Source organism: Lepeophtheirus salmonis, chromosome 4 (genome assembly GCF_016086655.4).
Source record: "Lepeophtheirus salmonis chromosome 4, UVic_Lsal_1.4, whole genome shotgun sequence".
Classification (NCBI taxonomy): Eukaryota; Metazoa; Arthropoda; class Copepoda; order Siphonostomatoida; family Caligidae; genus Lepeophtheirus; species Lepeophtheirus salmonis.
Window position 1 is genome coordinate 5651033 of NC_052134.2, and position 1153433 is coordinate 6804465.

Here is a 1153433-nt window from a genome sequence, read left to right on the forward strand (position 1 = left end):
ATTCCCCGCAGTTTTTAGGAATCGACAAATAGACACAATTTGATTTATTAATATAAATAATAATTCCTTAACAAATCCTGAGGGTGACTCTCTGTTTCTCATAAGCACACCTGCACGTAGTCACTCCATACGTGGGAAAATATTTCTTCCAGAATAAAATAATAATAACAAAAGCTTCAGAAAATTAAACATGATTTGATGTGCGAGGGAGTTCTTTAGCTCGATGGTAAACATTATTTAAAGTTAGATTAATTTTCCATATAGAAAGTGCTTCCTTTTCTTTTTTTTAATATGAGTTGACTATAACTCCAGCAAGATCTAATTCTTTTTAAATACCATTTTATACAACTCTATAGAAACACTCTTTTTTATTATTAAGACACGCACGCTCAATTGTATTGTTATTTCTTACATCATGAATCTACGCTCAAAAATGACTTACTTTTATTTAGATGCATACATACTGACTTTCTTTAATTAATATAGATTATTTTGCTCGTATACTAACTTAACAATGTTTTATGCAAAGTTTTTACTAATTTGGAACAACCCTGTACAAATAATGTAGCCATACGTAAAGTAAATATGTGCATATATATATTTATTTACTACTATTACACGCCTTAAGGCGTCATGGACGGGATAGCCAACTTTCCCCTAAAGCCACAGAAACCCTTAATTAAATGCGGCAATGCGTGTAACATATACCCCTAAGACTGGGATAGGTGTTTAACTCGTACATTGAAAGAATTATTTTTCTTATCCTTTAGATCAATAAACAAAGGAAATTTAATTAATTATTTCCCCAGTGAATGCAGGTGTTGAGGCTTCATCAAAATTATTTAAGTTATATGGAGTGTATCACATGTGACAGATATGACCTCCATTAAATTAAGGCCTAATGCATCTCTAGCTATAGCTAGCTGGCTATGTCCTTTCCATCACGTTTAAATGAATGAATTACTTTTTTTCCTTTCTATTTTGTGCAACCGCCTCTGAGAATAAGGATGTCGTCTCAACCTTTTTCTCTTTACCTTAATTCATAACGGTGTTGATTACTGTTATTTTATTTCGAAACTCATTGATTAAGTCGTGTCAATCCTCTTGACAGGTTTTTCCTGGTCGATTTTATCTTTTTGTAGCTCTAGACCCATAAATTCATCAACCTGATTAGTGAGGTTTCTTGATTTTTCTTCGCCTGTGGGGTCATCCATCCCCTTTTATATGTAGGTATTTAGCCAAAGCATCAAAAATTGTACCAAAGAGAAATAAATATAAAATTTAAAAAAACGGGAGCCGACACCAAATAAAATCAATACGCAACGTTTTCACATTTTATTTTGCCATAATAGTAAAAATTTAATCCAAAAAAAAGAAAAAAAAGAAAAGAAAACCCTTCCTGATTTTCTTATGTGTGTCTATTCAGAGTGCAATGAGCGAAGATAAATGAAGAGTAGTTGCATAAAAATCTTTACTAAACCATATGTTAACAATATGTTTAGTAGAAATCCGATGAGATGAATAAAAACCTTGTCTAAAAGGTTTTAAATAACACTATACACTACTTGTCAGCACTAATTGAATCTTTTATAACTTTGGGATTCCAAATACTCACTCTTCCAATTATAAAAGTAACTTTAACTCCACTTTTCAGATTTAATTATGCATCATGAAAGACTCGCACGTCTTCACTTCACAAAAATACATTTAAAAAAACAAAAAATATGTAGCCATACGTAAAGTAAATCTGTGCATATATATATGTACTCTAGTTACGGTGCCAATATTTTCATATCACTTTTGGTACTAATATAACTATTGGTATTTTGCTACTTTCTACTACCTTTTATTTGTGGACTGAAGCCTCATTTTGAGTTCAAATAAATCCCATAGTAGCTGTTGAGAACAGGAAAACGATTATGGGGAAAAATATTTTTATATTAAATGCTATCAAGTTTAACCTTTACCCAGACTGGTGAAAATACATTTCTATCAACCCAGTTAATCCCAACATCCTGTTTTGATCTTCATATACATCTAACTTTTGTGGTACATCCGCTGAATTACTGGTGATGTACCTGATAATTCTCAAATGGTCCACAAAGGGAATTCTATACCTAATTTTATCAACCTATTATTTATTATTTTCTCATAAAAATTTTAAACAGATCAATATTGCTCCTGAATAGACCTTTTAGAGTCAAATGGTGGTTTTTCACCTATAAATAATATTCTTTTAAGATTGTATGTCTGCATATAAAATATCAGACCATCTTTGAAATTATCATAACATTTTACAAATAATAAATAAGTTTTCAGGTAGGTTTACTGATTGTTTTTCCTACTCCAAAGACATCTATAAAAAGGCTAAAACTACTCCATAATATAAATTGAAAATTATCAAAAAATCAGATTTGATAAAGAAGAAAACCTAATTACAGATTCGGAAGGAACGCGTTATATTTTACTATTAGAATTGAAAAGTAAATTTAATAGATGTTTTTAAAATTAAAATTTTGTTAACTTGTACAATCAATACAAATAAAAAAGCTCTTAAGTCAACAAAACATCTTCAAATATTTTAGCGTAAATACATAAACTGTAGAAGTTATTGTAACATCAAAAAGTGTCTGAGCGATATTGAGATAAAATGTATAGTTTCTTTGTTTTTTTTTTGCAGTAAAATACTCAACTCAGTCTTATAGAATATCAAAAGCTTATGGTTCTGGATGGGACTATGTGTAAAATTAAGTTCCAAATGAATATTGACATTTTCAATTAGACTGCTCGATTCTATAATCTTTATCCCGATACATGAAAAACAGGAAGCCAATAGACTGTTATGTACAATTTGCAATGCCTGCACAAGGTACAACTTGTATTCTAGATGCAATTTCTTAATCTTAAAATTGATTATTTAATTACAACATGGGCCATTCTAATTAACAACTATTAATTGAAACTATCATTTCATTTTAATCTATTAAAATTACATGGTTATTATGTATTTGTGAGTAGTATAACTCTGGGTATTTGAACTTAACAATATGCCATAGAATACGTATATATTAGTAATTTGTAGTACAATAAATAAAAATTATATGATCATTTATGGAATATCCAATTATTGTAGTATCTTCCTGAAAAGTACAGTGACTCCTTCGTTTCAAATGATTTATCTCCTTTTATGGTAGCAACTTGTTCAATTTGCTTTAACTCGTACACAACTAATATAATAAAGATCTATAATTTTTCTTTCGATTCTGTTGTCTTTGTTCAACCGTAACCAATTGAAAATTGATTTATTGATAGTGAAAATGAATTTCTAAATAATTTAATAAACAGTATTTCAATGGATATTTTAAATTTATGGTGTTTTTAATTTTTTTAATAAAACGCAGCTTTTCTGTAAATTGATTTTATACGTATTACTTTAGTAAATAAAGACCTAAACCTTGTTCCCTGGGGTGCTTAGACACTTCTGTATAAAATAAACATTTTACTTATATAAAACTTTATCTTGTCCTTAGTAGTTATTACATATATTAATACTATACGCATCAGTGAACAAATTGAATACTTTTACCATTATACAGAGATGTGCGGGTAAATTTGAAGTAGTTTAAGTACAATTTCTTTTGTTCAAATAAGGAGCAAGGGAAAAGGTCAGCCGTTGTCGAAAGGATTTGCAAAGACACACTCTTCCCGTGATCCCACAAACACCATCTTTTTTAGTGACGAGAAGAAGTGGACCCTAAAAATGGTATACAACTGCCAAAACGACCTCTTCTTAACTGATAAGAAGGAGAAAGTCCCCCTGTCAACCATGTTTCCGGGCTTGATCATGACGTTGGGGGTAATCAGGACCAACTGGGCGGTGATGCCGCTAATCTTCTTCAACCAAAAAGAGCTGGTCGGCGCTGAGAAGGACTGCGAAGTCCTGAAGGCAAAAGTCATCATGTGGATGGGAGTCATCCCCGTATTGTATTCCTGTGAATTCATAGTTTAATATAAGTAAATAATTGAAATTTGTCAACCAAATTTCTAAAGTAATAAATCATTATCAAATAAAACATATAGTTTCCGGAATAAGGCATATCCCACTAATCTTTCATCTTCTTCTTTTTAAATGCAATGTTGGGTTGGATGAATAATATGAACATATAAAAAATAATATTATCAGCCCCAATCAATTAATCAAGAATTTGGTTGTAGCTCAGAAAATATTGAAGTTAACTAACAAAAATTAGATATAGAGAGTATCTGATAAATTAAGAATTTACATTGAAAGTGATGCAAAAATATTATATCACAAGAACATAATAGTCTATTAGATGGATAAACACGCCCAAGGAAGTAAGGGAGGGTAAAACAAAACAAAAAAAACCAGCTTTATATGCCTCAAATAAGTTCCTTTTGCTTTTAAACAGATGACTAACCCATGTCTTATTCATCACCAAACAAAAGCTTTTCCAGCAAATTTTTAAAAATTGATTTTTTTTTTTCCGTACGAAATTGATGAATCACTATGAATAATAAAACAATTTTTATACTACATGGTACACAATTTGAAGTTAGTACATTAATTTTCTATTTCAATTTCTGTTTTGTTCCCTCACTCAATGCATTGATTCATACCTATTAAGGGTTACAAAAATGCTATAAAAACAATTAAATTTTTTCAAAAATGTCACTGTACACTTTAAAAAAACTAATAACAGATTCGTGATCTGAGTGTCAAGTGCTTGAATTAGGTAATACATTTGGCTCACTTTGGAACATTGAATTTACTCCAGAGTCCATTGCCAAGGCAAGCTGAAATTTGATACACAGAAGGCCAACGGCAAAGGTCGGGACGTTGTCTTAGATTTGGGTCTATAGACTTACCACTCGAATTCCAATCAAAATTAAATACTAAATACTATAGCTTAGACTTGTAACTCGACTTGAACTCGGAAGCTAATTTATACTTATTTGAAGAAAAGACCCAACACTTGGGAACCTATTTTATAATAATAAACTTGGAGTGATATCAAAAAGAAATCTAAGAAATCGAACTGAAATCGATTAAATTATTGAAAGACTTGTAATTTTAATTAAAGATTTGAGACTTGACTTGGACTTTTCCCCACCTATGTGAAATAGTGTTTCTGTCTTTAATTGCAAGCTTAAGTCGTATTGCTAAGGGCTTGATGGATAAATGCTGTATTTGCTGAACATCAATACATTTTGACTTAGATAAAAGGTCATATCATTATTTTTTGATATATGTGAATGTATTAGGAAATGCGGCAAAAAATTAATTTATTATTTTTCCTCATAATAAGAAATCGTTTATTTTTGTATGGAATGTTCCATTGTTTGGAACTACATTGATTGAAACGCTATTTCCTTTCATTCTCTGAGACTATCATCTTTTGTGCTAAGCAGTATATGAGTAAATGTATTTTTAAATAATGGATATATAGACCCACACCCCATATAAAAGTGTTTTTTAAGAGGCTGATAAATACATTTGCTGTCGTGATACCAATATTTCCGGTACCAAAATTGATATCGATATTTTTGATACTTTTCGACTAAACATTTTAAACAAAATGGTGGTTATGGTAATTTAAATGCATTTCACAAACAGGGGCTTGCGCAGGGCTCATAAATTTAAGTAATTTTATGTAAGATAACATTTTTTTCTTGCTTTTTTCAAAAGGGACAATTTTGATAGAAGTAAAAATTTTGCTCATTTTTTTTTTACTGGAGGTACAAATACCTGCTCCAATATCAGTTAAGTACATCATTGATTTAAGTGCATCAGTATCCTAGTACTCCTCTAGTGCTAGTATACCAAATAACACAAATATACACAAACCAATGATGATTTCTATTAAGAAAAATGTAATTTGACCAACCATTTCTGAGATTGAGCTCTCAATAATGGGGGTATTGACTTAGCTGAAGTCAAACTATCCTTAGGGCAACAATGTTTGACTTAGCACCCGGGGAAAAGGCCAAAAAAAACTCCCAGAAATGGTGTCTCAACAACTTGGAAAACTTTTGACCACCCTCCAGCCCATTCTGTAACCACTTGACTACGGCATCTGGGCCGCTGTTGAGAAGAAGACTTATGCGACTCATTAGTCAAGTGCTGAATACTTGATGGGTTTTGGTGAGAAGGAACGAACAAATATGTATGTGGACGTCGTCATAAACTCGTGTAAGGGGTTCAGGACCCGGATTGAGGCCATGATTGTCGCCGATGGTGGCCGCTTTGAAAAATGATAAAACATATGCTTATAAATATATGTTGGAAATTTTAAAAGTCATCTCTGTATACTTTTTGTGAAACTTTTAGGGGCTGTTAATTGTAAAAAATTTCACTATTTGTTTCCCCATACTGTACACAGTACACAGGGTCCATCATACAAGAAACTCCTTCCCTTGTGGAAAGGACTTTTGGCAAAAATAAACTAAAAATTAAAAATAATTTTCTGCAAAAAACATTGAGCAATAATGATTTTAAATGAGTGAAGCTCTTCCAAAAATTTGTATTGATAAGCAAAAAGAATTGCAAATACATATCCACCTCTCACACAAATAAGTACTGTTGAATTGGACTTGAAGTTCAAACCATAATATAAAAAAAAGTTGAACACCTGTAGCTATAAAAAGTAAAGGAAATATTTTCTATATTAAGCCTTCATCAGAGATCCACAGATGAATTGCTAGGGATATGGCAATTCACGTAATCGAACATGTAAACTTGTCAAGATAAATAAAGTAAATGATCAATAAGTTTTTGATTATAGTAAAAAATTAAATAAGTTTCTAAAGATTCTATGAGCCTCGGGAACGTAAAGGCTCATTTACTAATGAAATAATAGTTATTTTTTACTTATATATATTAATGTATCCATCTAAAAAACGATAAACTGAGAAAAAATGCATGTAGTACGATTAGTTCACGTATTCATCATTTTAACTCTTTGTATATCAAAATATAATAATTAAGTTAAAAGGTATGTGTAATAATTATTTAACAGTCTTTTTTTTTTTAAATAAATATATTAGAACTGTCTGAATAAATTCATGATTATTCTAAATTTATAACCATTTTTATAATAATTCATAATGAAAGAAAAAAAAAAAAAAATAACCTATCAAGCTAAAGAGATAAAAAATATATTTCAGGAGTTCTTAATGTTAAATCAGTTTAAAAAAATTACAAATACTGTAGTTTTCTCTTTCTAGTATCGATTAATTTTGTCATTCTTAGAACCGATCTTGCTCCGTCTTCCATGACAACGTCATTTAAGCTGTTGAGCTTTCATCAATAGCTGCAAAACTATAGCATCACATTTAACAAGGAAATTGATACATTCAAAGGTTTTGATTTAATTTTGCGTCTATCTAGTCATATAAATCTCTAATATTAGATATTAGCTATAATTCAATGTTTTTTTCTGTCCTAGCAATGCCCAAAGGACCGGCTAATCTGTTTTGAGACAATTAAATAAGAGAAAATATTAAACTCATAAGAAAAAAGAAGACTGAAAGTTAATAGAAGACCAAAAGTTTGATTAAAAACAATGCCCTAAGATTGATCCAACATTACAAGTCCCAAGTGTAATCCATCCCCTGATATTCCGCTCTTCCTTGTTGGGTATTTTCGTAACTTATCTCCCATGCTTTAGAAATTGTGATCCTTATTTTATTTTGTGGAGATCGTTTTAGGAGCTGGAACGGTGCTATCTGAGATTTGATTATCTTATTAATTATTTTATTTATTCAATTAATTTTTTTATCATTTATTCCTTTAGTATTTTGTGAGATTATATAGGTTTTGTTGTGAGGAGATAATGATTTTTTTGGTCTCTACTTCATTTTACGCTACGTTACTTAATATGTATGTATTTATTGTATGATTGAAGAATTAATTGAAATGATTTAAAAGCCGTAAACCATAGAAGTGGTTTCAAAAGAGATTTTCACACTATATGATGAAAAAGAAAATACAATGCATGCAATTGGGTTTTTTCTCCTATTTAAACTTTTTTAATAATACCTTTCTCCGACACAATAAAAAGAAAAATTAAACTTTTTCTCCTTGCATCTTTCTTTTTTGTCTATTTTTATTAAGGAATCTTATTACTACCTGCAAAGCAGTCGTCCAAAGGTGGGTACGGCATCTATTGTGTTTTTGTATCAATTGTTGTTTCATACAATAGTACAGTTGTAATAGCGATTTGCAGACAACATTGATTTTCTGTTACAAGTTGAAAAAACTGCAGCAGAATCGCATCTAATGCTTGTTGAAGCTTACAATGAGTATGCTCTTGGTAAATCACAGTACTTAAAGTGGTTTAAAAAATTAAAAAAGGATAATTTTGAGTTGTGAAACTAAGAACGTGGAAAACCACCTAAAATGTTTGAAAACTACTATGAGCTGCTACAGCCTAGCGAAACTATTAACACTGAATACTATTATTAACAAATGATCAATTTGAATAAAGTTTTGTGTAAAAATTACCGGAATGTCAAAAAAAATAACTCAAAGTTATTTTGTTTCATGATAATTCATTATCACACAAGGAAAAACTGGTCAAAAAAATGATTGGGAAGTTTGGTTGGAAAATATTTTTACATACAGCTTACTCGCCAGACTTGGCTCCGTCTGATGATTACATGTTTGCATCGATGGAACACGCAGAGGATCAGCAACGCTTTAACTCTTACGAAGATGTGTGAAAATGGCTAGATTTAGCTCAAACGAGCATTTTTTTTGGGCGTAGTACCACAAATTAAAAAAAAGCCGGAAAAATGTTTAGGTAGGGACGAGAAATACTTTGAATTTCTGGTAATAAATCTGTATTTATTATTAAAAAATTCTATTTTCATAATTACAAACCTGATATACTATATACCTGTATATATTAACTCTTGTTAGTTGCTTAAAGAAACTATTCTAGAGAGCAAATCTTCGCCCAATATTTTATCAAATAATATATAGTATACATATACGATAGATGTGTTTACCCACCTGAACTATAGATGTCAGCTAATTTTGTATCCATGCAAAATGAAACAAATAGTAATTTTTTTTTTCAATAATACATATGATAAATTAGGAGATTTTTTTTACAAATAATAAGTAATGATGACTTGCATTATTTATAATCATTTTCTTTAGTTTGTATAATAATTTTAGGTAAGATAAGAAATCTTAAAGTTCAATAAAATAATTAATCTCCTTTTTACAGTAAATCCTTGATATGTGATTATGAGATAAAATATAATTTATTTGCGTTATATTATTTTTATTTTACAAAAGTATAAATAATTTACTACTTTGCTTAGGTTCCTGATATCCGATTTTCAGTTATATAATCTTAAATATCTATAATTGTTTTGGACATCAAAAAATTATTTGATAAGATATTATATAAAGACATTACATCGGTACGTCGTTAATACTAAATATATAGCATATTTCATTGTGAGCGGTCAATTCTTTTGCTTCTTTTCTCATAATCAGTGTTGTGAACTTTGATTGGTTGAATTGTTATTAGCTTCTTTTGAACTGTGAACCATTTTCAATAATCATTGAGCAATAGCTCCATAGTTGGGAAAAATTGGCTAGCTACCAACTGATTTTGGGGTTTTTTTCTGTGATCTTTCGTTCTTCTCAAATGGAATTATTATTCACAACTAAACCAAAACAAATTATAAATGTTGTGTCATAAAATAAAGGTAATGGATCATATATCACGCCCTTATCTGTATTGTGTCTCACAGCCTCTCTACTATAAGGAAAAAGGCCCAAAATTTTCCTAGTTCTTCTCAAATATGGAATTATTATTCACAACTAAACCAAAACAAATTATAAATGCACAAGTCAGTGTTCAGAACACTGATTTCAGGACAAAAACATCGACACCAAACAACAACAACCTCCATTTTAATTTTTTTATGTTATTTACGTAACACCATATATATATCCTAGGATAAACACAGAAGAAATATACTTAATATTTTCTCAAAAATTACAAAAAATTATTTCAGAAGCTTCTGGCATTTTGAAATACTATTTTTTCCCTAATTACAAAAAAAAACCATCTTGGTTTTAAACAAAATTATCACAGAGAAAGTGAATTCAGTCAAAGAATGAGACAATTTTCATCGCTGGCATTTCTACCGCCAAATAATGTGATCGATATATTTGAAGAATTCACCGAAGATGAAATAATCCCTATTTAATTGATTGCATATTTCGAATTGACATATGTTGGACAATTGAGAGGAAGAAGAAAAAACATGTGAAGAGATACACACTGATACCCGATTAAATTATGAAATGTATTTGATCGAACAAAAAATGGTGAGCGTAGGACAAACAATGGGGTGGAGGGATTCAATAATGCAATTAATAAGTGTGTTACATCTTCGCATCCTAATCTTTGGCATCTAAATGAAGCATTTAAAAAAGAAGAATTTTTGACTAGGTCGAAGCTTATTCAACACGATAGAGCTGATATTCTTCAACAAAATAAAAAAATATAAATTAATTAATAAGCGTATTCTCAATATAGCATAGAAACATTATTTTTATTTGACATCTCGTCGCGTTCTTATGAATCCATGGGTCTATCCTTTTAATGTTCTTCTAAAACTACCGAATGCGCCACGTGTTATCCGATTCTATCATGGATATAATCTTACAATAATCATGGGAGACTTCTATATCATTACACGCGTATCCTACGTATATTTTCTATTCAAAACCGGTAAGACGGTTCTTAAATAATAACAATGAATATATATACACAATATACCAATGTATGTACTTTTACCCCCCCCATCCAGAGTCAACCCAGACTTAATCTCCTCGTCCCACATCAAGAATATGAATGCATACGAACAACATTTGACTCATCTTGACAACTTTAATACCAACCTCATGAAGATGCTAGTTTCCTGTAATATACCATTTTTCACCGTGGATAACCCTATTTTCACTAAGTTTATTAAGAAATATGCTTATAGAACTGTCCCTAATATAAGGACTCTACACAGATTAATGGAGGTTGTCAGCAAGGATGTAATCTCCAAAATTAAAGGGAAAAATGGAGATAAGGATATTTTCATAGCTTTTGATGAGACTAAAGACAAGTAGGAACGATCAATGACAACTATATTGATGGCTTCCTTGGATGGCTGTTTCTTGGGTCGTCCTTATCTAATCAACATGATAGACAGAAAAGTTGCTAATGCCGTTAATGTTGCAAATTTTGTCGTTCAGAGTATTCAACTAACTCTTCCTTTGGACTTTGATGAAAATAAGTTAAAAGTTTTCATTCCAAATAGAGCGTCCTACTTTAAAAAGCGAGCAAAAACCTCAGAAGAAGCTACCCCCAAATGAAACATATTATCTGTGTAGCTCATGGACTCCATAACGTGGGTGAACTTGCAACGTCAAGAATTCCCAAAGACAAACGAGCTTATTTCAGAAACGAAAAAAAATATTTTTGAATGCCGGGCTAAGAAAATGGAACTTCACTGCTTTTTACCAAATTCCCTTACCTCCAGCACCTATCGTCATCGTTTGTCTAAAATCAGTTTCACCGTGTAAAGACCTGGGTAAGTTATTATTGATATATTTAAATATTCAAAAATTAATTAAACTAATACTTCGTCAAATTTAGGATTAGAATATAGCTAAATGTTCATGATCTCCGAGATAAGGTGTTCAAAAACTACAGTAATATGTTCAAGAACAACAGCATCAATGGTGTCAAAGGAGATCTTAGCTTCAAATGGTGGGCAAATAGTTTGTCTAACATCAGTTTCTTCTGGTTAAGAATGGGGTATGTTCCATGGATTCCAACTTGTTGAAGTACAATTTGTTGAAGATAAGTATAAATTGTTTTAAATAATGAATATATTAATTTACTTGGAGTTTGAAGTATGATAGGAAAAAGACGGATTTTATTTCTATTCATAATTAGTATATTTTTTTCTGGATAAAATATCTCATTATTTTTGTATATTTATAATTTACATTTGTCCTTAATAGTTTGTTGAATCCATTTATAATATTTATTGTTAATAACTTCAATTTCGTTTCATTTGTCCCTAATAATTTGTTGAATCCATTTGTAATATTTAGTGTCGTTTTTTATTATTAATTTGTTTCACTTTCTGTGAATAGCTACTATTAAAATTTTTAATTAATATTTTTCGTTATAATTAGTCGTTTTTTATTTTACCCATACTTCTTTAACTTAATATCACAAATATACGTTATAATACTTTAATTTATAAATTGACTAGTAATTCATTAAAAAAAAGAAATATTTATTGGTACACTTCATATGTATAAAATAGACAATCAGTACGGGCACGTGTAAAAATAACTTTAACATTTGGTGCTCTCGCAATAGTTTGCCGGATTAGGTATCCTACGGAAATCCATCCTGAGGGTCTTTTAGGGATGGTGCATTATTTAGCCAATCCCCGATATCAGAATTCTCTAAAAAAAACTGGAGAGGCTGGAGACGGATTGTTAAATTTACTATTAATCTCTGGCTACGGGTTAAGTGATAATAATAAGTTTTTGGCTACTCATTGTGTGACATATCATATTAGCGACTTTTGTTAATAAACCTATAATATAGAAATTTTGAATTTTTTTCATGATTTTCACGAAGTAAATCATGTATTCCTGAATTTGAAAATTTCAACTACTTTTTATATTCAATCTTCTTGTGTAATATGAAATATAGAAGATTTTCATTTTTATACCAGCATCACGTGATATTCTATCCTCCAAACCCGTAACTTTTAATCAATAGTACCATATAAAACACATGTACCACTTTTTAAACACACTCACTCGATGTCTAGCCCTACATATTATATACCATGTATTGTGAGATTCTGTTGCTTAAAGAAAAAAAAAAGCACCGGCTCTAAAGATTTTCATGTTGCCCTCTCTGTAAGTAACGTACGTATATTTTTTCTTAAAGAATATTTCCTTTTGGGAGTGATTATATTTTGCCACAAAACAGAGCCACTCTCTGTAGCTTTGTTTATACACAAATATAGGTAAACATCCCATTATCTAACACTTTTAAACATTTTTGCACCGTTTAACACAGGAAAATTTTGTATCAACGGTGTTTGAAGAAGCAACTCGAACTTGTGGATACATTTAATGAGGGGTAAATGTATATTGTTGAGAAGTATAATATGGAATACATAGAAATTTAAGTGTTCTTTCTATGTATACTAGCTAATTTTCTTTAAATCATCAAACTACAAGAAGCAAATGTAAACTCAAAATTAATACATTTATTATCTGTGTAAGAGCTCAACAAAAAGACAAAACAGTAGATATGACAAAATAAATGACTTAGCACATGAGCAGAAAAATCCCAGGCTTCGTCCATAGATGGCGCTTTTTAAAAAATTCACATCAAATTTTAGTAAATACCAACCTTCAAAAGATGGCTTCTTTTGTTGTTTCCAAAATATTGGATCAAAAACTATTTCATGTTTTAGTTTAAGCTGGATGGGGAAAAATACCATCTAAGTTAAGCAATTGCTTGAAAAGTTTTATAGGGACTCGTTCCATTAAGTGAATAAAAAAAAACCTATTTTGAAAAAAAAAGAGTGTTTTACTTGTTAAGCACATGACTTTTCAACTTAAATGAAATTATAGTTCAAGTAATTTGTACAAAATATAACTTAACCAACATATTAATTTCAGTCTAGTTGGTATGTTTGGACAAAAAAAATAATGGCTCAATTTTGGAGGGATTTTCACCACCTATGTATTAGTATTAAGATTTATTACAATATTGCTTGTTTTTTTTTTTCTTATCAAGTAGATATGTTTATCAATAAAGCCTATCAAAACGATAAGGTACCCGAAAGTATTTTTGGTTGAGTGTTGACTTATTTATAGGTCTCTAAGACAATACTAACATTATTCAAATTAATAAAAAAGTTTTAGCGCATCCCTTTTGTCGAAAACGTAATCGGACACTAACTTGTCTCTACGGGTTTAAAGGAGATTTTATCCATAAAAGTCTAATTCTAATTATTGATTTTGTATGTTTATTACATCTTTGAGACTTTTATTTTCTATGGTAGGTACACGAGTAAAAAAATTGTAGATGATAATAATGCATACAGTTTAATAATAATTTGGCATAAACAACAAAAATATTTTACCATATTCTTTAATTAATTATTGAAAAACATCACAAACCATACTTAAAACAAGAGTCATATTTTCTTGATATCCTTTTGCACAATACATACTGTATGGAGAGCCAAGTTGGAGGGAATTATCCCTATAGCTTACACTCACTGATTCTCATAAACCAAAAAAGTTAGGTCAATTATTATTTTTGCAAGGGATGAATTGTAGACATGTTGTCCCACTCCCACTCATCTGTAGCTTTGAGATCCGCAACATTTCTGTGAGTTATTACACATTCCTTCCTTTCAACTTCATCCAACATAGTATAGTAGAGAGGGAAAAGGTTAGTGGGATTCTGGAAATGGGAACTGTGGACATCATCTATGTTTTTCTTACACTATTTTGTTTCTGTGTGATAGAGCCCAATCTTGTTGCCAAAGAACATTTTGGTTTGGTCTGAAGTGATTTTTTATATTTTTTTTGACCCATTTTTCAGTCTAGACCGTGGTCTCAGACCACAGACCGATTTTTTCTTCTCACTTTATGGACTGATTTGTTTCAGTCTTACCCTCTAGACCGAAGAAGATAACTAAACCATGCTAAGCCTCATAAGAGAGTAGAGTAGACTCTCTCCTTAGTGGAAACTGGGAATCTATCCACCAAAATATAACAATGAATATATTAAAGGGTTTAAACTATAAAAGGATCTATTCACTTTCAGATTTAGATAATAGGCTCTTGATGTGAAATATAAAATAAAGATATGTTAATTACTAAAATATGAAATTATAACCGTACAACTAAAATATATGACAATTTAAAATTTAGATTTTCTTTTAATTTAATTTATCTTCTCAATTGATTAATTGTTCTCAAGAGACGCTCTAATTTAGAATTCTGTATTCCACGGTATTAAAATTCTCTGAGCTATTTCTGTTTAGAGTCTGTATGATGTCACTATACTTGAAAATACATTTACATTTATCTGCAAAATCCGTCTAGACCGATTTTTTTGGGACCAAACTAGATCGAATTTTTCCTTTTTGGACCGATTTAGACCATATTTTCTTGTAGAACCAGTCTAAACTGAGGTTTTCGGTTGGATATAACTAATTCAGTCCAACAAAAAATATTATGGTCTCTGACCGATCTACGATTTCCAGACCAAAACCCAATACTAGCTGATACCATAAAAAAGATTCGTTAAAACAAAAACTAAAGCGATACTATTAATTCGCTATGTTTCCATTTGCTTCCCCACACTGTACATATCCTCCGGGTGTTTTTGTTGGGCTTAAATGTTGGTTTGATCCACTAAAACTGGGTTGTACAATATGGATGTACCACTAATCTACGTGAGCAAACTTTTGCTCCTCCTGAGTCACAATTAAGTCAGATGTTTTATGGATTACTTAAACTCATTTATTAAGAACAGAATGACTCATATAATTATGAATTTGATCTTTTATTGCTCTCAATGAAGAATTTCAAGCGGTCACTGCTCCGGGGAGTCCATAAGTTCTTGGGCCAAAGCTCCATGTTCTCTTCTATGCAAGATTACACAACATTGGCTGTGTGGGTTGTCGCCCCATTCTGCTGGAAGACGTAGGCCGCCTAGTTCGACTTCTTGGTGATCTTGAGGACCTACGGGATTACCTTGGTCTTCAAGATCTCCAAGTAGTCGGGCAGAGCGTCATTATACCTTGAAAAATTAATCTATAGTATTGATACATTCATTTCGCACGAGCCAGTATGTATGTCAGGGTGATCACTCAGTCCCAACTACTTTCGATCTATTTTCATAGTTTTGATGTTTAATATACTGAGGCTAAATCCCCGAAAAAAGTGCCCAATAGTTAGAGCTGCAGTTACAGACTTCTGGCCACATGATGCTCTTAAAAATCCCAGCGTTGTTGAGTGTGCCGTCAGGAATAATGTTTCAATCACAGCATTGATAGAAATAACGTCGGCATTTGTCAAAGCAAGCAACGCTGACGTAACAAAGATTAATTTAAGTAATTTTTTTAAAAACTACTCAACTTCCTTGATTCCAACGAATACCAAACAGAAAGAGATAAACGGATCTGGCTGAAGTTTGTCGGTTGTCCTTCCAAGGAAATCCTACTAACTAAACATAATCTTGATACGCAACAGTAGTCCTATCTCTTGAACTTTGCAGTCACTTTTCAAATGACCCTCGTAAGTTGATGTATGGAATATAATGAAAATAATCTAATATGTTGAATCCAAATGTGCCAATATTAAGATATTTTCCAATATTAACTAGATAAACCTAATTCATTTGATATAATATTTACAATGTATTTATTATTTTTTTCGCAAGATATTAACTGTTCATTTATGTTTAAATACTTATTAAGAGCAAGAGGATACGCATTGTAAAAGGTTGAGAGACAGATATACATTAATCAAATATGTTCAGGGTATTTCTTGTCGGGCGTTTCGTTAGACTCTTCATTCAGGGAGTAAGGCATCGAGATAAAATACATAGTGATGATTTGAAGAAGATGTTCACACCGTCAAGAAAGAAGAAATAGTTGACCCAAACATTCAAATTGTAATAAACATTAGCAAGAATTACTCCGATATCGATATCCAACTCTACTCCCAGTCCAACAAAAACTTACAATTATAATTTTGCAACAAATCTTCAGGCTTACGCTCGGTCTTTTAAGAGAACACAGGAATGTTCAATCAGGGTTTGAATATAATGGACTTTATTTAGGAAATAATGTTTAGTAATGTTTAATATGAAACTGAAATTTATGTTAAGGTTGAAATGGAGCTGAATATAAATCTATTACATAGTAAGGTAGGAGAAATGAAGTCTTTAAACAAAAAACTTGATGAAAAGTGATCAGCTCAGATCAATTATTCATCTGAGAAAATCTTAATAAAGTTCCAAGGCCTGAGGAGTTAGATCTGGATATTGAAACTGAAGACTTTGACGAGTGCAGATGTAAATGCGAAGATTTTATTTTATCCATGAAGGCTTGTCTTAAAGCAATGAAACAACAAGTAACTGTTTTTTCTGAAAACTCTTAGTAATTGTTGACAGAGTTTGTTTTGAAAATAAAGATCAACATCCAGAAGAATTCTATGATGGTATATTAACCTAATTAAAAGAATTATAGGAAAGGCAGCATTATGCAAGAGTTTTATTAATAAATGAGTTGTTTCCAGGATTGTAGATGGATTGAGACATGAAGATGCTAGGCTGAATATGACAAGACAAGAAAATGACATGTTTTGATGATATCTTTCAGTACTTTAGAGGAATATAATTTGGGCTATTCAACAAAGAGTCAAGTTATTGGGTTCAAACATGAAAAAATATATAAACATATTCTGATAAGTCATAATGTATATAAGGAACAAAATTCATGGAAAAATATAATAATTACATGCATAATTGCAATTATTTAAGATAATAATATATGCAATGAAGATGGAGCCCAATATTGTATCTGCATCACACAAATTTCATAATTCCTTTACACATTGGACCTTTTCTACTTTTTAAATAAAAAGTAGACCTTATAAGATTCTAATAAGAAAAATAAGGATATTTTAAATGCTATGCCATTCTATTAGTTACTTTCGGCTTATTCATCAAAATGTGGTGCTGTATAAACAGCACGTTTTCCCTAATAAATAAAAAATATTAACAAAAGTTTTTTTTTTCTTGAAACATTGGAAAATCTTTGAATCTTTTTTTTCTTAGTATCAACGACTGCACTAAAATATAAATATATATAATTTAACCACTTTCTTTTTTTCATTGTTGATTTTTTTTTTCAATGCATATTAATTTGATTGGTAAACTTATTTTAATTAAAATTCTTTTAATCAAAATTAGAAGTTTTAAAGAGGATAAAGACGAACAAAGAGCAAGGAGGGAAACATAATAACAATAAGCAAAAAGGGATAAGAAGTGTATAATTAAAAACTAATAATAATCTTAAATGATATTATATATATTTATAATATTTTCGAATAGTTGGACTCAAATTTGTTTGACAATTTTTATAAATAATGAAGTATCATGTTTTTATTAACAACTTTCAATGTGCATCAAACCCCGGTTAGTCTGAATTTGAATTGTTGTTTTATAAAAACATATTTTTATATTTCAAAGTCCTAATTCAAACTGTATATATATATATATACATATGTACGAGGGTGGGTAAATAAGTCCGTTAGTCTCTTAATTTGCCCGCCTCATAATTTGAATGGCAAAACTGCTCTTGTCAAAAAGTATTTCTCAATTGACTTTATTAAAAAATTTGAATCAGCTTTGTCATTATATTTGTGTTTGTCATCCATTAATAGTAGACCATTGGGTAAATTGGTGTGAAAATGGGAATGACGGACTGAAAAAAATTGCTCGGCAGAAAGAGATTTAACTTGAATGACGAAATCATAATCATCTCCCAAACAAATGACAATTTTGAGGACCTCTTCAAATCTTATTATTCAGAAGGCATACAAAAATTGTTGTAACGTTGGACGGAGCTGATAAAGCATATATAAGCTTATGCTGAGAAAAAAGGATTTATTGTCAAAAAAAAAAAAAAAAAAATCTGTATTTCACTTACCATCGTATAAGTGCTAATTATTTGTCGGTTCTTGATTTATCCATTACTCAAGGGCTTTTATCGTGTCCCAAACGTTAATTGATTGGATTAAAATTGTCTCTTTATATGATATAAGTAGAGTTGTATCTGTTCTTAACTCAAGGTTAACTCAAGGTTAGTTTCTTCTCTGTTCACTCTTTGAAAATGAATTTCATTTTTTCAAGTATCAAACGTACATTATATGATGTATCTGCATGTATATTCAGTGATGTATAAAATATGCCCTGCCAGTATTTAAAAATAAAAGTTACTAAAAATAAACGTGGTGATCCTGACTATTTTAAGAATGGTTGGGGGAAGAGCTATCATGACGCTTTGTTAGAAGGAAATAAACGCAAATTCCACTCCGTATATAGCAAGGCCATGTAAGCTGGAATTATTCCGGCTTATGATCCTCAATTTTACTCTGAGTCTAAGAAAGACTTACCCTTTTAACTCCCGAGCAAACCCTCATTGTTACTCACCGTCATTCAAGAGCACACCACTAGTGATTACTTTATACGTATATGTTTCTCACACAATAATTAAATAATAACGATAACAGCTTTGGAGAATAAAAAAATCCTGTTCAGCTTGGAAATAAAGAAAGTCACTCCTACCTTCTAGGATATATTTTATATACCTTTATGTCTATTCTAATATATGTATGTTATTTCATAATGTATAAATATAAAAAAATGAACTATGGAATAATTAGGGGATAATTAAGTCAAATAACTCCCGGAATATCAATATTTCACTGGATTTTCCCGTATCTGTAAAACTCTGGACAAAGGAGATTTCGGGAGATATGCCCTATTGTATCAATTACTAGCAAAGAGTTACCCAGCGTTGCTTGGGTCAAGGAGGGAGTGGGAATCACATTGAACAATATAATATCAAATGTATTATTATGATTTTTTTCAAAAAGTGCCAAATAACATACCAACATATATCCGTGAAAAAATTTGTCTGGATAAGAAGTCAATCTTTTATTTTTGTCAAAAAAATCATCTAATTGAAATTCGCAGAGAAAATGAAAAAAACTGTTTTTAAATAATTTTGTAAAATACTCCTATTGCAACATTTGTTCATAATGTTTGTCCTGGACATGTTGGAAATTTCCCACAATAAACTGAATATCGAATTTAGTATAGGGAGGAAGACTTCAGAGATATTGGATCTGGTCCAGAGAAATTTACGGAAGAAGTGACATATTATCGTCGATAAAGTGTATTTTATGAGTAGGAGACAGATGGAGGGGAACCCCTTTTATAGTTACTACAATGTATTAAGGTCTTTATTTCGAAGTGTAGAGCTCGAGAAGGAGATCCCCCACCAATATCTAGTATCTTAAATTGTGCACAGATTGAGTAATTTGGAGCTACGAGAGAGACTACTATGCATAGACCCTTTACTAGCATCGAAGGAGGTAGTCCCTAAATGTATCGCGTGTGAGTCATCAAAAAACGACAACGCTGTATTTGAAAACAGGCAACATCAGTAGGACACGTTATGGGTATCAAACCCGTATATACCAGAAGAATAATGAAAGTTGCGAGATAAAGTGCTTCTGGTGTGGATATAAACAGGATCACAGGAAAGACAGGTAGAAATGTCCAGCTTACAATCAAGAGTGCAGAGGATATTTTTCTATGTGCAACAAATCAACAAAGAAAATGAATGCGATCGAGTTGAAAGCATCCGGAACGTGGGAGGTTCCAACTGTTCATACTATATTGAAGGCTGGAGATAAGAAAATAACTTGATGTATATGTACTTACAGATTCTGGAGCTGATTGTACAGTTGCCAATCCATAGTTATTAAGGAGTTTGGACCGTTCAAAGACGTAAAAAAATATAATTGTACCGAGGAAAGTGTTCCCTTCTCACCAGATGTAGATGGGATAGCACTTTTATGGTTCAAATCAAAAGAGTTGAGGATCTTACTCCTGTGGTATTCAAGTATAAGAAGAGTTGAAGAATGTAAACCAGAATGTAAAATTCCATAATACCCAACCTTACAAAAAATTAATCGATTTGTGAAAAAAAGATAAATGAATATAGGGATGTGTTATCTACAGAAGGAAAACTGAAATGCATGAAGGGTGATCCGATTAAAATTTATTTAAAAGAAGGATATTAAGAATTTACTAGGACAATTCCATTTGTGAAAATTGTTGTTTGATGAAAAAAGTGTACACACTTAATTTAATAATCCAATATTCTAGTGAAAATCCATTTTGTTGCACCTGAAATTAAAAAAACAACGAAACTGCAATATTTACTGATTTTTTTTTTGTTTTTGGCCATAACTTTTTGATTTGGAATAAATTGTTAAAACAACGTAATTCGTATAACTAACACCCTATATTGTCCCTCTGAGCTAAAAAAAAAACCCATTTATTTTCTTTTGGATATAAAATAAGCCACCTTATATGACATCCCCCTTAAATGCCTTTGCCTGATCTGGTTCAAAAGAAACACCCAGGCAAATTTTCAGCCTCTTAGGCCTAACGGTGTTGGTACCCATAAAGGACACACACACAAAATGTCTTATATATACAGATTATTAAGGATGAATCTTTTTATGACGTCAGACATTACTCTATGCCATTACCTGTGATGACATCATTGAATATTGTTTATTCTAATGGAGAGCTTTTTTATCCATCCACGCGTTCTGAATATTTTGGACTGTGGAGTGTTCCATAGTTGTAAATCTCCCTATTACTATTGAACGAAGAATAGTCTCACAGTTGGAAAGTTTTGGCCAACAACTAGCAACGGATTTTGGGCCTTTGTTTTTCTTTTTTCGTAGAAAAGTTTGAAATAATCGTATGAACAGTGAACACTCAAGATAACAGCATATTCACTATTCATACTTACTCATTGACATACATTCACTTATTTACATATTTTAATGAGATCTATCTAATTATTTCATATTCGAATGATCGTAAAGGGGGTTGAAGGTTTTTTTTCTCCAGTTACATAGTTCAGGATGTTTAACGAAAACAATAATAATTTAAATGCTAATATGAGTACATTAAAAGTTGTTGAAGGGCTATACATACATTAGGGATTCTTATTTCCCGGGAAAAACGGGATCCTATTACTCAATAATTAATAATTTTTATAGTACTTTTAAAAGAAATAAACTCAAACACACAAAATGAACATGCCGCCTCCTAGCTCCCCTGATCTTAACCTTTTAGAATATTCCATCTGGGCACGGGTTCAGAGAGTTGCAACAAGCATCAAAGGTCGGTGAGATCTTTGGAGTTCACCTTCAAGGCTACAGGGATTGACTCTTCAGAAGAGTAAATCTATAATTTTTATACAAAGTGTATCCTTCACGAAAAAGATTTAGCCCTTCATTTAAATTTAAGAATATCATATTAAATGAAAAAATATAGATTTCAGTTATAATTTACTTGAATTATTTTTATTTTTGTTCCCACTGTCTTCACGAACTAATTCTTCATAAATTTGAAAAAAAAAATCTTCATTGTAAATTAGCTTATATTTATACAATATAAGTACGGGATTTTACGGTCAAACGAGATCCTAAAAGGGAAATCCTAGAATATGTACACACTGTAATTATACTTAAATATAGAATAAGAGGAGGGTATACAAAAGAACAAAAAAAAAAATAAGGTGGGGGGGGGGGAATCAATTGTTATCATCTTTGTACAAAGTTGTCCCTAGAATTTGAAATGAGAGTTTATCCTTATTTTATATAATATTATATCATTGCTATGTATATGTATACATATTTCTACATATTCAAGATAAATACTACTACCTATTCATACAATAAGAAGGGGACATAAATGTATGGATGTACATTAGAGTGGTTCAATACGTATATAATAATAAAATCCTTGTTTTTATTTTAATTTTTTGAAAGTGAAGAAGATTTATAAATATTAGTTGTGCCGTTCATTGATTTCATAATTAAGGCAAGACTGAACAATTGGAAGAGAGAAAAGATGGTCATTTTCTACAGGAACCAAACTCTTAGACATTGAATATAATGAATGAAATTCAGCATAAGTTGAGAAGAGTTCATATAGACTCATAATCGACTGATTTTATATTCCATAAAATTTGGGATAATTACCAATTGAATATTTAATATTAATAACGTTTGCAAGGTACATTTTTGAAATCAAATTACTTGGCAGGCTCAGACTTTAGGTCAAACTAAAGGTGCTAAACCACCAATTTTCAGTTCAGTTTTGTTCAATTTTCCAGAATTGGCACTCGGTAGAGTGCAAAACCTCTCCCTAAAAACGAACTGAGTTTTGTATACGAATTTGTTCTCAAGTTATAGTCGATTATGCATTTCTTTACGTTTTGTGCTATAATGAACTTGACCTCTCAAAATTTAATGGCCTCTTACTGTGACTATATATAATCTTTATACAAAAATCTTTGAAAAAAAATTGTTTAGTAACTTTTGCCCTAATACTGGTTACTACAGACAAACAAACAAACAAAATCTACAGTCAAATTTGTTGCGGAGGTAACAATAAAAAGTGCGCACTATCCACTTTAGCATCATACGGATTCCTTTTTTCCTAATTAATAACAACATTATGGGAAAATATATGAACATATTTAAACAATTGTTTCTTTCGAATTTATAAAAAAATGCTGTTTTTCTTACACATAAAAAAAGGTGTAATTTAGTCCCTTAAAGATGATATGTAGGTTATAGAAATATGAACCCCTGTTTTGATGAAAAAGAAATAAAAAATCAACAAAGTATTCCATAGCATTTTAAAGATATGTTGGAGAAGTTTAACTTAGCTGTCATGGCATTTAATTAGATTAACTTTGAGTAGCTATGATACGAAGGAAATATACACATATTCTGTGTCCGTATCTTGCAAGGACAAATGGGGGGAGGGGAATTATCCTGATATCGATGCTTAATTTTATTTCCGCCGTAGATGTTCCCTCCTCAATGGAAGAATTATAACTACAGCTTCAGAAAATAAAATGAGACTGTTCAGGTTGCAACTACAAAAAGTCTCAAGTTGGTCTAAGGTATTATTATTTTTTACAACTATTGCGAAACATTGATTCTACGACTCAAGTTTTAAATGTCTTCATTTTTTTAATAAAATGAACTTTTTTTGGATTATGATATCCCCAACCCAACATTTTTGTACAAAAACGAATTAAGAACCACTCTACAATTGTTTAAAATAGATAAAAATATGTTCAAATGTATATTAGATTACATCTAGATATAGAAAAATGTATCAAGTTCAATCTTAGAAAAGAGTAAATGCATAAAACAATATATTATATAAATAATAAAACCTTTAAACATGTTAGGTACATTGTGCATGTATTTCAAACTTACGTCCTAATACTCTTTAATTATCAGGCTTACAAACAAAAATATTTTTATATAGGGTAAACAAGAATTACCGTATTTGTCAATTTCAAATTACTTGATCTTTGTCATTTTACGTCTGCAGGTTCGTCCAGGTAAATTGGGACTACATTTTACTGCATCCTGATCAATAAAAAATGGTCAAGCCGGAAAAAATACGTAACTTAACAAATTTGGTACCAAAAAAAGTGCAGTTCTATGCAGATTAACATATCCAAAATCTGCTTTGACCGTTTTTGGGGGGAAAAAAATAATTGCAGTTAGAGTAAAGTTCTCTCAAATTTTATCAAAACTCACTTTTTCCATTGTCCTCCACACTCCAATATTCCGGTTAAAATCTGAACCAGAAATGCTATGATCATGAAATTTTGAACACAAGTACCTTGTGTTATGTAGTTTACAAAAAAACCACCAAAAAAATCAAAAATGTGAAATAGTTTTGCTGACGTCATCAAAATTTCGAAAATGTTTTTTATTTCGCAATATTTTGGTATATTTTCCAATTTCATTCCAGAGCAGATCTACAAAAAAGATTTTCAGTGCTGTTTTCAGAATCTGAAATATAAAACATGGGAAAATCCCTTCTTTGGCCATTATTAGTACAAAGATCCAAGTTTGAAGCTCATATCATTAGTGTTACTATTTATCAGCAGTCTTGCGCCTTGACAAGGTGTGTTCAGACAAACTATTCATACAGGAATCCAAAACGACCCAAGCAAAACAACGTGGAGGAATAAGGCAAGGATGGAACTATAAGAAATATGTATTTGAAAAACAATTTGAAGTACGAATTGAAAAAAGTGAAGGTCATCTATCAAAATATTATCGATGATAACACCCCATCTTATGAATTCAAAAATTGCTAAGTACTGAAGAAGATAAGCAGTGTCATAGAACAGATGATGAATAGATTTGGTTCTGTTTCCCGTACAGCAAAGCTTTGGGTGCCATACATCCGTTGTATTGCCACGGTTAAATTATTCATTGCTGCAGAAATAACTGGCAACTGGCAAAATCATCTAGCTGCGACTCTAGAAATGTTGAAATTATATGCTGCAACAGACCACATCAAGTACAATAAGAGTGCCAGGCCTAATTAACAAATGATGAGCGACCTTCCATCAACATTTTCCGATTTGCATGAACAGATACTTGTACTGACGAGGGGAGAAGAGGATATACGAATCTCTATAATTCGATAATGCAAAAATCAAGCAAAGCAAAAAAGCGGATATCATATTGTCCGACAAAGTGATTGTTTTTTGGAACGGAATTTGGACCGACCTGTCTATTGAGCTGAAGTTACGAGGTAGCCTAACTTATGGTCAAGGGATGACAGAAAATGTTGTGTTGAACTGGGTACACACGATGCATGTTCACACCGATATTGTAATGTTGTTGATGTTTCATTGGAAAAGTTGTATGCATCTCTATATGCTTTCAGATGCACCAAACAAAAAAGAGGACAAAGAAACGGGGAGAATTGAAGATTCGGTAATTTCAACTGGGAATGTCTTCACAAGTCATATTTGATTCATTTATGCCTGGTCGGGTTGTGATACTACGTGTGCATTATTTGAACAGGGTAAACTTCATTTTTATTAATATATCTAGGAATTTATAATATACTTCGTTCAACTTAATGGTTTCACATTGTTGACTATGATACGTCTTGTCGTATTATTTTTAATTTGATATATGTTTGTCTTGTAATAGCATTGCTTTGGAGCTTTGTAAATCCAAAAACACACACACATAAAGTGTTTCTGGTAAAAACTTTGTACAGTTTTTAACCGGGCTATTGGAAGGTAGAGGACAATTGAAAAAATGAGTTATGATAAAGTTTGACAGAAATACCCACCTTTACTCTAACTGCAATATTTTTTTTTTCTTCCCAAAATTGATCAAAGAGTATTTTGGATGTTAATTTACATATAATTTTGCTTCTTTTGGTACCAAATTTGTTAAGTTACGATTTTTTTTCGGGTTGAACCCTAATATGATTATACAAAAAGATAATCCAGTAGAGGTTTAAAATTTATTTGATAAGTTCTAATAATACAAAAAAAATAAAAAATAATTGAATGTGTCTGCCATTTTCACCATTCATTCGTTCGATTCGAGGCCTAAATTATTTGGGACCCTAAAAAAAATATTCTTCATGGAGGGAGATTTTGTTCCAGTACTTGATGATGGAGGCCTTCAAGGAGTCCATGCTGTTGTGTGAATTAGCAAAGACCTCCTCTCTAACTCCCCCAAAAAAGAAGTTATCCATGGGATTCATATCAGGAGAGTTAGAAGGCCAGGCCTAGAGTTCCGAAATGGCACCTTCCTTCTTTCAACAAGTTTTGCGTCTTGCAGGTCTTGTGAGAGGGCCCAAGTCTTTTTGAAAGAGGAACTTGACGCTATTGATCTCAACTTTGATCCAAGGTATCACTTGTTCAGACAAGAGTTCACTGTACCTGTCGTCACCCACCTTTTGGCTCAAAGAAAATGGAAGGCAATAACGCCGATGCTCCTAATTACCCTAATTTTCCTGCCCTGGAAACATTGTTTTGAAGATGTCTTGTACTCTCTGTGGTCAACCATCGGCCGTTCTGGATGTTGACAGTCGACAGTCCATTATTTTTTCATCCGAACGAAAGAAGATTCGGTTAACTAGAGACTTCAAACTGTTGTGTAGTTTTCTTTTGTGAGCAGCCCGAGTGGCTTTCATTTTGTTAATAGGTATATGTTTTTGTAAAAACAATATTATTACTTTATCCTCGGATCAGTTTTATGGCTCTGGAGACTGTTGCTCGGCTTACTTGGCGCTTTTTGGCAAGTACGTTAATATGAGTACTAGGGGATTACTTTAAGGAACGATTAATGGCAAGGTAGAATATGACACTGCGTTTTTTTTTATTACTCTAGGGCCTCTATATTTCTCCTTTCAGCGGTTGTATACGTCGGAGACTGTGCTCTTTGGATATCAGAGCATCTTTTGTTTCCCACTCAAGCAAATTCAAGGATGGGTTTTTCTAGCTCGCATACATCGTAAATAATTGTTTTGAATTAAAAGTTGCGCAACTAACTTAAAGCTGAGGCTCAACATTTTTCTTTAAAATTGAAATAACCAAGTTAAATTCTTTCCTTCTTGTTCAAGATATACTTAAAGGTATTCCAGAATTATCTGAGCGACCCTGTAATAGTTGTTTGGGATCTAGAAAGTATTTTTTTTCTATCTTTATTGATCCAGAAAAACTTGCAGATATAAATAAACATTTTAGTTTAAAATTACTTTCTGCGAAAAAAAGGACAAAAAAGTACTAAAATGCACTCAAATACTCGTTTTTACAACCATGACTAAAAAATAAACCAATAACAAGTTTATAAAAATTGAAGAAGCAACCATAAAATTTAAAATAAAAACAACTAAAATAACAAAAAAACAAGTAAACGACTATTTTGATCTAAAAAATTAGGAACTTTTTAAAATTGCGAATAATCTTATATAAAACCATCAATTACCTTATTTAATTAGATCTCCCACAAACTTCTTCGTTGAGATTTTATCATCCTGACTTTTAATGATAAGGATCAGCTGCAGCAATGATAATACCTCTTAATTTTTTCTCCGCGATAAGAGCTTTGCAATTTAAAATAGCATTTTCTGTTGATTTGGTCTTTTCTGGGACACTAACTTTTTTACTCAATGTAAGCAGTATAAAAGAAAAACTGCGTTTTCTGTAACTCCCTTCAAGTTGAGTAGAATAAACTCTCTCAGTATTTAAAGAACCTGACAATTGCTAAAAACATAAACCACGGAGATAAATAGTTTGCCACATTCTTTATTGAAATAAATACATCCCGAGGATATTTGAAATTGTAGTTTAATAAACTGGATGGAGTGAAACTCCACCAAGAACAAGATACACAAAAGGGAGTGAGAGGAACCGTTAGAGCTCTAAATTGTGAGAATTCTTGGGATGAAGAAAATTATCATTGTAACTCTGATAATTTGGAGAATACTTTGGAGGATAGGAGCTTAGCTGTCATGGCGTTTCATTGGATCAGCTGCTAGCAGCCATAAGAGGAAGGAAATAAACAGAAATCTTACTCCACATTTAGTAAGAAATTACACCTTTTGAGTATATATTTAAACACACATTTTTATCTTATGTATAGTGATAACAATCAGTTGTATTTAATAAAAAATCGAAAATTAACATGGTAACCCTGATTATTTAGAAGAATCTTCTGGACGAGAGCAGCATAGCTGTCATTACGTTTCATTAAATCCGCTGAAAATAGCTGTGACGAACGAAAAGGAAATAAACAAGGACTTTGGCAAGAATTAAGCCAATGCCTATCGTCAGTTCTACTCTGATTCCAACAAGGATTTACACTAAAAACTCCCCAAGAAATACGCAGCGTTAGTCTGCGAGATTTATGAGCACACACACCCGTGTTTAGACTTTATAATGGAATGTTTTCTCCTCAAAAATGCAAAAAAATAATAATGATAAGAGCTTTAGAATTTAAAACATAAAAAAACAAAACAATGTTCAGGTAGCCAACAACAAAAAACTCCAAACATAAAATGCTTAGGATTTTCAGCTCTAGAGATCATATAGTTATTTTTACATAGTAATTTGTATACAATGTGTTACATATTAACTGACTATTTAATATAGTATATAGTTCTGTAGATGAGGAGTATAATCATCATTATTGGATTGTTCTAAATAAAAGAATAATGATAACTTATATTTTCATAGAACGAAAATTTTGGGAATTTTTTTTAATATATAAATAGTTATTTGTATTATTAATGTCCAGAAATAGATATATTTAATAATTTTATTGATCAAATTCACTTTTTCAGCAGATGTGTTTAATCCTTACACAAATCCTTACTTTAAGAATCGTCCCACAGTTTGAGACAAACAAATTGCTTTATCGGATAGGTTAACACAAGTTATATGCTCTCCCAACAGACAACTGGTCAATATTTATGCAAACTAAGTTCTATTTTTAACATGTGACATAGTTGTATTATCGTATTATGATTAAATTATGCTTTGTTTTAGCAAATAAATATCGGTAGCCATTATTTAAACCGAATTTGAGAGATATAAATTTTGAATAAAATTTGCCAAATGGTTATAAATATTCAAACCAATTTACAAAATTATTAGTTTTATTTCAGACTCAAAGTATGAAAGTACGATAAAATTGAAAACGTTAAGATAAAAAAAATTAAAAAAGAACAAACATTAAATAATAGAATCAGTTAATTACACATTAATAATTGACATAACAACATTTTTATGCATTAAAATCATTGATGAAAATCATCTGTATTATAGGGATACTAAAAAAAGAAACCAAGTATCAACATAAAACCCCAGACAGCTTGAGGAATGTATTGTAGAAGATCAATATTTATCAGCTTTGATAAGGGAGGACAGAGAGAAGAAAATATATAAGGACATTGACAAGAACTACTCCGGTATCGATCTCCAATTCTACTCTAAGTCCAACAAGGACATACAATTATAAATCATCTGCAAAAAATCCTCATGGTTACGCTCTGTCCTTTATGATTACACACGAATGTTTAATCAGGTTTTGAACATAAGAAATTATATTTAGGAAAGTATGTACACTACTTAGGAATTAAATAGCAATGCCAACTGCTAAGGAAAATTCTTTATTCTTCAGATGAACAATTCTAACGGGCCTGCTGAAAAATTAACAGGATTTACATCACTAATTATAACTCCCTCTGAAGCACAGTTTACATCAAACTTTTCATTTAACTATAAGACAGGTAAAAAAAATTAATAACCTGTCCTACAGCAAAGGTTATGTAAAAAATTAATATAAAACCCTGTTATACCCTCACCTACCATCTTTTACATCCCTCTGAGTAGTGGCGGAGTGGTACGAACCTTACATTGGCCAAGCTACGTTTGTCATCTACATAAACGGCCATATATTTTTTTGGTGCTCGGAGTATCAGTATAACAACTTTTGGAGTAGAAATTCTTTTTTGGTGAGCACTGATCTCCACCCAGTATACATTTCATAATCTTATTTATCGATCTTTTAACAGACCTGCAACTTTTGTTTACAGTTTATAGAAGGACAAAGTCAATAGGGCTTTCATTACTAATATCAAATTCCTGTAATCATCTACTGTTCATTTTAGTCTTTTCTACAAGAGCTTATTAAATATGATTTTTTTATAGAATTATCCTCAAAATATTTCAAACAGATGATTTATTGGCAGTAATTGCTTCACTCAATCTTTTGTTATAAACATCTTATTGGATTTACTGATCCATCTTTTAGAAGTTACATTTTCAGATATTTTCATTTGCACTCCTAAACTTTCACTCAGCCCTAACTATGTTAAAAGTAGGAATAACACCCAAACCAGCCATAACCATTCTCGCATACGCTAATACATCCTTGTTTTAAGCTCCTTAAATACAAGAGTAATCGTTGCAGACACGTAGTGAGTGAAGGATTCCAAAAGACAGACATTCAAAGGAATCCTCGAAGCAAATCATCCAAAAATCTAATCCTAGTGACTAGGGGGAGACTAAGATGCATTTCAATGCCATGTGTTCTTTTCCACAATTGTACACTTCTCCATTGGTGAACACCAATTCCAAATTCGGGATCTTACTCTCAAGAGGGATTTAGTTTGTTACTTTTCGAGATAAAATGCGTCTTTTCTCTTTCTTTCCACTCATTTTTTGCTCTTCTTCTCTTCCTAGTTATGTCATACAAATATAGATCTATTTAAAAATGAGTTTTATCCTTGAGATATTGTTGTGGTTTTTCCACAAATTGACAACGATATAGAGCTTTTTGAGAAAGTCCTTTTATAAAAATCAAAGTTAAGACTTTCACCTATCAAATCGAATATTTTTAAACTTTCTTAATATATTTTTCTTGATGCTACGTGCCTCTGAATACAAAGCATCCATTTTCAACTTTAAACAAAGATAACCCGAGTTGAAAACATGGAAATACATTTTAGAAATGATTTTAAGATTAGTCTTTGAATATTTTTATATTTATCCCTATTTGTATTACTATGTACTTAAATAAGTACAGCCATATTTGGAATTAGGGTATAAAATTCTACTATGTATATTCATTAATTGTAATTCTTGTTACAAAAAACTGTTATTTTTTGGCTAGTGTAATTTACTTATTCAGAAATAATCTATGTTCTAAAATTTACATTATTTAATATGACAAGTACTTTCTCAAACTATTTTTTTATAATATGAAATCATCAGTATAAAATATAATGCAAAGTAATATTCAATTTATGTGGCAACTAGTTGAAACAATGGGCATGTACACTTCTATATTGTAAAACTTCCATTTTTATGTTGGAGTGAATAAACATTGCTATAAAACTTAGAAAATAAGTAGTGGAGGATTACTATTCAGACCACGCTTTAACAAATAAGCATAATTATATTAACAAAAAACTTCTTAAGTACTCTGTAACTAAGAGTAGTCCTTTAGACATTTCTTTATGTTGTATTATTTAATTAAAGTTGTCCATTAATACAAAAATAATATATACCAAGTAACGCCGACTATGAAATATTTTAAAAGTATATCTTGGTAATACTTTTTAAATCAAAGTCGTAAAATTAAATATATTTTTTTAAATCAAGTTGGTAAAATTGATTAGAAACCTATAATAAATTAAAAATTAATATATTCTTTTGATATATTTTTCATAAAATAAATTTGTCAATAACTTTGATATATATATATTTGTGTATAGTTATATTTTATTATTATAATTATAAATAATTCTACATTTCATCTTGACAGACTGTCGATTATTTCAAGTAGATTACATTGAGACATAGAGTACATAAATAATTCTACAGTTGATACTTATTTATTCAGGTAAAAGCTGAATGACTATAGTCATTTATGCTTCAAAATTTAATTTGTCTAAATGTGTTCTTTAATATTTAATATAATATTAAGACACTCACGTCACATTATAAAGTCTTTGGTTTTTGTGTACACGCGTTCAACTACATATATTTCACTTAAAGTGATTTATAACTAGGAGAGTTTATAGGCATCGATGAATATACAAATTTTGCATAAATAATATAGAAGATAATTTCCCGACAATTCCTCCGAGTTACTCTCACTTTTTCATGAGTACACTTACACGTAATTACTTAATAATGTTCTCTCCTCAAGAATAAAAGAGTAATAAAGTTGAGAAAAAAAGAATTATCTACAAAAACCTTATCTAGAGTTATATTCATTTTTTTGATTATTTTGAGGTACCGTGTCAGGAACTCGTACTTGTTTAAAATAGTCAAAAATGAATATTTTTGTGACATTGTTGTAGATGAACTTTTGAGTAAACCAAAACAATATCAGCTGCTCATATATAAATACTCAACACTCTAAAGCAGCTAACTCTGAACTGAAAATAAAAACGTCTCACATAACCTTAATAAAAGTACAGTATCTTAGTCACAGTGCAACAAAAAGTCTAAATCTAAGTGGATATATAGTCCATAGTAAATCTAGATCAAAACCAAAGCCTACAGTCGAACTGCTAGTCATTTCCATAGCTGGTTTGTTCCAGAATTTTTCTGACAGAGATGTGTTCATAGTATTCCTAAAGATAAAATAGTCTTTAACGAATTTTTCTACACTCTATCTTGATCAATTGCTATCAGTTGAGAACAAGATACTTCTAAGGATAGCAATACGTGGACTCGATAGATATATTTAGAAATACATCAATAATTTTACATTTTCAATAACAGACAAAAAAATTATGTTAACAAAACATGTAGACTAGGTTTTTGCACAACTTTTTCGCTCAAAACGGCCACCTTCATTATCAGTCACAACTTTTACACGTCGCCTGAAGGCATGCAGGAGTTGATCACGAACTCTTCTGACAAGTTGTACCATTCAAACACTGTAGAGGAATTCAGGGAGTCCATATTTAGGTGTGGGGCTCTGTTGGTTTCCCCACACAAAGTTTCCCATATGTAAAGGTCCAGTGGGTTAAATTATGGTAATGAAGATGGCCATATCTCTTTAGACCACAGTCGAGCTATGTTCTCTTCGCAGAACCTTTGGCAATTAGCGGACGAGTAAGAGGGGGATCTGCCCTGAGTTCACGCATAGTTACCCACCGGGGAATTGGTGCTCAGCTTTGGAAAGATGGCGTAACTATGAACCTTATAGTAGACGTCCTGGCCGATTTTTTATCCAGCCTTGACAAAGAACAGATACATTTTCTTTCCATAAGAAGCCACAACACCGAGGACCATTATTATTATTTTTTTTGGTGTGGTAAGCCCCTTGTACCTCTCCTTTTGTTTCGGCAAGCCAACGGTCATTACGGTGGTTGTGGAATCGATCAACTGTGAATGTCTTTTTGTCCAAGACAATTTTCACAATTGACATATTTGCTTTGATCCATATGAGGATTTTCTTGTACCTTTAGACAACTTTGGATCCCTCTTTAAATTATGCCATCCATTTCTAAGAGATTTTTTCACCATTTATTTTATCTTTGCCAACTTAAAAACCAGACTCCTAGAACATTTAACAATGTCCATAATCTTCATCCCATCCACCCCAGAATCTATGAGATCCGAGGTGCGCTGCCTTTTTGCTTGTTACTCGGTTACTATGATGAAATGACTTAATTTTTCGTATTTTTTAATATAAAAAGAACAGCAGAAACAGAATATATAAAAAAAAATCTCTAAACATATTTATATTAATGAAAAAATAAGCATTAATTAACAGTCCACATTTTGCTGCCCTACCCTGTACAAAAACCTGAGCTAGTGACCATGGGTTGTAATGCTCACACCCGTATTTACTGAAGTAGATACATTGACACAAAAGGATAAATTCGTCAAAGCGTCATTGATGAACATAATATTGAATTGATAAATGAGGGAAATGAACCTATCCTCGTCACTCAGAGAGCCAGATCTACCATCGATATTACAATTATGAAGGAACATTCCTTCGAAAAGTACGAGATTATAGGATAGCTTTTGGATCTCCGACCATCAATGTCAGATCATCGATACATAGCATTTAACTTTGGAAAATACAAGCCAATTACTGAAAAATGGAGAAACATAAAGAATACTTACTGGGACACATATACCTAGATGCCAGACAAAATACCCAATACTTAAACTTAAAGACTTGTGAGAATCGTACAATGGAAAACTGAAGAAATTATTCACACACTCCACTCTCAACATGCATACACAAAGGCTCAATCAACTGAGACGGCTCAGTCTCAAACGACAGATATAATGGAAAATTCTATGTACCAACAGCAATGAACACATGCAATCAGTTTTGACTGTACTGGTGTGTTTGAGTATATACAATTCCACTCCACTACAATGGGCATGTACTGGTGGAAAGGTTACAGATTTGATGACAGCGTATGATACCGATGCAAAAATAGCAATTTTTGATATGGCTAGAAGTAACCCAAGTGATTTCTGGCCATGGAATTTTATAGAAAATTTGAATAATGGAATGTATACTACGACTAAATATAAAGGAATGATAAAGTTATTTGATCCACCGAAAGTGGTGGTTTTTACAAATAATGATGTACCACGTGACAAATTTAGTTTAGATCGTTATGATGTGTATTTCATATAATTATTTTAAATTCATAAGGATATTTTTTAATAAAAATCACAAAGCTTAATATAGTGTTATAATTCATTGTGGGGTATTGTTAAATCGTTTCCAATATAAGTTTTTCCAAAATAAGGTTTTACTGAAGTATCGTTTAATGATAAATTTACACAGCGTCGTTTAAAAATCTAAAAAATTAAATTAATTAAAAATTCCACTACCAGCTAACATCAGATCCTACTATAATAACCTTCTCAGACCTCAAACAGTGACATATGAGCTAAAAGATGAAAAAATCTCCGTCAATCTAACGTGTGACAGTCCTCAATGGGAGAATCTTTTACCATTTGTCTGAAATATAATTATGATAATTTCTTTGACGAAGTTTTGAAGGGGTGTAGTTAAAGCTGAACCCAATAAAAAGGATAATCTTCTATTAATACGTAGAAAACACCCTCATACCCTAATCACAGCAATGCAAGAAGCCATTAACACAGTTCTATAATGGTAAAAAATGAATAGTTTCACCTTAACGAAGCCAAGTCAAGCAGTATAGTCTTCACTTGTGAGTATAAAAGCTCAGATCTAAATACTATCTTCGATTAGAAACGAGTGGAAAATCAATTGAATATGCCCAGCAGGGTGGAGTTTTAGTTATGATTTTCGATCAAGGACTCGCTTGAACAGACAATCTGAAAGAAAAAGCTGCCAGATTTACATATATATAGTACTTGTCCAAAGCAATCATAAGATAAATGTGGGGGTCAACTGCAGATACAGCTCTCTTGTTGAATGATGCCGTTATCAGATCCATCATCACATATAGGTGTCTTATATGGCGGCATTCCAATACCTAAAAAAAAGTTGAAGTAAAAATACTTAATACTATCCAAAGAAAGGTAGTCCTCGGAATGACATATATGTATTCTTCCATCAACCCCGACAGCAGGAATGGAGGCTGAGTTGAGCATAACTCCCCTGGATATATGCGTCAAAGAAAAGCAACAAAATAAAAATAGATAACAAAATTTTTTCTAAAAGACATCTGAGATGGCATTGATTGTCTTTCACGGGGTCGCAGTCACCGTTTTTCCAGTGAAAAAATACCTAGTCTGCCTAAAATTAACAAATATAGTGATGACATTACAATTAGTTTTGTTTTGATCGATAACAGCCCTGTTGACGACCCAGACACTATTATCCATACTGATACCCAAAGAGGAAGACGGTAATACTGGTGCCGGATGAGCTATCACTCGAGGGGATACATCAATCTACCACTCATCGATGTCATTAAACATTGAGGCATCGGTGCCCCAAGCAGAGGTTTCTGCAATCACAAAATCAATGGAGGATTTCATCAAGGAAGAAAAACTATCAAAAAATATGATAATTCGTTCATATTCTCAATAAACAATCGCGACTATCCTTAACCCACTTACTACCAGCGAGGAAGTAAGGTAGTGCACAGAAATCTTGAACGAAGGGAAAAGGCAGAAAAATATATATTTTGACTGGTGAATGGTCCTATGAAGTTTGGTGTAATAATTAAAAATGAGATCAAGGGATGAAACATACAAATATCATACTAAAAGAACCGAAATCGAAGGATATCAAACTTGGACGTGAAACCATGAGAATAATGGTTCAAGCTGATACTGGTCACGGGCCTGTTTTGCCCCACCTCAGCAAATGAAAGAATACAAGTGCAACGTGCTACCTGTGTTTCGAAGGGTTACAATGTGCAGACCACCTCATCAATAGATTGTTACGCACTCTCAAATGAGAGACACCAAACAATGTAAAAAGAAGAAGAAGAACTTCGTATTTTAAAATTTATGAAATCTACAATCATGAAAATAATTACTAACAGTAAGTTTAACATTAAATAGGTTTAAGGAACTGATGCAGTAGCATATAGGTATACCCCTTTGTGTGGTCGTGTTCATTGCCTTTTGCTTGTATTGTTTTATAATAGTGCATGCATAAGGTAAATAGCAATAAATTATTTAAATAAGGTACTTCCAAGTTTTATTTTTTTAAATATAAGTTGACATAAACGATTGCAAGATTTACTTCATTTCTACATAGCGATTTTATACAAGTAGGTACGCTATTTTTTTGTTTTTTTAAAAATATGAGGTGCATGCTCCATTGTTGAACCTTGTCTTTTGACCTTTGGAAATTTTTCCAGTAGATCAGCTAAAATTGTCATAGGAAGGAGGTTAAGGCATAACAGCCCCAGATAATTAATGAAGAAACGGCTACTTGATAGTCACGGCGCTATTGAAGCCTCTATTCGGAATAATACAAAATGTACGTTATTCCTTTACAAACTTCTGGTAGAAGCTATTTCGATAACGATTGACGTCAAGCTCTCTTTATAGAAATTCCAAACGCACCCCGAAGAAGAAAGAAAATGTGGTTTCTTTAAAGATACAGTTCCAAAGCTGATAATGTTGTATCAAAAATGATGGTAAGTTTTGGACTTCCTTCAAAATGTTTTCTTGGATAAAACGGCCTAAAATCTTTCCATTCCTATTTATTTGTAGCAGATTGTGCTATCCTTGCCGACATACATTCTGTCAAAAAAGAACCAGCAATTGCTAATTTAAGTTGCCTGCGGTCAAGGGATTCAAAAACATTTTTTTAATAGGTCTTTAGCACTGTCTTTCATTATCAAGCCAAGTTTGAGTGCGATATGGAGAGCAGTTTACTTGCCACAGCTGGATAAGTTAGTCTACTCACTAGTGCTTCACGATTTTTGCAATGAACAAAATTATTGAACAAAGAGCTTGTGTTAAATTTTGTGCTGACACGTTGGATATGTTAGAAAAAGCTTTTGTTGATTTAGTTTTATAAAAAAAACCCTTGCATATGAGAGAGGTACAAAGCATTCAATGAGGACCGTGAGATAGTCAAAGACATCCCACGTTCTGGCAATCATTGTCCTCAACCGCTGACCTGGACATCGATGGAGTGAAAGAAATTGCTTAGAAAATTCATCATACCAGCTTAAGGGAGTTGTCACATTGCCTTAGCATCTCTCACGAGTCAGTTCGTACCATTCTGACGGAAAATTTGGACAAGAGACGCGTCGCTGTACGGCTTGTTCATAAAATTGTCTTTGTCTTATTATGAGTGAATTCAATGCCAAACACGCAATAAATATCATCAATCAATTACCATATTCACCTGATTTAGCTCTGTTTGACTTTTTTTTTGTTCCCCAAACATAAATTGCAACTCTGTGGAAACCATTTTAAGTCTATTAAATCCATTAAACAAAAATTCGAGGAAAGAGCTAAAGACTATGACAAAAAGTGCCTATACAAAATGTTTCAAGGACTGGAAAAAACGTTGCATATGTTTTGTTGCATTCTATGGAAATTACTTTGAAGGCGACAAAATAAATTTCAATGATGAAATGTAAATTTGGGTTTTATTAAACAATTCCAGGTACTTTTTTACAGAATGTACATTGACTTTCATGATATGTCTGTTTATTTATGTTTCTTAGAAAGTGGAAATTGAGTCTTTTGATTGCATCTCAGAATTTCTTGAAATGTTATATATAAAAAATTAGTTTTAAATGAATATATTTACCATCTAAAAAAAATAATGTATTCAAAAAAACTACTTACTGACAAGCTTCTCAAAAACATGGAAGAACTGGATTGTTTTTGTTTGACATATTCTTCATCTTGTTTCATTTCAAAATCATCACCTTTTGAATCATAAAAATATATGGACACTACGTTCCTTTAATTTATTAGATGGAGTACTACTGATTAGGGATAAATAAACAATGTAATATTACAGTTCTTTATCTGACCTAGGAATCTTGTCTGAGTCCTATCCTTAAAGTATACTTTTTTCTCCAGGAATGACCTTGTTTTTTGTGCTTAAAAAAAATGAATTATGAAAACTCAAGAACTTATAAACTGGTACAATCATGAAGTTTCTCACAATATTTAATTGAATCCCAAATGGGTATCAAAAATTATACCCTCGTCGTTCTAGTGTTAACATAACATTTTTATACTCGTCCTTAATTATGTACTTTTTTAATAATTGTATCTTGACATGAATTACTAATAATAAATGAAAACACAAAAACAAAATAAAAATCATGAGTTTATTGGAAAATAGATTAAAAAACTTTGGAACTTACTCGATTGGGAAATTTACTTGAAAATTACTGCTTTTTATAAAAACTCATTTAATCCAATTTTACTGAAATTGTTTTTTTTTTTTTGACATTTTTATGAAGTATTTATACTGTCGATGATAAATTATATATTTGATAAGTAACTTGCTCTACAGGGTCTACGTTACCCATAATCTAAATATATATAAAATAAAATTTGTTTGTGTTTTTATAAGTGCCCACACTATTAAACTTGGAAGCTGAAATTTTGCATGGATGCCTCTTTTGAACTTGGTTAGGCGGAGACGAAGGTGGCTATTTTTGGGAGGGCATATAAGGGGGGCTTATTCTATACCCAAAACATCATTATTTTTTTTTTTTTTTAAGGTAAGGGGGACTCGATCGTGTTTTAAATCAAAAAATGACTGGCGTATTAAAAAATAACTATACAAATAAGGGCGTTCTCAAAATTTATTCAAAAAGATATGGGCAAAAAAAAAAATGTCGAAAATTGCAGCCGTTTTTTTTTTCATGTACAAAAAAATGAACTTTCAATAAAATATTGGATTTGTAAATGAACTAAAATTTAATTTGTTGAAATTGGTCTAGAAATTTGTTAGCATAAAAGTATTTACACATAAAAATTGATGTTTAACTGGAATATCTGTCATGTTCTGAATAATTTGAATTTTTTTCTCTTTTTTTTCATCATACGTCAATTTTTAACTTTCAGAAGAAATGCTACAAAATGATGTATTTTGCACATGTTATTTTTAGACTCTATAAGTTGAAGTTTAGTATTTTCAATTTTCGGAACATTTTATTAAATAATTTTTGCAATATTTGGAAAAATGAACCAGTTATGGAGATTATTTTTTTTGACAACATTATTCTCCATAACTTTTTTGTTTTTTGAATAAAGAAAAAAATATCAGTTAGTTTTGTTTTTCTCTTTACCATGCCAATCAATCTTATTTGCTACTTTTTGGAAACATTATAGGAGAAAAGGTTTTTCCTTTTTTCTTCGCAAATTTTGATTTGGTAATTTTTCGATAAAAATAAAAGATAGAGTTATCATTTACATAGTTTTTTATGCATGTATGTGATATGATAAGTAAAGCTTATAAAACATTTCTTTCTTTAAATTCATAATAATAGTACAATTAAGGTTACAAGAGCCAATAATAAGGTTTTTTTTTTGGGGTGGGGGATTGCTATGAAGAAACTTTGTGGTCTATCTTAACCGGATTGATAATGTAATATGATTAGTATGTGTAGTATAAAATATAGTCAATTTCCCATTCCATCGTTGATATCATAATAAAAGAATTAGAATTATCTTTGTCGACAACAGCAAAACATTCATATTATAATTATTAGTATATGTAGAATTTAGAAGTATTTTCTGAATAATTTTTCCAAAATTTTGACCATTGTCAATGTGATTCCCCGCTCCCTCCTTAGCCCAAGCAACAACGGGTAGGTCTTGGCTATTAATACATATATTATATTTGGTCTAAGACATAGGATTAAAAAAATCCTGATTGAGTTCGAGACGACCGTCATGAGCTAACAGAACAGCAGATAAAAACAGTTTAACTGTTGTATATTTAATATTTAAATCCTGATTTGAACTAGAAATAATAGAATCAATTCATATGAACGCTGTGGTATACATTGGTGCACATGTACCACTGTTTACTGCTACAGTAGTATTTCCCTTCTTAAATGGAATTCGAAGCAATATTAGTATTCCTACTGAAAATAATCAATGATAACGTTGTTAGTGACTAAGGATTTTTAAGTAAAATTTGAAAGACAAATTTACTTCCAAAATGTACTGTACAAACTAAAAATAAATATGATAAATAAAATTGGGACTCCAAAAATCAAACTAAAGATGTTTTACCACATCTATCATGCGTGCAGAAACAAATTTATTTCTAAAACCTTTGCATGTTATAACCTTATGACCTTAACAAAATAAATAGGTTCTGTGATTCAAAATGTTTTTTTGTTTTGGCATATAAAAACTAAAGTTATATACAATTCATGTGTATTGTATGAGTTTCTTGTTACTCAAGTGTACGTATATGTATTTATATTTTCAAAATTGAATTATTCTTCTGATGAATAATAAAATATAAAAAAAAACACATCTCAAAAAAAAAAAAAAAAGTGAATGTATAATTTCAACTTATACGACTATCTAGAGTGTACATTCATTGACGTCATAAACAGAAGCCACACTCAGAAAATATAGTTTTAATTAATCAAATTGATAATTTTTCAAAAAACTTATCAAATAGTTCAAAAAAAGATGTAACCAGTATTTAAAGAATATTTAATAAAAACGAAAACTTGTTATTTGGTACTGAATACTGAAATAAATTTTTATACTTTTGCAATTAATTTTTGTTTTGTATGGATTCCAATTAATCAAAGTAGTTTATTTGTAAAAAAATTTTTGATCCTTGCAAATGTAATGGTTAAATTATTTTTTTATTGAATAATAATTTACTTCAACACTTCTAAAATGAAATACTTTTCAACATAACGAACAAAATTTTTAAAATTCCCAACTTTATATCGTTTCTTTAAAAAACAATACTACATAATGATAACTTAATTAGTTGTTGATAATACATGAAAACTAGCTAAAATCTAAGAGCCTAAGTAGAGCCAAGGACTTTGCGGCAAGTCGATGATTTAGTCACTCAACAGACAAAACAAGGGTTCCCTTTCACTCAAACTTCCCAAAACGATGAAATTAATTTCCAACCGACTTATTTTGGTCTGTAGGAATTATAGACTTAACAGAACGGGCGGAGTAGAGGACATGTAGGACTTTTGAAATGGTTAGTTCGATTTTTTATAAGTTTCTATAGGAAGGAGATGACATCACCTACTAATCACCCTGGGAGATCGATCTTTGAAACAAAGCCTCTTATAGACCTACAGACAACATAAAACTATTTGATGTTTGCAAATGTAATAGTTAATTTATTTACTTACATACGTAAATAGAAATATATTATTACAAATTTTTAATTCATATATAACTAATGTCTGATATTTAATAAAACTAGATATTAGATATATGAATTTTTAGGTTCTAGGTCACCTTATTGAAAATCTTATTGCCGAAAGGGCACATTGCCGAAAAAAGTAATGCATATATTTGATGATGGTTTATTTTGCAGTACTAATTAATTATGTATTATATTACTCCAATGACAAAATCATCTTCAAAATTAATGAACCAGAGACACCTCGGGATAAAGGTGTCTCGAAAGACTTTACCAAGTATATGAGTACAACATCATATTCAATTCAAACGATTGATTCACTCGCGTTGTCCATTGCTCTGACACTAACAATGTTTATTGCATATCAATCCACCTGTTCAAACTATATATAAGTTTGAAAAAAATTGTTGGCAATAACGGTTCATTCCTTTGATTAACTATAGGACAAATCAATACATCAACCTAATCTTTATAGGATAATTAGCAATCATTAGAACCATGAGAACATTAACTACTTTCTATATGTATAACGACTTAATTTAAAAAAAAAAATTATCTTGCAATGAGATAAAACGCCCATAAATAATAGTATAACTCAGTATGTAACTATGTGATGACAATTGACCGCGGGGTTCTAAGAGAAAATTGGTAATTTAACAGAGATAAATTTAATTAGGATAAAAAGGTAATAATATTATTATGAGTATCAAAACATTAAATGGATTTATTTTAATCAATGAAATGGAGTTGTACCCATAAATTGATTAAAATAAAATAGTCGATATAGCATTATAACATATATGTGCCTGACTTTTGGGCCTAACATATTATTTACATACATATGAATGTACATACAAAGTAAGGTTATAATAAAAATCCATATCCTTAATGATTATTAATTATTGATAAATCTTATTTTTTTTCCACAATTTAATGTCCTATTTTTTTGTTTTTACTTCTTATATTTATAATTCTTGAAAATTACTTCGTATATATATATGTAATATCGTTTGAATCATCAAAAATACCTATTCAAAAATCTCTAAGGTTCCAAATTTAATTCTATATAGTATTAGTAATGCGGGTAACAAATATGTTGAAGTGTGATTAAAAAATATTCAAAAAATTTAAAATCTCTAAATTTGCATCTGTATTTTTAAGTATTCCATTTTTTACTGTTCTGAAATTTGTTTTTATTAATTATTAGAATCAATTTTGAGGTGTATGTAGCATGCTCTTAAGTCAACTCTTGGTGGTGGTATTACCTATTACAACTAGAACCTTTTTATAATGAAAATAAAATCGAAACTTTTTGAGCTAAATTCATTATCAAACTTCTCAAATCAGGAAGAACTCCTAAGTTGGGTTTAATTAATTCAATTAAACCAAGACTTCAAGGCTCCATATGCATTGGATTTCAATTTTTAAAGAGGCAAAAATCAAACCAGGTTGATTTTAACGATATAACTAATAAATTTATATTTAAATATTTCCTTTTTAATAGAGTATATGCATATATTATCACTAAATATTATAATTGTCAATATTTAACCTACAATATATTTTATTCAAAAGGATTGAAATCAAGTCCAAATTTGGGGCTGCTACAACGAGCTTCAGAGTGGAGGGGGAATGTTCATTATACACAACGTAAGCATTAGCCCCTATTTTTACCTTTCATCCCCTCAGGCCTTGTAATACCAGCCTGAATTTGCTTTTGTACTGTACCCAAAATAATTTTCTTTAAAAAATAAATAAATAACTCATTCTTATAATGATAAAAGAAACTGCTGTCACAAGTATGTCACACATAAATGAAAAAAAGAACTGAGCGTATAAAAAGAACCTAATTATAAATTTTAAAAATATCATTTTCAAATATACTCAAAAATAACCCTTAATACAGTCTAAATGTTTGCAATTCTGAGTTATTATGATATCAAGTCTGATACGAGTCCCATCCCATGAAAAAAGGATTTTAGTCGTGACTCGAATACTGTAACTATAGTATAAGAGTTTTTTCTTCTTTTAATAACGAGTCACTTGGTACATTTAAAAATACATTTTACATTTTTTCCTGTTGTATTCAATTTTTCCCTCTTTTGTTTTCGAGTGTCCTATAATGAATAAATAAAATATGTAATTTGTATTATATAAAAAAAAAATGGACTCTCCATGTCGTAAATATGCAAATCATAAATTCTTAAAGAAGATGCATATTTTGTCTATATTATGTTAATACGAGTAGTTGTTCCTTTTTACTACTCCCTATTTTTGTATTGTTTGTTATAAATTTTGTTTCTTCAAATGGGTTCTTTAAAGTTATATTTTTATAAAATTTACTACACAAGTTACACACATAAGTTAGAATTGTAATAAAAAAACTGAAGAATGACAATTTGGAAGAAAAGATATACTGTTATGGCATTTTATTATATCAAAAAAAGAAAAGAAAAAAAATTTCGCAATTTTAGAGTTTTTTATTTGTCTCTATAAAATCAATCATTTACAAATTTTCACAAAAAATTGATATAATTTTCCAAAAATAAGCACAGATTCAATGATTACAGAGTTAATTGTTTGGAAAATAAATGCATATACTAATATAATACTTTTCATATAATTTGCATAGCTATTGGCACAACTTGCCAAAATTAAATACTGCAATAATTTTTAAGATATTCATATCATTAAATTATTGTACATATATATTTTTTGCTCTGCTTTTTAACAAGAACATTTCTCTCAATTATATTCTATAATAAAAGTAATGATCAATATATTAAAAAACATTCAAGGTTCTTCATAATATTATAATGATATATAATATTTTTATTTTTTTACAAATTAAGGGGATATTTTACTATAGTATTAGCATCTAATAGACAAACATTAATAATGACTTTTATCAATTATTTATTTTGGTATTATGTTGGTAACTCAACATATAATTTAGTTTTTATGTTTCATTTTTGCATTAATTTTTTAACATTTTGGTTATGAGTTTGCCATTAGTTTTTTTCCCGTATCAAATCTGTTTTGTAAGTGATTGAAATTTTATATTTTGAGTTTTTGTATATATTCATTGAAATGAATCCATTATTCAGGGGAAAAATACGAAATACAACGTAGAAAAATGTTTTTTGAGAATTTTTTAGATCCCTTAGGAGAAAAAGTGTAAATGTAAAATGATAAAAGTTCCTTTTGAAAAGTTGATTTTGAACAACACATCCATTAATTACTGGTTTGGTGAAATTTATGTTCAAAATTATGAGACATGAAATATCATGAAATCAAAATAGAAATTTCATACACGAAATGTTTTAAAATAATAACAGTACTCGAAAAATTTAACTAGGCAGAACAAATAAAAATTTATCCAAATATGAATATCGAAGAAACTGCCTCGAAAGAAAACTGCGGATAGGTTTTTTTAAGACGAATAAACCTTTTTTCATACTTTTTTTTGTTACATATAAAATAAATCAAATTTTGAATTTTCGATAAAAATATTTCTCCATTGTTTAGTAATGGTTGAAATCTATATCAATTGTTGAGTTATCTTTTCCAATTTTAAATTGTTTGTTTTAGTAAAGGAATCCGTTCAAAAACCAAATGTTGGACAATGTCAAATAAAACTATATATTATTTACATTAATAGCCTCCTTTTAGTTTAATAACATTGCTTTGAGTTATTCAAAAACCTTCCTAGACATACGTACGTACTTCAAAGTTCCTAGGTAGCTTCTAAGTCATTAGAAAGGACTTATTATTTTAAAAACCCATATTCGTTTGTTAAAATATATAAGTTTTGGGGAAAATTAAAATAATTACTTTTATAAATTCTTTGACATGTAGAAAATTTTAAATTATTAGGCATTTAAACAAAAGACGAATTGAGACACAAGTTTATTCAGCTCAGTTTTTTTTTTCATTCTACGCTTTATTTTAAGCATTTAAAATATGATTGTGAAGCTTATATCCTTATGAATTTGTGAATGAATATAAAGAAGAGATTGTTTTTGTTAAACATTGATAAACTTTAATTTGAACTGGATCCTTATTTATTTTCAATCAATCCCAGTTCTAAAGGGCAAAAAAGTTATACGTTTGGAAGTTTAATAATGTAAGTTAAGCCTTTTAAAGACAAAAGTAAATGAAGCAAATGCCTTTTCAAAAACTAAAATGTCTGTAAGAAAAAAACTTCGTTGATTTCAGACGATTTCATGAGCTTCATTAGGTATAAGTAACTTTGTTTGTTCAAAGTTAATTAAAAATTAGCCTCTTTTGTGAAAATATTTCGCCATAGGCAATTTTCCCAGTACCAATAATAAATAATAAAAACACTCTTTTGGGTAGTTTAAATACAATAAACATTTTTCTAACTAAAATCGATGCAACCGATATTGATTTTGGATGTCGATATTAAAAATTTAAGTAGAGAAAAAAACAGATTAAACGATTGATTATTTTTAAGAATTAACCATTGAAACCCCAGTAAAAAGTATAAAGCATTCAGTGCTACTATATTGTCTTTCTAAAGCCATAGTAATAAACTTTTGGGGGCAAGGTTTTTTCGATGTTCTCAAAATATTCTCCATATTTTGCTTGAAATTTAAATTCCATGTAATTTGGAATATAATATAATAGGCGTGTTGGAATTTTACGCAAGTACTTAGTTTTCTATCAATAAACGATCAAATAGTTAACTAATAAACAAAGCATAAAAAGTTACAAAATTTAAAAAGGTGTCACATGCCTATATTACATTGATGTCAGAATCAATAGGTTAATAAAGCATGATAAAGGAAGTATTTAAAACTCTGTTTTTGATATATGTTTATTATTCGATTAAAACTAAATTTTATCGTCAATGCTTTGTAGTATGCTCCTGAAACAGTAAATCTGATTATATGAAGTTATTTATTTATCTCCAGAATGGCTTATTTATTATATATTTGTATATTTAGCTATGTTTAATGCAGGTTCAGAAAGTTTAAGTAACTGTTTTGATTAAAAGTCGTTTAATTTCCTGCGTTATTTTTTTGAACGTGAGGATTGAGGCGTACAACGGAAGTTACAAAATTATAATATTGTAGCTATCATTTTACAAAATACACCAAGTCTCATCAAGAACCTGATTACTCTAACTTGATTTTTAAAATTATCATAAGGTTTAGAAGATTTACTTGTTCAAGTATCAAAACAGTATCTGTATTATAGGTATAAAACAACAATTTTTTGAAATAGAATTCACAGATTGTGGCGTCTGCAAGATTTTTGTTATGTTTTTCTGGGAGGAGACTAGTTATATAATTTTGTAATTATATTAAAAAAATTTCATTCTTTAGTAGTCTTTGTGCCATCATTCTTGTACAGTACCCTTAGGGACTGTGGTCAGATACCTTATATGTGGTCTGTCAGTACACAACAACCAATGAGGATCTTTCTCCAAAATGTGTTCGGATAAAACATTCTTATTAATAAATTAAATTTTGATCAATTCTTGAAAGGCACCTCAAATTCCACTTAAAAGTCTACAAAATGACCCATTATAAATAAAGAAAAGAAATATCATTGATTCTCTCTATTTGAACACATCTTTTAATACTTATATTTAAATTTTTTGGAAAAATATTTCGTATTAAAAATAATACTAATTTCTCAGTGTCGATATTTTTCTTACAGAATTATTTTGTGCTGATACACTACGTGTGTTCTAATAGTATGAAATCTATAATGTCAAATATGCTTTTGTATCATGTATAATAGCCTTCTTTCTGTAGGAAATTCAATAGAAGATTGACTGAAGCAAATGGAGCTAATTCCTTTCATACGTAAGTGCTTCTTATCTCTTCATAAATGAATATACATATATATGATCGCCTATAGGATGCAACAATAGATACAATGTTTCAATAAAAACATCTTCATGTTTCGATTACTTCTTTAAATAAATTACATTCTCATCCTTTATCCATTTATATTATATATGCATACAAAGTCCATTTTTTGTTTTGTTGTATGAATAAACTAATCCATAGCTTACTGGACTTTTAGCTGAGTTGCTATTGGATTAAATGTACAAAAACATTTAATGTAGTATGGTGGATGTTCAATTTATATTCTGAAAATTAAGGTTTCGGAGTTAGGGCCTTTTATTTGTTGGACTTGGAGTAAGGAGACGGATAATTTGTACCAAGTCCGACTACGAAAACTATTATAATTTATGTAACTAAAATTTATTTATAATGACATTGGGTGTTTGTAAAGTTAGTTTCTAAATATTTATACTTTATAAGTATTACTATTTAAGTACTATTAATTTATTAAATTTGAAAGTTGAATCTAATTTATGAGTTTATTTCACAAATTTCAAATGTGTTCTATACATGCTTTGTAACTTTTACACTCATAATTTATCAACTCCTACAAAGTCTAAATCATTATGCTGTGTAGAGCGTAGCCACAAGCCATGCAAGTTCCTTACTTAATCTTGTATATAGTCAATGTAATCAATGTAAAGTGTAATATTCTAGTTAGAAGTTGTTTACATTGTTGTAATTCCGTTACGAGTGCATTAATTATGTTTCTTAAGCTTATGAGTAAACAAACAATGGATATAAGTCCTTTCAATCCATTTCATTTCTTGTTCATCATGCAAATTATTTTATATTTCAAATATTTTCTGTATGAATTGCACAATTAATTTCAACATATGACTCATAACTATAAATGGATTTATAAATTAAATCTATATTTAAAGTCAGTACACTCACATGACTCATTGCTAGTTATATAGGCTATCAAATATATTATTGTAAAATTGTGTGTTGAAGTCTTTAGAGTCTTTTGTGTACAAAAATATCAATATCATATCCTAGGGTCGGAGTCAAATTACTGTTACTCAAATGTTTACTATCCAGAATGAAGCTTAAAAACTTACTATTTCCTTATAAATTTAATTATCTTTTCAATTTGTACAATGAAATGGTTATGAAAAATTGATTTCAACAGTCTGAATGTCTTTTTTTTTATTTATCAAAATTAAATATTAGATTTCTACAACAACATAAAGGGAGTAGCAATAATATCATTAATTTTTGAGGTACAAAAAAGAATGTATCTTCAGAAATGCTCTTTCCTTTTTGAGAGTATCAGATCTTAGATCATGGTGGAAAGGATATGAAATCAAATTGACTGAGACTGTTGGAAGGCGAAGAGGTCTGAATGTAGATGGAAAGCAAATTTGTCGAGGCTTTACGCACCCCATTATGTCTCCAGCTGAAAAATACTTTGCTTACAGAGTCTGTACAGGTACACTTGAAGTGTCTTCTATTATGAAACCTGAGGAGCGGTGTTTTTTCTGTAAGGTGGACGAAGAGACCACATCTCACATTTTATATGACTGCAAAGCTCTCCGGGCAGCAGCTTTTAATGTCGTTGCAAAGGAGGTGGAATGATTTATTGGAGGAAACATTCTGATCTTTTTTTCGCCACGTATTTATGAAGTTTTATTGACTGTTCTATAGGTTATTAATGATTTTATTTTCTTAGTTGTGAAAGTTGCACCGAAATAAATGGTAATAAAACAAAAGTTTTTGAAAAATGTCGAAAGCAACTCTTGAGTACACGTTTTGCTGCCCAAGACTGTATATATTAAAAAAAAAAAATGACATTAATACTATTATATTTATTTACATATAATCAGATTCATTAACATTGTTTGCCAACGACATATGTGTGGCAATAATATAGAAGCAATCTGGGATACTTATTTTCAATATTGCAAGAGTATGATAAACGTATCCGTTGATATAAATAAGTAATATAATTAATATTAATTCAAAAAAGTGATACATTTTATTGCAGCTGCGGATTTGACGGTTAAGTGAACCTTACATAAATCAGTTATTTGGTAAAACTGATCTTAAAAGATACTGAGATGTCATGACGTGAAAATAATATTTAAAGAAGAGTGTCTGATAGAGTGTTTGCTATTTTTTAAAGTTGACCAAATTCAAAATTATCATGGATCATGTGTTTAGGTATTGGTAATGACCTCTTATTTTTGGCTGTGCCATCCGGTCAAAGTTCCGGCGTTCCGGAAGTATTTCGAAAAAGGCATAAGAAAATAAAAACTTATTTCTTAATTTTTTTGGACTTGTTAGTAATTTTTTTGACTTTATAATATAGTCGGTTTTGTAGGTTAAAACTCATGAAGTAACAATTGAAGGCATACAAATATAAATAAATAATTATGGATTTTTTATTTATTCAGCTATTTATATAATTAATTTTTTTCAAATACCGTACTATCAAATAGACTGAACTTGTAAATAATATTATTATTATTGTATATATTATATATATATATATAAAAATTAAAATAAATATCAATCCTATTAATAACTTGTTAGACAGTTTTTCAGTGGTTTAATATTGTATTTGACTCTTTAAAAAATCAACTTAGGTTTTTCAATGAAGTAAAAAACTTATAATGCGTATTTCTCTATTTCATCAAAAAATTCCACCTTGCTTTTATGTTATCGCCACATATATATATATATTCCTACAAGTAACTGAAATACATATTTTGCTCAGCGTAGCTACTTGATTTTACATTGAGTGTTTTGACATCTATGACAAAATAAACTCTTTGAAAATAATAATAAAAATATTGTTGGTGAAAGCGTAGGTAATGCTTAACTTTATTTTACATTGTCAAAAATGACACCATGACCATAGACCATCAACAGGTAATTTGCAAATTTTGATAAGGTTAAAAAAATGTTTTAAAAAACATATAGTTATCATATGTTATTAGAGTCATCTTTCGATTAAAAATATACAAATATAGCCTTCAAAAATGCGATGGTGTCAAATACGACTCCATGGCCATCCAAGTTTTAAATCTTGTTTTTAGAAGAATTGATTTGAATTAATATATTAAAAATGTGTGAATATTATTGATTAAACATGAAATGATCATTTGAAGGACAGAAACCTACAATAAGATCTTAATGTTCCACTTATGTTGAATATAAGAAATATAAAGTTCATTATAATTATCTTGCTAACTGAGTCGAATATAATGCCTTGAATATGTCTGTTTTTCATTTTGATTCTCTTCAAATTTATGTATATTATTAAATATTCAAAGGATAAATCATTTTTTTAACTATTTTTATATTACCTTAACAGTTTATAATACCAATCAAAAATAGTTCCGCAACTAATAATAGGATGGATTTTGAAACTCCTATTCCACTGAAAACAGTCGCAACAATAAAGTAGTCTTTTCAAAATAAAGCTGAAGAATTAATGACATTTTACAACATAGAATAACAGAGAACTCACAAATAAGAAATTTACATTTTTAAAAATAATACTAACTTATATATGAACGATTGATTTTTTTACACTAAAAAAAGGGGAAATCGCTCAAACATTTCTTTAAATCCAAATTTGGACTTTTTTTTAAGTCACGAAATAAGCTGGAGCGACTCTTATGTTATTACTGAAATAAGTGGAATTGTAAATTCTTAATTGTTTTTAGCACCCGAGTATTTTTGATGTTGTCAACTTCAATAGAGTATTTACAATCTAAAGACATTATCATTTTTTAAAATTCTTGACGAGAGAATATCTATGTATAAAGAGTAAACACGAGTGTGCGTGCTCATGAAAAAGGAGCCGTAACTCAGAAGATTTGTTGAAGTTTTATAAGTGTAAAGGTGGGTTTTACTGAAGTGCTTACTCAGAATTTAGTACGCATTTATTATACTTTTTTATTATTATGTCCTTAGTCCTGCAATACCTACTATTTTTTTGAGGACCTTTTGACAAAAATTATCCTTTTCCATAAATTTAAGTATTTTCTTTTGATTGATTCTTTTAAATCCAAGTATTTATTAAGAGTTCTTCTCCTTGAAGAAAAAAAACAAAAAACGAGTAAATAAATTAGGTAAAAGAGAAGATGCAGATGAAATTGGAACAGTTTCATGGGTTTAATGAACGAACCAGTGTAATTTACTCACAAGTTCGAACCATATAGTTATGAGCCAATTACCACCGTTACATCATAGAAAAAAATAGATAACTGATAGCTACACTCGATTGAAATTTAATTATGATACTTCGCAGGAACTTACTGGAATTTATCATCGCTCCTCGTTACATCCATCCTGGGAGCACTTTATACATGGAAAGTTCACGGGTTTTCTGGAAAATCCTCTTTAGATTTCTAAATGGCTAAAATAATGAGTAACTTTCGTTTGCCAGGAAAAATCCTTCTATTCTTCTCCTTGCCTCAGTTTTCCTATTTTTTTAGAAAGTGTCCCAAGAAGAGCTTCGATTGGCTCTCCTCATCTTCACTTAGATATTAATGTAAAAGAAGTTCAAACCTCGGGATAGGTATCTTTAGTGACTTAGGAATGAAAAAAGTGAAGAGTTCTTATCGTTTTGGATGATTTTTTAAGAGAATAAGAATATTGTTCATTCATGAATTAATCCTTGACACGTATTAACGACTGATTAACATAGGTAGAGTTCAAAAGAATATTAACTGGCAATGATACATTTTTGGATTTTGTGTTAATTATTATTCAACAAAGTATTACAATATTACCTACGAACAATTATAATATGATGTGAATTCCTGAATAATGGCCAATTTTAAAACATTCATAAATAATTTATATTTTTTTATTATTTTACCAGACTATTCTAATATTATTACTTATAACCAGCTCAATAACTATTTAATACTTTGCTATTGATGATTTCTCAACTATCAAAACAATTGAAATAGTTTATAAGAAAATTACAATAAAAATAACTTACATAATTTCGGGGTTATTGACGATTGCAGAAAAAGCCTTTTTTTACACATGTCTATATTTAGAACTGTAAATTTATTTTTATTGAATGAAAAATAGACAACTCCAAACCTATTTGTGATATATTTAGATACTATACATAGTTGTATTCCTTATTGAATATGCCTCCCTCACAAGCAATAATAGCCTCGACACGTCGGTAAACAGATTGACAGGTCTTGACTGCATAAGTTTGGTTTATTTTTGACTGTTTGGTTCTTTCAACAGCATTCCTACCCTTAATGGTCTTCTTGATGTAGTAACCAGTGTGGTTGGGGATGCCAACGTTATTTAAAACCTTGTTGGCACTGACATCGGCTTGGATGAGATCGCCCACGCGCTGCCTTTGTTATTTTTGTTGCAGCTGTCGTTTGGTTACGTAATGGTGTCCGTAAAAAATAAAATAACGGAGATAAAGTCTTAATTTTTTGCTACTGCAAGTTTTTGACCCCAACTCTGTAAAGGAAAGAAACTAAACATTGACATGTTAACCCTGACAATTTTAAAAATGTTTCGGAGGAGAGCAGCTTAACTGTGAAGACGTTTCATTTGATCAGCTATAAGTAGCTGTGAGAGGAATGAAATATTACCAAATCGTATCTAGCAATGATATAAATAAGAACTATTCAAATCCTTAGTGTTACTCTCTTTTATATATTTGATCACACATTGGTAGATACACATTATACTGCGATTTTCTCTCTTGAAGAATGAAAAAATAATGATAACAGCTTTGGAAAATTATAAAAACTCTTTGTACACCAACAAAAAAATGGTATCCTTAAAATCTTGGTGATTGACAACTTTAAAATAAAGCTTGTTAATCAACAAGTTTTTTTGGAGCGATGAATGTGTGCCTGAAAGGGCTTTTTTTTTACATTCATTTATGAGATTTTTAAAACAAAAGGGTCTTTAATTATATGTAGTATGTATATATTAATGTTATAAAGAAAAGGATAAAAATGTTGAAGAAAATATATATGAAGGGTAAAAGACATGAAAAAGGAAAGAAAATGAATTCACAAACACCATCAGAAACGCTGAATAAGATGAATATTAATCTTAGAAAAAATATAAAACTGCCAACGTAATCACATTAAATATATATGTATTTCAAAATAAAGAAATCCAGTCCTCGTCTTGTTAATGAAATATATATGTATGATATAGATATGATATATCTTGTAACTCTCGTTTTATCTCTCCTTCTCTCAGGTAATTTAATTTTTATTATAAAAATAAATTTAAAGGGATGTGTTAATATTAGACTATGAATATGAAAAACCAAAAGAAATCATATTAAAGTCTCATTTTCAAGTTCTGAATTCAATTCATACATGTTATTGTAACCATCTTTGGCTTAAATAACTTTCTCTTTAATCTATTATGGCTTAATAATTACAATAGCATTTTTAACATAGTAGCCATAAACGATAACAATGAATATAAATATGTACAACCTTTATTCTATTACTGGGTGGTCCATTCAAATCTGAACACATACTAATTCAATAACTAATGAAGGTTGAGTATTTTAAATTAATTCATATTCTGATATATTAAGCCATAAACATTTATTCACAAAAAAAAAAAAAAAAAAAAATGAACTCTCTAGCTGAGATAGAAGTCGAGAAAATGACACATGAACATCATCAATAAATTTTTATATCTGTTGGGTGTCTCCAGGACCACTTTCTACACCGTTTGCAAGTCCAGAACGATATAGGACGAATGACTATATCAAAGAGGCCAAACTAGACACGGAGGAATTAAAGACAGCAGCAAAGGTCAATCCCCTCAAGTCAATGAAGGTTCATGCAAGAAATCTTACGGTTTAACAGCAAATTGTCGAGAAGTTATCAAAAAAGTGTGTGAAAAGAGCCTTGTGAGGGCGGAGAGGCCATTTTTGACACCATCAATGAAAGAAGCCCATCTCCTACGTTGCAAAGCCCTTTTGTATAAATCTTTTGATTTCTTTTTTGACACTTTTGGCCCCCTACAGCCCTAATGCTAACCCCCTCGACTACACTTTTTGGATGCATGTTGAGATGAAGGCCTGTGGTATCCGACATTCAAACACCAAGACCCTCGAAGCACATGACAGACAACACTGGGACGCCATGATAGAGAACTACATCTGCAGCGGCTGACAATCCTTCCACGGCCACCTGGAGGCCATCATTGTTGCTAAGAACGGCTACTTCAATAATTCAGAGAGCTCAGACACACATCTATCTATAGTATTAATTTTGTTGAAATTATATTGTTAATCAATAAATTATATCTCATCGAAGATTAAAAATCAAAGTGTTCAGATTTTAATGGACCTCTCCGTAATAGCAGATGCCCCCTGATGTTTTGTCACTTGTGTTTACCTAGGCAGGGAGCACAATATACATGTATAGTGTAATTCTTTTCAGAAAATACATATGTTGATATAACAATCATCTTTAGTATATCTACGTATAATCTTTTATATGATCAAACACCATGTAGATATACTAAAGAGTATTGTTTATGTCAACCTATGTATTTTCTAAAAAGAAGTGCACTCTCCATGTATATAGTGCTGGTTGACTTAGCTAATATTTTATATACGTATCATAAAAACAACGGAACAATTTCAATATTTATCACATTCACCCCCCCCGCCCCCCACCCCGTTTTAGTGAATATTTTAAAAAATTAGAGATATTCGATTTATAAATGATATTCTTAACACCTGAGTAAATTTTGACTCACATTCCTTACAAAGGGGTTATTTTTCTATTTTGTCATTTTCTTCTTGAGATTCTCCGATATCTTCTATCTATATTTCCTCAATTTGTGCATGCAATTTTTTCCTTCAACAAGAATATTTAATAACGGACATATTCGATCGGAATCCGGCAGTATAGATTGTTTTTCTATTAAACATTACAGCAGAGTTATTTTCAATAGATTATGTTTATTTTTTTCTACATTAATAATCAGACTATACTTTTTAACTTCTTGTTTAAATTTGATAAAGTTCTTGATATGTTCTTTTTCACAAATCCCACATATAATGGGTCTACCACCCTGCTACCATTTTGATTGCCTATAATTTTGATCAAAGAAAATATAAGAAAATTTGTTTTTCATAAAAAGTTAATTTTATTCTTACATTTTTTTTTCATTATGATTGGAAAATTATATCGGCTAAATGGTGACTACGATTCGCTATGCATCTTCCAGCTCTTTTTAAGGCATTTTTCATGACATCCTGCAACATATCAGGTTGATCTTCTTCAATTTTACGACGAATATTGTCTTTAATATGTTGAACCGTTTGGGGTTACTCACATAAACTTTTGATTTTAAAAAACCCAATATTATAAAGTCTAGTGCTCTTTAATCCAGAGATCTGGCTGGCCATGCTAAATCACCATTTCGTGAAATTAGCCGATTAGGATATTTTTGACGAAATTTCCGCTGAGTGGCAATAATGGAACGATTATTTTCAATAATGTTGTATTTCTGCTCGTTCTTGTAGCGTATACTTATCCATTGTAAAATTTGGACGTCTACACAAAACAATGGTTAAAACAAAACTGAGCTAAACGTCACATAAACAAGATGGCGCACAATCAAAATGGTAGCAGGCATTTTGCCCCACCCATTACTAATATCATCTATGCATACATATATACATTCCAATTTTGATAAAAACCGTAACCTTTTGGATTTTTTTTTTCAATAGCTAAATGATGATACACACTTTTCAGAATGAACACAGAATGTATGGTTATCTTGTGTAACAGATCATCAATCCTTGGGATTGGATAGCCATCCAATAAAGTATATTTATCAACAGTTTGAGAATAATCTATCACAAGTCGTTTTTATGACGACAGTTTGTAGTAACAAGAACTTGAACCCTCCATGGGGATTTACTTTTTTCAATAATTTCTTCTTTTAACATTCTTTCAATTTCTAACACAATACATTTGTTTGTGACTCTCGTGTTTACCTAGGTAATATATTATAGACGAAGAGTTTAAATATTATACATCGAAACAATTTCAATATTTTTCACAAATGTTCTGAAATTGGGAAGGGGGGATGGCTAGTTGACTTGCTATAATTTTTTTTGCAAGTTTCTATGAGTTCTGCTACGAAATAACCAGCTAAGTATTATTTTAATATTAATAACGGTTATGTGACAGAGGTGAATGTATTCTGTGTTGGTCTGTGAAATATTTCAGATTTTACAGCCTTGGAGTATTTTTGTCATTTGATTAATTTTCTTTATATATTTTAATATATTTGAGCGAATATAAATTCGTAATCTCTTTATTTTTAATTAAATATATATATATATATATTTGCAATTATTATAAGAGTTAATTAATTAAATATTTAGATAGATTTTAGTGTTCGAAGTCAAAAAGTAGCTGGGACAGGGTAAGTTAGTTTCAAAATTGCCAAATCAGTATTTATAATACAGCTAATGGCATTAAATATGTTATTAAATTGGTGGCAAACATTTCATAATTTTTTGAACTTTGAAAAAAAAAAACCTTAGATTTCAATATCCCGTCTACAATATGAAAGATAACAAACTAGGCCTCCCTAGTACTCCAAACAATTCAGATGTGCTTGATAAATGTAAGGGTGCAGTGGGTACGGTAGTTACCCATCCCATCTCCCTTGATCAACTGACAGGATTAGGTTATGTAGACGAAAATAGGATTTTGATAATATGTTATGTCATTTAAAATAATTTTAAAAATATAAATCAATAGTTTATAATCTTTTTTCCTTTCTAATTATGTATTCAGCCGCGTATTTGCTACCCAGTGCATAATATAATATTTTTTGTCGTAAAAAAAAGTATATTTTAGTTAATCTTGCCTACCACCTGGAGTAACTCCACGTACCCCCATTTAAAAGTTACTATTATAGAGAACTAAACTTGGTTTTACACGTTTTTGTAGCCCCAATATCGAATGAACAGGGGAAAAGTTTATTCTGGTCTAACTTGTTCATTCCTTATTATGTTATTCTTAAGTATGTTTTATAAAGTGTAAAAGTCTGTTTACCTTTGTAAGTATACCCAAATTAAGACAAAGTCATATAAAGATATATTCAAAGTGTGATAGGAAATTACAAATCAATAAGTTTTATAGAATTGAGTACAGATAAAAAATATTTATGCCTTGTATGATATTACTTTTAAAATCCAGGGAATATAAATCCCGCTTACTTCTGCTAATAGGATCAGTATTTTTCTGAAAGAAATCCTTTTGATTATTTTACTTGTCGGAACATCTTGTCATATTTTTTTATACCCCTATTTGGCTCATCATGAAGAAAAACTCAAATGTAAAAGATTGGGCAAGACAGATATTTCAATCTATAAAATTGTTATACAATTTTTCAGAGCTAAAATTTTGCAACTGCATTTATCAACTTTTTACAGCTAGGCATTTATCAACTTTTTACAGCTAGGCATTTATCAATTTCCGAAAAAGCGATTTTGCAATAGCCCTCTGTTGCAGCTTTCCCCGGTGTAAAAAAAATAATAATAATACTCGAAAACTTACATACGTACATTAGATACAAGATATGGATGAGTTTTTATAGATACAATTAATCAATCTTAAATAGAAGTAAAAATGGAAGAAGTAGCAATAAATCATAGTTCTAACGCAATTAGGCATGAAATACGGATGATGCGACCTACCTAGTTTCTCTAAATATTTAATTAAGATTTAACTTTTTGTACAAAATCGTTGTGAAAATTATGTAGATTTAATATATTTTTCCATTCATTCAATGCACGAGGAAAATAATACCTCAATTTTTCTGACAAAATAAATAAATCCATAAATCTGCTTACTTTCCGGGAAACTTTTTTGTATTAACTCAATACTAATTTAATTAATGTATTATTAATTATTATCAACCATTCTTTTTGTTTTCAAGGGTTTCTGGAAGAAACTTATATACATATATATATATATATATGTCACAAAAAATACAATTAAGGAAAAAATATAGCTAATTATATCTTTGTTGGGAATAGGATGGGATTTATGTAGATAAATATATTTCAGGTTAATTCTCCTCTCGCTGTGCAAAAGATCCATCTCTAGTCATTCTTTGATGCGGGTGTTTAAATGAGTGAACATAATTTACATGAATGTTTTGTTGTTTCAGATTGTTTGAGATTCAATTATCGCAACCTTTCAATAGTAAAGAAATATCTTTGGTACGTCAAGCGTAAGGATGCAAAGTGAAGCAAAAAATATATTGACAGATGAAGAGAAGAAGTATCTCGACTTTTTCGAGTTATTCAGTTAATTAACACTTCAAAGGATGACAAAAAGTAAATGGAAGTTCTCATTGTGTGGAAGAAGGTGTAAATTTGGGTTTTATAGAATATTTAGGGGGAGGGAAGGGGATGAGTTCGCTCAGAGTCCTTTCTTTGACTGAGGAATGAGGCCAGAGAAGATCTTTTCTATTAAAAAAAAATAAAAATTGAGATCCTTCCACTTTTCCTCCGTCAATATATTCTTCGTCTCGCTTCGCGTCCTTATGCTTGACGTACCAAAGTTATTTAAAGGTTGCGATAACTGAATATCAACTATCCTTGGTCGTTGTCTCCAATTTCGAAATAGAAATAGAAAGTTTAACGTGTGGGAAAACTTATATTAGATATCCCCTTTTTTTAAAAAAAATTGGTGAGGATGGCAGTTTTGCTAAATTGATTAGAAAATAAAATAAAATTTCCATTATGCAGGTAAATATAACATATTATATTTAATTTGATAAAATTCTGAATTACTGAGGTGAACACCTTTGGGTGATTTGTTGTGGATTCACCACTGTATTCAATATCTTGGATATGTCCACTATTTAGAAAAAAATAATTCAAATTAAACAGGTTTATGTTCTAAACACCAATATCAACATTCTTTTTTCTGATAAAAAAATATAATACAATTTATTTTCTCTTTAATAGTTTCGTCAGATGACTACATTTTAAACAGCTGACTCCACATATTTATGAATTCAAAAGAGTATTTTGCATAGAAAACAGTTAGAGTACTCAAATTAAAGGAACATAGATGTAAAAAAAGTTTTATCATGTCTGTTGTCTCTGTTAGTATTACATATCATAACAACAGCAAAATTATATTTATTGAATTACAAAGGGGAAAATTTAGGAGGGGGAAATTTGTACAAATTAATTAAAGACAATAAGCAAATTTATCTATGAGTGCAAAATCATTCATCTCAGGGTATGTTCGAATTCGGATTTATAATTCTACGAGGAACGACGGTAGGAGAATTCATCTTAGGAAAACTACCAGACCTCATAAAGGAGAAGAGTGGACTTCCTCCTTGGAAAGAGATACCAGGATCGAAACAATAATGTGATCCATTCACGGTCAGTGATAATTTTAATATATCAAAATGGGATCACTTAAAAAATACAAAATGGAACAAAGATTATTGGAGATGCCTATTTTTGAAATAGATCTTTTTTTAAATTATAGATTGAATATTTTTCTAAAATATACGGATAATAATAAGACGTTTAAATAACATCCATCTAGCTTATAATTTACAACTGCACAAAGAGGTTAGGAAACGAATAAGGCAAAATAATCTTAGCATATTGAGGGATATTTAAAGTATGATATTACACTGAATAGGCGGGCTAATTGAATCAGTAGATAAAAAGTTTGTTTAGTGATCGTAGAGCAAATAATGAATAAATAGTACTTTTTTGAAGAATCTGAAATTAAAAAAATATATCACGAATTTATTGTCATTTTTTAAAATTTTAGAACAAGAAAGAAAGTCCAAAAACACTTACCATAGCTAAACCCTGACTAAACAGAACTGCTGAGCATAAAAACCTGTAGTTATACTTAAAATAGAAGTTAAATTACGGTAAAATATTTTATCATTTTACATCATTCAACATCAAAAAAGAAGTGGGAATATAATCTCTAATGTTTTTAGTATATTTTACATTTTACTAATTAACAAAAAATATCGATATTATCAACTGTCATTTTATTTTCAATCTGTCTATTTTGTTGCTGGTAAATATGAAACAATAGTCAGCAAAAATGATTAAAATATAGAAACAAAGATATTTACCATTATTGTCTTTTTTCAAAAGATTTATTTCTCGCTTTAAAAAGAATATATTAGTAAAATATATTTCTCAACAAAATTAGATTTTTGCTTGGGTTTTAAACATTCAGCATTGATACAAACATAAAAATTGATTATTTTAAATGTCTGCTTTAATTTTATTATTTTTCGTCACTTATGACAGTTTAAATATTATTTAAAATACATTAAAGAAAAACGATATCGAACTGATTAAATTGACATTAATTTTTTTCAAAGGCTTTGACCAATTATCAGCTACGATGTTGCTGAATAGATTAAATGCTCGGAAGAAATTATAATTTTGAACTTAATGTGCCTAAGTGTTTTACTTTGTGGCTCCTAGAGGAGAAACATACTTAATTTATTTGTACTTCAAAGACAATTACTAGGTCATGAAGAGTAATTGTAATACCATAATATTTAGTTATACTAAATCAGACCAACTACAGACACGTTGAAACTTTTTTAAAATGACCTACAACCTATTATTATCAATGAATGTATCAGTAATGATTCACTATGCAACAATACTTAACACTCCAATTCATTATTGCTATTTAAGCGGTAGAACATTTTTAGGGTATAATTATGATTCAGTGCCGTATTTCGACATGAAAGAGCCTTATAAATGGAAATCAAAGTAAATGACATGCTGTTGCTTTGTATAATTAATAGTGGTGTGTCTGTTCTTATTTAGGACAGAAGCCTGCAGCCCCTTCCAGTTCTGTCTCGGTCCAGTCAAGTTCAGCTTTGCTTATGAGGCCTAAAAAAGTTATAAATTTCGGTTCTTGATGACGTCACAGGTTGCAGGATATTTGGTCAAAAGTTTTTAAATTTAAAAAATAGTGTATATGGAGAAATTTTTTTCTCTGTTTGTATGTGATGTAAAAAGTTTGAGAATAACTATTCTTTTCCTAATAAAAAGAAAATATTTTCAGATTAACAAAAAAATAAAAACTTATTCAATATCAACTAATTAAGTCCAGAAAATTAATTATAATCAGTAGTAAGCAAATGACAGGTGCCAATTTTTTTTTTAGGAAGATTGATTAATTTAAGTTTAATTATGCTTAATAACATTATTATAAAAAAAGATAATTTGATGTACCGATTGCAATTTCATTTTACGAATAGCTTCATATTCTACCGAATATTAGGATTTAAAAAAAAATCAAAGTAAGTTTTTTAAATTTAGAATATTGTTCAGTCTATGAAAAGTACTTTAAAATAAAATTTGAATTGTCGTACATACGTATAAAAAAATTTATACTAAAATTTAAATAGTTAATAGTTAACATAAAGGGCTTTTCATTAACAGCGCTCACATTTTTTTAAAAAATAAAACAAAAACGGTTTGAGATATCGACTATTCCTTTATTTGCCGTTAAAATAAATTCAAGTGAATTGATTAATAAAATTTGATGTTGTTTGAATGATCACCACGTGCACGTTTTATGAAGTCCAATCGTTGAACCCAATTTTCGACTACTTTTCCTCATAAATTGGCTGAAACTGCAGCAATTTCGCGTTGAATATTTGTTCTGAGCTCTTCTAACGTCGAAGGATTATTGGTGTAGACCAGGGCTTTCACGTGCCCCCAAAGAAAATAGTCTAGAGGCGTTAAATCGCACGAGCGAATTGACTGGTCCATTTCTGGAGATAAGACGCTTGCCAAAATTACTATTCAATAAATCGATTGTAACATTTGCTGTGTGTGAAGTGGCACCGTTTTGTTGAAACCACATATCGTCCAAGTCAATATCTTCCAAATCAGGCCAAAAAATCTGTTATCATGACGCAGTTACGATTTCCATTCACAGTAACGTGGTGATTGTCATCGTCGACGAAAAAGTACGGCCCAATGACACCACCAGCATGCAATCCACACCAAACAGTAATTTTTTGGGGATGTAATGGCGCCTCATGAATCACGTGTGGGGTTTCCGGGCCAATAGCGTATATTTTGCTTGTTAACAAAGCCATTGAGCCAAAAATGTGCCTCATTGCTGAAGATGATTTTACGTTGAAAATCAGGATAATTTTCGAATGATCCTTCAGCCCATTTTACGAATTCCCGACGTTTGAAGTGGTCAAGCGGCTTCAGTTCTTGTGTCAACTTGATCTTATACGGGTGTAGGCCAAGATCTTTTCGCAAAATTCGTGCAACTTCGTGCATTTCTTTGTCTCATTGCAACAGAAACATTATGTAGCGTGTATGTGGACTCAAATTTTTTCATCAAACGTTGAATTGTTGATTTTGCAGGCCGATTACATTGACCATAAATTGGCGTTAACGCCTTAAAGTTTGGATCAAAGACTCACCACTTTTGTAATAAATTTTAATAATTTGCAAGCATTGCTCGAGTGTGTACTGCTTCATGATAAAACTACAATTATTTCTGAGAACAGCTCTCAAAGAAACAATAACAAATACGACGTCGTTTTTGAAACCTATCAACGTAAAATGTGAGCGTCCCCATTGAAAAAACCTTTACCTATTAAAATTGTATAAATTTCAACAATCTTAATCTTATCCATTTATAAGTGTTTGAAATAACAATTTAGTTTGGAATATTGGTTTTTTGAAAGACATTAATTCAATAATAAGCTCAAGTTCATTGATTTATTAATTATCGAATTATGTCTGGAGACTATAGAATCAATTTTGGCACTATCGTAAAATATCTGGCTGAATTGACTGTGAATGTAATTTAAAAGTGATAACTATATTTTCAATAGAAAAATATAACAACGGCATACCGGTGTAAAAGAAGTAATGAGACCTGCCTCTAAGTAGTCGTTAAAATACTCATAATTACTCAGGATGATGTTGTAAATAGCAAAAATTTATTTTATGATATAATTTACTATAACAATGCACAATAATTATGAATCTGGCCACCATGCTATTCAATGAAAGCCTCCAAACACCTCCGGAACGCCTTGCACACCATTAAGTAGTCGGTTGGAGTAAACGGGTATCTAACGGTCAACAGTAAAATCTTTTCATCGGAGAAAAAAATTATCCAGTTGCTGTTGTGCTTCAGATCATTCAAGAGTTGTTGAAATTGGTGAAAACGGAGTTATTTTTGACGTTGGGACAGCAGTGGCGTTTCAATTCTTCTCAGCGAACTTCTTCCAGCCCTTCGGATGGCGTTGTCCACAGTAGACTGATGCGCCTTCTTCTTGGCATAGTTTATTAAGGCATTTCATAAAATAAGCTGATTAGGTTGTTTTGAATACAAATTACAATAATATTCTAGGAAAAAAAATTAATCTCTTCATGAATTATTAAGTAACAATATATACTAATATTAAAAAAATAATTGAGCAGTAACGGGTTTAAAATAAGTTTAGAGATGCTTCAAATTCAGTTTTATTAATTAATTAAAAGATTTAAACAATTTAATTTTTTCTCCGGAGTATTAATGTGATATATATTCACGTAACCTAACTAGCTTATTGCATCAAATTTCTTAATAAATTTTTAAAACTCAATTGAAAAAAAACAAAAACAATCAAAATCGACCTTTTTTAGAGGCAATTTGTTTTAAAAATTAAAATGTAAGCTCTATTCTAAAAATTCAGGGAGAATATAAAGGACTTCAAATTCATATTGCTTGATTTTTTTGGTTGTTATATACATTTTTTATTAATTTTAATCAAGATAAGGTAATAAATGCATGATATTAAAAATGCTAAATGTTTGTATCAATTTGTTATTTTTTTTGATTTTCATGTATATAGTTCTTTCATGTCAACTGAATTGTAGCTATACTTTAGAAACATGATTATTTTTAAAGGCTCAAAATGCCAAGCCTGTGGAGGTTGAAGGCTTTAATGGTCATTTTCGTTCAGTACGGCTTAAATAACAATAATATTGGTGGGTTTCTGCCTTTGGGCCTTCCAAGACCTTCATTTTGTTGCAATGTGTAATTTATTAACTTATTTATGACGCATTCAGTTTGTTGTAAAGGTTAATTACAAAAAAATTAATTTCCAAAAACTCAATATTTTATATATGAGTTTTCAAATCCTCAAGGATTTGAGCTATTTGACCAGTACGAAAATCTCATGTGTACAATTAGAAACAATATGTAATCAACAGAACATTAAACAGATGGAAAATTAAAATGTCATTAATCAAATGATAATTAAACCTTTTATTTAATCTTGGAGTCAGTAACTGGAGAAAAAAATTCATTTTTGTATAACCATTTACTAAAACAGTCACTTTATAAATAAATATAGTAATTTCTTCTTCTTCACTTATTGGTCAGAGGGAGTTGTACTGATTATGTATGAGTAAACCTTATAGTATAACAATTGACAATGTCACCTAGTCTATGTCTTTAAAATCAAATATTTGGTTCCATACTACATTTTAATTTATTGCTACACATAATAAGTACGGGCAAATGTAAAATAACTTCTACTTGTGGTGCCCTCACAAAAGTTTACCGCTTAGGTCTCCTACTGAAGACCCTTTGGAACGTGTTCTAGGGAGTGTGCATTGTTCAACCAGTGTTAGACATCAGAATGCATTTTGAAACTAGAGAGTCTGGAGACGGAATGCCCTTGAAAAGGTCGAAAATTGTCCCAAAGCTGTGCCCGCTCAATTATAAATTTAGGACATTCATAAATCAGATGAAGGGGTGCCTCATCTCTTAAACCCCACTCACGACATAGTGAGCTAACATCATGGTGCATAAGGTGATAGTGTCGGTGTAGGAGACCATGGTCAGTGGTTAATTAAACCAAGGAGTTCAGTTTTCTTTTCGAAAAATGCAAGAGATGCTTCCACCTCCCAAGTATAACTCTTGGTAGCATTGCACGGCTTTTGACAGCAATAGCCAAGGTTCCACCAATGTGTCTCTCATTTGTCTATGTAATAGGCAGATACCTTCTCCCTAAAAGATTACCGAGGGATACCAACAATTGGGGAGGAGGTCGATCCAGAGCTCCAGCTTAAGCTAGCATATCAGCTAACTCAGTTCCAGTGATATTACTATGACTCTTACCCAGTAAAGGGAGAGAAGGACCTCACTAGCAAATAACCTCAAAATAATTGTCGTATCTTGGACAAGGGAACTCTTTGTATCTATGGATTGCAAGGCTTCAATTGCTTGTTCAAAGTCTGACCCGATGCAGAATCCATTGGAATCCCATTTCTCACGATTGTCTTTAATCCAAGCAAGTACATTAAGATATGAGGCATAGATTCCTAAAGTAAATAATTGATTTTTTTTTCATGATTCGACCGTGAAGAGACGTTATACAGCTATATTCGACTTCCTAAAGAAATCCTTATCTGTATTTTACCATCCGGCTGATCAATGATAGTATCTTTGCTGGTAGATTCACAGCTTTAAATTTATAAATGCACGTATCGAAAAATCGCTTGACAAAAAATCAAAATTAGGTAATCTTTTTCTAGTACAAGAAGACACGGTTTTAAGATAGAGTCATATTGGTAAGAATTGAAAATTTCTCTAAGGACAATACTCTGGGTGTTTTTGCTTAAAAACCGAAAAAGTTGGAGCTATAACAGGGTTGTTATATCCAGATGTGTTTGGAAAACTGTTAGGTGCTTTAAAAGTGGTTTATACCTCCAATGAGATCCAACTTTCGTATGTGTGGTCGTTGAGTGAGGGAGCTAACTTGTACAAAGAAATAGAGTGTTGGCTTCAATCTATACTGAGTTACTTACATTAATTACTTGCATGATTTATGAGTAGTGTTGGATCAGTATAAAAAACTAAAAATACTTCACCCCTATCTGTCCGGTTCTAATAAAATTTAACAGTAGTAGGTCATTTGAGTCGCTGAATAATTCAGAACCTTTTTCAAACTAACAAGATACCTTTAGAATATGAGTGACTAGAACCTATTATCTTACGTTCTAACTGTCATTTATTATTTTGATAGTTTTCATAGATTCTTCAAGCCTGGCTATGAGTGAAGTAAATAAAAATATAGCTAGGACCATCGGACTGAAATACCGATGTATTAGTCCTTAAGACTGTTGAATGGTAAAAAAGATCAGACTGATACAAAGAGACTGAAAGAGACGGGGAAAAAGACTGATAGGGTGATCAGTCGTACGACTGATTCAACACTAGTTATAAAAGATGGTTTGTTTACAAACAAATAAGCAGCTGAACGTAGTAAGGCACTCTCACTAATAAAACAAGCCCACAAAACGTACAAAACACTTTGGATAAAACTTTTGTAAAAAAACTACTTGTTGATGTTGGAAACTTAGGTTAAAATCAAAATAAACCATAGGTCACGTGTAAAGATTTATTATATAACAGGGATAGAAGGATCTTACAAACGTGTTGACTCTTTGGAAATAAAAGATAATTCAGTACAGACAGCATATTTCCTTCTATAAAAGTGACGAAGAATCGAACTTTGGCACATTAAGTCTTTGTTTACTGTGCTATCTTGCTCCATATTCATAATCAATATTCTAGCAATCTTGCATTTATAAGAAAGTGTGAATTCTCAATTTTATCAAAAAAATATTCAAAAATTTGTAACCTCCAATTATTAAAGTTAAAGGCAATGAGTAAAGCAAATATATTACAATATAAGTTTTTGCTTATAAAATGTGTTGCACTGCAAATTGTTATTCTCTTTTTTTAAATGCTTGTTTCAGTATTGAGAGCTGAGTTTCTTGAGTTTTATTTTAATATAAATCTATATTAACAAAGCAAAATTTGTCGGTTTGATTGCCTGGAAAGAACACAGCTTTATCAATAATTCTGTGTAGCTATTGCTCATAGGGTTAGATTAAATAGATATAAAATATGTATACATGGAGCACTGTAAATAGTATTTCCTAATGTATATGGTCATGATATTGTTATGAAAATTGGTAGTATTTTGGGCATATTCAAAAAAAGAAACAGAAAATAATTTTGGTAACCCTGACAATTTAAAGAATCCTTTGGAGGAGAGCAGCTTAGCTATCATGACGGTTCATTAGATCAGCTACAAGCAGCTGTGCCAAAGGAGGAGAAGGAATTTAATAAGAATATCGACAAGAATTACTCCAAGATTTCTACAAGGATTTACAATTACAACTCTACTAGGAAAAAAAAATACACTTTTGAGTTTGGTCAACTAAAAAAAACCAAAAAAAAAAACAACAACGGACGAACTAAAAATTGCTCAATGTTATTTTCATTGTTCATATGTGTATACTGTAGCATCGAGTGTGTGCGACATATTAGAATAAATTGAGTATATATATATAGATTTTTTTATAATAATATATTAATCAATGAATGAATTATCATTGCCGTAAAGGTCAACTCTTATTTTATTCAACTTTTTACCGTACAGATTTGTATATAATATGACTAAATGAGACTTTTTTAACAGCGAGCGTGAGTAGCTAAAGGTCATGTTAAATGAGAAAAAAAGGGAAGTAAATGGGTGATAAAAAAATAATGAAGTTTGTGTTAGCAATGAGAATTAAAAAAATTAAGAAAAAGGGATAGATATGTTTGGTTGTAAATTTTAAGCATTCTTTAGCGTGCGAGTTTTGTTTTTGTTGGCAACTGATCAATGTTTTTTTTTTCATTTTTTCAAGCTGTTATCATTATTATTTTATTATTAAGGAGAGAAGATCGTCGATAGACAATCACTTCAAATCAATGTCGGGTACTCTAGCTCGTTAATGAATAAATATTAGGTACAATATAATTATTCAGACAGTATATTTTTTTATGTAAATTATTTCTCATTACTAATTATTTTAGTTTATCAAAATATTTTATAGAACTATTTAGTAATGAGTTAGTTGAACTCAATCATTTTTGTCATGACGCTTTATTGGTTGGCTGGGGAAATTGGTTAATAAACATATGTATTTGTGGTTGATGTACTTTAATCATGTTTAAATGGAGAGTAACCTCATGCTTAAAAGACCTATTTACTTAAAATACCAGTACATACATAGTTGAGATCTTCTGGAAAAAAAAGCAAAGCTTAATTCGTGAAATAAATACAATTTTATTCAACGATTGTGCCTGAGAAGGGGTTGTAAACGACTCTATACATTAATGTTAATGTTACTATTTATGTCAAACATCAATAAAGATGTACTAATACCCTTAATTCTAGGAAGAACAAAGAAACAAATAATGTCATCTCGATAAAGGAATATTTGAAATGAATCATGCAGGGTGTCAACTGATATTAGTCTTGAATTATATTCGTACCCTTAAAAATATGGGAATTTTTACATCTCTAGTTTTTATTGAGTTATAAGTCAGATAGAGAGTTAACTTCATCTTCGGATGAGAAAGTTAAATCACAGCTCTATGCCCCCAATGCTTATTTCACCAAGTTGACCCTCTTCTAAAAGTTGCAAAATGTTTTTTTGATAAATATTTGGTGTAAGTCTAGTTAAAAAATGTATGTCGTAATGAAGAACATTTTGGTGGAATTGGGCTTTGAGTCTCGGAAGAAGATGATGTAGTTATTTCACTGAATAAATGATAAAACAGTGTTAGATATGAATGAGTATAATTTTGACCCTGTCTATGAATAAATGCTAATAAGCTTACTATCTCAACATTTGACTTCATTTTGAAAAAAAAATCAAAATGTAATTGATTTAAAATATCAAGTACAATAAATGTAACAGAGTTTGAAGCTCATGGAAATAAAAATTACATACATTTTTTATTGATTTTTAATCCGCCCATCATCATATTATTCTGTTTTAATTCTTTGATAATTTAAAAAAAATTTATTTCGATATATACTTTAGTAATTTAGTATGGATTAAAATTACCTAATTATATACATTATGCAAATTAAAATATTGGATAAATATAACTACTGTTTCCCATAAAATTAGTAGCAAGCTTTTTTGAAATATGCTTACAAATCTATATCATCTCATATAAACTATCTTCATATTACCATTATATGCATTTGATTTCTTTGATATTCTTTTTATTACCAAGATATTACAAGACAATAAAATAAATACTTGCTATGAGTTTTTTTTTTTTTTTTTGCAATTTTTTGTTCCTTTAATGCAATTTTTTTATGTAATCCGAGCTTCGCCATAGTTAAAGCATTCTACCTTTTTCCAAAACTTTGCATTGTAATGATGATTTCGATAATTTTTTTATTGATTAAAATCAGATAGCTCATTTTTTGCATTGTGTAGAGGAATAAATATCAACATTTTTTTAAGTAAACATATTTTACAATATATGTTTGAGCATTTTTTTTGTATGAATCATATAGGTCATTTTTAGAACAGAAAAGCTATCCGTAGGACAAGTCCATTATATATTATGATAAATTCAATTATTGTGAAATAGAAAACTTGATTGTGGGGATATACATTGAGCGGTTACTTTTTGAGTTTCTCTTTCCTGACCGCTTAATACAGGTTTAACAATATATTAGTAGTATAAAATGCCAAAAATATTCCTATTTTTTCCACAAAAACATATTCGTTTTATACAACTTGAAGCTGGAACATTTGCAAGTAACTCAATTTAAATATTAATGTTTTCTTCGAAGTTCATGTAAGTAAGTGTATAAGAGCTTTAATCAAATGAATTTTAGTGAATAATTATCTATATACATAAACCACACTTATGTTTGATCATTTTAAAAAAAGTAAAAAATAATATAATTGCTCTCAAACTTTGAATATGAAAAAAAAAATGGTTATTAAAAATTGCGAATGAATAATCTAAAAAGTAATATTATTTAATAAAAAATTTTTCTCCCTCGAAAGTTTTCTACCACATCTGTCATACGTATACACGTGATTTGCTTTGAAACAGGACAATATAAAAATTTATTACTAAGAACACTACATTTTATAATCCTTAAACTTTAATGACTCTTCTTCTGAAAAGGAGAGGTTATGTAATTATATATTTGCATTGTTTTCAGTGGTGATAATGGTATGATAAATTGAATTTTGAAAGGAAGAAAATCACTGACATTCCATTTCATCATCCACAAACAAAAAAGACTTAAAGTCAACAAACCTCTTTATTTTGAAAGGGTGAGTAATTGTTGAGCTTTGAAAATTATAATATGCAAAGTTATTACCAATAAACTACGTGTACACGCATGATAAATATGGTGACCCACTTTGACAACAAGTAAAAAAGTCTTGATATACATATTGGTTTACTTTACCTACGTAAACAAATATTTATACGATAATAGGTTGTGCCAATCAAATATGTATTTACTTTTATGGGTTCAACAACGCACAAAGAAGAATAAAAAAAGGCAGTGTAGTTTTTTCAATTATTTTTGGTTTGATTTTGCAAATTAAATGCAATATAGCAGGCATATACATTTTACCTACTATGTACAGCTGTTGCCTGTATAAAGTAATAGTACAATATAAACACCATAAGGTTAGCCTTCCATTTGCAAAAATCATAATGTAATTATAAATTTGCGTGTTCTGTCTCCATGTTTTACTCAGAGGAGGTCCTTATAAAAAGCCATAAATCATGGCTTTGTTTCCCCTATCTTTTACTCAATTAGTATATGAAAATAAAAGGAAGTATAATTAGTGGTGTGACTTATTTATTCAGTCCAACCCAGTCTAGCAAGTGGTCCATAAGACTGCCGGCCCTTCGGACTGTCAGTACTAGAACTGATTAAAAAAATAAAGTTAAGTGACGTCATAAAGGACTCGATAAATTTTAGAACTGATATTTAGGATTGAACTGGACTGAACCGAGACTAAATTGAACAGGACTACATTTGTGGGTACTAAATAAAGTAGGGCAAAACACTAAGTACAATTCAAACCTAGTCCATATATGTACGCACATATATAAATATTAGTGTTGGGTTTTAGTCTGAAAGTCTTAGACCATTCTGAGACCATTATGCCTCTTGTAAAGCCGAATCTTAGGCGTATAAACAGTTCATCTAGTGGCCTAGTCCGGAGTGGATTCTTTGTAAAAAAAAAAAAAAATAGAAGAGCATCTATACAAATTATAATTGGCTTCATTACAGTGTTATTTCCACCTAACTTTAACATCTTCAATTAAATTATAAATTAAAATATTTTTTTAAAATGATTTAAACATGAATATTAGGGTGACGATTTTTTTTAACCAATCAATTTATTCTTGTGATCAATAATAACAACAAAAAAAAAGTAAAAGTATCTATGTACAGAGAAAAATATAAATTTTCCAAGAACAATAAAACGACACACAAATGGAAACAAAATAAGTAAAAACCCTAGTTCATTAAAAATTATAAATAATTTCTTGCAATGTTTAAAATACAGGTACCCATTTCCATTTTCTTTGCTTTGATTGCATACACACAGTACTGTAATTTTACGATTACTGCATACAGGTTTACCTCACTTTTTGATATTAGAACAAAAAAAAGTCGTCTCGCTTTATTGGCCTTCCAAAAACCACTTCTAGTTCTTTTACCAATGTGTCATATATTGCCCATAGTATTTTACATTCATCTAGAATATGAGATGTTGTTTCTTACTCTTCCCTACAAAAGTAGCAAAGTTTGTCGTTGCTTAAAAAAGCTGACACTTCCAGGGTTCCAGTATTCACACAGTAAGACACACATTTCTCAGAAGGAGACAACAATGGGCTCTGAAAACTTTTTCTCAGGCTTGTCTTTCGGTAAACACATTTTTAATCAGTGGTAGTGATAATTCACAACACATTTTTCTTATTGATACACCTTTTAGCTTAGCTAGCTGCTGTCTGAAACAAAGGTCCTTAGTAAAATCATAATTATACCCCTATTGTATCTTCTGCATTTTAGAAACTTTTTAAGCGTCATCATAGCTACAAGATTATCCCTGTAATTAATAAGATCATCCAAGAAAAGAACCGGGATTTTCTGGAAAGAAGCAGCAATTTCTATCAAGCACTTATAATGGAGCTTACCCATCTATGACTAGTTCAACAGTATAAAAAGTATCCTTTACTGTCTTAAGGAGGGAGCACCCATAAATTACTCATTATCAAACCTACCACATAGTTGGAATATTAGAGAATAAAACAAAAGATAATGTTGAGTTCTTCAAGTCCTCGATTCTTAAACATTTCAGAATCCATTCAGCTAATAGAGATTTCCAAAAGCATCTTAAATTTTAGAAGAAGATAATGGGAGTAGGCAATTGATTAGTGGTCTCTTGAATGACAATTATCGTGATACAAAATCAGAAGTTATGGAAATATCGATAGAACAATTTAGAAAAGGGTGCTAACCGGGGATAAAGTTCATTCATCATAAACACAGTTCAAAATATGAGACAAGTGAATTTGACACTGATGAAGTAATTAAGTACTACCAAGAATTATACAGATACCAAGACTTTGTGTTAAATTTACATCTATAACAGTGAAAATACACACTCGGTACCACGGATAATGAGACAAAAATCACGCCCATAAAAACCATTGTATTTGTCTTAATTTCAAATTATAATATGTTAAAGTGACATAAATATGTTTTCAATACTTTTACAAATTTACATGATTATTTACAACTACCTAGCCTAACTGGATTTTTTTTCATTCGGTAAAATGAAACTCATGTCAAGGAGACTGGACTACTGTGTCACAAAATGGGATTAAATCCACTACCAATATTTAAGTAACTACTCTCAACCTCTTGTGTACAATCCAAATGTTTGGGCTGTTTTGGGGTGCCGCCGGGCACGAAAGGGATAAAAACCCAACGCTACTACTTACGTATCGAAGGTCCCCGAATTTTGAGGATGTTTTGGATTTCATCTCGTTTTAGGAACCGGCAGTACCCGAAAGCATCCCTCACTTCCTGGTTATAAATTGAGTTGTTTGGAGTGACCTTTGAAGGTAATTTATCTGACAGTGGTAGGTTCCTCTCTTTTTGGGAACCGGCGATACATCAAAGTATCCTAACTTTCGGACTATAAATGGGGGAGTGAGGGACCATTACTTTTGTTTATGTAGGGGAGAGGAATGTCTCGGACGGGAAATATCTGCGTAGTAAATATTGCAACTATTGGAATAAGAATATTTTTTGCACCTTCTAACAACTCTTTGAGGTGAACAATATTCACCTCAAAATACGTGTTCAGAATTTATCATTTTACATTTCCTATTTTATATGTATTATAAAATAATAGAATAAACAAGAATATTTATTAACGTTATAACAATTTAATTTCGTGGAATAAATTGGGGGTGTTGAGAAGGACCCTTAAAAGTAATTTAATAAACAGCGGTTGGCTTCATCTTATTTTGGGACCCGGTGGTACCCAAAATAGTCCCCGATTTCGAAGTATAAATGGTGAGGGTTGCTTACTATTAGTTTATGTAGGGGGGTGGGGGAGGTAAATATCTAAATATCTCGGGTGGGAAATGTCTTTTTTCATATTTTGAAATGTAATATTTTCCTCTCGACGTTTTGTTCATTCGACATTTTTTAACAATGAAAATTAACTATTTATACTATATGAGTAACAAATCAAATCTTGTTAAAACTCCAAATTCCTTTTTTTTTTATTACTTAAAAGTATGGGTTTATTTTTTCCCATGTTTCATGTACGTATTTTTAGAATTTTAACTTATGTGTGCAAATGAATGTAGTATTAAAAAAAATGATCCAAATTTTAATAAAATATGACAATACATAAAAACGTCATTTACTCTTTCGGCACCAAAAGGTCTTTGATTATATTTACATTCAACTTTTTGATATTTTTGGGGACACCGGTGTCCCTATTGTCCTAAAGGAAAAAAAGACGAATAAATATGTAATTTCACTAAAAAGTATTTTTAATTCTTATAATTATATCCTGCAACATCATTATTTTCTATATTGAAAATCAAAATAAATAACTAACTATTCTTTTTGAACATTATCACCAAAACTATGCCTTGATTTGATGAAGAGGAATATATTTAAATAATATATTTGTAGTAATGCTTGCCTTGTTTGTAAACTTCGCATTTGTAAGCTATTTTATTTGCCTATAAGTGATTTTGCTAAAATAATTTTAAAATCCAAGAATTTCATTCTTTTTGTATTATTTTTTTTTTTTTGTAAACAATGTACGAATTAACAACACAATTATCCCAGATATAAAAATATATTGTTTGCAAGACATTTTTCCTAAGAATTTAGTCATTGTTCGTCAATCGACTGCTCTGGGGTACCGGACATGGCAAATTGAAGTACTTAATGTACATGGTATATAATTACACTTGTTTTGTTAGTTTTGTCCGATTTCTTATTAATTTTTATTTACACATATACATCAGTCAAAAATCATATAAGTTTTGTAATCCATAACCTACAATGTCCAAATAATTATTATAAAAATAATTCTGAAGTCAATTTAAGAATTTGAAATATTATAAGTTTAATTACCATAATGAAGGAGGAAAAGAAAAAAAGAAACTAATTTGATCAAGAAGTGAGGTTTTTCAGCGAGTTCTGACAAGCAAACGTTAATTAACACTCTATATTACTATATTGATATTGTTTATATTATTAGCCAAACATAAGAAGTCTTTGTATAAGCATTAATTATTAGTTCTTAGTATTTCCCTTCGGTGTAGAGGTAGCCGAAAATTAATATCGCATTGCTTCAGAGACGTAATTACAAAGCCAAGAAGAAAGTTCCTGGTTCTTGTGCTTCATAGCGTATATGATACCTTGCACTTTGGAGATTATCCACTCAATTGTCAAACCTATCCTTATATGGTGAAGACGTTAAAATGAGCCAATCCCAGGGACTCAATCTTACGTAAAAGTTTCTCCAGACTTCTTCCTCCACCATCCGAAGGATCAGGGTAATTTTTACACATTTGTACATATAATAAATGGAAAGTGGTCTCCAATTCTTTTTGCCAAAAATAACCAATTCTCTCCTTAGGATCTTTCCAGGACTTATTTCTAAAAATACAAGACGTCCCTAGTCTGTACCTCAGTTATTTTTATTCTGAATCGTTTTAACCACAAGATATTCAGCGCCTTTTATATACCTTCTATGATCTTAGAAGCAAGACCCCAGTGAGTTTTTGGGGCGTTAATCCTCGACCTTGAAATGTATGCACTTACATGCCACCATACTAAATCTCATAGATGTAGCTTATTAAAGTAATCACTGAAATGATTAAAAATCAACAATCTATATACATTACATGATTTTTTTTTCATTGATTTTCTTGTTAAATTAAAGTACTTAACTATTGATAATTCCAACAGCGTTAGTATTCTTTCGAAATTTTTTGTGATTATATATGTATAATAAATTAAACCAGCGCATATAATAGGTTTATACATATTTCTATCTCTAAAGAAATTAAATTTTGAATAATGTCAGTGCTAATACAAAAATATAAAAACATCCTTTATTGAAAGTTCAAGTCATATGTTCATATTTTTATTCATATTTTTCTTTGTTTATGAAACAATAGGTTGCGAGTGCATAAAAATCTTGCCGTGATATTTAAAGTATACAGAATCCTTAATTGAAAGTGTATATCATTATATAAATTAATTAAGATATGAACTTTATTATTGAGACTTGGTTCGACATTGATTTTTTTCGATCTATTCTTGACCGATTTAGACTATTACTTTGGTCAAAAATTGATCTCACTACGTGAACCAATGTTCAAACTGTTCTGATCACATGTACTGATCTTTCATTTGTCTTAGATCAAAAATTTGAAAGGGAATGTAGAAGTCAAAAAAAGACACGCTAAATTGAACGTCATATTATAATTATTTGAAACTTTTTATAAGTTTAGTTTAACAAAGTTTGAAATGTCTTTAGATAAGTTAGCATTCTTTAAAAAAAAAAACAATAAACATTTCTCTATATGGGACTTATGCAACTGTTGGTTCTAAGTATTGGCGTTGGTTTGTCCTCAAATTAGGCTGGTAGTTGATTAAAAGGTTGACAGACGTAAGGTCGAACGACAAAGATGTAAAATTGATACAATATCGAATTGACAAAACGTCGACTAACAGAACTCTGACCGGAAAATATTACATTCAAAATATGAAAAACAGTTTCTACGACATTTCCCTCCCGGTATATTCCCCCCCCCCCTACATAAACTAAAAGTAAGCAACCTTCACAAATCCCCCATTTCTACTTCAAAATTTAGGACTAGTTTGGGTACGACTTGGCCCCAATATGAGATGAAGCCCACCACTGTTAATTAAATTAATTTTAAGGGGCCTTCTCAAAACTCCAATTTATTCAACTAAAGTTAATTCATTTTGAATTTGTCGTATAAAATTTTTTGTTGAAGCTTGCTTAAGGATGATTTTTTAACAGTTTTTCTTTTGTAGGATGATGAACTTGCAAACGCATTAGAAAAGCATGACACCATCCCTCAACTGAATTATTCGTTCTTATAAAATCAAATTACATTCGTTCGAATAAATTCTACAGATACATTTCAAATCCAGGGTTTCGCCTTTGAATGATGCCGATCCATGTAAATTCAAAATATTGCAAGAAATCACAAAGCAATACATCATTTTCCCCATCAGGTGTGCTCATGTAGCTTGTAAATGTGTTGTACTCTTCGCCAGGAGTAAGAATAGCTAGGTATTGCAATTGCTGAGAATCACCTGACTTTCTTCATTCATATAACATTCTTGGAGACCAAGGCTTTGAATTTTTTTGCCATAAACATTAACCAAAATGGGGGAAACCCTGAAAATTTTAGTTCCAGGGAAAATTCTTTGAATTTGGTTAATCACAGCTCTTTCAAAATGGACCGTAATTGAAAGAAAAATTAGGTGTTTATTTTTTAAGAAATTCAATATGACAGAGTAAGTTTCTTCCTTTCTATTCTTGGTTAGACAATATACTAAGGGAAGAGTTTTATTACTTTCAGCAAGAGCGTGAATTGTCTAACGAAGAATGGAAAGGAAGAAACATACTCTGTCATATTGAATTTATTAAAAAAATAAACATTCCAAGTTATTTTATAGTAATCTTCTCCAGAAAACATGGATATACGAACTCTTCCAACAGTTCTTTTCAAGGATTCTTGTTTAGAAAGTTTTGCAGATACATCAAAAGTTAATTTTCTCGTGAATTGATTGAATATATTTGAAGGAACAGATGATGAAATTGAAGATAGTGTTCTTATATCTTTTTAAATTTTTTAACGTCATTTTTCATGTGATCTGGAGGATGAGAGTGACTTTGTGTTATTTTGATAACTTCGTTGATAGTTCCTTTACACGTTTGTCACTAATCACATTTCTAATAAAATATGTCGTTCTTTTATTTCTCAAGTAGAAATGAATATCCTTCGTCTAGATGTTTTTGATGCCTTTTTTAGTTTTGATAATTTCCATAATTCTCTAAAAAGAATTTCACTTAGAAATCAGATAATTGCACTTAAAAAGTGAAGTTTTTTAAAATCTTACGCAATAAATAAAAGTGTAAATTAACAAACAAAGGAAATTGTAATTACTTATACTATTAAACCTTTAGACGCGGTATACAAGGGATCGCCACCGTTTTAGGTACATCAAAGGATACGAATAGAAATATAAACTGTGTTCGGGAGAAATTAATTCATAAATAATGAAACAAAGACCAATGGTTAAAAAGTACACTAAACTTATAAATAAGTACTCAGCTCACAAAGAAACAATGAAAACTTTAGCGTATATCTTGAGAATGCGTGGAGGGGTTCGTTTTGATGTATTTGTAGGAGTGCTTAATGCTTTATTGCGGTGTTTTTAATCTGCCAGGTTACCCCACTGTAGTTCACGCCAACCTGTTGGCCAAGGGCTAGTTTGTATATTTTTAGAGGGATCCATTACACTTTTTGAGATTGCAGGGGTGGTTTTTAATATATTTACCTAGGCCATCATTGCACAAAACTCGCATTCTGATATAAATATTGGAATGTTAGAAGGACCAAAAATGGATGGCTCCATATATTTTTTGATATTCTTTTTCATGTGTTGTAACATTTACTCCGCAGACAATTACCGCCGTGGCATTCCCCCTAACATAAACTACATTAATGGTATCCAGCCTCCCCCTCCCCCCTATTTATAACCCAAATGATGGAATTTTTGTATGTATTGCTGTGTCCCAAAAAGGGATGCAATCCAAAAATGTAAAATAAGTTACCTCCAAAGGCCACTACCAACAACGCAATTTATGTCCTGGAAGTTGGGATGCTTGCGGGTACCATCGGCTCCCAAAACAAGATAAAACCGAAACAGCCACAAATTTTGGGGCCCTGAGTGTTTTAAATGGGGGTAAATGTAAGTAGTGGTGGTGGGTTTAATCCCTTTTTGGTTTGTAAATGAGGGGTTCTGAAGGACTCTTAGAGGTTGCTTAAACAGTGGCGGTGAGTTTCATCCCATTTTGGGACACAGCAGTACCAAAAAAGAGCCCTAACATTCGGGTTGTATAGGGAATTGGGGGCCCTAAATGTTAGTTTATATAGGAGTGGTAGTGATACAGAATGTTTCAGGCAGGAAATGTCTGAATGGGATATATCGCAACACCATTTTGAGGAGCCTGTTATTTAATATTCTATGGTAAACATTGTGTCTGGTAGAAGTTTTGTCTATTTGACGTTTAGTCTATTCGACGTTTTTGTCAGACGACGTTTTGTCCACGCACCATCTCTTATTAGAGTTGGGACTGTTATGTTGAAGTTTAATTATATCTGGTTAAATTATAAACATATCCCTACAACCAGTAAGAGAATAATTTTAATGTAGCAGTTGGGAAGAAAGTACCTAACGTGCTTCCCTAACTAGAATGTAACTTTGGTCATTTTCCTTCTCTTTCTTTTAAAGAAAGGTTAAAAGATGCAAAGAAGATAGGGGTTTGCAATTAATCCTCAAAAAAAAGAAGAAGTTATAAGTCACTTCTTACAACTATGGAATTATTATTCTATAGTTGTTGTTAATAGTTAATAACCCGAAACGAACTAATTTGAATGCAATTACTTCACGTTCAAAACACAAATAAGTGGCAAATAAGCAAAACAATCGACAGCTGACAAAAATCAACAAATTAAATTTTTATGTTAATTAGATAACACCGTGTACGACTCGATTTTTGTAATACAGAAATATATTTTTAATTTTTTCAGCTCTTTGATTAGTTTACCGTTTCTGATTAAAAATAGCTGATTTTAAGTATTAATGAATTCGAAATAGTATAAAATTAATACATTCTTGCTAGCCCGAGGCTGGAACTATATAAAGGGGGACTTACATCTTATTTTCATACTATACCTTACTAGGTATAGAAGAAAATAAAAAAAGTGTAAATAGCATTTTGTAGTTATATCGTAGTATTGAAGCAATATTTTAAGTCATTTTATGAACATTTTTCAATACATTTATTTTAATTAAGAGAACATATATCATTATGTTAATATTACGTTTATATTTTAAATAAATAAAGAATTGAATTTATGCTAGAAACTTAAGAATATTAATGAAAATTAAATAATAAGCATGGATGGGAAAATATAAACATCAAATAATTCTATTAAAGAATATTCTCATGACAATCTATTGTTTTATATCATCCATCATTAAGTTTTTTATATTAAAGATTGCAAATGCGCAACCTTTTTGATTTTTGAGAAATCAATAACTCAGGGTGTTGAATTTTCTGCCGAAGATCGAAATCTCATTAGATCTTTTTAAGATGTTGTTAATAAGGGTGGCCCTAAAAGGTCTTCAGATTTATTATATTCAATTACGTTACATTTTGTTAGTTTTACAAAATGATATTCTCAGTGCCCAAAACTCGACAAATTTTTATTGACGTCAACAAATCCAAGACGATGCTCTTCAATGCTATTTGTCAATTTATTAGAAACAAGGGATCTCTATCTTCCTATTGGGTTGAGGTGTAAAAAACAACATTTTGCTAAATATATTGTTCAAGTTGGATTGAAATATTTTAATATATCTAGCAAAAAATTCATAAATGAGGCTAATAGTAGCATACACTTGGGTAAAAAAGATTGAATTTTGCATAGTGCAAATTCCAGAAAAATTACCAAGTTATCTTTGAAATCTTTCACTTTGTTTCATTTAATAAAGGATTTATTAAAAAAAGTGTTTTATTTAGATCTTTAAAATTTTTTACATTTTTATAATATGTATATATATAAATGTAGCTATAAATCAAAGAAAATCTGGATTAAATATTAATAGTTATACTTTAATTTTTAACGTCTGTATCTATGTCATTAATGAGTAATTTTAAAGTATCTAATAATTAAATATAATAACTGTATGGGAAACATTGATTAATAATCTTCCCTGGCGTGGAGATCCTAAATCTTAATGAGGGTAATATTCCAATAAAGTGATAATCAATTAAGTTTTTTTAGAAAATGATTAAGAATAACTAAGTTTCGAAATTGCAATTATATTAAGTTTTTCCAATATAAGTTTACAGAAGTTAAGAGGTCACTTATAATTTGTTATCGAATAATCAATTAGCACCTCACAATACACAAAATCTATTTATGCAGATAGCAGCAAAATATAATATGCATTGCAGACAAAAGTATCGAGAAAAAAGGCTGCATATTCATTAAAGATTGACTTCTACTTTTATCCCAGGGATTTCTGTTTTATGTACGTCTAGGAAACTGAAGGACTCTTAACAACGAAATATTTTTCTCAGAATAAGAGACGAAAAAAATGGACTTGGGAAGGAACAGGCTTCAAGAGTTTTAACGAAGGAGCTGTGGATGAGAAATGATGACTCTTTGTTTCTCACAGGGTAATTCATTTGGGAATTATTTCTTTTTGTGGAACTCTCCATTTTCAAATAACTATTTATATGTAACATCAGAATAGAATATGGATTCCGAAACAAAATATCGAGAAAAGAGAAGCATATTATTTTTACGAGTCCAGAATTATCTTGAACTTGTTTTCCAATCACAAAAAAACTGAGTAGTAATAAAGAAATCAAGTGTGAGATTATATAATTATCCGTAAAGATCGTATATCACTAAGTCCAACTTATAAATTGAATTGATATAAATCGCATTGCAATGAGTGATTTCTTCATTATGTACGATACATCAAGGACACTTAACGACTTTTATTAATGAAAAAGTTTTCTTAAATTAGGAAACGAAGCAGGTAGATAACTTTCAATAATTTCACAGAAGGAGCTGTGGATAGAGGATGATAACTCTCTCTGTTCCTCAGGGGGTCTTTCAGTCGATTATTCTGTCGTTTTATGGAACTCCTTCGTTCTAAAATGTAGAAGTATACGATGATTCGGTGGACTATCAGGAGGAATTTATAAATATGGACAATGATTAACAAGATCAGAGACCTTGACCTGAAGAGGTGCATACACAATCAGCAATTAAAAGAGACAAGATTCACCAAAGGAAGCAGTTGTTCAAGGAATCTCGTTTTAAGAGTCAACATCCCTGGTACAGACCATACCATTGAAGAGAGTATTAGAAGGCGTATGAATGGGATATTCGTAGGAATGGGAAGTACGGATGGATTCAGATCCATATATCTGATTGCTGTGTAGGAGAGATCTATCCAAATGACCACAGTTCCAACTCCTCACTTCTCTCACCTCCCTACTTCTGGTGACTGCTGAGAAATGGATTTCAAAGTCGTACCTACTAGGGTCTATAGGTTTTGTCAGTCAAAGAGAAGTTGTAAGTCCCTCTTTATATAGTCCTTTCCCGCCCGAAGATACCTTCTCCCACCAAAAATTTACTTATTTTTATTCTTTGTTTTTGAAACCGGAGGTAGTGATTGGTGATTGCATACAAATAATTCCGTTATATTTCAAGAATAGATTAATTAAAAGGCGATGCTACTGAATTATTTCACGCCCATTGTTTCGGGGGTAACTTTATGATATACATAGTATAGACCTAACCTTAATAGGAATACAAGGCTATATCATAACACATGTACGACTGATGTTTGACTTCACTATGCCTGTAATATTGACGTCATAGTAGATGAGTAGTTGCGTGTTTTGTCAAAATCTGTTTTTCCTGCTCAGCAGTGGGTACGATACATTAAATTTAAAATTCTAGCAATAGTGACGTCATAAACTATGATTGGTTGCGTGTTTTATCAAAATATGTCTGTCTTGCCCGGCAGTAGGTAAGATACATCAGATTAAAAATTCTAGGAAACCCCATTACATGATGGTCTAACTTTGTATTTTAATAAACTTTGTGTAAAGCAGAATATTCGTAAAGACCGTATATTACAAAGTCCAACTTATAAACTAAATTGATATTGATATGAATCTGAAATATAAAATATAACATTTGCTAATTGTTGAGCAGATTCATTATTTACATTTTTTGAATTTTTTTAGTTCAGAGTATGAATACATAAAATATAATATACCATTTTCATTCTGCATAAATATTTTTACTTCAACTACATATATAAATGATAATAATATGTATTATTGGAAAGGAGGAGTAACATAACTTTTTTCTCATCAAAAGACCATAAACAATAAGATGTCATCAAATATTGGGAAAGGCACATAATTTTAAAATTATTACCTATTATATTTCCTATTATTTATGTATACTTACATATATTTTTATGACCTAACTAACTATTCCTTGTTTTTCCTATTCAATAGAGATGATTCTCATTTATGCCTCTCCAATATAGCCTTACAAACACACCATTTGTCTTCATAATTTATCAAAAGCACAGCTTATGAGCTAGGCGTGTTTTACTAATTTGACTCACTAAATATAAGTGGACTTATTCCTATGATAGGTCATTAAATTTTCTATGAATTGATGCTTATAAATATATGTTGTATATTAATAAACTCGGAGTTAATTATTATTTATCAATTTAAAAAAATTTAACGAGAAAACTATTTAATTATTAATAGGTTTAGTTAGCTTCAAATAAAATGTTCCGTACCTACTTTTGCTTAGCCCATTATTGTAAATAAGAGTAGATTGTACTTTGAAGTGAACTTATTCAATATTAAACATAATATTGAAAAATACAATTAGACAAACGTAATTTTTATGGAAGGTGAAGAACACTATAAATATTACTGGATAATTAAATCATCATTATAATCGTCACTATTCAATTTTTTAGCCCTTGTTTAATCTTTATTTTAATAGAAGTTATCATTATATATTTACCAATATTATCATTTACTTTAGAAACTAATTGTTTTGTCACGCACTTGAAAATTTGGCCAATAAATAGAATAATCAAAATGATGCTCTGCATCACATTCAACGTCAAGAACTTCCAAGAAATAAAAGTTATTAGTTTTAATTATTATAATTAGTGAAAATATTAGTATAGAAAGTATATAATTATGATAAGTGTAAATCGTAGTAAATTAATTAATTATCAAATATTTTATGAGGCTGAACAATTAAGATACAATTACAAATAAACTTAAATCATTGAAACACATAAACAAATACTTATTTGTATTACACTATTATTTACAATTGATAAATAGGAAAATAATTTTAAGTTTTAATGTCATATTAGTAGGCTTTACAATTGTCGAGGAACATAAGCTATAATTTAGTGTCTTTGAATACTTAAATAATCGTTTTTATATATGTACAGTTTTGTCACATTGTAAGCATTCAGTATAATCCGTAATTTATTTACTGAATAATGAATATGACTACATTTAATTTATAGTCCCGGATCGTCTCCAATTTTTTTTTCAATGACAGAAGAGACTCACAAGTAATAATGGAATCAGAATCGATGAGAGAATGCATAGAATTACACAAATAATATAGCCTTAAAAATGGATTCGTTATCATAGATATCAGTTGTTTGTTTATTATGTATACTGAAGATGATTTTTTAAGTAATACAACCAATAATTATCGTAGTTGCACCAATGGATGATCAAGTAACAGATTTGGACGTTAAAAGATATCTGCGCCATGACTGATACTTCTGTTAAATGAGATGGCATCCACCGAGTCAGGCCCAAAAACCTTTTCTAAAGAGATGAGATCCCTAAACATCATGTATATCCCAATGTCACAAACACATATGGACACAATGAAACTATGATTGGACTCACATCCATATATCCGGATGTTCAGCGAAAAAGATCAATCCAGACTATTCTTGTTGTCTTAAAAGTAATTAATTTCATGACTAAAGTTTATCACATGAACTTTTTTGAGAAAAAAGTGTTAAAAGTAAGCTTATGATTTACATTTACTTGGAATTCCTGTTTCATAGTGAATAATTGCAAGACCCTGTCCATACCACGAAGGGGGTTCAACAGGTTACCCGAACCTCTCGGTAAGGGGAAACACGCTGATCTCTTCTGTGCATTGCTCGTACAACCTACAACATATAAGTACATCCCAAACATGTTATTTATCAATCTCGTGAGGCTAGACAACGTCATTCCCTGTATGAAAGAAGGAAAGTCAACACACACACAGACACACACAAAAAAAAAGAAGGAAGTTGGCTCTATTTCGCAGGATAGAGTGTTGTTCGTTAATGGAATCAACCAAACAAATCACTCCACCAACGAAGAACGATCCTTAAATGGTTTTGGGGTGATAACTTTTTAATTATTATCAGTAAAGGAAAATATTATAGTTATATATGAATACATTATTCCATTATTTTTAATTATTTTTTTTTCATTGATGTTCATTTCCTTTGAATCAAAACAGTGAATACAAACGAGAAGATTTTCAATATTTTATCCACGTTTTTTAAAATTAACTTTTTAAAGCATTATGCATTTTGAGATCAAAATTACTCGAACGGAACTGACGAAACTAAAATTGTGCATGGTTGGCTCTTACAGTATAAGGACCATATATACAATTCATATTTACGACAATTACCTTCCATTTGGCATGCATTTTACCTATATCGAAGAAAAGCTGTAAATTATGACGTATTTATCTTTGCGGGTGACTATCTTAGGCGTGTGCTCAAACAATACTCAGCCAAACAATCAATAAAATGCATATTGATTGTCTTTGTAATTTTTTTTATCTATTTAACACCATCTATTGTAAACCAAATTCCACATTACTAAAGCCCTCCATTGGAAAATAATGGATTTTATTTTGCTACACTTTATATTATTTTTTAATTTTTAATTTTTTTAAAATTCTTCGTAAAAAATATATTTTAACATAATATTTGTTCTTATTATTATAAAATTTGATTGATTAGGCACTCAAAATGACCGACATAAACAATGATGATGTCAATTGAAAACACTCTACGCTTATATGTAGAAATAGTATTGTAAAAATGGATTTTTACATAAATAATTTTTTTGGTAATTTTCGAATACTACATTATAGTTATAAATACAATAGAAATTAATTAATTAAAATCAAAAAGAGAGCTTTTTTCCCATTTTTAAAAATATTATGTTCATACATTAATATATACGCAAAATATAATTATATGAATATGATTTATATCGTTGTTTTTTTCCATGGTTCTCTTATCTTTCTCAAAAATATTAATTCAGTATTTATAGAAATAATTTATTTAAGGAGTTTACTTTTCATTTGATTTTTTTAGAGATAGGAAATAGGGTAGAACAGGGATATTTCAATATTTTAACATTACTGACTGTTCAATCAATTGATATCAAAAGAAATTTAATCAATTTCAGAAAATGAACTAATTATTTCTGCAAAGTTACTATATACTATGTACATATATTGTTTTCGTGGAAGTAAAAAAGACAATGTAAAAAAGAGGTTAAATAAAAAAAAAATATATTTTAATAATTTATAAATCAATGAAAGTTACAATATACAATTCAATTCGTTACTACAAATAAATGTTATTACGAGTCGGATAGAAAGAAATAAACAAGGAAATTGCAAAGAATTACACCCATGTTCCTCCACAATTCTGAGTCCAACAAGGACTTAAAATTATAACTCTGCAACATATCTTCAAGGTTGATCTCCATCTTTTATGAACACATATAAACTTTCAATCAGATCTTGAATATAATTGAATCTAGTAAAAAAGGAATTTCACTCCTAAAAATTAAATGATAATTATATCAGCTAAGGGAAAGAAAATTAATTATCCAGATTACCAATTCCCAACAAATCGGACGGCTAAAAAAATACACACAATGTATATAACTAGCTATTTCGCTATAATATGCTCACAAAAAAATAAAAGAAAAAAAAGAACATGCCAATAATCCTATAACGTCATAAGTTTTAGAATCTTCAATTTCAGCACATGAATTTTTTTTTTTGACACAAACACTTCATAGGTACAATTGGAAATGATCAATGGATCATTAAAGAGAAAAAAATGAATTAATTACATATGACCTTCCAGTGTTGCAAACGTTTTGCCTCATAAAATTTTTTTACTAAAAAGTTAAAAATCTCTATTAAAAAAGCTAAAAATCTTTGATTTTTACCAATTTATAAAAACTCCTTATTTTTGATTTTAGAACTGACCAAGGAGTAAAATTTCAAAAAAGCAAAAGCTAGTGAGTGGTATAGGATTTAACTAAAATTATTTCCATTTGAAAAACTAACCACTTCTTGGATTTTAAATCCAATAAGCTACGTTTATCTGTACAGCACATTTTAAAGTCTATCCACCTCTTTATAGGTGGGTTAAAAAAGATAAATTGTAGTCCTTATATGATATTTCATGAAGGTGGAATGAAGACATTAAATACCTTTCAAAGAAAAGCACTCCAAGGAAATGACTCACATCTTTCAATCCACATCCACTGCAGGAATAGAGGCTGTTGTGTGCGTCAAGCAACGGAGTCAACATGTAGAGCAAGGTTTTTCTGGGATAAGATTAGTAATCTTCTGAGGTGTCGTGGCTTTGTTTCTCCTGTGATAGAGTACTTGCTCAAGGTAAATTGAATTAACCAAGTGATTTTATCAAATGCAATCTTATTTGAATCGGCAACTGTGAGATTGAGAACCCTGTCACAATAATTATTCACTGACGTATCCAAAGATAAACAAGACAATACAGGTGCCGGATGGGTTATCACTCGATTTGATATGCACATTCATCAATCATCAACTTCATTGAGCAACAAGGCACCAATCTTTCAAGCAGAAGTACTTGCTATCGTACAATCAGTAGAAGCTCTTCACAAGCAAGATAAACCGCCAAGAAAGGTTATAATGAGATCAAATTCTCAAACAACAATTGCTGTTATTCTTAATCCCAGTACTATAGTGATTAATTCAAAAACTGCGAATAAATATTGAACAAAAGAAAAAGGGAGAAAACTATATCTTCAATGGTGCAGAGGTGATAATGATATGAAAAGAAATGAGTTCCCCGATTACTTATCAAAAATAGGCACAAAGAATCAAAATCGAAAGTTTGATGGAGTGCCTCAAAGGTTCATTAAGTGGATGATAGTGATGGCGACAAATCAATAGATATTGATGGTACCACTGATGCCAATTGTAGAGTGACTTAAGCTCTCCATGAAGATGACAAGAGAACAAGCAATATCCAACCCAAGTACGGAAAAAGTTGATCAGGATCAAAGACGGAAGTTAAAACCCCAACAAGGAAGAGTCCGAAAAAGCAATCCCAAGTAGACAAATTTTTTGATAGGGCTACAGAAGAATGCATCAAGCTACAAAAAACACCCAAAAAATAGTGATGATTAGCTGCTCGTATATTCAAACACAACACTAAAGCAGCAAACTCGGAGCTCAAATTGCGAATATCACAAATATCCCTAATAACTGAGCCATATCTCAGTAATGACACAAAGAAAAGTCTTGCTCTTAGAGGATTTACAATCCACGACTCACCTGGGTCAAATCCAAGGGCTTGTATACAATTTACCAACTATTTGCAAGCATGGTCAGTTCCAGAAATTTCAGACAAAGACTTCTACACGACATTTATGGAAATAGTTGGGCTAGTAACGTAAATATCTCTGTTGCTTACCTTGAACAACTTATTGAGAATTAAGCATTGTTACGTCTCATTAAGCAATGTCAACAAGAACAAAAGCCACTTCTCTTGGCTACGGACTCAAATGCACAATCAACTATGGGGTAGAAGAGAAACAAACATAAGTGGAGAGTTTCTGGAAAAAATCATGGATGAAAACAATGTGCCCATTACAAACGAGGGGAACGAGCCTACTTTCATCACACAACGAGCCAGTTCGACCATTGGCATCACAATTTGGAATCAACATGTCTTCAACAAGTTCAAGATAGCAGGGTGGCATGTAGATCCTAGACCATCAATGTCTGACTATAGATATATAGTATTTGGATTTGGAAAATACGTGCCAATTGCAAAGTAATGAAGAAATTTTAGAAAAGCTAACTGGGACATCTTCAGGTCTCACACAGAATCAGCATCATTACCGGCTATAGGTCCTAACCCAAACGTTATTGATGAGTGCACTGAATCGCTTAACATGTCTTTCAAAATGGCATTAGATATTGGGTGTCCAAAAAGAAAAGCTATCAGAGTAAAATCAATTCCCTAGTGGAACAAACATCTTGGTCAACGAAGGTAAAAACTCAGGAAACTCGAACCAAAGTATCATCGTAGTTCTCACAGAGGTGAATACCTTATGGCAAAGAATGCATATCGTTCAGCACTTAGAAAAGAGCAGAAAGAATCATGGAGAAATTTCTACAGCAAAGCGGAAGGTCCAAAAGATATAGCTTAACTTATAAGATTTCAAAAAACGACGTATAACTCTATTGGTCTACTAAAAACTGATCATCTGAATCACTTGCCGAATCACTAAAAATACTCATGGAAACTCATTTCCCAAAATGTAGACTCAGTACGTCTTCTGGAACATCTATGCAAGTAAATGATTTTATCATACAAAATTTTAATGTAAATTAGGTTTTAGAATCTCCTTTAGTAGCACAAATACCCGTTGTGTGGTTGTGTTAGTTGCCGTATATTTGTAAAATTTTATTTTATGGATATATGACAAGCAGTAATTAATATCTAACTTACTAGCAATGCAAGAATAAACAGGACCGAGAATAAAATGAAAGGGACGCATTAATTATAAAAAAAAATATTATCCTGTCCTCATCCGAAAATGATTTAAATATCATTTCCCTCTATGGAATATTTTAGGGAGGCGAACTTTTTTTCTAGAATAAAGGGTAAATGTCTATTTTGTCAAAAAAAAGAAAAAAAAAGATGAAACTTCCGATAATTTTTAATGTCACTGCAAGACTCTGAAACCAATTTATAATACCGTTGGCGAATTATTGAGGGATATATTTGTATATCCAATGAATTATATTCTGTAATAAGTGAAGAAATAATGATCACTGCTCTAGTTAAAACTAAAATATATTTTATTGGCAAAAAAAATCGTACAAAAAGGTTAAAAAGGGTTGCTTTAGGTAATATCAAGATCGTTCTTTTTTTAAAAATATGATTTCTGTTAAAATTTTATTGATTTTTTGATGTCCCATACATTTTTACTTTGGCATATAGATTGAACACATAATTTCACTTTTTTGTCAGGTTTGGTTTTGCTTTTCAATAATCTGTTGATAGTTCTTAGTTGTATCTGTTTTTAACGTTATTTTTTCTAACTATCCATTTATTAAAGTATGCTGGATACCTTATATGAAAATTATAAAAAAAATATGAAAATTAGTAAAGTTTTTTTTTCTTTCATTCATCGGAAAGAAATCATAAATTTTTTGTTTTTTTCACTTTTTTTAAAATTCACAGCTTTGTGGCGAAACTAGGAATAAAATATTTGAATATACATGGTTATTTATATCTGTGATAACAAAAGTTATTACCAGTAGCCTGAAAATAAGGAATTTAAGAAAAAAGCTTATTTATAATTTTTGTTGAGGATTTAAAAATTTACAAAAAATATATTTACTAATTCAATGTAATCACTTTCATTGTCAATTAAGGTTTGGAGTCTACTCAGAAATAACTGACACAATTTACACACTAAGCATTCTGAAGTTCACCTCATTTTCTGTCAATGAGACATTTAAAAGATTTAACATTTGGAAGTCTGGCTTTTCCTACCTTCGACTCTAGATGGCACTAAACAAAATAATCGAGGAGTTAATATCTAGGCTTGAAGGACGCCAAAACTGTTTGGGGCAAAGTTCCATTTTTGATTGCAACCACTCTGGAGTTTTCTTTCTAGTTTATTATAAGCTTCTTACTCTTATCCTTCAGGGATTTATTCTAGGAAATGACAAAAGACAACAAAACTTTTGATATTTAGCGTCATTGGGTCAACCAGACTCCATTTTATAGAAAAACGAACATAATTTTGAATCCTTGGCTAAAAAAAGCGCCACACCACTATCGAAACTGCAAATTTTGATTTGAAGCCTGCCTTTACATTTGATGGAACCCCACGATCTGGACTAACTATGATTAAGTGATTTTGAAAGTTGAGTTTGGCATCCAGTTCTAATTTTTTTAATAATCTGGGAAGATAATTTCCGGGCGTAACGTGCAATTTTTCACATTCAGTGATTATATTGCCTCAGTTATGAACACCCAGGGTTGAAACCTTAGGAATTACATATTCATAGACTATTCGGAGTATAGAGCTGTGCAATTAACATATTCAGATACCATTTTATCTAACAATCTTCATGGGTTCCAATAAATCTTGGGTTGGATAACTATAATTACTTAAGGGATTCTTTAAGTATGTGGATTTGATCTTCCTTGTCGATCTTGATTACTACAAGTCTCCTCATATCTTTCTTTTTTTTTGGCTTTGTGAATGTATGAGTATAGAAATGCATAGCTAGTATAAATCTTTTATAAATAATAAAATGATTTTCATAAAAGAAAGAATATACTTTTTTATTAATGAATATAAACATATCTAAAATTTGTCACTTTTTATCACTTATTAGTACGTAATTTATGGCATCATACTTACTCTAATAATTAGGAAGGAGAAATGCATTGATAACAATAGGTACTAAATTTTTTTGTACACTACAAAATATTATGTACGTCCATTGTTATTTAACAGGAAGGATATTATATTTTCGATATGCTATTGTATAGTAATGCACCTTTGATTATGGGCATAATCTATTATAGATAAATAATCTAAAATGCATGTAAATAAAAATATTGTGAGATTTTTTCTAAAACAGAAATACCGGTGTAGATTATTATCTAGGTCATTCTTTTCTAAGCCCCTTCAACTTAATATTGATAAGGTATGTGTTAAAACTTTTTTTTAAATTACATTTATATTGTAGAATTATATATTTTTTAATTATTTGATTGAACTTCATTTTTAATACTCGTGGAAGTGAAAAGGAGACCCAACGAACTGTAATTTCAACACTTCTTACCGCAGTTTGGTTCAAGATGGCTATCCCCAACTCCCTATGCAAGCTGCACCTCTACCTAGTTCAATAACAAAATAGCAAACCATCAAGAACGGTCTATAATGGAATCTTAATAAGTTGTAGACTGTTTTTATTAGGATTTTGGTCTCCATAAGTTTATTGCGGCCAAAGAACATAAAAAATCGGTAATACAAGCTTGAACTTGTTAAATGAAAAAAAAAAAAAAAATGGCGTACAAGATATAACATAAAAACAGTTCCTCAAAGTCAATTGTCATTTTCTTCTGAGACGTGAAAACTTTGACCGTTGACCAGTGCATAAATTGTGAAATGTCATTTTTGTGAGTTCTTAGGATCAGCCAGAGAAAATTTCATACCTCAGCAAAACACCCAGATTCCGAAATGAATACTGATACCTTACATAATCCTTGATTTTTTTCCCGTGCTTGAAAATGTGAGACTTAGTACCCTGAGTTTTTGGTCAAAAAGTTAGCCAGTAAAGGTTGTACTAAAATGACCACCAAGCATTTATATATTTTATTGAGCCATCCTCAATTTTCTTGTTTGTACACAAAAATAGTCATATTTGGTTTCAAATTAAGCTCTTGTTACAAATATGTAAAAATATATAAAATACTTTTTTTTAAATGTAATATTTTAAGAATTCTGAAAAAGAACATACTACAATTTATATAGTTGGGTGTAGTTTGAAAAGTTCTGTTGAAGCTCAAAAAAATAAAATAACAAAAAGAATATCTACGCATACAATTTGATGCACTAAATATATAACTATTTCGCTCTTTAATTTTACTTTTATTTACTGTGTAGAATTTTACAATAAACCATAAAATATGTGATATGACTTTAGTATATTTTTAATTGTTGCAATAGAAAATACAACAGGTAGATCTGCAGGTTCAATCTTTGGTTAAGAAAATATTGTTATGATGGAAGATCGCACATTGACAAAAGTCCGACTTCCAGCCTCCCCTCAGGATCTTAGATGTATTTTGTGGAACATAGAGCAAAAGATTGGTCAAGGAAAAATAAATTCAGCAATGCAATTGGAAATCTGCTTGCACCATCCTTATTCAGCTAAAAGATTTCGCAAATATTCCGGTAATCAAGGATCAACAGTGCTGCAAACCAATACTCCACCTTCTTAATGTCAATCTAAATTTAAGTCAAACACCAATGTCTTACAATGTCACGTAACTCAAAAAGTACAAAAAATTGACATTAGAGGATGACCGGCTTGACAGGACATTCAAGATATGGACACAAGATAAGGTTAATTAAGGACCTTAAGAAAGAAAAAGTTATTGAAGAATAAAAAAAAAATATAACTATATCAAACATCTAGTTCTCTTCATGCTCAAGGTTTTGCAAGCTCTCCTGATATTGATTCTCCAGAATGGGTCTCTCATCAAGTGAAAAGGTTGCTGAACACATTCTTGAATTTCCAAATAAATGGTAGGAGTCTATATTAAATATGTTCTTTGACACTACAACATCAATTATTGACATATTACAGCTGCTTCTATCATTATGTAGTCCAAAATCCAATGTGCTCTATAATGGCCTGTTTGTCGTAATAATTTTGTTAGATAATTTTGAGTAATGTATTTACAGCTTTAAAAATTGAATAATCAAAGTCTCCTGAAGTTTCTGTCTTCAAATGATTTTAAAAGAACTGGGAACTTATATATAATACAGTGGAAAATAGTATCTCCAAAATCGACAATAATGAAGATCCAAATAATTTCATATTGCCCCTATTATGTCCATAATACAAGATTAACTATATAACCCTAGAGCAATGCATAATGCAGATGAATGTCCGAAATTATTTTCTCCACTGAAGTTTACCGTCTCAAATTTTAAATTTATTTATTACCTCAAGAAGCTGTTACAACACAGCATTAAAAGAACAACTGTAGGACATCGTTGTTTTTGTTGATTATGCCCACTGTAATTAGTTGCTTCCTTCACAGTCTGTGTCAACTTCTCCATGGTCTGATTTGTGTTTTTACAAAATCCTTATTATTTATAACCATGTCAAGTCAACTTTTCAAAAGTAGTTTTGAACGCATTGATAGGCACCTGTGGTATTTAATGTCAAAAATAGTAGTAATGGCTCTGTTCAGTGACATATTTCCTAAAGAAGAGCGTCAAATAATTTCCAAATACTTTTCTAACCATAAACTTAGACAAATTGCCATGTACAGCAAGACACCGCTACGGCTCAACATATGGAAGCCATCGTTTTAAAATACTTAAGGGAGGACAACTTTAGCATACCTCGTCAATGATGATTCTTGGCTTACATTAAATGAGAATGGTTAACAAAATTCATTAACCTTTGGGCGTTTTATGCACCCTAATCTAGGCCTCTAAGAAAATTATAAAAATATATAAAAGCCCTCTGTTAATAAAATCCTAGTCCTCCATGTTGACTGAGTACGTCTCATGTAAGATGAGTGTCCCTTAAGTCAAGATTTTTTAGGCTGTTTCATAAGATAATACAACTTAAAATCAATTGATGACATATTTTGCTCTCCGAAGTGAACAGAAGGCAGCAATTAGGACCGGTTTTGTGGGGCAAAGATAAATGTGCGGCACCTTTTTTTTAGATGTATCTAAGTTTTTTTTTATTTAATGATTTATGTTCATATTTGATTTTGTTTTTTAGAAAATAATATTTATTTCTATTTATAAAACAACCTTTTTAAAAAAAGTTATATCCTTTTTCTATTTTATGGTCTTTTTTAAGTGTTTTCCTTATTTAATTAATTAAACAATATTCCTTCTATCAATCCTTCTATCTATATCTAATATCCCGAGTACTCAGCGAAAACCAACACTTTTTGGCGATGTTGGTAAAACTTACTAAGCAAAGGTATCATAATTTGAAGTGAGAATTAGGGAAAACCCATTGGTTATGTAATAAAATATGTTTTAAACCAATGATCTCTACACGGCATGCACTAGTATCATAGTAAACACTTACTAAATTAGATGTACAAGCATGAAAACTAAAAGAAGAAACCACAAATCATTTTTACATATTTTAACCCAGTGATTTAGTATTTCTACATAATGTGAGAATCATTACTCAAATGTAATGTAAGATTGAAAAAAAATATCATTTTTTTTTTAAAGGAGAAAAAGGAAATTTCAATTTTAAGTCATAAATTATTTAAAAGAATTATTTTACTTCCCTTGGAATGTAATAAGAAAAAAAATTAAATATTCAGCACACATTCACAAAAAAAGTCGTCTAATATTTATAACAAATGTACGTTTTGAGAAAAAGATAAAGTTAATAGGGTTTTATATATTTTTTTAAGCCACAATGTTTGATTTCATTCAACCATCTGTAGGTAAAAAGAGTGAGATTTTATTTGATATAAATATTAAAATATATATAGAGAGAGTTTTATAAAATGTGACATACCGGTTTGCGAACTTTTTTTTTTTTTTTTTTGGATATTAAAACCAGTCTACCGTGTCAAAGGTGGTCAACGAGGTTTGAGGAGTGGCCATTGTTGACTCAAAAATTCCACATGGAATATTTCTAAGTTCGGTGTACACCAGAGCTCAGACCTCTACTACAACATCTTCTGGCAAGTGGAGTTCAAAGCTTGCATGGTACGCCAAAGCAACATTGCCAACCTCATGACTTCTGTGAACTAGGAAAGAAGAAAATGAGCAGCATCATAGTGGCAACGTTTACATATAATACTCTTGTTTATAATATGAATATATATATAAATAAATTTCTCATGAATTTCTACCTTGTTCGAGTTCTTTTGACTTAATTCAGATTAAAATCAAGTGAAGAATGCAAGGCTGTACAAAACTTATACATTACCTGATATTGGTATCGCGGAGTTTTGACGTATTTAAAATGGTACAATACCAAATTGCTACATGATCCATTACTTTTAATTTCCCTACAATATTAAAAAATTGGCCACTGAGAGTTCAACACTTCCAACCCTTACTAACAAAATTGTCCTTTATAAAAATAGAATGTAATATTTTTTATTTTTTTAAAAAGTTGTCAAATTTCTGAGCAAGCCCGATTCCAATCAAAAAAGTTCCTATAAGTGCCCTGAACGTAATTATCGAAAAGTTCTAAAATACCAATTTTTATGTTAGTACCAGAATATTGGTATCGAAGCAATCTTTTTTTTTTTTTTTTTTCAAATAAATTATGACTTCATGGAAAAAGCTTTAATGTAACAATTTTTCCCATTATATAACTGTCTTTTCTTAAAGATATTTGCTATCCCAACATTTAGCAGCAAAAAAAAAGATACATATTTCGGTAAAATATGTTAATCATGGAAATAGATTACTATTAATCTATATTGTATATTAATGTGATTGACGTCATCAAGAACATAACTTCATAAATATTAGGACTGATATTTATTACTGAACTGGACTGGGACTAATTATGATTTGGAGGGAATTGCAGTCCTCAGGAATGACCCAACATGTGTTGAAACTCCAACACTATTGAATCTGAAATGCCATTAACATATTAATAGTATACATCACAAAATAATATTACGTAAATAAAATTAAAAATAATAAAAAAATCTACATATTTATATTTTATTTATTTCCCATCCTCCCCCCTTTTTTTTCGAAACCCCAGAAAGAGCAACTTTTGTTCATTAGATATTAGAGTGACTTATTGAGAAACAAGGAAGAGAAGGATATTCCATATGGTAACCCTTTTTCTTTTGTGAAGACCATGAATATATTCAGCATATTTGTTATCCTTGAAGATCCCTCAAGTTTTTTTTAAGTGCTCTATCCAGTGAGACCTCAAAGATTTTGCCCTTGACAATACTTCAATGAAAATACATATTATTGAATATATATTTAATTTAAATTTATTCATAAATGCGGAAAATAAAGTTTAATTCATTTGAGTGCAAATGCATTTAATACTTAAAATCATTATATTCTTTTTATATTCAACCATTTCTTTATACATAATAAATGCTAATTTAAATATGTAATTGATTAATAGCACGTTGATAATTATTGCTTGATATTTCACTCTAGATTAAGTTTTTTCGTATCAATAAAACTTGAATAAATTAGAGAAAAAATTAATTAATGATATATCATAAACTTCCATCGCGTAGTTTTAAATGCAGAACTTTTTTGTTATTATTTGAATTAATTTACTTTTATGTTTAGTATGGGTCTGAATAATACTCGTATCTCGAACATCGGTGGAAAAATAACCGTATATTACCAGCAAAAAAAGAGTATTTGGAATCTTTTTTATTGGTTAGTACCTTGTATGTAGATTTGGTAAATGAAATGCCCGATTCCGACTCCAGTTTTTTGAATGTCCCCTACTCCGAATCCAATGCAAAGAAAAAAAAAAAATTATATAGCTTATGTAAGTACTATTGAGTCATTTGAGCCCAGAGAATATACATTTAATTTATAGTTAAAGCTAGTTATTAGGTACATGTTGTAAAAAATTGTGCGAGGCAGCAAGAAAATATTTGGGAATTGTGATTGTATAAACTATGGAGCATATTTGAATTTTTCGAAGTAAACTTATAAATGTGTTAACTTTCAAGTTTCATAAACTAATAGTAGTTAGTACTTATAATTTATAACCATTAAGGGAAAAACTTTATAAACACTCAATGTGAGCCTTATGTTATTATATATTATAATTTATTTACATAAATAATAATATATTTTTTGTAGTCAGTGTTGGTACAAATTTTCCGACTCCTTACTCCGACTATACTAGAAAAGGCTCCGACTCAGACCCCAAAGGCTTGGGTAGTACAGCTATTTACCTAGATTTTGTCATATATATTCCAATATCCAGTGATGCTCATCAGAAGCATTTTGGGCATGTTAAAAAAAAAAGAATTGAATTTCAATATGGTAAACCTGACAATTTTTTTTTCTTTCTTTTTGAAAAGTGTAGCTTATCTGCCATGAATTTTCATTAGATGCGCTTGCAAGAAGGTGTGACGAGAGGGGAGGGGGGCAAAGTAAATAAAGAAGGACTAAGGAAAGAGTTACTCTGATATAAATCCTCATTTTCTTTTAGAAGCTCACTCAAATGTTCCACCCAGTTATATATATGTAACTTAGACCTATTCAAAAATATATTTTTTTAAATTTTAATATATTTCCCCATGCTTTAAGATGTGAGAAGCTTGTAAATCATTTTCTTGGGATCCAAGTATGTTCTATACCCTGCCTCATTGGCCTTAAAGTTTTTCCAAATTCCTTTTTTTGATAATTTTGCGTAGTTTTTGGAGAAAAAGTATAGAATAAACACACCTTTGAACACCAAAAAAGACATAAAACTAAAATATAATTATATTTAAAGAATACTTTTTTATATATTTTATTATTTGAGTATCAAAATTATCTTGTGAAATGAAAGCAAGGAAAAACATCTAGGTGCGCGGACTGCAGTAAATAAATTGTGTACTCCCATCTTTCAATGTTATTTTATCTTATATTTAGTCTTTTTTTTTGCGGAAAAGATATTAATATTTTCAAAATACTATACACTTACCTCATTTTTTAATTTCATAATAAGTTTTGGTTTACAAATTTGAAAATCAGATTGAAATACATTATTATCTTAGACTTCTATGACTAAAAACGTAAAATTGTGTTTGTGTCTCTAACAAGACATAAGCCTACGCACATTTAGTTAAAAAGAACAAATTCTCCCAAGTGTGTTGTCCATTGAACTACGTCGTTTCATTAGCTCATTTTCGTTTTTCTACTTAGTTAGTTACGATAATACGCTATTCTAAACCTCTAAAGGTTTTTCTAAATCACAGTAATATAGTTACAAACTTCAATTACTTTTGTCCACTCGTTTCCGAAAAAATCCCATAAACCCATTCCTATTACATGTATTTATTGTACCTTAAATTGTTGAGTATATTATCTCAATTTATTTTCTAATCCTTGTAGTTTTCATTTATGGGTTAAATTTTAATGTTTAGTACATAAAATATATATTATTATACTTCTATGATTCATTCCTAAAAATATTATCAACTTAAGTGGACTGCGGAATGATTTAGATAATTGAGGATTATCTTCATGGACTTTGTACTGTAAAAGTCCTATCTTTTATCATAAATTGTATATATATACACTCCTACGTACATATACGCAATTTGGACGAACATTATTTATGTATAATATGTGTGCTTCATTAAGTTAAAACTACTTGAATATAACATTTTTTATAAAATACTTGGTTCTGACATCCACTTTCTAACAAAAGTATTGCAAACGGTATTTTAATCCCTATTTATTTTGCTTCAAATATAATCATGAATATTTTCCTGACGTTTTTTTAACACTCAATTATAAAAAATCATATTTTAACCGTTAAATAGAACATCTTCCACAATATCCCAGCCTTTAAAAAGTATTTAGCTATTTATATGACAAAGATTTAAGAGATTTCGGAAAGTTCCCAATAAGTTTTTTTCTTTTTATATGAGCTGAAGCTGGATTTTTAGCTAACGAATAAGTGGTATAACATTGCTTTATACTAACTATTTATAATTAAAGCAAATAGTTCTGAGATTGTCATATTGGTAAGAGCCGGGCATAGTAACTCTGAGATTGTCATATTGGTAAGAGCCGGGCATTGCAACTCTGACATTGTTGTGATGGTGACGGATAACCTTCATACAATATACAAGTGAGAGAGCTTGTGGAAGATGGAGAGAGCCTCATGAATCGGCTTAAAATAGATAAACCAACAAAAAACATGAAAAACAAAAATTTATCGTTCAAATACTTTTGGCTTCCCCAGATACCTTATCTGAATCCTTAGGACTTTTCAATATACTTGTATATTGGGTTTATGTTTGTAGATTCTACTCGAGCATCACAGACCTCAAAGCCTCTGAAGAGTTTTTCAAACTATCGAAAAACGGGGCTTATAATTTTAATATATATATATAAATGTTAGATGCCGAGATAAGAGGTGAAAATATTGGTGGGGACAGAGCGACGAACCTTTTTTTGACATATGATGGAACTGTCATTCTCAGGGGTTGTAAAGGGTGATTCAAAAAGCGGTTTTTTCCAGTAGGGATTTTTGACAGGCGCGCGCAAGTTCTGTCAAATTCATACGCCATTTTTACTCAGTATTGTTTTACAATTCTTCATGGAAAGATATACGCCACAACAACGTATATAAATTGTTCAATTGTACTATGAAAATCAGCGTTTTGTGAAAGAAGTTTTTCGCAAATTACGCGCAACTTATGCTCCATATAATCGACCTTCAGAATCCACAATTCGCAGAATAATCGGAAAATTTGAAGAGGCAGCAACTTGCTGGGATGTCCCGTCGTCTGGTAGGCCACGTACAGCGTAGAAAATATTGCGGCCGTAGCCGAGAGTATAGCCAACACGTTACCGTCAACGGCGAACGTTATCACGCCATGGTAACATACTTTTTGGTACCCCAAATTAAAGCACATGGTCTCCACAATATTTGGTTCCAACAAGACGGTGTCACTTGCCACACAGCGCGCGTAACAATGGACTTATTGGGACATCATTTTGGTGAGCAATTAATTTCACGTTTTGGCCCGTTGAATTGGCCACCAAGTTCGTGTGATATCACACCTTTGGACTTTTTTCTTTTGGGGCTACGTAAAAGCAGCGACGATTGAAGCATTAGAAGGAAATATTGAGCGAGTTATTCGTGAGATTCCGGTCACAATGCTCGAACGCGTCATCAAAAATTGGCGCAAATGAATGGACCATTTAAAGGCCAGTTGCAGCCAAACATATGAAGGGGATTATTTTCTAGAAATAATTGTAAAGGATTGTTGTTTCGGTTCATAATAAAGTTTTGACCATGATATAATATTTTATGTGTTTTATTTCTACAATCCAAAAACTGCTCGTTTTGAATCACCCTTATCATTTTTTCCCAAACGTCTAAACTCGCAGAAGTGTCAAGGACCCAGCAGCTAATTTGCAAGGAATGTATATAAAAAAAAACAATATCGCATTATTTTGGGGACTGTAGCTCCCTGAAGTATATACTATAAGAAATTAGACTGGGTGTGGAGTCTAAATTAGGTAGGAAGCCACGAACTCTTAATTTGCAGTGTTCATAATCTAGAACAAAATATCATAATGTTTATCCTTCGAGGTTTTTTGGTCGTACCGCTCTAAACGAATTTGTCTGGACAAAGTTTGCAGAGAAGAGATACTTAGAGGAAGAGAATAAAATAAACTATTTTTACCAGTGTGAAGGCCAAGTTTCTTATTTACCAAGTGTCCGATTAAAAAAAACTGGATCATCTCATCTCCTTTTTTTTGTTCTCTTCTCTTCTGATAATGAAATTATTTAGACACCATGTTGTATCAAAATTAAGCTTTAGTTTTTTAATAGTTCACGTTTTATTAAAATAATCATGTAATAATTGTAGTAGTTATTTGGTTCTATTTTATCTTTTTAAATTGATCTAGAAAGATTATGAAGAAGTTCGTCTTCTAAAATTTATGAAATATTCAAAATAAAGATAATTGCTCAAATAAATTTAAATGCCAAACTAGTAATGAGGATTTGCTGTAGTAGTGTAGCACAAATAATCCAATTTGCAGTTCTTTACCTTAGTTTTGTTTTTATATATAAATTATTTTCAAATGTATGTTGAAGGTAAATAATAACAATAAATTTTAACTCACATTGATCCCCATCTTTTTTTGGGAGTAAGTTTTTTTATCTGAAAACCACTAACACTCCCATAGTTTTTATGGTGTGGTTTAGTCTTTAAAGATAATCTCCGCTAAATAAATTTTTACTAAATGAATAATATATAAGTCGTTATCTTTTTCGATACAGTATAAAAAATGGATAGATGAGTGTCGTTATAATTTTACAAATGCAGATATATATATTATATTTTTATGTTACGTTGATGAAAACTAGCTTAGCAGTACTGCGTTTAGACTGATTTGATCGTCTTCCATTTATTTATAAGCATTTCCTCAAAATTTGCACTATAATTTTGCAATTTACTTAATATTATTCTTGGTGTTATGAAGGTTTACTCCTGGGTAAAATAGCACATTTGACTATGTTTTATTATTCAGTTAAATTTTTGTTGTTGAATTTTTGTCCATTTATTAAGATATTTAAATTAACATCCAATATAACAGGACCTTGAAAACAGGTGTTCTAATGTGAGACAGTCTTGCAGTTCCTGTATCCTTCAAAAGATAATAGATGTAATTTTCTCCAATGATTAACATAGTGAATGATTTTTTAATATGTTGACATGCACTTATTAACTCGTATGTTGTGTAAAAGTTGAAATTTGTCCTTGTCATAACGTTACATTTAATTATGACCCATGAAACATTTGTTCCCATATAACAAGATATATTTTAATAGAAAGCTCAATTATTTTCACTAAACTGGATCATGCTAAAGTTTGGAGCCATTTTTTTAAAACTTAATAACTTATTTCTTGCTGAATAAATGGGGTTCTCCCTTCTACAGAGAGCCCGGAGTTTGATCTTTTTGTTTACGTAAATTCAAAACATTAGAGCTTATTATCATATTACAAGAACAACTAAGGCGAAATATTGCAACCTTGTTTAACAACAGAATGTACCCAAAAGAAGTTATTTTCTTTAAATAAAGAAGTCACATTTCATATGACCGTACGTGGAGGCAATTTTAGAGGACCAAACTTTGTGAATAGTTGCAACCATATTGATACAACCCATTGAAAAGTATTATTTACATAATTCTGAAATGATAAATTTGAGGTTAATGGAATAGAAGACTTTTTGAAAATCGATGAGGGCGGCAGTATTCTCTTTGCTGTTGCTTCTTGTTAGGTTCTTTACGTCTTGTATTGAGTAAGGAATATCTATTGCTCTTTTATTCTTCATAAACTTCTTTTGTGAGTCTGACATTATGAGTAGAAGAACTCCTAGTATTCTTTTGTTCTTATTACTGCCTAAAAAAGTTTAAATAAATTATTCAGGACAATGATGGGTTGTTATTTTATATATCAAATCTATGATTGTTCTTTATAGGGATTAAGGACATGATTCCTTAACTCATGAATTTGGGCGCAACATCCAAAGTCCAAATTTCACCAAGAGATGTAAGAATAAAATATCTTTATTTATTTCGTAACTTTTTTTGGATCGTCAGTTACTTCCCCGTAACGGTCTCATTTTTACAATTTTTCTGAATTTTTGAATTATTGATTCCATGGCTGCAGTAGAAAGAATATGTTTTAAATTTCTTCTTTTGCCCCTAACTTCATTCTTGTTACTCGTCCAAAATTTTGACTCCAAACAACTTTTTCTATCTCTTCATTAACATAAACTTTGTTCTCCTGACTGTTTTTAAACTTCAGGAATTATTCTAACCGTTTTTTTCTCTGAAACGCTTTGGGGTTTCCCTTTTCTGCTAGAACCATTCTAGTGTCTCAACCATTTCAAGTTTCTGCGTAAGAAAATATGAAACTATGCATTCATGAATCACGTTTCATTTCTTTGCAAAAGAGAAAAGTAGAATATCCCTTGGGATTTAAAGGATGTCCTGGGAAAAGAAAAATATCATATGATGGATGAATGGTCAGATATGAATGAAAGAAGTGTCTTAAAGTCAACTAGATATTTCAAAATTTTGGTAGATCTTGAAACGTAGTTAAATCTGAAGGTAATGATTTCCCCGTTTTTAAATTTATTTACATAAGTCATATCTGGTTTATGTTTGATAAGAAATGAGGGAATCCCTACCCGGCTTTTGTGTAATATTCAGGTTTCCTTGAGTTATGTTATTTCCATCCCAGCTGTCCAAGATAATGTATGTGAAGAAATTACTTATATCCTTCTTACAATTATAGATTGCGTATACTTTTACAATTTAGTCAGATGTAGATAAGTCTAATGTGACAAAATTGTGTTCTTTGTCATACTGAATTAGTTTGAGACATTTTTTCTTCAGCAAGAGCGAAACTTCTCTGGCTAGGGGAGAAAATTTGGAAGTAATATAAATTTGATGAGGGAAAGATATAGGCAACTTTATTGAAGAGTGTCCACGATATCTACAACATCAGGAAAAACAATCATACTCAAATAATCGAAAACCTTAGAAGCTTTAGCGCTGGAAGATATACAGTTAACATTGAATGATAATAAAATAATCTTCATATTTTGTTTTGAAGTAGAATACCAAAAATGAGAAATACTTGTTCGAGGAACTAGAAATACATTTTATATTAATTTCTTTTTTCAATTTGACCTTGTCCAGTATGACTTGGGATCATTATTTTTCGAGACAGCCATAAAATAGTCCAAAACAGATTTATGGTTTCCATTTTATTTACTGGATTAAACTAATGCTTCTGAACGAGGCTAGCTCCCGTTGTTGGTTACTGCAGTTTCTAGGTAACTTCTTTGACCACTGAAATGCTATTTAGGTTTCATTATGTACATATACATTCTATAATTAGCATTTTTCTTAGTTTAAGGATTTAAAACTAACAAGTAGATATGAATAAACTATCTTTTAAAAGTTATACATGCTTTAGATAGCCTTGAGCATTCAAATGTTTGTTAGGAACTTGAGCCATTTTAATTTTCAACTATTAATATATGTTTTCATTTTATCTATCAAAATTTATTTATTTTTACAAGAGATCGAACTGTGGACTATATAACCAATTAGTAACAAAGTCAAAAATAATATTTTAGTTCATCAAACATCTAATTGAGTTTCATTTTGCCTTAACCTCAGCACTAGTTATATTTTCTAAATAATTTATGTCATTTTTTGAATATATCATCTGCAAATAATACAAACTACAACTTGTACTGTTCCTCATAAAAATATTATACTAAAGTATGCTTTTTAAACTCCATAAGAACTAAGGTATTGCTACATTTTGCTGTTTCACTAATTCAGAAAACAATTTTTACATAATATGAGAAAGCGAAAATAATTAATAGAGGTAAAGTTCTTTGGAAATTTTAATCATTTGATTTCATTTGAATTACGCATTGGCTCTCGAATGGTTACTATATAAAGTTACACTACAATATTGAGTCAAGACTGTGCTTCTTCTGTAAAGAAAACATCAACACTTTATAAAATTTGTTTTACTTTTGCTCAAGGTTATTCCTGTTGTAAAAATGGTAGATTTTTGATTGACTAATAGTACGGCCAGGAACCAAGGGGTTTGGATTGGCTAGTAGTAAGTTTTTCTACATAAAATAATCTAAGAATCGTATTTATTTTTACCAAAATCCAAGTATGATATTACAAATGAGCTTTCACCTATTATACCGAGGCTGGAACAGTATGTACTCCAGTGAATGGATACTCAAGAAATCGCCTCTACCAGTTCAATATTGAAGGTGGATGAAGAGATCAATGACCTCTCTTTTTTTTGGTTTTCCTTATTTTAATTATAGGTTATATTTCATTTTAACTTAAGTATTTTAAATTAGAATTGTACCAATGAGCCTCGAATTCGTTTTCTTAGCGCCAGATCTAAACATAAGCTTTATTAATGTGTCAATGTTTTAAAATTAGGTATTACTTGTTACTTGGAGTATTTCAGGTAGAGTTTTTTTTCTTATTATGTCGAAATTTTGTATGTTGAGTCTTCAAGAGATTCTTTGCTTTTGGACAATAACCCTCCAAATGTATTTATAGGTGTTAAGGTAATTATATCCGATGATATTGATACGGTAAAATATCTCAATTGTTTTAGAAATGGTTTGTTGAACTCCTATGCTGAGCTTTTTACTCATCATCGAGATGACTTTGACCAAGATGAAGACTACAATTTCTATTAAAATCATTTCATGTATGTAAAAACAGTCCTCGTTCAAATATCACTTCTAAAGTAAAATTCCACCATATAAAAGTTGAAAATGGAAAACATCAATAAAAAAAGTGATGTCCTGAAATAGATTTGATGAACTTTTATGGTATACACATTCTACCATCAACGACTTTCCTAATCCGAATGATCTCTTTTGGAACGTTTCAATAATTTTTAGAATAATAAACGAAACTGCAAAAAGAAATATGTTAAAATTTCTAAATATATTTTTGTAGATGAATTGATTGTCAAGTACTTTGGGCCCCAAAGTATGAAACAATTTGTCAAAGCAAAGCCAATACAATTTGAGTTTAACTACATCTTACGGGGAGATTCTTCAGATTCATTGATTTCAAATTTTATGTTTTTTCTTGAAATGGAAACAACAATATTGTATTGTTTATCTAAGGAACAAAAAAACACACACAAAAACAAACAAACATATATACAAACATTGCGATATAGCAAATTTGTATTTAATATTTGTAATATATAAACCTTGGATTTATTTCTAAGTAATGACAACTAATCATTTGATATAAAAAGAAAATATGATATATAAATTAATCAAATCATTGGCGCATTGATCTCAATTTTCAAGTCCTTCTATTGGCCAAAAAGGCTCAAAGCTAGAAACTCATAGTTTAGTGAATAAAATTAATGCAAAAACAAGTATGATTTTGAGCATTACGACTAACATTTGACCATGCATGTAATCAATTCAATTAATTACTAAAACAAATAAATTTTTGGAGACATTATATTTAAATATTTTGTACTAAATGCAATATAGACGCCAAATACTTTTGACGGATGAAAGTAAATCCTTTTGTTGGAGCAAATTTTTTCACAAAAAAATATTGATATGTTTTGAAAGATGGATTTTTTTTGCATTTTGACTCTTACATTTATTACTGAAATTAATTTATTTATCCCAGTACGTTGGACTTTTGGTGCACTGTTTTTTTTATTTTTTATTTTGCAACAAAAGGATGTTCCAAAGGAAAAATAACTGCCTATAATTTGGTTGGTTGTATATAAATAATTTGTCTTACTTTTTTTTCGACTATACAGGTTGCTCCTTTTTTTCCAATTATTCTTTTTCATTAGGGATTTAAAAAGTAATATTATTTTTTAAGGGGATAAATATCATTTTGCCTGATTAAAAGACAAACTTAGCTATCCCTGAACATGGACTGAAGCAAAAATCCTACTTCTATTCTTCTTGAGAGCTAAGTGTATTTTACAGTCAATATTCCTAAGATATTCACAGATTCTTGGGAAGTGGAGAAATGATATAAAAATGTGTTTTGGGATGAAGAGACCATTTTCAAATTTTAGAAAATAAAATGATATCGCATAGGGTTTGGGTGATATTTTCTAAATATAAACATATTTCGATAAGATATGTACCAATCTAAATTGAATTATGTTATTGGTGATTTAAAGAAGAATAGAGGGCAAGGAATTTCATGATGCACCTTCAATTCATCGTTATAACACCTTTCAAAGTGTCCTTGTTCCCCGCCTCTCATCATTAAAACAGTATCAAACTCAACACTTACTGGTCACAGAGGGAACTGAATGCAATTATTTGTCGACTTATTGTCAATCAACAATATAAATACATTTGTTGATTATATTTCATGCTGCTATAATAAAATAACAAAAAACCGAAAAATGAAAAGGTAATTCTAAGCATATCAAATGAGTGTTTTTGAGAAAAGCAACATTGCATTCATAATGTTTAATCTGAAAAAAATCAAAAAAAAACCTGAATAAACACGAATCTTACTCTGTATTCAGTAAAGACAAAAACAGTAATTACTCAGATGTCGATCCTCAAAGGACTTGCACATATTTATCCCTAAACTCGTGATCTAGATGCAGTTGCCCAATTGTTATATATGCAACAAGGTAAATAAGATACAATTTAAACATTTAACAAATTTGGTTAATGTTTATGTCAACTACAATTGCAATTTCTTGCTGCAAAGCCTTTGTCTTAAGGTCAGTAATTTTGATAACATGCATGTTTTGATGTCATTTCTGACTTGATCAAAAAATAATTCTTATGGTACGAGTTCTTCAGTTAGGTACCAAAAATGTTCCAGGAATACCTTGATTGCTGCATCTAAAGAAGTTTTATAGATCTTCATATAACTGATCAATATATTGACTGGTCATTCAAAATTGCTGCTGAAGGAAGTGAAGCTGTAAACCACCAAGACGGGTAACCAAAAATAAAAAAGCTTATTTAGTTGCTGTTGGTATCCAGTCACAAATACAGGCCCATTAGGTAAATCTTGAACTATATTTTAACTGAGCAGATCAATCATTATAGCATAAAGAAACATCGACAACTACCTCACAATTTATATTAACTTACATTTTATCTTTAGAGTTTCATTTTTCATGGCCCACTTCAGAAATCGCGTTATAAAAATATTTTTAGAACTCTAATTATAAATATGTATCGAAACTAGTTCATTCTGATTCAATAAGATCATACAAACCTTTTATGGTACACTAAAGTTTGACTAATCAATTATAAAATACATTTGATGATGTACTTTATTGACACACATGACTAATAAAAAAAGAAAGAGAGAGAAAGAGATAAATGGCTAGCTAAAAAGTCTTCATTTCGATACATAAAAAAATACAGTGCACATATATACATATGTTTATAATCCATACAAGAGAGCATAAAAGTCAATTTATAGCCTTTTTCAAACTCATAAATATTACCAATTTTATTTTAACTATTTTCGTACATATGCCACAAATAACCTTCCCCCTTCTCTCCTCGCTCATCCCTTTCCTATCTTGAAAGAAAATGTGAGTATCGGTGATTTATGAAGGAATTTGTAATGTTGAAAACAAAAAAAAGATATGTATACAAATATAAAAATTAATACGATTTAGAATAATGGGTAATTCTCAAGCCTAAAATCTAAAGCATTTTGTAGCAAGGCTTTATTATCATGATGCTATTGTTACAACAGTGAAGTACATATATACCTGGGAACTCCATATAAATGTTGTGGAAGTCAATTAAGTCGAATTTGGATATCTTGGCCATTGCCTGGGTAAGTTGATACAAAAATTGTAATTTTTTGTTAAAATATCATTAACTATTACATTAATAGAAAGATAATAGTTGCTGTTGTTATGAATTGTTTTCGGTACCAAAGTTGATATTTGTATTAAAGTTGCAAGAGTATCTTATAAGCACTCTTGAAAAAATAATTATTAATTTTCGGCCAAAAAAAAAAACCTTCCCCAAAAATTACTTAATTGGTAATTTAATCAAATTTTGATGCAATTATTTTTTTTTTCCACATATTTCTCAATTATTTATATTGTCGAGTATACATGATTCAATTAATCAACATGTAATTTATATTACTATAGAGTCCACCCCACCTAACCGTCTATAGTAATTATGACCCCTCACTTTTTTTGTTGGCTGGTTTCATTTTTTCCACAAAAATACTAACAAGAAAATAGAAAAGTTGGCCTAAAGATGAATGTGCTCATTTTCATAAATTAACACCTCCCCCCCCTTACTCGAATGGAGAATTTTGGTAATTTTTAAGCTAATAAAATGCCATGGATGTAATGGGAAATATATATATTCAGTCATCTAACAGAAAAAAATGATAATTTTGTACCAACGACCTTTTAGTGCTGTTTAAGTACTAAAACCTACTATTTTTTGAAAACGATCAATCTAACCCGATAGATCCCTTATTGAAAAAGTCCTTTATTTTTTAAATTCATCAGCCAGTAACTAGCATGGAATTTTTATTAAGAATATATTAATGCTCGACCAAAAACTAAAAAATCTTTGATTATGTTCTATTTCAAAAACAAAACAAAACAGAATATCTTTGTTTTAAGAAATAGAAAATGCTTTTAATTTCATAAAATTATAAAATTCTGCCTCTTCTTTAACTTAGTGGCTGTTACAGGTTTAAGGTCAATTTGTGTGAATATTTTTTAATTCAGAATTCAGCGGTCATTTCATTGGTGACCCAATACTTTTAGGGGGTATTTAGGTATAATAGGGTAGGGTTAGAGAGAAAAAAAATCTCAGGGGTGGGTAACGACTTTAATGTGGTTCTTAAATCAGAACATGGAGGTAAAAAGGGCTAAGTGACGCTTATTAACCACATTACAGTATTTGAAATATATGTTATTAGAAATATGAAATATTTCTTAAAACCTCGTATTTACAAGAATGTACGCACATACAGTGTGCGAGGTAAAATCGTAGACTCTAGTTAAAATTAGTCTGTCTACTTTAGCGTTAATATTTTAAAAACTATGCGGGGTGATTAAAGGTAAGTACCATCCTGGTTAATAAAGAATAAAAAACAAACTCTGAAAAATCAACAGCTGTGAGGATGGCAGAGAAAAGGATAACGGTTTCTGATCTTTTCTGCACCCATATGAGCGTTGATGAGATCACGAAGGTTGTAGGATGCTCCTAGAGTATCTTATAAAAGATTAAATACACGGTGGATTTAAGTCAGAGCCTTGCGGTCTCCTCTGACAGACGTAGATGCTGGAAACTCGGGATCATTGAGGACGTGGACACGTAAATCAACATAAGTCTAGCCACGTTGATGAGGTCGTATGCCATGAATCTGGATTTTCGTGATTGCACTGTTAGGATATATGTGAAGAATTCATATGTACAACAATATTGGCAACTTCTTTCAATCGTAACCTGGCTAACCGGATTTAGAGGGCCCATATATTATTTCTTTGGTTAAAGCATAAACGTTGGTTTAATCTTCTTCCTCCCCAGACTGTTTCTCACTCTACTATACCATTAGGGGTGTATTGGAGATGATAGCTTGTACTATCCCTCACTTAAATTTGCATAACCTCATTTCTTCTGTCAAGCAAGAGTGGGTGGTCATGTTTGAGGTATTCATGATGAAGATTGGCGGTGCCTTTATGCTTAGGTTGGAGTATGTGGAAGCAGACAAAGAAAATCATATAGAAAAATAGAAAGATATAGCAATCAAACAATCTGTGATAAAGCCTCAATCTTGTACTCCTTTTCATTCTTGCAAAAGTTTACCCCATTTAATTGTTACCAAAAAATGTTTGGTGTTACATCGCGTACTATACATATTTTAATTTCAAATACCATCATAACTATTGAACGCTCATTACCCTTGATAATAGATATTGATTATCTCTAATTGTCAAAGTACCGTGTCAGACATGATAAAATATTCATTCTTTGGAAGCTAAGAGACAAATAAACTGTGAAAATATTCTTTATATTTATATGGATGTAGTCTTTTTATAAATTCAACTGGGAGTTACAAGAATATCAATTTTTTACAAAAAACAAAAAAACAACAACAGTATTTTGGGACTCCTTGAATGTCATAATAAATCATTTAGCTACTTACAATATTTTGATAAAGATAAATTAGCATGCATACTTGAAGTGTATATATACAATAATATATGTGTAGGTATATTATTATAAAATTATTAAATACGTTGAATAAATGATAATATTTTTGGGTATATCAGTATAGTTGTAAATTATAAACATTATTTAGAGTTCAATATTTGTTGATACAGGTAACTTTAGCATTGTTTTGTTTTATTATTTTACAAATCTGTGATCACTATTCCAAAAATTATAAAAGGAGTGAATAATATATATATAAAGTGTATCTGATCATAAAAAACGGAAAGTAATACAGATGATTTATTCGGGAGTCATAAATGTAAGTCCGTTTTAGACTCTGAGTAAGGTTTAGGATCAATAACAGATTAATTATACCATGCTATAGCATTTTGGCGCACAGACTGAACTCCACATTTTTTATTACTATTAAAGGATCATTGAAACTGTCAATTTCAATAAGTTTGGCCTTTAAAGCCTTTACGAAAAATCAATTTTTAAGGTATAGCTCGATTCAGTGCCATATTTCGACATGAAATAACTATATAGATGAAAATGAATGTAAATAATGGTTCTAAGAGAATTTGCCTCACATTCGTTCGCCTCGTTCTCTTTTACCTCTAGGGCACTCTCGTCAAGCTTCTTTGCCGTCACACATACTTGCCTCCAAAATGGTTGCCAAGTGCTTTATATTCTTGCTGAAGTTATAAATGCACCTGCCATTTCGAGTTTTTATAAAATTGTTTTTAAAACAGATAGTTTTTGAGTTTTTTTGGTCAATTTAGTTTTAATTCTGTTGAATATAGATTACAATAATATGCCGGGGGGAAAACTAAACTATTTATGAGTTTTTCTGTAATAATATATACAAATATAAAAAAATAATTTAAATATAAGGGGCTTAAAACAAGTTTATAGATGATTCATATTCAAAATAATTGATAGATAAACGATTTAATTTTTTTCTTCAGAAAACTAATATGCATTAATGCAATCTAAATAGCTTATTTAATTTAATTTCTTAATAAACATTAAAAACTAAATTAACTACAAATTAATCAAAATCAAACTTTTTTAAAGGCATTTAAAAAAAATAGAAATCTAAGGTCTATTTTAGAACTTTGGCCAGGTTTTTTATTTCACAGTGTGATTTTTTTATTACAGGATACGAGAAAATTTAAAAATTCGTTTACTAAATCACAAATACATTGAATATAAGCATTTATTTTTATATTTTCAAAAGAAATAATGAATTTTAAACTAATCTTATATTTATTCAATTCTTTTTTATATCATAATTACTGATTCTACGTTTTTTTTTTTTTTTTTTCAATATGTATTTTGTGGGTTCCACTTATTTATACTTTTTTACCTGATTTATCCTTGAACAAGATCACTTAAATACCAAGTGATCAAATTTTTAATGGAACTATGGACTGTTTAATTGTAAAATACAAAACAAGGGGCTGCAAGTTGAAAGCCAACCTGCACAGTACATATCACTAGAATAGACTTTTAGCAGAAAGATTCTTGAATATGTACTTAACGTTTGATTTAGTGAGTTATATAATGATAATGTAATAAAATATAATATATACTTTGAAAAAAGGAAATACGGGATTTTTTTCTTCCTCACCCTTTCATAGTTGCTTCTAGCTAATACTATTAAACGTCAAGACAACTAAGCAGCTCTCATTACCAATATTCTTCTAATTATAAGGATTAACATGTAAGTTTTGCTTTCTTTATTTATATAGTTTGGAAGATCATATTTTTTACAACTCCATTTATGAAATTTAAAAGCTTCCCACAGAAGGGCATTACCATCCTCAAAGTACCAATAAATTTGAACTTCATTAATTTTGGCACTGATTTAGTACTCATGAATATAAAATAGTTGATCTACATGGTTTTTGCAAACAAATGCGCACTACTGCTCTTCTCGGTTAAAATAAACTGATGCTTATTTGTCATATCTTGACTGCATGATGGTGAATTCCTAACTATATCAATATATGTTGCTTTGAAAATAATTTTGTCATCCTTTTTATATGGAGTATGCATATGTATGAGGGGTTCTGTAAATTCTAAGCCCGATATTCATAAGTTTATAAGAAACTTTTAAGTAAGGTCAGTGCAAGGAAGGGGACGGGGCCTTTTAAATTGAAATACTTGCAAAGTTTTCAAAAAGGCTTCACTTTTTTTGAATAAATCCTTAAAAATATAGTAAAATATCATTTTATTTAACAGAAAATATTTTTTCTAACAATCTAACTAGTATTTAAAGTTTACAAACAATTAAAATTCAAACTAATCTAAGATACGAAATGGTTGTATTGGAGAGTATACAAACATAACTGCAGGTACATTAGTAGGCTGAATGATGAAAATCTGGCCTGATACTTTTTTATTGGTAATAAAACAAAGGAATTTTCTTTTCCTTACGAGCTGTCATTATTATTTAATCCTGAGTAGTGAACATCCTTTCCAAAATACATTCAATTATATTCAAAACCTGATTTCACATTTGTGTGCTCATAAAAGACGAAGCGTAACACTGAAGATTTGTTGCAGAGTTATAATTGTAAGTCCTTGTTGGTCTCGGGGTAGAATCAGGGATCGAAATCGGATTTATTCTAGCAAATATCCTATATTATTTCCTTTTCTCCTTCCTCTTTTGTCCCAATTGATTATAGGTGAACTAATTAAACGTCACTTTTTATCTCCTACAAAATATTTTTCGAATTTTCAGGGTTACTTTATTTATTTTCGGTCTACCATACCCGTTCGACACTTGATTTTCATTTTTGCTTCATATAAACGGAAGAAAAAAGGAAGAACAACCCCAGTGCAAAGTAATTTGGTCTAAGTGAAGATAATTTTTACTAACAAAACATAATGTACATTATACATATAATCAATAACTACAAATACTATATAATGTTAAAAAACAAATAAATCACCACATTATCGTTGCATTAAAGTAAAAGTCTAGCTTTATTTACGTTCATTTAAACTCGTCAAGAGACAGCTCCACTTATTGTTGGTGAAGGGCAGACATTGCTGAAACACACCGCAAAGATAAGAGAGATTGAGCATGCATATTACCTACTACACCAAACGGAGTTCTTCGTTGATTTCTTCAAATCCGTACAAAAGCTTATCTGGATCAGGGTCTTTTCCTCTTTTCTTTCAACACTCTTTCCAACGTTCTCTATGATGCCCTGCAGAGTCCCACAGTCCCGAAATATGTGAGAAGATTGTCTTTACCTGATTGCAATCCACACACTGCACCCTAGCGTCATAAAACTGTATCCCAATAAAGATGACCCCCAACGATAACTGATATTTCAGATTCCGTTGGATTTAATCTTTGTTTTCGGTCTTCACTGTTCCTTCCCTCTCGGTCTCCATACTTCACTATGTGTTCTATGTTCTCTTATTTCTTGAATTGAGCGATCTATATTTCAATTGACTCTTTTTATATTTTCAGTACTTGTACCTCAAATAAGATTGGATGTCCCGACACGATGATTGACTCTGCTATTATGAATGTTTTTAGGGTACCAATTATTGTGTATATATTTGTAATTAATTGAGACTCACATATGTTTATTCTCAGGTCTGACTTCTTTCGAAAGTTTTGAAATATTTTATGAAGCTTTGAAGTATTCTCCGTGACGATTTTTCCGCCAAAATGACTGTACAATCGTTTGCAAAAAAATAAATCTTTGTAACTCTTCTCCTCCAACAACCATTCCCTTAAGGATGGCGTCCATGTTTTTTTGGAACTTTGCAATGGAAAGGAGAAAAAGTAGTGGACTTAATGGATCCCCTTGCCTCACACCTCTTTCCAATCTTATTTTTGGACTACCTTATATGTATATATGTAAATAACTCAGCACAATCTAATAAATTACACTGCATAGCAAAAAATATCTCAGATTTTTTTAACAGTTCTTCCATGTGGAAGAAATGCTCTATCGAGTCAAAAGCCTTCTCGACATAATTTCTAAAAAATAAATCGTTGGATAAACATTAAAAAAAAAGTTATATAAGAAATGCATGTCATTAAACGAGAGAGTTGTTTGATTGTGATAATTTAAACGAATATCGGGAGAATAATTTCTCTTACTTTGACTTCCTTTAATCAATTAAACAATGTAATTCTTATACATAAATAATCCACGAAGGTAGCTGATAAACAGATATAAGGACTGAAAAATATTTGGATAACTACATTTATGAAACTCTTAATATATGTATATACACAGATCAGTATTAATAAATTATAATTATATTAACAACAGTAGAGTTTGGTGTTATTTTGTTTAAAAAAACAAAAAACATTTCAAACCATAGCCAGAAAAAAATTATGTTGGTCGTAAAAAACAAGATTTTTGTCAAAAATAAAAAAACAAACCTAAAAGTTTTTTTTTTTGTATCATGGTATAATATTGACTTCAAACTTGATATTGGTACATTACTTATTAATATTTACTTGCTAATAAAATTCCTTATAAATCTATATTACTTCATATACATGATATATATAAATTCATTCATTCTTGGAATATTTCCTCAAAATATCTACCTATCATCGATGTATGAGTAAGATATGTCAACTTAATGAAAAAAATATTGTGCACCATTCATTATGTACATTTAGTTATCTCCATTCATTTCTTAATTTATTAATATATTAAAAGTATATATCTGTACAAAAAGCAAAAAGGCTTTATATTTTTTTCAAAAAATCTAATTTACTATTTTACTCTTTGCTTCGATTTTTAATATCCTTGTCCCTAGTTGGATGGATTTAACCTCAATAAATGCTATGTTCTTATCTCCTTTAGTAGAGTTGAACTCTTTTTAAATGATAAAAACGATGTTAAGAAGTTAAAAAAGGAAGATGGGTTGTTGCGTTTACTCTTTCTGTTAAATATTTAAAAAAGCCAAATATGCATAATAAAATAAAAGTATATATAATGTTAATATTTTCCTTGTAATAATACTCTTACTAACTGAATAATTAAGGAAGGTTGATTGGTTGAAATCAATTCATATTTAAATATATTTAGCATAAATTATAACAAAAAATACAAAATAACACACCTGAACACTCTAACTTTCGTAGAAGTCAAGTAATTATTACTTTAACATGATTGTCAAATTTCAAGTTACACACCCAAGCAGTTGGGCGTCTCCAGAATCACTGTTTACGCCGTAAGCAAGTCTGAAACAATGGAAAGGATGTAGGACTCTGTTAAATAGACCAAACTGGACCGGGAAAAGTGAAAGAAGACAGCCTGGGTGAATCCCCTCCAGTCCATCAGGATCCATTTAAGACATCTCAGGTTTTTATACCAGAATTTACAGACAGCTATAAAAAAGTGAGTCAATGAGCCTTGCTAGTGTGGCGAGGCACTTTTGACACCAGCAACGAAACCCCATTTCCTCCAATGGAAGACTTTTTTGATTTTTTTACACTTTTGGCCTTCCTATAGCGCTGATACCAACCATTCCACGACACCTTTTGGGTGCATTTCTATGTGGAGTCTAGAGTATCCGTCATCCAAACCCAAAGGACCTCAAAGCCACCATCAGCCAGCACTTGGACGTCATGACAAAGGCCTACATCTACAGGAGGTGACAGGACTTCCACCCCCACCTCCATTTCATCATTGCTACTTGGAACGGCTACGTAATGATTAAGAGAGCTCAGGTACACATCTATTTATAGTGTACATTTTGTTAAAATTATTTTGTTAATCAAAGAATTATATCTTGTTGATGTTTATAACTCAAACTGTTTAGATTTTAATTGATCAATCGGTACATTGTGTTAGCAAAAATTGTATAACATACTTCAAACCGTTAAGAAGTGAAATAGATCAGTCTATCACACCCTGAGGAGAAATTATTATCTTGGACTAAATTTCCTTAGGTTCGATTAACTGTAGCTCCTAGAGAAGGAAATATATAATGTATAGGTTACATGAGAAAAAATATCCAGTCGATTTAATCGTATTTTAATCTTCTTCTTTTTTTTTTTGTTAGATGTTTGGGAATTTGGTGGCATCATAAATAAGCTATGTTTTGATGCAGTTTTTACTTTGAATGAGCCACTAAATGAGTGAACAAGAGGTAAAAAAGTTTCCTGTATCCCAATTGTTTTACTCACATACAAGCCGAAAATACATCGTTGTTAATGTTGAGGTTAATATACGGTCTGTAGTATGCAATATGCCGAGAACGTCAGTAAAGTAAAGTCCGCCATCTTCATAGTCTTGGTCAACTACCTTGAGAACAAAATTTTCAAATCCATTATCAGCTTCATTTACCGTATTAAGGGTGCTATTGCTTCTAATGCAAGCCATATACAGGTTCCAAGGGGAAGTTTTGTTAAATGCTTATTAAAGTACTAATGATATAACTAATTTCATAATTTGCATATAGTTATACACATAGGTCGATACAAGTTCCAAAAACATAACTTTTATTCGAAATTGTCACCTTTAACCTGGACCATAGGCCAAAGTCTCTCTCGAGGGGGCTTGCAGGCTGCAAACAACATTTCCATGGGGATGGAGTTCCAGGCAGCCACCAGTTTAGCCTTGAGGTTGCCCAATTTCTTTTGGTGGTCAAACAGGCTCTGTTCTCTAGAATGTACCCCATGCAGTAATCCATGACGTTTAAGTTGGGGCCAAACGGGGACCAGGCTGTCTTGTCCCAAAAACCACTCAAATTGGCCTCACACCACCACTACGTCTCTCTGAGTGTGTGGAAGAGGCCACCATCCTGTTGGAAGGTCTATGGCTCAATCTGGAAGTGAAGTTGGCACAGGGAACAAGATATTCCTCCAGATGGTGCTGATGTACTCCTTGGTGTTGATCTTCAACTGACTGGCACAAACAATAAAAGGGATTTCCCTGTCTCAGTCATAGATGCCCAAATCATTAAAGACTATGGCTTCTGTACTCTGTTGACTCCATGGTCACTCAGCTCACCTTTTCTGGCCAGAATTCTATCATTTTGGGGTTGAAAGCCTGTTCCACAGTGAAAATCTTCTCATCACTGAACAGTATGTTGGGAGCCGTGCCTGTCCTCGGCTTATGAAGAATGACATTTCTTCTTTTAAGTCTTTTAGCTTTGACCTTGCTTGACAGATGTTGTTACCTCTTCAATTTGTAGACATACTTCCCAAGGTTATATCAGATAAGGTATCTTATTGTTGTTGCACCCATGTTGAAATCGCTCACCGTCTTAGTAATGTTCCTGTTTGGATTTCTTGTAATGAGGACTACAAGAAATCCAAACAGGAACCTTACTAATCTACACCCTTAACTACCTTGACGAATCTGGGCGTCCTTTTTGATCTTGGTCTGCTGGATCATGGTTTTCCTTGATAGATTGAGTCTTCTCGTACCTTTCAATGGTTCTGTTGATGAGTATGGAGTTAACCCTCTAGGCTCCTCAGGTTCTTCAAGATGGCTGGTAGAAATTCACCCTTCAGGTGCTCCTTAATTATAGCCTCCCTTTTGTCTTCCATTGTGGGTAGGCAAACTTTTTTTTTTTAAACTGTTTGTTCTGAACTTTTTTCGACGCAACTACAGTTTAAACTTAATATATTGCAATCTTATATATAATAATATGCAGTAAAGGTTAATTTAACAAGACTTTCCGTGGACACTGTAAAAAAAAGATGCAACCTCTGGGATTTGCAAATAATTTTTGAAAATTTATATCCTTTTCAGTGTCCAAAAATTTTACTTCTTCGGACCCCAAATATTTGATTCTGCATTCTGTATATGAATTTTAAAAATTATACTTAGTTATATTTTCTTAACTTGGAGATCAATTTTAACTAACAATGTATTTCTAAAAAGTAAAAAAAAGATTAAAATGTTTTATTCTATAATTTTTATTATATTAGATCGATTAGGCACTTTGACCATATATAATAACTTCTGACCTCTTGGATAAAATTTTCTTTATTTTAGGTAAAATTGTATTTATTTTTTGCTTAAACTAACAACTAAACAAACTAAAAATATGGAAATGATCATTTACAAAAATGTATGCTAAATTTCATCCAATTTTTGAGATAGCCAGGAGAAAAATTTCTTATTTTAAAGGATTTGTTTCATCACATTTTAATAATAAAATGTTTAAATGAAATTTATAGGTAATTCAATGAAGTCAATTATTTAATATCTTATAAGATAGTTTATAAAAAAAAGTTTAAACTGTAAGTATGTTTCGAGAGTTTAATATCTTAGGCAATAAATTTAAGTTATATATTGTTTTTAATGCATGAAGCCATTATATTAATTTTGTTTCTTTTTTTTGTCACTATAAATCATTAAATAAAGTAATATATATTTATCTTCATGAATTACTAATAAAAAATGAATAATTTCTTGATGTCACTTATTGTTATCCTTATTGTATGACTTAACATTTCCACAAAAATAAAAATAAATAAGCCCCAAAATCAATTAATGGTTATCCAATTTTTCTCAACTATGGAAGCATTATTTAAAAAAATGACCGTACTCGAACTTAAACATCACTTGCTTGCTCAATTGTTATTCAATTATGTTAACAAACATATATTTAATCTAATAAAGTAGTAACTCGTAATTTCAAGGCCAATTTTAGAAATGTGACAGAGTATAGCAAAACGTAAAAGTCACAAAAAGTTTAAAAATACCAATTCTATATATTATCCTTATGTTGCTAAAAATTTGGCTAATATCAAACAATTATACATGACATTTCTCTCTTTACAATGTAGGTAAGTGCAACGACAAGAACCATATTGTTTATTTAACCCTGTGTCCAAAGCTTAAACTTCCAAAATAATATTGTCTTATAGTGTGACTAAGTAGAATTTGGTCCCTTAATGCCAAATATGCTCTTAATTTTCTTATATTTCCCTTACGATGTAAAAAAAAAATGTTTTTGGAATTCTGTATTTTTTTGTTAGCACTTGGTGTTAAAGATACGGATAACTGATATGAATATATTTCAAACCCTAGTTTATTTAAAAAAAAAATACAATACTATTTTTTAAAATGTATTTAATATCTTAAGAAGTTTAGTTATCCATGCTTGAAGTAGAGAAGAAGGATTTCTTTTCACGAGACTCGTAGTTGTAACAAAAATAAATAACAAAAATATAAAAGTGTTTCAATTGGAAGGTAAAAGTTTGAGCATAGTGCTCTATAAGTAGCCTAATAATTCTGCTATTTTACAAAAAATTTAAATAAAAAGATTTTACACAAAAAAATAATTCTAACGTATTAATAGAAAATCTCTAAGAATATATACTTTTACATTCTTTGGGTGATGTTTATGTAGTTATATGCTTTCTCCTCAGACATATTTCGGGTTTCTTTCAAACTCTATCATTTTGATAGCCTATTTATGCCTATAAGCAGATATATTGGTGGATTTACAGCTGAAATATTTCCCATTACATAGATGTTTCAAATCACCAAGACCAACACAAAGTATCAAGTTGGTATGGAGTTATCAAATAAAAAATATATATATGTATAACTACAAATATAGTTCTATGCTATGAATGAGATAGAAAAAAGTTTTTATTTTTTCTGATTGAAATTTATGTTATAACAATAAGTTAATACATTTTCTATATCCCTGTATCTTAATCAAAAACAAATTATTACTTTTCTCTCCTTACAAGAGAAAAGGGGAAAAGTAAGATTTATTCATCTAGAGTCCAACTCTTTCTTACTTATTTATGATTTTACTAAAGATAAAAAAAAAGTTTGTAATAATATAATTTATAAAAGAACATATTTTCAAATTTTCTTTTTTCATCTTTACCAAATTAACATTTGTTTATCTAATTAAATAAAAGTATCAATATTGGCGGATATGATTAACTTGGCTAACTGATTTTTAATACTTAAGGATGTAGTTACTTCAAACTTTAAATATATTACACTGCTTATATACCTAATCATATATATGGAATAGTCTGTTTTTATCCACGTATTACATTTGAAATAATGTAATTAACAATGGCATTATCAGTGGATGTCATCCCAAAATGAAAATTATGAACATGTTGCGTACGTAATCCAAAAACCAGAGTCATTTTTGTAAATGTGTTTTCGGCAAAGATAATGTTTGAAATATGTATTTACTAGAAGGTTCGATAGTTTTTAGTTTGCACCCAGCGGTACAAAATATTTTAATCTTTATACTGGCTATATTATACATACAGTGTGCTACTTTTATTGAACAATCAACGCAATTTATGATAAAAATGATTATCTTCTAAATTAATCATACAATTAAAAAAAAATGTCAATTAAAAGTAGAATAAAAAAAGTTATTATCATTCAATACAATCTCCTTTGGCATCAGAAACTGGAGTATGTCTTGATGACAGACTCCTTTTGATGTCATCTCGGATTTTGTGTTGAAGGAGAATCTGTTGGTGTGTCGTCCAACTGCACCCACACATGAATAAGTCCATGGGGCTGAAGTCCGGTTAGCTTGGAGACCAAACATTGAAAGAAAGTAAAAAAATTATGACAATCAAGTCAACGTTTTCTTTACTGTTTAGCATAAAACAAAGAATGACCTTTTGATACAAATTTATAAATCCAGAGCTTAAAATGATATTCCAGGACCTTGATGTACTCAATGGAAATTACCTTGACAGCACTAGGGGAAAAATATGGCGTCTTCGCGTGACCTTCCGAGCTTATACCTACAAACACCATAATGGTTTAAAATTTTTACTTCCAGTTCCTTCCTGACTCTCCAATCAAAGGGTTTGTCCATGTTAAGAAATGTTCAGGATTGTTTCGTCGGAACAGAAAAAACGATAATTCGCTGTCTTTCCACAGTTCTGGAATAAATACTCTGTAGATTGATGCCATTTTTTAACTTACGCCAAATACTACTGTCTATCCATAAAAACAATAAACAACGTCCTAACTGCGCATGAAGAGATGTCGTAGGCCCTCAAACAGTTCGTTGTTAAAGAACAGCTGCACCCTGTTCATAGATCATTCCATAATACGAGGATATGAATCAGACTAAAATTTCCTAAGTGATGTATTTGATCGCAGACCAGACTCGAAATGAAGTTAGATCTATAACTCTATCCAACTTTTATTTCTGAGGCCTTCGAGATGAAAAAATTGGTTATTATTTTTAAAATATTTGACTTGCAATTTATTGTAAATCCATGCAATTATAGGCAAATGTCATTAAAAACTTATGCTGTCTGTATGTTTGATTTTGTGATGAAAAAAAATATTACATAAAAAAACTGTTGAGTGGAAAATTCATGGAATTAGAAATAATCGTGTGATTTATATAAAACTATAACGTCATTTTGCTAATAAAATATTAATTAAAATACTAATTTTTTCATCTTTAAGGCCACAGAACTTAGAGTTGGATCTACTCTCAACAATACTATAGTAAATGTTTTTTTGTGAAAATTTCTGATAGAATGGCCCAAAATATAAAGTATTTAAAAGCAATGTAGGGGGGCTCATTTCGTTTTCATAGGAGAGGAATGAATTTATCAGTAATACTCAAGTAATGGGTGTATCATTCTCGTAATCTTTAAGTTTTCATAAACCATAAAAATGTAATTTTACGTATGAACGTATATATTTTTCCAATCACAACAATAACAACTCTTGTAAATTCAATTAATCAAATTTTTTGCCTAAAACTATTAATATTTTATAATATATCTTTGTAGTTTTATGTATGTGCTTCAATCTTTGTTCATTAATTATTCAGGTTTTTTTTTCCGAGGTATTATTTGATTTCCATGAATAAATAATACGAATTATTCATAATTAAAGTCATGGATAATTGTTTTTATTTTCAAAGTGGTATTTTCAGTCCTTTTTCATGTTTGATATCCTTGATATTTAAAATATCAGCATGACAAAATAATAAAGCTTGCATGAACTATATTGGCGCAATTAACATATCCATATGTATCATAAACGCAGAGAAAAGGGAGATGGATTGTCTATAAAATGTCAAATTACTCTGTGCTTATAAAATAAATATTGAAAAATACTGGCATCACTGAAATTCGAATAAATACTTCATCAAATAAAGTTAATGATTTTATTTTAATCTATCTTTTTAAGGAATTATTTAACTTAGCTTATATATATATTTATAAAATACATCAGAAAGATAAGTAGAGGGCTGGCCCTCCGACAAACTTTGCCTATGACTTCAGGTGGTTTTGTGGGTGTAACACATTCAGAAAATACATTCAATTATGGCTGTATCAATCATTAATAGAGGACTATAAACAGATACCTTCCCTACTATCAGTCCCTAAAAATGCCATCAATTTTATAGGGCCATCTAGAAAGCATTATTTCTAATAATAATTTATAAAGTATAGGATGTTAACCCTTTCTATAATGAATTACAAATAGGTGAAATATAAAATTTTCTCATACTTTTTTTTGTAATGTTTTGAATATAAGAAACATATCCTAAGAAAAAAAAAATTATATAATTTACAAAATGTCAAAAATTAACAAAATTTTAGATTGTATGTAAAACACTAATTCCATCTAAATTTAAATTCTAATTCCATTTATTACTAATTAAGAATACTACCAAGAATTTCATTTTGTAAAACAAAACTTTTATTATAATTCTAGTAATAAATAATTTAATTACAATTTGTAGACAGAATTATAGAAAGGTTATTGACACAGGAAAAAAAAGACAATTCTCATTCCCCATCCACCTTTCTTGCAAATTAGAAAAGATTGAATAGTATTCCCTGAAATCTCAATAACTAATACTAAAATTTGGTATTAACTCAGAAACCAAAGAACTATCATCCGCCAAGAAAATGGATACAGGAAGCTTTATGATTAATTAAGAAGTTATATACAACGTATAGCAAAAATATGATACGTACAAGATATTATAAGGATATTTTAGTAACGGAAGATTTAAAATACAGTCTAGATATGTACCTTTTTGAATAATGACTTGTCTTGTACAGAAAAAAAATGTAAAGTTCAACTTACACATTACATTTTGACAATTGAGAAAACATCATTATTGGATCTTGTTAAACTTAAACTAATTAAAAGGACACATATATAAAACGGATAATAAAGTATACTGTAATTTGATATAAACTTGGATATTGAAAGATAACTGAAATGTGCACATTGAACAAACATATAGTCTAGTAAGGTATGTAAAAAATATGAAAAAACTAATATATACAATCATGAGTAATGTATCACAAATTAATTTTCAAAATGGCTGTAATATTATTTATTCATCTTGCCTTGTGTATACAAAATGAATTTTATTCAAAATTTATCTAGAAAATTACTGCGCTTAGTATTAAAGAGTTTATGATGGGCATTATACATTTATATGTTGAACTAGACCTAGAGCGGGACAGAATCGATTTTTAAGGTATTTTATTTATATATGTATGCAATATATAGTATCAAAAAGAGCGATGTAGCCCCGTTGACAAAGCAATTCGGGAAAAAATATTCTCTTGAACTCAATGTGAGTAGGTTCGATAATCGGTCGCTTCTAGAGAAGAAAATATACATTCTACAATGATAAAAAAATATAGCTTAGAACTTATTACTAATTTGAAGGTGTTAAATTCAAAACTGGAATTATATTTTCTCTACAAAACTTTACTTTTAAAGAGTCAGAGACATTACTGACTTTGTTAAGAGTATGTTTTTAATGATACTTCAAAATACCATATGGAGACCCAAAGAAGCATTTTTCTACTAGAAATGTATGCAAAACCAGTATCCAGCCTTATACATCCAGATTTTTAAGGAAACAAAAATGCTAAATCTATGTTTTGAGCCCTATGACTTGGAGATAATAAAGCAAAAATGACTTTTATTTCTATAATGTCCATTTATAAGGTTTTAATAAGATAAGCAAGAAATATTAACAATATTCAATTTTTTTTAATCTACAAGACCAGTTATCCATAGTGCACAAATATTTAAACTAACATTTCCTGATCTTCCAAAAAATGATGACACATATCTCTCATTTCCTGCTCCTTGTAATTAAAAATACACTAAAAATATTACATAGCCATTCGGTAAAGTTTGTGACGAACAAGTACTGTTTACTCAGCATACATTTAATGACTTAGTTAGACATCTTTATCCATCAAAAGAGTCTGCATAATTGTTGTCTTTAAGACTAAAAAAATGAAATGCTGAAACCCGACACAAGTCTATCAATTTAACGTAACTGGAAAGTATAACTGTATTAGCACTTCCATTCAGATGGCCAGTTTGTCTTTTGTACTGATGTAGAAGAACAACTTTTTCTTTTCGCACTGCCATCATATTATTTCAAAGATGGTAGGCTTTTTATTAAAAGCTCTGAAAAAAGTTTAAAAATGTACTCTATTATTAAATGGAAATAATTAAGGTCTCTGTACACCCAATAGTTCATTTTGTAAAACTTAATGAATAATATAATATGATCAAAATTGTTTATGAGAGTTTTTATGTTAATAGGTGGTTACCTTTCTTTAATAAAAAAAAACATTCATCTTTGGACAAAGTATGTAGTTTTTTCATATCCAATATCCGTAGTTGCACACAGTAATAAGCATAACTGAGAAATAAAGATTGAGCATACAGTGTTATAGATCTATTAACTAAAATGTTTCGAAACTAAATATAATTAAGTAAATTATTTGTCTAATTATAATAAGTAGTTAATATTTATAAGGCAGGAAATTTAAAATTTAAATATTTTTTATTTTCAATATATTTGATTAGTATTGATTGATTAAACAAAGTATTTTTTTTTTCAATATTATTAATTTTTTTTTGTACAACTATGTATCAACATAATTACAACATCTATTCAATACAAACTTCAATTATATTAACCGGACGCGTTTACAAACAGGGAGACCGGGGGGTTCTAGTACTTCTGAATTTATATGAAATATGCTGTATTTTGGTTACAATAAAAAAAAAAATTCCGACCCAAGACCAATATAAATATAACAGACATCTTTTCGTCTCAAAACCAAGTTGAATTTTGAAAAAAATTTCCTGGGTTAAGTGGTCCCATATGTTATTCATTGTTTTACATTCAAATAAAAAATAGTCGGACGTCTTGATATTGTTTCCACAGAAGAAGCAAATCCTTTCTTCGATAGACCTTGGCTGAGTACTACCAAAAGGCAGAACGTTCTTAATTATTCGATATTTTTCAATACAAGGAAAAATCAAACCCTTCAAGTAATCTATTAGATTTCATCCTAATTGTAGTAGTTCCATCATTCTCCCAATCGACCGTAAGAAGTGTTTCTTATTGTTTTCTGCCATCAGTAATTCTCGAATTGTTTGTTATTCGTTCCTCTCACATAGTTAAAAACTATCTCTCGGGCTAAATGTCCTCTTATTAAAATATATTTTATTCCTTCTTTTCCATTTATCACTAAATGGAAAAAAACTGTTTTTATTAATAACTTCTCCCATAAAGTCTAGTCTCACTCTAATTGATGAATTTGTCATTAAGTCTAGTCTTGGATTCCCATCCACAAGTTCTTGCCATTTCATAGTTGATAAAACTTTTTTTGGAATTCTCAGAATTAATTCTATCGTTTTCTGACCAAAACATAACCATACCCTTTATGATTTGGACAACTTAAATTGACCATTGCCTTTCATTATCACTAGGTATTGGCCAGTCTTCTCTTCCAGTTTCATCTTCAGTAACTCTGACCATACAGAGTCCTTTTTAAAAATTGGTCTAATCCAAGAGAATATCATCCCAAGTTCCCAAATTTCTACATACAATCCATTCTTCTCCACAAAATTAGCTTTTGTGGTCCATTAGGAAACATAAAATGTTGGCATATTGTTTCCACTTTCATTGCTAATAGTTTAGAAAACCCTGTAATCCTCAACAGATGAATCATATATTTTCGGTAGTATTAATGTGCTCCATATAAAAATTCTCAAGGGAACATTTCTAATGGTAAAGGTACTGTCCTTTGACATTGTGTTGACCAAATTGTTTACAATGTTTTATCAAATTTTTTATGCTCATCCCTTCTTTCTAGTTCAAAAAACGATCCCAGTATTTTAATTACTTCTACAATTACTAACTTTTGAAAGTTTAGTCTATTCGAGCAGTTTGTCATAAGTTTTGACTTCTAAAAGTTGACTTCTAATCCAGAAATGTATTTGAACGTTACAAGCATATTGTCAGTACAGTTAAGTGATTTAATAATTTGTTTTGCGTCTCCTGAGTATAAAGTTGTCATGTCGTCTTCAAACGCTTCTACTTTCTTTTTTAAGTTTCCTACTTTAATCCCTTTGATGACAGAACAATATTCAATTCCCCTTATTAGAGGGTTCAATGCAATTATGATAAGACAAGGTGAAATTGAGTGGCCATGCCGACACCCTTTACTGACTATGAATCTAATATTACTCTTTGCATAGAATGTGTGGAGGTTACTTAGACAAATGTCTACCATCTCCAAAACTATTGTTCCTGAGACATACTCTTATTCATGGATGTAGTATTTAATCAGAAGCTTTTTTGAAATCTATGGTCATCACCACTAAATCTAGGCCACCTTTCTCTGCAATTTGTATTAAATCTTTTATTCTTCGTGAAATATTCTTCACATATCGAACCTTTATAAATCCTTTTTTGGTAGGGTGTATGAATGATGTCAAAACTTTTTGAATAATTTTAGCTAGAATTTCACTATATATTTAATAGGTAGTGCTAAGCATAGCGAGGGGCCTTTGATTTTCGATCTACCTAAGATCCTTTCCTTGCTTAGGTATTAAGATTAATCGTCCGTCAGTAACATTGTGTTGGCATTTCCCTACTTGTTATGCCTCTCTATAATCTATTTCTGATAGAGGAGCCAACAAATTACAACATTTCTTAAAGTATTCCATTGAAAACCATCTGGTCCCGGGGATTTATTCCTCTTGTTGTATGACATTATATAGTTTTTTTAAGAAATGATAACCCGATTTATATTTCGATTGAGGTTTCTCTTGCATTTCTTCTCCTCTACCATAGATTGACTTGTTTATATTTTGCAAATGATCTATCACAGTAGAATAAATTTTCTTGGGATTTGCTATAAGTTTTCCATTTACATCAAACACGGAACTTACTTGCTTACTGGCCATTTGATTACTTTCCATTTTCTTAAGTTGCTCAAAAAAATTACGTTTTCTTTTGATAAAGACTTATTACCACTCATTATTAGACATCCTTGGCCTTTAAACATTTTCACCCTGAATTTTACTTCCTCAATTGTACCACCATCTCTATGGTCACTATTTTCTATTAATGACCCTTCATTTGTGAGCCTTACCCCTAGTTTTATGAATATGCTCGTCTTGAGGAATCGAAAATTAATTTCAATTAATTAGTATTTTTAGCAATGTATTATAATCTTCCAGTAAGGGAACCTGCGTGGCAGACAAAAAAACAAAAAAAGTCAACCCTTGAGCTCTGAACTAAGTTATTTTTCCTTCTAATGTCGAAAGTATATTTTGGCTTTTCTTGAAATTTTTTGTTTGCATCTTTTAAACCTCTAGTACCCAGAAAATCTTTCACGATTTTTGTTGCGTTAGGATTATTTTCATTAATGTAATTATTTGTATCCCTTCTTTGGTCCATTACCATATTAAAATCTTCCATTACATTCATATCCCCACAATTCCTGTCATCCTCCACGTTTAGCTGAGAAAAAATAGAATTACAGAATCCTGGGTTGTCCTTATTAGGTCCATAGATGGATGATATCCTTACACGAAATTTACCCCAGTTCACGGTAACAACAAGATTGTTGCCTTCAACATCTTTAAATATTAATTTCTGCTTTAGCGATTTTTTTATCATAAGAAGGATTCCGCTTGAAGGGTAGTTACCTTTTTTATAGCCCACTGGTGCATGGAAAATGTAATAACTCTTATTAAAGTTCCTATTTTAGGTTACACTTGCCTATTTTCATGTCACATAAGGATAATATAACGGTATTCAACTCTAATAAACTATCCACAAATTTGCGTTTGAGGATATAATATTAAGGGTTATAAAGCTAATTTATAGTGATAAAAAAAAAACACCCAAACTATCAAATTTACACTTACTACTTTTAAAAATACAACGAAAGCTGGAAATTCAAGAAGTAGGGGCCATAAATAAAATTAAGTGGTGTAAGAACATATCAATTAATAAACAAAAATGAGTCCATATTGGTATATATCGAAAAATAAACCGCAATATTTCTAATTTGAATGAATAAAAGTATGAATACAAACCAGCCATGATGTATTTTTAGGTGATTTATTTGTTCCTGGGTCAGAGATTTGGTCCTTTTATCTTCTTTATCTATTAAGTTTCTTTTTGAATATTTATTTTTTTTTTAAAGGTACTTTATTTCCTTCTAATATTTGTTAAATATAAATATATAAATTTCGGAGACATAGTCTCCTAGTGTAATTGTAATAAGCCAATAATTCAGGAAAAAAGAAATACATGTAGTTTAAAACAAGACTCTAGTATCGATAGATTTTTTCAGGGTTAAAAAAAAATTAGAATAATATTAACAATTTAAATATTTTATATCAAATGTACGAAAAAATTAATCGATAAAATTAAAATTCATAAATTTTTACTAGTTTATTTATAATCAGCCGAGTGCTATAGTTGGTGTGCTACACAGGTCCCAAGAGTGGTATCCCGTAGTTTATAATTGATCTTCACTATGAACACATCTTTCTCTAGTGTAGTTCGGAAAATTTTATTAAATATTAAAACATTAAACAGCCCATGACATGTGTCTCTATCTTCATGTCTTCGCCAGCTCCTGGAGAAATCAAGAAAAGCCGGTCCTTCTCCCTCGCTGTTACTCCATAGCCTTCCTGAACTCTTTCATCGAGCATACCTCTTAGCCCCTATAACTTACGGTAACCCATTAAGAGGTGAGAGGACGCTTCTACTTTGTCTTTAAAGAAACTACATTTTCTTTTGTCTTTCAGGGTGTGTTTGGAATTCGTATAGAGAGAGCCTGTCGCTAATTGGTATCCAAAGAGCTTTTGATGCGAGTTTGTGAAAAGGTTATTTAAAATAAGTTTTATATTATTCATAGTAGAGTCATCAAGAGCGCCGTGACTATGAAGTATCAGTTTTTTGTTCAATTTTCTGGGGTTGTTATGCCTTAAACTCCTTGGGCTCACAACAGCTTTTCTTATCTTAGCAGCTCTGCAGCTTCAAGAGGTGGGAGTTGGTTTTCTGTTTTGTCTCAGTTGTCTGAAAGAAGTAAGTCCGTCAGACTTGAGTAGTTCATCTTGATTTAATAATCTGTTTATGTAATGTAGGGGCTCGTGTGGACCAAGTAACGAGATAACTATCGGGATAATTGAGTTCCAAGAGTAGGTTTTTGGTTTAGGTTTACTGATTTGGTAAGTTTGCATAACACCCGCAGACCTATGTGAAGTCGTTGTTATATAAAGTAGCCCAACTGCTTGTAGAAATATTTCTTAATTCTAATTGCCCAGAAGTCATAGGCAAGAATTAACATATTGAACCAAGAGAGATTCAATGATTTCCAATTTGTTTTTGGATTTAGGCAACCTATTCCACAGTCTCTTATGGAAGCCTCTAACTACCCTTGCAATATATACGGTCTCTTTTTATTCCATAAGAATTCCTCTCGAATCCTGTACATTCTTTTCCAGATATCCTCTCTGAAAGGAGTGTACCTAATAAGGTTACTTACTTTTGGGATCATTATGGAGTTCCAGATCTTAATTTTATCAAGAAGATTCAGGTGAAGTTATGAATATAAGTTTTCTAGTTTTGACAAAATTAATGACTCATTTATTTTTATTGCTCCCTAAGGTTGGGATATTAATAGTTTGATCCATAAAAAATGTGCATCCATTATATATTTATAAATAATATAACTGTGATCATAAGATACTTATATTTTATTAATTTGTATTAAAATAATTTAATGACACAATTTTCACACAATATTAAATGGTTGCATTATCTTTATGTCAAATAATAAAAATTCAATTTTTAATTATTAATCTCTTTTTGTTATTACAACTCGTACAAAATGGCAACTTGTATACAACATCTATATATATATATAAAACACATTTTTTGTTATGTTATTATCATAAATTGACTTTAGAAGGTTAAAAAAAGAAATAATTAATGTCATATTTGGTCTCATTTACAAACTATTATTTTGTCTAATAAATAAAATATTATTCATATAGACATTTATATTAGTCGTTAACTTTTTTTGTATCTGGCAATCTTTACTTCGAAAATAAATAATTAATGTTAATTAATTCTATTTCAACTATATGTAGAATGATTATAATTGTTGTGAGAATATAGGACATATCTCATAATTTGAAAAACTTTCAAATGGATTTATATGTCCCAAGCCTAAACTCTTTCAATGTGCGTGAGGGGGGATCTTTTATAAAGTTTGACATTTTTCTACAACGTTTCTGTCATAAAGTCTTCTTTTCTATTTGCAGGGAGTCTTGCCTTAGTAGATACTATAATTCCAAGAAGTGATGTCGACTGGGGGAATTCAATATTTTGAGAGTGTATATTCAGGTGGCCCTCACAATTGGTCAGTATTTATATTTTTCAAATGTTAATAGATATTCCTGATATTTTTCCCAGCCCTTGCTTTGTTTCAATAAAATCTTGATTGTTGGTAGCACTTTTCTCTAGTTTCTTTGTAGAAAGGTTCAGGTAATCTGCGTATAAAAGGTATTTCATCGACGTGCTATCTATTTTTATTCCGTTATTGCTAGGGTCACAATGGATTTTCTCATAAATTTCGTTTATGCCATTATAAATAGATTGGAAGAACGAAGATCTCCTTGTCTTTCTTCTCGAACAAAATTACACATTTTGTGGTGCTTGTATGTCAATTTTTGAAAAAGAGACCCTCACTATGGCAAATACTCATTTTTCAAGCCCAATTATATATCTATGGAAGACAATATCAAATTCTTTCTCTCAGTCAAATGTAAGTGTCGCAAAACTTTTATTTTCTAGATAGTCAAAGACGTGAGGAATATCTTTTAGGTACCTGGACTAAATGAAACATTTTTGGGCCGGAGAGATGAATAGCGGAATGAATTTGACTAAGCTACGATCTAAAACACCTGTACGGATATTTTAAGAGGCATTTATATATATATGACGTAATTTTTATTGCCTCTGCCGAACAATTTTCTTTAGTAATACTTCCCACTAATTGATTTATATATTCATACCCTGAGTGAAGAACAGGGGATAGATGGTTATTAACAGAAAATATTTATGAAATTCAAAGGGCAGACCTGAGGGCACTACGGATGTGTTATTACTGTAATTCAAGATAAAGTTAGTACTCTCAATTATTGTACCAGGCGGTCCATTGAAATATGAGCACTTTCAAACTCAATAATTAATGCAGGTTGAGTAATTTTGATATATTAAAGTGTAAACCTTTTAAAAATAAATAATAAAACACCCCTGTTTTTTTAGGCTTACGTACAAGTAGAGAAAGTAACTCTTGAACGTGATTGACAAATTTCCATTTGCACACTCTAAGCAGTTGGGCATCTCCAGGACCACTGCCAGCGCTGTCCGCAAGTCCGAAACGTTGGAGAAGAAGAAGGGCTCTCCAAAAAGGTCAAACTGGAAAGGGAGAAGTGAATGAAAACAGCCCGGTCGATTCCCTAAAGTCAAGGAGGGGATATGCAAGAGATCTCAGATCTTTGCAGTAAACTGTCCAGAGAGCTATACAAATGTTGGAGAAAAGAGCCTGATGAGGGTGGAGAGGGCACTTTTGAAACCAGCAACGACATAAACCTAAATATTTAAAAAAATACTTCCCACTAATATTGAGTTCCTTCAGGTTGTTTTTACACATTATCACTAAACCCTTTCTTTCATATGATAGCAAAATTTTTAACTTAGAGTTATTAACCTTCAGTTATGTTTTTGAATGCTTCGATTTGCTCTGGAATATTTTTCATTTCTTTTACCTCGTCTCTTCGTTTCTGGGAAATCCTTACTTTCGAAAATCTTTCATTGTTTTTTAAGGTGTCCAACGATGTTATTTTCCCTATTTCAAGCTTTGATCTTATTTTTGGCTTAATTCTAAAATCTCATGACAGCTTTCTTTGGATTCCAATAGGAAAACATTAAGTTTCCAGAATGACTTTTTCGACCTTGATGAATGTCAAAATTGGGCAATGGTTTGAAATATTGGGAAGCAAAACCTTGAACTCTTCTAGGAGGCTTGTTGCAACCTTAGGTATGACAACATAGTTTAGTCTATAATGTATTACGTTACCAAATGTTGATCTTTCATCATCATTCATTTTTGGTGAGACGTTGTTCACCACTTGCTTAAGATTGCTAAAATTAAAGTCGTTGACTAATTTTTCAAGATTTTTAACATTCTTAATATTGTAGAATCCTTTATAAGAAATCAAATCAACTTATTTATATTGAATTTCGGAACTTTTCCTGTTTCTAAAATATTCATTATTTCTAACAATTGACTTGATTATATTCAACTTTGAAACATTTTCACGCAAAATTTTTTATTTTTTATAAATATTTTGTTAAAATATTTCTAGTTAAATTGAAGAAATCAAGTAAAATCGAACTTTTTTTGGGAATATCTTTTTCAGTTGTAATATAAAATTCATTCTATAGTCTTGCAGAATAACAAAGCAATTTATAAGAATATATATTTGCAAAACATGTAAAGCTTCCAAATAAAGCTTCCTTTAAATTTATTCGATTTTTTATATGATTAGACCCATTTTGTAGGAACTTAAGATATACTTATCTCTATAAATATATAACTATTTGATTTGGAAATATGACTCTTATATTGAAATTATACTTAAAAACTAAAAAAGAGACTTTGAAGGCCAAACTTTCTTCAATTGAAAATAATAAAGATTATTTTGTATTGTATGTCTTAAATAACAATAATATACATGATTTTTAGCTGGCTGGCGTCCCAAAACCCAGTATTTTGTTGCATAATGTAATTTATCAATTTATAATTCCATATTTTTGACAATGAATTTTTGCTGAAGTTAGTAAAATTTTCAGTGCTTCATGAGGATGAATCCGAATAGTTTATTGATATAAACTGACTTTTTTTTTTGACAAATACCAAAGTACTCCAGATTCAATTTTGAGAAAAAGCATTTTGGCTGCTTTTGTTTTGATGTCCATATATAAAATGAAGACACTGTATCAATTTTATCTTTAATTCTGAAAGAAAACAACAACAAAATAAATAAAGAATTCAATCTAATCAGGCTTAACATTACAGGATTATATGAAAAAGTATTGTGGATAAAATGTACTGGGTGTAGAAAAAATAATGAGACCATCTAAAAATAAAGTTTTGAATATATGTTGTTTATTAAATCATAAAGTTCTGACTATTTTAGAATAGCATGGATTCTATCCTTTTATTGATGTACATGTTGTTAAGAAATTTTTTGTATTAATCGCGAGGGAGGTCAGAAGAATCATGATAAACAATTTAATTTGCGCCGGGAAGACAACCTCGGACATCATGAAAACCTTAAACGTCAGCAAGGCAGTAGTTTGTCGGGTCAGAAGTCGTTTGGCTGATGGGGACAACCTTAAGGGGAACCCCAAGCTTGGAAGGCTCCCCAAAGTGAAGCCTGAAGACATCATGGAGCCCTTTGCGGTCAACCCATCGATGAAGATGTCACAGTATGCCAAGAATAAGAATGTACATCGGTCTACTGTGGGCAAGACCATCTGAAAGGCTGGAAGAAGGTCGCTTAAAATAACTGAGAATCCACGCCTATCCCAACGTCAAAAAGAACTTGTTAACAACTCTTGAATGATCTGAAGCACAACAGCAACTGGTCTTTTTTTTCTCTGATGAAAATTCATTTACCGTTGATCCCGTCTACAACAAGAAAAATAATCGGGTGATATACTTCGACATTGTTAACCCTAGCATTAGGACAGTCACCAAGCCTAAACATCTGGCGTCTGTGATGATGTTGGGGGCTGTTGCATCAACTGGAGACAAAATGCCTCAAATTTTGTTTCTTGTTTTATAACAGTTACCTGCAGACAATTACTCAATGTTGTTGAAGGAAAGTCTGGTTCCATAGACCACCAAGACCATGAAGAAGTCCAACAAGGCCACTTACGTATTTCAGTAGGATGTGTCTCCAGCCTTTACTGCTAATATTGTACAAGAGTCGATGGACAGCAACCTGAACATCTGGTCCAAGAACTTTTGGTCCCTTCAGAGCCCAGATATGAACTTAATTTGGTTAAATTTAAAAACTCCATTTGGTGGCAAATTGATAAAAATTCTTGCAACGTATGCCATCCGAATATTTATGCCCTGAAGACTTCCGTTAACCAGCAGTGGAGGATCATGAAAAATGACTACGTTACCAATGTGTGCTAGGGGCTCCAGAGGCGGATAAAGGCTGTCATTGAAGCTGATGGGGGGCCGGATTCTTAATTAATATGAATTGGTATAGTACAAAATATTATACAATAAAATTTTCCATGTAAAATATCATCTTGATCAACTATGTGTATTTTAATGATTACTTAGAGACAGCACTCACTACTTTTTCTACACCTGGTAGTTTAAAATAAATGAGAAGTATTTTCAGAAGTTTCGGAGTGTATAATATTTTTGTTCACTAACAAAGGGTTAAAATTTTACTCAAAAATGTTGTCGAATAAATTAAATTTGGCGTTTCAACTCGAGGGAAAAGGGAAAGTTCATATGATAAAATATGTAAAATGGAAAACTGGGTTAATTGTGAATTTATTATCTCTACGGTAAGGAATCCTATCTATGCATTCTAACTTTCTTGTATACCTACAGGGTGGCTTAAATTAACGTTTAAAAGGGGATTTTTTAAAATGTTATCACTACCACTGAATTACTTCAGACATCAGCCTTTTAAATTATGTCTCTTAATTAGAGTTAAGAAACTGATGAAAAAAAAAGAAAAACAACACAAAGTGCACTTGATTATTCTCAATAACCATAATTTGGTGCCTGATCTCCTAATGAATTGTATTCAAAACACTTTGTAAGTATATTGCTAAATTGATCAATCAATCTTGACGCTGCAACGTTATTGTACAATAGACTTATTGCTCCCTCACCCCCCCGTTCCCCACCCACCCCTTATTGGTAAAATAATGAGGTTTCACCGATTACGGATAAACAGACATTTAAACTATCTGACTTACAAAATATCTTAAAATCCATAAACACTTTAAATATATATTTTCTACTTCATTGAGTCACTCACGCACATTATATTAAAAAATCCTCTTCCATGCTTGCAGTCCACCAAAATATGTTGTTCCAATTGCTTTTTACATGTGAGTCACATTACACAGATAACTGTAATGAAATTTTTGTCATACATGTGAGGACTACAGTTGAAGGAAACATGACCTAAAATACGGGCGATATTTTTTATAGTTGGCAATCTAATTTATGTTTTTTTCCTAAACTGTTATCATTATTTTATAATACTAGAGGAAAAAATATCTACATTATAATATAATCACTAGTACGTTTACTTATCAATGTCAGAAGGTAGGACCGTGCTATATGAATTTCTCGTTGGACTCAAAGTAATTTTTGTCTATGTCCATGCTTGATACGGAAGATTATTTTTATTTTTTATTTATTATAGCTGCTCAGAGCTGATATAATATAACGTAATGACAGCTAAGCTGTTCCTTACCCAAATATTTTTCAAATTGCCAGGCTTAACATGTCAATATCCAGTTTTTCTATTTTTTTACATACGGACAATTCATTTTTTATATACAACATACATTTGGAAGAGTACGACAATAAATATGTCATTTGCTTAGGCAGCTTTAGAATGTTTGTATATAAATAATAAAAGTTTGATTCTCACAATTAAAAAAAAAAAAATGCGCAAAAGAAACAGTGAAATGCACTTACTCTTTATTAATATTACGCCAAATTTAATTAATGCAAGTTTTTTTTACTTTTATTCTCTTAAGTAATTAATTTATTATGTAGATTAATGTTGATGTGAAATATATTCCCTCAACGGACTTTTGTTCAGGTAATCATTGCAATTTTTTTATAATTATTTAAATGTGTTAGATCAAAATATACGTTTTTAAATATCATTAAAATAGTTTAATTGTATAACTAAGCTACAATAATCCACATTAAAAATACAACAGTACCTGCGCATGTTCACTTCCATGCAACTGGCTTTGGTATTTCATTAATTCTGGTTTTCCGAGAATGGACTCCAAACATTAATTTAAACATTTTAATTTACTGATAAAACCAGTCAAAATCATTTGAAGCAGGGACCAGTAATAAATGCCTCATGTTATGTGTCAGACACATATGGGACCAAGTCACAACTAAATTTCAAGTTGTAATATTATAGTCAAAAGTCATATGTTCTTGAAGATGTTTATGGAGTCAAGCGGTTTTATCGAAGTCTTATTTTAACAGGTTGAATTTTTTTTAGGTTATTTCTAGATATCTCATGTCAAGTTAAACACGAGTGTTAAAATATCAAGTCCATGTGATCTCACAATCAATAAAATTTGACTCCAATTCCAATTTCATGTGTGCAATACGACTTTTTAAAAGATTGAATTTGGCTACTTGATGGATTATATACCATAATAAAAAACGGCTTCCATTTATCCATCCACACTTTATTTTTAGAAAGAGTGATGAGAGAAATTAATTATCATCAAGTCTTATCTTATGATTAATAAATATCTTGCATTGTATTTATAATGGCCCAATGATTATATCTGCTATTGAACTATATTTGATATTTAAACTGAGAATCATGTATATTTTCTTAAGAAGGATAACAGAGGAATTTGTATTTCTGAGGAGAGCAAAATGTGAAATGCCAAGATATGAAAATTTCAAAGGATCATTAATAAAATAGTCAAGTATAAAACTGCACATTATTTGTATACAAAATATTGCCTTTAAAAAATGGATACTAAATATTTAACTTCAGCAGAAAAAAAAAGTTTGCGATAGTTTTCATCATTTTACAATCCATAAAATGAAATTTTTTATTGAAATTCATTTTAGTACCAATTTTGTTTTCCTGTAAGAATTTGGAGGTAAATTTTTTTATTCCTAAATTTCTAATATTATGTCAATTGCCAACTATATAGTTGGATTAAGGATACTGATTAACATTGGACGACTACATTGTGATCTTGTAAAAGAAGATTCTTTCATGAATCTACAAAATCACTAAGCAGGGGGCTAAGGTCTAGTTGAGTATTCCAGCAGCTCATACTGCAAAGTATGCTCAAGAAGGGACGGCAAAAAAGTAAATGATCGAAAAAAACTTTGGCCTCCATTGAACACGGGCCTTCATTCAAAAAACTACTTTTTACATTCACAAATATTTAACCATCTTTGCAAAATTATTTAACATCATTTGAGCTATTTTATTCTTTTAAGGAAATATACATCGTTTGTGTGAGTCGATCCTTGTTTTTTCGTCACGAACTTGCCAGTATGCTATAATTGTTTTGAAGACCTGAAGTCATGAGCCAATAATGAATAGAGAAACTTGACTCAATAAAACTAAGTTTGAGTAAATGATTGATCTTTATGAAGTGTTTGAAATACTTAAAAGACCGATATATAAAGTTATAAGTCTATCAGATACATAACCCACTATGTATTTAAAGCTTCAAATTGCCTTAACAAGGTATAATATTTGCAAAGAATTGCTCATAAATTTTTATACATCTTTTAAATTATAATTTTACATTTATCATCTTCCAACATCATCTTGCAGGCATTAGTTTCTTTTTTTCTCTTCACCACAATATGATAGCTGCTAGCCGGTATCATCTTTATTATAATAGTCCTCATTACTTTAAATATATGATCAATTTATTAATATAGATAGTAACGTCATTCTGCTTTTTAAAACACGATATAATGAATAATCTCCATACCTTCTCTTTTATGTTAATATTAATTTTTCTTAATTTATTTTAGAAAGTATGTAAATTAAAAGGTTTCCTAATCTTAGTCAATATTAAATGTTAAGTAAAGGTCAGTATTTTTCATATATTTGTGTCACTTGAAGCAAATGTAGATAAATATTAATTTTTAGATGTTGATATTGACAATGTTCTTTATGGTTAAAGAGTTTGGCATTCTGACAATGAAGACCACCTTAAATCAATTTTGAATTATTTATATTCATTTTATTTTTTTAAATTTATTTTCAAATTAAATAGTTGGTATTTATGACAAAACTGAATAAGCTACCCCCCTAATAGGGCGACAATAATATCAATGTTTTTTCCATAAGTAAATACCTTAGATTAAAAAAATGACTTCTAAATAAACATTGGAGAAAGCTTGAGATGTGTTAACCCTCCATTAATGAACGGGAATATTATACACCCCGAGATTTATAAAAGACTTCATAATCCTTTGAATCTACATTTTGTCACCAATACATTCCAGAATGCTCCTTACAAATTCAATCATATTATATGTCATAAATATCTTGATAATGTTTGTTCAGGATTTATTCGTATAATACGAAATTTTCAATTGAGGTTTAGTGAATTTAAATTAACTATTTTGCTTAAAGTCGTTCTTTTAATATCCATTTTAACTCATGTATTTTCCTATAAACTATAATATTGTAGTTATGAATAAAATAAAGAATATTTCATTGAATTTTTATCACAAAAGACAAATTTAACAAAAAATCCTCCTCTTCCATATATTTTGTAGGCATGTTACACGCATAGAGGGCGCCACAATAAGATTGCCTTACCTATTTTTACAGGTTTTTTCTTTAAAAAAATTAACATAAACACTAATATTATCACTAATTACTCCGAACTAATTGTTTTTTTTTTCAGCTAACAATTCTTTATTAAAAAAGGTATTTATGGTAAACTTCCAGAAGTTTCCGCTAAAATACAAATATGATTATGTAAACTGTAGGATTTTGCCTATCAAGTAGCAAAATTTAAAAAGAAAAGTCGATCAACTGACATAAACCTTATTGGACTTGCAAAATTTAGTTTTCTAAATAACAAATTTCGTTTGCTAATAGGCATAAATAACTAAATTAACTATGTCTTTCTATAATTTCTTTTGTCTCCAACAACTCTGTGTTTACAAAAATCGAGTTTAAACACTTTTAATACATTTAAATTCGACTTTTTATAATTTGTCTTTTAAAAAAATTTATTTTTGATAAACTTCCAGGAAATATATGATATGATTAGCTAAACTTTAGGACTTTGTTTAAGCGATAGCAAAATTTTAAACAAATCAATCAACTACCATAAACATTATTGAATTTCCAAAATTGTGTTAACAATTACTGATAAAAAAACTATCAAATATTGAAAAGATGTCATGACGTCATCCATAAAAATTTTTCAATCGAAAGTGTGATGTTGTACTATAAGGAAGTGTGTTTTATATTTTAATTATAATTTAAAATTTTTATTACCCACTGTATTTTAGATATTTATGTTAAATACAATTATATATTTATTTGTTTATAATTTGAGATATAAAATGTTGATTTAGTTACAGGTTCCGTTGTAATATAATTAGTAAAATAAACGAATCGTATGTGATTAGCTATAAAATGTGGCATCAAGCTATATCAACATAAAATTCAAAAGAATAAGTGACGTCATTTTTGAGAAGGTATGAGTAGAAAATTCAATTTTCGGCTTAGAAAAAGTGCAATAACACACTGTTTATCCAACAAATAGAAGTAATTTTGGTATCAACGAAATTCAAACTTAATATACATAGGGGGAACTTATTTAAAGTCATTGATTAAGTTATTTTTGATTTTTGTAACCAACATATATTATGTTTATATTTGTATATGTTCATTGCCAAAATAAAAATAAACAATGTGGGATAAAATAATATGAATAAGCTTTGGAATAAAATGTATATAAAAAAACAAAAAACTTTTTATTCCATATATTTATTGAGAAAGGGTGCTGTCATTCATGGTCAATAGTTTATTATATCTTACCCAATGAAATGAAACAAAAATAATGATTTTAAATTTTTGAGCAAAAATAATTAAAGTTTTAACTAAAATGACCAAGGTTCATATTTGACAACTCAATTTATTTAATATGCAATTTTTAATCAATACTTAAAATTTGTTATTTTTAGCATACATAATTTTTTATAAACATAAGAAATAAACGTATGTATGTATAATTAAATTTAAATAGGCATATGTCTTTTTGAAATGACTTTGTCCACAAATAGGTTTGAACTTGATGTATAAACATTTACACTTTTTTTTTTACAAACTGACTTTGGATGAGATATATTCATCAATAATTTAAAAATAATGACTGACGATATTCAAAATTATTTGAATAATGAAACTCTACCAATCAAAAATCTACTACGAAAACGTTTCCAGGCTTTTTATTGAATCAAGAAAATACAACTAAAAAAAATCTTGTGACATGTGTTAATACTATACCAAGCCATATTTTTATTCAATACATCCTTCTTTATAAGCACCAACAACCTCGACACGCCGGAGTCTCTTGAAGATGAAGGACGCTTCCTTGTCATGATGGCACGTTGAAGCAAATCCAAATCTTTATAAGATATGCGGCCGACATTCGTCTTCAAGACATCCCAAACTACAAAGTCTGAAAGGTAGAGCTCAAGCTCGAAGTGGGCCACTTGGACACAAATAGAAATTTAAGATAATGAGATTCACAATAAAAATTAAATCATCGTTCTTATCCATAATAGAATCCTTAATTAAGTTTGCAGTCCAGATTGAGATGCCAACGGTCTCTCAACCCTTCCTTGATTTGACATAGTTGTAGAGAAGATAGCACTAGCCTTGTCTTTTTGTTATTTCTCCGACATTCTTACACTTAGAGACACGGGATAAAAACAAAACTTGTATAGTTTGGTTTCAGTTATTGCTTGGCTGCGTCAAGCAACATGAAAATGAAAAATGATTGATTGACATTTGACTATTTGGGAAAAAACGTATTTTCTATCAAAATAAATTGCCTTTCAGACATTTTCATACTATTCAAATTGATGCATTTTTTTCATCATCAGATATCTTTATGATATGGCTCTATAAAAATAAATTTTCTCCATTGAAAGAATACAATAATTTTCAAAATATGAGGCATGAGTGTTGTTTACTTATATTAGTTTGTTTACAAAATGATAGAGAGTGGATTCCTTATGTGTCAAAATAATACACCTCACTGAATGATAATATTATTAAATACCGGGCCGTGCAAAATTATTTACCGATGATGTAAATATACTTTTAAAGAGGTTTTGTGGCAACCAATCTGATTGTTTCGTATTGTTACTGTTAAAATAAACAAAATACTTCCTGTGAGAGCGTAACAACTTCCATACGTGAGACCATGTCCAATCAGGAAACAAAGAGGATCGAAATTGCAGCCCTCCTCCGAGCGGGTGTGCCTCATAACTGCATTGAGGAACAGGTTGGGGCCACGTTGAAGACAATTTACAACGTTTCCAAACGCTTGGAGGCTGGGGTTGATCTCAAGCATTCCCCTGGGGCTGGCAGGAAGCCCACTGTCTCAACAAGGCAAGTAAAGGCAGTGTTCAAGAGGACTCCCAACAGGTCCATTGCCGACATGGCCAGAAATATGGGAACGTCGACATCAACTGTTTCAAGGGCATTGAAAAGGGCTGGAGGAAAGTCCCTGAGGTGTACTGAACGCCCTCTACTAACTGAACGTCAGCGAGAAGTCAGACTTGAGCGTGCCAAGAAAATCTTGAATGATATCAAGAGCTCATCTGGACGCATCATCATTTTTTCAGATGAGAAAACTTTTACGATCGATCATGTTTTCAACAGGCATAATGACCGTGTTGTGAGCTTTGGAAATGTGCAAGATAAGCACCGCTATGTGGCAACAACAAAGCACCCTGCTTCAGTGATGATGTTGGGTCTCGTGGCCTCCAATGGGAAGGCCATGAAGCCAATGTCCTTCCGTGGATCAAATCCATAGTCGGCAACTATCCTTGGGGTTTTCAACAAGATGGAGCACCCGCCCACGCTTCCAAGAAAGCTTAGGAGTGGCTCAAGGACAACATGAACTTTTGGCCCAAGGACTACTGGCCCCCTCAGAGCCAAGATCTGAACCCACTAGACTTCTCTATCTAGGCGCACGTGGAGACCAAGGCCTGCAAAAAACGACACAAGAACATAGATGCCTTAAAGGCTGCTGTCAACAAGACCTGGGCCTCCATGGGCGTCGATTACATCCAGCAAGTCTGTGGCAGCTTCAGACGTCGCCTGACCAGTGTCATTGAGTCAAATGGTGGTTACATTGATTAAGTTTGATCACAAACTATTTTATTATTCTAAAAATGTATGAATAAATTGTTTTTCAAGTCATTCAAATGTCATTATTGTCCGCGATATGTTCTGAACAAAAATCGGTAAATAATTCTGCACGGCCCGGTATATTAACATAATAGATGTAGTAAAAAGATTCATTATTTCACAAATATATAAATGGCTTTATTAATGTACACATGGTGTTCTATAACTGCAATCAGTCTAAAATAGATAACAATAAAAAGATAAAAAAATTGAAACGGTTTTGTGATTGTTTGACTAAGGTTGCTTGAGCGGCGTCAAAAACTGACTTTTCTATAACTTTTTTTAATAAATTTTTATACTTAGACTACATTACTAAATTTTTTTTAAATCATACAACCGCAAATCTTATATGAAAGTCGAAATATCAACTGGCAAAAGAGTCCTCTTACTTCTGAATTTATATACCATGCTTGCTAATCCCATTCCTTCTGTGGTTCACACAAAGCCAAAAAGTTGATTTGCCAGTTCCTTGCTTGGCTCAAAAGCTGTATAAAACAAATTCCGGCATCTTTATAGCTATTCATACATGGAAGGGGTCTATTAGTAAGAGGACAATGGTCAGGGTCATCAAACACAACCTTAACTTGAAGTCCTACATTAGGGGGAAAATTCACCTTCTTAACACGAAGATGAATTACATCAGGATACTAAGAGGAAGGAAACTCTGGTAAATTTGTAAATCAAATCCAAGCATCATAAAACTATTCTAATGTGTCCCAAACTTCCCCTTAGACGCTGCCTACAACCCAAAAAATGATTGCTAGCTCCTACAGGACAAAAGTAATGTTCCCGTCCAAAATAATGGTGTTTGTGTTGATCCCCAGGCACGGAAATGTCGTATTGCCTCGCATTTTTGACAAAAGTTTCAAGTTAACCTCCCCAGTGTATTTGTATCATCTTAAAAATGTTGTGATACCATGGCTGGAATCTGCATATCCTCCAGATACAAGATTCATGTGAATTTAACATTCAGCACCTTGTCATGTTGCCAAAACTGACATGCATTACTTCAACAACAAGCTCCACGTCGTTATTAAAGCTGATGAGTGGCTTTCCAACAGTCCTTCCCTTACCCCTAGTTGTAGTCAGAACTGAAATGAAGTAAAACGAACATTCTCCTAGCTCCTTGAGATCCCTAAAGCTCATTGAGAAGAGGAACATGTCCCACTTCTACATGAAAATTTTTAATAAAGACCTGCTAAGCCTTTATATCCAGTTTACAGCTGTTGATCAATGATGAGGGGGATCATATTGAATTATATAACTATTAATTTCATTTGATTTTTTTTTTGTCTTAAAATGGCATTTATTAATATTTGAACTTACTTGAAAATATTGTCCTGATACTTTGGCCACCTCTGTGTGCTTCTCATCTTAATACAGTTAGAAATCACTAAATCAATGAAATACAAACTTACACTATATTTGTATTCAGCTGTCAATTTATCTTCTTTTTTTCACTACATCATTCTAAATAGCTTTTGTTAAGCTGTGAGTATTTTCAACAATTCTTGAATAACAACTCTATGTTTGGGAAAAATGGGCTTTATACTAAATATCAAATTATTTTGGGTTAATTGGTTGGATATAATAAGTCTCGCAAATGAAATAAAGGTTATAAACTTATAGTATAATTATTCTCCCACAAGCTTGAAAGCCAAGTTTATAATTGACTCATATATGTCAGTGAAATATAGGGCTGTATTTTCTCATTTCTCAAGTTTTTTCGAATATTTTTTAGTTGATGCACCAGATATGACAAACACGCATAGAGAGTCTTCATTTTTTATTAATAAAAATAAGAGTAAGTATAAAAATAAAGATAAAGATAAAGGCATTTTCCCTCCCATTTCATTAGAAAAATATACTTCTTTTAGAAAATCTTAACTTTTATTTAATTTACACATTGAAAGTAGAAAAGATTTGCTTTTGTTTTAAAATTTCTCGATAATATTTGAAAGTATTAAAATAATACACGTGCGAAAAAATATAAATTATTGTATATATATGTGATATATAATTAATTATTTGCAAAATTACAGGAGAGTCGCAAGGAGGCATGTCTACTAGAAAATGGCGTATAAATCTATTAAACTTGCATATTTTTACTTGAGTATTGCCAATAGAGTTCTAAAGAATATCTTGATGGCAAATATTATTGTTGTAGTTGATAATATGAAATAAATACTTTATTGGTTACATGTGATGGAAACCCTAAATCTATATGAGAATAGTAATAATTATTTGGGACCAAATTCAGTCTTTCAAGTCTATTCGGCCAGGATAGATCTCATAGAAAAAATCTTTCTAAATCGATTTCATTTATAATTTCATATATATCATTTTTTTTTAAATAAATTTTCCATGTGTGCTTTTAAACTGTTAATATTGTTACAATTATGTCATATGATATTTGAAATATAATGTTATTTTTTTTTTCAAAATTATTCATATCCTTGTTAATCTTTGTGCTTAAACTAATGTCATTTTATGATTTACTTTAAATATCAAAAGTTTATCAATTTATGTTATAGAGTTCATTGAATATATAAGAGAATAAAACCCTAATAAACAAAAAAACACAAATATGAAATACATGCCCATACGCACACTGGATCTTTATTTATTATATGTACATACTCACACAAACAAAACAGAGAAAACCTGACAACATAAAAAAACAACACTATTACACATAAAAAATATTATATCATAACTAAATAGTAGAAGTTAATAAAATAAAGATTGCATGTTGTTTATTTAATTCAAACTCGCTAAGAGTTTCCTATTTTAGTAAAAAGATAAATATTCTTATATTGTGCAATGCAGATCAATGCTTTGAGTCGAATATTTACTTTAGAGGGCACACAAGTGTTTTCCTGGTTCCCTCAAAACCGTAAAGGAGTTCGTGTGAGGAGGGCCTCCTTCCAATCTTCTTCCCTATGCTGTTCCTGACGGCTTTCCTAATTTAATTCAACAGCTCGTAGTTTCAAATACGTGTGGAATTGTTTTTGTTTTGTTGATTCTGCACAAATAGGACGTGAGTCATTCAAGTGTTTCCTGATAAAGGAAACCCTTAACAATATTCTACATTTTAGATACATCTGGTTTGGCCTTCGAAAATATCCAACGGACTTTATGTAGTGAAGAATTCTGCCTTGCTTCTTTTTTTTTGCTTCCACAAACTTATCCTTCAAATCCTCTTTTGCAAGGTTATTGTGGTTTTTCAAAACTCAAACATAAAAAAGTCATAATACGACCGCATTTAATGGTATATATCATTACCAAATATTTTATATCAAATGAGGATTTGAAGGAAAAGCGTCTAGGGACTAAAAAGGAACCCATTTTTTTATTGCATAAACAATATCAATAAACATAAATTTATGTTGGAGAATGAGCAAAAAATTTGTATGTTTTAAATGTGTACAATGCTTTGCATTGATAATAAGTTTTCCGTCAGTTCAAATCTTACTTCACTTTATTTTTAGGTACCCAATACCTAGTTGCTTTAATTTAGAAATATGACTTTATTTCACTAATTACAAAGTAAAGTCATTGTGTTAATACGAGGGGAATAAATCAATTACTTATTCTAAGAAAGATTTTTTTATACATAAATGAGTTTTTATAAAGATCTATTTGTAAAATATTATTTACTTTTATTTTATCAATAGTTACTCATGATGATTATGAAAAAAAAAAGATAATAAATAAAACTATAGGTTTTTTATTGTGAATTCTTTTACTTTTTTTTGTAAAGAATAAAATAAGGAAGACATAATTTGATTTCGTCTATTTAATAAACTACTGGTGTGGAATATTAAGTTATAGAAAATCTGCTTCTGCAACTGCGTACAATTCTTTTTTTTTCTTTTTCTATTCTCATTTTCTATTATTTTTGTACAAATATAAACCCATTATTCGACAATATATGAAAAAACCTAAATATAGTCATATAAATCTGTGAATATTTGCTTTATTGGAAATTACTAGTATCTTCCTATCAATCTGTGATAAAAGGTTAAAATCTTTTTGAAACCAATGTAAATAGAGTTGTAGTAAATATGATCTGCCGGTAAGCTTTAAAAAATAGCCCAAAAATCAACATAGCAATCTGAAAATTTGATATATGTCTTAGAGAAGAATGTATTAGTTAGTTGTGAGGCGCCATGTCATTTAGGAGATGAACAAAAAACTCACTCCGTATCTAACTAGGAATAATATATGATATAGACTGGAGTTACTCCAACGAAGATCCTTAAATTTATTCTAACTCGAACGAGAACTGACGCTTATGAATTCTTTGTCATTCAAATGAACACACATAATATACTTAGAAGGAAATCGTTCCTTCCTTAAAAATGAAAGATTCATGATAATAGCTTTGAAGAAGTAAAAAAATCAATTTTCTGATTGTCAAATATAAAAAGTATCTAACTTAATTTAAGTCATATTTTCTACAACTCTAAGCATAAATGACCATTCCCAAAAAAAAATTGGGCTATTTCTTTAGAATTTTTAGTAGTTCTGCAGTTTATTCAAATTTGGACTTTATACATATAGACTAAAATACTGAAGGAGCTTTGAAGAATCCCATTTTGCTTTCCTTCTGATCTAGTTTAAGCGTTTTTGACCACCTTTTTACGTGATTGCAACTCGCTAGACTTTGCCTTATAGAGTATGATGAATGAAAAATGCTAATAGTATTCTGACAATAAGGAAAGATACACTTTTGGCAGCTTAGGATGATCAACAAAAAGTATGCCTAACGGTCTCTAAGAAGCACTTGAACTTATTAGAGACCATACCAAAGTAACGGATATTGAGTAAATTTTTAAAATTTTCTAATACGCTTTTTATAGGTTTTATTCCACAGTATGTATGAGCCAATCTTGATGGAAGAAGAATTTGTAACAATACTGTGTATCAGTAAATTAGTGTAATACCTTCTACTTTTTTTTTATCAATCATCAACAAGCCGTATCGAATAATAACTATATGTTAGTTGTGCAGTTATCATCTTATAGATATTAGTGGATATTTCTAAAATGTAGATAATTATCCACGGATACAAAAATTACATACATCATTGATCAGTTGGCTTCAGCGTTTTAGAGCTGTAGAGATTATGGGATTAAATAAAATGTATTTCATTTATTTTATCCAAGTTGCTTTATGCATCTTCATAAAGTGTTCTGGGTTCTATGAGTCATCACTATTTAGCAGTGATGTAAATCCTTTGCTTTTTAATTGGAAATCAACATCGGAGTAATTCTAGAAAATGATATTGTTTATATCCTTCTTTCCTTCCTCTCTTGTCACAGCTGATTGTAGGTGATGTAAGGGAACGTCATGCACCTTATTATTTCTCTCCTCCAAAACATTCCTCAAAAGGTTGATTTTCCGTTTCTATTTTTTATCATACCCATTGTACACATGATTTTCATCACTATTCATATAATTAGTGATGAAAATCCTGTGTATGATTGGCATGTTAAAAAACTGAAAATAAACATGGTAACCCTGATAATTTGAGGAATGTTTTGGAGGAGATCAGTTACAATCAGTGTGACAATGGAAGAAGGAGAGAAAGAAAAATAAACAAGGACATTGCCAAAATTACTTTGATGTCGATCCTCAATTCTACTCTGAGTCCAGTACGGACCTTTAGTTATAATTCTGCAACAAATCAAAAAGGTATTTTATGAGCACACGATAATGTTATATCAGGTTTTGAATATAATTGAATATATTTCAGAAAGAATGTTCACTACTCAATAAATAAATAATAATGACAACTGCGAAGGAAAAGAAAATTTATTCTTCAGAATACCTATAAATAACACAAACCAGTTAAAAAAAATTCTCAGGATTTATACCACAGCTTATATATTAGTTCATGATTCTGTACTTCTGAAGGTTTTTGTATTTGAATATATGTATAGAAGTACCTGGTCATCCGTTACTCGTTTTTGTACTCGATTCGAAAATAATACCCGAAACCCATCCCTAACCCATAGATATTTGTGCATTAAATATATAATTTATTGACTCCTCTGTTTATAAACATTAGTACTACTTATATAAGAGAAAACATAAATTATTCAGTCAGTATGTAAAAGTAATTACAAATTAGTTATAATTACTTAGAATAGATTTCTGATCTAAATTAATGAAAATATCATAAGACATGACCTATAAAATGTACAGTCATACATTAAATTAAGTTTATGTTTCTCATTCCACATAAACTTATTCAAGACTCTTGATTTATTGTTTGGTATTTACGATTATATGTACTTAATTTGTCGATTGGATGTGGAGATCTAGTCTCTCATTACTTTATGTATATGAAATGTATTTTCTTGGGGCAACCAGCAAACTTGCAATAACTTTTCATGCCATCAATCTTAATAAACAAAGTATTTATGTATAAAGGAAGAAACATTTCTTTACTTATCAAATTAACTTAAGGTTTTTGGTTGGTCTGAAGATAATGTTGATCATGTTTGTACTGGTTTTAAAAGTTTAAAATTTGTCAATTATTAGTAGTAATAATGTATATAATTCAGGCATTTTCAACGAGTAGTTATTGTTTTATATTATAATAACTTAATTTATTTTATCCAAAGCTATAACCCAAGTGGTCTTAACGAAATCCACGTGATATATATTTTTCCAACTCGGGTGACTACGTGACAACTTTTTTATCCTAGAGAAGCGTTGAGGATGCTCTCAATATTACTCAGTAACCAAATAAGCAGCCTCCGAGAATTCAGCTGTTGAATTGAACGAACAAGGTAGATTCTGCAAAGAGAAGAAAAAGTTAAATACACTTCTTTCTCGGGAAAACGAATAAAGTAACGTCATATGAGGTTTCTTCACAATTAGCTTTTTTATCCAACCTCAACTTCGACAGAAAAATTTAATGAAAAAATACTGTATTTTTTTGTTCCAAACTGTTTATTACTATTTAAAGAATAAATATTCATTATTGATCAATTTATCGTAATAGGTATGAGTGATACAGTATAAAATGACATGAATTATAAACAAAACTTCTTGACGGATTTTATTCAATATGTATATAAATTATAAAAACTATTTTATTTTATTCCAAATACTTAAAGTCAACGTCCTTAAATAATACAAAAGTCAACAAAGGATAATTAATTAAAACAGATAAAAAAAAAATACTACATCTTTGTTTATCCAAAAAAAATTGTCATGCTTGCCCTTAAAAAAGTTTTAATGTATCTAAATCAACCTGAGGAAGGTTTGCTATATTTTATAACTTTGACCCTATCAACTTTGCTACTAAAAAAAGAAATACAAATATCCCGAAAATTATTATAATATCGTCAACCTGCCAATCTCACCACGATAGTTGATCGACATAGAAACCTAATTTATCCCACTTCAACGTGTTCTTCCCCTTGTGAAGGATTCAATAAATGAGGAAATTCATTGAAAGACATCCACCAACTAGATAATAAAACTATTTTAGACTTATTTCATTTGATATAATATTTCCAATATATTTCTTATTCATTTTGTAAAATATTACATGTACATTTATGTTTCAATACTTATTAAGTATTGTAAAAGGTAGAAAGACCGATATACACTAATAAAACTTATTCATGGTATCTGTTTGTCAGACTCTTCAAAGTATATGGACATAAATATTATTGATTTTGGTTATTTTCATTTAATTTAATTTTAAAATGAGTACATTTCTAAACTCAGGAAAAAGCAAAAGGCGAGATGGATATAGGACCATAATAATTAGGAATAAGAAGCTTATTCAAAAACTCTTGGCTGAGAAGGGAAGCTTTCATAGAATTGGAGTTGCATAAGAGACAGCAAAAAAAAAATCTATGGATACAAAATCAATCATAAGTGAAGAAATATCGTATTTGAATGAGGAAAATAGCAAAAAATATGAAACTAAAATTGATACTAAGGTTGAGAGGGAGCTGAACCTTAGTATCAATGAATTTGGTAGTTAGATATGAGAAATAAAGTTTTCAAACAAAAAAATGATGAAAATGTATCTACTAATATCAATACGCCATAAAAGTTATTATAGATTTATTAACATCGATAACTGGAGCAGAAAATAATCATATCATGTGTATTGTTAAATTAGATATAAAGTTTGGATTTTTGGATGTTGGTAAATTATAGATGTTAGTCTAAGGATCCGAGTCGGTAATAAATATGTAAATTCGAAGGAATGTATGTGATTCATGATAATATGATATTAAAAGATACTTTTTTGAAGAGTCGAAAAACGGGAGTAATTATATTATGGAAAAGGAAGTTACAACTGTTTTTAGTAATAATATAAAATAAAAGCAAAAGAAAGCAGACAAGGATCACTCATCGAACCACCCAGGAGTCCCCCCCAAAAAAAAAAAAAAAAAAAAAGAACAACAACGTAGTAATATATACAACTTTTATAATTCACAAATATTATTATCATAATTTTTTTTCCACACCAATATGACTGTTCAATGATTATTGGAGAATAATACAACATATAAAATCAATAATGTACCAACATAAAATGATTAAATTCCGTTAAAACAAATAAAAACAACACTAAGTATAATAAAATATTTGAAAATACAATTCATATACTCGAGGTTTTATGGATTTCTAGAAATATTCCGAAAAATTAATAATTAAAAATAATCTTATTTATAAACAATATCAAACTTGTAACTAATAAACAAACGCCGTATGTATCTCATAACTTTTCCATCCTAAGAATTTCTCTAAAATTAAATTCTCCCACCGCTACTTGGGCAACTTTTCTTAAGATATGGCATCTTTGGGATACCTTATTCTCCACCATTTTCTGAAACTTCACCACTGCTTTGGACACTATCCTCAGAGCCACATTTTGGCAGTCGGGCAAAAAGTAGTTCGTGTTGCGTTGGTGTTCTCCGAATATTTTCGAGAATACCCTCCGCCAGGACTGCCACAGCCTTTTCTATTCTTTTGCACTCCCTGAAGTCGTGCTCTAATGTCTGCGTCTCATTACAGTGTCAACAGCGGCTCCGCTCATCGTGAAATACTCTCCGCGTGAAGAAGAGACCGGATGCTATTCTGTAGTTCGTATACCTTTGTTTCGCTGTTAGTATAGGGTCCCATATTGTCTTAACATAATCTTTTGTCTTTTCAAATATATTATTAGATTTAGCAAATTTTACTCTTCGACCAAATATTCTTTTGAACCTTGGAACTTGATCTTGAGCATATATGTCAGATTCGTTTTTTTGTCATTTTGTTATATTATTAGTTTTGGGGAGGAATTTTTGAATATAGATGAAATTGGAGAATATTTAGCTGGTGTAAGTCTTTCTATAGACACGACGTCTTGTTTAACAGATAAATTTTCTATCTTAAAAGTATAACTAATTCTGGTTAAAACTTTTGCTGGACCGATGGCTTCCAATGGACCTTTTACACGATCCACACTTATTAAGCTGATACAATATATTTTGGAAGATATGATTATTTTGATGAATGATTTGTACCACATGAAATAATTCCATAATCCAAATGATTAAAATACACTTTTAAATTTGTTATATATTTATGGTCCACAATATTAGGTTCACTTTTTTTTGTAACAAAGTGCAACTTTCCAGTTTCCAGTCCATGACGACGAGAAGAAGGATTTGAGATTTTGCAAATAAATTTCATGTCATCTAAAAAATTTATCTTTTTAAATTGACGTTGAAATTCACCTTTATACTTTATAAATTATTCTTCCTCCAATAAGACCATAGTTTGAGTATTTGAAATTCTAGGTAAATCAATAGATACAGGAACTTGTTCCACACTTGCAATTCAACGTGATAAATAATCAACGACTATATTCTGTTTACCTCTTATATATTGAATGTCCTAGACAAATTCGGTAATTAATGATCAATTACGTTGTTGGCAATCTTTCTTGGCTAATTTATGGCTTTTAATTGTTGATTCAAGAGGAATATGGTCAGTAAAATTTTCCCCATTTTGACCTCAATCAAATACATGAAATGTAAAACATATAAATAGCCACCTATTAACTCGCAATCGAATGGTGAATATTTAGCTTGAGATTGACTTATCTTCTTAAAGAAAAATCCAATGAGAGATTGCTTATCATTTAAATTTGATGAACAACTGCTCCCCATGATTTGAAGCGCCTGTAATTATATCTAACATAAACTGCGCTTTAGGTTTAGAAAAATGTAAACAATAAATATGATCCGAGGTGTTTTTCATATTTTTAAACAATGTTATTTCTTTCTGAGTTCAAACTAAATCTTTTATAATATCTGATAGATTGATGAATTCCTTTAAAGATAAAACCAGATTAGCAAAATTGGGATAAGATGCCCACAAAATCCAATTATTCCAAAGAATGACCTTAATTCTGGAGGGGATACTGGTTTTAGAAATGCGTTGATAACCGATAGATGGTATAATTCCATGTGGTGTTACTGAGACTCCAAGAAAATCAATATTTTCTTTTAAAAATTTATATTTATCTTCTGAAAAACCCATTTTAAATTGATTTAAAGTTTTGAAAACAGTTCCTACATATTTTAAATGCTGTTCTTTAGTTGTACTAAATATCAAAAATCATCTAAATAAGTGAATGTATATGCAAATTCGCATAAATTTTTGTTCATAAATCTTTGAAATAAATTGTAGTAACCCAAGATTCGATCTGGACATAATAATTTGGACTCAGAGTTTTGATTGTATACACAAAATAGTTTGGAGTTTGATCCAAGAGTTATAAAAGTATAATGCTGCATTCGTACAAAAGCCGATACTGGAGAATGTCTTCCTCTAACACTCAAACGCAAGTGATAAATCTATCTTTTTCTCAAAGTTATAATCCAGAAGAAGATTTTTACGAGATATCGTTTGGAACTGTCTAGGAAACGAATTTAATTTCGTTTAAAAATGGATTACGTCGTCGCATTCGTAATGGTGGTTTAGAGACAGAGCTCGTTGCTAAAGGAGAAAAGGAGATACATATTGAGGATTTGGAGTTTGATAAAAAAGAGACTCGTACAGTTCCCTCTTCTTTAGGTGAGAGCTCAGTGTTCTTGCCAAGATCCCAGCCAACTGATATACGAAATGGACGGAAAGAGTCGATCTGCTGAGCGACGTGCCATGAATTATACGAAAAAACCCATGAAAAGTTGCCACTATTACACAAACAATTTTTTTAAGTTGAGTTATTTATTTTTCACTTTTTTTAATGAAGGATTTCAAAGTTTAAGAGATAGAACCATTTGAAGGAGACATTGTGGTACAAGAGGAAGAAAAAAAAAACTAGAAGGATGCTATAATCAGATCATCATTTTTTAATAGACTTAGTATTTCATTCTATTGATATTGATAAATCCAAATTTAGACTTATTGTTAGCTAAGTCATCTATCTATATATTTTTTAATCTTATTCGAGTAGTATTTGATCAATTAATATGTAGTACAATTAAGACCATATTGATTCCCCAGGTTTAATTCTGAATAATGTTGATCTGGAGGGAGTGAATAAATGATCTCATTGACTATCTCTGTATGGGAAAAGAAAAAAGAAGAAACATTATATATAAGGAGAAAATTTTATTGCACAATTCGACCACCAACTCCTTGAAGGCATTGTTAAGCCTTGTTAACAATTCTTATTGTTAACAATACAACTCTCGGTATGCTCGAAAATCATAAAATTCTAAGACAAAAAGAGAAAACTACCCGATTTATATTCAAGAAATTGTGGAAAAAGGGTCTACTCACTTTGCACCTGAATCATTAACAAAATCCCTTACTCCTGGTGAGAGACTTATAAGGCAACATTTAATATAACAAGAGGAAATGATAATAGTGGGTACGACAGTCATGAAAAATTTAATTCAAGACAGAGTTTTTGATAAGCCGAGTAAGATAAAACAGCAAGTATAAACAGCAAGTTTGTCTGCCACTATAAAAGTCTTGAACAAAATGAACTAATACCGAATATATCACAAAAAACTAATTCTAAAGTAAGTGGAAAGCTGAACCATATTGTGAATAAAGTTGTTGATATAGTCATTAAGCAATAAGAAAACAAAAAAGGAAAGGAAAATTTTGAAAATGACTTTCGTAATGGGGAAAAAGTTGGCTGTTGTAATGAAACAAATATCCTTAAAAACTTAAGTCGTTTAAATTCAATGTTGAATGGGTACTATACCATGTAGATATGCGACACATCGTTTTCCTTTATTGTATTCACTAACCTTTCATTCAAAAGAAAGAAAAAAAAGCCCATAATCAACTGTTGATTCGCTAATTTTTCGAAACTAGGGAACTAATAATAATATTAATTATATTTATTTCTACCAACAAGTAGACCATACCTCTCAAAACTTTATTTATCTGAGCATTTAATGCCTAAGCCATGAAATAAACTTGTGTGAAAGTATTAGAGGTGTAGGAATTGGAAATAATGAGAATAAGGTCGAAGTTTGTGCAGACGACATGACAACCATGTACTCCACAACAGTGGAGAAAATTAAACAATCTATTATAAGTACACAACAAATTCTTGAACAATTTTCTATGGTCTCAGAATTGTCAGTTTTCTTTCAAAAGACAAAAATTGTGTCTAGCTGTGGAGTAAGGCTTAGTAGTAAGAACTTTAAAATAGCTTCAGCTCTTAAAATATTGGATAGTTTGGTGCCATTGGACGAGAGTGACACAATTAAAAACCAATGGGAAATTGAACACAGAATAATAAGTGGAAGATCTAGATATGCAACTCTATTTAGAAGAAATATCCCCACTAGAATCTATGGAACATACTTATTTTACCAAAAGTTATCCATCTTTTGAAGGCCACTCACTTCTCAATTTTTTTATAGAAGAATCAAACAAGTTTGTAGTTGTTTTTTGTATCTCTGTACCATCCCGGATAATTACATGGAAGTGAACAACATCTCCCAAAAAGCAAAATGGATTGGGATTGTTCGTCTTCAAAGACTTTTGGAAGGTCATGACATATTTTTGGTTCAAGAAATTAATGGATAAGGACTCGGTGTGGGATAGGATTTTTCATGAAAAACTTGTTTCCCATAAAACAAATTCAAAGGAGTATTTGAATTTTAAAGGGACACAAGTCCCTTTTGGAAGACAAACTAAAAGGTAAACTGGGAGATGAAATGAAGACCCTAATAGAATGACAAGAACCTAATGTAAGGCCTACGTGCCTAGATAAAACAGCAATTAAGAACAAAATGAATGTTTTGGGGAAGTGTTTAGTGACACAACAAATTTTGATTTTAGTGTAAGACTGGAAAGAGAGAAAGTTTATTATAAGAAAATATAGAAAAAAGAGAGTATGGGTCTTGAAACAGTTACTTTCATTTTTTAAAGAGGATTATAAAATAAAGGTTTCAAGCGGATGTAGATGCAAAAATCTAGTAAGTCAAAGACATGTAGATCACGGCTTCACATTTATTTAGAAGTCTGGAGAGTGGTTTGATGGATTTATCTCTATGCTGGTTCAAGTATAGGGTAATTACCAGCATTCTTTTCTAGCTAGTATCTACGGCAAGCCTCATGAGGAAAGGATTTTTTTTTTTGTGGAAGGAAACTAGGGACCAGCGAGATTTCAGCAAGATTGAAATATTTTAAGATATTCTAAGATTTCAGCGAGACCGGCAAAATAAAGAACCATTTGATCTTAGTGATATATGGGAAACATAAAATATTTTTTAGATCAAATACCTTTTGTTATATTTATACAGACCCAGAAAGGAAATTAATTAATTTTAACATTACCAATTTGCTAAATTACATTTTATATCATAAATATATTTCTTTAAATCTACTTTCAAAGAAGAAAATCCCAAATTTTGTTATTATTAAAGCCCTTATATATTTAAAATAATAGTTATACAATAGTTTAAGTTAATAAGTTTAGATTTAAGGTTATACAAAAAGGTTAAAGTTCACAAAAATTTCGATTTTTTCTAAATTTTTATTTAACCGTTTGTACAAGGGTATACCATATTCAGGGTGACATGAAAATTTCAATCTTCAGTTGTAATTTAATAAAAAAGTTATGTTTATGAAGGTTCAATCCTCAAAAGGTGTTATTTTACCTATATAGCCCTTTGAAAATGAATTTATTTACGACATTCTCTATTTGTAAAGTATTCAGAAGTTTCAATTTAAACTTATTCTCCTGAATTTCAAATGATTTATTAAAATTTCTTTTCTCATGGGAATATAATTAATATTTTTCCTTTTGAAGAAAAAACAATTGTAGCCAAACTAAGTACTTGGGATACTCCAACGCTCAGAAACCCTATACTGACCTCTAAATCGAATTAAATAAGTAGCAGTCCTAAATTTTATTGCAAGTAGTTAAATAAAAACAAATTACTGCCCAAATCCAAAGTGCACATAGTTTATAAGCGAAAATGTTTATGAAGTAAGAAAAGAAATAAAAATAAATTTTGTAGAAATATATTTCAATATTGTTAAATGCTCTCAAACTTCCTTGCAAATACCAAAACGAGTATTTTTAATATTCATAAAGTATATTTTTGGATTGATGTAGCTATATATATTTATATTGATTTCCCAGGTGACATCCAAATTAATTATGAATGATGATTTACAAGGTATTTATGGTGTCAAAAACTCCATTTTATAGAACAATATAATTTATTATAACTTATTTTACCGTATTATTAATTTTAAACGAACTCATATTTATCAATTGAAGTAAAACGCTCAATGATAATAATTTCATATAATATAACAATTCCGGGATGATTCAAAATGATTTATTGGTTCCAGTTGATTTATATTCAACTTTCAATGTCCAGTACAAAAATAATTATATCAAACAAAATTTGTCATTTCATTATAGTTTCAACTTCGTATGACAATCACTATCAAGTACCTTTGAAATAATATTTAATGATACTCAACTTTCTTCGTCTAGAAATCATTTAAATCATTTCTGAGCTAATTTTGGTTACTTATAATTAATTTTCTGATCATAACAAAATTTTAAAATCCAAAGATGGTAGGATGGGCAGGAAAAATATAAAATATATCAAGGATTTATTGTTTTCAAATCAAAATAATGTTCCTTCATTTTAAGTACTCATTTATTGTATCAAAGATTTGTGGATGTTGCTAATCTTAGGAAACATTATATTAAATGGACATCTAATAATACATGTCACAATTCAATGAATTGAGAGAAAATGGACTCCCTCCAATAACATTGCAAGCCAAACTTTTAAGGTCAAGCTTATTTTTTGAGTCAAATGAACAAATATAATGTTTCACCCTACACTACAATACACCCAAACTAAATTATGTTCTAATTTATTTGCATTAATCCAATGATTTATAGCACAAATTGGGACTAAAATATTGAAGTTATTATATTATTTGAAAAGAAATGAGAGGTAATACACCTCATAGCCCCGCTGGGGGTGCAACCTGTAGTCTAAATAACATATCGATTAATATAATGTATAACATTTACGAGTATCACCGATGGTTGAAAATCAAAAAATATTTGCTCTAGAGTTCTTCGAATCTGCCCTCGCATTCGAAAAGTGGTACTAAAACTTAATTTGATTTTAAAGGTCCCTCTTAACATTTAGGAGATAGTTTTATGACCTTTTTTTAAATCAGTGCTGAACTATTTTAGGATCTTGTTTTGATGTTATCAATTCTTATTGTTATATGTGTCATTTTAATATATAAAATTTAAACCAGTGTTAGCAGTATATGTAACACAGGTTTCCTTATTAAATTTGAGTTTATGTGGCTTCAGGAGGATGTGGTTATCACATCGATGTACACTTCAGAAGTAAAACAATAATTAAAAACACTGTCACTGTTTTTTATAACCTATTTTATGAAATAATCCGTTGAATATGTCAATATATGCTGTTTGCAATAATTTAGTACAGTTTTACCACTGATTTATTAGTATATTTTATACTTGGATCCAACAATCGACATGACACTGATGTCCCATACATTCATTGATTCGTCATGGGAATATTTTCATGATATTTTATTAAATTATTAGAAAGAGTAAATGTGGATCTTTAAAATTTATTAAAACTTTTATCATAGATCTTAATGTTCTAGCTATTTAAGTCTCCAAACTTTCCCATTTTTGGGAATTCGATAAAATAATATCCTACCTATCATATGCTTTTCATATGTGGCTAATTTGATTTTTTTATTGCTAATTTAATATTGTCTAGTCTAAGCAGTAACTGTTAAAAATGTTCCTATACTTTAATGAAAAATGCTAAAGTTACGGTAGTATAAATTTCTTGGGACACTAATGTCCCTCTGGGTCTGGGTAATATTTTTTTATTTTTCAGATTTAAAAATTTGTTCAAGATTAGACACGTATCTTTATTTTTATTTTATTAGAGTATTTATATTAAAATATTCTTTATTGGTGGACAGATTTACAATTAAAACATGTAGGTAAAATATATTTTATGTAACTTTATTATTGAATGTAGAGTTGTTCATAAATTAGGTAATGGAAAGAAGACACAGAACAAAATATTTTAACCTCTTTTAGCTGAAATATTTTTCACCAAATTTATAACCTTTTAGAAGAAGTCGACAGTGCTGATAAAGAAGAAATTGACAATTTATTTAATGACTCTCATAATTAATCAATAGCTGATGAAGTGTTATCATAGAAACGAATATATAAGATGCTTTATTTACTCTTGAATCCAATATTATCTCCGTTATATACATAAGATACTTAGAATTTGTCACTTTGATGATAATCTCAAAGATAATCAGAGTGACTAAACTTGTAAAGTAAAACAACTGATAGTCTATCTAAACGAATGGTTCTCAAAATTTTTGCCCAACAATTGTAAAGCTCAACGACAGAGGCATGATAAGTCGATCTCATGGATCAAAGAGCTGATTCATACCACCTAGATTGCAAGTAATCAACATGTTTTTATTGGAAAATCTTCTTTGATTTTCTTGATATAGTATATGCAAATAACAATATCATCTATAACATAAAATATCCAAATAAATATCGGTTATTGACTACAAAGTTGTAATTGACACGTGTCTGATTAAATATTATGAAAGGCGTCAAAGGGCAACCCAATCGTCTCGACCAATAAATAAAAAAAATGTAACTCTTATAATAGCAATCATATTGGATATTTACCAGAGTTTGAACAAAAAAGAAAAGGATGACCCTACTCTACAGGCAAAAATATAGAAAATCAAACATTGGCCAATAGTATGGCTTTATATCTTACTTTATGCTTCTGCAGAAATAGGAGTTGCTTCGTTATGTTTCACGATTTAAATCAATAATTATATCAATCAATTTCCATGTAGAACTATTGCTTGTTCGAATTATAAATATAAAAGAAATCAAAAAAATTAATAAATTAATAAAAGAAGAAGAAGGTGAATCGGTCTACGCCCATACTGCTAACATTGTACAAGTGTGGATAGATAGCAACATGAACTTATGGTCTAAGAACCTTTGGCCCCCTCAGAGCCCAGATCTGAGTCTACTGGATTACTCCATTTGGTGACAAATTGAGAAGGAGGCCTGCAAAGTCCGCAACACAAGTATTGATACCCTAAATACTTCCGTTAACCAACAGTGGAGGATCATGAAAAATGACTACGCTGGCAATTTGTGCTAGGGGTTCCGGAGGCGGTCAGAGGCTTTCAATGAAGCTGATGGTGGCCACATTCATAACCAATTTGCATTATTATAGTAAAAAATATCTAAAATAAATTTTTCTATGTAGAACATCATCTTGATCAATTATGAGCATTTTTATGACTATTTAGAGGCAAGTCTTAGTACTTTTTCTACACCCTGTAAGTAGTCTGTATAAACAAATGTATGTAAAAAACTTTTCGGGGGAGGATTAGCTTAATTGTAAATTACAAAAAAATGAGCGTCTTTGTAGATTGTCTTGGCAAATGAAACTTTTTTCTCGCTTATCTGTATTTGTTGTACAATGAAATGTATCTTTTAATTGCCTGAGAAGAATATTTATTTCGTTAATACCTATGTGGTAACTTATATTTTATTATATATGAATATTATTATTGTTATTTACATAATTAAGAAGAGACATGATTAATGTATTGACATATCACTTTATTTTCAAGTATCAAACCTATTGCAGCCTACACATTTCTTCTTCTTCAAAGTCAACTTTATTCCTTCAATTTCTCTATCTGATACATCTTTTTATTGATTCACACATGGGAATAAATTAAAGCTTTTATGTTGTTACTACTATGCTTCCATTTTTTCCTCTGGGTATTTATTTATCACAGAGACTAAAGTATTTTTGAGATATCTTGTGTGTACTATTTTTTCTCCACCTTAGATTTATAGGATTTTCACTGTAAATTTAAATACACATCCGTAATCACTGTTTTTTTTCAGGTTAAAAGTAATAGGATTGTATGGCATGACATAGCGACCGGCGCAGTAAAGTTTGAAAATTGCATCCTTTGGGTATACTCCATGCCTTCAAATAATGACTTATTTTTTGAAAATTAAGATATAGATCTTTACAACCAATCCCCCTCGAAAAAAGTTAGCAAAATAATTTTTCTGTAAATTTGTAGATTTATAGTTTGTGATACACTTCATGCATCTAATTTTATGGGATGTTATTTAAATAGTTTATAAGTAAGTAGCTAATTCTGGAATTTATTTTGAGGTTTCAAATAAGGTTATAAATATTTATCTTCCCCAACGATAAAGATGAAAAAGGAAAATGGAAAGTGTTATGATAACAACGATCCAATAATGATGATGACTAATTATTATCTTATTTACACAACTGTATTATATTATCCCATTGACTAATAATCAATACATTAAATATACAACATCATGGTATATCCCATATTAATAATAATGATTCTCCTGTCCAATGCCTAGTGCTGGAGAGAGGAACGTTCTAACCTGTTTAGCAAACTACTAAAACCCCAACATTTCCCTTCTTAGTTGTAATTCCTTTGAACTTCAACAATCTTCGTAATGCCTTGCATTTAGGAATGCCGATCATATTTTTAGATTTACTGACTCCATATTTAACACTAAAAAACCTCCGATTTCTCCACAATATTTTCCCGGACTCTAATCGGAGGCGGTAGCTTCTCTTGACTCCCTTTTCTAAGACTTCACCTTCATCTGACCATCTCCAAAGTTTATAATTTTGTACTATTACATAAGTTCCCACATCTAATTCAGGTAAGTCTCTTGTATTTAAATAATAATAATTTAATTCCTTTTCCCTACGTCTCTCCTCATCCACCGATTAAGTCCGGACCGTTGTATCATAACTTATCCAATGTTGTGCTATACTAGATTGAACTTGATGACCAGCTAACATTCAATTAGGTAATTTTCCATCAATCTCAAGTTATCAAAAAAAAAAAAAAAAAAACTCTTCTGACCCCAATTTTTTTTTTTACTTTTTATAATATGCCTTCATTGCTTTGACTTTAATTTCAGACCGTTACTTTGAGGTTAGTGAGGAGATGATTGTCCCCCTATTATGCTCCATCTCTTCAAAACTAGTTAAATTCTTTAAAATTAAACTGTGGACCTTAATCCGTCCTCAACTTTGTAGGAATTCCAGTCTCTGAAAATATTTTCCTGAACACTACATTTACATCTTTGGAATGAGGAATTCTCTTAAATTCTTCTATGTATAGGTAATCCGATAGTCTATCATCATAAAGGATATAATGTTTACTGTTACTCTCAAATAGGTAAGCAGATGCTATTTCAAACGGTCTTATTAGAGGCAAATCCCACAAAAGCGATTCCCTCAGAAATGATGGTACTCTTTCTAAGCATTTCACTACATGACTGTACAATTTCTTGAATTTCCATATTCATTCTCAGCTAGTAAAGCGTTTGTCCAGCTCTTTTTTTTTTTTGTTCTTTCTATCCTTGATGTGAAGGGTGAAGATTTCCAAAATCTCTTTTCGTTTACCCTTTGGAGTTATCCAACGATTTTTATATAAAATAAAATTTTTCATGTCAGGTTTCACTCCATCTCCAATTTCATTATTTTCTATTGCATTTACTTGGTTGATATACTCTTGATCTCTTAAAGACTCCTGACGAATTTCTTCTACTAATAGATCAACTATTATCTCTTCTTCATCTGCTTGACTTATGTATTCTAATAATTGCAATCCGTATTACTTCGTCTCTATTGTTGATTTCATTTACTTCTGGAGATGACACATTGCTATCTCATTGTATTTCTGTTGTGTCTTGACGAGGGAGAGACACAAATTTATTTATAGGTGGAGAGATCCAGGATTACCGAGAGACATGAGGAGAAGAAATCACGTGGAGGAATAATATAACACTTATTAAAGGAACATCTGTATTCTTTATAATACAAAAACCTACTCTAATTAATATACAAAATACATGACTATTTATACTACGTAAAAGACAGTACTCTAATATATAATAAAAGAAAATACAAGACGATAAGAAGAACACGGGGGAAGGAAATACGAATTACATTATAATTTATTTTCCTCCAATCTGTTCTCAATTGAAACATAGACAAACTAAGTTTACTGGATCAATCTTGCATTTTCAACCATATCTATTGTGTAACTATTTAAACTAAGGATAACAGGTTTGTGATAAGTTAAAACCGTAAATGTAGGTAATCCTGCCAAAAATATATGGCACTTCTTTCAATTTACCCATGAATAAGATATGTAATACCCACAAAATTTTACTTTTGTTGGAGCAAGTATAAATTTATTAGGATTTAAATTAATTTTTTTCTTTTGTATTTTTCCAAAATACTTCTGACTTGACAAACATGATCTTCCAAATCCCTTAACATTGTTAAAACTGCATACTTATCAAAAACTTCATCTGCATGTAAGCAATATGCATCTCCAATCGCAACAAACCCCATTGGTGCTCTATTAAAAATACATTTTCCCCAAAGAGTCATTAAACAAGTCAAAAGTCTTAATTTTCATCTTATTCCCTTTGCCAATAGGCTGGTTATGCATCCTTTGTCGTAAAAAATCTGCCTTAGTACGTAGACTCAAAATAACATCTCTAGGATGAATTTGTCGATAAACTTGATCATTCAGTTTTTTTAAACAACAAAGAGTCTAACATTCCCATTTGATTTTGGAACTACTACTAAAGGGTGACACCATTCATTTCACCTAGTTTACTAATCATTCCCATTTTCTCCATGTGATCAATTCCTTTCTTTACTTAAGCTCTATAGGCAAATGGTGTGGGTTCGCAAAATGAACTGCATTATATATATAACCATCTTTTAACAATATTTTCGTTGGTTCTAACTTATGTCCATAAAAAAAAAAATATATATATCCAATTCCCTCATCAATGACTTTTTAATTTGCTCCACATCTACATTTATTTCATTATTTAATTCGAATCTGATTGGGAAAATTACCCATAATTAAACGAAGCTCTCTTCTTCTTTCGCACTAACTTGACATGTTCCAATGGCAAATTAAGTTGCGTTTTAAGGTAATTTTCAATAAGATCTATGATTACTTTAAGAAAAAAAAAACTATCGATCTATTTCAATGGACATTACATGCTATATTTGCATCAGCATTTGTATTAAATATTCGACTTCTTTACTTTCGTTAATAGTATAACTATTAGAGTCCATTAACGTTATTTGTTACTTAAATATACACCTTAATTTTGAGGTGTCTAAACACCCAAGTACATAATTACTTGTACTGGAATTCAAATTGATTGTAATGTAGGGATAAGATTATTTTGCAACAAACAAATTAAATCATCGGGATGGTTCTATAAAATTCGTCTCCATCTTTTTTTTTTTCACAATATTTAATTAACTTTTTTAAAAAATGGGTGTTTTTCTCAACATTTTAAGAGAACCAACTTTTTTCTACATTAGTAATGATTTTCAAAGACTAAAGATAGTTAAAAATACTTTGTTAATAAGCATAATTTTTGTTATAATTACAATTTACTATAAACTTGTAAATACTTTTGATTGACCGACTTGAGTTTTTGGGGGCTAATATCTGTTTTTGAGTTAAAAACCAACAAAAAATGACGCATAATTAATTAATCCCAAGTATCCAAGTGACTCCTGCAAATAATTTATTCTCCAGTCCACCGAATACTTTAAAAGAAACAAAGTCAAGATGTCCTCTACATTATAAGACCCTAAAACTATTTATGACATCCTACCAGGGGTTAATTGTCTGAATAGCTTGAAATCCTTTTTTTTACCCTACAGATTGAATCAAACTTTTTTATTAGGGATGCCGCTCCTACTTGAGTCATTTGTTTCTTGATGAAAACTGAAGAGGTGACAAGTATGCAATTCAATTTTTTGTATTGAAGCCCAAACACTGATCATAGGTAAAAAGATAAACTATGACTTTTGGACAACGTTGCAAATCGAATTCTAATATTCCATAAGTGATAGACATATATCTGTTAATGTAGTAATCAAAAAATTATTTAATGTTTTTAAAAATACAAAAAGAGTAAACTTTTATAATTTAAGATAAGTGGTTTAAAATTTAATTGTTAATTCCGGTATACCCCCCTCCCATCGTAACTTTAACAGGATGAGAAGGTATGGCTAGTGTTAAACATAAAACATGTCCGTCTGGTATGCAAAAATAAAAGAAGTCGAAAATCGGTAATCGGTGCGATTTGAAGAATTTTATGGAGGAAATCATCTAATCAATCATGAAATTTTAATTATTACATCAGTTGCAAGCAGCCGTAAAAGGGGAGGAAATAAGCACCACCCCACTCTGTACATTGCAAGGAAATTTAGACCAGAATTACTCCGATTTTGATCCTCATCTTTACTCAAAGTCTGACCAAAAATTACACTTATAACTCCCAAGCATTGTTATTCTCCGTTTTTCATGAGCACACCCACTAGTAATTATTTTACAATGATTTTCCCTCCTAAAAATAAAGATGGAAAATAAACATGTCCGTTTACATAACAAACTATCAAAAGCCATACCTGTTTTATTGTTGATATTTTATACACCTATGTTTAGTACTAAATTCAATATTTCAAATGGAAAATAAAACTTTTAAACGTGGAGTGAGACATTTTCTTCCTCAATGAATATTTTTTTCGTGACTGGTAATTTTGCTTGGAACATTTTTGCAACGGGTAATTTTGCTCCCTATATTTTGCCGTATTTATAAATTAGTGGTTCGAACTTTATTGTTGTATCTTGAAGAAGAAACAAGGAAAAAGATAAAATAAATTTAAAAACAAATTGTAAATAAGAAATAGCCAATAACTTCTAATACTATTTGGAAGAGCAGAATCACTAATCTCCCAATTTGTTATAGTGAAATTGTCATTGCTGATAAGAAATTGATCTTGGTCAACTCATATGAGCTTTGTACAATAATAAAGGTATAATAAGTATTAGTCGTAGTTGTAATTTTATATCAAAATGAGGTGGTATTTTGAGCAACAACTCTTCCATTTTGTGATAATATTTCAAAATGATGAAGCAACTAAATGTATACAACTCAAAATCAAAGAACAACAGGTCTGACTATAAAATACATTAATCAATGGTTGTTGATAAATGATTAGTCAATCATAATGCCATTATTTTTCTTTTTTTCTTCTATCTATATCATTAATCTCATCGAGTTTGAACCGATAAATTAAAAATATAAAAAGGCGCCGAATATGCCATGCAGCAAAATTTTCTTGTTGCAAAATTACCAGCAACAAAATTAATGTCGGGAAATTTTTTTGCGGCATATCTACATGAAAGCATTTTTTAAGCCAAATTCTGGCAAAAGTTTAAATTTATTCCCTTTTGTTTATTTTCTAGAAGAGCTTAAAATTAGTTTAGACAATACACCAAAATAGTATAAGATATTTAAGAGAACATTGGCTGTTTTTTTTTTCATAGCTTTTTTTTTAAGGAAAAGCAGGTTACTTTAGAAGTTGGGGTTGTCTTGAAACTTTATCCAACTAGGATGATTTGTCTTAGAACCGTTAATGCCCCCTTCAAGATAAAATTTATTTTATTTTATTTTTTGATACAAAATAAGATATGTTCAAATAGAGATATCTATCTGCAAATGTTGACAGATTAACTATCAATTATTCTGAAACTGTTTTTGAATGTGCTATTAAACAGGATTCATATATATGAATCGGTTAATTTTGTGACACATACAACTTTTCGTGCATTTCTTAATTGAAGTGTTTTTTTTTTTAAATTAATTAGATTGCTTAACTTTAGTTAGTAAATTGGGATATTACGACATATGCAAATACACTCCGAAACTTATATAAAAATCTTTTTTATTCTATTAAATTTACGTTGCATTGCCAATACTTTTTAGTATGATCCTGAAAAATTAGATTAAATTCGAATTTATCTTGTTTTTTTAGCCATTTTTAATCAAAGTTTAGTCCATTCAAATTCCTTAGCTTTTCCTTCTGATTTATTTGATTTTTGGTTCATTGTGAGAACTTCAAGAGCTACAATAATTTATTTTAATTATTCCTTGCTGAGGACTAATTTAGAATCTTCAACAATTTTTCATCAAAGTGATAATTTAATTAAGTGTTGCACTTAGAAGTACTTCTTTTGATTTTCCTTTTGATTTATGGGATTCTTCTTTTTTTTTCAATGCGAGAACTGAGGGTACAAAGTTAGCTAGAAAAATGTATTATTTTATAAGATACACGCAACCTCATTTAAAACTGATGGGATCTAATTTGATTCCCTGAAACTCACATAAAGTAATTAATATTTCATAGAAACTTTTATTACAAACTTTTATTTTTTATTATAAGAATAACAAACTATAACTTGCTGCAACCTCCTATCTAATGTTATTTAGATTATTTTAAATAAGAATTTATCTTTTATTGATGTTTTAAATATATACAAATATTTTTAGCACATTAAATAATATTAAGGAGTGAAAAATGAATAGTATAAAAATGAAACCAGATTGAAATGATGTAATCATTTCAATCTTTTAACTGTTTATCATGTGATCAAATGATTTCTTTTTTTTTTGGGTCTTTTTTTTACTAATTTCATTAACCGTGTTATAAAATAGTTATTCCCTAATTTAGGCTAAATTTTTAATTGAGTTACGAGATTATATTAATAATAAAAAACCCAATAGTAAATGTATTCAAAATAATATTTTATTTATGATTAATTAGACTCATTTATCATTAAAGATAAATGTTTTATTTCAAAAAATAAAACATATGAATATAAATTGTTACACATAAGAGAATGAGTTCATTTGAATATTTATTACTGCTGAATTTGATCATTATTTTTTGAAGCTTACGTTTTTCATTATCTTTTTTGCATTAAATAAACAATTTAGAATTTAAAAAAAAAAATCGAGAATTATCCTTATTTTTTTCCAATATAATAAAAAACATAATATGGCGGGCTCAATTTAAGCATGGCATTAACGCATAAACAAAAAAAATCTATACTTTATTTCATAGTCAATTGTCGGTTTTTGTGTTTATTTTCCTTTATTCAGTGTTTTGAAAGTTGATTAATTGATTTAAAATTAACTCTTGTTAAGTTGTGAACAATTCCAAACACTTGATGAATAAAAATTCCATAGTTGAGAGGAAGAATTGACTAAATGTTAAGTGATTTTGGACATAGATGTTATTTATTTTAGGAAAAAGGTTCCAATATATAATAAATTTAACAACGCAAAAAATACGACAAAAAAAATTGTGAAACAAAAAAGCAATCATATAATTAAGTAAATTTATACTTGTGTGTTTTATGATTACTAATAATCAATTAATTTTTTTAAACATATAAAATAAATCAAAGTAAAGATATAAATATTTTTATCTTTAGTATTGGTTCGCAAGGCATGATTAATTACCCTTCAGTAACCTAAAGAATATTTAAATGTTTATTTGCTAACAACATTATCAGTATAAATAGGACACATAAAGGTTCATAGTCTATGTTGTTAATTTTCTAATTATTAGCAAATAATTTGAATAATATAATTTACTTATGATGTAACTAATAGATTTTTCTATTCTGATGTATAAATTTAATTTAGATAATTCCAAAGAAAAATTATTAAAATACTTCCAACAATAAGTGTCTAATTATTCAAAATATGGTACAATGAAATATCCTATTAAGAGTAAATATCTTTTAAATATTATTTGGAATTTATTTATAATATTGCTTAAACTAAAGAATAAACCATAAATAACAATATAAAAAGAAAAAAATTGATTTTGATTGTTATTTACAGTTTAACTTAAATGTTTCTTATAGAATATACAAATGTGACATTAGATCACAGAATATTCTGAAATTAAATATAGATAAGAAGATTATTTAAATAATTGTAATAATATTTTAAAGGCAAGGAACTTTATCCCAATTTAAATATATTTGATTTGCCAATGTATTTTATTTCTTTATATTACAAATTAAGCCATCTAATGGTCATATTTTTATTTAATTTCTGAACTTTTCTCAAAACCTTTTTCTTTACATATTTATGAAATACTCTGCAAGAAAATTCAACGTTTAACTACAAAAATTCCATTTGTTTTAAATTTATATAGCTTTTTCTGGTTTTACTTTAAAAAATATTGTGTTTTATTGGCTTTTATTTCTTAAGATAGTTTTTCTTCAGATAAAATATTTACAAAAATGTGTATGTATTACATATGCAATATTGATAAAAAAATATGGTAATATCTTCAATAAAAAAACTTATTGAAGATCTGAGGTATTTCAACGTTATATATTTTAATACCCAGTTACAAACAATTTACAAGGCATATTATGCTTTAAAAAGCTATTAAAATTGATCAACTCCAAAACTAAAACTAACATTGACTGAGGCAATATAAGTATAATGAAAATATTTAGTCCGTTTTTGATTATTTTTCATGAGAAAAATTAATTTGGACTTAGACATTATCGCTTCTTGACATTTCTTCTGATACCAATTAACGCCGATTTACTGGGTTCTACAGTATGCTTTTTTTACAATATGGCCAAATTCTAAACTATTGCACTAAAAAATCGGTGAATTTTAAATGTACCACTCAGACTTTTGACTGCTGAAAAATGTAGTAATATAGACATTAAGTTTAAATAGATTATTATTATATTATAAAAATATTTTAGTTTTTACAAAAAAAAAAACATAAAAAAACATCTTTGAACATTCAACATGATGAAATAATTCCAAATTATTCACGGCCCTGATCTTCCTATAATTTGTTGTGCTTCTCTTTGGATAAATGTCCAATTACAAAGCTAGACAGAGTTTTTACCAAATTCGAGCCAGACTTTAATAATGCCTTTATATTTCTTAGTTTCTTATATTTTCGGTAATGAAGGTTTTTTAAGAAAAAGAGCCACTCATTAATTGATTAATGAAAGGAAGTTTTTTGAAATTTTCGATCTTGAACATTGTAAGTACATATATTTACAGCACAAACATTGTTGTTATAAAATGTACATAAGTATATATATGCATATTTCTCTACAGTGTTATACTAAGTTTTATTTACAAACTGAAATTGTCATTAATTTGAAATGAGGCAAACTCTTTTTATCAATTGGAATCCTGGAATAACTAAATCCAATTAAAATATCAGAAATATTTGAATTTTTTGTATTTTTCTATCTTTTAAAAGCCTTATATTCTCAATTATTATTGTTTTCACTTTTAAATCATAACTTATAGTACCCGGGTATATGATTGTTTAGTAGGATAATATAATGAAAACCCCTTTTGTAAGAATACACTCTAATATTATGTTAATGGTCGTAGGAAATAACAAGACTTATACAAATCTATATAAAAAAATAAGTGAAATGAGTTCTAGAGCTGTTCAATCCCACATAAACAGCAGAACCCTTTCCTGTAACAATTTTTCTGAGAAGGAAGTGAAAAACAAAATATGCTCATTTTGTTGCAAAAAAATAGATAATCAATTGCATGCTTTATTCAATTGGGTCAAAATGGAAGAAGTTAGTAGGTTAGGGTCGAGGGTCTTAGATAAATTGGAATTTGAAAAAAAATAATTATGGACTTTCCTTTACAACCCACATGAGATGTGAAGAAAAGAGCCGAGTGGGACAAACTTGCTCTGCATTATGAGAAAGCTGATATTTTTAAGTAAGAAGAATTAGCAGCTGAAGGATAAAGAGCTACTGAAATTACATTCAACTTCATACCTTATGGCAAATTGGTTCTTTTTCTGAGAGAGTCCATCATATATGGACCCAGCAAAGGAATTATTATCAATTTTATTTCTTATGAGAGAAGAAAAATTCATTTTTTTAAATGTATTAGAGTGTTTTTGAATAAATTAAACGTGAATTAGGAATAAAGATATACCATATATTTAAATAGTAACAAAGTTTTTTTTAGTAACAGCTGGCCCTGCTTTTAGGAATGCTGCAACTCAATCATACCTACAAGAAAAATGAACATCAAGCTACATTTTTGGAGGCTCTGGGCTTTGTATAATAGTGTATGCCCAAACCAAACCAGGGACCAAAAATAAACACATGAAACACTACATTAAAAGAGTCATGAGTTATGAAAAATTAAATAAATAAATCTATTCCAGGGTAGCTCTGAAATTTTGAACTCAAGATAAAACCCTGTCTAAATGGAATCCCGAATTAGAGACGCTTGTGTATTTATATTGAAATACTATTCAACTTAGCAACTGATAATTTGAATCAACAAACGTATATGTATATATTAACTTGTTATATTACATATATGTTTTTTAATCCCAAATTAAACTATAAATATGAAATCAATTTATTAAAGCTTTTCCTTTTATTTGAAATGAGTTATTGAAATTCGATAAGTAATTTTCAGACTTGTAATTCATAGTTTACATTTATAGAAACTTTCTTTCTATTTTGTGTTGCTTTTTACTTGCAATCTATGTTCAATATGTTTGTGTATTTACATATATTGACTTGACTTTGATTGTCCCATAGTATCGACATTTTTGACCATAGTATACCTATATACCATGTATATACATTAATTTTTTATGTATAATGGTAGACCTGGCACAACAAATAGAGGAGAGGGGGGGGGGGTTGATTGTTACTCATTCCCTAAAAGATACATTTGAGATTTGCTCACACAATGTTAACAATTAATTTATTACCAAAAACTTGATGTGAGCATGAGCACATATTTTGAAACTTCCGCATGTGGAAGATTTTAGATACTTTAGATTTTAGAATATAAATAAATTGACCATTTCGAGTGGTGTTCATAATTTATTTCGTTTTTTAAAAAACATTATATCTGCTAGGGATTTTCTAAATATATGGTGCATCTCTTTTAGGGATCTTCAATAATGAGGTGTCTTTAAAAATTTATTTCAAAAAGAAAATGTTGGAAAATGAAAAAAATGTGGAAATCATTCCTTTGATTACCTTTACTATAAATCATTTTCTGAGGGTTACAAATATTGAAAAAAAAATTATATTGGGTGTAAAATTAATTATGACAGACATTAGATGAATGAAACATTTTTGTACTAATATCTTTTACTTTTGTTATTTGACATATATTAAATAGACCAAATAATTCATTTGTTAATAGTTCTACATTTCATTGACCTTACTTACGCCCTACAAACGGTCTCAAAGTGACAGATAGATCTTGATAATATATTTTGGTTCAAATTGGTCAATTCTTAAGTTATTTGTTTCTTGAAGACATACAAATTTAATTCACGATTGGCACAGATCCTGGTCTCACTATGCTGTAATCAAACGAGTTGAGTTTAGACAGAGAGGGAGGCCAAAAGTGATCCATGCAAAAAAAGGGGTAATTTTAGCAATAGATATACCCTTAGTTCAGAGTGGAGAATTTTTAAAGAAAGAAAAAACATCTATTGGTATTATAATTGGCTTCATTACGGGGCATATTTCCTCAATGACAGATCTAAAGAACATGACAATAGCTGATTTGGTGTGGAGTTACAACAGAGACGACTCAAATTCATACATCAACTGAGTGTGATGTCTTGGAGAGTAGGTATAATGAGAAAAATATGGAAACTCGGCTGAATAAAAAAGAAAAGTTAGTCTTGACTGGCTATTTTAATGAGCTTTTTTAAATCACTTTTTGGCTAGATAAATTATACATTATTTATTTTATAAGGTTGCTCCCTGATGATTGGGGATTGAGGTATAGGGATTGGCTAGGCCTTAATATGACCTTAATATGCTTCGTTTTGAATAACTTCATTGTTGTTATGATGAATGTTTTGGGTCAATGTCGTACTGGAAGGCCCATTAAATGACCAATTTTTGCACCCTACCCTGAGGCAAGTAGGTTGTCGCACAAGATTTTCTTCGATTCGATTAAGTTGTCCTTTCCCCTTCGGTAGAGTAAAAATCCCAAAACATAAAATTTTATTTGAATAATATGCTTGACAGTGGAGGTTGTGTTCTGGGGTTAAAACTTAGAACTTTTCTTCCTCCTAATACTTTTTTTTTGTGTTTATAATGTATCTTACTCTTTAAATAAACATACCATTAAATTTATGGACTATTATAAAATTTTTCATTAGGCAAGCTTACAAAATCTGGCATTATATCGTATACTTATTTTTTTATTCATTGTCTCCATTTGTATACTCATAGAAGTGGAATATTATAAAATATAGACGCATAACAAAAATGTTGAATAATTTAGACTTGCTTATGATAAAAAGCGAAATTTTAAATTTAATCTATTATCAAAGTAAGAAATAGAAATCCCCATAAACCCTTTCTGTCTTCTAATAATAATCAATGGTCGACTTATTCCATTCCAAATCAAAAATATTTTAAAATACCTTTATGTCTTCCAAGGTGGTTACACTTTTATTGTGAAATAATGAACTAGTTGTTTATATTAATAGAAAAAATAGGCGTAGTAAAAAGAAATACACTATTTCTCGAATATATAATTAATTAATTATTAATTAATGTGTATCTTGTGTTATATAAGTGCAATTGGTCTACAGTAGATTGAGTTTAAAAGATAAGATTCTGTGGTATATTTTTTTTTTAGACAATTATCTTTGACGTGCATTCAAACAATATTTAGTCAAGTAATTACAAACTGTAAATCAAAAATATTTTTTTCATTAATATATACAACTAATTCATTATTTTGCAATGAAAGAGCAATCGTTTTTGAAAACATAAAGTTATTTTAAAATATTTTTTATCAATATTTAGATTTTGAATGGAATAAGTCCACCATTGATTATTATCTGTGTAACGATAAAATTATTTTATAGTTTCGCTAAAATTATGTAGATAAATCCATTCGGAAGTTAACTTTTCAAAAATGTAAGAAATTAGCCAAATTTCACCTTTTTGACTTTAACTATGCTATAAAATGAGTAAATGCATTTAAAATTTAAGAAATCAAATGTTTGCACACCAATGTTTTTTTCTAGAAAGTTTGTGATTGTTGGACTAAGTATTGATTGAATACACTTCAAAAATGGAATCCAGTAAAGAGACATTACGCCATATTTTACAGTCCTTTTTGGTAAATGCACAAATGTAACCCAGGTGGGTAAAAATATGATTAGTATTTATGGTCCTGATACTATAATATTTAAACTCTTGTAATATTGGTTTCGACAATTCCGCTCAAGTAATTATGATGTTAAGGATTAACCGCGCTCGGAAAGGTCAATCATCGAAAATGTGGATGAAAATCGTCATATAAGCACTGATTCAATTGGCAAGGAAATCAAAATTAATAATAGTAAAATTAACAATAATGGATTTCTGTTTACTATACCCACTAATATATGTACTGTGCTGCTCTTTGTTTTATAGGATATTTTGTTTATTTCCGGTGTCATATGTCTGTGTTTTGTTTTTAAACATTAAAAATTTAGATTATACCTACAAAATGCCTTTAAGCAGAAAAATATATGTTTATGACTCTTTTTACTTTTTGTTATTGAGTTTTAGATTAAGAATTATATTAATATATCAGATGAAGTACAAAATAAGCTTATTTAACTAAATTGGAATAGGAAATAAATATAGTTTAGAAAGCTGAAGTTCAAGTGCTATTTATATACACAACAATGTTTCCTAAGAATGATGACGAGTCTTATTTTTCCATTCGATGCTTGCATCCACAGGGGAAGGGCATTAGGGTGATGCAGTAGCCCTAACATTATCAGACTCATTGGAATCTAATTTTGTTGATGCGGCTACGTAAACAGAACATAAATACAAAATTATAGCGAATTTATTTAACATTTACCTTAATGTTTACCTCTACACGTGAGAAGAATTTTTTTTTGTTCTTCTTTATTTTAACAGGATGTAATTAAATGAACTATTTCTAGAAACAATGAAAGATTATTGTGTTTTTTTTTTTTTTTCGTTTCTTTTTTGGACTCTAGTTTCCTTGAATGTAGAGAGTAAAACATTAGTAAAGAAATAAGAAATAAAATTTCAGTTAAGAAAAGAATAATTTTTTTCTTTTTTTGTTTTTTTTTCCCCACTAAGTAACGTCTTCATATGATTTAAATTTAAATTTAAAATCAAATCACTAACTACTTAATACATATAAATAGATCATTCGTCAATTTTTAAATTCCAACTACTTGTTTCTTTCTTTTTGTTTCTTTGAAGGATGTTCTGTAAGTTTTCCTTTTCTGTAGCTTTGCCCAAAAAGTCTTGCAGTATCTTCAACCTTTTTTCTGCTTCATCTTTAACCACAAACAAGTTAACGACTCTCTCTTTGCTTATGTAAAAGTTAAGATCTGATTCCTATTTTTCAACTGGTTTCTACTTTAGTTTAGCCTCATGATCTCAAAAAAGACCACGAATCATCCATGATTTTCCAGAGTCTTAAAGTTATAAAGACAGTACTTTTGAAACAATCTTTGTTTTGATGTCGTTTCCAACTTGATTACAAAACAATGCTAATAGTAATAGTTCTTCAGTTAGGTAAATGTGCCGTAAATACCTTGATTGCTGCATCTTTACAAGTTTTGTAGATCTTTTTATGACTGATCAAGCTATAAAACTAGTATGATATCATTTAAAGGTGCTGCTGAAGAAAATGAAGCTGTAAATCACCAAATCATGTAACCAAAAATAATAAAACGTACAAAGCGATTTATTTTATGTTGTTGTTTAGTAAAAAACACAGTCCCCTTAGGCAATTCTTGAACTATTTTCTTACTGAGCAAGTTGGTCTTTATAGCATAAAGAAACTTAGATATCCAACTCTCTCTGTGTAAGGTACCAAGTCTGATGAACTGTCTGAAACCTTTATCCTTACTCTTTCTTAAGTACAGAATCATGAAAATTACCAATTCCTTATTACCCTCTCTGACAAGCTGAAGGATATCCTCTCTTTCTCTTCTAGTCCATGAGATGGATAATTAAAGTGCCTGATATAACGAAATTTGAGTTGTTCAAACACAGTTTTGAATACAAAATAATAATAGAAAACTTGCATTTTGAACAAATCAAGTTTAATTTCAATTTAGTAACCAAATATATTTAAGAGTACATTAAAGTATAAAAAAATAATTGCTTAAACAATTTCTAATTCTTTTGACAATGCTTGCTAAAAACAAAATACCTACATATCAAATATTGTAATTCCTGGTCCCTTTGATACCTCAATCCTTAAAGCATCCCGGACAAGCTTTAGTATCACTTCACCTACATGATGCCCACATAGAAACCAATCTAATGTAGCCTGTAGTGACACACATGCAGCTGTTTTGTGTCTTAAAATCAATATTTTTCAGAGTAACTGAAAGATTTATTACAAATAATTTACACAATTTGACGGATTTATTTATAACTGTGTCTGCATATGTGTATGTTAGACTATATATAGAATGTTTAAATTGTAAATTTATATTTATATTATTTTAAAAGGATAATTAATAGGAAAAAAAGCTTATTTATTAACGGTCTATGCACGATAAATTATTAATCAAGGAAACTAGAGTCACAAAAAAAATTATAAAAATAATAATCTTTTCAAAATAAAGCAAAATATTTTTTTTGTTTTTTGCTTTAAACGTATTTAAAAATTACAAATGGGCAAGGAAAACATTAAATAAATTTTCTAAAATTTTGTAATTGTGTTCTTCTTACCTAGCCGCAGTACCAAAATTAAGTATCACTGATTTTAAAAAGGATTTTTAATTTTAAGGGCAACTGTATCACCCTTACTTATATTCCGTTTTTTTACTTTAACGTTATTCTTTTAAAATTTTACAACTATGACTGAAACAAGAACCCTCCTTCCATTCTGAAAAGATTTGAGTATGCGGATAAGCTAGAGCATAGGTGTATACAGAAGAAACATATTAAAATAAATTAGAAATGCAAGAATCACAACTTTAAATCTTTATTTTACTTAATTAATAAAAAACAAATAATTCAATCATTTTGTTGGTTTTGCATATTCAAAAAAAGTGAAACACGACTCTAGATTTTTTAAAGATCAATAAATATGACTTTGCTGTATTGGAGTATGTATATAAGAATATAAAAATATGAATATTTCAATGATAAAATAATATGCAAACAGTTTCTTTACAAATTAAAATTTCTTATACACAAAAATCTGTCCATATTATGTTTATGAGTAATGAAAATCCTGTGTATTTTGGGCAAAAAAAAAAAAAAATTAACATAGTAAGCCTGAAAATTTGAAATATGTTTTGGAGGAGAGTAGATTAGCTGTCATGACGTTTTATCATATTAAAATTGTGTTGGAAGGAAGGGAAGAAGGAAATAAACAAGGATATGGGCAAGAATAACTCCGATATTGATCCTCAATTCACTCTCAGACAACCAAATACATAACTACAATACTAACACTGCAACAAATCCTCAAGGTTACGTTCCGTCTTTTACAAGCACGAAAAAGAATAATATATCAGGTTTGGAATATAATTTAATAAAGTAGGAAAGGAAGTTCACTACTCATGAATTAAATAATAATAACAACAGCTAGGAAAATAAAATTTATTTTTCAAATTACCAATTTAAAAAAATGGTCCTGCTAAAAAGTACGCACAATTTACATCACTAGTGGTCATATAAAAACAACTTTTCACTTGCCTCGACGTTCTTAATTTTTGAAGGATTTTTTTTTCTCACTTATTAACTAAATTAAAAAAATTACAAATATTTCTCAGCGTTAATGGGAAAAATCTAAACAACACTTTTTTTCTCTAAAACTGGAATTAACTTATTATATACTTAACTAAGTATATAATGTTTTGTTGTTTAATACACTTAAACACAAGAAAAGACTAAAAACATTTGTAAAAAGCTCTTTTCTTGAACATAAACAAAATCTACAGTCTCAAACAAATTACATTATAACTGAAAAAAACAGATCATTGTAAAAAAAATAAATATATTAGTTTGTTCAATTTATCTTTGAAATATTGGATAATTACTAATTCTGAGGGGTATAAGTAATTTTTTGTGTATGAATATTTTTGTAATAATGTAGTTATTTTTATTTTTTTCTTGTAATTGATATTATTTGAGTTAAACCTCCTTTTGTCATCGATATATATAATTTTAAAAACAAACTATAGAGAAGAAATATGAGAGATTGTAACGTCCATTGGTACATGTATTTTAATTTTCTTTCACAATTTGCAAATACTTATCTGCTTAATCTAGTTTGAGATAATTTTATTTAGAAAAACAGTTTTTTTACTCCATTAATGAGTTTATCTTAGAATAACATTAATATCCAAAATAACTTTTTCTGCTCCTATGCAAAAATTTCAAAAATAACCATAAAAATAACTCTTCAACCTCAAAGATTTACATTTCAAAAGATAGTTTTTAACCCATATTTTTGTTTTTCATTTCCCTCATGTAGAGTCAATTGTAATTATGTAATTCATCCTTAAAGATTAACTCCTAAATTTAATAGTTGGTATCAATTGAATAAAATATTTACATAAAACTTTAATTATAAAAACCAAACAAAAAAGACTGACTTTAACGACTTAATGTGTCTGTAATTAAATAATAAACAAAGTAATGTAATTAACTACATAATATGTATAATATACTTATTTGGCTACTTAACCTTCCATTAGTAAACTGGGATATTATATACCCGGAGATTTATAAAAATGCATCTTATTCGTTTTGTCGTCAATACATTAAATTTGATCATATAACATTCTTTATTTATCTTGATAATACTTTTTATAGGATTTGTTAAGTTATCAACTTACGACGTTTCTATTGATAGACGATTCTATTGATACTATTATAAGTATATTCAATATAAAGTTTATATACATACAGATTGAATCTCTATTTGATGACCTCACAGGACTTATTTCTATATTTAACAAATTTAATAGACATTGAGTTAACTTAATTAATTTTTTGCTTAAAAATCGTTCCTTTATTTATCTTTTTAATTACTTTGAGTAATCTATTTTTTTTTTTTTTTCAATATGAGGACTTGAGACGAACAACGGTATTAACAAATTTTAAATATTGTATCTAATATTTTATATTATACACACTGCCTCATCAAAAACTTATGGTTTGTTATTTGAATTCTAAAGTTTCAATAAAAGACAAATAGTTTATAGAAATTCTTATGAAAAATTAAAATTATTAATTCATGTTGTCTAGATTATTTTAATAATAGGATATGTTTTTTCACAATTTTTTACATTTCAACCAGTATTTTTAGCATTTTAATAGATATTTACAAGTGAGCAGCTCTATGTATAGGTGGGCACCTAGATGGACCATTGTCTAGAACTTTTCCCGAACTATGATAACCATGTAGCTATCATAAATTCATCTTAAACTCTCTCTATTATGTTTAGAGCTTCAAATTTTAGATTTTTACTTCTTGTATAATTTAGTCCCCTGTCCATCGACTCGATCGTGGTTTGACCAAAGGAGTGTTTAGGATTTACACCATATAATTCTTCTTCTTTGAACTCAATGAAAATTATAGCATTAACGACATCCACAAAATTAAGATAGTCCTGTCTAAATGAACTATCAATCCGTTAATACGTATACAAAACTGTCCTATTTAAAATCAAAATGCTATTTAAAAGGAGGGTTGGGTGTTTGCAATTGTTACCTGATTGAGGAAAGGCGTTTCCTGTCTTAATATATGTTTTATCATTGACATCTAAAGCTATTTGGACTCTATGCAGCTAAACAAAAATCTCCAAGATCTGGATTGTTTTAAAAATCGATTTGCATTGTTTTCAGTAGTGAAATATACTATACTTAATATTTATAGCTTCAGAATTCTGATTGTCACTATTAAGTTTAAGGTGATTGGATATGAGGAGAGGAGCTATACCCCCGTATTTTGTCATGGTTATGACGGCACCCACAAGACTCCTAGGATCCTATTCCATATTTTTCTGGTTTTAATATTCCTCTTAATCTAGAACTTGAATCCAAATGGTAGAGGACAGAAAAACCATTTCAATTTAAATTCAAAATATAGACAATTACTAAGAATTCAAGACTCTGCAGCTTCCATTTAAAAGAAATTGGATTATATTACACATTCAGGAGATCAACGACAGGGCAGTGGTCGTCAACTTTATGGGCAATCGGAACTAAGGTCATGAGCAGAAGCTCAAAAAAATGTTCTAACTTTGGGTAAAAGGCTTAGTTACTTTAATATGAATGCATAAAACTAATTCAAGAATTGACATAATATGTACTAAATTTAATTTTTTAACTTTTCAGAAAACTGAAAAAGGATGTTGTGCCGTGAGTGTGGTCAAACCTTCATTTATACCTCTCTTATCCTCCACCTTTTCCTAGACCATCCCCTCGTGACCTTCGACTTGAGCTCGAATACGAGCGTCAGGAAGCCTTGCAGGTCAAAATGTTTGGAGAAGAGGCACTAACCATTAACGAGCTGTATGATCAGTTGTTACTTAAAACATTACTGTCCGGGATTTATACTCATTAAATTCCCCAAATTGGCCATTGTATATATTAGTCTTGCCCTGTCCTTATTGATATTGAAGAGAAAAAAAATTGCAAATTTTAACTTATTGATATAAGAGACATTAGATGAAATCATTTTTTTAATTTTCATAATCATCTTTTTTGATCCCACAATATAGTCTTCCTACCCAAGATTAAACTTCAAATAAGCTTAGACAATATGAATTATATCAATAATCTTAACTTTATTTGAGCTCACAATTTCCACAAACTTTGACAATGGAAGCTTCTTATGATTTTGATAAGGATAAAAAAAAGTAAGCACTTGCTCTAAAAACAACATTAATTGGATGTCTGCAACACTGTTGGGTTGATTGGAGGAGTGAAATGGGTCTATTAGTTTATTTAAATTTACAGTTATTTACTGCGTCTGGCTTCAGAAGATGCCCAATTCAAATATCCCCATTTGCAAGATTAAGGAGTGTGTTTCGGGTACAAAGATTGACATAACTATATCTTTTTTAGTTTTCTTCTGTTTAATAGGCCATGCCAGATAGAATAGGAGGATTCATTATCCGATAAATCGTCTTCAAAATCATTATTTAAAAGGTAATGAGTCCACACTTGAATTCTTGTATATTTGTAATCCTTTCAACAGAAATTTTTAATCCACAGCCTTCAAAGATTTGGAAGTGGTGGTTCTACTCCTACTACCTATGGCATTGTATTAATCACAATAGGGAGAACGTCTTAATAAAGGAAGTCCATGTCGAATCTCTAGTAATGTTCACGTCCTTGAATATTTTCATCGAGTCCTCAGATATCATTAAAGCTATTTTCAAATCCATCACTATAATTGGGGTCCATACTGTTAACACTTTTCATGAGTCTGCAATATACTAGCAGCTATGGAGTGCCAGTCAAGTCTAGAATCTTTGATCATAAGATCGTCTTCAAAATATAGACTCAAGTCCAACTCGATTCCAAGTTCTCACCTCTGGAAATAATTAAACATCGTGTCTTAAATTATACATTTATTATTATAATAACAATTAATAAATCCGAAATGTATAATTAAAAACCTACCTTCTCTTTGGAGGGATATTAAAAAAAGGACAAATCAAAAGAAAAAAATAATTTTTTCTTTCCCCATAGCAATTTCAGAATATGAGGTGTGCTTTATCGCTCTTTATTAGATCTCCAACTCTTCTCATACCTTTATTGAGAGTTTACAATTTTAGGACACAAATTATCTAGCACTTGATCCATTTCTTCAAATTTGAACATTTAGTATACATCATGACAGTGGAGCTATTGTTTTCCAAAACTTTATTCAATTGTTACATTTACAATTATGACGTTAATTTTCACTTTTATTTAAGCCTATCGGTGGATATCATTATTTTCCACTCTTTTAATAAAATAGAAACGAAGAATGTTTATTCATATATATGGTCAGATAATTTTTTAGATAAGATAAGAAAGAAGTGCACAGGACTGGTGACATTGACACTTTTTCAAAGAAAAGAAATAAACAGAAGAGCATATTTAATAGAGAGTCTCAAGAAATACACTAGGAAAAATGGAAAAATTCTACATTTAATACAAAGCCAGATCAAACAAAACGACACTCAAATAAACACAGAAACCCAACAACTTCACATATTTAATTTGTCAATCTACATAAATATTCAAAAAGTTCATAAAATTAATTTATTGATAGAAATTGAAAATAATTCGTTAAATCATAAATTGTTTAATTTTTTAGTTTTGAAAAAAATATTCCATCTTACTTTTGTGTGGTCGGGCATATATATTGTATTTGTTAATCAAGATTTATGTTAATTTTATATAAAGGTAATATTTTTGTCGTAATAATACTTCTTATAAAGATTTTAGTGCAATTATTGATGTAGCTAAAAAAATGTTAATAGATAAATACTTAACAAATTTGATTATGACTAAATCAGTCTTACTCAAAACTATAAAAATAATTTTCTACTTATATATGCCTAATTTTGAAAAATAAAATATTGAATTACATATTTACTATCAGAAGGATTTTATGTATTTGAAATATAAACAAGTTACGTTAAATTTCAATTTTTAATTTGTTTTATTAAACACATCTCTATAGTGAATCCTTTTTTTCTATTTCTATCATGCCGAGTATATTTTTTATATGAATTAATAAGGACATTGAATAACTGTATAAGGTTCATTCATAATTTAGATATATGATTCATTATATTTTAATTTAAAGAATATTTAAAGTTAGGGAAGGACAGGATTGGTTGTCTAACTTTATAAATCTTTATCTTTAAAAAAATGGTTTTTCTACTTTAAATGTTATTTAGCAATTCTCCAAAGATTTGTCGGCAAATTGCTAAATTTAAACGTTCATAGGTATTCATTAAGGTAACAGTTATGTCATTTTTTGCAAAGAAGGAACATATGGAGGTTAAAATCTGGTTTTTGTTTGATAAAAATATGTTTGACAAAGTTAAAACCATTTCACTTATTTTTTATAAATTATGATTTGGTCAATCCAGTGAATAATTTATAAACCTAAAATTAATAAAATACATTAATATGTCATATGGGAATCTATTCATCAACCTCAAATACAAAACCTTCAGATTGAAATAAATCGATCTGATGTAAATCTAAAAATTAATTGATCCAATTAATGTATCAATATTTAAGTTATTAGGTTTTTTTATGGAAATTACTGAGTAACTTTAGTTTTATTCCAACTTAAACTTATTATAGAAAAAACAATATATTAACTATATAACCCTTTCTATATTGTAACAACCCTACTAATTACAAATAATTATTATAATCTGCTAATATTGTCGATTTAATACTTGAGTCGTAAAATAGTTTCACAGAATTAAGCATAAAAATTAATCTGTAAACGTAATAAATTATACACCTATGAATATTAATATAAATCTATTAATTACTGGATTATACTAAGGAAGCTAAATTTTCTCTAATTGAATAAAAATTATTTTTCCTTCATTGCAGATATTACGGGTGTAATTAGAGAATAATTATTATAATACGTAAAGCAAACTTCTGACAATCAACTAAAACTAACAATTGTAATGTAGTAAATGTTTGAGCCGGACTGAAAGTAATACTTCGTAAAATTATTATAAAAAGTAATTTCTATGTACATTTTAAAATAATATTTATATTGTTATACGTCCAATATAATTATTATTTTATGACCATCTAAACTGTAACCACCTTTCCGAAAACCTAAATAATCAGGTATATATTTAATCACTTTTTGTGTACCGTAAGTGCCATAAGTCTATGTCTAATTTTTATTCAGATAATAACGTTTAAATTCCGCAAAAATTACATAAAACGGTAGAAATAAGAAAAAAAAAGTTTTCTTTTGGGTGTTTATTGAAGAAATAAAATCAGCTGTAGGTCTGTTAGGTGTTCCAAAATACAGAAATTGAAAAAGGTTCGTCCAAAAATATTTCCTCGCATTAAAGCCGGTGACAATCCCTCTGTGATTGCACGTAACTTAAGGATCAGTAGGACCACTGTATACAATGCCGCAAAGAAACACTATAATGAAACCGAATCCTCTGTTGATAGTCACAGGTTCACACAGACAGCAAAGATAAACGCAAAACTTTGTAACAACATCTGCCAAATGGTCAAGGACCTCATGATTCACGAAACGTCTGTATGGTAAATCGTTAAGGAAGATTCAGGCCTCAAGTTTAGAGGTGTCACAAAAGTTCAGATTTGACGGCTTTACACAGACAAAAGAAGCTGGAACGATCAAAGATCCTCCTTAAGAAATTGAAGAACACCAATAGAAAAGTCCTCATTTTTTCGGATAAATTTTTTTTTCTCATTCAGCAACTCATGTAGCTTTCAGTGCATCTCCAAGACGTCAAAAGACACCCCTTCCTAGGTAAGTTCATCGGGGGGTCGAAACACCCAGCCAATGCCATGATAAACGATGTCATTGCATCCGACGGTACAGTGCTTCCCCCAGTGAGGATAAAAGAGACCTTGAAGGCCAATGAATATACAATTATCATGGCCAAGAAGGTGCTTCTTGCCTTCTATGCAACCTAAGACATTGAAAATTGAATGGGAATAAAGGACAGAGCTCCGTGCAACACAACCGAGGTCACACAAAATTATTTGAAAACAAATTAGGGGGTAATGGATTCTGGTAGAAGGAGATGTAGCTGCCAAACTCCTCCTACCTAAACCCACTTTACTAATACGGGTGGTACGCCGTAGAGAGAAAGTCCAACCCCCACTACCACAGCAGTGTAGAGGCCACCATTCCGGCAGACATCCACAGGAAAATTTGTCGTATGTTTCGAACCCGACTGGAGCTCTGTATGGTGGCAGAGGGTGATACTTTTGAAAAATCGTAGAAATTAAAATATACTTTTTCTCTTTTTTAATAATTTTTTTTGTATCATTGATATTAAGCCTATATTTATCTTGCTTTCTAATAAAGTAGAAAGGGTACAAGGACTTATGCCCCATACATTATATTCAAAGCTCACTTTTCATTAATCATTGTAATTTATAAAATATAGTATAACATTTTATCTATCAAACAGGAAAAAAAAAATTCATTCCCAATATTCACTCTCAATATAGATGACACAAAAAAAACAAATCAGGTTCATTCAATTATTTAAAAAGTTGAAAAATAATTAGAAAATAGATATTTCAAAAAATATAGGCATATTTATTTGCGACTGTAGCTTTTTTTCTCTTCATTGCCGTACAATAAAATAGTGCTTGGTGTGCTTCAGAAATATTGATCAATTAAAAATTTACTCAATGATAAAAAAGAACAACATCTCCAAAACTTTAACATATTTCATGGAATTAATATAATCCTTCGTTACTTATTTTCGAGTCTTGTTAAAAATACTTTCCTGGCGGTGTTTATCAATAAAAATGATATTTCTGCAGTATAAAAATTATAATTTACCTCCAGTAATTAATATAAAACATGATAATATCAGTGAAGTATCTTGGTGTATATGGAGATTTTTATTGATTATGAAGAGGGTGAAATTTGCACTATAGAGTCCAAGTCAAGTCTCGAGTCTTTGTGATATCGTCTTCAAAATATGGACTCAACTTCATTTCGAGTCGCAAGTCTCGACTCTCAATTCCCTCCTCTGGCAATAATTCGACAATGTATGTAAATTATACATCTATTATTATCATAACAATTAATAAATCCTAAATGGTTAATTGAAAACTCCTCTTCTCTTTGGAGGAAAATTCAAAAAAGGAAAGGATTCGAAAAACATAATAGTTTTTTTTTCCTTCAGATGTTTTAGAGTGTGAGGTTTGCTTCATCCACGTTTATTAGATACTAGATCAACTAATCTCAGTGAGTTGTTTTTTTGTGTACATTTATTCTTCTATACAAAAAAAATTAGGCTTATAAATAATTTTATGTACATATGTAAATCATAAGAATTGTGAAATTTACAAAAAAAAAAAAAAAAAATATATATATTTGTCTGAAATTTACAATATAATACAAATAATTACCTAAAAATAGTTACTTTTAACTAATGCATTGACATATTTTTATTTAAAATTGTGTACAAAGGTTTGAAAACCTTACGACTGTAAATGTAAATCAATTGTATTATATAAAGACATATTCCTATGCTTATAATATATACTCGCAAATTAAGGGGAAAAAAACCAATTTTATTATGCATTAAATTAATCATTAATGCCTGATCAACAAAATATATAGACATTTTTATTCGATGTATGCAAAAAAACAAAATAATATCAATATTAATGGGGTTGGTTGTTTTTTCTATTAAATCAAGCACTATGCGAATCTGGGATCATTTATAAAAAATTAAATGTTTTCTTTATGAAGTAAATTGGTTACGCTCTTTTTAATTAATCAATTAATATAAATGCAAATATTGACCTGTAAGAGTCAGATAAGATGTTAGTAATACCTAATAGAAAGCTAGACAAACTACTGCAAACCTGATTTTTTTGACTAATTTTGTAACCATAATTTGGCTGTAAGATCTTTATTACCAACTCTGGGACTGTTTATGCACGTATAATATTTTTCTTGATGAAGTAAAATGGTTACTCCGTGAAAAAAATAAGACAGTGTTTGAGGCTCTTAGAGATCATATTGAAAATTAATATGATACTAAATAAAAACAAAAAGTTTGTTCAAATTCATTTTTTCAGGATATGGATGAGTTCAAAGTTTTTTGGAATTGTAGTGTACGATCCTGGACACAAGACATTTCAGTCTTTGCAGTGGACCAAAAGCCATGGGAAGTAACAGAATATATACCTATCAAAAGAGTTGAAATACATAGAAATATAAAAAGTGCACCTGTTTTAATATGTAATATATGTAGATATTAATGCAAACGAAAGAAAATATAAATCTCTATTTTTTTTGGGACTTTGTATTATTCTTAATAATGTCCATATTTCGTTATTAATATTATTATTGTTATCTCTCCCATTTCCTTTCTTCTTCATCACTATTGCATATTGTACATATATTTAGTTCCTTTTGCCTTCTTTGTTGATTGTATGATACACAAAGAAGAAAAAAACTAAGAAAGAAAGTAAGTCTATTTTGCCTATGTATTTTTATTGTTAATACATATTGTTCACATAATTAAAAAAAAAAAAAAAAAATGGGACGTGCTAATATTTCTCTCCCTGCATCCCGAGATTTATTGGGATGTAATGCTGACGAAATGTTTCTGGGAAATCTTGCATTTGTTTTTCTTTAAACTTGGTTGGGGTACCAAACATAGTTATTATGTGTCGATAAACAGACAAATTTACATATATACTTTGCTTAAAGGATATAGAAATGTTTTCCTGTTGAGTTTTGGTCTGAATAACCTAAACTAGTACGACAAATTTATTATTTTTAGTGGACTGAATATGATGGTACCTTAATTGGTTTCCTAAAAAAGTTTGACCAAGATCGGTCCAAATATAAAATTCAGTCGAGAACGGTTCAAGGTAACAATTCGGTCTAGTTTGGTAGCAAAGTTGGTATTATATAAAATTACGTCTAAACCAATATTACACAGAAAGTAGTTTTTGGTCATCATGTTTATTCAAATTGTGAACACGGTACAATGATGTCATACGAAGTTTAAACAGATATATCTCAGAAAAACTTTTATTCCATTTTCCCTCCAAGAATAAGAAACTCATAATTCAAGCATATCTTGAGATGGATGATCAAGTTATAAGTATTTTTCTTTGACTCCCTGTATTTTCCTTTGATTCTAAAACTTGGAGGATACAGAATTCTAATGAATCCGGAATCAATGACTTAAGCATGATCATATACATTACTAATTTTCAAATTGAAATCTTATCTAAGTTATAAATGGTAAATATATTCCAATTGAATAGTTATAATTTTTATGCGATTATATAGATGAATAATGAAATTTTCTGAATGTTATATTTATTCACTATTTGTTTTAGAACATATCTTTTATTAATAACGTAATGTAGCATTTTTGTTGAAACATATTATGAAACATCATTGATTTTTAATTTAGAAAAAATGAAATTTGTTTTTCCGTAATATGTGAGACCAAAAAAATGGTCTTGAAAAAATCACTTATGACCGAACCAGGAAAAATATTTTACTGTAGGACCCAGTCTTAATATTAGTATCTACTCCTATTTTTTTTGTTTACATTGACTACCTTTGTCTGTCATACAGTACAGGGACACCATGACAGAGGACTACATCCGCAGTGGGCTTCATGCCTTGTACTGTCGCCAGGAAGCCATCTTTGCCGCTAAAGGTGTCTACAATAATGATTAAGAGAGCTCATACACACATCTATTTAATCATTTTGTTAAATTGAAGTTTTAAATTCTAAATGTTTAGATTTTAATGGACTACTCGGTATTTCATAATTATACAAGCACCAGGTACACTAAATTTTGCTTGTTTATCACTTGCTAAAAAAAGGAAGAACTTGCAGGCACTAAAAAATCATTGTACGTACTAATAGTGCTTATGATAAAAAGATAATTGATGAAATGTAAGTTGGACTTACATTAAACCTTATATATTCTTGAATAAATTTAAAACTTAATACTTAAATTCATTGTATTTATTATTTACAGATATGAGTCCATAATTTCCCGAGAAATGTCACGGAATACTTCCACGGGAAATGAGAAAGGCTAGAACATATATAGTCACGATGCATAAGAGGCTATATAACACTTTTCATAAATATTTGGACATACATTGATACTTTTTAAATCAAAGAAACTTCTATAAATGGAACGCACACTTTTTTTCCGTATTCATTTCTTTTTGAAAAACTAAGGACTTTTTTCTGTATATAATAGTTATGAAATGAAATACTGTTTTATATTAAAAGAAACTTGTAATTAATATTTTTACCTTATTGCGCCTACTTCGTTAATGTGTGGTCAAAATTAATATTGCTAGATTTTTGAAATATGAATCCTTGCCTATTTCGAAGATCACGATTTATTGTTTTATTAGAAAATAAAAATATCGAAGAGTTTGAAATTTTAAATCAAATTTTTGAGGGTTTTTTTTTTTAGAAACTGAAGAATTTATATTTTTAAAACTTTTTATATTTTTGTGGTTGATAGATTTATTTTATGTCGTCATAATTATAAATAATAAATTAACTCCATGTAATTCCGTTGGACATTCACTTCAAAATTGTTTAAATTAGTTCCCCTCTTTGGTTTTATAACTATTCCATAAATAGTTAAATACTGTCAGTCCTTACAAAGGAAAAATAACCAATTTATGATATTTTTCTTTTATGGTTCACAAATTTTATAAACAATTTATAATTAAAATTCGTGTAATGTGTGCTTTGACCATTGAATACCAATAAATACATATACTGTACGTGTACACAAAACATAAATATACCTATGCTTGGTACTGTGTATTTAATGTATTACGAGTGAATTTTTTCACCAATGAATACAAGCAACTTTCCTTATTTAACATGTGAAAACTGTACAAGACAAACAGAGAGAAAAATTACAAAAAGTAATTTTATTACGTAGTTTCTTCCTAATTTATTCGTAAGTTTATAAAGACTCCAAAAAGTAGATGTACATACTATTTTAACGTTTTTATCAATAATATCTGAGGTATATATATTTTTGGCTTGCCGATATGTTGCAATTTTCAGAGTAAGGAGGAAAAATAAAATAAGACGTTGTATATCTTTTTTTTTTAATTTACATTCACGACAATATTGACATCTCTTATAATAGTATTCGAATCCCTACATTGATACTAAAAGTTTTTAATATGGAATTTTTGTTTCTGTTGATAACCTGAAGAGTTTCCTATATTTTTATCTCCGCCAATGAAATTGAGCGCAGAATATGTTTTTGCCTCTGTTTGTTTGTTTGATAGTCACCAGGAGTACGGTAAAAGTTACGGGTTGACTTTGATCAAACTTATTACAAAGGTTTTATATAATCACAGGTCATTCATTACATTTTGAGAGGGCAAAGTAACACAAAATGTAAAAAAAAAGTGTATAATCGGCCTGAACTTCAGAAATAATTGAGATACATAATTCAATTTGATTTTAGTTGAGAGTTTTAGGCTCTACCGATGCTTAATTTGGTCTAAAGCTGGTGTTAATATTATTTCATTATTTGGAAGATAACATCTAAGTATAAAGTGTAACCCCAATTGGGTATCATACTGCATAACGGAAAGTAATGCTAATGATTTAATGGGAGTTAAAAGTGTAAGTCCCTATCGGACTCAAAGTAGTATACAAGATCAAAAATATCTGCAAATGTCCTAACTTGATTTGTAGTAGGATATGCTTTTTCTTCTTTAAGTTATGGATGATTGCATCGAATCTGATAAAACAAATTTGTCAGGACTTTCACGTTAATTTTTGGTTTACATACCTACACAACGCTGTAGTTTATCATTGATATATTACATACTTTATACGAACCATAATTAAGAAAACGGTTGTATCATTTCTTGAAGAGCTCAGTATATATACATTTATGGCTTTCTCCTATTAACATATCCAATTATATGTTTATCTAAACAACAAAAGAGTCCCACACGTTTCCTGCGGTTATTTGTAGTTTGTAATAAATTCTTCTAATTTTATTCTCGAAGAATTTTAGTAAACCTTTTAGAGGATATTTATATTTTTTTAATCAATATTCTTCTTTAAGGTGAAACAAATTTTAGAAAGTAACACTTATTTTTTTGAAATAGTTATTCCAAAATAAATATAGTAACCCTGATGCTGGTGGGACAACATATCGGCTGTTGATTTATTAGAGAGAAGAGGAGTCATTAATCTGCTGCTAGAGAAGAATGGTGACGTAATCGACGACCCATACATCATGGGTTAGTGATTGGATCGTTCCTATGGGGAAGCTACATCTTTAAAAAAAAAAAAAAACCCATGATTTCCTTTTTTTCATCCCTGTCAAAGTCATCATGATAGTTTTATGATCAAAGAGGCCCTGAAGTATACAAAATTCATATTACTTTGTTATTGTTATCACTCGAATTCCAGTTTAGGCATTCTAAAAATTACCTTCTTTTATAGTGAGTTATTTTTCCTTTTAAAACGAGATTTCGCGTCTGCTGCAATGAAAATAATAAATTGAAACGAAATATCTCATGTAATTTCTGTAAAGAAGTTAACTGAACCAAAACTCTTTTTCTATTATTCTTTTTTTTCTCTCCTTTCAAGAAGAAGGATACAGCTTTTGACGTATTTTCTTATTCTTTTTTTTTTGTGGCACAAAGTATTTAATGCAGATGTCAATGAGGGACTCGAATACTTTTTATATAGATTAGATTATGTTTTCTTAACTGTCAAGATGCATCAAGCATAGTGATTGGTTTTATCATATTGCCCCCTCGTTTAATTTAATTATTATTAAAAAGTAAGTTCATATATAAATATACATAAGCGTTTGTAGGTTGTCTACAAACTGGTGACATAATTTACTAGTACTCGGAAGTATTAATGATAATAGTTTTGTTAAATATATATACACAACATGTCTCAGCCATTCTACAGAACCTACAAAATTATGTTTAAGAACATTCATAGGTTATTGTGGGTCTTTAACAATGTTTTAGAGACTGCAATTAAACTGTTATTTTTGAATGCTGGTCACGGTTCGTACTTTATATACTGCATCGCAATGAAAAAATTGTTATCTCACAGATCTGGTATAATTTGATTTTTAGGATGTGAAATAAAAAGTTTCCTCGTCATATTACAAAGCATACCACAATGCCGGCCTGAATAATTATACGGGTTCTTTATGGAAAATAGATCGACAAGAGGGATACTGACATTTATATCGAGGAAGGGTGAAGAAATGTAGAGTTTTCTTCCAATTCAAAAATTAATCCCTTTTAACTAATTTTTGTGTTAATATTACTCGTAAATAACCACAAGAGCTTGTGCTAATGAATGATATACATCAAAACTAAAGATTCTATATAAACAAAGTCTTATTGTGACCCTTGGAAATGGTGTACGATTCTAATTTCAACATGCCGTCTGAACTTTTTTTATTAATGTTTATGTTACAAATAAAAAAAATGGCTTCCTTTCTTTCAGGCAATCACAAACAATTGAAAAAATATGATAATTTTTTTTTTAAAGTTCCTTAAATTGGTCAAATATAGTTGCACTGATTAAGAATTAGTAACATTGCAGCTTTACAAATACTCCATCAGACCTAGGAAATGTCTTTGAAGTCCATATACACTTAATTTTTTAACGGGACCTCTACAATATAGACGGCAAAAAATGAATCATTTAAGGCTCAATAGAATCTGTTATCAAGAATGTCTGACGGCTCTTTCATGGGTTGTAATAACCATAGAAAAATTAAGCACAATGTGAGGTTGCTGTGAGATAATATTTAATGATAAATCCCATATGTTTGATCTGTTAGCCATGATGTCACGTTGTTCATACAAGCCCATTCATCAGGAGAATTGAGACTATTTTGTCATTTCAAAAGTTAAAAATGAATCAAGAAATAACTTTTGCTCATTCATTGGTTGAATAGAGTCCAGTTAAAGGATCAAAGCTTTTAAGTTGCACTATCGAAGGAAAAACAAATGTATTGGGCATCGATTATGAAAATGAAAAATAATCTGATTCAAATTGGGTTACATTTAGAACAATAACATATAGAATATCTTTTCGGGGAGGACTGAATCTCAATACAACTATTACTTTTCATAACACATTTATCAATCCTTTATTTCTATGTACCTAAGGTATCAGCTCTCCCTTCAGTAACAGATATAGAATTGAACCAGTAAAGAAAATGGATTTGTGTCTCTTTCACAAGATCCCTGCTTTTAAAATATTCTGATAACATCTTGATGAAAATTTGTACTCTTGAGAACAGTTTAGCCAAAATATAAATATAAGTTTTAATTTGTAAATCCAAAAAATCATATTATAAATGAAAAAGAGTTTGTGTAATAATATAATATGTATTCCTAAATAATTTTCAGCTTTCACCTATCAAACAGTTTTTAAGAATTTACTCTAAGACATGGGCAGATAAAATGAATCCAAAATGTTTTTTTCAAGAAAATACAAAAACCTAGGAATTTAAATATGAAAGCAGCAAATGCTAATAAATTTAAGTTCCATGACCTAAACCCCACAACAAACTGTGTGATGAATCATGGAAAATATCAATTTCTTCGAACAAAATCGGCAAGGTGAAATTTAAAACAATCCCTTGGCACTGATTAGAGTCTGAACTTTCGGAGTCTTGTACTAACACAATAGATATTTCTTTGTGGGTAGTTGTCGAAGCAAGAAAAGTTACTGCTCAATTTTATTTTTGAAAGAATGGTGGGGAGAGGGGGGGGGGTTGAGTTGAAATGTGGAGAGTTCATTCAAAGGTAATACTTATGAGCAATAGTTATTTTCTTATTACTTAGATATGGTACTTTTTCTTAAAAATAACAATAATATTTCCTAGGATTATGATAATATATGAAATGCACACTTTAAAATTGTTTATCTCAGTAATATTTTTTGAGAAGTTTTTTGTCCATATAATATTAAATGCGTGAGATTTTACACACCTAAGAAACATTTTTATGTTTCAATTTGAAAGGTAAGTAATGAAGGGTTAAGAAATGAGTCTTTTGGTCCCTTTGTTGTTGAGGCACCACAAATAATCTTTAATTATAGTTAAACATTATTTATTATATAACAAAATAATGAGAAAACATTATTTAGAAAAAGTTCCATAGTATCAAATATTTGTAATAATGAATTTATATCCATGCACTCGACAGTTTTTTTTTGTTTTTTTTGCATTATCCAAAATTAATGTTCTTTAGTTTATACTCAAGAAAAAAAAATTATACCAAAAATATTTTGTACTCATATGTTTGACAAAAATATTGTGCTTGAACCATTTGCTTTTAACCTAAAAATTATTTATAAATAATAGTTTTTATTTTACATAGACAATGAAAAAAAGAATGCAATAATAAAAATAGATACTGGGCCCTACATATGAGTAGCTGACACAAAAGAACCCATTATAACCCCAAAATAAAAATAAAATGTTTCTTAAATTACATCGCTTTGCAAATTACTATTTTTACTTTTGTAAGATTATGATACTTGTGTACCAAAGTGTTATAGAGATGGGAAAGAGTGTAATATGATTATGCATAGGTGTGTAATAAGAATGTACAAAATATTTACTTTTACAAATTATCGGCATTTTGTACTTAGTGAAGTACTTGTATTCACTTTGCACATCTGTAGTCTCACTATTTAGCCAGAGAGTTTACATTACGTATAATAATGCCTCGGTCTAATGGATCCATATTTAGTCTACAACATCTTTTTATGTCATCATCGGAAAATTTAAATTTTATTATGAGGTGTTCTCCTCAGAAAATAATAATAGTTGTAAAACTGGGTGTTCAAATGAAATTTTCAAAAAGGAAAAAGTTGTCATTGAGGCAACATTTTACGGCTGATTTACTTGAAAATTGGCTTGAGTTGTACAATTGAATAGTGGAAAAGAAGTAATTTGATATATCTACCTCCAGAATCAATAACAACCTAAACCTGGACCCAGAATGAGGAGTAGGCGTTGACGAGGTAGTTCGTTGTCTCCTTGATGGAGTTAATCAGAGTGTCTTCTTATGACAGGATATGTTAGATTTGTTGTAGATTCAACGTAGCCAAAGACAAAATAATCAATCTAATTAAGATTCAGACTGCTAGGGAGGGGCTTACGTCCTCCTAAATGAAGAAATAGCTGTACCCACTTGGCCACTTAAACGACCTATCTGAAACATGATAAGGTGCTGAGTTTTGTTTCAAGATCCAACGCCGATCTTAAGTGATTTGCTGGATCTAAAGAGACGTCTTGATTTGAAATTTCCATGCCGTTTTGGAAAAAATCATCGTCACGGTACAACGCCGTCCCTCTTCTGTAAATTCAATTTCTTTATATCATGAGTAGCAGTTGCCATGATGCCAAAAACTTCACTAAAGTTTGTTAATACAACAATATTTCTCTTTCCAAAAAATATGGCCAACACACGTAATATCCAATTTGATCTTAAAATTTATATTAGAATATATTTTTTTTTCCTGTTAGTAGCTAATTACTTATTGGATAATCAAAATTGTATTTAGAGGTACAAACAAATTTATTATCGCTATAGATGATCTCAAAGTCTGACTGAAACGAAGAAAAATCGAGAAAATATAAAGTCACAACACTCCGGTCCTTTTAGTCTCCAAACCTATCTGGAACCTGGATTGGTATAATTCAAACATAGGTAATTCATGATGGATATTAGTCTTGAAAAACCTGTTCACCAGCTCTAGGGAGAAGAAGTTAGGTTCATTTTATAAGGAGTACATAGAGATTCACAGAGAAGATTGGCTTGTAGCCATACTCCCTACCATACTGGTCCAGCTAAAAACAGAGTCTGTTATAAATAAAAAAAACTTGTTCTAAATATATTTCAAATATTTATATTAAAACATTCTTATATTATCTTCATTATGAGATAGGGGGGTTAATGCATTGTTTATTATTCTTTTTACCTGTTTTGTTTTTAATGAGCAGTCCAATTACTTATCATATCTTCTACTGTGACTAACTTCCAAATTCTTTCTTTTTTTTTTGTAGATATTTGTTGGTCAGATCAGTTTAATTTAAAAAAACTCATAATAGATTAACATTTGAAATTCTTACCTCAATACACAATATTCTTATTGTTCCAACATTTTTCTTATGTCTTTCTGATTGTCTTGAATCCCAATTTTTTTGACTTGTCATTTATTTTGCAGGTGTTGTTAGCCATTTTTATACGCTGTGTAATCCGTACTTTGAGAAAAAAGTGCTCTAATATCCACTTGAGCTAAGTCTTGTTAGATTCAACTGATCCAGCATTGTGTTGCCGTATACTGTATGTGTCATAATGTTTAATGAGTAATAAAAATAATTCAAATCAAAACTCTTGTAAAAAGATTTAACTAATTAATCCAATACTTTAAAAAAAAATTTCTTTCTTTCTTTAATGTCTACAATTATTTATTAGACACTCTTCCATTGTCAGTAATACAAGCGTCTCATTCTGGACAAAACTCATTTGATAAAAATCCAATTGACTTCAGTTTTATCATCAAATAGGCTTAAATCGTGTTGCTTGTATGTACAGGAGCACCATCTCCCATCAAAACAAACTTACCTACGCCATAGGTAACCTCGAGGAGTTGAATCACTTTTTGCATAAGGAGATTTTTATTTTTGAACACATTGAATGGGTATTCAATAAATATAGGAGGGAAACCTTTTCCCTTAAAGCTAACACAAACTAACAGCAGGCTAGACTCTAGCAGGGTGGTTGGTCTCCATAGTTGGGTTTAGAGCAAGTAATGTAATATATTACTCCAGTTCTCTCACAGTCAACCAAATGACGAATATGTACAACCGTTTTTGATTTAGTTACACAGATTCCTTTATTAATATCAAAAATGGGCCGCAATTGCATTTACACATTGCACATATAACCAGAGCAGTTTCCATACTATAAATGATTGTATCTTCAGGATGAATAAGGGGTCGGGGTAGAGTGATTTTAGGTGGATTATCTGATCACTGTGAGATAGACTCAAATGCAAGATTTCTTATCTGTTTATTAATATTGGTTCGAAGTTGCATTCACTCGTCCTTTATATTTGCAAATTTTAATTGAAACTGCTTGAGTTCTTTTTTTCTTTGCCACTTACGAGAAGAACTTGATAATCAGTCTCTTCATACTTTGATAAATGGAATTACCATTGGTCTAAATGATCTTCAGACGGGAAGGCTCAGATCCTGGTTAAGTTTCGTTCAAACGCTGAGAACAAACATGTAACTTTGTATGGCTACCTTGAATAGTACAAATAATTTTCCTCCACATATTATAGAAGTATAAGGAGGGGGAGGGGTATGATACATCTTTAACAAAAAAAGTTACTCGATGAATAAAAACCTAGATGATAGCCACAAACTAATGCGATGCACCTTTGATCATGCGGGGAATGTAGATTGCCTACGACGTGACTGTGTTAGTTTATTGTCGAAAGATTCTTTATAAATAAATTCAGGATTGCTACAACAAACGCAAGTCTATATATTTTAATATATCTATTCCACAACTGAAGTATCTCATATTTATATCAGACTAGATATCAAAGGAACACAACTTATATTCACATAAGCATATAATGGATCACAGACAGTGGATTCGTAAAGTTCACACAGTCTTTCAGAAGAAACCCAAAAATGTCAGCATTTTGAGCATTATTTTTTCTTCCAGGAAGGCATAAAGATATTATATGTTGATCGAATGGGAAGTATTAATGTATATTCTGTTGGGCTTCTAATAACTGCTACTGTAGTGTGGGGAGTGAAGTTCTCATCCCAATTCGAATTTTGTTGACCAATCTGTAACGACATTGGCTGTATTTGCTGCAAGACAAAGTATTGTATACATATATATTTATAAACTATTATAAATATATTTAAAATAGTTAGTATATCGGTCTGGAACTAATGCTTCATAAATCTTCAATACTGCCCTTTCTTGTTAATTATTACATTTTTCTCGGAAGCAATGATATAAAAGGCAGTTAATATAAAGGAGAATTCTTTAAATCAACAGTAATACACGTCTAACTGCCGCCTTCTCCTCGGTCTATACAAAAGTCGAATCCTTAATGATGTTAACTCTTTTCCTAGAGTAATATTGCTAAAACCACAGTGAAGTTGGTAATGGGAGTCAACGAATTAATTACATTTAGCAACAAAATTTCACGTTTTTTTGCCTCATATTGAAATGGTATTTTGCTAATAAATTTTGCCTCGTCTAATATGAAAATAACCCTAACAATGCAAAATTAAAATTTCTGTGAACTTTTTAGAATATTTTTTTACATAATTTACATAGTTTTTGCAATGTAAATGCTTAACCCATTCTCTTATGAATTAAAAACAGGAGAATTGAAATAAAAAAGTTGTCTTTCTTTTTTGTAATATTTTGAGTATCAGAAATATACCCCAAGAAGAAAAAAAAGACTTTATATTTTGGAAAAAAATAAAGAAACATTATGAAGTAAAATTCCATATTGCTTAAAAACGAAAATATTGTATTTTAGCATTCTAAAATAGTCATTATTATACTTAACTGATGTGAAATTTTATTACATATAACATATTTTTATTATTATTCTAGTAATGAATAGTTTATTTAAAATTTCCTGGACAAAAATATATAAAGATTATTAAAAATTAATAGATTGAAACAATCGCAAACAAATAAACTCCAATATTTCCCATGCCGAAAAGCACTAATATTAATCCTTAAACATATATTACGACAATAATTCTCGCTGATCATTCTTTTTTAATAATAGATACTATTTTCTGAAGTTTTGCTCTTGGGAAACGTTATGAGAGAAAGGGTTACAAGACCTTAATAAAAGAAAAAATAAAATATAGTTTTTCGACAACATATATGTTATAATTTTTTTTTAAATTTTGTTTATATTTTTAATTGGAAAATATACTTTTTAAGTACGAATGATGGACCTCAGATGGATCTTTTCCTAGTAGTCAAATAAATTTATCATATTTGATTGCAATGATAAAAATTATAGTGGTTGTAGTGAAGACATACAATTTCATAATTTAAAAAAATCTACACTGTGTAACATCGTGGTTTTTTCGGGGGGCACTCATGATATGTATTTATATTGCTTGAAAAGCAATGTGAAATGAATTTACAAGAAGTAATAACGAAAAAAATGTTGTCATGAGCTTATGATGTGTAGCATAAGAAGGAAAAATCATCTTGGGGATCATGAATTCCTACGAAGTTGATACCAAAATAGGGATAAATGTTCCTTGTATACAGATTTTTTACTTCATGTTTCTTCTGTGCAAATTAATTTTTTATTACTCGAATAGAGTTATTTAGGTGAACGTTGATTATCAGGGTATTTTTATTATATTCGGATTTCACTGTTGTTATTAGTAAAAAAAAACTATCTTGTTTTATATTATTTCAAATATAAAGTATTTTGTTATAAAGGTTATGTTAATGTTGTTTGAGGTAAAAGCAATTCAGAACAAAATAATTCCTTCCAAGGACAAAAATTTGTCACTCCCGCCTTTTTTTGGTCGTTTCAAAAGTCGCATCTCTAGTGATACTCATTTTTTCATTGGAGTCATATAGCAGAACCCGAAATATTAGTGATATTTAAAATATTGCCATTACAAAGGAGGGACAAGTAGTATTGGCAAATTTAAAAAAAAAAGCTGATATCCACATGACCATAAATTTAGCTCTTTGATACATAATCATCAATATTAATCCATCACATGACATATTTGCAACTGTTTTTGTTCTTTTTCCACTATAGGCCTATAACATTTTCCAATTTATTAGGCTTATACATTGCTTTTGTTATCATATCATTACATACTTAAAATTATACATTGATATATGCTTTTGTTAAAATTGATTGAATATATTATGCATTGCTCGGATTTTCTTATAAATTACAATATTTACAGTATACCGAGTGGTCCATTAAAATCAGAACATTTTGAATTTTAAACTTCAACAATATATAAATTTATGGTTTTAATTTTGATAAAATATAAAATTTAGATGTGTGTCTCAGCTCTCTTAATCACTAATGTAAGTACCCGTAGTGGCAATGATGGCTTACAAGCGGCAGCGGAAGGTTTGTCCCTCCGCTACAGATATAGTCCTCCGTCATGGCCTCTCAAAGCTGACTGACAGTGGCTTTGAGGGCCTCGGTGTTTGGATGAGGAACACTGTAGGACTTCTTGTCGACCTTTTTTCTTAAAGGTGTAGTCGAGGGATTGGCATCAAGGCTGTAGGTGGGCTAAAAGTGTCAAAAAATATTTCAAAAGAGTCTTCTCATAGAATAGTTGGGTTCCTTTCATTGCTGTTGTAAAATGTGGCCTCTCCATCGATTTTTTTGAAAGCTCTCTAGTGGTATTGTGTGAAACCTAGAGATCCCTTGCATGAGGCCTCAAGGACTTGAGAGTATTGGTGCTCAATCCTCCTTTAATTTTTGGCCTTTTTGATAGAGCCCTTCTTCCTCTCCAAAGTTTTGAATTTGCTGACAGCTTAGACGGAGGGCTTGGAAGCCCCCAACTACTCGGAGTTTGCAATTTGAAATTTGTTGATCATGTTCAAGGGTACGTGTGTTAGGAAAAGAGCTTAGATTAGTTTTTTCTAACTAATTGCTCATGCTTTAATTTATTTATATTTAATATATATGAATTAATACCCAGTATTCAACCTTAATTAATTATTTTATTCGTAACTGTTCAGATTTCAATGGACAACCCGGTATAAATAATAGAACCTAGCAACAAACTTATAATTTAATTTTGAATTAAAATTTTATTATAATAGTAGAGGACTTTCATTGCATCAAGGATCTTTGATTAATTTATAAACTTAAGACAAGAGTAGAGATGATTGCATAACAGAACAGTGGTAGCACTTCCATTTTCTTAAACATCATAAAATGGTACATACAGCCACCAATTCCAATCATAATATATAAGATAATGGAAATAATTAGGAAATAATAATAATTTAGGTCAATTTTTCTTTCAGGATGTTTCATAAAATTCTGCTTTCGCGCGATAAAAGTAGGTAAGTACCAAAAAGTACTTTGTTCGTTTATCGATTCATCAGCAGCTGTTAATTGGCCAATCACACAAGTCAATAAAAGACTTTAAAATTCCATATTTATTTACAGTAGTATTAGACGCACTAAGTGAGAGTACAATTTTTTTTTTTCAATATCATATATAATTTTAGTAAATTTTTGATTTGAATTTTTGGAGTATTTGTACCGATTCCGTAGGTTGGAGTCATCTTTTGAGGAAGAAAAAAATAACATTAATCCAAATGAAATTTAATACATTTTATGTAAAGTTAAATAATGATTGCAAATATGTGCTGATTTTTAATGAACGATCGTTTTGTTTTGAGAAAATGTAAATTAAATGTTAAAAAATCGCCATGCTTGTGTTTAAAGGATTTGTTTTTAAAAGGAATAACATTCAATTATCAAACATTTTTACTTCAAAAGAATTTATTTGAAGTAAGCATACATCAGGTTTAAAAAAATAAAAATACTATTTGGTACTAAAAGGTCTAATTCAGTAGTATGTTTATTTGTTTTCAATTTTGCTAAAGAAAACATAAATAAATGGTTAATAAAATAAAATTTAAAAGCTCCGTTGTTTACCTGATTCATTTATTTCCGTTTTATACAGTATAGTTCTTTAGCATTGAATTTGTCCAAAATATAAAATATGGTAAACATTAATATAAATTTACTATTTCATATCGATGGAAAGGGAATTAAAGGAGGATAACTGAATTTTATCCCAATTATACCTCTGTCACATGTGACAGATGAAAGATGGCACATGCTGTATTTATACTACATAGTTTGCTTCTACTTTTAAAAACAAAAAAGTCAAAGATGAAAACTAACCTCTTTCCCCAATTACCCACTTCATATAAGGTGCTTTTGTACACTGACCGGACATCACGTCGAAAGAAATAAAGGAATATATTGTAGTGTAAAAAATAAAAGGAAAATCGAGGCAAGGCCATGAATTTCCCATGAAATTTTATCAAAAAAAATTGACTTTTTTGCGCCACTATTCAAAGCAGTATATCAAAAAGCTATCTTCAAGTACGTATTGGTAAACATAAAAACTTGAGGGATTTGACACTATTTCCAAAAAAAGGAAAACACTCAAGATTATTAGACCACTAACAATATTAAATTAATACTATAAGATAAACAGTTTAGTTCTTGGTATAAGGTTTAGGAAAGACATACCATTTATCAAACACAGTTCACATAAGGTTAAATCGAAGGAAGGCACAATAAGGACACAATTCTTCGAAAAATGAATTTGTTGGTCAAAGAAGGAAATTAAAATATTGCACTGATGACTAAAACTTCCAAAAAATAATCAAAAGCATTTCTCACAATTTTATTTTGAAGTGCTTAAATATAATGATTTTGGACTGCACCTCAATAGAATTATTGCAATGCGCCTCTGAAACCTTTCTTCTGGATATGACATGAGAAAAAAAACAACAACACTGAAATTAGGAGAGGCTGCGAGGAAGCCGGTCTGATTGCTACAAGTCTATATACACTGGCAATCGATGCATCCATAATTAAAGTAAATTTGTTGCAAAAATAAAGAGCCTATCTATTTGCAAAATTTGATCACAAGGTATAAGGTTATGCAATTGACATGACTACCTTGTATTCTGGGTCAAATACTGAAATACAAAAGTTTGTGGAAGAAACAGTCAAAATTATTACAACTGGAATTTTTTTGGTTTAAAAATAAATGTCGAGAAAAATAACAAATCATGAATTTAGTAAACTCCTTACATAAAATAAGGTTGTTGTGTTTTTGTTAAAATATTTTTAAAATATCAGCAAGTATTCCATTGAACATAGTATTAAAAACATAGAAGAAAAAAAAAGAAAGCATCTTGATAGAATGAGATTAATGTCATATTTGTTAAAAATGGTCTGAAATTCAATAAAGTTTTCCAAAAATCGTATTATCTTTCTTAAATCTAAATGTGTGTTTTTTTTAAATCTATGTCAAATTGCAAGACATAGATTGTGAGGCTGAGTAAAACAGAATGTATTCAAAACATGGATTCGAGACCAAGTGGAGTTGTAAGTACTAGAGTTCAAGCCATTACCGTTGACGTAACGTAGAGACAAAATACGCCCGTTACATAATCAAAAATTATCATGAAACTGTCAACTAAAAATGAGTACGTATTGTTTATAAATAAAATACACTTATATGAAAGTAAGATCCGCTAAAGTTTTCGGAAATAATTAGTTTTTTTAAATTACAACACAGATTTCTATATACTAAATGTTGGATTATTTTAAATACAATTTATCTTAGTTAATGGTATTAAAATACTTTTTATAAGCAATCATTAATTAATATTTTCCCTATTTGACAGTTTTTTTTTTTGGCAAGAATTGAACCTTAAATATTATTAGACAATTGATTTTTTTATTAAAAGAAAAACCCTATCATTTGTTATATTAATACTGTGATGCTTTAACCTAAAAACAATATTGAAAAAAAAAAAAAAAAAAAAAAGGATGGAAATCACTGCTTCATTGAAAATTAAGGCAAGTGAATTTGTGCACGAAAATCTGTGGTTTTTTCGGTATGCCAAGAATCACCACTTTCCCTCTATTGGTCGAACTTCGCACCAAACAATGTATGTCTGTCCTATAAAGGCCGAACCTAATGACTTACATTCTTCTAAAGAGTGCGATATGACCACGGAGTATGTAGTATCAATTAAAGATGTGTTGAAATATATATATACCAGGAAAGCCCCGAAATGGACGGCATAGAGAGAACACCAGTTGATGACCAGAAATGGATATTCTATCAACAATCTGTAACCTGAAAACAAAACAAAAATCCATCTGCGGCCTTAAATGACACGCTTCGTGGTTCATATTGACAATCTGCTCAGGGCGACTAAGAGCAACAGAGAGGAGCTGCAAAAAAAAGGGTTACCATTGTAATAGCAAATTTCATATTTGCACAACATGCTACAAAAGTAGTTTATTTGGCGAATGTTTATATGTTTAGGATATATTACGTAAAAATATTTATGTAGCAGTTGTTACGTTCAAAAGGATGATTTTTTGAATTTGATGTTGAAAAATATACTTAAATAAGTTTTATGTTCCCGTCTAAATTAGAGAAACTATGATATTTAAATGAAATATACATTCATGTAGTTCAAATATTATTGAAAAAGATCAACAATTATAATGTTAACTTTTATTAGATCTTTACCTGTTATTGTTGTCATCCTGATATACTCACATTTTATCTCGTTCATTCAAATTACTCACCCTTTTGGCTTATATTTTAGTATTAAAAAATATCTTAATATAAGAGTATTGAAAGAGCCCTTGAAGCCCAGGAAAGCGTTTCTCTTGCGTAATCCGTGAGTGGGGTGTATTATAGATATCAAAAGGGGTCCTCGATGCTTAGAGAATTGTTGGCGGTGGGTGATGCTCCACCTTTTAGATCGTTGGTTCATTTTCACAAACAGTGGATCGGGGCGTATCATATGATATTAAAAAGGGTCCTTTATACTCAGGATAGGGATAACAAAAAGTTTTGATAACCCTTGTGGATAAGCGGTGCTCTTGCGTAACCCATGGGCCGGGTGTATTAATATATATTTAAAGTGGTCCTTGAAACTCTGGATAGTAGTAGCGATAGGTTTTAAGCTCGTTTTGGGACAGCTCTCCACCTGTAAAACCTGTTGGCTGACGTATATTTTGAAAAATAAAATGGAGTCTTTCGTTGCAATTTCTTATCATTCAATAGTTTGATTGTGTAAGTACAATAAAACTTCCAAAGAAAATAAACTAGAATATAAAATTGCTTGCAATGAAACTGTATCATAGTCAAATCCTTAATGATCAAATTGCTTAGAAATGAATTATTTACTAATCAAATTAACCAGAATCAGTTCACCTGACAATGTAAAGGAAGTTAAAATTACCATTAACCACTCAAATGGAAATTCTTAGATTGCAAATTGCCTGTTTTGACGTATAGATTGCCTGGGCATTTTACACATTGCCTGCTCTAACAAGCATTTTGCCCGTAATATATACAATTCCCTATAAAATATATCAATTCCTCAATTTTTGATTGTGACAATAAATTTTGACTACTTAATATACCATTTACAGTGACCCTAAGACGTTAATTAATATTATTAGATGATATGAATTGACTATAATTTTGTATAGATTTCAAATGCAATTTATATTCAATTTTTGGAAAGTAATTATTGATGTATGTATTTTGTATTACCGGGTCACAGAGACAAGTTTTATGTTGTTGTGCTACCTGCATTTAAAATATATTTATGATCTATATGCTACAGAATAGTTTATACATACATATGTATATATTAATATAAGCCTACTTTTAACTTTCTACGTTGCCCGTCTTTATGGTACATATTCTATAGAATAGTAAATATCAATATTCGTTATATAATGCTTATAAAAGCAGGTATGCTTTCATAAATATAAATTAATGAAATAACATTTTGTCATGCAAAGCCATGTTTTGACTTCATACGTACGTATATAAATAAGTATATATATAGCTAATATCACTTGGTTTGTCCCTTTATAGACAAATATTAGTTTTGTATTTGGTTTGTCAATTATTGACTTGTATGATTATTGTTTTGCAAATATCTATTCTATCTCTAGATTAATTCTGATCAAAAGTTTGTTTGTAATATGTTCTACAAACTTAAGGTTTATCTTATGAAAATAGGGTTCGGACCTATTTATATAAGAGCTCTAGATGACAGAAAGTACAGTATACTATTAAATAAACAAAAAGGATACTTTGACTTAGAACCAAGTTTTATTATGAAATCTATCATAAAATTGTCACAGTATATGCATTTTGAAAAATTTATTGTATCTTGGAACCTTCCTTCCAAAAATAATATACAAAAAAAAGAAGAAAATCAGTTGATAGGGAAATAAATTAATTACAAATTATAACTATCAAATCATTATTTAAAAAAAAAGGTACGAATTTGTATATATCTTCATTCTATATCATTTAAATTCAACTAAACACATGTAGAACTCTTATAAAGAAAAATTGATATTGGCAAACAAATAGAGTGTACATTTTGTGAGCAAGATAACGCTGCTTATTATGTTAATTTTTGAAAATTGTTTGTCTACTTTTGTGTCTTTTTAAATTTTTTGGTACATAGTCCCAAAATTATATAAATTCAGTCGACTGTCTATGAATTTGTTCACAGAGAAATATTTTTTGAATCTTTTTAGAACAAATCAGTTAATATAAAAGTAAAAAAAATTGTACTTAGTCTGGGTCTCGAACCAGGTCTCGCTACTAGAAAATATGTACACATATACATACTTTCTTGTATGTTTTTTATTTGTTTGAAAGATCCGAACAATCACATTTATACACGATATTTTAAATAGTAAATAATGTGTACTGATTTATTTGTACGCTAAGATAATTTTATATTTAATTTTATCATTCATTAATTACTTAATCTAATAATCCCTATTTATATTTATTTCCGAATAAGATTTTCTGTTTCTGTTTTTGATATTTTATTGTATCTATTACAAATATACATTAGGTAAATAAGAAATTAAGAAACAAAAACTAAATAAAAAAATCTAATGCATTTCCATTAAACTAAGAATAAAAACAAAATTGCAAGCGAAAATTGAAATCCATTAGAATCTATTATAATAAATTAAAAATTTAGTAGAAAAAGAAAACGAAATAATTGAATTTTTTTTGTGTCATTTAATATACAAAGCAGAAAAGCAACTATCTACATCACTGTCTTCTGATTAACATATTTTACTGTAGTCAGAAAATAATTCTAAAGGCATGCGTGTATTAGTATAAAAATAATTTGTTGAAATTTTTTTTGGTTTTACCTGGAATTATTATTAATTTTATTTAATGCTTATATAAAAATTTTTTACCTTTCAAATAAATAATTAAATAAGTAATTACTATCTTCTTTATTTTATCCAACTAATTCTTATTAGAATCGATGAAAAGTATAACTGTACATGTAGCAATGTATCTCAGAATGAGGCTATAAATTATCCCACGCTAGATAATTGCTTCATATCATCTTACTGTCAAACGACATTATTAGTGGTCATACATGATGATTGAAAAAAGATAGCCCTTCTCTTAATTTATAGTAAGATTCATTGAATGACCGTCCAACCAGCTTTAAGGCTTCAATTACCAAAATGGTAAATGATCTTGGTAAAAGGTCTATCGGAACGAGATGACCAAATATAGATTTGTAACTAGATATTGTTCTCTGATATATTAATTAAAAGCAAAGAAATCACAATGTTAATATTTTGGCAAACTAACTTCTACATAATGGAGACAAAAGCCGGTGCTATCCCTTACAGTGGTTAAATGCCCCTGAAGGACATCATTAGTAGGGCGTGGAACAAGTTTTGTTAAATAATTTTATCATGAATACTTGCTGTTCATTCAAACCTTGTTTGGAGGCCATCATCAAGACTCAACGCTTTGAAAGATAAGATCAGGAATTAATTTGTAAATATTTTTTTGAATAATCTTTTTTTTTTAGACAAATAAGAATTTTTCATAAATCTTTAATGTGTGCATTTAGAATTCCATACACTGTACATATATAAACTTCATCACTTTTGACATAATATACATGTATATAATATATATCATTGATTTAATTTGGGTACGTAGAATAACAAGGACAGCAACCGATACAAACAAGTATATACTCTATCGTAGTTAATAATTACTTTATTTGATCATTTTATTAACTAATATTTTTGATCAATTGACCTCAAACAATTGGAACGTGATAGTCTATTTCATTAATTACATATTCAAATATCATTATAAACTTCTTATCTATATTTTTGTTAATCATAATTGATGATACATCACTAATTCAGATAATATAAATATAACACTTCTTTTTTTTTATCTTAAGGCTAAGCAGTCCTTAAAACGTCGTAATATCAAATTTTAGAGTACTTTGATACCTTTATAAAACTTATTTTACACAAAAGAGTGTTTGCATTATAATTTTAGGCCCTTTGCCTATGTTTGAGATGATCATCTTGAGAATTGAGAATACTTTGTCTGAATGGGTTTGGACAGGAATTTCAGGTAAGACAGAGCAAGATAGAGGATTCTATCATCAAATGAAATATTATTTAGTCTATTGTCTAATATAGACAATATATATTACTGATGTTTCTGGCCCCAAGACATGTATATGAGACAACCTTTATACGCACCCTAATTTTTTTATTGTAAACTCTAGGATATTATATAAATTGTCTGATAACTAGATTTAGAGGCAAAACAAATGCATTATTTTTTAAGTAAAAGATTTCAAGAATATATTCAAGTAAAAAACACAACGAGCTAAGTCAGCCAATCCAGAGATTATACTATATTTATTAATTTATTGAAATTTTAGTTATCTTATCAACATTTAATGCTTTTTAAGGGATCTGTGGCATTTTGAACCACAATTTATTAATGATACGTATTTAGAACTCAAAGGTATAGTTTTACTGAAAAGTATTTTTGTTGAACTTTGACGACAGCAAATAACATATACTTATAAATTAAAGATTTAACATAATTTACCATAAATTGTCATGTTTTATAAATTTAATTTATAATATGACGTTTGTCACTAAATTAAATCAAATTATCGTTATTTATCCAAGACTAAAAATAAAGACTGAAGAATACATATAAAGATAAATTAGATCAAGAAGTACGTTATTTATCTAGAGCAAGAGAAAATAATTTTTTTTTCAATTTCCATATTTGGGCATAAAAAATCAAAGCGTAAGTAGTTATAAAAGAAAAAAGTTAATATAAATTTAGGTAGTAACAGCTGCCAATTGCAACGTGTTTTCATCCGTTGAGTTCAAAGGAAGATTCTTATGGGGAGCTAGCGAAAATGCCAAGTATGTAGGTGCTCTGTTCCAGGATGTCGATCTGGTTACGCCTTAAAAAAGAGAGTTCAAATTCCTGGATGAAACTAAGGATAAAATAACGTTCCATTAATATCCGCAAGATCCAGATATACTCCAAGAGTGGAAAAGGATCCTTCCAAGAGATTAGAAAAATTTGTCCCAATCAAAATTTGCTCTTTACATTTTCGAAATCAAAATTTCTTGACAGAATCTTTAGATTCTTATAAATTCCGAATGAAGATGTGAAGAGGGTCAAAATTGACGACTAGATTATTAAAAGATAATGCTAATTCTTGTTGGTTCTAAAACTTGCTTTCTTATTTGTCAAGACATTCACCAGATCTAAGGAGTGGTAGATCTATTACTCATGCACGTTTCCCAGAAGATGGTCTATCAGTAAAGTATATCATATAAAAAGCAAGAAATTGAATATAAAATCCATTGGAATATAGGTTAGTTTGATTTTTTTAAGTCTTTTAAGATGCATTCAAAAGTGTGGGCAGAATTTATTCACAGGGATGAAATTTCCGAAGCAAAATTCAATTATTTGTTTGAATAACTAAGCCTTGAGATGAAATAGGGTCAAGGCCTTGGATATTCGTTTGAATTGTTAGCCAACTGTTTAATATAGAAAAGAAAAAACCCTACTTTATACAAGTAACTTCAAATGCAAGGAATTCTTACAATTCCACATATTTTCTGAAACAATCACGGTCAGTACTGACACTAATGATGTCATCATTAAATACATGAACTGTGGAAGTGAAAATTTGAATCCAATACGGAAGAAGGTGTATCTATTAACTGAAACAACTCACAGAGCAATGCAAGTTGACTATAGTAACAGTAAATTATTGAATGAAGCTTTTTTGTTCTCAAAAACTATCTTGACATTTATAAATAATAGTTCCTGTGGGAAGTATGAGGACACTGTGAGCTTTAATCCTATTACCAAACTCGACTCCAAAATATTAAAACAATATCTTGATCTTGTGCTACAAGCTGAACATAAAGCTGGATTCCAAGTAATTGGCCAACTTGTCGACACCAACAGTACAAACTGAAAACTTGTATTCGAAGAATTAGTTTCTGATTCTCCATTGAGCTATACATTTAATTATCAGGAGAATGATTTAGGAAAAAATTACCGATTTTTGATTAAACCCATAATTTTAAGAGCTTATATATTAATTTAGTACATAGAAGAACTTTGGAATGTCCTAAATTATGTGGAATTCAAATTAGATCTCCAAAGTTTAAATATCTTGAGTCTCTATTCAATATAAAAGTCAGAATGTCAATGAAAGATGGTCACAAATGGGTTAATAAAGTCAAAGTCTCCGTCCAAGTGGAATCGAAAAAGCTAATATTAAGTTAGTTGATTCTCTGTTTCATCACAGAACTTTTGATGCCCTGGATATATACTCTAAAATTAATTCCCATTTTCTGAAAGCAATGCCTTTTCTAAAGCTGATTGGTAATTATTGGTAACATTTTGAATTTTTCCATCACCCCTCACTGGCTGAAGGAAAGGGATATCCTTCAAAATCCCAAAAATGTATGGACGATGAACAAATCAAGTTATTGAAAGATTTTGAATATTGGATTTAGCGGTGGGAGTTGAATGAAAACCCCAAGAATTTTCAGGGAAAATTTCATTGCTGTAAAACACTTAACTTTTGCTCATATGAAGTCAACTTACTAACTCTTTCAAACCTACGTTTTTCACTTTTTCATTTTAGATGACTTCATTGAAGTAAGATTTAGAAGATATAGACCGTTGTCTGGTGCAAATTACTTTTGGTCTGTAAAGAGCTGGTTCCAAGGTGAACAAGTATTATTGTAAAGCCAATTATAAAATTCTCTGAAATGAAAATAAGTGATAAAAATGGGATCCAACCTATAAAAAGGAAATTTTGGTGAATATTCTGTAAATGTTAGATGCTGATAGTTTAATGGAATGCGACTGTGATGAACTTTATTTAAATGTATTATTTTTTATGAGTGGGTATGTAGCTCGAAACCTCAAGAAATCAGTTGCATGCTACTGTTGGCAATCAAAATTTTGTTCACTTACAAAATTTTCCAATATTATTTTTGAGGAAGGATTAATGGATTATGAGTCCCAAATAGTCAAAGATTCTGTCATGAATATGATAAATTGTGGAGGCCTTGTATATCCTTAAGATTTTATTCATTTAATTTGTATAGTTTCCTGAAATCTATATGAAGCAATTACACCAAATACAGACGCCAGAGTAATATTTTTAAATTATGCTAATCAAAAAGATACATTTTTATCTATGATAGAAATTATTTATCATGAAAACTGTGAGTTTCTTGATCATATTTAATTTATGTGTAATATTTGCAACAATAATTTAGAGTTGTATATTTCAAAAATTTCTGGCACTATGTTTTAATTTATTTATGAAAAACTTAAAAAATGAATATTATAGCATAATTCATAAAACTATAAAAAGAAAACCATATACCTTATACAAGAATAGTTCGACACAAAGAATTACGAAATTCAGTTAAAATAATAATTATTATTATAGAATTATTTGAATAATTTGGAGAAAATTATTCAAAAATGTGTAATATGACCTTCTTTTCTTTTTTGAGTTATTTTATGTAAATAGTATAACTTTACTACATATGATTTTGGCCCAAACATCCTCAGGTGGAAAAATAACGCTTGTTCCAACTGAATAACGTAAACCTTAACTATAATAAATATTGTTCAACTGATACTTCTTTTGTTCAGATTTTAATTTATTTGATTTTATGTGGAATGACCCATGCCAAATATATTAGAAGAATGAAGTAATTAATATCTTGTTAGGAATATGATTCCAATCAATCAATGTTAGAGAATATAATGCTGTGGGATTTGTACTTAAAACTGTTTTACTTTGTATTTATACATTTCTAGGGATGCGTGTATAATAAACAATTTCTTAATCAGATGTAGAGTTGGTTCCTGGCACGTGACTTTCCTTCCTCCTCTGTGTGTGATTGATTGGTTCTATACTGTTTAGAGTACATATTGTTTACACATAATCTTAGTCTTAATTCCACTTTTGTATAAAGGGGGTTTCTTATTTTTTCAAATGCAATATTTCCTTTCATCTGTGTTTACTCACTTAAACCTCAAAAGTCTTATTACGTCTATTGTGTTTAAGATAAATAAATAATATAATAACTGACAAAAGTCCTCATTTAAGTGTTAATCCCGAATTTGTTAATTATATTGTTGCATTTCTTGACTATTTTACAACAGGATTTACACCTCTTTTTTTTTTAAAACTAAGAACAAAGTACAGTAATTGAACAACGTAGCTCGTTTGACAACGTGCTCGTGAGAAATTATTATTTTGACCTCCATGTGCATAGGATTGCATCTCAGTCATTCATGAACAAGAAATATACTGAATGTATATATTGACTCAAAAAACAATTCCTGAGTCTGACATATCATTCCAAAAGTTTAATATCTTTTCAATATGTTTGGTCATTTACAAAAATTAATTATAATTTTAAATTTTGTTTTAAGGCATTATATTAATGATAAATTAATTCTTTAAAAAATGAATGCTTTAGTCAAAAGCTTCGAAAATTTTTTGAAAAAGTTTTCATTTGAGAGATGAATAATATCTATTTTTTATCTTTCCATTTATAAAAAGGGCTTATCTGAAGTATAATTGTATATTGAGTTTCTGAAAAAGAATTCCACTGTGAATTTGATGAAGCATTACTTGCCATCTAAGCATTTAAGACAGGTTGGCATAGTAACTAGTATCTTTAATATAAAATCAAGGTATCCCAAAAATATTTGGTAAAATTTCAATCATTTATCCCTTTAATATCACCTAAACACTAAACACCTACACAAAATTTGAATTGTTATTTTGTTTGAAACCGATAAAAAAGTTAAACGTTTTTGGGTGTGCTCTTCAAATTTTTTATTATTGATAAAAAAATGAAAAGAAAAAGTCAATATAGCGTAAGACTCTTAAAAAAACTATTTAAAGTTGGTTTATTTCTTAAAACTGAACATTTTTAATGAAATAGTTTTTTCAGAAGATTAAACAATTTTCCAAAAGTTTTTTTTTTTTTTCAAAATATTACCTAAAGAGATTTTTTCTTACTATTTTTTTTTCAATTATAGAAAATTGCTTAGCACCCCAACATAAGTTTTAACCTTTTATTTGTCAAAAAAACAAAACTAACAATGCAAAATTTCCTATATTATCAACATATATTGTGGACATGTGTACCAGCATAAAAATAAATGGATAATCGAATGAGAATTGAATTCAAAATGAGTAAATAACATTTTTTTATTATCAAAGTATATATTATGGTGTACTGTAATTGCAGAATTTGGGATCGCTAAATATTTATTATTTTGTATTAAATTTCTTTATACAAGAAAATAACCGTCAAACATCCAAAAATATGGTCTTTCATGGAAGCTTTTTGGTTTGGAAATATGTAAAATGATGAAAAATATGACATTTTGATGTTGTTACTTAAAAATGATCGATTTGTATCTAGTTACAGGATTTTTATAGATGAAACATATATTTTGCAAAAATAATTTACTCTCCTTCTCTAACTTGCCTCATGGTATGAGTATTTTTTACCTTAAACTTGTGCTTCAAATTTAACTTTGAATTTATAATCAAATTCAAAGTCGTGAACGTTACCACAAATAATTTTTCCGAGTTTCTCTATTTATAACAAATAAAAAAATAAAAAATAATAAAGCTTATATATATGATTAACATAATCTAGCGCATCTGAAAACCTGTTAGCTTCATTTTTGGGACCATTGATCTCAGTTATTATGTGACTTACCAATAGTTCCTTAATATCAGGTATTTACTATTCAAAATAGTCTATGGATCAAATGTTTCTTTATTAGGTGCATGATAACAACATGAGTCATTATATTTACAGCAACTGAGTCTCTTCCAAAATGAAAATAATTTTCCAAAACTTATGAAGATATTTTCCCTGTTTTGCATGTGATTTTTAAAGAAATGCCTTTATAGCTTGATCTCTCAATGATTGAAACTTTAATTATGGAATAAATTAGACGAAAAAAATAAAACATTTTAGAACATAAAAATATGTTTAAATGAAAACAAATCAAACCTAGAAATTAAAGAATAATTAATAAAAAGTAATACCTTTATAAGTTTATTACAATGCTTTTGTATTCTAAAATCATAAATTGCTAAAATAAGGTTTCATATTTGCCATCAATAATTAACAAAAGTATATTTGATAATAACGTATTATACACTTTGTAACAAAAATGAGATTTCAGTAGTAAAAATGGTAAAAAAAAGTCGAAATAAATGCTGGTTATACGTGGTTCCAAAATTTAATATTATTTATTGGCAGCATGTTTGGAACTCAAATAAACATACTATGAGGCAATGCTGTGAAAGGTATTAAAATATTGATTCAAAATACATCTTTCATCTAATATACTTGAAACAATATCAACATATCATTTTTTTGGACATAATACAGATTTAAAAAAAAATATGTCCATGAAAGACCATTTCTTTAGACATTTAATCTTAATTTTCTTGTTTTAAGGAACAGATTGAAAATATCTGGCGATCCCAACTTTTATCATAACGGGACAGTCTAATATACAGGGTAGGAAAGCAAAACGTGGACTCCCAAGATGGATTTATAAATTGATCAATAATTTTATATTTTATATAGTAAGAATTATAATATGTTAAGAATTCATCTAGACAAGGTTTATGTAAAAAATTTTATCAACCAATATGGCCACTTCATTATCAATCACAGCCTTTATACGTTGCCTGAAGGGCATGCAGGAAATGATGAAAAACTAATTTGACAAGTTGTCCCATGCAGCCATTATGGAAGACTTCAGTGAGTCCACATTTGGATGTGGGAACCTGTTGGTTCACCTCTCCAAAGTGCCCCTTATAGAAAGGTCCAGTGGGTTCAAATCTTGTAAAAAAGGGGCCATATCTTTTTGGACAATAATCGACCCATATTATCCTCACTGATCTTTTGGAACTTGGCGGGACGTGTGACAGAGGTTGCCGTCCGGAGTCCAGATGTAGTTAACTTTCGGTTAGTTGGTCTTCAGCCATGGCAAGATGGTAAACCTAAGCACCTTATAGTATGCTTCCTTGCCGATTTTCTGCCCAGCCTTGAAAAAAGCGGAGGTATCTTCTTGCTATCAGTTCCCACAACGCCGATACCCATTGATTCGACCATTTTAGTATTGTAAACCCCTTAGATCTTTTATTTTGTGTCTACAAGCTAGATATCGTTCTGGTGGTTGTGGAATTGATCATTTCTGAAAATCTTATTGTCCACGAAAATTTTCACAAATTACCCATATGTCTTGGTACTTGTGAGGATTTTCTTCCAACTCTTGAGCTTACCGGCTTTCATGCTATTTTTCAGAAGGTGGCTAGGAGTCTTTGTGAAAAAAATAATCCCAAATGTGCTTTATTGCCCTCCAGATTATCCTAGGAGCCACAGAGATGTCGTTGGCGATGTGATTCATCGACTTAGAGAGATTTTCATTTGTATTCTTGTCCATACTTAACATGTATCCCTGATTTAGTTATTCCCTCCCCTCCCAGACATCCTGGAGACGTTTTTTCCATTTTTTTTCATCTAGGCCTACTTTAAAACCAGTCTCCTAGAATATTTAATAGTGTTTGTAATCTTCAAAACATCAGCTCTAGCATCTAAGAGATCTGAGATGCACTGTCTTTTAGCTTGTTTCTTGCTCGTTATGATGAAACAAATAAATGATTAGTATAGTTTGTTTACTTAAAAAGAACGACAGAGACAGAATATCAAAAAATAATCACAATAAAATTTGATAGTAATGAGACAATAAACATTAATTAACAGTCCACGTTCTTTTGCTGCCTTACCCTAACTATGCTTCTCATGGTTTCTTTTTGTTGATATATTAATTCATATTAATATTAACTAGTATATATTAATGCTGTGCTGGTCCTTACTTAGTACTGAAGGATCAATAGGTCTTGTTCTAAGATCAAAATGGACCAAATATATAAGTATCGACAAAACACTAAACAATAGAATTATTGATTTTGTTCGCAATTTTTCTTTGCATGGTAATTATAATCCATCATAAAAAACAATGCAAATTATGTTCTAAACTTATATTCATTTGTTGTCAAAATATTTGTTCACCTTTCTGGGAAAATTTACACCAAAAAATTTATTCCAACTGTGGTACTCAATTAATATTGTATATTTTGAGTTCAAACTATTCACATTTGATCTCACAATTTAAGTGGAATAAAAAAAACCATATCAAACCGAGTTGATATTGTGGTAAATATGTCTAAAAAGGATAACATCAATTTAACTAGATAAAATTAGCATTAAATATATAAATTAATTCCATATTTGTGTGTTCATACACTGAAGCTTTTGTTGATGAAGGTAAAATAAGAAAGAAAAAACTGTATGTGAATTCTTAAAAGCAATGAAAAGAAACTATGCAAAAGCTTTCCTATAGAAGAAGGAAAAATATATTTTTAAATAACTTAATTGGAACAAATACATGCACACGTACTTAGCAACTTGAGAAATCCAACTATATAAAGGGATAATAATAATTTGTTGCTTGATTGTTTCTCAGTCCAACATTGATAATTATTTTCAAATATTGACTAATGTATGTATATTATGTACGCATATACATACATTTTGAATCGTAATTTTCCATTGCACCATTCGATAGACTTTGTAAATAATAATTTAACATGCAAAAATCTACTCGTATATTAATCCAGAAATTATAAATTTCATAATAGGTTTTGTTGATTAATTTTTTCTTAGTACGAAGTAGACAATATCAGTGGGGTAAGAACAATCATTAAAAAATGTTTTATAGAAAGTGGCGCTATTGTTATGAACCATAGTAATAGCAAATAAGTAAACAAAATACAAATAAACAACAAACGCTCCCCACTATTTGTGGCTATGTTAAGACACTACCAAAAGTTAAAAAATGTTTTTGAATATTCTTATCGAATCCAGTTGTATTTTGAATTCATTTGAAATCCATAACTATCATATAGGATCCATTGTGTTAAGATTTTTCTTGAGTTAAGTAGTTATTTTCTTTTGTGCCCAAGTCGAGTGACGAGTCTTCAAAATATGTCACAAGTCCAAGTTGAGTTGCAAGTCTACAGTCAAAGTCCCACCTCTTGAAAGAAACATTATAGTGTAATAAATTACGATAAATATATATCCCCCTCATCAATATTTATCGAATAATGGTTATTTATTGTGCTTATATTTTGTGAATAAGAAAAGTTTTGGAATAAAAGAATATCACTCTCTTATTTCTCCTCACACAGCCAAACTGAACACTTGACCTATTAAAAAATATACTTGTTTGAATTTTGATATGTTTCCGTATTTTATCTTATGCTTTAAGATATGATAAGCTTGAAAATTATTTTTTTAGGGATTTAAGTATCTCTATACACTACCTCATCAGCCTTAAAGTTTTTCCAAAATGCCTTTTTAGATGATTTTGCGTGGTTTTGTTAATAAAAGTATGAATAAAACCCACAATTGAATGCCAGAAAGGACATCAATTTTTACATATTTTCTTATCTAAGTATCAAGATTGCCCTGTACAATGAAGGTAAAGAGAAACATTTAGATACCCGGACCGCAGTACTAAAATTGTACTAAAATTTAGTACGTAAATAAATACAATTTGGTTCCCCATTCTTAATAAATTTTTAATTTTTCTCCCCTCTCTTCCCCTAGTGTAAGTTTTAAACTCTGTCATTGTTTATACTTTATTGGTGCAACTCAATTTAGAATACAAATATCCTATTGAAAAACCTTATTCATCTTTTATGGGTATATACAGATAGTCTATACAACGAATGCACCCAGAAAATATTTTCTGAGGTAAAAGCAAAAAATTATAAATCTCTGCGTCTAAAAGAAACTTTTTTAATATATCTTAGCTACGATATTGCAAAGGATTTGAGTTTGATTAAAATTGAGCTATGAGCAAGATACCTGAGCTTTTTGTCGCTTTTTATAGACTATCAAATCAATGGAATCTTCATTTTCGACCCTTGAGATATGATTATCTCTCTAGTAATTCATAGTTATGACTATGAAATATCTTAGAATTGTATCTATGCTTAAAAATTAGAAAGAAAAAAAAATATCTCGCACATAAAGTCATTGCATCCTGGATAAAATATCTTTACTTATTTTCTGGTTTTTAGTACTACTTTCAAATATACTTCTAGTATTTTTACAAAATTTTAAATGTTATAAAAAGTTTGATTATCTTTGACATATTGTTAATTGAACATTAATGATTAGATGCATCATATTTAAATTGCAATTTCATGAATTGCATATCATTTTTTTACGAAATGTGTATCATCCAATTTTTTTTATCTTAGTCTATGTGTAGAATTCTGTCATCTTAGTATAAACTTATGCTAGAGCGATAAATATGTACAATGGTCAATAGACAATATCTGTGTGTTGAGTAAAAGTAGTATAAATTATGACCTGCTGATAAGCTAAAAAAGAAACCAAAAAGTGACATGATAAAATACTAATTTCTCAAGATGTTATCGTATGATTTTACTCTTTGAAGAGTAAAATGATAGCATATATATATTTAAAGTAATCACTAGTACTTGTACTCTTAAAAATCGAAAATAACACAAAGGATTTGTTCAATTTCTGCCTATTTCCTTGCTAGATACGGATGGAATTTTATGTTTATTTTCTTTCCCTTACAGCTGCATGTAGTTAAACTAATAAAACATCATAATATCTAAGCTGCTCTTTTTCTAAACATTATTCAAAATGTCTGGAGGACCATGTCATTTTTAGGTGTGTCTTTTTTTAGCAAACAACGAATGTTAAAATTTTATACAATTCTATGTAGAGCAATTATTTTTTGAGTAATGGTTTTAAACCAATATATTATTGAAACGACAAATGATTAATTATAATAAATTTTTTAGATTGATTGTAATTTCTTCAATATATGGATACATTCGAATATATTGACATATCATATAAACAAGTGCATTTTGTTTCATGCAGTGTCTACTTTACGTTTCACGCGTACAAAATTGCCTCTTCATAAATGTGTATAGAATTGTTAAATAGTCAAAAATTATTAACTTTTAGTTTTACGTATGCCTACATCTCAGGTTGTTTTAAATGTTTCTAATCTGAGCATTAGTATAGTAGCCTTTGTCAAGACGATATGTAAAGCAATATAATAATATTCCACAGATATCTTTGCAGATATCCCAACCATTTGAAATCTGGACTTTTTATTATTATTTTAATTACTTTATATTTAGAAGTTCTCTCTTCAAGAACAAATGAATAATCATAACATCTCTGGAAATTAAAAAATACTGTTCAGATTGCAAATAAAAAGTAACATGGCTTGAGTTTTAGGAAATATTTTCTACAACTCTGCAAATGTATTTATTCACAAAACCAGTCAACTGATGACCACATTTGAGAAGCAAGGACTTAAATTCTTTTATGTTTATCAAACCTTTAGAAAGAAATAGACTTTCACAAGTCTATATTAATAGTGAAAGTCTAATATTTTTGTTTGGCTCTAAAATTGTGAATAATATTCGTTATATACAGAAATAATCCAATATAAGTAGGTGCCATAATTGGGAGCTCAAATCATTATATATTTTTAAGTAAATAATAGTTAGAACTCCTTTTATAGTAAGAATTCATGTTATTAAGGAAACAGTTTTCTTTATATAAATTATTCTAAATTTTAATATATTTTTGATCACAATTTATTTTTATATAAATATAAATGTTACTCTTTATCATTTCAACAAACATAAAACTTGAGAAGAGATTGAAAATATAAGTAAAAACTTTGCTGTCATTGGAATTATGTGATAAATTAACTTGGAATGACAATCAATTATCCTTTGGTTTCAGACTTGCTTTTGAAAAGCTTTTAATTTAACATTTATATTTTGCAAGAAATTTACCCCAACTTGGATTCCAGTATTTTTCAAATGCATAATATGCTCAAAGTCCAACTTAACTATTCACGGTAACAATTAAGCACTACTACATGTCTGATTTTTCCTTTTTTTCATACAACAACCAGGCATTCACTAATAAAATAGTCTTTTTTTTCAAATTGGTTGCAAACAAAACTAATTATCATATATTTTTGCGGTAAATACTTTATATTTAGAACTTGAATCTGAATTTGGATTTGACTTGCACAACAGAAAGGTGCGTACGGACTTTATTAGGACTCAGATCATGCTGGCTCAAATTATTACTTGAAATGGGAAAAGATGGACTCTAATATAGCTCTCAATTATGTAGCCCGTCATAATTATACAGGGAGCGGGGATCAAATTGTCGCCAAAATATTTTTCTACAAAAAACAACACAAAAAATAATTTTTTTATCTTTTTTATTGAAAATCAAAACTATGACGAGCATATAGGTATAAAGTAGCCATTCATTCGATATAATCACCGTTGGCATCAATAACGGCCTCAATACAGCCTCTGAACCGGCCGCAGGCTCTTCTGACCATCTCACTGTCCATGTTGCCGAATACCTTCTTGATGTAGTCCATCAGGCTGGCCTTGGTGCTATGGGGATGTCTGTTGGTATGTCTCTCGACCTAGTCCTAGACAAAATAGTCCAAAGGAAAAAGGTCGGTAGAGGTAGGAGGCCACAAATCCTTGGTTACGACGTCATAACAGTTCTCGGTTAACCACTGCATGGAGATTTTGGACACATGGCAGGGTGCTGAGTCCTGTTGCCACACCCAGGGCCTGTCTCCGACCACCCTTTGGATACAGGGCAGAACCACCTTCTCCATAACATCCAGCTAGACCTCTGTATGGACTTTTAGACCCGTTTCAAACATGTGTGGAGGCATAACATAACCTTCACTGCTGACACCCCGAACACCATGACATTGCAGGGAACTTGGTCTTCATTACTTTCCTCACATGGCTAATGCAGGTGGCTATCCACCTGTTGTTCTGCTTGTTGACCTTCTGATCTTGACAGAAATTCTTTTCATTAGAGAAAAACCACAGCATCGCGGGCTGCTTTGGGTGGACTCTAATATAGCTCTCAATTATGTAGCCCGTCATAATTATATGTATCTTTTATTTGTGTGATATTTTTAACTCATGGTTTGAAAGGTGCCAGGCTTCACAAAGAAAAGCAAATTGTTCAAAATTGGGAGTTTGAAACAATTATTTTTCATTTATGTAGTGTACATCCCAAAACACATTTCAATTCCTTGATTAGCTTGAATGCTATTTTTTCCCGTCATGAATAGTTTTTTCATCCATTGTTTTGGAAATAACAAAAATTAACCCTTAGCACAATAACTCACAAACTGACGGACATATTGTTATGAAATTTTGAAAGCTGCCTTTGAAGGTTGTTACACACCAAAAATAAAATTAATTAATCGTAGTGTCATTTATGTATGGAACCTGGGACTTTTTACTGTATAAAAGATAACTGCGCTGCATTTTGTAAAAATTTGCTTCTCTATGCTAGCAAATACTGAAAAACATATCTTGTTAGAAAATAAATTATATGGAAGGGGGAAATAAGGACAGAAATAATCCTTCCATCCCTAATCTACCAAATTTGTCTGACCTTCCGAAACCATCTGATAAGTTATGTTTTCCCCATAATTTTTTATAGATATTCAATACAACATTAATCTCTATTTATAAAAAAAAAAATGTACTCCAGGGTGTATACTAAAAAAATTTAGTATTGCATCCTTCAATCTAGAAGGATATTCGATTGAGGGAATTTTGGCATTTCATAATGTGACCATGATATATATATTTTTTGAGTAATCCTTGAGTTGATACAATTTGAATGAATTAGGTAAAACAAAATTCTCTTCAAAAAATCCTCTTAATTGTCGTGAAATAATATTTAAATTGATTCAACTTAGGAGGCATCTGGCGACTAAAATATGATTTATGTACGTATGTTTGAACACGTGATCGGATGCATTGTTTATAGTACTCCCTGATTCAACCTAATTTTAAAAAAATGAATGAGACTTTAGATGAGGTTTAGCAATGAGCTAAACTACTCAATTATATAGTTTTTTATTAGTATTGAGTGAGGAGCGACGTGTGAGTAGTCTTATGAAAAATGGAGGGTAACAACAAGGATTTGTTTGGGTTATCTTCTATAATATACAAACAAAATGTGTATGTTTCTTCTTCACCTAATAACTCTGGGCAATGTAGAGTACTATCGCTAGTACATAACATGGAAATTTCAGATAATATAACCAGTCACATTCTACACTTTTAATCATTGCATGCATATAATAGGATAAAGATTTGATGTATGTACTTATTCATCATTTTTGGAAGGGAAGAATAAGAATCAAAGAAGTTCCTCAATCAAGAAATTTCATCCCTGTATGACAAAGAAGAATCCTAAATATATTGTGTTATATAAAAAAAAAGAATAAAAATAGGGATGAATAAAAAGAAAATGATTTAAGAGAGTTAAACTCAAAAATATATAATCATATATGCATCTGTTTAAATTTGAGAGCTTCCTTTCCTATCCTTCATGAAAGAAAGAGGAAGGTAACATTTGTACTTTCAATATTTATTTATTCAGAAACATAATTCCAAAAGTAATATCTAATGTACATAGCTTCCTTAAATAAAGTACATATTTAACTTTATGTATTTACTACTAAACAAACTGAAATATAACCATGGTAACATTTTCAAAAGACCATTATGTCTGCTTACTTAATTTACTGTTTTCTCTCATAAAAAATATTGTTTATTTTGTGCTTTAACATTTTTACATCATCATACAACCCAGAAAGAAAATATAAATAATAAAATAGAGTTACTTATAATATTTTTTCTTATTGGTTTTGATGTGATCAATATCTACTCAGTATACTTAGCTGCGTACACTGATACAACAATGAATTTAAATTTCAAAATCAATATATTTATATATATTATACTTATTAGTGTTTTGTACCTACTACGTATTATTTTAAATTGAATGGAAATATTTTTTTCTTTTTAAAGTCATAATAATAGGTGTTAATCATAGCCGTCTTCCCTAGAAGATATATGTGATGTTATCAATGTCTGCAGTAAAAATACATTTGAAACAAATTTATATCCTTTATATCAAAGAAATAGATCAAGTATATAACGTTATGTTAGTCGAAAGACGTAAGCTTGTGGTAAGAAGTCTAATTTAATCTGAACCATCTCTGAATAGCTTAACAGATCAGAAAAATGTTTAATACACATATTCCTGGTCTGTCATACTTTATATTGATATATTATTAGTAAATAAAATTAGTTTCATTTACTCTTAAGAAAATAATTATTTAACTGTTTTATTTTATGACATTTGAACTATATAAATTTATATGACATATTATCTTGAAACTCGGGATTAGAGACTAATATTTGTATTTCAAGTTGAAGAATGTTTGCAAACAACTATAAAAACAAGTAAATACACACAAATTCCACTCTTTTAACCAAAAAGAACATCAGCATCGATGTCGATTCTCAATTCTACTCTAATTCCAAGAAAACCATCATTGCTACTCTTTGTCATTTATAAGTATATGCACTAGTAATAACTTTATTCTTATATGTATGCTCTACCCTCAAGAAATATAGAAAAATGAGAATAGTTTTGCAGAAAAAATAAAACGTTATTCAGTCTTACCAACTTGGAAATATCATGTACGCGTTTTAGATCATATGTTTGCAACTTTATTCCTATAATACATTTTGAACTATACGTTATAAAGATGTTTAATATTTCCTTAAGGATTATGTTTCTAATATAGCTTGAACATGAAAAATCAGATCACTTTTATTTAGATACAGGTATTTTTATGTTGCTCTAAATGTAATTGGATTTAAAAAAAGAAGAAGAGCTAATGACCATAAAGGTAAAGAGCTTTAAGAGTTGTTTTATATATTTATCCAAATAAGTTATCATAACTTAGGCGTAGAAAAAACCTCTAACTATGGGTAAATTTTACCTTGTTAATTGAGTGTGAAAGCTTTTATTTGCATTCGGTTTATTTGTATTCTTCTTCCTTTTCGAAGATTAAAAAGTAGCTTCCTGCAAATTTAAGTATTTCACTTACAATTTAACGAGGACATAATTTTTTCCTCGTCTTTTTTCCCATAAATACATACACTGGAAGTCCTTTTTTTATTTGCCATGTAGGTAGTATGTACCTTTCTTTTGTGACATGGAAACTTGAATGACAATGATTGACACTTATTTGCTACAACTTTTTTATACAACATTTATATTTATTTATTTTCTACTAAGAAAAAAGGAACCGGTATGGACAAAACTCTTATCTATTCTATCTATAACGTATTTATAGTCATTTAAGAAATATTTATGTAGATTTCTGAACAGCAAATATTAAACATTTCTTTACTTCCCTGGGGTGTGTATCTAGCCCACATAATAAAATATTCTTTTAATATTTCCAGCTTTCTTAATTCCAAACAACGCGTCTCTCTGTCTCTCACCAAGATTTCTGTCAATGCAAAGGCAATAAAGCTCATTTTTTTATATGATTAATTATACTCTGAAACCTCCATAATTTCCTAAGGATGTTCAATCACCCCCAGAGAGTAAAATATTCATTTGTATATCATATTTTTGCTCCAGTTTCTTTTTAAATTATTTATTGATCATCTAACTTCCTTTATCTAATTTGCTGGGAGAAGTACTAAAGGTTTTAGTAATTGCTTGTCATCTGTTTTAATTTTATATTGAATAGAATATGTCTTCCTATCTATAGGGCATGTCTTGCTGAATAAAAATTTATGTAAGATGGATCTGTTTAGGCAGTGATTCCTAACCTCGTTGTCGACATTTTTAAGTTGGAGTAGTGTTTAGGTTAAATGAAATTAGTTTACCTACTTAACTAACACAAAACCTCCAAAACATTATTTATTACCTATGTTGGACTAAGGTCATATAATCATCTTAAAATCAGGATGACTCTTCTTTCTTTTTTTTTTTAAATCATAATTTTAATAAAATTTTCTCTATAAAAACCGTTTTTCGCTTTAAATAAAAAAGTTATTAAATTCCAAAGAAAACTTTATTTTTCTTTTTGAATTTTTAATAGAAAGTTGCCGGGAATTGCAATTGTCCATCCAATCCCTTATTCAGACCGACATCTAAGGAGGGGCACTCTAAATTCTAAGTAGGGTCAAGTAATTATTTATCTGATTTACTAGCATGAGACGTCACTTTTGTATAAAAGCCCGAAATTGACTATAAATATTTTTTTAAAGAGACAATAAATGATATATTTGTTATTATTTTTCACAAGTCTGGAACATATACAAAAACATTTATTAACCACAGTAATAACACAATTTTGGAGTATTTTTAGACTTTGCATAGATTTAAACAACTTTTGATTCAGAAAAAAGTGAGTCGTCCACACAAAGCTTTATTTGGTCTTTATAAAATTTTATATTTATGTCAAAAGATTTCAAATATTTTATAGGCAATCATCCAAATATGATAAAATGCAATTTAAAAGTTAGAAAACCATCGAATTTAAATGTTCAAATACTTTTAGAATTATATAAAAAATTTCAAAGATTTTTGAATAGTAAAATATTATTATATTTTGTAACGAATGATGTGGTCATAATTTGTAGTTTTAGTACAATAAAATTTAATTCTTCTTTAAATGTGTAAAAATACATTTTTATCTCAATTGAGGGAGATACATGTTATGGCACTACATATCACTCTATGTGAACATTAATTTATATAGAATCAACAGATATTATAACCCGTGTTGATTGGTTTGAAATATCTAAATGACTCATAATATTAATTTGTCCATTAACATTATTCATTAATAAACAAAACTCATTAATTCGATATATAGTTAAGATAAATAACCCAAGCTATAATGCATTTTGTATATAGGTATACCAGTATATATGTATATATACCTGTCATAATGGGTTAGTTTGCCCATAATTCCTACATTTTCTTATATCTATATATGTATTTTATTAATATAATCTATGATATAAAGCCAAATTATAGGTATTTGCCTATTAATACGTGATGTTTTCTATGTGCAGCATCATTGTCTATGTAACTTGATATTTTCATTTTATCTTTCCATTTCTCTAAATAAATACATTTGCCACTATTTAATAGAATTGTAATCCTTTAATCAAATTACTGAATTGTGACAACCAATCCGTCATGAAAGGCTTCAAATGAAATCAATATACACATACATATTTATATACACAGATGTAAGTGTTGTCTAGATTTTAGTGAGAGTAAAAACCACTCAACAAAGAATGTTATACAAGTTGACCTTATTTTGTGGTACACATTTTATTAATTTCAATTTTTTTAAAGTGAAATTTAAATGCAAGGTTTTGTGAGAACATTTATAAAATAAAACAATTAAAATGAGTGCTAAGTATAACTTTTATTCAAAAAGTTTAATGCCAGGAGATTTTTTTTTCCTCTGCTTTAATATTTACCTCAATACAAGGCCTAAATCCTTTGCAGACCTTAACTAAGCTGCATACTCGAGCTTTATCTATTCTTTCTTGATGGAACCATCTAAAGATTTCCTACTTTTGTGAGGAGTAGCACACACCCTTTCCTCATGACACACAAGGACAGAGAAGTCCAAGGGTTTCGCTTCTGGGGTGGAGCACAGTAACATGTTGAGATCCCCAAAAATCCGGAAAGTAGTCTTTCAGGTAGGCATGGGTCTTAGTGGTACAATGACACGGAGCTCCGTTTTGAAAGAAATAAAAGTTGTCCCCGAAACTTTTCTCTGACCTAAGATATCACTTTCTTATTCTTCTTTTTTTTTTCTCATCAACTTTAAAAAAAAAATTTTGATTTGAAATTCTTAAATCTTACATACAGATTAAAAACTCTACTTTCAGATATTTGACACATCTAGGATGAGTTGTTTTTTGCGTTCCAGGACTAGAAGGACTTTGGAAGATGGGGCAGAGGCTACAAAAGTAATTATTCTGCCTCTATTATTTTGTATATGTTTCTAGTCTTCTGACACTGTCCTTGTTTGATGTGAAATAAGATATGAAAAATTTATTATATTTTATTGTGTTAGGGTTAATTGTCAGTATACATACATATTTGTAAATCGAAGGACATAATAAAATATTTTTTGAAAAAAATCCATATCTTTTTATTTTCAAATAGAGTAAAATCTTGGTAATGGATGTTAATTTATCCCAAAAGGGTGTACTTAAGTTATACATCTATTTTTCCCTTAAGTAATATCTAGAGAATATGAATTACTACCATGAGGTCTATATATTTAAGTTCATATATATTAATTTTATTACACATTTTAATATCCATTTACGCCAATAATTTATTTAAAGAGGGAGATGTTAACACCACGACGATCTATTAATTAATGAATAAAAAAAAGGAAGAGTGCACTCAAAAACAGTTGATCCTTCTCTAATTCTGAAGGTAGTTTTTTCCTTACAAACTGCTCAACTCTAATAATAATTGAACAGTCATTAATTCCTTCTAAACCATCAAAATTTTACAAAAAAGTTTCCTCTATTGTATCTCCTAACCTGTCCTTTAAAAAAGGCCCCAAATCAGTTGGTAATTACCCAATTCCTACAAAATATGAATTGTCGAGAATAATTCATTTTGCTAACAGCTAAAGGCTAATGATTATAGAGCCCATCAACGCTCATAACACTTATAGTGGGAAAATAAGTAGAAAAAACGCCAGCTGACAACAAAATACAGTGTACATTTTGATTTATATCTAGTAAATAAGGGTTTTGAGCATGTCAGCCATACAAGGATTTAAAACACGCTTGAACCACAACAATGGTAACTGTACAATCCCTCAAGGGGCTTATTCTCACCAAGATCTTAACTTATAATCTACCTACTGTTAAAACTCTAACAAGGATAGGCATCGAGGAAGAATAATAAATTTTGATTTGTTTACAAAAGTCCTTTGGTACTTTTGTAGAGATACGGACGGATGTTTTGTTGAAGCTCAGAGCCAATGTTTTATCTACACCATTTTGCATGAAACTCTAAATACTTCAAGTTGTAAAAGGATTGCGTTTGTAGTTCTTGGGTTAACTGCAGACACATTGCTTAGGGTCAGGGAATTCGAAGGGAAAAGTAAAGAGACACTAAATTTTGATGAAAGGTCTTTGTTATAGTTATCATGAAACATGAGTCCGTTATTAAGAACCAACAAGTATTAGTTTCAAATATTACTCAAGAATTATTTATTAATTAAGGTACATCTTTTAATCAATTCCTTGTAATAAACATCATTGTCTGTACCTAAGAAACGCATGTATGTATGTAGTGATGGGCTTTTTTTTCCAACAGCCAGGATTGAAATAGGATTTCAAAAGCATTGCTTATAATTTATTAATATATACCATTGTATATTTTAATTTAATTGAAAATCATTTGCTATATACAGGCATACGCAAATGTTTTGGCACTCCATATATTTTACTATTTTTCTTATGATATTTTAATATTTCAATATTCCAAGTTATATATTGGACCGAAATAATTACAGTTAATTATAAATGCTTATTAAAAAATACTAAATTATGTTTTTTAGATAGCTTTTTGACAAGATTTATTAGTTTATTTAAATATTAGTATGTGTATACGTATAGGCATCATCAAAAGTTTCGGCAATTGTCATGGTTGGTTCCAGATATTTGTTGTATTTTATAATTATTTTATAATTCTTTACAAACAAGAAGAAATCGAAAACTTCTTAAATTTGAGTACTTTAAATACGCATTTGAGAATCTTTTTAGATGTGAGAAACAGCTTCAATATTGTTTTTTATGGAAATGACCAAAGAACATTGTTTTCAAGTCAGAGAGAAGATGCCCCAATTGTTTATGAAAGGCAGTGGATACAAATCGATTTCTTATATATTGGATATTCCTAAATCAACTGTTTACAATACAATCAATAAATTATGGAGAAGCTTATAATTGTAAAAGTTTTGGTCGGCCTTTAAAAATATTTCCTCACTTGCAAAGAGAAATGGTCAAGGAAGTCCAAATTAACCCCAGAACAAATACCAAGGTGACTTTAGATGTTTAAGAGAAGAATGATCAAAGTTTGCCAAAGAACACTTACAGGAGAATATCACATTCTGGTCACCAGAATTGTGTTCAAATGAAACAAAAATTGAGCTTTTTGGTCACAGCTCTACCCAGTCTGTGTAGAGGAAATCTGGAGAGGTCTTCTCTTCTAGTAAGACAATACCTACAGTAAAGCATGGTAGTGGATCAATAATTGTTTTGGGCTGATTTTCTTCCAAAGGCACAAGAAAACTTGTCAGAGTGAATGAAAAAATTAAAAAAAGAGGACTATGACAATGTTTTAGACGAAAATTTGAAATCCTCCACAAAAATTTGAGGTCTTTGTCATAATATATTATTTCAACAAGACAATGCCCTAGAAATTCCAGCAAATTTGCATTCTGTGGCTTCAATGGAGTAAGATTAATGTTTTGGCCTGGCCTTCGTTTAATAAAGACCTCAACTCTAATGAATGGGCGAGTTAAAATAAGGGATCATGCCCAAAAACCAAAAGATATCCGAGAACTCAAGTAATTTAGAATTTAAGAATGGCAAAATATTCCTTCGACAACTTGTTTGAACTTAATTGTAAATTAGAATAAAAGATTATCCTCTAAAATAAATTGTAATAACCTTATATTGTTTTTTAATGTAGACAAATTTTAGATCATAAATTATCAATAAACATTTTTCATTATTATCATTTTATCCTATCGTCTTTATTTTTGGTAATAATAATAGCTTATCTAAGTAAAAAAAAGAGGGGTACTAATATTTGTGCACATTACTTAATTTTGCAAAGGGGGAAAAACTATTTGTGGTATCTTAAAATCCCATTATTCCGAAAAAAGAGTTCATTGTTGCAAAAAAAAATCTTCTCAATCAGATAAAAGTGTTTTATCACTTTTTTTGAATATCTTTCTTTCTAACTAATAATTAGCTATTTTTTGCTACGAGTTTTAACATTACATAATAAATTTCAATAGGGTCCCTTTTTTGAAAAGCTGCCGTTGAAGATTACAATGTATTGAGGTGTAAATATTTCATATAGGTTAATATTAATTTAAACTCAATTGTGTTCATAGTTAGTTTTGTTTTGTTTGTTGATTAAATTTTACAGGGAAAAAAAACATTAATATATTTACAAAGCAAATAATTATTTATATTTAAAATTTTCAACTTCATCTTATATTACAAAAAAGTTTTTTTATTGTTTTTTTTGTGAATAGTTGAAGTTAAATCTAAAACTATACTTAGATGAAACTGCACTTTTTTCATATCTAAAACAAAATACTTTTTTCACAAAATATTCATTTAACAAAAATAATAGGATGTAAAATCCTTGATTTCATAAACCCTTAGGGTATTCAATTTCTTTTAATATGTTATATTAATTAAAGTAAACATAAAATCAGAAACAAATTTGATTTTTTCACATTTTTATAAATATATTATAGTCAATTTATTTCAATTGTTAAATAATTGTAAAATTTCATAAATAAGTATTTAAATGAGACATGTTGATCAATTATGAAATATTCAAATATTTGTCAAAGGCTGGTGCAATGGTATACACATTTCAATGCTCAACGCAAGAATAAATTGAGCCATAATATATCAAGCTATGTAAATTAGTTTATTGATCGACTTGAATAAAATATGTAAACAAAGAATGAAACTGATGGAATGTTTGGGAGTTATAAGTAGTTTTTTGTCAATCTTTATTTAGGACTGAAGATTGCATTCCCGTTCGGCTCAGTACTACATATCAGTCCTATAACTTATACATTTGGGTCTTTGATGACGTCAATCATAATTATTTTATATCGTTTTAATCATTTCTATAACTGACAGTCCGAAGGATTGACTGTCTTAAAGACCAGTCTAAATGACTGATAGAATCGGTTGTAAGACTGGACTGGACTAAACCAAATAAAAAAAGAACTGACACAAAATTAAGTGTAAATCCTTTCCAAACACAGATTATAATTAAAGATCGACATCGAACTCGTGAAAATGTCATTGTTTGATGTGATATAAGACTTGTGTATATTGCACAAACAAAAATATCTGGTCAAGTCCACTTTTTCCATGTTGCCCTTTAATTTAGAATATTACTTATATCCTTCATTTGCAAAAAATTTGCAAGCTGTATGCAAGTAGGAAGAAAAGTTATTTTGCTATGACCTACCATGTATACTAGGGTGTATACTAGGTACTCATGGAGCCACGAGGGTTTTTGGTTCTTGTACTTCACTGTGTATATTATATATTGTATTTTGGAGCTGAACCATTCAATCTTCCACCTATGCTTATATCGTGAGAATGTTTAAATGATCCAATCCGGGCGACTCAATCTCACATGAACGTTTCTCCAGACTTCCTAAGGATGGGAGTGATTTTAAACTTTGGTAGAATAAATGAAAAGAGGACTCCAATTCTTTTTGGCAAAAATAACAATTTTCGGGAGTTATTTTAAAACTACTGGACGTCCCTGGTTTGTACCTCAGCCATTTTTGAATCTGTATCAGTCTATAGATTCTTCAAAATGACGTTTGAATCTGCATGTACCATGCCATCACTAATAACCAGCCGTCATATCCTTTGCCTTGTGATTGATGAAGGGTTCTTCTCTTCACGACCAATTTTAACAGTCGTAGCTTGCCTTGTGATTTTGTTAGGAACGACTTCTAATGCAATTAATGCAGGGATCGGATAACCGAGATAATTTCTTTTGAAATCTCATCAAGAGAATATCTGCCGTATTCTATGGGATAGAAAGAAGTTATTCAACAACGTCTGATATATATTGGCCCGCAGAAGTAATCCCTGCTCTACCAAGGACTTCTCCAGCAAACCCTCACAAAAGTAGGATTTTGATTCTTAAAGATATATATTTTTATATGAATTTTAGATATGTTCTTAAAAAATATTATGTGATCTTGATAACTAAATGACTACTCAAATGTAAAAGTTTTCGAATTCGTCAAGACAAAAGATATTTGTAGGCAGATTTAAGTTTTTCTAAATTATTTTAGATCTCTAGAGTTTATCGGATTAAATATTATAAAAACTGTCATTTTATATAAATTCATTTTCAATTCAACCTTTATTATAAATTTCATAATTTATTTGCTGATCCCAGAAATTCTCTGAAAAAATCAATTATCTAATTACTTTCCATATATTTTAGTAACCATATATATAAAAAAGAGTCTTTATTTGATTTATGGGACTTATGCTGGCTCCCATATGGTATTTCAAAAATGTATGTAAATATAATCTATCATATACATATTGCATAATTTAATATGTTATTAATGATCCTCAACCACCTCTCCAATGCATGTTGAAGGTCAATAAAGCATCTAAGATGTGATAAAATGTTTGAGAATTATTTAAAAGAAGGGAAAGCCATATTTGTTAAACAACTTATACCATTTTAAACAATCGATAATTTTTAAAATCCTTGGAATATATGTATAAAGAATATTTCTACTTCATATTGTTCATTTAAGGTCAATAAAATATTTAGCTTTTATTTTAAGAACTATAATAAAATTTATTTGTGGTGCATAATTAAACATTTTTAACAATATTTAAAATATCTGTGTCTGTCATGGAGGGAGGGGTAGCTCAAAAATTTGATAATAAATTTTATTATTTTTTTCTCAGCAAGGAATTTGGGCGGTTTATTATACTCAACGTAAACAGATAAAATTAACAGTTGCATGATTTACTTCTCAAACAAACAATTTAACGTATATGGTTATTAAAATGGAGATATTTTGAACAAATAAGATTTTAAGTCCCAAAAACAAAACTTAAAATTAGTTTATTTTGTTAAAATATTTGATTTATAGTCTATAAATCCATAAATTTTAGTTTTTTGTCAATCAATTTATATATTTATAAATTGTTGACAAAAATTGTAATGTAATAATTAAAGTTCTTGTTAAGTCCGACTATAATAAATATCGGCCTCAATATGGTAAATTTCTCATGCTTCTATTTTGTGAATAAGCAAAATTCTGGAATAATATAATATCATCTTCTCATTTCTCCTCAAACAGCCAAACTGTACATTAGACCTATTGAAAAAAATAATTTTTTGAATTTTGATATGTTTCCGAATTTTATCATATGCTTTAAGATGTGAGAAGCATGAAAATCATTTTTTAGGGATTTAAGTATCTCTTATACCATGCCTCATCGGCCTTAAAGTTGTTTAAAATGCCTTTTTATATGATTTTTTTTTGAAAAATTATACACTTACCTCAATTTCTTATTAGAGAATAATTTTTTAAATTCAAATTTTGACGTCTATAAATAAAAACATAAGATAAATAAAAATTATTATTCAAAAATGGTTATATTTTAGATCTTTAGACCTTTTAGTCTGTTTTGTATTCAATGGCGTGTTTTATATATACTTTTAGTCCAAAAACTACGCAAAATCATCTAAAAAGGCATTTTAAACAACTTTCAGGACAATGAGGCAGGGTATAGGATATACTTAGATCCCTCAAAAAATAATTTTCGAGCTTCCCACATCTTAAAGCATGGGAAAAATGCGGTAACATATCAAAATTCAAAAAAGTATATATTTTGAATAGGTCTACTGTACAAGTCGGAAATACCTACTTGTACCGTTCTTTTCCCCCCAGTTATTTGTGTTTTGAGAATTTCTAATGTGTAATGGGAAGTCAGAGGACCTTGATTGCTTATTAAAACCACCTGAATACTTTATTAATTCTCCATCTCTTCCTTATTTGACAATTTTTTTTACTTTGTTTTATAACTAACTAAAAAATAAGAAGCCTGTAAAGACCACTAACATTTTCACCCGGACTGCCTACAGCATCAAGTAGCTTATTACAGTGCAATACAGCCAAAAAAAAAAAAAAAACTTATGTGACAATAATATGGAATACTTTTGACCTTAACTCGAACCCTTAGACTTTGCAGATTGAGGTGTCCTGGAGAATAATTTTTGCTACACCTCTCATTCAAAATTGAATTCTTCCGGAGCTACCATCATGATAGTGTGGTATGCCATGGACACGGTCTTCATTGTCACGAGCTGCCAATCTGTTCACCGGCTTGTCGGGGCTGTTATTGCCTGTAAAGAAGGACATAATGAATAAAATATATATATAAACACACTATTTAAATATATTTACAATTGGTTTTGAGTTGTCTTCTTTTCATTACATAAAATCAAATTTTTTGTAATTTAGTTTTGTTTCTTTAGGCATGGTAGGTGTATTCCAAACAATACCAGTCCACTCCCATTTTTGAAAAAAATTATACGTGTTTGCTTCTATGTTGACGATACAGAATTACATGAAGATTGTACTTTTAAATAAAATTAAAATAATTTAACAAATAAAATTTGAGTTGTTTGAGTGTTCTTTTGTAATAAATACCTACGTTGCTAGTAAGTGAATAACTATATATTATATAACAGCAAAGAAAAAGGGCAAAAAAGCAAACAAAACAAAATGGATTAATATCAAATGGACCTTCCATTAGACTTAAAAGAAAATAAGAATTATACACATTTATCAGAGCATATATAATATATGTATATATTTAAGACTTACTTTGAGCTAAGTTAGTTCGAATGGAGAAGGGGAGAATAAAAATGCTTCAAAGATCCCATTACACCTTTTTTTTCTTTTTTTTTTTTAAAAGGAAAGTAATACTAACATTAACGACAATGGTCGTAGTCCATGGGATAAGACATGTAGATAAGCGAGGAGGAATACTTCCTTTGCATTGACAATGACGTCTTTTCAATTGTCTTCTGCATAGTCAATCAATATATTTAATAAATATATTCATTAATTTATTTATAAAAGCTTACAAAAAAGAAGACGAAAAAAATTTTTCACGCTTTTATTAAGCGAAATCAGAATGTTTTGGTCTTGGAAACTGTAAATTATATTAATTGCTCAGATTTCAGGAGCAGTGATAAAGTTCGATACTTCTCGAAGGAATTTTTCAAAAGCTATTATATACAGGATGAAACAAACTTACACGACTTAAAAAAAATATAGTTTCCACAACACAAATCATCCAATGTAGAAAAAGTCAAATTCTAAATAAAGCTGTCTAATTTTTTCATTATGTTGCAACATAATCACCTTTGGCGTCAATAATAGCATCCACTCGACCTTAGAAATGGAAGGAGGTCTTGATGACAGTCTCTCTTGTTAGATTACAGAATTATTCGCAGATCCTGGACATGAATTCATATTTCATGTTTCAGAAGGATCTGTCGGTATGTCGCTAAACCACACCCTAGACAAATACTTCCTTGGACTTAAGGTCTGATGAGTTTAGAGGCCAAACCATGGGGCCAACAAAGTAAAAAAAAACAATCTGACAACCAGGTCAGTGTTATCTTTGCAGTGTGGCTTGAAGCAGAGACACTCTTCCAGTTCCTTCCTGACTCTCCCAACAAAGGAACTGTCCCGGCTCAAAAAGTTAACAATCTTAACATTGCCGGAATAACATCAAGGACACTCTAGTTTTTTAACAATTGTTGAATAAATACTTTGTAAATCGATACCATTTCTTTTTACTGACACAATACACTTCTGGCTTGCCCTCAAAACATAAACAATTTCCATACCTTCGCATAAACTCTAAGTTCTTGTTAAACAACGTCTGCAAGCTGTATTGATAACGAATTTGGGTCCCTAACTAAAGTAGTACTAAAGTAATCTAAATTCAACAATTTGGATTTGAAGCTTTTTTTATTTTTATATAAGACTTAAGGCTTGAGACTCAAAAACATATTTTATACTAAATAATTATTATGGGTAGTTATTTTATCATTAGTTACCTTTTTAAATTTGATATTACTGATGGCTTGATTAGAATAAAGCTGTATTTAAGTATAATGAAACCACTATTTGGACTTGAAGTAAAAAAACAAGCAATAGACTTGAAAGGTTGTATCAATCTTTAATATGGAACCTAAAATAGGTTCTCTGATATCACTTTTTATAAGACTTCCCAAATTTTAAGGCACCCTCAGAAATTTAACAAAAGAATTAGTATTGTAAAACTTTAAATATTTTTCGTAAATATACTAGTTTGCAAATATTCTTAAGTTAAGCCTAATTAAAGTATTTATTATTCTGTTAAACTTTGGTTAAAGAAGAGGATAAAATTATATTTTATATTTTTTATTCATATAACCATTAAGGTCAAATATTTTAAACATATTTGAGTCATTTATTGGCTTTGTATTCAAATTTGTGGAATGATTCAAAGTACCAAAGAATTATATATATATATTTGAGAAGTTTTATTTAATTAAAGAAATTTATATTGGCCCTGATATGAACCTTCTACAAGATTCTCTCAATTTCTCAATTTTTTATTGTGATAATCAATTTTGACTACTTTAAATGCAATTTTGTGAAGCATTTTAAAACTTAGTATGACTTTATTAATAGATTAATTATATTCTTTTGAATATATGGCAATATATACAAATTTACTGTTTAATTAAAATAAACTTAAAAATGTCGTCCAATTTATTTCTTTAAAATATAGTCAAAAATTATGAAATGATATTTTGATGTAAACATGAATAGCATAAAATTTTAGAAATTAATGTATATTGTCCTTTGCTTGTTTTTCATAATAGAAGAAAACAAAAAGGAGAGATTAGATGGTTTAGTTTTTTAATCCTACGCTTGGTGAAAAAAAATACTGAAAAATAATGCGTAGTTATAAGCCGTAAAATCATTTTCAATTGTGTGCCAACGAAATCTTAGAGTCCTTATGTCTTTATGATTGAGTCAAAATACCAGCCTAAGTATAATATAATACATTACTTTAGTAATGAATGCAACTATTTTTAGGTAAACTCGAGTCGTTCATAGGATAGCCAATTTTCTTCTTTGAGCTCTATCCCCAAGTTTATCCCAAATTTTCCCTTGCAGCATTTGCTTAATCAATATCATTCTATCACACTCATCAAAGATATTAAATGAGGACTCAGTGTGATTTTTGCAGAAAGTGCAATATCTTTTTTTCTGTTTTTGGTGGAGACTGTTTAATAAACAAGATTACATCTTAGTCATCTCTCTTTGAAATCGGTAAATTGATTTATCATGACCAATTTCCATCCCACTTTATTGATCCCAATATCAATTATATTCAGCAATCGGATTTGTTTAGAAACAAGCAAAACTTCCATTTTCCTGAGGTCCTCTCGAACATAGTGAGAACTTCTAACAAAATGTAAAACGGAATTTGTTGACCCATTCTTCTTGTTTGGTTTTATATCTCTTATAGAAATCATACAGTTGGTTGAGACAAAATTAAAAGAATTAGACATAGGAATGAAATTACTGGCATTTTAGCGACACATCCTAAATGCGTATTTAGTTCATCTCTACTTTTTTTTAACCCATAAAAATTAACAGCCTTAAAATGATATAACAGTGGAAGAGTAGCCGACAGAATGGAACTCCAAAAAGTTGATAGTCCATTCAAGTAATTTTCATTCTTAGGTAAATATGAAATAAGCTCTGTTGGACCCTTAGTAATTATTTTCTAATATAGTAGCCCGTGTTTTTCTCAAAACATTTTCTGATTCTTTTAAATCAAAATTCCGTAAAAGCCCTTAATTTTCCGACCCAGTAATTTTTTTAAAATAATTTGGAGATAGGTATTAATGATCATTCGTAGAAGAATACAAATCGGATCCAACTCAACTATGAGAAAAATCAATTATTAATTTTAGAGAAGAAACTTGTGGATTAATTGCAAATTCACCACGGCGCAATACAATATCATAGTAATAGTTATCACATTAATATTACATTCAATGTAATAAAAGACTGGTTTTACAGTTTGTCTCAATAATATGTTTTATTGAAAAGCTCTACTGCTTAAGGTGCCATAAATAAAAGGTTTCTAAAGTAATGAATAACTTCATTGAATTTCTAATTTTATAAAACATTTATTGTACAAAAAAAGTTTAATAAAATATTTTTGAATATTTAATAAATTTACCATTTGTGCAAGCATTAATTAGCCTAGTTAACAAAGTTTGAATATTTCTAAACTATTTAGTGTTCCATATCTAAATCTTAATCTTCTATATACGTACATTTAGATGCTACGAATTTTCTTCAAATTAACTGGATTTGAGTTTTTCAAAATTATATTAGACAACAAATTTAACTTTAGTAAATATTCTATATAAACATTAGGATTTTTTATTCAAGTATAGTACTAAAACAAACCATTTCATGTAGAAATGGGTTTTAAATGTATAATTAAATACAAAAAAATCAACACACTGTCAAATATCATTTGAAAAATTAAAAAAGATTTACAAGTGAAATTCTATTAGACTGGTTGATTAAAAGTTAACCAGTATGATAGTAAAAAATAAAATGCATTTTTTTATTGATAAAAGAGTTAATTTTTTACTTTAAAAGTACTTAAAACAACTGTTGCAAAACACATTAATAACAAATCCATCAATTCATAATTTGATAAATATATGCATTTGTTGAAAATCATTTGGAATAAAATTAGAATCAAAGCTCTTTTATCACTACCACTAATTGAATTATTTTGTACTCCAGGTAACAATACTTTCAATACCTACTGGCAATGGCTCTCATTCGCTCTAAAGAACCTTGCGTGTTATCATTTTCAAGCACTAAAAATTTTCCATGTTAAAAGAAATATATTTTGTCATCACAAATGGGTATTAAAATATATTGTTTATAAATATATATATCTGAAAAACTACAAATTTACTTGATTTATTTAGTCATGAAACTATTTACCTACTCAAAATGTATACAGTAAATAGTATCGATTTTACTTCAAATAAAAAACCCTCCAAAAACCATGAAAGTTTGATTAATCAAATACATAAAATTAAATAAGGTCCACTCGTGTCATGACAAGTGTACTATTGTCATACCCTAAAATTTTGCAATAGATTATTCTAGTACATGTAAAAGAACATAATGGCTTTTATTTGCAGAAACAGAAAGCTCTAGGTATGTAAATACAAGCTACAAAATGAGAAACAAACATTAAATAAGTTACAATTTGTTTCCTTGTTTTAGAGTCTCCATTTTCGTAATTATTAATCTTTCATTTTATTAAATATATTTTTGTAGCAGCCTGTTCTGAGCTTCGATGATAAGGATTAATCATTATGAATTTTTTATTAATTTAATTACATGTCTCTGTTAGACTCAGAGTAGATTTGAGGATCGGCATTGCTGCAACTCTTGACAATGTCCTTGTTTACTTACTTTTTCCCTTCCTTCTTCGTCACAGCTGATTTAAACTGTTCTTATGAAACGTAATGATAACTTAGCTGCTCCTTACAAAAATTCTTCAAATTGTCAGAGCTACCAAGTGAATTTTTGATTGTTTTAAATGTTCCAATAAACTCATAACTATTTATAAGATAAAAAACTCTGTTAAGCTAGACTTTGCAGTCATAGCTATTACATAAGTGCACACATTATGATCAAAGCTGGGAAAGTTGTCAAAATAATCGTGAGTGTCAACCAAATGTATTTTTGGCAAGTTTGATAGGCACCATATCTACTAAAAAATATAACTAAATAAATTATTGTACTCCTTACTCACTAAATCGTTGGAATATTCAAGATAGGGAGAAATAATTTATTAGAACACTAATATCTTGCAGAATACTGACATATACTTTTTTTAAAACTTTTTTTTTAACTCACTAGGATTTGGACAATTTTCACATCCATTATTAAGATGATGGATTTACTCATGATTTTCGAGTACTAAACAAATAAAGACTGACTACATCTAAACATAGATATAGACCTTCCTTCCATAAGCAAATAAATAAAGTATGTACAAGCTGAGAACTTCAAAAATATAAAATTTTATAAGCTGTTTTCATTTCTATATACTTTTATTTTGTGTCGTTTTTATGGCAAACTTTTGAACCAAAAGTTGGCAATTTAACAATTTTCTACATTTTTTTTCATTATAAACCCTTCCATAATGAATAATGGCTTCAATATGGGGATGAACAGAAGCACAGCTGCCCTAGATGAAGTTCAAGGACAAGTTGGTATACTTTTCCGTGATCACGTCCTTTAGGGAATCGACATTTGGGTGAAAAGTTGTGTTTGTCTTGTCCTCCAAGACGCACCAAACAGCGAAGTCCAGGGAGTTTACGCTGGTTGAGGACAAAAAAAAACTGCCGGCGAGAAGGCAGCCAGGTTTTGAATTACTCCAAAATAACAAACCTGGTTGAAAAGGTCACTTGTACTAAGTGGTCACTATTTTAAATACATTGCCTGAACACTTAATACATGTATCATTAATGGGTATATACAGGAATGATTAAATTGATTCATTTAAAGACAAATTTCACACAAGTCATTGCTTCCAAATATAAAATAAAGATTAATATTTTTTCTTATAATTTTTATCTATTGATATTTTTATTCAAAAATATAAATTTTTTCTAACAGGTGTTGTAAGCAAATAGTTTTTAAGCTCAGCAATTTTTATCTTCTCATAATTGAGGATTGGATACAATAATGTTGAGATAGAATTGTAGGCCTTGATATCGTCGATCCCTCCTTTGTGACTCTCCGCACTGTCACAGGACGATGGTAAAAGCTTGACACCTCTCTCTCTTTCAACTTGTTGGCGTATTTCTCCACTGCTGTGAGCTCAGTTGTACAAACAAGGGTGTAGTCAGCGAAGTGACTAGCTAGTATAGCCCATGAGTTTTTAATATATTAATGGAAATTAATTGGACTCATATACGTCTCAGGCTTAAAATAAGGCACATTTTTTCCAAGAAAAAGAACTTGCATTTTGATAAAATATCATGTAAAGTAGACAGTAGAAGATACAAGGGCAATCCAACAAAACTTTTGCTGTAATAGACAGGTAATAAGGGATAATAATTAGTGTAATAATATGTCGATGAGTATTTATTTAATTTGTTCTAATAGAGCTTAACTTTGATTTTGGATATTATTTGTGTAATTTTTTACATTAAGTAAAAAATTACACAAATATAATAATTCAATTATTTTCTTTATTTTTCTTAGACTTGTTTCACACATATTTTATTTTACTACAGGCAACTTTTTTATTACTCTTTATGTGTAATTGATTATATGATATCAAGAAAAAAATGGATACTATTAATACATATAAATCCAGACTAATGACAGATAATCTGATTAACAATGTGATATAGCTAGGATACGTAATTTTATAATGTTAACAGAATATTTATGATTAATTGATAGGCTTACTGATAGTCATTTATGTACTATTGAATATTTGATGCAGTATTTTCATATTTGTATACATTATGGAAAACAAGTTTGTAAAAATGATGTAGTTTTAGACTTGAGACAAATTTTTGGTGCTGCATAACCCCTCAAAACTTGTGGTCTTATTATTATATCAGGATGATAAATGTTCTTCACTATCCAAAAAATAGATTTTTTTTATATTCTAGATCTTTCAAAAATTTGGATTTGAGTAAGATAGTCTACTATTTTTATTTGTATATATAAATTATTGCTTTTAATAGGATCCTATATTCTATAATAAATTTTTTATTGAAATCGAGCCAATTTGATTAAATATGACGGGAAATCGGATCATAACATAAATATTAAGGAAAAAAATATTTCAAAGATAATAAACTCATGAAAACATTATTTGCAACTGCATTCTACGTTCTATCAAAAGGTGTAAGTTAAGAATGTTTTACAGGATTGTTTTTTTATAATTTTGCAAGATGAAATTAATGAATTGACAATTCTCTAAAAAAACTTCTTAGATTCCTAATTGTTCTCATATTTTTTTTTTTCATATATGAAACTACAGACATAAGGCCCAGCTTCATCATTTTCTGTAATTTCCACTCATGACGTATGCAACTTTTTCTTCATCTTACATAATTTATTTTGTCAATTCCCTCAAATATCTGAATTTGTGTAATATTTAATACTTCAATGCTTCATTTGGCACAAATAAAATATATCAACAAATATTCAACAAAAATATGTTAATTTGAAGCTATTTTATGATTTACAAAAAATATTTTCTTGTAGTGAGTAGGTATTATTATTATATTGCATCAAAAGACAGGATAGAAATGCAATCAATGTCTTCGATACCACAAACGAGTAAGAGTGAGTTATTTGATTAGTTCACAACCCAAAATTTAAAATCTTTCGAATATAAACAAAATATTTGATGATTTTCTATTTTAGGTATTATAATGATTTAAACGCAAATATTTCAGTACTTTTTGAAATATTTTATGGTCCTGTTTTCTTGTGTAGCAAATGTGCAACAAAATCAATCACAGGAATTTTCGGTAAACTAGGAATTTGGTTGCACATGTGCAACAATTCTGTTATAGTTTCAAATATGAAACAAATGCTTTTAAGGCAGCTCAAATCTATAGCCTGTTGATAACCACGTACATTTATAATTAATTAATTTATAAAAATAAGGCCTTATCTTCACTTTGTAAGAAACTAAAATGACATTATCCCTTTGATGAAAATCATGAGAGATTATTTGCCAAGTCATTGAAGATTTTAGAGAAACTTGGTCTCGAATTCCATTTGAAGAGAGTCTTAGTATTCATGAGCAGATTTACCCAACAAATAATAAGTGTTTCTTCAAACAGTATTACCAGCAAAACCTTATAAACGTGACAACAAACCTTTTCTATTATGTGGTGCCTCAGGATATTCGTACCATTTTGAAGTGTATAGAATGATCGAAAACGATTATTCGTGAAGAAAATACGATGAATCTAATTTAGGAGTATCCTTAAATATTGTGGAGCGCTTGAGCTAAAAGATTCCAAGAAATGTTGGATATAAATTGTACTTTGACCTTTATTTTGCTTCATTAAATTTTATAGTGTGGCTTGTCAAGTAAGGTACATTTTCACTTGACACTTTTGGGGGTAATAGGTTCGTAAACTGTAAATTGCAAACTGTGTAAGATAGGAAATGAAATAGAAGAGGTTTTCAAAATGATGGTTACAAGGTTTAATGGTGTCGATGTATCTTGTGTACAGTAGTATGATAATAAAGATTTATTGTTGTTCACATGTCTGACTGGTGGTACTCCTGTTTCTGCAGTTTAAAGGTTTGATCACTCAAAGATGTAAGATGCCGAGATGGCACTAAGTGACTCATGTACATTGCACTAAATATGGCGTAGCACTTGCTTGAAAAAGATTACAATTGTTTTCTTACGCTTCAGACGAAATATTTAAAAATATTATATGAGCAATAAGTTATTTTCTTTTCATGTATGTAGAGTAAAATATATTTTATTTTGTTTATATTTTGATATTACGGTCTGGTCTAAATAAATCAATATAATTTTGTTTTATATTTATATAAATATATATTTTGTACCAAAAGTACCCATTCTTGCACATTTGTAACATAATTTATTTTTGTTGAATTATTAAATATTTTGTCCAAAAAATTTTTTTTACTTAACCCTTGGGTTGTCTTCATTTTCTGTACACACCTTTTGCCTTTTGGGTCAAAATGACCCGTCTATACTTTGCTATATTGGACTTTTTTTAATATTTTAACGACTACAATTCAGTTTGCCAGAAGAACCACGTTTTGATTCACAAAAAATATCATTGAATGACTGCTTTTACCCATCCCAAATCAACTTTATAGCTAAAATAATAATAAAAAAATATGGGAAAGCAATTTTTTTCTATACTTGTTTTCAATTTTCCTCTAAATAATTATAAATACTTACAAAACAATGACAAAATAATAGAAATAGTAAAATTAATTTATCTATTGAGCACATGATGAACAGTATGATAAGGAACAACCCTTGCATATGTATTTATTTCATTTAAAACATGTATTATTCGTCTTATTGTCCTTCTTTTTGGGCAAAAACTGGCATCTTTTTCTCTTGCTTCCTTTGAAAGTAGAAGTTGAGGCTTGATCATCAGGTCGATCTGGAAGTCCAGCACTCTGAAAAGCTTTCACAATCTGAGCTGAGGCCTCTGTTCCGGGGACGTTTTTCCTTTGTTCAATGAGTGGAACTACAAGTGCCTTTCCTAGCTGTTCCAGGAACACTCTTCTCGGATTGACATCTCTCCAAATTACAAAGGCGTTGTAAGAGGAAACGTCAATGATATTGTGAAAGATGGTCAGGGGCCAGCGGGCAGTCATCCTTCTGCAGCTGTATTCTCCAATTACCATGTCTAGATTGTCCACACCTCCTTTGTTTCGATTGTATTCTATAATTATGGTTGGCTTTCTATCGTCACGATCATTATTGCTCCCGTCTCTGTGCAGTGTGCTTAAAAGAAGTACATTTTTGTTTTTCTTAGGTAAATAAGAAACTAAAGTGGTAGTGGGTGTGAAGGCAAATTTTGATGAGAAGACTCCCCTCTCTTTTGATGCAAGCAGTGCGGGTGGGAGCTCAGGCTTGTTTTTACGAATCGTACTAACCATGGTAATTTTCCTCTTTAGGAACTCTTGTCCGAGTTGATAAGAGGTAAACAATTATCACGAGTCACATTGTGACCCCTCAGTCCCTCTGTCAGATCAAGTACAACACGCATCCCTTGGGTTTTCTCTGGGTGTCCATCAGCCAACTTTCCTGTATCTACCTGGATTTTCCAAGCATAACTTGATTTGGCATCGCAAGCCACCCTCCTCCAGTCGTCCTCTCCTTCCAGTTCGGAATCAGAGTTTTCCTCAAGAATGAGATCGAAAGCTTCTTCATAAATATCACGCACACTCATATTGTAAAAATATAAATGCATTGAATTCTAAAAAACCAACCACCTTTATACCCCCTTGAAATGCACAGACAAAGAACAAATATTGCATTGTCATTATGCTATTACGCATAAGAAATTCCGTATAATTAAATATTTGGGACAAGTTAGGAAAAGTAAAAAAAAAAACAGGCCGAAGAAACGTTATTTATTGGTTTTTATGGTTAGTTAAACTATGCAATGGGTCATTTTCGCCCGAAGACATCAGGAGGGTTAAGATTACCTCTTCTATAGGTTTTAAAAACAATAAAAAATTTCAGAGCTAAACAAAAAAAAAATATTTAAGGGTTAAGTATGCACAAAGCCTTTAGTAGATAAAAATTATACCTAAACAATTACTTAATGCAAATGTTGATCAAATGTTCAATTTGCCAATTGGTTTATAGCACCCTTAGAGAATGAACAGAAAAATGAAAAGCCTTCACACTTTCTGCTTATTTTTGAACGAATGAACGAAAAAAAAGAAACAATTTTTTTGTCGTGCCTTTTTTATTATTTCTAATTATTATTTTTTCAAAAGATTAAAACAGTTTTTTTGTTGATTATGAGCATAATTAGTATTATCTTTGAGGATGCATTAACTAAAATAAATATATATTGTAAAATTATGAATTAATTTTGTCTCTACCATTCTCAATTACTATGTGAATTAATTACTTTCTATAAAATGTCTCAGAACAAAACATTTTCAAATCACTAGACTATAGAATGGTCGCGTATGAAATAGGAATTTTTGGCTAGGTTAAAGTACGATTTTCTACATACCCATTCATTTCTTATTTTTATTGCTAATTTATTTAAGAAAAGAAGGTGAATGTAATTTAAAATACAGCACATTCATTCGGATATTTTTAAATGTGAAATGTAGCAATTTTACGAGGCCACGAAGCGATGAGTCTCAGATTATATATCGCCAGTGCATTGCTAATTGGACACAGTAGGATGTAATAAATAAAGTCTAAAAAATTTTAATTAATGTTATAGATTATTCTTGATTCCTTTCATTCCAATCTTGTTCAATTGTTTCTGAAGTCAAAACAATAGCATATATAAATATTTAATCTTATAAGGACTTCAGCTGTGTTCATGACCAACCATTTGCGAAAAAGGTCCTGAAAATAATTATTTACTTTAATTTTTATATTTATATTACTAATGATTCAAAAAATTATACTGAGTAATTTCTTGAGAGTATCGGAAAATCATCAAAATTATTATCATAATTTTTCCCAATTTCTATGTAATTTGATGACGTTGTGCCCCGTCAAAGGAAGATCGAGGCATCTCAAGAGATGTAGGAATTTGGATTTCAAATTCCACAAGGAACGACTGGAGGGACATTTATCTGAAGAAAAATACCAGACTTCTTGAGGGAGTAAAGTGACTACGTAATTTTAATATTTCAAATTGAGATCACTTAATAAATACAAAATAGAACAAAAATCCATGCAATTGAATATTTCTTTATCAGATCTTACTTAAATTATAAATTGAATATTTTTCTTTAATGAAGTTATTGTACTCCACATTACTATGTATTATAAATAAATTATAAAAGTATAAAGGAGAGTGTCGTTTCTCATTATTTTCAGTCTAAAAATGGAAACATATCGAGTTCAGAATAAAGACACAGAATCAATAAAAAACACTTTTTTTTAATTTTAAGAAACACCTCTAAACAAGTTTTATTTATCCGGTTTTTAATTTGGGGATTGTTTTAAGGTTAAAATGAGTCTGAATCATGATAAGCCCAAATTACTAAACTCCCAAATATTTCAGAATAAAGATGAATGACAAAAAAAAACTGACATCAATTTTGGATTCGGCGTTCAAATATGAACTCTTTTTTTTTTTTTGCTTGAATTCATTTGTAAAAAATGAGTGTTCATTTGTGTTATCAGTAGCCAAATCAATTCCCTGATCAAGATGAAAGGCTCAAAGCTGGTAATTTTGACTCAAAATATAATTTAGATCATAAACTTATCTCCTTGACGTCTTTTTATTTTCTCTTTCACTTCATATCGATCCCTGAAACGTTTTATGTCATTTTCGTAACCTTATAATTTTGCATTTCTTGGTTTTAGAAACTTGGGGACAAGGCCAATCCGCCACTCTCTCTCAATTCTGCTCCAGATTAACAATTGTTATCTGATTTCTATTTTGTAACGTTAAATGAACTGTGAAAATCTCTGTTTTTGAAACATATTTTGTTTTTATTTATGTAACGTAGCTTTTGAATTACGTCAAACTGTATATATGTATACGCTCCTAAGTAAATGCACCTATTTCAAATTAAATCAAATAATTGAATCTCTTTATTCCAAAGTTAAAATTAAAGTCTAGTACACTTGAGATTGAAGATATATTTAAAACTATGTATAAATACTTAGACTACATAAATAACGTTATCTACACTTATATGTATATTCTTTTACCATGAACCTACTTAATCTTGATTTAATTGTTTATTTGAAGTAGTCTATCAGGTGAAATCTTTTATTAAAAAAAAACCCGGATGAGTAGTATAAATTTATAAAATAAAACTATAAATTGCTTTTAATTAAGCTTTAAAGCATTGCTGTATAAAATATACATTAAGGTGGAGCTTATCTTTTCAATTTGAGAAATTTGAAGTTGCAAGGGTGGTAAATTTTTCATTTTAGGCGAAAAACATCGAATATATATTTTGTACGGTTTTGTAACATATTTAGAGGTAGCTCAACGTATCCAAAGTTTTGAACTTTTATAATTTTTTTCAAAAATATCCACTAAATCTTTTGTGTTACAACAAACTTTATAACACAAGAAATTCTGTTAAATAAATTATATATGTTATATAATTTTTTACTAAAGTTTGGTTCTCATTGGTCAAAAGAGCAAAGATTCCCATTACTTGCACTTTTTGCTATGTCTATCGGTCTGCACGTTAGCCCCCTTCAGTCACGTGAAATAACGAATATATAATAGTATCCATATTTACAATTTATGATCCCAAAATTACAATGAATGGTCACTAGAAGTAGAAAAAAAGGTTAAATTCTCCCAAATTTAACTTTTTAGAGACCTTTTACTCACCTTTTTCCAAAGAAAATCTTTTATTATCTAAATTCTAAACTATTCTAAAATATATTTCGAAAAACTTCGTAGCAGTCATAAGTTATAAGTTTTAGTTGAAAATTATCATTTTAAGGCAAGATTATTATGGGGTAAGCTTAAGAACTATCACAACGTAAAGAAAATATAATTTTTTTTTAAGATAAATTTTCAATTATTTTCGTAATTTATTATTCATCAAAATTTTGAATTGAGCCTAATAAAGTTCTAGTAATTTCATTGCAGATTTGTTTTTAAATTAAAATTTAAGAGTTTTTTTTACTTGAATGTTTCAATGATTTTCGACCACTTGGAGCAAAAAATGGAGCTGTGATTCATCAAATGTTCGTAAACCATAATATTCTTTAATGATATCTACTCCATGCTCTTCAGGATCATTATAAACTTTTAAATGCATGATAGTATCAAAAGCTTGTTGGTAGTCATCTCGATCAATCTATAAGTCAGGATCGTCTCAAGAAATTTCTTTTGGAAGAGGCGATATTCAAACAATTTCTTTGAATTTTTATAGTGAAATCTTCCAAGCTTTTGTATTTCCATTCATTTTAGAATAAAGAACGGCATTTTTTTTTTAGTTCAATAACCAAATTTTGTACGTATTTCATTATACTTCTTTTTGATTCTGAACTTTATAAACTATCAAATAGAGCTAATCCAACAAGTTCCTCGGACAATTAGAATTAGAATGAAGGAATATTTAAAAAGGAGTTTTATAAATTCAGGTCTTATTAAGTGAACTTAATTTTTGAGGAGCAGACATTCAGGCTCAGAGATACACTCTCACTATCAATACACAAATATTGCGCAATCCTCGCTCCTCTAGGTTTGTCCATTTGAATTGGGATTGAGACATCTAAATTTTTAGGGAGTATAAAACTTTTGATAGGCAGAGGTCATATTGTATAGCTACCAGATGACATAAATTTTAAACCTCGTAGATGCAAATTATAAAGGAACATAATTACCAGGTTATGGAATTATTTAACGTCGTATCAAGAAAGATGTGTTTCCATACATTTCGTCACATAATCGAGGGTCTCTTGTAGCACATTTCCTATAGTACTAGCTCCTCAGAAATATTATCCCAGTTTAAAATAAAATTAGATTTAATTACTTTAGTTATTGATTAAAATTTGGCTATTAAGACTTTTTGAATCAAGTATATGTATATGTATTTGCAATGAGTATTTCATAATACTCAAATAAGAATTAGTCAATGAGCTAATAAAGTCTTTTTATTCTTTTAAAAAGTTTTAAAAGGTCGGAAGAATTTCAAATTTATCCTAAATTAAGCTGGTATTTCTATTTCGAGTAATAAAATAAAAATTGCTAAGATTTTAGGACACATAAATTGTTAATATGAATATAATTTTTTAAGGAGCATCAAATGAACATACAAAAAAAAATACAAATTATGGTAGTCTTTGCTCTTTTTGACCAATTAGTACAAACGTTATTGAAAAAGCTATACCCTATTTTGATAGAAAGTTATTTTGATAAATTTCTTGAGTTATAAAGTTTGTTGTAACAGAAAGTGTTTAGATGGCATTTAGGTAAAAAAAACTCATTTTTGATAAAAATTGTATAATTTAAGAACTTTGAAACCGTAGAAGTACATCTAAATATTTTGAAACCCGTTCAAAATTTGTATACCATGTATTTAGGTAGTTTAAAGGAAAAATTTGCGACCCTAGTAGCTCCACATTTCTTATATTTAAAAAATAACTCCACCCTAATGTACATAAATAATATATTGTGTTCAAAGTTTATGTAGGGGAGACTAGAAACAGTTGAAAAGAACTCAATTATTAAACACGAGGAAATGTGTAGAACATCTTTGAAAGATAAAATATAATAATTATGTAATAGAAATGAAGAATAACTAGTTGAAGAATATAACACATGAGATAAAAGGCCCGTGCAAAGAAAACACTTTTTTCCTTTCAAAATTGGTTTTTTAAAATAATTTTTGGTTTTTTTTCTCTGCATGGAACGGAGTTACCATAAAACATTTTGACCCATTATTAAGCTTAAATGTTTTTTTCCCCCATCAAGTAGTTGTGTAAAATTAAAACACAATATTGATTTTGATCCATTCTTTTGGGAAAAAACCAATTGTAGCGTCAAATAACTCAAAACTAAAGGACATATTTCCACGAAATTTTGACAGCTGTATTTTGAAGGTTGGTAGACTCTGAAAATGAGATGAAATAAAAAAAGTCTTACCTAAATGTGATATCAGAATTTAAAGAACCGATATTCATGTTTTTGTTCATGACCATGAATTTCCTCTAACTGGGAAATGTTTGAGCATGTAGAAAAAAGAAAAGGTATTTCTAATTTGCTCTTCTCATAAGTGGTGCAACAAACTGCTGCATATATTGTTGGCTTGTCCTTGGCCGTAGTATATAATGTCAGAAAGGCCTTTGATAAAGGTAAATGTGTGAGAAGACAGTCAGGAAATGGTAAATACTATAAAAGTTCAATAATTTATTGTTCTGAATAAGGCCGATTTCGGCCCCTATTAATGCATTGGATTATGCTGAATGGGGTTTTTGGAGTCTAACGCCCATAAGGCCTCTCACACAAATTTAGTGTTTCTGTAGTCTCCCATGACCAAGGAGTGTGACAACATCCAGGGGCGTCCACGGAATATATTATTTTTTTAGGAGGGTGCATGGAATTTTTTGAAAAAAATTTCATTAAGTTTCCCCAATTTTTCTTCAAGAGGAATAATTTGAAATAAGGCAGTCAGTTTTTCTTTTTGGAGCAAAAAATAACACTTGACCTACTGATTATTTTGCTATCAGTTAATATAATTTTATCTAAATTCTTACCTTATTCATTGACGAGAAATTTTAATACTCAGTTTAATGGGAAGAGTTAAAACAAGTAATATTTTTATTTTTTTACTTGATTAGACTTCACAATTCTTAACACAATGCGCCTGCAGGAAACTTTATCAACATCCTTGACTGGATTTTGTGCAGAAGATGGTAAATATAATATAAATTATATTTTATTGCAGTGACATTTTTAATAAATACCTTAATTTGACCTACATTAAGGAATTAATGAAAAGAGATTTCTTAAAAAAATAACAATATATGAGTATGAGACATGACCTTTTTATGCACATTTTCATTTTTAAAACCATAAAAAGCTTTACCCTCAATTAATATTTATAAAAAACACAGGAGGAGAAACATTTTTTTTCTAATAATATATTGAAAAAGAGATAGGCAATTGGTATGGAGTCGAGTCAGAGATAGTTTATAAGTGATACAGAATTACATTATTTTTGTTTGATCTATATTAGTCTCATCAAGAAATTATTAATTTAAACATTCTAAAAATACAAAAATGCTTTTAAAAATTTTTAAAGTAGGAGGACTTTTTTAGCTAGTAGTATTTTAGATTTTGTGTTAAAAATTGTTGGTTTATATTAAATTTACAATTTAATGATTTTTAATTATTATAAATGTATTGTAAGAATATTTTTTATATTTTATAGTTAAGAAAATCTAAAGAAGAAAAAAGTTGTACTTTGGTACAAAATAAACAAAAACAACCATGTTTTTTGACTAGAGCAGGACCTTCCAGAGGTTTTAGTGAGGGAATTTTGACGATCAATAAAACAGGAGAGTGAATCAAAAATATAAATCTTTATATTTTATTATGGAATGAAAGTTTGTAATTCAATACTTTGAAAGGTTTAGTTTTAGGCTAACCTTTTTTTCAATTAAGCTAACAAACACTATTTTTTGTATAAACTCTTGCAGTTGTCCCCTGCTACAGAGACAGTTGCAACATTTGACGGGTCATATTCAAATGCTATTTGTACTATAAGTACTGATTCTTGATATATCCAAACAATAGCTAACATATCTTGATATATTATGTTCAATTTTTGTGTGTCTAAATTAAACCAGCTTCTAGTAATTAAGGCAAAAGTAGTCAGTCTAACAATTCTCTTCCGTCTCCCCTACCTGTCATATGGGAATTAACATCCACTCTCATGACCTTCACGATTATGTAAAGCAAAAGAGAATGGAGGAAATAATAAATACATATATTTGTACGTAAAAGCTTATGTTCTACATATAACTTTTAATTAAATTAAATTAAAAACTGTTATATTTTTAGTGAATTAAATGAATAGTAGAATAATATAATGTGGTTTTTTTTTTGATGAATTGAAGCTACATATAATTTTGTAATACTGTAGTAAAGTCATTTACTGACGTGACATCTTAAATAATATACCACTGGAAATGATGTAAAGTATCAAAAATATCAATAACAATTTATCAAACAATGGTTTTAACTATGAAAAACTAATCTATTATAGTTTGCATATTGTTCCAAATAATTTGAAGCATGAAAAAGTGATAATTGTAGTAAAACAATCCATTTTTTTTAAGAACTTTATTTTACATAAAATGTAGAAACAGTTTATGCTTTCATAGTAAAGAAAACTTTTATCATTATTCCCCGACATTATTGGACATTTCTCCTTTTCGTGATTTTTTTCTATACTATCTTTTTGTTAATTTGCCACTTCTTCAGGCAATTGTGTATGTTTTATAAGTTGAAGAATTCAATTTTTTGGCAATGTAAGAAATATAAGTTGTTAACAATTGAAAAAAAAAAAAAAAAAAAAAAATTGTGTCCATTATCACAAAAACAATATGGCGATTGGTTAATATTAAAAAAAGATCAGGATTAATATTTTATTCAAAAACAAAAATAGTCAGTTTCTATCATAAGATCATGATTAATCTTTTAGAAGGGTTGCAAATAAAACTTAAGTGAAAAAAATTCAATTTCAATTAACTAAAAGGCTATTTCAGAGCAAACATACATTTTAGAAATCTAAGTAAGGTTTCATACTACAGATAATAATTTTAAGTATTTTAGTGTATATCATAAGTTTGAACTCAAAGCTGATAATGGTTGTCTTTGAAATATTTGACCGTTTTAATATGGTTAAAGTTTTTTCTGATTTTTCTGTTAAAATAACTTTGTTCGTGACGACACTTTTTAAGCGGTTAACAGGTAGTAAGCGAAAACACTATGTCTTCAGGAATTTCATTCTCGCTTTCAGCCCTTCTCCAGGGCAGTTTTTTTGGGTCTGAATGAATAGTTGTGCACTCATAATTTGTCCTCCATGATTGGCATTGAAATTTCATGCTTAGTTTAACCTTAACTGTATAATTTTATGATCTTCTTTTCTTAATTCCCATGCTTAAACTGTTGAGGTAATATCATCAGCTGTTGGAAATGTGTAAAATAATTGAAGGACCAATCATAACAAAGGATTAATATTTACATTAATAGAAACAATACACAGTTATGCTTCAAGTTATATGAACCACTATGTATATTCTTATGCTATTTGGTTCATATTATCCTCTCCCAAATGACCGATTGGTGACGCTGCTCTCTATTTTTAATGGAGGAAATGGTTCATTCTCTTATTAATTAAAAGTCAAAGATTTTTGTTAAACTTGCAATAAGCATGTCAAAAATGAGCTATGTTGTCACAATTTTGGATATTTAACAATAGTTAAATTTGTTTATCATATAACAAATTTTGAAAAAACTAAAAACTCTGCAATTTTTTTGTCAAAACAACTATAAATGTTTGTCAAATTTGTCTATAAAAATATTTTTCAAAACTTTTTTTTTTACAAATAATTGATTTAAGTATGTGTTTGGTCATAGTGCTCCACAGATATTCTCTTTCAAACTATACAATAATATAATGAATAGATTAAAATGGACTAATCATCAAACATTTTTTTCAAAAATACTTTTGAAAATGAGGCTCTTTTGCCGATTTAGCTTATTTCATCACGTTATATGATACATTCTTATCAATAAAGTTACGGCTAACTTTAGGGGGGATTTGATTGAATTTAACTAATTTTTTAGATTGAACTGTAGAAAAATATTAAAGGGAAGGTCTGTAGACCCTATGAATCTAAACACTTACTTTTTATGGGAAGTTTTTTGTTTCTCATTTGGATAGTGTTGTAAATTTTGGATTGGTATTAATTGTTGCATGTCACTTTACTTAGATTTCTGATGCGTTGACATGAGTGTGATAACTGTAAATACTCACCCTATTACTTTCATTGGAATTTTGAGCAGAAAAAATACACGCCCTCCATTATGTTGAGTTAATGTGCTTTGTTTTACTCTAAGTATGAGTAGGACTTACTAGTGAAATCTTTCATATTCAAAAATCACTTTGGTTAATTTTTTTACAATTTATTCCTTGCAACGTATGTGATATATGCATCCAGAATAAATTATTACATCTGTAGGTTAAAATGATGTGCAAGTGGATTTTTAGCTTACAGGACTTGTTGGATTTTATCAAAGTTTTTTAAATAAATTTTTTACGTAATTTAAACTTACAGTGTTTTTATTATCTAACGGAATCCTGATAATTTTAATATTTATTTCCCGGAATTCCTCTCATATATGATTTTCCGGGAAACGATAAACCCTACTATAGTAATATGGTTAAAAATGTATACTTATTTTTTGGACAGTTTAATCTTTTACTTGCGTCTCTCATCTACAATGACCTTCTAAGTCTAATGAGGAAAAATATGTGAAAAAGAATATTAATGATAATACTGCCTTATAGATAAGTAGCACAGCATAGAAGAAGACAGTATAAATATTAACTATAGGAAGAAGAATAACCATCTGTGATATATGTTTAATTTCCATTAGAGAAACAATATTTTTTCATTGTATGTACTATGTATGCGCAAAGGACTGAGTATAACTATTTATAATGCTAGAGGGAGTGAACACTAAACAGCTATGAAAAATTTAAGACGAATAAGGAGAAATTATTGTTTTATTGTTTCATTATTCTCAAACAAGAACTTTATTACCTTTGTTTAGAATGAAGATATTTAATCACCGAATACGTAGTTTTAGTATATATACTTAGATGGTTCTTATATGTAAATCATAAGGATTTTTGCTGGGTAAAAAAAAAAAAAATCAAAATGGTAACCTTGACAATTAAAAAAAACGTTGAGTGATAGTTAATATTAATACGACTATGGGAGGAAGGAATTAAAAACAAGTCCCATTTTGTATTTAGTAGTAACATGAGCAAGAATAAGGGGGTTCTCTCGAAATTCTGGGGTTTCAGACCTTCCAGAAATTCCAAGAAAATATTATTTTTAACAAGAAGTCCTACATTTAATAATTTCATAACATAAACATAATTAAATTTGTTTTGGTTATATATTTCACAATTATACCATCCTCAGTTTTATCAATAACAAATTTTTTTTTTTGCTATACGTTGGATCAAGTCACGAATTTCCTAAAGGAGGACCCACAGGCATTTAAAAGAACTAACCCCACCACAATTAACTATAATAATACAAATAGAGAAAATAAGGATAAGGTTAAACTAACCAAAAATGTACTATTAACTTCTTCATAAAATAAAAAATAAATAATTATAATGCAGAGTATTAATTATTTTCTAATAGGATTATTTTTCAGGTTCCCACTCAAACAACATTTTCAGGAAAATGAGAATCTCCAACACTTTTCTCTGACAAACTTTGTATCTTCGGATACTTAAAATGTACGTATTTTCACTTCTCAAGTCATCATTAGTTTTTAGCACCTTTTGTTTAGGGATAAAGCGGTGCATAATTTATATTCAGTATGCCCCTGTTTGCTTATAACATCAATTGCATATCCTTTTTTTAGACTTCTCTAATAATCGATTTCCAAAATATGAACTGTAATATAAATTTTGTTTTTATGTGACTATCCTTTAAATATTTCTTTCATTTTAATTGGGATTGTATCGATTGCTTCTATTATTTAACTAAATACAGATATTCTATTTGGCTAGCACAAAAAACTTCATTTCAACCTTCCAATGCTGTGCCAATTAGAGTATTTTTTCTATTTAAAAACCATTTTACACTTATTATGCTATTGATATACATAAACGAACTCGATATTTATTTTCGTCTTTCTTCAATGTTCTGATGTTCTTCCTTTATTTTCTTACAGTTCCAACCCAATATAATTCATTTTATTAAAGTTTATTTACTTCTTTGGGGAAACTAATCAAAAATGTAAAAATATAGTGTGTAATACGAATTGATAATCTTCTTAGATAATTCCAACGCACCAAATTAAGTATTTTAATCTTAGTATTTTTTATTTTTTTCATATAGATATTCCGATTTGATGCAGAAAGTTTGAATTCTAGATTTATGGTCTTATTCATCATACATTGGTTACAATTAATTTACCCCAACAATAGACTTTTACGGTGAATTGGAGTTATCAGATAAAAAAGCTTCAATGAAGTGGTTGACAACTGACCCTATTTTCATTGCTTTGTCTACTTTATTTACTGCTAGTTTGTTGGAAAAGTAATCTATAACACTAAAATATAAATAAACATTCTTATTTTTACCTTACTGGAACCATGCCCCCTTAACATAAATTTAAAGTTACTTCCAAACTATTCAAAAGATATTGTAGAAATTTTTACAAAAGATTTTGATAGATAAAATGGAATGAAAAAATAAAAGAATATGATTAAAATTGAATAAATATCATTATTATTTGATATAATTTGATGTTAGTATTAAAATTAAAAAGCCAAGACCCCTCTAAATTAGTTACAAAAGAATAAAAATGTAGTAAAACATAAAAATTTAGGTATTCAAATAATTGCAGATTAAAAAATCATTTGTATTTAATTTTTGTCCGTTAATGTATATTTTATTATTTATATGGCCATCTTTTACTTATATATTGATATTAATAATTATCCCTACCTATTTGGTAGAGAAAAAATAAAAATAACATTAAAAAAAATACCTCTGTCACAAAACTTTTCCATTTTATTGTTGTTCAAAAGCTAGATTAGATGAGAAATGATCGTTTCATCCCCTTTACTCCGGCATCTTTATATAAAATGACTTCTTAGTTGGTTGACTTGCTGATGTTTTCAAAGGGTTTATATAAAATTAATTTTGATACAGAGTTGCAAAATAATAGCAGTTTATCCTCACTTTTTTATTATTTTCTGGTCGGGAAAATGGCTTTATTTTGCAAAACCCTGCCTTGAAAAAACTTGTTCCAAATGTCAAAATTATTTTTGTATATTATCTCAGATGACATCAGGAATATCAATCATTTCACAATGATGGTGGGACTAAAGGGTGATGGCCCTGACAAATACATTGCATACCAAGTGTCTAAAGTACTGAATAAGTGGAAGATATCCATTAACAAATGAACACAAACAAATTTTAACCTATTCCTATGACATGCAGTACGAAGAGCTGTATTGCCAATTAACTTAAGGAGGACTTCTTCAAATTTTGCCCTGAGTTATATCTTATTTTAAAAATTCACTGTGCCGGCTTGGAAGATAAAGAGAGAAATGAAAAGATTTTTAGCATTCACAGGTCTTTAAAAAATGTTAGAGATGTATTATGTAGAAATTTACAAACTCATATCAACACCATGTGTTTATTGTGCAACTATATTATAGGAAAAACGCCGGAAGGAAAGTTGTGTTCCTTGAAATGTTGAAAACTACAAATACCATTGCATATTTTTACAGACTGTGTGAAAACAGAGAATTTTACAAAACTTGGATCGAAGATTTTAGAGACCTGGAATTTGGCAAAAAAGTCATGGACTTTTATTTTTGGACACGTCCAAGGGGGCTGAAAGGCAATTTTTGGAAGGCATCTGTTGAGTCAGATTAAAAATGTATCATGATTTGCAAACTGGATGGGAAGATAAAGCCCATCCATTTACTAAAAGAGTCGATCTGATGTTTCATCTGTTATCCATAAAATTATTTTAATGAAGAACTGTACTTTTTAATGGACTCAACAATTCTAAAAATCTTATTAATTTGCCAGTAACATCTGGCACAGAAAGTGTCACGGTCAGATGATCATCCAAATGAGGAAGTGCAACGCCTCTTTGAATTTTTCCACTTTTTAATTATCTATGTTATATTTTTATTTTTGTGTTTCAGGAACATTTACTTCAGGATGAAAAAAAATAAAAACATTTATCAAAATCACATATATAGAGGTAAAATAGAAAACACAGGCTATGAGTATTTCAAAAAGATGTATTTTTTATTATATTTCAAATTCGAAAAAAAACATAAGCAAATCACGTTATCCGTAAATAATCTTGTTGTTTTTTTCAAATAAAAATTATCCTGATATAAAGAAATTTATTTCCACTTATTCCCATTTGTATTATTCATAATACATCTAGCGTCAATATATTCACAGGGAATCAAAATGAATGAAAACCCTGAAATTTTAATTTATTTTTTAACCAAACAGTTATAAAAAAAAACCAGGCTTATCAACATACTATATAAGTAAACGTTTCATGGAATAAAGCAAAGATAAACACTTGGGAGATCGATTTCGTAGTAGTAGCACATAGGGGGGGGGGATGAGGGGGAAAGTTTTGAAGGCTCTTATCGAAAAGGGCCTCGAGCCTGTGCCTGAATGCTGTGCACAATATGGCAACGTGGTTTTTGGACATGGCCGCCCACTCCCTCTAAGAGTAGGACTTAAACATGTCGACGCTGGGATGGGGGACTGCACAGGTACTACTTTTGACATAGGCCCAGATACCGTAGGTGAGAAGATTTATTTCGGGCTTGGAGGGAGGCCACCAATCGTGTTTCTAGAACTTGGAAAAATTATCTTTGAGACATTGCTAGGTGGTCCTGGTCTTCTACCCCAGGGTACAGTCCTGCTTGAACACATAGTTTCCTTCTTGGTGGTTGGACTTCAACAAGGGTAAGACTTGAGGATGTTCTCCGTATTGATTGACCCCAATATTCAGACCTATGGGGAACAAAAGCGGGGAATCGTCTTCCTGTCTTATGATACGATTTCAAGCAAGATAGTTGAGGCTTGGGGCTTATTTAGAAGGACGAGTGTAGCCTAATCGACCGTGTAGGTGAGGAAACGGTCGTTCTTAGAGTTTCTCGACTAGTCCACGGTCTTGTTATTCTTGCTTTGTTGCTATGCTATGCACGAATAAAATCGGCTATACTTTGCCTTTTGGTTTAGATCTTGACTTTGGATTGATCTACTTTAGTCAGTTCTAGCTCATTTGAACCCTAGTATTCCTTTAGTGTTCAAATGAGGGCTCCCTGACATTATCAAAGTTGACTTCACGATTTGAAGCTGTACTGTGAATATGGTACTACCTTATGACTGGAACGCCGAATAGAATGTGGAAAGGAATTAATGGCTGAATGCTTAACGTGGAACGAAATGAAGGGGATGCTGAACCGAATATCAAAATAGCGGAATGCTGAAAAGCTAGAAAAAACTAAATTGGTCTTTATTTTTGTCAATACTAAATCTCTACTTTTAGAAATAACATTATTAATACATTTGTATGCCACTGAATCGCATATGTTGATTCAAAATCAAATCAAAAAGAATTGATATCAAAGGCTAGGAAAAAGTAATTTCAATGTTTTATAAAAAGTGTCATAATCATCCACTTGAAGTCAAGTATGCCCCGTTCTGTTTAATAGATTGTTATTAAAGATAATCTAACTTCATTATGTTCTTCTAGAAGAACCCTTTGTCTTTATTTGCAAAAAACTTAAACAACCAATTTTCACTCTCTTGAGACCAAAACTTGTATCTCCAAGAGTGCGATCATAGTCAGGAACAGATATTAGCCACTTGGTGCAAGGGTTCAAACTGTCATTTCTATGGATAAGAACTTCCCATCCGTGCTTCAGAGCTTCGGGGTGTGTCATCCAAGATGCCTGGCGTTTTATTGTAAGTAGAGGGTTATAATTAAAGAGAACAAAGTTTCTTTTAATTTAATATTCTATTTTATTTTTAAAACTTTTTATACACCTAGATATTTTAAATATAATTCGTATATTTTCCAATTTACATTTTGTCGCCAGTATTTTTAGTAAGCTGCAGAAACTTTAAATCTGATTTTATGCAATACTTTCTTATCTAGATATTTCATTATTAATGACTTATTCGTATCTTTAGCAATTTTTCATAGAGGTTAGTTAATTAAATAACTATATGATCAAAATTCGTTCCTTTAATATGCTTTGATTCTTCTTTAAATTCCATTGTGAGGACTCAGGAGTATAAAAGTAGTTACAAAATTATAATATTCTAGCTATTATTTTATATGTATAATACACGCAACCTCATTAAAAACTTAAAAGGTACTAATATGATTCTAAAAATTCGAAAAAATGAATGAATTTTTATCAAAACTTTAATGTTGTTTTATTAAAAAATTGCAAATTATATGACTTAAAAACTCGAGATCATTTATAAAAATATTTTTCTGAATGTTTTGTAAAAGTATTTAAGGAATTTAATTGATATTTACTATACGCAAAATGGAATAAATATTTTTTTTAAATATACATAATTTTAATAACTTAATTTTTAAAATCTTTTAACGATTTATTGTGTAGAAGTATTTAAAAACATTTTCATTTAATGGTTGATTTATTACAATGTTTACTAACAGCGTTATAAAGAGGATCTTCACAAATGGAGCATTAAGTTTTTTTTTGTTTTTCTTTTTAATTTGAATAAAATATCCTGTACATACAATATTGCTATTAATTAAGATGTATTTGGTGGATTCCAGTCTAATTGTGAATAGGTATCTTCAAATAAAACAATTTCTTTTTGTTCATAAAACAATGGCTTTAAACCTATGTATGTATGTACTACATATGATGTAGAAACCAACTTCAAAGACTTTTTCTCCCAAGATGAATGAAACATACCTTGTTACATGATACTTTTTTTTATAAATACCTATGTATATAGATATGTTGTGAAAAGACATTTTACCCATTGTAAAAACGGAAGAAAAAAATGTACTCAATATTTTCTCACAAAGGAATATGAATTATTTATTTTTACTCCAGTATGTATGTATTTGGTAGAAGTTTTTTTCAAAACACATAAAGAATAAGAAGAGTTGTAGCTTGTAGCTGTAGTTGTACTAGAAACGGGGGGGAGGTTAAGGTATGTATATAAAAACATGAGTAAGTCTTGGGGCTGAAAGAAAGAAAGAAAGAATACTGCAATAAATTATGTTATATAAACTTCAACTTCAGGGCATTCAAATGTTTTAATTTCTTAAGTATCAAAGAATAGTTTATATTTACTTTTTGCTCATTGTATGTTTTCAAAGTTGATATAGGCCATTAAAATAATAACCCCTATTTCATTAATATTTAGGAAAGAAGTGAACTTTTACTGTATATTGGATGTCAAAATTGTACCAACATCTATTAGGTTCTGTCTTTTGTCTCGTCTTATTAGTCAAGTTGACTTATTTTCAACTTTAGTGTTTATTCACCACTCAAAAGATGGAGAATAAAAAATTCAGAAGATTTTACGCAAATATGTCCAGAATTTGATGACCTGTGATTATTATCATTTTTTTAAAACATCTATTGCTACAATTTTTATAAAACATACAATCAGTACGGGTAGAAATAAAAATAACTTTAACTTATGTTAACCTCGCAATAGTTTGCCCGTTAGGTTTCCTACTGTAGTCCATCCTGAACATGTTCTAGGAATGGTACATTAATCAGTCAGTCCCCTAAATTAGAATTCATAAAAAGGCTGAAGACGGAACGTCCTAGAAAGGTTCAAAAATTGTACAAAAGCTGTGTCCGCTCAATAATAAATGTAAGACATTAATAAAACAGATGAAGTGTGTTGGTCATCTATTAAATCACACCCACAACATAGTGGGCTAACTTCATGGAGCATTAACTGACAGTGTCGGCGTAGGAGACATTGCTCAGTGGCGAATAGGGCAAGAGAGTTCAGTTTTCTTTGCGAAAAGTCCAAGGGATGCTTCCATCTCCCTAGCCAAGTTTTGACCAAAGTGTTTGCCATTTATTAATGTTATTGGCAGATACCTTTTCCCTTAGAGATGAAAGAGGGATACGAACAATTTGGGTGGGAGGTCATAGCTCCAGCTCTGGGTAGCATATCAGCCACCTCATTTCCAGTAATATTACTTTCACTTCTTACCTAGCAGGGGGAGAGAAGGGCCTCGCTAGTAAACAACGTCAAAATAAATTTAGTATACTGAATAAGGGATCTCTTTGGCTTTATATATCACAGAACACCAATTGCTATGATAGAGATTATGATCAGAAGCAAAATCTACAAGGACCCCATTTCTCAGGAGTGTACTTAAGCCAAGAGAGACCCTCTTTTATAACATTATATCGGCTTGGAAAACAGTGTCTTGAAGAGTGAGAGTTATGGAGACTTCCCCTACTACTTGATCAACTTTAGCGATTATAAATCCTAAAACAGCCTCGGTCGCTTTTCGTGCATTTCGTGCATATATGAGTTTTGTTTTAAATTTCCATATCAAGAAAGTCACATTTCCATATTTTCGTTTCATATGTGTCGTCTTTTTTGAGGTTAGGAAATAGATTAGAGATAACTGTGTCCTTAGCAAAACTAGATGGGCCACTCTTCATTTAGAGATGACGTCATTTATTAATACTCGCATTGAAGGTGTTAACGATGTGCAGACGAATCCTTGTTGAAATACTCTGTGCCTCTAAGAAAAGGGTAATAATTTTAAAGAAAACCTCCAACATCCCTGGGGGTGATGAGTGTATAAGAATACAGCAATCCTAGTCTCTGAATTTTGTCAAGAAGTGTTTGTTGCCCTGACCTGACATTTGTGCCCCAATAAGAGCTACGAACGTTGAGAGTGCTTTCTGTGGGTCAATGTCCTAGGTGTGTCCAATAAGTCCGTTCATCACATGTAGGAGCTTCTTGGCTTTGGACGATTTTGCTATGAGGTGAGTGTTGAATATAAGTTAGGAGTACAATATAATCCAGAATATATTTTATCTATGGATAGTATTGTATTTGTTGGTCTCCCATAGAAAGGCATGACCACGTTGAAAGTGAATGTTTCATTTGGGTGTATGAACAATACTTTGAAAATCAAGTCTAACAAACTTGAAGAGGACATTATCTTCATAGAGGATAACTCTAATATTGGTATCTTCAAAATTGTCTAAGATATCATTTATAGATATCTTCCAATAATAGGGTACAGCACAACCCTCTGTGGACTACCGTTAGTTGCGTGCACTTTCTTCGTAGTTCTTCGAAGAGTGGTGCTTACAATTCTCCCTTTCAATTTATTGTCGTACTAAAAATAGGTACTGCTCAGTATTTATGAATTCTAAAGGGCAATCATAAATCTTTGTATGTTCATAAATACAACTAAAATAAATAACTTTACTTACAGTTGTAAGTTCTAAGCATTTTCTTACGTGCAATAATTTTTGTGTTTGGTAATTTGAGTAGTATATTATATGTACTTTTTAATGCAGTTGTTTTTATTCTTTCACTTTAAGGAAAACCATTATAATTTAAAGCTCATGAAAAGCAGGAAGTAACACTAAGGATTTGTTAAGGAGTTTATAAGTGAATGTTCTTGTTGAAATTTAAGTAGGATTGAGGACAAATGACAGAGTAATTCCGACTCATTTTCCTCCTAGATACAAAGTGGAATTTTTGTTTATTTTCTTTTTCTAATAGCTGCTTGCAGCTAATCCATCAAAATCTCATGACAACTAAGCTTTTCTTACCATATTAATTTTCAATTTCTTTCTTTTATATAGTGCAAGCACCTAAAATTAAAATATACTTTTTGGTGGTAGAATGGTGAAAGTTGGACTCATTTTTATTTCATATTAGATCATTTAAATTTCTACCCCAAACACATTAAATATACATACCTGAGTCTGCTTAATCAATTGTTGTTGTTAAGGAATCTAGAGGATTAACTTTATCTGAGGTAATGTTTGATTGTATTCCTATAATAATAATAATGCATGTTCAAACATTATATAGGAACCATATACTTTTTTATTTATTCCATAAACCATCTTTGATTTTTTGTGAGTTTAGTTTTAGATTTTTCAATTGCCCAATACTAATTGATATATATTTGTATTTAGGTCACATCATAATTATAGAAGTCTGCCATTTCGAAGGAGTAAAAAATACCCTTATTATAAAAAAATAATTTTGCTTACTGTAGAACAAGTGTATTTTATTTTCATTTACATCTAAACTATAATATTTATGGTGGGTTCTTTAAATTCAATGTAAATGTTCTATATCTTGTTGAGAAAACCTATGTAGTTAAACAACCAGTAAATAAATTTCCTTTCTTTTCATTCCTTGTAATTTTATTCAAGGTAATTTTCATTTCTTTTTTTTTAGTATACTACAATCTATAATTGAACCGGTATACAGAACAACTTCTACACCATATAAATAATAATGATCTTAAACTTTTCTTCAAATAGAAAAAAAATAAAGGCATAATCCGTAGTTATACAATTCATGATTATTTAATTTTTTATAGTAGAGAATGTTTCTCAGCTTGACAAGAGCTAATTAAATTTAACTTCAAATAACTTTAATTAAAAATATGAATACGGAGTAAGAATGTGTATACAAATAGATATCTGACAAAAGATACCGGGTAATTCTTTGGGATGACGCAGTTCTGAAGTAGCCTTATTTTATGTAATTCAAATGCTTCCTTTCTTCAATAGCTGAGAGTTGAATAAGTGGAGGTGGATTTAAAAAAATACTCTCTGAAAAAATATTTTCTTATTGATAAAGATGAAAAAAATTAGAATAGTACATAGTAGTATGAAAAAAAAGGATAACGTCTGACAATTACTATGATATGAATTGAAAATGATTTTTGACGGATTAAAGTCTTTTATTATTGAAAATAGGGGAAACTGTATTAAATTATAAATTGATTGTTACTCGCTAAGTCTAAGAAAGAAAAAAAAGTTCAAAGAAGGATGAAAATGAAATATTCCTTCAATAATATGAATTTATGATATTTTTTTAATTCAAAGTAGTTAAAAAACAAAAGGCTGTTTATTAACTTAAAAAATAGTATAAACTGTTTTTTATGTTTCTCTCACTTTCTAAAAAGTACTTCAATTTGTATTTAACTTGAATTTTCTTATAAATTTTTAAAATGTTCATTTCACAATTTTTCCCCCCTTTTTTTTTGCAGTTAAATACAATATTTTTTTTATACGCTTAAAAATGTCCAAATGAAATTAAATCGATATGAAATGAAAAATAATAACGACATCAACAATAATATTTATAAAATTTAAAAAAAAACACCCTGGAAGTCAACAATCTAAGATGTATATAACATATTTTAACATCTATATTACTAGGGGGGGTTTCATAAATATAAATTTATAAAGCATTGTACAAACTTTAGAAGTAAAATTATTTATATCGTTTTTGGTAGGGACCAATGTAATGAAAGGCAAAATGATTTGGTCTTAAAATTATTTTACATTTTGGGTATATAACTTTTATTATTTTATCTTTATATCTTTTCGTGGCATATCATTCTATTAAAAATGATATGTAGCTTCCCCTGAGGTTCTGCAAAAGAAGCAAAATCTATCCTTAGGGGCAATTCCATGTATTTTTGTAAAAGTATGTGTTCTTGTGACCACCCTGTATTAGAACCAATATGTTGAAAATTCGAATAAATTGTTTGACAGAGCCTAAAAATGTTATTTTTTGGAGCTGTCTCTCTGAATGAATGAATCCGTCTTTCTATTTATCTCTGTTACGTAATAGCTTTTATATTATCATTGATAAGATTGATTTGTTGGTCATTCCGTTTATAAAAGGAATCCCTTGGTCCAATTTATCTTTTTCAGATTGTCAAATTATTTTCTATTCAATTTCTTCAGCAAACAACATTTTTCGTTCGCTTTTAAAAACTTTTGCAATGAAACCAAGCTTTTTCTTGATGGGTATACCTGTTAAAAATTTCAGCATTACTTATTGAAGTTTCTGCCAATGTCATTAAGAGAAGTATATTTGAACAAATATCATTGCAAAAACTTTATTCCCAAATACACCAAGTGATTTCAAAATCTAGATTATTTTTTATAGTCCTATAACTCGACATATGCCAAGAGTAATGTGCTTCTTGATTTCTATACTGTTTCAGAAAAGTTTAAAACATTTGCAGCCTCCATTTATCAATCCTTGAATCATAAAAACAAAAGTTTCTGGAATATTTTGGTTGAGAGAACCCCTGTCCCCCGTATTGTCTAGGGCAGGTAGCTCCTTCCATGTAATCATTTTCTGGTCGACCCACAGCAAAAAATTCGTGCAAAACTCTTCTACCCAGTTTGTACATTTTTTTATTATAGGGTATAATTCTTATACGGGGTATTATTTTAGGAGAACAAGAGAGTTTCCAACATATATTTTTCCACGCAAGTTTCTTACAACAAGATATGTAATCCTAGCAGAAGATTTCCTTGTAGTTTTTTCGATTTTTCTCATTTTTTTTTTTTTTGTTAAACATCCCTCAGAGATAGATATTTTAACTCCAAGGATTTTTATTTTAAATACACTCTGTATTTTTAAGCTATGTAACATATTTCCTGTTTCATAGAATTATCTACTTAACAAAATTAATCCCAATCCAGATTTTTTTTCGAAACCCTTTAAAATGTGTAAAGTATAACTCCCAGTGTTCTGAACTACTTCTAGCTTCACACTATACAAAATAGTCAAATAATTTGCAAAAGATTTAACCTTGTGCTCAAAACTACGAAATTTGACGTCCTTTATCGAATCTCCTTTGTCAATTTTTCTTATTAGTTGGTCTATCGCTAATATTAATAAGCTGGGAGACAAAAGATGGCCCTTGAGACAAGCTCGTGTAATTATTGTCAATACCTTAATTAATTAAGCTTTCCAATATGAAATTATGGGAAGTTCTGTCTAAGGCTTTTTTTAAATCAATGGAGATCAATGCCACGTTATGCTATCGTTATTTTTCTGCTTCTATTAAATTTATAATTCTTCTATTGACATCATTAATACATTTCTTCAACAAACCCTTATGGATCATATTGAATGATATAAGGAAGGCCCTTCCTAATTTTTTTACTTAGCATACCACTGTATATTTTAAAGGAAGTGCTTAGAATTTTGAGTGGCCTAAAGTGTTGAACCTATATCGGATTTTCTCCATTTGTAGGAATTATTTTAAGAGTTCTCAGAATAATTAATGTTTTCATCAAAAAAAAATCTGGCGATATTTCTTCAACGGATCCAAAGTTTTAAAATTTAACAAATTTTTTCACAAAGAAGTGTTTTGATCTAAATTTAAACTAAACTTTTGGCGTTACAACAAACTTTAGAACACAAATAAGTTATTTAAAAAAAAGTACAAACAAACATATTTTTAATCTTTTTGCTAACGTTGGGTTCTAATTTGTCAAAATAAAAGAAAAGATTCCCTTTAAAAAGATTTTTGGCTGTATGTCTATCTGTCTCCTTGTAAAAGAAATATTATCATATTTGTGTTTCCAAAACAATCAGAAATTGTCAATTTATTATATGAATTAGTCAGGGAATGTAAAATTTTAAATAATTTGACCTTTTACTTGCCTTTCTTTCGATATAAAAACCTGTATAACCTTCATTCATCGTATATACAAAATCTTTGTAGTAGTCGTAAATAAAAACTATTATGGTATAGTTTTGTTTTAAGAATGATTCTTTTAAAGCAAGACTATTATTGGGTAAGCTTAAAAAAATCAAAACGTAAAGAAATTATTATTTTCTTCTTTTTTTTTAATGATAAAACTTTCTCATATTTTCCAAATTAATTATTCATCAAAATTTTGAATATAGCATAATAAAATTCAAGTAATATATATTGTACATATTTTTTAAATTAAAATTTCTAATAAGTTTTTTTACTTGAATAAAGGAGATATAAGTTTGGATGATTTTCGACCATTTGGAGGAGGAATTAGAGCTCTGATTCATCAGATGTTTGTGGACCATAATATTCTTTACTGAGACCTACTCCATGTTCAAAAGGTTCATTAAAAACTTTTTAATTAATGATAGTTTCAAAAGCTTGTTCAATCCATAAGTCTGGGTCGTCTTAAAGAACTTTATCTTGGAGATGCAGACTTAGAAGAATTTGTTTGATTTTCTATAACCAAATCTTCTAAGTTTTTCTAAATTAATTTATTTAAGAGGAAAGAGATTCATTACTCAAATTTTGTGTGGCCTATATAATCCATCTTTTTGATTCTAAACTTAATACAATGTCATATAGAGCTAATCTAAAAAGTTTCTCGCAAAAGTACCATAAGAGCTTGAATAGTTTTTTTTAATGTTAAGATTCAATATGTCTAAATTAATTGAGGAATATTTAAGGAGGAATAGGAATTTTATTAAATTTCGGTCATTATTAAGTGCACTTAATGCTTGAGGAGCAGACATTCAGGCTCGGAGATACACTCTCACTATCAATACACAAATATTGCACAATCCTCGCTCGTCTATGTTTATCAATTTGAATGTTGATCGAAGCATCCAAATTTTTTGGTTGTATAAAACTTTTGATATCCATCGGGACATGTGTAAAGAGACTAGGTGATATAAATTTCACAATTTTTAAATGTACATCACCAAGGAATATAATTACCAGGTTAAGGAATTCTTTATAGTCGTGCTGAGAAAGATTAATTTTTATACATTTCTTATAATAATCAAGGGTATCTTGTCGCACATCTTCTACAAGGCTAGCTGTTCCAGTTTTATTCTAATATCTATTAATGGATGACCATTTTACTTGAAGTTTTTTGAACATCAGGAGAAAACTTAAGTCAAAAACATGACTGGAATTAATGCTATGCTCATGATTAATTCCATAATTTGGTGTCTACATGCGAGACATAAAATATTTTTTCCTAGTTTAAAAAAAAAATAAGAACACAAGCTCTAGCAGTCCTACCCATATTTGAATCGGTTGTCTCAAAGCACACTTCCTTGCCTTCTATATAAAAAAATATTTGGTATCTATAAATCTAAAAGGGCTGACGAATGGGGAAGAAACATATGTTAAAGTTCTTCTTCTTTTTGAATTTCAAAGAAGAAGGGTGGAACTTCTGAGGCAACAAGGGCTTTGGACTTTGCAATTCTTAATTGTAAAGCCCGCATCGCCAGCCGACTAACTAGCTATCGGCCTATTAGGGAGGATGAGTTGAGAGGTATCATCTTGGCAGCTTCAGCCCGCTATGTCCCTCTCACAATGAAAATTCCTAAATCAGGATGTGAGTCATGGAATTTTGCAGAGGAAGAAATCCGATACCTTCCATCAACTTCACGGAATCATCAATGTATTTTAAAAAGGGTTAAAAAAATTCTTAGCAAATATTAATCATTAAATTTTTAATTTGCATGTTCACTGTTGATTTTTCAAAGATTGATATTTAGTTGAAATTCTACCCCTGGAGCATTAAGTATATACTATAATATTTATTTATATAATTATTTATGCAATTGCTGCGGTTTATTTATATATATGTATGTTCTATATAATATATAAACCAAATAAAGAATGTTGAAAAAAAAAAAAAAAAAAAAATTACGAGCCTCGCAACTCAATATTTCTCAAATTAAAAAAAAAATCTTTGGCCTTATGTGGACCCACAATATTTTTTAGAAATATTTTGGTTGATTATGGACTTTAAATACGAGAGTTATACGAACTATGTATGTGAGTTGAGATGCATAAAAATGTTTTTTATAGACACTTAAGCCTTTATTTGATTTATTAGACTTCTTTTAATTCCAATTTATTTTCTATAAATGTGATTAGGGAAAAATACAATACATAGCAACTCAAATGATTAATCAAAATAAGTTAGTAATGTGAATGGAAGATAATAATAAAAAAAAATAATAGTTTAAAAGAGTATCAATGTAATCTAAATTGATTTTAGAGAACAACGACTTGCTTTTGTATTGTAGGGTGACAGATGAAACTTGATTTCTATAATTATTTTGTATTACCTTATCTATTCTAATTTTTTTATCCCTAATTACCTTCCTGTTACTTTCTTTTATTTCCTACCGCAGGTACTAATCTCGCGTCTTAAGCAACCCCACATTAAAGTCCATTTTGTACCAATAATAGTTTATATAATATGATATACCATCAGCCTGAATTAAATACTTCTTTGCTTTATAATTTTGATTCTACATCGAAAATATTAGTAAGAGAAAATGATACTTAATTTTGTAAACTGTAGAGGATTGATTATATTTCAAATAATGAATTTTTATCAATTATTATTAACATGTAATAAACAAAATAAACAATCCTTTTTTTTATTTTAATTGTTGGCGTTTGTATATAATAAAAGCACAAATAAATATTCAACATTGCAAAAGAAAATGCACTACATTGAAATTGAAGATCACGGATTGATAAAAATATTAAAAAAGTAACCAAGGCTAAAAATATTACCCTATACAGTCTACAGGCATAAATTGCTTAACAACGCATATGTTTTCCTGATAGTTCACAACAGATATTCTTTCTATATTTATGAAAGAAAAAATTCATTATCCAGTACATGCCTTCTCTTTTTGATACTTACACACATTTATTTATCCTCAACGTAAGACTATTACTTCTTAACGAGTACAAACAACTACTTACTTTTTCCAATTATTTAAAATATACAATAAATTTATATGTTATTTATTGACAAAAAACAATGTTCTTAAAAGCAAAAACGTCCATCTCTGTGCACAAATACAAAATAATCAGAAAATTGTAAATTACAATCGTATTCTTTCTTGTTCTGGAATCAAAGTACTAGCAAATGCCTAACAACTAAAATCACCTATATTTAGCAATGACGGCGTGTCTTGTTCATAACTGCCCTGTTTTTATTTTATGTATCAATAAACAGTTGGTTTGAGAGGGAAAAAACTATTAAGTTATATTACAATAAATTATTCTAAGTAGTATTTTTTTTTCTCTTCTAACTAACAGATGCTACATACAAAAGTCACTTTTTTTAAGGTGGAATAAGACTTAGTATGATTATATTTTTTAAAATACATTTCTTTTATTGTCTGTTAGCTCATACGATTCGTTCTTTGTTGTTACAATCTTTAAAAAAAATGATAGATATTAACTGAATTGACAATCTCAAGAAGTAGCTTAGTAAAGCAACTAAGGAGTCTATTTTTTGTTTAAATTTTGTCGTGGTACTGACGAATTAATTCTACAAGAATTTATTTTGTCACTTTTTTTTACTATTCTTATCGTATCTCCCAAAATCAACATAAGCTTTTTTGAAAATTTCCTCAATAAAACACATCAATTTTCTTTTACAAAACAAAAATTTAAAAAAAACCAGTGAATTGTCCATCTTTATTCATTCGTAATATATATTGTATCTTGTAAACTTTCCTTAAAAATGTCTAAAATCAGATAATACATAGTCAATTATGCTCAATTATGAAAGTATTATTAATTAATAAATATTGACAATTGTTCACAGCATCATCAGAGATATTTTGTATATAAATAACTAATGAATTTGCGAAAAGTCTGACGTAGAGGAAGGGAGCATAAAAATTGAGAGATTATAATCAAATAGATAGTTCTTCTCAAAACTAAATAAAATTATGTTTGAATAGAAAATTATTTAAAAAAACTTGTATGACCCTTTTTACCTCTGGATGACTTTTAATTTTTTTGTATATCTAATTGAATTTTTTTTTTAAAGTTCAAATTTATGGCTTTGTAGACAATTAAATAATACTATTGTCTTGTTTTTTTTTTTTTTTTTTTTTTTGGGCAGGTACTGATAGAGTTCCAGGATTTATCTGATGGACCGTATTAGTTCAACAACAGAAATGGAGCCTCTTCTTATCATACATTCACCTATGGAGTTTTCTAACATCCTATTCAGTAATTTTTGGTATAATAAAGAGTGATCTTGTGGTGACTAAGTAGGGCATTAATTGCACTAGAACAGTAACCCACGAAAGCAAATTTAATCAATAAATCTATTTTCTTATTTGTTTATTTGATATAAGTTAACAAATATGTTATCAAACACAAATATTTCATGTACTTTTTCCCCCGACTAAAAATTCTTACTTGATTACCAAATGTCAAGCATGTGATAAGCTTTTAAATTTTCCTGATTATCTAATCATCTTTGTTATTAGCAAAAAAAAAATGATCATAATAAAATAGCACATATAACTAAACGTAATCCGTACGAATTAAGAATACAATGTAACATTAATACATCTAAGTATATATAAATCACCCTTCGTTTAACATTTTCCTACCTTTTTTGCTACCATGAGTCATCTAAGGATGTCTTTTGACAAATACCTTTATCTTCATTCAACATATTTTTCTAAGGGATTTGTGCTAGTGTTTATCTTGAACGTACAATGGATTGGAGTTTCTGGTTGAATTAATTAACTCCTTTCTAGATAAAAATATAGTTGGCTTACAACATCTATCATGAATGTACACTAAGATATTTACCAATTTTTTCTTTAAAAGAACCCATTCACAATACAAAAAAAACCTATGTATAGTTTAAGAATAATGATGTTATTTTTGAAAATAAAAAACAAAAAAAAACACTTCCTTCTACCTGTGAACTAAAAATTTGCATAAATCTGTAATTTTCAAATATATGAGTATATTTGTACAGTATTAATTATTGATCAATGTATAATAGAAATAAATAATTTTGACTAACAAAATTATTTTATTGAAGTTGATTTTTCATATGAACTTCAAATTTAATAATTATTTTATTTTTGAACTTCCATGTAGTTCCTTAATAAGATTTACAATATTTTCTGCATTTGGTTTGATCTGGTAGTGTTTTTCATAAATTTATGACATTTTCATTGGGGTTTCAGGCTCTTTACTTCTTTAATAAATAGAACCATGGTTTAAAAAACGAAGTTAATTTTTCTCCCAAAATTACAAATTGTTCATTTTACTACTGTAAGAATAATTAGATATTTTTTATAGTTTTGCCAAAAAATAACTAAGTAACTTATCAAATGTTGCACTCACTTCCATGAAAGAACAATACTGTTCATTTAGTCTAGATTAAATGTCTCACTAAAGTACTTAGTTTACTTTGCTATAATAAAAAGAATTTTAAAATCTACAGAATAAGAGGTAGTGTTTTTATATATTTAATTTTTTTAATCATTTACGACATCTTAAATTAATTGTTCTCCGAAATGAAGGGGTTTTATTTGTTAAATATTTAAAAAAGATAAAAAAGTAATCATCCGATGAAATGTATTTTATAATTTATTTCATAAAATTTTGCTTGTAATATTTTTATAAATTTAAACCATTTTGTATGTCAAATTAAAGAAGTTGAAAGATTTAAAGGGTGTCTTATATGTACGACTGAAAATGCATATGATTAATTACATTTTGGATGCACGAAAATTACCAACGTGGCATTTTTTCTCACCTCCCCCATTTTTTTTTTTTGTTCTCCATTTTGAAAAAGTTAATTGTTGAGATTTCAAGAATTTACTCATTCAAAGTCCATATTAATATATTGAGTGTACCCACATAATAGACGTTTGAAAAATCTATGGTTGCAATAATTGTTCTGCAATCCACTGAGATAGCATAAACTGTTTTAGAATAATTAAAAAGACTGTCACGACGAAACTACGTCGAACGTTCCGTTCAGATCTACATATATTAATACCACAAACTTTTGTCTGTTTGCTTAAAAAATTGTCTGTTGATGGCTCATTTTTAACGACTAGTTTGTGTAGCTATAACTTGCAGCATCACATGAAAAAGAAAAGAAAAGAGGATAATATATATACTATAAAAAATTATGAATGATACTTTAGATTAAGTTTAGCAGCGCGTCATATTGAAGCAGACCAAAATGAGGACTAATCTTTTGGGTTGTAAATCCTAATTATTTTTAACTTTCCATTCAACCTTAACTTTTATTTTATTTTCTCAAACTGTTATCAATATTTTTTCATAACTTAGGGAGAGGGCATCTACGTATTGAGCAACTATGTGTGAGTTGGCTTATGAAAAACGGAGATTACTAATAAAAATTTCTTTGGAGTTATCATTTATATTATTAGGTATAACAAATCTTTACTATAAAAACTATTTTTGTATTTTCACCAACGCCTAAAAAATTTGAGTAATTTTAGTTACTACAGCAAGTAGTTACGTACATTTTATAAAAAGGCCACAATTTTAAAACAAAGTAATATCTTAAAAAAATATCAACAGTTACGCTACAAGGCTATGTAAAAATCTATTATTTGAATAACAAATTAACCACCGATAATGAGATATGTTTACGAATATTTTTAAAATATGTTCCAAAAACCATTTAGAGTCCTGGAATAGTGCCAAACTTTTCGTAACGATATCCAGGACTCTAATTGGTTTTTGGAACATATTTTAAAATATTCATTATCAATCACAGCCCTTACGTGTCGCCTGAAGGTGATGCAAGAGTAGATGGCAAACTCACCTAACATGTCGTCCTATGCAACCACTATGGAGGACTTCCATGAGTCCATATTTGGGTGTGTAGTCCTGTTGGTTTCCCCCTCCTAATTTGCTCATATAGAATAATCTAGTGGGTCAAATCTGGTTAGGAAGGGGGCCAAAAACACGTAGTTACACGTAACTACCTTCCGGGTAGTTGGTCTTCAGCCATAACAAGAGGGTGTACCTAAGCACCTTATATTAGGACTCCTGACCGATTTTCTGCCAGCCTTGAAAAAGAAGAAGGCAACCTATATCCATCAGAGGCAACAACGGCATTTTTATCATGTAAGCCAGCGGTCGTTCCTGTGGTTCAGGAATTGATCTACTGTGAAAATCTGCCTATCCGAGAAAATTTTCACAATCGGCCCATTTCGATGATCCATTTGAGGATTTTCTTGAACCTCTCGAACGTCCTGGTTTTTCATATTAGAAGGTAGTGTGGGATCCTAGTGAAAGAAAATGATCCCTACTAGTGCTTTATAGCCCTCCTGATAGTCATAGGTACCACAAAGAAGTAATTAGCGAGGTGATCCATTAACTCAGTGGGAAATTTTTTATATTCTTCTCCAAACTTATCAAGAACTTCGTATCCCTCTTCAAATTATGCCTTCCATAATATATCCGTAATCTGTAATATCGTGACACTTTTTATATTAGGATATATTAAAGAATTGTTCAACAGTATTTGAAAATACTTTGTTACTTTTTGATACTCATTAAAAAGATAAAAGTTCAAAACGTCGACAAACAAGTACAAAGGGTCGAATAGACAAAACGCCCACCGTACAAAACGTCAACCGGAAAAATATTCCATTTCAAAATATGAAAAAAACAGTTTCTGAAGCATTTCCCACCTGAGATATTGACCCTACAATCCCTACATAAACTTATAGTAAGGGATCCTCACAAACCCCTATATACACCTCAAATGTTAGGACTGTTTTGGTGCGCCGCACTAAAACCCACTGATGGTTATTGAAGTACTTCTAAAGGCCCCTCTCAACACCCCCCTCCTTTTTTTTGACAAAAAAAATAGTTTTAATGTAAATACAGATTAAACATTTTAATTTATTATATTATTTTCTTATACTTATAAAATAGGAAATGTAAAAATTCTGACTAATGCAAAAGTATCCATATTTTTATTTTATTATAGACATTACATAATTTTTATTTCTCATTTTTATGCTTTTTGAATGGCTCTATATATTTTATATGATTCTGTTTCAGGTGTTGCAACATTTACTCTGCAGACATTTCCAGTCAAAAAGCATCCCCCCTACATAAACAACAGCCCGTGAGCCTTCCCCCATTTATACAGCTAAAGTTTGGATGTTTTCAAGTAGCGCCGGTTCCCAAATAGGGATGAAACACACCACTGGCATATAAGTACCCTTCAAAGGCAACTTCCAACACAACAATTTGTATCCAGGAAGTTGAAGCTACTTTCGGGTACCGCTAGTTCCCATAACGAGATGACACCCAAAACATCCTTCTTGGGCTGGATGTAAGTAGTGGTAGTGTGACCAAAACAACGAAACAGTCCAAGTATTTGTAGTGTAAATGAGGGGTTATGAGGTGCTCTTAGTGGTTGCTTAAATAGTGGCGTTTGGGGTTATCCAATTTTTGGACTAGGCTTTACTCTTAAACAGCACACTTTAATAAAAAAATAACGGTGGTGAGGAGCTCTAAGTAATTGCTTAAAGAGTCGTTGTGAATGTCATCTCATTTTGGGGTACAAACGCATCCCAAAATAGCCCAACATTTGGGTGTGATTTGGGGGGGGTAAGGTGCCCTAAGTATTTGCGGTTGGTTTCATCTCATTTTGGGATCTGACAACTCCCCAAAAGAGTTCCAACAATTGAGGTATAAATGGACGGGGGTTGTGAGGGGGCTTTTAGGGGTTGCTTTTAAACTTTTCTCATTGATGGGACGTTGGTGTCCCATATTTTAATTCATTAGTCATTGCCTTGCTTTTATGAAATTTAAGATATTTTTTGAGTTAAGAGAAAATAGGGTATCTTTAAAATTTAAAAAAAAAAACATTTCATCATAGTAGTTTATATACATCCTTACTAAGTCTTCAAACTATTTCATTTTTTTGAAATTCGTTAAAATAACATTGTAGCTATCATATACTTTCGTAAATGGATAATTTAAATTTTTTATTACTTGTTTAATATTTATCTAGTATAAGGAGTAATTATTCAAAATTTTGCTATGTTTTGATGAAAAATACAAACATTTTGGCAGGTTAAAGTTGTTGGGACACTGGTGTCCCTCGGGGTTTGAAAGGTATATATTTTTTCCTCTTTTTATTAGATTTTAAATTTGTACAGGACGAAGCGGACAGTGTTGATGAAGGAGACATTGATAATATTAAAGATAATAGAAATACAATATTACACCATAATGCCTGTACAACTGATGCTTGACTTCCACCACGTTTTTAATATTGATGTCCTAGTAGATGAGTGCTTGAGTGTTTAATAAATCTGTTTTTCTTCCCAGAAGTCGGTACTATATAAGAAATTGAAAATTGCAACAACGTGACGTCATATACTATGATTGGATGAGTGATTTTTCAAAGTCAGTCTATTTTGCCGAGCATCCTATAGAATACATCAGATTGAAAATTATAGAAAGCCCGATTACATGATGGTCTTACCTTGTATTTCTATTAACCTTGGAAAATGTATTATATTATTCTGATTCTTAAGTTTTAGCTGATGAATAGATTACTACAGAAACAAATGCATAGTATGCTTCATTGACTCTTGAAGCCAACATTCACGTTGTTATTATAATGCTTCAAAATTTTCAAATTGATGATAATCTCAAAGATGTAAAGAGTGATATAGCATACCGAGTAAAACCACTGAACGTCTATCTGAACAAAGATTCACAATTTGTTTGTCCTACAATTGTAAAGCTCCACAAACAACGAAAGTCATTTCATGGATCAAAGGAAAGTCGATTCTTATTTAATCTTCTAGATATAGGAAATACCAAAGAACTACTATTTTCAAGAGTCTGATTAAATATTATGAACGGCCTAAGAGGGCAACCCAATCGTCTAGACCAACGAATAGAAAAAATGTATCTGTTATAAGTAGACATTTTCCGGAGTTTTAACGAGAAGAAAACGATGTACTTACTGTGAAATATAGAAAATCGAACTTTGGTCATTTGTATGGCTTGTAATATTGCTTTATAATTAGTAAGAGATAGAAATTGCTTCGTTATGTTTAACCTGTAAAGCAGTTATTACTTTAATATTAATTAAATTTTCATGGTAAAGTTATTACCTGTTTAAATATGAATAAAAAGTATATCAAAATAATTAATAAATGCTAAAAATTAAACTCCATAGCATAGCTTCAATATTTTGTTTATACATAATAAAAAAATTACCCTTTACAACCAGAGTCACACTAGTTTCTGATCAAATTCTGGCAACCCTATTGAATTTATTAAAAAATTATTATTCTTATTAGTTCTAATATGATCAAAGAGATCAAGATTTTCCCATAACTATCCTTGATTTTATTTTCAATTCCTTCTTGGTACGATAGGTTTAAATAGTTTAAATACACGCCGGTACCTGAAAACAACACAACATTGAGTTTTATAAGGGGGTTGGGAGGGCACTTTACTGAGAGTTTTTATAGGAGTGGTGTTGGTAGCGTATATTTTTGGCAGGAAATGTCTAACTGGGATATACACGAGTGCATTTCTGAGCATTTTCAGCATCAAGAGCAAAAAGCTTAAAACTGATAAAATTCTCGAGTTTTTTGAAATGCTGATTCAGAAAATCGTATAAAAATTGTAAAATTCCAAATTCTTAGCATGTTTTAAGAAAATATTATTGAAGTTATTTGAATATTCGAGTAATTTTTCTGTTTCATATCAAAATTCAAACTCTAAACTTTCTTTAGGCAAAAAAATTGAAAGTCTTGACTTGTTCAAAAGTGCTTTTATTGTCGAATAACGACGGCAATGTTTTTATGGTGCATGCATTTAAACTATAATTACGTAGTATAAAAAAAAGTGTAAAAGTCCGTGTCGTTGTTTCTTTCTTGAAATTGAAATCCATATTCCAAATCTGCATGTAAAGTTGCCCACAGAAAACTTTTTTCGAATCGAAAAAAAATTTAAAAAAAGTTCCGTGCTCATCATGCTCTGTACCAAGTACGATAATTAATCCAAGTACGCGTCATATTTACCAGGATTAGCATTGTGAGACCAACTGCTGAGGTTAGAACATCATTACTGACATTTTTCGCAAAAAAAAAAAGAAGAAGAAAATCACATATTTACTATAGCTCAAAAGTTAAGTTTTTACACAAAGTGAATGGTGCAAAACAGCACTAACTCCACCAAATTTCAATTTATTAAATACAAATTCTGAATCAGCAGCAAAAAAACATAGAATCACAAGTTTTCGTAAAATAAACCATGTTCGAAATTCCCATGATAATCCCTAAATATATCACTACACTATTTAGAGGAGCTCTTTATTTTATATTCTACGGTCGATGTTCTGTCCGTCGACGTTTTTTCTGGTGGACATTTTGTCTTTTTAACGTTTTACATATTCGAGGTTCTGTCCATTTGATGTTTTGTCGGTCGACGTTTTGTTAATGCACCATCAAAAACATGTGTCTCTTTTGTAATGTTTGAATAAATAAGTGCTAGAAATTTATCTCTCAAAAAAAGAAAATATATAATCTAATATATTGTGAAGAATGAGATCATTTATTTAAAATTAGATGCAAAGTTATAGGTTATATGTATATCAATAGATATATTTCTTGTTGCAAATAAAATAAAGAAAGATAGAAAATGTTCAAATAAAGAAAAATAATCCGTTATTTGGCTTTATACTATAATAATTGAATTTAGCTGTCGAGCCAAAAAAAAAAAAAAAGAGAGAGAAAGAGTAAGTTCTCTTTTTTATGAAATTTCTACTGCAAACTACTGCTGCTAACAAGTAAGATAAAACCTTAATGATTACACGATGTACGTGACATTTTATGAGTGTCTATTGAGATGCATCAAATAATCTTCATGGTGCTAGGTAATTTATTTCCTAGTAGTTTTATTCCCAGTAAATTCATTCCCACTTTCAAGAGGGATACTTAGTGACGTCATACGGTTTATATTTCTATTTACTTGCCCTTGCGTTTCTTGGGGTACTTGGTCCTGGATCCTTAAAGTCCCCACCAACTCGTCCAAAAATGTATGCAGTTTTCAAACATATTTTAGGAGGCAATAAGCACCCCCCTCTTCCTCCTCATATTCTGGGAATAATATTAGTTGCACATAAAGTTACTCCCTTGGGGGATGGAACAAACAAATATGTTTGAATATATATCTGTCATAAATAATTTCAATCGAATTTATAATGTGTCATTATTCATAAGACGTTTGAACAAAATACGTGTAATTTTCCTAACTGGTAATTTACTACCAATGATTTTATACAGCTTTAAAATATAAGCAAACCTATCACAAATCCTATCTATGTATGTTGTACATTAGAGGGTATCACAGGAGCCCAAAATTGAGCTATAACACATTCTGATCCCTCAAAAGTTGTCAATCGTTAATAGAAATCCGTTTAAAAAAAAAAAAAAAAGTCCCGGAGAAAAAAATTTACCACCCCCCTTATTTGTCTGAAAAAGTTTCTGCATAAAGTAAAAAAAAAATTATAATATAAACTTTTTTTTTCTAATTAAAAAAAAAAAGCTTTTTGTGCTTAAAAAAATGATATTGTACAATGTGTAATTTTTTGATATAGTTAAATCCCTTACTTTAACAGCGAAATAAACGTTGCACGCCCCTGATTTAAAGCAAAAAAGACTAAAAAGATAAAAATTACTTATAAAAAGAAGAAAATTATGCCAATATCTTATCTTTTTATTCTTTATATGTTAGTATATAATAATGTGGATAACATAAATGCTAATTGTTTGTAAAATAAATTTACTTTGTACATTTGAAACAAAGAACTCAAAATTTAACATTCTTTATTATTACCTCTTTGTATCTTGAAAAATAGGCTTATTAACCTGTTTCCTTTATAAAAGAGCGGCAAATCGAACCATTGTTCAAGAATACTTAATTATATATGCAATCCAAGTGATTTTTCACAAAGTAGTATTCAAACTGAAATAACAATGGTTACAAGAAGTTTAATTCTGCATTTGCTTTTTGATCAGCCCCAGTGATCTAAATCCAGCAATTCTACCATCTATATAGAATGTCTATAAATCCCTTTTAATTGTAAAGTAAGACTTTAATCAAACTCGTCCTGGTGAATGGTTTAAAAGAGAGGATTATTTTACAACTGCTGATATAGTTTTGTCAATAGGGGAGCAATTCAGCATTCCTGCAATACACAAATAATTTGATGCTAGTAAAATTCAAAAAATGGACGAAAAAGTTTACATTTCTGAAAATAGGTTGAAAACTGATAATACTTTGGTCAAAAAGTTTGATAATGAATGTGAGGAAATGATTGAGAATGCTTCATGTCAATTCTACAATAATAAAATTCCAAGATATATATGCAAATGTCAAAGAAAGATCTACTTCAAGAGTGGTAGACATATACTGATAAAAAAATAGGGTGGGGATGTTAGGACTTTTTGATTGTGTTACCACCAGAAACAATTTGGATAATGCCAGGAGGAGAGAATGTCAAATTGAGCGTGAAAATAATTTTTTTTTTACTTCACATAGAATCCTTCCCGGACAAAAAGTGGGAGGAGGGGAATTTTTATCTCCAGGATTTTTTTCAGTGTAGTATAATGGATTTTTATTTACCATTCACAACTTTTGAAGGTCAAAATGCGTGATAGCTGAATTATGAGCACCCGTGATACCCCTATTGTAGATCTTCATCAATACTCATTTGATTGAATTTGGAAGTCAATAGAGTATTTATGACCGTCTAAGTATCCAAAATAATTCGTTGGGGATTAATTTGTTTTTCTTCAATTGGAAATTCAAGATTATATTCAATTAGTATCAGTTGAGGAATGATCTTTAATGAAACTTTTAAAATTCAATATTGTAACTTTAAAATCTCAATCCCTTTACAAAAAGATAAATCCAATTACAAAAAATTCATTTTCAAATGGCTAGATATGTAATAAAAACGGATAATGACAATTAAAACTTTTTAAACCTCTTTTTTTTTTCATCAATACAAAACAGACCGATCATAGAAAATATGAGATGACGTTAAAACTGTTATAAAAAATTTTGACTTTATTTTATTTTAATAATTTATATTTGCAATAACAAAAAATAATATCCATTTCTGTTCATTCTGTAGGATTTTTTTAAATTACCCTACAATTTAATTTATAATCACCAGACTTACTATGTAACATTTTAAATTGGCGGGTTATTAAAAAAGTCCCTATTTAACCATTTACTTAACTACTTAATAAATAATTAATTTAATTGATCAATTTAGTGACCCGCTAAAATCACATCAGTTATTGTTAGTTTTATTATTGATTTAGCTTTGTAGGTGGTAAGATTTGTGAATAGGGCAATAAAAATTAATGGAAATGGACTCTGGACTCTGGATTGAAATCTACAACAATCATCATCACTCATAGGATCATGCCTGGGCTCGTAATAGATCTTTAGAATATATCCTTCATCCCCTTCTTATCCAATCATAATTGTTCAAACTCTAATACGTAGGTTTCTAAGCATTAGGAGGAAATCATGGAATACTATTCCTACGGTCCGATGCAAAGAATCATTGACATTCAAATGCAGTCCCTTTCTTCATCAAATGGCCTTGAATAGGATTAACTAGAATTATAGAACTAGATCAAGATGGGACCTCTTCCATGAAATTCTGCAAGCATTTATAAATATGATATATAATATTAAATATATCAAAGTACTTCATTAACTTATGACAATTATAGATAGTGTTGTATTCGATTCGACCCTCTCCTTGTGCTTCGGGAGTAAATTATCTTGTAATCTTGTGTGTTTATTTATATTATATCTATTTTTATCGTGGAGTCATTAAGTATGGATGGAATACTCCAGGACAATGAGTAATATAAGCTTATATAAACCCAATACCTGGCTACTTTGATTCAAAAAGAATATCAAAGAAAGGTTAAATAACTAGATGCCTTGCATTCTCCGATTCCAAGATTGAAAGTTTATTAGTGGGACTCACGACTCTTCGTAATCCACCAATAACTCCAAAATAGTGAAACGAAATCCAATCGTCAGAGTACTACTGATCTTATTTGTACTACTGAGCTTTTTAAGTTAGGGGATTGATCCTGCCGAATCATCAAAAATTAGCCTCCCCTTTGATATTATTGTTGATGATAGATAAATTGTTGTAAATATAGGAGCAAACATTACTTGCAATACATAAGTAAATTAAAAAAAAAAAAATAGTTATAAAGTATAATATATATTTTGTCTCTATTTGATTTTTATTATTTTATAATTTATTAATATTTCATAAACTGTGAGAGAACCAAGGGTAATATTATAAATGTTATGCCAAATCTCTTAAATAGACGTGTCATCGTTAATAATTTTGATAACTAGCCTTTTAATTTCAATTTTTTTTAAAGAATATTTACTTTTCTTAATTTTACTTCAATACCAAAATATAAATAACTTTGACTGATTTTCTACGTTATTTAATTTTGAAAATTATTGATTCTACCAGATACATTCTCTTTCAAATTAATAAATTTTTTTAATATTTAAAATATCAACTTGAAAAGTTTGTTGCAACTCTGAAATTCCCTGGATTAAGTGAATGGCTCACTAATTTAGATCATCTCAACCAAATTAATAAATATATTTTGAACAAAAGCAAACAAATTTTTTATATTTGAGTAAATAAGTACCTACAAAAATTTTTTAATCTTAGTATTTTCAGAATTATATTTTATTATTGTGAATATTTCTTGCAATTCCTTGCAAAAAGGTTACTTTTTCGTTTGACGCACACCTTTCAATAATAGTTTTTATTCTTTGATTTAAATCTTTCTATTTTTTTTGTGGGAACCTTTTGACCTCAATACATTGAAGGCTTTTAATTAGCGCAATGTTATCTTCTTTTTTAAAGAAATCGATCACATGCAAGATGTGGGGATGGGATACCATAGAACTTTTTAAAGCACGATGAAAACCCTCCAAGTTATTATGAATTCTTGCCATGTCTTAATGAACTCGATGGTGAATGTTCCAAAGCGATATAGTAAGTATTGGAGTCAATCTTTGGACTCAATCCCCTTGTCCTCTTTAACATACTATATAATTTCCTTCAAAGTAATTAACAAGTTATTTAGGGAAATCATCGTTATCTATCAATTCTTCAAACCCTTCCATGTTATTGCTTATTGAAAGGAGTGCTAAAGCACTTAATCGTCGGGTATTGAAATTGAATATATCATCATAGTCATATCAATTCTTTAGTCCTAGTTTACAATCTTTTTCCATAAACGTTTTGGGATAAGTGGAATAGGCAGTATAATAAGTTTCCGTTGGGGAAACATTCATTGCTGGGATTTATTAGAGCCTTTTGGAAGTAAATCATGATATTTTCTGGTTCCATAATCAGCCATATTTATTTTATTTTCCAAACAGCCTATTTTAAGTCTCCTAATTGTTGGGGAGTAACGCAAATAGTCTCGGGATGCTGAGAGAATGTATTTGAACGTGGAGAGTATACACTTGATCAAAACAATCAGGAGGCATGTCATGATTCCCATCTCTTGCCAAAGACTTTACTTTTCTCAAATCTTACAATTCCTTTGTTTTAGAAAAGATGAGAATCCTATGAACATATACCACTGTCATATTGTAGGAATAAATCTCCAGATGATGTTAATTGATATTCTTAAGGAGTTTCAAATCCACATCTCCGTAATGGAACTTCAGGGGTCTCTTTATAATAAAAAAAAAAAAAAAAAAAAAAATAAAAAAGTGGGGGGGGGGGGAATTTTTAACACCAGGATTTTTTTAGTATAATGGATTTTTATTTACGATTCACAACTTTTGAGGGGTCAGAATGCTTAATAGCTGAATTATGAGCACCAGTGATACCCCTATTGTAGACTTTCATCAATACTCTTTTGGTTCAATTTGGAAGTCAATACAGTATTTATGATGGCCTAAGTATCCAAAATAATTCGTTGTGGAATAATTTGTTTTTGTTCAAATGGAAACTCAAGATTATATTCAATTAGTATCACTTGAGGAATGATCTTTAATGAAACTTTTAAAATTCAATATTGTAACTTTAAAATCTCAATCCCTTTACAAAAAGATAAATCCAATTACAAAAAAATCATTTTCAAATAGCTAGATAGGTAATACAAACAAATGATGACAGCTTAAACTTTTCAAACCTCTTTTTTTTTGTCATCAATACAAAACAGACTGATCATCGAAAATATTAGATGACATTAAGACTACTATAAAAAATCTTGACTCTATTTTATTTTAATAATTGATATTTGCAATAACAAAAAATATATCGATATTTTTTTAATTACCCTACAATTTAATTTATAATCACCAGACATGCTCAATAACATTTTAAATTGGCGGGTTATTAAAAAAAAGTCCCTATTTAACCATTCACTTAACTACTTAATAAATAATTATTCTAATTTAGTTACCAGCCAAAATCACATCAGTATTTTTAAGTTTCATGATTGATTTAGCTTAGTAGGTGGTAAGATTTGTGAAAAACGTAATAAAAAATTAATGGAAATTGAAATGACATCAATCTGAACAAGTACTTGTGGGAAAAATAAGTTTGTTGACCAATTTAACTATATTTATGAGAAACATCTGGAGAAAGAAGTGAGGGGCCTGAGCAAACTTGTTTATTGTTTACATACATTTGAATTGTGAAGAAAGGAAGGGAAAAGAAAAGGGGATGATGAAATTGATGATTGTCCATTTATGAGAAGGCGTAGGAGCGAGTAGTGATAGATAGTGTACAAGAAGAAGAGTAATGACAGAATTTTCTTCTATTTACTAAGGTATAAATAATATCCACAAATCAGCATTCTATCCCTACTTACTATGAAAGATTAATCATGACGTAATTCCTAATCCATAAACAGCATAACCAATTCATATCCGTGTCCAATCCATCCCTTGTTATCACTCACCTTCAGTACCGATGGCCCAGTGTCCCGCCTTCCCTCTACAATTTAAACAGGCCGTCTCCCCCTAGTGAAAAATAAAAATAAAGGCCTTAATGTCACAACAATAACACAATATTATAGGTCGGTGTTAGGAATAAAGTCTTCTTTGTTTTTAGAATGAATTGTTTATTTTCCCCTTTACCGCTTTTTCTCTAGAGCCCTTAACTAACTAGTGTAGAAACATTAACTGTATGAAGTTACTAACTATCTCTCTTCAAAGTGGGAATGAAATGGCCAGGAATAAGAAGACTGAGAATGAAATTACCGGTCACGAACCGACATACATGCTTATAAGTATTCTATAGCTTAAAGGAAATAAATCACATATTTAATATGTATTACGAGTTACCTATAACCAGAGCCGTTCATGAGAATTGTTTTAGAAATTGTAATTCTTTCAAACGTCTTAGTTGAGCTGCAAGAGAATAGCTCAATTCAAGTTTTCATAAAAATAGCTGTAAATAAATGCTAAATATTATTGAATGTTAAGTATGTATTCAGTAAGAAATATGCTTATTGTTCAGTTTAAAGCTAGTAATAAACCAAAAATATTTATTAACAAGGCTGACACAAAAATACGCTGTCGATATGTACAACAAAAAAGGTTAGTAATGACGTCATAATTAAAAATATTATATTATATAGTTAAGACGTTTTTTGGTTGTTTTTTTAACTTTCTGGAAGTATAAATTATGTATAACTCAGTGAGCGTAAAAATCACTGCTGGAGAATGTGTTCATTTATGACATTCTCCGGCCGTGATTTTTAAGCTCAATGCAATTTAAATACGGTAACTTAGAGGGACAACATATCTGCTAACATAAATTAATAGAACTTATAGTTTATCTTGGTCACTTTATTAACATATCCTCTGTTTTGAAATATTCATAAATGTACTTTTTTGTATGACACTTATAATGACATAATGCATAATGATTGTTAATTGTGACTTTTGCGTGTTTAGTCAACCAATATTCTTGTTGGAAGTATTAAAAAATTCAAACCCCAGTCAAATCTGAGCTTGAAGTTTAATTAAGCATAATTGTAACTTGATTCCAAGTCAGTGGATATGTGTTAGAATTAAGAGCGTTTCCCCTTGACAAAAACAAGGTATATGCATGAATATAACTTTTTATAAGATGGATTATTAAGCCCCCAATTACTCTTATGAAATGGCTGGGGTTATAATTAACCATAATCATATAATTTATAGTCTATATATATATAGAAATTGTAGTGTATTTTTGTCAAAAGAGACATTGATGTACATTTTACATACATAAATAATTGTCATAAAACGTATATGAAAAAGTTTTTCTTTTTTTAATTTATAAAGAACAAAAAAGGTATTTTTATGTATTGAGTAGATTATTTGTTATGCTAGGACTTTTTTTCCCTCAAGACAGATGATGCTATTTGTTCTACCACAGACAACATCGCTGTGTCATTTTCTGGCATTATGTCAAAAATGTCTCGCTAACATAAGTAAGAACATCTTATTATGTCCTAATAAATAAAATATATATAGCTTCATGATTGAACAAATATGAACAAAAATTCGGTAAAATTAAATAAGAAAATGATAATTTATAAATAAATAAAGAAAATTACGTCTTAATACGCGTGACATTTATTATTTTGGTTTTTTTTAATATGTAGATAATATTTTGGCATTAAATTAAAAAAAGACTCTAAATCGTTTTTAGGCAAAACACTCAATTAAAAAATATAGAGACAAATAAATCGGAGCTATAAATTTTTTTACAAGATGCTAAAAATATGTCAAATAAGGAAATTATCGAAATCAAATATTTTTTCATCAAAAATATGCCAAAATATAATGATGCTCTCCCTTCAACATGCAATTAGCTATATTTTTGTTCCATTATTTTCCAAATTTGTATGGTCTAAAGCATAGTAATTTTAAAAGTTTACATTTTATTAATGTTCAAAAATCCTTCAAAAATAGCTTGAAGTAATTTACAGAACAAACTTTGAAGACTAATTTAAAGCACTTGGCTGAACAGGGTAGAAAATTAAAAAAAAATATTTTTTTAAATTAAACATTCTAAGTTGTACAATGGTAAAAATTAAACATAAGTAATCAATATGTTAGAGATTCATTCAAGGTTAAATAAAAAAGTTCCAAAATCGAAAAGATACATATTTAAACATTAATACAAAGATCTATCCAACTTTTGAACAAATATAAAGCTTAAATATTTCTGAAATTGTCAAGCCGTCTTCTTAATTAAATCTTGAGATACGGACCTTTAAAACTGTCAAAGTTTTTAAAATTATATTTTCTTTTTCATTTTGTATAATCACAATACATGAAAAGTGTTTGTGGTACACCTAAATTACTACCATAAACAAACTTAACTTAGAGAGATAGTATGGAACCAAAACTTCTCTAAATACACACTAAAATATTTAGACTCTAAAAAGTTTGCATGAGCTGTTTATTTGCAAATATAAATGTTTTTTTTTGCCGTGAAAAAAGTTTAATAAGGTATAAAACCAATATTCCAATCAGGAAAAGAAAAATTTACAGGTGAATTGTCTTTTCACTTTCTTCCTAAATCATGCAGATGTTAGGGGAATCAAGGGCTATAAGTAGAGCTCCATGACAGTTTACAAGAAACATGTATAGAGTCATTTGAAAACTTTCAAGATAAAATATGTTTTGATATTATATTGTGATCCTAAGCTTGATGAAAATACATGTTTAATCTTTTCGTTAAATAATAATTTATATAAAATATTCTAAATTTTGTTGTAATAATTATTCAAAACATATTTTTACATATAAAAGAGCTCTATTACATAAAAGTAACAAAATAATCATATATAAAAACTTTTAGTAGATAAAAGTAAAAAAATACAATTCATATAAGCATTAATTCATTTTTATGTCTATCTCCTTGCTAAGCACAAAGTGGGATTTGTGTTTATTCGCTTTCTCAAATAACAACTTGTAGTTATTATGATGATACTTATGATAGCTTACCTCCTCTCCTCCAAATCATGATTCAAATTGCCAACAGTACCGCGTTAATTCTTGTTTTTGTTTCGTTATGTGTTTTAATTTGTTTTTTCTATTTATTTATTTTCATGAACAAAGAAGAGATAAAGATAATTGGTTGATAGAATCACTTACTTAAATTAGATCATTTATCAATGTCTCTCTAATCAGTTTATTGGACATAGTTATTTTCCATATATCATAAAGTTTATCTGTCAAATTGGAAAAGTGAATGAAAGTCAGATATATGTTAAAGGTTTCATACCTAGCTGAAGATAATTCTTAATTATATTTTTTATTTGCAAGAACCAAAAAAACCAAAAAAACACTCAATGTTTCATTGTGTATCACCTTATTCATAGATGCCCTTATTTATATTGTTGTAAATTCTAAGCACTACCAATGTGTAAAAAAGAAGAGGAATATAAATATGATAAAGTAACTCTGATAATTTGAAACATGTTTCAAAAGAGACAAGCTTATTTTTGATAATTTTATATTAGATTTGCAACAATCAACTTTGAAAGGAAGGAAATATGCACAACCCCTACTCCGTATCTAACAGATATATAGGCAGGAATTACTCATATGTAGATCTTCCATTCTTCTTTGAGCTTTGCGTACAACTTTTTATCAAATCCTTAGAGCCGACCTTCGTCTTTCGTGAACACACGTACTCGTGGTTACTTTATATCAGGGATTATTAACAGACAGCCTGCAGGCACTGTTCAATGTTTTAGTTCAATATACTAACTTTTAAGCTCGTTTGTTTGAGCTCTACATCGAATTGAGTTCGTTTTTAGACACAATAATAATTTTTGAGTTTGGTCAAGTTGGAGTTTTTTGATAATTTCTATACAAAATGTAATGTGGTTTCTCCTTTTTAATACAATATTAATTTTTTTATAAATGATATAGTAGCACTGTGACTTTTACTGTACTTTTAAGAGATGCATAGTATAAATTTGATTCTTCAATATTCGAATGTTACGATTTTGAATAAAAATTTGAGTTCAAGTAATTTCGAATTTTCTGACAAATATTGATCAGAAAATTGTCGGCCTCATAAATTAAATTTTTATAATTCAAGTAAGCTAGGTCGGATTGGAAGACAAATGACAAGTCAATCAAGCAGCTCAATCTGACAAATGAAAATGAATCAAACATTCCTTCCTTTACTTTTTTTTATATTTTTTTCAATAAAAATATTTTCAAAGATTTTTGTAGCTGTTTTAGTGCAAAAAAGTTCAAAAGAAGCCATTTATTTTAATAATATGTCTTAATTAGGAAGAGTCGATGATACTATTAGAGGTAAGTATTTTTGTAAAATGATACGAGTTGATTCTTTACATCACATCAACATAGTATCCCTCACAAGCTCACAAAAATCTTTGATATAAAAATATATATTTTTATAATTCAATTAGGTGTTATGCAAATCCACTCTGTATGAATGAAAATTGAAACAATCGGAGAGGAGTTTATTCTCCTCTTTTTTTATTTTTTTGTTCTGGACCATGTAAAAATGAAAAAATATAAACAGACGTTGTATTACAAGAATTAATACAAAAAAATGAACTTGAAAATATATGTGTGTATGTATTAGGGTGTCAATCTTTATGAAGTGAAGAAATTTGAGGTCTCCTCCACAATACCTTGAAAAACTAAAATCTTTATGCAAAATTAGTAAAGAGAGGTGGTAAAGTTCGTATAACAGTGGTTGTTTGTTCGTGTCGATAGAATAAAAGAAAAAAAATATCTTGGTTGGGTCAGGAAGATGCAGACACTGAAAGTGGCGTAGGCTAGGCTAGTAGCAGAAAGCGACTGATTGACAAATGGTTCTGAGAAAACCAAATGTACCCAAAAAGCCTCAAAAATTTGATAGTACATATAAACGAGTTCTGGGAAGTCCTGGAGAGGAGGAAACGAAAAGAGTTAGGGGAAGCAAATAATTAAATTAGTTAATTTATTTTTGATATATTGCACTTATAACATCCCAATAATATCAACGGGATGCTAGACACAAATTATATTGAAATAAAATTAACGTTAGGTATATTCTCTCGGAATGTAAGATTTCTTACAAACTTTGAAAGACGCCACTAAAATATTGGGTATTTTAGACACAAATTTGATATTATACATTGTATACAGGTTTAGATTATGAATGAATTTCAATATAGTTCGAGTACTCCAATAATGAAATTTCAAGTCCAAAATTGACTTTCTCTGGAATAACAAATAACTCAGTAAAAATTGCAAGTAGATTGGATTACAGACTTGACTCTCCAAGGTAAGCAGCGCTCCTTAAAAACTAACAGTATTTCACCCATCCCTTTCAGATTACTCACCCTTAATGGAAATGCTCTGTACCCCTACAAGAGTCATAAAACCATTTTAGATGTTAAATGATTCCCTTCTGGAGGACAAAAACACATAGGTACAGGCATAAAGAGTATCATTATATAATGTGTTAGCCATTAGGAAGAGACAGGTTCTTCAGTAGTCGAAGCTCTCGGAAAAATAGAGGCAATACTGCTCACTATTAATTAAATAAGTGTGTGACACTGCAGCAAAGGAAAGAAAAGCTCGAGATAGATGAGAGGTTCTGAATGATCTGGATGATAGCAATTTCAATATCCAGGACAAGATTAATTTCCTCCTCACCAAGTACGAATTTAAAGGACCTTTAATTAGGTTAAAAACAATCTTGTTGACGCGAATATAAAGGAAAAATCCAACTTTAAATATCTTGATAAGTCTTACCTAGAAGCAAAGAGAATATCCATGCTAAGATTGGTGTCTGGTCCAGTAACAGAAGATCCTCCTGAAATAGCGACAGAAGCTCAAAGATTTTATAGTGAGTTATATAAATACCAGGAATGCTCTGAGAAGATATGTTTATTTTGTTTAAGGTGAAAGGAGGAAAAAAATAACTTCATTCTTCTGTTCGATGAGAGAGAGAAGAAAAGTAAAAAAATTATTACGGGTTCATATGAACAAAACATTTGAACAAGGAAATAACGAAAGAAGAAATTGTATATTATATAAATAATTATTTAAAAACATTAAGTCTCCAGACTCCTCTGGACTCCGATTAGAAATCTGCAAATCGCAAGTAAAACTTCTCCGCCCTAGTCTGAAGGAGGTCTACGTTGAAATATTTGAAGAAGGTGTAAATTTTATTCTCATTCCATACAAGGTAAATATCTCTTCTGTATTGATAACTATAGACCCATTACACTACTTGATACAACCTATACAATTCTAACGGGTATATTGAACAGTCGTTAAAAGAAAGTTTTAGCATATTTAGTGTCCACCTTTCTAAAGGGGTTCATGAAAAAAAGACTTGCAGAGGACATACTAAGATCACTTCAAGATGATCATGATAGAAGTTATTAAAAAAACTAACAGAGAATTTGCAACGACACATGTTGATTTCGTGAAGGCTTTTGACTCAATAAGCCATAAATTTATTATAAAACAATTAGACAAGCCTTGTTTACATCCACATTATATTCCAAAAAAATCTTACTCAATACCCGATCTTCCTGGCAATTAGAAAAAAATAAAAATAATTAGAGTATGCTAGCAGGGTGACCCACAACCGTCTTCATTGTTCATTGTAGTCATTAATTTGCTACATGAAAAAGTTATCTCTAACCCATTAATCAAAGGTCTTAGAATATGAAGGAAGACATAGAAGATAATGCAATTCGCTGACGACGCCTCTGTATTTATTGCTGGACGAAGTAAAAACTACTTTACGAGAACGAGAAAGGGTGTCAAGGAGTTTCCTTCATATACATAGGTTAACTCTGCATCACTGTTGGGTATTATAGTTTCCTGCCATAGTGAGGAAGAACCATTACACTAAAACAAATAAAATGTTAAGCATAATTACCAAAGCAGTCGAGGAGTTAGTCCTATTTAGGATAAACAAACTTGATAAAATATATATATAGAACGGAAAAATTCTACTAAAAATTGTACATCTTTTGCAAAATTCCCCTTTCACAGAAACCACTTGCAAAATAATCACGGCAAATAGAGAGCAGCTGGGTTATGGGAAGGATGAAGGAAGTATATTTCCGAATTGAGATTGATTGCTTCAACCTCAAATTGGGGCTTAGGACTTGACTACCTGGGTTTCTGTATAGAGCCGTGAACATTAGCTGCCTCAAAAGAAAAAGTAAATTTTTTTGTTTAATATTAATTAAGTCAAAGTACAAAGAAACGACAGGAAGCACTTTCAAGGAAAACATATTTAAATGGCCTTTGGATCCTTTCAAGTGACGAACTAGCTAGTTGGTACTGGTAAAGTATGTCTCATGAGTGGTCAAATACCTTTTTACAAGTTAGCAAGATCCTAGGCCATGAAGAACTCCTGAACTATAACCCATACTGGATACAAGGAATGAATGCTTTTCCCTCCTCATTATTAGCACTGCTGGAGAACTCTGGCTTTGGAATGAACAAGCAGTTGTCCTTCCAAACTTAATAACGCACAGGAGGACTACTTCACATGTACACAAGGACAAAAACTCGTTGTTTTGGACCACCAACTCCTTTTCTCATAGCTCGGAAGACAATAAAAATAAAAGAATAAGAACGGAATTACTAGGTCGGGGAGAAACTTCCGCGGAAAAGCTAGTGTCCAAATGTTTGGGCAGACTAGGTCTCCCGAGGGTTGATTTCAATACAAAAATATTATTTCAAACTTTTTTTACTTAATCAAAGCAAAAATGGCTTCACTACAGAATCGCTACCTCATTAATTTGTACGAATAAGTCGATTAACGAGGATGCGAGTATGAATTTCCCATTCTGTAGCAAGAAAATAGAAACGTCAGCACATGTTTTCTAGGAGTGTAATAGGTTAAGTCCTTTGGTAAGGATGTGTCAAATAAAGTTGTAAAAAAACTACAAGTTGCGACGTTAGAAACTGATGGGGTAGTGGGCCCCGATTCTAATCATTCCGGTTTTTTTTTCGATGGAGGCAATCATCAGTAAATTCCAGGTTATACTATATTCTTGCAGATGTAACAAGAAACTCATACCAACAAATTTGGAAGGTGTAATGGATAAAGAACTCGACGTTTTGGCTAACTTTTCTGAAAATTGTAGTTAATTTAGACTTTTGCACACTTATATGGAAGAAAAAAAAGGGAAAAAAGCTGTGATTTTTATGGTCGTTTTTCTTATTATTGATTTTTTATTAACTCATATCAGTTATGTGTAGGAAGTGTGTTATATCCAGTTTGCATGTTTTTTTGTCAGAATTGTAAATAAAGGTATGCTTACTGGGGTTTAAAAAAACTACAGAACCTCTTCATTTTAATGAAAAGTTCAAAAAATAATTTTTCTAAGGGTGTACGAGTATCATGTATTAACGCTTGATTTGAACGTTTGTCTTAACCCACATTAATACAAAAATTATTTTCTGAAATTATTAAACTATGAAGTATTATAGTTGCAAAATAGTTGGTAAAAATGGCGTTAACCTTGCCGTTCTTCTTCCAACAATATTCTCCTAAAAATTGTTCTCTTTCAGTAGTTGCCCCAAAATTTTCGATCAGGTGATATAATATGCGTTCATATGTTTACCTTAAAAGTCTACAGATGGTCAGTAGTCTCGCTTGCTTCATTGCGAAACAGGCAGATACTCCTCTGATCGTTAAAGAATTTGACTCCAAGGTTCCTGAGAATAATTGATTAACGATAGCTAGGACAGATAAAACTTGGGTATAATCTGTTCTAGTCACACGCCAATCACTTAAAACTTAAGTTATCTTTCCTTTTAGAAATAGGTTATCATACAACTTTAACTGCTTAAATTACGTTTTTCATAACTTAGACATTATTTCAGCAATTGTATAAACCATAAAAGACCGACAAGGACCAATCCTAGGCTTTAAAAATATTATTAGAACCGAACTTATACGTCTGCAATCTTTTTAGTTTTATGAGACTGATCCAAAACTACTGTAAAAAAAAATTCCAATCAGTACACTGATTTTTACAACAAAATAAAAATAAAATTTGGTTGTAAAATCTACAAAAAGTTGTAAATTTTTTGTTCAACACATATGAATTAACACCCTAATGTAGTTAGATATTATATGATTTTTTTTTATTCAAATGTAGATGAGGCCTCTTTGTTGAGATACATTTATTTATGTAACTATTGAAATAGTTCCTCCTTCTTTTATCATTATTTATGTGAAATAAAATGAGGAAGAGATATTACGAAAAATTTAAAGGGATACGACAAAAAATTTAAAGATAAAAACTTTACATATAGATATCCGATTATTAGAAATGTACATAGTTATTCAGTAATACATAATCAATAGAATCTATTTTTATTAATTGGTTGTATTAACATTAATTTTATTGGACAAATAAATCATTTTCACCGAAGGTACAAACCAAGAATATACCCACTTGTGGAATCGTGTATTGTCATAAACATACTGCTCAGCTTTCAATTTAAGAAGGATATCCTTTTTTGTACCATGTACAAATTAAGGTAAGTTGTATTATTCGGTGGTCTAAGCACTTGCCGATTACCCCCTGCTTGAATATACAAATACTATACATACCACGAAATATGAAGGACCTATAAAATATTTTTTGTCAAGGTATTTATCAGCCATTCTTCTTTTTGGGTCAGATGGGAGAAAGAATTAACCCCCACAAATAAAAATCAATTTACTTTTATTGCAAAAAAAAAAAAAAAGAGAGCAGATCAGAATAGAAGATTTACAATAGATGCAATAGCAAAATACATTTCTTTTTCATCCAAAACAAACAGTTGTAGTACTTTGCATCGGACATAGTGTAATTCATACGCTCATACATCTTTGTAGATGTATGTAAGCTACATGGCTATTTAGAGGGTGATGAAATAGGACATTGGAAAGATTATTATTATAGAATTTAGATAAAATATGATTACAAAAATAGTTTACACATTATTTATGAAGAAATTGCAGTTGGAATATTTAATTAAAATGTTTGCCACTTTAACCCAAATTAAAAAAAGTAATTATTAAATAAATTATTTATAATATATTTATTTAGCCAATATGAAACTTTAAGGGATACATTTGTCACTTTGAGCAAAAAGATTTGCCAATTTATTAAATTGATTCTTACTCTGCCCTGACAGAGATCGTAGACAATAAAATAAAGTTGTTTTCTTCATTCAGGTTAGATATCTTTTGGATGATTTGTTTAAAGAAATAGGCTATAGCTCTTAAACTAATTATATTATTAGATAAGAAGAGTCTCAAATGACTAACAATATTGAATTTTACATTTCTACAAAATCAAGAACAAAAGGCTATCAGAAAGGTGTCTGTGGAAATAAATTAAAGAAAAACTTACCCGGTAAATTTACGTACTGAAAATTTTACATTACATGCTTCAAAAATTTACTAAGTAGAGAACATTAAAGCACAAAACTTATCCTATATTTAAGTAAAAGTATTATTTCATGTACTTTGTCTATTGTGATTCCAATAGTAGTTACTCCGAAATATCTGAGTTTATTTTTAAGATTTGTAACTTTAAAATATGTATTATAATACATATTTTCATGTAATTTAACACTAGGAGAAACGTTTGAATACCCCGAGAATTATTATTGAAAAATACAGGGAGTGGGGATCAAATTGTTGCCTACTTTAAACCTTGATAACTTGAAGACGACATTATCAAATAAAAAACCGATTACCAAATAGGAAAGCTATTCTCGTATGCTGACGATACATAGTTCAGTTAGCATCATGTCGTCATCATATGAGGAGATAAAGAGCTATAAGTCGAACAAGGAGCTTTGGAGGTCCGCCGTAGTCATGGCATTGGTTAATAATGGAGGTGAAATCTCCAATTAAACGATTACTTCAACCTTAGGAGTGAATTTACGGACTGTTCAGCGTATCTGTAAGAAGCTAGAGAACACCTGGGATGTTGATGCCACCATAAAGAGGGCACCCAAGGAGGAGGGCGCCGACAGGAAGGTCAGGGACACCGACTTTTTCGACAAGGTGAAGAAGATGGTTGAGAATGAACCTACCAGGTCCATGAAGGCCATGGCGAGGGATCTGGGCTGCCATGCGAGTTGCCTGGGTGTGGCAACAGGACTCAGCACCCTGCCATGTGTCCAAAATCTCAATGCAGTGGTTAACTGAGAACTGTTATGACGTCGTAACCAAGGATTTGTGGCCTCCTAACTCTCACAACCTTAATCCTTTGGAATATTTTGTCTGGGGCTATGTCGAGAGACATACCAACAGACATCCCCATAGCACCAAGGCCGTAATTGATGCTAACGGTGATTATATCGAATGAATGGCTACTCTATACCTATATGCTCGTCATAGGTTTGATTTTCAATCAAAAGAAAAAAAATGTATATTTTGTGTTGTTTTTTGTAGAAAAATATTTTGGCGACAATTTGATCCCCGCTCCCTATACAATAGTTGAATAATTAATCCCATGTGTATTAGTAAAAATGAGAACATTTTAAATTAGAATAAAACCCTACAAAAATATTAAATATTAAGTAAGTCCTACTCTATCAATTATTTAAAAATTTTAAAATATTAAAAGGGAAGAAATCATTTTTCTCCATTTTGCCAAAGCTGCCCCTCAAAGTTTTACAATTTTTTTATTGACTAAAAAAATAAACTGTAAATATTCAAAATCAAGTGCTTTTTTCATAATTAACTTAGTTAATTTTGGGATTGTATTTGCTCAATTAGTACATAGGACGTTGTATTTAGCATATTTTCATTTCAGAAATACGGAACAAATTGATTTTTGACTAAAAAGTAATATTATAATCAAAATCTCTGTCTATATTTAAGTTATTCAAAGATTTTTTTTTATGTTAGTTACGAAGTGGGTCAACGAAAACAATTAATATTTTTATTTTAAGTTCTTACACTACTAATTTGGTTTTCAAATTGTCAAGAATACAACGTTCATTTTCGTTTCTTTTTAAAAATTCGTCAGCTAATATTTTTTACAACTCATCATGTCATATTCCTTTCATAAAAGTAATTAAAACAGACAAGAGATTTTCACCATGAGTAAAGAATAATAAAAGTACATAGTAAAATCCATGTTAAATTTTAATTTAATGATTATTATTTTTGGTATAATCCTATTTTTTGATGTGAAATAAAATAGGAGTCTATTTATTCACCATCGTTAAAAGTATAATGTAATTACGCTATGTATATATTTATGCACATATTATGTATTTAAATAAACGTTATTTCCTCTTAGTTACTTGCATACATACTTACTTTACTCAAGCACATTTCTGCAATATTCATTACAGATGAATGTAAGTACATCATTTTTCTTATGACAACGCATTAAAATGTGTCGGATGGTTTTAATTTCGTTAGCTTAATTACTATTTCTTTTTGATTAGAAGATTGATACATCCATTTGCTCTATTTCTTTCCCTGAAAATTAAAAAACTACTTAGTAGTTATATTCTTTTACTGGCATGTGCTCTCAATTAGTTGTGACTGTCTCATATTCATTACTAATTTGATAAATCTATATAGATATAATGGGGGAAAGCTTGATATATTCCCAGTTTACAAATTTTCACAAAATTATTTTATATTTCTAATAATATTCATAATAAATGGCGGTGCGTGGGAATAGCCAACAAAAATGTGAATGAACATACAAAAACCTAACTACATGGTTTAGAAAAAACTTTATCACACTTTATTTTTCAACAACATCTCTATATTTCTTGATAGCCTTCTCTAAGAGCTCCACCAAATTGTTAAAAGCTGCCTCATAGTCTTCCATACTTATATTTTTTGCCTTCATCATCCCACTCTGTCGGAATATTATTGCCAGCAAATAAAGTACCTACAAGGGCACCCAATGCCTTGGGGAAAAAGAAGAAATTTGCTAGCGCCAGATAATACGTATAAGGGAAGGGGTTATCAATCAATCTGACTTATCTGTCATTGATGAACTACTTTGTGTTTCTAAGGAGTTACAGCTATAATTATTTATGTTCAGAAACCACTTCTGTTTGGTCAAGAAGTTTCTCATATAACAGGACGTCACCTTGAAATAAGAAAGTGAATTCACCTTAGTTTCTATTGGAACATAATACTCGTAGATAAGTCCGTTGTTATCAAACAAAGTGATGACTACCTACTTTTCCGGCTCTCCTGCATCTTGATTTTGATGAGAGCACTTGGGCCCCTCTGGACCCATTATTTGTTGTCTTATTTTGTCTCTGGAGTATAAAAAACAACATTGGGTTTGTCCATATTAACAATAGAGTCAAGAAGCGTTTCAGTTTTGTCGAAGTCGCCTTTTTGAAAGCCTTTCTAAAGTATGTTATCACCATTTTATTTGCTGGATGGCAAAACAATTGACATCCATCTTACAGCATATTTTAAAAAGCCAAGATCATACGTCAGAATCTTTTTTTACAGTCCCATAGGACAGGTTAACTGCCAATATGACTTCCTCCCTACTTACCCGCCTGTCATTGTCAAAAAGTTCATTCACAGTCTCGAATAATAATATTCTCAAAAATGCTATAAATTTGACTGAGGCTATGGACATGGCCTCTCTGACCAGCCCCTAATATTTGAAGCAGGTTTTGACATCATGGCTAGTACAGGCAATGTTAGCAACAAAGTTGAGAACTCTTGTCATCTTTAAAAGGAAAAAAATGATGAGGAGTATGGAATAAACGGTTTTTTACTCCTTCCATTCTAGAAAATTCATTAGTATTAGTATATTAATATTAACGAAACGAATTAGGACATCGTGCAAATCTGATCAATGACTATGGTTGGATTAAGTGGTTGTTACACTTCCACCTCTTGACAATTTTATTTTTGTCTAACTTGTCGAAAATCAGCGGTTATTTTTGTTGCTTGTTTGCTTAAAAAAGAAAGTAAATTTTAAATCCTTATTTTTTACCATCATAAATAAGTAATTATAATTATTTTTTAACAAATGGGGGACGTATAATAAAATTCATACAAATTTGTCAGATATTAGTCAAAAAGTACTTCTCTCCTTCCAAACAAAACCTAAAAATGGCCCTGTGTTAATTTTTATTGTATTTTAGGTTTGTTTTCTTCTAGTCCACTATAGTGTCTATATTTTCTGAATTTGTCTATTCTATAAATAAATAAAGTATAACATCATAATTACAATTCAAGTCCTTTTATTTGGATAATTCACATATAATAAGTTTAAATTTTATTTAAAATTATAAAACCATGTAAGACTGAACAATTTATAAATAATATATTTTATATAATAGAAACGTTTAAGTACAACATTTTACTAAGTAAACTAGGAAATAAAAGTAAGTATAATTAAACAGATTTATGCAAAAAATATACAAACAAACACAAAACAAAAATAAAATAATTTCAAAAAAAGTTTCAGCTTCGGTAAATATTCAATTCATAATTCCTTACCATGCATCCAACACAAAAATAATCATTTTTTGACCTCTTAATAAAATAAATTTTACATTCTAAAGCAATATTTGTGAATTTATAAACTTTTCAACATTACGTCTCATCTATTTTTGCATTATAATGTTGTTAAAATTATAATACCGAACATATATGAAAAATAATTCTGCCGAAATTCTTGAATTAAATATTTATTGTCTTTTTCATGAAAAATTGATACAATTTTAGCTAGAACATTTTACTAAAATAGAGAACAACACAGTTTAATATACTTATTTAAAAAAATCATTGAACTATTAACAGGGTTGTTTGTCATTACTTTGGAAGGATATTGCAACTACTGAATTAGTTATTTTTTAATAAAAGCTACCTGTTACATGGTTTTGGAGGTAGAAAATGTATTACTACTATAAAGACAATAATATAAAATTCTTAAATTATAGGGAAAATATTTTCAATTATATTTTAACATATATATATTTTGAATTTATTAAAAATACCATCAAAATTAAACACAAATTTATCATACAGTTCGAACAAAACGACCATCTTTTTGAAAATGAACATAAAAAAAACAATAGCTCGTCCGTAGGCATTACTTTTTTTATCTATATTATTTTTCTTTTGCGTGTACAATGGGCAAAATAATGGTTCATTTCACATCGAAGGTCAACTATAATCAATACTTATATTTTCATTTTACAAAATTCAATCCAAATGAATCAAATCCATCAATAATTCATAATTGCTTATACAATGTTTGAGAAGAAGGCAGGGAACACTAGACATACAGTAATGAAATTAAGTCAGGAATTTCTGTTAAGGAAAGCACAAAAAGCCTAGAAATAATAATAAACATACCTTTATTAAAAACTGAGGTTTTCAAATACCCCAGGAAAGTTAATTAAATAAAGAGTGTTTTATTCCATATGTGTTTTTTTTTTTTGTGGTAAAGTCAAAACTTTCCTGGGGATATCACTTAAAAGTTACTTTCACAAATAAGATTGTTAATAAAGAGCGCCTGAGTGTATCGATCGGCGATGTGAATTGAGCTCCTCAGGATTCCATTTTACTAAACAGGCAATCGCCGACGCTCATGAAAAGTTATAAATGAGAATAGCATAGAAATACTGAAACTAAGGAAATGTGAAAAATCAGTTGTATCAAGGGTGTTTCACAAATGCCTCTAACACGAACCGTGTTACTGTGACTGGTATTTTTTTCAACAAGTCATAGGACGGCTCAACCTCTGGGTAGCATGTCGACATCTTATTGTTGAGGTGATGCTCACACAGATATTCAAAGACTTGAAAATAAAAACGTCAAAATTACCAGAAGTATCTGCTTTCCAAAATATTTCTATACATTTTCAAAGTGTGAGCTGCACCAGGAAATAAAAAAGCTGACACTCTTTGATCTAAGTTCATTGATGAAACTAAGGCTAAGGTACCAGAATGGAGAAATGAAACACTTCAGTTTGTGAAAAGTATCTACACAACATCATCCTGTTGTATTTAAATGCCCTCAGCAACAAAGATTTTTGCTTCAAACGTCTTAGTTAAAGGACCTGAATTATAGTTAAATATCTGACAAAGTTTTAACTTTTGGGCAGGTTTCAACCACATCAAGGAATGATGTATTTAATTTACGGAGGGATTTCTTGAGTATTGATTGTACAGTGAAAGATACATATCAGGTAAGTATTCTGAGATGTTGGATGGAAATGTTTTGAATTCGTGTAGTTTCCTTGAGATCTTCGATGAAACGGTAGGATAGTCTAGTCTGCTCGTGATTATATTCTTATTCTTTGTATCACCCGTGAGTGTATGGGATGGTTGTACTGGGTTATGCCGTAAGGCGAGATCAACTAGTGTGAACTCCCTTATAATATCTTTTATGTTATCTCTATTCCTTACATTTCTAGTTTCTCTTTATCCTTTTGCATCTTTGTGTGGCTGTCCTCTTATATTAAGTCTCCCATTATAATAATATTGTCCTTCAGAGATGAATATTTTCCAACTATGTCAGAAAAATAGTTTGATATGTCTTTTTTTTATACCGTAGAATGAGAAAAGAATGACCTATTTTCCTAAAATATTGAGTTCAACAATTATATAGTTCTCACCATTGTCAGTTGACAGAGAGTCTTTTTTACAAAGAGAACGAGTCCCCGCGAGGGGTAACTATTCCACCTTGGAGCTTTTGCATTGTAAGAGATGTGTAATTTTAGAACAAAGTGGCCATTTTTTTAAATATCCTGCAGTCATATATCTACGAGAGAGACAGCGTCGGGGAATTGAAAAGATGGTGGATACTGGAAAAATTCCTTAGTCTTGACAGGAGTTGCTATGGAGTTCATATTAAACGTGGCGAGGGATGGCATTTTAAGGTTAGTGTATGATTATGAATGAAAGCTAAAAACATTTTTAATTTATTTTTTAAAACAGTATCGAGTTTCCTTGTTTCATTCATCTGTAATATCCGTTGTAGCTTCAGTAGTGCTTTTTTACTTTGACCTCTTCCCTTCCAACTTTTTCACTGGACTTAATGTTGTTTTTGGAGTCTTCTTGTTCAGAGGTGAATGGGTTAGCGTATGCTTCTGGAGCAACTCTTTCTTTTTTCCCCAAACAATTATCCAGTCATCTCTGAGGCGAATAGCGTTTGCAACCTTAAATGTGGAATCAGTTACTTCTTCTTGTGACTGTTCAATATGTTCCTCATCATTCTTACCAATTTCGTTTCTTTCCGACAGCATATCCTGTATATCTGAATGTACTAGTGCATCTTTAGCCCCTACATTAAGACCTTCCAGAATTGTTACGATTTCCTCAACATTTTCGACCGAGAAATCCGGTTCATATTCATCAGTGACAGGGTCTTACACGTCCACGTTCCTAGTCTTTTATCCTTACCGGTAGTCGTAATTTTGTTCTGAACTTTTCTTCAAACTCATCGAAAGGAGTTCATTTCTCCACCTTGCAATTACTTCTCTTATGTCAAAATTTAAAATTAATTTAAAACATTGCAATTGTTGTAATTTACTTTTATAGTCATTAATGCGGTTGATATTATCTCCTTGAATTCCAAAACTATTAAATAGCTTTTCATAATGAAGAATGTCTGTGGTAAACCCCTTTCGAAGAACTCCATTATCATCTTTCCATTCCATATAAATTTTACTCCAAAATGGATTATTATGATTCTTCTCTGGATTTTTCTTTTTTAAAAGACTAGCTTCATAGTTAACCAGTAGTTGAACTATTATCGTTATTGAGATTATGTCGTCCTTTTCTTCATCCGTAGAAGCTGATACTTTCTTCTTTCCCTTTTTATCTAACTTATCACCTTCAATTTTACACCCACAAGTTGAATTCTTCCAAATCTGCAAACCTTGCTGCCCCTCGATGGCAACAGGACTCAGCAACCTGCCATGTGTCCAAAATCTCCATGCAGTGGTTAACCGAGAACTGTTATGACGTCGTAACCAAGGATTTGAGGCCTCCTAACTCTCCCGACCTTAATCCTTTGGACTATTTTGTCTGGGGCTATATTGAGAGACATACCAACAGACATCTCCATAGCACCAAGGCCAGCCTGATGGACTCCATCAAGGAGGTATTCCGCAACATGGACAATGAGATGGTCAGAAGAGCCTGCGGCCGGTTCAGAGGCCGTATAAAGGCTGTTATTGATGCCAACGGTGATTATATCGAATGAATGGCTACTCTATACCTATATGCTCGTCATAGTTTTGATTTTCAATAAAAAAGTTAAAAAATGTATATTTTGTGTTGTTTTTTGTAGAAAAATATTTTGGTGACAATTTGATCCCCACTCCCTCCATTAGAATTTTAAATGTCGATTCATAAATTTTGTAACTTATCCTTTGCCTCTGCTATTGCTCTTATATTTTAAATGTGTATGATAAATTTATGTAGTACATACAATCAAAATAATGATGATAATATTGATATGCCTAAATTTATTATTTTGGTAAGAAACAATGTATTATGGGTTGCTTACATATTCTCTATCAATCCTTATTTGATTTTATCTATTTGAATGTAAATTTTGTCATTAAGCTTAACAAATTATACATAAAAATGATATTTTGATTTTTTTTTCAATTTCGTGCTATTTTTTTTTTTTTATTGTAAGTTTTATATTATCATAAAATTTTTTATGCTTTGCACAGTTTAATCATTTGAAATTTTTTCTTATGAATATTAAATATGCAAAAAATCCTAATATTCAACTGTATTATAAATGCTTTAAAATTTTAGTTGAATTCGGTTCCAGACCAGACCAGGTTCATACAATCTATAGTTTTTCAGGCGAAAAGAAAAGAAATACTGCGCTGATATTTCTAGATTTTGAGGAAGCTTTTGATTCGATTGAGCACAATTTCATCATTAAAAAACTTGCAAAGAGGATTTTCTCTACTGTGTTCAGGTCCGCTATAAACAAACTAATAAAATATGCTGATTTAATTATTTATATCCAAAACATACTTAAAATAAGATTGTAACATGGAGTAGGACAAAGAGATCCACTAAGTCCTCTTTTGTTTCATACGTCCATTGCACAGCTATAGAATAAAATGGATACGTGTCTTGAAGGGATGGAAATTGGAGGAAAAAATGTTAATAATATTTTAGTTGCACATGATTGCACTGTCCTCCTTAGTGGAAAAAACATCACTGAGAATGCTTCAAAGTTTCACAATATCCTTGACAATTTTCAAAAGAAGTCATGCCCAAAAATAAACATATCTATGTTTCAATTGATTACAAATATGTACACAATACCTCATAACTTAAAATCGTTCAAAGTAGCCGAGACAGCAATATTGGTGGGAAATCCAATCTCATTCAGAGATACAAGTACTGAAAACATTGAAAGAGTATTTGAAAATATAGATCGTTCAATTCAAAATATAAGAAAACATAGACTCACTATTTTATAGTGAATTAAATGTTGGAACATGGTATTCATTCCAAGAGTGAACAATATCCTATGATGCACGGTCTATAACAAAACACAGAGTCAAATATGGAGGCAGAAAGGGAGGGAACTTATTCGTTTACCAAAAACGGTCGGATCGAGAAGACTATTCAATCCAAAGTGTCTAGGCAACCTTGGTATGATCAATATTTGGACACAATGGAGCATCTTATTGCTATCATAGCCAAAGAGGGGTAATCTGCTTATATTTCTGTAGCTAAGAATAATGAACTTTGGGGAAAAATGAATTAAATGTTAACCATGGAAATATATTCAAAGCAGACTAAAAGAGACAAGGAAGATGTATTGGCTCTAGGTAGGAATGGTGGCCTTTCTCCACGAAAGTGAGCTTTTCAAAATAAAAATACCTGCAAATATTTAGACATCTTTCGGATTGAAAACTCGACTACTCAACCCCTGAATTCACATTCAAACCAATTACGAGGCAAGGGAGTCCATATAACATCCTCAATAGAAAAATGAGGATCAATTTGGCCAAAGGCGATTTCATAAACAAGTTTTCTAGGGCATCATTGAAGACAGAAAATATAGATCAATATGTCAAGACAATCTGGGATCCAGTCCTCAATCTAAAAGAACTGTATCATAAATATAGGATATCGTCGGAGGTCTTTTTTTAATGGGAGGCATATTAATGACGCTTGGGGGCTCTGTGTGGATTGCATTCAAGTAAAAATAACCTCTCACGTTTTCCGGGACTGCGTGCCTCTAAGTGGTATCATAGAGAACGTTGGGAAGGGGTTAAGAGAGAAAATAAAGATAAATCCTAATGTAGATGCACTTCCGTACTACTTTGAAGGAACTAACGAGGGACTCTGTTTGGCGTCAAGGGTGATATGCAGGCCCCTGACTCTTATATATGCAGCACATTTCAGTTTTATCCCCCTTCACAAAGAATAGCAAAATTGGCTCTCGACGAGTTTAGATTAACGGGAATATAGCCAAAGATTGAATTCTTTAATGCTATGGGTATGTGGTCATCAGGATAGTTAAACTTAATGTTTTTTTATGGTTCTTTTCTTTTTAAACATAGTGTATTTGTTTTTATTATTGGATTCGTGTATGATGCTAATTGTGTTGCGTTTAATTGAAATTATCTTCACGACGCGTAATTGCTTAGTGGAGCAGGCGTTCTTTCTCATTTTTAAATTTTTTTTGTTTGTCTTCCGTTCTTTACTTTTAAGGTATGGTGCTTGGGGGATAGGTCAGGGGTACAAAACTGGGAAACTTGATCGTACGTACATAAAAAGTCAAGGAAAATAGCTAAATAAGAAAAAAATAAAGATAAAAATAAAGAATCAAATAAAATAATATGTTTGATTTTAATGTTATGGTATATATATATAAAGGGTAAGTTACGCATCGTCGGACGTTTTGAATTGTAGGTCACTTAATGGTTATTTGTTTTGTCATCGAAAAATTATATAGTACTTCAACCAAGAATATCAAAAGAGATTGTTATGTAATTATAAAACACATTTTAAATAATCGTGTTAAATTTCGAAACATTTGATGATATAGTTTTTGAGAAACAAAAGTTAAAAGTTTGAGTTTATAATTATTTATAATCAAAATTAGACACTACTGTATTTTATGTTGTATGATAATAGGAAGATATTTCCTCTCCATTTGTTTATATTAGAACAAAATTTCCATGTTCGAGTTCAATAGGAGTTTTAACATTAGTAATTTATTTATTTGCGGAATTTTCGTCAATTTATTTGCGAAATAATAACTGTCTGATAATATGAACCAAATAATTGACAAACTCATATTATCGGACAGTGTTTAGAATTAAATAAAATAACAAATAACTCACTAAATATTCAAATAAATAGCTACATACTGAAGAGAAAATCATTCAAATAGCTGTTGATCAGAAAGAAGAAAAGAAGTACGGTATATTCAACTCCCTCACGCCTCAAATCAATCATATTAATAATTAATAAAAGGGATCACGTTTATATCGTGCCTCCAACTCCGTTTCGTAAAGCAAAATAACGGATCCACTTCTGCAAGATAATGTCATTTATCCCATGTATATCTCCAATAGATATTTGATTGACGATTAAATCTTCCTCCGAATTAGAACTGTCCAAGTATCGTATGGAGTCTCTCAGAGTTTGAGTCGCTTCACTCCAACTCATCACCTTGGGAAACTATCAACATTTTGTTTTCAAGGATAAATGGTGATTATAAATCCCTTAAGAAGTGCTCATACTAACTTTAAGTTTAACTGGATTAATGAAACTATTTCATTTGAAGCATTGTCAATGTGGGAGTTGAATCTTGAAGTAATTTGGATGAATATTTTTTATTGCAGGAAAAATATGGGAAGACGGCGGAAGAATCTTTAGCTAATATTATGTTACACCATTTCTCATGGTTTATTACTCAATCAAGGCGATTTATTCTTACAAATTAATAAATTAAGAACTCAAATTGATTCAAACATAAATTGTATATTATAAGGTTAAAATAATTGATTAAAAAAACTATCAATTAGAAAATATGGAAACAATCTTTAATTAATGAGAAACTGAATTTAGTAATAACGGGATGACAAATTGTAATTTAATAGTTCATTAATCCGTTAGGAGCTCAGCGCCGTTTTGTATGCTTGAAAACATTTTAGGATTTATCTAGGTGCGAGGTAGTCCATTGACTTCCTTGCTTATTAATAAGTCGAACCAAATCTAACATGAATCTTCAAGGTTAGTGAATGAAGCCTTTCTCAATAAAGAGGATACCTTGGATTTTATAGAACGGTAATGTATATATGTCTAAAATAAATAGTGGTGTTGAAATTAATAATTGATTTTAATACATGAAACCAAAGAATTTAAGAGGCTATTACACCCACATCATCTTTCGGAATACAAATGATAAATCTAGATTGTTGAATAAAATGAAGAATTTAGAGTTAGAGACAATTCCTCTTCATAATTGATCCAACATATCATCAGAATAATATCAATTTTGAAATGGAAGTGTCCCAATGAAATATAGGATTGTATTCGAAATGAGGATTTAACTTTCTGTAGTTGACAGTAAGAACAAACAAGACACGATAATTATAGCACATCTTTATTTCGTTGATTACTTCCCGAGGTTCTATTAGTTGAAATAAGCGACACAGACTCCGAAAGACTCCATTGATACTTGGCTAGAGTAAGAATCCGAGTAGAGATTTAACAGTGAATCATATATTAGAGATATCCATAGAATACACAGTGGCATCATATCGCCGAACTGGGTCCATTATATTCTTTCTCGAGACAGAGTTGGAAACACAGACATGATCCTTTATAAATTATATTAATTATTAACACGACAAAAGGAGGAGTGATGATTCTTCTTATTCTTTTCCTAATTTCTTCTTCAAATTTATGTACCGTGTGTCTCTTCCTCCCTCTATTTGTTCTCATAAAATAATGTGAGATCCCTCATCTCAAGGATTCCCTTACGTACAACAGTATTCGATTAGGCTATCTATTTCCTAGCTGAATAAACCACCCTCTTTTTGTACGCTTCAGCCCACATATAGAAAAAAAAAATTAATCAAAAGGAAAAGGAAAAACAAAGGAATGACTTATAAACAAATAAGTTAATCAAAGTTACTAAACTTCGATTAAAAATTTATAAATATTTGAATATATCTTAAATAAGGAAACATTAACAAAAATAAAGAGTTACATATAATTAGATTTAATATTTTAAAAGCTTACTAAAAAGTATTTGTGATGAAATGTGTGTTGAAATGAAAAAATATATTTTAAACAACCATGGGGTGTATAATATCCTAGTTCACTAAGATAAGGTTAAATCATTATCTAGCTAAAACAAAATCTTTTTGCACGATTCAAGAAACTAAGTAAAAATATAAAAACAAATCTTTACTTTTGAAAAAAAGGTAAAGCAAAGTATTCCAAAATTAAATTACTATATGCACTGCTAATTTAAATATCTGCATGGTCTTCACTATAAAAACAGATAAAAAAACGCGGTAAATAAGTGAACCATGAACAAATCTTTCATAAATAATTTTACGTATATATATATATGTATTATTTTAGGTCAATGAACAGACTCTAAAATTGCTTACTAGGGCGACAATTTTTTTTTGGAAAAGTACTTTGTTTACACTTCATTGAAATATTGAAAAGATGGAAAAAAAATGGTTAAAATATCGTTTGAAATCTATTTAAATAGTCTTATATGTTTTGAAACCACCTCCCAGCTTTCAAAATTCCGATGTAAAACTATTTTTATGTGTCTATATTTGATACACAAGGTATATTTAAGAATTGGAGGTTCCAAAATAATGTTGGAATCAAAGGAATAAGTGTACACAACGACGACTAATAAACTCGGATATTCTGTACGACCATTTTTTTGAAATTGCTTCAAGGCTGTTTAAAATATGTTTTCATCGTTAAAACTTTTTATCATATTTTTAAAGCAATTTTAGAGATAAAAGCAACTTTTAATGTTGTAACAATGTTTTGTATTTTCGCAATCGATTTTTAATTTTACAGCTTTTAATTCTACGATAGAAAAAAGACCTATTTCTAAAACCCGGAAAAACTCTTAAATATCTAAAATACTTGTATTTCAAGTCATCGAGAAAAAATTTACTATTATTTTAAAATACCCTTAATAACATGAGTATGGAGTTTTGACGAGATATAATGTGTTTTTCTTATAGTAGAAACATTAAACTGTTATTTTTGATAAAATTTCTATGAAAATTACATTGTTTTATGCGAATTTTGGTAATAACATTAGTAAAAATTGGGGTTGATAAGGTTGCATATCTCATATAAATCTCACTAATGAAGACCCTGGCCAGTCACTGAGGAAGTCGCTTTTCTTAAAAAAATAGTAAAGGACTACATTTGCAACTAAAATTAGTTTTTATTCTTTCCGTTAAACACCCAGAATAAATTTTATTTTCAGTTTCTAACAACGTAATAGGTCTCCAGTTCTTTATATTTTATTTGTATCAACCTCAGGAAAAAATATTATGAGTCCACATTTTTGCTCTCTTGTAAGACCTTCCCAAAAAATGATCTATCAAAAAGTAGAGCTAGATATTTAACTAGTTCTGAGAATTGTTCACAAAAATTCGGCAGTAAATCCAGAAAGACCTAATGATTTGTCAGATTTAAGTTTTTTGTCAATGTATTGCGGTGTATTCAGATGGTGTAAAACTACCTGATATACTTTTTTATCTTTGTTAGAAATTTTTTCTGGTTGGATAAAGTATTTTTTATTGGTTTTAATCTAGATGTAAATGTTCGTGATAAAATTTCCAAATGTATTCTTTTTAGTGGTTGCACTGTCTATATTTTCTATTTGTATCTTATTTGTAATATTATTAACATTCCTTTTCTCCATATGTCTTAGGAGATTTAGATTTTTAGAATTTGGATTCAAATTTTGTTCTATTATTTTGGATTTTTCAAGTATGTATTCGATTGGGCTATCTAGTTCGTCCCTGAATAAACCATCTTCTTTATTTTCAATAAGTTATCTTAACTTTTTCTCTATGTGTCTTCTCCTTGTGGCCTCTTTTCTCCCTGCGTTAACTAATATACTTTCAGCAAAGCTATATAAAACATTAATTGCCTCTTCGATTGTCCAACCTACGTTGATATCTTACTGAACCTCATCTATCTTATATTTTATAGATTTTTTTACATTCTCGACTTGAAGAAGTTTGGAATTCAGTTTCCACCGAGTAGGGTCTTCTGTGGATTCTATGCCCCACCATTACAGCTTATAGGAAGAATTGATCTGACAACCCATTTGAAGTCAATCTATTAAGCTTAAAAATATTGTACAATACTTCATCGGAAAGAAGAATGTGATCAATTCTGCTTCTTGATTTTCCGTTTGCATTTTGTTTGATAAGCGTGGGCTTGTAGAATACATTTATATCTGCCAGGCCATATACGTCGTTAGTGTCCTTCCATGCAACAAATTCCTTGGAATTTGAAAATCCAAAAGGAGATATGTATGTATTTTACTGATTTTCCGCCAGTATTAAAGTATCAAGCAATAATTACTTTTTCACTCATTCGGTGAGATCCAAATTGTACTAATTTAGTTCTGAAGAAAATTTTATTTGCAGAAGGTATATATACCGCTGATATTTTATAATGTGATTTCTGAAACTATATCTCAACTGAGCTATAGATCCAATTTTAATCCACGATCACTGACTTTGATGGAAAATTTAAACACACTACCTCGCGTAGGTCCATGACATTCAAGTATTTAAATAGTTTTATTTTATTTTTATTTCACAAAAGTAGGTATATATTTACTTGTACTATTCTTAGGCCGCTAGGATGTTTCCTTAACTCCATATTGAATTATTGTTTTTGGGTAGATTTTTGGGTAGATGTTCATCTGACCTATTAGAGCTATTTTTCTTTGCAAAGATATATAACCTTTATTAATTTCAATTTTTTGATAATTTAGTTGATGTTTATTTTGAAAACGAACCCTTAATAATTGTTTATTAAACTGAATGAGGAGACGAGCGACGATTTTTGTTTTTCTTGGACTCTGGTGGAAGTTTCATAATTTGTCCCATGAAATATTTTGTTTCTTTTTTTTTCTCAATTAGTCTTAATATCATCTTTGTCCGAGTTTAATTTGAATTGGTTTTTGGTTTCAAAAATTTTGGCGATCATAAACTGATTCCCATATAGAATATTTATCTGGTTTTATCTCTCCCTACTATGAAGGTTTGTTAACATTAAGGTTTCTTTCTTTATAGTTTTCTCCTTGAGTCATTATCTGATTTGGTTGACATATTTCTTTCGTATTTTCCAGAGATGCCTTCTCCCGATTTTATTTACTCACACGTGTGTCCTCATTATCTGATATTATGACCTCTATACTTCACTTATCATTACCTGTTTTCCAGACTCAAGTATTGGACCTTGCTCGGGATTAAAATATATTGAAAAACTATTCCCACATTAATCTACTCTATTGATCCTTCTTAATAGTCACCTTTGATATTCGGAAGGTGACACACACAATTCATGCATGTTATATAGAGATGACCGAACATATAACACTTTGAAAATTGTTTCGTTCTCCCACTGAAATGTATGGGTCTGATATGGTTCCCAATAGGAAGCAAACACGGGATATCCAATGACTTTCACTATTACGTGTGGTGTATTCGATGACACCCTTTATAGTGTTTCTTTGCTCCAATCTTTAATTATTCTGGGAGTTAAGGCTTCCACTTTCTTTTCGTGCTCTTCTTAAGGAGTAACTTCTGCAAAGAGTCCAATTGTGTGTTTTACGTTGTCAAACGGAATCACTCCCCCCACTTCCAGTACCCATATTTCAAAGGGTATGGGTAAATCTTTGGCTTTAATCAACTCTCTTGACTCGACCAGCGCGACATATGTTTCCCCTTGTTAGTCTTTTAATTCAATAAATTATGTAAGTTTAATTTTTGGAATTAGTTTTTTATACGCAAAATCTGGGATTGTTTTCAGAGATTCCAGCACTGACCGCTTTGTTTTTCCTTCTTTAAATTTTAACAATGTTTTCTTCATTCATTTTCGTTGGTCGAACTTGATATTTTTCTAGATCTTGGCTTCGTTCCATAGAACAAAAGCCTTATTTGGTTTTTTTCACTTTTTCAGTGAGCCCCTTCCTGAATCTTTTTGACTTTGATGGCAAAAAATACATCAGTGTCGTTTGACGTGCTTCTGGGGCCGAGTCAATTATTTTGTAGTGGTCTACTCCTATCTTAGGACCTCTCACCTTCCTTCAGGCAAGGTCGAGCTCCGAAATATCGATTTTTGTAAAACCACTAAGAAAGTTTGTTTTAAATAGCTGTTCGTTCCATGAATTTTAATGTTTTTATTATTATTTGTGAGGCATTTCTTTAGGGCCTAATTTAAAAATGAAAGATTGCACAAAATTTTGAGTAACAAATTATTTTTGATATGATCAAAAGCTTTTTTTTCAGTTAAATTTTTAATAGAGGTCTATGTGTCTTCATCCGTAATGACAATAAAGCCTCGACACGTACAAAATTCTAATAAATTTTGACACATTGATCTTTTTTACCATTTTAGCCATTCATATAATGGGGCTACCGTAAATTTTTGATTTAATTTTTCAAAACTTTTCAAGATTACTAGCTGACCATAGGAGTCCACATCCACATAATATTGTGCGTGCAGCCTGTACAAATTTCAATATTGTCTGAGATAATCAGTTGATAAGACACTAGATATATTGAACCAATTATAAAATGGGACTAAAGATCGATAATTTTTTTCAAATATTTAGTTTTTTTTACTATCATCCTATCACTGAATTAATCAAAATTAAAAGGGATTAAAATTTATGGTCAACCCTGTACAGTGTACGCACATAGTAGTATAAGTGTCCATTATTTGATTTTTATTCTAATTTTGTGGTATGAGTTTGAAAACCTAAGAATTCTAATTATAGTTATAACAATTATTTAGTTGAAGAAACTTTTATTTATTTCCTGATATGGCCATTCAAATATAATTCTCATTTTTATTTTTATTAATTTTGCTTAATTTAAGTCAAATTTGCAGAATCTCTAAAGTATCAATTTTTTTTATCAAAAGTAAAGATCACTCGCCGAAAAAAAAGAAATATAATCCACATTCTTATTTAGTTAAAAAATCATTCTAACTTGATTTGCTTATGTGTTGAAAAACCCCCTTTCATTTAAAAGAAAAACGTCGTTCAATTTATGTATTTTCATAAGTTCTTTCAAAAATATGTCTTAACTTATAGAAAAATTCGTTAAAATTATACACCTATTTTAATATAATAAAAGAATGTAATTTAATAAAATGCATTCAACTTATTTGTCATTGGTTTTTAACCCAGTTTTAGAAAAATTCAAGGGTTCCTTTGATTGTGAAGTATCAGACTAATATAATTCTGAACAGTATTCCGTAGAGAAAAATTAAAGTTCGAAAAAGCAATTGCTTTATTAATTGCTGATGCCAAAACAATCTATAACCCCAATGTTATTACCATTACACGGAGTTACCTCGCTAACACAAAAATACCCTATCATTTTGTTCTCAGCTGTCGATTCCCTAAATGAAGTAATAAGTTATTCTATACTTCTGCTCCATTTCCAAAACAAAAGAAAGGCAATTTCTTGTTGATATCTCTTCGTATGTATAATATAAATATTGACCATCTTGTTATTTCTATGTAAACATTTTGGTTATTTCTACATAGAAAGAGTAGAATAATAACTACTCTTTTAATAAAATATGACTAAGCAATATTATAATACAGACTATACCGATTTTAATATTACGAAATACAGATAAGAGTTTTCCAATAATGGGTGTTATTTTGATTTTCAAAGGAAAATGCATATGTTGAGATAAATGATCGAATGTTTATTTGAATGTAAAGAGAAAGGGATGCCATTAAAAATAGAAAAAAACATCAGCCAAATGGCCACCACACCTCCGCTTACAAGACCATATTCTTGTTATGTCCATCACCAAATCGTAAAGTGGTTGCTCTATGCCCTCAATAGCTTCACTAATTCCATCTTTGAGGTCTTGAAACGACGTTGGACTATTGGCGTAGGCCTTATCAGTCACGTGGCCCAAAGGAAGAAGTCGCAAGGTGTTAAATCACAAGATCTCGGTGGCCAATTGCGATCACCTCTTAGAGAGATGACACGGGTTGGAAACTTTTCACGCAAAAGAACGATGGTTTTGTTGCTTTGATGGCATGTAGTGCCATTTTGTTGAAAGTAACGTTTTCCAGATCAATCATCTTAAGATCCAATTTCAGCCATTAAAAATCATTAATCATCTCTCAATAGCATTCACCTTAACTATTGATCCAGTCTCAGTTTCGAAAAAGTAAGGTAAAATGTTCCCCTCGGACCATAAAACAAAACAAACTGCTACATGTTGAAGATTAAGAAGCTTTTCAACAGTAAATTTGGGTTTTTCGTTTGGCAGTCTGACAAGGTGCTTCACGTCGACCCAGTAATGCTTTACTTTAAGTACCGTCTCTGCCAGGTTATCAGCCTTTTTAAAGTAAATTTTAATAATTCCAATGCGTTGTTGAAGCATGTTTTGTTCCATTTTTACTAATGATTTTGTTTGTACCTGTCAAAAGTAAATAAATTAGAGCATCAAATGTGACATCTACTGAAATAGTGGGCTATTTAAAATAACACATTTGATTGGAAAACCCTTTCTGAAGTTCAGTTTAAACATTGTGAAGAAATAATATGAGGGTGATAGTATGGTAGTATTGAAGAGATGTAAAGGATTGGTATGATTGCCTTATTCAGCTAACAAACCAGATGATTTCGGGCATTTCTTCGTGTTCTTTTCAAAGGAAAAGTTGCGTGATAAAATAATGGTAATGAAGTGATTGAAATATAATTATTTGTAATTGTACCTTTATTGTATCCCACAACGTTTCCTTTGAAAAGAAGCTGAAAAACGCCCCGAAATCAGTTATTAGTAGCCAATTTCAAAAAAATAAAACTATTTTCCATTACCCTTGGAATTGTTCATAGCTTGATAAAAACTAATTCTAATACAACCAACTAATATTAAGAATACTAATTAGAGAAAATTAAAATCGACAGCTGATAACAAAATACACATTATATTTTTGTGTATTATATAAATATATTGTTTAAGCCATGTTGAATAACGACGTGATGCAAGTGTTATTAGAAATGTCACTCGAAGCACAAATCAGGGTAAATAAAAAAAACTACATTCGATGTACTATATAAATATCTTTTTTCAAGGGTTGCAAAGAATTCTATTAGCTTTTTAATATTTAAAAGATCCCTTGGTTCTTTTTTAAGATCTGTAAAAGTTCAATTACCTGAAGCCTATTCAAATTTTGTACAATAAAAATTTACCTTTACTGTACCCGAGTACTGTAAATCAGTTTTCAAGACATCTGCTATCTTTATTAAGCAGTAATGCATTTTTAGATCTAAAAAATCACTCGGATCGAAACTTTAGTCAAAGCTATAAACCAAGTGGAAAACCAAAATCAGGTTATCAATATTTGACTAGGAAGTGGTAACAGAGACCCTTTTTTGTTGTCCTAAAGTATTAAATATGACTAACTACACAACTTCCAAGATTTAATCCTCTAAACTGAATTTACAATGTCCGTAAACGTTCCAGTACCCAAAAACTGTTAAGGATTGTCTAATATTTTCGAAGTTTTCATATAAATAAACTGGGTACTTCGGATACGGTTCCAAAAACCGTACTCTCTCTCTATTTATGAGCCGAGCGTACGCAGTTCCTTACACACTGTAGTTTCAAAGTGGAAGGTTCCAGTTTTTCGTGGTCTACGTCATTTGGAGTCTACATCAAAGCTAAACAGACAACTATTGGTTATTTGAATATAATAAATAAGACATAATGCCACCTATGCAAGTTGATCTTCAGATTCAATTCCAACAGATATGATGCAGTTTGAACAATTACCCATTTCCCCATATAAATATATTTTTTAGTGGACCCAAAGCTCTTATATTATATTTACTTAATTGTAGATATAGGTTTTATACCTTCCGTGTTCAACATCTGTTTAATAATGCAAGAAAAGATACACACTCGAAATAAAACCCAGAGACTTCATAATACTTTGAAATTATTCCCCCTCGCAGCAACAACAACAAACTCTATTTACGAAAATTTAAAATTGTGAAATTTAGAAACAAATTATTTTGGTGGTTAGCTTAGATGATAATCCCTAAATAACTTTTCCTATATGAGGGACTTTTGTTTTTACTTTCTTCAAAACTTTTTTTAATATTTTTTTTTTAATTTAAAAATAAAAGTTATTACAATTAAGTTTTTTTCTTTATAAAAAATTATTTTTTCAAAGGGAAAAATAAAAAGAGTGATGATTTTTGTTGAATCCTTAATAGTATTTGTCTGTTACTACGTATATATGTAGAATCAAATTGTATTAAATTTTATACAATTATTCTATGACTCACTTTTTAGAATTGACATTTGCTTATATAAAGAAATTCTTACTGACTCTACGTGTTTATGAATTCAAACAGTTATTATGGCCTGTGGGTACTCTAGTCAAAGCAATAAACCATTTGGCAAAGGCAAGATAATGTGATCAATATTTAAAGTAGGGAGTGGTCTTTGCAATTCCTTTTTCTGTTTGGAGTGTTGAATATTCTCCATAACCAATTCAAAAGCCTACATGAATTATCATTTTTAATTGAATTAAAAAGGTAAATTTAGCTTATGAAAAAAAAGTTGCATTATTGAAAATGACAAATAATATAAACTAATATCTTGTGTATTAATATTTCCCCATGATAATAGGGGCATTTCACTAGTTTTTTTGTAAAAAGCTTTAATTCTCGTTTGTCAAAGTTAACATAGCTACCATAAGTTTATTCCAAGTGTTTCTTATTTGAAAATAATTGAGGATTTGTAGTGGAAAAAAATCTTGTCGCCACCGTAAATACATTGTCAATCTTTTAATGTATAATAGATTGCATACATGCCACGGGCAATAAGCTAATTGTTTTGTATAAAAATGTAATTAAAATTGCAAATTTGTAGTATCTACCATTAGCAAATTAAAAAAATGGACATCGTGGGAATCAAAGCAAATGTTTTTTTCTAAAACATTTGAAAGTAAATGTGTATTAATTATTTAAAAAACTTTATAATTTTTATTTAAAATTAGCTACTTAAAAATATCTTGCAGTAACACTGAAGGAAAGGATACAAATATTTTAAGGTTTTTTTCTTTGCCCTCACGATCACGGAAGGAGTACTTTTCATCAAAAGATATGTGTTAATACAGTTTATTTTGTCGTGATGTTCATACATCTTTTAAAACAAATTAAAAAAATAATATCTGCATTTAAGTTTTATTTCTAATTAATTTGACTCAATTTAAAAAAAAAAACATCCTAAAACTAATTTAAAATCATTTTTACGAGTTTAAAAGTTTTTTGTTACGCCTTGTATATATAAAAATTATTTCATCCAATGTACACATGTTAATTAATGTTTTAAATTTGCAATTATTTTTGAACAACAGTTATATAACAGCAAACCTTGTAACAGTGTTAAACTGTTACAAGAGCCCGGCAGAAGTATCTGAACCAACAACAAAAATCTAAAGTTTTGAGATTAAATTTATTGATTGTCAACCTAATCTCCATTCAGCTTTATTCACTTTAAAAAAAATAATTCCATAAATTCTGCCTTGTTGATGTGAAACTTTGTAAAACACTCCATTGAAACTTCGACATAGGACTGTTCTGGCTCGAGGGTGGCAAATTCTGAGCCCATATTGAAGACAGTTTTCTTATATCCAAAATGTCAGATAATTTACAATGTTTTGAACTTTTAAAATGCTTATCACATTTACTAATTTGTGTAACTTTTTGTCAAATTTTATCAAAATTGAGTTTGGAAAAACATTTTATTCTTCAACGAATTATTGGCAATTTATTTCCACAAATACTATTATTAACCCTTCGGATGTGCAAGAAATTGCACTTAAAGGAATCAAAACTAATCGTCACAATAAAGAAATCAAAAATGAATAGATCATATTTTAATTTCCAAATCGAAGTCAATAAAAGTACCAATAATCAAATAAAGGATTTTAATAATAATTAAAATACTTGGTTATCTAAATTTATCCCATAAATGTAAATTCAAATTCTATAACTCTATATGGCTATGAAATAATGGACTATATGTATTTGTGAATAATAAATATGAAGGGGATTTTCTTGATCTGTTTTCAAGATTGTTTTTGTTCCTGACGCATCACATATGTTAGCAGAGATAGATGAGTGTTTTGGAATAAATCACGTGGAGAAGGTTAGTATTACACGCACCAAATTTTTACCCAAATTACTTACATTGTTCAACTGAGAGCAATACCAAACAAAACATATTCAGGGTTAGTACTTTTGAAGCAATTTCCGTATTAAATTTTAAATGTGTTATCCGTCTCGTAAGACAAGTACGAGATTAAATTTAATGATAAGTTGTAAGGATGTAACGATAAGTAATTTGGCTGATAGTCTATTACTAAACAGTAACACTTATAATATTGCAAAAATTAATTTACAGCATTGTCTCAGACTTGTATAGTAAGGTTGGACGTTTTTGTGGGGGTTTGATAAATTATTTTGAAGTTTAAAATCAGGGAATAAAGAAAAGTAGTCTATTGGTTTCAAAATAATTTCTGAAAAAATATAAGCTAGATGCAGTTGGTTTCAAAGATTCTCAATACATATTTGTACACTTTTAAAATGTAAAATCTTTTTATATAATTGATTTATTCTGTGAGGATAACATTCACTCTATTGTATATGCAATATCACTTAGTTTATGTTTATGAATATTACCTATTTAATAAGTATTGATGATGGTTATGAGTTATTACATTGAAATTTTTTTTTTGTCTTTTGATGCATAGTGATAAAAATAATCCAATATTTAATATAATATACAAAACAAGGACGTTCCTAAAGATGGAAATTTATTTCATACCTTGAAGATCTCTCTTCAAGATTCAAAAAAGAATAATAACAGCATTGGAAAGTAAAATTAATAAGTTATTAACAGTTTTTTTTAGTGGTCCTTCAATTGGTCAGATAGTTGTGCTGTGATTAAGTATTTGTAAATATTACATTATATACATTTACTAAATCTAGCCAGGGAATTGTCTTTGAAAAGCAAAATATATAAAATAAATTTCCTTCTCTAGGCAGCAAACTTACGTGTATTCAGTTATATGAATGATTTCTCGGTAGTGTTTTGTTTATTGAGCTATGTCATTTCATATTGCCAATTTTCCACATGTTTAAATCATATTTGCTACTACTTTTGGGATCAATAATGTGCTTGCATCGCAAAAACGTATATTGCACAATACTTTATAAAAAAAAGTTATACACTTATTTGATATTTCAATGTAAGAATAGACTTCAAATTATACCTCCTAATTGTTAATTTTATGAGTCTGCCAAAGAAATACAAAAAAAAAAAATCTGTAATTCGTTTTGTTCTTCTTTTTTTATTTATATATTTAGGGATATTTTTTTTCTATTTCAATATTAGTTATGAAATGAACAAAGGATTTGAACTCTACAATAAACTATAATAATTAATATTTTAAATTTGTATTTATTTTTCGAACAACAGTTATAATCAAAGCCTTTCCAGGTCGACTTATAGTCAGTTATACTTCATGGTAAACATAAGAACTACTATAAAAAAGAGATGCGCCCTCAACTGTCTTTCGACAAAATACTCGAGTCCTGACGTTTTTATTTTTTAGCCCATAGACCGGCTGAAGTACTTATAATGTACACATAACTTCAGTGATGTCTGCGTATGTTTTTAGGTAAAATATTGTATATTTTTCTATCAGTTAATGTAAATTAAGAAAAAATTAAAAAAACTTACATTTAGAAGGGAAATTTGCAAACTTATTGCACTCAGTACAAAGAAGAGAATTTCAACAATTTTCTATGCATCCTTTATTCTTTATTGCATATAATTACATTTAACATCAAGCATGCGCTTTTGCCAGAGCAGGATCATGAAGTCTTTTTAATAGTAAATTATCCAATCTATAATATACCGGGACGTCCAGATAAATTGGGAACATCTTTAGAGCCTTAAAACGAAAGAGCTCTATGGGGTTGAAAGGTTGCTTAATCCAGCTTTGATATTCTATTGGTTCTGGTTTTGCACATTTAATTTACATTCCCTGGATAGATGGATGGAGTAGGCCAAAGAGGACACCTTCCTCTAAGACAGCATATCGTCCTACAAGGCCATAAAATTACGGAATATCTTATCTACAAAATATTATCACTTTTGGAGCTGGATTTTTGGTCTAAAAACAGCCCAGAACTGGATCCCTGTAATTGTTGTCCCTGAATGTGGGTCTAACCTGAGGCATGTGCTAATTATCATTCGTCTGAGGAGGCCCAAAGGAGTCCATTACCCATAAAATGCCAAAACTAGATTTGCACAAGGTTGCCCGGGCCTGTCAAGCTTCTGCAGCCCTGTAGCCGAGGTTATCGAGGAGGGCTGATTTCATTACAAAAATAATTGAATTTCATTTTATTTACCTTTCAAATAGTAAAAAAATAAATGAATCTTACCAATTTAGTTCGTTCGATATAAGCCTTTAAATATTATTACAACGTATTTGAAACAACCTGGACATCATAGTATATCTTAATCTTCTATAAGAAAATGAAATTTAATAATTCAAATCATGAAAAATATAACTATGAACCCATCAAAAATTTTACTTGCTCTATTTTTTTAATTTTGAGCTCAAATTTGATATTTTTCTCCATTTGTGGCTATAAGGCATAATCCAAAAACTTGAGATCGGAAGAGGTATATAAACATCCACAAATAATAATTACTGGGACACTTTGGAAAGCTAAACACTTTCTTACTATAAGTCCTTTAACTGTTTTTTATAGTTTTGAACATTTTCATCTTGTAAAAATTATAGTATGCAAGGATTCAAATATTTATCATTGAGGCAGCCTTGGCCTCCTCCCTCCCAATAATGGGGTTCAATTTTGGCTTTTTGTTAGAATAAGGGTGGATAACCATTTCTTCCTTGGCCTTTATCCTTATTTTTTACAGTATAGAGTGTAGATAGTCGCCCTAATTATTCTTACCCGCCTCATATCTTTAACAGAATAGTTCCCATGTGAATATCTTTTATTTTCTATATTTTGTTATGGAAAATAATACATGGTTATAAACCTCATCTTTAATTAAATTCCCAAAGTTAAAAAAAACAATTTTACGAATGTAAATTTATTTCTTTACACCCAGTTAGTTTTTTTACTAGTTATGAATTTATGGATGTTTACCATAATAAATTCATACATTATAAAATAATACAGATATGCAAACATTATAAAACTATACATTCATACAGCAAAGAAGACGAACACAAAAAGGGTTTTATGTGCTTCTTTAGCAGAAATTGATCTTTATCTTTACGCAAAAGTTTGACACTCTTTTGTTTGGGTTTCTTCAGCATGTGATGTGTATGTTTCATTCTTTGGTCTTACTTGTATCTGTTGCACCGAACGCATAAACAGTTTTAACTTTCAGTACCACTATTTGCAAGATACTCTACAAATTCGTTTCCTGCAATATATGAATGGCCTTTGCACCAATCTAATTATATATTTATGCAACAGTATCTGATGTTTAATATTTCTTTGCACTTTTTAACTGTATCACTTTTGTATACGGGATAGAATAGCAAAATTGCTGATTAAGAATTCAATCAAATTATTAGGTTTTTGTGATGGCTTGGCTTCGTTGGGAAGAGCTTATCACTGATTGTGTGATGGTGATGATTTCTGCTTGAAAAAAAAGATGCTTTGTTATTTAATGACTCTGATGATTGATGAATATATATGCAACACCCAGTGATAGCCCAACTGTTCCCTTCTCATGTTTGGATCCGTTTGTATTTTTAATTGTATCTGGGTGTTCAACTTGTCACCCAGTATTTTATTAATATTTAAAAAATTACAAAAAGAAAAAACAAGAAATAGCAAATATAATATTTTACACAATGAATTAATCGACTTTTTTTTTTAAATCAGTAATAAATTTAAACAAAAACAGTATATTATTTGTTTTTATTAGATATTTTGCAACATAGTCTTTGGCCTTGTTAAATCCTATAAACTTTTTCTATATTCCCCTATTAAGTCTTGGAATATCTTGACATGAAAATATGTGCATGCCTCTTAGCTAATTTCAATTAATTTTGCTTTCATTAACGGTATTTTTGTGATGTTCTTGAATTTTTATTAACGCAAGAGATTTTCAATCGGATTAACATCCGAATTTTGTGACTAGAACCTTATTTTGGTTGATATATTTTGAAGTTAATTTCTTATATCGGAGTACTGTTGTAACTTTCATTGACATCCGAGTCGAACTTACTTTGTCTTATAACTTAAGATGGAGCCCCAATATCTCAATATAAGCGGCTACTTTCATGATGTTCTTGTACTAAGGCTCCAATATTTCTGGATAAAAAACAGCTCCTATGCCTTCTACTTCTTTTCAAGGTGGAAACATTAGTCCTAAAATTGTGTTCCTCAATTTATCGTCTAAATATATAGCCTTTGTTATGACCACTAAAAAGTTCAACCTTTCCCTCATCCTATTACATCGATAGGGCCCAAAGTTATCATCTTTATAGAAATGCTGTCAAACTTCAATGGATTTTGATGATGTTTTTTACCACAGAATCCAGAATGATGCAATGACCATCTGTCAATTGCTTCTGAAAAATTGACATTTAATTTCTCCAAATCGTCAATAATATCATTTTTTTATCACTCTGGGATTAACAATGACCTTTTTAAATCCAATTTTGGTCCATTTTTGCCTTACCTAATGGATTTGTAATATTTCTAATTTGTTATATTGTAAACCATTGTTTGTGAATTGGGACAATATTAGTTGTCTTGCAATCTTTCCAATGATTGACCATTCTTTTAACGTCCTTTCATACTTCAAAAAAACTGTATGATCTTATAGAACAATGTCAGAAAGCTCTTATTAATTTGGAAAATTATGCATTTTTAGTTCGACAAAGAATCCATCAGAAAGTTTTAAGCTTGGGCATGAATATGTGGTGATTGAGTTATAGAACATTAAAATAGTTATCATAAAAGGCTATTTATCTAAATTTACTATACTCCAATATAAATGCAATTCAGATTTATGGTGCTGAATAGACAATGAAGTCAATTGGAAATATAATAAAAAGCTTTTACTGTTATCATTGCTATATTTTAATAGTGAAATATTTTACAAAATCAATAAATGGTGTTATTGCATCCAATCTCTAAATGAAATTAAACCTTTATTTTGTTTTTCTATGAGCTCCACTTTTAATACAATCCGAGTCAATAATTACGAATGCTATTAGCAAAACAGAGAACACTTTAGTTTATTTTTACAAAGTTTTAGTCTTGGCAGTCCTTTCTTGTCCGCTACGGACGTGGAGTATATTTTTTTCTATGTATATATTTGGCATTCATATGTATTCAAATCTTAACATACAAAAAAAAGACAAATGCACAAGCAAGAAATGAACAATCCATTATCCCACATGTCATAGTGAAGATCCATGATATAAGCCTGGCTCCACATCCACACAAGAACGTGCCTAGTAAAAAACCAGTAGGACTGGTGCAGGGTGTCCTTTATAAAGCATTTTCTCCTAAGTAATACCTTATTTTAGATACTGCATACATAGAGACAGTTTCGGATAATAAGTGTAAACGTCTCATAACCAAATAAACATTGACAACAAATATAATAAGTTATTAGAAGTTAAAATATTTTTTTAAAGGACAAACCATATTTTGAAATAAAAGTACATCTATAAAATTCATGTATTTATCTAAAAATGATCAAATAGGTACTGTGGTATTCTGGGCTGGTAATTTTTTTTTGATTAGATCTGTTGGCGTGTGGCTAATTTTAACGTCCGTTGAGTCCTGTATATAAGTAACAATTAAAACTAAATTTAATTAAAAATTAGTTACAATTTTAAATATGTTGAAAAACTTGTTTAGAACTGTATGATGTTTAAAACTCCTTCACTCACTTTTCCCTTCTTTGACCTTAGGTAGTGCAAAATATACTATGCCTTTGTGATGACAAGCTGAACTTTATGACTATTTGTCCGACAAAAAAATCAAATTTTAGAAGCTTAAACTTATCTTAAACTGAAAAAACGACTATATTTATAACAAAGAATTCTTATAAAAAATGGACAGTAGTTTCCATTATACTAAATAAAAGTGCATTCTCCAGATTTGTATTTATAAGATTTACAAACCTACTTCCAAAGGAATACATAGTTTACGATAAGTAAATACTTTGTTTGCTAAATTTAGGAGCTAACTTTTAATTGATCAGAAACATTGGTGAGATCATTTATCTGGAACAAAATTTAATCTCCTCTTTATAAATAACGTCTGAAAGTGCTATGTCTGCCAACTATTTCATAAAAAAACTATTATCTTTCGTTATGTAAGAATCAAATGGGATATCAAAAGTGACATTCAATTATTTAAAAGCAAGATATGAAAAATTGATTATTCTTATTATGTATGTTGTTTTTTCTAGTTGTTAATTCTTTTTCAAAACTGTTATCACCTTTATTTTATTCTTGAACAGACAACATCAAAGTATAAAGTATTTACTATTACTTATGAGACAACAGGGGACACTGAGGATTAATTCCAGACTTGTAAGATTAAGTCTTTGTTAGACTCCCAAAAGAATTGAAGATCGAAATTAAAGAATTCCTGCTTTTATCCTTGCTCTCTACAGGTGGGATTGGTGTTTATTTCCTTGCTGTTATAGTTACTCGTTGATAATCTTATGAAAAGTCATAAAATCTCTCTTCCAAAAAAAAAAATTAAATTTTTCAGGATGATCAAGTGTGTTGTCAATTTGTAAAACTTTATGTATTGAGAGATAAAATTTCGATTTTTTACAACTACGAAAATATCTAAATATAAAATTTATTGTACACACTGTTTTTATGGAAAAAGGGTAACTTTTTAATCCAGTTCATTAAAAATGACATTTACTAAGGAAGGTTTCATATATATGAATAAATATTTCAATTTACTGAATTTGTTATTTAATATAGAGGATTCCGTTATTTCAAAAGCTTATCTAACAGTATTATTTTTATTTTTATTCGGGGGGGGGGGAAGTGAAGGTTTATCCGTCAAAATTTAATGAAACATGGGGTACTAGACTCACCCTAACTTCAAGATATATAAAAATACGAAGATTTAAGTGCCTAACTCAATTCCGAGGAGTTTTGAAATAATTTGGAAAGGAAAATCACTCTTCTTTTATTAGATACGTGTCTATTTATGTATGTACCCAGATATAAACTTATAAAAGTAACTACCTACATTGGTACATATTACACATTCTTTTTAGAGGTAATTAGATTTACTTACTCAATGAAAGAAGTATATATTCCTAAAAGCATATTTTTCTTTCACTTGACTTCTACATATACTAAAAAAAAGTGTTGATACTTGGTTTAATCAATTGATATATATATTTTTTTATTGATGGATGGATATAAACACTTGTATATTCATGAATGTAGGTATGTATTCATTAATTAAGTATATGTCTACATAATCCCATCTTACAAAAAAATAAAAAACAATGCAATGAATTCATTTTTATATGTACCATGTAGTCTATAGGTTAGTATGAAAATTAAGTGCACTTTAATCTATATCTATTACACCACACGACTTTACCTCGCAAACACAAAAATTTACACAGTTTCCATTTCGTCAGCTGTCAATTTTTTTGCTTATTTTCAATTATTAGTAATCTTAACATTGATTAGTTAATTTGGAATTTGCTTATAGGAAGTTGAGAACACGATTAAATTCAATTGAATAGACCAAGTGAATAATACGTGTCTCTGACAAATAATCAAGACACATATGAATCAGGGATATTGTAGTATCACCAACGGGATGTAATATGGATGATAATGTAAATGATAGTTGTTATTGTATATATATATTTATTAGATTTAATCTATCATGTACTATTGTTATTTGATATTATGTTTGATGGTAAATGATGTTGTTCGCAGGTTTATTGCTGAGTTGTGTAACTAGATATGATACATGTATGATGAGTAATTATCAAGGCGAATCATCACATGCTGGGAGCATATGATGAGGTGAATTGGAAAGTTCTAGAACAACTAGCATTAGACACCAAACGTCTATAAGTATATGTTATGATGTACGTAGGAGAAGCAATCGCCAGATTATCTCCAAAGAACTAAGTAATAAATAAGTGCAGTCTGCAAACGTAATACGTGATTCTTATTATCAACCCTAAACTCCAAAACAACAACTTAAGGTAGGCCTAATAGTTATCCCATTGATCACAGCGGTGTTCTCATTTGACTCCCACTAAATTGTATCCTGAGAAGGAATGCTTATTAAATATTGATCTTATATTAATCCAAACTAAAAAATATAAGTAAACTTTGTAGTAGCCTTTTCCACGATTGCTAGAAAAGGACACTACAATATCATTGAATGAAAATTAATAGGATTAAAAGCACTTTTACAAGACGTAGTGAGAGAACACAAGAAGCTTGACATTACGTTCAAATTAAATTAGTAGTTCAGGGTAAGGGGTTGATCTTATCTAGTGGTACACGTTTAATTAAAGAGGTTTTGTGAAGACATTAATAATACAAAGTCATCTGAAAATAGTACTCAGCACATCTTTTATGTAATATGTGAGCTATCAGCTCACATAAGTTCCTCAATACGAGGCTTAAATCTCTTGCAGACCTTGACTATGTAGTCAAACTCGAGCGTTGTCTACATGGAAATACAATTCAGCAGAGTAACGCGAATATCCAAATACTTGAAGAAGAAAAGTTGAACAAAACAGTGGAATATCTACTCCTGGATCTAGAGGCGAATGATGATTCAGATGATGATGTTTGGGATAAAAGTACGTACAAAAATCTAAACTATTAAATGAAATTTATGGACATATTGCTGATATCCTGGAAAAGAAAAGGTAATTACATGAATTAGATTAAATGAAGCATTGAGAGTGCATTGAGGTGTTATTTCAAGTCCTCAATATATTATAACATTCCTTATTTTTTAATATTATATTTTAAAAGATTATATAGTACATATAAAATCTATACAAATATTATCTAGATATAAATCTGCATGATTTTGTTGTTTATAACTTGTGCTGAAAAGTCAAATTGATTCTAAATTAAAATAACATGAAACTTAGGACATTCTACGAAAAAAAGAAAGGAGCAAATCAAATTCAATTTACTCTCCTGAAATAATCCCCCCCCCCACTCCTAAAAAAAATCATAATGAATGCTAAAATAGTGAAAATAAATCATAATTTCTACAATTGCAAGTGATATCAAATAAAAACAAATGGTGCAGGAACGCAATCATCAGTGCATCTATCATTTTGTGTGTTGCATCTTCGCAACGAAAGGTACCAGAATTATCTGGGTATTATTAGTTATAGTTTTATTTTGTTAACATATGTAGAAGAACAAATTTAATAATAATTATTAAAGAAAAGTTTAATATAAATTACTAATATTATTTTGTGTGATAATCTCAAGAACATTTTTGATGTCAATGCACCTAGCATTTTTGTACAAATACATATATTTTGACTGTTACACAATTTGCAGTATCGCCACGGTGAAGGATCAGATTTTTTAATACAATGATCAATATATATGTCTACCGACATTATTTTGTAATAAATAAGTCGCCATTGTGACATCCTTCACTTCCAAATATCAAAAAATTATTCATACAAAGAGATCTCAAAAAGCTAACTATTGGAAAGTACCATTTTTTGCCACAAATGCGTGGTCTATATATTGATATATTTTCATCCATTCTATCCATTCCTTCTATTTTAAAGTCGTATTGATGATAATGTTCATTCTTTTCTTTTCGGATATTACTCAATCTTCCTGAGTGGTAATAAACCATATTTATTCGATATAATGGTAACAATATTATTTTCATTCAACCTGATAACAAATATATTGGAATTTGGGTCTTTAAAATGTTCTTCGTCCCCCCCCCAAGTGTCTTTTTGAATGCCTCGATAAATGCGAACTAAACCTGTTCAAATTTTAACTTTTTTTTTCAAATCTTTTAAATATTTCAGTTTTTCCCGTTCTCAAAGGTCTATAAAAATGATATTTACCAGTCATTTAAATTTTTGAACAGGGCTATGCCTCGTGCATGGGCCTTGAAAATGTACTGTTGGTGGCTCTAAAAAATAGGCTAAAAAATTTAATTGTTAGTCTTCTTTTGACTATAGCTTCCTAATGGCATATTGTATAGCAATGGTGGGGCTATCACATCAAAGCCAATAAACTGTGCTTCAATTTGTACAATCATGTAATTAATCTTTTATTTGTGCCTTTGGGTAAATTTTACCACAAGTATTTTAAAAAAAATCCATTTTTACCTGTTTGTTTATGTATTCTTTAAGTTATTATTCTACTGACGTTTTTACAAAATAGAATACAATGGAATGAAATAAGAAAAAAATATTTTTTCTATAAACAAAGCTAATAACTCTATACTATACTGAGAAACAAAACAATATAACATACTAGAAATCTTTTGATTTTTAATGGTTTAAATTGCCAGCTTTTATTAAACAGGCGTTGTTTATTCCTCATGTGAACTGAATAACGTGAATAGTACTAATTCCTGAGCCAGATACTAACTGTGATTTCTCATTTTCTTCCAAACAGAAGTTGCGAGTTCACTATTAATATTTTTGATAGTGAAGTATGTTCTTAATCAATAACAAATCGTGACAAGCAGCGGCAGATTTTGCTGTTATACTGTGCTATTTTTAAAATAAAGCAAGGGATTTATTTAAGCTCTCTAGTTTACTGATGATGTCCTTCTCGTACTTTAGTTTATTTGACAACATTAACATTTTCATAGCGTATATATTCATGGCCATCCAACGGGCTTGATGAATTGCACTGGGCTTAGTCCAATGAATACCTCAACTAAGTTTCTTACCGAGAATAATCAGGCACAGCTTAGCTACTTCTCTGAAATCTGCCCTTGGAGATGTCTTCTCTAGAAAATTGTGTATGGCAACAATTGATTTTTTTTTTATACATCGGGTCCAACATTGGGTAAAATTTTTGGATTTCCCTTATCTAACATGTACCAAACTTATTTTCACTTACTAAACATTGTATTTTCAAGAACCCGACTCTTGCCACTATTGTTAGCTGCTACTTTTTTTTTTTTCAGGTTCCATGTTTCCAATAGGTCTAACTAGACTTGTATTGCTGAAGTTCGTTAGAACCAGTTAAGGAAGGAAAACGTAGCATTATCCCTTCGTCGTATTGTGGAGCACATGGAGCTGGTACAGCAAATATATTAACAGGCTAATTCTTACCAACAACGTTTCTTAAATGTTTGCCATCCCAGTTTAAGTTACTTTTTTTTGGTGGATTTTCCTTATAGCTATTCAAGATTAGAGAAATTGTTTGTTTCAAGTTGTCGAATACCACGTAAATAAATATATTAGTTTCAATAAATCTAATTTAAAACATTAAAAATCTATGTATTTCTAGTAGGTTATATAGTATTTTTTTAGTATAGAGTTATAAGCATTGTTCAAAGAAAAAATGTATTGTTTATATTTCATTCTATTTTTGTATACATATACGTCAAGATAAAAATACCTTAAAAGACAGGGGGAAAAATGGAAAAAAATATAAGAAACATGCATTTTTAATATTTGCGGTAAAGTTTACCAATGGACACCAATAAAGAGTTAATTAAATATTTATACAAATTGAAGCACAGTTTATTGACTTTACTTTGATACTCATATCAATACTATAGAATAACGCATTGTGAAGCTATAGTTAAAAGAGAAAAAACAATCACCTTTTTTGCCTTTTTTAGAGCCACCAACGATAAATTTTCAAGACCCATTTAGTAGGCATAGCCTGGGTCCAATATCCAAATGACAGTTAACTTTAGTTTCTATACACATGTCTAGAAGATTAACAAGTCCAATATTGAAAGGTTTAAAAAACAGTTATAATTTGAACAGCTATACTACTACTCTACTGTTTCTTATTGTTCCAGTACCATGGTGACTTATAATTTGGATTTTTTTCCAAAAAAATTATCATAGTAAAACAATGATTAAAATTTAAAGAAATGTAAGATTGTATTTTTTGATTTTTTTCCAAAGCTTGAAGAAAAACTATTCCTCCTAAACCATATTCGTTGTTGCTTTTGTTGTATACTCCATGATTCCCTTGCTTTATTGATATATAAAAGGTGCAACCCTTGGGAGTAGCGCCAACCCGAACCTTGTATCCCCACCGGATGGGCTAATCTCTGATGAATTTCTGTGATGGTTGACGTCCAAAATAGGGAATCATTGCCTTGTCAATTGATATATTAGTTGGGCCTAACACTTCTCCAGATTTAGAGAAATTTGTGTTTAATTTACTTGAGCAATAACCTTAGACTAACAATATTTCCAAAAAAAGAAATTGTTTCTTTTTGTTTGAATTTATTGTAAAGATATGATAATCTCTTTGAATTGCATTGTTTCTAGTTGATTTAACTAAATTTTTGATGTTCTCTTCAGACATAAACAGTCCAAAAATTTTAGGAGGAGCTCTTTGAAAGCCAGCCATTGATGGCTTGTGATTAAATTCAATCAATGATGAGTTATTAGATATGTCTCCAGTTACCAAATTTCTGGAGTCACTTTTTGGCTAATGTGTTTTTTTTTTTGTGTATGTCATCTTCAATAACGATTTCTACTGAAGCAAATTTAGTACGCTGTGAAGAACGAAGGATTTCCAATCTCACGTTATCTTCTTCGCCAGAATCCTCATTGGCAATATTTCTATCATTAGGAGGCGTAATGAATACTTTTGGAGTTCCTATAGATTTATGATGTTGATCTGAATAATCACTATGATCTATTGACAAATATGACCATATATCTAGTTCATTTAGTACTTCGTTTAAAGATAATGGCCTGAAATATTTCTATTAAACATATTCAATACAATATTAATTAGAAGATATCAAGTAGTTTAATTCCGATCGTTGCGTTCATGCAACAAGTAATATTTTAGAAATTGAAATTACGATGGGGAAGACAGCGAAGTAGCAATATTTTGATAAATTAATTTTTCAAATGATAAGTTGCTACTACAGTGTGTCAAAAAGAAAAAAGTATAACTTTTTTATATTATAGTATAAAATTACCTATTTGTTAACAATGGCATTTTTTTGATAAACTACCCACGCTCTCTTGAAAAAAAATCATAATAATTTCAAAAAAAAATAATATAAAAAGAATACCTATGAGGACAATGTACTTTCATATTTAGCAGTAATAATTAAGTACAATGATAAGTTTTACAAGAAGAACATTTTTAAGTTGGTCATTTTTTATATTACGCTACTTCAACGAGCAGCTTAAATAGGGGAAAAGGATAAATTATGAAACAAAATACATGTTATATACAAAAACTAAAACAAATCCCATTTAACTTTCATCTCCTTTTTTCATATTCATCTTTGAATTAGATAAACTACCAGAATTGATAAAAATTATTCTTTAAAACTTAAATAATTAGTTCAAAAATCATTTGTTAAACTAATAAAGTAACATTTAAAAAAATTTGGACATATAAAGTATATAAAAAATTGATATTTGATAAAGCAGGTGAATCTAAAATATGGCACACACAAGATTTTACAACAATATTTAAGTCTTTGTAAGGGATTCGTAGAAGATTGAAGATTTTGTGTTATTTGCATTACAACTAACAAGAAGCAAAGTCTAGTTGAAGAAACAAACAAAGTACAGCTAATAGTAACTTGAAAATGTTCATAGCTCAATTGATCACATTATATAAGATGATTGAAGAAAGAAATGGAAAAACTATCTTGATATCCCCTGCCACTAGATGCATTGTTTTGAGGTTTATCAAACACAAGAATCATTGTAGAATTACCCCATATATATTTCACTTTGGTTTCAATGGACGCTATAAAAAATAACAAATGATATATTTTATTGTTTTGGTTTTAAATAAGTCATTATTTGATCTTAAAAAATATTTGATTGAGTGCAACAATTTAATTTTTTTTTTTCATAGTTTAATATTTTATGAACAGTGATATTAGTAACAATGATATTGAGGTCATAAAAAGGAAATTAATTTAAAACTATTTATGTTTTTTTTTTTGGCGAAATGTTTTATATTTAATTTTAATTAAATGGAACAAAAATTTTGATTAAAAAAGAAAAATATTCCTTTCAAAATATTGTAAAATCCGTGTATAACTATTACAGTACTTTAAACCTATCATTACCCTTTGACACCAAGAATTGTAAGTATTTTTTTACCCAAAATAATTAAGAATATCCAATTCTTTCATGTTCCTTAAAAACAAAATTTTCTTCTTGGAATTCAATTTAACCACTATGTCTACACTTTTTTACTTAAAGAAAAGATCTGAAGCTAATAAAACTCTACTCCTTCAAAAATGATTTGGATAATATAAAAAGTATATATTAAGAATTAAATGTTTATCTTTTTTATGCTGCACTCAAATAGCATCGTTTTGAAGAATTTCATACGTTCGCTAATGGTCAAAACACTGTTCCGAATCCAAAAAGAGATAAGAAGCGTCCGGTTCCTCCAACTCCGGCATATATTGCACTAAAAACTGTTTCTAGTAAATGAATAAGAGAAGCATTTTCCAACACCCTTGTTATGGAACAACCTTCCACTCTAGTTGAGAGAAGAATGAAGAGACTGGACCTAGAAATAGACATGAAAAGAGTAGGCCCATTAGTGATTTTGAAAAACCCTTTCAGTAATTCTCCCCAAAATGGCTTAGGTACAGGCTGGCAACATCCTCACTTTTTACTAATAAATCGAGAGCTAGTCCGGAGGATAGAAAATGTTCTTTCTGTAAGAAAGAGACGGATACTTTTTTACTTTTTCCAGATGGCTTTACCCATGTTGGGGATGGTCGAAAACATGTTATGGCACACCTACGGAGTGAGATTCACCCAGAAGGATTGTCTGATCGTCACGTCTGCATCATATGAGGAGTGTCTCAAAATAGAGAACATTATTTCGAAGCTCTATGAAGTACTCTACGCGGCAAAGTATACGAATGGAATTATTTGACTCTCAATCCGAAGCTGCGTATCCACCTTGATTAATTTCATGGACTCCTTCTCAAGTGAATGTTTTAATTACGCTGTTGACAAAAAGCGTTTATCCAATGGAGCGTTGTTGGTTTCTTTCCTTCTCTATCTCTGATAATATATCATTGGGAGATTTACTCTTTTGTGATCCTCTTTGATGGCAGAGCGAGAGAAGAAAAAAAAATCTCCTTTTATTCAGGTTATTGCGTATTTAAATATTTTAGATTCCGAAACTAATTTGTATTTCAATTTATATATAGTAATATTATAGACGTTATTATTTAATATATACAAGAAAAAAAAAATTAAACTACTTGAAACATATGTGGAATGTTTTTATTTTGAAATTTTAATATTTTTTATTTCTTTTAGAGATGTTTCATTCAAAAAGTAAGGTTACAATTTTAACTTAGGTTATAGAGTAATAGTTTTAGCTATGACTAAACTAACTAATAAGACATGGCTTTTAACATTTCTAACAAATAAATAATAAAATTCAGTAACTTAAAAAAAAAATTGGAAAAAATTTCGACAATAAACACACAATTAGATTTGAATTGATTGTTAAATTTTAAAAATTAAAAAACTTTCGATACAGCAGTTGAAAATATTTCAAATTATATTTGGAAAAAATAAATGAAATACTTATTTTAAAGTTATATTACTAAAAAAAATATATTGCCTATTTAATTACAAATAATTCATTCATTTTTTCTAAGTTTTAACTAATAACTATCCTTTAGTTTTTTCAACAAATTATAAAGATACATTTTTGGAGGTACAGCAAATTCCTATAACATCATCTGATATATGAATAACTTTAAAAAACTTCCAAATTTTAATTTGATATGATACTCGTATATAAATCACACATATCAAACGAATAGATCATTGTAACTTTTTCAAAGTGCTATATTTAGAGGAAACATTTTTATATATATAGGTCAAATTGTTAAAGAAATTTATATATTCATCAAGGATGTATTAAAATATTTATAAATAGTTAATAGTATGTTAGACGTTATCAAACTCTACCAGACACACTAATTTCTGACATATATTTAATTCAAATCATCTAATATACTTTTACAATAAATTGCTATAAGTAATAGTCTATTTTATCATTTAAGATTTTGTTCCTTTAGAACAGATATGAAATATTTCTGAATTGGGAGTTTGAAAAGTTTTTCTTTATACTTAGATTTATTTATTATTGTCAAGAATAGAACATAAATTCATTTATTTTTTATATAACATTATGGCAGTGAACATATATTTTTCTGTTGATAAGAATAAGAATTTAGATAAAAATTGGTGTCAAAGGACTTCAAAATTAAGTATAACACTCAAAAAACTTATTTTGTCAGACCTTTCGACGATTATAATTAATTATTATGATCGTCTCCCAATGTCAGTGTAATGACAACAATTCTAAATTATTGGTAATAAAAAGTATTAAACTCCTTACGGTAAGGATTCCCCAATCTTTTCATCACTCCATTGCCCCAAGGCGTTTATTTACTGTGTAGAAGGAGGGAGTAGATAGTTTTACCAAAATATTTGGGACTATAGAGTGGGGCCGCAAGGCTTGCAGTAGGCATGACTAAATTCAGAATAAAATTGGTTTTTTAGGACTAAATGGTATACAACTTCAAACCAATTTTTGCTATATTTTAATTCAATATTTAACTATATTTTTTACACTTTATGTTCTCTTTCATATGCAATAACAGAATGGAGTAACTGGCCAACAGATTGGCAGCTCTTTGTCGATGAAAACCGTGTCCATGGTGTATCACTCAGTCATTATGTCAGCTTCAAGAAAATCGAAATTTGAATGAGAAGTGTAGAAGACAATCTTCTACAAAACACACCAAACTGCAAAGTCCAAAGGTTTAAATCATGACTACACGGAGAGAAACTATAAGTGAGCCTAATGGTTTATGCAGAAGTTTTGATTTTTCTTGGCTTTAAACAACATTCAATCAATACGATTCCTATACTTAATGAGCTTTTTGATGTTGCAAGCAGTCCAGAAAGTGATGCCAACGGTTTTTGCAGTTTTTTTAGGACTGAAACCAGTGTAGAAGAAAAAGCACAAGCGTTGCTTTAATAATATTTTTATTTTGTTATTTTTAATAACATATAATCTTCATAACTTTACAGAGTGCTAGACGATACACCATGGAGCCAAAGTTAAAAAATCACAGCAATAAAGTCTATGCTTTAACTAATATTTATGAATATTTTAACCCAATTTATAAATTTAAATAACGGGCCCACATCTGACTGAAATGCATTTATGAACTTTTGGATTTTTTATGTTTATAAATTAAAACCTAAGTTGGGATTTTCAATTTTCATTGATTTTTGTAAAGATTGTATGTTTTTTTTTACACCCAGGACAAATTTTAAAGATTTATAATATAAAAAAAAAGCATAGCACTTTTTCATAGAAACATTAAAAAAAGCTTGGATATATGTAGCTGTATATATGTAAAAAATCATTGTATATACACAACATACATTTGCAAATCTCATACCATTTTTATGTATGAGTGCCATGACTTTTAAATAAATGAGTGGATTTATATTAATCTCATCTGCATGGATAGAAAAAGAGATAAAATATACGCACAGAAGCATATATATGCTCGAAAAAAAAATGAAAGGAATTAGAATATAAAAGGTAAAATATGATACAAAAATTACTAAAAATAAAGATTTAAAATCTTGTAATATATTAAAAATATTTTTAACAGCTACATATTCAGAAAAATAGGAAAAAACTTTACATTTATTTATGCACATATAATTGCAGATTTTTTTGGTCTTAAGATAGATGTATCTAATTTTATTAACCCTTTGTTAGTGAACATCTTTTTTCTAAAACGTTTTGTGAACTGTGTAATTACTACACATAACCCAAAAATAAAAAGTATTTAATTATGTGATAAATAAATGAAAGATACTATTAATTACATCATTTAAAGTTAGCATAATTTTAGTAAATATTCCAACCATTTTTCACTCTTAAATATCCATTAAAATTCTTATATTAATTCAAGTCATCAAGAAAAAATAAATTAATATTTTAAAATACCTTAATAACAGGCATTTGGTGTTTAACAAAATATTTAGTGTTATTTTTTTAGTAAAAACATTAAATTCTGATATTGTATAAGAATTTCATTATTTTTGGTGAATTTTGGAAATCAAATTAGTGACATTCAATTTTGATCAAGTTGCATGTCTTATATAAAAAAATTGGTAAAATATTATACTTTTCTATCAAAAGTTGTACTTCATAGTCTTCCCATCAAAAAAAGAAGAATCTATGGAATAGTAGCATTGGTTAGGGATGAACAATCACTAGTACATTATGTTAGTTTGAAGATTTGTAATGGTATTTCAATTTTTTATATCTTGACCATGGTTGTGAATTGGAGTAACTGGAATTCGTTCTGGAAGAACAAATAGTTAAATCACGTTTTTCAAGAACCTGTCTGTAAACATTGTAGAACACTTTGTATGAGTCCATCATAAGTTTATAGAGTCTGAGGGTGCTGTTACTGATTTTGATAAAAATAAAAATGTCCACCAGCATCGTAGTGACGCTCCAAGCAAGAACTTAGTCGACACCATTCTGGACTTCGACCTTTATTTGCATTTTCCTCCAATATTTATGTAAAAAATATTCAGTTATTTGAGAAAAAGGGAGAATTAAGTACGAGTATTGGAGAAGGAAGAGAAGAAGAAGAAAGGATCAATACATTGATGCCATGAATTATCAAGGGAAAAGTACTTGGATATTCAAAAATACATTAAATCAATCACCAAGGCAATTAATATTTTTTTACAATCTTGTAGAATTTATTTTACTTTATTTACGTTCATTCAAAGTGAAATACCAACTTTTTAAATTGACTATTCTGAAGATAGTGGACCCTTCAGTTCTCATTAAGTAGCTCAATGGTGCTAAGATATATACCTATACTGTATGCGTCATAAGTACTTGTACATTTTTTACTTTATTAGAAAGAACGATAAATTTAGTCTTAATATTAATGATCCATACAAAATTATTAAAAAGTAGATTAATTATATTTTAATTTCTATTATTTTTTAAAGATTCGACCCTCTGCCACAAAACAGAGCTCTAGGTAGGTTCGAAACTTATATGCAACTTTCTTGAGGGGGTCTGCCGGAAAGTTGGCCTATTCTTCCTCCACATTGGGATTCATGACCTCCACCCAACTGTGGTAATGGGTGTTGGCATTTCTCTCTACGATTCTCCTTAGTAGTCAATTTCCAATACTGTAGGGTTGCGTTGAGGGCGGGAAACACCATCTTGGCATTGATAATTGTATATTCATTGGCATTCAAGGTCTCTTATATCCACACCAGTGGAACTGCCATACCGTCTGACCCAATAGCACCAAACATCATGTCATTGGCTGGGGTTTCGAACCCCTGGTGAATCTTACCTCGGGATAGGCGTCTTTGGGGATCTTTGCGATGTACTGAAGGCTGCCGGAGCTGCTGACTGGGTCAACTGTGAAAATTTTTTCACCCAAAGAATGAAAACTTTCCAATGGGGTTTCTTTAATTTATTAAAGAGGATTTTCGATCGTTCCAGCCTGTTTTGTCTTTGTAAAACCGTCAAACACTAAACTCTTGTGAAAGCAATAGACGTGAGGCCCAAATCCTCCTTAATATTGCACTGGAAAGCCGTTTTATGAACCCTTAGGTCCTTGGCCATTTGTCAGATGTTGTCACAAAGGTTTGCATCTATTTTTGTATTCACACTTCTTTTGAGGCTCTCTGTGTACACCGATTTTGGTGTTTCCGACCTGTGACGATCGACAAAAAATTCAGTTTCGTTAAAGAGCTTCTTGGCATTATATACAGTGGTCCTGCTGATTCCGAATTAAAGTGCAATCACGGTCGGGATTGTCACTGGCTTTGATGTGTGCAACGGAGTTTTGACGAAGTTTTTCAATTTCTGTATTTTGGAACTCCTAAAAGACATCCGGCTGATTTTATTTGTTCAATCAACTCCAGAAAAGGACCCGGTTTTTTGTTATTTCTCTCTTTTTATGCTATTTTCTCGAAATTTAAACGTTATCATCTTTATAAAAAGTATACAAGGACTCATGACGTATACGGTATATCTGAAATAAAGCTTGCAAGCTTTGCAGCATTAGAAAAAAAGAAGACAATGCCTACCTGCGCCACCATGACCTGGATAATGGAGAAAACAAGCAAAGACCAGATCATAATTTAATGGAACAAGGACCTGCTTAATTTATAAACTTGAATTATATTTATATATTTTTTTTTACCAGAATACATAATATTAAACCAGATTTATTTGCAATTTTGGCCTTTTCTGCATTTTTATTTGCATATTTAAATCAATTTTTATGCATTATTTGAACATTACTAGACCTAATTGTATTATGTATTAATTGTACTGAATTGTTGAAATAGAGAAATTTAAAAAATTAATATTGTTTAAATATATACTCTAATTTAATTTAATTTATTTGTTGCAGATGAGACTCAATTGTTAAATTGAGTGTCTTATTCCTTGATGAACAGCGTTTATATCTCTACTTACTGAAGCAGCCTATCTCTGTTATTTTTTATTGTTGATTAAATATTTTTTCTTTATGTTTATAATCTTATACTCTTCATATAAGATAATGTGGTCGAAATATTAAAATAAGCTCATATATTGAATATATTTTTTAATTTATTTTAGATATTAATAAAAAACTACCTAATTGTAATAAATATTTGTTTGATGGAACCTTTGCTACAGCCTAAACATAAAAAATACTAATGTATGTAAAAAATGACGGAAAAAAAATCAATATTCTAAGTGCCATACGTAATTTAACGGGGTCAAACCTTACGTACGTAACATAAAAAAATAATTTATTTAATTGTCTTCAGAATAACTTGACAATGATTAAACTGGTCAAAGCATAAACAATTATATAAAAAAAGATAAAAATTTAAATGAAATAAGGAATGAAAATGAATTCCAATTATGTTTTATTTTTTTATAATTTTAAAGCTAAATAATAAAATTGGCATTCAAAGAGATCAAATCAAAAAAATATCAATAGAGAATATATAAGTATCTAATATTATTAAAGGAAAGCTATTTCTTCCCAAATAATTAATTGATTCATATTAATATTACCATCGTTAAACTAATAATTGTGTTCATTCCTATTACAATATGATCTTTTTTATCTGAAATAACACGAAACATAGGATTTATCATGATAATGATTACATTTTCCTTACGCATTTAGAATGAAAGAACATATGTAATTCCAGTGTCAAATGATTTTTTATAATAGCACCTTAGATTAATTGTGATGAAGCTATACAGTTTTAATTTTAACACTCATTCCAGCACACGGATGAAATTTGAATCTTTTACACTCAAGCTTCAGACAATATGATCCATTTAAAACTTTAGTGGCGAATTATTTTCATTCAGAGTAGGATTGCATAAAGTGCACCAAAGTAATGAAGCTACATATAAGTAAATGAGTCACTAAAATTTCAAGACTCAAGTTTTCATGTGATTGACTTATTCAGTTTATAAAAACTGTTTGGTATTTTTTTTTGATAAAAGGAGTTTTCAATTTATATGATATTATCATAAATGAAAGAGGTTGTTACGTAGACTGAGTGATGAAATGATTAGGAGTATCAGAGATAAACTTCCTTGTGTATTTAGGCGAATATATACAATGTAAGCATGTTATTATTGGGGGAAAAAGTAAGAGGATACGTAATACAGGGTTTTCCTGGACGTCCTTAGGCTAAATATATACTTTTAAAACTAAGTATACATATATTTTGTAAGTATATCTGTGTTTGAGATGGAATATGAATCGAATCGATCATAAGAGTTGTTCGTAAAAGAAGAGAAAAGGGGTTCAGGGAAGTTTGATCACGTTGCCGAAATCAATAAAAGAGGACTGTAGCTCAAAGTGATGATGAAGTAAAGTATATAGTATATTTTTTGAGAGTCTGTCACCAACATAATTCATAACTACTCAAGACAATTCATTTTATATTGATATTTATATATTCACCATTTGAATAAAGATCTAATTTGGAATTCCGTAAGTAAACAAAAGTCCCGCCTTCTCAATAGTGATAATTATTATACTATTTTTATAGTTCAAAAGGAAAAAAAAGGGAACGACATTGAAGCGAAATAGTTAGTAAAATTCCCTTACCCTTAATTAAAAATTGCAAAATATAAGAATGAAACTTAAACTAGGCATTATCTAGAGAAATAAATAATTGTATATAATCTGACTGAATGTTTTAAAGGTATACGTAAAAGCATTGGCGTTAAAATGCGGGTCCAAATAAATAAGTGCATTATTATAAGCCTAGGGGTATGTAAAATCCCAGGTCACTAACTCAGCGTTAATACAATTTGTTTTTATACTATTTTCATTTGTTTTATGTGAATTTTCTTAAACCGGACAAGAAAAAGACTTATAACCATATTCGGTCGCATTCTTTGATAAGTTTAGTTAGTTAAACTAAAAAGTTCGAGTCTTTAACTAAAAGCTTCGGCTCTTAGCTTTCATTTGGACAATTATTTATAGCATAAACAAAACAAGGGAAATTAACTCCTATTGAAGAAAAATGAGTTCATATTGACGTTTTAGTTAGTGCCTGCAACGTCATTTGACATATCATGAAGACTCTATAGATCAGTAAGCCCACTGTTTTTGGAGTCAGAAATCTGCTGATCATTAGTGAGAAAGCCTAAGAATGGTAGACCAACAAAATTGAAAGCCAATGAAGTAAGGAAAGCCTTTGATACGAACCCAGCTATGAATTTCGTCCGTAAACCAAGAAGACAAAGCTTTAAAAAGACTTGTGTAAAGTGACTCAAAACGATTGAAAGCCCCCTCCCTTTACAACAACAGCAAAAACTCCATGTGGATCGTTGTTAGTAACTTTTGAATGACTTAAAACGTAATGGAAATTATATCATATAATATAGTCGTATTGCAGTGTTTGTTTAGACTGTTGTAAAAATAATCAAGAAATTACAAAATATTGAGATTTGATTGTCAATATTACATAAACTATATTCAAGTACACATACCAAAAAAAATATTTATGACAACTGTATTTAACCCTTAAAATCCCATATACTTTACTTATAATACCACCTGGGTCCATTGGACCCATATTTAATCTTTGGCATAATTTATAATACAGTAATTGGTATATATATGTATAGATTAACCAATTGATATCTCAACGAACAAAAAAATTGCCTTTTAACATCCTATTCTCATTTTTTTCTGATAGTAGATACTCTTTATTGGAGAAGCAAAATTGCAATTAGCTTTAAGAACTGTAATGGACAAAAGTGTCACTTACATAGCTCTTATTCTTAGTATAAAAAACAATTTTGATTATTTTTTAGTAAAATTACCAACTAACTTCACAATAAGGAGGCTTTTTGGAAAATTAAAATCAAACAAAAATCAAAATCCATACTTTTGATACCCCCAAAGCATTGGAAAAGTACGAAAAAAAACAATATCAACAAAAAATATACTTTTGAAAGAGGTTTATTGTAACTTGCATAGGCAATTGTACATGTTCCAATAAAAAAATTACTTGTAATAAGTACAATAAAATAACAGAATATGTAATTAATTTTCAACATTCGATGGATATAGACCATAAGTGAGATTATACATTACAAGCACAATATGAAAACATATATATATTAATTGTAAATTTATAATATATGTGTTATTTTGATGGATCAAAAAAAAAAAAAAAAAAAAGCATCACAAATTATTTGGTAAATATAATTAAATATGAAAGGTTGAAATTACAATTTGTATAATTACATGGTACAAAGTAATAATATGTACACGACATCAATAGATTAGGGTAACATATAAATAACAAAAAAATCAATGCAATGAAAAAAAATATTTTTAACATTTTAATTTCTACTAAAAAAAAACTGTAAAGTAAGGTATTTAAAATAATATACTTATATTTTTCAGGAACCACAAAATATACTGTATGTGTCATAAGTCATTGTATACTTTTTACTTTATTAGAAAGAAAGAGAAAATTAGGCTTCATATTAAGGAAACGAAACAATTTATAAAAAAAGAGATGAAGGATATTTTACTTTTTATTATTTTTCAAAAATTAAATTACTGGTGGGTTTGAAACTAACGACAGACTTTCCTGAGTGTGTCTCCCGGAATGTCGGATCATTCCTCTTCCACCTTAGCATTCATGACTTCCACGCTGCTATGGTAGTGGGTGTTGGCCTTTCTCTCTACAACACCTGACATGTAATAGTAATTTGGGTTATCTTGGAGGTGTGGCACAGAGCTCCATCCTGTATCCATACCCAATTTCCAATGCCGTAGATTGCATTGAAAGCGGGAAACACCTTTTTGGCCAATATATTTTTAAATTGATTGGCCTTCAAGGTCCTTTTTATTCACGCCAATGGAAACGCCTTACCGTCTGAACCAATGACACCGATCATTATAGCATTGGCTGAGTGTTTCGAACCCTCGGTGAATTTTACCTTGGGAGGGGCGTCATTAGAGGTATTGACGATGTACTGAAGGCTGCACGAATTGTTGACTTGGTCAACTGTAAAAAAAAAAAAAATCCGAAAAAATGAGGACATTCCTATTGGGTTTCTTTAACTTATTAAAGATCATTTTCGATCGTTCCAGTCACTTTTGTTTGTGTAAAGCTGTCAATTCCTGAACTTACAGTCGTAGACTTGAGGCCTAAATCCTCTTTAACAATGAGCTGGACTGCTATTTGTTAACCCTGAGGGGCTTGTCCATTTGCCGGATGTTGTCATGAGGGTTTGTGTATATCTTTGCCTTCACACTCCTTACGAGGCTCTCTGTGTGGAACGATTTACGTCTTCCCGTCATATAACGAACGACAAAGGATTTGGCTTCTTGTAGAGCTTCTTGGCGTTGTATACAGTGGACCTACTGATCCAAAAGTTACATGTAATCAAAAAAATATTGTCACCAGCTTTGATGCAAGCAACGAGTTATTCTACTACTATATTTTGGATTTCCTCGTAATACCTACAACTGATTTTGTTGTTTCCATAAACACGTAAAAGGAAACTGTTTTTTTAATTCTTTTTTCTCCCTTTTTATTAAATGTGCAAAATTTAAACGTTATTATCTGTATAAAAAGTTTACAAGGACCTATGGCGCATACGGTAGTCTCTATAAAAACAAGTGATATGTGATGCTTATATAGATACAGACAGTGTTCCTTATGTTAAAGTTAGGTGGTAATATGCATTTGTCATGGTAAACTATCCTGCGATGAAAAGAACGTTATATACTTGAAGCGCACAGGTTTTTGAAATAGGAATACTTAAAATTTAATTATTTATATTTCTATATTTTGTTAGAATTAAATCTGGGTTATATTACTATCTGAAGTACATGAAAGAAGGATTTTATATCAAATTATATGTATCATTCGAAACATCCCTCGACATTAAGGAAATTAAAAGTGGGTTCTCCCCATTCAGTGTAACAATAATCAAATGTATTGACATCTTAGAAATTTTGAATGATACATATTTGCTAAATTTCAATTCAAATTAGTTAAATCTTATTATGGGAGGTGTTTATATTTTCTATTTATTTAAATCTTTGACTTTGTTACTTTACTTCAAACTGGCAAAATTATTCTGTAATGTAAAAAAAAAAACCAATCTTGTATAGAATAAAACCATATATTTACGATTTGAGATTACATTAAATGAGGAAATTAAGGAAGTCAACTGTTGGTAATAGTTTATTAGACTAAAATGTAGAAGTATTTTAATAACATGTTGGAAAATGTCAGTTACATATATAGAATCAAACTCTCATAATGAACTAACGTTCTATGACATATGTTTCCAGTCAAAACGGGTGCTTAGGTTAAAGATATCCTAATTCGAGTGATTCAACTTTATTTTATAAATATGAGTAATTCTAATCGGTAAAATTTTGGGCATATGATTAAAAAATAATCTGAAAATCAACATAACAACCATGTCAATTTAATGAGTATTTATATGGGGAGCAGCTTAAATTTTTCGACAATTCATTATATCAGCTACATGGAGCTGTGACAAAGAGCAGGAAATAAACAGAAACATGGCCATAAATTACTCCAATGTCGATTCTCAATTATATTTACTCTGAGTCCCACCAGGACTAACAATTATAAGACAGCAAGAAAGTCTTCTGTTTTACTCTTTGTCTAGTATGAGCTTAAGCAAATGTTTTCGTATCAGATTTCGTATACATCAATGGTACCTTGTATCTAGTAGAAAAGAAACTTCACTATTCATGAATTAAATAATGACGATATCAGTTTAAGAAAATTTAATTCACATATCAAAATACTAACTAAAAAAACCGATTGAGCTAAAAAAATACAAGCAATTGGCCTCGGTAATAATAACTAACTAATTTTAAATGATAGTTAAAACATTTTGCAAATTTTGATTTACCTTTTTTACATATGTACAACACATATATCTTTATGAAAGTAGGTAAGCAAAAAAATTGTGCATTACCAAGTTTATTAAGAATGATTAACGTTCCAAGAAGTAAAATACAAAGGTTTTTCATAATTTTTATCTAATCTGACAAGTATAAATACAAATATCAATTGTTTTAAAAAAAAATTACCCTGGTAAGAGATTCAGAACCTTCAAACTATAATAAAATCACTCACTTTTCCTTGATTTAAAAATAAAGAGATTTTGAATAAATTTAATCATTTGTATTAGAAATAAATTCAGATTATAACTTTTGAAATATCCCAAAATCGCTTATATATTCATGAATATAAAATAAATCAAAAAGGTACGTAAATATATCTACCCATACAAAGTCCTTTATTGTAAAATTAACCCTTTGTAACGTTTCAGGAGTGTTTTTTTATCCCAGCGATTAAAATATATCCATGAAATATCTGGTTATCTTTATGATTTAAAGGAATTTATCCACGTTTATGTAAGACTTATCAGTATTATCTTAACTTACTTTTATTCCAGTTGTGTTTAGATTACCCACATTGATTAATTCATTAGTTTACCTAATCTTATCGGAATTATCTCAACATTGAGCGTTTCATATGTGCCTCCATCAATAAATACAGGATTGACGTCGTATTGATTAATTAATAAATCATTTAATATATATATATATGACTATTTTAGTGGTGTTTCAATAAATTTCATCACCTGTTCCACTAAGATAAACCCCTACAAGATCAATTTCTTTCACCGTTATTAAATCATTTGTTGTACATCTATTTTTTTCTTCCTCCTTGTTTTCATTTTTCGTTTATGTGATGTTCTGAACGTATCCTTCTGTTAATTTAATCTTCAGTATCTTTTCATCTTCCATATTCCCGATAATTGCTAACTATTTGACGTCATGAATTACACCATGCATAGTTGTAGAAATTCTTCTCCCAATTGTTTGCTTCAAAATGTTCTTTACATTTCTGTTATATAATTATATTTTTAATAAAGTCGTTTTTGTCCAACATAACACAAAAAAGTTAATACATTATAATCTGGATCCTTTGATATTAAGTTTAACATACTATCCCTGAAAATCAATTAGTTACAGAATTTTGGCTTGATTTGCAACAATTTCCAAAATTTAAGCCCCCTCTCTTCACACATATTCCTTTTATTCATAAATGCTTTTTAAATTGTAAGCTATTATAATAGTAATTATTTTTTTATTGAGACTAATTTTGTTCATACCTTTTATTACCAAGTTTATTATAATAAAACTACCATCACATTTTAAATCAAAATGGGGATTTTTTTAAGGTTCAATAATCTACCACATAAATAAATTAGAAAATGTCATCTTGGTTAATAGCAAACTTTGGATTTGCTCTTGCGAATTCCTGCTCCATAAATTCAATAATAAAACAATATCATAATCATCTAACAAGCCTCAAACCTTCAAAATGTAAAGGTTCCCAATTGGTGAGTGCAAAGCAAATTGTTAATGGTTTCATTATTATATCTCTTAATCCAATCAATAAATTTACTTTTAATTTGCACTTCTACCGTTTGCTTGTTATAATATTAAAAGAGTTGATTTCTTTATTAATCCTTCGTATTGGTGGTCTATAAAGCTGTACTTTTCTTTGCTAACTAAGGACTTTAACATCTCCTATATTTCAAATAAGTTAAATGTAAAAAGTATGACAGTTGATCGAGTCAAAACGTTTAATATAAACGCTGAAGACCTTAACTAAAAGTCCTGATTGGTCAGGAAACTAAAAATCGAGACTGGACAGATGGAAATGTCTATTAGAACGAACTTGTAGGTTTCAATTCGGAAACATGTAGCAAGGGTAGGTGTGGTGCTTAAAGTTAGTGAAAAAGTGAGGAAAACAAGTAAATAAATAGGAATATTGGTTAGTCTCTCCGGACTCTCACAACTATCAAAAATAATGGCATGCCTTTAATTTGGTTCCGGAAGGTTTTTATTTTCATAGTAAGGATTATAAAATTAAAATTCCTACCTTGGATCAATAAGATTGTTCCAGAAGCAAATTAAGCACTGCACTATGACATACTTGTTGAGTTATCAATTGATGACATTTCTACTGTTGTCCATAACATGAAACAATTAATTCATCTTGCAGATATGGAGTAACGTATGCCGTGATGTCTGTTTCGGAGACACGTCCAATTTTGATACGAAGAGAAATTGTGCTTATATATCTCAAAGTTGAATTATTTGCTGCTATGATAGAGAGTCGTTTAGTTGAGTTTATTTCAATACTGTACTCTAGTTTGTGTGAATTAAATGACACAGTAGCTCCGTATAAGGCAGTGCTTTCATGGGAAAAATTTGGTCTGGCCTTGGATAAACTTCAGCCTCAAGGTATAGAGAGATGTGATAGATGTATTAAGTTTCCACTCAGATCGTCGAAGTTTTGATTGGCTTTGCTTTGCTCTGCACTGGAGATTTTGCATTATATAAGCATATTTCCTTTAAATCACCCTCGTTTTTGCATTTCTTACACTCTCATTTATAGTAGGATAATTAAAAGGTCGATGTGATATATTTGACTAGCCACATCTATAGCATTTCCGTTTAAGTTGTGGTAGATGTTTAAGCTTCTTGTCTATAGTCTAATTTTATTGTTCTCCTTTGGCTCACATTGACGGACAAAATCTTAGGGTAGACGTCTTTTATTTGTACTCGTGATCAAGCATAAGGTGTATATATAGTCTTCCTTCATAGTGCTGAGTTCTGCTTCTTGTCCCTTTATTCTAAGACGGAGATGCCAGTCTGAGAACTCTCCCTGCTTTTGAGGACATTGAAAAAAGCCATACCGTCGTGTTAGGAGGGAATTGTCTGATTTTTTTTTTTTTTTTGTGAGTATTTCATCAAAATATCCTATAATGCCCATTAATGGAGTATCTGGAGTTGTTGTGATTGATAATATACTTTGTAATTTAAAATGTAGTCAACTTTTGAAGTATACATGTTGCTCGGCTTTGCTTATTTGTCTCATCTCATTCGTGGAATAATCGAGGTAGTTAATTGTTTGACATAATCTGAATTCCGCTTGTATCGAGTCTTTTGTGAGTTTCTCTGGCTTCAAATCATGATTGGTTTTTGAAGTTTTGATTTCTTGGACGGGAAGGGTTTTTCGGTTTAATGAAATTTTTATGGTTTTATGGTCGATAGACTAAATTTCTCGACTGTTTCAGTGAACTCTTCAAGTATAATCTCCTCAGTCTTGGCCTCTTCTTTTTCTCATTCTAATTCAGAGTTGAATCTCGTCTTCATAGGTATCCTCGACTTTGGACATTAACTTTCTTCATCATATCTTTGGGTTTCCCATTAAATTCTTCTTTGCTGTAACTTGACTTAACTCGTGGATAAGGCACTTAATTGTTGACTGCGCTATGTTTAAGTTATCTACTTACGACGTTTCTAATGATATACTATTCTATGGATACTAATACAAATCTAATCTCTACAAAGATACATTCTAATATTATATGCATACAAGTTTAATCTTTCCATGTGATGACCTCCAAATACCCAATTAAACTTTTAACTTAGTAGGGTAGTGGCAAGATGATAATTCTTATTATTTTTTTGTGAAAGCCTGAGTCATATGATTATTCATATTTTTGTCAATTCCATCTAAAAACTTTTATACGACGTAAAAAGAGTAAAAACACCATGAAGAGGATAATTAACTAACAATGGTGGCCATGGGTAGTATGTAGATCATCTGTGCAAGCAGAACTTTCAACCCCTAAGGTCTTAACTGATGACAAAAGAGAAAATATTGTATGAAAAAGTACGAGGTCTAAGTTTTCATTTTTTTTTAAATCAATTCTACTTCAAATAATTGAAAAGTTATAGGAATTAATAAATTCAAATTGTAGTGCATATGTTTTCCCCCAACACACGGTATTTCAATCAAAACTGATTATTTTTCATTCTTAATTTTACCTCTCATTAAACAAAAGTAACCTTACGTTAGTGTACTTCCGCTTATATGTAACATAAACAGTATTTTTTAGTTCAAAAAATTAATATATTCTAATGATATTATTTTAAATAATTTCCAATTATTGTTTTTTCCATATTCTAATATATATTTTATCATTAGTGAAAACTTATATTTATATACATATAATAACAAAATAAAAATAGAAATTTATATTAATGCTACTCACTAACTTATGTTATGCCTTAATCATTGTTTTTCTTCAAGAAATACATTATTTATCCTTATCATTTTTTCACCTGTAATTTATCATATTCAACATTGATTGTAATTGGTATGGAATGGATTATAGGAGCTCAAATTGGTTCAAAAATAGCATTACACTTTTCATTACTCATATTTTTACCATATGCGTAAATATGCTTCAGTGTACACATAGATTAATTAGTAGCCTTTTTCTTTGAAAAGAGCATTTTGACAAATTTAAACAATTAAAAAAGAAAAAAAGACTTTGAAATGACAATTTGAAGGTAGATAAATTGGTCTAATTCTCTTTTTTAGAAAAATTAATATTGTTTTTTTTCAAAACTGTGTGAAATAATTTTTTTAAACATAAATGTTGCCAATTAGAAAAATTTCACAACATTATTTTAGGCGGGAGGCTTAGCACGAGCTTGAACTTAGTTTGGGTAGTTCAATTGACCAATGATGTACCAATTTTGTTAAGTATTGAATCTTGGAGACTCTCAGTGGTAAGAACTAAGCCTGTACACTAGTCATTTTTGAGTTTTTCTAGTCCAAACTTGAGAGTATGTGACTAGCTTCATAAAAATAAACAATTTTATAGTTAATATAAACATGAATTTCCTCAAATTAGTAGAACAGATTATTTTGAAATTTCATATTTATGTAATCACGTATCATTTCTTTCAAATATCCCTCAATTTTAATTTTATTTTTAGACATTTCTACATCATATTTTTGATGACATTCAAAGATTATACATTATATTAATTAAATCAGAAAAATAAGTTTGAATAATTGAGTTACATTCAAGGTCGTCACATGTAACGGCCGCATAACGAGCTCATTCATGTTTTTTTTCCTAAAATACAGCACTTTTTTAATTGGTGTGCTATTGTCGTATTTGTTATATTTCGACATATAACTCTGAAAAACTTATTCTCAAATTTTTTGAGAAGAAACTGTAAACAAAAAAATAGAAAAGTTAATCGAGAAAAATGAACGTCAAAAGCAAAAATATGGAGCAATTCTGGAGTTATCTGCGCTGAAAATCGCTATCGGGTAAAAAGTGTGACCAAGTGTAAAATTATACTCAACATGCTGGAAAAGCCATACTTTTTGCCTCCCCAAAGCCTGGACTGTTCCTCCCAGGACTTTGGTATTTTTTAATCTCTCAAGTAAAAGCTATTGGGAGTCTGATACACAAGAAAGGATCAACTCAAACGCCACCATCATTACTGCTTGAGCCAACCTATAAACGACCTTTGTCAAGAACTACTTTGCAAAGTTATGCACCAGGATCTAACTATTCATTAAGGCAAAAGGTGTATATAGGTACATTGAAGGTAAGTAAAGTGTACTTTGATTGTAGTTATAAGTTAATCTTTCCACATAAGATGATATTTTATGAAAACTAAATTTTTATGTAATATTCAAAAAGTGTTGCATTTTAGAAGGAGGAGCCTGTAGGTATAAAAGTATAAAGAATAACACTTTTTCACAAACAATTAACTAACATAAATAATTCGTTGGTAAACAATTTAACCATAGTCTCAGAAGATACTACCATTTCAAATTTGGTATACTACCTAGTTTTAGATAGCATGACATAAATAAAGGTATAATTATCTGGGGAATAAATTATATGATTTGAAACATAAATGACAAATGGATTTAGCAGGAAAATAAATTTTGATATTGTCAGGCGAAAAAATTGCGTGTTTTGGGCTATTTGATAAATAAAATTAATAAGGAGATGGATAATTTTAAATTGTATCTGACGACGTTAAGAATAAAAACAAGAATTTGATGATTAATTTAAAAAAATAACAAAGTTTATAAACTTCCAGGTATTTAAATTAATTAATTAACAGGTAGATATTTTTCAATATTTTTTTTTATTTGAAAGCCTCAACATTCCGGTTAATGATGAAACACTACTTTATTCATATGGCCGCCGTGGGTGGCCTTTAAGTAGCCTATTCTGTCGACACAATTTTTTAATATATCTTCAATTGTGTGAGCTTCAATAGCTGCAATGGCGACTACAATTTCGTGTTTCAAATCGTCAATCGTCTCTACATGGTTGGTGTAACATTTATCCTTGACGGTTCCCACAAAAAATAATCCAACAGAGTCAAATCACAGCTACGAGGTGGCCAGTTGACGTTACCGTTTCGGCTTATGATGCGATTGTCGAAGACAGTTTGCAAAAGATCCACTGTAACGTTGGCTGTGTGGCATGTAGTGCCCTCTTGTTGGAACCAAATGTCGTCAATGTCTTCCTTTTCTGTTTGGGGAAACAAAAAATCTTCCAACATGGCCCTATAGCGCTCATCATTGACCGTAACGGCAGCTCCTTGCTCGTTTTCTCGTTGTTTCGCTTTCGGCAACAGCAGCAATGTTTTCGATTGAGTGCACTGGACGAACACGGGAACACGTTGTTTTATCCATTAACGAACCAGTTTCGCGCACACGCTTCTCAAATTTATCCACAAACTGTCTGGAAGGCACTTTATTTCGGGCGACGTAATTTTCTTGCAGTTTCGTTTGAAGACTCTCCATTTTGGAAGTAAGTCTTCTGTATTTTCCAAATTTTTTCGAGCATAAACTTAACCATTTCGTAAACCGGAGACCTTTTACAAAGTATTAGACACAATGAAAATATTACTACAGCTGTCAAACGTAAAATAAATGGTAGTTCAAAATGTAACCGCTATCTCAAAAACTTGCAGTAATTTGTACCACTAATTTTGAAGTTTAAGGTTATGTATTTTATTTTATTAACTTAGAAAAAAACCCAAGTATGAAAATTAATTTAAACCCCTGTTTTAAGAAAAATAGTGAGCTTCTTAAGTTAATTAAACTTTTTTTGGTCCACTAAAGTATAACAGTATAGGATCAGTCTATCATTTTTAGGCCACAATCCAACATTAATATATGTTATAAGTTTCAGTGAATAAATCAAATGTTTTTATTCTTTAATATTATATAAAATTGAGCTCATAATCTAAATGAATAGTGAAATAGAGAATTTAAAATTTCGTAGACTATAAGGGATACATTATATAATAATATTACAGAAGACATTTTTAATATATAGTAACTAATAAGAGATCAACTATTTTCATATTCATCTATGGTGTACAGGGTTGATCTTATCTTGTGTTTTTTTATTTACAAGAGTAAAACTTAAGCCCAAGATTTTGTGAGAAGATTAATTTTACAAAATTATTTGAAAATAGTGCTCGACAATCAATTATTGATTTAATCAATTTGTAATCCTTCAGCTCTAATAATTCCCTCAATACATGGTCTAAATCTCTTCCAGACCTTTATGTAGTTAGATTTAAGCTAGTTCCACTTTTTCTGGATGGAAGCTTCTAGAGATTGGACACTCCTCTGAGGAGTAGTGCAATGATGAGATAATTACTTCATTCTTACAACTTATTTTTAAAATAATCTGTTCATATTCAAATGGATACCAAATTTTTGATTTATTTTTAAAAAGATAAAATTTTAAATAAAATTTGTAGCCAAAAAGTCCAAACGAAAGTACAATAATATATCAACTAGATTAAGATAAATAAACATTTGGACAAGCAAATTCATCATGCCGGCCAGATAATGTTTAAGTACTTATCAAATCCAGACTTAATTAAATGTTGTTCTATTAATTTTCAAGCCTTATTTTACTAGTACTCTGAATTCTTTTTTCTATAACATGCCCCAGAGGTTGTTTGAACGAAAAAATCTCAATTTATGCAACAAATTTTTGTAATATATAGCCACAAAGACTGGAATATAACATTTGAAACAAAGATTTATATGAAAGCAAAAATATCAACACTAAAAAAAGTCAAAAGTCAGACTATAAAAAAATATTCCAAGAATATACTTCTAATAAAAATAACATTTTTAAATAGCCGTGGCTCTGACAGGTAACACAAAAAAATATTTTTGGGAAATGAGAAAGATCATAAAGGGATTGCAGCTGTATTGAGATAATTATAGATTTACAGCGATCAAACCCCAATATTATGCTTGAATCTGAATTTTGTATAAACTACGGATATACAAAATGATACCAATATTCCATTTAATTTTAAACAAAAATTGAAAGTGAAAGTAAGGTATTTATTAATGGTCACTTAAATTATAAATATCGAAAAATGAAATGAGAAGTTCATAAGAGGTAGATCTAACAATTTAGAAACTAATACTATCTCGGGATATAGTCCCTTAATTATGGTCACAGTTCCTGATATGAAACGAGGGAATATCCCTTTGATGAAGTGGTTCAGTACTATCCAAAATTGTACAGTTTCAAGACTGTGTATTTGTTATTACGTGTAAAAAGTGTATATTAAATAATGCGAGCATTGGCGATTATATTCGTGTTAACTCTACAGAAGGCTAACTGTTGTGTGTTGGGGAAACTGAGAAGTACTTTTCAGAAGGAGAAAATGTATATGGAATAAGAAAATTAATAAAAAAGAAATAAATCTTATGGTTTATCAGGTTTTTGTTTTTTATTTATCAACTTTATCCTGATGAAATTGCACTGATCCTTATAGAACTATTTCAATAGATAACCAATTTTAAAAAATATAGAAATTTAAAATGGACTATACAAAAAAAATGTTTAACGTAACGTCATTGTTACGATATATACAGGTCAATAAGATCAAAGGTACATCTTAGACGTGTGAGATATGAAAGAGAGAAGACAGAATAGAAAAGTTTGGGAAGTGGGATTGTGCAGCAAATAAATTATAAGAATTTCGTTTTTATAATGAAATAAATAATTTTTAACTTGCATTCTTTGATAAGTTTAGTAAGTTTAAAATAAAAGTTCTTGTTCCTTAACCAACCTCAAGATATTTTACTGTCCTTGGAGATAGATACCAAAATACACGTTGAAAGGGAAGATACAATTGAATCTGGGTATGGCATATAGTTATAGGTATACTCATATTGGAAGTCGGTCATCTTTGAAATTGCAGAGTAAATACCCTTTTTTAGTTCTTATTCTGTTTAAAGTTTTCTGATAAGACGTATTTTTCTTTTTTTTAAACAAAAATTGGATCAATTTGTTATTCGAAAAATTTCATTTTTTTTTATAAAATTAGAGTGTACCATAACGACAAAAATATTGAATTTTCCAGACATTTTGAGAAGTTGAAGTGTTCAAGATAGAAAACGACAAATTAAAATTTAAGGAACAACGCAGCAATATCAAAAGGCTTAGTAGTTTTTTTTCAATTCTGAATATGTCAAATAGAAGTAGAATTCATGTTAAATTTGGTAGATTGTATGGACGTTAATATCACACATTGCATTTCCATTTTTAAAAGATGTTGGTTTTTTTATTTAGTTTTATTTAACATTACAATATAGAGTTTATCAATTAATTATTTAACTAAAAAAATTGCATTATAATAATAAAAAATAACATTTTTGCTTAAAATAAGACCTTCTAAGATAAATCATTTCTTTTGTCCTCTTCCTATGTCTCAATCTTAGAAAAAAAATTAAAACATGAATTATGTTCTTAAAATTGTTGAAAAAAGAGAATAATCCATAACATTCATGAAACATATTCATAAAATTATTCAGATAAATAATCTGAAAATTTAGTAAATAATGCATTAATAAAAATATCCATAAGCCTAATATTTTTGAAGGATTATGATCGTTTATTAAATAATAAAATTTGATTTTAAATTTTACAAATGATATTATGCATGAGAAGGTATGAATCTCACTATGGGTGAGGCAAAGTTCTATAAATGTCCATTGGCTATAGGTATTTTGAGTCTAAAAGTAACGTGATATGTATTAAAATACCTCTAAATTATTATATTATAATTAGCTCTGTCAAAATGAGTATTTTCTTCTTTTTTTTGTAATATATACCTTGGAATTTATGAGTTTTAAGTTAAGAACCTATGTTTTTTGGAGGTAAATTTATTCTCAAAGAAAAAGACTAACAAAAGAAAAAATATGTAGTAACCATATTTAGACATGAAAGATGGCAACCCTGATCAGAAGAGGGGACAGAAGGTGTGAGGTAGTGAATAAATAAAGATATACAATAACTAAGTGTGTCGACTTTAATTTCATATACTAAATCTCTTAAAGGCCTGAGTACGACATATACAATTAGGTGTTAGATTTGTATATTTACCTTCAAAATAACGTAAGTGCGAATTCTTCATGCGTTCTTGTTATTTCTTATATAGTATATTTTGCCATTATTATAAAATAATAGTATTTGATATATCCATTAGGCCTATGAGATAATTTGAGTATAATATTTACTTTTGATTTCTTTCATATATTTCTAAATTTCTCTGTAGTATTTTACTTTTTTTGTTCGGTGCAATCATTTTATAATTAATTAAAACGTTTGTAGCAATAGCAGAGATGATTTGTATGGAAATGTCATATTAATGACTTGTCGAAATAAGATGGCATGTTGAATTGCATTTTGAGTATGATTTTCTGACTGAAATCATCATTAAATACAGCTACTTCTGAAAATATTTAGCAATATGCTAGTTCTTCATAAATCTATTCTGATCTAGTCCAATTTTCGAATTTAAAAGATGAATTATTTGCTTTACTAAACACATCTAATTATTTTATTTTACAATAACATAGCATTCTTAAAATGAAGTAGATAATCAAATTTTGTGATCCACTATTATTACAAACAACAAATGAACAATTTTAAATGAAAATACAAATTATTTAAACTATGCACATGTATATCATTCGCTTGAATACATACTAATATATAAATATAATCTGGCAATCAATATTAATTGATTACTAACTCATAAGAAATAATAAATTCCTTTTCTCAATGAATAAGTAACACAAAATTCATTCTACACAAGTTTCTTTATGGATACATAATTTCATAATCACTTAAATTTTGTATTGTCATAGATAACTGGCCTTCTTCTCACGCAAAACAAGTAACTTGGTTTTACTTGTGACTGTCATCGTCTTGTAGTACATGATTCTATAGATAGAAATGACTTCGTTCTTAATATTGAAGTTGAAATAAATTTTAAATAGATTCTGTTGCAGTGGCAATTGATTGTTTACAATATTTGTCAATCATATAACCTAAAAATTCAACTGAATCGTTGAAAAATTCGAACTCCTGTAAAAACAATTAACTAAGATTCTACCCTTGATGATTCTTTACAAGATACGATGATATCGTCTAGATATGCTGCTACTCTCAAAATCTTAGATAACATTGTTTTTATACAGTGCTTTAACTGAGCAAGGCTGGAAAATCGGCCAAAACATATTAAATTGTACACAATAAGACCAAACCGTATATTAATCACACAAAGTAATTTGCATCATATTCAATACTAAATAGATCATAAACTGTCGTATTTATAATAAAGTAATATACAGTGTTTGTAGTCTAAAATAGTAAGTCGGGTTTCTTATTTGGCATAAATTAACTCTAAAAGTCTATTTTATAGTTATATATTATACATTTGTTATAAAAAAACAACGAGATTTGAGTTGTAAAAGTGAAGAAAAACATTTAAATATATGCATTAAATAAGTAGAACCAATTTATTTATTTCGTTACAACATCTTGAGGACAAAAATATTTATAATGAGAGGATAATTAATGAAATGTTGTATTTGTTTTGTTGGAGCCTGTACTTTTATTATATAATACTAAAATTAATAACAATCCTTCATCTCGATTCTACGTAATAATTTTAGAAGGAACATTATTAAAAAATTTAAAGTTTTCCTAAAATTAAAGATTTTTAAATTAAAATGCCTCTATGAATAACCTTGTTTCAAAAATAAAAGGTTTTTTTGTTGCAATATCCTGCAATACCAATTCCGAACCTTTCTTACTAAAGTACACTATTACATATATACAAAATCTTAGACAAGGATTTTCTAAGTATTTAAAGAGTATTCTTACGTGACGTCATCAATGTGTAACTGGGCCATCAAGGAAGAGGAACCTAAAAACTCCCTAAATTTCTAAGAATAATAACCATTGCTCACATACTTCAAGTAATTAGTTTTTGTTTCATTTTTAAAGCCATTAGAGGAAGTTTCCATAAGTTTTTTTTGTTTGAATTTTTTTCCATTTTGTTTAATTACTTATATAAAGGACTATGTCTTCTACAGGATGTCGCTGTTTATGTACCCTGAGAAAAAACTCTGTCAATTAGGGACAGATTTAGGGTCCTTTTTCTGTAATTACCACCTCTTCCACTTTTTATTTGTCCCCACTGGTGATGAGTAAAACTGCAAGAAACAAACAATTTATGTGTAATTATATCATATGTAAAAGTAAACAATTCTTTCTGAGTTTATAAGACATATAAGTACATGACAAAGATTCAGAATGTATTCCTTTTCTCCATCACTTGTAAATACTTATAAAAAAAAAGAAGGAACAACTCAATGTTACATGTTAATAGTATTATATATTCGATAAATATCCGTGTACAAACCAACAAAAAGTAGTGTGAAATTAAAAATTGAATATTTTTTATCAAAATGTTTTGGAATGAACAAAAGTAATATTACACTCAGCATAATAACTCAAAAAGTAAAGAACAGACTTTCATGAAATTTTGACAGCTGTGTTTTTAAGGCTTGTACTAAATGAAAGTGAGGTGAATCAAAAAAATAGTTTAATCAATGCTATGAAGCTTGGAACGTTTCAGTTTTTAAGGGTATTATTTTCCCTTAATGGAATAAATAAGACAAAATTATATTTAGGAAACAGTAAAAGTTAAAATTCTAAATTTTTTTTTAATATTACTTATTGAAAAACTACTATCGTTGTTAGGCTATACATCCTATAAACGAGTGTGAAAAGAGTTGCATTTGGTTCTGATGCAATTTTCCGGAAGTTCGGAACACACTTCTTGGATAGCATTGCGGAAATATACTAATTAATGAAAGGAATTAATCTTAACTTTTGACTGAATGTATCCTTGTATAAAATAATCAATAGGATTGAGATTTGAACTTGAAATAGGTCATAGAAATTTTTCCCGAAATTGATTTATTTTTTTCCTCCATTCCAGAGATTTTCGAAAACAACTTTCTTGTTATCTGAGAAATGTTTATTAAGGCAATTATGGATAATAAATTATAAAATTTTCGAGATATAGTTGCCCTGCTTTATACAAAGACCTTCCGATTGAAAGACTAAATTAAGATTTTCTCAAAACCTTGTAACTCCTGCATACTATCTAATTTTACTAATTTGGAGTAACATATAATTAAGTGATAATTTATGCAAAAACGAGTTGATCAGTTAATTTCAGTTTATAAGAACAAAAAGGGGAGACATAATACTTTTTACCATCTATTTTAGTTAGTTTTACGGTGGATATTATTAAGAAAGTAGCAAAGAGAACATCAATATCATAACCTAAATCTTTTTACATTGCATGCAATTACATCCATAAAAATCAAATATGATTTAATTATCTTTGAAAAATATAAAATTTCACTGACTCAGATTATATTTTATTGCTTCACTAGACTAGTAAAAATATGTCCAAAAAACATTAAGGTATAACATTATTTTAATATATCAGTTTACTAAAACAAAGAAAAAGTGCCTGAGTTATTGAATGACAACGTCAATTTTATTTACTTAAAAGGCGTGAACACAAAGAAGAAGCCAAAATGGCATAAGGACTTTAGGGCACTTACTGTATCACTCTCCTAAAGTATCACCACTAATAAAACTGTACCGTTTAAAAATAGAGAAAACTATAGATTTTGTGAATTAGTTGAAAAACAATCAATAAAGTTAAAAGTATGCACAAACAAAATTATAAATGACTGCATTATGATGATATAACACAGCATCTTTTTGGTAGACGATCCAACTTTTCACTGATTACTTTTGAAATATTCAGATAAATTGATAATAAAATATATGATTGATACTGTTTGCCTCTAAATTTGAATATACGACTTGATGCATTTAGATACATATAAAATATTGTGATATCATATTTTATCAATCACTTAATTTAAAATAGTATTTTATCTTCGATAATAATAAAAAAGTATTAGGAATATTTTGCATCCCTGATATGGATACACAATTTACTCTTATTTAAAAGAAAAAGGGTATAATTTCAACACTTTTTGTTTTTCCCTCAATCATTGGAAGTTGGTTTGACTCAGGACTGGCCAAGGTTAACAAAATAAAGGCCAGCTTATGTTTCAATCTATTAAGAGATTATACTATTCAGTTGTAAAAATACACTTGAGTAGAATCTGTCATATGTTTCAACTGTCACCATAGGATGAGTTGTTCGAACAATTAATACAAGTCTTGCTTGAGCTATAAATTTAGAAAATTAGTTTAAATAATAAATTTTGAAGAATATATAAATAGACATTTAAGGTGTTGAATAACTAAGTTTCACTGTAATGTAGTAGAACCCTATTCAGTGCACATCCAGTCTCTAATCTCTTCCAAAAATCCTTGCCGACAGCTTTGATGTAGGCTTAAGATATTATTACAAGTTACTCATTGACTGTGAGCTTCATGGTACCAAATTATACATATTTTTACTCCATTTTTGGTATAATTCAGTGGGTTTAGATCTTGTCTTCCACATCAATTTGATCATATCATTCACATAAGTAATGTGCACATTTAATTTATGAAAGAGACGTTCTAACATTTTAGCATCTTCGAAACATTGACGTCATTTGCATGGTTCAGCATATACATTGGTGGGTTGTCTTGATCCGCAATTTTGTAATGTATCTCTAATAGGTCGGATAGAGTTGTACAAATAGTGTATAAGGAAACATTATAGTCGTACAATTAGGAATTGTCTTTGACGTCCATAAATTGTAGATTAACTATATTTCCTTTTTTAGAAACGACTGAGTATTGAACTTTTACACATTGAGTTCCAGAGATCTCGACCATGTTGCCCATATAGCCATGTCGTTCCATTTTTTGACATAATTTTTAATAACAATAGGATCGTATTTAGGACTCTTGTTAGAGCCAGGATATATATCCATGAACTTCTTGAATCCCATATTTGTCTTGACATTGTTAACAGTCACCTTAACTGTTCAATTTTTTACACCCAAAAATGCTTATTATTTACAATTATAATGATATAAAATTCATGTTATAACATATTTAAAATTTCTTCTGGGCTGGAAAGTTGACAGTTAAAGCTAAGCAAATTATAAAAAAGCTCATTTTAATAACTATGTTTTCTTAGTTAAGCATGGGACTTTTAAAAACAAGTGGGTATCAAATCTACCCACATTGACAGCAGGAGAATCATATCTCCGAGTGCATTTTCTACTACGCTATGATACTCCATTGGATATTGTTTTATAATGTCCGAGAAAAGAAATAATTTTTATCAACTGTTTCCTGTCTACCCTACACTTATCTTGTATAATTATGATCATATAGAATATCTAACTTTATTCACAAAAAGTGACACATTGTATTGAAAAGGTACTCCATCCCATGCAATAGATTTATATATATTCTTAAAATACACGTATAAATAGACAATTACTTTAATTCATTATGTATTCATTGATTTATTGTTCTTTGAAAAAACCATTAAGGAACACTATCATTTCGTAATTCATTTCATTTTAGTAGGCTCATTTTAAAAGTAGATTGTTTAAAATCGAAATAAACATGGATATTAGAGTCGAGTTTTTAGTTAAATTCTCAAAATGTATGGTCTTTAAGGTATCAAAATTTGCATTATAATCAAAAATATAATTTTGAAATTCTCCACCATTTCATAAATTCTGCTATACTTTGATACTTATTAAGAGTAAATTGAGACACCGCCTACCATATAAAGTAGGTTAGGGAGCTATGAAGTACAACTTGAATAGTTATAAACACGACTTAGACATTGCTTAATATTGTTCAAAAGTATTTTATTGAACTAATTCAAGGGGTGTTATTATTATTTTTCAAATAACATAAGTTAAGTTGGTCCCTGGATAGTCTATCTCACAATGATGATCAGTCAAGTTAAACAATCATTTCCGACCCATCCAATAAACCAAGAAAATTATAAAAGTCTCAATAAACTAATAGATGGAATAATTCATCAACTTTTGAAACAAAGTGAAGCATCAGTGCCTCCCAAGGTTGATCTCCTTGGGAAAACACCATTACAAAAATTTATTAATTTACATTTGATTCTTGCTGACTCTAAAAAGTACACTACGCAGTAGAATATATCTTTTCATTCCAGTCTAGGAGAATTATAGGGATTACTGGGTGTCCTTCTAGTTTCTGGATATAGTTATCTACTAAGTTTAAGAATGAATTGTAGTTTCGAAAATATTATAAGGAATGAATAAATTTGTCAAGCTCTTCCAAGGGACAGATTTAAAAAAATACTTCATTATTTTAGCCTTTCAGACAACAATCAACAAAAAAAAATCCGACAAAATGTACAAAATAAAACTCTTACTTGATCATTTGAACAAAAAATAAACTTAAGTACCTATCGACAAAACCCTAAATCTCGATAATAGTATGATATAATATTTTAGCAAAACTGGAAGAAAACAATGCAGTAGGAATAAGCCCATCAGATTCGATTAGAAAGTCTGTTGCCTCAATTCTCCATCGGGTTATTAACTGTCCTTAAATATATTTCGGCGTAGGTCTACGGACGAATCTGAAAAAATCTTGATTTTTATTTCGATAATTTTTTGACTATTTTCCCTTTGGTAGTTCATCTAGCTGACCTAAACTTTGGTGCAACTAGAACTATCTGTGAGAATCGAATTCCTTTCACGTGCTTTCTGACAATTCCAAAGAATGAAAAAATAAGATAGAAGAACAATAAATGTAAAAGTTCACTCCAAGAACATTATTTCTGTAATACAATTGCTTGACAATGTCGTAGTTACATTAATCTTTAAACTTAATTTCGTCCAGCCACCAAAAAATATTCAAAGATGGTCCTTCAAAAAGAAAGCAAGAATGATTGTGGAACAATCTATTACTATTCATCAATATAATCAACTAATGTTTGTTAGAATGGACAAAAGCATCAATTATTGGTATAGGCATTAGAAGTAAAAAATGGTGGTGGCCTGTAATCAGTTGGTGTATAGATGCTACAGTCAACAATGCTTGGTTGCTGAATCGATCAAAAAATAATTGTTCCTTGATTGAATTACGTCAAAAAATAGCCCGAGGCATGTTATAGCAAATGCCTGAATGAGAAAAAGGTCAGATGAAGAATAAAAAAAAGAAAAAATAGCATATTTCATGCAACCAGTGTATTCTAATGTGGGAAGTTAAGTGTCATTGATTTAAAATTAAGAAAATGAAGTGTATAAATTATAATATCAAAGACATCAATAATAATAAAAACATCCATGATTGTTGAATCTTTTACTAATGAAAAGTACATCCAGTACAAAACTTTGACTTATTTTTCAAATGTACAACCTTAGAGTAATTTTTTTTATTTCATTAATTTTCTACAAAACTTGAGAATTAGCTTAAATTATTGAATTTCGTTGTTTATGGTCTTATTTGAAAAGTAAATGAATGAATTGGTTCAGTTATATGTTAGTGTTGAAAGTCAAATTGTAACTAAGAGATAAGTGGAATCATGATTGTAAGGGCTACAAAAAAGAACCAAAGCCTTACAGTAGAAAGCAAAAAGCCTTAAAAAATTATAATACTCGTAATCTGAAAAAAAAACAAAAAAAACATTTGTGATGTTCATTTAATTATGATAGGTTTCATATATTATTTTTTATCTTTAACCATAATTGTATCAACTTGTCCTATCAATTGGACAATTTGGCAAAATAAAAAGCCAACTTTAAAATGAAAATTTAAGCAAAAGTATTAATAAATATGATCTGAAATTGGTGCCAACATTTGAAAATTATTTTAAGCTTTCTAAAAAATTTCAATATTGCTTTGATAGACAAGCTGAGTAAAATGGCACAAATTAAAATAAAATTACAGAAAATAGCTCTTCTCTTCTTTTTTTTCCTTAATTAAGCAACTAAATAATAAAAAAAATCAGCAAATAATCAATCAGGACTTTTCCTAAAGTTCTATAGTAATCAAATGGATTGTTATAGGACTTTTCTAAATTCATTTTCTTCTTGTCAGTATGCGCAGAAAAAAAAGAAAAAAAAATTAACCTCTACGTCCTCCTTGAGGAAATAAAGAGGGGGGATATTCGTCAGGGAAAAAAAAGAATAGAAAAGAGTAAAAGTACTTTCCCTCAGTAGCGTTTACTAAGCGTCATTGTACACGTTCCTAAGGAACATTCCTTTTGGGAATAATATTTGAAGTATTCAAGGATTTTTTATTTATTAAATCTTTATAAGTGATTACGTGTTGTAAAAATTATCTCTTAATATCAAAGAAACAATCAAGGAGAAAAAAACAACAAATAAATAACAAGAAAATAAGTAATAAATTTATCACCTTCACCATGATTTAAAGGTAGGGCTATTGACACTTGAAACAATTATTTCATGAAGTTATAATAATTTATTGAAAAAATAAACACTTTAAAACGTGTTAAATAAACTCATTGAGATTTATTGACTATGATTATACAAAAAAATCATTTTTAATGTTATATAAGCTTTGAAACATTTCAATTTTGTGCTTCTAAGTTTTTAAATTTTTTACAAGTTTTATAGATTACCATAAGTACATACAAAATCGTTCGATCCTATTAAACAAATATAATACAATTTCATATTAATAAATATATTCATAATATGATTTCTGGTCAATTAAATGGTTGAATTTTATTTTTTTACTTTGTATGTCGATTTTTCATTCGAATATTTTTGAAAGTAAAAGTTTACTTTTAATTTTATGTAGAATCTAAAAAGTGGTTTTTACATCGTCACAAAATGATTTAAGACAGTGGTTTTGAAACTATAGGTTGTGTACCACTGCTTGAATGCTATTCCCTCCATTGATACGCAAAGGAAGGTCATAGGTTAAGTTTCGGCTATTTTATAATCAGTTTGGCCATAACGGTGGTATACGAAAATAATGATATTACACAGTGGAAAAAGTTTTTTTTTTAAGTTTCTTTGATTTGTCAAATGGAGTTGGACTAATTAAGTACATCTAACACTATAATTTTCAATTACTCCATGTCCTTTGCAATATTCTTTTAAGACCATATAAATAAAGTATATTTCCTTTTCCAGTAACGACTGGGAGCAGACCCATGCATTGAAATCAAAATAATATCTTTTTAGTGTGCGTTGCCCATAAAGATACATCGATACTGATACTTTATTTTTTGAGAATATTTGATTTAGATTAATAAAGGATAGATGGAATACAATTGGATATTAATATCCAAACTGTTTGTTAGCAATTCAATTTAGAGTGTCGACCCTAATCACAGTAATTAATGTTCAATAATCATCTAGCTACAAGATTTATAGAGATATTAGAATAAAACATCGCGTGATAAATTATTTGCTCAATTTTTATCCTCCTGGTCCATTTTGTAGGTCAGGGTATGCAAAAAGTGTAATCTAAATTTGAATGGAATGAAAGATTATCTCATTCGGGAATGGAACAAATTTTTCATAAAAGTTGTCAATATTTGCTGTGATTCCTTGCATAATAGACTAAAGGCTGTAATTTGGTACGCAATGCAACCATTTTGAATTATATATTTTGACCTATTGATATGATGCACAAAAATATTCATACAAAATTTTACAAACATATAAAGTGAGTACTGACATTTATTTTGCAGCGTTTAGCGTATACTCTGTTAAGGATAAAATACTCTAATAACAAAATAGAGTATATATGTGAGGGTCATCATTCTTGCCACCAATGATTTATATAGATTCTGAAAAATAAACATAGTATCGAGAAATAATTTATTATAAGTAGTGCTTTGAAGTAGTTATTTATAACTATTCATAGATTATCGCAGAAAGTAATTATATTCGAGAAAGTAGTTACAGAACAATCTTGGAAAAATAAATTTAACAAATTTATTTTTTTAATATTTTAGTATAAACAATTATATATATTTTTTACTTGTATTGAAAAGTAAAAACTGTACGATAGTATTTCCTCTTTTTAGAAAAAAAGCCTTTCAATCCCACACTAACAACAATGTAAATCCAACCCAACCGCTCCCCTCTTTACTGTTCTAAATCGAACACCCTCTACATCATAACCCCTTTCCCCTTCTTATTTTAATTTAATAATAAAATAATTCACTTAGTAGTAAAAAATATAAGGATTAAGATACTTTAACGCTCTGCGTACAGATGTGTCTCTATCTTCAGTAAATCAAAATTTATGTGAAAATCTAATTGAATATCTACATAATATATGTACATAAAAACAGTACATTTATGATTAACCTTGTTTTTTTTTGTTTTGTTTTTTCAAAACAAAATAATGGTTCATAATAGTATATTTTTATTTTGCTGTATTAAGAAGTATGATACTCCGTGTGATAAGGATTTAATTTTTATATAGTGTTTATTATTGCCAAACCTACAAGACTTTCTTATTTAATATACTGCCAAGGTGTACTCTTTAAATGATTCTGGTGCTTGTCATCGTTGACGAAAAATTAGTGGAAGTCCTGCTCAGATTCTAATAATTGTGAAACATCTTTCTCTCTCTCTCTTCCCTGACTTTGAGTATAAATCCTGTGTACCCCTCTTGACTGAAGTCAACACTCTTCTAGTTGTATCTTTCTTTGTATTATCTTTATCTTATCCTCTTATATTATGGGCAAGCGTAGGAGGGAAAGTAGTGTCGATAACAACACTGACAATAATCTTTATGATAATCTGTCTTCTATATGTCCTAATATGCGTGATTCTTTTATATCTCACATAAAACAGATGATATTGGATATTATAATGAAGAGCATTCTCTAGTTATCAGTGATATTGTTCAACTACGAGCTAGAATTGAAACACTCGCCTACAAATTTACTGTGTTAGAATCGTATATCTCATCTTTAACTTAGAGACAATATAAAATTGAAATGATGAAATATACTCTGCTGAAACCAAGGACTTCAAGATTTGGCCTATGAACAAAATGAACAAGAAAGAGAATAATATTGGGAAAGTCATCATATTTCGTCTTTTTAAAGATTCTGCGATTAAAAAACACTTAAATCCAGGCCAATGATATTCAATCTAGTTTCAGAATGAGAAATAATAAGTCTAATGCCAATAATCCTCTATTCATTGACGGTTTCTATGATAAAAATACTAGATATATGATGAAGCACAAGTTGGATGGGATATGTCTTTTCCCCATTCTCACGAAAACACAATGATAATTGAATAAAACCATAACAGAAGAGTTCCATAAAAAGTATAAGATCTCCTGGCCTTCTTCAACAAAGAAGATGTTGAAGAACTTTCCACATTGCCCGCCCTATAAAATTATGAATATTTTATGTATGAAATAGCAGTATTTTTTATAAATTATAACTTTTAAGATGTATAATTGATGACTTCAAGCGAGGAAGGGTATGTGTATCAGAAACAGGGTTTGATGATCATATCAACAGCGAAAATGTTGGACGTATCTCCTGTGCGGACCAATTAATTTCCGAGAAAAGAGGAGGTGGTGTGATGGTCTTTTGTTTTAAAGATCTCAACTGTTCTTCATTTAGAGAGATCTCTCAAGTCAACTTACAGATATGCAAGACCCAAATAAATATATATATCGCCCTCATAGTACGAAGCATAAAGAAGACCAATTTATAGAATATAGAATTATTTCTAGATCTTTTCCTTGATGAAAGAGTCAATGAAGCAACTCATTATCGGGACAATATGCGGGATCTGATTAATCATTAACCCTACTGTTTATTAAAAAATAACAACTCTTGCGGATTTTTCAATTTTACCGAGGGTGAATTTCTCTCAATAGATCAAATGCTTTGCACAATTGATTAGTTTGGTCATTTTACATCTTCCCATCACTTAAAAATGGTGAGACTGCCTGGACATTAATACACTGAGATGGTTAGTTGCTATATTTTTTGGCGAGTGCATAAGATTAAACACCAACAAAGGAATAAGGAAATTTATCGACGTATCTCTTTAAAACTACGCTCTTGGGACAACTTTAGCCAGTTTCCATTTTGAGATACTCTACTTAGCTACAAAATTATGCAAATAATGTTGTGCAACTTAGTTGACAAAGTAAAATTGAAATACTATCAAAGCTTTTTCCCTCTAATATGAAACCTCTTTACTCATATATCAGGAGGAACAATGAATTAGGTTCTAGTAACAATGGCATTGGTTTGATACAAAATAATGTGTATCTACTCATCTTGTATGATTTTAGCAGAGCTTTTTCCTTTAAGAAGTATTTTACATCCGGTGTATAAATATTTTATTAATACAATTTCTGGTTTCCCATCCCTCTCTAAATGTTTTTTTTTTTTTTTTTTTTTTTTTGCTGAAGAAGTACCTTATGTAAATATAAATATTTTATTGCTTTTTCTCCACCAGACCAGACAGAATTAACACCTTCTTTTTCAAAAGAGTTGTTAATAGTGATGACTTCCTTTTATCTATGCTCTTTAATCTTTCTTCATAAAATGGTTAGTTCCCAAATGATTGGAAATTGGCCAATGACAATCCCATCTTTATGAAGGCATCCTCGTAGTTACCCTCCGAGTAGTCTCTCTTGAGCCATGGCAAGATGATGTACTGAAGGACCTTATAGTAGGTCTCCTAGGCAATTTTCTGTCCAGCCTCGAAAAAGAACGCAGGCATGTTAATTCCATCAGAGGTCACAAGGCTGAAGACCATGGTTTGGGAGGTTATTTGGTCTGGTAACGCATTAGACCTCTTCTTACGGTTCCACGAGCCAGCGATCGTACTGACAGATATGTATGGGATCAAATGTGAAAATATTATTGTAAAAGAAATTTTTCACAATTGACCCAGTTACCTTGATCCATTGCAGGATTTTTTTGCTTCTCTTGAGCTTCCTAGCTTTCAAGCCTTGTGTCAGAATGTGGTGTAGGGTCCTTTTGAAAGGATCTAATCCCAAGTTGTGTTTTATAGCCCTCTTGATTGTCCTAAGAGACACAAAGAAGTCGTTGGCGAGACGATTCAACGACAAAGTGGGATTATCTTTTATATTCTCTTCCAAACTTAACAAGAACTTCGAATCATTCTTTAAATTTATCCCTCCACTTCAAGACACCTTGGGAAAGGTTTTTTAATTTTTTTCAACCCGACCAACATAAAAACCAGACTCCTAAGATACTTAAAAATATATGTAATCATCATAACATCAACACCAGCATCTAGGAGATCTAAGATGCCCTGCCTGATTCCTTTTTGCTCGCACATGAGGATAAAAAAAACTAAATTATTATTATTAAATATAGTTGCTTCTGTAAAAAGGACAGAAAAATCAGAATATCAAAAAATAGTCAAAAAACCTTTTCATAGTAATGATGAAATAAACATTTAAGTAAAAGTCCACGTATTTTTGTCCTACCCTGTATTTTTTACATTTTGGGATTATTTGTTTCGTAAATTGTTTCTTTGCATTATTACGTAATTTTTTTGTTTTAATATTAACATATTGGATGTAAAACTTTTACTAAAAATTATAATCTATAACTATAAAACAACGTTTATAGATTTTGATTATCACCCCTTTTCGAATAATAAAAAATATCGTTTTTCAATATAACAGTTTTTAAAATATATTATCAATTCAATCAAAATTATACCAATATGTGCATTGTTTTGTCAACTTCTCAAAATTTTTTATTTTTTTATGTAATATTTTCAAATTTAATAGAAACGCATTTAAAATTAACTCTTCAAATAGTTATTGCATGGAGTAAAAGCAAAAATATAAGGAATAATAATTGTACACAGCCAATGAACCTAATTTTGACATCTTTAAAGCTCTCGAGAAATGTATAAACTTATTTACGCCTGTCATGGTCATATAAACACGACAATGTTCTATACACATATAGCAATCTATAATTAAAATAATCCTCTATATTTGAATTTATCATATATATGTTGTTGAAAGAGTATCTATTAAAATTTTTTATAGTTAATGATAATAAATTGCGTAGTTATATATTTTTCCCTGATCAATATATTCTTTTAAATATAGATTATGACTATTTTTGATTTTGTCTTGCGTTATTAACAAACATTTAACAAACTAACTGAAATGTATTTGTAAAACTTGTTTATTTTATTACTAAAATGTATATTCCAATGGTTTATTGTTTTATATAAATAAATTAGAGAAAATAATAACTACATATAATCTGTAGTTTCATCTGCTTAACTTTCTTGGCAAAAGAACGTTTATTTCTTATAACCATTGTGTTTTAGTTTTAAATATATATCTTATAGAAAAATATTGAGACGACCTTAATAACCCAAAAATGTGGTTTTTGTTGTTCTTTGACATTTTTTACCAAAAATTTATTCGGCTTTGTGTTCAAGGTACATATATATGTAATTGTAGAGATCTCCTTATTACGCCTATAAATATAATTAAAAAAAGATTAGGGTCATTTTTTCAAAGTCAGTACATGAACTTTATTTTAATTTGCACTAGAAAAGGTTTGCCCGCGGTTGCCTGAGGCGTTTAGAAATTATAATTAATTATGTTCTGTTCTGCTTTATATAAAGACCATAAAATTGAAAAATTTTTGTCGGTACACGTTGATATGTATCATTGTATACTTTTTTTAAGGAGATTATATATAAGTTTTAGAGCTGAAAAATGTTGAAGTTGAGCGAACTGTCACATACAAACAAACATGTTGCACGAATAATTCTTAGAATTTTGCAATTTTTATTTTTTGTTTCACGTTTAATAGTCGTTTGTAAGCAAAAAAAATGTTTTTTGAAAAGGGTGCAATGGCTTTGAATGCCAAAAGATTGTTACAAGATCCATCTTTTAGGCATTAAAAAATTATAAGAATAATTGCAGCAAATTCCATTTTTTGGTTTTACTGTGATTACCGGACACACACACAGATGTTTGCATTTATTATATAGATAAATTATAACAAATATATGCTTTCTACACTATTTTTAATAATAGTATCAAGTTCTATGTTTTTAAAAATTTAAAATATCTTAAAATCTAGACTATATTTGAGTCATGTAATGTCCTTAATATATTACGAATTAATTTTGTAAATATGCATGTTCAACGAAAAAATATTCAAATTTAATAAATGTTAAATAAAATATGTAAAAGGATAAAATTAAATTATTTGAATACCCTTTGATACCTCTTTTATGCTAATAATTCATTATCATTCATGTAAAGTGTTGATTGCTTTTGGAACTTTTTTCAAATATACAGGGTGTGCATTCTGCAAGCTATCTGTACTGCCACAAAGGGGTGTTCTCTTTAGCTAGCACGGTCACTTAGGTACCTGATTTTTTTCTTAAATCACTTTTCAAACTTGTATTTGTTGGAAAAATGGAATCAAAGGACGAATTCCTTGACCCAAATAAATGGAAAAGGCATAGAGTCCTCCTTGTAATCCACGCCTGAGGCGACAGTATAACAATTCTTTGAACTTTGGGAGTCAATGAGATGCTCGTTTGCAAAGTTCGGAGGAAATTTGAGGCAATTATATGCGATTTTGAGGTAACAGTAATGTAGTTTGATATCTCTTTTTGTATTTCTCCTAGGCCTCAAGGTTAACACTGATGTATAACTGGACCTGCTAGATACAAAAATGAAGCTTTGGATTAACATAGTTACCAATGGGAGGCCTGAAATGTGGCAGCAGAACTCAGTACCCGGAAAAAACTCCAAAAAAAAAAAAACCCTCAAATTTCTCCATAACAATTTTGATTACTTCATTTTCTTGGAGTTTTGGCTTCCTTCGAACAAAACCCACTACACACTTATAAATCGGATAAAGAAGGAATTCTGGGATTTGCCAAGGGACAAATTGGCGAAGGAATTCTTGCACTTTTGGCCTTGTATAGGGCCTTTAATTCAGGCTGGAGGTGATTTTGATTAAATATAATAAATCAGAATCCATCTAGCTTTCAAAATATGGTTCTATTTTTTATATCTGTTAACTGGTGGGAAAGAAAATTGCGTTTGAAAAAAACTACATTCTGGCCATAAAAAGTTGTACACCCTCTATGTCGTAGCAAACAACTTAAATTTTTTTAGAACTATAGTGTTCTGTTTACAAAAAAATAAACACCTTTCATATCTTTTTAAATTTCTTCCCTGTCTTTATGTATCATGGATGTTTGAAGTGTGGAGTATTTTGAATCTATCTACAAATCAACTAAAAATTAAAAATTTTTTGCTGTGAATTTGTTGAGATTTATATTGTTTCTTGATGCAAATTATTATCTAGTAGAATACTTGTATGAGGAATTTCTGCATTGAATGAATATATTTTATATCAAAGGCATGAAAATATATACTCAAACTACTGCTATAACCGACAATATTTATAATATGCTCTGAACGAAATTTTGGAAGGATGATGTCAATTTAAAAATAAATCAAAAATTACGTACCGTTAATTAATTACATTGTCAAAATTCCTAGAAAAATTATTTTTCGACAATTCTATCGATAATTATTTGTACTTAAATCAATTTTCTTGATCTCCATTATATTATTATTTTTCAGCTATTTGCTTGCCTGTGGCTAGTTTAATTTTTGTGGTAAAGTGTTTTGCTATTATTAGTAAAAACTAATAAAGAAATACACTTCAAAAAGATGTGTATATAATATTAACTTAACGCGTTTTATATTTTTTCCCATATTGTAATTTGAAAATTGAATTTATTTGAAAAGTGATTATAATTATTTTGTAATTATTGAAGAGTGAACATTTAAATATTAATTAGTCCCATTAAATAATTCAAAAAAAAATTAGTTTACATACCACTATTTATCTCGAACACAGTATGATCAGAAAATTTTATAAAAGTTAATATGTTTAAGTACACATAAAACCTCTTTTTCTATAGCCTACAGTAATTTTCGATTTATAGTAATTTTATTTCTCAATTAATAGCATTTTCTTACAAAACCTCTCTTTACTTTTTTCTTATATATTTCCGATATTTTTTCCTTCCTACTTTATTTACGAACAAATAGCAATTTTTTAATATGTTTAAAAAAGCAAAAATTACATTAAAGAATTTATATACCTAAATAGTTTGACAAATTTGAAAAAAATGGATCAGAACTTTTTTTGACAAATATTTTATTGAATTTCGTCTTTAAAAAGGAATTTAAAAAAAAGTTATAGAAAACTTTTTATTTGTTTATTTTTTAATTTCAAAATAGATAGAAATACGTTTTTCTTATGTTAAGAAAAAGTAACACAAGTAAGTTGTTTTGTGGTGTAAGTACACTTATATAGATATAAAATATCAGTATAAATTATTAAATTTTTATGATCAACTGTAAAAATTTGTCATAAAATTTATATAGAAAATAAAATTATAAGTCGATTTATAAAGTTGGTACTTAAAACCAACTACCACATAATGTTTATTCAACCAATGACGTCAAATGTTAATTGTAATCTATTAAAAAAGTAGAGTATGTATCCTATTTCTACTCAATAAGAATGGTTAAAGGCTTATATTCAGTAATTTTTTAATGGAAATCATTGAAATTAATATTTTATAACCTATTCAATAAAATTAAAAGATTTTTTTTTAATTACCATTTATTTAGGTACAACTTTAACAAACTAACAAAACAAAAACAATAATAAATAAGTGGCGGTAAAAAAATTCTCCAAAGGCAACCAAATAAGAACTAAAAGCTTAATATTTTTTTATAACAAAGCGTAACAATCTAATATTGTCGTTTACAACGTTTACCAATAGAACAATTTTTGGTGTCATTAACTGATTTAAGTGAATAAAGGTAATATTGTACTTTCATTTTAACGGTATGATGGAGATCCTTTTTTAGGCACGTCAATTCATCCCTCAGAATTTTTCTTCCAAAGGATGATTCCACCTCCTTTGTAATGACGTTAGAAGAAGCTTGAAGAGCATTGCAGTCAATGAAATTAAAAGACTTAGTCATAAAAATTTCATCATATATTTTGATTTGTAAAATTATGAATTTGATTAATTAGTCATGGATACTCCAGAAATGGATGATCAAGCTTCCGAATATAAATGCAAACTTTTTAAGAACTTGACCCATTGAGTGCGTTTTACAATTAAATAAAATATATAAATCCAATCGTTGTTATTAAATATTTTTATTTTAAAACCGTTTGACATATAGTGAAAGCATTGAGGATCAATGTTTAATTTCTATCAAATGATAATCATGAAGTATCAGTATCACTTAATAATTAAGATGGTCCTTTAAAAAATAATAATTAAAACTAGTTTACAATGAAACGAGGCTTCTTAAGTGGGTTGAGAGTTTATAAAATGATTGAGGAATACCAAAAGAGTGACATAGCTCTTTCTCTTCCTCTTTGACTTCTTCAGAGGGGATTGATATACACAGAAATGACTCTTGAATTTAGAGTTAGTACGCTAGGAAGGTTCTCCTTAGTGAATGAGTAAGAAGTAAGAGCTGAAGTCAAATCTAAATTTTCAGAGTATTTTCTGAATTTATATTCCTCCCAAATTGATACAAGTCCTATTCCACCCAATTATGCGTCAAACAAAGAAAAAATGAAGTCTCAGAGATATGGGCAATCAAAACTTAACACCCCCCCCCTCTAAGAAAATTGCGTACTTCTCAGAAAATTTGCTTAATTTTACTGCTATAAGTAAATAATAGATATATTGTAATTAGAAGTACGGTTTCATGCCTTTCCAGGAAGAAATGTCTGAATACGGGCTAAGAAAGGAACAAAGAGTAAAACTTAATATATTCTACCCTTCCTTCAAGTAGCAACTCTGAAGTAAATCTCCATTGGTCATGTTGTGGATGAATGAAATATGTTGACTTATGAAGAAAGGATTTTTTGTGTAGAATATGTTTGTTGATCTTTATAAATTTGTAAAAATGTAAAGAGTCGAATACTTCTGTGATACTTGTCATTCCAGTAAGAGTTTTTATTCAAAGTTTAGCAAAACATTATGGCCAAGGGCTTTGCTAATTTTCATTATGTGTCCAAAAATTATTAAAAAAGTTTAATAATAAATTTTATATATGGATAATAAAAAAGGGCTCAGTGACGCCACTGATGATGACACACTCTTATCAACGCATTCAATGAATAATTATAGTAAATAAATATACATAAACAGCAATCAAACAAGTTCGTACAATGAACAGAAAAATAAAAATAGTTGCAATTTCAGTGCTCAGAAAATTGCTCAAGGTCACCAAGAAAGTTAAAAACCACTGCCACCACAACTCAAAATATTTAGGCCCCTTCTGAATTTCCATGGCCTCCAAAATTCAAAACTACATTAACAAAGAGTAGCTAACAAAGAAAATCAATCATTTATGTAATTTTTTTATAACTTTGGAATGGGACAGCCATGGTTAAACCAGAACGTCTGGCCAGCCTAATATAAACCATATAAAAAGTAACACACGTATAATGTACAGGGACCCATAATTTATTTGCAATATTTGGAAGGGGCCTATATACTTTGTGAAGTGTTGGTGGTAACTTTTAACCTGATGGGTTGCCTTACCTAGTCTTAATTAACCTATGGACTGAGCGTTTATTTTCGAGCATTTAAAAGTAACTTATATTTTTTATGAAGAAGCAACAGTAATTTGTAACTTGCTTGATGTTCATGGGCCTGGAGTTTATGTGAAGTATTTAAAGCCACCCTAAATACTTTTTTAATAGTCTATAGAAGTTTTAAACTACATGGTGTCCCTGTCGTAGTCTTAAATTAACCATGGGCTAGTAGTTTATTTTGAAGTATTTGTTGGGGCCTTGATATTTTTTTAATTTAGAGCAGTGGTTTTTAATCGCCCTACAATTTACAAAATAAGTTTTATGTCGAGTTGTTCTAATTTTGTTGTTAAATTAGGGGAACTTTTGATAATGGCAATTTTCCACACTATCAATTTTCTCTAGGGTAATTTCCCTAAATGACATTTTTTAATGATAATTTTCCTAAAACCAGTCTTTTCTAATGCTAGAAAATTTTTATCAAAAAGAAGATATATAATTGGTAGTGATGAGTATGAGATGTTAAGAACTGTAGTATGGCAACCTAAATTACTATAATTTGTAATTATGTATATTAATAAGTGACATGCATATGAAGGAAGTCAAAGTGACTTAATTGTTAAACTTAAATGTACATATTTATGGAAAAATATTAACCTTAATCGAATTCGACTTGACTCAATCATGGAGTTTTACATACCTGGAATAAAAACTGCATTTTTCCTTTCCACAAATGAATCAATGAATAGGTTGTGGAAAAAGTAATTTCGTATTTTTTGATATTTTTGTTTGTTTCAATGCTTTGTTAGACGTGTTGCAATCATCCAATTCAAGGCAAGCTTCAGTTTGATAACTTGCTAACAACGAGAATCCACCTTCATAATGCCCTTTTAGTAAAAGCCTTTGTCCCTAGCGAAAAAACAAACCCAAACAACAAATTTATATAGTCGCTTTTTCCTCTTTCAGATAGTGAAAATGCAAAATATGGCAAATTCCTTTCTTTGAGACCTCCATACTCGACCCACGATAATTTGTGAATGAACCAGCCAATTGCAATTTTCTCCGAAAAGAGTCCGTGCTATACACTCACATCTTTAAAATGCTATATCTTAGGATCCGATTTGACCACTAATGAACAAGATATAGTTAATTAAAAAAAGGCAGGAAATAATAAATCCCTTTTTCCCAAATTTAATATTATATCAGAATAAAATAGGTCCAAGATATAAGATATGGCCTGAAAAGTCCGGGCTTAACAAAGAAACATGTATTTCCCTCCCTCCCCATTTTTCCTTTCAAAATTTACTGTTTTTAAATTATTTTTATTTAACACTGCTTTAAAGGAACACCAAAATGTTGAAATATTAAAAAAACTTATAATCACACTTGGAAAACGAATAAATGTACATAAATACATATTCTTTACATTCTTACATCCAGGTTAATTAAAATAAATTACGCTATGCTATGGAAGAATACTTTTAAACCTGATAATTATATTTGTGATTTGCAAGTTACAAATATTTTTTTTCTCAGTAAATTTGTACTGTTATCGAATAATGTATGTATATATTATTCATATCAACAAGCCTTTACAAATATACTGATAATATGTTTAAAGAACTGTTTATTTTGACTGATTTATTATAAATGACCAAGCAAAATACTCACCTCATTTTCCTCCTTCAATAATATGAGTTGTGGTTAAATGTACATTTTGTAGACGAATCATGACATTGGTTCATTCATTTCCTAAACAATGTTTATTTTCCATAGGCTACCTTTGAAAGAAAAAAAAATATACATTTGGTAATTGGGGGGTATATTTGTGGATATAATTACTATGTAGACATTTCGGCTTCAATACGAAAAAAGTAAACGTTAAAAGTTCCTGATTTTAATGCAAAATATTTTAATTTTTCATTTAACAGAGGATAAAAATAAATTGTCTTTATTTGATTAGACCTACAAATTAATATAACTATAAGATATTGATATGGTTAGATTTGTAAGTTGTAAGCATTTTTTTTTATGTAAACAAACGACCAATAAAAACGTAACCTTGACAATTTGAAAAACTTGCCTTTTTATTAGTTCTTACCGTGTACAGATGGACACAAGAAAAAAAGTTGCTCAGGATTTTTAATCGCCAAGGCACATAAACTGTAGTATTTATTTTCCACTGCTGATTGGTTTGTGTAAAGTAAGAATGTAGCCATTCTATATTGGAACCACTTTTTTCATAGGAAATAAACATTTCTCCCAATAGACAATTTAAAGAATGATAAAAGAGTGTAGTTAAGTTGAGATGACTTGTCATTAAACTAACTGCGAATAACTATTTGCCCCACAAGCCCACTCCCTATCCAGGAAGGACATAAGTAGTCTCCGTTTTGAATCCTTTATTCTAGCGTGACACTTACAGATTTCAACAAATCATCAGTGTTACTCTCTGTTGTTCATAAGTGCATGTACTTTATGTATAGATTTGATCTCCTAAAGAATAATGTTAATAACTAAGAAACAATAAAATAAAAACCCTCTTAAGTTTATTAACAACAATAAATCTTGCACATCAAACAATGCTTAGGATTTACAACCCTAGGTTTATCATTGCCTTTCTTTTTTAATTCGTAACATAGTATATTTAAAATTATATCGTATATATTCTTACAAAAACGTTATTTTTCAAAACTCATACCGTATAAATTTTTCCATGAAAAAATATGAGGAACAAAGCTAGAAAGCAAGTGTTGAAAATAAAAACACGTGTTCAATATTTTCCAAAATAGTTGACTACTTGACAACTTTTGGATCAAGAAGAGGTGTTAAGAGGCCTATATATGAAGTATAATAAAAATAAATAAATCCTTATTTATTATTTTTCTATTAATGTTGATGTCCTTGGCAAATTCGACGATATCCATCATTTGATCCACATTTTCGACAATTGGCCTTCCAATATGTGATTCATTTTTGACATAAAAATTACCCCAACAGAATTGAAAAATATAAAATTACGCATGATTGGCTGTTACAGTGTCATGACCATAGACATTACACACATTTTTAGCCGCCTGACTTGAATTTTCGCCTTGTTCTAAGAAAAACTGTTAATCATTGCGTATCTTTACTTTGCTGATGTCTATCATTGACTCACACTCAAACAATACTGTGTCAAACAATCATGAAACTGTCTAAGAAATATTATCTATCTACTGCCATCGAGCATAAATATATGAGATATACATTATTTATAGTATTAATTTTGTGAAAATCTTTTTTTATTAATAAATTATATCTTGCTAAAGTTTAAAATTCAAAGTGATCATATATTTATGAACTACTCTGTATTGATCGTTTCCATTGCAGATTGATGATCTTCAATTTATAAATATTTGTATGAATGTTTTTTTATCAATTTGAAATAAGCAACCGAATAATTATCCTTGTATATATGTGATACATCACTAGAGTGGACTAATGATAATAAACAGGACAAGTTAAAAACTATTTTTAATTTCTCCCCCATGATGTATGAAAGTAGTAAATTTTGTTTTATTTATGGAATGATTTTAAAAAAACTATGGAAAATTATTAATTGGGCCCTATAAAAAAATATTATAAATAGACTATCAAAAATATGTAAAAAAAGGGTTCACCTTTTCATTTAAAAAAAAAGTAATAATAAATAAATAAAAACATTTATTTCTAAAAAATACACGTCAATCAATAATAGATATACCAAATTATTTACATAAAAATTCTAATATATTTCATATTAAAAAAAAAAGTCATATTATGTTAGAGCTGTAACAAATGAGATGTCAATCAAAACAAATTAAAACACCTCATAAGTAAAAATTCGACCTCCACCCCTGCTTATATACCTATGCGTGTTGTATTTGGTATAAAAATACTTTTATTTCTCTTCGCTTTATGGAAATGGAGTCTTTTTCAAATTAAAACCAGGTCTTTTGCACATATTTAGATTTTTCACTAATATATAATATGCAACCATGCATTTTCATAATGTAATTTTGAAAAACACTTACAAAAGTTAATCACAATTAATGCAATTTATTTTCTCTTAGCACAAAAGCATGTTAAGTACTTTGTGTTAATTTTGCATAAAAGTATGTACATGAGTCAATGGTAGATAGTATTCACAATAATTGTAATTTTTTTTCAGCATGAAAATTTGAAATTAAAGGATATTCATTTTAGTGTTTTGACAGTACCAATACTTTTGTAATAGTTCTAGCAGTAAAATTGATAACAATTTACGCTATTTTTCAAATAGCTTTTTGACAAAAAATCATGAAAACTACAAAATCGGGTAACTCTATTTTTTTATTTTGAGGTGGAAGGGAATGATGACTTTGTACAGTAAATGTTTTTTTTTTTAAATATAAATAATATTCAGTACTGTTTTTATTGATAAAATAAACTTTGGTTTGAAGGGCTCATAAGCTTGAAGTATCACGTCATCGGCAGTTCAATATATTTATATGCAAGTATCGGTTTAAATACCAATTTAGTATAGTACTGATTTAAATTTGTACTTATCAGGATTGATGATTCTTTGGATATAAATTTAATTTCAAATTAAGTTCAGCGATAAAATCGACAACTTTTTGGTTGGGCATCATCATTTGTTTAAAAAAATAACAAAATAAGATCCTCAACCATGAATAATAAAGGAGGTTGTATTATGCAATGATCAATTTCTGAGGTATAACGGCTTGAAAAGGTTGAATACCTACATACCTATCTGTAACTGCCAGCCTCATGTATATTTAATCCGCGAAACTAATAGGTATAATATTAGCTTCAATGAACAAATTGAATACTTTTTTCAAATATATATTATTTTATATGTGTGAATTCCATTTATAAAATATTAGTTGAAGAAAAAAATATTGACTTTGAAGACTTTACAAGATAAATAATATATAAATTAATGAGTGATTATTATATCAAAAACATTAAACAAAATATGTTCTTCACTGAATAATACATCTACCATTTTCCTTCCGTTCATCAATGTGGTATATAAATTTATAAAGAGCATAAAAAAATTATTTGAAACCTGGAAAATTTACTCCAAAATTAGCTTTATCACATGAGACTAATGAAATATCTTTCTGCAAAAAAGAGAAACAGGAAATATAGGATAAGTTAAAAGTTTACATTAATGTTGGAGCAAAAATATAGGAAACAGAAGTTATTAAATTTTCTGGGGTAGATAAATACCTGAGGGAAACACTGGAGGGTTAAGTTAAGTTCTGAATTAGTATAAATCCGCTTGGCAAACACCTTGTATATGATGCTATACATTAGCTTTTTGTTTAATTGAAGTATATGTAAAAAAGAAAACCATCTTTCGAGTCCTTCTGTAATTACTAATTACGTAAGAATAGCAATACACTATTTTATATTGCTAAAAAAATTATATTTTATTGACTAATTATGTTCAATGCAGTCAATGTCCTTGATACTTTGACTAAATCCTGAGCTTACTCAGAACTATAAAGTTGGAACTTTAAAAGAAAGCTAGTTCTAGTATTGACGCTCTTACAATATATATAATTTAATGGTCCCTATAACAAAATACATTTGCGTCCCATCAAGTCTAAAACAAGATAAACTGTTTCTTGAAATTAGGTCAGGAATAAAAATTTATTTTCTTCATCTCATTATATTTTATTTATTTTTTATAATTAATCATTTGGAACTTGTGAAAATTACACAGAAAGTCCTTATTTAGTCCCTCCCACATCAGTCTCTGTCCAGTCCAGTTCAGTCATTAATATCAGTCCTAAAGCACATAAAGTTTGATCTTTGAAGACGTCCTTCAACTTTAATTCATTTTCTTTCTATAAATCAGTTCCGGTACTCACAGTCCAAAGGACTGGTTCTTAAGGAATGGTCTTAAGGACGTGATGGACAGGTTCTAAGACTGAGCTGGACTATAGCAAATAAATAATGACTAGTCCAATCCTATTTAAAGGTTTCAAAATTCCTTATTGAAGATACAGATAAAACAAATTATAGATTTTTTGATTGAAAGATCATATCAAAGTCAAATAAAACAAATGTACTTTCCCACTATACAAAACATAATTTTGCATTTTATCTCATCCCATAATTTTTTATATGTAGCCCATAAATAACCAAAATGTGTTCATGAAATATTTGAATCCATCCATTTATTACATAAAACATAAATTGGGACTTTTTCCCTTGTCTTAATATCTATTCAAGATTGTTTTTGTATGGACATACCATATTTTTCGTAATTGTGTGTTCTCATTTATTTTCTTTCAAAAAAAAAAAATCTAAAAATTAAATTAATACACTAGATATGCTTGTCTATTGATCAAACTTGGCGGAGTCGACTAAATAGAATGTATTGAATTATAGACACGTACATTGTATATATGATATAAACTATTCTACAATAAATGAAACTAATTGAATTAAAATAGCTCAATTTTTTTAATATATTTGGTATTAAATGTACATATGGAGATATAGATGGTGGATATCGAATTAAGAAAGACACTGTCAGGGATTTTAAGAAGAAGAAAAAAACGACAAATGTAAACGTTGACACATATTGACATTATAAGTGATAAAGACAATTGGAAAGAAATAAAAGATATGATGATGCTTTTAGTTATAGATCTTGAGTTATAAAAAGAAAACAAAAAATGTTTAATAAAATAGTAAGAAAGGATTTACAGTAATACAAAAATACGGTCCTTCAGCACTTTCCTACCTAGAACTCCTGATATCAAGAATGATTCCATTTAATTGTTTTTGTTTTTTTATAATGAAAGTTGGTTAATTTGAATGAAAAATTATTTCATAAAAGGTTTTAATGAACAATTAAAATTTATTATCAATTTTTTTATTATAACAAGGTTAGTGAACTGGATACAAAAGAAAGCCAAACAATAAAACAAATTAAATTACTTTATAAGAAGATGAATGATTATAAAAATTAGAGCATTTATATTTTGTTTCATTTTTTTAAACTATTGCATCCATTTTCACACGTATATTACAATAAAAATGCTAATATAAGATTTTTTTTAATACTCTTAACAATATAAGTTTCATTCATTTCTTAATTGCACTGATTTTTAAATTATTTTTTTTCAAAACATGGGTGTGGATAGTCCAAAAATGTCCTTTTTAATCAATATACGTCAATGTTTAGAAGTTTTACACAGACTTTCTAGTTTTTAAAGTTAATATTTATAATGAAATAGAATTTTTTGATAAAAAATAGATAACATGATCCGAAATAATGTACTATTAAAAAGTTTCTTCTCAAATGATAACTTATTATTAAAAAAGGAAAAATAATGTTAATATTCTTGGCGGTATTTGAACACGAGGAATGCAATTTAGCCATTCTGAAACAGTGCACTAAAGGTATGAAGTGGACATCATTACATATATATTAATAAAAATATGCTCAATTTTCACTATGAATAACGTTTTTCAAAAAACAAAAACAAAATAAAACACACACACATTAGATCTTATGTTTTATATTGAAGGCCATTAAGTGGGCCATATTTGCAGTACAAAGATATTTCCATTATCACTTTTCACTAAACATAGATCAATAATTATACAACTTTATATTTCTTTAACGGTTATAAGAGAAACATTTTTAAACCGTTTCTCTCAAGTACTTCTAAAAAAAAATTTTAAGAACCTGTATAACCTACATACATAAATAAAATAAAGCCAAGGATACATATTTTTATTAGGGTTGTATAAATATATATATTAAAGAGTTATTTAAGTAATTTTCCTTCATACTAAATTCAAGTCTTATAAAAAACTTGTAAACCAACTCGAGTCAAAAATGGGTCAAATACAAACTCTCTATCTCTATCCTCCATAAAAAAGAAGTTAAAAAAGAATGAAGAAGAGAGCAAATGGTGCAATCTTTGGTAAGAAGCGGAAGACCTCTTTACAGTATGATAAGACAACTCCATTGAGAAACAATTTTGAGGAAATTATCACAAAGGAGTTTGGTCTAACTCTAATGAAGGTAAACTTCATGTTTGCTATATCACCTGGAGGTATCCACTCCTTAAAAGTGGACTCGACTCTCAACAAATCATTTTTATGATCTACACAGCAAGGTGCAAAGATCAACTCTTCTCCACATGTATGGTCGATCTCATCAGGAGAACTGTTGACTTTCTTCGGGGCCTGTACGAGGTTTATATGACATATTCATACTATAATAATAAACACATGTTGGGTGAGCTAAATTTAGAAAATTGTTTGGAGGGGAAGGATTTTATATTATATAAGGAATTTTCTGACTTTGTTGCATTTCCTTATGACTTATTTTTGTTTAAATTTTATTTCACTAAATTTTGTGAACATATTTTAATATGTTCATACTGTTATAATAGAATTATTGTTATTATTAATGTAATGGAAGGGTTTGAACTTGAAATGAAATAAGTTAAGGGAGGAAAACAAGTTCATAAAAACTAGGTTACTAGTTAAAATCGTAAAGGAAAAGTTAATGGATTATGTGTTTGCAACCAAATATCAGTGGTGTAACTGAAAATCTGGGGCAAGATCAATTAGTTTCCCTCTAATTAATTCAAAATTGTTAAGTGTGACTCTCCATGCCTATCAATACAGCTACTTTTGACCCTTCTTTAAACCACTGACTCTGACGTCACACAATTTTATTTATAAAAACATTTTGTATGTTGTCTCCTATATTACATCACACAACTTTTCATCCAAAAAGAAACAGAAAAAAGGCTCTAAATCATCTTTTTTAGCCAAATAATCAATCATACCAATTGATATTTATGTCCTAAGTACTCCCAGACTATTAGTGCTTTACAATTTTTTAAATATTTTAACAATATATATTTCGTAATATTGAATTCTCACATATATTTTATTCCATACTATATTATAATATTTTATTAAAAGCGTCTTTATACATTAGTATTTATATAAGATAGCCAAAATTTCTCCATCGAAATAGTAAATAGCCAATATATATATTATATAAACGACGAGGGATCAACAAGAAATGGTATTCCTGTTCTTTTGGAAACGGAACATATGTATTCATAACGTATTAATTCGTTTATTTATCAAAAATAATGAATTATAAAATATCCATGACGTCTCAAGCTAGAGGAAGGAATCGATAGATGACAACAAAAAGTAGGGTCTTTTTGTGTTAGCGTGGTAATGCCGCCTCAGATGGCAATAACTTAACAGACTATAAGAGCAAGAGGCCTCACATTTATCTATCAGGAATGTTATTCTTATCTCTAATTCTGATTTGTCTAAAATTCTGTATATTTACTTTTTCATCTCTTGCTGTGTTCATTGTTATATAACGTCTTTTGATTAAGATTAATCTAATATAATTAAATAGAAGATAACGTTTCGGACAGGGTTACGTATTTTTCTTTAGAATAAACCAGAAACATAAACTATTAATTAAAACGATAATTCAAAGTATCAGAATCATAATTATGCTTCAAAAAGTTATAAAAGTTTTTTTTAAACAAAAATACATAATTCTAATCATCTACAAAGGATATTATTTACTTTCAATATATTTTGATTAACATTACGTGAATTATGAACTTAGTTCATCTACGTAGTTTTTGTTTACTTTTTATGTCTACTATCTTGTCTTCTCTTTCTTTTTTAGTTTCTAACAATAACTTGTAATCAACTTGATTTACGACCACTTACTCCAAAGCTATACAACTAAGTGACAAAACGCACCTAATAGGTCGATAATATTACTTTATCCATTAAAAACTGTAATTTTGTATAGGAACATTTTGCTTTAATATGTATTTAATATAAAATATGTGATTTGTATTTTTAAAAGAGCAGTAAATTGTTGTTTTCTGTTGGATGCCCAAAATTTTCAATGCATACACCAACAAAATATCAATATGTATTTTATTTAACCAGAGGAAAAGTAGGTAATACAATTAGTATAATTAGAAAAACAAGAAATTATAAACACGGCAACGATTCGACTAGAATAATTGATAATAACTTCTTCTTTGGTAATTATCATTAAACATGATGAATAATTCATATTAGATAAGACTCATGGATTGACAAACAAGCATAATATGAGGAAAAAAATTATTATACCATCATTAATCCGACCGAGAAAAAAAAACATTTCATAAATTTCATTTTAACATATATATTTTTTTGATTTAGAAAATTCAAAGGAAACACCAATCTCAACCATATAAAAACAAAAACAACGAAGATGTATAAGCCTTATTTATTAATATTTTAAGGAGATATATCCTTTTGGAATATTGGTTGGAAGGCAAAGTATCCTGAAGCAAAATAGTTTAGGGCAAAATTAGAGGGCACAGAAAAAAAAATGCTCTACACAATGTTGCCTTCGAAAAACCACAGATAACGTTATTTTATCATTTTATGGCGTAACTTAAGCTCTTTTTTCTTCCTTTTATTAAATTTACCTTGTTGTAACTCAATTAAAAAGGATTATTTCATGGAGGTTGCGTAGTTAGTTATATATTCATTAATGCCACTCTTAGTGCCTCTAATCGGTAAAAAGTATCCTCTCAGCCAACCTAGTTTTGAGAAAAAGTTAATTTTGTGGTCATTGTTTGCCACTTCGTTGATTTCCGTTACTCCAGTCTAGAACATTGACGGTTCAAGACCAAGAGAAGGGGAAACAGTTGATCTTGTTTTTTATTTGTATAGTACTTTGGTCTTAGTCTTAAGGGCATTGTTTTTATTTAACAAAGCTTAGCCCCAAAAAAGCTCAATAAAATTTGAAGGGGGCTGAAGACCTCCCAAAGAGGGATTAGTGATGCCACTGGTCATGACAAACAGGAAATTATGTGACTAGAAAAATTGGTCTCAAAATATTCAAATAAATATTTATTTTATTTACAGAATCATAATTATATAGTCAGTAAAAAATTGTTACTTAAATATATATAATCCCTTTTCGATATGATAATATAATATGTAATTTCCAAGAATTTCATAAATTTTTCTATTTATAAAAGGATAATAATTTACTTTTGAGATTACTATTCTCATTTAATAACTTAATCTAATATTATTACTATGATTAAAAAATCAAATGTGATTAGTATATCAAGTATCATTTGATTTAAAGTTTAAATAACTTTATTGATTTTTTTTTCTTGAGGGTTAACAACGCATTTAAGAATTGAATTACACAACAATTCAATATTATAAGGGTAAAATAAACTTTTTGCTTATTTACAAATATATTTATGAGCATAGATATTTGTATTTGTGACCAAAATAAGTAATTTGTATTTGCATTTTAGTGAGTGCAACCAAATTATTTTCGACAATATCAAATTTGTAGCAACATTTTTTGTTTCTATGGTAGTATAGTGAAGCATAATTTTTTTACATATTTTTAATGAAACTTAACTAAACGAATAGTTATTGCGGGGTATTAAAATTATGATCATGTGTACTTTTAAAAAAATCTTGCAGATGAATCCTGTTTTAAAATATTGGCATAATCTACTTTTTTCAAGTTTCTTTTGTTTTACATTTATGCAGATATTTAATCCTTATTTTACACTATATTACAAATATACCGTTGTTTTCTTCTATATCAAGTTATATCCTTGGTCGTTATTAATTATTTTTTTCGTTTAAGAAAAAAATATAAAAGTTCAACTATTTCTGGAATATTCTTTGTTAATTCAAAATTATGTTCTATATATTTTACATTAAAGTGTTAGTTTTTCCCTTTTTCATATATAATATATATTGTCCAGTCTTCCACAATTTAAGCATCATCTTGATTTAGTGAAGAAGAGAATATAATTTTTTTAAAGAAACTTAAAAAATATGCATTCGTTTCGTATTCCTGCAAAAAACACTGGTTAATGAAAACATTTTGTATCATCATAGCTTACTAAATTAATGTACTATCCAATTAAAAAAGGTAATATTTAGGTAAATAACTCTTTTTTTAGAGTTTTGTAAGGGAGCGAACCTTAGCTTTGCGACGTTGTCATCCCTCTGAACTATATTTTTTGTCAGCTGTTGACATATCGGCTCTTGTGTTTAGAACCCAGTTGTAAGGGTTGATATAGTGATCTTTCACTAAATATTGTAAATCAGTAAGTATATCATTTCGATTCAATAAACAAACGTTTTTAAAGAATAGGACATAATTGCCCAACTATCATTTAATTTTAAGTATAGAGTCTTTCTCTTTTTGAAAAAAAGGTTGATCACTACAATTAAATTCACATTGTATAATATTTTTGAAGCTTTATAAAATACCATTCACGGTAAAATCCCACTAATATGATAATATAAATCAGAATTTATCAGTAACTGATATTTAGCCTTCTTATTTGTTTATGTTCAAGAAATACTTTTCCTAAATTCAACATATTTTTTACAAAGCATATAAGATATACATAGAGTTTTTGAGTAGCTGACATACCACTATTTAATTTCAATATATTCATCTTTCACTTTTTGAAGGGCAAATTGTGAGAAGCAGTTACAAAATAATTTTGAAAAATTTAAATGTTAATTTTGTAAATGTATTTCCCTATTTCAGCCATTTTTTTTTTTTGTTTAGAATCAATATTAATAATAAAATTAGTATCAATCCTTTCAATTGTAGATAAATGAAGTGTGTCAAGAATGAAATATTATTTTAATTAAAAAAGGAGATGAATATTTGGTATATGATAAAACAAAATGTTAATTTAAAATAACGATTGCCAAGTTTAACAACATGAGAGTGATTTTTTCATTCTTTTCCTATTTATAAGGAGCCATGATGTTATTATAATGTAAATTTCTATTAAAAATTATTCAAACAATACAAAAGGATCTTTTATACTTGTTGTGTATGTAGATTCGAGAATGATGAAGTAGATTACTTTTTCGATTTAAAAAAAAAGTTTTTTGAAGGACTTGAAGTATATTATATATATATATATACTATGTACTAAGTGTTTCCTGTACAAAGTATCTATAATTGAATAATTATAAAATAAGTTGCACCAAATAAGGGTTCTCTAGTATGTTTTATAATGTTTCTATTGTTATCTGTAATAGGAGTACACACATATTTACGTACGTTTTAAGTAGCAAATAAGTAACTTCCATTCAAATTCTAAAAAATACGGAAGTTATTTTTGGGTATTAAAATAATAACAATAACAAAACTAAAAAATAAAGTGTAAATAAAGATATGAATAAGGTCAAATTCCAAGTTAGCGCAAGGCATACGTCAGAGAGAGTGTTAAAAAGTTTGTAACGTTAAAAGACGACATATCTGTTGTTTCTGGCCTGCTGATGATGCTTTACTTTTCAAAATAGAGTAGAATAGCAATTTTTTGGTCTCACAAAATTTTGACATTTAGTTGTGTCCTGTTTCGAGCCTTACGAATATAACTGAATTGGAATCAAATACCGTCTCTTCAAAAAATCTATTTTATGACGTCATTATAAATCCACCTCCCCAATTTTTACAAAAAAAAACATATCCTATGCTTAAATCTAAATTAACTCTATGTTAGTGAACGGATATTTAATAGTATACAGCTTGAGGTGTATAAAAAGGCTTCTTATTCTTTTGAATTTACATTTGTTCGCCAATAATTTTGTATTTTATTGAAACATGAAATAACATTAAATAAAAATCTTTATTTGACAATTCCTTTTATAGAACTAATTTGTAATTTCTTTCCTTCCATTTTCCTTCTGATTTCTTAAATTATTCTTTCTTTCAACATACACAATGATGACTAAAAAAATGTAATATTGCAGACCATATTTTATTTAATACACTAAATCACATGAAAACTGATACGTACTAATTTGATTCACTAAATTGGGATAAAGTAATCAATATTTCATATAAGTTTTTAGCAGAAATAAAAATTAGTTTTATACTAAAAAAATAACAAACTATATGTTTCTAAAGCCCCAAACTCATAAAGGATGTTCCATGACAAAAGGTTAAAAATTATGGCAAAGTATCCTGGCATATGAAATATACTTACTAAAATAATTTAATTAGTAAACGGACATAGTACAATTTATAAATAAAACAGTGGGAATATAATATTTTTTAGGGAATACAAATTCACAAATAAACACTTATAAATCATTATTATTTTATCATTTAAATGTTTGTTTAGTTTGACAGATAGAAAAGTACTAATTTCGTATAAGTCAACATTTTTGTATTAAAACTACTGTAGCGGACTTTGAAATCTATATACTTAAAGTATATTTTCTTCTCTAAGATCTACCATGTATTAAACCCTTGCAGATTGAGGTAATTAAAAATAATTCATCCTGAGTGTGTTTTTCATGAATTTTTTTTTACTAAAACACGTTTTTATGCAGGTGTTTGTCATTTATCAAATATAGAATCCTTTTGGTGGATTATTTTGTAATATTTATCATTTTGTATGATTACTAATAAATATACAAATTTACTTTTCTCCCAGCCGCTGACGCCGGGTAATTCTTCTCCCTCAGTTTGTAATACTTAATGTCACGTAATTTCGATATTTTAAAGACTTTGTCTTAAATGTTAGAAAGGAAGGACGCCAAGATTGTCAAAATTAAAAAAAATATATATGATTCTACCTAGTTCAAAATCAGATACTCTCGTTTTTTTACACTTTAGTCATTACGGATAAAGAAAAGGCTAAAAAGCTCAAGCAAGCACTCCCTTCATGTGCTCAAGTTAAGGAATTGTTCAAATTGTCTTATTTGGTAATTACCATTTTGTTAGTTGAAATATACATAGATAATATGTAAAAACAAGTTTTTTGAGGAGCTCTGATCAATCTCAAAACTCAGCATGAAAGGAATACGTCTTATTTCATTTTTGACTGGTTGCTTCTTGTGCTCTCACTAATCATCTTTGTTTACAATTATGATTCAAAAGTTAAAAAGCAGTTTCATAAAAATTACTTCATATATTTATCGCAGAATAGTCACAATTTTTTTAATTGATATTGTCTTTCAGAAAGTGGGAGGGGAAGGAAGTTAACGTTCTTGTTCAGACTCCTATTCAAATCACTCATTTTTTAACTTAAAATTAATTGCAATGATTGTATCTGTACTTCTGAAGATTATATTTACGAATTATTCGTGATTATAGAGTGAGGACCAAAAACTTGCAGTAAAATTTAATTAAAATTATTTAACACTATGTTTAATTACAAAGTTTCATTATTCAATCAAACGACCTCTGAAATAAAAATAAACAAGTTTCGTACTACCCACATTCTTCTAGGTATAAACATGTCACAGTAACAGCATAAAATTTACTAATGTAGCATCCTTTTTCGACTTAATACAGCATCAAGTAGTCGATTAGACCGCCATAAAGCCAAGAAAAACCAAAACGTCAGGAGCAACAATCTGGCTAACTTTTGGTCGGCCTCCATGTCGCCCTCCTTGAGTACTCATCTTACTTAACTTTGCAGTTAAGGTTGTCTTACAGAAAAAATGCCTACGGCATATCTCATCCAAATTTTGATTTCCGCCGAGCTGCAATCATGACAGTGTAGTACGCCGTGGATACGTTCATCATCGTTAACAGCACCCAATATGTTCGCCGGCGTGTCCAGATAGTTATTGCTTGTTAAAGAGACATTATAAATTAAAAATATAGTTATAGTTAGTAGTAGTTAGCATATCATAAAGTGGTTTTGAGTTGGATCTATTAGATTTCGTACAAAAAATACGTGTTTTATAATTTAGCTATACTACTGCAACTTTTGGGTGCCCCACTCTGTACTAAAATACTCGGTTAAAAAAAAATAAAGATACCTAAGTCCCATCACTTATATATGTATGTATGTATGTACAAAAACCAATTATTATTACTTTGGTTTTTTTTCAATCCTTAAGCAGGTAAATTCATTTAATAAAGGGTCGGTTAAGTTTTATACGCTTTTTTTTTTTTTCATTATTTTGAATTTATGACAAAAATTCCCTTGGAAGATAATTTTTTTCTGATTGGCATTGTATATTATAATATGACATGTTTGAAACTCAGTTAATGACTCGGAAAATATGTATTTTTTAACTTTTTAAGTAAATACACTTTGTATAGTCACATACACACGTATATATTTGTCAATCAAAGTTTTTCCTAAATATTGTCCATCAATAGTTATTTACCAAGTGCATTGTACACTTTTTTACGGTTTTATCTCATCCATATAATTATATCAAATTTACTCTAAAAAGGAAAAATAAGTTAATCATTTCATCAATGCAAAATGGGGAAATGATGTCTTGACCTTCTGCAGCACCTGCAAAAAATCAATTATAATAAGTTATAAATATATATATATAATCGTTGAAGAATATAAATACAATCTTGAATAATTTTTGAGAAAAATCTTACAAAATTGTTGGGACTTTTCCCAAGTTTCATAAATGATTTGTTGGAACACACTCTATAAAAAAAGTTGTGAAATTAAATATGACATAAATTTTTAATCGTATTTTTCTAATTTTAACGTTCATGTGCTTTCTATTCAAATTTTTAATTTTTGTAATTCATACACTAATTTAAACAACAAAATGAAGACATTTTTGTCGAGATAATCTTAACAAAAATTTTGAAAATTAATCTTTAATACATTGATATATATTTGGAGCTTTAAGATAATTAATTGGCTGGTGAATCTTTTGTTATTTCTAATTTTCTAATAGAGTTGACTCTATTCAATTACTCAAGCAAATAAAACACAATATCTACCTTAATATATCGATAGATAAACGTAAGAGTTCCGGTTGTACAACAAAACAAAATAATATATTTCATTGTTCTTTTTCCTGTTCCTTTAGTACTTCATTTGAACATAATAAAACTTTTTTATTTACTTTAAAAGTTTAATTTTTATTAAATAATGTTTCAATTTAATGACACTTCTACCCAAAGTTTTTTTTTTAAATATAAACAATGTCAATTGTTTTTATTTTATTTCGAAGAAATAAAATATAGATATTTAATAACATAAAGTGAAATAAATGAGGAAAACTTAAATGGATAAAATTTACGAATCAGTGTCTGGCTAAAAAAAGAGACTACTGAGAGCTTCATAATTTGAACTAATTATGTTTCTATGTTAGAAAATAAAAAATTAGTTCAAGGGTATAACGAACATTCCATCAACATTTCAGAATCCAAGGTAATTTAATCTCCTCTAAAATCAAACAATTTTAAAATGTGTTATATTATAAATACAAGTGTATATCAATTCCACTAATGTAAAACCAAGATCTACTTAGGCATCCAGGATTGACTCATGGATTTAACAATAGAACTCTTAGCAGTGTTAGACGAAAATGAAGTTAATAGCTGGCCCTCTTTTTAGGAATTGAAACTCTGAAGAAAGAATTTATTTTCCTCTGCCGTTGTCGTTATTATTTATCTCCTCAGTAGTGAACTTATTTTCTTTCTACATTCAAGCATATTCACAACATAATTGAACATACGTGTATACTTATAAAAGATGTAGAGTAACATTGAAGATTTTCTACAAAGTTTGTTGGACTCTGAGTAGAATTGAGGATAAACATCGGAGTAGTTCTTGCAAATGTTGTTGTTTATTTCATTCTCCACCTCCTTTCTTGTCATGGCTGATTGTAGTTGATTGAACGAAACGTCATAACAGCTTAACTGCTCTTCTCTAAAACATTCTTTAAATTGTGAGAATTATAATTTCTTTATATTCTAATTTTTCACATCCAGGACAAATCATATACAATCCCTGGATATGAGTATCTATAAATTACATATAGAAAGCAAACACTGGAAAATATAGAGAAAAAAAACGAATTTTCTCTTTTTTACAAAGTGAAATTGATGTAACATAGGGGAATTGTATCTTTTTGAAAATTAAATTTTTAAAATGTACGTGAAAAAAGTTAGTTTAAAACTCTACCAGTTTTTGATATTCGGAAAACTGAAAAGTACGTAACAACCTAATCCATATGAGACTAGGCTATAGCTATAGTCTAAGCAGAGATTTAACAGTAGACATATCCTTAGAATAATGGCATAATATTGCAGAACTGGGTCTATTATATTCCTTACCTAGACGGAGTTGTAAATAAGGATTTGATCCTTTATAAATTATTTTAAAACGACTAAGGGGCAGGAAGGTTTCTTTTTTAATTTATCTCTCTTGTTTATAGACCTTGTGTCTCTTCCTCCCACTATTCGTTCTCATAAAATAATATGAGATCCTTCATCTCAAGGATTACCAAATAATTTGGGATTCTTCTTTGTACAATATTAGGTACGTTGTATATTGAAATTTATCAACCCAAGATAAAACTATTCAAAGCTGCATTTGTACTCAAATTTATGTTTTTCTTTTATATTTTTGTTATTCGATGGTGTCCAAAATTAAGACACATTATTTAAATAACGTCCAAAATTTGATTTCAAACATATACGAATATCTTAATTTTGTGCATTTCTTAATATAGCTCTTAAATCTTTAATAACCTTACAATTTCATATTTAATGAAATTATTCTAATACAAACTTCTTAGTAATTTTTATTTTTGAAAAATAAATTTGGGTCTACAAATTTTTAGTCGACGGTCTCGGACCGAGTTCCAACACTAACTGCTATGCATATATACCACTTTTTTTTTTTTTTTTTTGTAAAAGACAACAAAAGTCTTTGTATGATTTTTTTCTTTATCAGGGATTACATTATAATTTTTGGTTCATTCATTCATCAAAAAAAAAAAAAAAAACCCTAAATAATATAAGTATGACAGAATGAAAAAAAGTCATCAATTTTTTTTCACAAAGGAGTATATAAAATTTCACCTTATATTTTTTAATTTAATACATATGCATAATATTTGTATATTTGTTTGTGTTTTCTATATTAATTTAACATGCAAACACTTTTTCACCATTTTTTATATATTTTTTTTAATTTCATTGTTCAACAAAATCTCTTTATTGTAACTACAAGACTCTGAAAAATACACAAAAAAAAGTGAAAATAATCAATGTAATGCCGGACTTTTCAAAATCATATTAACATTGCATAAATTATATTAAAACTTTTTATATTATGATAAATAATTTTCTTAGCTATGCTTTAAAATTATACCTTTATTATTTTCATATATCTACCACAGATTCTGAAATATCCATTTAATATTTTAATATAATAGTCATGAATTTACTTAAATAAAGTTCTATAATTCTAAATTGTCAATTTTAATGTTACGGATGATAAATATTAAAGAGAAGTACTTGGGTTAGGCTTTGAAAAGAAGAAACATAGGATTGAGGGAAACCTGGAGTACTAAAAATACACATATTTTGCCTATTTAGTGATTAGAAGGGGTGTATCAAAACTAATTCCGAATCAATTCAATAGCTTTTATCTCAAGGTGTCGTAGATTGATTTTATAACATCCTACGGGAAATGAAAGTTAAAAATATAAGCTGTTGATTACCTTCACTTTGTTAGGTCACAACTACGGAACAAATAAATTGTATAAATGTTGCCGCTTTGCTCGTCACGAAAAAAGAAACTGTCAAGCAGACCAGGGTGCACCCCAAGACCGTGGAAAACATCAAAATACATAATTTCCACCACAAAATACCCGGCCTGAGTCATTAGTCTGAGATTCATTACATCAAATGGCCTCAAATGCTCTTGATTTGGTTCGTAACCGGGTACAGGCGCACGGCGACTGACTACATCATCCCAGTTGAGGTCCAAGTTGATTATTTGGATCAATGACAGCTTCCTTAACAATAGTTTAGCTCCCACACATACTGCATAGTGACCCAGTCCTTTTTCAGATGAATAAGGGGGTTTGGGACAAGACCATATGAACCTGTTGGATTTTATAATTCTAGGTGCATGTGGAGAGCAATGCCACCCAAAATTTAAGCTATGAAATTCTCTATCAATGAAATTTGGGACAATATGGACAAACAATTGATCAAGAAGTAATTCCTCTACCTTCAAGCCTTAGTTGGAAACTAATATTAAGGCTTATAAAGTTCATATTGAGCTTAAATAAACATAAAGTATATGTAAAAAAGTACCAAAATAAATATAGGTGTAACAACGTTAGACTCATGCAATATATTTTTTTGTTTATGACTGGGGACTCCGTACTCCGTAGTTTGTTTACAGATTATACTTAATGTTATTCATAAAATGTTACTACTGCCCCTATATCGTGTAAAATATGCAACAGTAAAAAAAACGAATTTGAGAGATAAATGAAAAAAAAAAAACTGACTGTTTTATTAAAAAAATATGTTGCTCGAAATTTGAAACGGATTTGATGTCTCGACGAATTGTTGTCAAAAATAATTTAAACTATTTTCAAAGTAGTCTTCCTACATTTCACTATCCAAATATAGCTTTTTATTGTATTTAGCAGTATTTTTATCTCTCTTTTTTCTACAAATGAAATGCGATTTTTTAAAATAAAACAATTTTGAAGTGAAACAGGAAATTAAATTGAAACTATTGAATAATAAGCGTCGTAACAAATTAAAATATATTTTTTATTTGATGTATTTATTTTATATCATCAGAATAATTATTGGACTTTTTAGTAGCTTAAATCCTTAGAATATTACTACATAATTGCCTTATTTATTTATCTTTTTTATTTCATAATTATTTTTTATGAAGAATAGCTTTTAGTTGTTCTACAAAAAGAAAAAAAAAGTTTTTGTGTATTTCATGATTAACGTATACATGATGAAATTAGTTTAATTAAAACTAATTTTAAACTTCTCTGCATCAGTTGTTTTTAACCAAGGCTTGTATGAGGTGGAATTTTAGTTTATTATAAAAACGGCATCTATGTAGAAAATCTTTTTTTTAAAGATCATAATTATATCTTTTCTTAAATTAACTGCTAAATCTGTAAGTTTTTCTTAAGTATAACTTATTTGCAATTTTAGGAAGGGATCATACATGAAAAATTCAAAACTTTATCTAAGTTGAATTAATAATAATTTTTGAACGTATCTACATCTAAAAAATGTGCAAATTTGAACAAGCTAAAATAGTGTAATCTATTGATTGGTCATTTTGATAATTAAATATTCACCTTTGAAACTTTAATTTGATCAGCCAAAAATATTTATCAGCTAAATATTTTTATATACACAATAAAAGAAAAGTGTGAAGATGCAACTTTTTATGAATATTTTTTTTATTCTTTCCTATCACCATGTATTTTTCCCCCTCATAAATTACCTTTAATTTAAATACAATCTAGATATTTTAGTATTTCTAAAGAAATCCTGAATTTTTAACCCTTGGTTACTTTCCCTTTGACATTTCTAATGGGAAATAAATATTCTTAAATAGATTAATACCAAAAATCATATTACGTACATTAAACACTTTTAAGATCAATGAATATATCAAAAATGATACCCAGTTTTTTTGTTTTTTTTTTCAATTCCTTTCCAAAGTTGTTCATTCATGTCTGAGCTTGCACGAGCCTGCTCCACATACACTATTATAGTGCAAAACGATAACCTGAAACGAACGTTCACTACCTATATCAACGAAAGTTTACTAATTTTAATTTTGTTTTTGTGGTTAATGAAATGAATTAAGAGAATCCAAGAACTTTGAACAATACAATTATGAAGTTCCTCACAATATTGCATTGAATCCAAAATGTGTATATAAAAAGATACCCTGGTCGTTCTAATATTAATACATTACATTTTCCTAATAAATTAGTGAGTATTATTTAAACAAGAATAATTATCCTTTATAGCTAATATTATTGGAAAAGCAAGCAAAATTAGATCAACATGTGGAAAGGTTTTGTAGTCATCATTATCTTTGTATTCAGTATTTGTCTTTTCTTGTTCATTTAAATAAAAAGATACAAATCTTATTTCTCATCAATTTGAAATTCAAATTAACAACTTATCAAAATACATTAAACGGATTGAAGTAGTTTAGTGGCTATGCCCTAAAGAGAAATTATTCTCTAGAACTAAATGAATGTGAATTTAATTCACCATGGCTCCTAGATAAGATAATATTAATAATTTATATTGGCTTTAAACACAATTATTGATCCAACTGTAATACTTACTATAATGCTTAAATATTCTTAATCGGTTGAACTTTATTTAACCAATTAAAGGGGAAAAAAAGAATAGGTCAGTACAATATTGAATATAAAAATCAAGTATACCCAAACAAATGAATTTTATATATTTGAGTTTGTTTCACTTCTTCTTAGCAATGATGTTGTGTCTTCTGAATCCTCGTTAACCAACATATCATACAGGTTTATAAAAATGTTTCTATTTCTTTTAATCTACTTTTTAGTATGCATATCATACAGGTTTATAAAAATGTTTCTATTTCTTTTAATCTACTTTTTAGTATGCTCTTGAAACATTAAATATATCTTGATAATGTCTTTTGTAGCATTTGTTCGTATATTTTAACTTGTTCCGCTTAAAAGTATTTTCTTTGGAGTACAGGAACTGTTCCGTATTTTGCCAAACTGAGGCGTACATCAGTAGCTACAAAAATATAATATTATAACTATTATTTTATATAATACTTATGGGTAACAATTTAATTCCACAAATTCGCTTTAAGTAATTGATATTTCATCAAAAAAATTATTAAAACTAGTTACTGTTTACTGTAAGATTAAGTTATACCTTGTTTCAGGCTGAAAAACAAATATAATGTTATTTACCTTATGGGAGAAATCTTCCGTGTCAGGCTCTTGGACTATATGCGTTGTTATTAATAGTTTAATTTTATTTAACCCTAAAAATATCAACTGGTCATTTTTTTTTTGTTAATATGTAAGTTTCTTTCTTCCTGAATGATGATTTTATCACAATCATACTACAATACCTTATATATACTAAACTTGAATGTTTATTTTTAACAAATATTAGAAGGAAATAAAGAAATAATCAAAGATAGGCAAAATGATTAATTCAACAAGGGAAAAAGTGGTATCCATCTCCCTTTTAAAAAAAAAATTCACACTTTTCTCAAACAGGATAAGTTTTTTTCACTTTCTTTTGATCCAAGACGTGCTTTTTCCCTTTGAAGAAATCAAAGAATGAATGCATAGCTCATTGTAAATTTGAATCTAATGCTTATCTTTTTCATCTTTTTTGAATAATTAAAAATAAGGATTTTATTATTTTGGAAAAAAAAACTACATATAACTTTTAATAGACAAAATATTTACTATAGTAACTTAGTTTGATTTTAGAATTGTAAAAATTGTTATATAGAACAAAAATAAGCTACAATTTGAAGAGAGAGAAAAAGTAAACGTTTTTTATTTTATTTTAAAACTTATTTTAATTATTGTTTCATTTTGGTGGAGAGTACACCTACGTTTACGCATGTGTGGTCATAAATGCTGGATAGAAACACTGGGAATATTATTGAGAGTTATCAGAATAAACCCTTGTTGGATTCGACTAGATGAAATGACTAAAAGGAGTTTTCAAGATTATTTAATTATTCCGTTCTTGATTAATCAGTTATTTAATTTTAGTCTAAAAGTCAATATAGATATTTTATCTAAGGATTTTAATCTTTTGAAAATTTAAAGCAGTGTATTTTTTAAATATTCCTGTAATGAGTCAGATAGAGATGCATAAGTTAATTATAAGTAAGCATTATGTCTTTACATTTACTCCAAATAACCGAGGAATCTTCTTTTAAGTCCATATACATAAAGTATTTCTAGGACCGGGGTGCAAAGTGAATAATCTCTCCCGGGCGCGCTATCTATTAAACTACGTCGTTCCACGTAAATTTCTGTCCCTTTCCTTGTTATTTCGGTGTAAAACCTCTGTTCATTGTATTTCTGTTATATCTACTTGCAGTTGATCTTATAAAACACCATGACAGCTAAGCTACTTTCCTTTAAATTATTATTTAAATTTTCATGATTACCATATGACTTTTCGTTTTTTTTAATAATTTTAATGCTTACGATTACAACGTTACCTTATAGATTTTGGAAAAAATATGACTGAAACGGGTGCACAATTTTTTATTGTTATAAATTGATAATATATTTTTTTACATATACCAATTTTTTATCATATAGATTGGGAGAGAACATTTATATATTAAGTATGGGTCCTCATCAATGAATTAAGGCAAAACTGTGGGAGTTTTTTTCTTTAGTTATGAGTATAAGAACCTTGTTGCACTTGGAGTATAATTTAATATCGAACCCTGAATAATTTTTGGTAATCATTTTTTTGTTAATTACGAAGTAAAATTTGAGTTCACTGACTTTCTCTTACATCTGCTTGAAGCAGATCATATAAAATGTATGAAAGTTAAGCTGTTCTACTCCTTATTATTATTATTACTATGAGGATTACCAAGTTAATTTTGGGTTTTTCTTTTTATATCGGGCAAGCCATAAATATTTCTTATAGTCCCGTAGTTAGGAAAAAATGATTTCTTTCTTTCGACATTTAGATGGTTGAATAAAATTTATCTAAAAAGCTTAAGAATTTTTTTTGTAGTTAAACTCTTTTTTCTACGCTCAACATTCGTCGTTGCTACAATTATCCATTTCCAATGAAAAATCCTTACATTGTATAAACTTTGAACTTAAAGTAAGTCCCACACTGGCCATGTTATCAATCCTGAAAAGCGCCCAATATTTTATAAGGCCCTCTACAAAGAATTATTTCAACAAATATTTATATATATTTTTTTTTAATGTTCCTTTGAATTGGTTAGATGGAGTTGCGCTACTTAAGTATAAGTAAATATTACAATAACTTCATCTAACCTAGAAATCAATCTAGAACATCAAGTTCACGATTTATCTTAAATACTTCATTTCACTAATTGAGCTCGTTGAGTGACTTTTAGTTTATTTCTAGTACAAAAACGGATGTTTAATTCTCAAGACAGAGATAAATGAGCACGTCTCTTGCTTCACATTTCTGACTGCTTCATTTTTTTTTAAATTGTGGTACAAGACGGCTTTGGCTACCAATTCAGACGAGACATCAAAAAATTGGAAACTAATGCACATAAAATATATAAATATTTTATTCATTTAAATAAAAGGATATATTAACCCAAATTACTTCTAATCTGAGAATAAACAATACCTTACGAAATAAAAGATTGACGTAAGGCATAAAATTAGTTGTATATACTTTGATTAAAAATCTATAATGACTTTAGACGGAAAATAAATAAATTGTTAATGAATAAGAGCATAATTAATTAAGTATTTTATATAAATTATTCTTCAATTTATAAGTTATTATAAAATATTATCAATTATATAGCCTTGATAATGAATAAATATATTTGTTAAGGCTTACCAAATGAGAAGGTTATAAAATAAACTCTATAATTGTAAAAAAAAAACCTTACAGTTGAATTTTTATTGTATTGAGTATTGCTTTACTCATAAAAAAGCCAAAGCCCCCGACATTACTCAGCAGAAAGTCATTTACATAAGGGAAAAGTCTACACATTAATTGCTAGGGTGAGTACCAAGTTGTCGTAGCTCAAATATTTACTTTACAGAATTAAGTATGGAAACTCCACTCTTTTGTAAGAATAATTGTACTTTATCATTTTTACCAATACAATGCAAAAAAAAAAAAATATTTCGATATTCTAAATTTCTCTGTTTTAAATAGTAAATTTAAAACGATGAATTAATAACAGAAATTTATCCCATAACTCTCAAACTACTTCACTACTTTAGTTTTTTAATGACTTTCAGTTACAAATTACGCAATGACATTCTCAAAATGCACTTCTGAAAGGGAAATTTTTTCCATTAGTGGGATGTTTTATCCATAGTGGTGTTTTATTCCTGCACAATAGCGATACCCATGTATTGATACTTCTAAAAATATAACATACTAAATTGATATTAGAAATAGTAGTTGCAACGCCAATAAATCAAATAAAATTATCATCCAGAACGTAATCTATCCCACCCCACATTCCCCATTTCTGAACTAGAAAATTGTCCTGTATAAAACAAAGCAAAATTAAAAATTGTCTATTTTATAGGACGCATCTGTAAATGCAAATGAATTGATATCATGACAACTCTAACTCTAATTGAACAGGATCTGTTTGTCTGTTTCATAGTTTGTTTAGGGACTTGTTATCCAAACTCGTAAACGAGTAGTTCTTACTTTTCATTGAAATATTACTTATGATTAATAACAAATGGGCAGGGAAAACATTCGTACCTGGACACGGAATATAAACCTGAGAAAAATAATATACTCGTGAACAGTTTGGATATGTTTATTTTTGGCTGTTGATGAAAACTTCGTATTTTAATGCTCAATATTTACATAAAATGTACTAGGGTGGTCTGAAAAGTTTCTAACTTTAACAAGAAGAGGGCATCATTGGTAAATAAAACTGGTCACATCTATCTACTATCTGTAAACAGTTACTCATCAAATTTCAGCCATTTTGGTCTTGCGGCTTTTATAGACGTTTAAGTGAGCTGATGTGAGTGTTTTTTTTTTTTTTTTTTTTTGTGAAAATGGGCAATATAGTGTATTGCTCCTATGGTTAATCCCATTATGCAACAACATGAAGGTCCTTGAGTGTCTTCACACTGACACCAACATTTAATATTTTTATTTAAGCTGTAAAACACGAATATGACCATTGAAACTTTTAACGAATATTGGTTTGGGCTTTAAAGACTTTTTAAAAAAACAAGTTTTTAGAGTATAACTACGATTCAGTGCCATATTTCTGTATGAAACAACGATATAGATGAAAATAACACTACATATAAATTGATACAAACATTACAGCATTTAAAAAATAAATTATTCACTACTTTATCTTGACTACGATTAATAAAAAATGTATTTAACTACCAAAAATAGAGTAAAATGAAGTAACTTACTCAGAAGCTAATATATTTTTTATTTTTTCTGCAAGTTCTTTATATACTAGATGAAGACATAGGATAAACTTTGTATTACTATTTTTTTTTTTTTTGAAAATGTCTAAATAATGTATATTTTTATTGAAGTTTGTTCAATTTAGTTTTTAATATTTATCAAGATATTTAAACACAATAAGGTTGTCACGTTCCTTGAATATATATTGCAATAATATTTTAAAGAATTTTTTTTGAATCGTTTGTTATGATTTTTACTAAAATAATCATTTAGATATAAAGGGTATTAAGCACGTTTATATGCTTTATATTCAAAATATTTAATTAATTGAACTAATACCTAAGCAATTCATTTTTCCCGTAATATTATTTGAGTCTATTCACACAACCTAACCAGCTTATTACAATGAAAATACAAAATAAACAATAACAAATAAATTGACCAAAAATCAATCAAAATCGACCTTTTTAAAGGCAGTTTTTTTTTTAAATTGAAACATATGATCTATTCCATAACTTCATTTTGGATATACAGCACAAAAAAAACAAATAATATTAAATTTTAAAATGTTTATTTCAATTCATTTTTACCTTTATTTTTATTTAAATAGTTCTTTCAAGTCGAAATAGGACACTGAATTGTATTTATATCCTTTAACTTTGAATTTTTTTAAAAGTATTTATAGTTCAAACCAATATATGTTGAAAGTTTTAATCATATCTGTGTTCTACGCCTTAAATAACAATAATAACTTTAGGTTTCAGCTTGCCTGCCAAAATTTTGTTGTGTAGTGTGATAGGTGGAATAAATTTGAGTTTAGTTGCCGATTAATTTCTATTGATGAAATTTGGTTGGATCATTATAAACCGATAAAATTATACACTCCTAACAGTTGACTGAATAGAATTTCACCAATGGAAGAGGCAATCACCTTGTGAACAATTATTCTGCAGATAAAACCCCAAGAACTTTTGAAAGGGTTACCGAGATGGGATAATTGTGTCGAGTTACAAGGAGACCATTTTGAAAAATAAAAATTTAGAAAAATACTCTATGTTTGAAAAAATTTCAGACCACCCTTGTGTATTAAAGAAAGAAAAAGGTAAAAATAAAAATCCTCACCATTTGTTTAAACAACCAAAGTGTTCAAAAATTTTAATCTGTATCAAATAAATAAAATATGTATCATTTATCTATTGTAATGTACTTTTGTTTTATTATTATAGGTAAGTTCCTAGGGGAGTAAAGTGGGCTTGACTCATATTTATGCATTTGTTATTAAAGCTTTGAGGTATTGTAAAACAAACATTTTCCCTATATCGATTTTGTAGCTATGAAAAAGCTTTTTAAAAAAATATTACTAATAAATAATAATTTAGATGATTTTTTGATGATGCTCAAAAACCATAATCCTAAGTTTTTGGGGTTTTGGGTAATTTTGAAAGACAGGCGTGACAGTCTGCCTTCTGCGCCTCAAAATTTGAAAGATTTGGAGAAAATTCTAAAGAGAGAGTGAAACAACATTCCTTTGGAGACTCTTCTTAATATATTTAACTATATGCCTGGTTGTCTAAACGCTATATTTCGTTGGAAAGGTTCTAAGATTGTAAGCTAAATAGAAAAGTATTTTTTTTTTCACTAAATCATATTTGTTTATTCAATGTATCATTTATTTTGAATTATAGTGTATGTGACACTACAGAATATCATTGAAGGTATATTTTAATAAAATGAAACTCTTTTAACAAATGACTACAATCATAATATGTAAATTTTTGAAAAACATAAATTCAAAATTTCACTTTTGCTAATAATTTTAAAAGCCCTAATTTGCAAGTATTTCCTTTGCAGTTGTTACTTTCAAATAAGAAAGAGAAAAAAATTATTAATTGTTATGAAAAAGATTTTTTTCAATTAAATAAAATGATTTACTTTTGTTTTTAATATTTTATTGTTAAAAATATGTTGTGACTATCTTAAAATAGATTTTTCATTGTGTATTTTATTTCCACTGAATTAAGTTTAATTTTCATAAATATTTAAAGTTGTTTTTTTCTTTAAGATATTACTTTCTTAGAATTTCATTCTTGAATTATTTGTAAATTATTTATGACTATATTTGTTTCTTTTCAAAAAACAAATTGTATATTAAGCTATAACTATTGTCAATATGCAAAAAATATCCAATGTGCGGGCCAATTTGTTAGAAAAAATTGTTTTGAGAAGATAAAATTGTACTTATTTATTCAAATCAACAAACCTTTAGGATAGATTTCAATATTTGCAAACAAACATTTTATTTTTATTAGATATAAAAACATTTTGCGATTGGTGCCTTTTAAAGCTTCAAACTGGATTGTTGTACTATAAATATATAATTGAAATATTTTCTTATACTTTCAAAATTTTATTTACTAAAAAATCATATTTTTCATATGCTGTTTTTTATTGTAATCCCTATTTATTTATTTTTCCTATTAATTATTCTCAACCAAAACAGGCAAACATAACTATTATCCATAAATAAGTCTATATAAATAATCAAATACATATAAACATATAGAAATTGAATTTTAATAAAAATAATTTTTACAAATTCATTCAGATTCATTATCTCTGAGAAGCTTCTAAACGTGTATAAAAATTTAAGCTATTAAAACAAATGTTTCATTCATTTTTCTTTCTTTTCGTTGTCGGCATGTTCGATGAAAGGCTTAAAGAAGGCTACAGAGTAAAATTGAAGGAGAAAAACTGGTTTTTTATGTATCCAGAAGCTGACGAAGACATGAAGATGGAGAGACTTATTAGGTGTTCTCTTTTTTATGTTTACACAACTGAATGCTGCAGAGTAGACTTAAAAAGTACAGTAATTGAACTGAAAATTCCAAATAGACATTTGTATAAAGGACTTTTAAATCAAACAAAATTTAACAAATATATTTAGTTTGCTATTACTTATCTAACACTCGATTAAAATGATCAAACAGGTATAAAATGAGATTGAAAAGGCGATAGAAACCTGTTCTTTTTATGCTAAGAGGCATAAAGGGTAGGGTAGCAAAACATGGACTCGAGAGATGGATTTAGAAAAACATCAATAATATTATATTTTTAATAATACGCAAAAAGATCATGTTAAAAAACACCTAGATAAGGTTTTTATTTAAAAAATTCACTGAACATGTTCACCTTCATTATCAATCATAGCTGTTACACGTCGCCTGAAGGCCATGCAGGCGTCGATAATAAAAATCTTTGGCAAGTTTTCCCTTGCAGCCGATATGGATGACTTCAGTGTGTCCAAAATTTGGGTGTGAGGTCTTCTTGGCTTTGCTTTTCAATGTAACCCATATAGAAAAAATTCCAGTGGGTTCTCATCTGGTGAGGAAGGAGGGAATATCACTTTGTACGAGAATTCAGCCATGTTATCTGTCCAGAACTTTTGGCAATAAATAGGCATGTGAGGGGAGTGCCGTCCTGCGACCACAAGGAAGAACAAAGGTATTTTCTTTATCGGATGTCACAACACCAAGGCCCATTTTTGGGGCAGTATATTTGATTTGGTAAGCCTATTGGATATCTTCTAGGTGTTCTCCATGACAGCAGTAGTTCCAGTGGTTGTTGAATTGATCAATTGTGAATATATTCTTGTTTGAGACATTTTTTACAATGTATTGACCCACTTATCTTGATCTATGTGAGAATTTTCTTGCGCCGCTCGATCCTCCTGGCTTTCATGCCCTCTGTCAGGAGGGGAAGAAGGGTCCTTGTGAAAGAAAATAATATCATTTTGTGTTTTATATCCCTCCTGATGGTCCTATAAGCCACAGAGAAGGTCTTGACGAGGCAAATCATTTACTGAGTGACATCTTGTTTTATATTCATCTCCAAACTTAACAAGAATTTTGTACCCCTTTTTCAAATATGTTATTCACTTCTTGATACATTTGAAAGGTCTCCTCCATTTTTTTTTTCATCCAGCCCAACTTTAAAATCAGTCTCCTAGAATCCTTAACAAATCTGCTATCTTCTTCATATCAATCTGATCGGACCTGAGATGTACGTTGTTTTTACTAATTGCCTACTCATAATTATGAAATGACTAAATGATCATTATAGTTTGTTTTATTTAAAAAGATGGCGGAAAAAGAATATCAAAAAATAATAACTAAACCTGTTCATAGTAATGAGAAAATAAACATTAAATAGCAGTCCTGGTTTTGGTTCCCTACCCTGTATATTAAGCAAGAAACTTTATATGGGATCATACACAAAAAAAGGTGGGTGCATAACATTAATGCAATATCTCACAAGTCAAATATTATCAGAAAAGTGAATAAAATAGTTCAAATAAATTAGTCAAGGACTAATAATGGCTCCATATTAGTATTTATAAATACATGTTTACATATATTAATGTGTATTAGTATTGTTATTCGATTACAGTTACAAATATTTTATATTCGCAGTATTAAACAACTGAAAATATCAATTTAGTTTGTTCTTAAATAAACATGATACAGAATATCATATATTCAACGTATTAATTTTTTGTTAAAAACTGATTGATATAAGACGGAAATTACGGCAATTTGTAACTTCCTTGATTTAATGTTTAAATATTAAATGAAAATAATATATTTATATATTATTTTACAGAGATTTGTTCAGAATAAGAGTCACATTAACTTTAAAATAAGAATATTATGTGTAGAAATTTCAATATCCTAGTCACACTGCAAATGAAGTGCATTTTTGACCTACGAATTCGCAATTTACAATTTTTAATCTAAAATTTACATATGAGATATAAAAGGATCAAATTAAAATAATCTTGTTATATTTAAATAATTAATATCAAAAGTTTAATTTACAAAGTGTTTTGATTATAACTAATTATTATTTGTTCATATCTGCTATACCACAACTCAATAATTTTTAAATTGTATTGTAGATACATTTTAATGACAATAAGAAAGCCCTAGGAAAAAATTAAAAATAGATATGTATCACATTCACTGCTCAAAATTCTGGCTCAATCTCACGTCCCACATAACTCTCATTAGATTCGAGGTAGTGAGTTTAAAATTTATTTCTATTTGCGGAATTTTAGCAAACATGTTTTTTATCGCAGTTGACGGGTTACTCCAAAAAGTATATTTTATAAAATTTTTTGTAAAAACTCCCTTTTTGACAAAAAAAATCAACAACTGGAGTTTTTTTTTTTCTTTTTTAATCTGATGTTTTATTTATAATTGGATATTTTAATATTCATTTTGATTTATAGTTTTATCTACTATTTTCAACATTTAAATTCTTTCAAAATACCAAACCCGATTTGGGAGGTTACTTGCACTAGGCAGTGGCTGTTTCAGTTTTCTTTTTCTAGACTTCTTAATCTAGGGGTGAATATTGCTCCATATTCTGGAAGAATTGGCTATCTAAGAGCTGACTTTGGCTTTTTTCTGTTTCTTTTCAGATACAAGTTAGAAAAGGTCAATAAAGGTAAGGACGTGATAGGGTTTTACTAACCAATATATTTCAAAAAATGAAAACATATATTTAAATAAATTTGAATTATTTTTTATACACCTTCTTAAAAATATTAAAAATTATATATAATATTTTTTTTTTTTCCTTGCATAAATACTTTTCCTAATGCAGAGAATAAAACAACTTATTTTTTGCAAATTTTGGGATTTAATCTGTCATGGTACAAGTTATTTTGATTTGAAAAAGAAAAAAAAAAGGAAAATTGTATGTTATTTTTACCATCCAAATTATAATTATATCAAATATAGTACCTTTATATTTTTAGTAAATTTATTTGTAAAAATTTTGTGCACCTAGTTATTAATAATTTAAGGTTGAGGCTCGAAGATGTACTCAATAATCTAGTATAATTTATAATAATGTTCCACCTTTTTCGTCAACAACTATTCCTTGAACTTTAGTTGAATTTGGCAATGTCAATTTTTCAAAAAAAAAAAAAAAAATACACTGTGTTATGCAGTAAGGGGTTTGCGCACAGAAAAAAAAGTATTATAAGGTATCAGTATGAAATACTTAACATTGGAATGTCCCGATACGGGACTGTCTAATATATATAAATTAGGGTGTACTGTAATGATGAAAGTTGGGAATTTAGTATCGCCAGATATTTTTATTTTGCATCTGAGCAAGAAATAACTATCAAACGTTTAAAAAAAGGGTTATTTATAAACGCGTTTTGATTTGAAAATCTGTAAAATGTCAAAAAAAAAAAAATCGTGTTGTTTCATGTAAATTATCGATTTGAATCTAGTTATAGGATTTTTATCTTACTAAGTATTATAGATAAAACAAATATTTTTTACCAATATTAAAACAATCTTTTTCTAACTTGTCTCATAGAAGGAATATTTTAGTTCCAAACATGCTGCCAACACATAAATATTCTCTTTTGGTACTGCGTATATCGCATAATGATTTTGAAGTTTCTTTTCATTTTTAATACTCAAATCAAAACAAGTATCTAAAATTTTATCATCAAATTTACTTTTGTTATTCACTTATATCAAATAAGCTCCCCTGGTTTTACAAATTTATAATTTTGGACTACCAAAACTGTAAATTAAACTTTTAAAATTACAATATTTTGTTTTATTCCTTAATTTCTAAGTTTGATTTGTTTATATTTCAGCATTTTTTATTTTTTTATTCTAAAGGTTTGATATTTTTCCTTCATTATGGTTATTTAATCTCTTTTTTTTCGATAAAACTAATCAATTGACTTTCAAGAACTATCTAATTATGGTCAGTGGCGTATTTTAAATCCCTGATATTAATAATTAGATTATCATTTCGAACAAGATATCCGTACACTGATATCTCCCAAATCACTGCCATCTATCCAATGCTTATTGATTTATAAAAATGATTATCTTATGAATATCAGCTGAAAGAACTTTTTAAAATAAAATTGGCTGATATCAGCAAGTTGTTTCGTACAACTATTCATCTCAAAGCATGGGTTGCCTCGGGATAAAACAACAAAAAAAATCCCCTTTCTAATCGAGCTCATTGTGAAATTGTAATTCCATATGTGGTTCTAAATTAGAGTAAATTTAAAAAATTAATTGGTCCATCGCATCAGTTATATCAAATACACTTAATTAGAAACAAGAAAAAAAAGATGCACTTTAAAAAAAGGTAAAAAATATCTCCATGATATTTGTGGAAAAAGGTGTGTGGCATACTTTAACCATGTTCCACTATCTTTACAATCAAGCTCTATGCTAGAAAATAGACAATTCAAGATATCAAAAATAGGATTTCCATGAGATGGAAGGGATTTGGGATATATTAGTGTACGCCAATACCATTTATCTAAACTCAACAGGGATGAAACGTCAATTACTAATATACAGGATTAGAACAACGCCACAGAGCCTTTATCACGGTAGTCATTCTTCAAGGTCAACTAATTAGTTTTGTCTCTTCGTTGCTTCGACTTCCTAAAATACAATCCCACAAACAAAGTTGTGAACGTGCAGTAAAAGAAGTAACCAACGTTTCAGCTCACATTAGTGGTCAAAAGATAAATCAGAGTATAAGGTTGTACTTTTACAAGTTCCAATGTCAATTTTCGTAGTCCAAAATTGTAAAATGGTAAAATAAAGTATTTTATTTTTCATAAAATGACAACAAACGTATATTTAGAAATAATATATTGGACACTTGATTTCAAAAATTGAAATTGGAGTAATAAAAATGCAGAGCAAAACATCAAAATATATTTGTGTTATACGCGGTACCAAAATATTTATGTTTTGGCAGCATGTTTGGAACTTAGATACTCATACTATGAGACAAGCTAGAGAAAGGTTGTCAATATATTGTTGCAAAATATATGTCTCATGTACAATAATTGGAAAAATAAAAATCCTGTAACTGGATTCAAATAAATAAGTTTTAAGAAACAATATCAACATTTCATTTTTTTGACATTTTACAGATTTTCAAATCCAAACGGGTCCATGAAAGATCATTTCCTTGGACGTTTTATGGTGTTTTTCTTGTTCAAAAAAATAAGATGTATAATAAAAAATATGCGGGATATCAAATTCCCAATGTGTTATTTCGGTGCCCATACAAGATATAACAGCCAAATCCTGCAGTTTTGATCGATCTACTTTAAATTAAAATAAAATAATCATTTTGTAAGATTTATTCAAAAAAAAAAAAAAAAAAAAAAAAAAAAAGAGCAGAAAATACAACCATATATACCATGTATATAACACTTGAATTATCCTCCAAAAGCCTCAAAAACAAATTATTTTCGGGTGCTGAACCGTGTGCAGGCCATGAAACCTAAAGCCCGATCTTAATTCTTGCATTTTAGGACAATGGAGTGGATCAAGGACTTTTTGAGGAGTGACGATCTCTGTTGACTTAAAGTAGTTCCATCAAAATACTCCTCTATTTTTGGTTACGGGGATTAAGGAGGCTAAAGCTCTTCATTTCTTTTAATCACTCCCATTTGATCCGGTGTCTCGATTAGAGATTACTTCAACTTTGAAACCCTTCTTATATCGATCTCTGTCATCTGTGAGATCTCAGCATTGCTAATATATCGATCGATGTGGACCAAAATCATAATAATAGCGCACCTCTGTTCTGCATCTGAAAATATGAAAGGCTTGAAATCTGATCTTGTTTACTCCATGGTGGTATTTGGGTATTAATTGAAATGTTTATATGTATATTTTATCAAACAAAATAATGCGTGGTGTAATTTGGTGATCATATATGCCAAAAAATATCGAAAATTGAAGCATTAGATTTTATTCTTACAACCTGTACAGTTTATTATTATATTTTTTTTAAAAAGAGTCAAGTTTTAATGCAATAAACATACATATTTAAGTGTCATAATTGTAGACTCATTTCTACCAATTATAAGGCTGCATTAAATTTGTGTATCTATGTCAGGGACATAATTTGATGGACACATAATATTTTGAATATGATATGAAACATTTCTTATTTAAAAAACAATTGGAGGACAAAATATAATTTTTCATGAAACAAAATTTTTTTACAAGGAAGTTTTATGGAAAAACTTGAATTCCAAAACTCTTAGTTGTGATAGGGTTATTGCACATCAATTTTCTGAAAGGTTTTAATAATAAAAAAACCTTCAAAATTTATTAAATTTATATATATATATATAAGCATTGAGTTGTAAACTCCAAATTCAATTAAATATTCATTCCAGATATATAGATCACATTATTTTTGCCACTTTAGAAAAAAACTATATTCTACAGCTTATTTCAATTATTATTTCTAACAAAAGATATAAATCTTTTTAAAATATGAAGAAAAAAGTTTTAAACTAAACATTTATTTCTATTAGCTCGTATTTTGGTATGTGATCTTTTAAAATTCATATAAAAATTTAGTAACAATTATCAATACAAAAACCTTATTATTATTAATTTTCTAGAATAAAAGTTTAGAAATCTCTTGCAATTATATCATTAAAATATTTTCAAAACATTAAAATGTCACTTAAATAAAGCATATCTATATTTTTACCCAAAAAAAAAAAAGTGTAGAAAAGGAAAAATATATATTTTATATTAATTATTTTCCCTCTTATCGGCATCATATCTTCACTATAAAACAAAGAATGCCCCTTGATTGTCACAAAAAGTACTTAATATAGTACCAACTACACGAATATTTTTGGTTTTTCATTATCGTACTTTTGAAAAAGTCTGGAGTTGTAATATCCAAATTAAGTAAGAGATTGTGGCAAAAATAAAAGTTTTTGTGGTCATTTTTTTTCATACTGAAAGTTTTAAACCACCTTCCAATATTTAAAAAGTCTTCTTAGATGTCTAGAAAACGCATTATATTTTATAAATGTAGGAAATAAAAGCTTTTTCTAACCCCATCGGTACACATATTATTTGCCCCTAAGTTTCAGATCGGTGACTACGTGCTTCGAGAGTAAAACTTTGTTTGACTTTAATTACGTTGTCAAATTTTAAAATTGAAAAAAAAAAATTCATCAATGTAATCTAATTTTTTAATTTTATGTCTAACAAATTACATTTTTTATTATGTATTAAGAAATACATACAAATTTGAAATTAATAAACTTAATGTTGTCAATTTTTTTATCGAAAACAAATTGGTCAATTTTATTTATCCTTGGATCAAATTGACACCTTTTCTTATTTAAAAAATGAAATGCTTTATACTTATACTTTTTATTTTGATAAAACTGTATTAACACAGAACTTATTTTTATATATTTATTATGCATAACTTATGAAGACAAAAAGAAATCATTTTTATCTACTGAATAAGTTTCTGTTACACACTTCAAAGTATTCTAAAATTTAGAACCCTTAAAACATGTCTTTCAATTTTTTGTATCAAAAAATAAAATTTCGGTCACAAAGCAACGCTCAAACTCCCCTTCCCCTCCCCCAAAAAAGTTCTTGGCACGACCCTGCTAATTTTATCACTATGTTAAATTGAATAGTAAAAAAAAGTAATATTCTAAAAAGTTTACGACCATCAAAGGTTTAAAATTATACTCTGATTTTTTTATAAATTAGCACAAAGAAATATATATATATAGAAATTATCATTCAATATTAATTTCTTTTTTACATGTTTGGCGAGTCCAACCCCATCGTCACTGGTCCTTTCCAAAAAACATGAGATCATATTGTCAAAATTAGAAAAATCTAATAACACTTTCTATAAACATTATGTCAATAATTGTCATATTATGTAAGTCTTTTCGAAAAGTTATGCCCTCAATAAAAAATAAACTATCACTGTGTTATCTTGTAACCACAAAAATATAAAGTTTATTTCGTTTTTAGCTGACGATGTTTCTGCATCTTTTATACTACTGAGTGTTTCGAAAGTTGTTCTGTTAAATTATAAAAGCTGTACATATAAGCTGTGAATAATTCTCAACAATACGGTGGTTGGAAGGGATTTGCTAATTACCAACTGAATTTGAGCCCTTTTTTTGGTTTCTTTTCGTATATAAGGTTGTGTTATTTAATATAGATAAAGGCGTCCTATAATTTATAGATAAGAAGAATGCCTCACCAAAAGTTGAAAAGTGTATTGTCATTTGGATTGTAAACACCAATAGATCAAAGAAAATTAAGAAAATCATTAAGTACTATGTAAGTTTTGTAATGCTCAAATCTTTTATATTTTAATAAAGAAAGGAGTATGATTGGTTAAGCATTACAACTTGTAGAGCTATAAAAAGTACGATTTCTGTAAATATTGACAAAAATGAAGCTTATCCGATATTTTTACTCTGAGTTTACATTAGGAAAAGTCTAAACTATGTACGTACATATATTTATCCTGAGAATAAGAAGTTTTTTTAAATAAAAATAGCTTTTAAAATGGATTCTTTACCTTCTATGCTGTTATTTTTTATGTACCCGTTATATACGTTTTTTTTAACTTAATCTGGTTACTTAAACAAATAACCATGAAAAAAATAAGTAAACAAAACGAGAAGAAGAAAAAGATAATTATGTTATTTATACAAGTTGTTCATGAATGCAAGAGGAGATTTTTTTCCCAAAAAAAAAAATAAATAATAATGATATATTATGGGGTGAGGGTTATCTTCCTCTCTTAGTTTAAATGGCTTATTATCATAAAAATAAGGGTAAGTTAATAAGAGATGCTTACAAATATTGTACGTGTATTAATAGAACCAAGGGGGATTTTTTTTCATGTTTACTCAAGGGAATTCATCTCATTTCTCATAATTTCCTTTTTCTGTTCTTCATCGTTTTTTTAAACCACTTTAGGATGTTTGAGATTGATATCCTACATTTTTTTATGGAAGTGGTTATTTAAAAGAATTAATTAGAAACGAGTTACTCGTGGCTAAAGAAACAAGTTCAATTAATACTTATCGTTGTATATAAATATAAAAGGGGATGTTAGATTCTATACATGTACTCTAAGGGAAAGCTGATGCCCCCCCCACCCCTTTGTTCGGACAAACTTAACTTCTTTTTGGTAATCTGTATAGAACTACTGAAAAATACCTGTACAATGATATAAAAATATTAATATGTATTATTTGTACAAAGACGATGAAATTTTGTAAAAATTGACAAAAACAAAACAACTTTATTTTATTTTCACTATAAATATATTTTTGATAAGATAAGACTTGAAATTTTTGAATAGATATGAACAAATCATATTCTTACTTTCAACACAAAGTTGAACGAAGATTATGTTTGTACCTCTGTCTATTTTTTATTCACCAGGATTACGGCAAAGTTGAAAATCGATTTTGATTTTTTTTTGTAACTTTTTCTGAAAAGCTCAATGAAAAAACGCGCTTGGAAGAAATTATTCTCTTTAATTCAATCTGCAAAGATTTATGTCTCGGTGGTTTCTAGAAAAAGGAATATATTTTATGTATATGGAATTCAAAGGCAATTCTTAGGTAAGATGGAGTAAATGTAATATTATCATGTTCACCTAAACTTAAAGAGAGTGCAACTCCCTCTGGCCTACTAAAGGATCATTGAAAAAAGTGTCATCGGCTTTGTGCTACAAGGGAAAATTAATATAACTACTTTGCAATTCTCACATTTGATCTAATGTCACATTTTGTTTTCTTTTTTCATTTAACGCACTGAGCTAAAGCACACGCCCGTTGCTAAATTCTTGTCATGCAAATACTTAATTACATGATAAACAGTTCGAACGATTATAATCATAATAAAATGAATATTTTAAAATAATCTTCCAAATATAAGTTTAGGGCTTCAACAGGATATAATTTATTATTCTTATAGTAAAAATATATGAAATATTCAACTGTATCCAAAAATTGTGAATCAAATTAGTAACCATCAGTTTTAATTAAATTTAGTGGATTATATAAAATAAAAGCTACACTATTAATTTTTTTTAGACATTATTATAGGTTTTCGTCTATACATTATAAAAAAAAGTATCCATGAAATCAAAAGAAGAAAAAAAGAACGACTTTTAAACAAAAAACTTAACCAAAATTACTAAATTTATACTGAATATACGAATATATTCTAAAACAAGCCATTATCAAGATACAGAAATATTGTACTTGAATCCAATTTATTGTTTCAGGAGCATACGGAAAAATATTGACAATAAAATGTCCATTCAAATAAATAAAAATCATTTTTAAATCTTGTGGGTGTAGAATATCCCTGTTCACTAACGGAGGATAAATGCAAACTCTAAAATGATTCGTTGACAAACAAACTCTGCTTTATAAATATAGATTTGACACTTTCAAAAATAGTTTCTCAGGGAGGAGGCCGGCAGGACCATAATATGTGTATCATATACAAACAAACATGTGATAAGGGGTCGGCAAAAATCCCAAAAACTTGCTTACATACTTTATACAGGGCCATTTTCAATAAAATTTCAAAAGTAGACGCTCTTTGTGACCATACACAGTATAATCATAAAAGGTAAAGCCTTTTCCGTCCGAAATTTAATAATGTTGAATACTAGCCTCACCCTAACATATTTATGTAAAATGATGAACACTTATAACTTAAATTTTTTAAACCTTTTTTTTATGAAAGGGGACCAAAAAAAGAAGTTTTTTTGTTTATTATACGACCCTTGAGATATGTTTAAATATTTTGTAAAGATGAGTACGCCATTTGTCTTATAAAATAATGTACATATAATAATCTGGAAATGAGTAACATTCTTGTATTTCCCCCCTCTGATTCAGTTCTTCACATACCCTTTCCTTCTGAACAAATCTACAGGAAAGGCAAGTAATTATTGTCACTTATGTAAACATTAATTTATATGCATATCAATCGAAATTTGTAAAACTAGGTGGTACCACTAAATTTTATAGCCATATTAGCAATTAAACGAAATTTAACATGTTTCAATCTGAATAAAGATGTCGATTCAAGAAAATCTTAGACCACGAAATATCGGCTTTGATGGTAGTACTATGACCAATTATTGGACAACCACTTTATGTCCGATGTAATCACAACAATAATCATGACTCATGCTGGATATTTAGTCAGATATAGACAAGCAACATCAATTGTGGATAATACCAGATCTATGTTTTTGCACCTGTTGCCAATTGTTAGGATATTTATCCATATCATTAAAAAAAGTTCATGATTGACTTTCATTATGTAGCCCTTTCCTTCCAAAGAGTTTTTGTTAACATTTGCATCGGACCCGTGCATACGACTAAAAAAGATGCTCCTTTAGCTGTAATAAAATTGCTCTCCTAGAAACTTATAGTGTCTTCCAATCCTTATCATACGCATCTTCGGATTCTCTTTGATATATGCTAGAAATCCTCTTCATGCATTATTTTAAGTTTACTTCCACGATATAAGCAATCTTCCAATTTGTACATTTTGAACCAAAAATTTCATAAGTATCAACGATTTTTACATATATGTATAAATTAAAGTTGATTAAAGCGACAATAAACATGCACCACTCTTTATTTTTTTATTATCCAAAATAACTGTGCGTAAAAGATAAACATATATAAAGAGGAATTAAAACTTTAAGTGCATAAATAAACAATATAGTTAAAATAATTATTTGACTCAAAAATCTTTCACATCATAACTATAGATTGTATTTACAAAATGTCAATTAAAAATCCCGAATTTTTACAACAAAATAACTTTATGAAAATTAAAACGTATTGTATCATTTTAAAATCCCTTTCAAAGTTATAATATGCTCTTATCCGAAAAGTGACAGCTATTATTATAATAAATCTACTACCAATTTCAAATTGATTCCCAAAACGTCAGAAATTTTCAACGAAGAGCTTCCTTTTCTAACAGAGTCAGCAATTATGTAAAACTGAACAAATTTCATCTTTCTAATAAGCATTAGTTCAAAAAGAAGAAAAAAAACTGATATTAATTTTGGTTTACGGCATGGGTAAAAAAAGCACATCATTATATAGACATTAAAAATATTAATAGTAAAATAATACATTTTTATATTAATAATAGATTAAAAAGCATAAGTGTTATTTTATATTTTGATAATGCATTTCCTTATTAATTCAATAAAGTTGACTTATTTTGAAGCAAACATACTTTTTCGGTCCTTTGAAATTTGGCTTAAAACGCTTGTAACAATGTTTACATTTGTAATAAAGCAGTTTATGCATTTGAAATACTATATCAAGGGTTTACAACATTCTTCTTATTTTATAACTTAATGATGTTCTAATTCATTTCCATTGCAAGTGCCATTCAGTACTTGCGGGGTTTCAAAAAATAAACCAAAAAAGTTGGTCCCGTTTGTTAGGTAACAGATTAGACAAGATTTACTAAAAGTTTACTTACTTTTGTGATTTTACAGTCATAATATCAGTACATAATACTATAGAGTACAAATTTTAAAGTGTGCTAAAAAAAATTCAATATATATGCAATTTTACAACTTTATTTATCAATTATGCCCTTAATTATAAATAAGCCAAATTGTTATATTTAGAAAAAACATTCCTGAAAGCATAATGTGGTAAAAACAACTGTTCAATTTTAAGTATAATTTATTCACTTGTAAGAATAGCTATATTATCATTTAAAATCCATGCCAATTACAGTAATTAAAAGAAACAAATATAATGCCAAAAAAATAATTTCATAATTAAAGCTAAGTTATAAACCATGTGGCAAAAGGAAGACCGCATGATCAATATTAGTTTAAATATGTTACTGAAACAATAATTTTTTGGTCCACTAGGGGGGTTGAGTATATTTGAATATTACTGCATCATGTATAACTAACTATACTACCTCCATCAATTTAAATAATTTAGCTAAGGGTATAAGGTTTATTCTCCCAAAGGAAGAAAAAGTTGCAAAACGTCTTGTGAGAAAATCTCGAAAAGCATTGAACTATGCTATCCAGAGTATCATAAAAAGCAACATCATGTATAGGAAACAAGGTCTAAGTATGGCAAAAATCGTATCAACCTACAAGGTGTGTTTCACCACTTTGTATAAAAGCTTTAAATAAAAGACATTTAAAATCAAAATAGCTAATATAAAAACAAAGACGACAGCTCTTTTTCCGTCTCTAATTCGCACAACGTGTAGGATTAAGACATATACATGGGGATGGTGATATTGACTTAATTGAGGTAAAAATAAAAAGGAAACCGTGGATAATAATATAAAAAATGGCAAATATGAGAGAAAACATATCTGCTCTATGAAAAAAACTTTAAACTTTAGTGTTTCTTATTCCCTGATACCTTAGAATTTTCAAAAGAGGAAGGAAAAAAAAATAGAGCATTCATATTTTATTCTTAACTTTACTTTCACAAAAATTTATTCAATATTCTTGAATATATATATAGGTTTCTAAATCCTACGCATTGTTTAGCGTGCAAGTAATTTTTTTGGTTTTTATTTTTCCGTAGCTGTTATCATTAATCTTTAATTCTTTAGGAGATAAATAACCATTGTAAATATATATAAAGTGTGTATGCCCATGAAAGACAGAAAGTAATACTGTAAATTTGTTCAAGAATAATAAGTGTAATTCTTTATTGGCTCAAAGTACAATAGAAGTAATTTGTGTTTATATCCTTGCTAAGCGTGATATTGCATTACTAAAAGTAATACTTCGAATTCAAATCCCTATCTGTCCCCGAATTATTTTCTTAATTCGACGTTTTTTCATATATTAACTGATAAACAAATACTCAATGACCACAAAATTCATTACATTTCAAAAATTATAATGAATATAAAGAGAAAACTGAATTTAGATAATGAGTGGAATACGTGTTTATTAATTTCTTATAGAAGATAATTTTTTGGAACTTTAGATTAGCTAATTTACTTTTATTTCAAATATTCTTCAAATTATCAAAGTTAAAATTTTAGGTTGAAGTATTTTTTTTCCTACCAGAAGTGTTTATCCTGACGTTGGTGATGATAACCTTTAAGAAATATCTTGGTAGTCAGTCGGGAGGAGACAGCTATTTACTTTTGTAGCATCCCTTGCAGCTTGTAGATCAGAACTTCGCGTGTAGGACATTCTTTGTTATTGGGAGATGTAGCTACGTGCCAGTCCGAACTAAGACAACTTTTCATTATATATACTTGTATACAATCCACAATTAATTAAATATTCATTACCTTAGGAGTATCTTATTTTTATCTTTAAGAAGCTTAGTAATCTCATAGAGAAGTGATCGTAATCTATAATTACATATACATAAAATAATACAAAACGAATAAATAATATTGAGCTAAAGTTCAACACATCAGTCTTTTAAGAAGTAAAGAAACTTTCAGATATGTTTTTATATAAAATATTCTTTAATAAAGAATTTTTAATTTAATTTTTATACATTTAACCTTCTTTTCGAGTTCCCCCTCCCCTCCTCCTTATAAGACACATTACATATCAGAACTTTTGCTAACTATAAATACAGTGATTATTTATAAATATATGGAATTATTAGATCCTTAAAAGAAATCCCGGGAATATTTGAGTAATTACACCAATACTTTCAATTAAGATCGTTATCAGTAGTGATGAAAATCCTAGTAAGGTGAGTGCAAATAGCACGCCCATGAGAATTTATTAAAGTATATATAAATATCGTTAGAGTGGTAAGTCAACTGTTGATGTTTGAATAATAATACGTCATGCTGCTGCTGACTTTTTTTAATAGCAACTTATATAATATCTACTTCCTATTCAAATATTAATGTGAATTATAAATTTGAAAGTATTTTGGAGATTTCAATGGATATTAACCTCAAAGCATTTTTGATCGTTAGATCTGCTTCCACCCACTTTTCTCCTACCTAGGAGCTAATATTATTGCCATTTGGAAAATATATAATACACTCGACTTCTGAACTTCTCTTCGACTTTACGTTCTGCTCAAGAAATTTTGCCTCTTTGTGCATCGCTAGTTGGATATCATCTCCTTTTATGAAAGGATTCCATTAAGATCTTTATCAATAACAGAAAGATTCTGTTAATTAGACAATTTTTCAATCAAATACAGATAAAAAAAAGACTGAGAAAGAACAATATTCCTCACAATGCAATATTTATAATCAACAAGGATGGTAAGAAACTAAATTAATCTTTCAAGGCATCTAAAATATCGTTTTGATTAAAACGAAGTTTTGTAATTCATGGTTTTTTTAGTAATTATACAACCGTTTTGTTGCTTCTTTTGTAAATCACTGAACCAAAATAGACTTACAATAACAAAAAAATGACAGTCACATTGCAAAAAAAAATAAAAATTAAAGACATTTTGAGCTTATGACAGCTTCTTTGTGCATAAATATATAAAATGAAACAACAGAGCATATTATGTGCCCTATGTATTTAGATGAGTGCTTCTCAACCTAAATTTTTAGGTCTGTACTCAACTTCTTCGCATCTATTTTTATTTGTCTTTGTTTTTCTTTTCTATTAAGTACCAAAAATTTAATAACATTCTCATTTATAAAATGGTAATTTTTACATTTTTTATTTCCTTATTTGTAAGCCTCCTTATCAATAGGCTGGATAGACACCCCAGAGTCTGACATAAATATCAATGTCAAATCTTGTGTTTTGGATTTTTATTTCCCTCTTCTTCTGACGTAAGAAAAATGAAGGAATAAAAAAAAGAAAAAAGAAATAGGTGGGAGAGTTGATAGGCGAGCGCTCGTCCCTTCCTTTTTAAAATGATAGTTTTTTTTTTTTTATGTTTACATAGCCTATGTACGATCAATTGGAATTTCTAAACAAAAGGGATATTTTTGTTAATGAAAATACTTAATTATCATATAGAGGTGTTTACTGTAAACTCATATTGCAGTGTGAGAATGAATAAAGAGAGGAAAATACACACGGTACATAAATTTGAAAAAGAAAAATAAGAATCCTCCTTCTTGGTTGAGAAAGGCTTCATTCACTAACTTAGAATATTCTTGTTCGATTTGTATATAGCTTAGATTTCTTTGAAATAAATGAGTCACACCTCGGTAGTTCATCATTTTTCAAGAATACAAAAGCTCCTCTAGAGTTAAGGAACCAACAACTTACAATTGACCACTCTGTTATTACTAAATCCAATTTCTCATTGTTTCAATGATTAAAAATTTCATTTATATAGTCTAATTTATAGTTTTATTAATCAAATCATTTTATATTAGAATATGCAATTTATAAATGAATCAATTTAAGTTCATAATTGATTAATTATTCCAAATATATCGGCTTGATTGAGTAATAAAACATTGGTTGAGGGAAGCATAATATTGTATAAAGAATTTTCTGCTGTCTTCTCATATTTTTCCCTCAATAAAATGTATTTATCCAAATTACTTCACGTTCAACTCCACACATTGGCATTGCTTCAAGTGAAATCGTCGCTTTAATCCAGTTAAACTTACTTTTATTGGTTTGAGTACCTGTTAGAGGATCCAAAACAAACTATTTAAGCTTGGACACAAAGGTTGATAATTTCCAAAGGTGATGAGTTGGAGTCATGCGACTCTAACTCTGAGAGGCTCCATACGATAGTTGGCTAGAGATGTATTGTATTGTATTGGAGGAATCCATGGAATAAATGAGATTATCTTGCCTAACTAGAACTGATACATTCTTGACCAAGACAAATTTTTATTTTTTAAAATTTAAGACACTGTCGATAATATGAATTTGTCAATTATTTGAATTATATTATCAGATTATTCATTATTTTGCAAAATATATTACAAATATGCAGCAAATAAATAAAATACTAATGTCCAAACTCTTTTGAACTCAAATACAATTTAATATAGCCAAATGGAGACAAAATATTTTTATATTATCACACACCAGAAAACTATACAAGTGTTGATTTTTAATTGCAAATTATTTGAACCTCGAACTATAAACTATTGTTTCTCAAAAAGTATTCCATCAATTGATTTGAAATATGACAGGATTATTTAGAAATGAGTGAAAATTACTGAACAATCTTTCCTGATATTCTAAGTTGAAGTACTAAAGAATTTTTGAGACTTAACCATTCAGTCCGACGATGCGTAACTTACACTAATTGCTATTAAAATTTTTTAGGTTATTATAATTAATTAGTTTTTGATTTGTTCATAAATTTTTGGAATAAATTATCAAAGTTTATAATAATGTTTGTTATATGTTCTTTTCCAATGATAAATATCAAAAAGGGAGATAAAAGAAGAGAAGAAACTGTTATATTCTCTATATGTTATATGATTACACTGTGCAACAAAATAAAGATTTTGTAGCGGCTGCAGGCTGAAAGCAAAATTTATTATTGTTATTTAAACCGTATAACTCGTAAATGACCATAAAAACTTCCAAACACGACAGGTTTGGCCCTTAAATCCTTTTTAAAAAATCATATTTTTAGAATATAACTATGACTCAGTGGCATATTTTGGGTTCCATACTAACTTTGTAATTTAGAAGATGGTGAATAGTAATCAATTATTTAGAATATGAGTAATCTATAAACTTGTTTTAATGCCCTTCAATCTAAATTATTATTTACAAGGGATATTTTACTCAATCAAGAAGCAAAACCAAAACCTGAATAACTTTAAATAAAAAGTATAATGAAAAATGTTAATAAAAAAACTTTTAGCAATCAATCTTGTCAAGAATGATTCAATATGGCCGTTCTCATTCTCTCTCACAGTCTCTGCACAGGTTGGAACTTGACACAGGTTGTCACAATATAATCGGCGGAGAAAAACACATTCTTCAGAATACCAACCCCAAAAAAACGGGCAAGCTAAACATTGAAACAAATTTTTACTACTATTTATATTTAAATCATATTATGGGGAAATAAAGCAATATATTGCTATAAAATCAATTTTAATATTTGGATTGCTAAAGAGTCACGTAAGAGTATGGCAAACACTGGCAATTTTGTTTAATCTTTCATGGGACAAACACCTCTTAGAATTACTTAAATTATAATGTCAATGGAATTAACGGATGGTTAATTGAAAATTGCATAACAAACACCCGCGTTCGTCGCCCATTGAAAAACAAAAAATGATACCTACTAATATAATTATCTATAAACTTATTCTGAATAAATGGATTGAAAAGCCTTAATTGCTTTATTTAAATTAAAAAATATATATAGACATGCCGGTACAGACATTTCAGTGCATTTATTTTGAATGAAGAGAAAGAAAAAAAGGAGAAGGCCCATGGGATGACAGAACATTTCTTTTTCCAAGATTTATTTATTTTTCAATTTATTTTCTTTGGCAATAATAATCAAAAAATTATAAATGTAAAATATATTATATATATTGTACGAACTTTGATTGATGTAGACACTAGGGTTTCTTGGCAAAGATTCCGTTGTTCCGGTATTTCTATGAGTTTTACACATACCGGAAAATCACGAAAATTAATCTCTTTAACTATTTCGAAATATAAGTTTAATTTAGTAATAAATTATTTCCTTCGAAGTAACAATGTTTTGTAGGATGAAAATTGGATAATACAACGATCTTATAAGTTCCTTTATCCCTGTTATGTATACCGTATACATATGTACAGTAATATATTCATATACTACAAGCATATCACACAGTGTACGTTTCATACATGGAACATCCAAATAAAGATTTGGAATCAATCTAAAAAACTCACATACTATTTATTTGTCAGTAAATAATTTTCTATTTATTCTATATCGGCAAAGAGTTTTCCGTATATATTATGATACCAACAAGTAGGTCTTTTTATATGACAGTAAAGAACACATTTTTGAGTTTCATATGTATATACGTTAAATATAACTGTGTGATCTAAGAAATAATAATGTAGCAACAAGCGTGTTTAGCTAAAGCTCAGCGCGTAACTTAACAATTTAGAAAGTAGTACATTACTATATAAGAAGTGGGGGGGGGGGTGCATTAAATTCTAAACATTTACTAATTTGTTAATTAAGTAAGTTTGAGTTATTTCAATAAATTCATATTTTCATTAATTAAAGCATAAAAAATTAGTTTCAAAACAATACAAACTTGATCTCCATAATTTACGTACAAATCAATATATTAGTTCTTGAACGTGACAGTCTACCAGCAGTTGTGTCTCCAAGACACCTGTCTATACCGTTAGCAAGTCCACAAATTTGTTAAGATAGTTTTAAAATACTAGGCGTAAATAGCCTTGTGAGGGTGGAGAGGCCACTTTTGACATCACATACTAAAGAAACCTCCGTTAGAAGTTACTTTCTCTTGAATTTAAAATGAGTCTGTTGAATTCTTTTGAGTTTTTTTTTTTTTTTTTTTTTTTGACATTTTTGTCCCCCCTCCGCCCCCTACAGATATGATGCCAAACACTTCTTTTTGACTACTTCTTTTGGAACATATCAAGGGAAAGGCCTGCAATGTCCATGACTTAAGCAGTGAGACCCTCAAATCCATTGTCAGGCCAGCATTGGGACGCCATATAGTGGACTACATGCTGAGCAGGTGCTAGGCCTTCCACCACCACCTGGAAACCATCATTGCTACTGAGGACGGCTACAATATTGATAAAGAGAGCTCAGTCACACAAATAATTAGAGTATTAATTTTGCAGAAATTATATTGTTAATTTATAAATTATATTCTGTTAATTTTTTAAAATTCAAATTCTTCAGATTTTAATGTTTCACTCAATATATATATATATTATAGCATCATATATATATATATAAAAGTATGTATCAGTATAAAGTTGTATAGGAACCGTATGTAAAAATAAATAAAACTTTGCAGGCGTTTAGGTCCACTCCTATTTTATACATCTCTAATCCATAAAATTTGAGTTAGTTTATCAGTTTTAACAACGAGAGTGTGTAGCTAAGGCTCAGGGCTTAGTCACATAGCGCACTATAGACTTGAGTACTCTCTGGTTCATCAGTCATATCGTAATAATTATAACTTTTTTTCTCATGTTGTGTCTAATATAATACGGGTACAACCACAAGAAAAGTTCATCGACGTCTAATAATTTTGAACATGCCGGGTACTTCTGCTAGTTTGAAAGATAATATGTATTTTAAAGCAAAAAGTGTCATTTTAGATGTTACATATTTTAATATGACCTGGATTCTAATGATTTACAAGTTGCATTCACATATATACTGGCTTAAAAGGTATTATTCCTTTTTAAATGTAAAAAAAGAAGTAATTTATTTTAAGTATATTTAGTATTTACGAACAGGATCCCCGCATTTCCCAAAAATTAAAAGTTTTTTCCTGGTATCCCATTAAAAAACACAATTTCCTTGTAAATGAGTCACCCTAGTAGATATATATGTATAATATACGCTTGTATCAAATATATGACATTTTAACTTTATTAAAATAGTCCCTTATGAAAAGATCTTCATATTTATTTCGTTTATTTTAACGTTGTCTGTCATAAGAGATCAACTGATATGTTAGAATAAAATATATTTAGTCTGTTTTTGTTTTGCTTTTTTGTCAAAAAAGCAAAATAAGTTGTTCTTTTATATTTTCAATACTACCTATTATAGTTTACCATTATTGAACTGCAATATAAAGAAAATTTTATAATTTTCAAACAGTTTCACAAAAATTTCGATTAATATTTTTTTAATCCTCTTCATAGTAATTTTATAATATTGTTACTTTAGTTCAAAATCACTTTGTAAGGCTCAACTATTATTTATCTTGACAAGCACTCATTATTTCTTTTTAAACAACTAAAGTAAATATATATTTTTTATTTTGTAATTGACTTTGTTGTATGGATGTTTACATACATATATCCAATATTGATACGTAAGATAATACCTTTACTGTTAATAAGCAAAAAAAAAATATATGTTTATAAACTAGTGATGTATCTAAGTTAATCATATATGGGAAATATTCGTATTGGCTCTTAAAAAATTTCTTCTTGCAATTCTGAATTGGACTCCTTAGGCTTCCACAAATATTTATTTAGCTCTTAACAACTAAAACCAGCTGAGGGACTACTGATGTATTAAATCTCTGTATCCACACAGTGACCTTTTTACATAAATCAGGGGGGTTTGCAAGGGGAAGTCTGGAAGGGTTGGAGTCCCACCCCTAATTACGGAATTTTTGATTCTTACTAGAAAATTCAATATATGATTTTTTTTTTCAAAAAATTTTATATATTAATTTTTTTTTTCTGAAGAGCTCTGAATTTATGTTTTTCCTTTAATTTTTTTTTTTTTTTTGAGAAAACCTATAGATTTTTAAATTTAATAATTTTTTTGTAAAACATATAGATTTTTGAAAATTTTCTACAATTTTTTTTTTTTTGAAAATTTTCCACTAAAAAAATATTTTTGTGAACCAATCTAGATTTTTTAAATTTTTTAATGTTTTTTTTAAAATTTAAATTTAAATCAAGCCCCCTCCCCCCCCAAAAAAAAAAAAATATATATAAATAAATAATCTTAAAGACGCTCATGCAAAAGCCTAAAGTATCCTGTACGTTTTCCTCTTTCTCACTCTAAGCCAAATGTATTTATTACATTTGTATACTCGAGTGCTAAAGAAACATTTAATATTGACCTCCATAACAACAACTAGTAAACCAACAAACAAGAGATTAAGTGATCTTGGTGTTTTTAGAATATAACCCAAAAGGTCCATACTTAGAATGTTCATTATTTTGTCAAGCAGTTGTAGTGGTTTATTGTATCTAACTATCAAAATCTTAGTATTATTTTTTAATAATTTTATTTATATTCATTGGTCTTGTATTCCTTTAAAAAATAATTTCTGATATGATCAATAAAATAATGATTATAAGATAGGAATATTATTTGTACTCATTTTTATTGTAAACACTGGTTAATACATACACTAATCCTTTCAAGGCTCTCTTAGTTAAATCTAATTTTGCACGTGTAGATTATTTGTAAAAGTAAAAGACTTATAAAGTTAACATTTGCATAACATCAGATATATTTAAATATTGGATACATATCAGATATGTACGTAAAATAGAACTTTGTTTTCCTCTCACCTTTTTGAAAAGACAAAAATAAACTAACTTTCAACGCATCCAAATTAATCCAAACGATTATCAATCTAAGATATATATTGAAACCTCTAATACTTTTCCCTCATATCCTAAAGTTAACAGTTTATTTCCTGTTTTTTTTTAACACTTCAACATATTTGACTTTTCTTCCCAATATATTCTACAACAAGAGGCCTTTGTTTTACAACAAACTTTGAGCATAGATCAACGAAGTGTTTTTCGATATTCGTGGAAAAGGCAGAGTGTACTTGTTGCGATCTGCGCCGTAGGAGACAATACTGAGGTATTGGAAGCCCTGGATTGAAGAAGTTGCAGATGGGTGGCCATTCGTCTGGCAACAGGACTCTGGTACATACCTCACCCCCCAGAAATGTACACTTTGTTGACATAATTATTTTCTTTTTACTTTGATAGACCCAATCTTTGATCTTCAAGCTCACTACACCTCAACTTTTTATGGGGCAGAATTGAGTGACACACCATCAAACCCTCCTGTAGCACAGAATCTGAGTTGATGTCCAAAACCTGAGAGTAGATCTAGAACCGACAAAGGAGATTGTAATACGTACCTTTTCTTTGCCGAAGTCGAGTTGGAGCCAATATTGAGCCATAGGCGATTATATTAAATAAATATATTTTTTTATAACTCTTTCATGGCTTATATTAAAATTGGATGATTAGTTAAGGATAAACTCCATCTAAAAAAAACTGTTGCTTGTTTAATAGAGGTAGAACCATGTATATCAATAAATATTTACAAGTTTTAACTTTATAACTTATATATTTTTGAGCACCAATGTTTTGTTTTTTTTTTGCATTTTCAAAAGGAGTAAATACAAATGTTATAGGTATATTCAATAGTATTTTAATTATTAGAGTTGAGTTTATTTTATAAATAAATAATATTTGAGATAGATTTCTTAACTTTATATAACTTATATATATAGGGTAAGTTATACATCTTCAGAAATCTCAAAGAGGTGTTTACGTTCCAATATTGGAACGTTTCCATCGTACCCAATATTATGTTTCAAATCTCCTACCGTTCATGTAATTTATAGACATAATGTGTTATAAATACAAGATCATTTACATTAAAAAATATTTTAAGAAGAAGTTTGTGTCAGAATATTTTCATTAAAACATCGAATTAAGAGGAACTATTAAGTATTTAAAAACTCATTCAAAAAATGCCCAAAATTCATAAATTTGGACTAGTTTCAAATTAGAATTCTAATTTTTGAACGTTATTCGAACCATGTTTCTTAATTTCAGACATCGTGAAATAGCAAATATTTAAGAAAAAATAATCATATAAGTGCAAATGCTGTTTAAATATTAATATCTTGGGTAGATAAAATTCAAAATACAACGTATCTACTATCCTACGTAGAGGAGTCCCTGATCATTTGGCAATCCTTTAGATAAAAGGTCTCACATTATTTTATGAGAACAAATAGAGGGAGTAACAGATACACTACAGATCAACTAGAAGCATAAATTAGAAAAAGAAGAATCCTCCCTCTCTCTATAGCCATATTTATATAATTTATAAAGGATCTAATCCGTGTTTCCAATCCGTCTCGGGAGGAAATATAACGGACCCAGTTCTGCAATATCATCTTTGATATTCCATGGATAACTCCAATATCCATTTCACTGTTAAACTTCAACTCCGATTCTAACTTTAGCCAAGTATTGTATGGAGACTCTCCGAGTCGCTTCACTTCAAATGGAACCTTGGGAAAATTATAAGCTTTTCAAAGATGTGCTATATTTCTTAGGTCTTATTTACTTCTATCGTCAACTCTAAAATGTTAAATCCTCATTTCCAATATAATCCTATATTTATTGAGACTCTTCCATGTCAAAATTTATATTATTTTGATAATATGTTCGATCAATTATCAACGGCTCTTCAAAATCCAATTTATCCTCTTTGTTGAGAAACGCTTAATTCAATAACTAGAAAGATTAATTTTGTTCGACTTATTAATAAGTAAGGAAGTCATTGGACTACCTCATAATAAGTGACTCATACCTTCAAAACTCAGAAAAAAATTAAGAATAGAAAATGATTAGCTCCTCTAGGAATAAGGAACCAACAATTTACAATTTACCAATCTCCTATTGATAAATTCAATTTCTCATTGAGTCAATGATTAAAGATTTCATTAATTTTGTCAAATTTATAGTTTTATTAATCAAATAATTTAATACTATAATGTACAACTAATAAGTGAATTAATTACTCATCTGAATTAATTAATTATTTCGAATATATCGCCTTGATTAGGTAATAAACTATTAAAAGATGTAAAACCTAATATTGCGTAAATATGTTTCTGTTTTTTCTCATATTTTTCCCTCAAGAAAAGATAGTGATTCAAATGACATCAAAATTCAACTCTACACATTGGCATTGCTTTGAGTGGAATAATTGCGTTAATCCAGTTAGAGTTAATGTTATTGATATGAGCATCTGTTAGGGGATCCAAAGTAATTATTTATGCTTGAACACGAAATGTTGATAATTTCCCAAGGTGATGAGTTGGAGTGAAGCAACTCGAACTCTATGAGTGAGAGACTCGATACCATAGATGGCTACAGCTATAAGTCGGGGAGATGGTTAAACCTCAATCAAATATGGTTGAAGGTATTTACGGATTAAATGACATTATCTTGTGTGAACAAAAATTAAAAAAAAATCCACGAAAGTAACAAATGTTCAAAGGTAAAAGTAGCTAGAAAAAACAGTAAAAAGCCATTTTCATTTATAACTTCCCCCTTCCCCATAAAATAATATGTGTGAAACATTGTTTTCCCCCATCAATAATTAACTTTATAAAAAGTTATACCATATGTACAAAAACAAAAATTACACAATTAGAATAACAATTGTTTCACAGGAATTTACTTTTTCTTCTTTTTTTCAACTCAAATATGAGCATCCAACATTAATATAACAAACCTAAAAATTAGACTTTAGATGTGCTGTGAATTTATATAGATGATAATGAGGCATTAATTTCCTCTTTCTCTCTTTAATTAATTACATGGTACACAATGGATAAAGTAAGAATAATGTGAATTTCTCAAGTACATATCTTCATCTTGGGAAAAGACTAAGAAGATAACTTTTTTCACTAATTTATGTTCCTCTTAAATTTTAAACTACCTTCGTATGTAAATATATAGTACTTATGAATTTTGGAATAAATTATTGTGACTTTTAGGAAGTAAATTCATCTTTATTACCGTTTCATGTTAGATTAATGTGTAATAACAAACCTTTTCTAAATTAGATTTACATTGTTCATACACATTTAAAAACTTTGCTAAATCGGTCAGAGTATGAACTTTGTGTTTTTCATTTCCTGGCATCCAAGGCAAAAAACAGTTATGGAATTTTATCCGTACGGTAGTGAAGTGAGATATTTCACAGTCCCATATTGATAAAAAGGATTCTTATTCTTTTGAATTTACAATTGATTGTCTATAATGTTTAAGATGCTCCTGAATCTTTAAATCCGATTACATACTTTTCTATTTTTGTCTCTATAATGTCTAATTTAGAATTAATTCGTAGATTTATGAATTTTTCATTTAGGTTTCGTTAGTTTATTTACTAATTTGCTCAAAAGTTGTTCATTTTGCTTCCTTCGATTCTTCTTTATTTCATTTATCTGCAATATAATTTTCTTTTTTAAGAATATCAAACTTTGTCCTTGTTGAAACTTGAACAAAATGTTTGCTAAGGTTAATTTTTAAAATAGTATTTATTTTTCTATATATGTTTTATATTCATAAACGTAGTTTTTAACTATTTAATTGATATTTACGAATGCAAAATGGATAAAAAATTATTTCAAAAAAATTAAACAACAGCTATTTATAATGTAATTATAGACAATTTTTACCCTGTTCACTTAACACTTAATAAAAAGAATGCTCATTAACGGAGATTTAAGAAGAAATAATTAATTATAATAAAGTACCCAAGATATTTAGATCAGATATATCAGTCATTCTTTTTCTAACCAAACCAGGCATATGTAAGGAAAATAAATTAAATGTATCTTCATCCTTGTGATTGCAAAATGTAGAGGGTTCAGGACCAAATTGTTGTAACTCAATAAATACATATATAAGTATTATTTTGAATATTTCATCCTTGAAGTATAACATTGAATTTTAATACAAAAAAACAAAACAAAAAAACAAGGAAATTCTAACTGTTAAAATGTATTTATCAGATCAATTTTACTGTAAAAACCATTATTAATCATGAAAGAATGTAGTTTCCAAACTTTATTCTATAAATTAAATATTTAAATTACGACAATTTGGCTCATCCCAGGATATGTAGTCACAAAATTATCCTTGCTTTTTAATATTTTTTTCTAAAACATACTCTTTCTGTTATACTTTATCTTTAGATATCTTATTTAGGAAATATTCTCTACCAATTTTCTTCAAGCTTATCATTATCACTAAAAGTGTACAAATTGGTTTTTTTAATTACGTTAACTGATCTGACCTACCACAATAAAGTAAATTATGATGAGGGGAGTTTTAGGTTGAGCTTAGGTTTGTATAACAGTAAAATACAAAAGTAGAAACTGAGAGATTAAATGTTAATTTTGCATCAATAGAATCCATGTAACTTTTTAATTTAATAAATTACTTAAGTCTGGAGACTCTCTAGACTACCTCTATAACCTTAATTTTTTTATTCTTGTGTCACTTCTTTGGTCTAATATTTTGGAGCATTGTCTTGCCGAAAGACTCATTACAACACTCGTTTTTATTGTCTTGCTCTAAACAGAAAAAGATTTTCCCCCAAGACTTCTCAGTACATGGCCCTCTTTATCGTCCATTTGTTGCAGTGAAGTTGTCCTTTCCTCTTATGAGAGAAAATCCACTAGAGCGTATTTTTTCTACTGTCATTCTGGAATGTTAGGGATTGTGTTCTTGAGGATCGACTGAGCCTTTTTTTCCTCCAAACACTTTAATTTTGTTTATATAATTTCACTCACAGTTAAAATAAACCTACTGTTAAAATTTACACTTTTTGTTCTTTTTCAGTAGTCAAATAAACAAAATCGGCCAGAACTCAAATACTCATTTCCTCTAATGCATATAAAGTAATCTTCATAGCACAGATATATTAGAATTGTAAATAATATTAATCTATTTCCAATAGGAATTTTCCGTAATATTTTTTTTTCCACGGTATATAAAATAATGTTTAAGTGATATTATGAAGAAAAGATCAATTGTAGCCATATTTATGGACCTGAAAGTAATTTTGTGGATTTGATAAAAATATTATGGGACGTAGACTTGATACTAAAGACTTAAAAATCGACTTGAACTTGAAATATTAATATTTTTTTCCTACCTCTAGTATAAGCTATTAATACCAACATTATTTTTCTGTGTATTCAAAATTACTGTACCCGAAACTTAGAAATACCAAATATTGCTTAACCAATATATCAAAAATATAATTTTTTTTAAATTTGTGTTTATTTTGAACTCAACAAAAAAGGAACTTCGAGAATAATTTAATCACAAACATACAGAAGAGGGAATTATAACAATGACCAATAATTTTATACTTCAAATTTTTTCCAAATTTCTGAGTGAAACTTTGGAATTAGTTCATTGAGAAACACTTAGCAATTTTATTTTGGAACCTTCAACTGAATGAACAATAACAACAAACACTTCTTGCTTATCAAATTTCTCCATTAGATTAAGGACAACTGAGATGAAAGACAAAAGATGTCAAGTGTCATAACTTCTGGACAAGTTATGATGAGATACCCCGCATTGTCCCCTGCTCCAAGGGTCTCATTGCCATGATTAAAAAGCTATACTACACTATAAGCAAAAAAAAAAAAAAAAAGAAGAACTTTATTGTCTAAATATTACGGTTAAAAACTGTTTCTCTAAACATGGAAATATACATTTAAAAAAAAGAATTCAGATATACATAAGTTGAGAGCAACATTTCCCTGAAAAAAATGTAACTCTCATCTCGATTTAAGTCTTAATAAATCCAAATATAATACAAATATATTTACAAAGTTATCAATAAAAAATCAATAATACTAATCTTTTAAGTAATAACTTACTTATTATTTAGATATATATTTAATTAGAGAAGATGGAGATAATTTCTTATAGAATTAAGTTTGAATCAAAGATTGCCAAGAAAATGTCAACTATCGTTAGTTCTCCATGATGAAAAATAACATTGTGTTCCTACATAAATATAATGTAAAAGAGTAAAGAGCTAAGTATAGTTTACATAGTGTTGTAAAAACTACTAGCCTTGATAGGCATGCATTAAATATATAGCTTGCCAAAAAAAAAAAAAATTACTTCAATGCAAAAGGTATTATGGTTCTTCATGTAAAAAATAATATATAAAATAATATTATATCATACAGAAAGGACTCTTTAAAATTTGTATAGACTACATAAATAGTGAAGAAAATATTGAATAAATATTCTAGCAAATTTTCTTGAAATATTGTTGTTATTCATTTTTGGCTTTTTTATAACAACCTAATTAACGTTTAAAGTTATAAAACTGTTAAAATCCATATTAATCTCAAATATAATTATATAATTGACTAACGTTAACCTTTTCTGACTTTTTATGGATGTAGGAAGGAGTTTCCATTTTTTTTCCCCTATACTTTTTTTTCTCCTTCTCCCACACAAAGCTGACAAACTACAGAACAGGGCCTATCATTATTCTGTGTACGCGTACGTACGTACTTATTGGTTGTATTGGAGATCATATGAGCACTAACTACAGGGAACGTAGGAAAAGTTGACGTCACAGCTAGCAATTGCTCGTTGTTTCTTACATATTCCAAAAATTAATAAACATTTTTTCTAACGTCATATTGAACTATTAAAACTTTAAAAAAAAAAATTTAATAAAAGATTATTTTCACATTTTATTCCTACCCGCTCTATTATACGATAAAATTTGATATTTATATCAACAAAATCTTTTTTTTTAATCAAATGATTGATTTATATGATAAACACCATTTATGTTCTCAATTTTTGCAAAAACTTTGGTTAACACTAAATTTAAAGTAGTCTTATTTTCAAACCTATAGTTCAATTTCAAAAAAACACAGTATTTTCTAAAAATTTAGAAAATCCCAAACGAAAGTTGTTTTTTTAACGCTCATTTGGGCTCATGACCATATTTTATGACCTTTGATATGTAGTTTTGAGTTGGTGGATCTGATTTTATCCTTGAGAAATTGGATTTATATTGTAGTTTTTGAATGTTATTTACAATATAAAGAGTGGTGAACCAAAGATTTCAGAAGTATTTAATAACAATTTCATAACTGTTGTCGTCTGATGTAATAAAATTTATATAAAAATGATCTTTTTTTTTCTGAAATATTTTGACAGCTTTATATCAAATTGACAAAGATAATAACTGTGTTTGAAAAGTATACATATATTTCAAATTAAAGTTAAAACGTTTGGCTATCAAATGAAATAGATATTATAAGAATACAATTGTACATAAACTCAGATAAATTGTATCCTACAGTTTTTTATAAGAACACTAATTTATTCGAGCCCAGGATCTGTGTGGGTATATTTATAGTATTTACGATGTACCTTTACACAAAACATATGAAATAAGTGACCTTTATCCGACCTTTTGACCACCAGTAACGTTTACTATATTAATAGTTATACTATTTGTAAACCTACTTTATTAATTTTTCTTGGACCCATGATACTCTGAGTAAAAAGCATTCATTTTATTATTCAAACAAAAATAACTCGTATTGTAAATAGGATAAATACCATATTTTTTAAAAATTTTGACAAATATTTTATTTTTTTCTTCAACACTAAATTTCTACAACAATTTATTATGCCAGGGCATACCAAAGTTGTTGTTGTTTTTTTGTTTAATTATTAACATGCTTCCGTTCACAATGACTGTGAAAGATTTTTCGTGTTGTGTTAGCATTCTCTTTAGAATAATACTTAAATAATTCAGTTATCGTTTACAGAAAAAATGTTAATGGCATGGAAACCCAGAAAGTGCTGCTTCATAAAAAATATATTAAGATTAGTTTTGTTTTTAGATTTCGTTATTAATATTTGAGTAAAAATAATAACTATATTTTTTTTGCACCAAAAACTAATTAAAGTAATAAAAAAAATGTCAGTATGCCAATATGACAGTTAAGTCAATAAGAAATGACTAATTAAGGATATAAATACTAATCAAAAAGAAAGTTACTATACAAATTTGCTATGAAGTATACTCGACTGATATAGAATGAAGTCTTAAGGGTAGGGAAGGGGGTGAATTGGTGATTAGGTATACTTTGTGTTTCTTCATATTTGTAATACAAAAATATTTATCATTTTGATATGTTGATTGTTGCACCTTGGAAATGATTACCTTGAGCGAGACTTTATATTTATTTCAATTCGGTGCAAGTTAGAGGCAGTCATAAAAAGGAATAAAATATTAACTGATTCATGCAGTTGAATGAGATGATATACTCAAATTTGCGCCATTACAATATGATGAACAAATTAAAAGGTGGAATTCATTTACGGTATAATTTTATATGATGTTGAAATTTTTGTAAGGAAAAGAAAAGGGCAAGGAGAAAGAGGGAGTGATCTATATTATACTAATCAGTTAAGAGCCTTCTTAATATCAGCTGCCCTGTTATATGATTTTGGGGACATAAAATAAATTAAAGACAAGAGCTTTTTTACTTTTTAAAATAGTATTTATTTCAGGGAAAGAAATGGCAATATTGTTCCATTCATATATATAAATGTATATTCAAACAATTTACACAAAAGATAGGTAATAATTGTGACATCAGAGGTATTGGAATGTCCCATACAAAAAGAAGACAACAACAGTTTTTCCTTTTTCTAATTTTCATACGTAGTGTTTTATTACAAATTTGTCAACTCTAGTAATTAAGTAGTTTATACCCCCTGTAGTACAGTTGTATATATATTGACCATGCACTTGCTTATTGTGATTGTATCATTTATTTCCTTCCACATTTGCATTCTGTGCACGAACATCAAAAATTATTTTGATAATAGTCTAATAAAATTGAAACACCTTATTTATATATTTTTATTCTAATAACATGAATAAAATAGATCAAGAAAAAACGAAATTTAATTCATTTAAAAATCGTTACTCGAGTTGTAAATCATATGACATGACAATATGTTAAAAAAAAGGAAATCTAAAAATAAAATGGGGGTAAATCATATAATTTGAATAATCTTTGAGTAAAAAGCAGCTTGGCTATCACGAGGTTTTATTATATTTTATTTAAAAAACAATTTTTTTAAGGTTTTTTTGTATTTATCTGGTTTGTTCATTAATTTTAGTTTTGATGTAAACGTTTTAGAAAATAGAAACATAAACTTCCAAATAAGGTCATCTATTTTATTCATTTTCTTAATTGACACATGTATAAGAAATATATTCAAGATAAAATAATTTTTTTTTTTTTAATTTTTCAATTTTTTTAATTTATGAATATTTGCTTTAATTATATTGGTATAGATCATTCACATCAAATTAGAACATTGAATCGTTATTATACCTTACAAGTTAGATTGATTTAAAATCTATAATATTTATCTATATTTTTTAATTATTGAGGAGACAACATCTAAGCATAAAGTAATCACTTGCGTATATTCTGATCAAAGACAGAGAGTTAATGTGAAAATTGCGGAGTTATAAGTAGTTATATAAAATTGGATGCATTTTGTAGCTTGCCAGGTTTTTTTTTTTGTTTTTTTCAATTTGAGGATTGAATTTTCTTTTTTCAAACTGTTGTCATTATTATTTAATTCCTGTGGAGTGAACTTTCTTTTCTGCTCCATACATCATATCATTGATATATACGAAATCGGATGGAACATTTGCATGTGATCATAATAGACGTAAAAGGACCCTAAGGATTTGTTTTGGACTAATAACTGTAAATTCTTTTTGGAATCAGAGGATTGCCAATGGAGTAATTCTTGCCTATGTTCTAGTTTATTTCCTCCCAGCCTAGTCACAGGTACCTATAGCTGGTCTGATGAAATGTCATGAGACCTAAATACGCTCGTTCAAGCCATTTTTTAAATTGTCAGGGTTACCATGTTGATTATTGGTATCTTTTTTAACATGCCCAAATTGTTCCTGATGAGCATCACTTTTAATAAGTGGTAGTCCTCATAGATCTAACAATGAAAATTGAAGATTGAGATGGAGTAATAATTCTTGTATATGTCCTTTAAAAAATATACAGAGTGATTTTTGTGTTTATTTCCCTCCTTTTATAGTTGTTGGTAGCTTAACTAATAAAACGTATAAGCTGTTATTCTCCCATATGATTATTTAATTCTTCGGGGTTACAAGATACATTCTCGGTTTTTTTATACTTTAACATACCGATTTAATACAATTCTAGAAATATACATACATATATACCAACAAATAGGTACAAATACCTTCACGCTCATTAATTCTATTCAAAACATTGAATTTAATTACAGATAACTATTCTGGTTTGGTTTTTATTCCACTAATATCTCATAAATTATTTAAATACATATATCGCATAGTACCTCATACATAATTAAATGCATTTACTGATTAATATTATGAGGAAATGTCTTCTTCTTCTGATGTATTGTTTTTGGGTAAAGCTATTCTATTTTGTTGTTAATTTATGTATTTGCATCTACATGTTACAAGATGGTCTCAAATGTTTTTCATTTGAGCAGGAATAGGGCAGTAGTTTTACCCTAAAGTTACGAAACTTGATGAATTACATCTTATTTTGAGTTCTCATTTGTTTGTAAAAGTTAGTTCCTTTGTGAAAAAGAGGAACAACTTAAAAAGAAGATAAAACACAATAAATAAATATTATGTTGCCAATTGTTTTTATACGTTATGCAATAGCTGAACTTTGCAGAACATGCATTTTAAACATAACTTATCATTTCGAAGATAATTGACCCAATTTTACAATAGTCTGCGAAACCTGGAGTCATTGCAACAAGTAGGTCAAAGTTTGATGAGACCTTTCCTTAAATGCCCTGGATCAAATGGTTGGCTGTTACTATATTTTTTTGGACAAATCTGCAATAAGGAAATAAATTATGCAAACAATGAAACGATTTGTATTCCTATACCTTTCCGTCCTCCCAATACTCATCCTCCCACCCAACTTCCTTGGACATACAGGCGACTTTGACGTTGCGTCATTTGTGTAAGAAGATCCTCGTACGGGATGGCGTGGTAGAACCCAGGAATTGTTTATGTATACAAGGGTTAAAGAATAAGTAATTAGTAGATCGTGCTGTTTTTGTAATAGCTAAATGAAAAGAATTTTTGATTGACCATAACTGTAATCATTTTTCTGTTTATTCTTGAAGGGAGAACAATAGGTATAAAATAATACATATCTATTTAGGGACAAAGAGTAACAATGAGGGTTCGCTTAAGATTTATCAGGGTAAGTATTTAATAGATTAGGAGTAAAATTTAGGATCGATATTGGGATAATTCCTGCCTATATAACTACTGTATACAGAGTTTTTTTTATATTATTTTGTTAATCTTATAGCTGCTCGTAAATAATATAATAAAACATCATGGCACAATGTTGCTATTCTCCCAAACATTATTTAAAAGATCAAGGTTTCATATGATTTGAATCTTTGCACTATATACCAAAGTATACATATTTATGTATTATTACTTGACTACTAGAAAAAAAATATATTTAATTTAATTTCCGTATGTGGTGTGATCTACGAACAAATTGAGTAACCCATTGGAATCTAATATTTCTATCCGAGGTAAAAAGGGTTAATTAGTTGAGTGTAGGTAACAAAAATGAAAAAAAAAACTTGATAGACATATTGATCAGAACGTTTGTCCTCTAGTACTTTTTTCACGTTTAAATCAGTAAATTATAATTAGACCACTCATTTAATTCATTTTGGAAAAAATAATCACCATTCTTTTGATTATAAATGTACTTACATTTAGCAATATATGTTTATATGTCTAAAAGACTCATACATTTGTTATTTCGTAGTAAGAAAAATTAATGAAAGCAAAGCAATTATTCGGTCCAATAAATGATGAAAAGATAATGGATTGAAAGAAGTGGGACAATACATTTATATGTATGTAAAAAGAAACTGATAGAGTCCATGAAAAAAAGATAATTACATTAAAATTAATGGATTGTTAGCCCTTCAGAAATGTTCATTATAAGCATACGTACAAATATGTAAAAATATTATTTTTAAAAATTTAATTTCAAATTGAGGGAAAATAATAGTTATTAGTCCAAGACATGACTTGCATTATCTTCTCTGAGTAAATATTTGTAATAACTCTTCTATACTTATTTTATTATTATTAGAAGTACGCAATGAGTACATTAATCATTACGAGCAAATGAGCTTTCACTTTTGCAATTATAGACTAAAACTATTATTATTGTTATAAACATACTTTGTTCGAGTTCACTTATATATATTATTGGAGTCTCAAAACAAACCTGAATATATTGGTTCTGAAGGTTTAAATTTATCATCAAGTACCAACATAAATCTTGTAAATGGGATTCAAAATATTTCCCAATGGAACAAATTTTATACAATAATGTTTCAAGACTATCTCTAAAATATCCAAGTAATTTTTTAGATAAAGTTTTGAGTGGTTTTTCTATGTCTGGGTCTTTTATCAGTCTCAATTGGCATGATCATGAAACCAACCATGGTATAGCCATTTCTGTAAAAAAAAATATGTTTCCTCCGTAAATAAAATTTTAAAAAAACAAAGCGAAGTAATCCTGACAATTTTAAAAATGATTAGGAGCTGTGCAACTTAACTGTTATGACGTTTTGTTCAATCACTGCCATAAGCCTTGAAAGGAAGGAAATACACACAAATATCACACCTTATTTAGCAAGGATGTATAGCATGGAATTACTATGATAACTATCCTCAATTCTACTACAAGTCAAATTAGAACTTACGCATATAATTCAAGGAAAACCCTTTCTCTCCGATTTGTTTTCTCTTCCAATTTCAGAAGAATTATATGATCCCGTATTAATCTATGTATTTAACAAGTTTAATGATCAATATATATATATAATTTGAAATCCTGTCAATTTCTTCATTTTAAAATATATTTTGAGCTACAAGGGGTCTCCAGAAGAGAATGAGTTAATCTCCATCGCTCATGACCAGAAGTTCTAATTATCATTTTACATTTAAATAATTTCTTCTCAAAAATTATATAATATTGATAACAGCTTGAAAAATAAAAAACCCGTGTACAGTTTACAACTACCAGTCTTTGTTAATTTATATTCCAAAACTTTTAACACTATCACTGAATTCTTTAAATATAAAGTAACCACTAGTGATGTGCTCATGAAAGACGTAGAGTAACAATAAAGATTTCTTTGAAAGTTCTAAATCTAAAAAAAATCATAACAACTAAGCTATTCTTTTTCTTCATCTCAAGGTTAAACATTATTTCAAAAATTCAAAACAGGGTTACCATCATGTCAATTTCATTTGTGTTTCTTCATTTTTTTTTAGTATCCTAATATTTTTTGATACACTAAGTGTATTACTCATTTAGAACCATGTGTTTAATTAGAGAACTCATAAATCAAAATGACTCTTTCATCTCTTAACAACAATGTAGTATTTTTTTTAATTTGATGTTATGAATGTTTGATATTAAAACCATGGAGAGCTTTAACCATGATATAAAAAGTACATAATATATCATTACGTTATATATATTTATATTATTATTTTTATAAATAATAGAATCAGCGAATAAATCTAAGATCTATTAAGATTAATGTTTACTATTATTTCTTTATCAAGACTACATAAGCAGGTTCTCTTTTTTCTTCATTTACTTATCCATTAATAGAGTGAGACTGATTATATAGATTTGTACATACGTATATTTATTATAATTTCTGCTGACGGATGGATATTGTACATGGTTACATATGTATCATTCACTATTTGTGCATTTATCTTCAGATTCTTCATCACAGTCATTTGTATAGTATTTTTATTCGTCGAATTAATTATTATACTATAATACTTTTAAAAATATGTTACAAAATTGACCTATAGAAAAAGAAAAGAAAATATTTTTACACATTAGCTTATTTTTAATGTAAACTATTACAATATCACGGGCGAAACATAGTGGACAGATATAAAACTTTTTAATTAGATAAAAATTCAACTCTTATTGCAATTAGTGTTTACTATTTTTTTTTTATTTGGGATGCATGATATTAAATTTTTACAAAAATAATACGTAAAAATCCATTAAAATGTAAACAGTATATCTTAAGCCTCCGTATCTTTCCCAGGGCTCTTTATAATACAATTGGTATAATGGTGCTTATTGTTATTGGAGATGAAAACTGTCTAAACAGTCTTTTTGGCAATGATACCAGAGCGGAGGAAATCGCAAGCTCATGTCCTTTTTGTTGTTACTCAAACTTTTGTACTCTTACAGACATGGGATAAATAAAAAAATGGTTATATTTGTTTCAGCTGTCGTGAAATCTATAATAAAAAATTACTGGAATGAAATTGTAATTAAATGCCACTCCAACTTTTAATTCCCTACTCAGTAAATATATATTTTTTAATTTTCGACAAATACGATTTGGATAATTTTTCTACCTGTTCCTGTCATATCATTTTTTCTAAAAATACTTTGGGTATTTACCAACGTATTTTTTATTATTTTAATATTCCCAGGAAGTACCTACATTAGGATTTAAGGGACATAAAAAATGGGTTATCTAATACTTTATTATTCATTTATTTAGAAAAACTCCATTTTTTAAACATCCACTCTAGATCAGTTTTTTGTTTAGCAGATACAAAAGTCATAATTTGCACATTATGCCACATTAAATGCATGTTATTGTTGATTTTTCAAATATATTATACATGTGTAAGACATCAAAGCAATTTTAATTCGTTTTTTAGTTTAATAACTTTAAAAACTCTCTTTAAATATTTCATAAAAATAATATTTTTATTGTCATTAAAAAGTCATAAGAAATTATGAGCATTTTTTTTTGTTTAATTGCAAAAAATAAGGTCTAATAAATCATAATTTGGAGCAATTTTTCTACTAAATTATATGAGATGCATTTTTTAAGTGTTGAATACAAAAATAAGAAAATATGATTCAATGATTTACATTCTGAAATATGTTTACTTACATTTGGTATTTAAAAACAGAGTATAATAATAAATATTGCTCTGAGTGGTTTTGACTCTACTTTATTATGATTTAAAATAATGAAAAAAAAGTTTTTTTACAAATTCATTGTAATGTTTTAGTGAACTGACTAAATAAAATACTTATTAAGTTGAATGAACAATAAGTTAAAATTTTGGAATAATAAAATTGTTACTACATTTGTATTATGTTTGAATAAATTATCAATTTAAGATTTTTTACTGGTCATATAAATCAGTTATAAATTGTATATCGAAAATATATTCAAAAATATATAAAAAATATCTTCCAAAAAAAAAAAAAGATGGTCAATATATTATTATTCTTTAATTAGTTTACATAGAAACATAAGTTTATTTTATCTAAAACTTCCAAAGACATATTAAATACAATTAATTACTTTTTTGGGTTCAAATATTGCAGGGTATGGACTGAAGAACTAGAAAATTTAAAAAGCCGTTGTCACTTTTATATATTTTTATTTTTTGTGCCACTTTTATGTCAAACTTTTGAAGCAAAGGTTGGTATTTCAACAACTTTCTAAACATTCTATTCACTATGTCCATCTCCACTCTGAATGATGGTTTCAATACGGGAAGGAACAGAAGCACAGCTGGCCTTGATGAAGTCTGAGGTCAAGTTGTTATGCTCCTCTGTGATCACAGCCTTCAGGGCATCGACATGTGGGCGAGTAGTCTTGTTCGTCCCTTTAAGAGACAAGAAGTAGCAAAGTCAAAGGGACTCACGTCGGTTGAAAACGAAAGTAAGAAGTCTTCCTAGGAGGGAGAAGACGCAAAGGAGTTCCTAGGAACGTACTCTTTAACCATGGCAAGACATGGTGCCTGAGTATCATGTAGTAGACGTCTGTGTCGACTTTATCGTTGGCCTTGTAGAAGTAGGGAGGCATCTTGCTGTCGTCGGACCCACTACGCCGAGGACCATGACCTGACCTGGATGTACGGTCCTAAAGGTTTTTCTGGACCTGAACTCTTGATTTAGCTAAGAAGATATCATTTTTCCTCTTTAGAACAGCTTCCACTGTTAAAATCTTCTTGTCTGAGATCGACTTGTCCACGGAGGCGATTGCACACACTTGGCCGTGTTGCTTGTTACTCCGACATTTTGGATCACTGAAAAACAAAACAAACATTGAAGTGTATCTTTGTGTCAGTTCTTTCGAATGGGACTAAGTAAAAAATTGTCATACTTTTAAAACTGAGGCTAGACGGCATCGAAAATAATTCTAATTTTGGAAGTCCTCGCCCAGGATAACCCAAAAAGAAAAATACAAAAATGTGAGCCTGAGATTATTAAAGGGTCAATCTTTTAATTTCAAATTATCCAAAGGTTTCAACTAATAATGTGACAAAGTTTGTTAGGATTTATGGGGCTTACATATGAGACTTAAAATCAATATCACTCTCTGTTTCAACATTAAAAAATAATAGAAACAGTGCTTTTTTTATACTCTCTCGCTTGTAATATGTTAATGATACGACAACAATATTACTGCTTATATCAAAAATATTTATATATTTCATATTTATATTCAGACAAAAACAAACTTTGATATATAAAAAAGATATGACTTGAAGTTAAATCGAATTATATGTAACCGAAAAATGACGTAGTACAACCAACAGTTTGAAAAAATTTGTGAGAGGAGAGTAGCTTAGCTGTCATTACGTTATATTGAATAACCTATCAGGTTATTCATTTATTATTCTATACTCATCTATTATTGAGAGAAAATAAAAAAATTGAAGATTTATTTTGGATAAGGACAAGTAACAATTCTCTTAGTTGAACTTATTTAACTCCTTCCTGGGAGCATTTTCAATTGTAACTCTTTATAATAGTTATTAATAGAGGAAATACATCATCTGACAATTAAATATTTTAATTTAAAAAAAAAGGAAACTATGAGGAAACTTGCTTATAGTTTCCCCAAGATTTCCTATTTAATCCTGATCTCTTGGTGTTGAATTTCCAAATCTACTCTACCAATCAGGTCAATCTCATCACTTTCATATTTGGAGCTACTTTTTGAATTATTTTTTCTTTCATATAGTGCATCTTGTGGGCACCAGTGTAATCCATTAATCCAGTAGCTTCTTCTCCTTTATTGATGTAATCTATATGTTCTATCACTTTGTTTTTTCATCTTCTTCGTATTTGGCATATATATTTGGCTCCCCCGTTGGGGTTTGAGCCATTAAGCCACTATAATACTCCAGGTGTCTCACAGTCAAGTGTAAGAAGAATATTTGATTGAGTAGCAATGACTTCTATAATTATATCCAGAAATGGGCAGGAATTACATTAGTCCTTTTTGCTCTTTTTTTGTGCCCCACATTTAACCTGGTAGGTACTTGAAAGTTCCGGAACTTTGCCCATACAAATCATAGGTTTGAGATTTCCTGGTTGTTAAATGCAACCATTGGTGGAAATGGGAAGATATGTTTCATCAGTGAGATCATCCATAAAATGTGTTCCAGTTATTCTGAATAATCTTTGCAAACACTTGGTAAATGTGGGTAAAATGTAATTGGAAATACAGCTCGATTAAATTCCAATTTGATTACAAAGTCTTCAAGAACTCTTCCCTAGTATCTTCTACTCATCAGTATCTCCTTCAGTCCTACCATCCTTTGCTTTCTTTGTTCAGAGTTGTTCCTAAGCATATCCCTCCCTTGCAGTCTGAGGGTCAGTTGTTAGTGACATGAGTGGGATATGAAAAAGGAAGTAAATACTGAACTCTGTAACATTATTGTCTTGTCAGTCATCAACTTGCCTGAAAAAATATATAAATAAAAATAAAAAAACATTTTTTTATTTTTATTAAAGTATAAAAATAAATATTGTCTATATGATAAAATATAATACAACTTATGAAATATAATAAAAGAATATGATAAAATCTAATGAAATAATATGGTAAAATGAAATAATATAATGTGGGGTGGAATTAAAGTAGATATGGATTATTTTTAAAAAAGTATCTTAGAACCGCAAAGCGAAGACGCTCTTCTCACCTCTTCGGGGAGGTTGTTCCATATCCGTATAGTTCGATTAAAAAAGCTATGTTGGAGGTCATTATTAATTGCCAATGGCTGAATTAAGTAAAAATCGGAAGACAACCTATTATTGTACACCTTACTACATACTTTGGGCTTGATATTACAATGAGGCAGTCCATTAATAACTTTAAACATCATAATCACATCCTGAAGTTTCCTCCTCTTTTCAAGTGACAACACCCGACTAGATAAAAACCAATTTTATAAGATAAATCCTTGCATACCATCTTAATAAAGCGTTTCTGTACATTTTCAAGAGCTCCGATTTCCTTTCTATATATTGGATTCCACAACTGAGAAGCGTAGTTTAAAATAGGGATAACATATGCTTCATTAATCTAACTTTGTATCTACTAAAGAGGTAAGTGTGGATTATTCTGATGTTGATTTTCAATTTACTCTCACTCCAACAAGGAGTTACGCTTATCATTTCCCATCCAATTGTTATCCATCCTTTATTATCTAGTGATTACTTTACATTTATATCTCAACTTATCAATAGCTGTAGGTTGTAACCAGTATTGGCTTGAGTAATTAGATGCATGCTAAAAAACCAATTTTGGTTTAATACTATTAACGATAACTCCTAAGTAATCCTCAGTGATTTTGAAAATAAAAAATAAAAAATTTGGCTTTGGAAAGATGTCGAACGTCATATTTATTACAATTCTAATAGTCCAGTCTATGTTATCAGCTTTCTTTTTTATGCTTAGAACCCTTGGTGTGGGCGAAGATTATAATATAGCACCTTCATAATACATATATACATAAAATGAATTATAACTTCAAATAACACACCAACATATATCCATCAAAAAATTATCTAGATGAGAAGTCTATTTTTTATATATGAAAAAAAATTTGCAAATCGAAATTTGCGAAGAAAATTCAATTAAACTGTTCTCCACTGATTTTGGAGATTAATGTTGTCAAAAAAAAAATTAATCAAAATGGCCCTCGATAAATGGTTCATTTATACTAATATTGCAAAAATTATGTAATCTAATGTTTCTGAATTTGATAATATTATTTTATAATGTTATCTTATGATTTTAGTTTGTAAGTCCAAAATGCATCATTTTGTGGCATTTCTTCGTACAAATTTAAAATTGAAGTTTGATGAAAAAATGAAAAAAAAAATCGAAAAATTATTCAAAACATGACAAATATTTCAATAAAACATCCATTTTTAAGTGTCAAATTTATATGGATACGAATTTTCATAAAAAATTTGTCAACCTTTTTTTTTCTACACATCAGAAAAAAATATAAAACTGTTTTTTAGTGGTTTAATTTTCACAATAATCCTGTCATCTAAAAAAGCTAAATAAAAAACATCATCTAATTGTGAGAAGTGTTGTCTTGAATTGACATACTTTGATTCTTCAGACTTTTTCAAATTTTCAATATTTTTCATGTAATTCAAATTTTATCCGAATCGTGTTAGAAATAAATTTATATAAAACAGTATTTAAAAGTGATTTGAGCTACGAGTGGGGAAATTAGCCTAATTTAACCTCCAGGAGCGAGCAAATGTTCGACATACCATAATTTAGTTAGGCGTCTCAATGTTCCCTCCAAAACTCACGCTTCCAGCCAGCTATGACAAGGTAATTGTGCGTCCCAAAATTCAAGATATAAGCATAGTTATGGAACTAATTAAAGTCGTAAGTAAAGATACAACGGTGAATATTTAATATAATGGTATGTAAATGTGGGATAATGTAACCAACATTCTCTTTGAATTTCAATGTAGAATATACTCAAAAATGTCAAAACAAACTATGAGTTCAAATTTCCATGCATCGTAAAGATGTAAGTGTTTGAAACAAAATTAAAAAACTAATTTATCATCAATACATTAAAAATGTTGTTTATATTCGTTGTCATTGGTAGGTTTTCAATTATAAATATGTATATCTTATACATTTTTAAAAAAATGAGTGTTTTGTTTGGTTTTATTTTTTTCGTGATTGGTAATTTGACTTTTTTGTTTCTCAAATTGGTATCACTACTTATTAAATATGAATGAGAAAACATCTAAGTAAATAAATAATTGTGAGGGCTCGTGAACAATGGAGAGTACCTTGAGGATTGTTTGGGGAGTTATAACTAAAAGTCATTGTTGGACTCAAAGTAGAATTGAAGATCGATATTGAAGTAGCTCCCTCATGTTATTATTTCTTATTCCACGCTTAAAGCTGATTTAATGAAACGTCACGGCAGTTAAGCAGCTCTCTTTTTAAAAAGCGAAATGCTTCATTACAAACCTCTTCTCATATACATATATGTCAAATCTTGTATGCTATTTTTCTGCTGAAAAAAATGATATAGACTTTATAACAAAGGATTATATATAAATAAATAACCTCGTTTATTAAACTAAATATGACCTCATAGTTATAATCATAAAATGTATAACGTCTGCCTTCAATTAATAATGATGGATTGACATGCAATATTCGTTGATATAAGAATACAATACTTTAACCTATTTAGTCTTTATTCATTCATGAATCCTTCTCCATAGTCTTTATATATACATTAAAAAGAATTGCATGGTATGAAATTACTTCCTAAATGAAATAAAAACTATCGAAATTAGGATCTACAAATATTTAATGCACTAATGTTTAAAAGTATTAAAGATTATATACTTAGAGTCATTGTACACTTGTACACTGTTTGCTTGAAGGGTTTGGAATAAGAATGAATTTCCAGGCTTTAAGACAGACAAGCCGTATAACTATTTACATTTTGAATCCATGTGGCATTATACAATACAAATTTAATAAAATCTGGAAAAGTTTGCCCTGGAATAAAATTCTTAATAAGTCGTATTTACACTAATATATATTTTAAATGGAGATGGGGTGACCTCACATCAGCGGCACGGAAATTTACTAGCAAATGAGAGGAGGGGGAGGGGAAATTATAAAATTGTGTCATTATTGTTGCACAATCTTACAAGCCGATTATATAACTATTACACTTAATTAAAATAGTCAGAACTAATGCCTTTATGGCCCCAATGGTTCTAACCACACTGTTCAACATATAATATGACCTTGTTAATGCAATTTAAGGTGTCAAAACTGTCCTTTTTCTTCCAAAATTATCCTCCATTTACACGCTGTTGTGATAATTTTTATAAACTCATTATCCAAATAACTCGATTCAAACTATATTTGTGAAATTGTCTTATTTGTAATCAATTAAAAAATATTAACTAATGGCACCAATTGTCCTCTTTTTTGGAAATGAAAATAGTATCGTAATCAATATTAGATTTTATAAAAAATCAACAATTTAACTTATGAAGCACTAACAGATGTTTTTTATCACAAATTCAGTTACTAATCAATATCCATTCCATCATAATAAACCATGTTAATTTTAATGAATAACTAGTTAAAAAAATTATTCCTCTAATTTACTGAAGTCTAGAGATTCTCATAGGAGCACGCGTGTGTTTCTCAGCATCTTTAGCTTCAAAAACAAGAAGCTTAAAATTGATAAAATTCATGATATATGTTTTTTGGGATGTTGATTCAGAAAATTGAATAAAATTATAAAATTTTAAATTCTTAGGATTTTGTAGGAGATGCTATTGAAGTTATTTATTTGAATTTTTGAGCATGAGCCCAAAGGCTATCCAGTATTCTTTTTCTTGTCTCATATCAAAATTTGAACTCTTAACTTTCTTTGTGCAAACAATTGAAAGTCTGGACGTGTCTAAAGGTTTCTTTTTAATGGAATAACGTAGGCAAGGTTTTTGGGGGTTCGTATTTAAACTATACAAACTTTGTAAAAAAAAATCTAACAAAAAAAATAATAAAAACGATAAAGAAGTACCTACATAGTAAATATTAATTTATCGTTCGTTGATGTTGAGAATAAGCTTATTTTGAAATAAAAAATGGCAAAAGATGAGATCCAAGACCTTGGCTCAATGTACGTGAATTAATTTAAGCGTGCACCGTATTTACCAGTATTAGCGCTGCGAGACCTTCTGCTGGGGTCAGAACATCATTACTGACCTTTTTTCATTAAAAAAAACTTTTGCATGTTTACTAACGCTCAAAAGTTGAGCTTTTCCCGGAAAGTGAATCAGCCAAAACAGCATCACCACCACCTAATTTCAATTTTTAAATACAAACTCTGATTCAACACCCGAAAAAACATAAAATAACAAGTTTTCATAGAAATGCAACCTTTTTTTGAAATTCCCATGATAACCTCTACTTATTTAATAAATTAGAACATAAATTTGATTTCAAATTATAAAACTAGGTTATGAGTTAGATTAGATATATCGATTAAGCAACATAGTGATGTGATTGGATAGGTTGATATTTAGTACATTAATAATAAATATGTCTGTCAAGCCTTGAGGAACATAATTTTGTGTTACTTAAATTTACATATTTTCCAGTTTATATTATAATAGAAGTATTATAACTATAATTATGACCTTAAAAATAAATAATAAAATTGAATGATTTATTGAAGAGAATGAAAAATGGGAACATAAGGTTCCTAAGAAGGAAAAGCAGGCAAAACGTAAGGATTGTTTAAATAAGATGTCAAGTCAATTTATATGATTTTTTTAAAGTGTGTTAATGACTATTAATATAATCATTAGGTTATATTATAACTATTAACTATTTGTGTGGGTATACTTATACATAAAACTGCAAGTATATGTCTCTAATAAGCAATTTGCTGACTTATATCAAGCAAGTATATACTATCTGAGAGGATTTCTACTTTACTAATAGTTATAAAGTGTGCTCCAAATAATTATAAAAAACTTTAGATGCAATGCGAACTAGGTGAGTTAGAACCATAATTTTTTTATTATTTTAAAATTATATATACTGACATATATTACATCATAATGAGATCTTCATCTCTTGATAATCTCTACCAAATTGGGCTGGAAGCTTTGGTAGGCACCGGCAATCTCGTGGGGATCCAACTTTGTAACCCAAAGAAGAAATTACACCTTCCAACAAGACATTGCACCGGTCCACCAGACCAAAAAAGTGCAATATGTATTGGCGACAAAATTTCTCACTTTTGGAGCTCGTATTTTTGACTTGCGAACAGTCCAGATCTGAATCCATGATTTTCCCTCTCCGAAGAGGGTTGAGCATGAGGTCTGTGCAGAGTATCATTCGTCTGCACAACCCTTGAATAAGTCCATTATCCCTACAATAGCAAAGCTGGTCTGTCTGAGGCCTGCCAATGCTTCTTGCACCGCGTGCCCAAAGTTATCAAGAGATGTGGATCACAATATAAATAATTGAATATCATAATATTTAACTTTCAAATAATAAATTAAGTTTCTACCCCCATCTTGTTCGTTCGTTGTTAGCCTAAAAAGATTTTTCCAAATTTATCTGGACGACACTGTACACCGACTTTCTTCGCTATTTTTCATAAAAGTATACACCAAATGGCGTTTTCGAGGACTTGACTGTAGTGACATCTAGTGATAAAAATGTAACAACCCCTTTCGTCTCCCCTTTATAAAAGAATCAGTTGATGATAAATATAGCATTTATTTAGTTTGTTATAGCTTTGCATTTTGCTGTCATTGAATAGCAATGTATCTGTGATTGTTGACAAGTTTACAGTAGTTGAGATAGTTATATTTACACTGGTATGATGTAAAAGTTAACTAAGTAAAGTTTGATAAGGTTTGATAAGTGTGCAACTATCCGAAAAATTAATGGTATGATAAGAACTACGGTTCGACAATATCAAACTAATTGTTGTACTATCTATCTTTCCATGTCTTGTAAAAAATTATTTGAAAGAGGGAACTGGAATAAGAGATGTTTTGTTTCGAATAAAGCATGTCTTTTTGTATAATTAGTTTCATTCATGAATGAATAAATCCTTTAAAGTCTACAAAATGTAATATTTATACTATTATTTTAGATTATGAATTCACAGCTATGCAATATATGGTAAAGGGTATTTCATTTGTTCTTTGATGTTTATAGTATACTCATATGTAACAACAATTAAAAGGCAAAACTAGTTTTAAAATATCCATTTTTTTGTAGGGATGGCATAACAATATAAAACCGTACTCGGGTTTGAATTTGAAGTGAAGGAACAGAAATGTAACAAGGTGGAAAACTCCATCAATATTTTGAATTAATACTAAATAATATATTCCATGTCCTTATTTTTTTTAAATTTCAAGATCCATTAATAAATAAGTCATTTGCAGCAAACATGCTAAAATATGAATCTGCATTGAATGTTTATATTAAATAATTAATGATTGTGAAAGTCGTATATATATTATTCCTGTATGTAGAAAGCATAAATTTTTATATTTTTTGGGAAAAAGTATCCTATAAAATAATTATTTGTTTCTTCAATAAAATAAAAATAAATATATATATTTTTTTGCCTTGGGATAATAGTTTTTGTAAAAAAAAAAAAACCATATAAAATAATTGACAGTTTCGAATGTTAAATAAATATGTCTGTGTTTTCTTTTTCTCTTGCTTTGAGAAAAAGTTTTCACACCCGTTATTTTTTGGTTCTCTCCACCTATCCAAAACAACAACATTCTTTTCAGTCTATAATAAATCACGGAAGAACTTACTTAAATTTTCTTCTCACGAAAAAACAACTTTTATTTAAATATTTTTTCAAGGTGAATACCTAAAAGGACAAGATTTTCTTTGTTCGTGCCCCTAAAAATATGCATATATATATTTGGAATTTTTTTATTTAAAAAAAACATAACAAAAAACAAGAACAATAATAGAAAGAATAATCAAAACGCACTAAATAAACACATTCAATAAAACAAATAAAATGCTATTTTTGTATGTTGTGTATAAGCTTTACAATTCAATTAAGTATAGTCCATAAACAAACTTTGTTTTCTTGTAAAGCTTTAATTATTGTTTCAAAGCAAAAATATATTATTTGGATACTCAATTATGCATAATTCATTAATCTATCTTTTGACATAATTAGAAAATTGAAGTTGAATAATTATTCTGGCAAGATGGATCATTTATTTATTTAAGAAAATCATTTAGTTTTGAGTGTTTCTTAGATATTTTTTAACTAGGGATAATTTTGAGACAAATGTAGCTTAAAATTTCTTTGTTTTCCTATATATGTTTTTTATTATATCCTGACTATATTTTAAATTAAATAAAAAATATCCAAAGTATTATAAAAAAATTATTAATCTGTTAAATTTCCATAACTATTATTATTACTAACACACGAAAACTACCACAACTTTGGACTTTTAAAATTGTCCCTTATTAGACCGGATGTCTTCTTCTTGAAAATTAAATTATGATACAAAATTAAAATACTACAATTATTATAGCCGTTGAACTGCTTATTATCTAATTAAATACGTTTTATTTTTTATAACTTCCATATTTGAGCTTGCTATTGAAAACACAGGTTAGTAAACTGATGAAAAAAAGAAACCCTAAAAAAACACGTCTTGAATTCTATGATAAATAGTTCAACGACTATAATAATCATAGTATTAAAATTTTATACCATTTTTATACTATTCCATCCATTTGGAACTCGTATATTTTAATTAAATTGTTTAAATGAATATAAACATTGATACAAAAAAAATTCATATTATATAATAACCTTAACAACATGAATTTGGGTTTTAACAAAAAATAATTTTTTCTCCTTATAATGATAAAAATAATATTTTGCTTTATATTATGAATATTTCTATGAATTATTAGTTAATTGATATTCGAGTTTTTATATTCCATAACAATCTAATTGCACTTTTAACAAGAAAATAAATATAAATATTAATAGAGTATAAAAACTCATAGATGTGTTTGCACTTCCTCGTTGGAGTGAATTTCTTCTTTTGAGCTTTTAATACAAAATGATACTGTTAATTTTAAAAGTTTTGCAAATTGTTGTGTGTACTATGAAGGAAAGTTTTTTGTTAAAACATTTGATTGACGGCAAGTAAAACACAAGACGACTCCTTAATAGATATATGGGATCTATTCGTCCATCTATTGGACATACAAAATAAATCTATTTATTTGCCTCCAAAAATTTCTTAAGATAGCCTCTTTCAATGGGTCCGAAAAGAAAAGTCCATAACTTTTCTTACAAATCGATTTCGATGAGGTTGTGTTTTTATATAAAATAATTGCTAGTATAATAAATTTCTTCACTCTAAAAAAAAATGAATCCAAGAAGTCAAAAGAAAAAACAAAAGACTGACTTTTATGAAAAAACGTTAATTACAGCCACCCAACTTTTATTTAATTTGATTATTTATCTTCTCCAGATATAAACAAGATATATAAAAATTGCATTTATTCAGATAGAATGCTTTAGGAGCATACTGAAAAACAATGTCAACAAAATTCAAAAGAATCAGACGAATTTTTATAATCTAGTGATGTAAAATATCTCAGTTCAGTAACAAAGTGTTAACAAAGGACAAAAATGAAAGGGAAAACATTTTTGCCCTTCCAAAATAAACAAAAAAAGTTAAAATCAATTACTATTGATTGGCTTAAAGAATGGGGAAATCAATATGAAGTCAACAAATCCAAATTTTCACATTATTTAAATAATATTAGAAGTTCCACATAGTTAAGTAAATATAATTTAAAACTCTGCCGGAAGTCTCATACTTTCGAGTTTTCCAACATTTACTATTTTTTAATATTGCCTTATTTAGATTTAAATATATTTTGACATAATATAAATTGCAATTTTGTTATAGAGTTGAGTATAAATGAATATTTATTAAATATTTTCCTGTTAACAGTCATTTTTTCTTCTAAAGATCTTAGGTTTCTTATGAAGAAAAAAAACTCCCATGGAAGAAAATTGCCTGTATTTTGTTCAAACATCAGGATGAATAGTAACACATTATAAATTAACTTCAAGTGTAAGTAATATTATCGCAATATAGAAGGAGGAGGGGGGGGGCGATAAATAGGTTCGGGCCTCTTAAAATATGATTGAATAGTCTCCACTCTTGGATGGGCCAGTCTCCCAGGGGTACTATGGGATTGTTAAAAACCACTGCCCATGCATTCAAGGTACCTTTTTAACACCACAAAGTAGTTCAAAGCCCTTTGGCTGGCTGGGATCTCGGGGATAGTGTACGATAGTTAGAACCACCGCCAAAGCATCACATACATCCAAGGATGTTGGGTTGGGCATATAAATTTTGGTAGTGTAAAAAATCAAGTGTCATGGGCCAAATCAACAAAGTGCGTGTCTCACATTTGCCATTTTTTTAAAATATCCTATAAGTTATGTTAATTCAATGTATACTGCTGTCAAATTACTTCAGCATTAAGATAGTGTTGATATCTTTTTTTAACTCTCCTTTATGGCATCGTAATATAATGATAATGCAATTTTTTTAAGATTATAAGCATGAGGTCCTTTCGTTGAGCGAGGTCGGTATTATATATATTATACAATTCATACGATGGCTCGGGCATTATCTCAGCATCTGTCCTCTTATCTCCTCTGTGAGTTTCATGTAACCCCCACAAAATCCGAGAACTTTTTTCAAGTTCTTGTTAATCATTTTATATACAGAATTGTTTTAACATACACATAAATAATATCTTCAATGTACTTTTTAGTACAATCTGAGGACTGAATTTTTTCTTTGGGTATTTAACAATATTTTAAGATGCACTAAACTATTTATCCCTTACCTTTCTCACCAATCCTCCCCATCCATTTCTTGGAAGATTTGATTAAAAATTGCAGTCTAAGTGTATTGCAATAATATTACTCACACATGGAGGTACTCCCTTGGAATGGAGCAAAAGACTATGTTACGATATTTGTCATAAAAAATATTAAGCGAATTTCTAATGTTAAATTATTCCTCATGAAATTGAAAAGTTGAAAGAAAAAAAGCGACAGAAGCATCATTAAATATAACAGCTTACGTGACAATATATAGTAATATATTTGCATACCTTACATCAAGGGGCGTATATCTTGGTTTGAGTCAAGAAATGATTATGGTTTTCTATAAATGATAATTATCATATTTTGAATAATAATAGTTTCAATGTAGCAAGGGGACAGCAAGGGATCACATGAAGTTACTGGTTGATCAGTAGCAACAATAGCAGTGCTAATTGTGAACCCCTCGATGCCTTGTTTTTAAATCGACGAGAATTAGTATATGATGATTTTAATAATATTTCCATTTAAAAAAATATTGTTTAATTTCGGCCGTATCAAACAATATGAATGATATCATTAACGAAGAATACAAATTCAATAACGAATAATTGAATTTGTTTCAATGTAATTGCAACAATTCAAATCAAATACATAAAAAATGCAAACTAGGTTTTTAGTCTAAAGGAACACTTCAATGTAATTCTTGTTGGATATAGCATATAATATTTTTAGGGGTAGCATTAATACTCAAACATAAACTTGTAGTTTCAACTAACCCACATCTTCAGAGATCTGGAAGATTAGGAGACACTCCATTATAAAATTAAAGACTGTCATTGGAGAACCAAACATCTCAGCTATCCTCCTAAGATCGCAAGGCTATTAGAAAGTATTCTCATGTACTGGACAAATAGTTGAACCTACATATCAGTCTCATACTAAGGATTTTCTTTTTTATCATTAATTCAGGATTTTGGCCGTGGTTAAATAAAGCCTTTGTAGTAGTAAACAACAATTGCATATCAAAGGCAGTTGTTAATTATTAATTCAAAGGAGTTAAACTAAATCCTTGGCTTGTAGATCTCTCATATTTGCAATATTTCATCTAAAGAAAAACTTAAGTTGATCATACTCATAACTTATGATTACCAAACGCTATCATAAATCTAAGAAGCTCACAAAGGCATTGAACTTGTCCATTGAATTCTCGTAATAATTAATATGATCTAACGGCTCACGTTGTCATAGAGAATGATCAACCAGTTATTTACAATTTCCTACTGCTGAAGTAAAAACAAATTATTAATAGAACGATAAAGTTCGAAACAACCACATTAAACAAAAGTCGATATATAAAGTTTCGCTATAAAAAGCACGCCAAAAAAATCATCGCTGAAAAAAGAACCGTGCACTAAAAAATTTTAATAAAAAAATTCCCTGTAATGTGTGACAGCCTGTGTTTATATTTAAACAACAAAGAATCGTCTATTAAAACATTAATCTAATGTATTAAAATGTCACTTAAACTAATGAGCTATTGCTATTCTTCACATTAGATAAAAGGTACAAATCATTAGTTTGCTCGTTTTGATTTTCATAAAAATGTATGTCTTGTGGGCTGTCATCGGACTTTGAGCCTTTATCACATTCGATTCTATTTGTTAGACAAATACATTATATTGTATAGAAATCTACTTATGAATACAATTAGCAATAACCCAAAAAAAATATAACTAACATTTTTGTTTCAAATATTTTCTTTTGAATAATAATTACCATTATAAAACTAAAAATTTAAATTTGAAAAAATTTGAGGAAATTTTGAGCAATAATTTTGAAAACTGTATTTAAACAGTACGTATCAATTTTTTATCAATACCCATTATCAATTTCCATAAAAAAGGGTTTTACACCCCCAAAACGACCTGCTCTATTATACAGTAAATTATTTTCGTACTAACATAGCCTGTTCAGAGACGTTGATGATTTATTTATATAGATTCTGAGTAAATTATTTAGCCTTAAGGCTTCACTCTGAGTTTTCAAGAAATGTATTGTATAGAGTCTCACATGTTTAATACGAATCGTATTCAAGTCGTTTCATAAAATAGCATAATTAATATAAAATATTCTTTAATCAAGCTGTTGCTATAATTTCTTCGTTACTTTCAAAGCTATAATTCAAGTGAAGAAATGATGATCACTTGATCAATTTTGCCCAAGTTTAGTTAGCTCCATGAATACTTTAAGTGTATTAGGAGTGATAATTGTGCCATAAAATATTATATAATTCGAGATGGGAATTTCCTAAAGCACAAGGAGAAAGCATCCGCATGACTTTAATAGGCTTGTTTATATCAGATGTATGTTATGAAATTTTGGAGGGAGAAAATGACATACTGCTATTGAAAAAAGATCCTACAACATTTGAAATAGTATTATTACATAAAAAAAATTCTCAAATTATATTTAAAGATATAAATTATACTTTTTTTTTAATTAATTCAAAAGTAGCATTGAATTTGTCATTCAGAGACAGAGAAATGATAATATTGGAACAATTTAGTTAAGAATAAACAAATAATAACGATAGCACCATTATTCTGTGAATTTATCTACGTTTTTTCCATCCCAATATCCCTATCTATAACTACCTATGCAATCTCTATGAATTTACCAAAATTACTAGTTCAATTTTGCAAATATTGAATAAATTGTATATTTTAAAAGTAAAAATGGTTGGAGTGACCTTATTTCTGATACCTTAAAAGCGACATCTTGCTTGAAGAAGAAAACAAAAGTATTATTATTATAGACGCTTTTATATTTTATAAACCACTGATTATAATGTTTTATTTTAGAAGAAATGACACTCATCCGCTCACGCTGATAATTGAGTATACTCAATGATAGATAAAAATATTCCACAGGTATTTTTAAATATAAGAAACTGGAAAGGAACGTCGAAATACTTACAATTTGAAAAATGTTTCGAAGAAAAGAAGCTTAGTTGTCAGGACGTTTTATTTGATCCTCTGTTTGCAGCCGTGAGAGGAAGTTAAAAACCCTCAAATCCCACTTTTTATATGGCGAGGATGTATATGCTTGAAATGATTGGATGTTGATCCACAATCCTATTCATTGTTTAACAATGGCTTACAGTTATAACTCCTCAAACAAATTTCTTATCTTCATATTTTATGTGCATGATCACTATTTATTGTTTATACTAATGACAACAACATTAGAACATAAACAATTCTGCATAGGTTGCACCCATTAAAAGTCACACTTGCTTTTTAAGTCATATGTTATGCAACATGCAAAAGGGTTTCTAACTTTCTGATTTTGCAATCATAAAAGGAGTATAAAATACTCAAAGAATACGAATTTTATTATAGACTAAAAAATCACATTATCTATGCAATTTTGTGATCGTATTTTTATAAATATATTATGCACTATGAAATAAATAGGCTAAATTTTGTATGCAGCCGTGACAAGAAGAAAATAAATACAATCCCAACTACTTATATAGAAAGTATATATAGGCTGGAATTAGTCCCATATCGATCTTTAATTCTACTCCGAGTTCAACATGGATTTACACTTTTATCTTCTCCACAATCCCTCATTTCTACTCTCTGGCTTTCATGAGCTTATGCAGTAAGTATAACTTTGTATTATGATGTTCCCCTTTTTAAGCATTAAATAATAAAGATAGCAGCATTAGAAAATTGCTAACTAGAAAAAGCCCATACCACTTTCTTGTATACATATTTTTACACCTTCGAGTATATTATAATTTTGAAATATTACAAATATTCAGAGTCACTTACTCAAAAGCTAAGATATCACATTAGTAAACATTCAAATTGAATTTTTCCATAAAAATAATGTGTTAATGATTAGAAAAAAACAAGATATTTAATTAAAACTAATACACAAGCATACTGCATATTTTATTAATGTTTTTTTTATTGTGCAAAAACTTTAAAAAAAAAAATGTTATACCATTAATAAATATGTATAAGTAGTCGTCTGACTGATTTATTTATGTTTGTACATATACAAAAATATATTGAGAATGCTATATGTGAGTGGATTAAAGTATATTCTATATAGATTTCAATATTTATTTGCATGAATGAGAAACAAATTTAATACAATCGGATTTACGGATAAAGAAATGCTTAAAAAATGTGGGTCCATTTTTGCAAAATATTTTTTATCAAAACACATTCATATTTGTGTACACAATTAGTTTTAAATATGTATAACGGATTATTATCCATAGAATACGAGATTACATATAAATCTTTTGTAACAAAAAAAATTGTTTCTGTCAAATTGTCTTTTTGCTGTTTATTGTTTTGTCAATATTAAGCCGCTTAAGAAATGCAGAAATTGAATGTCTTAATATATTTTTAAATTGATTGGTATATGCAAGTAAACATTCTAATATTAAAAGGAAAAGTCAAAGACATGTGTTGATATACAAAAATTCAAGGGATTCAAATTATTTCTTGGTTCGAATTTGGCCATGGAGTGTATATAAACCACATATTTGTAATGGTACATCCAAAACTCCACTTCTGACAATAGATTAATTTTTCGTTAATAACTGTTTTAACAAAAGTAATTTACATTTTAATATATTATTAGTAAAAACTCTATGATAATTTATTTACGTCCCATTACTGCACTTTTAATTTTATAAACATTGGATCTACACTTATTGACACTCAAAGATTTTCTATTGAAAATTGGACATAAAATATCGATTTTCTCAAAAAAGGTCACATTATGTTTTTTTTAAACTCTCTGAATAGATAAGTATGGGTATAAATGATTATTAAATTTTATGAAGAGCTTATGGAACAGTTTGAACCATAAAGTACATATTTTTACATGTTGATGACTACAATCATAATAACAAAATAGCGTTTGCATGTCTGAAACAAATTCGAATGAATCAATAATTTTTTTTTTTTTAAACCACAAAAATCTGAAATGTATGTTTTATATATTTTATGTTTAAAATTATACTTTATTTGTCCAATTATTACTTAATCAATCTTATTACTATTTCCTTACGCTTTAACTATTGTTTTCTAGAAAAAACATATAATTCTCTCTTATGAAACACATTTATTAGTTATCTGCAACTAAATTATTTATTAGAATATCCAAGATCTTTGAGTGATATTTATTCCAATATGGTGAAAAGCATTTATGTCGTTTTGAAGAAGAGCCCCGATGGAATAATTTTAGGAATTGCAATTACATTCAGATGTTCTGATAGAATTTAAGAAGTCACCTATATTGATTTTTTTTTTAAACATAATCACTTAATCGTTCCCAATAATAATTGATATATAATAGCAGAATATAGTATGTATTGAGAGCAAAGTATTTTCCAATGACAAAAGGGACTCACAAAAGGGTACAGGAAAATTAACTCTAACAAAAATTTGCTTGCCAATTTTGAAATATTTTTCGTAGAGGGTAATACGTGTATTGAAAAAATCAAGTCTATCAAGTTTGAAGTATTGCACATGACGTCAAAAAGGTCATCCAAAAGTTGTTGTTTTTTTTCTAAAAATGAATCCAAATTTATAAAAAAAAGAAATAACCTTACTCCATTTTGTTGAAAAATATCAATTTTAACACCATTCCTCCCCAAAAAAGAATAGTCGCTGATGGTGGCCTTCATTTTTTATTTTTTTAAAGCAGGTGGAGGGGATAGAGGGCTTATAAGAACTATCAAAAAAGTAAGATTGTTATGAATAAAAGTAAGTTTGTTTATTAGATGTATTTATATTTTTTTAAATAGGGGGAGAAGGGCTCAAGCCTCCTCCTTCTTGCCAATAAAAAAGGGGCTACTAATATAAAATACTTCGATTAGTCTGGGTAATTGATTTCATTGGGCCTGTTATATCACCAATTTTTTTACTGAAAGTGTCTTAACCGTATAACTGCCAGTAAATTAAAATGTGGTCAGAATTTTTGGATTTCTTATTATTAGAGGCCTTGTCCATTTTATCAATCATCATTCTATCAATCTATTTTAATCAATATAAATTATAGATATTGGATAATTTGTGTATCGTTATTTTGGAATTTTAGCTAAAGAATTGAGAATTTTTTTTTATTCAAAGTAACTGACCTGCTGTTTTTTATGTTATATACATAAAAAATCAAAATTAGTCCTTAAGTTATATTTGTAGTTTTTTATTTAACACTTGTATTTTTCAATGAGCCAATTTGTTTGATACACTGAAAAGTCATAGGTAAGAAATTTTTATTTTTTTTCCTTTACTAAACACTGATTATATATGCCATTTTTTTACGACGTTTATGAGCCAAAAAACTTACCAGACTTTTCAAATTAAGAACTACAAATATTATGTGATAAAATGTTACATATAGCGTCAATGGGTTAATTTGAAAAACTGTGCTATAGAAAACCCCACATTGATTTAAATAAAGCAGATTTTTGTGGTTTTTGATATCCGATCGCCAGCAAAGTAAAGTAGCATACCTTGAAGTTATAAAAATTCATCTATTTGTTATTTGTTCAATATTAATTTTTATTAATTTATCCTTTCAAATATCCTATCATTGGATATTTGTCAATGATATATTGATACCTTTACTTACGTTTTCTTAAGTGCTACAAATTAGTAAATATATTTATGTTTTCATAAAAAAAAGCACAAATACTTTAAAATGAGTAATTATGAGTATTAAAGTTTTTCTTTGTACTTTTAACAGGAAATCATCCAAAATATTTTACTTACTTCGTTTGAAGATGTTTTAAGAACAAAAAATACCTTTATGAATTGAAATATGTACATGTAATAAATAAATGAAGATTTAAAGAGTATTTGACATTGAAAATTTATCTAAATGCGTAATTTAGGAAATCTACAATTGCTACTGATTTGTATAAAGATTAAAAGTGAATTCAATCGAATAATACAATAAGATGAAATTAATTGAATTAATAAATTTGTCCTCTCCATTTCCAATCATAAATTGTATTCTTTAAAATAAATTCTTACGCGAATTTCTAGAATTTCTTTTCTTATAAAAGTAAACGAAATCATAAAATGGGACGGAGACAAAACAATGACTCATTATATTCTTCATTGTACTCGCATTTGTAATTAAATACATTGAAAATTACTCAAATACCTCAAAAAATTAACTATGCCTTTATATTTTTACTTAAAATTTCAATCAAGTACTTCTATTTGATCTGTTCATTAAAACTTTACTTAATTCCATCCCTGATAAAAAGTGTGATTTTGCATAAAAAATAATTCCAATACTAATAAAATTGAGATATGTTTTTTATAGCAATTGAAAATGGGTTTTGTTCTCAAAATTTGTAAGCTTCTTTGATAACAATAAAGTATTCAATATTGTAACACATAATATCAACTCTATAATAGGAGAAATAAAAATTGTAAATGACTATTCAAAAAGTTTAAATTATATATTTTTATTATGAATTTTTATTAATACACGAATATTTTATATCAATTTTCTAGGAAATAGTTAGTTAATGCATTATGTGAATTAGTTAAAATGTTTAAAGAAACTCAAAAGATTGATATTGACTTTTCTATAGGTATATTTGTCAAAATTTGTAAAGAATAAGCATTTTGTACATGTTTCCAAAATAAAGTACCTAAAGGAAACTTCATTTAATGTCATTAAATATGAAAAAATTAATTGTGTAATAGTATACACACATCTATAAAATAAAGTTACAAAACACACCTGATAGCTCGACAAGATTTATTAAGTAACGATCAACATTTTTCCGCAAGATGTCTCTTCTGGGACATCTTGCCACTTCCCCCGTGACATATGCAGGGTATTCTTTATTTCTGAGATTTCCCTGCGTTAATTTAATAGGACATGAAAGTTTTCACCTATAAGTAATTTATTTAACTACCCCATGATAGTGGCGTCATCTTGTGTTTAATATCGTATATTATAAATTTGTATACTTATTTTTTAACTGCGACAATTTAGTACATCTGTGCCATCTTTCGAGGTATTGATGTTCTTCATTGATTGTTTATGCCCTATTAAAATGATGTTTTTATGGAGAGGCGTGGGTAGTTAAAAAGTCGTTCATGGTAATCTGAAAATAATAATTTATGAAAAAATTATTCTCTTATCAAATAAAATAATAATAAAATGGTCAAACCTTCACCCCTTTTAAAAAAAATAATTGATAATACCTTAAAGATGACATATTTCAAGAATTATGACGTCATGAGAAAATGTCATACATATATGGCGGGGATTTTAAACCCAGAAAATTTTAGTATAATGTACAATTTATTTCCCAATTTTGATTCAGCGATTCACAAATATTTTGCTTTTAGATGAAGTGCTCATAGTAAAGTCAGTCAATCATCTCCACCTTTTACCAAACCCTATAACCTAACCTTAAGCCTAAAACAGGCTTTGATGATGAACTCCTTGTCTTTGTCGGTCAATAATTCGATAATGGAAGCCCATAAGGAGTCAACATTGTAATTTGCATGTTCATTGGACTTTCTTTCTCAAAGACTCATTTGACACAGTAGTCTTATGGATTGAGATCCGTGAGCTAGAAGGTTTTTCGACCCATCAGACTTCTTTAAATCCTTAACAAAATTAGAAAAAGATTATTTGGGGAGCATTGTAAAATCAGTAATCTGTTTCGACGTTCGCTCTGCGCTGTGGCACACAATAATGCCCTCATGATCTTTGTATCCATTGAACATCTAGAGGATTTTTTATCATTTCTTGGACAGTTTTTTCAGCTAAATCTGATGAACACACTTTCAAAAACATAATTGTCATGGTTAGTAAGATACTGTGGTATATACTTGTTTTGGATTTAAAATCCCAAATATGTAAACAACATGCTTCATTTAAGATGTTTACGATCCAAAAACCACCAATCTTTGAACCACCACATTTAAATATTATTTGATTCTATATATGTAAGATACTCTAAATAGGCTTCTAACTTTTCAGAAAATTATACACTAATATTTGTGAGCTTTAGAAAATCCGAAAAAATATTAAGTAAAATAATCAAAAATAATGTATTGTTTCATTTCCATTTCATGTCATTGAATTGAGTTATTGAATATATGTCATTTATCAGAATTATTTTTTGCAAAAATATTTTATACCTATTATTTGTGAAATGATATGTTATATAGTTTTTAAAAAAATGACACATTAACTGATTAAAATAGAAATCTTTCCACAAATAGGAAAAAATTTTATATTAAGATTCAATTAATATAAATAAATAGGTTGGTTTTTTATAGAAAGACTGTAGTTAAAAAAAACCAAAAATATTCTTATATACGGTTTATTGACGCTTGCATCTGTAGCAAAAGAGAAAAGATGATTAAAAATAGATAAATTGCCATACATAATAAAATTACTTACCAAAGCAATACAAAATTAAGGAGTTACTATTTAAATAAAAGTTCAAAATCCCTTGTATATTGAATATATTCACCCTGTTTTGTTTCAATATTACATTAATATATGAGCAAAAATAAAGTTATTATTTATATTTTACATATGCAAGTAAAATAGGACTACTTAAAAGTAGTCTAGAAATATTTTTGCAACTCTCCATCACTGGTGTTTTTGGTATAACATGATTATTTTAAAACTTTGTATCTCTTGGTTTTATAGTTTCGTTATTATTGTTCACTGTTAATTCAGGATTTATCATTAAAAATTGTAGTAAATATAACCCTAAACGCGAGCGATATTTATTTTTTTTCAATTAGGAATCTAAATAATGTTGTTTTTTTTTTCAAATGAAGGTATCATTATTATTTAATTTCTGAAGAAAAAAAAATATAAAGTAAGGTGTTTGTTAGAGTATTTGTTCATAAAGGACGGAGAGAGTAACACTGATAATTTGTTTGGGAGTTAAAACTGAAAGTCTTTGTTGTACATTGACTACATTAATCATCTACAATCGGAGTAATTCATCTGACTTCATATTTTTGCTAGATAACAAGTATTTTCTGTGTATGTTTTTATATTTTGTCTCCTCATAGCTTCATATACCTAATCTAAAAAATTGTCATGACAGGTAAACTGCTTTTTTCTCAATATTTTTCAAATTGTAGTGTTTTTGTATCCTTACCAGCATATTTTAAATAGATCCATTTATATTCATGATTCTATAGCTTGTTTTTTTAGGCTTTAGGAACTATGGAGTATCCATTTTTGGTTTTTTTTCTTCAAAACTTTGTAAAAAAAATATTTCTGGATGTTAAAACAAAAAAAAAGAAGTATGGAAAGTGGAAAAAAGTATGCACACAAAAGTTGTTATTAAGTTATTAATATTATTTTTTAATTCACAAATTAAACATTGGTTAATCAAATTTGGGTTCTTTATTGAATATATGTTAATTTAAATAATATATTCATTTAATAATAAAGTTACATTCAATGATGAATTAAATATATAATGTTAATATTTGCTCTATTTACAATTGGTAAAGTTATTTTTAAATTCAAATATTTGAGATACAAAGTTATTCTTACTAATGTACATTTCAGATATTGTATTATGTTTTTAATATTTTTGTAAGAATAATTTTTGTCTTCCAATGATACCCCAAATACCAAAGAAAAGTAAACATATATGGATAAGAACGTGAGATATATATATTTTTTTTAAATAACTATTATTATTTCTTAATACATAATTCGGATGAATCCTTTGGAAGTGCACTGAATGACACTTAAATTTCGCTTGTCATAATCATAGAAATATCGCATAGTATATTTTATCTGAAAGGCAATATTAGAACCCAAATAATTTTAATAAATCAAATGAAGACTCTAGATTATTGCTAACATTCCAATGTATTTCAATTCTTTGATTTGATTAGAGAGCCCACAATTGAGCGAAATATGTCTATGAAATATATTTATATATGATGTAGTATAAAAAACTCAGAATTTCTCATTTTCTTGATTTGTGTCCAAGATTTCTTTTGAATGGATACCATACAAGGTATTATTACATTTGTATAAAAATATGACTTAAGCCACGTGTGATTCGTTGTAATGATTAATACGAAGAGTATTTTTTAGTTTCTAAAGCTGTTTCGTTATCATTAACATTCTTGGGGAAATATTATCTAAGTTTAATGTGAATGTGCTCATGAAAGAAATGTAATATGTTAAGGTAATATAAATGTTGGGCCTTGTAGAACTAAGAAAAGATATTTGGGATAGGCATTGAAGTATTTCTCCACAAGTTGGATATTCATTTCTCTCATAGCTACTTGAATCTAATCCAATAAAATATCATAACAAATAAGTTACTCTTGATCCAAATATTTTTTTTCCATTGTCAAGATTATCATATCATTTTTTATTTAATTTTTCTTAATTTAACTTACATCTCTAATTATTTCTTTCGAAATATGGAATTATGTGGGTCATGAGAAGATATTTATCTTAGCAATTTCAAAGGGTAGAACAACCTCAACAAAAAAGAACATGTTTGGCAATGAAGGGGACTTGACATATTAAATAAGGGTATTTGAATTAAAGAAGAAGTGAAAGAAATAACGTTAATAACTACATAATGTTTAAAATACTACTTATTTTAATTTTAAACACAGTTTAACCTGTCAAAGTTTTGAAACAACCAACAGTCTTGTAAATACTTTTGATCCTGTGTTGCTTTCCTGCCAGTTGAAATAAAGGGACTAAATAAATTCATATCTTGTCTAAATTTGCCAATGGCATTTATTCAGAATATGATACTTAATAAATATATATCTCAATGTAATATTTCTTACGTTATCTCTCCATCTTTTCTGTATAGAATGAAATTGAAGTCATATCTGAAATTAATTAGGTAGTTTACTAATTACGTCACTTTAGCACTGAACTATTGGAGTATTTTATATTCAACAAGTTTTGTTTTATCAATATTTGGTATACATATAGTATATAATACGTAAACTCTCGATTGTATAATTATTTTGCCTCTTATAATAGTTCTGGACGTTATGTTCATTGGTTGAATTTGAATTAGCTCTTGTTAATCTCTAAACAACTTCGATAAATTATTGTTCAAACCAAGGTTAGTAGAAATACAAGGTTTTACCATAACGCGTGTAGGACTGATGTTTGACTTCCTCCACACTTTTTTATATTGATGCCATAGTGTATAAATGGTTGCATGTCTTTTCAAAGTCTGTTTTTCTTGCCAGAAGTCGGTACGATACATTAAATTGAAAATTGTAGTAATAGTGACGTCATAGACTATGAGTGGTTGCATGTTTTGTCAAAAGCTACCTATCTTGCCAGCAATCGGTACGATACATCAAATTGTAAATTATAGCAATCCCGATTACATGATGGTCCACCCTTATATTTTTATTAATCTTGGGTCATACTACTAATAAAAAACGCATCTTCGTAATGGCTACAATATTCATGGTCTATCCAAAAATAATAATTTGAATTTAACAAAACCAACTTAAAAAACTACAGGTATGAGGATATATATATATATATATATATAGATGATAGCTGACAAAAATAAAGAAATGATTGTGTGGGGATATTTTGCTGTAATCCTTGTGACCAACTGTCCAAACACACAAATAGAAATAAAAACATAACCTCCCTTCAATTTTGTTGCCATTTAATAGATGATTTTGGTGCGATGTACTTTTGTCTTAAACAATTTTGCCTCAGGAAATTTTGCCTTTAATTCCTTTTGCCTCAAGGATATTTCGCCTTAATATATAATTAAATGAGGTTTATACCTCGTTATTATTTATTTTTTGTTCAAATGGGTGTTTCCTTTCAATTTATAAATCAAAATATTTAATGTGTATTACTAAAAAAGCATAAAATGGTTGTTGTATGTCGGAATAATTATGACATTTTACCCCAAAACTACAATCCATACTATCAAAATCTCACTATGCAATGATTTCGAACCAGAAACAAAACATGTAATATTATCAAAATACTAAGAAAAATATACAAAGCTGACGACTACTTTTTGAATGGAAGAAATGCTGGTCTCTTCTCTGTCATTAACTAATTAATTATCATTAGACATTATGGATTATTCATATAGGGAAAGAAGGATTCGTGGATAGACAAACCTGAATAATATGAAGCAAGCTCAGGGATATCCACTTCTTTATGATCTTGGATGTATCAAATGAAGAAGCAGCGTTTGGCTGTGGTAAGGTAAACCACTGGAAGGAGTCCACTGTCCAGAGTCAAAATAGTTTACGGGAAAAGTACCGGTCATGGATGATTTTGAATCACTTTATTTACAAACGTGTGTATAGATATTTGGAATGAGGAAATAGAAAAATAAGATTTTTTTAAATGTTTCATTTATATTCAAAAGTATTTCAATAAACAAAACTATATGTATATTATTTTCTTTTTCATCTTTTTGACTGAATTTATTGGGCCAAAAGTATAAATACTTTTTTTCCAAGTCATTAAGATTAAATTAAGACGCTAGATACATATATATTTAGATTCATATGTATATATAGCATATAATATTTAGCCCTCAAGAGAGTGTTAAAAGGATTAGAAAAAAAAAGTTTTAATTTGAATTAACGATTTTCTTTTAGTTTGCTGTAAGGAAATTAGAAATAAAATGATTATATGTATGAGCATTGAGTGTGTAAAAACTATAACATTCATGAAAATTATGTAACAATTCAGTTGAACATAAGCTCAGCTAAAGATTATTATACATAGTTGTAAAAAATATGATCTGTCAATTTGTTGAAAAAAGGAATCGAAAAATTTCCGGGTAAACCGGACAATTTGAAGAATGTTTGGAAGAAGAGCAACTAAGTTATCATATTGTTTTATAATAGTAGCTCGGAGCATCTATGAGAGGCGTGAAATAAATATAACTCCTACCCCGTAACTAGAAACGACAGAGGACTACTTGGATGTAATTAATGATGATCTAGGATCATCAATTATCCTTTAAGTCAAACAAGGTCTCAAACTTACAAATTCACAACAAATCCTCAGTATTTTATTAAAATTGTGATTACTTTCTACGTATACATTCTCTCATACAGAAAAAAAAAACAATGATATAAGCATTGGAGAATAAATTGCTAACAAGTTACTTTTCAGTTTATTCAGCATACTGTCAATTATATTTACCACAAGAATAAAGATCTATTTTCCATGTTCAGTAACAACAAAAAAAGTATATTTATATATAACACGAACACAGGAAGCGATAAATATAAAGGTGGGAGGTAATTTTTCAGCTCTGCTTTATTTGATTCTAGCATTACTTGAGGTGTGAAAGAAAAAAAAAATACAATTAGCTGATTTGGGTGTTGTTATTTTTTCACACCTACATTTAAATTTTTGGAATCAGACAAAGAATGAGCGCTCAGCAACCAAAAAAGCAACAAGTGTCTGATGATGTAAATAGATCTTCACTGTGAATAAGGCACCGCCGAAATGACAGATTGATTGCAAGGCCTTCAAAACAAGTTATGGTTACCTTCGAAAAAAAGTATCTAGCTGCTTAATTTCCTTGTTCAGTCATCATAGTGTCGTATGATAAGAACATGTACCTATATTTCATCATGCAAAAAATAAAATACTTTGAGGTCGACTGGCTTGTCAATGTTGAAGGATAATAATCTTGAAGGAAATTATGACCAACTATGGATGAAGCTCAATCTTATATACATATAGCTTAAGTCTCAAAAGTTTTCCTTGAAAATGTTCTCTCTTTCTAGACAATTCCTTCCGGTGCAACTCTCAGCTGATCTCAATTATCTGGATTATATTGTGTGAAGTGTTTAGGGAGCCAAAGTTGATAAAACATATAGGCACTATGTTGACATGTTAAAAAACGGTATTTTGGAACACTGGAATAGGATGTCAAACTATGTATAATTGAAAAACGTTTCCAAATTTTTGTTCATCTGCCATGAAGGTTGTTTTTTCCCCAGGGTGGTAAGATTGGATAATATTATTCATTACATAAGTTAACATTATTAGAAAAGATAATTTTTTAATAAAACGTACTTTCATTTATTTATTTCCCACTGTTTTAAAATTATTTAACTTTCGAAAAATTTCATTCCTATACTTTGCATATCGTTATTTAATTGCTTGGCTTATTACTTAAAACTAAAGCAAAACAAACAACCGATAATACTAATACACACATATATATATATACAATCAGTTATCACCCAAGTCTAAAAGGAAATGAGAAATTCTATCATGTGAAGCCCATCATTACGTATATTAATATTTCTCTGAATGGAGACTCATAACAATTTGGAAAATATACATAATGAAGAAATGAGAAAGAGGAAGACCCAAGAGAACAACACAGTCTCTTCAAACAACATTGTGAATAATAACGAAGAAACTCAAGACTTAATTTCAGACAATATATATCTAAAGATAAAAATGAGAAAGGCTATGTAGTATTATTTTCGTTACTTTTGCTATACCTAATTATTTTATTTAGATTTGCAATGGTTATCGTTCCAACAGAACGACTCACTCCAAATAAGAAAAAATATAATTATTGTATGACATGGTTGTGTTGTTTATTTTTTATTCAACAGATTATAAACCTGTATGAAATAAACTTAATATTTGCATTGCTTAGATTCATTCAATATTCAAATTGTATATATTTATATTGATTTTGATTTTTGTTAAACAATTCCATCTCTGGAGTTGTAAAAAATATGATCTGCTGGTATGCTAGAAAAATAAACTAGAAAATGACATTTTAACTATGATCATTTGTAGAATATTTGATACGAGAGCCTTTAGGTTAGCCAAATGTTTCATTATATTATCTGCAAGCAGCCATGTGAACAAGGAAGTAAGGAATCTGTATCCAGCAAGAACCAACTCATGTATTACTCTGATGTTGATCTGCAATTCTACTTAGAGTCCAACAAGAACTTCATCTAATAACTCCCCAATAATTCTAAGTTACTCTACGTCTTTTATGTGCACACATACGAGCCATAACATTATACTTTAATTCATAAAGAAAAAGCTCTGAAATTTAAAAAAACACTGTAGAGGTTGTGACTAAAAAAGTATTTGAATCGTTGTAGGGCATATTTTATACGACTCTACATATACTATTTCTAATACAACCGTTTAGTCTTGGTTTTTTATTATATGGTATTTTCATTACAAGACTGTTTTACCAATAAAATCCTTTATTTAAATAAATAAGAATAAAAAGTAAACTTGATGTACGACATAATTGGACGTATTTTAGTTTAGAGACTCATTCATTGTTTAAAATGAGTCCTCAACTCTATAGAGTATAGAATTGTATAAAATATGATCTAATCTGAATGCCTAAAAGATTTTTCATTCATTTTTATATACCGTTTTTATACCATTTGTTACATATATATTGTGATGAAAATTGTTAGCATTCTGGACAAGTTAAAATAAAGAAAGAAACCAAAATCGACATGGTAGCCCTGAACATTTTGGAGGACAGAAACATAGCAGTCATGATGTTTCATTAAATCAGCTGCAAGCAAATGTAACGAGGGGGAGAAGGAAATAAACAAAGACATGGCAAGAGTTACTCCGATATAGATCCGCAATTCTACTTAGTGTCCAACAACGACTTACATTTAAAACTTTCCAAAAAATCTTGAAGGTCCGTCTTTTATGAGTACAAACAAATGTTCAATCAAATTTTGTATATATGTAGTAGTAAAGGAAATTTACTTTTCATGAATTAAATAAAATTGATAACTGCTTTGCAAAAAAAATACACTTTTCATTATAACAACTCCAAAAATAACCAGGTAAGCTAAAAACAATTGGCATCACTGCATTTATACTCCAGTTTATTTTCTTATTTAATATGACACGCACACTCCATTGTATTGTAGTTTCTTAGATAACATAAAAATGCAGTTCTAGGCTACACTCAAAAATATTTTTACTGATCAGATACAGATAACATACCGAATTATTTTTTATTTGTATATACCTATGTACCCTAAATTCAATTAAATTTAGTTATAAATTATTGACCTATAATCACAACATCATAAGCTTACTTTATCGGTAGGTAAGTTGGCTCAAAAATTGCCAACATATGAGTTAGTATAACAACAAAATTAGAATCTTCTATTTTATGAAATTGGTGTCAAATATTTTATATTATTTTGAAACATTTGGGGAAAAAAATAACTCCAATATTCATATTTCTTCAACATACAAGCTGATTATTATGCCAAAAAGAGAAAAGTGATTCAACTAGCCCCACTCTCTCCTATGACTGTAATGCCTATTTACTTCAACCACTTTATCAATTAATTCGACTTACATCGATTTTAGCATTTATTGTAACAAAACTTCATAATCAAATATGGATATGTAACATAAATAAGTATTTTATGTTGTATGGACTTATATCATTAATAAAAGACAATGAATATTATCTTCTCCTTCTCCATCCTTAGATTAATTATAATCTTTAGGAAAAAAGTCACCACAGATGTTAACAAATTATGGTAGAACTTAATTTTTTCTTAGTGAACGCCTCTTTTGCGACTTTCCATTCCTTTTCCTTCAATATATTGACACAAACTATTTATCTTCTTATGTGTGATACATATGTTGAAGAAAGAAAGAAAAACAGAGCCTAAAGAGAAAAGAAAATCATTTATCACCTAGGTACGAACAAATTTCCATTCTTTATCTCCTCACATACTTCTTCTAGAAACAATCTCAAATGAATTCCAACCATGAATGTGATCAGTATAGCTTCACGACTCCCTTTCGCCTCTCGCCGAAACTACGAAGTATTACAAGGATCTGACATTGAGGATGAATCGTACATAGAGTCTTTACCTCGTCGCACTCCCATTCCCCGTCCAGAATCTAACAAGCGAATAATCATCAATACACCTATAACTGAAGATGACGATTTTAATACCTATTATTTCGAAGATGATCCTCATTTTTGTGCTTCCACCTGGTTTCGAATAGTTCTTCTCACCATCATTTTGGTCATATTTGGCCTTATTTACTTTGTTACACGTTCAAAGTCAGGGAGTCACCCAATATGATCTCAAAGTAAATATCAATTTCAAAAAAGGATTGTGATAAAAATATGAAATTACTTCCGTTGCTTTTAGATTTCAATATCAATTTTTTTAAATACAAATTTCAAACAATGACAGTAGACATCTAATTGCTATTATAACCAATCATGTACATTTTAATGAAGCTGTTGAGTATCGCACACCTGTAGTTATACGTAAAAAATTCACATAAGTCTGAGCCTACAATATTGAACAAATATGTATATTCATTGTATTTTATAAAATATTTTGTGAATTTTTCAATTATTTTATTTGTAAAATATTCTTCCTTTGTATTTAAATTAAATAAAATTTTACCTTTCATCTAAAAATACTTTTTTACGTATTGTTTATGCGTATATTTATAAAGTTCGTAAACATAACTTTTTTATAAATAATTAGCTCAAATATTATTTTGTTTTTGGAAAAACACGATAATTATATTTTTTTAAACTTTAAATATTTTGTCAACAGTTTTACAAGATTGGGTTAAAAAAGATCTATTAATAAATACACATTATATTTAGTTTTGAATATACATTAATCTATAAAATAATTAACTAATATTTTTTAAGAAATATAATTATGTTTTTATTCATTTAGTAAATTATAAATATTCTGTTTCATTTAATTGTAGTTATTTTTTAAAAGTTACTTTTTTTATTTTTCATCAAAAATACGTCAGAAGGTTCAAGATTTGATCATACTTAAATAATATTCAAAAACCCTCTTTAACGAGGATAAACTTTTCCAAAAAATCCAATTATTATTGCAATTTTTAAAGACGGAGATGTTCTTATGATAAATTTCAAAAGATTTATAACTAAAAAATCATAATTTTCCACAAATTTCGAGGATGGGGCTCCATCTATTGTTTCAAAAACTTTTCTTCTATAGTGGGTTCCTGGGAATCCTGAAGGATTTTTCCCAAGCTCAACTTTATCAAGATTATCAAAAAGTACGAATAGTATGACAATAATACTTTATTTTAATTTGTATAACCAATTAAATCACAAAATAGCCGACCTAGGTCCCCAAATTGTCCTAAATCCCAGGCCTGAATGCCTTGTAGGTGTTCTTCATGTTTTCCTCTGGCATATCAGTCCACTCTTTCTCCAGATAATTCTTTAGGGTTTTTACATTCGCATGTGATAGGGTGTAGGCCTTCCTCTTGATGGCACACAAATCCTATAGTTAAAAGTTTGGTAGTATTGTGAGGACAAAGGCAATATTGACCAGGGAAATAAATATGTGAAGCATTTTTAATTCTACTTATGAGCTTTTTTGCCCTTTTTAATGAGGGCTTCATCTCAAGGTTATTGTTTTTATTCTTTGTTGTCTTTATTTTCAATCTTGGTAATGATACCCTTGCAGGAGGGTACACTTTTAAAGATCTCCTCATAATTCATTCCCATTTTCATGAGACAATTTGTTTTATATCACTTTTTTTGTTTTGCTTGCTCTACTTGTTGATATTAGGAGAGGGGGGAGGGGCTGCTTAACATTTAATAAATCATTGAGTCATTTGCAATGGTAAAATCAAGATTCTCTGGGACACACTGTAATCTAATAGTAAGAAACAAAATATTTTTAGGATCAGTGTCCTGGTTCTAGATCAAAATGAACAGTTTTTATAAATAGTGTAGAGGAAAGAAAATAAGATGTTTTATATACACTCAAAATTAGCTTATGAAAAGAAAAACTTACTTACCAACTTATTGTAACAAAAAAAATGAAGAATTTTTATTTAAGTCATACGAGTATCTTATTAAACTACAATATCCAACTCAATTCGAGTTTGAAATTAAAATATTAAGAATTAAGGCTCAAAAACGTCCAATATTTTATATATTACATATTTTGTAAGAAATACTATTTTTAATTGTTATTGTTCAAGGGTGATTTTCTCATATCTTTTATGCATGTGAAATTTTAATATTGATTTGTAGTAAAAGAGACTAAAAGTTACTTTAAATTCAATTTCATGATCAAAAATAATTGTTATTCAATTAGTTAAAACTAAATGTGAATATCTTTCTTTGATAATAGGCAAAGACATCTTCTACTCCAGAACATGAGTGCTAAAAATTACATGCCGCTTACAAAATGAATATTCTCATTGAAATGTTTCATTAATTAAAGCATATATTTGGGAAAAAATAGGGTTGTACTTTCTATGCAATTTAGGTATGTAAACAAAATTTTTTGTATGGCATGTAAGAGAGCTATGACTGTCATGACATTTCAAAAGAATGCGTCTAAACAGATATGAGATAAAAGGTATAAACAAAAATTTCGCTCTTTATCTTGAAAGCAAATTGGCAGAAATTACTTCGGTGTAGATCTTGAATTCTACTCACCGTCTAACAACGACTTACACTGATAACTCCACAATAAGTCGTCCTTTTTATGTCATTAATGAGCAAATGCATTTGTGGTTACTTTATACTTAGATGTTCTCTCCTTGAGATCCAAGTATAAATATAACGGTCATTAACAACGATGAGCACTGTTCAAAGTGCCAGCCAAAAATAAAATTGCACGCGAAAGAATACTTAGGATTTAAAACTGTAGTAACAATAAGTAATGAATTACACTATTCAACAAAATTTCACTTTTTTGTACCAAAAGAAAAAAATATACTCAATTTAGTAGCATCTACTCCTTTGATTCCAAATATGGCCTTACTTTTTCTCTATCGGCTTTTTAAAAAAAATTATACAGTATTGTGTTATTTTCTACTATTTTTTAGATTCAATGCTTTTTTATCACTTTTTATTGAAGATAGGAATACATTATTTTAATATATTTTAAAGCCTAATGTTGAAAGATGCCCAAAAAATTTCGAATCTATATATCATATTTATAAGTTGTTGTTTTTTTAAAGTTGAAAATGAGTGTTGTTTTTTTTTTCAGAGCCTTAAGGATTCAAAAGGAATAAATCCAAAAAGTGTACAAATTCAAATAGGCTTTATATCGTTGTCAATTTGATTTAAAACCATCACAATATTTCGAGAATAAAACGCCTTTTTGGAATTAATCTTATAAGAAATCTCCAGTTATTTGCTTGGTATTGAAGAAAAGGAAATAGAGAAATAGGAAAACAGACAGACCGAAAAAGAGAATGAGAAAAAATGGAGGGGTTAGATCATTAAATTCTTATTGAGATTTTAATCCAGTATATTAATAATAGGAAAAAAAAACAAATAACCGATAGTGATATTTTTAATCGCAAGACCAAACTACAAAGAACTTACATTTTGCTGTTGAACAATGTAATAGACGAATTATAATTAGATGAATTGTATAAAGAAAGTAATGAGGCTACAATCCTAAAATGAAAAATTATTTTTTCTGTGACGACCGGTTCTTAGTAGTAATTCTACCATAAAAACTATACAAAAACTGCCCTTATAAGAGTTACATAAAAAATTTGAGTATGCCTTTTTTATGTTTAAAAACCGAATAGACTGTACAACAAAGAATGGATAAATGTTTTAATAATTTTATAATATAAACAAAAAAAAAAAAAAAAAAAAATCACATTTATTATAAGGATTGAATGTGAAAAAAAAACTTTTTAGAGGTTAATAATTGTGGCATTGAGTTCTGCAAATAAATTATTTATTATAAATGAACAAATCAAACGACATTGTCCAATCATTTATATAAAAGATATAAAAACTACACTTTTTCAGCCCATAGAACATTAAGCAAATGATTTATGGATATTGAATAGATTTGTAGGAAAAATCGTGTCAAATATATTTATAAAAAAGGTGAGTCGATACTTGTTTATGTTTTTCAATTTAGAAAAGTTCCCCTTTTAGGACAAAGTTTTACGGCTCATTCCTTCCTGAATGGTAGTAGTATTGTTAATAGAATTTATTCAGGTAAAAAAACTTTTTTTAAAGGGGCCACAAAATATCATAAATTAATCAGTCACAAAGTTCGCTATTCTCTGAAACTTTGCTGTTTGATGTGTCAACACAAAAGTAATCATTTACAACAATGACCATGTTTTTTTCAAATTTATTGTTTAATACATTAATGACCTAATAACTGTATAAACATTATTGAGTTAATAATAGGCTTAATCATTAAATTTTTGCAATGAATGGAGATACCAAAAGAAAAAAGACATTCAATAAAACAAAGGTTATCAACACAGGTTCCATTAGCCAAATCTGCATGATGTATTCATTTAGTACAACTTGCATTGTCTAAATAAAATAATATGAAATTGTAATAAAATTAACTATGAGACATAAAAATTTGAAAACTACAATTTTGGATATTGAATATCATTGTTCTGTAGTTGAAGAGGTGATTAATTTTTGTAACGTTTGTAAACTGATTAGTAGACCTTGACAATAAAGGAAGTGTTCCTGGAGTACCATGCTATAATGATGGAGCTCGGAACAAATCCAAATTCTTATAAAATGAGAAGCAGATATTTTTTCTACCAGACACTTTAAACTGCAAGGGCTTGGGGTTGATTATTATTATTTCCTTAACATTTAAAGAAAATAAATAAATATTTTGTATAACTTTTTTCATTGAATAAATAAACTTAAAAGAGTACATCATATCAAAATCAATTTGACCTCTACTTTTCGGATACAAAATCATATCACTCTAGAAAAAATGATTTTTAATTTCCTCCCAATTTAGGACTGATACTAATTTAATTCGATTGAGAGGTCAGTACCGTGTTTCTGAGCGTTGGAGTATCCCAAGTACTTAGTTTTGCTACAATTGTTTTTTCTTCAAAATGAAAAATATTAATTATATTCCCATGAGAAAAGGAATTTTAAGAAATAATTTGAAATTCAGCAACATAACATTAAAATTTAAACTTCTGAATCCCTTCACAAATAGAGAATGTGCTTTCAAAAATAATCATTCTTAAACGGCTATAGACGTCAAAGAATTTACTTTTGAAGATTAAAGCTTTACAATCATAATTTTTACATCAAAATACATCAAAAGATCGAATTTACAAGTCACTTTAAAAAGAAAACAACCTTGCACACAAGCTAGAATAAAAATTCAAAGAAATTGACCATTTTTATGACCTTTGACATTTTTTAATAACCTTAAATCTTTTTTATATGGAATTAAAGTATTATATATCTATTGCTTCAATTATAAAAAGGCTTTAATTATCATGCCATTTCTAAGTTGTATATTATTAATTCAAAGTAGATAAAAAAATATGCATTTAGGGTGGAAAAAATAGGACAATTCTTTTTTTTTTTCACCAAATTACAACTAAGAAATGTATTCAATAGAAAAGATGTGCTAAAATAACATTTGCTTGTTCTTATAATTTAACAACAACCCCCCCTCCCCCGCCTCCAACCAAAAGGGAATAATATAAAACTTATATACCGGCCGTGAAGACTTTTTTACCGATTTTTGTTCAGAACATATTGCGGACAATAATGACATTTCGAATGACTTGAGAAACAATTTATTCAGACATTTTTAGAATAATAAAATAGTTTGTGATCAAATTTAATCAATGTAGCCACCAGTTGACTCAACAGCACTGTTCAAGCGACGTCTGAAGCTGCCACAGACTTGCTGGATGTAATCGGCGTCCATGGAGGTTCATGCCTTGTGGACAGCAGCCTTTAAGGCATTTATGTTCTTCTGTCGTTTTTTGCAGGCCTTGGTCTCCACGTGCGCTGCCTAGGTAGACAAGTCTAGTGGGTTCAGATCTGGGCTCTGAGGGGGCCAGTAGTCCTTGGCCAAAAGTTCAAGTTGTCCTTGAGCCACTCCTGAGCTTTCTTGGAAGCGTGGGCGGGTGCTTCATTTTGTTGAAAACCCCAAGGAGAGTTGCCGACTATGGATTTGATCCACGGAAGGACCTTGGACGCCAGAATCTTCACATAATCCTCCGCTGTTAATCGGAGCCAGTGGGGAACTATACCAGCTTCATGGCCTTCCTGTTGGATCTCCAAACATCTCCAAAGCTCACAACACAGTCATTTTGCCTGTTGAAAACAGGATCGACCGTAAAAGTTTTCTCATCTGAAAAAATGATGATGCGTCCAGATGAGCTCATGATATCATTCAAGATTTTCTTCGCACGCTCAAGTCTGACTTCTCGCTGACGTTCAGTTAGCAGAGGATGTTCAGTACGCCTCAGGGACTTTCCTCCAGCCCTTTTCCATGCCCTTGAAACAGTTGATGTCGACATTCCCATCTTTCTGGCCATGTCGGCAATGGACCTGTTGGGAGTCCCCTTGAATACTGCCTTTACTTGCCTTGTTGAGACAGTGGGCTTCATACCAGCCCCAGGGGAATGCTTGAGATCACCCCCAGCCTCCAAGCGCTTGGAAACGTTGTAAATTGTCTTCAACGAGGCCCCAACCTATTCCTTCATGTTGTTATGAGGCACTCCCGCTCAGAGGAGGGCTGCAATTTCGATCTTCTTTGTTTCCTGATTGGACATGGTCTCACGTGTGGAAGTTGTTACGCTCTCACAGGAAGAAATTTTGTTTATTTTAACAGTAAAAATACGAAACAATCAGATTGGTTGCCACAAAACCTCTTAAAAAGTGTATTTACATCATCGGTAAATAATTTTGCACGGCCCAGTATGTATATATACCGTGTAAAATGAGTATTCCTTTCTCCTTATTGGTTTCATTTGATGAAATAATTTTAGCGTTATTGTAAGAAACCATTCTAATTCTATAAATTCTTCTAATAATAAGTTCTTTTACTGATTCAAACAACAAAATTAACAAAAAAAATTGGGTAAGATGTAAAATTTATTTTTTTACTACGTATGTATTGGTACACTAATTTTTATGCTTAAAATTATAAAATTAGGCAATAACAAATTTTTCTTACACAGCATCAACTTAGGTAAAATTCAAATCAAATCAGAAAAAATTATCAGATAATGTTTTAAAACATTATCAAAACTATGAAATAACAATATTATGACTTATTAAGTATAAAAACATATTTTTCTATTTATATGCAGAATACGTGAGCAAAATGTTTGCAAAAATTGTACATAAAAATATCCTTTTGAGTTATTTTATATTTATTTAGAAATTAGTAAAATGTATGGTGAATTTGTTTTATATGCCTTTTTTTTACAACTTCTTAGAAAAAAAAAGTTAATATCCACTCTGTTTGATCTATAGATTACTCCAAAAAAATACTTGATTACGAACAGAGAGTCTTGAAGGAAGTAGTGTTTAAGAAAGGAAGTGAAATTATATAGATCATAATCATAAGTATCCTGAAGTTTAAGATTACCCTACATCTGCATGATCCCCCTTTTATTAATCTGACCGAAAAAACAATCAGAAGAGCTGACCATGAGGATCCTGGTCTAAAATCTTTTGTCAAATATATAAGACATCTCTTAACGACAATTTCTCGAAGAAAATAACGTTGAAGATGTTCAATAAGAACCCCAGGGTGTATCTCAAACAAAGTATGTCTACTTGAAAATATATATGTATATAAATATACAAGACCAGTTTTTAAATATTTTATATAAAGATTAAATTCTTTAAATAACTATTTATTTGAATTAGGAAAAAATGTCCATTAGGAACCATAATTAACCTTAATAGTAATAAAAAAGTCATTGCAGAACAATATTATAAATTCAAATAGATTTAATTATAGTACATTCTCACTGACGTCACAGATTGATTCATATCCTGAAAATAAGTACATTTTTGTTGATATGGATATTGTGTTGTGATTTTCTGAAATTGAAATTATTGTTCATTTACATTTTTTTTTTTAGAAAAATTGTTGAAAATCAAAAGATTTATTAGTTTTTTGTAGAAATGGATAATTTAATATTTTTTTAATTAACTGATGAATTTTTTTTATTGACTTATAAGAAATCTGATTTTCTCCATATAATAAAAATTCTAAAATTAGATGTATTGAAGTAATATTTGCAAAACTTGAAAGTCTTAGTCAGTAATTCGATTTTTTTGTCTTTAGTGATTCAAATGTATATCCAATTGTAACTATGATTTACGGAATTTTAGAGTGAAAAATTTAAAAAGGAACAAAAACTAAATTGTTTTACACGTGAGATCAGAAAGTATAAATATATAACTTAGATTTTTAATACTTATACCATGATAGCCTTTTATAGAATGATGACGTAAAACAATACATTCTAAGTATAACTATTATTATGAATATTTTAAAGGGTCGGCTAATTGTCATGAATAAGAGATAAAGTGTTTAATGTGTGTTTATTAAATCATTCCATCAAAAAAAAAACGCAATTAGTATAAATCAAATAAAAAATAACTTGACATTTTCAATTAAAAATACCAGTATTTTAGGAATAAACAATTTTTATTCTATTAAAATTGATATGTAGTAAGTATTTGTAAAAATATTTTAAAAATTGATAGGATTAATAAATGATCAATTGTCAAACATATTTTTTTGTTTTACATTATTTTTTTGTGATATTTATTTACATGTAAAGAACGCTAAGGTGATACGGTCATCAAGCTTCGCTGCTTGGGGAAGATCAAAAAATATATTTTTTAGGGCAAAACAGTCATGAAAAATAAGGGGACCTTCATAAAAAAAATATAAAAAGAGACAAATAGTGTCAAAAATCCTCCTTGAAGTGGTTGACCACAGACAGTATAAACTACGAAGAACATCAATTTGGCGAAATCCAAAGAAGAGCCTCCGTAAAATGGCACAGATATCCAGGTATAAGCCGAATAACAATGAGTAATGAGGAAGGAAAAACTTAAGTCTGTTAAAGTTAAGCATGGCTCCCAGCATAATTTTTAGAAATTAGATTTTTTTTTCTTTTGAGGTTCAGTAGACCACTCAAAATGATAGTTATAATTATCTAATAATCTAAAATCTATTGGACGTAAAAGCCACAATCAGTATTATACCCGTATCGTTTGTACAGTCTGGAGTCAAAATTATCAACCTTGAGTAAGTAAACACCATTCGGAAGAAAAATTTCTTTAATAAGCAAATTCACACTTCAAAGAAGATTCTTTACGATAGTGTTCCTTCTTATTCGTCCAATGTGACGCAGGTCGTATGTAAGACTCATTTACCTGGCTTTTGGAGTTGGACATTTGGCCTCCTGTAGTCCAGATTTGAACCCTATAGATTTTGAAATCTGGTCCATTTTGGAAGAGAAGAAACCTTATCAAAATTTAAATACATTGAAACCTTCCTTAATCTGGAATGGGACAACATTTAGATAGAAGGCTGTTATTTCGATAAAAGAAGTCAATTTTGAATAACTTTTGTTTCCTTTATTTTTAAGATGATCACTAATTTTATTGTAAAATCATAGTTTTCCTATAACATTTAAAAAAAAAATACTTACAATCATACTTTGTATTTGGTTCGGGAAAAGAGTAATCCAACAGTAATTTCGCATTTCAACCTTATTAGTATTTTTTAGTTATAATCAAAACATAATTTAAGGCTATATGTTCCTACATATCTAATATGTCATGTTTAGAAGTTGTTAAGAAAATAGGTTACATTTTTGAAAACTTTTGTCAGTTTTTTATTAAAACTTACAAATAAAATAATAACTAACAAATTCACTTTTAATTTTTCAATACTAATTTATTTAATAATGGAATTTATACTGAAATTTTAATATACGTGAGAGAATTATGTGTCAAAAAGTTGAGAAAATACCAGCAACGCTGGTAAGTTATATGCTCTGCAGTGCAGAGATTAGATTATTTTCATCACTTGGTAGCCCCTTGACATTTTTTATATGGAACAACTAATTTTGGGAGAACTTTATTTACTACAAAATTAGGATTTTTGTTAGAAAATAAATTTCTTGACTAACTTGATAGCCTTGTAAATCTCCAGTTAGGAATCACTGTATTAGAGAAATACGTATATATATATATATTTATTTTTTTTGTTTAGAGTTTTTTCATAGTTTATAAAAATATATTTTTGTACAGAATAAAAATGAACGGTTATCAAAAACCTGATCTCTTAAAAAAAATTATTTGAAGATTTGTAATTAACTTATGTTATTGATTGATTAAAACTATTGAAACTTAAATTACTTTTTAAATTCCCTTGGAATCATTTTAAGTAAAATTTTATTAGAAATAATGTAAAAAGTTAAATTCATAAGTAGGTACTTGTATAGGGTCATTCAAAAAAGTAAGAAGTTGCCCTTTTATTTAAATTACAAACATATTTGAGTTAAAATCATAAATAATTATGGTTAAATAAACATTCACAATAAAATTTTCTTTGAGGTTAATTTGACTTGATGTGGTGAACTAAAAAATAAATGAAAAGATGCGTAGAAATAAAATATAAAAGAAAATTAAAAATATCTAATTTTTATTTGGTTAAAGTGTTGGTTTAAAAAAAACACATGAATACTATATGAGCATCGTTTAGTAGGGTAATTGAAAGGGAAAGAAAGAAACAAAAAATTAAAGAAACAGTAGAAATCGGTAAACTACGAAAAATTTCCTAATATGTTTTATTTGAGAGTATATTAAATCTGAGAGTCATATCACTTTTTGCATTGTAGTAAAATATTTTCTCGTATCTCCATTTTTTTTTTTTTTTGTGTGGCTTGTTTTGACGTTTTAGTAAATGAACTACCAACATATTTGGATAAATATTGATCACGTGGTATTCATTTCACCAGTTGGTTTTTAATTTTATTTATTATTCGAGAAGAGGAAAAATTGGATTCAGCAATTTAAAATCAAATTTTTAAAAATTTGATTTGAGAAAATTGTAGAATTGTATAGTTTTGGACTTAAAAACACAAACATTATCTCATCTCAAAACTATAATGCATAATTTAGCAAAGATTTAGAACAATAAAATATTTTCTGAATATGTTGAATGCAATGGATTCAAATACATGTGTATAATTAAATACATAAGTAAAGTATAAATCTTCTAGACATGGAAAAACTTTTTTTATTTAAAAAGATACACACAACATTTGTAAGCTTGGATTTACATACTACACACATAAATATATAAATACATATTGCTAACAACAACTTCTTATGAATTATTCATTTATGGGAAAAAAAATATATGAATGTATATTTAAATAGAGTTCCATGGGATGAATGCAAATATGGTTTAAATATTTATATATATATATATTCAACTGCCCTATTTAGATTAAATATTTTGCTCCACCTGCATAAATACTTTTTATGGTGCGGAGAAAAATAAAAACTAACCGTTAAAAAGTTAGAGGCTTATCAGACAATTTTTGGCGTAGTACATACATCATTGTTTGTGAAAATTGTACTTTTGAATCAAAATTAGCCATTTTTACGACTGCTGCACCGTCCCAAATAATAATAGAAAGATCTCAGATGTGCTCACTGATTTGCACTTTCCCTGTTCAATAAAGGTAGCATGAGGCATTCCTCAGAGTTTTTTTGTTGTCAACGAGTAGACAAACTTTGCTTTAATAATATAAATGATAACTCCTAACAAATTATGTGTGCTAAACTTTGTAAAGCTAATTACTCTATTCTTAAATTTTCTCTCTTAAAGAATAAAATAATTATAATAGCAGTTTAACAAATAAAAGTATCATTTGATGTTCAACAGAGTACTTTAGATCGTTGTAAAACCTCATCTCATGTTAAAAAATTATTAAGTACTTCTTTCCATTTTTTTTAAATATACGAGTTGACCTAAAAGCCAGCAGAGATTTTATTCATTTATTCCACTCACTCTCCCACACTAGATAGTATTGTTATTTCTTAGATCAAGTATCTACACTTAAAAATGGCCTACATTCAACATACATACAGACAAACTTCTTAATAAATATAATGCAAGATACCTAACGTGCCTCCTTTTATTTCAATAATGATCATTTCAAAAATGGTTAAATCTTAATATATTATATTCGATGAAATAATGAAGGCAAAAAAATATATTGAGCATATCTAACATCGCTAAAATTATTTAAAACATGTTGCGCGATAATTTTTAAATGTTCAACCACATACTAAAGTGCAAGAGTTCTAAAAATGGTCAATTTGACCTAAAAAAGGAAACCATAACGTCGCAGAGGAAAAAAAATTGGTGAAATAGATGTTTTCATAGTCCCCAAGGGAAACAAAGATTTGTCCAGGGTGAAAAAAATATTAACCTGAAAACAGGACAGTCTACTTTATATATAGATATAAATATAACTACTGCTAAATCCTAACTTGTACATTCACCCTTTGGGTTTTAGATATTTTGAAGTCATTTATAATGATTACACATAATTAAAAATGACGTAGTTTTATATTGCTGAAGCTTTAAACTTTTAAGAAAGTAGTCATTTACTATTTCAAGATTAAGAAGTAAGAACGGCATTAGCAAAGCATCATTGAATTAATCGACGTAATTTAGTCCACTTTTCAAAAGCAAATCGGGGTTTTGAGCCTTGAAACAACTCCAGGAAGATCAGTCGGGATTTCTCGAATGGATTGATATATATCCTGAAACGGTGGATGGAGTCAAAAGTGAACTTCAATTTTTCACATACAGGGAGCAGGGATCAGATTGTTGCCTACTTTAAACCTTGATAACTTGAAAACAGTTACCAAATAGGAAAGCTATTCTTGTCAGCTGACGATACGTAGTTCAGTTAGCATCATGCCGTCATCGTATGAGGAGATAAAGAGCTATAAGTGTAACGAGGAGCTTTCGAGGTCCGCCGTAGTCATGGCATTGGTTAATAATGGAGGTGAACTCTCCAATTCAACGATTGCTTCAACCTTAGGAGTCAATTCACGGACTGTTCTGCGTATCCGTAAGAAGCTAGAGGTCACCTGGGATGTTGATGCCACCATAAAGAGGGCACCCAAGGAGGAGGGCACCGACAGGAAGGTCAGGGACACCGACTTTGTCGACAAGGTGAAGAAGATGGTTGAGGATTACCCTACCAGGTCCATGAAGGTCCAAGGGGTGGCCGGAGACAGGCTCTGGGTGTGGCAACAGGACTCAGCACCCTGTCATGTGTCCAAAATCTCCATGCAGTGGTTAACCGATAACTGTTATGACGTCGTAACCAAGGATTTGTGGCCTCCTAACTCTCCCGACCTTAATCCTTTGGACTATTTTGTCTGGGGCTATATCGAGAGACATACCAACAGACATCCCCATAGCACCAAGGCCAGCCTGATGGACTCCATCAAGGAGGTATTCGGCAACATGGACAATGAGATGGTCAGAAGAGCCTGCGGCCGGTTCAGAGGTCGTATTGAGGCTGTTATTGATGCCAACGGTGATTATATCAAATAAATGGCTACTCTATACCTATATGCTTGTCATAGTTTTGATTTTCAATAAAAAAGTTTAAAAATGTATATTTTGTGTTGTTTTTTGTAGAAAAATATTTTGGAGACAATTTGATCCCCGCTCCCTGTAGGTCTTCGAGGAAATTGTTTTCCCTCGATTAAAGAAAATTATTCGAATAAAGGCTGTTTTTCATAGCAATACAGTGTTTCATCCCACATTCTCATAAAAAGTCAAACATTCGCTATTGACAAATTTAAAAAATGATGTGTCAAAGAAATTTGGTTGCTCTCATAAAATAATGATCATGTCTATCATCCCAATATTGACGTATTTAAGGCATCTGTTAAGCATGAGTGGGGTTTAATTAATCAGAAAGATAATTGTCGGGCATGTTTGTTGGGTTTAGCACTCCAAGCAAAGAAATGCATTGTCAACGGAGGCTCAAACAATGAAAAGTTACTATTTATTAAAATATGCATAATCTCATGGACAGCACGCTCGAGAGTTATTCTCTTGAACTTGATGTGTGTCCTTTCGCACCACAGTCATTCCTAGAGAAAACTATATGTATATGGATTTCACCAAAAGATTCCTATGTTAGATGGAGTAATTATAATACTATAATGTTTACTTATACTTAATCAATGCAACTCCATCTTACCAATTAAAGGAATATATTTTAAAAAAATAAAAAATAGAAAAATTAACATTTTAAAGTGTCATTTAGAATATATGACTCGAGATATAGATTTAACTGTTACAAAATCCTCACTAGTAAATTACATATATGAAGCAATAAAGGTATTTTGTGTGATTTTAGAATAATTGATGTCGATCATCGGCCTTATAATAATAAACTTTCATTTTAATTAGCATGAAGGGAAAAAATTAACTATAGGATTTTAAAATCGACCAACAAACTAAAGCTTTTAATGTAAATTAAAAATTTAAATATTTAATGTCGAATTATGAGACTCTAATTTGTATTAAAAATATGTTATTTCATCATTATACAGTCTTATTTCCATATTGTAGACAATAAAGTAACGATAACAATGGAATTAATAAGATGTTTTTATCTTATTACCATACTATTTTCATACTTAATCGATCCCAATAAAGAGATATAACAAACAATATTTACAAATAAAGCAAAAATGTAAGGTTCTTAGTAAATATTGCTTCGAATAAATGATAATTGCTGTGTATCATTTTCACCAACTAGTATTCAATGCTAGTGTTAATTATTTTTTATTCATAAGACCATTATATGGCATTTCATCAGGTTTTGTTGGAAGTTTCTCCATTTTATATAGTAAATTATCAACTACAACTCCCAAAGAAGGCGTCACCCTATATTATAATTCAATTTATGACGTCGGTAAAAACGCTCTATAACAGGGAAAGGCTAGAAATTAACTTGTAGTTAGCAATCTACGTCAATCTCTCGAACTATTTGACCATTCTATATTTAATACATTGTAATAATATTTACAGTTTAAGAGCAATTAATTAAAGTTCATCAAATTAAGAAATCTAATAAGGAGGCAAAGTAGACAAATAAACAGATGACAATTTTTTTTTCTTTAGACACAGTCTCCAGTAAATATTTTGTGGGTTTATGACGAACTATGTGAAAATAGAATAAAGTGTATGCCCGCTATGAACTTAGATGTTTGCAAAGTTACAGTGTTATTTATGCATTAATTAACGGTTATTTCACGTCGTTGCCTTTATATGAATAATGTAAAATTGTCCATATAAACAAAGGTCAATGGACAATGCGCTAAATGTTTTTTTTTAACTTGATGTGCGTAGGTTTACGTCTCGGTCGGTCCTAGAGAAGAAAATGTACACTATGTGCTTGGGGTGCAAAGATTATTCCTATATTAGATGGAATAATTGTAACACTTGCTATAATGTTTATTTATACATAGTCATTGCAAATCTATCTAAAGAAACAATTACAAAAAAGGCCAAAAATCAGTTTGTAGTTTGCAATTATGTGCCAATCATTCCCAAATATGGAAGTATTGTATGATAATTATTGTGAAGTGTTCACAATTTAACAATAAATAATTATAGTTCATCCAATGGCGTTCAAAACATTGATTAACGGAAAAGAAGCCAAAAAAAAATCCATAATAGTAAACTTTTTTTTAGGTTTTAGTTGGGTAACGCCATGGTTTATGCAATTTTTTTAAATTATCTAAATTAATTATCAGAGTATAGTTGCTAATTCAATAACATGGCATTGTTTAACAAAGATTATACTGGTGTTGAGGCTTTGTGGGGTTGTTATGCAAATGTAGTACACAAATAGACTTAATTAAATGAGTAAATAAAAATTTAATTAGATTTGATTCATTCAAGATGAAAAAAAGAGAATATGTTCTTTGTTTCATAATCAATTTTGTATTTAGGTCAGCTAGATATTTTTTGTATTACATTAAAACACAGACAAGTGGGTGTCCACATTCTACAAGATGAATGATGCAATCAAATAATAAAGGAGAATTTGTTTTTATTAACATTTTCATGTTTAAAAACAAATTAATACCATTATCCAAAAGTTTATTTTTTATTTTGTTGTTCTTCATCAAAATGTTCAAATGAATACCGTTTGATGAAGTCCGTTTTATAAATTTTAAAGCATTTGAAATCAGCAAAAAGTAAATCATATTAAATTTAATGAATACAAAACCGCCGTTGGAGTACCTTAGTACAAAATCAAATTTTACTTTGTTTTCACAAAATGTTAGATATCTCAAGAACATTCAAAGGCTTCAAAGAATTATTATATATATAAGGGATAGACATGAGGACATATTCTACCTTCAAGACCAAAAAATAACAGATAAATGAGATGAAGAATGTGGTAAATGTGACCCAAGTGAATATATTAGTTACATAAATTGTCTAGGAAATAAAAGAGGGACATGGACGTTAATTTGGAAATGGCCTGGTATACAAACAAAAAGAATAATTGGTAGAAGCTACCTATATGGATCATATTATATCATAGAAGTGAAGTCAGGAAAATGGAAATTAATTAGTACAAATGTTTATGGACCAAATGAAAATTCACACTTTTTGGAAAAGAATGTGACTAGAATTGAAAAAAGATGAATAAACTACTCGAACACACCACAAATAAAAATTGATATTGATAGTGCCGAAATAGTTAATAGGAATATTTTATCAGGAAAATCCCACAGAAAAAAAAAAAAGAACGTTGAAAGTAACAATAGTGTTTTTAGCTGTTGTGATTTTAAAGTTGATATTCAGAAAAAACTAAAAGAGGGCAAGTCTCCAGGGATTAACAGAATTACGGCTGCATTCTTGAATGTTTTCTGTGATGCATCAGCGGAAATAGCATATCTTCTGGCGGAGCGAATAAGGAAGACGGGAAACATGCCATCAGTTCTAAAAAAATAATAACTTTTATACCAAAACCGGGCAGCAATGCATCTGATCCAAAAGTTTGAGACGAATAACACTTTTGCAAATTCTTTACAAAATCATACCTGGAACCATTACCCAAAAGATTATGCCAATTTTAACTACAAATATTTCTGAAGAACAGAAGGGATTCATGCCTGGAAGACATGTTTATGATATAACGTTAACACATCAAGAATAATCAAGAACATTAAACAATGGGATACATATGGGGCAATACTTGCCGTGGATTTCTGCAAAGTCTTTGATACTGTAGAGCACAAGATAATTTTAAGACAAGTCAACAAATATTTCAGTAAAATATATTTACATTATGGTCAGAGAATTTATTTTCAATTCTAAATTTCATTTATATATTGACAGTGTATACTCTAAAGCGATTAGATGTAGAAGAGACGCACGTCAGGGTGATCCAATATCAGCCTATTTATATAATCTAGCACTCATCCCTCGAATGGACAAAATAAATCGATGTAATTTTCTTGGAATAAGACTTGGAGATAAACAAATCTCATATGAATTTTATAGTGACGACAACTACATTTTTATAGAGACTCCAAATGAATAAGAATTTAAGAAAAACGTAAGGTTTTGCTAAAGGATGTACAATCGCTTCAAAAAGAAGTCTGGTTTGGGAATAAATAAAGAAAAAATAATGATGGGACAGAAATATATAACTTGCAAATCTATAGCCGGATAATGTTGTTAACTCAATCAAACAATTGGCAATAACATGGACAAATTCGGGTAGTGACAGAGTGTACATGATAGATAAAATAAAGAAAATTGAGGAAGATTCAAAATTAGTTAAAAAAACGAACTTGAGTTTCATAAAAAGAATATGCTGGTGGAACTTTTATATAAATTCAAGACTTATATATTACTTATCTGGAGATGGGAAGGAGATATAAAAGTTCCACCAGCATAACCAACAATTAAAAGAGCAAGAGAGATATTCGGTTTTAAAACGGGATTTTACAGAAAATAATATGTAACAATGTCCACTGTTTAAAATCTATTGTGAGAGACTGGAGCAGGATGAAGGAGAAAAAAAGTTTAAGTCAATTGTTTCTTTACTAAAGAGCATAAAGAATATCGCATGTAGAAATTTGCAAATACATATAAATAGCAGAACACTAGCTTGTAACAAGTTTATAGGAAAATCCCTATTAGACCAGCTTTGTACCTTTGAATGTGGAGAAATTGACACTCAATTGCATATGTTTACTTCATGTGACAAGGCAAAAATATTTAGGGAATTAGCATATCAAATTTTATTAAAATTAGGCCTGGAGGAGAAAGTTTGAACTTTCCTGTTTGGACCAATAGATAAAGGTAACAGATCAGCCTTGGGGGAGGAACCTTATATGTTTGATAAAAAAGTTTTTGTTGATTTGCAAGAAGGAAATATTTATGAGAAGTATGGATAGCTTAAAATATCATTTAACTATACATTTAATGGTAGTAGGGAATCAGGACGTCGGACTGTGGAAACTTTTGAGTAATCAACTTTTAGAGAGCACTTATAGACACCATTAAGATTGGTGATACGGAAACAATTGTATTTTTTGATCATCCTAATCGAGAAAGTGTTAACACCTCAATTTATGTCGGTACTACTTGTCTTTTTTTTTTTTTTTTGTAAATTATTTTGTTTTATTTGTTTGTTAATTATTAGATTGTAGCTGGACATTTGATGACTTATCGAACAAAAAAAAATGTTCAAATCAAGAATTACAGATGAGAAAAACTGATGATTAAATTTTAATAAAAAAATCAACCATATGTTGACACGTTATCCAAAATATAATTTTGAGTCAATCACTTTAGCAAAGAGGCTCCTTTGATTTGAACATTCTAAAATTTTACAGAGAACATAAACGTTTTTTTATTTTAAAGATGGGCATTTGTTGTTTTCTACTTTTTTTCAGTATGAATCAGTGTTTTTTAACCTTTTTTGCCATTAATTAATTTTAAAATTTCAAAAAGCTATTCCTTCAAAAAAAAATTTAGGTAGGTTTTTGTATAAAGTTAATTTTAATGATTTTTTATTGGCAAATATATTTTTATTAACTTTATTTCTACATAAATGTAGTTTTATAGGAGACTCCCGTTCTCCAAAACATCCCAAATTGACCACATATGTGGAAAAGGAGAAAGAATTGACTAACTTTTAAGTACCACAACTATAGACGATTAAATAATCAAGAAAATGTAACATTTTTAAAATTATTTAAGTAATTATTAATTAAAAAAATGTTAGAAGATAGAGGAATATAATTTTATACAAATTACAGTTAATTTATTATATGACCTATGAAATACAATTACCAAAATGTCTATAATTACCCGTTCAACTAATTTATTGGTCGGGCTTCCGTTTAATTCCTTTTTTAATTATTATTTTTTCTTAATTTATAGGTATGTACCTCCAAAGAAATTGAAGAAAAATATTTGCCCTTAATTTGTAAATACATATATTACATCCTTTGGCAACCCCTAAGGAAATGCACAACATAAATTGATGGATATTTAATATTGGCAAAATTCTTCAACATGAATTTTTTTTGTATAATAGTCCATAAAGGTAATACACAGGTCCCAATAATAAAATGAACAATAGCATGTAAATCTAAGAATAAAATAATAACAGCAGAATACCTATTGGTATAAAACTATGAATATAATTTAGTCTTACCAAAGATATGAAAATGAAAATAATTGTACAACGTGAAGACCCAAAATTTGCAGTAGCATGATTAAGTTACAAAAAACGTGATTTTTATGGAATTAAGTCAAAATAACTTTAAATCAATCTGTGATACATTAAATTATTATATTTTACTAAAATTTTGATTAAATATGTTATCTTTCACAATCAATAACAGACTTGACACACTGGGGAACGCATTGGCAGTTATAGACAAAGAAATACCTGTCCAAGGTGTACAACACTTTCATGATGACAGATAGGAGTAAATCTTATTTTGGATGAGAGGTGCAGCCGACATTCTTATCCAAGACTTTTCAAACTGCAAACACTACGTGGTTGAGGTCAGAGCTTGAGGCAGTCGAGAAGTTTTATTTCTTCTTTGTCGTATGGGGCTGTATTGTTTCTCTGTACCGACATCCGCGAGTATGAGGTAGCACACGTGTTGCCTTTCTTGTTATTGCTCAGACATTATTACACTAAGATACATGGGAATAAAACAAAACTTATTATATTTATTTTTTTCAGCTGTTGTTTGGTAGTATAAAAATACTTTGTTGTTTAAAAATAACAGGGATAAAATTGTAATTAAGCTCTAATGTAAGTTTTGGGTCCACGGTCAGTACATACTAAGTACGGCTACTAACTTTTTACATCTCTAAAGTGAATGTGTTTATACTAGTTTAATTTCCTGTTTCTCACTTAAAAATTTTAATTTCTATGCTAGAGTTCTGGCTTTGGCTGTTGGGCTCACAAAATTCCAAATTACCTAGTAACCTTTCTATTAAACACTTTTCATGTTTTGATAGCTCGAAATGAATTGAAATTACCCATTTGTAAAGTTCGACTGGATCGTGTGTATGGTGAGTAAAAAAGCTAGGGGAAATAAAAATAAATAGTTAGTAAATAAGAAATCGAAGGAGTGTTTGCAGCGCAAGTAAAAGACATAAGGATGTTGTTGATTTTTCGAGACATGGCTGATTAAAAAAAAAAGCTAGTGTTAATTTTTTTAAGCAAACAAATTAATAATTACATTCATTCTTTTTAATAATTTTGGGTGAATCATATCCCAGCATAAAAAATTTACGCACTACAAATTCAGAAGGACGGAGTACCTACAAATATATAATTGTTATTTCTTATGTATTTTGTAAATATCTAATCTTGACTTTCAAAAAGTCTTTGAAATGTATATCTTCATTACTTTCTCCTCATAGAATGGCCTTCAATAAAAATAAAAACTGAAAGAAAAATTTTATTTTTTCTTTTATTACATTTTTCGTGATTGACACCAAAAATATGTTTGTATATGTACATTATACGACTTATTTATAGAATATAATAACATACAATCATTGTATGTATTTCTTAACATAACTTTTACAATTCATTTCCGGAATGACATGATCAAAGTGAAATAATTAAAAGATTAAAGGGAAAAAATAATGGCTGGTAGTGAGGGTTCTCAAACATTGATTTTAGTACGCCAAGACTTGAAAATATAAAACTAACAATTTTATAAGTGAAAGCTCAAGCGCTCCCGCTACAAGAGGAAAAAACTAAGAAATTACTACAACTCAGTTCAATAGATCTTTTGTTATATTTGCAAGAAAAAAAAATCATTTTTTTAAAATTAAATAGCCAAAAATAAACCTATATCAAAGAAGGCCTCTGATATGCTTGATATTTCCATAATTTTAAATAAAACTCACATGTATTATAACGTCAAAAATCGGTAATAAATAATGAATAAGTATTATTTTGCATCAATAATTGAAAAAATACATTTTAAAGTAGTCACAATTGTCAAAAAAGCTAAAATGACAATAATTAGATTTAAGGGACATGCCACATATCATAATATTAAGTCATGATACCAAAAGTAATTTAATTACTAACAGGAATTTACTCTTTTTCTTATATTTTGACTAAGTCTGTCTGACTTTTAGTATAAAATATTAATTAATTAATAATAACTTCTGTTATGAAATCGTTGCTAAGAGTAACATATTTTATGCACAAATACCTTTTTAAATGGTCTTTAAAAAAAAAAATATTTTGCATATGCTTAAATTTCTTACAAAATCATACGTAAGGTAGGAGACCAGTTGAAAGGGGATTCTGGGGAAAGTATTCCTTTAAAACCAGCCCAATCGTACAATAATTGTCATTGGTTTCTTTAACTGAAAAATAATATATTAGATTAACAGTATCTAAACAAAGGGGCAGACAAAGAATAGCTTTATCTTCATGAATAACATAAGGGCATTAAATATAACACATTGATTTTCTTCAAATGTGTACATAAAACAAAATACACAAAAATATTTAAAATATGTGTACCATCTGCACTATGAATACATAAATTCCTTTCTATTAGTCTATTATTAAACAGAAAATTAGCGAATAGCAGAATACTAAAAATTATAAGAATACTAATTCCTAACACTCACTATATCCGCTCAAAGTATTTTGAGTGAGTAATCTCCAAACAAAAAACATTTTTTTATCAAACAATTTTTTTTTGCTCGTCCAGAATAATGTTCCATGTATTTTCATTTAATCAGTATTAATTTTGTAAGCCACTTTTGAAAAATATGTTATTGTAAGTTGTTATGCAATAAAGCTTGTCTTTTATAAATATATTTTCAATTTAAATTGATTTGAGATTACATTTGTATCTAATTTATTTTGATCTTAATCTTTTAAACTTTATTGCGCTAGGTGTATTGATGAAGAAGATTATATTATTTTGTGTAACTCTTATATATTTTTCTAAATGTGCAATATTACCAATGTACTTAATTTAAAAAAAAATATTTTACATTTTTTGATAGATTGAAGTGTATTATTTTCAATAACATATAATATGTTCAATTAAAAGCCAGTATAGTTTGCCAAATTTTGCCTTTTAGAAGTGACATTACGCATTTTTTAAATATCCATACCCCTAAAAAATGAACATAATCTATTAAAATATTTAATGTTATGATATTTAGCATCATTTGCCAACTTTTTGATAAATAATATTTAAGTATTTCAAATTTGTAGATTCTACCTTGAGAAATAAGGATTTTATAGGAATCTAAATTGAGAGTAAGTTTATAGGAAGAGAGGAATAAAATATTATATTTAAAAATCTCATTTTTCTTTTCCTGATTAAAATTCCAGACATTCATGAAATTTTATTTTTATTTTTTAATAAAATATAATTATCTGCAGAGGGCTATACAGAAAAATATAATTTTTTATTTAAAAAAATAAACAGTTTTAAAATAGCTACCAATAGATATATTGTGAGATGCTATTTTTCATTCAATTTATATTTGTGGTGTAATTTGACTACTGTATACGTAAATATTAGACCATCTTACTTTCAAGTTTATTTTTTCTCCAATTGCTCGAATATTTTTTCTGCTTGAGGTAATCTAAAAACTTACATGGGCCATGTTTGAGGCATTTCATGCCACTTCTGGTGGGGTAGGGACAATATTAAATTAGAAAAAAATGTTTTTGAGAGAAAAGTTCGCATTTTTAGGCCTCTTCTTCCATAATAAATATAAGGACATGATTAATAAAATGTACTTATTATATTCTTTGGTATTTAGTTTATCAGCTAAGAAATGTCGTTAATAGTTTCAGGGATATAAAACTTGCAGTTTCCCTGAATTATTATAGACAGCACAAAATAATGGTTCTCCTTTTTGTTAAAAAACAATCAATTCACCTGGGCAGACTCCTTCGGGCATAGTATTTGAGTCACACAAAGTGTTTAAAAAATTGACTTGCCATTTAAAGGCCTTAATTATATCATTCCGAAAAACTACTACTGAAAAATATCTAACCGTATGCTTAAATTATTAAAAACATTGTGCAGAATATTTTTAACTGAAAGAGCTATTACAAGAAATATAAAAAGTGCAATTTTTTACTCATAATTAGTACGGTCTTACAAGAGACCTAAAAATGTTCAACTTTGTCCCTAAAATTCCATTTTTGCTTAATTTAAATTATTATTACTACGCCAAAAATGAATTGAGAGGGATCAAAATTTATTTAAGTCCATTTTAATTGTTCTTAGCGGAAAATGTATTTGTGCAGTGTGTGTATATGTCGATCTATCTATCTACATCCTCTACCTGCTACTCTTCGCTTGGGAATACTACAAGTTACATAGTAGAAGGTTTGGATTAAACATTTATTAACATATATACATTAATATATGAATACACATTATACATATATCGTATTTACCATTAATTCTTTAATATTTATGATATTATTTATTTTTTTCTGTATTTTTGCTCATAATCATAGATTTTCATTTAAATGGAATATGTGTTCACATGAAGCAGCATATATTACCTATATTTAATAAATGTAAATTACAATGATTGTAATATACAAAAATACATTTTGGAGTTGATTTTTTAAAGACTCATCCTTTTTAAAACTTATTCCATTAAAGAATTAGTTTAGTATAGTTTATAATAGATCTTATGTATGTCTGAAAAATTATATTTACTGAGATATATATCACGTTTAAAAAAATATATATAAAGTTCTAAAAAAATAATTATATAATAAAGCTATAATTAATAGATTCTTCAATATGTTTCTTATCTTGATAAGATTGTGACCTATTGAACGTTTTTACAAAAGTACATTTATTTGAAAAAATTTAAATCGACATTTTCCGTATAAATTTCCATTCTTAAAAATTAGTTTTTTAATTAACTCTCTATGACTTCTCTATAGTGTGTATTCCTCCACAACCACCAGTAACAAAACTGTCGTGGTAATACATTTTTTCTCTACTTTTTATTAAATTCTTAGTTTAAACATCTGATAACGATTTTTTTTGGAAGGATACATAAATAGTTTCTGAGTTATTGCCAATTTTTTAAATTATTTATTGAAGTTTTAAAGAATGATTTTTGTGGGTTCCTAATATATAATGTATTTATCCAAACAAGACAAATATATCAATTTATTTAGCAATAATATTTTCTCTACAAAAAAAAATGATTGCTTTCCCAAATTAATATTTAATAATATAATTAATATATACATTTAATTGCTTTAAAAATGAATAATAAAACAAATATAATTGTAATATTTTCGCTTTACTAATGTGTTTTTAAAGGAAGCAGAAGGTTCTTCTCTTTATGACAGTTATGCATCCCCCCTGAGAAAATTATATAACAAACTGCTGATATTAATTGGGGTCTTAATTCAATAGTACCATATATCTCCATTTTGTATTCTTCTCGCACTCATTTTTTCCTCACAAAGATACCATTTCTAATCATACGTGACAACTACTATAGACAAATACAATTTTTTATTTATAGATCTCCATTTTAATGTAAAGATGGCTAAACATAATAGGTAAATACCTTGCATCAGGATTTGAAGGGAAGATAACCATTAAAGTTAAATAATTTTGTAATACGATATGTTGTTAGTCTTTTTTATTCCTCTTTTTAATTTGAGTAATTTTTCAGGATTACATTTAACACTCTATAACTGGATGTTAATACATTGCTAATTGTCAAAAAAATCTTCAAAATATTTTTTGTCTACCTATTTAAGCGTCGTGGCGTCATGATTTCTTGAATTACATATTCCAAAGGAATTTTCATATTTATTCAAGGAAAAAACTTTTTTCTTTTAAAACAAATTGAAGATTTTGTATAAAAAAAGTTACAAATTGTACAAACAGATTATACACCAAAAAAAAGAGATGAATAATTATATATGAAGAATTAATGGGGAATGACCGTTGATTACTTATATTAGTGATGGAGAGTCGTCTAGTGGCTAAATAATAAAACTCTGAAAAATATTAATATTTTATAAAAAATATAGGCATATGTTACTCACGTTGAGAGCTCTGTGAAAACTATTATCAGTATTCGACATTCCCCTCAAGCCCATAAGGACACAAGCAAGAGATAATGGGGGTTAACAACAGAGTGGCCAAAGAACTATCAAAAAAGTATATAAAAAGAAACTTTTTTGGGCAGAGAGGCCACTTTTGTCACCAACAATAAAAAAACTATCTTCTCCGTTGCAAGAGTCTTTTGAATGAGTTTTGAATGTGTCTTTTGAGTTCTTTTGAACTTTAAAATTTTCATCCCAACACTCAAACATGCACTCCATGTCCTGCAGTGTTCGTCATTGAAACACCGGGGCTCTCAATGACACTTTTTGCCAGCTTTTGGACACCGTGACAAAGGACTATGTCTGCTGAGGGTGCCAGGCATTCCATCGACACTTGGAAGCCATCATTGTTGCTATGGGCCGCTAAAATTATTATAAAGAAAGTTAGGCACAAATCTATTTATAGTTTGAGCTATGTTGAAATTATATCGTTTATTAATAAATTCAAAGTGTTCTGATTTTAATGGACCACTCGGTGGAAGCCAATGCATAATAATTGATTGTATGTCTTTTCCATCTACGTAGTCTTGAACTTACTTAACTTTTCTTCAGTTTTTTTATCTGATACAATTAAGTCTCCATAGTTAACTAATTTCCAATTACTAAGAATGTTTATGCATACCAGGTATGTACTTGTTTTTATATTAGATGTAAAAGGTCTGATGACATATTTTAGTACATCACTCTCAATTGTAAATTACTTATGCATCACTTGACAGATAGCATATGCAATAACAAAAACAACAATGCAACATTAATCAACATACATCAACACAAAAAGTTCAATTATATTTGAAAAATATTATCCAACACTTTATCCAAGTTTTTGGAAAATGAATGACAGAGAAAAAAAGAACCACTTCTTTAATACATTTAAAAAAAAAAAATAAGGAAAAAGGCAACAAAAAGGCTGAAATAATAATGAAAACAAAAACATGCATTAAAATTAAATTCACTTACATTCCATCGATCAAAAAATGACGAGGGATGACATATTTGTAGAGCACCAGAAAGATTAAACTGTTTCAAAAACCCAATTCATTTCAAGGACACAAGAGGAAAAAAAACATGGTCAAATTTTTTAATATTCAAACTATCCGAATTCAAGGTGATAATTGACATTCTATTGATATGTAAGACGTTTTTCGTCTCTTTTCTTCTTGTATTTTTAAAGCAAGTAGCGAAATGAACATGTAAATTTGGGTAAATTTATCGTTTTTGTTGACATACTTTTCCCAAGTATAATATGTGGTTTTTTATAATACCACAGAAAACGTAATTTGATCATTTTCTTTCAGTTTCCCACTTGACGTAAGTAAATTTTTTCTCTTTGGAAAATTCACCTTGTTAATTTAGTTAAAATGATATATTCATGGAGGTAGATAGTTATTTTTTAGAGAAATATTAATGTTTAATGAACGTTTCATACGGATAAAACAGTTATCGTGAAGCCAACTATGCAAGACTCGAAGATAAAATCCGCAGACCTTACTCGTATTAGCAAAAAAAAAAAAAAAAAAACCATTAAGTCTGTGATTTTTTATTTTTTTATATCAAATTAAAAAAAAGTCATTATAAGTCATGTGCCCCAAGGCTCAGTCGACAAAATCGTCGTTAGCCCCAGCAATGGCCTCTATATATCATCTAAAGTTGGAACATGCCTTGATGACGAGGTCTCCGGGTATGAATGTGAAGTGCTCCTTCATGGAGGCCAACAGATTTGGCTTAGTTGTGTTGGGAATTATATTAGTGTGTTCCTTAAAGTAGCCCCAGACTAAATAATTAATTGGATTAAGATCGGAGCTGCTTGGAGGGTAATTGGTACTTGTTTAAGAGGTTTTAGCAGTTGTCCTAAGGCCAGCAAAGATAATTATTGAAAATATGGTAGGATGTATAGGCTTTTTTCCACAGCCAGGAGTTGTCTTGGGAAATAAGGTGATCCAGGGGATCACAATTCCTTTCTAATTGTGACAAAGTACTTCTTCCGGGACGGGTCAATGGTATTTTGTACTTTCTCGATGAACTCCGCGTCCCTGACAAATTGGGTGTGTTTTTTTTCCTTCTTCATGAATACAATTTCTCTTATATACCTTGTCTCTATAAGAGATGACTTCAACTCATACTGATTAAAGACAATATTTTCCCACACATTTAACATTTAACTTAAAATCAGCTGCAGGGAGTATGGAAAAAAAACAAGTTTTCAATACCATTTAATTAAAACAGTATGAAGATTTTATTTATTTGAAAATATGTATAACTAATGTTAAATAAGTAAATAGGTTAACTGGTATTTAAAAAAAATTAATACTACTAGCGACAGTAACAAAAAAAATGCGCATTTTAAAATAATCTTTATTCATATCATAAATGTAAATATACATACGAGGATATATATAAAACACAAAATTATATAATTTGAATAGCAAGGAGGAATTGCGTAATACTAGCAAAAATAAATATATATTTTTTCTAATTTGAAATACATAAAGCATATTTTCTTCACTAGGAACGACCAAAACGCAAACTCATGTACATTGAGCTCAAAATAATAATTTATACGGAGTGCATTGTCCAATTAGATATGTTTTTACCAAGTTGTACAGTTTTTCACAATAAAAGGATAACAGCTTAAAAAATATTAGCCTTTCTAATACTTTGAAATTGTGAAATAAATATTTTTCCTCTGTTATACCTTTTGTTGTTTATTGAACAGTTTCTGGTAAATCAACTTGTTCTTTTGATTTTTTCATCATACCTTGAATATATGACTTATGGCAGAACTTTTTTGCCACTTATTTTTAAAATTTTTGCTGATAAATTTAACTTTTTGAGAAAAACTACGGATTTTTGAAATTGTTATATGAAAAAAAAAAAAAAATTGTCTATAGCTTTGGATTTTTAAATTTGAATATGTTTGTGCTTGCAATTAAATTTTTGGATTTAAAAAAAAATCCAAAAGCCAAGACCTCCCAAAATATAATCCAAAGGAAGCCTATGCTGTTATAAATATAACAACTGTTAAATTTAGAATAATCCGAAAGATGTGGTCATGAAAACCTTGATAAACAACACTTTTACTCATTTTTTTTTGCCTTTCTCTTTTTGGATGAACAGTTTTAAAGTTTTGCCTTTAGGGCTTTAAATTCCAACATTCAAATGTATTTTCCATCACTGCTTCTTTATATCACAACTTTATCTCCATAAAGAGAAAAAACAGGTATAGAATCAAATGTTTGCCTTAGTCAATTCTTTCCAACCGTGAATATATTCTTCAATTTATTGTAGAGGGAACTTTTTATGTTAAATCTATAGCAAGAGCTAATTCAAGCTGTACAAATTCAGAATTAGAGCACTAATAAGTGGTTTGAGTATGAAAAAATAAAGTTTAATATGGGCAATGGCAATAATTTCATTTTAATTTGTGTAAAATTTTATGCAAAAAAAGTTGTAGTATTAAAATTAATTTCTAAATTAAAAAAGAAACTTTTCTTGTAAAGTTATCAATCATGAATCATGTACATTTGCTTTTTGTTTTAATGCATAAATTATTAATAGTGTACATATGTTCATACTTTAAATTTTTTAATAAGCTACCTAAGTATATTTATTTTTACCCCGTTGAGACGGCAACACTTTTTAAACGATTCTGTATTTTTTTATTTAGAATTAAAAAGTTTCGCGTCTACACGGGGAATAAATCTGCTTAATCTGAGCCGTTTAAAAAAAATCAAATTCCTTGGATTATACACTGAATTATTTAGTTTTAAAAATGTTTTTAAAACTTTTGGTCAGCGTTGTACCTTATCCCTATGTATCTTGGTCTATGTTAGGAGCAATGGAAAAGACATTGAAAAAATGAACTGTATCATTTTAGCTCTACTATTCACTAAGGCTTGGATGAGTAAACAAATAGTCAAAAGTTGACAGGAATTAATTCAAGTTGTTGATGTGTTTAGTATTTGTTTGAAATAACCACTTCCTTTTATTTTTTCAGCTCCTTATACCCATATATTCAACATACGAGATGAAGAAAAATATAGACAGCCTCTTATTTTAGCAAATGATTGGGTATTTTTGATTGCATTATTGACAGTTTTACAATAATTTTCTTGTATTTTATACAGGGAAAAAGAACAATGTTTTTTTGCTAAATAATAATGTACCTTACATTCATTCATTCATAATTCAAAATGAAAAGCAATATATTCATAGCAGTACTCACATATAGAGAAGAAGATATGTATTATCTTTTTAATATATCATTCTAAGTATAATATGCACAGCTTATTATTTTTAATAACTTTTGCATATACTTTTCACATTCTACAGATTAAAGAAAAAGAATGTATATAATTTATTCTGATGCCTGTGTAAATAAATTTTTATACATATGTTAATATATATTGATACAAAAGACTAGATTTCATTTGTAAATAAAAATATGTAGGATGCAATACATGTCTTTTCACAAAGTTTTGGCTATTGACACTTATTTTGGAGAATTGTATAATTAAGTGCATCGGTTTTATAGACTATTCTCTCAATGCAAACTTGCACGTGTCAGACTTAAAGATTGACGATATATTGTTGGCTTCAACTATGTATCATTTAAGCACTAGAATACTTCTTGGAAAGACAGAAACATTGTAATATGTTGTATATAGTAATAATGAGACATACTATACTTCCATTTTTTAAGGGTGATACTTCATTAGTTTCTAAGCTATTAACAAATTTCGAAATAATTTATTGGAGTTTCAAAGAATTTCTTTTATGAATTCTAATTTTTTTTTACTACATCAACAAATGTGAAAAAGTGTGTAATATATTTTTTCTATTCTATATTGAACATATCTTGATTACAAATAGTTGATGTATTACTTTAAAAAACTTCGTTTTTATTATATAGATATGTATTAGAAAGTGCATTTGTTTAATAGCCGTTATTCAATTAAAACTTGTTTCTACAAATTATTTCAACCTAGTTGGTACGTAACTTTTTTTTTTAATTTTGATTTTGGTGTCAACATTTTCGTATGTTTCAGTAATGTATTTAGTTAATGTTAAGAAAATTTACTAGTTTTTGATTTTATTATCTACTAAAAAAAATTTGATTTTATTTCCACAAATTACAGGTTATTTTCATAATCTTTACCTGCGGCACAATACGGTTTGAAATTTTTTGACATATCTGTCTCAAAATTGAACAACAAATCTTTGTGATATATTTTTTTACCTGTGATGTGTATGAGTATACATAATTACATAAAATAGAGTTTGTGTCCTTTATGCGTGCCCACAATATTGAGCCTAGGCTGTTTAAATTTGGCGTCTCAAAATCACATATATACTAAGAAGTAAGTTGTTGTTAATTTATCAAAATCAAAGAAGTTATTGGCAAAAAAAAAAAAAATCGTTATTAACATAGAAAGAAAATTAGAATTCCATAAAATTGTTTAGAAAAGTCGGTCAAAATGAAATTTACTTCTCGTTAAATCAAATCTTCCCTTTTTTTTAAAAATAACAATTTAAACAATATTTTTTTAATTAATTCTTTTTTTGGCCATGACTTTAAAGCAAAGAAAATCAATCATTTCCTTTTCTTTTTTAAACCTAATCATTTTTAAATACTATGTTATCTGTAAAATAAACCATTAATTCTTCTCCGACCTAAAAATTTATAATAATAATTGTAATAGAGTAAAGCGAATGAGTTTGAAACTTGCATAATTTGATAAATTATTTTTCAAAGATTACAATATTAAAATATTTATTATGTTAGATTTATTTATCAAATTTTAATATTTTACTAAAATATGTTGATATTTTATTTTTAGTATCCAGAGCCTTTTTTTTGTAATGAGTATTGTGGTGAGGACAACCTTTAAGGATTTAAAGGTATTCATTCGAATCTAAACCAAAAAAATAATTAATCTATTTTATAGCAGTGAGGAAAATTTTAGTCTATAGAGTGGGAACCCAAAACTTGTAGTAACTTTAATTACAATTTTATCCCCATTATTTTTAAATACGAGGTTTATTATGAAACTAAACAACAATTGAACCTAAATATAAAAAAGTTTTGTTTTTATCACATGTGTCGAAGTGTCAAATTTTAGGAACAACAATAACAAAAGCATCGGAGCTGAGAAGTCTTCAAAGATCGTTGGCATCTCTGTCCGGAACACATAGACACAATTAAAACTATTAAGAATGAGAATCCTGTTGAAAAGCCCATACAGCCAAAAAGAGCCAAAACCTCTTCCACAACAATATGGCTTACTTTTGGGGTGCCTCCATAATTGCTGAAAGCTGTCAAATTGTTTGCCACAAACAAAACTGTTATTGTTTTGAAAAAGGACATATTGAATGTAGAGTATAGTGAAATATATATTATTTAAACATATCACAAATTGGTTTTCAGGCGACTATTCTAGAGTTCATAAAAATCACATTTTCATAAATGAGATAAAATCCAGGTATATTTTTAATTGCACAATACTAATAGCAATTTTTCGATCATTTGCTTATATAAGGTAGCATAAAATACATACAAAATGTATATGTATTACTAAATTGTTATTTTTTGTGTGTATCAAAATGATTTTGTTTGTATTTAATTATTAATAAGTCAGATTTTTTTGTTGTATATGTATGTTATGATTATGGGATATAATCACGAGGGATGGAACATCAAAATATACTAATGCATAAATCCTCATAACAGGTATAGACACGCACAATTAATAAATAACAGGGTTGTTTTTTTTTGGTAAATGATACCATCATTATAAAGTCAATATTTTTTTTTAACAGATCGAAAAATATACATGACTGAAAAAAAACTTGGAAAACAAAAATTATTTTACTGATTTTATTATATAATTTATGGCGTGTTTTTCCTATATGTACAAACAAATATTCACAATACAATTTGAGTATTTTTCAGTGATCAATAGTACATTTTATGGTAATAATTTTTTGCTGAACTACTTTTTGAAACAAAAAAACAATTCCTTACGATGACAGTTATGACAAAAAATGCAAACAATATGATTAATTATGTCAGACACATTTTCTTAGTAGTGGCAGTAAAAAATAACAATAGATTGTTTTGCAAAATTATGTATTATATGTAATATTTTTTGCAGGATATCGATTTTCAAATTTTCTTCATAAAGTTGATTACAATTAATATTACTATATATAACATTTCTGATGACTCAGAGAGGGCACCTCAGTCTTTCATATATTTAAGGAGTTAAGCAATTGAGTTTTTTTTTTAATATTAAAAGGATAAGTGTAATTGTCCATAACTTTTTCCAAAATCTTGATACTTTTCTCTGTGGTTGAGATTCGATGGGAAATTATGTGAACATAATATATTTTCCACTTATTTAAACCCTGGATTATCTGTTTTATATTTATAACAATACATTTTTATCAAAATTAAAGAGGTTAATAAGTTTTAGATTTAAAACAAATCTTAAAAATTATATTAGTACATTTAAAGAAATAAGTATATATATATAAGGAGAGTATGTTAAAACGAATATGTATAATACGCAACAAAATATTCTCCTTTCTTTTATTTCCATTTTTTCTTAAAAAATACATGCCCATAATGTTATCTTTATTTTTCATATCTATCAGCAGTTCCAAAAAAACAGAAGAAAAAGACAAAAAACAGTTGGTTGTTATACGTTATTTACAAGTAGTGGGATTATTTTTTAATAATAATGTGAAATTGTTCACGGCTTATTTAAATTTAACCAACTAATGTTTTTGAACACAATTGTCAAAAAAAAGTACATTAAACAATTTGATAGGTAGTAACTTAATACATGTTTAATAAACCCATAAAAAAAAAGAACCGATCCATAGGACTGTTTTATCTTTTATTCACTCCCAAACTCACAAATATTGAAAATTTCTAAAGAATAATTTATTATAACTTTAGTATATGTATCTAATTTTTTAGAGTGAATGCACTCATAATAACAATGTGTATATTTTGTGTCTGTTATAGTTCATTTTATTTTCTTTTTTTAATTTCAACTGATAAGTATTTTATTAATAAGCCTAAAATATTAAATATTGTAAAAATAATAATAATTTCTTTTTTTATAGTGTCCCGTTTGGCAGTTAAATGTCTATTGACAAAATAAAGTGAGGACTACGTATTGAAAGATGTTGTTTTGCACTAAAGGAAGAATTCAAAATTTTTTCTACATCTTGAACTTTTTTTACTTGATTGCGTTAGGTAAGATCAAATTTATAGAATAAGATTTTTCTTAAAATTTAAAACTAGATGTCAATTGTATTGTTCAACTAATTTTTCTCATTTTTATAAATACCCAAGTATTCGAAGGTTCTACTAATTTTTGGTAACACTTAAAAAGAATGATTTCAAAAGCAATGTCGGTGCCAAAAGAAGTATTATAAAACAAATGAATGGTCCAGATCAGTGGTTCTCATACTTTTTGCAATATATATTAAGTGAGGACGTATTAGGATATCAGAGTACATTATTAAATTTTTGATCAATTTTATTTAAAAAAACCGTATTTTATCAAAACGATATATTTTTTTTTAAACTCCCTCCTTGTCTCTTTTTTCAAGACACTTCGTACAATAAACTGGAGTTCATACACAATTTGAGGTATGTGTACTTAAGTTTCTAGACGACCTCCCTAATGACATTTATTGAGCCACCCAACAATACAAATATATTAATTTATCAAAAAAATTAAGCAACTTCTAAATTTTTATAATTTCACAGAATGGTTTAGGATTTTGTTTTTTGATGGCATATTTAAAATTAATTTTTTAATATATCAAAAAAAAATTCATATTCTATCTTACAAGGTAGTTAAACCTCATACTACCACTTAATATAACTCGCAAACCATAGTTTGAGAGTCACTGGTCCAAAGTCTACATAGATTGTATGTAAATATACCTGTTCTCGGCTATCTCCATTTTTTTCTTTGTTTAAAAAGAAAGTTTATAATTGAGTGAAATATGCCTATTAAATATTGAGTAGTTCATAAAAAAAGTAAATGGATTGATACTTTGTGGTGTTTTGGATGTTTCATGTAAATTGACGTAATATTTATGCACATAGAACATCAATTAATATCAACATCCTTTTTTATATGTCTCACAGTATATCTTCAAAATTTGGTCAGGAGTAGTATTAGCTTGTTCTGTAATTAAATATGCTTGGATGAGGAATATAGGTATATGTAAAGATATGTTTACAAACATACACTATCAGCCTACAGTAAAAGGCCTTCAAATGTGATATATGGCTACGGGTAATTATTTGACCATGTTTTGACATAGTGTTAGTAAAATTGGCCTAATCAGAAAACATTTAATTTTTATCAAAACATGGATTCCAAAAAAATGCATGGAAAGAAAATATAGGATATTTTTTGTCTTTTTCAAGCATATACCTTTGTTTCAAATTCTTTCTTTTATTCCAAAACACTCTTTAAATAAAATTTTCCGCGTTTCCTAAAATGTATTTCTCCATAGTCAAGTATTTAGAAACTGTACAATATTTCAGTGTTTTGTTTTCCAATTTTTAAATATTTGGTTTATTATGGGAATCTGTTCGAAAAAACAAAGAAATCTATTTATTATTTATACTCAGGCCTTCTTTTATTCAATAGTATTGCTTTGATTTTTCAAAAAGCTTCATAAACATGCTTAAGTAATTCAAAATTACTAAATAGCCTCCAAATCATTCCACAGGAACTTAGTATTTTTTTAAGGGCCACATTCGTTTGATACAATCTTTGAAGAAAAATAAAGATAAATACACAAACATTTTTTTGAATCGCTGAAAATATTAAAAAAATTAAGATTTGAATAAATCGAAAAATAGAGACATATGTACAGCAGGTCCAAAAATTGATGCTGTTTTTTTAAAAAAAATCATGAAACAACCTAAACAAGTGATTTTTTGGGGAAAAGCTTTATGTACTTCCGAATCTTTAAGCTTAAAACATTTTTTTATGCATTTTGGTATCTGGAGAAATTTTTTCCCAAGCTTTTTGTCAGTTTTTTTAAATTCATCCTCTGAAGTTGCTGGCGCATTTTCAATGAGTTCACTCTGGACCAAGGATCACAAATTTTCAATGGGAGACAATCAGGACTGTTGCAGACCATGTGATTTTGCCTCAGAAAGAATCCAAGTTGTCTGAACACCACTTTTGTGCTTTTTTGGAGTGATGAGCAGTGGCACAGTCCTGCTGGAAAATGGCTCTTGATGTGTCAAACAACGTTTTCCTTTTTAAAGGAGGTCCAGTTTTTTCAATACGAGAAAAAGCTGACATCAGAGACTTGCTGAGGATCTCCGTTACGTAGTACTCGACCGTCACAGTTTGGTTTCGTGGAGTTAGGGGAAGATCAGACACTGCCTGGTGGCTGATAACGGCCCAACCCTGAATTTTCAGAGGAAATTTCTCAGTTCGAGTGTGTTCGATATCTTTCTTATCTCTTGCCCAAACCCAATCTGTTTGGGAATTTAGGGTATGAAATAGCTCCAATGGACTTTCACCACAGCAGAGGATACATTTTCAGTCATCTGCAGTCCAGTGTTTCTGCTCGCGACAGAATTGAAGCCGGGCCTTCCTTTGGTTTTATGAAAGTTTGGAGTGCAGACGAGGTTTGTATGACAAAACATTCAAAGAGTGCCTCAGGCAGTTGTGGACAGATGACTTGGATATTTGAAAGCGCTTTGAAGTCAATCTTGCTTGCAAGTTTCCTTGTGAATGGTTCTTTTTGGTAAAGATTTTGAAATCATCAGTTTGGGAACTTTCCTAATTTTTTTCTTTCTTTTCTTACATCAATTCTCAATGGTCCTGAGAGAAATCTGTAACCTTTGACCAACGTATTTCTGGCTTGATCCACCCTCTATCATACCAACAGCCTTCGCCCTGGTCTCCAAAGTGTGTTCTCTCACCATTTCGGATATTAAATTTCAATTATCATCCTGTGGTGTTTTCGGAGCTCTTTTATACTGATGTATGACGCAATCGTCCAAAATAATTGCATCCAAAAAATTAAATATTGCCCAATGATTGTATCAGCCAAATTTCATTTTATTTCGACCAAGAATATTTTTTTTTACAATAAAACGGATATTTTTAATACCACCATCAATTTTTGGACATACTGTAGAACTTAGTTTTTTTTTTTTTCATTTGACACTTTTTTAAGAATCCAAAATAAAATGATGAAACTTGTTTCCTTTATAAATAAAAATAAAGAAGAGATTGTTTTTGTTAAAGGTTAAATACATATATACATTTTTTACCCATCTTTATGTATTCTTAATTAGACGCTATTCAATGGGGCAAAAAATATAATTACAATCTTAATATTGAAAATTAAGTTTTTTTAGTAATAAAAGTAAATGAAGCAAATACAATTTCAAAAAACTAAAACAAAACTTTGTTAATTTCAAATAATTTCAAGAATTTCACAGGTTTTGTTATAAGTTACTTCGCATGTTCAAAGTTGAATCAAAATTAAGCTTTTTGGTGAAAATATTTAAAGATAAATGAATAACGTTACTACGAGTATAATACTTGTTCAAATCAATTTGATTTTTGGGGTTCTTTTTTACTACAGTTTACGTTATTGAAAGGATTATCTCTAACATAGGGTAAAGAAAAGTTGGCGAAAAACATTGATTTTTTGTTTTAATCATTTGCATTAATTTATGCAATTGCAATGTTAACGTTGTACATGTATCCTTTTTTGATATTTGAGCCTATCGCAAATTTCTTGGGTATGTCAGAACAAATATTTAGGTGTTTATCATATGTTGTAAGCCTTAAATTTTAATTTTTTGTGGTGTAAATCTGTGTATCAATTGAAAAATGACTAATTACGAAATTTTGATATTACTCAACACTTTTGAAATTTAAAAAATTAGCAGTTTTATAATATTTAAAAAAATATTACTACAAGTTAACTGTTAAATGTAATTTTATCTTATCAAATAATAGTTCAATAATAAATAATATATAATTTACAAATATACCGTCTATAAGGCATTTTTTGTTTTCTCTTTATATTTTTCATTGAACCATATATTCATCTCAATAGTTAAACAGAACATTATTTTTAAGTGAAACGTATTGAGCATGTTATTTTGTTATTTTAGGCTATTATGTAATGACTATGTAAAAATATAGAACTTTAGATAATTTTTAAGGCTAAATTAAATATTTATCATTGCCAATTCTTACATATTGAATAAAATATTTATGAACTTAGAAATGCATTAATGTTCCTAAATTTATATTGGATGTTTCATTAATTGGAATAACTAAATTTACATTTATGTTATAAAGCATATCCTTAGGCAAGAGTTTTAATTACAAGTTTTTGTGCCATAGTTACTAAGAAAACGGATAATGTAAACTTATCAATTGATGAGTTTACATTATTTATGTTAATATGTACCAATATAATTTTTAATAGATACAATACTAAGAATAACTCCTTATTAAAACATTTATAAATTAAGAATATTAGATAAAATTATTTATTGTTTTTTCAATTAGTATATTAAAAATGCCAAATATTTAATTTTCAAGAATAAAACTTTATGTTAATATTGATATTGTTTTTAATTAAATTAGTTAAAGCTTCAATAAATAAGGACATTTTTTCTTTTCAATTATGAGATTTTAAAATATTTGTAGAAAAAATATTGTTACATAACTTCATTTTCTGGGAAGTTGATCACTGTGAAGCGACATAAACAAACAAATTTGTATAACTATTACTCTAATAAAACAATTTATTTATTCTTTTTGAGCATTTTCCAGCTCTAAAGTGAAATTTTTTATGATTTATTTTATTAATTGGGCATATTTTGTTTAATAATTATATCCTGAACATTGTTTTGGGATATGTAATACAATTTTTGATGTCAGAGTTAATTTTTTACCACGACATTTATAAATATAAATATGTAAATGTTAAGTAATTTTTTTGGTGTATGATAACCTAAATGTAATTTTTAACTAAGATGTTATAATTATTTCTAAAATCTTGAGAAGAGAACATTTAAGTGTAAAGTGCATTTTCTCATGAAAGCAGATATTGAAACTTACTGGGTAGTCAACTGAAATCTGAGTACCTGCTAATTCAATAATTAATTAAGGTTAAGTGATTGAAATAAATGTATATTTTGATATATTGAAGCATAAACAATTAATTACAAAAAAAATGATCTCCCTAGCTTACAAATAAGTCGAGAAAATGACTCTTTAACTTAATAGACGAGTTTACATTCTTGTACTACAAGCTTTTGGTTGTCTCCGCCACCACGATCTACGATGAACAAGAGTTATTTCAAAAAAGCCAAGCTGGGCCCCAATAAATTAAAGAAAACAGTCCAGGCACATTCCTTCAAGTCTATGAGGGTATATGCAAGAGATCACGGGGTTTCACTTGAGACTGTCTAAAGTGGCTGGAAAATACACTTTTCACACCAGCAGTGAAGATGTGTAGAAGAGATTTTTCTAGTTTTTATTATATTGATTTTGTTTCGATTAGTGGCTAAAAAGAAGCCCAAAATTGTCGACTCATGATAAAATATAGTAAAACATTATGATAGAGTATAATAAAACAATATGATAAAATCTAATTAAATAATATGATATAACGTGGTGTGGAATGAAAGTAGATTTAGATTATTATTTAAAAGTCTCTTATCAAAGAGAGATAAAAAGAAAATGATTTGCTTACCAGACTCCCTTTAGTGTACGTCATTAGAAATTCCTCACTCACAACAGGTATGCAACGAGCCATTTTGTGTCCATGGAGCAAGAAAATAATGTATCTATATAGGTGGAGACATGAGGCTTATGAGTTACCTCCTAGAAATATCGTCGTTGCTTTATAAAGTACTTCAAATTATTCCATTAATTATTCCTTAGTCAATATATATATGAATCAAATTGGTTGATGCATTTATAGCCCTTCATTATACCTTTTTCTTTTTTTAATATACATATATTATGCATTATGTGGCATCATTGAAAAGTTTCTATAAATGATTAGCAAGCATCTTCTATAACAGCCTTTTAATAACCTAAAATTTTAAAATGTAATTTCGAACATTAATTGGTTAAATTTGAATTAACTTTTACTAAGTCGTAAATCAATTCTTAATTATTTTTTTCTTGGCCTATTGTGTTTTTTTTAATTTTTTTTATTCAACATTCAACAATTGAAAAAACACAATAGGTTTCAAAAAGAATTAAAATCATGAGAAAAAGAAAACCTAGTAAGAATAACAAGATTATTATAAAACGTTTAAAACAACAATAATGAAGAATTATAATACATTTTCACACTGGCCATAATTCTAGCAATGTTATTTTCTTTGACAGTTCGTAATGTATGGATAATATATTTCGCCTTGATTATTATTGCTTTGATTTTTTCGTTATTCGAAGTACATAAAAACTCTTTTTTATGTAGTTGGCTTATCAAATTTTTTTTAAGAGTGTTGAAGTTTCTTTCTAAGATTTTACAATCCCACAGAATATGGTTAGTCGTTTGTGTTGTTGTTTCACAGAAGACACGATATGATAAGCCATCTTTGATGTATTTGCCAGCAGCTTCGAAAATTTCGGACAAAAATCTATATTTGAACTACTTCTCAGGTGGAATCAACAATTTATTTTTAATTGTTTTAATACTAGATTAAGGAGTCCTTAAAATATTGAGGCGACTAAGATTAGAGATGAAAGGTGTAAGAGTTGCACTGTTTGAATATATTATTACGCTTGCAATAGTTAGCATGTTTTTTTAATTATAAAAGGAAGGACTTGGAGTTGTGCAACTGTATATTTTCCTAAAATTGATTCATAAAATTAAAAAGCTATTTTGTTTATCATAATGGTTTTGACGCGACGACAACAGCTAAAATTTCCGAATCACGATTTGTAGTACAGTTCATGTTAAGTAGGTCATTGACAGGCATCTTTTACAGCAATGCAAGCTCAACTTTTTTAAATACATCGACTGATCTATCACAAAAGCCTTTGATTCTGAGGAAAAATTGTCCAAGCATTAAAAGTGTTTTTGAGAGGCTACGGTATCGGCAAATACTATAATCAAAATTATACTTCTTACAAAAAGGCAATCAAGAGGTCAGATCAGTAGTTGTGGCTATCCCATTACTTTCTAATCCTGTAGTAGTTAAGATATTTCCACATGTCTTCAATAGGTATAATGTTGAAACCTCCAAGCTTCAAGGGATAGTGCATTCTTTGAAATGATATGTTCCTCTTCTTTAGTAATTTAAAAAAATTAATCTGAACATGTCTTATTTCAGAAGAAATTTTTAAACAAAAAGGAGTTACCCGCAGAGGATTAGTTACCCTTTGTACAATATACGTATTCTATGCACAAATTTTATTCTAAATATGCTAATTTAGGGGTGACAAGTGGTTCGTGGTTTTCTTAATTATGGACAAAATCTCTTTTTAATTCAATGTTCAATGTTGACACCATTGCAAGATCCCATGATATGAATATGATATATAAATTTAAAAAGTGCCCATGCTTTGGCCATAAGGCTACTAGATGGAAACAACAATTCAGTTTTTTTCCTAATTGATGAAAAGTTCAGACTTCTTAGAATAACTTGATATTATATTTAAGAACATTCTAACTGATTTGATGGTAATAAAAGGAATCCCTGACTCTATCATTGTCATGTCATCAGCGTAGCAGAGATATTGTTAAGTCCTTCTCGGTAATTGAAAACCCGTTATCATATTTTCTTCATGTATATTTTGAATTAATTTGTCCACGCATATACAAAAATAGTATGAATGACAACGGATCCACATGGCCAACACATTTTTATTCGAGAATAAATTACTGTGTTGTCCCTAGCGTATCATTGATTTTGATCTTGACAAGATTACTCCAAACACTTGAGTTCCGTAGTCTCCAAATCCCTTAACATCCTATTGATGAATTCGTGTGACAGTGTATCAAAAGCCTTAGTAAAGTCAACTGCCATTATAGATAAGCTTTTGTATTCTTCTAATAGAGATTGCAATGTAAAAAGAATAGAGTCCAGAAATGTATTCTTCAAAAAGCCGTATTGGGAATCGTAAAGAATTTTCTTCAGAACTTTGTTAATTCGATTATAAATGACGAATAAATTTTTTTGGATAAACAATTTTGCATGGTGAGAAGACGTATGTTATTAATATATCTTGTATCCTTTCTTTTTTAAGTATTAAAACAATATTACCATCTGATGGGTGTACCGAAAAATAATCAATGCTCATGACCTTTTCATAAAAATTTATAAAATAAGTACTAGGTGAAATATAAATTTTTTATAAAATTATAAAGTAAAGGCATATAGACCTGGAGCCTTGCAAGTTTTTACATTCATTATAATGGAATTTATTATCTCTTGAGTAATTATATGATTTTCAATAAGCTTGTAATCGTCGTCTGGGATAACAAAGTTATTGTCAAGATCGCTTCTAATGTACTCACAAAAATCAGTACATTTGTAAGTGTGTCTTGAACATTTGCTTATTGCATTGCAATCAAAACAACAGCATGGGGTAAAGTAAAATTCTTGTATTTCTGAACAAATAACATGAGGATCTTCAGTTTTTTGGACATCATATAACATTATTGAGATAGTATTTTCCTTATTTCTTCTCTTTTCAAGGTGAACACATTGTAGCCTTGATCTAGACAAGTTACAGGTCTGAGAAATTAGTCGTAAGAGTAAAAAATATGACTATAATCGTCATAGCTTTAGCCATATCGTAAAAATAGTAAGATTTTATAATAAAGGAAAGCACTTCTTTAGAGTGTTGATGGGAGCTTGCTATAGGATTACTGGAGTCCCTGCTAGCATTTATTTTTATATTAAAATTTTTGCAAATTATTGTAACTAAAAAAATGAAGGCAATCAAAATGGGGCCTGTATAGGCCAAAAATGTCAAAATCAAAACTGTGCCTGTGTATTTTGAGATTTGGATAGAATTTTATTCATTGAATACTTGGAACATGGAAAAACAATCAACAGCGACTATTACATCGGTTTGTGTGATCGTTTGAAGGCCTTAATGGGCCAGAAAAGACCCTATTTGAAGAAGAAAAAGGTGTTCTTTCATCAAGACAATGCACCGTGTCACAAGTCAATAAAAACAACTGCAAAAATGGTTGAATTGGGGTTGGAATTGCTACCGTGCCCACCGTATTCTCCAAATCTAGCCCTCAACAACTACAGGCTCTAATCAGAACACAAAAAGAAAATCTGTATAAAGAAATTGGGCTCAGATGAGAAGTGAGTGTCGAAAGTGAAACATATTTTGAAGGTCTCGATAAATCGTTCTACACCCGTCGTATCGAAAAGCTAGAGAAACGTTGAAATGATTGTATTGATTTAAAAGGAGATTATATTTATGAATAAAATGAATTTTGGTAAACAAATGTTGTTTTCCTATCTAGGCCCAAGACTTATTGACCGATGTGTATGTTCATTGTTTGTTCCATTCTCGTTGTGTAGGTTTGGAGCTTTTTTCATCAATGTATGATCTGTTTACTTCCTCAGTTGTTAAAACATCTACTTTATCATTTGTTGCCGAATTTACTTCAGACTTACTTTCAGTTTGGGATGAGGGGTTGCCTAGTAGAGCATTAGTTACTCGTGACACATTTTCAGAGTGGGCATCGTTTTCATTATATTTGAGTCTTCATTCCTTTTGCATATGTCTTTCACTAATTCAGCATGTATGGTCTGTTTTCTATATATTTCTAAAAATTATAAAATAGTAAGGTGAAAGTTGGAAATAATTAATTGACTACCATTTAATTGTGTGCTATTTTTCTGTTTGTAAGGAAAGTTGTAAAGATATAACCAGGTTGACGACGAACTATCTTAAAAATTATGTTTTTGTAACACCCCTAATATCATAAAAACCTAAATAAATTGATTATATATTTGTACAAATGTTCTTTTTATGATAAAATAACAAAAAAAAATTGTAGGGGTGTGGGGCAAAGTTGGCTTACACTTATTGAGGTAAAAAATAACAAAAATCGGTAAATACAAAATCAAACTTTTTTTTAAGAAAACATATAATTTTCTTTGGAGCTCTGACACATTGTTCAAGTCTCGGATAATTTGGTTTTGAACATTCTGATATATATATCCAATGAACTAATTCTGAAGGTAGTATCGGATATTTCTGTAATTTTAAATATTTTAATTAATTAACAGGTGACACAAAAAATACGTTAAGTATATTTTGATGTAATGGACATTGTGTTTGTAATAATATAAATACCATTATGTTTTTAGTTCAAAGTATTTCTATGAATTTATTGTGAAAATATATTGTAAAATTTTCCTACAATATTTACTTAGTCGTATTATTAGAGAAAAATGCTTATCAGGGGAACATAATCACATATATAAAATATGTAATCGAAAAAAAAATATGTGTAATGAATTATACGAAAATAAAATGAAATAATAAAACATTAAAACTTTCTTTAATGTAGTAGAAAATTACTTTTTATATTCATATATATTTTTAAAAACTTGATTTTATAGTTATAGTGTATATGCTTTATTTATTAGAAGTTTTTTGTGCTAAAGAACACAAAAGTTGTAAGAATTGAAAGGATGTAATTATGTAAGTGGTGGATTGTGATATTTATTCTTTTTAGTTGTACATTATTTCCCTTCAATTCCTAACACAAGTTTTAAACTTGAGCGTTTAGCCATACCAACATCAATATATATCCTTTAGAATTATATAACTTTGTTTCGTCTTTGGTAGACTATTTGTTACATATGATACTATAAATATTATTCCATTATTGAAACTTTTTACCATCATTTTTATACCTTTGAATATAATATCATTTTTTATTTTTTTTGCATTGTAAAGAAAAGATTATTTCTAAATAAATAATTATTAATAAAAAAAAACCATGTTTTATATAATAAGCGTAATAAAAAGAAATCCATTATTTTTTCAACAAATGTCTTTAGTAATGTGTATCTCCCTTGCTATAGATGCAATTGGTTAACTCTAAATGGCATTTAAATAAAATAAAATAGGTATATAGATAAGTGCCTATATTGGAACAAAATAACGGCCCCAACATATACCTAACCGCTCGGGCGGAAACAATTAACTCATGATCAAAAATATGTTATATGAAAAATATATATATAGGAAGATCATACGTAACTTCTAATTAGTTTGAAGTTACAATAATTGTACGTACATTCAATGAGTTAAAATTTAAAAGATTAATTCTAGTGTTATCATAGTAACAATATTTTCGTACCGGTTACGACAGTGGTTCACAATGTGGGGATCACGAATAGATTTCCAGAAAAGAAGAATATGATTTAAATTTCCATCACTTCGAGTGGCATCAAAACTTAAATAACGATAAATGTACATATATTTTACAAGGTATTACGAGAGTGTCTAAACAAAAAAATTGCATTAAATGGGCCATAAGTAGATGCTATCTCCTCAAGTTGCAACTCATGTGGAACTATATGATGAACGATATCCCTAATAACTAATTCCTACAACAAGCTGTGTTGTAATTAATATCGTGTGAATATTCTTACAATATTAGTTTTAATAAGCTACTGTAGCTTATTAAAACTAAAGGCATTATTCTAGAATTTCTTCCAAAATGATTTTTTTAATATCAACAAAAACAACTTACGAGACAATTATACATACCTGTCTAAATGTGCAAGAGGTAAGCACATAAAAGAATTTCCTATATTTTCAAAACTTTGTCTTGCCTAAAATAGTAGTTATATACATTTAGTATATATACATATGAAAAAATAATTCGTAAAGAAGGATAAATTGATTTATGAAAATTAAATATTTTTAGTTTTTCTAAATTATAATTAACAATTCATTATTAGTATATATAAACTTAACAAATATATATTTTTACCAAAGAAATATTCTTAAATTTTATGTATACTTTATCATCTACAATTTAAAGATTGGAAATATTCATAATTACAAAATGCACTTGAAAAAATTCAGTATTCTAATTTAGATGGATGTAAAATTAAAAAAAGGAAGTTATAACGTGTTTAAGCCTACTCGAGTGAGATTAATTTTTTGTACAAAGAAATTTGAAGCGAATATTTTGTTATAAACATCAAAAATTATACAAAAAATAAAAAAACTTTTTTTTCCTCCTTGCTTGTTTCATTTTAATATTGTTGAATAACAAAGAAAGAAAAATGTACAGTCACATCAGAAATAATTAAGGTACCTTCATTGTATAATATCACACCATCTCTAAAATACTTTTAGTTATAATAATCCTTCCTTCCTAGGTATGTATAAAGACTTATAATCGCCTTTGTTATTTTAAGAATCCAACACATCCATCTTTTTATAGCAAGATATGGAGAATGAAATGATCAGATATTTGATTTGAATAGTTTGATGTTGTCGTACTTGTAATAATGCCTTTTACAAAATCATTGTTTAATAATAAATAGTAACAAAAATCATTTGTATTGTTCAATAAGACTTCAAACAGACTGCATAAAATGTGTGGGTTTTTTTTAGGGAAGTTCATAATTTTTTTATAATTTCATAATATTCTTTTACAATTAAGAGTCTATGGATAATTTTGCTTCAAAAGTTTAATTATATATTATTGGAAAATTAGTTACTGAATCCTCACATTCTGTGACAAAAAAAAACATACATATTTTTTTCTTAAATCTCATTATAAAAATGATACAAGCCACGCCCACAAAGGAACTACACTACTCATACCAGAGCTGTACTCATGTGGGTTTAAACGAATGGAGTTCAAGCCCACAGGCTCCGATCATAAAGTAAAAAGCAGATTCTATATGCTGGAAATTAAGTCTAAATTGTTCTGGGTCATTAAAAAATTGTATGGGAACCAAGCCGAAATTAAATTCTACAGCTATTACTTAAACAACCATTACCATCTTTAAGAAGAGAAAGCATTGTAGTATTTTCGTTTAGTTGCGGGCTTTAACGTAAAAAATGGGACCTTTACACATAATATACAATATAAATTAATAATTGTAATAAATTTGTCAAAAAATATTTAATATTTCATAACGGATTGCAAATTTTATTTTAATCAAAATTTGAAATAAATGAGCATGTTGCATAATAAATATTTAATAGTAAAATAAATGGTGTCAAATTGTTTATTTTTTTAGGAAAAAAATTAACATTTTAAGTGTCAAATAAATGTAAATTAGTAAGTTATGCAAAACATGCGCTCAAACATTTTCAAATTTAAAGAATTGTACATTGATGCAGGAACAACATTCAAAAATAATAGCTTACCACTCTAGCTCTCCTCAAGCACCCTCCTCCAACAAAATCATTTATTGACGATCCCGAAATAGCCCTGCATTTGTCCATGACTCAAACCTTACTTACGATACAACTGAATTTGCAATCAATCCAGTTTATTTAGTTTCTAAATTTCAACCATGCACCCAGTATAAATTACGATTCTTTATCAGATGGTTTGCAAAAATATGAAATGGGCTATAATCATTTTTGTCAGGTTATGTTTAAAGTGCCAAATACTTTAAGATGGAAAAAATATTTTAAAAGTTTTAGAAAGAAAACATTTCGAGCATCTATCAATATTTTCACTAAATGAACAGTTGCTAATAGATGAATTTATTCATTTTTGCTAGAAAAATGGAAGATTATATTACAGTAAGAAGAAATGAGTAGATAGATTATTTAAAAAGGAGATTCTTAATCTACAACATTAAAATAAAGGAATGTTTTTTTATATATTTTTTATAATCCTGTTTTATCTTTATGGATATATCATACATAGATTATAATATATACCAATATAAACAATAAAACACAGTCGTTGAAGATGGAGGGGGGAGGCAAAGCCTTGTAAAATGCAAGTACTGGAGCATAATGTTTGAATGAATATTTGTATGGTAAAAGGAAGAAAAAAACGAATTGATGTTCTTATATAATACGTACATAAATTTATGATAGAGAATATTTTAAATATTTATGAAAATGATTACATTGCAAGTTCATTCATTAGCTTCTGAAAATATTTTTTGCACTTTTAACCAAGGAACGACAATATAAAAAATCTTTCGCTGCAACGTTACACTTTACACTGGTGACATTGACTGTTTAAAAGACTAAGAAATGAACTTATATGACTAATGACTACGCTCTACGCAACATAATAATTTAGAATGTAGAAGTGTTTGGGAATTGGGATTCTATAAACCAAAGAGCAGGCATAGAACAAGTTTGTGAATTAAACTTCAAAATTAGTTTCAACTTCAATGAATTAATATTACTTAATAAATAATACCTATAATTTAAAACCATTTTGAAAAAACTTTATAAACACTCAATGTATGCCTTAGGTTATAAATATGTTTTATTTAGATAAGTTATAAAATGTTTGTAGTCTGTGTCATTACCAATTTTCCGACTCCACAAAAAAAAATCTCCGACTACACTACCTTGATTGTTACAAAGCTATTGTTCACATCAGTAAAGCAAAACCTAAAAATAATGAATTAGAAATTAAAATAGAATAAAAAAAGGAACTGAACATGAGTTGAACGTTGTTGGGTTTAACCATTTAACTTTTGTTGTTACTGACATATATAGACGTTTAATTGTACATGAAGCTTGAATCCTATTCTTTTATCTACCATTCCTGTAAATAGCCCTATTTACTATTTTTTAAATTGAGTCTAAGTATGCAAGAGAGTAAAAATATAAAATTAAGTTCAATTGATAAAAGTATGAAGTAGTAGATAATTGTATCATAAGCTTTTTTAAACAATGGGAATAATTTAATAAAGTAATATTACGAAATGAATATTAGTTTTCCAAATAGTTATAATATTTCCTACTCTTAAAAGACCGACTTAGGTTCTGCTTTACTTTAAGGAGTATTACCTTTTTTACAAGTACGTATGGGCAGACAAGTCTTGGGCTTCATATATGCAGGAAACAATTTTTTTTAATTCACCTCATTTTCACTTGGAAGCCAACTTTCAAAAGATAGCTGACCAAATTTTGTGCCAATCTCATTTTTAGTTTGTGAATGATTGGGCTAATTCTGGCGATACTTTTTTTTACTTCTAAAACAATGGTTCAAAAACAATTTTGTGTTTTAACCTTACACTACTTCTTGATGGGAAAAAAGTACCATTCATGTTAAGTTATGGTTTGAAAAATATTAAAGGGACTCTGTTCTATTAAGCCCATCAAAAATTTAAATAAAAGCAATTTTGAAAAAAAAAAAAACTCGTTTTCTTTGTTAAGACCAGGATTTTTATGTCTATATGTAATAAGAATTTTCCAGATTACCCAGGATTTTAAACCAACGGAAAATTCCTGGAAAATCCTGCATTTCATAGTTTCATAATACACTATACGGCAACATAACTTCCTTCTTTATAATATTTGTCAATCAATTACGATTTATAGTACATCATTGACCTTGAGGGGTTGGCCTTCAATCAAAGAAAGTATTTTACCCAGATGACAAATAGGTACCGATCTGTCCCAATCTTGAAGACCTTTTATATATCCAATAAAATGGCCATTCAGTTCCCGTTTTTTCTGGTCTTGCTCACCACATCTAGGATTCTTTCAAAACTTTTTCTTGTAGTTTTCTACCAATAATCTTGATATTAAGATCCTTGGAGCAGGAAACGATGCTGGAGATCTTTTCATCACATATTCCCGCGTCAATAAGCGATGACACTCAATTCTTTTTGTCTTGCATTTCAGTCAACCTTGATCTGAGGAAGAAATTTGAATCATAATATTTTTCAAGGTTTTTTGCTGTTCCAGTCGAAATTATGAATAAAAAATCGGCAAATTATTTAGTTTGTAAATGAAAAACTTTCTGAAGTTTCATTTTTGATTTGCTTCCCATATACGTAAGTTCTGTGTAATGTCTGTTCAATTTGCAGCTTTTTACAAGTTGCAACTTTTTCTTCTTCAAACACATTATTTAATTAATTACATTGACCATTCCAATTGATACTATCATTCTGTATTAACCGATTGAAATGACATGCTGATTATGTATTTTTGGGCAATCGACTTTATTATTTGCATATATTTTAGTATTTTTTCTATAAAAATAGTCAAAAAATTACACCATCAATGGGATTTTCAATTATTGCATTATTTCATCCACAAAAATTATCAATCCTTCATATCAAATTATTCATCTCTTATTGTGGTTTAATTTGTATAAGTTTCATCTTGTACAAAATTGCAACTTGTACATAACATATACATTATATACACAGAGGCACAACAAAACACAAATTTCTTGACCAAGGAGTATTATATTTTTTTGACTCCTATTACCCAAGTATGCGTTCATACATTATATTTGTGAAAAGAGGATCTCTAAGAAGGTAGGCAAATAAATTCAGTTCTTTTGCCATTTTTCATACACACATACATTCATATATTTGTATAAATACAAGGACACGTCACACTCTTTATAAAGGAAGAAATACTACAATAACATACATACATACAAATGACATACTTTTGTAATAAAGGTATATATAGATACGTATGTATGTATATTAAGGAAGCTATTTATGCCTTTATTCCTGAAATTGTTTTTATGTTGAAAAAGCTTTTCTTCTTCACTACGTATTTTTTTTCATTTTTCCTTTCATATTGAACTGTTATTGTTATTAAATGTAGTTGTTATATGCAATAACTAAAGGACACATATATAAATTATGTTGTTCAAAAACTCCCTCCAAAAATGAAATGAAATGGTCAAAAGGAAAGTTATTAATGCAATGAAAAATAACGTTGGAAGGGATTATTTATACATATATAACAGAATAATAATAATTTATAAATTAGTCCTACAATGGTTATATCAATGAAGGGAAATAAAAAATCCATTGTGTATAAGTGATGGTAGTTTTGTTGAGAAAGAAAGCACCAATAAAAAGAAGGGAAATGGTATATATATATCTATGTACACAAAGCATTTGTAAATCTTTCAGTGTAATAAAGATATTATTATATTCAGTTGTAATAAAATAGGTTTGAACCATGTTTTGGATTCGATAGTCGAAAAGCTATACTTAAGGTCAGCGGTACAAAAAGTGGGCATGTGCTGAATGTGAGATATAAGAAGGTCTGCTATAGAGAGTACCTTTTGGGGAATTTTGAACTGGTATTTGCCGTATTTAACAGCCGTTTGTACATGCCGAATTGATATGATCGACATATATGTGAAAAAAGAGAGATAAACGAAGTTTGAGTAAACTAAGTATTATGCCTACGAAAATAAGTTTAAACTACAGAGTGCGGACCCAAACCTTATAGTTGAGTTCCATGGCTAAATTACCAAAAAACATGATTTCTATGGAATCTAGAAGAGAAAACTCTAAAGCAAATCGTGATATGTGTAAATGAAATATTTACCAAATTTCTTATTCAGCAGGTCTTTCTTTTACAAGCAATAACAGACTACACACGCCAGCTAAACGATTGGCAGATTTTGACGATGAAAGCTATTTTCATGGCTTACCATGCTGCTATGGTGGCAGCTATGAGTGAATCCAAATTTGGAAGATAGGATTGGCAGAGATTCTTCTACAAGACGCTGTAAACTGCAAAGTCGAGAAAGTTGAGATCAAGGCTGAAGGAGGGATACTCGGAGGTGGCCCATATTGTTGATGCATAAGTTTGGGTTCTTTTTGATTTTGAAGGCTTCCCAATGGAGATTCAAAATTTTACTGTAGCCTTCTGGGCACTGACACTGGCGAGGAGGTGAACATACACGCGTAAAAATGTATCTAAAAAACCTTTTTATTCCTTCAATTCAGATTTTTGTAACTTTAAGTAAACTATGAGACTGTTTAAAAAGTAATTCGGTAGATTACATTATTTTATAATCCTTCAAGGTAGATGAAAATAGAATGTAATTATTCAAGCCTTTATTTCCAATTGAGATACAAATTAACTTGAAATGAGTGGCTTTTGTCAATTAGAGAAATGGAAACAGGCAATCAAATACGAATCAAAGATCTTGCTTTTGCCTAGTTGCAACCCTCAACCATCTTTATGATTGTGGGAGTCCACCCAAAGACTGTAGCCCTGATTTTGGCCCTGTATGAGGCCAGATGAAGTGTTGGACCACGTCCCAATTGCTCTACCTCGAACCAAAAGAGGACGCCGGACTTTATGGGTAGGACGCTACCCATCTGGTTCTCCAATGGGACCACGGTGGTGACTAAGTATGTAGTACTTCTTTTTAATGAGAAAAAAGATGAAGCTCTGTCGGGAGGCCAAATTACTCCATCTAAACAACGAATCTTTAGGTGAAATCCTTATAAATAACGTATATTTCTTTCTCAAGGAATTACCTGGGTGTAAACATACACATATTAAGTTATAGAGAATAAATTCTCCCGAGCGCGTTGTCCATGAGCGACGTTAAAATATTTTTCAAAATCGATCAAATTTTAAATATATTATACATAAGATGTCTTTATCATAAAAAAAATGCGACCCTGAGAGCTCAACATTTATGTAATTATAAAAATGAACTCCACCCTTTTGTCCAAGGACTTCAGCTAAAGGGTTGTGCTCTGGGTTCACAAGGAGGTAAGTACTATATGTGTAGGCAAATGGTGACTATTTTAAGAAATAAGATAGAAGAAGCTTTTTTGTCTATGTCTTTACTAGATACGGAGTTGGATTAGGTTTTTTTCCCCCTTCCTCTCCTCTCATAGCTAGTTGCAGCTGTTCTAATAAAATGTTATGAAAGGCAGTTTTATACAACTCTAAATATTGATGTAATTCTGTCTCTCATATTTAGAAAGTCACTCATCATCAAAGGGATGTAAAAATTACTGTGAACCATTTAAAATGCATTTTATTTCCATATATGTGTGTGTGTATTTACCTTATATTATTAATAAAATTCAACAAAAAATTCATAGTGTGCAAAAAAAAATGTGAATAAATTTTTAACAAATTGGATGATGATTACATTTAGTTGTTGCTCAAAAAAGTTGCAAAGAATTTTCATTCATTGAATGCCTTATTTATTTAAACATAATTTTTCTTAGTATATGCAAAAAGATACTATGATCTATTTACTATGATAAACAAAAATTGTGTAAGCTAAGAGGATTGATGTAAACATTGAGTGAAGATAATAAATCTGGAACAAGTCTATTCCTCAAAATCTTGGCAACCCTGAGATATATGTTTATGAAAGCGTGTCATCAGATTCAGCTATAAATAAAGTTTAAGTTAAAATACAGCATCTGGACATTATTGTCTACTTCCGAGCCGGGCGAACGAACAAGAACACCACTAACTCCATAGATAATTATGCTAGTACTAGGTGGACGTGGGAATGTATACCCCCTTCAATGACGGAGAGGTCATTTTGACCTATAAATTTGTTTGGTGATTTATGATAATTTTTGATCACTTTTTGATAAATTATCAATGATAACTAGTGTATTTATTTCAATTTTATATCGTCCACAATTTTACAGTTTTACATATAAACGAGCTTTTGTACATTATTAATACATTTACCACATACATACTTTTTACATATATTATTTGTTTTATTTAATTACATTGTCTTATTTGGGACGCTTTTCTTTTCCGATTTTCCGACAACTCATTGGATTCTGGCAAAAGATTTGTTTGAATAGGGTGTTCTAAATGTTCATCTTGACTTTTATTGTAGAAGCTCAATTCCTCTATTAAAGTCATTAAAAATTCCCTTCTGCTTATATTTGACCCAGTTACTTCACAATACAAAATCACACTATTTATAACTACAAAATCAAGCAAGTTATAAAATACTTGCAAGGGCCAATGTCTGGAATTAACATTTGTTGTGTATAGTCTTGCCATTTGATCAACAATATCCACTCCAGATTTTGTTTCATTATTATAGACTACTGTATTACGCAATTTCTTCCTATTATTATTAATTTCGAAGTTTTTGTGAACAGTGCTTAGAATTAAAACATTGTTAGAGGGGTCTCCTTTATACACAGTAAGGGTCATGTTGTCTTTTTTTAATAAAATGGTAGAATACAGGGCTAGTATTATCGTTTTTATACTTTTCGGTACTTCTCGCCGAATTCGATTAATGGTACCAACTATACTTGTCTTCTTTGACAATAATGACTCAGCAAGTTTTACAGATGTGAAAAGGTTATCACATGAGATATTTTGTCCCTTATTCAGGAAGGGATCAACCAACTTCATAACAACCTACTCCGACAAACTTTTCTTCTGAGGCTGATGAATATGAAATATGAAAATCAATTGAGAAGATAATGAGATTTTGAGTCAACAGCAAGTCAAAACTTAATACCAAACTTATTTGGCTTGTTTGCCATGTATTGGGTAAACGGACATCTACTTTTAGTGGGAAATAGTTGTTCAGTGACAGTGATATCCTCTCCGGGACGATAAAAGGTTCGATAAGTATCTATAAATCTGTACCATATTTTTTGAAAAAAGGCAAACTTATACGTTTGAATTCGTTGACTTCGAGACGAGTTTAAATCGAAACGTAAAAACTGGAGAAAGTCCTTGTATCTATCTCTTGACATTGTCTTTTTTAAAAAAGGGCCCCCAAATTTTGTACCAAGGACTGTACAGTGGTTGTCCTTTTTCTATAAGGCCTCTATCATACGCAAACATATGGTATATTTCCTCCTTCTTTACAGTCCAAGTTGGATTATTCAATTTGATCCTTGCTTCAGCCTTTGTACATCGTATTATCTCTTGAATTATAAAGTTATCAATAAATAATGAAAATGTACTCCTCATTGTTCTATAATCGACATTTTTTTTTTTTGAAGTATGACGTCCTGGACCTGGGGATTCAGTGAAAACATTTTGCGTTCGAAATCGTCCTACAGTATCGGATACTTCTAAGGGACCTTCAAAGAATTGAGTCCCATCCGGAGCTTTCAAATTTTCTTCATTTGGGTTAGCAATATCATATTCTTAAAGATTTGTAGAGATTAGTTCTGGCCTTTCGTCATACTCTATAAGACATAGATAATATGTGTATGTCCATGTAAATCAAACGTTCAAAATAATTGATAAAACACTTCAATAAACATCAAGTATGTACCATAAATTTCAAGTATACAAATAAAAAAGTGATGGCTTACACTCTTTATAATCGTTGGTAAATTCATGTTCATATTAAGAGCTGGACATTGAATATTTTCCGGAAGTATACTCTTCGTCTTCCATGTCAAATAGATCCCCATCAGAATCATCATCTGGTTTAGAAGCAAGAAAATTTTCAATTTGTTCAGGAATCAAAAAAATTTTAATTTTCCTTGATGACATCTTGTCAAAAGATGTCATTTTGAATCCTACTGAAACATCTTACATATTAATTTATTTAAGTAAACACATAAGTACTTTACTCAGTATTAACTTGTGGAAAACAATAGCTATTCTTCATTTACTTGTTTTTGAGATATATTAAAGCATGAAATACGTTTCCTTTACTATGGGTAAATTAGACCTTTCAGTCTTTCAAGGTGGATCAGTTAATATATAATTAATTAATGAGGTTATTGCTTTACATATTTTGTCCTATAAGTTTACGTATTTTAATTTAAAAGTCAAGAAGTTTCTATAAATTTTAACCCAATTTTTAGACTTTATTCAAAAATCTAAAATGAAAATGGGTCAAAATGGCCTCTCCGTTCATTTAATGATAGAGAACTTAACCCGGTGAAATGCAAATTGGTGCAGTTTGTCGAAATTAGGTAATGAAACCCGGATTTATTCTGGAAAAACTAACTTGTTAACACTATTTTACTTTCGGAAAAGGAAATATGGCCTCCCAGTTCTCCGGATCGGAACCCTTTGGACTACTATATGTGGGAAGTTCAATAAATCTGCACATATAACTGTTGAATTTTTGTGGGCTTCCGTTCTTGAGGTAGTAGCCAATATGGACAGGCAATTTATTACCAAAGCTTGTGCCAGGCTCACAGCCAGTTTGGAGACAATTTGTTTGAGTAATTGATTTCAACATGAACCTTTACATATAAGAACTAAAGATTTTTTATTTGCTAAACTTATTTGGCGAAAGAAATTGTAATATACATTATCCTTAAATTTTCCAATTTAAAATCCCACCTTGATTTTGTTCCATTTAGTATTTCTTGAGTGATCCCATTTTATCGGGTGTACTAGCAAATAGTCAATATTATCGTCATATTTTTTCCATTTTGAATGCAAATTTAATAATGTCATATGACGTCCGTTAAAAGAAAAATCGAGGCAATCGAAGGAAAATACATCTAACTTGATTAAACATCTCAAAAGATGCCCAAATTCAGATTTTGAATTCTACGATGGACGACAAAAAACTTCCAGACCTCATAAGGAAGTAGAGAGGAATCTTTCCTTGCGAAAAAGATACCAGGATCAATGATTAGAGAATTTAAATATTTCAAAATGGGATCACATTAAAAATACAGAATGGAACAAAAGTCCTTGGAAATGCATATTTTTTATCAGGAAGTTATTTTAATTTTTTGTCTTCTCAGTCATGCTATTATGAAATGTATATTACCTTTATTGATACCATAAGATATAAACATAAGAAAAGGTATTAAAATTGAAAAAAAGACCCTAAAAGCGTAAATTTTGTGAATGTTCAATGAATTGAAAAGTTATTTTTGCATTACTTTTGATTCCCTGTTAATATTTGTTTATTATTTTTATGATGAGATTTTAGTTTAAAAATAAACTAACGCTTAAACTGCATCAAATTTGTATCTTATATAAGTATGTATTTATAAACTAATTCAAATCTGAAATTTTAAATTGAGATGGCAAATTATCATATATGTTAAATTAAAGTAGTTATATATACTATTAATAGTTGAAGTTTCTACATGTAGTTTTTAAAATATAGTTGATGTGAATTGACAAAAAGACCCTCTTAAATTTTTAGTACATCCTGAATACTGTATTTTTCATAATGGTTTTATGTATTGAAAAGTAATCATATAATGGTTGCTATTCGATAACATATTATCTAGTAAATATAAGTATCAAGACTTGGTTAAGCACCAACTTTTTTTTTGTCTCATATATGATAAGAGACCCTCATTTATGTTTTCGTTTTATTCAACAAGGATATTACATCGATTATAAATATCTGGATGGATAACCTTGAAGTTCTAAAAAGTGCACACTATGTGTTAGAACAAATACTCTATAGATGTACATTTAGAATAATTCAGAATTTATCCATCCTTTTAAATGCATAATTTATAAGTTAAAAAATTAAATAAGTAGGACATTTATCCATTCTGTTTCACATAAAAAATTGCATGTTCCTTCAATATTATGTTACTTTCACTGTAACTACATTGAAAACTTGCTATAGATAAATAGAAAGGATAACTATATGGATTATTGCTCTGAAAAACTATTTAACAGCAGGAAAAAATTTTCTTTTCAGAAAGATACTTTAGATTTCAGCTTTGTTCCCTGTTTACATACACAATAAATATTCAATCAATTCCTACTTTATATGTAAATATAGGGTGGTTCATAAATAAATTTGCATTAAGAGTATTGTTTGTAGAGACTTTGTTACCCAAGTCAGCAATTTAGCGCAATACCTGCTAAATTCAACTGCATCACCAGGAGTAGCGATGTCGGCATTGGAGAAAGAGGAGGAATGGCTCTGTGCTTTATTCCATAGCAAATATATTACAGCACTTAAAGGACTAATAATTCAATTAGGTAAAGGCTTTGTTCATTCAGAGCTTTTATTACCAAAGATATACAAAAGATTATGATAGATCTGTCCTGCACCCCAGAAAAGGAATAGGGAACTTTTAACTCATTTTATAGCAACATCTTGCATCAAATCAATCGATCAAATCCTAAATTATAAGCATTTTCTTCTCCTTGGGGGGGCTTTTTAAAAATAACCTGGAGAGCATCTCCAACACTTACCTGGAGCTCCACAATAGACGTAATAAGGGGAAAAACATAACAAAGAAAATGTTATTGGACCTAAAGAAAAGCTTTTAGTTAAGAAAATCTTGTGATTCATGACATGAAAAACAATATACCAACTAAACAAATACATGATAAATTTCCATATCGGCTACTAAGGTCGGACAAACAGCATTTACGCCCAATACTATGGTATTTAAAGATGACCCTACAATTGATTCTGACGCAGCATTAAAATATAAAAATATATAGTTGTACTAAATCTTACCCCAATATGGAGTAAAAGAATCTTATTATCTACTAAAATTATTAGAAAAGAAAATATATTTGCGGCCAGTTCTAAGTTTCAACCGAGTGTATTTTTTTCAATTATAAGGAATATGAGAGAATCTACAATTCATTCCTACATGCTTTTGTGGGGAGTTTAGGGTTATAAACCTATTATTTTTATTGAGCAATGATACTGAGTTGTTTGGTTTGGTAAGTTTGTATTCATGTTCTTAAGGAAAATTCCTTGGATTGGGACTTCACCACAGATTTGATAAGATATCGTCCTTCTTGGTTGGTTAGATATTATAATCAACTCAAATGTATTTTTGGTATTTTGTTATTATTATTATGAACGTTCTATAAATTTAGTTAGTATTTTTGGCAGAATTGTATATTTGACTCGGATGTATGTGTATTTTTGATTTTTTGAAAATGTATGATTACCTTTACGTGTCTGTTGTGGCTTTCTCGGTGTTTGCATATTTTTTGTGGAAATCGTTTTACAGTCTTTTATGTTTGAAAGAAATGCAAAAAGGAATGGTAGGCTATAATTGAGGGGGAAAGTTTTAAACTATAATGTTTATTTATGATTTTTTTTTCGCATTCCCTTTTAATTTCTTTTTTACATTATGTTATGTATGTTTGATATATTTTTATTAAATGAATCCCATAATAAAAAAATAGCGACAACGTCGTCTTGTTTTGAGAAGTATTGCAGTGAAGGGTGTGGACCACACAGTAAGTGACGTGGAAAATGGTGCAAAAGATTTTGAACATATTTAGCATCTTTCTTCATTTGATCTTTACTTTCTTGTCTTTGAAATAAAAAATATGGTGAAAGGGAAAATAATCATGGATATAAAAAAGATAGAGTAATGATGTAATAAAGAACTTGACACCGTTGTAGTTGACAAAAAAATTCAGATTGTAGTCGTAATAAATAAGTATGTTGACAACATAAAAGACGCTGCAAATATTATTAAATGTTCAAATATCAAAGTATAAGGCAAACTATTATTATTTACTAATCTCTATTATGCAAATTTTGAAAGGTTAAGACTCATTTTTTCCAATTTTCCAATGAGCAATATTGTAAACAACATAATGAGCTGTCAATTGATAAGAAAAAGAATGTCCTAGTCAACCCCATGAGCACAGAGTACGAGAAGTGGTATCAATATATGTATCAGTCTTTGTGCTGTTATCTCAATCTTCTTCGCCTACTATATACTCATGGTGACAAATAGGACATTTTTTTTCGTGAAATCGACAGCTGATTATATGTTTTACAACATTGCTCATAAGAAAATTGCAAAAAATGAATCTTAACCTCTCAAAATTTCATATTAGAGATGAGTAAATAAAAACAATTGACTCGATATTTTACATTTTATTTTGTTATGGTACTTTCCATTTTTATAAAAGTATAAGATGACTTCATACAAGGTCTGGAGTGATTGATTTATAGATAACTATATTACCCATTGTTTCAATCAACTAACTATCGGCTCCAAAAATGTACCTTGATTAAACTCAATGTAAGCACTCTTTGTACATATTGTATCTCTATGAGTCTAATGCAATTCCAAGGCTTAACAAGAACTCTTTGCTAGCGAATGTGGATACCACTTGAAGAAAAATTCTGGAAGTCATTGTCAGTACTACTTATAAGCTAGTGATGAGGTGTCTCAACCAAATTTTTCAGAACATTGAATGTGATATTCGTTAATTAAAGGGAATAGTCAACCTGTAAAAGGGATTAATACACATTTCAATACAATTTTATAATATGTATGCCATTAAACATTCAGGAGGGGACTCTAATTCAGGAACAGCCTGGTTATAAGTGTGTACTTATAAGAAGTGAAATAATGGTAAAAGTCATTAAAATACCAATGTGTAAATACCCATACAATACGTGATCAAAAAAGTATCCCTCTCATTATTAACATATTTTATGATTTTTATTTTTTTGAAAGACGACTTTAAAAGGGATTTTATTTCATAGTTTGCTTCATTTTTTATACTTTCTCTCAAGGTGTATGCATAATGTAAAAAATTATGAGTAATGATAGTAATGCATGAATTAGTTGCTTTAGAAAATGGCACTGCTTGAGTTAAAGGGTTTTGTAATTATAAAAAAAGAGAAACAAACGTTATTTAAAAATGAAAATAAATTTGAAAGAAAGACTTCTAACAAAATTCATGTGATATTTATGAATAGCAACACAAATCTCGAAGTTCATATCCTTGACTTTAAATATTTATACGACACTTGCCATGGGTTATAATCTGAAAAGATATTAAATTATGGATAAGATATTGTACAGAGTGTAGCAGCATAAATAAATTACAATAAGCGTGATTTTTATAGAATCAATAAAAGACAAATAAAACAAGATAGGTGATATATTAAGCTATTTTTTATAAGATATGTCCTCCTTCAAAGGCAATAACAGCCTCGACAAACCGATGAATAGATAGACACCTGATATTAAAATGGTCTAACAATCTGTCATAATGCAGCTTGGAGTGAAACCAAATTCAAAAGTCCAAAAAGTGCGGCAGATATTCTTCTCTTAGACACCCAAAAACTAAAAAGCCCAGGCGGCTCAAGACAGACTTGGAGGTGGATCATAACTTAGTCATATTATTGCAACAAATGTTCTTGGTTTTCTTCAATGTAATGTTTTATTCCCATCCTTAATAGATTAGTAACTGTTGAAGACAGACAAGGATACTTGCAACCTTCTTGCAACCGTTCCAGGAGATCGCACACGTGTTGCCTTTTTTGTTGTTGCTCAGACATTTTTAGAACTAAAGACAGAACCTTCCAAGTTTTTTGTTTCGGCTGTCATTTTGTTGCAAAATGAAACCCATAAGCTTGGATAAAAACGTAATTTAATATTACTACAATTTTTATGTCCACTTTCTATGGGAATCCATAGATTGGGTGGCATTATCTTACAGTAATGAACTCATTATATCCTTTCTCGAGACGGAATTGGAATGCCAGATATAAGCTTTGGGAATGGTGTTGTTACCTATTTTTAATATGAATTGTGTTAAAATAGAGCTTTTTCGTTTTTATTTATTTTTTTAATTCATGTATCATATGTTTTTTGGGTTTTTTTTCTTCCAAAAATTCGAGACTCTTCCACTCAAAGAATGTCTAAAAACAAAATATTTGAACATAAAGGGATAATTTTATTTGTTTCAGATATGAAAATAACATAAAACTTTTTTTTTCCTATGCTAGCTGTTGACAACAATTCATTCTATAAATTGGAAGATTTATACAAACGATATACAATTGTGAATTGTTTTCAGACATTATTATTTCTTGTTAATTCTTTACTTTTCTTCAGTCAGCACAAATTAGATTTAGAACAACTAAGATAATTATAGGTTGTGTAAAACAAAAGTTAATTCAAACACATGTTTACGATAGCAAAATTTTTCTTAAACTTTTTTTGTTGGTTCAAATAAACTATGGAAATAAATGCTATAAATTCAATTATTTTGCATTTTTTCAAGTTGAAAGAGAAAATAGACGCAAATTAAAACTATTAATTTTGTGTGAGGGGATCGGTACTTAGATTAAAGTTATCCAAAATCTACGGTAGTACGATATAATTGAATCTTTTTGACTTTTTAATAAAATTACGGATGCATTACAAAGAAATAATTTTCATGCAGCTTTGTGTTGATCGACTTGGTCACATATGTTTGTGCGTAAGTTTTAATATAACCCATTTATTTAAAATTAAAATGTCATTAACATTATAATTGCCAACATATTATAATATGATTTATCATCATATGTTTCTGCATTTTATTTCGAAGTTGTAGGCTACAGAAAAAATAAGTGTATGTATTCATATTAATTTCCATAATTTGAAAAAATGAGGTTTGATTTGAACTCTAGATTTGGCGCATTTTTCAATCACTTTAGTTTTCTCAATTAAAATATGTATAAAGTACTTTTCAAAGTACCTTTTATAGTCAACTTGAGTCAAAACTTGGAAGTAGGAAAATATTAAAAATATATATTAGCATACTTAAAATTTCTAATTCTACTAAATCTCAATAGCCATTACTTTTTGCGGACATTACATTTGATTTATTCTCAGTAATTTATTTTTGACTAAAAAAAAAGCCATAAGACTCAAATTATAAAAACAAATATTTATAAGCCTGAAATGAACTCGAACGCAATCTCATGGCTCAAAATGTTAAAATACTGAAAAAAACTTGAATAAAAATCTTCTGAAACATGGTTCAGTACAAACATAAAGAACTAATAAATTAACATTACGTTATTAACACGTCAAGTAACACTACATCAAGTGCCCCATATATAAAAGTAAAAAATACACTCATCTTGATTCATTAGTACATTGATGTAATAAAAATTTATACTCCCATCCCAGAAACACATTTATTATCTCAAATATTCGTGAATGAAGGTAATCGATAATATTCATTCAATTTAACTATTGATTCATATGCATTATAATATACAATTGTAGTATACATTTTTTGACGGCGGTTTTTGTATGTTTGAGAAAAAAAGGCATTGTTGCAATCGTTTCAGGTCTTCGTTACTTTTTTTATTTATTAAACATAAATGAATGTTAATCTTCGCTCCATATTTTTGAAATTTTTTAGTCTGTTTGGACTGACATTTACTTAGAGCATGTCTGTGACAGGCATACTGGTATACCTTAAGCTCTAAAACAAAGGGGCGAAACGCAATTTTTGCCCTTTTCCCCATGCAAGTCGTCGTTTTTTCTAATAACATAATTGACGTCACCTATTAATCTTTTTAATTAACCTTAATGTGTATACAACTTTTAATTTTCCTTTCCTGAATTTATGTTGGTAATTTAATTAAAAGGGCGAATTCTTGAAGGTTGTGTGCTATTCCATGCTCAAAAAAGTTACTGGCTTGTATAAATATTTATCACGTGATCTTTGTTTCAATAATTGGTTTATAACTTTGGGATTACTCAATTCTGTGTATTCTGAGAGCCTGCGTATACAGAATATATGATAATATATCCGAGTGGAGTCATTTCCTAAAATTATAAAATGTCTTCAAATCACTTCAGTGGTGTTGGTGCCAACCAATTTGAGGGTCAAAACAACCAAGTTTTATTAAAATAAAAACCTATTTTAATTGATATTTAGGAACTAATGGATATCAAAATGAGATAACTAAACGCAAGGACTTTTACCTTACTGTCTATCAAAAAATAATGTATCTAATGCTAAGTTGTATTATATATCTGACCCAAAAATATATTGTTACATTGTTCTATAATCCTATTTCCATATTGTAAATACAACTATTAACTATTACAATGGAGATAATTTTTATTTAATGGTCTTTAATTGATAATAAAAAAAATTTTAAAAACCAAATCATTCATATGAGTTTTTATTTAATTATATTATCATTGTCTAGCCTTTGCATCAAATAGTATTCAATCCAAATGTTAAGTTTTTCTAATCTTTAAACATTTGATAGAGTTTAATCAATATTTATTAGAAAGTAGTATTTTATTATAGTAAAAATATTCACTTTGATCCCCCAAAATGATGTATCTTTCAATTATGATGGTATAAATGATGTAGTTGAAATTACTCTATAGAGCTGTGCTTATGTTCAAAAAAAGGTAAGTAAGGAGAAATGATCTAGGGTGAGTAATTGGTGGAGTTCGAATAATACTCAGCTTTCATGCCCACAAGCAAAATGTGGAAATTAAATATATCAAATCAATTTCTTATTCGTGACACATCATAAGAATTTACAAATTCTTATGATATACAGGCTACTTTATAAGAGCACGCCTAACATTAAAAACCCCATATCGATTAATGGTTTGAAACCAACCAATACCACCACCATTTAGTGAATTAACATTTGTATATCTATAAGATATACAAATGTATAATAAATAAAGAATCATCAATCTTTGTAAAGGAAAAAAAAGAAAAGCAAAAACCTATATTGTGCATACATTGCCTTATATTAATGATTCTACTAATGAAATTTTGTTGGTGCCAAAATTATGCATCAAGAAACACTTGGAATTCTTAAATTATTGGTTAGTAATGTTGCATCTCTAAATATAAACTAAAGAAAATAGTTAATATTTACTTCTTATTAAAAAAATCTTTAAACAAAAGATTTTTAATTTATATTTTAGAAAATAAGTTAGGAATGTTGTTGATTATATAAAAGTTTAAGGTATAATTATATATAATAATGATTAATTGTAAATAAATTATATTTTTTTAGAGAATTGAAAAAATACTAAAAAAAATGTAATTGGCTCTTCCTCCAATGATGACCCCAACTTTTCACCACTCAAAAAATTTCGGATGGACCTAAGTATATCCGTTCAGTAAATTGAAAACCAATTCTTTTTAAGATTTTTTTTAAAATTTGAATTGCCCAAAAAAACACGAACTTCCGAGTCGTTTTAACCAAAAGAGATGCAGGGCATTCCACTTACCTTCTATGTGCGTAGAACCCAGACACCAGCCTGAATTTGATTATTTAATTTGATGAAGCAACGTCGAGATGTGATGTGAAATATTAGTGCTGACTAAAAAAATCGTAAACTATCGGAAATATTTCACTTAAAATCATGATTAACAGGATGCGATTTCTTCAAATGGTTATAGTCTTAGTTTTGGGTATATGAAGACATTGGGATTTAAAATTAGTACAATGCCATTTTAATAATAAGTTTCCATATACTACATAGGTTCATTGAAAACTATTATATTAAAGAACAAAGACTATAAATGATAAAAATTGAAAAAAAATATTAATATATTTTTGTGGCTATATTTTATTTTATCTATCATTAAGATTAAAAATATATTAAAAAAACTTTTGCAAAACACGGTAAATGCATTTTTGCAGTATTGCTAATTTTTTTTATTATATTACTTGATATATAATCAAGTTATTTCATTAAACACAACCACAAAAATTTGAAGATATGTATCTGTTATAGATATAACAAAGTTATTAATGATGTATTATCAATCAATTTATATAAATATTTCTTTATATATATTAATTTGAAATAAATTTTTCATGCAACATGCATAGATAAGTAATCATTATTATATTTAAATACATATTAGTGTGTTTACGGTACCCATATTTACGACCCTTTTTCCTGCACATAAATGAATATCTATATTTTGGTATATTTAAATATTCTTGGATTGAATATGTAAAATAAAAGTGTTGTTAATGGCATAAAAATCGTCTGATGAGGGGTTGGGAAACTTAGAGTTTGATCACATTTTTGATAAATGAACTTTTTATTCTTGAAGGTGCATCAGAGGGGAGGGTTACATATTTGCCAACCCATATTTTCACCATTTAATGGGCCTTCAAGTATATCAACTCAATACAATTTCGTAATATTTAGTATTGCAAAGAATTTAAAAGGCCGGTATGCTAAAAAATGAACTTGAAAACTAACTTAGTAACTCTGACAATCTGAAGAATGTTTGAAAGAAAAATAGCATAGATGTTATGACATTTGTTACTATATTCACTAAAAGCAGCAATTAGAGCAAGGAAACAAACGCAAATGATTCTCCGTATTTAACCACGCTCTTACTTTAATTGTTTCATAAAATCTTTCTTAAAAATAAATAGAAAAAAAACCTAAAATTAGTTGTTAAGTAACCAAATATGACAATTTTACCAACTATTATTAATCTTTTTAGTCCTACCAGACTTTCATTGTGACATTTTTTTATCAACAGTTTTGAATATAATAATATTAATATCTTAGATAATATTTTATTCTATGTAATATTCCTTAGTAACATTTTATTCTATTTCATATTGCTTAGTAATATTTTATTAAAAGCGTAGCTATACATTTCCATATAATGAATGCCAAAATTTATATTATTTAAATTATAAGATGATATGTTATATACAACGAGGGATCAACAAGAAACTGTGTTTTCAGGTCTTTCCGAAAACGGAGTACAGGATAATTTATTTATTTACCAAAAAGAAAAAACGATGAAATAGTTTTGGCATATCAAGGTAGACTAGGGAATCGACAACTGTCAACTCAACACATGGAGTATTTTTGTGTTAGCATGGTAACGTCGCGTGACAAGAACATAGCTAGGAACACATCAACAAATCCTCATTGGTACTCCCATCATTCATTAGTACATGCATCAGTCAATACTTTATACTTATGTATTTTCTCCTTACAAGAATTAAAGAATATTATTATAACAGCTATGGAAAATAAAATAAAAACTACTGTTCAAATTGAGACTACAAAATGTTTTGTATAACTTCAGTAATAATTGCAACGGAACAGTAGTACCCACATAATACCGGTATACTAAAAAGTATTATTATGTATCGATATGTTATACTTTTTGATTCATTTGAGCAATCGTTAGTTTTGCAATTCTAGGGAAAAGTATGCTATAAAAGTTATATGTGTATGCGTATAAGTAAATACCTATATATCCCCATACATACAGTTTGTGTCAATAATTCATATGAAAATATTTTAAACTGTTCGAAATAGTATTGTATGTAATTTTTTCACATTAATATATACGAACTTAAATCATTAGAATAAGGAAGTACGTTTCAAAGCATATACCTATAAAATCATATATATATATATTTAGAAAAATATTCACGTTCATCATAAAAATATGTTATTGGATTTTCCAATCACTGGCAAAAAAAAAATCATTTGGAAGTAGAAAATAATAGTTTCTATTTTATGATATGGCTATAACTACGAAGGCAGTCCCAGAAGTACTCAGCATGGCTAAGATATATTTGGCTGAGTTCTTACAAAAACATGCAGATGTTTCAAGTTTGAAGGCGCTGGGTTGTTTAGTATTTATTTGGCAGCATCATTATTGAACGTTGTAAAATGTTTGCAGGTTGAGTTAAAACAAAGCCGCATGAGCTGCCAAGACAAGCATCCCAATGGTCGACCAATGAGGTGACGAATCCATAAATTGTGAATAAAATCCTCAAAGCGTCACTGTTGGGTCGTGGACAGAATATGTGCGTGCTAGGATACTTGTAGGCAATTCAAAATTGCAAATTATATAAAAATGTGGATATGAGAAAGCCATGTGCAAGATGAGTTCTGCATTTTCTCACATACGAAAAAAAAGTGTTGTGAAGAAGTTCCAATCGAATATTTAGCAAAGTTTTTGAGCAAAAATTATAATTTTGGAGGAAAATTCAAAAATATCCGACCAAACAATAAGTTCTAATGTTTTTGTTTTTTTAAATGTACAGAGCTGAAAGTAAGGGCTACGTACTTTATTTCATGTATTTGAAAATGTTCCTATAGCGATATCAAAATATTAAATTTGGACTAAACATATGCATATTTTTTTTTTTTGATTATTGTTCAAAGTTCATTATAATATTTATATATATATAAACCCATGCTAATCTGTGTCGTATACATATACATCATAACACGTTATAGTTTAAATTTTTTAGCTTTGGAGTAGAAAATATGAATTAAATCTAAAAATAAGCCAGTAAATTTAATTATACCATTATTTAAGAAAAGTACAAAGTCTAATAAAAGTATAAATAAAATAGTCTGTTGCACTATATAATTTTTTTGAAAACTTTGAATAATATTGGTAAAGGTAGCTGAAAGAGGACTATTCATTTATTATTAGGGGAAAATTTGCAATAACGTTTTTAACGTAAAATTTTTGGTATAGGCTTGAGCTACAGTGTTAAGTGGGAAGGGGGGATGTGTTTATGTGTTTGCCTTCGTGGCAAGAACATTATCTCAATGTAAGTCTAATCAAATTAATAATTAATCGCATAAAAATTAGTGAGGATTGATTGATGTTAACGTCACGGGATAATATATGATTACTTGAAGGTTTGTTTAATGGATCGACTTTTGCGTCTGTTCATTTTCATAAGATAGTTCTTCAAAAATTTAATGACTGCGGTTTAATTTTTACATACGAAGACTTTTTGAACGGAAAAAATAATTTATTAGAAGATTCTCTACAGGCAGTAAGCGGAGAAAGGCTGGTGGCGAGTACGTTTCATACGGCCAGCGAAAATTATTTAAGAACAATAATTAAATAACAATAAATACATTCTATGTTGTATTATATTTAGCTTAAATTGTGTTTTCATGGCAAGACTCACATATACTACATAGTAATTAGGGGAGGAATGAATCAATTGCACCAATTGTTTCTAGCATTTCTATATAATGCTCTACTATTTTTATCACAAGCCTTTATTTCATCCACCAATACCTTCATGCTCTACTCTTCAGATGCAAAATTGATCCAATGCCCAATTTCAGTGTTTTCTGGTTGGATCCTAGTCTTATATTTGTAAAAGATGCAGGTTTGTTTTCTTAGATGAGGTGAAACATAAATATCGTACTAAATGCACTCAAGAACATTTAGAACAGATAATGAGGATTGTTTCAAACCTTGTAGATGCAAGCTTAAAAATATGTCTCCTAACTCACGAGGGAATTACAGTCATAAGAGTTATAATTTGAATAAAGAAAAATATTGAAATGTCAATGACATTTATCAATTGAAATTAAAGCAATGTTTCCCTAGTGTGGTATTTTAGATAATCTCTTTATCTATTTTGGCTCACACCCAAAAGCTGTGGGGAACCCCTGATTTATCAACTCCCTCAGCTTCCTATTTACCACTAACTCGTAGGAATATTTATGTCACAATGTGAATGCATTATTCAAAAGCATTATTATTTTGCCATAATAATAGTTTCTACTCGTTTTTTATGCACTATCGTATAAATAAATAATAAAAAGTATATTTTTTATTGTATGGGATGTCAAAAACAGATTGGATTGCTACTATATTATATATTTAGTAGATTGGTTTGCTGTTACTAATTTGCATACCTACAAATATACATACATATGTTAAAAAAGAGAAAAGGTTATTAATTATGAGTTTTAAATGCATTTTATTTGAAAAGGGAAATTTGATACTTTTTCTAGATATGCTACAAATAAGCGATACACGTAGAGTAAGCAAACTAAATAAAAACGTTGTGGGAGTACATTGGCAGTTACACCTTTAAAAAAATATCATAGGGATACGTAAAGATATTCGAAAGAAAGAATTTACAAGAACAAAAATCATAACTATTAATACTGATTGGTTTAACACTTTTGACTGCCCTGTGTTGACTCTCGATCTTGCTTGATTGTGAGAGATGTTATTTTTCTAGAGAAAAATTACTGCTTTATTTTCTTTACTAAAATCCCAACCTTAGTCATTGTTATTCTATTTTTTTCACAAAACATTTTATAACTTTTTTTATGTTCCTTTAATTATTCAGATGGAGTTTGATTAAGTACAGTAAACATTATAGTATTACATTTACTCCATCCGTCATAGGAGAACATATAAATTAAGTATATGGACTTCTCTATGAGCAATGTCATATGCGAACCTACGTACATTCAGCTATTGAGAATAGTTTTTCCCGATTACATTTTTCATTGAGCTACGCCGTTTCATAATTTTTCATTGTTATTTTGACACTCTGGTTACATTTTTTCTGAGAGTATTTTTAGAGGTGACAAATTGGGCTCCTTTAAAATCTTTAGGTGACAGTCTAACAAGAGTAGGGTTGTATCGGTAATTTATATAGAACTTAAAATCCGTCCTGTTCTGTCTCTCTTATCTTATTTGACCAAATGAATTATTTTTATAAAAATTTAAGTGCCTTCGTGGCAAGAACATTATCTCAATGTAGGTCTAATCAAATTAATAATTAATCGCATAAAAATTAGTGAGGATTGATTTATGTTAACGTCACGGGATAATATATGATTACTTTATTTAATGAAGGTTTGTTTTATGGATCGACTTTTGCGTCTGATTGCGACGCATCCTTTAAATATAGGACGGAATGTCCAAGGAGTAGAACCGATACATCTTTAAAAAACTACAAAGCAAGAATTAAGCATAAAATTTATAATCATCTCGCAAAATACTTACTGGCTGTAAGAAGTAGAAATTTTTCATTGAGTTTTTTTACAATGTAAAATTTAATAGGTTTTTTTATCTTCAACAAAATCCCTACGAGTTATTTTACATTTACCAATTTTATCAAATTACTAATGAAATTTTAATGCACTTTTCATTAGACATTTCCTATAATTGTTATGTATTCATTAAGACCGGATGGACTATACTTTTATGCTCTCAAGAAGAATGTAAGAGAAGGAAGATAAATCATCATCTTTCACAAGAAATGCATGAATTACATTTCCCATAGTGGATGACGCTATAAAAAATTAGCTTCATAAACTAAGTAAATGGAGTTGAGTTGATCTTCCAAATTGGACTCTTTTCTTGAAGATAGGTAGATCTTCCAGAACAATAAATAGATCCTATATACAAACTTATAATAACGTAATATACTATATTTACTATGGAAATGAGACATCCTTTGTAGACATTTCAATTGTAAATATTCGGATAATGTTTTCTACTTGATATGGTACTTTTTTTATTATAAGATGGAAATATTTTTCTAAAATATATGCATTAATTTTCCTTATAATAGGATTGATAAAATAGTTATATTAGCGTAAAAAAGTATATTTCCCCTCATTTTTAGTCTAACAAAAGAAAAATTAAGAGTGCAAAACAAGATACAGGAACAATAAAAACCTTTTTTAAATAAGTTGTATAAATTGTAGTGTTAATTGGCGAATTATTTTTTATTCTAAATTGTTTTAGCCCCAAATATCCATATTTCAAAGAAACCAAAACTATAAAAAGATAACTGTATTGAATTCTACAAACAAAGAGAAATTCAATCGATATACCTAAGAATGGTTGAAAATACCAATACATTAAATATCTTCATGCTTGAATCAATTATTTAGCATTTATCTGAAAAAATATATTACATATCTATATTTGTATTTAGGATTTCACATTTCCCGGGAAATAAATTTTTAAATTATGGTACCCCGGGATATAACGGGATACACTTAGTAAATAATGAATTCACTGAATTCAATTTTTTTTTTTTTTTCATTTTTTAAGTGGAAGAAATACATCTTAAGCTAGCCTTGTCCAACCATATATTCTCAAACCTTATGTGATTCATTGTTTCATCTAAACTAACAGTACACACATTGGTTTTTATAGCCTGCAGGTACATTTTTTTAAAATTCCGTAACAGCCAACAAAAGAATAAATGATAAGTAATTAACGATTTAATTTTTGGTGAAACTTGGGGGGGGGGCAGCGTATGAATAATTTTTGAAATTCACAATACCACCCGTAAGTAAATAATTAAGTCACACATCAGCACTGCAATATATGCAACTCTTTTGTTAAAAATGTTTGACATTTTAACCCGAGTGATTTTAAATAAAATAACATTTGTTTACTTGTTATTTTTATTAAATGTATATTATAAAATAATTTAATCCAGGATATCCTTTTGGCTACCCCCGATAAATTCCCGGGAAAACGAGATCCTTGTAGAAAAAGTCCAATATACTCATTATAAGAATTATATTTTTTGTATGTACGTTTCTGAGGGCAAATCAACAAAAATAATATCTACTTTCATGGTTGAATAGATCAAATAATATCAGAATACAAACTTTACTATAATATTAATTAATTTTATAAAAGAAAGTAGGTATAACAGAGAAAGAAATACGGTCTTTATAGCCATATTTAGGATATAAAAAAGGATACTCCTAAACATACTTAGATCATTGCAGTTGTCTTATTTCAAATGGATTATTTTACCTATATATGAGTTAGAAAATGTAAATTATCCAAAATTAATGGAAAAAAAATATAGTCCATTTTCAAGTTTTGTAAATCAATTAAAAAAAATATTTCGAATAAAAGTGGGGTCCTTGCCTTATATTTAATGTCAAATTATCTTTTTTCAGAAAATATGTTTTATTTTTTACAATTATTCTTCCTTATTTGTGGTCAGTACTTCTTAATTTTTTTCGAATGATTATTAAATTGTGATATTATTACATACCATACCTGTAGATAGAAACGAATAAATTTAGGAAAATCAATAATCGATTATTCTTTGTGTTATTATCTTGCCTTATTTGAATGATCAATTTAATCCGCGTTTCATGAGTAAAAGGTAACTAATACTTTGAGAAAATATTTACATAAAAAATGTATAAATAAAGCGTTTTCACGTTGGATTATCATGATGTGAGTGAACAATTTTAAAATACAGACAATCAAACTACTTATATACTTGTAACAATTAAGCTTTTAGAGAAAATTTCCTAAAGATGTATAGAAAATTTGCTCAATATATGTTTAAAAACAATATTTACAACTACATAGGGTACCAACATGACGTTTGTTACGTAATTTTTGTCGTATGTGGAAACATTGAATCAATGATTTTTTTTTTTTTTTTTTTTAATTGTGTCTTTCAATTTGTTAACATGACCCCTAAAATTTAAATATATTCTATGAATTTTTCATGTTTGGCCATTAATTTGTTCCCGGATCATAGATTTACTAAAATTAAATAAAAATCTTATTCAACTATTTTGATATCTCTTATTAAATAAATAATTTTACATAAGTTGAAAGGAGGGACATAATTAGCTTTCAAACATTTACCTCTGGGCCTTTTGTCTCTCTTGAGTTGAATGGCTGAGATATACAAGGAATATTTTATTGTGTCCATGATTGCAACTCATATATGTTAATATTTTGACTTCTTCTAGACAGTTTCTTTAATATGATCTAATCAAAATTTTGTTTGTTTCTTTAGGCTCTCCTCACAACACTCGTCGAGGTCATGGTATGTTTGGACCACGTGGTAGTCATAAGGGATCCTATGGTCCCCCATTCTTTGAAATCAATAAAGCAGCTGGAGGACGAAACATCACAACAGTTGAGGGGGGAAAAGTGACACTCATTTGTACTGTTCAAAACCTGGATATTAATCGCACTGTAAGAGAAATTTACAAGCTATTTATTTATTATAAAAGGATTGTATTGTTCTTTAATGTGTGACTTAAAAAAGTTCCAGTCCACGTAGAGTCCTTGTTATGGGTCCTGAAAATACTTACCAAATTTTAGAGCACCCAAAAATAAGTATCATGTTTTTTAATTGTAATTTGGATAAAAATTTGTGAAGAAAAGTTGATGATGTTCATCATTGACTGATAATTATGATAATTTTGTTTAGAAAAATTGATTTTTGTGACATTTTTTATATCTGATCCGGATGGGACGACAACATTTTTAGAACTAATACATCTGAAGACAAAGTTATTCATAATATAATTTTTTATGCATGCCTAAAGGTCTCATGGATTCGAAAGGCCCGCCATCCCATTGTACTTTCATCAGGAGCCATTCCGTTTACTTCAGATCCTCGAGTCTCAGTTTCCCATCCCAAGGGATCATCCTCATGGATTTTGGTTCTTGAGAGAGTGCAAAGGAAAGACAATGGACTTTATGAGTGTCAAGTTAATACTGAGGACAAAATGAGCTTGGTTTTTTTAATTAATGTTCTACGTAAGTAATTTCTAATATAAATTATTAATTTATATTTAGTAACACAAATTTATTGACATATTTATTAAAACATTTATACTTTGGATAATTCTTTGCGTCTTTTGTAATTTACTTCAAAATAAAAAGGGACTTCACCTCCATATTTTTCATTTTTATTTATGGATCCAAATCTTATAAAATTTGGTCAAAAAAAAAAAAGTGTAAGAGGAATAAATTAGAACTAAAAACCTATGTTCTTTCCTTTACATATTTGTTTTATAAATGTACAGCTAGGGTGTGTATTTCCCAGGAACTGGTCTATGAGCAGAATCCTGGAAAATAATGAATGTTATGAAATTTCAGTATTTTGTTATTTATTTTAAGAAGAGTTTTTAATATTATTATTTAGCAAAAGTGTTTATATACTGTAGCATTCATATATATTTACATGTAGTTGAGAAGGGGATGAGTTCGTGCACTTGCACATGGTTTGGATCATGGATATTCATATATGAGTCATATTTAAAAATTAATGTAAAAAAAAAACTCTTTGTCTAGGTTTAATAATAAAATATTTTTTTGTACCAGCATTGATTTTCTTTCCAGGATATTTTTATCAAAAATAAAACTATAACGTCTCACTATAATAATTTTGTTAAAATAATTATGTTTTTTAAGGAATGTAATTGAAATTTACGAGTGCGAAATGGATGAAATATTTAGGAAAATATTAAAAATTTCAATAGTATTATACTGGGTATGAATGCTGTATGAACCATTTTTTTATTATTTGGGTAATTTTTACCCTCTTTCAATTAAAGTAAACTTCCGGTTTAAAGAAATACAATGATACCCTAAAAAATTTTACTTTTATATTTCAACTTTGTCTTCTTGTAACTCTTCAAACTTCTCCCAGTGATACTCCCGGTTCTTTAATCCCGTCCGAGTAGTACTTTTTACTATTGATTGAATCTATTTAAAGGTTATACTTTCAAAAAAAAAAAAAAAAATTTTTGATTTTGTCCATTTTTACAAAAACACTTCATCAACTCACTCAAACAAATGTTATATAACAACTTTGCGTCTAAAATAGCTGAAATTTTGGTGAGTAACTGTCAACATATGCTTGATAGATCTGACTTTTATTTACGAGAGCTACCATCTTCACGTTGAGGTCAGAAACTTTGTTCATCCCCCTCGTATTATAGATAATATAATAATAAAGTGTTGTGTTAATAAAAAAGTAATAGACAAAAATATTAGGGATGGACCAGTAATAAATTTTCTGTCGATTCCATTTTTATGGAGAATTCCAATACCGATAACTAATTATATACAAAGGAATTGCATAAATAAATAACAAAAAAAAATATATTTCCAATACTTACCTTTTTTTATTAGTTACGGATAGCAAAATACACACAAATATATCAATCATAATTAGTTGTTAATAAATTTAAATTTTAAAAGTAAATTAATTTCTGGTTGGTTCATATTAGGGAATTTGATATCCCTCCTTAGTTAGATATTTAAAGTCAGCCTTCACGGCCCTTAGTATCTAATCTAATTTCAACTGCCTCACTGCTAAAAAAAATTACTAAATTAAAAAATAGCTATTTTCGATTATTTTACTAGTACGTGCCTCATCAGATCAAATGGTTTTGAAATGCCTCCGTTCCGAACAAAGTTTGATATACTTGCCTTAGAAATTTTAATATCTCAAGTCCAGACTCTCATTTTTTTTTAATGGACCCAGAACGAATATTGAAGACTTGAACTTGACTCAGATAATATGGACGCAACTTGATTATGTTACAAACATTATTGTTTGACAAGCATACAAAAAAGAAATATTTTGTGATAAAGTTACTTCATGGTTTCAGAGTAAACCGCTCAACCCAATTCCTACTATTACGGATTTTTAAAAGACTTATGATAAAAATAAAATCTATTGGAAACAAATAAGGTATTTATTTCTAAATTATTACACTCAAGTAAATTTCCTATAGAAACCTGCAAATTGGTATAATTTTTAACCTTAATTTTGTCTCCAAAAATGAGCTCAAATAAGTCATAGTATCCATATAAATAATTATGCAAACGTAATGGTGCAATCGGCATTATTAAGCCGATTCCAATACTTAAAAGAGGCAAATTCTTGCAGATTCAGAAGCATTAATGCACCCTAAAGAAATATACGTTGATGCACTTCAATTAACTATCAAAAATTTACAAGGAGGGGTTAAAATGACGTTCCTTCTTAACTCTAGAATATGTATCTGACACCTAATCATTCTATACAGGATTATGAACAGTAAAATAAATTAGTTTGAACCGGACACGACAAGTATAACCCAGATAGCTATACGATTAATCAAGTGTTCCTTGTCATATGTCGTTCGAACTCACCCGCTTCTCTCCTACACTACTGTACCTTGAGTATAAAAAACAAGTCAAAGAACGTATGGACTTGTTGTTGTAGTAAAGCTCCATAATTCGACGCAATATTTTGGACTTTAGTTATATGCATATGCCCAGGACCAGAGAGTTCCTTACATATAAACTACATTGAATGTACCCTAATAGGTGCATTGAAATTATTCATTTATGATGTTTCTATATTTTACATACATTTTCTCAACAACCCTTTCAGTGGGAGTGAATTAAACCATTGCATTATAGTTTAGCATAATAGACAAATTATTTTTTATGATATAAATAATTGAATGTTATTAACACGCTTCGGAATAATGGAACAAACAAATTTATTTCAAGGTTAAATTAATGAATGGTTTATATTGAATGAAACTTTTATTCAAACAAAAGTAAATGTAGATTTTCCCAGGGAATTTTCCATATGTATAAAATATAAAAGAAACATTTATAACGTTTTTTATAGATTAATAATGTTTATATTTACAAAATAAACCTTTTTTTAATTACATGAATTAGAAAAGAAGGTCAATTTTGCATCATACAAAATTATAAAATATTTAATATGCATGAATGGTAGATTATCGAACTACAAGTTGTATACTTCTCATGCTAAACCACTGTAAATTCATTGAGGCTTTTTATTACAATTTTATCCCCCTATGTTTAATTATGAGGATACGTTATGGAACTAAATTACAGTAGTAACAAAAGAAACAAGATTACTTATAACCCCTGTCTCTAAGTGTAAAAATGTCGGAGTAATAGCATAAAATACAACACTTGTATGATCTCCTATGCGACAGTTTCAGCAACGAGAAGGCTGCAAAGACTGTTTGCATCCCCATTCAGAACACCTGCAACGTGAAGAAGTCCAGTACAGCCAATTAGAACCAAAACTTCTACAGCAACAAAATGACTAACTACTGGCCTAACTTCATAAGGCCCTCCTCCACCCCTGATTGCAAATCCCAGGACTTTGCTACTTATAACCTTTATAGAAGAATGGCTAGGACACTTTTCATCCAAATTTGGATTCGCTCTGTAAAGGGTTCATGACCGGGTGCTATCCCATGGGCACAACCTTTGTTGTCAAAAGCTGACAATCGGTTTGCTGATATTTGGAGGCATGTAAAGGAGAACAAATTGAGTAAGGAATATGTTAAATTGTTTTTTTAGAACTGTCTTTTCTTTAGTCCAAAAGTCACGTTTTTCGTCGCTACAGCAATTTTTGGGTCCACCCTCTGTATACTTGAACATTATCCTTCAATATTTTTTTAAGCAAAAGGAAATGAAGTATCAGATAAAATAAAAGGCATTAGAATTTATTATAATGAGTTTTTCAAGATTTTGTTCATTTATATTAATTATCAGCAAATGAAATTTTAAACGCAAATATAGCTTCATCTAGAAACTAAATGTATTGTATATATACACCTATGTCACAATTACCTCTTAGTAAATGTATCTCATTTATTTCAAGTATTGTTCGATTAAATAAGACATTATCATCATTTATTAATTTAAATGAGCTGTCAACTAGACGGAGTAAGTCTTCCAGAGTTTTTAGTATACTAATGAGATATACTTTTAATATTATGGGAAATAGGTTCTTTATTTATGGTAGAGCGGTGCCGGTTTGGTAATTTTTGTTAAGAATTAATATATAATATTTTCTTTGGGGTTAGATTTGGTATTAAACAATAGTAATATAAAATTATTAACTTTTTGTATACAGAGTGGGGACTCGAAACTAAATTACAAACCGCATTGTTTTATTAAACAAAAAATTAAACTAATTGAAAATAGATTGAGAATTAAAATCATAATTTAAAGATAACGGTTTCTTTATGATCAAAGTAGTACATTAAATATAATAGGAAAACTTTTGAAATTGAATGAGCCTTTTTTGAAGTAACTTATTTTTTTTTAAATACCTAAAAACATATTGTAATATAAACGTACATTATTGATGTATTATGCAATGTGAAGTGTTAGTATATTGTATTTTAATCAACTTTGTAGAATTGCTTTGTATGTGATCAATCAATTAGGTGTATATTACCGTTACATCTAAAAAAAAACTTGTAAATTCAGTTCTAGTTATTTTTCATTAAAAAAATATATTTACTGTTATATAATACCAAAAACAAATTAAAATATAATTGTTTAACATACTTTTCATTAAAAACGAATTGCATAAGTAAAAAAAAAATTTATATCAAGAAACTTTTCAGACAAAAATATTATGAATATAATTTTTTCACGAGCTAAAAAAGCATTGAATTTACTTTTTCTTCTTTTTTGTTATGCAAAACTTACTAAATATATGAATACTCATTAGTAATTCTTGTCTTTTTGTTATACGACAAATCTTAAGTATGTGTGCTAAGGAAATAATTTTTGCTGGCTTTAACACAAGTCATACTTTTTGAAAGGGTTTTGCAGTTTACATTAGGTAAATAAAACTTTAGAATTACGATAGACGCTGGAAGTATGTTCTATCAGTTTGCAAATGACCTGCAAATGAATTTAATTAAATTTATTATCAAATATATTTAATGTACCTATATATATACTATTTGTTATAACTAAACTCGAGCAAAAACTCACATCTCTAGAGGTGACCCGTTTTGTCAACTGAAGTAAAAGGCGCAGACATCCATATATATTCAATATGGCTAGTATTAAAGATACTATATGGAAAGAGGCGACAAGACGTACGGCAGTAATGAAACAAAACAACATATATAAAAATTGCATCCACGACACGCCAATGAATACATTGCCAGCTCTTGAAGATGAAGGCCGTGTCAATGGGTTACCACACTGTCATGATGGCAGCTTGAAAAAAATAAAAATTTGAATGAGAGGTGTGGCCGACATTCTTCTTCAAGAAAATCTAAACTGCAAATCCCAGGGAGTTGAGGTCAGGGCTGGAGGAGGGCCACATTGTCTACCATATTGTTGCTGTAGAAGCTTTGTTTATTTTTGGTTTTATTTACATACTTAATTTACTTCTTGATGTTAAAAACAGTCTGGCTAGAGACACCAAAAGTCTCTGAAGCCTTCACTGGCGTAGAGGAAATTGCACACGCCTTGCCTTTCTTGATACTGGTCCGACATTTCTCCACTTAGAGAAGTGGGATATAACCAAAAATTGTTTATTTTTGTTTTAGCTATCCATTTTTTGAATAATACAATATCTAAATTAAAAATGATGGGGATCATATCTTAATTTGATGCTACTCCTAATTTTAGGTGTATACTCTGTAGAGAGCGAGAAGAAAAAAACTGTATTTTTTCTAAACAAAATTATATGGCTTACAATAATATAAGGCAAAGATGAAGCTAGCGAATTAAAAAAAGTTAAAACTAATAAAATTCAGGCTTATACTAAAAAAAATGATGATGATATTACATTTTTTTACATTAAAAGAAACAGAATGCGGATTGATTGTAGTTCTAATTTTGATGGTTCCCAAATCCAATCAGATCCACAATCTGTGACAGCACTAATTTCGTCATAATACTGACTAAATTTAATAATTTATGCTAATACAAATTGAATTTTTGTAACTCTGTTTAGAGTATTTCTTACCCACATAGAAATCATGCAATGAAGTAGAACGTTACATGCAGTATTATCAAAACTCGTATTCTTTCAAATGGGTCATGCTTTCATTCTATTTATATACATAAGTAAATATTATATTTTGTAGTCTAATACTCAAATTACAAAATAAGAAAATACCGTTAATAGGTTTGAGCTGTTGTGTTTGAACAAATTTCGAAGCAATTACTTTTGACCCAGTAAAATAAGAATTTTTTTGACAATGAATTCCATAACTTTTATGAGGACATTGAGCCTTTCTTGCTGTTTACAATATCGAATATGATTAAAAGTTTTAGAGGGATTAAGTGCATACATATTTGAGGATAGTTATACATTCTATAAAGCTGAGAAAAGTTATGAAATTTTTAATCATAGTAAATCAAAAATAATTCGTTTTAATTTTTAATAAAATACAAAAAAAGTTTTTTAACTTTGGGATTACGTAGAATTTTGCTAATAGTGGAAAGATGTTAATGAGATAATTAACACATCAATTATCTCAAAAATAACTTCATATTGACTGATATCTTACTAAAACTTCAATGGATATTTTTGTATTTGATGTGTTTTTAATTGTGGTTTTAAGAATAGGGAATTTTTTTGAGAAGAGGCTATTTGGCTCTGATAGCTCGTCAGATGGTGGCAATTTCTCTAGACCAAACTTATTAAATAGATACCAGTGGGTCACAATTTACTTCCATTTTGCACCTATACATCTCTTCCGCCTTTCAAGATGACTTATTGGTTCAAAGTGAAATTAGATAGGGTTCAAAAATATATATTCACATTTTCAAGTTGCATGTGTAAACGGGGTAATTTCCTACAGTATCAACGTGGATTAGAATGCAAACATTGCATGGGTTGCCAATGTACATAATTTTTAAATGCAAATAAAATCCATTGTTAATATTACAAGCATTTGATAGGTTATAAATATACAATTATATGAATGTATATCGATTATTTTTTACCAAAAAATATAAAAACAATATGTTGTTTAGTACACTTTCATGGGCAAAGGCAAAACTTTTGTTTGGATGGTGGGAGTGTTTCAGCTCGGAAATTTATTTACTATATAAAATACAATTTTCAATCTTGCTTTTTTATAACGAACGTTTTTTTAGCTCACAAATTTGGAGAGTTATGTTATCAAAAGAATAATTGTCTTATGTGTATTAGTACAGCAACTACCAGTTCTAGTTTAAATTAATTTTTAGTACCGTGTATTTCAGTATCCCTATAAATTAATATGTATCTAACCTGAATATTTATGAAATTATCATATACAAGACTCATTATAGTTCAGATTTGATTAGACTGGATTTATTTGTAATTCAATTTTTCAATCAAAAATAAAATACATGATTAGCATTTACCTTAAAGAAGTATAGCCTGAAATTACTAGTTTGGTATGGCGACAAAACTAATTACTCAGATTGTTTGAGCTATTGCTGATTTTATATAATGAAAACGACTATGTCAAAAATTATTTGCAATAGTAGTTATATGTACAATTAAATATTTAACCAACGTTATTTCTCTAAAATTTCGTAATAATGATAATATCTTGTATGTCTCATATTTTGCAAATTTTCTTATTTTATAATAAACTTCCTGTATTTTTGGATAAATGATATTCCATTATTCCAAAGATATTACATGAGTTATTACCAAATTATGGAATTAAATATCTAGATTTCAATAAATGTTTTCTATACATTCTTACTATTTATATACGTTACTATTTTCATTTTTTTTCCCCCATTCATAAAATAAATATTTTAAATATTATCAATTTGTATTTTCCTAATGATTTCATATCTATAAATAAGAAAAACAATAGTTTGAACTTTGAATTAATAAAATTAGCACGTGTATGTAAAATCAATAATCAAAAAGACAATAAAAGAAGACAAGCGAAAAGCATCAGAGGTGGAACATCAGTTTATGTAATTTTCCATTCTTTTTACAAAGGAGGGTGTGGAAAACCTACTGCTTCCTGTTTATATTTATAAATTTATAGTAGGAAATATGTTATTATACATTCCAAGTACATATTTTCATCCACTTCAGGATGATCCAGTCGATCTCTGAGATCATCACTCCAAAAGTGCAAAATATTTAACCCTCTAATGCCTTATTGAGGGGGACCAACCTACGGTAAATATAGAACAGATGACGATAGAACTCAAATTCAATATTACAGAAGCTAGAATATTTTCATAGCAGGTTCGAGGTTTTTATCATTGGTAAATGATGACTTTGTAGCTAATTTGTATCAAAACCACTTTTGTTTCGAGTTTGTGAAGGGATTTTGCAGAACACATCCCACAATATTTAAAATAGGATGGTCGGGGGTGATACTTAACTGATCCAGTCGTCTTTTTATTAAATATCTCAGGTTATTCTCAAAGACTCTTCCAAAAATGGATGTTCTAACTCTGCTGACGCTCAAAGGGAACAAAGAAATGATGCGGTTAATATAAGGTATATTAGCTCAGAAATGCTTAGGTCATACATTGTAGGACCTACAATCTACAAAATTAAATCTTATTTTCTCCAATTACTATATCGAACTATGAATTCACAGTGATAAAATATAGTGTCAAATAAATAGTTAATTTATTCCTAATGCCTATAATTATTGGTGTGTCGATCCTTATTTAGGAGTGAAGACTGTGGTCCCGTCCACTTTATTCTTGGTCACATCTAGTTCAGTCCTACATATCAGATTTAAATGTATAAAAATTTGGTACTTTATGACGCTACCCAACTTTATTTCTTTTTTTTAATCAGTTATAATACTGACTGTAATTTAAAAAAAAACATCCTAATAAAGTTTATATATTTAAAGTTATGTGAAATCCTTGGTTGAAAAATATTTTTGTATATTTGTTAAGTTATTAAAGTTTATTAATAGTATATGACTTGTTACCCTTTCTAGACCAAATAAACAATAAAATTAAGTTGTAAAAGTATGTTTCTCGAGGTAAAATCAATCAAAAATATGACATTTAAAAACAAGGGAAAACTTTCTTTACAGGTCTAATCTATCATCTACAACCAACAAAATTATATATTATTTGAATGCAGCAATCATTTTATACTATGAACTTACAGGTTTAAAATATAATTGTAAATGGTTTGTTATTTGTTCATTGATAACTATATGGGGGGGGGGGTGTTAATTCATGAAAATGAGCAAATTCAATTTTAGCCCAACTTTTTGGAATGATTTTTTAAACACTGTAAGCACACACACCCCCCTACCCCCAAAATTACTTTTTCAACAATTAATGTGTATTTTTTTAATATTTTTTAACGTAATAAGAAGGAAATCGCGAATGTCGGGATCATTAACGCCTTTCTTGCTTAAAGCAATAGTTATATAACATTTTAAGTTTATTAAGTACAGTTTTAAGGTAAATAAAAAGTATAAGGTGACAAAAAAGGTCAACTTTGAAAAAAATATATTTCAGCATGTGTACTGGGGTGTCTAATTTTTAGTATGACCTGTTAACTCTATCTTCTCTTGTATTATAACGAAAAAATATTGTTTTTTAAAGTTTTATTCTTCAAATGGCGTTTTTTACGTCTATGGCCATTTTGAAAATGACTTTTTTGAACGACATTCTCTATTTGTAAAGGGATTCAGAAGTTTCAATTTTAAAGTTATGTTGCTGAACTTCAGAGATTTTAATTTTAAAGTTATTTTGTTGAATTTCAAAAGTTTCATAAAGGATCATTTTCTCAAGTGATGTATAAGAATATAATCCTTTTTTTTTCATTTTGAAGAAAACAAATTGTTGGATTTTTTTTTTTTTTTTTTTCTGAATCAAAAAGTTATTTTTCATCTGAAAAGTTTGGCTAAAATTGTAATTGATTTGAACACCTCCCGCTACTATAAAGGGCAAATACCTTAAATGTTGGGTACAACAACATCCCCCTCCCCCCATGGAAGTAATGAAGAAACAACACAAAAAAGGAAATGAATACTAATTGAAACGAGCATTGTTATTGTGCAGTTTGTATGCTTTCTGCATATGTCGCGGTCAAAAGGCAATTATCTAAGGGAAGAATATACTCTCATTGCATATCTGGACTCTTCATACATAGCAATCTTCTAATAATATATAAGCAATAAACATTTATCTATTTAAAACTTTTTGAGACTATAACCAACAAACCCAATACAAAAAAAACTTGGTTCATTCTTCAGTGTTTTTTTTGGTTATTTTTTTACTTTCATATATCCTTAATATATGTACACCTAAAAACATAATAACTCAAGAAAGGGAAAACACTAAAAAGATAGATAAATATAAAAACGTAGAATGAACTTTTCTTTGTATATCTTTTTTTATTGCTTCATCGATTTGAAAACCAAAAATACAAATACAATTTCCAAACAACAAAAACTGGTTTAATCTTCTAATAATATATCTATAAGATATATACGTATATTATATTAATAATAAGAGATCGAAGAAATAAAACGAGAATAACTTTAATTGGATATCTCTTAAAATTAGGTGTATACCTATACATAGGAATTGGCCAGAATCAGCCTTGTTTAAAGTATCAGAATGGGGTAAGGACTTTTGATTCAATCGATACTTCTGCATAATTATTGATATGGATAATATGACTCGTTTGAGCTCATTTTTTTAGACAAAATTATAAAGGGGTTTTCATTAACAGCGCTCACATTTTTTTTTTAAATAAAACGAAAACAGTTTGAGATTTCTTTATTTGCCGTTAAAACACATTCAAGGCAATTATTGAATGAATCGATGGTTCGATGTCGTTTGAACGACCACCACGTGCACGTTTTACGAAGTCCAATCGTTTAACCAATTTTCAACTACTTTTCCACATAAATTGGCTGAAACTCCAGCAATTTCGCGTTGAATATTTGTTATGAGTTCTTCTAACGTCGACAAATTATTGGTGGAGACCAGAGCTTTCACGTGACCCCAAAGAAAATAGTCTAAAGGCATTAAATCGCACAAGCGAGGCGGCCAATTGACTGGTCCATTTCTGGAGATAAGACGCTCACCAAACTTACTCACAATAAATCGATTGTAACATTTGCTGTTTGTGAAGTGCGCCGTCTTGTGGAAACCACATATCGTCCAAGTCCATATCTTCCAATTCAGGCCAAAAAAAATCGGTTATCATGGTGCGGTAACGATTTCCATTCACAGTAACGTGGCGATTGTCATCGTCGACGAAAAAGTACGGCCCCATGACACCACCAGCATGCAATACACACCAAACAGTAATTTTTTGGGGCGGTAATGGCGCCTCATGAATCACGTGTGGGTTTTTCACGGCCCAAAAGTGCATATTTTGTTTGTTAACAAAGCCATTGAGCCAAAAATGTGCCTCATCGCTGAAAATGATTTTACGTTGAAAATCAGGATCATTTTCGAATTTTCCTTCAGCCCATTTTACGAATTCCCGACGTTTGAAGTGGTCAAGCGGCTTCAGTTCTTGTGTCAATTTGATCTTATATGGGTGTAGGCCAAGATCTTTTCGCAAAATTCGCCACAACGATGTCACAGAGATGCCCAACTATTGAGAAACGGCGTGTAAGAGACTAATTTGGGTCATCTTGAATTGGTGCACTTGCGGCAGCAATATTTTTTACACTTCTTGTTTTTCTTTGTCTCACTGGCACAGGAACATTATGTACCGTGTATGTGGACTCAAACTTTTTCCCTAAACGTTGAATTGTTGATTTTGCAGGTCGATTACGTTGACCATAAATTGGCATTAACGCTCTTAAAGTTTGAATCAAAGACTTGCCGCTTTTGTAATAAATTTTAATAATTTGCAAGCGTTGCTCGAGTGTGTACTGCTCCATGATGAAACTCCAATTATTTCTGAGCACAGCTGTTAAAGAAATAATAACAAATATGCTGTTGTTTTCGAAATCTATCAACGTAAAATGTGAGTGCCCCTATTGAAACCCCCTTACAAATCAATAAAATAACTAAACTAGACGACAATGTCATTCAAACAACAACAAAAAGGAGGAATTACAAACTAGCAGGTTTCCAAAAAGTCCGTTCCAGTTGAAGTTGGGTTAAGCAGTTTACTCTGAAGCCATTAAGTAAGGGTTTCACTTAATATTTATATTTTGTATGTTATTAGAATACTATTTTTTATAACAGAACGAAATTTGAGTCCATATTTTGTTAGTCAAGTTCGAGTCATCAGTATCCACCAGGGCCCATTAAAAAAAGAGATGAGTCCAGAATCGAGCACTGGCTTACACATATTTTGATTCCTCTAGCTTGCTATAAAACTCAGTTAGGAACTGAGCGGCGTCATCTTTATCCAAAAGGCGATTAAACAAGTTTTTGTTTCATAATGATAGTACACATTCAAAGTTTTGTTTTACACAATTTCAAGAATCATTTGAAATTGGTGACGTTCCCCATTATCTATACACTTACTAAACATAACTCTGGTATTTAAATACCTCGTGATTTTTTCATTTTTTGGTTTCTCCAAAAATAATTTTTCATATAAGGGTTTTAGAGTGGTATTTAAAATCATTTTTAATTATGAAAAATAACTGGAAGTAATATTTTTTCTATTTAGAAACTAAAGCAATTACTTGATTTCCATAAATTGCCCAATGCACACATAAAAACTCAAACTCAAAATTTGAATTCATTTTTTTATAAAATATTCTGTAAAACCATTTTTTTGGCGATATTTATTTTTATGTGTAAACGCACATTCCTCACTACTCCGAAGCATGATGACAACTGTCTATATTTCCAAAAAACTTAAAATTTTTGCATCTAGAATAAAACTAAGATTACCTCTTGTAATCTAAGGTATTTATTGAAGTATTAAATGTGTTTTGGAAAGCTTAGGATATTATTCATTTTGTACTTTTTCCCAACTTATTATCATGATTATGAGATTAGATGAAGTCGTTTGTTGTAGTTTTCCCAAGAATACAAATGTAAATCTATGTTTACTTTGTGCTTTTAAAATTGCTTTAATTCCCATAGTGCCATGGGAAAGAGTTTTGTTATGAAAAAGAACTTACTGCCATCACTTTTACTCTTATAAAACTTCTATAAAATACAAACATTTGTACGTTTTTGAAAGGATATAAACATTAAATTAAAAAATAATAATTAGCTGCTTCTATTAATATCCATATGAAGATTTCGAAAATCTATTAAATATTCAAAGCACATAATTAATTATATTTGTAAAATTCACATCCTGTGAAAATTTGAAAAAAAAGTTAACATTGTGCTTTTATTTATTTATCATAAAGAATATAGGATTTTTCTTTTCAATAATAATAATAATATGGTTGCTGGTGTCTCTAAAGTTTTCGAGCTAAACATTCTGACTTATTTAATTAGAATCAACAGTTTGTTAATACAAGTCTTAAATGTACAGGAGCACACATTTCTCAAAAAATATATACTTGATGCTGATTCATAGAGTTGTATAAATATGACCTACCAGTGTGTAAATTAAAAGAACCAAAAAGAAACAACACTTGGTAACTCTGACAATTTGACGACATTTTGGGAGAAGCTTAGCTGTCGTTACTTGTAATTATATTCGAGGAGAGCAAGGAAATAAACAGAAATCCCGCTTACTATATAGCAGAATATACTTTCACTTATAACTCCCAACTGACCATCAGAGTTACTTCCATTCTTTCAGGAGCACTCAAACTAATGCTTTCGATGTTCTTTTTTGAAGCATTAAAGAATAATAATAACAGCTTTAGAAAGAGAATAACAGTATTCAAATTGCCCTCTACAAAAAACTCTCCCACGTGATAGGGTCATATTCTAATAATAAATTTTACGTATTATTTAAATTTTGTAAAGATACAATGTTGAAAGTCTTGTCACATTTTCACAATGTGCACTTATCAAAAACGATATTCTTCTTCTTTTAGAGGCCGTTCCACCATGTTTTTTTTTTCTTTTTCACACTCAAATGAGGAAAATGAGAAAAAAACTTGTTCAGGAAGTCAGTCTTTTAATCAATTCAACTGTAACGTGTAAAAGAGCTATTTAAAGTGACGGCATTATTATAAAGTCGGTCATTTTGAAGGAAGCATAAACAGTTAAATTTTATAAAATAAAAACTCTTACTTTTATGCATAAAGTAGTATAAACTTCCTTTTTTGATATTCACAGTCATATGAAAAAAAATCCTTAAATATTTAAAACATTTTGTCCATTTATTAAAAAAATATATGCGTTCAGAATGGCGGTGCTGTTGATCGATCACTATTCAATCTATAACATCAGTGAAAACGTTTAATTTATTTTTTATAATAAATAAAGTGATTCAAAATTAAGTTTTTTTTTATTTAAAAATCAAATCAATTTGAAATATCGATCTGATTAGGCCGTAAAGCTGAATGGAAGTTCGTTTGCCCTTGTTTGTTTGTTTATTATTCTTCAGGAATACGGCAAAGGATACCGATCGATTCTGGTCAAACTTGGTACAAAGATTATATATAGTCACAGTAAGTGGGTACTAAACTTTGAGAGGTCAAGGTCAAAGTTGAATCATTAAAAAATCTGAAAAAATGTGATACTGGCCATCACTTTGTCAAGAATTGAGATATATAACCACAATTAGATTTTAGAGAGAAGCTTAAGCTCTACCGAGGGCTCATTTTTTGTTTTGGGATATAATAGATGATCTATAAGCAGAAAGGAATTTGAAAGTGTTCCATATCAAACTGTCAAAGTCCTAGAAAATTTAACAAAAAAAGAGTTCCGCAGTGACCAAGGTTTGAGAGACTTTTATCAACTAATCCAAGCAATAGATGTATACAATATATCTATATTGTATTCTTATTGTTTTAAGAGCATTTGCATCGGGATGAAAAAAACAAACAGTTAATCTATGCAATACAACAAGAACATGCACTTAATTTCTTTTTTCCCCGTAGTTGGTAAATATAAGGGCAATTTTTGTAACTTAGGAAAACTATGAAATGATAGAGCAACTTGAATCGTTTATTTAATGTTAGTGCATTTTTTTTTTTTTTGGGGTTGATTTTTATGTGTTCAGAATAATAATATGTATATTAAAAAGGTTGTTTCAATTCCAGAAGATTTTTATTACACGTTTGTTTTTACTCAATTCTCTATTTCATTTCAATAATTTCAAATAATATAAAATAAGAAAAAAATCCTCATAGTTGGTCTAAGAAAAAGAAGGGAACAATAGAAGTAAATGTACTATGTATATCACAAATATATAACAACCCTGGGAAATCATATTCAAAACTCAAATGAATAACGTTAAAATTGTGTCGACGAAAATTTATTTTATTTATGCATTAAAATTTACATTTGAAAAAATAGACAAACAACAATTTGGCATTGGCTGTTTTACATTTTGTCATACCTTACAAAGATGAACAATTCCCCTAAAAGTACGAAAATATATAATTTTATTTAGTAATAACCAACAAAGGTCCTTATAAGTTAAACAAGACCCCTCGAGCGTTAAAGATATTAAATACCAAATTCTTGACCTTAAAATGTTGAAGGGGGAGAAAATATTTAGTTATTGATGATATATGAGGAAAATGTCATTGGAATGTAAAAGAATCATCTTTTCAAAAACGTGTATCTCATTGAATATTACATGTTACATTAGTTTATTGAAGAAGAAAGTAGGAACAAGTTCAATTCGAATATTTATACATATGTATATTAAGAAAAACTCGAGTATCTATTTATCAAAGTTCCTTATTTTGAAATGAAAAAGTGAACTGATCAGCCTGAAAAATGGAATGTGAATATTGAACTGCATTTTCAGTAACCTTATGAAGGAAAAAATTGTCAATTTTTATGTACTGAATTCATAAAAAAGTTATATAATTATATTTTATTGTTATTTATAAATGTACAAAAGAATTTATAAAATTAAGTATGAAAGAGGGATGAACTTATAATTCTTATGAACACCCTTTATCTATTTAAATACCCCAAGAGAGGTTGTTAAAAGGCAAAATGTCTTATATTGAAAAAGCTGACATTTTTTGTATTAAAAAAACTAGAAATTTTTCGAATAACTTTTGTTTCTGTATATTTTTGATTGGGAGACACAAATGTCCCAAATGGCGTCAACAAAATTTAATTTCAAGGACTTAGTTTGTAATAAGTTTCTACAATTAAACTTTTATAAATCCAAACAAGTTCGAGTACCACTGATAATATGTATATAATATGCATTATAAGATCTGTTTCAAAGACTGATAATTTTAATAAAATCATGAAAAAAGACGGTGTATTATCTTCAAAAAAGAAACTTTAAGATATAATTTTACTTTTTTGTTTATAAAAACAGTTATCCAGTTTAAATGGAATTTTTAATTCGATTTCAAGTTTTAAAATTAAGTTAGCAACTGCATCGAATTTTGTTCCAAGACAATTCCGTACTTTTCCTGTATAAATATGTTTTGATGAGTCACTCTGTAGAAAGATAACTAAATGAAAAGTTATATAAGTAAAAGTTCCTTTTTCAAGCATAATAACCAGGAAAATGGTGTCCTCTTATCATTTGGTTATCTGATGCATTTTGTGGAAAAAAAAATATAGAAAGTGTATTAGTATTAAAAGGAACCAAAAAAATCAAATCCGACTTTTTGACAAATATTTTTTTCAAAAATTTGATTTAAGGTCACATAAAGTTGGGTTACCACATCTATCATGCGTGTAAAAACAGTTTATTCCTCAGAACTTTACACATAATAATCTTCCAATCCCAACAACTTGCTCTTTAAAAAAAAAAGGAGATTCTTTGATTTAAAAGTATTCTAGTTTGGTAGAGAAAAATTAATATTATATAATATTAATTATATACATTTAAATATGTTTGTAAAAGTTCTCATTTAAATACAAATTACGAAATATACGTAAAAGGAAGTAGACAGGAAAAAATAAAAGGAGCAAAGGCCAGCCAGTCGTGAAAATGAGGTGGGAAGGCGCACAATCCGAAGTCTTGATACCAAATATTTCCCCTACAGCTGTTTCAATATATTCTTCTTTGTTCTTCTTCTCTTCACCCACGCAGGTCTGTGTTAACACTGGGACTGATAAAAACAATTCTAAAGATACACCAAATTCAAAAGAAACTGGCAGTGTTAGAGAAACTGCTACAGAGGACCACAAAATGCCAGAGAGCCAGGAGAAGACCTGTTAAATCAAGCAGCAAATGTACAAAACTCTGGAAAAAATTCTGCTATTCATTCAAAAAGTGGTGATGGCAAAAACCCGTTCAAGATAGATATGTTATTCAATTTGACTTCCGAACCCCTACTATTTGATAAACCCAAACAAAAGATACCAAGATGATTTGTTGTTCTTTTATCAACAGTGCAAAGATACTAACTCTGAATTAAAACTCAGATAATTTCAAATAGCCTTAATAACAGAGCCATACCTGAGTAACGGCTCAACAAAAAGCCTTGCTCTAAGTGGGTATATGTACTATTCATTGCCATCATTGGTTAAAACCGAGAGCATTCGAACTGCCTATCATATACCTGCATAGTTTGCTCCAGAATTCTTTGACAAAGATGTTCAAACAGTATTCTTAAAAATAGATTAGTCTAAATGGTATAATTGTGCAGTCTGTCTAGATCAATTGTTATTAGTTGAGAACGAATTGGTACGTCTAATTGAAAATTGTGAACACCTAGAAAAACTTCTTTTTATGGCCATGGATTCTAATGCTCATAATCATCTTTTGGACAGTAAAAAAATTAAAACTAGATGAAAAACTCTTGAAAAACTAATAGATGAACATAATCTTATTGTACTGAATGAAGGAAATAAACTTACTTTTGTCATTCAAGGGGATAGTGCAATTATTGATACTACAATTATGAATCGCCATGTATTTAAAAAGTTTCAGATTAAAGGATGTTATGTAGAATTGCAACCATCAATGTCAGATTATTGATACAAAGTTTTTAAATTTGGAAAGTACAAGTCATTGCTAAAAAGTAAAGAAACTTCAAAAAAGTTAACTGGTATATATTCAGATGTCACATAGAAAATATGTCACAACCTGAAATACTTTCAATGCAAGTGTGATAGACCAATGTGCAGAATCAATAAATGATGTTATAATCAAGGCACTTGAAATTACTTAACCATTAAGAAAAAAAACAAAAGCCAAATAAGTACCATGGTTGACATAACATCTTATGATACAAACTCAACAAAATCGTGCATAGCTTAATTATAGCACACACAGGAAGAGTACCAAAAAACAAAAAAACAATATTATACAGCACTGATAAAAGAGAAAAAAGATTCATTAAGACATTTTCCCAGTAAAGCTGAAAGTAGTAAAGATATTGTAAAACTGGTCAAAGTTCAGAAACCAATCAAAGACTCAATTGGTCTTCTCAAAACAGATAATGGATACGGACAATTACCTCTTCAATCCTTACAAATATTAATTGAAACTCATTTCCCTGACTGCAGAATCGATAAAACCACTTATTCATAAGAAGTAAACATCCTAGTACCCTTGTCAATGAGATGTAGGATACTTTAAATTTGGTTCTGGAATGGGGAGAACAAATGGTCATATATCATAAACAAGTGCTATAGTCTTCCCAAAGCATATAAATTGATATCTAAATATTTTCCAAAATTATGTATGAATGGAAAGTTATGAAATATGCAAAACACGTGAAGTACCTAGGTGTGGTGTTTGATAAAGGACTCACTTGAACCAAACACCTGAAGAAAAAAAAAGCTTGCAAAGTGTTCCTGCATATGAAATATAGCAAAAGTAGGGCAAAAGTGGTGGTTCACGTATGATAAAGTTATCTGGTTCTACGAAGCCATGATCAGACCTATCATCATTTATGGGTGTCTTGTATGGGGGGACCCTGTTATTACAAATAAAGTTGGAATAAGAAAACCAACCCCATTAAGAGATAAGCAATCTTTTGATACCCTCCGATCCACACCAACAACAGGAATAGGAGGCAGTGTTGGCACCCTTGACCTCAATATACAATTGCTAGCAACGAAGTCTAGATAGAGAACAAGGTTAGGTTTTTACTCTAGGGCGCCTGGGATGGCGTCAGTGATCTTCCAAGGCGTCGTGAACATCGTTGCATTTACAATAAAACTCTTGATGAAGTTGAATTGAATAAAGTAAGTGACTATATCACCGGTAATCGTATCTTGGCCGACAACCGTCAAGTTCAACACCCTGATACAATTATACATACAGACGGATCCAAGGATGAAAAGGCAACCCAGGTGCAGGATGGGCTGTTACTCCAGATGACATATTAATTGATCAATCATCAGTGTCATTAAATAACGAAGCATCAGTCCGTAGCAGAAATAATCCCCATAACACAATCAGTAGTATCTCTTCTTAACCAAGACAAGCCATCAAAAAACGTAATAATTCGATCAGATTCTCAATCGGAAATTACTCTTTTTGTAAATTTATTTACAAAAATTGATACACTTAAGAAGTGCAAAGGAATATTAAACATTGGAAAAAGTGAAATAAACATATAGCTCCATTTAGATATTTCAGAAAACAAATTTGGAGACTATCTTGCAAATAGTGATTCTGAAAATCAAAATCGTTTGTCCGTTGGAGCGTCTCTTAACTACATAAAAAAGGTGGTGGAGGACTTCTTTTTCGAAGTTTGGTGCAACAGATACAGGGAAAATCAAAGTATGAAATATAAAAATGTTGAAGAAACATAAACAAAAGAGTGTAAAACTTTGGCGTCAATATATAAACTTACTTTTTCAAGCCTACACAGGTCATTGGCCATTTGTCGTCCATCTGAGCTAATGGAAAAATACAAATGCAATATTTGCATAAACCACAAAGGGCAAACTACCTTATTAAGATATATCCATCGCTCTCATATGAGAGATACCAAGCTATGCAAGAAGAGGATGAAGATCTTCGTATTCTTAAATTTATTAAATGTACAAAAATGAAACAAATTATTGATTATAACTCTAAAATTAAATAGAACTTAAGATCAATTTCTGAGATGTAGTAGAAAAAATAACCTTTTGTGTGGTCGTGTTCTTTGCCATACATATTAAAAGTTTTGTAATATATGCATATCTGTACTATTTTTAAATGTATGTACCTACTATGCTAAACAGCAATCAATTCTTTACTGACAAAAAAAAACATTACAAGAAAAATTTTAAAACCCAAATTGACCATACTATAATATTACCGATCCTATTATTAGTTAGAAAAAATGCGTTCGATCTGATAATCGGGTGGAGATCAAATTATGAATTTAATATTTAAACATTAATACTTATAGGCCTGGTTGTAAATTCGTGTTAAATTTTGTGACCTCATAAGTTCCTTAAACGTAAGATTAGTTGGTGGTTTTGGCGGTAAGGAAAACATTTTTTTCAGTAGAACCCCACCCTCCACTACGGAACTCAAATTAGACTCAAGTAGCTTTTGTAAACGAAATACAATTTGTGCTACATGTTACATGCTACTAGTTGACATTAGTCAAAAATTGATTCGGAACTTGACTTCTTTGGTTCTTGACGCTCCTTTTGGAACAAATAAGCTTCAATTCCAAGGTTATTCTCTATTTAAGGGGATAATTCAACTTATTTTCTTCATCAAGCTTGGTGTCATTTATTGGGCAAGAAGGTATTCGTGAAAGGAGTATACTCAATATACCCTCTGCTTCTAATATCATCATGTGAAATCAGTTTAAGTTCTTATCATGAACTCAAATTATATTACACTTTTATTTTATTATATACTACTTATTGAATGAATTAATCTAAAATAAAGCACTTCTTAGAAATACTTAACAATATGAGATTATTGCATATATTTATAGACATGCACAAGTTTATTCATCTAATATAATTGATGTTTTAAAGGCTTAACGATAAACTTTGTAATTGTAGCACTCCAGAGGAGAAAGAAAAGTTTATTTTTAATACTTTGTAGTTTTATATAAAATATATTCATGCATATGATAGACAGTGCTTCAAAAAACTAAATGGGTGGTTATGAAATAATCATAAATTAACTTTTATATTAGGGTATCATAGAACAAAATAAATATCATCTAATTTACCATTCGACAAAATAAAAACTTAAATCTATATAAGAGTGGATCCATCCCCCTCCCCCAAGAAATTTAGGGAATGGCTAATTATTAAAAGCTCAAATAGTTTTTGTGAATAATTATTTGGTGGAACCTCTTAATTGTATTTATTTTGACTAAAATTTGTTGCGAGGCTCAATCATGTATACAATTAACATATGTAGAATAAACATTGTGACAAATATTAATGGTATCTTTTTTAAAGTTTGAAATAAACGTGTTTTTATGAAAATTTCTGAAGCCGTTGATATAATTAAATTATTAAGCTATGAGAGTTGAAATGGTCTAGTTTGGGTGGATATGTTGATGCACCCACAACAAAAACAACTAACATTTGATTGGATGAGATCCCGCCGGCCAATTTGGAAGATTATCGACATCATAAAAGTCAAGCACATGAAAGGTATGGAGGCGTATGAAGAATTTGCCAGCTATTCAAAAGAGACTAGTACATCTCTTACATATCTCCAGAGGTCATCAAAGATTTTCCAACAATGATGATTAGAAGAATGGTAAGAAACATGGATGCTTCGAAGGCAACAATTTCACAAAAGATCAAGGAGCTTGTTTTGAAGTAATTTTTATGGGTCCAAAAGCAAATGTTGACAATATTCTAATGGAGAAGTGGGCCGTATGATGTAAGGCAATCATTATTTGAGAAAAAATATCTATATATTTTACTAATTATATGCAGTTGTATTGACATATATCTGGCATTATTCACAGTTGATGTTGTTTTTATGTATTAGAGAAAACATCCAGTTAGATTCACAGGGGTTTTTTTGTTTGGAAAAAGGATGGCCCCTACTGGCCGTTATGCTATGATCAAATCTACTAATTCCCAGTCTTTGTGATGTCTACATCTTTATTTTTACTCCAGATATAACATGTGATATATCATTTGAAAAATGATCATATAAAAAATTCAGTGATACCTACGATTTCTAAGATTGTTCATAAATAAGCGCCTTCTTTCAACTTTTAATTATGTGCCATCTTGTACAAAATTGAATTTGTCCAGGACTTCTATACAGGGATTCAAGTAGGGATTCTGGACAAGTCCATTTCTATTCATATTTTCCATATACCTTACTCACAGTAAAACTGTCTAACCGTCCCCAATAACGAATTTGTATACATACTCTTATCGATACAATTAACAACAATTGAATGCTTAGACCCAGGATATCTTTTTTTTCTCTTTTTTTTTTTCTATTACTCTTAATAATGTGTTAAATTTATCTAATTTTTACTTTGGTTTGTTCTTTATACAAAAGACATTGAATTTCATATGTACAACGTACATGTATCCTTTTTTTTTATTTTTTTTTAAATATTGAAAATTGTTAGTTACTGTTATATAAATTTATTTTGCGCAATGACGACATAATGCAGTGATTTTTATTTTACAGAGATACACACAAAAAAAAACAATACTTATTTTTTAGAAATTATTTTTTACTCGCTGTTAATTTGATAAAGAATTAATAATTATATGTTTTTTCACAGCGGCAAAAGCAAGACTATTTGGGGAAAGTGACGTCTATGTTAAGGCAGGGAGCACAATTTCCCTCACTTGCTCAATTAACCTTTATTCGGTTCCACCTCCAGATGTCACTTGGTTTCATGACCAAAACGTAAGTGTTATTATGATTTTATACCACTTCTGAATATAACCTAATGATGCTATTCCAGATATTAAATTTTGATTCCCCACGGGGAGGAATAAGTCTTGAAACAGAAAAGTCCCGGACAGGTACAATGAGCAAGCTCCTTGTAACAAGAGCTACATTGAGTGATTCGGGTAACTACACATGTAAGCCATCTCGAGGAGAAGAGGTCACTGCGAATGTACACGTAATAAAACGTAAGTTTTTTTAACCTAATATGTATAAAAAGCTCATTTATGTTCGATAATTCCTGATAGTTCTATGGTTGCATAGTTTTTATTTTATTGCCCGTTTAGAAATAAAATCCACCAGTTACATACAAAAAAGTTAATGTAAGTTTGTAGAATTGACAATCTTAAATTTTATGTATTGATACAGTCAGGTATATGTTTAGAGTGGAGCCAATAATATTTGATACCTTACCAATTTTGTAAGTTTGCCCAATGGACATTTAGGTGCAAGACTGGCTACGCCATGTACTTCATATTGAGACACTCATTTGTGGTGTTCATCGTAAGTTTTGGGCCATAACATCCTGGAAGACCACTCACACACCAACTGTCAGTGCCTTCTTCTGAGTGAAGGAAGTTGTCGGCCAAGACTTTCGGTGCATAGCCCTTAATATCCTCCCTTCGATTTGGTCAAGTCGTTCTTTCTCCTTGCTAGAGAAACACCCGCTATACAGAATGTTCCACTCCCATGCTTGTTGTTGGGGATCGTGTTATTGGTTTTATACTCAAACAAAAACAAAGATTGTTAAGAAGAAGAAGAATTGTCACATTTTTTAGAAACAAAGTTACAATTGCAAATCCAATTTTCTTGAATTAAACCCTTGCCATATTAAAAAAAATAGAAATAAATATGGGGTTTTTACGTCTTCAAGTTTCATCAATTAATATCAAAGTTTGTGTTCATTCTTATGGCGATTAAGGTTATAAACATATTGATAATCAATACATTTAGGTGTGCATAAATCGGGTTGGAAGATATTATTCAAAGGATAATGACTTTATGATCTTCCCCATAAAGTTGATTTCCTGCAATCTTAATGAATTATCTTTAACTTAAAAAAGACAAAAATTCCCTTTAATTGATTTTTTTTTGTAGTTCTACAAAACAAATTATGCCCTTTATTGTACTCAAAAACAAACACTTACCTAATAGTCGTCATCTTTCTAACCAATTTAGTTCATCACTGATAAAATGCTAAGATACAATGGCAAAGAAATAGCATGTACTTTATAAATCTGAGTTTTGGTTCGTGACAACCAATGAGAAGCTTATTCTCCGTCACAGCTTCAGTATAAGCACAAAAAATGTGTTGACCTCTGCTTTTAATAATCCCGTTGACTTGACTCAACAATTTTATCTACCATATGTACAAAAAATCTTTCACTTCTTTATTGTTATTTAATCCTGTAGCAATATTTAGGATAATCCTTGAAAGGAGCTTAAATTTGACTCAACTTCACAATATGCTTCTGGGGATAGCAAAGAGAGTCCTTGGCATACATATTTTAAATACCCATTATCTCTATCTCAAATAGGTCTTAATTATCTCAAACTTGATAAAGAATCCCTGTCTAGACCTTGATCATTTGTATCATCCCCAACCATCCATTTATCTATGAGAACAAGCGATGATACGGAAATAGCTTCGATCGATGAATAATATGTCTTCTTTTTTATCCCTTCAAAATTTAAAATTTTTTAAAAACACTAATGTAGCATACTTTTCAGCTAAATCAAGTGGTAAATTGAATTGAAGAACTATATTTTGCACATAGCAACCTGACATCTCTTCTACAGTCTTGAATATTCTTTTGATATTGTCAAATTGCCTTTGATATGACTTGAGATGAATTCCAGATAAAATCAGATCTATTATCAAGATTTTTTTTAAATCTTGAAGATAATTTCTGACCCAAAAGCTCTCATGCAAGAGATGATTAAAGAATAATATTTTTTTTAACCTATGTCTTCCTTGATTGAGAATCTAATTATTACTTACCCGTTTTATTAAAGATGTTCGAGCATTATAAAAATTCCTGTAACTATCATAAATATATCAAACTAAAAAAAATCCTGACATTTATGAGGAAATCAGAGAAAATCCCTTTTCCCGATGATGAGAGCTACCATACATTCAGAAACATTTATTCTATCGATCCATCGATTAAAAACGAGTATAGAAGGGTATAATTCTCTAAAAAACGTCTATATCCGCTGTGGTCAATTGTTTAGGAGTCATTACTTTAAGAGTTTGTTCAATGTAACTACCCCAAGAGTAAACCATTTTCGAGCATTCCTATCTTTCGTGACAGATACATAAGGTGAAATCTATTTTCATTTCTTTCTTCGCCATTTTTCTCTACATATTCAGGGATCCAAGGTTCCTTTGATGGCACCTTTAAGGAAGAAAAAAATGGCAGTACGTTTGACTGCAACAATCTCAGAACATTGACTAAATTTATCACAATCTACTACTCATTTTGATTATTTGTCAGAGACACCCGTTATATACTTGGTCTAATTGATAAAAATCAATAACATTACATATATATTTATTTAACAGTCATTGATATAAATATATTAATAGCATATTAGTGTAGTATTGTAACATGTAGTTTTTTAAATTTTTTAGAACCCGACATATAAATTTATTTATTAATTTGGTATTTTCATACAAAAAATAGTACCCTGTTCGAATATCGGAGGATCCATTATTCAAGTTTGCCCTTGGTTCTTACACATATCTATATTTTGCAAGATTTGTAATATAATTACTATGGTCAAGAGTAACATTGAGAATTTTTTCACAATAGGAGGATTGTGACCCAAAAGTGAATCACGGAGCTCTTATAAGTAGGCTGTACAGAGTTCATCAAAAATGTAATATAATGTTTTATTATCTGCCCTGTGCTGAATATTTGAAAGTATCTTATTAATATAATATTTATAGGATTATGATGTAAAAATTGATATTCATTAAATATGATGAGTGTACAATAACTAATTTGAGTGATTGAAGAGTCTAATGATTTTGATTTTAGTAGGTAATTTATAAAGTTAATTTGAAAATAATTCTCATCTCATTTGAATTTTTTTAAATATATATATATATATGCTAAATTTGAAATCTTTTTAAATGCTATATTTTTGCTCAAACCAATTTATTAATCAAATTTTATTGAAAAAATTTAAAAAACTTTTTCACATTTTTCACAAGTTATCTTGTAAAAAAGTGATTATCCTTTAAAAACGGCCTTACTTATGTACTATAATGTTATATTTGAAATTCCAATATTGATCGGAATTTGTACTCCTTATATGCTTCGTTCCCTTCAATAATAAAAAGTTTGTGTTCCACCCCATCTATTTTAACACTTCTAAAGAGAGTATCCATTCAATGAAGAGACTGAAAAGCTTTGAAGGATTTAATTGTCAGTCTATTTTAAAGCCAGAGAATTTAACCATAAAAAGGATTGATTGAATAATGGAATGGGATTTTAATTTATTTCCTTCCTCTTATAGCTGTGGATAATTAATCAACGTTTGTATTAGAAAAGTTTTGGAATGTTAAAAAAATATAAATTTAAGATGTTTTGTAGGCTTCTTTTTTAAACATAATTGATAGGGTGCATCAAACCCCACAAAGTAAAAAGTATTGTCTTGGGGTATGATAAAATGTTTTACCAATTATAATAACACATCATATGGTTTTTTTAAATTCAAAATGCCCCTTTAAGTATTTTGAAATGAGAAGATTATATTTCAAGAATTATGTATTTAATATTATTATTGTTAACTTTCACTTCCTCGAAAATATATTGTTTTAATTTTAGTCAGTAAGAAATGCATGGTTACTAATCTAGAAATATGGCTTTAATGGCTTAAGAGAGCCAAGTGAAAGAAACTGCATCACTTCAGTGGGATTCAAAACATATGTGTACTTTGATGCATCAACCCCCATCATTTTAAAGATGGTTTGTAATGGCGGAATAGCAAAAGTGTTTTACTGCCAAGAACAATTTTTTGTAGAAGGTTCATAAATTTTGGTTTACATTTACTGGGCCCACATCAATGTTGACACATTGAAATATTACAATTTGTAAGTCTATCAACTAAATAAATGACACAAAAGTAATTTAGATCATAAGTAACATGTTTCCCGTTCATACTTTCTTGCACGATACATAAAACATCAAATAGTATTAGTTGTTTTAGATGCTAATAGAAAAAATACTAGAATTTCGTTTTTTGAAGGTCAAAGTCCGAAATAAACAAATCAAAGGTAAATACATAATCTTCACAGTTACTCATGTTTACTGACTATTACATTAGCTTTTCCTTGCGTAATCCTATCTGGCAATACAACTTGTAAAGCATTTTGAAAATGTTCTTCTAATGTAGCAAAGCCGGTAAAGTCCAGGCTTAGTTTTATGCCTCCTTCTGAAAAGTCATTAATGACGTTAATTATATTTATCTTTGAGTTGGAAGAAATATAAGAAGACAAATGTATCCACTCGGTGACTTTTTGGGCCAGAAAATTAGTCTCTAAGTCCAGCACTGTTAAGATGAGCTAGGAGTCTTATGAAACCAAATCTGCAAGTATTGTAGACGGCGTTATGTTAATTGGGAAACGTGGTTTCCCAAAACCTGTTTCAAATTTATATGTATGTTCTGTCTCTCACTGAGTTCAGTTTCCTTATTATGAGCCTCTTGGCTATATTGTGCCACTACTCACTTGATGGAATTAAATAACTGACCAGGGCAAGGGGTACAATTTCTGAGGTTAAATACCAAAGATCATGAGATAGAGCAGATATGGGACTCTTAGATACGGTTAAATTGATTGTCATATATTGCTGGGATTTCTTTGAAAACATAAATCATTCCAAGGAGTATACACGGCTGTAGTACATAAAATCCACAATCACATGTAGATAAACAAAGATGAGTAACTTCTCCCTCTAATATTTGAAATAAATGGTTCCAGTTGGCAAAGATATTGTGTTGTAAAAAAATTGTAATTGGAAGCAGTAATTTCAAACTTCCAACGGGCCTTTTGCACTGCACCAAGACTTTTGAGCCAAAAATATTTGCTGCTGAGGGCATTTAAATAAAACAGTCACAGTTCAGAGAATTCCTTGTAATCATAGCGTAAATGTTTTTTCAGACTTTTGACAAACTGAGGCGGTTCATTTCTCAATTCTTGTACCATAGTCTTAATTTCATCAATGACCTTAGATCGAAGAGTATCAGCTTTTATTTTCTGGGGCAGCTCACACTTTCAAAAATGTTGAGAAATATTTTGAAGACGAATACTTCTGGTTTTTTCGACATTTCTATTTTCAGGTCTTTGAATATCTGTGCCAGCATCACATCACCAATATGATGATGGCATGCTGCCCAGAGTAACAGCCGTCGTAAGACCTGTTGAAGAAAATACCAGCAACAGTGACACAGCCTGTGTTAGTAGCATTTGTGTCAAACACCCTCAATACACCTGATTTTTTACATTTGCATAGTTTCAGGATTTCCATGCTTTTCTCATTTATAATTTTTTATGAGTGTCGGGCAGTGCCTGTTTTATAAGGTGGAATCCAAGGAGCTCAATTAACATCCCCAATTGATACACTAAGTTACTCTTTATTAACAATCTTATTTGTGAAAGTACCCATAAGTTAATAAAAAAAATAGAATTTAAAAATATTTCATACGATGTGTTTTTATTATAGGTAGAACCTTTTTATCATGCCGCCAAAGCAATATTATTTACTTGTGGAGGACTGAAGCACCCTAATGTGTGTCTAAGTTATAGTTTTAAAAAAGATTTAGTGGACAATACAAACCAAAAGAAAGGAGATTGCTGTTATCGCTACAGTCACAAATAGTATAGAGGGTCAGGAAAAAGGTTCCTCTCACAGAATCCCGTTTTCACGGGGTTTATCAAGGGTTTTATACCTATTATTTACACTATTAATAATATAATCAACAGTGAAGGTTTTTTTATCATGTTTGAGATCATTCAAGATGCGTTTACAAAACTGGAGACGATTTTTTTTACCTGAATAAGTAAAAGTTGTTTTGAAGACATAGGAAATTAAGACAAAGTCAGTCTCTGAAGTTAATTGGGTTAGTCGACCAATTTGAAGTTCCTTTTCAGTTTTATTTCTAGCTTTAACTTGTTTTCTGACCCTGAATACCTTCTGGTTTTTGACTGAGAGCATGTTCCTAATGTTCATGTTGGTATGACTGGTGCGTACTAGAACAGCAACCTTCTTTCATTTGGCTAACATTTTCCAATTAACAGTAGTGAATCTAACCTAAGCAGCTGACTTCATTTTTCAAACTATCACACCAAAAAGTTCGAATTAGATGTGAACATAACAAGAATACGAAAACTCTTAAATTTTAATTTTCATAACCTTTCCAGACTTTTCAAACACACGGTAACAAATCATTATGACAACTAAGCTAATCTCCTCGTAAATATTCTTCAAATTATTAAGGTTATAATGTCATTTTCCATTTTCGGTTTTTACATACAAAGACCCATAAAATTAACAACTCTAATCTTGTTTTACGATATAAATTCCTTAATTTACTTTCAGGCGAGCATCAAGCCGGACTCCAAGATGGTCAGACAGGCGAAGCAAGTCAAATTTCAAATTCAATAACGTCCTTCTTTTTTCTTCTAATTTACTCTCATCAGCAATATTTGTTACAATGATTAATTAAATAATTATTATCCAAAACAATGCAGCTTCTAAACTTGTAATTACAAGACAAGAAATATAAGCATTTTTGTAGCCCAAAATGATTATAAATAAATAATATGTACTACAGTCATTGTATGTTATTATAACGTATGTATTTTTGTTTTTTGATGTGAAATTTGTATCTCATGAGTATACATACATTTAATATATTTAGTTTGATTGTATCTATATTTGTACTTCTTAATAAAAAAATATAAATATAATTTGAAAAAATAAAACTCACGCTCGCACGACAAAGAATCATTTTCCAATTAAATATCTCCAAATTAATAAGTACTCGACCATACCTATAGTCATGTGCATTTATATTGGGACCTTATATATTTTTGTTTTTACTTTTTTTTACGTTATTTTTATACTTAAATAATCGAAGTTATATATTTGGGCGAAATGATTACTGCTTATTTAAAAATAGCAAATAATGTTTTTTTTTAAATAGTTATTTTTGAAGATTTATTAGCTTATTTAGATACTCGTATATGCATAAGTATTGGCACCCTCAATAGTTTCGGCTATTTTCACGGTCAGTTTTTGATATTTGTTTAATTTTTTTCATTCAACTATAGAATGTAACTTTAAGTAGGTTTTTTTCTCAAACAAAAAGATCTCCAATAAATTGTATGCTCCTAAATAAACAGTTCACAATATAATCAAGAAATATTGGGAATATGAAGATGTTTGTCAACGTAAAAGAACCATGGTCGGCCATCCTCTCTATCTCCTCATTTGCAAAGGAAAATGTGAGGGAAGTCAAAATTAACCTAGAACAAATACCAATATGATTTTAGATGATTTAGAGAAGAATTGGATTGTTGTTTCACGAAGAACCATATCTAGAATGCTTCATAAAGAATGATATCATAGGAGACGTCCAAAAAAGACACCATTACTCAATCTTAGCACCTTAGATCAAGATCAAACTTTGCCAATGCACACTTGGAGAAGGATATCCCCTTCTGGTCACCATGATTGTGGTTAGATGAAACAAAAATCAAGTTTTTTGGTGACAACTCAACCCAGTTCCTTTGTAGGGAATCTGGAGAGGCATTCTCTTCTCGTAACAAGATAACTACAGTAATTATTGGTTGTTAATTAACCATGCATTGGGACTGTTTTTCTTCCCCAGGTACTGGAAGGCTTGTCAGAGTGAATGGAAAATATCCAAGAACTCGATTCATTTAGTCTTAAAGAGAGGCAAAATACTCCTTCTACAATTTGTTTAACTTAGTTGTAAATTATAATAAAAGATTACTTCTGAAGTTATCAGAAATAAAGGTTACACAATTGAGTATTAATTAATTGGGTACCGATACTTTTGCCATATATTTTTTATTTTTTGCCTAAAAAGTAAAATATATAAATTTTTCGCTTTATCAAAGTAAAAAAAGTTAATAACAATAATTATCAATAAGCATTTCTTAATATTATCATTTTATTCTACCATTTTTGTGTTTTTTTTGTTTTTTGGTCATAATAACAGAGTATCTAAGTAAAAATGTGGTTGGTCACTTATGTGCATATCTGTATATATCTGTATATGTTGAAGTTCCATCAATATATAAATTAAAAATAGTATTTCTTTGTGTGTAATAGTAATTAAACTATAACTATGACGGGAAAGAATTGATTTTTAATCATAATAGACACATATATTGAAGTTCTTCTTGTTCTTTCGTTTTGAATAAAAGAAAAAAGAAGAAAATAACAACGATGAACCAAATTGCATTTTAAAATCTTAATTTAATTTCAAATAGAGGGCGTTAAGATTCAAATTGGTTTTTTAGAACGACGGTAATTTTTTTATGATGTAGCGGTTCTTTTCTTTAGCGCCAGAAAAATTATTGTATGAACAAAAAACAGCGAAATTTTGGGCGTATGTTCAAATTGTACTTCAAATATAAATAAGATTAAATTTACAGAGGAAGATTATCCTAGCAACGTGACAATGTTTGTTTTTTCCACAACAACATATAAAATTTTTAATAGGAAGGTCTCAAATGTGACTTCCACAAAGAATTGAAAAGAAAATCAGAAAAACGTTTTCTTTTTGTTCAAACTCTGGTAAATGTCCAGTTAGATTGTCCATTATAACAGATCCATTTTTATTTTTTGTTGGTCTACACAATTGAGTTACCCACTTACGCCCTTCATAATATTTAATCAGCCTCCTGTTCATTACAACTTCACGCTTATCATCTTTGAGATTATCATCAAAGTGAATATTTTGAAGTATCATAATAACAACATCAATCATTGACTTCTGGAGTCAATGAAGTTATTCGTTCCTGTAGTAACATCTTCTTTATCTATTGTTTAAGTATCAGAATCGATTAATATTCTCAATGTTCTCTTCATCACCACTGTTTGCTTCGTCTAAAATGCTATAAATTTGGTCACTAATAGTGCTGCTTAAAAATTTAAAATATATTGTTCTTTGTTTTCTTTCCATTTATGAATCACTCTATATTCAATCATGAAGGATGCATAAAAATATGTGTATCTACCTGTATTACTTACTTATCTCTCTACTAATAAAGAGTACTTTAATATGAATAATCTAAAAGCACAAAAAGCCAAAAATCTCATCCGGAACAAATTTTAAAATCTAATAAAAAGAGAAAAAAATTACCTTTCAAGCCTAAAGGACACCAGTGTCCCAAAAATTTTAAACTGCCATAACATTTGCATTTAAAAAAAAAAATATAGCAAAATTTTCAACAATTACTCTTTATACTATAAAATATTAAACAATTTCTATAAAATTTAAATTATCTATACATGAAGAACATATGATAGGTTGAAGGTTATTTCATCGAATTCCAAAAAATGACATAATTTGAAGACTTATATTGGACGATTATAAAGTCCGATGATAAAATGTTTTTCGATAAATTTTAGAGATCTACTATTACTCTTTCTAGTATTAAAAAATATCTCAAATATAATGAAAAAAATGCAACAAAAAATGAATGAAAATATGGGACACCAGTTTCCCGTCGATGGAAAGGGTTAAAACAATTTTTGATATTTGTGACGATTTGATCTTAACACCCAGTGCATATTTATACATGATATTTATGTTATATCTACTCAGAGATGTAGTGATTGAGTCTGACTCTGACTCAACTTAGACTTGAATACAAGTCTATTGATTTAGATTATTTTGGAGGATATTTTCATCTAGCTTAATTTGCATGAGATATACCTTTTTTTTCGTTCAAATTAAATCGTCCATCAAAAATAAATTTCTCTAATATGCAGTTCTGTTATACATCTAAAACTTATAATATATATAAAAATATTGTGTTATGTCATTAAACAACTTATTATCAAAGAGTAGACAATAATTTTGTATTTGAGTTTAGGCTTCATTATACAAATTTATACGAATTTAGACTTTATTCAATTATATCTACAATCTATAATGATTTAATAATAACTCAAATATTTTTCTACAATTATTGTATTTTTCCTTCTCCCAAGAGATCTCGGGATTTCACACCAGACTACCAATAGAGATATCAACAAACGGGTTGGAAAGAGCCTTGTGAGGATGGAGAGGCCACTTTTGACACCAGCAATGCAAGAAACCTATATCCTCCGTTACAAGACACTTTCAAACTCTTTTTGTTTACACGTTTGGCCCTCCTAAAGCCCTGATGCCAACACCCACCTTTTGGGTGCATATTGGAGGGAAGGTCTGTAGTGCCCTTCATCGAAACAACAAGGCCTTCAAATTCACTGTCAATCAGCACTGGGATATGATGAGAGAGGACTACATCTGCAGCGTGTCCCAGGTCTTCTACCACTGCACTAGTTAATCATCAAGGGTGGCTACATTAACTATTAACAAAGCTCAGAATCACATCTATTTATGGTATTAATTTTATTGAAATTTTATTGTTAATTAATAAATTATATCTGGTTGAAGTTTAAAATTCAAAGTGCTCCGATTTTAATGCCCCCCTTGGTATATTATCATACCCTTGTTAATAGGTTGGTAGATACCAAGCTTTATAGAAAAATATAAAATTAATTATTTTAGTTATCTAAAATGCAAGATACAATTGTATTTTAATGGGAACACCCAATTGACATTTTGATACTGTGTGGTGTTTTCATTTCTACTATGTGTCTTGTTTTTAAAAAGTTTGCAGTAAGACAGAAAGGCTAATCATAACAACTTAAAAATATATATTATCATAAAAATATTAATGTAATCCATGTTATATTTTTTAAGTCCTCAAAATTTGCTTTTTGCATAGATGCACCTTGATAAAAAATAATATACAAGGCGGCAATTTAGTAGATGTACTCTATTTATTTTTTTAAAGATATTTTTATATTGCAAAAAATTAGATTCTAAATACTAAATCAAATTGTTGCCTGCAATTCAGTCGAATCTATTCCTTGTTAATTTATTTTTTTACCTTGAAAACAACCGCCATTTTGAAATTAGAAGATGAATCGATTTGGTAAAGCAACACAGCAACACATACTTTATTGATTTTTACTAGCATTATATTATATTCAATAAACATGTTTTTATGGCTAAATTGCTACAAAAATGGGGAAAAAGCAACCAATTTATCTAAATATTAAGACTAAAACTAGAATTAAATATCTTTCAACTATTCAAAATTTATTTATTTATTATGTGGTTAACAGGGCTTGCAAAATTCTTATCCCGAAGTTCCAAGCCTATGAATTTACTCATGCTACTAAAATCTTAAATTTCTTGCCGGACACGTTACGTAAAAACTGAAAAAGAAATTTTTCAAGATCAAAAATCTGGAATATATTCTTTTTCATCACTTGGGGAAAGGAAAGTTAGTTAAAATTTTGAGATTCTGCATCTTTACTTTAAAATTGAAAAGTCTGGATCCTTTAATAAATAGAGAATTTTGTAACAAAAATTCCTTGAATACTGAAACTTTTCAAATATAATATTTTTATAAATAGAAAACAGAAGATCAAATGAACAAATCATTCTATAAATGGGACACCTAAATACACATGCTGAAATAAACATTTGGAAGAAGTTTACTTTTTTTTATGAACTTAAAACTATACGGGATTATTTTAAAATATTATAAGCCTATTGCTTCAAGTATAGCATTTTAATGATAATAACAATTGCGAGTTTTATGATATTAATTTGAAAATAGGGACCCCTTGAGGGTTGAAAAGGTAATTTTCAGATTATTGGGTTTATAGCTGATTTTAATTCCATTTTCACAAAAATACTCATTGATCTTTTACAATAAATAAATGAACTTATGCAGGGCTTCTTATATAGGGAATCAGTAGAATTTCTTTTTATTTAGACCTCAGTTTATTTTTGGATGTTGAGCAAAAAGGGGAGAAGACGTTTTTTCACAAAACAAGGAAAACAGTGAGCAAACTGAAATACAAAAGAAAACGTTAGGACATGATGAAACTATTTCATTAAAAAGCAACTAGCTTTTCTAACTTACCAATGCCTTCATTTTGGTCTACCAGGGATTTTGAAATATTACTTGTCCTGGTGAAGATATTATTTGAGTCCAAAGTACTTCCAACGAAAAACACGAAACAAGAATACAAAAAGAGTAAGGTGCAACCTTGATATGTCTTGTCCTTTCCTTTTTATTAAACTTGCATCGTAATTAAGAGGAAAGAAACAGAAAAAGAAGAAGGAAGATACAACAAGGGTGCACCTTTCTCTTTCTTTAGTCTTTTTTTTGTGTTTTTCTATAGATGTCCTCAATTATTTCATTGCTAAAATTGTTAGTGAGGAAGAATAATGAGATTAATTCTAAAATATAGGTTTCAAAAACTGGTGCTTTAACTAACATATGTTAATGGTTATTAACCTTCTGTTAGTGGCCATTCTTTCTCTTACGCAGTTATTGAACTGGTAAAAAAATAAACCCCAAACATAAAACTTATTTAATTACATAATAAAAACAATTGAATAATTACATCATTTAAATTTTAATCCGTAAATATCAATTAAAATGCAAAATAAGTGTATAAATATAAGACATGGAGAAAAAATGAGTCATCATTTTAATGCATAAGTTTGGAGTTTTTAACTCTACATGATTTGTTAATCTTATAGTAAATACATTAAATTGAAAAAAAAAAAGAGTCCAAGAAAGCAAAGGGAAGGACAATGGAACGAATTTAAAGTAAAACAGTAAATGACTAAACCTAGATTAAAAATTGCTAAATACACGAATATATCCAAAGAAGACAGTATCAAGATATAGGCGATATAAAGTAGATATAAGAGAATGATTAGATTTTTTATATACTTTGGTGTGTAAAATATCTCAATTTACTAAGGAAAAGTTAATAGCTTATACAATATACTTACAGTTTCAATTTGGAGACAGAGGTCAGTCCGAAGTTGTATTACATTAATTAAATTTGACAAGCTCCATTATTTTTCTTTTAATCCTAACACAAGAACCCCTTCCGTATTTATCTACCTCAACATTAAGATGAAATATTTGCTATGTAAATATATATATATATAACTGTAGTTTTTGCATATGAAGCATCGCAGAACAGAGTAGATACTTATTGCATATTTGTGAATTCAAAATCTTAACGAATTGACTTCCATAATACCTGTTAAATAAATAAATATTTATTTATTAGCTTGAAATTTCTTTTTTTATTACCGTTCCATCACTACTCGAAGAAAGTAGAAGAGTCGTTCCAACAAAGACATCCACGAGTGGCTTAGCACCATGCAGAATGTTCACGTGCATAGTTTTAATCTTGCAGGCAAAAATGCCGGGCAGCAAGTCTGTAGCAAGGCAAACAAGTTGGAGGCAAGCATATATGACGGCAAAAAAAAATGACGGCGCGGGCGCAGGAGGCAAAAGAGTGTGAGGCGAACATGTTTGAGGAAAAGCTGCCTGTCAGAGCAGAATATGATATTTGGTAAACTGTATAGGATAGTTATCTATTTCTAAATAAATAAATTATTATCAAATAAGATTTATTCTATACAGAATAAGGCTCTGTTTCATTCGGCCTTGATCTTCTTCATCATTGGGATAGATTAACAATAAGAACCCTTACAATATATTTTTTGAGACTTCAATAATTAATTACAAATGTATTAATAACTTAGAAACTAATTAAGTAACCCCCCTAAAAATATTATATATAGGGATTATATGAGGGATAAAAGAATGAAGCAGAAATATGTTACACACAAGATATTACAATGGGTACTAGGAAAACTACCCTAGGGAAAATTGCCCGCGGAAGATTCCCCTGGAGAAAATTGCCTTGGAGGAAAATTGCCAGTATATTGTTCAAATTTCATGATGAATTAAAGCACATTATACATTCCCATAATATTATTTATGACAAATATATAAACACATTTGCTTGTTCAATCCTCTAAGGGAGTACCTTCAAGTATCAATAATATTATTGCAATTGCAATTTCTTTGCAATTTTTATATTCAATGCATTCTTCTCAGAATTGGATTGAGAGGGTTGGTAAGGAGGGGGGGGGAGTGATAAATAGCTTAGGGCTTCTTAAAATATGGTTGAATACCTTTCGCTCACGGATTGGTCCAAGGGTATTGTGGGATTGCTAAAAACCACCGCTAATACATCCAAGTAACCCCTTTATTACCCAAAAAATAGTTTTTAGCTCTTAGTTTGCAAATTGAAAACTGCATTTTTTCTGTGTTTTTACGACATTCAACTCTTTTTTCGGTGTTTTTACGACATTGAACTCTTTTTTCTTATGGATGTTACGTTAAGGTTAGAGTATCTAATGGATTTCTGTTGGAAATAATTTTTATAATCCTGTGAGCAAAATGTAAATAAAACAAAATTTTAATTATTATATTTTTGTTCAAACAAATATCTATATTTCATAAATTTCTACATAAAACAAAACAATAAATTTCTTATAATAATTTTTCAAAACCTAAAATAAATACAAATTATTTTTTGAATCTTTTAGAAATACGTAAATAATAAATAAATAATATGAAACGAATTTATAATGTGTTATTATTTATCATGAAATTCAAACAAAATAAAGGCAACTCCCTAACTCACAATTTTCCTCCATGGCAGTTTTCCGCGCACAATTACAATGATATTTTAGTGTATATAGAACTTTTGGGAAAGACCTGTAATTCAGTCGAGGAATAACTTTGGTTGAATAAAAAAAACAGTTTATTTTAATCTAACATTGAAAAAAAAGCCTTGCTAATAAAGCAAAATATAAAAAAACTATATAAATTAACTTTTTGAACCCTATTCACCTAACTACAATGTGTCCTTGCAAATTGGAAAGAAATTTTACCTGGCTCAACCTTATCGAGATTTTCAAAAAGTATAGGTAGTTGGACAACGACACGTTTTATACTTAGTTTACCTTATATAAGCAAATAAATATCAAAATTGCCACCCTGGGCCTCCACTATGGCCCAAATTATGGCCTGAAGGCCCTATAGGTGTTTTTCACGTATTTATACAACATTTCAGCCCACTTCTTCTCCACATCAAGATTTGGGGCATCCACATTCACATCCAAGGTCATTCAAACCTTCCTCTCGATTGCACCCCTTTAGTCAAGAGGGTTGTAGTCAGGTGCGGACGGACACCACATTTACCAGGGCCACAAGTTATTCAAGCTGTCTTTAAACCACTTTTTTAGTCTGGTGGTTTCCTCTGAAGGTTCTTACTGTTGTCCTTCAGTTTTATAATCTTTTTAATGAGACCCTTGAAGCAGAAAACAATGGAGGGAATATCTTTTTAACTCATTCCCGCATCAAAAAGCTCTTGCACGATTTATTTACAGTTGTCCTGGTCTGATGACTAAATTTATTTTCCGATAATCATTTTATTTATTACCTGTTGATATTAAGCTAAAAAGTTGATAAATTATTTAGTAAATCAATGAAATCTTTGCAAAGTTTCATTCACGATTTGCTAGGACATGATATAGTAAAAAAAAAAGAAGACAATTGTGTATAATAAATTGGTGTATAATGAAAGGATAAAATAAAAAAATATTGAGAATAAAGATAAATTATTATCACCAAACGTTCAGATCTCATTCGTACATGTCATTTCAATCTGTGCAAAATATTGTTATTAAAAGAAACGAACATTAATTAAATCATTACTCTTTCGTTAATTATCAAATTAAATCCACATATTGAAAAGGGAATGAGAGGCAATAAAGAAGTCTTTCAAAGATATATATTATGTACTCAAATTAAATACATGTACTTCTTTCTTGAATTATCTTCATATATAATTTATTCTTCATCATCTGGAGAGAGAGAAGGAATGGAAAAGCCGGGGGAGAGTGATATTATAAGCATGTCTAGTGAAATGATTATAATGATATCTTAATAAAATACTATAATGGCAAATGATATTAAACATATTTAAGGGTCTACATTAAACATATTTGGTAATATTTTTAAAGTATGTGCGTTAAAAGAAGCAACCCAAATATTTTTAATATACAGTAACAAAAAATAACTTTGAGTGTCTGTACAATACTTTAATGTAAAAATTCCCTCCACAAAAAAAGCAATATACTAAATGGACCAGCATAAAACGAATTTATCTTTTTTTGAGAAATTCTGATAAGAGTATTAACAATTATTTTTTTAAAATGATGATTCTGTGTTTGATTGTAAGTATTTTATCCAAGTGAAGTGTCTACCAAATGATCTCACAGATTATTTTTCCATTATTTATGTACTAGGGGTAGTACCGAGAAGAGTCCAGATTAATTAAGTGTTGATAAACAGACAAATTTTGCTTTAATAATAAAGAAGCCCACTCTCCAAATAAGTCCTCTGTGTGAGGCTTTATTTTCCTTGTGGACACTCACATGTAGGTATTCAATAGTTAGATGTTCTGTTCTCAAAAATGTTTTAATTGAGTCTTATGATTTTATAAATATTGTAATAAAATAATTTATAATAATAAATTCTCTAAAACTGAAAAGAAACAAATTGAACACATAATAAACGTAAACAAAGGTGTCCGAAACACATTCAGTCGATGCAAATATTGTTACTTTAGGGGAATAAGTTTTGTTACGGGATCTAGGAAAGCTCACCTTTGTAAAATATGACAAAAGCTGGGAGCCCATCAAAATATGATATTATCTGTTTTTCTTTTTTTTAAGCCCATTATAAACCATCCAAAACTAGCTTCTTGTCTCTGTGAAATTTATAATTTATGTTTTCCCACAGGCAACACTATGTAGAAACTTATTGACTTTTGTGCAATGTGATGTGTATTCTTAATCCCAGTTTGTTTGAAAAGTAATCTTTGTTTGATTTTTTTATACTTTAATTACGCAGTTAAGGGAGTACACACTTCAAAGTCCTCCTTAGACTAATAAACATACGACAAACGTGTTTGCATTAATATAGATGAATGATAATTAATAAATGAATATTTCTAAATGCATTAGGAAGGGAACGCTTTTAAACATAAATTTGAATGGTAAAATTTGATTTTCAATCTACTATCTACTTATTCATTTGGCATATCTCTTGAGATTTAAGCTTAAACATAGTCCCCATTCCTCTAGCATTTGCAGCATTTCAGTACTAGAGTATTATCTTAGCAACAATCATTATCTTGTTTGTTTAAATAGTAGTTACAACATGAAGTAAATTTACTAGTTAGAATATAAACATGTATTTTTTTCAATCAATTTTCCTTCTTTAACGATGAATATGTAAAAAAAAATATTAGACGTCTCAAAACTTCTATGTTCCTACATATTATCACATGCATTTATATTAATAAGCATATGTACCGTTAAAAACATATTGGTTATAAGTTATAACAAGACTATAGTAAAATATTGATGTGTTAACTATATAAACTGTTAAATTATTCTTATGAACATAATTCAAATAAATTAAACTAATACTTAAGTTAATCTTGGAAAAAAAATTACTAATACAATTTTTAAATTACAAGTTTCAATAATTTTTTAAAAGCATGATTTTTTGTCTGACTAGTTTTTTAGCGAGCAAAAGTGTAAAGTTGAGTTACGAGTATTCAGGGGAGTAACAAGTAAAGCTTGTAATTCCACGAGTGCTTTCTAGAAAATCAAAAATACTCATATAGCAAAATTTAGCTCGCGGCATATCACTAAAAATATTATATACATTAATTAAGGGAAAGCGATTTATTTTATCAATTGTAATTCTTAGAAATTGATAGCAAAATGATATTTTTTTCAATATTAAAAAATCGGCATCAAGATTTTTTTTGTAGATGTTGTTGTCGTCTCTGAAAATCCTATAGTCCTTTGTCAACATATAAAACGCATCATGGTTTTTGTCTGACTTACGACTTTCTAACAGTAGTAGCTCTACAACACTAACAATTGCAATTTAATAATTCAGCTGTTTATATCCCTACTGTTGCCTCTAATTAGTGTCTTTATTATTGAACGGTTGAACTTGAATGATATCTTGTTCATCTCTGACCTACAAAATAAAGAATATTCATATGTTGGTATATATAAATATTTAGGTATGGGAAAAAGGAATTTGAGAATTCTTTTAGTAATGAGATAGCTGCATATTTATATCTAAATGTACTCTTTAAACATAATTAATGGTAAGATAGTCCACAAAAATTCCATGTTTGTGATCCATGGCTGTGTTGAGTTGACCTTTATACCAGATTTTAAAATTACGTTCTAGATCATTTGTACGCTGTAGGGGTCTATTTGTGATAGAATTTGGTGTTAAAGCCCAAAACTAGCAAAAATCATTTGTATTAGTTGTATAAATTTCGGAACCTTATGTACATTACATCTTAGCTAAGATAGTTCTATATAAGTATAATAAAGATATTTTGTTTACCTATGTACTGCTTAAAGATACTTATTTAATAAAAATAAGATGAGTTGTTTTTAATTATAATAATGAGATATTATTCCACCAACATAAGTAAAAAAATGCATGTCCTTTCTACTTATGGACGATAAAAAAAGGGTACTCTAAAATATTTTAGCACACACATAATATTCCCTTTAGAAAATAAATTTATGAATAACTGTGCTGTGTACAAATAGAAATTTGTATAATTAGTGACCAAAAAAGGAGATTAACCATTTTTAGATTAAAAATTTACAATTGAGTATAAGCCAAGGTTAGAAATTAAGCATTGTTCATACCTTTGTTCAATTTGATCAATGAATTGAAAATATCTGTGATTGACATTCATTTATAATCTCCTTATTTTCTTGTAATGTTCTCCAAAGCCATATTTTATTTTAGTACCAAAGCTGAAAACCAGTTGCAAAATGACGACCACAAGATCAGTTTTTGTTCAAATTTACTTGACTACAATAATATTTTTATGTACGTAAGGAACGCGGAGAGTACAATAAGTAAATAAAGAACCATTGTGAATTGATAAAAAATTTCTTACCCAGATAAATTTAAACGTAAATGATATCACAGTCGTCGTTTCGTTTAATTAAATGAAAGGAAAAACATGAGAAAATTAGCAAATGAGCGCCTTAATGGATTTTTTCTGAAAAAAAAAAAAATTATCAAAAAAAGATGTAGGGATTCATGCTTTATATGTATTTTTGTAATATCTGAGCCTCAAGACGGCTCCATAATTCGCCACATTGTAAACAAACTACCATTAACCCTCTGCTAGAGAATAATGTTTTATAACAGGGTGAGTGAACTGGTTAAAACAAAAACACAAAAAGAAAAACGCGTTTATTTACATGATGGATAGTTGAACAACGTTTTAAATACGTCATCTAAATATTATATCCGTTTTTTAAATTATTCAATCCCTTTTGCACATGTAAACATGGATTACTGAACATATAGATAGACATAAGCTACGCAACCTCGATATAAGACTTTTAAAATAAATAATTCTTCTATTAACAATTGTTAAAGAGAATAATTAATTCTTGTTAAAATATGATGAATCATGAACGCAGAGGTAGGGAACCCCTCATTTGTGACCGAAGTAATCAAGCTTGTAATTGTGTATCGTTTGTTGAAAAATTTTGTCGAAAAAATTCATTTTTTGAAGGTGTAATTTGAAAAAGTCCAACAAAAGCAATTATCAAGTATAATTAAATTCTGTAGAAGGAAGGGCTAATCTTTGATACAATATTTCATTTTATTCCTTTCAGATCGAACTTTGCCTTTATTAGTGAGTATGGAGGAAGATTCTCTTATTAAACCACATCTAAGGAGGCCAACCATATGTTGTTTTAGATATTTTGAAATCTTTCGACAGTCCAAATAAAGGATGATTTGATTATCAGGGGACTTCAAACTGTTTAGCAATTTTATTCAGTGTCAGCCCGGGTAGGCCACCCTAAATATAGGTCTTTTGTAGACTTCATCCTTAGGTCTGTGTTTATGCTTCAGGCCTACGAGGAATATGTGAGTGCATTTTTCATCACTCCAGTAATATATGAAGTAATATGTTCTACTTTACATTTTCTCCATTTCCAAAAGAACAGGAATGCAATTTATTGTTGATCCTTTGTCTGTTCCTACTAAAATACTTTTTTTTTTAACGTAATCTGTTTTTGTTTTGTTTTTTCATCACAATTTTTGTATAGATACAAAATTACTTAGCAAAGTAAACATTTATAATCAATTAAAATATACTTGTAACAATTTCAAAGATATAAGAAAATAATAAAACTGGTGACATTCGTTTAAAAAGTGTTTCGGACTATTTTTACCCATTTGCAATTTGGATTTATAGTCACGTCTTTAGTAATTAGTAGGTTTTCACTCATATTTTTTCTTTTAAATAGAAGCAAAACCGTACTAAAATAGACTATAAAAAGATGCAAGAACCATTTAGCATCATGGATTCACATATTAACTAGCATCTTATGAAACTTGATGTGTCCAGTAAATTACAATTTACATTCTTTGGTCGTTACATCGGCAAAGAAATCATAACTTTAACGTTAAGATAAGGAGTTTTTATGGTCTAATTCGATGGTTCTCGAACTTTTTACCTTTGGTAATCTCCGATAAAAAATAAAATATCAAAATCTTGAAGTATCATCTAAAAAAATTCATATCCAAACTTAAAATTTGTAAATAATACAAAACTATTCGGGATTAAAAAGAAAGGACCTTTTCGGGGATCGCTGGAAGTTCAATTCTTCAAAAAAAAATCAAAAAATAAGAATATTGAATAAATTAGTTATTATTCCTGTGGTTCATTTATTCAAGTATTCTTCGTACTTAAAGGAGTTATAAGAAAAAGTAAAGGATACTGATGAAATCTTTATTTGGTGTTTCCAAAGTCTGTACATATCCAAAGATTATTAAATCCATATTAAGGAACAGGATTTGACTAGAAAATCGTTGAAGCAGTAAGAAAATATTTTAACTTTGATTGGATAGTTAGACTTAGAAATAGGGAAGAGATCATTGGACACATTAATCAAAGGAAATTGTACCAAACAAACCAGACATTTATTTGAAGGAAGAGTTTTTATGGTATCTCTTAAATTAATCCAGTCGTCTTTTAGGAGTAGTAAATATTGGAGGAAGATGAATGAATTCTAGAGTTCCATTTATGAGAGTGTTTTAAGCTAATGAGATCTGATAAACAGACAAAAATCAACTCAATATACGATTTTATTTTATCATAGTGTGACATCAGTAAGCCAAATTTAGATAATCACTATGTTGATATCTCCAAATACTTTCCTCCAGTTAATAAGAATGATATAAAACATAAGTCAGAAACATGAAAATCATACGGATTCATCTACTTTATGCTTTATACATAGAACGCATATCGTTGTCAAAAATCTAAGAAATGAATCTTTGGTAGTCACATAAAAATAAGATAGTCAGGAATCACTTACTGTGCCATTCACTAGCTAACAGTACTTTTATATGGGGTGTGTCAGAAGGTCTGTTCGATCCTTATTAGGAATATGATGCACACAAGAAGGTAGAAGTATACTTTCTTAGGTAATTAAATAACCCAAAGAAGTAAAGGAAGTTTAAAATATACACTCTAGGATAGTTGTATATTGTTGTTCCGAATCTATGTAAATAGAATCTCTATTTATCGGCATTGTTTCCTTATTAAATTCAATGTGTTAAAATATCAAAAAAATTTAAAACTGAACTCTTAATTCTTTAGCTTTATTTATTTCTATATATAAAGTTATACTAAGGAACTTTTGTGTATAATCTTTGAATATCCTCTATTTAGTAAGGTTTTAGCTGAAGTTAATATACTCATAAATTATTTAAAATATCAGTAAAGCAGTTACTATTAAATCCAGTTGCAATAAAATAAGTCTCTAAAGCTTATGTACATACATATATTTTTTTATTTGTAACTTAAATAAATTCAAATCTTGAGATAAATAGACATGTTGGAATATGTGTACACTAGGGTGAGGCTAGGCTTTACATAATTGACGGATAATTTTTAACTTTATTTTTGGTACTGTGTACAGACATAAAGAGCACATCTGTGAAATATATAAATATCTAACTTAGGCACAATTAATTTGAACATAATTTGTTGGTCAGTATATCTTTTTTTTATGATACAATATTTAAAAACAAATCAAAACTAAATATTTATTAGTATATTTTCAGTGATAAATATCTCGAACTGACTCGTGAAGAAATAATTAGTTTGTATAATATATATATTTGAATTATAAGGTACGGATTCATCCATTTGATCCCAAATTTACAATATTGGCAATATGACCATTTAAAAAGAATGTGATTTTTATTGGAACAAAATTTTACAAGCCTTGGTAATGAATTAATTTTATATCAGCCTTTTTTATCTGGGAGGACTAAGATTGAAATACATTCTTTTTAAAGAGTTCATAAGTATGCTGGTTTCCTGTAAGATACTTACGTTCTTAATATTACTTATCCTTTTTCAAAAATTAAAATGTCTAAAAATCAAAAAATATTACCAAGGGCTGCCGAGATAAAACTAGATAATATTCAAAATTGTTTTTATAAAATTGTAGACTTGATAGAGATGTAATCAATAAAACAACAATTATTTGTTTCACATTGATGTCTTATTTTATGGAGTGTTACTGCTCTTGCCGGCAATCACTTTCTCGATCCTGGCCCTGAAGCTCTTGCACGCATCTGCAGCCGAGATCCTCACCCACTCTTTCTTCATAGTTGTCTTCAGGCTGTCCGTGCTGATCTGGTGCTTTGAGCGGACCTCCCTCTCCAACTTTACCAAGAATAAGTAATCCAATGGATTGTAATCCAAAGAGTTGGGGCAAGGTATTGGGAGCCAGAAATCGTAAAAGTTGGTCCTGATAAACTCTCGGTTGATCTTGGACGTGTGGCAGGGGGTAGAGTCATGTTGCCACACAAGAGGTTCAGGAACGTTTGCTTACACCTCACAGAAGCACAGTGGACCTGAAGCACTCCATATACACAGTATAATTGACTTTTTCTCCCTTCTTGAATAAAAATGGTGGCTTGACCTTCCCCATGCTCGTAATGACGCCTAGTAAAGATGTTGTCTATCAAAGTTGCCAACATAAAGTTGTAGTTGATATTAATAATAATGAGGATTTCTACCATTTTCATATCCCTAGTCAAAATAGATGCACTAATTCATACATCAAAGTGTATGTACTCTGTGTATTAAGCATTGCCTAGTAAAAAAATTGAACAACGATCTTTTACAGATACAATGAAGATACAGGATAATTTGCCCCGTATATCAGTTTTCCGATTTATCCCAAAATATCATGCCGGGCCAAGTATCAAACTCACCCTAGTGGTTACTTTACAAAAATACAAAATGTCTATCATTTAGCATCATCCATTCTGGCAAGGATTTTAAGAGGAAAAGAAAAACTCTATATCTTTATATTTTTTACTAAAATGAAATACATATTTAAAAGTTTTAATGTAGTCGAAAATATATTTTATTATTCACAGGGTAAACCAAACATATGTAAAATGACACAGATACAGTCTAAGCAATTGCTATAGGCTCCCATCACTTCACGTAGACATTTACTGATTTGAGCTACGGGTACGAGCTTGAGACATCGAATAATGGCTTTTGAAATACTTGGAATACATTTCTTACAATCTTCTAAATCTATTGAGGAAAAAAAAAGTTTATAACATTTCATAAAGATAGACAACAACACTCAACGATTATTAAAACTATATTATATTCCAGTCATTTCATTTTAATGATAAAGCACTTTACGAATAAAGTTTATTTATGTATATAATAAAATAACTTATTCACAATTTAAAAGGTTACACATGTGATTCAAAGGAGCACATGTGTTGCACGGAGAAAATATATTTAAGAGATATTTGAAAATTGGACTAATAAAAATATGTATACAATAACTAAAAGCAATTTACCTGTTCCCCTTTGTAAGGCCTCTCTTGTTAGACTAATAGCTAAAACTTCATCAATGTCCGATTCCTATATCAATATTAAAACAAAATGCTTACATATATCAAAAATAGTACCTGAATAGAATAATATACTTACAAATTTGTCACTTAAAGTTACTGTTTTTGCACAAACGACTGCAAATAAAGCAGTTGCTCCAAGGACTAATAGAAAAAACTTGTTCATGCTTGTACTTTTGAATATATTATGTTATAACAAATTTGACTCAAAAGCCTTTATATACTCTAAATGACAGGATTGGATAAATGCTGCGTAGATGATGTTATCTCATAATTTTCTCTTGACTTTGTAAGTGACGATATTTTGATTGTTTTTATCAATTTCTATTTGTATCAGTAGATACACAAATTATTCATTGTAAAGTCAAAAGTTTGGTGTTACTCGGAAAATGAATCACAGGTAATAAAATAGATATGCACTAGAATATGGAAACAAAAGACAAATAAGATATTGTAAATCAAGATAAACCAATAGTGGTTCCTAATAAGATTAATCATTACATGACGCTTATAGCACTCAAGAATAGGGGCAGGGGTGTTATGGATTTATTTTATTTTTGCAAAATATATAGTAATATTTTTAGAAGTATTAAATTGGATATTTATATTTCTTGTTACTTTACTTCATTTAAAATAAAGTTTTACCTTATATCGAAACCAGGCTTACAGGGAAGGGGACGGATGGGAGTAATACATGACCTAAAAAGTCCAGGTCTTAAAAAAAACATTTTTTTTTCTTTCAAAATTATTTTTTCCTTTATCATTACTATTTGGCTTATAGAGCGGAGTCCCCATAACACTTTTCAAGCAATTGCATTGCTTGAACGATATTTTTTCAAAAAGAAAATCCATTTTTGATCCATTGTTTTGAAATTAAAAAAGTACTGTCATACTCTGCTCACTAACTCACTAACTAACGAACAGATTGTCATGCAATTTTGACAGCTTTCTTTTGAAGGTTCGCACAAACTAAAAATAAGATGAATAAAAATATTGCTATTTATGTGTGAAGCCTGGTACTTTTCAGGCCATATGTAAAATACTGTTATAGTTCATTAATACCTTGAATAACATAAATCAAACCATATAATATATCATACTTATAGCAATACACATTTGAACTAAAATAGCTTCATTATTAGAAGCTAGGTTTCTTTATTAATAGAAGTGCGTGATAATGATCAAAAAGGAAGCAAAACGAAAATTTGTGGGTTAAATGTCTTCTGTACAGGAATCGTCCAATTACATTATTATCATGCAACCCTATCAATAACAAAACCTGCTTCCACATTTTGAACTATTATATTTTAAATGAGTGTTGGAGCAGAATAAAAAATGTCCGTGACCTCCAAATAACACGGCCAACTTACTTCTACAAATTAGCAAAAAAAGAAGGAGGGCTAGTTAGTACATGGAGTGAGTTGACGTTTCTTTACTTCTATCAAGTTTTTACCACTGATTTATAATCACTTTAATTATTTTAAGTTTCATAAACTTATTATGGATCCATATTGTATTAGTTTTTTAGACTATTAAAAATACATATTGTTTTAATTAAACGAATAAATAGTATCATTTTATTTCATTATTTATTAATATCTAAACTCGTTTTTGATGGATCAAGCAAAACAAAAATGTACCAAGATAAAAGTTGATATTACATTACCTATGGAATTAAATTGGTGACTGAATTTGGATATTAATATGAACTTTGCTAAATTAAACCACACTTTGATCTCGTTATCTCTTCTAAAGGCTAAGTAGTATGCCAAAAAGAGAATTTTGTGGCAAATAACACCTTTTTTCTTACATATCATGTTCATTGCATATCCATGTGTAAAATTGAGCACTTGACTCTTTTGGTTATTGGGGAGATTGAAAGTAAAATACCACAAAAAGAGCAATGTGGGTAAATGCATTTTAGATGGATTTAGTGAGGGTAAATAGGCGAGAATATAAAGCTTCTTTGTCATGAAAATGCCCTCATAAATATCAACACATACAAAAAATAAGCCATACATTAGGATAAACATATTTACAAATATGAAGTAGGCACATATATATATGCATATGTGCAAACAACATGCGAAACTTACACAAAAAAGTAATTACATACAAACATTTTTTTTGAATATATTCTGTAACACAATTATGAATATGCAAAAGAAAATGATACACACGTATAGACAGAAATGGAGCAAGATTTAAATTTACAAAAAAATAATATAACACATTTGTTTGTTTTTCAATGGACACCTGGACCAACTAAAGATATGATATTCAACTTAAATTTCAATGTGCTATGATTGCTTAATAAAAATTAACATATCAACTTTTTTACTTGAGTGGATGTGAAAATTAGAAATTAGAATTGAAAAGGGGGATACAATTTCCTTAGAAACTTATACTGTTCAAACTTAAATAATTAAATATTGAACCTTTAAGTACATGGACGATCTCCTTTCTCCTATCCATGGAATACTTTTTTAATGTTCCTGTAATTGGTTAGATGGAGTTGTACTGTTTAAGAAAAAATGAACGATATATCTTTACATTTACTCCATCTAAACTAGGAATCTTTTGGTGTAATCCATATACATATATTACATTTATTTCTCTAGGAATCACCTTGACGCGAACGTATATATATTGAATTGAAAAGAATAACTTCTCATGAGTATGTTTGCCATGAGCTACGGTGATTCTTCAGGGAATTCTGACACATGGAAGGCTATACATATCATTTTGTTTTTAAATGTTACCACAATGTATCCAGACTATTTTACTCTGATATATTATTATATATAATAAAAGAAAAAAAAATCAGTGGGGAGAAGGAAAAATACCGGCATGGAACACCAGGTATCTAGAGTTCAATGCCGCACCACAAATATATTTTAATATTCATAATTCTAAAAATAATTAATTTTCTTACTACTATTATTATAAATTCAGCCCAATAAATCGTATTTTTTGGGTGCTACACCTGATCAAATACGTGAGGAGGGAAGAAAGGTCTTAACTTATAATTTATTTGTATGAAATTTCTTATTTTACTCTTCAAACCGAAATAATTCCCCTTCCAAAATAAAGAGGCTCTGTGATTCAATGTGCTTGTTGCTTGGGAGGTATGAAAAATCCCACGAAAGTAATTTTTCTGTTTCCTATATTTAATTGATCAAACCATTATACCTTCTTAAAGTGCAGAAGTCAACTAAATTTCAATTTTTTCAAATCTATGTAATTTCATTTTTAATCATAGTAGTACTTTACCCGTTGATAACGAATATGTAATTTTTTTTTTTTTTTTTTATCAAATCTGTTTTTCAAGAAAGTTCAATTTGAGTTTAAAGGGTCTTTTGAATTTGTTTTTTAGGTTTAAGCTAATTTTTGAATCAGTAATCTATATGATACTAAGTTTTTACATTGCCAAATTTTATTTTGACTTCAAATATGGGAGAATAGTGTATAAGTAATTATCTATTCCTGAGAAAATTCAGTTTAAAGATAAAAAACCACAGTATTTTAAGATTTTATTTGAAAAGGAATAACACATCGCTAGTTTTAATTGTTTTTACACCAAAAGAAGTTATATGAATTGTAAATAATTAAGGTCTTATTTACCAAAATGTTGTTGGTTCTAAGAGTTTTAGTTCAGATGCTTTCGTTTTTATTAAAAGAATAAACTACTTTTTAAAGCAGATTCTTGATTTTTTTTTCTTTGATAAAAGTTAGCTCAAACCTATATCAAGGGAATAATTATTCAAATAAAAATTATAATACATACTGCATTCTCTCTGTGCCTTTGCAATTTAAAGTTCCAAAACCTTTTTCTCCAATGTCCGTCCATACGGCAAATAATTAACATAGGGGAGGAGATGGTAGATAAAATGGAACTGCAATATAACGAAGTGTTATTTGGTTGAGGCAATGGTGTCAAATCACCCAGAAATGTTCGTAATAAGATCATTGATATCAAAAATACTGTCAGCCATATAATAAAAGTAATAAAAAGGCAATGCCTTAAAGAATTGAGAAGATGATCAAGTGATCATTTTCGACAGTGAAGAGTTTTGATAGGAATGGAATACTGATTTAACATATATATATATAAAGAACTAGAAGGTCAACGTGGATCAAAAGAGGGTCAACAGAAAATAATGCAATGCTTAAGTGTTGAAATTTGTATATATATATATTTTTTCCCTTATATTTTTTAAAGAATGATCCACTAAACATGCTAATTAGTTAAAATGTCAATTATTGTTTAGTTATTTGTATATCCAATTATTGCTGGATGATTGTGTAATAAGTCCTGCTTTTAGTTTATCATTTATATTTTACGTAAATAAATTTAAGTTTAAACAAAAAAATCAAAGCAAAAATTCTTGATAACTAGATTTGATACGAAAAAATTAATGACAGATTCGTAATCTGTGTGCAAAGTACAATTATAATTGATTATAAAATATAATATAAATTATTTTAAGTCCCCTTGTGTCATTTTTTAATAGTCAGCTTCAAACTTGAGACACTTTAAATTAAATTTTATTAGATTTATATTTTTTTGTTATTTTATAAAAATTATCCAATTCACACATTATTGTCAAATGGTTAGAGGACATGACGTTATTCTAATATAATAAAATTTCCAAAATTATTTTTTTCTCAAATGACAATTTGTCTACTTTCACAATTGTATCACAGCTAGCTTTTTGAAATAAACAAAGATTAGAGTATGTTTTTCTTTAACTTGTTTCTATTAGAGTTTTAAAACTAAGTAGTAAAACATGCCTGTTAGCTTTTTGGGATACATGGTCGTTAATATGTATTTTCCCTTTGTATGATGTCCCATTACACCATACACCAGATGACGTCACCTTTTCTTTTTCTCCATGTTGTATGCAACTTTTTCGTCCATCTGCAAAATTCGCCTCTTTACTTCAGTTAAATGGGTGGATTCATGGAACCAACATAGATAGTTATGGAGTAATATTAAACCCTCTTAGGAGAGGGAGGGGAAGGGATTGTCGCCACGACCTCTACCTTGTTGAAATAATCATCACGTTGTCTTCAATTTTAAAGCTTCAGTTTTCACTAGTTACCTTAAAGTAGGCGACTGTACGTATTCTGAACATCAAATGAGTATATGATTTTTATTTTTATATTAGATTATATATATCAAGGCTCCCTTTTTTAATATTATTTATCTAACTATATATTAATATCTACATCTGATATTTTTCAAAGTAAAATTCAACACTAGGCAGCTGTGTTTTGTCTGTATATTCTTATATTTTGTATTTAATTAGGACTTCTCTTGGAGGGAAGGAGAAGGGAGCTTTTTGACAGTTTTGACGAAATATTTTGAATGATTTATATTTTTGGAGGAATGACTTAAAAAAAATGATAAATAAATATGTTTAATTTCCCATTGTGACAATAAATCTCCAATTTGGACGACATACATTTATTTTTCGTTAATTTGGCAAGATTTTAGTACGGGAGGTGAACCGTCCCATATCTCCCCTTTAACTCGAATTAATGGGCCTGTACCTATAATATTTAAATATTATTTCCTGTCCAATCAACTTATTAGGTTGAAAGACATTTTTTTATGGCCTTTTTTTCACTTTTGGGATATATATATATATATACAGAGTGGGGAACCAAAAATTGCAATAGCATGACTAATTTACAATAAATGTTGGGAAATGAAGGTTTTGTTCATGGCGTACCACGTCCATGTACTTTGAGCTGTCATGATGATAGCTCGAAGGATGAGAGATGAAGCAGATATTCTTCTAAAAAAACAACTTCAAAGTCAAGGGAGTTGAGATCAGGTCTGGATGAAGGTCACATAAAGGGAGGCCAAAAGTCACCCAAAATGTTGCTGTATAAGTTTTGGTTAATCTTGTCTGTAGTAGAAGGGATATTCCTTAATGGAATTTTTAATATTGTAAGGATTCAAGGTAGAGATGCCTGCAGAATTCACGGCACTGACACCCCCACAGAGGTGATTGTACATTCATTGCCTTTTATTATGTTGGTCCGACATTTTTAGACTTAGAGACAAGGGATAGAAAAAAAACATGTTTATTTTTGTATCAGCTGTACTTTGGGTGCGTAATAAAACCTTGCAAATAAAATAACGGGGATCAATGCGTAATTAATTGCTACTGCAAGTTTTGGGTCCTCTCTCTGTAGATTATTTCTTGTTCGCCGATTCTATAGGTATTTCTGAATACTGACGCATTCATAACTATACTTAAGTAATATCAGAATCAGTACTTAAAGCATTATTAATTTATAAAAAATTAGCCAAACATAACGTAACCCCCAATTTTTGAGCTAGCACTCTGAGATCACTTGTAATATTTAAGATTATTAGTTCAAACGATTTACCAATGAATTAACATAGTTATTATGAAAATGAAATTAAAACATTTAGATATGTAACTTTTTAAAGATATGATCAGTTATACCCATATAATTGTTTTAATCTATTTTTATGTAATCGAAAAGATAAACGTATCTATAAATATATTTGAAGGATATTTGAGAGGCCAAAGTGTGTCTTTGTTTATTTTAGATAGTAAAAAATATATTGCTAAATAAATGATAACAAATTATTTTGAAATATTCATTTACAATAACAAAAATGTAGCACAAACTATTTAAGTTATTTGCAAAAGATCTGGAGACTATTAAGGTAAAGGGGGAAAGATTCTAGCAGATATTTAGATGTTCGTGGTTGTTTTTTATTTTTTTGCTGAATATTCATATGAAAAAAATACAAAAAAATGGATTAAATTTAAAACGTTCTATATTCCCCCATCAGATGTATGCATAAATATATTTTGCTGCCATCTCACACCTATATGTTATGGTTCTAACTATTTCTTGTATGCATATTAATCACATGTCAAAAATTTTTTTGTTTTTTCATGTGGGAATTTGCATTTTTTTTAGCGTATTTGAAATGGTTCAATTCAAATTCTGAGTATTTCCTAAATAACAGCCATATACATGTAATATGTTTTCGTATAGCCATTAGTACTTTATGGATTATTTAGTATAGTCATTGATGTGTACTAGTAACATTAATATTACTATAAGATCCTTTTAATATGTACGTTAGACTAGTACAAAAAATAATTTTATGAGTTGAAAAAGTAAAACCCAAAAATATTTTGAGGTCTGATACGCAGAATTCCTTATAATAAAAAAGCTCATTTCAATTATGTTGAATAGTGCAGCACAACAATTTAATCAAATCAAAAAATGTATTATTTTAAGAAATATAAGACAATTGAAAACTTGATTTATTTTTAAATAATGTAATATCCACGTTATTAACAATTTATGCAAAATGCATTTCAAGGCTAAATCTTAGATGTCATTCATTTTTCTAGTATATAAAACATAGTAGGTAATCTGTACTAGAACTTAAAAGATGATCCGGGATATCCATTCTGGAGATTGTGGGTGTTCAATAATTATGTATACTCAATATCGTATGGAACACGATCAGAAGATAACAATTTAATTTAAAGAATGCAATAAAAGCTGTATGCAATGAGGTGACTCTGTTCTGAAGATAAGAAATAATAGAAAAATATTATTTAAATTACGGAAGAATAAAAAAAATTTGAAAAATAGGCGTTCCCAGACGCAAATAAAAAAATAAACAAGTTTAAGTTACTAGCTGCCCCAAACATGAATCAGGTAAAGGAAAAAATATGGTAACTACTAGTTCTAGAAGATAGGGGAATAAATTAACGTGTTCAGGCCATGTACTTCGATACAACGCTATTACTATTACATTAAAAAAAATGGGAGCCTGCACCCTCATTAGAGATAAACTTAAAAACCTACTTAGGTTTTTAAGTTTTTCTTCTTGGAACATCATGTGTTCGAAATAGTAATTGCTGCAGTCTTCAACAAATGCCATGGTACTTATACTGGTCTACATATCATACTCTTCAATCGTTTTTAAACTGGGTGGAACACCTTTGATAATGACAAATTTGAAGCTATAAACTATAATTTTCCTGATAAAAAAACTAATAATAGAACATATAGAGAAACACCTGATTAAAGTACAGTCTATTGCAGATTACAAATAACTGCTCAAATTAAATGTCATATATCTTAGGGAAACTCCCTCACTCAGGTGACATTAAATTGTCATCATGCACGATGGAATGCACGTGTAATCTATTCACTCAAAGTTTTTCTTTTTCAAAAACAAATCCAAATTACTGCTAAGTAAATCAGAGCAATTTAGCGTTTTGAATTATATGGTGTACCATAAATTATTCCAAAATGAAACCAAAATCATGAAACCTGGGCAGTTTTATTATGAGGTTTTTCAATATATAACTAATAAAAATTATAAAGATATCTGAAAAATTCCCTTGAGGCTTAAAGATTTACTCTATTTTGAATGGAAAAATTGTTACAAATTTTATGATTTCAGGACACAAAAACATAATATTTCAGTGAATATGACTAATTCAATGCATTATGTAAGTAAGTAACATTTTACACTGTTCAATGTTACTCATGTCAATGGTTTGTAGCCCCTTTGCTGCTTCTACACCATCCAATTAATTGTCCAAAAAGGAAAAAAATTTAATACAAAAGGGAGGAAGAAATATCAGCAGTTGCAACAATTTTATTTTGTAGACATCCGTGGTATCTATTGGGCTTTCTTTTTTTGATGAACCAATGTCACTTGATATTATACAAGGAAAATTTAAAGCAATAATCAAAAATGGCTTTAAAAATACTCCCAAACGAACTAATTTGAATGTGGATGTTTTTCAAGAATGACCCAGATAAATGGAGCTTAAACAGTGAGATCAATGCAAACAGTCTTTATATAAGGAATATAAATCTGGTAAACGTAACGTGGAAAGAATTGATGCTTTTATTCAGAACTTGCGCGGGTATATCATAAAAAGGAAGACCAATTACAGTATCATACACATGTACTATATCTTAACTGGAATTAAACAACACTGAGCAAAGGCTATTACTAATAAATTAACTGATATAAAAACTGAGTGCAGTGAACTAAGCCTACTGAGAAAACCGAAGAGATAAAGTATTCATATCCCATAAAATGTTAACAAAGTCAAAAGTTTGACTTCTGTGTGGCAAGTCTCATCAATAATTTATACGGACACAAATCGGTACTTGTATTATTGTAACCATTTCTCAGATTATGACAGGGTCCTATTTCCATAACATTAAATTTGAAAATTGGTCCCCAATACCTTGGTTTTTTCTAAAAAAATGTTCATAACAACAAAAGATTCACATGGAGGTTATTATTACTGAGAAAACTGGAGAGCTGTGAACCATCCTAAGAATGTATCAATGAGCTAGACCATACGGATAAATATATATCTAAAATGAAACAAATAATATATAATCACATGGACTCAGATTAGTCCATGTATACTGTGTTGACAGATGAAGAATCTGTGAAAGAGGCGAAAAAGTCCATCAATACCATCACAGAATTATACTCAAGCCAATGTAATAAAAAAAGGAACATACTCTAACAACATTTTCACATAGTATGGGTCTCAAACGTCAAGCGAGGATCAACGAGTCATAAAAGCTTCAATGTTTTCTTGCAGATGCTATGTTGGCGGAGTCTAGGTCCTAGGAGGAAGGATATAACTGTTATTACTCATGAAATAGCATGCGGGATTTTTGACTTAGTGGACAGCGTTGATATACAAACACATGCTTAGATCTAAAATTGCAGCAACGTATATTCACCAAGATATAATATTCTGCCCTTTTTTAAGAAAATTGTCATATGCCTACAGCAATTAAGGTAGATTCTTTTTTCAGAGGACTCCAACTTTAAAGTGTAGATATAATTTATTTTATACGACTAGGAGCCCGGCGAGTCGTTTAGTGACTGATATTTGTGTTTAGAGTTTGAGGGTCAAGAGATAGATTTAGAGCAGGTCGACGTATATTATTTATATATAATACGGATAGTCACAGAGACATCCAACAAGAGACTCAGGGAGGAATGCCAAGATGGAACCTAAGATGAACTTGCAATTGTAGCTACTACACAGGAATCTGCAAAAGCTGTCAAAGATACATTTGATGACAAGAAGTATTCCATTAATGCCTTATAAACCTACAAAAATTGTAAAAAAATCAATGTTAATAAAAAGGCATTTCCTGGAACAATTCCTGGAGCAATCTACAATATAAATGGTAGACTTTTCAATTGCAGAAGAGACAATCACCGTCGCTCCGAGTGCAAATTCAGAAACAGCACTTGTACAAAATGGTCAAGAATATTCCATATTTCTTTGATTTCTGTAGATGGCCGGAGTTGTCATTTAAGATCCGAATCTCGAGGGACAGGTGCAAGCAAAACGTTGATTTCGAATGACCTTGTTGGTATCTATGGCATCGAGGTAGACACTTTAAGCCAAGTAAATATCCAAGCAGCAAATAAGACGGGATTTGTTTCCTCTTGCTCTACCGATTTAAAAATTTCTCAGTATTGTGGAATGAAGAAAAATATATCAATTACTTCATAAATCACTCTGAACTTACAAGACAAAATGTTATTTTCGTGGCATAACTTAGCGTCACTTAATGTTATTCCAAAATTAGAAATCATATTTTTCACCTCATCTGTTTTAACAAAAAAAGTTAGTAAGGTTCAACCTTTATATGGTTAAAATTTAAAAATATTCAAAGATCTTGAAAATTAGAAGGTCAATAACTAACTTCATGGTGTTTTTTTTTCATCACAAAAATCAAATAATAATTTTATTTGAGTTTTATTAAGCTAACGGAGAGCTTTTTAACAATGTATTGAATCTATCTTTTTTGTTTCGGTTTACGATTGATCACTAATCAAATATTCAATTTAATGCTAATTCCTTAATCTTTAAGACCTCAATAGAAATTTTAAGAAATTTTGGTTCTTTTTGGATGTAAGGGACTTCCGAATAGACTACTTAATTTATTCCGGGTGGAGATGCCAACGATCTCTTGAGCCTTCTTGTTTGGGAGGAGGTCGCACATGCGTTACCTGTTTTGTTGTTGTTCTGATATTTTTGCACTTAGAGGCATCAGAGGAAAAAAAAGCTTATTTATTATTGTTATTGCTGTATTTTGATTGCATGATAAAACTTGGTAATCAAGAATAATGGGGTTAACATAGTAATTACATGTTACTGCATGTTTTGGGGGCCACGGGTCATAATTTACATAACTATTTTTCTATAATTGTGTTAAATCGAGTTATATCTTTTTAGTTTATAACTGAAAAATTTCCTACAATCGACTTTCGTGTCAAAAATAAGAGAAATAGAAAAATCGTTAACTGAAAATTAAAAAATCATGTGGTAGGATAGCACTGTGATAATTGGTAATACCATTTATTTTTCCATGAAGTTCAGCATAATATATTAACGATAATTAAATTTGCTGTAGCAAAAAAAAAAGTCTTTAAAATAAATACATTGCTGTTTTTTTTTCATTTGTTATTATTTTCCTTTTAGAAAGGTTTTCGAATGAATGGTAAATATTTACCACTGCAGTTTTTAAAGCTATATTATTTAGAAAAAACAACCGATTATTGTTCACCAACATATGTCCTTACTATTGTGTGATAACGATTACCAGGAATATACATTCAAATAACCGGTTTTATTACTTGTCATAAATCATCATAAATATACTATATTAAGGTGTCAATCCATATATAGTTAGCACTAAAGTTTCAAAGCATGTCTAAAAAAACGATAAAAAAATAGAAAGAAGGATAATTTATAATTTTTTGTCGAACTAATGATTAAGTTATTTGGTAAAATGAAGAAAATAAGAAAAAAATAATGAGGGTTATAAAAAAAATTTTATTGGGATATTTTTGTAGTTTTTCCCATGCTTTTGGGTGTCAAAAATATGAATATTACATTTTTTTCTGGTATAGATTTTTCGGAAATGGTGCTTTATCCACCTTAAAAATGTAAAAAATGTCATTTTTTGAAGTGTTTAGTTATTTATTAAAATAATAGTTAATTAATATGATTATGTCCCAAATTAAGTTAAAATTAAAACTTTAACTCATCTGAGTAACTATTTATTCTAGTTTATTTCTCTAAATATAATGCATAGCGTGTAAAATTGAGGAAAAGCGGCAAAGATATGGGCCGCAGAAATTGTATTTTTCTCTCTTTTTATTTTAAGAAGCTATTTTCCAAACAAATGATATTTACTTACATATATGTCTAAATTTTTCATTAATTAAAAATACATTTAAGACCTTTCAAATACTATTAACATGAATATCATTTTCTTTTTGTGTATTATAACATAATTTATGTGTATAAAAGAAATTTATTGAACCTAAAAAAATCGTCTATTTACTATCAACGCTTTCATTTTCAACTACAAAAAAAACAAACATTTTTTGAAAACGTCTAATGGTATTTTCAATAGGTCTGAATGTAAATACTATATACAAACAGTGTACACTTTTTTTTTTCTTAAACTACCTAAAAATGATTCTTTACAGAAAACTTATTGAAATACTTTTTTTTTAGTTCATTTATTAAAATCAAAAAGTTTTGAAATAAATTTTTTTTTTTTTATTTCAATGACAATGAAAGTAAAAAAGAAAATTATCAAGCAAAAACATCAATTTTACTTACTTGAAAGGTGTTGAACGATCTCTTTCGGCTTATTTTTTTCTTTATTTCATTGGATTTTTTCAACAAAATGAACAATTTTGGTTGTTAAATGATCAAAAGTTGAAAATTTAGTACTCATAACACTTACGGCGGTACCTGAATATACATATATTGTAGCTATTATCATTGTTGGAGGGGAAAAAATGACTAAATTAATTATTGACTTAGGACTTATGCAATATGCTTAACAAATTTACAATCTGTAATGACATAAACAATTTACAGAGAGACTACTAATAAGTGTGTCATTTCAAGTTATAATTTTTGTATAAAGTTGCAATGCATTTAATATTAAATCCTATTAAAAAATCGAATAATGACTAAATGGCGTTTCACAGTAAAGGGTAATGAAAAAAGTTAGCCTAGTTATTTACAGGTGTATTAGTGTTGAATTTTGGGTTGAAAATAGATAGGTGTATAATTTTTTGTTGAAGTGCAGTAACTCGGTTTAAACTGTTTTTCAGAAAAATTCGATCATGATAGATTCCATAACAAATCGGTCTCATTTAAAATTCAGTTTAGACCTATTTTATTGATAAATTGCTGGTGATGGCGTGTGTTTTCAAGCTGACAAAATCAGTACAATGATGTAGTTCTTGTCAATACTGGATTAGAAGTTCCATTTTTATTGTGAATTGTTAAAAGTTCATTAATTATTTACTTTATTTATATTAAATGATTCAAATTTTGCTTAGTGCAAGTTAAAAAGATAGATTAGCTACAATTTAATGTGTATCCATCAATATTTGCACCTACATATATAAATGATGAGAATGTCGATACAAAAATAAATAACGTTATAAGCTTAGACATACCATAAGCACTTTAAAAAATTGACCATAAAGTTTCATATTAATTTCATTTCAATAAAATATTTTTTACACATACAAGGATGTTGTTATTTGCAGACTTGTATATATTTTGTGCAAAATATGGTAATAATTGATTATATGATTATTATTTTGGCAATTTTTGTTTTCTGGTCAAAGGAAAAAAATGACCTGCAATAATCAAATCCCAAAACCATTATAAGTTATTGAAACGATGAAAATGTTGTAATATATTCTTCAGAGTAATAAACGTATAAAAAATTAAATTGTAGAACTGATCAAAAAGATAATTAAACTTTGTAAACTGATATTTCCTAAAAGATAGAATGAGAGTTGGACAATAAATTGGAGATTGGAAAAAAAGTTGGAAAAAAATGTAGATGAGTTAAGTTAAAACTTTCGAATTTTACTACTATAAATGTAATAGCATACAGTGAACCTCTAAAAAAAAGTATTGAAACCAAGATCACGTTCTGAATATTTTTACAATGCAGTGGTCTTGGCAACTTTTTCTTCTATCCACTAGGAACGTTAAAATTACTCCATAACTAACCACGCAGCCTTCATGGTTTCATCCTTTTAAGCTGAATAAACAAAGTAAATTATTCAAAGGAAATAAAAATTTGCATCCGGGATAAGAAATAATGATAGAGTGAGGTCATTTTCGTTTATAATTAAATGCAAAATTTTGTGTAAAAAAAATTATCTTCTCAAGCTAATAGACGCGTTTAGCTACTTTGTTTTATAGTTTTAGGGTACAATAAATTTAATTAAACTTAATGATATACAGGTTGTTTCAAATTTTTTTTAAAGTTTAAACAATGTTGAATTTGGCTCAACTATAAAATATGTAGATTGTTCGGGAATATAAGTAAAGAAGGGATTTTTGACAAGAAAAAAATTAGTTTAGAAGTTAGAAAAATGATTGGTGCGAGTGTTCTTCCCTATTTTGAGTATAAACTGTTTTAAAAATGTATAATACAAAATATACCTATCCTATTACCCTATTATAATTATAATATTTTCCTTGCACTAATGATATTTCAAATATAGAATTTTTTTTCATATTTATAACAGTTATTCAATCTATCCACTTAACATCATATAATATGCAACTGAAATTTATAAGGGTCTTAATTCAGTATTACCATAGGTTTTTTCCTTGCACTTACATTCCCAAGTATAAATTCTCGTCAAGCAAAATTCTTCAGATTTCTTATGACAATGATAAATCTATCCTGTCAAAAAAAGCTCCGTCTTAGTAGATCTAAAATCGTATGAAAAATCCTTTAAGATGAAGAAGCGCAATTTTATATTTTTTTATAGTGTTGCAGATGTTCAAATACCATCTGAAAAGAGTTACAAGCTTTAATAAAACCATTGGGGTAGTCCGTCTTTACAGATTAAAATGTTAACAATGAAGTAAGCATTAATCAAACCGGGAATAATTAACCAGAAAATATATTTCTCACTTATATGTAGAACATACGACATTTTATGGGTGAATAAATCAAGGAAACTTGCTACCAATTCGACTCAAGAGACATCACTCGTTATTATAAAAATTAAAATTGTTTAATTACAATATTAGTGTACCCGACATTGAGGGGAGATTTTAGGGGTCGATGAACAGACAAAATTTTCTTTAATAATATAGACCTGAAGTAACACTGGAATTTAGTTGTCGCCTAAGAGACAAACTTTTCTTTAATAATATAGAAGAACATTCCTAAACAAATCCTTAGTGTTACAGGCTGTTTTTCATCAGTACACTCCCATGTAGATTCTCAATACTTAGATATTTTCTTTTCAAGAGTAATAATAGCAGCTTGAGAAAATAAAAAATATTATTATAGTTGCTGCTCACGCTCGTTGCAAAACCTCATTTAAAGTTACATTCATTATTTTTCATTTTATATGTGTACTTCCTTTTTTTTTTTTAATATGACGTGATAAACAATAGCTTCACATTCCTTTTGTTAAAAATGATTTATCATCCGACAAACAAACAGAGAAACTTTGCTTTATTAATATAGATTAAAATTTACACACTCATGTTGAATAAAGCATTCAGTTTTTGATACAGCTTGTTGTCCAAAATATTTAAATACATGAAACATTTTATTATCTAAATAGTTAGTAAAGACTTTTGATATCTTAATATTTCCCCTGTACATGTTTTTATCTTCATACAATAGAAAATGGATAGAAGGAGCTTGAAGAGAACAGTTATTTCTGTTCAAGATGTAGAAAATCCAAGAAACTATGAATAATATTGGAAGATTTGGGAGATTTTTGTAGATGTTCAAAACAAAATAAACTAAATAACATTCTGTTTTTCCAATTCTATCCTCCCTAACCCGAACTTTCTTACATTTGCGTATTTCCTTTGAAGTCCAAACTTTGCTGTGGTTATGATGATTAGTTCCAGGGTACGGTATAGCTCGAATAATTACTCGAACTGAATCTTGCGTTGAATCTATCCAAGATACTCCAATTGTCTCGCCGGGAATTCGTATATTTTCTCCATTTACCATTTCTGCTGGGGTAAACTCACTATCGGTTATTTGAATCCTTCTCATCTGTAATAAGCATCATGGAAGATTTTCATCCCAGTTACCATCATTTGCTCTAATTAATTCCTTTAGTTTTCTATGCCTTCTCTACAGTAATTCATTAGTCTGTAGGACGGAGTAGTTATGTGTTTGTTCCCAAAATGTTTGATGAAATTAGACAATATAGCACATACAACTTGTTGACCTCTGTCCGTATGAATCGTGGGGGATACTCCAAAATTTGATACTCAACACTTCATCAAAGCTTTAACCACTTATTGTGAGGTTTGGTTAGGGATTGTTTCAGCACATATCCGTTTGGTGTATGAATTAATGCAAATAAGCATTGATATTTGTTTTTTTGACTTGATTTTTCAAATTGCCTAACAATGTCCATTGATATGCTCTTAAATCTAGTTGATGAGGTAACTGGAGGGTTAAAGGGAACATATTGATGTCTTGTTATTTTTTTGTCTTTCCATATTGATTGCCCTTTCTGATTATCCTTTTAATCATTTTTATTGCTCCATGTTCTAATGCACAATTTCGTTCGATACGTGTGATTGTGGTATATTCTCCAACGTGCCCAGTGGATTTATGAATTGACTTGGCTTTTATGTTATCCATTACCGATAAAACTAATTTTTCAACTTTAATAGAATTTATAGGACGTGATAATAGGTCGGGTATATAATTTTCAGAGCCTTTTTTTATAACTAAGTTTGAAGATGTATTCTGAAATTAGAGAGAAATATCAAGTTTGTCGGTTCGTCCAATTTGATGTGATTATCAATTTCTTATTCCAGAATTCCTCCGATGACCCAATCAGATGCATCAGTTGTAATTATTATCTTAGCTCCTGTTACTGGGAAAGTAATTCTAACCCATTTGGAAAGAAGTTGTATAATTTCATTGGAGAGTAATTCGTCATCCGAGGTCCACGAATACCCAGAGGTATAACTATTTTGTACAAATTGGTACGAATCGATGATAATAATTTATAAATCCTATTAACTTACTGATATATTTATTTATTGTTGGCTATTTAAATGTTTCGAATCCCTTCTTAGATTTATGTGAAGGAGCTATTCCAAATCTATTGATATTGTATCCCAAATATTGTATTGTCTCTTTTCCGATTTAACACTTGTTAATGTTCAGTACTAGATTGTTTTGTTCTAGGCACTTGCTTACCTGTCGAAGCAATTGTTGATGACTCACTGCTTTACCAGATATTAATAAATCAGCCATATATATATAAACTACGTCCAACCCTTGCATTATGGAGTCAATGTATCTTTGAAACATTGCTCCTGATTTTTTTAGTCCAAGTAGTATTATAATATATCGAACTGAACCGAAGGAGGTCAAAACTGTTGTTTTGTCTCTATCTTCAGGAAGCATGGGAACTTAGTGGTATGCTTTTGCAAGGTCCAATTTAGATAAAAGTTCACACTCAGCTAAAGAGTTAACAAGATCACAAATTTGAGGATGAGAATAGCTGTCGTTGATTGTTTGATTATTAAAAGTTATGTAATCTCCACATATTCTCCATGATCCGTCTATCTTTTTTATTTCCTTTATTATCTACATCACTCCCTCTGGTCCCTCTTCCGATCAGGGGTGCAACCTACGATGTCTAAACATAGTTACTACATTTTTCTAAATCTGGATTATTACACTAGTCGAAACAGTTTGACCTTTGGATTTAGCTAATATGGGTTCAGTGTTTTTTTTCCTCGAGAATCGTGAAAATAACTTTTATGGTTTTTTTTGTCTACGTGGAGGAACATTTTACGTATATGTATTTCTTTATTTTACAAAATTAAATATTTCTTTTTTGCATTCTTTTTGTACTTACAAGACACTTTCTACGATTCAGAAAAAGATATAAAGATATCATTTAAATACTTTCTAAATATAGAACCATATAACTATAAAACTATCCTTGATTTTTCCAGAAATAGTGTATTATATAAGTCATATTTATGTCATTTTGGGTAAAGAAATCAACAATACACCTTCTCATTCAATTGGTAAAAAAATTGAAATTTTGTTGACTAATGCAATTAATGGTGTAATAATATTTGTAGTTAAAATAAATCCATTATTTAGCCTATCGTATGGCTTTAGTAATGGGTAACACCTGTTGTATAAGTGCAATCAGTTTATGCCTAATGGTATTTCGAAAGAATAAAATAAAATTCCAATAGATCGAAATGAAATATTAGCATCAATGTATAATTGTTAATTAAAATTAATGATGTTGTCATTAAATAAAGCCTATTAGGTCGTAGAAATGGTAAGGAATGCAAATTACAACTTGTACAGAAATTTCAAATTCTACACGACTTATATTTATTTATAAAAATATATAATTACATTTTTTTTAAGGATAAGATATTATCGTAAATTATTTTTGATGCTATACTTTCATGCATGTAATTTTTTTTATAATTAAATTATATTTTTACTCCTGCTAGTTAAATAATCCTTTAAGATATATTAATACCTAATTATATTATTGAATTTTATCCTAATAACATTGATATATTAGACATAATTTAATAATCATATTTTACATATCAATAATTACTACATAATATAAAAAAGCCCCAGAAATGTATTCTAATGAATTTTGTTAGTACTTCGTTTCAATTAATTATCTATTAATGGTTATAATTACATTTTGATCACATAGAAAGGGCTTTGAAAATTATTATCACAGAGCATTTTTTTAATTACATTTAAAAAGATCTATTGAGTATGTGGTTAACTTTCTTCAAAAACGTTTAGAATAAATGATGAAGTAATCTGTATTTAAAAGATTTTGTAATTACTAAAATTTTTTAAATTATTTTGAATTGAACCGTTTACTTAACTATTGACTACTTAAATCACTCATTATTCCTAATTTAAGTAATACATAATTAATTTTGTGTAGTTTTCTTATAAAATTGTAATTTTTTATCATATTCTAAAGTGTGATTCAATTCTACGAAGTTGTATCATTCTCAAAATATTGAATTAAAACAATAATAATGAGTGAAGTAATAAATGAAAAGTAAAATAATTTTTCCATCAAATAAAGTCAATTTTTTTTTATTTACTAATACTACAGCAGAAACATCCACATTAAACATTATTAAAAAGTACATAGAAGTAAACGACTGCTCTATTAGTATTTTACAAATATGTTTTTTATATAATTTGAAAACAACTAAGGATATACATTTTGATCAATATATATATTTTCAAACTTTTTATAAACTTAAGTTCTTGGGGATGAGAAGACATTAGAGCAGGATATATGAACTAAGCTGTATACTTAGAAAAATAGAAATATCACTAATTCCTCTGGTTTCATCAGTAGTGAGTTTAAAATGACTATGAAATATAAACTTGTATATTTCAAAAGAGCATACAATGCTTTGTTTATCCAACAAGCATGGTGTATGGCTCCTGGTTTAATGAAATTAATGCCCAGAGTAGGATCATCTCTAAGAAAAATAATCACAACTTCTAACAACTCTCATCTCTTACTTCGAAATTTTTGATCCATTTCTTAGTAGAATAAGTAGTGGCATCCTTCAAAGCGAAATAACTTTTTAAACACTGGTCTGGATCGACTTAAGATCTTTTTTATTGATATTCTCCCAATTCTAATAAGACCGTTTAAAAGCTTGAATTTAATGTCAAGATAAGTGACCTTATACAATTGGAGAACTCACTGGCTATAACCAACGGTGCAGGCCTTGGACTCAGCATACACAAAAAAAAGTGTAGTCCAATAGGTTGGCATCGGGTGAGTAGAGGGGCCACATTATCTTTGGTCAGAAAGGCAAGTTGTCCTCCAAGTACTTCTGGGTCTTTTTGGACGTGTGTGGAGTGCACCATCCTACTAGAACACCACGTTCATGTCCCGGTTCCTGTCTAGAACCATGGTAACACCTTCTCCTCTGAGGTTCCTTGCCAGCATCCAAAAGTGCTCGGAACAAAATTCGTTGGTCACGCTCACATGGTATTTCTATGCTTGTAAGACACTTAGTAAGATTTCATTTTTCTTTTTTTGTTTATTTTTAGTATTTGACCGGAACAATTTTACAGTATTCACACAAAACTTGATTTATGTAGTAAAAACGATGTGTAAAGATTTATTTTTTGCCGTAACCGGTATCATAGAACTTACTGATGTTGGTTTCTGATGTGTGATGAAATAGTTATCTCACCAAATGCTTCACATCCCCATCCTGTAGCAGTTGTTAAATATATTTCAGCAAGGATTTACTAGCGCCAGAAACCAAATTTGGTACACGGAACAGTTCTGAATCCACTATACAATGATAAATAAAATCAACCCCTTTTTCTTTCAGTCTTTAAAATTTGTCGTCTCAACGTAGAGTTAATAGAGATTTAGAAACCAAATTTATCTATGAAGTTATTGAAATTTTTTAACTCCTGTATCCAACCCCTGCGTATCGATAATCTATTAATGTTAAGATGTTGAACATTTTGGCCAGGACATTCAGTAGTTGATGCAGTTAAAAAGATTGCAACTAATTGAGTTCCTGAATTACTTTCTATAAACTCATCTAATTTCCGTTTTGTAATGAAATTTATAATCATTAGTGATTTTTTCTTCCACTATAATTTCCTCGTAAATAATCCTTTTTTCTTTTGAGATCTTGATGTTAGCTTTGGATTTATAATAGCTTTTTAATAAAATAATACAGACTTTAAATGAAAAGAAGAAAGTCGATATACTACTAATATATATTTTTGATCATAATCTTTCGGTAATATTAATTTTTGATGAAAAGAAGGGAGATGGATGATTCGAGTTATAATAATTAGTTTTTCAAAAAAATATATATATATTTCACTCCGAATCCATGCTCAATTGAAAATAATTACAGATGAAAAAATTAAGTAAAATAACCTTTTAAGGATAACTTAGCTGTAAAAAAGAAATGAGAACTAACACATGGCTGAGTTTGGAAGATTGTTGGAAAACAGTCGAATTTTGTGAAAAAAAAGTAAATTTTTTAAATATTTGGTTATCGGGCGACCCATCAGTATTTTCAATATTGCTCATTTTTTCAGTGAATTTGTAATGATACAATGTACATTTTAAGAATATTAGAGGTTATATTTTAAAAAAGTTTAAAATCGACCAGTCTACTATACATACGTTAGAATAAGATATTAATTGTTTCCTATATCCTAAAAGGTGTGTATAATTTAAGCTCAGATATGAAAATAATTTAAATGAAAGCTCATATCTCCAGTATTTTGAATGTCACCGACTCTGACTACAACCACAGTTATTATTTTTCATAATATGTTTTATAGCCATTATAAGTAGATTTGGGTCTATATACTTTAAATATAGTTTTAACTTGTAGCGATAAGTTGTTATTAGGTATATGTAGTAAATAATTGGGATATGTATAAACAAAATATTTGGAATATAATATATTTAACAAGATGAACAATAAATTAAATGGATCATAATCTATCAATTGCTAATATATTCATAAGCTTGGGAAAATAATTCATGTACTCGTAACCGAGAAGCTATAATACTCATAAGATCTCTCTGATGTCATTGACTATTGACAAGTTTAATTTATAAACTAGCACGGTTAGTGGCTATGCTTTACCTAACATAACCATTTAGACTTTAGAAGTGAATGAAAATTCTGATTGTATGAACTATGAAGTACGTTGGAATATTGTTAAGTAAATTTATAAATTAGTTAACTTAATACATTTCATACATTAATAGTAATTAATACCTTCTATTTATAACCATTTAGAAAATAACTTGCCTCAATATGAGCCTCAGATTATAAATAACTTTTTTTTGTTTATGTTTTTGTTTATTTCCTTCAACTCAAAGCTGCTTGCATCTGATTTAATTGCACGTCATGACAGCTAAGCTGCTCTCCTTCAAATTATTTTAAATTGTCAGGTTGCTCATGTGAATTTTCTTTTTCTTTTTTTTTTTTTTTAAATACCAATGGATAGTATGATTTTGATCTAAGAGAAGATCTAAGAAGCCTACTTAATGAGCAAATCTTACCTTGGAAAAATATCCTAACGTAATGACCAGAGAATCAAAAATCAAACTTATAACAGATGCATTCATTCATTTTATTATGAGTACTTAATGTAATAAGCAAACAGTGGCAGTGGTAACAAGGCCCTCAATGCCACTGTCAGCCCGCACTGGGCAGCATGATGCAGACTACATCCACATCAGGTGCCAGGCCTTACACCACTGCTTGGAAGCCATCATTGTTATTAGGGGCGGCTACATTAATGATTAAGTGAGCTCAGACAAACATATGTATATTGAGAGTATTTATTTTGATGAAATTATATTGTTAATTAATAAACTATATCTTGTTTAAATTTAAAATTCAAAGTGTTCAGTTTTTAAAGTACCACTCGATGTGATACAAATGTTAGTTATTTTTTCATATATATGAGCCCACGTTATCTGCACATGCAGTCTATTTACAAATAAAAGGAAATTACGACAATAGCTTCATTCTTGTGACAACTGCCATACTTTGAGGATAAATTTATCTACATACATAATACAACAAAATACATTTATTAAAATAATTTATATATTTTTCAATGAATTAATCGTTTTATTTTAAATGATAAAAACATACTAAAGAAAAATATTTTTTTTTTTACATATTTCGACAATAACAATAAATTAATTTTATATGCATACCTTTATTGTTTGGTTCTTATTTTTTTATTATTAAACTTTTTAGGATAGTAGAGTATCTCAGGGGACTCTCTCTTTTAAAATTTTTTAGGACTTGCTATCCAGATTATTGGGCCTTCAAAGTTTTCATAATTGGCAATTCAACTGTTATTTTTTCGCGAAATCATTAAGTAGTGTTAGCTCATAAGCATTGCTTGTTTAGCTAATTATATTGACAGTGGAACGGATCTTCTAAAAGACTATATAATAAACTATATAAATTTTAATTTATTATAACTAGAAATTATAGTTCTTGTTTATATAATAACCTTCATTAATATGTTTGGACATCAGAGCTCAGTAAGGAAGTTATTTTAATTTATCTGATTATAAATTTCTAGAAATGTTCAAATAACAAATGAAGTTATAACCCATATCCAAAAAATTACCCTTTGGAAGATTCGATCCATTGTAACCCTGATTAAGGAACTGGAACCGCACTGATGAACCTATGCTAATCATTAATCAAAGATCAAAAATCATAGTTACATTGCAATATATTATCTTTTTTCTCAAAAGCCTCTAAAAACTGCACCTATAGACTTTCATGTGAGAGTGCCCTTACGGTAATATACTACACTGTAAATTTTTTTCTAGATGTGAATGTTCGAAATTGTGGTATATATAATCATATATGATTCTCTTAAACTTTTAAAAAAACAATGTAGTAAGTACTCATAAGCAATGTTATGTTGAATCAGAGGACTATTTTTTGTTTAAATATGTTCATACATAACGTTTAATTAATTCAAATTAGAGTTTGTTATTTTGTGAAAAATTATTTACTATTAAACAAAGAAGAGTCTAATAATTTGGAGAAATCTTTTTAATACAAATGGATTTTGGGATGGTTTTTTTTTCTTTTTAAAGAAAGGTTTGAGGGAAAGTGTACAACCAGTACAAGACATTAGATATCTTCATCGAGTCAATTTCGAGTGTATGGATATCTTTAGATATTTTATCTTTCTATCTTGAAATTGGAGACAGCAACCGAGATAGATATTTTCATTGGGTCAAGTTCGAGTGCTTGAATTTCTTTAGATATTTTATCTTTCTATTTTGAAATTAGAGACAACGACAGCAGAAAGTGGAAATTCAATTATTCCCACATTTTAATATTAAGGATATAACTTTACAATTATTATTGGATTAGAAGGAGAGGGATTTCGACTTTTTCGAGATATTCGGACGATCAGGACTTTGGAGGTTCAACAAGAAAGAAAATGGAAAGTCAAATTAGGTGGAGGAGGTTGTGAGTTTGTTTTTTTACAAATTATTCCGGGGGTGGGGGGAGAGGGACTGGGAGTCGATCCATGAACTGAGGGATAAGGTCGTTGGAGAGAATATCTCATTAAGTAAGCACTACAATTTTTCTTGTATCATCAACCATTACTGTATATTTAGAGGATAAATGTAGATTAACTTCTATATCATTAATTCCATTAACTCCTGAAACAGAAAATTACTATTAACATATTTACATAACTTGAAATATAAAGTAAAAACTACCATGATTGTCTTATCCTACGTTTAAACATATTCGAGTAATTGTGATCGATTGAGTCAAACCCCCTCTTGTCCTACTCCAACAATAAAAAATTTTAGCATTGCAAAGTTATTTCTTTAATATGAAAACGTTGCAATAATTCATTTTAACTGTTTGCAGTCGCTCTCTCCAATTTTGGGATAGAAAGATAATTTATGAAATCAGAGAAACTTGTACATACAATGTATCCGACTTTTCTTGAGTCCAGGATAAAATAACTTTCGAGTCTGAGACGAGTTGTGAGACATTACGACTTTTATAATTTGAAGAGAAACCATTTTACAACCTTTTACAGTGGAAATGAATAAAAACTTATAAACGCCATTATCATAAAGGTACAGCAGATTTTACACGCATACGGTGATCCTCAGACAATGACCTTTCTGGCGTATTATCTGTTGTGAAACTACACGTAATTGTTTTAAATAGGATATAATGTTTTTAATTACTTTTATTTCAACAATTATTTTTCCTTAGAGATATTTTTAGCCTTTGTATAGCTTCTATATTTTTGAGTGCAATTATTAAAAACTTGCAAGAAATAGAAAAAGGACAATTTGCCTAGTTTTCCCCAATTAATATATCTTTAATATGCATAACTACGCACAAAATATTGAGAGTATATTTTTTGGTAATGATGATTTATTAATGATATTCAGAGGTATGTAAATCTTTATATATCTTGGGCTCTTTGATTTTTATGATGTGCCTACCATCGAAAGTATGCACAATTCTCATAATACACATAATATGTGTAAGCCATATTATATAAACCGTAAACGATTACAATAAAATTTACGTTTTTGATATCCTTTGAATGATGGTTGACGAAATAGGTTTTTTATCCAGGGTTATTGTAAGCTCAAATATTATTTGTACACACAACCATTTGATATATAAAATCACGTCAAGATATTTACATCACACGTACGATTTTATTCCTTTTTATAAATACATGATATGGAGATTTTTTCCTGCTTTCAAACTTAGGAAAGGAATACCACAATATACATAGTATAATAAGGAGATCAGGTGTTTTTGATCTATCTTATCTAAATTAAAATAAAAGGGTAATTTTTGAAAGATTTATTCAATAAATAAAAACAAATCATCAGATGCAATCATTGAGAATATACTTCACATAATCATCTCAACAACAATCCAAATTTGGGTCCTGTGCCACGTATAGATCCTGAAAACTAGAACTTGATTTAAATTCTTGGATTCCAGGACAATGGAGTCGATCAAGAGTTTTAGATGGTGTCAGAACTTATGTTGAACTTTGACTCAGGGTACTCCAGACAAAATAGTCAACCAAAAACTGGTTAAGTGAGTTAAATATCCTTGGACATCCTGCCGTATCAGTGCTCCCAAAGTCAATCTTGGTGTCCTTGGTCTCCACTAGGCCCTTTTTCAACTATGCAGCCATTTTCCTAACAATCCATGGCATCTTTGAGATCCCAGTACTACTAATATCCAGATTGTTCTTTAGCAAATTCATAAAACTTCGTACCCCCGTTTTTCCTCTTAAAATGTAATGGAGTTAAAATCTTCAGGTTTTACTCAGATTTCGTGGTTACAGTTATATTGTCTGTATATATATATACATCAATGATGAGTACTAAATCCTTCAAATCTAGATTGTGTTTCATTCATTGAAGCATACACAAAAATTCTGATTATCAAACATTATTCTATCAAATACGAGGTTTTATTTTTAAAATAAATATTGAATTTTTTATTTTTTTTTTGCTTTAAATATGTCTGAATAAAATCTTTGTAACAGATTACATTTGCCTATACCGTATTATGTAGTAGCTCAGAGATTTCAAGAGAGGGGATCGATCATTTTCTTGAGTGAATAAGTTTATTGTTTACTTTGGTGCTGTAGCTTTTACAACACAACAAATAATAGTATGGATTACATTTATTTTTTGTAGACTTTTTTAATATATTGTTAGAAAAGATGAATACTCAATCATCATACAAAATTATTATTTATTTATTCTTTCTACAAAGATAATAATTATATGGATTTTTCCTCTATTCGTTTAATTTCAGTGATATAGTTATAACTACTCCATGTCCAGTGGCAGAGTAGTATAACTTTCACAAGTGTAAATTATATCACCCTTTACTAAAAATATACAAAAGTATATTGTAAAAAAAATCGTCTTTAGGGGAATTTTGGAACTTATACCATTATTGGATTAGGCGCCACTTCAGAATATTGTTTGCAGCCTTTCACTACTAGGTTGTTTGTTTTTTTACTGATCTTATGGTTTCTTATCTTTTTAATTCTTATTTTGATACCTCTAACTTTTCGAAGGAAAAATTGCCGAACGGAAATTTCCCCCTGAAACCATTTGTTGAATGTTTTGGATATTTTGGGAATAAATGATTTTTAATAAAATGCCCTTCGATCTATTAATTACATTTGAAATAAAAGTATGATAAACAAGTAGTGTTCATATTTTATATATGTGATAGGATTTCACTATATTATTATGGTTTTATTTACACTTTAAGATCTTATGAATTAGTTGTCTTCTAGAGACTCACGCGTACAAATGTGTCTTATATAATAAAACTTCATATCGACTGATTGTTTCAATTGATTTCGTTAACCACGGGTTAGTATATGGCGCAGTCGACAATGAAGTCTGGTTAGATCTGTAATGGATTTGATGTCGCTAGTTGGAGTCACAAAAAGAGTAAAAGATTTTACTGTGCTAAGTTTTCAACGCAATTTTTTTCAAAATAGCTTTCACGCAACCTATTTTCAACCATTCTTATATCTTTACTTTTTTACTCATACTCTGAAACTGAACATAGTACCTACTGATCCGAGCAAATCGATAAACATGCTCAGGTGAACTCAAAAAGTTCCGTTACGCATTACTCAAAATAGATTAATATCATATTAAAAAAGGTTATTCAATACCTGATAAAGAAGCCAAACTCATTAAAAGAAATCACAAACCCTTGGCGTATCTCATATGAGCAATACATTAAAGCCAAGAAGGTCGTTCACTCTCCAAGAATTAAATTCGTGGACAAACAAATTTGATACTTAATTTAAGCATTATGAGAAGCATCTTTCTGTACAGAATGCTGTAGTGAAACGGTAATTTATTAACAATTTGATTGAGAATCGATTAGTGATCTTCAAAAAAAAGATGAGTTCATACATGAATCATCAATTTTAGGAAAGGATGCATGCTTGGAGTAGTTTCGACAAATCTTTTTACAAGATACCCTCTTTTTTGTCGATGTTATCATGTTCAACGTTATATACAGGAACTTGGACTTGGAAAAAAATTCTGAATGGCAGGCTGTAAAGTTATCAAGGGCCAGAGAATGTGAACCAAAATAAAATCACGAGGGAAGAAATGATTTTACTAGAATTGATTCGAGGCGTGGCATAGGATAATATCAGATCTGAATTTTTAAAACAAAAGGATCCGACTTTATACGATGAGGTACTACTTGGATGGAAAATACTTCGGAGTTGAAGGATTATTCCAAAGAGTTTTACATGCATCCCAAAAGTTTTTATTAAACATATTGGAATTTATAATATCTTCTACCTAGAGAGATAATCTTGAAAGCCATTTATCTTTTTAAAATTGTGTTTGATAATGAAATTGATGGACAACTCAAGGTCATCAAAGGTGGTCCTATGAAAATTCATCTGAAACCATGTCCAATCAAACTGTTAAACGTTTACCTTGATTGCAAAACTCCATATACATTTCAAGATGCTACAAAGAGCAAGCTCGAAGGAAATGAAGCTCTTGGAGTTAGTGAAAAATCCATGAGGTCTCGGAGTGATTTATCCGATATCGTTTGCTCCAAAAAGTGACTGCAAGATAAGGAAAGTGATAGACCTTATTGAACTTAAGAAAAAGTTAGTTCGCCCTACAAATTCGTTCGCTGCTCCAAAGGACATAATAGTATCTATTCGTTCCGAAACAAAGTGTTTTTCTGCATACGACTGTGATATTAAATATGCATTGGTTCCTCTTCATGTTCTTTTTTTTTTTTTTTTGGGGGGGATTGATGACCGAAAACGAGCAATAGATCCAGTCAAGGATGCTCTTATTAATCCTAATGGGACTTTCTTAGTCATTTTAATCTAAGTTTACCCGTTCAACTATTGACTGATGCATGTCGCACTAGCATTGGATATATAACTTTTCAGTAAAATTCAAATAATTTATCTAAAAATAACAAACTTAATCAAACAATCACTTGTGGTTCACGTTTTTAAAGTCCTGCTGAAAAAAATTATACTGTTATCGAACTTGAGTGTCTTGCTATTCAATGGGCAGTCCTTTATCTCGCTGTTAAGTATTTTGACATTATAACTGATCGTAAACCTCTCGTTGGTGTCATGAATGGGGAAAATATAGATGTAATCGATAATACAAGGATTCAGAGAATGCTGTCAATGTTATTGGGATTTACATATACTGTTATATGGGTCCTTCGTAAAAAGGTCGTTAAAGCATACTCTTGCACCTATCTTCTTTGACCGTTACAATGTTTTGTCAGGGTAGGATTTGCAAATTGGATTTGCTACATTGCATGGGCTGAAAATAGCTTGTAGAATTTAGGACGTCATCTCGAATTTAGATATAGTAATATAAAGCCTTTTTTTTATTAAAATTGGCATCTAAGATTTTTAATTTGGTCATTTGTGACTGCATATTTTCTTTGGACCTTTTCTATATTTAAACATATACTTTTTTAAACTTATTTTCATTTTTAAATGTGTTATTTTCGAGTATTTTATTAATTTAGGCCGAGTGTTGTGGAATCTAACATAATGTTTGGGATATTGAAATTGGATTGTACATGCTCTGATCTGGTGATATCAAAGAATTTTCAATAAAGTTATTCTCTGTTTAAACCTTCTCGAGTGATGGATTACTCATGTGGAAAATAAAAGAGCAAAAGTTATTTCGATCGACTTTCATGTATCCCGACTTCTATGAATTATTACTTCAACTTTTTAATTATTCGAAGTAGTGAGTTTTATGTCCAGTTGTTGACTGAATAAGTTGTTATTCATTTTGATAACATCTACATAAGTTTTTGATAAACATTTGCAATCCCACAAAATGTGATCGGTTTCCTGAATAAATTGATAGAAGATTGATTTTTGATTTACTGTCAAAAATAGTCAAACTCATTGTTATGTGTATACTTAATTGATATTCATCTCCTAGAAACGGAACAATAAATAGATAATGGGTGTTATAACATTTGATTTTATGTAGTTTTAAGTATTAGTGATGTGTTTTTTTTTTAAATAATAATAAAAACTTTTGCAATGAATGCGTCGGTAAAGTTATTACTTTTTACTGTCAAACTATTGCACATTTAGTAAAAAAAAGTTTGTATACATATATATGAAACAAAAAGTTTGGTAATCCCACAAATCTTTTTTTCTTCGGAGATTTGTGGACAAACGGGTTTCAATATCAAATATATATGTATAAACGAACATATTTTTTAATTATATTATTATGAAATAATTATTTTTTAATATATTTTTCATTGATTAAGATATTAATTGGAAAGCATTTTTCGATAAATTATATGCCATTTTTTTTCAAAACATTTTTTACTTATTGCAATTATGTCCTTAAATATAGGGTGTTAATCAGCGTTCGTATTTCATTATTAGAGATGTGAAAATATTCAAAATTGAAGTGATTGCAAAACTGAGAGTATGTCATAAAAATATGGTAAATTTGAGAAAGGCCACATTTAACAACAAAAATCACACTTTTTCCTTTCTAATTTAAATCCAGGTAGTGTCATTCCAAATTGAACAGCAAACTAAAAATGAGAGAAGTCATATTCAGTATGAGGTCAGTCAATTTCAAATGAGAATATTCAAACTTTGTATACTAGCAATACATTTGGGATTAATTTTGGGAGTAGTTTTGTTTTGTATTGCATTTTGAACAAACAGCTCGAAATACCTGAAAATATGCTCTTAAATTGACAAATTCCCATTTTGAATTGGATTAATTCAAGGGGTTGCTTCCTCTTTTTTCAGCATGGTGATTTGTCTGTGAGAGTATTAACAAATGAAGGGATATTGAAAATACAAGATCCAGCCTCAGGGGATTCAAGAACAAACTTCAATAAGGTTATTTGGTGCCTGTTGCTGTTCATAGTAAATCTTCCAAAATATATCTCCATTCAGGTACGTAAATGTCAAAGATACGCTTCTAAAGCCACTACATATGCGAAGATATCAAGTGAAAATGATAAATTCAAACAGAGCAGGCTTTTGTCCTACCGGACTGTGTCATTGATTTAAATAACTCTTGTTCAAATGGGCAATTAAACGCTTCCAAGTAACATCCATTTTATAATAAAACTGAAGACTTACTTTAATTTTACTACCTGTTCGAATTATCTATGGAATTCATTCTATTCTTTTTTATGTCAATGCTAAAAAGGATATGTTCCTTGTATCATAGTAACTTCAAAGTAAGCCTCATGTTTATCCATGACAATAAGGATATAGTATCCCTACATAGGATAAGCGTAGGGAATTATTTCCCTTCAATAATATAACTTATCTATACGAATGATTAAAATCCCTACGAGTGGCAGCACTGATTGTCAGTTTGTTAAAAATTGAAAATAAGAAACCGAAAATGGACATGATAACCTTGATTATTTGAATAATATTTTGAAGAGAGAGTTTCTTATCTATCACGTTTTAATAGACTAACTACAAGTAACTATGAGTGAAAGGCGTACACACTTCATGTCTAGAAAATATATAGGCAAAAATTATTCTGATTTGGATCTTCAATTATAATCAGAGTCTAGCAAGGACTTACAATTATAACTACCCCCTTCCCCCCAATACTTATAATATACTTAAATGTTATTTCTTCAAGAAAGAGAGCATTTAGATAACATCTTAGGAATATAAAAGGACATTAAAGTGACAACTACAAAAAAAATCGCACGCAAGTTAATCTTTGCTTGCTAATACATATGACATTTTCAAATTGCAATAAATGCTATCAATCACCAAAATTTTGCCTTTTGATTAATATGAAGTGTTTCTAATTGCTTCCATCTCAAGAAACATGAATAAGACATATATAGCCTAAAATTTATGATTTGCTGCCTACAGAGAGCAACATTTAATAAACTATTAATTAGTGATGGCACAATTTAAAAAAAAAATTCCAATGCCGATTCCAGTAAAAAAGATTCCATGCCAATTATTTTATATTTGAAATAAAAGTTAAAAAATATAATTTTGTTGTAAATTTCTAAGAATTATAAATATTAAAATAAATCGCAAGTCATCTGCCCAACAAGCTTTTTCAATTGGTAATTTTTCTGAGGGGTGAGTAATTCTACTGCATATTTTCCAAAGATGAGCTTTCTTAGATCCTATGAGACATCACGCATTAAATTCCAAAAACTTATTCCTTTAAAATATATATCGCTGCACGTGCTTTTTGGCTAGTCAAAACATCGAAATAACGAGTCATCTGATATACAGCCCGGATTTAGCCCCCAATGACTATTTTCTATTCTCATACATCAAAATAAATTACATTGTCGGTGGTTTTCATCGCCAGAAGAAGCCATTGATCTATTCAAAATCTATTTTTAACAGTTACCTCAATCCGAATGGGAAAAATGCTTCAAAAACTGGTTCCAACGTATTGATCTTCATGGGTAAATATTTTGAAATGCAAAAAAAAGTCAATTGCACTAATAACAATTTGTTTCATTATTATTAGGAGAGAAATATAAATAGCAACCTACGTATACCAAAAAAATCATTTAACAAATCTAAAATATCATAATAATAAGTTGAATGTTATCGTTTTACAAAAAAATATGATTTTTATATTTATAAATGAGGAATTTCATATTCTTCCAAAATAAAAATCAATTTTTACTAACAAATTCAAAAAAATACAGTAATTACTGATATAATATATTTACTTCTTTTTCCAATTTAGATATTTCACGGCTAAAAATGGCATTAAAACATGATTGATTTATTTTAAGCACTGTGCAGGTCACAAAAACAGAAATTTGTGTTAAAAGGGTTCTTTTCAAATTTCTGAGGGTAAAAGCTATGAGGAACTTACTATCTTTATCTTAGGGCTAAATAAGCTGACATTTTGTTAACTTGTGTATTTAATACAACCAAGTTATCAACATATTTATGTTTGCGAGGATTTAGACAAAAGAACATCTCATCTCATTATGTATCTATAAGCCTATAAGACAAAATAATGAATTATTAACGAAGGTAGGTAGGTATATACTATTAATGGCTAGAGAATCAGAATTATTTTTAGTTCAGGATCTAGATATCGTGTAGTAGAAATGAATGTAAAACATATTATACCCAAATGGAAGACTCAACATTTATTTTATTTTTTTCTTTTTTGCTTGTAATGGTCTAGATAATAAAAACTCATTTTATAAGCCTTATATAATGGGTTTCTGTGGTTCGGTTGTGCCCTATAGAAAGAAGAATGCTTAAACAATTATTCTTCAGTGTTAAATAACATTCTATATTCAACAAAACTGTGGGTAATACGATTCGGGAAAAAAACTTTTTCCATAGAAGGAGTAGGTATTGTTATAATATTACGTTGGGGAAAAAAACGTATTTCTTTTTTTATGCTCTTCTTCTTTTTTTTTTTTTTTTTTAACTAAGAATATCTTGTTCAATATTGGTCAGATCGGATCATACACTAAAGTTTTTTAAAGGTGAGAGTGTATAATATAAACGTTATTTGTTAATATTGGGTTTGGCTGGTTCAGTCATGAATGATCGTGCATCGAGTATGGAGGTTTTATAGGAAGAAATTTGCCATATTATATGTTTCTACAACCTGAAAAGGAAAAATGCGTCCTTTCTGAAGTAGATTGGGACTGCCAATAAAAAATTCACTTACGTCAATGTCAAGCAACAGAAATCGTAGTCTAAAGCCAACGAAGCAACTCTGATCGTTGCCAAGCAACAATTGACTGCCAGGTTGTTGTTGCTGAGTGTGATTTTGTTGGGATGGACTTGGAATAATCTATTATCAGCTTCTCCCCTATGGCCAAACTCTTCACTCTACCCTCTACTACTATGTGGGAAAGTTTTGTTGTTGTTAGCTAGGAGGTGTAATTTAAGCTCTAATGCTTGTTTATATTAATATAACACAATTACTTCTAACAGATTCATATTTTATAATATTTTTTTTTTATATCTGTATGTACGATATGAATAATGAGAAAAAAATATATATCATTCCAAAAAAAAAAAAAATTCATCTGTCTTCAAGTAATTTCTGAAAAATTTAGAAAGATCAATTTTTTTAAGTGCAAGTAATACTCAAATTCAACACTAGGGGAAATAAAGTAATTTTATTGTAAATGCTGATAAATGATTTATACCTGTATATTGGACCATAAATATATTTTCATAAATGTTATTCAATGGTGTACAGGGTTGGGAAGCAAAACGTGGGCTGTTCATAAATGCTAATTACGTAAATAAAATGGAAAGGTTTTGTGATTTTTCCTACATACTCCGAATCTCCTGTCCTCTCTGAATAAGTAAACAATAATAAACATTTTGCAAATCTTTCATCTTTAGTGAGCAAGAAGCCAAAAGGCAGATGATATAAGACCTTCTTGATGCCAAAATTGAGGTGGCAGAGACTATGGACATTGTGAAGTGCTCCATACATAAAAAAGGATGGAAAAGTCCTTTCAAGGAAAAAAGGAAGTGAGGGACACAACTTAAAAATTGATTCTGAGTTTATGGGGGACCTGAAGAAGAAGATCAAGGAGGACCCCACAAAATCCAAGAATCGCCTCTGTAACGAGTTTGACGTTGACAAGGGGACAATCAGGAGGGTTGTGAAAGAGGACTTGGGGGTGTCCTCTTACCCAAGGATCCCAAGCCATCTATTGACGGGCACTCTGAAGGAAAGGAGACTGCAGAGGTGCAAGAAAGTTCGTGTGTGGATCAAGAAAAATGGTTCCACAGTAAAAGTTTTCTCTGACGAGAATATTTTTACCTTGGGCCAGGTCTACAACCGTTGGAACAACTGTAGGCTTGGGGGATCACCAGAGGAGGTCAAGGGGGTGTTCCCAACAAAACAACTGGCCCAAACAATGGTCCTGGGGTCGTGGTGTCTGACGGCAAGAAAATGCCTTCCTTCTTTTTTAAAGCTGGAAAGAAAATCGGCCAGGAGGCCTACTATTAGGTACTGAGGTTTACCATACTGCCATGGCTCAAGGAAACCTACCCGGAGGGCAAATATGTGTGGACCCAAGATGGTGCACCCTCACACACATCGGCCAAATGCCAGATGTTTTGCGCCGACTACATGGCTGATTTTTGGCACAAGGACATGTGGCCAACATCTTCGCCAGATTTTACCCCGTTGGACTTTGCTGTATGGGTCACTTTGGAGAGGGAGACTAACTGGACATCTCACCAGAACGTGGACACCCTGAAGGCCGCCATTTTTGAAGGAGTGGAACAATTTGTCCAAGGAGTTCATCATCAACTCCTGCAAGGCTTTCCACCGCCGTGGGGAGGCTGTGATTACTGCTGAGGGAGGGCATATTGAATGAACATGCTCACAAAGGTAGTATCTCAAAGTTTTGCAAAAAAAAAATTCAAAATTATTCATCAAAAAATAAAATTATGGACATATTTCTAAAATCAATAATTCAGTCCACGTAATGCTTCCAAAAACCTGTATATATTATGGGATTAACTCAGTGTGATTTAAGCTCTGCGCTGTTATAGTCTTTCGAAAATATGACGTAAGAAATAAAAGGTGTTGTAAAACTAAATTCATAATTTTGATGGATTTTTTTTCCATTAATGATTAACTCCTTAGTAATCAAAACAAAGCTTACATGACGGTTTGGACTCTATGATCTTCATTATTTTTTCAACATTTTCAAAAACTCATTTTCCAGATTGTGACTTGAATCTTTGACATTAAAGTTATCAGAAGAATACACAAAATGTAGATTGGCAGTTACAGTATCCGAACAAAAACTATTCACCTCTTCACCTGCTTGGCTTGCATTTTAGCCTTAATCGAAGAAAAACTGTTTAGATTGTATTTTAATTCTTAAGAAAACTTTTACAAACCTTTTAAAAACTTCCATCCATCAAAATCCCTCATTTTGTTACTATATTAGGAACCCTACACAGATACATACAATCGATCCCTTATACATATATATGCCCCTTTCATACTTTTTATCCTTTCAAGCTGAACTAGCTTCAAGACATGATTTAATTTGAAAAAGTCCCAATTTCATTAAAAATAAAAAACGAAGTTTATAATTTGTTGATATATATAAGATTAATCAACAAATAAATCTTTGGAACTCCATATATAGTTGTAGTAGTACTTAACAAGCCGATCGCGAATCTGTAATTATTAATTCATATCGAAGCATGTTTTTGAGGATTTTCAATTTGATTTTTTTTTAAATATTATTACCCTTTACCAATTATTTATAAGTTAAAGTTTGAATATTACTATCACTCAATCTGAACTAGGAAATTAAGATCAATATTCACATTTTATGTGGAGTTACAGTAAATATATTCTGCTTTTATATACTAAAAAAATAAACATAAAATCAACAAAGTAATTCTAACTATTCGAAGAATATTTTTGGAGGAGAGCAGCTTAGCTGCGTTAACGGTTCATTAAATTAGTTGTAAGCTGCTAGGAAATTAATGAATTAGCCATGTATTTGAGAATTACTGAGATGTTGATCCTCAATTCTACTCATAGTCCTTTGGGGACTCTACATAAAACTCCTCAACAAATCAAAAGTATTACTTTGCGTCTTTCACGCATTTGTGAGTACATTATAATTAAAACTATGTTTTCAATAAAAGAATAACCATAACAGCTTCGGGAAATAAAAACACTGTTCAAGTTGCAACTATAGTAAATATTACGCTAAGGTAATAAACTTAACAAGTGGATATATTTCCTTCTCTAGAAGCGATTGGGTTTCGAACCTACAAACTGATTTAGGAATGATATTTTTCCCCCGAGTGCATTATAAACTGAGCTACGTCATTCCCTCTCAATTTTTGAAGGTTGAAAATCAAAAAACCATATATTTATGAGAAATAAGCAGCGCTAGGCAACTGATATTAATGATATAAACGTATAAAGAAGCATTTATAATTTTTTTATGGTGTTGAATTATTAGTTATAATTTAAGACTTTTCACAGAGTATTTTTAGATTTAATCAGTTGTTGTTGATAGGGATTTGATTGCTTTTTTTGTTGTTGATCAAAATATATTTGCACTTCATATATATGTATGTACGTATTTTTTTTTTTTTTTTTTTTGCACAACAAAATACGTATTCTCACGTATGAATAGACGCAGACTCATATAGCGATAAGAATCATATTTCTTATTGGCCAATCAAGTTTATTCCATAAAAAGTGAAATCAAATAGCTATAAAAACCTTCTTTTAATATGTATCCACGGTAACAAATGTGTTGAACGTTTTTTCAGCTACAATTTTATTTAATATTTATATTTGAAACATGGAGAACAATTTGAATTTTACAGTCGTAAAAGACTACAATAAACTCTATTATTAAAGAATCAGTGTACGATATTTGTTTAATATACATATATGAATAAAAATTGATATTATAGTTGAATAAAAAAATCGAAGATATTGAGCTCTGAGATATTTCAACTGCTTTCCAAATTTTATGAGACAATTCAGGTGGTATTTTCTTTAGAAAGTATTGACCATTGTTATCGCAACTTTTATTCAATTATATGACTGACTTTATTTATGCACCGCAATCTCAATTTTACTTAGACAAAAATATCCCCAATATCCCCACCCTTAAACGAAAAAACTATTTCCATGTCTTTTAATGTCTACCTTATGTTAATTGGAAACTTTGCGTGAAACCCTGTTTTGCTTAAACTAAAATGAGGATCTGCTCCGGCTAACTTATACTTTTAAAATCCATACAAAATAGCAATATCATAAACATCTACATCTTTCAGGCCTTCAATACAAAAGGTTTTTCCCTTCTTGCCCTTAAACAATACCACAAACGTCTCCCATCTATAAATTTTACCCAAATTATAAGAAATAGTTACATTTGACATAATATCTTCGTGATTGCTCAGGTGCCGACAAGAGCTTAAAGTCAATTCGATGACTAAATCCTAGGATGGACCGAGAAATTTACAATCAAAGAAAAATTACACAAAAAGTACTTATAATAAATGTATTTTAAATATTTTGACTATTAGTTAATAGATGAATGTCTCTTGTGTAAACATTTGATCGGTCCAGTTTGAAGTATCTCCAAGTAAATCAGTAAAACATGTTTCAACTTTCCGCAGTCTAATCTACTACTAAATAAAGTGATGATGTTGAGTTATCTTTCGGAATTGATAAATAATAGGACTCCATTTTATATATTTGGATTATTTCTACTTCATAAAACAATATATCAATGTTATTAGATACATCTTATTTTAAGTGTTCTTTTGTTACAGTCAGGATATAACTTCTTGTTTTTATGAACGCAAATTGTTTTTGCTCCTTATCCGCTGTAATTAAACCATGAAAGTATTTTGTGAACTAAACTTCTCTCACATCCGTATCGTTAACTACTCAAAGCATTGCCAATTTTTTTCGGGCTTCAAATAAGCAGAATCCAATCAAGATGAAGCCTCATGGAGAAAATAATCATCAATTTTGAAACAAGAAAACAGTGACATGTTATTTATTGATATAAAGTCATATATTTCTTTATGGGAAACCAAATTTCATATAACGATAGACAAGTTGTTAATAAAACAATAAATAAAGTTTTTCTTCGGTTTATTGATCGACATCATCATCGAAGAATGAAAGGCTGCAGCTTCATCAGTCAAATACCATGGATAATTACTAAGATTATTTCAGGCAGCTTTTGATATTGTTTTGTCAACTTTTTCTAAGGCTTTCAATGATTAAATTTTACTGATATATGTATGAATAATTAACTTAAATTTACGTCTTTACAATTGGTTATCACATCTTATTATGCCCATTGAATGAAGTTATTGGTTTTCTGTTAAATATCTTAGATAACTTCAATATTTATTTAAAATTGAACTCATTGCCTCATGAACAACTTGTTACATTTATTGCGTGATGAAACCTTTCTTTTATAAAGAAACAGAAAAAAAAGCACAAAGGCAATATTTAGTGAGCCAATTCTTCCCGTGGTATTATTTAAACGGAAACTTAAATAATATGAAACGCTGGTATGTTTTAAAAAAGAAACCGTAAACTAAGGTGGTTATCTGGAAAATTTGAAAATGGTTTGGGAGAGAGCAACTTACCTAATTTGACGTTTCATTAAATTAAATTTGAGAAGCTATGAAATATAGAAAATAAACCCAACACTTGACAAAAAAAGGCAAAATATATTTTTATATACTTGGACACGACATTACTTTTGTTATATTTCGCAACCTTTTCTCCAAAAAGAAATAGAGAAAACAGCACATAACCATTTAGTAATTTCCCAATTCTTCCCAAAAAAGCAATGAAATATTATGAGTATTATTCAATAATAGAATGTTGACAATTGTTGCACATTCAACAATCAACGTTCAGAACACTGATTACGGGTAAATAAATAGAAAGAAAGACCTCTGAATACCAAATACATTGTAATTTTAATTTTTTTTCAATTAAATGGAGTAAAGACATGAAAACTGTATTAAAATTATATTCACGAATACATTGTTTGAAGAGGGAGTCGTGACTTAATAAATTAACTACTTTTATATCCTTAATTACTCATAGGATAGCAACCATCTATGCTAAGACTAAAGGTTGTTTTGATTGCATAAAATGGTTATAAATGTTTAACCATTGATATGTTTTTTTTTTCTAAAGAAAATAAACTTTTTTAATATCCTACTGGATTTAATAGTAGCATGATTTGATTAATAACCTTTGCATACTCGAACAACATATCTGCATTGCCTATAATATTTAGTTATGCGTAGTTAATAACATAATATGTAGTTGTTAATTTGATAGAAAAGTATGCGAGCAAGACATTCATTCTGGAAATGGCTATACATAACGTTATCATAATGATAATGAAATTTTTAATGCTTGTATAAATACCATACTATTAATATACATATGGGACATAAAATCGATCCCTGTTATCATACTTTGAAAGATTTTATTAATTTTCGAGTGGCACTCTGAATGCCATCATTTTCACTAATAGTATAATAAAGTACCTCATTTTAACCATTAAATTAGTTTAATGAAACTTTAAGTATATTTTACGCTCGATATTAATTTGCCACTATTCTTTATTAAGGCTAATTAATTTAGATAATTTTCGTCCTTAAAATAATATTATGTATGTTACTAACTTAACATAGTTAAAGTAGATTGATGATTACGTCATCAATTCATATATATGACGAGTTCAATAGGCAAAAGTATTTTGGGTACGAATCGAACGCATTATTAAAATTTAGGAGAGGATCGGACAGGATGGCAAAATTGTATAACCAGTACACCCATAATAATATACTTTTATAATCATTTGCGTTATAACAAGGGTTGTTATGTCTGTATGGAAAATTAAAGTTTAAAAATTATAAAAGGGAAACAGTTGTTGCATGTGCTTTTTCCCCCTTTTGTTCATTATTTAATTGGTCGTCGTGATGTTAAATTATCCATCTGGAGTAAGCATTATTGACCATTTTTGGTGAAACTCTTGCACCATCTTTGACAAAATCAATATTATTGACCATTTTTGGTGAAACTCTTGCACCATCTTTGACAAAATCAATATTATTGAATTTATTTCCTGCACAAATGCTATTGTAAATGTTGAAGGCTCTCCATTTTACCCAAAAATAATATAAGATCCAGCTGATATTAACAAGGTATTTAACTCATTAGTACCTTATATCTCGTTCCTGCCTTCACCTTCGCTTATTTTTCCTTACAAAAATGTCAATTATAGTTATAATATCACTATTGGTTTTCTTTTAAAAGTAATTTGTAACGTGACAGCGCACAAGCAATTATTTATAAGAAAATAAAAAAAATCAATTTATTAGATTAAGTCATAAATATAATATTGTGACGACCTTTATATGAACACAATAGAGCCCGTTAATAAATGAAAAATCATTATTCATAAGGTAAGCGGGTAATAAAGGTAAACATTAAATGTTCCTATTACTTAGATAGGACTATGTTATCATTATGCGATTTGTAAATAATAATTATAGTTTTTTATGGGCTACATATTAAAATAAATTTAGGATCAAACATAAAGATGTTTGAAGCGCCATCTATAATGTTTACATACCTATTAATTACTTCTCCAATTTGAATGTTTTGGTTAATTCATACAAAAAGTTATAGTGACTAATTGAAGAAGAAGAGAAAACAAAAATATAATTTACAACCAACTGCCGCAGGTAGGATGTCTTATGTAATGAATATATTTATCAAACAGATTCATTTAAAGGCAAATTGAAATTATTAAAAAATATTAATAGATCAACCCATTTGTTAAATAAATAATGGGAAACAAACGAAAATGATTATCGATATTCTTTTGTAAAAATATCTTACAATATTAGCCAGCTATGTGAAATAATATTGTTTTACGTGCCTAACATACCTGAACTATACATTTGTAATTTGAAATTGAGCTATCAAAATCATTTTCTAATGGATGGGATTCTTCTTCTTTCTGCTTTACAAGATGAAGAAAACATGAAGCATTTACGTTCATTATTGAGTTTTCATCTTGAGCAATGCAGTTGGAGAACATATCTCAGAAAATATTTTTCCCTGCATGGACAACTAATTTTCTTAAAAATTTGGATTGGCAAAGAGTTTAACCTCCAAATAGCAACGCCTTGAACTCTATTTTGTTCTTTTGAAAGAATTCGTTTGTCTGAAATTTTATATAAAACATATATGTACCTGCAAAAACTTAACCACCCATATTATTAATTAAAAAATGTCTGACAGAAAAACTAAACTCTCCATGATTTTGGACCCCTCTCCCCCAAGTTAGAGTACCAAATAAAGTGCCTAGCTTGTTGATGGAGTTTGACAAGTTGTTCTAACATGTCATCGGCCATTATTGTTGTATTTTGACCTTTTCATGAGCTCACACATAACAACTCAAAACTTATATCAATTCATTTGTACTCTGTACTCAATAATGAAAGAATCAGAATACGAGTTTGAAAAAAATAATAATAATATGTTGGAATGACTGATAAGTAATTTAATATTTAGTGTTGACTAATAAAAACAAATAAAGTTCATCTTAATATACGATCCTTTACATTTAATTTTAATTCAGACAAACTTTGCTTTATTAATATAGATTCCTTAAATGTTTTTATATTTTTTTATTCTACAATGATCCTCTGAGATTATTACAATGATTTTGAATGGCATCCATGTCATTCGTATGAACATATTTATCATCAAGGCTCCTTTTGTTTTGATAAAAATCATTAAAAGTGCTCTTTTCAAAGAGAAGTTTTATTAAAGACACTATTAATAGAAAGAAAATTGATGTAATTCAAAAATAGTAAAGTTAATTTGATTATTTTTTTAAAACTAAAATACGTCGTTTATTCACTTTAAGTTGATTATAAATTGGAAAACCAAGAAAAACAGTCGGAACAGTATTTGGATATAGAACTGAAATCTTAAATACATATTTTTATTAGGTATTTGAACTCTGTGTGTAAAAAAGGAACTTAAAATAAAAACTTTTTAAATGGATTGAAGAAGTTCTTGAGGAACCTGAGTGATTTAATCATTTTCTTTTTATCCAACTGCCACTATAGCAGGTATTTCTTATTTTTAGAGAACAAATGGAAGAAAATTGATTTATCTCCTTGGATTGGATGGAATTGAAGGCATAAACGATACATGGATTAGGCATATCTTAGCTTAGAACAATAATTGTATTTATTTATTTAAAAAGATTTTTTAGCTAGCCAATTTCTTTCCCTGTCACAAAACAAAAACTCTTGCGGACGACCCTAGTTATAAGTGCAAGCAAATTTCCCTGAACGACGTTTTTTTTTGTGGTAAAAGGTCCCAAAAATATCAAAATACCAATGACCATTTTGGTACTGTAACTATTTCAAAAAAACATTGGTAATGTGACAAGACAAACGTAAAATGTATTTACTTTGTCATAAATGAATTCAATGTTTTCTGTGACAAATTTGCTATTTTATGCGTCCGTGAAAAGAATTTGCAAATCATTTGCCCTTCCTCTTTATCCCAGTATTCAAAAACCCCGAGATGTAAAATAAACGCTGCATATTTACATTTTTTAAAGGTTTAATTAATTAAATATTAATATTCATTAATTCAAACAAAATGTACTCTTTATAATTATACTCGTACATACATCAATAAGCCCCATTTTCAGAAGTATAACTTTAAAAAAAAACGAAAAATGAATTATTTTAATACATTAATTTATTTAATATAATTTAATTATTGTATATAATAAGCTTAGGATATTTAAAAACCTTCACATAATCAAAAGAACCCTTTGATCTTTAAATCTATTTTAATTAAATTGCCACGCAATTTCAGTACCATAACTTTTAGTATAACATTACTATCGTTACAATCCTAAACTACACATCACATACATCCCAGGAAGGGAATAAGTCTTTAAATTTATCTTTAATTTGACACCTATCATAACTAGTTTATACAAAAAAAATAAAAGCTGAGTTTTTGTACCTATGTATTAAATGACTGTATTACTTGATGGCCCTCATAAAATACCTCTTATTTCGAACACTTTTTGCAATAGCATTGAAAGGACCAAGTTTCACATTTAAGAGAATAGGTAACAAAATCTATGAACTTTTGGGCGTTGGATGTATCCTTATACTTATCAATATAAACTATTTACATTATATAAATCATAAACCAAGGACTACATCTTCTTCTCTACTAGTCATTCTATATACATACTTTAAAAAACACAAAAATATAAAATAATTTATTAAATATGATTACACAGTATATTATTTTGAGGCTAAAATAATATATATGCCAAAAAAAATTGTATTTTAAATAAATATATCGGTAATATTTTTAAGGATTAAATTCAATTAATAAATGTTTTTACATATATTTATGACTTTACATTGAAAAATTAGGAAATAAAACCCCCATTGAAATCTAAAAAATATAGGTTTGCAACAAGGATCAAACGCCTTAACAGCAGAGAGCTTAATGGCAATCTAATAATTAATTAAGTCTACTCCGGAAGAAAGAGTCAAGTTTGTTAGAAGAATGTACTTGGGATGCAAGAAAAATCAAACAACTAAAACGGTCCTTACATTTATGATCAAATTCGTCGGAGGAAATTACATGGATGTGGTAGCACTTATTTCAGTAGCCAAATTAAATACTGATTTCCTTTACAGCAAAATATACTCTAATTATTAAAACCCTCTATCATATCGGATTTATCATTGTGGCCGTATTAGTTGATAACCACCCAATCAAAAGGAAGTTCTTCACTCATTTTCTTTGTGGTGGTGAGCTCCAGAGTTCAATTAATCATCCACACAATGAAAGCGTATCTCATCTCCGACCTCGTACACAATTTAAAAAAATATTTATAACGGCTTCCGAAGGCAAGAATAATTCAGTATTCCCCTGAACCATCTAGGAGTAAAATCCTCATTGCACCCTAACTTTGCTCATATCAAAGAAATCCACCATAAAGAGTCAAAAAAGAGCTCAGAAACTACAATCGAAGGAATAGTTGATACTATCTGTGATCAAGTTCACAAATAGGTAAGCATTCTCGGGAAGATTTCTCAAATCCTTTTCAACGTGATAGGCAAAAATGAGCTCAATGACAACATCCGATAGGAAGTAAGCAAAATATCATCTGAAAAGAACCTCAAATCTAGAAAAGTTGGCAAGCTTCAATCTGATAATGTATAAATTATATACATTAATTATTCTTATGTGTGCATCTACTTTTTGAAATAATTAATGTAAATTATAGTGGTGCTATATTGCAGCTTATTTAGTCTTGAATTACTATTAATTGTCATATAATGAATAAATAATTAAAGATTTTTACTCATCCAATCTGTATTGAAAAACCATATTTATATATTTTTATTAAAAAAATAACATTCATGAACTTCTTTTAGTCACCCCTTGGAGCGCATGTTATTTAGTCCATGGACGTGCATTCATTTCAGCAACATGTATTTCAGTGAGGGTCATCTTTGCACCATTCCTTTGACTTAGTGTTCATTTGGACAGGCTTTATTTCAGCGACATTTTCATATAGTAAATATAATGAATTATATTACCTCATTATTAACCCACCAGAGAGGTGCTTAAAATCAAATCAGAGGAGTCCGGAAGGAGCAACTAAGGGGCTGAGTGGATTGTTTCTCAACTCCGTAAGCTTTAAATAAACTGTTGATTAACTGTAAATTTATAAGCTTTTGAATTATTCTCATTAAGAATATGGATTGGAAACATGTGAAAGACCTAGATGGAATTTTTATAATAAATTATTAACTTTTGAAAAATCTTGTATGCTCGTGGATTATAGTTAAATTATTGTGTCAAATGATGATTTTCTTTAATTGACTATATGTTGATTAGATTAATTGAAGTTACGAATTATAGAATAAAATAAATATTCATTGTTATTCTGAATTAGATAGTAAAAAAATGTGGGTATTAGTTACAACTTGTATTTATAAAATTTTACCAATTTTATCATCTTGTACGTACCCATCTTGACCTTTTTAGTATGCAGAGGAATTTCATGAAAAGTTTATATATTTATAATTAATAACAGGGAGAATCTATAGTTAGTTTTGTCTTGTAAGAATTTCTACATTCAATTGAGGTAGCAGAGTGATGGAAGTGACATGACGTCATTTATCTCATAATTATTACTATATGAAAATGTTGCTGAAATAAAGATTTTCCAAATGAATACTTGCTGAAATAAAGCTTTCCCAAATGAATACTTGTTGAAATGAATGACCCTTGCTGAAATCAATGTTGTTCAAATGAATGCGCGTCGTATATGTATCTCTAATCCTTATGGTCACGGGTCAGTCTATATTTATATTAATTTACCAATATTTACATTAATTTTTTAAATTCAATGTATTCTAATGTAATACTCTGAGCTCACTCCTGTGTTTAAAAATGGATTTATATCATTTATTAATGTTTTTATTTAGGACCACATCATTCTCCCGATGCCGAATACAGAACAAAACACCCCCCTTTTCCGACTTCTGATGTCAATTCATCGTCCCATCAGTACTATGAAATAATTGGAGATTTATAGCTATGAACTTAAGACATAACCCCTCAATGAAAAAAAAAGTCCGTAGGAAAAAAAAACAAAAAATTTACTATTAGAAATTTAATTTCATGAAGAACTTTTAAATAGAAAAATATGATGAATGAACTTGTGTATATGCAGTACGTCAACACAAAACCAAACTAGAAGGATTTTTCTCAAAATTGATTGTGAATTATGTTTGTATTCTTCGGCGAATTATAGTCAACTTCAATTCTTATTAACCCTTTTGGTGTTCCACGAATTGTACTTAAAATAGAGGGGAGGTTTAAATTATGCAAATGAGTTAATTTAATTGTAGCACAACTTTTCTAGTAACTACATATCTTGGTAGTATTTTGGTTAAAAAAATAGGCTGCCAAAACGCTCCCACTCATAAACCCAAAAATACTTTTTGAACCATGAATGCATGTTTTCAATGTTAGAAGAAGACACTCACGAATATCGAATATCATGTTCATTAAAATCATTTTAAACTTTAAGCAATAATTAAAAAATATTTTAAGTCAATTAAGTATATTTTTAAGCTCATATAAAAAGGTTAATGGTCGAATTCTTCTGAATTTGTATTTTAGGGTGTTCATTCAATCTTTTGTTGTATTTTGATGAAAAAGTTATGCATGTAAAGTTTCAGTCTTCAATGGGCGTTTATAGCCATTTGAAAATGACTTTTTTAACATCATTCTCCAACAAACTACTTAAGATACTGAAATGATCAGAAGCATAGTACTGACCTCCAAATCGAATCAATTAAGTATCAGCCCTAAATTTTATTGCAAATAGCTAAAGTAATAAACATTTCTTATATATAGTGTCAAAATCAAGTGTACACATGGTTGGACAACGGATTATAAAGTAAGAGAAGAAATAAAAAATTAATTCAATATTGTTCAAGGGTATTAAACTTCCATGCAAATATCATAAGGTGTATTTATAATATCCGTAATGTATATTTTGGATATTTTTGGATAAATGTACAGGATGAGTCTGTGGAAATACGAACAAAAGTATTAAATCTTTCCACAAGAGCACAGTGTAATGTATAACTCATTGGAAACCCCAGCTCCAGCATCAGGGGATCGCAACTTCTAACAAATCCTTAGATTATCAGTAATATTTGTATTTATGGATTTCGAATACAAATAGCTATATTGGATTTATTGCTTCTTGCTAGAGGTGCATATCTTAACCATTTTGATTTATCAACCTCAACAAATTAACAAAATAGGATGAATACTCACTATAAATTGTTCCAAATATACATGAATAGCTTTAAGGATCATCCACCAAAATATTGTACATTACACTGGGATGGCAAAATTTTAAGGCACGTTCTTGATAGGAATTTCCCTGTTAATATTCTCGCTGTACTCGTCTCAGGTGCTCCACAGTACGAGGAAGGGAAATTGACCGGTGTTCCCTTCATAACAGGTTCCACCGGAATTCAACAATGCAATGCTACATTGGACCTATTGGAAACATGGAACCTGAAAAACAACGTTGTTAGTCTAGGATTTCAAACAACTGCTAGAAATAGTGCCATCAACGACGGTGCAGCAAAACTGATTGAAAACAAACTTGGGCTAAAAGTTTTATACTTCGCTTGCAAACATCATATATGAGAGGTGATAATTGGAGGAGCATTGGAGGCTGTTTTTGGGAAGAGTCAGGGTCCGGACAATAAAATATTTGGTAAATTAAAAGAAGTTTGGTCCATGTTAGACAAGGAAAATCCACGAATTTTAGCCAAAGTGGAAAAAGATTTGTACCCCATGAAGAAAAAATCAATTAATGCCATTAAAATCTCCAAGGGCAGACTTCAGAGAAGTAGCAGAGCTGTGCCTGATTATTCTCGGTAGGAAACCTAGTCGATGTATTCATTGGACCAAGTCTGGTGCAATTCATCCAGCCCGTTGGATGCCAAGAATATATATGCTATGAAAATGTTAAAGTTTTCAAATGAACTAAAATACCAAAAATACATCATCATTAAACTAGAGAGAATAAATAAATTCCTTGCTTCATTTTATAGAAAGCACTGGATAACAGTAAAATCTGCCGCCGATGCTCCTATCTATGATTTGCAATAGATTAAGAAAATGCTTCACTATCATCATATAGATAATGAACTCACGACCTCTGCTCTGATGAAAATGAGAAATCCCGGTTGGGTTCTGACTCAGGAATTAGTAACATTAACCTTATTCAGTTCACATTAAAGCATGACAACACCTATAAAATAAAAGCTGGCAATCAAACTATCAAACACAGAGAAAGCTATGATGTGATTGAAAAGACAAGCCAGTTTTTCCAGACATAATTGAAGCTACATCTCTCAGAGACTTGGTAGGACCTTAGTCACATTTCTTTTTTGACGCTCTCTGATAAAAAAGTGAGTGCCTTATTACACCGGTTGATACCTGGGAAAATAATGAAAACTATTGAGCAGCATGGGAGTTTGTGAAGTCAGTAAAAATGTTGCTGAAAGAGGTGTAAAACTCATGAATGACTTTGCAAATAGGATTACTACCGACCAAGAGCAGAGAAACTGCGTGCAAGTTGTGGAATTCTACAAAATATAAATATATTAGCTTCAAGAAATATAATTTAAATCATTAAGAATCAATGTATTTCTAGTATGTTATATTGTATTGTTTTTTAGTATAGAGTTATTAGCTTTGTTCAAGGAGAAAATGTATTTTTTTTTTGTATTTTAATCTATTGTATTGTATTTTTGTAAACATATATACGTCAAGATAATTATAACTTAGGAAAATACCTAAAAAGACAGGGGAAAAAGAAGGAAAAAATATAAAAAACAAGCATTTATTAATATCTGGAATAAAAAACCCTGGCCACAAATAAAGAACTTATAATATAATTATACAAATTGAAGTACAGTTTATTGGCTTTGATTTGATACCCATATCAATGCTATACGATAAACCATTGCAAATCTATAGTCAAAAGAATAAAAACATTCACGTTTCTTTGCCTTTTTTTTATAGCCACACAAAAAAGGTCCATTGGGCAAGCATAGCCGCGGTCTAAAATCAAAATGACTGATATATTTAGTTTCTATAGACTTTGGAGAAGGAAGAAAGTCAAATATTAAAAGGTTTAAAAAAGAAAAAAAAATTTTGAACAGGTCTAATGCACAGAGATATGCAGTCAAGAATCCCATTCCATAGTTTGATACATTGAATTTTGACTTATGTAGCCTATTCTTTTTTTAAAGATGAAATATAAATCATTAGAAGAAAAATTGCTCAATATTAATGATTTAGTAAAATATAACACTTCTAGCATGGTTCAGATTGATTGATTGTTTCCTGTTGATTTAAATTCATTTTTCAATGTCCAGTAGAAATATAATATTTACAAAAAAAAAGTTATCATTTCATTTTAGTTTAAACTTTGTATGACGATCACCATCAAAGACCTTTGAAATTGTATTTAATAATACTCACATTAATTCGTCTAAGAAATCGTTTAATACATTTCTGAGATTATTTTGGTTAGATTGGATCAATCTTCTGAATAAATCAAATATTCAAAGACATATGTCCTGTCTATGCAATCATTCTGTTAGTTTGAAAAGAGCAATTAATTTTGAAATTCGGTTGAATTCATTGAAAGAAGGATTGATTGTTTTCAAATAAATTTCCTTTATTTTAGGAACGAATTTATTATTTTAACTCCTGCAATAGCCATTGTACAAATATAAATTACGAAATTATTTTTTGAAGATCTATTTGAGAAATGGTAACTCCAAGTTTAATATCAAATTTCCTTCCATTGCATTAAAACTTTGTTTTTCCTCCTTTGTAATTAATCAAAAATGTACGGTTACATTATTAAATGAAACACTTCTAAGTTTTTTATTATACATAGTTTTCATAACTATTTAAATATGTCTAAAGTCATTAAAAAAGATTTGCTTTTTTTATTAAAAAAGTATTAAATTACTGACTTACGACATAAATAAGTTTTTGAATCCAAAGAATTTATCTAACATCAAAAATTGCATTTACTCAAAAGAAAGTTGATTTTATTACAAATTTTTCGTAAATTGTAAAAAAATGTGTACTGATAATATATTTTTAATTAATTAATTTGATTTATCATTTATAATTTATTACTTTTTATTATTTTCTTATTATAATTCCAATAAACGAAAAATATTGTTGTTTTTTTTTGTTTTTTTCAAAAGGTAGAATACACAAATGCCTTTTTCTAATAAATATCACATTTTTTTGACATTTTGTTAATTAATACTCTGTGATACTACATATTACATCAAGATAAGAGTAATTGATGAAGGGAAGATAAGACAAAAATTACAGTTTTTAAACCGATATTTAATTAAAATTAGGTTTTTTCACCGAAAGATTAAGTAGTTATGATAGGGATGTAACAAGCTCACCTAAGCCGATATATGTTGCATTCTAAAGTGAAGAGATTTATATATGTGATGTACAACTTGTAATGCATGTACACGTAACAACTTGTATCAGCAAATTCTACATGTTGCAGTTTCTTCAACTAAAAGTACATTTGTATTAAAATAACTAAAAACTACACCAATAAAATATATCGATCATCCATGGAATATTCAATATTCAAGTATTGTAAATCTTTCATTCAAAAATATACATACATTTTTTGGTTGCAACTTGCACAGTTTGTTATACAATTTGCAAATTGTACACAAAATATATATTAAGGGTGATACAGATATGTCTTGACAAAGTTCATTTTTGACGCCATAAATCATCCAATCAATATTTTTTTGTCCCTAAAATTTCTTCAATCGGTTGATTTTTCCCTTGGGTATCCTGTATAAGTTGGCTCACACGTCATACTTTCTCTTTCTATCCCCAAATTGGAGACAACGACAGAGGATAGTTGAAATTCAACTCTTGCAACCTTTTAATAATAAGGAAATACATTTGGTACGTCAAGCGTAGGGACGTAAGGATCTCGACTTTTCCCAGTTGTTCGGTTAATTAGCACTTCGAAGGGTCACAAAAGTAGATGGAAGGTCTCAGTGTGCTAAATAAATTGTGAATTTGGCTCTTATAGAGTATTCAGAGGAGGGGAGGGGGTGAGTTCTCTCGGAGTCCATCCGTTGACTGTGAGAGGAGGCCGGAGCAGATCATAACTAATTATGTAAGGCATTACGACTTTTTCTTATATCTACCATGATCATGACAGTAGAACTAATTTCAGGAATACTTTGCACGAGAGTCGTTGTGTGCAACTTCGTACTGGCTTTTTTCTTCATGGACATCGATGAACTCGGACAGGAGTGAATTCAATGCATAATTGAATTATTTATTAATAAATAATCATGGTCCTTATATATGGTAGGGACAGTGGGGAATGCTTTCTAGTTGAAGTTGAAAATTGTTCAGCGGCAACATTGTTAACACAATAAATTAGAATAAGTAATCAAAATTAGCTGCGAGCACCAAGTCCTCGGAATGCAAGAACCCCTAAAGCTGTCTTGGAAATCCGTGCCAATATTTATACGAGCCCAAGAAGATCAGCTAATAAATTGATAGCTTAACATAATATTTCGCGTAGCTTTTTTGCTCAGAATAGTCCATGAGGATCTCAAAATAAAATTATTAGAGTTTCAGATCGGCCGTTCATAACTAAGGCAACGGCAGTGCTACGTAAAGAACGCAGTCGAATTTTGCTTAAAGTTTTATGCGACACACGAAAATATCTTCTCGGACGAGAAAAAGTTTGACCTGTATGCCAACTTCAACCGTCAAAATGATCGAATCATAGCTGGTCCAGGTAATGAAGTTCCATCAGATCTAAGAGCAGTCCTCAATTCTAAATTGATATATTCGTTGATAGTATTGGGTGGAATTTCAAGTAAAAGGTTTCATGCTTCCGTTAGTTTTTCTTCAAAATAGTTTTCAGATAAACCTAGAACGCTACATATCTTACATTTTGGAACCTGTAGTCTTTTCTTGGTATGAATCCCGGAAGTAAAAAAAAAATAATTATATTTTTCACTAGGACTGAGCCCCTGTACATACCAGAAGAGTAGCTGCAGTCTAATTTGGAATTTCGGCCAAATAACTTTTGCCCTCCTTCGAGCTCAGATATTAAGCCCTTCGATTATTTTGTTGAGGGTTATCTAGATTCGAAGGTAGGAACAATACGACATCCAATTATTGAATCTCTTAAAGGCAGCACTGAGCAGGAATGGGATGTATTATTACTGAATCCTTAGTACGTAAATAATGGTAATCATTTCCAAAAAGTTTCCAAGCATTAATCGACAAGAGAGGTGGTTTTATTAAATATATTCTTTGCACCTTTTTAAGTATATAAAAATAGATATTATTAAGCTTTTCCCCTAAAATGTCCTATTTTTGAACGATTGGTAATAGATTTTGTCAATGCTGGTCTGTAGAGCCCTGTATATATAAATGGAAAATTAACACTCAATTTTATTTTTTCATCTGATTTGAATCAAATTTGATTTGTCAAATCATTTACAATTAGGAAATTTTAAAATAAAATTACAGTTCTGTAACTCAATCCAGTGAGTCATATTTCCCAAGCTATTGGTTTTATTTGTTATCAAAATCAGAGGATAAGATGTTTGAGATATTTAAAGTAAAACCAATGAATACTTTTGGGTTTGCATCGGTCTTTAATATGGGATTTAAAATCAGTACCATATATTCATAAAGATAAAATATATAGAAGGCTTACGCTAAGTAAAAGCAAGTGAAACTTTTTGATGCCTAAAATTTGTAATAAAAACAAAGGTAAATATATTTATTTATACATCAATCACTCCAAATCTTGTATGGAATTATCCTATACTTTTTAAAACTAAAAATTTCTATAAAGAAAAATATAATTTATAAAATACAGTGAAGATGGATCAAAAAATATTTGATCCACCCTTTTGTATTTGTTGTATTGCTACAACAATTTAAATGTTTTGTTCAAATACAACGAGGTCAACTTCTCATCACCTTTTGTTTTTTTATCTAGATATGGATAAAGATTGGACACATAAAAATTGGGGACTTACAACAGAGTTTGACTTGTGCCTAAACTTCATCTCATGGCCGTAGAAATAAGGAGAGAAGAATTTGGTTTGATTATCTAAATAAACAAAAATTCATAAAATTACGTCCAAAATTACAAAAATAACGTGATAAAAATATTGTACTAACAACAAAAGTTGCCTTATAATTTTTTGGAAAAAAACGATTTGCCAACCATTGCCACTTATAAGAGTTCTGACCCCTATATTATTTGTCGTAATCACTTAGCAAGTCCCTTCTACTAATAAATGGTGAATAGCGAAGCAGTTGGGCAAAGTGACGTATTAGGAAAATTACTATAAAATATCAGGTATTTTTTATTTTCTTTTTGAAAGAGGAAAGGTTGAGAGATACAATGATTAATAATGTGAAGGGATAATCATCAGAAATTGTTACATGTCTTCATAAAAGCAATATATCATTAATACAAATATTTTGAGTGTTTTTTTTTTTTTATTCTGTCGATTTTTTTTTTTTGCATCTTTTTCCATAATAAATGTTCTGAACATTGATTGGTTGAATTTGAATTAGCTATTGTTAAGTCGTAAACAATTTTCAACTATTAATGAATAATAATTGTATTGTTGGGAATCATTGGCTAGCCACCAACTAATTTTGGGTTTTTTTCTGTTTCTTTTAAGGGAAAGGTTAAGATGTACTTTAGTGGTAACGACTTGTTATAACTTTAAATATCTGGCAATCAATATAAATCAATGAATATAGCAAATATTTGTTTATCAATTTTTCCTTTAAAGTTAAGTGTTATGTATTTGAAATGTTGACATTCCTATCTTTTTGAATTAAAATTAAATTGTTTTTTCAAAATATTTTTCGTTATAAAATATTTTCACGTAATAAGCAAGGGAAAAATAACAATATATTTAACACTTATAGGTATGTATATGTTTAATTTTTATAGAAAAATCAAATATCTGGAGCCTAAAACCAACTACAAGCTTTAATCGAAATTAACTTGTAATTAAGATCTTTCATTGAATACTTAAAAAGTTAAATAAAAAAAAGGTTAATAGAAAGGGAGAGAGGAGGAAGTTAAAATTCTTTAAGAAAAGTTCAAATAACATACTTTCATGTCAGGAATGTTTGAAAAATAATGCAAATAATAATTGGAAAAGTTAATTATTATTGACAAAATACATGTATGTATTTTGTTTTAAACTCATTTTTGGAATTTTTATTGTATTAATATAAAAGATTGTTAATTTTATTGTATCTTGCAAACTTTCTTTTAATATAAATAGGAGTATAGGCTCAAAATCAGTTTGTAATTTCAAAATTCTTCTCAATTATGGCATCATTATTAAACGATTGCTGGAAATTGTTCACCTCCTCAACAAGAGCCAATTCGAATCCCACTGAGCAACGCTCAAAACATTTATAAGGGGAAAGAAGCAGAAAAGGGATAGCTGACAATAAAAAACATTATAACATTTTATGTTAGTGAAGTAATTCCGTAACAGGCATTATAATTACACAATGAATTAAAAAACGTCCTCTTGGAGACATAATTGTTGATATAACTGGGGTAATATCAGATATTGTTTTTTTCAATATCACCAATGTTTCTTGCTACATCATAGTGACGTAGCAAGAAATTTCACAGTGGATGTGCTTTCATGTTTTTAATTAAAAATAAAAAGAATGGATCTCTAAGCCACAAAATATTTGAAACTAAATACCTCTTTTGAAAATCTGCAATTGGCCCATATTAACCCATAATTATACAAATACGGGCCACCAAATTTTGATTAATATGAATTATACTTAATGGGTTTATTTTTTTTCCTAATTAGGTGTATTATATGAATGATAAAATGACTTAGACAGCACACATAATGTGGGCAACAAGGGTTAGTTAGGCTTTATTTAAGCTACGCATCTTACTTTGCAAAGTTTGACAAATCTCTCCCAAAATCCAAAGTTGCAGATGCACTTCCTACAAATCAAGTTTTGGAAGCCTCATGACAATATCAGAAACATTAACAAAAACATGGCCAATATTACCCTAATTAGTGTCCCCCATATTACTCCATCAACCCATTTCATATTTTTATTATTTTAATAAAAAGTTTATCATCTTAAAAAATAATGATTATTATCACATAATTTTCTATGTTTACTATTTTATCTTTGGTTGCAAAAAAAAAAATCCACTAATAGAATGCAATTAAAAAAAAACTGGGGCAATTAAAAAAACAATGGAAAGTAAAAATAAATAAGTCCCCTTATATATGGGTGGCACAATTAGGTGATATGGCTAAAAGAAGTATTCATATACCGTCAGTTGTTAATTTTTCAGCCACTCTTATTAGAGTTCAAAATAACGTAGAATAAGAGTGGCTCAAAAATTAACAAGTGACGGTATAGACCAACTCCGGGTATACCTTTTGTATCTCCTTTATTAAAAAAAATGGTACAAAGATACATACTAACACCAAGTGGGATGTGACTCACATGTAGATTACAGTACCATTTTTGATTAGTTTCAAAATTTGAATATCTTTGGTGAAATGTGAACTGTGTACTTATATATACGTGTAAAATTACGCTTCTAATTGCGTCATATTATATAGAAAATGAAGTGAAAATCAACGTACCTGCTCTCACGACGACAACTTAAGGCTAATGGAAGAGATGCATGAAATAATGAGTTGCAGTACGGGAATAAATGAGTCTGAACCTATCACAGGGAACGTGTTAAGGTCAAAGTAGTTTTTGGTAAGCTCAAAGCTACTCAGTCTATAGTTTTAGATTATCAACTAATCTATTAGTCCTGTGAATAAATACTAAATGAGGAGCAGATAGGGGCCTGATAATGAACTGAATCCTACAGTTTGCCAGCTCAGGAGTACAGGAATCAATTGAAATAGGTTGACATATTTTATACAGAAATTTTTTGATCTGTACTTAGATGATCGACCACATTTTTTGGCAAGTTAGCCAAATTACAAGTCACCGCAGAAAACGGAACAACAATTTCATTTTCACAGCCAGCCAATCGTTTTCGAATTGGTCCAGAATATTCTTTAGGACCCAAAGTACCAGTATCTAAGCTCAAAAATAAATGACAAAGGGGTAACTCATTGGCATGAAGCATACAAATGTACCATTGTAATGGTTTCTCTAAATATTAAATCACATCACCTTTCCATCCGGTGTTAGTTGCAGGTCCGTCACATTCAATAGAAAGTATGCCATCTAAACATCAACCTTGTCTCTCTAATAAATTTGGGATCGAAGTAAAAATGACCCTACTTGTAGCAAGACTTGTCATTGTGTGTCCCGAATATAATGATCCAGGTGCTGCTAAAACTGAGATGTGATCTTCTATAACTTGGTAATGGTCCTCTATTTTCATTTTATTTCATTTTTTTCTTTACACCCATCAAAGAAAATACTTTTAATGACAACTCCTACAAAAAGCTTTTGAAGCTTTAACACGAGCTTAAGATACAGCTTTGTGAATCTTGTTTTCATGAATGATCAGAGTTGAATTTTCGACTGAAACTAAGCCCAAATCAGCCAAAACTGCAGAAGCAACAGCAGCAGATTGCAGATTATTATTTTATAAAATAAAAAATAATAAAAATTACTGACTGATTTTCATCAAACTTGGTGCTAAGATTATATATTGTACAGTAAAAGGCCATTACATTCTTGAGAGGTAAAAGTCACACTGATATTGGTATTAGAAAAATTATTGTATCTTAAAAAATTAAGATAAGTGTATAATCTTTCGAAAATATTAATACTTTTCTCGTAAAAAATGGATAAATATAACAGAAAATAATATTGATAAATGGAAGGATATAATTTTAGTACTGCGGTCTACGCACCTATACGTTTGTCATAATCTTCATTGTACTGGGTAATTTTGATATTTAGATTATAAAATATATATAAACTATTATTCAAAAATAGTTATATTTTAATTTATGTTGTTGTTTTTTTTTGGCTTTTTTGTTTTATCTATACTTTTTGTCCAAAAACTACGCAAAATCATCAAAAAAGGTATTTTAGAAAAACTTTTAGGCCAATGAGGCAGGGTATAGGATATACTTAGATCCCTAAAAAAATGATTTTTGAGCTTCTCAGATCTTAAAGCATGGAAAAAATGCGGAAACATATCCGCATTCAAGTTCAAAAATTCAAATTCAAGAAATTATATTTTTGAATAGGTCTACTGCCTCCTACGTTACGTACTACAGCATAAAATTTGAATTTATGGAATATATTATTAATTTTTTTAATGCAGTAGTTACATGATCATATATATTAATTGATATTTTTCTTCCTGTACGATATGCCGTTATACCTGGTTCATTTGAAATATTTTACATAATAGACACCATGAAATATACTTATAATTGACAGACAATATTATGAATTAACAAAAAAATATATGTTTATTAAATATATCAACTATTGTCCTTGGAATCTCTGAAATGCTACATACATAATGAGGAAGGAAAAATATTATTATATAATTAAATAAATACACAGTCTGATGGCACTTAATACTAATTTCATACAAAATATACTATATACAGCCAAGCTTGTATTATGCAGTACAGCAAGGAAGACTGAAAAAGTGACTGCTTAGCACAAGTGACCTATTAAACCAGGTTTGGTATCTTGGAACAATTAAAAAGTTGAAAATAATATAATACAACAAAGGATAAAATTTACGTCTGGGTAGTATTGGGATAACATTCATTCTCAGATGTAGAGGAAAGCAAAGTCAGAAATGTGGGGGAAACATTCATTTATGTATATTCACACATATTTTGTTTATTGGCTCGTTTACAGAGTGGGAATTTTGAATCAGGGACAAGTTTAGACCTCAATATCATGGTAATATATGTTTATGAAAGTGTGACTATCATATTCAGCTGACAAAACTGAATAACAAAATAAATGTAGCAAATCATTGAGATGTCCTCCGAATACGAGCCCCGTACAGCCATTATTGTGTGTCTCCGTCCTGGATACACGCCCAAGGACGCAAATAACCTAATAGATCATTATGCTAGAGAGCTGAAATTGATGGTAACAGATCAAGTGGCCTATTAAAAGTTAAATTGGCCCAGTTTGTTGAAATTGTGTAATTGGAAGCGGGTTATATTTTATAAAACACACATTTTTAATAACTGTTTGTTTTCGGGAAAGGAAATGTGGGCTCCTAGCCACCTGGATCTAAACCCCTTGGACTACGATGTATGGGGTGTTTCGGAGAGACTACAATAAACGTACACATAACACTGTAGACTCCTGTGGGACTATATTCTAGAGCCAGTGCCCAGTATGGATGGTTAGAGGCTGTGGTTGAAGCTGGTGGTGTTTGGTTTAAGTGATTGACTTTACTATGGAAACCGTCATGTATGTAAGAGCAACAGATTTGTAAATTTTTCAATTTATTTTAGGAAATATAAAATGGTTAAATTTTCCTGATTATAAATCCCTTTGATCGGACTATTTGCCAAAAACATTTTTGACAAACAGACGTTTTGTCGAATCTACATTTTTCCGATGAACCATTTTCCCACCGTTTTTTTTTATTTTCCGAAGGACAATTCGGGATTATTTTCCAAAAAATTATATTGATATATATGATTGCATTTTTTAATTCAATCTAAAATGAAAGTATTAAAGATAAGTATTGTCCATATACTATATATGTCATATGGGTAAATTAATTAGTGTTATTTTGCATAAAAATATTTTTGTTAAAATATTTTCATTAATGATTATTATATAAACACAGTAGCACGTTATTCGTATGAAATTCGATTCTTTAGGAAACCGTTAAATAAATTTAAATTCATATTTAATTACTAAAGAAATGGCTATAAAAAAATTATTCCATACTGTGTGCTGATTATCCAATTTAGTCAATTGTGGTTGGGTTCAACTTTTTGAGAATTTTTCATCTCCTAGGTGATTTCAGGTAAAGACTCCAACTACATTCAAATAATATGCTACTCTATTGTATTTAAATTATGATTCATTCATTTATATAATTTAAAAGAAATATTTTTCTGTTAACATAACAATAATTAATTGACCTTTATTATATTATATAGGATAGGAAAAGTCCCTAATTATTATGCTATCATTTTAAATAGCATTAAAAATGCGTAACGGAAGAGTACTACTGAATGATGACCCTTGTTAATATCATCAGCCTGTTAAATGATTTTGGGGTGATGGAGAATGAGTTACTGCTGTGAAGATTCTTGACATGGCCAGTTCTTTTGAAATTGGTGATGATACTTTGGAGAGAGGATTTAGGAATAGAAATATCTTTTGTAGCTGTCACCTTGATTATGACAATTGCTTAGCGGATGTAGTCACTGTACTCATTGATCTTGGTCATATTGAGTGTTGATAATGATTGAAGCAAGAAATTGGCACATCACACTTTTATACATCAGAAGATAGTTCAAGGAAATTCTTGATCTCTCGAGTACTTTATAGAAGTTTCAAAATCTTTCCACCATCATAAAAAAATACTAGAACATGTGTTTTTTATTTTTACATTTTAAGAGGCGGATGAATACTTTTAAAACAAGGAAAAATTATTTTTAAGACATAAAAAATATTGTATAAAAGAAGTTGATATTTTTAATTAATAAAAAGTCATTATTATCAAAAATAATACAACAAGAAAATTTAAAACAATACTTAAAGATTTCCGATATAGATATGGCAAATATAGAAAGAGTACGAATATTTTGGAGCTCAATTGTAGTGTGCACAGATCCCGTATCTTCTAAAGTAAGCAACAAAAAGGTTAGTGAGATTTGGTAACATTTTCATAGAAAAAATTTAAAATTTTTTTTTAATAATTTGAGGAAGGTACGTCTCTTTAAGTTTACTCTTTTATTTTTAAATGCATAAATACAAATTAAAAATATTATATCGGATGGACGATGACAGCAAGCTCAACTTTTATTTCATTTCCTTTTTTATTATATTATATTCAGCTATGAATCTTCTTTGCTATTTGCTAACTGGTGATTACAATGATCAATCGATGTAGACTAAGTCATCTATAAAATAAGATGTTATCAAAAAACTTCTTTTTTTTTTAACTATACAATTATTTTTTTATTTAAAGATCATATCATGAATTACTCAACATCATTGTTGAGTCATCCATGCATTGATGACACGGAGAACTAAATATTATTTTTCCTACATAATATTTATCCATAAGTATCTCATTCTGAAGGTTAATACAAGCTTTACCAGGTATCTAATAAATTGATATTGCGGATTTTCCTTAATTATGAATCTCCATATTTGATGTCGAAATTGATGCAAAGAAGTTCTGATTTTTTATCATCTCTGAGCTTTGAACCAAATATTTACCAGTGTGACAACAAGGAACGGCGCAAGTTGAAGGCATATTTCACGTCCTCTTTCACTTTCTATACTTACTATATATTTGTTTTTAACCAATTGACGATAAATATTATAACTTATTGGTTCAAAATAGTCATGTCTATGATAGAGTGTTGCATGATTTTAATAGTGAATAGTTTATCCAGATGTTAAGTAATCCATGGTTCATTGTATAATGTATCATTATGACAAGAATAATATTTTTTGCAAACTATGTGCATTGTTCTTAATATATATCTTATATATACATATATTATTTTGGCTTATATATTATGGATACTTTTATGATAACTTTCAAGGACAGACAGCAGAGAATTGGTCTCAAGGACACCACAATACGAGACATGACGACGAGACACCGTTTCAAAGTTTTAAAAAAGTTATTTGTATGGAATTAATTGCCTTGAATTATGAGCTCGGTCCAAGGACGAATTGAGCTCGTATTTGATAATAATAGTTTATACATACATTTACAATATGTTTGTCATTATCATTATGGGAATTATTCTCTCATTGGTGGTCTGCAACGCTTCAATATGCTTTAGATGCTCCAATGAACAAATTGTACTTAATTATAAATATATACTATATTTGATATGTTTCTATGACGTGCATACAGATCATTAAGGTCCGTATGTACATATTTCTACATCATTTAGATATACAGCATTAATACTCCAGATATATTTTGGATAAAAATATGGAACAGAAGAGCGTCTTCGAATGACGATTTAACTACGAAATTCTGCCTTCTTGAAACACGCGTAAACAACCAAGTTCTTTAATAAAGGGAAAGAAACCCCAAACTTGGGCTCAGTTGGTAGTCAGCTTCATTACAACTATCATTTGAACTTTTGTAAGGACGGTTTGTTTTATCTGTACACGTTTACCCATCAAATGAAATATATATATTTATTCATCTTTCTCTAATTCCAATGAAAAACTAAATTATTTACTTTCAAGGGAATGTAACTGAAACGACGCTTGATTTCGTTTATTTTGATTCAAAAAGTTTTACATCTACATCTGGAAAAAATATACTTCCTCTGAGCTTATAAATAATTTGGATAAATAACTTCAAATAATAGAAAAAGAAAAATATTTGCTGAAAATGATAAAATTTGTATCAATACTTCCATATATTTTTGAATTAATGGGCATCTTGAATCTTTATTTTTTATGAGATTGTTTATACCAGGTGACTTTTTTGAGATGCGTAACCATTGTATTGAAAAACATCAATTTGAAATATCCCTACGACATTGTTTGAATGCCTATTCCCAAGAAATATCGTATAAATTAAACGGAATGTTGCGCCTGCAAATTTAAATCGAAAACATTTATGATATGCTAAAAAATGTTCAAATTGGAGGGGGTCTAAATTTTACAAGATTTAATATTCAACTAATCCTCTAACAACTAAAGAGAATAGATTTTAAATCAATTGTTAATTAGCCAACTACGTCATTCTCTGAAACTGTAAAATTATTCTTAATATAACGCCTTTAGATCACCTTAACGATAAATAATACAAACTTAAGAAATCAATATTTGCAACACTAAGAATAGTGAAAAGTAGACAAATTGAGGGGAAACATAAAAATACATAGTAAACTTTCATTTTACCGTACTTACGATGTGTTAGACAACTTACACCCGTCACATCATAAAACGGAAAAATTCATTCGGATGATACATAGTTGTACTAAAGGATAATAGTAATATATATTATATAATCGGGCTTTCTATAATTTTCAATTTGATGTACCGTAACGACTACTGGGAAAGACAGACAGATTTTTACGTCAACAGTAACAATGGTACTCTAACAGTAAGAGTAAAGGGAAGTGATGTATAGCTCCTCTTTGTAACGGCTATACTCTTTGATCTCATTATTAAAAAGTGACATTGAAGTCAAACATCAGTCGCAAAGGAATTATGGTATAGCATTTTATTTCAATTAATCATGGTTGCACTATGTTTGGTACTTAACACAGTTTCTAATCCAATCTAACAATGAAATATTGCACATTTCTATAAGAATATGAATGTTCATTCAAAGCCCCATTAACAAGTGCTACCATCTTCAAATAGAAAAGTTTTCGGAAAAAATTTGACTATATCTGGGTTTGTTGTTAATACGAAGAATAGAAAAAAAAACCCTTTTGAATACCTACGAAAATAAATAATTTTGAAAAATTTCCTTTTGAGGAAACCAGTGTTTGATTAGATCCTGTTTTTGAAATATCAGCGAGTATTTTTAACTTATATTTTGTTAAAATTGTTTTTCGAGGGACATTCATAGTATGTTTCTTCTGTACAAATTATTATATACAGTAATAAATTGGTATGTGAGAAACGTTGACTATAAGCGTATTTTTATTATATCCAGATCTGACTGCATTTGTGAATAGAAAGGTAATTAAGGACGCATGTAAATCTAATCATGTACCTATGCAACAAAATGCAGTTTTATATGTGCATGAATTGTGCACTCAAATAAATTTATTTATTGAAGAGATTGCAATCATTCTCGGGATCGAATGTCAAAATATACGCATTTAACCGTTTTATAAACGTTTTTGATTCTTTTGAGAATAATTCTTTATTTTTTTTATTATTATTCTTCGTGCATATTTGTAAGACAATGACAAATGAAGGGTGAAAAAAATGTGTACATACATATAAGTATTTAATCAAACTACAAACATGCCACTAGAGTTAGTAAAAGCTCATTTTTCTTTTATACACGTAAAAGACCACATGTTGTAGGAATGAACTAGGCTATTTTTAATTGCATATCCGTACAATTTAGGCCAAAAATATTATATAAAATAATATATGTAAACATGTTTACCTTTGATTTATAGAGCATTCCTTTCATTCAGACTCAACTATTCATTAGATGATTAATCTTCATAGTTCTCAATTTGAATACCTTGTGAATAATTTATTTAATTGGCGTAACATCTTTAAAAAGCTTAATTATGGAAGAATATTTATTACATGGTTTATTCAAAGATATTATCATCACCTACAAACAATAAACGTTGCTTATCAGAAAAAAAGGAATCAAGGACCAAAAATATTAACCAAGTGACTAAACGAGGATCATGTGATCAAATTTTACTCAAATTTATTTGGGTATGATAATTTTTTTTTACTTATTATAGGACTCTGAGGATATCATAAATTATACTTGAACGAACTATAAAATTTCACCTCTATGAATTTAGTAGGTGAATTATGATTAAAAATAAAAAATAATATACGGGAGAAGGCAAAACAAAACAGTAATGTGATTTGTAGTATTTCAAAATTGATATTTGATGAGGAAAAAGTTGTCTTATAGCCAAATAAATCACCTCTAGCCTACATGTGGTTTCTGTTAGTTTGCTTTATAGTTTTGTGACTGACGAAATATACATTCCTGGATGGGAGAAAAGTCCATTTTTGCTTCCACAAGTGAGCAGCCATGAACAACAGAAATAAAAAAATATACATCAAATATGTGTTCATTCTTATAAGAAAGCGCCTTTATCATAAATTAAGAATTTTGTTCATGTAATGTATTTCAGTCAGCAATCTGTTTATCTCATGCACTTAGTATAGTTGTACAGCCTAATTATAAGCAAAAACGTTATAATTATGTAACACAAAACTCATATTTATGACGTAATTTATTTTCCTTCTTTTTTAAATATCAGTAATGAATATTTTTTACAACTTTTAGCAAAACATTACATTTGTCGAAATATTCTCGTTTTCTTTTCGGCTGTTAGTTGATCAATGATATGAGAGGAACAGCAAATAAGAAAATTCCTCTGCAACAAGTTATTTACCTCCCTTAACCAATTTTAGAATCGAAGTATAGCCATTCTCTCCAAGATTTCTTTTGACCAGAAATTCAGTGGTTGGTTTTTAATCAAACATTTCAACAACAAATCTTATTATGACCTTGTGAAATTTTATATGATACCTTAAAACCCTGTCAAATGATTTCCAAATCTGGTTAAGAACAAAGCTCTCTACTTTGTCGCTAACTGAAATACATATTTTTTATTATTTAACAAACACCTTTATTCTGCATTTTTCTCCAGCTCTCGGAATCATAAATACTCAGTAACACAGAATACTCCATGAATAGTGCAGTGAACAAAAACTTTATACCCCGCCCCGTAAAATAATAATAAAAATATCAGTTGGCAGTTTCCATAACTATTTCAGTTAATTGTTTTTTTAAGTAATTAATGCTGAAAAAATTCATAACTTTGTAATAAAAGATTCGTATTTATGACGTCATTTTGCTTCTTCTTTTTTTTTTGGGGGGGGGGGGGTACTTTAGAGTGCTTCTAACTTTGCTTATTATTATATTTCTACGTTTTTATTGTTTCCAAGTTTAACCATGACATCACAGGAATAGCGAATTATAATAAGTAAACAATAATATTCCTCTACAATAAGTATGTTGCAATCTGAGTTAATTATAATGATTTTACGTACACTAGAATAAATATTTTATTTACAACTTTATGACCATAAATCAATAAAATAAATATATATTTTGTCAAAATGGCTTATGGTAAATAGTCATAAAACTATATTAATTAATTGAGATCATGTGTTTTTAGCAATCATAATTTGAAACTATAAGCTATTTTAATACATTCTACACTCCACAATGAAACCAAAAATAACCCTGACCTTTTTTTTTTTTTTTTTTTTTAAGATTACAAGTTAAGATATTTATTCAAATATTTTTGATCCCCTTAGTTACTGAGACATTCTTATATTATTTTATAACCTTTTAAAGCTTATATTCTAGTGTATTAACAGAATTAATAAGTATTTTTTTCAATAAAAGTATTAATATAATTATTCATTAATAACTTTAAAAAGATTTTTTCACTGGAATGGGCATTGGCTCTAAACCCATGTGGTTGGTGCAGAAATTGTTATTTTAGTACAATAAGTTTTGTAAATGTATTGCATGTTGCCTCATATCTGGGACAGTACCAAACGTTTCGAAGCATGTATAATCATTGTACTATACCACCTTACTTGTTAAATTCGATAATAGTGGTGTAACATCGATGATGTTACAGCACTACTGGTGAGTCTAATGAGTAGGCTAATACAGTAGAATGATCATATTTGAGCCAGAGCACTTTGTATGCTGCAAACATTCATTGTTTTAGATAAGTAAAAATATGATAAGATGTAGAATAGTCTAAAGATCTTTAGCAGTTAATGTTGGAATCGGATGTGGAATTACAATTTGGAATTTATTCTTGAATAGGCATCGAAAAAATCGTGAATCGTCCCATTACTAGTAAATAAATAGCACTGCGTTAGATCACTAACACAAAATTACACAGTTTATTGTATTTCTCAACCTTTCATCCTCCAAAAAGAAAAACGATTTGAAATTATAAGGAGCTTATTTTTACCAACTGTGATCATAGTGTTACCTTACTAACATAAAAACTTAACCCGTATTTTGTTGTCAGCTGTCGATGTTTCTACTCCTTTTTTCTTAATTAGTGTACGGAACGTGAATATATTGCATTGGAATTCGCTCTTGTTAAGTTGTGAACAATTCTCAACAACTATTTTAAAAATAATTCCATATTTTAGAAAATTGGCTTGCTACTATTTAGATGTTTTTTCTGTTTTATTCCAAGTAATTTCCGTGGCAGGGATAATATTTACAAAATGAAACAATTTGCTTCTTTAGTCGTAATATTACATTCCATATTTAGGTAGAGTTGTCTAGTTACCAAATGATATTTTTATGGATTTTTTAGGAGAGAATGTGAGATGCAATCAAAGTAACGACCTCAGACGGAAAAAATATAACTTATTAAAATGATATTTTAAACAGTTTTTATCTTACTAAAAATGCATGAATTAATTTGTAAACTATGCAAAATATAATTATATATATTATTTTTTTAACAAATGTAAAAATTGTTTGCCTCTGATAAGGTGTTAGTTTTTTAATCATATACAATACATATGTATATATTTATGTTAATTATATGTAGAAATACCATCGTGTTATATAGTAGATAAGGTTTTATTTTAGGATTCCTTTTTTATGGGTTTTAAGTATGGTTGAATTGATCCTCAATATGAAACTTAAAATTGGTCTTGATTCATGTTCCTTCCAGTCTCGTTTCTCTTATTGGTCCTTGAAAACTCCTAAATTTTCCAAAACTCCTCTACAAGACATCGTTCTCACTAATTTGATTGTAAAGTAACTCAGTTTCCCTTATTAATTTTTTTAATGTGTGTGGGTTTGTCCTTCGATCACGGCCAAACTAATGAATGAATTTTCCGAAATTTTTCATGTAGGTTGTAAGGCTCAAGAAAAGGTTCTGTTTACTATTTTTGGGTCTTCATTTTTACCACTTCATCTAGACAATGTTTGATGCTCAGGGAAGCAGCAGTTGAAGAATTTAACCAACCTCAGGAACCAACAGCTCTTGAGTCCATGTACTTTACCTGAACAACCCCTTAGAGCCGGGGTGTATTTTGGGATAGAAGGAGGTTTTCTGGATGCTCAGGAAAGCAGGTGCAATACTGTGAGTTTGGTGTCTGACCCAGAATAAAGTAACATACTTCCTCATCGCGTAAAAGAACTCATACTAATAGAACCAACATGGCAATAATTCTTAAAATTTTACGGTCTGTATTTTTTATGTTATATTAAGCAGAAGAGTAACTAATTCATTTTAACTACTTAATGTCCAAGGCAACACCGGGAAAACCTACTCTAGTAATTATTAATTTAGGCCTAACCTAAGTATAAATAAATCTGTTATAAGTTTAATAAGCTTCATTTATGATAATGTCACTGGTAGCTATACAGGGTGTCCGATAAATTGGAACTACTTTAAACTTCATCCAGATCCATAATGTGGATATTCGGGGTTAAATCATACTAATATAAAAGGTTGCGTGAACAATACACTATAACTTCCACCACAATTGTTTTGACAACAAACAATAGTCATCATGGAACAAGCAAGGAGAGACGCCATCCTCGAATTGGCTCGCGCGGGACACAAGCCCTCTGCTATCTACAAGCTTCTTAACTACCCCAAGACCACGGTGTACCAGGTCTTCAATGCCTGGGAGGTTAAGGGATAGGTCTGCCACAAGGCCCACAACATGTGAAGTGACCGAATCCGCACTCCCCGCTTCCTTGAAGGCCTCCAGAAGTCTATCAAGGCTTCGCCAGGACTTCCTTGTCCAGGTTGGCCAAGAACCGTGGAGTGAGCAAGCAGCTGATCTCCAAGGATGGAAATGAGGACCTCGGATACAGGTCATACTTAATGGACAAACAACACATCCTCACGGCATCCATGAAGACCACCAGGCTCACCAAAGTGTAAGCGTCTCCTCAATGACCTGAAGAGCCATGGAGGAATGAATCATCTTATTCTCCGACGAGAAGAACTGGACTGTCGACAGAAGCTACAACGTCCAGAATGACAGGTGGCTTCCCAAGGAGAGAAAAGAGGCCCTGCAGTCTTCACCACAAAGTTTCCGGGCTCCATTACGAGGGAGTGGAATGCTGTCGATTCCGTGGAAGTCATCAGGGCATGCAAATCCTTTAGGGGCAGGATGGAGAAGATGGTGGCTGCTGAGGGAGGACATGTTGAATAAATCCATTGTTTAATATCATATCTAACTTTTTCATATTAACAAATACACTCCAAATTCCCTTTTTATCAAGCAGGTTGAATTTTAAGATAGTTCCAATTTATCGTGGACAAGTTTTTTTGTTCGTTTAAGACAAGACTGGACATCTTTTGGAGCAATACATCCCTAGTTTTAGGTTATATTACTAATGTTATGCCTTTTTTTTTTATTAAACAAGTGTTCAGAAATGGCTCCTTGCAAGGGTGTTACCTCAAAAATTATTAGTATAACACAGTGGAACACTCATTTTGTACAAATGAATTCAAGCAAAAGAGGGAATTTATCTTTGAGAACAAAATCCAAAGCTGATGTCAGTTTTTCTCTCAGTCATCTGTATTCTGAAATATATGGTATTATAGTTATTATTCGGGACCATTATCATACAGGCTCATTTTTTACCTTTAAAGCAATCCCCAAATTAAAAGTAAGATTAATAAAAAACTAATAATAAAACTATTTTTTTATGATTAAAATAGTTTTTATTGATTATGTATCTATTCTCAGCTCGTTATATTTCCATTTTTTGGCTGAAAAATGTTGAAAACATCACTCTTCTTTATACCCAAAAACAGATTGCAATTTTGTTATCTCATTATGAAACTTACTTTATGCTAAAAAAGATATCTATATTAACACAAATTTTTATAAATCAGAAGATTTTTATTTTTGTTTCATAATGATAAAAGTATTCAATTAGAGTTTTGATTTTACACAGTTTTAAAACTAAAATAAAATAATCAATTATCTATACAGTTTTAATATATTATTACCCGCTGATTTTTTTATTGTTTTTTTTCCAATCAGGGCTGTGGAGTTGGTAAATAAAATGCCCGACTAAACTTCCGTATTTTGAATGTAACGTACTCCAACTGCAACCAACCATTTTTTAATAATATATTTTATACACTCTATAAGTACTATTGAGTCATTTGAGTCTAGAGACTTTAAATATATTGTTATTAGTTGTAAGTATTAAATTTAGTGTGCCAGTATAAAGAAAATATTTGGAATATAAGATATTTTACAAGATGAACAACAAATTATTTATTTATTTTATTTCGATCAGTGGCGATAAACAAAGCTTAAAATTATTGTTCTTAATAATAGTGATGCATTTATAATACAAATATTAAGATATAAAAGACAAAAACATAGGAAAACGTGACAGTGCAAGGAAAAACAAACAAAGAAAAAAAAAAAAAACAAGGGTCACAATAAAAAAGAATTTACTAAAAATCGCTTGAGGTCAGCCTCACTTCCCTAGCCAAAGCAAAAAGATATTTTGCTCAAAAGAATAACAGATCTGTAATAGAAACTATGTTTAAAAATGTCCATCTTTGGTTTTGGTCAGTAAATGGTGTTTTGAGTGGAGAGTCTTGTTTTGTGGAACAGATAGCCTTTATTCAGTATCCAGGTTGGGGGAGATAGGTTAATCTTTTTGCTTAAAATTCGCTGTAGTGTAATTATATATTTAATTGCATGTCTATGAGACAAAGTGATGAGGTCAAGTCATTTGATTTTGCATTTGTAGTTCTCGTTATCTCTCAATGAAAGAAAAAACGAAACAAACCTGGCTTTCAACTTTTCTATGGAGTCAATCAAGTACTTTCTTGAAGGATTCCAGATCCGTACATTAAAATCGGAAGGACATAAAGTTTATATAGTTTTACCATAAACAAAGGGTCACGAGTTTTGAAGCTTCTTTTAATAATTCCCAGGTTACGATTGGCCTTCTTTATAATGTATTGAATATACCTCCTAAATTTTAAGTCACGAGGGATGTAGATTCCTATGTCCAACTAATAATAATCTACCACCTTAAAACTTGGGTGAATGAACTCTTTTTTGGAAGAAAGGAAGCAAGACACATTTATTAATATTTATAGACATTCTCCAAGTTACACTCCAGTTAATAAATTTGGTATAGACATCGTCGACAAAGTTTAAATCAGAACATATGATTTTCATATCATCTGCGTATAAGAATGTATCTTCTGAAAAATTATCTACTAATTCGTTAATGCAAATATCAAAGAGCTTGGTCCAAGTACACTTCCTTGTGGAACAGATGAATTAACGTCACTAGGCTCAAAAACAGTGGAATTCATCAATCTAATCTATCCATCATCTAATATTTTTTGTAGCAAAGTAGATTATCTCCACTTGGGAACCATCTGAAATGATCCCAAGAACGTCGTTTTAAAGAGACAAGTCGTTTAATTTCCTTTTCCTTTTTATCGTGATTAATATTATGCACCCGCTACGGGAGATTGCTCCTAACAAGCTCAGTGCACCAGGCAGTGTCCAGGCAGTCTCAAGATTGTTTGGGTGGTGGGAAGAGGTAAAATGTATGACCCAGTCAATTGTACAAAGTATTTATTCATTGAGAGATAGTCACCCTTGGCAAAATCGAAGTATCCTCTAGAGCTGCTTTTTTTTTATAAACAATAGTTTCAGTGGTGGAAATTAGGATTGGATAATGATCGGATAGATCTTTAACACTTTAGTGTTAACAATAGAATTGGAGGAGGAGAGGACCAGATCCAGAATATTGGCCCGATAATGAGTAGCTTCACTGACTTTTTGTTCCGGAAAAGATCTTGAAAATTTCTATATACAACCTACTAGTATGCGGTACGGAGGGGATCCGGGATACTCAATCAATATTAGGAAGATTGAAGTCCTCACAGATGATTGTGTCAGAACGAGTTTATCTTAGATAAGTAGAAATTAATTGGTCTTCATTATGCCTGGTAATAGGAGAGTTAAATATAGAAAGGATCCTATGATTATCACATTGGACTTCGCATATTTGGAGATTTACTTCAGAGATCTCCCTAACTGAACAACAGCTGAGATCTTCAGAGTAAAAGACCGTCACACCACCCCTTTTTTTCTTGGATCCCATTAAGCGATTTGCACGGGAGATAAAGTTGTAATTAGTCAAAACAATTTCGCCGTTTCTATGATCATCAAGCCATGTTTCTGTTATACATACAATAGCTTTATCAGCAACGTTCTTGTCTCTTATTTCAGAGGCGACCGACCGGAGCTTCATGTTGTATTAAAACAACCGAAAACCTTAAACAACATTTTCCAATGATGTTGTATATCACTTGTCTTGCTAATGGGCTGAACAGAATAGCAACACTCTGACCTGATTTCTTTTAAAATACAAACACTATCATCTCTGAAGTGAATATATATATTTTTTAATTCAGGTGATCTAAAACAATTGACTACTACGTTAAGCACTTCAATTCAGTCAAAGAGTATTTGAATGTTATGTATGGAAACCATGATGCAATCAATAATTCAAAACATATTTTTAAACATTTATAATAAACATTTTTCCATCCACTTTTGTATGGAATAATGTTTATTCGACACAATTTAAATCCAATCCGTGTAACTAATAAAGCTTTGAAAGATAAATTATCGCTACTCCAATGTGTAACTATTCTAGAAAATCTATGGTAAGATATTACACTTGACCCTTTCAAAATTAATGTCTGTAGATGATAAGGATACATCAAATGCTTGGCATAGTATTCCACTGGTTTAAGCCAAGATCCCTAACGCCTGAGGATAGGTGCTGGTGGGAGGTAATGAAAACCTTCAGTCTTTCTCCTCTGAAATCTGAGGCAAGAACGTTGCAGATACTTTTTACGACAACACTTGTAATAGTTTTATTGCCGGCTTTGGTAACATTTTCCAAATTAATTAGATAAGGACAATCCAAAAAATAATCATATAAAGGACCAATCAACACAGCACAAGAAACGTAATGAATTATTGTACTTACAAAACCAAATCTCAAGTCAATACATAGATAAAAATAAATCTAATGCTTATACATTCATAAGTTTCTTAACATAATTTATTTACTTGTAAGTCGTAACTGATGAACAACAATAAAAGCAACCTCTCATTGCAACTTTACTCTTAACTCTGACAACATTGGGTATTCACAAAACTAAGTAATGAACTAACATAGCTGTTGACCTATGTTCTAGCCAACATAATAGCTTAAAGCTTAGAGATGTTAAGGAATTGTGATTGCATACACTATAGAGCACGTTTGAAATTAGTGAAGTAAAATTAAAAATGTGTTAACTTTCAAGTTTCATAAATTAATAGTACTTAATAACTTTAATTTATAACCACTTAGGAAAAAACTTTACGAACACTCAATGTAAGCCTTAGATTATTAATAAATATTATTTACATAAATTATAATAATTTTTGTAGCCAAAGTCAAAGTCGGTACATATTTTCCAACTCCTGACTTCGACTCCACCAAAAAAGGTACCAACTCCACTTCCACTCCTCAGTCCTGCTTTAAATAAATTATCGTTTAAAGATTTTAGAAGGGAAAATATTTTTACACAAAAAAAATACAAAATATAATTGGTAGTATATCTTATTTAATTTTTATAGAAGATTAGTTAATAAAATAATTAGCAATTGACGATTCTAAGAAAAATTTAAAAATGATTTTTTCCCCCGGAATATATCCGATTTCAATGATCAATGTAGACAACCTGCATTAGTTTGCATTTTATTTTATTTTTTACCATCAAATGATTTTGCAAATTTCAAATAATTAAATGAATTTAAAAAATTATTTTTTCTATATTAGAAATTGAAGTAATTAAGGGATTTTATAAATTAGACTAATAAAAACTCGAGAGCTCAATTGTAATTACACTTACTTTAACAAATATACTGTTGAACATTGTTGAAATAATTTTTTTTCAACTGTAAACGCACGTTTCCCTGTAACCCAATGTATGATAGCAACTAGTTGTATTACCAATAAAAATTCAGAAATTATCTTTCCTGTAGAATAAAACCATCCCACTACTACAAGCTTCATTGCCACGCATTATAAAAGACAAGTGATATTGTCGTATATTGTATAATCAGGGGCGTCCACAGGATTGTAAATAAATATTTTTTTGAGGGGGGGGGAGGGTTTGTTTTTTTGAAAAAATTACCAATCTTAAGTTTTTGGAAAAAAAATTCAAAAATCTCCAGCTGTCCAGAAAAAATTAAATTTTTGAAAAAAAAATTCAGAAATTAACTTTTAAATATAAAATTTTTGGGAGAAAAATATGAAAATCCATAGCTATTCACAGAACATTAATTTTTTCATAATAAAATTTGAAAAAATTCAATTAAATTTCAAATATTTAATTTTAGAAAAAAATTACCAATATTAAATTATTTGGAGAATGCAAAAAAAATTTAATTTTCTGGTGGATGGGACCTACAACCTCTCCAACCCACACCCAATCCACGCCCTTGATTATAGTAATGGATGTCTTAATGACAAAATTATTAAAAATTATTAGAATATTCGTTCATCTTTGGTTTTAACATAGATTTAGTTATCAAAATATACGAGTGCCTCACTCAGATAATCATATACATTTGTAGGTATAGATATACTTTTTTAATGAAACATGATACATTTGTAATTTAATATAAGATCAGCTTTCTAAAATAAAGAAAGATAAAAATCCTATCTCAATAACGACATGAATAAGGTTCTTTTCTTTTTATTTTGACATTACATTTTCCAGAGATATATTGTCTTATTATCATATGAAAACACTTGGAGTTTATGTGTACAATATCTTAACATCATTTTTCAAAATATAAATGTATTTTTTTATGTCAAATATAATTGTCAGCTGATTAATGAGAAACAAACTATGTTCGAATAATACACGTCGTTATCTATAGTGTATTGAGCAACATTTTCTCCAAAAAAGAAACCGAAAAAAGGGGCAAAATCTGTAGTTGTTTGACAATTCTTCTCAAGTAGGTATGAAATCATTATTTGGAGTTCTTCACAGCTTAACAAGAGCTAATTCGTAGTGAACCATTAAATGTTTAGAACACTAAAGATCTAAAAATATAGACAGGTGAATAGAAAATACAATATTAAATTAATTATGTGACTGAACTCTTACATATGATTGAGAGATCAGTAATTGGACTTATCCAACATTTGCTGTATAAATGCAGAGTAGGGACACAAAACATACATTTGCATTTAAATTCAATTGTATCCCCATTAATTGTTTAATCAATATGTTTCATTATGCAACCAGACAACAGCTGAAACAAATATAAACAAGATTTGTTAGTATCCCATGTCACTCAATGTAAAAATGTCGTAGCAATAACAAAAAAGACAACACGTGTACAAATTATCAATTACCCTAATGTTTTTGTCTGATTCAACCGTTTTATAAGTATCCGGATTTCAACCACATACTAGATATTTCTTTAGAATTCAATAATAATGATAACAGCTTTGGAAAAAAACTACTCCACATTAGGGTGGAGCTTATTTTTTTTAATTTGAGAAATTTGGAGCTTCAAGGGTCTCAATTTTTTTTCTTTTAGACTTAAGACATCGTACACAAACTTTGAACTGGTTTAAAAATATTTAGAGGTAGTTCAAGAGCTCCAAAGTTTTAAAATTTTACAATTTTTTCCAAAAATGATTTAAATCAATATCATCTACACAATTCGGTTTACAACAAACTTTATAAAAAAAGGAATTTAGTTAAATAAATTGGCTATCGAAAATATATAATAACTTTTTCACTAACGTTTTGTGTTAGTTAGTCAATAAGAGCAAAGACTAACATAACTTGCATTTTTTTTTATGTATGGCCATCTTATGCTTGTTAAAAGAAATGATATATATATTAACAATTTATGTGTCCTAAATTCTTATCCATTGTTAATTTATTACTCAAAATAGAAAAAATCCGATAAATTTGACCGTTTTCGGACCTTTTACTGAGATTTTTTTCGAATAAAAGGACTTTATGAGCTAAATCCATTTAATAATTTGTAATGGAGCAAAAATAATTACTGATTGCAAAGATGTTGAACTTTTTATAACCTTTACTTGATCCAAAAAGTCTCAATAGCATAATTTTAATTCATAAGTAGAGAAATTAAACCTTATTTTATTTTAAAATGTGATAAAAAAATTTGAACACTGCTATTTAGTTTAATTTTTCATTACGAAAAAATTCAAATTCAAGGCATGTGCATTGACACAACGAATTCAAATACGGGTAGGTCTGCTACAGCTTGTATTATTCTTTAGAAAAAAAAAAGTTTTCCTCAAACACACATTAGACACGGTATAATGGAATTAATCATAAGCACAGTTTTTCAGTCATGTTTTGGATTTATGTTTTCTCCTGGTGGTCAAATGTTCAAAAGACTTCAAGTAAAATGGTCATCCATTAATGCATATAAGTATAAAACTGGAATTGAAGATGATGAAATAGCTAGCCTTGTAGAAGATGGCGACAAGAGACCCTTGATTATGATAAGAAATTAAATAAAGAAATCTTTCTCAACACGACTATAAAGAATTCTTTAACCTGGTAATTGTATTCCTTGGTGATGTGCATCCACCAGTTGTTAAATTTATGTCACCTGGTTGCTATACAATATGACCTCAGGCTATTAAAAGTTTTATACCTCCTAAAAATTTGGATGTCTCGATCCCAATTTAAATGGACAACCCTAGAGGAGCGAGGATTGCGCAATATTTGTGTATTGAGAGTGAGAGTGTATCTCCGAGCCTGAATGTCTGCTCTTCAAGCCTTAAGTGCACCTAATGTGATCTGAATTTAATAAAGTTCCTTTTTAAATATTCTATCACTAATTCAAAGATATCGAATATCAACATCAAAAAAAAATTAAAGCACTTACAATAATTGGCCGAGAAACTTGTTTGATTAGCTTTATTTAACAGTGCATTAAGATCACATTCAAAAGACGAATAATAAATTCTATACAAACTTTGAGTAATAAAACTCAACAAAAGCTGTTCTTTACTCTCAAATGAATTAAAATACAAAAACTTAGAAGATTTCACTAGAAAAAATCAAAGAAACTCTTTCAGAATCTGTACTCTCAAGAGAAATTTCTTGAGACGATCCTGATTTATAGACTGATTGAGGTTAACTACCAACAAGTTCTTGATACTATCATTCATTTAAAACTTGTTAATGATCCTGCTGAAAGTGGAGTCAGTCTCATTAAAGAATATCGTGGTATACTAGCATCTGATGAACTGCAGCTCCAATTCTTTCTCCAAGTGCTTGAAGATCATGAAAACTAATATTTCCTTGATTCAAGTAAAAAGACTCTTTTAAAACTTTATTACGTTATATCCAAAATATATGAAAGTTTTATCATTAAAAAAAATAATTATTATATTTTCTTTACATTGTGATATTTCTTAAGCTTAACCCAACATATTACTGCTTTAAAATGATAGTTTTCAAGTAAAACTACCCTATGTTACTTTTAAATTACGACTACTACGAAGATGTGGATACATAAGATGAATTAAAGTTATAAAGGCTAATTATCAAAAAAAAAAAGATTTGGAAAAAGTTGGAAAAAGGTCAAAATTATGGTAATTTAACCTTCTCTGTCTACCTCAAGTAATCAATTGACCATTGCTAATGATTTTATAAATTGTAAATAAGGATAATATTTCTCTCACGAGCAAACAAATAGACAATAGGCATATAGCAAAAAATTCAAGTAATGAGAATCTTTGCTCTTCTTGACCAATTAGAACCAAACGTTAGCACAAAAAATTTATGATATTTTCGTATGTAACTTCATGTAATAAATTTATTGTTTTATAAAGTAACACCAAAGTTGATATTCAGGTAAAAACACTTTTTTTTTTAATCATAAAATTTCAAAAACATTGGACCCACAGAGCTACCTCTAAATATTTATCAAAACCGTTCAAAATTTATATACGATATATTTCGCCTCAAAAGAAAAATTAGCTATCCACACAACTAAACATTTTTCAAATTTATAAAATAAACTCCACCTTTCTCCTCATATTGCAAATTAGAAAAAAATATCACAAATGTTATGATCATATTTTATACAACTCTTTGTAACTTTTGTTTTCATCTCTTTTATGCATTTATTAGCAAGTGCAGCTTATATGCACTCATGAGTGATTTCTATACCAGAGAATTATGAATATTTGATATCATACTTTGTAGTCCACTATTATGGGTTTTTTCTATAAAAAACTTTATATGAACATAGTTCAACAATACGTCATTGTTGAAAAAAAAATTAAATAATTACCATCATTTTTTGTATTAAAAAAAAACAGTTGAAAAGTCTATTATGTACCAAGTCAATTGTATGTTCATAGAATATGTTGGATTATTTGCATACCAATAATAAACCATCGTTTCGTTATACTAAGTACTTTTATTTAAGTGCATTTAGCAAGAGAAAAAAAATAATGTGCATATTATATATATTTTGATATACATAATTTAAATGCCGCTAGAAGTGTTAAACGTGTGTACATATGTATTTTGAGTGAACGATAAAATGAACATATTTAGTGGTCTTTTGTTTTATTCAAAGCACGTTTAGCACGTAGGAGTGAGTTCTTAAATACATATGGGGGCCCAAAGTTGTTGACACCATATTGAGGAGAAAAGCCGTTGTAGTTATCATAATTATAAAAGCCGTTATTATTGTTATAGTAACACCTCGGAGTAGAGCAGGCTTCATAGGACCATTGACCATTGTAACGAAGAGAAGGAACCGCATCATGGCACGTATTACCATAGTCTACATAACACCATCTACCTCCAGTAAAATCGGATCTAGAATTTAAGAAAATTTTATGTCAAAAACTCGAAAAAAAGTAGATCAAGGCTCAAATAAATTTTAACTATAGGAGTGACTGGGACGATTGAATCCCATACAAACTGCAGTCTAAGCCAGTTTTCGGGGACAACATTAGGGCAACTGATGTAGGTTGTACTTGATAATTTAAAAAAAAAGAGACTTTGCAAACCTAAATTAATAGATATTGTCTAAAAAAAGGTCATATGAAATAAAATAAGAAACGTTTTTCTAAAAAAACCCCATTTTATTTTATATATTAAACTAAATTTATAAAACTACATAGAATATTGGACAACCCACTCGGATAAGATATTTTCTTTGGAGGAATGTGCGTAGGTTCGATTCTCGATCGCTAAAGGGAAGGAAATTTACTTGTAATATGAATATTGTCTTAAAATATATTTCCTGACTGAGATTGATTAATTGTAGTACTATAATATAATTAATTATATATAATTAGTGCAATTACATATGAAGAATGAGGGGGAAAAGAAAAAAAGCTTGTATTTTCATCTTGTTCCCCAAGACCCGCTAACTGTAAAACCAGCCCTGAACAGTGTCATGGAATTATCATCCAATATTCTTGTGTTAAAATACTTAATATTTTGATATCTTTTTTTTCATATTTGTACCCATATAAATCTTTTGAGATAGGAAACTTTTGTTTTCATAATGTCTAGTTATTTATAATTTTGATCAAACTCATATAAGCTTGAATGAAAATGTTTTCTTTCAAATTATATCCTTAACGTTCATCACCTTTCAGAAAATAAACTTGATTTTGTCAATATCAGTACGACTAATGCGATCAACATGTAGCAAAACATGATTGTTGCTTGTGTAGCTCTTTTTTCCCACACAAAATGTCGCTTTTTGACAACAAAAAAAAGTCCTTCCGTAGCCAATTATATGTATTTCAATATTGATCAAGGGAGCTTCAACTCGCCACTTGAGTTATAGCTTTAGGTATGACAGGGACAATTGAAAAAAGGCGAGCTAAAATTATCTTCATTATAAAATAAAAATAAAATAATCTTGGGAAATAGAGTAAAAGAACACTTTTTTTTTCTTAGCAATTTGAACATCTACGACAGTCAAACAATTTTTAAGAACTGACTAACCAGGGTCAGAATATAAAACTAAATCTACAAATTAGGATTTTTATTGATGAGTGTATAGTAAATAATTGTTATCTTCTTTTATCAGAGTTGGTATTAAAACTCTTATAAAAATTGGGAAATAGCATTATTATTTTATTCAGTTTTGAAAATGTTTGACAGATACAAAGTTAGGATCCAAAACTTGCAGTAACATTTAATTTAGATTTCATATCAGTAATTTTTAACTGCAATATTTCATAATCTAACCAAACGACAGCTGAAACAAAATTATTTGAGCCGAATAGAGCTATTGTGGGAACAACTAGACAGAAAAGTGCCCCATTAGTAAGTGGAGCATTTTGAAGAAGGTAAACAAGTTTATATTATCTCGTGTTTCTAGTTGTAAAAACGTCGGAGCAACGACAATAAAGACAACACGTGTGCAACCTCCTCTGCACCAGTATCGGGACTGAGAAGACTGTAAAGATAGTTGGCATCTCCATCAAGACTGTCTACAATTGATATTGATGCCGATTCTTGCCAACTCCTTAAGTTATAACAAAATTAGCCCAACGTGGAGTTAACTTTAATAAAATTGTCTCATTTTTCAGGAAACAAAAATAATGAAAAATTACTATAAAAAAAAAGACGCCATCAAGTTAATCAACTAGCCCCAAGCAAAATTCCTGCAGACGCCACTTTAATTGGAGATAAACTGTCTATAATGATTTTTTCTTTGCTATTTTTAGCGTAAAAACTATCAAAATAACGATATTAATTTTGATATCTTAACAAACATTAGTCCACTGTTTTTAAAAGAAAACTCTTTTGTTTTAAAAGTGGACAAATTTTTTGAAACATATTTATTGACAAACTGGTGTTGTTTCTTTGTGTTATTGATATATTATTTTAAAGAAAAATCAATATCATTGGTAAAAATATAAAACACTGAAGGGTGTACTCATCTTTTCTCAGAATTATTTGTTAAACTATAAAACAAAGTTTTTCAACAGCCTTCGTAAACACAATTATTGTATGGTCAATTTAAACAAAAAATCACTCTTTTTATAGCTATTTAAATTTATTTAAAAAATTGTTTTAATTTAAAATTCTACAAAATTGCAATCACAAGAACTAAAATGCACATTTTTAAATATTATAATAAGTCTGGTGGTGAGGTATCATCTTAGGATCCAATATATAACTAATGATTTTTTTAATTTCTTTATTTATGTTTGATATGATGCGCTGAGCGTCATACACGGTTGTTTGCTATATTATTATTTTGAGGATGTTGTGGCTACATAGTTTTAAGATATTTAGTGCACACTCTAAAAATAAGGCATTCAAAGACAGACTGACACAATATTTTGTTATTCATAATAGTTAAAACTGTCCTTCAAAATATTTATATACTGGTTATTTGTATTTATTTACTTGAATTATATTTGAAACAAGATCTTTATTGATTTTACCCCTATGTTATTATATTTATATACTTGTTGGATACACAAAACAGATTGTGATCTTTGGCTTTTGAAAGTTTTTTGACAAAAATTCAAATATGAAAATTTTTTTGGAAATAAAAAAATTTTTAAAATTAAATTTTAGATATTGATTTTTTTTTAAAAGAATTAAAAAATCCATAAATTTTCACCAAAAAATTCAATTATTAAATTTTCCGAGAAAAAAGTTCAAAAATCTATAGTTATTGACAGAAAATAATTTATTTGCAAAAAAAATTGAAAAATTGCAGTCAATTTCAAATATTAATTTTTTTGGAAAAAAAATTCAATTATAATTTTTTTTAGTAAAAGAAAAAAATCCTTAATTTGGAGGAGGGGGCTACTGCCCCTCTAATCGACACCCTGCAAACACTCCTGGTTTAATCTCCCGACCAATCATCAACTGATCAATTTAAGAATTAAAAGCATTTCCATCTAAAACTCTTTTTTATTATAAATCTAGTTGAGTTTTTTGTTCATTTTTAAAGTCTTAGATTATTTTTGCTTAATTTTCCGTGACTTCCCTTTAAATTCTATTGTAAGTACTCCCTGATGTGTTAAGCCACCCCAACATTAAAATGGATATTTGAGCAATATATATTTAACTCTATTTAACAGTTAAATTTGTAACATATAATACCATAAGCATCAGTGAAAAATTTTAATGCTTTTATAGCATTATATTTTATATCTGTGAGTTTATAATCTGAAATAATAGTTGGAAAAATTAATATTAAATTTTTTATTTCTTAATTGCATAGCTGCTCGTATCAAGTTTAATAAAAGATCTTGACAGCTAAGCTGTTTTTCTCCCTAGCATTTGGTTAAATTATTAGGGTGAACACATAAATTTTTGGGGGTCATTTTAAAACTGGCAAATCACATTATTATGCATAAAAATAATTCTTTGAAACTTCTATAACTAATTCTAAAAACTCTTATTAACCCAGAAACTAACAAAATATCAAATTAAGAAAAATGGATACAGAAAGACTATGTGTATATCATATTTTGCTTTTTTTTCAAGTTCTTGATTTATTACACAATGATATTTTAGTCTCTTGAGTGAATAAGCACCCCTATCTAGGGAAATAACAGAGGCTTTATAAAACGTTTATAATAAAATTATCAAAAAGTACATATTCCAACATGGCGTCGCTTAGGATTTTTATTATGTAATATATGACGACAATGAAAACACTCTAAAGAAAAATATATTCTGAATATATTCAAAAGTATATTTGCCCAAATTAATTAGTAATTTATTTTATACACATAAAACAATCAACAAACTAGATCAATAGATAACTTACGAAAAACAGTTTCCTTGAGTGTATCCTTTGATATCACTAAAAGTATAGCTATTACATTGACAACCACAGTTTTGATAGAGGGATGGGGATCTTAATTGTCCTTGTGTAAGGTTGAGCATGCTCAAAAACATACAAACTAGTGTTTTAATGAGTTGAATTTTGATCATTTCTTAAGGTGTTTATATTTCACTTCCCAATGACGATAAATGTTTGAAACTTGTTTCTTCTCCTATTTTATATATGTATCTTTAAAAAAATGTTGTTTCCTTCTTGATGTATTACTGTAATCTAAATAAAGACATATTTTTTTAATGAGATGTCGAAGACAATATGGTTTACCTTAAGTGACTTTGTTTGTTCCTAGAAACAGTCATTTATTACAAATATATGTATAATAATATTGAACTATGTACGGATATTTATAATGACAACATAATTTGTTGTCACTGATAAGAGATCTATTCGATATTGTTAGAAATATATCTACCCTATACAATATGTACATAATTATAGGTTTAAAAAATATGACAATTGAAGATTGCACTCTTTTGGTATATGTAATCTGAAGAGGATTTTTTATTTTCCAAAGGTGATATCATTATTCTCTATTCTTGAAGAGATAACAATAAATATAAAGTAAGCGCTAGTTTGTGAATGGCATAAAGTAACGCTGAAGGTTTGTCGGGGATATTTAAGTGTAAGTCTCACAGTGGATAACGAGACTATATTTAACAAAATCATAGATTTTGCTTAAAATTTAGTATTTCGTAAAGAAATGCCCTGTGCATTTAATGTAAAAAATTGCATTTGAAAATAATGGGGAAAAGTGACTTTAAGAAAGATTTTCTGAGGCATATCTAGGAACTTTTTTTTTTCCTATGTTAATTTGGGATATTATTTACCAGTACCTTTGTTGCAAAAGCTGTGATATTTCTTACATTATTTAAAATTCTCTTCACAACAGAAAAAAAAACGATATCTAAACTATATTTATGGTTTTTACTGAAGTGCACCCCAGAAACATTGGCATTATTGGCATTGGCTTTTTAACACCAGGCGAACTGCCATTCTGCCCGCTCTTTCCCATATGAGTAAATCAATATTCTATTTTTTAGTTATTTTTGGGTCTGTTTATACTTTCTGTCTCTGATTAAGACAGTAGATTCTGATTGGAGTCTTATTTGTTAATTTTTGCGAAAGAGATTTGAGTAAATGGAACGTAGGTACTTTGTGTAAACCAATCTTGGAAAATTATTATAGTGAGTGTGATGCATCCCAGTTTGTAGTTCATATTCTATTGTATATATGAAATAGTAAAGTTATATAACTGATTCTAGTTGAAACTACCATTATAAGGAATTTGAGACCATCAAAACCTGTTTTGAATTATTTCTTCGGCTATTTCTGTCCTTTTGTGGTAATTTCCTAGCAAACTATTTGAAAAGAGACACACATATCTTAAATATAGGCTATTGTAGATAAATTATCCATTGTGAGGCCCTGTTGTACTCGAAATCGTTGTAATTCTAGCCTATATCTTGTTAGATACGGAGTAGGGTTTGTGTTTATTTCCTCTATCTCATAACTGCTTGCAGCTGTTCTGATGAAACGTCTTGACAACTAATCTGCTCTCCTCACAAATATTCACCAAATTGTCTGGGTATTTTATATTATTTAAATCTATGTGAATAAATGTATATTGTGAAAAATATATTGATATATTGTTAGATTATATATGTACAATTAGTTCTGTGTGTTTGTGTATCGAGTCATTTTTTGAGCATTTTGTTTTCAACTTTTTTAATATATGTGCTGAATTAAAAAAAAATCAATAATAAGAGAATACTTTTTTATCATAAATATCTTCTAGAGTGTATCTCATGGGATCTTGTTTTTCCTGGATTTCTCGTAGTTTTAGCTCTACGAGAAATTTTCTGAAGATCCTGCATTTTTATTATAATAATTATGTATGTACACGGAGTTAAAGTTTTGCTTGCAGGTCTGGTTTTGAACTTCAAGATTATACAATCCCCAGCTCGACTAAAAATTAGGTGTTACATCATATAATATTTAAGTTGTTCTTATTATGTGTGTGGGTGGGTTATGGAATTCAAAGAATTGGGATCTACAGGGTCTAAAAAACTAAACCGAGAACTAATAATGAGCACTATTATGTTATCATAATGATAACATGAAGAAAATTATAATTCAGAATGTATTCGTTCTTTTTGTTATTTTGTAACGGGATCCTGAAATTTAAAATTTGATTCCCAAGATACCACTCAAGATAAATTTCAATCATATGCCTTGTATTCCATCTTATATGATGAGATGAGGTACCCCAGAATAATTACTATAGTTTAGAACCTTTGTTAGATTTATGAGACTTTATTGATCCCGAAATATAGCCTTTAAATAAAATGTATCAATTTGTCATACTTTCATCATTGTGACGATAAAGTTTAACTATTTTGATGGAGCTTCAGAAGGATTTATCCGAATAATGTATAGTATTGTTTGGTACAGCATTAGGAAGGAAAAGAGGGGCTAAAATATGCAAAATTCACTTTTTGGCAAATAAGTCAACTTGTAGAAGTGATATTGAGACGTGAATTATTCTTATCGTCAAAATTTAATACTTTCGTTTATAGAATATTATTCGTAATATAAAATTAGATGTCGATATATATATATTTTTTTTTTTTTTGGTTTCAAGTTGTCCCAATAATAGAAATTTCATTTCAAGCACTAATACTAAATTAACTCCATTTAACTCTTAAACTACCCACAAAAAAATATATCTTCAATAATATATATTTTTATGCTGTAAAAAGGGTTTTAAAAGAAAATTAATGAGTATGAAAAATACTCCGATGTATTAGATTAAGAAAATGACTCATATCTTAGGATTGAATGTATTCACTATCCTCAAAGAGCTGTAGCTAATGTAACACTAATAGGGAGAGGTAGTAACTCGGACATAGGTCCATATTTTGAAGAGTTGTGATCCCACTTCATCTCACAAATCAAGGCTTGCAACTTGACAAGGAATCGATAACTCAGATTCACAACTTGAACTCCAAAGGTAGCTTATACTAGCCACAAAAAAATTATTTAAGCTATCGATCTTGTATTATAGTTATGGACTTGAAAGTAGCTCAAAAGAAGTTTGAGGACACAAACAGGACTCAATAAAAATATTCAAGAAATTGGTCTTGACTTGTACTTCTAGTATATAAACTTTTTGCAACTTTGCAAATAGGTAGTTATTCTACTATATAAAGTCCAACTAGTAGAAACTTTACCCTATTACATATTGTGATTTAGGGATACTTATACCTTTTTAATGGTACTGTACTAAATTAGCATTAGAACTAGTACTTCATGACACCGCCATTAAATTATAAAAATATTTACAATAAGTAGAAAAAGCCTGAATCAGTCCTACACCAAAAAAAATCAGAAAGTAAGCAGCTTAAATAAATTGCTTGAGCTTTTTTTACTTCTTTTTTTCTTTATGAACACTATTTTAAAATAGTATTTCTTTTAAGTTATGGCACTATAAAAAAGTTAATATTTTCATCTATTTTCTTCAAAATTGTGGGCATTGGAAAAGATTGTTCTTATCTACTAAAAAAAATCAATAATGACCATAAAAGTAAATTATAATACACGTTTCATCGATGCCAAAGAGATATATGAATCGACCAGATTGACCTCAGTGGGCAGCAATGAAGCAGGGTTTTCACCCTTAGTGCGAAAGAGTTTCTAACTTTCAGGAGTGTATTATTAAAGACTAAAGTAAATCATCCCCTGCCATATGGTACATTTATTCCGTCAACCATTGTTTTGGAATCCCTAAAGAAGGGTGATATTAGGAATACTATTTGTCGTTGGAAAAATCCTCGAGTTCTCACACGACATGGGGCCGGAACTCAAACTGCAGACAAATTGAAAGTTTGGTTGTGAGCGTCCTCTTAATCCTCTACACGATCCGGTGTAGGGAAAAGGGAACCCAGGAGGTTTCCGGAAATATATGGAGCAGTTGATCCGTGTTTTTGAATCATTTACATATGAGGGACCCCTGCAGGGATCGGGAGAATGAATGGAAGGAGGTTGAGAGGGAATAAAGGGTGGACAGAGAGAAAAAATATATATTATGTATATGTTATTTTAATTTACATTTATTGTTGGTATTTCAATTAATTTTTCTTTTATTTACATTAAAGCTTTAAACCAAGTAGCGAAACGCAACTGTTAGCCTGAGGAAATAGTATGGTCAGTATTTTTCATATTTTTTAAGAAAATATCGCTTTTTTATGACGGCATTCATTTATTTAGGAAATGCCATATAATATACTAGCACGAACACGCTATCTTAAAGATTGCCAATGAAAAATTTAAAAGATTTTATTTATATTTAGCTTGTTTATGGGAAAATTATAAACTAGAATTATATAATAGGTAAATTTCTATTGTAAAATATCCTTTTTTTGTTGTTTCTGTTCATTTGATGTAAAGTGTGGCCCACGAAACTTTTTTTTTTTTTGATATGGCTATAAAAAAAAGACGGATGGATATTTTTCAATAATTTTTTTTATTTGAAAGCCTCAACATTCCGGTTAATAATGGATTACCACTTTATTCATATAGTAGCCGTCGCTGGCCTTACAGTAGCCCATTCTGTCGACCAAACTTTTCAATACATTTTCGATTGTGTGAGCTTCAATAGCTGCAATAGCGACTCCAATTTCGTGTTTCAAATCGTCAATCGTCTCTGGATGGTTGGCGTAACATTTATCCTTGACAGCTCCCCACAAAAAATAGTCCAACGGAGTCAAATCGCAGCTACGAGGTGGCCAGTTGACATTGCCGTTTCGGCTTTGATGCAATTGTCGAAGACAGTGCGCAAAAGATCCACTGTAACGTTGGCTGTGTGGGACGTAGCGCCATCCTGTTGGAACCAAATGTCGTCGATGCCTTCCTTTTCTATTTGGGGAAACAAAAAATCTTCCAATATGGCCCGATAGCGCCCACCATTGACCGTAACGGCAGCTCCTTGCTCGTTTTTTCGCTTTCGGCAACAGTAGCAATTTTTTCGATGGAGCGCACTGGACGAACACGGGAATGCGTTGTTTTATCCATTAACGAACCAGTTTAGCGCACACGCTTCACAAATTTATCCACAAACTGCCTGGAAGGCGCTTTATTTCGACCGACGTAATTTTCTTGCAGTTTCCATTGAAGACTCTCCATTTTGGAAGTCTTCAGTATTTCCCAATTTTCTTCGAGTGTAAACTGAACCATTTCGTAAACCGGAGACCTTTTACAAAATATTAGACACAATGAGAATGTCACTACAGCTGTCACACGTCAAAAAAGTGGTAGTTCAAAATGCAACCGCTAGATGGGCCACCCCTTAAATATAACCAAACTTTCACCTTCTTTTGACACTCTTCAAAATGTAATATATAACTGACCATGTGAAAATACTGATTTTGCAAAATATAATGCAATTTTTTCAAAGGTTTGACCTGTGATTTATTTATATTCATTGGCATATCCAACTTGCTATGTTTCTTCTTCAGACAAAATGAAGTTTGAAGATACATACTAAGATTGACTCGCTCATCCTCATCCTAATTCCCTTTTAATGTACGTTCTCCCTTTTTCTGTTTGTAAAATAACTTATTTTCTGGATTTAAAATTTTTTTTGGTACATTTTCGAATAAATAATCAATCTTGTTTTAAAAAAATCAACTTATTAGCGAAAAATCAAACTTGCTCTCCAAAGACCAGGAATCTTGTTTGATCAGAATTAAACAACATTTTACATACGTAACTTATAATTCTGAACAACTTCTATTTTATGTTTAAAGTATGTACATGTCTTCGTTTTTTAAATAAATGTTTTTTATGGTTTTCTCTAAGCGGAATGTACATCAAAAAGAGAAACACATAAATTATTTTAATACTATATAGGATATATATATATATATATATTAAAAAGACCTACAGTAGAACTTTCGCCCTTCTTCAAAGGAATTAACAACATTATCTCAATAAGGGGACTTTCATGCCCCTTGTAAGTCATCCATCAGATTATCATCTCAGAGTCAGATTGTCTTAAAATGAATGTCAAATTTAAGAAACTCTTGCTCTCCTATCATCCGGGAATTCCTTATATATTTAGATATTCATACTGATATTTCAAAATCCGAGTTTGGCATCCCTTTTTCGGATGGGAGGTTCGAGTAATGAGAATGGTACTCAGAAGAGATAAAATTACGCATCAATATGCCTAAAGGCATCACTTTTGCTCTAATTATTCGCAAATTTGCCGGTACCATCTTTCAAGAACACATTTGCATCCCTACGTAGATGAAATCGGAGAGCTGAAGCACTTTTTTTAGCATCGCTATTGCAAGGTGAGTAGTTTCTATGCAGTTCAAATTATCATTTATATTATTAAGAGTCCAATTCCTTCCGATCTTCGTTTTCGGTACTAAGATTTCCCATGGAATTTGATAAGTCGTGTACACGAAAATCCTCTTACAAGCTATATATAAAGAATTTTTACATAGATAATGGACCTTAAATGTGCTCTTATACCATAACCTTGCGATACATGATGTGACTGTATAATGTGTTTACTAATAGAAACAGTAAATAGTCATGAACAAAATATACAAGTTAATAACAAAACACTTAATAAATAAATTGAAATTACTAATTGTCTATATATTGTTTCAATTATTTTATATAATCATTGGAGACTAGTTAGTTTTACATCTTATACATAGTAGGGAGACTCTTCATGGGAAGATTTTTTCTGATAGCAATACATGATTGAAGTGAGTTCCTTCAATAAATGAATCTAAAACTAAAGAGCAAATAAAAGCCTACTGCAAACAAATTCAAACATAATTTATATACTTTATTTCTTTTAATTTATTATGTAATATATATCCTTCATTCTACTTTTGCAGACCATTATTGAGCTGTATTTTATACTTATTATCTTTTAAATAACTATATGTAGAGTACCTTTTTCCTGTTCTATGCATTTAAAGAAATATATATTCAGTACATATGTAGTACCAGCAGGAGTTTCATTCATTTTCTCCGTATCTGTTTGGAAATTATGTATCTTTCCAGTTTTTTCACTCTTCATTATAGCTATTAAAAAGGAGAGTTGATCACCATGTTTTCAATTAAAAGTGTGGAGTGAAGTATTTCTTAGTAGAAATAAAGGACCCAAAAGCTACTTGCGATATATGTAGCAAAAGTGTTGCAGTTTTGAAAGAGTATAATCTTCATCGTCAAAATGAAGCAAAACATCCTCCAAAAGTTTTCTGGAATGTACACTCTGAGTATTACGAGTCCATGAAATGTAGTTTAGAAACTCAAATTAACTTCTTCATGAGGAAGTTTGCTAAAAATGAATTTGTCACTGTTACAAGTTACAAAACAAAATGATTATGCGGCCGTGCTCGTCATTCTTTCATTTATCAGGCCTGCAGTAAAAATAAGTTTGGTGAGCCCTCCATTAAGGGTTTAAAGATGAAGCCTTTATTTTTGAAGCCTCGTCAGAGAAAAAAAAATTCAAATTATCTTCTTCAAGGACATTCTGGTGAATTTTAGAATGAAATTCCTTTAAAACATGGAGAGGGAATGTTTCAGTAGATATAATCCGACAGTAGGCAGCAATGCTTACTTGACTAGCAGAGTGTCTCTCTAAAATTAGTCTTGACCATACGTTGTTTTCCAAAAAAGAATAGATCATGGAACAACGAAGGTCGGGCGAAATTATTCTCTTAAACTCAATCTGCGTAGATTCACGCCCAAGGAGTTCCTAGAGAAGGAAATATACACTGTATATATATGGATTTCAATGAGGACTCTTAGGTGTGATGGAGTAATTGTAATACTATAATGCCTACTTATACTAAATCAGTGCAACTCCCCATCGAAACATTAAAACATTTAAAAAAGAATAAAGTGAAGTAAACCAGAGGACAACGTGCCCGGGAGAAATCATGTTCCTTAAACCAATGTGCTTGAGTTGAATAATTGATGGTTCTTAGAGAAGGAAATATAGTATCTATAGAAATAATTGTAAATCGTAAGCATTTTTAGCATGTGCAAAAAAAATAATAAAAATTAAAATGTTGACCCTGACCAATTTGAAGAATTTTTAAAATAAGAGCGGTTTAGCTATCATGACATTAAACTAAATTAGCTGCAAGCAACAATAACACTAAGGAAGTAAACACAAGTTCCTTATCAAACAAGAACATAATATTAGCAACCATTGTTGTTGTTTTTTTGGGCAGGCCACATTGAAGCAATGGCCGTTTGGAGACTTATTCCATAAGGTTCAGCGAATACATTTTTAATAAAACTGCCATTTATTGTTATGAAAATTGTAACTCTATAGTTAAATACACTACTGAATTTCAGCTTTTGAGTATTAGTACCGTCAGTTGGACTCCGATTTGGGAGTTTATACCCAGGTGACACAATATATTAACCTTTGTGAATCAATTGGATAACGTTTGGTCCTAATTTAGCTTCTTTAATTCAGCAGTAGTATTGATTTGATTACAATATGTTCAAAGGCAAAAATCAATTAAGGATAGGTTATAAATTTTCAAAGTTCCTAGGAAATGAATAATATTGTATTAATAAAGGAAGTATATATTTTCAAATCCATATTGTTAAACTACGTAACATTTGAACATATATTATAATAGCAGCTTCCATTGTCTGTACCATGGGGATTCCTATCTCTAAAATTATATTTCACAATATATTTTACTAATTATTTTTTATTAGTAGTACTCCAATATAACATTTTCACTGACGTCAAAAATTGCATTATAATTGAAGACGAATCCATCGTGGTTCTTGATAGTTGATAATTTTATTCAATAAAACTGAAAAAATTCAAAAAAATTTGATGTAACTTTATCAAATAGCTTTCAAAATAAAAAAAGACTATACACTTATATGGAAAACTTATTGTGGGTAAAGAAAACCCAAGGTATAATTACATTAAATCAAATTAATAGATAAATAGAACAATTTTAATCTAACTTTTAAATACTTTTCATGGATTTTAACAATTTGAAATTCAACAACCCGACCTTGACTTGAAATATGAGAAAATATAAAATTGAAGATTAAATTAATTACTTAATGACAATAGCTTGGTAGTAGTTTTTTTTTTTTTTTTTTTTTTTTATATTTAGCATAGCTTGGCTTAGAAGCAACCCAATATAACTTAAATCTATTATTGTCCGTCAACACAAAAACAAGTTTAAATGATTTTTCTCAAAAAGAAGTTTAATTGTATTTTTTGACGAATTATCACCAATTTATATCAACAAACTATCCACTTACACTTTGTAAGCACTGAAAATAGTACTTACAAGTGCCAAAGTTAATAACCACAATTTAAAAAAAAAAACTGAAAACTTTATTTAAAAGACTATATCGTGTCAATATAAGTCTTGTAAATCAAATATAGGTTCCAAGATATAGAGAAACTTTTTGGGTATCTTAACTCATCCCACAAATTGGAATAAAACGCATAAAGTTGAATCCTTGTCTTTGAAATATAGAGATGTACGAGTATATACAATGTACAGAGTTGATCTTATCTAGTGGTTTATTATTTTCAATCCGGAATGACATTGGTGCAAAACCACGAAGGAGGACTAGACATCTTATCTCTGAACAGAGCAAGCTGAGACATTTGGAAGGAGCAAAAAACATTCTAAATTTTGTCCAGGCAAAAAAAAAAAAAACAGGCAAGTTTTACTCTTTGCTGATGAAAAATTTATCACCATCTTGATGTCACTGAATAATAGGAATAGCCACTACATCACAACTAAACATCCAGAAAATGTTTTAGATTCAGTGAGACAAAAAATCTACATGAAGTAGGCTCTCCCATTTTTGTGGAGAGAAAGATGCGGCTCAATGCAGATGCTTAGATCGAACTTCTAGACCACAAGAAAGTACTAGCTTGGGACAGATAAAAAATCGGGGACAACTTTGATTTCACTCAAGAAGGAGTTCCGTGTCATCACGACGCCTTACTAAGATACAACTTTCCGGTCTTTTGGGACCTCAACATGTGGTCGCCCTCCTCTCCAGACAAGAACCCTTGGACTACTTGGTGTTTCGAGGAGTGGGTGTGTACTACTCCTCAAAAGATTTCCCAGTCTTTAGAGGTTTTCATCAAGAAGAAGTAGATGAAGCTCGAGTCTGATTACATAGACAATGTCTACAAGGGATTTAGGCATCGTATTGAGGCAATTATTAGAGCTGAGGGCTCACATATTTTATAAAAGCAAGAAATATGTACAGATGATTTTGTAAAATAAATTTCACCACCATGCATCTTGTTTAAATTTTACTCTTCAAAATTTGAAGGTACTAAATTATATATAGCAATAAATAAGATCAACTCTGTATAAAAGAAGTAAAAAATTATACTGGAATTTTCTACTTTTCTTGATTTTTAATTAAGATTTTTTTGAAGTTTACACACCACATTTTTTGCTTACAACCTGTCAATAAGAATGACAGTGCGGAATAACATTTTTTTCAACACATATTCGGATTTGATAAAGATGTAATAAAACTAGATGCTAGAGAGTAAAAGATAACTTTGATACACAATAATACTATTTGTTGATCTTATTTTTTTGTTTTTGATTTAACTTCCCCATTTTCCTTTACTTTAATAAAAAAAAGGGTTACTTGTTTAGGCTCCAAGATACCAAACATCAACACCACACTTGACAAAGTTCTATTCCAACTAAATCACCAACTAAAAGTCATAGCCCATAATATTTTTTATTAATTAATAGTAAGACTTTCTTTAAAAAAAACCCTATAATTTTCAAATAGTTTTGTTTGTGTAACTTTGAAAGATAAAATAACTTTCAGTTTTGAATTCTTTTCTAAAAAAATTTCTAGTCAATTTTCTTGGAATTCCATATGAGGAAGAAAAAAAACAGCAACTTAACTTTTGAAAAGTAAGAAAGAATGTATTTTTTGTTTTATATTTGTGATTCCAGCATTTTTTCTGTGTTTTAACCGTCAATTTTGTAATAGTGATATTTTAGATATTTATTAATGTTTGTACATTTTGTATCACTCTAAATTAGAGGTTGCTTATTTTATCATTTTGTCGATCATTCTAAAAAAAATATACAACATACTTTTGGTATCAAACTAAATTGAATATTCCTGTAGAAATATTATTATTTAACCATTGGTTTATACTTGATTTGATTCGATATTTAGTTATATGTAGTATTTAGTACTTAACATGATAATAACGGCTTTGTTTTTTTTATATCAGTTGACACAAAATGGTCTTTTTAGAATATTACTCAGCATGTTTAAGTGATATAGAGACCTGCTTTTTTTTTTTAAAGTTCAAAATAATATGCCATTTTTGGCATAAATTTCATAACATTGTTACTAGTACCTGTTATATGATTTATAACTTTGGTAATTTTTTTATCCTAAATTACTTCCATCCAAAGGCAAGTTGAGAGATTAGCAATTATTGATCAACTTTATTAAAATAATAGTGATTTTCAGTATAATTTATACAAAATTATACGGTTAAAAAAATTGGATAGATCCAGACAATTTTAAATATTATACAAAACTTAATCTAGAGTATGAAGCAAGATTTTTTTTAATTGTGTGATTAGGGGTCCATAACATATTTGTTTTTTCATATCAAATATATAATTAGCATAAAAATAAAAAAATATGAAATAATGACTTCCTTGGTTACGTCAAGAGCACAGTTAATTATGTCTACAGTCGATGCAAAAGATAAACAGATATTAGGAACGTCATCAAACCAAGATTTAACACTTAAATGGCCCATATCTTTGTTGCTAGCCTAAAACCATTAATTATGTCAAATACTGGAGTCTTATCAGTATCATAAGAAAGAAAAATTCAATAAGAGCCATTCAGCTGTCTCCAATGCCATCAATTTGAACTTAAAAGTCCTACAAACACCACAACTTTACATAAAAATATATAAGTCAAGAGGGTCATAAATGTTAGAATATTATTTAAGAAATAAAGTTAATTGAGGAAAAAAGTAGTTTTCCGATGAGATGAGCTAGATCTTGAAATATATAATCAGACTGATAAATGAGTATCCAAAGTAGAAAAGCAATTGCTTTCAAAACAAATTTTTCATTTTTAATCTTGGCTCTGCGTATCATTCGGAGCAATGACAGTCAAACTGGGATACTATCTGTCCCAGGGATGTGGTAAATGTCTATAAATATTTTTGACCTCGTGTTGAGTCACTGAAGGTTATCAAATTGAATAAATATATAATTTTCGGTGTAAATATTGATTTCATTATTTTCTCTACATTTTGTTTAAAAGAGGGTTAAAAATTGTCTAGATTTGTCTAATCAACACTGTAGATATTATTTCATTCATGATACTTTGACAATTTTCAAACATTTTAAAATTTAAAAGTAAACGAAACTTGCAACAGCATAACTAAATTAAAAAACGTGATTTTTATCGAATTCAGAAAAGACAGCTCAAAACCAATTTGTGATATGTTTAAAATCTATATTCACCTATATTTTTTTTTAATATGTCCTCCTTTACAAAAAAAAAAAGAAATAGACTCAATGCGTTCGATAACAGATTGGCAGCTCTTGGCGATGATGGCAGTGTTCATGGAGTACCACGCTATTACGATGGCTGCTCCAAGTGACTACTAATTTTGATAAGAAGTCTCTAAAACTAGTCAAACTTCAGTTCCATGAGGTTGAAGTCAGGGCTAAAGGAAGGCTACATGGAGGCAGGCCAGATGTCCGCCATATTGTTGAAGCAGAAGTGTTGGTTCTTCTTGGCAGTAAATACCATCAATGTCATTCCCATGTTTAATTAACTTTTTGATGGTGTAACAGTCCGGATGGAGATACCAACAGAATCTCCGGAATCTGTTCAGCACTGACATCAATGCAAAGGAGATCCCAATGCCTTTTGTGTTTGCTCCGACATTTTCATAATTAAACACATGGGATAAAACAAAACTTCTTTTTGTTGTTTCAGCTATCCTTTGGTTGCGTAATGAAACCTCGTAATTAAAAATAACGCTAATAAAATTGTAATTAAATGTTACAGCAAGTTATAGGCCCCACTCCGTAATATTTAGGAGCTTTCTCTATTATAACAAGTGGTACAGTAGTTTTTGTATTACATTGTTAATTTATAACACCACTCTCCTTTTCAATTTCCTAAAACTTGTCTTGTCTAAATTTAGTCCAAAATATAAAATGACTTTTATTTTTTATTCAAAAGTATTTAAAATGCCAAAATTTTAACAACATGCGCTATTTTTCAAAAAAAAAAAAAAATGTTACTGTCTTTTACAATTAAAATGTAATCTCAAATTGGTTTTTTTTCCTATTAAAGTACTATTATTTATATTTTTCTTTTAATCAGAAAGGATTTTTTTAAGAAAGAGTGTTTGTTGTTCACAAGTCTCCGAATTACAGTAATATAAAAGTTAATTACTTTGATTTAAATTAGATATACATACATCTCTTATTATACATATAAAGGGGTTTCCGCTTCTTTTATTTTTTTTAAATTGAGATTGAGTTAGTTTCTTTACACCTTATGAATGTACACACATATATTAAAAGTAAAGTTATTTTAAGGATAAAAAAGTTAATTCATACTTGAAAAAAAAAAACTACGATCTCTTTCCTAAGAATACTTGATTTATATATGTACATAACTTTTTTTGCTTCTTTTGAAACAAAAAAAAAAAAAAAAAGTAATGTTGCTATTTTTTAATCTTACAGCAAGCGAGAAAGTAAAAGGAAATTGTATGCAGAGATACATTTTTGCCTGAAAGCTAAGGTTATAAATTTTAATTTCATTTTTTGTAAAATAAACTGTCGACACAAGTTTCAAGGTGAAATTATAACACCACCTTTTTGTTTGTTTTTCTTCGACAAATCTATTATTAAAAAAAAAAATGATTGACCTATATAGTGGTCAATTGCTGGTTTATAACGATTTCACAAAAATTGTATGTAGTCCTATATTATTCAAATTGAATTATATCGATTAGTGATACGTAGTGGATGTGGTTTTTTTAATGAAAAAAATTATTTTACATATTAGAAAAGGAATAACGGTTGGTGACTGTACTCGTTTTGTTTTTCTTAATTCAGTAGTACCATATGTCTTGCTCCCACTTTCTCCTTGCGCTCTCCAAAAAACATATCCCTGGTTATGAGTAGACATTGTAGTACTATAATTAAACTATCTTATCTCGAAAATATTTTGAAACTATGAACGACCAATGCAGGTGTCCCCTAAGATAGTTGACTCAACCTTAATTTCATCATAATTGTTTTTTTATTACATGTCTTATATAAGGAATACTTGACTTGCTGATTATGAATCTGAAGTTGGGTTTGAGAATTTTCTTAGTATTTTATCATTTTTATATGTTTGAGTCTATTTTCTCTTCAAACTAACTAGAACTGCTACAAGCAAATATTTTTTGTGGATGAAAGACCAATTATTTACATTTTTAGTAGGAAAAAAATTATTTTAAATTAATAAGTATTACTAAAAATCCCATACTGTTTGTTCTTTCCTATCCAAATCCCAAAAAAGCAGTTTTTTAGCATCTAATTTGCATTTAAACTCAACGTATAAATTAGAAAGGAATGGTTCTATTTTGATGTGTACTTTTTTTTTCTTACTCAAAATAGGCTCGAATATATTTGATTTTAGACATAAAAACCTTTATCATTTGAGATGAGGCAAATAAAACATCATTTATGATTTGAGTTCATACAAGTAAAAAAAACTACATAGTAATAGGACTTATACTTTAATACTGATTCATCGAGATTCTTATTGATTGATTAATATATTTATAAAATTATAAATTCAATGTAGTTAATAAATAGTTATCATCAAGAAAAATGCAAAAGGTAGTTATGTTACAAAGTCTGAAAAAAGTCAAAATATTAATTTGAAAAGGGGATCTTACGTTGTGTATGGAGTGTTTCTTCCTATCAATACCTCACTTATTACAAACCATTGGCTATTCACTAATAAAGCTGGAAATTTGTGGTCGAAAATTTAATCCGTCTTCTTCTTGAATTGCACATACCAAGAACTGGTTTCTTAAGACTGGCGTATTAAATATGACGCACAGAGTTTGTTGTTATTATCTCACTCAAATTATGTCCTTTTACGTTTAGAACTGTCGTAGTTTGAATCACAAAACCTACACTTTCCAAGATGTGAATTGTACAAGGTTCAATGACCGGAAAAGAATGAACATAACACAAATATGATACTCCTCTCATAATTTATAAGAGCCTACAAATTTCAAATTCTCATAAAAACGGATGCCTCAATCAATTTTTATATTTTTTTCATTAATGAATAGAAAAATGTTCAAGCTTCCTTACGTTTAAACAAAATATTTTCTATTAATTAGAAGGGTCATTTTTTGCCACAAACGTCGAAGCCAATTTAAAGATAAAGAAATAGTAATATTATTTATTAGTGACAACAAACTTCTTAATCTCATAAAAACGGATTCCGTCAATCAATTTATATATTTTTTTCACTAATGAATAGATAAATATTCAAGCTTCATTGGAAGTCGCTTTAAGTTATTAAATGAAGCTGTCTATTAGACTTTTTCTTGAATTTTTGCAATGCCAATATAGTTTAAACCCTCTAAAGCATTATTAGGGTAATTTTTGTGTAATGTCTTTAAGAAAAGTCATAAAATGTATGATTGAAAAGATGTACATATTTATGTCATTTTATGCGTCACGAAACTTCTTATAGATCAGCTGTTCTTCTTAATGTGGGGGGGGGAGATAAGAGCACTCCCTCTTTTGTAACATACCTACAAAAGGCTAGATGCTATATTTTTTGTGTTTTTCTTCAATTTTTATCTTTCCCTTTTGACAGTTTGGGTTGTGAGTGGATAAAAAACATTGACGTTAAATAGGATTTGATTCCGAAAAGAGAGACTAAGAAACTGTTACAGCTTCTAATGGTTCAATATTGATGTAGTAACGAAAAATAAGGGAGGCAGACTCATCCCAGATCCAGTCATAGGAATGACAGTGCACTTTTAATCCTTGCACGATAAACAATCTAATTATCAAATTTGATGCTGACAACCGTAATAATTGCAATATGGAGGGATATAACTTCTGTTGTACTATTGATATAGAGACATATTCCTCAAATCACCTGCCAGTTGTATTATTAGCATTAGTGATGGGACGATTAATCGAAATCGGAGAATCGGGTTTTTTTTCTAGAATCATCATTGTGAAAAAGATTTAATTTGTAATTCCAATTCTTATTTATTAATGGTATTTTCTAAGTTATGAAATAAATAAAAAATTATCAAAAAATTTATATTTGATTTTTTTTTAAATTTAATATTTGAATTTATTTTTCAAAAAATTTTATATTAGAAATGTACTGTTTTTCTAAAAAATTATTTTTTGAGAACAGTAGTGGATTTTTCCAATTTTTTTCAAAAAAATCTTATATTTTGTAAACCAATGTGGATTTTGGAAATTTTTCTCCAAAAGATTTAATTTTTTTGTAGGTAACTATGGATTTTGGAATATTTTTTCCATAAAATTTATTTTTTTGTATATAACTGTGGATTTTTGAAAAAAATTTAATCATCAAATGGTATATTTGATTTTTTTCTCAAAAAAATTAATATTTGAAATGTTTTAGTAAATTTTTTTTTTTTTTTTTCATAAATGTGCAATTTTTAAATTTTGATTTGTATTCCATTCCCAAAACGAAGACCCCCCTCCCTAAAATAGAAATCCTGTGGAGACTCTTGACAGCAAAATTGTATTTTTTCACTATTATTGAAAATATTTTTACGAAAATCCCATCGCCATTTTTTTTTAATCGTTCCATCACTAATTGTCATGGAGAAAACTATAAATTACTGTTTTAAGGAGTAAAATGTTCAATATTTATAACAGCCTTGGTGCAGGGTGAATATAATCAATACAATCAAATATATATATATATTATTATTTTATGTTGAAACTTAAAAAAAAATAATAAAAACAGTATAAAGTTATTTAGTTCTTCTTATGGAAAAAATGTTCTCACCACAAAAATCTGACATAGAATCAACTTTTTTTTTTAAAACTACTAACTCATAATAATGGTATAACTTATTTGGATAATTCTACTCTCCCTTAATGCAGACGATATTCAAAGAAGAAGGGTTCTACCGAAATGACTTACAAAAATATAAAAATCCTTTAAATATATGTTAAATAATATAATTTCTATACTAAAATGTTAGGGGTCTGCCGAAGGTGTTCTATATGACTTAAACATATACTTTTTGTATCCTAGATAAAAAATATATATATACAACTATTTGTTAAGTTTAATGCTCAACATGTTTAATAATGTACTCCCTACTTTTATTTCAAGGTTGTTTACAACTGCTCAACTACTTCACCTTAACCCCATATATCTTCAAGAGTTTTGAAAAATATTTTTACAGTCAAACCCCGAATTGTGGGCTATTTGGTTTGCAAGGGATTTAATCTATATTATGTTCAAGTGTACTTTAAGATCTACGCATTAAAATCTTTTTTTTTATTTTACGAAGAACGTGTCAGAATTAATCTATATCACATCCTAGCATCATCTATGTCAAAAACTATAAAAGTGCTTTCTCATTGGGTAGATTTATTTTCACTTTATACTCTGATTTGTTTCATCCCCTCATAACTTTTTGAATGTGTCGAAGTTTAAAAAAAAGTTAAACACAATATTTATTAAAAAAATGTACAACAAAATAGTATCTGTCAACTTTTAAGGGACACTTTTCAAACTTGATGAAGTTGGTTTAAATTTGATTTTTGATGAAAGATTTGGTTTTGTAGATTATTTTAAATAATAATATTTCCTAAAATATGTTTTTATTTCGGACATATAAGGGTGCATCTCTATTTAGCAACCAACACTATTTATTTTTTTTGTGTGGATTTTTTCATAATCTAATCATCGAATTTTTGTAAAAACCAATGCCAAATGAAAGCTGAATAACAAAAAATATTATTTAATATAACCGCCTATGGCGTCAATAACGGCCCTGACTCGACCCCGGAAACTGGAGTAGGTCTTGATGGCAGTCTCTCTTGGCAAATTCCAGAATTTCTTCTGGATTCTGGACATCAGCTCAGACTTTGTGTTGTAGAATGATCTATTGGTGTGTCGGTCAACCGTTTATGTGTTGAAACTCAGTGAACTTGGTGGACAAACACTGGTGCCAATAAAATTTTAAACACATCTGACAGCCACGTCAACATTTTTTTGCAGTATGGCATAAATCAGAGTCTTTTTGCCAGACGAATGGCTTTATGCGGCAACTTCCTCAAACCACAAAAAGACCTTTCCATGTTTAAGAAGTTTGCAATCTCAACATTGTCTCCTTCAACGCAGATCGTACCAATGACACACAAATTTTCTACGATTGTTGAAAATTACTTTTTTGATCGATGTCATTTTTTTAACTGACGCCAAACACAACTAGCTAGCCACAAAAATAGCAAACAACGTCCAACCACCGCATGAAAACAAAAATCGAAAATATTTTAAAAAATATTCTTTAAAAATACAAACAAGATTAAATTTTTTTTTCTCAATTCCAAAACAAAATTGAAATTTTTTTTCTATAAATCATTTGAATTTTTATTTTTTTATTAATAAAAAAGTTATACCATGTTCGTTTCATGAAAGATTTAAAACCATTTTCTAAAAACAAAAAAGTGCAAAATTCAATTGAATTTGAGCAAAAAAAAAAAAAAGAGTGCTTGCACATTTACACTTTCTATACTCCCCACTAGCTGTAAAACCAATTTGGCTTCAGAAAACACCCTAACACAGTCCAAGAATTGTTCTCATCAAAAAGAAAAACCTTATTACATTATTTTTACTAATATAAAACTCTTTTTAATTTTCGAATAATCAAAAAAACATTCAATATGCACTTATATAGAATATATCTTCATACAAACCTTGATATGAATATGGATATAATTTTATATTTAATTCAATTCCATATGCATACTTTTTTCATTCAATCTTTTAACTAAAACATGAATAAATATACAATACATATAATATTTGGATGATACGAATTTATGTATGAACCTATAATAACAATAAAATCTACCCTTTCTTCCTTTTATGACAAAAATATTTTACTTACTTAATAGGGATGTTACAGATTGCGGTTCCGACCCGGTTCGCAAACTGGTAAGTGGAAAACACACCGTTACCTTTTTTGTATCATGCAATCTTCTTTCGAAAAAGAAACAGGGGAGGGGGAAGTTGTAGTTAGCCAACTAAGTGAATCATACCAACTTGTCTCTATTTAGTACTCCCAGACTATGTAGGTCCTTATTTATTCGGTCCAGTTCAGTCACATGACCAGTCCTATCGGTCCTTAGTACTATCGATCATTGAGATGGGTCCTTAACTATCAGTCCTTGGAAATTTTCAAAGAAAAAGTCGATGGTATATTAAGCCTAATTAGATGTATGAGATATGTATTAGGAATATTGCACTTATCTTACAAAAAATATTATTATTTTAATAATATTATAATTTAAAAAAGAAACGTTTCCTCAATGACGTCACAAGGGAACGATTTTACATTCTTTAAAGACCAACAAATTGAAGGGCCTTTGGTGGAACCAGACTGGACCGTGGTCCACGGTCATAAATAAGGACCAGCACAACAATAACTATCGTTGATATGTTATTTTTCCCGATTTTTTAAAATAATTACATAATATTAAAAACCTGGATAGCATTTTAACTTATTATTTTTTTGAAATCTTATTGTATAATTTATTTATCAAAAAATAATAAATTCTGAAACAGCCATTACGTATCAAGGAGACGAGCGAATCGACAGCTGACAACAAAATACAAAGATCATCTTTGTGTTAACAAGGTAACGCCGTTAGCAACGTAACTACCTTTTTGAAATATACAAAGATAAACTGTATTTTGTTTTCAGCTGTTTTTTATTAGTTGACTTGTGTATGATTTAAAGCAGCTGACTCTACGTACAATGAACTTTTAAAAAAGATTGATTTACATATTATTAAGTTATATAAATCAAGGACTTTAAGTTAATGTAAGTTGTGTAGAACATTCATAGAGAAATAAATATTGATTTATCTATAACAATATCTAAATAATAAATCCACCCACAACAATTAACATTTGGTAAAAATTATAATTAGTGATGAAAATCGTGTGTATTTTGGGCATGTAAAAAATATAAAAAAATTACAATGGTAACTCTTACAATTTGAAGAATGTTTTTAGGAAGAAAGCAGGTCAGACGTCATGATGGTTCATTTGATCAGCGAAAATCCGCTGTGACTAGGAAGAAGAAGAGAAGGTAATTAACAAAGATATTGGCAAGAGTTACTCCGAAGTCCCCTCAAATCTCTTTGAGTATAAAAAAGAACTTACAATTATAACCCTGCAACAGATTAAATAATAATGACCACAAGAAAATTATTTTTTATTGCCGAGCTAAGAAATACATCGTATTTTCAGCACTCATTACATTAGAGAATGCTACATACATATGTTCTTTTTCAAAAAAAAAATTATTTTCTTTTAGTCAGTCGAGGTCGTAAGTGGATTTTTTTTTTTTTAACATGAAAAGGGAGGTTATCCACATACTATTTTTTAAAATATGAAGGGAAAAAAACGGTTTTTGTAAAATGAATCGGTATGTAAACTATGAGTTTAAACAGACCAATAAGAAGGAAGAGAGGACAGGTGACTAGATTAGAGCACGAGGGGCAGAACAATGAAGGCATCAGTAGGGAATGAGCAAACTAAAACATATATAATAATCTTAGTTCTATATTGTATATTAAATAAAGATATCATTCAGGGAGTTGTATTACTTATATAGCGTCTTATATAAGTAATCAACACTCATGCCCCATAAAACACCTCGTAGTACCCTCCCATACATACTCATGACAAATCATGGACACCCCCTAGAAATGCTATATAATCATCTTACTTATAAGATCAGATATCGCACAAAAAATACGATATTTTATCTTTTCTAGAAATCATTGTGGCGTTTGAAAAAAATATCAAATTTGGTGGCTTTCGTTTTTTTTAAATAGGTTTTACAAGAAAGATGGCACTTGGTGTGCCCTAAAGACAAGAGGAAAGTAGCTCAAAAGCTCTTTATCCAGGGGGCGGTCAGTAGTAGATTTTTGCAAAAAATAAAATTAACGTATAAAATGAGGAAAAAAATGACAAATTACTTCATTACTATTTGCTTCATCCCTATAACTTACTATAATCTGATATATGTCTCAATAGATTAATTAAACAAGCATGATAAATTATACTAAATAAGATTTTCACGTTTAGATAAGGGGATTTAATAAAATAACTACTTACAAACATTTACTTTACTCAATCATAATCTTAATTTAAAAATCTACATTTTCTGTTTAATTTATTACTAAAATATAAGTCGCAGAAATGTATATAACATATTAAAGAATGAATGTTGAAGATATAATTTACTTAGAAAAATACCATTCTAAATATAAGGCTAGGTCAAATAATATGGATCATTGTATACATGGTAGTCTAATCATTAAAACAATGTACTTTTTTTACATAGATACTATTGTATATCCAAACATCAATATAAACCCAAATAGCAAAATCTTTGAAATGGTACATAGAAACAAGCATTTATTAAGTAAAGTTTTAGGTTAAATTGATGTGATGTAACATATTTTATTGAAAAACAAATGATACACAAGGTCTCTGTTGTGGTATTTCATAAGTAGGTTAAGAGTTGTAAAAACATGGAAATCTGGTAACTTAAAAAGAGAAAGCAAAAATTAAGCTGGTAGCTCTGACAATTTAAGTCATATTTGGGTGGAGAGCAACTTAACTTGCATGACGTTGTCAGCGACTTCCAAATGACTTAAATACAATGGAAATCGGATATTTATTATTCTGATGAAAATATATTCACCGTTGACGCTGTTAATGTTCGAATCAAAATTACCGGTTTGTTGGTTTCGTTTGGTAATACCAGCAGAAACATTAGGACTGTTATCAAGAACCAATGTCTGTAATGGGTTGAAAAAATATCCGTCTTGGCGGTATGGACTAGAACACTAGTGAAAACTCTTTTTTCTTCTATCATGATTATCTTGCCTCTTTTTTTTTTAGGTTCTGTTCATCAAACGAAATCTTCTACCCTAAGCTTTCCCTTACGTGTCTATAACTTTTAATTACACTCACTAAACTTATCAAAAATGCGATTAAAAATGATCTAAATACTTTTTTAGACTACTAAGTAGTCAAGAATTACTCCAATGTCAATCCTCTATTCTTCTCTGAGTGCAACAAAGAACTACACTACAGTACCCCGGTATCAATATAGTACCGAAAAACATAGTAATATATATATATTAAAAATACATATAATTGTACTGCGTTTGTTCAATATTTTACAATAAATATGCATCCCTCACACATATAAGAACATAGACTATATATTTGCAACCTAATGCTCATATACACACAGTATACATATATAAGCAACTATTGAACATAGCGTAAAAAAATACAATCAATTTAGTCATGCATTATTTGTTAAATCTAATGTGTCAATGTAGATACGACATGAAAAATAACCCTATAGGAATCATTAAAGTACAATTTATTTGTGTACAGTTAGACGGGACGGACATGGATTTTTGGAGATTAAAAATTAACTTATAGGACGACTTTTTTGTTGGCTAACTTACCTTTGAGATCCGGCCAGGGTAGAGTGATGGAGTCATTTTTCCCATCTCTGTGCTTGAAGAAAATATCTTTACGGGGAAGGCTTTTGAATTAAAAAGGTCATTTGAGATAGAAGGAAATGTATTTTTAAAAAGTTAAAGTTTACCTCAATTTTGTAGAAAATGAAAGAAAATGCATCTGCAAATTTATGTTTCCCGTAGACATTACACCCAGTAAAAAATGACCCTAAATCCCCAGTCAAAATAAAAAATAGAATCGAATCATGACCATTTTTTAACTCTATATTTTTTTCATCACAGTATCTAAAAAGATCTTTTAAGGAACTTTTAAAAAGTTACACTGTGTCACTTTTTTGTTGAGAATTTACAAAATTGTGGGTTAGATTTTCTTTTACTCATGGCCAGTGTTACCAACCATAGGACTTAATTAAAGTTTTGAGTTTTTAGAAGAGAAATAGTGACTAATTTTCAAAAAAGCATAAAAGTTAGGATGTTAAAAATACAGTTAAATAAATTTCCAAAATTATATCGACCCCATTTGTGTAATCAATGGTAGAATAGAAGAAAAATAATATATTCGTTTTGTATTAGACTTTTATATTTTCTTGATATTAGGAAATTTTATATACCAATTAAATGGGGTCAAGAATATGTGGACCAGGAATTAGATATAAATTACAAAAAGTATTCCTATACACGGAGTTACCTCACTAACACAAAAATTTATATTATCTTTTGTTGTCGGCTGAAGATGTTTCTTCTTCTTTTCTGCTAATATTGTTCTGAACGTTGATCCTTTGAATTCAAATTATGTTGTGAACAATTCTCAACAATTATACGATAATTAATTATTCCATAGTTTGGAAGAATTGGCTAGCTAACAAATTATTTTGGGCATTTTCTATTTCTTTTCGTATGAAAGGTTGCGTGATGCAAGAAGTAAGATATTTTTTTCTTATGCAAATTCTAAATTATTGGAGTGGAAGAAAAACTATTTATAAAATGAAACAAACTGATTTCTTAGATTTGTTAATTAATTTCAAGAAATTTTTAGGGTTTTTTAAGAAAAGATAAATAAAATATTAATATAATTACTTATTTGTGCATAAAACGGTATAATATTTATATAGAAATGTACTACAGGCAATATCTTCTTTATAAGAAGCACTAAATCTATTCATTACTCCTAATAAAGTTTTTTTTAATTAACTTAAAATTAAGTATCAAATATTAAGCTTCATTAAATTTTTTGTGAGTATATTGTTTTGTTGGTTGGTTTGAGAGTAGAAATGACTAATGCAAGTATTTTTGAGAATTGAATTATTAATTAATCAATATAAGAGTTTATTAAACAATGGGGCCTCTATATTTTTCATCAAATAATAGAAGATGTTACAATACGCTGTTTAGTGGGGGTTTCCCTATAATATGACTTTTCGATTTCAAGTTCTATTCAATAATGTAGTTTTATATTATATAATTCAGTTGTAAGTATTTAAAAGTATCATCTTTAGCAAAATACTGTACTCTATAATCCCTACAAATTTCATTCAATTCTATGGATGTTTAAGAAAGTTTTGTTGTTGGATTGGAATATCATACTTCATTAGATCACAGATTTTGGTGAAGGTTATAATATAAACAGTTAAAAAAATGGCATGAAATTTGGATTATAAACTGAGCATAACTTTTTTAATATTGAAGTTAGAGGCATGATTTTGATATCAAAAAGTCTTTTTTACGATTATCTATTAGATAATGGAGTTTTCGATGGAAAAAATTGAATTTGAAATTTTTGTAGCCTACCTAAAGATAGAATGGAATTTAAATAATCGTGTAATTAATGTATATACATGTAAGATTGAATAAAGCATTCGTTGTTGGTGGATGAACGATCAGAGGGGACTGCATTACTTAACATATTAGAACATCTAAAAATACATTATGTATATACACTGGGTTCGGGTTCTCTATTGTTCATATCATAAAATAAAACTGGAGGAAACACTTTATCCGAAATTATGCTCAATAATATTCCCATATATATAAACGAATTAAAATAACTTAATTTATTAATGATTATTCGGATGACTTAAAAAAATTCAAGAGCGGTAATTCTGCTAAGAAAATTATTGCTGAGGGTAATATTGCTGCCTAAGTTTTTCTCCCTGGTAATTTTGCATCTAGGATTTTTCGCCGAATGACTTATTTGCCGCCTTTTTATGTTTGAATATTGTGGATTTGAACTTTATGATGGAATAATTAATAAATAATAATGAAAAAGGAATAAATACTCAATCAGTCATAAAACTATCTGGAGGAACACAAACTCCAATCACACAATCTGTTTTCGTAAAAAACATCATTTCTGATGCTTAATTCTTGATCGACTCATATGAACTTTGTACAATTATAAGAGCTATAATTTTTATCGTAGTTGTAATTTTTAATTAAAATCAAGTTACATTTTAAGCAACTCTTCTATTTTGTGAATATATTTTAAATCCCAAAAAATGATGGATTGACAGAATGTATAGAATTCAAAGTCAAAGAAAAATAGGGCTGACAATAATATTCATAAATGAATGGTTGATAAATGATTAGTCAATCATATTAATATTATTGACCTTTTTTCTTCTTCTCCTGGATATATAACTAATCTGATCGAGATGCAACAGTAAAGTTTAAACCGAGAATATAAAAACATAAAAGGCGGCGAATATGTCATATCGCAAAATCTCTACGAAGCAAAATAACCGTCAGCAAAAATGAAAATGGCAAAATTACCTAGAACCAAAAAAAATTCATCTACCCAAAAACATATTTTAATTCCTTAATACATTAATTGCAGGAGTGATTTCATTCAATTCACTTTTTGGATGGAAAAGAATGCGTGTTCATTTGTATACTGAGTTGTCCATTCAAATATGAACAATTTGAATTTTAAACTTGAACAAAATATAATTTATTAATTAACAAAAGAATTTCAACAAAATTAATACCAAAATATCTGGGCTGTCTTAATCATCAATGTAGCTCTCCTGGGAGGAAATTATGGTTTCCTGGGAGCGGCAGAAGGGCTGGCGCCCACTGCAGATGTAGTCGTCTTTCATAACATCCGAGTGCTGGCTGACAGTGGCTTTCAACACCTCGGTGTTTGTTCGATGGACGCTGCAAGAACTCCCCTCAACATGCACTCAAAAGCTGTAGTCGAGAGAGTTGGCATCAGGGCTGTAGGTGGGCCCAAAGGGTAAAAAAAGAGTTCAAAAGAACTCAAAAGGGTCCTGTAACAAAGAAGATGTGTTTCTGTCAAAAGTGTGATCTTCCAAATCCCAAGGCTCTTTCCATCCGCTTTTTTAATAGCTCTCTGGGCAGTCTAGTGTGAAATCCGGAGATCTCTTGCATGGGCTTTCATGGACATGAGTGGATTGGAATGAGTTATTTTCTCATTAACTCCTCCAGGTCTAGTTAGGCCTTTTTGACATATTTTTTCTTCCTCTCCAACGGTTTGGTGTTGCTGACGGCGTAAACGGTGGCCCTGGAGACACCCAACTGCTGGGAGTGTGTGAATGGAAATTTGTTGGTCACTTTCAAGTGTCATTTTATCTACTTGTACGTAAGCTAGAAAGCTCAGATTTGTTTTGTTTTGTAACTTAATTGTTTATACTTAAGATATTAATTAATTTCAACCACTGAATAAATCGTCAATTCATACCAATAAGAAATAAGAGCTCTTACCACTTATATATGTGTAGTATAGTAACTTTGTAGAGCTATCAGAGGAATATATATTTAAGAACCCTTTTCTACATATAAAAATATAATTCATTAATGAAAACAAAGGATCTTTGACAGGAAAATACATGGATAATTTTGTATAAATTTTATAAAACAGTAAATACTCTATATATAAAACAATCACACTTTTTTGTTGTACCTTCTTTTTGACCAGCTAAGAACGATTATTTGAGAAAAATAATTATTAAATGAAAGAGGAAATAGAATTGAATCAATCCTATAATGAATATCTTAAGGAGATTATTTTTTTTTTCTTTTTTTTTCATCTTTTTCATTTTATGTTATCAGAAGAATCAATCAAAAAGTTATTTTAATTTCTTTAGACATTCATTACATGATTGTTTTAATTCAATTTTCTCTTTCAATGACTAAATATTCTAATAATGGAAAAGTAGCCTTTAGTTGTTCAAAAAAAAAAGGGTTTTTTTTTGTTATAGAATCAATATTTTAGTCGTAATTAATCACCGTTTCATAACACAAAACCTTCTATTTTTTTAAAGGAAGTATTGTTTGGTTTAAATATATCTTGTGAAAACTAAGAATTCTTACATGTGTATGAATCGAAACCATAAAAAAAAGAATAAACTTTTGGAAACACATCAGTGACTGACGTGTTTCTAAAAGTTTATTTCTTTAGCAATGGTTTTATATCAATACCAACTCACTAAATCTCATATATTATGACAGGAAGGAATATTTTAATATAAACAGCCATTATGATTAATCATTCATCTCAGTACTTGAGTTTTTTTTTCCTTTTTTACTTATAATAAGGAAATAATTCCGGGTGAAATATTTGAGGTGTCTATGGCGAGAAGTAAAAGAGATGTTAATTGGAAAGAAAAGAAGAAGCAAACTTCCATTTGCTATGAACATAGGACTTACGGCGCTGAGGTAAAGACATGCTCTGGACCCCCATGTCCCTTCGTCTCACTCATCTAAAAAAACTCAGTAGTCCTCAGCTCTTCTGGGCTGAGCTTTTAAACTCGGACAAGGGATCTTATTTACGCAATCGACACAAAAAAACAAAATTAAGTTCCTTAACGATTCAGGAGCTCAGGTGTCTGGTTTACCGAAAACCTTGGTACTTAAAGATTTTAAAAAGACAGAACTATCGTCCATGGTCGCCTTCGGCAGGACAAATAGTTGTTCATAGGGGTTGTCGTCCCTGGATAACGTCCTGGACAGAGAAAACTACTCCTGGATTTTTTATGTAGTAGACCAGGCTCCTCCAATTTTCGGAATTGATGTTGTTGGCCGATTTCTCTGATGCTCCAAAGGACAGGGACATTTTGAATTAAGTGAGAAATATGAAGATGCTAGATGCACTCAAAAAGGGGAATTATGTGTTTATTAAAAACAAGCCGATCAAGCCAGGCTTTACCTCCTACGTACCTTGGTCTATTCAAAGCAATGTCTAAATCCGGCAGGACTTTCAAAATGGACCTCGGTCATCGGTGCTACATTCTATCGGTCGACAGTTTGAAGCCTGCTCTTGGTGTTTTTGGTGTGCTTTTAAAAACTTATTTTAGATCCTCTACCATTCATTTTAAAAACAATAACAACTTCATTTTACGCCTTTATTTCAATTTTCTCATTTTACGTTTTTATTTGAATGCTCTCATTTATCGATGTTTTTTTTTTTTTCATTTGCATGTTCTCAATTATTAATGCTTTTAATTGATTAGCTTATTTTTTAGCTTGGCGTAGAATCTAGGGGGAGCACTGAAGGACCTCTTCGAGCTAATCTTGTTCATACTAATAATATGTATCATAGAAGGATTCTAATAAATATTAGTTGAAGTAAGATAACGAACCTATTTAGACTTCTTCATATATACATAATCTTTCACTTTGTGAAAGTACCTTCAAAAAAATTTACTTTTAAAGTTATTGTAGATTTATTTTTTGTCAATAAGAAAATGGCATAAAAACTTATGATGTTTTGTGGACTAAAGAATAAAGTAGAGAATGAATGCAATGCTATTTTCGTGTGTTGTTCTTTATCAATGAAAAAATAATCATCTACATATAGTTTATAAAACTGCCTACTGCATTATTTTAAAACATATGTTTATTTTATTATTAAAAAATATCCTTTAACATTTTGAATTTCCAAAATCTTGACATCTTCAATAATAGGACATATTTTTTAACAAAAATAAATCAATAGAAACTTTAAAAGACATATAATTTTGAAGGTGGTTTTTCTATTGATTTTTTTTTTAATTAATTTATTCTATCTTTTTTTTTCGTGTTGAAAAAGGAGCAGAATATTTAATATGCACGTAAAACTAATAAATCAAAAATTAATATATTTACCACAAAAGATAAATTTTGATTTTTTTGTTATTCGATCTTTAAATAACCATGAAAGCAAGTAAGCAAAATAAAATTAATTATTTTTTTTTTCCATAATGCAATGTTTGTCGGTACATTCGTACGCTGCCAATGGTTCTAACACTTATCGACGGATATTTTACAAAAAAATAATGCAATATAATATATGTACTCCATAATATGTCTATTTTAATACAATTTAAAATGATGTTAATATATATATAGTTTTATCTCTTTGAACATAACTAATTTATAAAATAGGAATAGAATATTTTTTTTGTCAAATTGGCAAAATGATTAGTTTGTTTGTATATATTTTTATTAACTATATTAATTAAGAATCATTATATTGAATACGGTAAAATACAATATAAAATACAGTTCAGTTCGAGTCCCGTTGTTGTGTAATTAACTTTTTGGGTAATTGGGGAAGAGGGGTGCTTTAATACTAGTGTAGTTGTTCATAATATATTAAACACAGACGCGTAATACTATCTATATATAGCTAGAGTTGTATAAAATATGACCTGCCAGTATGTAAAAAATAAAAGAAACAAAAAATGGCATGGTAAGCATGACAATTTGAAGAAATGTTTAGGAAAAGAGAAGCATAGTTACCAGGAAGTTTTAATACATTAACGGCGAGCAAATAAATAAACATATATCCAATTAGGCATCTAGCAAGAACATTGAAGACAATAATTACTCCGATGTCTATTTTCAATCCACTAGCATGCATTCGAAATTGCATGTACACCTGGCCGTAAAAAAGTTTGCTCTCGTTGGATCCTGCACAATTTGACAATCGCTCAAATGAAGGCTCGTGTCGATTGGTACAAAGAAATGTTGAAAAATACGCTGCGGTGCGTCAAAAGACGTTTATAAGATCGTCACAGGAGACAAATTATGGATCTATACGTATGAGCTCAGGACAAAACAACAATCGACCGTGTGGGCCTTAGAAGACGAACCAAATCCAACGAAAATTGTTTGTGGAAGGAGCACTTCGTATCAAATGGTCGCCTGTTTCTTCGGCAAAAGTGGTCATGTGGCGACTGTTCTACTTGAGCAATATTCTAAAATTTTGAGAGAAAGAGACAAATCTTTAAGAGATATAATACATATCCTAACAGCACCTGATTATCTCAATATATGCAACAACAGCGCCCTCAATCCCTTTATAGTTGTCTGTGGATATGTTGGTACTATAAAGACGTTCTGAGGTACAAAAATACCCCCTATGGTACATTGAATCCCATCAAAACCAGGCATGATTTCAAATTTTAAACAATAAGGGAAGTCGAATTTCTGTCGAAAAGATCAAATAACTACGTGGTATCATTTTCTTGTGATATTAACTTTGTATAGAGCTTGGTTTTTTCACATTTTATAATACTTATCTTAAAAATTATCCCATTAATGACGTAACCGAATTTTCCTTCCTAATTTCTAAGATAGAAAATTGTAATTATGGAATAAAACTAGAATGAAAAATGTATTTAATTAATGTTTTCAAATTTCTGAGCTATTTTCGCCCTCATACCCCAAACAAACAACTTTTTTTTTTTTCCCCTATTCCTATAATTGGTTAGATAGAGTTGCATCGATTCAGAATAAACAAACATTTATAGTGTTATATTTACTCCATCTGACCTATGAGTTGTATCAAAATATTGATACTAGGGAAATATCGGTCCCTAAATTTTAAGGACAGGTCCAAATCGGACACAAAAGCCGACTCATAGAACAATCTTTAATTAATCGCAACATCATCTATATCTACTAGTAATGTCATCATATTTCTATCTTCTATCCTTATACTAAGCCTATTTTCGACATTGTTAATGGCAAAATACTTTTGTTTTACTAAACTAATTTCTTTAGTAAACTGAGATAATTAATGATAACATTAGACCAAAAAAATGGTTCCTCGTAAATTTGTTAAGTATTTAAAAGGGACGAAGCGGGACCAATTTTAAGTACCCTATTAAGGACTGATGCTTTCTGATCCATACATATATTGAACCGGTACAAAAATATTTTTATCATGGAGTATTGTGTCAGTCCTTATTTATTCAATCCAGTTAAGTCCAGTCTTAGGTTTGTTCCTATCGGTCCTTATGACTTTCAGAACAAGTACTGATTAAACAAAGAAGAAATAAAGTTGAGGGACGTTATCAAGGACCAAACTTTAAGAGTTTTAATGACTGATATGTATGACTGAACTGGACTGGGCTGAGACTGAACTAGAAGGGACTTGAGTCTTCAGTCCTAAATAAGGTCGGACACAACACCAGTATCGTGACACACTACTCAGGATATATAATTATGATCCATGATTTTCAAATCAAAATGTAAATGTCTAAAAAAAAATTAGTTATCATTAGCCTATTGTTGCTTTAATGTATTATTTCATGCTTGTTTATATTGTTTTTGTTTTGACAAAAGTTTGGTTGTTTTGTTGCTTTGTCAAATTGCCCTCTTTCAGCAAACAAATTTATATAAATAATATTTAATAATAACCAAAAAATGCATTGTTATTAAGAAAAAGAGTTCTAAATTATATTAGTAATATATTTATTACACATTCACATAATTTATTTATAAATATTTTCATACTAGAGATAAATATTACTGTTATTTTGCAATATATATATGACAATCAAGTATGGCAATATAGCAATAACATCAAGTGCAATTCGAAAATGCAATAAATTTGATTTTGAAAGAAATATAAAGAATATATTTATAGTGAAAGAATAATTGAGTAATATCATTGAAGACAATATAAAGTATATTGTCTTCAATGGCATTACTCAATTATTATCCACATCAAAGTCATTCCAGCAAATACATCCTCGCTAGGTTGGTTGGTTGGGGTCAAATGTGTGTATTGTATTTTTAGGTTATTAACTATTCAGCTAAAAAAGTATACAATTCTCTTTAAAATACTTCAATGTAGTTCATTCTATGGACTATCAAACTGTATAATTTTTTCAAATTTATATAATTAATTTTATTTTTTGGGCCAATATATTCATATGCTTTGAAAAATATGAACGGAAAAAGTCACACAAATTAAAGTTCATGAAACTGAAAGAAAAGGATTAGGTAGAATTTTTCATAACTACTTATTCAATACATTGAATGATAAGTTAGGATACCCAATAATCTCTTTTCCTAATATGGAGTAAAATAAGGCTGTAAAATATGCAGCTGTTCAGCATCTGCATGTATTGGTCCGTGGCTTATCCTAGTGACCTTGACTCAGGTCATTGTTTGACTTTGGGTTAAACAGTTCTAACGATAGTATAACTCAAGGAACATTTATTGTGGTAAACAGGAACGGTGCATACATATATTTATAAAACGGACAAGTTATGTCACAAACAGTCAAACAGACTAAAATAAAATAGCATAACAGTGTCCGTAATGTAATAATACATTGAAAATGATAAACATTACTTATTAAATAATAAAAAAAGTCTTCCTGTTTATTGATTCATATCTTGCATTGAAAAATCCTCGGTTCATTGGATAGGGTCAGTATGTAAAGACCAGAAGTATCCCCAAAAAAAAAACAGACTATGCTAGGATGATGCGTTTTCAAAAAAAAAAGTATATATATTTGACCCACCGTGACCGTTACTACTAAACAGGGGATACTAAAAAACGAGGGTCCATGGAAATGACATGCAACACTTAAAATATTGTAAATACCTTATTAATACTTGTTACCAAATCACGAGTTGAAAATTTTAATTTTTTTTCATAAAGATTACAAATGTAAGTATCTATAAGTACAGACATTGAATGAAAAGTCCCCTTTCAAAAAAAAAAAATTTAAACCTTAGCTTTGGGTTATGAAGGGGGTTAGATTAGCAAATAACAGCCCTTGTTTTGGTAAAGCAGGGATACCATAGGCAATAAAAAGTAAAATTTGAGCAGGCGTAAATGGAATATCAGTGGTAATAAAATTGATAACCAGGTAATTTGCAGGGGGAATAATAATTATGTATTCTTGTAAAATTTAAGAGTCATGGATTTAAGAGACAGTAGGAATTTAAAGCCCCAACTTTCAGTGCTGGGGTAATCATAGTTCAGGGGGTAAGAATGGTTGTAGTGAATAAATTTATAATTTTTATGTCATATACAAATTACAAAAAATATATTTTCCTTTAGTGTTCGTTATTGACTAAGTTTAAATACTATCAACAATTGTACACTTTATTACGCCACATAAAAAGCTAAACACTCCAGAGAAGTACTCGTATTAGGATTCGATCATAGGGATATTTGGAAGGAAAAATTCCTACAATTTGAATATATATTCAAGGTAAACCATACTCCATTGACTTCCTTTATGAAAATATATATTTTGATTAAATCTACTTTTTCTCTCATAATTTAATTTGAATATAAAAATAAACTTTCAAAAGTGCAATATCACTGCAATAAATAACATTCATTATTACATTTGTATTATAAAAGTAACCTACTACTAAATTCGAACTTATAATCCATTTTAACATTGAAGTGACTAAACCCTCTAAGAAAATATAGTTGTTAGGATTTGAAGGGAAGTAATGGAGGTTTAGAAAAATCAAACCCCCAGAGGTGGTAAAATATATTCTGATGGGATACCATTATTTAGAAGCCACCTAATTGAAAGAACATCTAAAATTTATTTTCTTAAAAAATATACAATATTCGAAATTCGACACCCCCTCCAAACAAAGATAAACATTTAGCAACTTATGTAGTGTGGATAAGCGGTACAATCTACATTTGACCTTCCCTGTAATAGTCGTTCCACTGTCTGTAGATATATATTTTTTATTTTACAATTATTAAAACATATCAATTTTGATCATTATAATTAGTTTTCTATATACATAATTAAGCAAATTTCATTTTTTTATTATAATTAATTTAACGATTTTTCTTGATCGAAATAATGACTAACAAATGTTAAAGTTGAATTTTTTTTATATTTACCTAATACGTTATTATAATACTCAGCTAATGTTATTTTGCAAGTTACTGTGGACATAAGTAGGGGTGAGCACTTCGTAGAGCGAGAGAAGAAGGCAGGAGTGAGACTTAGGATTCCACTGAATCAGTTATACTATTTGGTAGCCTTTGGGTATGTTAAAAAATGAAAGCAAAATCAGAATGGTAACACGGACAATTTATAGAATGTTTTTGAAGAGAGCAGCTTAGCTGTCATGACGTTTCATTCGATCAGCTGTGATAAGGAAGAAGGATATAAACAAGGACGTTTGCAAGAATTACTGAAATGTTGATCTTCAATTATAATTTGAGTCAGACAAGGACTTACAGCCATAACTCAACAATAAATCTTCAAGATTGCTCTCCGTCTTTTATGAGCACATATGACTATTCAATCCGGTTTTGTATATTATATGTAGTAAAAAAGAAATTTAATTCATCAGTAATTAAAAAATAATGATAACAGCTTAGGAAAAGAAAATACACTCTTCAGGTTGTCGACTCCAAAAAACGGGCGTGCTAAAAAAATGAAACCGATTAGCATCCCTCTTAATACTCTTGTTAACATCAGCTGCGGGTTATTTGATTTTGTAGAGATAAAATGAATTACTGATATTGAGAGAAGATCCTTTAACATTAAAGAAAACAAAATATTCTAAAATTATGTATGAAACATATATATAAAACAAGATGTTAACATCACAGTGATCCATTAATTAATGAACAAAAATGAAAAAAGAACAATAGGACAAGCCGTTCTTTTATTTTATAGTCTCAAAAAGTAATTTTTCTCTACGTTTTGCCCATCATTTAAGATCTGTATATTTGTTTTTGCAACGGAGTTAGTTTTCATGTTGATAAAATCCTTGTGGAATGCATCCAAGTAACTTGAGGAGACGAATCCATTTTATTGTAGATTTGAAGAAAAAAATATAAAAAAATGAGATTATTGTTTTATTTATCGCTACAGAACACCAAATTTTTATTATTTTTTTTTTTTTGTGGGATTGAATCACGACCAACTATTTTACTGGTTTTTTGTTGTATATTGAATTTTACTAAGTAACTGCTCTTAAATTAAGTTGCACAGAATTAATCAAAGATATAAGGTAAAAAAACCGGTCTCTCGGATTTCGAAATCGAACCCATCACTAATTTTACACAAAATTAGCTAAGCTCACTTGTTTAAATTATTTATTAAATAGGCGTATGACTGGCACAAAAAAATATCACTTTGAATTCTGATAGGTTAAAAATATTTAAAGTTCGCCATGTTCACTTTTTGACTTTCAAATTTTTGGCTTTTGCCTCGCCTCAATGTTCGGCAAGGCCATGAGACATCAAGCAATCAAGTGTTAGTTGGAAGGAACTATGTCTGTAAAATAAAGAAGATGAAGTGGGACATTACCTTAAAGCGCCTCCAAAGTTGCATTGACGACTTTTGCAACATGTGGCCCAGCGTTGTCCTACTGAAGGATAACTTTTTGTCTCTATTTGAATATTAGGGGTGTTTAAACTTCAATGCTTATCTGAATGCCATCCATTATTGTTGTTTATAATGTCCATCAACCGCTCTTTTCTTCAAGTAAAAACTAAAATGCAGTCTTTCCTCCTATTTGCACCTTGTTGTGGCGGAGGTTGGCATAATGAAACACAAAGAAAATATGTTTTTTTAACTTCAGTGACACGAAACAAACTTGTTTTTAGCAGGAGATGATTACCCTTCAAGATTAACAAGATTATTCAATAAATTTTATTCTATTGACGCCATCTTTACTCAATCCTTCAAAACTTATTTGCACTCCCAATAGAAACATTTATTTAAAGTCTACTCAACCTCACATTATTTTTAGATATTTGAAGGCTTCCCCTGCACTCAATATTTATTTATTTTTGTAAATAACATTTAGACCATTTTTTAAAAAGTGTAGAGAACTATAGTAATGTCATATTTTTTTTATTCAAGACATGGAATTAATTATAATCATCATAAATGCAATTGCAATGACTGACATATTTGAGCAATGCGAAAAAAGATTTAAGATTTATGCACTTCTTCACGCATGGAAGGCATAAAAAAGGAAATTAATCCAGGACAATGACAATTAAGATCAATTAAAGCTACGCTCAAAAATCCTAGCTTCAGAACAAAGGAATTCGGGATCCAAAAGTGACCATACCTTATTCCATTTGACTTTTTAATCTAGACCCATGTGGAGTACGAAGCTTGCAAAAGACCCATCAACAGCTTGGAAGACCTTAATGCTTATGTCAACAAGGCTTTATGAGTCCCAAGTAGATTGAAAAGTTTGAGATTCCAAACCCATTCATTCCCATCTATAGATCCCAATGTCGTTTACAAATGAGGTACAAAAAATTAGGGTACTTCCAATTGATTAATCATATCCTTTGATACACTCCAATGGATTCATTACAATCTCAGGTGTGGAAAAAAGAATTGTTGAGTTTGATGAGATTCCAAAAGTCCATTGGGCATCAAATACTCTTAGCTCCCAAATACAGAGGAGGACTTGGGATCATATTTAAAGTCTTTTATATTTGATTTGACTCAAAAATTGAAAGATAAATATGCAAACACTGAATATTTTTACAATAAAAGAACATTTTATTTTTTAAATCAAAATATAAACGATGTCTCAAAATTAAATTAACGTCTGATATCTAGGCATATTAGCTAATATTATTTTTTTAAGGGGGTCCCTTAATGTATAAACTGTGTAATGTTGGGAGATATGTGACAATTGAAGCATGTTTGGTGTGTAATCAAACCACTTACTCACCTCCATTTTGGTATACTGAGTAGTGTGTACTAAAAATAAACTTTTGTAGGGGAGAGGAATTAATAACAACTCACACATTTGTCAAATAGGGGCTTTTTTGTTTAGAGATGCCAATGTTAACACATAAATTGGATCACTTATTAAATAGATAAATTGGATGTTCCTTCTAAATATGAAGATTAATATGATAGTATGGATAAATAATTTATTAGAACCAGGTTGGTTGATTTAACATACCTTGATGATGACATAAAGTATTTGTTATAGCTACGATTATACAAATTAAAATTATCAATTTAAAATAAAAAGTGTAATTTATAATTTTGCACTATGCAACAAACTTCAGGTCTTTGAACACCCGAGGCTAATATCCACATTTATCATTTTTATTTAGCCATGATACACAAAAATGTCAATTAAAATTTATAATTGTGAGTATAATTTCGGTTCAGACCCATATTTCGAATTGAAATAACTTGATAGATGAAAATTAAAGTTAATAACTATTGTTAATAAAAATCTAGCATTCGACAGATAAAAGAGTTATTAAGTTATCTTGAATACAATTTCTAAAAAATGGGGAAAATGTTTGGAAATGTAAAATAATTAAGTCAACAATTTGAGTAAATTGTAAGAAGTAATGAATATTTGAAAGGTAGAAAAAGCTCAAAAATTAAATATAAATAAGTCGATTAGATTACCTGCAATAAATACAAGTAAAATATATTGGACATACACATTTAAATTGGGGATAACCTTTCTGCTTCTAAAATATTACTTACTTATTACAATTAGTCAAAAAATAAACATAATTATATTTAATTACGAAACATTTATATTTTATTTATGAAATATTCTATAATAAAAGTGAAAATGAAAAAAATCGAACTTTTTTTGAAGTCATAATATGAGGTTTATTCTTTTATTTTAGCTATAAAACAAAACAATTAAAAAAGTTTGCAAACAATATTAGCTTCCATAAATGATCCTTCATTTTACAGGTCTTTTGTATGATTAGACACATTTTATAGCAACTTCAACTAAGATAACTTAATAAATAATTTATTTTTGATTGTTGGAATGTTTGTTATCGATTGTTACCAAAGTAACAAATCAACGTGGTCACCCTGACAATTTAAAGTTGTTGTTTTTTTGGAGGAAAACAGCATAGCTGTCAAGATGTTTCATTAAATTAGCTGCAAGTACATATAACTCCACAGCCAATCCTCAGAGTTATTCTTCATTATTTATAGAGAAGTGATTTGTTGGTGCAGTTGGTACGGTACATTTATTGAAATTTCTTGCAAGCCCAATGTAATTATGGTTTAACCTTTTATTTTTATTAACTTTGTTAGGATTTACAAAAAGAGAGCGATCGATTAATGTCATATTTTTTTAACCTCTGATCTTGGGGACGCAAACTTTTATCACGCTCTAAAAAGAGAGAATTTATGTTCTTATGTCTTGATAACAATATTTTTGTATAGATTTCCCGTATTTCGATACTTTTTTGACTATAATACAAATAAAAAATGTGCTTCAGATCATACACTTACAAAGGTGACCGCAGGATTATCGGTGAGAATGGGAATAGCTTTAAAATTTGGAGGATTACATTATCGTTGAACACATATTTTTATAACTATATGGCACGGCAATTACTGGTTCCTATAACAATTTAGTATAGAACCATTTTAAATGCGTCAAAACTCCGGAACCGAGCAACATTAATTCTTAACTCACTTTCTTTCTTTTTTTTTTACTATGCAACAAAGAAAAGTTTTATCGTATAATTGAACACATTAACTCTTAATAAAATGAAATAAGTAGGCATGGAAGTTTTTATTTTGCATAGTTATATTAGTATATCTGCTTTTAGTGTCCATAATTCCCCCCTAAAAACATAATATTGTACAATTTAAAACATAAGAGGAAGAACTTATGTTATATTTTGTCAAAACGTTTATTATAAAGTTAAATTCCCTTAAAATATTTAATTGACGTTATAAATCAAACATTAACAACAAACGTCATGACATATTAATAATGGAGAATGTTTTTTTATTACAGAGAAAAAGTAAATTTTATTAAATTGAGAGACAGACTTACATACATGGGTTCGTGCCATGTATTTGATTATATACCTAATTTATGATTAAAAGTAAATTCATAAAATGTTAAAGACAAAAATTAAATTTAAATATAATTTAATTAATTGTATGACTAAGTAACCATGGAACTCTAGATAACCGGAATAATGACGGGATTCATATTGGTTGTGTACAAGTTTCGATGTCTGTAGAAGTTACAACTTGAATAAGCAAATTGTACAAGTTTCAATTTCTTTGTCTTAAGGCATTTGACTTTATAATGCGCCAACGAATATTTATATTTTAATAATTCCCCCCTGCTCAATTCTGCCCTCTACTGTGAACAACTCAACCGTTTAAAGCTGGCGATGGAACAGAAGCCGCCAGCATTAGTGAATAGGAGACAACCAGACATCCTCGAGAAGGCCCGATCCCATGGGTTTATTTAGACTACTGGAGCACTATCAAGGAGGTTAAAAACCCCTCCACCACTTCACAAAGTATTTAAGGTCCATCCATAACTTTAAAATGATCCCCAAGTCTATGGGCTGCTTAAGCCTACTGCGATGGCGCCATGCAGATTAAAACCCACCGCCGCTGCTTCATAAAGCATATATATATTATATATCACTTCCAAATCCTCAAAATAAACCCAAGGTCCTTGTATTGATTAAGACTACAGGGACCATCAAGCAAGTTAAAAACAACTGCCACCACTTCACAAAGTGTTTAGGCTCCTCCAAAACTTCAAAATTAACATTGAGCACATGGGTTGTTTAATACTACGGTAAAGACAACATGCAGGTTAAAACCACCACCACACATGGTTTTTAACCTGCATGGTGTCTTTACCGTAGTATTAAACAACCCATGGGTTCAATGTTAATTTTGAAATTATTGATGGCCCCCCAGTAGTCTTAATCAACCCATGAACTTGGAATTTATTTTGAAGTATTTGGAGGGGTTCTGTATGCATTGTGAAGTGGAGGCCGTGGTTTTTAACCTGCTTAGTGGTTCTGCCAATACACAGAATAATATATGTAAATGAAGGAAATTTTCCCAATGGTAGTTTGTCACACTGGCAATTTTCTCAAGGACAATATTCCCCAATAGCAGTATTCTACTGGCAATTTTCTCCAGGGCAATTTTCAATTCACAACTACAAATATATGTTTTATCGGGAATGTACATTCCACGGGTTAAAAAGAGGGATGTGAACTTTTCCGGGGTAAAAAGAGCCTAGAGAACTTTCCGGCCAGATTTTTTACCATTGTTATCTAAATATTTCATTGAAATATATAAATGAATACATTTACACAGTACATAAGCAAATAAATATTATCAATTATTTATGCAACATTTGTTTTATTGCAAAATAAAAAAGTTCTTTCGCAAACTTTTTTTTTTTTAATTAAATTGTAAGTTTATTTTAAAAATATTTTTTTTATTTTAAATAATTTCAAACTAAGAAAATAGAAACAATATTAGTACGAGGACATTAAAATTATGCCATCAACAAAAAGATGGATAGAGAAATGTTGAGTAGACATACAGAAAGCAAATTTTACAAAAAAAAAAAAAATGATGAGTGATAATTAAAAGAAACTAATTAGTTTAAGGGCATAGATTAACACATTTCATCAAATTGTCAATTAAATGAAATTATATAATACCCATTGACTTTGACAATTTTAGGTGTTAAACAAATGTAGTGAGACGATTTTTTGGTTTAATTTAGTGGCAATGATGGCAAAAGCGTATTAATTTTCAATATGACCTCCATGTGCCTTAATCCCAGTCTCAATTATCCCACCCAGTAACCCTTTTACTTCTTAAAGAAAAATATTAATCTTGCATCTCGTCGTCCCTCGGGAAATTCGGAATCCGACTTCGAACATCTCTTGAGATGAATGATCAAGTTAGAAGTATCTTCCTTCGATTGCCTCGATCTTCTTTTTTTAGGGGTATGACATCATGAAATTGAGAAAAATATGATAATAATGTTTTTATTTGCTAGTAAAATCCACTAAAAAATGGAGTAACTACAAAATATATTTGAATTCAGATTCCAAATTCCACAAAGAACGACGAGAGAAGAATTCATGCGAGAAAACTACCAGGAATGGATCAATTTATTATTTCGATTCAGGTATCTCATTCCCAAGGAAGGAGTTCCATTCTACTCACCTTATAATTCACAATTTTATTTTTAGAACAAGTTGTTCATTAAATGGTGCAAATTTTATTATTAAATAATTATCCCTCCAAACCTTTCAATTAAAAAGGATTTATAGATCAAAATAAAAATGAAAAAGTCACCTGGTATTGAAATACCAAACTTGAATTTATTCAGTGTATGGACAATGGAGACGTCACCTATCTGATGTGATTTTCAAAACTGTATGAAACAAAACTATACAGAATGGGAATTTTAAATCTGGAAACAGTTTAGAGCTCAATATCGCGGCATTCCGGGGATCTATGATTGTGAGAGTGTGATAATCCAATTTTTTAAAGAAATAATAAAAAATCCTTCTGATGTGTTCTGATATCGAACGCTGCTGTGTCATTATTGTGTGTTTTCGTGCAGGGTGCATGCCAAGGATATTATTTATTTTCCAAAGCTGCCCCAATCTACTGTTTAAGATATTGCCAAGACTTTTAATCTGATGGGTCGAGCAGACATGGAAAGGAAGGAAAAGATCTGAGCCCATTGGACTACACTGTTGAGTCCTAGCGCCCTTCTATTCTCGAGGCAGTGGCCAATACGGACAAGGAGTTCCTCATCAAGTCCTGTACCAGGTTCAGGGCCAGGTTGAAGCTGAAGGAAGTTGGTATGAGTGGTTGACTTCACCATGGACCCATACAATGTAAGGGTCACATGTAAGAACAAAAGATTTCTGAATTAATTTTGGGAAATAAATTATAATACATATACATTATCCTTAAATTCTCAGGATTTATGTCGGGATGTTATCTCAACAAACATAAAAATTTACAGTGGTTTTTTTATATCAACAGTCGATGATTCCACTTCCTTTCTCCGAATTTGTGTTCTGAACGTTAATTGGTTGAATTATAAGTAATTATTTTTTAGTAACTGTAAACAATTTCCAACAATTATAAATAATGATTCCATAATTTAGAAGAATTGGCTAACTACCAATTGGTTTTAGGCCTTTTTTCTGTTTCTTTTCGTAGAAAGGTTACAAGAATGAACAAAGATAAAGACGTTGAGTGCTTTAGTTTTTAACCTTGGTAATTCCTCACAATTTGAATAAAAATTCCTAAAGTTAAACAAATTATATTCTATTTTATAATAATTGACTTATGCAAATAAGCTCATGTACTTTCATATATTGCCCATAAAAATATCACATCATCACTCTTGTATTTTAAAAGATGGTAATTTTGTCTATCGTAAATTTTCACGCATGACATATTTGCAACCTGTTTATATTTTTATACAAGATACGACAACATAACTTCCTTTCTTATAATGCAAGGCATTTACTATCAAAAATACATATTGCTAATAAATTATTTAACATAAAATTTATAAAATTAAACTAATTGGAATTTAGCTTCTGAGTTTTTATTGGTGCTATTTACGAAAATCAGTTAATTGATTCAATTTCAAATATACAAAAACCAGTTTTTTTAATTCATTTATATAATTTAAAATTTGCAAAATTCTTTGGAATCAGACTACGGATAATTATGCTAGAAACCTAAAATGGATGCCATCAGGCAGTGTGGTTTGTTCAAATTGGATATTTGGAACCTGATTTATCTGGCGAACCCTGTAATTTATAAGATTTTTGCGGAATCGCCAAAAAATAAATATTTTATCAACTAATCATCCACAATTAATAAATAAGATAATAAATTTAAATGATTAATGGTTTTTGTACCTTCGGTAGAAAACGTATAAATTGTTCTCAGTACTTTTTTTTTTTTTTTAACAATGAAATGATCAATGGTTCATAATATCCGGTTTTTAATATATATAAGTTGTTTTTTTTTCTGAACGATGAACTTATCCCAATCATACTACGAGACTTTATTTACAAAATTTATATGTTTATATTAAGCAAATATTAGGCTAAGTAAAAAGTTGTATGGGTTGTTTGTTTTGTTTTTTTCTAGATGTCTTATATGAGCTATATATCACGATTAATTCATTGCATAAAAAAAAACTAAATATGCTTAAGGGTTAAGCGTACACTTCAAAAAAGTTTATTTACAGTTTTGTCCCTGTGTGGACCAACCCAGTTGTGGGTTACAGTGTTCCAAAATGGAAGTAAAAAAATAAAAACAATCAATACATTCTTCAGTATCACTACGACCAAGGTGAAATAGACGAGCAAAAAAATTGTTCTGTTTATGGACCCAATACATTATCGAATACAACAGCAAATCGGTGGTTCCTACGACTCTGTTCTGATAATATGGACCAAAGATGAGGCACGCTCTGGTAGGAGAATTATCGAAAATGCCGATAAAATAAAGGCAATGCCTTCAAAATGAACAAAAGTTATCCAACAAAACGGTGCATATTTCATCTTAATAGGACAATCCCAATAATGTTCATTTTAGTGTCAAAATAAAGCGACAAAACGCTCAAAACTTTTATCGTCATCTAATATTAGAAGAAAAAAATGGGCATTAGTTGATTATTTTTTAGTGAGAGAACTTTAATTTTGCTGCAATATTAGTAACAAATTATATACAAATTTGTGAGTAAGACTTTAAAAAAAATTATAGGTCTTATTTCTATAAAAACCATCTCTTAGAAGACTTTAAAAAACGTTTTCTATGATGATGTTTCTTTAATAAAAGACAATTTGTTGACTTTCTCTGACTTAAAAAAATCAATTATCCAAATAGAGTACCACAATTTCAATTTTTTCAAATGCCTATACTTCCTGTTAGACTTGTACAAAATATGACCTGAAACGTGTTCAAGGTTTTTTATAGTTGGCAATTTGATAAATGTCTTCTTTGAATTTTCAAAGCTATTATTATCATTATTTCATTTTTAACCCTTCAAAGAATGAATATTGATAATGCCAAAATAAAATAAATACTTTTTACTTTCTGATATAGGTCTAAAAGAATAAATACTTCTTTAGATTTGAAATTTAACATTCGGCCTACTACATACATATATGTCTTTATTTATAATGGTATTTATTCAAATATTTTATTTCACTTATAAGGCACAGCTCTAATCGCATTTTGTACACATTCTTCTTGTAAACCCAATTTATACATTCTTTGCATCTTTTTTATTTTTATACAGTCAGGTGGGTGATTAAGTCCATCAAATCTTATTGAATCCACTGTTGACTTTTCTTTGGCTTGTTTTCGGGGATTCAATTGACGGTCTTCCACGTCGAGGGAATTTTGTAGAGTGACTTATGAGGTACATTGCAATGTCATGCTTGAAATTGAATAAGGAAATATACTTTTTCTTAGAAACTGATAAAGTTCTAGGGTACACAACCATGCATTTACATCTAAAAAGTCAAGAACGTAATAAAAAATTATCATGTACCATTTTCTTAATTTGATGTTTATTAAAACATTAGCATATCACAAAGATCAACTCCTCCCAAGAACTTGATGTATTCGGCAATAGCATTCGTCATGGTTACATTGATAATTACTCACTTTTTTTATCCTGCAATCTTTTTGCAGTTGATATTGGATACACTCTAGCATAAGTAGACATAATATAAACAGTCTTATTGTCAAGCCATTCCAACCCCAGAATATTTTCTTCAACTTCAACTCTTTAATCAAAACTTCCTTATCCTTTTTTCTTCAAATCTTTTTATTCCATGAATGTAACATTCCTCATCCGAATTCCGCTTATCGTGGCTAGACATAGTATTGCATTTTCCTTCAGAGCCAACCCAATTGTCATAGAAGAGTTTATAATTACGATGTTGTGGTATATTTCCTGAGAGAGTCAAGAAATTAATAATCCATTAACAGTTTTTTGGGTCCTAACCCTAACATTGCAATTGTAGACTTCTAAGTCATAAATGTACCCATTTGACGCAACTTAAGAGATAATCTAATATCCCCATTTATGTGCTTTTGGGGTGTACTATTTGAGTGAGGTGCGGGATTTTGTCTGGATTATTTGTTCATAAATACTTGATGCTCTTCTTGGGGAACGAAATTACAGTTTTTCTTTCTGGCATCAATGGGAGGGTTATATATCCAGTTTTTCATGAATTAAACCGTTAATGTCAAAGATACTATTATCAAATAAGTTTAAATATTTAATTATTTCTTCAAATTTACCCCGACTCATTGCATTTTGATACAATCTATTCCTAAAGACCCTTTCTAATACATTCTGTAACTTGGTAAATCTATAACTGATGGCATCAATAGAACTCCAAAAATACCTTGATATCATTTATTGGCAAGCCCAGTTCCTTAGCATCTTTTAAATACTATATACTACTGGTTGATACGTTATGTTCTTAATGATTGATTCATCAAATATAAGGCTATAAAAATCATGGAAGTTTATCATACCACATGTCGTCTACTTTTAACTTATCTTTAAATCATTTAAAGTTTCAAAATCAATTTTTCTTACTTTTCCTTGAATCTACATTTTTACTTTTTTCCTGATCAAATAAATTTTCAACTTGTACATCGTTCATCAGAACAACTAATAATGTAAAGTTTCTTCATTAAAAAAAATATTTTCTTCATTTTCTACACTATCTACTTCAGATAAATCTTCATAATCTGGATACAAAACAAGTCATAAAATCTCAGATCCACTCAAACCTACATTACGACCTTTTATACGTTACTGCATAGAACTCTCCATTTCTAATAAAAATATCGATTCTTTAAAAATGCAAAAGTCAATATTAGTGAGTAATACAATAATAAAAAATCACAATAATGAATAATATGCTAAATGTAGCCACTTTCAACAGAAAATAACATGCAAATATCAGGTTGTTAAAGTAATATAGTGTAATACAACATGGTTAATATATTACAAACAATTAAAAGATACAAAAAATAAAAAAAAATAGTGATGTGTACTTAAATTAATATACCCTTTTTATATATTAAGAAAGACAGGATTTGCAGAACTCTGAATAAAAATACGTAATGAAAAATAAATCGTCTAAATGTGCCTTTGTCTCATTTATGGATAATACGAGGATTAAAAATACTTTATAACAAAATGCACTTCAGAAACTGCATAATAAATTTATTAAAATAAAAAATACGCATCTGTTAAACATAACTGAATATCTCATGTAATATTTATGCGGCTATATCAATACGTTCGTTCTCAAAGGGTGAATGAAAGACCATCTAAGTTCACTAAGGCGTGTGATGATGAAAGAAGGAGTGTAGCACTTGAGGATTTTTTGGGAGTTATCCCTGTAAGTCCATATTGGACTCAGAGTAGAATTGAAGATTGACAATGGAGTAGTTCCTGTCTATGTCCTTGCTAGATACGGAGTGGAATGTGTATTTATTACCTAACTCTTTTTGCTACTAGCAGCTAATCTATTAAAACATCATGACAGCTAAGCTGAAAAAAGCTCCTTTTATCAATTGATAGCTATCAAATTACGTCAATTCTCTCAATGGTTGTACTATTCTTCATTGTTTTACCTCACTAACACTAAAGTATACACGGTATTTGGTTGTTGCCCGTCTAATTTTGTTTTCCCTTATTTGTTTTCTGAACGTTCGTTGGTTAAGTTATAATTAGCTCTTGTTTAGCTATAAACAATACTCAACAACTGTAATTAAATCATCACTCTATAATTGGAAAGAATTGGCTTACTACCACCTGATTTTGAGCCTGTTTTTCTATTTCTTTTCAATTGAAAGGTTTTATTAGGACAACTCTTCACTGTTTAACAAGATTTCATTCGAGTTTAATCAATCATCGTACAGAAAAATAATAGTGTATTAGTAATAAAGGGTTTTCACGTGACGTCAGCATTGATGATATTGGCCATTTTGGGATTCTAACTAGCCAAGTTTTATAATAATAAAACCCTTTTTCTATTAATATTAAGGGAAATAGTAAACTATTGGATGTTAAATGAGACCAATAAATAAAAGGACTCAAACCCTACTGTCGATCAAAAATCTATCACTCTAATGCCTAGTGTTGTTATATATCTGACCCTTAAATGTATTAAAAATAAGTTATTACAATCGTTTTACAATTATATCACTATATTTTTGATAAAAATCAACTATTAGAATTGAATTTTATAAATATAATATTTTTAATGTCTCTAACCGAAAAAAACCATTGTACATAATTGTCAATTATTAGGGATTTTCAGTACATATTACTCTGATTTAATTCCAATATCAGTATTTATCACTGACATGATGTAGTATTCAATGCTAGTCTTCAGTCTTAAAGTCGTTTGATAAAGTTTTCTTAGGATTTATTGGAAATGTAACTTTATTATGTTCTAAAAATATAAAGTTTGAGCCCCAAGATGGCGTTGCCTTTAATTATGATGCAATTTATGACGTCAACATAAACGCTTTATAGCGATAAAAGAAAATGTATCCTTCAAATTTAAGTATCATCATTATTTAATTACATCGATAAAGTAAATTATGTAATGATTGAATCAGGGTGATTCATTTATTACTATATGAATGACTTATGGTTACATTTTACAATAGCGATATGGTTCTTGAAATCAGTATAAATCACATTGTCGAAATCAAAACCTAAACAAATAGATCTAACTTTTATTTTCCTTCAAAAGAAGATCCGTTTCTTGATCTTGGATAACGTGGTTTTGAAAACAACTCAATGGGTTCTACTCATTGATAAATAATTAATTTTTCAAGGAAAGGCTTGAGCCTGTTCACCTTTTTCCTGTTCATTTGTAAACTTTTGAAACATTTGGGTTCAAACACTCAATTGCTAATATATTTCTGTATAATATTTTTTATGAAGGAAACGATAACAACGTGATCAATTTTTGTCCAAATTTAGTTAGTTTCGAAATATATATTTTTTACAGATTTGAGGTACGGCAGATAAAAATCACTTTATCATTTACTCTCGTGAAATACTTACGCTTAGAAAAACAAGGGATTTTTTTATAATCTAAAAGTTAGTTGACCAAAACAATGAAAAAAATGTTATTTGTACATAATCCCTCCAGCTATTGTATAGAATATTCCTATACTTTTAATAAAGGGAAGAGTTCTATTAAAAAATATAATCAAATGTAAAATACAGTAAGAAACATACAAATATTTTAAGCGCTCCTCTATATCGATAATATACCAATTTATTAATACTCAAATTGGAATATTTTGGTCAACTACGATAGTCTCAACTTCTTTTTCACATCCTCACTATTTGTTTTTTATGTCTACTGAATAAATTAATTCAGGTTATTTAAACAGTAATTCAATATATCCTCTGCACTCCGTACTAAACAAAAATATTCTTGAAAAAAATGGATCATTGGTTGTTGTTACATTACCATTTGGGTTTAGGTTTGAACCCAGGGTAAAGAATACCTTTGCAGAACACTGAATAAAGTTCGGAGAAATCATCGCCGTTCAAAAAAATATTGTGCTCAGTCGCTTTGGTGTTAAAAATGTACGGTGGGCCACTTCTTATTAATTTTCATCTTATACTCTTTTGATTTAGACTAACTTGTAACTTTTCAAGCTCTTCCACCCTGTAAAGATACCATTAATGATATTATTGTAAAAATACTTCAAAGATAAACAATGATAATTACCCATAAAGTGATTTGTAAGAGGATGTTCATTTAGCAAAACATGATAATTGGTTTGAGGCTATGATTATACAATATACGATCATAATATATGTATAGTGAATTTTAAACTTTAATGGTATTTGTGTATTATTTTTGCACGCCAAACATATTGGAAAATACAAGTATATAAGACTCTGTAGTTTACAATAATTACAACAGTTGATAATTGTTAAATTAAAGAGATTAATCATCATCCATTGTTTTTAATAAAATGAAGGTAAATACTTTGTTTGTTTGATTATAACCAACCAATGTTAACCATTGCTTTATTTATAGATTCCATTCCTTGCTATACTTGTCTGTATACTCTCCATGATTGCTGTCTCCGGAGCAACTTCTTCAGGATATGGTGGTAAAATTTAACAAATAGAATAATTTCTTTTAAAGATATCTCTACAGTTTGATTAATTTAATATCTAGGAGGAATTCGAAGAGGGCATAGCTCTAAGGGTGGGAGATTCTACAGTGGAGGAAATAGAGGAGGTAAATCAAGTGGACATGGAGGTGCTAGATCAAGTGGGCATGCAAGAGGTAGATCAAAGGGATATGGAGGAGGTAGATCAAGTGGATATGGAGGAGGTAGATCAAGTGGACATGGTGGATTTAGAAAAAGTATGTAAAAAAAATAATATTTGTAAATATACTATCCATAGAACAACAACAATAGCTATTAGCTACTCGGTAGCTATATGAAAATACCTTTTAAAAGATTTTTAGAACTTGACAAATATTAAGCTAATCATCCCAAACAAAATTATTTCAAATAAGAATACTTTAGATATTTGCATATATTGCTCCAAAAAAAAAAAACTATGCTTGTTTGTGTTGCACTTTCACAAAAGGAATTTCAACCTTTGGGGTATTTTAACATGATGTTATCATTCTGGAAATCGACCATCTTGTAGATATAAATAGTCAAATTTAAAAGAAATGAAACTTTTGATTTTTTACATAGAAAAATAGGGAATAATTGCTGTGTCACAATAAAAGTTTCCACATTTATCGTACGTGAAAACGTTAACAATGACGATGATTTAAAAAGAACGAATATAAATTATATTTTTAAGGGTAGAATTTTATAATTTGCAAAATTCAACAATTATCCTTTTACTCTATTTCTTAGACTTATTCCCCATCAATGTATACAATAGTTAAAATCTATTCTAATATCGATGATTTCCTTGATATCAATTCGGTCTTATACAACAGTTTAGTTTTTAACACATTTAATTATTTTCCTTAACTTTATTATATTTTACAAAATCCTCGAGAAAAAAAACCCACCCAAAATCAGTTGTTAGTTAGTCAATTCTTATCGGCTTATTGTTCAATAATTATTGAAAAATGTTCACAACTTAACTATAGTTAAATCAAATTTAACCCATCTAATTTTAGAACAGTGATTAAGTAAAAAGAAGCAGAAAAGTTAACAGCTGACATAAAAACTTGGCGTATATTGTTGTTTTAGTTGGGCAACAGAGTGATTAGGTAAATTTTCATACGATTTTTATGGATAACCAATAATTATGCCTTCAACATGGCGTCCCTTTTGATTTATTATGAAATATGACGTCAGTTAAAATAGTTTATTTTACAAAGAGCTTCATCATTTCAACAATATAAAAAAATATTGATATATTATGTTTATGTATTTATTTCCATTAATCATTATTATTCCGTAGGTTCATACCATGGATAATCCAAATGAAATATTGGTATAGTTATCTAATGTAAAATAATAATCTTCTATAAATAATTATGATATATTTTTTTGTAGGATTATTGAGATAGAAAAAGAATTCAAAACCTTGCTTTAATAAAATCACATAATATGTAATTTTCTTATAATACACTAATGATAAAATTGATTTTCTTTCTTTTTTATATAAAACTCGAATAAATTAAGCAATTTCATTGTGTTTGTGTTATTTTTGGGTATTTTAAGGATTTGCTTCAAATATCAATACAAATCATAATATTATATTGATAGACAATTGACTACTCTGTAGTTAATATTAAGCATATAAATTATAGGAATGGCATATAATATGTAGGTGGGAGTAAATCAATCCTGCAAAACAATAGCTACACACTTCAATTGAGCAAACAATGAGGGGACAATAAATATAAGGAGTGTACCAACTCACAAGGATAGGATGGGTGGATAAATTTTTGTAGTTTAGTGAATCTGCATGCAAGAAATGAATATCATAGATTAGTCATCAATATATACATAGATATTATGTGATATTATATCGGTCCTAATTTGTGTGACTGATAAGATAAACGGAGTTTGCAAGGGGCCAGATACCCCCCCCTCCCAGACTATCCATATTTGATAAACCTAAATACCTAGTACTCTTTATTTATTTTTAAAAATTGGAGCCCCTAGTACAACTTTCAAACTCCGGCAATGACTGAGAACAGTAGTTCAGTCCCACATGTCGCCCCCACCCCCAAAATAGCAACATAAGTATATAAGGATGTCATGAATAAGTTTTATTTCCCCCTTTATCAAAGTATAAAAATATTAATACTCGTATATAGAATATGTATTACCATTTGAACTATCCTTTTTGGATTTTATTCATGCTTGCAAGAGATAAAATAAATAGCCCTTCGAAAATCGTGAAGTTTAGTACACATATACGAGGGTCGTTTGAAAAGTCAGTGCAAAGTCCAAGGGATGGCACTACTAGCCCGTATCGTGGGCTATGTTTAGTTAGTAACATATCTTGGAAGAACACACACCAACTTTAAGCCAGATTGGTCTATTTCTATCAGTTTTCATTCGTTTGAATTGAGGAATCGGCCGGAAAGATTATGGTGACTGTCTTTTGGATTTGCAAAGAATAATCCTTATTGACTATCTAGAAAAAGGTAAAACTATTACACGTCCATATTATCCATCGTTGTTGGACTGTTTGAAAACCAAGCTGCAAGAAAAAAGCCCACGGTTAGCCGACAAAAAAGTCATTTCCATCACGACAATCCACCAGCTCACACCTCAGCAGTTATGGTCGAAAAATTAATGCGAATAGGGTTCCAACTCGAGATGTCCACAGCAATAGCAATCTCAACCACTTTCACTATTCTATCATCCATCACAATATCATGGATTTCTGGAGTAATAACCACAACGGGGCATCTAGAACGTTCAGCATCACGTGTGCCCATATGGGCACTACAAAAAATTTGAGACCACTTATAAACTGTTCTAGTTGAAGGTGCAGAATACCCATAATGTCTATCAAGCCTTTTTTAGCCTCCTGAGGCGTTTTTGTGCTTCATAAAGTAATGTTTAATCAACACACGAAATTCTTTTTCATCGTTTTTTTTTTCTAAATCACTCCCCTTCCTCGATTCAAACGAACACCAAACAGAATGTAATAGACCCATCTGGTTGAAAGTTTGTATGTGTTATTCCAAGAGATGATAATAACTAAACATAACCCTAGTATGTTCAACCTTGAAAAAATGGGATTAAGAGCTTGTGGTATTATTTATTATAGAAAAATTTTCTTCACTTAATGATATGGGTTTGCCTTTGAGGTGTGTTTCGAATTCCCAGCAAGTGCTAACAATCGAAAATAATTAAATTATAATCCATCCTTAAATTTTTAGTTCTCTTGTTTATGTGATTTTTTTAATAATGTTTTAGACTTTATATGGTCTAAATCTATAACAAATAAGTAAATTATATTCGAGGGAGGTCCTAGTCTATGATTATTCATAATTATGTGTTTCTTATTACTATTAACATGTGATTACTAAATAACTAAGAGGAAAAACAATTGTAAATAAATGTACTAGAAGGATTAAATTTATTATTAGGTTAGGCACTAAATAATACAATCGTCAGCATTAGTCAACAACTTTTCTAAATAAATAAAGAAGCTTCATTATTAGGTAAGAATGACCACATCATTTATATCTTACTAGAAAATATGTAATATGTAGCTTAATGGTTATCATGAACACAAGTCTTATTTTAGAAAATAGGACTTTGTAAAAATAAAAAAGATAGATTTGTCCGTATTTTGATCGTAACTCATTTCTAGATATAGTCAAACTTTAATTATTTTGTTATAAAGAGGAAATTGCTTACAAATACTAAGTTTAGATCTATTAAAAATATTAAAGCATAGTTTTTTATTTTAAAAAAAATAATCTAGGACAACCTCCTCTTTTCTACGGCACGATAGCCGATAGCGTTGGCAGCCCTCAATATTAAAAAAAAATGATGATGTGATACAATAACTACTAGAGAGAAGGACAGGAGACATAATTGAGTCAGTTGTTGACTATAGTCATTTATCTTCATTGCTCTATTTTATTTCTGACGTCATAAAAGTGAAAATAATAAGCAAATCAATACAAGAAAAATGATAATTGCATTGAATCTGATGACTAAAGTCAAGAGCTGTCTCAATTTTGTCTCCATTCCTTCTCAGTAATAGTCCTTGAGGGGTAACACAGCGTTACCTTGATAACACAGGAATATAAAATGAATATATTTTGTTGTCAGCTGTTGAGATAATATTATAATGGAAGACTGCCCGGCTTTTTATAGTAGCTACCTGAATATACGTTATTCTATTTTCCAAAGATGTTACAATTATAATTTTATTCTCGAAGAGAGAACATAAAAGTATAGAGTAATCACTACTTGAAAGAGTAAGAGTAACTCTGAAGATTTGTTGGGGGTGATATTTTTCACCTGGCTTGGGACCCAGCAGTTCACCTGTATAACATGAGGGCCGGTATTTATTTTTTGATATTATACAGGTTTCCTAATTCTCAAGGAAGTGGTAGCAGAGAAATTTAACTTGCATTGGGCCCCTAGCACATTAGAAGGGATCCCTGATGCTTAAAAACGCTGCCGGAGGGGGGGGGGTAAATTTTGAATATTAGAAGGGGTTTATGATACAAAGGGAAGAGGCTGCAGTTGAGTTTAGCTCTATCATTCAATAGTTTGATAATAGAACATCAATAGAATTGAATATAATTGCAATGAAATTGCACATGATAATATTGTTGGGTGCATTGTATAAGGTTGCTCGTATATTGTAATATTTTTTTTTCCTATCTCGAAATTGAAGACAGCAACAGCAGATAGTTCAAGTTTAAATATCACGCCCTTTTAAAAATAGGGCTAATAACTTCCCACAGATTTTTTCGAAATATTTGAACAATTGTTACTTTGAAGGATCATAAGAGTAAATGTAAGGTTTCATTATGTGAATGAGGCTGTGAGATTGTATCTTATTATATCAGTATAATTACAGGATAAACGTAATAGGTATCATGGAGAGGAACTTCTATGTGGATATGTTATAAAATGCCGATTTACGATAAGAAAAAAAGTTAAAGTAAGAAAAATAATTTATTTTTTTAGAAATATCTGTATAAATACAACATTCTGAATATGTATGTACAGATCCACATAAAAAGAACAACCCTATTTATACAAAAATAACAAAGATTTGAAGAATTTTTTTTTTTTTTTTTTTTTTTTTTAGAAAGACTAAACGACAATTTCTCATTTTTTATTTGTAGGACAAAACACCAAATTCTTTCAAAGAAACAAACAACATATATTCATACTATAGAGGTATATAAAATATACAACCTTATGGATATAAAAGTTTATAGAGTAGAGATAAGAAATTTTTGATAAAAATTAAGTCCTTTTATGCATATATTAGACATAGAAAAAAAAAACTATAATAGCTTCTTCTCATAATATCTATATATATATATATATGTGTTCTATATTTACTTAAAACCCAATAATAGTTTATAAGCAATGAAGAAATTAATGGTTTTTTCTAAGTATGAAAATAGGAATAAAATTAATGCAACAATTTAATCTACTTTAGAAAGAGTAATAGACACAAAATAGATTATTACTACGGAATTTTCCCTAAAATTTCAATATTTAGTGAGAGGGGATAAGGGTAAGTGTGCGGGGGCCCTTTTCATCTTTTCCATTTTTGAACTTTTTTTTTAATATTCTTAATTTGGTTTATATATTATACAGAACATAAATATATAAATAAACCAGAGCAATTGCCTAACAAGTACATAAATAAATGTTATGGTTTATACTTAAATCTCCGAGGTAGAATTTAGAATAATATTCTAAAAATCAATCCTTAAAAAAATTTTAACATGCAAATTAACAATCTTGATAGATATTTGTTGAAATTGCTTAAACCCCTTTTTTAAATATTTCTGTTATTGCGTGAAGTCGATAAGAGGTAACGGATTTTTCCTCGTGCTAAATTCCATGACTCACATCCTGCTTTAGGAATTTTAATTACGAAAGAAATATAGCAGGCCCACGTTGCTAAAAATCATCTTCCCAACAAGGGTGATAGGGTTGAGTCGCCTGGCAATGTGGGCGTTACAGGTAAGAATTGCAAAGTCCTGGGCTCTTGGTACCGCAGAAGTTTAATTGTATTTCTTTGAAATTCCAAAAAGAACCATTAATTTATTTTTCTTCTCCATGCGTCAACCCTTTTAGGTTTATGAACACAAGATATTTAAGGCTATGGATGGCAGGGTAGTCCACAAACGATTGAGGTGTGTTATTATAGAGCTTTTCGTTTTTTATGCATGACCTAACATATTTAATACAATCTGTGGAGATTTGTAACTCCAAGGTAAACTTTTCATCATAATTTATCCCCCTCAGAGAAAACACTATTCTTCTTTTCTAGCCCAAATGAATAAATCTTTCTACTTTGTTTTTTTATTATTTTAATTTTTGAGGGAAAAAAATTGACCCCCTTTTTTTTAATAATTACTTTTTAGAGTAATATCTGACTAAATTTGTCCAAATGAATAAATTAGTATTTGATCCCTTATCGACTTTGTAAGTTTGTGCACTGATAAAGATTTTATATGAGATTGAGATCCGGAGACTGACTAGGCCCCCAGTACATGATTGACGGTAGGGATGGTATTTTTGGTGATATACTCAGCATTTTTTGCCTTCAAATACTTTTTTTATGTTCATATAATGTATCTCACTCACTGTTAAAATAATCGCATCATTAAAATCATAGACCGTTGTTACTGAGCAAACATACCAAATCGGCAAAGGATCAAACATTTTTTTTCCACTGTATACCATTTTTTTAGAGATAAATATTTCTTTCTATATATAAAATAACTTTTTTTTTAAATAAGGTCAACTTTATAAAAATGTTTTTTTAGTGTATATATTTAATTTTTTTTTTCAGAATTCTATACAGTCCAGTCCTCAGTCCAGAGCAAGGCATGCAGTATGTAGCACCCTAAGACTGGACATAAAGAGGAGAACTACAGGATCTAAACTATCTCTTACGATGAATATTTTAAGAGGTCCATAGTTAGAGTTTCACCACAAAAATTAAATTACTAACTGAGCAAGAACTTGACTCATAATTATGGCTCCTATTGAAACGGATTTTAGTATTTTTTTGTAGTTTTAATATTTTTCTACAATTGACCAGTACGGAATTTAAAATGATTGTACTTGTTCTAAGCAATTTGGCGGAGAAGCCTTGACACTGACTTACAGCTAGTACGCACAACGTCTTCTGGAATGTTTTCCCGTAGAGTATCTGCGGTTGACATCAGCAAGTCCTTTCAGAGCCTGAAAATCACATACTCTGCATTGCAAAGTTAAGGGCTTCAAATCAATTGAAAAAAGAGACCAAATGTACTCAAAAATGTATTAGCATTTTGAAATATTTTTTCTCACAAAACGCTATTGCACTATTTCTGACTAAATTAACAAAATCTCTACACACAATAATCTAAATTTTATGCCGTTAGAATTAACAGGACTCTAATAATTTCGGATCCCTCTGTAAAAGTAGTTCATTTAAATGTTCTCAATTTTCTCAGGCTTCATTCCATCCCACTACAAACTGGTTCTAATACAAACACACACTAATGGAGAGAAAGTCCGGGACCAATGTCGTCCTACCACGTCAGTTACTTATTATGCTCCTGTATGACAATATATGCCTGACTTCCTTTAAACAGTAACAAAAAAATTATACAATTTTGTGTATTTTGTGCAATTTAAATGGTAAAATTCACTACGCATTTTTGGCAGAAATGGTTGGTTGCATTACTCGGCTTGTCCAAAAGTTTAGAAAATGTTTCAAGTAGTGTAGTGAGGACCCACTGATGATCATTTCCTGGAAGCCTTAGGTCCTGGAAGTGGCCAAATTGTCCGAAGTCCTGCTTTGTCGAGGAAAATAAACAAAAAAAATTGAAAATAATCCCGACCAATCGATTAATTTGATTGCTGACAGCATCGAGGTAGCTTCCTGTTCAACTATCTACCGTGTCATCAATAAAAGCTTACGGTACCGAGAGAAAAGGTTCACCCAAACCAAGGCTATGATCAAGCTAAAACAAAAGCCTTTGTTAAAGATCTCATCTGGTGCTTATCAGATGAGAAAACTATTTGTAAAACCCAGAAAAATAACTCAAGGAACCATATATGGTTGGCAAAATATCCTTATAACGTCCCTAGGGTTATGAAGGTGAAGTAACTATAACAAGTGATGGTTTTTGTTGTTGTTAACAGCGAGGGTTATGCCGCCTATCAGAACCTAAAGGTCAACACCCAGATATACATTAGTGCTCTGTGCATCAAAGTCTTCCCCTGGATCTGGAGCATTATCGGAGACCGACTTTGGATCTTAAATCAAAACCCTTTCATACCAAACAACATAACACTCCACAACGTAATTTATATTACTTTAAGTAATGAAACAAAAATCATGTTGTAAAATAAACATTTCAACCTTCATTTTGTTTAAAACTAAAACTCGGTTATTAATATTATTTATTAAACCTAAAGTTTAGTTTTAAATATCATATACAACATTGAAGAGGGGTATCTGTTGAAATTATCACTCAACTGACCCGTGCACTTACTATTTTTGACGAGTTATATTCAAGTATCAAATCTTTGAATTCGTTTCGAGCTACTATTAACTTTGAGTCCGAGTTGAGTATAAATTTGCAGTATGATTGAATTACATTTGATCCAATTGAGATGGTGGTCTCAGAATACAAAATAAAATTTAATTGTTTTCAACTCGTACAGCCCTTTTTCGGTCTTAATCTACGGTTTGATTTTTGATTAGTAAAGAAACGTGGGTCTGTTTGTCAGCGCCTTATAACTCCAGACAATGTCGCAGGAATATAATGAATGAATAAATTTGAAAGTATTATGTGATGAGAATTTTAAATTGCAAAATTTAAGATATCTTTACGGGGAGAAAATCCTACCAGAAATGCATAATAGGACCAACTTTATCTTTCTGGATTTGATATTTATTTATGTTTTATTTTTGAGTATGAATATTATGCAGAAACGGATATAAATTTGATAAGAAATGGGAATCCATAATTTTAAAGTGGAGAAACATAATATGAACATTCTACATGTAGATATAAATGTTTCCTAATGCAAGAAAATATATATTCCTATTAGTGATACATCGAATGTTTGAGTTCGTATTTACAGATTATTCATATTTTACTAATATTCACATCCAAAAATGTATCCTTAATTAAATAAATCAGATTTCACATTCAACAAAGGGATCATTTGAGAGATAAGGAGTTCGACAAGAATAGAACAAGTACTCTCTGTGTATCATAAAGGAAAACTATTCTGTCCTTCGAACTCTAACCAGTGAATTGTCGTAACTATGGTAACTATAACAACTACTTTACAGTAGAGTGAGGATCCAAAACTTGCAGTAGAATGACTAAATTTTGAAAAACGTGATTTTTATGGAATCAAGAAAGGACAACTCAAAAACTGCTTGTGATATATTTAAATACTATATTTAGCTATATTTTTTATTCAATATGTCCTCCTTTACAAACAATAACATCCTCATCACACCAGCAAACAGATTGGCGGCTCTTGACGATGAAGGACGGCTCCATGGTGTACCAGACTGTAATGATGGAAGCTCGGAGCGAATCCAAGTTTAGATGAGAGGTGCAAAAGACATTTTTTCTCCATGACGCTTTAAACTGCAAAGTTCGGGATTTTGAGGTCAGGGATGTAGGAAGGCCAATGGAAGCTGGTCAGAAGTCAGCCATATTGTTCCTGTAGACGTTTTGGCTTTTTTTTTTTTTGCCTATTTGATTGTAATTGACTTCTTGATGTTGTAGGCAGTCCGGATGGAGATACTAATGTCTCTGGAGCCTTCTCGAAACTGAGACCAGTGCAGAGAAGATTGTATACACGTTCCCTTTTTGGTGTTGGCTCCGACATTTTACAGTTAGAGACATGTAGTTAAAACATAAACAAAAAATATTCAGCTGTAGTTTGGCAATTGAAACTTCGTAATTAATAATAAAATTTTAATTAAATGTAACTAAAAATTGCAGGTTCCTACTCTGTAATGCCTCACTAGGGAGTCATATCCCCTCCGAAATTATGTGAGTGCCTCCAACTGAAATATTAATGCAATTTTATGAAAATAAAATATTGCATAATTGCGACCTGTTTTGAATTATTATGCATAACAACCATGTATGATTGTACCTCACATATTTACGACTACTGAGGGGTGTAATAAACGTTATGTGAATCAAAATTTATTTTGTTATAGAGGCGATTAAAAATATTGTAAAGGAGCGTTTAATCTAAAAAAAATTCTTCTTCTTTTTTTTTTAATCGAAGATCCGATATTACTCAAAAATTTATTTTCTACACTACCTTCCTTATGAAAGTCCAACACTGGTGAATGTCCATATTTCCATCCGCAGACTATGTGTATATTCGAAATATTTGCATTTGCAAATTTGTAAAGGTTATACATCCTTATTATAATATTTCTTTAGATGATTTGATACATCCCTAATACATATTCACATAAATAGTCATATATTACTAAGCAAGTTTATTTAGTTCGTGATATGTATTCATGTTAAGCTAAAGAATTGAGACTCTCTTAAAATACATCCTTTTTTAAGAGTATCTTTTTACATTTCCCTGAATGTTTAAGCAAAAACGTCCTTCATCGTAAAACATAAATGAATTATTTAACCATGAATAATATGCACAAGCCGAGATAATATAAAAGTCGTACACTAGCCAAAAAAACATCAAAATATCCTCATACATGTCTCACACATTGCTTAGTGTATATTGTACATAAAAATGTATTTAGGAAAGGAAAACCAGGGAATTTATAGCTGTTTCTTATTCTTTTTTTATAGTCCTTCTAAAGGGAATTCATTTTGGTATATAATTGTTAACATATATGCCATACTATAAATCTTTAAAGAGAGTTCTCAAAATTTCATGACAATTTGTCCTTTAGTTTGGGAGTTATTGTCCTAAGTGTGACGCTACTTTTTATAATGTGTTTTAATTTTACACTACTTCTTGATGGGAAAAAATAACATTAAGGCTAAACAGTGGCTTGAAAAGTGTGATGGATACTCTGCTCTATAAAGCAAATTTAGAATAATTTAAAAGAAGCTAATAGTGAACGCAAAAAAAAGGTGTTCCTTATGTTATTTAGCTCATTTTTTACATTGAGGGAATAAATATTATGTCTCTTTAATAAGTTATTTATAATTTTTGAAGGTAGCTCATCAAGTTGAAATAAAGGAATTATCGGGGCTGGGCATTTCGTAGAAAATGAGAAGAGTTTTAGTACACTTTACCAGATACACATTTTTCGAACGTTAACTTTACCAAATTACAACTTTGTCGAGTTGACAGATTGCCGGAAGAAGTAATAATTATGTATTATGGTGATTCATGTTTACTACACTTTGTAATTATGATTTTTATTTATGTTCTTAGAACCCTTTTAAAATAAATCATGATCAACGCCCACTAAATTATGGGGTTCCCTCGCTAACAACAAAAAATAAACAGTGTATTTTAGTCCGCTGTCGATGTTTGGATGATTTCTTGAGTGAATATTTTTCGTTTTGTTTTTCAAAGGGGATAGTGCTCCTTGTGTAGTGTAAATTTATCGTCCAATGACGAACACATCTTGAAAATTATATAATCAGAGAGGATAATGAAGTAAAAACACTTATTCATTGCAAATAGTTAGACATTATATTTTTTTAAATTAGAGTTATATGAATGGAAATCATAGTTATGATTAAATAATGACAACTATAAAAAATACCTAACTAATGCCTTCGGCAAAGTGCCCCTGCAAATGTGAGGAGCGAGACATATGATGCAACTGAATTAAGACGCTTGTTAACATTGGTTGTCTGCTATATATTTTTGGTGTATAAAATGTATTCCTGCAGTAGATCATTTTAATATGAATTCATTTTTTTTATTAATCTTAAGGAAAATAGGGAATTATTAGATGTCAAAATGGAACCAACGAATATGTAGATTTAAAGCATAGTGTCTATCAAAAATATATCCCTTTGATACCTAGTTGTATTAAATATATGACAGTAAAATATGTTATTACAATGTTATACAATATATTTTTCTTTAATTATACTATTTTCCTCGTTCTTAATCAATCAAAAATATTTACCCTACAAATTTAGCCATTTTTAGGGAACTTTAGTAGATATGACTTTGATTTAAATCCAATTCCACTTTTTATTTTATTGGCATCAAGTAGTCTTTACTGAAAGTATATTTTTTTATTCTTAAAGCCATGTTCCATGAAAAAACTTTTTATTTTACCTATTATTTGAATTAAATCTAATTTATAATTACTGAAATGGCTAGATTACAATCAATTATGTTTATGAAGGATTAGGAAAAAGGAAATTACAGTATTTGAAAAGTAATAGTGGATAATTACAAATATAATAGTTAATTTACTATGTAAATTAGAATGTTTAACGATTTAATAATATAAATTTAATACATATGATTGAATGCAGCTTATTAATTTGAAAACTCATCCATTTGGAGAGTGATAATTGGAAATCAACTCAGCCAGACATCATTTCACTCGCCTGCAAGAAAATAATAAACTCTTTTATGATTAGACGAAGAATACATCGAACGACAACTCTGTGCTAAAAAGATTTGCATTGATTCGGAAAAAATGACTCGCTACAATTGAACATTTATCTAAGAATATGTTGTTGAACCTAAAATTCTGATAAATTGATAAAGTTAAGGAAGTTTTTGACATTCTCAAACCAATTAACAAAAAATGATAGGTAAATGAAGAACTCGCCAGCTCAAATAAGTTCTTATTTTTTACTATTTTTACGGAGCTCCGCCTTGAGTCAAAACAAAGGTTTCCCGGCATTTCTCTGGCACAAGGTAGCACTTTCTTATCCAGAAGTTCGAGGTAAGCATCTGCATTGAACCGCTCCTTTCTCTCCACAAAAGTGGGAAAAAATATCTTTAGAATCTTCTTTGCTCTTTCCAACTGTTCAGAGATAAAATGTCTTCCGTGATTTCGCACCAACTTGATTCCGGATGAGTCTTTCCATGACAGCCCTTGAGGTCGTGTAATGCTTAGCCATTGTACTGACGTTGCAGGTGGCGTTCCTCTTCAATGAGGCCTTCCCCTTCTTCACCAGCTGGAGCGTTCGGACTGTTCTTGGCTTTGGCATCCTCTTCTTGACACTCTGGGTGGCAGTGAATAAGTCCTTGGTACAATAAACAGTGGTACGCCTATACCTGAGCCCTTGGATATGCCCATGGGGGATATCCCGCGTGAGAGAAGATTTAAAATTCCACTCCTTTGTTGCTCCATTTTACTCGTTCTCGTTTGTTTTGTTTTTAATTGAGTCGAAACTTTACATTGAAATCTTTGGTTACAAAACCTTTCTTTCTCAGAGTTTGAAGACAATCGACGATTTAATTTCAAATTTATTAAAATTTAAATGAGGTGTGCCACTAGATAAGATCAATCCTGTAACTTAGTAAAAAATAATACATTCGTTTTTAAACTAAATTAAAACATATTTGTAATGGAGAATTGAATAGAATATGTATTTGATGAATCAACAAAATATGTTCCAGGACTTTAAGTGAATAATGTAGTAGGCACTTATACAACTTCGGTCTATACCATTATTTTTAAAAGCTTCAATATTAATTATTTATAAGTATGAAGTATGACATTTAATTAGCTCGATATACAAATTACTTAATTAACATATGCATGCTAATGGGCATGCAAAAATATTTTTTTACTTGAAAGAAAACAACTCATTATAATTTGCATAATTGTTTTAAATTAAGCTGTTGCTTTCGTCTACTCAAAATGGAGAGAATCATCGCATGGGTAAATTATATCTATAGCTGAACATTTGAGATGTAGTTTAAAAGAAATATCGAGTCACTTCAGGTAGGTTGCTGGCCTAGTTATGTAACAAATATGCAAAAAAAAATCCAAGATATATATAATTGTTAATGTTGCAAATCCTAACTACTTTAGGTATGTAAAAAAACTGAAAATTGACATGGTAATTTGAATAATGTTTCTTAAGGAAGTAGCTTATATGTAATTATTACAGTTGACATGTTTGTAATGAAAAAGCTAATTTTAGGATATAAAAAAGAAAAAAAGGGTTGTTACGTGTGCTTCTTTTTTGTTCACTATTTTATAGGTCTCGCTTTGTTAACTTCTCCCTCTGAAGTAAGTATTGGAAGTAAGATTTGGTTTAAATTTTAGTAAAATTGTATTTTAGAATAAATATATATGAATTTAAATACCCCGGTTGTACTATAACAATGCACATTAATTATGAATCTAGCCACCATCAGCCTCAATAAGAGTCTCCAACCTCCCCCCGGAACCCTTCGTACACATTGGCAACTTATTCCTTTTTCACCATCAAGTAGTCGGCCTAGGGTAACCGGTATCCAATAGGAAACAAAATTGGAGGCATTTTTTCTCCATTTGAGGACACAACCCCAACATCATCACAGAAGCCAGATGTTTGGTTTTGGTGATTGTCCTGATGCTGTTGTCACCCTCACCAAAGCATACTATCATTTCACTTTCCTGTTGTGGAAGGGATCAATGGCAAAGGTATTTTCATCAGAGAAAATAATTACCCGGTTGCTCTTGTGATTCAAGTAATTCAAGAGTTGTTGATATCACTTAAGACGTAGTTCTTTTTGACGTTGGGACAGGAGTGGCCTCTCAATTCTTTTAAGCGGCCTTAATCCAGGTTTTCGAATGGTTTTGTTCTCAGTATACCGATGCACCTTCTACCTCTTGGCGTACTCTGACATCTTCCTTATGGGCTGACCTTATAGGCCTACATTATGTCTTCAGGGTTCACTTAGGTGGATCTTCCACTCTTGGATTTGTCCTTAAGGTTGACCTCATTAGCCAAACGATTTCTGATCCGACACACTGTGGCCTTGGAGACGTTTAAGGCCTTCATGATGTCTATAGTTGTCCTCCGGGAGCGGATTAAATTTGCTATTATGATTTTCTTGCCTCTATCGCGATATATATATAAATTTTTGTTTGCAACATGTACATCAATCAAAGGCTTAGAATCCAAACTATTCAAAAATTATCAGGACTTTAATATTTAATCAAGAACACCTATTCAAAACTGTATTTTTGTATGGTCTCAGTACTTTTTCTACAACCGGTAATTACAAAAAGTAGCTATATACTGGGATCGCTACCGATATTTTACTTGTGCAATTGTAGTACCAAAAACAAAAAAGACTAATTCAGTCGATTGTGCTGAAATGACATCAACAATTTGTGAATAATAAAATATGGAAAAGAGAAAGAAATTTGAGCAATATTTTAATATATTCCCTTCAATCGAGACCTTTTCTTACAACGTGAGGTGATGACTGTGCATTATCAATGAGAAAAAAATGAATAAAAAAATTATAATCAAAATATATTCATATTTTTAGAACTAAAAAGGTTATAAAGAATATTTTTTAAATAAAACAATTTCGGAAGACTTGCAGGATAATTTTGTAGCTTTTCTTTGACAATAAGTTTTTGAATTTTTTCTTCTTCTTCAGACTTAAACGAATTCATCATTTTTGGAATTCACGAAGTTCTTTTTTGGTATCTTCAAAATAATATTTGTCAAATTGTCAAAAAAAAACTCCTCTATTTATCAATTCAATTAAACTGATTTCCTATGTTTGTTCTTCAGTGATAGCTTGGATATTAATTATATTGAAAGGTATCTCTACAATTAATAGATTCTTGCAGCCGGAACAAGAAAAAATTTTAGAAATCGACTTTGCAATTTACTATAATGTAGTAAATTGTAACATTGAGGGCGATGTCTTGATCGGTAAACCCAATTTCTGTATTGAAGAGTTCGTTGCAGGTGTGAAAAGCAAAATCTAAGTCTCCCTCACATTTCAATTTATTGACTTCTTCAAAAATTCCGGACAACTCTGGAACTTTGGTATATTTTAAAAAAAGCTCTGAAGCAACATGCTTGTTCTGTTTGAAGAAGTTGTTTTATTAAGATATAATAGTTTTCCCCTGCCATCATTCGATATCCTCCAAATTTCTGTTCAACGTAATCCGATTGGAATTTTACGGTTATTAAAAAATGAAATCCACACAAATTTAGTAAATAAAATTTCAAGGGTTGAATTTTTTTTGCGTGGCGCACTGAGTAGAATGTTTGATGTGTTAGTGAAAGTTTATATTTATCTTTTTTTTTTCTCCGTTTCCATGGCTATTTCTTTTTAATCATTTAAGAAGATGTATATTATTTTTAAATGACCCTTCAATAATTTTTTCATATATTGTTTATCTCGTAGGATCTCAAAGTCTTGTGGCAGCACTTAACTCTTTCACATTCAACCAACTTACCCTAATAAGATGAAGAAAAGTTACAATCGAAAATTAGGGTAGCCATGATCTACATACCCCTGCGAATATACTTTAATGGAATAACGCATTTACCAGTTTCATATATTTTTTATCTAATGCCGTAGGTGTGAGAGATTTTTTCGTTAGTAGCCGAGTAATTTTGGTCCCTTTCTTAATTTCAATCTTATATAGTTATCGGATATGGGATAACTTTGGTGTTTCCATGTCGTTAGAGCAGAACCTCAGAAAAATAAAGATTCCGGCGGTCCCTCAATTATTATAGATGGATTTGAAGAGATGTGTTAGATAAACATTCAGGAGAATTTTCGTTCTACACAGATTAAATGAGAGAAAACTCCGTGTGAAGAATTTTCTTATTCGACATAACTGAGATTTCTGGTATGATTATCAACTCCAGATACCTCGACATGAGATACAAATGCTTCAAGTTCACGGATAGGTGTATCAACTATTCCTTTTATTTTTTTCAGTGTTCAATGTGTGAGTCTTTTGAATATAGAAAATATCATAAAAGAAACCACAAAAAGGAACTGATCATACCGCATAAAATTGTCTCTGTGACTTTATTTTCGCTCAAACCGGTAACTTTTCCTCCCGAAAACTCGACTCTTTGAGCACTATAAACTTAATCACATAGGAAGATAATTACACCCTCTTGATGATTAAGGTATTGAACTCTTCACTTCAAGTAAACCTTCTTATATGGATGAAATCCAGTTCTAACTTTTAAAGGTTGCATCGATCGGTCAAGTGTTCTTGGAGATGAAAATCTCATAACTGTTGAAAGCTCAATAACTAGATTTCTATAGCACACAGAAAAAGTTGTCTTGAGAACTACGGATAGACCTAATAAATCCGGCGAATATTTTCTGGCTTTGAGAACCAAACTGTATTGCTCAATCGCAAATTTCAATTTCATATTTTTATCATCAGGAAGAACGGCCACTTTGACTTTTTCTTCTAAGTTATTCAATGCCTCTTTAATCAGAAATTATTCTTTTTCTGCTTGATTTTATTTCAAAACAGACAAAATATTTGTAATTTGGCAAGTCTCGGTAACTATTCCAACTTTATTCACTAAGTACTTGAGACGATAAGTAGGTACAATAGAACCGTTGAGAAAAGCATTGAAGCTCAGATTTTCTTTCTCATGATTCCTCTCTAAATCATCGTGAGTCCATTTTCCCCCTATTTATAGTTTTGGGTTTGATTTGAAGAACTTGAAATCCACAGAATGGATAAATAGCTTGGTAAGTTAAGGTAAATAGAAGGAACAGCATCTTCTTTAAACCAAGGCTTTTTAACTTTCCCATATTTGATTTCCTTTTTCTTACTACTTAGATTCGAAAACATTGACTTATGAGTAAAATCATCGGGCTAAAAATGAAATGAACTTACGACTATAACTTTTTTTTAAGCTTCTTGAAAATCCTGGATCTCCCATAAAATTTTGATAGCATCAATCCAGTTTCCTCTTCGAATTAGATTGGTTGGGAGCCGGTGGTTTGTAAAATAGAGTGGGATTTTCTACCTCGATTGACCCACAGCACAAGCAGGGGCAAGACAATCATTTTGTATTGTTAATCAATCATTTTAATTAATAATTATTAGTTTTGATTTGGGTTTTTATTCAAACAATACAAATGGATGCCGCCTGAACTTTAATATAACTCACGTTGTAGTCAACCGTTGAAGAAAAGAAGGAAAATTGCACTTCGTTACTTTACTGTTACTTCACACGTAGAAGAGACGGCAAAAAGAAAAATCAAAGTGACTATATACAAGGTGTGACGATAAGAAACTTGCAACGAAGTCTGGTTAACCTTAGCTGATAACTTTTGTGATGACGTCACAACGGAGCCAAGTTCAGTGTTACTGACAAGTTTTAAGCGTTAAATCATATTATTTCGAGAATTATATCTTCTTCTAGAGGTACTAGTAGTATTTGTCCTGTGGCAACCTGTATAAATCCATCAGATGTCCACCATTTTTGTTTCCCCAAACAGGATTTGAGACTCCAGGAACTATAGGTCTATAAGTGTAAGAAATGAAAATGGCTGAAATCCCATCATGCAATATTCCAGGGAATAAATGCATTCCGGCTTAAATAAATTGTGACAGAGATCAACGTAGGAAAAAAAAATGAAAGAAAGGTTTTGGTGGAAGAAATATTGAAATAGAAACTGCCTTGAGAATATTTTCTCTCTATTTCGTGCCATCACAAGGAGTAATGAATCTCCGTCTCCGGTGGAGGCCCTTAGAAGTTAAAAAATTATCATGTTTGGATAAAATTATAACTTAATTCTGAGAAACCCAGTAGCTCCAATAATTTTATTAAGAAATATAAACACTCCCAAATTTTTGGCATGGGTCAAAATTATTATTGAGAAGATGATGCTATTTTTTTAGAAGCAAGATGTTGTTATCCCGAGAATACCACTACAGTGGTTTATTTTGATAGTTTTAAGTTTTCTATGAAGTTGAGTGTTACGATGAACAAAAATCAGGCCATACATTTGAAATTGTTAGCCTACATTGACCTATATCATGTTTTACCATTTTAAAATATGTATACGTAAAATGTTTAAGAGTTCATAGAAAAAATGGTTTGTATATTTTAACGCAAGACAAAAGAACTAAAAAATATTATTAAAGAATAAGTCATCTGTTTGCAATTATAAATATTTTTTTGGAATTTTGTATTAAATATTTTTTAAGTTTTCTGCAATATAATGATAACTTTTAAATACGTACTTAGATTTAAATTATTCCATAATTTTTCATAGATATGAATAAAAGTAAATATTTTCAAACTCACTACACGATGAATGTCGGGAACAAAAGCATTGAAAAACTTTGAGCTATATTTTAACAAATAGCTTTAAGCAATGCTGGGTATTTCTGCTAGACACAGGTGGTGAAGTTTATTTTCGGGGTATTTTTCAAATCATGTCAGGGTCACCAATGTAATGTATTTGAGGTTAAAATATGTATATTGAATAATAATTACAAGAACATACAAAGGGAGAAGTGATCAACTGGATCAAACTCCAACATAGTCAGCAAAATCTGTGATCTAATATGATATTTCAATAAAACAACACAACTTTTTGAACGTCTAGAGAATTGAATGACATTTTTAGCACAGTATTGTGAAAAAGTGTTATTTTTAAAAATTAAAATTGAGAAAAAAATATGAAAGATTGAAGGTGCCAATATTGGGTAGAAATTTATGCATTTTGCATCAACAAATTGATTCGAAACTATACAAGGTACTAGAAAAAAAAATAACATAACATCCACTTTACATTTTGTTTTATCCATAACACTTCAATCGTAATTTAGAAGGCTATCTTGTAGAAAATAAGGAGGGAATGTTATTACGACTAATGTATATTTTTTTGTTCCTATACACGGCCTTACCTCGCTAAAAAAATACAAAATATATTTTATGGGCAGCTTTCTCTGGTCTCATTTAATATTTATTCTTTTTCTATAAATAAACGAAAAAAGAGATATAGGTACTACACTTTGCTCCGTTTTTAAAAGGATTCTTATTGATTCCTCGTCGTATATACACGTTGGGGGATTTTAAATCCGGGACAAGTTTAGACCTCAATATCTTGGCAACCCTGAGATCTATATTTATAAAAGTATACTCATCAGATTCAGCTGACAAAACTGTAAGAGAAAAAATACAAATTTCTTGAGATGTCCTCTGAATACAAATCCCGTGCTGTCATTATTGTCTGCCTTCGTGCCCAAACAACCCCCAATGACGCAAATACGTCTATACATATATATAGAGAGAGAGAGCTTTCATTGATGTTAACAGATCTGGTGTCATGCTAAAATTTTAAACACGCATAACACTCTTGACTCTTTTGAGGGCTTCCATTCACGAGTCAGTGCCCAGAATGGACAAGTAGTTCCTCGTCCAGGCCTGGGCGGCCAGGTTGGAGGCTGATCTCAAGCTGAAGAAGGTTGGTTGGTTGGTTGGAGTGATTTACTTCACTTACGTGTTAGAGCAAAAGATTTGTGAATTGCAGAATTTCTTTCGGGAAATAAATTGTAATAAACATTATCTTTATTTTTCCGGATATAAAACCCACACTTGTATACATATATTCACCATCCTATTATCTCTATGAAGACATTCTGGCAATCATATAGAAATAGAAATGTATAGCTTTAATAAAATATTACTAAGCAATATTATAAGACAGTATGGAATAAAATACTCTGGGAGTACTAAAGAATTAAATAACAGTTGGAATGGTTGACTTATTTGGCTAATTACCAAATGATTTTGGACCTTTTTTCGATTTATTTTTGGGGTAAATGTTGAGTGATACAATAAAAGTAACAACGTTTATCTACGGCTCACTTTTTGAAATAAACAAAGATGTATTGTATTATACTTTCAGATATTTTTATTAATTTCCATAAGTTTTTCATTTAGCAGCTGACTCAAAGTATTATGAGCTCAAAAAAGGTATAAACTAGGATTTTTATTTTCATATAAATTCATGTCAATCAAGAATATTCGTTTACAATTCGTGTCTTTTCATACTCTTTCATTGATACTTATTTAGATACAATAAACAATTCAATGTACATATTACGGTCAATGTGCAAAATCCCCGGGCAATCTATAAATTTCCAATAGCATGGTCATTTTACTTTCATATACATTTTGAAGTTAAATGGTTGTGGGTAATTTGATTATTAAACAATTTCATTGCAGGCAATTAGATCGTGAGTAATTTTACTACACGACTTTGATGAAGTTCCCAAAGAGAAGCATGTAACATTGCAATAGACTGCATAAATTCTGTTGGATGGAAATGGATAGGCTTTAACCGATGCAATCACCCAAACTCCACCCTCTGCCAAACATCAATATTAAGTAAATCTGGGAAAAAAGGGACACCTCTGTAATAGCCAAGGCTATAATAGCACAATATGTAGCACCACAAGTAGTTTGTTTGGCTAATTTGTTTATGTTTATGATAAATGTAAAAATATTTAAGTATATATATGCAACGTACAAAAAAAAATGATTTTGTGAAATTATGACATTTAATGATAAATAATATTTTTAAATGACTTAATTACCGAAAATCCCACTTCAGCGAGAACTGTAGCAGTAATTAGATTAAATACAGAAATAGATATTAACCTAAATCTTACATCTACTTAAATGTTTTTTATGTTAAGTTGTACAAGAATTATTTGTCTTAGTTATTTAAGCCAGGACATTTTTTACTTTACGTTGATAGGGGAAAAGGAGTTTTGAGATTTACTTATCGTTTGATAACAATCCCTACAGCAGAGATGAAAAAAATATGTTTGAGAGACTTAAGATAAATATAACTTAGGAACGAGTTGGAGCTACTTCAGGATTTGAACGGAGACAATTTAGATAAACATGTTCTGTCTAAGGCGGTATTATGTTTTTTGGTTTTTTTATACTTCTTTTTTATTATGCAAATAACTACACACTTATGTTCGAATAGTAGAATAAAGAAAAACATGAAAATAGCAAAAATGCAAATGGGTACTCTTAGTTATAGTTGTAAAAAACAATACCTATTTATCATCATTTTAAATTGAATTAAAATGTGCAATCACATATATCAATATGTTAAATTTCATTTTTCGATCAATTGACAATTCGGCAAAATATAAATTCATCAAATTATCCTTGGGTGGAATGTCCGTTCCGCAAAAAATGTTTTTGACCTATAGTCCGCCCATGGTTTTACAAGTATTTGAATTGTTATCCTTAAGTAGTATTTATTTGATATAAGTTCCTTTGTTCAAATTATTCATCTAATAATATGATACTTCTAATACAGCTTCATAATTATACGACAGTTGGTGCCTCTGATAATATCGCGAGAAGATCTGTTGTTTTTAACTTATTATTTATGTTTTGATATGATATTCGTTACTTATGGATATACGAGGTCTAATAAAAGAGAAACTGTATCATCTTATTCCGAATTAAATTATCGTTTGATTCTCAAATCTTTATTTTTTATTATGTTGGTACACATATCCACAACGTTTGACTTTTGATTGGCAGATAAAAAGGTTGGACGTCTTTTGGTGTGTTCCACAATGTTTTAATATTGAAAAATGGAAGGAAAAAATCAATTTAAGGAAAATTTCTTTAAAAACTTTTAAAAGTTTTTTTTAGAACTTTCCTCTAAATAAAATTTTTATCCCAATTTTTTTTTTTTCAATGGTATAAAATCGCAGAGTACATTAAAACACGTCTAAACTTTTAAGCTGTCAAAAACAAACTAGCAATGCAAAAGGGCTGATATTGTCAACAGATATTGCGGACATGTCTGGAAACATAATAATAAAAAATTGAGAATCAAATGAGAATTGAATTCAGAATTAGAAAAAAAGTTTTTATTTTTTTTAAATCAGAGTAGTACATAATGAACTTCATCCATAGTGATCCTGTCTTGCCCAGATCGTAAAAGTCATTTCATTCCTTTGATATCCTTAATCAACTCTATGAATAAATGCTCCAAGAGCGAATCTGGGCTAGAGGAACAGACTCCGAACTCCGAATGGCAAATTAAAGAAATATGTTGTCTCTCGACATCATCCATATTAATTTTTATTCACTCCGAGGTAGTATTAAGTAAAAATCTTTTTATTTGTATAGTGGTCGTACGAACGATACATTTTTGAATAATTCATAAAACAGAACTTCTTATAGTAGAAGAAATAAACGATATTAACTTTATTTCTTAAGTATATAAATGGAATTAGAGTCCATTTATCCATACTTTTATTCAACAAAAATCCCAAGAAATGCATATTTTTTAAATTATACATTGAATATTTTTATATAACATAAGCTATGATATTCTTCATCACTATGTATTATAAATAAGTTATAAGGGTCTAAAGAAGAGGGTAGTTTTTTATCATTTTTCAGCATAAAAATAGAACAAGATACAGAATGAATAAAAGCACTTTTTAATCATTAAAAACACTTTTACATTAGTTGTACTATTAATCCTAATTTTAATTTGGGGATCTTTTAAGGGTAAAATTAACTCGGAACGATTATAGTTCCGAATGGCTATAATCCCAGATATTTCAGAATTAAGATGACTGAGGGAAAAACTGGGATCAGATTTGGATATTGCGCTCAAAAGTATATATATTTGTTTTTGGCTTGAATTCATTTGTACAATACGATTGTTCCCTATGAAAACATTCACAGTTTCCAATCTTCTTCCTCTACTTACTAAATATTGTCCTCCACCAATATTCTTGTTTTGGGGTGAAGATATAGTTTTTTACTCAATATAAAATAAAACATGGGAAATTCTTCATATTATAAAAATAGTAATAATCTTTTTCAAAAATTTTAGTTATAAAATTTTCTTGTAAAAAGCAATAAATCCTTAATTTGGGGAGGGCTACAGCCCCGTCAGCCTACTTCCTCCGAACACCTCTGTGTAATATTTAAATGCACTTATGTCACACATATTTGTGAACTTAGAAGAGGTTGACCATCATGAGGCAATCCACTGAGAGAATTCCGAGAGGCACTCAAATTATTCTTAATTCTATAAATATAATTGGGATCATCCAGAAGTTTAAATCCTCTTCTGATACTTTTTTTAAAAATTAACCTTAGTTAATGCTAAACTCAACAAAGCAAACTGTGAATTAAACGCACTGTTCTATGATTTCCTACTAAAACTACACGGATTTAATACTAAAGATATTTATAATATCCACTAGTTTTTATACATACTTGTTTTTAAAAATTGATGAAATAATCCCACTATTTTCAAATTTAACATTATCAAAGGCATAGGCGGTCAGGGGCGTCCACAGAATTATAGAACTCCTTAAACTGATTTGGGGGACTAATTTTGATGATGGAAGCAGTTCTTAATTTGAGAATATTTAATTCATTCATAAAATAACATTTTAAGGACTTTTGAAAAATTACGAAGATCTGTAAGCCACCCAATAATTGATTACTACCAACCATAATCAAGAGAACAAAAAAAAATGTTATTTGTCAGTAATTGATGGGTAAATTCAGAGTTTCATGTATCACATATTTTCAAAATACTCCAGGAAAGAACACCAATATCTAAAATACAAAACCTTATTGAGAAAAATAAGCCACCTGAAACCTTTGAGGCTTTTTGAGTTGGTTCCAACCATACGTACCGCAATTATACCAAGTTGGATAATTACATAAAGTGAGGAATACATTTTTTGTGAGCCGTTTCTATAGTGATTCTAGATGTATTTATATTTATTTAATAAATTAATTAATTGACAAAATTAAACACTGACAAAGGAATAATACACGTTAATATTAATTTTACAAATTAATACCGGATTATTACTCTCAATTGGATTGAATGATTATATAGAGTTGTAATATTCATATTCTTTGAAAAATATCAGTAATCACAATTATTACAAATGAGGTTAGATATTCAAATGTGATTGTATCATAATAGAAACATGCACTTTAAATTGGTTGATTGAGCCTATAAGTAGCTTGTTATAATTCTCATAATTTGTCTTGAGATCCATTGGTGGCATGAATTCCCAGTCCTAGATACAAAACTTCGTGTTATTGGAGTCCCTTAAGTGACTATGCAATGCAAACTGTTTTGTCATCATTTAATTCATTTGAAAAGATTAACAACATCGTTCTCATCTTTCCATTTTGATTCTAAATTATACCAAATTTACCGAGCTTTAGAGTTCTTTTTCGCTTACGTATCTCATTTCTTCATGCTCTCCTATGACCCAACCTTTGTGTGCCTCTCCGAATCCTCTCAGTGGCTTGCCTCACCATAGTGAACCGATCCTTCTTCTGACATATCCTGGATCATAACAAAATGGAAATTCTTGATCTATCTATGAGTCTAGCACTTTTTCAATTCGAGCAGTTGTTCTCTTAGTTTATTTTCCTTATTATATTAAAAAAAAATTCTGGTTCAAATTCATTGCATAGTGCGATTTTGATAGTATTATTGTAATTTTAGGACATAATCCCATCATTATTTCAACAGAAAAAACCATTGAATGTTTTTTATATTAATAAACATTACATATTTTGTTTAAGAAAATTAAGGCAAAATATCCTAAAGGCAAATGGCTTTAAGGCAAAATGTCCTAAGGAAAAGTGATTTAAGGCAAAATATCCTGAGGAAAAATAATTTAAGGCAAAAGTTCCGGGCACGGCTTAATACACAGATTACTCACGCCCATATGAATGAATACTGAATCTGAATAACTGAGTGAATAAATTAGGACTTATTTACTTTTAAAAGCAGTGCGAAACAAATTTTGCTTCCTCGGTAATTACATTAGGCAAATGTATTCGTTACCAAGACTTGTCAAGTTTGTCTTCTAAAAAATCGCTCTTTTTTTTAAACTTTCATCCAAATAAAACAACTATTCAGGTAGCAACTACAAAAAGCAGAACCCTCTTTCATAATAATACTTTTTTCATCTATATGTTCATATACATTTAACATTTATGTAAATGGGGTGTATTTTTTAGCTGGCCCGTTTTTTTTGTGTAATATAAAGAAAGAATTTTCTTTTCCTTAACAGTTGTCATTATTATTTCAATCCTAAGTAGCCTTTCCTTTAGTAGATTCCATTATATTCAAAACCTGATTGAACATTCATGTGTGCACATAAAAGACTCTGAGTAGGGGCGTCTGCTTTATTATTATTTCTTTTTTTTTTGGGGGGGATTGTTTTCGAATTTTTTCCCAAAAATTCAATTTTTTCCTCCGCTGCATAATTTGGATCGAATTGCGTAAAAAAATATTTTTTTACCTATATTTGAGGGCAAAAAATTTCCATTCTGACGAAAAATAATTATAGTAAAAATTAAAAAAATTCTGTGTACGCTCCTGCTGAGGCTTTTTGTAGAGTTATAATTCCTTATTGGACTCAGAGTAGAATTGGGATCCACGTCGGAGTAATTCTAAGAAATGCCCTTGTTTATTTCCTTCTCTCCTTCCTTCCTTGTCACAGTTGATTGTAGCTGATCTAATGAAACGTCAAAAGCATTATTAGTTATCTCTTCCAAAACATTCTTAAAATTGTCAGGGTTACCATGTTGATTTTTGGGGTTTTTTTTAACATTCCCATTGTACACAGGATTTTCATCACTATTTATTGTCTTTAGTAAAATTTTATAATAATAGATACAAACAATGATAATTTAGCTAACAATAATTTCAAATAAGTGTTGACGATAAAAAATGGATAATATTATTTTGTGGAAATAAAACCATACTACATAGTGTAATTTAAACTACTAAACTAATTAAAATATCATTGTTAAATAAATTAAAAGAGTCAACAAACTGACGTCATAAAAATTGTTTTTGCAAAAAATAATAAAAATTAATTATTCATATCATAAATTCAAAACTGTAATAAAAAAAACTTTTCAACATTATTATTCAAGTTTTTATGGCTTTACCTTTGATTAAATAAGAGCATAAAAATACAATTTATATATGATAAGAATATATATATTTATACAACAATAAAAATCTTTTGCAAAGGCAATTTAATTTTTGCTTTACGCTCAAATTTTGATACAAATAGCTCTGTGGACTAAATGAAAGTAATATCTCTTATTTCGACTACATAAAAACTGAATCCCTTATTTTCATCTCTGAACATTTGAGAACCTTATGCTGGGTTAACACTTACCAAATCTTTTATGCCTATAAAATCAATTTATTTGAAAGAACTTTGCATATTATAATCTTAAAACCTCAACAACTTGCCCTATCAAAATAAAAAAGTTCCCTGATTTAAAAGATTTATTGTTAGGGGAGAGAAAATCCCACGTTAGTAATCTTCGTGAGCTTTCAAAAATAAGATGGTTGAAATAAATAAGGAAACAAAAACTACGTATATGAATTATGTTCAGGATTCACGTAACCTCGATCAAAAAACATAGAATATATTACATAGTGGATTACTAGGGTTATGTATTTTTGTTTTAAAATAACTTTTATAATTTTTTTAGAGCATAATTATTATTTAAATACTATGAACTATGGTATTAATTAATAGTTTATGTCTCTTGTTTATTCTAAAGAAAAATAGATAACCCTGTCTTAAACGTTGACTTCTATTAAATAACATTACATGAATCTTAGTCAAAAGGCGTGATATAACAATCAACTCTGCAAAAGATGAAAAAGCGCATATACAAAATTTTCGACGAATCAGAATTAGAGATAAGGAAATACCTTCTTGATAGATATACATGACTCTTTGGATGTGATAACCCACCTTCAGGGAATTAAAATCTATGTTTTGGTTTCTGTTATCCCTAAAGTAGGAATTCTCATAATCCCTAGTGCTTACGATAAGTGGAGACTCTAGTTTGGTGAGGAGCTACAACCTAGCTAGACCCTTACAAGACTAATACAAAATAAAAAATATATAATTATTTGAAATATGATGACACCCCAGTTTTCTTCTAAAATTTTAAGAATTAATGTCTGTAGTAACTAAATTTCATCAAATTCTCTAGGAATCCAGGGGAAAACGCCTTTTTGGCAATTTTGTGTAGAATCAAGAACTCCTGTAACCAGGACAGGACACTGTGCTCGCGCGTTTCCAATATGGGTCTTTGTTTATTTAGAATTTATTTATTCTAAATGGAATGTCTCTCTTCAAGTGTTTTGCTACAAAATAAAGAGTTTTAAAAGTATTTTGCTAGGGAAAATCATCAAAATAATAAAAATAAGGCTATGTATTTGTAATAGAAGTGCTATTTTATTAGTACTTTAATCAAAATAAACATTAAAAACATATAAAATCTTACCGGAGTCCTTGGTAGAATATAGAGAAGAAAAAATGCGTGCATTTTTAAGAGGGTGAGGATACAAAAGGGCACCAGCAAGCTAAAAAATATAAAGTATCTGTAAGGTGGTCGCCTGGGCTATTGTCGTGTAAGATTACGCAAGGAGTCCTTGGATTACGTCAACTGTTGTGTGCCCCCGTTGTATTCGTTAGTTTTAATAACTAATAAGATTTATAGTGAATAGTTTTACTAATATTAATATTACTTATTATATTTATAAATTGCAATATTGCGATATTTGTATCTTGTAAGTTAGTAATTATTATGATTTATAAATATTTCATCGTCTATTGTTGTTCTTGTGTACTCGAGAGGAGGATCGTTACGATACCCTTCAAATGAAAGTAAATGTCTTAAATGGCAGATTGCTCTGAGACGAGAAGACGTTAATGATTAACTCTGGAGGCCATCACCATATGTGAACAACACTTCACGGCAGAAGATTTCCGAGTGGCAAGGCAAAATCTATCTTCCGTGGGAGGAAAAGCATATCGGCATTTGAAACGAGATGCAGTCCCATCTATTGTTCCTTGGTTACAAGCAAGTAAAAATCCAGATTAATAAAATCTTCGTTTGATCAACATTGAAAATGGGGCATGTTTAAAGTCTTTATTTCTTCCGGTAAAAAATTAATTTATGAGCTCATACTTTTTTAAAGAATGGTAACATAATTACCGATGATAACGGCATGATTATGACTCCTTTTCAATACTTGGATATGTTAGTAGAGGAAGTACAGACTGAGAACATCAACTAAGGTATTTTAAGTACAAAACAAGAAGAAGATTACCAATCAGATCCGTTGACCACAAATGAGCAATAGGTCCAAACTACCTCTACCAAAGAAGACCTCCTTCGACCTATGTTCTCAATCTAAAACTTTATTAATAATCACTCAGGTATATGAATAAAATACTATATATCCTGGGATATGTGATAAATGATAATCTCACTCTCAATACTAGGTTCAAAAATGGTCTTTTCCATTTCTAATCAAATATTTGAAGAACTCTTCATCATCACTTTCTTGTGTAATATGGAAATAACTATTTCTTACTAATTTTTAATAATATTATAATATTTAAACAAGAGATCAAATAAACTTAAATCAACTAATTTGGTATTAGCCACAACAAATGGAGTCTAAAAAAATAATTGCATTTATACTCCTTACTTAATAAAACCAATTTTAGGGTCAATACTAAATGAATTAATTAAAATGGATTTGAAGATACAAATATATTGAAAGGGATTTCAGGATACAAAAATATATTTATTTATTTCCATTGTACAAGAGATCAGAGGGTTCTTGTGAACATAATCTATAGATTTCTATAAACTGTATGAAGATCAATTCTTTATAGATGTTGTCTGTTGTCGTTGTCTTTATATAGAAGCTAGAAAGTAATTATTCCTCAATAAAAATTATTTTGACTATCATGAGAAGAAATATTGGTCACTTTCCTCAACTACATGTCAATGAATAATTCACGAATTGACTACATTCGTATTATCTTGAAAGAGCATTATCCAAAAGGATGAATGATCTTCGTTATCTTGGTGAGTCAGTCCTTGGTCACTAAAGAAACAGATTCCGTGATTGAACTTATTTGACATTAGTCTAAACGCTTTCCAAAGAAACTTTAAAACTGAGACGAATAGATGGATTTTTTTAAATGGATTTAAATCAAAATTCAACTTGGATTTAAATCCATTAAAATTGTACTTCAAGGACTACAAGTGAAAAGGACTTAATACGTTTCTTATTTCTTCAAAATAATAGATTCTTCAAATTAACATCTTGGGTTATTTAACTCATCACTGGAAGGACCAGTTTAAGTCTATGAATATTTTTAATTTATTTATCAATCAATAAAATCACTTTCATAACGTCTTAGATAATAATGAGTAATAAAATTAAAGGACTTATGTCAACAAGTGACTAAAATTCGTCTGAAGTTTCTCCGAATAGTAGTTAGTAGTCTTTGGCCGGATAATCATAGTTATTATTCAGTGAGTTGCATTACCTAACATTTAAATCCGGTCTGTTTTTTAGCTGGGCCATTAATTTGTAATTGGTAGGAAGGAATTTTATTTTCCTTAGCAGTTGTCATTATTATTTAATTCCTGAGTAGTGAACATCCTTTCCTAAATATACTCAATTATATTAAAAACCTGATTGAACGTTCGTATATGCTCATAAAAGCGGTGAGTAACCCTGATGTTGCGAAATTATAATTGTAAGTCCTAGTTGGACTTAGAATAGAATTGGGGATCAACATCGGAGTAATTCTAGCGAATGTCCTTGTTTATATCCTTTTTTCCTTCCTTTCTTGTCACAGCTGATTGTAGCTGATCTAATGAAACGTCATGAGCATTAATCTTACTATCCTCCAACACATTTTTCAAATTGTTAGGATTACCATATTAATTTTTGGTTTCTTTTTTTTTAACATGCCCATTCCACACTGGATTTTCCCCTTTGTGCATTACTCACTGTCCCCGTGTTTAAAACTTATATAAGTAAAAAACGCTCATACCAAACCTAATTGCGATTTGCTAGTAGAAGTCGATTGTACCCTTCCACGCATTTTAACTTCTCCTTTTTCACCAATGTTTAACCACTAATGGTGTATTTTTAAATACACATTTTAAAAATTATTTCGAGGTAACTTCACACCTTATTTAGACCAAAAAAAAGTCCGTACTTACAAAGGTCCACCGAGAGTTAAAATATTTTTTCTTGTAAATTAATAAGTTGAATAAAAACTGTTGGGTGTGGTCATGTTAATTCAATTATTCCTATAGAAAAAACCTCAGCTTTTTCTCATTAATTTGATTACAACAGCAAATTTAATTACCAAATTGTATTTGGTAACGAGTTAAAACCCCTTTTTGATGCATTGTGCACAAGTATCAAAAAGGAGAGTCTATACGATATAATCATGTATGGGAGAGATATTATAAAAACGGGGAAATTGACAATATAATATATAACTTATCATGGACATCTCTAGCTATCTGACTACATACAGAAGAATAAAAATCGCAACGGGTCCAATACGCGGCTTATTTTTAAAATTGATTAGTCATTATTTCATTAGTGAAAGATACTTATAGTATCAGGATTCCGATCGTGACTCTTAAGTTTAAGGTGATGGGATGGAAGTGTTGTGCCCCCGGATGCCTTCAAGGTTATGACGGAACTTCTAAGAATCCTAAGATCATATACCATAGTTTTCCTGGTTTTAATGTGCGTCCTAATCTGAAATTTGAATCCAAATGGGAGAGGACTGTTCCAAGACAGATATTACGTTCCTACTTAGTACATAACACTAACAACGACTTACAGTATAACTTCACAACAAATCTTCAGTTTAATTTTTAGCCTTTTATGCACAAACAAGGTTATTATGTATTTCTATTAACCTTGCGCACAAGTAGTTATTTTACATTTACTTTTTTCTAAATAAGAATAAAATAAAAATGACGACAGCTTTAGTAAATGCAAAAATATGTTCAGGCAGCTATATTCAAATTTTAAGTTAGTTGACCAGAACAATGGAAATTATAGCAATTTATAAATAAATCACACGACATCTTGAATGGAATCATCCTATGATTAAATAAAAACTGAAGAGTTCCATAAAGAAAAATATAATCAAATGTAAAATAATAGAATGAGGATCGAACATAAAAATATTTGAAGCATCTTCTATATAGTTTACAACCTCACTTCGTAACATTTATTGTATTACGCAACCTTTCATCCAAAAAGAAAGGAAAATGCCCAAAATCAGTTTGTAGTTGGCCAATTTAGTCAAACTATGGAGCTATTATTCAATAATTGTTTAGAATTGTTCAGAATGTAAACAAAATGAGCTAATTAAAATTAGATCAAGCAACGTTTACTAAAATATTTATAAGAAAAAAAGAAGTAAAAACATCAACCACTGACAACAATTACAGACCCCCCTGCTGGGTCTGGCCTCTGGATATGGGGTTTTGAACCATAAGGTACATGGACAAAACTTGAACCAATGTATCGTACAATGTCAGGATATCATAAAAAACCAAGACTGACAAAAAATTCAGACATCCCCTCCCCCAAAAACAGTTGAATTTACGGTGTATTTCGACCCATAATGTACAAAGACAAAACTTATATCATTGTTTAGTAGGAGATATCACGGGAGCCAAAATTGAGCTATCACGCATTCTGACCCCTCAAAAGTTGCGAATGGTAAATAAAAATCTGTTTTACTAAAAAAATCCCTTTCTTGTCCGGAAAGATTTCTGTATGAAGTAAAAAAAAATTATGAAATTGACTTTTTTTTTCTTTTTTATAAAAAAATATGCTTAAAAAATGATATTGCATGATATGTAATTTTTTGCTAAAGTTAAATCCCTTACTTCTACAGCGAGATAAACGTTGTGCGCTCCCGGATTTAGTGCAAAAACAGACGAAAAAGATAAAAATTACTTATGAAAAGGAGAAAATTATGCCAATATCTTATTTTTTTATTCTATATAAGTTAGTATATAATAATGTGGATAATTATCCTTAATATTTGATTAATACTATTTTTAAACATATAATATGTAAATATATCAAACTGGATATTGACACTAGGTTTTAAATTTCCTTAGTTTATCCCTTGATTTTATCGTTGATAAAATGAGTTCGTGTCTTTGGTTATAACCGTAAACCTTACAGGAAGCCTCTGAATCTTCATCTACCAATGCTTGCTAACAATATATTTTCATGATGAGCCTATGAAGAAATAATTTTCAATACAAATTTACGAGATAAAATGCTTTTTATTTTCATGTACAATATGGGCCAGATCTTGATCAATACCTCTTGATAGGGAAATTGCAAGCTGAAAATCCTTCAAACCATCATAGCAATTAAGTTGACATTTAATTGCAAACCACATTGGAGCATTATAGTTTAAGATAAATGCTACCAATTTTATTGATTTTCCTATTGAGCCCCTATAAATACTTGGTCCTTGCTGACCACCATCAATTTGTTTGAATGCTTCCTTCAATGTCAATTCATTGATGTGAAGTTGATACACAAGCCATTGAACGAGTCTTTGGAGGGAAAGTTCAAACCAATTTACAATACCAGACCAAATTCCTTCATTTGTGTTGCAATCATCATAATAGAAACTATGGATTCTAAGCTATCAAGATCTTCTAGAGCCGATAGTATATCCTAGCTTGATCATCGCTTTCCCACTTCTTGGTGAAACATGGTCAATGTATTCATGTTGGGGTTCTTAAATGGGGAGAAAGACCTGCATCAATTTGTTTGTATAATTTTAAATTTCAAAAAAGGATAAGAAAGTTTCCTGTCAATTTAAATTTTTAATTTCAAATCATGAAAGTTACAATTCACCATCCCTATATATTTTATACGAATAAAAATTAAAACAATTTCATGTTAGAATACCTTTAATAATTACTAATACTCTACTTTTTCTGTGCAAAATATATTTTTTGGAATCCATTGAGCATACCCAATTCTTTACACAAAGAAACTGATGTTAGACAAACTATTTGCACGCCATTTTAAGCTAAGACCCCCCTTTGATACACTTCATGGTGTTGTTCTTGACCATATTACTGTAGTTCTCTAACACCTTATCCCGGAAATTATGATCATTTAGCTTTATTAGTAGTATTTGTTTTATTAATTTTTAAATATTTAAATACCTGATAATAACTTACCCAAGTCTTTACACGAAGAAACTGATGTTAGACAAACTGTTTGCATGCCATTTGAAGCTAAGATCCCCTTTGGGACCAATCATGCTGTTGTTCTTTAACATATTACTGTATTTAGGAATAAATGTAATTTATTTGAAAAATACTTACTCTTACGAATCTAAATATTTCAATATTCCATTTTATAATTAGCTTGTTCCCGACACTTTTTACCGATAAACAGGATCTTGCTTTTGTATGAATGGCTCTTAATATGCTGAAAATCCCGTCTAAGTCACAATTTACAATAGGAGTGTTTTTGTAAATTGTCTCCTCAGAATTTGCTAGGTCTTGCAAATCGTTATACGCAAGATTTTCATCTAAAAATGTATTTAATTTTGTATTGAATGCTTCTAATTTCATATCGATGCAGAATGTTTGACAACATTCAAGCTAACAAGTAAAGGGAGTCTTCCTTCTTAGGCGGTAATAGACTCAGTAATTGGGTTGAGATTATGATTAATTATTGATAATTCTTTAAATAAACTCATCATTTATAATCTCCTTAGCCTTAACGACCTTTTGTGTTTTTTCATAGAGGTTGTTTAAATATTCCCTGATTATTTTGAAGTTATTGAAATAGTAATCAACTGTTTTCAACGAAGTTTCCTAGTGTATGACGATAGGTTCTGTAGGTAAGGAAATTTGGAAAGAAACAGTAAAGTTCCGTTTTCTTAGGCCAGGATTCAAAAACGGTTTTTTTATTTCTTAAATAAGCTCGTTTGTCTTTGGGAATTCTTTACGTGCAAGTTCAGTCACGTTATGGAGTCCATGACTTACTCAAATAATATGTTTCAATTGGAGGTAGCTTCTTTTAAGGTCTTCGCCCGCTTTTTTACAGTAGGGCGCTCCATCCGTGATGAACTATTAGTTAGTTGAATACTCTCAACGACAAAATTTACAACATTAACGGCAATAGCAACGTTTATGTCTATCATGTTGATTAGATAAGGAAGACCCAAAATACCAATCAATGAATCGATTGTCTTTAGTCTCATCAACAACTATGAAAATATCCTTACCTCCAATTTTCACTTTAATTTTGGAGATTAAATCCTTGCTGACAACCTCCATTAATCTATGTAGAGTCCTTCTACTAGGGACGGTCTATTAGCATATTTCTTCATAAACTTTGAGGAAATGGGGTTCTCCAAGGTCAGAAAAGGTATATTACAAGAAACTAGCATCTTTAAGAGGCCGAAGTCACAGTTGTCAGAATCATCATGAGTCAAATGTTGTTCGTATGCCTTCATATTCTTGATGTGGGACGGGGGAATTAAGTGTCGTTTGACTCTGGATGGGGGAGCTGTAAGAGTACTTAAATAGGCAAATTCGACAAAATATTTTGGTGTCGTCCGGTAGGTAGCTTCAAATTTCATGGCCTCCATTAATTTCATTCCAGGCATAGGAAAAAATGTTTTTCGGCATTTAACTAATTTTATTGTACAAACTCAAAGGTACTCGGCGAACAATAGATTTTTTGAGGAGATGTTAACACAACAATAATTCGAGAAAGAGTGAATAAATAAGGAAAAAGGGAAATTCTACTAATTGGTTTCCTTTTCTAATCTCAAACAGTAATTTATTTGACCAATCAGCCCACCTTTAGTTATAAGTTTAACTAGGGATTGGGATCGAGCGAGTACATGTAAAAAGCGGGAGCGAGACATATGGTACGGTTAATTAAAGTTACGGTTTTGGAGGATAGAATATCACGTGATTCTACTATAGAAATGAGAATCTTCTATAGCTATATTTCAATTTACACTAGAACAGTTAATATAAAAAATAGTCGAAATTCTCAAATTCAGGAATACTTGATTTACTTCGTGAAACTCATAAAAATAACTATCATATTTCTATATTATAGATCTATTAACATTGATATCTCCTAGATTTCTTCCCGTTATGTCTCTAATATGATAGGTTATACAATGACTAATCAAAAAATAATGGCTAACACTTAGAAATAAAATCAAATACACAAAAAAGACATAAAAATTATCTTAAATAAATTCCACATCTACATGTTCGAATCTATGGAGCATACCTAAGTATTTACCCGAAGAAGTGGATGTTGGACAAACACCTTGCACACCCTTTCAAGCTAAGATCCCCTTTGAGACCATTCAGGCAGCTGTTATTCTTTGTTCGTAAATCCATATAAAACTTAACTTACAACTGCAAAAATCAGGACATGTATTTTTGATGAGACGAAAACACGAAAACTCTTCAGATATGTTATATGTCAGATAGGACCAAAGCCAGATAAAGGAAATCGAAGAAAGATACTTACTTCTAACTTGATCATCTATCTCAAGAGAACAGATTCGACACCTTCCTTGCAAAGGAGATTAAAAGATTACAACATTGAAGAGAAATATTAACCTTCAACATTACAAAAGTCAAATAGAATCATCCCAAATATTGTCAACTAATATTAACGGCATATTTGCAATGACATGTTTCGAAATACTCACTAGATGCATATCATTCATATCTCATATTTAATGAGATATATTAAAACTTCATATTACGATTATTAAAAGAGAAGATAACGTAGAAAAACTTTGTACCCCATGATTAGAATCTTTGAAGGTCCAAAGTATTAATTGACATAATATGTATTATCATTAGAAGTGGTTGAAAGGATTCGAGACTTGCTACTCAAATTGGACTTGAGTTCATATTTTGGAGACTTTGCGACTCGACTTGATCTCACTATCAAAGACTCGCGATTTAAATTTGAGTATAAACCTAATTTATATTTAACTCAAGAAAAGTATTAACACTATAATATAACTCTATATAATAATTATGGACTATGTCTAAATGTCTGAAATTAGATAGAAATGAACTTGAGAACTCCAATTCGACTCGATAAAAAGATTTAATGACTTGGGCTTGAGACTGGACTTGGACCAGCATTTTGATACCAATGTCTGTATTTCTCCGCATTAAGGAGTTTGTTGGTCAATTAATACTTTAGACCTTCAGTTTCACAAAATTTGGGATAATTATGTTTGATTTTGAAGTTGAAATAATAAATATATTAAAAATTAAATATAATTAAACCATTTAAGTTTTTCTTATTTTTGATATTCATGACTTTATAAATAATTATTATTAATTAATATGCTTGTGATATATTATTGGTTTAAATATTTTGTTCAAATAATTTATTATGATTCCAACACTCTCGAGGAGACTTGTTACAACCCATTTTTATTTTATATACTCGTACTATATATATATTCCATTTAATTATGTTTTGTTTTTTATATTATCTCCGATATTTTTATAATTTTACATATAGTTTAAAATTAGATAAAAACACAAAAATCTAAAATTTTAGCCGTCTTTGACTTCCATTTTAGTAGTAACTTGAATTTGTATTTTTTCCTTGATCGTTCAATTGGAAGTTGAGAAAATTTCAGCTGGAGAGACCAACAGAATAATCTTTATTATAAAACCTTGATAAATATCTCAATGGACTAACATAAATAGTTATTTTATAATATCGAAATAAATTTAAACTTAACCAAGGTTGTGTGAGTTAATTTAACTTAAATTAATCTCAAGTTAATTAACTTAAACTTAACTGGTTAAAAAAACAACCTCAAAATTAACTTTAACTTAACTAGTTAATTTTTATAGAAACCGAAATTAATTTTAATTCAACTAGTTAGAAAAAAATAATATATTAATTAACTTTAACTTAACTAGTTAAAAAGATAAGTTAACGTGCCCATCACTCTCTGTAATCCCTGCAGAAAAATTTATCAATCTACCTTGAATGTTAGCTATGATATTGATAGAATAATTAGTACATATAAGATAAATCCTCTTTATGTGTAAATAAATCATGATGACAACCTACTTGGTCTTCCCTATCTTTTCGGAAAAGAATAGGGTTACGTGTGTACTTCATCTTCAAGGCCATTCATGTTTTCGATGACGTCAGTGAGACTTTTCACTTCAACTGACAACTTATTTACTATTTTATTTGAATAATAATAGCGACGTGTCATGGAAGCAGAACTTAGGGCTCGGATTTCGGCGTTGGAGGCCGAACTAAATGCCATCAAGGGAAACTCATCTGGGGCTAGGGCTAAAATAGCCTCCATGTCCTCTGAAGTTGTAGACTCTAACCCTTATTCACGTCTCATGGCCTTGAAGAGAATGGGAATTGTTGATAACTACGAAAAAATTCGTGATTATAGCGTGGCTATTGTTGGAATTGGGGGTGTTGGTTCTGTTGCTGCTGAGATGTTGACTCGTTGTGGTATCGGGAAGCTCATTTTGTTTGATTATGACAAAGTAGAATTGGCGAATATGAATCGTTTATTCTTTCAACCTCATCAATCTGGACTCTCCAAGGTTCAAGCTGCCTCACAAACTCTATCCTTCATCAATCCAGATGTACAATTCGAAACACATAACTATAACATCACTACAACAGACAACTTTGATCATTTCATGTCTCGTATTTCTACGGGATCGTTGACAGACGGACCTCTGGATCTCGTACTCAGTTGTGTGGATAACTTTGAAGCACGTATGGCAATCAATAAAGCCTGTAATGAATTAGGACAGACTTGGTATGAGAGTGGAGTATCTGAAAATGCTGTGTCTGGCCATATTCAATTTCTTAAACCTGGTGAAACTGCATGCTTTGCATGTGCTCCACCACTCGTCGTTGCAAGTAACATTGATGAAAAGACACTCAAAAGAGATGGAGTTTGTGCTGCTAGTCTTCCAACCACTATGGGTATAGTTGCTGGTTTTCTCGTACAAAATACCCTCAAGTATGCAGATACACTCGCAGCTCAATGAATCTCCATCACTTTTTTTATTTTCAATATATAGGTATTTACTTAAATTTGGTCAAGTCTCTCATTATCTGGGCTACAATGCAATGTTAGATTTCTTTCCTACGATGTCTATGAAACCTAATGTTGACTGTGATGAATATTATTGCCGAAAAAGACAAGAGGAATGGAAGATTGAATATGAGAAAATCCTCAAAGAGACTGTATGTTATTCGTTTACATAAAAATCTTAAAACCTTCATTGCAGAATTTTTTTTAAATCTTTTTTAGCCTAAAGAGGTAGAAAAAGTTGAAGATATCGTGCATGAAGATAATGAATGGGGTATTTCACTAGTTGAAGATGACGCTGGAGATTTGAGTGCTGTTCCTAAAACCCAAATAGTCGAAGGAGTTCAGGTTAGTTTTCCAAAATGTACGAAGTTACGTAGATTCTTTATTTTCATTTGAAAACAGTTTGCCTACGAAAAACCTAAGGATCCTATTCCCTCTAACGAAAGCGCTGTTGAAGATGATGGAACTTCTCTTGAAGATTTAATGGAAAAATTGTGTCAAATGTAAAAATATGACCCTTAGATCACATTCCATTTATTAAAAAAAAGTTAAATCATGTATTCTTTGACGATTTTATAGTTTATTAAGTTATTATCTGATGTAAAGAGTTGAAATGTTCAAAATACAGGATAATTTTTTTACTCAACTTTGTTGAAAAGTTCTTATGATGTACTGCATTTAATCTATATATAATATAAGTTTTTATTTAGTCCAGGATGTATCTCAGAGGTGTGTCAAAGGATATAAAGACACACATTTCAGGAATCGTCCACGTTCCCAGATTTTCTGAGTAAAGCCTCCCAAGAAGGTGTGACCACAAGACGATGTATAACTTGACCTAACACAGTCATATCACCAACAATGGAAGGAGCATCTTCTGTTTGCTCATCTAATTTCACACTTACAGCATCTTGAAGGAACCCTACTTGAGTACCAAGTTCCAAATCTAATTCATTACCGTTCTCAAGAATGAACCGAGTTTGACCAGATTGTCGTACTTCAATAGTCCCTAATTTACCATCACCTACTGATCCTATAGTTTTTTCTCCTGGGAGCATATCTGGCAACTGAACAAGGAATAAGTCAGTATTTTCCGGAGATTGCATAAAGTCTTGAACGGATTTGATAACTTTAGGAGTTAGTTTATCGTCATCCGGAACAACATTTGCATACTTTTTCTTTTGTCCCTCAATTTTGACTTCAGATATATCCTCGTCTTTAAACATATTGCCAGTTTGAATCATTGGAAGTTGGATAGGAGGGGTACCTCCGACTTTGATGTCTTCAATAAAGTCATCCCTTAGTAGATTTTTTAATCTTTCCTTTTCCAATTCATTCTCAAGTTCATCTTTAGGGTATTTGGGCCTCGGCTTTTCTAGCAGTTCGTCAGTTGCCGCCCTCGAAGAACCACTTGATCCACCGCTTCGAAACTGCTTCTTTGTGCTTTCAAATGTTCCTGCGAATAAATGTAGAGTAAGAAACGTGATAAACATTCGATTAATTATAGATATAATATTTAATGTCTATTGATTCTATACCTTCACTAAAAACAGAGTCCATTTGAATGAGTTGAGGTTTTTTACGGAGATCATTGCTTTTATTATTATGATGATCCTTCTTCTGAGAAGATGAGGTGGATTTGGCTTCCAACTCTGGATCGGACTGAGCAGCATTGGCTGTTGTCTTCCGACGCACATTCAAATTAGGAACAAACTTCTTGGATGTATTGTTTTTTTGAGTGGCTCCCAGGGTCAGATCCCTTTGGGCCTTGAAAGAAGGCAGCCGACGAGATCCACCATTTTTACAGGAGTTCTCTCCAGACATTATTTTCGAAGGCCCGTGTATTGTTCAAATGAATGACTAGGAGATTGGAGCCTTGGTGAATTTCTTAGTTTTTATAAAAATTAATATTTTATAGTTATAGAAAATATAAACTATTAAATAATATGAATAAAAATTACAATATAATTATTAATATTTCTAATATTATCAACTCGCGTATAATTCAATGTGGCTTCCAGTGACGTCAAAATGTAAATAAATAATCATCATGACGTAAAAGAAAATGCAACATTGATGCAACACAGCTAAAAAGGCCATTATTTTTTTAAATAAATTTTAATGTATATTTCGTAGACACACCAGCTCGCTTACATACTAATTAACTTCTCTTTTCGTAAAAAATGAAAAATTTAGAACAAAAAGTCAATATTATATATTCCTTGTTGTGGATGTTCGCCATTTTGAGGACCTGGACAACTAAGTTTTTAAAAACTAAAACCCTTTTTTCATTAATATTAAGGAATATGGTGAACTTTTGCAAGTCAAAACGGTTCCAACAAATGAACTGTCTATCAAAATTTTATCAATTTATTATATTATATATATATCTTACCCTAATAAGTAATATTTTATTTAAAATTTCATCGTAACAATCTTATTTCCACATTTGTGGATAAAAAATAACTATTACAATGGAAAGAATAAGATATATAACTTTCTGGAATTATTTTACTTTTCTTGTTCCAAATCGATCAAAAAAAATGTACAAGTATATCCATTTTTAGTACATATTACTTTGATTTAATTCAAATATTAGTGTTTATTATTTCCATTAAGTTGTATTCAATGCAGATGTTGAGTCTCTTTTATTCTAGATGGCATTTGATGAAGTTTCATAAAGATTTATTAGAAATTTGTCAATTTTATATAATTAAATATGTCGTCTCCTTCAATTATGACGTCAATGAAAATTCATCATTTAAGTATTGAGCGAAGTCAAATAAACTTTCAAATCTAAAACAAGAATAATGATTGAGAGATTAATATGTGATATGGGTCTTGGGATAAAATGCAACAATTTATAATTTTCAACTTCATTAAATTTGAACCTGACTATCATCCACTAGTACTACATTAATTCTACTTATTTGACAAATACCACGAGGAAATATTCCAAAGCTATAGTAAAATCTTCATTATAAAGATGTAACATCCAAATGATTACATTAATCCCCGATATTTTAAAACAATTACATATTACAAACTAACCTTTCGCTCTGGTTTCATTGTATGTACATATTCAGAGTACTAATACATTGATATTCAATCATAAATTTGTTCCAGAATGGTTATCAGCAATTAAAAACTTTTTAAATTTGGAGGCAAAATATTTTTTTCATAATTATCATTTCCTTGTGTGTGGATACACGTACTACATGGAGTATATTGGCTGTTATAATTTCAAAAAAGTGTGGTTTTTATTAGGTCTTGAAATTAAAAATCTTAGAGAAGTGAAACACGGCCTGGATAATATATTTGTGAAAATTAGTATTGCTCTTCGTTTCTATCTTGAAATTCGCAATTTCCATTGATGATCAATTTATGTATAAATGATTAATATTAAATATAATATCAAAAATTGATAAAATTTATTTTAACTTTAAGATGACTTCAACGAGATAATGAACTAGTTTGACATCATTTTTTATTTTTTTCTTAAGTAATCAAGTACAAGAGACCTCATGGTAGAATAAATGCCCGTTGGAGACAGCATGTTTTCCGATACAATTGCTTCCCATTTCATAACAATGATTTGAACTTAATGTGCATTTAACAGCACGCAACGGAGTTGTATTAACACAAACTAATTCCCGGTCTCCTTTCTTGGATTCAAAAACAGATGAACTAAAGAACACTGTATTCACATTTGTGTCACCATAAGACTGTCTATTTCGACTGAATTCTAAAGCATCTTGCAAAGTTTTACAATCCACACATAAGTGTTTATTTACAAACATTTCATGAGGGCAATCTTAAAAACCAGAATAATTGTAAAAATGAATTTCTACATATAATTAGTACGATGATAAATTTCGATTTACCTGATAAATAATTATTAAAAGGAAGTGAACCGCCTAAATAGACGTATGTCATGCCAATAACAGCAGCTGATAAAGTACCAGCAACCATTCGAAGCGTTGCCATTTTTAATTTTTAGTCTTTAACAAAAATTACTTCACTCACAGAAATAAATTAAATATAACTTTTGGATGGTTTATAATTGATTTATCAAATACATTTTCTAATTATCTTACAATAATACCTACGTTTAAAATAGATTTATATTTGAAGCTGAGACCCTACTCTTACATTATCTTGGGGCTCTTATTCTAATATTACCTTTCAAACTGCTCACACCTGATTTTTTTTTTGTCTTAACTCGAGGGTGGATTGATAAAGGATAACTTAAGTAAGATAAAATTGAAACAATACTTAACGTGTTCGGATACGACATTGAATCATTGTTTAAAAGAAACTTACCGAAAATTATATAATTATGATATTATTGATTGATAATATATTTCATTGAGTGTTGATTTGACAACCATTTAAATTATACAAGTCGTTATTTCTTTTTAAAATGGGAAAAGTGAATTTCGAGTTTTAGTTAGACATTATATTTTACACAAGAAAACAATTACGGAAACGAAAAAGTCGATTGAGAGGTATTCGAGAACGAGACTGAAGATGCTCCTCTAAAATTATCACAGAAGTCTACGGTATTGTTCTTGAATATGGACAACAGAATTTGCTAGATATAGATATAGGTATTTGCTAAATTAGACTTATTTTAATCTATTTCCCAATGTCATCTAAAGATTTAAAAATTTGTGCCCTGTTGGAATGCTATCACAAATCAAAATGAATAAATTATAATAAACTTAATATAATTTCTTTGTTATAGCGTGTGCGGCGAAAAAAATCTTTACACTTTCAATCAAAAACTTTACCCAGATGTATTTCAGAAACCAGTTGCAATAGGGTATGTCAATAAAATAAGAATAACTAATATGATGTATTGACTACCCTAATCATCGATGTAGTAGTCCCCTTGGCAGTAATGATGGCTTCCTTGCGCCCATTGCAGATGTAGTCCTCCGACATGACATCTCATTACTAGTTAAGGTGTCCTTGAGGTTGTTGATATTTGGGTGACGGACAGAGTAGGCCTTGGACTCAACATGCATGCATAAAGTGAAGACCAATGGGTTGGCATCTGGCGAACAGGGGCCACATTTTCTTTGGCCAGAAAGGCAATTTGTCCTCCAAAAAGCAATCTTTTACATGCCATGATAAATTTTTTATGCATAAAATTAGTGTAAAAATATACCATATTAATTTTAATCCCATTTTAAGAAGGATATATTTAAAAAAAAATGATATAGGATCATATCAAGTACAATAATGAGCGTTAATTAATAATTACAGGGTTTGCTACAACTATCTCATACCTCCTAGTACCGGTACCGGTATATTAATAAAATGCCCGGTTCTTTCTTTGTTAATTATTTATTGACAAAATATAAATATCATCATTTTAGGTAGAATTAACTAAAGAAATCGAGGAAATCTCCCTTGATTCCTTTAGAATTAACTACCAAGTCTGAGTAGCCTAAAGCTTTAAAGAGTAGCCCAATAATTATAAATATTTTAAATCCTTATGGTACCCATGAATTTTTTGTTTAGCTGATGCGCGGTATAAAAATTATGGTTCACCTCCCTCAGTTCACGGAGCGAAAAAGAAAAAGAGGACAATTGAGTCTGCTGCTAGCTGCTTGCTATATTTGAAAGAAATAAAAAGAAAGAGAGAGAGAAGAACAAGCTAAGAGAAAAGGAAGCCAGCAGCAGCTTTTAGAGAAGAAGGAGAAACAACAGCAGTGAATGGAGAAGAAAAAGAAGAAGATACATGATATATCTTCATAAAAGCAATCCTGAATAAAACGCAAAGGAAAATCCCGATTTATTTTTTTACTTAATGTATTATTTAATGTTTCTATCATTTTTGACTACATTAAATGCACCCTTAAAGGGTTAATAATAATAGAACATTTTCACGTTAGGTTACAATTTTGATGTCGTCCATTTTGGGAGCCTAACAACCAAGTTTTATAACAATGGAAACCCTTATTTCATTAATATTAAGGAAAATAGTGAAATATAGAATGTAAAATGGGACCAACAAACAGAAGGGCTTAAATCTTTCTGTCTATCAAAATTTTATACGCTTATTGCATAGTTTATTACATATAGGGTATATATGACCCTAAAATGCATTAAAAAATAAGATATATTTGTTTAAGAATCTTACTTATATCGTCCTAAATTGAACTTTAAAAAAAGTACAAGTCTAGCCATTCTTAGGGATTTTCAGTACATATTATATTGTTTATCATTTACATCAACTAGTATTTAATGCAATAGTTAAGTTTTTATTAATTCAGAAAGCCTTTGGATGGAGTTTCATCAAGGTTTATTGGAAATTTGTAAATATAATGTAGTAAAAATATAAGCCTTGACCCCCCAGGATGGTGTCTCCTTCAATTATGATGCAATTTATGACGTCAGTGAAAATGATCCATAGTTTGATTGTATAAATTGTCGCATATTCGACCAAGAATACAAATGAAACCTGAGTTTAAAGAAAAATCCTTGAAGCTAGTTTTTGTGTTGACGCGCCACAAATGCAATGAGAGGATAAAGGAAGAGAGAGAGAGAGAAGGAATTGTAGTAGCAGCTACGATTATAGAATAGAATGGTACTACTTTGATACTGTCTCGTCAACAGCTGCTGCTCTAACTGCTCATCTCACTTAATCAACTTCTGGTTGAAGCTTTTGAACTCTCCCTCTCTTATTAAGTCTAAGTTCCTATTAACTCAACTCTTGTTCTGAAATAATCCAAGACAGGATTCGTGCGTTGTGTTGTTCCTTTCTTCCCTGAACGCTTGATCTCGTCTTTAGCCGCAAGGGATTGTGCAGAGTATTATGATCTAAGAGTTTCTTTCGATTGAGCATCGTCCATCAGTCGTGAGGCATCAATTCACGACGCGAGTCTAAAGGCAGGAGGAAGAAAAGGTAAGGAGTAAGGATGACCCATTCATTATCTCACAAAATTCGTACTGACGAATGAACCTTTTCAGATGGGCACGGAAGCCATGGATTTGTTGAAGCCTGACTTGTCCCCCAAGAAGGTGAAGGAAGAAGAAGAAGAAGAAGAGGATGATGACCTCGAGGCGCTTCGTCTGGCTGCATTGCGTACAATGAAGCCTCGGAAGCCACAAGGATATCAACTCCAACCCCATCCTCGAAGAACGAATTTAGTGACGATTGTAGTTGACGAAGAGCCTCTGAGAAAGACGCATCCAGTGGTGGGAGATGGCGCCCTTCACTCTTCCAAACAGCATTTCAAAGCTGCTGCTGCTGCTCCTCCTCCTCTTGCCCTTAATAATAATAAAGACAAATTCAGTCGCCATCGTGACAAGGATACGAAATCCTCGGATGATGAAGATGAAGTCCTGAAACTGGACGCCACAGCAGAAGTGGATGAGCTCACGCAACTACTCAATGACTTTGAGGACAAAGTCCTCAAGGATAAGCCCTCATCCCCTAAAGTACGAGGGGCTCATCGTAGTAGCAGAAGACGCTATACACCCTCACCACCTCCATACTATCGTCGACGCTGTTCACGCTCTCCTTGTCCTTATCGTAAGACCCCTTCCCCGCCTCCGCCACTTAGAAGGCGCCAAAGAAGATCTCCTACTCCTACATCCCTCAAAAATGGCAAATCCAAATCCCTTCCTCCAACTCAATCCTCCAAAAAGCGCAGTGAGGAGCAGCATCACCGTAGTAGTAAACCTCGACTCACCACACCAGAACGTGAAAAACTGGAAGCTCGCAAAAAAAAGTTTCAAACTCCACTTAATGTTCTTGACAAAAAAGTCATCAGTTTGAAAAATATTAAGGATGAGGGTGGGAGTAACACTAGTGTTAGTACTAGTAGACCCTCTAATCACTCTCCTTGTTTGACTCCTAACAACGCCCCCGGCGCCCCTGCTACCCCTGTTGAAGAAACGGATTCCATTTCTCTCAGTGTTGAAGATACGTTAGATATGTTTGATGAAGAGGAACAAAACAAATCATTAAAGAGAAAAAACGGTAATGCCTTTCTCCTATAGATTGTAATGGTTACATTACACATTTTGTCCAATCTATCATTGGATAAAATCAAATTCCGAAGTATCACAATTATTATATTATTTCAAAAATTTATAGCAAGTGCATCATCAAATACATCTGCTTCTCTCTCTTCCCAAAAACCTGGAGTGGCCGATCTCCGATTACAATTGCACAAGAAACGCCAGCAGAAAATGGGCTCGACTAATAAAACCTCTTCCACGAGTGGTAAAGGATCAGCAAATTTAGTTGAAGAGCAACGCACTGTTAGTATTGAAGAAGATTCACTAGAGAATGCAGTTTTGGAATCTTCTTCTGAAGATGAGGAGATTCATAGCAACTCGAAGAAGCCGAGACGAGTTTTGATTCGTGAAATGACTACTACTAGTGCCAATGACTCTTCCCTCCTCAATAAAAGAAAAACAACTAGGTTCGTATATATTTGTTTATCCAGAGTTAAAAATATATATGTAGTGTAAAAGTTGGGGTTTTGTACAAGCAGACTATACTAGTTATAATTTTTTTGTCTTATAACATTTGAATTACAAACTATTAATTGATGTTCCTCTATTTTGATATATTATTTATTGATGCATGATCAATAAATAATTTTCATTAGAAAAATTAAAAATGCCACCGTTAATATAAATAGTATCTAATGAAATATCAATCATTGTATTATATTCATCATAGGTACTGTTAATTCTTCATTTAAAATGTTTAATCTGCTCTTTTGGTTGTACTTGTTAAATTTACCTCTACGAAATCCCAACATGATACAAATATATATATATATTTTTGTTCTTATATAAGTATCCAATTGGTTTTAAGTAGGTTTAAATGTTTTACTTTTTAAAATGATCGAGATTTACTAATAAATAATGTAATTGAAGTAGGTATAGATAAAAACTGTCAGTTCAGAATGACTCATGGGAAAAGTTAACAAATCAATTGAAGATACCAAGGGGTCAACTTGTCATATCTTACCTATTAGAGCAATAAGTTGTGTATTGTTGTTTTCATCTTTCTGAATTTCACTATTGTTCGATGTTTACTTCCAAGACCTTTTCAGTTATAGAGTATAGTAGAACGCTTAATAAGGATATTCGTTTAGAATTTAAATTTATTAAAGTCCCAAATTAATTATGATACAGTATATAATTAATTTGATAAGGCGAATTTCTTTAAGCCTTTAGTGACAGCTACTTTAATCTAATCAATTTTTTGTTAAACTTTTACAAACACATTATTACATTTGAAAAAAATAAAATTGAAATTTTAAAGTTTTCGTGAAAATTTAACATTTTTCATGTTACCGAAATGGAAACGTAGGTCAATTTAACGAAGTGATTAAGTAAAATAAATCAAACAAGTTATTCTCGTAAATAAAGCATTGATTTCCTATACAAATATTCGATGATTTAAAAAAATAATATTTTTTTTTAAATTACTTGATACTTTTGGTATTAAGTTGATACTAAAAATTTATTGTTCAAAATATGATTTTTGACTGTTTTCTTAAACGATAATAAACGTCCTGACACTTGATCGGTATCAATTTATCTATTTAATTTACTTTATATCTTTAAACATATTTTAAGAGCAAAAAAAAAAAACAACATTAAAAGTAAGTTTTTTGACCATTATTGTGTTTTGAAAAGGTGTTCCAAAAATAGGAACTTTGGTCTATCAGATTAACTGTAGATCCCTTGAGATATGGCTTAAATGTGCTTTACTGATCAAAATTTCCATTCGAAATAAACAAAATGCTCATTTGTAGAACTGACACACGCTTCGTGGCTCGAACATTTCGGATTTAAACTAATTACACTGGGACTGTTTGGAGTACTTCTCTATATATACTTGAATGACACATAATTTCTTGGTTGATATTTATTTGTTTTGTATATTATTTAGGCCGTCGATCATGTCTCGTTTGGGTGATCCTGTAAATGATGTAAATAAGAAAAAGTCCATATCTCCCGAGACCATAATGATTGTGGCTAAAAGCCCCAAAAAGAAGAAGGAGAAAAAAGAAAAGAGGAAAAAGTCCAAGAAGGAGAAGAAAGAAAAGAAAAAAGTGTCGTCCAAGCCCTCCAGTAAATCCCGTGCATCATCTTCTGGAGATGATGAAATCAATAATGATCAATGTAAGTCCTCAGATGACGATGAAGAATTGTTCAAATTCTTTGAGGATGAAGAAGACAACATTAGCGGCGGTGCAGGGAGTGGCAGTGCTGCTGGATCAGGAGGAGACGTTCAACAAGATGAGCTTATGAAACGGATGCAAAAAAAGAATCAAGCTCGGCTCAAAAGATTAAAAGAAATTGAAGAAGATAAAATATTGCATACGTAGTAGATTTACATATTCAAACAATTTTAATGCTCTTCGTATTTAAATTATATATACCTATTTCATATTTAATCTGTATGCGCATGTCTCATGGTATATTTTCAGAAAATATGAATATGAGACAACCACTTTAGTTTTGCTCAGAACAAATTGTGAAAGAAAAAAACATAACACTTTCTGATCATAAATTTTGTTAAATGAGAGATGAATCTGTTATTTTTGTTCAATCTCAGAAAAGAGAGGGGAAAAAAACCTAACAAACAAAAAACAAGATGTTTGATCCATGTAATAGTTTTCTGTTGTTTACATTAAGGATGATGAAAAAAAGATTATTTAAATTTATTGTTAAATGTAGTCATTTGATGAACCAATTTCATGGTTATTTTATTTTTTTAGTCTGGTATTTTGTATGTGTGTTGTCTGCGGCGCTCGATATTTTTCTCTTCCAGATAATGTTGAAATGATGATGGTTATGTTGATCCCTCTCCTTGCTTAATGTGAAGATGATCGATCATATGGAGATCAAGATTATATTATAATTTTCTTTTATAATAAATAATTTAAAATACTTATCATATTATGTTAGTTATTTAACAACACCTGGTAAGTAAGTATTAGGCTGTGATGATTGACGTAAATATTATTATGTATCGTCATTTATTTTTAGAAAAATCTTTGTGATTTACTCTATTTTTTTTGCATATTTTTGTTTAATTATTTTTTTTAAAGTTGTTTGTATGCCTACCTCGTCTTATTTTTTTAAAAAGTATTTTAGGGATTTCATACAATAAAAAAGCTGTGTTTTTGAAAAAAAAGAAGCTTTTCTGTACTGACAAATGAGATATCGTCTGTCTGTTCCAAGGCTGTGAATGATTTGAATAATGAAATATAACTTCTTTAAGACATCGATATAAAATATATTATTTGTGTTTTATTTAATTAAAAATCATAGGATAATAATAATTACTATCATGATATGTAAGACATTGAATAGTTCAATAATTAGAAATAATTAAATTATTAATTAACTCACTAAATATTTATGTAGGGTATAAGTTCACTTTGTATTTATGACACTTGCAGTTTTTTATGTCTCTCATAGTAGTATGAATATAATTTGTTTATAAATTTAATGCAAGATGAGGGATTTAGGCATAACCTGGTTGAAGAACTCCTTGAGCCCCTATGTTCCTTAGAGCATATAGAGATTTCCGAGTGAGTACATATAAAGTGTCTTTCAAGTTATCAAAAGCGATGTCTGTCACGTCGGGCTGTGGAATTGTTAAAATTCTGTTTATTTTGTCAGGTTTTCGTGGATGTATTCTCGCTATTTGCCCTGTTCCTCTAAATCCTATCCATAGGTACCCCTTTGTATCAAGAGCTAATCCGCTGGGATGTCCATGAAGGCCTATGTCCTTAAAATCGACAAGTTTGTAATATGCACCTACATAAATAGAAAAGGGATTAATAAGAAAATGAAGTTCTTTATCAGTAATTTCTACTACTCACTGGCTTTAACACGCTGTAAATCGTAGTGAAATTCAAGAAGGACTCCTCGTATATAATCAATGTAATACATTTTATCATGTTTTTGATCAAAGGCGACACCACCTGGAGAACAAATGATTCCGGATGTATTCAGTTTTAAGAAGTAAAGGGCAGCAATAATTCCACGATTATGTCTCGATTCTTTTACGTTTTGGTACAAAAGATCATTGTCGCATGGGTATGGATCCAAGTAAGAACGGACATCTGTTGCACCTTCAAATAATAATATTATTTTATTCATTGGGCATTTTATTAAGGAAAAAATATATGTTATTGGATCAGAGGATAAAAAGACGTTTACAATTTATTACGAAAATGTGCAAAAAAAAATAATAATATATATTTATTGAAAATGTTTGGATACAATACATACCTGTAAATACTCGTCCTTTTCCATCCGTTACACCAAATGTAAATCTCTGATATCTTCTATTCTTTAGATTTTGACGACCAGGAAATCTAAATTTTTCTCGTAATTCGTCGGCTATTTGATTCTCTTTGGTTAAATTCCAATAAACATGGGTGTTTAATTTTGTATTATATCCGATAAGCACCTTTACTTCGTTAGATGAGAGTGATGAACCAGAAAATGGTACGATTGGCCCAACACATCCATAAACTTAAAATAAATAGATAAATTAGGTGATATTTAAATATATGCAAGTTATATTTATTGTCTCATAAAATAATTTATACATCAATATTTTCAAAAATATTTAATACATTTAAAAAAATCTCTACTATTAGTATTGGAACTGATAGTACAGCACCCAAAGTTCACTTTCAGTAAGATTGGATATATTTGTTTATAACGAGAAAAAAATTTCATGATGCGGCAGATAACCTCAACCCTTGGCGGAGGGACAGGTAGTCCATACCTCATCTTGTGACGAATATTTTAAGGGGTGCCAAATTTTCAAGAAGATACGATAACATTTTTTTAAAGATTCGATATTTATTTTCTAAAAAAACAATAATAAATGACATTATAGTTTAAAAAACAGTAGCTTAGATTAAGGACTACTCGAGTATATAGAGTATTTCTTGTGTAGAAATGGTAAAATATATTCTGAAGAGGGTATTTAATTTAAAAAAGATTTGAAATTTATTTTCTAAAAAAAAATAAAGATCTAAAAATCCTCTAAAAAAAATAGATGAGAACATCTTTTCGTGAACTCCTCTTATTAATGTCATGCCACGGACCTCTCTTGCATTGATGACAAAGCTATTTTTGAGTCATTTTTAGCTCAAGTTTCGAGTCTTTCAGTCCTAACATAAGTCAATTCACGAGTACTTTTACCTCGAGTTCGTGTCGATTTTAAGCTATCATTTTAATAAGACTAAAATGCAACTCGAGTGGGAGTCGTCAGTTTTATTCCTTAGTTCTGTTCCATTAGGTCTTTAAATGAGGTTATGGCAAGTCTACCCTCTAAAGCAATATATTGAACATAATATGTTCCCTTAGAAAGTAGATACAGTATTTTTTATATCCGACCGAAAATTATAAGTACGTTTTTTTGGAATACCATTCAGATATGTTTAATTTTAGGATAGTTATTATCCACATATTATTAAAATGGGTATTACTGAAAAAAATTAATGTTTTTTTTTGTTAAAATGGTTATTCATCCAAGAAAAAAATAGAGTGGAATCCATAGACTGTAATAACTCAAACCATAACTTGATTCATAATTGTGGTCTATTTGTTCGAAAACTGAAACGCTCGCCAGATATCCCTTTTTTTCATATCTATACCAATGATTAATAATAAACAAACAAACAAAAAAAAAAAAAAAAATAGAACATTGTAACGATATAATTAATTTATTTTTATTATTATTTTTTTTTCAGAGAAATTTTTTGATTTGGTTTTTAGAATTAAAAACCGCATCGTTCAATGTGGGGCGTAATTATTGATGCATAGGTATAACTATAATTACTAGTCTTCAAACTTGATGTTTCTCGGTTCGGTCTTAAGTGATTTTTTCTGAACCGATATAAACTGATATTTCGAATCAGACAGCCATATTTCCTTTTCAAGAAGCGGATCAAAACATCTTTTTTTTGTAAACTGAATTTTACTACGAATTCCGTTTAGACCAAAGATGCATATTTTTAAAATTATACTTTCAATATTTTTCTATAATATAAAAGCTATTTCATTCCTCATCACTGTGTATTATGAATAAGTTATAAAGGTCTAAAGAAGAGTGTCTTTTTTCATCATTTTCAGTCCAAGAAAGGAAATATATCTCGTTCAAAACAAGATACAGACTCAATAAAAACACTTTTACATAAGTTGTATTAATCTTACTTTTAATTTGGGTATTGTTTTAAAGGTAAAAATGACTCTGAACGATAATAGTCCCTAATTACTATAATGCCAGATATTTCAGAATTTAGATGACTGAAATAAAAACAGAAAGGAGTTTTGGATTGAGCGCTCAAAAATAAATTCCTGTTTTGGCTTGAATTCATTTGTTCAATATGAGTTTTCCCCCGTGTAATATTTGAAAACACGTTACACGAGTTCAAAAATATCTACAAACATAGCAACGTCATTATTCATTTTACTCCTCTATGAATTCTAAACGGTGTTGAACATGTTAATTGTATAGTAAGGTTAAAACGAAGAAGTATTTTCCTTTGAATAGAGGGTATTAATTATGTCTTGATATGTGGAATACATAGTTTAAATGAAATTTTCTTTTATGTTTATCATACAATATTTCAAACGTTTTTAAGAGAACGCCTCACCTCAAATAGATAAATATGAATCATATTATTATAAAAGTATGCAAAACATTATATTTCATTATACATGGTGAATAAAAGTTGTGACTATGTACATTTGTAACATTTATACGTAAATTGTACAAATTAAATTTTTTTCGTGTAGTTGTAAGTTGTAGTTAATTACAACATTAGTCATTACCCTTGTTGTTTCCGGTTCAGGTTCAGCGGTTCTATCGGTTGTGGTCTCGGTTCCAGTTTTTGATCTCGGTTCTTTTTTATGCATGCTCAGTTTGGTAATAGACACTTAAAACAAGGGGCGTCGCTTGAAAATCTGGGCTCATGAAATTATATTAGGTACAAACAGGGCTGCAACTACCTCATACAAGGGGCCGGAAAACTAAGGTTACTTAAGACAATGGCTTTCAAAGTGATGGCCGTGAGGGAAGGCTAGGGGGACGCAGGAAGATGGAGAATTGAGGATTGCTTTAAGTATATTTACATACTACACATGTTTCGTATAAAGAGGCCTTAGCTAAAAATGTGTTAGTTTAGGGGCCTTGGCATAGTAGTTTGGGAAACCCTGACTTAAAAATATTATAGAGTCCCAAAATACTTAGAAGCTGACTTAGATCCATAATCTACCCCCGTCCTTCCCTCTTTTATATACACCATCTGCTGCCTAAAACCACTTTTCCAGATCTATAAGAAGCCCGTTGCTATTTGGAACTCAGTTATAACTGTATCCCCCTGGTGACGTAAAAAAATCATAAGAAAACGTTGCAATTGCACAAAAAAACTCAGAAAATTGATTTATTGGTTAAATCTAATTTACTTTTTTATAATATATATTATTTTATATAGGGAAAAAAGAGACTGATAAGCAACATATTGCTTATCCGATCGACATTGTCGGTTCCGGTTCTAGTAGTTAAGTTAGTTTTTTTTTAATAAACCGGCGGATAGTATTATTTTCATGTATGGTGAGAACTGTCATTTTACTGTCAAAGTACATCGATTGATATTCTCGTATGTGTGTTAAAAAATCATGGCAGGAGACATAATAGTAACATTAGTATTTGGATGTTAAATATTAATGCACGTACATACTTCCAAGTAGGAGGGTAATAAATCCCATTGCGCAGTGTGGGTGAGCAATGGACATATAGTAAAAAAAATGTAGAGAATATAGAGCGGAGAACCAGTTTTTTAAATTGACAGTTTTCAATCTTTTTTTTAATAAATGAAAATACTTGTGAACCAATTTTTTCCCTTGGATAGAAATGGTGTACCCCAAATAGGACCAGTTTTCAGGGGCCTCCGCAAGATTATATATATATATGTTTATATACTGAGTAGGGCAGCAAAACGTGGACTGTTAATTAATGTTTATTTTCTAATTTCTATGAATAGGTTTAGTGATTATTTTTTGATATTCTTTTTCCGTTGTCCTTTTTACATAAACAAAATATAATAATTATTTAGTCATTTCATCATGATGAGCAAGCAACAAGCAAAAAGACAGCGCATCTCAGATCTCCTAGATGCTGGAGTTGATGTGATGAAGATTAAGGACATTGTTAAGTGTTCTAAAAACTTGATTTTTATGTTTGCAAGATGAAAAAAATGGGGAGACCTCTCCACGATGTCAGGAAGTGGAGGGCATAATTTAAAGAGGGATACACATTTCTTGTTTGTAGAACAATATAAAGGAGGATCTCACTAAGTTGATGAATCGCTTTACCAACAACTTCTCTGTGGCTCCTACGACCATCAAGAGGACCATAAACCACAACTTGGGATTATTTTCTTTCACTCCGACCCAACCCCACCTTCTGATAGAGTGTATGAAAGCCAGGAGGCTTGAGAGGTGCAAAAAAATCCTCACATGGATCAAGGCAAATGGGTTAATTGTAAAAACTTTCTCAGACAAGAAGATTTTCACAGTTGATCAATTCTAAAACTGCCGGAACGAACGTTGGCTTGCAGAAACAAAAGAAGAGATCCTAGGGAGTTACCACACCAAATATTTGGCCTAAATAATGGTCCTCAGAGCTGTGGCCTCTGATGGAAAGAAGATGCCTCCGTTCTTTTTCAATGTTGGACAGAAAATCCCCCAAGAGGTCTACTATAAGGTTCTTAGGTACACTACGTGTAGACTCAAGACGGTGCCCCTCTTACACGTCTGTCAAGTGCTAAAAGTTCTGCACAGATAACATGGCTTGATTCTGGGGCCAAAGAGATATGGCCCCCTTCCTCACCAGATTTGAACCCACTGGACTTTTCTATAGGGGTACTTTGGAGAGGGAAACCAACAGGACCTCACACCCAAATGTGGCCTCACTGAAGTCCTCAATAGTGGCTGCATGAGACAACTTGTCAGAGAAGTTTGTCATCAACTCCTACATGACCTTCCTTATTATCGTCAAAATAAAATTATTGATATATTTCTAAATCCATCGCTCGAGTCCAAGTTTTGTTGCCCTACCCTGTATATATATATTTTTTTTTTTTTTTTGGGGGACGTTTTTTTTTAGCTACGCTGTATAATTTGAATGAATTATTTTTTTCTTTAGAAATAAAAAAATCTTTCAAAAAATGTTTTTTCATTATTATTTTTTTTTTCTTCAGAGCGATAATTTTTCTATTCCAATGCACAAATTCTTTCGACCCCTCCAGCCCACCCGCAGACGCACCTGGGCAAAGATTCATGTATGCGGGTTTTATTTTCTTTTTTAAAGTTGTACGTTTTCCCCCTCAAATGACCTTTTTTAATGAAAATAGTTATTTGAAAAATATTGCATAATAATAAATATTATATATCGTGGAGTTGAGTGCCAAATTGTCGTAGTTCAAAAATTAAAAATGTTCGTTAATTGTCTATATGTTATTCTAGAAGTATAATATTTAAAAACAGAGAAGTTCAGAAAGTATATTCAGATATATAGGATAAGATGTTGGAAAAATTGGAAAATACATAATTAAAGAATGAAGTTTCAAATCTTAATTTTGCTATATTATATATAAATACTTCAGTTTCAACAATTTAGCGCTCATATTACGATATAATAGTATAATTATTTATACACTATTAATATGTAATATTAATTTTAATGAAAATCTTCACTCTGCTCGCCCTTATTTTTTTTATAATCAAGGACGGGGCTGTGGCAAATGATCCAAATGCCCCCATTAAAACCGTTTCGGAGGACAAAGCTATAAACCCAACGGTAAAACACGTTTGTTGGCTTGAGGAAATATCCTTGGCTACATCAAAACTTCACCCTCACAAGATCTTGATTTTATAATATCATAAATGTCTAGTGATGTCAATCGTGTGTATTTTTTAGCTGGGCCGATTGGAATTGGTAATCTGATGAATGAATTTGCATTTCCTCAGCTCTTGTCATTATTATTTAACTTCTGATTAGTAAACTTCTGTTTCTACTACATTCAATAATATTCAAAACCTGATTGAACATTCGTGTGTGCACATAAAAGATTTGAGGATTTTTTGCTAAGTTACAATTGTAAAACCTTGTTGTACTCAGAGTAGAATTGGGGATTAACATATGAGTAATTCTTGCCTATGTCCTTGTTTATTCCTTTGTCCCTTACCTGCCTTATCACAGATGATTGAAGCTGATCTATTGAAATTTCATGACAGCCAAGCTTCTCTCCTCCAAAACATTCTTTAAATTGTCATGGTAACCATGACAATGTTCTAATTCCTTTTGTTTAATATGCCAAAAATATACACTTTTTTGACATATGATAATGGAAGACTGTAAGGAAAGGTTCAAGTGCATCCGCTATAAATGGGTTAGAAGAATGGAAAAATTACTACAATGACATAATATAAGTTCAAAATACCATATGCCATATTTTTTTATGAAGAAGAAGAGTATTTATTAGATTTAAATAGTCAAACTAATACCTATATAAAAAAGTCAGGCCTGTGAAACTCATAGATCACAGTTTATATGCAATTATTTAATAGCAATATCAAGCCTATCAAAGCCCTCTTTTTAGGTATTGGTACTCATTCGACTATTGGAATATAATAAATGGTTTTTTTTCCATCAAAATAACATAAATGGTTGACAAATACCCTTATGAACTTAATAGGTCATTGTAGTAATTACTCATTTCTTCTGCCTCATTTGTGGCGAACACGCTTCAGCCTTCGCTTACAGATTTCCAAGGTTAATAGAAATACAAGCTTATACCATAACGTGTATACGACTGATGTTTGACTTCTACCACGCTTATAATATTGACGTCATAGTAGATGAGTGGTTGCGTGTTTGGTAAAAAAATCTGTTTTTCTTTCCCAGCAGTCGCTACGATACATTAAATTGAAAATTCTAGCAATAGTGATGTCATAGACTATAAGTGGTTGCGTGTTTCGTCAAAATCTGCTTGTCTTGCCCAGCAGTCTATACAATACATCAGATTGAAAATTCTAGCAAGCCCGATTACATGATGGTCTAACCTTGTATTTCTATTAACCTTGCAGATTTCAAGTATTATATAATTTTGATCACTATAAATGACGTTGCTTTATCATTATACCTTGAGACGTGTGTATTTATCCTTCCTTTGCAGAACTCACCTTGTTGATTCAATTAAAAGGATGAACTAATGTAGGTTATATATTCAGTTATAATAGAGTAATATTCAAGGCATACTCAACGCCCCTAAAAGACCAAAAAATAGTCAAATAGCCAACTATATTTGGGGAAATATTGATCATTGGTTCTCTTTTTCCTACTTATAGCTTTGGTGTACTCTTGATTGTTTCTACCTCGACAGATATGAAATGATTTTTATAATTCGAAATTTCTGCTTTTTTGGCTAACCGAGTGTAACATTTCGTATATTGTCAATAAATCTTGATGGTTCAATATTTAAATAAAAAAAAAAAAAAAATAAAGTCGTTTTTTTAAACAAATGAAGTTGTATGTCCTTACTTAACAAGCAACTATCATTTTTTTATCGTTGTGAACAAAAACGATAAATTTTTAAGACTTCAAAAGAAAGGGTCAATTTTTGTCATTTTTTTGTACTTAGAAAGTATTTTCCCTGATTCAAAAATAGATACATAAATAAATTGAAATTTTTTTGGAATCTGGAAACATATTTCCCCAAGCTATATTGAATGCTTTTGTCTTTTATTAAGATTATTATTAAGGCAAAAAGTAGCACTAAATCATGAAGATATTTTATAAATAAATATTTTCCACAGAACACTTTGTTGACCACTAAGAAAAAATTTCGAGCTATAAAGGTATTTTGCATGTTTATCGCGATCATAGCAATCAGGGGCACATTTTTTTTAGTAGTGCATAATTTGAATTTTATAGACACAAAGTAGGAGACAGCTTATCTGTACAGGAGCGTGCTTTTCTGAGATTTCCACCCCTGTTTTCAATTGATAATAATTATATGTTCTTAGTTTGGAAACCTATCTAAATATTTAATATAACTATTATTGGCAATGGAAAGGAAATTTTTTGGAAAATGTATAACTATTAAATAAATTATTACTTTCGTTAGGTAAATTAAGGAAGTTCATTTTGTATTTTGGATTCTTCGTGATGGTCTCATGAATGGAAGGCCGTGTTTCCACCTTTGGTTTTCGATAACCCCGACGTAAGAACGCACCCTTGCTTTCAATCTCTTTCATTCGAAGAAACTTGCCACCATAATTGTCGGCTATATAGAGAGCTCCATCCTCCCAAAACCAAAAGATAGAGTCGGCATGAGCAAAGTAGTTTTGTAGAATGACGTCAATGTGATATTCTTTCTTCTCTTGAATCACAGGAGACGAGAGAATTGAATCACTTGACACTGAAAGATAAATTATATTTAATTATGCTTGGGATTTATTTTTGAAATCATGCTTTAAAAAAAGTTAAAATATTAAATTTAACAAAATATATATCGTTTTTCTTACAAAGAACTAGGAAATACAATCAATACTCCGTTCTTCCTGACCTGAATTTTTGCAACATAAAATATACCTAAATGAGGATTTACTGGGTATTTGTATGCACCTTTACACATAAATTAAGACCAGTATATAATAGAAAGGAAGGTACTTGGTGGCAGTACCGGGCCGTGTAGAATTATTTACCGATTTTTGTTCAGAACATATCGCGGACAATAATGACATTTGAATGACTTGAGAAACAATTTATTCATACATTTTTAGAATAATAAAATAGTTTGTGATCAAATTTAATCAATGTAGCCACCATTTGACTCAATGACACTGGTCAGGCGACGTCTGAAGCTACCACAGACTTGCTGGATGTAATCGGTGTCCATGGAGGCCCAGGCCTTGTTGACAGCAGCCTTTAAGGCGTTTATGTTCTTGTGTCGTTTTTTGCAGGCCTTGGTCTCCACGTGCGCCTAGATAGGGAGGTCTAGTGGGTTCAGATCTGGGCTCTGAGGGGGCCAGTAGTCCTTGGCCAAAAGTTCATGTTGTCCTTGAGCCACTTCTGAGGTTTCTTGGAAGCGTGGGCGGGTGCTCCATCTTGTTGAAAAACACAAGGAGAGTTGCCGACTATGGATTTGATCCACGGAAGGACCTTGGACGCCAGAATCTTCACATAATCCTCCGCTGTTAATCTGAGCCAGTGGGGAACCATACCGGCTTCATATCCTTCCCGTTGGATCTCCAAACATCTCCAAAGCTCACAACACGGTCATTTTGCCTGTTGAAAACAGGATCGACCGTAAAAGTTTTCTCATCTGAAAAAATGATGATGCGTCCAGATGAGCTCTTGATATCATTCAAGATTTTCTTGGCACGCTCAAGTCTGACTTCTCGCTAACGTTCAGTTAGCAGAGGGTGTTCAGTACGCCTCAGGAACTTTCCTACAACCCTTTTCAATGCCCTTGAAACAGTTGATGTCGACGTTCCCATCTTTCTGGCCATGTCGGCAATGGACCTGTTGGGAGTCCTCTTGAACACTGCCTTTACTTGCCTAGTTAAGACAGTGGGTTTCCTGCCAGCCCCAGGGGAATGCTTGAGATCACCACCAGCCTCCAAGAGCTTGGAAATGTTGTAAATTGTCTTCGACGAGGCCCAAACCTGTTCTTTAATGTTGTTATGAGGCACTCCCGCTCGGAGGAGGGCTGCAATTTCGATCCTCTTTGTTTCCTGATTGGACATGGTCTCACGTGTGGAAGTTGTTACGCTCTCACAGGAAGGATTTTTGTTTATTTTAACACTAAAAATACGAAACAATAAGATTGTTTGCCACAAAACCTCTTAAAAAGTATATTTACATCATCGGTAAATAATTTTGCACGGCCCGGTACCCCCGCAAATAGATGCTTGTTCCCCCCTTCCCTTAAATCATAAATATATTTATATATATGAACATAATTTAAATTTTATTCTATTAAAACTACAGAATTGTGATCATATTATAAATTATATTACTTATTTATCATTTATATTTAAATATATTCCCTAAACCAGCAACTACTGACTATGATTTTAAATTTTTGACTTATATATATGCTTAGCAATTATTTTGATAAATCTGGACAATTTTAAACACGTTATTAAAACAATAGGTTTACTAAAAATTTTCATGATGAAGTAAAATGGTTACGATCCTGTTTACTTCATAAATTCATGTAAATGGAAATATTGACATGCACAAGTTATAATGGTAGGTCAGTAATACCAATGGTTCCAAATGGTACCCATGGACTAATACAGATTTTAAATTCTGATTTTTTTTTTCATATAGCGTCTATGCCTTGAAAAAGCGCAACACATAGAAAAAAGGAAAACTAGACCAGATAATGCAACCTCCCTGTTTTTCAAAACTATGTATATTTAACAGATTTACTAATGCTAAAAACATAAAATGGACTTTAAAATCAATATTACCAACTCTGAGACCGCTTATGCAAAATTAATGTTTGCATTTATGAAGTAAAATGATTACTCTGTTATAGGCACTGATCGAGGTCCATGGAGGTCATAATGAAAACTAATATGCTATTTCTATTTATTCTATCAACAAAAACTAAAAATTCGTCACAATGCATTTGTCCAAGATCTGACTCAGGTCAAAGTTTGTTCCAATTGTAGTGCATGTCACATTATAGAACTAAAATTAAACATTTACTTAATTTAGTCATCTTCTACCTTCAAAATCAAAAATACTTATAGTAATAGGCCTTTACCACTTCTGCAGGGAATATTGCAGCCCAATGTCATTGCCATTGCTCCAAAAAACATCCAAAGTCATGATGAAGGTTCGAAACTATGCATTGAACATCTAAGAGCAATCACTTCCATCTTGAGCTATCCAGCAATGATTCTGAACTTCTTTTCACGATTCAGTTAATCTAATCCCGGACAAAAATTATACTTTCTCCTTTCAATTTCATAGTTGAACAATGTTTTACCATTTGTGACCCTAGTAATTTATATATATATATATTTGTAAAGATATGGCGTTTTGTTGAATTTTATCCTTAAGATAAAAGTTAACGGCTTTAGAGATAGTTGAACGAGTTTAATTGTGGCTTAGGATACGACTAGGTTACAGTATTTAACCTGATGAAATGGTTTAGGTCAGCAACAAAGGTGGAGGTCCTCCATTTGTCACAGTTTGGCTTTTAGACTTTTCTAACATCCTTACCACAGATTGTACGTATCAAATATGGTGCTCTCAAGGGCATCCACATAATTATATCTTAGGGGGAGGTGGGTTGAATTTTAACCTTTATTTTCTCAATAAATTTTTTCTTCCAAAGCAATAATTTTTCCTAGTCCAACACAAAAATTCCTACATTCAGGAGGGGGGGGGCGGGACTACAGGCTCTACAACCCTCTTCCTACGGACGCCCCTGGCTCTTGGTGTAACTAGGTAAGTTCTTGATTGTACTAGAACAGTAACACGTGTAAGCTAATTTAATCATTTTATCTTTTTGCTGGTTTTTTCATCTTTATGATGATTATTTATTCGAAATGAGAAATAAAAATATTCTGAAATACTTAATCTCACAATTTATATATATATATATATATATCTTCCTACTTTTTATAGATTAAGTTATTGATAAGGTTTAACACTGTCCCGATTTATCTCATCGACCCTGTTTCCAAAAAAGAGATTAATTTTAATAATAATAATAAAATACTCAAAATATCATCTCAAGGTAGTGAATACGCCAAGAAAAATCCTAATTTACGGACCTACCCCCTAATAGAATTTTAAATGTCTCTCCTTGGATATAAATCTGGTTCCCAGACTGGTTCAGACTCTGAAAATCAATTAACCAAAAATAGTGTAATTTTCTACTAATACAGGACTGAAACCATCTGCTTTATATCACGTTATCGATTCAATGAATAGTTGATCGGCTAGGTAACCCATTCATATGTCGTACTGTTGGTTGGATCCCATAATGTTTAATCTACTCTGACCTAGTCCAGTCCAAAAGTCCCGTTCCTTTTAGCCGTTATTCCAAACTCTTACTCTTTATGATCAAACTCAAAATTAAATAAAAGGGAGTCTGTTTAAGACATAAGCAAAATAAAGGGCTCCCAAGAGCTCTAAGTAGCCAAGGTGCCCGAAGCATAATCGATTTTTAATACGCATTCAATGAATAAAAGGTAAGAAAATTCTGATTTTACGATCCATAGACCTATCCACTACTGCTATGTCAAGGATTTTATACAGGGACGTCTGAAAGGCCCCAATAATCAACCCCAAAAAAATTTCACCCAATAATTTACTTTCTCAAATTATTTAAATTGTTTTCTTGTTTTAAAGTAATGTAAATATTTTTTTTACATTTTGAAAATTATTATCTTCCAAGATATTACAAAAATATTTATTTTGAAGTCATTACTGATTTGGTCAATATAAATTGTCAATACTTTTTAATTTAAAAAAAAAAAATACTCTGAAGAATAATATTAGTATGTAATTGGAGTCTTCCCTCGAAAATAATCGTCGGAATAATATTCATGAGGGTTTTTAGAAAGACAAAAAAAAATCTTATTCTGATATCGACATTAAAATGATCTATTATTTTTAAAGGCTTTGCATGAAAAAGTACCAATAAGTGATACCTTCACCTTCCCCCGATGAATGAAAATTTCTCCAACACGTTACAGTTGAAACTGGCTAATTTATTCAAAAAAGAAAAATATGTAGTTTACTACTTCTTAAAAAACTATTCTCAAGAAATTCCACAAAACTGCCAAGAAAATAACATTGTAATTGGGTAAATGTAGGTGCTTTGCTAAAAAGAGCCATGATAATAGTCTAGATCAGTGGTTCTCAAACTGTATTATGTTAATTTTCTATAGTGGTACTTGGATAAGTTGACTAGGGGAAGGGCTTATTAACGTGGTTATCTTGATATTTTTTTCCAGATTGGTACGCAAAATAAAAAGCTTAAGAACCAATGGTCTAGATCATCCCAATAATATGTTGAACTGGAAAGACTTTTCCCTCCATTTTTCTAAGACAAAGAGAAAATTGAGGGAACAAAAATGGCCATTTTTCCCTTTTGTAGGGAATGTATTTATACGTTTGGTTAGCATAGTTTATAAAGTGCAGTTTAGAGCATCAAAAAATATTGGTCCGGCACTGTTTGTAACCCATTTCGCAAGGGTAACGATTATTGCAAGGTTATGTAAATAGTTATTTAATACGAGCTAATCAATACAATATAACCTCCATCCCATTTTCTGTATACTATCCTAAAGTCTATCATATGTGTATTAAGTATAAAAAGGCTCACTATAGAGCTTTTTTTTTTAACTTTCGATATATGTAAATGTTGTTTACAAGTTGTGATGCCTATACAAGTTGCAACTTGTATAATCGAATTACATAAATTTCAAACATGCACTTTGGTCTATATAATCAGAATTCCCGATCATCTCTAAGGTCTAAATTATTATGTTGGGTAGATCATAGCCAATAGCCATCCCAGTTCATAACATAGTCTTGTGAATGGCCAATTTCATCAGAGTAACGTTGCAGTAAGAGATTGTTTGTATTCTTGTTCTTTGGTTACGAGTGCATAAATTATGTTCAGAAACTCATGAATTTATTGGCAATAAATATTTTTTGATCCATTTGTTGTTTATCTTGTTAAATATCTTATATTTCAAATATTTTATTTATACCTGGCACAATTATTTACTACATATAAGTAATAGCCACCTATAGCTATAAATTAGATATATATTTATAGCTTCTAGACTCAAATGACTTAGTAGTACTTATATAGGCTATGAAATATATATTTTTGTAAAATTGTGTGTTGGAGTTGAAGCCGGTGAAATTCAGAAAACTGGAAACGGAGTTGGATATTTTATGAACCGACTTTGTAGCCCTGGTTACAAGTAATATAACTGTGGGCATTTAAAATTTTAAATGTGTCACAGAATAGTTATATTTTAGTAAATAAATAAAAAATTCAAAAATTACATTTTTGATCGAACAGTTATCCATAGAGTATTCAATTATTGCATTATCCACCTCCCCAGAGTTCTGTAAATCCTTTATTTAAAACTATTCATCTCATTTTTTGTTTGCAACTTGTACTAGTTGTAAATTGTACACATCATGTATAACATTAGTAAAAAAAAGAATTTCTTTCCTTATATAAAATTTAAAATAATATTGTTTATGTGGCTGTCAAGGATTCCTACTTTTGGAGACCAACCGTTGGAACTGGATCTAATCCGAATTGGACAGCAAAAACCGTTCCTTAAATATGTACTATGACAATAATTATATTGTAAATACATGAAGTAAATAAAACTAATTTCTTGACTTAAAAGGGTTTACAATGGGTATATGTATGATATTAAAAAAAATAATTGTTACTAAGTAAGGAAATGATTGAAACTATTATTTTTTAATCGCATAGTAACATGATTCAAATAGTACGACCATGGTTTTGTCATGGTTCCAAACCTTGTCAATCTACTGCTTCTTGTTACAGTTTATTTTTTTCAAATATATCAAAATGCAATCTTTTCACTCACTCAGAGTATTTCTTTGTTTGTTGAATTTTCAATTGTTATTTAATTACAAAAACGACCTTTCTATACTTTCATAAGGATATGAAATTTCACATAATGTCTTTAGTCTCTGAGTTAAATAATTAATACAATACTTTATAAATATTTATAACCGTTATAAAAATAAGTGAAAGGATATAGTAAAACGTTAAAAATTAAATACGGATAAAAATCCTTTTTTTTCAACAATTGATCCATGTATCAAGTTTTTTTATTTGTGCAACTTTTAATTCGGGTCATTCGAAATATTCAATTTATTTAACTACTCTTATTATTAAAAAAGCTCAAAATTTAATAATCATTCCTCAATTTCCACATAATGATATTAAGTTATATGGGCTTTTTGAGTGGGAATATTTTTAATTATTTTTTTTGTATTATTTCATATTGTTCAGTAAATAAAATACTGAGTTTAAAGGTAAAAACATTGAAATGAAAATAAATGTGAAATAGAACCCAGAAATTTGACCGTCTCAATTTTTCCAATTAAATCTTATGGGGAAATTGATTTGGAACTCGATTGTATCACTTTTTGAATTAACATTTAGTTGTGGGGATCTACTTTATATATTCATTTTAAATTCAATAATGCTTTTAATCATTTCATTCTTTTATAAATCTTTAACCTGTCCTTTATTGTGTAAATTGAACACAGTGAAATTCCCCTAACACAAAAACCTGAATCGTTTTTTGGTTCAGCTTTTGATTATAATTTTACTATTCAATCATAAACATTATTAGTGTTTTGAACGTTATTGACTTATTCCACTCGCATTAGCTCTTATTAAGCTGTGAAAAAATCTCTACTTTATAGAAGATCTAGCAAAGGGTTAGCCAGTGTTGCTCGGGCGAGCGATAGGGAAATTCATTATAATATGGCGCCTCTATATTATGAATTTAAAAAAAAATTATAATTCATTATAATATGGCGCCTCTATATTATATAAAATGTATTATTATGAATTTAAAAAAAAAAATTATCTATACCGACATATATAAACGAAAAAAATTGTCTAGATTAGAAGTCCATCTTTTATTTTTGTCAAAATGAATGAAAAATTGTTTTATGCTAATTTCGCCAAAAAATAAGAGGAACAATAGCCTAGCTAGATTTTTTTGTACTTGCAAATCAAAAAAGTTATGGAGGGGAATGTCGTCAAAAAATATTCTCGATAACTCGTTCATTTTTGCCAATATTGCAAAAGTTATGTCATAAAATGTCCCGGAAGTTGAAAATATTATAGAGATGTAAGTTGAGGCTTATAATTTTTACTGTCTAAAATGATCGTTTTGTGGTATTCTTCTTAAAAATAGACTTTTTTGAAATGCGAGGAAAACATAGCAAATTATTCAGCAAATGATAGATATTTCAGTTATACATCAATTTTTATGTTTGAAATTTATATGCAAACGAATTTCTAGACAAATGTGTACAATGGAAATCTATTTTTTTTTACACCTGATAAAAAAAATTCATTGTCATTTTCACCGATTTCTTTTTTGTTTGCCATAAATTTTTTAGTTTTGAATATATTTAGAAAAAGTCTGGATTCTTATTGTTGATTTTTGAGACGCTAGTCTCTTTTTTATTTATAACTCAACCCCTATCTTGTCTCCTTGAGCTCCAAAAAACCATTTTCTTGTGTTTGGAGTAACCATAGATAAGTATAACTTGTCAATCTTCCGCTAGTGTCGCGTAAAACTATGTCAACTGTTTTTGCCCCCGTTGTATCATATACTTATATCTTCTTTGAAAATTAAAAAAGATAATTTTTTTATTGATTATTATAGCTTAAATACCCCGACAACAGTTGATACTATGTATCTAGAGTTGATATCAACTCCTCAATAAAAACATCCTCGTTCTTTATAAGGACAGTTTGATATACTGGATTTTAGTCAGTCCCTAGAGGAAGAACTGACTACCAAATTATTTTGGATCTTTTAAACCTTACTCCTTTTTGATGAGAGATACAATAAATATAATATCATGAAAGATACTATTTTCTTATATATGCCTTATTACTTTTTCTGTTCAATTTGATTTATAGATTAATTCTGGATATTGGTGATAACAATATCCAACAGCAAAAATAGTACAAAAACAGTATATGTTTTATTTAATAGAGTTGGATCCCTTGATTCCAAATATGACCTTATTTTTTCTCTCATAGCCTCGTGACCTTCAGAAAAAGGCCCTACATTTTCTGTTATTTTTGGCTGTTTTTAAGGTTCAAAGCTGTTTTAAGCCCTCGGTGTTGAAGATATTTTAAAGCCAAATGTTAAAAAATTCTAAAACTATTTTTAAAATGTCTGCATCATACTTTTAACTCGAATTACCTTTGTTTAAAGTGGAAAATAGTTGATTTTTTTATTCAGAGGCTCATAGCTTCAAGACAAATACATTCAAAATATTTAAAAGTATTGTATTCGATAGCCCGAGCTAGAAGAGATAGAAACAAAGAGAGAGAAGAAGAAAAAGAAGAGAGAAACAAAGAGAGAGAAAAAGAAAAAGGATTTGCTCCAAGGACTCCCTTGAATGTCCGTTTTTTGGAATCCCTCACTCACTACGGGTATGCAACGAGTCCACTTGTGTCCATGAAGCTTGAAATAATTTATTTATACAATTTGAGACATGAGTCTAAGTGTTATAACCAATTGTATAATATATCTTTTTTTTCTCCTTTTTCTTTTTCTCTCTCTTTGTTTCTATCTCATTTCTTCTTCTCTCTCGTTGTTTCTATCTCTTTAGCTGGGGCATACGAATACTTATGGACTTTTATTATGAGATCAATTCATGAATGAGTTTTACCCTGAAATATTGTCGTGGCTTTATCTTAAATTGACAACGATATAGACTATTCTTGGAGAGGCTATTTTTTAACTTAAAATTTATACTTTCAGCTATCGAATACACTACTTTGAAACTTTTTGAATTAATTCGTCTTAAAGCTATGAGCCTCTTTTTTGTATCTTTTGGTCTGGAAATTCTAGACCGATCTGAGACTAATTTTTGTGAGATCGAACTAATTAGGTCTAAGTTCGGTCTGGATCGTAAATGCCAGTTTATTTTTAAGGTCCATTTTTGTCTTATTTTAAATAACTTTAAAAAACCGGGGTTGGAATTAAATATTGGTACAAATCAGTCTTCAAAAATCACTTAAAAAACAAAAACATTGATCTCAGATAGAGTTTCAAAACTAGAATTTTTATCAAAAAGATAATTCAGTCAAAAACCGTTTGATAGATTGAATGACTACAATAATTTAAAAAGAAAAAGTTTTTTTTTAAATATAAGAAAATCTTTAATATGCATCTCTAAAGCTTTTGGTAACGGCAAAAAACTAAATCTATACTCAATGTTATTTGACTTTTAAATGCCATTTATTGAAAAATACCCGGATTACCAATTTCATACGCTTCTTTTTTGTAAGAGAAACATAATGTTTATCTAATTTATGATATATTACATGAACATTGATTATAATTTTGAGTAATCTTTTCATCATTGAATCATTTATACAACATATAATTTTAATTTTATTTTTGGTTAGGTTAATCAAGGATTGCGCTTCCTTAACCTTGTTCCTTAATTATATGGATGCTTAAATAAGAGATAATCTCTACAACACTGTTTCCAAAAATAAAAAAGTACACTTTTTTGGATATAAATACCCGCGTTTAAACTTCCATTAGCATCAATTTCTATTCATATTCAAACAAGTGAAGATCACAAGCAGTACATACCTACAATGATTTCCTTTGTAAGTTAATAACAAATATTATCTTTGGAGTACATATATGAAGGAGTTTATTGTCTCATTCTTATTTTTTTATTCTCTAGATTTCAGCCTCTTTCCTTGCATCTTGCCTCCTTCTCACCTTATCTGCTGCTGCACCCCAAAACACTCGACCTCACATAGCTATACTCAACAGTCAGTTTAATGCTCCTGGAACTTTGGATACAATTGGCCAATTTGATTATTCGTTTTCAACGGCTAATGGAATCAAACAAGAGGCTGTTGGACAATCCAAGCTTGTAGGAAATGAAGAAATCGTGACTATGAAAGGATATTATGAGTTTGTTGCGGATGACGGACAGACCTATGGTGTTAACTGGTATGCGGATGAAAATGGATATCATCCTTCTGCTCCCCATTTGCCTAGCAATTTGATTGGTTAACTTTGTTTTGTGGATGGCTTATAATTGGATTGTCTCATCTATTTATATTTATTATTTAATTTGTTCATTGCTAAATAATTATTTGATACTGTACTACGACACCAATGAAATGTAGCTATTGAAATAACAATGAGTATTATTTGGAAAGTGATTTTTATTGTAGATATTCCCTCAATCTTTCATAAAAAAAAGTCAATAAGACCCAAAATCCCTTGGTAATTGTTACTCAATTATTCCAAACTGTAGAATTATTCTTTATACTCTAACACGAGCTAATTTGAATTCAACCAATCAGGGCACTAATGAAAAAAAAGGAGAAAAGGGCCACAATCAGTTGATAAGTTAGTTAATTCTTCCCGAATGTTGGACTATTATTCATTTAAAATTAGTGTATAATTGTTCATAGCTTAACAAGGGATAATTCGAGTTACATATGAGAACACTCTCATATGTATTGTACATATATAAAGTGTGACTAACTGTCCTCTTTTATCCGGACATATCTGCGTTATACATCATGTTGCCTCTCAGGTACTTTTCTATCCAAATTAATGCAATATAGGGGTTTTGGACAAACTGTTGAAAATTAAATATAAAGAATGAGCAAGACCTAAAATATTCGGAAAAAGTATTCTAGTATAAATGAAATGTCGAAATGAATTTGACTCCATATCCTTTTAAAATATTGTGGTGAGCGATATCCAGCTTATTTTGAGACAAAAATGACTAAGATATAAATTTGACATATTTTATTTGTTGATTGAATTACAATTGTACATAGATCTAAAATCTAACAAGGAGTTACTTTAAAAAAAAAAAAATATTATGTAAATCTATGGTTCTAAAATCTCTATGAAAGGCGGACCACTTCTTCACTACATATAACTACTGTTAAGCTGTATTTTACTTTAAAAAAAAATCAAAAGTCTTACCTCGATGTGCTCCGGAGCCGAATGATCCCATTCCATTACGAAAAATTTCCCCTTGAGAATTGAGCGACGAAAAATGGACCTTATATTGGTTTGCATTGTTATTAAGTTGTATGAGACTCTTTGACGGATCGTCATTCTCTTCATCATCAACAATGAATCCGTTGCCGTAGCGAATCAACTTTTTGATAAATCGATTCTCTGGAGAATGAAAGGACTCTTTTTCCTCTGCTATGACTTTGGCAGTGTTCCATGAGTTTCCACTAATGATAAAGGATGAAAAATCAGAGGGTCTATCAAGGGATCCTGGACTGACGTGTGTTAAAATCACAAGGCAAAAGGGTAATAAACTAATCTTCATATTGAATAAAGGCTGTTGATTTTTTTGCTCTATATATGTCTTGAAATTGTTTGTATAATGTTAGACTATAAGTTGATTTTTTTCTCTTTCTAAATATTAACTTCCTTATGTGCTAATTAGGGAATAAAAATTTTCTGTTGTTTATCGATGAGTTTCATCTTTTTTTTTTTTGTTATTTCATCAACACAACACAAAAGTGTTTTACTTTTAATTTAATTCCAGAGTTTTCACTTTTATAAATGTGTTTATGAAAAAGGGTATCTGAGGTTGTATCTTGTCTTTGAAACTTGAAGTCGTCGTCGTCGGTTAATAATTTCAAGAGGTGAGAAAAACCTGTAAAGTAAAAAAAAAAAAAAAATTATATGAAATATAATTTATAAAATGTACAACATCTGTTGTCTCCATTAGGGTGGTACAAAAAAAAAGAAGTTTTTAAAAATTACTTAAAAACCCTTCAATTTTGTTCCCTGAAAAATAAAACGTCACTCTGCCAAATATTTTTGACTTTAATTAATATTTAATGGCGGCCCTCCCTTCTTAATGTTTTCCCCTATATTGAAAAAAATAGCCAAAATAATTTAATATCATCATTTCGAATAGCATAAAGTTTTAATAGCACCTTTGTTTCTAGGTAGTAATAAATTTATCTCCAAAAAAGATAAATTAATTCAGTTGATAGTCATTTATTTAGATACATTTTTCGCTGGTAATTCTTTGGAGATAAACATATTAAAAGATATCTGTTGTAAATAAAAATTTTATTTAAAATTTTTATAATTCTGAACTGTTTGTCAACCTTTACTGATTAATTAGTTTCAATATTTAATCATTTTTAGCATCAATTAGATTATTTATTGTATTACAAAGTCTTCATTTACGAAACAAATCATCGCTTGAATTTATTCTACGTTTAATTTATATTTGAAAATATAAACGTCAGTAATTTTGGTCAACATTTTAATAACAGTACATATTCACTCTGAATACCGATTCAGAGGGGAAGAAACGGAAAATAAAAACATTGATTTTTAAGTACTTAACAAAGCACCACCCTAGTCTCCATCTGATACTATCTGTGGATCCCTCCTGATGGCACTTTAATACCTAGGAACGTAAAATATGTACTTAATAATGAAGTCATCTAAGATATAATTCATTCTAAATTACCGTTTGTAAGTGTAACATCCGTTTAGGCATATTTATGCATATAACATATAGGTAAATACTTGCAAGGTAATGCTATTAACCTTGGAAATGACGTATCCAAGTTCATTTAAATATGCATATTGTTAAAAGTGGGATTTAGATAGGTACATTCAAAGTGGGGATCCAAAACCTGCAGTATCATGACTAGGTTACTAAAAACATTATTTTTATGGAATCAAGAAAAGACACCTCAAACCCAATTTAAAATATGTTTTAAATACTATATTTAGTTATATTTTGTATTCAATATGTGTGGTGATAACATAAAAGCAAGCTGGGAGACTTTTTTTTCAATATTGCGACAGTGTGATAAACGTATCTGTTGATAAAGTACTTTAATTTAAATTAATTTAAAAAATTGATAAAGTCCTTAGGAGCTGCAGTTTGTAAGGTTAACTGAACCTGATAAAAATAGGCTATTTGGTAACACTGACCTTAAAAGATACTGAGACGTCATGATGTGAAAATTATTTTTAAAGAAGATTTTATAAGTATTCAAGTAGCGAAATGAACGAAAAGAAGAAAGGAATTAGCTAGTTAAGAACCTGCCTGACCACTTCTAAAATTGATTATATTGATGATATCAAAATTCCATTCAAAGTTCAAATACTGCATGATGCAAATTGACTGAATTTGTGTATAATATGTTTATGTAAAAATTTAAATAAATCTCAATCATATTAATAACTTGTTGAACAGTTTTTCGTTAGTATAATATTGTATTTGACTCTTAAAAAAATCCTCTTCGGGTTTTTATTGAATTAAAAAACTTATAATGCTTTTTTCTCTGTTTTATCAAAAAAAAATCCCGGCTTGTTTTTATGTTATCGCCACACATATATCCTCCTTAAGAAGCAATACCATCCTGGACACGCCGACCAACAGATTGTCAGCTCTTAACAATTAGGAGCGTACCAACTCAGAGCGAATCCAAATATGAGTGAGAGTTAGAAAGACATTTTTCTACCAGATGCATTAAACTTCAAAGTCCATGGGTTTGAGGTCAGGGCTGGAGGAGAAGTGATCAAAACTCAAAGATATTGTTGCTGCAGAAGCTTTGGATCTTCTTGGCTATATGGGACTCTATGGGGCTGTAATGGCCTTCTTGATGTTTTAGGCAGTTTGAATGCAGATGCCAACGGTCTCTACAGCCTTCTTGGCACTGACACCAGCACGGAGGAGATTGTAGACGCGTTGCCTTTTTTGTTTTTGCTCCGACATTTTTAAACTGAGAGAGGTTGGATCAAAACAAAAATTGCTTGTTTTTGTTTTAGCTATCATTTGGTTGCGTAGTAATACATTACAATTAAAAATAACAGGATCAAATCTTCATTGAATGCGTCTGTAAGTTTTGGGTCCCCCCTGTCTAGATTAGTGATGGATCTTGTTTATATAGGAGAACCGCAAACTCGTTCCATGTTTTATGTATATAATTGAGAAAAACCTAAATTATGGTGTAAAATTGCGGGTTTGACATGATATATTCGGATCTGGATAGAAAAAATTGTAAGAACTGTAATAAAACAACCTCACCGAGTCATGAGTTATAAAAACAAACTCCTCAATTCAAGCTCTAGTGATTGTTGACGGAGTAAATTTGAAAAGGAAACTTAAGAATAGAGCTGGTAATAGTAATACAAATATAAGTTTTCAAGGTTCTAGTAGTCATATTTTCTTCAACTTGGTGTATCACGATGTTAGCTTACCAATATACAGACATGATCTAACACCTATTTTGTATATTACCATTTTAAATGCGTGAGTACTCTTATATCGCTATAGCAGCGGTGTACAGAACAACATTACTAAAAATGTACCGTGAACCTCTTACTAGCGGAAAAATTATTTTTGTTCTACCTTTTAAAGGTTAGTTACCCTTATAGGTATAACATATCAACAATGAGTCAAAGAAATTCAGGATGGAAAAGGGAAATTAATGCAACCTCTTACAGAATGGATTGTAAATAACATTAATTGAATAATGAAATTTTTAAAATACGTTTATTGTTTTATGTGTCATGCGTGTAAAACTACATTATGCTATCTTATCTTTTTTTAAATGAAATAAATCATCAAACTATTGACGTTTCACCTTTAATTTTGACGCTATTGTTTTAAAAAATGCAGCCGTATGTTGTTATACATCGAAAATTAAATATAATTCTGCATTGTCTCTTGGATTCATTTAATAGTATAACAGTTAAGTCTGGCTTAGAACAGCAAAACCTATTTGGAAATAGGTTGGAATTCCTTCCATCCATGCGATATAAATGTTAATTTTAAGACTCAGTCATAGACCAAATTTTTAAACTCAGTTACGTCTTAATTACGAGACGACGTGTGCTGGATTTACCATGGCCCAGTACCAGCACGATTGGTTTCTTAAGGTCGGCTAAACTGTCGTGGGGCCTCGAGCAGACTTGCCTTTCTAACTTCCCCTAAAAGAAGTAGTCCATAATCAAGAGAGTTAGAGGGTCAAGTTTGCAGGCACCAGAAGTTGAAGTTAGAGGGTCTTCTTGACCTTGTGAGTGGGGACTGAGTTTTGCTGTTAGGTGAACCTTGTCTCTCTTTTTGGTTGAAGAAGATAGATGGCAGCACTATCCCGTTGCACCCGGTGACCTCCAATGTTATGACTATGATTGGGAACTTGGTTGTGTAGACTATGGGGACTTTCTCCTTCTTATCAGCTAAAAAGCAGACGTTTTGGCTGTAGTATACCATGTTTACGGTTAACTTCTTCTCGTTGCTGAGGAAAGTTAGTGGACGACGCTTATTCTTGAGGAGATTCAATAATTTGCGGCTCCTGTGATGTCAAGATGTCCTTCTTCGAGTGCTTGAAGAAGGTCAACTTCATGTGGGTCTTTACTGCCCTCTGGAGCGTCTGCGTGCTGACTCTCTGGTTTTTACGAGCATGGTCATCTTCGTCGCCGAGTTCGCCTCAATCGATCTATTGAGGCCCGCCATAAACATTGTTTTCCTCTTCTTATCGCTTCTCTCCTTTTGAGACTTCCGTTGGAACTGGCTGGTTAGCTTCTACTTGTCGTAGATCCTGTAGACCGTCTGTTGGCTATCGCAGGAGGCTTGTGTCCTTGTGAATAATTTCGACAACGGCTGAACTTTTCCCATGCTCATGTTTTTTGCTCACCTATTTGAACGAAACTCTATTTGCTTAAACTAAACACCCAACTTTACATTTTTTGTTAAAAAAATCCTGTAAAATTAAAATCTCTAAGATATAGTGCGTTAAAAAATGTCACAATTTATTTATGCATCCCTGTTTATTAAGATATATAGGATATAATTTTGAAAAACATCATTATTCATAATTAAAAAAGGGAGTTTCCATGCTTAACTCTGGTATATTTAAACATTTGAAACATACGCGAATTTGGCCCTCACCCAACAAAATGATGAAAATTGAGAAAAAATCATGCCCAACAAATCCTCTACGACTATAACAAAAACCAACAAATGAAAAGTTAAGTATATATTAAACTTTTAATGTAGGTCAAAAATGTATTTTTGACGAATCTATAGATAACCCAAATTTAAAATGTAATTTTTCTTCCTAAAAAAATAACTTAAAGTTTGTATATTAATTAAGAAGAATACACAGTAAACGGAGAAAACAAGGCCGAGAGGCCTTGTAATCAAAGAAAAAGATTGTTTTTTTGAGTTGTGGTGGTAATGTTTACCATATCCTTTTTTAAACTATTTTTATTAAGTACTAATTCATCACTTTTCATTATCGTAAATTTTGTGGTCAATTAAGACAGCGATTAACCACAATTTTCATCGTGGTCAATCTCATAGCAACAAGACTAGATAATTGCTTTTATTATTATCAAAAAAAATCTGTTTCATTTTGAATGGAGGCAAAAACAAGTGTTGTACGGCGTACGAGTACTATAGTTGCACAAATAAAACGTTACTATACTAAAACGTTGTTGAAAGGAACTTGTACTTGCAGGGCCATTAGTTCATAAAAACAGTGAACTTACGAATTAATGCCAATGACAAAACACCAAAACAAGGAGGAAAATTGGCTATACAAAAATCCTGCAGATTTTCTTGTAAGTCAGTGACATATGAATATAAGTGCCCCACCTACTATTAAAAGTGCATAGGTCCTAATACCTTTCGTCCCCCAAAAATTAATCTACCCCTCCTCCCCAAAATGAAAACATTTCCTATTCCTCTGTAAGTTTTTGTCGATTGCTTCTACAACATCTTTTGTTATTATATTTTAGCCAAAAATTATGAGAGTATCGATACCAGAACAGGCATGAAAATATCACTATCGTCACAATACTATATGAAGAACTCATAAGAAAAAAAAAATCAGAAATGCATAGTTAATTAAAACTGTAGTTCCTTGAATAACACAAGAGAACAATTAAGGGGGCAATTTTGTAGAAATGAATTGAAGGCAATAATCGAATTTATCTCTATTTTATTTGGATGTAATAGCAAAGAGTTCACATTATCATCCTATTCTTTCCGATTTAAATTCCAATTTCATGACGTGATGCTCCATAAAAGAAAGATTGAGGCAATCGAAACAAAATATTTATAATCCATTTAAAGTGATGATGGAATTCTGAATTACAATTCCACGAGGGACGACGTGAGGATAATTCATCTAAGGAAACTACCATACCTCATAAGGGAGTAGAGTGGACTCCTTCCTTGGGAATGAGATATCAGGATCAAAACAATAAAGTAATTCATTCACGATGAGTAGATAATTTTAATTTTTCAATGGGATCAGGTAAAAAATACAAAATGGAACAAAAATTCTTGGAGATAGATATTTTTAAAATATATCTTTTTTATTTTAATAATACTTTTCTGCAATATAAGCTATGATATTCCTCATCACTATGTATTATAAAAAAGTTATATAAAGTTTGTATAAAGAGTGTTTTTAGTCATCATTTTCAGCCTAAAAATTGAAATATCTTGAGTTTAGAGCAAAAACACTTTTACATAAATTTTAATAATCCTACAAACAATTTGCGGATTGTTTTAAGGATAAAAAAAATTTCTGAATGAAAATAGTCCCAAATTATCATACTCCCAGGTATTTCAGAATTCAATCTGTTTTGGATTCTGTGCTCATGGATAAATTTATTATTTATTAAGTGTTTCCCTGTCTAATTGATTATTCAAACTCTTTCTTGTTTCAAACAATCTTGAAAATTTAAGAGTTGATTTCTATTTCTAACTTTATAACATTGATTTGACCCTTTTCGATCTTTTTTCGAGGATTCCAATTGTCACGGAATCTGGATAACTCCCATCACTTTTAATCTTTCCAAAACTATGCTCCATCCTTTCATCAACTTTTTTAAAGTTGAAGAGTTATCAAAAGCTTCACCGGAACTAAATCGAGGTTGAGTTCGGAAACAATGTTTATATATGAATATTTAACCTTTTCAGGAGCCTTTGATTAAAGAGTAAAAAAGCACAAACCCCAATTTGTAACCTTCTTAAAGCCCTGTAAGAATCCCTGGTTGAAAACTCTTGCACTTCAACGATCACTAATTCTAGTAATATTGTAGATAAGTTAGTCGTGTCATTTGAACAACTTGTTGAATTTTTTGTTATATGTCGGATTATTAGGGATATATTCGCCTTTAATTGTGTTCTAATTCGTTGTACTTGAACTACATCAAGTAAAACTGTGAAAATGTTTCCACTACTATAGAGCATTTTCATTGACGTAAACAATTGCATCATAATTGAAGGAGACGCCATTTTGTGGGCTAAAAGCAAAGTTACTGCACAAAATTGACAAATTTCCAATAAATATATATGAAACTTTATCAAATGGTTTCAAGAATACAGAAAGGCTTAACAGCTGCATTGATTACAGTTTGATACAAATGATAAAGGCTGATATTTGAATTAAATCGAAGTAATATGTACTAAAAATGCCTAAAAGAGGTTAGATTTATACCAAAAAAAAATCATCGATTAGGGACAAGAAAAATAGGATTATTATTAGGACTAAAACTTATTTCAGGTCTGATTTTGTTCTCTTTTCTAAAAAATTGCTTTATTCTTTATGGATTTATATTCAAAATTACTTAAATATATAAAATTCGTCTAAATAGAAGCCTCATGGTGGGACACAAAAAGTATTTGTGCCCCATTGGCTGTAGTTTACTAACCCCTACTTTATGTATTACTGCTCAATATTTCCTTATCTATCAACTCCCCCTCACTAAAATTTTGCAACCAAATAAAGTTGTTTTTTTTTGTAAAAAATAGGAGTGATAGTCAAAGTGTTTTTAAATATGTCAAAAAATTAAATTATGTTGTCAATAGTTTTAATGTAAAACAACAGATCCCCAATTTTTTTGGTCAAAATTAAACATAAATTTGAATAATAAATGTCAAAAATGAAATTAATGTGGTCAAATTTTAAAAGTCAAACTTTTTTATCGAAACAAAAAAAAAAGTAATTCCTAATTTCTCCTAAAAACATAAAAATCTGATCTGGTCAACAATATGACCTCCCTTCTTAAGCCCGTCAACCAAATAAAAATTGTAGTCACGTCCCTGGATGCAATGAACATTTATTTATGATTAATTGACCATGTTGCAAATTAATAAATTTGTTCTCTTATTGAAAAAGCTACACATTTTTCGAGTTTTAAGTTCCAAGCATTTTCTAGCCTTCGAGATTTTTTGAAGTTGGTTATCTTAATAGAGTTTTTTAATTTTCTAAAGCTGTTATCATTATTCATTCATTCTTGAAGAGAGAACATCTACCTATACAGTAACCACTTGTGTGTCTGCTTATGAAGACGGAGAGTAACATTGATGATTTGTTTGAGAATATGTGTTAGTCGTCGTTGGACTCAAAGTGGAATTTAGGATCGATATTGGAGTAATTCCTGCCTATGGCCTTGATAGGACCGGAGTGGGATGTATGTTCATTCACTTCCTCTAATAGCTGCTTGGAGCTAATTTAATGAAACACCATGATAATTAAGCTGCATTCCTCCGAAATATTTTTCTAGTTATCAGGGTTACTAAGTCATTTATCAGTTTCTTTTCTTTTTTACATACTAACATTGCTTAAAATTTACAACTCCACTGATTGTACTCATTTAAAAAAACGAAAAATCAATCTGGATTATTTCATAATTAAACATTATTAATGACCTACAAAATGGCATTTTGATTACATTAAGGGAAGGGAGAGAAAAGTTACGGATGCAAAAATAAAGAGTACTATATTCAAAGGATGAAAATGCAATTTTATAAGGAGTACGAAATTCACGCATGATTGACTAATTAAATATCTATCTTCTTCATCTCATGCTTCTTTTAGAATCCTTTCCTACACAAACAATATACATATGTTTGTTGTGTGTAAAAGATCACTTTTTGCCTCTTATGGCCTATCTATCTAGGTAAGTATTTAAATAATTACATTAAATAATGAAAAAGAAACCCTTAGTCAAAAAGATAGAAGCTTCATACAGAGAAATCATGTCATGTTTGCTATTCATCATATATCTTTGTCTGTATTATGTATTGCCATGACGATCAAAAAAATGTATGTATTATTCTAAACATAAATTATTTCATTTAAAAACTTGTGAAATTTATTTTGAATTTGTTTGATTCATTAGTACTATCAGTTGTTTTTGTGTTAATTGATGATGCAAGCCCGTTGACATTCAATTTAATGCTTAATTGTTGAATGATGATATGTAAATCAATTCATTATCTCTTTTTTTTAAGCTACATACTTAGATATTTCAAAATCCAAATGTGACCTTTCTGATTGGCTCATTTGTGTATTCTCTATAGGAACTAGAGCGGTAATGATTGGGTCTATGTAGGTTGATTGATACATGATGAAATGTGATAAGAAGTAATACTTTATGCAACTATCTACAATGCAGTTAATTGACGTCATAGATCATATATTAAACCGAATTTGGAGGTTTAGTCGTTTAAATATATCAAGTAGAAGTCGTAAACAAAAAATGGGATAATTAATCTTAAAACAAGGATATCCATTACTTGGGATAAAAATCATGCAATAATGTATGTTCTATACATAAATGCTGTAACTTTTGGATATTTTAATACAAATGACTAAAATATAAGTACTATGGGACACATTATAAAGTTCAAATGGGCATAGTTACACATAAATATATAATAACCATGTAATTTTAATAGTTTAAATGAAATAATATTATAAAACTAAAAGTTGGTCATTACTTGTAATAAACAATGTTGTAATTAAATAATGCATTTTAAGACATAATTTTTAAACAAAATAGACAAATTTTCATTAGCAAAATTACAAAGAAATTTAACTAATCTACATAGAGGGCTGTAAACCATTGGATGTCCAAATGGGATCAACAAATATTAGGACTTAAACCGTACTGGCAATCAAAAATAAATTCCTTTAATACAGGAATGTCCAAAAAGAGGACCACAAGCCGCATTGTAGCCTGTGGAATATTCAAGTCCGGCCCACTACTCATTTTCACTTCAAGTAGTATTATATAACTATAGCTTTCGCGGAAAAAAATATATTAAAATTATAAGACTAAGATATCTTCTTTCTTTATACTATTTTTATCGTCCTTAATGATGAAATGAAATAAAATAAAACAAATCTAGCCATTTTTATGGATATTTAGTATATATTACATTGATTTAATTCAATTATCATTCTGTATCATTGCCATCAAATAGTATTAAATACAGATGTTAATTCTTGTTTATTCATAAAATCATTTGATAAAACTTTATCAATATTTATTGGAAATTTGTATATTTGATTTAGTAAAAATATCAACTATGAACACCAAAGATAGCATCGTCTTAAATTATAATGTTATTCATGACGTCGGTGTTAACGCTCTATATGTATAATTTATAGTGTAATTAACATCAGTATGCCGCAGTGATTATATAATTCAGTTAGATGATGAATATGTTAAGATTGTCCATTTAATGTTTAAATTTTTTCATGAAAATGATTAATTCATACTTATTTGGTGGCACACTGAAAATTCATAGGCCCAAAGTTATGTTACTTGTATTTAGAGATATTAATTATTAAACAATTATGTTTGCAGTTATGAAATGTAATATTTCGAATAATCCAATTAAAAGAACCCATCGATGAAACAAATTTATAAATATTTTTTACTAAAAAGTCATTTGTAAAAAAAAAATATCTTATAAAAAACCTAGTTTTTATTCAAAACCATTTGGTAATGAATTAGTTATTTACAAATAGATCAATATATGACAGTATCATTAATTAATGATGATTAGTAGTGATTAAAAAGGCCTATAATTGACTCAAATCTATCTATGCAATATTGGGCTGTAAGTGCTTAAGAAACCTTTTCCTGATTTTTGTTTACAATTTTTTTTAAGTTGACGAACCATATATATAATTCACAACTTGTAAAAAATATATTTGTTTTTATTTTCCCTTTCAGTGAAAAATTGAAACAAGTGTGTCTAAGTACATTATCACACATAATATAAACTTTCAAAACACATTTGCGGATTTCTTTTTTTGTGTACTTTTAGTGAATTTAGTAGGGATAAATATCTCTCCTTTTCTATATTTTTACTGCTTAATCATCTTCCAAAGCCAAAGAGTATGTTAATATATACAATATGCACATCCATAAATGTACACAATAAATATTGTATCTTCATATACTGATCCACTAAGTCTCAAATCACTTTGATCTCTTTCCTAATGTTTTAATATAGCCATATTCGTATATAGGTTTAGAGAGGATAGACCTATTATGATATTAACATGAATAATTATGTACATTAAAAAGGATACACTAACAGGGATGGAAATCCAAAAGAAAAAAACCCACAAAATTAATACATTAGTCGTCATAACAATCATAGCACATAGCAAAAAATAAATCATAACTTCCTCCCAAAATATTTGGATATTTTTCTTTCATCCATAGTAAAATCCTTTTGATCAAAGTTTTTTCATTAATAAATTAAATTTGTCAAGCATAAAAAAAAGGATTTAGCTAAAAAAACAAAAAAACTAAATAAAGCTGCCAATTTTTTGTATCAATTTACTAATTTATAAAATAGTTGTTTTGGTCTTGAGCCTGACAAAAAGATCTAGACAAAACCTTTAAAATCAGTCCTGAGACCAAAACCGATCTCTAAAACCACATACTAATTGAAGGCTCTATGATATATGAAAACAATATTACTTTTGAGATTTTTATTTTTTTACCTCGAACAAAATCAGGTAGTGCTCTAAAGTTCGAATTATCCGACTTTGAAGGAAAATATAAACAATGTGAGGATATTCATGTCGATGTATATCTAGAAATCTCCAAGAATGTAATATTTTCTTGCATCTTTTCACATGCACTCCAATGACCTTGTACTGCGAATAATTGATGCAACAATATGGTATTTGAGGCATTTTTTAAATGAGTTTTTTCTTCTTTTATACAAGAGAAAAAAGTAGTAAATATGAAAACAAATGTTTTATCTACTACACACAAATTATATAGAAATCAAAAGTGAAAAAAAAAACAAAAAAAAAAAAAAAAACGCAGTTGGTCATTTGATGCTGATACAAATTAACCTATCCAAACATAATAAAAGTTTTTTAATTTCATTTTCTATTAACACAGTTTTTTTTTTTTTTGCGAATATAACATTCATCGTTTTGTAACAGTTAATTCTAAGAATTTTTACTTTTTATTTCTTCCGTGGAAGATCAGGGCTACAAGATAAGGGCATTGCAAATTATCTTGAGAAAAAATCTTATATAATGGCAACAACTACATAACTATGATTCATATTTTCTTAAAAAAGACCTAATTGTTTAATAACAAGCACAATATTTAATTATGTATGAATATCCTAAATTATAAATGTACATTCATGCTAAAAGTGAAATTGACAACAATATGTATGTCAGTAGGTTGCAATACTTGTGTTTAAATTTAAAATTTAACATCACTGGAAGAAAAAAATATGCTTACTTGATCTTACCAACTCGTTTTGATGATTGATTTCGCTGGGATATTTTTTTTTTCTATAACTTTTACTCCAAAAAGACAAAAAAAAAAAAAACTCTTCTCAAAATGAGTTTGTCACTTCGTCCAAATTGATCAACAATCAGTTGGCTAATTAATAGACAAAACGACCTGACAAATCAACAGCTGCAATACAAATACAGTGTAAATTTGTAAGTAATACGATTCAGCCATGATAAAAATTTGATAATTTATTTTACCATTACCTCAATCATTTAAGATTAAGGGCAAAAGTGTAACTCTAGAAACTATATCTTATAAGCAAATTCCTAAATTTGAAAAATGACAATGGTTTGAACATATAAAACTAATTACCTGATTTTTTTTCTTCAATGTATCGCTAGATAATGATTCAATAGATATGTTGAAAATGGGTAACACAAATATGGTTTTGTATATTTAAAAAAATATGTCAATAAAAAAAAAGTGTAACTGAATATGCTTAATTCGCGTAGTTGACTGAATGTGGTTATTTGCGTACATATAAAAAAGTTTTCTAATGATCTGTTTGCGGACGGTCCTGAGTATACATATGACGTCGTCTACGAACGACGGTACAAAACCAGAAATATTTTTAACCTCTTCTACCACATCACTACATAGGTACATATTATACATACCCGAGTACTTCTTCTCCTTTGAGGATATTCGTTCAAGTCACTGCGCTCCCTCCATTCATTTGGAATGAGGTCGTTTGTACATAAAACAAATTAAACATTCAATTTGAATAAAGATTTGTGAATTAAAATTTTATGTAAATTGGTGTCATTTAAACTTGAATAATTCAAATAGTAGATAGTATTTGTGAGCATATTTATAAATCAAGGAGAAAGTGAAAAAGTGCATGATTCATGTCTGACAAGAATCTTAAGAAACACTATCTTGGACATTTGTAACATCATATCAATCAAGTCATTCTCTTCTTCTGTTAATATTGTTGTAAATTTCATAGGGATGTATCGATTCCAAAATTGTAACTTTGTCCCTTTTTAAATCTTAGGGACGAGTCCGAATCGGAAGTAAAAGACTTCACAATGAAAATCTTTATTAAATAACGGAAGATCGTCTGTAGGACTTTATTTTTGGGGGAAGGTCTTAATTTTTTGTTTCCAAGAATTTTACCAAATGACCTTTTTTTTAGAGAAAAAATCCTTGAAATGTCATTTGAAAATTTTCCCTGCAAATCAAATTTTTGACTTGAATCTTCCTATATTTAATTTAATTTTTAAATGCCCCTTTAATTGGTCAGATGGATTGGCACTGATTATGTATAATTAAACATTAGAGTATTACAATTACTATATATGACCTAGGAAGGGTCTTTGAAGTCAATTAAGTAAATTTATTTCTCTAGGAACGACCGAGTATCGAACTTATGCACATTGAGTTCTAGAGAATAATTTCTTCCGAGCTTATTAACCCTTGAGCTTCATGGTTCCATTTTAAATTTTTTTACAGGCATGCGCCCAGTGATGTCGTCAAAGATATCAGTCATTGACGTCATCATTAATCCATCTCATTTATCTTTAAGTTATTATCATCCAATTTTTAATTAAAAATATCATCAAACTATTATCGTGCATAAAGATCTTACTTGAGGTTTAACTGACCAAATTTAATTGGTAAACTACTTTGGTGCTTTAATTTAATAATGATTCAATGTGAAGGCCCTTGAAAATATCGGAGGATTTTGAAGGGCTGATAAACGGGATCCAAGTCTCACATTAAGAATTGATATAACCTTAATATTACACAAGTCAATAAAACGATATTTTAAGTTTCATAGCACCTCATTCTACGTTGTAGTACTTGATAAATTTATTACAAATCTGTAAAAAATATCAAATCAGGTTTTTGAGTATTTTTAATTTCAAATTATTTTTACAATTTTACTAATAGGTTTGAGCCAATTTTGGAGTATAAAAAACAACCAGGATACATTTACATTATAGAGCTGGAGATCATACTGGGGACTCAGAATTGAATCACATTAAGTACCGTTAAACTGTAAATTCGAAGTATAGCTAGATATTCAAAGATTTCCTACTCAACTGGGCTCCAAAGTTAAGCATTTCAGACTTGAATCAGTTTTAAATTTTAATACTGATGATAAGTTAATCAGAACTGTGTACTGGAAATCAAATTACACTTAAACCCTATTCCATTGCTATCTCAGACTTGACTTGATTCTCTCTTTCATATGATACTTTGTTTACAGAGAATACCCAAGCCATAAAAGATTATTACTATTCAAAGCTTTTGAACTACTTGAAGCACAAATGACTATGCTATAAATATTAGAATTTCAAGAAAATAAATTCCAATTTTTCTGCAATGCCTGTATATTAAATTCAATAAAAGTCTTAACATGATAGATCCTATATTATAATTATGGACTGGAAGCAATCTCAAAATAAATTTGAGGATTTTCAAGAACTTAGAATTTCCATCAAAGAGTCGAATCTTGACGTGAGCGTCTGAACTGCTTTGTCCTGTAAAAATTAACTATTTATTTGCAAAATTGTATACTGATTTTATATGCTTTATGTAGGATCATCCAATCCTCAGAAAAGACAATTACTTAATTATTAATAAAGTGGTTACAGTATGAAAACCTACATACCCTAATGTCCGGAAAGAGGAATTTCAACAAAGCATTTGTTATTTTTTTTTATCATTATTTTTTTTGAATGATTTCCTTCTCACAAATATATTTATATTGATAAGACGTTGTTGCTGCTATCAAATATACTTATTTATATTTTCATATTTGGAATAAAAGTCATTTAAATGTTAATTTGGCCCTGTTATATGTTTAAATGATAAATAGGATCACGTAGAATCACTTGAAATAATTTTATATCTGATGTCCCTTAATTTGATAAAATGTGAAAAGATATTTCTTGTTATTTTTTTTTTTTAGAGCGAAGCCTTTTATTTCATTTCCAAGAAAGTGCAATTTTCATAATATCTATTCTGAATAACCCCCTATAACCTGATACTATTTTTGGACATTCTTATTTATTTACATAATTTATAGGGCAAGCTACCTAAAGAGAAATCTTTAATGATGGAATAAGTATTTCGATAACGATAGGCATCAAATATAGTTGATATTTACTCAAAGAGTAGTTGGATCAAAGACCTATGTCATTTCTACATAGAGATAAGTGACTTAAATGCTACACAATACTATATGTATACTTTTAAAAAGTATATCATTTGACGGAGCATTCGTGCGTAGCAATTTGATTTCATAACAAGTGGTTTTTTTAATAAAATAAAAAAATCTGTTAATACGGATTTAATTTGAAATAATGACAATCGAATTTGAGTCTTTCATTATTCCATTGATCTCATACTCAATCAATTGTTGTTCCAAGTTTTGTAAATGGTGGGTATTGAAAAATATTTGATAGAATTTCATTTTAAAATTTAAATTTGCTGTTCTCAAGAGACACCTTGTACTCCAAGATCATAGCTAAAATTAAATAGACAAACGGTGAACACTCGATTATTTAAAAAAAAATTTAATTGGCTACAAGAATACTTTTTGACTACTAGGGGCGGTGAAGGGTATTATGAAATGCTCTATAGCTAACAAAGCAAGTTTCATGTGAATGCTGAGAAGGAAACAAAAATCCCCACTAAATTGATCCCGGGATTGTTGTTTCTTAAATAAATAAATGGATGAACGGAAAAAATGTGAACGGATCATACCTTAAATTTTGTAGTTCATATCTTTATTAATAATTAATTAATTAATATACAAAGAATTACTTCAAACAATGTTTTTAAGCCGAAACAGATTGATAACTTTTAAGTATTCATTACATCTCACAAACATTTCTCTAAAAAGGAAAGACAAATTTCGGAAATGATATGGGAGCAAGTAGTTTTTTGAATCGATTCCAAACCGATTTTTTTTTTTTTTTTTTTTTTTTGGGGGGTTTAGTCTTAACTGATTTTTCTACATGGATTTGTAAAAATACTTCAATCGAGACACCGGTCTCAGACCGTGGAGATAAATTTAATCATTTTTAAATCGTGGGTTTAGATAAGATCGATCCAGACTGATTCATTTGTGGGACTACTGGTCCAGTCGGAACTTTTTTAAGGATGGAATGAGTTCGATCCAACAAATATTATAAAAGTCTAAGACCGTTCAAGAATTTTCAGACCAAAGCCCAACACAAGTAACTGGTCAATTACGTCATTTTCTTTATCTTTCACATCTTAACTAGATTTAATTTAAGTTCGATAAATAATCGTCCCAGACCCTAATGTTGGGAGTGATGGAGACTAGGTTTATTTTTTAGCTCACCTTTTTTTTTGATTTGGTTTATATAAAGAATGAATTTTCTTTTACTAAGCTGTTGTCATTAATAATGAACTCATGAGGAGTGAACTTCCCTTTCTACTAGATTCAATTATATTCTAAACCTGATTGAAAATTCGTGTGTGCTCATAAAAGACAGTGGTACCCTGAGGACTTTTTGTGGCGTTATAATTGTAAGTCCTTGTTGGACTCATTAGAATTGGAGATCGACATCGGACTAATTCTAGCAAATGTCCTTGTTTATATCTTTTTCTCATTCCTCTCTTGTCACAGCTGATTGTAGCTGATCTAATGAAAGGTCATGACAGCCAAGCTCCTCTCCTCCGAAACACTTTTTGGATTGTTGGAGTTACCATAATTAATTTATGTTTCTCCTTTTCTAACATGCCCCAAATACACGTGATATTAATACTAAGATGATTGATGAGTCATAGACTACTGGATATAAAATGGACAGAGTCAGTTGTTCACTGCAGGCTGACAATGATTTAGTTTCAATTGCTTATAAATATGATTACCTTAGAAATCTGATAATTAAAGTATTACTTGACAACATATTTTTCCTTTGAATAATACTTTAACAATCTAAGTATTTATATCCAGAATCAACTCCTTTAAAGAAATAAAAGTGGTTGGATTTGATAGGAGATCATCTATTCGGATTCTTTTAATATACAACTACCAAAATTCTGTCAGATCAGAGATGTGCAATCTGCAGTTCTCAAAAAATTTCTACTTAGTCATTTCTCCTAAAAATATATAGACCACATTATTTTCGATCGTATTAAATTAGGTTAAATTGTTAAATTTACGTGTTTCTCAATACCAACAGTATCGTGATTAGTGACCATTTAGGAAAAACAGTTACACCTTCTTTGCAAAGATAAAAGAATATCTGAGTCCATTTTAACCATAGGCAATATATAATCTTCCGAACCTTTAAAGGGGTATATAAATACAAACTTTATACTGTATCCAAAAATATAAGACATGAATATCTTAGCTCCTATCGACCTGAACATCTAACTTATGCAAATATATATCTTGTATGTGCTAATATGAATTGCTAAAGAACCATTATAATCATGTATGAAGGAAATAGGTAGAACACATAGATCCCAAACAACTCTTATCAGCAATATTTTAACCTACTTTCAGCATTTCTTACATTTCTCACTTTGGTTTTGTATTTTGAAAATTAGAATGATACTTATTACAATTCTTAAGACAAATTATACTTATCCCTCCATTTTTTGCCTTTGAATTTTGTACAATATTAATTGTCAAAAAATATAAATTCTACGAAAAATTAGTACTATATTCGATCCCATGTCTATTTGTTGCATTGAATTGATTTGTCTCAACAGTAAAAAAATGATTTGCATCAACTGAATAACACCTAAATATTTTTCAAAGTAAAATAATAATTCGAAGCGTTGTATATTGTTCGATAAAATATTTATAAGATATACGATATAATAGATGTATGAAAATAAATATATCACTACTAGAGCCATCTATTGGAAGAATTATGAATTTATTTTTACTAGACATATTATATATATGCAATGATGGTTTGAAAAATTTCCGACCTAAACCTGAGGATGATGTACTCGTAAATAAAAGCTAGTCCCATCTGTTCAGTATCTGTTGACCATTACTCACCAAAGTTTCCGCCATTTTGGACGCGCAGTTATTATGTAACAGTCGTTTGAGTGAGTTTTTGTGAAAAATCGAGTGTCACTCTGTTGGTGCAGATAAGGCGGGATAAATCCGAGTATTGACACCAATTAAATAATGTAGATGAAACTTAGATACACCCTTAAACGCCTATAACAAAAATGCAGCCCAAAATAGTGAAATGTAAAGATTTCTGTCCTTTGAAGAGGCAATCGTCTTCGTGAAGAATTATTTTGTAGAAAAAAATGCCGAGTACTGAGATGGGGGCATTGCTGAGGGAGGTGTATAGAGTTACAAGGAGACTACGCTGACAAATATATTCAGAAAAATCTGAATTTATGTATTGGATCTTTGTTAGGTCGGAAACTTTTCAGACTAGTCTGGTATTTATTTGATTTAAATGTATAATATCTAAATATATTACAGTCTTGCCATTATGCCTACGATACTAATAAATTCCCACAGATATATACTAATGATACTAAAAAATCTATAAACATAGTGAATATTATCAAAATCTCAATTATGTGCCCTAAGATTAGCATGATCATATCAGGATATCGATATTCAAATCAAATGACAGTAGAATGATTAGAAATATTAAATAATATGTTTTTAAATGAATGTATGATAAACAGTCATAGGGTGTACTGTATATAGTGCTTCCTGATGTATATCATATACCCATACAGTATCAAGAGGGGGAAAACCAGGCTGTGGAACGGGAAGGTGTGTCGCTTAGCTTCTGAATTCTGATTGGCTGAGCTGAGTGAGGTCACAAATATTGTATTCACTCAGAAATACAATAATATTAATATAACAACGTGAGTTGGGAATTTATTAAGGTGACTTATGATCAAATTTTTTACTGAAAAAATTTGTTAAAATGCAACAAAATAATACGATAATTTTAGTATTGATTGAAAAAATAATTAAGTGTCAATGATATTCTTCAAAATTTACATTCCCTATTTTTGAGTTCTCCATTATTTTATTTTTTATCCTATTGAAGAATTGGATTTTATTTTGGACATGCAAATACCATTTTGTTATTGTGATTGTTGTCAGGAGAGTAGAAATTTCAAAACCCTTCCTATTATTAGTTCTAGAACTATTATTGGTCTGTATTACAAACTATTGCACGCAATATAAAAGTGGGAAATTTGTAGAAAATTGGATTTCCCGAGTATTATTCAAATTTATACTATAATTAAATATATACTCTTTCTGGAGAAATAAGTAAAAATCACAAGGCAACAGAGGCTTATTCAATGCATCATCTTCAGTTCAGTTAGCCAGACAAACTCTAAAACAAAGAATCCAGCTTCGGTTATGGTCCTGGCGGTCATCAGCACGGAGAAACAGGTTATGCACTTCTTCCAAAAGGACCAGAAGGTGACCAAAGAGGTCTACAATGACGTTCTCAAGGACATAATCGTCCCATGGATGAATGAAGTTACTAATGGGAAGCCATATACATTCCAGCAACACTCTGCACCTGCTCATAAGGCCAAGATTGTCCAAGAGTTTTTAGTACAAAATATGCAAGATTTTAGAACAGCATTGGCCAGCCAACCGCACATACCTAAATCCCTGTGGTTTTTACCTGTGGGGCAGGATAGAAAGGATTTCCTGAAAGATAATTATGTTTCAAAGGGCTCCATTGTCAATACAATGAAGGACATGCCTCCGTGCGAGGTAGCAAATCATACAAGGCATTCAGGTGACGTGTACAGATTGAGAACGAAGGCTTTCATTATGAATAGTCATTTTACATTTAATGTGGCTTTCAAATGTATAGAAAATTATCTTTCTATCTCTTATTTAAGTCTCATAATTAGCCGTAAAAGTTATTCCGAATTTATCTTGTCCACCCTGTAATATATCTCATAAGATACATAATATATTTTTTCATGTGACTTTGATTTACATATATTCGAATTTTTTTTAACAATTTTACATTAAAAAATTAATACGTATACAAATCAAAAAATTAGCTATTAGTTTCTTAATTAATTATGTACTATATAATTTATCCCAAACTTTAAATATATACTGGTTGTTTTATGGGAAATTTTTTAAATTGCATAATTATCACCAATCGACAAAGGTTGTATATAAAAAGTAAAGACCACACGAGGGTTCAATCGTGATGGAAAAACAGTTGACAAAATAATATTTATAAAATAGTAATTTATGTTGTAATGAGCATTGTCTTGTGTACTTTAACGCTTCAAAGCTTTATTTATCCATAACATAGCTTTAATTAATTAGATGATACACAAACCATGTGGCTATTGAATGTCTGTATAGGTAGGTAGGTATTTAAGATATTTTTATTTTTTTTAGTGTATGCTTCATGTGTGTTAAATTAAATATAATTGTTACTTTTGGAGGAACTTTCATTTTTTTATGTATGTATTTGTTTTTACTTTTATTTTTTTTCCTGAAGCTTGAGGATCTGTCACTTAAAATTACGTCCAAATTCTTTTTTTTTTTTGTTTTCTATATTTATTTTAAAGAAGAGTTTCATTTATAATTTATGTATATCAAATAAATACTCTTGAAACATACCTTAATTTAAATATCTCTAAGCGTCAAAAGTATAACGATAGTGAATAAAATTTATAGACATATCTTACGTTACGAGACACATATGTGTTGTAGAAATGCTCCTAATGCAAAATGCATGTAAATCAACCAAAATTATAACTTTTAACCCTCCGTAAATGATCTGGGATATTACACACCCCAAGATTTATAAAAATGCTACTTACTTTTTGAATCAACATTTTATGACCAACACTTTTCAATATGTTTCTGAAACATTAAATATGATTATATACGATTCTTTATTTATATTGATAGTTTCTTTTTTAGGATGATTTTTATTCGAGGTTTAGTGAATTTAATTGACTGTTTTGCTTAAAAGTCCTTCCTTTGTTCTTTTGGATTCTTTTTTTTTTTAAAGGTGATGATTCATAGGATTTATATATTTCCTTTTGGACAATCGAGGTTGAGAGTCGATAAAAAAGTTGTTTGGGACTGAGACGTACAAGGATTTATATACAAACTTAACATAGGTGCTATTATTTTACATGATACCTCCTTCCTCATCAAAACTTATGGGTAATAATTTGATTATGAAAATTTGCATAAATTAATAAATATTTGATAGAAATTTTTATTTAAAATAAAATTTCATTTTTTTACTATAAGAATTTTCTGTCTTGTTTAAAACCCAAACTCATGTTGTTAAGATTATTTTAATATAAAAGTTTTTTTTTTTTTTCGATACAAAATTGTTCATACAAGTTTTTTTAGCAATTTAATTGATATATGCGATTGCAAAATGGATTAAATATTTTAAAATAAAAAAAAGTGACCTCATTATTATAATGATTCAAATGTTAATTATGTAATTAAATACATATAATTCCTGGGGTTTATTTTTACACAGTTCACTAAGTGTATTATAAAAACAATATTCCTTAACGGAGAGTTAAAAATAATTAAATTTACTCCCATTCGATGTCAATGATAAAACCCTAATCTACAAAATGCTCTGCAGTATCAAATTTGGAGGTTAGAAGGATTTGCTTAGAGCATTGTGCTTCAAAATAAAAAACGGAGGGTCATGCATTATACGTATTTTGAAAACGGAGCCAATTACAGGATTGTAACAAAATGTGAAAAGCGTTCTCTTTAAAATATCATTTTCAAAAAGTCTCAAATTTATCTATTAGAACAAAAAAAGAAGTCATTCGAAGTTATTTTTGAGCTAGTCAACCCTTCATCGCTGAAAGCCACCCACATTTTGTCTTGGACTTTACCCTAGCTCACGGTATAGGGACATGAAATAAAATTAAATTGCAACTCTGGTTAGATATTACATTATTTAATCTTAAAAGATAAAATTCGAGACTTGATAGTCACAAACATTCTTTATTTCAAATTATTCTGGTGTTAAAATTACATTATTCGACAAAATTTTAACATTGTTTTATTCTTGCATTAAGATCATGTGCTTCTAATGACATTGATCTCGAAAAATATATAAATGATCTTTAAAATCTGATATTTATGCTTTTGTGGCATAAATAGTGCTTTTTTGAAGTTAACTAGATTAAATTAAATAAGGGTCCTAAAATCTCAATATAAGGGCAAAAATGTTTTGACTAGTGTTATTTATGTGCCTCTTGTTCTATTAAGTGATATAATTTTAATACTGATGATAACAACTGATGCAGAAATAGGAACCCTTCATACTCAGAACTTAGACTCGAGCCCCATTAAAGGAGCATTAAGCTAACTCTTCATAATAAATTTGCCCTTGAAATGAAAGGACTCAACACTGGATACAGACTTGTGATTGGCTCTGCAATATGAAGAATGGCTATAACATTTTCAACAATGATTTAAAACATTATTTATTCTTACCCATATTAAAAACCGTCACTTGTATTCTAAACTCTCGCAATTTAACGTATTACTCTCCTAATACTATGATTAATAGTATTAAAGCATGATCATTGGTGAAAATAATTGTGCATGATTTATACATTCATAGATAATCGAGTCATGTTATGTGTTTGCAAAATAGTTTTTTGCAAAAATATATTTACATTAATTCAAATGTAGTCTATATATTAAATACACCATATGATATATATATATATATTAGTATTATCATGATATCAATATTTTCGTGTTGGATCCGGTATTAAAATTAATATTGGTATTTTGCTATTTTTCCGATTAAAAATGCAGAGCAGAAATGTTGTAATTGGCAATTCACATGCCCTTATAGAGGCTTTTGTATGATTTTTGTTTGGAGTGATATCCATCTGAGAGAATGAGCTTTTTCAGAAATTTGATGAGGTTACAAAAGACAATGTTAAATCATGTTTTCTTTTATTAAAAAAACAACATTTTATAGCATAAAAATTTGGGAAATTATGTCTTCGGAAAGAACATTTTTAATGGCTTAATCACATGGGAAGTTCCTGTTCTATTAGCCGTTTATCATAGTAGTCTTTTAAATCTGTCTGTTACCCAATAGCACTAGATTATCTGTATACCGAACAACACTAATATATATATTATATAGACTAGACTTTTTCACAATATACCTATACATATCATTGTAATACAATTCAAGGCTTATAATATTTAATATAGAAAATTTAAATTTAAATTTTAATCTATAAATATTTCATTTTGTTGTATTGTTGTATTTGTTGCAACTTTGTGGCCCGGTTGCATCAACTAGACTTAAGTTTCAGCCAGATTAAATTACTGTGACGTCATAAGTTTATAGTTTAAATTTAATTAAAGTTGGTGCAACTGGGCCTCTACTTATTGACCCTCTATTCAAAATTGAGTCGAACCCGCGGTGTTTGAAACTGCGTTATGCAAAGAGCTCCTCTATTTTCATATGGGAATTTTGTTGTATTTGACCACAGATCATACGTTTGACATCCATTTTTTTAACTCCTTTGAAATTAAAACAATAACTTCACTAAAACTTTTCACTGAAGACGAACGGTACGATACATCAAACTAGAAATTATACCAAAACCGATTACATGATGGCCTAACCTTGTATATCTATTAACCTTGGTATAGTATATAACACATCAAGTCAAGTCCTAGACCTCAAATATTTTCATCGACACCAGCTCAAGTTCTCCGATTTAATTCAAGTTTATTTGAAGTACATAATTATTATAGTGTGTTTATAGTTCTAAGGCCTTTCTTTAGTTTAGTATAAGCTAGCGGTAGTATCCGGCATTACCGGAGTAATTATGCGTCAGCACTAAGACCAATTTAGCTTTAATAATATAGAAGATAACTCCCCAAGAAATCAGCTGTGTTACTTACTGTTTTTCATGAGCACACTAACAAGTATCTACTCAATATTTATATTTATTCAAGAGTGTTCTCTACACAAGAATAAAAGAAAAATAATAAGAGTTTGAGAAAAAAAAGTATATATAATGAGATGAGAAAAATAAAAACAGATAGATAAACTTTGCTTTATTTATATAGATTTATTAGTTTGAAAAAGTTAAAATTTCCCTCTTGGAATTATATTCATATTATTTCCAATTCCAATTTATAAATGCTATGAAGAATACTTCATTTATAATTCAAAAAAATAATTGAAACGATAATTAGAAAATTTGTTATAAAATGGTTTGAAACAAAATTTTAGAGTTCGAATCAAGTCTCAAGTTTTCAAAATATGGACAAAAATCCAAGTCGAGTAGCAGCAAAATCAATGTTTCCTCCTCTAAAAAAACCCAGAATTGAGTTTACGTCTGGATATCTTAAACCGATCTAATACTGTGATACCTTTTTGAAGACCCAATTAATTCGGTCTATTTTTGGTGTAGTCCGGTCTCGAAGTAAAATTCGGTCACCTTAAGAAAAATTGTTCTTCATCAGATACTATTGAAAAAATGGTTTGATAAAGAAAATACAATAATATGTCTTGTATCACCTTTATCATAAAAAAGGAATTTCATATTTCTAGCAATCTACGATTGATAATTCCGATCTAAAATTTCATTTTCATTCTACGATTCAAACTGCAGTCTAAACCCAAATATCAGTGCAGATCCATGTAGAAAAAAAATTTAGCTTAAAACCAAATACCTTGCATCTCTGGAATGTTCTAGTGTTGCATTTCCGTCTGGAAATCTTAGACCGTGATAATTTTAAACGAAATAATTAAGTCCAAGTTTGGTCTGAACTGGGTTCGAAGTAAAATTCAGTCTACACAAGAAAAAACGTCTTGGTCAGTATCATTAAAAAAACATAAAATAAAAAATAACATCTTTTTTAGAAGAAAAGATAAAGAATTTGTCCTGTACATATTTGTATCAATCCACCATTTTATAATTCGAACTAAAATTTCAGTACAGACCCTATCAGAAAAAAAACTCCGGTTACGGACCGAATATCAAAACTAAAAGATACGATAATGTCGACTTTGCAATTATGTAATGACATGGAAATAATTCCACTGAGTCTCATTTGAATCCATAATAGGATATACCATTATCTGCACTGATTATTTAAATGATGATAAGTACATTTACCTAGAAAACTTAAAGTCAAAGTCATGTTTGGTTGTGTGAATCGTTCACACTTAATTCAAAAGTAGTCATAAAAATAATAAACATGTCTGTTACGTATTATTAACATATTTAATGCGTGTATGTAACCTTGTTGTTACTTAGTATATGGAAAAAATTTTTAAAAAAAGATGACAAACTTGCGGTTGACTTTTTCCTTTAAATACATAGTATTATTTATTATAAAATGTATTTTATATAACACATTTAAAATGCTAATTTAATACTTTTAGTCCATATTTCAAGATCAAACTATCCATTCTTGTTTCATAAAGTATTAATAAATATGGATTTGATTGGTAAATCCTTCTTAGATCCAAATTATTGGAGAATTAAGATGTATAGAGGGTTGGCAAGCAAATGTGGACTCTTAACTAGTGTTAATTTACTCATTAATATGGGAAGTTTTAGTTAATAATTTTTGACCTTCAGCTTGAGCAATCCTAGGTTCATAAACCAAACTATAATAAACATTTTGTCATCTTGTCATCATGGTAAGCAAAAAGCCAAAAAGCAGAGTATCTCAGATCTTTTAGATGCTGAAGTTGAGGGAGCGAGGATTATGGGCATTGTGAAGTGCTCCAGGAGCCTGGTTTTTAAGGTGGCCAAGATGAAAAATGATGGAGAAGACCTCTCCAGGAATGCAAATAGTAGAGAGCACAATTTAAGGAGTGAACCAATGTTTTTATTCACCTTGGAGAAGAAAATCCAAGAAACCCATATCGAATCTATGAACCACCTAAACAAAGACTTCTTCGCGGCTGCTACGACCACCAGGAAGGCCAAGGTTGCAAAAATACTACTTCACTCAACTTTATCTATTCTTTCTTTAATCAGTTATATTACTGACATTCCTAAGGACCGACAGTCTTAAAGATTGGGCTCAAATACCGATAGGTCATGTCCTAGGGCTGTACTGAACTGGACCAAATAAAAACGGACTGACACAACACTAGTTTTACTAGTCTAGTACCTGTTACGAGGAGTACTGGAACCAATTTATAAATATGGCGAGGGGGTAGCAGGGTAATAGCACAATAGGGACACTACTGCCCATATCATCCCTAAAAAATACAATATAATTTTTTAATTTTTCTGTCCCTTTTTTAAGTGATGTAATACAAATTGCAAGATACAATTAATTCAAAACAGATTTGATCATATTTTAAAATTAATTGATAATATATATAGTCGTTGACATTAATAGTTTTTATCCCAATCAAACATATATCAAACACCTATTTATTCCATAAGTAACGTTTGTAAAGATTGATATAACTAAGAGGTTTTATTTACAGGACCGTTTGAAGGATTATATATATATATATAGATTATAGGAAGATGGGGTAGGTAAATATTTTTGGAAAAAAAATTGAAAAATTAAATTTTTATAAAAACATTTCAATTATAAAATTTTTTGAAAAAAAAAAAATCAAATATTACATTACAGCTATTGATATAAAAATTATTTTTTTGAAAAAAAAAATACAACAATCCACAGTTGTCCACAAGAAATTAAATTTTTTAGAAAACATTTTTATAACTTAAATTTAAAAAATCCACAGCTATTCACAGAAAATTAAATTTTTTGGGATTCTACAACTCCTCCAGCCCACCCCTTCTGGGCGACCCTGAGTTACTTATGTATTATTAACATAATCAAGGATAGAGGAATCCTTGAGTGATTTAATATAAATTAAAATCGATTTACTGTACTGGTTGTTATTCCTTACAAAAATGCTGCTCGAAACAATTAATCTATACATTTATAATACTTATACAACCTGAAGAAGGATATAAAAATATTTAAACAGCTAATGGTAATCAAATGATAAAATTGTTTTATATATAAATATAGGTATAGGAGCCTTATTATATCAAAGTCAATGCATGTATAGTCTACACGTATGTGAATTATGTATTTTCTTTTCTCAAAGTCCATACTATTGTTTCATGTTTAGATTAGGGTGAGACAAATTCAACAAATTATTTAATTTTGACAAATAAAGCTGAACTCTTTTTGGTACTACGTATTGTTTTAATCAGGGATTTCCAACTTTATAATTCAATGGGCTGTAATTTTAATAGACCAAATAACCAGTTCAATGAAATATCTTCCTAACAAAATTCTATTACATACAGATTTATTTCCAATATAGGCCAAATCAATTTTTCAAGGCCAAACTGCTTTTAAAAAAATCGAATCTGGAAACCTTGTTAAGGGGCATCCGTAGGATTATATATTTTTTTCTATGTTTTCTGGTTATTTTATATCAACAATAAAGGGGTGGGGCGGACATGATTTTTTATAAATAAATTGAAGATCAAAATCAAATTTATCCATTAGCGCAGAACCCAAAATAGATCTCAGTTTTTCTCTCAGTCATCTGAATTCTAAAATATGTGGGATTATAATAATTCGGGACTATTATAGTTCTGAGTCATTTTTTACTAATGTTGGATCGGTCTAAAAAAACGGCAGTCCCATCAGTCCGGTCTTAACAAATTTGTCAGTCCTAGGACCGATTCTTATCAGTCTTTTATGGAGACTAAAACAGCTGAAATTACGTAGTACTAGTAACTACGTCATTTGAGTCACTAAATGTTCCTCATAATTTATAAGCTCTTTCAAAGAGAAAACGTAACTAAAGTTCTAGTTATCATTTATTATTTTCTTAGTTCTTATATTTCCAATATCCTAAAACAATTCCCAAATAAAAATTTCATCTTTAGACCCTTCTAACTTATTCATAATACTTAGTGATGAGAAATATCATAGCGTATATTTTGGAAAAATATTCAATGTTTAATTTAAAAAAAAGATCTACTTCAAAAATAAAGAACTCCAACGATTCTTTTTCTATTTTGTATTTTTTAAGTGAGCTAATTTTTTATGGGAGATGTTATCATTGTCATCATATTTTTCCACGTACAATGCCAATTTTATGACGTCACGCCCCGTAAAAGGAAGATCGAGTCAATCAAAGATAGATACTTCTAACTTGATCATCCATCTCAAGAGATGTTCGAATTCCTTCGGAATACGAATCTCGCGAGGAACGACAGGAAGAAAATTTATGCAAAGACAGCTACCAGACGTCATAAGTAGAGAGTGGACTCCTTCCTTTGGAATAAAAATTCACAGATCGAAACAATAAAGCGATCCATACACGATGAGTAGATAATTTTAATATTTCAAAATGAAATTACTTAAAAAATAAAAAATGAAACCAAAATCCTCGGAGATGCATATTTATTAACTAGATCTTTTTTTAAATTATACATTGCGTATTTTTCTTTAATATAACCTATTATATTTCTCATCACTATTGATTAAGAATAAGTTATAAAGATCTAAAGAAGAGTGTATTTTTTCATCCTTTTCAGTCCAAAAAAGGAAATATATCTAGTTCAAAACAAGATACAAAATCAATAACAACACTTTTTAATCATAAAAAACACTTTTACATAAGTTTTATTAATCCTACTTTTAATTGGGGATTATTTTAATGGTAGAAAATGTTTCTGAACGATATTAGTCCCAAATGACTATAGTTCCAGATACTTCAGAATTCAGATGACTTAAAAATAACTGAGATCAGTTTTGGATTCTTAGCTGAATAAATTCTATTTTTGGCTTGAATTCATTTAGACAAAGTGAGTGTTCCCCTGTGTAATATAAAAAAAAATACTACTTATAGTCATAATGATTAGTAGGCCACACTTAAATATTAAGCGGACCACGGGTCGGACATCCTTTATCTAAATGAAAAAATCTGTACAATTTCCTAAAAATATATAATAATTTTTGTGAACACAACGTCAATTAATTTTTGGGTATAGCGACAAAAAACTATAGAAACCTCATTTTTGGATTTTTGAATCTGTCTGACATATTTTCGAGGAATATATATTTTAGATTTAAATACAATGATTAGAAAGTATAAATGTCAATTTATTGAAAAATGACTATTTACGATGAAGAATGTCAACAATTCATTGTCTCTGCACAATCTAAAGGGTCGAACACTACAATTCAAACAAACTTTGACCTCATTTAGATCCTGAATAAACGTATTGTGAAGATTTTTTGGTTTTATTTAATAGTATAGATGACAATAGCATATTAATTTTCTTTTTGACCTCCATGAGATTTAATCACTGTCTCAATTCTTCCATTTTACTTGAAAAAAAAAAAAAAAAAAATATTAATCTTCCATAAATGATTGTAGAGTTGATAATATTAATTTTACATGCAAGCTATGGTTATATCATTAGTAGATCTTTTGTAAATTATTTGCATAATCTGTCCTAGCCATCCATTTTTCTGAATGTTGTGATTTTTCAAGGAATAGACGCTTAATGAAATAATATTCAGAATTTCAAAACTATATAAGGCCGTGTGGTACCATTTAAAACCATTGTTATTTCTGACAGTTTATCCGAGTTATTTTATAGAATAAGAAAAAATTATTCTTCTAAAAACGGTCCCAGAGTTGAATCTAATTGCTCAATCTAGATTAATCGCACCAATTTGGAATTTTTGAATGACGATCAAATGACACCAATTACTGCACTTTAGGAAATTAATTATCCAGTAATTTGCGTTCAAATAGTTTTTGAAAATTTAAAATTGGCAAAACACTAATTGTTGATTGATAAATATATATCCTTTTCTATCTCGACAACTAACTGAAAATTAAAACAAACATAAATATATTTTATTAGTCACTTAACCTTTTGTATGAGCAGGAAAAATAGGTAGTAAATATTATTATTATTTAGGAAGTTGTATTATTTGGCCACAAGTGTAGCTTTGTTTAAAGAACAAATATACCGGGCATTCCATTGAAATCTGAACACTTACTAATTCAATAATTAATGTAAGTAAAGTGGTTGTAATTAATTCATATTTCAATATATTAAAGAACAAATAATTAGTTGCATTAAAAAAAAACTGAGCTCTTTAGTTTACGTACGAGTCGAGAAAATGACACTTGAACATGATCAACGAATTTCAATTAGCCTACTTCAAACAGTTAGGCATCTCTAGGACCTCCGTCTACCCCTTCAGCAAGTCCGAAACATTCGAAAGGAAAAGGGTTCTGTCAGAAAGGCCAAACTGGATCCGGATGTGTTAAAGAAAACAGCATAGGGAATCCAACAAAGTTCATGAGGGCCCATGCAAGGTATCTCGGGATTTCACAACAAACTGTCCATATAGCTATAAAAAAAGTGGGCGGAAAGAACCGTTTGAGGTCAGACAGACTACTTTTGATGCTAAAAATGAAAGAACCCCATTGCTTCCGTTCCAAGGCTATTTTACATGAGTATTTTGAGTTCTTTTGAAATCTTTTTGGACACTTTTGGCCACCCTACAGCCCTAATGCCAACCCCTTCGATTACACCTTTTGAGAGCATGTCAAGGGGACGGCCTGGATCCAAATACCGATGCCTTTAAATGCACTTTCAGTCTACACTAGGACGTCATGACAAAGAACTACATCCGTAGCGGTTCCCATGCCTTTTGCCGCCACTTGGAAGCCATCATTGTAGCTAAAGGCAGCATCATTAATGAGTAAGAGACATCACATCTAGGTATAATATTAATTTTGTTGAAATTATCTTGTTAATTAATAAATTATATCTTGTTGAAGTTTAAAATTCAAAGTGTTCAAATTTTAATGGACCACTCTGTAAGTAAAGAGCTCTTCATGCCTTATTGTATACTCTTTTTAACATCACACATTTTATTTTGTTTAGGAGGCGGATTAAATATTTTTATTTCATATAGATATATATTCAAATCATTATTAGATACTTTCACAAAAAAAAAAAATACTATTTTCAATTTTTCCAAAAATTATTTAAGATTTCTGCTCAAAGTAATTATTTTAATATATATTTTAATAAAATTGTACAGACATGTAGAACCATACAAAGTGCCGAAGTAAAGTTGAGCTTGTCTGGACAAAGTTGGATTCTCCACCTCACCCTAATCTCCATAATAATAAAAGTTGAGATAAAGAAAATAAAATATCAGGACTGTAAAGTTCAATTATCTATTAACAAACTATGTGTATATATATATATATATTGTATATTGAACAACATGCTTTAAGTGTCTATAGAAACATATCTATAAATATTTTGAAAAATCCATTCATATGAAGGTTAAGTGCGCAAAGTCATGATACATCAGGAATTAATTATGACAGATGGGAAAAAAATTCCATAAATGTTACCTCTAGTACAGAAATTAATTTTTGACAAATTTACTTTTCACTCTATTTATCAATTATATATTCGTGTAATGAGTATCGAAATTATCAATATCATATACATCCTAATCAAATAGAAACTGTTATTTTTTATTTAATTGCATAAGCAATTTTTTTTAATATTAGGTTGGTCCACATGTTCACGAGATATGTAAGTAATGTCAGACATTTTGCATAGAAAGTTTGTTTTCGACAAATAAAAAGGTAGAACCCTTTTTATCTGTCAATAAAAACACTTGTCTTTTGATGCACTCCGCAAAAAAAAACAAAAAATGCAGGAAAAGCAATTTAAGAAAAAATTCTATAGAAACTTTTCAAAGATTGTTTTTTCTTTTAAAATAGTTTTTTAACAAAATGCTAAATTTTGAAGAAAAAACAAGCTTTGAAAGGTTTTTAATGAAATTCCCCTAAATTATTTTTTTCTTTACATTTTTTCAAAAGTAGAAAATCGTAGAGTATATAAAAGACGTCAAACTTTTTTATCTGTCAAAAAAAGAATCAATGCAAACGTTGTGGATATGTGTACCAAATAAAATAGTAAATTTAAAAATACAATGATAACATAATTCAGAATTAGAAAATAGCGGTTACTTTTTGATCATACCTCTTATGAACATACTATGTTTCAATTAACCTTTTCCACCAAAAAAGTTTAAGATAAAAAATCGTGATTTCTCTTTAAACCAGTAGTTCTTAACCTTCTAATTCCATTACCCAATTTTAGAATCTCAATAAAGCAATTTCTCGCTGATATATGCTGGGTTATTCATAAGTTTTAAAGGAGTTATATATGGAGCTAATTTTTTTAGCTCTTAATCAATCAATCTGTAATCTGATTGCCTCAAATACAATCGCAATTCAACTTTCTCAAAAGTTATATTTTTTTTTTGCATCATACATCCTTAAATGAAGGCAGTTAGATCTCTTAAGAATGACAAAACGAAGCCATCGCAAATTAGTCCTAGCCTAAGTAATTAAATAAATCTTAATACCATAGAACATCCCATCTAGAAGCTTTGAAAAATTAGTATTTGGGATAGCGAGCTGAGAAGGTGTCGGCAAAGTCTGGAAGGACACAGAGTTAAAAATTATCGGAACCAGAAAGACCGGTCTCCGATACAAATGTGAAAATCAAAACTTTGCTGCCATCATTGGATAAGTTGATGGATAGGAGTTATTTGAAGATAAAATCGAATCGACTCGAATATCAAAGAGGGTGTATGACACAAAAGAATAGAAACCTCTTAAAAATTGAGCAAAATGTTAGTAAATTCACCAAATTATATAAATTTCAGATTGTTGGACATGTATTGAGTAATTAAATTTTTGTCAGAGCAACTGTTTCTGTGTTTTAACCTTTTTTAATCGTTCAAACACATATGAGTAACCCCATTTTTTCTAGACTGTCCGTCAGACAAATCGTTGAAATTTTAGGATGACTGTTTACACATTTATATAAAATGTTTCTATAAGTATTAACAATTAATTTATTCATTTTCTAATATTTGATTAAGATCAAATAAAATTTAATTTATTTCAAACCAATACAAAAGTGTAAAATAATAATCCGGGTAATTGTTTCTGTGAATATCTTGAACTATTTGAGACTGTCAATTGATTAGATGACATTTTTTTCCTTAAGCATGTAAATAGTGGGTTTCATTAGTACAATTATCTTAAAATTTAATAGATTACTTTAGCCATACTATATGGTAATTGGCTGTTCTTTAATATCATTCCACTCTCAAAAATTATATACCATAAATTATTTGGGAAACAGACATCACATGGTAAATATTTTATTTCTTGTAAGTCATTCTAGGCCAAGGGAGTTCGAATCTACATAATTATATTGATTCACAAGTAGTTCAAGTTTAAATCTAAGGAAAAGTATCTGAGCATTCTATCAAATTGTGTCTAAAACTTTTCCAAATTGGTTTCAAGTCATGTCTAGACTTGTTTTCCAAACAAGATTATAAAATAAATCTTTGTTGTTTTATTTCTTTTAAATTATCTTGTACATGTAAATATGTAGCTAGAAGATTATAGTACACACTTATGTAAATTTCTCTCATTTTATGGTCGAAAATAAGATTTATCTTTAGTAAAAAGCCATATGGTTTGAAAATCTACCATTTGTCATTTGAACTACAAAAAAGATACATTTAACTTATTCATTATTGTAAGAAAAGAAAAAAATACAAATAATAATATTAATCAGGGCTGGGGACTCGTTTTCGAGTTTCATTGAAGTCACACTGAATTGTGATATCCGACTTAACTAATTCCCGAAATGAAAAAACAATTGACTCGACTTGGACTCCACGCTTAAGACTCACAAACTTCTTTTATTTTCAATTATTAATTAAGCGCCATTTATCTTCTTAAATATTTCAACTTAAATATAAGATGATGACTGAATCAGAGCTGAGGACTCAGACTGAAGTAAGGACCGTTTATGGAATCAGTTTACTTTTGAGTGCAGAAATGGAAAAAAAATTGACGATTAACCAGGTTTAAAAACATTGTACGTTGTTCATTTTTTCATTCATTTTTTGTTATCTAAGGACATCTTTTACTCCGGGATCCAGACTAAACTATGTGGTGAAACAACGCCAACGTGATCAATTATCTTTGTTCGCTACGAGAATACATTTTGGTTCGTTAGGGGGGTTGAGGGTATCAGTATATTTTTGTTTAATTAACTACGCAAACAAGAAAAGAAAAAATTGTATATGCCACAAGAAAACTGATAAAAGCGACGTCATCTGTATTACTTTTAAAAAAATGTTCATTTAATTGGTCGGATATACGTGATTAAAAAAATGTTTTAAAGGGTTTACTTACTGCAATTGAAAATTTTAACGCCCATTTTCGTATTTTATGGCTTAAAAAAACAATAATAAATGTATATTTTAACCAACTGGAGAAAATGCTGTTACATAGTTCAATAATCATTTGCTTAACTCACAGTCAAAATTTTCTAACTGTTTGAAATTAAATATAATTCTTGTTCCTTTCTAAAAACAAAAATATTGTTTATTTCTTTAAATTGATGAAAATCAAATATTTTGGAAAATTTAATACAAAATAGAGAATTTTTTGTTATTTCAAATAATTGACGGACTGCTATTGATGATTTTTATTACAAAAATAAATTATTTTCTCTGTTGAATATCTCGAAAATAAGATTTGCAATTTTCCAAAAAGCAATCAGCTTCAGCACTTTTTTGATGAGGCAATAAGCTTAACACATTAGAAATTATCATGGTTTTTTTCTGTTTAATTATCCAATATTTTATTGAATTAAATCACGTTTTCAGGCATTTTACTTGATTTGTGTAGGATTAGATCCCTCTTGTAGGAAATATATTAGATATAACTTAATAAATATTTATCCTTTAGAATGCTTGAATGCTTTTTGTCAATTGTTATTCTCTTAAATTTTCATCTAAATGGTTATTTTATTACAAAATATGACTGTGAGTCGGATGTATTTGCACTGATTAAGTATAAGTAAACATTATGGCATTGTAATTACTCTATCAGACCTAGGAATTGTCTTGGAAGTCCATATACCTACAATAATTATATTTCATTCTCTAGAAGCAAACGAGACGAACAATTAAGGGAAGAAAAAAAGGGCATACGTCAAGATAACAATAATAAAGGTATTTCCATCTTTGGGTATTTCACAAGGTGTAGCATTTTTTGTAATCAACTAAATTTTGACTAAAAGTTGATGACTTCTTTGTACATTTCGTTTAAAAAATGAAGAGGGAAATAAATCAAGGAATGAACACCTAAGTGGATTTACTTCAGAAAAGAATGGATGAACGGAATAAGTATGTTTGGGCCTACATTAAGTTGATACTTTAGAATTGACTCGAAATCCAAATGAAAAGATTGGAGCCTTGACTTGGACTTATAAAAAATGAGTCAGCATTTGCTCCGATATTAATATGTTTAAACATATGACATTGATTATACACAAAGTACATGAAATGACTAATTATCTATCGTGTATAACATAAAATCAACTTCCTCACGAGATAAAAAAACATTTTTGAACGAAGTAGAAAGTTGACAGAAATGTAAGTAGAAAAAATCATAGACACACAGTAAAACATTTTGTAATCGACCTTCGGTCCTATCAATCCTCTGCTCATGCATATGTATTTGTGTTTTCTCTTTGTTCCAATTAACCAAAATAAGGGTTAGACGTACATTCATACCCATGAACGTATCATAAGTTTGATAAGGAATATTCGAAATTCGCTTATGTCTTATTAAATAATTTTTTTTAACGAAATCCTTTATGAAGCCCATGTTTATGGGAGCATGTATGTATGTAGGTCAATTAACCCTCAAGACCTCAAGGGTGGAGTATCCCCCTGTATCATCATAATAATTTGAATCATAAGCTATTTGGGCAATTTCGATCATAATATCCTCGTCAAGGTTAGTTCTACTTTTTCTCTAAGAAAAGTAACATATGCATATACCAAGGCATCAACCAATAATTATAATTGATCAAGTAAACTCCTTTAGACCCCTTTTAGTTTCTTCAATGTGTATCACTATGAACAAAGTGGAGATATATTTAATTCGTACATGGTTCAAATTGTATTTTGCAAGAAATTATTCATATTATTTTTTTATGAAGATAAAAATACAATATTTTATTGAATTAAATCACGTTTTCAGGCATTTTACTTGATTTGTGTAGGATTAGATCCCTTTTGTAGGAAATATATTAGATATAACTTAATAAATATTTTACCTTTAGAATGCTTGAATGCTTTTTGTTAATTGTTATTCTCTTAAATTTTCATCTAAATGGTTATTTCATTACAAAATAAGACTATGAATCCAAATTACTCTCAAAAACATGATTAAAAAAATGTTTTAAAGGGTTTACTTACTGCATTTGAAAATTTTAACGCTCATTTTCGTATTTTATGGCTTAAAAAAACAATAATAAATGTATATTTTAACTAACTGGAGAAAATGCTGTTACATAGATCAATAATCATTTGCTTAACTCACAGTCCAAATTTTCTAACTGTTTGAAATTAAATATAATTCTTGGTCCTTTCTAAAAACAAAAATATTGTTTATTTCTTTAAATTGATGAAAATCAACTATTTTGGAAATTTTAATACGAAATTGAGAATTTTTTGTTTTTTTAAATAATTGACAGACTGCTATTGATGACTTTTATTACAAAAATAAATTATTTTCTCTGTTGAATATCTCGAAAATAAGATTTGCAATTTTCCAAAAAGCAATCAGCTTTAGTACTTTTTTGATGAGCAATAACCTTAACACATTAGAAATTATCATGGTTTTTTTCTGTTTAATTATCTAATACTTCATTATATATAAATATATTTGTTATTGCGTCCATGAAGAAAATAAAATATTAAATTGCTCACATCCAGGATTCTAAAGATCACAAATCACGTTATAGGTGAATTGACAAAAAAATATGTCTGTTAAAACTGTCTGAAACCTTAATCATAGAAAAAAAAACCCTTCTTATTATCCTATCCAAGAATTCTTATTCACTTAAAATCAAAGATTTCAATAATAAAAGTTCAAATGGATACATTATCCATCTTAATTTAAAAATTAGCTGATAAGGTTTATATACACATTTAGTATTATTACTAAATGCTTAAAAGGCTCACTTTACAAATGATACTAACTGAGCAGCAACATTTATCTGTATCCATTAAGTTATTTTTTTCCTAAAATACCTGCAAAAGCTTCCAATTGCATCTAAGTGTGTCTTTTCACTTTTGCATAGATGTTTGTATTTTAATCTATTTTTAAACAAGATGTCGAAATACTATGTAAGTATATATGCAATGTCAGTCAAGTATTTAATTATAGGGACATATTTTGCTCATGGTAATTATATTTGATCAATCACTTTTAGAAATGAATATAAATTGTAATGAAAGGTAATTAAACATTATTTGTCAAACCGATTTGTCACTTTGATAGAGTCTGCTTAATACCCTGCAATTTATAAATTACTAAGCATGGAATGAGATCTTAAGGGGTGAGTCCACATTGATTGGTGCTATAGTTATTTTGGTGTTCTGACAGGCCCGTTACTAGGATTTTTGCGAAACTCTGACAAATAGTTTTATAGGCAAAAGACGGCTAAATCAAAAAAAAAAAAAAATATTTTATGTTGAAAATGTAAAAAAATAAATTAAAAAAAATAAATTAACAATTAATTTTATTAATTTCAAATCAGTATTTTATAAAATTCTTATTTTCACAACCATTTCGATACCATATACAATCACTACTAATTTAAAAGTACTAATTGTAAGAGTACTTGACAAGTTGATGATAATACCTAAGTAGAAGTTTTGTTTAAAATCTGGTTTTTGAAAAATTTCCAATTTGAAATTCTGGAGTATTTTTAGCCTTTTTATAGGTTTGAGTATTTGAGTATGAAAAAGTCAATAGTTTATACAAAATTTGATGTTATTTTTGCCAAAAGTTATGTTGATTTCAAAAGTAGGTTGATATTTGATATGGGATCATCACATCTTGAGAAAATGGAGTTTAAAGATTAAAAAAAATAATAGTAGCCCCTTGAGGGTTTCAATTTTTTTTACGCTAAAGAAACTTATTTGAAGTAAAAGTAATTATAATTGCATTTACAAAGACCATTATATTAAATATAAATTCTATTTAATCGATGTAAGTGAGAAAATTTTTAAAAAAGGAAAGAAATATATCCGAATAAACAAAAAAAGATACAAATAATATTATAGATTTGGAATTCGGTGGTAAAGTACTGGTAGAATTCGATATAGGACTTAACAAAATAATAATTATAATAATAAAATGGTACTCTTAAATAATTTAAAAAAACAAACATTATCCTTCCTTAATGAAAATAAAAGTTGTTTTCTGATGTGATGGCAAAGAAACTTTTACTAATTAAATTATTTTTAATAGTCATCAATAATAGAGTTTTCTACCATTAAAAACCATTGACTCATTTTGTAATAATTATATAAATACATATTATACAAATGTGCCTTGAATAAATACTTGAATTTAATGGAAAATTACAACATCATTAGAAAATGTTATTCATTTTTGTTGTTGTTGGTAAATATTTGAGGCATAATACAACATTACTGCTTCTTCAAGACATAAATAAATAAAGAAAAGTCCCATCGTTTTCATTTTCTAATCTGAAATGGATATAAAGAAAAGTCTAGAGTATTTAAAAACAAACAAACAATTGTAAAAGTAATTAACGATTAAGGGAAGAAGGAATTAAGATTTAAAGGAAATAATTTATGTAAAACCTAACTTTCCCATTCCGAAGGAATAAAAATGGCACTGACAGTGAGTGCCATCAAAACTGACTCTAAAAAATGTATATTTAATCAATACTAATGATTTATTCAATAGCATTTTGCTCAAATAGTCTATTTTTGGCCATAAATCACCTCAAGGTATAGTACAGATATCTTCTAGCTCAATTGTATCTGCTTCAAACTGTCTTAAGAGCATGTAAATGAGCCCCAGACTATGTCCATGGGGTTGCGGTCATGTGAGACAAGTGGCCATTGGCCTTTGTAAAAAAAAAAGGCATAATATAATTTCGCTGTGATTGGGTGAATATTACTGGATCACCGCTAAAGTAATAAATTCTAAGCATTTATTTAATCTCGTCTGAATTTTTTGATATTTGGTAATCTTAAAAGTACTTGATTATTTTCCAAACCTGTTGTCATTATTTTTTTATTCTTGAGGAGCGAACATCTATGTGTAAATACGAGTACCTTTGTTCATGAATGACGGAGAGGTACATTCATGAATTATAAGCTTAAGTAACTCAGAGTAGAATTGTGGATCGACATCGTAGTAATTCCTGACTATGTGCTTGCTTGACACGGAATGATGTTTTTGAACTTATTTCCTTCCTCTCATAGCTAAACGTCATGACATATAAGCTGCTATAAAACATTTTTCAAATTGTCTTGGGTACTAAGTCATTTTGAGTGTTGTTTTTTTTTTATATACAGGCACTGGTTGGAATTAATAACTCTAATTATCATTATACGTTCCACTGATCCAAAGATATAACTTAACATGGGCAAATAAACGGCTTTATCTACGTAAATTTCATTCACGTTGAATATGGAAGGAGTGTCCTGGCGATTAGACATGAATTCTGCCCACACCATCAATCAAAAAGAATACTGTGCGAGCTGTAATCCCCCCTAATATATATGGGTTGTGTAAATTGTCAATTGGAAAATTATGGATTGTAAGGATTGAGAATTATTTCTTATCTAACCACAAAATTATTGAATGAATGGCAGAGGTGTAATAATATTTTAGTACATTTATAATTGTCATGGTCATTTTCTTCACTTAAAACTTGTCCATAGAATTCTTTCATCTAATATATTTTATTTAAAATTGTTTAAATTATTGGATGGAAAAAGAAATTAAATTTAGTCTACTCACGGTGGCTTTAAAGTCTAATATAAATTGTGTTGGAACACCATCTAATGATGGAGTGTAAATGTACGATTAGTTAATTAACAAATAAGATAAAATGTAAATTAATTCTTAGCCAATTAAACTAAGTGGCCAATTTGAACGTTAGTGTTATCTAAAGATATTTTAACCATTCAATATTATGTTGCCCCATACAAAATATTTTTGTCTAGGGTTTAATGTTATAACTTGATTTTAGAAGTTGATTAATTTGTAAAATAGTTGTAATGGTCTAAAAATATGAAACATATACTTTTTAATAAGGTATAAAAATAGGAAAAAACGAATATCACAGAGTTATCAAGGAAATTTATTCTCTATTATTTGTTCATTGTAGATTTGTCAAATTGTCTCTTAGCTCCTTATACATTGTATATGTTGTGATTACGCTGTATTGAAGAGAAAGTGGACAAGTTATTTTGAAATTCTCAGATGCTGATATTTGTGTAGGATGGTTATTTGGGTTTATAAGCATATTTTAGACAGGGTATTTTAATTACAATAATTAAATGGAACTGACAATTTCAATATGTTGCGTATAAATAGTCAATTTCCGTTTAATTCTGAATTACATAACACATGGGCTGAAAAGACCCAGGCTTAACAAAAAAAAACGTTTTTTCATTTCAAAATTGGCTATTAATATTATTTTTTTTTCCTTATGGAATGGAGTCTGCATAGCTTGAACGGTATTTTGCCTTACAATAAACAGTTTAAAATTATAACACAAAACTGTTTTGGAACTAACCAAAGTAGGTTCAATAACTCACACACTAAAAAACAGATTGTCATCAAATTTTGACATCTGTCTTATGAAGATTAGTACTAATTGAAAATCAGGTGAAGAAAAAAAAATAACACTATGTATCTGTAAACCCCGGGACTTGTCAGCCAATATTTTCCTAAAATTGTAAGTTGAACATTGAAAATTGTACTTTTTTTGAAGGTTGAATCAGTAGGTACATGCAAATAAATATATTACACAAGGAGAGCTTGACATCTTTTCTTTTAAAGAGAATACTCAAGACCTTAAGCCGCCCTTAATTAGTCTTGTATTTTAAAGGTTGATTGTGAAAGAAGGTAAGAGATTCACTTGTTGATAAGTAGTATACCATTCTAATATGTTTGTATTGTGTTTCATCGTATTTTATATCTGAATCTTTTTGTTTTTTCGGAGCGTATATTAGTATAGTGTGAAGATAATTCAGTCATAAAACATTGTTTTTATAATAATGGGAGGGAGAGGGGTGGATGTATTACTTATGAGAATTTTTAATAACGACTTCACGGTCGTCAAAAAATGCAAATGAGTAGGTATAATCTGTTGCTTTAATAAATGTTATATTTTAAACTTGATTTTTCTGTAATTGCTATAAATTATTAGTTTTATAGTAAAAAAATTCTTAAAGTATCAAAGTTGACATGATAATTGGTTTAATTTTTTCAATACTTTTTCAACGAAATATAAAACCCCAATTCTCTAAAGGAAATACACTTACAGAGATGTCCGCAGAGGGGCAAAGTGGCTAGGTCATAAGATAAAATTACAATATTTCCTCAAGCTTGGAAATTTGGAGGAATTATTCTATATATTTTTATGACGTAACGACACTGCATCAAATACTAATATTTCAATACCAAAACAAACTTGCATTATAAGTTATGATTTAAAAAAATAATCATTTTCTTGAATTCTTATTTTTTTAATCTTTAAAAGTAATTAAATTACCCTGTGGACATGGTAACGACCTTTGTTTATCTTGCAACATTTTCTCTGAAAAGTAAAAGAAAAAAAGTGCTAAAAATCAGCAGATAGTTAGTAAATTTCTGAGCAACTATGGAATTATTATTCAATAATTTTCGGGAATCGTTCACAGCTTAACAAGAAAGAATGTGAATTCAACATATCAACATTTAAAACCCCATGAAGGATTTAAAAAATAAAAAAAAAGATAAAGACAAAATACAGTCCCAATTTTTATGATAATATTGTAATGCCGTGAATAATGTAAATTTTAAAACCGAATTGTTTATCAAAAAAAAACAATTAAAAAAATTGATTGAATCTATTTTTGATATCTACATATTCAAATACAAGATGATTTAATCTACCTATATTTATATGGATCATTGGCAAAACAAATACAATTTCAAACACCCATCAAAAATTGATCATTTTTGTTAAGAAGTTATCATTCATAAGGAGTAGAAAAACTTAATTGAAACTGCTAAATATCACCCGTTCAAGTGTAGGTATGTCACAAAGTCTGAAAAAAGTTAAAATATTAATTTGAAAAGGGGCTCTTACGTTGTGTATGGAATGTGTCTTCCTATAAATACCTCAATTTTAAAAATCCATTTGCTATTTACTGAGAAATTAGGAGATTCGTGTATGAAAATTTAAGTCGTCTTCTCTTTGAATTGCACGTACTGGTTTCTTAAGACTGGCGTATTAAATATGACCCACGGAGTTTTTCAAATTTTTATCTCCCTCAAATTATGTCTCTCTACATTTAGGACTGTCGTAGTTTCAATTACAGAACCTACACTTTCCAAGATGCGAATTGTACGAGGTTCGGTGACAAAAAAGGGCCTACAAATCTCTTCATCTCATAAAACCTGATTATGTCTATCAATTTTTATTGTTTTTTGACTAATGAATAGAAAAATGTTCCAGCTTCCTTAGGGTTAAAAAAAATTCTCTATTAATTAGAAGAGTCATTTTGGCCCAAAACAACGAAGCAAATTTGAAGATAAAGACATAGTCCTATTATTTACTAGCGCCTACAAATTTCTTCTCCTCATAAAAACTGATTCCGTCTATTAATTTATATGTTTTTTTCACTAATGAATCGAAAAATGTTCCATCTTCCTTTGGTGTTTTTAAAATATTACTTTGTCAACTGGAAACTACCACGCAAATCTGCAGTTAATTACATCCTATATTCATTGGCGACTACAAACTACTTCATCTCATAAAAACTAATTCTGTCTATCAATTTATATATTTTTTCCACTAATAAAAAATATTCAAGCTTCCTTAGGTTTAATAAAAACATTCCATTTGCAACTTTTTTCAAAAAATTTAGTATATTCATTAAAAGAATCATTTTTGGCCCAAAACGTCGAAGACAATTTACAGGTCATTTTAAGTTATTAAATGAAGCTGTATATTGCAGCTTTTTCTTGAATTTTTGCAATGCCAATATAGTTTAAACCCTCTAGAACGTTTTTAGGTTAATTTTTTTTTCGTGTCTTTAAGTAAAAGTAGTCAAATTTATGTTTAGTCAAATTTATGATTAAATGATGTACAAATTTAAATTAAAAGATGTACAAATTTATGATGTGTTATGTGTCACGAAACTTCGAAGCTGTTCGAGCAACTTAATACGCGGGGAAGAAAAAAGACTAGACCACTCCCTCTTTTTTAATATACATATCAGGAGATATGAACAGTAAGCACACTTATTAAAGACCTCCTTTAACTTAAATTACTACGTGTAGTAAATAACTTCTATAGACAGTCATTATCTCTTTTCCTATGCATGTTTTCAAAATCCTTCAAGGTAAGCCTTTGAAATCATGGTGCCTCATGAATCCAAAAGAGGATAAATCCAAAAAATTACAGAGTTGGCAAGCAAAACGTGGCCTTTCGAGCCTCTTGGGCTTCATGACCTCTGTCAGAAGGTGGCTTCGGATCCTCTTTTATGAGTTCAATACAAAGTCGTCCTTCACGGTGCTCCTGATCATCTAGTAGTCACATAGAATCGTTGGCAAGGCAATTCATCGATTTGGTAAGGTCCTCCATGATCTTAATGATTCTGGACAGGAACTACGGATCCCTCTTTCAATTGTGACCTCCATAACCTACTTCCTTTGAGATTTTTTTTTATCATTCTCCATGTTAGCCACCTTGAAAAACAGGCTCCTGGAGCACTTATTATTGTCCATAATCCTGACCACCTCAAGTTTAGCATCTATGAGATCTGAGATGCGCTGCCTTTTGGTTTTTTGATCACTCATGATGACAATACGAAATGTTTGTTATAATTTTTTTATACACAAAGGATGGCATAACCAAAATTGCAATAAATAGTCCCAAAATCTTCCTTTATTAATGAGAAAATTAAGAGTCCACGTTTTGCTACTCTACTCTGTATACAAACACTTTATTCAAAAGAATTACAAGTTAAATATAAGAACGTATATTTTCTGTTATTTTTTGGATTAAACATGCTCAATTAGGATCGTTTATAATAAAAATAAAATACAAAAATCAGAAGCCCTAAAACGGGGGATGATTTTTCCCTATATATAGGGAGAAAAAACATATTATTAAATCACAAAAATATATAATTAGTGTGGAACATAAGTAGATGGAGTACTATTTGTAAGTGGAAAAAAAAAATCAAGTATCTCTCTATCGTATCCAAATTTCGAAATAAATGCATTTATTAATATATTAATCAATGCACATGAGTTGAAAAAAAATTATATTAAGGTCATGGACATAAATGTCAAATTACATACATATTTAACCTAAAGATTGAAATTTAATGATTCATGTCAAAAAAAGAAAAAAAAATCCCCATTTACTTTGGTGACTATTTAATAAAGATATTACCGGCCAAGGATCTTTAACTTGATTGCTTTAAACGTAGTTACATATAGTATTTTATAAATAATGAATTTAAATATTTAATTCATAAGGTTATAGCTATAAAGGATCGGAGATCGAATAGATGTAGAATCTATCAGACGTAAAAAAACAGACTGTAATAGTCTGGTAAGCCGTCAGACGATTTGGTAAGGCACTCCAGTATTTGTAGCCTTTGGAGTCAAAATAAATAGCTTAGAGTACGTAAACACCATCCTGGATAAATTTATTCTTCCATGGGTAAATTCCCACTTCAAAGAACGAACTAAGACATTTCAGCACGATGGTGCTACTTCTCATACGTTCAATATGACGCAGGGATGGTGCAAGACTCATCTTTCTAGTTTTGTGACCCATGATTTTTGACCTTCATTCAGTCCGGATTTGCACCCATAAATTTTGGATGAGAGGACATGGAAAAAATATTATTGGCCTAAAAGCCTCCCTAATTCAAGAATTGGTCAACCTTCCCATGAAGGTGGTCTGTTCCTGTTACAATGCCTTTCTCAACAGACTCAAGGCTGTAATTTTTGCAAAAGAGGACCATTTTGAATAACTTTTTTTACACTTATTTAGACGAGAGTCAGTAATGTCCCTCTAAAATTTCAGGTGTTTATAATAATATTAATTATAATTCTTACAATTAATTACTTTTGCGTTGTTCCTTATTTAGGACAGAAAACTACATTTCCATTCAGTTCAGGCCTGAAACTTATAAAGTTTAATATTTAATGATGTCACTCAACTTAGTATCCTCTTTTTTGAATTAGTTCTGGTACTGCCAGTCCGAATAACTAGTGTCAATGACTGATGAAACCGGTTGTATGACTGAACTTGACTGGATAAAATAAATAAGCACTGACACAAAACTACATACAATTATTCATTTTACAGTATTTAGAGCCCACCTTGCAGATTGTATGTTTGCAGTATTTTTTAAATTTTAGTGTGATTTTCAGTCCTAAAGATAGTGAAAACCATGGACATATGACAAAATAAGTAAATCCTTGACCTATGGACAAAATTTAAAAGAATATTATATTCAAGAGCTACTAAACTTTATTGAATTGTGTAATTTTTCTTAGAAACAATAACAAGAATGCAATTGTCAATACGCGCAGCAATTATAAAATAAATTTTTTTCGTCTAATAATAGAAATACTACTACTAAAAATAAAATAGTTTCATTTCGGAAACGCCCTTGACATTATTTTTAAACGCTTTGAATGATATATGTTTATAAATCATTCTATGGTTACTAATTTTCTGAAAGGATATATTGTAGGAGTATTTAATATTTTGCAGTATACACATTCAACACAAATAGAATTATCAGGGAAATTGTTTGGTGAATTTTTAAAGGAGTTGAAATTTTTTTAACAGATTTGTGATTACTGTATATACATAGAACGCATAACAAAATTTATATAGATTTACATGAATTTGTTATACATAGTGCAGCATTAGGAATTCCCTTTTCCAAAAGGCAATGAAACAAGTTTTATATATAAAAAAAGTTTTATTTTTGTCTCATAATGATAGTAGAGATTTAAACTTTAGTTTTACACGGTTTTGAAAAAATTATTGGTGACGTTATCCATTGTTTATAAACCGAACTTTGATATTTTCACACACAGGGATTTTTTCATGTATTTATTTTAATTTACTTTAAATAGCTTTTCATGGAGAGGTTTTAGTGAGAGATATATACATATATATTTTTTTTCAATATTCCTTTAATTAGATTTGCACTGAATAAGTATAAGTAAACATTATAGTGTTACATTTACTCGATCTGTCCAAGGAATTTTTTGGTAAAATCCATATACAGAAATTATACTTTTTTCTCTAGGAATCGTCTGGGCGTGAACGCACATTGAATTCAAGAGAATAACTTCTCTCGAGCGCGCTGTCCATGAGCGATTCCATAATAAATATTTGTTTTAAAAAGATAAAAAATTATTTCAATAAGATTTCTTATTCTATAACTCTGAGTGATTAATAGGTGAAATAATTAGTAATTGGCGATACCGCAAAGGTTGGATTTTTAAAATAAATCCGGTTCCAATCGGATTTTAAATTTTCGCATTTCACCAAATCGAATTGCACCTAATTCAGTCATTTATTATCATTGTCTGTATAGTTATTTGGTTTTAAAGAATTTTGCAAATGTTAAATTATGAAAATGAAATGAAAAAATATTTTTTGGTAAATGAGAAATTTATTTATTTTCATAAGGAAGTTAAGTTGCTGCACCCTGTATTTAGGTGTATAAGGGTTAAATTCTACATTCAATTGTATCTAATTAGAGATGTATCGGTCCCAAAATTTGATGTCCTTCCAGTCTCATCCTAAATGTTAAGGGAGTCACTGATAAGGGGGCGGGGGCAGAAAAATTGTTAGTGACAACAAAATGCAATGTAAGCTTTTATATTAGTGATGTAACACTCTGTGATCCGTGGATTTGTATTCTATTTTGAAAGAAAGATTGAGAAATTGAATCAATATGGAAACCAGAGCCATTACTATTACTCACATCTGGGTTATTAATAGCTTGTTGTTAAATATGTCGAAAATAAAACAATTTTGTGTCGTCACAATTGTGAATGTTCTGTTATCGAAATTTTTTGTTTCTTAAAGTGTTCAAAAAATATTTCTTCCAATTTGTCCTTTTCAAAAAAAAGTTGTAATATGAAACCATATCTTTTTTTTAAAATTTACTGTAAATTTTGTAGTTATATTAGTCTTTCATAAAAATTATTTTTTCGTCAATTTTTTCTTTTGACACACTGCAAAATTTGGCATTTATGAAAAAATTTTAATAATGGCCCAGATGAATATTACGTAACGTAATATATTGTAAGATATTGTTAGTTTCATTCTATTCAATTGATTTTAATGTTCATTTGTTACGGACGACTCAGCCGATAATTATGGCTAATACTAAGTTATTTATAATGAACGAGTTCATCATCTGTAGAAAAACGTCATAACCAATATACGTGTATTTAACAAATTTAATATTTTGTTAAATAGCATTTAAATATATGTCTTTTAAGGGCTTCAAAAATTAATTACTTTTGAAACAAAAAACCCTGAAATAAATCACATTCTTTATAAATTCTTTTTAAAAGATTTATATATAGGTATAAATAAAAAAGAAAACTCATTCATTTCTTGACTAAAGATTTTTTTTAAACTACGTTACATCATCGTTCTCACTTTCCTCCACCCCAAATAAACATAATTAATTTTTATAACCTTTATTTTCTCTGTTTATTTTTTACGTTTTGTTTCTTTTTTTTTTTTCACTTACATACATAGGTATACGAAGTCATAATTCATTTGTCTAATTTAATGATTCTGAGAATCTTTCTTTCTTTCTTTGTTCTTTTAGTTTTCCTTTAATAAGAGCAAATTCCAATCATTTTGATTTTATAATCATTTTCTTAGAAGCATATTTTAATGAAATTGCATTACATTGGTTGATTTTCTTATTGGAAAAATATTCGTTAAAAAAAAACTATATACAAATCGTGAAACAAAAAAAAAATATATATATAATAATATCCCAAAATATTAGAATTTTTTTATTATCAGGTGTTGATTTGTTTATTCATACACCACTTATTTACATTCGAATCCTTTCTTTAATAGAAATTTGTTAATCTGTAAACACTACATACGGACTTAAAAATATTAACTTAGGGGTGGGGGTAAATCGTACTTAGTTACATACTAATTATATAAAATATACATACTTTTATTACATATCTTGAGAGTCAGGGGGTGGGGTACCCACCAGCCCCCTGCCCATCCTGAAATCTCCGCGTATGACAGTATATAGTCCTATTATTTAATAAATGATAGTCTATTATTATTAATAATGTATATTATAATCTTCAAACTTCAACAATTATCCCTTTCAAAATGAAAAAGTTATGTGATTTAAAATGTTCCTTGTTAAAGAGAGAAAGCTAATAGGTAAAGGTGGATTTTTCCATACGTGTACACATAGGCAGCCCATATAATTTTTGAATGAACCAATTGACACTTGATTTCTCTGAACTTTTTATATTATAATCTTTAATTTATAACAAATTATTATTTTAAAAATGAAGAGATTTAAAATATTCCTCGTTTGTAAGAGTAAAAATGCAACGACAAATATAATTTTGGAAGCCCAGCAGTTACTAATTTGTAAATTAATTTATGTCTTCTCCTAACATGGATTACACAAGAGAAGGAAAGTAAGCAGAAATAATATTTTTTTGTAGCTATACATTAGTCGTCATAAATAGAGCTGTCTAGGTTGGTCGACCTTCAACCTTCTCCTTGCACTTTTTCCCTCACAAAAACTTAAACTTTAGTAATATCATTAACTTCTTCTTATTCACTACTAGAGTTGAGTAGTTTGTGATGAAAAAGGAGTGCATTTGAGAAGGCGAGCGTAAGACATATGATACATCCTAATCAATACCCTTTTTAATTAATCTTAATATCAGCTGCATGTTATATGTTATATTGGGTGGAGAAATAAAAATTACTGCTATAAAGAAGAGCACCTTCTACATTTAAAAAAGTATTAGTGTAGGGAAAATATTGTTATAATATTTAAATTCATAAATACATATTTATTTTATTATCCATTTTCAAAACAATTGATACCAAAGATAAACAATAATACATACTTCAGAGGGTAAAGTTAGCACCACAACGAATATAAGTAACAAAAGTGAAGAAAAAACCCACCCAAGAACCGTTTTTCCTCTTCTAAATTTTGAAGGTAGTTTTTTTTCTTTACAAAATTCCAATATTACATATGACTTAATAAGTTTTCTCCTTTGAATATACTATGAATGAATAAATTAATATAATACTTTAAATAGCTGTTTCACTCTTAAACTTTTAATTGTAATTTTTGTCGGAAGGTCAGATCCGAGATGTAAAACAAGTGTATTCCAGGCTATGAAAAAATGGTGAATATATTATACTTACATAAATTCGGAGAGCAATCAATCTTTATTTGCTACTGCCACTACACAGCAAATGGAGGAGAACACTTAATACATATTTTATTAAAGAAGAACGCAGATTTGATGCTCTCTGTATTTAGGAGAAATTTTTTAGTACATAATTGAGGAATCCTGTTCGGTAAAGTATAATCGGAAAAACTGGATAAAAAAGCTTTTATTACTGATCAAAGAAACTTAAATATATTTAGTATATTAAAGATAAGACTAATATTATGTTATAATTTTTTTCTATTAATATTTTTTCCCGGATTTTTTTAGTAATTTATATATGTTACAAATTATTATGAATCTCATTTCTCAAAAACATCAAATGGATCCAAACTTCAAAAAAAAAAAAAAAAAAAAAGATCTATTTAGTGTACGTAGGTAGCTATGTTTATTGTTCATTATGACAGCTAATATTTTATTTTAATCTTTGTGAACTCGTCCTATAGGAATAAAAATATATTTAAAAGCCCTTCCTATTGTATCCCATGGTTCCAAACAAGAAAGATTTTATATCACAGTACTTATATTTTCAAAAGGAAAATTGCTGAAGTTTGAAATACTATTTAGAAATAAAGTATATATTTCCAAAAACGTTGATTACGCATGTAGGTACGATAGTTGGGCAAACTCATCTTAAATCAAAGAAAATTTCGAGGTTTTTTTTCTTTTTAATATATTTGACTACAATATGAAGAGATCCATTGAAAATGTTATGAGTTAGATCAAATACAACCAAACTACGACCTGTGCATATGAGCCGACTATCAATTTCAATTTACCCTGCCCCCCAAAGATTATTTGGGTTGGTTTGATAAAACGTGGGCTGCTCCTTAAGACTGGGGCTCTTTTGGACTTCTATACTAGAACTGATTAAAAAAGAAATAAAGTAGAGTGATGTCATCAAAGACCAAAGTTTATAGTGAATGGACCGAACCGAGAATGAACTGGACAGGGGCCACAGTTTTCAGTCCTAAAATAGGACTGACACAACACTAATTACATTTATGTACAAGAGGAGAGAAAATTGTTTTAATTAAAATAGTATTAATTTTTATTTTGCAAACTGCAAATGTGCGCGTGTATTGTAAATGCAAGTAAACCAAGTGTAAAAATAAAATATACTTTTCAGTACATATAAAATCTTGTTGCATCCATTTTTATTAATGAATATTTTGAAACTCTCATTTGTATAATCTTAGAAAGGTTGGATTTTACATAGATTAATGAATTTCTAAAAAAATCCTACCACAAATGTTGTTCTTGTCTGAAATACAACTAATAACTTCCATGTTTTATGGGATAAAATATATTGGGTAACAATCAATTTATAGTTTTTCAAAATTCCTTTTTTGTAGGAATATTTATCTATAAATATTTAACTCATGTTTTGACGAAATTTTATATTATAAGCAGGGAGATTATTAAATATTAGACATAAAGGATCTTTTCTCCCTTCCTCCTTTTAGCTTAATCCATTTTAAATAAATAGTGCGTGTCCTATGTCAAGGCAGATCAAAGTAATAACTAGTGAATGTGCTCATGAACGACAGAGAGTAACAGCGAGGGTTTACTCATGAGTTAAAAGTGTATGCCCTTGCTCGACTTGGAGTAGATTTATAGATCCATTGATCTCAACCTTTATGTACTTACTATGTATATAAAGAGTTGAATTTGTAATTATTTCGGTTATCTAACGACAGCCTGCAACTAATCTAATACAACGTCATGACAGCCAACTGGCTTTCCTCCCAAACATTCTTCAAATTTGTAGGATTACCATATTTATTTTCGATTTATTTTATTTTTATATACTAACAGGACATATTTTATGCATTACGGTCTATGATCTACCGTATGATGAATACTTTAATTACACATAAACAAGAAAAAATACTTTGGCTTGAGGAAAAATTACCTTCTAATAAAAAGAAGTATTTCCCTAAACAAGAATATTATTACTAGTTACTAACCATACGCTAAGATTAGGGATATGACCAACGGAATAGCCCAAATTGCAACTATATAGATAATAGACATGATTATAGAGAGTAAGTTTATAGTAGTCGACCTCCTGTATTTAGCAGATATACAAAAAAATAAGTTATTACGATGATATGGGCAAATTTACACCCTTGTTTATAAGGATATGACGAGTGCTCAAAAAAGAGCACATAATCCCCGCGATGAAATATAATATATAAGGAAAATCCATGGGCAACAAAGTTGTTTATAGTACTGGATATCCCTACAAAAGATAGCGAGAAAATACTGTCAAGCAAGGGAGATATAATACACTGAGTAATGGGTAATAATAATATTTATCTTAACGACATTGAGACAGAATTTTAAAGGCAAGGCAGCCCCTATGGCTGAAAAGGCGACTATAAATTTAATAAACCCTCTTATGAATATGCAGTTTATTTAAACAAATTGAATAAGGCCATAACCTTCTAATTCGAGTAAAATTCCAGGTAAAATTATTGAACCCATGAATGTAATTACATAAAATAAATAAAAAGATTAAAAAAATAACTTATCCTTAAAAAATCCACCACTTCCTACGACTGTCATTGAATATTCTGAAGGGAGCCATTATTTAGTGAGCACCAAATCGACAGAAGGTACCGAATTCCTTTAAAATTAATTAAATATACTTGTAAAATTGAAGCAAAGGTTTGATGACATTTAACCATGGCAAGGACTCCTGTAAGCAGGACAGGACACTGCTCTCACGCGTTTCCAATATGGGTCTTTGTTTATTCTATATAGAATGTGTTAAAGTATTTTGCTACAAAATAATGAGTTTTTAAAAGTATTTTGCTTGGGAAAATCATCAAAATAAAAAATGAGGCTTTATATTTATAATAGAAGTGGTATTTTATTAGAACTTTAATTAAAATAAACTTTAAAAACATATAAAAAAGAAAAAAAACACTATCAAAAAGTACAAAGTTGGTCGAAGTCTACAAGTCAAAAGATTTTGATTGAAATTTAGCTTTTTTTTCTATTATCTTCTGAATTCTTAGCTGCTATTCTCTTTTTGGTTAAAAATCGAATGTCATCATCATTAAGTTTAGCACTTAAATTTTTACCCATGACATTAAACAAAGCGAATGAAATTCTTTGAAGAAAAGCTGACCAGGAGTGTCCTTCCTTGCACTTTACTCCCACAACGGTGATAATGTCAGAGTTTAAACTGACATGCATCCTGTCAATGAATGTGGCAACAAATGAAGCTCTAGGATTTGGAGTGCCAAGTAAACTGTCTTTCTCTTCAGGAGTAGCTGTGATGTAAGAGAACATGGAGTGAATATAAAGACAGGAGAGGTAGAGAAGGTCGGATCGAGTCGACAACCCCCATTGATCATTTTGTCGATGAACTCTTTCAGGTCCCGCTCTTGCTCTTTTTTTTAAATCAGTGAGTGCGGTCCCGCTCATTTTTTGCCTCGCATTCGAACTTGAAAACTCTTTTGTAGCAAATACATTTTTACTTTAGAACTTGAATGGGTCACGCAACCTCTTGAAAGTGTGTACTGTTTTTTTAGACTCGAAATTTGAAGAAAATACTATTCGGTTTATTTGGTAATCAATTAATTATAATTATAAGTGACTAATCAGAATTGGAGACTCAGACACGGGCTGTAATTAACTCTTATTAAATTGGGACTTCGAACTCCAGGATGACTCGATTTGGACAAGAAAATACTATACCCAATATGAAAGACTCGTAACTCGACTAGAATTCGTCGTCAGATCGACAAAGTTCAGATTTTAATAAGACTCCAGGCTTGAAACTCACTAACTCATGTATCCAAAAACTCAAGGCTTGACTTAGAGTCGTACTATATTGGACTTTAATTTTAAGACTTTCCTCGAGTTTATCTCTCAATAATTCAAATTCTACTATGTAGTGGTTGTAAAAATTACTTGTGAACAAGTTTGTTTACGATATACTCGTAGCATAGAATTTATATTTGATATGTATCGAAATAATTCCACAAAAAATGATCCTTATGAGATACAATTGTTGATATGAAATTGAACTCTGTTTGCTCTTGAATTCAACTGTCATTTGACTGACTGAAAGAAAAAAATAATGTCCTTGTATCATCCTTCATAATTTCGATACAAAATTTTACAGTGAAGATATAAGATAAATAAATAGAATGTGAAACTAATCAACCTCTATTATTTATATTTTATCAAATTTCTTTTAAATGGTTGAGCTTCATCAACATGTGCACATCATTAGATAATAAAAAATTGTAGTAGTTTATAACATTCATGGCATTTTGTAACTTATATAACGGACCTTGCTATATATATCCTGATATTTAAAAGACGACTCCTTTACATCTTGACATCTTTGTCAGTGTTGTTGATGTCAATATTGGGCAGCGCTTGATTCACTAATTGTACAAAGTCATAAGGATTTTTTAAATGTAATGCTACATTATCAGAAATTAGAAGATGGTCAAATGACAGTATAACAATAAAAAATCCTAACAAAATAAACGAAGGCTTTATCAATAACAATGGATACCTAAACTCCAAAAAGTCCTAGATGAAAATGTTAGACGTTGGAGACAATAACTAACACATACTATTATAATAATAGATTTAATATGTGTAAATCTGGATTGATTCAAAAAATATTATTAAGTAATGATAATGACAGTTATTGAAAAAAAGGAAAGGTTAAAAATTAAGACAAAGTACTTTCATATTGTGTAGTAATAAAGATTGATGGTACTAATGTCGGCTTAAAATTGACGTACGTCACATTAACAGATTTTTGTAAACTTTACAAAATAATAAAAAAATTATTAATTTATAGTCCATGGTAATCTTTATTTAGTCCAATATACTTAATTTGTGACTTTGAAGACTATCTTTAGATAAATTATTTTTAACAAATTGTGCAATTAAACAAAGCAACGAATTGATAAAAAATAGAGTGGGTTAAAGATTTAAAATTTATTTACATTTAGTATAAATGACATCAAATTGATTTTCTCAATATAAGTAATAAATATCCAGCATTTCAACGGAGATCTCCGAAACACTTCTAGACTTCCGCGCACGCTTTCCTGCAAGATTTTCCCTCTCCGTAAATTGACATTTTGTAACATACCTACTTTATAATTGTAAATAAATTAGGAAAATTTATGCAAAGAAATGAAAATAAATAAGGTACACGAATAAAGATCTAAAATTATCCATAAAATAAAAAAACAATAAAATCATTTAATACTCATTTTATTCATTGACAAAAGTAATTTTTTTTCAAAATTTTCGTCCATTATACTTTGGCATTGATCTTTAAATATTTGACCACCTTTTGAAATCACTCTCTCAACGGCTGCTGAGGAAGGAAGTGTTTATTATTTTATAGAATTTTTTTTTTTGAATTTTTGGTAAAGTTAAAAGATCTAAAAAGTTGTCTTCTAAATACATACAATTGCTACAATTTCAGCGGCAGTTTGATTTCCTTTGAATTTTTTCTTCATTGGAAAAAGTTTGATATTGACTCAATTGCTATTAAACCTTCAGGATTGCGAGAAACGATCTCAGTTTGGACAAGACGGCTAACTTCATCCACTTAGACTTTTTTCATATATTCTCGTAATTCTGGAGAATTGCTAAAACATTCCAAATCTTTAAATAATGGATGAGTAGCTGTAGCTAATAAGTGGATCTTATATTTAAATAGGTGCCCAAATCATTTTTCGTCTCCAGCTGATAAATACTTACTAGAGCCTTGCAAAATTTAAGACTGGGCATTACAACTTTGTGTTTTTTCTTTACCACTTAAAAGTGAACGCAAAATGTAGCCAAGAAACATATTCTTCTCACCTTACAAGAAATCTAGGGCAGCTACAAAGTCCTTAGAACACAAAATGTATTCATTAATTAAGTTTATCTCTGCTTTGGTGAAATAAATTAATCCAAGATTGTCAAATAACTCATGAAGTTTATCACTACTTTTTTCAAGAGCTCTGGAAATGAAAAACACCATCAAATTTTCCATTCCATCTCGTCTAATTTGAAACTCTCAGAAGTTTCCCTACAATATCTTTAATAGTTTCAGGTGCAATAATATTCCAACTTTGCTTGTTCAAAAGTGATTGACATTTTCCAAAAGTTTTGTAAAATAATCCTTTAAACACAGTATCTTTGAAAGCTGAATCTATATCTTTCTGTACAATCAAATGTATAAGTGAGCAGCACATCTGAAATGATTTGTTAGGCGAAATTCTGAATCTTTTATAAAGACAGGTATTAATTCACAAAATTGAATATCTTCATCCAGAAAATCATTTTCTTCTTCTTTTTCATCAGCTTGGATTCCATAATTTTCAAAACACTTAATGAATTTTCTTGCATTTTCGGTAATGATTCTATCATCAAACTTAATTTGCAAGCCATAGTCGAAAATAATGGTTTTAAGGCTTCGGCAATTTTATCGTGAGTGTTGCTGCCTTTTATTCTAGAGCATGGTAATACTACTTGACCACAAGGAAAATCAGTTTTATCCAATGGCAAGTTACACTAATATAGCTATGCTTTGCAGCTGACCAACACGCTGCTGTCAAACAGAAACAGTTAATATTTCAGAAAGTTTGTTTCATTTTATCCTTCATGTTAATAAATTGAGGATCAATATTTTTCATTATTGCTTCATAAGAAATGACTTTTAAGCTTGGACAAATTGCTTGAATAAGTCTCTTGCAATGTTCATCCCTCACTAAAATTGACGGCTGAGATGAATAACATTTAATGATAAATTATGTTATTAACGAATTTAAATAGTTTTGAGAAATGTGAGCTCCAGAACTTGAACCTTTAGTTTAAAAAAAAAGATTGGCTTGAGATTGAGAATATACTTTCAACTTTTTCTTCCCTCTATCGGAATGAATCAAGGTTAATAGAACTACAACCATACGCGTGTACGATTGATGTTCGACTTCCACTACGCTTTTAATATTGGCGTCATAGTAGATGAGTGGTTGTTTGTTTTGTCAAAATCTGTGTTTTTCTTTCCCAGCAGTCGCTACGATACACTAAATTGAAAATTCTAGCAATAGTGATGTCATAGACTATAATTGGTTGCCTGTTTTGTCAAAATCCGCCTGTTTTGCCCAACAGTCGGTACAATACATCAAATTGAAAATTCTAGCGAGCCCGATTAGATGATGGTCTAACCTTGTAATTCTATTAGCCTTGGGATTGAATGATTTTTTCGAAGTTTTCAAGGACTTTTGTACCATGGCGAGACTCTAAATGACGTCGTAAATTGAATTTCGATCTTTCAGTCGCAGTTACCTCTTTTCCACATTTTCCAAATTCACAATGACATTTAAAACTCTTTTTTTCAAAACGTGAAAAAGAAATAAATGGTTCTAAGTTCAATAATATTTCAAAGATTATTTTTCTGCTTCTATTTTGATAGATTTTATTACGATTTTTTCAAAATGTCCTCTAATTATTTCTAATTAATACCAAAATTTAACTATATAGACGAGTGTTCATTCAGAAGTGCAACATAATAATTAGTTTTTTTCGCCAAGGGTGTGTTATTAATGTTAAAATCGATCACATCCTCGTTGATTTTGTTTTGGAGTGATCTGTTCCATTAATGAAGTACTTTGTAAGAGGAAAGAATAATGCTGTTTAGTTGTTTTTCTTCTCTTCCCAATGGCTAAAGATGTGCCATGAGGGATAACCCTTATATGAATTATATTTGATTCTAATATCAGCTTTGTAAAATATTTCCTAACCTTAAAAGGAAAATAAATAAATAAAATTATTATCTGTTATTCAGACGAATGCATTTATAAATCAGAAAGGAACATTCGTGTTTGATTAGATCTAAAGGCAATTCTGCCAAATATTCAAATTACTATTAAGAACAATTATTAAATTTAGAATTAACATTACCACAAACAAATCAGATAATATTAAGTGCTGATGGGAAGTGGTTCCCAAACGGTGTATCTTGAGCCAAGTTCAAGTGTACCTTACGAATTATGACAACCATACATTCTTTGCAATACCCTATAATAATCAATATGATTGGTTACATCTTAAAATAGATGTATCAAGAAATGTAAATGTCTTTTGGGGACAAAAAGTTTGGGAACCACTGTCTTAGAGGACATGTAATTAAGAGGTATCGTGCATTATCATCCAGTTAACCCTGATAGTTAGTTTTAGATTAAACACAGGGTTTTCAAGTTTTTTAACTAAGGCTTGCAAGAGATTTTGAGATCTTATGTCAATTTATAACATAAAAATATTAAAAATCGTATTTCAGTTTGGAAAATTCCTTTTACAAAAAATAAAGATTTATCTTCCAACGCAATTTCCACACATGAAGGAGATGGCAGGGTCTCTGTTATCTCATAAGATGCAAAAACTGATAAAGTAATATAAATTTATGTAAATGAGCGATAATTTGGCTCTTTTAAAATGGCAAGCGCGCTCCCTCTCTCGCTCGTTATTCAAAACAATGAGCGCGCTTCCATTTTTAGAAAATACAATCATCCACGTTTTGATACCTCAGTTTCTCTGAATCATGGGTTCAAATGATTTGTCAGCTTAGCTTCGTCAGACACAATAGAAATAATGTCCGATTTTATAGACCAGAATTTAAAAAGTTCTTCAAATTATGTTTTTAGGATAGTTCCATAACAATTCAAGACAGTCACATTGCAACAAAAATTTAATATTTGGATAATTAAAAAAATTATGTGCTTATAGTTAATTAAGTCAATGGTTCCCCATCTGTGGGTCTAGAGCCCAAAGCTATGTCGTCGTTATTTGATTTTGAGCCTAACGTGTATATTGTATAGCACATGTTGAAAAACATGTAAAGACAGCTATATAAATTCATACTATGAAACTAAATATAACAGATATTTAAAGAATTGGGGTCATTTCCTAATTGTTTGATCTAAAAATGGTGGCTATATTTGAAAGGTTGGAACACCACAGACTTTAATCACCAGAAACACTGTTTTGGGGTCCCATATTTTATTAATAAAGTACTTTTTCATCTCAAATATGCAGTGATTTTTTTTATCAAGTCTAATTTGCCAGTATTTTCAAATTTAACTTTTTAATATTAAATTTTTAAATTAGAGAAAAAAATCAGAAATCTCCAACTTATTTTTTGCAAATTCAGTACTGATTTTAGATATTGATATTAAAAATATTAAACAAGGATTGCAATCTGTATATACAATAGAGCTTGTTTATATGTATGTCTTTTATGATTTCCTACACCTTTGAGCCTAGGAGGCTGAAATTTTACGTGGGTCTTAAAACGGAGGTGCTGATTTTTTTTTTCTTGGAGAGGGGCATTTAAGGAGGCTTATTCAATACCTAAAGCTAAAAAAATGGGGTTTGGAGCTCAAGGAGACTAGATAGGGGGTTAAATTATAAATCAAAAAGTTATTGGAGTCTCAAAAAACAACTATTTAATACTAAAATAATATTTTTAGGAAATAATACATTTAAACAATTAGTTATAATTAAATTTGGCCAATAATCAAGACATATGTTGCAAAATTTCATGTATACTTCTATTTTTTTGTTTCGGTTAAACGGGAGCTTTTGTTATTTTATATCTTAGAATATTTCAATAAAGGAAGAATGTACCAACCGCCAGCGTCCTTCTGGAGACTTCTGCAGAAACATTGGTTCTTTAAAGTGCCCCTAAAGGAAATAATTTAAGTATGAATAATTAGAATATGTAGCCCAGTAACATCCTTATAAAACAACCCATTAATTTAATTTTTACATACCTCACAAAGTAAAAAATAGTTGATATATTACTTGGCAAACTCTTGAGTCTTTGATGGGAGTCCAATTTACACATTTGATGTCATTGATCTGCAACTTTCTTCAATTCATATCTTTTGGAAAATTAGACATTTTCTTGGGCGATAAGCCAGGAGACTTTTTTGATCTATCATTATAATTCACAACACTACACGTTACCATTATGAAAAATATATTGCAACTAATAAGTATTGCCTAATTTTAATAAATAATTAAACTAAGCTCCCAATGTAGTAAAAAAAATGCCTTCAAGACCTTTGAAATAGACTGTACGACAGCGGACAATTTTAAGCCAATCAGGAAAGAGAAGGAAAAAACATGTCCTTCTTCTACTAATTGTCCATTCTTTCCCTTGAGTCATTTAGGTTTTGTTAAAAGAGTTTTAACATACTCTATTAAGTATACCGAAACCCTAACTTAATAGATTATTAGTGTATTATAAGCACACATATATAACTTTCATAAGCATTTCCATCTCATCATAAATCCACAGGAACTCGGCTATGTGTATGAACTTAAGGTTGACATTAATTTCGTTAAGTAATTTTTATCCTTTGAATAAATATCGTGATAAAGTTTGTCAAGGTAAGATCAAGAAGAATACAAGCAAATACTGTTCTTTATTTTGATGAGTACATATTTTTTGAATCATCTCAAGGACTCTATGCGATGGGAACGTGATTTCTATCTTTGTCACAAATAAATTTATTAATGTTTTTTATTATTTCTTTACAAATGTATGAATTTTACTATATATCAGCTTTTTAAATATATACGGTATGTTTGTAAAGGGGGAAATTGGGGTAGGTTGTCACATGGATCGGCGGTCACAATGGTCTATATATGTATATCGATTTATTTGGCTTATTATAATAATTGGTGAAGTAAAAAGTTATGAGGGAGTTTTCTCGTTATTTCCAAAATAACATTAATATAGTTATGATTATCCAATTTAGATGGTGCCATACGGGTTTCTTACTAATCTTCAGTTCCTGAGCAATGGAATACTTGTTTACATTACGGTACAAATCGACAATTTCCATTATTTTATCGACATTTTCGACATCCATATTACCAGAACAGAATTGTTGGAGCCACCGCTTTTTTGTTGCATTTGATACTGGATTGGGTCTGTAAACAGCACCATTTTTTTGGCCACCTGTTGGAAAAATATATTAAATTTTCTATTTTTTTGTTCTATTTTGGAGCCCTGTAACCCACAAGTGGCTGCGCCAAACATGAAGATGAACACGTTTAAGTATACACTTAACCGTTAAGGATACTTTAATTTTTTTTAGAAAGTGTAATATATTAATTGTGAGATATGGTTCATTAAAGACATCTAGCAAAAAGCGATCAGAAATTTTAGCTTAACCTAATATAACCTCATTTATAAAATAGATTTCATACACTGAACCATATAACATAATGCGTATAATATTTGATACGCAAATATTGCAATCCCGGGTTTGAGCAGTTTGACAATTTTTTAGATCAAAAACTCAATGAATGCAACTACAAAATATATAAATATTAAATCATTCAACGAGAAAAAAGCCAAAATTCTTACTTATGTTTTATAAACTTCTTACCTTATCAAAAAATGGTTAAACCCCCTTGTTCGATGACGAATTATAAACTTAACTTAAGAGTTACATTAATTTTGTTTAAATTTTTATTCAAAAACTCAAAAATCCGATTTGAAAAAAAACAAATCTATTTTGACCGTTTTTTTAAAAAACAACAAGATGTTCTTAGAAATGGGCAAGGATTATAATTTAAAAAAGCAGAATATTCTGATTTCATGTGCGTTATACTTATAGGGTTAAAACCTAGGCTATTCATACAAAAATCGTGCACAAATTCCACCTATTTGACCTGCAATGAAGCAAGAATAATTTCTCTTCACCTCAAGTAAATTAAATCTTATTCTTGTCATATTCATAACAACATTTATGGGTATACCATAATTTTGCGCTAATTCAATTAGTAACCATTTTAATTTAGTTTTTTTATTAATATCAAATATACTTATGTTGGGGGAGATTGGGAAAAGATGCTCATTCTGCCTCAACTACCTGGAAATGGGTTAATATGACACGTCCAAATATAAGCCAACATCTGTTTGTCATCGATCAAACTTACAAATATATTATACTTGTGAGTAGTTTTATCATAAATTCATTTTAAAGGTTGCAACTGTCCCCGTAGCGCTTGTATAATATGCGTATAATCTATCTTATTTTATCTTAATCAAAGTGTCTTTTTACTTTAAGCTACCCTACTTTCCATATATTATAACAACCTAATAAATATGTTACGTTATATTGAAAGTATTAATTTCATATAAAAAAAAAACTCGTGATTTATTCGTTAAAAATATTTTTGAGCCTAATCTTCTTAATTTGTAATTTAGAGTCGATTTTGAACTATTTTAACTGTCCCTGATTACTGGTTCAGTTGCAACATTTGATGGGTTGCATTCAAATACGTCTTTTGAATCGTTATAGATTGTCAACTTTATTGAATGAAGCTGAGATGGGGAAGATTTTCGTCAAAAAAAAAAAAAAAAGAGCAGGATGTCACATTTTTACTATTTTATGTAATTATTGTAACTTAATTATTTCTTATATATTACCTTTTTAATCGTTCATAATAATGACCTCCCTTGAGTCCTTTAATTTAAAGTATACAAGGGCCGGCAACAAAATGTCCTTTATAAAGTTGTAGAAGTCGTAGCGGGAAGATCAATAGAAATACAAGATTATACCATAACGCGTGTACGACTTATATTTGACTTCCATCACGCTTTTTAATCGTGACAGCATAGAATATGATTGGTTAAGTGTTTTTGTAAATCTGTCTGTCTTGTCAAGCAGTTGGTACGATACATCATATTGAAAATGCTAGCAAGCCTGAAAACAAGATGTTCTAACTTTGTATTTATGTTAACCTGGGTGGTGAGGTAAGCTTGGTTTTCAGTTGCTATTATGGGTTGGAGTAGTTAGGAACGTGGATTTCCCGTCCAAAATAAATATTCCTGAAAAATGGTTCTACATAATATTTTTTTTGGCAATTAAACTAATTTCAATTTAGATATCAAGTATTTATTAGTGTAGTTTATAAAAATCAGTCAATTGCTTCAATTTTCATGATTTGAAATTTTTAAAATTCCTTGAACGTAAATTACTCTACGAAAAATTATAATAAATATCTAAAATTAGTGATAGTAAGAATTCTAAATAAGTGCAACTTGTCCAAATCAAGTAATTGAAATCTGATTTATTTCAGAAAAACAACATTTTTAAGACCTTTGCGGAGTCCCTAAAAACTAATAATTTAATCGACTAATTATCAGCAATTATACAATCAGAAATGTTAGCAACTGTTAAGATGCTCAATGTAAAACCATCCCTATCCTTTCCAATAAATGTAATTGATTTAATAGCAAGGACAAGGTAAAACGGTACGTTTTGCTAATGTCATGTCATCTTTTGCTATGATAATAAATAAAAAAACTGTTTAAATTATGGTAAGACCATAAATGAGAACTTATAAAGATATTGAAGGATATAATAAACATAAAATAATTTAATTACCTACATACACAAAACATGACCATAAACAAACTATGCATTTGTCCTTATTAGCAATCCTTGTTAATTACAATCCTTGTAATTATATACAAAGAATAATTATAGTACTTCAGATACATATTTTCTTCTCTTCTTCTTTTAGATAAAGTTATTAAATAATAAATGGATCTAATTGGAGCAGAAAGATATTTTATTTTCCATAAGTGAAAATAGAGCCACAAATACTCTTTTAATACATACTATATTTGTTGATGGAAGCTCATGGTACAAATATTTTCAAAGGGCTATGATTTATTTTTGGCATATTATTGGTAAAAATACTAGTATATTTAGTTTTTTTCGTGGGAAAATATCACGGATATGGAGGGAAATAATTATTAACTTTATTTAGAACAAAGTCTAAAGGTGTGCTGTGTGCGAGAATTATTCTTGACTGGATGATAGAATACCTTTTATAAATAACGTTAATTACTTTATTGTATCTCCCAACCTTTCCAACAAAAGGAGTCAGAAAAAAGTCCAAAATCAGCTTGTAACTGTGAGCCAATTCTTCCTAACTATATAATTATAATTCAATAATCATTGGAAATTGTTTACAGAGTAGAGTGACCTTTTGCCGAAAACATTTTGGGTATTTATGCTACACAAGAGTTTTTTTTTTTTTAAATAAAAGGACCAAAAAAGTTGTAAAAATAATTTGACTGCATTGTTCAATATCTAAGAAATCACTGATTTATTTTACAGTATATTTACTGAGGTATGTAAATGTCCAATGATACACCCATCAGTCAAGTAGTTTACAATAAACACCCCTAACAAAGTCTTTCTTCAAATCGATCATTAAAAAGGGCTTGATTGAGATGCAGATCTAAAATATCATTTTTTTAGTTTTCCAATCAAAAATAATTTGATTTAGGATTCATTCATAAGTCACGTAGTTATTTTTATCAGAATTATGTGGACTCCGTGGACTGATGTAGTTTTTTCTTCCTTCTCTCCTTAGAATCCAAAGACATCTTTTATTTCAGGACAGAATAACTCATACAATCTTTTGAAACTGCGTGCTGTTTTCTTTAGGTACATTCAATACATAGAAGTGAAGTGAAGTAAATATTATTCAGTTTATTCGGTCATCAGTTAATTATAATTATAACTCGCTAATCAGAATTGGAAGCTGGAGCACGAGTTGCACCTAACTTTGATTAAATTGGTACTTCATACTCTATAAGGACTCGAGTTGGATTCGAAAAAAGTAATGATTTGACTAGGACTAAAAGTGAAAAACTCATCACTCCAATGAATTCTTCGACAGATCCACAAAGTTCAGAATTTAATAATACTTAAAGCTTGAAACTCACTAACTCACTTGCCCAAAAGCTCGTTACTTGACTGGGACTCATATTTAGAGATATTGGACAGTTTTATTGTTGAGGCTTCGTTCGAACTTATCTCCCAATAATTGTGATTCTATTAGTATTCGTAATATTACTTGTGAACATACTCATATGTTAGAAATACTCGTAACATTGAATTTTTATTTGATATATGTCAAAAAAATTCTACAAAAGAATGAGCCTTATCACATACAATTCCTAATATAGAACTGAACTCTGTTTGCTCTTGTATTCTACTTATATATACATATATAAATATGCGTGTTTGAAATAAGTCATTTGATTAACTGAAAGAAGAAAATAATGCCCTTGTTTCCCTCATCGTTCATAATTTCCATACAAAGTTTTGCAGTAAAGACACAAGGAAAATAAATTATATTAGAAGGTGAAACTAATCAATCTTTATTATTAAGATTTTTTAAATTAATTTTAAATAATTGCGCTCTATTAACTTGTGCACATCATTGGATAAAAAAAATGGTAGTAGTTTATAACATTCTTGGCATTTTGTGACTTTTATAATGGACTTTTCTATATATCCTGATATGTATAAGACGATTTTTTAATGTCTTGACATCTTTAACAGTGTCGTTCATGCCAATATTGGGGAAGGCTTGATTCACTATTTGTGCAAATTCGTTAGGATCTTCTTAAATGAAATACTACATTATCAGAGATTAAACAATGTTCAAACGACAATATAAGAATCAAAAAGTCATCAGAAAATAAACAAAGGCCCTTCATTCCGAAATATTAAAATGCACTTTTCCTAGATGAAGATATCAGTAGTTGGAGAAAATAACTAACACATGCTATATAATATTATAATAATAGATTTATTCGGTGTAATTCTGGATATATCCTATAAATATTATGAAGTAATAATCATATTTATACTTATTGAATTAATAAATTTCGATGTAACTGATACTACAAGTATAATACCTGGTACCTAATTTCTTGGAATTCCTCTTTTCCATTTATTTATCATTATTTGTCCACAAAAGCTTATCTATAAAAACCCTCCTCAGAATATTTGTAAACATAATATCTATATAATATTGTTTACTTAACTATAAGCGAATAATATTAGAATTGTTTTTTTTTAAATAACAGGTTACTAAGAAATTTTCAATAATAAAATTAATATTTAATTAATCCAAACAAAATTGTGGTTTATGAACAGTGATAATGACGATAATTAATGAATAGAATATGTATTTACACTTAGCTTTAAGTAATATATAAATAAAATATTATAGTAACTGCAGTAATAATTAACAAAAAATGAATAGCACGTAGTTCTGGTAAAATACACATTCTCGTTTTCAGCGTTCAAGTCCTGTATTAAAAAGTAGTCTTAGTAAAAAGTAGTAAAATATGTTTTTGCCTAGAATGAAGTGGTTTTTTTGTTAACTCCCTAAAAACGCGAATTTAATATAAGTTGACACTTTTTAAGAAAATTATTTTGTTTTAACTGACTTTTTTAAAACGCCAACCCTTTTTAGGACTTTTAAAAAAAAAATGTTACATATTTTATTTAAGAAAATTATTTTTAGAATATAAATATTCCTTAAATGACCTTTTTTGTCCTTTGTTACTTTTTCGTTTTTCGTGGCATAAATATTATTCAAATTTAAGTGATTTTTAATTGACCATCCCCCCTCCCAACGAAGATAGAAGTGGTTTTAGGCTAAATCCCTCTTCACCTATGTTACTACATGGTTTGTGAATGCCCCCATATCAAATATAATCAAAATGGAATATATATTACGGGTAATGTTGATAATCGTATATTTTTCAAATTGCCGGGCAATCTATAAAATTTTCAAAATGGTGGTCATTTTACGTTCATTTACATTGTCAGGTAAAATGATTATAGAACATGGGAATTTTTAAACAATTCATTGCAAGCAATTTGATCATTAAGGATTTGATTATCTTACAATTTCATCGGATAATCTAATGTATTTTCATTCAAATTTGTATTGTATTCAGACAATCAAACTATTGTATGATGAAGAAATTTTCACGAGAGATTCCATTCTAATTTGTAAAATATACCTTGGCAAAAAGATTGTACAAGTGGACAGCTCGTCCATAAGGTAGATCAGAACTTATTGCCACCAATATCATGTGTATCAAGGACCCTTCTAATATACTATAATCCTACCTGGCCTGGGTTACACAAGTAAACATCTTGTTTCAAAAGGGGATCAAAACCTATCGCCACCACTATCCGGAGTATCAAGACCCCTTTTAATATATTTAAATACAATACGGCCACGGATGGTGAAAGTGAATCACTTGTCCAAATGTTGGATCATTACCCAACACCACCGCTTCCCTGATAATCTAAGACACCTTTAATATCCTATAATACACCTCACTCACGGATTGTGCAAAAAAAACCGTAGATACGGTTCAAGGCTGGAGGGGCTGTAGCCCCCCCCCCAAAAAAAAAAAAAAATTAAGGAACTTTTGATTCTTACTAGAAAATTTAAAATTTAAATTAAATTTTTCAAAAATTTAATTATCTGTGAAAAGCAATGACTTTTTAACATTTTTCTCCGAAAAATTTAATATTTGAAATTTTTTTTCAAAATATTTTACATTTGAAATTTAATCGTAAAAATGGATTTTTTTTCAAATATTTTTTTCAAGCAGTGATTCTTGGCATATTGAAAAAACTACTGTAAATCATTCAACTTAATTGTTTTGTTGTAATGTTGCCATAAAAATGTCTGAATTTGATCTTTCATATGATTCCTGTGATTGTAAGGGCTTTCCATTCACAGCCCGTGGGTCGAAGTATATAACATACCATTAGAAGGGGTGAAAATGAATAGTGGGACGCACCTAAACATTAAGCAGGCCACAATGAAGCCTGCGATCCACAGGTTGGACTTCCCTATACTGAATTATCAAATTGCTAGCAACGAAATTCGAAATTGTATCTTAAAGAAATCCTTAATTGCTTGCAATTAATTGTTTAGTAATCAAATTAACCCACAATTATTTTACCTGACAATGTAAAGTAACCACTCTATTGGAAATTTTTAAGATTGCCCGTGCATTTTGCCCATTGCCCGTAACATGTATATACCTCCAATAGAATTATACATGTACAAAATACAACCTATATACAATATGTAGATTATTAAGTCAAGTATACTCAAAACAATAATGATTTGCTAATATTGAGTGCGACAAACATAACTTCCTTTTTCAATTAAGTAAAAACAAAACGTTATATAAATTTACGAGTTTTATTTTTTTCTTTTAATACAGTTTCGAAAATCTTACATGAAATAAACCGAACTTGAGTCTTTTAATACCTCGTGTTTTTTCACTTTTTCTTTAACTTTAAATAATTTCTTATTAATAGCTTTTGGAAGGATATTTTTTTTCTACAAAAAGATGCAAAATTTAATTGGCAACTTTTATTAGTTACATATTTGTGGATCATTAGTTGATGAGGTAATTAGTTATTGGCGATGTTGCCAAAGCATTAAAAATGTTGGTTTTCCTGATTAAGTCCGGCACAATTGACGGGATTTGGAAAAACTGGACTATTTTTCGTCATTGCTTGATCTGGCATCTTTTTTCATGGATATGTCTTATTTTGTGCATCCACCACAGGGATTTTTTTCTTTATAAATTTATGAAATGTCTGGTTGTATGAGGAACCAATGGCGCATGTTAAAAACCAACATAGGATAATGAAAAATTTAATTGAAGAAAGATAAATATCCATAGGATTTAAAAAAAGAAGCATGTTTTGAAATATATTTTCTTATTTAAAAAAACAACAAGAATCACTCTTAGTATGATTTCTTTAATTTATTCATTTCAAAATATTAACCTCTTCTCCCCAAAGCTTTTGGAACTTTTGACAAATCAAAATATGGCAATTCACACGTCGTTACCTTTATTGTATCACAAAACCTTTCTTCTTAAAAGAAAAAAAAAAAGGCTTTAAATCATTTGGCCGTTTGCCAAATAAGTCAATTATGCCAACTACTATTTATGTCTTAAGTACTCATAGACTATAATTGACATTGTTATATTATTTTTTCCACATTTTAAAAATAAATTATATTTACATTATACATATAATATACCTATACATGATTATATTAAAATCCTACATAGTATTCTGTTCGATAGTATACGAGAGTTGTTTGAAAAGTCCGTGCAAAGACCGAGAAATGGTACTACTGGTGTGTATTGAGGTTATGTTTAGTTAGTAGTATCTCTTGGAAGAACACACACCAACTTTGAGCGAGATCAGTCTATTCCTTTCTGTTTGGCATTCTTTTGAATCAAGGAAGTGGAGTGATTTTCAAAAAATGGACGAAAAAGAATTTCGTGTGTTGATTAATCATTTCTTTATGAAAGGCAAAACGCCTCAGGAGACTAAAAATAAGCTTGATAAACATTATGGGGATATTGCACCTCCGATAAGAGCAGTTTGTAAGTGGTTTCAAAATTTTCGGAGTAGCCAAGTGACGTTGAACTCCAGATATCATTGATAAAATCCATGAGATGGCGATGGATAACAGTAGAGTGATGGTGTGTGAGATTGCTAGTGCTGTGGGTCTCTCGAGTTGGAACCTTATTTCCATTAATTTGGTAACCACAACTACTGAGGTATGAGCTGGTGGATTGTTATGGTGGAAAATGACTTTTTTGTGGGCAAATCTTGAAGTTCGGTTTTCAACTGGTCGAATAACGATGAATTATATCCACTTGCAATAGTTGTACTCTTTTCCAGATAGTCGATGATGATTATTCCTTGCATTAGTATTCGATTGTATTTAAACAGTCCCTTATAACTCAAAATAAGTTTAGGACAATGTTATTTCACTTTTTAGCGATGAAAGTCCTTTGGTAGAAAGATAATGTCACTTTTAGTTTTGAATCCTTGGCTCAAAAGGACTTTACAGTATGGTTAATATAAATCCCAGATTTGCTAAAAAGATGTTTTAAATTATTCAAATATGGTTGGAATTCAAGTTTTGTACGTGAATTGTACAATTTTTTTAAGTACTTAAGAACATGAAGTATTGATTATGTACAAATCGACTTGCAAAAACTTTATAAGCATGAAGGTTCAATTATTGGATATCAAATAATATAAATAGTGTATTATTTTTCTTGACATCGATTGAAGCATGATTGTTTTTATGATGAAATAAGAATAGTTAGCTATTCCATATCATTAATAATAATTAACTATCGGTTAATGAAATTATTCGGAACAAAAAGTCTAACACAACAATTTTTTACAACCTCTCAATCAATTGTATGGTATTTGATATTTTAGCTTGTTAAATAAATTAATGTAATTTAGGTTTTTGATGTCTATTTTTCGTAGTTTTGAAGAAAGTGTACTTATAAAATTATATAAGGTATTGCCAATAAATTGATTTTTTTTTCAAATTGCTATATTTCGGCCCCCACGTTGAATTTTGCGCTACAAATTGCTTTGCTGTAACTGATTTATTCTTTCTTACATATGAGTCTTTAATCCTCTTGACTTTTAAATACAAGCAAAAGCAACAGCGTCAAGATGGAGAACAAGGTATTTCCTTCGGGACACCTGGGATAGCATTGGTAATCCTCTGAGGCGTCGTAGCAACGTTTTTCCTTTGATAAAATTGAATCAACCAAGTGACTAGATCAAATGCAATCTTATCTAGGTCGACAATTGCAGTCATATATACGGACGTATCCAAATATCCAAAAAAAAAAACACAATAAAGGTGCTGGATTGGCTATAATTCGAGGTGATATGCCCACTCATAAATCATCGACCTCATTGAACAACGAGGCATTCGTCTTTTGAGCAGAAGTATTCGCTATCACACAATCAGTCGAAGCTATTATTCTCAAGAATTATAACAAATTAAGAAAGGTTATATTTCGATCAGATTCTCAATTAGCAATTGGTGCTATTCTCAATCCCTGTACTAGAAGTGATGAAGTCAAAAAGTGCAAACAAATAGAGAAAAGAGGAAAAAGTGAGAAAACTATATATTTTGACTGGTGCGAAGGTCATAATAATATGACAGGAAATGAATTTGCAGATTATCTAGTAAAAATAGGCACTAAGAATTACAATTGAATTTTGGTTTCTCCCTCGTTACAGCTGATTGTAGATGATGAAATGGAACGCCATAACAGCTAAGCCACTCTCCTTCAAAACCTTCTTCAAATTGTCAGGATTATCATATATATTTTCGTTTTTTTAACATGCCCAAAATACACACGATTTTCATAACTAGTTTTGTATTAATTTTAATTTTCTTCATTGCCGTCGTTATCCCTAATAGTAAGTGGGTTTTTTTAGAGCCTGCAGGTCATACTTTAGGAATTTTGTAACCTGATCTGATCTGCGACCCAAAAAATAAAAATATTAATTGATGAATTAGCAAAATTGTTGGTGAATTATTTCTAATTAAATGAAGGTTATATTATGAAATAATGAAATGTAGGTTTTCCTAGGAATTTACCGTAGGTATAAAATCCCAAAATATCCCAGGAAAAAGAAATCCCGTAAGTTAAACCCTTGTACCTACTATTGAATATAATTGAAGTTGCCTTTTCAATCACTACTGTTATATTAACGGTAGCGCATATGAAGAAAATACAATTAACTTGTGCTTATCCGGGTACCATTAATTTACTCCTCACCGATCACTTGAAGTCTTTTATATAAACAAATACATTTATTATTTTTTTAAGAAATAAATTATTATCATGAGAAAAATTCACGTGCAAAGAAAATTAATATTTATGTTGCATCTCAATATTCAAGGACTCATAAATTACATGATCTATTTCTTTAAATTACAATTTACGTATAACCTCACTGGAGGACATAATATTCGTACATTTGCAATCAGGAACATCAAAAAAGAAGCTATTTTTATTATTAATTGTGTTTGCAAATAACAATAATGTTTTTTTTAACCAAATTATCCATGAAACTCAATGATATTGCGGTTTAGAAAGAGCTGGTTCGTTGATGGTGTTGTTATCGTGTTCGGATAAGCAAAAAATCTATAATATGGAAGTTGTACTTCTAAATTAAATATATATACTAGGATATACCCGTATTATAGAATTTTATTAAGAATTATTTTATTATGCACATTCTAAGAATACCAAGACAAACTTGCTAATTTGCGGACGGATGGACAAACATGTAGGATAATATTATATTATAGTAGTTATTCTGATAATTTAAAATTGTAATTTTAACATGATTAGTACACATAAAAATATGACTTTATCAATTTCACAAAAGATGTAAAATGACAAAAATATATATGACGTGATACGAGACTATGTCACTCAATCTCCTCTAGGGGATTTGACTATGGAATTTTCCTCCTTTAAAATCCCAATTTGTAAAAACTAAGTAAGGTTGTAAAATATCACCCCCTCCCCCTTCTCAGGTGAAACAACATACTACTATTAAAATGCTCATTCTAATGGGTGTGATCAAACTAATAAGACAATTACACTACAAGATTGTGCAATTACCTAATGTCCAGTTCATATAATGGAAATAAAGAAAGAATACAGTAAATAGCATTTACTAAGGCTGTTCAACAGACAAAATGTCTTAACATCGAAAGAATTGAATTTAATCCCCTGATTCTAAGTATACCCTTAGTCAGTCTCTAATAGCTTCAGGCCTGTCAGAACAAGGTTATAATTTTTTTTGGTATTTTTAAGATTCAAAGCATTTGTAGTTACTCAATAAATATATGTACAGCATTGCATATGTGGGTTAATGGAAGGAGATGTAAATTATGGACTATTATTTAACATCACATAAATATGTGATAATTTTTTGGTAGTTAGCTTCTATATTTTAAAAACAAAGTTTGTCTGTTCGGCGACGTCTAAAACCCTGGCTATACCGGATACTACCGCTAGTAGTTGACAAATTAAAATTGACATTATTTCTTTCACACATAAATTTTACGGAGCGTGACTAAGGATAAATTGTCATACAGTGTTGTGTTCTTGTAGAAACTTGTATTTTTTGCCGGTCCGATTTAAAAAAACGAATCTCCCCCCCCAAAAAAAAAAGGTTAGAGATTTTGAGTTTAGTATCACTTTACAACGTTCATACGTAGTTTCAACCTGATAATGTTTTTGTAATAAATAGGTTGAGTGACCTAACTCGGAAAAGTTCCGTAAAATTTTACGATCTATTTTCTTTACAATTATATTCACTTTGATTAAACAATTATTTAATAAGTGTCATAAATTTGTTTAGCATAATTGATAAATTCAAATTATGAAAACAATAAGTTATTTTATGAAAACCTCATTAAATTTTGCTATATAAAATCGATGTAATTTACGTAAATTTGATATTAATTATTACAGATATCCCAATTTTGTGCATACTATGATTTGGTATTGTTAAAAGTTTTATCATATACATAACAAAGTCAGAATTTGTTTATGCTTGTTCCTTATGTCAATTAATCTTTCATAAAAATGAATAAATATAAATTAAAAAACATTTAATCCTCATTTAAGAATTAATAAATTTTTTTTAATTAAAAAAGTTCGGTATAAGTGTATTTTATGTAAAAATTATGATCAATACTTTTTGCATATTAATTTTTTTTATAATTCAATTCAATATATTTTTAAATGTACAAAAGTTTATGATATTGGAATATTAATTGTATCCTCTATCCCCCAACCTTTCACCCAAAAAAAAAAAAAAAAAAATAAAAAGTAAGAAATTTTACTCGTATGTTAATTCATGGATAATAAAAATTACTCTCCCTTAATAGGCTCGATAAATACTACTACTGCCATAGCAGGCCCATGCTCTTTCCCCCGGTGATTACAACTCTGAATTAATATCATTCTGTACAACTATAGGGCTATTCATTATTTTTTAGTACAGATATTAATTACCACTTAACAAGAAGTAATTTGAGTTTAACGAATCAACAATCAGAACATAATTAAAATAAACAATATCCAATTTGACAACAGACAAATAAATACATAAAAATTGTAGATATTTTTCGAATAAGATTGTGATAAATGATTTATGTTTATTGTGGGATTGTTTTCATTTAGGAATGAATATTGCCTCAATTTTTTGTACACTCAGATTTAAAATATGCTTATGTGATTCTTTGTTTTCAAAAGAGTAAATTTCTTGAAAGGTAATATTGATTTAACACAATTATTTGAGGTTAGAAGCTGAAATCCTAATAGTTCCGAGGAAATTAATATAATTATACAATAAATAAATAATTTGTACAACAGAGTTGATGCCACTGATGGACCCATAGGGGTATAATTTTTAACTGTTCGTAACATTAATTAAGGAAAAATAAAAACAAAAGTATGTATAATAAACAGTAAATTATTTTATTATTCGGATAACGCTGTGAGATATATGGAGAAAAGATCAAAAAGAAAATACCAGTAAAATTTGATTTTGTTTTCTCAAATACTGGAAATAAGAAAATTAGTACTAAAATTGAATTTGATATTAACAACTGTATATATATATACCGGTAGTTGCATAAATACGCGGACTATTTTTTAAACGCTTATATCTCGAGGTTCTGTCACCGGAAATGAAAAATTCCAGCACAAGTAACTCGGTAAATCTTTTGGCTTTGTTTTTGTTTATCTTACTCGCATCAAACAAAGTCGTTTACGATGAATGACGAGACACAACGTCATATTGTTGCCACTCTCCCTGCGCCGATAGGTATGTCAAGGAGGTAATCAAGGACACTGGACTATCCAGGACTACTGTGTTCAAGGTCCAGAAGCTTGTCAAGGAGGAAAAACATCTGAAAGACCTGCCCATACCTCTGGAATGACTAAAGATTGGCTCGCTGCCAACATGCCATTTTGGAACAAAAACATTTGGCCACCTCAATCACCTGATTTGAATCCCCTTGACTGCAGTGTGTGGCTGCAAATTGAGAAGAAGGCCTGTTCTACCCGCCACCCGAATTTGGACTCATTGAAGGCCAGCATCAATGAGCAATGGGTAGGCATGGAAGACCATTACATCATCAATGTGTGCAAGGCCTTTTATGTCAAAGCAGCTGAGGCGGTTATATTCAGTGATTATATTAAATTTTATACCAGAATAAATTCTCTATTATATAATTCTCAAAAAAAAATACGTCATACGAATTTCAGTACACATTTAGTTATTTGCCACAAATAGACCGCGTATTTATGCAACTACCGGTATATATATATATATTATTTCGACCAGAGGCTATATTCAAAACCTATCACGATCGGCATTTAGTTAGTATTTATAAAATATATAAATTATTTTTGTTACTAAATGTAATATGTAGATTTAGGATAAGGATATTAAACATTTATCCATAATAACGTAAAAAAACGAAGAAAGAATGAACATAACAAACTAATCCAAAGAATTCCAAAGACTAGCCGATGTATAATAAAAACTATGCTTGAAAATGTTAATATTTGTTTTTGAGAGGTAGGTTATATTATTATCAGAGAGCAATGGCACGTCTATGATACAAAGTGGTGAGACACACTCTTGATTTTGCATGGATAGTCAGGGGCGTGAGTTCTTCCACATCAATAATTCTTCTAAAATGTATTCCTTTATATAAGGACGGCTAGAGCCTCACCCTACGTATGCTCCTGATAGTTGTCGTTATATCCAAATGAAGGGAAAAATAACACAAAAACCTAACTGGTAACTTTTACAGAGACTTAATCAGATAATTTCTGGATAGATTCCAGATCTCATATCCGTACATTAAGATCGGTAAGACATAAAGTTTCATCATGAAGGACAGAAAAACTTATTTGATCAAACAATGCTTATCCTGTTGTCCTTTGTTTGTGCTTAATGTATTATTTGCAAGGTTTTGCCCGGTTCAGGTGTAATGGGATCGGTCTTGATTCTTTTTTATACAGGCTCAGTTTTGCAACAGGTACTTAAAACAAGGAGTTTCACTAGAAAATTGGGGCCAAAGAAATTATATTAGAAACAAACAGGGCCGTAGCTACCTCATACAAAGAGCGCGTAGTACCCTAATTTCCAGCAGGAGCCCCGAAAACTCGGATAAAGGGGCCTCAGTTAAACATGCATAAGAGTAGGGGGAGCTGGGCATAGTGAAGTTTGGGAAACACTGCCTTAAAAAATATTATAGTTATCATATTATAGAGCCCCAACAAGCTTAGTAGCAGACCTGGATCCATAGTCTACCTCACCCTTCCCCTCTTTATTTCCACCGTTTGGTGCTTAAAACCCCTTTTCCAGATCCATAAGAAGCCCTTAGCTCTTTGGAACTCAAATACAACTGTATCAGCCTGGAGAACGTAAAAAATCATTGGAGAACACTGCAATTGCACTAAAAAATTGACTTATTGATTAAAGCTAATTTATTTTTTTAAATATATATTTCATTTTCTTTATATATTGTATATAGGAACAAAAGCACAAGAACTGAGACCGATAAGCAATATATAGCGACTTCTGTTCCAGTCTTAGTTTGGTTCCGGTTCGAACGGTTCAAGAAACGGAACCGCTTAAACCTCTAGAACCACATGACTGCTAAGGACACAACCTTGATTATTTGTCATGTGTTTTGAATAGTGGCAGCCATTAATTCTTTTTATGTACTAACATTTAGAAACTACTCCTTAAAAACAACCCTACATATATGGTATAGGTCGATCTAATCATTAATGCAACGCATACAATCCAACCTTTCTCCTTTTAAGCTATACATAAGAAGTAGGACCTTGACATTGTACACTTAATAAGAAAATTGATGACACGTTATTAGAAGAAAGGTCAATCCAACTTATCCTTGAAATCAATTTACGAAATAGGAAATACGACAATAAAAAAAACATTATTTGGAGATAATTAGCAGGTGAAGATTCCTTTTTCTGCATGTACAATGCTTTATTATATAATACACATTGTATATAGCGGTACAAATGGTATCATTGCATTAATAAATGGAGAAAAATTGATTTTTAAAATTCTGTCCTTTTTATAAAATAGAGGAATATTGAAATACAAAGTTCAACTTTAATAGATCGAATTGTTATTATTATTCTTTAGACATACTATACTAAATATGCAGATGAGATTGAGAGATAATATACACCTAATTCCATTCCTTTTTGAGTGTCTAGGCCGGAAAAATTAAACGATTAATGGGGAAAATCTTTGAATGGCATTCATTTAGTCTTCCATTTCGTTTCTCATTTTTATTTTTTTCTAAAGAAATATTTTACTACAGAAGTATAGCTAAAACCCAATGGCAAAATGACGACTATTCATGTTCAAATTTATTTGCATACAATAATACTTTTTTGTCAGCTAGCCTTTATGCCTAAATATACAGGACACAACCTCCATAATTCATGTAGTGAACTCTGCGTATGGAATCATTTTTTTTATCCGCTCAATTAAAAATAAGTGGCGATGTAGTAATAGATTTTTATTTGTCTTTTGGTGTGCCTTGGGCACAAAAAATTGGGAACCGCTGTCTTAGGGAATATTTAATTACAAGGTTACGTACACTATCATTAAGTTCAGCATGATAAGTAGTTTAAGCTTGAACACAGGGTTATGAAGCTTTTGAACTTATGCTTGGGTGAGATTTTGAGATTTTATGTCAATTCACCAAATTAAAATATAAGAAAATCGTATTTCAGTTGGGAAAATTCGTTTACTACAAAAAATAAAAAAATATCATATAACGTAATCTCCACTCACAAAAGAGCTGGCGGTGTTTCAGAGTCTTCTTAGAGTGGCAAACTCTTCAATCGAAGACAGTAGAGAGCCATAGATACAGCATAGAAAAAAATATTCTAGCTGATCTTACCATATAACTTCAACCGTCTTTTTTTTTTTGTAATCTTTCAAACTATTCTTTAACTCTCAAATTTGTTGATGCTATCTCATAAGAAGTAGAAACGGAAAAGTAATACAAATTTATATAAATGAGCAAAAACTTGAGCGATAAACTTCTTAAATGGCAACTGCACTTCCGCTCAATAATTTTGAGTGGTGCTCACTAATGCCTTGCCAATAATATTAACAAATGATTGCCTGAACATAAATTATTCATACAATAACGGATGAACAAATAAATAAAAAAGGTGTGAATAGGTCCAAGGGCGTAATTTTTGTTGGATACTTTATTTTGAATTTCTTACTAATTAGTTTAATGCACTCTAGTGCGCAATCTAAATGTGGCATTCTTACCTAATAATTAGTATATTTTGATAGTAAATAAGCCTAATATAGGAACTTAATCATCAAATGCGTTTGACAAAAACTAAAGATCATTATGTGAAGAGGAAGGATTGGAAGGGACTCGATTTTGTAGGTGGAAAATAATAACTTCTTTGTTCTTTATGTATTTACATTAGGGTGATCCTTACTTCTAATTCGCATTTAATGATAGCAAAGGTTGCTGGATTCTTTTAAATCTAATATCGTTGTTTCTAAAATCTAAAACGTAGATTATAGAAGAGAAGGATATGAACGAGAGGAAATATTGTTCTGCGTGCTCTACATGAGTCTTCATAAAATTTCCTTCTTTTTTTCTATAACTTAATAAAGAGGGAGACGAAATATTCAAATAACTCCGGACCCCCAACCGAATAAATATTAAAAATATTTACATCACTAAATCAAAAGAAAAAAAGGTCCCTCAAATTCTCCCTTGAATGTACTATGAATTGATAAGTTAATTCATTATTTTTAAGAGATTTTGCACTCCTCAAATGTATAAAAGTTTGGATTCTAATTTTTACAGAAATCTCAGACTATTTTATTGCCTGGGATTTAAAAAATCATCTGGATTTTGAAAAAATTGAGACCATATTATGTTCCCATAAGTTCTCATCGAATCTCAAGGAGAGAAAAATAGATAAAGGCCATCAAAAAAGTCAAAGACATTTTGACTTATCCTTTAAAATATCAATAAACCTCTAATGCTGAATTCCTGAAAATTTTTAATAGACATGGGTGACCTTTCTTCACTATGAGGAATGCTATATACATATAGTCGTTTTACTTATAAGCATCTCTTATGAAGTAATTTGGAAAAATCCTCCAAAAAATAATTATTATATGTTAATTCGGAAAGAAATCAATCTTTATTTGATTTGTAAGTATGATAAACATGATTGTCAAAGAAGAATACAAATTTAGTTATAGTTTACGTAACTAAGCAAGCATCAGCACAGGAAAACTGTAGTCTGTATTCGCGATAAACTTTCTTACAGAGAAACTGGGTCCTATACAGCAAAGTTTTATCTCAAAAACACCATTTTTTTGTGACTAGTAAGGTACGGGTTCGACGTTTACGGTTTAGTACGTATATATATCATCACATATTAATTATTTTGATATGATAAAATTTTGATTATTTTGTATCATTGTTTAGTTGGTTTATATTTTTTACATAGCATATATATATAGGAGTTAACCGGAGCAGTTGCGTTAGTTAATAGTTTTTACAAAATAGATCATATATTTTGCGTCATAAATATCTTTTGCCCCTTACAGATTCGGCAACCACAATTAAAGAACTGCTTGATTCTTTGTTCTTAGTTACTTCGGAGTAATTTATATTTGAAAATAATTTCATTTAAGCATCCTTGACTATCAAATAGTTATGGATAGCGAATTTGATATGGTGTTGAACATCCTCCCTCTGGTACTTACAAGTCTGCAGTATTATGTAAGCATTATTCTACACAAATCGTTTATGCCAGTGGAAATATATCAAACATGTTAGCTCCTTTGACAAGACGAAATTTTTTCGACAGATGGCGATATTGTGACTGCTAATCGGTCTAGTTTATTACTATAAATTTATAAATAATAGTATTATATCAGCCTTATGTATTTTATATCAACCTTTATTTTTTTAGAGAAGTTAAGTATATTTAGGAATAACTTATTTGTATAGAAAATAAATTATTAAAGAATAAAGTATCGACAAAACTTGAGAAATTTATTAATTCTATTGAAAAAAGGACATTTTACTAATATTACGTACCAAACCTGGGGTAAAGCCTACCGTCCCAGCCCTAATATATATATTTCATAATATCTAGGTAACCCCAAGTAGCCGAAAAGAAATACGCGTACCCCGATTTGAAAACAACTGAATTAGAGCAACAAAACAACCAGCTGTGCCTATAAGATCCCCTTTACTTTTGAGTGTCAATAGTCTGAATTAAGTATAATCTTAAGATCGCACAACCTCTTCCATAAATGAAAAGAGAATTTGAAATCAATATTTCAAGGTTTCTGCACAATATTTTTCTAAAACAAAGGTTCTTTAACAATTTTTGTAATAAATCTACAGAAATCACGTGACTCACAAAGGAAAAACCATTTAAAAAAATTTATTCACGTAATTTACATTGTATAATATTTATTGTTTGTACATAGTATGTATTCTCCAAAAGTAATTTAAATATAGCTTAAAGAATTATAATAAATAGAACAGATTTCATCATAATATACCGACTATGGTTTATATAACAATGTATACATACATATGATATTATGTAGGAAGTATTTATTCGAAATCTTGACAATATGCGTAAATGTATTGTAGACTTACAATAGTTCATATATTTTTGAAAAATATATTCGACATAAAGATATATTATATATATTTTTTTGTGTTGAAAGAGAAATTGCACTTTCTATGAACCATTCGGTTGTACACTCAATTCCATATCCATAGATATTTTGTTATATTATATTCATAAAATCTCTTTCGTTTGAAGACCTTAACATTTAAGGAAATAAATCATATATATATAAATTAGTGTTCATATTTCAGCGTCGCACTTGGTATTTTATTAAGAAAAGTTTACTGTCCCTATCTTTTTGTGGTGGACTTTATATCTACATAAGGTATATAGTATATTAGACAGTAATCTATGATTTGAAACTTTATAAACCACACAATATAATTTTTTTATTGAAAATTTACGGTTACTTCTTCTTATGAAATATGCATGAAAGGGTATGGTTATCATAAAGATGTAATCTACTCATAGTAATCAGTTATGATCGGAAAAATATCTAAAGTTTTTACATGAATATATAAAGAAAAGTACCAAAATATGTTATGGTTTTTTTGTCAAGTATTTCACAAATTAATGTTGAATCTATAAAATTTTGACAACAAAGGATTTTTCCTTTCCTTTACAGAATTCTTTTTGTGGATTCAATAAAAAGGTTAGTTCATGTTATTTATAGAGTAATTCATGGTAATGTCAGTCTTCTTAATGAACAAAATTGATATAGTGGTGGTTGTTTAGCCTTTTGGTTTTACAGCTTCTGTAAAGCGTGAAGTGAGGTAGGCTATACAGAATGGACAGATCAGTCAGTGCTAATACAGCTGGACAACTTTCTGCACATATATAAAAAAAATTACTGCAATCAATTTTGTTTAAATGGTCTATAAAATGCAAAATCGAATAGTTTTTCCTCATAAGTGGAAAATATTAAAAGAAAATTTGCTGTTTTTGATCAAAATTATGTGATTAGATATTTTTATTCACCTTGGTAATCAATGTTTTAAAACTCAAGAATCAGTGACTACACATAATCTTGAACATTCAAAAATAAAAATCAATAAAAAAAACGATCGTTGATTCGTTTTTAACTGTTTAACACTAGAATGACGGTGGTATAGCACTTCCCTTTGCGGACTACTGGTATTAAAAATGAAATTACCCGTTTATAAGCAATTCAAATTAGTCATATAGTTAACAAAATTATTTCAAAATGTAAAAAGATTTCAGGAACATTATAAATTTCTTTTTGACAAATAATAGTTAATCAACACAAGAACCAGGATTGTTTAGTGGACGGCTCCTGGTAATTTTGCCTTAGAAAATTTTTGTTTCAAGGGTATTTTGCCTTATTATATAAATAAATGAGATTTATACATCGTAATTGTTTATTTTTGGCTGAAATTGATGTTCACTTTGAATTTTCTAAATCAAAATATGCAATATTTATTACTATAAAATACATTAAATGTTTGTTTTCTTTAGGAATAATAATGGAATGATGCTCTTGTTTCATATTATGCTTGTTCGTCTATCCATCAGTCTTTTCTATTATAAATAATCCATGAAGTCTAATCAAAACCATTAACGGAGAAGGGATTAGCAATTCTTCTACTCGAATTGTTGCCCTGTTTATTTATTGTCGTTGTTCTTATTTTACAAATTTTATTACTTACTTTACTCAGGTTCTAATTAATAAAATAGTTAGATTTTGTGGGTGTATGCATGTAAATTTTGGGGCATGATTCCATCATTTATCCAATAAAAAACAACCATTTAATGCGTTTTATAGTAATACACATTACATATTTTGATTTAAAAATTCCAAAAAATATCAATTTTAACCCAAAATAAGAAAATGACCTATATTTATTTATATATAAAGGTGAAATTATCTAGTGCTGTAGTGGACTGCTGGTATCAAAGATGCTCCTGCCAAAGCTGTATAACAATGCTAACAAAAAAACAAACAAAAAAACAGAACAAATGTTGTGGTCTGTTCAGACTAATATACATCGTAATAATACAAGTGTTAATTTCCTAATAACCATCAAAATAATGAAGCTTGAGATGTCTGAGTACATGTTTGAACAAGTCAGAGTTGTTGGCTACAAAAATCATTCCACCTTCAGTTGAGTTAATATAAGCTCTTTCAGGAAAATCAGAAAGATTATAGCTTCAAAACTTCGTCTAGACTTAGTGTTCACATACCTTATAAAATACAATTTTTTTTTGGAATGCTTAAGTTTTCAACTTAATATAATATTTTATGTCAAAGTCAAAATTGTATCAAAAATGACACCATCGTTTTTCTAGTGTTATAAAAATATTACTTACTTATAAGAGAAAGAAAAGTTGAATGAACGATCTAACCATACAAAATAGCTTTTTCTCAGTCATAATTTAATTATCTCTAATGAAATAAAACATATTGTAGTATATTATTCAATGATAACTTAATGCAATCTGATACCAAGACTAACAAAATGTACTTTCACATTATTTGGAAATATTTAATAATAGTAATTCAAATTTGGCTGGGAAAAATATGACATCCTGAAAAGAAAAAAATAGTGTACGATACCATTATTTCTTCATCGGATCCGCTAAAAAAATTGCATCGGTATTTGGATACTTTTCCATTAAAAATATATAGTTAAAAAATGGTAATTCCATAGCACTTATGACCCTGTCCTCATGATTTCGGTTGGAGATGGGGAGGGCCTAGCTCAGAATTTTGATGAAGGTTATTTATAAAATACAATTTTTATTATGTTATTTGTTAATACAGGACAATTATGTATGGGACCGCAGGGGCGTCAGCAGGATTATATTGGGGGGGAGTCAGTTTTTAGATTTAAAAAAAAAAAAAAAAAAATCCAAAATTCCTATTCACAAATAGTATATTTTTTCGAAAAAAAATATAAATATTAAGTTTTTACTCTGTTGCATAATTTGATCGAATGACGAAAAAAAAATCTTGACCAAATCAAAAATTCATTGATTTAGAGGGGATAAAGCCCACCCCCGCAGACACCCCTGGACGGGAGGGGGATGGGCAGAAAATGGGTTACGTCATTTTGTGGCAATCCTTGTATGACCTAATGTCGCTACAAGTAGCAGTTATAATTGCAATGGAGTATAATACGGTTTTAAATATGTCAGTATCCCAGTATACCGTATACCGTACCACTAGTAGAAAGTAAAGATGGCTGAATGAGTAATATGTTTGAAGTTTACCTTTATCATTGGCATTTTTACCCCTATCTTCTACCCAAGAATGTCATGTCTTTCTACATGAATGAATCATGCACGTGTGAAAAGAAGTATTAGGTAGGTAGTTGCATGATTCCATTTAGTTCCGTTTAATTTGAAGAGTTAGAGAGAGTTATTTTCTGATAGGAATTCCCTATCCTTGAAGACATAGCAAATGCGTCATTTGTGTTGATTTAAAATTAAAAAATCTTACAACTTCATGAAAAACAATTTCATTTTTTTTTTACCTTTTCCTTAGTGAAATTCATCATTATTTGAGCTTAAAAATAGTTGAAAAATATTATATGCCTGTCAAGTCGTTACCTTTATTGTATTTTGCAATCTTTCCTCCAAAAAGAAACAGGGGAGGAAAGGCTCAAAATCAGTTGTTAGGTTAGCTATTCTTCCCAATGATTGTTTAATATTTATTTGGAATTTTTCGCCGCTTAGAAAGTTTAATTTCAACTAATCAACGATCGAACCACTGATAAGGAGAATATGGAAAGACAAATATTGGCAGATGCAAAAAAATACTCTGTAAATTTATATGTTAGTATTGTAAAGCAGTGCTTCGTATATGTATTAAGAAATTCATCTGTTAGAATGGTGATAAATTTATGTTCTTACTAGGTGATATGGAAACTCAGACTTGAGTCCCACGTAACCTAATTATATTGTGACATCAAGACTCTTAATGAAAATATACAAAACTGTTCTCTATGGCTCGTAGTTAAAAGGTTCCTAATAAGCCTCAATGCTTCAGAATCTTTTTTAAAGTGACATATATCGTTTTATTACATTGAATATAGATGATGACGAATGGATCAGAGCTGGGGACTCGTGCAGATAATTCAATCAAATTCTTGGGGATGTTTAAGTATAATTTTAAATGATGATTTCAAACACGATTCGGAGAGGGTCGTGACTAACTGTAAGGAAGGGAGCTGTAAGGCTAAAATTACATTTTATCCCTAATTTTCTTACGCAAGTGAATATTCTGAGCACTCTGAGAACAAAAATTAAATTTGTGGCCAACCCTTCTCCCCCTCTCTGCCCAAAAATTAGTTAGTTTAATAAATGATATCTCAATGGTAATACATAAACTCTATTTTAGATCATACATTGGCTCCATTTACAAATAATAACGGCTGCCACGACCCAACATCATGGAATTATAATAAAGTTTAATTATCGTTTCACCTGTATTTGAGTCCTGATTTCAACTATAACTCATGTAATCTGTTCATAAGAGTTTGAAGTTGGGGTTTACTGTTGCTCCATGATTATGCTCCTTGATCTTTGGTCATTTGACTCAAAATATGAGAGAGGCATAAAAAGTCTTTCTGTTATTATCATTTAAGGAAGTCGATTTACTCTAATTTTTTTATGGAGTAAAATACAATGTTAGATGTCTATTTAATAGAATATTTACTACCATTAGCAACATCTACAAAAGTTTGCAAGAATAAATTAAACTTAAAATAAAGTAACTTTATCTTGATTGAAAAACAATAAATCCTAGAGATATTTCCCTGACAGTCTTTCTATTCATTCAAACCAGATTGTAAAATTCATTGTTCTTGCTATAGCTAAACTAACCTAAGCATTCCATGACAGAGAACATATATTTCAGAAATTTGATGATATCAACAAATTGACCATATCTAACCATACAAAGTTCCGATATATAACAAATGATTCATTGGGCAAAACAATTGGAGTATGATTAAATACAATTTCAAAGGTCCTTGAGGGTGATATCAATAATACAAAGTGGAAATTATAATTAAAGGACAACTTTTGTTGGATACTATCTTTATCTTCGATATTAATAGTTGAATTTAAATCAACTTAAACCAATCAATCAGTCTAAATCATACCCCAATATTATAGTATGAATTGTTAATACTGAATAATTTAATCCCAATGATAAATACGGCTTCTTTAAAAAAAGGAAGTATATGCTAAATATGTCAAAATTCATTGTATTATTCTATCAGTTGTCCAACTAAGTGTATACACATGTGTACGTTTGTAATATAATTTAGAACTGAACTCTGAGACTTAAATGATTCGATGTAGAGATCAGTTAGTGATTTTTATCGTTTGAGTATCCAAAGTAGTTCGTGCTGTAATTTCCTTTGGTTTAAAATGAAAAATAAGGCTATACTATTTTATATCATCTGAGGACAGAAACTTTAATGGAAATTTTGTAACTCAGCATCCTAATTTTAAAATTGAAACCTTAGAATCCTTTGCATATAGAGAATTTTGTATAAAAAGTGCCCTTTTCAAATGACTAAAGATGTCACAAAAACGGTATTTAGACTTTCTTAAAGGGGTTTAATTATCACAACATACGCAAATTTTTCCTTATTAATTTGAAAATTAGTTTAAAAAACAAGGTTGAAAAAATAATTTTTGGGGTAGGTAATGTTTATCGCTGATTTTAATATTTTCCCCACCAAAAAAAAAACTTCCAAGAAATGTGAGCATTAGAAAATGTTGGCTGAATTAAATTTTCTCATTTTCATAAATTAACTCCCCCCCTAGTATTATGGGACTAACAAAAGTCTAATTGTTCAACTTTTTAAATGTTTTGTGTAACATACAATGGTGATGTCAAACCTTAAATAAACTTATTGAATAATGAAATTATATTAAGAAAAATTAATATTAAAATAAAGATTTATAAACGTTCATATTTTAAATCTCTATAAATCATCATCACAAATATTAAATCAAAGTACAGTTTACTAATTAAATTCGCTCTATAAAACCTCAAATATTTTTTACACAATGATATTTTGCCACTATAATTAATTAAGATTACTAAAGTATTTATCACTCTTATAATTTGGGTTGTTCTTAACTCTAAGATAGCTGAGATTTATGATGACATTTTAAGCAAACTTTTTTGGTTGATTCGTACGAAGACGTCCAAATTTTGATACTGATACATCTCTCTGTTGTTAAACTTTAAAATATTAAGTCAAAATTATTAAAATTTTGTATCTGTAAAAAAACAGAGATGTCACCTCGATAAACAAAATTTATTAATGATTTATATTATTTTGTTCAGTACCAAAATTAAAATATTTATTTATGTATGTTTAATCTCTTAACTTCAATTTTATATGCGTATAATTATGTTATATAGAGGTTGGGGCAGCAAAACGTGGAATGTTAATTAATATTTATTTTCTCATTATTATAAAAAAATTTAGTGATTATTTTTGATATTCTGTTTCCACCGTCTTTTTTAGATAAACAAACTATACTAATCACTTTGTCATTTCATCATCATGAGCGAGCAATATGCAAAATGGAAGCGAATCCCTGATCTCCTAGATCCTAGAGTTGATGTAATGAAGATTAGGTACATTGTTAAATGTTCTAGGAGCCTAGTTTTTAAGTTGGCCAAGATGGAAAAAAATGAAGAAGACCTCTCCAGGATGTCAAGAAGGGGAAGGCATAATTTAAATAGGGATACAAAGTATTTGTTAAGTTTGTGAAAGAATATAATAAAGGATCCTACTAAGTTCATGAATCGCCTCGCCAACGACTTCTCTGTGGCTCCTAGGACCATCATGAGGTTATAAAGCACAAATTGGGATTAGTTTATTTCACAAGGACCCCACGCCACTTTCTGACAGAAGGTATGAAAGCCAAGAGAGGTGCAAGAAAATCCTCACATGGATCAATGGTAAATGGGTCAAACGTGAAAATTTTCTTGGACAAAAAGATCTTCACAGTTGATCAATAGAACAACCGCCGGAACAACTGCTGGCTTTCAGAAACAAAGGAAGAGGTCCAAGGGACTTACCTCATCAAATATATGGCCCAAAAAATAGTCCTGTTGACTCGGATGAAAAGAAGATGCCTCAGTTCTTTTTAAAGGCTGGACAGAAAATCGGCGAGGAGGCATACTATAAGGTGCTTAAGTACACTTTCTTGCCATGGCTGAAGACCAACTACCTGGAGGGTAACTACATGTGAACTCAGGACGGCACCCCCTCTCACACGACCGCCATGTGACAAAAGCTCTGGTGCAGATAACATGTCTCGAGTGTGGTTCATGAGATATGGCCCCTTCCTCACCAGTTTGAACCCGGTGGACATTTCTATACGGGTCACTTTGGAGAGGGAAACCAACAGGACCTCACACCCAAATGACTCATCGAAGTCCTCCATAGTGGCTGCATGGGACAACTTGTCATAGGTGTTTGTCATCAAGTCATCTCTTGCATGGCTTTAAGGCCCACCACCTGCGGATGCCCCTGCATCCTCAACCTCAAGCACGGAGGTGTTTCCCTGCTAATAAAAAATGATGACTTCACTGCATCGAAGGGAGGATGGAAACACTTGGGCAACGACGTCATTCCCTCAGGGGAGTTTGCTGAAAATGGGTATTGGATGTGGCTTTCAGCCCAACATTGACCTTAAACATACGGTCTTGGTCAACAAAGGAGTGAATCAAGACGAAGCACATTTAGGTCATGGAGTGGCCTAGCCATTCCATGTACGTCATGACTATAGAAAAACTTTTCCAGCCAGCAACTTTACAAACAGGCAAGGGATCAAATACTTATTTCCTCAATTCTATGTTTATAATAAAATGGACTGATAATAAGTTGGGCTTGAATTGGAGAGACTTCAATCTTCTTTTTGGACTCGAACTCAAAGCCATGAGAATTTACTTCTACTCATAAAATCGTTTTGCGAAGTAATAAATAAGAGTTTTTGTTGTGTATTGTCTTTTATTTACTTTTAAATCATGACGTAGGGATTTGTTTTAAATAGATAGGTAGGTACCTTGTGTTTTTACGAGTTTGTATATTTTAATAGTCATAGTATGTACATCCTTTTAAATGTAATCCCTTACAGAATATATGTTTTAGTATATGATTGTACCCCCAATCCAAAGGTGTTCTTATTGACTTTACTCCGGTCCGTTGCTTCCGTCTGTGTGGTGGTGTTCGTAGAACATTACAGTTTTAGACATAAATAGTATCTTACTAACAACTACATACACATGAATAAGGGGCTTTTAAATATTATAACAAGCATGAATATTGTATACCTTGTTTAAGGTACAACTTTATTTGTCTTGTTGAGTACGTAAATTGTGTATACAAACATGTTTATTTTTTATAATTCCTTCACAATTATTTTATATGTATACTTCAAGTAATGAAGTATATCTTTACCATGAAAAATTGTATCCGATTTCTATTTAGATTTCATTTCCTGCTACCCATTGTTTTTCTTACTCCCTTTTTCCAATGAATTTCTAGGTTAAGATTTCTCTAATTCAAAGAACTTTTAATTACCTTATTTCTCAAAAACATGACTAATCTTAAATGAATCTCTCTAATTGAACCCTCTCATTAAAACATAATAACATTATATTATATTATATAGTTGCATGAATCAATGGAATGCGATCCTCACTAATTAATTCAAGACAATGCTACTTAATCTTTCATCTAATGATAAAAAATGAATATTTTAACAAACTTATGTTGAAATTATTCAACAAAATTAGTCTTTCCAGTCACATGCAAACAATTTTAGGATTTTAGAAACAACAATGCTTAAGGAGAGTATTAAATTGTTGGAAATGGCTCAAGGGTTATAAATGGTACGTCTAAAAGCATATCAGATATTTGCATAGGGCTGCTAGAAAATTATCAAATATATTGTACAGATGGAATTTGAACCTTTTTTTATAACAGACTCAACTATCGTTTTTCTCAAGACCACCTTTTCCAAGACAAAAGATCCAATAAATGTTTGAATATTTAATTCTGTTAATATTGACTTTGACTACGATGGCAAGACTTTGAAGTATTGAGTGCAAGACAAGACCAGGTTTTTAAGTGGTAAATTGCTATTCAACATAAGATTGGTCTAGAACAGGGATGATCAACCTTTTAATATAATGGGCTGTCTTGCCAATTGAAAAATTTTAATGGGCCACAGAACCTATTAAATGAAATTGCATAAAAAATATAATCTAGAAACAAAACTATTAAATATATATTTACCCCAAATTTAAGCTAAATATAGAAAAAGGAAAAATCTAATTTTTCATGGCCAAGCTGCTTAAAAAAAGCCAATCTGGCAACTTGCTCAGAAGCGTTTGCATGATTATTTTATATTTGTTCGGGGGGGGCGGGAAGTTTTTATTTTTTTGTTCTGCTGCATAATTTGATCGAATGACCGAACAAAACCCCAGATATTCAAAAATAGTTATCGTGTATAAAACTTGAAAAATCTGTAACCAATGCAATACTCCCATCAGTCAAGGTAATTAGCTCAGCACAACTGTTTTATTTATCTATGCTAGGAACAGTTGCCACGGTGTTATCTCACTCTAACATAAAAATTTACATAGTATGTTGTTGTCAATTGCCGATTTTTCTGCTTTTTCCACCTATCAGTGTTGTAAATGTTGATTTTGTAAAATTAATTGTACAATCGGTCAAATGAATAAAATTGTACTGTTCTTTAAAATTACAAAAAATAAAAAATGGAGTTTCCTCCAGTTATTTAAAAACGCGTAAAAGATTTAATAGTTGTTAATGGATGAGAAGAAGTCCCCTTTAAACAATACAATTTTATTAAATGTGTAATAATTTAAAACTCCATTGAGGCAATATATCTCAAGATTGTTGTGTTTAGACCTGGAGGAAGAGGAGTCCTTTTTGATTTGCAAGGATAAATTATCGTTCGAGTCTTTGCAATTCTCCCCTCAACTTTAAAGTCATTTTCTCATCAAATTGTAAGAACAATGAGCCAATCTGACGCCTTGAGACGTATACCATATCCATCGGTAATTAAACTTTCCACCATAGATAATAGGGACCTTAATCGATCACAAAAATGGAATTCTACAGCTTTTTTGCAGCAAAAACATGAACGGTCCGCTTTATTTGACTTATGCGTATATATCGAGGATGTCGCCAACCTGTACCGAAACCACTTCTGTGACCATGTAGAAAAGGTTGTCATATTCTTGGGTTGATTGCTTCTTCTTTAATATTAAAGTTCTTCCAGCGCTTTGCCACAAACAAACTTGGTGTTGAATAATCCAATCGGTAATGTTCCCTGTGAATCTTTTCACCTCACCTGTTGATTTTAGGGCATATTCTTTATAGTACTGATCGACAGTTCCAAAAGACGTGTGTTATAATTGAGTGGTTCATCAGGGCCTAAGGCAATGAGAGTACCAAAAATTGAAATATTCCAAGAAACTGTCATTTTATACTTAAGGTCCTTATTACATTAAAAACTAAATTCGGTCCAAAAAATGTCCGAGAATTGATTAAATTCGAATTAGCTCTTTTTAAGCAGTGCACGGTTACCAACAAATCTTAAATTTGCTAATTCTAGACACAATTCCCAAACTACACATATATTTTGGGTTGCAAGATGCAATAAAAATAACGAAGTTTTGTGCCGTAACTAATGAGGCAAGATGCTTTGTTGAAAAGCAATAACGGATGAAAAGCTGTGTGGTTATGAAGTAATCAAAATACGACATCATTTTGTGCAATGGTATATATATATATATACATATTTACAATATTTGAGTGATAAAAGTTGAAGTTCTGATCACCTATTTTTTTTTTTTTTTTTTGATTCCATCAGTACATTTTTTACCATTGCACAAAATGATGTCGTATTTTGATTAAGTTCAGACCTAATATTGATTATTTGATCCGAAGTACCCGAGTACGATATAAGTAAACTTGTATTATCCAAACTTTTACTGGTCATAAAAAGATAAGGATATCTGAAAAAGCTTGTATTATTGCAAGTATTATTGTATAGGTATATATTGCTTAATACTTAATATTATTTAAAATAAAAAGATTGTATCTATATAGAACTTACACTTATCTATTTTCATTAGTGATTGGAACTACATAAATATTTGCATCTTGTGGTTATTTTTCACGGCGATATCTCACACGTCATTACTTTTATTGTATCACACAACTTTCCCACCGAAAAGACGCAAAAGAAGTTAAAACTCAGTTTGTAGTTGGCCAGTTCTTTACAGTTTAAAGGGAGCTAATTATAATTCAACTAATCAACGTTCATAACACTGATTAGGAGAAAAGAATTTCAAAAAAATCGACAGCTAATAACAAAATACATGTATATTTTTGTATTAGCGAGATAATGCCGTGGTCACAAACACAAAAAGTAGATTGTATTTGGTTGTCAGCTGTCGAAGTTTCTTCTTCTTTTCTTGTAATCAGTGTTTTGTTTGGTTGGCTACGAATTAATTCTTAGGGAGCTGTGAATATTTATCAACTATTATTCAACAATAATTCCATAGTAGGAAGAATTGACCAACTACCACAAGATTTTGGGCCTTTTCTGCTTCTTTTAAGAGAAGAGACTGCAAGATACCATAAAGGTAACGAGATGCCCAATATTATACAAAAATAATTCTATTACTTGCAAATTGTTATGTTTTAAAAGTAAACACATTGGGTTATTTATTGTTTCGGCATCAGTAATCAGTAAAAAATGTAACCTCCTATTTTATTTAGGTCTGAACTTTGAGTATCCTTCTAATTTTGGATCTGGATCCGAAAGTTCGGTTACCCGATATTTACCCGAGTATTTAGATCTAAGATCTGAACCGATCCGAAAATGTGGATCTGTTCTATTTTTACTTTTAAGCAGTGGGAACGGAAATATAGAGACGAGGGGGGCAATCCCTCCTCCTCAACTTTTTTTAAAAGTTCCTTTAATTGGTCACATTGAAAGTGAAAACACATTCCAGTTCCCATGTCTGTAAGTTAATGCTTAAGACTCGACTTGAATTTGCAGTATAAGGACATTTCCCCACCTCCATTATTATTTATTATTTCATCCTAGAATTCACTGGGATCCTGGAATTTAAGAAATGGTTTCGTCGTATCTCACTGAATGTCAATTTCTCGGGAAATGAGAGATCCTAGTATTTATGTATATTTCCTATTCCTCAGGAATCCAAGTCCATAAAAGAAATATATATTTTACAATCAATTTAGCGAAAGAAATAGACAATGACCAGCTTTATAGGAATTTAAGTACATAGTATATAATTGATAAAGAAACTCACCATTGCATTTAAGTTCGTTTCTTGTTTTGAATTCCTAAAAAAAATGCATTATAGAAAGTCCCAATGTATGTATGTACGTACATTTATTAAAAACGAATCAATAACACGTTTAGAAATCAATTATTTATATGTGGTATACGGGATATAACAACAAAATCCGGCGCTTTTGATCCATCTACTTCAAATTAACATAAATTTCTCGTTTTTTAAGATTTTTTTAGCCAAAAAAACAAAAACACGTTTACATTTATTATTGGTCTTTTTTGTTTATTGTATTCCTTCTTCAGAAGTATCTTTTATAATGTGTAATAACTTGTAGTTTGATGAATGATGAGTATAAAAGTTGTATAAAAGTTAAACAGAAATTTGTATTGGATCCAATACTACATTGGTAACCCCGGACGTGATACGAACACACAGTCTTCTGATTTATTACATATGAAACTTAATGTAGCCTACGTTGACCTCAACAACGGCCTCCATTCGGGGTGTGCAAGTCTCTGTAAACTATTGCCCGATCTAAATTCTTGCATTTCAGGACAACGGAGTGATACACTTGTTGGCGGTATAAGGAAGGATCTCTGATGAAATTTGACTCAAGGTTGCTCCAGACCAAATGATACATACAGTTAAGCCCTCAGACTGCTAGGATGTCAAATATCATAGGACAACCAGTCGCAGTAGTGCTCCTGGAGTCAATCCTGAGTCGTTTCGAGATGTGGCAGAGGGAAGCTTTCTGTTGTCAGACCCATGGACGATCTCTGATCTCAGCATTTCTAATATCAAGATCGTTATTCATCAAAATCAACAGAACAGCGCACTTGTTTTCTCCTGTAAAATCAAATAAGTTTGTAATCTTATTTTGTTGACTTCATAGCGGTATTTTTTTCTCCTGTAAAATCAAATAAGTTTGTAATCTTATTTTGTTGACTTCATAGTGAAACGTTTATATGTATATTTCACCACAAAAAAACATTGCACAATTTTATCATCATATATGTTTGAAAAATCCGGGAATTTAAAACGCCGGATTTCGTTGGTACACCTTGTATATCTATGGTGTTACATATAACTACCTAGTGTTGGAATCAAGTTATAAGTATCGAGTATGAATTTTTGACCATTGACTTCAATGGAATTTGAGCAATGGTGATAGGAAAGAAAAATATGATTTCATTGAATTGATAAAATCGGAGTTTCAACAATTAAATCAGTTGAACCATCTCAATAAGGCAGTACAAAACTATCGTTAAATTACATAGACTAAAGAAAAAATCTCCCGCCAAAAATATGAGAACGAAATTTATAAGGAATTGCTCAATACAACAGGATATGAGATGAATCTATGCTACTATTGTTCGGTATACCGGTACTCTGGGATACTAAGGTATTAAAACGCTGCTATACTATATAAATATTGAAACCGGTACTTGTATTATCATTACACGATAACAGTATTGAACTGCCTTTATCCCAAATTTGTATTTTATAATAAGTCTTCAAATTTCTGAAATAGACCCTTCCCAAAAGAAAAGGAGGTCGTCTACATTACCCATTATTGTTTTACATTTTTAGTTAGTTTTTATATTTAAATGTTTCTTTATTTCGTCAGATGGAGTTGCACTGATTAAGTATATGAATAAAATGACTTCATCTGATCTAGGATTGGTCTTTGAAGTACATATGCTTAATGAACATTTTGTTCTCTAAGAGTGACCAAGTATCCAACATACGCATATTCAGCTTTAGAGAATAAGTTCTTCCGAGCTATTTGTCCCTTGAGCTACGTGACTCAATGAAAGTAAGGATCAAAATACCATTACGGACATAATGTCATTGTGACAAGATTAATCTATATTCAAATATTTCAAGTTGTGATCATTTGACTTTAGTTTATCAGATAATATTTCGGACAAATTCGAGTCTTTTTAAAAGAAAAGTGGACTTTAGTAATGTCCACAATAAACTCGAATCCAATAGTATATTTAACTGCCTTAATTTTTTTTTATATTTTACAATATTTGAAGTTTGTTACATGTAACTAATAGGTACACTACAGCCATAGGCACTTAGTTAAAGACACACTCACACCAATTAACTTTCTCTTCGCAAATAAAACATTTTCTTTTTATATGTCCGATAGAATTATGCGTACAATCTAAACGTATTTTGCAAAAGGATTTTCAAATATTAGTTCATGATCAATAAGTAATTTTATCACTCTTTGAATGTTATATCGAATAATGTTTATATAATTGGGGGGATATTTGTTTATAAAATTGACGCCACATGGTGATGACACCGTAAAAACCTTTTTCATTTTTATTGTTTTTTAAAAACTGGGGGAAGGGGAGCTTACCCCCTGTCTACTTCCCTCTCCACGAATTCCGAAATAATGTAGACAAGGACGTTTTCTTGTAAGATATATCATGCCCAAGGTCTACCATGGTCCCTCTAATAAGTAGAAAATGTATATTCCTTGCTATTTATTATTAGAATAGCAATACCTACACATCTTCTCAGATCAAGGGCCAATCATATGTCTAAAGAGCAATGATTGCAGGGCTCTTAAGTTTTGAAATCTTTGTGGCTTAAAATTTTTAATCATACTATGTGATATCATCCTTTATATGACGTCATTCAATAGTGCTTTCAAGTAAAAGGGCATGAGCAAACTAAGGTACAAGGTACTATAACAGCCTGTAGTTTGGTGTTCAAACTAATTGCTGAAACAAAATGGTGGATGGTGTGAAGATTTTTTTTACAGACTCCTCTATGTGAGTAACATACATCTACATATTATATTAAAAAGTATTTTCATTAAGAGAGTTGCATTACTTTGATGTTAGACGGCGCCACTCTCTGATGCTTTGTTTACAAACTAATATAAGTAGACATGGCTCATGCTCCATTTAAATGAATTCTGATTAATGAAGAAGAACGCGTGAAAAAAAAAGGATTCAATTTTATTTGACTTCAGATTCATTTTTAAACTTAATTCATTCAATATGTAGCTTGTTTTAAGGTATTTATAATGGAGGAAGAAGAGGGGAGGGGGTGCGTGGCTTTTATTTGAAACAGTGTGGTTTTAAATAAGATATTTTTAACTGCTTGAATTGATGGCGTCTGAGAAATATAATATTTGGGCTGAGAGCGTGAGGTTAATTGGAATTGCTTTAGTCTTACGGTAATTGTGTAACACTTGAGAGCCCTGCAACTGTATTTACAATTAGAGATGCCCCATATAATTGCAATTTAGTATGGTAGTAAGCAGATCTGTCCATCTCTACGAGTCGATTACATTCATATTTTGGATTATGAGCAACATCTTAGAGAAGTGCCCAAAAGTGACTGAGAGATTCCTTCTTTTATATAAATTACCTACCATTCAATGCCGATTGGTATCAAGGTATTCATTTACTAGAAGGTGCATAATTCTTGTAGTGTTCAATGTCCTTTTGAATGCGAGGCCATTTTGGAGTGACGTTCTTTCAATTGAAGGTGTCATCATACGATTTCATGCCTATTTCTAAACAAATCTTCCTCTCCGATATACCTATTAAGTATTAATTTAGTGTATATCTACTTACATTAAGAGGGTTATTCTAATTTTATCTCCCCAGAAATAATCATTTATTCAATTACTTATTATGATTTAATTAGAAAAATAAATGAATGTTTGTGAAACTATGAACTAATGATTATTCTCCTATCAATGTTCAAAAGATTCTGCGTATCGTTATTTAAAAGACCTACTTCTACGCAAATTTAAAATTTATAGACATACACTACGTAACTTTCTCTTTTATTATTAAGAAAAATCTACACATGCTTATCAAGTGTTTTTACATTATCTAGGTATTGATAATCACACTGTAAATAGTTAATAACAATATTTTTTCCCCTGATAAAACGAAAACTTAACTGATCCCTTAAAGTGCTCTGGTGTCTACTAGTGATGTAAATCGTATGTATTTTTTGGCTGGCCCGTTTTTTTTTTTTTTTGGAATTGGTAATCTGAAGAATGAACTTTCTTTTTCCTAGCCATTGTCATTATTATTTAACTCCTGAGGAGTGAATTTCCTTTCCTACAATATCCTATCATATTCAAAACCTGATTAGAACTTTCCTGTCTCCTCATAAATAATGGAGAGTAACTTTGAGGACTTGTCACGAAGTCCTTGTTGGACTCGGAGTAGAATTGAGTACTTGTGTATTTCCTTCTCCCTCTCTTCTTTCGTTACAGTTGATCTAATAAAACGTCATGGAAGCTAAGCTGCTCTCCTCTAAAACATTCTTCAAATTGTCAGGGTAGCCATGTTGATTTCCGGGGTTTTTTTTTTTTCAATGCTCAAAATATACATTACTTTCATCTCTAACATAGCTGTACACGAGAATAGTTTTTGATCTCTTATATAAGTTGAACCGCGAGTGTTATTACTTCAAGTCCTAGTCTAGTCAGAAGCTGCAGTTTTAGAAAGCTCTAGCCCGCTTTATTCGCCCCTCTGAATCTACTCCGACGTTCAAACTTGAAGTTGTTGTTATCCTAGACTTAAGTGCAAGTATTCACATCTATTGAAAAATTTATAACTATAAGACGAATTTTTTTTTTTTTTTTTTTGGTGTAACGAAAAATCTATTGTTTGATATCGATATTCTTTTCCATTTTCCCCACTAAATAATGATTTAATCAACAAATTAAAAACATTTTCGTTATTTATTATATATAAATATTTTTATTCCAAATTAAACTTGGAATACGTTTATTTTTCACAACAGTTTTTTAAATTTGTATAATGATCAATATGACTCATAAAAACATAAAAAAACATAGGTTTTTTTATAATTATATAAAAATTATATAACTTCCAATGTATAACATTATAAAAAATAGTAAAATAAATGACAGATCTAATAATATAAATCATTAATAATACTAAGTAACCATAAAACGGTTTAATAGACAAATTTTCTTATTTATGTAAATATAAAAATCTAAAAAAAAACAAAAACTGTAGAGTCCACACATTTCAAAATACGTCAATTAGTTTATAGTGTTTTTGAGCAATCAATTAAGAGTTAATTATTTGGTCAGTCTTTCTGATTAATAAAAGTCTAATTGTATGTATTTTAGTATATATGGTTCGTCAATTTACCCAAATTGCTACTCATAGAGTAACAATTTGGTGTCTTTTCGTGAAAATTAAGTCATTTTTTTAAAATGGTTAGTCATAGAATAACCCTTTAACGTGTTTTGGTGATAGAGTTGTCATTTTACAAAAAATGTTAGTCATAGAGTAACAAATTAGGGTCTAAGTTTTTTCTAAAAAGGTCGGTCAGAGAGTAACGTTTTGATGTCTCTTAGTCAAAGTCCCAAAAAGCTTAGTTAAAGAATATTCTTTTAGTCTAACGTTTTTCCCCAAAAATTACTCATAGAGTAACCCTTTAGTGTTTCTTAGTGTAAAGTTTCTCAATTTTTCAAAATAGTTCGTCATATGTAGGATAACGATTGTGTTGTCTTTCAGTGTAAAGTCTAGCCCAAAAGGTTACTCATAGAGTAACATTTTTATTGTATTTCAGTGAAAAGTGTATCCCAAAAAGGTTATGGTACTGATAGAGAAACTTTTTGGTATCTGTTAGTGTAAAGTTGGCTCCAAAAAAGTTACTCATAGAGTAATATTTGGGTGCATTTAAGTCTAAGATTTGTCAACTTTTCAAAATAGTTAGTCATAAAGTAACATTTCTGATGTGTTTTTGAGTGTAAAGTTTGTCTCAGGAAGGTTATTCATAGAGTAATCTTTCTGTGTCATTGAGTCTAAAGTCTTGTGGATTTCTTAAAAAGGATAATAAAAAAATAGTCTTTTGATGTCTCTTTGTCTAAAGTTAGTTCCAAAACCTACACAGTGAGTAACATTTTGGTGTCTCTTAGTGCAAGTTTTGTTAATGTACCGCAAAGCTTAGTCACAAAGTAATTCTTAAGTGTAAAGTTTGTCACGAAAAGGTTAGTCACACAGTAATCTTTAGGGTGTCTTTTGTAGAAAGTTTGTCACAAAAAGGTTGCTTAGGGAGTAGCCCTATAGTGTCTCATAGTGTAAAGTTTGTTTATTTAATTAAAAAAAGTTAGTCGTAAAGTAACGTTTTGGTGTCTTTTAATGTAAGTTTTGTCAATTTTCCAAGAAGGTTAGTCATGGAGTAACATTCTGGAATGTCATAAAGTTATATTTGTGCTTCCGATGTATGTATGTATGTATTAATATAAAACAATTGTATATTTATGTAGCAATCTGTTCTGTACAAAACTTACCTATGTTTTCGTCAGTCAAAGTCAGTCAATTGTTGCAATTCGTTAGTGTTCTTGTCAAAAAAATTTACACTTTGTAAGTACATAAGAGTCACATTTGGTTACAGAAGATATACAGGAAATATAAGGAGTTGTGTATATAGATAAAAGTCGATGTCAGTCATACGTAGTTTGTCAGAAATTGTATGTATGTAAACTTAAAAGTGTCTTTCATTGTCTGTCAGTAAAGATAGATAAAGAATGTATTGGTTTTTAGTTGTTGTTGAAATGTCTTTTGTCGATAATAATGTCAGTCTTTTACACATGGTAGTCCAGTATACTTTAGTAATTCATTGGTTAAGTCAATAATTGTTATTAATTAGGTATTCAAGTCAATCAGTCATATCTTTAAAAAGGTATCACAGAAAAATATGATGTCAAGGTCTTATTGTAGAAGTCATATAGTTGGATCATGTTTGTCAAAAGTATTAGGTCATTTGTCGAGTAGTATGTATATAGAAAATAAAGAGATCACAGATACAGTTTGTCAAAAAGCGTTTTTGTCAAATGTTAAGAGTAATTGGTCAAAGTCATATTAGTAGTTCAAATATCTAAGTATATATAAAAATTACGTCTATACAAGAGTACATAATTTCCCCGCTACCTCCACCCAAAAAAATAGTCTAATGTATGATTTTTTGTCTGTTTGAATGTCAGATAATATGTTATTACGTGTATATGACTGTATATATGTAGGTTCCTACTTTCTTAAGAGTAGTTATATGTCTTGTCTTAAAGTCCATAGTATGTTTGTATAACAGTCCTAAGAGTTTCGACTCCACAGTTCGATCTCCCAAAAGGAAATTAGTACATTTTTTAATGATGAATATATGAAAATATATATTCATTAATTGATGGATTGTGATGCTTCAAAAAAATATTAAAAAAAGCAAAAATAAGGCAAAAAAAAAAAAAAAATTAAAGTTAAGTGAAGTTGCTCTGTTTACAAGTTTTTTCAAACACTTTGACTGGGAGATTCGGAACCTCTCGTCTCAGGGATAGCAAATTCTTCATAAGGTTTCTTTTGAATGATAGCTCTAAACCTTTCAGCCATTCTCAATCGAACTGCAAAAATACCAATTACCAATAAAACAATGATCAACGCCAATAGTGCAAATCCAATATATATCCACACAAACATGGAATAGTCTGTACTCATGATCTTTAAGTTATGATCTTTAAAAACAGGACATTGCAAAATAAAGGCTGAGGCATCTTCAATGCTTCTGTTGGTATTTGGATTGATTAGCTGTTCTGCTATCAATGTCCCTGCTACCCTTATACTCTCAAGTACATTCATTTCGTGATAAATTATGTCGTTATTGTCAAAGCATGTCTCTAGTTTGTCTACAGCACACTTATTATAGACTTCTTTTAGATTTTCACACATCATCGAGGTAAATCCCATCTGAGTAGTTTGGGTTGGGGGTGGATGAAGAGTTGCATGCAAGCCGGTGACGAAGGAAAGTAATTTAGTCTATAGGTTGGGCAAGATAAAACAAATTAGACAATGAGTGAAATGAGATTATTTATTTAACTCTACCAATTCATCAGTGACGCACACTTCGACCCCATCCATAAGAATTGCTTCCTCTGGTATGGTACATAGTTCATCAGGGAGCTTCTGAGGAATCCCTTCGACAACAAATTTTGGATCATCCACGGTAGTGGCATTTAGCAAGTGGCAAAATCCCATAGAGTCCTTCTTTTTATCTTGCTCATATACCAAAATGGTTTTATCAATATTGGATTGAACGACACGTTGCCAGCCTCGTTCATCATAGCATTGCTACAATTCATATTACATTCATACATATTTATAACTAATTCTTAAATAAATGAATTCGTATGTACACATTACCTTTGTTAATCCAATACATGACTTGACTCCTTTCTGTAGTAGGGGACATGGATCCTCAAACTTATCCGACATGAGCTGCATGGTTTTCATGAGACAATTTTTGTAGAGGAATCCAACGTGAACAAATGTTTCCACATCACAAATAATCTTCCCCTGGCCCGTCCTCAGTAAAAGGAACAAAGGGACGACCAGAGTGAATATAAGATGAAGTTTTTCCATTCTTTTATGTACATGAGTATTACATGTTCTTGATCACACTAATGAGAAAATGTCTCACTACTAGCACGTCGTGAACGAATTGACTTCGTGTACACGAATGCGAAGAAATTTAGGTGAGCTCGTACATAAAAGGGAAACTCAGGTATAGAGAAAATGGCTGGCCCAATCTACTACATAGTCTACCAGTACCACCTATAGAACTATTGGGAAAAACCAACGGTACTTTTCCCTAGCTTCTTCTTCTTCTTCATTGTATAGAGCGGCAATTTTTAAGTATGGTGGACTTACATGGACTTATATGAATCATATATACCTAGAGTAAAAAGTGAAAATATTTTATATGTACATACATAACTGTTGTTGTCCTGTTGAAAAGAGAAATTTTTTTCTTACTACGTAGGGGCAAGATTGAATTCCGTGGTTCTATATACATAATAATTGATTGAATACCTAATACACATGCATCCAAGGAGTGTAAATATCAATAGTCTATCATATAATTAATTTCTTTTTTATACATAACGGTAAATAAGTAGGCATCTGTATAAATATATTCAAAAGGGATAGGTTGCATGAACGACATTGTATAATTAATACCGTTATTCAGATCAAAGTGCAACAGGAACATAAATAAAAAAGAGATATCACGGTTTAGACCAGGGTTTCTTATTTCCAGGGAAATTGTCCTTCTACGAAGTTTCGCAAAGTTAGTTTCTAAATTTCAGATTCGTGGCAAAACTAGGAATGAGTTTATAATAATTACCAGACCTGTAAGTTTTCCACTTTTTTGACGTTCCCTTCAATTTTTTCCCGTTCAGCGTTCAGCCATTATATCTGTGTCAATATTTTTTAAAACAATAATAAGGAGAATATTAGCGTTCAAAGCAGCTTCAACTTACTAAAATCAGTTAAAATCGAGATGGAGGCCAAAGACAAGGTTTAGCCTATTTGATACGTGCCCAGCATAGCAACAAGTCAAGAAAAACAATGGACCTGTGGAATAGTCGAGAAACTCCAGGAACGACCGCTTCCTCGCCAATGTGGTCGATGAGTTACACCGGCCAACCAGACTAAGTTCACAGGCTTTGTGATGATGCTGGAAATTTTGGCATTAGACAGGAAAAGGATGGCCTCGTATTGGTTCCCGAAAGGCCTGAAAATCGGGGCCAAGGAGCGTCCTCAATGAGGTGGTCTTGCTCACGGTGAAGTCTTACTATCCAGAGGGAAACTATTCGTTCTAGCAGAACTCCGCCCTGTAACACATGGGTAGAACTACACAGAAATAGCTCGAGGAGAATTTTTTCAATTTCTAAGAAACATTATTTGTGGCCTCCCTCCTTGCCCACATGAATCCTCTCGACTATGGTCTCTCACCCCCCTCCTGAGCTACTGCCACAAAATAGATCTTCCAAGTGCTCTTATTTGATTTATCACCACTTTTAATCTTATTTAAATAAATAAATAGAAAATAAACTTTGATTTTTTGAATTTTTTGTAAGTACTATTGGAACAGAACGCTAAAATCTCATTTTTAGCGTTGGTGCAAACGCCGTTCACAATTATGATAAATATTTCTTAAAATTTCTTAACAGCCTTTTTAAAATACTTTGATTATTCTGTGAAATTGATGGAAGGTACCAGATTTGTTTTATTCAGTTTGGAAAATGATATCAGATGGGGTACGTCCCCCATTATCCAAACACTGAATAAACCGAACTTCAGTTCAGAACAAAAAATGCTGGTTTTTTAGAGTAAATTCGGTTAAACTATTTGATTTGACAAGTTTGAGTTTTTGTGAGACACTGGATCCCATGAAACCAATTTTAGCTCTCTAGCATTATTATCTTTTATTATTATTATATGTTATTCGTGTTTTAAGAATTTTGCAAATTCCAAATTATGAAAATCAATTGAGAAAATTGTTTTTTTAAGATCAAAAATTGAAGCAAGTAACTGATTTTCCTAAATATTCCCTATACAAACTTTGCAGCTAAATTGGAATTAGTTTAATTTTAAGAAATATTCTAGTAAAACATTTTTTGCCTATATTTATGTTCGACTGCAAATGCACCTTCCTTACTACTCCTAAACATGATTGCGACTGACAGTATTTTTAAGATATACTTATTTGTAAAGCTGTGTCCTTATCGGTCTAGTGGTTCCGGTTCTTAAACCACTAGAACCGGAACCGAAACAATTGAACCAAGACTATTGTGCTTATTTTCGTTTGATGTATTTTTTTATATATATTTATAACTTTTGAATATTCCATCTATATAATTTTATGTAAATGAAACACGTCGTTACTTTTATAATATCATGGAACCTTTCCTCCAAAAATAAACTGAAAACATCCAAATGGGCTACTAAGCTGTTGGGGGCACTATAATATTTCTTCATCCAGGGTATCCCATACTTGACTATGCCAAGACCCCCTACACTTATAAATTTTTAGCGGAGGCCTTTATAAGAAACATTTGTACTACCTATGTGTAGGCTGACTTTTAGCACGACATTGAAAACCATTGTTTTAAGCAACCTTAATTTCCAGTTCCCCTGTTGGAACTTCAGGCACTACAATTATAAGGTAGCTGCAGTTCTGTTTATATCAAATATGATTTCTTGGGTCCGAATTTTCTAGCAATGCCCCTTGTTTTAAGTGCCTGTAACCAAACTGAGCCTGTATAAAAAAGAACCGAGACCGTTTTAATGAAAGGATCGATACCAGGACTGATAGAACCGAACCCGCGATCGATAGAACTCCTAAATCTGAATCGGTCACTATCTTGCTTATTTGTATAAGTCCTTTGTTCGATATCATTTTCTGTCAGTGCATATTATTTGATAAAGTATAAATTCCAATATTTATCTAAAGTAAGTCTTAAATATTATGTATTCAACTTTTCAATAAATCCATTATGTATCCAATATGATGGAAGCATATGCTATGAAATAGTTTGATAAAAGATTTCCCGTGTTAAATCCATATACATTTTGGAAAAACGGTATCCCGAGATTCCGAAATATAAACTCTAATATAGACGATCTAAAAATTGACAACATGCAATGTTATAACTTATTCAATAAGTTCTTTGTGCTGGCCAGTCCATCTATTAAAAATATATACATGGAGGGGCACTCTAAATTCTAGGGAGAGGGACACGCCTTTGGAAGGGGTTTGGAGGTGGGGCAGCTTAAAAATTTGAAATCTCAAGATAAATTTAAAAATAAGTTACTTATTAGCCCAAGAATCTAGAATATGGTCACAATTTTGCAGCTTAGTAGAATCAATTTTAAATTAGGTATGTGTGTATTTTTATTTGATTGGTGGAGGGACCCAAGCAACCCATCTTTTTGGGCGTTTACACCTTACGTGCCAAATAAGAAAAAGTTTTTTCTTTACAAAAATATTTAACAAACAAATGTAGATATTTTTTCAAAGAACTGAATTTGATATTTGTATTTTATTACTTTGTAAATTAAGAGCGTTTTAACTCATACAGAAACCTTTGGAGGCCAAATGGGGTTTGGTGGGGGTATGGGAAAAGCAATTTGTATAAAAATTATTATTTTGCCAAGAGATAACTTTTGAGAGTTTTACATTCGTAGTACGTAATCCTGTTTTTGGCTAACTTTTCCTTTTTATATAAGAAATGTGTGATATATAATATCTCAGCAAATAATATTGGAAAAATATATTTGACCAAGCATTCGAAAAAAAACCTTTACAAACACAAAGAAAGAAAAAAAAGTACACAGACATGGAGAAATTATTCTCCTTTAGATTCAAACTGCGTCTTTGTAGAACAGAAACAAATTTTCCTTTTAAAAAAAGGTGAAAATTAAAAGAATCAGAGCTTTGTACAAATCATTTTTAGCTTCACTTTCTAATTCCCATTTTCGCATGAATTAAATATATATATTTTTTAATTGACTAATAAAAAGTTCAAGATATCAATATGCATACATGGGTGGAAGTCCTGCACGAACTGTTTTTCCCTGAAAAGGTCACTGTTGGGATTACCCTCTTCCTCCTCAAAAAAAAAAAAAAATTCACACTGTATATATTTTCACTTCTTCGTTATAATTCAAAATATTATATAATTATTTGAAATCTTTCTTAGGGTCCTTAAACAGATTTCTACGATTAGTAGTTCAATGTACAAAAGTTAGCAATATCTTTCAATCATCAATCAATAATACCCTTTTGAATGATTGATATATACCTAATATGTAACAAATATATAATATATGTGATAATTACCCTCTTGTTCCTAATCAAACTTATCCACACTAAGCCACCGCAATCCCTTTGTTGAGAGAAGTAATGTGTTATTAAGGCATTTTCATGCATAGTAAAACAACTTTTCACTTAATATTTATATATACTGGGTGTTGAAAAATACTTTGGCCATTTTGATAATCCTACATATTATGAAGATTAACATGTATGAATTTGATTTCTACCAGCTTCGATTACAGCCTTCAGGCGAGGTCGGAAGGCACTTTAGCAATGTAAGTCCTGTACATCCTCCTCAAATAGGACTCCATAGAGACATTGAGTTTTGTGATTTTTCTGTGGCAGACTCTACAGGCTTGTGACTCACTATGCTACCATGGTCCAAAGTATTCAGATCAGGGAAGTGAGGAGGCCAACATTCTTTGGCCCAGAAATTCATGTTTTTTTATTGCTCTACCACTTCTAGGCCGATCCTTGAGGCTTTCTTGATCCTCTACAATCTTTCTGACATTGTAAACTGAATGACAGTTAACTTTCAGCCTCTCAACAATGTCAGAGTTGCTAAGGCCGGACCAAACCAATGTGACAATCTCTAACCCTTTTGCTTCCATTTTTATTAATAATTAACATATAACAATATTGGACCATTTTATCGTTATCTAAGAATTCCGGCCTCAGCTGATATAAATGGAAAAATTTGATTGCAAATTTACAAAGCCTCTAAAATCGTCTTCATATATGTAGGCAGTCAAAGTCTTTTATATACTTTTAATACCTTGACATACGAGTTGAATTCGTTCCTGGACGATACAGGTAAGTTATAGCACTTTACACCAAAAGAAATAACTAAAATATAGTACTTGAATGGGTCCTATTACCAAGTCTCTAATAGCTCGTATCTTTAAAAAAATCCAAATCGTATACCATTAGAAATTTTTGCTCAGAATCCAGCTCGTATCTAAAAAAAAAACACCCGTATTGTGAAGCACTCGTATCTTTAAAAAAACTCGTACTATGAAACCCTCGTATCTCAAAGTATTAACGTTTAATGTTATCAACAAATTTCAACTATCATAAAAATATATAAATCTTATATTGAGAGTACATAAACTTTGACGCAAATGGTTCTTCTGTCCTAAGTAGAACTTTCTTTAAATAGTTGTAGTTGAAGCATCATCTGTTTATCCCTTTTATATAGCAATATACATCACTTTATTTCTATAATTTATCTTGAAAATATTTATATGGTCAAATTTATTAGAAATGCATTTTAATTTATCAAATAATATATTAGAAAACATTTGATTCATATTTTAATTCGTATACATTTTCGAATCAGAATAAATTTTCATCTATTTACATTTCCTTGCACAAAGGAAAAAAAAGAAAAAGAAACTTGATACAATTATAATGTATTCCCCCCAAACTTTTACTATACCTATTTGAATAGTAAGTACGTAATAGATTAATATGATGTGGAGACCGGTTCCGGTAGTCATATTTTTTATAGAGTGTGTTTGATATTTTATGGTGTTGTTTTGACCGAAAATTTAGGCTAATGTTATTATTATGATACATTTCACACAATGGGCGTTTATTTTAGATGCAAATACAATCTTTCATGTTCAACAGTTATACACCTTGCTATCTGTAACAATATTTTTAATTTTAATGTATATTAATCATTTATTTGGTATTTTAATATGTAATTCTGCTTGGAACTTATCTACAGGATGTGAGAAGAAATAATTAAAAATCTCATATTTTATTTTTATTTGGGATATATTTGAGCAAAAAATTCACAAGATCAACAAATGTCTTGGGTCGGTCCTTATTTAGAACGAAAGACTGACGTCCCATCCAGTTCAATCTCGTTATGGTCTAGTTCAGTCCTGTATACCTATCCCATAACGTATTATGTTTGGGATTTGATGACGTTACTCAACAATATTTCTTTTTTTATCTGTTCTAGTATTTACAATCCGAAGGACCGAGAGTTTTGAAGACCGGTCCAAAGACTGGACTGAACCAAATCAATAAGAACTGACACAATATTAGTTATATGAATTATTCAGGCAATATAATTGTCATTAGTCTCAATAACTGTCTTGATTCATGGATGGACACTTTGGTATGTCCGAAAAATTCCTTTTAATAATTACCGTTTTTATAATTTGTAAATTAATTTTTGGGGTTGGGAATGGTTGGACGACTTTCAAGAGTAGTATTCAATGGGTTAAGGGCAGAACTTGAGGCTAAGGGTGTAATTTAACGTGTCCCAGAAGGTTGTAAAATTACTGCAGTAAAATTCCTGCGTTTTATTGGCCTTAAGCTTAATATAGTGGTCTGAAAGTCATAGACCGATCTGAGGTCGTTGTATTATTTTAGCTCATGGAGTAAGATTGAAAAAAATAAAATATATGAGTCAAGATCTCAATCAAACCCTCGGCCCTGCCTTGGTCTTAGAAAACTTTACCGTTAATGGTTAAGCTGTGTATATTATTATTGCAAGCAACTCTTGATTTATCTAGTTTTATACCTTCTGAACGTTGAATTTTGTACCCTAATTAAATCTTGTTAGTCTGTGAGTATCGCTGCTATTATAACACATGTGCTAAAAAGTCCCAGTATTAATAAAGAATACAATTTTTTTCCCTTCAAAATTGTTTATTATTATTTTTTTCTGCTTTATGCAGCGGAGTGTCTATATCACTATTCAAGCCGTTGCTATGCTTGAACGGTATTTTTTAATATCAAGAAACAATGTCAAATTAAAGCACAAAATTGTTCTGGATCCATTAATTATAAAATTAGATTAGTAGCGTTACACTTAGCACAAAAAATCATAAACTAAAGAACAGATTGTATTAAAAATTTGGACAGCTGTCTTTTGAAGGTTGGTACAAACTGAAAATGAGGTGAATAACACAAAATAATACCATCCTTGAGTGAAACACGCAACTTTTTAGCCCATTTGTTAAAAAGAGTAGTCCAACGTCATTGTCTGGCTACTATATAACTTCAAACCTTTTTTCTTCCTTCTATTATTTTTAGGAAAGGTTGAGACATACAACAAAAGTCACATTTTGATCAGTACTATGATGATTCAATAGGAGACAGGACTTAATTAAATGTGGGATGGTAAGGGAATGAGGGAACAGCTGACAATCAGAATATATTTAAATTGTTATTCATCGTATCGCTAACTGTGATACCATTGTGGTATATGAAGAATTCTTCATCATTTGAAATTGTTATTGGTATATATTTTTTGAATAGATATACGAGTATACATATGGTTCAAGCTCCCTCCCAAATTCATAATAAGAATTCCTTACCCAACAATGTAAAATCCAATAAATACACATTTGTTTCCATAACCTCACGAAAATATGATATTATTGAAAATGTAACTCTGGTGGGGAAAAAAAATCATTGTTCTTTTTGTAGTAGTATGGAGTTTAAATCATATCTAGTTATGAAGAAAAAATGAATTATCATGTTTTCTTTTTTATTACTTGAATGATCTCATAAAAAAACTTTCTGTCTGGTCAATCCATTAGTTTGTTCAAAGCTTAATAGCATTGCTCTAAGGGATTCATTCGGTTTTTAAATCTTTTCAATGATCCATCAATAGTTTCAAAATCTTTCTTCCGTCACAATTAACTTTAATAGATACGCAATGTAATAAGAGGAAACTGTAATATACAGGGTGGTTTTTTTAAATGGTCCCATAATAAATTTAAAATGAGTTAAATCGGAATGAGCCAATTGGCAATGTTTACTAATACATTTTGAAGATATAAGCATATAAAATAAAATATACAAAGGTTATGTAAAATGGTCCTTGGTCTTGACGCTTTGTTACCGCTTGATATGTGACCCACACAGTTTGTTCTGGTATTTTGTCCCAAGATGACAAAATATAGAACAAGAGATTGTCCTTGCTGAAACTTTATTGTTTCTTTTTCTCCATTATTGCTTACATTAAAAAATCTAGAGCGTCCAATCTGGGAAGAAACAATTTTTGTATTTACAAAAGTATTTAAATTCCTTTTTTACACAAGGATGATACATTCAAAACGGTATGAGTAGGCGGTTTATTCTGTTAGAAGCAAATATCTTTGTTAGAAAAGGCTTAACCATAGGTTCTATGGTAGTACACTTTTCTTCAATAACTTCAAATAGACTTACTGGTTGATTTTCACACCGTATTGAATCCGATTTTTGTGGAGTAAAGTGACATCATTTCTTATTCTTTCAGCTTCTACATCGCTGATTCCCGTCCATTTGAGGAAGGATGGGGATGGGGAGGGGGGGGATTAAACAATCTTTGTGTACGTTGAAACAAAAATATATGTTATGATGTCAAGTGAAGCGTTGATCTGTATACTAGTGGGATATTTGTCATTGAAAATCAAGGGACCATTTTAAGAAACCATCCTCTAATTTTATATATGAATGGGTTCTTAGGATTATGGTTTTTTTATTTCTTGCTGCTAATGAGACAAGTTTTTTTATTATAAAAAAGTGAAAAGAAATAATACATTTGAAAATTTACAATATTGGCATATTATTTTATTTTCATTATTTATGGAACTTCAAAGATTTGCACTTTCCGTATTTTCTATGTTCTTATTTATTAACATTTTTTCAGATTTATTCCAATAATGAAGTAATCAATAAAGTTTTTACGTGGAGGAGAGGGTATCCTTGGTGAATTTTTAGCCAATTTTTCACAACTATGAAACTATTCTTCGCTGATTGTTTAAAATTGTTTAAAGTTTAACAAGAGCTGATTATAATCCAACTAATCAACCTTCAGAACATTGATTATGAGAAAAGAAGTAAGCAAATCGACAGCTGACCACAGATACACTCTATATTTTTGTATTTGTGAGGTAACGCCATGAACACAAAGTTTAATAAAACACAGATTGTTTACACAGTGTTTTACATCTTTTTTTTTTAAACTAAAAATACTTTGCCTTGCTTAGACGGTACTTGGATGATAAAATATTTTGCAAGTGGTACATCACTGAAAAAAGGTTGAGAATCCCTACTATAGGTAAGAAAACGACATATAAGATGGATTCAAAAATAGGACTTAAAAATCATTTTGAAATTTTCGCCATCTGATATCATATGAGATGCTACAAATGATATTAAATATCCATGATATTTTTGTTGAATGAATATACGAATAATTGAGAATATGATTGGTTCATTGTTGGTTAAAATCAGAATGGTCAATATGCACTTGTTGTGAATAATTTAAAAAAGATATAGGATCCAAATATTAAATTCAAAAGATCACCGTTTTAGAGCTTTTATCATAGAGAAACTGATAAATGTAGAATCAGTTGAATAGGTCATTTTCTAACTGAAGTAGCAAATCGAAGAGAATTATCTTGAACATGGTTTGTTTGTAATTGTACCATTAGTGTTACAATAAATCTTTGAAGGATAAATGCATATTTAATCTGATATTATAAAAAGATAATATTTTTGCCGTAAAATGATAGAGTAAATAAAAATTATTCCTTCGAGGTTAAATTATAAATAATTACTCTTTGTAAAATTTAAGAAAATATATTCACCTTCAGTAAATAAGAAACAAAGCTAAATATTATACTTATCTTTTCAATATCAAAGATAAATATGTCGGAACATATTTTATACATACCTATGTATAGACAGCCTTCAATTTACAAAAATTAACAGTTTTTTCGGCAATGGAAAAATAACAAATAACGCCCAAATTTGTCCTTATACAAATTAGAAAGATGTTGTGGTCCAATTGTTTTCATTGTTAAATGTACAGGGTGAGGACTCCAAAATAAAAAAAAGTAGTTTTTACTTCTCGATATTTTTATTTTAGGCCATTTTTAGGGGAAATTTTTGAAGCAAAAGTTAGTAATTCAACAATTTTCTACACTTTCTAGTCAATATGTCCCCCTCCATTCTGAATGATGGCTTCAATACGGGGACGAACAGAAGTACAGCTGGCCTTGATGAAGTCCGAGGACAAGTCGTTCCACTTCTCCATGATCACGGCCTTTAGGGCTTTGACATTTGGGTGATAAGTCTTGTTCATCTTGCCCTCCAAGACACACCAAACAGCGAAGTCCAGGGGGTTCACATCGGGTGAGGACAAGGGTTAGAAGTTTGCCGGGCAGAATGCAGCTATGCTCTCCCTTCAGAAATGTTGCACCTTCTTGGACGTGTGTGCCGGAGCGCCGTCTTGGGTAAACACATAGCTGTTCCTGGAGAACGTGTTTTCTAACCATGATAGACATAGTACATGAGGAACTTGTAGTAGTCGTCCGTGGTGACTTTCTCGTTGGCCTTGAATAAGTAAGACATCACGACACCGTTGACTATGATCTGAGGTGGATATTTGGTCCTGAAGGTTCCCTCGACCTGAGTTCGTGATTCAACCAAGAATAGATTATTTATCCTGTTCAGAACAGCGTCCACTTGTCGATCAGACACCCTTTGCCGTTTTCTTTAATGCTCGAAATTTTTGATCGCAAAAAAACAAAAAAAAAACATATATCCAAATGTAGCTTTTGTTAGCTCTTTTTCGCCAAGTACAAAATTGCCAGACTTTTAGAATGGAGGCTAGACTTCCTCGAAGAGGATTCTAATTTTTGATTCCTCACCGTGTAAGTTTTAAAGAATATAGTGCGTCAATATAAAACCAATCTTCAACAACACAGAGTGGAGATCCAAAACTTGCAATACCATGATGAAATTTAAAAAAAAAACGTGTTTCTGATAGTATCAGGAATAGAAAATTCAAAACCATGTTGTGATATACGAAAATACTGTATTTGCCTTTTTTTTTAAATTCAATATGTACTCCTTTAAGAGCAATAAAATCCCTCCACACTCGGGTGAACATACTTGCAGCTCTTGACGATGAAGGCCGTGTCCATGGTGTACTATGATGGCAGGTCGGAGCAAATCCAAATATGCAAGAAAGGTGCGGCAGACCTTCTTTTCCTAGACGCTCCTGGTGTTGAGGTCTGGCCTGGAGGAGGGCGACATGAATACGGGCCAGAAGTCAGCTATATTGTTGCTGCAGAAGTTTTTGTTCTTCTTGGCTGTACAGGCATGTAATATACTTCTTAATGCTGTAGGCAGTCCGGATGGAGATACCAACGGTCTCTGCAGCCCTCTCGGTACTCAGACGTGTGCAACGGAAGTCGCACGCGTGTTTTATTAGCTGTTGTTGTTCCAACATTTGTACAATTTAGAGACATGGAATATAAACTAAACTTGTTTATTTTTGTTTCAGCTGTTTTTTGCTTGTCTAATTAAACCTTGTAATTATATAATACTGCAAGTTTTCGATCTTAACTTGGTATACATATACCCCAATATTTCATAGGCATATTTGAGTCAATTATTGATTTTGTGTTCCAATTTGTGTGATAAGTTAAGATACTTTAGACTTTTAGCTATAACTTACAACCTTTATTTGTTCATACTTATCTTAGCCTCTATATGGCCTTGTTTAAAAATAATGAAATCTCCGGGAAGTTTAACTTACTTTCGTACCCACATCCCAAAATATATCCATAACAAATTATTAATATTCGTCATTCTTCATAATTAGAATTATTTATTTTCATTCTCATTCATTAGAGTTCATTAAGGGGTGGAAAAAATATATTAGCTAATAAAAAAGTATCAGTATTCCTTGTAAATAGAAAACTTATCAATTACCTTATAGAAAGGTGGCTTTAAGATGCATGGAATATAGCATAAATACGTTAATACCTACTATAATATGCAAGATGAATGATCTTTTCTTCTTAATCAAAAAGAAAATTATTCATATAAATTGAATTCCTATAAAATTAAAAAGAAACGATAGACATTAATATCTATGACCAATGAACATGATTTAAGGAGTAATTATTTTTGTTCAACTACTTACAATAAAAAACAAAAAATGAATACAGTAAATATGATTAATACACTACTGTTAATACCACTAACGGTTCGACGAATAATTAATAAGCCCTCTACGTCTCAAAATGTTTTTTTTAAGTCTCAGTAGGATCAGAATATGGTGTTTGATTCTACTCTATTAATCATCTTGAATCTCATTAACTGTATATAATCATGAGTATGAGGATTTCTCTTTGATTATAGAACTACGTTATAGCTTACTCGTTCCAATACATAGGACCCGTAGTTAGACGTATATCTTAGACACTCCAAATTCTAGGATGTGCTTGGGATGTGGCTATGATTTTTCTTTACGGATTCATTAGCTTAAGAGGATATTTTTGAATTACCTTTTTTATTATGAAAGCCCATAGTTAGAAAATATTTGTTTTTAGAAAAGACTATTAATTTAACATTTATATCATTATTATTACGCCTCTCATTAGTAACAGTTCATGGGAGCTCATTTAAATATAAACGAATGCTAAGGACAATAATGTAGAATGTGGTCAGAATTATGCATTTAACGTAGCATGCTCAAAAAGATTATATATTATTTCATTTGGGGTCATAAGCATCGTTTTGTACAGGTACATCCCCCTAACACCCACCATGTATTAGTTACAGCGCTGCCTATGTCAGAGGTGTAGAGTAGAATTACATGACTTTCACCAACTTGACAAATTATATATTGACTTATCCAAGTGATGAAGTACTTGGATACTGGATTTGAACTTTGACATCAATCCAGAGTTGTTAACGAGTCCAAATAGATTTACTATGGCTCCGAGTCTAATTTTGAGTCGCAAGTACATGTTCCCAGATCTGTATCATTCAATCGAGGCTGAACTCTCAAGAAAAGTAATTCAAGTAACGAAAAATTCTATAAAAATTATAGTTTTGGCATTAGACAAATATTTTCTCAAGAAAAGTAATTCAAGTAACGAAATATCCTATTGAAATTGTAGTTTTTGGCAATTTACAAATATTTTTTTTAAATTGGATACTTTATGAACTACTTTAAAATAGTTTATTGAATAACTTTAGTAACGACGTAATTTGAAACACTTTTTGGTCAATTGCTTAAACGTGGCTTGATATATTTAATTTAATATATTAAATTGTTTCACGGTATATTTTAATTTTTTCACTAAACATCTAGATAGTTAAATGAGGCTTACCATTTGTACTCTTTTCTTAATTTATTAAAAGAAGAATATAATTATTTGTTATTTTTATCTGTTAAATATATTCTCTACATATTTATAATGTGAAATATGAGACAAATGTGTATTTGCAAAAGTTATTTGGATTTATTTTTTTGAATTCATATCTAGTGACGATTATATCAACAGAATTTCAAATATGCAAGAGAAATTAGAAATCATAATTTTTGTAGATCCTTTAATACCTAACTGTTAAGACATTCTTCTTTTTTTCCTTTTTTCTTTTGCATTTATCCTTAATAATCATGATTCACAAAAGAAGGTTGGATATAAAAGTTTGCCTTATCTACAGTCAAACCAAGACTAGTCATAATTCATTTTCAAATTTCCAGGTACAGCCATATTGTAGAAACATAAAAATGCAAAAAATGATGAACTAATCGATGGTTATGCATGATTTTGTTTATCTCATTACAATATTGAAATATTCAGTGTACTCATTCAGTCAATTATATTCTTCATTTAGGAATGTATCTAAATATTTCAAGATGACAACGCGACGGTGTACATATAGAAAAAATAAGAAGATAATGATTGATGAAAATATTTATGCAAATCTCAACAACTCTTATCTTCATTTAAAAATTCCGGGATTTAAACGTGTGTATGTAAACTGTACAGCATTTGTCACCGAAGTCTGAACAAATGTTAGTAGAATAATATTTGCTCATATATGTCAGGAACAATACGAGATAGATACTTGAAATTTTATTTACTAAATCATCATATAATTAAGTTATAATTTCCTTCAGATGCAACAACAGCCTCTAAACGGATCCTAAAGATTCAGCAAGTCTTCCTAATGTAGGCATTAATCATTGTATCCCAGGCTGCAACGATAGTAGGCTTCAGGACTTTCTACATTCACGTGGAAAGTTCGACATCCTCTCTGCTTCACAACACTCCATATGCTGTAATCCAATGAATTCAGATCTGGTGATGGTTGGGGTCACTTGAATGCAGGGCAAAAATGACATAAATTGGACTCAAGCCAAATTTTGGACTTTAAGCCTTCAAGTCGACCCAGATGCCTCAAATCTGTGTGTAAGTGCATACACAGTGGTGTAGGAGTATGCCAACTGGTTGACAATGTTTATTTCCACTCGGAGCAAAATCAGGAGGTTGTTTCGTTTTGTTTGCTCTATGATTTAAATATTAAAAAAAAAGGAACTCGTCAATGTTTTTCCATAAAACTTCGGCAGAAATATCAAACTTGTAACTTTACACCGTCATCTCCATTTAAAACCTTTTGTGCTTGTTCAGATTTTAGTTACACACACTGTACGTGATAATTCTAACATAAATGTATATTTTCTATTACTTTGTCATTTGTTATTTTTTTTAGGTTCATCCAATTGGTAAGAGAGAGAGAGAGTTCTACCGACTGCTGGACAAGATAGGAAGATTTGGAACCACTCATATTCTATGACGTCACTATTGCTAGAATTTTCAATTTTATATATCGTATCGACTGCTGGGGAAGAAAAACAGATTTTGACAAAACACCCAACCACTCATCTAGTATGAAGTGAATATTAAAAGCGTGGTGGAAGTCAAACATCAGTTGTACACGCGTTATGGTATGAGTAACCTTGTATTTCTATTAACCTTAGGTAGTACTACAATTACTTTATCTGACCTAAGAATTGTCTTTGAAATACATATCCATTATTTATTTCTCGACCTTTAAAACAACTCTACGCAAATCAATACAAGATAATAATTTCTCCCGATATTTTTTCTTCTTCTCTGGCCCCTTATAGTGCTCTAATCATTGACTAATTGAAATCTTATTAGCTTTTCTTTAATTTTGAAATTTTTTTATTAATCTTCATGTATAAAAAGTTATAGTTATTAATTTATAAAATAGAGGACTTATTATTTATGGACAATATTCCAATAGTTGGGTCGTTTATCTTTTTCCTTTTGGAATAAAAATGGACGGATACAAGAAATACCAGATAATAATTGTGCGAATAACTGGAAAACATATATAAAATTGGATTAAAAGTTAATAAATAAAAAACTAAAATATTATGTTAATTAAATTGGGACTCCACCAATAGGTATCGGGGTTCTTAAATTTATGGCAATCGGAGTTAAACTCACGCATTTCCATTACATTTATGACACATTATCAAACAAAACAGCTGCATATATCTTATTTAGAACAATAATGTTTTAAATAAATACAACCCATCCCTGTTATAAATGTCTCTAAACAAGACACAAATGTTTTTGTTTAATTTATCAAAACTGGAGAGCACAGTTCAATGACGTCATAACGACCTCACGTAGAAAGATAAAAATATCACGGCAAATAGATTTCAAAACTTGAGAGCCCTGAGATCTAAAGATTGGGAAAAGTGATTATGGGGATTTAGATTTTGGGATTAGATAAAGCAAAGAAAATAATGAAATTAGCTCAATCTTTGGATTAACCACTGAAAAACTAGATTGATATGAAATTCAAATATGTCTCGACATTCCTATCCAATCTACAGATTGTTTCTTTATTTTTACATAAGTCATCAGCAAGTCCCGTTTTTTATTGATTTACAATTTCAAAAGATAAAAAGTGGCTGGATAACCAAATTTGTAGCTATAAAATAACTTTAAAAACACCAAAAACACATTTTTAACTCTAATAGAGATCTCTTTATTCAGAGTCACTTTTAGTAAAAAAATATATTTTGAATATTAAGATTTTATTTGAAGTGGACAACACTTTGTAATATGAAAAATGATTTGTTTTACAATTTTTCCCAATGTAGACAATTGGACATTTTTTGGGGCAATCTGGTAATTGGGTATATTGTAACAAATGGTTTAAGGGAGCGTTAACATGGGATATAAATAATACTAAAATACATAGCTGTTGATATTGTAACAAAATACAAATAGCAAACATTTTAAGTATAAATTGATTTTAAATAAAGAAACCAAATAATTTTTCTATATAGACACTTAAAATATTTCAAACGTAATCAACTAAAAAATATGTGTTTTTATTTTCATCTATCTAGAAATAGGTAGAAGAAAAAACGTAAAACAAGATCCAATCATTTAATTATTTCATAAATCAAGTGAACATGTCATATATGCATTAACGTTGCAGACACGTTCAGGAAATTGAATCCAAAAGGCCTTGAAAATATATATTTATTTATGTATATACGTATTTCAACATTTTATATACTTAAAAAAATATGTCAGATCTGTAGAATTTGCGCAAGAGTTCTAATGGGTCCTTGATAAATATTTGATTTTCGGGTGTCTTTTATTTAGCTTGTTCATTGATCTACATTTTTGTTGAAATGTATACATTTACGCAAGTTGACAAAAACCTTCTGATTTGAAGGGTAGATAGCTTATTGCAACATACGCAAATTTGTTCAATATTGTTTAAAAATATCTTTGAATTTTCTTTTTGAAATAAATTCCCATCTTAGAGCGTTATGACTGAGTAACAGTTTGCATAAGAAAGTGAAAGTGACCCCTTGTTGGAGGTATAATGTTTGATATAGATACTTAACATAATGATAGAAATATTAACAAAACATCATCCAATGAAAAAAACAAGAATACTAGATTCTTATACTAGAAACAAGCGTATAATATTTCTATAAAATTTGCGATAATAATAAATAACTTTTAACTTTTTCAAGTTGAATGAAGTCAAGTACATAAGAATGCACTCTTAAGTCAGTTATTCCACTACAACAAAAAACAACATTACATGAGTGGGTAGAAAATAATTTAATTCATATACAAAATAGATTTGAATCAAATCAAAAGAAACTCCTAATGAACTTAATTGAATGACATATAATTAAAACCTACTTTTTTTATATACTTGTCAGCTTTTTTGTTTGATATATGAAATATATGCAACTACAGCACACTTGATGAGTCTTAGTGGGAGAAATGTCAATGTGTCAAACCATCTTTCTTAAAACTAGGACATTGAATCGATAATCATTCGGTTTTTGGTGTCTAAACTCGTTGATGTTGTTTTTGAATTCCAGGAAATTCCATTAATTATCAAAAGCACTCTCTAATTCTGTTTGGATTAACAAATATTTTGAATCCCTAGTACTTCTCTGACATGAATCCTACTCACCAATTGGTTAGTTAGCCATTGTTTGTTTTCAGTTAGGATCATAACAACAAATAAAATGCATAAAATTTCCGACTCCAACTGTATAATCTATACATGCGCTATTGAGTCTTTTGAGTGAAGAAATTATGGATATACATTTAATTTATAGTTGTAGGTAGTTATTAGTTATATCCAGTAAATAATTTCACCAGGTATGAAGCAAGTATTTCTAATATAAAATGTTTAACATGATGAACAACAAATGAATTTGATCAAAAGGTATATGACATAATATATATATTTCTAGTTCATTAAAAAGTATCTGAACATAATTTATGTAGTTGTAACCGGGAAACGACAATTCATACAACCTCTAACTGCAACATTACACTTGTCACTAATGACTAACGAGTAATGACAGCAACAATGAGTTATACTTATATCTGGAGTGAACCAAGGGGCAATCACTTAACCTCATGTAGGGGTATGTGTATTTTTTATAGTTAAAAATCAAATGGCAAAACCTAAATGACACTAGGAAAAGAGTGGACACTCAAGGCAAATAAAGTAACATTTACTAGTTCTCAACTGTGACTACCTTAAAATTAGAAACTGCTACATGTTCCTCCAGACACGTAGCCAGTTTGAACAGGGCGTCTCCTCCTAGTGAAAAGACAAGAATAAGGGCGACTACGTCACAAGAATAACACGACATTATCGGTCGGAGTTAGGAACATTGTCGTCCTTTTTCTTTTGATATCATTGTCTATTTATTTTTCACATAAATGCTCTTTCCCTAGAGCCCTTTAGTAAAACCTAATTGACTTTGTACAATATTACTCCATTTTTATTTCAACAGTATCATAAAACCTATGTAAAGTCACGTCCTACAATTAATATATCTTCCACCGAGGCAACATTTTTGAACTTTTTGAAAAACAAAGATGCTGTGTACTCTTTTTTTCAGATATTTTCATTTATTTTCGTAAGTTGACTCTTGTTTGATATAAAGCAGCTGGCTTTATGTATTATGAACTCAAAAAAAGGATAGGATTAGGATTTTTATATTAACTGATTCAAATTTAGAATGAGTGTCATTTCATATTTTGTTATTGATACTCATTTTGATAATACTAACAATTGATTATATAAAATAATGAATAACTATTCTCTAAGTAATATTTAACAATAGACTACGTACCATATCTTTTTCCAATTTTTTAATTTCCCTTTTGACAACCGAGGTTGAGGATGAATAAAATAGCTAGTCTAGCTTCTAGACTAAGGGATTCAGTTGAGAACAATTCTGCCTTTTATGACTATAAATTATTGTAAAATTAGTTTTAATAAGTTTTTAAGTTTATTAATATTTTTCAACAAGTAATATTCATAGTATAGCAGTCTTTATTAATTATAAAACAAGACATTTCATCCATGATAATGTGTGGAAAAAAACATTTTGATCAACAAATACAGTCCCAAATTGAATATTTATTAATTAGAAAACGATTCATCTAATTTAATACATATTATTTACAATAACGACGGGAAAAATCACCATAAAATGGCAATTTTGTTTTATGCCAATGGATTTGCGTTTAATTACTCATGCATGGTAATGCATTGTTCATTTTAAATATACAAATGTATATATCTACGGTACGATTCATGAAGATGAAATGATTTTTTGATTTTGTTCATGCAATAATACACTTATACATGGAATGAATAATTAATGTATTATACCTGTGTAAAATTATATAAGTATTGCATTTCGGTTTGGAAATCCTAGACCGAACTTTAACCGTTATCATTTTTGTTGGGGCAACATAATTTGGTCTTTTACCACTTTTGACATCACCCATATTAAAATCCATAACATTAGGGATGCCAAAATGACAACCCCGGTTATTCTATTTAGAAATTACGAGAGATTTGGGAGCCCTGATACTTATTTTTACATATGTTTTATAGATAAAATTAAAATAATTGGTGGAAGAAGAAAAGGTATTATGACATCACTGGTCAATCGAAATAATAGTATATTTATTTGTTATTAAAAAGACCAAGGATATCTTTTTGACATCCTTCACCCTTCAAGTGTTAAAGAAGTTTGATCTGTACGGATGACTCAGTCTTTAATTTTTCTCATCTAAAACTCTGTTTAGACTGATTTTAAAGATGAATCGTTGATAGCCTTGTTTTTTTTCCAAATAGCGAAGATCGGAATAATAACATCATATAAAGTTTTATGTGTTTCATATGTTTACAACTTAATTCACAGGGATAAAAGAAAATTGTTCCATACAGTGAGGCCGAAAAAAAAATTATCTACATAAATTATTATTAAGATCGAAAAAAATCCGTCCACGATTTGAAAACGATTAAATTTAGCTCTACGATATAGATCGAAATACATCGTTCTAAATTGGTCTCGGACCGAGTCTCAACACTAAAAATGATGTTGTGGACTTAACAAAAGAATCAAAATGGTTTTATAAGTATTTCAGGTAATAATATAAGGACTTAACTAGAAATTTTTCTTGTTAATGTGGAACAATAAATAAATAACTTTCTCTTATTAAAAACTAACTAAAGTGCAGTAGCTAAGTTATAAAATATGCAAACAAAACAGGTATTTTTTTAATAGGATATTCGCTTGATCTAACTCCATAATTAATTACATAGTATCACTGGTGTTCATAGGCGTAGTAGGTAGAAATGACTTGTCTGTGAAGAATTGAACAAAATTTTATAAGGCTTATCGTGAGAGTAAACCATAATCATTAATAACTTGATTTTTCATGGTTAGAAAAATGAGTAATTATTTCCAAGAGTAGACGAATGGTTTGTGTGTGTTTAGGGCACCCCTTTCCAATTATAGATTATTTTGGATTATTAGCAAGTTCCATTCCTTAAGTTACTCAAAAATAACTATCCAATCAGGTAATGGTAGGATTTTGATCGTATTTTTTTTGAATGACCACTTTCTAAATAAATACTTTCATATATGCACGAGGAGAAGACGGCAGCATGACGTTTGGTATTACAGAGTTAATATCCTTGTTAACATCAGCTGCTGTTTTTTATAAGGAGACAATGAATTACTGCTATAAAGAATAGACCCTTCTACATTTAAAAATACATACAAAAGGAACATAAAAAAGGGCAACCTTATCTCCTTTTCAAATTTCGAAACTTAGTTTTTTCATTACAAAAATGACATCCTTAGATGCTAAATACACTTCAATTCTGACTAGACATGTTGATAGTACAGATTATTTACAACTCAGTTGTATTTTTTATGGCTTCAGAGTAAACCACTCAACCCAACTTCTACCGTTACGGGATTTTGAACAACTCATGATACAATTCAAATATCAGGAGTTCCTAAAAATGTGGTTATTTCTAAACTGTTACTTTCGAGTAAATTTCTGGTACAAACTGGCCAATTTTTATAATCTTTCTATGTACTTCCGCCCCCTTCTTGCCTTGTTTTGAATTCGTATAGTCTAGCTATCTTATTGATTTGTAAACGTAGTTTTATCTCCAAAAATGAGCTCAAATAAGTCAAACTATCCATATAAATAGTTTTGCACAGGTATCGGTGGAATCAGCAATATTTAGTCAATTCTTTTACTTAAAAAATGGTACTTTTATAGCTTAAATAACAATAATAAATGTGGTTTTTAGCTAGAGGGCGTTCCAAAGAATTTTGTTTCTTCATTCCATAGGTGGAAGAATTGACTAGCTACCACCCCATTTTGGAGCTCATTTTGTGTTATTTTTTGTAGGCAAGGTTCCGAGATCCTATAAAGATAGCGACGTGGCGTTGCTCAAATTCTACATTCAAATGTAAGTATGTTTATATTTCCTTCAACTATATGATTCAATTTCACGGAAAATAAATGCAAATATACAATCAAATTACCCTGTGCTTGAGTCACAGTAAGGGTTATTGTAGTCGAAATCCACATATTTGTTAGAAGGGATGATTAATCCCATTCTGGTTTCTTTTTTACAAATGATTCATTAGAAAATTTCAATTTACGTCATTGATATAATAAGTTATTTAGTCTTCTCAATATAAACTTTTACTTTACAATATTATTTTTTTGTGTGTCCTTTAGAATAATGACTCATTTAATCTTATTTTCAAGTAATTAAATTTATAAATATATATATATAGTTTTAAAATATAGATTTTATAAGCCATCTGTCGTTTCCTTAATCTTAGTTAGGTTATGCAATAGAGGTTTTTTTTGGACAATAATGTATTTTCAAAAACTGAATTCATAAAGTACTCTAATATTTGTAATATTAGGGAAATAGGATTCATATTTAAGAATGTATTCTTATACATTCATTAGTGGTTTGGGATAATTAAATAGTATAAATTGAATTATGTACACAAAATTGTTAAGTCAATAAAACATGGAATTTTTCAACTATTGATGCATAACGAATAAAACGGAGGTTTTATAACAGAATGTAAAAAAAATATTTAATTAATGTATATTGAATAGCTAATAAAATTATTCATAAAGTGTGGCAAATTAATTACTTATGATGAGTAAAATCACTCTTTCCCAGTGTTACATCCCTAATGTGTAAATTTACATCGTATTTAGTTTTCAGCTGTTGATTTATTTATTTTTTGCTTCCCCCCCCCCCTTAAAGTGTATTCTGAACGTTGATTGCTTGAATTTGAATCAGCTTTTGATCAGCTGTGAACTATTCTCAGCAAGTTTTGAATACCATAGCTGGGAAGAATTGGCCAAACAAATGATTTTGTACCTTTTTTCTTCAATATTTTTACAACAAGATATATTATGTCAAAATAAAGCTTATACCGAATCTGATTTTATCTAATCTGTTATAATACAGTTACAGTAAAAAGTTAATAATTTAACACCTTTCAAGGTATAGTTATTTGTTCTAAAAAAAAAAATATTGATCATAATTTTCTTAATTTCTATCTTAAGCTTGATAAACTATTTGTCCGGTTACCAATTATTGACAGTTGTTATTTTCGACCCATTACGTATAAATTTTCTAGTAAATACAGTAATGGAACGACGTAGCTTAATGGACAACGTGCACAAGGGAATTTATTCTCTTGAACTCAATGTGGGTAGATTTTATACTCGGTCGTTCTTAGAAAATAAAATATATTTACGTAATTTATTCGGACTTCAAAGACAATTCCTAGGTTAGAAAGAGTAATTTTTTATACTATAATGTTTACTTATACTTAATCAGTGCAACTCCATCTGACAAATTAAAGGAACTGTTTAAAAAAATGCTGTTTAAACAAGCCCAGTAAATGGCAATAAAATTTAACTGGTAGTAGTGTTCATGACTTTTCCAATCTCTCCCTTACTTGTTTTTTATCGTCAGAAGATTAGGATACTGCCTTACTCTTAGTTTGGGGAATTATTAAAAATAGGCGGGAAAAATGATTGTTGTTGATCTACAAGTATGATCAATAGCTGGGAACTAATATTATAGCAAAAGATGTGGGATTTCATAGACCAAAGTTTAAAATTGCTCCTTATTATCAAATACACATATTGTTCCAAATATATATCTGAAAGCGAAAACAAAAAAATAGAAAATTCTATCGATGAATTTATCAGCATTTGCCGATTATATATTAATCTGCAAAGTGTATGATTACGATTACCTGCTGATTAATAAGTGCATCCTTATTTGCAACCGTCAGTGGTAAGAAAAGTAATCAAAAGATTGTTAATTTTCATATTAAACGCATGGCGTAATGTAAGGGAGAATTGAAAACAGTTACAAAATTTAATAGGTCGTGTTTATAGTCTAAACTGTTAGCAATGATTTTCAATAAATGAAGAATAATTTTACAGTTGAGAAGAGTTAGCTAACTACCAACTGATTTTGGGGCTTTTTCTATCACTTTTTTGGGGAAAGGTTGCGAAATACAATAAAGATTATAAGATGAAGAGTTTTTATTTTCTTCTACTCCAAGCAGAGTTAGTCATTTTTCACATGTTCGTTCAAGTTTGAAGTCACAGTATAATAATTCTTAAGTGGTTGAATTCTTGATCGAGTCAGAATTCATGAATATGTTCATCATAGATAAATAAATAAATAGTGGCGACCATCTAATTTCAATTGGGGTTTCGGCATGGTAAGGCTGTACTATATTAGAATCTTTAGTATGCAGCAATGAACATCAGCTATGGAAAAAAGATAGAAGCAAAGATACTACAAAAACTTAATTCAGAGTGCCAAAATGTGCGAATTTTTATTAGGATACGAATGGGTGGATAGTTCGTTATTTATATAGGAGGGGAACACGAGCGCTACTTCAAGTTTTTTTTTTAAAAAGTTGTTTCCTTTGGGATATATTATTTGACTTACAATTTCGTCGAACACCGACTTAAACTTGTAAGTCAAGGTTTATTTCAAGTCTGTATATTATTTATTATATGGGATATTCTCATTTCAGCGTAGACTAAAGGAAACAAGTCAATAAGCTAACTTTTTATTACTCCATCCGAATCAATTAGAGTTGAATACCATTTCTCCGGGGGGAATTGCCGATTATTAATAAAAGAAAAACAAATAAATATGATGTCATATTATATCAACTCTGTCAGCTGGGATCTTGCTTGATACGTCATGGCTATTTCATAATCTATTCGTTTTGACTAAATTAGTTTTGATAAATACACAAAGTAATCAATTATTCTATAGGACTTATGTTCCGTTTTTCAAAGGACAGGAATACCATTTCTTGTTGATAATATATATATATTGGTCATTTTGTTATTTCTATGAAGAAATTTTGGCTATGACGCACAAATACATATGTATAACTACTATTTTTATAAAATATTACTTATCAATATTATAATACAGTATCGAATAAAATACTATGTTGATATTAATGATATGTAATTCATTTTAAAACATTAGATATTAGATTAGATATAAATGGCAATTGTTATGATTGACTTATTTCGTCAACTACCAGATGATTTCGGGCCTTTTTTCTGTTTCTTTTTGGAGAAAAGGTTGTGTGGTACAATAAAGGTAACAACGTGTGAGATATAAATTATCATAATGAAGAGGGATGAAGCACGGAGATTGAAATTACACAACCTCGTTTTTTTGCTGAGGGGAAACCTTCAATAAATAAATATTTGATATTTGGCATAACTTGGAGACAAGGCAAGGAACAAAGTCTTGATATACATGGAGATTATGGCCTTAAAACAAGTATAGGACTTCAACAAAACGTCTATAATGTAGAAAACAATTTATTAGCATTATATAAACCAATGAAAACCAATAATAATATATTCAAGACTCCATTTTAAATAATAATATGCATATGATTTTTTAAAATACCCTACCAGAAGATAATTTTGTGCAGTAAAAATAATATTTCACTCTGAATACACAAATGAAATGCACATTTACATGCATCAATAATATAAAACACTATTATGATATTAAATATAATAATTTTTGGACAATTAATTCAAGATACATTTGATAGTTTATTCACTATTCTATTTTCTCCAAGATCACTATGTCTATTGCATTTCCTATTTTCTTGCACATTAACAAATGCTATGAAATTAACTATGAATTTGACGTTTTTAAGGTATTAATTCGATCAATTTAAAAATCCTCATATAATTTTACTACGCATATATCACTTATGTACAAGGTACGTTGAATATATTAGTTTTCCTCTGTCCATGGTGAAGAGAAAAAAATTCGCAAATTTTACCTATTGGTATCCGATATATTAAAGCAATTAATTTCTCAATTTTCGTAATCATTTCTTTTGGTTTCACATTATTGTCTTCCTACTGAAGAATAACTTTCAAATAAGCTGTAAAATTATGAATTGCATCAACAATCTTAGCTTCATTTGAACTCACAATATACACAAATTTTAACACTAGAAGCTTCTTATGCTTTGATAAGGACGAAAAGTAAGCTCTTTCTTTAAAAAAAAGAAAAAGGCTTAATTGTATGTCTGAAAAACTGTTGAGTTGATTGGAGGAGTGAAACGCGTCTATTTGTTCATTTAATAATTCCAATTATTTACTGCATCTTATTTCAGTAGATCCCAAAATCGTATTTCACCTTTTGTAAGATTAAGAAGTGTGTTTTGGGTACAAAGATTGGTGGAACTATATATTTTTTAGTTTGTTTATTTTTAATAGGCCATAGCATGTAGAACAGGAGGATTTATTATCTGATAAATCGTCTTCTAAGTCATTATTTAAAAATGTAATGAGTCCACACTTGAATTCTAATAGGTTTATAATCCTATCTACAGATATATTTAATCCATAGCCTTCAAAGATTTATTAGTGTCGGTTCCACTCCTGTAGCTTACGACACAGCATTACTCTGAGTAGGGAAAACGTTCTTATACTGTAAGTCCACTTCGAATCTCAAGTCATGTCCAAGTCCTTGAATATTTTCATCTAGTCCTCAGATGTCATTCATTTCAAGTCCATTAGTGTAATATAGGTTACATTATGTTAACACTTTTCCTGAAACCGCAAAATACTAGCTTTGAAATTCAGACGAGTCGCTATGGAGTTATTAATGAATCGCTGAGGCATGATGAAATTGTTCACGAATAACAAACTCTCTTTGTTCATAAAAAGATTAGATTCTTGATCTATCTTTTATTTATTTATAGGTTCATTACTTGATTTACACACAAATCAAATTATCTTTGAATAATTAATTAATTATTCAGCTTTTCATGCAAATAATATACACAATGGTCAATAATTCATTTGAATAGAAATAACAACATTATATATTTTCCTTAATGAAGAGGTTTCGTTGTATAATAAGCATATAAAGTTCCGCAATAATTAATATCAATTGAATTTTAACTTTCTTAAGTAAATTGTTTTCAAGTTAATAATAGTATAATAAATGGACTTCGAACTATTTATGGTCAAAAGTTCTAATATTTTAATTTATAAAAACAGTTTATTTCTGATTGAATTAAGCATATTTGCACATATGAATAATAATAATATTCTGCTAAAAGAACAATATGGATTAACTAAGTGTAATTTTAATGAGTTGATTAATATCCTAATATACTTCAAAACCAGCTCCCCAAGTAATATCTTAGGTTTGGCATTTTCAAAGAGGGACTATATTATGCTTATGCATATGTGAATCAAATAACCAATTACTGCGACAAGGCTATGTTATGATCAAAAATATTATTTGCAAGGAATTATCTTGTGGTATAAAATCCAGTGTCGGTTTTAAGATGAATGCCTTGGGATAGGCTTCACGTGTTAATGTAAAAATTAGGAACTCTCCGGAATGTAAGCATTGGGAATAAAAGGTCCTTGTATTTGGTGTACCTTAGGTCCCACTAGGATAACACCAGCCTTAGATAAATGTTGTGTACAACATGGGATGTTATAACTCGTAATGTAAGATTGGTGGCTATTCTACTGCAGGACAAGGGATTCTAGCCATACTGTTTTTTCTCAGAAATCAAAATATTTGTATTATTTTTCACAATTTGAAATAAATAATTTTCATTGTAGTCTTTTTTTTTTAAATTTGCCTTTCCTAAAATTAAGGTTATTTTTTTTTAGTTTGTCGCTTCTAAAAAATAGTGATTTAAAAACTATGGTTTTTTTTAACATAATGTCACAATTGTCAAACTTTTCTTATAAAGCCCAAAGCAAATTCCTATAAATGACCCTGGTATTAGCTACTACCTAAAAATAAAATGCCTCTGATAATTACATATATCTCCTAAGATTATGTATATAATAACTAACATGTACCAAATTATTCGAAAATGTGTTTTGTTGAGTTTTTATGGATTTTTTCACTGAAACACCAAAACACTCTAATTTTTCTAGCCAAATTAAACTACCATTTAATTAGCATATTTTTTTTGTTGCTGCTTCTGCAAAAAAATGTGGTGAAACATTCTAAATAAAGAATTTACAATATGTAGTATTTGGGATGTGCATAATAATAAAAGTAATTATTAATATTTAAATGAGATGTTTGATATATAAAAGAATTGAATATATTAATAGACACTTCGTATGGAAATTAATAAGTATTCTGTGCTACATTATATCATCCTGTCGTCCACGGCTCTTCCACTCATGACTAAGTATTACAAAAGTAATTTTAAAATATCAAAATGGCATGATAATAGTTGAAATTTTGAATGGCTGGTCTTATAGTGAAATAAAACGTTATGCTACAAACAAATTGTTACTTTGTTCAACCTATAAACCACATAATATATACTAATAAGTATTTCTGCAAAAATGTTTTAGAGACACAAGTTCTTGTATCATTGATTCTAACAACTATGATTTTTTTTCCATTTGAAAAATGTGTAGTTTGTTACATAAATGATCTTTAATTGAAAAGCCGTGCTTGTTCACAACATAAGCTTACTTTGAAAATAATAAAAAGGCTTTTCTACGTATATAATATATTGATGTTTATCTATTGTATCTTGAAGATCAGAGGGACTTGGTCCTTCTGCATACTCCGCTATTGAACAAAATCCAAACTAATTGTTATTTTGCTGTAAATAGCTTAATACTTTTATTCTACGGAAGTTTATTATTTATAAATCAACCTCTTACAATCTCTAGAAATAATGTATAGATAATTTGTGAGACATCCATCCAGTATTTAATTCCTAAGAATAGGATAGGACTTCCCATGAGTTCATGGAGAGGTCAAAAAACCAAGTCATTTCATTTTTTATTACTCTTGTACGTAATGTTATTGCCTACTATTTTATACCTCTTTTTTTTTTGCAACACACACACTATCTATGTATTTTTTCAAAATCAAGGATATTACGTTCAATTGCGAGACGAATGTAATTGATTTTTAATTTGCATAAAAACTTGTATAAATCATTTGTTATTTTTTTGTTATCTTGAATCCCTTTATATAATCTAATGTGACAATACCATGTAAATTGTGCATATATTATATGATATTACGCTTTTTAAATCTAAATGAATAAATTCCTTATTGTAATGGGCCTTGAAGCTATCTGCACCAGTGAAATTTAATGGTCCAAAATATTTGTTTGCATAAGAAAACAGTATTAATTTATTTTTACTTGTTACTCAACTTTCATTGCATATTGTTGAAAGAAAGAATAATGGCCCATAAATCAAAATCATTATGTTAACTTTTCTTAAGTATCTACATGCTACGAAAGTCTATTTATTCATCTCTTTGGGGGCACTTTTAACTACTGATACTTACGTGGTGATTTCACTCACTAAATATATTTATTTTGTGAGTTATGTAGCTTATTGCAAATGAATCTACAATAGATGGGAAAAAGTCGTTATACTGTAAGTCTCTAGCAGACCCAATTTGGATAGGATTCCAAATTTGCAAAAACTAGTGACTAGTGGTGGATCGATCCTAGGACTGATTTCCAGATCAGTCTCCCCCCCAGTCTTTTTTTTGGGGCGGGGGCGGGGGGAAACTACGGTCCTAAGCTATTAATAATACTAATATTACTAGGAATATTATATTTTCTAGCCACACACCTCCTATTTTAAACTTCAGGTATCCTGTCTCTTTGAAAGAGGATATGATAAAAATTCAACAGCTGAACTGATGTAGTTAGTCACTACGCCGTTTCAGCTGTTGTTGTTACCATAAAAGATCGATAAGTACCGGTCCTAATACTGACAAATTTTAGTGGGACCTGACTGTTGGGACTGCAGCCTTTTTAGTTTTAGTCCGGCCCAACACTACTTGCGACTCGACTTGATCATAATATCAAAGATTCGAGACTTGACTTGGACTCAATGAAAATATTCAAGGACTTGAAGGTGACTTGGACTTGATAGCAAAGGTTTGATGCTTGACTTGCATTTTCAGTATAAGGACTTTTATCCACCTCTCCTTGCTCGCATATTCAAATGCTTGAATATTTTCATGGAGTCCATTTAAGTCCTCAGACACTTTAAAGGGTACCTTATTTCCACTGGAAAAATTGACACCACGATCGAGTATAAGGCAAGTTTAAAATATTTGATCGTCTGGTCAAGTTGGGTCACAAGCCTCAAATCGATCCCAACTAACAATTTAACGTTGATACAACGTAGTACTAACGTAAGTCTTAAGTTGTCTGAACGTCGTGTAAACATTAATTTTGGTTGCTCTATGGTTAATACATGGTTGTGCAGGAAATTTGTATAAGCGTTGTATTAACGTTATCTAATGGTTAAATCCAACTTTCAAATAACGTTGATTGAACGTTATCTCATTGTTGTTTTGTGGTTAAAAACGACTTTCAAATAACGTGGATCTAACGTTATCACTTAGTTGTTTAATGGTTGAGCTCAACTCCTTAATAACCCTATTGTAATGAAAAGGCTGTCTAATACGATGTACCACAATATTATATTTTATTAAATAAAAATATTAAAAACATATACATACATGTACATATAACACCAAGACTGAAATATTTATAACTTATGTATTCATAAAAGAATAACACAAATATAAATTAATATAATATAAATAAGAAATAACAAAAAGACAATCAACTGCCGAGTGTTCAATATGGTGTTTCAAAGCCCAGTGTTGTAAAATGTTCATGAGTGAGTTTTCCACTTCACTATACTCAAGGGTAGAGTCATGTGAGTACTCAATTGTATTTATATCTTCAATAATCTCAGGAAAAAAACTTTTACTTAATGGTATTCCAATTGCCATCCTATTCTCAGGCTCAGTATCTGCCAACAACATTAAGGAATCCTATTTGTTAGAGTCTCGAATTCTAATAGATTCTTGTTGTTTCGGTTCAAGCTGTTCAACGTTGGGTATATTGTTTTTCTATTAGTATTTCTCTTCTCATTCCATTTCACATAGATTCCATCTGTTGACAAACCCTCTTCCACTTCTTGCTGTAGGCTTGTCTGGCTAACCGCTCCTGACTCATTGCTGGAAAATTCGTAAAAAATGATCTCAATATAATAATTTAGCTTATAAATAGAGTTGTAAAAAAAATTCTTTGAATAACAGCGACACTAATCACTCAAGCAATAACGAGCCAAATACTGAAGGAAATAGGGGGCTTATAAAAAAAAAACAAGCCAAACAACCTTAGGTAATCTCTTGTTGAAAAAAATGTGCTCCATTTTACATTCATCTCCAGATATCTCTAGTCTTTTATGAATTTTGTATTATGAATGATGAAGCTAAAGACTGGCTTCAAAGCGACAAATAAATAGTAAAGGCGTTAGGTGGTACGAACAACCCTATATATTTAGGCAGCAGCATGTTTGCCTGCAAAGAGGTTTACCCCGTTCAAGCTATCCTGGACACACACAAACATATAAATATGTATAAACTTTCAACCCGGGGTGGGGGTGGGTGTAGAAGTTTATTAAACGGATTACGATGATTGAAGTTTATTTTGATAATTATTAGAATTAAATATTATTTAATATTATTAAAATCTGCTAAATAATTAACTTTGATAATTATCAAAGACTAAAGCCTACATTATGAGCGTTTCATAAACATTTTCATTTTTGACATTTTTCGTCCTTTCTTGAATTATTCTTGATTTAAATCAACAGAATGATTAGTGTTGAAAAAAGTCATTTTAATCATTTTCCTCTATCTTTCACCCAAGCAGATAATCATATAATAATTGGCCAAATTTCTAAATTTAAAATTAATAACAATTTTCTCCGAATTAGCTGGTCAAATCAAAAATGGATCCCAATGCGCAATTGAGCAGCAGTATATACTTCTGTAGTTGTTCGTTATATCATATAATCGATTTTGGGGTTGATACTTTAATAATCATGATACAAAGTTATAATAACTTAGCTTTTTTGTTATTTTCATAACCATGAAACAACGTCATAATAACTTAAGTATGATGGGTCAATGCTATTATTAAGTTGTCTCATGGTTATCAAAATAACGAATGTATTCGTTATATTTATAAACATGAGTCAACGTAAATATAACGTTAGTTTCTAGTAAAGTTCAAAGCAACCTTTATTTAACCAGAGTCTTTCGTTAATATTACGTTATGTATTAGCAGAGAGTCAAATCTCTAAGTTGATCCCACAGTGATGAAAAAAAAAACAACAAGTTTTCCCCTAAAATTATTCCCTTTAATTCCTTTGCAAATTTTTATGATATGAGCGGTCAAAGTTGAGAGATTGAAGGTAGATTCAAGATCTTTGTAAGATAATCATCTGTAAATATTTTTTGTTTTTTTGCTATTACAATATATTACTATGAAATAATGACAGTCTAATAAGTAATTTTGATTTTTGTATGGAAGTTTTTAAATATTATAATTAATATAACCAATGTTTAAACGCTCTGATGTTTTGTTATACAATAAGGTTACGCATCTTTTAAAAAAATATTCAAAATAGGTAGTTTTTATATTTGATATGATGGATCTTTTATAAATTTGCATATACCTCTTTTAAATATTATCCAAATTAATATATGTAGCGAGTTGATATAAAGACATTCTTGAACAAAAATTTAAAAAATGTGTCATAACATAATGAATTTCTGTATTCAACTTTCTGTGATGGTTCAAAATATCAAAGAAGGTGGTTACTTTAAAATTTAAAACAATCATTTCATTTTATTTGTGATACTTTTTTTGTTTCAATTTGGCCTTTGGAATGAAAACTATCAATTTGTAATTCTTTCATTTTAACGATGATTTTTTGTTCCTTTACGTGCGATTTTCTGAGGATTAATCAGAATAACATCTTGATAGAAATTGACGATAATCTGTCAAAGAATACGAATGAATATAATCCATATTCAATTGATAAAAAAACAATCCTAGCTTGCTTCTGTGCTGATGAAAAAACGATATATTTGGTTTGCTGTATGAATAATTTATATAAAATAATTACTAAATAGAAATTGATCTCGTATTTAAATGAAATTTAAATTGTCAAAGTTATAATTGTATCAAAAACACTAGATCTGATCTTTTATACTGCTAATAACTAGTGTTGTGTTCAATACCACTTTAACCGAGACCACGGCAAGAATAGTTGTTTTCAATAGAAAAAAAAATCGTATCTATAAAAGAGGAAATTTTTTAATATAGTTCCTTTGGTCTTTGTCATAACAAGGAAACTTTGACAATACCAAGAATTTGCGGAGTAAAACATGAGACGAGGTCAAGATTGAACCACACACAACGAATAACTAGGGTTTGTAGATTAGTCTAATTACATTTGTCATTAAAATATTCAAAAAAATAATGGCGTATAACTGGAAAACTATGGATTCCAGAAGGAATAAACTTTTTTTCAATCTCCAAATAAATTCCCCATGACAAAAAAAAAAGTCAATCTTGTGCATCAAGGAGTAGGAATTAGAAAATCAGAGGATACATTTAGTTTTCTAATGATAAAAATACTATTTTAGACGTCTCAATATCCTACAAAGAACATTACAAAATTGTTTCCTCAAGCTGAACACTCTGAGGTATTCAAATAATATAGTTCTAATTGTGCAATGAGTGAGTCATTCGATTCACCTGTTGATTTTCTTTGAATATGATTCAATCTTTTTTCCGCAGAATCTCTAAGTATTGCTTGAAACTATATACACAAACATAGAATAAAACATTGTTAAAATGTAATCATTGTCAAAACTTAAACTAAATATAGCTGTGAAGTCATTTGAAGTCATAAGCGCAACAATTGCAAACAAGGCCTCACCTCAAATTATAATTACCAAATAATTTCACAAATAACGTTGTTAAAGACTTTTATGTAATCGACTGTCAAGTTTTAACTAATATTCACATTTATCTCAAGGAATGCAAACATATCAGGAATTATTTTTGCAAACATTTTTTAAAGGCTTTGATACCTAAATAATAACAAAAAATACTTGAAACACTTGGTATGAAAATATGCATAAAAAAGCATATACTATTTCTATTGATTAGATTACAATGATTAATTTGATATTAGAATGTAACCGAACTTGTTTCAAACAACAGTTGTGATTAAGAAATGGATCATTGATAAAAAGGATGATAATCTTATTGATGTTTTTTTATAACTAACTCAGGTGTTGCTATTATGTCCAGAAATTCTATTCCAATGTAACCATGGAACCATGAACCATGGTCACTTACTAGGAGTGAAGTGTGCGTCTGTGTCATGGTCCACATCATTAAAAGTGGATTTAATCCTATGAGGTTCTGGTTTTCCGTTGTTCCTACTCTCCCGTTCACATTATTGGATAAAGAATGTGCAATGGTTTCTCTTCTGGATCATCCATAGTTGGATGAGGGTACATTGAGTGAGATCGATATGTCTCCCAGAGACGAGCAGGGTGCTCATGTCCCTAAAACCTCTATAAGGGTGATCGATATGTCTCCCAGGGACGAGCAGGGTGCTTGTATCCCTAAAACCTCTATAAGGGTGATCGATATGTCTCCCAGGGACGAGCAGGGTGCTCGTGTCCCTAAAACCTCTATAAGGGTAAACGATATTTCTCCCAGGAACGGGCAGTGTGCTCGCGTTCCTAAAACCTTCTATGAGGAGTAGTGTTCTCCTTTCTCCGGTGCGCGTGCTGAGAGCACGGCACGTCTATGGAGATAAATTGTATATATACAAGAGCGAATGGTTTGTCTGCGCCTGGTTATGGATGGAGCGGATCAATAAGCTGCTATTCATGGAGTGGGATCTGTGTAAGCACCGGCATGGATTTGGTGCTTCTTCTTGTTCTTCTCTTCTCTTAATTTCTTGTATATATATATATATGTATTAAAGTACAGTGTTTTACCTAGTATAAATAGTCATGTATTTATTAGAGTAGGGTTTTGTATTATAAAGAATACACATGTTCCTTTAATAAGTATTGGCTTATTCCTCAACGCCATTCCTTCTTCTCATTTCTCCTCAACCTAGTCAAGACACAACATCCAGTCCTGGATTAGTACCATAAATCAATCCACTAAACTATAAATGGAGAATTTGTCCGTAAAAATAACAAAAAATAAATGGACTTTGCTGATTTTTTTCTTTAGTTTCTTAAAGCTCAAAAGAGGGCTCAGGTAACAATTTTTTGGCCATAAAAATTTTGAACCTGAAACAAAAATATAGATGGTAAAATTCTAAGAATGATTCTCCTGCATCTTGGCACATTTGTTTTTAAAGGATATTATAAGTTTTAGAGAAGAAAAAAAAAAAAAAAACAACAAAGGATTTTTGACATTAATATGAAAATTGAGTGATTTGAATATTTTTTCTTTTCCAAACCTTATTATCTTTTAAAAAAAAGTGTACCTCACATAGTAAGAATAATTCTTACAAAATTACATTTTTATTTATTGTTTTATATTAAACAGAAGAGTTCAAAATTGATTTTAATTTCCTAATGTCCCATGCAATGCCGGGAAAACCTAATCTACCTGTACATTAAATTAAGGAGATCAACTTCCACCTTTGCTCGGAGTTGTCCTCTTTTTACATCCTGAACCCATAAAAACTGGAGATTTCATGAATTTCCCGGACCTCTGGACAGGATGTAAAAGAATAACATCTCAAAGTATATGAGAACCATTGGTTATCCTACATATAGCAGGGGAAAAAATATATTTTACATAAAGACATAACATATGAGTTGAAAAATCCCGGGCTTCGCACATAGGTGGCGGTTTTTTTAAATTTACCTCATTTTCAGTTAGTACCAACCTTCAAAAGAAAGTTGTCAAAATTTCATGCCAATTTGATCTTTGGTTTGTGAGTTATTGTCCTAAGTATAACGCTACTTTTGTTTTTTTCAAAACAATTGATAAAAACAATTTCGTGTTTTAATTTTACAATGTTTCTTGATAGAAAAAAACCCGTTGAAGCTAAGTATTGGCTTGAAAAGTGTTATGGGAGCTCCGCTCCATAAAGCGATTAAAAAATGAAAATTATAATAATTCAAAAATGCCAATTTTGAAAGAAAAACAACGTGTTTTCTTTATTAAACACGGGGTTTTTCAGCCCATGTCTTGCTACTATAGAGAAAGAAATATATACATAGATTTTATAAGGATTTTTACTTGGCTTCTGGGCTTAGTTAGGCAGACAGAAAATAAATATTCTGATCTTGAAAAGTTTAATACAGCTTTTTTATTTGGTGTTATTGTAGATACCATTTTTGATAATGGTTGCGTATCCAATTATTTGCATCATATTTGGGTATTTGTATCGATACGGAGGTGCACTTTTGATATGGAACCACCCGGCTCTATAAAATGTTCTCTCTATATATTTTTTAATTATGCATCTCTATTTTAAAAAAAAACAACAACATACTTTTAAAGCTCCAAGTTGGAATAATATATCAAATATTCCCTATATAATACCAAAGTTAACAGCTAAAGGCATCCTTTGTCACATTTATATTTTTATTTCTATATGATAAAGAAGTATGGCAAATATGATAGCAAGATTATTCTTTTTTAAGTCTGTAGTGAGAGATATCAATTAAAAAAATATGCAAATCTAAGCAAAAAGTGATTCAACAAACTACATTTGAATATATTTTTTTAAAACAGGTTTTGTAGCAACAATTATTTCCTGAACTTTTATAACAGTGTATGTAGCCACTTTTTATTTTTATGAAATGCAGTTTTTTTTTAATCGACAGTATATTGAAAATTGAAAAAGACAAAACCCTACTATGGACGTGATTGAACCATTGACTTAATCAATACAGTATTAACATATGAAATAGAATATTCTAATATATCGATGTATGTATTTAGTCACAGTAGGTATTTGCAAAGCGTTAAAACTCGGTTTCCGCATTCAAAGAAATATGCATATTTTTTAACTATGTGATTTATCTATCTCATTTTGTAACTCACATCATTTCAATACGTTTATTCAATCTATATTGATAAAACAAATTTTATCTGTATGTATGAAAAAAAAAATCACATGGTGCACTGCATATAGTGCTTCCTGATGTATATTATATACCTCTACAGTAAAGGAGACTAATAAACAGGTAGCACTGTATAAAATGAATTAAATTTCGTAAGTGGTTAGTTCATCTCATATTAAAAAAGAAAAAAAAGGAAGTACTTTATAGTAATTTAAAAAAATGAATGTGAATTTAAATGAGGCTTAGCATCGAGCTAAAGTACTCCCTGCCTCATCAAATCATATTTAAAAAATCTCAGGCTGTTATTATTATTTTGTTTATTCTTGAAGAGAGAAGATCTATATATTGAGTGAGTAATTACTTGTGAGTGTGCTCATGAAAAATAGAAAGTAACACCTAAAATTTGTTGGTAGTTATCTTAATGTATTATTAAAAAAAAAATTGTATTTTCGTCGCCGCTTTGGTTAAAGAAAATTGGCAAATTTTATTGAGATAATTTGTATATTCTGCAAATTGCCATTCGACAAAAATGTTTTGGCCCAATAGTCCGCTCACGGTTTAAATGATGTTAAAGACTAATCAATCGAAATTGTACTAGATTGTAAACTTTGTAAAATATACTTTTTGTGCAAACTAGCATTTCAATTCAATCACACAATCATACTTGTGGCGCGTAAACAAAAAAAAACAATTTTCGAACAAAAATATAGATTATGGGAATATCCAAATTAATTTTGTTTTAGTTTCAAGGAAGGTTTTAGGAGCTACAGAACCCCTTGGATATATATATATATATACAAATATGTACTTGTTATAAAAAAACCAAGTAAATAAAAAAATTGAAATAAATGTTATATCCAAAAAAGGACCTGTAAAAATGGACACAATTATTGAAAAGGGTCATAATAAAGATCATTTAATAAATATTTCAAGAGCTATCTTAATAAATGGTGTCTAGATAATACTATTTTAGGAAATGAAATTCATTTCCTTAAAAAGTGAAAATATTTTTATAAAAATCAAATTTTAAAAAAGGGTCGAAAAGAATCTTTTCCCCTAACACTAATCACACTAAAACCGCCATGGCTTAATTTAGATAAATAAACTCCCTAATATTTCATGAACATATTTCGGTCAATTTTGGGCTATATATTCAGCTATGTTGGGATGTTCAGGATGATTCGATATGATCTAGACTTAAGAATATATTTCAACCAATCAACGGTCAGAACACTGATTAAGGATGTGAAGAAAAAAAAAGATGTGATTTTGACTTTTTTTTTCTTTCCAAATTTCTTATACTACATCAAATATTCCATATCCCATTTCTTGACTTTATATTCGTCCATTAATTGTTATTAAAACAGACTCAAAGTGAGTAAAATTCGAAAGATTTTTCACAAAAATTTCATGATTAACCTTTCCCTAACAAGTAAAAACAATTGAAGGGATGTAGCAGTCCCGTTTGACATCCTTAATCAGTGTTTTGACCGTTGATTTGTTGAAATATACTCGTAAAGTGTTAAACAATTACCAACAATTATTGAATAATAACTATATAGTTCCAAGAATTGGCCAACTATCATATGATTTAGAGCATTTTCTTGTTCTTTTGAAAGAAACGTAACGACGTCCTGAACATTGATTGATGAAACTAAAATAATTCTCTACTATTGACCGTCTGTGTCGTATTTATCAAGCCCAGAGAATGAAATATCCTATGTGTGTTATATTTTTGCTCCTATCTTCTATGTAAATTCTTAATTTATCATACACTTTTTGCATCCAATTTTTGTTTCTTTTCAAAGGGAAAATTGTGTTAGATACAGTAAAGGTAAAGATGTGATTTCTGATTCCGGACACAAAAATTATCCCATAGAACAATCATTGCACTATGACGTCATCAGTCATATATCAGGATATCGGTCATTAATCTTTCTTCACTAATTATTTTAAGAATAATACATACTTTAATTAGAAAGAAATTAAGAATAATAGCAAACTATTTGCATGATTCTAATTCAAACTGAGCTACTTTACTGTAATATTGGAGAAAATGATGTCTTGCATAAGATGCTTTATAATTTGGAACGTTTTTCCAATTTCTACCAATTTTAAGTTCCTTTTTGGCAATTAGTCATTGTCAAGTTTGATATAACGCCATTAAAGTGATGATTGTACATTTCAAATCACAATAATTTACGTCATCAAAAGTTCATTGAAATATCTGTCCGGTTTTAAATAGTCTTTGTCTTTGATACAACGACAAAGGCTGAGGTGGAAAAAAACAGTTGTAATTCCTTAAAGTCACCTGATAATTTAATGATGTATTACTTAACTACATAACTCCCATCAGTGTTTTTTTATTTTTTTAACTTGTGCTTCTCATTCTAATAATAATAATATTCATTTTTTTAAATTGAAAGTTACTTGTTCATAATATTTTTGCGACATGTTGTATTTTATGGTACAATTTTAGAAGAACATATTTTTATATAATTCCTCACCTTTTCTTTCTTATTTTTATGCATCAATACCATTATACGAAATCCGGCGCTTTTCAACTGTCTATATTAAATTAACATAAAATTGTCATGTTTAAAGGTTGATTCAAAAAACAGAAATTTAGCAGAACAATCATTGAAAATATATATCACTCAATGAAGCCTCCGTTGGTTTTAATAATGACCTCAATTGGAGCCTTGAACCTCATACAGAACTTAGAAACTAGAGCAGGATATAAATTTTTACATTCCAGGACGATGGAGTCTATCATGGACTTCTTGGTGTTGTGATGACCTATATTAAACTTGGGCTCAATGTAACTCTAGAAAAATTAGTCCATCGGATTCGGCTTGGGGAGCTAGAAGGCCCAAATTCCTGGAACATACAGTCGTAACAGTGTTCTTGGATCCTCCTGGGATCTTTGGTCTCCACCTGGGCCTTCATCAACTCCGGAACCTTTCCCTTGTTGATCTTTGAGGACCTCACTGTTGCAAATATCCGGATCGTTGTTCACTAAAATCATCACAACAGTATACTTGCGTTCTACCTTTGAACATGTAGTGGGCTTGAAATCTTTTGTCGTTGAGTCGATGGCAGCGTTTTGTCTACTAAGGGGAAAAAAAAAAAAAACATTGTACAATTTCAACTATAACAGAAAAATTGTGTAACATAAAAATCAGGCGATTTTGACGATACACAATGCACTATATAAAATAAAGAAAATAACAATGAATATATTTAGAAAATAAATAGCGTAATAATAGTCTTAATAAGTAGCTTCCTCTAAGCATTCCATTCTAATAAAGATAATTCATCTATACATTATAAATTTGAGTCAAAACAGATTCTGCTTACTATTTTTGAACGTGGAGAGGCAAATAACTGTAATAAAAAAAAACAAAATATTTTTTTTTGGCTGATAACCGTCCTCATTTTCCCGGGCATGTCTTCTTTTTACATCCATTTCAGAGCTTCCGAAGATATTTTTTATTTTATTCGTAAAATATCTGGTTTCTGATGTGTTACATCAAATTTGAGGATGTAAAAAGAGGATATGTTGGTGCAAAAAAATATGGTTCGTCTCCTAAATTGATATTACTGGACATATTGGTGGGAGAAACACATATGCTACTACTAGTCTATCTGCCTACTATAGTAGGCAGATGATTTTGGAGTATAAAATATGACGTGTTTCTTTTCTAGAAATGAGAATATTCTATATTTTAAATATCACTAGAGGAGAGCTAATATAAAAGTAGTTGAATTTTTGTGTGGAATTTCACTAATAATATTAATTATATTTGCAGAAAAGTAAGAAACTAACTATACATTCTTTATAAGAGGGAGTTGTTGTCTCAACAATGATTTGGTAAGGAGGAGCAAAAAATAAAATTGAGTATTGATCCATATTTGGTTCAGCTCTGCTTATTGAATATACAATAGCGAGTTTCTATTATTCATAATACAAAGTATAAGTTAATTTAAAAATAAAAACAGGTCAAAATCAATTTAAAAAAATATTCGAGATATGAAACTATAATCCAAATTTGGTAATTGTTAAGTTTTTTCCCTATCCTCCCTAAAGTTGACACTAATTGGACCATATTTCCTATTTTTGGAAATCAAAATATCCATAATAGTTTTAAACTTTCAAAAAGTTTTACGTCCCGACAAAGTAAAATAAGGTATGGAACATTAAAATGGGTACTAATTCTCGGTATTTTTCAACTCCGTTTAAAACTTCCATACTCTTGTAATGCGACTGATCTAGGACTTTTTTTTCTTACTCAATTATACAATCTTTTACAGTACCGTTCTCAATCTAATATACCTATTTATTTAAAGCTATGACGAATCGAACGTCACTCAGTCCATAGTCAACTGGATTTGACCTCTTATGTCTACCTTAGTATAACACTTTTTGACCTCCCAGCTACATATTTATAAGGTTAAGTATATCCTTACTTAATAAAAACGATCATAATTATATAAATTGAACGTCACTTCTATAATTAAAAGCCTTATTCTTGGGAACATTGTTTGTTGCCAGAATTTTCATTGTATTTTTTTTTAAATAAGTGCTTATCACTGGCATTTAAAACTCTTTGCCACTTTTGTGTTAAAGTATATATTTATATGTTTTAAGTATTATGAAAATAATGATTTTCTTAAAATAATACTATTTTTCACGAAGGGGATTCTATTGTTAAATGAAATATAAAGAAAAATTATTGCTCATAATTGCAATTTATTTATTTTTTGCTTGTGGTTGATTCTTTCCGTTATTTATAACATTATGAAGTTTATTACATCCCCCCCTCTTTAATGGAGGATAATTATAATTACTGGTTGAACATACAAAAGGTCCCCTTACTATGAGAGAGTTTCCCAATCTTTATGTTCGTCCATTAATTGTTATTAAAACAGACTCAAAGTGAGTAAAATTCGAAAGATTTTTCACAAAAAGTTCATGATTAACCTTTCCCTAACAAGTAAAAACAATTGAAGGGATGTAGCAGTCCCGTTTGACATCCTTAATCAGTGTTTTGACCGTTGATTTGTTGAAATATACTCGTAAATTGTTAAACAATTATTGAATAATAACAATATAGTTCCAAGAATTGGCCAACTATCATATGATTTAGAGCATTTTCTTGTTCTTTTGAAAGAAACGTAACGACGTCCTGAACATTGATTGATGAAACTAAAATAATTCTCTACTATTGACCGTCTGTGTCGTATTTATCAAGCCCAGAGAATGAAATATCCTATGTGTGTTATATTTTTGCTCCTATCTTCTATGTAAATTCTTAATTTATCATACACTTTTTGCATCCAATTTTTGTTTCTTTTCAAAGGGAAAATTGTTAGATACAGTAAAGGTAAAGATGTGATTTCTGATTCCGGACACAAAAATTATCCCATAGAACAATCATTGCACTATGACGTCATCAGTCATATATCAGGATATCGGTCATTAATCTTTCTTCACTAATTATTTTAAGAATAATACATACTTTAATTAGAAAGAAATTAAGAATAATAGCAAACTATTTGCATGATTCTAATTCAAACTGAGCTACTTTACTGTAATATTGGAGAAAATGATGTCTTGCATAAGATGCTTTATAATTTGGAACGTTTTTCCAATTTCTACCAATTTTAAGTTCCTTTTTGGCAATTAGTCATTGTCAAGTTTGATATAACGTCATTAAAGTGATGATTGTACATTTCAAATCACAATAATTTACGTCATCAAAAGTTCATTGAAATATCTGTCCGGTTTTAAATAGTCTTTGTCTTTGATACAACGACAAAGGCTGAGGTGGAAAAAAACAGTTGTAATTCCTTAAAGTCACATGATAATTTAATGATGTATTACTTAATTACATAACTACCTGTTCTCAAACTCAACTGAGCATTTGCATACAAAAATATTTCAATGAATTAAGTATATATCGAGTGGGTACCCAAAAATTGTGGTAAGATGAAGAAATGACAAACAATAAGACTTTTATGCAATAAAAAACAGACAACTCAAAGCCAATTAGTGATATGTTTAAAAACTATTTGTTAATTAATACGTCTTCCTTCACAATTGTAAAATTTGGTATGACGTCATTCAATTCATGTTTGTTCATTTGAAATCACAATATTTGACATCATTCACAAATTACAAAAATATTGGTCCACTTTTAAATACGAGTGATCGAAATTGAATTGTTACCAAAAAAGCTACGTATTGTTCTTAGTAATAAGAATGTTTCAAAAAATACAACAGTCTTTTTTTTGTTGTCCATAATTTCCTTACTGAATTGTTAAACTAATATCCACATTTTCAATGTTCAATTCTTCCATAAATTTAACATATTTAAGGAATTTTCCAAGTATATATTTTGAGGATATGCATTCAAAAATATGCACAAATGGATGATAGCCAAACCCAGTTTTCTGCCTTAAAATAAATAGTTTTTTCATCATAATTCATGGAGTTTATATGATTCCGGAAGTAACTGATGAAGTTTATTTGAAAATTTCTAAGTTATGTTTTATGTATGTAATTAATACATTTCAGCATGATTTTTTATATTTTTTTCATACAATTTAATAAAATATTAACAAAGTCCGCAATAGGCTTTCAACCAAATCTATAAATATATATATTTTTAGGAATATAAATATATATTTGACCTTATAAACTAACTTCTAAATATGGAAAAAACATTATATTATGAACATTAAAATATGTAATGTCAAAGAAATATGAAATCAATTTTTCCTCATGAATAATTTCCTTACTCTCCATAAACAATTTTTTGTAAACTTGTATATTTTTTTTAAAAGGTGTTGTTTTACTAGAGACGTAAATCTTATGTTTTTACTCGAATGTTAAATTTTTGATAGTTGGTAATAGAAACAGTTTTTTATTTTCCTAAGTTGGCTATCATTATTCTTTGATTCTTAAAGATATAACATATTACATTTGAAATATGTGATTATATATGTAATTATGAAAAACAAGTAGTATGTCTAAGGACTCGCTGGGTTCAAAATTGAATTGATAATTGATATTTGAGTCATTCCTGTTTATGCCTCTGCTAAATAATAATATGAAATGGGATTTGTGTTTTTACATTATTTCATAACAGCTTGTATGTATCCAATAATACTAGTAAATTAAATAAAAAATCCAAAGTGTTTCACGTATGCTCTTGCATCAGAAAATTAGGATTAAAATTGAATGTGATATTAACGCTACTCTCTATTAAAAGTACGTGTTGGACTCAGAGTAAAATGGAGTGTCATCAACGGGGTAATTCCTGACTACGTCCATGCTTGATAGGGAGTGGATTTGTGTTTATTTTCTTCAGCTGATCTAATAAAACGTTATGACAGCTAAGCTGCTCTTCTCAAAAACATTCTTCAAATTATCAGGGTTACCACGTCATTTTTTGGTATATTTTTTCCTCTATACTAGCGGAACAAATTTTTTACAACTGAATTGTTAATCTGTAAGACATTTCTGATTTTATTAACTATGCTTTCCTACCTTGAATTTTTATTCTTTATGACGTTCTCTCAGACGTGTTTTTTTGCTTATTGGTATTTGAATAATTTTTACATCTCTACCTATAATAACCATACAACATAGACAGGATAGGAAAATAAATCTGAACAATTTAAGGATAATGTGTATCAAATTTTATTTCCCAAAATTAATTCGGCAAATAACAAATCTTTTGCTTTGTACATCTCGGGATCCATGGTAAAGTCAATTTCTCAAACCAACCACCTCCAGCTTCAACCACAGCCTCTCATCTGGCAAAGACCTTGAGCATGGAATCCACAAGAAGTAAACAGTTCTAAATGTCCGTTTATTGGGCTCTCTCTCCAAGACGTCCGCCACACATAGTAGTTCAAGGGGCTCATATCCGGTTAGCTAGGAGTCCACATGTCCACATTTCCTTCCCCCAAAAATAAAGGTCTTAAAAATGTTGTCTTTTATGGAATAAATCCGGCTTCAATTTCACGATTTGGACAACCTAGCATGACACGGAATCTGTTAACATTAATTGACACTCTCTAGCAACATTATATATGGAGTTATTTGAGCCCTAAGGTGTGTACCCGGCATGAAAGCACAGAATAATAGCCAGCAGGGGTTCATATTCGGAGGACATCTCAAGGATTTTGTAATTTTTCTAATAGAATTCTCAATCTGATGAGCACACTTTCATAAAAATAAATCTCAGGTTTGCCAAGATGTTGAGGAATAAATTTGTTCCAGATTTAAAATCCCCACCGTAGACATAAACTCCATAATTTCACCATTGTGTAGGATGATAAGAAACATCTTACACTGAACTGCATTAGTAAAAACGAATAAAACGGACAATTTTTATAAACTAAATATGTATATATCTTAGTTATGAACTAAATAATTTAATTATCTAATTAGACATGTAACTATTTTTTTTTCATTTTCCATTTTTAAATAAGATTCGAATAAAAACATGTTCTTAAAACCAAAATGCTGTATTGATCCGAATTTGACTGTATTTTGGTGATGCAGTATGAACGTTTATTAATTGTCTTAGTTTGTAAACAAACCGACAGAGAGTGATGCCGTCTTGCAGCAAAATATAATACAACTCCCTGATTGATAATCCTATTTTATATAAAATATAGTTGGATGTCTCACATAGAGAACCCTCTGAAAACTATTGTCAGTATTTAAAATTTTATAAACAACAAGTTTAAAACTGTTACACCACCCTGCGGATAATATATATATATATTTTTTTGCACATGTCCTATTGAAAATATATCTGACCTTAAAGTTATGTATAAACTAAATTTTAAGTATAAATGTAGAAAACGCTTTAACCTATTATTGAAGTTCAAAAATAACAAATTTTTCAATCTAGATATTTGATAATTCTAATTATGGTTGAAGGCAATGTTATTTTATGTCAATCATCTTATTTTTACATGTAAACTACACTAAATCTATTAAATGAAGGATATCCGTTCCGATGATAAACCTGTCGAATAATATATTATGTACATAATTGAAGGCTGAACACAATTATATGTATTTAATTTATTTTCTTTTTGAATGGATTCAGAGATCACAAAATGCATATATTTTTTTAAACAATATATTCATACATTTGCATTGTGACTTATGAGTCCTTGAGTAACTGATTTTCTTGTTAAGAAAAAAAAAAGAAGATCGACAATGCATACTTTATTTCTTTCTCGATGTACTGCCTTTTTTTGCATACAAATTGGCAAATAAATAAATAATATCGAAGGCTTTGACTTCCATCCGACGACAAAAGAATGATGGGGGGGAACAGTCGTAATTCTCTGAAGTCATTGAATAATTTAATTATGCACTGATAAACACTTCATGTTCTGAAATACATAACTAAATGTTTTATAAACATAACTTAGTACTTGCATACAAAAGTATTGCGAGGAATTATGTATATACAGAGTAGGAACTCCAAACCCGCAGTAGCATGACAAAATTATAAAAAACGTGCTTTATAAGGAATCAAGAAAAGACCACTCAAAAGCAAACAAAAAATTATTGATGTGGTAGAAAAATTATTAGGGGACAACGAAAAAGAAAACAATATAAAATGCGCTAGAGCAAAAATTAAATTTTTTTTTAAATTCTAAAAACCAAGCCCTCCCCCCTCCCCCAAGCTCGGATCGAATCCAAATTTGGATGAGAGGTGCGTTAGGCATTCTTTTTCAAGATGCCCCAAACTGCAAAGTCCAGGTGGCTGAGGTCAGGGATGGAAGAGGGTCACATAGAAGCAGGCCATAAGTCAGATATATTGTTGCTTCAGAAATTTTGGTTCTTCTTGGTTGTATGAGAGTGTAATGGACTTCTTGATATGATAGCAGTCAGAATGGAGATGCCAACGGTGTGTGCAGCCTTTCCAGCATTGACACCGAGGCGGACAATGATCTCACACGTGTTTCGTTTTTTGTTGTTGATCCCACATTTGTATACTTAGAACAATGAATAAAAAATTTACTATTTTTCAGCTGTCGTTTGGTTACGTAATGAAACCTCGTAATTAAAAATATAGGGGATATAATCTACTACAAATTTCGAGTCCCCACAATGTAGTTAATAATTTATTTAAAATACTGTGCACTAAAAATCAATTTTTGATGTTTATTCTTTATGGAAAAAACATTGATGTTTGGCATATACCTAATGAATGAATATCTAGTCTGATTTTACATACATGTGTGACCTGTTAACACAAAAATAAGCAAGAATGATTTTAAAATTAAATTTGTGGTACATTTCTATTTCTTCGATGAATTATAGTCAATTTATATCAACAAATAATTCTAAATAATCCTTTGAAGACGTCACATATTGCAGTTTAATTGGAAAAAATTCATTGGTATAATAAAAGTATTAGAAATGGATAGTTTTTATTTGAAAAGTCATATTGAGACCAAATAAAATCCAGTAAATTAAATGATAGTTTTAAAATTAAGTTAACCTTCTCGACTTATTCCAGATATTTGAATACAGAGTACATATGCAAAATATGTCTAAAAATATTGGGGGGGGGGTGTTTTAATTGATGAAAAAAAATTAATTATTCTTTTCTTCATCTTTGTTTAATTTAGTTTTTTTTTGTTAACGTAACACATATGAATCCGATATAAAACAGCTATATCTACCGTGATAACCAGTTCTACAGTATGTGACGCCTTTTTTTAGAGTAAGAATGAACCATTTTTAAATTGAATTTGTAAAGAATCTTTTTGATATATCTGTTTTTTTCTTAGTATTGACAATGATACCAAAGCATTGCAAGAGATGTATATAGATACAGGCCTTCAAATATTGGTCTCGAGACCTAAATAAATCTCAAAAACTACATGAATCTACAGAATACAAATAAATATCAATAGAACTAATAAAATTTTATATCTTACCTGTAATAAAAAGATCCAGACCACAAGGCAGGAAATGTTCAGAAATATTCAATAAACATGTAATAAAAAGCAGGGTTGGCTAATTTAAATAAGATTAAAATCATGAATAAATCAACGATTTAAATCATATTTTGATAATTATGTATGTACTGATGAAACAATAAAAAACATAAGAAAATTTATTTGAGGAACAAGGTTGATCACTACAATACGTTGTAAATAATTTAATATTCCGTCAATGCTACCAATCCCCAACAGTGTTGGGCCAACAATATAGTTGGCTAGTTGATCTGGGTTTTTTCTGATCGGCGATCAATTGCGATATGGCGATATTATATCGCTGATCGCAGTATCACAATTGGTCCTGATCTTTTATCTCTTTATTGCAACAGAAATAGCAAAAAAATTGCAATCCGATCAATTTGTAAAAAACTGTTTTTTTTATGGTTTTGGTTTCGTCTCGGTCTCAACACATCAACTTCTTGGACAATGTTATTGATTTTAATACACTTGGTCTTGCTCTCGAACTAAAAATACTGGTCTCGGTATATAAATCGATAATTTAAGTTAAGAAGGTAAACATATCGAGAGCAGGGAAAAAATCTTTACACTTTCAATCAAGAACTTTATCAAAATGTATTTCAGAAATCAGTTGTAATAGGGTATGCCAATAAAATAAAAATAATAACGAACATGATGTCTAAGCTACGCTAATAATCAATGTAGACCCCCTTGCCAGCAATGATGGCTTCTAGGCCGCCACAGAAGGTCTTGCACCTATTACTGATGTAGTCCTCAGAGAGGAGATCCTAGGGCTGGTTGACTGTGTCCATGAGGTTGTTGATATTTGGGTGACGGACAGTGCAGGCCTTGGACTCAATATGTTCCCAAAAAATGAAGTCCAATAGGTCGGCATCTGGTGAGTAGGCAGGCCACATTTTTTTTTGGCTAGAAAGGGAAGTTATCCTCCAACCACTTCTGGGCCTTTTTGGACGTTATGTGCAGGTGCACCATTCTACTGTAACACCACATTCATGATCGGGTAGCTGGTCTGGACCCATATTATTATGGCAATCTCCGTTATTTTCTTGCCAGCGTCCAAATGTGGACATACTGAAATTCGTTGGCCACGTTCAGATGACACTTAAGAAGATCTAGTTATTTTGTTTATTTTATTTTTTGTTTATTTTTAGTATTTGACCGGAACAATTTTACCAAATTCACAAAAACCTTGATTTATATAGCAAAAATGAAGTGTAAAGATTTTTCGCCGCACCCAGTATATATAAAGGTTTAGTTATAGGTTTAAAGAAATTGTATATTTGAATTTGATCTCCATTAAATTGATCGGATCGCTGATTGCAAATGGCCCTGATCGTTATATTGCATTGAATTTATCATCGCTATTTTTTTCCTGATAGCTCACAAGCCTGTACTATAGTAATACTCTGATATTTCTCGATCGTAAACTGGTATGTCCCAAAAATGGTAACGCATAAGAATTAAGAATCTCCGAGTAATGTTTTAATAATGGATGAAGTCCCTTGAATTCTGATTTAAGTATAAAAACATGTTTTAATGAGAAATATTATTAACTCAGTTGTGAGCCTATATTTGAACATTGTCTGCAGAAGAAGTATTGATCTTTGGCACCTGCTGAATGAATATCCAGTCTTACTTGATATTTCTACGACTAATAAAACATTCTAGACAACAAGGTTGGAAATGATCAGAGGTATTCCGAATAATAAAACATTATAATTCGTATTCAAATGAATATATGTAGACAGTACTAATCATATTGTCAGTTTCAAGGTTTTAAACTTAATTGCTGTATCATGATAACATGTTGAATATTTAGTACCATTGATTTGTAACAACCCCGCAGCATTTTTTTCTGACTGATAAGTGATATTTTTATTATATTTATAATTCAGCCTTATATAATTAAAACTTGAATCTTGAGACTACCAACTATTCCTTATTTTAAATTATTATTAGTAGTTATTCATATTTAAGGACCATTTAATATTTATTTAAAAAATAATGATATTAATGACTACAATAGGATTGCCAAGCTTAAAGAATTCAGTAAGACAAGAAGATTTAATGAAATAACCTTTATATTTCAAGCTTCTAAATTTGAATGTATTTATTAATAAACTAATACAATTATTACAACTCTTTTAATAAAAACAATTAATTAATTTTAAAAGATATAATATAAATGAAAAATATTGTAATAATAATCTTATTATTTTAGTACAGAGCAAGAGACTCACTCACAAAACAGGCTCGAGTTGCACTACTTAAGTTCAATTAACTTGTATTGTGTCGACTTGATATATCAGCAAACAATAATTCAATAGCTGGGTAAGCTTACTGCCCATGACACTTTAAAATATTGACATTAACAAATAACTTTTCTATATAACTAATGAACTAGGCAAGTCAAAGATAGTTTCTAATCCCTGTGTGCCGAGCGGACAGCTAATGTAATATTTTTTGCGCTTATCTTTAAATATATATATATATGTATATCTAGGAGATATAACTACTTTTAATGCACTATTTCAGCGAATTTTCTTCGCTTTCTGAGCACTCATGAGTTAATATTTTTGAGTAACTACGATATCATATAATTCGTTACAAAACCGGGGTAAACCATTTCTATACCATTTTTAATTCATAATGAGAATAATTATAATTCAAAATGGAATCGTCTAATTCAAAAGGAATATTTTGTAGCTCAAAATGGAATACTCCAAATCAATTTGGCAATAGTCCAGTTCCAAATGGAATAATCCAATTCAAAATAAGGACAATCAACTTAAAAATGTGAAAAATAGAAATGTATCATTTTAAGAAAATAACCTTAGAAATTGGAGCTGATTTTTATATTTAATTACTTTCATTTTGAATTGTAAATGGTATAGTATGTCTCCTTAGAGACTCAAACAACTTCATTAAAAGTTGTGACTACTAAGAAAAAGTTCTTAGGCACTGTGCAAAAAAAAAAAAAAAAAAAAAAAGATGAGGTTTTGATAAAAATCAAACCGACTCAATAAAATATCAACACGACTTGGGATTTTAGTGTTTGTAAATCAACTCTTATATGTTGAGTCGAACTAAGTTGGTAACTGTTTGAGTCTACATAATAATCTAGTAAACTGTGACTTCAGATTCTTCACGGACTCGAATAAAAAGAACTTGAACTCGACTCGGAGTGTTATTCTTATTTTTTTAAATATGTACTTTTTTTCCTTTTTTCTCAAAGTATAAAATTAATAAGTAATTGATTAGAATGAGTAGTTTAGTAACATAAATAAAAAATCGTTCCAATGATCCTTTCCTACTCTATTTATTTTACTACTAATCCGATAAATTATAACACACTTTCATTTATTCACTTGTTACATTGCAATTCATCCATATGTTATTTTTGTACAAATCAAAAGACATTAAAATTGTTTCTAATGAACGATGAACTTGGATAATTAAATTAAATATTTCTAATTATTGAATGTTTTTATACATTTAAATATAGTTGTATTTGTCATTTCTTTTTCGCTTTAAGTGTATGAATATGTTTGCTACCAAAGATTTGGGATTTATCATTCACTAACAGTGTATACATAGTTATTGATATGGAATTTATATCATAGCATAATATATGTTCATCCAATGTATATAATCTTAATGTATCTATATCGGTCAAAAAAAAAACATCCATAAATCAAAACTAAATCAAGGTAATTTAATTTGCATTATTTATCTGATAAGAGAATGAATCTTGCCCCGTAAAAGCTTAAATATTATGCAGTTGAATTTCATCTTCTTTATCAAAGTCCAGGATGGTGAATTAATAGAAAACTAGTTGTTTTTTTTTCAATTTTGTGAGCTCTTTTTGTTTTGTCTAGATATGTGACTTAGTATTGTCTTTTGTATGGTTAGTCTTTTTTAAGTTATGTATTAACAGAGATAAAATAGTACAAGTACATAGATTGGACTCTTCTTAAATTACGACAGTGTTGGTGGAACGTTATCTATTAGGTTTAAGATCTTAACTTAATTTCATGCTAACTGTCGTAATATCGTCAGCTAAAAATATATTAATTAATATGTATAGATAAAATAACCTTATGTATCATAAATAATAATCCGGGATTCTTATTAGGGCGACAGATCTAATTAAACAAAATGTAAGAATGTTCTAGAATCATAATATTTTTAGTTGACGGTAATATTACAATTAGTCAAAATTGACTAAATACCCTAGTGATAAATTGCGTCTGCTGTGTGATAATGCCAATCAACTAGGTGATACAACCCATGAAAAAAAATGACTAGAGATACATCCTAATATGTTCATTTTCAAAATGGTCTACTCAAGTTTGGACCTAAATAATAGGTGAAGTAGAAGTAAACTCATTATTTTTTTAATAGATGGCGTTAGTAGTGTGTATCTCGCGTTGTATAAGTGCAATTGGTTTACACTAGAAGGCGTTAGAAAGTTAAAATTTCTGAATAAAAAAGCTTTATTACAGAGTTCTGTGATTGTTTGAGCTTGGGATATAAATGTACACTAGCAAAGATGGAAAATAAACCATATTTGATAGTTGTTTTTTTGTTTTTCTTTGATAAAGGCGAAAACCAAAGCCTGGCGGTTGAAAATGTAAATAGTGTTTATGGAATTGATACTGTAACATCCAATCACGCGTAATTTTGTTTTCGTTGATTTTGTTACAGTAATTTTGATATCAAAGATGTACAACATTCTGATAGCCCATTTGTCAAAAATGTGAATAAAATAATGTAAATTGTCCAGTCCAACCCTCATGTAAGTACTTTTTTGATAGCCAAAGAGATGAATATTAATGAAAAAAAAAAAAATTATAATAGATTTTTTAACTACACTCATTATTATATTCTTTTTAATTGATATTATTTTCTTTCACTATAACAACACAACTGTCGTTTCTATCTAATTTCATGACTGAGTCTGGTCTTTTTTATCGCTCTGTATACTACATGAATATGTTTAATGATGTAAATCCTTTGATTTTTTGGGCTAACTCGTTATTTTGGAATTGGTAACCTGAAAAATGAATTTCCAATTGTGAAATACAAGATTTTTTAGTGTATTAGTCACAGAGGATCCATTTTCAACTAGACTGATAACAAGGTATTGTAAGCAAGATTTATTCCTCTAGTTACTCTTCCTAGAAAAGGGCAACCAGTCTCCCTTCTGTTTCAAGATCAATTTAGCTTTTGACGTAAATAATTTGCATAGAATTGAAGTAAATCTACACATTTTTCTCAAGCAAGCTCTCAGTCAATTTTGGTGTTCAAATATTTAGAATAAAGTGTACTGCATGGATAATATTGGTAAGTAATAATATGACTGTATCGTAATACATATATCAGATTATAAGTGTTTTGAGTATAAATATCCAATTTTAATTTATTGCTATGTTATTTTTTTCCAAAGCAACTCATACCTTAATCTGGAAAAATGTTTACCGAACTTTTAGTCTTTCATTCTATTCCCCTCAGATAGTATTTGAAAAACCTTCATTATGAAATAAAAAATTCTCAATTTTACTTTTTTAATGAAATTTCAAGTTTTCTAATATAAAATTAGATAAAAATGTATATTTATTCGAAAAACCCCAAAAACTGTACATTAAAGACAAGATGCTTGCTAAAATTATTTTTAACAAGTCGTCCCTCATTCCACTTACACAAAAAACCATTAAACTTATAGCAGGAAGTGTCTGTAGCAATGCAAAAATTAGGAACAAAAGTATTTTTACAAAATAACGTCACATATTAATGACATTCATCACGACTCGCTTTTTGTAATAATAATTTCCTAAGTAGCTGTTCCCGTCAGTTGACTCTTTTTTATTTAAATCAGCTCAATCTACTTATTTATAAAATTCAATTGGGTATTTCTAGCGATTTTCTTGTTCAAAGGCAGTTAGAATGCCAAAACTGCAAATATCTGCCAAAAGTTCCTTTTGTCAATTTTTTCGTTTTCATTGTTGTTCAAAAAATTTAATATGCAGTTGATCCTTGCTTCCTCTCGGCTGTTCTGACACCACTGGGCCCTCGGGACTTTACGGACAAGTTGATAACTTGTAGTAACTTTTTTAAAGAAACAATTTATTAGCGGTGAAATTGGAACAATTTTCTGCGAGGAGGCGAGTATTAATAGGTAGTTTTCAGTTTTTTTATTTTCGATAAGAAATTTCGAATCTTTGTGCTTTTAGTATTAGGGAAAAACAAAGTTCTTTTTATGTGTATATTTTTCTGATTAACTTTTTTAAGAAAATACATTTATCGTTCTTTTTTAAACAGCTTCATGTTGTTTGTCAAGGGAGGTGTATAAGAGGAGGTTCCAGACGTCCTTGTCTCTTTATCTGTTTTACCTTACAATAATTTAAGAATGTCTTCTACTCAGGGATACCACTCAGAATTTTATAATATCACTACATTTCCTCATAAAAACGCAAGAATTAACACTTAAATCCAAAAAAAATAGTAAAAGTATACAGAATATCGATACAATTTGATATTCACCATGAATCAATTATATTCATCAACACCGTGCCAATAATATCTACTGATACGTGTATAGAATCTTTTTTTTTATATGTCACGTCGTCACTTTTATTGTGTCACACACTCTTTCCTCCCAAAAGAAATAGAAAAACAATCCCATTAAATCATCGGGTAGTTAGCTAAATAAGTCAATGATACCAACTGCTACTTATCTCTTAAGTAATCCTAAACTATCATTGTCATATTATTACTTCACATTTTTTAAAACGAATTACATATTAATGTTTCATAATAGTGAAATCCTACATTGTATTTTATTCGATACATTTGTATTTGATAGCCAATATTTCATTATAAAAATAATAAGATGGACAACATATATATACAGTATTGTGACAATAAGCGTCCACACTTATTATTAAATAGTCAACCCCAATTTGAAGTCTGTTAAAAAAGGTATTTTTTTATTCATTATATATAAGTAATTAAGAAATATTATTAACTTATTTAATATCTACACTTTGTTTTTGAATTACAGCCTCCAAACAGTTCTTTAAAGCCTTGCAGGGGTCACAAATATATTTTTCGGGAATTTTGTTCCTTTTCATTACGATAACACGTTTTAAAGAACTAACATCCTGATAGCTGGATTGATTAACCATCTTGACCAAATATCTCTAACTAAATAGTCCATAAGCTTTAAATCCGGTGAATAAGGCGTCGAAATTTATTAAGGCCAAAATTGTATATTCGAGGCCAACCAATGTTGTTACATAATCTTGTATAAAAACATACTTTTAATTCCTTGTTGGAATTATCCACGAACCAAGGCTTCACTATCAGGTCCAGAATGGTCTCTTTGTATGTTTGGGAATATATTTTTACTCTTTGATCGATAAAAATGAGGTAAGTCTTTCCGTTTGGATGAAATTGCTGCACATCCCATGACAGATGCAGGTTTGATACGTATAGGTATTAGTTTTTAGACCCTTAAATATATCTTAGACTAGGTATTATTTTCTTGATAATTTTTAATAGCCTCCATAGTCTAAAGCTGTTAGTCACAGATTTAGAAATGCCCACCTTGTGTGACTTTTTTAAGGAGGTTTGGAACTTTTTCTCTTCTTTTCCTTCTGGAATTGTAAAAAAGTTGATGTCGGTATCTGGATCCGTAGGAATTCATCTTAAGATCATCCTTTATAATTCTCATCGTAGTTCTAAGACTCATTCTTATTGAATGATCCATCGTATTTATTAACTGAAAACAGTTTCGATAGATTCTAATTCTTACAGATTTATCGTCTTCAAGGGTCATCGCAAAGCGAATTTTCTTTTTACGAGGCTTTGGTTGAGCACTTCCAGTGTCTCAATAACGTTTTAGGATTTTATAAGTCCCCTATGGTTATAAGTAGACTAAGCTACGAAAAATTTAGAAGGGTTACTTTCTTCTTGAGAAAAGAAAATGATTGCTTCCCTTTGATTTCCAATCATGATTGACAAAGTGTTCTAAAGAGTAATATCTTTTTGATACGATTTCAGCAAGATAGTTTTACTTGTCATTGTTTAAATTTGGCACCGGATTTTCTTATGTTAACTCAAGATTTTCCGCCTATTTAGAAAAATGTATACACTTATTGACCCCATACTGTATATATATATATATACACGATGAGGGATCAACAAGAAATTGTATTACTGTCCTTCTGGAAGCGGAAACATAAGTATGGTATAGTATAACGTCCATGACGTTAGTGTTGGGTCTGTCCATTATTGGCCTGAGTCAATCACGTGATCGACTCAGACCAATAATGGACCAATAATACAACTCTTGTCATGTGAATCAGTCTACATCGGTCTGTGGACGTAGACCACAAAAGAAAGAAGCTTTTAAAACTAAATAACCGCCATTTGGAGACACAGGAATATCCTATTTGAAAATAGCAACGAAATGAATTATCATAATTCATATACATTATTTCAAAAAAATGTGTGTGACGTCACACGTTTTCTTTTTCTAATTTATATCGATCCAGACCGCGGTCCATCGACTCAATATAGACTGATGGATAGTCGCTCCAGTTCATTCAGTCCAGACTGACCCAACGCTACATGACGTATCAAGTGAGAGAATATACAGGTGACAACAAAATACATCGGGTATTTCTGTGTTAGTGTGGTAAATCCGTGATGTATATTAAGTCTATCTTTGTATCGTTGATGAACATTTCCCTATTGAATTTTCTTTATTAAAACTGTATGAAACTGCCACTTTCGAACATATTCCACCGTTCTTACTGATATATTGTTTAGCTGCAGTTAAAATTAGAGACAACTAGGAGTTGAAAACGACCAATTGAATAATAAAATCATAACGCTTTAAATATACAAAGTAGAATGAGATAATAGAAAGATCAAACAAAAGTAATAAATTATTGTTGTATGTATAAAATCCCAAGATATCGACATTTTGGTACAACTCATCCCTAACGTAACGTCAATATCCCAAGGGTTTGCATCTTTGCAAATAGTCCTTTGACATAAATGTTGCTGGTAATCTCGAGTAAGACGGTAGACACTCTAATCTGCTTCTCTAACATACATACGAGTACGTTCAAAATATTGTTTCCTTTTTTAATTAAAAAAAAAAATGTAATAATAATCATAATTTAGATGAGAAGATAAGGAGAACAATACTTGAAATCATATTTATCAAAGTCTCCCATAATAATCCTAATATCATCGAGGTCATCTTTAAGTAACATAGGGAATTGTGTGAAGGATCTACCTACTTTTTTTTATGTACAGTAGATAGGTGTATCTATTATAATATATTATTCTTTCTGAATGTGCTTTAAATACAAAATCTTAAAGGCCTTAACTTTATTTGTGTCACCTTTTTTAATTAAATCATTTGGGGTATCAAATACCTTTTCGGTCATATGATACTTTTTTATACCTAAACAAAGTCTTTTGATATTTATTTTTCAACTTCATTGAATTCTGTGGTCCACCCTTTTCATTCGAGTAATATATTATTGGACAAAAGCCATACATATACTGTAAATACAGGAGTGCCTCAGGATACGAGTTGAAGCTAGAGATATATGACAGGCCTTATGCCCGGATCCGAAGTACCCTAGTACGGTATAAGTAAACTTGTATTATTCGAAATCTGAGACCAAACCGGCTTCAGATTCTTGAACTTTTATGGGTCATAAAAAAGATCTGAGGGATTTTCTGCATCTTATAGTATTCCTTAATACTTAATTTAATTTGCCATTGGGTTTTATTAAAATCTGATGATTACTCTATGAGAAAATCCATTTAACAAATTGTGTTGGTTATTAAATAGAGGTTGCACCCTGTATACAACGAGGGATCAACAAAAAAACTGTTCTCCTGTCGCTTTACAAGCGATAGAGTATTATTATAACTTATTACTTATTTTAACAAAAAAATAAGTTATGAAATAGCCATGACCTATCAAGTGAGACGAGGGAATCAACAGCTGACAATAAAATGCATAGTTTATTTTTGTGTTAGTGAGATAACGCCGTGATAGGTAAGGATGAAAAATCTCGTTGTTGCTGAGGATCATAGTAAAAACGTTTGAAAAGCTTTGGCTTGAAAAATGAGTCAACATCTCCATAAATGTTCTTCTTACAATGAATATTTGAAATATATGTTTGCAACATATTTTAGACTTTGTTCTTGGGCTTTTATTTCGACACAATTAATGATTTGTGTGTGTTAAACACGTATATATAATTTTTTTAAAGTACTTATTCATTCAATTTCTATATATTATTATCTAAATAACATCAATTTTTACGGAACATTGACCTATTTGCATTAATATGTAACTCAATCATTAAGACAAAGTAGTCGTTATATTGGATCTTTAATGTAACGTTAATAGATCTTCAAAAAAATATGGGTTTAAACTCATTTTCTACATTATAAAGGGGGATTGATCTAATATTTTCTGCTGCAATAAATTACTTGAAAGGACGGAGTATTATAACAATATCAACAACTTTATAAAATGTTTATAAAACTAACGATGTATTTACATATCATAAGCTTAATGGAAAAATGACATATAAATAGATGGATGACTAATGTTAAATATATTTACAGATTCATTTTCTTAGATAATTATTAATACAAAAAAAAAATATATATAGTCACCAATTTACACAAACGTTTTGTCCAAAATATAAAAAATGTATAACTACCTACAGAAAAAAAGTAGTCAACAAATTCACTTTGTTTCTAGAATATGTTAGTGATTATAATTTAAATATTAAATTAACTCGGATAAATATAATTTTAAAAAAATCGTTAAATTTCCAGTTTTGTTGAATCCTTGCAGGCCCAATTTTTATGATCAAATTGACTTATCTTAGAAATATATTTTTCAAATTGCCATTTTTTTAAAGAAACATAATTTTTTGATGACTATTTTTTAAAGGCGGCATTTTTTATTTAATTTTAAAATAAGCATTTGTTATTAAAAAAATTTCTTTAAAGTCAATTATTCGAAATATTGACTTGCATATCCACGGATTGAATTGAATAATTCTAAAAAAAAAGTACTCAAATATTCTTTGTTTGATTAGCATCTTTATTTGTGATGTCAACGGTGACAAACAGTCAAATTGAAACTGAGGTCATCTTGAGTTTTGTTTCTTGTAAGTGAACAATTTCCCCATCAACAATCTGGGTCTTTTTTAGAAAGAAAATGTTGGTTCGATGGGGGCCGATTCGTTTGATTTTACAAATTTTTGTCTTATATTGATTGTTTTTATATAATAAAGAGACAACAAGGTTTGTGCAATAATGACTTAAAATAACAAAAAAAAAGAGTACATAGGACAGTTACGGTTTTAAAGAGGGCATAAGGGGCATTTATCATAGTTCATCGAATTTAATATAAAATAAGAGGCCTGTGAGTTATAATTTTCTTTTTAAAAAAATCAGATAATAGTTTTCATTCTAAAAATTTGAAAATTTTTACAAAAAGAAAGAAAATAAAACAGGAATCAAAAACCCATTTGAAAAACTTTAATTTTATTGGATTTATAATTTAGCAAATTTCACATCAGTAAAATAAATGAAACCTCCCGTCCAATTATTTCATAGGCTCTTATATTGTAATTGTCATGTGCATAATTATAATATATTTTAACATTATTCTATTTTTTAATACCTCATGTTACATATGAGTAATAATTGTGGATCTACATTACTAATTTGGATAATTCACCATCGTCATTTATGTAGAATAAAGGGATGTTTAATCTTATAATATTCTTTCTTTACTATTAAACCTCTGAGTCACCTTGGTGAAAATTTGCAAAAAGGGAATATAATTCAAGCTATTCCTATATTCAAATAAAACTTATAATTATTTTCATGAATCCCGTCTAAATCAAAGCATAATAATATAATTTCTTTTTGTCTATATTGTTCACGTGGAAAGGTTTTGTGAGAGTTTCTTTTTAGAGCAATCAAAATGTACAGAGGTTGGTAGAAAAACGTATACTCTCGGATCTCCTCGTCTTCATTACCTCTGTCAAAAGGTGGCGTAGGGTCTCTGTATATGAGAAAAATCCCAAGTCACCCTTCACCGCCGTCTTGATGGCTCAAGCAGCCATAGAGAAGTAGTTGGCGAGGGGATTCATGATTTGGTGGGGTCTAGCTTGATCTTCTTCTACAAGCTAGACAAGAACTCTGGATCTCTCTTTAAATGGTGCCTCTAACTTCCTCCTTTCCTGGAGAGATATTTTCCATAATTTTTCATCCTGATCACCAGGAAAACCAGGCTCATAAAGTACTTCCCAATTCCCATAATTTTCAACACCTCAACTTGAGCATCTAAGAGATCTGAAATGGGCTGCCTTTTTTGCTTACTTAGGATGAAGAGATATTTATTATTGTTTGTTTATGCTCAAAGAATGGATAAACTAGAGGCTGAAAAAATAATCACTAAACCTTCCCATTTTAATGAGAAAATTAACATTAATTAATAGGCAACGTTTGGCTGCGGATCCTTATATATACATATATATATTTGTTTTTCATGTGAAAAAATATATTTTTACGGATTTTTCTTTTTCAATCAATTTTGACCTAATTATGCCAAAATCTATCGTGCTGAAAAGTTAATTAACTAATATTTGTAGGTAGAGATCTTCACGAATCGTTTATTGTATAAGTATAAATTTGGAATTTTTCAGTTTTGTAAAATCAATTTCAAGTCGTTACTACAAAACTATAACCTTTTAAAAAAGGCTAAGGATCAATTAGTTGAAACTTTAACTTCAAAAAAATTTATTTTGCTCCTTAATAAATGAAAAAAAAAAATATTCAGTCGAGAACAAAAGCATTAAGAAATAATTCTTTTACCTATGTATTGTTTTCTTCACTACATTGAATAGTTTCACATGAAACATAAATACATTTAAAACCTTCAAAGTAAATTATAAAAAGTTAATTTTCACTTGAATTTCATATAATTTTTCCTACTCAATATTAGATTAAACCTATAGGGTTTGCTATTGTCAAATTTAACTGGATTGGTACTATGAAAACGCTTAGTTAAATTATTTGAAGATGAAAGTATCAGCAAAAAACAACAAATTTCAGATTTCGGAAAAACATCACTCTTTTCATAGCTACAAGGCTAAAATACTAACCCTGGTTATTTTTAACGTATTTAATAATGGCTATTATCTAATAATAAGAAACAAAATTTAGATATCTAAGTGCTTAAACTTTAAAATAACATCATATTGTTTAGCAATTTACTAAATGTACTTACTTTTTAATCTCAGTAGCACCAGCAGCTGTGCCGGTAAAGTTATTACAAAGTTAAAGCCCATAAATATTCATTTGGTCACTTAACAAGCTAGCAAAGACACATGGTCTAAAGTCTTTGACCAGCAACCGACATCTTTAACCGCATAAAGAACTCTGGATAGGATACAGTGATAAAGAAGAGACAATGGCTCCCAGATCAAGATTACGAACCAAAATGTCGGGAAGGTGAGGAATAGGATAGGAAGAAACTGAAAAAAAAACTTGTAAAAGATGGCGAAAGAATATGTTAGATTTCCAACACTGGTTGAAAACGAATAAATAAAAAGTAAAAATAAATAAATACAATGTATATGGTAAAAGGAAGGACTCTTAACAGGTGTCCCGCCGGACATGTTTGAGCCGTTTGTGTATTTCATATGAACCTCAAAAATTATTTACTTACATAAATTAAATTCAAATAAATAAAATCATTGACAGCCGGATCAAAATTTCCAAAACTTCTATAATTGTTATGGTGTATTTCAACTGGTTAAATACCCGTTTTCTTCCCTGCCTATGGTGTATAAAACGGCAGGTTCGTCAATTTGTAAAAAAAGAAAATATTGCTGGACTGCAAATTGAGTTTAATGGCGTGTAATCAAATAATAAATTGAAGAACGTGTTCAAGTCATCATATTCTACTCCAGAATTATGGATTTGATTGCTACCAGGATTTGAGTTTCTAAAACAATTGGGTCTTTGTGTTTGTGGAATGATCAGATCAACATATTTGATCGAGTCTGTTTCCCCTTAGATGAATGTCGTGAAAAATAAATATAATAATAAACTAAATCATGAAGACTTAGATTATATAGTGAGGATTACCAAAACCATTTTGGATGCTAACTTTCAAAATATGGATTAGAATTCACAAGCAAATTACAGTATTTTAGTTATAATATGTGTAACTACAAATATTCACACGTCAATTACTTTTACAATGTTTAAATTACTTACTGTCCCATTAATATTAAAGCCAATTTCTCATTAGTGTGCCCCGCAAGATGATCTCCTCGTCCCATTTTTGATAAGACCCTAAAACTGGTGAAAACTCCTGTTGAAATATATTTTTATTTCTGTCAATGTTTAAATTATCATTGACCAATGAAAAAGGAAAAATGCTTAGTAATATGAAATCGACATTTTAGTTCTGGAGGACTCCGTACAACGGTACTAAGAAATTGCAAGAAGAAGAAATTTGCCCAAGTAACATTGCTGGAGGAGGAAAGTTGCCCGAGGAAGAACACATATTTTTTTTTTTAAAGAGGGACTTTGAACAAAAGAACACTTGGTACACAAATATATTCAGCTTAGTTTTTTCATTTTATGCACCTTTTTAAAGATCCAAAATAAAATGATGAAACTTGTCTCCTTTATGAATTTGTGAATGAAAATACAAATGAGATTGTTTTTGTCAATGCTTAAAGATAAATATGAATTTGAGCCAAATTAATTTTTTTCAATCAAACGCTATTCAAAAGAGCAAAAATTATGATATAAGAAGCTTGTAAATCAACCCTTTCAATGATAAAAGTAATTGAAGAAAATATATTTTCCAAAAATTAAATTATCATTAAGAGAAAACTTCGTTGATTTTTAGCAATTCTAGAGTTCTATAGGTTGAATTATAAGCAGGACTCAACAAATATACTAGCCCGTGTGTAAAAACAGTCTGGCTAGTGTAGGGTGGGTTGTATCTAGCCTTTTTGGCTACATAATGCTGTACTTTAAATATCACATATACACATGAAATTTTAGGTTTAAATCATGAGTATTGCCTTCTGTCAACGTCTCATACGTCGAATATATATTGAAAGTCATTGTTAGGGGTAATTTTTATGTAAAATATATTAGAAAAACAAAAAGAAAATTCACAAATTTTCTGTGTAGTTCGGATTTTTTTGCCTGCAAAACTGACATTTCTAAGGGCGGAATACAATTTCAGTTCCAGAACCAACCTATCTATTTAGCATATTCCGTTAAGCGCTGAGTGCCCTGGTTTTTGATTGGACACAACGGTGTTGTAATGGGGTATTTTTCGAATCAAAGCCAATCAAATATTCTTGGATACTTTACAGATAGAAGATCCCGACTTGGATCGGGAGAATGGACGGACGGATGTGAATAGGAAAGGGTAGATGGATGGTAAAAAAAGTATATATATGTTTATATATATTATAAAAGTATATTAGTTTATGTATATATTTTCTACATACATTAATTGATGTTTTTAAAATGATATTTTTTATTCCCTTAGTCTCTCAACGATCAACCGGAATTCTAAAACGGGAGGGCACTCGCTAATCAACTCTCCCTCCTTTTTTCTTTCCTCCTTAGTTTTTTCTTACGTTGGAAGAAGGGTGTCCATTAATATTATTATAATATTGGTACATATCTATTTTATTTATTACCGAATAGTGTGATATAACAGGAAAATTGTTCATATATATTGTAAATATTCTTGCAGTCTCTATGTGTTTATTATACGTGTCGTCATAATTGTCATGCAATGAAAACGCATACGCTAAAAAAAAAAAAAAAGGTAATCAGGTTTGTAAATTTTTCATAGGGTTTGCAAAATAAATAAAAAATATTTAGCCCTATGAGCTAGTGGCTAATTTTAATGACTGTCGAACCCTGGTTATAAGTAACTTTCTATTTTTAAAACTAAGGAAAAATTAGACTTTTTGGAGACAATATTGGGGGTTGGTCAATTTTCCTTCGGACAATTTTCTTAGTACCCTCTACAACATATAAAAGATATTGTAGTAGTCCAATAATTAGAAAAAATTGCTCAAAAACATTACTTGATAGTAAAAAAAAAATCAATAATGACATATTCGTAATTAGCACGTCAAATACTATTGCAGTTTTTATAGAACCTTAAACTATGTTTGGAAAAGTAAAATTTTGATGAATTGTATACTTCACCATCAAATTACAATAATGTCATGTTATTTACATTTATTCAAAGTCTTAATTACCTACAAGTTGTCCTCAATTTTTCTTTCTAAAAGATATTTAAGTATGTATATATATATATATATATACATGGATAAATGTAAATATGTAGGTACATAATTATCAAGAAAGTTCAAAGTCATGATTTAATAGCCCAGGTAAATATTTTCATGTATTCAATGACGAATGAAATTGTTGGTACTACATATATATAGGTAGGCACACAAAATCCCATTTAACACATCACCAGATGCAAATAACTACTAGTGTTGTTCGGTATACCGGACTTAGATATAGTGCTACAGGAGTCATGATGCATGTAATATTATTGTCAATTGATATCGACACTGGTACTTGCAGTGTAATTACGTCAAATAAAAATTCCCCAGCCTCCGAAATTAAGACAAAATAAGAAATGTAAATGTTTTTTCTCAATATCACATTTTCCAGGGGATTTACACCAACAGAAACTCCCGGAAAATATATATTTTCTCGATAAATCTTTCATATAACTATTTCATAATATAAGATTCATTTAATAATAAATGATAAATAATCAATAATAAATTAACCCCAACGAAGTACCAAAATAGTTTGAAGGATGGAATTTTACTACGACCACAATCTTATACTTTCCTAGTTTCTATTTTCTTCTTATACCCCCTACATGCAACAAAATGCGCAAACAGGACTACTTCTCCCATACTTTTACTCCCTAGCATTTTACTATACGAGCCATCTACTTCTCGAATCCTTTACCCCATATCCTTTTTTTTAATCACTATTATTGAGAAGTACAGCAAGTAAACAATGAAGGGTCAAAATCATAAATGTTATGGTTTTTAGGAGCGGTTTTTGGTCAGTTCTACTCTTGAGTTTGAATTAAAAAGTAATTACTAATTTTTGGCGCAAAAATGATCAATAAATATTTTCATATAAATGAGAAATCATTCACTTTGGCTTTGAGAAACTCTCTTTCGTTTGAGAGGCTTAGACAATTTACAGGGTGGCAAGGTAAATCGAGAATAACTTGAACGGCTAATTATGAGATTTATATAAGAGATAGAAAGATAACTTTATATACATTTAAAAACCACATTAAATTTAAAATGATTATTTATAATGAAAGTCTTCGTTCTCGGTCATGATCTGTACACGGCACCTGAATGCCTTGCATGTATTTGCTACCTCGTGCGGATCCATGTCCATCATACTATTGACGATGGAGACCTTCAAGGCTTCAATTCATGCTTAAATATTCTTGCAGGTGATCCTTTCTACCCTACCCCACAGACAAAAAATCACAGGGATCTAGGTACAACCTGTTGGCTGCCCAATAAAATGGTGGTCCAAGATCTGGCACATTTTGTACTAAGAGTTCTTGGAAATCTTGCCCTTATGAGCAGGTGATGAGTCTTTCTGGAATATATATGGTTTCCCATCAGTGACTTCATTTAGCCATGGGATGCCCATGTCCTTGAGAACGTTCTTGTAGACCTCCTTGGTCACCATCTGGTCCTTTTGGAAGAAGTGGGAAGCATAGCTTATCCCTTCTTACTGATGACCGCCAGGACCATAACTGAGGCGGAGTCTTTGTTATCATGACTGGTTGTACCTCATCAGGGTCCGGACAGATCCATCTAACATTTTACGATTATGCCTGGTGTCAATGGTGAAGATTTTTCTCGTCCGAAACAAACCCCGCACGTAACCAACTTTGTTCTTCGTTTGGTTTATGAGAATCTTGCCTTTGCTCATTCTGTCTGCCTAATTCTGCTCTGTTAGAAGATGCTTTGAGGCTCTTACCCTAGAAAAAAAAATGCATGTCAATCCTGTGGGCATTTTTGATTATCCCTTTGCACAAGGTGTAGTCCTTGGACAGTCTAGCAATTGGTGTGTCTGGATGGGTGTCAATTGATCGTTTCAAGCCAGTTATGAACCTTTTAGTTTAAATTTTATAAGATCTTGTTGAATGAGCTGCTCTTTCAGTCTTTCCCTCCTCATCAAAGGCCTTAATCACGTCATAAACTGTTGATTTTGGATATTTAACGAAGGAACTTATCTCCTTTGTAGAGTGTTTCCATGCTTGATCGACGAGATACTCAAAAAATCTGTTATTAAATTCGACAGCAAACACATTTAGCTTGTAACAAGTCTTAAATATTTTATCACAAAACCTCTCCAATACTCATAATTAGCCGTTAAAGGCTTTTTACGATTTACCTTGTACACCCTTGTATATAAAGGTACTTGAGTCTAAGGATCACTTTTCTATAAAGGCCAATGCAAGGATACGTAATGTACATTTCTAATTAATTAAGTTAGCAACGGCCAAGGTTTAGGGAATCAATGATGTATTTACTGCCCCTTTACCGCTTAATTTAATAGAAAAAATGTAATAATATGTGAGCTTTACTTAAATTTTTGGGTAGCTCTTAGGATAGCTTATACTCTGCTTATTACAGTTGACTCCCCAGAGACGAGCTTTGCATACTCAAATCGACTAAAACAAAAGGAAAAAATGATTTTAGAAAAATATATATATATATTGCTCGTAGCAAAAATTGCTTTGGAGGTACTTCCTAATCCCAGATGAAATAATAATAAAGCTTAAAAACTGCTTCCTATCGATACAAATGGTCCAAAAGTTGCAGGTTGAATTGGTTTAAGGAATTCAAAACCACACTATTAGGATGATTATTATGAAATGAAGAAAATAAGAATTGATAATTTTTTATGGTTAAAAATAGTTTAAAATTTGTTCGTTCTTTTAAAAGGAATAAAAATAAACTTTTCAATTTTACAGCAATTATTACTTGCTATTGGGATTCTAAAATTCGTTTCACGAGAAATGAGAAATCCTAATAGGTATATACAGGGTGTAGTAACGAAATCCGGTACTTTAGATTTCCGATTTTTTTTCCGACATATGTGATTACAAAATTTTATAAAGCTTTTTTTTCCGTTAAATTTACGAAGTCAAAACACACCCATGGAGTCAACAGCAGAAGATTTTAAGACTATTTCTCATTTTCAGAGGCAGATTGTAGGTCAGGTTGTTATACTATTGGAGCACAACGATCTAATTATTGGCAATGCTGAGGTCTCAATGATGACGGAGATCGTCAGGAGAAGGGTTGCAGAGTTAAAGAGGGATCTAGTAGGTCAAGAGCTTAGGATTGGCTCCAGAAGCAAGGCTACGATTAGGTGTCTAATGATATTAGACTGCCTAGCTCCCCTCAACCTATATCCGATTGATTATTTTATCTAGAACAACCTTACGTCAAAAGACAAAGGAGTTCCTCACAAATTAAAGAAGTCCCTGATTGACTCTATTGTCTTGGAATGCAATACCCTAGATCGGGTTCTAGTTTCCATTCCTAATATGTCTTTTTTATGTTAATTTAAAGTGGATCCATCAAAAGCACTAGATTTCATTGTTATACCCTGTATATATATATTTACTCTCAAGACATGTCATTCAAGAACTTATGTTTAGATGTACACCGTACAAATGTAAGGTCTTTCTTCTTTTTACTACCATTATGTCACACAACAATATTGACTTTTGAAATATTTTTATCACTTGTTTACAGAAAAAATAAAACTGTATATAGATAAAGTTAAAAAAATATATCTGGTAAACAGAATATTTTTCTCCCTCGAAGGAAACCTAAGACTCATTTTCTTGAACAATGAAAAGAATTTTCTTCCATACATAGATAAGTACATATGTACATTGTTATGTTCTTTTTAATAGAAAATTGAATTTACATAAAGGTTGATTCGTGTTGCTAACAAGTCATCAAAAGCTATTTGTCGTTTGCTAGTTTATAAAATAGGGCGGGTAGTAATTCAAAAAATTTGAATTTCGATCACGACTAGTGCAGAAATGTTCTCTTGTATTAAGAAAATATTCATAGGAAAGTTTTATTGCTCTACGATGTCACCTTAGAAAAAAGACAAACATTCATTATAAAATTATTTTAGTTAAAATAAAGTCTTAAGCATTTTATAGACAATTTTCTTAAAAAAATATTAAAAAAGTTTTGATCTAAAACAAAATATTTAAAAGTTTATTTTTTATTTTCGAATAACTGCGTAGTATAGTGTGCATCTATTTTTTAAATTTTAGAAAAGAAAGATAAAATAGATTCTTTTTTTTTTTTTTTGCTCCTCTTGCAGACTTTAAAAAAACAGTTGTATTCAATGTTAATAGAAATACTTGGTTGTTAGTGCATCATCATCTTATCGGGCTTACTTGAATTTTCAATCTGATGTATTGTACCGACTGCTGGGCAAGAAAGACAGATTTTGACAAAATACGCAACCACCCATAGTCTATGACGTAATTATTTCTAGAATTTTCCATTTAATGTATCGTACCGACCGCTAGGCAAGAAAAACAGATTTTGACAAAACGCGCAAGCACTCATCTACCATGACGTCAATATTAAATGCGTGGCAGAAGTCAAACATCAGTCATACACGCGTAATGGTATAATCTTGTATTTCTATTAACCATGGTCGTATGTATATTTTTTATAGGTTAGAACACTTTCTATCAAAACATATTTATACCAACGTTTATAGAAATACCAGGTTATAGGTACCATAACGCGTGTACAACTGATGTTTGACTTCCACCACGCTTTTAATATTGACGTCATAAGTTTTGCCAACGATCTGTAATGGAAATTCGAATAAAGTTGAAAACAGACCAACCTAATTTCCATTGTACATACACCAATTATACATGTCAACGGCACATTTATCAGTATTTTAATTCATTAACTGTATTGTAGAGTTTTCATCTTTGTGAAATAGTAATTAAAAAAAAGAAGTTGTATTTATTTTGTGGAAAAGTTATCAAATGATTAATTTATCAGCACATTTTTTTATTATATTAAATTTCATACGATACTAATAGGATAATTGTCATTATACAAGTATCTCTATTCTAGTGTTATATCGTGGTATAGTCATTAACCATACTGAAGTAATAAAGAGTACTCCTCTAAAAACGGACAACAATTTTGAGTTGAGGTAATTTTATCAATTTCAATCAAATTTGATACTATAATTATTTTTTATAATTTAAAAAAACAACAACACAACTGAATTAATCCAGAGGGGATTTTAAAGACAAATATGTCTATTACGCTTTTGAAATGCTTAAGAAAATTGGTAAATACTTTTCAAAAATAATAAGAATGTTATGAAATATATCATTCTTCAAATGATATCCTCCCAAAAAGGAACTCCATATAGGCCATATCAGGTAATGCATGTAGTTCACCGGCCCTGGAATACATTTTCAAGTGAGAAAGGTGGCAAACAATGCAATGGTGACGTCAATATGGGCAACCACAGGTTGTTTTTTTTTCTTTCAAATTTTTTAACAAAATGTTAAAGAACTTTCTTTTAAAAAGAGACAAAAAATTTTAGAGTAAATTTTTTTTTGCAAGGGATAAAAGTAAACACAGGAGAAAGTTGAAACGTGTTTTACTGAATTACTTGCAGATGCTTCAAATTCCACAAACCAAAGTTTGATACAAAAGACGTACATCTATTTACTAATAGTAAAACGAGTTAACATACATTTATGATAAGATTTTTTTTGTAATCTTTATTTGAATGCAAATTTACCGGTCCACCCAACAATCAAGTCATCGAATTGACTTAAAGCTCTGGTCGGCACCTGTTATCTTTGTCTGAGAGATTTTTTTGTTTTGATAATTGAGTAGCTGTGATCAAATAGAAAAAAAAATGGAGGGAATGCATTTTTGAAAACTTAATTTTAATTTTATGGGATACCTTAGACTACATATATATAAAAATCCTATTTCCATTTTTGTCTCACAAAATGGCAGTGGTTCTCATTTTCAGATTAGTTTTTTAAACAAAATCCGAAAATCATTGCAAAAAGTATTCTAACAAAAATGTATATAAAGATTAATCCCTTTTTGAAGGAGCATCCTGTAATTCTGCAATTCTCAATTTGGTAATAGGGAGAGTCTACACTCTCCATACATCATTTTCTAATGTAATTTGATGCTCTAATTACAAATCACAAATTAGTATTTGTTCATTTACATTCATCATAGATTCGTAGAAATTGAGTTTTAATCTTTTTGGAATTCTTCTTTTTAAATTATTTTTTTTTTCTACAAGATGTAAATCTCTATTTAGTAATATATCAACTGTAGGACTTATCATTGTTACTATATAGCACATGTCATGAAAGTTGAAATGTCTGGCATACACGTTGAATAATTTTTGTTTAAAATAAGTCACGTCAAGGAATTTTCAAAAATATTTTCATATACTCTCATTTGAAGTAGTTGTTATTGATACTGCTCTACTTGTGATTGCTTATAAAAAAATAACCCCCTCATTATTCTCTAATCTTTGTATTCTACATATACATGTCTGTCTGTTTCGTAAACAATCTGACAGACCTGAATTTTTTAAGGTGATTTTTGTCATGTCTTGTTAAAAAAAATATACATTAAATAAATTTTATTAGTAATCACCAGCCTCGGTAGCGCAGTAGGCAGCGCGTCAGTCTCATAATCTGAAGGCCGTGAGTTCGAGCCTCACCCGGGGCATTTTTTTTTTTCTGCAGGGATTATTTTGATATTTCCTATTAAATTAAATAGTTTTTTATTACTCAATTTAGATACGCCAAAACGAGTTTAATGATTGAATGGAATGGTTTTGGTTGGGTCTAACATACACATAGCACCTTTCATTACGGACTGTTGGTATCAAAATGATCTTCACTGTTTTGAAGGAATGAAAATCATCTCATTTGCCTACAAAATTATTTCAACACTTAAAGATATGTTCAATGAACCTTCTAAATTTATTTTTTAGTAAATAATAGTAAATACACATGGTTATATAGAAGGGGCTTCCTTTTGAGGACTGTTGTCATATAAATTATTCATCTATAACTCCACCGCGTAATATTGAGTCATATATACTATTTTTTAATGAGAATAAAAAAATGACGTCCAATGTAGGATATGAAATTACGAAGAGGGACTAAATATATGTAGGTAATTTTTTGCCTTATGTGCAAGTTCATCATTTTAGAACCTAGAAAATTCTGTTTTTTCTCTACTTTATTATAGATTTTTACCGTTTTTGTAAACTATTTATCATTTTTTTATTTTCCTCAGAAAAGTTAAAACGTACTGAATTAATACATTGAACATCCCATAAAATTCAAATCATTATATTAACCTCAAAATAAGTATCTTGTAAATTCCTCATTAAAATGTTCCATCTCATTTGTTGATTATAATTTTTATAATTTGTCGTATAATTGTACACGACATTGGTACAAAATTATAAAACTAAATTGTCTCCTTTAAAAATACCAAATAGGAACCAGATTATAAGTCTAGTAAAAAGAAATCTATTATTTTCCCAATAGGTCGCTTTTGTAATCTGGATCTACCGTTGTATAAGTCTGATCGGGTTAAACTAAATGGCATTAGAAAGATAAGATTTTGTATTATAAGTACTTTTTACACAATTTTATTATTGCTTGACTCAGTATTGTTTAATTGAGTATCAATGATGGACACAAGCAAGGAAATAATCCGCTATATTTTACTGTTTTTCTTTGATAAAGGCGAAAACGCAAGCCAGGCGGCTAAAAATGTAAATTATGTTTTTGTTCGTATATTGTAGCAAAAAATCATATACCATTTTGGTTTCGTCAATTCCATTCAGCCAGAGATACCACGCTCTGGAAGAACAATGATCGAAAACTCCGATAAAATTATAGAAATAGTGGAAGCCGATCATCATGTAAGGACCGTTTCAATTTTCCGAAGAACTAAATTTTGCACTAAAACCATTTGGAACCACTTGAATAAGGCTAGATTACAAAAGAAACTCAATGTATAGGTGCCACATGAGGTAACTAAAAAAAACCATCTACCAAATATCCATCTGCGAATCCCTACTTAATCGAAACAAAATAGATCCATTTCTGAAGTGGATGGTTACTGGGGATTAAAAGTGGATCACTTACGACAACACCAAGCAAAAAGAGCCGGTGTCCAATCACGGTGAGCTGGTGCAAACGTTGGCCATGTCAGGTTGAACGGGCAAGATTATTTTACTGTGTGTTTGGTGGGATTGGTAGGGAATCATCTACTATGAGCTGCTTCCCTATAACCAAACTCTTAATTCGGAGTTGTACTACATCCAACTTATAGTCCGGACTTAGTAACAAATGATTGACACCTGTTCATGTCTTTGGCGAATGATTTTGATGGTGAAAAATTCCCTTAAAGCTTTTGAAAATCGACTATCCCAGTTTTTTGCCATTAAGGACGAGGGTTTCTATATAAGTAGCATTATAAAATTACCTTCAAAATGGCATCAAGTTATAAAACAAAACGGTGTATGTTTTACCTAAATCGGATAATTCTTACTATGATAAATGAAACATTGAAATTAAAAGAGAAATAAAGGATATATTTTTAGTAGACCTTATATTTTCACCATTTCTTATACAAAAACAAAATAAAAAACGGTATTTATTAATGAAAATCATTTAATGTTTTTGTGTGTGGCCAATTAATCATAAATTTATTGCATATTTATGCAAATAAGATAGGAATATATGGGTGGGATATTTTATCAATACACGTTACGCAATTCTAAAGATGCATAATTAGTTTGATGTCTTATTTGAAAAAAATACTTTAAATTGCATTTGCAATGAGCAGAATTAAAAAAAAAAAAAATTAAGGGATGTTTCAATTTATTTAACCTCGGGTATTGTTAACAAAGATATATAAATCAAACATTAAGGAATATGATACTTTGAATTCCTAATACATATACATAATACTTGTAATGCAAAAAAGTAAAAATAAAATAAAAAATCCGTTAGTATTTGCAAATTAACTTGAAATAAAATCAATGACTACTACGATCATGTTAATATGTTTTGTCACTCTTGTAAACAATCGGAAATGCTTTATGTTGTTGCTTAACTCATCAATTGCTATTGTTTTAACACTTTCTATATAAATTTCCTCAATGATTATTTTTCATTTTTTGCATCAGTGACTTGAATGTTTTTTCTTAGTAACTCGCATAATTACGTTTTCCAATTATATTTGTTCTTGTTAGAGTTTAGCCATGAAAAAATATATATGCGAATTGAAATTTATATATTAGCTGGTATACCCTAGACTAATTAGGTGTCGACAAAAAGACAAACTTTGCTTTAATTATATTAAAGATAACTCGTTAACAAATTCTCCGTGTTCCTTTCCCTTTTTTATGCACACATCCACACGTAGCTACTCAATACTTGGATTTTCTCTTCACAAGAATGAAATAATAATAATAACATCTGGAATACGAAAAATTAAAATAACATGATGAGAAGGGATTACTTTAGTCTCAAGAGCACTACTTGAATGAGCGATAGCTACATACACTTTGTTAGTCAATAGGAATTATTTTCCTTCAATAAAATAACTAATCCCTGATGCCCTCTACCAAATAGACAAATCTTGAAAGGACGTAAAGGAGATTTGTAGAGTTAAAAGAAATATGCCGTTAAAAATGAGGTCTCAACTCATACTTAAGATACATTAAAAATGACTGTACATAATGCAAACATACATACAAATAGACAGACTTAGCTTAATTATTTATTTTAATAATTTCTAATTATTCTCATTTCAAGAGCCTTCTTTTAATAAAATCTACCATTTATAGGTAAAAAAAATTAAATATTCACGAGTAGCACTGAGGTTATTGAACCATAAGGTAGTACCCGGCATTGCCGGAGTAATTAGCCATCAACGAACTAACAAACATAGTTACTCAATACTTAGATGTTATGGAATACATGGAATCCACTATTATTTTTTAATATGACATGATTAACCATAAAATAAATTATTCTTTAGCTCCGCACACTCGTTGTTAAAAATGAGTAACTCATATTTTTTACAATTCTTTTTTTTCAGCTACCAATCCGTCTACACTGGTCATCCATCATCTATTGTCTGAACGATGATTAGATAAACTTCAATTATTTCTAGTTAAACTGTGAATATACCGACCACAAATACCACTCAGAATTGTATAATAGCCCTAGATTTCCCCTAAAAATCCCAAAATGATGACAATCTTTTACAGAACCTCAAAATAATTTGAAACTCACCTTAAATCGTTATTTTTCATGTTCTTCTTCATCTTCAATAATATCTACTGAAATTGAGTTTTTATATGCATAGCCAGCCTATCTTTGTACCGTTGATGAATATTCCCACGTTCAAGTTTCGTTATTAAGACCATAGGAGGCTGACCGTTTAAACATTTTCTTTCAGATATATTTTTTAGCCTCAGTTAAAATCATACAAAACTAGAACGAGTTGAAAACGATCAGCCAAGTAGTAAACTTTTAACGCTTAGATACTCAAAGTTTGAATATATTCAAACAAAAGTAATCAATGATTGTTGTATGTATACAATCCCAAGATTTTGATATTTCAATACACATAATCCTAAACGTAACGTCAATATACCAAAATCTCGGGATAAATCCAAAGAAGTGCCATCTCTGATCCCAGCTACTAAATACATAATACAAACTTCCATAATTGACTCTCTAATAGAAGTTAATTTCTTTTAATAGGAAAGGTTGAAAGATATAATGAATAAGTAACGATTCCCTTTATTTATTAAATTAGTAGTTTTTATTTGAGAAATGTTACTCAATAATTTCATACATCACACAATGGATTCATTATTATCAATAATTAGGGTTTATAAGTCAAGGGTCAAACAAAGGTCATTGAAACCTAAAAAAAGGAGTAAATACCTTAGTCATAATTCAAATTATATTATTAGAATTATTTTTAAAGGTTTGGCTTTCACCATTTAAAGCAGGATTTTTATATGCATAGAATTACTTATAGTACATAAAGTAACGGTAAAAGTTTAATGTCTTATGGATTAGAATATGACTAGGATAATGGAATAATGGTTTATTTTATTATAAATAATTTTTTATTCCTTTATCCCAAATGCACATTTGCATAAATAAAAGTTAGTTAAAAAACACTATAATTAACTAAAAATAAGTCAAACAAGACAAATGAATTTGAAACATTAGATATGTTTCCACTTTTTCAATGGGATGATGTTTCAGTCTTCCTACAAAAATATCTTTCCCTATCCATATTTAGCAGACTCTCTCAGAAGTTATTAAAGAGTAAACTCAATAACTTTATATGCTTCATTTTATTCGATATGGACCATATGAATAAATGGTATTTCACTACCTCTATATATTTCCTTTGCCCATTCTTCTTACATACAAGTATCAGATTTGTTTAAATCCAGAGGAGGTTCTTTCCAATCGTCGCTTTGATCTCCATCTTGTGAGCCTAAAAGGGAAACCCTGGACCTCAGCACCCTAACTTATTCAGTTTATATAATTATATATTTAATAGTTGAATATTCAAAACCAAGCTGAATAATTTAATGATTCAGTCTTTCGTTATTAATTTTTTGTATGATTTTATACTAGTTTCTGAACATCAATACATCCGATATATTTTTTTTTTTTTCTGATAACCTACTTTTTTCACAATTTAATGATGTTCGTAAGAAATTTAATTAGTAAGCTCCGACAATAATACTTCATTAATAGTGATGAAAATCGAGTGTTTTTTTTTTTTTTTTTTTTTTTGATGAACATCGAGTGTATTTTTTTTTTTTTTTTTTCTAACACATTTAATCATTTAGCTGGGAAACTGCAGATAAAATTTTATTATTCTAAACTGTCATCATTATCATTTAATTTCTGCGGAGTGAACTTCCTTTTCTAACACATTTAATCATTTAAAACTCATGATTGAATATATCTGTGTACTCATAAAATACGGAGAGTAACCTTGAAAACTTGTTGTGGAGGTATAAATTGTAAGTCCTTGTTGTACTCAAAGTAGAATTGAGTATGGACGTCGGAGTAATTTTTGGCTATGTCCCTGTTTATTTCCTTCTGCCCTCCTCCCTCGTCACAGCTGATTTTTCTAATCTATTGAAACGACATGTCGGTAATGCTGCTCTGTTCCAAAATATTTTTCAAATAGTCAGGTTACCATGTGGATTTTAGGTTTCTTTTTTTAACATGCCCAAAATATTTCTGATTAGCATCCCTGCTCATTACTATCAACCACCTATTTGAACCCTCTATCTCCCTCTGTTTTGGCGTAAATCCCTTGTTAATCCCCTCCCACCCCATTACTTATTTTTCAAACTAAGCATTTCAAACATTAGACAAGGACCTAATACTATAAAATACAGATTTCAAAATTGCTAAAGTAGAAAAAAAACAACTCTAGGGAAGGACATCCTCAAATGTTCTGTAGCACTTCGGCAAAAAATTAGTGATTTTGGATTTATAAGTTGGAGCCTAAAGATTAAATGCAGACAGACAGAACTCTACAAATATGTATATTATATGGTACGAGTATATACTATATATGTATGTATAATATTTGATGTTGATACATAGAATCAATGTTTGTTTGCTTTTTGTCAGCTGTTGATCTTTCCAGTCTTGACTCTTTTTTTTTCTTGGTTTTAATCCTTGATCTACAAAATGCAAATAATATCTTGGTAAGGTTTAAATAAAGGAATCACACAGCTCAATCCATTTGGAAGTTTTTTGGTTCAGTGCCTCAAACATAGTTTTGTTATGGGGAGCCTTGTTGGAGTGACTATGGATGACTCATCATTAGCAAACAGTAAAATACTATCAATGAAAAAAGTATTAGGTGCCTCATCCCCTCCTCCTGGTGATTACGGCCAGGTTGATGCTTGAGCTTGATGGAAAGTAATGCTTCATGAATAATTGCATATTCAATTTGTAGTAATATTCATTTATTTAGTATTTGTCAGGCAAAATTGCTTTCGGCAAATAGTCCCCACATAGAACAAATATTAATGAAAAATGATGAAGTGACATAAACAGTCTTTGAAAGTTAGTTACGTATGTAGTTTTTGGGTTGTATCCTGCGGATGAACCATCAAAAGATTGTTATTTCGTGTTAGAAAACAACAATATAATATATGACCTCTTTGATTCTCAAAGAATAGAGAAAAATGTGTATTTTGTACATATATATAATATAGGTACTCAAAAATCAATAATAACATTATGTACGTAGAGAAGGTCATGAATGAAGGTCATGTTTTCTTTCTTCTTATATTGGTAATACTATTATGCTAATTATATGTACACAAGACTGTTCCGTTTTCATTTTATAGCATCAACATTACCGGAACAGAACCGACTAAACCGAAATTACTGCGTGATTGGCAGTTACAGTATCAGGACAATAAACAAAATTCACATTTTCAGCTGCATGGCTTGCATTTTCACTTTATCCAAGAAAAATGTTAAAATATAAAGTATTTTATCGTTGGCGGGGTCCATATTTGACGTGCACTCAAACAATAATGAGTAAAACAATCACAAAACTGTCTGATAAGTTTTTTTAACAAAATATTCGTTTTCTAACACCATGTAGCGTTAACCAATTGCTCTTATACAACACGAGATACATACTACTAAAACCATATATGAGAAAAATAAATGATTTATTTCTACTTCACCGATTATGAGAAATACAATTTCTGATTAATATTTGGAACAATACCTGAGTGTTAAAAGTCTTCAATTTTGACACAAAAATCCCATTTTCTTTCAAATTAAAATAGTATCAACCGACTCATTTTAATAGGCTGAGATAATTCAAACTTTAGCAAAGTCAGTTTTTTGATTGTCCCCGGAAAAAGGCCAGTCTAAAATACATACATATATATGGGCACCCATGTTTTAAACATTGTCTACTCTTCTGAAATGTTTACAGACTCTTTTATATACATCCTTCACATGAGATTGATCAGTTATCATTATCATGAAGGAGTGGATGTTATGTATCTTAGAGGGTCATCAATTGCTATACATTAGGTACTTGTGCCAATATTCTAGTAATTAGCTCTTTAATGTTTAAACAGGGAAGGACAATTCCATTAAAGAAAAGGAAAACATCAAGTGGGTACAATTTTGAGTGAACAGCTCTGATATATAACATTTACATTCAAAGGGAGTAATTGAAAAAAAAAAATGTCAAATAAATTTTGTTTGAGAAACGGGCTAGTTGGCTGTGGTGCAAGTTCCCATTCTTTTATTTATAATAAGTTTCTACAAAAATATACTTTGAGGTTGTAAAATTCGAAAATTAGTCACAGTTGAGGATTGGGTGTACATACTCACCATCTTCTAAGAGCTGCAAGTATTACAATACTAAGTGTTTATTCCACAAAAATGCTGCAGATTAATACAACTTGATGTAAAATCCTTGGATTATGTTATAAAATTTGTATTGAGCAAAGACACAGTTGTGTAAATCTCGAGCAGTGTAGGTTTATATTTTAGAAGGATTTTTGTATTTGACACATTGATAAAGAGAAGTGTTTTGTCAGTCGTTATTTAGGACTGAAAACTGCAGTTCTGTCCAGTTCAGTACTAAAAATACCAGCCCTAAAAACTTATAAAGTTCGGTCCTTGATGACGTCACTCAACTATATATTTTTTTTTATTAATCCGTTTTCATTCTAACAAGCTTAAAGATTGGAACCAAGGACCGATATGACCACTCCTAAGACTGAAATAGGCCTAATAAATAATTACCAACATAATACTAATAAAGAGGTCATAAAAAGGTAAATTAATTTTAAACATAAACAAAAATTGGTTTATTATATCTATTTAATAATATGTATTTTATAACAACTAAATGGAATATTAGAATAAACACCTTGATATTGCAGCCAAGGTGCCATTAATTATGAAATTGGAAACAAAAGTTGTTGCAACTTTTAAAAAATAAAAATAAAATCTCAATTATTATCTACAAACTGAGGGATATGCAAAAAAAAAAAAAAAAAAAAGTGCTCCACTTTCTTCTAATCATTATATAAGTAATATTTTTGCCAAATTGAGTCATGATGTTTTCAATCAAAAACAGTTATTTTTCTGTTAAAGTATGAAAAATGTTAAAGTGCATTTATATAGCAATTAGGTAGACAAAAGATTTATGGGGAAGTTGGAAAAAAACAACAAATAGAATACAAATGAAATATGTAGTAGTCAAATACAATGTATCTGTCGGTCTTAACAAATGCATATTATTTAAAATATAAATTTTGATAAACAAGTATATATGCATTGTGTTAATTCTAAATTAGAACATGGATAGACTTATAGAAAATACTATAAGATATAGAACGTTTCGACGTGACATTATCATTGGGGCAGTTGACCATATTTGGGGCGAGATAAACAACCAATTTATAATTTTTTCCCTATTTAAAGCCATTAAATGAATTTTACTCTTTTTTAAATTTGGAATTTTGTTCATTTTGTTAAGAAATATCCTTTAATTGCACGTTTTCGCTAACATAATCTTTTCGCTTTGAAATGGAGTATTTTTGAGGTTTGAAGATGTAGAGATCTAAAAATAAATTGCATATAACTCAAATATCAAATAATTCTATTGTGATTTCCAGAGGTGGGAACTTGAGACAAGCAACTCGACATTTATTCGAGTAAAAACTAAGAGATTTTGGACTCTACTTGATTACGCAATCAATTACTCAATACTGGACTTGGACTCAAAAGCTAAGACTCGTAACTCGACTTGTACTCGAAAGGCATTTCAATTTTTTTCACTGAATATAAAATACTCTTGGAAATCTTGGAATATTTCTGAAATGAACTTCAATAAAATTTTTGAGGATTGAGAATGTGAAAAGTTCAGTTAAAGGAGAATGTTTGGTCATCCTAATCAAACACGTTCAAGGAATGTGCAATTACAAAAAATACATGGTAGTTGTTAATGATTTGGGGAAACCATTGTCTAACTTTAAAAAAATCATTTAAAATATTAACACAATTTGAAAAAAAAAAAAAAAAAAAAATTACACCGCCTCTCCCCAGTAAAAAATTGCTTCATAAGGACTTATGAACTCACTTTTGGAACTTCATAAAAAAGATCTGAGATATTTTCAGAATCTTAAAAAGCTAATGGTGTTACTTAATTCTACATTATATTTAAAAAAATAATATTATCCATATCGGATGTAACATCTCTATTTTTCATGGGTAGCGCTTGGAGCCATATCTACATAATCAGTTGACTGGCATGATTACTTCACACGGTGTTCCCTCACTAATAGAAAAATGTACAATGTATTTGGTTGTCAGCTGTAGATGTTTCTTCTTCTTTTCCTCTAATCAGTGATCTTAACATTGATTGGTTCGATACGAACCAGGTCTTATTGAGCTGTGAACAAATATTGAATAGTAATTCCATAGTTGAAGAATTGAGGAACTTATTTTGGGCCCTTTTTATGTTTCTTTGCGGAGGAGAGGTTGCGGGATACAATACAAGGACCGACGTGATTGTAATTATTAATTATACTGGAATAGTAATAAAAATGTGGTCTTCGTCATTGTTTTTGCATCACTAAGACGTAAAAATCGAACCTTAATCCGAATCCTTTTTTATTTAGGGGGAAACTTTGGGTTAAATGCTTATAAAACTCGAGCAAGTGCCCGTCTAATTTTGGTTTCCCATCTGGATCTGACAGTTCAGGTACCCTAAATATACTCGAATATTTACGTCTATAGATACGAATCCACCTAAATCTGAGAAAATGTGAATCTGTCCAAATGTTCAGCCTGCAACTGCTGGGATTGTCGCTAGGATTTTTCATCAATGATATTAAAAAAGTAAATTACAGTTTGAATTTTTTTTTTTGATGACCTTTTTAAAGAACGATTTATTTCTTAAAAAAGGAGATATAATGACTTTTCTAATAAAAACATATTTTTGGGTAACCAAAACATTAAAATCATCAAATTTTCCGGCTGACATCCCATATGTCCGACTAAAATATCCCGTGACGATGTCCCTGAGACTTGTAATTTATATTTTAAAGACTGACATAAAAAATTCAATTGTAATTCCTTTGAATAAATACTATTGTCCTTATAAAGGACTATAATCAATCCAAAGTAAAACAATGAAATTTTTGTAAATGTTTGTTTTGAGTTATGGTATGATATGAACTATGAATACAATACTCGTTCATTTGTTGATTCTCCCATATCATTATGTCTAAATATGGTAAATGAAAATTAAGATTAGAAACTTTTTAAGGGTTAAAAAGTATATTTAAGTTAGTTTTTCTTCTTCATTCAATCTCTATGAGATTATCAGATATGCATCATACAGTATATATATAGAAATACTTAAAATATACGAGCTCGCTATCTACTTAGTCATAATAATGTATGTTCATTAAGGAATATTTGAAGTACACAGTACAGATTTCAAAGTTCAAGAAGGGAATTAATTAGTTAATATAATTTATATAAAAGAATAAAATTAAAATACAATTGTTGTTGAAATTATTCATACTTTTGTTAATTTTGATGATAAAACTAACACATTTTTGTTAAGTTTGTTTATAAGTTACACATAGCAGTAACCGGCATTGCCCGTAGTTATTGGCTGTCGACGGACAGACACATTTTGTTTTACTATTATAGTAAATAACTCCACAACAAATCTTTGGCGTAACTCTCCGCTTTTCATGAGCACACTCACACGCAATTACTCAATTAGTAGCCTTTCTCTCCTCAAGAATAAAAAAATAATAATAACAGCTCTTTAATTTTTTATTATGATTTCATAAGCAAAGGATTTAGCTCGTTGCTACACCTCATCCAAAGTATTTTTAAATTTTATGTTGAAGTACTTCCTTTTTTTTCTTCATATGAGTTAAATTAAACGCGGGCGAGATGTCATTCATTTTTACATACCAGCGTACATGCACCTCGTACACCCGCTCGATACTATATGCAAAACTCCTGCCAGACCTCCTTTATATAACTACATCTTATTTCTTACATCAAAAATATGTGAGGACTCTGAGAACCTGCTTCAGTGTCTAGTGTGCTCCCATAGTAAAGGAAAGGGTAACAAGGCCATGTCATTGAAATATGATGTCCCCTTGACAAACGTCAAGAGCAAAATAAACAAATCACTAGAGGTTCAAAACTGTGAAAACCATCAAGGAGTGTGGCAGGAGGTGTAAGGTGGTCCCCAAACTTGCAAGAAAAACAATGTTTAGAGGTCAACAAAAACCTCAAACCACAACTTAGGCCTAAATGGAAACGGTAGACGAAGTAGAGACGAAGGTCTCACGGTCAATCAATGAGCAAGTCTTAATGGATGTATGCCTCTGAAGACCCAGCTATTCTGGAGGAAAATTTCTAGGCTTTACTAGAGGTTGTGTGAAGCAAGATCCTAGATTTCGGTCAACCATCCTGTGGTATTTTGCATTAGTTTCATCACAAAAATAAAATAATAACAAAATTATTTTCAAAATCATTCAATTGATAAGAGATAATATGTTTATATGTAATTAAAGTTTGTGGAAAAAATATTTCTTAACTTAAAGTGTAGGTAGTATAAATTATCCGTATGAACCTAATTCGTTAAACCCATAAAGGTAGAAATTGCTTAGAGACAACATACATATTTAGATTGACAGTTCGAGATAGTAAGGGTGTAGTAGATTCAAATCTTCTCTCTGATTCAATGAACATAAGCTATGACAAAGAGTATTTTAATTTCAATGTTAGCTCAACGAAAGAAGTTGATGGCTAACTTTTTATTAGTCCATCAAAGAAATTCTGAGTTGAATATCTTTTCCCGAATTGGGATGGTCGATTATTATATCAATAAAGTTGATACCTGTATGCAAGTAAAAAACCAAAGATGACGTCAATCATCAAAGCCATACTTATAATATTTTATACACGAGTTTTGGAATCATCAATTTGAGAGGTTTACAATTTTTTTTGGATCAAAACATCATGAATGCAAACGCAAAACATTATCAATGCGTCTTTGAACAAAAAAAAAAAAAAAATAATACAGATTTCATGCTGGTTTTTTGAAAAGTTATCAATCTAATTTTAGATGTTTAATATGGAGAAAATTATTCATTATTTATAAATATTAGAAGAACAGAGAGTCATTTACATTGAATAAAAAAACAATTTTTTTTAACCCAAACTCAAAAATCTTCATTTTTAGAAGTTTTTCGAAATAAAAATGATTGTTTTTAGAAATGGACAAATATTCTAGTAACCGTTGTAGGGCTAACTTACACAGAATAAACCATTTAATAGAGGTCAACATTTAATACTGGACTCTTCCGCTGAAAACGACTCTTAGTGTTCGCGTACATTTATTTCCAAAGATATCCATATTAATACATATCTATCCGAAAAAGATATTTAAAGCATTTTCCTGTTTGATATTATTCATCTCCTGTTATTTCATTAAACATAACCATTCATCTTATCTAATAACCAGGAATTTATAATTTAACAGTTGATAATATAAAACTTTACATTGAAAAAGGCAAGACAAAATACAAAGTTTGATGGGAAAAAATTCTCCCAAATGCATATAAAAACTTTTAAAATAATTAGTTTAAGATTAACATTGAATAAGAGTAAAATATTGCTTTGATTCTGAATTGATTGTATATATGTGGCCCCTAGATTTTGGATTGGTCTAAAAAAACTAAAAAGTTTGTAGTCATATCGTACGGTCCTAATAAGATTTATCAGTCTTATATATTTTTCAACTGTCAAAAGTTACTTCTGTATAAAAAAATTAATACAGCTGTTAATTTAATGCCCTTTAAGTTACAATACACTTGAATAAAACATTCTTTGAATAGTTGAAACATTGAATAGTTGGAATGTTATATGAGAAAATTGTAATTAATTGCTTTCACTGACATCTTCGACAGTCAAAAATCAATATATTATTTGAGATATACTTGTTTATACATGTAGTTATTGAACAAAATGAATAATTGTACCCAATGTCAGCATTGAAGTAAAGGTAAGTATCCTTACAAAATTTGAGTGACATATTTTACATAATTGAAGGATATTTTAGTTGAACAATATAATTCAATTTTAATTTAAGTATATTTATATTCTAGAAATGGGCCTATTTAGGCTAATTATAGATTTCCTTTAGACTATTACTTAACTTGCTAGTGTACAGGGCAGGGATTTAAAAAATTTTAATTTTAAGGATGTTTATAACAATTTATTTCGCAAAATAAAGTTAAATGCACGGCTTTTAAATTGAATAGGAATTAAATTGTAGAACAAATATTTTTCTCCTACGTCTAGTGTTCATAATGAAGTCAATCCCTTTCACAGACTACCTCCTGATCCAACCACAGCCTCCAACCTAGCTCTGAGCCTAGAATAGACCTTGATTAGGAACTCCTAGTTGATGTTGGCCACTGCCTCCAGAATGGAAGGCCGGAAGGAGTCAAAAGTGTTAGGTGTAGGTTTATTTGACTTTTTCTCCAAGACATAGTAGTCCAAGGGGTTCAGATCCAACAAGCTAGGAGGCCACATTTCCTTTCCCCAAAACATCAAAATCTTAAAAATGTTGGGTTTTCCTGCAATAATTTCAGTTCCAACTACCCGATTGGGACAAATCACACCAATTTAAAATTCTAGTATAACACAGGATCAGTTAACATCAATTTAATCTCTGAAACATTCTTATTGATGGATAGCCACCTGCACCAGCCATGTGAGGAAAGTAATGAAGACCAAGTTCCCTGCAATGGTCATGGTGTTCGGGGTGGTCAGCAGTGAAGGTCATGTCATGCCTCCCCACATGCTTGAAACGGGTCTAAAGGTCAATACAGAGGTCTACCTGGATGTTATGGAGAAGGTGGTTCTGCCCTGGATCCAAGGGGTGGCCGGAGACAGGCCCTAGGTGTGGCAACAGGACTCAGCACCCTGCCATGTGTCCAAAATCTCCATGCAGTGGTTAACCGAGAACTGTTATGACGTCGTAACCAAGGATTTGTGGCCTCCTAAATCTCCCGACCTTAATCCTTTGGACTATTGTGTCTGGGGCTATATCGAGAGACATACCAACAGACATCCCCATAGCACCAAGGCCAGCCTGATAAACTCCATCAAGGAGGTATTCGGCAACATGGACAATGAGATGGTCAGAAGAGCCTGCGGCCGGTTCAGAGGCCGTATTGAGGCCGTTATTGATACCAACAGTGATTATATTGAACGAATGAATGGCTACTCTATACCTATATGCTCGTCATAGTTTTGATTTTCAATAAAAAAGTTAAAAAATGTATATTTTGATATTTTGTAGAAAAATATTTTGGCGACAATTTGATTCCCGCTCCCTGAACATACAGGAGGTCAGAGCCACATCAAGCACGATTTTTTAAAGTTATTTCTTATAGGATAAATTGTTTTAACTTTAGAGCTCCGTCTAAGAACGAGTTATACTCGTATGTCAAGGCTCTACTGTATATGTATTTAATCAACAAAACTCCCTTAATAAGTTATCTTATACATGTGTGACGAATTTTTGAGCATGACCCAATAATGGGGTCAAGCTATTAAAAATATATACCTGTAATATAACAAGAGACATTGAACTTATTATGTACGTATCAATTAGTATTGTTCACCATTCTGGTTCCATAGTAGTACTGGGATACTGACACATTGGCACTACAACCAGAACTTGTTTCACTATTACGTCATAAAAAATTGCCATACTATTGGCGTAACTCAACAAATTTCTGAGTTAGCAATTTCCTTCTCAAAAGCAAAATGTTTTTTCATAAAAAAATTATTAATTAAAATTATATCTATAAAAAAAGATATTTAATTTTTTTGAGCTATCCATCACTACAAACAATCCCTTAAGTGCATGAGAATTATCCCCCAGTATTTTTTTTTTTTGATACGAAAAAGTATCAGAACCGGTCCGGAAATATTGATCTCGTCAAAACACTAATAATTATATAATATGCAATATTTCAGATGATTTTTTTTATTTTGCATTGTCTGCATCAATTTTTTTTTGGTAATCTTTTAATACATCTTGAGTAATTCTTCTTCTTCCGTTTAATACTGCATTTGCAATCTAATTTTAAACTCAAAATACAACAAATATGTATTCTATGCAAACTGGTGTTCTTATTCATTAATTAAGTAAGTCATACTATGAGAAGAATTTGCTTCAAAAAACTGCCTAATTGTATTACTTATTAGGGGTGAATCATTTCAGTCATAATTTATTCCTAATTGAGCAAATAAATTAATTTGGATTAACGTTGAATTATAGATATTATTCAATTACTTATTTTAAAGCGTATTTTATGTATTAATGATATTTAGACTTTGGTCCATTTTATAAATTTATCGTCATTATTTGAACTAATTAGAAGCAATCAAGTCATGTGTGTGTTTGACGGTACATTGATCAGGTTATTTTATAAATAGATTAGAAATAAAGCCGCTCTTTTTTTAAATCATGGCCCTTATATTATTTTCTCTAACAAGAGCTAAAATTAATGTATTTTTCAGATACAAATTTATACATCTTGTTATAGAGGCTTCTGTAATACTCTTAGCCTAAACATCAATGTAAAAAATACCCCCATTTTACAGCAAAACGGATACCATGCAGATTAGTGATGAAAATCGGATGTATTTTATGGCTTGTCCGTTTTTTATTTTGAAAATGGTGATCTGAAGAATGCATTTTCTTTTCCTCAGCTGTTGTCATTATTATTTTACTCCTGAATCGTCAACTTCCTTTTCTATTACATTCAACTATATTCAAAACCTGATGGAACATTCGTGTGTGCCTATAAAAGACGAAGAATAACCTTGAAAATTTGTTGCAGAGTTATAATAGTAACTCCACGTTAAACTCAGAGCAGAATTGAGGATCGCCATCAGAGTAATTATTGCCTATGTCCTTGTTTATTTCCCTTTTCTCCTCCGCCATCATCAAAGCTGTTTGTACAGAGTGCAATAGGGAAATTTTCCCCACTATTTTTTTTGGTTTTAATTAAGGTTTTAGGTGACATTTCAAGCAATGATCCAATACATGTGTAGTTTTTCTTGTACATTGTTTTGATCTGATCAACACCAGACGAAAAATGAGTGAACAGGAATAAAAAAACATAAGGGTTTTGGGATTTAAGGAGGACATATTAAATAATTCTTGCCGATATTGATTGCTAAAAGTTTTTTAGATTTTTTTCATTATACTTTCCTAATAAAAAGTTATTAAGGTTTTTCCCCTTCTTGACGGCAGTAAATTTCCCTGTTGCACTCTGTAGCTGATTTAATGAAGCATCATTAAAGCTAAGCTTCTCTTCTGCATAACATTTTTCAAATTGTCAAGGTTCACATTTTAATTTTCTGGTTTCTTTTTTTTAACATACCCAAAATACTCGTAATTCACATCAATACAACAGATAATTACTAGGCCGTGGATCAAATCAGTATTAATAGGTAATTTCGAATATTTTCCACTTTGTACGTACACGTAATGACTGAGGAAATGATATAGTTTATAGTCTTTTGTTACGTCATGATCTGTTTTACAAACTCAGCAAGAAAAGCCACAATCAGGTCTCATAGAATTACAAATTGTTTGTTTTCTGTGCTCACAATCATCACCAGGGGAATGGATCAAATTCAAAAGTTTCATATAAATGACGTCATAAATCGATGACAACATTATCACGCAACTTCCATTGTTTTTGTCGTTTAAGAAGTGAGAGGACTAATGATATCTTCTATTCAGACGCCTATAGTCATCACAAAAGTTGTAGAAAAGTTGAATTAAAGCACGTGATATATTTTTTATTGTGCTGTTGGCAATCTGATCAGTGTTTTTTTAAATTTCATAAGCTCTTAGCAATTAATTCTTGAAGAGATAACATCTAAGAATAGAGTAAACCGAGTGCCATGTGCTTCTGAATGACCAAATATTTGTTGGGGAGTTATGAGTGAAGTCCTTATTGGACTCAAAATATAACTAAGAATTGATATCGAATTAATTCTAGTCGAGGACCTGGTTATATACGGGTGGAATTTATCTTTAGTTCGTTCATTCCACAATTGCATAGAGTTATTCTTTTAAAACGTCACAACTCTTTTCCTAAACAGCTTTACAATATAAATGTAAAAATATATTGAATAGTGGTTATAAAAATATAAAATTAAGGTACTTTCATTTTGGGCTTTTTTGAAGGAAAAGTTGAGCCAGACATTGAAAACATTATGTTTTCTGATCACAGGATACATTAATAAAGGAAATACTGAAAAATAAAAACAAAAACTAATACATTAGTATACACGTACTAAATAAATCGTAGATGTTCTTTCAAAATTGTGGTATTTTGAAGACTTTTCAAGAATTGAGATCAATAATAAGTCGGATAATTATTTGTAAAAAAATATAAATGACTGAAAAAAACTGAGAAAACTGCATTAGTAGAAAATATTTTATCAAATCATTGATATAAACTTATATTATATATATCATGCACAAAAATATTCATGATGCATCATTCAATTTGATATTTTTCTTTGATCACTATTACAATCTTTCTAATCAAAGTTTTTTTGCTGATTACTTTGTGAACATGATCCTTCTTTTCTGTAACAAGATATATCATGAATTCCGATAACATTACTTACTTGATTATCTTTACTTTGCTATAGACACTATGACTAAATTTGCATTTATATTTGTTATTATATCTATTAAGCCTCCCCCTTCCATTTGCAATTCTTGAATGACAATAACAATGGAAAGCTTCATGATAATGTGTCATCAATATATGACATAATTGATATGAAACATCAAATATACTCATCATTATGAAAAATTATAAAACTAAGAGGGAACACGAAAATAAAAATCATGAATAAACATTCTAGTATAAAATTCTCTCCTCAATAATAGTTCAACATCCCGTTTGTATTTGTTTGAAACATGAAACACCCAAAAAATATTTTCATAAAAAATATGTCAACATCGACAGAGCTAAAACAAACACGTAATGGTTATAATTACTTTCTCAAATCAAAAATATACAAACAATAATTTAACATTCACATCTAATAATTTAGTTTTCAAGAACGTTCATAATAATAATAACAAAAGACGTTTCTCATATCATTCTTTACATTTCCGGAATGAATCTTTAATGGTCTGAGTCGAAGTACCAATCCAAGGAATTTCTCGTTGAAATTTGCAAGAAAAAAGTAGCATATCCTGCTGCAGATGCAATAATTAAATTCCTAATTTCCCCAAGTCGCAATTAATAGCCAGAAGTAAGTCGAGTTGATATAAGTACTTTAAAACATATTAATGCATAATTTACAGGACGTATTTCAGGGCTGGAATTCCTTTAGAAAATTTATTATTATACAAAGATAATATTAAAAATTTTAAGTAATACAGTATTATTGATATTTGAGAGTTAATTCTAATTAAACCAAACTTTTTAATTACCTTGATGGATTTTGCACACTTCTTGAGATTTTATGGGGACTAATATAAATTTTTATTCACCGTATTCTTATATCCCAAATGATTTGTTTGACATCGAGAGTCAATGCAAAGATTTTCACAAAAAATAAATTATAAAGATTAACTAATGTTACAATATTAAATATGAAGTTATAGAAAAGAAGAAGAAAAATGCTATGACGACTAATGTATAACACACAGGAATATATTTTCTCTTCTTCCTATCATTCTGATTGACAAACAGGATTGTTGCAAGAAGTGGGATGACACACCACACCCATCAAGTATCTCAGTTGGAAAAATTGGATGGCACTAGGAATTTTTACTTATTTATATAGTGACTTGTAAAAAAAATGAAATGAAGCCCTATATTAGCAAATCCTTTCTAGAAAATAGATGGAATTTTCTAAAAAAACTCCCAATAAACTAAATATTAACAAAGTTAGGAAAGAGGAACCAATAAGATTATAAAAAATATGCAAAAATATTAAATTATAAAAAAATCTGCCAATCTATCAAAAAAGAACCATAAAATTGAAAAGGCCCAATCTGATTATCATAGAAAGTAATCTTGTATCAGAGTCGAAGAAATTAAATGTCTTTTGGAAAATTTCATTTAAAAAAATTCAAGCACTGGCTTTGAGAAAACTTTTTTTCAAATTTTGATAAGAAAAAGGTCAATTTTTTTTTTTTTTTAAATAAGTTTTTTCGTAGATCAAAATATCAAGAGTCTCTCTTGTATTATGTTGACCTACGTTGAATATAGGTAGATTCAAACTAAGAAGCTCTTGGACCATCCTTCTCTATATTTCTGTAGTGTTTGCAAATATATTTTTAATATTTTTTTTACACTCACTCTGTTGTACATAAGTTAAGCAGGATTAATTCCCTCATAAAAAGTGAAGGAGATTCATCCTTTCTTAATTTGTTTTTTATTTAAATGAATAAACGTATCTGGCATCTAATATTTTGCAACTGTATACTCGTGATTTCAAATTATTTAACAATTAACATCATTTATAAATTGTCCTATAATAAAATTTGGTAAAAAAGAGTTTGTTTTTTATTTTTAATTGCAATTAGAAAACAAAATATCAAAATAAATTATCATAGGGCAATGAACTCTAATTTGTAGATAATATATGACCATTAAAGTCTAGTTATTGTAGCTATAAACATACTTTAATCAATTATTGCTTAACTCAATGCTGATTTTATAAAAAAAAAAGGAGTACCTATTAGAATTATAGGTTATAATTTTCATTGTGAATAGAACAAGGGGCTATACGTATAAGACTGAGATCTACATATTTCATAAACTTTGTGCATAAACACAAATAAAAGACCAATGCTATTAATAGATAATTTATTTTATAAAATATAAATAACAGCAATCTATAATTTTCTATGCATTTAATTTATAATTGAGGGCTCGACGGTGAAATTGCTGTGAAAGCCCTTCTCACAAAAAATACAATTAAATTGTTATTTTTAAAGATTATATTTTAAAAAAAATCAACAAATGATGTTTTGCATCCACTCAATCGAAGTAATTTATTTTAGCCTCAATAACCATCCCAATCTTTCTTCTAAAGGAAGCATAGACCTTCTTGACGTGGCTCCTGCCCATCTCTATAATGGAGTTTACATTATTGATATAAGGACGTCTGTTTGGTATGATATTCACAGAGGTGATTGTACTCACAGTCCAAGGTTTATTCTAAAGTCTTTGTTCACAACCCCAAATCTAGTCCAAGTACTTGAATATTTTAATTGACATCAGTTGGAGTACTCAAATTTATTTTGAGTTCTTTTAAAATCCATAGTTATAATATATAATCCTTAGTCTTAAGGCTTTTATTGAGCTCTTTGCCTAAATACCCAGTGGTCCATTGAATTCTGAAGACTTATTAATTCAATAATTAATGAAGGATGAGTCATTGAAATTAATTCTAATTTCGATAAATAAAAAATAATAATAAAAAAAAACTAAGCTGAGCTCTCTCGCTTACGTACAAGTAAAGAAAATGACGCTTGAATGTGATCAACAGATTTCAATTCGCTCACTCCAAGCAGTTGGGTGTCTTCAGATCCACCTTGCTACACCGTACGCCTTTCCAAAATGTTGGAAAGGAAGGACGTCTTCGTTAAAAAGGCCAAACTGAATCCAGAGGAGTTAAAAAAAACCAGCCTAGGTCAATTCCCTCAAGTCCATGAGGGTCCGTGAAAGAGATATCGGTGTTTCACAGCAGACTGTCCAGAGAGCTATCAAAATTGGGTTGAAAGAGTCTTGTGAGGGTGAAGAGACCACTTTTGACACCGGCAATGAAAAAAAAAAAAATTTTTTTCTTAGCTAGACTCTTTTCAACTCTTTTTGACACTTTTGACCCCGTACAAACCTGATGCCAGCCTCCACAACTACGCTTTTTTGGTGCATATTGAAGGGAAGGCCTCCAGCTTCACTATTCAAACACCAAAACCCTCAAATCCACTTTGAGCCGACATTGGGACGCCATGACAGAGGATTACATACCCAGCGGGTGCCAAGATTTCTGTAGTCGCCTAGAAGCCATCGTTGCCGCTCAGGGCAGTTACGTAAATGATTAAGAGAACTCAGACTTACATATATCTCTTTATAGTATCAATTTTGTTGAAATCTATTGTTAATTAATAAATAATATCCTGTTGAAGTTAAAAATTAAAATTTTTCAGGTTTTAATGTACCACTTGGTATATACTAGCTTTCAAAACAAGTCGAGTCGCGAGTCTAAGCTATCGATTTCAAATCTAATGGAGATCCTTTGATTAACAATCAAAGAGTTATCATTTGACCAAGTCGAGTCGCAAGTCTTCAAAATATGGACTATTATCGAATTTGAATCACACGTCTTGAGTGTCCACTTCTGAAAATTCAATATAGCCCACATGAAATAGTCTGTAGGATTAAGATCCGGATTTCTAGGTGACTATACCATCTTCCCAACAGTTTTCTGTTTTCTATTATGACTTTACAGACACAAATAAGGATCTTGTGTGCCCTTAAATACATTTTCCAACCTTTGTACGGTTTTTAAAGGTAATTATTAGGTATAGTAACAAGAAATTCATTAAAAATATTTTATTTTATTGTTTTCATGTCTATCTACTTGGTAATCAAAACAGAGCTTACATGATGGTTGGACTCAACGATTTACATATTTTATCCACATTTTCGACAATCGGATAACAGAGAGTGTTGCATTTTTGACATCAAAATTACTGAACCAGAATTGACGGCACCAAAATGCACGTGAATGGCTGTTACAATATCAGGACTATAATCATTATTGTCATTTTCTGACATCTGGCTAAGGTTTTTGTATTTATCAAAGAAAAACTGTAAAATATGCCTTATTTTATCTTTGCTGGTGCCCATCTTTCACGCCCACTCAAACAATACTGAGTCGAACAATCACGAAACTGCGTAAAAGTTTTTTTTTAGTACGAAATCTTATCTTTCCAACACTATTTAGATTAAACCGATCGCACTTATACAACGTGAGAGGAACATTACTAAAGCCATCTATTGGAAGAATAATGGATTTCTTTTTTTACCCTTAGTATGTGAGCTCAAATACCTTCTTGTAGGATATTTGACCTTTCTTGACAACCACAATAATTATCACATAGGATCTGCGTTCTTGTTTATTGAATTGAACTTTCTTTGATTTACTTACACACCAGTGCCATCATAACAAACATGCCTTTTAATGACGTATTAATCGGATTTTTATTTAAGAAATATTATGGATTAAATTTAGCGTCAATTTCTTCGCTGGACTCTGTACGAGTATATATATATAAAAAATATATATAAATTTCTATGCATTTAATAGCTATATATACCTATATATTTATTAAGTATGTTTTGATTAAATACATCAATCTGAGTGGACAAACATTGTATTGTTATTTTTTGCAATTTCAGTGGCGAAACGAAATACATTTTTTTTTGCACTAACGTTTGTCGTGTGTTTTTTTTTTTTTTTTACCGACCTTCATGTCTGTGAGTTTTAATTAAGTATTTATTGTAAATTTCATTTTGTATAGTCTCATTTGCTTAGAAAATAATGCCTAAAGACATGCATAATAAAAGTGTACATGACCTTATGGTTGAAAGGAAAGAGAGACCAACTGACCCTTACTATAAAGAACAGGTAAGTTGAGTAACTGCATCGAGCAAAACTTATGTTACATTTAGTTTTCATAAATAATTTTACCAAGCCTTGCAAAAAGAGTTGTAGGATATATATATTTCATATGAATTCTGTTTACATCTAGTAAGAATGAAACAAAGAAATGAATTATAAAGCATTTTCAAGGGACATCTTCAGTCTGCAAGTATGTAAACGTAGTACACAGCCGAATGAAATATAACATATTTGGTCATTCTATGAAAAAAACCTGTTTTGATTCAAATTTGATGTATTCTATTTATTATTGATAGTAAGCCAGGGGCATTCCGCAGGTGGTGGGCAGGAGGGGCTTTATCCCCCTCCCAAAAGTGAGGAATTTTTGCTTTTTACTAGAAGATTGAATATTTGAAATTTAATTTTTGAAATTTTTTCCCCAAAAAATCTGGATTTTTGGATTTTTTTTTCAAAAAAAGATATGTATAGGTATATAATCCTGCGGACTCCCCTGTAGTCCTACACAGAAATGAAATATTAAATCCGTAATTCAAATTTAACTCTGAGATCTTAAAGATGAAGAAATTAGCAATTTGCTGAACTTTTGATTAGTGATATATCGTACACAAAAGTAATGATAGGCAGGTAAAATATATTATTGAAAAGCTATCAGTTAGCTGCAAAAAACTTATTGTTTATTTTTGAAAAAAGTATAGCATGACATTAGTTTTTGACCTTAACCTTTTTAAGGTTGGTGGTCTTTTTTTTGGTGGTCTGATTTATAAAATCCATAACTTTGTTTATGTATTTAAAAGAGAAATATGGTTTCATCGAAGATACTCATTTTTAGTAAAATAGATAGCCTATATTTATAAAAATACCATATAAATCAAGTTATGGTTTTTATGAATAACACCATTGAGTGTGTTGCAGATACAATACTTTATTTTTGATTCGGACTACTGTTAATGATACTACCTACCAAATTTGATTCAAATCCTTTTTCTCGTGGAATAACCCTTATATTTATATAACTAAACTATGACTTGTACAAGTTGTAATATATGTAATATTTAATTACAATACTGATCTTTCTAATTAACATATTTTTATGGATACTATCATTTCATTTAAATTTGTAAAATTAAAAAAATATTATGTAATATTAGAAATACAATTGTGGGTGTTTGAACTTTATAATGTGCTATATAATACTTTTTTTTAGTAATTTGTAATCAAATAGTCAAATTTTTCACAATATATATATTGGTCATCCATGGAATATTCAATTATTGGAATATCTATATCCCATGCATTGTAAATCCTTCATTAAAAATTAACAATTCATTTGTTTTGGTTGTAACTTGTACAATTTACTTATACAAGTTACAACTTGGAAAAATCGTAACTTGTACACAACATATATTATACCCTTGCTTCTTTATTATTAAAGTTATTTTTTATTTTTAAAGCCATTGGAAGAAGTTTTTGTAAGTCTTTTTAGGAAATTGTATATTGTGCTAAATAACTATGACTATCAACAATTATAGCTTCTACATGCCATTCAGAATATTATGAAATGTCTCAGCCATTAAATATAAAAAAAAGAAGCTGGAATTGTTTTTGTGGCCAGGGCTACAACAAGGATTTTTTTCTTTTTTTTGGGATGTTAGTATTAGAACAATTTTCGTACATAAACAAAAATATTTAGACAATTTAAAAAAATATAAGTTAACATTTTTTTCTTTATAAAAAACTTTTATTTACATAGAAGACAATATATGAAAATGTTAATTTATAGTTTTGGCAAAAACTGACAAAATGATATAAATTTCAATCAGCATTTTACAAAAAGTTTTTGTTAAGGCTAGGTTTACTCATCCTCCCACCCCCACACCCGCGGTGACGGGTTTGTTTGTGCACCACCAAATATTTCACAAATAACTCTTATAAAACTCATCATGTATTGTGTAATTCATGATGTTGTATATAGTTTTTTTTGTGCAGGACCACAACGTGTTGAGTTACTTTTTGACAAAAAATATTTTATATTTTATATAAAATACATAGACTTTTTTATAAGAAAAATACTTATTTTTTTAATGATCTTTTCTTACTTAAAGGCGTAATATATTAATTTATAATGATTCCAAAAATGGACAACAATGAATTTTTGAATAAATACAATTTCTTTATTTAGCACCAACAACTCCCTGTACATCACGGGCTCCCAACCTTTATTATATAGCGACTCAATTCAAAACAAACAATCAGGAAACTACCCTTATTTTTAAATATAATATATATACATTAATTTTTCTGTAAAAAATCTGCCATATATTGAGATTATGAATTATATTAAGTAAATTCTTCATCATACAAGGAAAAAATCTGGTTGGCCTAATATTTCAAATCTTTAAAAAGGCTCATACAACGCTCCGTACGGAATTTTTGATGTTTTTGAGTGCCTAATTATTTCTCTTTAAACATCTTTAACTTTTGCTAAGCAGCTTTGAACATCATTGCCCCGGTATTCTTTCAAAGAAAAAAAAAACTAGCTATCAAGTGAAAAAAAAAAAAATAGGACAGATGCTCATAAATTTGGCTAATCTATTACAAAATCAACTAATTCGGCAATAGTGGTTGGATGAATTACAGTGTCGGCGTGACCCAAACAAAATAGAACCTAACATGTTCAATACTGGCTCAGATGTACGTTGTGTTAAGTGACTTAGTGAACTTTTATATTTAGTGTCATAGTCTAAATATTTTCACCGTGTTAGGCATAAAAATCAACTCCTTCTCACAATCAATCAACGGACCCCTTTGGGGTGGACGTGCCGCAGTTTAGGAAGCACTACTTAACATAAAGTATTTCAAATTTGACAAGAAAATCATAGTCCGAAGAGAGTGCTTCCCTACACACATCCGCAGTCATAGGTCTGTTTATGTTTAAACGAAAAGAACAGATATGGGTATTAAAATTATCTGTATGCTGTGTAATCCATTGAAATATGTACATATACAATACATAAGTTAGATACCCCAAAACCCCTAATCAGAAAAATAAATTAGGATAAAGAAATCTTCCTCATATGTATCAAGAATAAAAATGACCAACGAATGAAAAATTCTTCTTGAGCTATTCTTCTTTTGTGCGGATTCATTGAATAATAACTTTTTTTCAAATTCAACTTCTTCTTCTTTTTCTTCTCATTATTGCATAGGTGACTAAGCTCATAATTTATAGCCCACAAGCGTGTAGATATTTCACTACATATTGTACCTACATACTTTTTCTTCTCTCATTCTTGACTGTTACAAGAATAACACAACACAAGTCATCTTTTCTTCTTATGCTTGGTCAACCTCATTGATTTGCATTGGAGCATGTGAAGAATAAAATGGTTATGTTTTTTTTTTGTAGGGGATAGAACAGTATGAATGATTATTCTCATCATATTAGGTATGGAAAAATTTGACAATAAATCAAGGGGAAAAACTGGACTTCTCCTCCTTATTATGTACTTGGTATTATCTAATATAATTGATAAACGGTTTTTTCCTTTAATTTTTGGCAAGTATCCAAGACATTTTTAATAGTGAATTTATTATGGAAAGTTAACAATTTATCAACATTGTTTGTAAAATGTTTAAAAAAAAAAAAAAAAAAAAAAAAAAAAAAAAGTGTACATCAATTTTCTAAAAAGACAACAAGTATTTCATACTCTTGATAGTATTCTGTTGGTCATTCATTATATAACACCGAGGACTACGGTCCAGTCTAATCCAGTTAGGACCGTTAAGTATATCTTTTTTTGGACTTCATAACAAATCTCTCGCAATTTTGACGGTTTTTATGGAAAAGTCAAATTTGAAAAAAATAAAGCTGTAGAAATGTGACCAATAGGCTTTTTTCATTAAAAAAAGTTGATATAAACCTTTTTTTTAATTGAAAATACAAATTTGACAACGACCTTTTTGTAGTAAAATAGGATAAATACACCTTTTTTTTTCAATCGCCATCAAATAATATTGTTAGTTTCGAAATTTTGACAAATTGTTTATCAAAAGTGAAAGAAACAGTTTGTTGCTTTGGGGATGAATTTCAGTTCATTTATCTCAAAAATGGGGAAAATTCGAATGGATGATTTTTTTTTTTTTTGAGAATGCTCTCGAAGAAAGTCAAGGCATTGCAAGGCAAGAGTTCATACTAATTCAGACTTAGAAAATGTCACAATTCATAAATTTATCAATGAACATGATGAATTGAAGACTATTAAATTTAAAGGGGATCTGAAAGAAAATTCTGAAGCCAACCCTCATCAATCAACACGCTATCTCGTCTTCAATAGCATGCCAAATCTTAGTCAGAGAACCATTGCAGAGCTTCCTGCATTAAGACATACATCCAAATGTGTTAGAAGTTTGAAACAAGAGACTCAAAACTTCGCATCTGCTCCTCTCTTTCGGACAAGATATTACATAACCACCTCAGCTTGTAGCATTGCAAGAGAATGGAGAAAATTTTCTACTATATGATTATGACAAAAATGACCAAAATCAGATCCTTATTTTTGGTACAAATCTAACAATGTAATGTAAATGCATTTTAAACTGCAATGCATTGGTATGCAAACTATAGCAAAAATAGACATAAACATTTTCCTTGTATGCATGGAGACGTATTCAATATTTCATCAATAGGACTTTGTTTTTCGATCAAAAATATCTATATAATTCACATCAAAGATCACTATATACAGTGCTCCATGAATAAGATATATATCAGTGAGCATTCAATTCAGTCCACCTTGTGACTGTTGTTCATACATTCATTCATACAAATAAACTTTGCTTGATTAATATAATGGACAATTGACCTTGACTTTTTTTTAAATATTCTGATGATTTTTTAATAAATATATATATATATTTTAAATATGACGCGCTGACTTTTAGCTACATACGCTTGTTGCTACATTTTTACTTGTTAAATCAAGTAGTAATACTCAAAAGTTAGCAAACATCCAGACAGACAAAGAACTTTAATTTATTAATGTAGATTGTTTTTATATACAGTTCGATACAAATATCCAAAATATCTGCTGTTTTATTCTTTATCTTTGCATCTAAACTTTTCTGTTCATCTTTGCATACGATAAAAAACTTAATGGAGCGAAGTGTCTCACAATATAACACGTTCTAGAAAAATTATTCTCGTGAACTCAATATACGTAAGTTCACGTCTAGGTTGTTCCTAGAGAAGGAAATATACTTTATGCATTTGGACTTCAAAGATAATTCTTCGGTCAGATGGAGTTAATGTAATACTATAATACTTTCGTATACTTAATCGGTGCAACTCCATCTGACCAATTAAAGGAACATAAATATTAACTTCCATTCGATGTATTCATTTACTTCATCATGATCTTGGCAATTCCTAAATATAAATTATTTCATGGGATCTGGTGGCTTTCCTTGTTTGTGAAAATTTCCGAGATTTTATACGTATTTCTGGGAAATGACGGCTTCTTTTAAGATATTTAATTCTTCAATAATTATACGTTTTTCTCACCATGGAAGTATTTTTACTACTTGTTACTATTTTGAATTTTCTTCATATCTACATATAAAATCAGTACTGTAACCGTAATTTTTCTTCTTAAATCATCCCTGCGTTTCCATTATTTTTTATTTATTCCATTTTTTTTCAGATATAAGTACTAAAACGTGCAAATAATTTTAATTTTTGTTATTTTCATATTTAAACCATATGTTACTTGGGAGCATCAATAAAAAGGTCAAACATGAATGCATTTCATCTATTAACGACCAAAGTTATTTTATACTAGTCTTAAGGGAAGATAAGTCAACTATACGATAATTATAGACGTCTAGAAGACATCAAAATGAAATTCAAGGATGACTTAATACAAGTTAATTAAAAAAACTCTATCTGCTCATTCGTGGCTTAACACGTGTGAGAATCTCCCATCTTTTCTCCCCTTTCCTTTATCAAAAAAAAAAGAAAATATATGAATAAATGCTGAATTGTTTTTGAATGCAAAAACAATGAAAAATCAATTTTTAGATTGATTATGTTGAAAATTTTCAAAATTATCAATCATATTAAAGAAACTCCTTACAACAGAAAAAAACAATAATAGGATGTTCATTCACATTAAAGCGTATCTTGAAATCCCAATTTCAAGAAATTATAGATATAGGCATCTCGAAAGGTAGTAGCATCTAGAGAAATAAGACTTTAGTAAAAAAATTAATTTATCTAAGACCCCCCACTTACACCTCCGGATATGAATTAAAACTTTTTTATAAAATTATAAAGCATTTTTTTTTGTTCAATTTTTCAGTTTCAATTAAAAGACAAAACAACCATTAAAAAAAAATTGAAAATTCATTGCATAGCAATAAAAATATATAAACACCTAAAAATAGGCTAGGAGTGGATGAGATAGAAAACCTACAAGAACTACAAGGCTATGTCACTTTAATGCATACTTCCTATTCTTAAACATTCACAACTTTTCATATATGCAAACATTTGAACTCATTACGACATCAAGAATATTTCCCTTCTTCTATGTAGGATTTTTCTATGACAATCAGTACTTAATTGTTTTATTCTATTAGTTGTAGTTCATTCTTAAGCTATTTTTAGAAAATTTTATTAAAACTCAATCAAAATTACTAATATGGCACATTATCAAAAATAATAATTAATATATTTTATGATGTTCGATTTTTATTTATTTTTTTCATTTTAACCTTTCATTTTCTTAAAGAATATTTAATAAATAAGTAATGTAAAGTTGAGTGAAATGTTTCGAAATTAAATACAATTACGTCGATTATGGGACTATATGTAATTAATAATTAATATTTTAGATAAAGGGAGATACATCTCAATTTAAATAGGTTTCATATTCAATGTCCATATTTGATTTGTATTTATTAATTACTTTGTCAAGGTGGTCATTTGACAAAATAGTATTCGATAATGTGGCTTTCGGCAAAGTGTCCTAGAACCAACACAAATACTTATATCATTTAACTTCATTCTTTTGTGGTACTGAATGTTTATCTTAAAGTTAATTTAGTTTCGAAATATTTAAAGCACCAAAACTTATCTTGCTCCGGAAAAGAGGAAGTTGGTCTTATACTTTTTCTCCATAATAAAGTTTCATATTTTTAACAGATTTAAATTTAATATTTATAAAAAACAACGTTTCCAATATAATATTAAAGTTTCACTTCATAAGGAAACTTTCAGCCATCCTCCAGAGGAGTAAGGGTGGGGTTCGGACAAATTTAATTTTATAAAAAGCCTTACTTTTTATAAGGCAAGTTTTGAGATGCTTACATCCGTTATATATTGTTTTTTTATAATTATGCTACTTTTTAATGTATATATGATGTATAATAACTCAAAATATTTACAATTAGACTCTGATTAATAACATCTTTCCAATTAAGACAATGAGAAAAATAATAACAACAAAATGCAGATTTGTAAAAAATAAAAAAAACCCGCAAGAGATGGTAGTTCAATGTAGAGGGACCAAACGTACTGTGGATTAATCAAAGAATAATAATTATAATTATTTTGATTCTATTAATTAGATTTACAAATCAAGAGTAATTAATTTTTAATTGCCCACAAATATTTATCAAATAGAAAAACACAAAACCAGTTCACAACTAACAATTAGGTTTTATCAGAAAAGTATTTCAATATGATTCATCGTGATAGATTCATGTAAACTTAAATTAAAAGCAAATTCTGCTAATTTGAGCTACTTTAATTGCCAAGAATGAAAAAATATATATCTATAAATAGGTTTCTTATAAATTATTGGTGAAGGGAGTAGAATAGAACAAAATAAGTTGTAACAAAATTTTAAAAAAGTACTCAGTAAATCATTTATTTCTTAATGAAAATTGGCATGAAATGATTTGATGTGGAATTGCGGAAGTGAAGTGTTGGTGGGAATAATTTTTCTGTTAGTAATTTATTAATAAATAAATAGCACAAAACTCGTTGGAATAATTAAAACAAACTAAAAAAGAAATAATCAATTGTTTTTTACATTGCAATGGTATCCTGGAATGAAACTACATATATGGATATATAATAGAAGACATTTTTGAACAGGTATTGAGTTGCCAACTTTTCCCTTGTGTTTCTATTGTGATTTTCAGAGCTTGAACTAAAGTTAACTATGCTTTGAGTATGTACCCATCATAAATTAGAATTTTATATTCTCTATTTAACGAACTTGATTCCATCTCTCAACTTATCCTAAAGAGATAAATAAAAAAAAAGCAATATATATTTTAACAAAACTGAAGTATTTGAGTCCTAAATTAGAAGAACACCACCAAATATTTTTTTAGCAAAGACAAAATAATTATGCAAGTACCTATTTTCTAACCTATGGGTTAAAATAGTATTTGTTTTCCTACAAATATAAAAGTTAATACTGCATTTACTTTAGAGACTGTTCTGAAAATCTCCTATAAAATCAAAGAATTGTCTTTCTTCTTTGAATACTGAATGATATACTATGTCATGGCCAAAGTATTCTTCCAAATTCACGTGTACAGGTTTGTAAATTAGTACTCATTTTACTTAACTGATGCTGTCAACAGGAAATACATTTGCCTACTCTTGCCTCTTGTTACTGTCTTGAGCTGCTAAAGTCAAACTATAATTTACTAAGGTAAAAATATATATCTCCCATAAAATAAAAAATAATTCATAAATTGATTTTCTACGTCATTACCTTTAGTTTATCACGCAATCTTTCATCTAAAATGAAACAAACAAAACAAAAGGGAAAGAAAGTCCCTAAATCAGTTAGTAATAAGCCAAATAAGTCAATCATTCCATTTGATATTTATCCCTGAAGTATTTCCAAAATTGCCATATTATTTCTCCACAATTTTTAAAATGAATTACAGATATATATTTTATAACATTAAAAATCTCTATGTAGGCATATAGTCCAAGAGCCTGCCACAGAAGATTTCACACCATAAGGTACAGAAGATTTGACCCCCTGAAATTACTTATGTCACCTGGAACATTGATTTATTTTTGTCAGTCTGAGCTCCATACTGGGTCTGGCCTCCAGACACCCACCCCTCCCGAAAATAGCATCCATACCAATTTTTTGAACCATCAGGTACATGGACAAAACTTGCACCAATGTTAGTACTATGTCAGGACACCATAAAAACCAAGACTGATAACTAGACTTAGGATTTGTGAGCGATCGCTTAGTTGCTCATTTTGACTTTTTTGGGGAAAATCGCTCATTTTACGTTTTTGGTTAGAAAATTATTCCTTTTTCTAGACTTGGTAAGAAATAAATATAGAAAATTTGGATTCTAGTTAGATTACATAACAGCTCTGATGCCATTTTTGGAGGAAAAATCCACTGCAAAATCCAGGAAAACAATAGAAAAAACACTCTAGGCTTTTTAAGGGAAAACCATGTATATGATGCAATCAGGGTTATGAATACATGATAGTAAATGTGATGAAGTAATATTTCGATAACAACCAATGAGAAGAGGGGAAAATTGGAGCAACATTTCCCAATTTTGATTGATATATATATAATCATATATGTATAACTTTCGGACGCCCCTACGACAGTTGAAAACAAAATGCATAGGGTATTTTTGTGTTAGTTAGATAACGCATCTCTGAACCAACCCTTGAAAAAAGAGAAATAAAAAAAGGCTAGATATTATTATGGTAATAACTAGAACTGAAGCGGGATAGTCTGGATTTAAAAACCCAAAATTTGTCTATCTCTGGGTTAAAAAATTACTGCCAGTATCTTCTTTACACTTGATCAAACATTCTTATTTTTGTCTACACAATAACATTTTATCCTGCTGTAAATTTAACTCTCTCATAAGGGACTGACGAGCCCGATCCCTATTACAGCAGGATGTAGTTGATCAATCTTCAAAATAAAGAAATATTTACTTTCGTTTACCCCTCCCCCCTCCCATAATGACAACAGTTACTTTTTTTATTGACCATTGTCAGCATATTTAACATGGAATCCATAATTCAAGAACTTCGACTTAGCAATTAATTCCAAATTTTTGAACAAATTAAATAATGATGTATAATTTTGTAAACATCTAATATACAAAATATTTTTATTAATATAATTTATAAAGAATCTTGAATATGAACACTGTATTCAGCAATAACAGCCTTTCAGACGGAAGCAAAATTTGATGTAGGTCTCAGATGTGGCATGCCACTGCTAATTGACAAGGTCCTTAACGGCCTCAAAATTTTGGGTGTCAAACTTTGCAGGACTGGGATTCTACTTATCCATAGATACTATACTCCAGGGGATTCAAATCTGGTGATTAAGTAGGCCAAGAGTTTGATTGAGGAGGAATTGACAGGATACATGCTCTTTTTCACCCTCTCTGACCTCAAGAGTAGTACTTTTTGGACACGTAGAGAGACACGACACAACCGACCTCTTTGAAGCTCCTTGACACGGTGAATCTTGATACATTGATTTCCATGGACATCTACTCATTTATTTTTGAGCTGAATGGAGATATTAAAAAAAAAGTTATTATCTACTTTTTGTCAATATTTTTATAAGTATGTACTTATTATACCAGATCTTTATGTAGTTATATTATAAATAGATTTGGATTCAAAATCCGAGTTGAAAGTACTGATCCAAAACAGATCAAGGATAAAGAGGTGTTAAACTATCCGAAAAAAAGGAAAAAATCTTACATCGTAAATTTCGAAGTTTTTTAGTGAGCAATATATATATTACAGCAATAATATCTTACAGTTTACTAATTTATACTTTTTTTAAGCATTGCACTCACGCAGATTTCAACAATTTTCACATCTCTACAAATGACATTTCACAAGAAAAAGAATGTTTTTACATAAACCAGATTGAAGACTTGATATAATTTTCTGAGGGGTATTTGTACGAAATCAAAATAGAATAATAATATTTTTTCCTGTCATGAAACCTTTTATGCGAAATATTAAATTCCACAGATGGAATAAATAAAAATTAGAAAAACAGGAGTACATAATTGAATATTATTTGTTATTTTAATATCTCACATCACGGATCAGTAGGGATCCGTTGAACCGCTAATATGAACACATTTTTTTAGTTATTTTATAAGTATTTGAAAATAACTAATCTAAAGAATAGTTAAATTGGCGTATTAATACTATGCAATTTATAACCAAATTAGTCATACTTACATTATTATTAATTAAGATAAAACTGTAATCTGTTCATGCAAACAATAGGTTGCACCTAATACAAGCAATAAATATTTTCTGTCGAATAACAATAAATTAGAATTACGTAATTATTTCAATACTTTATTCAAACATAATTATAAAGGATTTGATTCATTTATCTACAAGCAATGCATCATTCATTCATCAATAAATTCTTTTGTCTTTATTTATTTATGTTTTTGTTTGCATCCATGAGTTCCTTTCAAAGTTATGAATGTTAAATCTGTTGTGTCTTGAGGAAGTGTGTTAGACACAAACTATTTAATAACAGGACTCCAGAACGACCGAGAGAAAGAGGATAAATAAGACAAGGAAAGATTTATAAGGAACACGTATATATTATCTTCATTACATACAATAATTTTAATCCGGTCGGTTTTTTTAGCTGGCCCGTTAATTTGTAATCGGTAGGAAGGAATTTTATTTTCCTTTGCAGTTGTCATTATTATTTAATTTCGGAGTAGTGAACATCCTTTCCTAAAAAGATTCAATTATATTCAAAACCTGTTTGAACGTTCGTGTGTACTCTTAAAAGACGGAGCGTAACCCTGTGGATTTGATGCGGAGTTATAATTGAGGTTATTGAAGATCGATATGCATAATTTTGAAACACAAATGACGGCATCAACAATTAATCTATAGAATCGATCTAGAACGAATTTTACTTGGAGATCATTCTCCACCGAACTTCTTTATATGACCGAATTAGTTCGGGTGACTAAAAATAATAACTTTCTCAGACCGGTCTATGATTTTCGGACTGAAATCCAACACTAATATCTACGTACCACAGCACACCCATTTAATCATCTTTTGTGTTTAATATAAAAATATATATAGAGAACAAGATGTTAAATTTATTTATATATTTTTTGGGGGGCTTTTGTGTGTGTGTTGTTTTCCAAGAGAGACAACCACTAATTAAACCTTCTCAAACAAATTTTTGTATCTACCTATATAGGTATGTAGGTAACTTATATAGCGTTGTTGCTTTATTAAGGAGCAACTCTGTAATTATATTATATAAATATCAAAAGCTTAACAACAACTTCAGAGTCAAATTACATTTTGATACCGTGATTCTTTGATAATAATAATAATAACATTAATTACAAAGAGGGTTGATTAAAATAAGATATTATATTTTTTCTCTTCTCATATAGCTATGAGAAAGGACATATTGATGTTGGTTTTCTTTATTTTAACAATGTCATGGGTCAAAGATCAAAGCATATTTGGACAACGAATATTTTTTTGGACCTATTTACATTGTACAACTTTATTATTATTTTTGGAGGAAGTCCTAGGTCCTATCCACAGAGGGGTTAGTAGGATTTTTCTTTGGGTAATTTTTTTACAAAGTTTTTGAATTATTTATGATAAATTATTAAGACTTTTAACCCTCTGTTAGTGAAGTGGTATATAAAATACCCCAACATTTATAAAATGGTACTCATTTCTTTGAATCTAAATTTTATCGGCAATACTTTTCAGTATGATCTTGCTTTGTTTATGATTTATTTATATATGTATTTAGTAATTTTATAATGAATTTAATTAACTATTTTTCTTAAAAGCCATTCCCTTGTTTATCCTTCTGATTTTTTTTTCGACGTAAGGAATTCTAGCCATTATTTTGTATAATACTAGGAACCTCATCAAAACTGATGGTAGGACTAATTTGATTCCCAAAATTATCATAAAGGAATGAATATATCATTATTTTTTTTATTAAAAAAATACATGGAATAGGTTAAAAATTTTAATGACGTAATTATTTAAATCGTTCAACCATTTATCATGTAATTAAATAAGTTTTATTTTTAGGGCCTATTTTCTATCAAATACCCTAACCCCGATAAAAAAAGGATGGTTTAAGACAATTATGGTCTTTTTATTATTAAAAAAACAAATTTATTGAATGAAATTTTTTGTAGACAAAACATATTTTTAGTAATCTTTTTTTAATGAAAATATCCTTATTAAAAAAAAGATGTAATATTAATTATGGAAAAAATTGGACAAGAAAAAGTATTTTTTCTTGTCTAGAGATAAATGGTGAATCTTTTCTATTTTGGTGATCCTTTTATACAAACTTCTTTAGGACTTGGGTTTCCTCCCCTCTCTAAATTTGTTCCAGGTCAAAGGCTTCTATTTTTAATAATATTTAATAAAATTATATGCGAAAAGAAATTCATTCATGATTAGTAATGAGCTGTCTATTATTTTATTGGAGGAGTGTTTGATTAAGAGTTGAATAAATCTGTCATTTGTCAAACTTTACATAATTATTATAACGACATAGGCGTAGTCATTTTAAAATTGATTTGATCCGTTATTGAAACAAAATGTGAGAAAAGTTGCAAACTATATATACATATACATAGTTTAATTTACCTATTTCAACATCATCAAAATGATAAATGAAATCCACGAATAAAAATCATAATAGGTATGTTAATATCATCATGGAAATGTGAATTAACTTTCTAAATATAATACATACAATTGAATATCAGAATAGATGCTTTATTGCGTATCTAAAGTAAAAGAAAAGTGGAATTTATATTAAGTTGACAAGTTTATATTAAATTTCAACTTAATTCCTAAGCAAACAAATGCATTATTATTGTCTCATAATAACCATTCGTGAAACAATATTATATGCGATAAAAATTTAATAATAATCTGTTTGATCTAATTTTTATCAGTCAAAGTATTTCTTTTGTGCAATATAATTGCAAATTCTAAGCATTTTCTTGCATACAGGATAAATCTGGGATGTGGTTTATATTTTGCAAATCTGTTATCATGATTTTTTAATTATTAATGAAATAACATTTAAGTATAAAGTAGTTGTGAGTCATGGAAGAAGGGTAGAAACACTGATTTTAGACTTATAGGTGAGAACATTTGTTTATATTTTCTTTCTCATATAGATTTTTGGCACCTAAATGAAAGGTCATGTCAGCTAAGCAGCTTTTCATCAGCACATCAAATGGCCAGGGTAATGATTTCATTATACACTGAAAATCCTTAGAATTTACAACTCTATGAATTACTATTCCATCAAAAACGAATCTTAACTAAAATTGGATTGATCCTAGGACTCGTCACCTAATCACTCTTCTCTTCCCAGATTGTTATTATCTGTCGAATCATTTTGCTATTCAATACTCCTAAAAAGTGATTAGTTGGCCCTTGAGGAATACGGTTCTAGGTAGGATTGAAGAATATAAAACGAAAAAAGTAATTAATGATAGCTAGAACGTACAATAATAAGTTTTAGCCACACACATCCTATTTCAAACTTCAGGTATCTTTGTTCTTTGAAAGAGGCCATGAATTGGTAAAACTTCCACAGCTTTTTGTATGATGTTAATTCATGAAAATAAGCAATTTAAATCTGAGCCCATTTTTTCTGGATAAAAAAGGATCTTTAAAATATTCTAGTCAAAAAATACGGCCAATAATCCCCCCACCCCAAGAATTACTTTTTGAGCAATAAATGCGTATTTTTTAATCTATTTTCAAAGTAATAAAAAGAAACTCAGAAATGTTGTGATCATTAAAGGCGTTTTATGCTTCAAGAAATAGTGATATAACATATTAAGTTTATAAAGTACAGTTTTATGGTCATATAAAAGGTCGAAGGTCACAAAAAAGGTCAAGTTCTTCTAAATTTATATTTTAGCATGTCTACAAGGGTGTCCAATTTTTAATATTTCTGAATTTCGTAACTTTGAATTTTATTGCTATGTTTTTGAATTTCAAATGTTTTATTAAAGTTCCTTTTCTCAAGGGATACATAAGAATACCATTCTTATTTTTCATTTTGAAGAAAATTGGAACCCAACAAAACACTTCGGATACTTAAACTACCAGAATCACTGTACTTGTCTCAGATTAGCATCATCTACAAATGTTTTATACAATAAATGAGTACTTAAAATGAAGGAACTTTATCTTGATTTGAATATAATTAATCCTTGAGATATCCTAGATATTTACCAACCTGCCAGTCTTTCAATTAATTCAAACATAGTTGTATAAGTAATTGCTCTTCTCAAACTAAACGAATGCTTCCATCGACAGAGAGAATATGTCTTTGGATTTGAAGATTTGCCTAGACTACAATTTATTTTTTCTCCTAATATTATTATCAAGGCAACAGTTTAAATAACGAAAATACTTAATAGTCTTCAAACGTTACATAGAATATTCAAACTTTCATATCCTTATGTAACCACAAAATTAATCATTAGAAAATGTTTTTTACCGCCATCAGAAATACAATTTACGTTTAATTGATACCATTTCAATGCATATTAAGCTTTATTTTTTTCATGGAAGGAGGAATCAATTGAGTACATTACTTGAAAGGAAAAACCAAAGTATTTAAAAAGTCTACACTACATTAAATTTCTCTTTTATTGTTAGATCTTTCAAAATAATAATTTTGGTTATAGGTAAAGCTTTTATTTGTTTAGTCCTGATTAATATATATATGTTCAATATGGAACGTTTTCACTTATATCACAGATTTACTTTTATTGTGATGAAACTTGGTTTATGATGCCTTTAAGATGACTGACTTACACAACAATGATCTCACCAAAAAATGTTCTATATTTGGACTTACCATTTGTTTTTGATCGTTTCTTACAACATGCTTCACTTGCATTCGGATATATTATAGATTTGCATGTACCCATAATTTTTGAAAATACATATTGATGGAAACAGAGGAGCAGATAGGGTTTTTAAAATAGGTGAGAGGAAATCGTTGCACATACCCAAAACTTGTAATAACATTGAATGACGATTTTACTTCACTTATTTTTAACTATGAGGGTTTATTATGGAATCAAATAACAGCTGGAAAAAAAGGCAAGTATCCCATGTCTCTAAATATAAAAAAGTGTCGGAACAACAACAAAAAATCATACACAAGAGCTGCCAATCTGTTCTCAGGCGCGTCGAGGCTGTTATTGCTTCTGCAGGAGGATATATGGAATAAAATATATAGCTAAATATAGTATTTAAACATTTAATAATTTTTTTTTTAGTTGTCTTTTCTTGAGTCTATCAAAATCCAGTTATTTGTAATTGAGTCAGGCTACTGCAAGTTTTGGGTCCCCACTTTGTATATGAGCTATTACTTTTTCATAACTGCAATATATCTGAGGAAGACTATTTGAAGTTAATGAATGTATGAATAAGACATGTAGGTCCTCAGTACAACTGTGCCTTTGGATGGAAATGCTCCGACACAATATTAATGGATTCCATTTTTTGGAATTTTGTTTTATTTATTTCTAGCGGGAGTACCCGCACTTACTTGGAGTTATTTGGTGTCAACAAACAGACAGACTTTGCTCTAATAACATAGATACTCCTCCTCTCTTTTCTTTTTTATTTAACGTGCTGAGCTTTAGCTACGCACACTTCTTGTTATGTTGTTATTTCTAAGTGCAAGAAGTCACAACTAACAAAACACTCAAGAATTAGTCCTCTGCAGACATAGACACAAAACTATGTTTAATTAATATAGGTTATTTTTGAAGCCCAAAAATTATATCATCCTGTAAAAAATAAATGTATACGCCGTATAAGTTTGTATTTAGGCATAAGTTACAAGTAAATACAAAAGATAAAAATACGAACCCAGGACCGCTCTTCAATACATACACATTTGCTATTTGTACTTTCAAATAGTTTCAGTCAGAAAGACCATGCAATCATTATATTATCTATCAACAAAAAAAGGGCAAAATCCGTTATTTTTAACTGTTATTAATTAAATAATAAGGAATTGTTCACAGCTTACTAACAAGAACTAATTTGAATTCAACCAATTAACACACAGAGCATTAATATTAAAGATAGAAAAATCGACAGCTGAGACAAGAATACAGTGTAAGTTTTAATGGAAATATGATAAATGATGATTAAAAAGATTCCAAAATAAATATTTTAAATAAATAGATCGTCAAAGTACTTTGTTTTTAACATAACAAAAAAACTTTATGATTCTTAAATTGTGTGTACTCTCAATCAGTGATTAAAACTAATTTTACGCATAGGGGTAGTTGTAGATTGTCATTATTTTGATATTACGTAAGTGAATACTGTAAATATATGACAGATTAATTACAGTACCTACAATAATACAATTTATGGTTATTATTTTCTAAGTAAAATAATGTTTTATATCAATAAATAATTTTATTCAAGGTTATTGTGATGGGATGACGAAGAAAAAAAACTGTCTGGAGATATTAAGATAACCGAAAGTGGGATCATTAATCATGATTATAATATTAATTCACTCACAACATTAATTGATATTCAACCAAAAAACGCCACCTAATTTTATATTTATTGATTTCTCATTCGTTTCTTTTTTATATCATAAAACCAACAATGAATCAATGCTTGACACCAATGCATTCAATTTAAAGATTAAAATTGCAAACTTCGATAATCCTTTTTAACATTTCTGAAATCATTTTCATTGGAAGTCTAAGATCAAACAGGTCAATTCTATGATAATGTCACTTTGTAAAAAAGGGATTAGAAATGCTTTTAATGGGATTTTGATTATATTTACAAATGATTGTAGAGAAACATTCAAGCTTAAAGTTTCAAATTAAGTTTAAAACCATCAGTGATCTTTTTTTTTTTTGGGAACAAGGCAAAGGTTGAGTGAGTCCATCCTTTGGCGAATTTCAATTCTTTGACTCAAACAGCATAATGGCATAGGAACTATGGGACCAAGCTCCCCTATTATGAAAAATGCAAGAATATATTTTGCCTCCTGCCTAAAAAATCATTTTTTTTCATCATTTTTTTCACAAAACATGATTTATTTTTATTTATGAAATGGAATTAAACACCAGCATGATTAGATTAGCAGTGTTTTTTTAAAGAACTTTAAATCTCATTAAAGCTCAAATTCATTAGTCTAAATCATATAATTTAATGATGTATAAGTAAATGATAGAAATACTTCATTTTGAGGTAGCGTTTAAAATTGAAAACTGTTTGAAGTTCAAATATTTACCCTAAATAAAATTGGTGTCATTTCTTATAAAATACTTCTTTTCATTTTTAACTTTAAAAGAAGCAAATTTAATTATAAATGAATCAAAATCTTGAGCAAAGTAGCTAAATTTATGTAATCAAAGTGTAATTCGCTAAAATGAGATTCTTAAAATAATTATCGCATAATTTTTCATATCTACATACGAGGTGTGTTCAAAAAGGAAGGTGATTTTTTAAATTTCGCGGGCCAACCTACATTTTGTATGCTATAAATTAACATAAAAACCTCACGCAGAATTTATGTGTTAGGTAATAGATTGATAAACTTTTCCATATCTGCACGAAAAGGAGGAGGGGTGGAGAAGATTCATTATGATACCATATAACGCATCTACTAAGATATATATCCCGGGATTCATGTACCGAGTCTAACGAAATAATTTCAACACTTATCCGTATTTGATTTAATTTCACTATATTTCGACTCATTTCTGTAATTTGCATCTGAAAATCTTTCAATGATTGTCATCCATCTTATTCACAATGCAGCTTCGACCAACCTCAATGACGGGCTCCATGTGTTTTCTGAATGTTGAGGATCATCTCTTCAGCCGTTGTAACACAGTCCTACTTTACAGAGGTCTTCAAGAAGACGATATTTAGGTAGTGAACACGGAAGGCAGGAGACTCGACTTCCCACTACATGTAAAGTTTAAGGGATTGAAGTTGGGGCCTTATGGGGCCAGAAGGGCATATTTTATTGCAGGAAGTTTTGTGTAAGATTGACAATGCTTATTACTGAGGTTGGATGTTTGGTCCTTGTGATTCTATCAGTCGCTTCCTTATGAGTTTAAAACAAACGGAAGCGGCCATTCTGGTGATTATTTTTTTTATAGCTGAAGATGATCATACAGATAGTTGGCACCGACTTCAAGTCGTTCAGGATGCCCTCGCCTCAATGGAGATGTATCTACCTTATTTAAGGTGTGACCAATGTCTACTTCTTCATCACATGGCTCTTCGTACTCTCCTTCTTGATGGCCCTGGAAACCACCATGGTCGAGATGACTCAGTCTTCAATATAATGAGATATTGACTTCCTTCGATTGTCCTCGGTCGCCCTTTTAATGTCCTTGGAGTCGACCTTAGACTTGCCATCAGCTTCCAGTGTTTATGGCAAGGCAGTCACTGGAATCAACACCATCTTTGATCTTGTATACCATCGACCTTGCGAAACTAAGCTGCCTGCCACTTGTTGATGGTGTCATCCCGCGTCAGTTAAAGAGATTACTTTTTTCACGATTGTGCCTCTCACTGTCCATTTTAATGTCACAAGCTTTGTTTTCCTTGTAAACAAAGTGTAAGTTATGAGCTTCCAGCCAGTTGATGTTTCAATTCTTATTTTACAATCACAAAACCTACACATTTAAGCGCTAACAAAAATGTTGTAATTAATTCGTGAGACCCAGTATTTCAGTTTGATGGAGGTGGGACAAGCATAGTTTTGAGTGGATACATCCTCTTAATGCCACTTGTGGTCACGGTGCTCAATGCCATTGCCACAGGACTATGATTTGTGACCAATATCTATTTTTCAGTCGGTAAATATTATGTTTCAAATGTTTGGGATATGCCAAATTATGTCTTTTCTAAACACAAAAGTCATGAAAACATATATTCTCTAAACAAATAAAACGTAATCATAATTTTTTCAACAAAAGTTGTAAAAGTTGTTAAACTCCACCCAAAAAACGAATGATAGCGTTGACGGCACTTGCTACTTTTGCTCCCGAATTCCATTGAGTTAACTGTAAGAAACATACACATAGCTAGACAAAAATTGTTTGCCTACATATTTGCATTGTAAAATCGTAGGTACAATACTTGAGTATAACTAACCAACCGTTTTTGTAAAGCCTTAAATATACTCAAATGTCAAAAAAGACTAACAAAAATATAATTGAATTTACTTTACATTTCCGGTGTACCAATAATATACATACATATGTTGTATTATAGAACTTACATAACAATATGAACTTCTTTGTCTTCATATAAAAGATCCCTCAACATTTTATTTCTATTTTTGAGGTTAAACAATGATGGCTGTATTGTTACGTTTTTTGAGCTTGCTTCTACTTCTTTTCATTTTCTTCTTCATTTTTAAGAAAGAACACTACATATTATTATATACATATTATAATATTATAAGAAATGTATTTCTATCCTATCTACATATTATATTATAAAAGAAAATGTATTCATTTCATGTCAATCAGTAGATATCCTTCGTAAAATATGATATCTTTGTATGTAGATTACATCAATTACATATTATATGGTATCATAGCTGCAGTACTCGGCATTGCTGGGAGTTATTAGGAGTCGACAAACAGATATACTTAGCTACAATAACATGGATCAGAACTCCTTACAAATCTTCTGTGTTTCCCTCCATTTTTCATGTCCATTCCCTCATGTAGCTACTCAGTACTTGAATATTCTCCACTCAAGAATATAAAAATAATAATAACAGCTTCAATTTTTTTAATATGACGCAGTTCAGTCAGGACAGGGTTGTATCGTTTCTTATTTATTCAGTCCAATCAGGTGTTAGGACTGATTCTATCGGTCCTTAGAATGTTGTCTAAAAATGTCGATGGTTTTTAAGCCAAATCAGGGGCGTCCAAAGGGTGTGGGACGGGATGGCTATACCCCCTCCCCACCCCAAATTAAGGAATTTTTGCTGTTTACTGGAAAATTATATATTTGAAATTCAATAATAAAAAATTATCATTTTTTATTGAAAAAATTTATTTGTTCAATTTATTTTTATTTTCTGTAAATAGCTGTGAATTTTTAAAATTAAAACTTAATATAATGGAATTCAATGATTTTTAATGAGATCTGCCTTTTTCTGATAACCTTGGTGATACGGCAAGGGATGCTTTGACAGGGCCAGGCAACCTCTTTTAGCTCTAGCTTTGCCATTGTACGTATGATACTTGGCACAGACCTCATACTTGACCCTCCTACAGAGATATAAATCACACGGGTTCAGCTCCAGGCACTAATAACTAGGATTGTATAAAAACGAAAAAAATTAATGAATGATAACTAGAACACAACTCCTACTTTAAACATAGGATTTTGTCACTTCATTGGTATTTACAGAAAATATTTTTGATATACATAAAAAAAAATTAAGGAACTTTTCCTTTTTATTGTATAATTAAATATTTGTATCATTAAATATTTGACTTTTTTTGAAAAATTTAAATTTTTCAAAAATAATTTTTGTTTTTTCCAAAAATTAAATTTTTCAAAAAAAATTCCAAAATTAAATTTTTCAAAAAAAAATTCCTAAAATTAAATTTTTCAAATAAAAATTTCCAGAAAAAATTTTTTTTATAAATACCCATAAATTTTTGGATTATATTTCCCAAAAATTTTATATGTAAAATTGAATTTTTGAGATTATTTTCTAAAAAATTAAATATTTTGTAAATAATTCTAGATTTGTGAAATTTCTTTCACAGAGTTTAATTTTTTTGTGAAGAACTGGATTTTCGAAATTTTTTTTCTAAACTTTAATATTTTTAAGAAGTGCTGTGGAAATTAAGCACAGCCCCCCAAAAAAAAAATATATATATATATGTTTATATTTTTTTAGAAAATTATGTGGTTATGGGTTTTTGTAAGCTGATATGTTGAATAGACGAAATGAACGAAATGACATAGTAACTGCGTCATTTTAGTTGTTTTAGTTTCCATAATAGACCAATAACGATTCGTCCAAGGAATTACAAATTTTATTAGGACCGGAATGATAGAACTGCAATTTTTTTTAGACTGATCCAACACTAATAAGAAGTTGATATAATATTAGGTAAAAATACCATTGTTCAACTATTTATATGAGTATTTATATACTATTTTTTTTATATATAATATCATATCATTATCAGAAATTGTTAAAATTCTTATCCCTTAATCTTTAGAAATTTCTGTCTCAAAAAATAAATTTAAATCAACAATACATACCTTAACTAAACCTTCTAAACCCAAATACTCTTTCGTAAATAAAAATCCAAATAATTATTCATGCTTCAAATAAATTCCTTTGCTGTAAAAACAATTCAAAACATGAGGCGTTATTCCTTTTCAAACCAAACCCTTACTTTTTTGTTTTTTACCTTTTAAATGACTTTTTCTCAGGATTAGATGATTGCATATACAATAAAAGCTCATATTTCAAATTATTATAGAATTATTTTAAATGAATAAATTAACGTATATGTCGATTTTTTGTTTTTTTAATTCTTAAATGTTGTCTCAAACTTATAAAAAAGCTAAAAATACTCCTACAATTGCAATCGAAAATTCTCGAAAACCAGATTTTATACGAAAAAAAAAACTAATTAAACATTTCTGATCAGCTTTCAAGTACTACTACAGTTGAATATTGAATTTCAAATATATTGAAAAATTAAAATTTGGCAGACTTGTTGATTTTTATTTCACGAGAAACACTTTTGTTGCTGATGGAACATTGAATATTTACACAAATGTATAATTTAATGAAAATATGCAATTTTTGGACTTTCAAAAACGTTATTAAAAAATTTAGAATTTATAAATGACAAAAAAGTGCTCGCCATACACAATACTTTATGTTTCATTTTTTTTTAATGAATTTTTTTGCAGGTGATACTGGATATAATCCTTTGAAAGTTTTTTATCTATCTAAAATCCAGTCAAATCAAGATATAATAAAAGTACACTTATAGTCCACTTTCACTTAGATACCAATTTTCTACTAAATAAACTACTTAGTATTTAACATCTTTTTTCCTTTTTTGGTATCAACTTCGTATGAATCCTTGGGTTTGTTTAAAAACATTAGAATAGATAATTCTCCTGAGAAATTTCCCTGTTTATTAATAGAATCGTAAGCTGACTCACCACAAAAAATTATGTAGGTTTATTTTTAAACTCATTGCACATTGCTTTTCAAAAAATACGAATACATATAGCCCCCCCCACCACAAACTCAGTAACAACACAAAAAAATCCCCGAGCATATTAAATAAATATTATATATTCATAGTAAAAGTTTAATTGTATAACATTATTTACATAAGTATCCGAAAATAGTGTTTTCATATACTTCGGATATTAGAAAAATCCTGATATATTCAACTCTTCACCTGAAAAATATAAGTTTCCTTTATCCAGATTTGACTATAGTTATTTATTAATAACTGATTTATTTTGACTTTTAGCCTCAATAATGGTCTCCACTCCCTTCCTGAAGACTGAACAAACCTTACAGATGTAGTCATCTGACAATTTAGTCAATGCAGTCTTATTGGGGGCTTCAAAGATCTAACATACCCTTGAAACTTGGTCCAGGTAGGCCCCTTGACCCTTATCCGGATAGAATCATCATCCAAAAGATTTAGATCTGAGGAGCTGCGAGGCCACAACTCCTTGAATACTTTCAAATGAAGCTTGGGTCTATACAACCTCTTCTTCTTAGTGGTCTTCGTAATGAGATGTTTCTTCCTCATTGCTTTTGATTTTGCTCCCAAGTCATCTTTAATGATCCTTCGGATTGTAAACTTGAGAACATTCATCTTCCTGGCCATATTGCAAATACTCCTCACTGGATTTTTAGCAAAACTGTGTTTAGCATCCATTATCATCGCCTTTGTTCTCACTTTTCGTTTCCTACCTTGCCCAGACTTTCTGGCGACTTAGGTTTCAAATTGCTTTTTAATGCCATACACGGTCGTTTAGCTGATCCTGAGATCATTGGCAATCTCAGTTGAGATCTTATGGCGCATAAGAATTTTTGTCCTCCATTTCGTCGTCTTTGAATCTACAACCAATATTTATAAATAAAAGTAATTACAAATGAATATTACAATTTAAGACAACCTCACGTTTGTAAAAATTCCTATCAAAACTCAAGCTGTGAGCATTTCTTTATGTATAAACTTAAATATGACCCTTTTGGACTATGTCTATCCATGTTTCAAAAAAAATAAATAAAAATAACATGTACTCTGTGGAATACTTGAAACTATATAAATAATATGTAAAACAGGATAGGAATATCAAATTTGTCTGGCCTTGTGCACTATCCTACAAAAGGAAATTATGTGACCAATTACAATAGTACGTTGTTATTGCATTCAACATGAATTCATATAAAGAAAATCGTTGGAGGCAGTTTTTAATGAGCTTTTAGAAAATGTGTGTATGGAGTCGAGTATTTTCTGACATCGCAATAAAACAATTTATACAGGTACACAATTTACATATTAATATTTCTCACTTTCCGGAAAATTGTGTTGAAACGGGATCCACAAAAATATTTCATTACATTTTGGGATCCCGTTAGTGAATAATAAACACAATCAAATCCTGATAAATGAAACTGATATTTTTTTTTATTTGAAAAGTTTACAATTTCCAGATTTCATTATATCAGAAGTATATAAAAAACGGCAATTTTGTTGACATTTATGTAAGTAAATAATTTTGAAACTCCTCATTTCGAGGCAACCAGTATTTGATTAGATCATGTTTTTGACAGATAATCCATGATTTTTAACTTGTCTTTAAGTGAATGTGTTTTTCGGGAAAAATCTTGATATTTGTCCATATTCATTCAATACATTGAGTAACAAAAATAAATTGGGGGCAGCTTATGATTGTACCAATATAAAAGGGGAAATAATCTTGGGAATTTTTCATTCACTTGAATTCAAATGAAGTTGATAGGTTGAAGGAGATAAAGTTTATTTTATGAAGATTTTTACCTCCGCCAACGAAGTTGTTTTTGTGTCTGTTTGTTAGTTACAATTTCAGCAAAAGTTATTAATCGATACTGATGAAACTTGGAACGAAGATTATATATTGTCACAGTATGAGGGCATTAAATTTTGAGAGTTTAAGGTAAGACAAACTGTAATCGAGTAAATCTTTGAAAAACATTAAGATACATAACTCAGTTTGATTTAAAAAGGAGTATTTATTTATATATTTTAAGAATAAATAAAGAAATTTAAGAGTGTCCTAGCCACATATTCTCAATTCTTATTTTAATCAATAATACTAATAGAGGACATCCTTTGTTAACAGTGGATATACCAAATCATTTAAAAGTATAAATTATAAAGCTTTAAATATTGAAATAATAATTACTCGGTTTATTCCAATTTTAATTTAATGATAAATATATCATCAAGTGAAGCATATATTACGAATTAATTAAACTACAGGGAATTTTATGTCGATCTGAAATCCCGGGAAAACGATATACCGAGATCCCGTAAGCGAATCCCTAATACATATATCACCTTATTATAATTTTATACTGGAAATACTTCAGAAGATTGTTTATTGAATAACATCTAACTGCTACATATCAAGGTCTTTTATATTTTTTAAAGACACTGTAACAAGTAGGATATTTGTTCTTCTATTTTACTATTAATGCCATACCCCAGCCTTTATAAAACTTTATTTTTGAAAACCCTTGTCTAACATACATATGACATAGTTTTTCTTATTTTAAAAAAGTTAATAGAGTGATAGGGCTGTTCATTTCCCTGAAAATTGTCATTAAGCGAGATTAAGAGAAATTCCAAGATGATATTGTAAATAATACATACTGGGAAATTTATGTTATTATCTTTTCAACGAAATTAAACGCAGGTTATATTTTTGCCACTGTTTGTTTGTTAGTCGCCAGGATTACGGCAAAAGTTGCAGATTGATTTTAATTTAACAATGTACGGAGTATATATAGTCACAGTAAGATACCATTAATTTTTGAATAGTGAAGGTATCACAAAACGCAAATAAAAAATGCATAATCGACCATAACTTTAGAATAAATTGAGGTACAAAGCTGAAATTGGTATTTTTATGTAGGTTTAATAAATATGCTTCATATAGTAAATAATAAAAATTAAACAAATGAGAATAGGAGAAGGTTTGCACTGTGTGTCCATTCTAATTTAATTTATGTTCTAAGAAAAGAAAATAATTTGCAATTGGTCGTTAAAAAACCAAATTGTATCTTTAATTCTACGTTAGAAGGTGAAGATATAATTATATTTTCATTTCTTATTGGTTTGTTACGTATAGTTGTTTAATTTTTTATTGATACACTTAGAACTGTAGCATAAATTGTTAACTTAATCTTAAATGAATATTCAATGTATATTTAACTTTTCATCATATAAAGGATCTTGGTATTATAAAACAATTAAATGCGAGATTACTCAGCAAATATTTTTTTCTGATAAATCAATTGAATACAGGTTCCCAAAAATCAGGAAAATTAAAGATATTCTGTGATGATTATCCTTAGTTGACAATTTTCCTTTAATTCAGAATTATTCGGGAGTCATTTTTAAAGAATCTGATTAAAACATCAAGTATTTTAACACAAATCCTACAAGTCTAGTTGTGAGTCTTTTCACTTCAATTCACATTTTAATGTTTTAAAATGTTAATTGTGGTTTTTTTTTAGTTAGCCCGTTTGTTGGAATTGCAAATCTGAAGAATGAATTTTCCTTTCCTTCAGACAAATTAAAGGATTATTTCAATACTATATTCAATTATATTTAAAACCAGATTGAAGATTTTTGTCTCCTCATAAAAGGCGAAGAGTAATCTTAAGAATTTTTGCTGAAGTTATGATTACTTACGGATTTTTATGAGAAAATAGGGATTCAAACTTTTTTTTCAGGAATTCTGTTTTTCAAAAAAGTCATTCAACAAAATTATGCAGCTGAGTAAAAAAATTAATTTTTGAAATTCAATAATCCAAGCCCCCCCCCATATAATCCTGGACGACGCTGTTGGAATCTGAGTAGAATTGAGGATCGACATCGGAGAAATTTTGTCCGAGTTAATTTCCTTTTCCCATCCCCCCTTGTCCTCTGATTGTAGCTGATCTAATGAAACGTCATGAGAGCCAAGCTGCACTCTTCGAAAACATTTTTCAAATTGTAAGGGTTACCATCTTGGTTTTCGGTTTCTTTTTATTAAACATGAACAAAATATACACGATTTTCATTATAATGAATTAACATTATTTAGAAGGTGCACTGACAAATTTAATTCATATCCATTTTGATTAATTTTTTTACGCATATCAAATATATTGATGTGGAGAGACCGGGAACTTTTCAAACATTTTTGGCTTATTCCTCAATTAGTGTGGGACAAAAAGTTTAAAATAGAAGTAGATTAAGAATATAAAAAGATAAAAAACTGTTAGATCCTAAAGTATATATAAATATTATATAGTTAAATTGGTTCATTTAATAATATTAACACTCCCTCCCTCCTAAAAACAAAACCGATCTGAGCACGTATCCTCTTTTTTCAAAATTAAAATTTGATCACATTAACTAAAGTTCAACTCGAATCTTAGAAGTGTGTAAACCAATAAATGGGGTTTTTAAAACTGTAATAATTTGATATAAAATATACTTGTGAGTCTCAATGATGAAAAGTCTGCTCGAATTGGCCAATAATAAATATCATAAATAGATGTGATCACTAAGTAATAAGTCGAAGGTATGTGATCCTTAAATACCTCTTTTAAAGGTTACATCTCATCCTATGGTAAAACCATAACTAGAAATTATTCACGGAATCATTATAATAAATAGCTCTACCCACATATCTTTATCTAAGGCTCAAATCCTGTGTCAGGCTTAATCTAACTCATTTTTCAACCAAATAACAAAGGCATCAGCAAAGGCGTGCTATATCATAAGCTACATTGTTCATCGGGGTATAAGTGCATACTGATTTAATTTATTATTTATATACTTTAGGGTACAATTTGGTTAAAAGAAATGCCCCCACCCTATAAGCAACACTTCCCCATATTTGAGGAACATTTAGTTAAATTTTCCTAAAATAATATGGAGTATAACATCTATATAAATTAAAAATCAAACTTTCAGGAACAAAGGTATTTATTTTTTGAAACAATTGTTTGTTTATCTTACCCAAAAAATAAACTTCAGAGTGATAAATTCACATGTAAACGTTGAATAATTAATTTGACGTTTATCAAAAGATTAAACCTCGTACATCGCTTATTTATAGAAAAGTTATGACTTCTTAGAAAACGAAATGAACTGAGTTACGCTCAACTCCGAGCCCAATGAAAGTTATGTAATAGTATTAAAGAGTAATTTAAACAAAAGTATATCAAACACATATACAAAATAACAATTTATCCAAACATGTTTGTTATATGATATAATGGATCCTTTCATTTAAATCTACCTAATCCATCAATTGAGACAAAAAACAATTGCTTTCGAAAATAAACCAAACAAAAGACAAAGAAAATTATGACCTTCACTTTTAAAATAAGACGGAATTCACCTCAAACATCAAAGGTTTGTTTGTGTTTGTGTAAAAATGATGCATATTAGATATATATCCATAGTTAGAGCATAGATGACCTTAAAGGTTAATATTTATAAATAATAAACTCGGGGCCACACAAAAAATAAACACACTCAACATATATAATATAAATCAATCAGTTTAAAGCAGATGATGCATAATCTAAGAAAATTTCAACTTGTTTTCGTATCTTTTATTGCTCTTCTTCATATTCACAGTAGGATGTTTCTATTTATTCTGATATCATGGATGTGATCTTTTTTTCTATTATTAAAAAAATTTGTAGATTTATTTTCTAATTAAAGATTATGTAATGAAAAAAACTGTCATAATTTTTTCCTTGGTTTTATGCCTTAATTAGATGAATCCTTTTGTGCTTTCATGTGAAAATTAGAAGAGTGGTTCCTAGGCTTTTTAAATTCCGCACCCTCTTAGAAAATAACAAGATCTCCAATTAGAAGAGAAGTGGAAAAAGTTGTAGGTAATATCTTCTTCTTTTTTTGGCACACTTGAATTTTTTTTAATTGAAAACATGACATTCATTTTTGACCCATGTAATTTATTTTAAATATATAAACTTCAAAATTAGGCTCAACAATCTGTATCATCAACACGTCAATCTTTAACTATAGTCGGGTTCACTGGTGTCGGAAGAACTAAATTAAATAATGGTGATGTCATGAGGGGCGCCTGCAGGATCTTTTTTTTTTTTTTTTGGGGGGGGTATAGAGTGTCAGGGCCGTGATAACGATTTTTCTTTGGGTGTGCTGGGCTTGACAGACTTTTTTACAACTGCCAAATTTGACTATGAACTTTTTTTAGAAGGGACATATAACCTTTTTTTAATAAAATAAAAATTAAAAATAAAATAAAATTAGGCAATTTATTTCTTTAAATAATCCTTAAAAAGTTAGGGGGACAATGATGACCTCTTGCCCCCCACGGGTACGGCGCCACTGATCGGGCTATAACCAGTATATTTTTTAAGGACACTGATGCTTATTAATATGAGTACTTACTAGTGAATAATGATTGTGAAAAAATGATAGTTTTTAAATGGCCAATTAAAAAACCTAATTATTCGTTCTTAACGAAGGATTTGAAAAATCCTTATCTAATAAGCAATAATACATATTCTCCATTCTCGACCAGATTGGATTAAGCAAATTTCTGTCTTGTATGGACTCGAAGCTATTTGAATCCGAAGTTTGGACAAGTTCAGACTTTTTAAAGAGTTACGAGCAAGTTTTTTGTGTCTTTTTTTTTTTTGTTAATTAATAAAACTCGAGTAATCAAAACCTGAGAGTATCCCAAATTTTAAACAAACAGAGGTAGTCAAATTTTTGTCGACAAATTCAATGGCGTCATTTTCTTTTGTTATAGTATTTGCTTTAAGTATGAATCTTTCACATTTAATTATGTTTTTAGTCATAATTAAACCTTAAAATCTTATTGAGACTTGCCACGATTTTAGCACCATGAATCTACAGACAAGTCGTGTCGGACATTAAACAGTTAAAAAAAAAGGATGGGGAATATTCACTTGACAATGATAATTAATTAACACTTAATCATTGCAATTCGTGAAGAAGCATGAAACATTATATCTTTTTAAATTAGATTAACATGAGTGGAAAATAGTATAGCAGCATGAATCATCAGATTTTATTTATTTGGCATGTATCCGTGTATCTTTTTCGGCCAGATAAATAGAACGAGAGGACATGAAGCTCACTGCTACACACTCATTAAGTAGTCTAGGGAGTGGTTTGAGGGATTTCTCTCTATACTGGTTGAAGCATAGGAATATCAATTTTTTTGAAAATAAAAATCGGGTAATTACCAGCACTCATTCTCTTTCTAGTGTTTTGCAAGACTTATGAAGAGAGTATCTGTTTTTTCTCCAGAAGGGAACTAGAAAACACTAAACTATATTGTGTAATAGAATTAAAAATCTACAAAAGTCTTCGCAAAGTGTCCGTGCATGGTTCCTAAGTCTCCTCTACTACTAATATTTATAATTTGACAAATTGTGACCGTATCTTTTGATCATTAAAAATAAAGGGCATGAGTACCTATTTATTAACCACCCTCCTACTCCCACTTGGTCACTCCTCCAGGTACAGCTTAAGGGTAGCTCACGGACAAAAGTTTGAGAACCACTGGATTAGAACATTATTTTATGATGTGATGAAGAAATATGAAGAAGAGGTTAAGTATTTTTGAAAGACTTTTTTATGGTTGCATGGAAGTTCATTATAAATATTCAATCTTACGATGCATAAAGTTACAAAAAAAAAAAAAAATAGAAGGAAAGAAGAATAACAAAATATATGTATGCCTACTGATGCCCATGTCTAGATGACTAACCTGACTATTCTAAGAGAAAAATTGGATTTATCTAAGTTCAAACATTGTATACTTCACTTAAAACATACAACATTTGATTAATGAAAAAGAACAATTTGATAAAACAAAGAAGATTAAGAATTTCATTTGTGGAAATCATCATTTTTCTTTAGTCATTCTTCATTATTCTTTGTTTCTTGATAGCGGATAATGAATAACTTACTTTTGCTTATATAAATAATATGTTAATTAGTCATGTTGAATTCAATCCTTGAAAAAGGGACATCATCAAAGGACATTTATACTATAAAGTATTTTTGTTTAATGACGGAAGTATCATTAAAATTTATTTGAATCATGTTTTTCACACGACAACACACACTAATTTACAACACAAAAAAAAAAAAATACTATAATTTCTCTCAAAATTGAATCTTTATAATGATTTTTTAACAAATCATTCTCATTTTTAATCATGAAATTATTCGGACTAATCTTCTGGAGGTGCCTTAATTAGAAAATATAAAATAAATGGTCACAATGAAACCATTTAAAATAGATACATTTTATTTGAAAGACCATATCGGTGTCAAAATAAGCTTCATAAATCAAATGAAGGTTCTGAACTATAGTTCCACATTCTTGAGTAATTTAAAACATCCCAAAAATTGGAATAAAAAGCCTATCATTAATGGAAATATGTATATGATCGTTAAGGTTGTTCATATATATGATGTAAAAAAAATAATTAGGCATTTATTTCTTCTTTTTATTATTTTTGTTTAAGGTTGTTTTTGTGTCGACTTACCATATATGCAGACAAGGTCAAAAATATATAAATGATTATTATATGACAATTATCAACACCTTAAAATGCAAGTATATAAATACAACTGCTTAAATGGTCACAACAACGAGGGTAAGTGCATTGGGTGTAACATTATAATTAGCAATTGTGTGTATCCTTCATGATATGTTGTTATATAAGCATAAATAACGGGGATTTTTTTTTTGATGCTCATACTAAGGAGTAATATCGCCGGACATTACTACTTAATTAGCTTTTGCTCTAAATCTTTACGATGGATTTATTTCTAACATTTTTTTATTCGTATATTTATTGTCTAATTTTATGATTTTGACATTTACTTTATTATTAATAATTATTTATATCTCATCAGTAGAGATATATCTATCCTGTGCATGATTGTATATAGCAACTTCCATATGAAGAAATTGAGTTGATGATCTTTTTGATTAAACTACACGTCTGGCTTGTGTTTTGCAACCTAAAGTTATTACATATTTAACTGAATTCCGATGTCAAACCCAAAAAAATTATTTGGATAATTCTATTATTTCAATATTCTGTATTTATAATTTATTGTTATTATTAGTTATATGATTCTAATTTTTTAATTTTGTATATTTAACTTAAATGTATGATGGTTATTTTTTAGTATGTGGATTATATTTAATTTAAGCCTTCTATTTTAAACTTGGAACTTCAAATATATTTCGGAATACTCTACTTTGTCGTTTCATTAGTTATTTTTCTGAGAACATGGTTCATAATGAATTACAATTTCATGGAGTGTGACGTTTTCAAATCTACTATAACGGATAAAAACCGTCCAAGTCAAATATACGTAGTATATCTTCATTAAACATTTTGCTTATAAATACTTTTGTTATACCCCCAAAAATCATAATAAAGCCGGTAGCTGACAATCACATCAGTATTTTAAACAATGATACCATAAGTTTTTCTCCCCCCCCCTCTCCTTGCACGCGTTTTTCTCTACAGGAGTATCAACTTTGTCCATCACTAATAAGAATTAAAAGATTAATTATAGAAAACAAGATGAAATAGATGAACAAGACACTCAGAGTTTCTATCAACTAATTATTTTCATTGCATTGGAATTGAATGCAAATAATACTAATTGTATGGGCTACTGAAACTATGGAGGGGAATTGGGGGGAGGGGTGGAAGTAAGCATGTTATATAAGGAAATTTTTACAAGTCCTCTCTATGTCGTTATAAATATAATAAACCTGTTGTATGGCTATATTTTGGGAGATTTTGATGGCTCTATAAGCAAACGTTAGTACTTGAAATGGGATTGATGCCAGAATTTTCCTTTGGAATGGCAGTGTTGAATATTTTTTCCAAATTTTCGACCTGACATCTGATTTTTTTCCGACTAATATCCTAATTTTGCCAACTGACATTTTGTTTTTTCCAACTCTAATATAAATTGTTTTTTTGCTCAATAATAGTTGCCATAATAGTGCATCATGCTACAAAAGTAGTTTATTTTGTGAAGTCTTTATATTTAGGATATATTAAGTAAAAAATAAGGCAATATTAGATATGTTAGGCATATTCAAAAATATACCATTTTGGAATGATCACATTTGATGTTTAAAAGTATTTTTAAATAAGTTTTTTGTTTATGTCTATTTCAAAGAAACTAATACAATTTATATGAAATATATAACCGTGTAGTTCGGATATTATTAAATAGGATCAACAATTCTAACGTAAATTTTTATTGAATCATTACTAGTTGCTGTTGTCATCCTGATGCACATTTTATCACGTTCATTCAAATTACTCAACTTTTTGGCTTACTTTTTAGTTATAAAAAACACCTGAACCCTCCGGTTGCTTAAGAGCCGAATAAAGGTCATTAACCACCAACAAAGTTTCACACACCTTTACAAAGCCCACTAAGTATACTACCAAAAAAAGTTCAATCCCTTAAATTGTGTGAATAACAATGGTCCTTGATGCTCAATGAAGCAGTGGTGGTGGCTAATGACCCAACTTTTGATCAGTGGTTCACTTGCACAACCCAAAGGCTGAATTGTTTAATTACAGGATATAATAAGGGGACTTTTTTGTGAAGGTGCCATGTGTAATGAATGATCCATCTCTTGAACCTGTAGTTCCTTTGCACAAACTCTGGGTGGGGTGTATATAAGAATATAAAAAGGGGTCCTTGTGCCCAGCAAATTGGTGGTGGTGGGTAATGATCCACCTTTTGCACCATTGGTTCACATGCATAACCCGTGGACCGACGTGTATTATAACTTATTCAGGATATTAGTGGTAATAGGTGTTGATTCCCCTTAGGGACCAGCTGTCTACCAGCACAACCTTTTGGTTTAGTTATATTTTTCAAAATAGAATGGGGTCACGCATGACAATTTCTTATGATACAATAGTTTGATTGTCTAAATATAATACAAATTTCAATGAAAATATATATTCAATTGCTTGCTAGGAAGTTGTATAATAATCAAATTACTTGCAATGAATTGTTTATTAATCAAATTACTAACAATCATTTAACCTGGCAATGTAAATGACCACCAAATGACACCCTATTAATTTTTGTATAGATTTCCCGGGCAGTTTGAGCATTGCCCGGGCATTCTGAAAAATGCCTGATTTTCCACATTCATTGTAACACATAAATAAGTATTATGTAATCGGGAAACATGAGTTCATATTACGCATCATCGTTGGTGGTTACATGACACTAAATTCATAATATTTTGCTAAATACTTTATTCATAGTTTTTTTAACAAGATGATAAGCCCTTGTCTGTCACTTTATTGAGTGTGGAAGCAAAACTATTAAAATGTAGTAACACTTTTTATCAAATTATTTAAATCTTATTTCATTCGTGGCTTATATGAAAAACTGCCAGCCTTGTTTCCAGACAAATAGTTTTATTTGCATTTTGCATCACCTTCAAAATAGTATGCGTATCTTCTATGAAGATAATGAACACAATGATTATTAAACTTTGACTAGTTATGTAATAGTACCAAAACTTTAACGTATACGCCGTACCATAGAATAATGTTTGCCAAACGATGTCATCATAGATAACATACAGTGACCTCATCATAATTTATTACGGATATTTTGGAGGTATAAAGACCCAATGTTTATCAAAATAATAAATACATTAATTAAAATCTATAATAAAAAAAAAACACTGAACCATTATCCCTCATTAAAGATATTTAATGTTTTACCGAACAAACTCAACTGGTAAACCTAAGCATTTTCAAGGGCGTATGTTGGGGGTTGGGCTGGAGGGATATATCCCCCTCCAAAAATATAAGAATTTTTTTTGGATAATGACAAAGAAACTTTTTTATGAAAAGACAAAAGTTTTGAAATTGAAAACGGGGAAGATTTCTTTTTTAAAAAAGATAATTAATATTTTTGAAGTTGAACTAAGGAGCCCATTTGATCAAATCCTTAGACAAAGCAAAAATTATTATTTTCAAAAAACCATGCGCCCCCAACAAAAAAAAATATACATATTTTTTTGTATAATCCTGCGGACGTCCTTGACTTTACTAAAATATTGATACCCTGTAGATGCCGATTTAAAATTAGGGATTTTTTATGTCTGATAACTGGAGAGATTTCAAGTCTCATATTAAGAATCGATAAGACCCTTCCTTCGACGATTCTTGAACGAAAAATTATAACAAAGTAACTTAATACTCTCCTATATAAATTGGTATTTATATAATATACAGATATTGATACATAATTATTAAATATATAATATATTCTAAATTGTATAAGGATATTGTTCAAATTAACATATTTACGTCTCATATTATCAAATTATTAAGTTTCATTTTTGTTGAGGAGTCATAAGGTCTTATTTATAATTACATCATTAAAATTAAAAACTCATAATTGATGCATTTCATTTTGATCACTTATATACGAGTAATTTAACTGTGTGTATTTGAACTTGATCATGTGCCAAAAGCTCCATGATCACGGTTATTTATTGGGCCCTGATTGAAGTGACTATGTATTTACCAACATTGGAGTCGAGAAATACATCTATGTATTATTCATAAATCACAAATTTCTTTTTTCACCTGCCCCCATGTAAAACTTGTCTTCATCCTCTCTCAAGAGGGACTAGTTTTGTTTTTTCTTAACCCTCTACCCCCCCCCCCCCCCCAAATTATCCTATGCTCCGTATGACGTCATGTATGACATCTTGGCACGTTCTTAAAGTTTACGTGGTTTTAAATTCATCCTTCTCACTGCTCTACATGTATAGACGTGATTTTAGACAAAGTACTCCCACTAAGTGACGACGTGTTTTGCCCCCTTCCCCTGACTGTAATAATTAGTAATTTCCATCAAATGGTCAAAAATTACACAAAGAATAAGAGTGTGGTATGACAAGTTTCAACTTTCAAATAAAAGCTGGTCACATCTATCTAGCATATGTTGATAGTTATTCACCAAAGTTTTAGCCATTTGGGAGGTACAGTTGTGATATATCGATATGTTAATTATTTAAAAAAAAAGTGTAATCTCTCAATAAGTTCAAACAATAGCAGACATATAAATGCTTGTTGTGTTAAAATTTGACGCGTTCAAGTCAATCCAACACCGAGTAATTGAGCTTAAAACAAAAAGTGTCTCGTGAAAATTATTTTGAAGGGGGAAACACCGACTACTATTTGAACAGGTTACAGAGATGGGAGCATTGCTGGGAGAAGTTTGTAGAACTACAAGGGATTTTGAAAAATTAATTTAAAAGATCAGAAAAATATCTTATATCTTTGTTAGGTATTTATTACCCTCGTGTATCGACCATCCAAGGAATATTCAATTACAGTCAAATCCATATAAAGAAAACTGCTATTTTTCAGATAGAAAGTGGTTTATATCTGGATTTTTCTGATATCCGGAGTATATAAAACAACAAATTTTTGAAAGATAATCGAAGATTTTTAGTTTATCTTTTAGCAAAAGCGCTCTTCGGGAGCACTCATGATTAGTGATGTAAATTTTGTCTATTTTTATTCTCTATTCCTCAACTATTTTCATTATTATTCAAATCCTGAATCGTGAACTTCTTTACCTACTACATTCTATTTTCATCAAAAACCTCATTGAACATTTGCATGTACTCATAAAAGACTGAAAGTAAGTTTGATTATTTCTTGCAAACTTATAATTATAAAGCATCGCTGGACTCAGAGTAGAATTGAGGATCAACAGCTGAGTAATTCTTGCCAATGTCCTTGATTATTTCCTTCTCCCCCTCCTCGCTTGTCACAGCTGGTTGTAGCTGATCTAATGAAAGATCATGTCAACTTTAGATGCTCTCCTCTAAAATATTCTTTAAATTGCCACGGTTAACATGTTGATTATCTGTTTTTTTTTTGTTTTAATGTCCAAAGTACTCACAATTTTCATCACTACTGATATGTGTCCGTATTGATTGAAATGTGAAATTAATTTAAAAAAAAAAAATGTTTGCAGTAACTTCAAATTTGAGCCTATAAAAAGGATTTTTCCTTATAGGAATTTTTCATTCACATGAATTCATATGAAGTTGAACCCCCAAAAAGGGAATAAAATGTTGTCTTTTGGCGGATGTTTTACTTCGTGTCTCTTCTATGCGAAATATTATATTTATTAAAAATTGGTATATGAGATATCGTTGACTAAAAGCGTATTTTAATTTATCCTAATTTGAGTGTATTGCATTATCATTACAAGTCCGACTACAAATTACGCATCTTATTTAATTTAATTCCCTTATATTAATAAGTTACATCTTGTCCATTAAAAAATGTATTTCTCTAAAATACGTTGCTTCCCATGGATTTAAATGCCTAAACATTTTCTCACGATTATCACAAAAATGATTCATTCAAGGCCAAAGTACTCCAATAACTAACTTAGTTGTAGGAGTACTTTTTCATTGAATGAATCTTTTTTTTGTAATTATTATTTAGTACAAGAGATAAAAAACTAGTAAACACCTGATAGAGCTTATTCATTGTTTTCCATGATTATTCTTGAGATTAATATTACATTATTTTTAAGCATGAAAATAACCAACATTATATTAGAATATAATATTCATCTCACTCTTTCTTTTTTCTAAACTTTTAAATTAGTCATTTTACCCAGATGATAAGCATTACTGGACTTTTATAGCTCTTTAATTTGATTGAATTTTGAATTATGTTAAACTTTATGCAGGATTTGTTTCTTTTATAAGATGTTAATAACATCAATATATCCGAAGTAGATAGACGATGTCGTCACCAAGTAGCTCATATCCATGATGCTATCATTTCGTTAAGATTTTTCCATGGAATATGTTCTTATGGATTTAGTATGGAACTAGACGTCAAAATTTTGGGATGCCTATGAAATATCATGCAGGAACAACTTTTCTGGGTTTTAAGGTATTCGGATTATAGTTATCCGACTTTTACTGTATATAATCACATTACCGGTACATTAATCAATCCTTGAAATTTTTCTAATTTACATATTTTACTGTATAAGATGAAAAATGAAATATTGTAACTATAATACAAATTTTCATCAAGGCTAGATCAAACTCAAAAATTTCAAAAGGTATTTATACAAAGTTGTCATTGAGAAACAATAATCATATGATATTGAACCAGAACCAAACTATTATACACAATAATAATTTACTTTCTCAATAATTACAATTATTATTCGTGAAAATGAAAATTTCTGATTTTTTAATCATATATATATATAAAGAGGAGAGAGAGGGATTGAAATTCCAAAATTATAATTTGTAGGTTTGTATATTTTATTATGTGTAATGAACTAACTGCCTTTATTATATAGTATATTCATTTTTGATAAACTATGTACTCAAGTATACATATGCTATGTGTAAATTCATGCTATATACTATAAATTAGTTTTGTCTCGACTGCATTCGGAACAAACCGAGTCGTTAAGGATCAACTAAAGTCGATAAATTAGAAATAGAACAAAAAAGATCAAATTTAGTTTCTGCACGGTTGTTCACTCTCCATAAATTAATTTATATTCAATGAAATATTTTGATTATGTACTTTGGGTGGGATTATTCCATTTGTTAGAAAGCCCTGAATATATGTACCTATTTCTAGTGTGCTTCTCCAGATATTGGAAGGAACTCAAAAAATTTGCATTGATTACAAAATCATTTAGTGATAGAAACAGGAAACCACAGATATAAAAAGAATTATTATTATAGATGAAAATAATACTATGGTTGCAGAGGGGCTTTTGTAGTTCCTACAAGATTATATTTTTTTAATTTTTTGAAGCTGTTTTTATTATTCTTTTGTTCTTGAGGAGATAACATATTATGCGTATAAACTATAAAGTGCAACAACCACTCATGAATGACGGAGATTAACACTGTGGAATTAGGGTTAAGTCCTTGTTGGAGTAGAATTGAAGATCGTGAGTAATTGCTGTCCATATCATTACTAGATACAAGTGGCGTTTATAATTACTCCCTTCAATTAATTAGCTGCTCAATGCTCATCTAAGGTGATGACAAGTAGAATAAGTAGACCAAAAAATTCAAATTGTAGTAGTAATAAAAATATATGCTAATGATATAGAGGGCTCTACAAATATTTTTATTTTTATCACAGTATTTTATATTTGATTACATTTTTCTATATGAAAGTCTTCATTTTTTTTAAATTATAGGATGATTTCATACAAGATCGGAAGTGAAAAAACTATATTTACCTCTGCAACGAAGTTGAACGGAGATTATGTTTTGCCTTTGTTTGTTTTTTAGTCACCAGGATTACGGCAAAAGTTACCCAAGGATTTTGATCAAACTTGGTAAGAAGATAAAATATGGTGACAGTGAGAGACTATTAAAGTTTGACAGGTCAAAAAAAGTTTACACAAGACATAAAAAATGAATAATCGACAATAACTTTAGAACAAATTAAAATATGTAACTCAATTTGTTTTTATCCGGAGGTTTTGCTCTCTACCGAGTACGCATTCTAGGTACTTCCACTAAAAAAGTTGAACCGAGGTCATTTGTGAATATAATTAATAAAATAAATATTAAAAAAAAAAAAGAAGCAAAATCATTCATTTACCTTATATGACATAAATAATATATATAAACAATACCTATTTATCAAACTATCATTTTAAATTAAATTAAATTATACAATTGTATATGTCAATCTATTAAATATCATTTTTTGGCAAATGTTCCAAATTGTCCTTCATAAAATGTTCGTTAAGGAAATTGTCCTTCTATGAAATATCCCTTCAGCAAATTGTCCAGGGTCAAAATTTTATTCGGCCTGTTCTTGACCCAAATTTGAAGAAAAATCATCCCCTCAATTGGAGTTGGTAATTTTTTAAGTTGACACAACACAACGAAAAAACACTTTTGAACATCAGTGGGATCATATAAATCTAGAGTCAAATGGTATTTGCTTGTTACGTAACAGGTAATTGTTTTTGACGTAGTAAGTATTGTATGAATTATCTTATTTATTTCCAGCCCTACATCATCGCTTTAACTGTCTCAATAGTCTATTTAAACGGGTTATAAATTGTTTTTGTTAGACTCATGATACAATTATGTTTCTTGTACATATGTTGTTCTTAAATGGATTTAAAATGTAGACCATATTGGTTGTTGAATTAAGTATTTTATTGAATATAATTATGTAGAGTCATTTATTAAAAAGGATAATCGTATACTATATGCACTATTGATATAAATATCGTTTGAAGTGGCTTTTCAAGTAACAAATGAGTGTAATCTCATATTTAGGCGCAACTTACATATAAGAAATATTCGCTTCATTTTGTTTTCTAATTCAAAGTATTGAGAACTATGGTGATCAGGACATGGTTAAAAGTTGTTTGCCAAGTTTGTTGAAAATGAATAATTTTTTGTCAATTATTCTTTTAGTTGTCACCATTTTCATTATTTTTTTTTCCCCTTTCAATTTTTTTGAAAGAAATGTTCAAAAAAGTATTTCCTTAAATTTTAAGGTTATATGGTGAAATATCATATGAGATTCGTAACTGGAGATCGTATTTTCTGATAGTGTGCTACAAAATAGAAACCAAAAAATAACTATCACGACGTTATTTTTATTCGATTAACTGAAAACAGCTATGAAATGACGAAAATAAACACAAACCCATCCGACAAGGATATAGGTAGGAATTACTCCAAGGTTGATCCCTAATTCCACTTCGACATGGACTTATTCATAACTCTGCAAATAATCCTCAGTTTTACTATTTGTCTTTCATGCACTAGTGATTGATTTATACTTAACTGTTCTCTCTTCAAGAATAAAATTATACTCATAACAGCTTTAGAAAGTACAATAAAAACATCTATTCAGGTAGCAACTACAACAAAAACTGCTCCTTCATTCACGATCATATTATTTTTGTCAATGGTCCGTCACTTGAGTACAGAGTATTCCTTAGCTTAGGCTTCACGGAGTCATGATTGAGCCAAGGAATGCCTTATACATGGAACGCACAATCTTGTGTTTCCTGCCCTCTCACTCATCTCCAAGGACACTGGAAACCAATTCAAAAGTGAAGAGCTGGAAACAATTTAAAGAAAAATGACGTCATATATTCATAACAACATTCTCACGCAACTCTTCATTGTTATGACTTTTCAAAAAAGAATGGCCAATGGTCCCCTGTCAAAGGTGACTAAACGTTTCCGATTTCCGGTGACACTTGGATGACTTTTCCCCGGTTAATTTTGTCTCGAATAATATCTCCGAATTTGTCGCTGAATGGGTAGAAATGTGTGCAGACTCAAATATCAGTTATTATCGTAACTATTTAATGCATCTTACAACTTTTTGTCATGCTGTCCTCTGCTCTTATTTTACCCAGGCTCTTGAGGTGGAGGTTGATGAATGAGGAAATCCATTTTTTTGATTACCACCTTATGTGCCATAAATATTAGTTCGTTATTCAATTTTGAGTAGAAAACTTGTGACCAAAAAAACTATACTAAGTTATACTGATATTTTTGTTTTCCTCAATTGCTAAATGGTTGGTGATATCAGTCATTTATTGGATTGGAATATTTATGTAATAAAAGCCTGTTTAAACTACATGAAAAAGTATTTTTCAGTGTTTTCTATTTGATATTGATAATATTTAATGGTTTTTTTTTAACATTACAGTGAAAGTGTCCCCGATTTTCATTTTAGAAACCCTATAATCTTACACTTGGCCCCCATTTCTGGGGTCCTATCACTCATCAGTTACTCAAATAGGTAGGTATATTATAATATTATTATGCAGTTCTAAAAGTTCTTTCTATTTCAAGATATAGACACAGTCCGTTAAGATCAAATCCGTGCATGTGTGCACTGGCTATTTTGTTATGATTTAACTGTATGAATTTAAAAAAAGTTTTGGGCATCATGGGGATAGTTGCTCCAGGTATAAAGAATATTGAATTTACAGAGGAGGAACGGTGTTGCACCGTGAAAATGATTTTTTGTCCACATCGATATGGAGATTTCAAATTGGGATCTCGAATATAACTGGTGTCCCAATTTAGACCGTGCAAAAGATTTGTCAGCACCTTCTCATGTTTCAAACAGATCGTTGAAGTGGCTAAGTGAGCACTGCTATGAACTCATAGGGAAGGAAATATGCCCCAACAGTCTGGATCTTTAGGTGGTTGATTATTTTGTCGTCTGGAGCTACGTTGAATCTAAAACAAATCGACATCAAGGACTTTCTTATTATCTCCATCAAGGATACCATGACCAACATCCATTCAAAGCTTGCTTCTCCTTCTAGGCCTGGATACAGGCCGCAATTAATGCTGGAGGTGAATACATCAAAAAAAATCTTTTGAAGCATTCATATTTACAATTCAAGCCAACTTTCAAATAAATTGTTCGAAATCGGTGGCTTCAGTAACAGTTTAAATATTTTGAAAAATGCAGCGATTTGATCTTAACACCTTGTATATGTAGCTATAAATTATTGCCAGATATTAAAATACTCGTGTAAATACCTGGTTCTACCCTTATCTACACATTTCCAAAGAAATACTCGACACCCATAGATTGCACATCATATTCGCAAATGCACAGAAACCAATTACAATAAAACACTCGATCCTTCATATACTTAGTAAGGATTATGTAAATGTATTTATGTAAGTATGTAAAATAAAACGAAATATAAAGTTAATCTTGTCTTTCAGGAAGCAAACGTAGAATTCTATAATAGTCTCATAAATAAGACTAAATGGTATTTGTAAAAAAACATTAAAATCTAGCACCTTAATTCTCTTATTCTAACCCTTTTTTAGTCTAGTAAAGATCTGTGTATTACGTACTTACTTACAAAATAACTAAGAAGATTGATCCGATGGACATAGATATAACTTAATATACCCTAGATTGTAGGTCATAAATAAATCTACTGCAAAAGAACATAAATGTTTTTTTCTTCTAAGTTCAGACTAATTACACAACATTCCATATTTAAAAATCCCTTTTAAAAATATCCAATCGACCGCTTAAGATAAAAACATTTCAAAATAATGGAACCTTCTATTACCTTAATGATCACAGACTTGCATATATTTTTTTGTTTTTGCTAATGCGAACACTAAAGGTATCAATTATGTAAAATACACCGAGTCATAATTAGCTTCCCTTAAATAATACAGTGAGTATAACTATTATATGTAAATCACAAAACGATAAAAAAAAAAAGATTTATTATGCCTGGCTAATTTATTTGTCAGAGGTATATTTTTTTTAAGTACCCATAAGAGCCTCCCTACTTTTCATACAAAATGGGTCACCCAACAAGGTTGTTGTGCATTGACATAATTTTTAGTTTAAAAAAATTAAATCTATAGATATTAAAGAAATTGCTAAAAAATAATCACCTAATGAACTAGTCATCCACTACTTTAAAATCAGAAATGTTACTAAGTAAACTGTGCATCTTTTTGTATAAGCAAACAATTCCTTTTAAAAGTTATTTGAAGAGAAACAAGACAAACTTAAAATACATGAGTTAAGGTTCATTCAACAGTAAGGGATGTAACCCATCTGATAAGATTTTTAAAGTTGTGTAAAGAAAAACTTTTAAATGTGTACTACCATTATGAAACAAGAATAAAAGTTTTTGATTTATAAAAATTGTTTGATTGCCTGTATATATAACTTTTTTGCTCTACTTTTAACGTAAATTATTTAAAAAAAACAATCTTTATTTGTTTATGATATATTAAAAAATGTTACAGTTAATCGTCGAAGATTCAAATAATGTATTTTATGCGTTTTTCTTATTGATCTACCACAATTAATATTGAGGAAAATGGACGTAGGGAAGTCTTAAATCGTAAGCATTTTTCATTGTGTAACAAAAACCTAAAGAATTAACATAGTAAAAATGACAATTTGAGGAATTTTTTTGGGAGAGCAGCTTAGTTTCAATGACGTTGCATTAGATTAGTTACAAGCAATTATGAGAGAAAATAAATAAACACAAATCCCACTCCGTATCTAGCAAGGACATAGGCAGGAATTACACTATTGCCGTTCCTCATTTCTACTCCGAGTCCAATAAGGACCAACACTTAGAACTCACCAACAAATCTTGAGTGTTACTCACCGCCATTCATGAGCGACTCACAAGTGGTTACACTTTATACTTAAATGTTTGTTTCTAGAGAATTAAAAATTATGATAAGAGCTTTACACTAGAATGGGCACTTAGTAGAGAACAAAGCCTCACCCTAAAAGCAATTTGAGTTATGTATCTCAATTTGATCTAAAGTTATGGTCATTTATGTATTTTTTTACGTTTTGTGTTATCTTGACCTCTCAAAAATCAATGATCTTTAACTGTGATGCTATATAATTTTTGTACCTAGTTTGATGAACGATCTGTAACTTGTGCTTAATCATGGCTGCTAAGGAATTAACAGAGGCAAAAACATACATTATGTTCAACTTCGTTCTCAGCAAGGACATCTTCTACATGAGGACATGAAAGAAAAATTATAGTTGTTGCATTTATTTAGTATAAGTCACGTAGTTTTATTTAATGAAACTACGTGCCATTTACTAAATAAATACAACAACTTTAATTTTTTGTCTTGTCCTGGGCTAGAAGACATCTTTGTGTTCGTGGTGGTTAAAATAAAAAAAAGATTGTTAGGTTGCCGACAATTAAAAAATGGAACGCTAAAAAATGTTTGAATTTATAACCCTACTCATTGAACTAAAACTTCTAACTTGAGTCGGTCTTGAAGTTAAATGACTCGGAATTTGATCTGTACTCTTGTTCAGAAACTGCAAGCTTGACTCGAACTCGTAAATCATGAGTTGTGAATAGCACTACTTTCTATTAAACACTACCATCAGACTTTATACATCTCAATAAATAGCGGATATTGCGAAATATAATGTAATTCAATTTTTCTATTCTTATATACATATATATAGAAAGTGGATTTGTATTCTTTTCATAGAGTCATAATGAGCTCTGCTTTATTTTTGTTTTACCTATGTAAGCCGTCTTTATGGTGAACGCCTAGATACAAACCTATAACTATGTACATATATAGTACAATATACATCCATGTATTTCATAAATATAAATGGTATGAACTTACGAATCAATCGCTCAAAATGCACGTACAAAAGAAAACGTATGTTATATAAAATTGATTCAGAGTGCAAATAATATTTGCCCATAATAGATATAGAGCACTTAATTAGTTTGTAATTCATCAAACCAATTTTTAGAAACATAAATCAAAATTATTATGTTTACGCGCTCAATTTTTATATTGCTCAATATGTACTCTTTGTATACAATATTTTGTCCTCATCAAAGGCATAATCATGGTATGCACAGGGTCCTAATCACTGAGGACCAAGGGGCCCTGACCTCCCTCCCAAAATGTTTTTAGTAGTAATATTTATTGGCCCTAAAAGAGAGGGCAGATGCCCAATTTTATTTTGAGGATATTGCAAAACAAATTTCCTAAAAAATGATAATTTTTACAATATATTGACAAAAAAATTATATATGGGGAGGGGGGGGGAGTGAGTGGGAATAGTCACTTCAATTAGAAACCCTATAAAAAAATATGATTAGGGCTTTGACGCATCAATCGGGTTTACAATGCATTTTATAATTAAATGAAAGCCAGGGTCATTGGAAAATAATATTCAAACCTTCTTTTAAAAGAATAATCCTATTACCGGCCTTGCATGCACTTATAAGTAAAACAAATGTATTAGGTGGGTAATTTAGGACCTGTAAGGAAGGTCCTTTTAAACTGTAGAGTACATTTATCCCAACCTTTAAATATTGTCAAAATTGGGAATGAAATCTATATAGCAATAAATTATTTTCTTTAATAAACCATTTTGAAAATTTATTTATCCACAATTATTAAAATGAATTACACTTAGGTATACATATTTCATTATTTTAACATCTTATATTATATTTCATTTGAAATTGGATTATAATATTCCTTATTAATAGTTTATTAAAAGTATAGCTATACCTTTGTATATGATATACAAAATTTCATTAAAGAAATAGTGTTGTATTGGTCTAGAAAAAACTGCAGTACTATCAGTCCGGTCCTAATAAAATTTGTCAGTCCTAGGGCAGGTCCTTATCTGTCTTTTATGGTAACTATAACAGCTAAAATCACGTAGTTACTAACTATGCTCTTTCAGTTGTTTAACATAACCTCATTCAAGAGAAAAAATAGTTGAAGTTGAAAGTAGGACGTGTTTGGCTTGAACTTAATATTACTTTTTCTAGCTATCATTTATTATTTTCTTCGTTTTTATATTATTCAATTCTAGCTATGAGTGAAGAACAGATTTGAAGATAGCTAGGATCGTAGGACTGAGGTTACTGTCCTTAGGACCGTTAAATAGAAAAAAATCGGACTAATAAAAAAAAAAAAAAAAAAGACTGGGAGGAGGAAATAAAACACCCCAAAAAAATAAAAGTCCCAGTATTGATCCAAAACTATAAAAAAATAACAAAATGTATAATATATGTATGTATAGGACAAAGAGTTAACCAAAAATTGTATTCATGTCATTTTGGAAACGGAAATTAAGTATACTATTATAACTTATTACTTTGTTTGTTTAAAAAAAAATAATTATGAACTAGCCATGACGTATCAAGTAAGACAAGGGAATCGACATCTCACCCCAAAATACACATGGTATATTTGTGTTAGCGAGGTAATGCCTTGCTAAAAGATCATTATAAATTCATCCTTTTAATATAATTAACAGGACGCATTCTGCAAAGAAAATAAATATTTGCATGCATCCGTGACATAGAAAAAAATAAATTAATGTGAGGTTTCAAAGCGAAACTCTTGGGCGAGGAAAGTTTTCAACATACATTGTTAATAAAACTGATTTAAATTGTTTATAAGTATTTTGCATTCCATATAAATTATATGCATTAAAAGTTTGTTACCACCTAGCTGAGGATATAAATTAAAAAGTTTGTATTGATTGATACAACTACAACTTCCGCTATAGAGTCCATACTTTTTGGATATATTATTATAAATCATTTTTTTGGACAATACACTACCTATCCGACATTATTCTACATAGAATTTGATATTAGGTATATATCCAAACAAACATGTATAATGATACATATGGTTCGAATGAAGAAATGGTTCATTCAATACAAACAGAAAGTGTTTCAAATATTTGTGTTACATTAGACTGTTTCAAAATGCAGTTACAATTTTTTTTTAAATATAGGACTGCCTTTTGACTGTATTTGGGTCCGTCTAAGATGATTTAGGTAAATAATATTTCTGAAAATGAGTGCATTGAACTTAGAGATTTAGGAATTGTGAGTAGTGTTGTGTCAGTTCTTATTTAGGACTGAAGACCGTAGTCCCATCCAGTTCAGTCTAGCATATCAGTCCTAAAAACTTATAAAGTTCGGTCCTTCATGACGTCAATCAACTTTATTGTTTTTTTTTTTTTTTTAAATCAGTTCTAGTACTGACATTTCGATGGACCGACAATCATATGAACCCTTCCAAAGACTGAACTTGACTGAATAAATAAGTACTACCACAACACTAAATTGTGACATATGAAAACAACATTAAAATGTTCAACATTCTTTTTATAACAGGGTTAGTGAACTAAGTAAAAACGAAACCCCAAAAATAAAACGTAATTAATTACATGATATACAGTTGAACAATTACATAAATATATAATTTAAATTTTGTATCATTTTGTAAGCTATTTCATCTATTTTGTACTCGTAAATATCAATTAAAATGCTTAAAACACTTTTATAAATATAAAAAATCAAGAAAAAATCTATCCTCATTTAAAATAATCTTTAGAATATGAGTTTGGAGTTTTAACAAGATATAATTTGGTATTCTTTAAGTAAAACAACATTAAATATTAATTTTTGATAAATATTTTTTATTTAATATTCAATTCTTTATTCGGATTTTGCAAACCAAATTCAACCCCATCAGTTTTGATGATGAGGTCTGTATTATTTACAATAACAACGCGTACGTCCCAGTACTTACACTAAACAAAAATATCCAAGAAAAAAGAAGAAAAACAAAGGAACAACTTTTAAGCCAAAAGTTAATTAAAATCACTAAACATCGATTAAAAATGTCTTGATATGCGAATATATTCTAAGCAAGGCATTTGCAAGATATATAAAGAATTATATATAATATGATACAATATTTCAGTTTGAAAGTATTGGCGATAAAAAGTAGATGCAAAGGAATAAGAAGTAATTTTATAATTCGCAGGGTCTACATTATCCCAGTTCACTATGGAAGGTTAAATGTTTCATATTTATTTCAATCTTTGACCATTATAAAACTTGTAAATCGAGTCTAAGCTTTAACACAAACTAAATATTCGAACATTTATTTTCAAAAAATATATGTGACAAGTACATCTACCACCAAAATCCCCATGCATTTCAGTTGACAATATATCACGGGGATTCTGAGGGACACTTGTTACAAAATGCGAATGTATTCATATTTCCATTATTTATTGACCAATTCTTAGTTTTAAAATCGGGTATGAGCTTAAAAACAAACTGGGAAATCATTATTTAAGTGGTACTTCAACAACTATATGCTGGTAATGTAAATTATCTTGGACGGACCCAAATATAGTGAATATGCTTTCATCCATTCAAATTCAATTGGGACTGTATTTTGAAACAGCTTAGCGAACTTATAAGGGTGCCGGTGAATTGGGCATATAAAAGTCAAATGAAGGACATTTGTAACTAATATACTTATGCACAAACATATTATTCATTACTCATAAATGATAAACATTGATTATGAGGATACTTAGAAGCGAACCAACCATGAATGAGAAAAAATAACAACATCAAAAAAATAAAATAAGAAATGGAAGTATGAGGAGGGTAAAAAAATAATAAATGGAACAACCTCACGCTTATTCATCGTGTTATTATTGGTTGGATTCCATTATTATATAAGTAGCAGGTTTATCATAATAACAATTAAATTATAAATGAATGACTTAAGAAAAGAAAGAAAAAATATTATTATTGATTCTTATCGTCAAAACCTCATTTTCATGAAGAGGAGTAAGTAGTTCCTACTGCAGTACTTGAGGGCCAACTTATGTACAACACGCTTACTTCTGCTTAGATACCTATCATACCGGGTGGAAACTAAAGTTTTTCAAACTGAAATTGTACGTGGCTGATTTTAAAAATTCGAGTATCACATAGTATCTAAAAATATCCACTGTCAGTAAACATTATTTAATCGAGCTAAAACAGAAGTCTAACTAGGGTACAGGTAATGATAGATCGGTCTAAAAAATAAAAATGACTATAGTTCTATCATCCCTGTCCAAATAAAATGAGTCCATCCTAGGAGCAATCCTTATTGGTATTTTATGGTAACTACAGTAGCTGAGAGTTCGTAATTGCTAACAGTTCTAAGTAACTTCGCCGCAAAAAAATTCGCCGACATAAATTTTGCATTAAAGAAATTTTGCCGTATAACATATTCGCCTTCTTTTTCTGTTCTTATATTATCAGTTCAAACTCAACTATTGTATCTACTTGAGGCAATAAAAAACAACAACAAAAAAACAGAATTGTACAAAAGTTAAAAGGAATTTCCTATCAAAAATGATATTTTTCACCACATCAGGTTGCATGATTGAAGTTATTGAAGCTAGTATTATAACTCATCGACTATTCCTTCTTTTTTAATATTTATTAATAATTTGATCACTTTTGTCCTTGATTCTTGTTTTTCTAGCTATATAACCTATCTGATCATTATCGTGAAATTAAATGTGGCAAAAATGTTTGTGGCAAAATTACCATCATGGTTGCTAATTAGGTAATTTCAGAAGTTAAAGTTTTATCATAACCTCTTTCAAAGAGACAATATACTTGAAGTTTAAAGTAGGAGTTGTGTGGCTAGAATGCATTATTCTAAAATATTACACGTTACATTTGAAGGCATTACTACGCTTATAGTAAAGTAAGACATCCATACAGTAGACTTAGTTAATGTCGTTCTTTATTTTCTTCATTTGTATATTCTTCAATCCTATCTAGGAGTAAAGAAAATGAAAGATAGCTAGGAGCGTAGGACTGAAGGACCAACAAATCGGTTTTTAGGACTAGTGGTGTGTTGGATCTTATTTAGGACCGCAATAATGTCCAGTCCAATCCCATCCAGTATTGTCTGGTCCCACCTGTTGGTCCTTAAAGTAGGTAAAATCGATCCCTCGTGACATCATTAAAGGTGGTTTACCTTGTTAATTATTCCGTTAAATAATAGAAAAAAATAATATATGTCCTAAAGATGTAGCATTAAAATGAACATATGAATATTTTTTTATGATAAGTGCAATGCTCTTAAAATATAGCTGATGTATCTTATTTGAGTTAATAAGCCATCGACATTTATGTGAAATTTCTTTGGGAACAACAGTTAAGGACCACTCCCAAGGAATGACGGTCTTAACGAACGAGGTAGTTCAACGGACAACATGCTTGGTAGAAAATATTCTCTTTAACTCAATGTGGGTAAGTTCCGGCCCAGTCACACCTAGAGAAGGAAATATACTTTCTGACAATTCCTAGGAAAGATGGAGTAAATGTAATACCATAATGTTTACTTATACTTAATTAGTGCAACTCCATCTGACCAACCAAAGGAACATTAATAAAAAAAGAAAAGGTCAATATGTTGATTACTTAAAAAAAAGGAAGGGCAGTACAAAAGACCAATAACATCTTTCCTAAAGATTGAGCCAGACTGGACAGAATAATTAAGGACACACACAACACCACTTACGACTGTTGAATGATAAAAAAGATCGGTCCAATAATAAAAAAAAGACAGGAAAGGGGGGAGGGGAGGTGTAAAAAACTGATTAGGAAATCAGTCCTAGCACTGATCCTACACTAGGCACAAGACAAATTTAATTCGTACCAATCACACTCCATCTGCGATTTCAAGGCTAATTAGAGTGTTAAGGAAGACTATTTTTAATATAAAGTAAATTATCTTATGGGAATGTAGTTTTCTAGCAGAATGAAGCTCCTACACATACGGCCAAAAACTCCAATTATTCTGACCTATAAATATCAATTATTGGGAGAAATCAAGGTGCCAACACCATTGCCCTATCCTCTTTACTATTCTCCGGCCACATTTTCAGATGAAGACATGAAGGGAACGTTATGGGAGTGTGGAGGCAATAAAGGCAGCTATTGCTCAGGTCTGGATTGAAATGGATCCGGACTACATCCGTAAGTGCTTCGTCTCTTTTCATAAGGGATGTAATTTCAACTATGAGTATCTACATGTAAATAAGAAGTATATTTAAATATATGTGAATACGTGAAATGTAGAAATTAGTAAACTCGAAGTGTTTAAGGTTAATTTATTAATGAGGATAGAAACATAACAATAAGATGATGACTGCCATGGTAAGAATTGATTAGGAAATAATTAAATAGATAAATAAGTAACAATAATGAATATTTTTTGTGTACAATATTATAAATTTTTGTAGCATATATTAAGAATGAAAGAATAATAGAAAACTTTTAAATTTTTAGTTCACACCCGGTATAGGAACCCTCCATTTATTCAATCTAAGTTGATTGAATCGATGCTCATATTTTTTAAAATCATTTACCAATCTTTTAATTTAATTTTTATTTTGATTATATAATAATTGTTGATTATATTTTTTTTAAATTGAGAAGATTCACGTATTTCTCAAAATATTTTTATACTTTTTTAAATACATACTACATAACTATTTAGAGATTTGATTCCTTCGTGATAAAAGTTAATTGAATGTCAAATCTCTGGGTCAAAATTTCAAATTTAATTTTTTTTGTTATACATATACGTATAAGAATGTTTTAAAAAGAGATTGTTGGTAACAGGGTTTCAAACTCTGGTTTTGATGGTTTATATGCTTCTTATATATTTAAATATATATTCATGAACTTGATCGTGAAATCTCATGACCTGTAAACCCTAGTCCATACAATATTAACAGAGGGATGTCTTGAGGGATTTATTATAAGTTTCCTTGTTTGAGTCATTTTCCAACAGGGGGTGCATGACTTGGACTCGAGTGATTCAAAGTCGATTTAAACTGCGTTTTCAGACTCCTTTTGGACTTAAAGTCAAAAGATTTCAAACTCATGTTTGGGATGGAACTCGTAAAAAAAGACTCTTAAATATCTTTCAGTCCTTTTTTCAAAAAGATTCGTACATCTAAACACGGATGATCAACCATCCTCTTGTTACAACCAAAACCAAGAACACCTACTTTAAATATTTTATTCTTAAACATTGTAAGCTAATTTCTAAATAATACTGTAAGCGACCCTAATAGGGTCATGTGTCCTCTTTAAATATGGTCACTCTAATATAAACTTCTTCAAGGATACTTATATACAAATATTTCAGCCTATTGTGAGTAAATAATGGATACATTTCTCATAGCTCATCAAATATTTAAAAATCTATATTCTTCAAAGGTATATGTTCTTAATGAACTTTGCCTTACGAACATTTCTCTGTCACTAATAATCATACCCGTAATCCAAGATATGCTATTTACAATCCAATCTCTAATGACTACTGATCATTCTTTACTTAATTTGATAACATAGTTTTTATCAAAATATCATTTAATACTTACTTCAGCCATAAACAAGGACTTTTTAAATATTCATAGGTCTTAAAAATGAACTTTTTCGTAAGACAAATAAAACTAAGTATTTAAATTTGTGACAGACGACCCCAAATATTATTCAAATTATAATAAATTTTACGTATATACTTACATTATACTCACATATACATATCAATATTCTTTAACCCAAGGTTAAACATCATTCAACGATCATCACAATATACATTTCTAAGTATGTGTTTTACAGTCACTGACACCAAGGAGGGGGGGAGGGTCCCTCCCAGTCATCCTATTATTTAAGTAAAATAGATGTTGATATGGTATAGATTGTACAGTTTAAAAAAATGATACAATGGAAATAAATCATATAAAGTTTAATTCTGTCATAACTTCTTAATATTTTTTCTATTCGTTCATAATTTTTGAATAACCATTATATATTACATTTACCTACTCTATCTGATATAGGAATCTTCTTTGAAGTCCATATCCATTGTGTATAATTCTTTATCCAGGAATGACCCGGGTACAAGCCTGCACACATTGAGTCCAAGAGAATAATTCCTCCTGAACGCGTTGTACATTGATCTACGTCTTTCCATAATATTTATTTTCATCTATATTTGTACTAGCCTTGGTTTTTGATCTGGAAATCCTGGACCGATCTGAGACTCTTTTTTTTTTATCAAACTAATTAAGTCCTTTTAACGAAGTTCGGTATGGACATCTCAAATATAAAACCCAATCTTGACAAAGGTGTCGTATGAGTTGTATTATATCTTGCAAATATTTCTCCAAAAAGAAACAGAAAAAAATATAATAATAATATTTAGCCATTTCTTTCCAACTATGTCATTATTTAATAAATTATTGGCATAGTATTACTTCACTTTAAACGAATATTGTATTTTGGTTGTCAGCTGACGATGTATTTACTTTTTTCCCCTCATCAATATGAATCTGTGAATCCTTCTTACTAATGAATAAATTATAATTCCATAGTTGGGAATAAATGACAGGGCCGTCTGTAGGATTATAATTTTTTTTTTTTTTTTTTTGGGGGAGGGTTTGGTTTTTAATTTTTCAGAAAAAAAAAAGTTAAAAATTAAGTTTTTTTGAAACACATTTTAAATGTTAAATTTTTTGAAAAAAAATCAAATATTATATATATATATTTATAAAAATCAAATATTAATTTTTTTAGGAAAAAATTTCAAGACTTCGCAGCTATTCACAAGAAATTAAAACCCCTGATTGGCTAACTACCAATTTATTTTTTGCCCTTTTTCTGTTGTTGTTGTTTTTTTGTATGAAAGGTTGCATTATACAAACACGTGTTCGGAATTCTTCACAACTTACTCAAATTCAGAACACTGATTAAGGGGCAAAAAGTAAAAAAATCGACGACTTACACGAAATTACGGTGTACATTGTTGTAATATTGTGTGGAAGAAATGAAAATCGGTCAGCTGTCTGAGGCTGTTGTCTTCAAAGAAATAGTAGCTCAAATCCATGACATAGAAAAATCATTTAAGAGCAAACCAAAAATATTTAATCATTACTTTGTAAAACAGCTTTTGAAAAGGCCTGTCAAATAAATGGTACAAACAGATTGCAAAATAAATAAATATATATATATATAATAACTACATTTGTATCGTATAAAAAGAATAATAATAATTAATATTTAATCAATGACTTGTTTAAAACTCTCTCGAAGGAGTACATAAAAATATATATATTTATATATACAAAGGGTCTTTTTCTATTAACTAAAGTTACCTATAATATATGTAGAGACCAGAGAGACAGAAATAACAAGGCAACACAAAAACCTTCACGTCGCGTCCTTCATTTAATGCATAGTAAATAGAATGATGATGTTTGGGTCCCACGAAATGACAATAAGTTGAAAGAAAATGAAGATTAGAGTAGTATTGTAATAGTTATAATAATCATCATCATAATATGTAGTATGTTAAAAATAAAATCCTATTCTCAAGGATAAATTAATCATAAGTCATGTATAATATGTACATATGATTATATTTCGAATGAGCTGTGAGCGGCTTCCATCCCTGTTCCTTCTCCTACTCCTCTATGTCCTCTCATCTTTCTTCTTCCTCCCTTTATTCAGCTGCTGATTGAATAGTCATATCATTATTATTATCATAATCATCATCCAAGTTCTCTCTGTTCTCGAACAAAGAAAAATGAGCACGACCTTGTCTCATTGATATGAGGACAAACCTCAATCTTTTGAGAATTCTAGATTAATCTATTCTTGAAATAGTCTGTTTAATAGTGTTGTAACTAAATATATTCGAAATTGTTTCTTTTCGCCTTGTTCGGCTGGTGATTATTTGTAAGGAGATTTGGACTGATATTTAGATCCAGGACTAAAATTTAAATAAGTCGAGTAAGTCAACCAGTCGTCCTGGTTGGTTTTGAGAATCATATTTGAGCTATAGCCTTGACAAAAGATATTTCCTCTTTTTATATATTCATAAAATCCCTGGTCCTGTGGAGTAAATAGTTAAAAATCAACTTATTCAACTTATTTTAATAGAAAACAAATAAGATTGAAAATATATTTATAGAAAAAAACAAGAATCAAAATTGATTATTCTTAAATTTATATATAATTTGTTGTGTCTTGACAAAGTTGAAGAGAAACAAGCTATTAAATAAAGGAATCCAGGACGACCGAGAGAAATGAGGAAAGAAAGAGACGTGAAGGAATAAGGCAATGATTTAATTTAATAGGAACCCATATATATTCTTCTTAATACATAATCATTACTCCTCTGACAAACATTCACAATGCAAGGCTATTTATAAGAAGAATAAAGAGGATAGTACTTTATACATATATTAAATAATAACAATAACCAAAATATCCAAAGGTACGAAAGGAGTCACGAATACATGACAAAATTCCACTCTCTTAAAACTTACACTGATAGGGGCATATGCCCCTTTTATTGCCTGCTATATAAGGAGCATACTCAATAAGGTGTTTTTTCTTGTTAAAAATGACAAAAAGTGATGGAAATCATTTGCATTTTTTAAGCTCGCCCGTTTTTTATGTTTTTTTTGGTAACCAGGAAAGTGAATTTTCTATTCTTCGCTGCTGCTGTCATTATTATTAAATTCCTGAAGAGTGAACTTCCTTTTCTAATACGTACAAGCTATCATTGATATACAATACCAAACCGGGTTGAACATTTGTGAGTGCTCATATAAGACGATGAGTAACCCTTACGATTTTTTGCGTAGTTATAATTTTAGCTACTTTGTTGAATCTAATTGAGGATCGACATTGGAATTATTCTTGCCTATGATCCTTATATATCCCATGGTGTTATATTATTCATAGATATATACCAGTGTGTGCGTCTAAAACGGGCAACCCTTTAAATTTTACGGCATGCACATATTCGTGGTTTTATTGAGTTGAAACGGGTTTATACATCGAGGCTAGGGCCTTGACTAGTTATAAGCAAAACTCCAGCAAAATCAAAATAGCAACAGTGAAACAACAGCCGATAGTATGGTGAGATGTCAAGTCGCAATTTTGTAACTTTCCGCACGGGGAAAAACTCCCACTACAATTACCAAGGTTCTGAACTGCAGCCACATCCCCGTTTACAGCGTAGTAGCCAAAGAACTCCTGAGGCGACCACAATATTTGAGTCAAGGCCTCGAAGGACAGACAAAATCGTTGCTGCCGTGAAAAAGTATGTCGAGGACAAGAGAGGCAAGGTCACCGTCAGCGCCCTCTCAAGGGAGTTCAACGTCAGCAGAAGGACCATGGACCGACAACAATACAATTTCTTGTTGATCCCTCGTTGTTTAAATAATATATATTGTCCATTTTATTAACTCTATGAAGAAATTTAGGCTATTTAATAATATAACTACTCTTTTAATCAAATATTACTAAGCAATAGTATAATGCTGTATTGAATAAAATACATATTATGTAGATTTTAATAATATGTAATTTATTTAAAAATGATCAGGAAATAATATGACAGTGATAGTCTGCAAGTAGTTAAAATATAAATAGCAGTTGGTATAATTGACTTATTTGGCTAACTACCGTATGATTTTGGGCCTTTTTTCTGTTTATTTTTTGGAGGAAAGGTTGCGGGATACAAATAAGATAACGACATTTTTGTTCTCCTCTCCCTCGTCACAGGTGGCTATATCTGATCTAATTAAACGTTATGACAGCTAAGCTGTACTCTCCCAAAACATTCATTAAATTGTCAGGGTTGCCATGTAAATTTTCAGTTTCATTTTTTAATCTTCCCTAAATTAGTATAAATGATTCGAAACCTTTTTTTCATATAGTTTAAAGAAATGAAATACTACTTGGATGTCAACAAATAAAAGGGCATAAGTATGTACTGCCTTTCAAAAATATTTACAATTAAATATATATTTATCTTAGTTTAGTTATACGAGTATATCAGGCGCTAATAATGTATTAAAAATATGTTTTCACATCATTATACATTCTTATTTTCATAGTGTAGACAATGAATTAATTATTACAATGTAAATAATAAAATATTTTCTTCAAATTATTCTACTTTTCTCGTTACTAATCGATACGAAACAAAACTAATTATAAAAATGGAAGGTTTTCATCGGGTTTTTAATATCAATTTGAATTAAGGGGTCATAGCATTTATGACATCCGGAAAAATTGAAATTTTCTATTCCAAAAATAGGAAGAAAATTCGAAATTAAATTAAAATTTTCAAAAAGGTTACAACGAAAAGAGCCTTCCGTCTGGGTGAATCAAAAAATACTTTAAAAGGGCTACAATCGAAGGAAGAACTTAAATTTCTTTTGGATCTTCCAAAAAACAAAATAATAATAAAAGATCGAAAATTTCATGACAGATGTCAAAATATTTTCCAATCTGATATAACTAAAAAATATTTTTCCTTTTGATATTTTACAAACAATTAAATGTAACATATCCCCTTAAAAATTGGTTTGTTTCGTTTGCCAATCGATTCATATCCTAAGTATATATGCAATTTTTAAATAAATAAAAATCCAACATTTACTAGTGGCTTTTTAGTTACAAGAACTTTAGTACACTTTAGAATCTGACTGGTCATTTTGAAGTCGTACTAATTAAAGAACATGTTGCTCATTTATCTTGTTTCAGTCCTTTTTTGGTTAATGCTTTACCTGACAGAAAAGGCTGACTCCTGAGATACAAATTTATTTGAATAAAATCTATTTCAGTTGTAAAAGACAACTTTGTGGAAGACAAACTTAACAAACCTTGGTAATTAATAAATCTTATTTTGAATTGTTTTACCTATATTAATAACGAGGGATGTAAACTTTGCTTTGCACTCATTTTGAGAAACACATTAGTTATAACTATATTTGATAATATTGTAGAGAAAAATGCGTGCGAGGAGAAGGGGGGGGGGAAGACATATGGTATCATTGTTTAAAATATTGATGTGATTCTCGCTGATAATCACATCAGTATTTATCAGTTTTCTGCTTTATTATAATTTTTGAGGGTATCACGAAAGTATTTATTAGCAAAATGTTTAATGAAGATATACTACGTATAATTGACTTAGACAGTTTTTATCTGTTACAGTAGATTTGAAAACGTCACACTCCATGAAATTGTAATTCATTATGAACCATATTCTCAGAATAATAACTAATAAAACGACAAAGTAAGAGTATTTTGAAATATATTTGAAGTTCCAAGTTTAAAATAGAAGACTTAAATTAAATATAATCTACATACTAAAAAATAAACCATCATACATTTAAGTTAAATATACAAAATTAAACAATTAAATCATATAACTAATATTAAATTATAAATACATAATATTGAAATAATAGATTGATCCAAATAATATTTTCTTGTTCTAACATCAAAATTCAGTTCAATATGTCATAACTTTAGGTTGCAAAACACAAGCCAGACGTGGAGTTTAATCAAAAATATCATCACCCTTTTTTCCTCATGTGCAAGTTGCATATACAATTGTGCATAGGATATCTCTACCGATGAGATCTTAATAATTATTAATAATAAAGTAAATGTCAAAATCATAAAATAATGTTAGATTTAAATCCATATCTTCTTCCAATCTTAGTACGAACATCTTTTAGAATCCCACTTTCATTTATTTCATGTTTATCTAAAAAAGAAAAGTTAATCCATGCAGTCAAATTTTAAACCTTAATTACTTATCTTAGATATAAAAATAAGACTCCTTTATAACTGATAAGACAATTCAGGCAACCATTCTTGACTTAATGTAGTTTTCTAACATGATTTTATGAGTTGTGTATCACAATTCTTTATATTTTTAGCTAAAATAGAATCATATTTTATGATTAGATTTAAAAAAATGAATACTTACTGTTAGATGGTACAAAATTCAGAGTTCAATTTCGAAATCAGTAAATATTTTATACTTTTTACTGATAACTTTGGTTGTAATTTGGTGTGAAGGACTCTAAACATGCTGAAAATTATCTCAACTTCACAATTTACAATGGGGGTATTTCTATAAATTGAATCTTCAACACAGGCTAGGTCTCGCAATTCATTGTAAGCTGGATTTTCTGATAGGAAATTGGTCAATTTAGATCGGAATGGCTCTAGCTTAATATAATTTCGTAGCAGTTCAACGATGGTAATGCTGACAAGTAAGGTCGTCCTTCTAAAGCTGTGATGGCCCCAGAAATTGGATTGAGATTATTATGAACAGTGGTCAACTCTTCAAATATATATTCGTCAGTAATACTCTCCTTTGCTTTAATTATAGAAGGCATTTTTTCATGGAGGCTACTTAAATATTCCCTGATTACTATAAAGTGCTTGAAATAGTAAGCTGCTGCTTTTAACCAAGTTCCCTAACGTGTAATGACTGGAGCTGGGGGTAAGTGAATTTGGTAAGAAGAAGCGAATCTACGTTTTCTTAGTCCTGCGTTCAAAAATATTTTTTTGCTTTCGGATATTAATTCATTTGTTCTAGGGAACTCTTTACGAGCAAGTTCAGCAACGTTATGGAGCCCATGAGCCACGCAGATAATATGTTTCAACTGAGGTTTGTATCTTTTTAGGTCTTCAACAGCTTTTTTGCAATAAGAAGCTCCATCCGTAATAAACACCTTCAGGCGAGTAGCATTAAAGTCGATTCCTAGAGTAACTTGAATACTCTCAACACCAAAATTTATTATGTTCTTGGCATTAGCACGTTTAATGTCTATCACGTTGATGAGATATGGACGACCCAAGAAATAGCCGTCCAAAGGACCAATCAATAAAGCAGTGATTGATCGCTCCTGATTATCTTTTGTCTCATCGACAGCAACAAAAATATCCTTCTCTTCGACTTTTTCTTTGATTTTGGAGATGACATCGTTACCAACATCCTCCATTAATTTAATGATGGTTCCTCGGGAAGGGACGGGTTTACCCGTATATTTCTTCATAAATTTTTGGAACGTAGGATAATTAGCAATGGATAATGTTATATTACATGCAATAATCATCTTTGTGAGATCGAAGTTAAAGTCTGACTTGATGTATTCATCATTAACTTGATTTTTTAGATGAATATCCACACCCTTGATATGAGATGAGGATAATGAGCTGTGTTTAATTCTAGACGGGGGACTAAAAGCACATTTATATCGACAAATCCGACAAGCCATCTGTTTCTCGGCTTTTAAGTATTTCCAAATTCCTGGGCCTCCACTTTCAGAAATCCAGACAGAAGGCGAGGTTATTTTAGGCATTTTATTCAGTTCTCTATCGACTATCAGCATCATATATTATATTAATATTGAATAATATAGGCGGGAATGATAACATTCTTGATAGAAGAAGATGTATACTATTTAAACAATGATGCCATCCGTATTTACTCCTTCCTCCTCGCACGCTTTTCTATTCTTACCAAAATTATCACCCTTAGTCATAACTAGGGATGGAGATTTTTGTAAGAGCACAACATGAATGCTGAAGCAAGACATACGGCATTACTGAATTGAGGCCCTTGTTAATATTAGCTGCCTGTTTTTAATTTAGGAGGGAGAAAATGATTGAGTCCTATATAGAGGAGAAACTTCCACATTTTATAATAGTTTGTACATGAAAAATATTATAGTTACATATATATATATATATATATCCTTAATATTTATTTCATTGTTCATTTTCAAGACACAAAAGATAGGCGAGAATGCTTTCTTCAGAGGGAGAAGTTAACATCACGAAGACCTATTAAACAATGAACAAAGAAGATGAAATAGCACATATATCGATTGATTTTTCTTTTCTAATTGCTGAACTAAATTTTTTCTTTACACATATACCTTCCTTAATTATAACTAGTATTGTGTCGGCTCTTAGTTAGGACCAAGGACCTCGGTCCAGTCCAGTACAATTTGTCGGTCATTAAAGAAGGTAAAATCGATCCCTCGTGACATCACTGGGGGTGTTTTTCCTTTTTTAATTATGACCTTATATAATAGATTAAATTATATAACTACAGTTATTAAATTCTAACTGACACACGTGATAATGGAGAATCGTAGATCCATGTATACAAGAATGAGAACGCGGTCTGAGGGTCCAGCAGAATCCATTCCAGATATACAAGAAAACGTTGTGCTTCCTTATCCTCCTATAATAGTCTATTAAGGAAGAAAAATAATATTGTGAGTAATAAAACTACAGAATATGGAGCTAAATCAACGTTACCGACCATCATTGAGAACTCTACGGTCATAGCAAAGCCCCTCAAAAGCCTCCTTCAAAGTTAAAGTGCCCACAAAAGTCTTCTTTAAAGATGAAGTCTCCCCACAAGCCTCTTATCAAAGCAAAATCCCCACAAAAGCCTCCCTTCAAAGAATTGAATGAGGACTAATGTGAAGCGTCTTTTCATCATAGTGATATAGATGAGGATACAACAAGTAAAGAAGTAGAATTTAGCAATGAATTCGAGCACAAAAATCATTCCCAGGTACCAAATAATGTGCAAAATCACATGTAGAAACGATCCAGGTTGAAAAGGCATTTTCATCAGATTGTGCCTATGTGACGATCTGAAAAAATGGGGGCTGTAGATAGAATGAAAGTGAGGCCTATTATAGTGGAGGGGAAAGGAACATTGACAGATCGGGTCGTTTCGAAAGAGTAACAGAGATTGTTTTTTATCTTTGGTCATAACCAAATGCTTGAAGTCAAATTTTCAAGAAGAAAAATGCTGAAAAACGTTAGAGCTCTTAAGCGTTCCATTAAGGATAAAAATAAGATGTAGAAAGAGGAACTAAAACAGCGGGGATTGGATAATAAAAAAAAAAACGGGTGATAAATCAAAGAAAATCTAAAGATGTTCAAACGTTGAAGAACCCAGCAAAAGTCAAACAGATGAAGAAAAAACAATTACCAATGCTTGCCAAACGAGATCTTACACGGACTGAAGGTGTTGTTGCTGTGACATAATAATACTCATTTCTTTCAATAAATGTTGATATTCCATTATTAAAAAAATATTTATCACATATAGCTAAGTAAGAATATAATATGTTCAGTATTATATATAAAAAAAATTTTTTTTGCAAGATATGTGCAATAATTTTTAAAACATATTTCATATATCTTTTTTTTTCTTAATAAACTATCGAATATTTTCATTATAAATTCTAAAGACCGACGCGACGGTCCTAAGAGTGGACCAAATAAATAAGGACCTACACAACATTAGTCAGTACAGAAGCATGCATTCATTCATTTATCTAAGTGTGAAGTACTCTATGTATTAAGCATTCCTTGGCCACAAAAATTGAATAAAAGTATATTTGCACTTCCTTTTTTTTTTATTGCAACAGTCTATATCTACAAAATACCTAAATTAAATTTTTTAGTTATTTGTAAATCTATTGAATTACTTAATCAAAATTGACGGAACAAAATCCACACAACCAAAATTGCACTTGATTGGCTGTTACAGTACCAGATATACTGTTCACATTTTTAATCATCTGGATTGCATTTTCCCCGTGCTTGAAGAAAAACGGTAAAATTTGGCGTGTTTTCTATTTGATGGTATCCATCTTTTCCCGCACTCAAGCAAATACTGAGTCAAACAATCACATAACTGTTTTTATTAGTAAGAAATCTTATATTTCTAACGCCTTCTAGCGTAAAACAACGAAAGATACACATTGCTAGAGCCATATATTGGATGAATAATAGATTTATTTTAACAACAAATATTATATTAATTCTAGGCAACTAAAATGGCTTCGCTTTGGCTTATAATTAACTTCTTTGAACTAATATTAAACGTTTTCTTTATAATATTATTATTTGTTAATGACTTCGTTACGGGCTTATATGATGGTTTACGTCTTTTGATTCAAACGTGAGGGATGTATACTCTTTTTAAAAAGATGAGGAAACTCTTGTGGCCTCTTTGAACCTGCTAAAAACAACGCAAAACCTATACACCTACTTATGTAGTACTTATTACAAAAAGTGTACACTCCTAAAAAAATCCTTTAAATGAAAAATTTCATACTTCAAAGAAGATTATACGTGTTAAGAGTCTTAGAATATGCTTATAAACCTACACTATTTGTTTCGTAATTATATCTATTTATCTCATGTTTTCTCATATTTGAAAATTTGTCCACCCTCGCTGAATATTATAAAGAGAGTTATTGAATTTTCTACATTTAATAATAATTTTGTAGCTCAAAGTGAAATGTAATGGTGGGCTTAACCAATTTTAATAAAAATGTCGTCACAGATTGATGATACTATAGTTACCCAACTTCTCAATGTTATTTTTTTAAATAAAAGTAGGATGGTTAACGCCCCCATTAAACCCTCGGTTATGGCACCAATGTATTGAACTCCCCAGGACGTAAAAACAACATATCGTTGCTATATCCAAGCCAAAGATTCTTATCACACAGACTGCAACCCATAAGGAATTTATGGACTTCTTATAGGTATGTAGCTTGGTGAAAAGTGCAAGCAATCTTAAATCTTCATCTTCACCTCGATCTAAGCAAGAGTGGAAAATAATTCAGCTAGAGCTGTAGTGACTCTTATACTTTGACACCCAAAATCGGAAATAGAACAATATTTTTCAAACAAATATCAACCAGTGACATCATCATCAATCAATCTCGAGCAAAAATACTGAATATTTATAAACAAATACTTTGATTAGGCCTTAATTAAAATAATTGCAAATTATTTTTGTGAATAATAGATACACAAAGTTTTACTGAGCTTTATCAAATCCTAAACTGAGGTAGTTTACAGGAGTGTCCGCAGGGGGTATGTTTTTAATTAGGAAATTTTTTTGTCAAGAGGGAAAATTATGAAGCAGAGGCAAAAATTTTGTATTTGATTTTTTCTTTTACAAAAAGTTTAATTTCTTCTGTATAGCTATGGATTTTTTTTTTTTTTTAGATAATTTAATATTTAAAATTTTTTTTTAAAAATTTTATTTTCTATGAAGTTTTTTTCTAAAAAATTAATTTTTGGATTTTTTTAAAAAATCAAAAACCAAGCCCTTCCCTAAATATAATCCTGCCGACGCCCCTTGGTTACTATAATATTTTTGAAAATAAGGATTTGTAGAGAGGAAGTTCATATTTAAGACGTTTTCCAAGGACCAATTTGATCAATTTGAAGTCCACTAAACAGATATAACCCTATATTAAACTTTTGGAAACCCCACTAAATAAATTTCATCTGTTGATAAAGTAGACACAGAACTTCCAGATGTCTAGCCCAATAGAATCTCTGTCAATGTGGAAGTTAACTTCGTACTAAGCAACTGTTTGGCTTGAAGGATAATATAAATGGTTAGAAGTATAATTGGGAGTAATTGGGGTTTATCGTTAGTAAAATTGAAAAACTCTGATTTTAAGCTAGGCATATGTCATTTTGCATTCATTTTTTACCATTTAACAAAATTATATGAAAACATGAATTATAGTCCTATAAAACTCAATCATAACACGAATTGTTTGTTACTTTTATGTTAAATATCCCTTAAATGATGATTAATTGATACAATCACTCAAATTCAATATACAAATCATTGCGTTATAACTTATATATAGTCAAGTCGAAACTATGGACTCCTTTGTTGTCTTCATTCAAAGACTTCATACATAGATACCTGAACAAATAATGGGTTCCTTTTCCTGGTGCTATTATGATGTAATAAATGGCGTAATGCTTAAGTAATTAGTAATTGAATGATTTTTTTTATGAAAACATTTTAAACACCTACTTAAACGTAAATATATGGATTGTACCAATGAATGATGACTTAATGTACATAAATACATATTGAATATTCTATTTTATGTTTGTAAGAGTTTTGGATAGTTTATCAATAATTTGAATCGTAGAGCTATACTGAGTCTATAAAATATCTGTCAATTAAATATGACTCTCATCTCAGTCCATTATCAAGTGCTACAGTGCTAAGTAGATACAACTTTAAGTATAAATATATGTTTGAAGCAATTAATAGTTAAGTTTGAGTGAAACTGAGTATTATTCGATATACAAATTGAGAAATATTTGCTTATCTGATGTCCTATATTTTTAAAATCTGAAGGAAGATATTTTTTGCCATATTGAGTTAAAACGATAAAAATATCTATATATGATGACAACATTTTACAAAGATTGTTCTATGGGACGTCTGTTTCGTCCAATTAGAACACTATTAGGATAGTCAAAATTTTAGGTCCGATTCATCACCAGAATATTAACTCTTTATTCATAAAGAAAAAGAGAAGTGCTCAACATCAGTAAGTGGCTGGTAATGATCTTGTATCAAACAACGTGACTCACTGGTTTCAAAATTATGGGACAGATGTTTGAATCTCTGGCCCAATTTATATTTAATTGGCCTAATTCTATTAATTACCGGAGAAGTTCGAAAATCATGTACTAGACATATTAACCAAAGTATAGCTCAAAGTTTATCAGCAGGGCCGTCACCATGGGATAGATATTTCAGAAAAATGGGATTTAAGTAGGAAAATGGGACGTACTTAAGTAAAATGGGACGTATTTAAGCAAAATTTGCATTACTTTGTGAATAAGACAGCGTTTGTTTTGAAAAATTTAAAATATTTACCGACCAAAAAGAAGAATATACCTTTTCTAAAAATAGACTTTACAAAAATATATGTTTTCAAATGTTAGGTTTCGGTCTAGAAATCCTAAACTGGTCTGATACATTCATGATTTTTATTTGACTAAATTTTTTCGATCCTTTAAAAAAGTTCAGTATAGACTAGTATAATGGGAAAAGATCAGTCAAGGGAACAATTCAGTCCAGTTCGGTAAAAAAAAGGCCTTAAGTATAATTCAGTCTAGACCGATTTTACATAAAAATAGTTTTATGAAGTTATATGTGTTTTCAAATTGTGAAGACATGACGTCTTAAAAAGTTTAAACAGAGATAACATGGAAGAACTTTCATTCCGTTGCCCCTCCTGGAATACGGAACTCCGAATTCGAGCATCTCTTGAGATTAAAGATAAATTTAAATGTATATTCGTTTACCTTTCTTAAGTTATCCTATTTCTTGTAGAACAAAGAAGCCCACTGAATCCTGTCTTAATGAATTAAAAATGATAGGTCTGAGTAATTGTAAATTGAAAAGCAATCTAAATTTTAAATGGTTTCATATTTTAGTTTTAGGGTTATAATTCCATATTGTAAAATATGGATCGATAGATTCTGAATTATTCTGAATGTTTAATGCATATACAATTTTTTTCTGAAATATATCGTTAACTTTTTAGATTTTTAATATTATCAAGATATTTATAATCTATGTGAGATCTTTGTTAAAGATAATAAATAGATCACTGAATGGGGATTTAGACAGGAAAAAAAAATCAAATATCGGTCTATATTGTCAGACCGAAAAATATTGGTCCACGGTCTGAGACTACGGTCTGGACCGAAAAATCGGTCAAAATTGGTCTAGAAAAAATCAATTAAGAGAGAACCGAAAAAAAATTTGGTGCTGTACAACACTAGTATCTTCTAAAAAAAAAAAAAAGAACAACTAACAAATCTTCAAGATAAACTTTAAAGTTTTACCCCACCCCTCCCTCCCCCAAGAAAGGGACAAAAAATCCGACAGGTATTTCCATCAGATCAACGTTCAACATAATAAAAAAGCGAAATAATATTTTTCTGATAAAAATGCATTGTAATACTTTAATGGACTAATGAGAATGAGTTTTTTTACTAAGTCAAGAGAGAGAGGGGGATTAGGTCGTCCAAGTTTGACAAATTGGCTTTTCAAATAAGTCATCTTGAGGGCCCATTTGACATTCAATGCATGGCTATGTAATTTGTCTATTTCCATTTCGTTGTTGTTGTATTTTGTAATTTATTCATTTGAAAAATACGTTGTATTTATTTTAACAATACTTATAATAATTTGTTGATTGCCAAAGTTAAGTAATCACTAAAAACCATTATTTTGCATATAAAATGAGATATTGAACAAACTAAGTAACTAGGAAACAAAATACATATTTTACATTCATTCATTTGTTCTAGAAAATTACAAATAGGTACATTTGTTAAATCTATCTAATATTTGTCTCAATGTACTACTAAAAACAGCTTTATCACTGAGGATATGTTGTTAAATACATATATTGTTCAATAGTACAACCTTCATTTTTTTAAAGTTATGGTTTAATACCCTCCTTTATGTACATTTATAGAAAAAAATAACAACAAGAGAAGTATTACAATAATTTTGTTCATGATTCAGTGCAATAATATAGCAATGTTACATACTATATAAATAATTATTTTGATTTTTTGCAAATTAGGTAATATATAGGTAGGTCCAAAGGCCTTAAAAGTAATGAATTCGACACCATTAAGTATTGACGTAGGAATGAAGACAAAATCAGTACGCAATTCTTGATGTAATGATTATATTTCTAACAATTAATAAGGATTAATTAGAGATTCGATCTGACCTCGTCTTAAGGGCGCATCCGAATCAGACGCCAAAGGCGTCCATGGTTAAAAATAAGACAGATCCACAGTTTTTCGGATACGGGTTGGTTCGGATATTAAGAAGTGAATATTCAAGATCCGAAATCAAAATTAGACTGATATCTGTTTCGAATTTGTCGGTATTTTACCCAAACTTCGTACCTAAATAAAATAGGATCTGGATTAATGTTAAATTTTCACTGATTACTGATGCCGAAACAATGAATAACCAATTTTTATAACTATTTGAACATTATTATTACTTATTATTATAATTATTTTTAAAATAACATTAATTGTTTCTCGTAACCTCTAACACGAAAAGAATCAGAAAAAGGCCAAAATTCAATTGGTAGTTGGCCAATTCTTCCAACTAGAGAATCGTTATTTAATATTAGTAGATAACTGTTCACCAACCAATTTTTATCACTCCAATCAATGTTAAGAACACTGATTAGAGGAAAAGAAGAAGACACGTCGCAGGCTGACAACCAATACAGTGTACATTTTAGTGTTTGTGAGCACGGTGCTAGCTCGCAAATACAAAAAAGAAAGAGCTATTTTTTCTGAGGTATTGATGTTTTTGTTTCTTTTCATTGATTTGGTTGAATAATAATTAGTTCCATTTAAACTGTAAACAATCATCAACAATAATATATCAAAAGTTTCATAGCTGGGAAGCATTGGCTAACTTTCAACTGATTTTGCATGAAATGGTTAGCCTTTGGAATCACTAAAGCAAAGAATAAATACATCATAGTCAAATTGGAAACAAGGACTCGTAGTCAAAGCTGTAGTACTGGAGTCTGGACTCCAGTCATTTTTACAGAACACTTGATCTCTGACTTTGCTTAGACTGGGAAAAAAAATGATTTTATATTACTCTTTAGGTAGTCCAAAATATTGGCTAGCTAAGAGTATCACAATACAAGGTATTACCGGTTAAATTATCGTCCCTTTTTTTGTCATATATTTAATTAGTAAAAAATATATAAATAATTAATTAACAGACTATTTTCCTAATTGCTGATACCCATCTACACTGATGCATAATACACAGTGTGCAAATTTATATTTCCCCCGGTATGCTAAATAAAAAGAAACCGAAAATTAACGTGGTAACTTTGACGATTTGACACGCCGTTTCCTCGCTGACACAAAAATACCCCATGTTTTTTTTTTGTTGTCAGCTATCGATTCCCTCCTTTCGCTTGATACGTCATGGCTATTTCATAATGTATTTTTTTGATAAATAAACAAAGTAATAAGTTATCCTATACTTATGCTCTGTTTCCAAAAAACCATTAATACAGTTTCTTGTTGCTCCATCGTCCTTTATATAATATATAATTGGTCATTTTATAATTTATGTGAAGAAATTTTAGCTATCATATACAAATACAAATTTATAGCTACTCTTATAATATAATATTACAAAGCAGTATTACAATACAGTATCGAATAGTATTCTATGCTGATTTTGATATTAAGAAATATATATATCATTCATATTAAAAATGGTGAAGAAGTAATATGGCGGGGATAGTCTGGGATAAGATATTTATAACAGTTGGTATGATTTACTTATTTGGCTAACTTTCCATATTATTTCGGAACTTTTTTCTATTTCTTTTCAGACTAAAGATAGCTCGATAAAATAAAGGTAACGACGTGATGAAGTATACTTCGTAGGACAGTAGCTTAGCTGTCCTGACGTTTTGTTAGATTAACTGTGTGCAGCCCGAACAAGAGTTTGGATGGAATTGAACACAAATATGACAAATCCAACCCCGCATATAAGAAGAACATAGGCAAGAGTTACTCCCATGTATATCCTTAATGCAAATCTGAGTCGAACAAAGACTTGCAGATATAACTTCCCAACAAATCCGCAGAGTTAGTCAGCTTATTTCATAAGCATACGCAAATGTTCAATCCGACTCCTTGTCTGTCAAAATTATTGATATATAGGTATGAATGGTTTCACTATGACATTAACTCTTCAGTATTAGCTTACTTTGTATTTATCAAGGATGAACATCTTGCCAAATGTTCAAATAAGATGAAAATGACCAAGTGTGGATCATTGGAGTTTTGTCCTATAATGATAATCCTCTAAACAAAGGCATGGGGAGAGTTGATCCTAAGGAACAGCAAACTGCTTTTTATCTATCGAATCCTAAGTCATCGACACGTTTTTATTAAATAATTTTCGTTCATAATTTATAATGCGAGGGTGAATTGCCATATCGTAAAATTGTTAAATATTATAAATTATTTCTTCTTAATTGCAATATTATTATTGCTAAGAATCGGATCGCTATTATAAATACACAAAAAAATACTTCCATTGTCATCACCAAGACCAACAAAATTCTAACACGTTATTTAAATTACTATTCATCAAAGTTTTATAAAAAGATAAATGAAATTGTTTACTGTGTTAGTAATAAATATATCTCATGTTAATTTGATAGTTTATATTTTTCCTTAATGCATGTAAAAATTTAAAAAAGGTTTTCCATATATTGCTCTTATAACATATATTTCCAAACAATTTTTTGAATTGTGCTTATTCAAAGACTCGTTTGATTGTACTTACAAGTCCAATATTCATTTTTCCATTGAAGAAAGTATAATTTGTTCATAATAAAAATGCATGTAAATATAATTTATATTACTTTATTTCGAAATTCATCAATATTTTTTATTTATATAATATATTTTAAAGGGTATGTAAATTGCTATGTATTAATGAATTGCTGATAATTTATATGAAAATATATTGAGTTCAGAAGATTCTTCTAGGTTTTGACATGTCGTTTTTGTGATCATGCCATCAAAGCTTTGAATAGTTTAAAGTAGAAAATCACATTAAAAACCGAATTCACGAGAGGAACTTTGAACAATTTACTAGTCTTATAAATCATTCCAATTATGACATTTTCAATTTTACTACTTATATAACCAAGGTGCTTGTCTCCTGCAATATTCCACTCCATTGTGAGAATTGTCCGAATTTTGTTAAGTTGATGGAACTTTACACTGGAAAAGCGATCTACTTTGCTTCTCCATTACCAAATAAATTAAGAATCGAAGGGAATAAGTGTTATCCAAGATCTATTAAACATTTCAGAATAACGATATGTTTATTGAATTAGAACAAACGACAGACTCGACGGCGATCCATGACTGCAGTGGTGATTGGTCTTTAATATGGTCCTTTCTGTGTCTTCTTTATCCCATTAATTTGGAAGATGTACGGAGGTTTACATCAATAATATAATAATCAATGTAAACATAGAGATTTACTATGAAAATGGCAGATTGCCCTCATAAGCTTTAAATAATAGTTTAGTAAATAACCATAATAGTGCTTGTATGATTTATTAGATTATGTAACTATTTTCCTTGTAAATTTCAAACGTTTAATATTTCAATGTTCCGCTTCATTATCATATTGACGTAATTCTCTGTCAAACGGAACCTTTTCCGTACATCTAAGTCCGACATAACTTTGAAAACTCTTTTGACATTACAATTAAGGATAGGAGTGTTTTTGTATTTAAAAAATTTGGTATCGTGTTTGATGGTTTCAGGAGCCAATTCTCTCAATTTGATGTATTGACATGAATACTACTAATATTATTACTCTCACTAGTCTGTTACAATCCTGAGCTAGAAAAGTTACATTGGAAAATGTTGTTTTAACAATATGATGTGTCATCTGTAATGAAACCCTTCTGTCTTTCGCCTCTGAAATTGGAACCAAGAATGGTGTTGATACTGTCCGTATTTGTTTTATTCTCGGCTTTCGTATTATTTTCCAACTCCAAAATAACCATCGAAAGGACCAACTAACATTGGAGTCACGAATCGCTGTCGAGTGTCTGTAGTTTCGTCCAATGCAAGAAATATACTCTTCCCTTCAAGTTTTTTGAATCTTTCTTTATCTTGGATAACACTTTTTTACTTTGAAATCCCATTGATGAAGAACCGAGAGGGAATTACTTTTCTAAAGGGAAATTTAAATTTTGAACGTATTCAGGACTATAGCTACAAAGACGTCTTGCAAAAAACCACGAATTCTCTTTGTAACTCTATAAATTTTTACAACTATTATCAGCGATCCAGGACTTAATATCAATATTCAATAATTTATTTCAAACTTCATCACGCTACAACTTTACACATTTCTAAAACTTATTAGAAAAATAGATACGTAGTTACATGTATCATATTTTTATATGATTATGAATTCGGATGGGTTTCCTCCTCATGAATGAAATAATATTGATGGCAACTTATATTACTAGTTACTCTTGTAATAAGGATTGCCAAATGTAAAAAACCGCTCACGCTTTAAAAGACATATTATTCATGTCTGATAATACATGCCCCCTCCCTCCGGTATGTAAAAATAAAAGAAACAGAAAATTAATATAGGCACCCTGACAATTTAAGAATGATCTGGAGAAAACCAGCTTAGCTGTCATGACGTTGTATTATATCAGCAGCAAACTGCTATGAGAGGAAGGAAATAAACACAAATCCCACTGTGTATATAGCAAGGCCTTATATGCAAGAATTACTCTAATGTTGATCCTCAATTATACCCTACGTCTAACAAGGAATTACAATTATAACTTCTGAGTAAACCCTCATTGGTAGTCTTCGCCTTTTATGAGCACACGCGCATTACTACGTATATACTTAATTGTTCTGTCTTCAAAAATTAAGAAATAATGAGTGTAGCTTTGAAAAATAAAAAGCATGTTCAGATTACCAACTAAAAAAACACACTCCCGCTTTCTAGGATATATTTTATACACCCCTGACTATAAAGTAAGATTGAGACTGAAAATCCCAATCACGTACACATTACACACTCTTTGCTCCTTGAAACAAAGTATTTTGCAATTTTAAGAGTTCTTATTCTTTCATAAGTCTTTGTCTACGCATATTATTTATTTGGATAATAATCTCTTCATTTAGTATTCATTAAATAGTAAATGAAGGACTCAAAAAATAAAAACTTATCTTTTTGTTTGATCTGATAATTTATGGCTCATTCTACATGTACATCCATAATTACGAAGGCTATAAGGCCTAAGTATTTCTTCATTATGCCTTACTGTCTAAGTCATTATTGTGGGAAAAAATGTGGCAAGATATTGAGATCAGTAGTAATTTACAGATTATAAAAAATTATTACAACACTAAGCTTCGAAATTTTTTTCAATATATAGTAAAGTCCATTCCCCTTAAGATGGGCAGTAGGCGTTGAATATGAAATTTTTTAGGGGTAGGTAGCACTTTGTTGCTTACCAAATATAAAAAACGAATTCAATACAAATTTGGGACAATAATTTGTATAAAAATTATTGATGACCTCTCTACAAAAGACATTTCTTTCTTTAAAGACAAATTTTATATTCCATTTTTTTTTTCCTTTTCTAGCTTTTTAAAATATTGAATAATAATAATTATTACCTCCTTATCTAAGTCTATAATTCTGACTCCAGTCGTTAATTTGATCGCTAGAAACTAGAGCAATTTTTCTTTTAAACAATAGTAAATATTTTTTTAGTTCGAAGGTTAAGCAGAAATTTCGTGAATCTGCAAAGCAATTCCACCAAAAAATAGAATTTATTTTTTAAGTTGAATGTATGACTTGTCCATGTTAAATTTGACTTCAAATTAATTACATCTCTAATATACAGCAGTACTTTATTTGTAAGGATGAAACTAAGTTTATAAATTAGACTAGGAAAAATGGTTGTTGAGTGTTCTTTTTTTGTTTATTATTAAATCAGTAGTTGTGGTATTACAGTCTCCCTCTCAAGTAAGCATTATTGCCTGTCGGGGGTGTAAATTGTTTTTAAACAATGCACAATAAAATACAAATATTTTATTTAAATATAATAATATTATTTCTCCTGCACTAATGCTACTTAGATGAAGAAATTCCCTCTTTATTACAGTAATTCATTTTCTCCCGCAAAATCATTAAATGCAGCTGATATTAACAATGGCCTTAATTAAGTAATACCACAAGTTTCGATCTAACCTTCTTCTCACAACCCTACACAAAATAATATCTTTACCCATTAGTCTATATTTAATCGTTCCAGGTGTAGCAATATATGTTGCGTTAACACAAAAACTATATTGAACAAAAATCAAAAGAAAGGAAAACCTCTCATTGATTTTTACATCAAATTCATACAGGCCAATACTCTATAGTCATATTTTGATCAATTATAGGCTTTGTATTTACATTTCTGAGATGAATATAAATATTTAAGAATACTAACTGTAGTTTAAAATCTTAATTTGATATAGTTTCAAGTTTTAAGAAATATCATTCTAGCTTGCTTGCGTTTTGAAAAACTGTACTGCACAATATGTGGGCCACATATTGTGCAGTACACTTTTTTATTTAGTAGTCCATTGTAACAAGTCCTCCACTTATGTGTGAAAATAATAAAATGATAGATCGTTGTAATTAGAGTCTGGTATATCTCCACTCTCCAGAGCATCTAATCAGAACTGTTTGGATGTTTTTGTTTTTCATGAAACACTTCAAACCCATTCTCCACCATTTCAAATTACCATGAATATAACTAAAATTAATGGGCCTTCATACTCATGAAATGCCTCTCCATGAAAACTTCTTTATCATATGCAGGTACTTAAGACCCCAATTCATGAATCGAATATTTACAATGTCTTTTTTAACATAGTCATTTTCAGATCCTTCAAAAATTTAATTAAGGAACTAAAATACTGAAAAATAACGTGAGCAACACAAAAAAACAACAATTTTTGAAGGTATATTTTTAGAAAAAAAATAGTGTTTTGCCAACATTTTTAAACGAATAATATAGGAACAAAAAAAAAAGAATTAAAACATCATGAATTTTCACTTTGTGTTGAAATAAATGAAGTTTTATACATTAAAAAAATAACTTGCCGAGTCACTGTTTTAATTAATTAAACATTATATTTTTTCATCTTATGTGTATAGCTGCTTGGTAATATATTGAAACACAGAGGGAAAAAAATATCAAAACTGGTAAATTGTGATGTCAATGTACTCTTTAATTCGTGATCAATTATAATCTTCAGCGTCTCCTGAGTGACAAAGAGGAAGAAAAGATGATGGACTGTAATTACGAAAGCTGCTCATGACATTAACGAAATAACTCCGTGAGAAAATACATTTTAACGTCATATTCTTTAAGTTTATAACTAGTTATCATGCAATCAGGGATTATTATTGATATTCAAGACAATACTATATAAATACCGGCTGTTGAAATAGTACTGAGATCTGCCTCTAAGTAGTCATTAAACCCCTCATAATTGATGAAGATGATGTTGTACATAGAAAATTTTATTTTATAATATTTTTTACAATAACAATACTCATTAATTATGAATCTGGTCACCATCAGCCTCAATGACAGACTCTAATCGTCTCTGGAACACCTTGTACACATTGGGAACGTAGTCCTTTTTGATAATCCACCACTGCTGGTTAATGGAGGTCCTCAGGGTATCAATATTCGGGTGGCGGACTTTGCATGCCTTCTTCTCAATTTGCCACCAAATGGAGTAATCCAGTTGATTCAGATCTGGGCTCTGAGGAGCAAAATGGTTATTGGACAATAAGTTTATGTTACTACATATCCACTCTTGTACAATATTTGCTGTATGGGCTGGATCCCCGTCCTGATTAAATACGTACGTGGCCTTCTTTGACTTTTTCATGGTCTTGGTAATGTATGGGACCACATTTTTCTTCAACATCATCAAGTGTCGGCAGTGGGATACCAGTATCCAACAAGAAACCAAATTGGAGGTATTTTTTCTCCAGTTGATGCCACAACCCCCAACATCATCACAGAGGCCGGATGTTTTGTCCTGATGCTGTTTCAGCCTTGCCAAAGTATAGCACCAGATCATTTTGCTGGTTGTATATGGAGTCAACAGTAAAGGTCTGTTCATCAGAGAGAAAAAATTAGACAGTTACTATTGTGCTTAAGATCATTCATGAGTTGTTGCCATCACTGAAGACGGAGTTCTTTTTGACGTTGGGATACGAATGGCTGCTCAATTCTTCTAAACGACCTTCCTCCAGCCTTTCGGATGTCTTTGCCCACAGTAGAGAGATGCACCTTCTTTTTCTTGGTTTTCTTTGACATCTTCATCGTTGGGATGACCTTAAATGCATCCATGACGTCTTTTAAGCTTCAATTGGGTGGGTCTTCCACTCTTTGGGTTGTCCTTAAGGTTGTCCCCATCAGCCAAATCCGACAGACTTTGGCCTTACTGACGTTTAAGGACTTCATGATGTCTGAGGTGGTCCTCTCGGCGCGGATTAATTTGCCTATGATGGCTCTTCTTGCCTCCATTGCAACATATACATAATTTTTGCATTGAATATGTACATCAATCAAAGGCTTAGAATCGGAAAAAATAATCGGAACTTTAAGATTTAAAATTTTTGTAAGAATAAAATTTCAAAAATTCACAGATGCTCACAAAAAAATTCAATTAAGCAATTTCAAATTTTACATTTTTCCGAAAAAAATTAGAAAAATTATACCTATTCACAAAAAACAAACTTGTGTATTATTCCTCTTTAATTGTTATTAGCCCTCTCAATATAAATCCTACAAAAAAAAATCATGTCCGGTTTTTTTTGTAGTTGACCACCTCAACAGTGTTTTTTATTTTCCAAATCTTTTAATTATAAAGTGTGTTTGCCCATAAAAAATAATGAGTAACTTTGATGATTTTTTAGTGTTGTACAAGTGTATATCCTTATGGGACTCAGAGTAAAATTGAGGATCAAAAACAGAGTAATTTCTTGGCAGATATTGAGTGGGATTTCAATTTATTTCCTTATTCTATGAGCGAATTCAAGCTGATATACTGTAACATTAAGTCAGCTATGAAGTTCTCCTCAAAGACATCCTTAAAATCTTATGGGTAATCATGTTGAATTTTGGTTATCCAACCTGTTATAGGTGATAATTATTTAGGAATGTTAAAAAAATTAGAGGATATAGTTTATTTATTTACAATTCGCATAAGATAATTATTTTTTAAAGTTCTAAAAAGACTTACCGGACCCATATTTTTCGATGTAAGAATATATAAATGATTTAGAGACATATTTGATCATAAATTATTGGATTCAAACTTGAAAAAGTAAAACAAAATATTCCAATTGGTTGACTTTGTATTTAAATGAACAAAATTTCAATACAAAATATAGTAATTACAATTATAATTTATATTATTGGCGATAATTATAGTAACAATTTAAATCTAGTCGAATATTGCATTTGGAACACTCAAATTTAGCATTTACTTTAAGTATTGGGTATTTCCAACCACTTAATTGAGAAGCAGACCTGAATCATTGTCGTCTCCCCAGCTTTCCTCTCAAAAATAGACCTTGTAACTCAGAAGGTATATTTTCTTGCTGATTCTTATAAAAAATGAATGATAAGACGGATTTCTAAAATTAGATTTGTAAATTATTATTCAAACACGTATTTTTATTACTTTTGGGATGACAGAATACGCCTAAAAACACAGGTAGATCATAATTAAGAAATTTGCACTTTTTTTTCTGTTTAATGATCCATCAACTAAACGTTTCCAATTGTATTCATGAAGTTTTTGAATAAATAAAAAATCAAACTGCTCATATATGGGATTCAAACATAATGTATCAAATGGGATACGCATAGCATTATACAATTAGACACATTTTTCTATTAATACATTCAAGGCTTTGATGAAAATATGTATTAATTATTAAAATATCCTTATAAATATAAATAAAGAAATTGATTCATCGACACATTTATACTCGAATTGCAGACTAGGCAGTGTATCAAATTAGTGATGAATTTAAAATACCTAGAGTATAAATTCTTATTTATTGTAGTATGCCTCAAGCACTTTTTGAAAATGAATAAAATAAAGCCTAATTTTGAATTTCAATGTTCATTTTGTTTGTTTATTATTATGTAAAAATAGACAGAAATATTAATAAACACTTTTTCATTTTCTTTTTATGTTTGTTCCTCATATGAACAATACTAGTGTTGGATTCGAGTATTAATCGAACTAAAAAAATTTATTTTATACTCCGGTTGACAATGTTTTTGAAAATTACTCAAACTTGGAAGGTTTTTTATTTAAAAAACTATAATTAACTCTAATTATCCATACTTAAAATGTTCTCGTTGTTTCTTCATTTTTATTGAGTGATCCCTTCAGAGTGGGGACCTAAAAACTTGCAGTAGCTTGAATAAATTACAAAAAAAGAAGTGATTTTTATGGAAAATCAAGAAATGACAACTCAAAAACATTTAGTGATATTCTTCAATACTATATTTAACAATCTTTTATATTGAATATGTCTTCCTTCACAAGCAATAATAGCCTGAACACACCAGCTGACAGATTGACCCTTTTGACGATGAAGGACGTGCCCATGGTTTAGCACAATATTATGATAGGAGCTCGGAACAAAGTAAAATTCAGGTGAAAGGTGTGGTATGGTTCAGTCCTTCACATCAGTCCTAAAACTTATAAAGTCCAGTCCTTGATGACGTCACTGAACTTTAATTCTTTTTTTTTTAATAAATTCCATTAGTGAAAGTCCGGTTCTAAGACTAGTCTTGTCCGAATAAATAAGGACCCATACAAAAATAGATAACAGTATTGATACCAACATGGCACTTTCGATATTTAAAGTGAACTACTGTAGTTAATGCATTAATCTAGGGGGTTGAGGATAAGAATGGTGCAGGACCACATGGAGGAACGTCAGAAGTCAACCATATTATTGCTGTATAAGTTTTGGCTCTTCTTCTTGGATGGATTGCTCTGTAATTGATTTCTTGATGCTGAAGACTAGCATCGTGTAGGTCAAGACGCTGGATACTTATCACATCAGAAACGCTTGTGCTAGCTTCAGATACAGGGTCGAGCGCTTGGTGGTGGCATACGACGCCCAAATAGAATAAAATAATATTAATAGACCTTCATCATCTTATTCTTGTTATTATATGAAGCCAAACTTTGTCCGGGATGTTAGACCCTTTATAAAGTTTCAAATATGAACGTGTAGCATTTATTTTGATACAACTGTTTTAAAGTGGTTTTTTTATTATAATTATTGGATAATGAAAATAAAAAATATATTTTTAATTGATAAATATGGATATAAGTGTCTTGTAAACTTGATTTGCCTTTTATGCTATAATCTAATCATGAAATTAATTCAAGTATAATCATATCAGTGTTTTAGAGACTTGATTTAAGTGCAGTTGGTAACAAATTACTTATGTCATAAATTAACCTTTACATCTTTTTTTTTTTGCAAATATCACCCATTCAAACAAATCGCCTAATTTCCCTGCAACATAAAAAAAGGTATTTTTATTTATTTAGTGGTTAAAATATAATAAAGATATTTATGTACAAGTAGGTTTTTCCAATTATTTAGTGTTTAGTGTATTATAATGTGTTTTGTTGCAAGTATGACAAATTGATACAAAACGCTTATTTAATAGAATATTCCAATAAAATGTGTCAAATTGCAGTTTGTTTTATATCAGAAAATACTCTGTTGGCAAGCGTGAGTAGGTATTAGTATAATTGGTAGTAATGCTAATCGGAAGAATTTTGGAAATGTTAAAAAAAAAACAACAGAAATCTAACCCTGACAATTTGATGAATGTTCTGAAGGTGCCATGACATATCATTAGATCAGCTAGAAGCAGCAGTGACGAGGGAGAGATGGAAATATACAATGACGCAGATAAGAATTGCTCCAATATCTATCCTCAATTCTACTTTGAGCCTAAGATTAAGTCACGATTATAACTTTGTTACAAATTTTCAGGGTTACTCTCCAAATAGGTAATAAGTACCTTTGATGTAAAGGGCGAGAGGTTGTGTCATTTTCTACCTAACCCATGAATAATACAACTGGGTATTCTAGGGTATTAGGCCTCCTAGCTCTCCCGACTGCCTTGAGTCAAAGGTCCCAAGAGGTTCACACATAACCAAGAAGTGCCTGATTGACTAAATCGTTCTGGAATGCAAGAGTTTATATCGGGCACTAGTATTCAAATACCCGGATGTGGCTCAGGATCCAAAATAAAGGCCTTTATTGATACCCACGGAGGCTTCATTGAGTGAGATATGTTATCAATTATTGTATCCGGTGCTCATTTTTGTTTTTTGAATAAATCTATAAAGTTACCATTTTAGGTTAATGTAAACTAAATAAATCCAAAGTGCCAATTTAGTTTTTATACCCTGTACATATGTTCAAACTCCACCTATGTATCAAATTACTCAAAATTATTAAATTTCCAGATTGTAACCGATTTCAATGGTCAATTACTCGTTTCTACTAAATTAGAGAGCGAAAAAATCCAAAGCCATTCATAATCTTACATAATTTTTTATTTATTAAGTGAATTATTTCTCAAAAAAAAATGACAATTATGTTTTCAAACATATAATGATCGATGTAAGTCGTGTGTTTATTTATTATTGAAAAAGGATAAACTATGAAGATATAGATTAAACTACAAATTAAAGAGTCTCTAGTTTTGATTGTCTATGCATTAATGCATCATTTTCTCATTTCTAACGGTTTGCTTTTTGGGAAAGTACGTGATATTTTCATTTTTGATTTGTAAACGGCTTAAAAGCTATAACCTATGTACAAATACCAAAATGTTTAATATTTTAGCATTATCTTGACAGTTGAACTTTTGTGTCGGAACAACGTTGATTATATTTATACCTACAAGGTATAGATAGAACATAAATATATCCCAGTTAATATTAGCAAATTATATCAAATACCTATTAAAATACAGATCTACGCCAAATAATAAAATCACGTACCACAATCATCATAATAAATCCATCGACAGGAAACAAACAAAAATAAATGTTGCAAATTAGTTTCAAAGACACGTATAGCAATGATATATCTACAAACCATAGGTAAAGGAAAATGATATAGAAGGACCATTAAGTAAATTGAGTATAAAGGAAATTGAGACAATCAAGGATCTTTACAAATGATTGAATCAATAAAAACATAAAATATTTTAGCAAAAATAAAGTTTGCTTCCTTAAATAAATCAGAAAGCTCATATTGACACAAAATGTTAAAATGTGACTTAGAACGATTAAATTAATTATGTGTTATAAACACATAATTAATAGGTGAAGTAAAAAGTTTTGAGTGTTCTTCGCTTTATTTTGACATTAAAATTAACATCGTTTTAGGATTACCCGATTTACATGGTTTTCCGGGCAATAGCAAAAGCGCTCAGAAGCCGGTCCAACTCTACAATTTCCATCATTTTAAGGAAATTTTCCGGTTTTCACTTAGGTTGTACGAATATGTCGAATTTTCTCTTTTCCACTTCCATTTTGGAAAGCTGTATCACACAGCTGACTTCACCAAACACAAATCTGTAAATGAATTTTGTTAAAGTGTACGCTTAGCCTTTAATCATACTTTACGCCTTTTTTGATGTAATGTATATATCGTGACATATATCTCACTAAAGACATCTATGCAAAAAACGCTTAGAAACTTTTTACTTAACCTAATATTTGGAGTAGTAAAAAGATTTCAATTATGTTACATGGATTTTTTTTTTTCATTAATGTTTAAGGACAGTGGCAATCAAAAATGTTTTTACATGAGGATTGGACACGATGATTTTCATTATTTTATCCACATTTTTGTTAATTCGGTTTCCAGAGCGTCCTGCATATTTGACATCAAAATTACTGGAACGGGATCGACGAAAACAAAATTGCACATTTTTGGTTCAGGAAAACATACAATATTCACATTTGCAGCTGCCTGGTCTGCATTTTTGCACTGTAAGATATGGAGTATTTTCTCTTTGCTCGTGTTCGGCGTTTACACACGCTAAAACAATACTAAGTCACAAAAAACCCGAAACTGTCCAAATGTTTTTTAGTACAAAATCTAATCTTTCTAACTCCATGTAGTGTAAAAAGATGGCACTTATACAGTATCAGATACACATTACTAAAACCATCTATTGGAAAAATAATGGATTTATTTTACCTATACCTTTTATATGTATATTATCACTGTCTTCCTTCTGGAAATCCTAAACCAGTCTGAGACCGTTATAATTTAAGGAATTTGATCCAACTGCGATATAGACTAGTTTCCTAATAAAGTTAGATCTACAAAAAATGGTCTTAATTGGGCTCCTACGTCATTTATTTTTCAGAAAATAATTTTTTATAAAAAGTGACTTTTTTCTTTTAGAAAAAAAATAAGTTTGACTTATTTTGCAATAAAGGAAATTTTGGTCTACATTTTGAATTTCTATCTGAACCCAAAATATCGGTCCAGATTAGTTGGGAATAAATCACTTACTACCGAACCGGAAAAATATTTGGTCTTGGACTAAGTCTCAACTAGGGTTATGCCAATTTATCAGCGAGAATATTGAGTACTTGTAGTTTGAGAACAATTTACCAAAGGTTGTCGTTTATCACAGTCTTACCTTTTCACTATATTTAAATATTTATTTCACAAAAATTGGATAATCATGATTTTATATAAAAAGACCCTTGGGATAATAATAGCACATTTCAAAGGGTAAGAGGACATTTGACCACTCTTATATAACTCTAAACCTTTCCATTTTGAAACGTTTATGTCTAACTTAAAGTGTAAGAGTCTATACAAATTTGATATGACGGACTAGTGAGGAAACGTGGGCTAAAAGATTTACATATATATATACAATAAAATATGTTTCATCTATCAATCACACAAAGCCATACAAAATAATCCACATAATAAAGGTATGTAACACCCTATAAGCAGTCTGAGAAAGATCTTCTCAACTCCTGTGGTCTTTTAAACTTCATGACACATTTAATCAAATGTCTTAATGAATCATTTCCCCTAGTATGTGAAATAATATCATTCTATCATTAAATAAGTTCACAAATCCTTTAATTTGTCATTAGACAGAGTTGGATTTTTCCAAATAAAAATGTGTCTTCATAGGTAGCTAGCAGTACATGCATATACCCAGGTAGGTAGGTACCTAACTAATGATTGTTGCTCACAATGGGTTCTATAGTTTGGAGGATAGGATAAAGGAGGGGTAAGATATTTGTGAAAAGAACAGAATGACTGTGTTCACATTATGTAGGATGTATGTATTATGTCAAGATATTTTTCCCCTCTTTCATCATTGTGACTGACTTTGGACAATGGTATTCATCATCATCGTCATGGATATCGTAGAAATAATGATCATATATCATGGAATTATGGAAGGAGTCAAGCAAAAGTTCATTTGTATGTCCATTTGCTCCCTTATAAGATGATCCTTATTGATGTTACATAAAATGTAAGTCTAATCCGTCAAAAATATTTTAAAGGCAACCTTAGGATTAATACAATATTTTGCTATTTTTGGGATGAATACATTGAATTTTAACCCGGCGAATCCCTCTTTTAATTTAAGATTGTTCCACAATTTAGAGATTCTGAGATAAACTCACTTTTTGTATTATTCTAATTGATAAACCTATCAAATATTTGAAACTCGTCATTGATGTTCACATGACACCGATTTTGTATGAAAAATAATTTTACACTTTTTTTTGATGGGGAAAATATCGCTCAAGATCAGCAATGTCTTTGAAAGTATTTTAGGCACTCCGCTCCATAAAGCGAAAAATAATTACTTAAAAAAGGCCAAAAACCTGTTTTCTTTGTTATGCCCTGTACCTTTTACCTCATTAGTTACATAAAATATCAATTTTTGATGGAGCTATGGGCAAAGTGAAACTATGTCTCATTGCCCTATGAACCAATTCCCGTTATTGTTTGTCATTGAGTGTTTAAATTCATTTTGGGTGGAATCTTTGAAATCTCGGCCGTTCCTCGACGAAAAATTGATCAACTGAGTAAAAAATGTAGTAATTATTTGTTTTTTACCATTGATTCCTTATTTACTAACACTATATTTAGGTTTTTTTTATTATTCTCTATGGTTATATTCCTGTTTTTTGGGTCCCAATGACGTTATTTGTTACGCTGGTATATGTCTTTGAGGACTGAAAATCGTAGCAGACCCACTTTGTTATATTAACATTCCCCCCTCCTTCTCAAGAATGATGACGTAATTTATGAACAGCACCTTAGGATAATTTTAATAAGTTATTATATAGTATTAAACAACTATATGTATTCCTAGGACTCCATCATATTCATTTAAATATTTTATTTATTTAAATTTGAGTACTTTTCATACCATTTGTGGTCATAGTTACGACAATATTTTGTGGCAATTTAGATTTGATATTCTTTTTTTGACTATCCATTATGTTTATGTATAATAAACGACCAGATTTTTTTGTGTGTGGTTGGAATAGAATGGTCCATTACCAACAATGAAGTAAGTCCACAATATAAGGTATTTGTTATTGCAAATCAGCTTAACATATAAAAAGAGAAAATTATACGCAATCTGTACGTAATTTGAGGATTTTTTTGAAAATAAGCTCTTACTATTGAGAAAAGAGAATGCATGTACAAATTTGAACGTTCTGTTCACAATTTCTACCATTTGGGAATCATTTTTTATAATATAATATCAAACCAATTGAAAATCGACCATTGAAATTTTGTGCGTGTCAATTTGAAAAGGTGATAAATCTATTACTAAAATCAAAAAATATACCTTTTTTTGTTAAGATAAATTAATTTTTTTATTGAGTAACATTAATTGTGATTCTTTATTATAATTTTTTTTGTCAAAATACTACAGTTAGCTATAAGACTTGTATTATCTTTTACAGACGTAGCACATTGTAGAAAGAAAGATTAAGGATATTTTTATCCACCATCAAGGTTAGCTCTTAATTTTGGATGCTTTTATGTTAATAATTATATATATTTTGAGTGCATTTATACTCCATAATATAGGAATGTTGAAAACTGTAGGATATTTTTGTCCATTATACAGGGTGGACAGCAAAACGTAGACTCTTAACTATTGTTTATTTTCTCATTACTATGAACAAGTTTACTGATTATTTGGCGATATTATGTTTTCGCCGTTCTTTTTACATGAACAAACTATACTAATCATTTAGTCATTTCATCATCATGAGCAGGAAACAAGCAAAAAAAGCGGCGCATCTCAGATCTCGTAGATGCGGGAGTTCATGTTATGAAGATTGCAGGCATTGTTAATTGTTCTAGCAGCCTAGTTTTTAAGTTGACCAAGATGGAAAAAAATGGAATAAATTTCTGCAAGATGTCAGAAAGGGGTTGGAATAACTTAAAGAGGGATACGAAGTTCTTGTTACGTTTGGAGATTCTCGTTGGCAACTTTTATTGAACATAACTGCGAAATGCGAAATTACTTTTTCCCCAGCTTGTTATAAAGTACTTCTGACTTTTTTATTTTTTGAATATGAGTTGAACTAAACACTTGCAAAAACAATTTCATTTTATACAGTGCTGCTCCCTGTCTATTATAATCCTTTTTTTCTTTATACTGGGTTGGTATATGAATCAGGGAAGACTATACACAGTGCACTCGGAGATATTTTTTCATACAACTATTTTTTACTCGCTAGACGACTCTTAAACAGAATCAAGTTTACTTAATGACTTTTTCACAACAATTATCGATATTTTTTTTTTTTGAAAACACACAATTCATTCTAATTGTATCAACTCACTGAATACTCAGATTGTATCTCATGGTCACAAAATAAAATGACCTAATTTCCTTAATGGAACATCCTTTTAGATTGAAGTAAGCATGAGTTGATGTTATTATATTAATAAAGATGTTTCTCTCATATTGTGTGTCACAGTGCAAAAATGGATTCTGTAGAACAGCTAAGTGCATTTCAAAATGTTGATTAACTTTGATGGACATCAGAAAAAATACTTGAAAGTCTACCTATAGCTGGGAAAAGACTCAGCACTATTGACGAGCATGAACTGCCCTTCGAATCTAGTTTTTTTTTATAAGCTTCTGAATACACGACAAACCCAGATAGTTAAGCTTAATATTATTCATAGCGGTCTTGCCACTCATTGTTCTTGAAAAATAATGTTTCTGTTTCTGTGAGACTTCTCCATTTTAACAGCATGACTTTTAATAAAAATATGATTTTAGTAATAATTTTTTTATACTACGGTTACTTCACTTCACGTTTGCTTTATTAAAATTTTTCTGCATATAAATTTGAACAACTCATTATTTACACAGTTATTAAGAATCGTTTACTCCCCAATCTTTTTGCGATGGAGTTTAGCTATATTAATGAAGTAAAGAGTATCTGTTTGCCTGTAGGAATGTCTGGATGTATAAAAAACAGTCAAGGCGTGTACTATATGGGTTGTGAATATAGGGTACATTGGTTCTAGGATGATACGCCCGAGTCAGTTTCGCCGAACAGAAATTTTGCCCTCATACATATATTATAGAATAAATGTATCTCCTACAAATAATTTAAGATTTAAAATTAGTCTCCTCCCGATTGAAGTCATTTGTAATGCATTTTTGCATTCAGTAGTGTGAAATGAGTGCCTTTAATTCAATTTTAATATATTTTAAAATAGAGCATATCAAACGGTTCGAATTCATTATATGAAGAAAAACAACAATTATTTCATATTAAGAACTCAAATGCCATAATTAATTACAAATGACTTCAAGTTGAAGTAAAGGAAGATCTTAAATTATATGTGGAAGATCCATTTATGCTATAATATATGTATGAGGTCGAAACTTCCCAGGGCGAAACGTCCCAGGGCATACTTCCGGTCACGAGGGTGCATCGTATATAGTGATCTCTGAGGTAGGTATAATTTATACATATTTTTGATATGAGAAATATCTACATACTCGTATTTATGAAATATTACATGTAGGATCGAATGTGAAGCACTGTTTCTTTTTTGTTATTGTTCTTTTATGTTTATCAAAATTCATATAGATTCAGAGTATAAATATGTTTAGACGTGAATAAAATATAAATACAGGTATGTAAAAATAAATACACACTCTCGCAGGCATTTTGTATCCAGCATAGAGGGATCACAATTTTTTTTTTGTTAGTGAGCACTCTAGAGATTAAAGTACACATCACAATATAGTAAAGTTTTTTATTTCAAACTTTTATTATTATTCTTCCATTCTTGGGGAGAAAAAATTCATATGAATTGATATAAGTATTGAGTAGTTACGTCTGAGTGTGCCAATGAAAAACGGAGAAGAACACTGAAGATTTCTTGTGCAGTTATCTTCTATAACATTAAAGCAAAAAGTGTATCCTTGCCAACGCCTTATTACTTGGGGCAAAAATCTGAAAAATATTCAACATTGTTTTTTTCATTCTTTGCTTAATATTTTTAAATGTTTAAAAAAATTATATTGCATTGTGCATACGTAAATGATATGGTTTTCGTTATGTGGTAGGTACAAAGTTCATCATCATTTTCTTAAATGGGTTCCTAAAATAATAAATGAACACTTCCTTATATGGCTCATTTAAAAGAAGATTTTGTTTTTCAACTCCAAATTGAAGACATTGTTGGATGAAGAACTTTTGTAAAATATTTTTCTACTGTTTCATTATGATTAATTGACTATTGCAAGCAGAATAATCTATACACTTAATTGTTGTCATTAATAATGTAATTTGCCGATAGGATTATCCATTGATTTTACATAGAGAATGCACAAAAATGGGCGTGAATATGGGTGTAAGTAGGAGGTTTAAGGGTTTGGTTTATTTGGGTATTAAGAATTTTTATGATAAAATGTAATGATGTGATATGCAAACATATTTATTTTGTATTTCGATTATTTCCATCATTTATTAGATTGAGGTGTAGACACTTTTTCTTAAAATTAATTGCCGATTCATCGTTTGCCAAATACAAATTAAGTCAAAGATTTAAAAAAATACTTTGTTTGAAACCTGAACAAATGTATATATATTTGGAGGAGTAGATGACAAAATAATGATTGTAAAGGAGGGATTAAAAAGTTGTTTCTGATAGTTTAACATGTGTTTGATTATATTAAATATATTATACTATTAGCTGGGATTAATAGTTTTCTTATATTAAAATACTTAAGAGATTCTTTAAGTCATCACCATATTGATTTTTTTTCTAATAATTTTTCTTTGTTTGGTCAGATAGAATTGCACTGATTAAGGAATTGTAATTATTTATTATTTTCTAATACTTAGTATAAGTTACAATCAGTAACACTCAAATATGACATATGTACAAACATTCATACAGAAACACAGACGAAATTTGTTTTATTAATATTTAAGGTGTTTCTGTATTTTTAAAACTTATTGTTATGATACAAAATATGTAAACATTCAAATATTATTGAATTATAAATTGATTATAAATCATTTAAATGAAATATTTATATTAATAATTTGCTCTGTTGAAGATCCAAAAATTTTAGAACACATCATATTTTTATTTTTGTTACAAAATATACGAATGCAATTGATAGTGCACACATCATCAAAAAAAGAAGAAAAACCACCCACGAAGAAGTGTCCACAAACGGTAAATAAACAAATATTAATCAATTTTATAATTATACCTATGTATTAGGAATTCACAAGCAATAGTACTTGGCATTACTCGGAGCTGTTAAGCGTCGACGAATAGATACAATCGGTTCTAATAGTTAAAAAAAAATACTCAACACTTAAATGTTACATCCCCCGGAATAAAATAAAAATAATATCAGCTGGAATTTTTATAATATGACTTGATGAGCCAGGGAGAACTTTAGTCTCTAGAGCGCTCTTAGACTGAGGTTTAACTATACATGCTAGTCACTAAATTTAATCTAAATCTAATATTTTCTGAAATGTAGGTGTTTTTTCTTTTTAAATATGAGCTTTAGATACACACGCTCGTTATTAAAAATATGTCATCAGCTTATATTTTATTATACTATAAAATTATTAAAGTATAGGGTTATTTAAACACCTGCACAATTTAATTTCTTTTTATAAACTGTTGTTAAACTAAACAATAGATTTATATATATTCTTTTTTAATATGAAGCACACGCTCGATGCTAAATGGAAAACGCCAGCTTAATTTCATTAGTAGGACCATATTGTTATTTTCTAGATCAAAAATGACTCTATGGAATCTAAATATCTATTAATTATACATCCAGACAAATTTGTCCTTATTTTCTGAATGTAGCTCTTTGACACACAAAAAAAGAAAAGAAAATATGGTCCATTTCTGCACTACGTATAAAGTGCATCGCTTTGGCTCTTTTCATTTCTATTTTTTTCTCAATTTTATATTTAAAAAAAAGCAAAACTATGAAATATTATTCAAATGCGTTCAATCTTTAATTTTCGATTTGAAATAGTAACATAATCATGTCAATTAACAATCATTTTTATTCAAAACTTTGAAATAACTTCCAAAATAGTCATTCTGAACATCTTTAAGGCCCATGAGGCACCATTTCCAAAAATTGTAAGCCAAAAATAATCAATATTCATACACTTGACAACCAAAACCATGATAAAAAATAGGGAAATATAACTATGTGAAAAAAAGAAGTTTTTTGAAGAGATCTAATGTACATATTTTAAAATATAACTTATTTGTGCCTATACTGAAAGGATTTATTAACCACAAGATAAATTTTTTGGCAAGAATCCTTTGATTGTACATATATATTCAACTATGACAACATGATAATTTATGAAAAATATAGTCCAGATTCCCATATTGAAATAAATAAACGAGTCACTAAGGAGCGACTATGTACGAGTAGAAACAGATCATTTTGCTTTATGTGGTTGATGTGATGTTTACTCCTGGTGGTCCCCCACATATGTAAATGTGTAGCTACCTATAGGTAAACATAAGCGTAGCAACCCCTGGGCACATACTTAAAAAAATATATCTAAATTATCGTATCTGTGGGACTTATTGTGGTTGTAATACCGGTAGGAATTTTAATACCCATCATTAATTGAAAGAAAGAGGTTGGCCAATCAAAGGAACAAAACATTCCGATAACAAAAATAACTCTATTGTATTCAAATGGTTTATAATCTACATATGTGGCATATCAACACAAAATCAAATATTTCTCACAATTGAGTTTGGATTACATTAATGTATTTTTTTGACGAATTATCGTCAATTTCTATCCACAAATTATCATGATTCACCCCTTTGAGACACCTCAAATTTCCCTGACAGTAGCAAAAATGTATTGTCACCAATAAAACAATATGAATTGGGTATATTTTAGTTGAAAGACCATTTTCTGGCCAAATAATTTATGACAAATCAAAGAAAAGTTTCAAACTATAACAAACACTCTTGGGTATGTTAAATCATGTCCGAAATTTTAATTCAAAGTCTATTATTGACCAAAATAGGTGTATGAATAATTCAGTTCTATGTATAATATGATGCAAGAAGATGAATTTATGTACTTTTGTTTTTATATTAACTTCACACAAAGGTTATTCAATACTCTATTCCAAAACCAACAATTGGTTTTTTAAATATCTGATTTTAGTATAAACCAGTGACAATGAAAGTTGAATCAAACAAAGTTATTATTATTCAATATGATTGTCTTTGGCGTAAATAAGGGCCTCGAATCGACCTAGGAAACCGTAGTTGGTCTTGATGACAGTATCCATTGGCAAATTCCGGGAGTGCCCCCGGATCCTGGAAATCAATACGAATTTTGTGTTGTATGAAAATCTTTTAGTGTGTGTCTCAACTGTGCCACAAACAAAGAAGTCCATGGGACTGAGGTTTGGTGAGCTTGGAAGCCAAACACTGGGTTGAACCGAGGTCAATAGAAATACAAAGTTAGACCATCATGTTATAAGGCTTGCTAGAGTTTTCAATTTGATGTATCGTACCGACTGCTACGGAAGACAGGCAGATTTTGACAAAATACGAGACCACTTATAGTCTATGACGCCATTATCGATAGAATTTTCAATTTAATGTATCTGACCGGCTCCTGGACAGGAATAACAGATTTTGACAAAACATGGAACCACTCATTTACGATGACGTCAATATTAAAAGTGTGGTGGAAGTGTAACATGTGTCGTACATATGTTATAGTATAACCTTGTATTTCTATTAACTTTGGGGTTAATCCAAGTCCAAAAAAATTTTACAGCCAGGTCAACACTTTATTTGCATTGTGGCACGGACCAGAGTCTCGTTGGAACATCTAGACTCTTACAGTTCTTTCCAACCTTGTGTCATCCCGCGCAGATCAAAACCAGGACACTACATTCCTTTCCTACGAGTGTGGAATAAATACTTCTTTGATCCATACCATTAACAATGACCTACTTACACATATGCAACTGTTGCAGGCGGTCATAGTTCGTTGTTAAACAATGACCGCTCCCTGTACATGTTACATTTTGTACGTCTCATAATACCCCATTTAATGATTATCACAGAACTTATATTTACCAGCTAAACATTGATCCTACTATGACATTTTTATCTATTAATATTACCAAAATACTTATTCGGGAGTGATATAACTCCGGACCCTTTATTTGTGTATTGTTCCAAGAGTACTTTTCTATAAATAACTTTCATCGGAAAATATGTTAATCATTAAATAAAATTGTAATATTTGCATTACTCTAATCACATGTAGATTAGGATAATACCTATCTTATTTTTTTAAGATTTGAATTTCATGAGTATGTACACATAACGCAGGGAACCCTCAAATGAATTAATTAATTTATTCCACATTTCCTTGAATAATGTAGGTACTTTATTATAGCTTGTGTCCAAACCCCTCCATCCTCCTACCTGCGTACAGTACTTTGTACATATCCCCCCTATGTTTCTTTCTTACAAGCCGAAAACCGTCATGAATGAAAATGATCAAGTTTATTTTCTCACGGATATTTGCGCGGACATTATTGAAGGACTCAAGGGGATTATTACTTTATCGGTCATAATCATTCATTATGAATTTTTATAAATGAGTACTTTTCGATGAATGTTTTGATCAATATTTGTACCTACCTAGATAATATGTCTATTGAATACATAAAATAATTATATATATACTGAATGGAATTTGATTTCCATAAATAATTTGTATGAGTATATTGAATGATAATAACAGCATCAAAATGCTGTCAACTTTTAATTCGTAGTGATAGCTTTAACTTGTGACAAATTTCCTGATTGGTAAAAGATGATCCTAAAATTGTTAGATAAATAATTTCCTACATAAATACAAATTGTATATTAAATTTAATGGAAATACAGATTTACTTCCAATTGCGAGTGTTTTAAACTAAAAAAAACACTAAGGGTCAGTTACACCAAATCGATTTAATTTTAAACCTGGAACTTATGATGTCACTGCATTCAAGTTAACTTAATCTACTCGTTTCCAATAAAGAAATTACTTGTTATGTCTTGAATGATTGGTAGCTAGTTACCTTGTCTTGTGTCAATAATTATTTTCTTTGTTGTAACAATTTTTAAGTTTACAATAGTATGGATTTCAAGATTAAACTTTAAAAAGAAATATTTCTTGTAAAATTTGTAAACATTTAAACTTTATTTTCTTATTCAAATTACTTTTTTGTCATATTTAAAAAAAAAATATTAGTCAAATTTGCCATTAATATGAAAAAATAGTTTTGTTAAAATTTTTAAAGATTTTCAAGGCCACTCTTCGAAAAATTCAGTGGCATAATCACCTATTAATTTGTTAATTAGTTGTATTAATCAGTCTATCAATAGTAATTCATTCATAGTTACAATAATCAGGCCAGCTCACAATAAAAAACCTTGATTACAACACTGAATTGTCAATCCATCTCAACTCTTCAGTAGACACTGATATCAGTATCGTTTATCTTCTTGTAATGTAAATAATTGCCATCAAATGGTAATACATTTATGATTCAGAAGACTTTAAGTGAGTCTTGGATCAAAAGCACATCGCTGACAAGGATTATACAATCAAAAGTATTATTTCCGCACTTGTTTAAAATCTTTTAATTAATTCATTATCACGCAACCTTACATTGCTTATTTATTAAATCTTCTATAAGAAAATTCAAAATTTAACTGAAAAAATCAATCAAAATAAAACTTTTATTTCATAGCCAATCTTGAAGTTGTAATACAAGATGTATTCTTTAGTTTTAGCTATAATATAAGCAATTTAAAAAATATATTAGCTTCTATATTTGATCCTTCATCAAAACATAAATAATTTTTGAATCTAAATATTGTTTACTAGTCTCTCTTAGATAATTTTAAAAATTAATTCAGAGTAAATAATACTCCAACAAAAAAATGTTGGATAGGAGGAATCAAAGAATTTTCAGGTTATACTATATTTTTTAATTTTTAAGGATGAAAATTTAAAAAAAAATAACGGAATCAAACTTAGAAATTGAAACTTGTATAATCTTTTTATAAAAGTTACAATTTGTACAGACCTCGCAAACTTGTACACAACAGATACATTATTTAAAATGAGTTCCAAACGTTGTGAGACAATATCCACATACTATTCCAAATAAAATATTTTATTTAATCAATTTTTACTCCAAATAAATAACATCGCTTTGTGTTTGATCTGTACGACAAACGAAGCACTCAAGATCTTTATCTTAAGAAGTATATCTTTTCAATGGAGAAAAAGACAACAGAATAAGAGAAGGAATTCAATAACGGAAAACATCCACATATATACAAAAAAAAAAAAAAATGGGTTCAACTTCTTAAACAAATATTTTTGTTTTTTCTTCTCACAATACATAGAGTGAACGTTTTCATCATTACATGTGTAACTATAATATAATGTACATACATTCATAGTTGAATGGGTTAGTCAAACAAAGGAACGTTATTAAAATAAATGTTTCGTATAGTTTATATAATAATATGTAGGATAATGAATGCGGTGAAATTACCATGATGCCTTAGGTTGTGATATGAATGGCAAGGCTTTGCTTTCTCTAGGCTATTCATAGCACACGTGCAACAAGAAGTCAGGGGGCATGAATTAAAAGACTATTTCCTCTTCAAATTTTCTTTATATATAGTGAAGAATATATTATGTGTATGAACATATACTTAAGAGCACATTCAAATATTTTATATACATACTAGGAAATACCCGTAGTATATATTTTATTTCGAATGATTTCAATGATGCTTTAAATAACTCCAGAACTTATTAAAACTTGTCGATCGACAACATTTGAAGTTATTCCATCCCTTTGGCCATTATCATTAGAATAACTAGAAATATGCTCCTCCTGCAACCACAATAAATATAGATACAAAGACTAACTCGCTAATCTTTTTTAGTTCGCATTCAATATACGTTATCTATTTTTCTGTTAGTACAATAATTCATTTTGTTAGATTTTTAATTTGTTTTGATACATGTTCGAATCGACCACCCATATCCTATAAAACTATGAGACATCCATCTTGTTTTATTGAAAAAATCATCTTATTAGCGAAAAAACAAACTTGCCCTCCAGAGCCTAGAAATACGGTCTGATCAGAATTAAACATAGTCTTAGGTACGTAACTCAGAATCTTGACCTACTTTTATTTTTTGTTTGAAGTCTATATCGGTCTCTGTTTTTGAAATAAATACCCTATTCATTTTTATCAAGGGACATGTAGTCATATAAATATAACATTATATTATAAGAGTGAATAAAAACGCATAAAAAGGGTAATCATTTGAAAAGCGTAGACAAATACAGGCTTTAGATATTAAATAAAAGTTGTTCAGTATTCTGAGTTACGTATCTGAAGCTAAGTTCCATTCTGATCAAGTCTGGTCTTGGATTTTTACCTAATGTAATGCCCAGGGAGACAAACTTTGTGTCGTTCTCTTTTTAAGCAGTACATAAGTAATAAAAGATGCATTCATTTATGTATCTAAATGTGAGTACTCTTGGTATATTTTTCCATTCCCTGGTTTGTTCTGATTGTATCATATAAAATATCGAATAAATATGTAAAAAATTATTTAATGATACGATGAATGTTTTGTCCGATATATTGTTTTTCCGATTTCGATCTGATATATCAGGCCACTTCTAACACCTGCATATGTTAGTTATCGTTTTAATCTATTTAAAGGTTGTACAAGGTAATAGTTTTTCTAAAAATTGCATTTTAATACGACTTATCAAATGTTGCAACTGTCCCCATAGCCAGAAACGGATGCAACGGTTAAAAAATATTGAATTTAAGATTTAAAAAAAAGACTAAATCACATTTTTTCTTGATTACTCTTCAAGATGTTGAATTACTAAATTTCAATCTGATATAGGAAATTAAGATATAATTATTATAGATCACAGATCCTTTTTATAAATCTGATAAAATCAATTAAACATCCCTATTCAGTTTCGCTCTTACTAAAAAACGCATGAAGTATAATTGTATAAAAAATATAATTAAATAAAAAAACAATGCAAGAAGATTTGCTGCCCTTGTTGCAATTGTCCTCTTTCGATTGAGCTTTACAATATCTCAAATTTCTCCTCACTGAGTGAGTTTTCTATTTTGATTAAATACTATCAACTGATCGTAAAATAATTTATACTTTAAATGATATCCCTTACAGGAAAAACAATAAAAAATAGATTGCTTTGTTACAAAAAAAGAAGACAAAAATACTGATTTTTTCCTCTTAATAATCTACATTATATTATTATACAATGGGTTGAGTTGATATTTTCCAGAGAAAAAAAACAAAGTTAGGGAATTAGAAAAGGAAAAACGGTTGTTGCTTGTGTTCTTTTTTTTTCTTTTTTATATAATAGGTCGTCATGGTGTTAAGTTCTCCCTCTGAAGTAACTTTTTCCCCCTACTATTGGAGTAAATCCTTTTAAAAATTCTGAATAAAATAAATCTATATATCATTTTGAATATAAGTATGACATTTTCCTGCACTAATGCCATTTTAAATGTACAAGGTTTTCTCCTTTATAGCAGTAATTCATTTTCTCTCAACCATCCACAGCATCAAAATGGCGTCAACTTTTAATCCGTATTGATAGTTATAACTTGTGACGAATTCTATGATTGGTAAAAGATGGTCCTAAAATTGTTAGATAAATAATTTTCTACATAAATACAAATTATGATTGGGGGGGGCTGGGTATTACCGCTAGTAATATAATAAATTATATAATCAAGTCACAATATAATATGTTCATTAATATTGCATTATAATGAAAAAATGAATATTTTTTGTAAGATATGACTAATGGACTTACACATATCTCTCATTTGTCTTAATAAGTCAATGATGTTTGTTTGAAAAAGGACATGTATATAAAGACCCGTCCTAACACTAAATTGGACCTAATAAATAAGGCCGACCAACACAACACTTTTGCCAATAAACTTAGACACAAATATTTTTTCTAACAAACTATTTCCAGGTTTTCACGGCTAAATTTTACATTGATGTTCCGGATACGAGAGTTAACAAGACCCGTCCCTTGTATACTTATACATAAATTGGGTTTTATATTACAAAAGTCTCATCATTCATCAAAGTTGGAATTAAAACGAAGGATTATCCTTGTATATATTGTATAATAATTATTATCAATCTTTTTAATTGAGTTTTGTTTATCTTTATAGAAAAAGGGTTTGACCTTTTAAGAAAAAACTGAATTTACATATATACATATATATATCCATGTGTTTGTGCATAGAATATACAATGAATAAGTCTTTATTATCTACATAATATAAACTAAACTTTTGCACTTACAAAAATATAATTTGTTTACATTTATCAAATAGCTAATTGAGAAACTAATGAGTTAATCGTATCTGGGTCATGGTTGATATTTAAAATGTCATATTCATATTTTTATATAGTAAGATGTGACATTGTATAAAGGGTGCTCCATAGAAAAAAAAATAGAAAAATACCTCATCCGTATATATATATATATATTGTATACTTACTTTAAATGTAGCACGTCGACCCAAAAAAATCTAGAATGATTTGCTAAAAATTGAGTGTTAATTGCATTTGTATTCTTCGACAAATTATGATAAATATATATTATAGCATATATTTCCATTCACTCTTTTGAGAAGATGCAAATTGCACTTAAAGTAGTCAAAATTAATTATTACAATAAAAAAATGACAAATTGGTAGATTTTTCATAAAAAGGGCTATATTCGGGCCAATATAAGTATTTTAGCTTATAACCAGTAAATTATAACGGAAATCGACATTTTTCTTATTAAATATGACCTCTCTTCGCCTCAATGACGGCCTCTACTCTCTACACATTCAAAAAAATTGGTTCTAGACAACTTTTTCTCTTTTGTGGCCGTCATTTCCAGCATAATAATTATGTTGGCTTCTATTTTGCCAAGTTTGAAGATACAGCAAATATTGTTACATAAAAACAATTGCAAAAGATTATTAGAATATAACGCAATATTATCTTTGTAAAAATTTCTATCAAAATTCGAGCATTTCTTTAAGTGTGAATTTAAATATGAGGCATGGGATATAAACTAAAAACATAAATTGGATTTTCTTGTTTTTTTATTTTTGTTCAAGATTGTTTTTATGTTTGAATTATTTCATCAAATGTACCTTCATTTTTGCTGCATTTTTTTAGTGTTCCCTGAGGAATATTAATTGATGCAGGTATATTTAGGATATTCTTCAAAATGGATTACGTAGTATAATAAAGATGAACTATTTCAATGTGAGGTCTATAGTCATTGATTGTTTTTACTAGACATAAGGATCACAGCAGTTTGGTGAGGTATCTGACACGTGATGTCAACTTTGATGTGATCCCTAAACAACTTTAGCTGTTCCCCCCACTCCTGTATTATTATTTTTTATATTTTATAGCTTCTCCCAGAACTTATCGACAAAATTTTGTTGATTAATATCTTCAAGTTGAGATTATAATTCAGCACTTCTATGATACATTATTGTCTCATGTACACTCTCTTCCTTGCATAGAAAAATGAATGTGATATTTATCCAAATCGCAGGGATTAAAGAGATATGTAAAACTCAAGGAACTTAGTAAGCCTTTACATTAAATTAAAGAAGATTTTCGTTTGTGAGTCAATAGAAATGCAGAGTGTTACTTGAATTAGTCACATGTGACAATGAGTCTATACGAAATGAACAATAGATGTTCACCTAACAGTATCTAAGTAACAAAGAAAAATACATTTTAATTAATGTTTCTTCGCCTAATATTACACTGTCCTCGTTTGTAAGATAAGAAATGATTACCTAATAATGAGTTATTATGAGACGCAGAGGATGTGGTTAAAAAAAAAAAAAAAAAAAACTATAGTCAGGCGACATTTTATCTTTTAAATATTAGGTACTTTGGGTAAAAAATTGGGAAATTCCAAGTCAATGATTCTTGACAAATGATGATGTACTGATGTGTATTTTTAATAGTTATACTTATAATCCTTCCCTCTTCTTTTTGTAAGTCTAGTGTTTTTCTTATTTTCTTTTTGATCATTCATAAATGTACATAGTCAAAAGAAGGGATTGAGTTATAACAATTTTTCACACGTTGAGTTTCTTTATATAAATCAAAACATAAAGCATAATGATATATTGAGTCAAGAAAAACAAAATCTTTTTGACTTTTGGGATATTTTATGGGTTGAAAAGAGAAGTTTTGAAGTCATCTTCATTCAATAGCTTTCATCAATTATAATACATCTTCTGGGTTACTAAGAAGGGATATTCCGAGTTGATATTCTGATAAATGGTTTACTATTTACCATTCGTTTCCCAAAATATTAGATGAAAATAAAAATTATATTTGCAGGACTTGACAAATTTTGGTTCATTTTGGGGGCAATTTATATTGATTATATTTTATACGAGTAATTTGATTTCAATTTGTTTGAAGCAAAAATAACTCAAAGTTATTATATTCGTATCTATTTATAATACATTTAAAGAGTTATATTAATGATTATGGAGTGAGCTGAATTCTCGCATATAACTCCCTAGTTGCACTAAAGATAACATTATTTTCTTCAGTAACGTCAGGGCGTCTTTAAGGCAATTCAATTTGGTTTGTAATGTAATGTAATCAAATTGCTGCTGCTATGTGGTGCATGCGCGTTGTTTAAATATTGAGGGCCAAATTGTCGTAGCTCAAAAATTAACATTATTAATTTTATTGCCTATATGTGATCATAGAAGTATAATATTTAATATAAATATTTTAAAACAAAGAAATTCAGGCTGTTGAAATGAATCTCTCAGGTACATTTTATTGCAAAAGCTTAATAATGTTAAGTAAATATTTGAGTTATGATAATTCCGTTTTTAGCTGATGATATATTAGTTTGTAAACAAAGCGGGAAAATATTACACCTCCCTGAATGATAAATACATGTTACTCTTGTAGAGGGAGCAGTCAAAAATTTATGTTGCTCTATCAACCTACAGACTGTCACATCATCTTGCAGATGAATATCTGTTTTTAGTTTTCTCATGGAATATTAATTCCTTTATAAGCAAACATTAGAAAATGACAGACTAATTCATTGTTAACACTTAGAATAAATTATTTTTCTTTATCTAAAAAGATGAGAAATTGGGTTCCTATTCGTTAAAAATAAAAAGATAACTATTCAACTTTTCTTTATTTTTTATCTGGATTAGATTGTATCATACAATATTTTTAAACATTTTGAAATTGATCATAACTTTATTCTATGGGGACTTTTTTATTCGTGCTCAAAAGTTATCCTAAACCTACAAAAATAATACAATTAATAGCAATCGTAGCTCAATAATGCCTTTTTTATTAATAAAAAACTGTATCCAGCTGAAAAGATTATTATGAAAGAGGCGAGCAACATAGCGATGGAGTAAAAAAAAAATATTATTCAGAATAATAATAGGGATAAATTAGGGATGCGATTTTTGAAGAGAAAAACTACAGTTTAATTCTCTCCACGCTCTACAAAAGTGGCATCCCTGGTCATTTTTTGATCGAGAATGTGTGAATCAGGGAACATCATCTTTATTCAGGTTTTTTAAAATTATTATTGCTTCAATCGTCTTTTCTCCTCTTTCTTCACAGTCGTTTTATATCCAGTAATTGATTAGAACACTTATAGAGGAAACAAATTGAGATTTAATTAACTTCAAGAAAAATATTTATTCAGGAAATATGTTTTATTATACTGTAATGTATTTTTATAAGTAATTTTTTAAAGTAACAGAGATTGGTTTGGGTCGAACTTGCAACTCTAGTCAAATGACTTGATTAATGTAACTCGAGTCCTCTCAAGTTACATAAACAAGTCTCTCCCAATTCATTTTCGAATCCTCATTGAGTCAATATAATGAGTAATTATCCTTCTTTACCCAAACTTGTTATCTTTTTAAATTATGTCCTGTAACTTTTATAACAAATTCATGAAATGCCCGTTTTTATAAAGGAATAATGATGCATGCTAAAAATGCACCTTAGATGTAAAATATAATTTAAATTACAGAAAATAAATATTTTGTTTGTAAAAAAATATATACCGTCCAAAATATCTTAATTAAAAAAAAATGTATTATCTTTCATATATAAAAAACCAAAATAAGAATCCTCAATGCTTTATTCTTAAATTTAATCAATTTAAAGTATTAAACCTAGACTTGTATCAGTACTTAATAGAAGACTTAAAATTGGTATTTTCTTACGTCTCGTCCTGCCCTTGTTATCGGTCCTTGAAAAACGGCCCTTACATGTTAATCACCCTCTACAATCAATCACTTTCACAAATATTGCAGAACAATCCAAGTATCGCTATTTTTAAGGTTATTAAAACTTTAAGTATCTTTTATGAGAGACAATAGTTTGCCATTATTTTTCATTTAGACGTAGTTTAATTATTTATTACTCATATAAAGATTGATGAAGCTTAATTGATGATGACGTCACAGGAGGATATATATGATGCCGTTTTTTAGCAAAAATATGTTTAACAAAACATATTTTACGCCCAATTCGGACGGACCCGTAAGATTTAGATTTATGATTGTTATGAATGTTAAAACAATGCATCTAAATAGTATTCTCCCCAACAGCCTTAAAAACTGTAAATACTACTTCATAGGAGATTACCTGAGCCACCCCCGGACCCTCTGAAATAAGAATAAATACAATTTGACTTTCAACCCTTTAAAAAAAGGATACATTTTAATTCTTATATTTTATTGTTTTCTTTCCTGTAAAATTTCATGAAAGTCAGACACATTGTTTTGGTGTGACCATGGCGTATTGGTACCCAAATCGGTACAAAAAGAATACAAAGTAATTTATCCTGATAAATTTCATGATGGAATTATAGATAAGAGGATTACGTACATACGAAAACAAGTAATAAATGAGTGAGTGAGAAACATACCCATTCTTACATACTACCCTACTATTTTGTAAATATAAAAGGTATATACCTAGCCAAGAAAATTCAATATTTCTCACGGTATATGTCCATTGAATTTTGATGAAAATAAAGCAACACTTTTGTTCAATTTTTCTTTCCCTTCGATATGAATAGGCAATTGATTCAATTTCCATTAATCATTTTGAAGGTTTATTTAGTTTGAAGAAGAAGAAAATTCTTGTTTTTTTGTTGTACATTTTATTTGTTGACAAATTCAGTGTACACCACATATTAGTGAGAATTATTTAGCAAAATACAAGAACACCATGAAGGAAAGGACTCGGGTTCAAGTTACACTTAAGTCTCATTAAAATGCAACTTAATGCTCGACTCAAACTTGAAGTTAAACACTTAAAAATCTACTGAAATTCGATGTAAAAAGATTCGACTGGGACTCATGCTAAAATACTAGAAGCTTCACTCAAACTCGTAAGAAATGAGTCTTGAACAGCTCTGTTATGAAAACTCTTAAAACATTTCGGAAGTGGACATATCTATAGGGTTGTAAAACCTAAGCTTTTTTTAAACGTGCAAGTTTTTTATCTTGTTGGTGGCCTGAACGTTGTTTTTTATATTTTAAAGTTATTATTTCAACAATTTTGTACAATTTTACAATATTCTTATAAAGTCTTTTATTCTTGAGAAGAGAAAGTCTTAGTATAAAGTGTAATGACAAGATTGTGTGCTCTTAAATATTTGGGGCGAGCATGCATTTTAACAAATGACATTTTTATATAAAATAAAACTTGGAAAAATATTTTAAAGGCTTTTGCCATTTTAAATTTTTTCAGTATATCGTTATTTTTTGGAATGTAATAACGACAAATATAGCCTGCATAATCCTTGTTAGAATCAGAGTAGAATTTTAGTAACGACATCGTATTAATTCATCCCCATGTCCTCATTAGTACAGAGTAGGATTTATGTTTATTTTCTTTCTCTTATAGCTATTCTTAACTAATATGATGAAACGTCATGACAGGTAAGCTCCATTCTTCAAATTCAGAGCTACCATGTACAAGATTTTTTTTTGGTCAGGATGAAAAAAATTGAGGCGAAAGTAGGTGGAAATTTTTTTTGTAATAAAATTTATATTTGAAATTATTTTCCAACAAACATAATATTTGAAATTTTTTTCCAACAAACTAATTACTTGGAATAGTATTTTCCAATTTATTTTATTTTTTGTCATCAGTTGTGGACTTTTGAAAGTTTTTTCCGAAAAAATTAAATATTTGAAATTAAAAAAAAAAAAAGAATTTTTTGTGAATAGCTATGGATTCTTGATTTTTTCTTTTTTTTCAAAATGTTGAATATTTGAAATTTAATTCCCCCCTCCTCCCCCCACAATATATATATATGTATATATATAATTTTGCGTACGACCCCGTTACTATTTACAATCCTACTTATCTTGTCCTGTAATCATACCTATGATTATCGACGTGACTAGTAGGATGGTTCTATTCGAGTTTACTAGTTTGAGATAACATTATTATTTATTAACATTTTTTACAAACGTCCAGGGTCTCTTAACAAAAACGGAATGTGCACACAATTCTACAGTTTTAGTAAAATAAAATTGAAATTGTATTTATATTTAAGTTTGGTGAGGAGACATGGAACTCTAGTGCCCCCTACCTGAGGTTATGGCCTTTGATTTATCCACCACCAAATTGTAGTTACTTTAAAAAGAATATAATTACACGAAAATATTACAATAAACAATATATTATAATCTTTTTAATCTGAAGTGTAGTAAGACAATAAGTTGTCCCATGCTATGAAAGATTATTTAAAAACCATAAAAACCTGTATTAATTTTTTGATTTGGTGTTGTTACAAAATGCATAAGCCAAGGAAAAATTATACTAAACACTAACATTTATATTTTTAATATAATTTGATGTAGTCAATACCTGAAAATGTGCAAATAATTTAACATTGAAGAGATGATGACGTGCATAATTATAATTTTTGATATACAAATTAGTTTTACTATTCTGTGTATCTACTTGGGCCAGATTCTATGCATACAAATAATTATACACCATTCCTTTTTTTAATATAACGGAATCATTCATGCAATTTGACTCATTTAAAAAAATACGGCAACAATTTCTGCATTTTCAAAAGTTGCAAAAGGGTTGTTGATGTTTTATTTTATTTTTCATCTATGGGATATGAGCTTTGTTTACTCATATTATAAATTTGTTTACATGGCCGAAGACAGTGTCACCCCCTTGCTATATATTATATGTGTAATAACATTTTATATACTTATTTGTTCGTCACGATAGACAAGTCCATCTGCACCATCTTGCTTATTCTATTTACAGTTTCTTTATGACAAATGACGGATTTGATAATGATTGTGGAAGAGTTCCCAGTTCTGAGTGATCAATCATTGATGTTGAAATTCAATTAGTGTTGTTCAGGGGTTGTTGGTACTTTAGTGATGTCAATGTACTGATACATTTGAAACAGTTTTATGCTAAAAATGTATAGGAAACTATATTTGCCTCAGCATTAGTTTGTACAAAATGTGCCCTCCAATGATGTAATCCACGAAATTTATGTGCCCTTTCTTTTCCGAAACAAAATTGTTAATTATAACAATAACAAAAGAAAGAAAATAATCTTCTTATTTAGCCAAAAAACTTATCCACTAGTATATCTGCCTGCCCCTCCCCCTTCCCACCCCAAACAAAATTTCTGGAGGAAGCCTCTAAAAATTCATTTCAGTATTTTTTTTGTTGATATTTTTAGTCGTATAAGTATCAAAATATCAATACCAATAGTTACCGGTACTTTAATTCAATCAAACAAAGAGATAAATGGCTAATCTGCAGCCATAAGGTTTTTACTTCGAGTCCAAGTCGAGTCTGGAATCACAGTCAAACACAATTTTAGGATGAACGAGGCCTGTTACAATAATAAATATACCAGTCCTTTCCTTTTTTTTAGATTTGATTTTGAAATAATTTGACTTTTTTTTTTTGGACAATTTAATGTGGGATCCTTTAGTACATATTGCATTAAATGAATTTTTTATTATGTTATTTTATTCTATAATACATATTTACCTTTTTAAATAAGGTAATTTATCTTTTAATTTTTATGTGATAAATTGTGTTTGTTATCTTTGAATACATTCACTTTTCAACCTTTATTGGTCAGATGGAGTTACAAAGCTATAAACTAAGTAGTTTAATGAAGAAGTTGTAGCCTATCACCTTTTCATGAAATTAGAAAAGTAAATTTTTGTAAAGAGAAGACAAAATTACATAAGTTATGAAGAAAAAGATAAGTAATTATTTATTCCTTTTTTTTGTGTTTATAGAAATAAAATTTTGGATTTTGCTTTTTACAAAATATATTTTTTATTTTACTTTTTACAAAATATATTTTTTATTTTACTTTTTGTTTTTTAAAGGGATTATTTTTGATTTTGTATTTCTTAGAAAATATATACTTATTACAGTCAAATTTTAACATTAGTTCTAAATAATGGCAAGACATTTCAAGAATTTATAAAAAAAAACACCAAATGCTCCTTATCAGATGTAAAAAGAGAATATTTCATAAGAGAAAATGAACCTTTTTTATTATTCCACTATGACATTGAAAAATGTTTTCCTCACAGTTTTACAAAATAAATAAAATGTTTGTATTTTAATAGTTGATAGTTGGTCCAACTACCAATAGTAAGGCCGGGAAATCATTTCAATAAATGTAGACCTCCTTTGTAAGTCAAATGATATTATCTATTTTATTTTAGAACCAATGACATAACTCTTATTTATTACTATTAAATAAATTTACTTATTAATTAATTAATGTATTATAATATGTTAAGAACGTAGGGCCCTGTAGCATTGCAATTTTTTCCTAATAATACCATCCTAAATTATGTTAATAATGTTTTAGAAGAGGTTTAATAAAAACTTACAAGGAAACGTTCAATTCATGGAATCGCTGTAGCTCATGGACAGCACACTCGGCAGTTATTCTGTTGAACTTGATGTGTGTACGTTCACGTGCCAGTGATTCCTAGAGAAAGAAATATATTATATATACCGGTAGTTGTATAAATACGCAGACTAATTTTTAAACGCTTATATCTCGAGATTCTGTGACCGGAAACAAAAAATTCTAGTACAAGTAACTCGGTAAATCTTTTAGCTTTGTTTTGTTTTTCTTACTCGCATCAAACAAAGTCGTTTACGATGAATGACGAGGCCAAACGTCATATGGTTGTCACACTCCTCCGCGCCGGTAGGTCTGTCTACTTGGAGATTTTGAAGGACAAGGTCCTTCCATAGGCCCTCAAGATCTATAATAGGGCCCCTTTATCTTCCAGCAGGATGGGGCACCTGCCCATACCTCTCGAATGACTCAGGATTGGCTCGCTGCCAACATGCTATTTTGGAACAAAAACATTTGGCCACGTCAATCACCTGATTTGAATCCCCTTGACTACAGTGTGTAGTGGCAAATTGAGAAGAAGGCCTGTGCTACCTGCCACCCGAATTTGGACTCATTAAAGGCCAGCGTCAATGAGCAATGGGCATCCATGGAAGACCATTACATCATCAATGTGTGCAAGCCGCTTGGAGGGTGTCATAGCAGCTGATGACGGTTATATTCAGTAATTATATTACATTTTATACCAGAATTAATTATCTATTATATAATTCTCAAAAAATACGTCATACGAATTTCATTACACATTTAATTATTTGCCACAAATAGTCCGCGTATTTATGCAACTACCGGTATATGGATTTAACCAAAAGATTCCTAGGTTAGATGGAGTAATTGCAATACTATAATCAGTGCAACTCCATCTAACCAATTAAAGGAACATTGAAAATAACGAAAAAAACAACAACGTTCAATTCATTCCAAATTCACACGTCGTTACCTTTATTCTATCACAAACCTTGCAATAGTATATTTTTGTATTATTGGGGTAAATCCGTGTTGAACGTTTTGACAAAAAATGACATTTACGTTTAACATATTAAATCATATCCCATAAACATTTTAAATAAATTGTGATTTTATTTTTACAAGCTATTTCTTACAATTATCAACAACCATATAGTTTTGTTTTGGGAAATGAATAAAATTTATGAAGAAACCCCCTGTATCAATATTTACAAACAAACTTAAATAGAAATGCATGCAGTAATTGAAATGAAAAGGATATCTCGAAAATCGTTTGAAATATTATAGTTTTACACCACTGTAAATATGTATGGATTACTATAAAGAGACGTATATACGTGTTAAAACCAGAAGTAAGGACTTATAATACTTCATTGCATTTCTTTAGTTTTATCCTAACATAAATGCATTATTTCCTTGTCAATCCGTGTCATTTGTTATGGTTTTAAAATGCTATGCTAAGTCATATGCCGTCATCCATACGTGAAAGGGGATTAAATATGCCTGGATTTGAATTTGTACTTTATTTTTATAATGGTACCGGTGTACTAACGCCTTTTAAACGGTACAGTACTAAATTAATATTAAAACAAAACAATGCCCAGCTGATAAAGTAATTTGTCTAATGTTTCAACTAGAAAATTATCCTTTAGAAAACAAAAAACGTAGAAAAGTACTTTTATAATGCCATCAAATTTATGAGTTAACTCCGTTCAAAATGTCCACATAATTATTTTTTTATAAAAAATGTTTTATTATCTCAGAGACGGCCGACTCCCAGAATAATGCACGCCACGTGAAATGTTTTATTTTTTAATTGACTATTAAAATATAACACTTATCATTACTTAGTACAATACAAATAAAGCAGTGTTTGCTTCATAAAGCATATTTTTTTAATAAATATATTGAAGGAATTAGATTAGAAATTTATCAAAAACATCTATTAAACAGTTTTATTTTACCTACATTTAAACTTCTTTATTTCTAACGGTAATATAGCTTAAATGAAGAAAATAAAGTCTCTACACAATAAATTGAAAATAATAATCGCAATAAGATAATTCCTTCTACCGTTATGATTACATCATCCCTGATTGATTTTCTGCTTAGAAATTGATGCATCAGTATGAGTTTATACGAAAAAAAAACTCAATATGTATTGTTATCTATGTACTATAAAGTCTATTTTGAAATATCTTCTATCAAACCTATACAGGTTTCTTATTCTAGAGTTAATCTAATTTTAATTTCCTTCAAGAGGAAATACCCTTCCATAGACAAATTAACTTATTTTTACGAAATCTCATATTTTTAGGTAGGAAGGAACTTTGGACTATAGATTGATATTGAATTCTTAGCAATTGTATCTCTGGGATTGAACTTTATCAAAAGGATCAACGTTGAAAATACATTAATATGACTTATTTTAAGACAGTGATTCTCAAACTTTAGTACTCACGCTACCTATAGTAGTACGTGAATGATTGTTATAAATTGGTGAAACCTCTTGAATGTTAAATTTTCAAGTACCACCACCATGGGCAAAATAATTGAACACTACTGTAAGGGCTTGAAATGTTAATTCATGAGGTAGATCTGATCTACAGAAGAAAATAATATCAAATATCTTTCTTTTCCAAAAATAGAACAATATCAAAAAATCTATCAGTGTAAATATATCAAGACTTTAGTTGAAATATTGGTTAATACATTCTTAATTCTTTTGACTCTCAAAAATTGCTCCAAACAAACATAATGTGCAAAAATATGAAGAAAAGGCGTTATTGAAAGAAAACAAAAAAATATATACATATTACCTATTTGCTTTTAAAATTATTAATTGCTGATCCGTGATAAAAACATAAATACTTTTATATCCAGTCAGAAAAGCTCATTACTTTATAGTGTAGACTTGTGTTTTTAATATTTATTCACATAATATGTATTGTATATGCATTTGAAGTTTATATCAAACAGACTCAACTTCATAAGGTTAATATATTTATGTATGTAGTATTAGAAATTTTGTAAGAGCTTTTAATAGTTTGCAATTAATGTAAAAAGATATGCAAGTTTGCATATAACTTTTGGCAAAGAAACCTTTTTTTTTTTTTTTTTTTTTTGAGAAATTCAATATATTAAATATATACGATCATTTCGTTCTATAGGTATATACGCATTCAAAATGAATACGATTTATCTTCATTTAAATGTCAGTATTTTATTTTTATTTATTATTTCGTTTTTTAGCGTTTTATTACATTTAATCAATGCAAAAATAAATGGATCAATAGTTTTGTGATAACATAATTTTTTTTATAGGTAAATATTTATTATATTATATATTTAAATATCTTTTAAATAATTAAAAAGGTGTGAATAGCTATTACAGAGTCTGTTATGAGTATGATGCAATGATTGTAATTTCATATGGTATTCGATTAGTGATGTGCTGGTTGACTTTTAGCCCGAAGGTCGAGTTGGGGTATGTATTTTCAACTTGCAGACATAACAAAAATTAGTTTATTTCATCCCTTTTACCTTTTCTGTATATCATCATTTACATTTTCCTCGCTGACGTCGAAATTGCTGGTGATATTGATTCCCGTTGCATATCAGCCCTTTCGCTCATCCGTCAGGACCATCATGAGTCCTTCGTATTTCGTAACCTGCCTCTTTGTTTCACATAAATAACGTTGCCTTTAAGATACTGGAAGTTCATAAAATATTAAAATTACACCAAAAGCTAATATAGGGGATCGCAGTAAACAATGCGTTCCAGCAAACATTTGACAATTTACCTCAAATTCAAGACATGCCTCCTGTTAAAATAATTAGAAGAAAATATGTGAACTTTATAGGTTTATAGAAAATACCTATAAAACTCCTTGTTTTACGTTTTGAGCAAAAGTTGAGAGGTGTAAAATGTTGAATAAATGTTTCAAATAACTTTTGAAATCCTAATTTCATGAGTGGTACGATCTTGAGTTGATAAGTATGGGTATAATGGGATTTATAACCATAACAAATCATGACGTTTTCATATATTTAATCTTTATTTAAACTCATAATAAACCCAAACATAAAAGAATCTGCATCTTATATACATATATATTCATATTCGCTTTCATAGCAAATAAGTATCATCCACCTTTATTTTCATTATCTAAAAATAGAACATTTCTACTTGAAAATAACGATTTGTTTTGTTTTTACTACAAATGTATTGTATACCCACTTTATCGTAACGTATTTTATACCTTCAAATTTTGTTATTTCTTTGACGTTATGAATATGTCACGAAGAATAAAATATCAGACACAAAAAAAATTACTAACAGTTTTTATATAATATAATTGGATAGTAAATACAAAATATTCCGAATGGGGATCCAAAACTTGCATTAGCATAACTAAATTACAAACATGTTGTTTTTATGGAATCAAGAAAATACCATCAAAGCAATTTGTGATATGTTTGAATAATCTATATATATATATATTTTTAATATATTATCCTTCACAAGCAATAACAACCTTGACACTTTGCCAAAGAGATCAATACCTCATGATGTTGAAGGTCGTATATATGGCGTACTACGCTGTTATGATGACAGCTCGGAGCGAATCCAAATTTGGATGAAAGCTGCAGCAGATATTATTATCAAAGGTCCCCCAAATATTAAAAAAATCAGGGGATTTTAGGTCACATGGAGGCAAGTCAGATGTCTCTTTCGTTTTTCTTGGCTGTAGCCTTAATGGACTCAATAGTAGGCACTGACACCATCTCTGTAGTAGCAGACCAGTACAGAGGAAATTGAAAATGCGTTGACTTTTTTTGTTGTTCCTTAGACATTTTTATACTTAGAGACAGGGTATTCACACAAAACTTGTTTTTTTTTCCTTCTTTGTTTTTACGATCGTTCCGTTGATCTTTGTAAGGTCGTTATTAAAAGTAATGTGGCTAAAATCTAGTAAATACTACTGCAAGTTTTGGGTATCAACTCTGTATAGTATTAAGACACAATACCTGCGGTTGGCAATCTTTGATATCAAAAATGTATTCATTAGAATTTGATCAGTTGTCGATTGTAGATATACTACTCTTCCATTTGTTATTGTTCTGTCTGTTAGTTGGTTGATCTCGAACCAGTATGTTAATAGACAATTCTCGTTATTCTGATGTAGTTTTCTTACAAGTATTGATGGTGGACTCCAAAGATCTCGCAGACCCGCGAGCGTGTGTTGCAGAAAGCTTCCTTGACCTTTACCATTAAGGAATAATCCAAAGGATTAAGATCAGGGGCGCTAGGAGGCCTCATGTTCTTGGACCAGAAAGCCTCAAAGTAAACCTCCAGTAATTTTGTGTTCCTTTGGCTTTTGTGACACCGTGCTACATCTTATTAGAACACTATTGGAACCTTCTTGTATTCCTTTTATAATGACTGTTGGCTTGTGTTTTAGCATGATCAAAAGTAACTTGGCTTAAGACAATGTCTTGACCTTTGTGACCATTGTAATGATATGGTTCTTCATCCTTGCTATTGATTTTTCTCCCAAGTCATATTTAATTATCCGAAACTGACCTAGCTCACATTAATCTTCTTGGCCATACTGCGAATTCCTCTCTGGATTTCTAGCAAGGAAGGTTTTTGCCTCGTATAATCACGGCCTTTGTTCTAAATGTCCATTTCCGGCCTTGCCCAGACTTTTGGTGACTGTTCCTTGGGTTTAAAATCGCTTTTTAATGTCATACACGGCCATCCGGCTGATCTAGCGACAATTTCAACTGTGTTTTTCAAGTGCACGAACATTTCCAGCAAAAGATATTATTTGGCTTCCATTTTGTCGTTTTTGAAGATCCAGCTTGTTTTTATAAATCAAAGCAATCACCAATGTAAACATTCAATCAAAATATGAGGTATAAGCATTTCTTTAAGTTTAAACTTAAATTTGGCAGATTAGGTTCATTGTGTAAACTTTTTTTTCTAGGAGCAGCCGAGAATCTGTCCTACTCAAATTGATTTCAAGATGTGAGTGTCACCACTGGTTTAGAGATGTAGTAAACACAAAAACGTGTTAAAATAGCCAAGTATGTCATAATTTGTTAAATGTATTATTTACTTACATATTTAAATCCATTTATTTTTAGCAATAAAATGAATGAGCCCAAAAATATGGAGTACTGTTTTTTTTTGTTTCTTTTTTCACTTAACAAATTTCAAATAATCAAATCATATAGTCCCATATGAAAAAATAAATAACATACAGGGGAGATTACATTAACCAGTTAATTTGTCTTGGATTGCTGCAATTCAAATAAACACTTTTTGCTGCAGTTCAAATGAATACATTAATCTGAAAAAAAAATTAATTTGTTCAATAAAGCCAAATAATGACATTGTATAACTAATTTGACATATTATTTTAGTAATATTTTCAAGTATCTATGACCCATTAGTATTGTAAGACTTGTAATTAAATGGTTTTTTATGAAGTAGTCACAATTCAATAAAAAAAACCTTTTCAACAAGAAGAACTTGTCACTTGACATTTAGAATAGATTCACGATGAATAAAAACTGGTCTTTGCTCGATGAAAAGTGTTAAGTGTTGAATAATGTCTACTTTGAAATCGGTGTCTAATTTATACCTAATGTAAAAATATTCTTAACCCTTTTTGACCCTAAATAAGGTATTTCTCTGACGTGATTTCCACTCCAAAATTAAAATATATATTTTAGCAATATAAAACTTAATTAACCGTCTAAATTAGTTGCAACATGTGAAAGATACAATAATTAATTAATTGATCAATACAAATGTAATTCAGATTCATTTTTTTTACAAAAATTGCCCAAATTTTGCTCTTAGGTTGATGGGTCTTAAATCGATTTCATTCCTCATCTTATCTTTATTAAACTTCTTTTACTTTCTTTCAAAACCTAACGCAATTACTTTCTTGGGGGTGTTGAGGCACTATAACAATAAAACGGTCATTTTACCGAGTGGTCCATTAGAATAAAATCATTTTGAATTTTATACTTCAGTAAGATATAATTTATTAACTAAAAATAGAAATTCAACAAAATTAATACAATAAATAGATGGGTTTCTGAGCTTTCTTAATGATAATGTAGCTACCTTTAGTGGCAATGATGGATTCCAGGCGGCGGCAGAAGGCCTAGGAATCGTTGCAGATGTAGACCTCTGACATGGCGGCGTTCCAGTACTAGCTGACAGTGTCTTTGAGAGCCTCTGTGTTTGGCTGATCAGAAAAAATACTGATCAAATATCCCTATATTTTTTAAATACATCTTGTTTTAAATTATATAATGAAAATTTTTCTGTAATGTAAGCTAACATATTCTTCATCACTATGTATTATGAATAAGTTATAAGGTTCTAAAGAGAAATGTCGTTTTTCATCATTGTTCTGTCTAACAATTGAAATATATCGAGTTCAGAACAAAAATAAATAATCGTAAAAACATTTTTCCATAAACAACATTGCATAAGAGCAACGTTATTATCAATTATTCGTAAAAGAAAATTTTTATATCAAACTTTATTTTTTTAAAACAAAAATATCTGATGATATCTGAGGCCTGTGAACACAAAATGAGCTGGAATGATTTTTCTCAAAAGTGAGTGTGTATTGGATTTATATTTTTCTACATATCATAAAGAATATACATAAACAAATAATTATAATTGCCCCCTAGAAGACTTTGCAAATTCCACTTAAAGTAGTCATCGGTAAAATAATGTTGAATTTGCAATTCTGATTTTTATTTATTACAAGTATTTACCAACTTCTTACTTTTCTAAGTTATAAAAAAAAAAAAAAAATAGGACTATACCTCAAATTACGGAATTTTTGCTTTTTACTAGAACATTTAATAATTGAAATTTATTTTAACTTTTCATTTTTTTTCTAAAAAATTTAATTTCGCATGATTAACTACGTTTTTTAGAAATTTTTCTCCAAAAAGTTTTATATTTGAATTTTTTTTTCAATAAATTATAAATTTAATTTTCAAATTTTTTTTTTCAATAAATTATAAATTTAATTTGCTATTTTTTTCAATAAATTATAAATTTAATTTGCTATTTTTTTCAATAAATTATAAATTTAATTTTCTAATTTTTTTACAATAAATTAATTATTAAAAATTTAATTTTTGAATTTTTTTACAATAAATTAAATTTTCCAATTGTTTTACAAGAAATTTAATTTTTTGAGGGTACCCAAAGGCTTTTGAATTTTTTTTCCAAAAAAATTAATTTTTTGTCAATAGTGTTGAATTTTGAAACAAGTTTTAAATGTATAACTGTATATATGAATTTTTTTTCGAAAAATGTAATATTGGAAATTAAGATTTTCTATTTTTTTCACAAAAAATTCCAAAAAACAAGCCCCTTCCCCAAAAAAATATGATCCTGTGGACGCCCTTGATAGAAAATGGTAGTTTTTAACTATTATTTAACATATTAAAAAAATCGGAATCAGAATTTGGCCATGGACAACAACTAAACATCCATCTTATGCACACTTTTAGTCTTATAAAACGTATGCAATTTTACTAACACTTATTTCATTTGTGGTTTAAGTAATTAAAAGAAACCACAAAAGGTTTGATTGGTATTTTCATAAAACACAATTTTTTTTAAAGTTATGGTTAAAAATATCATATTCAATATAATATTATGCCAACCTCAATATAAAATATTTTCGGACCTTTCCACACAAGTCAGGGGTTTACTCTACAAAAATTTATTTTTAGATTTTCTCTATCTTAAAAGTGCGGAAGTTATTACAAAAAATATGTACACATTTTTTTAATAATCTGACAATTTATATAAGAAGATTATATTCATATGAATTAAATTATGTCCATTTTATAAAAGCTTTCAATAATTACACAATTACTGATTAGGATATCTATTTCCGCAATTGCTGAAAACGAGGATTTCTTGCAATTTTAAAACAAAAGTAAAATTACACAAGATAAGTGATCAAAAATTAAGATTGTTTGATATCATAGCGAACTTGTAGTTAATCAATAAGTGATTCTACCCACATATATATTGAATTTTGGAAACTTACCTATGTGAATTAACCCCTTCACTCATGAATAAAAATAGGTGGAATATAAAATTTTCTATTACTTTTTTGCTATGTTTTGAACAAAAAACTTAATATAATTTAAAATTATTTAAAAATTAACACAATATTAGAATGTGTATATTACACTAATAATATATACAATTTAAGTTCGAAATACATTTACTACTAATAAAGAATGTTACCAAGAATTTTTATCATAAAAATAATTCTTAATTTTATTTTACTAATAAATAATTTACTTACAATTTCCTAAACAGAATTTTATAAAGACTATTGAAACTGAAAGGATTGGAACAATCGTAAAACAGATAAACTCCGGTATTTCCAATGCTAAAATTCATGAATATTTATCTCTAAACACATATTAACCCAATAATTCTTGCCGCTAATCCTTTTTTTGATAGTAGAAACTATTTTCGGAAGTGTTGCTACAGGTAAGCGTTATGAGAGAAAGGGTTAATCTCATAGCAGTGGTGGGAACTTGTACTCGAGATTAGCCTCTATACTTGATATCAAAATCAAGACTCGTGACGTAACTTGGACTCTCTAAGACTTACGACTCTGACAGAAATCAAAAGTAAAGATAGGCCATATGTACATTTTCTCGGACCCGTGTCGTTTCGGATCTTTAGAAGTAAATATTCAAGTAAATTTTGGGTATCCAAACTATTGGAACCAGATTAAAAAACAAAATTAGACGGATATTTGTGTCAAATTAGCTTTGTATGATCCGAAAAATGCCTTGGATCTTTTTTATGATCCGTATTTGTTCGATTATCCGAAGCCGATTTGGGTCTTGGATCTTTGCTGATAACATTTAGTTATTAGTAAATCTGTGGTTCTTTAAATCGGTCTCAAGACTAGTATTTGAAGATATTGATCACAATAGCTCAAGAACTAGGTCTTATCTTCCTCACGGAGTCATGAAAAAGACATAAATAAATAAAAAATCTCAATAGAAACAAGATCATTTTTATATTTGTCTCAATCCCTAAAATTCTTGGTCAGACTCTCAAGTAAGTCAGTTATTAACCGTAACACTATTTATTATTCTACAAAATTTTATAAACAGGCCCCTGCAATCTAAATAAGTTCATTTAAAAATGAATAGATTCGTCTTGAAGTAACGAATAATTTTATGATGTAAATGTATAATTTTACTCAGCAAGACTTCAACTCTGCAAAAAAGAAAAACCCTACCACACGATTTTTTTTCTTAAAAGAATCGATCGTATTTCATATTCTTTCTTAACCCTCTAAGTACTGACTACTAAAGAATTCAGGTAATGTCCATATGTGAATATCCACTCCCCCCACTTTTCTCCATTCTTCTTTTTAAAAAATAGTTTTTCATTTTTATAACTTGTAATTTATTCGAGTTTTCTCTCTCCTATCACTTGACGATAAAATTACTGATATAAATCTTGTTTCTTTCTTAATGGGTTATATACTTTTACATACATACATATTTATGTGGTGTTAATGCATTGTTTATTGTCTTTTTTCAATTCATTCTATGGCACTTAGGTAGAGATCTAACAAAAATGTTGAGTTGTTACGTAGGTATTTAAAGATAGTCCAAGAACATTCGTATTTAAGTGTAAATCAAGAGATGGGTAAATACATAGATTAAATAACAAAACAGTTTGATATTAATAGTTACAGGGTGCGAAATGAAAGTTTTGTGAAATTTAAACATTTAGGAATAGTGTTGAATATATAAATAGAAGAACTGTTTATTGACAAACTCTTTTATCAAAAAGTATGTAAAGTAATAAATAGAATTAATTAATGTGACCACCTGTATAACCCATCAGATTATCTACACGCGAAAAAAATCTTGCACAGGTTTTCTGAATGACATTTGGTTTTAATACTCTATGATGCTGGCATTCAACGCGTTCATATTGCAGTGAGGAGTAGTTCTTAGAAACGTTGGTCTCCCAAAAATCTTTGACATAATGTTGACCACCGAGTTGAAATCCGGTGTTGATAGTTCCAAAGGACTTGATCTAGAATGGGCCAAAAAAATTTTAGTAATCTTTTTTGTACCATAGCCCTTCTCTCAGATAATTGTCCTTCAACCTTAGCCATATAACCTTATAATAAGTCTGGGCGTCAAATTTTTTCTTGTATATAAAGAAATATGGATCTATCATCTTGACAACGGACACCAGAATGCCCAGATTAGTTTTACGTCTATCATTATTTGTTCAAGTCTGGACTTAGGACCGTACCTATCGTTCCTTGTGACCGGTCCTTGTCATTTTTTCGTAAAAATGTCGAAGACTTATTTTCCAAATAAGATAAAGGAGATACTTATTAAGAGTATTCCACATATCTTGTAAAAATATTTATATTTTCAATATTACACAATATAAATCTAACATATTTTAATTTTACTTTTCATACAATTTATTCTGTGATATAACAGAATAACTAAAAAAAAGGTAAACCACTCTCAATGACGTCTCGAGGGAACAATATTACTTTACTAGATTACAATACTAACTTGGACACAATTCCTGAACAGCAGGATATTTTATTCTGAAGGTCCCCTTAACCTCTTTGAATGATTTTGCAATCAATCAGTAATTTCGGTAGCTTAGGACATGGTCCGCAGTGAAGATATTTCTGCCCGGAAAATATTCCACAGGATCAGACATTCGTTGCCTTTTTTTCTTGCTCAGCGCTCATTTTTTGTTTGATTCCAAAAAAAAATCTAAAACTAGGGTAAAAAAAAAATAATTGTACCTCTGACAGTATTTTGTTTCTGTTTCACGCCTTACTTGATCCTAAAATCAAGTAAAACAAGGGAGAAAAGTTACTTTCACCACTCTGTAGTTGTTATTAATGAAAATAGAGATATATTGGTTTGTGTTGGAATGGACTGGCTTTAGAAAGTTGATGAGTTTATTTTATATTCATAAAATGTTTATTCATTTGTTTGTATGACCTTTTATATGTGATTTCTAACATTTTTAGATATTCTTGAGAATATCTCTTAGAGTTAATGGTACAACAGATTCATTGAGGTCAGAGATCATCCTTTTACTAACAGATCAACAAATATTTAATTTACTTTGTATAGCAAATGAAAGTTAAGTAAGGATACTGAAAGCGCAAAATCTAACTAATGAACAAATCAAGATATTTCCTAAAGTTAATTGATGTGTAATTGTATCTATATCCATATAATTAATTGAATTATGCTTTTTGTAAAGTAGTAATTATAATTAGTTTAGATTTCCTGAAATATATGCAGTAGTGAAAAGAAATTTATAATTGAGTCAGTGCACTTTGATGCACATAATTGTATTAGATTTTGCATTTTCTCAGAGGTAACTTTTATTTTCCATTTTGAATTATCTAAACACTGTCCAGGCTTTCTATTGCTTGAGTGAAGTGTATACATATGTGTTTGCATACAATACTGTATCTCAGAGTCTAAAAACAAGTAATCATTAATATCGGCTGATTATTTTATGGATTTTGTACAAGCTGGGATCATGTACAAGTTGTAATTTGCCCGGCTTATACCGTGTTATTAATTTAAATCACCAGACATTTTAACAAAGAACAGTTATTAATTGGAGTTATCATTTCATTTCGATCTATTAATTATACTCATTCATTTGTAGTTTTAGGCTTCGGTCCGGTTTGAGATCGTTATATACAATTTTCTGGATCAAAACTATTAAAACCTGTAAAAAAAATGCAGTCTGGATCGGGCACAATGAAAAACAATAAAGGATATTGATGAATGATCAGTCTCATTTAAATTTGTTCTACCCATTTTAAATATGAAGTGTTGATGATGTCATGTGTGTCTCCAAATTGGGATTATTGGTACAAGGAATTCATAGAAAGTTGAAAGTGCTTCATACATATATGTCAAGAAAAATAATTTATGTCCAAACAAGAAAAAATGTGTCATATACCGAGTCCCAATACTATTATATATTTGTGATTGAATAGTAGACACTTGTGATGACTTAACATATAAAAACTCTTATATAAACATCAAGAAAAAGAGTAATTTCCAATCAATTTTTTTTACTTTATATGCATATATAGAGTCTGTACGTAAATCATTACTTTTTTGATAATAAGATTTCAATCAACTACAACAAAAACAAGATGTTTTCTACATTCTAAATAATATAAGGAGTACTTTTCTTAATAATTATACCTTATAGTATCAACAAATTGTTTATGAAAATATCCTCCTGAAGTGGCAACCATAGTCTAAAATCTAGGCTTGAACGCCTAGCACACCTTGATGACGTAGTCATTGGACATATTCACCCTATCATTCTCAACTGAGGCTTTCGGGGATGTAACATTGCGGTGGTGGAATTTGTAGGCCTTGCTCTTCATGAAGCCTCATATTCCAATAGCGAGCAGTCCGGTAAGAAGTGGACCACAAACTTGGAGGCGAGAAATTGGTGAGGCTTTCCTTGCATAAACTTACGGACAAGCTCAAAAAAGCAATCTGCAATTTCCACGACTTCCTCTACAGATTGATGGGTTTAGAGACTATCTGCAATTGTTGCCTTTTTGCCTACAGTCTGGTTGTTTGTTGGTGTATTACAGCCAATAATACAGTAGCATGAAAGCTGATACATCTAAAAACAACTTTGTTTTTAATTACCCAATATTGATTAGAAGTAATAATGGTTTTATGGAGCTCTAACTCGTGTGGTACAATTTGCTTACGAACTATGAATTCCAATGTTTCATTGATTTATTTCAGATTATTATAAGGTTTGTACTCAAATTTCTAGGATTAGTGTAGATATCCAAGAGTGTTAATCATAGATTAGAGTCTTCATTTGATTTATGAAACTTAATTTGTCCCCGATATTCTTTCATTGTGACAATAAATTTTTGTTACTTTCAATGCAATTTGCAAGGGCTCTCAGATTCGATTTAAAAAAAATTATTATACATTAAAGTACTTCTCTTTTATTTTATTTTTGAATATGAACATGAGTTACATATACTCTTTGTTAATTTGAGTTCTCAACTCTATACAGTATAAATTTGTGATGAAACATGAGAATCCTGGAACGGGGACACTTTTGTTTAATTAGAAATATCCATAAGAAATGTAACTGTTTTGCCTCAGGACATTTTACCTTAAACCATTTCGCCTTAGGACATTTTACCTCTAGGGTATTTTGCTTTAAAATATAGATAAATGACATTTACATGTCGTTTTTTTTTAATTTTTGGTTAAAATATATGTTGTCTTGTAATTTTTAATGAAAATATTTAATATTCATAACTATAAAACCATTAAAAATGGTTATTTTCTATTAGAAAACTGGTGGAATAATACACCAACAAAATCTCACTTTGTAATGAATTCGAACCAGAAACAAAATAGACAATAAAATTGGTATAATAAGAAAAAAAAATGCTGCAACGATTCGAATAGAAGAATTGCTAATCACTTTTCCGTTAATAATTATCATTATATATGATGCATTCTTCATACTAAAAAAACTCCTGGATTGAGAACGAGGATAATATGAGGAAAGAACATAATTCCAAAAGAAAACAAACATGTAATGTATTTTATAGAACAAATATTGCATATTTAGATTTAAAAAATTCAAATAGAACATCAATTTTAACCAAAAATCACAAAAACTACGTATAAATTTCACTTATTGATGTATTAAGGCCTTGAGGCTTGAAGGAAAAATGTCATAAGGAGAAATGGTTTAACACAAAATTACACTGCGCCGTAATGAATAAGTCATTTCAAGAGTTAGAATAACTTAGCTAGCGAGGGATGAAATTCCTTGGAATTTCGGGACGAAAATATACAGCCAGACCTGCAGGCTTGACCCGAGTCAGTATCACTAGTATGTACGTATTAGGTACCTACATATTTTGGACACTAAGCAGCAAATATTCATTCATTGGTGTTAAGTTCATCTTCATGTACTATAAGGATATAAAATACATACATATAGATACCTTTAAAACTCACTTTGATTATCTTTTGAAGTCCAGCCAAGTATATTCAATTATAGTTATAGGGGAGAGGGAAATAACTTACAGATGAGTTAATCTATTTAAAATGCTTTAAAAATGTATACATAAATATATATCGCTATAAAAAAATGTCCACAGTATGTAGAGGTGATAAAAGCTCATGTATTCAAGATATAGATCCTTTTTGTATGTGTGAGAGAGGGAAAAAATAACGGTCTCAACTCAAAAATTTCCAAGATCTTTAAAACATATTTATAGATATATAAAATATTACCCACCTATGTAGTCAGTCTTTAAAAAAGACCTATAAACAGCTATGAACACTATTTTGACGATGCTATACATGCTTTTCAACAAATCAATTAGGATTTTTATTTTTCTAGGTATTTATCCTTCATTTCTTAGCCTAATCAATATATGGCTCTTGGCTTATATACATTTAATGTTTCATATACTCCTATTTTATGTCTACAAGGGTAAATATAGTATTTTAATACGCTAAACCAACGGCCAGGTACATTTCAACAAGTTACAATGTATATTAGGTCCAGAAATGGACCCTTAAGTATTATGGAAGATGAAGCTATCAAAGACATTTTCTATTCTTTTTAAATAAAGAACAATAAAACAATTTATTGTCACCCTTTCCAATTTGGCCGGCGTTCTCAAACTTTGTGTATATTTTTGATCTTGAATCTGAAAATATGCCAGTAGGATCCACACGTAATTTCATGAAATAAAAACTCTACCTGATCAAATCCGGAATAAACAAGCTATTATTGTAACATAAAAAGTAGGATGATTAACTTTTCTTTGCACTTCTTAACTGTATCCCTTTTTTTAAACGGATTTACAATAGCAGCAATTCCCGATTGAGAATCTGATCGAATTATTACGTTTTTTGATGGCTTGTCTTGGTTAAGAAGATCTACAACAGATTCTGTGATGGTGATGATTTTTGCTTTGAAGACTGATGCTTTGTTATTTAATGATGCTGATGATTGATGAATTAACATGTCAGCTTGCTTGATAGTCAATTTCGTACCTGTGTTACCCTTTTCATCTTTGGATCCGTATGTATTTATAATTGTATCGGGGCATTCAACTTGACGATTGTCGACCCAGATACAATTACCAGTGATACTGTCACTTAGTTTATTCAATTCAACTTGTTCGAGTATTTTATCGCAAAGGAAACGATGCCCACGACGCCTTGGAATGACATATTAAATGACCTTCAACATCTACAAAAAAAAATGCTAAACTGAGTGTGAAGTTCAAATCCATTAATCAATAAGTAAAAATATGGATAAATTTTATGACAATATGTAGGTGTATAGACATTGTAGGATATGATGTCAAGGACTGATTCTCAAGTATATTCATTTAAGTAGATAACAATAGTATATAAAATTTGTTTAATCATTTATAGTAAACTTCAAATTATACCGCCAAACAAATCCGTATACGAAGTAATTGTTAAGAGTAACTGTGCAAAATAATATAAACAAAAATTGATATCAAATCCAAATAAATACAGTTTGACCCTGAATCTGTGACCGCCTGAAATGAGGTGCCGTTGTGTCAGTTCGAGAGGTCTACCATGCATATTTTGTCAAGAAGATAATTTTTGTTTTATTCAGACGAAACCGAAGAAAAAAAAATAGAAGTTCACGAATACATTTCGTGTAGTATTGTCTGACATAGTCAACACTCATGTACTTGATTTATATTTAAATACATATATATTTCTTGGCGAAATAAATTCTAAGAAATCTCATATTTTTCTGAGGGAATATTAAAGAAATAACGTAGTCCATATTCTTGAGAGACAGCGTATTATCTGTCGTTATTTGCATTTATGGAGAAAAGGGGGGGGGGAGAGGGGATCATCAATCATTATCAAGCTGTTGCAATGACAATGACATTAAGAAATGGAAAACTTATAGATCTTGGAATAGTGGATGTATCGATCCTCTGAGAAGGCTAAATCCTTGAATCCCTTCTGCTTCGTAGTCCCAGCCTAATCTAAGCTATCAACTTTACATATCAAGGGCTCTTTATTTTCAATTCAATTTATTCCAACTTTTTATCTTTCAGAGCGCTCTAATCTCAACCTCAGCTCTCTGAACGTATCACTCTATTATAGTACCTAATCTTGCCTTTTAAGACGAGATATTGCGTGGGCCATAAATAATTGAACATGAGGTACGTGTAAAATCTGTTAAAAGGTTATAAAGTAATTTTGAGGTATTTTTTGACCAAACGACTCTAAAGATATAAAAGCATAAACAACCTAGGCTAAAGTTAATAATTTTCATAAAATAGCATCACTTCCCAACATATACTAATGAAATTCAAGGCCCCCAAAAATGAGAGAATGCCAAGAGTAGGGGGAAATATTTAAAAAAAAATTAATTGCCAATGACTTTCCTTATTGATTTATTGGATGATTAAATATATTAAGTATGTAATTAAATTGCACTTTGAATGCATGATGACTCATGTTATTTTTTCTTAAAATAAGAAGCAAATCATTCGTAAATCAATTTTTATATAATATAATTTATTAGTGCTTTAAAATAATAAATTTTCTATAAATAATTTTTTTTAAATAACAAATGCATTTCACAGGGTGTAATTATTACATGACAAAACAATTAAATAAATACTAAACACATTTTCTGTTTAAATGACTGGAAAAATGCATTTGGTCAAGTAGGAAGACATCCTTCAATAAAGAGTACGACAAAAATATAATCCAATTGGACAACTATTTAATCAATAATTTATTGAAGTATGACAATGTGACTTACGGCACTTGGTACACAGAAGTATAAATAAGTTCATTGTTAAAGTAGCATCTAAATACACTTTTATAGAGGACAAGAATAATACAATTTAAGTATTTTATTTTTTGTCAAATACTATTAATTTTTTTTTTGTAAATGACTTTAATAATTAAATTACAATGTTTTAAAGAGGAAGTTAAAGGAGATACTATGGGCATACGAGCCATAATGACTAGTGATGGGACTATTTCAAAAAAAAGAAGAAAAAAAATCCCAATGCCATTCTAGAAAAAATTCCAGACTCCAATATTTTAATATTTTAAGTAATATTTAAAAATGTCATTTTGCTATTAGGGGCGTCTACAGTCTACACTTCAAGTACTTCGAAGCGACTAACTCTTTTTTTTTCATATTTTTATATATATTTACATACTTCCTATTTACACCCTGATACTTATATCATATTATCTCCTTCCCCAGTTCTAAAGGGACGAAATAAATAGATCATTAGTTAAGTACAATTAGATATTTCAGTAATTAATTTATAGATCCTTGGGAATTTTATGAAATGTAGAGCGAGTTTGATGATTTCAATAGACTTATCCTAATGTAGGTGTTTAACTTTATCTTTCATAAAAGTTATTAGCTGGACCATATCTTAGAAGAATATTATGTATTCACTATTACAAATTAAGTCAACTCATATGTTCAATGTATATTCAAATCTAATAAGGAGGAACAAGGCCAGACTCAGTTGAAAAAAGAGTTTGCATTGACTTAGGAGAGGGTAAAATGTACTATTAATCATTTTAAAAGAAAAAAAAAGGCTACATTTTTGACTAAAATTCATCTATTCTAATTTAATTTAAGTCGACGTTTCGGAAAGGCTTATCTATTTTTCTTTAGAATAAACCAGCAGACATAAACTATTAATTAAAACCATAGTTCATATTATTTTAATCATAATTATGCCCTAAAAAATTATAAAAGTTATTTGAAAACATAAATACATAACCCAAATCATCTAGGAAGGGTATTTATATTCTATAATTTTTGCTTGAGGTTGCGTGAATCCTGAACATAATTCATGTACATAGTCTTTGTTTACTTTTTATTTCAATCATGTTGTCTGTTCTTTCCTTTTTAGTCTATTTACCAAGTTCTATCTTACCTTAATTCTTTTCGTCCTTATGACTCCGAGTTCATGTATATCTTCATTCCCTTCCACACATTCCTGCAGTGGAGTATTTCAAAATTCGTGGAGTCCACTTAAGAATTCATTTTCCTCCTGTTTTCACTAAGAGATTCTTCATACACTTCACCAAACTCTATGATTATGTCCTATTCTTTTACATCGATTATACTTCTTTCCATATGCCGGACATTTTCCTCCCTTATCATGAGTGTTACCTCCGCAAAAAGAACATCCCATGCATTTTGTTGTTTTATACTGGATATTCATCCTAATGATTTTATAACTAATATCTTTTCTTGGACTTTTCATTTCTCTTCAACGCGGCAGATAAAAATTACTTCTGTATGGGATAACTCGGGTGATTTACATATTAACTACTGTTAATATCTACATTTCTGATCCCCAGTGTAGTTAAATTTGACATCCAAGCATCAAACGTCATCTCACGTAACCCAGGTTCTTTAGTTCCAAAACATAATGAAGTGTAGAATGAATCAAATTTTTCATCCTCTTTCATGTTTTTGTTCCAATAATTTTATGCCATATTTTTTTGTTTTCTTACGTAACTTTCTGTTAGTACCATAGGTTTTTTTTATAGAATTTTCATTTTCTATGTTGATTTCCATGGCGTAATTGATTTTATTCGACATCTTCGGCGGACTACATAATGACTTAAAAGTGGCTTCTTTCTTAATTTCTGTTTCGTAATTCAGCTCCATCACCATTACGTAATTATCCCAGAATGCTCTTTAATTTATAAATTCTTTGAATTCTATATCTTCTTCTATCTGAAGTGGTGGGTTTATGTGAATTTTTACTTCTCGGACACTTGTTGATGGCCTTCCTTCTGTGACTTTTCCATCATCGGTACTTCTCTAATACAAGCTTAAATTAAAGATACATACTCAAAGGAAATAAGCTTCATTGTATTTTGGAGTGCAATTTGAATAATCCTAAAATATTTCTTTTAAAATAATGTCATTTTTAGGAATATATTAGAAATGTAGTTAATAAAGTATAAATGAACTTATACAAGAAAATCATAGATCTATACATGAGTAGAGTGTATCAATTGATGAAATACAATACAGTCATACTTATATAAGGAAATGAGTAATTTTGAGAGAAAGCGAAACAAATGTGTAAATTGTCTTAATATTTACGAAAAATATAAGGCTATTGCGCTTAAAATAAATCAAGGAAGTGTTTCACAGCTATTACAGTATTGTTTATTAGACTTTTGAATTGAAAATTTGTAGATTGAGAGTTCAATAACTACTATTTGAAGTATTCAAAGGGTTTTTCCTCAGCTGTACTCACAGCTTCAACATGAGGAACAAGTGGAAACATTTGATATTTTGAAAATGAACCAGACCCAATACTTTGTACTTTGCATGTATTCACCTATTTGAAGATTCCAATAAAACAGTTAACTTTCTATCAAATTTCATTAAGGTAAGTGTATATAACTTGAAATTAATTGCAATAAACTAGGAATGCTTTAACAATGAAAGAAATAGTGAATTTATATGTCTCTTAATGTAATTTATAGTCAAATGTTTTTTAAAGACTTGTAGCTCAGTACCTTCTCAAAGATAATCTTGAATCAATTATTTATTTAATTTTAATAAAGGTTTTATGTAGTTTTTAAAAACAACTATCTTATTGTGGACTTAAACTCCGGATTGGCATATCAACCAAATACTATTCACTCCTTGTTAGTGAACTGGGATATTATATACCCCAATATTATAAAAATGCTTTTTATTCATTTGAATATATATTTTATTAACAGTACTCTTTCTGAAATATTTGATATTATGCAAATATTTATTTATTTTCATAATGCTGTGTTTGGGATTTATTCGTATACCTCGAGATTTTTCATCGAGGTTTAATTAGTTTAATTAACTTTTTTACTTAAAAATCGTTTCTTTGTTTTTCCTTTTTATTTCTTAGATTATTCTTTTTTTCAATAAAAAGACTAAGGCGTACATTGCTAGCTATAAAATTATAATACTTTGGCTATTATTTATCAAAAAATTATGGTTACTAATGTCACTCCCAAAATTGGCAAAATGTAATGAATATTTATTAGAAATTTTTATCAAAAATATAAATTTAATATTACTACTCCAAGAATAACAAATTAAATCTCTTTGAAACCCACAACTCATGTGGTAAAGAGTATTTTAAAATAAAGATTTATTGTTCTTGTTTTCTTATACATATTCATACAAGTATTTTTAGCGCTTTAATTGATATTTACAGGAGTAAAAAAATTAGTTAAAAAAAATACAAAATTGAAATAACGTAATTATCTAATGGAATGTGTTTGATTTTTTACCCAGCTCACTAACTGTGTGAAAGAAAGGATGTTCCCTAACGGAGGGTTTCTCCTACTCCAATTGATTCTGAATGTAAAAAGACAAAGGCAAATTTATTAAAAAAAAACAATAAAATGAAAAATTGACCGAATATAATGTCATCAATATGTGACCGTATTTTCCCTTTGACTGCAAATAAACATTTAGCTTAAACATAATTAGTCGAACCGATACTTCATTTAATCTAGTTAATGCGTGTCAGAGTTCCTTGAGACTAAAGACAATCTAAGGAAAGTATCATAAAACATAAAAAAAGATCACTTTTAATTCTGATGGGTTTGAAATTGTCTTCTGCACTAAGTTCATCTTTTAACTGAGAGTGTTTGAATAAGGGAAAATAATTTGCGTACATGTTTTTCGTCTCTTTTTGCTGAGACTAAGTACAGTCCTGGAGTAATCCAATCTTTCTTTAGGATTCAGAAATTTTCTTTAACTGGATAAAGCTCGGCATTATATGGTGCAATACACGCAAATAAAATTTTGGGTAGTCATACATATATCATGTAACCCCTCTTCCTAACTTGTTGACTACTCTATGAAGGAGATCATAATTGCAAGTTGGATAATTCCTGGTAGAAGTGGTTAGTAAGAGTTTTGATTCGATAAAAAACTGACATATAAAAAGATGAAGCCATTTCTATTAAAACATTTTACAAACACCCACGGGAAGTAAAATAGGTATTAAATTATATTCATTATAATATAACAATATAATGTAACAATATAAAATACTTATATACATGATTATTGCTTGATATTCTACGCAAAGTCTATGTATGTATGCACTATGCATGAACTCAAGTCTTTATACACACAATTAAAAATAAGGATTTAAAAATTTGAATTAAAGAGAAGCATTGTAAACAGAGCATACACATTATCGTAAAATGTGTTAATTTTTTATTTATTTTGTTTGTGTAATTTGTAATTCAAAACTTCTAGCAATAATAATCCGATGAAAACAATGAAAACGTCTTGAAAGTGTGTATTTATAGAAATTACCTATAAATTAACTTAAAATATCCTTTAACGATTAGCCGATCCGGAGGTATGGCCATTAATAACATTTATCAAATATATTTTTTGATGACGTAAAATAACTTCACACTATTTAACACCAATCACAATTTTCACACCTTTTGCAACAATACCCACTGGATCTATATAAGTTGATTCATAAATATTATAATAATCAGTAGGCGCAAAAGAAACACATTTGAACCCTCAATTTTTTACTTTTTCACAAAAAGGGATTTAATTGGTACCCTGGCGCAGATGTACAATTTTTAAATACGAAATTAAACGTGGAAAAAAATCTCTACAAAAGCCATACAAAACAGGAAGAGATCCTCATTAATAATGAAGAATAAACATGCCAAAGCTTTCCCATGGTATATACCTACCTACATATAACTGGGTCAATTACAGCTAACTATGATGTACTGTGCACATAATACTATATGTAACTTTTTGTTGAAAGGCTCACATCATTAAATAAAATTTCATAAACTTTATTATTATTAATTGTCGAACAACATTCTTTTCAAATGAACATAATTTCTTTTTGTCTTCAATTCTTTAATCACTGATTTATACCTACATATGTCGAATGACTTACCATACAAGAGCGTCCCTTTTTAGTGAACATTAGGATCGCCATTATACCAATATTTTTGTAACATTTTTTGTATCAATATAGGTACCGGTATTTATGTACTTTTTCCACTAAATCTATCAACAATAATGTAGCTGAGGACAATTGCTTCAGGTGTCTGCATAATTTTTATTTGCCTGGGGACTAGCCCAGAAATTTGATGAGTGTAATAATGAGGAGTTTGTAAGGAGTTTAAGTGTGAAAGTGAGCTATCTCTTTCTTTAATATTTTATTTTTAAGAGCTTTGCACATTATAATCTTCAGGCATCTACAACTCTCCCTTTCAAAATTTAGAAGTTTGTTTGTTTAAAATATTTCTTGTTTCAGAATAAAAATGGCACGGTATTAATTTTTAATGCTTTCTAAATTTAATTTATCAAGGCATTTTCACTTTTACAAAGAGGAGACGTTTTAAATCACAGAGCCTCTTTATTTTGAAAGGGATAGTTGTTGAGGTTTAAAGATTATAATATGCAAAGTTCTTAAGCTAAACACGTATTACGTGTACGCACATAATATATGTGGTAGTCCACCTTTATTCCTTGTTAGACTCAGATTAGAATCGAGGATCCACATTGCAGTAAATCCGGTCTATGATCCACCTTTTTTAGAATTTTGGTCGTTTCGGATCTTTAAACATAAATGTTCGTGTTCCCCAACTTTCGGATCCAGATTGGAAACAAAAATTAGACAAACACTTGCCTCGAATTTTATAAGCATTTTACCCAAAGTTTGGAGATTCATAAAATATGATCCAGATTAAGGTTAATTGAATAACTCAATGCTATTTATATTAAACCATGATTATTAGAATTATTGTTATAATAACATTGGACTCGAAATTACCTTTATTTTTATAATTCTAAAAGAAACATAAAAAAGACCCAAAATCATTGGGTAGTTATCCAATTCTTCCAGTAATAAAATATTATCCAAAAGTAGTCAATAACTGTTCACAGCTTAAGAAGAACCAATTCGTTATAAGCAATCAATATGAAGAACACTAATTATAGGAAAATAAAAACAAACATCGATACCTGAAAACCAAATACAGCATACCTTTTTGAGTTGATGCGGCAACACCTTGTAGAATAACCACCCAATGCAACTGTTTATGTAAATGTTGCTGCAATGGCTGATCACTATAAATAAAATGTACGTTCGATATATATATATATTTTTTTTGTTAACAAGGATTAAGTATAATGCAATATTATATGCTTTTTAAGATTTGGCAAATCCCTCGTATCTTTTTAATGATCCGTATTAGTTCGAGCACCCCACTACGGGTTTGGTACCAGATCTCTTCGGATAAGATAAGTTTACTTATATCGTACCAGAGTACTTCGGATCTGGCTCCAAATCCATCCTATCTCTACTTATGTCCTTACTAGAAGTGGAGTGGAATTTATTTGTATTTCCTACATCTTATAGGTGCTTGTAGATAATCAAATAAAATATGATGACAGCTGAGGTACAAATTGTAAGAGTTGCTGTGTCTTTTTCCGTAACTGCATATAATTTACATCTATATTCATAATTATACTCTTTTTTATAACGTAGATTTTATAATAGTTTATTAAATATAATTTATTTATAATGTTTGTTAAATATAGATAATTCTAATAGTAGAATTTTGACAAAAGAAAAGGTGTCTTTTGCACTTTTGGACTGGGCACACATTATGCATTATTAAAAGATAAATGTTATATACATCAATGTTGTCGTGGGTGTATTAATGGAGGGCCCTTTTTTAAATGAAACTAAAAAAAAGTAATTTTGCTATCAATTAGTCCAAAAATCTTCTTATGTGTTGATATTTTTTCTTTCAAAAACAAAACAAAAAAAACCTTTCGATATAAATGTTTGGGAAACATAGTTATTACTTTTTCAACTTAGTAATATATACATTAATTTGTACAATAATATGTACACTAATTATTTTATTTATTACCTACGTACACGGATGCAAAGTTTCAAATGAAGACATGTGATACATTTCATTCAAATGTTGTTCAGCAGAGCATGACAATTTATATTGCAATTGTACAATTAAACACGCCTGTAAAAAAATGATTTTTTTTGTAAAGATCGTTCCTAGGACTTTTGAAACTCAAAAAAGGCCGATATATTTTATTTATTTTTATATTAAAAGTATCTATTTTTTGATTAATTTGCTGTCACTTAAAGTGGGGACCCATAACTTGCAATACCATGACTAAGTTATGAAAAGGTGATTTTTATTAAATCAAGAAAAACACAACCTAAAAGCAATTTGTGATATTGTTAAATACTTTATTTTCAATTGATTATGTCCTCCTTCACAAGCATTAACAGGCTTGACACATTGGCCAGCAGATTGTCAGTTCTTGACGCTTAAGGCCATGTACATGGCGTACCACGCTGCCATGATGGCAACTCGGAGCACATCCAAATTTGGAATAAAGTTGCCAAAGACGTTCTTCTCCAAGACGCTTTAAACTACAAAGCCCAGGGGGTTGATGTCAGGGCTGGAGGAGGCCCACGTGGAGGCAGACCAGAAGTCAGCCATATTGTTGCTGCTGAATTTTTGGGTTTTATTGGCTATATGGGGATGTAATGGACTTTTTGACGTTCTCCCACACGTACCTTTATTTATGTACGACATTTTTTCCCTTAGAGACAAAGGATTAAATCAAAACTTGTACATATATTTTTGTTTCTGCTGGTTACCTAATGAAACCTCTTAATTAAAAATAACAGCGACAAAATCTTAATTAAATGTTGATGCAAATTTTGAGTCTACACTCTGTATAAAGAGAGTCTTTAGATCAGTTTTTGCTATGCCCCATACGCGTGCAGCTTTGTATAGTTATTATCCTTTTCAGAATAAAATGAGCAATTTCTAAAGATAACATAACTAATATTTATAATGGATCTGTTTAGTTATAAAAAACGTTAAAAAAACAAAAAAAAACTCATTTGACTTAAATAAATTTTATCACTTTTTAACGAAGGTAGTTAATTTGACTTGGAAAATACATACAAAAATCTTAATAAAAAATTTGTTTCGATTAATTTCTTAATGAAACACTAAGATTATTTAGTAATAATGCAGTAATAGACTGTTTTTTGTTAATTAATTAAACTTTGAGTTGTTGTCAACGTATTGCACCTGAAAATCTTTTTTTTAAAACAAATAAAGTAATTAGATATGAAGTATCGATGTCCTCAAAAACGGTAAAACAAATTTTATTTAAACTCTCAAAATTGATAAATATAAACATCAAGGAATATTAAGGAGCTTTTAAAAATTTTGGGAATGATTTCGACAAAAAGTCATATTTTCATATGCGTGAATGTATTTGTGTTTAATATGATAGGCATATGTCGGACGACATGTCAAAAAGTGTGTATGCTAAACTTAAACAATATCTTCTCTCTTAAATGACAATGCAATGATAAAAAAAGCTATATACTAACTTTGGTTACCCTTGATCCAAACATAGGAAACGGATTTTGCCCTTTGAACATGAAATGCTAAGAATACCGACCAAAAATTTGCTTATAGGTGAACATAATCAGGAATTGGAACATGGTAACCGATGTTCCATGTAAATAGACTCTAACAAAAGAGGGGACAAGTATATCATGGAAAAATAATACATCATCTTGAATTCTGATAGGTTTATAATTGTTAACTGTGATAAGACTTATTTGAATCAGTAATAGGCTTTGTATTCAAATTTGCGGGATGAGTTAAGATACCCAAGAATTTTGGAGATAGTTATTAATTTTTGTATTATTTAATAGGATTATATTGGTATTTCAAATAAATTCTATCAACTTCTCATTTTCTTATCGTGCAGATCAATTATGGCTACCAGGGGATAATTGATGGTTATTTGTTGAACAGCACAAACTGAATCCAAACTCCATTTTGAGAAAAAATATTCTAGCTTGCGTTTGTGTTGATGGGCAACATGTAAAAAAAATAATTCTCAAATCTAACTTAAACATGTTTTAACTTGCCTTTAGTCAAAAATGCAAAATTATTTTTTAGGAGTTCACTCTTTTAAAACATTGTATCAAAACAAACACCCTGATTCTTGTAAACGAAGTCAAAATCTGTATATAATTAAACACGAAACAATTATTTTTTATGCAAAATGACGGTTCAATTATACTTTATTGACATATAACTTTCCAAACTTTTTCCGAGTTGTTCTAGACACCTGGTACTTCGGTATAAAATATATGGCTATACATTAATACGTAATGGATTTAAGAAAATTAAACGAGCCTGCATATTAATATAATCTATACTTTAAACAATATAATGTTAGTCCATGATAAATACTCCTAATGAATTAAGTATTAATTAAATATACAATATTAATAAAAATAAATCAGTTGTATTTAGAAACTATGAATAATTACCGAGTGAAGAATAAGGAGCGTGAATGAGAATACACACAAGATTTTTCTCATTTTTGGGAAATTGACTTTTAGTGGAATTTCAGTACTCCATTTTAAGAATTATCCTCGTTTCATGTTGGTATGTATGTATCTTTGCACATTTAAGGTTTAAAGAAGAAACATATTCAAGCACTGAACTCATCTATCATATTATTGTCAAAAAAAAATTGTCAATTTTTGTCTTCTGTTTTTCTTCTCGAAACCTCATAATCTTCTTTTAAAAAAAGCTGTGCAGAAATACATACTAACATGCAACGAGAATAATTCTTTTAATTTTATGATCTTTTTTAAATTTTTTTATATGAAGTTGTCATTTGTTTGTCAAAAAATTGATCTAAAGGCAAAAAAAAAAAAAAAAATTATCAGGACCTTTTTTAGAGCTTTAAGAACCTACATAAAAAATTTCAACAAAATTAATTCATTGTTTCGGCGTGAATTGCAGACGCACACAAATACATTTGCATTTAATATAAAGAATAGAGTGGGGATTTTTTTGTTTTTCTAAAAAGATACACATTAAATAAAGATAAATTAAAAATCACTTTTATTTTTATAAAAGACAATTTTGAGTATTTATTATACTTAAAACCCGTAAAAAACGGACAACAATAAATTATTAATTTAAAATTGTGACTAAAAAAATACACATATTTTGACAAAATACTTCAATTTATTTCGTAAAATACGTCAAATTTGTCTTTTTGATCATTTCGACAAAAAGATTTAAATATTAACCATTTTTTTTAGGGGTTTTAAAATTAAGTTTAATACACATTCCTCCCTCGATCCTAGTTTTCTGTCACTATTTATTTAGAACCAATTACCACAGTCCGGTCCCATTTAGTCCAATCCTACATGTCGGTTATTAAAGAAGGTAAAATCCATCCCTTATTGACGTCATTCAGAGTGTTTTCCGTTTTTCAATTATTCCCCTATACATTAGAATAAATAATATAACTAAGTAAAAATATAATACGTTCACATTATATTAAAATATATGGGCAACATGACTATTTTTTGAAAGATATGCGCAATGCTCCTAATTAAAATCTTAAATATCCTATTTGACATTTAAGGACTGATCCCAAGTACTGAGAGTCTTATGGATCGAAGGGCAGGTCACAAGATTGGACTATTCTCGATCCTGGAAGAGGACTGACAAAAACAGATGGAGTTAGATTTAGTTACGTCCTTTTCCCCCCTCTTTTTGAAGGAAAGGTAGAGTGTTGCTAAAGTTGACATTGATTTAGAAGCATAATAATGTGTTATGTGACTATTTAACTATGTAGGTATATTTCTTTTGAAATAGTACCCAAACCTACGATATTTTAGCCAATATATCATCATATTATGTAATATGTATTATCTATATAACTTGCTCAGAATATCATATAGCACCCAAAAAATTATATCATAGTACATTCATGATATTTATGAGTCGAAATGAATTAATGAGACTGTTAAGGATCTACGGTTTTTGTTCTTAAATATTTTGATACTCTTCTATAAATACAATAAATCAATCCCTTCAAATGTTTAATTGAATACATATCATCCAAAAAAAATATCATTACAGAATATTAAACATGATATTCATTTAATATATATATGCCTAGAAATAATTTGGCCTTACAAACTTCTAGTGTTGGGTGTCAGTTTGAAAATTCTAGAACGGTGTGAGATCGTTTTAATTTTAACTAATCTTGTCCACAAGAACATTGGTCTTGATCATGTCCCACGACATTTTTTTATATAAAATAAATGCTATCGAAATATCGGTCCAGATCCCTATAAAAAAATCACTAAAGCCCAAACTGAACAAAATTCGGTCACTGACCATGTCTCCATACTAGTGCTTACATTACATGAACTAATTGAATTATTTGCTGAGGTGATACAAAAAAAATATTTTTATTATTATGAATTTCATACATACAAAAATCTTAAAGCCCTTATTATCTGTTTGTAAATATTTTTGGCTACTCAGTGAATATAATTTACTTCCTTCTACAGATATAATGTACTCATTTGTGCAAATATAATTGCCTGTTATTATTGTGATTACGTGGAGATTTGGAAGTTAATTGATTTGTTGCTTGTAATGTTAAAGATTATAATACGGGGATAATTAAATCTTCCATTAGCTTTTTTTTTTTTTTAATTTTTGTAACTAAAAATCCCCACTTTATTTGGATTTTATTTGAATCAGGCCTTTGATTAAATCCAATGAGTGGAAAGGGCCCAAAGTTTCTTGGCAGATTAACTATATATATTACATCCTCAATATTGACAGTTCTGGGGCATATTTAAAAATAAAAAATTGTTAAGTACAAGAATATATAATGTGCATCTCCTAATTCCCAAGCTCCTTGTAGTTGCAATACTGCTCATAAGTTAGCCCAATTTTTTCAAAGAGAAAAAAAACTGAAAAATTTGCTAAAAAATTACATATTTTTCATTTGCATGAATTTATGTCAAATATCCTAAATAAAGTAACTGCATTTGGAGAAAGTGAAAATAGTTTCAATCTACCACGTTTTTTTTTGTGATACATTAATGATATTAATCAAGTATTGACATCGTTTAATCGCATTAAATAATGAAAGTTAAGTTTTAAGTTACCTACTTAATGAGTTGACAAATCTAATTCATCATTTATTTGACGTCATAATTAATAAATGTATTTCAAATTTTTACCTTGTAATTAATGATTATTCAATATCCGTTCAATAGTATTAATAACTCGGATTGTAATCAAGAAATAATATGAACATTAATCAATCCTAAGGGAGGATCGACGGCAAAGAAAAAAATATCATTTAGATGTGTCTGAAATACCAGAAGTTGGAAAAGTCCTTATACTCTTAGTTCAAGTAGAGTCTCAAGTCTTTGCTTCCAAGTCTAGGTATAGTCCTCTGGAAATAAAAGATACTTAACAGATTATTCAAATAAACTAAACAAATTGAAATGACTTTCAGGTCCAAGTCAAGTTACAAATCTCACATTTCGACTCTGAATAAAATATCGATTCTTTGATTGTGTGATCAAGTGAGGTGCAAATATCGAGTTATATTCCAAACTTCTGTCAAATTCCTCTCCACTTTTAACATCATTGACGTATTTGGAAGGATACAGAAAGTTTTTATTCACTTTTGATAAAAAAAGTGCAATACAAATAAATTTGAATATGACGTTATCATTCTGAATTTATTGGAGAAAAATAACTAAATGCTATAAGAATAAAAACCCTTGATCCTGTAACACACGATACTTTACTTTTTTTCATTATTTAAAAAAATATTAGATTAAGTATTCTATAGATTAAATTTTACTCAATAAGAATACAAGTAAAATATAACTGTGCTTTTGGCCTATAATATGATCTGTGACGTGAGTAAAAACACTCTAAAAACCCTACTATATTTCGAGCTATATTAAAGCTAAGTTTGGAGGTTTGATTATCTGAGAAAGCTTCATTTATACCAACGAGCTTGTGTAGATATAGCTCAGTGCGTCATTTTAAATTATAATAACAAAAATCTGGCATAAAAAATATAAACGGTGCCGGAGATGCATTTTTTAAGCAAACATCTAATTCAATGTACCCCCTTGGCCTTAATTTGTGCCTGAACAGCGTCAAGCCCTGGAAACTAGAGCCCAATCTGAATTCTTGTATTCCCGGACGATATAGTCGATCAGGGACTTTTTTGTTGTCTGACAAGTCCTCTGTTGACATTTGGCTCAAGATAAAATCATAAATCGCATTCAGATTGGGGAGCTAAGAGGCCAAATATCTCCTGTATTGGGGCATTAAACTCCGCCAGTGCCTTTTGAAACCCTCAACTCTTCTCATGTCAATCTATCTTATATTTTAGACCTCAGCATTCCTAGTATCCAGCTAGATGTTCTCCAAAATTATCAGAACAGTGTCCCTGCGTTTTTCATTGGAAAATGTATAAAGGCTGAAATCTTTTGTTGACAACTAAAAGAAACGTTTATATGTATATTTAACCTCAAAAAGAAACATTGAGCAATTTTGTCATCATAAATGTAGAAAAAATCCGGAAATATGAAGCTCTAGATTTCTTTTTTACACGTTGTATATCAATAAAATTAAAGTAAAGTTCATCCACGCTTAATAACTCACAGCAACGTCGGGGAATAAAAATCCTTATATATTTTTTATAAAATTTTGCAATGATGTTGGTAAACTTTGTTATGTATTTTGATCACGAATAAAAACTTTTTTAATAGTATTGTAAAGTTGAGCTAAAATAATTTCCTAACAACTTTTACATTATTTCCTCTCATAACCTTTTCAATGCATAAGTCATCTAGGACACAAAAATTAAAATGGAAATTTAAAAAAATTGCAAATACAATAGCAGAAAGAAAAACAGACCAAAAAAAAACAAAAAAACTTTCACTATTTTGCATAGGACGAATTGACATGTACAATACTTGAAAAAATGTGTAATGTTATATACATGGAGTTCTAATAATTACTTTTACTGTAATAATTATGTGTATCCATAATTTCCTGAGCATTTAAAAATTTGTATTTTCCCGCCACTTCCTGTCAAATTCCATGAGGTACTTATTACGTATATTATTATTGTGAAGAAACAACCTGATTTTTTGATTTTTGTTTTTTCTAGTTATTATTATTTCATTTATAACTGGTTTCGAAATACATTGTATAATTTTACTAGGAGTACACTAGCATTTACTCTTTTTTAAAACGAATAAGGATTTCCTCTACATACATATAACATAACATGGGTGAGTAAATTGTATATATATACATGCTCATCATACATATGAATAATCCCTTGAAGCAAAATAGGAAATGGTGATGAATTATGGGTAATTCTTTACCTAGGCTCCCCTTCGTCTTCTCAAAGTGGAACAAGATTAAGTGACAAATATCTTCTCTTCTTTATTTTATCATATTACTCAATATATTTTGACAATTCTATATTACTTTTAGATTGTTTCTTTGTTAGGAAAAAAAGAGCGCGAGGAAAAGACGAGAGTGATCATATGGTACTACTGAATTAAGACCCTTGTTACTATGAACTCTCTGTTAAATGATTTTGGAGAAAAAAATGAATTACTAGAGTTGAGTAGTTTGTTATGTAAAAACACGTTTACAGAAAATTACCCTGACATATTTACCAAAGAGTAATTTGTTATTTGGGAAAATTGCCACTGAAAAAAGGGAAAATTTCCAGTCATTCTATAACAAAATCAGAATACCTAGGCCCAAAACTTTGTTTTGTACAATGGCAGAGTAACCAAGCAGGTTTAAAACTATCACCCCCACTTTACAAAGCATTTAGGCCCTTTTCAAATACTTTAAAATGCACCCTATTATTAGTTTTAAATATTTGGAGGGATTTTAATGTTTTTTAAAGTTGCAGCAGTGGTTTTTAACATGATTGATGGCCCTCCCATAGTCTTAATCAACCCCTTGGGCGCAGGTTATATTTTGGAGCTTTTGGACGGGACATATTTTGTGAAGAAGCTGCGATGGTTTTTAATCTACTTGGGATCTTTGCCGTGAATTTAACAAACCCATGGAATCGGGGATTTATTTTGAAGTATTCAGAGGAAGCCTTAATTCATTGTAAAGTGTTAATTTTTTTTTTTAAATGGTCGAAAATATTATGTCAAATTGTAATATAAATGAATCATATTAATACTGTTATTCCAAAAAGCCACACTTTTCCACGGTTACAATGGTTGGAGACAAAGAAGCAATTAGGCGGGGCTAGCACAGACAATGCTGTTCACAGTTGAAGTCATCCACAACCCCCAAAAGTGTCGTGTTTTAAGTAAGACCATTTACATTATCCCTTCGGAGCACTGTATCTTCACCAGGTGCCAGAATCCGCTGAATGTAATGGTTTTGGCAGGTATTATGTTAGACCGGAAGAGGATGCCCCTCATTTTCATTGATGAGGGTGTTAAGATCAACTAACACGTCTAAAAGGCCATGTTGGTCGACAAAATCCTCTTTCTGGCTTCAAGACATATATGGTGATGTCCCTTGCATATTTAGCTGAGACGGCAATCCTCTCACAATGCTAAAAGTTTACTGGACAGGTAAAAAGCAAATTTCAAGACTTTTTGGGAGAAGAATATGTGGTCTCAAATAGCCCTGACCTGAATCCCTTGGACTTTGCTATGTGATCCATTTTAGAGCCCATGGCTAGTACCAAGCCCCACCAAAGACACTCTCAAGCGTGTCCTCATCTGGAAATAGGATAATATCTCTGAAACAAATGTATATGCAACATCTACCCAAGTGTATCTTCGGCTCTGCCATGCAAGACGAGAACAAGGTGGTTTTTTCGAATATAAGTTTTTAAAATTAATTTATTATTAAAATTTAATCGCGTTCACAAAAGTTTATGCTTATTTATAAATTTAGAATGAATTTTTAAAGTAAAACAAATCTTCACAAACTTATTCATCGCCCTTTCGATACGTTAACAGCTGTTATCCAATGGTATGTAGTTTTTTAAAAAGAAAACTCTAGGTTATTTCTATTATTTTACATTAAAGAAGCTTGTACCCATTGAAAGTTTTACGGTTCTACCGTTTTTTTCTAAAAAATCTACCTTTAGGTGGTCATTTTTTAATTTATTTCCGTTAATCTATACAAAGTACATTCAGTCGTAGGTAGCAATTTAATAATATTTTATGCTCTTAATGACCCTAGTGGACAAAAATTATTATTGCAGTCAACTAAATTTGAACCAACATTGATCCCGTGGGTTAACATTGGTCCTTGGTCAACAGATATTTGTCTTTGCTGTACAATCAAACAGAACGAAGGAATTAACTGTTCAAGGAAGTCTGTCCATATATTTATTGTTTAATTTTTTCTATTAAGAAACTTAAAAATGAATGGCTCATTTCTGTTCCATATCAGATTTTGTATTCAATATACATATTTTTGGCCCAAATATTACTCGTAATGCAGGTTTTTACTGTACATAACTTTTATTTAATTATCCTTCGCATTTAGATGACACCTTTTCTGTAAAAAAGTTTTTTTATGCATTGGATATACTCATCTCAAAATTGGTAATATATGGATACATATATGTATATCAATGCATTAGAAGAAATATGCTATTTTCGTATTGATACTAATATTATTCTTTTATTAGTTAACTTTAATATTTGAATACTTAGGTGCCTTTACTGGACAAATAAAATATCATGGCTAATATTTTGAGCCATTATTTTTGGCATGCTGTGATGTGGCAATTAATTGACTTGTATGTACATAATTACAACACTCCCATAAACAATCAATTGAATTCGATAATGAAATCTTTTTATTCTAAGTGATGGACAAGGCAATATGTAAAAACTAGTGTTGTCTTTCTGTCCAAGATCGAATTAAATTTCTTGTTCAACCATACACTATTTTTTCTAAACTGATCTGGACCTGCAAAGGGGAGACCCGAAACTTGCAGTAGTATGACTATTGACTAAACTACAAAAATATGATTTTATGGAATCAAGAAAAGACAACTATAAACCAATTTGTAAAATGTTTAAATATTACATTTAGTTATATTATATAAATGATAAATCAATATAATATAACCTTTATATGTACTAACAGGCTCAAACCCTCGGCGAACAACTCTGGAAGATGAAGGGTGTGTCCATGGCATACAACACTGTCATGATGGCAACTTGGAGAGAATCCAAATTTGGATGATAAGTTTTGTAGTACTTTTTTCCCAAGACACCCGAAATGGCAAAGTTCAGGGGCCGGAGGTTAGGACTGTAAAAGGGCCTAATGGAGGCAGGCCAGTTGTTGTTGCTGGATAAGTTTGGTTCTTCTTGGCTACAAGGGATGTAATGGACTTCTTGATGTTATAGGGAGTGCGGATGGAGATGCTAAAATCTCCTTGCATTATTGTTAGCACTGACACAGGTGCAGAGGAGATAGCACAAGTTTTTTTTTTGTTGTTCCTGTGACATTTTTTACCTGAAGACGTGGGATTCGTTTAAACTGCCCTTCAGTTGCATAAAGAACCTCGTCATTAAAAATAAGGGAGATAAAATCCTTATAAATTACTTTGGAATTTTTGGGCCCAACTCTGTAAATATCGGTCCAGACCGGAATTAAAAACCGTGGACCAAAATTTCCTTTACAATTATTTGTAATTTCTTTTTTTTTAAATCCTTTTTTCTCTTCAATTTTCTTTTCTTTTTCTAGACCAAAGCTTGACAGAATTAGTAAATGTTTTAAGGTTTAAGGGTTCAAAGCGGACTAAGATTTTTAGATCACAACCCAACACTAGTACAAACATATGGAATGTCTATAACGTACAAATTTAGTCCATGAAATTAAATCCATTATTTCAAAAGATGGTTATTATAGGGACTACGCCCTAGCATTGCAGGATACCCAACTGATATTATTGAATGAAGAGACTATTTTATGATACAATTGAATTATATAAAAACATAGGTATGTACCAATCTAAGGCCCATTTTCTCTTTTATATAATTATGAGGGTCGAATGAAAGTTGTGGACATGTTTTGATCTTCATATCTTTATTTTTATTAATAAATTGGATATCATTTAAAAAAATGAAAATATTGATGAAAGAACAGTTTAATTCATTATTTTTGTAATAAAAATACTACCAAAACGCCTACAAAAACCGAATTTAAAAAGAAGATGATGAATAAAAAGTTATTATTTTTTGTGTATAAATCCAAGGCCCAAAAAAAAGTTCTATAAAATCAAATCAGGGCAGTAAAAAAGAAAACAGTAATTTTTGCAGTCTTACAAAATAATGACGTTACTGGGTTATGAAGTTTGTGAATACCAGGTATGTGCCTATGAAATGATACTTTTTTTTTTTAATTTTGAATGTTTATTGTTAAAAAATGGTTACAAATTTAAGTATGTGCCTTCGTTAGCCACACATTTCCCCCATCTCTGAGGCATTTTATGGATGCCGTTCCAAAAAAAAAATGGTTCGTCTTTGGCTGCAAACCAGCCATCGATCCTTTTTTTGGCTTTAACTTGAGAATCGAAGCGTAAATCATTGAGTTAGTGGCACATTGATGCAAACAACAGATAATTGGAAGGCACCATGTCTGGTGAGTAAGCCACATGACCAAGAGGTTTCTAGTTGTACGATTCAACAAGGTGGCGGGGGTTATAGAGCGATGCGGAGGTGTGTTATCATCAAGGAAAATTACCTTGTGTTGCCTGGTTCCATATTTTGGACGTTTTTGGCGTTTAGCATGGTTTAAATTATCCAATTATTGTTTGTAGCGATCACCATTGACGGTTTTGGCCATCATCTTAATCGATCAATGCTTGCAATTCGGCGTCAACCCACCTGAAGTACTGTGCTCTGCTCCAGCATGTCCACAAGCATTTTTATTGGGTTGAGAAGCGTTTTTCTTCCATTGATAGCAGAAATTTATGACTTCCGCAAATCGTAGTTTGTAGGCACAAAATTAGACATTTTTACGAGCGTGAAGTTTGACACATGTCGAAATAAACATTTAGGTTTTTGGAACGGGTTGTAATGTATAATTGGTGACCCCTAGGGACCAATAGCCAAAAATTTCATTTCATAGGAGCAAACCTAGTGTATTTAAATTGTTCAGTATTATTTGGATAAAATTTGATTTAAATGTATTTACCTCCACAAACGGATTTTTAAAAAAAATACATTTCTTATCAATATTCAAAAAACCTTCGTTTAAACAAAGAATAATGACCCAAAAATTGGATTAACATTGAATTACGATTTTATCCCCGTTTTTTTAAGTACGAGGTTTCAAATGCAACCAAACGACAGTTGAAACAAAAATAAACAAGTTCTGTTTTCATCCCATGTCTCTAAATTTAAAAATGTCGGATCAACAATAATAAAAATATTGCGAATGCGATTTCCTCCGGTTCGGCTAGAAAGACCACTGGCAATCCCATTCAGACTGCCTGCAGCATCAAAAAGTGCATTATAACACCATACAGGCAAGAAGACCCATAACTTATCCAGTAGCAATATGACTGAATTCTGGTCTGCCTCCATGTTGCTCTCCTACAGCCCTGCCCTCAACCCCCTGCACTTTGTAGTTAAGGGAGTCTTGGCGAAGAAGGTCTGTCCCCTTTCCTCCAAATTTGGATTATTTCGAGCTGCCATAATAATAGCGTGTTTCGCCATTGCCACGCCCTTCATTGTCAAGAACTGTCAATCTGTTCACCACTGTGTCTAGCTGTTATTCCTTGTGAAGAAGGATTTTTAAATAAAAAAATGTAGTTCAATATATTATTTAAACATATCACAAATTGGTTTTGATTTTTCCTTTCTTGATTCCAGAAATATCGTATTTTAGTCATGCTAGTGCATATTATTTCAAAATCCAAAATATTTGTTTTTGGTTGGAATTTAATCATTAAATGTAGCACTTTGAAGTCGTTTCAAGGTATTTGAATTTTGAAAATAACGCATTTTAAGTTGTAATTAAAAATAATGATGAATTGATCTTTTCTAATAAAAAAAAAGATTAAAAAAAAAAAACTTATTTGGCAGAAATATTGGTCAAGAAAATCTTCACACTGTTGTGAATAGTGAAAAATGATCCACTAAATTAATATTAAAAAGATACTTGTAGTGGCATTACGTCATAAAAATATTTGAACTGATCTGGACTGCAATCTACAGTCCTTTATAAGGACTGACACTAGATAATACTACATATAAGTGCATATTCTTTAACCACATTTTTGTTTTATGTATATTTGAAATAGTACATAAATACCGATACCAATTTGGTAAGCGTTATCGATACGAAAATATTGGTATCGTGATAACACTATTACTTTGTAACTCTTTTATAGATATTGAATTCCCATTGTTTTTTAAACGTTAATTTTGGGTATGCATAAAGCACGTACATAAAAGGAGATATAGGCAATAAATTAATGCTTTAAAATATATTTCCACAAGTAGTAATTTTGCTATTATTCCTGTTGGGGAGTTTGATTAATACTTTTGAGATCGAAAAGGTAAAATTCTTATGTAATTTGTATAAATTAGTTTGTTATTATATCTATGAATAAAACTGATGTTTTACATTTCCAAAAACATATTTATGGTCTGTAAGTTAAAAATCCAATAATATATTTTTTTTAAGGTGAGTACTGACTTAGTTAGTTAAGTATTTATTGCTGTTTACCATAGTACCTAGATACATTATAAAATAGTACAAATATGCACACATTACAAAGCTATACATACACACGACAAAGAACATGACCACACAAATGGGTATATGCATGTCCTACTACAGCAGAAGTTGATCTTAAGTCCTACTTAATTTTATGGTTATTATCAATAATTTGTTTAATATTTTTGTACATTTCATAAATTCACAAAGATTTTTATCCTCTGGATATAAGAGCAGCTGATCATTTTTTTTTTTCTACTGAGTACTGACTTATTCATTGTATGTTTTATTCAGATCCAACTTATGGTTTTTGTATTGATAAGCAATGAACAAGCGAATGCCTATCAATAAAAAACCTCAGTAAACAAACCAGGATTAAATTCACAATATACTTTGGGTTTTATGAATTACCAAACGTCCGTGGTTAAGTCAAACTGCCACAATCTTGTTTCTTTTCTTATCATTCATATTTAGATACAACTTTTTTAGAGATCAAATAGTTCAAATTAAGTATTGAGGATAGTTGAACACCGGAACTTGATGTTAGTTCATTCTAGAAGGAGTGTGGAAAATACAGTCGTGTTTTGAATCAATATTAACCATTTGAAATAACTGAAAACAGAGTAATCCGTTTATCTTTAACCTCTTGTTGGCTGTCAAACGTGGAATTATCAAGAAATATTACAAGTTATTTATGCTGGAGTCACTCGGAATCAATTATATCCCACAGGACGTTGAAATTCACTCCTTGATGGATCAAATGACTCTTGATCACTTCAAAGAATGTGTAACGTTCGATGGAAAACTAAATACGATTAAACTCTTTTATGAAGAAGATGAAAAAAGTAAAAAAAGAAAATATTATCAATCCGTCTTCTGTAGATTGACAAATACCGAGAAATATTTTTTTATATAATCCAGTCGAAGCTAAGCTGATGAATGATGCAGTGAATATATATTTTGAAGATAGATTTGCAGAAAAACGTACCTTTACTTCTATGGTTGGTTGTAAAGAATATAAATTACGGCGTTAGGTACTTTTGCCTGGAACTATTTTGTCTTAGGACATTTCGCCTTAAACCCCTTTTTCTCAAGAATATTTCGTCTTTATAAATACATAAATGAGGTTTATAAGTTATTATTTTAGCAAAAATTAATGTTTCCTTTCAATTTTTGAATCAGAATATCTAACTTTTATCACCATAAAACGCATTAAATGATTATTTTCTGTATGAATAATGAAAATTATGTCCCAAAATTCTCACTTATCTATTATTATTAGACAGGTTGGATTAATCTTATTAGCAAATGTTCATGGACTGACAAACAAGCATAATATGAGACAAAAGTATAATTATATCATTTTCTAACTATTTCATTCATTTTATAATAATAAAAATTTCAGATTTTGATAAAAGAATTTAACAGAATCATTAATTTCAATAAAATATCGTCAATATCAACGTATAAATCTCATTATTTCATATTGTTAGGTGACATATCCTTGAGTCATAATGGGTATAAGGTGAAATGTCCTGGGCGAAATGGTCTAATGAAAAAGTTCATGGGGAAAAATAGTTTAAGGCAAAAGTACCGTTCCTCGTAAATAATACCCCTCTTAGAGCAGTTTAAAAAAAGTAAGCAAACCAAACAATCCATTCTGATCTCTAATATCAAAGGTTTGTTTTGTATGGAAATCATAGATCTAGAACTATCCCTAACACCATGGAGTATACAAATACATAGACAGTACTGGTCATTCTCTATACGATCATCAAGTTTTACCAACGTTGCATTTTTTGTAGAAATGTTAACGTTCTTATCCATTTTCTCTTCTGCTTTTTACTATTTCTATCTTATGACCCATTCTTAGGACCACCAAAGGCAACCAAAATACAGCAACATTTGGAACACAAATGGACTCATTAGCAGAAGTGGGCACTCAGTAATTTTTCATTAGTCTGATGAACGCTAATTCACTAATTGTCTTGGGGAAATTGTAGGCTGTCTTGGGTGGCTTTCTTGCTAATAGAAAGTTCTAGGCTTTAAATACCCGTTCTTTACAATTAGTATCTAGGTGGTGGCTCTAACAGGTCGATTGACAGAAGCAACAGCGTTAAAAATATCTCCATGTATATTTTACATTTAGATTAGCGTAGTTATTGAAAGAAAATACAGATTAAAATATGAAGTATTTTTAACCAGATTATATCAATGTAAGTAAGTGGACTAACTTTGGTATCTACATAAGAATAAAGGTTGCATGATACGTTTGGTTCTGTACATAATTCCTACTACAACGCTTATAATCTGACTCAAACTATTGATGGCTAAATTAAACTTTTTACATATTTTGGGTTTCATTTATTTCTTTGATATTTTAGACCCATTACCTTTATCCAGACGAGGGGAAAAAAATGAAAGTTATCGATAAATGTTCATACAATTTTGGTAGTCCGCTAATCTGCTAATTCTTTTTAGTCTACTAATGAGTAAGTTTATAAGTAGAATAATACCCACTTTGGATTATTAGAAAACTACGAGAAAAAAAAAAAAAGATTTCAATCAAAATATTGATTGCATGCTGAAATACTGAAAAAATAGACAACTTAAGTAGTTTTTGTCCAAGAACTGATTAATAAAGGTAGGTAGAACAAAAAAATATTATAAACTCATTCAGTGAAATTTCTGTAAAAGAGCTACAATGTGAAATTAAATATTTGTTCTTAATTCCATATAAACAAAATATCAATTAACAAAATGAAGCCGTCATTGATACAAATATGTTTTCAAGTTCTTAAACATGATTATCAAGAAATATCAGATCATGTAATCGAAATAAATTTAATTAAAAAGTAAAAATAAACGAGTTATTAAATATTCAATAAAAAGCAAGTAACAAATTGAATTGGGGAAATCTTCTTAGCCAAGGTATAATCGAGTACTTAATTATATAGAAACAGTAACAATTTGGTTTTTTTATAGATTAAAACGTTTTAGTCCTTCATTTGAGATTATCATAAAGACTATCCCAACCAATCCTTTAATACAGACAAAACTAAATTAAGAATTTAGTTTCAATTATTGTACATTAAATACAATGTAGTACCTAACTGAGTTCATTTATCAATGTGAAATAATTGGGCAATTTGGCAAGCCCAAAAATATTAATAATAATAGTTGAATAGGTGGCAGTTAACAACAAGTTAATTGATGCAAATGTTTTAAACTATTTTTACATACATTGTATCCAATCTGAATAATGGTTGTACTCATTTTGATTTATGCGTTTGAGAGTTAGCATCATACGAGCCATTTTTCACGCAACATTATCAAATCTAAAAGTTAGCTATCTTGAAAAAAAAGATGAACAGTTCAATTTTTGATACCGTTACTTATCTAAAAACTTTTAGTATTATTTTTTTAAAATTTTAAAAGCGATTAAATAAAGTTTCCATATGAATTATATTTTATTTTAAATTGGTTTGAATGAAGTTGCAGTGATTAAGTATAGGTTAACATTATAGTATTATAATTACTCCATATGTTCTATGAATTGTCTTTGAAGTATACATGTACACATGCATAATGTATATTTTCTTCTCGTGGAGTGACCGTGAGTCGAACCTATGGACATTGAGCTGAAGAGAATAATTTATACCGAGGGGTACGTCGTTCCATCCTTATTGATGAAATTTTTGTGCATTTTGGGAATGTTAAAAAAAAAGAAACTGAAAATCAACATGATAACTCTGACAATTTAAAAAATATTTTGGAGGAGAGCAGCTGATCAGCTGCTATCAGATGTGACAAGTGAGGAGGGGAAGAAGAAAGTAAACAAGGGCAGTGTCAAGAATTACTCCGATGTTGATCCTCAATTCAACTCAAAGTATAACAAGGACTTACAACTATAACTCTGCAACAAACTATGAAGGCTGCTCAAAGTATTTTATGACCATACACAAATTCCGGTTTAGAATATACTTGAATTTAATAAGAAATAAATTTCACTACTCAGGAATTAAATAATATTGAAAACTGCTAAGGGAAAGAAAATCTGTACACGATTTAAAATTCGCTCTTCAGATTATCAATTAAAAAAAGAAGGGGTGGCTAAAATATGCACACGATTTATATCATTATCCTTCCTTCTTCTTTTGTATTTTTATTTTATTTTGTTGGATAACTATCGTCACCACAAACTAGGCCTCTTCTATTATTGCATTGCTTTCAATTTATAGGATAATTTAATATTTTTTAATTCATACAGAAACATCTGATGAAAAATTTCAGTTGTAACGAGGTGGTCCGGAACAATTCAATTTTTTAAAGCCTACTTTCAAAATACCTATATCTGCAATTTCTAGACATTTTGTGCTCATGATACTCCATACTGAACATGTTGCAAATATCTATATTAATAAAGCAAAACTTCTTCTCATTCATTTTTGAATGAAGTTATCTCATTTTGTATCTAAAAAATAACTATTTATTTATGTTGATGAAATTTAAAAGTCGTTTTGCATGTAGCATTGAGTATGTATACAGGGTTCACTGGATATAGTGCTCCCTGAGGTATCTCCGACACATATTTTGGATCTAATAAATAACAATGTAGTCGCATTCATGAAATATCGTAGGGGTTTTTCATGCATTGAGCGTTTTTACAGAAAGGACTTGATATAGTGCTCTCTGATGTATGTATAATATTTACATATTTTTCACCCATGCATTAAGGATGTATTAATTAAAGGGGTTTTGCGTGTAGTATCGAGCGTGTATAACGGGACTACTTTTCTTCTTATATTTAATAAAAAAGTAAAAGAATGCGAAATGTAATGAGGTTCAGTAACGAGTGTGTGTAGGTAAAACACAGCCAATGAGTTCTCTAGAGACTAAAGTATACATTTGTTAATCACATAGTCATAATTTTTTTTTCACAAACTCTTATTATTTCTTTATTCTTGAGAAAAGGACATATATAAATAGTGATGCAAATCGTGTGTATTTGTTAGTTTGCCCACTTTTGGAATTGGTAGTCAGAAGAATGAATTTTCTATTCCTCAGATGGTATCATTATTATTTAACACCTGAGTAGTCAAATTATACATTCTATTTTATTCAATACCTCATTTAACATTCGTGTGTGCTCATAAAAGACGGAGGATCACCTTGAAGATTTGTTGCGGAGTTATAATTGCAAGTCCTTATTGGACTCCTAGTAGAATTGAGGATCGACATAGGAGTAATTTTTGTCATTGTCCTTGTTTATTTCCTTTATCCACTCCTCCCTTTTTACAGCTGATTGTAGCTGATCCAATGAAACGTCATGACAAATATCTGCTCTCCTCTAAAATATTCTTCCAATTGTCAGGTTATAATGTTGATTTTCGATGCTTTTTTTATTACATGCCCATAATACGTACGTATAATGAAAAACAGAGAGTAAAACTATGAATTTAATCAAAAAAATTCTTTTATATGGGCCCCTAACTACAGCCTACATACCAGTTCCAGCCTCGACGTCAGTTCATCTGGCCCGCCGATGGTACTTAATTTGCTTTATAAAACGTATGGAACACGACACTTTGTGATAAAATTTATATTTGAATATGTTGTTTTGAAAACTGGAAGATATTGATAGCTATGTGCCTTACATTTACTATTGTTGTCGTGTATTTTATGCAGATTATCTTTTAAATAACTATAGAGCATCTTTGTCTTGTTCTATGCATTTCAAAAAATACATATTCATATTCATTGCACATGTAGCGCCAGCAGGTGCTACATTCATTTTCTCCGTCTCCATTTGGGTAACCCACAATTATGCATCTTTCCCCTTCTTTCATTTTCAGATCTTGTTTCCTTTCACTCTTCATTATGGCTACTAAACATGTGAAAAGTGGGTACTGAGTGTTGTGTTTTCAAAGAAGGGTGGGTAGTAAAGTATTTCTTTGTGGAAACAAAAGAACAGAAAGCTAGTTGCTTAATATGTAATAAAAGTGTTAGAGTTTTGAAAGAGTACATTCTTCGTCGTCACAATGAAACAAAACATCTACCAAAAGTTTTCTGGAACGTTATACTCTGATAATTATGAGTCCATGAAATGTAGTTTAAAAATAGTTTGGTGACCCTTGTTTTATCACTTTTCCTATGTGATAGCATTGCATTAAAAATATCAAATAATGTATTGTATAACTTAATTTCAATTTTTAAGAAATCCTTCAATTCGTTCTCATATGCTTTTATTAATTATTTTTCATTAGCTACATATTTGAGAGTATCTTATCTTGTATATAAGTACATATTACAGATATATATGAGGATATATAGGTTCTACATAGTATATTCCATTAATTAATTAATAGTATTAATTTTTAATGATCCGATATTCAATTAAGATAGAGAAGGAAAATAAAATGGATCCAATTTCTAAACATATATATGTATTGATTATTTTCCGATCCATTTTGAATTTTTCTTCGATGGTAGTGCGCGAACAGATGTTTTCTATTTTTTGACCTTTGTGATTTCTATTATTGATGAAATATTATATATGTACATTACAAACAAACATATTCTAATGTCCTTAGAGCTTTTTCAGTTACTCATAGTGAAAGGATTGATTTTTTTCAACCTCCATCTAGATAATATTTGTATATTCATGTATTTTCTTCACACCTTTGATTGATTTTCATATTGTAATATTATGAATACAAATACAGGTATACATGAATTATTCTTTATTTTTTATGAAGGAATCTACATACATATGTATTGTATATTTGGGATTGATTGATTATTTTGATTGCGCTAAAGAAATTCATTTTCATTACGTCACCTCATAAAAGAGAACCTATTGAGCCATCTACTACTATCATCATAATTATATTTTAGATATGAATCCATGCTGAGATAAAAAGATTCCTTTTTTTTTCACTTTAGACACAAATTTGTTTCCAGACACAGTCTGAGGACAGTTTTTCACTCAGTTCGGTCGTGAATAATTTTTTATAAGTCAATTGGGACCGACATTTTGGTCCAGAACGTATTCTCTGATTGTAAACTAAAATTTAATTGCTTTCAAATACAAATTGGAGACACAAAACTTGAACTAGAGTTTAATTACGATGTCATCCTCGATATTTTTAGATACTAGGTTATTTTACACAACCAACTGACAGCTAAAAGAAAACAAAAACAATTTTTGTTTTTACCCTATGTTTCTAAGCAAAACAAAAAAGTCAAAGCGTGTGCAATCTTTTTTCCACCGTTATCAATGCCGAGAAGGCTGCAGAGACGTATCTCCATATGTAGTGCTGATAACATCAAGAAGTCCATTACAGTACCATACAGCCTAAAATTTTATAAAAATATGCAGCAACAATATGGCGGACATCAGTTCTGCCACTATATGACCCTCTTACAGCCTGGAACTCCACCCCCTAGACTTTGCAGTTTTAAGGGTCTTGGAGAAGAATTTCTGCCACCCGGTTCAGTGAAATTTGAATTCACTCTGAGTTGTGATTATAACAACGTGGTACCCCTAGAAACAGCTTTCATTGTCAAGATGTCCCTTTCTGTTTGCTAGCATGTAAAATCTGTTATTTTTGCGAAGAAGGACATATCGAATAAAAAAATATAGCTAAATATGGTGTTTTAATAAATTGCAAATTGATTTTAAGTTGTATTTTCTTGATTCCATAATTTTTTTTTTTAATTTAGGGATACTACTGATTTGGGTCCCTAAGCTGTAGTAATCTCATATATTTTTTTTTAATTCAGAAGAAGAGAGGGACTTGCAGACGCACGATTCATAGAATAAATTATAAAGAGAACCCTCTCTCAGTCATATTTATAAAAGGGGACACAAATCCCAAATTCATAAGTTTTATCCATTCAAAGAATTTATCCCATATCTGATTCAGAGTTACATATTTCTGCAGTTTTGAACTCTAGCCCATCATCGTATGGAGTTTTTTTCGTGTACATAAATACCATTTTGTGGATCCTCTAACAGGTGCTCATACATGGCAATAATGGAAAAATGCGAAAATTCCATTTAAAGCAGTTTGTGAAATTCAAATTTTCAATCCATATCAGCAGGTTTGGGAGCAATCAGATGAAAAAAATTGCTATAGATCAAAAATTGTGATTAGAAATTCAATACAATATTGCAATATAACAATCAGGGCCATTTGTAATCAGCGATCCGATCACTTTAAGTGCTATCATATTCAAATGCACAAGTTTTTTACCTATTTATGTATAAATATATAGCTTTTCAACTTCAATAAACGATTTATATACCTTTTTCAGCGTATTTATTTACAATATTTTAATATAACAAAAACATAAAATATATATAGAAAAAAACTTAAATATAGTTTGCCGGCAAATTATACAATATTTACAAAATTAATTACTTATCTAACTCGTTATTTGGCATTAACAGGAGATGCTTCTTAAAGTTGTAGTCTCTCAGCCTCTCTTTAGTCCTCCTCAGGATCTGTTAGCATGGGAGAAAAATGCTCACTGCAGGCACTACTTGGAAGTAGGAAAATGTATCTTTGAAATATCTATTTGTCCCTTTGGTTGATCCAAGCTCAATTCCAGACCTTTAAAGCCATCAGCCAGGTATTTTTCCACTTCCTGCTTGGCCGTATCCATCTTTTTGGGATGTTTTTGAAGAACTTACTCTCTTTCTGCACATCCTGAGACAGTTGGCTGGATGGCTGATCTTCAAAAAAGGTGGTCTCCTCAAGAACAAACTTTTTTTTTCTTTTTCTTATGTTTCATCAGTAAGAAAGGATACAACTTTGAAATGAGGGAGATAAGCTGAGGTAACCAGCATCTCCCTCATTTCAAAGTATGTTCCGAAGCGTTTGTCTATCTCAGTTACTAAGGCGTCGACCAGGGACTTGCATTTGTCGACATTGTCCTTCTCCTCTTCCAGGTATGCATTTAGATATGTGATGGTAGGAAGTAAGTGGCCGAAATATATGCCTTGTCTCCCTGGAGTACATCAAGGGCGGTGCTCAGGTACTGAATAATACGCAGCCACTCCTCCATGTGTCGGTCGGTTAGGCAGGGAGGTTGGCTCCGGCAAGCAGAGTGTTGAAACCAGTACGATTCACCTCTTTGAGTTTCTTCACCCTCATTACGCTGTCAAAAACAATGTTCCACTTCGTGGCGGTGGGAATGATAAAGAGGCAGGAGAAATACTCCCTCACTTCTTCTTTGAATCTCGTTGACTGGTTGCTCTTATTCCATAACTTCTGGAGGAGACCGAAGATATGATAATGGTTCTGAAATTATCCTTAAAATAAAGCCAAACTAATATGGAGTGCGTTGACCAATTGGTGTCTGTCTGCATATTTTAGGACAACAAAATGCTTGAATAAATGATTCTAATAGCCTATTCTCTCCAAAACTTTGGCTCCTCAATTAGTGTCTGTCTGTATATTTTTTTGTTCTATGAACAAATATGAGACATGGGAATTTATTTTGGCCGATGTGAGGGTTAGCTAACTTTAAGAAAAGGAGAGTTAAAGATTATACTATTATTATACCATAATTTTCCTATTATTTCCTTCTATTTTCCCAACTTCTACAAGTCCCCAAATATTTATGCATGTTGGGTTTGTCTGGAAAACCCTGCTTACACATAGTTCCTCTATTTCCTAAAAAAATGGTAGCTTTAAGTGAATATATTACCATAATCCCTTCTCCTACTCTTAGAAATTGCATTCCCAAAAATTCATATTAATAAATATTGGGCGAAATCAGTTTCCATGGCATATATAAGGGTTGACAACAAGTCCAGACCGAGTTTATAAAGTTTGAGACGAAAATCAAGACCAAGATCAAAACCAGTATGTTTAGTTCGAGACCAAAATCAAGTGTATTAGACCCAAGACCAAGACTTTGATGAGTAGAGACCGAGACGAGACGAAAACCATACAAAAACTGGCTTAAGACAATGACCGGTCTCGAGAACACCAGCATTATTACATTATTAGTAATTTTATACAAATTGATCGGTTCGCAATTTTTTTTTTTCTTTCTATTTCTGTTGTATTATAAAGATCAGAATCGATTGCGATACTGCAATCACCGATAATATAATATCACAATATTGTAATTGATTGCCAATCAGCCCATCAACAAGCTTGCATATTAGTTATCTGGAGGAAAATCTTTAAAAAGAAAGATATGAGAACAGCAGAAGATTCATTAGCTAATTTTATGCTCCACCTCCTCAAATTTTACATTACTCAATAAAGGAAATATTATATTTGAAATAACTTATAACAAATCAAATAAAAATATTAATTCATATTTTTTAGGTAGATTTTTTAGAGAGAGAAAAGGAAATAACTGATTGATTGGTAATTATTATTATTTTCAAATTAACTACTGGAAATCGAGTTGTTATAATCACAAAAAAGTCAAGCAAGACCACTATGGCTAAAGATTAATTTATTTGATAATAAATTAATCTTTCATGTTATAAAAATTGAAAGTAATCATACAAACATTGATTTAAATTGATCCTCATGGTCAAAGATATACCATCAAAGAAATAAAAAATGGCTTATTTTTCAATGTTGAAGTAGTTTAAAGTTTGAATGAAGCATTCTCGACTATTTTTGGTTTAAATTGTCTTATAAATTCATTCTAAAATCTATGAATTACAGTATTATCTCTGCACAAATGCTATTTTAATGTGGAAGTTTGTCCTGTTCATAGCAGTAACTATTTTTCTCCTCCCAAAATATCATAATATGCAGCTGATATCTACAAGTTTCTTAATTCAGTAGTAACAAGTGTATCCCTGCCACTTCTCCTCGAGCTCTGTTTTTGGTTACAAATATGTCAACTCTAATCTTTACCCATTTATAAATTAAAATATTGAAAACGAGGATACAAAATTCCATTCACCATCATAACAATGAAGTTCATTTTCCATTGTGATTAATTTTTCCAATGATAAATTTCAACAATTTTTACTCCTAAATCATAACTCTATTGTGTTATTTATTTTGCATTTTTATTTATTTAATTTTAGATACATACTAAAATCAATGGTAAAATAAACATTAAAAAAAAAAAAAAGATTTATCATAATGTTAAACGAATCGTTTTCTTTCATTTCTTATCATATCTCAACTTTTATAAATATATTCTAGGTCAGTTTTATGTTGCCGTACTAATATGAATTATCCCATTTGTATAACTTTAACAAAGTTTCGGCATAACATATTTGATAAAGACTGTTTTTTATAGCTTAAGTATGAAGTAATGAAATAAAATATATATATAATTTGAATTATATTTTATTATTCCTTGACAAAATGCCAATATGAATTTGTAACTCCTAGTTATGCAAATTTTCCGCTTTTTAAAACATATATTTAAATAGAAATGTGGATATCCAATTTTATAAATTCAATATATTAATTCATTTTTATATTGAATGAAATTAAAGTATTGTCATATTCTTGGAATAAAAGTAATATCCGTGGAAAATAAGAGCTCATAATCCAAAAAAAGTAAAATGTTACTTCTAGAGGATATCATTTGTTTGTACTATTTTATAGCGAGAGGGGGGGTGCATGGTGTAGATGTTTTCCTCTTTACGATGAATATTTTATTAGGCACTAAAAATAAAAATAAAATACATGAAGTAAAATATTTTTCTTAAAAATACAGAAAAATTCGAAAGTATCTATGGAGAAAAAAAATCCTCCTGTCTTTTAAGGTGTGAAAAAATATGCAAAAAAATTGCAATTAATTGAAGTAAGCTAAGAAATGTGTATCATAAGAAAAGTATAAGATTCGAAATTCCCACGGTATCGAGCTAAATTAAATCTTGAAATCTGTTTCAAAGAAGCTTTAAAATTTTTGTTGTTTCCCTTGTTAAAGTTGAGTCACTTTATTAATGATTAGTGGTTCTAATTAAAAAATAAAAACTGTCTAAAAAAGTAGGGTCCCCTCAAACCATATATATTTTCTTCTTTCAAAAAAATTGTTTCTTATAAATAAAACCATAATTATTAAAGAAAAGAAAATCATTTCTAAGAATAAGTTTCATTCGCTTTGTAGCCTTTTGCCATATTTTAGACCTTATTGGGAGATTATCATCAAAAACTATTTATCAATTCACTCAAGTATTTTATATTTACCACAGTGATATTTTCTATTACATTCAACAATCCATGGGTCTTCTAAGCTAATCTGATAATCAAATACAAGCAGGGAGCTTCTAAGTAATAGATAATATATTTACTAATATATGTTTTCAATATTTAATGTGTCTAGTTTCTATTATATAAGAGATTCTTGGTATCAGGGTCTTAGTCAAAGAATTCTTTATACTTGGAACACACATTCTTTTTTTTTTTTGACCAACAAAGACCTATTTTTAAAGTAGAAGAGTTACTAATTGTTGGAGGGAATCGAGTTAAAACAATTCTGTAATAAATGTCTTATGGAATTAATATATATTTTTATTTTATATTATCTTAACAATAATTATAAATCCTGAATACATTCATCACATAATTGCTTTAATTCTATTTTTTCTTGCATTTGATTATAATTATACTAATAGAAAAAATAGTTTACCATAAAAAAAGGAAGTAGATAAATAAATGTGCGTTCCATTTAGAGAGTATTCACAAGTTTGTATAAAATTTGACCCACGTGTATGTAAAATACAAGAAACCGAAAATTAACTAGTTAATTTTGACAATTTGATCAATATTTAGGCGGAGAGCAGTTTTGTGTTCATGACGTTTACATTAAATCAGCTGGAGGCAGTCGTGCGAGGAAGGAACTAAACACAAATCCCGCTCCTTATAGCAACAACATATAGGCTGGAATTCCTCCAATGCCAATCTTCAATTCTACTCTAAGTTCAACAAGGACCAATACTTTATAATTCCCGACTAGACAATCATTGGTTTATTTTCTTTCATGAGGATTCTGCCACATTTGTATCCAGACATATGTATCTGCAACATTTGTATCTGGACATTTGTATCCACATTAAATAAGTGGGACATTTGTATCCATTAAATTTGTACCCACAGTTAATAAATGCCACGTTTATACCACCATTTTTATTAATTATATTTTGTCAAACTGCATATTTTAAAGTTATGATGGCCATGCCCTTTATACCTCTTCAAGAAATTGATCAAGTATGGGAAGAAACAATTAACATTGAGCATTCAAGGAATGTTGATGTGGAGGAGGGGTTCGAAAATTTATATTACTACTTCGAGGCTACGTACATTGGCAAAACCAATCGTCATGGGATGAGGTCAAGGCCTCGAATAGAACATGGTCTTTGGAACCACTTTGGGAGGATTCAAGAGGGGGGATATAACAAACACTGGAATTGAAGGGTTTAATAGTGCATGAAATGCTACTTCGTGCAGGAATGAGTGATTGTGGTCAATAATAAGCCACATACGGGATGAAAATGGGCTGGCACGACAAAAGTGGAGGATGAAATATCTAGCGTCCAAATAAATGACGATTGGATTGAGGGGTCATTAAGAAAAGCAAAGATAAGGGACAAGCAAAGAATAATGGCAAATATATTGCGGACAAAAAAGAATATCTATCACTTTTGGCTGATTATACGTAAAATACAAAATTAATTAAAAAATAAATATGTGGTGTGAAATCATTAGTATTAACTCTAATTACATATTATATAAGGTCTAAATGTGTTCGTACTCAATTTTCATACATATACATATAGTAAACTGCAAGCTAACTGAGCTAAGATACATGGAATTTGGTACAAATGTCATGGATACAAGTCTCGTGGATATATATGTCAAGGATACAAAAAAAAATTGGATACAAATTTCGCAGATACATATGTCTGAATACAAATGTGGCAGAATCTTTCATGAGCACACGCACTAGTTTCCAAATAAAAAAAATTTATCAAATACATCATCTCAATACAAGGGAAAACATTTGTTGACTAGTGTAGTGTCGGCTATGAGCGAGCGTGTTTTCAGGACTTTTTCATATGTCGGCGTTATTACCAGTGATGCAGAAAATATGACCCACCAGTATGTAAAATAAAAGAAATAGAAAATGAACCAGGTAATCCTGACAATTTAAAGA

General features: G+C 29.7%; 11 protein-coding genes, 2 long non-coding RNA genes and 1 other non-coding gene across 22 annotated transcripts; 7 read left to right on the forward strand and 7 right to left on the reverse strand.

Moving 5' to 3' along the window:
* Window positions 1–246183: 246183 nt before the first annotated feature.
* Window positions 246184–246798, reverse strand: LOC139905094 (piggyBac transposable element-derived protein 4-like). The gene has a single exon (XM_071887493.1). It carries the CDS (start codon window positions 246796–246798, stop codon window positions 246184–246186), a length of 615 nt encoding a protein of 204 aa, XP_071743594.1.
* Window positions 246799–329394: 82596 nt separating this feature from the next.
* On the forward strand, window positions 329395–581330 carry LOC121116473 (protein amalgam). 5 transcript variants are annotated; one of them, XR_011779596.1, is made up of 8 exons: window positions 329395–329636; window positions 510205–510337; window positions 549343–549524; window positions 549881–550094; window positions 572810–572937; window positions 572996–573167; window positions 575667–575862; window positions 575933–576027. XR_011779596.1 is itself a non-coding variant. In XM_040710726.2 (7 exons), the coding sequence occupies exons 2-7, from the start codon at window positions 510265–510267 to the stop codon at window positions 579704–579706; spliced, it is 888 nt and encodes a 295-aa protein (XP_040566660.1). In that variant the 5' UTR covers window positions 329418–329636; window positions 510205–510264; the 3' UTR covers window positions 579707–581330. The 5 variants fall into 5 exon arrangements, 2 of the variants coding, with proteins under 2 accessions (XP_040566660.1, XP_071743676.1); XR_011779597.1 differs by lacking the exon at window positions 329395–329636 and adding an exon at window positions 366512–366906; XR_011779598.1 differs by lacking the exon at window positions 329395–329636 and adding an exon at window positions 509744–509788.
* LOC121116458 (uncharacterized) lies at window positions 354779–778595 on the forward strand. 3 transcript variants are annotated; one of them, XM_040710714.2, is made up of 5 exons: window positions 354779–354789; window positions 774171–774233; window positions 774292–775306; window positions 775424–775754; window positions 777242–778595. In XM_040710714.2, the coding sequence occupies exons 3-5, from the start codon at window positions 774292–774294 to the stop codon at window positions 777678–777680; spliced, it is 1785 nt and encodes a 594-aa protein (XP_040566648.1). In that variant the 5' UTR covers window positions 354779–354789; window positions 774171–774233; the 3' UTR covers window positions 777681–778595. The 3 variants fall into 3 exon arrangements, with proteins under 3 accessions (XP_040566648.1, XP_071743674.1, XP_040566647.1); XM_071887573.1 differs by having other exon boundaries at window positions 774171–774226; XM_040710713.2 differs by lacking the exon at window positions 354779–354789 and having other exon boundaries at window positions 773864–774226.
* Window positions 596693–597475, reverse strand: LOC121116562 (uncharacterized). Its single transcript, XM_040710827.1, has 3 exons — window positions 597315–597475; window positions 597182–597245; window positions 596693–596903 (listed from the first exon to the last, which is right to left on the reverse strand). Exons 1-3 carry the CDS (start codon window positions 597399–597401, stop codon window positions 596728–596730), a joined length of 327 nt encoding a protein of 108 aa, XP_040566761.1. The 5' UTR covers window positions 597402–597475; the 3' UTR covers window positions 596693–596727.
* On the reverse strand, window positions 674701–679360 carry LOC121116720 (uncharacterized). The gene is made up of 2 exons (XR_011779507.1): window positions 679071–679360; window positions 674701–675127 (listed from the first exon to the last, which is right to left on the reverse strand). It is a non-coding gene; the product is annotated as an uncharacterized lncRNA (long non-coding RNA).
* Window positions 727969–729808, forward strand: LOC121116276 (uncharacterized). The gene is made up of 6 exons (XM_040710520.1): window positions 727969–728111; window positions 728171–728246; window positions 728315–728398; window positions 728447–728506; window positions 729577–729609; window positions 729672–729808. Exons 1-5 carry the CDS (start codon window positions 728106–728108, stop codon window positions 729591–729593), a joined length of 243 nt encoding a protein of 80 aa, XP_040566454.1. The 5' UTR covers window positions 727969–728105; the 3' UTR covers window positions 729594–729609; window positions 729672–729808.
* Window positions 756750–757743, forward strand: LOC121116308 (uncharacterized). Its single transcript, XR_005863813.2, has 2 exons — window positions 756750–757551; window positions 757618–757743. It is a non-coding gene; the product is annotated as an uncharacterized lncRNA (long non-coding RNA).
* On the forward strand, window positions 766392–767956 carry Uba5 (Ubiquitin-like activating enzyme 5). The gene is made up of 4 exons (XM_040710709.2): window positions 766392–767235; window positions 767297–767462; window positions 767530–767655; window positions 767713–767956. Exons 1-4 carry the CDS (start codon window positions 766457–766459, stop codon window positions 767815–767817), a joined length of 1176 nt encoding a protein of 391 aa, XP_040566643.1. The 5' UTR covers window positions 766392–766456; the 3' UTR covers window positions 767818–767956.
* Window positions 767871–769418, reverse strand: LOC121116457 (DNA-directed RNA polymerase III subunit RPC4). 2 transcript variants are annotated; one of them, XM_040710711.2, is made up of 3 exons: window positions 769272–769418; window positions 768849–769170; window positions 767871–768766 (listed from the first exon to the last, which is right to left on the reverse strand). In XM_040710711.2, the coding sequence occupies exons 2-3, from the start codon at window positions 769132–769134 to the stop codon at window positions 768069–768071; spliced, it is 984 nt and encodes a 327-aa protein (XP_040566645.1). In that variant the 5' UTR covers window positions 769135–769170; window positions 769272–769418; the 3' UTR covers window positions 767871–768068. The 2 variants fall into 2 exon arrangements, with proteins under 2 accessions (XP_040566645.1, XP_040566644.1); XM_040710710.2 differs by lacking the exon at window positions 769272–769418 and having other exon boundaries at window positions 768849–769265.
* LOC121116290 (uncharacterized) lies at window positions 769893–771340 on the reverse strand. Its single transcript, XM_040710533.2, has 3 exons — window positions 771195–771340; window positions 770832–771124; window positions 769893–770106 (listed from the first exon to the last, which is right to left on the reverse strand). Exons 1-3 carry the CDS (start codon window positions 771295–771297, stop codon window positions 770101–770103), a joined length of 402 nt encoding a protein of 133 aa, XP_040566467.1. The 5' UTR covers window positions 771298–771340; the 3' UTR covers window positions 769893–770100.
* On the reverse strand, window positions 778589–812276 carry LOC121116460 (uncharacterized). 2 transcript variants are annotated; one of them, XM_071887574.1, is made up of 6 exons: window positions 812131–812276; window positions 799159–799849; window positions 787509–787811; window positions 779599–779844; window positions 779187–779438; window positions 778589–779121 (listed from the first exon to the last, which is right to left on the reverse strand). In XM_071887574.1, exons 2-6 carry the CDS (start codon window positions 799514–799516, stop codon window positions 778826–778828), a joined length of 1455 nt encoding a protein of 484 aa, XP_071743675.1. In that variant the 5' UTR covers window positions 799517–799849; window positions 812131–812276; the 3' UTR covers window positions 778589–778825. The 2 variants fall into 2 exon arrangements, with proteins under 2 accessions (XP_071743675.1, XP_040566649.1); XM_040710715.2 differs by lacking the exon at window positions 812131–812276 and adding an exon at window positions 811762–811933.
* On the forward strand, window positions 797598–798373 carry LOC121116461 (larval cuticle protein 65Ag1). Its single transcript, XM_040710716.2, has 2 exons — window positions 797598–797807; window positions 797888–798373. The coding sequence occupies exons 1-2, from the start codon at window positions 797796–797798 to the stop codon at window positions 798224–798226; spliced, it is 351 nt and encodes a 116-aa protein (XP_040566650.1). The 5' UTR covers window positions 797598–797795; the 3' UTR covers window positions 798227–798373.
* Window positions 812277–899313: 87037 nt separating the features above from the next.
* Window positions 899314–900869, reverse strand: LOC121116462 (uncharacterized). Its single transcript, XM_040710717.2, has 3 exons — window positions 900544–900869; window positions 900226–900471; window positions 899314–900159 (listed from the first exon to the last, which is right to left on the reverse strand). Exons 1-3 carry the CDS (start codon window positions 900760–900762, stop codon window positions 899638–899640), a joined length of 987 nt encoding a protein of 328 aa, XP_040566651.1. The 5' UTR covers window positions 900763–900869; the 3' UTR covers window positions 899314–899637.
* A 70296-nt stretch (window positions 900870–971165) lies between these two features.
* TRNAM-CAU (transfer RNA methionine (anticodon CAU)) lies at window positions 971166–971238 on the forward strand. Its single transcript has one exon. It is a non-coding gene; the product is annotated as a tRNA-Met (tRNA).
* The last annotated feature ends 182195 nt before the right edge of the window (window positions 971239–1153433 follow it).

Coding starts and splice junctions, on each gene's coding strand:
- LOC121116562 (XM_040710827.1), bottom strand. CDS start 597,401: ATGAACAAGTTTTTTCTATTAGTCCTTGGAGCAACTGCTTTATTTGCA. Junction 597,246..597,314: donor TAACTTTAAGTGACAAATTT/GTAAGTATATTA, acceptor ATATTGATATAG/GAATCGGACATTGATGAAGT. Junction 596,904..597,181: donor GGCCTTACAAAGGGGAACAG/GTAAATTGCTTT, acceptor TTTCCTCAATAG/ATTTAGAAGATTGTAAGAAA.
- Uba5 (XM_040710709.2), top strand. CDS start 766,457: ATGGAAGCAGAACTTAGGGCTCGGATTTCGGCGTTGGAGGCCGAACTA. Junction 767,463..767,529: donor AGAAAATCCTCAAAGAGACT/GTATGTTATTCG, acceptor AATCTTTTTTAG/CCTAAAGAGGTAGAAAAAGT. Junction 767,656..767,712: donor AAATAGTCGAAGGAGTTCAG/GTTAGTTTTCCA, acceptor ATTTGAAAACAG/TTTGCCTACGAAAAACCTAA.
- LOC121116462 (XM_040710717.2), bottom strand. CDS start 900,762: ATGGAAAAACTTCATCTTATATTCACTCTGGTCGTCCCTTTGTTCCTT. Junction 900,472..900,543: donor CATGTATTGGATTAACAAAG/GTAATGTGTACA, acceptor TATGAATTGTAG/CAATGCTATGATGAACGAGG. Junction 900,160..900,225: donor TGTGCGTCACTGATGAATTG/GTAGAGTTAAAT, acceptor CCCAACCTATAG/ACTAAATTACTTTCCTTCGT.
- LOC121116290 (XM_040710533.2), bottom strand. CDS start 771,297: ATGGCAACGCTTCGAATGGTTGCTGGTACTTTATCAGCTGCTGTTATT. Junction 771,125..771,194: donor TTTTAATAATTATTTATCAG/GTAAATCGAAAT, acceptor CTGGTTTTTAAG/ATTGCCCTCATGAAATGTTT.
- LOC121116460 (XM_071887574.1), bottom strand. CDS start 799,516: ATGAAGATTAGTTTATTACCCTTTTGCCTTGTGATTTTAACACACGTC. Junction 787,812..799,158: donor CGGCTCCGGAGCACATCGAG/GTAAGACTTTTG, acceptor TTTATCTTTCAG/TGTCAAGTGATTCAATTCTC. Junction 779,845..787,508: donor CCTTAATTTACCTAACGAAA/GTAATAATTTAT, acceptor ATTTATTTTAAG/TTTATGGATGTGTTGGGCCA.
- LOC139905094 (XM_071887493.1), bottom strand. CDS start 246,798: ATGGTTAGTACGATTCGTAAAAACAAGCCTGAGCTCCCACCCGCACTG.
- LOC121116457 (XM_040710711.2), bottom strand. CDS start 769,134: ATGTCTGGAGAGAACTCCTGTAAAAATGGTGGATCTCGTCGGCTGCCT. Junction 768,767..768,848: donor GGACTCTGTTTTTAGTGAAG/GTATAGAATCAA, acceptor ATTTATTCGCAG/GAACATTTGAAAGCACAAAG.
- LOC121116276 (XM_040710520.1), top strand. Junction 728,247..728,314: donor AACTTCTTCAGGATATGGTG/GTAAAATTTAAC, acceptor TTTAATATCTAG/GAGGAATTCGAAGAGGGCAT. Junction 728,399..728,446: donor TAAATCAAGTGGACATGGAG/GTGCTAGATCAA, acceptor AGGGATATGGAG/GAGGTAGATCAAGTGGATAT.
- LOC121116473 (XM_040710726.2), top strand. CDS start 510,265: ATGTTGTTTTGCACTAAAGGAAGAATTCAAAATTTTTTCTACATCTTG. Junction 510,338..549,342: donor TTTTTACTTGATTGCGTTAG/GTAAGATCAAAT, acceptor TTGTTTCTTTAG/GCTCTCCTCACAACACTCGT. Junction 549,525..549,880: donor ACCTGGATATTAATCGCACT/GTAAGAGAAATT, acceptor GCATGCCTAAAG/GTCTCATGGATTCGAAAGGC.
- LOC121116458 (XM_040710714.2), top strand. CDS start 774,292: ATGGGCACGGAAGCCATGGATTTGTTGAAGCCTGACTTGTCCCCCAAG. Junction 775,307..775,423: donor ATCATTAAAGAGAAAAAACG/GTAATGCCTTTC, acceptor AAAAATTTATAG/CAAGTGCATCATCAAATACA. Junction 775,755..777,241: donor AATAAAAGAAAAACAACTAG/GTTCGTATATAT, acceptor TATATTATTTAG/GCCGTCGATCATGTCTCGTT.